The sequence below is a fragment of the Pleurodeles waltl genome, chromosome 4_1 (genome assembly GCF_031143425.1).
Source record: "Pleurodeles waltl isolate 20211129_DDA chromosome 4_1, aPleWal1.hap1.20221129, whole genome shotgun sequence".
In the NCBI taxonomy this organism is placed as follows: Eukaryota; Metazoa; Chordata; class Amphibia; order Caudata; family Salamandridae; genus Pleurodeles; species Pleurodeles waltl.
The window spans coordinates 178,671,721-179,777,772 of NC_090442.1; the positions used below are offsets into that span (position 1 = coordinate 178,671,721).

The following is a 1,106,052-nucleotide window of genomic DNA, read 5'->3' on the forward strand; positions in this document are numbered from 1 at the left end:
GCAGCACCCACAGAAGTACCTGAACAGGCACTTAGAAGAGGAGTGAACCGGAGTCCACCCGAAGTCACAAAAGGGAGTCCCACGACGCCGGAGGACAACTTAGAAGGTTGTGCACTGCAAGTTAGAGTGTCGGGGACCCAGGCTTGGCTGTGCACGAAGGAAATCCTGGAAGAGTGCACAGGAGCCGGAGCAGCTGCAAATCACGCGGTACCCAGCAATGCTGACTAGCGTGGGGAGGCAAGGACTTACCTCCACCAAACTTGGGCTGAAGAGTCACTGGACTGTGGGAGTCACTTGGACAGACTTGCTGAGTTCCAGGGTGTAGGAGGCTGGACTGGCTTGTAGTGAGTACCAAAGGGTACTTGCACCTTGCACCAGGCCCAGTTATCCCTTATTAGTGTATAGGGTGTCTAGCAGCTTAGGCTGATAGATAATGGTAGCTTAGCAGAGCAGCTTAGGCTGAACTAGGAGACGGGTGAAGCTACTACAGTACCACTTAGTGTCATATGCACAATATCATAAGAAAACACAATACACAGTTATACTAAAAATAAAGGTACTTTATTTTTATGACAATATGCCAAAGTATCTTAGAGTGTACCCTCAGTGAGAGGATAGGAAATATACACAAGATATATATACACAATAGCAAAAATATGCAGTATAGTCTTAGAAAACAGTGCAAACAATGTATAGTTACAATAGGATGCAATGGGGAAACATAGGGATAGGGGCAACACAAACCATATACTCCAAAAGTGGAATGCGAACCACGAATGGACCCCAAACCTATGTGACCTTGTAGAGGGTCGCTGGGACTATTAGAAAATAGTGAGAGTTAGAAAAATAACCCTCCCCAAGACCCTGAAAAGTGAGTGCAAAGTGCACTAAAGTTCCCCTAAGGACAAAGAAGTCGTGTTAGAGGAATAATGCAGGAAAGACACAAACCAACAATGCAACAATGCTGGATTTCCAATCTGGGGTACCTGTGGAACAAGGGGAACAAGTCCAAAAGTCACAAGCAAGTCGGAGATGGGCAGATGCCCAGGAAATGCCAGCTGCGGGTGCAAAGAAGCTTCGACTGGACAGAAGAAGCTGCGGTTTCTGCAGGAACGCAAAGGGCTAGAGACTTCCCCTTTAGAGGACGAATCCCACTCGCCTTGTAGAGTTGTGCAGAAGTGTTTTCCCGCCGAAAGAATGCCAACAAGCCTTGCTAGCTGCAAATCGTGCGGTTAGTGTTTTTGGATGCTGCTGTGGCCCAGGAGGGACCAGCAGGTCGCAAATTGGACCAGGAGGTAGAGGGGACGTCGAGCAAGACAAGGAGCCCTCTTAGCAGCAGGTAGCTCCCGGAGAAGTGCCAGAAACAGACACTACGAGGATGCGTGAAATGGTGCTCACCCGAAGTCGCACAAAGAAGTCCCACGTCGCCGGAGAACAACTTAGGAGGTCGTGCAATGCAGGTTAGAGTGCCGTGGACCCAGGCTGGACTGTGCACAAAGGATTTCCGCCGGAAGTACACGGAGGCCGGAGTAGCTGCAAAAGTTGCGGTTCCCAGCAATGCAGTCTGGCGAGGTGAGGCAAGGACTTACCTCCACCAAACTTGGACTGAAGAGTCACTGGACTGTGTGGGTCACTTGGACAGAGTTGCTGGATTCGAGGGACCTCTCTCGTCGTGCTGATAGGAGACCCAAGGGACCGCTAATGCAGCTTTTTGGTGCCTGCGGTTGCAGGGGGAAGATTCCGTTGACCCACGGGAGATTTCTTCGGAGCTTCTAGTGCAGAGAGGAGGCAGACTACCCCCACAGCATGCACCACCAGGAAAACAGTCGAGAAAGCGGCAGGATCAGCGTTACAGAGTTGCAGTAGTCGTCTTTGCTACTATGTTGCAGGTTTGCAGGCTTCCAGCGCGGTCAGCAGTCGATTCCTTGGCAGAAGGTGAAGACAGAGATGCAGAGGAACTCGGATGAGCTCTTGCATTCATTATCTAAAGTTTCCCCAGAGACAGAGACCCTAAATAGCCAGAAAAGAGGGTTTGGCTATCTAGGAGAGAGGATAGGCTAGCAACACCTGAAGGAGCCTATCAGAAGGAGTCTCTGACGTCACCTGGTGGCACTGGCCACTCAGAGCAGTCCAGTGTGCCAGCAGCACCTCTGTTTCCAAGATGGCAGAGGTCTGGAGCACACTGGAGGAGCTCTGGACACCTCCCAGGGGAGGTGCAGGTCAGGGGAGTGGTCACTCCCCTTTCCTTTGTCCAGTTTCGCGCCAGAGCAGGGCTAAGGGGTCCCCTGAACCGGAGTAGACTGGCTTATGCAGAATTGGGCACATCTGTGCCCAAGAAAGCATTTCCAGGGGGCTGGGGGAGGCTACTCCTCCCCTGCCTTCACACCATTTTCCAAAGGGAGAGGGTGTCACACCCTCTCTCAGAGGAAGTTCTTTGTTCTGCCATCCTGGGCCAGGCCTGGCTGGACCCCAGGAGGGCAGATGCCTGTCTGAGGGGTTGGCAGCAGCAGCAGCTGCAGTGAAACCCCAGGAAGGGCAGTTTGGCAGTACCAGGGTCTGTGCTACAGACCACTGGGATCATGGGATTGTGCCAACTATGCCAGGATGGCATAGAGGGGGCAATTCCATGATCATAGACATGTTACATGGCCATATTCGGAGTTACCATTGTGAAGCTACATATAGGTAGTGACCTATATGTAGTGCACGCGTGTAATGGTGTCCCCGCACTCACAAAGTTCAGGGAATTGGCTCTGAACAATGTGGGGGCACCTTGGCTAGTGCCAGGGTGCCCTCACACTAAGTAACTTTGCACCTAACCTTTACCAGGTAAAGGTTAGACATATAGGTGACTTATAAGTTACTTAAGTGCAGTGTAAAATGGCTGTGAAATAACATGGACGTTATTTCACTCAGGCTGCAGTGGCAGGCCTGTGTAAGAATTGTCAGAGCTCCCTATGGGTGGCAAAAGAATTGCTGCAGCCCATAGGGATCTCCTGGAACCCCAATACCCTGGGTACCTCAGTACCATATACTAGGGAATTATAAGAGTGTTCCAGTATGCCAATGTGAATTGGTGAAATTGGTCACTAGCCTGTTAGTGACAATTTGGAAAGCAGGGAGAGCATAACCAGTGAGACAGTTAGGCATCACACAGGGAACACATACAGGGCACACTTATGAGCCCTGGGGCCCTGCCTGGCAGGGTCCCAGTGACACATAGACTAAAACAACATATATACAGTGAAATATGGGGGTAACATACCAGGCATGATGGTACTTTCCTACAGCTTATCAGAGGGTAGTGTTAAGCACTTGTTGTACACACACAGGCAATAAATGAGGAACACACACTCAAAGACTTAACTCTAGCCGAATAGTTTTTATATAGAAAAATATATTTTCTTAATTTATTTTAGAACCACAAGATTCAAGATTTGAGGTAAGTACATAAAATGCAAGGTACTTCACACAGGTAAGTATAGAACTTTGATTCAAAGCAGTAGTACACACAGTTTTAGTTAAAATGGCAATATGCTATTTTAAAAGTGGACACTGCAAAAATCAACAGTTCCTGGGGGAGGTAAGTTTGGTTAGGTTTTGCAGGTAAGTAAAGCATTTACACAGTCAGTCTCCTGGGCATAGGCAGCCCACTGTTGGGGGTTCAAGGCAACCCCAAAGCCACCGCACCAGCAGCTCAGGGCCGGTCAGGTGCAGAGGTCAAAGGAGGGCCCAAAACACATAGGTGCCTATGGAGAACAGGGGTGCTCTGGTTCCGGTCTGCTGGCAGGTAAGTACCTCAGCCTCGGGTCACAGACCAGGGGGGTTTTGTAGAGCACTGGGGGGGACACAAACAGGCACACAAAACATACCCTCAGCGGCACAGGGGCGGCCGGGTGCAGTGTGCAAAGTAGGTGTTGGGTTTGCTATAGGAGGGACCCTTAGGTGATGCAGGCAGGGCACAGGGGGGGTTCTCCGGCCAGCCACTGACTGGGCTAGGATGAGAGCCGCCTGCTGGTCACTCCTGCACTGGTGGGTGGTTCCTCTCGGTCCTGGGGGATGTGGGTGCAGTGCTTGGTCCAGGCATCAGGTTCCTTGTCACCAGGCAGTCACGGTCAGGGGGAGCCTCTGGATCCTCTCTGAGGCGTAACTGAGGTTACTCACGACGTCGCAGTCACGTGGGAGTCCTCTCTGCAGTGTTAGTTCTCTGGAGCTCGAGCCGGGGGCATCGGGTGCAGAGTGAGAGGTCTCACGCTTCCGGCGGGAAGGGAGAGTTCTTTCAAAGTTGCTAAAAAGTTGCAAAGTTGTTGCTGTTTTCGAACAGTGCCGCTGTTCTCAGGAGTTTCTTGGTCCTTCGGGTTCATGGCAGTCCTCTGAGTCCTCATAGGTCGCTGGTCCCTGTCGGATGCGTCACTGTGCAGGTTCTTTGAGTCTGGAGACAGGCTGGTAGGGCTGGGGCCAAGTCAGTTGTCTCCGTCGTCTCTGCGGGGCTTTTAGGCCAGCTGTCCTTCTTCTTTGTGTAGGTTGAAGGAATCTAATTTCCTGGTTTCAGGGTTGCCCCTAAATACTACATTTAGGGGTGTGTTTAGGTCTGTGGGGCAGTAGCCTATGCCTACTGTCCTGGAGGGTGGCTACACCCTCTTTGTGCCTCCTCCCTGGGGGGAGGGGGACATCCCTGTTCCTACTGGGGGAATCCTCCAATCTCAAGATGGAGGACTTCTAAAGGCAGGAGTCACCTCAGCTCAGGGCACCTTAGGGGCTGTCCTGACTGGTGGGTGGCTCCTCCTTGTTTTCCTCATTATCTCCTCCAGCCTTGCCGCCAAAAGTGGGGGCAGTGGCCAGAGGGACGGGCATCTCCACTAGCTGCGATGCCCTGGGGTGCTGTAACAAAAGGTATAATCCTTTGAGGCTTACCGCCAGGTGTTACAGTTCCTGCAGGGGAAGGTGAGAAGCACCTCCACCCATTAAAGGCTTTGTTCCTGGCCACAGAGTGACAAAGACATCCACCCCATGTGGCCAGAAACTCGTCTGGTTGTGGCTGGCTGGCAGAAACTGGTCAGCCTAGCACTAGGAGTCAGACTGGTATTCAGGGGGCATCTCTAAGATGCCCTCTGGGTGTATTTTACAATAAATCCTACACTGGTATCAGTGTGCATTTATTGTGCTGAGAAGTTTGATACCAAACTTCCCAGATTTCATTGTAGCCATTATTGAACTGTGCAGTTCGTGTTTGACATACTCCCAGACCATATACTCTTTATGGCTACCCTGTGTAGGAGGCTGGACTGGCTTGTAGTGAGTACCAAGGGGTACTTGCACCTTGCACCAGGCCCAGTTATCCCTTATTAGTGTATAGGGTGTCTAGCAGCTTAGGCTGATAGATAATGGTAGCTTAGCAGAGCAGCTTAGGCTGAACTAGGAGACGTGTGAAGCTACTACAGTACCACTTAGTGTCATATGCACAATATCATAAGAAAACACAATACACAGTTATACTAAAAATAAAGGTACTTTATTTTTATGACAATATGCCAAAGTATCTTAGAGTGTACCCTCAGTAAGAGGATAGGAAATATACACAAGATATATATACACAATAGCAAAAATATGCAGTATAGTCTTAGAAAACAGTGCAAACAATGTATAGTTACAATAGGATGCAATGGGGAAACATAGAGATAGGGGCAACACAAACCATATACTCCAGAAGTGGAATGCGAACCACGAATGGACCCCAAACCTATGTGACCTTGTAGAGGGTCGCTGGGACTATTAGAAAATAGTGAGAGTTAGCAAAATAACCCTCCCCAAGACCCTGAAAAGTGAGTGCAAAGTGCACCAAAGTTCCCCTAAGGACAAAATAGTCGTGTTAGAGGGAGAATGCAAGGAAAACACAAATCAGCAATGCAACAACGATGGATTCCTGTCTGAAGGTACCTGTGGAGCAAGGGGACCAAGTCCAAAAGTCACAAGCAGCTCGGAGATGGGCAGATGCCCAAGAAATGCCAGCGGTTGGTGCAAAGAAGCTCTTACTAGGCTGAAGAACTGTGAATACTGCAGGAACGACAAGGGCTAGAGACTTCCCCTTTGGAGGATGGATCCCCCACGCCTTGGAGAGTCGTGCAGAAGTGTTTTCCCGCCAAATGGACGCCAACAAGCCTTGCTACACGCAAATCGTGCGTTTGGCGTTTTTGGACGCTGCTGGGGCCCAGGAGGGACCAGGAGGTCGCAAATTGGACCTGGAGAGAGAAGGGATGTCGAGCAAGACAAAGAGCCCTCACTGAAGCAGGTAGCACCCGGAGAAGTGCCAGAAACAGGCACTACGAGGATGCGTGAAACGGTGCTTGCCGAAGTTGCACAAAGGAGTCCCACGTCGCCGGAGACCAACTTAGAAAGTCGTGCAATGCAGGTTAGAGTGCCGTGGACCCAGGCTTGGCTGTGCACGAAGGATTTCCGCCGGAAGTGCACAGGGGCCGGAGTAGCTTGCAAAGTCGCGGTTCCCAGCAATGCAGCCCAGCGAGGTGAGGCAAGGACTTACCTCCACCAAACTTGGGCTGAAGAGTCACTGGACTGTGGGGGTCACTTGGCCGGTGTCGCTGGATTCGAGGGACCTCGCTCGTCGTGCTGAGAGGAGACCCAAGGGACCGGTAATGCAGCTTTTTGGTGCCTGCGGTTGCAGGGGGAAGATTCCGTCGACCCACGGGAGATTTCTTCGGAGCTTCTGGTGCAGAGAGGAGGCAGACTACCCCCACAGCATGCACAAGCAGGAAAACAGTCGAGAAGGCGGCAGGATCAGCGTTACAGAGTTGCAGTAGTCGTCTTTGCTACTATGTTGCAGGTTTGCAGGCTTCCAGCGCGGTCAGCGGTCGATTCCTTATCAGAAGGTGAAGAGAGAGATGCAGAGGAACTCGGCTGAGCTCATGCATTCGTTATCTAAAGTTTCCCCAGAGACAGAGACCCTAAATAGCCAGAAAAGAGGGTTTGGCTACCTAGGAGAGAGGATAGGCTACTAACACCTGAAGGAGCCTATCAGCAGGAGTCTCTGACGTCACCTGGTGGCACTGGCCACTCAGAGCAGTCCAGTGTGTCAGCAGCACCTCTGTTTCCAAGATGGCAGAGGTCTGGAGCACACTGGAGGAGCTCTGGACACCTCCCAGGGGAGGTGCAGGTCAGGGGAGTGGTCACTCCCCTTTCCTTTGTCCAGTTTCGCGCCAGAGCAGGGGCTAAGGGGTCCCTGAACCGGTGTAGACTGGCTTATGCAGAATTGGGCACCTCTGTGCCCAACAAAGCATTTCCAGAGGCTGGGGGAGGCTACTCCTCCCCTGCCTTCACACCATTTTCCAAAGGGAGAGGGTGTCACACCCTCTCTCAGAGGAAGTTCTTTGTTCTGCCATCCTGGGCCAGGCCTGGCTGGACCCCAGGAGGGCAGATGCCTGTCTGAGGGGTTGGCAGCAGCAGCAGCTGCAGTGAAACCCCAGGAAGGGCAGTTTGGCAGTACCAGGGTCTGTGCTACAGACCACTGGGATCATGGAATTGTACCAACAATGCCAGGATGGCATAGAGGGGGCAATTCCATGATCATAGACATGTTACATGGCCATATTCGGAGTTACCATGGTGAAGCTACATATAGGTAGTGACCTATATGTAGTGCACGCGTGTAATGGTGTCCCCGCACTCACAAAGTTCAGGGAATTGGCTCTGAACAATGTGGGGGCACCTTGGCTAGTGCCAGGGTGCCCTCACACTAAGTAACTTTGCACCTAACCTTTACCAGGTAAAGGTTAGACATATAGGTGACTTATAAGTTACTTAAGTGCAGTGTAAAATGGCTGTGAAATAACGTGGACGTTATTTCACTCAGGCTGCAGTGGCAGGCCTGTGTAAGAATTGTCAGAGCTCCCTATGGGTGGCAAAAGAAATGCTGCAGCCCACAGGGATCTCCTGGAACCCCAATACCCTGGGTACCTCAGTACCATATACTAGGGAATTATAAGGGTGTTCCAGTAAGCCAATGTAAATTGGTAAAAGTGGTCACTAGCCTGTTAGTGACAATTTGAAAGTAATGAGAGAGCATAACCACTGAGGTTCTGGTTAGCAGAGCCTCAGTGAGACAGTTAGGCACCACACAGGGAACATATACATGCACACCTATGAGCACTGGGGCCCTGTGTGACAGGGTCCCAGTGACACATACATATAGGCCACAAACCTATGAGCACTGGGGTCCTGACCAGCAGGATCCCAGTGACACATAACAACCATACTGAAAACATAGTGTTTTCACTATGAGCACTGAGGCCTGGTTATCAGGATCCCAGTGAGACAGTGAAAACAGTGACAAACACCCTGACATACACTCACAAACAGGCCAAAAGTGGGGATAACAAGGCTAGAAAGAGGCTACCTTCTCACACAACCCCCCCCCAAACGAAGGACAATAAGGCTAACCTTGGCCAGTTGAGACTTTATTGTCTACGTGGTGATAAGTAGAGAGTAGCTCTGCAATAGACTGGTTACTCCCTTTATCATCCACTATATGGTTACTTCCCTGTGGGGATGTAAACCACCCTGTTTGAAGTTTTTTAGCTAAGCAACAATGTGAAGATGTATTTTCAGAGTTTCTATCAGTAAGTTTTAGTTTAGAGCAGTGGGAATTGTCCATTGAACCTATTTGTAGTGATGGAAATGCCAGACAGGGATGCTGTCTCAGAAAAGCCATAGCTGGGCAAAAACTTTGTCCATCTGGCTGGAAGAGAGAACAGGGATGCTGTTTCTCTTGAGTTGGAGCAGGGCAGGGATGCTGTCCTATGAGCTCCACACTAGGGCAGGGATGCTGTCCTAAGTGTTGTGAGGTAGTGCAGGGTTTCTGCACTAAAGTTTCTCTGGGAGGGTTGGAGGGATGCTCCATGTTAACTAAAATGGTGCTGTTTTTCTCACCAATGTTAGTTATCCCACAGAGAGGTACTTCCACCTCAGGGAGTCCAGCTTTGCCAGCTGATGATTCCCTTGGAACAGGTGCCACCCCAGGAGAGGTTTCTCCCACCACAGGAATAGTATCCTGAATGGTAGGGTGGTTAGGGGATACTGTGATACCCTTTTTACCTGTTGATGGAGAGGGATCCTGAGTTTTCAGGCCTTCTCTCCTTTGCTTTTTCATTTCACTTGAAATGAGAGGGAACAATTCCTCAGGGATGCCCAGCATGGCTGCATGGGCATAAAACTCTACATCAGCCCAACCTGAGGCCTCTAGGTCATTACCTAAGAGACAGTCTACAGGTAAGCTAGGTGATACCACCACCTGCTTAGGGCCAGTAACTCCACCCCAACTAAACTGAATTATAGCTAAGGGAAGAAACTTAGTGGAGTTATGGACATCAATAATCTTATACTGTTGTCCAATGATGTGTTGTTCAGGAGGCACTAGGTTTTCAGTCACCAAAGTGAAACTGGCACCTGTGTCCCTGTAGGCCAAGGCCTCAACACCATTTATTGAAACTGTCTGCCTGTACTTATCCATTGTAAGGGGACAAGCAGCCAGTGTGGCAAGGCCAATGCCACTAGGTGTGACAGAAACTGTCTTGGGACTGATGACATCAGTTTCCACTATGGACCCATAAGTGAACCCAACTACACCCTTTGCTTGACTGTTGCCAGCAGTCCCACCACTAGTACCACTACTGCTAGGGGCACTAGAGCTTGATGTATTAGTGGTGGTAGGCTCAGGGGGTTTACCTGGACAGGACTTATCCCCTGGCCTATGGCCTCTATTTTTACACACAAAGCACCAAGGCTTTTTAATGTGTGCAGGTTGGGAAGAAGAGGAAGAATTTGTTTTATCCCCACCCTCTGAAGAGTGTTTAAGATTTGAAGTGGGATCTTTGGTTTTACCCTTATCCCCATGCTTATCTTGAGATTTTTCACCATCTTTCTTCTTATTGCCATCTTTGTCACCCCCTGTATGAACTTTTCTGTTCACCCTTGTTCTGACCCATTTGTCTGCCTTCTTTCCCAATTCTTGGGGAGAGGTCAGATCAGAGTCTACCAGGTACTGGTGCAACAAATCAGACACACAATTATTAAGTATATGCTCTCTCAGGATTGTGTTATACAGGCTTTCATAATCAGTAACTTTACTGCCATGTAACCACCCCTCCAAGGCCTTCACTGAATGGTCAATGAAATCAACCCAGTCTTGTGAAGACTCCTTTTTGGTCTCTCTGAACTTTATCCTGTACTGTTCAGTGGTTAAGCCATAACCATCCAGGAGTGCATTCTTAAGAACTGTAAAATTATTGGCATCATTTTCTTTCACAGTAAGGAGCCTATCCCTACCTTTTCCACTAAATGATAGCCATAGGATAGCAGCCCACTGCCTTTGAGGGACATCCTGTACAACACAGGCCCTCTCAAGTGCAGCAAACCACTTGTTAATGTCATCCCCCTCCTTATAAGGGGGAACTATCTTGTGCAGATTCCTGGAATCATGCTCTTTTGCAGGATGACTATGGGGAATACTGCTGCTGCCACCATGGGTATCTAAACCCAACTTCTGTCTTTCCTTCTCTAATTCTAAAGACTGTCTATCCAAATCCAGCTGTTGCTTCTTGAGCTTCAGTCTGGTTTGTTCCACTCTCAATCTATTGAGCTCCCTTTCTAACAATCTGTCATCAGGGTGGGTGGGAGGGACATTTCTAGATACAGAGGTATGATGGGAATGAACAGAAGGAGACCTGTCCCTTACAGAGGGCACCCTAACAGCTTGGCTACCAGCATAATGTGAGAGCACACCATCAGTATGGTGTGATTCAATTTCTGTACCAACTATGCTAGACTGTCTAGTAATGGGCAGGCTGAGAAGTTTCTTTCCTGAACCTTTTCCTGGGGGAGTCCCTGGATCAGATTGAGAACCATTAGCTACTTTTTCACCAGATTGGGCACTTATGGCCTTATCCTGTACTCTAAGCATATTAATTAACAGTTCTAAGGAAGGATTCTTCCCTACACTCAAACCTCTCTCTATGCAGACTCCTTGCTCCTTTCCAGCTAAGGTGATCATATGCAGTTTTGGACAGTTCAACATTTTGGCCTGTACCAGACATTTTTTAGAGAGAGTTAAAGTGATAGAAAAAGAGAAAAAAGTTTTCAGAACTTTTTGGAAAGACAGAAAAAAAACTTTTTAAACTTTTAAGAACTTTTTGAAAGTTTAGGAGTACTTTTCAGCACTTAGAAAAGAGTGAAAAGAGGAAATGCAAAACTTTTTGGCTATGTGTATATACACTGACCTTGTTTTGTATATTTTTCTCTTATGAAAAGTACAATGACAAGAGTGGTAAGTAGTCTCAAGCACTTATCCCACCACTGCACAACCAATGTAGGAGGCTGGACTGGCTTGTAGTGAGTACCAAGGGGTACTTGCACCTTGCACCAGGCCCAGTTATCCCTTATTAGTGTATAGGGTGTCTAGCAGCTTAGGCTGATAGATAATGGTAGCTTAGCAGAGCAGCTTAGGCTGAACTAGGAGACGTGTGAAGCTACTACAGTACCACTTAGTGTCATATGCACAATATCATAAGAAAACACAATACACAGTTATACTAAAAATAAAGGTACTTTATTTTTATGACAATATGCCAAAGTATCTTAGAGTGTACTCTCAGTAAGAGGATAGGAAATATACACAAGATATATATACACAATAGCAAAAATATGCAGTATAGTCTTAGAAAACAGTGCAAACAATGTATAGTTACAATAGGATGCAATGGGGAAACATAGAGATAGGGGCAACACAAACCATATACTCCAGAAGTGGAATGCGAACCACGAATGGACCCCAAACCTATGTGACCTTGTAGAGGGTCGCTGGGACTATTAGAAAATAGTGAGAGTTAGCAAAATAACCCTCCCCAAGACCCTGAAAAGTGAGTGCAAAGTGCACCAAAGTTCCCCTAAGGACAAAATAGTCGTGTTAGAGGGAGAATGCAAGGAAAACACAAATCAGCAATGCAACAACGATGGATTCCTGTCTGAAGGTACCTGTGGAGCAAGGGGACCAAGTCCAAAAGTCACAAGCAGCTCGGAGATGGGCAGATGCCCAAGAAATGCCAGCGGTTGGTGCAAAGAAGCTCTTACTAGGCTGAAGAACTGTGAATACTGCAGGAACGACAAGGGCTAGAGACTTCCCCTTTGGAGGATGGATCCCCCACGCCTTGGAGAGTCGTGCAGAAGTGTTTTCCCGCCAAATGGACGCCAACAAGCCTTGCTACACGCAAATCGTGCGTTTGGCGTTTTTGGACGCTGCTGGGGCCCAGGAGGGACCAGGAGGTCGCAAATTGGACCTGGAGAGAGAAGGGATGTCGAGCAAGACAAAGAGCCCTCACTGAAGCAGGTAGCACCCGGAGAAGTGCCAGAAACAGGCACTACGAGGATGCGTGAAACGGTGCTTGCCGAAGTTGCACAAAGGAGTCCCACGTCGCCGGAGACCAACTTAGAAAGTCTTGCAATGCAGGTTAGAGTGCCGTGGACCCAGGCTTGGCTGTGCACGAAGGATTTCCGCCGGAAGTGCACAGGGGCCGGAGTAGCTTGCAAAGTCGCGGTTCCCAGCAATGCAGCCCAGCGAGGTGAGGCAAGGACTTACCTCCACCAAACTTGGGCTGAAGAGTCACTGGACTGTGGGGGTCACTTGGCCGGTGTCGCTGGATTCGAGGGACCTCGCTCGTCGTGCTGAGAGGAGACCCAAGGGACCGGTAATGCAGCTTTTTGGTGCCTGCGGTTGCAGGGGGAAGATTCCGTCGACCCACGGGAGATTTCTTCGGAGCTTCTGGTGCAGAGAGGAGGCAGACTACCCCCACAGCATGCACAAGCAGGAAAACAGTCGAGAAGGCGGCAGGATCAGCGTTACAGAGTTGCAGTAGTCGTCTTTGCTACTATGTTGCAGGTTTGCAGGCTTCCAGCGCGGTCAGCGGTCGATTCCTTATCAGAAGGTGAAGAGAGAGATGCAGAGGAACTCGGCTGAGCTCATGCATTCGTTATCTAAAGTTTCCCCAGAGACAGAGACCCTAAATAGCCAGAAAAGAGGGTTTGGCTACCTAGGAGAGAGGATAGGCTACTAACACCTGAAGGAGCCTATCAGCAGGAGTCTCTGACGTCACCTGGTGGCACTGGCCACTCAGAGCAGTCCAGTGTGTCAGCAGCACCTCTGTTTCCAAGATGGCAGAGGTCTGGAGCACACTGGAGGAGCTCTGGACACCTCCCAGGGGAGGTGCAGGTCAGGGGAGTGGTCACTCCCCTTTCCTTTGTCCAGTTTCGCGCCAGAGCAGGGGCTAAGGGGTCCCTGAACCGGTGTAGACTGGCTTATGCAGAATTGGGCACCTCTGTGCCCAACAAAGCATTTCCAGAGGCTGGGGGAGGCTACTCCTCCCCTGCCTTCACACCATTTTCCAAAGGGAGAGGGTGTCACACCCTCTCTCAGAGGAAGTTCTTTGTTCTGCCATCCTGGGCCAGGCCTGGCTGGACCCCAGGAGGGCAGATGCCTGTCTGAGGGGTTGGCAGCAGCAGCAGCTGCAGTGAAACCCCAGGAAGGGCAGTTTGGCAGTACCAGGGTCTGTGCTACAGACCACTGGGATCATGGAATTGTACCAACAATGCCAGGATGGCATAGAGGGGGCAATTCCATGATCATAGACATGTTACATGGCCATATTCGGAGTTACCATGGTGAAGCTACATATAGGTAGTGACCTATATGTAGTGCACGCGTGTAATGGTGTCCCCGCACTCACAAAGTTCAGGGAATTGGCTCTGAACAATGTGGGGGCACCTTGGCTAGTGCCAGGGTGCCCTCACACTAAGTAACTTTGCACCTAACCTTTACCAGGTAAAGGTTAGACATATAGGTGACTTATAAGTTACTTAAGTGCAGTGTAAAATGGCTGTGAAATAACGTGGACGTTATTTCACTCAGGCTGCAGTGGCAGGCCTGTGTAAGAATTGTCAGAGCTCCCTATGGGTGGCAAAAGAAATGCTGCAGCCCACAGGGATCTCCTGGAACCCCAATACCCTGGGTACCTCAGTACCATATACTAGGGAATTATAAGGGTGTTCCAGTAAGCCAATGTAAATTGGTAAAAGTGGTCACTAGCCTGTTAGTGACAATTTGAAAGTAATGAGAGAGCATAACCACTGAGGTTCTGGTTAGCAGAGCCTCAGTGAGACAGTTAGGCACCACACAGGGAACATATACATGCACACCTATGAGCACTGGGGCCCTGTGTGACAGGGTCCCAGTGACACATACATATAGGCCACAAACCTATGAGCACTGGGGTCCTGACCAGCAGGATCCCAGTGACACATAACAACCATACTGAAAACATAGTGTTTTCACTATGAGCACTGAGGCCTGGTTATCAGGATCCCAGTGAGACAGTGAAAACAGTGACAAACACCCTGACATACACTCACAAACAGGCCAAAAGTGGGGATAACAAGGCTAGAAAGAGGCTACCTTCTCACACCCTGCACTTGCGATGTCTAAGGTTTTGCTTAAACACTGTAGGGGCATAGTGCCTGATGCACATATGCCCTCACCTGTGGCATAGTGCACCCTGCCGTAGGGCTATAAGGCCTGCTAGAGGGGTGACTTACCTATACCACAGGCAGTGAGATATGGGCATGGCCCTCTGAGGGGAGTGCCATGTCGACTTAGTCATTTTCTCCCCACCAGCACACACACGCTGTGAGGCAGTGTGCATGTGCTGAGTGAGGGGTCCCCATGGTGGCATACGACTTGCTGCAGCCCTTAGAGACCTTCCCTGGCAACAGGGCCCTTGGTACCAGGGGTACCATTTAAAAGGGACTTATATGTGTGCCAGGGCTGTGCCAATTGTGGGAACAAAGGTACAGTTTAGGGAAAAAACACTGGTGCTGGGGCCTGGTTAGCAGGGTCCCAGCACACTTTCAATCATAACTGGCATCAACAAAAGGCAAAAAATCAGGGGGTAACCATGCCAACGAGGCATTTCCTTACACCATTTCTATTGCTAACATACCTTCTGTTTGGTCATATTGTTTAAGTCTTGCATCTAGGGAAGAGTGTTTGGTGAGGAACGGTGGAAAGTTCCTACAACCTATACCCGTGGTTGCAGTTGTGTCAGATGTGGGAGGAGAGTGCAAAGGTTCTGTTACCTTGTTGTTGTCATTATTGATACTATTGTCTTGGGTCTCTTCTAGCCCTTTTCCTTCATTTTGTTTGTCCTGCCATTCCAATGCTGAACACTGCTTTCTGTAACGTACGCATTTATCTAGTAGTGGGCCAGCTTGTGCCTTCCCTTACGCCCCAGTCTTGATCACCACCAGCTGCCACTTTGAGTAAGATATCACTACTGATTATTTCTATTGCATTTTTCCTTAGGTTGTCATTTCCAATTAGGTGTATTTTTCTGTTTCATTTGCCTCAAACTGACCATCATTTTGTAATTTTTGTCTCACACAAAGGTGTCTTAGCAGCTTCACTATGTATCTCCTGAAATTGCTTGTTTTTAAATGCAATCATTGATTTAGTTGTTCTATTCTTTTTTTTATTGTTAGCCTGGTTGTTTCCTGGCTATTGTTTGGCTTTCTTTAGGTTTTGGCATTTATACCTCTCTTAGAGCCCCCCGGTTAATTGTATGTAACAATTACTTATTAGTCCTTTGCCATTGAGGCCCTTATGCCCCAGTATGGGCATTCCAGACTACTGTTCACCTCCTTTTCTCTCTGCGAGAGATCAGCTTTCACTTGGTTGGATGTGTCCCCTCACATGTGCCCTTCCCCCACTCCCACGAAACCAGAGAATTTCACTAGGATGACTTTTTAGCTCCCTGCATAGCTTTTGCTGGAATCACCCAGCGGTGGAGAGCACCAAGTGGAGAGCACCGAATGAAGCAATGGCAGTGGGGCAGCAACTCCACAACGTTAGGCATTTAGCTCTTCTGAGACTGTTCCCATCTTTCCGCATATGCATGTGCATGGGCCTTCCTTCAACGTATAACAGGTTGTCTAGGAATTTATTTTCTACATTTGCAGAGATGTGCCTTTCCTTTCAGAGGCGCTGTACAGCTCTTTCTTCCCCCATATGGTGGCTCTGCACCATGTTGCAGGGGCATGGCAGTCTCTAGGAAAGCCTCAGGCAGGTGTATCTCCTATCCGCTCCTGAAACAGTACACACTTGTTAAGCAAAAAAGCATAACCAGCAATTGAAATGTTGCTCTATCACTTAAGTACACAAATCACAGAGTACACACTTACTCTAGTCTAACCAAAGAACTACTTGATGTCCCTGCAGGCAAACCTATTGGGAATATAAAAGGGACAATGTAACCATCTAAGAAATGCAATGGGCTTGGTGGACAGCCCATCCAAACAATGACAAACTGTTAGAAATGGGGTCTCTAGTTGACAGTGGTTTGCACCCTGTCCAAGTAGGGACCTTCACTCTAGTCAGGGCAAGGGAGTCACACAGCTAAGATAACCCCAGGTCACCCCCATGGTAGCTTGGCTCAAGCAGTCAGGCTTATCTCAGGGGCAATGTGTAAAATATTTTACACACACACAAACACAGTAACTCAGTGAAAAACCTACAAAAGGACTCCACACCAGTTTAGAAAGATAGCCAATATTTATCTGAATAAAACAAGACCAAACCAACAAAAATCGAACATACACAGGTAAAGATATCATGTTTTTAAATGTTTAACTGAGTCTTGATCCATAGGAATCAATGGTTGTATCTCTTTAGCACAAAGTACCTGGTATGCATCAAAAACAAAGACGACCCGGGCCACAGGGGAGGTGAGGCTCTGGAAAAGCAAAGCGATGCATTAGTTCCTTACTGCGTAGGAGAGGGGATACGTCAATTCTTTCCTCACAGGTGGGACGATGCATTGGTTCTTTACTTGCAGTAGAGGTGATGTGTCAATTCTTTCCTTGCAGGAAAGGCAATGTGTTGAATTACGCGAACGCAGATTCGGTTCCTTACTGTGGTGCGGGGTTAATTAAAAATTGATGCCCAGGGATGATGGGTTGAAACTCTTGACGAGCTATGTTGATGGAGACATGCTAAAACAGGCGCTGTGTCGATTCTGCAGCTGCAAGCCCAGCGCTGCACTGATTCTCCAGCTGTGGGACAGGCGCTGTGTAGATTTGACAGGCACTGCTCATCTGTTGGTGGGTTTAATCCTTCAGCTCACCAGCTCACTCTTCCAAGGGCCCAGAGACTGGAGTTGGCACCACTTAGCAAATCAGGATTCTCAGTACAAGAGTCAGAGCACTGGCACAGTCTTTGATGTCCCTGGGCTTCTTAACAGGAGGCACACTGTAGGAAAGTACCATCTTGCCTGGCATGTTACCCCCATTTTTCACTGTATATATGTTGTTTTAGTTGTATGTGTCACTGGGACCCAGGTGACCCAGGGCCCCAGTGCTCATAAGTGTGCCTGAATGTGTTACCTGTGTAGTGACTAACTGTCTCACTGAGGCTCTGCTAACCAGAACCTCAGTGGTTATGCTCTCTCATTTCTTTCCAAATTGTCACTGACAGGCTAGTGACCATTTTTACCAATTCACATTGGCTTACTGGAACACCCTTATAATTCCCTACTGAGGTACCCAGGGTATTGGGGTTCCAGGAGATCCCTATGGGCTGCAGCATTTCTTTTGCCACCCATAGGGAGCTCTGACAATTCTTACACAGGCCTGCCACTGCAGCCTGAGTGAAATAACGTCCACGTTATTTCACAGCCATTTTACACTGCACTTAAGTAACTTATAAGTCACCTATATGTCTAACCTTTACTTGGTAAAGGTTAGGTGCAAAGTTACTTAGTGTGAGGGCACCCTGGCACTAGCCAAGGTGCCCCCACATTGTTCAGAGCCAATTCCCTGAACTTTGTGAGTGCGGGGACACCATTACACGCGTGCACTACATATAGGTCACTACCTATATGTAGCTTCACAATGGTAACTCCGAATATGGCCATGTAACATGTCTATGATCATGGAATTGCCCCCTCTATGCCATCCTGGCATAGTTGGCACAATCCCATGATCCCAGTGGTCTGTAGCACAGACCCTGGTACTGCCAAACTGCCCTTCCTGGGGTTTCACTGCAGCTGCTGCTGCTGCCAACCCCTCAGACAGGCAGCTGCCCTCCTGGGGTCCAGCCAGGCCTGGCCCAGGATGGCAGAACAAAGAACTTCCTCTGAGAGAGGGTGTGACACCCTCTCCCTTTGGAAAATGGTGTGAAGGCAGGGGAGGAGTAGCCTCCCCCAGCCTCTGGAAATGCTTTGTTGGGCACAGATGTGCCCAATTCTGCATAAGCCAGTCTACACCGGTTCAGGGACCCCTTAGCCCCTGCTCTGGTGCGAAACTGGACAAAGGAAAGGGGAGTGACCACTCCCCTGACCTGCACCTCCCCTGGGAGGTGTCCAGAGCTCCTCCAGTGTGCTCCAGACCTCTGCCATCTTGGAAACAGAGGTGCTGCTGGCACACTGGACTGCTCTGAGTGGCCAGTGCCACCAGGTGACGTCAGAGACTCCTTGTGATAGGCTCCTTCAGGTGTTGCTAGCCTATCCTCTCTCCTAGGTAGCCAAACCCTCTTTTCTGGCTATTTAGGGTCTCTGCCTCTGGGGAAACTTTAGATAACGAATGCAAGAGCTCATCCGAGTTCCTCTGCATCTCTCTCTTCACCTTCTGATAAGGAATCGACTGCTGACCGCGCTGGAAGCCTGCAAACCTGCAACATAGTAGCAAAGACGACTACTGCAACTCTGTAACGCTGATCCTGCCGCCTTCTCGACTGTTTTCCTGCTTGTGCATGCTGTGGGGGTAGTCTGCCTCCTCTCTGCACCAGAAGCTCCGAAGAAATCTCCCGTGGGTCGACGGAATCTTCCCCCTGCAACCGCAGGCACCAAAAAGCTGCATTACCGGTCCCTTGGGTCTCCTCTCAGCACAACGAGCGAGGTCCCTCGAATCCAGCGACTCTGTCCAAGTGACTCCCACAGTCCAGTGACTCTTCAGTCCAAGTTTGGTGGAGGTAAGTCCTTGCCTCACCTCGCTGGGCTGCATTGCTGGGAACCGCGACTTTGCAGCTACTCCGGCCCCTGTGCACTTCCGGCGGAAATCCTTTGTGCACAGCCAAGCCTGGGTCCACGGCACTCTAACCTGCATTGCACGACTTTCTAAGTTGGTCTCCGGCGACGTGGGACTCCTTTGTGCAACTTCGGCGAGCACCGTTTCACGCATCCTTGTAGTGCCTGTTTCTGGCACTTCTCCAGGTGTTACCTGCTTCAGTGAGGGCTCTTTGTCTTGCTCGACGTCCCCTCTCTCTTTAGGTCCAATTTGCGACCTCCTGGTCCCTCCTGAGCCCCGGCAGCGTCCAAAAACGCCAAACGCATGATTTGCGACTAGCAAGGCTTGTTGGCGTCCTTCCGGCGGGAAAACACATCTGCACAACTCTCCAAAGCGAGAGGGATCCGTCCACCAAAGGGGAAGTCTCTACCCCTTTTCGTTTTTGCAGAAACCTCAGCTTCTTCTGTCCAGTAGAAGCATCTTTGCACCCGCAGCTGGCATTTCCTGGGCATCTGCCCATCTCCGACTTGCTTGTGACTTTTGGACTTGGTCCCCTTGTTCCACAGGTACCCTAGATTGGAAATCCATAGTTGTTGCATTGCTGGTTTGTGTCTTTCCTGCATTATTCCTCTAACACGACTTCTTTGTCCTTAGGGGAACTTTAGTGCACTTTGCACTCACTTTTCAGGGTCTTGGGGAGGGTTATTTTTCTAACTCTCACTATTTTCTAATAGTCCCAGCGACCCTCTACAAGGTCACATAGGTTTGGGGTCCATTCGTGGTTCGCATTCCACTTTTGGAGTATATGGTTTGTGTTGCCCCTATCTCTATGTTTCCCCATTGCATCCTATTGTAACTATACATTGTTTGCACTGTTTTCTAAGACTATACTGCATATTTTTGCTATTGTGTATATATATCTTGTGTATATTTCCTATCCTCTCACTGAGGGTACACTCTAAGATACTTTGGCATATTGTCATAAAAATAAAGTACCTTTATTTTTAGTATAACTGTGTATTGTGTTTTCTTATGATATTGTGCATATGACACTAAGTGGTACTGTAGTAGCTTCACACGTCTCCTAGTTCAGCCTAAGCTGCTCTGCTAAGCTACCATTATCTATCAGCCTAAGCTGCTAGACACCCTATACACTAATAAGGGATAACTGGGCCTGGTGCAAGGTGCAAGTACCCCTTGGTACTCACTACAAGCCAGTCCAGCCTCCTACATTGGTTGTGCAGTGGTGGGATAAGTGCTTGAGACTACTTACCACTCTTGTCATTGTACTTTTCATAAGAGAAAAATATACAAAACAAGGTCAGTGTATATACACATAGCCAAAAAGTTTAGCATTTCCTCTTTTCACTCTTTTCTAAGTGCTGAAAAGTACTTCTAACTTTCTAAAAAGTTCTAAAAGGTTTTAAAAGTTTTTTTTCTCTGTCTTTCTAAAAGCTCTGACAAACTTTTTATCTTTTACTATCACTTTTACTCTCTCTAAAAATGTCTGGCACAGGCCAAAATGTTGATCTGTCCAAACTTGCATATGACAACCTTAGCTGAAAAAGAGCAAGGAGTCTCTGTATAGAGAGAGGTTTGAGTGTAGGGAAGAATCCTTCCTTGGAACTGTTACTTAACATGCATAGAGAACAGGATAAGGCCATAGGTGCCTCATCTGTTGAAAAAGTACCTAATAGTTCTCAATCTGATTCAGGGACTCCCCCAGGAAAAGATTCAGGAAAGAAACTTCCTAGCCTGCCCATTACTTGACAGTCTAGCATAGTTGGTAATGATGATGAGCCACACCATACAAATAGTGTTGTCTCACATCATAGCAAAAGCATTTATTCTCACCATACTGGTAGTAATGTTTCTGTTAACCAAGCTGTTAGGGTGGCTTCTGTAAGGGACAGGTCTCCTTCTGTTCATTCCCATCATACCTCTGTATCTAGGAATGTCCCTCCCACCAACCCTGATGACAGAATGTTAGAGAGGGAACTCAATAAGTTGAGGGTGGAACAAACCAGACTGAAGCTTAAAAAGCAACAGCTGGATTTGGATAGACAGTCTTTTGAACTAGAGAAGGAAAGACAGAAGTTGGGTTTAGAAACCCATGGTGGCAGCAGCAGTATTCCCTATAGTCATCCTGCAAAAGAGCATGATTCCAGGAATCTGCACAAGATAGTTCCCCCTTATAAGGAGGGGGATGACATTAACAAGTGGTTTGCTGCACTTGAGAGGGCCTGTGTTGTACAGGATGTCCCTCAAAGGCAGTGGGCTGCTATCCTATGGCTATCATTTAGTGGAAAAGGTAGGGATAGGCTCCTTACTGTGAAAGAAAATGATGCTAATAATTTCCAAGTTCTTAAGAATGCACTCCTGGATGGTTATGGCTTAACCACTGAACAGTACAGGATAAAGTTCAGAGAGACCAAAAAGGAGTCTTCACAAGACTGGGTTGATTTCATTGACCATTCAGTGAAGGCCTTGGAGGGGTGGTTACATGGCAGTAAAGTTACTGATTATGACAGCCTGTATAACTTAATCCTGAGAGAGCATATTCTTAATAATTGTGTGTCTGATTTGTTGCACCAGTACTTGGTGGACTCTGATCTGACCTCTCCCCAAGAATTGGGAAAGAAGGCAGACAAATGGGTCAGAACAAGAGTGAACAGAAAAGTTCATACAGGGGGTGACAAAGATGGCAACAAAAAGAAGGATGGTAAGTCTTCAGACAAGGGTGGGGACAAATCTAAAAATGAGTCTTCATCAGGCCCACAAAAACACTCTGGTGGGGGTGGTGGGTCCAAATCCTCCTTTAATCAGAACAAGGAAAAGAAACCATGGTGCTATTTATGTAAAATAAAAGGCCATTGGACAACAGATCCCAGTTGTCCAAAGAAAGGCACCACTGCTCCTACCACTACAACCCCTACTGCTACACCTAGTGTCCCTACTAATAGCAGTGGTGGTGGGAGCAAACCTACTAATAGCCAATCCAAGGGAGTAGCTGGGCTCACTTTTGGTAATTTAGTTGGGGTTGGCCTTGTTAGGGAGGCCACAGAGGCTGTGTTAGTCTCTGAGGGGGCTATTGATTTAGCCACCTTAGTTGCTTGTCCCCTTAATATGGATAAGTACAAGCAGCTACCCCTAATAAATGGTGTTGAGGTTCAGGCCTACAGGGACACTGGTGCCAGTGTGACTATGGTCATAGAGAAACTGGTCCACCCTGAACAACACCTACTTGGTCACCAGTACCAAGTAACCGATGCTCACAACAACACACTTAGCCACCCCATGGCTGTTGTAAATCTCAACTGGGGGGGGTTACTGGTCCAAAGAAAGTTGTGGTAGCTTCAGATTTACCTGTAGACTGTCTATTAGGGAATGATTTGGAGGCATCAGCTTGGTCAGATGTGGAGTTGGAGGCCCATGCAGCAATGCTGGGCATCCCAGGGCATATTTTTGCTTTGACAAGGGCTCAGGCCAAAAAGCAAAAAGGACAGGGAAGCTTGGATCCTGGAACAATGGACCAAGTGCTCCCTAAAGCTAGGGCTGGTAGAAGCAAACCACTTCCTACTATCCCTCCCTCTACAGTGGATTCTACTTCTGAGGAAGAAGAATTCCCTCCCTGTGCAGAACCTACACCAGAGGAGCTGGAAGCAGACACTGCTGAGCTTTTGGGTGAAGGGGGGCCTGCCAGAGAGGAGCTGAGTGTGGCACAGCAAACCTGTCCCACATTAGAGGGTCTCAGACAGCAAGCTGTCAAACAGGCTAATGGGGATGTCAGTGACTCTCACAGAGTTTACTGGGAGGACAACCTCTTGTACACTGAGCATAGGGATCCTAAACCTGGAGCTGCCAGGAGATTAGTGATTCCTCAGGAGTACAGAAAGTTCCTCCTAACACTGGCACATGACATTCCCTTAGCTGGGCATCTAGGACAAATGAAAACTTGGGACAGACTTGTTCCCCTGTTTCATTGGCCTAGGATGTCTGAGGACACAAAGGAATTTTGTAAGTCCTGTGAAACCTGTCAAGCCAGTGGCAAGACAGGTGGCACCCCAAAGGCACCCCTTATCCCACTGCCTGTGGTTGGGGTTCCCTTTGAAAGGGTAGGGGTTGACATAGTTGGCCCCCTTGACCCTCCTACTGCTTCAGGCAATAGGTTTATCTTAGTGGTAGTGGACCATGCCACAAGATATCCTGAAGCTATTCCTTTAAGGACCACTACAGCACCTGCAGTGGCAAAGGCCCTCCTGGGAATATTTTCCAGGGTGGGCTTCCCAAAGGAAGTGGTATCAGACAGAGGAAGCAATTTCATGTCTGCATACTTAAAGGCCATGTGGAAGGAGTGTGGTGTAACGTACAAGTTCACAACACCCTATCATCCACAAACAAATGGACTGGTGGAGAGATTTAATAAAACTCTCAAAGGCATGATTATGGGTCTCCCTGAAAAACTCCGCAGGAGATGGGATATCCTTCTACCATGCCTCCTTTTTGCCTACAGGGAGGTACCCCAGAAAGGAGTGGGCTTCAGCCCCTTTGAACTTCTTTTTGGACACCCTGTTAGGGGTCCACTCACACTTGTAAAGGAGGGTTGGGAACAACCTTTAAAAGCTCCTAAGCAGGATATTGTGGATTATGTACTTGGCCTCAGATCAAGGATGGCTGAGTACATGAAAAAGGCCAGTAAAAACCTTCAGGCCAGCCAAGAGCTCCAGAAGCAATGGCATGATCAGAAGGCTGTTTTGGTTCAGTACCAACCAGGGCAGAAAGTGTGGGTCTTGGAGCCTGTGGCCCCAAGAGCACTCCAAGATAAATTGAGTGGTCCCCACACAATTGTTGAAAAGAAGGGAGAAGTCACCTATTTAGTTGACTTAGGCACTGCCAGGAGTCCCCTTAGGGTGCTCCATGTCAACCGCCTGAAACCCTACTATGACAGGGCTGATCTCACCCTGCTCATGGCAACTGATGAGGGACAGGAAGAAGACAGTGATCCTCTACCTGATCTCTTCTCTTCCACAGAACAAGATGCTCTTGTGGAAGGTGTAGTTTTGGCTGATTGTCTTACTGCTGAGCAGAAAGATAATTGCATAAATCTCCTAGATCAATTCTCTGAACTCTTCTCTACTGTGCCAGGTACCACTTCTTGGTGTGAGCACACTATAGATACTGGAGACAGTTTACCTGTCAAAAGTAAGATCTATAGACAGCCTGACCATGTCAGGGACTGCATAAAGCAAGAGGTCCAGAAAATGTTAGAACTAGGAGTGGTTGAGCACTCTGACAGTCCATGGGCTTCTCCTGTGGTACTGGTACCAAAACCCCATTCCAAAGATGGAAAGAAGGAAATGCGGTTTTGTGTAGACTATAGAGGTCTCAACTTGGTAACCAAAACTGATGCTCACCCTATACCCAGGGCAGATGAGCTCATAGATACACTGGCATCTGCCAAGTATCTAAGCACTTTTGATTTGACTGCAGGGTATTGGCAGATCAAATTGTCAGAAGATGCTAAACCTAAGACTGCATTTTCGACCATTGGAGGACATTACCAGTTTACTGTAATGCCTTTTGGTTTGAAAAATGCACCTGACACTTTTCAGAGGTTGGTGAACACAGTCCTGCAAGGGCTGGAAGCTTTCAGTGCAGCATATTTGGACGATATAGCTGTCTTTAGCTCCAGCTGGGATGATCACCTGGTCCACCTATGGAAAGTTTTGGAGGCTCTGCAAAAGGCAGGCCTCACTATCAAGGCTTCAAAGTGCCAGATAGGGCAGGGTAAGGTGGTTTATCTGGGACACCTTGTTGGTGGGGAACAGATTGCACCACTTCAGGGGAAAATCCAAACTATTATTGATTGGGTTCCCCCTACCACTCAGACTCAGGTGAGAGCCTTCCTAGGCCTCACTGGGTATTACAGGAGGTTCATTAAGAACTATGGCTCCATTGCAGCCCCTCTTAATGACCTCACTTCCAAAAAGATGCCTAAAAAGGTATTATGGACAGCAAACTGTCAGAAAGCTTTTGAGGAGCTGAAGCAGGCCATGTGCTCTGCACCTGTCCTGAAAAGCCCTTGTTACTCTAAAGAATTCTATGTCCAAACTGATGCATCTGAATTAGGAGTAGGGGCAGTCCTATCACAACTTAATTCTGAGGGCCAGGATCAACCTGTTGCTTTTATTAGTAGGAGGTTGACCCCTAGAAAAAAGCGTTGGTCTGCCATTGAGAGGGAGGCCTTTGCTGTGGTCTGGGCTCTGAAGAAGTTGAGGCCATACCTGTTTGGCACTCACTTCATTGTTCAGACAGACCACAAACCTCTACTTTGGCTAAAACAAATGAAAGGTGAAAATCCTAAATTGTTGAGGTGGTCCATATCCCTACAGGGAATGGACTATACAGTGGAACATAGACCTGGGAGTAGCCACTCCAATGCAGATGGACTCTCCAGATATTTCCACTTAGACAATGAAGACTCATCAGGTCATGGCTAGTCTTATTGTCCTTCGTTTGGGGGGGGGGGGGTTGTGTAGGAAAGTACCATCTTGCCTGGCATGTTACCCCCATTTTTCACTGTATATATGTTGTTTTAGTTGTATGTGTCACTGGGACCCTGGTGACCCAGGGCCCCAGTGCTCATAAGTGTGCCTGAATGTGTTACCTGTGTAGTGACTAACTGTCTCACTGAGGCTCTGCTAACCAGAACCTCAGTGGTTATGCTCTCTCATTTCTTTCCAAATTGTCACTGACAGGCTAGTGACCATTTTTACCAATTCACATTGGCTTACTGGAACAACCTTATAATTCCCTAGTATATGGTACTGAGGTACCCAGGGTATTGGGGTTCCAGGAGATCCCTATGGGCTGCAGCATTTCTTTTGCCACCCATAGGGAGCTCTGACAATTCTTACACAGGCCTGCCACTGCAGCCTGAGTGAAATAACGTCCACGTTATTTCACAGCCATTTTACACTGCACTTAAGTAACTTATAAGTCACCTATATGTCTAACCTTTACCTGGTAAAGGTTAGGTGCAAAGTTACTTAGTGTGAGGGCACCCTGGCACTAGCCAAGGTGCCCCCACATTGTTCAGAGCCAATTCCCTGAACTTTGTGAGTGCGGGGACACCATTACACACGTGCACTACATATAGGTCACTACCTATATGTAGCTTCACAATGGTAACTCCGAATATGGCCATGTAACATGTCTATGATCATGGAATTGCCCCCTCTATGCCATCCTGGCATAGTTGGCACAATCCCATGATCCCAGTGGTCTGTAGCACAGACCCTGGTACTGCCAAACTGCCCTTCCTGGGGTTTCACTGCAGCTGCTGCTGCTGCCAACCCCTCAGACAGGCAGCTGCCCTCCTGGGGTCCAGCCAGGCCTGGCCCAGGATGGCAGAACAAAGAACTTCCTCTGAGAGAGGGTGTGACACCCTCTCCCTTTGGAAAATGGTGTGAAGGCAGGGGAGGAGTAGCCTCCCCCAGCCTCTGGAAATGCTTTGTTGGGCACAGATGTGCCCAATTCTGCATAAGCCAGTCTACACCGGTTCAGGGACCCCTTAGCCCCTGCTCTGGCGCGAAACTGGACAAAGGAAAGGGGAGTGACCACTCCCCTGACCTGCACCTCCCCTGGGAGGTGTCCAGAGCTCCTCCAGTGTGCTCCAGACCTCTGCCATCTTGGAAACAGAGGTGCTGCTGGCACACTGGACTGCTCTGAGTGGCCAGTGCCACCAGGTGACGTCAGAGACTCCTTGTGATAGGCTCCTTCAGGTGTTGCTAGCCTATCCTCTCTCCTAGGTAGCCAAACCCTCTTTTCTGGCTATTTAGGGTCTCTGCCTCTGGGGAAACCTTAGATAACGAATGCAAGAGCTCATCCGAGTTCCTCTGCATCTCTCTCTTCACCTTCCGATAAGGAATCGACTGCTGACCGCGCTGGAAGCCTGCAAACCTGCAACATAGTAGCAAAGACGACTACTGCAACTCTGTAACGCTGATCCTGCCGCCTTCTCGACTGTTTTCCTGCTTGTGCATGCTGTGGGGGTAGTCTGCCTCCTCTCTGCACCAGATGCTCCGAAGAAATCTCCCGTGGGTCGACGGAATCTTCCCCCTGCAACCGCAGGCACCAAAAAGCTGCATTACCGGTCCCTTGGGTCTCCTCTCAGCACGACGAGCGAGGTCCCTCGAATCCAGCGACTCTGTCCAAGTGACCCCCACAGTCCAGTGACTCTTCAGTCCAAGTTTGGTGGAGGTAAGTCCTTGCCTCACCTCGCTGGGCTGCATTGCTGGGAAACGCGACTTTGCAGCTACTCCGGCTCCTGTGCACTTCCGGCGGAAATCCTTTGTGCCTAGCCGAGCCTGGGTCCACGGCACTCTAACCTGCATTGCACGACTTTCTAAGTTGGTCTCCGGCGATGTGGGACTCCTTTGTGCAACTTCGGCGAGCACCGTTTCACGCATCCTTGTAGTGCCTGTTTCTGGCACTTCTCCGGGTGCTACCTGCTTCAGTGAGGGCTCTTTGTCTTGCTCGACGTCCCTTCTCTCTTTAGGTCCAATTTGCGACCTCCTGGTCCCTCCTGGGCCCCGGCAGCGTCCAAAAACGCCAAACGCACAATTTGCGACTAGCAAGGCTTGTTGGCATTCTTCCGGTGGGAAAACACTTCTGCACGACTCTCCAAGGCGAGAGAGATCCGTCCACCAAAGGGGAAGTCTCTAGCCCTTTTCGTTCCTGCAGAAACCTCAGCTTCTTCTGTCCAGTAGAAGCTTCTTTGCACCCGCAGCTGGCATTTCCTGGGCATCTGCCCATCTCCGACTTGCTTGTGACTTTTGGACTTGGTCCCCTTGTTCCACAGGTACCCTAGATTGGAAATCCATAGTTGTTGCATTGCTGGTTTGTGTCTTTCCTGCATTATTCCTCTAACACGACTTCTTTGTCCTTAGGGGAACTTTAGTGCACTTTGCACTCACTTTTCAGGGTCTTGGGGAGGGTTATTTTTCTAACTCTCACTATTTTCTAATAGTCCCAGCGACCCTCTACAAGGTCACATAGGTTTGGGGTCCATTCGTGGTTCGCATTCCACTTTTGGAGTATATGGTTTGTGTTGCCCCTATCTCTATGTTTCCCCATTGCATCCTATTGTAACTATACATTGTTTGCACTGTTTTCTAAGACTATACTGCATATTTTTGCTATTGTGTATATATATCTTGTGTATATTTCCTATCCTCTCACTGAGGGTACACTCTAAGATACTTTGGCATATTGTCATAAAAATAAAGTACCTTTATTTTTAGTATAACTGTGTATTGTGTTTTCTTATGATATTGTGCATATGACACTAAGTGGTACTGTAGTAGCTTCACACGTCTCCTAGTTCAGCCTAAGCTGCTCTGCTAAGCTACCATTATCTATCAGCCTAAGCTGCTAGACACCCTATACACTAATAAGGGATAACTGGGCCTGGTGCAAGGTGCAAGTACCCCTTGGTACTCACTACAAGCCAGTCCAGCCTCCTACACACACTCAGTTCAAGCCCTTGGAGAACCTTGGAAAGCGGAGCCCAATCATTTCACTCCCAGGACAGAAGCAGCAAGCAGCAGGTCAGCACAACAAAGCAACAGGCAGAGTGGCAGTCCCCCCTACAGCATCCAGCTTTTCTTCCTGGCAGAATGTCCTCAGTCAAGAAGTTTTCTAACTTTGGGGTGTCAGAGGTCCAGTACTTATAAACATTTCCATCTTTGATGTAGTCAAACTTCAAAGAGAAGTCTTTGTAATGCACAAGACCCTGCCTTTCCCTGCCCTTGCCCCAGACACACTCCGGGGGAGTTGGAGACTGCTTTATGTGAGGACAGGTTCAGCCCTATCCATGTGTAAGTGTCAGCTCCTCCCACCACTCTAGCTCAGGAAGACCAATCAGGATATGCAGGGCATACCACAGCTCCCTTTGTGTGACTGTCTAATGTGAATACACAAACATCCCAACTGTCATCCTGACCTAGATCCATCCTGATTCAGCAGACAGGCAGACGCACAGAAACGTTAAGCAAGAATATGTCCACTTTCTAAAAGTGGCATTTTCAAACTTACAATTCAGAAACCAACTTCACCAAAATATGTATTTCTAAATTGGGAGTTCAGATACCCAAGCTCCATATCTCTATCGGCTCCCAATGGGAAATTACACTTAAAAGATATTTCAAGGCAATCCCCGTGTTACCCTATGGGGGAGATAGTCCTTGCAATAGTGAAACCAGAATTTAGCCGTATTTCACTATCAGGACATGTAAAGCACACCATACATGTATTACCTCTTAAATACTCTGCACCTTGCCCATGGGGCTGCATTAAAGCCTACTTTAGGGGTGACTTACATATACTAAAGGGGGAAGGTTTGGGCCTGGTAAGTGGATGCACTTGTCAGGTTGAAATGGCAGTCTAAAACTGCACACACAGACACTGCAGTGGCAGGGCTGAGGCATGTTTACAGGGCTGTGGGTGGCACAATCACTGCTGCAGGCCCACTAGAAGCATTTACAGGCCCTGGGCACACATAGTGCACTACACTAGGGACTTACTAGTAAATCAAATATGTAAATCATTGAGAAACCAATCACCAATACAATTTAGACAAAGGGCATATGCACTTTTGCACTGGTTGGCAGTGGTAAACTGCCCAGAGTCCTAAAACCAACAAAAACAGATCAGAAAAATAGGAGGAAGACAAAACGTTTGGGGAGAACCCTGGAAAAAGGGCCAGGTCCAACACAAGCCATGAAAAATACATCAAAGCTAATGTCTGAAGAGGCAGACCCTTAGTGTACTCCTTCTTTGCACTTCTTATTGTACATTTTTTGTAATGCAATTCCTTATTATAACAGTATACAAACTGTTTAAAAATGCAAGTCAAATATCCAGGCCATACAATCATAATTGTACACAAGAAAGCACTTTCACTTTTTTTAGAACTACTAATGTTCAATGGAAATGATCCTGAGCTTCTAATATTATTAGTGTTGTAATAGTGACCACATCAGACAAGATAAAGCTAGTAGCCCCGCAGTGCATGATTACCCTGCATCATGCAAAATTGCCGGCACTAACATCAAAATGCTTCTTAATTCTGGAATGCCTCTATATGAGTATTACATGGCAGCCACAGTTGCAATGCCCCAGGCACCAGTGTAAAATTGATAAGATTGCATTATTTATGGCTCAACTATAAGCTTTCCATATATATTGGGAATGCATTTTTCTGCAAACGTCAGCTTATAAGTTCTGAAAACACACACACATTTTCATTGCAAAGACATACCTTTTAATTTTGGGATGCATATACTAATCCAACCAAACAAAAGCTTCTAATTTAGTGTGCTTTGCTGCACACGAGGGAGCTACTTCCAGAAGGCTAGAAAGGTACCAGTAGCTCACGAGCTACTCATTGAAGAAACCTGCTGTGGACAGAATCAACTGGTATTCTTGGAGTCTCTCACTAGTCCTTGGCTCTCCCTTTCACACTTCCCTGACTCCTCTAATATCCCTCAGCTTCAAAAACAGAACTCTCTTATATGATATCACAACACTCTTTCAATTATTTTGGTCAGATAATTTTCTCATATTTCCTAGAATTTAACCATTTTGGTGATTTAACTATCTGTATTGTACATATTTCTTACTGAAGTATACAAAAAAGTGATGGATTTATTGTTTGAATTACTCTCAGCCACTGGTAACTACTCAAGCAGCATCCCAGTTCATTATTTTACACACCATACCTCCTCAGCGTGGATCCATGTGCAAATCAGTCTTGACCCTGCTCCAACAGGAACGGTTCAACCGAACTGCCAGGCCAGGTCCTCACTGAATATGTACAAAATTAATCCAAGAATGGTTTTGCCCTTATTAGGGCTCGTTAGTCGGATATAGCCAAGGTCACTGGAAATATGTGGTAGGGGAGCACTAAATTATGAGGCAAGGTTGAGTAAATTGTGCGACAAGAAAAGGCAAATTATGCAGCATAAAGCAGCAAATTTTTTTAAAGTGTTACTTTATTATTTTCTAATTTGTACACATGGTAATACTGTCTGGGCAAAGATTTCACCTCCTTAGTACAGGTTTAACAACCAAATACAGAAATAATCAATTCAAAGATGACCAGATAACCTTTGTGAAGGGCCTTCCACTGCCAAGAACATGTCGCCATTTAAAAAAAATCCTTTGATCCGTTTGAGCTAGAAACTATTTTTTTGTTAAAATTTGCAGATTATGCAGCAGATGATTAATTATGTGGCAAATGTGACAATTTCATAATTATGCTAAAACCTCTACAGCCGCAGAATCACATAATACCAGGGGCCCTGGGTGTAGCTTGGTTCAGTGATGCAGTGTGCACGGGACCCAAGTGTGGGCACACCCGTCCCACATACAGCGTCACACTGAAATATACAAAAAATAGGTGGAATGCTTGAATTCATCTCAGCTACTGATAGTTATTTGGGGCCACATCCCAGTCCATAGTTATTTTTCACACCATGCCAGCTCAGTTTGGACCAGTAATATGCAAATCAGTCTTGATCCTGCTGTAATGGAAACAGTCCAGTTGAACTGCCAGGCCAGGCCCCCCTGAACCAGAACACGAGGAACCCAAGACTATTTTGCTGTTATAATGACTCATCAGTCTATACAGCTTGGTTCCAGTAGGACCTGGATTCACAGTTTGTGCTAGATTATTCCTAATGTAGCAGGGTCAAGACCGATTTGCATATGGCTGGGTCCAAACTGAGGTGGTATGGTGGGCAAAAGAACAATGGATTGAAATGCTACTGCAAGAGATTGCCAGTGGTTAGACAAATTGCAAGCATTCCTCTCATCATCTTTTGTTTGTTTGAGGTACTGACCTAAGTCAAAGGTGTATGCTCAGACCTGGGTGCTGTGCTCACTGTGACACTAGAACTTAGCTTCACCCAACTAAAAAGCCCTAATGAGATCTAAACTGATCTTAGATTGTTTGTGCTACTCTTCAGGGGGGACCTGGCTGTTAGGGGTGGACTTTTCCTGTTGAAGAAGTGTCAAGACTGATTTGCCTATGGCTGGGCTGAAACTGAGGTACCACAGTGGGCAAACAAATGATGGGTTGGAATGCTACCCTCAGTAACTGCCAGCAGTTTGACAAATTTCAAAAATTCCTCCCATTAACTTATGTATGTTTGATGTACCGCCCTAAGTGGAAATGGCATGCCTGGACATGGGTGCCGTGCTCACTGTGCCACTGGAACCAAGCTATACCCGAGTGAAGGACCAGTCAGGGCTAATCTAGTTCTGGGTTGCATGTGTTCCAGTTCAGGGAGGATTTGGCCTGGCAGTTTCAGCTGGCGTGTTCCTAATGGAGCAGGGTCAGGACTGATTTCTATATGATTGGCTGTCTTTTGAGTGTTTGTTACATATTTTTAGCCAAGTTTCATTTTTTTTTTTAACTCTGTTTTATTAATTTCAACACATATTGTCAGTCACAATTACATAACTGGGTAATATACACCACATTCCAGTGAGAGAAAAAATAAAATAAAATATGGTCCTTGAGACAAGCATTAGGTCAATCATTTGGCTTTCAGCAGCACAGACATGTAATAACATCTCTTTTCATTACCAAGTCTTACAGTGGCATTTCCATCACAGTGCCTGCATTACGTACCCTCCACCGTCCCCCCAATTATTTCCAGCAGCATGATGTAATTCCAGTAATAAGCACAGTGACCCACCGTGTGCGTCCCTGCCCTCCATTCTAGATCCGGAACGGTCGAGTAAATTACTGTTTCTTACGACATTCCCCATGGGTATGTGCTTGGACGATTATCCAGACATTGTGGCATTCCACTGCCGATATTTCTCCAATAGGATCTATTGGGAGGCTATTTATCATCAATGCGATCCAGGGTGTATATAAAAGACTGATACACATATGAGTCTTCTGTTCACCCCTTAATAAGTCACGGCGGGCGTTTATCATTTTTGGCTTCCAATTTGGCCACCAAGGCTTCCCAGGTGTCATAGCATTTAAATGCCTGCCCCCTATCCCGCAATGCCCTCAGGACACGCGTTTCCACACGTGCCCATTTTAGTGTCAAGGCACACCAACTCATCAATTCTGGTGGACGAGAGGCCTTCCATCCCATAGCGATCAATCGCTTGTACATGATAAACGCTAGATCCGCAAATTTATTAATGTATGTATTATGCTTAACTCTAGGGCGTAGTCCCAGAAGACAAGATTCCGGATTAGGTGTAAATGTGTGATCAGTTATGTCTGTAATGTCTGCTGTAATGTTCTGCCAGACTCTCTGCAATGAGTCACATTCCCACACCATGTGGTAGAAGTTGGTTGCATGGCGCCACCAGCTGGGGCATGATGGAGTCGACGCCAGGTACATGCGTTGGATACAATGTGGGGACAGGTACGTCTGGTGGGCATAATTAAATTGCGTATATCGAAATCTAGGGTTTCGGGACACTCTCTGCACCTGTTGGAGTGCCTTGGTCCATTTCATAATGGTAAGAGGAGTAGGGAGGAACAAATTCCATCTGTGGAGTGCTACCTCAAGTTATGTATTGACGACACTAGTAAGCGCTCTGTATACATTTCTGGTGACTTTTTTAGAACCACTGTCACTGAACAAGATATGCAGGGCAGGGGAAGTCACAGGCTCCCGATCCCCATGAGCCCAGGCTCTTTTAATCAGGTGACAGATAACATGATATGTAATAAAGTGTCCCGGCCCCAGGGAGGCAAGGTCCATAACTGCCTCAAAAGGCATCAAAGTACAATCATCAAAACAATCCCCCACCGTCTCTATCCCCGCTTCCACCCACGGAGCCGTGGAGTGGATATGGAGTAATAATGTGCCTCCTGGTATTTGACCCAATGGGATAAGGGGTGAGTATGGGGGATTAGATTTTCCATCTAGCTAGTGTATGCTGCTGTCAGCAGTAGTTTGTCGTCGCCACGTCATGGCACATGTTCAGATAGCCATGCATAGAGGGGAGCATCACCCATCTGTGTCTGTACCCATGTGCCTTCGAGTGACTCAGGCTTCCTCAACCAGTGCAATAGCTACAGTAGTTGTGCTGCAGCATAATAGTATTCAAAATTCAGAGCTCCCAACCCCCCATTCGCAGCGGACGCTGCAGGGCAGTGAGTGCGACCCGGTGCCTGTCCCGCCCCCAGATGAGTCCTAATAATATACTGTTAAGTTCACGGAAAAAACTCCTGGGGACAATTATGGGCAAGGCTGCGAAATAATATAGGAGCCTTGGGTGAATCAGCATATTCGCTATAGTCACCCTGCCCAGAGGGGAAAGAGGCAGCGAGCACCAAAATGGAAGTGAACTTCTCATGGAGCGGAGCGTGCGGACCAGGTTACCATCCCTCAGGTCGTCCACCCCATGGTATATTTGTATGCCCAGGTATTTCAAGGTGTCGAAGCACCATTTCAGCCTACTCGGAGGGAGCGCCTCCCCTACTGCCGTGGGAAGTTTAACCAGGGGGAACAAACAGGATTTGGACCAGTTGACCCGTAGGCCTGATATCACTCTGTACACGTCCAATAAGGACATCACATCGGGCAACGTGGTCCCCCCATTCTCCATGTAAATCAGAGTGTCATCTGCATAAAGCGAGACAATATGATATGTCCCCATCCTGGATAGCCCCCCCTGCTTGGCCCTCAATCGTAATCGGGTGGCTAGAGGTTCCATTGCAATGGCAAACAACGGGGTGACAGTGGGCACCCCTGTCTGATCCCCCTCCTGATGGGAAAACTTCCTGAGATCACTCCTCCCGTTTTCACCCTAGCAGTGGGATTAGTGTAAAGAGTCCACACCCACCCCACAAAGCCCTGCCCAAATCCCATATGCTGCAGCGTGGCAAAAAAAAGTCCCAGCTTAGAGTATCAAATGCCTTCTCTATGTCTAGAGAGATGGCCACATTATCATGTGCCTCGACTGGAGTATCACTGATGATGCTGAGCAGTCTACGTATATTCAAAAATGTGTTTCGAGTGGGTATGAAGCCATTTTGATCTTCATGTATCAGGGTGTGTATGACAGGGGCAAGTCTATTCACCAACACCTTACCTAAGATCTTGCAATCTAAATTAAGAAAGGACAATGGCCTGTAGGACTTTACATCCGTGGTATCACGGGAAGTACCATGATCAGCGCCTCTCTTAGGGATACCGGGAGCATGCCGCAAGTCAGTGGCTCCTCATTAAGACAACAAGGGACGGGAGAGATGTTGCGAGTAAGTAGCATAATATTCTACCGGCAGACCATCTGTGCCCGGGGTTTTATTGCAGGCTATTTGTGCTATTGCCACATTAAGTTCCTCCAATCTCAGGGGCTCATCAAGTGCCGCTCCATTAATTGCAGATAACTTTGCAAGCGGTGTCCCACATAACAATAATTCTAACTGTTGATCATTACATATCCCCTGCCCCAATAGAGCTCTGTGTAATAGTCCCTAAAAGCATTATTAATGGCTTCTTGTGAGGAAACCGTTGTCCCATTTGCCAGACGAATTGCTCCTATGGGGGTATGTTGCCGTTCCTCGCGAGGCAACCATGCCAAAAGCCAGCCCGAACGATCACCCTCCGCATGCAATCACATTAGGTGATAATTATAATCATGTCAGTGGAGTCGCTGATCCGACATAGGGCACCCCAGGCGCTACCCACACCAAGACCCCTCTCGCGTACGCAGAGGAAGATGTGCTGTGTATCTGACCCCTACAATGCTTTTTTAGTGCCTGCAAGCCACTATCCAGCAGGTGTGTTTCTTGTAGTATTGCAAAGTGTACCCTCTGGTGTTTAAGGAAAAGTGTAAACGCGATGTCTCTTGACAGGCAGAGCCATCCCACAGACGTTCCACGATAGGATAATATAGTCTTGTAGAGTGTACGATTTACGTGAACCTGTGATGTAAGAAGTAGTGTAGTATTATGCGCCATGTTGTGTGCCCAGTTCCGCCAAGGAATATGCGCCTGCAGAATCAGGGAGTATGCCTGCTTGACCATTACACGGAGATGTGGTGTGATCCATCGAAACATGCTGAAAACGACCCTCAAGCACCCCTCCATAACCATAAACCCCTAAATCTGGTGGCACTGAGGCGCACCCCTAATCACCCCTAATAATAGCAAAATAAGGTACACAGAACAATCGCATATAAGGGCTGTCCATGTGGAATCCAACCAGGGGGACGTGGTAACTATTATGGGGAAACTAAGTAGCGGCTCCTAAGGTGAAAGGATGACTGGTAGCCATGACAACGCCATCCACAGCCACATCCGTAGTAGAAGACGATTATCGGTGTGACACAAGAAGCACACTATTTATGACGGAACTAAACATTAAGTTGCCTCTTAGGTCCCGACCAAGGGACCCACCGCATGACGGTGCTGCGCAGATCCCCGTTCCTGTACTGTCAGCTACACCCATCTTAATACAGCAGAAATAGGAAAAGCGCTATCCCAGGCTCCCATGCACCTGAGAGGTATATGCCTGAGTACAAGAGGTCATCCGCTGTCTGGGGAGTGATATCCGGGCCCCTAATCACATCTGTGATAGTTGAGTCAGAGCTGCCCGGGTTTGAATCCATTTGCACCTGCGAGTTATTTTTGAGCAGCGTAAAGGAGTTCAGTGTGTGAATCGACGTCTTCCTCAGTACTTTCGCTCGTTCTGCAGCCGCCTCTATTTTCGTAGGTTGTGTCTTCAATCTCCTCCTGGGCTTCCGACGAGCAGGCAATGTGAGCCACACCCCAGCATCCCCGTTTTCCTCCGATGGGTGGGCGATGCCCTTCGCGTGCATCCACGTCCAGGCATCAGCGGGTGTGGCAAAAATATGAATGTGATCGTCCGCAATCACCTGGAGTTTGGCTGGAAACATCAAGGCATATTTAATGTTGTGCTCCCTGAGGCATTGCTTGATCTTCACATAGGAGTTTTGCTGGCGCTGCACCTCCACCGTGAAGTCTAGGTAGGCCGTTATAGAGGCACCCTTGCAGCGTTCCGGGCCATTGTCCTGGAAGTGTTGCAGTATCATGTCCTGATCACTGTAATTAAGAAAGAGTGCTATGAGCGGGCGAGGTGGCAGTCCGAAGCCGGCGGCCTGCCCGGTATCCTGTGCGCCCGTTCCACAGAGAAGAACTTCGGTATTGCGTCTTTCAGCACCTCTTTTATGAGGCACTGCAGCCTGAGTGAAATAACGCACATGTTATTTCACAGCCATTTTACACTGCACTTCAGTAACTTATAAGTCACCTATATGTCTAACCCTCACTTAGTGAAGGTTAGGTGCATAGTTACTAAGTGTGAGGGCACCCTGGCACTAGCCAAGGTGCCCCCACATAGTTCAGGGCAATTTCTCAGGACTTTGTGAGTGCGGGGACACCATTACACACGTGCACTACATATAGGTCAATACCTATATGTAGCTTCACAATGGTAACTCCGAATATTGACATGTAACATGTCTAAGATCATGGAATTGTCCCCCCATGCCAAATCTGGTATTGGGGTGCCAATCCCATGCATTCCCGGGGCTCCACTATGGACCCGGGGTACTGCCAAACGGCTCTCTGGTGTTTTCTCTGCAGCTACTGCTGCTGCCAACCCACAGACAGGATTCTGCCCTCCTGGGGTCTGGGCAGCCCTTTCCCAGGAAGGCAGAACAAAGACTTTCCTCTAGGAGAGGGTGTTACACCCTCCCCCTTTGGAAATAGGTGTTAAGGCCTTGGAGGAGTAGTGTCCTAGCCTCTGGAAATGCTTTGAAGGGCATAGATGGTGCCCTCCTTGCATAAGCCAGTCTACACCGGTTCAGGGAACCCTCAGCCCTGCTCTGACGCGAACCTGGACAAAGGAAAGGCGAGTGACCACTCCCATGTCCATCACCACCCCAGGGGTGGTACCCAGAGCTCCTCTAGTGTCCTGCCATCTTGAATCCAAAGGTGTGAGGGCACACTGGAGGCCTCTGAGTGGCCAGTGCCAGCAGGTGACATCAGAGACCCCCCCTGATAGGTGCTTACCTGACTAGGTGGCCAATTCTCCTCTGAGGGCCATTTAGGGTCTCTCCACTGGGCTTTTCCTCAGATAACGACTTGCAAAAATTCACCAGAGTTCCTCTGCATCTCCCTCTTCGATGTCTACCAAGGTTCGACCGCTGACTGCTCCAGGACACCTGCAAAACTGAAACAAAGTAGCAAGAAGACTACCAGCAACATTGTAGCGCCTAATCCTGCCGGCTTTCTCGAATGTTTCCTGGTGGTGCATGCTTTGGGGGCTGTCTGCCCTCATCCTGCAGGGGAAGACACAAAGAAATCTCCCGTGGGTCAACAGAATCTTCCCCCTGCTCCAGCAGGCACCAAACTCAGCGTCACCAGTACTCTGGAACCCCTCTCATCCTGATGAGCATGGCACCTGGAACACAGGTGGTGGACCCAAGTAACCCAGACTATCCAGTGGTCCAACTGTCCAAATTTAGAGGAGGCAAGTCCTTGCCTCCCCTCTCCAGACAGTAATCCTGTGCACCGCGTGAACTGCAGCTGCTAGGGCTTCTGTGCACTTTTGCAAGGAATCCTTTGTATGCAGCCTAGCCCAGGTCCCCAGCACTCCATCCTGCATTGCTTAACTCCCTAAGTTGACCTCCGGCTTCTTGGGTCCCTCTTTTGTAGTGTTGAGATGACTGCCGTGCTCAGTCTTCTTGAACCCGTGTTCAAGGACTTCTGTGGGTGCTGCCTTCTTGTGCATAGGCTCTCTGTGTTGCTGAGGACCCCTCTGTCTCCTCTCCCAAGTGGTGACATCCTGGTCCTTCCTGGGCCCGGGCAGCCCCCTTTTTCTTCAACCACGACCTTTGCAGCTAGCAAGGCTTGTTTGCGGTCTTTCTCCATGAAAAGAATGCTGCATCCTCCAGCACTCCATGGGACATGTTCTGCACAAAAGAGAAGTTCCTAGCACCTTTCCTTGTTGCAGAATCTTCAGCTTCTTCCATCCAGAGGCAGCCATTTTGCACCTTCATCCGGGGTTTAGTGGGCTCTTGCCCCACCCCTCCCCGGACACTTTCACGACTCTTGGACTTGGTCCCCTTCCTTTGCAGGTCTTCAGGTCCAGGAATCCGTCTTCAGTGCTTTGCAGTCTGTTGTGGTCTTTGCAGAATCCTCTATCACAAGTTTAGTGTGTTTCTGGGAAAGTAGTATCAATTTACTCCTACTTTTCAGGGTCTTGGGGTGGGGTATCTTGGACACCCTTAGTGTTTTCTTACACTCCCAGCGACCCTCTATACACTAAACTAGCCTAGGGGTCCATTCGTGGTTCACATTCCACTTTCAGAGTATATGGTTTGTGTTGCCCCTAGGCCTATTGCATCCTATTGTATTCTATAGTGTTTGCACTATTTTTCTAACTGTTTACTTACCTGATTTTGGTTTGTGTGTATATTTTGTGTATTTTACTTACCTCCTAAGGGAGTATATCCTCTGAGATATTTTTGGCACATTGTCACTAAAATAAGTACCTTTGTTTTTAGTAACTCTTGAGTATTGTGTTTCTTATGATATAGTACCTATATGATATAAGTGGTATAGTAGGAGCTTTGCATGTCTCCCAATTCAGCCTAAGCTGCTCTGCTATAGCTACCTCTATCAGCCTAAGCTGCTAGAACACTCCTAATCTACTAATAAGGGGTAACTGGACCTGGCACAAGGTGTAAGTACCATCAGGTACCCACTATGAGCCAGGCCAGCCTCCTGCAATAGGGATCTCCTGGAACCCCAATACCCTGGGTACCTAGGTAACATATACTAGGGAATTATAAGGGTGTTACAGTGTGCCAATTAGAATTGGTAAAAATGGTCACTAGCCTATAGTGACAATTTTAAAGGCAGAGAGAGCATAAGCACTGAGGTTCTGATTAGCAGAGCCTCAGTGACACAGTTAGTCACTACACAGGTACACACATTCAGGCCACAAACTATGAGCACTGGGGTCCTGGCTAGCAGGATCCCAGTGAGACAGGCAAAAACAAATTGACATACATGTAAGAATGGGGGTAACATGCCAGGGAAGATGGCACTTTCCTCCAAAACCCTTCCCCAAACGAGGGACAATAAGGCTAACCTTACCCAGATGAGTCTTCATTGTCTAACTGGAAATATCTGGAGAGTCCATCTGCATTGGAGTGGGTACTCCCAGGTCTATGTTCCACTGTATAGTCCATTCCCTGTAGGGAGATGGACCACCTCAACAATTTAGGGATTTCACCTTTCGTTTGTTCAAGCCATAATAGAGGTTTGTGGTCTGTCTGAACAATAAAGTGAGTAACAAACAGGTATGGGCTAAATGTTTTCAGTGCCCAGACCACAGCAAAGGCCTCCCTCTCTATGGCAGACCAATGCTTTTCGCTAGGGTTCAACCTCCTGCTGATAAAAGCAACAGGTTGATCCTGGCCCTCAGAATTGAGTTGTGATAAGACTGCCCCTACCCCTAATTCAGATGCATCAGTTTGAACAATTAATTTCTTGGAGTAACATGGGCTTTTTAGGACAGGTGCAGTGCACATGGCCTGTTTGAGCTCCTCAAAAGCTTTCTGACAGCTAGCTGTCCATAATACCTTTTTAGGCATCTTCTTGCTAGTGAGATCATTAAGTGGGGCTACAATGGAGCCATAGTTTTTAATGAATCTCCTGTAGTACCCAGTGAGGCCTAGGAAGGCTCTCACCTGGGTCTGAGTTGTAGAGGGAACCCAATCCATGATTGTCTGGATTTTCCCCTGAAGTGGTGCAATCTGTTCTCCACCTACCAGGTGTCCCAGATAAACCAATTTCCCCTGCCCTATCTGGCACTTTGAAGCCTTGATAGTGAGGTCTGCCTTTTGCAGGGCCTCCAAAACTTTCCACAGGTGGACCAGGTGATCATCCCATGTGGAGCTAAAGACAGCTATATCGTCTAGATATGCTGCACTAAAAGCCTCCAACCCTTGCAGGACTGTATTCACCAACCTCTGAAAAGTGGCAGGTGCATTTTTCAAACCAAAGGGCATTACTGTGAATTGGTAGTGCCCTCCAGTAGTCGAAAATACAGTTTTTGCTTTAGCATCCTCTGATAATTTGATCTGCCAATACCCTGCAGTCAAATCAAAGGGGCTTAGATACTTGGCAGATGCCAGTGTATCTATGAGCTCATCTGCCCTGGGTATAGGGTGAGCATCAGTTTTTGTTACCTGGTTGAGACCTCTGTAATCTACACAAAACCTCATCTCCCTTTTTCCATCTTTGGAGTGAGGCTTTGGTACAAGCACCACAGGAGAGGCCCATGGGCTTTCAGAATGTTCAACCACTCCTAAGTCAAGCATTTTCTGAACTTCTTGTTTTATGCAGTCCCTGACATGGTCAGGCTGCCTATGGATTTTACTCTTGACAGGCATGCTGTCTCCAGTATCAATTGTGTGTTCACACCAAGATGTGGTGCCTGGCACAGTTGAAAAGAGTTCAGAAAACTGACCTAGGAGATTTATGCAGTTGTCTTTCTGGTCAGCAGTAAGACAGTCTGCCAAAACTACACCTTCCACTAGAGCATCCTCTTCAATGGAAGAGAGGAGATCAGGGAGAGGGTCACTCTCTTCTTCCTGTCCCTCATCTGTTGCCATGAGCAGGGTGAGATCAGCCCTGTCATAGTAGGGTTTTAGGCGATTGACATGGAGCACCCTAAGGGGACTCCTGGCAGTGCGCAGGTCAACCAAGTAGGTGACCTCGTCCTTCTTTTCAACAATGAGATGGGGTCCACTCCATTTGTCTTGGAGTGCTCTTGGGGCCACAGGCTCCAATACTCACACCTTCTGTCCTGGTTGGTACTGAATCAGAACAGCCTTCTGGTCATGCCATTGCTTTTGGAGCTCTTGGCTGGCCTGAAGGTTTTTACTGGCCTTTTTCATGTACTCCACCATTCTGGATCTTAGGCCAAGTACATAGTCCACTATATCTTGCTTAGGAGCTTTTAAAGGTTGTTCCCAACCCTCCTTCACAAGTGTTAGAGGACCTCTTACAGGGTGCCCAAATAGGAGTTCAAAGGGGCTGAAGCCCACTCCTTTCTGGGGTACCTCCCTGTAAGCAAAAAGGAGGCAAGGTAACAGGACATCCCATCTCCTCCTGAGTTTTTCAGGGAGTCCCATTATCATTCGTTTGAGAGTTTTATTAAACCTCTCTACCAGTCCATGTGTTTGTGGATGATAAGGTGTGGTGAATTTATATGTTACACCACATTCCTTCCACATAGCCTTCAAGTATGCAGACATAAAGTTGCTACCCCTGTCTGATACAACCTCTTTTGGAAAACCCACCCTGGAAAAGATTCCCAGGAGGGGTTTTGCCACTGCAGGTGCTGTAGTGGTCCTTAGAGGAATAGCTTCAGGATATATTGTGGAATGGTCCGCTACCACCAAGATAAACCTATTGCCTGAAGCAATAGGATGGCCAGGGGGGCCAACTATGTCAACCCCTACCCTTTCAAAGGGAACCCCAACCACAGTCAGTGGAATAAGGGGAGCCTTTGGGGTGCCACCAGTCTTGCCATTGGCTTGGCAGGTCACGCAAGACTTACAAAAATCTTTTGTGTCCTCTGACATCCTAGGCCAGTGAAACAGGGGGACAAGCCTTTCCCATGTTTTGATCTGGCGCAAATGCCCAGCCAAGGGAATGTCATGTGCCAGAGTTAGGAGGAACTCTCTTTTCTGCAGTGGAATGACCAATCTCCTGGCTGCTCCAGGTTGTGGATCCCTTGCCTCTGTATACAAGAGGTTGTCCTCCCAGTAAACTCTATGTGAGTCACTGACATCCCCATTTTGCTGTTTGACAGCTTGCTGTTTTAGACCCTCTAATGTGGGACAGGTTTGCTGTGCCACACTCAGCTCCTCCCTGGCAGGCCCCCCTCCACCCAAAAGCTCAGCAGTGTCTGATTCCAGCTCCTCTGGTGAAGGTTCTGCACAGGGGGAAGTTCTTCTTCCTCAGAAGTAGAATCACCTATAGAGGGAGGGATAGTGGGTAGGGATTTACCCTTACTAACCCTAGCTTTAGGGAGCACTTGGTCCATTGTTCCAGGATCCAAGTCACCCTGTCCTTTCTGCTTTTTGGCCTGAGCCCTGGTTAAAGCAAAAATATGCCCAGGAATACCCAACATTGCTGCATGAGCCTCCAACTCCACTTTTGCCCAAGCTGATGTCTCTAAATCGTTCCCTAGTAGACAGCCTACAGGTAAATCTGAGGCAACCACAACTTTCTTTGGGCCAGTAACCCCCCCCCAGTTGAGATTCACACCAGCCATGGGGTGGCTAAGAGTGTTGTTATGAGCGTCTGTCACTTGGTACTGGTGACCAAGTAGGTGTTGTTCAGGGTGTACCAGTTTCTCTATTACCATGGTAACACTGGCACCTGTGACCCTGTAGGCATGAACCTCAACACCATTTATTAGGGGAAGTTGCTTGTACTTATCCATATTAAGGGGACAAGCAACCAAGGTGGCCAAATCAATGGCACCTTCAGAGATTAGCACAGCCTCTGTGGTCTCCCTAACAAGACCAACCCCAACTAAATTACCAAAAGTGAGCCCAGCTACTGTAGGAGGCTGGCCTGGCTTGTAGTGAGTACCAAGGGGTACTTGCACCTTGCACCAGGCCCAGTTATCCCTTATTAGTGTATAGGGTGTCTAGCAACTTAGGCTGATAGATAATGGTAGCTTAGCAGAGCAGCTTAGGCTGAACTAGGAGACGTGTGAAGCTACTACAGTACCACTTAGTGTCATATGCACAATATCATAAGAAAACACAATAAACAGTTATACTAAAAATAAAGGTACTTTATTTTTATGACAATATGCCAAAGTATCTCAGAGTGTACCCTCAGTGAGAGGATAGGAAATATACACAAGATATATATACACAATAGCAAAAATATGCAGTATAGTCTTAGAAAACAGTGCAAACATTGTATAGTTACAATAGGATGCAATGGGGACACATAGGGATAGGGGCAACACAAACCATATACTCCAAAAGTGGAATGCGAACCACGAATGGACCCCAAACCTATGTGACCTTGTAGAGGGTCGCTGGGACTATTAGAAAATAGTGAGAGTTAGAAAAATAACCCTCCCCAAGACCGTGAAAAGTGAGTGCAAAGTGCACTAAAGTTCCCCTAAGGATAAAGAAGTCGTGTTAGAGGAATAATGCAGGAAAGACACAAACCAACAATGCAACAATGATGGATTTCCAATCTAGGGTACCTGTGGAACAAGGGGACCACGTCCAAAAGTCACAAGCAAGTCGGAGATGGGCATATGCCCAGGAAATGCCAGCTGTGGGTGCAAAGAAGCTTCTACTGGACAGAAGAAGCTGAGGTTTCTGAAGGAACGAAAAGAGCTAGAGACTTCCCCTTTGGTGGACGCATCCCTCTCGCCGTGGAGAGTCGTGCAGAAGTGTTTTCCCGCCGAAAGAACGCCAACAAGCCTTGCTAGCTGCAAATTGTGCCGTTAGTGTTTTTGGACGCTGCTGTGGCCCAGGAAGGACCAGGATGTCGCAAATTGCGCCAAGAGGTAGAAGGGACGTCGAGCAAGACAAGAAGCCCTCTCAGCAGCAGGTAGCACCCGGAGAAGTGCCAGAAACAGGCACTACAAAGATGCGTGAAACGGTACTCACCCGAAGTTACACAAAGGAGTCCCACGTCGCCGGAGACCAACTTAGAAAGTCGTGCAATGCAGGTTAGAGTGCTGCGGACCCAGGCTAGGCTGTGCACAAAGGATTTCCGCCGGAAGTGCACAGGGGCCGGAGTAGCTGCAAAAGTCACGGTTCCCAGCAATGCAGTCTAGCGAGGTGAGGCAAGGACTTACCTCCACCAAACTTGGACTGAAGAGTCACTGGACTGTGGGAGTCACTTGGACAGAGTTGCTGGATTCAAGGGACCTCGCTCGTCGTGCTGAGAGGAGACCCAAGGGACCGGTAATGCAGCTTTTTGGTGCCTGCGGTTGCAGGGGGAAGATTCCGTCGACCCACGGGAGATTTCTTCGGAGCTACTAGTGCAGAGAGGAGGCAGACTACCCCCACAGCATGCACCACCAGGAAAACAGTCGAGAAGGCGGCAGGATTAGCGTTACAGAGTTGCAGTAGTCATCTTAGCTACTATGTTGCAGTTTTGCAGGCTTCCAGCGCGGTCAGCAGTCGATTCCTTGGCAGAAGGTGAAGAGAGAGATGCAGAGGAACTCGGATGAGCTCTTGCATTCGTTATCTAAAGTTTCCCCAGAGACAGAGACCCTAAATAGCCAGAAAAAAGGGTTTGGCTACTTAGGAGAGAGGATAGGCTAGCAACACCTGAAGGAGCCTATCAGAAGGAGTCTCTGACGTCACCTGGTGGCACTGGCCACTCAGAGCAGTCCAGTGTGCCAGCAGCACCTCTGTTTCCAAGATGGCAGAGGTCTGGAGCACACCGGAGGAGCTCTGGACACCTCCCAGGGGAGGTGCAGGTCAGGGGAGTGGTCACTCCCCTTTCCTTTGTCCAGTTTCGCGCCAGAGCAGGGCTAAGAGGTCCCCTGAACCGGTGTAGACTGGCTTAAGCAGAATTGGGCACATCTGTGCCCAAGAAAGCATTTCCAGAGGCTGGGGGAGGCTACTCCTCCCCTGCCTTCACACCATTTTCCAAAGGGAGAGGGAGTAACACCCTCTCTCAGAGGAAGTCCTTTGTTCTGCCATCCTGGGACAAGCCTGGCTTGACCCCAGGAGGGCAGAAACCTGTCTGAGGGGTTGGCAGCAGCAGCAGCTGCAGTGAAACCCCAGAAAAGGCAGTTTGGCAGTACCAGGGTCTGTGCTACAGACCACTGGGATCATGGGATTGTGCCAACTATGCCAGGATGGCATAGAGGGGGCAATTCCATGATCATAGACATGTTACATGGCCATATTCGAAGTTACCATTGTGAAGCTACATATAGGTAGTGACCTATATGTAGTGCACGCGTGTAATGGTGTCCCCGCACTCACAAAGTCCGGGGAATTGGCCCTGAACAATGTGGGGGCACCTTGGCTAGTGCCAGGGTGCCCTCACACTAAGTAACTTTGCACCTAACCTTTACCAGGTAAAGGTTAGACATATAGGTGACTTATAAGTTACTTAAGTGCAGTGTAAAATGGCTGTGAAATAACGTGGACGTTATTTCACTCAGGCTGCAGTGGCAGGCCTGTGTAAGAATTGTCAGAGCTCCCTATGGGTGGCAAAAGAAATGCTGCAGCCCATAGGGATCTCCTGGAACCCCAATACCCTGGGTACCTCAGTACCATATACTAGGGAATTATAAGGGTGTTCCAGTAAGCCAATGTAAATTGGTAAAATTGGTCACTAGCCTGTTAGTGACAATTTGAAAGAAATGAGAGAGCATAACCACTGAGGTTCTGATTAGCAGAGCCTCAGTGAGGCAGTTAGGCATCACACAGGGAACACATACATATAGGCCACAACCTTATGAGCACTGGGGCCCTGGATAGCAGGGTCCCAGTGACACATAACAAACATACTGAAAACATAGGGTTTTCACTATGAGCACTGGGCCCTGACTAGCAGGATCCCAGTGAGACAGTAAAAACACCCTGACATACACTCACAAACAGGCCAAAAGTGGGGGTAACAAGGCTAGAAAGAGGCTACTTTCTCACAGCTACTCCCTTGGATTGGCTATTAGTAGGTTTGCTCCCATCACCACTGCTATTACTAGGGGCACTAGAGGTTGCAGTAGGGGTTGTGGTAGTGGGAGGCTTGGTGCTTTTCTTTGGACAACTGGCATCAGTTGTCCAATGGCCTTTTACTTTACATAAATAGCACCATGTTTTTTTTACTTGATTAGAAGAGGATTTGGACCCACCACCCCCACCAGAGTGTTTTTGAGAGCCTGAAGAAGACTCATTTTTAGATTTGTCCCCACCCTTGTCTGAAGACTTACCATCCTTCTTCTTGCCATCCTTGTCACCCCCTGTATGAACTTTTCTGTTCACTCTTGTTCTGACCCATTTGTCTGCCTCCTTTCCCAATTCTTGGGGAGAGGTCAGATCTGAGTCCACTAGATATTGGTGTAACAAATCAGACACACAGTTATTCAGAATATGCTCTCTCATGATTAGATTGTACAGGCTTTCATAGTCAGAAACTTTACTGCCATGTAACCACCCCTCCAAGGCCTTCACTGAATAGTCAACAAAGTCTACCCAGTCTTGTGAGGACTCTTTTCTGGTTTCTCTGAACTTAATCCTGTATTGTTCAGTGGTTAAGCCAAATCCATCCAAGAGTGCATTCTTCAAAACTGTAAAATTATTTGCATCACTTTCCTTCACAGTAAGGAGCCTATCCCTACCCTTTCGACTGAAAGATAGCCATAGGATAGCAGCCCACTGCCTTTGAGGGACCCCCTGTAGAATACAGGCCCTCTCAAGTGCAGCAAACCACTTGTTAATGTCATCCCCCTCCTTGTAAGGGGGAACTATCTTATGCAGATTCCTAGAATCATGCTCTTTCACAGGATTACTATCTGGAATACTGCTGCTGCACCATGGGGTCCTAACCCCAACCTCCGTCTTTCTTGTTCTAAGTCTAGAGATTCCCCGTCTAGAGCCAGCTGTTGCTGTTTAAGCTTCAGCCTGGACTCTTCCACTCTCAATCTATTGAGCTACCTTTCTAACAGTCTGTTATCAGGGTGGGTAGGTTGGGAATGCTTTGACACAGAAGAATGATGTGAATGAACAGAGGGGGACCTTTCCCTAACAGTTGGCACTCTAGCAACCTGGTCTGCAGGAATGAAATTATCCCTACTGTGATGTGAACTTACATTACTACCAGCTATGCTAGGTGGTCTGCTGAGGGGCAGGTTAGGAAGGTCACCTTCAAGCACTCTTACTGGGGGCTCCCCTGAGTCAGAGTGTGAGCTATCTCCTAACTTCTCAATTGAAGTGCCAGCTAAGGCCTTATCATATTCAATAAGCATGTTAGACAATAATTCTCTAGAGGGCTTCTTTCCCACTCCTAAACCTCTATCAATGCAGAGACTCCTTAAACCCTTCCAGTTAAGGTGGTCATAAGCTGAGCTGACCAAGTTAGTAGATGTTCCTGCATCAGACATGATAGAAAAGGTTTAGGGACAGATAAAATAGAGAAAACGTTTCAGGACTGTTTAAGGAAACAGAAAAAAAACGTTTTCAACCTTTTTGAAACCTTTAGAAAGTTTTAGGAGTACTTTTCAGCACTTAGCAGATAGTGTAAGAGAAGAAAAGCAAAACCTTTTGGTTAGGTGTACATACACTGAACTTGTTTTGTATATTATTCTCTTATGAAAAGTACACAATGACAAAGTGGTAAGTAGTTGCAAGTACTTATCCCACCACTGCACAACCAATGTAGGAGGCTGGCCTGGCTTGTAGTGGGTACCAAGGGGTACGTACACTATGTACCAGGTCCAGTTATCCCTTATTAGTGTAGAAGAGGTGTTTCTAGCAGCTTAGGCTGATAGAAGGTAGCTATAGCAGAGCATCTTAGGCTGAACTAGGAGACATGCAAAGCTCCTACTATACCACTGGTGTCATATGCACAATATCATAAGAAAACACAATACACAGATATACTAAAAATAAAGGTACTTTATTTTTATGACAATATGCCAAAAGCATCTCAGTGAGTACCCTCAGTATGAGTATGCCAAATATACACAAGATATATGTACACAATACCAAAAATATGCAGTAATAGCAAAAGGCAGTAATGCAAGCAATGTAAAGTTACAGTAGATTGCAATAGGAGCACATAGGTATAGGGGCAACACAAACCATATACTCCAAAAGTGGAATGGGAACCACGAATGGACCCCAAACCTATGTGAGCTTGTAGAGGGTCGCTGGGACTGTAAGAAATCAGTGAGGGTTAGAAAAATAGCCCACCCCAAGACCCTGAAAAGTAGGTGTAAAGTGCACCTATATTCCCCAGAGAGCACACAAGTCGTGATAGGGGAATTCTGCAAGAAAGACCAACACCAGCAAAGCAACCAAAGTGGATTTTCGGACGAGAGTACCTGTGGAACAAGGGGACCAAGTCCAAGAGACGCGACAAAGTCGAGAGTGGGCAGATGCCCAGGAAATGCCAGCTGAGGGTGCAAAGGAGCTGCCACTGGATGGTAGAAGCTGTGGATTCTGCAAGAACGAAGAGGGCTAGAAACTTCCCCTTTGGAGGATGGATGTCCCACGTCGTGTAGAAGCTTGCAGAGGTGTTACCACGCAGAAAGACCGCAAACAAGCCTTGCTAGCTGCAAGGGTTGCTGTTAGGGTTTTTGGGTGCTGCTGTGGCCCAGGAGGGACCAGGATGTCGCCACTTGGATGAGGAGACAGAGGGGGTGCCCAGCAAGTTAGAGAGCCCTCACAGAAGCAGGCAGCACCTGCAGAAGTACCGCAACAGGCACTTGAAAGAGGAGTGAACTGGACCTCACCCAAAGACACAAAAGGGAGTCCCACTACGCCGGAGGACAACTCAGAAGGTTGTGCACTGCAGGTTAGAGTGTCGGGGACCCAGGCTTGGCTGTGCACAAACGAAATCCTGGAAGAGTGCACAGGAGCCGGAGCAGCTGCAAATCACGCGGTACCCAGCAATGCAGTCTAGCGTGGGGAGGCAAGGACTTACCTCCACCAAACTTGGACTGAAGAGTCACTGGACTGTGGGAGTCACTTGGACAGAGTTGCTGAGTTCCACAGACCACGCTCGTTGTGCTGAGAGGGGACCCAGTGGACCGGTGATGCAGTCTTTTGTTGCCTGTGGATGCAGGGGGAGGATTCCGTCGTCCCACTGGAGATTTCTTCAGAGCTCCTGGTGCAAGAAGGAGGCAGGCTACCCCCAGAGCATGCACCACCAGGAAACAGACGAGAAAGCGGCAGGATCAGCGATACAAGGTTGCAGTAGTCGTCTTTGCTACTTTGTTGCGGTTTTGCAAGCGTCCTGAGCAGTCAGCAGTCGATCCTTTTGCAGAAGGTGAAGAGAGAGATGCAGAGGAACTCTGATGAGCACTTGCATTCGTTATCTAAAGAATTCCCCAAAGCAGAGACCCTAAATAGCCAGAAAAGGAGGTTTGGCTACCTAGGAAGGAGGATAGGCTAGCAACACAGGTAAGAGCCTATCAGAAGGAGTCCCTGATGTCACCTGCTGGCACTGGCCACTCAGAGCAGTCCAGTGTGCCAGCAGCACCTCTGTTTCCAAGATGGCAGAGGTCTGGAGCACACTGGAGGAGCTCTGGGGACCTCCCCTGGGAGGTGCAGGTCAGGGGAGTAGTCACTCCCCTTTCCTTTGTCCAGTTTCACGCCAGAGCAGGGCTGGGGGATCCCTGAACCAGTGTAGACTGGCTTATGCAGAGATGGGCTCCATCTGTGCCCATCAAAGCATTTCCGAGGCTGGGGGAGGCTACTCCTCCCCAGCCCTGACACCTTTTTCCAAAGGGAGAGGGTGTAACACCCTCTCTCTGAGGAAGTCCTTTGTTCTGCCTTTCTGGGCCAGGGCTGCTTGGACCCCAGGAGGGCAGAAACCTGTCTGAGGGGTTGGCAGCAGCAGCTGCAGTGAAACCCCAGGAAAGGCAGTTTGGCAGTACCCGGGTCTGTGCTAGAGACTCGGGGGATCATGGAATTGTCTCCCCAATGCCAGAATGGCATTGGGGTGACAATTCCATGATCTTAGACATGTTACATGGCCATGTTCGGAGTTAGCATTGTGACGCTATACATAGGTAGTGACCTATGTATAGTGCACGTGTGTAATGGTGTCCCCACACTCACAAAGCACGGGGAATTTGCCCTGAACAATGAGGGGGCACCTTGGCTAGTGCCAGGGTGCCCACACACTAAGTAACTTAGCACCCAACCTTCACCAGGTAAAGGTTAGACATATAGGTGACTTATAAGTTACTTAAGTGCAGTGGTAAATAGCTGTGAAATAACGTGGACGTTATTTCACTCAGGCTGCAGTGGCAGGCCTGTGTAAGAAGTGTCAGAGCTCCCTATGGGTGGCAAAAGAAATGCTGCAGCCCATAGGGATCTCCTGGAACCCCAATACCCTGGGTGCCTCAGTACCATATACCAGGGAATTATAAGGGTGTTCCAGTATGCCAATGTGAATTGGTGAAATTGGTCACTAGCCTGTTAGTGACAATTTAGAAAGCAGAGAGAGCATAACCACTGAGGTTCTGGTTAGCAGAGCCTCAGTGAGACAGTTAGTCATCACACAGGGAACACATACAGGGCACACTTATGAGAATTGGGGCCCTGGCTGGCAGGGTCCCAGTGACACATACACTAAAACAACATATATACAGTGAAATATGGGGGTAACATGCCAGGCAAGATGGTACTTTCCTACACTCCTGCAGTGGCAAAAGCCCTCCTGGGAATCTTTTCCAGGGTGGGTTTCCCAAAAGAGGTTGTATCAGACAGGGGTAGCAACTTTATGTCTGCATACTTGAAGGCCATGTGGAAGGAATGTGGTGTAACATACAAATTCACCACACCTTATCATCCACAAACAAATGGACTGGTAGAGAGGTTAAACAAAACTCTCAAATGAATGATAATGGGACTCCCTGAAAAACTCAGGAGGAGATGGGATGTCCTGTTACCTTGCCTCCTTTTTGCTTACAGGGAGGTACCCCAGAAAGGAGTGGGCTTCAGCCCCTTTGAACTCCTATTTGGACACCCTGTAAGAGGTCCTCTAACACTTGTAAAGGAGGGTTGGGAACAACCTTTAAAAGCTCCTAAGCAAGGCATAGTGGACTATGTACTCAGCCTAAGATCCAGAATGGCTGAGCACATGAAAAAGGCCAGTAAAAACCTTCAGGCCATCCAAGAGCTCCAAAAGCAATGGCATGACCAGAAGGCTGTTCTGATTCAGTACCAGCCAGGGCAGAAGGTGTGGGTATTGGAGCCTGTGGCCCCAAGAGCACTCCACGACAAATGGAGTGGACCCCATCTCATTGTTGAAGAGAAGGGAGAGGTCACCTATTTGGTTGACCTGGGCACTGCCAGGAGTCCCCTTAGGGTGCTCCATGTCAATCGCCTAAAACCCTACTATGACAGGGCTGATCTCACCCTGCTCATGGCAACAGATGAAGGACAGGAAGAAGAGAGTGACCCTCTCCCTGATCTCTTCTCTTCCACAGAACAGGATGCTCTAGTGGAAGGTGTAGTTTTGGCAGACTGTCTTACTGCTGAGCAAAAAGACAACTGCATAAATCTCCTGGGTCAGTTTTCTGAACTCTTTTATACTGTGCCAGGCACCACTTCTTGGTGTGAGCACACTATAGATACTGGAGACAGCATGCCTGTCAAAAGTAAGATCTATAGGCAGCCTGACCATGTCAGGGACTGTATAAAACAAGAAGTTCAGAAAATGCTTGAACTGGGAGTGGTTGAACATTCTGAAAGCCCATGGGCCTCTCCTGTGGTGCTTGTACCAAAGCCTCACTCCAAAGATGGAAAAAGGGAAATGAGGTTTTGTGTAGATTACAGAGGTCTCAACCAGGTAACAAAAACTGATGCTCACCCTATACCCAGGGCAGATGAGCTCATAGATACACTGGCATCTGCCAAGTATCTAAGCACCTTTGATTTGACTGCAGGGTATTGGCAGATCAAGTTACCAGAGGATGCTAAAGCAAAAACTGCATTTTCAACTATTGGAGGGCACTACCAATTCACAGTAATGCACTTTGGTTTGAAAAATGCACCTGCCACTTTTCAGAGGTTGGTGAATACAGTCCTGCAAGGGTTGGAGGCCTTTAGTGCAGCATATCTGGACGATATAGCTGTCTTTAGCCCCACCTGGGATGATCACCTGGTCCACCTGTGGAAAGTTTTGGAGGCCCTGCAAAAGGCAGGCCTCACTATCAAGGCTTCAAAGTGCCAGATAGGGCAGGGGAAAGTGGTTTATCTGGGACACCTGGTAGGTGGAGAACAGATTGCACTACTTCAGGGGAAAAACCAAATTATCATAGATAGTGTTCCTCCTACAACTCAGATCCAGGTGAGAGCCTTCTTAGGCCTCACTGGGTATTACCGGAGGTTCATTAAGAACTATGGCTCCATTGCAGCCCCACTTAATGACCTCACTTCCAAGAAAATGCCCAAAAAGGTATTGTGGACAGATAGCTGTCAGAGAGCTTTTGAGGATCTGAAACAGGCCATGTGCACTGCACCTGTCCTAAAAGCCCATGTTACTCCAAGAAATTCATTGTTCAAACTGATGCATGTGAATTAGGGATAGGGGCAGTCTTATCACAACTCAATTCTGAGGGCCAGGATCAACCTGTTGCTTTTATCAGCAGGAGGTTGACCCCTAGAGAAAAGTGTCGGTCTGCCATAGAGAGGGAGGCCTTTGCTGTGGTCTGGGCACTGAAGAAGTTGAGGCCATACCTGTTTGGCACTCACTTCATTGTTCAGACAGACCACAAACCTCTACTTTGGCTAAAACAAATGAAAGGTGAAAACCCTAAATTGTTGAGGTGGTCCATATCTCTACAGGGAATGGACTATACAGTGGAACATAGACCTGGGAGTACCCACTCCAATGCAGATGGACTCTCCAGATATTTCCACTTAGACAATGAAGACTCATCAGGTCATGGCTAGTCTTATTGTCCTTCGTTTGGCGGGGGTTGTGTAGGAAAGTACCATCTTGCCTGGAATGTTACCCTCATATTTCACTGTATATATGTTGTTTTAGTGTATGTGTCACTGGGACCCTGCCAGCCAGGGCCCCAGTGCTCATAAGTGTGCCCTATATGTGTTCCCTGTGTGATGACTAACTGTCTCACTGAAGCTCTGCTAATCAGAACCTCAGTGGTTATGCTCTCTCTGCTTTCCAAATTGTCACTAACATGCTAGTGACCAATTTCACCAATTCACATTGGCATGCTGGAACACCCTTATAATTCCCTAGTATATGGTACTGAGGTACCCAGGGTATTGGGGTTCCAGGAGATCCCTATGGGCTGCAGCATTTCTTTTGCCACCCATAGGGAGCTCTGACAATTCTTACACAGGCCTGTCACTGCAGCCTGAGTGAAATAACGTCCACGTTATTTCACAGCCATTTACCACTGCACTTAAGTAACTTATAAGTCACCTATATGTCTAACCTTCACCTGGTGAAGGTTGGGTGCTAAGTTACTTAGTGTGTGGGCACCCTGGCACTAGCCAAGATGCCCCCACATCGTTCAGGGCAAATTCCCCGGACTTTGTCAGTGCGGGGACACCATTACACGCGTGCACTATACATAGGTCACTACCTATGTATAGCGTCACAATGGTAACTCCGAACATGGCCATGTAACATGTCTAAGATCATGGAATTGTCACCCCAATGCCATTCTGGCATTGGGGAGACAATTCCATGATCCCCCGAATCTCTAGTACAGACCCGGGTACTGCCAAATTGCCTTTCCCGGGGTTTCACTGCAGCTGCTGCTGCTGCCAACCCCTCAGACAGGTTTCTGTACTCCTGGGGTCCAGCCAGGCCTGGCCCAGGACGGCAGAACAAAGGACTTCCTCAGAAAGAGAGTGTTACTCCCTCTCCCTTTGGAAAAAGGTGTCAGGGCTGGGGAGGAGTAGCCTCCCCCAGCCTCTGGAAATGCTTTGATGGGCACAGATGGTGCCCATCTCTGCATAAGCCAGACTACACCGGTTCAGGGATCCCCCAGCCCTGCTCTGGCACGAAACTGGACAAAGGAAAGGGGAGTGCCCACTCCCCTGACCTGCACCTCCCAGGGGAGGTGCCCAGAGCTCCTCCAGCGTGCCCCAGACCTCTGCCATCTTGGATTCAGAGGTGTGCTGGCACACTGTGTAGGAGGCTGGACTGGCTTGTAGTGAGTACCAAGGGGTACTTGCACCTTGCACCAGGCCCAGTTATCCCTTATTAGTGTATAGGGTGTCTAGCAGCTTAGGCTGATAGATAATGGTAGCTTAGCAGAGCAGCTTAGGCTGAACTAGGAGACGTGTGAAGCTACTACAGTACCACTTAGTGTTATATGCACAATATCATAAGAAAACACAATACACAGTTATACTAAAAATAAAGGTACTTTATTTTTGTGACAATATGCCAAAGTATCTTAGAGTGTACCCTCAGTGAGAGGATAGGAAATATACACAAGATATATATACACAATAGCAAAAATATGCAGTATAGTCTTAGAAAACAGTGCTAACAATGTATAGTTACAATAGGATGCAATGGGGAAACATAGGGATAGGGGCAACACAAACCATATACTCCAAAAGTGGAATGCGAACCACGAATGGACCCCAAACCTATGTGACCTTGTAGAGGGTCGCTGGGACTATTAGAAAATAGTGAGAGTTAGAAAAATAACCCTCCCCAAGACCCTGAAAAGTGAGTGCAAAGTGCACTAAAGTTCCCCTAAGGACAAAGAAGTCGTGTTAGAGGAATAATGCAGGAAAGACACAAACCAACAATGCAACAACTGTGGATTTCCAATCTAGGGTACCTGTGGAACAAGGGGACCAAGTCCAAAAGTCACAAGCAAGTCGGAGATGGGCAAATGCCCAGGAAATGCCAGCTGCGGGTGCAAAGAAGCTTCTACTTGACAGAAGAAGCTGAAGTTTCTGCAGGAACGAAAAGGGGTAGAGACATCCCCTTCAGTGGACGGATCCCTCTCACCGTGGAGAGTTGTGCAGAAGTGTTTTCCCGCCGAAAGAACGCCAACAAGCCTTGCTAGCTGCAAATTGTGCGGTTAGCGTTTTTGGACGCTGCTGTGGCCCTGGAGGGACCAGGAGGTCGCAAATTGGACCAGGAGAGAGAGGGGACGTCGAGCAAGACAAGGAGCCCTCTCAGCAGCAGGTAGCACCCGGAGAAGTGCCAGAAACAAGCACTACAAGGATGCGTGAAACGGTGCTCACCCGAAGTTGCACAAAGGAGTCCCACGTCGCCGGAGACCAACTTAGAAAGTCGTGCAATGCAGGTTAGAGTGCTGTGGACCCAGGCTTGGCAGTGCACAAAGGATTTCCGCCGGAAGTGCACAGGGGCCGGAGTAGCTGCAAAAGTCGCGGTTCCCAGCAATGCAGCCCAGCGAGGTGAGGCAAGGACTTACCTCCACCAAACTTGGACTGAAGAGTCACTGGACTGTGGGGGTTACTTGGACAGAGTCGCTGGATTCAAGGGACCTCGCTCGTCGTGCTGAGAGGAGACCCAAGGGACCGGTAATGCAGCTTTCTGGTGCCTGCGGTTGCAGGGGGAAGATTCCGTCGACCCACGGGAGATTTCTTCGGAGCTTCTGGTGCAGAGAGGAGGCAGACTACCCCCACAGCATGCACAAGCAGGAAAACAGTCGAGAAGGCGGCAGGATCAGCGTTACAGAGTTGCAGTAGTCGTCTTTGCTACTATGTTGCAGGTTTGCAGGCTTCCAGCGCGGTCAGCAGTCGATTCCTTGGCAGAAGGTGAAGAGAGAGATGCAGAGGAACTCGGATGAGCTCTTGCATTCGTTATCTAAAGTTTCCCCAGAGACAGAGACCCTAAATAGCCAGAAAAGAGGGTTTGGCTACCTAGGAGAGAGGATAGGCTACTAACACCTGAAGGAGCCTATCAGAAGGAGTCTCTGACGTCACCTGGTGGCACTGGCCACTCAGAGCAGTCCAGTGTGCCAGCAGCACCTCTGTTTCCAAGATGGCAGAGGTCTGGAGCACACTGGAGGAGCTCTGGACACCTCCCAGGGGAGGTGCAGGTCAGGGGAGTAGTCACTCCCCTTTCCTTTGTCCAGTTTCGCGCCAGAGCAGGGGTAAGGGGTCCCCTGAACCGGTGTAGACTGGCCTATGCAGAATCGGGCACATCTGTGCCCAACAAAGCATTTCCAGAGGCTGGGGGAGGCTACTCCTCCCCTGCCTTCACACCATTTTCCAAAGGGAGAGGGTGTCACACCCTCTCTCAGAGGAAGTTCTTTGTTCTGCCATCCTGGGCCAGGCCTGGCTGGACCCCAGGAGGGCAGATGCCTGTCTGAGGGGTTGGCAGCAGCAGCAGCTGCAGTGAAACCCCAGGAAGGGCAGTTTGGCAGTACCAGGGTCTGTGCTACAGACCACTGGGATCATGGGATTGTGCCAACTATGCCAGGATGGCATAGAGGGGGCAATTCCATGATCATAGACATGTTACATGGCCATATTCGGAGTTACCATTGTGAAGCTACATATAGGTAGTGACCTATATGTAGTGCACGCGCGTAATGGTGTCCCCGCACTCACAAAGTTCAGGGAATTGGCTCTGAACAATGTGGGGGCACCTTGGCTAGTGCCAGGGTGCCCTCACACTAAGTAACTTTGCACCTAACCTTTACCAGGTAAAGGTTAGACATATAGGTGACTTATAAGTTACTTAAGTGCAGTGTAAAATGGCTGTGAAATAACGTGGACGTTATTTCACTCAGGCTGCAGTGGCAGGCCTGTGTAAGAATTGTCAGAGCTCCCTATGGGTGGCAAAAGAAATGCTGCAGCCCATAGGGATCTCCTGGAACCCCAATACCCTGGGTACCTCAGTACCATATACTAGGGAATTATAAGGGTGTTCCAGTAAGCCAATGTAAATTGGTAAAATTGGTCACTAGCCTGTTAGTGACAATTTGGAAAGAAATGAGAGAGCATAACCACTGAGGTTCTGGTTAGCAGAGCCTCAGTGAGACAGTTAGGCACCACACAGGGAACACATACATATAGGCCACAAACTTATGAGCACTGGGGTCCTGACTAGCAGGGTCCCAGTGACACATAACAAACATACTGAAAACATAGGGTTTTCACTATGAGCACTGGGCCCTGGCTGGCAGTATCCCAGTGAGACAGTGAAAACACCCTGACATATACTCACAAACAGGCCTAAAGTGGGGGTAACAAGGCTAGAAAGAGGCTACTTTCTCACACACTGGACTGCTCTGAGTGGCCAGGGCCAGCAGGTGACGTCAGAGACTCCTTCTGATAGGCTCTTACCTGTTTTACTAGCCTATCCTCCTTCCTAGGTAGCCAAACCTCCTTTTCTGGCTATTTAGGGTCTCTGCTTTGGGGAATTCTTCAGATACCGAATGCAAGAGCTCATCAGAGTTCCTCTGCACTTCTCTCTTCACCTTCTGCCAAAGGATCATCCGCTGACTTCTCAGGACGCCTGCAAAACCGCAACAAAGTAGCAACGACGACTACTGCAACCTTGTATCGCTTATCCTGCCGCTTTCTCACCTGTTTCCAGGTGGTGTATGCTCTGGGGGTAGCCTGCCTCCTTCTTGCACCAGGAGCTCTGAAGAAATCTCCAGTGGGACGACGGAATCTTCCCCCTCCAACCACAGGCAACAAAAGACTGCATCACTGGTCCTCTGGGTCCCCTTTCAGCACGACGAGCATGGTCCCTGGAAGTCAGCAACTCTGTCCAAGTGACTCCCATAGTCCTGTGACTCTTCAGTCCAAGTTTGGTGGAGGTAAGTCCTTGCCTCCCCACGCTAGACTGCATTGCTGGGTACTGCGTGATTTGCAGCTGCTCCGGCTCCTGTGCACTCTTCCAGGATTTCCTTCATGCACAGCCAAGCCTGGGTCCCCGACACTCTAACCTGCAGTGCACAACCTCCTGAGTTGTCCTCCGGCGTAGTGGGACTCCCTTTTGTGTCTTCGGGTGGACTCTGGTTCACTCCTCTTCCAAGTGCCTGTTCTTTTACTTCTGCAGGTGCTGCCTGCTTCTGTGAGGGCTCCCTGACTTGCTGGGTGCCCCCTCTGTCTCCTCATCCAAGTGGCGACATCGTGGTCCCTCCTGGGCCACAGCAGTATCCAAAAACCCTAACCGCAACCCTTGCAGCTAGCAAGGCTTGTTTGCAGTCTTTCTGCGTGGGAACACCTCTGCAAGCTTTTTCACGACGTGGGACATCCATCCTCCAAAGGGGAAGTTTCTAGCCCTCTTCGTTCTTGCAGAATCCACAGCTTCTACCATCCAGTGGCCGCTCCTTTGCACCCTCAACTGACATTTCCTGGGCATCTGCCCACTCTCGACTTTGTCGCGACTCTTGGACTTGGTCCCCTTGTTCCACAGGTACTCTCGTCCGGAAATCCACTTTGGTTGTTTTGCTGGTGTTGGTCTTTCTTGCAGAATTCCCCGACCACGACTTATGTGCTCTCTGGGGAATATAGGTGCACTTTACACCTACTTTTCAGGGTCTTGGGGTGGGCTATTTTTCTAACCCTCACTGTTTTCTTACAGTCCCAGCTACCCTCTAGAAGATCACATAGGTGTGGGGTCCATTTGTGGTTCGCATTCCACTTTTGGAGTATATGGTTTGTGTTGCCCCTATACCTATTATTGCAATCTACTGTAACTTTACATTGCTTGCATTACTGCCTTTTGCTATTACTGCATATTTTTGGTATTGCGTACATATATCTTGTGTATATTTGGCATCCTCATACTGAGGGTACTCACTGAGATACGTTTGGCATATTGTCATAAAAATAAAGTACCTTTATTTTTAGTATATCTGTGTATTGTGTTTTCTTATGATATTGTGCATATGACACCAGTGGTATAGTAGGAGCTTTGCATGTCTCCTGGTTCAGCCTAAGCTGCTCTGCTATAGCTACCTTCTATCAGCCTAAGCTGCTAGAAACACCTCTTTTACACTAATAAGGGATAACTGGACCTGGCACAGAGTGTAAGTACCCCTTGGTACCCACTACAAGCCAGGCCAGCCTCCTACACCTGCACTCACAAAGTCCGGGGAAATTGACCTGAACTATGTGGGGGCACCTTGGCTAGTGCCAGGGTGCCCTCACAATTAGTAACTTTGCACCTGACCTTCACTAAGTGAAGACTAGACATATAGGTGACTTATAAGTTACTTAAGTGCAGTGTAAAATGGCTGTGAAATAACGGGTGCGTTATTTCACTCAGACTGCAGTGGCAGTCCTGTGTAAGATTTGTCTAAGCTCCCTACGGGTGGCAAAAGAAATGCTGCAGCCCATAGGGATCTCCTGGAACCCCAATACCCTGGGTACCTAGGTACCATATACTAGGGAATTATAATTGGTAAAAATGGTCACTAGCCTATAGTTACAATTTTAAAGGCAGAGAAAGCATGAGCACTGAGGTTCTGGTTAGCAGTGCCTCAGTGACACAGTTAGTCACTACACAGGTACACACATTCAGGCCACAAACTTTGGCTAGCAGGATCCCAGTGAGACAGGCAAAAACAAACTTACATACATGTAAAAATGGGAGTAACATGCTAGACAAGATGGTACTTTTCTACAATTACTGGATCCCGGGGACCCCCACTGAATCATTATTAGAATCTGAGTCAGTAATTATTTTCAATTGTACATTTACCTACTTAATTTAAGTACACTTTATTAATCTGTTTAGATTATTTAATTTTCTAAGCAGTCATGGACCCCTTGAGGAGGCTTCGTGGACCCCCAGGGGTCCCTGGACCATAGGCTGGGAACCACTGGCATAGAGCATATCTTACACCAGGTAATATCAGGAGAATATTTGGTGCAAGTGATGCACATTGCCCCTGATGTGGGGAGAGATGTGGGAGAGAGGGGCTGAGATGTTCCACATGGTGTGGGACTGTCTTGAACTGCGAGATTATTGGAAAGATGTGCTTCACTGTGTGAATACAGTCACTGAGAGATCAATACCCTGTACCCCTCTGGTGAGTTTGCTGGGTGGCTTTCCCCACCCGCATAAGCATACATTTTCTACTTGATCTGTCGATTTGGCCCTGGTGTTAGCCAGGAGGGAAATCACTATGCGTTTGGAAGGCAGCCTCTGCTCCTCAGCTGCATAACTGGAGAAGTGCATTGGTTCAATGGACTGAATGTGAGGGTAGAGTACTGTTTCAAGAAGTGAAGAGAGGGTGATAAACGATTGATAAGGCCAGGGCTTGGGAAGCCCTGTTGGATAGACTGAAGGTGCCGGCTGCTGACTCCCCTGACAGTTCCATTTTACTTGATGAGCTTTGTCTTGAGTTTGGAGGGGGGATGTGACTAGTAAACGTGATAGAAATCTGTGGCCCTATGTGATAGCGCCTTTAGAAGTTGACTGGTCAATTAGGAAAAAACTCAGGAATGGTAGGGGGGGGAGGGAAAAGGGGATGGGGAGAGGGGCAGGTGGGGAAAGGGGCGGGGAATCCATGTTGTAAGCAATGCCACTGCTGGTCTGACTTGTATCGAAATTTGCCAGGTAACTTAATGAATGGTACTTGTTCTGTGTTATTGCAGATGACTAAATGCAATAAAATTCTGTTTTAAAAAAAAGAGTGATTTTGAATCTGTGATATCGCCTGGTGCTGAAACCCGGGATGGATGTGGACTACTCCAGCCAGTTCTAATAACCACGCTGAAGTGGGCAGTGTGGACCCCTACTATCCAGAAGTGTACACCTCCAGAGGGACTTGTTTCCTGAGTCTGCATCTGTGAGGATCCAGCTGTAGCTGCAACACATGTTGAGTGGTCCATGCTCCATCCTAAAGAACTATTGGGAAGTCAGTCATTGGGTAAGGTTGGCAGGTTAGGTAAGGGAGAAACAGAGGCATTATTACATGGGATAAAGGGGATCAGTTTCCCTAAGGAAGATCGTTCTTCCTCAGATCAGGAGGTTATTGCTCCAAAATAGAATATGTGAAGTAACCTGAGAAAGTTGGCTCTTCCTCGGTTCAACAGGAGGTTGTTCCTCCACTGGATATGTGAAGTTTCCAGGGTTTGTTAGAGCCTTTGGAGTGCTTAAGGATAACTTTCACAATGGGTCAAGTATTTACCAAATGTCATTGGTTAGAATAGAGTCAGCTTCATCACCCAAATGGTCTGCAGCACATGAAATAATGACCAAGGTCTTTATATCGACAGATTTATTTCTGAATCAATGGCATAACAAAACTGAGAATAATATTTGGTTACAGTTTACAGTAGAAAGGACGTTCGACTTAGCTAAATGACAGCATTTAAGACAGTGTATGATGAGAAAGGACTGGAAAATGAAAATTAGACTGGCACAAAGAGATTGTTTGAATGAATAAGAGCCATGTGCCCGACAGTTGAATTGTGCGAAACAAGTGAAGGGCATAGTACATAGTACACTGAAGCGGAAACTGCAGGAATTTAAACAGGCTAAGAACATACAGAAGAGTAAGGAATATTGGTAAGAAGATGCCTTGGCAGAAAGCAAGGCTTTTGTGTCTCAGTTGTCAGTGGCATTGCAGGAGGAGGAGAAAGACTCAGTAATGGAGTTCTTCCTGGAAGCCCCACCTTACAGAAATCCTCCTTCTTCTAGTGAGGCTAAGGAAAGTGATGAAATGTCAGAAAAGTAAGTGAAAGAAAAAAGTGGGAAAAGGTTATGAAAAAAGTGGGTGGTACAGCTCAAAGAGCACAACTCTCAGACATTGGTGCATGGAGGAAGTTGGCCTGGCAGTTTTTGGCAAGCAAAGGTTATTTTGCAATACTTATGCGGGGGGCAGAGAAATAAATGGGGTGGCATACGAGGTAGGAGATTTGGGATATCGAGCCCATAGGGATACTCTTTATTTTGCTCAGCACCAATCTGAAAACAAGGAGCCATTAGAAGCACCATTGTGTTACAGTTCCTATTATGAAACAGGACTGTACATGTGGGACGACAGAACTTCAGAATGTAGGGGACTGAGTCCTTCCTCACCATCAGAAACTGTCAGCCCATTCCCTGGCTAGCTCACAGCGACTCAACTAAATCCCTAACCTTACAAGGAGAAGGTCATTTGTGGCAATCTGAAACATGACACTGACTCCCTTGGGAAGCTATGGAAACAGATCTCACACTTTCGTCATATTACTCATGGATGCCAAGGCGTAAACTAAAACAAGATACGTGGTGAGTTTTCAATCCATTTACTGAAACTAACATAATCATGTATAAAGAGAATGAGCTGCAATAATTAGGCAAACAAAACGGTGCAAAATAAACAGCATTATGAACTAGGTGAAACAAATTTACATTCCCACCATTGTTAGTCGGTTCTAGAAATTCCAGGGGTTTCTACTCAGCCATAAATAACCTAAAGAGGGCATATTTGGGTGCAACCTTCTGCCTGCCCAATCCAAAGGATTAGCCTTCGCCTCATACCTGAAACTGATGTCAGGCATCTGCCTGTATGATGAATAGCAATCCGCACCAGTAAAGCTGCATTGTCGAACACAGCGGTCCCAAGATGGTCGTGTCTGGAATGCACCTATGACCCTTCATGTCACCGCACTGCTTCTATAATAAAACTGCACTTTGTTAGAAGATGCATCTCTAGTGTGATGTTTTGTCTTGGTATTAGAAGCTGTCACCTAAACTGGCAACACAGCACCCAGAATATGTCGTTCTATATGAAGCCTTGGACAAAGTGTTCCTGACTGTGTGTCAAGAAAGCTGACTTGAAACATGTGTCATGTACACTGCCTTCTCAAAATAATATTGTGTAAGCTTATACATAAAAAAAAAATACTGCTAAAAACACAATGTAGCTAAAATGTACAACATGTAAAATGTGCAACGGAAAAGCTAAGAAACATTGGGAACCAACTCCAAGATGGACACCACTATATTCTCCCCTTGCTAGTGACAGGGACAGATTTGAAAGACCCTATAAGATAAAATCATTAAGATCTAATAAAATGATAAAATGTTCACTCCAACAAACAAAGCAAACAAACCAAATTAAAATATGGCTATTTAAAAGAGTAAAAATGTAGATTAAAAAAAAAGGAGCTGTAGGAAAGTACTCTCTTTTTAGCATGGTTACCCCTACTTTTTGCCGCCTATCAGTATTCTTAGACTGTGTTCACTGGGATCCTGCTAACGAGGGCCCAAGTGAGAGTGCTCTATCCCCCCAAACGTGGTTGCCTAGGACTTTTGTGCACTCCACAATTGTCATATTGGTGTCCCTTTATAAGTCCCTAGTATATGGTACTTAGGTAGCCAGGGCATTGAGACACTAAGGGTCCCCCATGGACTGTAAATGTATTGTGCCACCCATGGGAGCCCATGCAACATGTGTCTGCAGGCCTGCCAGTGCAGCCTGTGTTAAAAAGTGCATGCACCCTTTCACCACAAGTCACTACACCAGGTCACTGTAAGTCACTTCAGTGGTAGGCCCTCCTAGCCCAAAGGGCAGGGTGCAGGTCCCTGTGTGTGAGGGCACCCCTGCATGAGCAGAGGTGCCCCTATGGACTCCAGTTCCAATGTACTGCGTAACTGCGGGGAATTCATTTTAACTGTGTACTGGACACAGTTACATAATGGTAACTCCGAAACTGGGATGCAAATATGTCGGACTCATACCCCAATACTAATGCCAGTATTGGTTGTATCATTTCATGCACTCTGGGGGCTCCTTAGAGGACCCCACAGTCCTGCTCCTACCTGTCTTCTATGGTGGTTTTTACTGGTATCCTGCACTGCTGCCACCCCTCAGACAGGTGTCTGCCCTGCTGCTGATTGACCAGCTCAAGCAGGGGAAGGCAGAACAAAGGAGTTTCTGTGGGAGACGGAGACTACATCATCTCCCATGGAAAGAGGTGTTACAAGGCTTGGGAAGGGTAGCCTCCATGAGTCACCGGTTTTCTTTGAAGGTCACATTTGGTGTTGTCCTTCCATAAACCAGTTTGCACCAGTTAAGGGACCTCCAGTCCACACTCTGGTGCGAAACTGGACAACGGAAAGGGGAGTGACAAATCCCCTGTCCATCACCACCACAGGGGTGGTGCCCAGAGCTCCTCCAGGTGGCCACTTGATTCTGCAATCTTGAAACCAAGATGTGCAGAGGTCACTGGGAGCATCTGAGTGGCCAGGACAGGCAGGTGACATAAGAGACCCCTCCTGATAGGTGGTCACCTTGCAAGGTGACCAAAACCCTTTGAGGGTATTTTGGGACTCCCATGCGGGTGGGTCCCCAAATTCGACGTAACTCCTCTGCATCGTTTACTTCTACTTCTGCCCACTGGAACTGCAACTGGATTCTTCAGGAATCGACAAGACTGCAACTCCTGAGACGACCTCGCCTTGCAAAATTGTTTCCTCAGCTTCTTCAAGAAACTGCAACATTTTCCCAGCTGTGCATTCTCTGGAGTTGGCAAGACTTCAGCCTGCACCAAGAAGCAAGAAGGAATCTCCCTTGGAGTGAAGGAGTCACTACCCTGCATCTGCAAACACCTACAGTAACGACATCCGGCAGCATGGATCTGCTCTCCTCTGGAACCGCGTGGATCCTGCATCACAGCTGGTGGTCTGGAGTGGTCCCTTTTCTCCTCTCTGCCCACTGTCCAACTTGGGAGACAGTGAGCCCGTGCCTCTCCTTGAAGGACAGTACCCCTGTGCACCGAGACTCTGGCAGCAACCAAGACTTGTTGCCTCCTGCTCCAAGGGATGTTCAGGGTCCGAGTAGCCCCAGCGCCCAGCACTTCATTCTGCCAAGAACAGTCTCCTCTCTGCTGCTTCAGCGATGTGGGGCTCCTCCAGACGTGCTGACTGGGTCTCACTGCGACATACTGTGCTTGCTGCCAGTGAGTTGCCTGTGGACACTGTGACTTCTTCTGCTGGCTCTACCGACTGCTGAGGGTCAGCCCAGACTCTCCTCTAAGAGTCGAGTCCACTGGACCTTGCTGGTCCTCTTCAGCCTTACAACTTTTCTTTTGCTTCTTCTTGTATTTGCCAAGGCTTGTTGGTGGTTCTCCTAAGCCACTGACCATTTGCGACCTGATGACCGATGTGGGACACCAACTGCACCACTCAAAGGACTCCTCTTCAGCTTCTGGGCACCACAGCTGGTCTTCTTTTTCACCCGTTGTAGGAGGCTGGCCTGAATTGTAGTGGGTACCAGAGGTACTTACACCTTGTGCCAGGTCGAGTTATCCCTTATTAGTGTAGAAGAGTTGTTTCTAGCAGCTTAGGCTGATAGAAGGTAGCTATGGCAAACCAGCTTAGGCTGAACTAGGACATGTAAAAGCTCCTACTATACCACTGGGGTCATATGCACAACATCATCAGAAAACAAAATACACAGATATACTAAAAATAAAGGTACTTTATTTTTATGACAATATGCCAAAAGTATCTCAGTGAGTACCCTCAGTATGAGGATAAGTTATATACACAAGATATATGTACACAAACCAAAATTATGCAGATAATGGCAAAAGGAAGTAATGCAAGCAATGTAAAATTACAGTAGATTGCAATAGGAGCACATAGGTATAGGGGCAACACAAACCATATACTCCAAAAGTGGATTGCGAACCACAAATGGACCCCAAACCTATGTGAGCTTGTAGAGGGTCACTGGGACTGTAAGAAAACAGTGAGGGTTAGAAAAATAGCCCACCCCAAGACCCTGAAAGTTAGGTGTAAAGTGAACCTACTACCCCCAGAGAGCAAAGAAGTTGTGATAGGGGGATTCTGCAGGAAGAACAAACACCAGCAATGCAACAACAGTGGATTTCCGGACCTGAGTACCTATAAGACAAGGGGACCAAGTCCAAGAGTTGCGACAGTGTCAAGAGTGGGCAGGAGCCCAAGAAATGCCAGCTGAGGGTGCAAGGAAGCTGCCACCTGTTGGAAGAAGCTTGGTGTTCTGCAAGAACGAAGAGGACTAGGAACTTCCCCTTTGGAGGATGGATGTCCCACGTCGTGAAGAAGCTTGCAGAGGTGTTCCCACGCAGAAAGACCACAGACAAGCCTTGCTAGCTGCAAGGGTCGCGGTTAGGGTTTTTGGATGCTGCTGTGGCCCAGGAGGGACCACGATGTCGCCACTTGGATGAGGAGACAGAGGGGGTGCCCAGCAACGTAGGGAGCCCTCACAGAAGCAGGCACCACCCGCAGAAGTACCTGAACAGGCACTTAGAAGACAACGCAGAAGGTTGTGCACTGCAGGTTAGAGTGTCGGGGACCCAGGCTTGGCTGTGCACGAAGGAAATCCTGGAAGAGTGCACAGGAGCCGGAGCAGCTGCAAATCACACGGTACCCAGCAATGCAGTCTAGCGTGGGGAGGCAAGGACTTACCTCCACCAAACTTGGACTGAAGAGTCACTGGACTGTGAGAGTCACTTGGACAGAGTTGCTGAGTTCCAGGGACCACGCTCGTCGTGCTGAGAGGGGACCCAGAGGACCGCTGATGCAGTCTTTTGGTGCCTGCGGTTGCAGGGGGAAGATTCTGTCGACCCACAGGAGATTTCTTCAGAACTCATGGTGCAGAGAGGAGGCAGGCTACCCCCAGAGCATACACCACCTGGAAACAGTCGATAAAGCAGGCAGGATGAAGCGATAAAAGGTTGCTAGTAGTCGTCTTGCTACTTTGTTGCGGTTTTGCAGGCGTCCTGAGCAGTCAGCAGTCGATCCTTTGGCAGAAGGTGAAGAGGGAGATGCAGAGAAACTCTGGTGAAATCTTGCATTCGTTATCTTAAGAAGTCCCCAAAGCAGAGACCCTAAATAGCCAGAAAAGGAGGTTTGGCTACCTAGGAAGGAGGATTGGCTACCAAGAGAGGTAAGAGCCTATCAGAAGGAGCCTCTGACGTCACCTGCTGGCACTGGCCACTCAGAGCAGCCCAGTCTACCACAGACACCTCTGTTTCCAAGATGGCAGAGGTCTGGGACACACTGGAGGAGCTCTGGGCACCTCCCCTGGGAGGTGCAGGTCAGGGGAGTGGTCACTCCCCTTTCCTTTGTCCAGTTTCGTACCAAAGCAGGGCTGGGGGATCCCTAAACCGGTGTAAACTGGCTTATGCAGAGATGGGCTCCATCTGTGCCCATCAAAGCATTTCCAGAGGCTGGGGGAGGCTACTCCTCCCCAGCCTTCACACCTATTTCCAAAGGGAGAGGGTGTTACACCCTCTCTCAGAGGAAATCCTTTGTTCTGTCTTCCTGGGCCAGGCCTGCCTGGACCCTAGGAGGGTAGAAACCTGTCTGAGGGGTTGGCAGCAGCAGCAGCTGCAGTGGAGACCCCGGAAAGGCAGTTTGGCAGTACCCGGGTTCTGTGCTAGAGACCCGGGGGATCATGGAATTGTCCCCCCAATGCCAGAATGGCATTGGGGAGACAATTCCATGATCTTAGACATGTTACATGGCCATGTTCGGAGTTACCATTGTGACGCTGTACATAGGTAGTGACCTATGTACAGTGCACACGTGTAATGGTGTCCCCGCACTCACAAAGTCTGGGGAATTTGCCCTGAACAATGTGGGGGAATCTTGGCTAGTGCCAGGGTGCCCACCACACACTAAGTAACTTTGCACCCAACCATCACTAGGTGAAGGTTAGACATATAGGTGACTTATAAGTTACTTAAGTGCAGTGGTAAATGGCTGTGAAATAACGTGGACGTAATTTCACTCAGGCTGCACTGGCAGGCCTGTGTAAGAATTTTCAGCGCTCCCTATGGGTGGCAAAAGAAATGCTGCAGCCCATAGGGATCTCCTGGAACCCCAATACCCTGGGTACCTCAGTACCATATACTAGGGAATGATATGGGTGTACCAGTATGCCAATGTGAATTGGTAAATTTAGTCACTAGCCTGTTAGTGACAAATTTGGAAAGCAGAGAGAGCATAACCACTGAGGTTTTGGTTAGCAGAGCCTCAGTGAGACAGTTAGGCATCACACAGGGAACACATACAGGGCACATACTTATGAGCACTGGGGCCCTGTCTGGCAGGGTCCCAGTGACACATAGACTAAAACAACATATATACAGTGAAATATGGGGGTAACATGCCAGGCAAGATGGTACTTTCCTACACCCGTCGACCAGGATCTTCATTGATAGAAGGGTGGGTAGTGGCTCCTGCCCCCACTGGACACTCCATCGTGAACTGGACTCTTTCCCCTCCTTTGCAATTCCTCTTTGTCGGAGGCTGGCCTGGTTTGTGGTGGGTACCTAAGGTACCTACACTTTATATCAGGTCCAGTTCTCCCTTATTAGTAAAATGTAGGCAGTGTCTAGCAGCTTAGGCTGTATAGGGGTAGCTGTGGCAGAGCAGCCAAGGCTGAACCAGGAGACATGCAAAGCTCTTGGAATACCACCATAGTCACACAGTACTTATACACAATAAAAGACAATACTCAGTGTTACCAAAAATAAAAGTACATTATTTTAGTGACACACGGCCAAAAATATCTGAGAGGCAATATTCCTTCTGGAGGTAACTATTATACACAATATATACACTAGTAACCAAAATCAGGTAAGTAAACAGTCATAGAATAGTTCAAACAGTGAAAAATACAATAGATTGCAATGGGCCGAGGGGCAACACAAACCATATACCAAAATAGTGGAATGCGAAAGTCAGATTCCCCCCTAGGCAAGTGTAGTGTGTAGCGGGGCACTGGGAGTGTAAGAAAACACCAAAGGTAAGTAAAGCCCCCACCCCAGAGCCCAGGAAAACAGGAGTAAAGTACGGCAAGTTTCCTCAGAACACACTAGAAATTGTGGTAAAGGATTATGCAAGAACCAAGCAAGACTGCAAGAAACCAACGATGGATTCCTGTACCTGCAGACCTGTGGAGAGAGGAAACCAAGTCCAGAAGTGAATGAAGAGTCCAGGAAAATCAGGAGCCCCTGCCAACCTGGATGAAGGTGTAAAAGAGGATTCCCCGGTTGGAAGAAAAGTACAGAAATGCACCGAAGAAGATAGCTGTGGGTTCCTGCTTTGTGCAAGAGATGTCCCACGGATGCAGGCTGTTTGCGTCGCTGGATTCCTCCAACAAGTCTTCATTCACGCAAGAATGTGTTTTGCGTCAAAGAGGAGGTGTCTGGACCCAGGAGGTACCTGGGGGTCTCAACTCAGACTGAGGAGACAGAGGGGGCTCTCAGCACTTCAGAGAGCCCTCAGAACACCAGGCAGCACCCACAGGAGTCCTAGGACTAGGGGACAAAGGAGTTGCAAAGTGTGGTCGTAGCAGCACTTCACAGAGGGATCCCAAGCCGCCGGAGAAGAACTCAGGGAGCTGAGCGTTGCAGGATAGAGTGCTGGGGACCGGAGCTACGCTGTGCATGAAGAACTTTTGGAAGAAGTGCACAGAAGCCCAAGGAGCTGCAGAAGACGCAATGCACCGGGGTACTGTCTGGGACAGGGAGACAAGCCCATACCTCCACCAAATTTGGACAGTTAGACCTTTGGACAGTCAGGATCACTTCAGTCTCCCACCTGTGTTCCAGGGATCATGCTCGTCGACAGAAGAGGAGTCCCAGAGTACCGGTCTTCGTTGCAGAGAGGTGCCTGCTGAAGGCAGCAATGAAAACCACGCCACGAAAACCATGGCGGTAGGCCCTACCGGTGACAGAGAATTCCTTCCCTGTCACTGGTAGGTGGCTCCTCCACTCCCCCAACACTCACCCGACACCCCCACCCCCTCCGTCCAAACTCCACCCCATTCCGATACTCTCACCCCCTTCCTATCCTCTGACCACCCTATTTACACATACACACACGCAGACACGCACCATGCATACACCCACCCACTCACACTGGCATACATGCATTCATACATGCATACATCCAGTCACGCTCGCACACATTCACACTGACATGCAGACACGCACTCACTTTACCATTCTCACATGTATTCACACACATGCATACACCCATGCAAACAACACTACACACTCAGACGCATTCACGCACACACCCACACATTCATACACACAACCACACACACACACACACACACACACTCACACACACTCACACAAAACACCCCCCACCTCCCTCCCTTGTCAGAAGCCCAACTTACGTTCTTCCAGGTGGTCTTCCGACATGGAATGGGAAGGGGTGCTGCTACCGCCAGCAGCCCCCCGCAAGCAGAACACATGGCATGGCGGTGCTAGTGGTAGCAGCGCCAGCATACCACCATCCGCCAGTATGATCACTGCTGGATTTCCACCACTGATCATAGCATGTCGGAAAGATGGTAGCCGCGGTGATGGTATTTTGGCGGCCGTCACCACAGTGGTAGTCGGTTTTTACCGCCAATGGCATAATGAGGGCCTTTGTGTTTTACAATTGTGTTAACACACGAATACCTCTCCAAATTGTCTCTTAGATGATTGTTTTAAATTTTTATAATTGACTAACATTTTTACAAATTTTTAAAAGTAGTTGTTATGGCCCGGGTTAGGTCCCTACAACTTCAGAAAAAGTTTAAAAGGCTTTGCTTTAGTTGGTTATCCAAAAGGGGGAGTTCTAAATTCCAAAAAGGTCCTAACTTTAGTAAGATAAAAATGTCTGATTCAGAGTCCAGAAACCAGGAACTCAACCTGGAACCTTATGAGGCATATGCCTATGACCAATTAAGAAAACTCTGCAGACTATACAAAATTCAAACTGGAAAAAGCCCCAAAACAGAGAAACGTAGGTTTCTGGTGGCCCATTTTGAAAGAGATCATCTCCCAGCTGATGATGATGATACATCTGAGGTTGATGAAGATCCTGTGGTGAATGGAGATGAGGATAGCCCCTCCTCTCACACAGGGCCTATAGCACCCACAGACACAGACCTGGAACTTGCCAGGCTGACCAAAAGACTGGCTTTAAAAAGTCAGCTTTCGGAGATAGAACAGAAAAGAAAAGAGTTGGGCTTGGCACCCATCTCTGGTGGCCGTATACAAGTGTTGAAGGAAAAAGCTTTCAACATTAAACTCCAAAAAGAAGTGGTCCCTTCCTTCACTGAATGGGATGATATAGTGAAATTGTTTTCTGCCTTTGAAAGAGCCTGTCTTGGGTGAGAAATTGAAAAGAAACACTGGGGCATTCTGATGTAGGAGTTATTCTCAGGAAAGTGCAAGGACAGGCTCCTGACACTGAATGAGGCAGATTCTAAATCCTATGACCTCAGGAAGGGTACCCTAATTGAGGTCTTTGGATTTACAACTGAAGAGTACAGGATAAAGTTTAGGGAGGCTCAAAAATCCCAGAGCCAAACCTGGGTTGACTTTGTGGACTATTCAGTAAAAATGCTGGGTGGTTGGTTATCTGTTGAGTAATTGTTCCAATTATAGACTACATTAACATCTGGTAGACCTGGGTCCACCTTCCCCTCAAGAAGTGGGGAAGACCAAAAGAAGGTGGCCAGAAAGCCCCCTTCTCCCCAAGGGAAAGATAGAGGCCAGGGTAAAAACAACAAAGAGTCTTCTTAAGCCCCCCCAAAAACTCTACACAGGAGGGTGGGCCCAGAGACTACTCACAGTCCAGGGGAGGGTACAAAGTGAAACACTTTGACCCCAACAAGGCTTTTTGCTTAGAGTGCAAGACAAAAGGACACCGAACTGGAGACTCTGGATGTAAAAACAAAAAGGATGCCTCTAGACAATCTGCAGTAAATGCAGATGCCAATATCCGGATGAGGTCAGAGGTGTGGCCTGACCATGTCAGTGTCCCCACAGAGGCAGCATTAGTCACTGAGGGTGGTGTAGATTTATCTTATGCTGCCTGGCCAAGTAATATGAACAAATACAGGCAGAACCCTGTGATTATTAGGGAGAAAACAGAAGACTTGAGGGCCACAAGGGCTAGCATCACTATGGTGTCGCAGCACCTAGTTCCCTCAACTCAGTTCCTAGTAGGGAGGCCTTATCCTGTCACCAATGCAGACAATGAGACCAAGTTCCACCCCATGGCTATGGTAAACTTTGAATGGGGAAGAGTATCAGGGCAGAAAGAAGTGGTTATGTCCTCATCCATCCCTGTAGATTGCCTACTTGGTCATGATCTGGAGAATTACCCCTGGGCTGAGGTAGAGCTAAGACCCATGCAGCAATCCTTGGAATCTCTGAGTGGGCTTGTGTCAAGACTAGGGCACAGAGCAAACTTCAGAGAGAAAAAGGAGAGGAGGATCCTGAAATAGTGGACCAGTTTCCCAAGAGAAAGGGCAAGAAGACTGGGGGCCCAGCTTCACAATAGACCACAAGACAGGACCCCTCTTCTCAGGAGGAAGAGGAGTCACCCACCGTAGAGGGAACTGAGCCTGAGGAGCATGGGCCTTACCACCCAGAGCTCATGGGCCCGGGGGGCCCTCTAGGGAAGATCTGAGCCAGGGACAAAGACAGTGTCCCACTCATGAAGGCCTGAGACAGCAAGCTGCTCAGGAGGAGCAAGGAAATGTCAGTGGTACCCACAGGGTCTACTGGGAGGAGGGGCTCCTGTACACTGAGGCCAGAGACCTCAAGCCTGGTGCAACCAGGAGGGTGGTAGTGCCTCAGAAGTTCAGAGACTTCCTTCTCACTTTAGCCCATGACATCCCCCTAGCAGGGCATCTGGCCCAGAACAAGACATGGAGTAGGTTGGTTAACCACTTCTACTGGCCAGGTATGTCCCAAAAAGTGAAGGACTTTTGCCAGTGCTGTCCCTCCTGCCAAGCTAGTGGCAAAGTAGATGGGCACTTAAAGGTCCCGTTAATTCCACTGCCTGTAGTTGGAGTTCCGTTTGAGAGGGTAGGGGTTGACATTGTTGGCCACCATGACCCTCAAACTGTATTAGGACATAGATACATTCAAGTAGTAATGGATCATTCCACTAGGTATCATGGGGCTATTCACCTTAGGACTATCACTGCACCTGCAGTGGCCAAGGCCCTCCTGGGTGTCTTTACCAGGGTGGGGTTACCTAAGGAGGTAGTATCAGACAGGGGGTCAAACTTCATGTCTGTATACTTAAAACATATGTGGCAGGAATGTGGATTGACTTATAAATTCACTACCCCATACCATCCACAGACCAATGGGTTGGTAGAAAGGATTAACCAGACCCTAAAAGGCATGATTTGAGGACTCCCTGAAAAACTCAGAAGGAGATGGGATGTCCTACTTCCTTGCCTGGACTATATGCTTGGCCTACGTTCCAGAATGGCTGAGTATATGGAGAAAGCCAGAAAAAACCTTCAGGCCAGCCAGGAGCTTCAAAAGCTCTGGTATGACCAAAAAGCTACTATGGTGGAGTTCCAACCAGGGCAGAAAGTTTGGGTGTTGGAGCATGTTGCTCCAAGGGCCCTCCAGGACAAATGGTCTGGGCCCTATCCCATCCTTAAAAGAAAAGGGGAGGTCCCCTTCCTGGTGGACCTGGGCAGTTGCAAAATCCCCAAAAGGATCATCCAGGTCAACTGCGTAAAAACCTTTCATTGACAGAGCTGATGTGACCATGGACAGAAGGATGTGAGTGAACCCCTCCCTGATCTCCTCTCCAAGAATCTCCAATATGGTTCTGTGGATGGCGTAATCTTGTCAGACACCCTCTCAGGACAACAGCAGACTGATTGCAGGAAAGTGCTCAACCAGTATGCTGTGCTTTTTTCTCTGACCCCTGAGAGGAAAAACTGGTGTACCCCATGATGTGGACACTCGTGACACCCTGCCTGTCAAAAAAATTTTTTACAGACAGTCTGACCATGTCAGAGAAAGCATAGAAGCTGGAGTCAAGAAAATTAGTAGTTTTAGTCCCCAAACCTCACTCCAAGGGTGACAAAAAAGAAATTAGGTTTTGTGTGGACTACAGGAGCCTCAACTCAGTAACCAAAACAGATGCACACCCAATTCCAAGAACTGATGAGCTCAGAGAGAGGTTATGGGCAGCCAAGTAACTGAGTACTTTTGATTTAACATCAGGGTACTGGCAGTTTGGCCTGACCACTGGAGCAAAAGAGAGGTCAGCAATTTCTACTCCTAGTGGGCATTATCAGTTCACTGTTATGCCCTTGGACTCAAAAATGTACCTGCCACCTTCCCAAGGTTGGTGAACCAAGTCCTTGCTGGGCTGGAAGCATTTAATTCAGCTTACTTAGTTGACATAGCTGTCTATAGTTCCACCTGGCAGGATCACCTGATCCACCAAAGGAAAGGGCCTTGAGGTCCTGCAAAAGGCAGGCCTCACTATCAAGGCCAGTAAGTGCCAGATAGGGCAGGGAACAGTTATGTACCTGGGTCACCTGGTTGGTGGAGGCCACGTACGACCTCTACAATCCAAGATTCAGACTATTCTGGCTTGGGAAGCTCCTACAACCCAGACACAAGTCAGGGCATTCCTTGGCTTAACTAGTTATTACAGGAGATTTGTGAAGGACTATGGCACAATAGTTGCCCCCCTAAAATAACTTACCTCCAAGAAGATGGCCAGAAAGATGAACTGGACAGTGGGTTGTCAAGAGGCCTTTGACACTTTGAAGAAAGCAATGTGTTCTGCTCCAGTCCTACAAGCACCAGCCTACTCAAGGGAATTCATAGTCCAGACAGATGCTTCAGAATTAGGAATAGGAGCAGTCCTCTCCCAGAGGAATGATGAAGGACATAACCAGGCAGTTGCTTTTATTAGCAAAAAGCTACTCCCTAAGGAACAAAAATGGAGTGCCATAGAAAGGGAAGCCTTTGCTGTTGTATGGGCCCCGAAAAAGTTGAGTCCATACATGTTTGGTTCCCACTTTACTGTTCAGACTGACCACAGGTCTCTCAGATGGCTACAACAAATGAAAGGTGAAAATCCCAAACTGCTTAGATGTTCCATCTCCCTACAGGGAATAGACTTTAAAGTGGAACACAGACCTGGGACTGCCCATGCCAATGCAGATGGCTTTCTCCAGGTTCTTCCGCTTAGATGATGAAGACTCACTAGGGAAAGGGTAGTCTTATTCTCTTTCGTTGGGGGGGGGGGGGTAGTGTGAGGAGACCTCTTTTTGCATGGTTAGCCCCCACTTTTTGCCTAATGTTGATGTGTTCTAGAAGTTCGTAGTGCCCAGGACCCCTGCCAAAACATCCTGGCGGTGAGCTTAAAATGGTTACAGGCCCTGAAACTCAAGCCCCAGGCCTGCTGCTAGCAGCAGAGGGCTTCCCCCCTTGCAAACCACCCCTTTGGGCAGGAGCAAAGGCGGGAAACCAAACAAAGGGTAGGAGGAGTGGCTTCACTGAGCAGACACAACCCCTCAGGTCTTGCATGCGAAGTGGACCTCCTAATTCAGTTTTCTCCATCTTGGAATGGAGGAAAACAGCCAATGAGGTTTAGGGAGGTGACCCTTCCCACAGGAAGTGGTCACTGTAGTGGGTGAAGCCACCCAAGGGTAAGTGTCTCATTGGACACTACCAGGTTCCCACTAAAAATGCCCACTAAATTCAGTATTTAGTGGGCCCCTCTACACCAAGAATTTAGATTTGAAAAGGATCCCAAAAAGAAAAGAAGGCCAGCACCCAAGAACCTGCCAGGACGAGAACAGAGTACCTGCTGCACCAGAAAAGGCGCCAAGACATCTGCTTGATGCATCAGAGTCCCGACAATCGCGACTGCAGAAGTGCTGAACACTGGACTGTAGGAGGCTTGCCTGGCTTATAGTGGGTACCTGATGGTACTTACACCTTGTGCCAGGTCCAGTTATCCCTTATTAGTAGATTAGTAGTGCTCCAGCAGCTTAGGCTGATAGAGGTAGCTATAGCAGAGCAGCTTAGGCTGAACTAGGAGACATGCAAAGCTCCTACTATACCACTTATACCATATAGGTACTACATCATAAGAAACACAATAATCAGGGTTACTAAAAATAGAGGTACTTTATTTTAGTGACAATGTGCCAAAAATATCTCAGAGGATATACTCCCTTAGGAGGTAAGTAAAATACACAAAATATACACACAAACCAAAATCAGGTAAGTTAAAACAGTCAGAAAGTAGTGCAAACACTGTAGGATACAATAGGATGCAAAAGGCCTAGGGGCAACGCAAACCATATACTAAGAAAGTGGAATGTGAACCACAAATGGACCCTTAGGCTAGTGTAGTATGTAGAAGGTCACTGGGAGTCTAAGAAAGCACTAAGGGTGTCCAAGATACCCCACCCCAAGACCCTGAAAAGTAGGAGTAAAGTGCTGCTACGTCCCCAGAAACACACTAAACTCGTGATAGAGGATTCTGCAAAGACCACAACAGACTGCAAAGCACTGAAGACGGATTCCTGGACCCGAGGACCTGCAAAGGAAGGGGACCAAGTCCAAGAGTCGTGAAAGTCTCCAGAGGGGGCAGGAGCCCACTAAAACCGAGATGAAGGTGCAAAATGGCTGCCTCCGGATGAAAGAAGCTGAAGATTCTGCAACAATGAAAGGCGCTAGGAACTTCTCCTTTGTGCAGAAGATGTCCCACAGAGTGCTGGAGGATGCAGAGTTGTTTATTTGGAGAAAGACCCCAAACAAGCTTTGCTAGCTGCAAAGATCGCGGTTGAAGAAAAAAGGTGCTGCACGGGCCCAGGAAGGACCAGGATGTCGCCACTTGGGAGAGGAGACAGAGGGGGAACTCAGCAACACAGAGAACTCCATTGCAGCCCCTCTTAATGACCTCACACCCAAAAAGATGCCTAAAAAGGTATTGTGGATTCCTAGCTGTCAAAAGGCTTTTGATGAACTCAAACAGGCCATGTGCTCTGCACATGTCCTTAAAAGCCCTTGCTACTCCAAGAAGTTCATAGTCCAGACTGATGCTTCTGAATTAGGGGTTTGGGCAGTGCTATCACAGCTTAACACTGAGGGCCAGGATCAACCTGTTGCTTTTATCAGCAGGAGGTTGACCCCTAGAGAAAAGCATTGGTCTGCCATAGATGGAGGCCTTTGCTGTGGTCTGGGCACTGAAAAAGATGAGACCATACCTGTTTGGTACTCACTTTATTGTTCAGAAAGACCACAAACCTCAATTATGGCTTAAACAAATGAAAGGTGAAAACCCTAAATTGTTGAGGTGGTCCATCTCCCTACAGGGAATGGACTATACAGTGGAACATAGACCTGGGAGTACCCACTCCAATGCAGATGGACTCTCCAGATATTTCCACTTAGACAATGAAGACTCATCTGGGCAAGGTTAGCCTTATTGTCCCTCGTTTGGGGAGGGGGTTGTGTAGGAAAGTACCATCTTGCCTGGCATGTTACCCCCATTTTTACTTGTGTGTCAGTTTATTTTTGCCTGTCTCACTGGGATCCTGCTAGCCAGGACCCCAGTGCTCATAGTTTGTGACCTAAATGTGTTCCCTGTGTGGTGCCTAACTGTGTCACTGAGGCTCTGCTAACAGAACCCCAGTGCTTATTGTGGTAGCTGGAATGATGGAATGTATTGCATCATTGGAGGGATAGAATGGAATAGGATTCTACATTCCTCAGGGAGACTGGAGTGGGGAGAAGAAAGTCGTTGGAGGTGGTGAAACCTGTTGGATCTTCCAGTGTCGATAGGATATTTTTAATAAACAATCCACTTGAACTGCAACCTGTGAGAACATCTTTTCTACAATGGCGACGAGGATCTGGCGCATTGAATATCCTAATGCATCAACAACTTCACGAGCTTTAAGCTTAAGAAAGTAACGAGTTTCAAACCACCCATCTCTACTTTGTTTGGAAATTCTCCTGTTCTTCCTATTTAAAGCTGCTGCTTCAACCTCCAGGTTAAAGGAGTTTACATCTTTCCAGCGTTAAAAGAACAGATCAACTTCCCTGGTGAGTCGGTTCATGTCTAATCGTGCGTTTATTACTACTGCCGAAGGAAGAGCTCTCTTGAGAGCTTGTTTCTACATAATTATTAACATTTCCTTTACCGGCACGTGTTTAGTTTTTTGTGCGTTTAGTTTTCAACGCACCTTATCTTTAACCAGCAGTTTCGCGCGACCAGCATTCTTCAAATTGTGCAAGCGATACAAGAACGCACCCGTCTCGAGCCAGCGTTCTCCCGGCTCGCAGACTTTGAAATGTACGCGTGTCTAATCACGTTTAACATTTCAAGATGCCTCTTTGTCGAGCCAGTATTTTTCAGTTTGGTAAACAATGAATTGTGCGCTTAGCACACCGACACCAGCAAATAACTCCCAGTTACCTCACCTGTTTACGCCTGCATAGTCTCCCGGCTGGGGTGCGTACACAAAAAAAAAAAATAATAATTGAAATTACGTGTTTGAACGCGTAAAAAAAAAAACAAAAAGGGGGTAACTGACTGTCAAAAACTCCCCATTGGTTGATGACATTAAAGAAGGAAGTGGATTAACCTCTTAAATGCGGGCGTCGGCCACTGGCCGACGCCCACACACCCTCCCTGGTGCGGGTCACGACCAGTGGCCGACACCAGGAAGGGCATTAATAAATCCTCGGGTGCGTCGCACCCGAGGATTTATTTTTTATTTTTTTTCCCCCCCCGGGAGACACGGAAGCTACCGTGTCTCCCCCCGCCCCCCACCCGCCCCTTTGTGACGTCAGCGCGCCGCGAGGCGCGCTGACGTTGCAAAGGTGTTTTCCCCATGAAAGCAGGAAGCAGCCTTGCGGCCGCTTCCTGCTTTCATGGGGAAAACGGCCTTTTTCACGTTCGGGAAGGCCTCGTAAGAAAGGGGAGAGTCTCCCCTTTCTTACGAGGCCTTCCTGAAAGTGTTTCCTGGCCCCCGATCGCAGCACAGCTGCGACCGGGGGCCAGGAAACACTTTCATGAAGGCCTCGTAAGAAAGGGGAGACACTCCCCTTTCTTACGAGGCCTTCCTGAAAGTGTTTCCTGGCCCCCGGTCGCAGCTGTGCTGCGATCGGGGGCCAGGAAACACTTTCAGGTTTCCTGGCTCCCCCGATCGCAGCACAGCTGCGATCGGGGGGGTCAGGAAACATTTTGAAAAGGCCTCGTAAGAAAGGGGAGACTCTCCCCTTTCTTACGAGGCCTTCTGAAACTGTTTCTGGCCCCCGATCGCAGCTGTGCTGCGATCGGGGGCCAGAAACAGTTTCAGAAGGCCTCGTAAGAAAGGGGAGAGTCTCCCCTTTCTTATGAGGCCTTCTGAAACGGTTTCCTGGCCCCCGATCGCAGCACAGCTGTGATCGGGGGCCAGGAAACCCCACTAGACACCAGGGATTTCACTTTTGGGGGGCAGCCCCCCCCGGAAAACGGGCCGCCCCCCCCGCATAATTTTCCTAAAAAAATAAAAAGGTAGGTGCCCCCTGGGGAGGGGGGGGGGGGGCGCGATCACGTTTAACATTTCAAGATGCCTCTTTGTCGAGCCAGTATTTTTCAGTTTGGTAAACAATGAATTGTGCGCTTAGCACACCGACACCAGCAAATAACTCCCAGTTACCTCACCTGTTTACGCCTGCATAGTCTCCCGGCTGGGGTGCGTACACGAAAAAAAAATTGAAATTACGTGTTTGAACGCGTAAAAAAAAAAAAAAAAAAGGGGGTAACTGACTGTCAAAAACTCCCCATTGGTTGATGACATTAAAGAAGGAAGTGGATTAACCTCTTAAATGCGGGCGTCGGCCACTGGCCGACGCCCACACACCCTCCCTGGTGCGGGTCACGACCAGTGGCCGACACCAGGAAGGGCATTAATAAATCCTCGGGTGCGTCGCACCCGAGGATTTATTTTTTATTTTTTCCCCCCCCCCGGGAGACACGGAAGCTACCGTGTCTCCCCCCGCCCCCCACCCGCCCCTTTGTGACGTCAGCGCGCCGCAAAGGTGTTTTCCCCATGAAAGCAGGAAGCAGCCTTGCGGCCGCTTCCTGCTTTCATGGGGAAAACGGCCTTTTTCACGTTCGGGAAGGCCTCGTAAGAAAGGGGAGAGTCTCCCCTTTCTTACGAGGCCTTCCTGAAAGTGTTTCCTGGCCCCCGATCGCAGCACAGCTGCGATCGGGGGCCAGGAAACACTTTCAGGAAGGCCTTGTAAGAAAGGGGAGACACTCCCCTTTCTTACGAGGCCTTCCTGAAAGTGTTTCCTGGCCCCCGGTCGCAGCTGTGCTGCGATCGGGGGCCAGGAAACACTTTCAGGTTTCCTGGCTCCCCCGATCGCAGCACAGCTGCGATCGGGGGGGTCAGGAAACATTTTGAAAAGGCCTCGTAAGAAAGGGGAGACTCTCCCCTTTCTTACGAGGCCTTCTGAAACTGTTTCTGGCCCCCGATCGCAGCTGTGCTGCGATCGGGGGCCAGAAACAGTTTCAGAAGGCCTCGTAAGAAAGGGGAGAGTCTCCCCTTTCTTATGAGGCCTTCTGAAACGGTTTCCTGGCCCCCGATCGCAGCACAGCTGCGATCGGGGGCCAGGAAACCCCACTAGACACCAGGGATTTCACTTTTGGGGGGCAGCCCCCCCCCGGAAAACGGGCCGCCCCCCCCCCCCGGCATAATTTTCCTAAAAAAATAAAAAGGTAGGTGCCCCCTGGGGAGGGGGGGGGGGGGGCGCGATCGCGCCCCCCCCCCCCCCCCCCAGGGGATTTTTATTTTTTTTATTTTTTTAAATTTTTTTTTTAAAAAAATGAAATGACAGGGGGTCGCCCGTGGGCAGGGTGACCCCCTGTGGGGGCAATTTTTTTTTTAGATGTTGTAGGGTTTCCCTGGGGGCCATTTTGGCCCCCAAGGAAACCATACAACAACTAAAAAAAAATATATGTATATATCTATATATATATATCTATGTAGATAGATATATCTAGGTACATGGATATATCTATAGATATATCTATGTAGATATATATTTATATATATATATATAGGTAGATCTGTATCAAAGAGATTTATAAAGCGCGCTACTCACCTGTGAGGGTCTCAAGGCGCTGGGGGGGGGGACGGGAGGGAGGGAAAGGGGCTAGGAGGTTCACTGTTCAAAAAGCCAGGTTTTGAGGCCCTTCCTGAAAAGAAGTAGGTTTTGGGTCTTGCGAATGTGGGTTGTGAGTGCGTTCCATGTTTTGGGTGCAATGTAGGAGAAGGATCTGCCCCCGGTGGTGGTGTGTTTGATGCGGGGGTCAGAGGCGAGAGAGAGGTCAGCTGAACGGACGTTTCGTGTGGGGGTGTGGAAGGTGACTCTCGTTGAGGTAGGCAGGGCCTGTGTTGTGGAGTGATTTGTGTGTGAGGATGAGGATCTTGAAGGTGATCCTTTTGTCAATGGGGAGCCAGTGGAGGGATTTGAGGTGTGGAGAGATGTGTTCGTGTCGGTGGAGGTCGAGGATGAGTTGTGCTGCTGAGTTCTGGATGCGTGTAGTTTGCACTTGAGTTTTAGAGTGGTGCCGGCGTAGAGGGCGTTTCTGTAATCAAGCCTGCTGCTGATGAGTGCGTGAGTGACAGTTTTTCTGGTCTCTGTGGGGATCCATTTTAATGTTTTTCAGTATACGGAGTTTGTTGAAGCATGAGGAGGTAAGAGCGTTGATTTGTTGGGTCATAGAGAGGGAGGAGTCTAGGATGATGCTGAGGTTGCGTGCGTAGTTGGCGGGGGTGGGTGCAGGGCCTAGCGTGGTGGGCCACCATGGGGGGTCCCAGGTTTTTGTGGTGAGGGCCAAAGAGGATTATTTTGGTTTTGCTTGAGTTGAGTTTCAGGTGGTTGGCTGTCATATATACATCACTTTTGTCAATATGTGTGTGGTTTCCCTGGGGGGAAAAGGGTCCGACTTGTCTAGTGGCAGTTTTAGTGCCATAAAGAAGCGCAGAAGGTTTATATGCCTACTGCAAAGAGCACATCTGTATTTTATGTAAATAGCTGAGTACATTAGTAAAGTCTATGGAGAGATGAAGGGCACTTTTGCTGGGTGGTAATGAGGGAATCCGAGGAGGAGGGAGTGGGAGCACCAATAATGATTGTTGGACTGGGCGCAGGAGGTGCTAAAGACTGTGACAAATGGTATGTGACAAGGTGTTTTTTGAGTGTCTTGAAAGTACGTGCTGATTGAGGGAAGAAGCGCAGGTAAGGTGGCCTCTACTGTTGCACGTATCTCACACACACCATCGATTTTGTGACTGTCTACGTAGGCTAGTGTTTTAGAGCAACAGTTTAGCCAATAGCAGAGATGGCATCTTGATGGATGACTGCTGCCTGCACTCGGGTTATAGAGGACCGCTCTGACATAGGATCAGAGACTGAGACATCAGATACTGAGACAGCATCTGAGGGATAGGACAATGGCGCAGACTCTGGGAGTGATTTTTCAGTCAGAGGAGTCCCATTCGAAAACTCCTCTTCCAGTACATTATGAGGGAGGTGATGAGGACAGTCCTGCTGTCCCTTCGCAAGCTGTTCGTGCAACTGGGTAATAGTGGGTTAGGCCAACCCAGAGAGCAGGTGAATGCGGCGGCAAGCAGAGAGAGAGTGCTCTCTTGGGAGCTCACCAATTTAGTTCAGCCCCAAATTCCACCACCCAAATCATATTGTGGAGACATCAAAATTGTCTATGGCAAAACAAACTGGTTTTGTAAGGCAGGCACCTGTGTTTTTGGTCCTGGATTCGGCGGCCATATAGAGAAACACACTAAACCCAAACATTTCTGGAAACTAGACATTCGGGGGAGTCCACAGAGGTGTGACTTGTGTGGATTCCCCAAAGTTTTCTTACCCAGAATACCCAGCAAAGCTGAAATGTTGAGAAAAAACTCTATTTTTCTCGCATTTCTGTCACACAAACTACAGGAATATGCTGGGATCCACAACATTCCTACCACCCAGTGACTCCTCACCTGTCCTGATAAAAACACTACCCCACTTGAGTGCCTACACCTAGTGCCTGTGTCAGGAATGGATCACCCCAGGGTCAACAGCTGCCTCACGTAAGGACCAACATTGACCGTTGTGTGATCTATTCCTGTCGCAGGCACCAGGCCTAACCACACAAGTGAGGTATCATATTTATCGGGAGACTTGGGGGAACGCTGGGTGGAAGGAAATTTGTGGCTCCCCTCAGATTCCAGAACTTTCTGTCACCGAAATGTGTGGAAAACGTGGTATTTTAGCCACATTTTGAGGTTTGCAAAGGATTCTGGGTAACAGAACCTGGTCCGAGCCCCACAAGTCACCTCATCTTGGATTCCCCTGGGTTTCTAGTTTACAAAAATGTGCTGGTTTGCTAGGTTTCCCCAGGTGCCGGCTGAGCTAGAGGCCAAAATCCACAGGTAGGCACTGTTTTCTATGAAAAAATGTGATGTGTCCACGTTCTGTTTTGGGGCATTTCCTGTCGCGGGCGCTAGGCCTACCCACACAAGTGAGGTATCATTTTTATCGGGAGACTTAGGGGAACGCCGGGTGGAAGGAAATTTGTGGCTCCTCTCAGATTCCAGAACTTTCTGTCACCGAAATGTGAGGAAAACTTGTTTTTTTGGCCACTTTTTGAGGTTTGCAAAGGATTCTGGGTAACAGAACCTGGTCCGAGCCCCGCAAGTCACCCCTCCTTGGATTCCCCTAGGTCTCTAGTTTTCAGAAATGCACAGGTTTGGTAGGTTTCCCTATGTGCCGGCTGAGCTAGAGGCCAAAATCTACAGGTAGGCACTTCTCAAAAAACACCTCTGTTTTCTTCCAAACATTTGGATGTGTCCACGTTGCGCTTTGGGGCGTTTCCTGTCGCGGGCGCTAGGCCTACCCACACAAGTGAGGTATCATTTTTATCGGGAGACTTGGGGGAACGCCGGGTGGAAGACAATTTGTGGCTCCTCTCAGATTCCAGAACTTTCTGTCACCGAAATGTGAGGAGAACTTGTTTTTTTAGCCACTTTTTGAGGTTTGCAAAGGATTGTGGGTAACAGAACCTCGTCCGAGCCCCGCGAGTCACCCCTCCTTGTATTGCCCTAGGTCTCTAGTTTTCAGAAATGCACAGGTTTGGTAGGTTTCCCTAGGTGCCGGCTGAGCTAGAGGCCAAAATCTACAGGTAGGCACTTCTCAAAAAACACCTCTGTTTTCTTCCAAAAATTTTGATGTGTCCACGTTGCGCTTTGGGGCGTTTCCTGTCGCGGGCGCTAGGCCTACCCACACAAGTGAGGTATCATTTTTATCGGGAGACTTGGGGGAACGCCGGGTGGAAGGAAATTTGTGGCTCCTCTCAGATTCCAGAACTTTCTGTCACCGAAATCTGAGGAAAACTTGTTTTTTTAGCCACTTTTTGAGGTTTGCAAAGGATTCTGGGTAACAGAACCTGGTCCGAGCCCCGCGAGTCACCCCTCCTTGGATTGCCCTAGGTCTCTAGTTTTCAGAAATGCACAGGTTTGGTAGGTTTCCCTAGGTGCCGGCTGAGCTAGAGGCCAAAATCTACAGGTAGGCACTTCTCAAAAAACACCTCTGTTTTCTTCCAAAAATTTTGATGTGTCCACGTTGCGCTTTGGGGCGTTTCCTGTCGCGGGCGCTAGGCCTACCCACACAAGTGAGGTATCATTTTTATCGGGAGACTTGGGGGAACGCCGGGTGGAAGGAAATTTGTGGCTCCTCTCAGATTCCAGAACTTTCTGTCACCGAAATCTGAGGAAAACTTGTTTTTTTAGCCACTTTTTGAGGTTTGCAAAGGATTCTGGGTAACAGAACCTGGTCCGAGCCCCGCGAGTCACCCCTCCTTGGATTGCCCTAGGTCTCTAGTTTTCAGAAATGCACAGGTTTGGTAGGTTTCCCTAGGTGCCGGCTGAGCTAGAGGCCAAAATCTACAGGTAGGCACTTCTCAAAAAACACCTCTGTTTTCTTCCCAAAATTTTGATGTGTCCACGTTGCGCTTTGGGGCGTTTCCTGTCGCGGGCGCTAGGCCTACCCACACAAGTGAGGTATCATTTTTATCGGGAGACTTGGGGGAACGCCGGGTGGAAGGAAATTTGTGGCTCCTCTCAGATTCCAGAACTTTCTGTCACCGAAATCTGAGGAAAACTTGTTTTTTTAGCCACTTTTTGAGGTTTGCAAAGGATTCTGGGTAACAGAACCTGGTCCGAGCCCCGCGAGTCACCCCTTCTTGGATTGCCCTAGGTCTCTAGTTTTCAGAAATGCACAGGTTTGGTAGGTTTCCCTAGGTGCCGGCTGAGCTAGAGGCCAAAATCTACAGGTAGGCACTTCTCAAAAAACACCTCTGTTTTCTTCCAAAAATGTTGATGTGTCCACGTTGCGCTTTGGGGCGTTTCCTGTCGCGGGCGCTAGGCCTACCCACACAAGTGAGGTATCATTTTTATCGGGAGACTTGGGGGAACGCCGGGTGGAAGGAAATTTGTGGCTCCTCTCAGATTCCAGAACTTTCTGTCACCGAAATCTGAGGAAAACTTGTTTTTTTAGCCACTTTTTGAGGTTTGCAAAGGATTCTGGGTAACAGAACCTGGTCCGAGCCCCGCGAGTCACCCCTCCTTGGATTGCCCTAGGTCTCTAGTTTTCAGAAATGCACAGGTTTGGTAGGTTTCCCTAGGTGCCGGCTGAGCTAGAGGCCAAAATCTACAGGTAGGCACTTCTCAAAAAACACCTCTGTTTTCTTCCAAAAATTTTGATGTGTCCACGTTGCGCTTTGGGGCGTTTCCTGTCGCGGGCGCTAGGCCTACCCACACAAGTGAGGTATCATTTTTATCGGGAGACTTGGGGGAACGCCGGGTGGAAGGAAATTTGTGGCTCCTCTCAGATTCCAGAACTTTCTGTCACCGAAATGTGAGGAAAACTTGTTTTTTTAGCCACTTTTTGAGGTTTGCAAAGGATTCTGGGTAACAGAACCTGGTCCGAGCCCCGCAAGTCACCCCTCCTTGGATTCCCCTAGGTCTCTAGTTTTCAGAAATGCACAGGTTTGGTAGGTTTCCCTAGGTGCCGGCTGAGCTAGAGGCCAAAATCTACAGGTAGGCACTTCTCAAAAAACACCTCTGTTTTCTTCCAAAAATTTTGATGTGTCCACGTTGCGCTTTGGGGCGTTTCCTGTCGCGGGCGCTAGGCCTACCCACACAAGTGAGGTATCATTTTTATCGGGAGACTTGGGGGAACGCCGGGTGGAAGGAAATTTGTGGCTCCTCTCAGATTCCAGAACTTTCTGTCACCGAAATCTGAGGAAAACTTGTTTTTTTAGCCACTTTTTGAGGTTTGCAAAGGATTCTGGGTAACAGAACCTGGTCCGAGCCCCGCAAGTCACCCCTCCTTGGATTCCCCTAGGTCTCTAGTTTTCAGAAATGCACAGGTTTGGTAGGTTTCCCTATGTGCCGGCTGAGCTAGAGGCCAAAATCTACAGGTAGGCACTTTGGAAAAAACAGCTGTGTTTTCTATAAAAAAAATAGGATGTGTCCATGTTGTGTTTTGGGGCATTTCCTGTCGCGGGCACTAGGCCTACCCACACAAGTGAGGTATCATTTTTATCGGGAGACTTGGGGGAACACAGAATAGCAAAACAAGTGTTATTGCCCCTTATCTTTCTCTACATTTTTTCCTTCCAAATATAAGAGAGTGTGTAAAAAAGACGTCTATTTGAGAAATGCCCTGCAATTCACATGCTAGTATGGGCACCTCGGAATTCAGCGATGTGCAAATAACCACTGCTCCTCAAAACCTTATCTTGATCCCATTTTGGAAATGCAAAGGTTTTCTTGATACCTCTTTTTCACTCTTCATATTTCAGCAAATGAATTGCTGTATACCCAGTATAGAATGAAAACCAACTGCAGGGTGCAGCTTATTTATTGGCTCTGGGTACCTAGGGTTCTTGATGAACCTACAAGCCCTTTATATCCGCGCAACCAGAAGAGTCCAGCAGACAAAACGGTATATTGCTTTCAGAAATCTGACATCACAGGAAAAAGTTACAGAGTAAAACATAAAGAAAAATGGCTGTTGTTTTCAGCTCAATTTCAATATTTTTTTATTTCAGCTGTTATTTTCTGTAGGAAAACCTTGTAGGATCTACACAAATGACCCCTTGCTGAATTCAGAATTTTGTCTAGTTTTCAGAAATGTTTAGCATTCCGGGATCCAGCATTGGTTTCACACCCATTCCTGTCACTAACTGGAAGGAGGCTGAAAGCACCAAATATAGTAGAAATGGGGTATGTCCCAGTAAAATGCCAAATTTGTGTTGAAAAATTCGGTTTTCTGATTCAAGTCTGCCCGTTCCTGAAAGGTGGGAAGATAGTGATTTCAGCACCAGAAACCCTTGGTTGATGGCATTTTCAGGGAAAAAACCACAAGCCTTCTTCGGCAGCCCTTTTTTCCCATTTTTTTGGAAAAAACAAAATTTTCACTGTATTTTGGCTATTTTCTTGGTCTCCTCCAGGGGAAACCACCAACTCTGGGTACCATTAGAATCCCTAGGATGTTGGAAAAAAAGGACGCAAATTTGGCGTGGTTAGCTTATGTGGACAAAAAGTTATGAAGCCCTAAGCGCGAACTACCCCAAATAGCCAAAAAAGGGCTCAGCACTGGGGGGGGAAAGGCCCAGCAGCTAAGGGGTTAACTCTATCAAGGGAAAACTGTTTTGTGTTTTTTGTTTTTTGTTTTTTTTACTCTGTTTACTTTATGCAAAACACTTTGGAGATTTCCTAGAACTGCCATATTAAAAACAAAATAAATAATGTATTTTTGGTGGAATTTCTTACTGATACCAAAGCCATGCAGAATATACCTCCTCCTCCTTTCTTTTTAAAAATGCCAGGAGAAGCACCAATAACTTGGTCTAAATGGAAAAAATCCTTCTTGCATTATGCTAGAGTTTGCGGCACCAATTTATCCAACGAAAGAAAAACTTCTCTGCTCATGCACTGTTTGGGAAGTGAGGGGCAAGAAGTTTTTGAGACCTTACCAGAGCCCGATGATGAAGGAGCTGACTTAAATGAGTTTGAACTCTGTTTGAAAAAATTCGACTTGCATTACTTACCAAAAATCAGCACGATTCTGGAGCGTTATCATTTTGGGATGAGAGAGCAAAAATCTGGTGAAACTATTGAGGAATATATTACGGCTTTGAGGAAATTAGCAGCTACATGAAAGTTTGGAGCAACTATTGACGAACGTATAAGGTTTCAGTTTATGTTGAAATGCTCCAGTAACAAAATAAGACAGGAACTTTGGAGTAAAGATGATCCTTCTCTACAGGAAGTTGTAATTTTAGCTAAGGGTGTGGAACACACTCTAGCTTGTGTGGAGGAATTGGAAAGGAACAGAAGTCCTGCTGTTAACAAGATAATTCAAAAAAAGGAGCAACAAAATGTGTACAAAGATTGTGATGGAGAAAAAGAAGATAGTAAAGTTAATCAAACGCAGTGGTCTAAATTTAAAGACACTAAGGCGGTCATTACCACATTGGCGGTAAAAGCCGCTTACCGCCGTGCAGAAGACCGCCAACAAACCGCCACGGAATTCCACCACAGCTATTATGACCTACATCTCGGAACACACCAAAATTCAGACACACACACAAGTCCGCCACACCAAAGGTCAGTGATAAACTGGCGAAAACAAAACCTCCACCGTCACGCCAACAGAAATACGCCCACACTATCACGACACACGAATCCACGCGGCGGTCTTTCAACCGCGGTATTCCATTGGCGGTACATACCGCCGCGCTCAAAATACACACACATATACAAAACACAGCCACATTGGACAATTCGAAATACACACACCTGATACACATACACACACCACTCCCACACACCCATTACAATATAAAACACACACCCACATCACCCACAAACCCCACAACAAAAAATTCAGAAAGAAGGCCAGAGAGAGACACCACCAGCAAGTATAACAGCATCCACAGGCACATAACACCATCACCCACACAACTTCCACGCACCTCACACAACACACCACTACATATCACCACACTTATCACCACACACTCCACCCCACACATCACCTACACCATCCCATGGCACGTCAAAGACACCCCAGGTTCTCTGAGGAGGAGCTCAGGGTCATTGTGGAGGAAATCGTATGGGTAGAGCCACAGCTATTCGGAGCACAGGTGCAGCACACCTTAATTGCAAGGAAGATGGAGCTATGGGGAAGAATAGTGGAGAGGGTCAACGCAGTGGGACAACACCCAAGAAATCGAGAGGACATCAGGAAAAGGTGGCACGACCTACGGGGGAAGGTGCGTTCCGTGGTCTCAAGACACCACCTGCGGTTCAGCGGACTGGTGGCGGACCCCCACCTCCTCCCCCACAACTAACAACATGGGAGGAGCAGGTCTTGGCGATTCTGCATCCTGAGGGCCTCGAAGGAGTAGGTGGATGTAGGAAAGTACCATCTTGCCTGGCATGTTACCCCCATTTTTCACTGTATATATGTTGTTTTAGTTGTATTTGTCACTGGGACCCTCCCAGCCAGGGCCCCAGTGCTCATAAGTGTGCCTGAATGTGTTACCTGTGCAGTAACTAACTGTCTCACTGAGGCTCTGTTATCCAGAACCTCAGTGGTTATGCTCTCTCATTTCTTTCAAATTGTCACTAACAGGCTAGTGACCAATTTTACCAATTTACATTGGCTTACTGGAACACCCTTATAATTCCCTAGTATATGGTACTGAGGTACCCAGGGTATTGGGGTTCCAGGAGATCCCTATGGGCTGCTGCATTTCTTTTGCCACCCATAGGGAGCTCTGACAATTCTTACACAGGCCTGCCACTGCAGACTGAGTGAAATAACGTCCACGTTATTTCACAGCCATTTTACACTGCACTTAAGTAACTTATAAGTCACCTATATGTCTAACCTTTACCTGGTAAAGGTTAGGTGCAAAGTTACTTAGTGTGAGGGCACCCTGGCACTAGCCAAGGTGCCCCCACATTGTTCAGAGCCAATTCCCTGAACTTTGTGAGTGCAGGGACACCATTACACGTGTGCACTACATATAGGTCAATACCTATATGTAGCTTCACAATGGTAACTCCGAATATGGCCATGTAACATGTCTATGATCATGGAATTGCCCCCTCTATGCCATTCTGGCATAGTTGGCACAATCCCATGATCCCAGTGGTCTGTAGCACAGACCCTGGTACTGCCAAACTGCCTTTCCTGGGGTTTCACTGCAGCTGCTGCTTCTGCCAACCCCTCAGACAGGTTTCTGCCCTCCTGGGGTCCAGCCACGCTTGGCCCAGGATGTCAGAACAAAGGACTTCCTCTGAGAGAGGGTGTTACACCCTCTCCCTTTGGAAAATGGTGTGAAGGCAGGGGAGGAGTAGCTTCCCCCAGCCTCTGGAAATGCTTTCATGGGCACACATGGTGCCCATTTCTGCATAAGCCAGTCTACACCAGTTCAGGGACCCCTTAGCCCTGCTCTGGCGCGAAACTGGACAAAGGAAAGGGGAGTGACCACTCCCCTGACCTGCACCTCCCCTGGGAGGTGTCCAGAGCTCCTCCAGTGTGCTCCAGACCTCTGCCATCTTGGAAACAGAGGTGTTGCTGGCACACTGGACTGCTCTGAGTGGCCAGTGCCACCAGGTGACGTCAGAGACTCCTTCTGATAGGCTCCTTCAGGTGTTGCTAGCCTATCCTCTCTCCTAGGTAGCCAAACCCTCTTTTCTGGCTATTTAGGGTCTCTGTCTCTGGGGATTCCTTAGATAACGAATGCAAGAGCTCATCCGAGTTCCTCTGCATCTCTCTCTTCACCTTCTGCCAAGGAATCGACTGCTCACCGTGCTGGAAGCCTGCAAAACTGCAACAAAGTAGCTAAGACGACTACTGCAACTCTGTAACGCTGATCCTGCCGCCTTCTCGACTGTTTTCCTGGTGGTGCATGCTGTGGGGGTAGTCTGCCTCCTCTCTGCACTAGAAGCTCCGAAGAAATCTCCCGTGGGTCGACGGAATCGTCCCCCTGCAACCGCAGGCACCAAAGAACTGCATCACCGGTCCCCTGGGTCTCCTCTCAGCACGACGAGCGAGGTCCCTTGAATCCAGCAACTCTGTCCAAGTGACTCCCACAGTCCAGTGACTCTTCAGTCCAAGTTTGGTGGAGGTAAGTCCTTGCCTCCCCACGCCAGACTGCATTGCTGGGAACCGCGACTTTTGCAGCTACTCCGGCCTCCGTGCACTTCCGGTGGAAATCCTTTGTGCACAGTCCAGCCTGGGTCCACGGCACTCTAACCAGCATTGCACGACTTCCTAAGTTGTCCTCCGGCGACATGGGACTCCTTTCTGCGACTTCGGGTGAGCACCATTTCATGCATCCTCGTAGTGCCTGTTTCTGGCACTTCTGCGGGTGCTGCCTGCTGCTGAGAGGGCTCCTTGTCTTGCTCGCCGCCCCCTCTGTCCCCAGACGCAATTGGCGACATCCTGGTCCCTCCTGGGCCACACCAGCATCCAAAAACCCTTACCGCACAATTTGCAGCTAGCAAGGCTTATTGGCAGTCTTTCGGCGGGAAAACACTTCTGCACGACTTTTCACCGCGTCAGGGATCCGTCCTCCAAAGGGGAAGTCTCTAGCCCCTGTCGTTCCTGCAGAAACCTCAGCTTCTACTGTCCAGTAGCAGCTTCTTTGCACCCTCAGCTGGCATTTCCTGGGCATCTGCCCATCTCCGACTTGCTTGTGACTTTTGGACTTGGTCCCCTTGTTCCACAGGTACCCTCGACTGGAAATCCATCGTTGTTGCATTGCTGGTTTGTGTCTTTTCTGCAGAATTCCCCTATCACGACTTCTTTGTCCTTTGGGGAACTTTAGTGCACTTTGCACTCACTTTTCAGGGTCTTGGGGTGGGCTATTTTTCTAACCCTTACTATTTTCTAATAGTCCCAGCGACCCTCTACAAGGTCACATAGGTTTGGGGTCCATTCGTGGTTCGCATTCCACTTTTGGAGTATATGGTTTGTGTTGCCCCATCCCTATGTGTCCCCATTGCATCCTATTGTAACTATACATTGTTTGCACTGTTTTCTAATACTATTACTGCATATTTTGGTATTGTGTACATATATCTTGTGTTTATTTGCTATCCTCATACTGAGGGTACACTCTGAGATACTTTGGCATATTGTCATAAAAATAAAGTACCTTTATTTTTAGTATATCTGTGTATTGTGTTTTCTTATGATATTGTGCAAGTGATACTAGTGGTACTGTAGGAGCTTCACTCGTCTCCTAGTTCAGCCTAAGCTGCTCTGCTAAGCTACCATTATCTATCAGCCTATGCTGCTAGACACCCTATACACTAATAAGGGATAACTGGGCCTGGTGCAAGGTGCAAGTACCCCTTGGTACTCACTACAAGCCAGTCCAGCCTCCTACATTGGTTGTGCAGCGGTGGGATAAGTGCTTTGAGACTACTTACCACTCTGTCATTGTACTTTTCATAAGAGAAAAATATACAAAACATGTTCAGTGTATGTACACCTAACCAAAATGTTTTGCATTTCCTCTTTTCACTCTTTTCTAAGTGCTGAAAAGTACCTCTAAACTTTCTAAAAAGTTATAAAAAGTTTTAAAAGTTTTTTTTTCTGTCTTTCTAAAAGTTCTGAAAAACTTTTTCTCACTTTTTCTGTCACTTAAACTCTTTCTAAAATGTCTGGCACAGGCCAAAATGTTGATCTGTCCAAACTTGCATATGACCACCTTAGCTGGAAAGGAGCAAGGAGTCTCTGTATAGAAAGAGGTTTGAGTGTAGGGAAGAATCCTTCCTTGGAATTATTGCTTAACATGCTTAGAGAACAAGATAAGGCCAAAAGGGCCCCATCTGTTGAAAAAGTAGCTAATGGTTCCCAATCTGATCCACGGACTCCCCTAGGAAAAGATTCAGGAAAGAAACTTCAGAGCCCATTACTAGACAGTCTAGCATAGTTGGTACTGATGTAGAGTAGAGTCACACCATACAGATAGTGTTGTCTCACATCATTGCAAGAGCATTCATTCTCACCACAGTAGAAGTGATGTTTCTGTTAACCAAGCTGTTAGGGTGCCTTCTGTAAGGGACAGGTCTCCTTCTGTCCATTCTCACCATACTTCTGTTTCAAGGCATGTCCCTCCCACCCACCCTGATGACAGATTGTTAGAAAGGGAGCTCAATAGATTGAGAGTGGAACAAACCAGACTGAAGCTCAAGAAACAACAGCTGGATTTGGATAGACAGACCTTAGAAGTAGAGAAGGAAAGACAGAAGTTGGGTTTAGAAACCCATGGTGGCAGCAGCAGTATTCCCCATAGTCATCCTGCAAAAGAGCATGATTCCAGGAATCTGCACAAGATAGTTCCCCCTTATAAGGAGGGGGATGACATTAACAAGTGGTTTGCTGCACTTGAGAGGGCCTGTGCTGTACAGGATGTCCCTCAGAGGCAGTGGGCTGCTATCCTATGGCTATCATTTAGTGGAAAAGGTAGGGATAGGCTCCTTACTGTGAAAGAAAGTGAAGCCAATGATTACAAAGTTCTTAAGAATGCACTCCTGGATGGTTATGGCTTAACCACTGAACAATACAGGATAAAGTTCAGAGAGACCAAAAAGGAGTCTTCACAAGACTGGGTTGATTTCATTGACCATTCAGTGAAGGCCTTGGAGGGGTGGTTACATGGCAGTAAAGTTACTGATTATGACAGCCTGTATAACTTGATCCTGAGAGAGCATATTCTTAATAATTGTGTGTCTGATTTGTTGCACCAGTACTTGGTGGACTCGGATCTGACCTCTCCCCAAGACTTGGGAAAGAAGGCAGACAAATGGGTCAGAACAAGGGTGAACAGAAAAGTTCATACAGGGGGTGACAAAGATGGCAACAAGAAGAAGGATGGTAAGTCTTCTGACAAGGGTGGGGACAAATCTAAAAATGAGTCTTCATCAGGCCCACAAAAACACTCTGGTGGGGGTGGTGGGCCCAAATCCTCTTCTAATCAAAACAAAGAAAAAAAACCATGGTGCTATTTATGTAAAATAAAAGGCCATTGGACAACAGATTCCAGTTGTCCAAAGAAAAGCACCAAGCCTCCTACCACTACAACCCCTACTGCTACACCTAGTGTCCCACCTAATAGCAGTGGTGGTGGGAGCAAACCTACTAATAGCCAATCCAAGGGAGTAGCTGGGCTCACTTTTGGTAACTTAGTTGGGGTTGGTCTTGTTAGGGAGCAAAAACAACAAGTGATGGACGGAATGCTGAACATTGTCAAACATTCACCCCCAGTACAGTGATCTGGGCCTAAATCCATCGTTTTTTTGCTGCCCATGCCATTCCAGTTTGGACCCAGCCATATGCAAATCAGTCTTGACCCTGTTCCCCATGGGAACAGTCCAGCCCGAACTGCTAGGCCAGGTCTTCCCTGGACTGGAAACAAGCATCCTGGGACCGGTTTCGGGGTTTCACCCCTCATCAGCCAGGCTAGCTTGAATCCAGTGGCATAGGAAGCACGGGACCCACGTCTGGGCATACCCTTCCACTTAGGGCGACAAAGCAAAAACAACAAGTGATGGACGGAATGCTGAACATTGTCAAACATTCACCCCCAGTACAGTGATCTGGGCCTAAATCCATCGTTTTTTTGCTGCCCATGCCATTCCAGTTTGGACCCAGCCATATGCAAATCAGTCTTGACCCTGTTCCCCATGGGAACAGTCCAGCCCGAACTGCTAGGCCAGGTCTTCCCTGGACTGGAAACAAGCATCCTGGGACCGGTTTCGGGGTTTCACCCCTCATCAGCCAGGCTAGCTTGAATCCAGTGGCATGGGAAGCACGGGACCCACGTCTGGGCATACCCTTCCCACGTAGGGCGACAAAGCAAAAACAACAAGTGATGGACGGAATGCTGAACATTGTCAAACATTCACCCCCAGTACAGTGATCTGGGCCTAAATCCATCGTTTTTTTGCTGCCCATGCCATTCCAGTTTGGACCCAGCCATATGCAAATCAGTCTTGACCCTGTTCCCCATGGGAACAGTCCAGCCCGAACTGCTAGGCCAGGTCTTCCCTGGACTGGAAACAAGCATCCTGGGACCGGTTTCGGGGTTTCACCCCTCATCAGCCAGGCTAGCTTGAATCCAGTGGCATGGGAAGCACGGGACCCACGTCTGGGCATACCCTTCCCACTTAGGGCGACAAAGCAAAAACAACAAGTGATGGACGGAATGCTGAACATTGTCAAACATTCACCCCCAGTACAGTGATCTGGGCCTAAATCCATCGTTTTTTTGCTGCCCATGCCATTCCAGTTTGGACCCAGCCATATGCAAATCAGTCTTGACCCTGTTCCCCATGGGAACAGTCCAGCCCGAACTGCTAGGCCAGGTCTTCCCTGGACTGGAAACAAGCATCCTGGGACCGGTTTCGGGGTTTCACCCCTCATCAGCCAGGCTAGCTTGAATCCAGTGGCATGGGAAGCACGGGACCCACGTCTGGGCATACCCTTCCCACTTAGGGCGACAAAGCAAAAACAACAAGTGATGGACGGAATGCTGAACATTGTCAAACATTCACCCCCAGTACAGTGATCTGGGCCTAAATCCATCGTTTTTTTGCTGCCCATGCCATTCCAGTTTGGACCCAGCCATATGCAAATCAGTCTTGACCCTGTTCCCCATGGGAACAGTCCAGCCCGAACTGCTAGGCCAGGTCTTCCCTGGACTAGAAACAAGCATCCTGGGACCGGTTTCGGGGTTTCACCCCTCATCAGCCAGGCTAGCTTGAATCCAGTGGCATGGGAAGCACGGGACCCACGTCTGGGCATACCCTTCCCACTTAGGGCGACAAAGCAAAAACAACAAGTGATGGACGGAATGCTGAACATTGTCAAACATTCACCCCCAGTACAGTGATCTGGGCCTAAATCCATCGTTTTTTTGCTGCCCATGCCATTCCAGTTTGGACCCAGCCATATGCAAATCAGTCTTGACCCTGTTCCCCATGGGAACAGTCCAGCCCGAACTGCTAGGCCAGGTCTTCCCTGGACTGGAAACAAGCATCCTGGGACCGGTTTCGGGGTTTCACCCCTCATCAGCCAGGCTAGCTTGAATCCAGTGGCATGGGAAGCACGGGACCCACGTCTGGGCATACCCTTCCCACTTAAGGCGACAAAGCAAAAACAACAAGTGATGGATGGAATGCTGAACATTGTCAAACATTCACCCCCAGTACAGTGATCTGGGCCTAAATCCATCGTTTTTTTGCTGCCCATGCCATTCCAGTTTGGACCCAGCCATATGCAAATCAGTCTTGACCCTGTTCCCCATGGGAACAGTCCAGCCCGAACTGCTAGGCCAGGTCTTCCCTGGACTGGAAACAAGCATCCTGGGACCGGTTTCGGAGTTTCACCCCTCATCAGCCAGGCTAGCTTGAATCCAGTGGCATGGGAAGCACGGGACCCACGTCTGGGCATACCCTTCCCACTTAGGGCGACAAAGCAAAAACAACAAGTGATGGACGGAATGCTGAACATTGTCAAATATTCACCCCCAGTACAGTGATCTGGGCCTAAATCCATCGTTTTTTGCTGCCCATGCCATTCCAGTTTGGACCCAGCCATATGCAAATCAGTCTTGACCCTGTTCCCCATGGGAACAGTCCAGCCCGAACTGCTAGGCCAGGTCTTCCCTGGACTGGAAACAAGCATCCTGGGACCGGTTTCGGGATTTCACCCCTCATCAGCCAGGCTAGCTTGAATCCAGTGGCATGGGAAGCACAGGACCCACATCTGGGCATACCCTTCCCACTTAGGGCGACAAAGCAAAAACAACAAGTGATGGACGGAATGCTGAACATTGTCAAACATTCACCCCCAGTACAGTGATCTGGGCCTAAATCCATCGTTTTTTTGCTGCCCATGCCATTCCAGTTTGGACCCAGCCATATGCAAATCAGTCTTGACCCTGTTCCCCATGGGAACAGTCCAGCCCGAACTGCTAGGCCAGGTCTTCCCTGGACTGGAAACAAGCATCCTGGGACCGGTTTCGGGGTTTCACCCCTCATCAGCCAGGCTAGCTTGAATCCAGTGGCATGGGAAGCACGGGACCCACGTCTGGGCATACCCTTCCCACTTAGGGCGACAAAGCAAAAACAACAAGTGATGGACGGAATGCTGAACATTGTCAAACATTCACCCCCAGTACAGTGATCTGGGCCTAAATCCATCGTTTTTTTGCTGCCCATGCCATTCCAGTTTGGACCCAGCCATATGCAAATCAGTCTTGACCCTGTTCCCCATGGGAACAGTCCAGCCCGAACTGCTAGGCCAGGTCTTCCCTGGACTGGAAACAAGCATCCTGGGACCGGTTTCGGGGTTTCACCCCTCATCAGCCAGGCTAGCTTGAATCCAGTGGCATGGGAAGCACGGGACCCACGTCTGGGCATACCCTTCCCACTTAGGGCGACAAAGCAAAAACAACAAGTGATGGACGGAATGCTGAACATTGTCAAACATTCACCCCCAGTACAGTGATCTGGGCCTAAATCCATCGTTTTTTTGCTGCCCATGCCATTCCAGTTTGGACCCAGCCATATGCAAATCAGTCTTGACCCTGTTCCCCATGGGAACAGTCCAGCCCGAACTGCTAGGCCAGGTCTTCCCTGGACTGGAAACAAGCATCCTGGGACCGGTTTCGGGGTTTCACCCCTCATCAGCCAGGCTAGCTTGAATCCAGTGGCATGGGAAGCACGGGACCCACGTCTGGGCATACCCTTCCCACTTAGGGCGACAAAGCAAAAACAACAAGTGATGGACGAAATGCTGAACATTGTCAAACATTCACCCCCAGTATAGTGATCTGGGCCTAAATCCATCGTTTTTTTGCTGCCCATGCCATTCCAGTTTGGACCCAGCCATATGCAAATCAGTCTTGACCCTGTTCCCCATGGGAACAGTCCAGCCCGAACTGCTAGGCCAGGTCTTCCCTGGACTTAGGACTGGACTGGACTTGTTAGGGAGACCACAGAGGCTGTGTTAGTCTCTGAGGGGGCTATTGATTTAGCCACTTTAGTTCCTTGTCCCCTTAATATGGATAAGTACAAGCAGCTACCCCTAATAAATGGTGTTGAGGTTCAGGCCTACAGGGACACAGGTGCCAGTGTCACAATGGTGATAGAGAAACTGGTCCACCCTGAACAACACCTACTTGGTCACCAGTACCAAGTAACCGATGCTCACAACAACACACTTAGCCACCCCATGGCTGTTGTAAATCTCAACTGGGGGGGGGGGGGGTTACTGGTCCAAAGAAAGTTGTGGTAGCCTCAGATTTACCTGTAGACTGTCTACTAGGAAATGATTTGGAGACATCAGCTTGGTCAGATGTGGAGTTGGAGGCCCATGCAGCAATGCTGTGCATCCCAGGGCATATTTTTGCTTTAACCAGGGCTCAGGCCAAAAAGCAAAAAGGACAGGGAAGCTTGGATCCTGGAACAATGGACTAAAGTGCTCCCTAAAGCTAGGGCTAGTAGAAGTAAAGCACTTCCTACTATCCCTCCCTCTACAGTGGATTCTTGTTCTGAGGAAGAAGAATTTCCACCCTGTGCAGAACCCACACCAGAGGAGCTGGAAGCAGACACTGCTGAGCTTTTGGGTGAAGGGGGGCCTGCCAGGGAGGAGCTGAGTGTGGCACAGCAAACCTGTCCCACACTAGAGGGTCTAAGACAGCAAGCTGTCAAACAGGCTAATGGGGATGTCAGTGACTCTCACAGAGTTTACTGGGAGGACAACCTCTTGTACACTGAAGCAAGGGATCCTAAACCTGGAACTGCCAGGAGGTTAGTGATTCCTCAGGAGTACAGAAAGGTCCTCCTAACTCTAGCCCACGACATTCCCCTAGCTGGACATCTGGGACAAATGAAAACTTGGGACAGACTTGTTCCCTTGTTTCATTGGCCTAGAATGTCTGAGGACACAAAAGATTTTTGTAAGTCCTGTGAAACCTGTCAAGCCAGTGGCAAAACAGGTGGCACTCCAAAGGCACCACTTATTCCACTGCCTGTGGTTGGGGTCCCCTTTGAAAGGGTAGGAGTTGACATAGTTGGCCCCCTTGACCCTCCTACTGCTTCAGGCAATAGGTTTATCTTGGTGGTAGTGGACCATGCCACCAGATATCCTGAAGCAATTCCTCTAAGGACCACTACAGCTCCTGCAGTGGCAAAGGCCCTCCTGGGAATATTTTCCAGGGTGGGCTTCCCAAAAGAGGTAGGTTCAGACAGAGGAAGCAATTTCATGTCTGCTTACTTAAAGGCCATGTGGAAGGAGTGTGGTGTGACTTACAAGTTCACTACACCCTATCATCCACAAACAAATGGACTGGTGGAGAGACTTAACAAAACTCTCAAAGGCATGATTATGGGTCTCCCTGAAAAACTCCGCAGGAGATGGGGTATCCTGTTACCATGCCTCCTTTTTGCCTACAGGGAGGTACCCCAGAAAGGAGTGGGCTTCAGCCCCTTTGAACTCCTTTTTGGACACCCTGTTAGGGGTCCACTAACACTTGTCAAGGAGGGTTGGGAACAACCTTTAAAAGCTCCAAAACAAGATATTGTGGATTATGTGCTTGGCCTCAGATCAAGGATGGCTGAGTATATGAAAAAGGCCAGTAAAAACCTTCAGGCCAGCCAAGAGCTCCAAAAGCAATGGCATGACCAGAAGGCTGTTTTGGTTCAGTTCAAACCAGGGCAGAAAGTGTGGGTCTTGGAGCCTGTGGCCCCAAGAGCACTCCAAGATAAATGGAGTGGACCCCACACAATTGTTGAGAAAAAGGGTAAAGTCACCTACTTAGCTGACTTAGGCACTGCCAGGAGTCCCCTTAGGGTGCTCCATGTCAATCGCCTGAAACCCTACTATGACAGGGCTGATCTCACCCTGCTCATGGCAACTGATGAGGGACAGGAAGAAGACAGTGATCCTCTACCTGATCTCTTCTCTTCCACAGAACAAGATGCTCTAGTGGAAGGTGTAGTTTTGGCTGATTGTCTTACTGCTGAGCAGAAAGACCATTGCATAAATCTCCTGGGTCAGTTTTCTGAACTCTTCTCTACTGTGCCAGGTACCACTTCTTGGTGTGAGCACACTATAGATACTGGAGACAGCTTGCCTGTCAAAAGTAAGATCTATAGGCAGCCTGACCATGTCAGGGACTGCATAAAGCAAGAGGTGCAGAAAATGTTAGAACTGGGAGTGGTTGAGCACTCTGAAAGTCCATGGGCTTCTCCTGTGGTACTTGTACCAAAACCTCATTCCAAAGATGGAAAGAAGGAAATGTGGTTTTGTGTAGACTACAGAGGTCTCAACCAGGTAACCAAAACTGATGCTCACCCTATACCCAGGGCAGATGAGCTCATAGATACACTGTCATCTGCTAAGTATCTAAGCACTTTTGATTTGACTGCAGGGTATTGGCAGATCAAATTATCAGAAGATGCTAAACCTAAAACTACATTTTCAACCATTGGAGGCCATTACCAATTTACAGTAATACCTTTTGGATTGAAAAATGCACCTGCCACTTTTCAGAGGTTGGTGAACACAGTCCTGCAAGGGCTGGAAGCTTTTAGTGCAGCATATTTGGACGATATAGCTGTCTTTAGCTCCAGCTGGGATGATCACCTGGTCCACCTATGGAAAGTTTTAGAGGCCCTGCAAAAGGCAGGCCTCACTATCAAGGCTTCAAAGTGCCAGATAGGGCAGGGTAAGGTGGTTTATCTGGGACACCTTGTTGGTGGGGAACAGATTGCACCACTAAAGGGGAAAATCCAAACAATTATTGATTGGGTTCCCCCTACTACTCAGACTCAGGTGAGAGCCTTCCTAGGCCTCACTGGGTATTACAGGAGGTTCATTAAGAACTGTGGCTCCATAGCAGCCCCTCTTAATGACCTCACATCCAAGAAAATGCCTAAAAAGGTATTATGGAAAGCAAACTGTCAGAAAGCTTTTGAGGAGCTGAAGCAGGCCATGTGCTCTGCACCTGTCCTGAAAAGCCCTTGTTACTCTAAAAAATTCTATGTCCAAACTGATGCATCTGAATTAGGAGTAGGGGCAGTCCTATCACAACTTAATTCTGAGGGCCAGGATCAACCTGTTGCTTTTATTAGTAGGAGGTTGACCCCTAGAGAAAAGCGTTGGTCTGCCATAGAGAGGGAGGCCTTTGCTGTGGTCTGGGCACTGAAGAAGTTGAGGCCATACCTGTTTGGCGCTCACTTCATTGTTCAGACAGACCACAAACCTCTACTTTGGCAAAAAAAATGAAATGTGAAAATCCTAAATTGTTGAGGTGGTCCATATCCCTACAGGGAATGGACTATACAGTGGAACATAGACCTGTGAGTAGCCACTCCAATGCAGATGGACTCTCCAGATATTTCCACTTAGACAATGAAGACCCATCAGGGAATGACTAGTCTTATTGTCCTTCGTTTGGGGGGGGGGTTGTGTAGGAAAGTACCATCTTGCCTGGCATGTTACTGGGACCCTGCCAGCCAGGGCCCCAGTGCTCATAAGTGTGCCTGAATGTGTTACCTGTGTAGTGACTAACTGTCTCACTGAGGCTCTGCTATCCAGAACCTCAGTGGTTATGCTCTCTCATTTCTTTCAAATTGTCACTAACAGGCTAGTGACCAATTTTACCAATTTACATTGGCTTACTGGAACACCCTTATAATTCCCTAGTATATGGTACTCAGGTACCCAGGGTATTGGGGTTCTAGGAGATCCCTATGGGCTGCAGCATTTCTTTTGCCACCCATAGGGAGCTCTGACAATTCTTACACAGGCCTGCCACTGCAGCCTGAGTGAAATAACGTCCACGTTATTTCACAGCCATTTTACACTGCACTTAAGTAACTTATAAGTCACCTATATGTCTAACCTTTACCTGGTAAAGGTTAGGTGCAAAGTTGCTTAGTGTGAGGGCACCCTGGCACTAGCCGGGGGTGCCCCCACATTGTTCAGGGCCAATTCCCCGGACTTTGTGAGTGCAGGGACACCATTACACGCATGCACTACATATAGGTCACTACCTATATGTAGCTTCACAATGGTAACTCCGAATATGGCCATGTAACATGTCTATGATCATGGAATTGCCCCCTCTATGCCATCCTGGCATAGTTGGCACATCCCATGATCCCAGTGGTCTGTAGCACAGACCCTGGTACTGCCAAACTGCCTTTCCTGGGGTTTCACTGCAGCTGCTGCTTCTGCCAACCCCTCAGACAGGTTTCTGCCCTCCTGGGGTCCAGCCAGGGTTGGCCCAGGATGGCAGAACAAAGGACTTCCTCAGAAAGAGGGTGTTACTCCCTCTCCCTTTGGAAAATGGTGTGAAGGCAGGGGAGGAGTAGCCTCCCCCAGCCTCTGGAAATGCTTTCATGGGCACACATGGTGCCCATTTCTGCATAAGCCAGTCTACACCGGTTCAGGGACCCCTTTGCCCTGCTCTGGCGCGAAACTGGACAAAGGAAAGGGGAGTGGCCACTCCCCTGACCTGCACCTCCCCTGGGAGATGTCCAGAGCTCCTCCAGTGTGCTCCAGACCTCTGCCATCTTGGAAACAGAGGTGCTGCTGGCACACTGGACTGCTCTGAGTGGCCAGTGCCACCAGGTGACATAACAGAGACTCCTTCTGATAGGCTCCTTCAGGTGCTGCTAGCCTATCCTCTCTCCTAGGTAGCCAAACCCTCTTTTCTGGCTATTTAGGGTCTCTGTCTCTGGGGATTCCTTAGATAACGAATGCAAGAGCTCATCCGAGTTCCTCTGCATCTCTCTCTTCACCTTCTGCCAAGGAATCGACTGCTGACCACGCTGGAAGCCTGCAAAACTGCAACAAAGTAGCTAAGATGACTACTGCAACTCTGTAACGCTGATCCTGCCGCCTTCTCAACTGTTTTCCTGGTGGTGCATGCTGTGGGGGTAGTCTGCCTCCTCTCTGCACTAGAAGCTCCGAAGAAATCTCCTGTGGGTCGACGGAATCGTCCCCCTGCAACCGCAGGCACCAAAGAACTGCATCACCGGTCCCCTGGGTCTCCTCTCAGCACGACGAGCGAGGTCCCTTGAATCCAGCAACTCTGTCCAAGTGACTCCCACAGTCCAGTGACTCTTCAGTCCAAGTCTGGTGGAGGTAAGTCCTTGCCTCCCCACGCCAGACTGCATTGCTGGGAACTGCGACTTTTGCAGCTACTCCGGCCTCCGTGCACTTCCAGCGGAAATCCTTTGTGCACAGTCCAGCCTGGGTCCACGGCACTCTAACCTGCATTGCACGACTTCCTAAGTTGTCCTCCGGCGACGTGGGACTCCTTTGTGCGACTTCGGGTGAGCACCGTTTCACGCATCCTCGTAGTGCCTGTTTCTGGCACTTCTGCGGATGCTTCCTGCTGCTGAGAGGGCTCCTTGTCTTGCTCGACGCCCCCTATGTCCCCAGACGCAATTGGCGACATCCTGGTCCCTCCTGGGCCACAGCAGCATCCAAAAACCTTTACCACACAATTTGCAGCTAGCAAGGCTTGTTGGCAGTCTTTCGGCGGGAAAATACTTCTGCACGACTCTCCACGGCGTGAGGGATCCGTCCTCCAAAGGGGAAGTCTCTAGCCCCTGTCGTTCCTGCAGAAACCTCAGCTTCTACTGTCCAGTAGCAGCTTCTTTGCACCCTCAGCTGGCATTTCCTGGGCATCTGCCCATCTCCGACTTGCTTGTGACTTTTGGACTTGGTCCCCTTGTTCCACAGGTACCCTCGACTGGAAATCCATCGTTGTTGCATTGCTGGTTTGTGTCTTTCCTGCAGAATTCCCCTATCACGACTTCTTTGTCCTTTGGGGAACTTTAGTGCATTTTGCACTCACTTTTCAGGGTCTTGGGGTGGGCTATTTTTCTAACCCTTACTATTTTCTAATAGTCCCAGCGACCCTCTACAAGGTCACATAGGTTTGGGGTCATTCGTGGTTCGCATTCCACTTTTGGAGTATATGGTTTGTGTTACCCCTATCCCTATGTGTCCCCATTGCATCCTATTGTAACTATACATTGTTTGCACTGTTTTCTAATACTATTACTGCATATTTTGGTATTGTGTACATATATCTTGTGTATATTTGCTAACCTCATACTGAGGGTACACTCTGAGATACTTTGGCATATTGTCATAAAAATAAAGTACCTTTATTTTTAGTATATCTGTGTATTGTGTTTTCTTATGATATTGTGCAAGTGATACTAGTGGTACTGTAGGAGCTTCACTCGTCTCCTAGTTCAGCCTAAGCTGCTCTGCTAAGCTACCATTATCTATCAGCCTATGCTGCTAGACACCCTATATACTAATAAGGGATAACTGGACGTGGTGCAAGGTGCAAGTACCCCTTGGTACTCACTACAAGCCAGTCCAGCCTCCTACAGTGGAGGAATGGACTCTGGTAAGTCAAAGCTTTACTATTACATCCCCCACCCTACCTGCATGCTATCACATACCCCTACCCTCGCCCTCACCCCCATCACTCCAACTCCTCACAAATGTCCCAATATCACAAACCACCCATCCCAACACCAAGCCCTGCATGCAACACCAAAGCATGGACACTGATCACCAACATAGCCATACACCCCCCTAAACCATTATCACAGAAGGTCCCACACAAGAATGGAAGCACTGGGGTACAGGGTGACCCACCCATTGCACACCATGGCACACACAGATGCAATAATCATGCCTTTCCACCCCTGCAGGACCCCTACCCAACGTCACCAGACAGGAGGGTCCAGACATGTCCACTCCACCCACAGAAGAGGCCCACAGTGATGACAGCAGCTCTGTCCAACCAGATCTAGATGACCAGCCCGGACCATCAGGGACCTCTGGACAGTTGGTTCCCCTCACACAGGCACAGGCCACCACAGACCTTCCCCCCTCTGGAAACACCAGCACAGCACCCACCCAGCGGGTCCATACCTCCGTCCCCAGGACACGTCAATCAGCTGTGTGTCCACCACTACAGGGAACTCAGGATAACCCACCACCCCAACAACAACAGGGACCTGGGGGCAGTGGCAGTGGGCACACAGTCCAGGGGACGGAGGCCCAGGAACACAGGGGAACTGGGAGGGCTGCTGTGTGACAGGGGACGGACAGGCCAAGGGAACCCACTCTCCACGAGGCCCTCTCCTCCAACATGGGAGCATACCACCACTCCCAGGAGACGATGGCAACAGTACTGGCCAAGTTTTAGGAGACCCAGCGCATGCAGGAGGAACAGTATATGGGCTTCGGGGAGGAACTCAGAACCATCAGCTCCACCCTAGGCACCATCGTAGGGGTGCTGAAGGAAGTACTCAACACCAGGAGGGACACTGTGGCACTACAAGGGGCCCCTGATACTAGCATGGACGATGAACTGCCCACCACCTTTGCCGGCGCTAGTGAACAGGACGCCCCGCCACAGGACTACCACACCAGCATCCCACCCCTTGCAGACGGAGAACCCCCCCGCAAACGGTCCCTGAGATCCAGGAACAAGACAGAGAACGATGCCAAGACCCCCGACAAGAAATGAGACCACCCTAATTGTCATCCTACTGTCCCACTTTGTCACCCTGTCCATAATTAAACTGCCCCAGCTCCACTTCCTATGCCCATATGGGTAATGCACCTGTGAAACTAATAGACTGGACTCTGCCATGGACACTCCCCCGCCATCACCCCTCACCATTTAACTTCCCCCTCCAATATTTTGCATTTAAATAAACACACCTAAAGCACAAAATGATCTGGAGTCTGTCTGTGATTTCGAAATAGTGTATTTGCAATTACAGGGGCAAAAAAAGTTTGAAATAGTAATGTCAACATACCTTTGTCACACAGCTCTAGTCCATGAGGAATTTAAGCAGATGTCACACAGTGGGACCCACATCTGTGAAATCGTAAGGGAAAGTGACAACTCAGTGACCATACACTGGGTGAAAACGACAGACAGGAGAGAGGTAGTAGTGTAAAAGTACATGTAGTAGGCAGGATTGTATCCTTACCTGTGTTTCACTGGAAATATTGCTGGATCACTGAGTCTCTGTTCTGCATGTCTTCTTCCTCTGCTTCATCCTCATCACTGTCCACAGGCTCCACAGCTGCCACAACACCACCATCTGGACCATCCTCCTGCAGAAAAGGCACCTGTTGTTGCAAAGCCAAGTTGTGAAGCATACAGCAGGCCACGATGATCTTGCACACCTTCTTTGGTGAGTAGAATAGGGATCCACCTGTCATGTGGAGGCACCTGAACCCGGCCTTCAGGAGGCCGAAGGTCCGCTCGATCACCCTCCTAGTTCGCCCATAGGTCTCATTGTAGCGTTCCTCTGCCCTGGTCCTGGGATTCCTCACTGGGGTCAGTAGCCATGACAGGTTGGGGTAACCAGAGTCACCTGCAAATGGCGAGGGACAACAGTTAGACACACACTAACCTGTAGGGATATACCCAGACAACCATTCCCACTGTCTTGCTTCCAGGTGCTCACCTAATAGCCACACACGGTGCCTCTGGAGTTGACACATCACATAAGGGATGCTGTTATTCCGCAGTATGTAGGCATCATGCACTGAGCCAGAGAACATTGCATTCACATGGGAGATGTACTGGTCTGCCAAACATACCATCTGTACATTCATAGAATGATAACTCTTCCGGTTTCTGTTCACCTGTTCACTCCTGTGGTGGGGGCACCAAAACCACATGGGTCCCATCAATGGCACCTATGATGTTGGGGATATGTCCCAGGGCATAGAAATCACCTTTTACTGTAGGTAAATCCTCCACCTGAGGGAAAACGATATAGCTCTGCATGTGTTTCAGAAGGGCAGACAACACTCTGGACAATACGTTGGAAAACATAGGCTGGGACATCCCTGATGCCATGGCCACAGTTGAAAAGACCTACTTGCAAGGAAATGGAGCACTGACAGCACCTGCACTTGAGGGGGGATTCCTGTGGGATGGCGGATTGCTGACATCAGGTCTGGCTCCAACTGGGTACACAGTTCCTGGATTGTGGCACGGTCAAACCTGTAGGTGATTATCAAATGTCGCACCTCCATTGTCGACAGGTCCACCAACGGTCGGTACACCGGAGGATGCCGCCATCTCCTCACATGTCCCAGCGGGCGGTGCCTATGAAGGACAACAGCGAGCACAGAGTCAAACAACTCAGAGGTACGTACCCACAGTTTACACAGAACACCAATCATACACAAAAGGTGGCCTGTATGTGTGTTGAGACTAGGCCTAGGTATGTGTGACGCAGTTGAAAATGAGGCCATGTGGGCCCCTGAAATGGCAGCTGCCTGACCTCTAAAGTGGGACAATGGGATGTGGGCGTTGTACACCGTCGCGGTAGGCGGTCGGAGACCGCAGCGCAATGGTGCATTGGTTAACATTGGACCCTACGGGTCCCAGGAGCCAATGACGATGTACGCCGGCGGTGATGGTACGCACCGCCGTGGACGTGACTGCCGCGGGCGTGACCGCCATTTTCTATCTGTTTAATCACTCGATACCTGATCTTCGACAGGAGAGGACCTACACTGCAAGTGCTGCTGTGACCTCGGTCTGGAAGAGACAATGGCTCGTGTGTCGGGGGAAATGGCCCCTGCCTTCACATCGGAGGAGTTGGAGAAGCTCGTGGATGGGGTCCTCCCCCAGTACATGCTACTCTACAGTCCTCCAGACAAACAGGTAAGTACACAGGGAGCATGTTGTATGGGCTATGCCTGTGTGGAGAGGGCTGGATGTAAGAAGGAAGGGGGCAGAGTGCTGCGTGCATGAAAGACGGTGAATGCATGTGCCACATGGCAAGGGTAGGGATAGGGGCCAATCACTTTGACGGTGCAGTTGGTAATGACTTCTCTTCTTCCCCTCTACATTTCATGTAGGTCAGCGCCCACCAGAAGAAAGATATATGGCATGCCATCACCAAGGACGTCCGGACCCTGGGGGTCTACCACAGACGGAGCACCCACTGCCGGAAAAGATGAGAGGACATTCAACGCTGGAGCAAGAAGACGGCGGAGGCTCAGCTGGGGATGGCCTCCCAACGTGGGAGGGGTGCCCGTCGCACCATGGCCCCCCTGATGTTCAGGATCCTGGCTTTGGCCTACCCGGAGTTGGATGGGCGCTTGAGGGCATCACAGCAGACACAAGGGGGTAAGTACACTCTCATTCTGCTGACTTTGCGCGCAGTGGAGTTGTCTGGGTGGGGGAGGAGGGCTGTGGGTTTTCCTAGGCCAGGGCGAGTTCCAGGGTGTAGAAAGGCAGTTGCAACAAACTAATGCATTCCTGGAGGGCATTCATTCTGGTCAGGCGGCCCTTCACCGAGCTTTTCAAACTCTGGCCTCAGCACTGATGGCAGCCATTGTCCTCGTCTCTGTCCTCCCTCCTCCAACTTCCTCCACCCAGACCCAGACCCAATCCCCTGTACCTCTGCCTATCCCAAGCACACCATCAGACCAGCCTGCACACACCTCACCACACAAGGGAAGCTCAGGCAAACATAAGCACCACACATCCCACAGGCACTCACACAAGCAACACACACATGTAGACACACCAACATCCACTGCCTCCACTGTGTCCCCTTCCTCGTCGTCTCCCTCCTCCCTCCCAGTCCCGTCTACACTTACACCTGCATGCACTACCTCTGCAGCCACTACATCCCTCACCAGCACACCCACCAGCACACCCCGCTCACATGCAGTCACCACCCCCACTACCATTCACACGTCCCCTGTGTCCTCTCCCAGTGTGTCTGTGATGCCCCCTCCCAAGGTACACAAACGCAGCCACACACCCACCCAACAGCCATCCACCTCACGACAGCCTCCAGCGCATGCACCTTCACCCAAAGTCACCTCCTAATACCACCACCTCTTCCTCCACTCCCAAACCCCCTCCAGCTAACCGTCCCAGTGTGTCCAAGAAACTTTTCCTGTCCACCCTTGACCTCTTTCCCACACCACCACCACCCCGTCCATCTCAGAGGTCCCGAAGTAGCACCTCAGCCACAACATCTCCGGGACCAGTGGTGCCTGTAGTCACCCGTATGTAGAGTGCACCGGCCACCAGGACAACCAGTGTGGCACACAGCCACAGCACAGCCACTCCCCCACCTGTGAAGTATCAGAAGTTGGCCAGTGTCCGGTGGGAGAGGGGGAAGACTCCAGCCACCAAAGCCGCTCCCAGGGGTCCCGGTGGGAGTGTGGAGTCAGCTGTGACACCTCCCAAGGTGGGGAAGGGGCACAAGAAACCCGGCAAGTCTGGGAAGAGCTGCACAGCGGAGAAGACCGCCATCATCCCCGCTGTCCAGGAGGCCACCGCCAGCCACAGCCCAGCTGCCCAGGAGGCCTCTGCCAGCCCCAGCCCAGCTGCCCAGGAGGCCACCGCCAGCCCCAGCCCAGCTGCCCAGGAGGCCACCGCCAGCCCCAGCCCAGCTGCCCAGAATGGCACCGCCAGCCCCAGCCCAGCTGCCCAGGAGGGCACCGCCAGCCCAGCTGCCCAGGAGGGCACCGCCAGCCCCAGCCCAGCTGCCCAGGAGGCCACTGCCAGCCCCAGCCCAGCTGCCCAGGAGGGCACCGCCAGCCCCAGCCCAGCTGATCCGTAAAGGACCGCCAGCACAAGCCCCGCTGGGCCATGAAGGACCACCAACTCAAGCACCGCTGAACAGGGCACCGCCAGCACAAGCACCCCTGAACAGGGCACCGCCAGCACAAGCACTGCTGGGCCATGAAGGACCGCCAGCACAAGCACCGCTGAACAGGGCACCGCCAGCACAAGCACCGCTGGGCTATGAAGGACCGCCAGCACAAGCACCGCTGAACAGGGCAACGCCAGCACACGTACCGCTGGGCCATGAAGGACCGCCAGCACAAGCACCGCTGAACAGGGCACCGCCAGCACATGCACCGCTGGGCCATGAAGGACCGCCAAATCAAGCACCGCTGAACAGGGCACCGCCAGCACAAGCCCCGCTGGGCCATGAAGGACCGCCAACTCAAGCACCGCTAGCCCATGAGCGGCAGGGGCACTGATGCAACTGGGTCCGTCACGGGGTGAGTGATGCACTCTGGGCACCAGTCCCCCTCCAGAACCAGTGGAGAGATCCATCCACTACCTCTGTCCTTCACAGGATGAAGCACTCTGGGCACCAGTCCCCCTCCAGAACCAGTGGAGACATCCATCCACTACCTCAGTCCTTGGCAGGATGAAGCACTCTGGGCACCAGTCCCCCTCCAGAACCAGTGGAGACTGTTATCCACTTGAGAAACTGTGGCTTTGCACTCCCCAGGATATGGCAGTGGGCAACCCACCCACTGTAGAGACTTGAGAGACTGTGGCTTTGCACTCCCCAGGATTGAACACTGGGCAACCCACCCACTGTAGAGACTTGAGAGACTGTGGCTTTGCACTCCCCAGGATTGAACAGTGGGCAACCCACCCACTGTAGAGACTTGAGAGACTGTGGCTTTGCACTCCACAGGATTGAACAGTGGGCATTGAGCCCCCTCGTGGATCTGGCGTCGTACACTCATCCGGCTGAGGTACCCCCCCTTCCCTTCCCCCTGAGGTGCCTGTTGTATTTCTATCTGATGCCCCTGCAATGATCTCTCTGTTTTGATCGGGTATCGAGTGTGGGCCTCCCCCATGCATTTTGGGCCCAGTGGTCCACGGACTATAAATGGTGCAATACCTGGACTTGTATTATTGGTGTATATATTTGTTTATGGTGTATATATATTTTGGAGTACTGGATTTTTATAGATTACAATCGTTACAATCATTTCCTTTTGTCTTTGCATTCTTCCAGGGGGCTTGGGGGGTGTAACTGTAATGTATCAACATGTATTAGTGTGTGTGTTGTAGTGGGTGGGGGCGGGGGTGTTGCGTGTGTGTGTGTCCCTGTTTTTCCCTCCCCTCCCCTGTGTCGTAGGTGCAGTACTCACCGTTGTCTTCGCCGCCGGCGTTTGTGCTACTGGTAGAGGAGCAGGAAGACTATCGCAGGTAGAATTTGGGGTTCCGGTTCCATGGTGTCCTCGTTCCTCGTGGGGTATGTAGAGGTGAATGTTTTTCCTTCAGGATTCCTGTTTCCGCCGTGTTTTTATCCGCGGTGGATCCGCCCCGGAAAAGGTGGCGGATTGGCCTGTCATAATAGTGTGGGCGGTACATTGTCTCCCGCCTGTCTGTTGGCGGTGACCCCCGCGCTGTTTGTTTGCACCGCCGTGGCGGTCGGAGTGTTAAAGTGCCTGTCTTTGTTGGCGGTTTCCGCCACGGTCGTAATTGCAATTTTTTTTCCGTCGGCCTGTTGGTGGTCTTACCGCCGCTTTAACACCGTCTGCCAGGGTTGTAATGGCCACCTAAATGTTTCCGGTAATGTTGGACATTATGGTTCTTAAAAAAAGTGTCCTGCTGTTAATGTGACTTGCAAGTTATGCAACAAACGGGGACACTTTGCAAAGTGCTGCAAGTCAAACAAAAATCCTCCTTCTCTGAGACTGGTAGAAGATTGTGTTTTAACTGTTTATACACAAGAAAAGAAAAAAAATATCTAAAAGATCTTGTAACTATTGGTGGGATTGAGAGTGAAGTCTTGTTTGACTAAGGGGCATGGTTAACATTATTGTCCAACGATACATTTGACAAACATTTAAGTCATAGTGTTGAGTTGAAAGATCCAGATGTGAGTCCTGGGGCGTATGGTGGACAAGTAATAGAACTGAGGGGCTATATCGAATCTGAAATTACTTTCAAGACTAATAAAATTTTAGGGAAAATTTATGTAATCCTCTGGTGAGATCAGGTTGTGTGTTGATTTGAGAAATCTCAACAAGTGTGTCATTAGTGACCAGTTTCATTACCAAACATAACTGAAATGGTGTCTTTGTTACATGGGGCAAAATATTTTAGCACATTAGATTTAGCCTCAGCATACCATCAGGTTGTCTTGCATGTTGACTCGAGGGATTATACTACTTTTATCACGCCGTGTGGGACCTTTAGATTTGTTAGAATGCCTTTCGGGTTGGTGTCAGCGGCATCAGTGTTCCAGCGTTTGATGTACAATTTATTTGGTTCTGGACCTGGAATAAAGTATTTCCAGGATGATATTTTAGTTTATGCTCCGACAGAAAAGGAACATGAGAAAAGAGTGAAGAAAGGACTGACCATTTTGAGAGATCATGGTTTGACCCTCAAGTTGAAGAAATGTTCTTTCGGTAAAACGGAGATTGAGTATCTCGGTCATAAAATTACCTCTACGGGGTTGTTTCCAAAGAAAGAAATTGTTAGGAATATTTTAAATTTGCATTCTCCAGAAAAGAACGAGGAACTGTTGTCTTTTCTGGGGATGGTGGAGTTCCATGCTAATTCTTTCCCTAACTTAGCCTCCAAAAGGGAGCATAAGCGTAAGTTGCTCAAGAAAGGTTTTGAATTCTTGTGGGATGATGAGTGTGAAAAGGAATTTGAGAGCATTAAAGGAGAGTTGTCCACCGTGGAAAATTTGAAATCGTTTGATCCAAGAAAAATGTGTGTGATCTTGACGGATGCAAGTACTAAAGGTCTGGGAGCAGTTTTGTTGAATAAGTCTGATGGTGATGTGCTTAAACCAGTGGTGTACAATTCAAGGACGTTGTGAGGAGCAGAGATAAATTATTCAACTATTGAGAGAGAAGCTTTAGCTATAGTTTGGGCTGTCAACAAATTCAGGAATTTTGTTTGGGGAAGGGCATTCCATGTTTATACTGACCACAAGCCTCTTGTGGAAGTTTTTATGAAAAAGGGACTTTATTTGATTTCAAGTAGGATCAGTAGATGGGTTGTAAACCTTCAAGATTATGATTTCAATATGTTTTATGTGCCAGGGGCTTGTAACAAAACTGCCCATTGTTTATCGAGACTTACTTCTGAATTGGGGGAAGTTTTGGACATGAGTCAAGAAGATGAATTTAGTGTGTGTAGTGTCACGGAAGGGATTATTGAACAAGATGAGTGGGTAAGAGCTGTTGCTCATGATTCTGTGCTGCAACGTGTATGTGATTCGCTCAGAGGTTTTTGGCACTCTGAGATGAAGAAATATGAAGCATTTACAGGGTTCTGGAAGGTGAGAGATGAATTGTCTGTGTCAAACGGTTTGTTGTTGTGGGGAGTAGGATTAGTAGTTCCGAGTGCATTGACAGACAGAATTATCGAGTTGGGGCATGCAGGACACCAAGGTATGAGCAAAGAAAAGGCCAGAATCCGCCTTAACTATTGGTGGCTAGGTATGGATTTGAGGATTGAGAGGGCAGTTAGTAAATGTCCTGATTGCTACAACAGTGACAAGAAATATAAAACAAGAGTTCCATCTATGTGTGTCAGAGATTTTCCTAGCAGACCTTGGGATGTAGTTGCGATGGACATTGTGGGACCTATTCATGCGAAAGGTGGAACTAGTTACATATTGGTCTTAGTGGATCAATTCTCCAGGTGAGCTGAAATAGGGATTGTCAGCAACATTGAAACAGGGAGAATAATTGGGCTGTTAGATGAGATTTTCTGTCGAGAAGGGCTACCGAATTCTATTTTGACTGACAATGGTCTGCAATTTCTTTCCAATGAAATGGAAGAATATCTGAGGCGTCGAGGGATCAGGCATAGATTGTGTTCCTTGTATCACCCTGAAGGAAACGGGACTGTAGAGAGATTTAATAAGTGCATGAAGGAATGTGTGCAACTGGAATTGGCAGTTGGGAGAAATTGGAAAGAAGGTTTAAAAAGATTTATTTTTGCATATAGGTTTACACCACATTCTACCAGCGGAGCAGTTTCTTTTGAATTATTTAGGGGTAGAAAGGGAAACACTATGTTAGCTCCAGGATGGGGGTCCTGGGATAAAAGTAGCACTGTTTCCTGGTCTGATAAGAGAGGATATGACAGTGAGTGTGAAAAGGAACTGTAGGAGGCTGGACTGGCTTGTAGTGAGTACCAAGGGGTACTTGCACCTTGCACCAGGCCCAGTTATCCCTTATTAGTGTATAGGGTGTCTAGCAGCTTAGGCTGATAGATAATGGTAGCTTAGCAGAGCAGCTTAGGCTGAACTAGGAGACGTGTGAAGCTACTACAGTACCACCTAGTGTCATATGCACAATATCATAAGAAAACACAATACACAGTTATACTAAAAATAAAGGTACTTTATTTTTATGACAATATGCCAAAGTATCTTAGAGTGTACCCTCAGTGAGAGGATAGGAAATATACACAAGATATATATATACACAATAGCAAAAATATGCAGTATAGTCTTAGAAAACAGTGCAAACAATGTATAGTTACAATAGGATGCAATGGGGAAACATAGGGATAGGGGCAACACAAACCATATACTCCAAAAGTGGAATGCGAACCACGAATGGACCCCAAACCTATGTGACCTTGTAGAGGGTCGCTGGGGCTATTAGAAAATAGTGAGAGTTAGAAAAATAACCCTCCCCAAGACCCTGAAAAGTGAGTGCAAAGTGCACTAAAGTTCCCCTAAGGACAAAAGAGTCGTGTTAGAGGAATAATGCAGGAAAGACACAAACCAGCAATGCAACAACTGTGGATTTCCAATCTAGGGTACCTGTGGAACAAGGGGACCAAGTCCAAAAGTCACAAGCAAGTCGGAGATGGGCAGATGCCCAGGAAATGCCAGCTGCGGGTGCAAAGAAGCTTCGACTGGACAGAAGAAGCTGAGGTTTCTGCAGGAACGAAAAGGGCTAGAGACTTCCCCTTTGGTGGACGGATCCCTCTCGCCGTGGAGAGTCGTGCAGAAGTGTTTTCCCGCCGAAAGGATGCCAACAAGCCTTGCTAGGCGCAAATCGTGCATTTGGCGTTTTTGGACGCTGCTGGGGCCCAGGAGGGACCAGGAGGTCGCAAATTGGACCTGAAGAGAGAGGGGACGTCGAGCAAGACAAAGAGCTCTCACTGAAGCAGGTAGCACCCGGAGAAGTGCCAGAAACAGGCACTACGAGGATGCATGAAACGGTGCTCGCCGAAGTTGCACAAAGGAGTCCCACGTCGCCGGAGACCAACTTAGAAAGTCGTGCAATGCAGGTTAGAGTGCCGTGGACCCAGGCTTGGCTGTGCACAAAGGATTTCCGCCGGAAGTGCACAGGGGCCGGAGTAGCTGCAAAGTCGCGGTTCCCAGCAATGCAGCCCAGCGAGGTGAGGCAAGGACTTACCTCCACCAAACTTGGACTGAAGAGTCACTGGACTGTGGGGGTCACTTGGACAGAGTCGCTGGATTCGAGGGACCTCGCTCGTCGTGCTGAGAGGAGACCCAAGGGACTGGTAATGCAGCTTTTTGGTGCCTGCGGTTGCAGGGGGAAGATTCCGTCGACCCACGGGAGATTTCTTCGGAGCTTCTGGTGCAGAGAGGAGGCAGGCTACCCCCACAGCATGCACAAGCAGGAAAACAGTCGAGAAGGCGGCAGGATCAGCGTTACAGAGTTGCAGTAGTCGTCTTTGCTACTATGTTGCAGGTTTGCAGGCTTCCAGCGCGGTCAGCGGTCGTTTCCTTATCAGAAGGTGAAGAGAGAGATGCAGAGGAACTCGGCTGAGCTCATGCATTCGTTATCTAAAGTTTCCCCAGAGACAGAGACCCTAAATAGCCAGAAAAGAGGGTTTGGCTACCTAGGAGAGAGGAAAGGCTACTAACACCTGAAGGAGCCTATCAGCAGGAGTCTCTGACGTCACCTGGTGGCACTGGCCACTCAGAGCAGTCCAGTGTGCCAGCAGCACCTCTGTTTCCAAGATGGCAGTCTCTGTCTTTAAAATTGTCACTGCAGGCTAGAGACCATTTTTACCAATTCTGATTGGCACACTGGAACAACCCTATAATTCCCTAGTATATGGTACCTAGGTACCCAGGGTATTGGGGTTCTAGGAGATCCCTATGGGCCGCGGCATTTCTTTTGCCACCCATAGGGAGCTCAGACAATTCTTACACAGGACTGCCACTGCAGCCTGAGTGAAATAACATCCACGTTATTTCACAGCCATTTTACACTGGACTTAAGTAACTTCTTTGTCACCTATATGTCTAACCCTCACTTAGTGAAGGTAAGGTGAAAAGTTACTAAGTATGAGGGCATCCTGGCACTAGCCAAAGTACCCCCACATAGTTCAGGGCAATTTCCCCAGACTTTGTAAGTGTGGGGACACCATTACACGGGTGCACTACATATAGGTCAATACCTATATGTAGCTTCACAATGGTAACTCTGAATATGGCCATATAACATGTCTATGATCATGGAGTTGTCCCCCCATGCCAAATCTGGTATTGGGGTGCCAATCCCATGCATCCCCGGGGCTCCAGCATGGACCCCAGGTACTGCCAAAATAGCTCTATGGGGTTTTCACTGCAGCTACTGCTGCTTCCAACCCACAGACAGGCTTCTGCCCTCCTGGGGTCTGGGCAGCCCAGTCCCAGGAAGGCAGAACAAAGAATTTCCTCTGAGAGAGGGTGTTACACCCTCTCCCTTTGGAAATAGGTGTTAAGGGATGGGGAGGAACTATAACATATAGCCAAACTAAAAAAAGAAATTGAGAATTAAGCAAACGAGATACTGGAAGATACTGCATTGACCAATGCACGCCAGGCTTTGGAAGCTCTGGAAAAGACATCAAAAGAATTTACGTTCATCACACAAAGGAAAAAACTGGATAAACTAGCCAAGATATAGGCAAGTACGATAAATCTTCCACTTACCCATACCTGGATGAAGATTACTACAAACAAGACCAAACAGGCAAATTTGTAAACAGAGGTGTCGTAGTTTGGACTCTTGCTTTAAGCAAGACTGCTGGTTAAAGGATGACAGTACTTTTGCTTGTAGGCGACTATGCCTATCCTACAACAAGTCGCAACTGTTGTCCCAACCTTACCGGCTCACTAGCAGCACTTCACCAGAAACACAATAGTAAAAGGTGATTTGTGGCAGCCTTTACGCATGGACTCGAGAATAAGACATCTCAGGGAGTGTTGTGGTTAAATGGAGATTACCCCTTTCTCACAGATATATCATGTCTCATACAAACACAGGCAATGACAAAGATGCAGTAAAGTTTCAATAGTTTTTATTTCACACAACTACAGTTTGTGATATGTTGCATGGGCTGCAATGATTAGGATAATGAATAATGCAAGAAACAGAATTGTGAAGACGAGAGTCATCATTTCAAAGACCCCCACCATCTTGCAATGCATAAAAAAGACATACGAGATGTAATATGCCCTAATACCCTAATGTGAGAGGCCTAACCTCCTACCTAAAGGAGAGCTGGGTTTGCTAAACCTAATCTGCCAATGCCATGTCCATGAGAGGAGCCCCCAGCCCTTGTTACCTTGGAATGAGGTCTCTATCTCAGACTCCGTAGGGACACGAAGACTGGGTCAGCGTCAAGACGACATGCAGCATCAATATCAGCGATGGTGGCGATGCCCTGTGGTCGGAATCCCTCTGATTATCTGTCTAAAGTGCGATGTATTTATACAGATCTACCAGGACCCCTGACGTAGGTGTGTTCCCAAACAATAGATAACAGACATGCTTGGGACAGCAAGTAATATAAACAATCCCTCGAAAGTATAGAGAGGGAAAATCCCTAAGTGTGAACACCTACTGTTTGTTTGTCTTTGTTGCTTGATTTTGATGCCTTAGCGCAGTGGCACTGATAATGCAAAGCATAACAAGTGGCCTAACTATAAACAAGGCAGCCATCTTAGAAGAGTTAAATAATTAAATAGGCTAAGACAAAGCAAGCTAAGTAGGTTAAAAGTCACTGGGTGACGGGGGCACGAGTCTGCAAGCCAGAGGCTAAGCTAACTCCTGTTATCCCATTAAAACAGACTAGGATTCACTACACCCTCCCCATTGCCGTAACAGGTATGACGAAGGTAAACGCTAAAATTGCTTTGAACTAAAAAAGCTAAAAGCACAAAAAACTAGCTAAAAAATCATTCAAATGTGTTAAAAAAGGAATAAAACAGTTAAAATACATACAGAGATGTTAATGTCAACCATGACAAGCGCAGCGTGCCAAAGCAAGTTAATTTAAATGCATAATTTTTTATTGGGTATGGCAAGTCAATTCATCAAATTATTTGCTGTACGCATGATCTTGAAGAGTGTCATCGAAGTCACCAACCAAGGACCTAAAAAATGAGTCAACATCATCTGATGTTAAATCGAGTGCTGGGCGGACAAATGGATCCACAGAGCAGTAGTGAGCAGTACTTTCTGGTGTAAAGTCATTTGTTGCAGTGCCATCGTCCATGGTAGATCTCAAAACGGAAGGCTCATAGGTGGCCTCGCGGAGCAACCTCAGTCTCAAGGGGCATGACCGTGTAGGAACCCTCATCGGAGACATCAGCAGTTCGTGGTCCACAGGAGATGTCGGTGCAACGGCAAGACAGACCATAGGCAGATGTTCAAAGAGGCACCATGTGCAGCGGAAAACTGGTTGTACGCACCAGAGAGGGGCTGAAATGACAACGACCAGTCATGCTCCAGTTCCACCATCAAGGCAGCATCGAAGATCAGAACCACACGTTCACGGCACAGTGGAGTTGGTGGGAGCGGCTCCATTGCTCTGCATAGCTGGAAAGAAACAACCACTGCAAATCAGAAGAAATAGCAGTAGTAGTCCGCCAATCAAAGCCAAAATAATTGGAAAGCCACCAAACACGCTTGAAAAGAGCGAGTGGATGGCTGACGGAATGACTCCGAAGACAGTCTGGAAGATGGACACGAAATCAGACACGACAGCCTTAAAGAAATGAACAATCCCAGTGGTGCTTGAAGCATTGAATATTCTGGATACCAGTTCTCCAAAGTGCTTGTGGAAGTTGGTATTCAATAGGGATTGTATCTCGGCTGATGATCTCAAAATCTGGAGAGCATACATCTCCTTTGCGGATGTCAAGGCCACCTGTTTTTGAAACAATAGTGCCTTTAGCCAGCTCAGCTTTTCATAGTTCACATTAATAGTATCTATGTGGGGCCACATGTCAAATACTTTTATCTCTCGTGTGGGGGGGGACAAAACATGTCCACAACACGTAACGACCTTCGAGACCGAGATTGCGTAGACAATTCCTGGTCGCATGCCGCAACAACTTTGATCATTCATTACCACATTACTTCCATTGGAAAGTACATGAAATAACGGGCGAATCAAAGGGAAGGGAGTACCCTTCAGCAAACAGGCCAAGTTTGCGACCCCCGCAATGCAAAGCCCATGAAGGGACACCTGCTTACATATCATGGAATGACTAACAGCAGTCTCACATTCGTTTCCGCTAAGAAAGACCTCTGTTTCGCTGTTCAAACATTTATAGTCAAAGGGCAACTCCCACTCTTCCTTAATATAGCTAACTCCTAGTTGCTCGTACCTTCCCACTTCAAGATGTTTCAGGCAGCTTGAGAAACGAAAGGTCGAAATGGGTAAATTAATTATGCTATGTAAGAGCCAGATAGTTGAAGGACTCTCTGCTACTGTGAAGGGCAATTTATCTAACTTTTCTACATGAAGCATGGTGAAACTAGCCTCCCTTTTAGCCATTGTCTGTTGTTCTCTGGAAAAATTAAAAGTAGTGAAGAATTCACTCCCGTTAATGTACTTCCATGGAATACGGCCATTTTTCATCTGCCCATCTCCGACTTGCTTGTGACTTTTGGACTTGGTCCCCTTGTTCCACAGGTACCCTAGATTGGAAATCCACAGTTGTTGCATTGTTGGTTTGTGTCTTTCCTGCATTATTCCTCTAACACGACTTCTTTGTCCTTAGGGGAACTTTAGTGCACTTTGCACTCACTTTTCAGGGTCTTGGGGAGGGTTATTTTTCTAACTCTCACTATTTTCTAATAGTCCCAGCGACCCTCTACAAGGTCACATAGGTTTGGGGTCCATTCGTGGTTCGCATTCCACTTTTGGAGTATATGGTTTGTGTTGCCCCTATCCCTATGTTTCCCCATTGCATCCTATTGTAACTATACATTGTTTGCACTGTTTTCTAAGACTATACTGCATATTTTTGCTATTGTGTATATATATCTTGTGTATATTTCCTATCCTCTCACTGAGGGTACACTCTAAGATACTTTGGCATATTGTCATAAAAATAAAGTACCTTTATTTTTAGTATAACTGTGTATTGTGTTTTCTTATGATATTGTGCATATGACACTAAGTGGTACTGTAGTAGCTTCACACGTCTCCTAGTTCAGCCTGAGCTGCTCTGCTAAGCTACCATTATCTATCAGCCTAAGCTGCTAGACACCCTATACACTAATAAGGGATAACTGGGCCTGGTGCAAGGTGCAAGTACCCCTTGGTACTCACTACAAGCCAGTCCAGCCTCCTACATTGGTTGTGCAGCGGTGGGATAAGTGCTTTGAGACTACTTACCACTCTTGTCATTGTACTTTTCATAAGAGAAAAATATACAAAACAAGGTCAGTGTATATACACATAGCCAAAAAGTTTTGCATTTCCTCTTTTCACTCTTTTCTAAGTGCTGAAAAGTACTTCTAACTTTCTAAAAAGTTCTAAAAAGTTTTAAAAGTTTTTTTTTCTCTGTCTTTCTAAAAGCTCTGACAAACTTTTTTCTCTTTTTCTATCACTTTAACTCTCTCTAAAAATGTCTGGCACAGGCCAAAATGTTGATCTGTCCAAACTTGCATATGATCACCTTAGCTGGAAAGGAGCAAGGAGTCTCTGCATAGAGAGAGGTTTGAGTGTAGGGAAGAATCCTTCCTTGGAACTGTTACTTAACATGCTTAGAGAACAAGATAAGGCTATAGGTGCCCCATCTGTTGAAAAAGTACCTAATAGTTCCCAATCTGATTCAGGGACTCCCCCAGGAAAAGATTCAGGAAAGAAACTTCCTAGCCTGCCCATTACTAGACAGTCTAGCATAGTTGGTAATGATGATGAGCCACACCATTCAAATAGTGTTGTCTCACATCATAGCAAAAGCATTTATTCTCACTATACTGGTAGTAATGTTTCTGTTAGCCAAGCTGTTAGGGTGGCTTCTGTAAGGGACAGGTCTCCTTCTGTTCATTCCGATCATACCTCTGTATCTAGGAATGTCCCTCCCACCAACCCTGATGACAGAATGTTAGAGAGGGAACTCAATAAGTTGAGGGTGGAACAAACCAGACTGAAGCTTAAAAAGCAACAGCTGGATTTGGATAGACAGTCTTTTGAACTAGAGAAGGAAAGACAGAAGTTGGGTTTAGAAACCCATGGTGGCAGCAGCAGTATTCCCCATAGTCATCCTGCAAAAGAGCATGATTCCAGGAATCTGCACAAGATAGTTCCCCCTTATAAGGAGGGGGATGACATTAACAAGTGGTTTGCTGCACTTGAGAGGGCCTGTGTTGTACAGGATGTCCCTCAAAGGCAGTGGGCTGCTCTCCTATGGCTATCATTTAGTGGAAAAGGTAGGGATAGGCTCCTTACTGTGAAAGAAAATGATGCTAATAATTTCCAAGTTCTTAAGAATGCACTCCTGGATGGTTATGGCTTAACCACTGAACAATACAGGATAAAGTTTAGAGAGACCAAAAAGGAGTCTTCACAAGACTGGGTTGATTGCATTGACCATTCAGTGAAGGCCTTGGAGGGGTGGTTACATGGCAGTAAAGTTACTGATTATGACAGCCTGTATAACTTGATCCTGAGAGAGCATATTCTTAATAATTGTGTGTCTGATTTGTTGCACCAGTACTTGGTGGACTCTGATCTGACCTCTCCCAAAGAATTGGGAAAGAAGGCAGACAAATGGGTCAGAACAAGGGTGAACAGAAAAGTTCATACAGGGGGTGACAAAGATGGCAACAAAAAGAAGGATGGTAAGTCTTCTGACAAGGGTGGGGACAAATCTAAAAATGAGTCTTCATCAGGCCCACAAAAACACTCTGGTGGGGGTGGTGGGCCCAAATCCTCTTTGATCAGAACAAGGAAAAGAAACCATGGTGCTATTTATGTAAAATAAAAGGCCATTGGACAACAGATCCCAGTTGTCCAAAGAAAAGCACCAATGCCCCTACCACTACAACCCCTACTGCTACCCCTAGTGTCCCTACTAATAGCAGTGGTGGTGGGAGCAAACCTACTAATAGCCAATCCAAGGGAGTAGCTGGGCTCACTATTGGTAACTTAGTTGGGGTTGGCCTTGTTAGGGAGGCCACAGAGGCTGTGTTAGTCTCTGAGGGGGCTATTGATTTAGCCACCTTAGTTGCTTGTCCCCTTAATATGGATAAGTACAAGCAGCTACCCCTAATAAATGGTGTTGAGGTCCAGGCCTACAGGGACACTGGTGCCAGTATGACTATGGTCATAGAGAAACTGGTCCACCCTGAACAACACCTACTTGGTCACCAGTACCAAGTAACCGATGCTCACAACAACACACTTAGCCACCCCATGGCTGTTGTTAATCTCAACTGGGGGGGGGTTACTGGTCCAAAGAAAGTTGTGGTAGCTTCAGATTTACCTGTAGACTGTCTATTAGGGAATGATTTGGAGACATCAGCTTGGTCAGATGTGGAGTTGGAGGCCCATGCAGCAATGCTGGGCATCCCAGGGCATATTTTTGCTTTGACAAGGGCTCAGGCCAAAAAGCAAAAAGGACAGGGAAGCTTGGATCCTGGAACAATGGACCAAGTGCTCCCTAAAGCTAGGGCTAGTAGAAGCAAACCACTTCCTACTATCCCTCCCTCTACAGTGGATTCAACTTCTGAGGAAGAAGAATTCCCTCCCTGTGCAGAACCTACACCAGAGGAGCTTCAAGCAGACACTGCTGAGCTTTTGGGTGAAGGGGGGCCTGCCAGGGAGGAGCTAAGTGTGGCACAGCAAACCTGTCCCACATTAGAGGGTCTCAGACAGCAAGCTGTCAAACAGGCTAATGGGGATGTCAGTGACTCTCACAGAGTTTACTGGGAGGACAACCTCTTGTACACTGAGCATAGGGATCCTAAACCTGGAGCTGCCAGGAGATTAGTGATTCCTCAGGAGTACAGAAAGTTCCTCCTAACCCTGGCACATGACATTCCCCTAGCTGGGCATCTAGGACAAATGAAAACTTGGGACAGGCTTGTTCCCCTGTTTCATTGGCCTAGAATGTCTGAGGACACAAAGGAATTTTGTAAGTCCTGTGAAACCTGTCAAGCCAGTGGCAAAACAGGTGGCACCCCAAAGGCACCCCTTATCCCACTGCCTGTGGTTGGGGTTCCCTTTGAAAGGGTAGGGGTTGACATAGTTGGCCCCCTTGACCCTCCTACTGCTTCAGGCAATAGGTTTATCTTGGTGGTAGTGGATCATGCCACAAGATATCCTGAAGCTATTCCTTTAAGGACCACTACAGCACCTGCAGTGGCAAAGGCCCTCCTGGGAATATTTTCCAGGGTGGGCTTCCCAAAGGAAGTGGTATCAGACAGGGGAAGCAATTTCATGTCTGCATACTTAAAGGCCATGTGGAAGGAGTGTGGTGTAACGTACAAGTTCACAACACCCTATCATCCACAAACAAATGGACTGGTGGAGAGATTTAATAAAACTCTCAAAGGCATGATTATGGGTCTCCCTGAAAAACTCTGCAGGAGATGGGATATCCTTCTACCATGCCTCCTTTTTAGCTACAGGGAGGTACCCCAGAAAGGAGTGGGCTTCAGCCCCTTTGAACTTCTTTTTGGACACCCTGTTAGGGGTCCACTCACACTTGTAAAGGAGGGTTGGGAACAACCTTTAAAAGCTCCTAAGCAGGATATTGTGGATTATGTACTTGGCCTCAGATCAAGAATGGCTGAGTACATGAAAAAGGCCAGTAAAAACCTTCAGGCCAGCCAAGAGCTCCAGAAGCAATGGCATGATCAGAAGGCTGTTTTGGTTCAGTACCAACCAGGGCAGAAAGTGTGGGTCTTGGAGCCTGTGGCCCCAAGAGCACTCCAAGATAAATGGAGTGGACCCCACACAATTGTTGAAAAGAAGGGAGAAGTCACCTATTTAGTTGACTTAGGCACTGCCAGGAGTCCCCTTAGGGTGCTCCATGTCAACCGCCTGAAACCCTACTATGACAGGGCTGATCTCACCCTGCTCATGGCAACTGATGAGGGACAGGAAGAAGACAGTGATCCTCTACCTGATCTCTTCTCTTCCACAGAACAAGATGCTCTTGTGGAAGGTGTAGTTTTAGCAGATTGTCTTACTGCTGAGCAGAAAGACCACTGCATAAATCTCCTGGGTCAGTTTTCTGAACTCTTTTCTACTGTGCCAGGCACCACTTCTTGGTGTGAGCACACTATAGATACTGGAGACAGTTTACCTGTCAAAAGTAAGATCTATAGGCAGCCTGACCATGTCAGGGACTGCATAAAGCAAGAGGTCCAGAAAATGTTAGAACTAGGAGTGGTTGAGCACTCTGAAAGTCCATGGGCTTCTCCAGTGGTACTTGTACCAAAACCCCATTCCAAAGATGGAAAGAAGGAAATGCGGTTTTGTGTAGACTATAGAGGTCTCAACTTGGTAACCAAAACTGATGCTCACCCTATACCCAGGGCAGATGAGCTCATAGATACACTGGCATCTGCCAAGTATCTACGCACTTTTGATTTGACTGCAGGGTATTGGCAGAAATGGTATCCGTCCACCAAAGGGGAAGTCTCTAGCCCTTTTCGTTCCTGCAGAAACCTCAGCTTCTTCTGTCCAGTAGAAGCTTTTTTGCACCCGCAGCTGGCATTTCCTGGACATCTGCCCATCTCCGACTTGCTTGTGACTTTTGGACTTGGTCCCCTTGTTCCACAGGTACCCTAGATTGGAAATCCACAGTTGTTGCATTGTTGGTTTGTGTCTTTCCTGCATTATTCCTCTAACACGACTTCTTTGTCCTTAGGGGAACTTTAGTGCACTTTGCACTCACTTTTCAGGGTCTTGGGGAGGGTTATTTTTCTAACTCTCACTATTTTCTAATAGTCCCAGCGACCCTCTACAAGGTCACATAGGTTTGGGGTCCATTCGTGGTTCGCATTCCACTTTTGGAGTATAAGGTTTGTGTTGCCCCTATCCCTATGTTTCCCCATTGCATCCTATTGTAACTATACATTGTTTGCACTGTTTTCTAAGACTATACTGCATATTTTTGCTATTGTGTATATATATCTTGTGTATATTTCCTATCCTCTCACTGAGGGTACACTCTAAGATACTTTGGCATATTGTCATAAAAATAAAGTACCTTTATTTTTAGTATAACTGTGTATTGTGTTTTCTTATGATATTGTGCATATGACACTAAGTGGTACTGTAGTAGCTTCACACGTCTCCTAGTTCAGCCTGAGCTGCTCTGCTAAGCTACCATTATCTATCAGCCTAAGCTGCTAGACACCCTATACACTAATAAGGGATAACTGGGCCTGGTGCAAGGTGCAAGTACCCCTTGGTACTCACTACAAGCCAGTCCAGCCTCCTACACCCCATGGCACTGCAAAGACACCCCAGGTTGCTAGGAAGATGGAGCTATGGTGCAGAATCGTGGACAGGGTCAACGCAGTGGGACAGCATCCAAGAACACGGGATGACATCAGGAAGAGGTGGAATGACCTACCGGGAAGGTGCGTTCCGTGGTCTCAAGACACCAGATTGCAGTTCAGAGGACTGGCGGCGGACCCCCACCTCCTCCCCCACAACTAACAACATGGGAGGAGCAGGTCTTGGCTATACTGCATCCTGAGGGCCTCGCTGGAGAAGCAGGAGGAATGGACTCTGGTAAGTCAACTCTTTACTACCATATCCCCCACCCTACGTGCATGCTATCACATACCCCCACCCTCACCGTCACCCCCTTCACTCCAACACCTCACATATGTCCCACTATCACAAACCACCCATCCCAACACCAACCCCTGCATGCAACAACAAAGCATGGACACCCATCCCCAAAGCATGTCCACTACAGATACCCACACAGACCCCAAAACAATTATCACACAAGGTCCTACACAAGAATGTAAACACTGGGGTACAGGGTCACCCACCCATTGCACACAATGGCACACACAGGTGCAATAATCATGCCTTTACACCCCTGCAGGATCCCTCCCCAACGTCACCGGACAGGAGGTTCCAGACATGTCCACCCCCCTACAGAAGACACCCACAGTGATGACAGCAGCTCTGTCCAACTGGCTCAAGATGACCAGCCCAGCCCATCTGGGACCTCGGGGCTGTCGGTTCCCCACACACTGGCACATGCCACCACAGAGCCTCCCCCCTCAGGAAACACCACCACAGCACCCACCCAGCGGGCCCATCCCTCTGTCCCCAGGACACGTCAAGCAGCAGTGTGTCTACCACTACAGGGAACCCAGGCAAACCCACAAACCCAAGAACAGCAGGGACCTGGGGGAAGTGGCAGTGGGCACACATTTCAGGGGACAGAGGAACAGGAAAACCGGGGAACTGGGAGGACTGCTGTGCGACAGGGGGAGGACAGTCCCAGGGAACCCACTCTCCACAAGGCCCTCTCCAACATCATGGGAGCGTACCACCATTCCCAGGAGATGATGGCAACGGTACTGGCCAAGTTTCAGGAGACCCAGCGGCTGCAGGAGGAATAGTATTTGGGGATCAGGGAGGAACTCAAGTCCATCAACACCACCCTGGTCACCATTGTAGGGGTGCTGAAGGACCTTGTGAACACCAGGAGGGATACTGTGGCACAACAAGGGGCCCCTGACATTAGCCTGGATGATGAAAAGCCCACCACCTCCGCCGGCGCTAGTGGACATGAGGCACCGCCACAGGACCACGACACCAGCACCCCACCCCCTGCAGATGGAGAACCACCCCGCAAACGGTCCCTGAGATCCAGGACAAAGACAGAGAACAATGGCAAGACCTCCGCCAAGAAATTAGACCACCCGGAATGTCATCCTTCTGTCCCACTTCGTCACCCTGTCCATACTTAAACTGCCCTAGCTCCACTTCCTATGCCCCTTTGGACAATGCACCTGTGAGACAAATAACTGGACTCTGCCATGGACATTCCTCCACCATCACCCCTGACCATTTTGCAACCCCCTCCACTATTTTGCACTTAAATAAACATCCTTGAATCACAAAACAATCTGGAGTCAGTCTGTGCTTTCACAAATGTGTATTTGCAATAACTGAGGAAAATAGCAATGTCCATTGTATTGTCAACATACTTATGTCACACAGCTCTAGTCCATGAGGTAACATAGCAGAGGTCCCACAGTGGGACCCACATCTCTGTGAAATGGAAAGGCAAAGTGACAGGTCAGGGTCCATACACTGGGTGAAAGTGACAGACATATGATAGGTCTAATAATTGTATGAGATTTAGGAGGCAGTGATGTCTTCTTACCTGTGTCTCACTGGAAGTATTGCTGGATCACTTTGTTTCTATTGTCGATATCCTCTTCTTCTGCCTCCTCTTCTTCACTGTCCACAGGCTCCACAGCTGCCATAAGACCTCCTTCTGGACCATCCTCCTGCAGAAAAGGCACCTGGCATCGCAAAGCCAAATTGTGCAGCATACAGCAGGCCACAATGAGCTGGCACACCTTCTTTGGTGAGTAGTACAGAGAACCACCTGTCATATGGAGGCACCGGAACCTGACCTTCAGGAGGCCAATGGTTCTTTCTATAATCCTACTAGTTCGCCCATGTGCCTCATTGTAGCGTTCCTCTGCCCTTGTCCTGGGATTTCTCACTGGGGTCAGTAGCCATGACAGGTTGGGGTACCCAGAGTCACCTGCAAATGTCGAGGGACAACTGTTAGACAAACACTAACCCTTAGGGACAAACCCAGACAACTATTCACAGGGTATAGGGTCCTTGTCCTCACCTATTAGCCACACACGGTGCCTCTGGAGTTGCCCCATCACATAAGGGATGCTGCTATTCCTCAAAATGTAAGCGTCATGCACTGAGCCAGGAAACTTGGCGTTCACATGGCAGATGTGCTGGTCGGCCAAACACACCATCTGCACATTCATTGAATGATAGCTCTTCCGGTTTCTGTACACCTGTTCACTCCTGCAGGGGGGTACCAAGGCCACATGTGTCCCATCAATGGCACCTATGATGTTGGGGATATGCCCCAGGGCATAGAAGTCACTTTTCACTGTAGGCAAATCCTTCACCTGAGGGAAAACGATGTAGCTGCACATATGTTTAAGCAGGGCAGACAACACTCTGAACAACACGTTTGAGAACATAGGCTGGGACATCCCTGATGCTATGGCCACTGTAGTTTGAAAAGACCCACTTGCCAGGAAATGGAGTACTGGCAGGACCTGCACTAGAGGGGGGATTCCTGTGGGATGGCGGATAGCTGACATCGTGTCTGGCTCCAACTGGGCACACAGCTCCTGGATTGTGGCACGATCAAGTCTGTAGGTGACTATTACATGCCTCTCTTCCATTGTCGACGGGTCCACCAGCGGTCTGTACACCAGAGGATGCCGCCATCTCCTCACCTGCCCCAGTGGACATGCCCTATGGATGAGAACAGCGAGCACAGAGTCAGCCAACACTGAGGTAGTGAAAAAATAATTTATTGCACACATTTGTCAATCCGCTATGTGCGTGTCTCTGTGTGTATGCAAGGCCTAGATATGTGTGATGCATTTAAAAATAATGCCATGTGGCCCCCTGAAATGGCGGTTGCCTGACCTGTAATGTGGGACAAGGGGATATGAGGTAACTGCGCTGGCGTTGTATACCGTCGCGGTAGGCGGTCGAAGACTGCGGCGCAATCCTGCATTGGTTAACATTGGGCACTATGGGTCCCAGGAGCTAATGACAATGTACGCCGACGGTGACGGTACGCACTGCCGCGGACGTGACTGCCATTTTCTGTCTGTTCATTCAGTTGATACCTGACCTTCGACAGGAGAGGACCTACACTGAAAGTGCTGCTGTGACCTCAGTCTGGAAGCAACGATAGCTCAAGTGTCTGGGGAAAGGGCCCCTGCCTTCACATCGGAGGAGTTGGAGAAACTAGTGGATAGGGTCCTCCCCCAGTACATGCTACTCTACGGTCCTCCAGACCAGTGGGACAATGACTGTGACGGTCCAGACGGTTAAAGTTTTTCCTTTTCCCCTGTACTATTCCTCTAGGTCAGCGCCCACCAGAAGAAGGATATTTGTGATGCCATTGCCAAGGACGTCCAGACCCTGGGGGTCCACCACAGACAGAGCACCACTGCCGGAAAAGATGGGAGAACATTCGCCGCTGGAGCAAGAAGATGGCGGAGGCCCAGCTGGGGATGGCCTCCCAACGTGGGAGGGGTGCCCGTTGCACCATGACCCCCCTGATGTTCCGGATCCTGGCGTATCCGGAGTTGGATGGGCACTTGAGGGCATCACAGCAGCCACAATGGGGTGAGTACCGTCACATCCATCTGACTCTGCGCGCATTAGGAAGAGTCTGGTTGGGGGAGGTGGGCAGTTGGTTCCCCTAGGCTAGGGCGAGCTTTGTAGGCACGGACCCTTTGTGAGGCAGGCTAAATGGCACCCCAACCCCACCAGTGGTAAGAGCCATCTACACCTAGTCAGGCTCCTGTGACTTCCATGTGTGCAGCAATTGGGCATAGGCCATGTACCCCATGTCCCTTTTATTGCAGAGGGCTGCTGTGTCTGTAGTGTCTGCCAACGGTAGCAGTATTGCATGCACTGAACATGTCTTTCTTCTTTCTCCCCCTCCTTTTTGTGGTCTACCTGTTCTTGTGTGCAGTTGCATCATCAGGTGGAGGAGCATTGCCACCAGAGCAGGAGGGAGCTACATCCCACATGGCCCTGGAGGGCCAGACAATGGAGTCTGAAGTCACCAGTGGGACGGAGGGCGAGGGGAGCTCCACAGCGGGGACAGGAGCAGAGACCAGCGACAGTGACTCCTCCTCTGATGGGATCTCCCTTGCGGTTGTGGGCCCCTCTGCGCCTACCACATCTACAGGTATAGCCGCCACCCCCCCTACCAGCACCGCCCTCCCAGCAGCCCCTCAGCGTGTGTCCTGTGGCTGCTCACCCAGGAGTGTGGGCGTCTCCTTCACCCCAGCACCTCAGGTCCTGCCCCAGTCAGCCCTGCTGCCCTCAGTGAGGAGGCCATTGACCTCGTAAGATCCTTCACTGTTGGGCAGTCTACCATTCTGAATGCCATCCCGGGTGTAGAGAGGCAGTTGCAACAAACAAATGTATACCTGGAGGGCATTCATTCTGGCCAGGCAGCCCAACAGCGAGCATTTCAGGCTCTGGCCTCAGCACTGATGGCAGCCATTGTCCCTGTGTCAGCCTCCCCTCTCCAACTTCCTCTACCCAGACCCAATCCCCAGTACCTCAGCCTATCCCAAGCACACCATCAGACCAGCATGCACACACCTCAACACACAAGGGTGGCTCTGGCAAACAAAAGCACCACACATCCCACAGGCACTCACACAAGCATCATACCCATGCACACATACCAACATCCACTGCCTCCACTGTGTCCCCCTCATCTACGTCTCCCTCCTCCCTCCCTGTCACGTCTCCACTCACACCTGCATGCACTACATCCTCAGCCACTACCTCCATCACCAGCATGCCCATCACCACACACCGCTCACGTGCACTCACCACCCCCACTATCATTCACACATCCCCTGTGTCCTCTACCAGTGTGTCTGTGAGCCCTCCTCTCAAAGTACACAAACGCAGTCACACACCCACCCAACAGCCATCCACCTCACAACAGCCTACAGCCCATGCACCTTCACCCAAAGTCACCAAACGAACACCTCCTCCACTCCCAAACCCCCTCCATCTACCCGTCCCAGTGTGTTTAAAAAGCTTTTCCAATCAAATTTTGACCTCTTCCCTACACCTCCCCCCCCCCGTCCTTCCCCTAGGGCCCGCCTTTCCAGGTCCCAGCCCAGCACCTCAGCCACCACATCACCGGGCACAGTGGTGCCAGCAATAGCGGGATTTTGGAGTGCGCCAAGCAACAGGGCTGCCAGTGTCCCAAGGAGCGAGGGCAAGGACATTCCACCACCTCCAAAACAGAAAAGGTTGCCCACATCCTGGAGGGAGAAGTCGAAAACACCTGCCACCAAGGGCTCAGGTAAGAAAAAAGTTGAAAGTGGCAAGACAGCTGCGCCACCATCCAAGGTGGGGAAGGGCCTGAAAATTAAAGGCAAGTCCATGTTGACGCCAACCTGCACTGCGGACAAGACTGCCACCAGCACCGCCACCTGCACCGCTGCCAGCACCCCAGACACTGAGCCTTTCACGAGCACTGCAGACACTGTGCCCTTCACCAGCACCGCAGTCAGTGAGCCCACCACCAGCACCGCCGCTACTGACACCGCCGCCAGCACCGCAGTCAGTGAGCCCGCCACCAGCACCGCCGCTACTGACACCGTCGCCAGAACCGCAGTCAGTGAGCCCGCCACCAGCACCGCAGTCAGTGAGCACGCCGCAACAATGACCGCCGCCACCGATGCCACCGAGCCCGCCGAAAGCACCGCCGCTACTGACCCCGCCGCCAGCACCGCCAGCGGCCCCGCAACATCCTGAGCCAGTGGCACCACCGCAGACATGGCTGCCATCCCCAGTGGTCATTCGTACGAGGCTGGTGGTCAGTTCCAGGGGCCTGGGCAGCTTGCATGTTGCACCACCGTCAGTGGAGATTCACATCCATTACCTCAGTCCTTGGCAGGATGAAGCACTCTGGGCACAAAGCCCCCTACAGAACCAGTGGAGATTCACATCCACTACCTCAGTCCTTGGCAGGATGAAGCACTCTAGGCACCAAGCCCCCTCCAGTACCAGTGGAGATTCACGTCCACTACCTCAGTCCTTGGCAGGATGAAGCACTCTGGGCACCAGGCCCCATCCAGAACCAGTGGAGACTGTTATCCACTTGAGAGACTGTGGCTTTGCACTCCCCAGGACAATGCAGTGGGCAACCCACCCACTGGAGAGACTTGAGCGACTGTGGCTTTGCACTCCCCAGGATAAAGCAGTGGGCAAACCACCCACTGGAGAGACTTGAGAGACTGTGGCTTTGCACTCCCCAGGATAAAGCAGTGGGCAACCCACCCACTGGAGAGACTTGAGAGACTGTGGCTTTGCACTCCCCAGGATAAAGCAGTGGGCAACCCACCCACTGGAGATACTTGAGAGACTGTGGCTTTGCACTCCCCAGGATGCATCAATGGGCATGGAGCCCCCACGTGGAGCTGGCGTCGTGCACTCATCCGGCTGAGGTGCCCTCCTTTCCTTCCCCCTGAGGTGCCGGTTTCATTTCGATCTGATGCCCCAGCAGTGTTCTCTCCGTTACGAGTCTGGTATCGAGTGTGGGCCTCGCCCATGCATTTTGGGCCCAGTGGTCCACGGACTATGAATGGTGCACTACCCGGACTTGATTGGTTGGTGTACATAATTGTTTATACTGTATATAAAGTTTTGACTAATGGATTTTTATTGATTACAATCCTTCAACTCATTTCCTTTTGCCCTTGCGTTCTTGAAAGGGGGGTGGGGGGTGTAAATGTAATGTTGCAGCATGTATTGGTGTGTATGTTGTTGTGGGTGAGGGTGGGGGTGTTGCATGTTGCGTGTGTGTGTCACTCTCTTTTTCCTCCTTCCTCCCTGTGTTGTAGGTGCAGTACTCACCGTGGTCGTCGCTGCCGTCTTTTGTGCTCCGGGTAGAGGAGCAGGAATACTATTGCAGGGAGTATTTGGAGTTCAGGCTCCATGGCGTCCTGGTTCCTCGTAGGTTATGTAGAGGTGAGTGTTTTCCCTTCCACGTCCTGTTTCCGCTGTGTTTTTATTTGCGTCGAATCCGCCCCGGAAAAGGTGGCGGATTGGCCTCTCATAATAGTGTGGGCGGCACATTGTCTTCCGCCTGTCTGTTGGCGGTGACCGCCATGCTGTTTGTTTGTACCGCCGTGGCGGTCCGAGTGTTAAAGTGGCTGTCTATGTTGGCGGTTTCCGCCATGGTCGTGATTCCATTTTTTTTACCGTCGGCCTGTTGGCGGTCTTACCGCCGCTATAACACCGACCGCCAGGGTTGTAATAAGGGCCTATATTTGATAGTGAATAAATTCTGTTGGACAGAGTATTCATGCCGTTGTCGACAACCGCTAAAGCCTTTTCTAAATTTTCCTTATCAAATTGCCTTAAACGCGCAGCAACCTCAATCTGTGAAAGTTTCCATATTTCATTGTACATAGCATATAGAAACCTTTTCGAGCGCTGTTTTCTAGGACCCAGCAGAAAATCCTGCAAGTCTACATCTTCAGAAAGAGTGTTTAGGTGTTTCTTAACTGCGGCTAACGTATTGGTCTGTACCCATTGCTGGCACAGCTTACACACACTGTATGTCATAACTATACCTGTATGTTGACCCGATACAAAGTGAGGGTCTGGCCTGTTAATTGAAAAAACCCTGAAGAGTTCAAAAAACGCATTTGACACTCATTAGTGTCAATGGGCCATATTAACCACCCGCCGGGACTGGAAAGTGAAGAATTATAGGTACCAGCCTTGACCACTGCATCCAACTTTTCCCCTGTGATATTAAGGAAATATTGCCAATCTTTCAACCTTGCCGGAGTGGGGATACTGGGCGTGTTCATGTCTTTAATTTTTGCTAACCCCAGACAGGATGTCTGCTGAATAGTATCATTTAAGAAAATCATTTGCACAGGAATCAGGCATGCTCGAAATAAAGCTTCCCTACCCTATATCTGCCAATCTTGTGTTCCCTATACACTTTTCAAGTCAATAGTGCTCTTCCAGTGTTCATAACCTTCAACTGCGAGCCGGGAAACAAAGGGATCTGAATAAATCAGTCTTGTGTCAGTTAACAAAAATTTTCTAATTTGTGCTGGAGGTATTTTAAAATAATACGACTCTGCTTTTTTTGTATCATGCCCAGAAAAATATGTAAATTTATCACTATAGTATTTTGGGCTCCCCACCGGTGGTGTAGAACAGTGTTCCCACTGTGTGTAGTTTAATACTGGCCTGCATCTAGTAGCACAGTGTAGGTTGTAATGTGCCCAATTATTATAGCAGAACATTTCCCCATAGTTCATTGTATGTTCATATACATCATCACATTCCAATGCAGAATAGTCCTTCATTTCAGTTAGCATGGAATCATCTGTTTGGACATCCCCATCATCAGAGACAACATCAGGTGTAATTACATCTGTCATAGAAATTTTTAACACATATGGTATTTGAATAATTTCTGTAGGCCCGTATATATCAAATGGAACTTTGTCCCACACAATCCCATCAGAAATCGGTATTGCTGTAACATTTACAGGGGACAAGTCTCTTCGGACCTTATGTGAGGAATAATATGGAGTTAAAACTTCATCAACAAGCCCAACAGAGGAGCGATCAGGAATATAGTGACCATTTATGAGCAAAAAGAAAACAGTCACAAAACCAATCCATAAAAATAATGCAAAAAATGTCAAACAGAACCATAAATAGTTCCATGGGTATATTAAATAGTTATTTTTAAGCCATTGATACAGCTTACTTCTTGTTGAAACATTGTCAATCACAGTAGTGGATGAGTCTGAAGAAAAGTCATCAATGTCAATGAAATAGCCAGAGGCAGTTTCTGCAAACACAGGAGCCGGTGCAGTATCCGTACTTTGGTCCACTTCATGTGGAGGCTCTTGGTAGATGGTGTAATTAGTCTGTGATGTGTTTGTGTAAAAAACAGCCAAATCTTGGACAGGAGTGGTCACTGAAGTGGTGACAGGAACTAGCAAGAGTTCCTTTTCTGCCCTCCCCATGGCCGAGGAGGTATCTGGAACAGCGTTAGACATTGCTGCATATTCCATAGTAGTGTTGTTCATAACACTACGTAGATGTATGTCCTGTTGGGTAGTGAGAGGTGATCAGGAACCACCCAAGGGACCTCTTGGTCTACTGTGAAGGATCGGCCACATGGTGTAATTTGATGTCATCGATGGAGATAAATCTGTTCGTTCGAGAGCCAGACAGCGGTGGTAAGATGACAGTCCTGGTACCTTGAAGTCCCAAGACCGGTACAGGTGCTCTGTATGATGGACCGAATTCCTTCTTTACAGCGATCTTCTCACGAACCAGATCCCCAACTTTAGGAATCCAGCCAGTCGAATTTTTCGCTAAATCCCTTATTCCTAAGGTGGCAGCACTTGCAGATGATTTATCATCACGAAATTGCTGAAGCTCCTGTAAAACAGTGAGACGTTCATTTATGTCAAATGGTGTTTCTGCTGCCACCAAACCAGAGGCATCAAGATCTAGGACATAAATAGGTATCCCAAAGAGAACCTCATATGGAGTGCGTCCCCCCAAGGGGCGTCTTGGCAGATTATTCAGTGGTCTCTGGACCCCATATAGGTGATGTAACCAACTGCAGCCTGAACCTAATACTCGAGCTGTTAAGGACTGCTTTAGATCACGATTCCGCCTCTCCATGACTGAATTTCCCTCGGGATGGTATGGTGAGGAGTAATGGAGTTCAACACCCATCGTCCCCATGGTATCCCTGAATGCCTTAGAGGCAAATGCAGGGCCCTGGTCCGAATGGAATGCTGCAACCGCATATGTACCGATAAAGATCAGCAAGTCTTTTATAACAGTCCGAGCGTCAGCCAACCACTGTGGCCATACTCACAGGAATCTAGAACAAGAATCTACAGCGACTAGTATGTATTTGTATGCACCATCAGGCTGTAAGGGACCACAATGGTCCAGGTACACACACTGTAGTGGCCTGTTGGATACTAAGAGGGATGTCTGCGGTGGGCGTTTAATAATAGAGCCCTTTATCTGCTGGCAAATGTCACAGCAAAGGACATTTTTTTTGTTTGTCTGCATAGACCAGGCCATCAGAAGCGTTTCTGTAAGAGTGTTATCGTGGCTGATATACCAGCATGTGCAGAAGCGACACCCTCATGCGCTGCTTTTATTAGATCTAATCCCTGGTGTTCGTTGGGGATCACTCGATCTCCAACCCCAGGAATTGTTGCGTAGGCAACATTCTGTGCACTGATATGGTAAGTGTAATTTGTAGGGTATCCCTTTGGAAGGGGCTTGCACGCAGCCGAAGCTTTCACGACAGTCAGTATTTTATTATCCAATCTCGTTTGCGAACGATTCACTGCATCCACAGAAGCGGTAGCTACTGCTGCTTTGGCTGGTAGCTACTGCTGCTTTGGCTGCTTCATCAGCCAATGTATTGCCAGTAACGTGTACTCCTACACGTTAGTGGCCCAAGGTATGTACTACATGGGCACGCGGTAGCTTATCCTTAAGATCAGCCACCCTCCCCCACAATATTTTGTGTTTAATGGTGTTCCCTTTAGAGTCTCTAAACCCGTTCAGCTTCCAATGATTGAGATAATCATTGTATGACTGAACGCAGTAATATGAGTCACAGACTATTAAAGTCAGGCTTCCTGGCTCTGTATGTTCGAGCGCTAGAATAAGAGCTTTAAGTTCAGCCAACCGGGCTGTGCAGTCCCCTAAGGTCTGTGTGTAGGTATTGTGTGGGTGGAAGACCTGCGGAGTATTGATGTTTAGTACCTAGAGCCGGTTGTGCTGAACCGTCAGTGTATGTGACAGTATGATATCGGTCTAGTGGCAAGATATTTAGAGGAGCGGGGTACTCTTGTTCGTACTGGAGAAACTCTTGTGTCTGAAGTTTTGGATCAAAAATGTAATCAACATCAGTGGCGGTCAGAGACGTTGCCCATTGAATCCAATGTGGATGTAATGCTTTAGCGTTAGGAACACTAGCTTTGGTGACAGCCTCTAAGGCCAGCACCGGGGAGACAACAATAATACATTTCCCCTGGGCAAGTGGCCTCTCTTTTATGACGGGCATCTGAACTGCCGTCAGAATCTTTTCTGTAGGTGCAAAACACTGTTCTGCATTGGGGAATAAATGTGATTTATATGCTATAGGTACCGTGTCACCCTCATTGAAGTTGACATAAGTAAATCCAATGGTACCAACAATTATTCTGATGACCAAATGTGTTTTATTATCACGTGTGTGTAAACATTTAGCTTCTAGCATGTCCTGTTGCATTTCCCTAAGGATTCGTGTGTGTTCAATTGTCCAGAGTCTGCTAGAAAAATTGGGCTGAACCAAGTCATAAAGTGGCTTGATACGTTGTGCATAATCTGTAATGTATGTTCTGGCAAAATGAAAGAAACCTAGTAATGGCTGTAATTTCTTAAGTGTGTTAGGAGGGTGCAGTTGAGCACATTTTTCTAGAAAGTGCAGGGCCAGGCTCTTTCCCTCGTTTGATAGCTCATATCCCAGGAATAATACTCTGAGAAAGGTGATCTTGCTTTTCTTAAAGTTGAATTTGTAACCGAGATCTGCAAATCCCAAAATGATCCGATCGACCCTTGCAAGATGAATGTTGAGGTCGTCGTCTGTGAGATATATGTCATCCACGTAGGATAACGCCTTGGAATCTATATCATGCAATATTGATGTTACACGGGCTGGAAATAGCCCGGGCTGTTTTTATAGCCTTGAGGCAAACGACAAAAGCGTTTCTGGGAGCCAAATGAGAATGCACTCAAGTCCCGCCTTTCGTGTGCTAAGTTCTGGCAGAAAAAGCCATTAGATATGTCTAATGTTGTTTTATATTTTTTAAGCACTATGGGCCAGATGTAGCAATTTCCGAATTTGCGATTCGGAAATTGCGAATCGGTGCGACTCGCAATTTCCAAATCGCAAATTCGGATGCAGAACGGTGTCTCAGACACCATCTGCGAATCACTATGGGGTCGCAAAGACCCACCTCATTAATATTAATGAGGTGGGTCGCATTTTGCGACCCCATAGCGATTCCCTGCACTCACAGGGATGGTGGCCTGCTGGAGACAGCAGACCTCCATGTCTGTGACTGCTTTTTAAATAAAGCAGTTTTATTTTTTTGTATTGCAGCCCGTTTTCCTTAAAGGAAAACGAGTTGCAATACAAAAAAAATAACGAAACCATTTGGTTTCATTTTTTCAGAGTAGGCAGTGGCCTGCTCTGAAAAAATATTTTTGGCAACATTCACAATAGGGACCCCTTCCCATTTGCGAATGGGTTACCACCAGTGTGACACTGGTGGTAACTGCGAATTGCTTTGCGACCGCGTTCGAGGTCACAAAGCAATTTAGCATTGCGGTGCGAGTTGCAAATAGGAAGGGGACACGCCTTCCTATTTGTGAGTCGCATTCACATTTTGCGAGTCGGTACCGACTCGCAAAATGTGAATGAGCATCGCGATGTGCATTTTGCATGGCGCAAACTGCGATTTTCGCAGTTTGCATCATGCAAAATGCTTCCTACATCTTCCCCTATATTGTTTATTAGTGCTGTGCTATGTGAATTTTGTATAGCATATGTGCATGTATGACTATTTAAATGTCTATAATCAATGACTATTCTGTATGAAAGGTCTGGCTTTGCAACAGGATATAACAGATTATTCATTGCAGATGAACAGGGCTCAATTACTCCCTGGTACTCAAGTTGGGTGAGGATCTCCCTCACTGGAGTTTTTGCTTCATGGTTTACAGGGTATTGTGGCTGCGGTTGGGGTGTAGACCTAACAGGAATAACATGGCAAGGAGACTCCTTGTCCCAACCTACATGATTGCAATATAACACAGGTGCCTGTGCTAAAGCCCATTCAGCAGCATAGGCTTCTTTTTCTGCTTCCGGAACAAGATCGGAGAAAGAAGGCAAAATGACATCTTCCCCATTTGGGAGCTTACGGACGTGCTCAGGTCGCCAGTCTCTTTCGGCCAATAGGATATCACTAGAAAGTTCATCCCAAAATATCACACTTATGGTGCGCTCCACGTCTCCGTAGGAGGCTGGCCTGGCTTACTGTGGGTACCCTGTGGTACTTACACCCTGTGCCAGGTCCAGTTATCTCTTATTAGTCGAATAGAGGTGTTTCTAGCAGCTTAGGATGATAGAAGGTAGCTATGAAAAAGCAGCTTAGGCTGAACTAGGAGACATGCAAAGCTCCTACTATCCCACTTATATCATATGCACAATATAATAAGAAAACACAATACTCAGAGTTACTAAAAATAAAGGTACTTTATTTTTATGACAATATGCCACAAGTATCTCAGTGAGTACCCTCAGTAAAAAGGGAAGTAATATACACAAGTTATATGTACACAAACCCAAAACAGGTAAGTAAGAGTCAGAAAAGTAATGCAAACAGTGTAGAATTACAATAGGTTGCAATAGACAAACATAGGTCTAGGGGCAACACAAACCATATAATCCAAAAGTGGAATGCAAATCACAAATGGACCCCAGACCTATGGGAGCTTGTAGAGGGTCGCTGTGACTGTAAGAAAACAGTCAGGGTGTCCAAGATACCCCACCCCAAGACCCTGAAAAGTAGTAGTAAAGTACACCTACTACCCCAAAAGGACACAATAGTCGTGATAGGGGGATTCTGCAAGAACCACAAACACCAGCAAAACACTGAAGACGGATTCCTGGACCTGAGGGCCTGCAAGGCAAGGGGGCCAAGTCCAAGAGTCGTGATAGAGTCCGGGAGGGCAGAAGCCCAGGAAACCCCGGATGATGGTGCAAGGAAGCTGCATCTAAATGGAAGAAGCTTGGAATTCTGCAACAACGAAGAGGACTAGGAACTTCTCCTTTGGATGGAAGATGTCCCACGTTGCGATGAAAGTTGCAGAAGTGTTCCCATGCAGAAATAGCACAAACAAGCCTTGCTAGCAGCAGGGATCGTGGTAAAGGTTTTTGGGTGCTGCTGGGGACCTGGAAGGATCAGGATGTCGCCCCTTGGAGGAGGAGACAGAGGGGGTGCTTGTAGGAGGCTGGACTGGCTTGTAGTGAGTACCAAGGGGTACTTACACCTTTCACCAGGCCCAGGTATCCCTTATTAGTGTAGAGGGGTGTCTAGCAGCTTAGGCTGATAGAAAAGGTAGCTTAGCAGAGCGGCTTAGGCTGAACTAGGAGATGAGTGAAGCTCCTACAGTACCACTAGTGTCATATGCACAATATCATAAGAAAACACAATACACAGATATACTAAAAATAAAGGTACTTTATTTTTATGACAATATGCCAAAGTATCTCAGTGAGTACCCTCAGTATGAGGATAGCAAATATACACAAGATATATGTACACAATACCAAAATATGCAGAAATAGCAATAGAAAACAGTGCAAACAGTGTATAGTCACAATAGAATGCAATGGGGGCACATAGGGATGGGGCAACACAAACCATATACTCTAGAAGTGGAATGCGAACCACAAATGTACCCCAAACCTATGTGACCTTGTAGAGGGTCACTGGGACTATAAGAAAACAGTGAGGGTTAGAAAAATAGCCCACCCCAAGAACCTGAAAAGTGGGTGCAAAGTGCACCTATGTTCCCCAAAGAGCACAGAAGTCGTGATAGGGGAATTCTGCAGGAAAGACCAACACCAGCAATGCAACAGCGATGGATTTCCAGACAAGAGTACCTGTGGAACAAGGGGACCAAGTCCAAAAGTCACGATCAAGCCGGGAGTGGGCAGATGCCCAGGAAATGCCAGCTGTGGGTGCAAAGAAGCTGCCACTGGATGGCAGAAGCTGTGGATTCTGTAAGAACGGCAAGGGCTAGAAACTTCCCCTTTGGAGGATGGATGTCCCACGTCGTGAAGAGTCGTGCAGAGGTGTTTTCGTGCAGAAAGACCACCAACAAGCCTTGCTAGCTGCAAAGGTCGTGGTTAGGGTTTTTAGATGCTTCTGTGGCCCAGGAGGGACCAGGATGTTGCCAATTGCGTGAGGAGACAGAGGGGGCATCCACCAAGACAAAGAGCCCACTCAGAAGCAAGCAGCACCCGAAGAAATGCCGGAACAGGCACTACGAAGTGGAGTGAACCGGAGCTCACCCGAAGTTGCACAAGAGGGTCCCACGAAGCTGGAGGACAACTCAGGAGGTCGTGCAATGCAGGTTAGAGTGCCAGGGACCCAGGCTTGGCTGTGCACAGAGGAAATCCTGGGAGAGTGCACAGGAGCCGGAGTAGCTGCAAAATACGCAGTTCCCAGCAATGCAGTCTAGCGTGGGGAGGCAAGGACTTACCTCCACCAAACTTGGACTGAAGAGTCACTGGACTGTGGGAGTCACTTGGCAGAGTTGCTGAGTTCAAGGGACCTCGCTCGTCGTGCTGAGAGGAGACTGTAGGAGGCTGGACTGGCTTGTAGTGAGTACCAAGGGGTACTTGCACCTTGCACCAGGCCCAGTTATCCCTTATTAGTGTATAGGGTGTCTAGCAGCTTAGGCTGATAGATAATGGTAGCTTAGCAGAGCAGCTTAGGCTGAACTAGGAGACGTGTGAAGCTACTACAGTACCACCTAGTGTCATATGCACAATATCATAAGAAAACACAATACACAGTTATACTAAAAATAAAGGTAAATAATGCCAAAGTATCTTAGAGTGTACCCTCAGTGAGAGGATATGAAATATACACAAGATATATATACACAATACCAAAAATATGCAGTATAGTCTTAGAAAACAGTGCAAACAATGTATAGTTACAATAGGATGCAATGGGGACACATAGGGATAGGGGCAACACAAACCATATACTCCAAAAGTGGAATGCTAACCACGAATGGACCCCAAACCTATGTGACCTTGTAGAGGGTCGCTGGGACTATTAGAAAATAGTGAGAGTTAGAAAAATAATCCTCCCCAAGACCCTGAAAAGTGAGTGCAAAGTGCACTAAAGTTCCCCTAAGGACAAAGAAGTCGTGTTAGAGGAATAATGCAGGAAAGACACAAACCAACAATGCAACAACGATGGATTTCCAATCTAGGGTACCTGTGGAACAAGGGGACCAAGTCCAAAAGTCACAAGCAAGTCGGAGATGGGCAGATGCCCAGGAAATGCCAGCTGTGGGTGCAAAGAAGCTTCTACTGGACAGAAGAAGCTGAGGTTTCTGCAGGAACAAAAAGGGCTAGAGACTTCCCCTTTGGTGGACGGATCCCTCTCGCCGTGGAGAGTCGTGCAGAAGTGTTTTCCCGCCGAAAGAACGCCAACAAGCCTTGCTAGCTGCAAATCGTGCAGTTAGCGTTTTTGGACGCTGCTGTGGGCCAGGAGGGACCAGGAGGTCGCAAATTGGACCAGGAGGTAGAGGGGACATCGAGCAAGACAAGGAGCCCTCTTAGCAGCAGGTAGCACCCGGAGAAGTGCCAGAAACAGGCACTATGAGGATGCGTGAAACGGTGCTCACTCGAAGTTACACAAAGGAGTCGCCGGAGACCAACTTAGAAAGTCGAGCAATGCAGGTTAGAGTGCCGTGGACCCAGGCTTGGCTGTGCACAAAGGATTTCCACCGGAAGTGCACAGGGGCCGGAATAGCTGCAAAAGTCGCGGTTCCCAGCAATGCAGTCTAGCGAGGTGAGGCAAGGACTTACCTCCACCAAACTTGGACTGAAGAGTCACTGGACTGTGGGAGTCACTTGGACAGAGTTGCTGGATTCGAGGGACCTCGCTCGTCGTGCTGAGAGGAGACCCAAGGGACCGGTAATGCAGCTTTTTGGTGCCTGCGGTTGCAGGGGGAAGATTCTGTCGACCCACGGGAGATTTCTTCGGAGCTTCTAGTGCAGAGAGGAGGCAGACTACCCCCACAGCATGCACCACCAGGAAAACAGTCGAGAAGGCGGCAGGATCAGCGTTACAGAGTTGCAGTAGTCGTCTTTCCTACTATGTTGCAGGTTTGCAGGATTCCAGCGCGGTCAGCAGTCGATTCCTTGGCAGAAGGTGAAGAGAGAGATGCAGAGGAACTCGGATGAGCTCTTGCATTCGTTATATAAAGTTTCCCCAGAGACCCTAAATAGCCAGAAAAGAGGGTTTGGCTACTTAGGAGAGAGGATAGGCTAGCAACACCTGAAGGAGCCTATCAGAAGGAGTCTCTGACGTCACCTGGTGGCACTGGCCACTCAGAGCAGTCCAGTGTGCCAGCAGCACCTCTGTTTCCAAGATGGCAGAGGTCTGGAGCACACTGGAGGAGCTCTGGACACCTCCCAGGGGAGGTGCAGGTCAGGGGAGTGGTCACTTCCCTTTCCTTTGTCCAGTTTCGCGCCAGAGCAGGGCTAAGGGGTCCCCTGAGCCGGTGTAGACTGGCTTATGCAGAATTGGGCACATCTGTGCCCAAGAAAGCATTTTCAGAGGCTGGGGGAGGCTACTCCTCCCCTGCCTTCACACCATTTTCCAAAGGGAGAGGGTGTAACACCCTCTCTCAGAGGAAGTTCTTTGTTCTGCCATCCTGGGCCAGGCCTGGCTGGACCCCAGGAGGGCAGATGCCTGTCTGAGGGGTTGGCAGCAGCAGCAGCTGCAGTGAAACCCCAGGAAAGGCAGTTTGGCAGTACCAGGGTCTGTGCTACAGACCACTGGGATCATGTGATTGTGCCAACTATGCCAGGATGGTATAGAGGGGGCAATTCCATGATCATAGACATGTTACATGGCCATATTCGGAGTTACCATTGTGAAGCTACATATAGGTAGTGACCTATATGTGGTGCACACGTGTAATGGTGTCCCCGCACCGCACTCTGAGTGGCCAGTGCCAGCAGGTGACGTCAGAGACTCCTTCTGATAGGCTCCTTCAGGTGTTGCTAGCCTATCCTCTCTCCTAAGTAGCCAAACCTCCTTTTCTGGCTATTTAGGGTCTCTGCTTTGGGGAATTCCTTATATAACGAATGCAAGAGCTCATCAGAGTTCCTCTGCATCTCTCTCTTCACCTTCTGCCAAGGAATCGACTGCTGACCGAGCTGGATGCCTGCAAAACTGCAACAAAGTAGCAAAGACGACTACTGTGACCTTGTAACGCTGATCCTGCCGCCTTCTCAACTGTTTTCCTGGTGGTGCATGCTGTGGGGGTAGTCTGCCTCCTCTCTGCACTAGAAGCTCCGAAGAAATCTCCTGTGGGTCGACGGAATCTTCCCCCTGCAACCACAGGCACCACAGAACTGCATCACTGGTCCTCTGGGTCTCTGTAGGAAAGTACCACCTTGCCTAGCATGTTACCCCCATTTTTCACTGTATATATGTTGTTTTAGTTGTATGTGTCACTGGGACCCTGTTCACCAGGGCCCCAGTGCTCATAAGTGTGCCTGAATGTGTTACCTGTGTAGTGACTAACTGTCTCACTGAGGCTCTGCTAATCAGAACCTCAGTGGTTATGCTCTCTCATTTCTTTCCAAATTGTCACTAACAGGCTAGTGACTAATTTCACCAATTCACATTGGCATACTGGAACACCCTTATAATTCCCTAGTATATGGTACTGAGGTACCCAGGGTATTGGGGTTCCAGGAGATCCTTATGGGCTGCAGCATTTCTTTTGCCACCCATAGGGAGCTCTGACAATTCTTACACAGGCCTGCCACTGCAGCCTGAGTGAAATAACGTCCACTTTATTTCACAGCCATTTACCACGGCACTTAAGTAACTTATAAGTCACCTATATGTCTAACCTTTACCTGGTAAAGGTTGGGTGCTATGTTACTTAGTGTGTGGGCACCCTGGCACTAGCCAAGGTGCCCCAACATTGTTCAGAGCAAATTCCCCAGACTTTGTGAGTGCGGGGACACCATTACACGCGTGCACTGTACATAGGTCACTACCTATGTACAGCGTCACAATGGTAACTCCGAACATGGCCATGTAACATGTCTAAGATCATGGAATTGTCACCCAAATGCCATTCTGGCATTGGGGAGACAATTCCATGATCCCCCGAGTCTCTAGCACAGACCCGGGTACTGCCAAACCACCTTTCCAGGGGTTTCACTGCAGCTGCTGCTGCTGCCAACCCCTCAGACAGGTTTCTGCCCTCCTGGGGTCCAGCCAGGCTTGGCCCAGGCAGGCAGAACAAAGGACTTCCTCAGACAGAGGGTGTTACACCCTCTCCCTTTGGAAAAAGGTGTCAGGGCTGGGGAGGAGTAGCCTCCCCCAGCCTCTGGAAATGCTTTGATTGGGCACAGATGGTGCCCATCTCTGCATAAGCCAGTCTACACCAGTTCAGGGATCCCCCAGCCCTGCTCTGGTGCGAAACTGGACAAAGGAAAGAGGAGTGACCACTCCCCTGACCTGCACCTCCCGGGGGAGGTGCCCAGAGCTCCTCCAGTGTGCTCCAGACCTCTGCCATCTTGGAAACAGAGGTGCTGCTGGCACACTGGACTGCTCTGAGTGGCCAGTGACAGCAGGTGACGTCAGAGACTCCTTCTGATAGGCTCTTACCTGTGTTGCTAGCCTATCCTCCTTCCTAGGTAGCCAAACCTCCTTTTCTGGCTATTTAGGGTCTCTGCTTTGGGGAATTCTTTAGATAACGAATGCAAGAGCTCATCGGAGTTCCTCTGCATCTCTCTCTTCACCTTCTGCCAAGGAATCAACCGCTGACTGCTCTGGACGGCTGCAAAACTGCAACAAAATAGCAAAGACGACTACTGCAACGTTGTATCGCTGATCCGGCCGCCTTCTCGACTGTTTTCCTGGTGGTGCATGCTGTGGGGGTAGTCTGCCTCCTCCCTGCACTAGAAGCTCCGAAGAAATCTCCCGTGGGTTGACGGAATCTTCCCCCTACAACCGCAGTCAACAAAAGACTGCATCACCGGCCCTCTGGGTCCCCTCTCAGCACGACGAGCGTGGTCCCTGGAACTCAGCAACTCTGTCCAAGTGACTCCCACAGTCCAGTGACTCTTCAGTCCAAGTTTGGTGGAGGTAAGTCCTTGCCTCCCCACACTAGACTGCATTGCTGGGTACCACGTGATTTGCAGCTGCACCGGCTCCGTGCACTCTTCCAGGATTTCCTTTGTGCACAGCAAAGCCTGTGTCCCCGACACTCTAACCTGTAGTGCACAACCTCCTGAGTTGTCCTCCGGCGTCGTGGGATCTTCTTTTGTGACTTCGGGTGAGCTCCGGTTCACTCTTCTTTGTAGTGCCTGTTCCGGCACTTCTGCGGGTGCTGTCTGCTTCTGAGAGGGCTCCTTGTCTTGCTGGGCGCCCCTTCTGTCTCCTCACGCAATTGGCGACATCCTGGTCCCTCCTGGACTACAGCAGCATCCAAAAACCCTAACCGCGACCCTTGCAGCTAGCAAGGCTTGTTTGCGGTCTTTCTGCATGGGAACACCTCTGCAAGCTTCTTCACGACGTGGGACATTAATCCTCCAAAGGGAAAGTTCCTATTCCTCTTCGTTCTTGCAGAATCCACAGCTTCTACCATCCGGTGGCAGCTTCTTTGCATCCTCAGCTGGCATTTCCTGGGCATCTGCCCAATCTCGACTTTGTCGCGACACTTGGACTTGGTCCCCTTGTTCCACATGTACCCTCGTCCGGAAATCCACCTTTGTTGCATTGCTGGTGTTGGTCTTCCTTGCAGAATTCCCCTATCACGACTTCTGTGCTCTCTGGGGAACTTAGGTGCACTTTACACCCACTTTTCAGGGTCTTGGGGTGGGCTATTTTTCTAACCCTCACTGTTTTCTTACAGTCCCAGCGACCCTCTACAAGCTCACATAGGTTTGTGGTCCATTCGTGGTTCGCATTCCACTTTTGGAGTATATGGTTTGTGTTGCCCCTATACCTATGTGCTCTCATTGCAATCTATTGTGAATGTACATTGCTTGCATTGCTTTCTATTGCTATTACTGCATATCTTTGGTATTGTGTACATATATCTTGTGTATATTTGCTAACCTCATACTGAGGGTACTCACTGAGATACTTTTGGCATATTGTCATAAAAATATAGTACCTTTATTTTTAGTATATCTGTGTATTGTGGTTTCTTATGATATTGTGCATATGACACCAGTGGTATAGTGGAAGCTTTGCATGTCTCCTAGTTCAGCCTAAGCTGCTCTGCTATGCTACCTTTTCTATCAGCCTAAGCTGCTAGACACCTCTTCTACACTAATAAGGGATAACTGGACCTGGTACAAAGTGTAAGTACCCCTTGGTACCCACTACAAGCTAGGCCAGCATCCTACATCTGGTCATGCCATTGCTTTTGTAGCTCCTGGCTGGCCTGAAAGTTTTTACTGGCCTTTTACATGTACTCAGCCATTCTGGATCTTAGGCCAAGTACATAATCCACTATGTCCTGTTTAGGAGCCTTTAAAGGTTGTTCCCAAACCTCCTTTACAAGTGAGTGGACCTCTTACAGGGTGTCCAAAGAGGAGTTCAAAGGGGCTGAAGCCCACTCCTTTTTGGGGTACCTCCCTGTAAGCAAAAAGGAGGCAAGGTAACAGGACATCCCATCTCCTCCTGAGTTTTTCAGGGAGTCCCATTATCATTCCTTTGAGAGTTTTATTAAACCTCTCAACTAGTCCATTTTTCTGTGGATGGTAAGGGGTGGTGAACTTGTAGGTAACACCACACTCCTTCCACATTGCTTTTAGGTATGCAGACATGAGGTTGCTACCTCTGTCTGACACCACCTCTTTTGGAAAACCCACTCTGGAAAAGATTCCCAGGAGGGCTGTTGCTACAGCAGGAGCTGTAGTGGTCCTTAGAGGTATGGCTTTGGGATATTTTGTGGCATGGTCCATTACCACCAAGATACATCTATTGCCTGAAGCAGTAGGAGGGTCAAGGGGGCCAACTATGTCAACCCCTACCCTTTCAGAAGGCACCCCAACCACTGGAAGTGGAATTTGAGGGGCCTTTGGAGTGCCACCAGTCTTGCCACTGGCTTGGCAGGTCACACAAGATTTGCAAAAATCTTTGGTGTCCTCTGACATGTGAGGCCAATGAAACAAGGGGACAAGTCTTTCCCAAGTTTTCGTCTGGCCCAAACACCCAGCGAAAGGAATGTCATGTGCTAGAGTAAGAAGAAACTGTCTGTACTGCAGGGGAATGATCAATCTCCTGGCTGCTCCAGGTTTTGGGTCCCTTGACTCTGTGTACAAGAGGTTATCTTCCCAGTATACTCTATGACTGTCACTGACATTCCCATTTTGCTGCTTGACAGCTTGCTGTCTGAGACCCCCTCTAATGTGGGACAGGTTTGCTGTGCCACACTCAGCTCTTCCCTGGCAGGCCCCCATCCACCCAAAAGCTCCACAGTGTCTGATGCCAGCTCCTCTGGTGTAGGTTCTGCACAAGGAGGAAATTCCTCTTCCTCAGAAGGGGAATCATCTGTAGAGGGAGGGATAGTGGGTAGGGATTTACCCTTGCTACCCATAGCTTTAGGGAGCACTTGGTCCATTATTCCAGGATCCAAGTTACCCTGTCCTTTTAGATTTTTGGCCTGAGCCCTGGTTAAAGCAAAAATATGCCCAGGAATGCCCAGCAGTGCTGCTTTGGCCTCCAACTCCACTTCTGCCCAAGCTGGTGTCTCTAAATCATTCCCTAGTAGACAGTCTACATGTAAATCTGAGGCAACCACAACTTACTTTGGACCAGTAACCCCCCCCCCCCCCCAGTTGAGATTCACAACAGCCATGGGGTGGCTAAGAGTGTTGTTATGAGCGTCTGGCACTTGGTACTGCTGACCAAGTAGGTGTTGCTCAGGGTGGACCAGTTTTTCTATCACCATAGTTACACTGGCTCCTGTGTCCCTGTAGGCCTGAACCTCAACACCATTTATTAGGGGAAATTGCTTGTACTTATCCATATTAAGGGGACAAGCAACCAAGGTGGCAAAATCAATGGCACCTTCAGAGACTAAAACAGCCTCTGTGGTCTCCCTAACAAGACCAACCCCAACTACATTGCCAATTGTGAGCCCAGCTACACCCTGGGATTGGCTATTAGTAGTAGATTTCCCACCACCACTGCTATTACTAGGGGCACTAGAATTTGCAGCAGGGGTTGAGGTGGTGGGAGGTTTGGTGTTTTTCTTTGGGCAGCTGGAATCAGTTGCCCAATGGCCTTTGACTTTACACAAATAAGGCCAAGGCTTTTTAGGTTGATTATTAGAAGAGGATTTGGACCCACCACCCCCAGAGGATTTTTGTGGGCCTGATGAAGACTCAGAATGCTTACTTTTGTCCCCACCCTTCTCAGAAGACTTACCATCCGTCTTCTTGCCATCCTTGTGACCCCCTGTATGAACTTTTCTGTTCACCCATGTTCTCACCCACTTGTCTGCCTTCTTTCCCAATTCTTGGGGAGAGGTCAGATCCGAGTCCACTAGGTATTGGTGCAACAAGTCAGACACACAGTTGTTCAGAATATGCTCTCTCAGAATAAGATTGTACAGGCTTTCATAGACAGATACCTTACTGCCATGTAACCACCCTTCCAAGGCCTTCACTGAACAGTCCACAAAATCTGTCCAGTCTTGAGAAGACTCTTGTCTGGTGTCTCTGAGCTTAATCCTGTATTGTTCAGTGGTTAGGCCAAATCCATCCAAGAGTGCATCTTTCAGTACTTTGTAGTTGTTGGCTTCATTTTCTCTAACAGTAAGCAGCCTATCCCCACCCTTTCCAGTGAAAGATAGCCACAAAATAACAGCCCACTGCCTTTGAGGGACCAACTGTACCACACAGGCCCTCTCAAATGCAGCAAACTACTTATTTATGTCATCCCCCTCCTTGTAAGGGGGGACTATCTTATGCAGATTCCTGGAATTTAGCTCTCTAACAGTATTGCTATCAGGAATACTGCTGCTGCCACCATGGGGAACTAACCCCAACCTCTGTCTTTCCCTCTCAATGTCTAGGGATTCCCTATCTAGGGCCAGCTGTTGCTGTTTAAGCTTCAGTCTGGTCTCTTCAACCCTCAACCTTTTGAGTTCCCTTTCTAACAAGTTATCCTCTGGGTGGGTGGGTTGAGAATGCTTTGACACAGAGGAAATGTGGGACGTTTCAGAGGGGGACCTGTCCCTAACTGTCTGGACCCTGATAACCTGGCCTCTAGGGAGAAAGGATGCCCTACTGTTATGGGAACCTCTTTCGCTACCAGCATCACTTGGTGCCCTGCTAGGGGGCAGGCCCTGATAAGAACCCTCCCCACCCTTCTCAGGGAACTCTCCTGAGTCAGACTGGGAAGCTTCTACATTTTCTAACCTCTCATTTGATGGGCCAGACTGGTTCTGGTCATCCACAACAAGCATGTTAAAAAGAATGTTTTGTAGGGTTCTTTCCTATACTTAAACCTCTATCCAGACAGAGACCCCTGAAACTTTTATAGTTTAAACTCTTATATGTCGCATTAACAGTTTTGAGAGTGGAATCTACAACAGACATGATAGTATAGGTTTAAGGACAGTGAGAAAAGAGAAAAAGGTTTTAGAACTTTTGAAAGCACAGAGAAAAAAACTTTTTCTAACTTTTAGAAAACTTTTACAAGTTTTAAGAAACTTTTCAGAACTTTGTAAAAAGTTTTAGGATAGAAAAGCAAACTTGTTGGGTTAAGTGTACATATACCGAACTGTTTGGTATATGATTCTCTTATGAAAAGTACAAAATACAAAAGTACAAAATGACAAAGTGGTAAAGCAGTTGCAAGTACTTATCCCACCGCTGCATCACCAATGTAGGAGGCTGGCCTGGCTTATAGTGGGTACCCTGTGGTTACGGATTCCTGGACCTGAGGACCTGCAAAGGAAGGGGACCAAGTCCAAGAGTCATGCAAGTGTCCGGGGGGCAGGAGCCCACTAAACCCCGGATGAAGGTGCAAAACAGCTGCCTCCGGTTGGAAGAAGCTGAAGATTCTGCAACAACGGATGGGGCCAGGAACTTCCCCTTTGGTGAAAAGATGTCCCACGCCATGCTGGAGGTTGCAGAAGTGTTTCCATGCAGAAATACCGCAAACAAGCCTTGCTAGCTGTAAGAGTCGCGGTTGAGGATTTTGGGTGCTGCTGGGGCCCACGAAGGGCCAGGATGTCACCCCTTGGAGGAGGAGACAGAGGGATATAGAACTGTGTTAGTAAAAGACTATAACTTATAGCACAGGTCACTGGTAGAATATGATAAGTAGTTCCTGTAGGAGGCTGGACTGGCTTGTAGTGGGTACCAAAGGTACTTACACCTTGTGCCAGGTCCAGTTATCCCTTATTAGTAGAATAGAGGTGTTTCGAGCAGCTTAGGCTGATAGAAGGTAGCTATGGCAAAGCAGCCTAGGCTGAACTACGAGACATGCGAAGCTCCTACTATACCACTTATATCATATGCACAATATCATAAGAAAACACAATACACAGAGCCACTAAAAATAAAGGTAGTTTATTTTTATGACAATTCTGCAACAACAAAGAGGACTAGGAACTTCTCCTTTTGATGGAAGATGTCCCACGTCGCGATGAAGGTTGCAGAAGTGTTCCCACGGAGAAATACCGCACACAAGCCTTGCTAGCTTCAGGGATCACAGTAGAGGTTTTTGGGTGCTGCTGGGGACCAGGAAGGACCAGGATGTCGCCCCTTGGAGGAAGAGACAGAGGGGGCACTCAGCAACTCAGAGAGCCCAGACAGAAGCAGGCAGCACCCGCAGAAGTACCAGAACAGGCACTTAGAAGATTTGTGAACCGGAGCTGGCTCAGAGTCACAAAGGAGGGTCCCACGACGCCGGAGGCCAACTCAGAGGGTTGAACACTGCAGGACGGAGTGCTGGGAACCCAGGCTAGGCTGCGCACAAGGGAAATCCTGGAAGAGTGCACAGGAGCTGGAGCAGCTGCAAATCACGCAGTACACAGGTTTGCAGTCTAGCGTGGAGAGGCAAGGACTTCCCTCCACCAAACTTGGACTAAAGGATCACTGGACTGTGAGAGTCACTTGGATAGAGTTCCTGTGTTCCAGGGGCCACGCTCATCAGGATGAGAGGGGACCCAGAGGACCGGTGATGCAGTCTTTTGGTGCCTGCATTAGCAGGGGTAAGATTCAGTCGACCCACTGGAGATTTCTTCTTGGCTTCCAGTGCAGGGTGAAGGCAGATGACCCCCAGAGCATGCACCACCAGGAAACAGTTGAGAAAGCCGTCAGGATGAGGCGCTACAATGTTGCTGGTAGTCGTCTTGCTACTTTGTTGCGGTTTTGCAGGTGTCGTGGAGCAGTCGATCCTTGGCAGAAGTCGAAGAGGGAAGTGCAGAGGTGAGCTCTTGCGTTCGTTATCTGAAGAATTCCCCAGAGGAGAGACCCTAAATAGCCAGAAAAGGAGGTTTGGCTAACAAGAAAGGAGGATTGGCTACCAAGAGAGGTAAGAGCCTATCAGAGGGAGTCTCTGACGTCACCTGCTGGCACTGGCCCCTCAGAGCAGTCCAGTGTGCCCCCAACACCTCTGTTTCCAAGATGGCAGAGGTCTGGGACACACTGGAGGAGCTCTGGGCACCTCCCCTGGGAGGTACTGGTCAGGGGAGTGATTACTCCCCTTTCCTTTGTCCAGTTTCGCGCCAGAGCAGGGCTGGGGGATCCCTGAACCAGTGTAGACTGGCTTATGCAGAGATGGGCACCATCTGTGCCCATCAAAGCATTTCCAGAGGCTTTGGAGGCTACTCCTCCCCAGCCCTTCACACCTATTTTCAAAGGGAGAGGGTGTAACACCCTCTCTCAGAGGAAATCCTTTGTTCTGCCTTCCTGGGCCAGGGCTGCCTGGACCCCAGGAGGGCAGAATCCTGTCTGAGGGGTTGGCAGCAGCAGCAGCTGCAGTGGAAACCCCGGAAAGGCAGTTTGGTAGTACTTGGGTTGTGTGCTAGAGACCCGGGGGATCATGGAATTTTCCCCCAATACCAGAATGGTATTGGGGTGACAATACCATGATCTTAGACAAGTTACATAGTCATGTTCGGAGTTACCATTGTAACGCTATACATAAGTAGTGACCTATGTATAGTGCACGCGTGTAATGGTGACTCCGCACTCACAAAGTCCACGGAATTTGCCCTGAACGATGTGGGGGAACCTTGCATAGTGCCAGGGTGCCCACACACTAAGTAACTTGGTACCTAACCTTCACCAGGTGAAGGTTAGACATATAGGTGACTTACAAGTTACTTACGTGCAGTGAAAAATGGCTGTGAAATAACATGGACGTTATTTCACTCAGGCTGCAGTGGCAGGCCTGTGTGAGAATTGTCTGAGCTCCCTATGGGTGGCAAAAGAAATGCTGCAGCCCATAGGGATCTCCTGGAACCCCAATACCCTGGGTACCTAAGTACCATATACAAGGGAATTATATGGGTGTACCAGTGTGCCGATGAGAATTGGTAAATTTAGTCACTAGCCTGCAGTGACAAATTTAGAAAGCAGAGCGAGCATAAACACTGAGATTCTGGTTAGCAGAGCCTCAGTGATACAGTTGGGCACCACACAGGGAACACATACAGGGCACATACTATGGCAGGATCCCAGTGACACAAGGGCTAAAACAACATACATACAGTGAAATATGGGGGTAACATGCCAGGCAAGATGGTACTTTCCTACAGTCTCCCTCTATCTGAATTTTTAAATCATAAACCCTGTCGGGGGGAGAACGCGGCCATCCGTTGTTTCAACTGCGATGAAATTGCTAGTTGCTGTCGCTTTCAGACTCTGGCGACATATCGTGGCCTCTGCTGCGCTGTCTAACAGAGTCACCGCCTACGTCTTGTTCTTCAACAGTGTTCTCAAGTATACTGGCATTTTTAGCTGTCAGTGCTGCCACCTTTTTCTTTTTAAACTGTGGCTTTTGCTGAGGAGTCTTTTCTTCTTTTTTAACGGTAGACTGCGGCGAGTCTTTCTTTTGTTTCACATATTCAGGACATTGATCTGGACAGCCCCCACTCTCGCTACTTTTATCTGGTGCGTCCTGAAAGGAACGAGAGGGACGTGAGTCAGTCTGTCTGGAGTTTTAATGTTCTCCCTATTTCTGAGATTGTATCTCCTTTTGGAGTTCCCCGGGTGTGGAGAATCAGCTCTCTTATTTCTTCTATCTTTAAAATCTTTTTGTTTGTCCAGCACTTCTTAGGGCCCTCTTGTTCCCGCTTAGTACCTTCTTTATGGGTGGTTCCTTGTAACTCCAATTTCTTTGATTTGGCTCCCAAACTATCCCCCCCTAAACTAGTAAATGTATCGGAAATAATTTTTGGTAGCTGTCTCTCTTGTTCCTGGTATGGAGTTTCCATGAGACACTGGCGTATTGCCAGTGCTACTGCTTCCCCTTTAATGTTACTGAGGATTATTGAGGAAACTGCGCCAAAGTTACACATTCATTTCATCCCCAAATCCAAGGCTTGAACAGCCCCGTGCTCATTTTGTATTTGTTTTAACACTTCCGGTAAATTGGCCAGTGTCGGGGTACCATGTGTGGTGGTGTATATAGCAGCAAAGACTGTACCCCATGTGGCGCAGTCATCCACCGAGGGAACCATCCCAAAGGGCAAGCACATAGTGAGCAGTCTATGTTTTTCCTGTGGTCCCATATGGGGAAACACAGCTTCCAGCTGATGAGTTTTCTGGGCAATCCAGAATGGTATTTTTTCCCGTTCCGCTGGAACTTTACCCATGATAGTATGCACTGTTTGTGGATTAATCCCAGTAGCCAATTGGTAACCACCAGGTGCTGGCGGTGCTGGACGCGCTGGTGTTGTGTTCAATGTTCGCATTACGAACTGAACTAATCGTCTATATAATGTCACTAATTCATTATATAAATCTCGCAGATCTGCTATTGGCATATTTTGTATGCCTGGGTGAGGTGTATATGTGGCAAACATAGGCCACGTTGGTCAGTCATTACTTAAGGGACCTAACCTCACTCTTTGTAGTACATGTGGTAGGGTGCCTTCGAACCAGTTCTGGTGCTCTTGGTATGTGAGCGATATTTCATGATACTGGTATGCTCGGTACGGTGGAGGTACGTTTGCAATTTCATATGTGTGGAATGTATGTGTTGCTTGGTCTACCTCAGGAAAGGTGACCCATCAGTAAAATGTTTCTGTTTGGTGTGCTTCATTAGCTTTTATTACAAGAGTAACATCCCCGCCCTCATTTGTAAGGCCATGCGTTAATAAATGTTGTGTTAGTGCATATCTAGAATTTGCAGGAATGTCAATGGCAGCAGCCATTTTTGTTTAGAAAAACGGAACACCAAAATGGGGAGTATAAGTCCTTTTATTAGTTCAAGCTCGAACAACCTACAGCTTAATCAGGTGTTACCTTTTCAGCTGAGGAGGAATTTCCCAAAGACCATGGACGTCTCCATATAATGGTACTTAGGGTACCTGTTGTCTGTGAGACAGTGATAGTAGGGGTATCCTTAAATTAATGCCTAAACACCATCGTTGGTGGCGCCATGTTGTAGTTTGGACTCTTGCTTTAAGCAAGACTGCTGGTTAAAGGATGACAGTACTTTTGCTTGTAGGCGACTATGCCTATCCTACAACAAGTCGCAACTGTTGTCCCAACCTTACCGGCTCACTGGCAGCACCTCACCAGAAACACAACAGTAAAAAGTGATTTGTGGCAGCCTTTACGCATGGACTCGAGAATAAGACATCTCAGGGAGTGTGGTGGTTAAACAGAGATTACCCCTTTCTCACAGATTTATCATGTCTCATACAAACACAGGCAATGACAAAGATGCAGTAAAGTTTCAGTAGTTTTTATTTACCACAACTGCAGTTTGTGGTATGTTGCATGGGCTGCAATGATTAGGATAATGAATAATGCAAGAAACAGAATTGTGAAGACGAGAGTCATTATTACAAAGACCCCCACCATCTTGCAATGCATAAAAAAGACATACGAGATGCAATATGCCCTAATACCCTAATGAGAGAGGCCTAACCTCCTACCTAAAGGAGAGCTGGGTTTAATCTGCTAATGCTATGTCCATGAGAGGAGTCCCCAACCCTCATTACCTTGGAATGAGGTCTCTATCTCAGACTCCGTAGGGACACGAAAACTGGGTCAGCGTCAAGACGACGTGCAGCATCGATATCAGCCATGGTGGCGATGCCCTCTGGTCAGAATCTCTCTGATTATCTGTCTAAAGTGCGATGCATTTATACAGATATACCAGGACCCCTGACGTAGGTGTGTTCCCAAACAATAGATAACAGACATGCTTGGGACGGCAATCAATATAACAATCCCTCGAAAGTATAGAGAGGGAAAATCCCTAAGTGTGAACACCTACTGTTTGTTTGTCTTTGTTGCTTGATTTTGACGCCTTAGCGCAGTGGCACTGATAATGCAAAGCGTAACAAGTGGCCTAACTATAAACAAGGCAGCCATCTTAGAAGAGTTAAATAATTAAATAGGCTAACACAGAGCAAGCTAAGTAGGTTAAAAGTCACTAGATGACGGGGGCACGAGTCTGCAAACCATAGGCTAAGCTAATTCCTGTTATCCTATTAAAACAGACTAGGATTCACTACAGAGGCAGAGGAGGATATAGGAGATACGTAACTTTCTCTGACACCTCGGCCTCTGACAGTTCAGATAGTGAGCAACAAGGCTCCACCTCGACTGCTCACCCACAAGCTCCAGAATCTTTTTTAGACAGGGGCCGGGCGGAGGACAGCTGACAGAGAGGGAGAAGGGGGAGAGGCAGAGGCAGAGGGAGGACCAGAGGTCGGATATACTTTCAAGAACCCCACAGGGAAAGCCAGACCAGACGTCAGCAATACTCCTGGTAAATGCTAACCCTGCCCAACCTCATCCCCCATATTAGAACAGACAGCTCTAACAGAGGATAGGTGTGTGGGCGACACAATCCATCCCACCACCATGGCTCCCATCTTCACCCTCTCACGACACAAATTGACAGCTTATGAACTTTCTGTATTAAGTAAAGGGTTGTCGTTCGTACCTACGACGCGCCCTAATTTTTTAAAAATTAAAATTGAGATGCAAAAATTTTTTAGACACATACATTTAAGTAGTTTCTATTAAGGAAACTCAGTGGAAGGCCCGCTAAATACAACAGGCCTTAGACCACCATCTTCCTTTACTCCTCCTTCCAACTCCATGCCGGTCGAAATACTAACATTCGAGAAAGCTGTTTTGAAAGATATTGATACTTTGAGTACCAAACAGAACTATGTCAAATACAACCTCTCTTATGAAGAAAACTTAACTCTAAAAACCTAAAAAAGAAACATGATATAGAAATCAAAGCAGCCAATAAAGGTGGAGGAATAGTACTATAGACTTGAAAGATTATAAACATGAAATCCTCAGCCAGTTGAGTGACAAGAATTTTTATAGGGAGATAAGCTCAGACCCTATGAAATTATTGCGGGAACAGATTTTAGAACTAACCAAAATAAGATTAGAACAGGGTTTTGTGTCTAAAAAGGAATATCTATTTCTCAATAAGAAAGATCCCCACACCCCTGTACTATACACTTGACCTAACATATACAAACGCTTAGAAAATCCACCTGGTGGACCCATTGTATCAGGCAGTGGCTCCTTATTAGAACAACTGTGCCAATACCTTGACTTTTTCCTGAAACCATGTGTGCCTCTAACAAAGGCTTATGTAAGGGACAGTATGCACTTAATAGTTCTATATGAAGGGCTAGAACTTTCTCCTAGCACTGACCTGTTGGTTACAATGGATATACAATCCCTATACACAAATATTCCCCAACAGGAAGCCTTAAGAGTCTTAAACAAAGTGCTTGATTACCGTACACAACCAATGCAGGTACTCACTTGGGGCCAGATGCAGGAAACAAATAGCGAGTCGCAAACGGCAAAAATTGTCGGCGGTACCGACTCGCAATATGCATTTCAGAATCACAAATACGAAGGGGTGTTCCCTTCCTATTTGCGATTCTGAGTGGTATGCAATACCATTTGCGACCGCATATGCGGTCGCAAATGGTGTCGCAGTTACCATCCACTTCAAGTGGATGGTAACCCACTAGCAAATTGGAAGGGGTCCCCATGGGACCCCTTCCACTTTGTGAATGGACCCACAAATATTTTTTCAGGGTAGGTAGTGGTCCAAGGGACCACTACCTGCCCTGAAAAAAAACCGTAACTAAAGGTTTCGGATTTTTTTTAAGTGCAGCTCATTTTCCTTTAAGGAAAACGGGTTACACTTAAAAAAAAAAAAACTGCTTTATTTAAAAGCAGTCACGAACATGGAGGTCTGCTGACGACAGCAGGCCTCCATGTTTGCGAGTGCCTAGACTCGCTATGGGGCCGCAATTTGCAACCCACCTCATGAATATTAATGAGGTGGGTCATTGCGACCCCATAGCGAGTCGCAGACGGTGTCTGAGACACCGTACTGCATACCAATTTGCGAGTTGCAAATTGCGAGTCGCATGGACTCGCAATTTGCAACTCGCAATTTTTTTTTTTGCTACATCTGGCCCCTGGTTTCTTATTTCCATGATGGAGTTAGCAATGGGCAGAAACTATTTTTTATTCAATAATAATTTTTACTATCAGGTCAAAGGAGTGGCCATGGGAGCCACCTTTGCACCTAATTTGGCGAACCTATACATGGCAGAGTATGAGACTCAGAACATCTTTCACCAGTCAAATTCTTTCCTATGCCATATACGGAAATGGTCGAGATACATCGATGATGTATTACTAATTTGGAGAGGCTCTACTATCCAACTCCAGGAATTCCATACCTGGTTGAATGGAAAGTCCAAAGATATCCAGTTCACCATGGAGCCTAATGAAGAGAGTATTCCTTTTCTAGATCTTAGAATAGGAGTAGATGTGGACAAACTTTTTGTCTCATTATATCGAAAACCCACAGAAAGAAATACGCTATTACACTACTCTAGCCACCATCCGAGAAGCTTGAGAGACAACCTTCCATTTGGCCAGTTCCTTCGCATTAGGAGAAATTGCACAAAAAGATCTGATTACTTTAGGGAATCTGACACCCTTATAGAAAGACTATTAGAGAGAGGATACCCCAAAAGACTAGTCAGGAGAGCTAGAAAACGAGCCTTGTATAATCACAGAGAAACTCTCTTGGAACCCAAAACACCAAAAGAGGACAATAATAGATTAGCGTGTGTTACCACATATAACCCTGCCAGCAATGATATCAAGAAGATAATTCTCCACCATTGGGAATTAGTTAGAGAACACCTGCACACACAAGAACCCCCCCTTATTTTCCTTCAAGAAAGAGAGGAATCTAAAAGATTGTCTCACATGTGCATTACTACCAAAGATACCCAAGGGGCAGGAGAACACATTATGGGGCTTACCAGCAGTTCTGGGACACTATAAATGTGGGAATTGTGCGGCATGTAAAATGAGCTTCAACACTATGGAATTTTGCCATAAAGAAAATATATTTTCTCTAACCACGTTTACTAATTGCAATACACAGGATGTAATTTACGCTATTTGGTGTCCCTGCAAACTCTTAAATATTGGACAAACAACACAGAAAGTTAAATGCAGGATTCTGCAACATAAAAGTAGGATCAAATGTAAAACAGTGGGAGCACCTTTAGTGGAACTCTATGAAACAATGCAACATAAATGTGATGATATGAAATGGCAAATTGTTGAACAGATCACTTTGGGTCCGAGGGGCGGAGACAAAGACTATATTTTGACCAAACGTGAATTATTTTGGATGGAAAAATGTGGCACTATAAATGAAGGATTGAATATCCTAGAAGATTGGGGACATGCCTCTCTATAAACATACATTATGCCTGTATTTGCAGATGGTCACAGACAGACTTGGCTCGTGATACACAATTGAGGAGCTATGGCTGTTAAATATACGTTAATTAGTATATGGACGAAGGTATACACGTTTCCTGCATCTACATATTCCAGGGAAATTCGCAAATTAATGTAACGTCTTGATAATACATTATTGTGTCCCTACGAGCTTCATTATACTTGGCTTATTTCACTCCTACGAGATAAGCCTGACCACATTGCTATACATAGAGTTTAATATAATTTCTTGGACGATCATGGAACAATTATAGATGCTATGTCCCTACTAGGTAGAAGACACTGACCAGAAGACCAAACTAATCACTGGAATCTCTAGGTGAGTGCCCAGTCTTAGCCTCATTAATTGGACTGCATAATTAAGTTCCCTATTAATCTGGTTAATTACTTGTAGGTGCTATCGACAGGAAACATCCTCAGTCCTGATGATGACTGTCTAATGATTTATATCTCTTAATGGGGTTGAAACCCCAACAGTAAATCGAATGTGGATTGTAAATTGTAAAAATACTTTGTGACTTCAGGGCTTCCTGGATTGACGGAGCCTTTAGAAGTCCATATTGTTTTTAACCACCTTCTGTACATATTGTATATAACACTATCACTTTCCTTCACAATATTCACTTTCACTGTGTTTTAACATAGGAGCACCTATCACAGATACTTTATAAAGAAAATGTACAAACCATGCTGTTAAATTTCTTTAAAGCAAAAAAAAATAAAGTACAATTAATGTAATAAAGATTGGATTTACGTAATTGTCATCTAGACAGCTTACTGTGGAAGTCTAGGGTTACTTCCCCCTTGCATTGACCATTTAATAATTGTGTTTATTGCCCTGGTCAAAAGGGTTAGAGGGCTTTGCCTCATTGCTCTAAATGCCAACCCACAGACAGGCTTCTGCCCTCCTGGGGTCTGGGCAGCCCAGTCCCAGGAAGGCAGAACAAAGAATTTCCTATGAGAGAGGGTGTTACACCCTCTCCCTTTGGAAATAGGTGTTAAGGGCTGGGGAGGAGTACCCTACCCCAACCTCTGGAAATGCTTTGAAGGTCACAGATGGTGCCCTCATTGCATAAGCCAGTCTACAACGGTTCAGGGATCCACCAGCCCCTGCTCTGGCGTGAAACTGGACAAAGGAAAGGGGAGTGACAACTCCCCCGTCCATCACCACCACAGGGGTGGTGCCCAGAGCTCCTCCAGTGTGTCTCAGACCTCTGCCATCATGGATGCAGAGGTGTGAGGGCACAATGGAGGCCTCTGAGTGGCCAGTGCCAGCAGGTGACATCAGAGACCCCTCCTGATAGGTGCTTACCTGGTTAGGTGGCCAATCCTCCTCTTTAGGCTATTTAGGGTCTCTCCTGTGGGTTTCTCGTCAGATAACGAATGCAAGAGCTCACCAGCTCACCAGAGTTCCTCTGAACTTCCCTCTTCGACTTCTGCCAAGGATCGACCACTGACTACTCCAGGACGCCTGCAAAACTGCAACAAAGTAGCAAGAAGACTACCAGCAACATTGTAGCTCCTAATCCTGCCGGCTTTCTCAACTGTTTCCTGGTGGTGCATGCTCTGAGGGCTGTCTGCCTTCACCCTACACTGGAAGCCAAGAAGAAACCTCCAGTGGGTTGATGGAATTTTTCCCCCTGCTACTGCAGGCACCAAACTTCTGCATCACCGGTCCTCTGGGTCCCCTCTCATCTTGATGAGCATGGTCCCTGGAACACAGGAGCTGGATCCAAGTGACCCCCACAGTCCAGTGATCATTCAGTCCATGTTTGGTGGAGGTAAGTCCTTACTTTCCCACACCAGACAGCAAACCTGTGTACTGCGTGGTTTGCAGCTGCTCCGGCTTATGCGCACTTCTCCAAGGATTCCTTTGTGCACTGCCTATCCTGGGTCCCCAGCACTCCGTCCTGCAGTGCTCAACCCTCTGAGTTGGACTCCGACGTAGTGGGACCCTCCTTTTCTGACTCTGGTTTCACAAATCTTCTAAGTGCCTGCTCCGGTGCTTCTGCGGGTGCTGCCTGCTTCTGCGGGGGCTCTCTGAGTTGCTGAGTGCCCCCTCTGTGTCCTCCTCAAAGAGGCAATATTCTGGTACTTCCTGGTCCCCAGCAGCACCCAAAAACCTCTACTGCAAACCTTGCAGATAGCAAGGCTTGTTTGCGATACTTCTGCAACATCCAGCATGCCGTGGGACATCTTCCATCCAAAGGAGAAGTTCCTAGCCCTTTTCGTTGTTGCAGAGTCTTTGGCTTCTTCCACCCGGAGGCTGCCCTTTTGCACCTTCATCCGGGGCTTAGTGGGCTCCTGCCCCCCCCGGACACTTTAGTGACTCTGGACTTGGTCCCCTTCCTTTGCAGGTCCTCATGTCCAGGAATCTGTCTTCAGTGCTTTGCAATCAGTTGTTGTCTTTGCAGAATCTCCTATCACGACTTTGGTGTGTTTCTGGGGAAGTAGGGTCACTTTACTCCTACTTTTCAGTGTCTTGGGGTGGGGTATCTTAGACACCCTTAGTGTTTTTTTACTCTCCCAGCGACCCTCTACACAATACACTAGGCCTGGGGTCCCTAACTGGTTCGCATTCCACTTTCTTAGTATATGTTTTGTGTTGCCCCTAGGCCTATTGCATCCTATTGCATTCTACAGTGTTTGTACTACTTTTCTAACTGTTTACTTACCTGATTTTGGTTTGTGTGTATATTTTGTGTATTTTACTTACCTCCTAAGAGCGTATATCCTCTGAGATATTTTCTGACACATTATCACTAAAATAAAGTACCTTTATTTTTTAGTAACTCTGAGTATTGTGATTCTTATGATATAGTGCTCTTTGATATAAGTGGTATAGAAGGAGCTTTGCATGTCTCCTAGTTCAGTCTAAGCTGCTCTGCTATAGCTACCTCTATCAGCCTAAGCTGCTAGAACAATACTAATAAGGGATAACTGGACCTGGCACAAGGTGTAAGTACCATCTGGTACCCACTATAAGCCAGGCCAGCCTCCTACAAGCACCACCTTTAATTCTGCAAATCAGCTCCTTTTCCAGGTGGCCCCTCCAAGAGGCCCTGTGCCAAGAGACTTTCCAGCTCTGCTCCCGCTGGAACCGAGGCTCTCCAGTTGCCACAGGGTGCCCACAAACCTCATCGACCATTCTGCAAAAGAAGAGACTGGTAACTCAACTGTGTGATTTTATATGCATTTTTACAGGTGGCCTTCCATTGATTCCTATGGTGTGTAATTTCGCACAGAAAGACTAACTTTATTAAAACTTTGAAAAATCATAACTCAAAAAGTACTTAACGTATCTTGAATATTTTGGTCTTAAAAATTATATAAAAATCTGAATATTTTTAATAAATTCTGGTCTCGACTTATTCATTGAGTGTGTGTGTGGTGCATGATTGATATTGTGAGTACATTAAATGCTTAGCACATCTCATGGATTAGCCAAACTACTCGACCAGCTACCCTAAAAATTGGAGCATTAGGTGATCTGATTGTTATCTCTGGAAACCAATGTGTGGTTGCCTGGACCACCTGCACAGTGTGCCTACCTTTGCACACTACATAGAGGATCAGCCTCCTATAGACTGCAGCACTGATTGCCCATGTGCCCGGCTTCTCTATTGTTGAGGTAGAGAGGCTGGTACTCTTGTAGGAAAGGGGAAACCAATTGCCAAACTGGTTTTCCAGGGGTGTGTAGCCCCCATAGTAGCCATACATCCTAGTTTGGCTAGGGAGCTCTAGACACAAAGAGAGACGTTCCGTCATATTTGAAGTGGGAGGAATGGTGCATTCCTGAGATAGACAGATCCCACACTTCCCAGGATGTGGTGATCAGGAGGGAAGAAACCTAGTAACCCATCGGCTACAAACACATCCTATGCTAAGGGCATTTTCTGAGCATAAATAGGGCCCCCTTGGCATCCCAAAACTCAGATCTCGACGGACTGGAGAAGAGGACCGAAGAAAGACTGTCCTGATGCACGGCAAAAGAGAGCTGCACCAGTGTGGACTGCACCTGATGAACCTGGTGACTAGCAAAGGAGAATCAAATGTGTCTGCTGTTTCCTGCTCATGGAGGAACCCAGCAGAAGCAAGAGACTCCAAGGGTCAGTTATTGACCTCTCTGCAGCACAGAGCCACAACAGCTGAAGAAGACTGCTGAGGCAAGTTGGTTGCCCAGATCTTCGCATAGCCGCCACTAGTTGCTGTGCAGCACCAGAGGCCAGGACCCGAAGCTCAAAATTGCTCCAAATTAATAATAGGAGTGAGTGGAAATCTCATTCAAGATATCACATTAGTAGTTAGAACAAATTCAACGACTTGCCATTGTTAGATTTATTATAACTATAACAGGGAAAGAGTTTAGAACACTGTCTTAAAGTTACCTAAAATCAGTCCTGTAACAGCCTATACTGATTGGTAAGTCTTTGCCAGGTTGAGCCAAGCTACCTTAATGAGGTGTGAAGTGGCCTGGGCTGAGACAAAGGAAGCATCTGTTGGGAGGAGAACTGCTGTAGCAGATGCGAGGGCAGGAAGGGGGCTGGGTGGCCAAAGTTGTCTTCCAAGGAGGGAAAGACACGTGGGACAGAAACCAGATCTCCTCCATTTCCTGCACCCTCAGCCAGATGGAAGCCCCTGTAATTAGAGTAGGAGGGGGGCTTAAAAGGGAGTGTAGGGGAAAGTTAGCCAAACCTATGCGTGGGCTTGCCCAGACCTGAATCTCCAGGGTAGATTTTAACCCTCTTGAATTTTTAAGAAACAGTGCTTTCTGGGACAGAAATGTGCCACACTTTGCAGGAGGTGGTCATCATAGAAGGTGGCACTCTGCACCCTCTGCTTGTCAGCCCAGAATCCTGCACAAATATGGAAGAGCTGCCCAGCTACTCAGATCCCTGCTGGAAGAAATCAGAAGAAGGACTGACCTTCTGAACCCCTGGCCTGCACCAGGAAGGCCAGTACCCACAAAGAATGCATCTGCTGAACACTCTGGGCTTAAACACAAAAATAACTTTGCATTGCTTGGAACGATTTAGGAGAGGACTCCCTCTACGCAATAGGTACAAAGGAGCTACCAAGATTCCCCTGCATCAAGTGCAGCAAGAAGAGCCCAGCTGAACAGCATCTAGTGGGCTTCCCAGGATCTGACCATGTGCATTGTAGTAATTGTAGTCCCAACTCTCAAGGAGCAACTCAGAGCTTCTGTAACCTTGGATCAAGTTTGTGAACACTTCAAGACCCCAAAAGGCCCTTCTGTAAGAAGACCCAGATGTGTGAAGCACTTTTGGAAAAAAGCTCCATAAGGTGCCCGATCCATCGTTGAGAGTCAAGCCTAAGATGTCAAACCGCGATCTGGAATGAATTTTAGGTTTGTCCTGCTGAAGCTCCAGAAATGTTTGCCATCAATGAGACCTTCAAGAGTTGTCTGGGACATAGCGCTGAGCCAAGCTGCCATCGTCAAACTGCAAGCCGGCCTGAGGAGGAGACCTACTCGACGTCAAGAGGAAAAGCTCTGAAAAAAAAGACTGAGGCCCTGATTATGACCCTGGAGGTAAATCCCGCTTATTGTCACGCTGACGGCTGCCAACTTACAGCGGCGGCAGATATCCATACACCATAATATGACACACACACACCAATCTGACAAAATACAGCCACATACACAAACGCGCCAGACCAAAGATCAGTGATAAAGTGGCAGTATCAAAACCCACACCATTATGCCAACAGAACAACGCCCATCACATTATGACCCACGAATCACCATGGCGGACATTCAATGGAGGTAAACCAATGGCGGTACATACCGCTGCGCTCACAATGGACACCCACAGACAAAACACCACCACATTGGACAATTCAAACAACACACACCTGACAACCATACACACACCACACACACACACAGCCACGCCACTATAAAACACACACCCACATTACCCACAACCTTTTATGAATACCAATAAGCACCACCAGACTGACACCAAGACCACTGCCACAACTACATATACACACCACTTACACCCATACATCCCTCACGCACCCCACTTCACACACCCCAACACATTACACAACACATAACACCCATGGTACACAAAGGCACCCCTGTTTCACTGAGGAGGAGTTAAGGGTCATGGTGGAGGAAATTGTCAGGGTAGAGCCACAGCTGTTTGGAGCACAGGTGCAGCAGATATCTAGAGCCAGGAAGATGGAGCTATGGCGAAGAATCGTGGACAGGGTCAACGCTGTGGGACAGCACCCAAGAAAAAGGGACGACATCAAGAAAAGATGGAACGACCCACGGGGGAAGGTAAGTTCCATAGCAGCAAGATACGAGCTTGCTATCCAGAGCAGTGGCGGTGGACCCTCACCTCCTCCCCCACAACTCACAGCATGGGAGGAGCAAGTCTTGGCAATACTGCATCCTGAGGGCCTGGCCGGACTTGGAGGAGGACTGGACTCTGGTAAGTCAACTCTCTACTATTATCACCCCACTACCTGCATGCAATCACATACTCTTACCCTCACTCCCATCACTCCACTATATCCTACACACCCCACCATCACATCTCCCTAATCCCAATGCCAAGCCCTGCATGCTGTACCAATGCATGGACACCCCTCACAGCCCTGGATAGACCCTCATCACTAAAGCATGCACAGCATTGAGAACTAACAATCCCACCATACACCAACATACACAAGTAAAAGCTGGCAGGGCAACAACAACCGTAGAGGGGAAGCCTGGGATGTATAAATTTAACAGACATGAACCATAATACAACACTTACATCATCATATGTACCCCAGCCAATGTCAGCTGAGATGAGGTGCCAGCACTATCCAGTCCCCTAACAGAAGAGGCCCACAGTATGACAGTAACTCTGGACTTCAGGATCTGGACGATCTACCTGGCCCATCGGGACCACTGGACAGCCAGTTACCCAGGCCCAGTCACAGACCACCACAGAGCCTCCCCCATCAGGAAACAAAACCACAGCACCCACCCAGCGTACCCAAACCTCTGTCCCCAGGGCATGTCAATCAGCATTGTGCCCACCTCTACAGGGACCCAAGGCTACACCTCGCTCCCACGACAATCAGGGACCTGGGGTCAGTGTCAGTGGGCACACGGTTTAGGGGACAGAGGCACAGGCCAACAGGGACACTGGGAGGACTGCTGTGTGCCAGGGGGAGGACAGGAGCAGGGAACCGACTCACCAGGAAGCACTCTCCGAGATCCTTGGAGCCTATCAACATTCCCAGAACACAATGGGACAGATCCTATACAGCGTGCAGGAGAACATGCCGCTCCAGGAGAGACAGTACCAGGGGATCAGGGAGGACTTGCAGGACATCAACAACACCCTGATCTCCATAGCAGGGGTGCTGGCAGACATGGCCAACATTATGAGGGAGGCATACCCCAGTGGCCTTCCACTTCTGCTGCCACTTGTGGCCGGGAGGCCCCCCCACAGGACTCACAGGCCACCAGCACCTCTCCCACTACATAAAGTGAACCACCGTGCAAAAGTTCCCTGCAATCCAGACAGAAGCCAGAGGCACTTGCCAAGACCCCCGCCACAAAATGAGACTCTCCTGATTGTCCCCCTTGTGTCCCACTCAGTCACCCTGTCTACCTTGAACTGTCATTGCTCCCCCTCCTTTGGCCCCTCGGACAATGCACCTGTGCTACAAACAGACTGGAACAATACCCTGGACTTTCCTCCATCATCACCCCATCCCATTGCACATTCCTCTCTAGATATTAGCACTTCAATAAACACCCTTTGATAGAAATGGATTTTGATTATGTCATGTAGTTCAAATATGTATTGATTGAAACAGGTACCAACATCACAAATGAACTGTACATAGGATGAGCTTAGAATTATTGATCTGTAACTGGCTGTTGTGATCACACCAAGAGTATTTGTCAAATCACCAACATCTGCAAAATGAATAGCCAGAGGGAACAGTAAATGAGCATAGAAGTGGGAAATAACAGCATGCCAATGCCACATAGAATACAACCAAAGTCATTGAAATGTAACGTTACACTATCTCACCTGTGTGTCATTGAAAGTACTGACGGATTACAGAGGTTCTGTTATGCTCAGCCTCATCCTCTGCCTCCTCATCCTCACTGTCCACAGGGTCCACTGCTGCCACAGGGGCATCTCCAGTCTCCTCCTCCTGCAGAAAAGGGACATGGCATCTCAGGGCCAGGTTGTGCAACGTGCAGCATGCCACCACTATCTGGCAGACCTTCTTGGGTGAATAGCACAGGGAGCGACCTGTTAGATGGAGGCACCGGAACCTGGCCTTCAGGAGGCCAAAGGTTCTCTCAATTATCTTTCTGGTTCACCCATGTGCCTCATTGTAACGTTCTTCTGCACTTATCCTTGCATTCCTCACAGGGGTCAGCAGCCATGATAGATCTGGGTAACCAGAGTCATCTGCAGATATTGAGGGACAACATTTAGCCACACACTATTCTGTATGGCCCACACCATAGCCATACACCAACATATACTGGGTGGGGCCCAGGGTTCACCTATTAGCCACACCCTGTGCCTCTGTAGTTGGGCCATCACATTTGGGATGCTGCTATTCCTTAGGACAAAGGCATCATGCACCGACCCAGGATACTTAGCATTGACGTGGGAGATGTACTGGTCCGCCAAGCACAGCATCTGCACATTCATGGAGTGGAAACTCTTACGATTCCTGAACACCTGTTCATTATGGCAGGGGGGGGGATAAATACAATATGTGTTCCGTCAATTGCACCAGTTATATTGGGGATATCTCCCGTTGCATAAAACTCGGCCTTCACAGTGGCCAAATCGTCCACCTGGGGGAAAGCAATGTAGCTGCACATGTGTTTTATCAAGGTAGACAACACTCTTGTCAGCACTATTGAGAACATTGGCTGTGACATTCCTGCTGCCAAGCCCACTGTCACTTGGAAAGAACCAGTTGCTAGGAAATGGAGAACTGATAGTACTTGCACAAGGTCATCAGGTCAGGCTCCAATTGGGCACACAGCTCTGTGATTGTGGCCCTGTTCAGTCTATAGGTGGGTATTATGTGCTTGTCCCCCAGTGTAGCCAAGTCCACCAAGGTACTGAACACGGAGGTATGCCTCCATCTCCTATTTATCAGCAGCGGTAGGAATCTAAGGGACACAATAGTGAGGAGCCTGTCACAAACTAAACAATGGAGCCACAACCATAGTCTACAATCTGGAAACATGTAATGGGTCAGTGTGATTTGTCCAGTATGTGCCTATTTTTCTTGTGATGCAGTATTAATCCATAGGCCTGTCCCCCCCCTGAAATGGCGTCCGCCTGTCCTGTGTAGAGGGACAGGTAGAAGTGAGGTGATGCCGCTGACGTTGTACGCCGTGGCGGGAGGCAGCCGGGAACCGCTGTGCAACTCCTCAGTGGTTATAATTGGTCCCTATGGGGTGCAGAGGCCAATGGTGATCTACGCCAGCGGTGACGGTATGCACCGCCGCTGACGTGACAGCCATTTTCTATCTCATTCCTCACTCGTTTCCTGACCTTCCATAGGAGAGGACCTACACTGCATGTGCTGCTGTGACCTGTGTCTGGAACCTACAATGGCCCATGTGACCGGGGAAAGGGCCCCAGCCTTCACTCCAGAGGAATTGGAGACACTGGTGGATGGGGTCCTACCCCAGTACAGACTGCTGTATGGGCTTCCAGACCAACAGGTGAGTACACTGTGGGCACGATGCATGTGGCATGAATGTATGGAGGTGTGTGTGTGAAGGAATCTTGTAAGGGGAGTGGGATGTCCTCCTAGCTGGGTACACGTTGAGTGCTAGGCTATGTGTGTGCCAATAGTGCTGGAAACTGGTATGGTGGGCCATTTGTATTACTGGCTGGACTCTGTTTGTCTAATGGTGTTCTCCTGTCTGTATTGCCTCTGCAGGTCAGCGCCCATCAAAAGAAGGGTATATGGTGTGCCATCGCCAAGGAGGTGTGGACCCTGGGGGTCTATGGCAGGCAGAGCACCCACTGTCGCAAAAGGTGGGAGGATCTTCAGATACAGGGGACAGAAGACCGCGGACGTACAACTGGGGATGGCCTCCCAACGAGGAAGGGGTGCCCATGGAACCCTGACCCCCTGATGGCCTGCATACTGGCTGTGGCCTATCCAGAACTGGATGGGCGCTTGAGGGCATCACAGCAGCCACAAGGTGGTGAGTACAGTGTCCATCATTGAAGGAAACACCTGGATGTGTGGTATCAGGGTGGTGGGTGGATGTCAGTGGGTGCCCCTAGGCCAGGCCAGACATAGCAGCATAGGTCTTCTGGTGGCTAAGGGTCTGAAGGGGAAAAGCTGCCTACCTAGCATGTTAGCATCCACTACTGGTCAGGGCTGCGTAGGTCCCAGGTGTACTGCAGTTTGCGGTGTGTGCTCCTCCTCATGCCGTGGTGGCTAGCAATATCACTGGTAGTGCAATGCATAGTGCGTAGGCCTGTCCCCTATGTGTGAGGGTGCTGTGTACGCCAACAGGGGTGTTGGTACAGTCACTGACCCAGTGTATCATTTGTCTCCCCCCCCCTTTCCTGTTTTGTCATCCTGTCCTTATGTGCATTAGTATCATATGGCGGAGGAGCAGAGGCACCAGTGACGGAGGGAGCTGCATCCCACAGGAACCAGGAGGCAGAGTCCACCGATGCTGAGGGCACCAGTGGGACGGAGGGCGAGGAGAGCACCACGGTAGAGACTGGAGGGGACAATACAGACTCTGATACCTCCTCCGATGGGAGCTCCATGGTGGTGGCGGACACCTCTGTGACCACCCCAGCTACAGGTACAGCCGCCACCCCCGTACCAGCACCATCCTCCCTACAGCCCCTCAGCAAGTTGCCTGTGCCCGCTCACCCAGGAGGGTGGGCATCTCCTTCGCCTCAGGCACCTCAGGCCCTGCCCCAGTGAGCCCTGCTGCCCTGAGTGAGGAGGCTATTGACCTCCTGAGATCCATTTCTGTAGGGAAACAACCATTGTGAATGCCATCCAGGGGCTGGCAGCCCAGATGCAACAATCTAATGCATTCCTGGAGGGCATTCGTAGTGGATTGGTGGCCCAACAGATCGATCCAGGCTCTGGCCCCCTCTCTGATGCTAGCCATTGTCCCTGTTTCTACCGTCCCCCCTCCAACTTCCACTTCCCAGTCCCATTCTCCTCAACCCCAACCCATCCCAAGCACACAGGCAGACGAGCATGCATACAAGACAACACACAAGAGTGTCACAGGCAAACACAAGCACCACACTTCATCCCACAGGCACTCACACAAACACCATCCAGTTGCAGACACAACAACATCCTTCCGCTCCCACCCAGTTACATCCACACTCACACCTGCACGCACTACATCATCATCCACTACCAGCATCATCACCACACCAAGCAGAACACACATCCCACTGGCAGACACCTCCACAACATCCATGCACATGTCCCCAGGTCCAGTTAGCGCTTATTAGTAGATTAGTAGTGTTCTAGCAGCTTAGGCTGATAGAGGTAGCTATAGAAGAGCAACTTAGGCTGAACTAGGAGACATGCAAAGCTCCTACTATACCACTTATATCATATAGCACAATATCATAAGAAAACACAATACTCAGAGTTACTAAAAATAAAGGTACTTTATTTTTATGACAATATGCCAAAAGTATCTCAGAGGAAATAGTCCCTTAGGAGGTAAGTAATATAGACAGAATATACACACAAACCAAAATCAGGTAAGTAAACAGTTAGCAAAGTAGTGCAAACACTGTAGAACACCATAGAATGTAATAGGAGACAATAGGCCTAGGGGCAACACAAACCATATACTCCAAAAGTGGAATGCGAACCACGAATGGACCCCAGGCCTAGTGTAGTGTGTGGAGGGTCACTGGGGGTGTAAGAAAACACTAAGGGTGTCCAAAATACCCCACCCCAAGACCCTGAAAAGTAGGAATAAAGTTAAACTAATACCCCAGAAAGACAGTAAAGTCGAGATTGGGGATTCTGCAAAGACAACAATTGACTGCAAAGCATTGAAGATGGATTCCTGGACCTGAGGACCTGTAAAGGAAGGGGACCAAGTCCAAGAGTCACGCAACTGTCCACGGGGGGCAGGAGCCCACTAATCCCCGGATGAAGGTGCAAAAGGGCTTCTTCCGGGAGGAAGAAGCCAAAGATTCTGCAACAACAGAAGGTGCCCGGAACTTCTCCTTTGGTCAGAAGATGTCCCACGGCGTGCTGGAGGATGCAGAGTTGTTTCCACACAGAAAGACTGCAAACAAGCCTTGCTAGCTGCAAGAGTCGCGGTTGAAGATTTTGACCCTCTGAGCCCCAACAGCGACGCCTGCAGAGGAAATCCAGAGCCTCCCCTCTGACCGCGACTGCCTGCTTCAAGGAACCCGAACAGCACTGCACCTGCAGTCCCTAATACCTGAAGGAAACTGAACTCCAGTGCAGGAGTGACCCCCAGGCGACCCTCTGCCTAGCCCAGGTGGTGGCTACCTCGAGGAGTCCCCCCTGTGCCTGCCTGCATCGTTGAAGAGACCCCCGGGTCTCCCCATTGATTCCTATAGGAAACCCGATGCCTGTTCGCACCCGGCTGCCCCCTGTGCCGCTGAGGGTGTACTTTCTGTGCCTGCTTGTGTCCACCCGGGTGCTCTACAGAACCCCCTGGTCTGCCCTCCAAAGACACGGGTACTTACCTGCTGGCAGACTGGAACCGGGGCACCCCTATTTCCATTGAAGCCTATGTGTTTGGGCACCACTTTGACCTCTACACCTGACCAGCCCTGAGCTGCTGGTGTTGTAACTTCGGGTTGCCTTGAACCCCCAACGGTGGGCTACCTTGGACCCAACTTTGAACCCTGTAAGTGTTTTACATTACCTGTGAACTTAACCTTTACTTACCTCCCCCAGGAACTGTTGATTTTTGTAGTGTCCACTTTTAAAATAGCTTATTGCCATTTTTGTCAAACCTGTACATGCTATTGTGATTATTCAAAGTTCCTAAGATACCGGAGTGAAATACCTTTCATTTAATGTATTGTTTGTAAATCTTGAACCTGTGGTTCTTAAAATAAACTAAGAAAATATATTTTTCTATATAAAAACCTATTAGCCTGGAATTTGTCTTTGAGTGTGTCTTCCTCATTTATTGCCTGTGTGTGTGCAACAAATGCTTAACACTACCCTCTGATAAGCCTACTGCTCAAACACACTACCACAAAATAGAGCATTAGAACTATCTCTTTTTGCCACTATCTTATCTCTAAGGGGAACCCTTGGACTCTGTGCATGCTATTTCTTACTTTGAAATAGGATATACAGAGCCAACTTCCTACATTGGTGGATCAGCGGTGGGGTACAAGACTTTGAATTTGCTGGACTACTCAGCCAATACCTGATCACATGACTAAATTCCAAAAATTGCCATTAGAAACTGATTTTTGAAATTTGAGCTATTTTTCTAAATTTTTAAAAGTCCTGCTAGGGTCTTGTGTTAGTCCCTGTTATCATTTCTTTTAGAGTTTAAAAGTTTGGATTAAGTTCTAGAGATAGTTTTAGATTCTTAAAAAGTATCCCACCTTTTAGAGAAATAATGTCTACTGCAGAAGAGATAGTGATGGAACTCAACCTCACCCCTTACCTGCATCTTAGGATGTCAGAGTTAAGGACTATCTGCAAAATCAAAAAGATAAAAACTGGATCAAACCCTACCAAAGTACAGCTCCAGGAGCTCTTGGCAGTGTTTGCTAGAGACAACCCCTCTGAAGATACCCTTACAGAGGAGGAAGCTAGTGAAGTGGAGGACAATTTCCCCCCTCCACTCCTAGTTAGGGAGACCAGGGTTCATCCAACCCTGACTCCACCAGTGATAGTCAGAGATGCTGCTTCTCCCACAGGGGAGTCCAACAGCTCTGGAAGCATTGAGGGCAGCCTCAATGAAGATGACCTCCTGTTAGCCAGGATGACCAAAAGATTGGCTTTGGAGAGACAGCTCCTAGCCATAGAAAGGGAAAGACAAGAAATGGGTTTAGCTCCCATCAATGGTGGCAGCAATTTAAATACGGCCAGAGATACACCTGACATGCTAAAAATCCCCAAAGGAATTGTAACAAAATATGAAGATGGTGATGATATCACCAAATGGTCCACAGCTTTTGAGAGGGCTTGTGCAACCAGAAAAGTAAACAAATCTCACTGGGGTGCTCTCCTTTGGTAAATGTTCACTGGAAAGTGTAGAGATAGACTCCCCACACTCTCTGGAAAAGATGCAGAATCATATGACCTCATGAAGGCTACCCTGATTGAGGGCTTTGGATTCTCAATTGAGGAGTACAGGATTAGGTTCAGGGGGGCTCAAAAATCCTCAAGCCAGTCCTGGGTTGATTTTGTTGACTTCTCAGTCAAATCACTGGATGGTTGGATTAATGGCAGTGGTGTAAATGATTATGATGGGCTATACAATCTGTTTATGAAAGAAAACCTTTTAAGTAATTGTTTCAATGATAAACTGCATCAGCATCTGGTAGACCTAGGTCCAATTTCTTACCAAGAATTGGGAAAGAAGGAAGACCATTGGGTCAAGACTAGGGTGACCAAGACTTCCACAGGGGGTGACCAAAAGAAAGGGGTCACAAAAACTCCCCAGGGGAAGATTGTTGAGACATCCAAGGGAAAAAGAAAAGAGTCTTCTACAGGGCCCCAAAACCCTGCTCAGGAGAGAGGGTCCAAAGCCTCTTCACAATCCAATTTTGGGTACAAGGGTAAAAGCTTTGATCCCAAAAAGGCCTGGTGTCGTAGCTGTAATCAGCAGGGACACCAAACTAGAGACAAGGTCTGCCCAAGAAAGGTTCCACTTCTACTACTACTCCAGTTAGCACTGGAATAGCCAGTCTCCAAGTGGGATCAACAGTATGCCCAGAGCAAATCAGGGTTCACTCTGAAGCTACATTAGTTTCTGAGGGTGGGGTGGACTTAGCCACACTGGCTGCCTGGACCCCTAATATGCAAAAATACAGGCAGCAACTCTTAATTAGTGGGACTAGTGTAGAGGCCCTGAGGGGTGCAGGTGCCAGTGTCACAATGGTGGCAGACAAACTGATTTCCCCAGGACAATACCTGACTGTAGAAACATATCCAGTCACCAACACTGACAATCAGACTAAAGTACATCCCATGGCTATGGTAACTTTAGAGTGGGGAGGGGTCACTGGCCTGAAACAGGTGGTATTCTCCTCTGCTATTCCAGTAGACTGTTTGCTTGGAAATGACCTGGAGTCCTCAGCATGGGCTGAGGTAGAACTCAAAACCCATGCAGCCATGCTGGGTATCCCTGAACTGGTGTGTGTCAAGACAAGGGCACAGTGCAAGGCTCAGGGTGAAAAAGAGGTGTTAGAGCCTGGAAGAATGGCCCAACCCTCCAAGAGGGAAAGAAAGAAGACTGGGGAACCAGCTTTAACACAGCAAAAGAAAAAGAACCTCTCTTCCCAGGAAGAAGTTCTGCCCTCTGAGGGAACTGAGCCCATGGAGTTGAAACCTTATCAGATTGAACTCTTAGGCCCAGGGGGACCCACAAGTGAACAGCTGCGTAAGAGGCAAGAAACCTGTCCCTCTCTCGAAGGCCTTAGGCAGCAAGCTGCTGAAGAGACCAAAGGAAAATTCAGTGGAACACATAGGGTCTATTGGGAGGATGGACTCCTTTACACCGAGGCAAGAGATCCCAAACCTGGTGCCACTAGGAGAGTGGTAGTGCCTCAGGAGTTTAGGGAGTTCATTCTGACCTTAGCCCATGACATTCCACTTGCTGGGAATTTGGGACAAACCAAGACTTGGGAAAGGTTAGTCAACCATTTCTATTGGCCCAACATGTCCCAGAAAGTTAAGGAGTTTTGTGCCTCCTGTGCCACCTGTCAAGCCAGTGGTAAGACAGGTGGCCACCCAAAGGCCCCCCTCATTCCACTTCCAGTGGTGGGGGACCCCTTTAAAAGAGTGGGAGTGGACATAGTGGGTCCACTTGAAACTCCCCCCACAGCCTCAGGGAATCAGTATATCCTAGTAGTAGTGGATCATGCTACTAGGTACCCTGACGCAATTCCCCTTAGGTCCACTACTGCCCCTGCAGTAGCCAAAGCACTCATTGGTATCTTTACCAGAGTGGGATTTCCTAAGGAGGTGGTCTCTGACAGAGGTACCAACTTCATGTCAGCTTACCTGAAACATATGTGGAATGAGTGTGGGGTGACTTACAAATTCACCACACCATACTATCCACAAACCAATGGTCTTGTGGAAAGATTCAACAAGACATTGAAGGGCATGATCATGGGGCTCCCTGAAAAGCTCAAAAGGAGATGGGATGTCCTCTTGCAATGTCTGCTTTTCGCCTACAGAGAGGTGCCTCAGAAGGGAGTAAGGTTTTCCCCCCTTTGAACTTCTGTTTGGCCATCCTGTCAGGGGACCACTAGCTCTTGTAAAAGAAGGCTGGGAGAGACCCCTCCATGAGCCTAAACAAGATATAGTGGACTATGTACTAGGCCTACGTTCCAGGATGGCAGAGTACATGGAAAAGGCAAGTAAAAACCTTGAGGCCAGCCAACAACTCCAGAAGATGTGGTATGACCAAAAGGCTGCTATGGTTGAGTTTCAGCCAGGTCAGAAAGTCTGGGTTCTGGAGCCTGTGGCTCCCAGGGCACTCCAGGACAGATGGAGTGGCCCTTACCCAGTGCTAGAGAGAAAGAGTCAGGTCACCTACCTGGTAGACCTAGGCACTAGCAGGACCCCCAAAAGGGTGATCCATGTGAACCGCCTCAAACTCTTTCATGACAGGGCAGATGTAAACATGTTAATGGTTACAGATGATGACCAGGAAGCTGAGAGTGAAGCTCTCCCTGATCTCCTCTCCACTGATCCTAAAGATGGCTCAGTAGATGGAGTGATCTATTCAGACACCCTCTCTGGCCAACAGCAAGCTGACTGTAGGAAATTCCTACAACAGTTTGCTGAGCTCTTTTCCCTACCCCCTGGTCAGACACACCTGTGTACCCATGATGTGGACACAGGAGACAGCATGCCTGTCAAAAACAAAATGTTTAGACAGTCTCACCAAGTTAAGGAAAGCATCAAAGTGGAAGTCCACAAGATGCTGGAATTGGGAGTCATTGAGCACTCTGACAGTCCCTGGGCTAGTCCAGTGGTCTTAGTCCCCAAACCTCACACAAAAGATGGTAAGAGAGAGCTGAGGTTTTGTGTGGACTACAGAGGGCTTAATTCTGTCACCAAGACAGATGCCCATCCCATTCTAAGGGCACATGAGTTAATTGATAAATTGGGTGCTGCTAGATACTTTAGTACCTTTGACTTGACAGCAGGGTACTGTCAAATAAAAATGGCATCAGGAGCAAAAGAAAAGACAGCATTCTCTACACCTGATGGGCACTATCAGTTTACTGTAATGCCCTTTGGCTTAAAGAATGCCCCTGTCACCTTCCAAAGGTTGGTGAATCAAGTCCTTGCTGGCTTGGAGTCCTTTAGTGCAGCTTATCGTGATGATATTGCTGTCTTTAGCTCCAGGATCACCTGGTCACCTGAAGAAGGTTTTGCAGGCCCTGCAAGCAGCAGGCCTCTCTATCAAGGCATCCAAATGTCAGATAGGGCAGGGTACTGTGGTTTACTTGGGACACCTTTTAGGTGGAGGCCAAGTTCAGCCACTCCAACCCAAGATCCAGACTATTCTGGACTGGGTAGCTCCAAAAACCCAGACTCATGTCAGGGCATTCCTTGGCTTAACTGGTTACTATAGGAGGTTTGTGAAGGGATATGGATCCATAGTGACACCCCTCACAGAACTTACCTCCAAGAAAATGCCCAAGAAGGTAAACTGGACTGTAGAATGCCAACAGGCCTTTGACACCCTGAAACAAGCTATGTGCACAGCACCAGTTCTCAAAGCTCCAAATTACTTCAAGCAGTTCATTGTGCAGACTGATGCCTCTGAACATGGGATAGGGGCAGTTCCGTCCCAGACAAATGATGATGGCCTTGACCAGCCTGTTGCTTTCATTAGCAGGAGGTTACTCACCAGGGAGCAGCGTTGGAGTGCCATTGAGAGGGAGGCCTTTGCTGTGGTCTGGTCCCTGAAGAAGCTGAGACCATACCTCTTTGGTACTCACTTTGTAGTTCAGACTGACCAGGGACCTCTCAGATGGCTAATGCAAATGAAAGGTGAAAATCCTAAACTGTTGAGGTGGTCCATATCCCTACAGGGAATGGACTTTATAGTGGAACACAGACCTGGGACTGCCCATGCCAATGCAGATGGCCTTTCCAGGTTCTTCCACTTAGAAAATGAAGACTCTCTTGGGAGAGGTTAGTCTCATCCTCTTTCGTTTGGGGGGGTGGGGGGGGGGGGAGGGGTTGTGTAAAGAAATGCCTCCTTGGCATGGTTACCCCCGGACTTTTTGCCTTTGCTGATGCCAAGTTATGATTTGAAAGTGTGCTGGGACCCTGCTAACTAGGCCCCAGCACCAGTGTTCTTTCCCTAAACTGTACCTTTGTCTCCACAATTGGAGCAACCCTAGCACCCAGGTAAGTCCCTTGTAACTGGTAACCCTGGTACCAAGGGCCCTGATGCCAGGGAAGGTCTCTAAGGGCTGCAGCATGTCTTATGCCTCCCTGGGGACCCCTCACTCAGCACATACACGCCAGCTTGTGGTGTTGGAGGGGAGAAAATGACTAAGTCGACATGGCACTCCCCTCAGAGTGCCATGCCAACCTCACACTGCCTATGGCATAGATAAGTCACCCCTCTAGCAGGCCTTACAGCCCTAAGGCAAGGTGCACTATACCACAGGCGAGGGCATAGGTGCATGAGCACTATGCCCCAACAGTGTCTAAGCAAAACCTTAGACATTGTAAGTGCAGAGTAGCCATAGGAGTATATGGTCTGGGAGTTTGTCATACACAAACTCCACAGCACCATAATGGCTACACTGAAAACTGTGAAGTTTGGTATCAAACTTCTCAGCACAATAAATGCACACTGATGCCAGTGTACACTTTATTGTGAAATAAACCCAGAGGGCATCTTAGAGATGCCCCCTGAAAACATACCTGACTTCCAGTGTGGGCTGACTAGTTTTTGCCAGCCTGCCACACAAGAGACATGTTGCTGGCCACATGGGGAAAGTGCCTTTGTCACTCTGTGGCCAGGAACAAATCCTGTACTGGGTGGAGGTGCTTCACACCTCCCCCTGCAGGAACTATAACACCTGGCGGTGAGCCTCAAAGGCTCACCCCCTTTCTTACAGAGCCACAGGGCATCCCAGCTAGTGGAGATGCCCGCCCCTCTGGCCACTACCCCCACTTTTGGCGGCAAGGCTGGAGGAGATAATGAGGAAAACAAGGAGGAGTCACTTCCCAGTCAGGACAGCCCCTAAGGTGTCCTGAGCTGAGGTGACTCTTACTTTTAGAAATACTCCATCTTGTAGAAGGAGTATTCCCCCAATAGGATTAGGGATGTGCCTCCCTCCCCACAGGGAGGAGGCACAAAGAGGGTGTAGCCACCCTCAGGGCCAGTAGCCATTGGCTACTGCCCTCCCAGACCTAAACACACCCCTAAATTGAGTATTTAGGGGCTCCCAGAACCGAGGAAGATAGCTTCCTACAACCTAAAGAAGAAGAAGGACTGCTGACCTGAAGCCCTGCAGTGAAGACGGAGACGAAAACTGATTTGGCCTCAGCCCCACCGGCCTGTCTCCCTACTTCGAAGAAAAACTGCAACAGCGATGCATCCAACAGAGTCCAGCGACCTCTGAAGCCTCAGAGGACTACCCTGCATCTAAAGGACCAAGAAGCTCCCGAGAACAGCGGCCCTGTTCAAGAAACTGCAACTTTCTGCAACAAAGAAGCAACTTTTAAAGACCACACGTTTTCCGCCGGAAGTGTGAGACTTTCCACTCTGCACCCGACGCCCCCGGCTCGACCTGCAGAAAGCTAACACTACAGGGAGGACTCCCCGGCGATTGCGAGCCCGTGAGTAGCCAGAGTTGACCCCCCTGAGCCCCCACAGCGACGCCTGCAGAGGAAATCCAGAGGCTCCCCCTGACCGCGACTGCCTGCTTCAAGGAATCCGACGCCTGGAAACAGCACTGCACCCGCAACCCCCAGGACCTGAAGGAACCAAACTCCACTGCAGGAGCGATCCCCAGGCAACCCTCTGCCTAGCCCAGGTGGTGGCTACCCTGAGGAGCCCCCCCTGTGCCTGCCTGCATCATTGAAGGGACCCCTGGGTCTCCCTATTGATTCCTGTAGGAAACCCGATGCCTGTTTGCACTCTGCACCTGGCCGCCCTTGTGCCGCTGAGGGTGTACTTTCTGTGCTTGCTTGTGTCCCCCCCAGTGCCCTACAAAACCCCCCTGGTCTGCCCTCCGAAGACGCTGGTACTTACCTGCTGGCAGACTGGAACCGGGGCACCCCTATTTCCATTGAAGCCTATGTGTTTTGGGCACCACTTTGACCTCTACACCTGACCGGCCCTGAGCTGCTGGTGTGGTAACTTTGGAGTTGCCTTGAACCCCCAATGGTGGGCTACCTTGGACCCAACTTTGAACCCTGTAAGTGATTTACTTACCTGTGAACATAACATTTACTTACCTCCCCCAGGAACTGTTTTGTTTTGCACTGTGTTCACTTTTAAAATAGCTTATTGCCATTTTTGTCAAAACTGTACATGCTATTGTGATTATTCAAAGTGCCTAGAATACCTTAGTGAAATACCTTTCATTTAAAGTATTGTTTGTAAATCTTGAACCTGTGTTTCTTAAAATTAACTAAGAAAATATATTTTTCTATATAAAAACCTATTGGCCTGGAATTTGTCTTTGAGTGTGTGTTCCTCATTTATTGCCTGGGTGTGTACAACAAATGCTTAATACTACCCTCTGATAAGCCTACTGCTCAACCACACTACCACAAAATAGAGCATTAGAATTATCTCTCTTTGCCACTATCTTACCTCTAAGGGGAACCATTGGACTCTGTGCACAAAATAGTATATACAGAGTCAACTTCCTACAGTCACTGAATATCCTGAAGAGGTAGTGTACTGGGGCAGAAGAGCAGCTAAAGGCATACACGGAGAGGACAGCTATAGACAGGCATAGGAAAAGGGAAAGTAAAAGCAGAGCAACCCTTGTGTGAGCAAACAGGAAACTGATTACTAATGGACAAACATGCTGGGGTTGCACACAGAGTAGGGCGCAGAACCTCCCACAGTGACAGGGAATGTCAATGCCTCTGTGTTGTTTGCTCTTACAGATAGTCACCCTGCCAGCCCCATAGAAAGGAGGCAGCAGAAGTGATTCTGTCTCTGGACCTTTGTAGGAGGATGGCCTGGTTTGTAGTGGTACCAAGGGGTACTTACACTCTGCACCAGGTCCAGTTATCCCTTATTAGTGAAGAAGAGGTGTCTAGCAGCTTAGGCTGATAGAAAAGGTAGCTTAGCAGAGCAGCTTAGGCTGAACTAGGAGACATGCAAAGCTCCTACTATACCACTGGTGTCATATGCACAATATCATAAGAAAACACAATACACAGATATACTAAAAATAAAGGTGCTTTATTTTTATGACAATACGCCAAAATTATCTCAGTGAGTACCCTCAGTATGAGGATAGCAAATATACACAAGATATATGTACACAATACCAAAAATATGCAGTAATAGCAATAGAAAGCAATGCAAGCAATGTACAGTCACAATAGATTGCAATGAGAGCACATAGGTATAGGGGCAACACAAACCATATACTCCAAAAGTGGAATGCGAATCACAAATGGACCCCAAACCTATGTGAGCTTGTAGAGGGTCGCTGGGACTGTAAGAAAACAGTGAGGGTTAGAAAAATAGCCCACCCCAAGACCCTGAAAAGTGGGTGCAAAGTGCACCTAAGTTCCCGAGAGAGAACAGAAGTCGTGATAGGGGAATTCTGCAAGGAAGACCAACACCAGCAATGCAACAACGATGGATTTCCAGACGAGAGTACCTGTGGAACAAGGGGACCAAGTCCAAGAGTCACACTCAAGTCGTGAGTGGGCAGATGCCCAGGAAATGCCAGCTGAGGGTGCAAAGAAGCTCCCACCGGATGGTAGAAGCTGTGGATGCTGCAAGAACGAAGAGGACTAGGAACTTCCCCTTTGGGGGATGGATGTCCCACGTCGTGAAGAAGCTTGCAGAGGTGTTTCCACGCAGAAAGACCGCAAACAAGCCTTGGTAGCTGCAAGGGTCCCGGTTAGGGTTTTTGGATGCTGCTGTGGCCCAGGAGGGACCAGGATGTCGCCAATTGCGTGAGGAGACAGAGGAGGCGCCCAGCAAGACAAGGAGCCCTCACAGAAGCAGGCAGCACCCGCAGAAGTGCCAGAACAGGCACTACAAAGAGGAGTGAACCGGAGCTCACCCGAAGTCACAAAAGAAGGTCCCACGACGCCGGAGGACAACTCAGGAGGTCGTGCACTGCAGGTTAGAGTGTCGGGGACCCAGGCTTGGCTGTGCACAAAGGAAATCCTGGAAGAGTGCACAGGAGCCGGAGCAGCTGCAAATCAAGCGGTACCCAGCAATGCAGTCTAGCGTGGGGAGGCAAGGACTTACCCCCACCAAACTTGGACTTAAGAGTCACTGGACTGTGGGAGTCACTTGGACAGAGTTGCTGAGTTCCAGGGACCACGCTCGTCGTGCTGAGAGGGGACCCAGAGGACCGGTGATGCAGTCTTTTGGGGCCTGCGGTTGGAGGGGGAAGATTCCGTCGACCCACAGGAGATTTCTTCGGAGCTTCTAGTTCAGAGAGGAGGCAGACTACCCCCACAGCATGCACCACCAGGAAAGCAGACGAGAAGGCGGCTGGATCAACGATACAAGGTTGCAGTAGTCGTCGTTGCTACTTTGTTGCGGTTTTGCAGGCGTCCAGAGCAGTCAGCGGTCGATTCCTTGGTAGAAGGTGAAGAGAGAGATGCAGAGGAACTCTGATGAGCTCTTGCATTCGTTATCTAAAGAATTCCCCAAAGCAGAGACCCTAAATAGCCAGAAAAGGAGGTTTGGCTACTTAGGAAGGAGGATAGGCTAGCAACACAGGTAAGAGCCTATCCGAAGGAGTCTCTGACGTCACCTGCTGGCCCTGGCCACTCAGAGCAGTCCAGTGTGCCAGCAGCACCTCTGTTTCCAAGATGGCAGAGGTCTGGAGCACACTGGAGGAGCTCTGGGCACCTCCTAGGGGAGGTGCAGGTCAGGGGAGTGGTCACTCCCCTTTCCTTTGTCCAGTTTCGCGCCAGAGCAGGGCTGGGGGATCCCTGAACTGGTGTAGACTGGCTTATGCAGAGATGGGCACCATCTGTGCCCATCAAAGCATTTCCAGAGGCTGGGGGAGGCTACTCCTCCCCAGCCCTGACACCTTTTTCCAAAGGGAGAGGGTGTAACACCCTCTCTCTGAGGAAGTCCTTTGTTCTGCCTTCCTGGGCCAAGCCTGGCTGGACCCCAGGAGGGCAGAAACCTGTCTGAGGGGTTGGCAGCAGCAGCAGCTGCACTGAAACCCCGGGAAAGGTAGTTTGGCAGTACCCGGGTCTGTGCTAGAGACTCGGGGAATCATGGAATTGTCTCCCCAATGCCAGAATGGCATTGGGGTGACAATTCCATGATCTTAGACATGTTACATGGCCATGTTCGGAGTTACCATTGTGACGCTATACATAGGTAGTGAGTGACCTATGTATAGTGCACGCGTGTAATGGTGTCCCCGCACTCACAAAGTCCGGGGAATTTGCCCTGAACAATGTGGGGGCACCTTGGCTAGTGCCAGGGTGCCCACACACTAAGTAACTTAGCACCCAACCTTTACCAGGTAAAGGTTAGACACATAGGTGACTTATAAGTTACTTAAGTGCAGTGGTAAATGGCTGTGAAATAACGTGGATGTTATTTCACTCAGGCTGCAGTGGCAGGCCTGTGTAAGAATTGTCAGAGCTCCCTATGGGTGGCAAAAGAAATGCTGCAGCCCATAGGGATCTCCTGGAACCCCAATACCCTGGGTACCTCAGTACCATATATTAGGGAATTATAAGGGTGTTCCAGTATGCCAATGTGAATTGGTGAAATTGGTCACTAGCCTGTTAGTGACAATTTGGAAAGAAATGAGGGAGCATAACCACGGAGGTTCTGGTTAGCAGAGCCTCAGTGAGACAGTTAGTCATCACACAGGGAACACATACAGGGCACACTTATGAGCACTGGGGCCCTGGCTGGCAGGGTCCCAGTGACACATACAACTAAAACAACATATATACAGTGAAATATGGGGGTAACATACCAGGCAAGATGGTACTTTCCTACAACCTTAGAGCACAAACAAGGATAGTACTTACATATACAAGACAAGCTCTTGTGGGTCCAGCTGGAAACACAGTGGCGATTCCTGGAAAAACAGCAGTAGCATACTGTCACTGTTAGGGCACGAAAGACAAAGTATAACACTAGACAATGATGGGGTCTGGAATTGCCTCCTGGAAACTAGGAGCCAACCCAAGTACAAAGGAGGACACTATACACTAGTGAAGACTGATAGAGCACTTACGAGACATAAATACCGAGAGGAAACAAACAGAAGGGACAAACTAAGAGATAGAGGCAGGAACTGGGAACAGGCTCAGGCTGAAGCAAAGGCAGGACAAGGACTGGAAAACAGGGAGCAAACTTCTGGCTGGAACAAACAGAGACAGGACTGGGAAACAGAGAGCAGGCTCTGGCTGGAAGAAGCAAGGACAGGGCTGGAATACAGGGAATATGAATAAGCAGTAAACAGGACTGAGAATCAGAGAGCAGGTTCACGTTGAAACAAGGCAGGAGCAGGAAAGAGAAACAGGTAGCAGGCTCTGGAAGAAACAAACAGGTACAAGGCTAAGAGATAGGGAGCAGACTCTGGCTGGAACAAACAGGAGCAGGGCAGAGAAACAGGAAACAGGTTCAAGCTGGAACAGAACAGGAACAAGACTGGAACACCATCTGATGAGGGGTCTGTAACACAAAGGAATCGAACTCCAATGCACGACGAAGGATCTTGAGGAAATGGCTGCTTATAAGCAGTTCCAAGCTGCAGAAAACCCCAAATGGAATCACATGACTAGGCTGCACAGGAGAGGTCTCAGGTGTGTGTAGTTTCAGACACTCGCATGTCCTGGAGGAGAGGATCCGGTGAAAAGGAGCAACTGGATTTCTCCCATAGAAAACAATGTAAAACAGAATCCAGGCTTTCCTGACTACCAGGCTGTGTATTATGGGATTTGCAGTCCCAGGAAGTAAATGTAATACTACAAAAGCATACCATGGCGAAAAGATAAACAAACGGAAGTCAGCAAGGGACTCTAGATAAGTGTTCAAGGTGATTTCCAGGCTACCGACAGTCCCCTTACAGCGCCCCCTAGAGATGGGACGACCGAGTTGTAACACGTACTTGTGATGGAATGGATTCCAGGCCACAAATACTGATGGGGAAGGAGCCTGCACCAGCCAGCAGAAAGGGGAAGTAACCTGCACCAGCCGTCAAAAAGGGGATAGGGCCTGCACCAGCCAGCAGGAAGGGGAAGGAGCCTGCAGCAGCAATCACAAAGGGGAAGCAGCCCGCACCAGCCAGCAGAAAGGGGAAGGTGCCTGTATCAGCCAGAAGAAAGGGGAAGCAGCCTGCACCAGCAGCTGTCACAGAGCCCCCACCACCAGCTGTGGTTGTGCAGCCAACAGTGAGTGCAGGGGCTGAGCAGGAGCCTCCCACTACCACCATTGCCACAGTGCAGCCAACAGTGAGTGCAAGGGCTACGCAGAAGCCTCCCACTACCACCATCACCACAGTGCAGACAACAGTGAGTACAGGGGCTGAGCAGGGGCCTCCCACTACCACCATCACCACGGTGCAGCCAACAGTGAGTGCAGGGGCTAAACAAGTGCCTCCCACTATCACCATCACCACGGTGCAGCCAACAGTGAGTGCAGGGGCTGAGCAGGAGCCTCCCACTACCACCACAACCACAGTGCAGCCGTCACTGCCAGCAGGCACTATGTAGTCCACCCTCCAGGGGCTACTGTTTTGGGCTGGCCCCTCCAGAACCAGTGGGCAAGACACCCACTTGAGTGGCTGTGGCCTTGCACTCCCCAGGGCCAAGCATAGGGCATGTTGCCCCCTCCAGAACCAATGGCGATGACACCCACTCGAGAGACTGTGGCCTTGCACTCCCCAGGACCAAGCACAGGGCATGTTGCCCCCTCCAGTACCAGTGGGCAAGACAGGCCTTGCACTCCTCAGGACCAAGCACAGGGCATGTTGCCCCCTCCAGAACCAGTGGGGATGAAACCCACTCAAGGGACTGTGGCCTTGCACTCCCCAGGAACAAGCACAGGGCATGCTGCCCCCTCCAGAACCAGTGGGCAAAACACCCACTCGAGAGAGACTGTGGCCTTGCACTCTCCAGGACCATGCACAGGGCATGTTGCCCCCTCCAGAACCAGTGGGGATGACACACACTCGAGAGACTGTGGCCTTGCACTCCCCAGGACCAAGCACAGGGCATGTTGCCCCCTCCAGAACCAGTGGACAAGACACCCACTTGAGAGACTGTGGCCTTGTACTCCCCAGGACCAAGCACAGGTCATGTTGCCCCCTCCAGAACCAGTAGTATTGTTTCCGCATCCGGCTGAGGTGCCCCCCTGAGGTGCCTGCCTATTTGTCAACTGATGCCCCTGCAGTGTTCTCTCTGTATTGGTGGAGGGAACAAGTGGGGCCTTGGACTTTGACCGGTGGCCATGTGGCCCCTGTGAACAGAGGACTGGGCAGTGTCCCTTTTTGTACATTTGTACATATCTGTTGCATTGCCAAATCTATTTTTTACTTATGTACTGATCTGTATTACAATCACTTTAATCTAATCCTGTTGTCCTTGCATTATTCTGCATTATTCAGGCGATTTATGGGGATAAATTGTTTTTGTAATGCATCTGGTTGTGTGTGTGTGGTGTGTGTGTGTGTGTGTCACTGTTGTTTTCCTCCCCCCTCCCTTGTGTGCTAGGTGGCTGTACTCACTGTCGTCGTCTTTGCTGGCGTTGGTGTTCGTGGTGGAGCATAACGTAGATGATCATCGGGAAGACTTGCAGTTCTGGTTCCACGGCAGCGTGGTTCTTCCCTGTCTCTCCAATGGTGAGTCCTTTGACTTCTGTGTTCTGTTTCCGCCAGGCTTTTGATGGCGTTGGTACTGCCCCGGAAAAGCTGGCGGATTGTAGTGTCATAATATGGTGGGCAGAAGTTTGTCTTCCTTCCTCATGGCTGTAGGTGGCTACCGCCGTGGTGGCAATTGTTTCCCCCCTGCCGGTCAGTGTGGTACAATGGCGGTCTTTTGGAGAAATCACTGCCATGGTCATAATTTGGCAGCAATTACTGCCAGCACGTTAGCGGTATTACCGCCACTTTATTACCCACCGCTAGGGTCGTAATGAGGACCAATGTCCGAAGGCAATATTTTGACCAAGGCCTACTGCTCACTGTATCCGGCCTGGGCTCCATTGCGGTCGGACTCATACTTAGACTTTGTCCCGGTCAGGTGCGACCAGAGGTCTGCGATTGGCGCTTTTTGCTTTTAGGCACTAGAAAGCACATTTTTTCATTGAATCTTTAAAAACTCATATTTCCCGTTCCCTACATTGACATTTTATCATTTTGGTGTCATGTTAAAGATAAAAATGTCTCCGATAATAATAAATTGCTGTTGGATGTTTCTTGTGTGTTTTGTCTTACTTATTTATTGGTTTGTTGATATAAAATGCTTTACACATGTGTCTCCTAAGTTAAGCCTGGTTGCTCGTGAGCCAAGCTACTAGAAGTGTGGCACAATGGTTAGAGCAGCAGACCCTGATAGAGAGATCTGACCCCGGACCAGGGTTCAATTCCTGCCTTGGCGGGTCTTGCACTTAATTCCCTTGGACCAGATAATTCTCGCATTGGTGCCTAATCTAATTAATGGGTTCCATTCTGTAACTTGGGCAATAGCTTGCTTAATCTCCACACCGGCCCTGACAGCGCTTGAATGCCTGGCTTCACCATGGGGCTGCCCAGGAATAGGTGCCTCACAAAGAAAAGCCAGGAAGGGTTCCACAGTGGTATGTGTACAGTGCCTTGAGACCCTAACTGGTGAGTAGTGCGCTATACAAGTGTGAAGTTTACGTTTACTAAGGGTTGAGCAAGAATTAATTAACTGAGACCTTGACTGGACCTTCTTTGTGATAGTGGCCTTATTATTAAGTGTAGCTACCTACCTGTTCTTACGGACAAACCACTTTCAACACAGCCTTTTTCCTCTTTCTTTGTATGCTGCATTGAAAGAGGAAAAAACGAGAAGAAATAAAGATATTTCCCCTCATTGCGCCTCCCCTGAGAAGGCGTAAGGTTTTGGCGCATCCCCAGGTTTATATGGGGATTGCATGGGAATGCATCAAAATCCATGGGTGTTTTGTGGAAACACTCACCACAATGATCATGGAACGCCTCGCCAACACAGCGTAAGGAAAGGCAGCGCTTTGCCTTGCCTTACTCCATATCTATGAGGCCATTCAAAGCCATGCAAAGAGGCTCTGCGTGGCCTCATAGATATGGTTGAAAGGGTTGTATCGCTGTTGCGTCACTAATGGCGGCCCGAGTCACTCATAAATATGCCACTGAATCTTTATTTGATTCTGCCTTTAGAGGTTTTACTTAAAGATACCTGCTGATTAACTTTCCCAACCTCATTTGAATCCTCAGTTCAGCAGTAGGGAATTTCTCTTCGGGGAAAATTAATCTGATTAAATTTGGATATCCCAACCTTTAAATAGCGTGCCTTTCCACTTGCTATTTTGACTCACTTTGGATTATAATGAACAACTCTTTTATATGGTGATTATTTATTTATGACTAATTTAAACAATTGAGTTTGTAACTTTGATAATCTGCTAATTACCATTTATGATTACTTTGAATGAATATGTTTGTAACTTTGTTAGTCTACCAATTAAACCTTCATGGTTTCCAAATCTGCAACTCACTGTTCCTCTTGTGGGGCCAAATACCTACCTTCATTGTTACTGATGTATTGCTTGTTTTTTATGTTAACCCTTAATTCAATGTCAGGCCACTCACCTGGCGGACTTGAGACGATATTGGACCCCCCAACACAACACCCAACCAAGGAATGATAACTTCAAATAAGGTGCTGTCCTAGAAGGAAAAGGGGTTGGGGCAAAATAATAAAGAAACAAAGGCTCATGCCCTCTGAGTGGTGTCCTGCTTGGAAATGCCCTACGTGTCTTCCTCTTTCGAGGTGTGCAGTAGAGTCAATTAAAGGGAAGGAACCCTCACACTATTTTAGCTTTGACATGCATTAATGTAGATAGTTCAAATAACATTTGAGCAATGGAAGTACATACACTCAGAGATGCTTACAGCAACACAGAAAATATGCCTGTAGGAAAGTACCATCTTGCCTGGCATGTTACCCCCATATTTCACTGTATATATGTTGTTTTAGTTGTATGTGTCACTGGGATCCTGCCAGCCAGGGCCCCAGTGCTCATAAGTGTGCCCTGTATGTGTTCCCTGTGTGATGACTAACTGTCTCACTGAGGCTCTGCTAACCAGAACCTCAGTGGTTATGCTCTATCATTTCTTTCCAAATTCTCACTAACAGGCTAGTGACCAATTTCACCAATTTACATTGGCATACTGGAACACCCTTATAATTCCCTAGTATATGGTACTGAGGTACCCAGGGTATTGGGGTTCCAGGAGATCCCTATGGGCTGCAGCATTTCTTTTGCCACCCATAGGGAGCTCTGACAATTCTTACACAGGCCTGCCACTGCAGCCTGAGTGAAATAACGTCCACGTTATTTCACAGCCATTTACCACTGCACTTAAGTAACTTATAAGTCACCTATATGTCTAACCTTTACCTGGTAAAGGTTGGGTGCTAAGTTACTTAGTGTGTGGGCACACTGGCACTAGCCAAGGTGCCCCCACATTGTTCAGGGCAAATTCCCCGGACTTTGTGAGTGCGGGGACACCATTACACGCGTGCACTATACATATGTCACTACATATGTATAGCGTCCCAAAGGTAACTCCGAACATGGCCATGTAACATGTCTAAGATCATGGAATTGTCACCCCAATGCGATTCTGGCATTGGGGAGACAATTCCATGATCCCCCGAGTCTCTAGCACAGACCCGGGTACTGCCAAACTACCTTTCCCGGGATTTCACTGCAGCTGCTGCAGCCAACCCCTCAGACAGGTTTCTGCCCTCCTGGGGTCCAGCCAGGCTTGGCCCAGGAAGGCAGAACAAAGGACTTCCTCAGAGAGAGGGTGTTACACCCTCTCCCTTTGGAAAAAGGTGTCAGGGATGGGGAGGAGGAGCCCCCCCCAGCCTCTGGAAATGCTTTGATGGCCACAGATGGTGCCCATCTCTGCATAAGCCAGTCTACACCGGTTCAGGGATCCCCCAGCCCTGCTCTGGCATGAAACTGGACAAAGGAAAGGGGAGTGACCACTCCCCTGACCTGCACCTCCCCTAGGAGGTGCCCAGAGCTCCTCCAGTGTGTTCCAGACCTCTGCCATCTTGGAAACAGAGGTGCTGCTGGCACACTGGACTGCTCTGAGTGGCCAGGGCCAGCAGGTGACGTCAGAGACTCCTTCTGATAGGCTCTTACCTGTGTTGCTAGCCTATCCTCCTTCCTAAGTAGCCAAACCTCCTTTTCTGGCTATTTAGGGTTTGTGCTTTGGGAAATTCTTTAGATAACGAATGCAAGAGCTCATCAGAGTTCCTCTGCATCTCTCTCTTCACCTTCTGCCAAGGAATCAACCGCTGACTGCTCTGGACGCCTGCAAAACCGCAACAAAGAAGCAAAGACGACTACTGCAACCTTGTATCGCTGATCCTGCGGCCTTCTCGACTGTTTTCCTGGTGGTGCATGCTTTGGGGGTAGTCTGCCTCCTCTCTGCACTAGAAGCTCTGAAGAAATCTCCTGTGGGTCGACGGAATCTTCCCCCTGCAACCACAGGCACCAAAAGACTGCATCACCGGTCCTCTGGGTACCCTCTCAGCACGACAATCCTGATCCCTGGAACTCAGCAACTCTGTCCAACAGACTCCCACAGTCCAGTGACTCTTCAGTCCACGTTTGGTGGAGGTAAGTCCTTGCCTCCCCACGCTAGACTGCATTGCTGGGTACCACGTGATTTGCAGCTGCTCCGGCTCCTGTGCACTCTTCTAGGATTTCCTTTGTGCACAGCCAAGCCTGGGCCCCCGACACTCTAACCTGCGGTGCACGACCTCCTGAGTTGTCCTCTGGCGTCGTGGGACCTTCTTTTGTGACTTCGGGTGAGCTCCAGTTCACTCTTCTTCGTAGTGCCTGTTCCGGCACTTCTGCGGGTGCTGCCTGCTCCTGTGAGGGCACCCTGTCTTGCTGGGCGCCCCCTCTGTCTCCTCATGCAATTGGCGACATCCTGGTCCCTCCTGGCCACAGCAGCATCCAAAAACCCTAACCGCGACCCTTGCAGCTAGCAAGGCTTGTTTGTGGTCTTTCTGCGTGGAAACACCTCTGCAAGCTTCTTCACGACGTGGGACATGTATCTTCCAAAGGGGAAGTTCCTAGTCCTCTTCGTTTTTGCAGAATCTACAGCTTCTACCATCCAGTGGCAGCTTCTTTGCACCCCCAGCTGGCATTTCTTGGGCATCTGCCCACTCACGACTTGAGTGTGACTCTTGGACTTGGTCCCTTTGTTCCACAGGTACTCTCGTCTGGAAATCCATCGTTGTTGCATTGCTGGTGTTGGTCTTCCTTGCAGAATTCCCCTATCACGACTTCTGTGCTCTCTGGGGAACTTAGGTGCACTTTACACCTACTTTTCAGGGTCTTGGGGTGGGCTATTTTTCTAACCTTCACTGTTTTCTTACAGTCCCAGCGACCTTCTACAAGCTCACATAGGTTTGGGGTCCATACGTTATTCGCATTCCACTTTTGGAGTATATGGTTTGTGTTGCCCCTATACCTATGTGCTCTCATTGCAATCTATTGTGACTGTACATTGCTTGCATTGCTTTCTATTGCTATTACTGCATAATTTTGGTATTGTGTACATATATCGTGTGTATATTTGCTATCCTCATACTGAGGGTACTCACTGAGATACTTTTGGCATATTGTCATAAAAATAAAGTACCTTTATTTTTAGTATATCTGTGTATTGTGTTTTCTTATGATATTGTGCATATGACACCAGTGGTATAGTAGGAGCTTTACACGTCTCCTAGTTCAGCCTAAGCTGCTCTGCAAAGCTACCTTTTCTATCAGCCTAAGCTGCTAGACACCTCTTCTACACTAATAAGGGATAACTGGACCTGGTGCAGAGTGTAAGTACCCCTTGGTACCACTACAAACCAGGCCAGCCTCCTACATTGGTTGTGAAGCGGTGGGATAAGTACTTTCAACTACTTACCACTTTGTCATTTTGTACTTTTCATAAGAGAAAAATATACAAAACAAGTTCAGTGTATGTACATCTAACCAACAAGTTTTGCTTTTCTCCTCTTACTCTATTGCTAAGTGCTGAAAAGTACCTCTAAAACTTTCAAAAAGGTCTTAAAAGTTGAAAAAGTTTTTTTCTGTTTCCTTAAAAAGTTCTGAAACTTTTTCTTTCTTTTTCGGTCCCTTAAACCTTTTCTATCATGTCTGGTACAGGTCAAACTCTGGATCTGACCAGCACTGCTTATGACCACCTTAGCTGGAAAGGTGCAAGGAGTCTCTGCAATGATAGAGGTTTAGGGGTAGGGAAGAATCCCTCTAGAGAATTGTTGGTTAATATGCTCATTGAACATGATAAGGCCATAGCTGGCACATCAGGTGACAGATTAGCTGATGGTTCACACTCTGACTCTGGGGTAGCCCCAGCAAAAGTGTTAGATGGGAACCTTCCCAACCTGCTCCTTAGCAGGCCACCTAGCAGGGCTGGTACTTATGTGAGTTCTCATCACAGTAGGGAGATTACTCCTTTAGGCCAGGTTGTTAGAGTGCCATCTGTTAGGGACAGGTCTCCCTCTGTCCATTCACACCATTCTTCTGTGTCTAAGCATGCCCAACCCACCCACCCTGGTGACAGAGTGTTAGAAAGGGAACTCAATAGATTGAGAGTGGAAGAGTCCAGGCTGAAGCTGAAATAGCAACAGCTGGATCTAGACAGGGAAGCATTTGACTTAGAAAAAGAAAGGCAGAGGTTGGGGTTTGGACCCCATGGTGGCAGCAGCAGTATTACAGATAGTAATCCTGTAAAAGAGCATGATTCTAGGAATCTGCACAAGATAGTTCCCCCTTACAAGGAGGGGGATGACATTAACAAGTGGTGTGCTGCACTTGAGAGGGCCTGTGTTGTACAGGGGGTCCCTCAAAGGCAGTGGGCTGCTATCCTATGGCTATCTTTCAGTGGAAAGGGTAGGGATGGGCTCCTTACTATGAAGGAAAGGGATGCCAATAATTTTACAGTTCTTAAGAATGCACTCCTAGATGGTTATGGCTTAACCACTGAACAGTACAGGATCAAGTTCAGAGAAACCAAAAAGGAGTCTTCACAAGACTGGGTAGACTTTGTTGACCATTCAGTGAAGGCCTTGGAGGGGTGGTTACATAGCAGTAAAGTTTCTGACTATGAAAGCCTGTATAACTTAATCCTGAGAGAGCATATTCTTAATAATTGTGTGTCTGATTTGTTGCACCAGTATCTAGTAGACTCAGATCTGACCTCTCCCCAAGAATTGGGAAAGAAGGCAGACAAATGGGTCAGAACAAGAGTGAACAGAAAAGTTCATACAGGGGGTGACAAGGATGGCAAGCAGAAGGATGGTAAGTCTTCTGACAAGGGTGGGGACAAATCTAAAAATGAGTCTTCATCAGGCCCACAAAAACACTGTGGTGGGGGTGGTGGGCCCAAATCCTCTTCAAATCAAGTAAAGAAACCATGGTGCTATTTATGTAAAGTAAAAGACCATTGGACAACTGATGCCAGTTGTCCAAAGAAAAGCACTAAGCCTCCCACCACTACAACCCCTGCTGCTACACCTAGTGCCCCTAGTAATAGCAGTGGTGGTGGGAGCAAACCTACTAATAGCCAAACCAAGGGAGTAGCTGGGCTCACTTTTGGTAATTTAGTTGGGGTTGGTCTTGTTAGGGAGACCACAGAGGCTGTGTTAGTCTCTGAAGGTGCCATTGATTTGGCCACCTTGGTTGCTTGTCCCCTTAATATGGATAAGTACAAGCAACTTCCCCTAATAAATGGTGTTGAGGTTCAGGCCTACAGGGACACAGGTGCCAGTGTTACAATGGTAATAGAGAAACCGGTCCACCCTGAAGTGACTGAGGCTCATAACAACACTCTTAGCCACCCCATGGCTGTTGTGAATCTCAACTGGGGGGGTGGGGGGTTACTGGTCCAAAGAAAGTTGTGGTTGCCTCAGATTTACCTGTGGACTGTCTACTAGGAAACGATTTAGAGACATCAGCTTGGGTAGAAGTGGAGTTGGAGGCTCATGCAGCAATGATGGGCATTCCTGGGCATATTTTTGCTTTGACAAGGGCTCAGGCCAAAAAGCAAAAAGGACAGGGTGACTTGGATCCTGGAACAATGGACCAAGTGCTCCCTAAAGCTAGGGTTAGTAAAGGTAAATCCCTACCTACTATCCCTCCCTCTACAGTGGATTCAACTTCTGAGGAAGAAGAATTTCCACCCTGTGCAGAACCTTCACCAGAGGAGCTGGAAGCAGACACTGCAGAGCTTTTGGGTGGAGGGGGGCCTGCCAGGGAGGAGCTGAGTGTGGCACAGCAGACCTGCCCCACACTAGAGGGTCTAAGACAGCAAGCTGTCAAACTGCAGAATGGGGATGTCAGTGACTCTCACAGAGTTTACTGGGAGGACAACCTCTTGTATACTGAAGCAAGGGATCCAAAACCTGGAGCAGCCAGGAGATTGGTGATTCCCCTGCAATACAGAGAGTTCCTCCTAACTCTAGCCCACAACATTCCCTTGGCTGGACATTTGGGGCAAATGAAAACATGGGACAGACTTGTTCCCTTGTTTCATTGGCCTAGAATGTCAGAGGACACAAAGGAATTTTGTAAGTCCTGTAAAACCTGTCAAGCCAGTGGTAAAACAGGTGGCACCCCAAAGGCTCCCCTTATTCCACTACCTGTGGTTGGGGGCCCCTTTGAAAGGGTAGGGGTTGACATAGTTGGCCCCCTTGACCCTCCTACTGCTTCAGGCAATAAGTTTATTTTGGTGGTAGTGGACCATGCCACCAGATATCCTGAAGCAATTCCTCTAAGGACCACTACAGCTCCTGCAGTGGCAAAGGCCCTCCTGGGAATCTTTTTCAGGGTGGGCTTCCCAAAAGAGGTGGTATCAGACAGGGGTAGCAACTTTATGTCTGCTTACTTAAAGGCCATGTGGAAGGAATGTGGTGTGACATACAAATTCACCACACCTTATCATCCACAAACAAATGGACTGGTTGAGAGCTTGAATAAAACTCTCAAAGGAATGATAATGGGACTCCCTGAAAAACTCCGGAGGAGATGGGATGTCCTGTTACCTTGCCTCCTCTTTGCTTACAGGGAGGTACCCCAGAAAGGAGTGGGTTTCAGCCCCTTTGAACTCCTATTTGGACACCCTGTAAGAGGTCCTCTAACACTTGTGAAGGAGGGTTGGGAACAACCTTTAAAAGCTCCTAAGTAAGACATAGTGGACTATGTACTTGGCCTAAGATCAAGAATGGCTGAGTACATGAAAAAGGCCAGTAAAAACCTTCAGGCCAGACAAGAGCTCCAAAAGCAATGGCATAACCAGAATGCTGTTCTGATTCAGTACCAACCACGGCAGAAAGTGTGGGTCTTGGAGCCTGTGGCCCCAAGAGCACTCCAAGACAAATGGAGTGGTCCCCACATTATTGTTGAAAAAAAGGGAGTAGTCACCTACCTGGTTGACTTAGGCACTGCCAGGAGTCCCCTTAGGGTGCTCCATGTCAATCGCCTAAAACCCTACTATGACAGGGCTGAACTCACCCTGCTCATGGCAACAGATGAAGGACAGGAAGAAGAGAGTGACCCTCTCCCTGATCTCTTCTCTTCCACAGAACAAGATGCTCTAGTGAAAGGTGTAGTTTTAGCAGATTGTCTTACTGCTGAGCAGAAAGACCACTGCATAAATCTCCTGGGTCAGTTTTCTGAACTCTTTTCTACTGTGCCAGGCACCACTTCTTGGTGTGAGCACACTATAGATACTGGAGACAGCTTGCCTGTTAAAAGTAAGATCTATAGGCAGCCTGACCATGTCAGGGACTGCATAAAACAAGAGGTTCAGAAAATGCTTGAACTGGGAGTGGTTGAGCACTCTGAAAATCAATGGGCCTCTCCTGTGGTACTTGTACCAAAACCTCAATCCAAAGATGGAAAGAAGGAAATTAGATTTTGTGTAGATTATAGAGGTCTCAACCAGGTAACTAAAACTGATGCTCACCCTATACCCAGGGCAGATAAGCTAATAGATACACTGGCATCTGCCAAGTATCTAAGCACCTTTGATTTGACTGCAGGTTATTGGCAGATCAAGTTATCAGAGGATGCTAAAGCAAAAACTGCATTTTCAACCATTGGAGGGCACTACCAATTTACAGTAATGCCTTTTGGGTTGAAATATGCACCTGCCACTTTTCAGAGGTTGGTAAATACAGTCCTGCAAAGGTTGGAGGCTTTTAGTGCAGCATATCTAGATGATATAACTGTCTTTAGCTCCACCTGGGATGATCACCTGGTCCACCTGTGGAAAGTTTTGGAGGCCCTGCAAAAGGCAGGCCTCACTATCAAGGCTTCAAAGTGCCAGATAGGGCAGGGGAAAGTGGTTTATCTGGGACACCTTGTAGGTGGAGAACAGATTGCACCACTTCAGGGGAAAATCCAAACTATTATAGATTGGGTTCCTCCTACAACTCAGACTCAGGTGAGAGCCTTCTTAGGCCTCACTGGGTACTACAGGAGGTTCATAAAGAACTATGGCTCCATAACAGCCCCTCTTAATGACCTCACATCTAAGAAAATGCCTAAAAAGGTATTATGGACAGCTAGCTGTCAGAAAGCTTTTGAGGAGCTGAAACAGGCCATGTGCTCTGCACCTGTCCTAAAACGCCCTTGTTACTCCAAGAAATTCATTGTTCAAACTGATGCATCTGAATTAGGGGTAGGGGCAGTCTTATCACAACTCAATTCTGAGGGCCAGGATCAACCTGTTGCTTTTATCAGCAGGAGGTTGACCCCTAGAGAAAAGTGTTGGTCTGCCATAGAGAGGGAAGCCTTTGCTGTGGTCTGGGCACTGAAGAAGTTGAGGCCATACCTGTTTGGCACTCACTTCATTGTTCAGACAGACCACAAACCTCTACTTTGGCTAAAACAGATGAAATTTGAAAACCCTAAATTGTTGAGGTGGTCCATATCTCTGTCCATATCTCTACAGGGAATGGACTATACAGTGGAACATAGACCTGGGAGTACCCACTCCAATGCAGATGGACTCTCCAGATATTTCCACTTAGACAATGAAGACTCATCAGGTCATGGCTAGTCTTATTGTCCTTGGTTTGGGGGGGGGTTGTGTAGGAAAGTACCATCTTGCCTGGCATGTTACCCCCATATTTCACTGTAAATATGTTGTTTTAGTTGTATGTGTCACCGGGACTCTGCCAGCCTGGGCCCCAGTGCTCATAAGTGTGCCCTGTATGTGTTCCCTGTGTGATGACTAACTGTCTCACTAAGGCTCTGCTAACCAGAACCTCAGTGGTTATGCTCTCTCATTTCTTTCCAAATTGTCACTAACAGGCTAGTGACCAATTTCACCAATTTACATTGGCATACTGGAACACCCTTATAATTCCCTAGTATATGGTACTAAGGTACCCAGGGTATTGGGGTTCCAGGAGATCCCTATGGGCTGCAGCATTTCTTTTGCCACCCATAGGGAGCTCTGACAATTCTTACACAGGCCTGCCACTGCAGCCTAAGTGAAATAACGTCCACGTTATTTCACAGCCACTTACCACTGCACTTAAGTAACTTATAAGTCACCTATATGTCTAACCTTTACCTGGTAAAGGTTGGGTGCTAAGTTACTTAGTGTGTGGGCACCCTGGCACTAGCCAAGGTGCCCCCACATTGTTCAGGGCAAATTCCCCAGACTTTGTGAGTGCGGGGACACCATTACACGCGTGCAGTATACATATGTCACTACATATGTATAGCGTCACAATGGTAACTCCGAACATGGCCATGTAACATGTCTAAGATCATGGAATTGTCACCCCAATGCCAATGTTTGTGGTCTGTCTGAACAATGAAGTGAGACAATTCCATGATCCCCGAGTCTCTAGCACAGATCCGGGTACTGCCAAACTACCTTTGCCGGGGTTTCACTGCAGCTGCTGCTCCTGCCAACCCCTCAGACAGGTTTCTGCCCTCCTGGGGTCCAGCCAGGCTTGGCCCAGGAAGGCAGAACAAAGGACTTCCTCAGAGAGAGGGTGTTACACCCTCTCCCTTTAGAAAAAGGTGTCAGGGCTGGGGAGGAGTAGCCTCCCCCAGCCTCTGGAAATGCTTTGATGGGCACAGATGGTGCCCATCTTTGCATAAGCCAGTCTACACCGGTTCAGGGATCCCCCAGCCCTGCTCTGGCGCGAAACTGGACAAAGGAAAGGGGAGTGACCACTCCCCTGACCTGCACCTCCCAGAGCTCCTCCAGTGTGCTCCAGACCTCTGCCATCTTGGAAACAGAGGTGCTGCTGGCACACTGGACTGCTCTGAGTGGCCAGGGCCAGCAGGTGACGTCAGAGACTCCTTCTGATAGGCTCTTAACTGTGTTGCTAGCCTATCCTCCTTCCTAAGTAGCCAAACCTCCTTTTCTGGCTATTTAGGGTCTCTGCTTTGGGGAATTCTTTAGATAACGAATGCAAGAGCTCATCAGAGTTCCTCTGCATCTCTCTCTTCACCTTCTGCCAAGGAATCGACCGCTGACTGCTCTGGACGCCTGCAAAACCGCAACAAAGTAGCAAAGACGACTACTGCAACCTTGTATCGCTGATCCTGCGGCCTTCTCAACTGTTTTCCTGGTGGTGCATGCTGTGGGGGTAGTCTGCCTCCTCTCTGCACTAGAAGATCCGAAGAAATCTCCCGTGTGTCGACAGAATCTTCCCCCTCCAACCGCAGGCACGAAAAGACTGCTTCACCAGTCCTCTGGGTCCCCTCTCAGCACGACGAGCGTGGTCCCTGGAACTCAGCAACTCTGTCCAAGTGACTCCCACAGTCCAGTGACTCTTCAGTCCAAGTTTGGTGGAGGTAAGTCCTTGCCTCCCCACGCTAGACTGCATTGCTGGGTACTGCGTGATTTGTAGTTGCTCCGGCTCCTGTGCACTCTTCCACGATTTCCTTTGTGCACAGCCAAGCCTGGGTCCCCGACACTCTAACCTGCGGTGCACAACATCCTGAGTTGTCCTCCGGCGTCGTGGGACCTTCTTTTGTGACTTCAGGTGAGCTCCGGTTCACTCTTCTTCGTAGTGCCTGTTCCGGCACTTCTGCGGGTGCTGTTTGCTCCTGTGAGGGCTCCCTGTCTTGCTGGGCGCCCCCTCTGTCTCCTCACGCAATTGGCGACATCCTGGTCCCTCCTGGGCCACAGCAGCATCCAAAAACCCTAACCGCGACCCTTGCAGCTAGCAAGGCTTGTTTGCGGTCTTTCTGCGTGGAAACACCTCTGCAAGCTTCTTCACGACGTGGGACATCCATGCTCCAAAGGGGAAGTTCCTAGTCCTCTTCGTTCTAGCAGAATCCACAGCTTCTACCATCCGGTGGCAGCTTCTTTGCACCCTCAGTTGGCATTTCTTGGGCATCTGCCCACTCACGACTTGAGTGTGACTCTTGGACTTGGTCCCCTTGTTCCACAGGTACTCTCGTCTGGAAATCGATTGTTGTTGCATTGCTGGTGTTGGTCTTCCTTGCAGAATTCCCCTATCACGACTTCTGTGCTCTCTGAGGAACTTAGGTGCACTTTACACCTACTTTTCAGGGTCTTGGGGTAGGCTATTTTTCTAACCCTCGCTGTTTTCTTACAGTCCCGGCGACCCTCTACAAGCTCACATAGGTTTGGGGTCCATACGTTATTCGCATTCCACTTTTGGAGTATATGGTTTGTGTTGCCCCTATACCTATGTGCTCTCATTGCAATCTATTGTGACTGTACATTGCTTGCATTGCTTTCTATTGCTATTACTGCATAATTTTGGTATTGTGTACATATATCTTGTGTATATTTGCTATCCTCATACTGAGGGTACTCACTGAGATAATTTTGGCGTATTGTCATAAAAATAAAGCACCTTTATTTTTAGTATATCTGTGTATTGTGTTTTCTTATGATATTGTGCATATGACACCAGTGGTATAGTAGGAGCTTTGCATGTCTCCTAGTTCAGCCTAAGCTGCTCTGCTAAGCTACCTTTTCTATCAGCTTAAGCTGCTAGACACCTCTTCTACACTAATAAGGGATAACTGGACCTGGTGCAGAGTGTAGGTACCCCTTGGTACCACTACAAACCAGGCCAGCCTCCTACAATGCCCTCCTTTAGTTCTTGTGGGACAGAAATTCACTCTGCTTTAGTGAGCTTCGAAGAACAGTTCACAGTTTTTCCCAGGCAGCATATTACATCATATGCCCTTGTTATGTGACTGTACATCCTTTTTTTCACTTTTGAAATCTCCTTTTCTCTTTAAAAGTTCGCAAATAGTCTCTTGAACTTCCAGCAGATAGTGTGGGAGTCGTTTGCCGGGATTATTCACAAGCCTTGAAGTTTTTATATTTTGCAGAATTGTTGGGGACGAAAAACAAATAATAGTGCACTAACCTTGTTTTCTCTTCTTTTGCTTGCTCTTCCTTTCATTGCAGGTTACGCCCTCACATGTCGGAATGACCAACTGGTCGATTCCTGAAAGGCTCCGGCTGCAAAAAAGATTCCCCATCGTCTCTCACTGCAGCTCTTTTCTGGAATGCGAGGATCGGAGAAGTCCGATAAACTGCTCTTTGGATCAGGCTAGGTAGCCTGGACCCGGGAGAAGAGGGCGTGATGATCCAAGAGAGTGGGAGGGAGGATTAGTTTTTTTTTGTTTTGGGGGTGGGGGGAATAAAGCCAAGCATCCTGGGGTTTGACTATTTATAGGATGTGTTTTCTAAAAGGGCACATGAATTACGCTGCAAAGTCCCTGTCTGCAGGCACATGGATAATCTTCAAGCACATGAATAAAAGTTCCTGACTGGAAAGTCCCCACATTGGTGATACATGAATCACTCTGGCACATGAATAAAAGTCCATGTCTGGAAAGTCCCAGTATAAGTCTGCATGAATCACACTGGAAAGCACCTGACTGGAAAGTTCCTGTCTGTAGGAACACAGATAATTCTCAGGCACATGAATAATTACAGTAACAGAAAAAAAATCATGGTTGAAGTGAGACTTCTATAAACCTGTGGAACAAAAACAGGAGGCCTTTGAGTCAAACCTGGGTATAATTACAAGCATGTGGAACATTGCAAACACAAAGATAATTTAAAGGTTTAGTATAGTCAACAGTGATACCAAATTTAGCACAAATATTCAGCCTAAGGTGTGAGAGGTTGAAGAGCACCTACATGATTTATGAAGCAATGAGGTACATGCTTGGGCTCAGCAATTAGTGAGCTTTTCATTCGACACATAGGTCCATGCACTCCAGTGCAGTTTGTAATTGCATAGAGGATTTGCATGGTGCAAACCACATCCCGCACTGTTTAATTCAATCTCTTCAAATATTGACAACACGTAGCAGCTGACAACGAGGGGATGATGTCACAGTCTTTTGAAGACTACTCTGTTCTGTTCAGGTCACGCCCACCCAATGGGAAGGCGGAGCAGGCGGTGACGGTTAGAAACTGGAGGCGGAGCTCTTGCGCGTGCTAGAGAGTTGCGCCGCTCCGGAATAGGGGAAACAGTGCCAACCTACCACTTTCGTATTTTGGATCGCTGATCTCCCCCGTGGCAGCGCTGCAGATTGGTTGAGTCCGGACGGCTGGCGAGGCGGCTTGCGCTTGGATTCAGAGTGCTCGAGGACAGCGACGGCTGCGCGTCTGTCCCGTTGTTGTCCGTTTAGGAAGAGGCGCGCGTGCGCTCTGATGGCCGGACCCGCCCGGGGGTAACGTCGTGGGTCATGGAGGAGCCTCCCGCCACCCCCGTGGAGAAGGAGCCGGAGCCACCGGCAGTGGTCCCTGACCCGGCGCCACCATCGGCCCCAGCGTCGGCTCCCCCTCCTGCCCCACTCAGCGCTGAGAACGAGGCAGAGAGCCGGCAGGGCCCAGAGGAGGGCGGCGGGGAGCGGGCCGCGCTGAACCTTCTGGATACCTGCGCGGTGTGCAAACAGAATATAACCTCGCGCGGACCCTGCCTGCTGCCCTGTTTACACTCCTTCTGCCGCCGCTGCTTGCCCCCACCTGAGCGGTACGTCAGCGTGCCGGCTGGGCCCCAGCATCCGCTTCCCTCCCCGCCGGCCCAGCAGCCGCAAGGCCCCCGAGCAGCGCCCGAGCCGCCCAGCACCCAGGGTGAGTCCCTGTACTTATTTGATTGTAGTGTTAAGTTGATCGCGATATAACGGGGTTAAACGTGGGGATATATCGTGATAGTCAATTACCTATGACATCGATGTAGGGCAGATGAGCTGTTTGTTGGGAGTCAGTATGGATGTGATCAGATCGTGCGCTCCTGGGGGTAAGATGTGTGACATGGACTGGCAATTGATTGGGTGTCAGGGGTGGTGTCACACCATGGTTCGGGCGAAACGCTAGGAGCGGTCAATACTGTGGTTGGTGTTTAGCACCGGGAGTAGGTAGGCTAGTCTTAAGTTTAGGGGGAGCAGGTTCTGTGCTCTGATACAAGGATGGCAGTAACTTCGTGGAGCGATTGGCAGATGAGTGGTCGGATTCTTTGTTGGTCAGGTGGCGATGGTAATTGTTGGTAGGCGCTTGGTTCTGGTTTTAGGGTTCTTCTTGTATACCCTAACGCCCCTCCAGATGCTGATGGATGTGTTTTTCATCCATTCTGTTTTGGTCCAGGTCTGGGGGTGTCTCTGGTACGAGGTGCCCATGCACTAAGCCTTCCTGTTCGCTGGTAGGAGTGGGGTCTTAAAGTACAAGTGACAATTGCGGCCTGCCCCCTCCCACCACCACCCCCGTGCCCATGGCTGGCGAATTCTCTGCACGGGATGCGTGCTACCATAGCCTCCAACAACACACAGGGTGACATTTGGGAAGTGCGAAAGTCGTGGCTGACCTGTGATCAGAGCATGTAAGGAGAGGGAGGGGAGTCTGGTGAGCAGGGGAAGCCCAGTGCCGCCCGCACGTCAAATCACTGCAGACTTCTGTCGTATCAGTCCTTGATGAAATGATAGGGTCGATGGGGAGTGGGCGGGCGGAAGATAATTTCTCACCTCTAGGAAAAGGGATGGCAGTGAGGCTGCCAGTACTGAGGTAGCCTATTAATTAGGCTTCCGAATGATTCTAAACTCACAGCTGTTTCCTTTGACACGTGATTGTTTATACACATTGTGAGGGACTGGCACTTGTCTGCTTTGCACATCAAATAAGTTTCACTTTGTTTTTGCGTGACGTTAGAACGTGTCTACCATCGGTGGAAAAGCTTTGGTCATCTGACATAGCCACAGTTCTGTTACAATATCGAATAAACACTTTACACGCTGGTGCGCGTCGTAATGTGATTAGATTAACTCTATTCTTTCGATTTCTCGCCATTTTATGTGTGTGTGTATATATATATATATAAGTTTGTGCTCATTCTCTCTGGGCTCTCATTATTATTGTCTCACTCTCTAATTTCCTGCCGTCTGAACAGTATTAGGACATCGCATATATGTCCTTAACGAAAAGGCCTATTGTGGGATTATCAGCATCAATTATTGTAAACTTGGCTGGCTGTTCAATAGATCCTTTCTTTTAGGTATGCAGACATTAAAAAAAACAAAAAAAAACTGTCGACCAATCCAAAGTATGTGACAGAACACAGCAAATAAAAAAAAAATGCTTGATCCTGTCGTTGGACCTATGCCCAAAGGTGATAGAGTTCTCAGTTTGCGTGCGTTATAAATTATAGAAAAAAACAAATTTCCTCAGTCGTGCTTTGTCGGTGTGGCCATAGCCACACTAGAATATTGTCACATTGCACTCTTACAGAATCTGGAAATGGTTAATTTGTGTTCTTGCTTTAAAGAGAATTGTTATGAAAAAGACCTATCTGAGATGTAAAGTCAGTTGGAATCTTAGAACCTTTATTGTGCAATTATTAAAGAAGCATGGAAATGCCAAGTAGTTTAGACCAGTGAACCGCAAACGTTATAATAGTTCTGTGCTGTGACCCAGTTGTTTTAAAAACAATGGTCACAGTACAGTAGGAAAAAATAACAAACCATGTAATTGTGATTTATTGAGACTTGTCACTACGCAGAAGTTTTCTCAGCTTTTGAGGTAACTGGCTGTTTCACTTCTCCCAAACGACTTTAAGTGCCTTAGATTTTATTTAGATTAATGACTGTGTTCCTTAATTTAATTTCTTTTGGGGTGTTTTTGAGATTTGATTTTTTTTTAAACTGCTAATTTTAGTCTTGCTTAATTTACCCAGGTGTTCTTATGTTATTTTAAACCATTATTGGCTTGGTTATCCTATGTCTGACATTGAGTGCTACCTGTTTTGAAAGGGGCTCTGCAGTGTGATTGTACTAATACACTATGTTATACACGTCCCTCAAGAGCTAGCCATTAGTGCGAATAACTAGATTCTAAATCCAGTAATTCACTGCTATGGCATAGCAACAATGGGTAACAAAATCTGTATTGCATGGCTTCATGGGATGCCTCTATAGTTTACACCATAGTCCAAATCTGGTATTCACTGCTGTGACGTAGCAGCTGCATTACCCGTTGTTGCTACTTCATAAAGGCCATCAAGATCATGGCTGTTAAGTCTGTCACTGAAGCACTGCTTGCCTGCTTTGAGGTACAGCTGAAAGTATAGCTGCAGGAGAGGGAAGAAGGTTTAGAACAGAGGTACTCCAAAGCATTTTTTTAGGTTCCACAACACAAAGCATGGACTGTGGTGTTCTTGAGGGCTGCATTGATGCCAGCTGGTTAGGAGTGGGACTTTGTGGGGGTAAAGCAGGAGTACTGTAAGAATCCATTTTGAATTGTTCCTTTTCCTTTAACACGTGTAAGTTTGAGCTCTTTTCTCTCAGAACGCACTGCCTATCACATATGTTATCTTATGTATATTTGTTTAAGTAAAATAAGCCTGGCGGTAGACATAGGGGAAGCAAAGCATGTAAATGATGTGGTCAGCTAGTCATGGAGTTATTTTGAGCATTTTATACTGCCCTTTAAATTAAGCTCCTAGTCTCTAGAAGATCCAGAGATTTGACAATACTGTTTTGCTGTATATGAATTGCTATACCCCTACAGCAGCTTGGTATGATCGTTTTCTGCTTGCTATTCCTATCTTGAGGAGGATGAGTGTAAAAATAAATTTAACTTGACTATTGAATTGGAATGAAATGGGATTGCACAATGTATAAACAGAAACAATCCGACTTTATCTTTTGAACTAATTGTGTGAAACTAGGCAATTGTTTTGTTTCACTTTGCTCCCTTTATCTTCATGATCACATATAAAAGCACCTCAATATGACTTCAGGATATGTGCTGTACAAAACATTTTTTCATGTTTGATTTAATAAACTAATGTTGTCCATGTATAACAACCCAGGCCACCCAGAGAGTTCCACCTAATAACCCACTTGCCTCTTAGTTCACCCTTGGCATTGTTGTTAGGGCAGGAGGAGGCATGAATATTTCTGCTTTCAGGTTTGAAAATGATCATTAAAAACATACTTAACACATTGATATAATGTGATGCACTAAAGTGAAATGGATCTGCATGCTAATGATATCGTTTTTTGAATTTTGAGTAAACGTTCTAATTTTTTACTTATTGCAAGATAACTTTAGGAACACAGTCATTATTTAAGCTAAGTGGTGCAAGGCGCCTTATTTGATTCTTTTCTTTTACTTAAGTTATCATTTATGTAAAAGCTTGCCTGCTTATTTAACATCTTTCTGAATGTTAGTGCCCTCAAGTAAACAGCAGCCCAGTGCTGTCGTTCAGCAGGGTATGTGAAGGTCAGGACTGCTACATTTGCCCCCCTACAAGCCATATTTTGACTGTCACTGGCATTGAAGGTGGTAGGTAGGGACTGGATAAGGATGGCGGGTACTTTATTTAACATTTGGGAGAGGGATAAAAAACAAACTTGATGTAATGTATTCCCCCATTCTCCCCACACCCCCCACCACCATTACTTCTGTGCTCCTTTGTAGCACTTGAAAGCAGGTAAAGATGATTTTTGGGTTTCCATACAGAACATAAAGTTACGGATGGGTAAAAAGTGATTTACAAGGGTGTAATCACTGACAACGTTCTCGTTGTCTATTTGATGTCACTCAGAATCCCTTGGTGAAAAACATCCCAGTGCTTCACCTATCTGCATTTCTATATGTCAACCACTGTTGCTGTGTTGTACAGGAATTGCAGGATGCTCTGACTAGGCTCTCAGAGAGCTTGTCAGAGCAGTGCTGGAGACCAGTGAGCACAGTGAGCTTCTGAAGAGGAGGGAAAGAAAGGCATAGAGAAGGGTGGGTGGCAAGATGGCAGTTATATTTTATTTTTTTATTTTGTGAGATTTTGGACATGGAAGTGCTGCAGCGCTGAGAAATCCCAGCTATTACCTTAAACCAATTAGTGGATTTTGTTCCTTAGGCCAATGGATCGACACAGCATTGTTTTGAGGGGATGTCGAGGATTTATGTGATAATAAACAGGAAATCAATAATCTAATCACTATGCAATAACCACACCAGTTTATTAAGAAGGATTATAAGTTTATTTCCCTATATTAAAAATGCTGAAGTCACGAAAATAATTCTCAAACATAAATGATAAGCATATACAATCATCAACGGCTGATTAGAGCGCCTTATATATCTGAGTTTAATCAAGGCAAGTAAACAAATGAATTAAAGTATTATAACACAGCCTAATAACACTAATATTTGCAACAGTGAAATGAAATACATTTGAGCAAAAGATCAAAGAATGTCAGTATAAGTTATGAGCATGTGAAGATGAAGTTCCTCCCTAACCACTGATTAGCATTAACATGTTGGGCTTCATGTAAATATTTAGTAACACAAATTTAGGAAAAATATACTAGCTCAGGTTATAGCAAAACAAATTATCATTATGCAGCAATTAATTTATGAGTATCAGCTGGTAACTGTAAAACAACATATAACAATACACAATTTATACGTTACCCATAGAACAGCAACAAGAAGATTACTTCAGCAAAGGGAAACCATCAGTAGGTAGATCTGTAACTCCCCCAAGCCTACATCTCACTGGAAAAATCTTGTAAAGTCTGGTCTGCATCAACAGCAAATCCACTTCACTAATCCAACTCTCTCCCAATAACAACAACAATCCCCAGGAATAGGTGACAGAACATTATATTAATTTCTACAAAACTCATGATTGATCAAGACATGGGGTGTTATACCATTCAGCCAATAAAACTAAAGTTAGATAGCTATAAGTTATACATTCATAATACACTGAATTTTCATTTGTCCACATTACATTTATGTAATCATTAGCTAAATTTGATTTATAACAATTTATTCTTCTCTTCTGTCTTGTCTGTGGATCCATTGTTCCATCTCATCCGAATCTTAGGTTCAGGAAGAAACATTTAACATTGTTGCCATCTACTTCAACCCTCGAGGAAGAAACCACACGTTAGTGCCAATTTTCTACACAATACGACAGTCAAATTTGAGAAATACCCTAATCTAACCTTGTAAGGCATAATGCAAAAACCCACTAGATGTAGCTGTCTAAACGTCTATAAGCTACTCTTTTAAGTAAGCATTGAGCAATGGAAAACAACTGCAATTTTAGCTTAAATTAGCCTTAGTAGAAAACAAAAAAAATAATGGTGGACATTTACAAAAGTCACCCGTTTTTCACATATTAATTCATCAGTGATCAGTACATTATTGATTAATAAAACCATCAAAAAAATGTCAGCTCCTGTAATCCCTCCTCTGATAACTAATTATGTCATCACACAAACCCCAATTCACTTATTTCCTTTTCAAAAATTCAAAATCTTCTCTCTCATCTTAGCATTAATTTTCTTTTCCCCATTACCTTTCTCATAAAACGTATTCATTTGAACATCAAATCTTTTCAGATTCTTTTCTTTTTCACCCATTTGATTAATCTATATGATCCCCAAATTCAGATTAAACAAACCACAGATATTGAGACCCATTTAACTATTTTTAATAGAATTCCATTCCCCAGGTTGCCAAACCAATTTCCAACAGTTTCAATTCCTTTGCCAGCTTTCTCACAGATAACAGTTTCAGTTAGTTCTTTTAAATCTTCTTTGTTTGTTACATTATTAATCAAACCTCTAATTTCTCTAGAGTTATTCGGTATATATGCACAGCAGTGATTCAAACCAAGTAATTTGCAAACTCTGCCCTCTTTTGCCAAAAGAATATCTAACGCAAGGCGGTTCTGAAGTGCTATAGCTCTTGTAGCAGCTAATTCAGTATCTAGAAGAATGATAGCTCCAGAATAACTTGTCAACATATTATCTACTATTGCAGACAACTTCTATATCTTAATAGAATTTAGAACTACTCCCATTGAAGGAATTATAGCTCCAAAAATGTCTCCCACAATGCTAGAAATTGATTCTTGCTTGTGTCTCGTTTTGAATTCTTGTCATTTAAAAAGATTTACTCGAGTCCTCCAGCTGGTATATCTTTAGAAAGACTATTCCCAAATAACATGTGCCATACCATCCTCTAGGAAGACGGTAATCAGCATTTCTTCCACAAATGTAGTAAACACCAGCCACTGGTGGGTCCTGTCCATTCATCATAAAATCCCATTCACTCAGAAACATAAACACATGCCTACATTCACTCGTACCCACAAACACTCTATCATTACTGCACTGTGGCCTATATATACAAAACTTTCCCACATGTTCAGCATCCAACATTCATTTTCCTTGTTTAGTAATGTCAGTATAAACATAATCAATCCCAGGTCTATGACTAATCATTCCCTTATTTATCTTAGCCTTTATTTCTCTTCTGTCTTCTGTGTTACTTAAAAAATTCTCCTCTACAGGTGTTAGTAAACAGGTTAAGTTGTTCCTGTGAGCAAAAGCAGTTCCAAAGGTTAAAGTAGGCTCAAAGAAATCTCTCATAATAAGTACGTTATTATCCTTGGCTGTTTTATTCAAATAACCAATGACAGGTACAAACGAAAACACTACGTCGAAATTGGAAACAAAATGTTGGATATAGAAATGTGTTAGTAAAAGACTACAACTTACAGCACAGGTCACTGGTAGAATATGATAAGTAGTTCCTGTAGGAGGCTGGCCTGGCTTGTAGTGGGTCCCAAAGGTACTTACACCTTGTGCCAGGTCCAGTTATCCCTTATTAGTAGGATATAGGTGTTTCTAGCAGCTTAGGCTGATAGAAGGTAGCTATGGCAAAGCAGCTTAGGCTGAACTAGGAGACATGCAAAGCTCCTACTATACCACTTATATAGCAGAATATCATAAGAAAACACAATACACAGAGTTACTAAAAATAAAGTTACTTTATTTTTATGACAATATGCTACAAGTATCTCAGTGAGTACCCTCAGTAAGAAGGTAATATACAGAAGTTATATGTACACAAACCCAAAACAGGTAGGAGTCAGAGAAGTAATGCAAACAGTGTAGAATTACAATAGGTTGCAATAGGTGAAAATAGGTCTAGGGGAAACACAAACCATATACTCCAAAAGTGGAATGCGCATCACAAATGGACCCCAAGCCTATGGGAGATTGTAGAGGGTTTGCTGGCACTGTAAGAAAACAGTAAGGGTGTCCAAAATACCCCACCCCAAGTCCCTGAAAAGTAGGAGTAAAGTTACCCTACTACCCCAGAAAGACAATATAGTCGTGATAGGGAATTCTGCAAGAACCACAACTGCTACCAAAGCACTGAAAACGGATTCCTGGACCTGTAAAAGAAGGGGACCAAGTCCAAGAGTCACGCAAGTGTCCGGGGGGGGCAGGAGCCCACTAAACCCCGGATTTGGATTTGGGTGCTGCTGAGGACCAGGAAGGACCAGGATGTCGCCACTTGGAAGAGGAGACCGAGGGGGCGCTCAACAACTCAGAGAGCCCTCACAGAAGCAGGCAGCACCCACAGCAGTACCTGAGCAGGCACTTGGAAGATTTGTGAACCGGAGTCCACGCAGAGTTACAAAGGAGGGTCCCACGATGTCGGAGGCCAACTCAGCGGGTTGAGAACTGCAGGACGGAGTGCTGGGGACCCGGGCTAGGCTGTGCACGAAGGAAATCCTGGAAGAGTGCACAGGAGCCGGAGCAGCTGCAAATCATGCAGTACACAGGTTTGCAGTCTAGCGTGGGGAGGCAAGGACTTACCTCCACCAAACTTGGACTGAAGGATCACTGGACTGTGGGAGTCACTTGGATAGAGTTCCTGTGTTCAAGGGACCACGCTCGTCAGGATGAGAGGGGACCCAGAGAACCTGTGATGCAGTCTTTTGGTGCCTGCGTTAGCAGGGGGAAGATTCCGTTGATCCACGGGAGATTTCTTCTGTGCTTCTGGTGCAGGGTGGAGGCAGGCGACCCCCAGAGCATACACCACCAGGAAACAGTCGAGAAAGCCGTCAGGGTTAGGCGCTACAATGTTGCTGGTAGTCGTCTGGCTACTTAGTTGTGGTTTTGCAGGCGTCCTAGAGCAGTCAGCGGTTGATCCTTGGTAGAAGTCGAAGAGGGAGATGCAGAGGAACTCTGGTGAGCTCTTGCATTCGTTACCTGAAGAATTCCCCAAAGCAGAGACCATAAATAGCCAGAAAAGGAGGTTTGGCTACCAAGAAAGGAGGATTAGCTACCAAGAGAGGTAAGAGCCTATCAGAGGGGGTCTCTGACGTCACCTGCTGGCACTGGCCACTCAGAGCAGTCCATTGTGCCCCCAACACCTCTGAATCCAAGATGGCAAAGGTCTAGGACACACTGGAGGAGCTCTGGGCACCTCCCCTGGGAGGTACTGGTCAGGGGAGTGGTCACTCCCCTTTCCTTTGTCCAGTTTCGCGCCAGAGCAGGGCTGGGGGATCCCTGAACCGGTGTAGACTGGCTTATGCAGGGATGGGCACCATCTGTGCCCATCAAAGTATTTTCAGAGGAAATCCTTTGTTCTTCCTTCCTGGGACTGGGCTGCCCAGGCCCCAGGGGGTCATAAACCTGTCTGAGGGGTTGGCAACAGCTGCAGTGGAGACCCTGGAAAGGCAGTCTGGCAGTAGCCGGGTTCTGTGCTAGAGACCCGGGGATGCAGGGAATTGTCCCCATTAGAATGGTATTGGGGTGACAATTCCATGATCCTAGACATGTTAAATGGCCATGTCCGGAATTATCATTGTGACGCTACATATAGGTAGTGACCTATATGTAGTGCACACGTGTAATGGTGTCCCCGCACTCACAAAGTTCGGGGAATTTGCCCTGAACGATGTGGGGGCACCTTGGCTAGTGCCAGGGTGCCCACACACTAAGTAACTTGGCACCTAATCTTCACCAAGTGAGGGTTAGACATTTAGGTGACTTATAAGTTACTTATGTGCAGTGAAAAATGGCTGTGAAATAACGTGGACGTTATTTCACTCAGGCTGCAGTGGCAGTCCTGTGTAAGAATTGTCTGAGCTCCCTAAGGGTTGCAAAAGAAATGCTGCAGCCTATAGGAATCTCCTGGAACTCCAATACCCTGGGTACCTAGGTACCATATACAAGGGAATTATAAGGGTGTTCCAGTGTGCTAATGAGAATTGGTAAAATTAGTCACTAGCCTACAGTGACAATTTTAAAGCAAAGAGAGAGCATAAACACTGAGGTTCTGGTTAGCAGAGCCTCAGTGATACAGTTAGACACCACACAGGGAACACATATAGGCCACAAACCTATGAGCACTGGGGTCCTGGCTAGCAGGATCCCAGTGACACATATCAAACACACTGACAACATAGGGTTTTTACTATGAGCACTGGGCCCTGGCTAACAGGATCCCAATGAGACAGTAAAAACACCCTGACATATACTCACAAACAGGCCAAAAGTGGGGGTAACAAGGCTAGAAAGAGGCTACCTTCCTACACTCATCTGTAACATTTTCACGAAATCTCCTGTCTCTGCTATGTCTTCTTTCTCAGGTCTTTCTCTTTTCTTGACCCACCTGCCTTCCAATTTGTCTAATGCTCTCCAAACCTGCACTCTTTCAAGTAATGCCCTAAGATGTGTTTTCATCTTTGCAGACCTGATCTAACCTATAACTATTTTTCAGGCTTTTCAATTTTGTAAGATCGTTGTCATATTCATCCGCTATTTCTTGTAACTGCTGGTGTATCTTTCCTGCTCCCTTTGTAATTATCTTACATAAGTATCTTAACTGAGCTTCGGTATATGACTCAAGTCCGTTCACACCCATTGTCCCTTTAAGAAGCTAATTTCCTTCCATTAACAACCTCACTCTATTGAGTTTCCCTCTCTGTTCCATTTCTCTAAAGTAATTGAATTACTTAAATCTTCTAACCACTTGGTTATTTCTTGTGCAGATAATCCTTTTAAAGAAATCTCATTCACCTGTGCACTCGAATCTTGCTTTCGTACTGTACTCGCACATAGCTGTGGAGACAATAGTTTCTCCCCTGATTACTGTAGGATCTGGTCCCAGAATTCCCAATAGGAGACAAATCTATGAAAGAGTTAGTCTCGTTCAGGGTTTGTTCTTGCCTTGGAGTCAATTTTTCCAAAACCCCATTTTGAAACTGGACTAAAGAACTCACTCCACTATTATTAGTCTCTGCATATAGTCACATAAGCAGATCCATCATAATAGGCATTGAAATTGCATCTGAACTAACAAAAGATCCAGTTTTCTGTGTCTGCATTGCTCTCATGCTCTGTATTTGAACAGGCTCTTACTGAATTATATTCAGCCCTTGTTGACCTGGAGACAACACTAAATTAGTAGTCCTTACAATCTGAGCCTCTGGATAAATTTCAGGAATGTTTATCTCCAACTGATGTTAAGTGTTCAATGAATCATTAAAACTACACTTCATCTGAACTCGTTCGTTGCTCAGGACATTCTAGGTGTAGTAGGAGTCATATTACTAATCCCACTACCACTCTTTCCACTCTCGCTAGTCCTCTGACCTCCTTGAGCTGTATGTGGTGGTGGATAAGTTCGCAAAATCTCAGAAACCAATTCATCATCGTCATTAAACATAACTCTTTTCAAATCTTTTAATTTCTGTTCCTTATTTACTAAAGAACTCCTTTTTTTTTTTTTTTCTTTTTCTTCTCAAGTTTTGACTCATCTTTCTCATCTTTTGTTCTTGCAGGAAATAATCTAGGTCCCTGTAGAGTAGCTAATCTCCACTCTCTGCTCCTCATCCCACCTAGCTTCTGCTTGCGTCTTTTCTGCTTTTCTCATTCTTTTCTCAAATTTCAGTGGTTGTTGCGGTTTAGCTACCAGCTCCCAAATCGCTAAGGCCTCCTTCTGTGCTGGTCATGGAGGAGTTTTTAAACTGTACATTTTCTGCCTCAAATTCTCCAAAATTCTCAAATTAAACGTACCATTTTCTGTGAAAGCCAAACAATCCTTTTTCTTTGTGATCTTAATCCAATGCTTCAACCAATGGCACGCTCCCATACCCTTCTCCTCAATCACAATGAATGCCTGAGTATTTTCACCAAAATTTCACCCTCTCGTGCCGAAATATACTCGTCACCTCTTAAGGCACTTCTCTAAGCTTTGAAAAACTTTATTTTCAACAAAATTTGTTTAAAAAAACAATTTTATTCAGAAAAATTATTCATGCCTGAAATCTATCCTGACCAAAAACAAACAAAACGACGAATCTGTTAAAAAATAACCAATCAGAAATAGTGAATACAATCCTCTTCGACACTCTTACCTTCCAATCGCACTACACCAGTGCCGGATGATAGACGAATCCGTGCGCGACCCTTTTCACTAACCAACCTATCCCAGCGCGGCTCAACTCAGGTCACACTAATGCACACACCCCCTCTCGGCACGACCGCTGAGACCCTGACAAAGTTCTTCGGCCTGACTTTTACACAACTCATACATCAAAGCAATGCAATATTAGTTCATGAGCAAAACCTTAAACCAAAAAAAAGGAAAACAAATTTGTCTATTTACTACAGGTAAGGTAATACAGTCGCTTCAGGAACCTTCCAAATTTTGCCTTCAGCTTTCTCTTACTCTTTTTCACAGTTCCCCACACGATCGCGAGTAAAATTCGACCTGCAAATTTCACTTTTCAGCTGATCATTGGATTATTGTCCTAGTGCACTTAGTACTCACCAAATCTCAGTAAAATTCAAATAAAAAACTCGACTTACCAACCACGCTGGATCGGTCTACTGAATGGACAAATTACAACATATACCAAGTGTCTCACTACACTTTTCAATATTCTCCGGAGTCTTGGATCTCTCTCATTAGGTCCGTCATCAACAGCCACATGGACAAATGTTCCTGCACTAAGCACCACACTCAAATGAAGAATGGCGCTTCCCTACTCTCTAACCCTATTGGAGTATGCCCACTCCTTCTAAACTCATATACTTCTCAATCAACTGCAAATTAGCTCAAACTTATGCAAGCGCACAATTTTCTCACCCCACTCAATTCAATCAAACACTGTTACAAACATACCCTTCGACCTAGAGCATCTCCAAGGACTGGGGAAAGTCACTTGAGGCAACTAGCAACTCATTTTCTCAGATCTGTGTAACATTTCAGAAAAAATAATTAGTAAAATTATTTCCAAAGTATTCTTTCACAAACTATGACATCATCATCATGACCATGACATCATCAAAATATGACGTAACCGTAACTCTGCTACCAAAAACTGCTGCAGCGCCGAGAAATCCTAGCTATTACCTTAAACCAAATAGTGGATTTTGCGCCTTGGCCAATGGATCGACACAACATTATTTTGAGCGGATGTCAAGGATGTATGTCATAATAAACAGGAAATCAATAATCTAATCACTATGCAATAACCACACCAGTTTATTAAGAAGGATTATAAGTTTATTTCCCTATATTAACAATGCTAAAGTCACAAAAATAATTCTAAAAAATAAATGACAAGCACATAGAATAACCAACGGCTGATTAAGAACGCCTTATATATCTGAGTTTAACCCCTTCGCTGCCAGGCCTTTTCCCCCCTCAGGTGCAAAGCCTTTTTTTGGGTATTTGGGGTAGTTCGCGCTTAGCCCCTCATAAATTTTTCTCCACATAAGCTACCCACGCCAAATTTGTGTGTCTTTTTTTTTTTTTTTTTTTTTTCAAACATCCTGTGGTTTTTAGAGGTACCCAGACTTTGTGGGTTGCCCTGAAGGAGACCAAGAAATTAGCCAAAATACAGCGAAAAATTCGTTTTTTAAAAACAAATGGGGGTAAAGGGCTGCAGAAGAAGGCTTGTGGTTTTTCCCCTGAAAATGGCATAAACAAAGGGTTTGCTGTAGTAAAACCACCATCTTCCCAGCTTTCAGGAATAGGCAGAGTTGAATGAGAAAACCCAATTTTTCAACACAATTTTGACATTTTACTGGAGCATACCCTATTTTTTGCTATTTTTTTTTTGTGTGCTTTCAGCCTCCTTCCAGTTAGTGACAGAAATGGGTGTGAAACCAATGCTGGGTCCCAGAAAGCTAAACATTTCTGAAAAGTAGCCAAAATTCTGAATTCAGCAAGGGCTCATTCGTGTAGATCCTACAAGTGTTTCCTACAGACAATAACAGCTGAAATAAAAGAATATTGAAATTGAGGTGAAAAAAGCAGCCATTTTTCTCCACGTTTTACTCTGTAACTTTTCCTGCGTTGTCAGATTTTTGAAAGCAATATACTGTTAACGTCTGCTGGACTCTTCTGGTTGCGGGGATATATAGGCCTTGTAGGTTCATCAAGAACCCTAGGTACCCAGAGCCAATAAATGAGCTGCACCTTGCAATGGGTTTTCATTCTGTACCAGGTATACATCAATTAATTTGCTGAAATATAAAAAGTGAAAAATAGGTATCAAGAAAACCTTTGTATTTCCAAAATAGGCACAAGGATAAAGTGTTGAGAAGCAGTGGTTATTTGCACATCTCTGAATTCCGGGGTGCCCATACGACCATGTGAATTACAAGGCATTTCTCAAATAGATGTATTTTTTACACACTGTCTTACACCTGGAAGGCAAAAATGTAGAGAAAGATAAGGGGCATTAACACTTGTTTTGCTATTCTGTGTTCCTCCAAGTCTCCCGATTAAAAATGGTACTTCACTTGCGTGGTTAGGCCTACTGCTCGTGTTAGGAGACATAAAATGGACACATCACATTTTTACATTGAAATCTGACATGTTTTTTGGAAAGTGCCTAGCTGTAGATTTTGGCCTCTAGCTCAGCCGGCACCTAGGGAAACCTTGCAAATCTGCGCATTTTTTAAAACTAGGCAGCTAGGGGAATCCAAGATGGGGTGACTTGTGGGGCTCTGACCAGGTTCTGTTACCCGGGATCCTTTGCAAACCTAAAAATTTGGCCAAAAAAACACCTTTTCCTCTCATTTCGGTGACAGAAAGTTCTGGAATCTGAGAAGAGCCACAAATGTCCTTCCACCCAGCGTTCCCCCAAGTCTCCCGATAAAAATGATACCTCACTTGTGTGGGTGGCCCAGGTGCCTGCAACAGAAAAATGCCAAAAACCTATAGAGATTGAGGGGATAGCACAGCGACTTGATCAGCACATATTTTTCTTTTCTTTTATACAAAGCTGACTCTGCTTTGGGGACCCACACAAGTGAGGTATCATTTTACTTGGGAGACTGAGGGGAACTCTGGGTGGTAGGAAATTTGTGCTGCAGTGGTGACCCTCAAAGAAAAGTGAGGAAAATATGTTTTTTAAGCAAATGTTGAGGTTTGCAGAGGAGTATGGGTAAGAAAGTGTTGGGGGATCCAGGCAAGACACACCTCCTTGGACTCCTTGGGGTGTCTATTTTTATAACATGTCTGGGTTTGGTAGGTTTCCCTAGATGAAGGCCGCACCCTGGACCAAAAACATAGGTGCCCCCCCCCCCCCAAACACAGCTAGTTTTGTAGTAGATTCATTTGATGTGTCCACCTACTTATGTGTTGTTCCAAACACTAAAATTGTGAAAAGAAAGGCTCTTTGGTTATGTTAAAAAGAACCCTCACCCACCAACCCAGTTGGTGGCATGCTTCATCATCGGGGTCCCACCCGAGACACCTAGAGTTTCACAGGTGTGCTGTGACGCCTGATTACAGTGGAGCAGGTTTTGTCATTTTTACCACACATACTGGTTGTATTTGGCACAAGGGTGAGTGATGGTTCAGTGGATCAAATTTTATTAACAAGAGATTTCACAAAAATGAAATGCACTGTTAATAACTGAAAGGACAAAAAATGGAACCAATGACTCACAGCTCGTGAGCTGTAAAGCCACGACAAGGCACCAACCGCTTTACAGTTCATTCACATACCTCCCATACATGACATGTACAAGACCATTCACGCCGCCAGCCACTGGCCCAGCACATTACAACACTCGCATCGACAAACAGCGCCACTCAAGGGCCCATCACTTTCATACACCCACATGCCTGATACAGCAATCACACCAGCTGATGAGTGTGTGGACTGGCATTTGGCTGACACTGCCAGCCAAGCGCCACCCCACGCTCACCGCCAGCACCCCACGCTCACCGCCAGCCAACTGCCACCCCCACGCTCACCGCCAGCCAACCGCCACCCCCGCGCTCATCGCCAGCCAACCGCCACCCCACGCTCACCGCCATCCAACCGCCACCCCACGCACATCGCCATCACTTTTGTTTTGTTTTTAAACAACAAAGAAACCACTAATTATAAATAAGTACAAAACTACAAACACAAAAGCTCTAACTGAATACATGACAGTAATGCTTCCTGTGAAACTGAACAAAAAAAAATCTAAAACAGCAGTCTACGCTCACGGAATTTCCCAATAATTCTTCTGTGTGCAGTAGCTCCTGAAACAGCCACAAACACACACAGCCCAGGCTTTGAAGGACAATCAGGGCAGTACATCCTAGTCTCCTTCCGGATACCTCTTCGAGCACAGACATTACATCTCTTAGCAGGAAAGTGCTCAGCAAAGTGACAATCTTTCAATCCAGCCACATCCTCCACCACTGCTTCTCTACGAACTCGTGCCTGTTCCAGCACAACAAGGCTCGCTATGATAGGCTCCTGAAATTTCACAAATTTCATCCTTGACTCTAGAGAACTATCCTTGAACACAACAAAAGCATTAAAGGTTGCCAAGTGGAACAAGTGAACTGCTAATTTCTAATACCAAACATAAGACTTACGAGCAGCAGTGTAAGGCTCCAACCTCTGATCTACCCCATCAGCACCACTCATGTGCTTATTATAGGCTAAAATTCACACAGGTTTGCGCACTTCGACAACCTGACCCCAAACAGCCACAGGTGAAGTACTCTCATCATGGATGGTATTTAGCATGTACACATCCCTCTTGTCTACAAATTTCAGAGCTAGCAGCTCATCATTCCGCAAGGCACTGCACTGTACCTTTTCTAATTTTTTTTTTTTTTTTTTACAGACAAGCTCTTTTAGATAGCCTTTCCGATTAGAGCAGATTGTGCCACGAGCAACAGGGTCCACTCTGAACAACTCCTTGAACAACTGAACTCCAGTGTAGAGGTTATCTACATATAAATGGTGACCTTTGTTAAACAGTCATCTACCAAGTTCCCACACAATTTTCTCACTAGCTCCAAAAGTGGGTGGACAACCAAGGGGGTCAATATTGGAATCCCTACCAGTGTAGACCTAGAAATTATAAACATATCCTGCACTACTTTCAGACAGAATATACATCTTAATTCAATTCCGTGCCCTCTTGCTAGGAATGTACTGCCTAAAAACCAAAGACTCGTCTACAGATATTTCTTTGCCTGGAACATAGATCTCTGAAAAACGATCTACCAAATGATAAAGGACAGGTCTAATCTTATAAAGACGGTCAGAATCAGGGTGATCTTGTGACAAGGCTAAAGCATTATCTACAAAATGCAACATCCGAAGAAGAAGCTCATACCGGTAACGACTCATGATGGCAGGAAATACAGCAATTGCCGTCAAGGGACTAGTAGACCAATATGAAGACCGTGATGGCTTCCTTATCAGCCCCATCAAAAAAGTTAAACCCAAGAACTTTTTCAACTCTTACAGATTTGTGGGAATCCACTGGCTAGCTCTAGAGTGTGGCCTAAGTCTGGCAGCGTTGTCCCTCAAAAACTGCTCTGCATACAAGTTAGTCTGCTCAACAATCTTTTCCAAAAATATGTTGTCCATAAACAACTCCAAAAAAGTTGACGGGCAAAAAGTTTTCCGTATTAACTCGACACCCTGGGAAACCAGTAAACGCAGGCAACTGTGGCTGCTCCATGTTTGGTGCAACCCACGTGTCAGGTCTTCCAATGGGAAGCCTTTCAGCCGCTGGCTCCTGCACTGATCGAGCCCCACTAACATGAATGCCAGATTCTAAGTCTGGTAATTCACTTCTGTGATAAAGCCACAGTGGTTTTAAAAAAACATACTGTTGCTGGATCAAAAAGGAATTCTAGGCTGTTTGGCAGGGTTGTCACAGAACCTATCAGTGCAGTGCTGGCCGGTCAGAAGGGGGATGAGAGGGTAATGGGAAGGAATGCACAGAGGGTAGAGTGGGTGAATGGCAGGAGACTGTTTTTAGGTCTCACCTACCAGACAGTGCAAACTATCTAGTTTGCAGAAAGACTGATTGTCCGCTTGTCAGCCTGCCCTTTGTTTACCATTGATGGGCATAGTAAAGATGGACTGCCAGGTATGTTCATTTTGTTGTTGTTGTTGTTGTTTTGGAACAACCTTGTAGGACACATGCAACAAATATGCATACAGTTCCTATCTCTGCTCTCTAACTCCCTGCAACATTCCAACCCCTCACCTTAAATACAGAGAACATACCTGACATTGTACACTCTACATTCTACATGAGAACAAAATCTAAAGCCATTACTGCATATCCCTTCCTGTTAATAAAACAAAACACAAAGGAAAAAAATACAAAATACTAATATTCAGCAATTAAATATCCTCTTTCATGCTCGGCACTAATAAACCTGCTCATGGCCTGCGACTTTAACATATTCATCTGGAATCCCGAGACTCGTCCAAATTCATCTAATATCTCCATTAGTGCAGGCAGTGAGGTCGCGGGTTCCGCCAGGGTAAGAATCACATCATCCGCATACAATGAATTGATGTGCTCATCTCCCCCAAACTTCACTCCCATGATCTGCGGGTTATCACGAAGCCACTGCGCCATGGGCACCATATAGAGCGCAAACAAGAGAGGCGACAGCTGGCACCCCTGCTGGGTCCCTCTTTGAATTGAGAACGGCAACAAGAGCGTCCCGTTAACCCAGACCGCCGCCCGAGGCGCCTGATAGATACAACAGATCCATGCCATGAAACCCGGGCCCAGTCCAAATCGCTCAAGCACCCTGAACAGGTATGGCCAATTAACCCTATCGAACACCTTTTTGGCATCAATAGAGATCCTGCGTGAGCAATCAGTTTTATCCAATAGATGAAGCAGTCGCTTGGTTTTATCACTACACTGGCTATGTGGTATAAATCCTGCTTGGTCGGGATCCACAAGACCCGGCATGTAATAATTGAGGCGGTGTGCCAGTAAGCCAGTGAACAATTTGGCATCGATATTCAAGAGGGAAATCGGCCTGTAGGAGGCGCGCTCCTCAGGATCCTTCCCCGGCTTCGGAATGCACCGGTATGCTTACTTGAACGCTTCAATACTCTCACTCTCTGTTCTAAATCCTCTCTAAGCAGTCTCCTTGCTTTATTATCCCTAGCGGACAGCGACATCACCTCACCCCTCAATACAGCCTTCAATGCCTCCCACAGCGTCGCCAAGCAAGTGGTCCCATCATCATTAAGGCTAAGGTAGTCTATTATTGCACTACGAATCGCCTCTACTGTAGCACCGTTCTGAAGCATTGAGTCCTTGAATCGCCACCCGATACTCCCACGTGCTCCATACTCATGACAGCCTCAACAGTAACCGGAGCGTGATCCGACAGGGCTCGAGGCTCAATCACTGACTCCTTAACCCGGGGAAGAAACTCCTGGGAGGCCAAGAAAAGGTCAAGCCTAGCATATGTCTTGGTCGCTGCCGAGTAAAAGGAATAGTCCCTTAACGTGGGGTGCGTCCTCCTGCACACATCCTCCAGGCCACACTCACTCAGCCATTGACGACCCACCACTACCATTGACCCCGTCTGCCCACACCGGTGACCTGAGCGATCCAAATCACCATCCATCACCAGGTTAAAATCGCCCCCCACCAGGATGGCACCACCCGGGGATTGTAGCAGCGGGGTCAAAGCCTGTTTTAGGAAGACTTCCTGCTGGGAATTAGGCGCATATAGAGAAGCAATAGTGAAGGAAAAAAAAAACAATCTCAATCTCATGGCTACAAGCCTACCTTGCACCTCATGCAGTTTTGTCACCACTTCCCTAGGGAATGAGCGCACCAACAGTATCGCAACCCCTGCATGGTTCGATGATGCCGAAGACCAGAACTGCCTAGGGAACCACATAGAGCGCATGCAATAAATATCTTTTGGGACTAGATGTGTCTCCTGCAGCAGGCATATATGACTTCCCGACTTCTCTAAGGCGGACAGGATGGCTAGCCTCTTCGTAGGATTATTAAGCCCACGGACATTCAAGCTTGTACATTTAATAATCATACCCTAAAATGAGCAGTATTCAAGAAGGAAGGGACCTCACAGGAAGAGCACCCCCGGGCCAGATGATGAACCACCTCAAACACCAAGGCCTGAGAATATCTCCACACAGAAGCCAGCGTCGCAGGGAAGCACAACAACATTCAAACAATGCGCACAACAGGTGCTCACCACCAAGAAGTCCTCGCACATCCATCTTCACGAGGGAAAATGTGCACAGGCCCCCCCCCCCTCCCTCCCTTCTAGGCTGAAGTTCCAGTGGCCATGCTGTTCAGAACGGATTCCCGCTCCAACCTCAGCTCCGAGGCCGTAGGGCGCTGCAGTTTCCTTCTTTTCTCCTTCCGCCGCCAACGTGGGGGGGGGGCCCAACAGGCAAGGTCGACCTCTCGCTCGCGTCCTGGCCGTTCTCCTCCAAGCCAAAGATCCAAATTGCTTCCGAGATGGACCTCACCTGCCGGAGCTGTTCCTCCCAGCGGAAGACCAGGCGGAACGGGTGGCCCCAGGAGTAAGACACATTGTGCACCCGCAAGTGCTCCATGATAGGTCTAAATTCTCGCCACCTCTGCAAGGTCCTCACTGAGAGGTCGTGGATTAATTGGAGCTCATGTCCCCTAAAAAGTACCTGCTGAAGATTGCGAGCCCGCTTTAGGATCTTTTCTTTGAGCTCAAAATTGTGGAGACAGGCTAGGTTATCCGGGGGCGGTCTCCAGGGCCACAAGCGCGGCCCACACGATGAACTCTGTCCAGGACTATCTCCTGAGTGTCATCCGGGTCCAGCAGAGAGCGAAACAGGCCCACCACATAATCTCCAATATCCTCCTTTTCCGCCCCCACCGGGGCCCCTCTGATGCAGATATTTTGTCTCGAACGTTTTTCCAAATCCTCGACTGCTATCTGGAGGAGGTTCTGCTGCTCTCGGAGACAGACGACCTCTTGCTGCAGGCTCGCCATCTTCCAGCTGTGCCACTCGATCTCCCAGGGTGGTAACCTCTCTGCGCAGCTCCTTCACCTCCTGGGATATGTCCCTACGAAGCTCCTGGATGTCGCTCCGAAGCGAATCAAACAGGGAGGTCAAAAAGCCCTTTGTGACTGGGGAGCCCTCACCCTCCAGGGGTCTCGTCGCCAATGGATCCTCAGCTATACCACCCGATGCCAGAGGGGCCCCTGTCAACATTTCTCTCACTGAGCGCTCCCGCTTGGATTTGGACGCCGCACGGACTCGGTTCGCCGCGTCATTCCCCCCCCCCGGTTTCACCAAAAGCTCCGTCCGGGGCTAAATCACCATGTGTCGCCGCGTCCAAGATTGCGCTTGGCCTTCGCACTTTGTAGCCTCCTCCTACGAATCTTCGCCTTATATCGCCTCTACATCCTCAGGCAGGGGCCCGCACTTACTTGCACTCCTTGCTGGTGAGTATGGCGACCTCTGGGCAAGACGATGGCCTCACCTATCATTGCCCGCACCTCCAGGTCCCTCCTCAGTCCCGGAGAGACCCTCTGGGGAGGGGTGTGGGGCTCCCATCCAGCACCCGACCAGGTCCTACAAACGGGGTGCTTACTAATCCTGGGGTCTAGGCCATCCTCTGTGGTCCCGCCGCTCGCGGGGCCCAGCGCAAATCTTCTGGGGCTTCGGCCCCTCCAGTACAGGCCCAGGCAGCCGCCGGAGAGAGGCCTGCCACGCGGCCCAGGCCGCTGCCCAAGCCGCTCCGCGGCCCCGAACACGTTTCAGGGATGGCCGCTCCTCACTCCCCAGGAGCAGCGTCTTGCTCAGCCACCGTCGGGCGGCCACCAGCACACAGCAGCACCCGGCGCTTCGAAGGGGGCCTCCGGACGTCCCCCTGCCAGGCCAGTCGTCTGTGTTCCGGGCCAGGGCGGCGGAGCTCAGACCGGCACGTCCTAGTGCGCCGCCATCTTGGCCACGCCCCTCCGCTGTTTCATTTTTAGTACCTGGTACATACTGGATATTGTACAAGAAGGTTTGTAAACGCATGGATAATCTAGCAGGATAATCTAGAAGTGCTGCATAACCCATCTGTCGTTAAGTTTGATGAAAGGCTTGTGATTTGCTCTCAATACAAATTTTCTTCTCCACAAAATGTTTCTACAATCCGCCAGTGCCTACACACATGCTAGCATTTCTCTAGTACAGGGTATTTCTCTGTGGGCGAAAGCAAACAAGAAGCAAGAGCTATTACTACTTCTTTTCTTTGTTCACCCTTTTGTGTGAGTACTCCCAAAGCCCTTTCGCACTAGTGTCTGTTGTTACAGATGTTTCCACTGTGGAATCAAACCATGTAGTGTCTACTTTACCAAGTGCATGTTTGATTTCTAAAAAAATATCTCTGACATGCATTAGACCACTCAAATCTGCTTTTATTTCTTAACAACACACTAATCTCATGTGTTTTCTCTGAAAAATTATCAACAGGCTTTAATTAAAACTGTCAAAGCCCAAAAAAAAAAAACCTAAGTTCATATTTGGATGGTGGAGGCTTACTGATGGCTTCTAAACGTTGTTGTTTAGGTTTCATTCTATTTTCATTAATCTCATGGTTGAGATACATGAGTTTTCTCTCAGCAAATTTGCACATAAAAATCTCTGTTGTAAAACCGCTCCTTTTTAAGACGGTTCAACACCTTCCTTAATACATCATCGTGATGTTTGTTACTTTTCACAATTTTAAAATGTAATCTTTGAAATTTTTTTACATCAGGTATGCCACCAAATATTGTGTCATGAGCCTTTGAAATATTGCATCTGCCGATGTCAAGCCGAACAGCATGCCTGAATCGAAACTTGTAGCAGACAAATGATGTTTAAAGTGTTGTGAGATGTCTGCTATCAGGATCCAGTATAATCTGTTGATAGGTAGCAGACAAAGCCAGTGTTGAAAACCATTTAGCATGTCTGGTAGGGATAACATCTCATCTATCCTTGGCAAAGGGGATTGATCCACAACAATGTTGTTCTCAGCTGCCTTAAGTCAACATGTAGACCCACTTTGCCATTGGATTGTCTGGTTACAACCGATGGTGGCACCAATTCAGGTACCTCCGCTGGTTCAATAATGTTTGATTCTATACGTTTTCCCAACTCCTTCTTAGAATCTTCTCTAACTATGAAGGGATGTTGTGAGTTTTAGAAATCTTGGGGGTAGTATTACTTGTCAGTCAAATTAGGTGAATAAAATTCCCCCACTTTCCAATATTTTTTCATTGAAAACTGATGAAAAACTCACTCCACAACCACTTTTTGTCTTCACCATCACACTCCACCAGCGCTTACTCTGGAGTGTTGGGATACAGTATTATGTTCAGTTTTCTTTGATCTTTCCATCCCAGAGCAGATGGTCCTTCCTTAGCCATAAACAGTGTGCATATTTCATGTCTATACCTAATCCCTGTCGTATCACATTTGTTCTCCTTTGTTACTTTTACCAATGGTTGCAACAAAATGCTCCCAAATACATTCTGCAATAATTGTATGTGGGGATCTTGTCGGCTACTTGTAAAGTGACTCCTCCAAACATAACCAAACATAACCCAACATAAAGGTTTGTTATCTCCTTCTCTCAAAATTCTTAGCACTACTTTCTATAATTACACTTTGCACTCAACTCATCCACACTCATCTGATAAAGATTCATCATCACTCTGCCTTACACATGCTACATTACTACTTTTCTTCTCTTATAAAATGAGCAATCAAGTCACACTACATTTGGCAGATTTCGCTGGATATTTGTCGAATCTCTGAGGTGTTGGTTCAGAATTACCAGTAGCCAAAGGGACTTTACTTGCAGACATTTAAATCTGCAACCCTGAATTCCAGTAAAAATGTAGTTACGCTAAACAGTTTCCAAACAATGTGCTTTTTTTCTAACTGCACTCCAATCGAGAAATTGCTTGAACACACAGAAGACTCTATATGAACTGACTAGATATGTGATTGTGATGCACAAAATAACTGCATGTAAATGTTATTCCCCATCTGACCTCACATGATGATGTACGGTCTCCCACGTTGGTGACGCCTTTCCCTTCATGCAACACAGGGGTCAACACTGATCTGCTCCCTCAGTGTCATTTCTTGCATGCGCCGAACCCTCTTATGACACACAGGCATGTGCTTATGACCCACAAATGCACCTCAAGGTACCTCATGGCCTTCTCTAATGGTCCTTAGCAGCATGGGCCACACCTCCATGTGGAACCAGGACGGCATGTGCACTTGAGTGCCCACCTCAAGATGCTCGTGGCTTCGCCCAACTACTGCAGTATGCAACAGCCGACAAAACCCCTCCACATGACAATTTCTATGAAATGTCACCACAGGAGGGCACAGGATCCAAAAAACAACCTAGCAGCGACACTTCCATGTCCAGCTGGAATCACTGAAGTCAAACGTTATAAATCATAAACAGGTATGTCTTCACAGAAATCAGATGCTGAAATCTTGTGGGTCCCTATCCCAGCTCTCCAACTCCCTGCAACATTCCAACCCCTCATCTTAAATACAGAGAACATACCTGACATTCTACACTCTACATTCTGCATGGCAACACAAACTAAGCCCAGTACTACAGTAGGCTTTGATGTCACTCACATTTGCTTGTTTTTATTGGACAGCTGCTGTTGGTGTTCTTTCTCTTCATGTGTTGTTCCCTCCCTTCGAACAAGGACACATCACGTGTGTCCTTCCACTGCTTGTTGTTACATGCTACTTTTTTTTGTTTAAGCACTCTACTAGACTAAGGGCGTGTTTTAGAGTTTAGCATAGGGGATTACTCCACTGACGTGACTGATATCTTGTCTGCCGTATTACAATTCCTTTATCACCTAGATCGTAATATGGCAGACGGGGTATCCATCACATTTGTGATGGAGTAACCTGTCCGCCAAACTCTAAATTGGGCCCTAAGTCTTTTTCCGCTAGCTCCCTCTTGTACTTCTCCCACTTCTGTGTCCCCCTCGCCCATGTGTTGTTCCTTTTCTCATCCGTGTTCATCCCACCTTCATCACCTTTCTTCCCTCTATCATTCATGTTGTTCCCTCCCACACTCTGTCAGACTCAGCCTCCCTCTTGTGTTGCCTCCCGCCTTTCGAGGCTATCAGACCATCACACAAAAAAACCGTATAGGCAAAAAAGGAGGTGGACTAGCTGTTATATTAAAAAAAGCAATAAATCTCAGCAGAACAGACATCTTGACAACAGACAAGGTTGAGGCCTTCCTCTACACCAACTTCCTCATTCCCAGACACATTCCTAAAACAGTTTCAAACTTTATAACACTATACTCCAACCTATGCATTCTTGGGGACCTAAACATTTGGTTTGACAAATGTAATATGCCCCATCCAAAAGCTGTCATCACTGGCCTAGTCATATTGAACCTACATCAGATTGTACACAGTCCCACACACATCGCTGGACACATCGTAGATGTTGTTTTTGTAAACCCAGAACTAGTTACTGTTCAAAGTATCAACCTGGTCACATGGTCAGACCACCGTTTGGTAAATTTACAACATAAAACACCACACATCAACATACCCAAGATCACCTTGCACACATCAACCTTGGAACAAACTCAATTACTCAATCACTTAGAAACACAACTAAAGGCCAACACAGATCTAGAAACAGTAAATTCTGTTTAAAAACTTAACAATTGGCTACAGGACGCTTTCGATATCCTAATACCACTTAGAAAGACAAAACAGGACAAAAGAAAACAACAGCATGAAGAAATATAGAACTGAAAAAGATAAAACAACAAACCAGAGCAATCCTGGCTCAAATCATACAACATTCAAGACAAACTTCAATTACTCAAACTTTACAGAATATACAATTCAAAAAGCTAATAAAAGGTACTACTCAGACTGAATTCAAAATGCTATATCCGCAGATAAAGAATTTTATAAAATGTTCAACAAATTTTGAAAACCTAAATGCATGGAAGGAATTACTCAAGATTTTGCAGACAAACTGGCAAATCATTACACAACCAAGGCAGGCATATTGGATTACCTTTTACAACAAGGGAAAACCACCAGCACCAAGCTGTTTCCAAAAATCCCCTCCAAGAGTAAGCCAACCAAGTCTCTGCACCCCTTCAGACAAATATCATAAAGCAAATGTATGGATCTGGTCAAAGCAAGCAGGCCTTCCGTCTGCCCTTCTGACCCTTGTCCACCACACATTTTCAAGAATATTCTTTTATCTATCTCTGCTGCCACATCAGTAAGAAAAGTCATCAATATTTTTTTTAATTACAGGAATCTTTCCTGAAGATCTTAAAAAGGCATACATATGCCTGTTATTAAAGAAAACAAACCTGGACCGGCATAACCCCAACAACTACAGACCGACTACAAATGGTCCTTTCCTGGGCAACCTGATAGAAAGAGCAGCTTTTGCCCATATGTCACAATTTATTGAAGATAAATCCATACTTTCAGACTACCACACTGGATTCTGCCCAGGAAGAGGCACTGAATCTGCCCTCATCTCCATCTGGGTGATCTTAAAAACACAATAAACGGCATTGGAGTTGCTGCACCACTTCTTTTGGACCTCTCAGCTACCTTTGACACAATTTACCATGACACTCTAATACAAATCAATTGTCTTTTTATATAGCGCGGCTTATCACCCACAAGGGTATCTAGGCTCTTTGCTGTGGGTTTTATTTGCAGCACCAGGTCTTTAAAACCTTTCTGAAGTCGGTCAGTGAGGGCGAGTGGCGGAGGTGGAGGGTGTTCCCGGGTTTGGAGGCGAGGTAGGAAAATGAGCATTTTCCAGTGCAGCAGTGGCGTGCGCAGAAGATCTGTGCGACGGCAAGGTGTGCAGAGGGGGAGGTTACTGGAGTGGTGGGGAAAGTGTAACTGGTGGTTCAAGTAGGTAGGTCCCCAGTTGTGTAGGGCTTTGTAGGCATGGGTGAGGAGCTTGTATTGGCTTTTGCATGAGTTCGGTGGAAATGCCTCCATGGAGTGAGTTGCAGTAGTCCAGTTGGCTAGTGATGAGGTCATACGTTTCTGTCTTCCTGGTGTCGATGGGGAGCCAGTTGAAGATTTTGCGGAGCAACTGAAGCATGTGGAAGCAGGCTGAGGATAAGTGTTGACCTGTCGTTTCATGGAGAGCGTGCTGTCTAGCATGATGCCGAGGTTGTGGGGATGATCTTTCGGTTTGGGTGTGGGTCTGAGTTCCGATGGTGAAGATGAGGACTTCCGTCTTGTCAGTGTTGAGTTTTAGGCAGTTGTCCCTCATCCATGCTGAGACGTCCTTCATGTAGTTGTGGAAATTAACCTTTGTTGCTGAGGGGTCGGCGAAGAGTGATATTACTATCTGGGTGCCGTCTGCATAGGAGATGTTGTTGATGTGAGTTATGATGTCTGTGAGAGAAGTCATGTAGATGTTGAAGAGTGTGGGGCTGATGGATGAGCCGTTGGGCACGCTGCATATGATATGCTTGGCTTGCGATGTCAGGGGGGGCGTGGACTTATTGTGTGCATCCTGTGAAAAAGACTCTGTGAAGTCGGCATAGAGGGGACAGCTCTCGACTGTATAACACCCTACCTTCAAAACAGAACTAACGTCATCCATACTCTCCCTTTCTTGTCCAAACCCTACTTCACAAAAGCAGCGGTCCCTCAAGGCTCTTCTCACCCATGCTTTTCAACATCTACATGATGTCATTACCGACAATGGCTAATGAATTTCAACTCATATGCTACAATTATGCAGATGACATACAAAAACTCCTTTAAACTGGAATGCCACAAAGACATTTCAAACTCGCAAATCTTTAGTTGCCTCAGAGCAGTGGGTGACGTGGAGCCATCTCAAACTGAATGCTTCCACAACAAATGCTCATTCGTGACGATTGTCAAAATTATGACCCACTCTCCTCCTGGCCGGACAATCTGGAGATACCGTCTAAACTATCTAATGAAGTAAGAAACCTTGGAATTACCATGCACTCCAAGTTAACAATGAATGCTCAGTCCAACCAATGAAAACTCTGCAACATATCTCCCCCTCCCCCATCCCCCCCACCTCGCTTTTCCATACAAGGTGCAGGCTACTGTCTCTATTGTACTGTCCAAACTGGATTATGCTGATGGCCTCTACCACCGATTATCTGTACTATGAAAAAACGACAACACATTCAGAACTCGGCTGCCAGATTACTACATGTAAAGCCACTAGCCTACATCTCCCCTGCCTTGATGGCCCTACATTGGTTACCGGTTGCCAGAAATTTCACCTTTTTAGCTGCTTTGTATCACCCACAAAGTAATACATGGAATAGGGCTTTTTATCAGGAATAAAATCACCAAATACATTCAACAAAGAAACCTCCGCTCAAGATTGGCACTCCGCCTCAAAACACCACAGTACGAGAAAAAAGACAATAGGTGGTATATCTTTTTCTGTTCAAACAGCCAGACTATGGAATTCATTACTCCCAAATATAAGAACCACATCTTATCTTCAGAAGACTATTCATTAGTTGGCTCTTTTCCTACATAACCACCATACTCAAACAGAATTTATCTAGACGTGTATTTCTTTGCACAAATATGTATAGTAAGGCCTTTATCTTAAAATATACACACTCTTTAGGCATGTTTAACATGCATATTTTACTTCAGTTAAGCAAATATATATATGTATGTATGTATGTATTTGTATGTGTAGGTGTATATATGTGTGTATATTGTGTGTGTGTGTATATCTACATGTGTACTACACTTGACATGTTCACAGGTCATTGCGTAGTTTCTATATAAGTTGCTTTATGAGATGCTTATGAGTCTGTTTTTATTGTATCTCTCACAATAGGTAAATCATTTCTTAAGTATTTATCTTCTAGAATTTCACTATTGAAATCTTGAGGAAAGATAAAATAATGTTAAAGTACACAAATAAATTACCTTCAAATACAGTTATTCTTGAAAACCAGTGTTAATTCCCTTAGTTATATAATCGTGTACCTATCTATCTATTTACTACTCTAATCCTTCTGTACAAGAGGAAAAAAAAAATTACTTTCTCAAAAGCTTTACTCTGTCTGACCATCACTCTGCCTATACCTCTATCCATCCGTCCTCTCTCTCCCCTCTCTGACTCATCCCAAACCCATTCTACTATTATGATCTCCAAAATAACCCTTTCCAGACTCTTCCCTCCGGGCTCCCTCCAAACCTCAGTTTATGACTATGATCTCCCAAACAATCTTTCTAAATTATCCCTCGTTTATCTCTTCTTTGACTCATCAGAAACCCATTCTACTATTATGATCTCCAAAATAACCCTTTCCAGACTCTTCCCTCCTGGCTCCCTCCAAACCTCAGTTTGACTATGATCTCCCAAACAACCCTTCTAAATTCTCCCTCGTTTATCTCTTCTTTGACTCATCCTAAACCCCATTTAACTACTGTGATCTCCCTAATCCCTTTCTACAGACTTCCATCCTCCACCTCTACTTTACTCATCCCGAACCTCATCTTATTGGTATAATTTCCTAGTTAACACTTCTGGATTTCTCCCTCATCTATCACTCCATTATTCTATTCCAACCAACTAAAAGACTCACGTGCTCAGCTCAAATGAACTCACCCCTCCCTATACTAATACTGTACTCCAGTTTCTCAGTACTAATCCACCACTAATCATTTTGGGTTTCAGAGTAGCGTGCTACTCACCGAAAAGTGCTTCAACGCCTTGTCAGGGGTAGTAAGCACTATATAAATACAATAATAAACAAAACACAATGTGATGCGTCCAGTGCTGTCTGCATCATAACATTTTTCCCACCCCCTTTATCTGTGTTGCACCCCCAAAACATCCTCCCCTTCCTCTTGTATTGCCCCAGGCCTCCCACCAGCAATAAAAAAAAAACAAAAAAAAGCAATATGATGCAGCCTTTGTTGTCCACGTCACAGCACTTTTTTTTTACCTTTTGCCATACCGCATAGTAGTAGTGCTTCTGTACAGTATGACTAAAAACATTGACAGAGCCAATAGGTCTCATAGATATGACCCATTGGATTTGTTTTGCCAGTGCTTGTTTTTTTTATGGAGGCTGGAGTTCTACGTCCTTAGCCAGCAGTATTGTGCTGGAAAGGAACTGTAGGGGCAGTTTTGTGGACACCCTTTCTTTTAATGCTCTTGAGAAATATATTCAGGATGGAGGCTTGGACCAGAACACATGGTGGTAAAACTCAGGATCACAGAGCTGAAAATAAGGTGGTGTTCTTCCATCATAAGGCCACATTCAGTAGCACATTCCGTGAAAAAAAATCTCAAAATGAGTTTATGTGCTTGAACTCGCAGAAGTCTTTGTAGGGGAACAGAGGAGTATGTAACCATAAGGGGCAGCTTTCACTCTACACAAACTCAGAATCTATGCAACAAGCTCAGCCCACAACAATCTACTTGGCAATTTGGTCTCTGAGCCAACCACAGAGCCCTCAAGCTGCTGTTCTGTGCTCAGGTTCCAGTCCCGACAGACAGGTTTCAGAAATCTTTTTTCAATTAGGTTAATAAACAAAAAGAAGGAAGTTGCAACGTGGCCAGCTCTGACTGCTTCATAGTCTTTTTGCCCCCCCACCGTATTGGTTGTCTGTTACCTATCCTCACACCTTCCCCACCTCCCTCTGTGTTGGTGCCTCCCCCACCACTAAAGAGGTAAAAAAACACTAGGATAAAGACCGCATTAGCTAAGTGGCCAAGTCATAGCATCTTTTTTATTTGTTTGTTTTTTTGTTTTGTTTTACTTTTAGCCATGCTGAACAATAGCCAGGCTGCTGTAAAACTTGGTTAAAAACATTGGCAAAGCCAATAGCTCTCTCGTAGGTCTGATTTAGCTCAGCCGGATGGGCTATTTATACTAATGCCATGGCCAATCATGGTTATTTTGGGCCACCAGTACAGAGCAGCATGATTTTAACAGTGGTTTAGTTGTATTGGTGGTGGACAGTGTAAAATCTAGAGCACGGAAAAGCTGGTGTGCTGTGAATAATGTTATGTTGGAGACTGGTTTGTTCATTTCATCACCTGTAGACTTATGGACTATTTCACACGTGGACAGATTACCATTTGTACGTATGCGTTAATGTGAGATTACCTCTTTATCAATTTATCATATTTGCTATGAAATATGATATTGTCTGGGAAAGGTGACTAACCACTTGATAAGTGAAGCATACAAAATGTGTTTATCAAAGCAGTGATGTCTCAGTTCAGTTTCGCAGGTACGCTTTTATGGTAGACTGTTTCAGGTGGAGCATAGTCATATGATTCAGTTGAGAAAAGTATTATTGTGGTACTTTCTTCTAGTGACTTGTTTACTAGTGCTTTTTTGCCCTATTGTTTTACCTTCCAAAAGGATGCCTCCCCATTTGGTATGGGTTGAAGTTTTAGCAAAACCTTAGTTTTTCTGTATGCTCTAATGTTTACTGTTTGTAAAAGCTCTACTTATCCAAGAGAGGGGATGTTTCAGAAATCTAAATGTCTTGCAAAAAATGCCACTTGTCCCGTTTGTGCCATGTAGTGTTGTGACAAAAATTATTGCACCTTCATCATTAGATTAGAGCTTTTATACATTTTACCTGGGCCCACAAAATATGGTCTGTGGTATACGCAAGGGCCGCATTGATACCAGTGAAGTGGCATGGGGCTTTGCGGGCCGGTGGGGGGGGAAGTAAGGTGGGCATTGGGGAAGAGAATTGTGTACCTGGTGTGGTTAGTGAGTCACTGAGTTGTTTTGAGTGTTTCATTCTCTACTGCCCTCTAATTTAATACCCTAGTTTCAAAAAGAATCTAAGGTATTCATTATTGAATTGGAATGAAAAATAATAAATTGCGCAATGTAAAACCAAAAAATCTATGATCAATCCTGGCTTTTCCCACCTTGACCAAATTGTGTGATCCTGGGCAACCGTTTTATTTCACTTTGCCTCCGTTTTCTTAATTTCTCATATAAGAGGCCCTTGAAAATGTGTTTAGGATATGCATGGTACAAAACCTTCTATTGTATTTGATTTATTTAACTATAACCTTGTCCGTGCATAATAAGAACCCAGGCCAATTATTTTACCTTTCAAAAGGATTCCTTCCCATCTGGTATGGATTTAAGTTCAGTGTGGCAACTGCCTTGCCACTTAGGTCAATATTGACATTTTTGTCAGGGGGAGAGGCATACATTTTTCTACAATCATTTTTGAAAACTCCCTTAAAAAAAAAAAAAAAAAACTTCTAAATGGACTGATAATCGCAGATGTACTGAGGTGAAAGGCTCCTGCATGTTACTGAATAAACTTTTTGAATTTTGAAGAGTCTTTCATTAAAAAAAATATATATTTTTACACGTTTGTTGCAAATTGTCTTAAAAATTAATGTGTTCCTAAAGTTATGTGATGTAGGACCCTTCTTGTTTTTATTTTTTTATTTCAGGTATCTTGTAAAAAATTGTTTCTCTGATTATGCCAGGGCTACTACCATAGTAGGGCTTGAGTACTTGCAGTTTCAATCCTTACTGTAGCAATTTCCTTATTTTGCCACCTTTCTGCAGATCTGCATACTGGGGCTGGAGGAAGCAGTAAGCAATAGTTCCAGGGCTGGAATGCCTTTGAGACAGCAAACCTACTAACCTGCATGTTTTAAAGACTTTCACCAGCTTCTCTCTAATATTTTCCCATAATAAGAAAGGTTGGACATTTACTCCTGACAATGGCAGAATTAGAACTTCTTCCAGGGTTGGGAAGAAAGTGGCTGGAGGGAAAATGAATTTGCAAATGCTCAATAGATTTTCACATGAGCAAATCTACACATCGTATTTACCCATGCTAAAATACAGTTCACAAATATTTTATAGGGGTACAACATATACCATGGGTGCACTTTTGTGACTTTCTTTAAGAATTTGGGGCCACATGTAGGTAGGTTCAGATTTGCGGCCCGCAAATTGCGAGTCAGAGCGACTCGCAATTTGCGAGTCGCAAATCCGAATGTAGGATGGTGTCCCTGACACCACCTGTGATTCGCAAGGGCTTCGCAAATGCCCACCTCATGAATAATCATGAGGTGGGTCGCAATTTGCGACCCCCTTGCGAATGGCGGCCCTCACAGGGATGGTGGCCTGCTGGAGACAGCAGACCACCATGTCTGTGACTGCTTTTCAATAAAGCGTTTTTTTTGTTGTTTTTTTTGGTAATGCAGCCCGTTTTCCTTAAAGGAAAACGAGATGCATTAGAAAAACGAAAAATGAAACGTTTTCGTTTCATTTTTTTCAGAGCAGGCAGTGGTCCAAAGGACCACTGCCTGCTCTGAAAAACATGTTTACAGTGACATTCACAATGGTTTTGCGAAAGTGTTAGCACCCATTTGAAATGGGTGCAAACTGCGATTGGTTTGCGCCCGCGTTCGCGGTCACAAAACAATCGTACATTGCACTGCGACTCGCAATTAGGACGGGAACACACCTTCCTAATTGCGAGTCGCAAACCCGTTTTGCGATTCGGTAACCAGGGTACCGAATCGCAAAATTGGGTTTGTGCATCGCAATGTGCTTTTTGCACGTCGCAAACAGCGAAAGACTTGGCGGAAACATACAATAGCAAAACAAGTGTTATTGCCCCTTGTCTTTCTCTACATTTTGTTCCTTCCAAATATAAGACAGTGTGCAAAAAAGACGTCTATTTGAGAAATGCCCTGTAATTCACATGCTAGTATGGGCATCCAAGAATTCAGAGATGTGCAAATAACCACTGCTCCTCAACACCTTATCTTGTGCATATTTTGGAAATACAAAGGTTTTCTTGATACCTATTTTTCACTCTTTATATTTCAGCAAATGAATTGCTGTATACCCTGTATAGAATGAAAACCCACTGCAAGGTGCAGCTCATTGATTGGCTTTGGGTACCTAGGGTTCTTGATGAACCTACAAGCCCTATATATCCCTGCAACCAGAAGAGTCCAGCAGACGTAACGGTATATTGCTTTAAAAAATCTGACATTGCAGGAAAAAGTTACAGAGTAAAACGTGGAGAAAAATGGCTGTTTTTTTTTTTCATCTCAATTTCAATATTTTTTTATTTCAGTTGTTATTTTCTGCAGGAAACCCTTGTAGGATCTACACAAATTACCCATTGCTGAATTCAGAATTTTGTCTACTTTTCAGAAATGTTTAGGTTTCTGGGATCCAGCATTGGTTTAACACCCATTTCTGTCACTGACTGGAAGGAAGCTGAAAGCACAAAAAATCATAAAAATGGGGTATGTCCCAGTAAAATGCCAACTTTGTGATGAAAAATTGGGTTTTCTCAAAGCTGGGAAGCTGGTGATTTTAGCACTGCAAACCCTTTGTTGATGCCAATTTCAGGGAAAAACCATAAGCCGCCGTCTGCAGCCTTTTTTTCCCATTTTGTTTTTTAGAAAAACGAAATTTTCACTGTATTTTGGCTAATTTCTTGGTCTCTTTCAGTGGAACCCATAAAGTCTGGGTACCTCTGGGATCCCTAGGGTGTTGGAAAAAAAGGACACATATTTGGCGTTGGTAGCTTATGTGGAGAAAACGTTATGAGGGCCTAAGCGCGACTTGCCCCAAATAGCCAAAAGAAGGCCTGGCACCTGAGGGGGAAAAGGCAAGGCAGCGAAGGGGTTAAGGTGTACAAATAATTTCTTAGAACATGCAGATTTGATTTATGGTGCACCTTCAACGCCATTTGTCACCAGATTTGGTAGGCAAAAGGGATGCAAAAATGCACCCTAAGGCAGATTGCTCCCTTTATGTGTAATAGTGTCACTGCAGACAAGACAATGAACCATAGTGAGGTTTCCTGTGAGTGTACACTAGCAGTATAATTCCTACCGCAGGTCAATATCTATTACTGCAGAGTCGTCCCCTCTGTGCCAGGCTACCTGTGCGCAGGTACTGTGCGGTGCACAACAGTAGTCTCACATGAGCAGCCCTTGCATATTTGCAGGTCCTGTCTTCTGATGTATGTATTTCTCAAACAGTCTTGAGGGTGGTAGAACAATAACTTAGGATAACAGAAGAACAATAAATGGCAGGTAATGTATTTTCCTAATTAACTCGCCCTGGTCAACAGCACCCAAGATGATGATTCTGCATGAACAGAAAAGTATATGTGGTTTTTAATACTTGCTTTAAACCAAGACGCTGCCCCTAAATTTCATGCTCCAGAACACTTTCTTGGGCTGTCGCAACATTTCCAAAAGACATAATAAGTTGCAATTCGATTTACTGCGACGGCATTTCTCTTTTAGTGCCCCAATATCAACCTGTAACGCTGCACACATTAAAAACTCTGAAACTGATCCCAAAATGAGCATTGCCTCGAACTTAAAAAGTATGACAGCAGTGGGAGTATACACCGTAGTGTGCTTGTTTCTGGTGGGTCTAGAAAGGTTTAAGGCCTACCCGTGGTATTTTGTGAACAGGGCCAATAAAATGATGGGTGAATGGGGTCGCTTTTTCCCCAGCTATTAGTATTTGTTTTTTTTTGTAATGGCAGTGAATAACACATGATTGGGATTTATGGGCTTTTCATGTGGTTCTTGTTAGAAAGGATATATTAATTATTATTATTAATGTACAGCTTTTGCTGAAGTTAAACATTCATTCATAATCGACTAAATTCGGATACGAAATTAGGAAAACATATTTAGGGGCATTTTCAAATACTGAATTGAGTGTATGCAGCTCAAACTATGTCCTAAGTGGCTGTTGTGAGTGACATTTAGCAAAGAAAATGTTTGGGTTCGTTTGCTACTTTGTTTTCTGATGGCGTACGTAGGTTATGTTAGTACTTTATTTTAGAGAGTGGCTGTATTCAAATGAAAGTGTCCAAGTGGTTTCGGACAGGGTCATGGTGACCTAATTTTATGTCCTCAGCAGTTTTTGATAAGAGCGTTTCTAATTAAAACTACCCAGGTGTACAGCTGTGTGACTATTGAGGCAGTGCGTTTACTTGGCAAGAAGCAAACCTTTTTTTCGCTCAACAGTAAATTCAAAAACACAATCGCGCTGTTTATAGAGCAATGTTTACACTTAAGATTTCTATAATAAAACAGTAGGCTAAGTTTTACATACCGCTAATCGGCAAACAGAAAAAGAAATATGGTAACAAAATGTTACTTAAGCTTTCTCTCAACCAGCGTTATTACTTTTTGTACACTAATGTTATCTTCGGTGACATGTGTTGGTAATTTTTGCCTCCAGTAAAAGCACTTTAGTGCTGGACTATTTTATTTTACGACCGTTTTTAGATACATTGCGGAGCTCAACAGACTATCTTGTTCATAATCTTCCCTGGTTTTGGAAAGGGAATAGTTTCCCTAAATTGTTGATGCGCTGTTACAAATAATTGTTATACCAGCTGCTCTTAGAGGGCCAATATTTCACACTTTTGCTGGCGGGAAATCTTTTTGTATTTGGCTGATACGTGGAGCTTTTGTCTAATCATTTTGTCTTGGCAGGCTGGTAAGGTGCGAATAGAAATTACGTTGATGGACTTTGCGTGTCTTTGCAAATAACTACATACCCAACTTGGAGACCTGCTTTAACCTTCAATACATTTGAAAAAAAAATGCATATCCTTATTTTGTATGTACTCTTGAAGTTGAATTCCAGATGCGACCTTGAATCCTGCACATGAACTGTCATTATTTTTTTTGTAAAAACAAGTACAATTTAAAAAGATTAAATTATACTCCTACTACTCAAGTGTCTTGGGGGGGGGGGGGGGGGGCATTATTGTCGTAGTTGAAATGCATTCTTTCACAATATTCTGGCAGAACGTAGCTGTATTGCATCAGCATCCAACATGAGCACCCCCTGCCAGAATCAGAAGGCCAACTAGCATCCTTGTGGAAGTGAAAACGGTAGTTCTGCAGAAGATTACCTTCTGCCCAGTTGACACTTTATTTGACGGTGCTATAGAAAGTGGTTGGGATTTTTTAGCATTTTAAATGAGATGTGTGGTGGACCGTGTGCCAGTTGCTTATTGTATCAAAAAAGGCATGAATACGAATTTTCCCCAGAGAGCAGCTTTCCCTGCCTTGAGATGAGGACTTGATACTGACATGCACTGCATTCGCACGTGTGCCAGGGAGACGAACATGTACATTATATTTCATCTTGTGAAAACATCCTTCACTTTGGCATACTTGCTTGTGACAATTTTCAAGACGTTTCTTTCATTTCTTCAGCCACTAAATGTTTTCTTTGACTCATGCTACCTCTTCAAGACTAATTTTTTTAGAGTTCTTTTCAATTGAATAAGTCTTTCTATAATTCTTGGGGTGTATTTTTAAGGGCAAAAATCTTTGCTTTTTGGATCTATGACCTCGTATGTTTTTTTAATGGAACTGTTTGTAAAACTTAATGTGAAGCTGTTACTATAACATTTCCGACAATTGGCAGCACCTAATTCGAGGAAAAGTAATTGTAGCAATTAGTAGCAGGACATCCGGTTCAGTGCTGGAGAAAGAAATGTCACATATTCGTTCTCCAGCATTGCGAGTTACTAAACATTTCTGATGGCTACAACTACCTGTGGATTCCTCACCTAATGAATACTCCCATTGCGCCAGCACTCAACGGAAATCTTCTTCCTAGCTTCTGCACGTCGACGAGGACGTCACAGTTGCCCACGCGACGCCGTCTGACGTCATACAGGCAATAAGAGGTCCTCGCCGACGTCAGTTCCCTTTTTTCCATGCCATTCGAAACGGTTATCTTCGAGGGAGCTACTGTTGCTATTTGGCAGTTGCAGTGTGTTTTTGGATCTATTTTTTTCTCTGAGATTACAATGTCGCAGAGAAAGTCAGGATTCAAGCCCTGTCGTGAGTGTGGGGGCAAAATGTCGGTGACGGACCCACATTCTGACTGTTTGTGGTGTGTTAGTTCCGATCATGATGTTGACAAGTGTGATTCTTGTCAGCATATGAATCCGAAGGCCCTGAAAGAGCGCGAGGCCAAGCTTTTTATGGCGAAGTCGAAAAAGAGGGAAAAGAGACCCCATCGAAAATCCTCGTCACTGAAGTCTCATCTGTGTCATCGGGACTCCCGGCGTCGTCGAGAATCACGGCACCGGTCGAGTAAAGAGAGGTCTCGGTTGAGGTCACCATCGACTCGGCGACGGAAGACTTGGGAGGTCAGTCCCACTGTTACTCCTCATCCGTCGATGCCGTTGCCTTCTCCAGCCTCACCGACTTCGCCCGGGCCATCGGGCCAACCACCTTCAGTGTTTGAGGTTCCGCAGCCTCAAATGTTTTCTCCGACGTTGCAGACGTCGAGGCCGGTGTCGCCTTCGAACCAGGCACCCCAGTACCCGGCTTTCCCGGCCCCTGGATCTGATAATACCGCATTTTTAAATGCTATGTTCTCCATCTTCCAGCAGATGGCTCCAGGTGGTGGACCGGCTCGGCCTTCGGGCCCTTTGGCTTTCAACATGGGTGCTCCGGCTCCCCTTCGACCGGCACCCTTTATGCCCTTTCTCCCCCTGGGGAACGTGGGCTCGGCGCCGGAATCGGCTCCGGTGGCTCCTGAGGCTTCGACATCTTCGGCTCCGGCTGCTTCGATGTTTCGACCAGTTGCGCCGTCTAGACCTCCTACGACTCCGAAGCAGTCTTCTCTCCATCCGACTCCTGGTTCCGCGCCAAAGGTACCTGTGGCGCCTGTAGACCCGGCGTCGGACGGATCCGGGGATCGGTGTCGTTCTTCGACGTCTGCTGACGCCATGTCGACGCCGAGGATTGAGGAGAGGCTGCACTCGAGGTGGCTTGCTCTCCGCCTCCTTGAAGTACAGGAGTACCAGAGACAGAACCTGGAGGAAGGAGAGATTGAAGACTCTCATGAGGGTCTCCATGGACTGGACACTGCTAGTGGCCTAGATACTTCCCCCGAGTGGGACTTGTCATCTCCTGGGGAGTTTACAGAAGAGGCGGCCACTTTTCATGCTGTCATCAGCAAGGCAGCTAACTTCTTGGATCTTCCTTTGCCGGTGACTGAAGCCCGGCAGAATTTGTTGACAGAGGTGTTGCACCCGGCCTCTACATCGGCAGAACCACTTTTGCCGTTCAATAAGGCACTGCTGGAACCTGTTTTGGAAGTCTGGAAGAAGCCGGTGTCTTCTTCAGCTGTCAATAGATCTCTGGCTAGGAGGTATCGGGCTGCACCGGCTGACCCTGGTTTTCTTACCAGACATCCAACACCTGAAAGCTTGGTGGTCCAGGCTTCCTGCTCGGCAAAGTCTGCTCCTGGTTCTTTTCCAACTGTGCCCTCGGATAGAGACTCCAAGAAGATGGACATGGCATCCAAAAAGGTGTTCTCGTCATGTAGCATGGCATTAAAGTCCACCAATGCTACATGTATTTTAGGAAGATACATTTATGCTCTGATGGACGAAATTGCATCTACGCATACGGAGGTCCCTCAGGGGCTATTGAATCTGGTTTCGAACGCTCCAGCAGCTGCAACTCAGGTTATCCAATCTGGGTTGGATACAACTGACTCTGTGGCTAGAGCAATGGGCACTGCTGTATTTACGAGGAGGCAGGCTTGGCTTCGTAACTCAGGATTTTCCACGGATGTACAGTCGACCCTACTGGACCTTCCTTTTGATGGGGACAAGCTTTTTGGTGCCAAGGCGGATTCGGCCTTAGAGAGGTTCAAGGAGAGCAGGGCCACGGCCAAGTCGCTGGGTTTGCAAGCCACTTCTTCTGCCTCCTCCAGATTTTTTAGGAGGTTTCGAGGATTTGGTTGTGGCTCCTCCTCCTCCTCCTTTCGAGGGAAATTCCAGCAGCCTACCTCTGCTCTCTCCTATAGATCTTTTAGAGGGAGGGGTAGGGTCCGTACCAGGGGAGCCTCTCAGCAGCACTCTGCCTCTTCCTCTTCCTCTGGAGGGGTGCAGCAGGGAAAGCAGCCTTAGGCTTCCGCCAATTCCCACTCACTCCTCTCCTGTAGGGGGGAGGTTACTGTATTTTCTCCACAAGTGGGAGGTCATCACATCAGACTCCTGGATTACCAGCATTGTGAGAAAAGGCTACACCCTTCGCTTTCGGGAGTTTCTGCCCCCCATCCCGCCCCGCCCATCTTATTGTTCAGAAGAACACCTCCTGTTGTTAGAACAGGAGGTTCAAGTCCTCCTTTCAAAGGGTGCAGTGGAGTTGGTTCCACGTACCAGAACTCCGCCCAGGCCTACCGGTAAGTAACCATTTTGTTAGAAGTATACAGGAAAGCCCCAGTGATTGGGAATTTACCCACAAGTTAGTACTAGTAGAATTCCATGGCATATTGGTTTGACAAGTGTACCTTTATGGTGATTTACTCATATTTTGTAATGGATTTATGCTATTCCCAACACACTCCCAGCTTATCTGTCATCAGTTAACATAAATTCAGTCCTTTTTCTAAAGACTGAACTGGCTGGGCTACACAATTGCACAAAGAAAGGAAGCGTTTGTGCCTAAATATCCTCTCTCTTTGGCAGCACCAGGCCCTCCGTCTTCAATGTAACAGAGTAGCACCGTTTTGTGAATAGAAAGACCCATATATATTCCCTCTAACATTAGCAGTCTGTCGACATGCTTCATATCAGAGGCGGTGTGCAGCATATTGTGAAGGCCACCACCAACAAAAGCCTTCCCAGTTAAAAAAGGATAATGTCATTCTGGGGTGGTGGGTGTGGGTCAGTAAAATAATGCGTATGGTAGTTTATTGCTAATTGGGGCTTGACACTTTCTGGATAGATACTGTAGCCTTGGTCACATTGAAGAACACGGTTTGTTACTACCTGTGTACACACCATGTGATCAGGCTCCGTGCAGTAAACTTAAAAGAAATATGGGCTGTTTTGAGGAGCATGTGATCAATAGCCCTGACATGGAACGGTGGTCATATCATATAGCATTGTGGCTGAGGTTCGTAGGCCTTTTTATGGTCGAGCCTGCAAGTGCATGAGCTCACATGTGAGACTCTGTTGTGTTCAAGTAAAGGGCTTGGAGCATGCCTGTCACTCACCATTTGTTGGTTTGTGTGGCACTCTTCTTTCCAGCCTCCTAATTGGTCAAAGCATGTCTGGCTGCATTTTTGTTCCTCGATGTGGGGCAGGGATCAAGCACTAATTAATTTCAACTTCAAGTGCCAGGCAAACAGAAGACTTATGACTGGCAAAAGCGTGCCCAGCAGGACAAACGAAATTGCACATTTTTATTTTTTAAATTAACTTTATTTTATTTTGTTAAGTCTTCTTTTCTCAGTTTCCACTCATATTTGTTTTGTTTTTACTTGTGGGAGCTATTTTCAAAAGATGACAGTTAACTTGTTCGAGATATGCAAGACCTATTGACTGCAAATGCGTGTTGTGATATGGTGTGGTTCTTTACAAGAGGCTAACAAATGTATCCGGGTGATGAATTGTAATGCTCTCAATTTGAAACTTACTGGGACCATAATCAAAACTGAAATTGATGTTTTTTTTTAGGGTAGCAATATCCGACTAGAGGATGGGAAGGTTACCACTTCATTATACAGGAATCCTCCTCTGGGATAGGTTATGACATGCATGTAACTTCCACCCTACACCAGTGAAAGATAATCTCCCATCTGAACATTTGATACAATCAAGCCAAAATGGCAACTCTAATGAAGCTTATGAGCTAGCCAGGGAGGATATGGGATGGAGATTCAAAGCAAGGGGATACACAGACAGCATAATCGATAGAGCAGTCAATGCAGTGAAAAACCTTAGAAGGGAGGATATGCTTTAAAAACAGGAGAAGGTGTTGAAGGCTGCAGAAGATACACCGGCTAGTTACTTTAGGTACTACAGTTTACAGTACTACTCCATACGTATGAAACTGCAGCAACACTGCCACTCGATCCAAAGGGACCTAGTAATAGGGAAAGTCATTCTCAAAATACTATTTGTAACCTTTTTAAGCACCATCAGTGTGCTTATTTCCTCCATTTTGATTCCCAAGTCATAAAAAAAGAGAAAGAAACAGTGCGTGTGCCACTGTGTAAGGAAATGCCTCCTTGGCATGGTTACCCCCTGACTTTTTGCCTTTGCTGATGCCAAGTTATGATTTGAAAGTGTGCTGAGGCCTGCTAACCAGGCCCCAGCACCAGTGTTCTTTCCATAAAACTGTAGCTTTGTCTCCACAATTGGCACACCCTGGCATCCAGGTAAGTCCCTTGTAACCGGTACCCCTGGTACCAAGGGCCCTGATGCCAGGGAAGGTCTCTAAAGGCTGCAGCATGTCTTATGCCACCCTGGGGACCCCTCACTCAGCACAGACACCCTGCTTGCCAGCTTGTGTGTGCTGGTGGGGAGAAAATGACTGTCGACATGGCACTCCCCTCAGGGTGCCATGCCAACCTCACACTGCTAAGTCACCCCTCTAGCAGGCCTTACAGCCCTAAGGCAGGGCGCACTATACCACAGGAGAGGGCATAGGTGCATGAGCACTATGCCCCCACAGTGTCTAAGCAAAACCTTTGACATTGTAAGTGCAGGGTAGCCATAAGGGTATATGGTCTGGGAGTCTGTCAAACACGAACTCCACAGCACCATAATGGCTACACTGAAAACTGTGAAGTTTGGTATCAAACTTCTCTGCACAATAAATGCACACTGATACCAGTGTACATTTTATTGTGAAATACACCCCAGAGGGCATCTTAGAGATGCCCCCTGAAAACATACCCGACTTCCAATGTGGGTTGACTAGTTTTGCCAGCCTGCCAAACACCAGACATGTTGCTGGCCACATGGGGAGAGTTTCTTTGTCACTCTGTGGCTAGTAACAAAACCTGTACTGGGTGGAGGTGCTTCTCACCTCCCCCTGCAGGAACTGTAACACCTGGCGGTGAGCCTCAAAGGCACACCCCCTTTGTTACAGGTCTTCCCAGCTAGTGGAGATGCCCGCCCCCCTCCGGCCACGGCCCCACTTTTGGCAGCAAGGCCGGAGGAGATAATGAGAAAAACAAGGAGGAGTCACTGACCAGTCGGGACAACCCCTAAGGTGTCCTGAGCTGAGGTGACTCTGACTTTAGAAATCCTCCATCTTGCAGATGGAGGATTCCCCTAATAGGATTAGGGATGTGCCCCTCCTCCCCTCAGGGAGGAGGCACAAAGAGGGTGTAGCCACCCTCAGGGCTAGTGGCCATTGGCTACTAACCCCCCCAGACCTAAACACTCCTCTAAATTGAGTATTTAGGGGCCCCCAGAACCTAGGAAAACAGATTCCTGCAACCTGAAGACGAAGAAGGACTGCTGACCTGAAGCCCTGCAGAGAAGACGGAGACACCAACTGCTTTGGCCCCAGCCCTACCGGCCTGTCTCCCCACTTCGAGAAAAACTGCAACAGTGACGCGTCCCCCAGGGTCCAGCGACCTCTGAAGCCTCAGAGCACTACCCTGCATCTAAAAGGACCAAGAACTCTCGAGGACAGCGGCCCTGTTCCACAAAGACTGCAACTGTGCAACAAAGAAGCAACTTTTAAAGACCACACGTTTCCCGCCGGAAGCGTGAGACTTTCCACTCTGCACCCGATACCCCCAGCTCGACCTGCGGAGAGCCGACACTACAGGGAGGACTCCCCCGCTACTGCGACCCTGTGATTAGCCAGAGTTGACCCCCCTGAGCTCCCCCAGCGACGCCTGTAGATGGAATCCTGATGCTCCCCCTGACCGCGACCGCCAGCTTCAAAGAACCCGACGCCTTGTAAAGACACTGCATTCACAGCCCCCAGGACCTGAAGGATTCGACCTCCAGTGCAGAAGGGACCCCCAGGTGGCCCTCTCCCTTGCCCAGGTGGTGGCTACCCCGAGGAGCCCTCCCCTTGCCTGCCTGCTTCGCTGAAGAGACCCCTGTGTCTCCCATTGAAACCTATTGGAAACCCGACACCTGTTTGCACACTGCACCCGGCCGCCCCTGTGCCGCTGAGGGTGTACTTTCTGTGCTGACTTGTGTTCCCCTCCCACCCCCGGTGCCCTACAAAACCCCCCTGGTCTGCCCTCCGAAGTCGCGGGTACTTACCTGCTGTCAGACTGGAACCGGGGCACCCCCTTCTCCATTGAAGCCTATTCGTTTTGGGCACCACTTTGACCTCTGCACCTGACCGTCCCTGAGCTGCTGGTGTGGTAACTTTGGGGTTGCCCTGAACCCCCAACGGTGGCTAACTTGGATCCAACTTTGAACCCTGTAGGTGTTTTACTTACCTGCAAAAACTAACCAAAACTTACCTCCCCCAGGAACTGTTGAAAATTGCACTGTCTAGTTTTAAAATAGCTTATTGCCATTTTTGCTAAAACTGTACATGATATTGTGTTGATTCAAAGTTCCTAAGCTACCTGAGTGAAATACCTTTCATTTGAAGTATTACTTGTAAATCTTGAACCTGTAGTTCTTAAAATAAACTAAGAAAATATATTTTTCTATACAAAAACCTATTGGCCTGGAATTGTCTTTGAGTGTGTGTGTTCCTCATTTATTGCCTGTGTGTGTACAACAAATGCTTAACACTACCCTCTGATAAGCCTACTGCTCGACCACACTACCACAAAATAGAGCATTAGAATTATCTCTTTTTGCCACTATCTTACCTCTAAGGGGAACCCTTGGACTCTGTGCATGCCATTTCTTACTTTGAAATAATACATACAGAGCCAACTTCCTACACACAGCATAAGAGGAAGTCTTCCTCTTACTGTTACCCAATCCATCATTCCACAGGAGAAATATCAGGAAGCTGAGACACCATCAATCTAATCCAATCCCCTGGGGCAATTGAAAAATAGTTTTGAAAAATAGAACAACTTGTGAAACAAGTTTCTGGCTGTCATGGACAAGTGAAAAACCTTGGAAAGGAACATAACACTGCACAATAATATATATTTCCTGGGGCGGTCCTCAAATACTTTGACAGTGCCGTGAATCATCGTACAGTTGTGGCACACACAGCCCATACCTCATCTTATCTAGTAAGCGCAGGAGTTAAATCTAAATGGGTCATCCTTTGACACAAACTTCAAGGATACCAAGGGTCGATAGTACTTAACCATCTAAAGTTGTTGAAACAAATGGGATTTGTAGGAAACAGTTATTGTTAACTTTAGAAGGCCCTTGATACATTTTCCTCCATTACATCATCATATGTCTTTAGTTAATGCAAGTAATGATTCAGGAAATTTGCATTCACCAGGGCCAAGAAGATGGTATCCCCTAAATTAGGATAAGAAACAGATCTCCACTTGCATGTATGTAATGCACTGACCATGTGCTTTCATGTTGTATGTAGTGCAGTGTTACTTGTATTCCACTTTGAGACGATGGACCTCTGCATAGGAGAATTGTTAGCTGTGCCAATCTTTTTTAGAATTTGTATTCTTTGTCACGTGTTCTTCCAGAAGCAATTAATCATAGACTGGGTAGGACTCACCTTGCTATTATTGATTAAACACTGTAACTTTTGACAGTGAATAGGCTAGTCCATTGGGGATCCTTGGCCCTGATGAATGCCCGTGACCAGAATAGGCAACTAACAAGGGCAGAAATATGTTGGCGTAATGTGGATGGATTAAGCCATTGAGACTACATACCATCTGTGTTGGTTTTATATGTACCAGAGGATCCCACTAATAAAGGTGATAACCTCGGTTAACCTCAGGTATTTTTAGTTGTCTGGATTCCTCACTGTCCAGTAGAAGTTTGTCTAAGAATTCCCTCTCCCTTTTTTTTGTTTTTTTTTTGAGGTTGAGTCTGCCGTGGTAGTTTCATTCTACCAGGGTGCAGAGAGGTTGCCTATGAAGAAGCATGCCACATGAAGTTGGTAAGGCTTCATCTTCCAAAAAAGTTTGGTCTATTGCTAGTGATTTCCGAGGCCATGTAGGGTATTGTATGAGGCAGAAACCATTTTGGTTGAATTTGTTCTGCAACTACTGCACTCTTTTTGTGTTGCTCTAGTGAGGATGGAAGATGTGTGCTGGCTTACATCCACCTGTGTGACTGTGTGCTTAAAGCGTTCACTTACTGCATTCTCTGGCAGAGCCAAATTATAATCACACCCTCACTTTCCTCCGCAAGTGACACTGTATGTTTTAATTTTAAAGGATGTTCTGAGTCTTCCCTGTAAAAAATTCTGAGCTCTGGTCTGCTTTGAAGAACAAAACCATACATTGGTTCGCTAAGAGGATGGGGGAACATAGTCTGTCAATGGAAATTTTGACGATAAAAAAAGTTCCATGGCTAGTTAAATTAAGAAAATCCTAGAAGGTGATTGGGTCACAGTAAATTTTAGGAACCCTGACTTTGTGAAGACAACATAAAATGCAGAATTGTCAAAGTATTAAATATGAGTCAATGTGAGAGGCGTCTTTTGTCATGGTTAGCCCCCACTTTTTGCCTGGTATTTGATGTGGTCTCAAAGTTGTTAGTGCCCAGGGCTCCTGTTAACTAGGTTCCCTCTGCCAGATCTCTTTCCCAAAACTGCTGTGATGCATTGGCACAATTGGCAACACCCTTAGCTGCCAATGCAAATCCCTAGTAAATGATACTTAAGTACCCAGCACAGCTTGTGCAACCCTCAAGGGCCATGCATCCAGATGCACCCAGCACTGCCATTGCAGGCTGAGTGTCCTGGTGCAATCCTAAAATGCAAACTCGACATGGCTCACAGCTTGTATGCCCTGTCAGCTACACACTGCGTGCAGTTTAGGGATGTCACCCCTCTGGCAGGCCTTCCAGCCCTAAGGGTGCACTATACTGTATGTGTGGGCACTGATGCATGACCAATATGCCCCTACTGGCCTTGCTAAACCTAGGACATAGTAAATGATCAGAGAAGACTTTTTAAATATATGTAGTGGGCACTGGTCTATACGAGTTTCACAGCTACACGATGGCCACTCTGAACCCTGTTTTTTTTAATCAAATAACTCAGAATGATAAATCCATCCAGTATTGGATAAATTGCAAAAGGTACCCAGGGGCCACCTTAGAGGTGACCCCTGCAAAGATGCTGGCTGGTCACAACCAGCCTGCTACCACCAGACAAGATTCTGTAACCCTGGGGTGACAGCTCCTGCTGTCTGAAGCCCTTCCTGCGAGGAGGTGTCACATATCATATAATTCCTGAAGATTGTGCACTGCTCTGCTAGCGAGCTTTAAAGGGCTTACCGCCTTTGAAACTCAACCCCCAGGCCTGAGTCTAGCACCAGATAGCTGCTCCCGTTGCAAACGCCCACTTTGGGCGGGAGCAACAGCAGGAAAACACACAAAGGACAGGAGGAGTGGTCAGCCCCATCTTCCACTACCCCTATGATGTTGCATGCTAGATGAACCCTCCATTTCATATTCTTCCATCTTTCAAGGAAGGAAAATAGCCAGTCAGATATAGGGAAGTGATCTCTGCCCTCAGGAAGTGATCACTTAGTGGGTCTAGTCACCCTAATCTAGATGGCCCATTGGTCAATACTCAGTACTCCCCCGAACGCCCACTAAATACAGTATTTTGTGGGCACCCGTAGACAGATATTCAGAAGACCAGCAACAAAGAATACTGAAGGCTCAAGAACTAAAGTCCTGCTGCACCAAGAAAAAGCCGCCATACCCTGCCTGCTGTATCCAGTACTCAACAATCGCCACTGAGGAGTTGCTCGTATGCAGGACGGACACTTAAAACCCCCTAGAGGACCTCCACACTTCTGAAAATCGCTGATCTCCCTCCAGAGTGAAGGCATCACTCTCCGACAACAAAGACTAGAGGACCCGTGAAGCCTGTTTCACTGACCGGATGCTGGCCAAGAATCCGGATGCTGCAGCTGGACCAGATTTCACCCGACAGACTGCGAGAACGAAAATTACCCGTGTGCAAAGTTTGGTGGCACTGTGACCTCCAGTGGCCGAACCGTGCAATAGGACACCCAGAAGGACAGTCCACTCCAGACTGTAAAAGGACTAGGAAGAAGCCCAATCGAGGTACTTCAGAAAACACCAGGACCTCCCATCAGGGTTCCCCTGTTGACCTGTAAGTGATCCTCAAAGCAACCTACCTCTTGCTTCCGAGGTTACCTTTGTGCACAGCTCCTGGCGCACCGATTCACTCTGCACCCGGCTGCCCTGTGCCAAAGATCCAGCTGTGTTAAAGGGGACCCAACCCCTTACAACCTCGACACTCCTAGTTGACCCACCTGACTCGCTTTGAAGCCACCTGTGCAGTGCTTTTCCAAGTGGTCTCCCGTAGTAGCCTGGCACCAGCTCTAGTGACTTTCTGCAGCTGCTCCTGCCGAAACCAGGAGCTGCCTGAACCTCTCGAGCAGGTCAACATGGCCCACTGGCGACCTCAACCTTTCTGCAAAAGGAGGCATTGGTAAATGCATTGCCTGATGTTATATATTTTATATGCATTTTTAAAGAATTTCTCCATTGATTCCTATGGTGCGTAATTACGCACAGAACTGAGACATTTTTCTAAAGTTTGAAAATTCATAACTTAAAAAGTACTTGCCAAATTTGTGAAGATCCTGGTCTTAATTTTATAAAAATCTGAAGTATTTTTTTAAATTGGTCTCATATTATTCTGTTGAGTGTGTGGTCTCATTTATTGATACTTGAGTACAACAAATGCTTTGCACTTCACCAAGATTAGCCTAACTGCTCGACCAAGCTAACAAACAATCAGAGCATTTGGTGGTCTAGTTTTTACTTCTGCACACCAACATGTGGTTGCCCGGACACACTACAAAGAAGGCCAGCCTCCTACGTTTGGTGTCTCAATGGTGGGATAAAGACTTTGCATTTGCTGGTACCACTTTGTCGATTTGTAAACACATGAATATTCCTCTAAATTTTAATTAGCTTAATTGCATTTTTTTTTTCTTCAATTGGCTAGAATTTTTGGCAAATTTTAAACTAACTGCTAGGGTCCTGGCTAGGTCCCTACAATAATAGTTAGAATTTAAAAATCCTTACTTTAGTTGGCCTTATCAAAAAAGGAGTTCCACATTAATTAAAAGGTCCCCCCTTTAGTAGCATAAATATGTCCGATGCAGACAACCAGACCCAGGAGCTCAACCTGTACCCTTACATAGTAGTTATCTATGCCCAGTTAAAGAAGGTCTGAAAACATTCTAAAGTTGACAAGCTTAGATTTGTGGTAGCTCAGCATGGAAATGTCCACTCAATAGAGGAAGTAGATAGTGAAATCGCTGATGGAGAAGAAAACCCTGTGGACAGTGGAAATGAGGGTAGCTCCTCTCCCCCTAGTGTAAGTGTACCACAGAAGAAGACCTTGTTTTAGCCTGGCTGACCAAAAGACTGGCCTTAGAGAGTCAACGTTTGGAAATTGGAACAAAGATAAAAGAGATGGGCCTAGGACCCATTCCTGGTGGCAGCATCCAAGTATTGAAAAAAAGACCTTTCAATCTTAAATCCGAATAGGAGCTGTCCCAACTTTACAGAATGGGATGATATAGTGAAATGGTTTTCTGCCTTTGCAAGAGCCTGCATTGGGTTGGGAAATTGAGAAAAAACACTTGGGCACACTGCTGTGGGAGTTATTCTCAGGAAAGTGCAGGGGTAGGCTCATGACACTGAATGAGGCAAATTCTAAATCCTTTGTCCTTATGAAGGGTACCCTGATTGAGGGCTTTTGATTTACAAGGAAAGATTACTGCATAAAGTTCAGGGAGGATCGAAAAACCCAGAGCCAAACTTGGGTAGAGTTTGTGGACTATTAGTTAAAATGCTGGGTGGTTGGTTAGCTGGTAACAAGGTACAAGATTGATTGGCTGTATACCCTATTTATAAAAGAGCATCTAGTGAGTAATTTCTACAATGAGACTCTACATCAATACCTGGTAAACAAAGGTACTCTTACCCCACTGGGTCAAAACAATGGTAACCAAAACTAGCACTGGTGGGGAGATAAAAATAGAGAGAGTGTATTTTAACCTACCTAGCCTGCTCTGTTTTAGCACATGTATTTAATTATTTTGTCCAAAATGGCTGCTGTGTTTATAGTTAGGAAGAAGTTTTGATTTCATGTTATCGGTGCCTCTCTGTGAAGGCATCACTATTAGCTTCAAAGACCAGTGATATACGTAGGTATTCATATCATGTCCCTTTCCCACTTATGTGTGGCAGAATATAATGTGCTTTGGAAAAAATTGTTTATAATTGCTGCCCAAAGCATGCCTTCTTATCCATTGTTTGGGAACATACCTGCATCAGAGGTCCTACAAGATGTATATAAGTACATTTCATGCAGACAAGGTTATCAGAGTGATTCTTACCAGATGCTATCAACGCTATCCCTCTACATGTTGCCTTGATGCAGACTCAGCCTTTGTATCGCCACGAAGTCTGACCTAAAGACCTCATTCTAAAGTAGCGAGGATTGGGAGGCTCTTCTCATGGACATGACACTGGCAGATTAGGTTTAACACCCCTAGCTCTCTTTTGGTTAGGGATTACATTTTTAGCCATGTTTTAGACACGTTATTTTAGCAAACTAGGCCAGCCGTTGTGCACTTTAGCCCAGTTGAAATTGTATTCAGTATTGCTTTATTTTTCTAGCACTAGTAACATTGGCGGTGTTGTTTTATTTCTCTCTATCTAATTGTTCTTTCGCCTAGGAAAGCATTACATTCTCAGTAGGACATTATTTTCTCTTTCTGCTTTCTTCAAGGCTGCAGTCAGATAGGGTTGCCGGCAGAGAGGTACCTTATCTCTCCAACAGTCACAGAAACACACAAACTCATACGTGGGAACTATTTCTTAGAATGTCAACTGTTATATTATTTTATAAAAACACTCCTTTGTCCCATACATGTTAGAGAGAGATTTCAGCCAGATGACCACGACTGCATGGTGATTGCTGCGCTACAGCTGCTTGCTTAGACTGCCCAACCCCTGGCCTACATGGTGACTGTGTCTCTCTAGACTACAGGCTTCCTTACTCGGATATGAGGGATGATGTTTTCCCAGGGGGAAACCTGAAGGGTGGATTAGGCTTATTATGCTGTGGTTGAACATAGCATAGGTAGGAGAACTATTTATCACTCCTAGTGACAGTGTAGTGGGACTGATTTTGTGTTTCACTCTCCTTGTCACACACTTACTTTTATTGTGTTTGATCATCCTAGTTATTGTAATGCATGCCATGTTATCTAAGATGAAGTTACTTCAATAATTGAGCTTATTAAACTATATTCTGCCTCTGTTAGTTTTGCCTGTGTGAGACTAGTGTAACTGAGAGAAAGGGACGAGATCTGCTCAAACACGATTCCCCCTGGGGAGTCTTTCTTGCCATGCGCCAGGTTGCCACAATCATCCCTGCTTGTGGGTGGAGATGAGGTGATGCTAGTTAGGTGGAAAACCCAGATTACGCCAACAGGCGTCACATGGTGTGGAATTGTACTAAGTACCCAACAATCTGTGCGATTCTGCTGCCCGAAACCAATAGCCTCATTAGGATAATGAGAACCTACACAACAGCGTGCCACCAATGTTTGGTCAGGCACTAATTTTCGGATCCTCCTAAGTATCTCTGTCTCACTAAAGGCTAAAGACACCTCAATACTATATACTGAGATGTCCGTGGTATTGGAGATTTCCTCCTCAGCTAAATAGGTAGTACCTATCTAAAGCTGTAGGTTGTTCAAGCTTGAACCTTAAAAGGATCAATCCCTAGTTGGTGTCCTTATCTCTGAACATACATTTTAACCATTAATATGGCGAACCTGCAACAGGTAGTAATTGCAGTAAATATTCGACCGCCCCTTACTGCACACTTATTAGCCCAGGGGGCTCCAGTCACATTTGTTGTTGAGACTCATCAGGCCTACAGAACAGAAATGTTTTGTTCTTTGGTTACCTCTCCAGTAGCAGATGGCAACACAAACACATTCCATCATTATACACGTGCAAACATACCTGCACAATACAGAGCATATGCATACAGGGAGTGCAGAATTATTAGGCAAATGAGTATTTTGACCACATCATCCTCTTTATGCATGTTGTCTTACTCCAAGCTGTATAGGCTCGAAAGCCTACTACCAATTAAGCATATTAGGTGATGTGCATCTCTGTAATGAGAAGGGGTGTGGTCTAATGACATCAACACCCTATATCAGGTGTGCATAATTATTAGGCAACTTCCTTTCCTTTGGCAAAATGGGTCAAAAGAAGGACTTGACAGGCTCAGAAAAGTCAAAAATAGTGAGATATCTTGCAGAGGGATGCAGCACTCTTAAAATTGCAAAGCTTCTGAAGCGTGATCATCGAACAATCAAGCGTTTCATTCAGAATAGTCAACAGGGTCGCAAGAAGCGTGTGGAAAAACCAAGGCGCAAAATAACTGCCCATGAACTGAGAAAAGTCAAGCGTGTAGCTGCCACGATGCCACTTGCCACCAGTTTGGCCATATTTCAGAGCTGCAACATCACTGGAGTGCCCAAAAGCACAAGGTGTGCAATACTCCGAGACATGGCCAAGGTAAGAAAGGCTGAAAGACGACCACCACTGAACAAGACACACAAGCTGAAACGTCAAGACTGGGCCAAGAAATATCTCAAGACTGATTTTTCTAAGGTTTTATGGACTGATGAAATGAGAGTGAGTCTTGATGGGCCAGATGGATGGGCCCGTGGCTGGATTGGTAAAGGGCAGAGAGCTCCAGTCCGACTCAGACGCCAGCAAGGTGGAGGTGGAGTACTGGTTTGGGCTGGTATCATCAAAGATGAGCTTGTGGGGCCTTTTCGGGTTGAGGATGGAGTCAAGCTCAACTCCCAGTCCTACTGCCAGTTCCTGGAAGACACCTTCTTCAAGCAGTGGTACAGGAAGAAGTCTGCATCCTTCAAGAAAAACATGATTTTCATGCAGGACAATGTTCCATCACACGCGTCTAAGTACTCCACAGCGTGGCTGGCAAGAAAGGGTATAAAAGAAGGAAATCTAATGACATGGCCTCCTTGTTCACCTGATCTGAACCCCATTGAGAACCTGTGGTCCATCATCAAATGTGAGATTTACAAGGAGGGAAAACAGTACACCTCTCTGAACAGTGTCTGGGAGGCTGTGGTTGCTGCTGCACGCAATGTTGATGGTGAACAGATCAAAACACTGACAGAATCCATGGATGGCAGGCTTTTGAGTGTCCTTGCAAAGAAAGGTGGCTATATTGGTCACTGATTTGTTTTTGTTTTGTTTTTGAATGTCAGAAATGTATATTTGTGAATGTTGAGATGTTATATTGGTTTCACTGGTAATAATAAATAATTGAAATGGGTATATATTTTTTTTTGTTAAGTTGCCTAATAATTATGCACAGTAATAGTCACCTGCACACACAGATATCCCCCTAACATAGCTAAAACTAAAAACAAACTAAAAACTACTTCCAAAAATATTCACCTTGATATTAATGAGTTTTTTGGGTTCATTGAGAACATGGTTGTTGTTCAATAATAAAATTAATCCTCAAAAATACAACTTGCCTAATAATTCTGCACTCCCTGTATTTATAAATACCTATTTCTTATCAAGTCCATAATAATTGGCTTGATGGCACCCTACCACATACATTATTACACGTTAGTTTAGGTCCTCTGAGCAATGATGGACCAATCTGGACTTTATTGGCCACATATATACCACCCCCTGATGCAGAAACTTTAGCGGTAGCTGCGGTCTGCCACTTATATAGAGAGCTTACTGTAATATACAGACTGTTTGTACAGTTTGTAATGCAAACACTAAATACTAACCCAGCGCGTGCTGCCCCAGCGCAACCACATACAGTTAAGCCAGGTATTAACCTGGCAACTGAACATTGGATCGTGGGTAAAGCACCCGCCAAGCGGGAAGAAATTCCGTTTTGGTTAGCTCAAAAAATAAATGCGCTGGAAGCAGTCTTTCCCCCATATGGGTCCTGAGGACAAACATAGAATCCTCACTATGTGCTTGCCATTTGGGATAGTCCCCTACATTAGATAATTGCAACACATGGGGGATGGTATTTATCACGCTGTATACTACCGCACATGGTACACCAACACTTGCCATTCTTCTGGAGGTGTTAAGACAAATCCAAGATGAATACGGGGCTTCCCTGGCCCTGGATTTGGGGATGCAATTAATGGGCAACTGTGTCTTCAGTCATATTAAGTAACCTTAAAGTGAAAGCAGTTGTACTAGCAGTGTGTATGAGGCTTTGGGGCGTTCCTGTACAGGATCAAGAACGTGAGCTGCCAAAGATTATTGCTGAGATCTATTCTAGTATTGGTTGAGATAGTATGGGGCCCAGACCAATAAAACCACAATTACAAGGTAGATCTAACAAATATTCTACTAAGCAAGCATCTGAAGGTTATAAAAAGCACCGAGATGAAAAAACAACACGCACCTAAAAAAGAAAGGGGAGAATCTCCCCATTCGGAGACCCCTCAGAATAGATATAATCTCAGAAATAGGGATAATATAAAAACACCTGACAGATATCAAACTGACGCACGCCAATCTCGTTCCTTTCAGGACTCACCGGAAAAACTCTGTGATAGAGGTGGGCGGTCAGAGCAGCGAATGAAGTACGTGAAACCGAGAAAGGACTCGCAATGCTCGACTGAAGTTTCGGTTAAGAAAGAAGAGAAACTTCCTCTACCGAAATCCCAGTCTAAAAAAAAAAAAGGTGGCAGCAGTTGCAATACGACATGCCACCCAGGAAGAGGGATTTACTGAAGAACTGGAAGTGGGCACTGGCATTGCTAGACAGTGCAGCAGAGGCCACAGTAGTTCGCCGGGATCTTCAAGAGCAGCTAGAGGTGAAAGCAACTGATGACCTCTTACAAAATTGAGACTGCGGACATACGAGTCTCCACGCCCGTCAGGGTGTCTAAAGTAACTATACAGTTAGAGGGAGACATTAAACGCACAATCAACGCTATCTTTTGGGACCTCCTCGTCCGCATATATATTTTACTGGCTGAAAACAATTGGCCACCAGAATTCGTCCGTGATGTCCCTTATGAAGAAGAGATTATTGAAAATGCTTCTTGCCCCTTGTTCCCAGAAATCTGCGTTATACTGCAACCATTTCGGGTGGGAAAAAGATTCCCCCGATCACCTAATACCAATAAAAAGCCAACCTCAACCCCAATATCCAATAAGGCATGAAGCTAAAGTACCTGTGAGGGAACTCCTCAAACAATTAGAGAATCAGGGTGTAATTGAACCCTATGTTTCACCAATGAACAATCCATTGTTTCCAGTCGCTAAACCCAACCATTCATTTAGAATAGTTTTACACTATCGACATTTAAACAGTCACACATGCATGTTTGCAATACAAAATGCACACAGCACTTATGAACAATATAGTGCCTAAAAAATACAAAATTACCCTGGATATTTCCTACAGGTTTTTCTGCCAAAACATAGCACCTGAAAGTAGGGACTTAACAAGTTTCAGCGCATTAGACTCTTCAAAACAATTCTCCAGACTCCTACAAGGGTACAAGAACAGCCCAGGACTGTTCTCAGCTCGTGTTAAATCTATTTTACATGACTTAATACGTCCGGACTTTACCAGCAAATACTGGACAGTTGAAAACACATGCATTCTCAGAGCATTACAAAAAGACATGCTTGAAGCAAAACACCTACATTAAAGGGACAAAAAAAAACAATCTGGTCATCAGAGTAATTGCTGGTGCCATTGGTTTCACCTACGTAACATTCAATGAGGGTGAGACTGTCCGGATTGCATACAAATCACATTTGTACGGTTTGCTCACACAGAGAAAATTCTCACTGCTGTTCATATGGCTGTCATCAAAGAGAGACCTCTGGCCCATGGGAAAGAATCATTGTCCTATTCCCCCATTCCAGCCCTCGAGGCTGTTACCAAAGCTAGTGTTCCTAACACTAAAGCATTACATCCACGTTGGATCCAATGGGCAACATCGCTGACAGCCACTGATACTGATTACATTTTTTACTCAAAATTACAAACCCAAGAGTTTTTGTAATATGAACTTGAATATTCAGTTCCAGCAAACACATGCCTGTTGAACAGTATCAAACAATTGTGTACACTGGTGGTTAAGCCCAACCAGCTATAGACACCAAACATAAATATTCCACTGCTTGTGTGGTCGTGAGTGGATACATGAAGGATTGCAAGTTCCATCCACCACATACTTACACGCAGACCCTAGGGGACTGCACTGCACAACTTGCATAGCTCAAGGCTCTGGTGATGGCACTGGAACATAAGATCCTGAGCAGATGATGCTGATTGTCTGTGATTCGTACTTTTGTGCCCAGTCCTTCGATGAATATATGCATTACTGCCACCAGAATGGGTTCAGAGATTCAAAAAGAAACACCATTAAACACAGACTTCTGTGGGAGAAAGTAACAGATCTGAAGGAAACGCTACCCAATGTCCATGTTGTACATACACCAGGACATCAGGGTGTTGGAATACATGTTGCAGGCAGCACCTTGGCTAAAGAAGCAGCCAAATCAGCAGTAGCTTTGGCTTCTGTTGCTGCAGCAACTCATTATAGAAACATATTGGATGATGAAACACTGGCAGCTGTGAAAGCTTCGGTTGATGGCATACCCTTACCAAAAGCATATCCTGCTAAATACTCCTACTGCATATCATGCCTCAGTGAAGTCCTTCATACGAATGCCTATTTGGAACACAAATCTATGTTCCAGATTTTGATGGTCCTGGCATGGAGGCGGCAGATGCACCTTTTGACATAAATGAACCTTTCTGATGGATACACCTACCTGTGGATTCCTCACCAAAAGAATTCTCCCCTCGCGCCAGCCTCGTCGGAAATTTCTTCTAGCTCTGCACGTTGACGATGACGTCACAATCGCCCGACTCCACGCGACGCTGTATGACGTCATCCAGGCAATAAGAAGCCCTCGTCGATGTGCAGACGTCAGTTCCCTTTTTTCCGTGCCCGAGTAACGGTTAATTCTTCTAGGCTCACAGGGAGCTACTGTTTCCAACGACGGTTACAATGTCGCAGCCAAGGAAATCCGGCTTTAAACCATGTAACTAGTGCGGGGGTCAGATGTCTGTTACCGACCCCCATGAGAATTGCCTCTGGTGCCTTACTTCCGACCATGAGGTCGAGTCATGCGGCTCTTGTCAGCGCATGAACCCTAAGGCACTTAAAGAGAAGAGAGGGAGGCGAAATTGTTCTTGGCTCGATCCAAGAAAAAGGAGAGGCGTCATCGGAGGGAGTCTTCTTTGAGATCCTCGAGATCTCATCACCATCATAGTGACTCTCGGCGCCGTCACAGATCTCGGCGCCGATCGAGCAAGGGACGGTCTAGATCAAGATCGGCTTCTCCGTCAGCTCGGCGCGTCCGACGTGCAAGATTAGCCCGACTGTCACCCCTCCGCCTCTTACGACCCCGACGTCACCCGGGTCGGACTTTGAGGTCGAGCCTCCCCTGAGGCCAGAAGGTTCTCCTGGCCAGGAGTTACCTGGACCTTTCTTGGCATCTATGCCGGCGCCGGTGCAGCAGCAATACCCGGCTTTCCCGACTCCGGGAACGGACCCTGCAGCGTTATTAAATGCAATGTTTAACATTTTTACTTCCATGACACCGGGTGGAAGTGAAGCAGGTCCGTCTGGCCCTCTGGCCTTTAATTTGGGCGTTCCGGCGTCTTATAAATCGACGCCCTTCACCCCATTTTTATCTGCTGCACCTGAAGCGGCGCCGATGCCCCTGACGTCGCCCAGACCGACTACACCTGCTACGGCGCCGTTGGATTCGCCTCGGATACGATCGACGGTTAAGAATCCTGTGGAGCCGGAGGTTCTGGCTTCAGTCGGATCCAAGGGTCGCGCCGACGAAGATCTTCGGCGTCGGCTGACGCCTTATCGATGCCGGGTCTGGAGTCCAGGCTTAGATCAAGACGTCTGGCTCTGCGACTTTTGGAGGAGGAAGCATATGCAAGACAACACCTGGAGGAAGGTGAAGTTTTGGAGCCCTCTGGTGACTTCCAGGGTCTGGATACAGCCAGTGGCTTGGACACTTTCCCGGAGTGGGATCTAGCTTCCCCTGGAGAGATCACTGAGGAAGCAGCTTCATTCCACGCAGTCATTCGGAAGGCTGCAGACTTTTTAGACCTTCCCCTCCCTACTGCGGAAGTCAAAAGAAATTTAACAGAGGTTTTGCACCCGGCTTCTGCTTCTGCTGAGCCTCTTTTGCCCTTTAATGAGGCGCTGCTGGACCCCATTAAGGACATCTGGATGAAACCTGTGTCCACCGCTGCGGTCAACAGGGCGGTGGCTCGTCGCTATCGGGCGGCGCCTGGTGGTCCGGTGTTTCTCTCCAGACAACCAACTCCGGAGAGTCTAGTGGTGCAAGCCTCATGTTCATCCAGATCCTCTCCTGGCTCGTTTCCCGGAACACCTACGGACAGGGAATCAAAAAAGATGGACCATACTGCAAAAAAGGCCTTTTCATCTTGCAGTATGGCCTTAAAGTCATCCAATGCGACTTGCATACTGGGGCGTTACATCCATGCCCTTATGGAAGAAGCGAAGGGCCACCCTAATTTGTCCCAGGAGATGTTGCAGCTGTTGGCGGATGCTCAAGCGGCAGCGACTCAGGTGATCCAGTCGGGATTGAACACTTCAGACTCGGTGGCTAGAGCTATGGGCACGACCATAGTTTCTAGGCGACAGTCTTGGCTACGATCATCTGACTCCTCGTCGGACGTGCAGGCAACACTTCTTGATCGTCCCTTTGATGGAGAGAGGCTCTCCTGCACAAAGGCTGACTCTGCCCTGGAGCGTTTTAAGGAGAGCAGAGCTACTGCAAGATCTTTAGGACTCCAGTCTTCTGCCTCATCCTCCTTTAGAGGTTTTCGGAGGTTTAAAGGATTTGGACGTGGCTCTTCCTTTCGTGGAAGATTGCAAGGACCACAACAATCTGCTTGTCCGTACGAGAGGAGCCACCTTGCAGCACTCTGCCTCTTCCTCGGGAGGGGTGCAGCAAGGAAAGCAGCTGTAGTCCTTCTCCACTCCCTGTCCACTTGTCTCCGATAGTGGGGAGACTTGCCCATTTTCTTCCGATGTGGGAGGTTATAACATCGGACTCCTGGGTCATCGATATTGTGAAGAAGGGGTACGCTCTTCCCTTTTGGGAATTCCCTCCTCCCTTCCCTCCCCGCCCATCCTTCTGTTCAGAAGACCATCTTCTCCTATTACAGCAGGAAGTATTGTCCCTATTGGCAAAAGGTGCGATAGAGTTGGTTCCCGAGCAAGAGAGGGGTCAGGGTTGTTGTTCAAGATACTTCCTGATTCCCAAAAAGGATGGTCAGTTGAGACCGATTTTGGACTTGTGGATTTTGAATTGGTTCCTCAAGCAGGAAAAATTCAAAATGCTGACCCTTTCACAGGTGGCGTTGAACGAAGGAGACTGGATGGTGTCGGTCGATTTGCAGGACGCGTATTTTCATATTCCGATCCTCAAATCGCACAGGAGGTATCTCCGTTTTGTGGTGGGATCACAACATTATCAGTTTGCGGTCCTCCCGTTTGGTCTTACTTCAGCACCTCGAGTCTTCACAAAGGTGATGGCGGTGGTAGCGGCAGAGCTCAGAAGAAGGGGAATAGCGGTATTTCCTTATCTGGACGATTGGTTGATCAAAGCCAAAACTCCAGAGCTCGTGCGGCGCCATCTCCAGTCGACATCTCAATTGTTGTACGACCTGGGTTTTTCAGTCAATGTACCCAAATCTCACCTGGAGCCCTCTCAACGCCTCCTGTTCATAGGGTCAGTATTGGACACAACATTGAATCAGGCCTTTCCTCCACCCCAGCGGGTCCAGGACATTCAGGCGTTGATTCCAATGTTTCAAAATGGAGCGGTAGTTCCAGTCCTCAAGGTCCTTCGTCTGCTCGGTCCGTTCGCTTCTTGCATACTGTTCGTCACTCATGCACGCTGGCACATGAGGGCTCTTCAGTGGTGCGTCCGCAGGCAGTGGTTTCAGCACAAAGGGGATCTCGAGGACTCGATAAAGATCTCCAGAGACACTGCAGTGGATCTTCAATGGTGGGCAGCGGTCGACAACCTGTCACAAGGAAGGCCGTTCTCGCTACCCCCACCAGTGGCCTCAGTGGTAACGGATGCTTCCACTCTAGGGTGGGGAGCTCATCTGGGGGACCTGGAGGTCAAAGGCCTTTGGTCTCCAGTGGAACAGAGATTACACATCAATCTGTTAGAATTGCGGGCAGTATGTCTGGCTCTCAAGGCCCTCCTCCCTTTCATTCGCGGTCAGTCAATCAAAGTTCTAATGGACAACTCTACCGCGATGTGGTATATAAACAAACAGGGAGGAGTGGGGTTGTATCTTCTCTGCAGAGAAGCTCTTCGTCTCTGGTCCTGGCTTCAGGAGCACAAGATCTGCTTGGTTGCACATCATTTGGCCGGAGTCCTGAACGTGCGTGCGGACATTCTCAGTCGACGCAGCTCGGTCGACCACGAGTGGCGTCTTCATCCAGATCTGGTTCTGTATATCTTCCGGATGTGGGGATATCCACAAATAGATCTGTTTGCAACTCAAGAGAATACGCAGTGCCGGCTATTTTGCAGCCTCCAGTTTCCGGTGCAAGGAGCTTTGGGGGACGTGTTTCAGATGTCCTGGAAGGGTCAGTTGCTTTACGCGTTTCCCCCCCATACCCTTGATTCCTCGAGTTCTCAGGAAGATCGGCCAAGACCGAGCTCAAGTCATCCTAATAGCTCCGGATTGGCAGAGAAGGGTGTGGTATTCGGATCTTCTCCAGCTCTCTCAGTGCCTGCTGCTCCGTCTCCCTTGCAGGGTGGACCTCCTGTCGCAGGTGCAGATTCTACACCCCCACCTCCAGAGCCTGCATCTTCATGCCTGGAGATTAAACGGGGCAATCGGAGTTCCTTTTCTCTCCCACCAGATGTGGTGGAAGTTATTTTATCGGCCAGACGACTCTCCACCAAGTCAATCTATGCTAATCGTTGGGCTAAATTTGCATGCTGGTGTGGAGAGAACAGTTTAGATCCCTTAAAAGCTAGTTTATCTGACATTTTGTCATTTGCACTCTATCTGGCACAGAAAGGTTGTGCGATTGCCACTGTCAAAGGTTATTTGTCTGCTCTATCTGCTTTTCTGTGCCTTCCTGATCAGCCATCCTTCTTTAAATCTCCTATTGTTTTAAAGTTCCTAAAGGGGCTCACTAACAAGTTTCCACCAACACCATTCATTATGCCTCAGTGAGACCTTAACTTAGTCTTAACGTTTCTAATGGGGTCCCCGTTTGAACCAATGCACTCTTGCTCTTTACGGTTACTAGTATTCAAAACTGTTTTCCTGGTGGCCATAACATCTGCCAGAAGGGTTAGCGAGCTTCAGGCTCTCACTGTGGAACCCCCATACCTTTCTTTCTTTAAGGACAAAGTGGTGTTAAGGACCAAGGTGGCTTTCCTACCGAAGGTTGTTACACCCTTTCACCTGTGGCAGTCGATTACTCTCTCTTCCTTTTAACCTCCACCTCACCCATCCAAGGAGGAAGAGAGGCTCCACCGGCTGGATCCACGAAGAGCACTGAGCTTCTACGTCGCCAGGACGAAAAAGTTCAGACAGGATGATCAGCTCTTCGTTGGATACGTGGGGAAGAGGAAAGGTAGAGCGGTCCACAAGAGAACGCTATCCAGGTGGGTCATTCTATGTATTAAGATTTGCTATTCTTTGTCGAAGAAAGATCCACCTGTGGGGCTTCGTGCCCATTCAACCAGGGCCAAAGCAGCTTCATCGGCTTTGGCTAGAGGTGTTCCTGTGGCTGACATCTGCAGGGCAGCGACCTGGGCATCCCTCCATACTTTTGCCAATCATTACTGTTTGGATTCTGAGGTTAGGAGGCATGGCCATTTTGCTCGCTCGGGCTGCAGGATTTCTTGGTTTGACCATTCAGGCACCCACCTCCGGAGGTAGTACTGCTTTGGGACTCTATTCTTTTTGTGAGGAATCCACAGGTAGGTGTATCCATCGGAAGAATAAGTTACTTACCTTCGGTAACGCTTTTTCTGGTGGATACAGTAACTACCTGTGGATTCCTCACGGTCCCACCCGCCTCCCCGTTGCCTGACTGGTCAAACCGAGAAGTCCTTGGGTGCGCATCCTTATTCTTGTAATTATTTATATAATTGTTTCATGTATATAGTTATAATAACTGTATATGCAATTCCTCTGCAAATTAAGGTAGTTCAAAGAAGACCTTTTGATCTTGGTTTATATATATGCACATATTTATTTCTCTCTGGTATTGAGCATTCATTACTGTTATTTAGAATGTGTTTTATAATAAATGTTCTATTTTCATTCATTTGGATGAATATGTGCTCTTTAGGTTTAACCTGTTTGCCTCTATGGCACGTAAAAAATGGTGATAACTGACGTCTGCACGTCGACGAGGGCTTGTTATTGCCTGGATGACGTCATACGGCGTCGCGTGGAGTTGGGCGATTGTGACGTCATCGTTGACGTGCAGAGCTAGAAGAAATTTCCGTCGAGGCTGGCGCGAGGGGAGAATTCTTTTGGTGAGGAATCCACAGGTAGTTACTGTATCCACCAGAAAAAGCGTTACCGAAGGTAAGCAACTTATTCGTCACTGTCTTGCAGGACTTACAACAGTTCCGTGATGACAGCCCATCTGCCAGTGCTGTCTCCTTGGGAATAAAGGATGTACCAGTAACATCTACCGGCTGGATTCCAAAAGTTGGGGATCTAGTGTGTGAAAAGATTGCTGTGAAAAAGGAGTTTGGTCATTCTTATCATGCATTGGTACCAGTCCTAGGAATACATGGTACCAGAACTATCATTCTACCACCGCTGCCTGGTTCTAAAGAAAATTGCTTTATCCCCATTGACAATGTCAAACTACACCATGTGGCTGATCCTGCACAGCAGACCTAGGGGACTCCTGGTTAGTACCTGAGTCCCTCTCAATATGGGCAGGGATGTTCCCCTACAGGTTTTCAGCAGCAATGCTGACATCTCTCTTTAGCTTTCATTGGTTCCACTAACTTCTACTAGTACAAATAACAATAACCCTAATATTGATCAATTTTATTCAAATTCTACATAAACTGATGGCATAGTCTACTATGAACCACTGAGGGAGTCTTCTGCAAGTTCTCCTCTTACAAACACAGCTCCAGTTTTTGCACGAAATACTTCTGGATATTTTTACGACATTATTGACACGTTCACTGACTCATCTGCCTCTTTTGCAACAGAACTGTCAAGAGCACGTAAGCTGATAATCTGGCTCAGACTTAATTACTTTATTCTTCCATGGAACTACCTATGGTTCTTACTAACTGCACTTGCCTTTGTCCTTTGGATTGGGTTTGTCATTGTTTTCTTTTTACTCATACGTGGTTTTTACCTTCCTGAACGCTCTACAATTGAAGTGGTGGATGAGGTCTTAAAACCACATTTTACATCACACAAAGTCCGCAGAGACTTGTCCCTATAATAAAGGATTATTTTATATATATATACATGGCCCGACGGAGGTCATTCAAATTCCATATGTATTCAAACTTTCTATGAACGATGTAATTACACCTAGAGTAGTTTCTGATGATTGGGATGTGAAAACAGTTGATTCCATGATGTCTGATTTACAGTATTATACAATATTTGAAAATGAAGATGTGTATCAATCCAAAGAAAATTATGGAGATATGTTCTGTTATAATTATTATGGACATCATTTCATTCACAGAGAAAGTACCCCAAATACTTTTTCTAATTATATACTGTGGGAACACTGTTCGACTCCACCAGGAGGGCGTTCCAAAACGTATCCTGAAAAGTTTGCATATTTTTGGGGGCACAGTGTCAAAAATGCTGAGTCATAATATTTCGAATTGCCAGTGATGGAAAGTCAACATATTTTATTGACAGATACAAAATTAATTAATTATGATTCCTTTGTTTCCCGGTTGGCTACAGAAGGTTATGAGTACTGGTTGAAGTCGATAGACTTGAAAAGTGTGTAGAGAACTAAAAATTGGCAAATAACGGGAAAGAAAGCTATACTTAGGCATGTCTTATACCTGTTCAAATGATATTTTTAAATGAAAGAGTACAACAGACAAGTTGTTTAGGCTTAGCCAAACTTAAGGAATTGAATGCACCCAGTAGTCCTACACCTGCAAGACTTTACAAATGACAAAAATATATAAACACATCTGAAAAGCAGCTTGATGAATAGGTCCAGAATAGAACATTTAACACATCACTTTCACATCCAGGTGGGTGGTTATTGTGGCCAGTAGACACCAATGGGTGCCATACACAGTTTGTAAATTCCATATGGGTGGGGAGGGGTTTAGAACAAATAGGCCGGTACTTCGCTATGTGTGCTCAGAACACTCAGTGACAACATATAGGGGGTTATTACAACTTTGGAGGAGGTGTTAATCCGTCCCAAAAGTGACGGTAAAGTGACGGATATACCACCAGCCGTATTACGAGTCCATTATATCCTATGGAACTCAACTGTTTCCAGGTGTTGCATGCTCTGGGGGTAGCCTGCCTCCTTTTGCACCAGGAGCTCTGAAGAAATCTCCCGTGGGTCGACGGAATCTTCCCCCTGCAACCGCAGGCAACAAAAGACTGCATCACCGGTCCTCTGGGTCCCCCCTCAGCACGACGAGCCTGGTCCCTGGAACTCAGCAACTCTGTCCAAGTGACTCCCACAGTCCAGTGACTCTTCAGTCCAAGTTTGGTGGAGGTAAGTCCTTGCCTCCCCATGCTAGACTGCATTGCTGGGTACCGCGTGATTTGCAGCTGCTTTCTTCTAAGTGCCTGTTCTGGAACTTCTGCGGGTACTGCCTGCTTCTGTGAGGGCTCCCTGACTTGATGGGCGCCCCCTCTGTCTCCTCATCCAAGTGGCGACATCCTGGTCCCTCCTGGGACACAGCAGCATCCAAAAACCCTAACCGCGACCCTTGCAGCTAGCAAGGCTTGTTTGCGGTCTTTCTGCGTGGGAACACCTCTGCAAGCTTCTTCACGACGTGGGGCGTCCATCCTCCAAAGGGGAAGTTCCTAGTCCTCTTCGTTCTTGCAGAACACCAAGCTTCTTCCAACAGGTGGCAGCTTCCTTGCACCCTCATCTGGCAATTCTTGGGCTCCTGCCCACTCTCTACACTGTTGCGACTCTTGGACTTGGTCCCCTGGTCTTACAGGTACTCAGGTCCGGAAATCCACTGTTGTTGCATTGCTGGTGTTTGTTCTTCCTGCAGAATCTCCCTATAACAACTTCTGTGCTCTCTTGGGGTAGTAGGTGCACTTTACACCTACCTTTCAGGGTCGGCTATTTTTCTAACCCTCACTGTTTTCTTACAGTCTCAGCGACCATCTACAAGCTCACATAGGTTTGGGGTCCATTTGTGGCTCGCATTCCACTTTTGGAGTATATGGTTTGTGTTGCCCCTATACCTATGTGCTCCTATTGCAATCTACTGTAATTTTACATTGCTTGCATTACTTCCTTTTGCTATTATCTGCATAATTTTGGTTTGTGTACATATATCTTGTGTATATTTCTCATCCTCATACTGAGGGTACTCACTGAGATACTTTTGGCATATTGTCATAAAAATAAAGTACCTTTATTTTTTAGTATATCTGTGTATTGTGATTTCTTATGATATTGTGCATATGACACCAGTGGTATAGTAGGAGCTTTACATGTCTCCTATTTCAGCCCAGCCATAGCTACCTTTAATCAGCCTAAGCCGCTAGAAACACCGCTTCTACACTAATAAGGGATAAGTGGACCTGGCACAAGGTGTAAGTACCTCCGGTACCCACTACAAGCCAGGCCAGCCTCCTACACTTTCCCAACAAGAAGCGGCTGCCCGGTTAAGGCAAGTTGATCAGGAAAACTTACTGAAAGCATTAGCCTTTGTAGATAATGGGATTAAAACCTTGACCGACTGGATAGTCACTTTAAATAACATTGTATCCTCTGCAATCGGTATAGTACAGAGTGACATGTCATCTTTATACCATGGATAGAGTCAGCTAGGGTCCATTATGCAGTTAGGTTTGACACTACAAAGACTGAAAGCAGGTCTCGTTCCCTAGCGATATGTTAGGGCAAGGGGCATTTTTTCAACATTTAATTTAAAGTGACACCAACAAATAATGGCTAAGAAGGAAGTGACTTGCGTCATACTAAACATCTAGAAATTAGAAAAATTGCCTTTTACTGTGGCTGAAATATAATTTGCTGAATGGCTAATACATGGGGTTATAGATCTGCCTATTTCAACACTTCAGTTCACATCCTTTTTGAAACACGTTCCAGTAGGCAGATATGAAAGGCTGGGAGGTAGTTATATATACGAGGTGTGGGAGCTTTCCTTTTCGTACAAATGCTTCAATGGCATGAAAGAGGTCTTTCTTAGTGGTAGTGAATGCAAGACTTCAGTGAACCATTCGATGGGTTGTAAACAGCTATCCTTGCACAGGGCATGTAATGCCTCAGCGGCAAATATGTTTTTTTATCTGAAGGGAGTTCCAGTCCCCTTGAGTAGACCTGCGTTCCAGGTGCCCTCAAATGGCAGCAATGTAATCTTTAACAGTGAGAGCTGTTGTGGAATGCGAGCTGGAGTTGTTTGTCGTTTCGGTCTCCCAAATTGTTACATATTGCTAGAATGTCCTCTTTCGCCCTACACATCAAAGAGGAGTAGCCGACATTTGGCCTCAGATTGCTACTTCTGATGTGAATGTTGAGAAGGTGAGTACACTCAAGGCTTTATTGTTTCAAAAACAAGTGGCGCTTACATCTGCATGCGAGACCTATGTGCTTAAGGTTGTGAGGTCCTCAGCAGAGATTCAGTCCCTTCTAAGCACAAATTTCCCGAGACACTTTGGTAACCTTGTGGTACATATATTCAATGCGTCCAGTACTACTGGAAGCACCCATTTCTTTAAGGCTATTGGTTTTGGTTTCATTCACACCTTCTCCTCTATATTTGGCTTAATACCTTCAGCCATACACTTATTATTTTTGAGTATTTTGGGGGGATTTCCCATTACTTATAATAGTTGGCATTTTGCTGCTGTTACTTTTCCTGCGCAGTGGCTGTCCCTTCACAGCAAGGAGGACTGAACGCTTCCAACAGCGCAACCGTGTCGTGAATGCAGTATTTTGGACCACCGCTCCTGGAACAACTGGAGTGCGACTGGCCCTGTCATTGTGCCCGGTTTTGGATTGTGTGCAGCCTGTGTTTCGATGACTTCAGTGGCTTTTTGAACGTGCTCTGAAAGTCTGTCTTTCTAAGTGGCGCTTACTTTCATTGGATGCTGATCTGTTGATGTTCTCGGTGAGGGCTCATTATCAGACGTGCGCTTTGAGGGTGCATTTGCTAGAGGAAGCTGTCTAGGAGTTGCTCTTTGTGGATAGTGTGACTCTTAACTCAACATTGGGCACAACATTGAATGCTGCTGCCTCAGCTGGTGCTCAGGCTTTGGAACACAAGTGCTCTATGGTTTTCCTTGGAAACAATCTGAATACTTTACGACCTGCCAAAGTAGAACATTTTCTGGTTTCGATTGTCCCGGATATAATTGGGGACTAACAAAATGACACTGAACATTGAATTTGGCTTTCTTTGGCGCCACTATTTGCTTTTTAAATTGTCCTTTTTATTCCTGCTTTTAACTTGTCACTATTGACATTCATGTTTATATGCTTTTAGTGATAGGATTTTATCAGGCTTTATTTTAATTTGAGCTTTTAAGCCACCTTTGAACCGGCAAGGGAAGGGTGTTGTATAGCTATTTTAGACACGTTATTTTAGAACACTAGGCCAGCCGTGGTGCACTTTAGCCCAGTTACATTTTATTCAACATTGCTTTATTTTTTTTAGCAAAAGCCACATTTGCGGGTTTTATTTCTATCTAATTGTTCTTTTGCCTAGGAAAGCATTACATTCTCAGTAGGACATTCATTTCACTTTGTGCTTTCTTCAAGACTGCAGTCAGTGTTGCCGGCAAAGTGGTACGCTGTGTCTCCAACATTCACAGAAACACACACTCGTAGGTGAGGACCATTTCTTAGCATGTCAACTGTTTTATTATAAAAAACACTTCTTTGTCCCATACATGTTAGAGGAAGATTCCAGCTGGATGACCACGATTGCCTCTGTACAGCTGATTGCTTAGAACAGCCCACTTTTCTTGCAGCTTGCAGTCAAGTAACGTCATAATAGTGTATGTCATACTGATTGGTTAATGTTCTTGTTCTACATTTTTCTTCCCATTGGCTTGTTTCCCTCGCCCCTTGGGAGTTGTAGTTTTTGTTTATCTTGACTTTTAAATTTAAGCAAGGAAAGAAAAAGAACGAGCCTTCGGTCTTGACATAAAATTAAAAATGTGATGCAACCAGAGATTTATCAGTGTTTTAGGTCCAAATTCGGCATAATGCCATGGCAAAATCTAATCTCAGGTTTGTGATTATGCTAAATGTTCTCTCTAGTTTGTTAATGGTTAATGTTAAGATCTACAATTTATATTGTATTAACACATATTATTGACCATTTATTACTACGATTCTGCAAACGTGTAAAAACTCTGTTCGTTACTAAATATAGCACCAGGCCAGTGTTCGTTCACATTTTTTAGAGCAATTGGTCAGATAGTTTTGCTGTGTTTTGTACAAAACTGAAAGAAATTCAGTGATGAAGTCGTCTGGTAACGTTTTGCCAAGCAAAGATACCATTCCCAGTTAAAATTGAATAAATAGTAAATGTGCGGCTGATTTGGTTGAAGTTTCGCACAGGGTCCGTTACCCCTTTTGAGGACTCTGTTGGGTGGTTTAATGTGCTCGAGCTTGAATATCAGAGCTGCAGTAGCTGGCGTGAAACAGATCCTACCAGATTGATCCAGTTTTAAGCAGCCGTAAATATTATTCTTCAGTAGTAGGAATGGCAGAATGAGTGGGTTGTAGAAAATCCCTTATGACTTTAATGAGGAGTAGGATTAACGGTCCAAACGATTATATTACGTGCACAGAAACAATTGGTTGCACCCTTAGATAGCTGCTTCCCCATATCCCGATATACTGCATAATTTATTCCGTTAGTGGTTTAGATATAATTTCAGTGTATTAATTGTTTATATAAGACATACAAAAATATTATTATTATTATTATTGCTAACCAATTTATGTCCTTAATAGGGAACATACGGAGTGCGTATTAGTTCGATAAAGGCCGAGAACAACTACAGATTAATTGTACATTTGTGGCGAGGGCTTTGTTCGTCTGGAAAGCGTTTGTGTGCGAGGAATATAAATGGAATTAATTGCAGTTACTCAGATCCTAGGCAGTCAAGTCAAGGAAACTGAGAACGGGCTCGGTGCCGAAGTGCAATGCCCTTGGTGATGTGTGCATTCTGCATCTAATTACAATTTGCATAGTTTCAGTGAAGAAAGTCTGTTACTTGTACGCCAAAACATTCACTACAAATTGTTAAAATGAAATATTCAAACTTGTAAAATGTGTGGAGTTGGCTGCTTTGTTTACTCCAGTTGCAGATGCTAAAACTTAAAAAACAAACAAGAAAAAAAGGTGGAGTGTAAAACATGTTTGCGACTTAGACCGAGCGAGTGATCTCAACTGATTGTAAGGGTGGTTTGAATAGGTTCTTCACTGAGAAAAGTTTGAGAAATAAAACTTAAAATGGTGCATTTTCAGGACATTTTGATAATGGTTTGGGATAATAAGTTGTAGACTTAAACTGCCTGCATCATTAAGAGTACTCTGATTTGTTGGCCCATACGTTAACCTAGAAGTCCCTAAATGATTTAGTTTGTTTTCTAAAAAAAATAAAAAAATGTTTAAAAAAAAAAAAAGTTAAATCTGCTGGAGCAGTGCTCAATATGAGCCGATATCTGCAGGTGCGCCCTGCCGGGGGTCAGACTCTTATTGTTCCTCAACATGCTTGATCCAAAAAAAGAGAGGGAGAAACAGGCTGAAAAACAATGACAAAAGTTGAATCAAAGATGGAAAAATTACCTGCAAGAGTGAGATAGATGGGCAGGGCATGTCTGGTGGTGAATATGGTGGTGAATGAAAGTGACATAAGGTATTATATATACATCCTTGGTATTCAGTGCCCCCAACATTCAGTAGCTCTTTTCGTGGACTTGTGAGCTCCGTGCAAAATTTAGGACCTGGAACGTATTCCTTTACAGGTTAAGCACTTGTTGAAAGTAACCCTGGTGGTATGGGGATGGTGCGCAGCTTTTTCTTTTGCGTCATGCAGCACTATTCTCCATTGTGGCTCTTCTGTACTACAGGACTACACTAGGTACACTGACAGTAATATGTTTTAATTTTTTTAGATCTCTGACTGGTGAGGTACATTTCAGTGTCCCACTCCCAATTGTAGAAACGCAAATGAGGAAGAAAAATACACAAGTGAAAGAGGGAAAACAAAGCATGACAATCCCCTTTCATCCCAACTTTTCATCCCACACCCCTTCCCATAGGACTCATGCTTCTGAATTTGGGTGTCATTCTTTTCTCCTAAACATTTCCCTGGGATTCTCCTTGAGCACTCACCGGTCATGAAGTTACTTCTTTAACATCTGTGAGAGCTCTTGTGAAATCAAATAGAGTTCCCTGAGGTGTTTGGGACTTGTTAGTTTTCTGTAATTCTCAGGTCAGTTGCAGTCCCCAATCAGCTTCATGTGCTTTTCAGCCATCTTCTGAGGCTGACACCAGCTTTTCCAAAACCTAGATCTCCCACACCCTGTAGCTCCAGCCTTGCCAGAAAGGAACACTGTTTGTTCCCCATTTCACCAGCCTCACAGTACCTGCTGCATATTGTGTGCCCCGTAGTGTTCTTAGAGATCTTTCTCCTTTCATCTCTAGTTACACAAACGTTCATCTCTGGGCGCAGTACCCAATGACGTAGCTGGTAGTAATGGAACCTCCCTCTTTCCCTAAGACCGTAGTCTCTAAAGATCTTCAAATGATTAGAATTGCCCTTCTTGAAAGAGGCACCCCACTATCACGCATTTTGCTGCAGCCAGTCCATGAATTCTCCCCGTGCAAAATCCATGGTGAAATCCGGACCACATATTGATGTAAACATAGACGCACTGGTATGTTGCAAGTGCCATTGTTGCCTTCTTATCTAAGGCCCCAGTGTCGCCCTTGTTATTGCCAATGAATATAAACCTCAACTTCTGTGTTTCCCCCCCTGCTGTTGCACACTCCTTAAAGAATTGTGGACTATTACATAATCTGTCCAGCAGTAGTGTTTTTCTTCTGCTATTCTATTAGGAATTGAAGATAGGCTGCTTGATAATAGTATATAAGGTATGGTCATGCCAGGCCTCTGCTTTGAGTTGGCAAATAGATAAAAGCATGTTTTATTCTCGTATTCCTTCTTACTCATATAAAATGATGTAACAGCGATTGGAAATACTGAATTGGGCTTTGTGTAATAGGCAGGGGTATGGGTTGAAAAAGATAAAGCACTTTGAGGATGATTGTCATTTTTACAAAAGGTATACACCCCTACCCACGACAAAAGATGCCTTAGTTCCATTTTGTGTGTGACATTTCAGTATTTCTTCTGGTAGGGGGGAGCTGTTCATGCAGTTACCAGGGAGGCATAGAGGGTGGTCCTAATCCCTAGTTATTTAACTGCTTTCAGAGCGGATTATCTTCCTGTAGCTCATACACCACTCCCTTCAGGGTCTGCAGAGTCCATGCTTACGATTTCTCTAGATTGATCTTAAATCCTGAGATGGAACTATATTGGTCTAGTTCTAAGGGTTATGGAAGCAAAGCCTCTGATTCCAATAGGAAGACCATGATTGTGTCCACAAACCTGGTCAATTTAAATTCATTACTGCCTATCTAGACTCCCCTGACTGCCCAATTATAATGAACATGTGCAGAAAACACTTCCATTGTCAGATCAAAGGGCATTGGAGATGAGATACACCTGTCTCACCCCCCTGGTGATCATGAAGGTAGTGGTAAAGTCAGCCTGTTAACCTTAAATGTTGCTGTTAGACATCTGTAAGTAGCAAGTGCTTGCAATAAAATGAGGATATTAGTTAAAGGGGATTAATACCCACCTCCATTATCACAACCCCTTGCCAGGGTGAACCATTAAAGCCACTAAGTCAGCCTTCTGATATGGCACAGGACAGAAAGGCTTAACCTGGAGGCATTGTATAAAGTAAATATGCTGTACCAAAGCAGTAATAGTCGGAGTCCAACACAAGAAAAATGCTGAACCAATTTAGAAAATAGAGTAAATTCTCATAAGTAACACCAAAAAATACAAACATCCAAAAAGGGGAAGCTTCTAGAGCCAACCACATTAATTGGGTGGCTCTTTACCGGTATCTAGGCATAGTTTAAGACCGTTTACAATGGAATGCAGGGTGGACACATAAAGCATGTTTGACCCAGTCAAAAGATATATCTAGTTATACATAGTCTTGGAAATTGGGCAAAGTGGCAAGCAGTAGCTGGAGAGGTCTCCACATTGTCTGATAGCTTCTGGACGAGGTCTCAATGAAGTTGTCAATTTTTGGCAGAAAAGCTCAGAGTGTGAGAAATCACAGGATACTTTTCACACCAGTGCCTGATAAAGAGGTCTGCCATTGTACTTAGTCCATGTTTTAGAGCTTGAATTCTTCCAACGGGGCAAGGCTTCAGGTTGTAGCTGAAGCGTGCTTAACGAAGCTGTATACTTTTGCCACAGGGGCTAGCTGAATTGGACTTGATACTGTAGAAATGCTCAGAAAAGAGCCAACCTTAATCTTTGGCCCAGCTGCAGCACACCCTTGTTGCATCGGGTTAGCAGGTTGGTCCCAGTCCTCTGGGAGTCTTTGGAGTAAAAGAAAAATCTCAGGTTTAAGAGTTTCTTGGGAGGAATATCCTCTGACAACAATCCAGCACCAAGATCCAGGTGGAACTGGTCAGCCACGAAGTTGCAGGAAATAACTTTTGTAGCTTGTTGCATCTCTCTAGCTTGAAGAGGAGTTTAATCTTCTGACGTTTGGAATTTATTTCTGTGTCCTGAGTACAAGAGGAAGAGCAGGTCCAGTCTTATAGGCTCTTCTCAGGTTACAGACAGCAGGTCCAGTACTCTCCTGGCGTTCCACAGTTCCAGATAATGGCCTGAGGAGGGTTTTGTCAATGCCACATTTATGCCTGGCATCAGCCTGTGGGTGGGGTGTGACTCCTGGCCTTTTTTTAACCAATAGAGAAAAAGCTCACAGGGGCTACCCTATACTCTTTGCAGAAAATCCTGTGTGCCCTATTGCAGACAATCCCATAGTGTATTTTGCTTCCTAAATCCAGGATGCTGAAACCCTTCTCACCTTGTGCAGAGGTGTAGCCAGAAAATGAACAACCCCGTCCCCTGTAGTCACTCTAAACCAATTCTGGGGGCTGGTCCTTTCTCTGGGATTGGTGCCTCTATAGCTAGTGATACAAAATAGGGCGCTGACCAGATGTCAGCTAACATTTGCCTCTGACAGAGTAGGCTTCTTTGAAGTTAATTAACTACCTAGGCACAGGCCAGATGATCATCCTGCCAGAGGAACAGTACACCTCTGGACAACCAAGCCTTTTGTCTATGTAAGTTAACACATTATCAAGGGAGTTGTTCAGCTGCTGGGTGATAGGTGGGCTAATGCAAATGGGTATCCAGATACATTAGGCAAGAAAAATGTAACTAAAACTACCATTTCTTAAAACATTACTACAAATCCAACTTCACCTATGATTTGGGGTCATAATAAATATTTCACAAAGTCCCAAAAATAATATTGCATTTGTTTCCTCTATCAGATCAAAATCTATAAAAACAGCCATCCCAGCAGCAGTGAAAATAGCTCTTAGGGATTTTTTGCTGTAAGGACATGTTGCAAAATTAATCTTTCACATAGCCAACTTTTAAATACCTTATACCCTGATTTATGGGCAGTAAAGCCACTCATGGGTAAGTTATTAATATTTAAAAGGTGGATTTAATGGCTGTCAAACATGTTTTTTGACAGGTCGAATTTACAGGTTAAGCCTGCTTATTACAAGTGGCAGGCCTGCAGGCATGTTTTTACACTGTTACTCTAGTGAATGGCACAATATGTGCTGTAGTCCACTTGTGACATTTACATTTACTGTGCAGGCCTTGGGTACACTTTTGTACCGTATACTCAGAACTTAAAGGTCAATTAATATTTTAATAGGAGTATGCCAATTTCATCATGTTGATAAGGACAGCACAGACACCTTACCCCTGCTAATCAATGGTAAAGTGCACAGAGTACTATAGCCAGTAAAAACAGTCCTTGTTTTCTTCTTCCAGCCTGGCATTGAGGTCAGTAAACACCTCTTGCCCATTGGGCCGTTTTTACCATACTTTATGGGATACGGTGGCACAGGTGCTGCCCCAGGTTCCAGAGGGCGTACCGGACACTCTCACCTAGGCTGTCAAGGGTAGGAGAGATGCAGCCAAGTTTACAATCAGGTGTGGATTGGAGATGACCGATTTGCTGGGTAGAGTGATTGCGTTGACAGTGGCCCTGCATCGCCAAGCCTGACTTCGTTCTACTGGCTTTCAGGGGATGTCCAGTCGAGTTTGATGGACCTGCCTTTGATGGCTCTCGCCTTTTTGGTGAGAATGCAGACTCCGCGCTTGAGAGGTTCAAGGATTCTCGAGCTACGGCCAGATCCTTGGGCCTCTGAGCGCCAGCGCGACAGCAGTCTGTCTTCCATCCCTTTCGAGGCTTCTGGAAGGGGCGCGGTACCATGCCAGCCACCGCACTCCGGCTTCACAGCATCCCGGGAGACGACGTGGTCATTGTAGAGTCAGTCCCAGATGGTCTGGCGAGAGGTCGGCCACCACACAGCCCCACTCCACAGCGTCCAAGCCCTCCTAGTGTGGTTCTGCAAGACCATGTCCGTCCAGTTGGAGGGAGGATTCAATTTCATCTCCCTCACTGCATTCCATCACAACAGACAAATGGGTCTTGCAGAAAATACAGAAGGGCTATTCCCTTCTAGTCTTTCCCTCCTTCTGTCCCTCAGATAAAAGAACGCCTGATGGAGGACCATTTGGTTTTGCTCCGCAAGGAAGTTACGGCTCTCTTGGCCAAGGGAGCTATAGAAAGGGTCTCGATGTCAGAAGTAGGCAGTGGTTGTTATTCCGGCTACTTTCTGATTCCCAAAATGAACAAGGGCCTTCACCCTATCCTGGATTTAAGGGATGTCAATTTCTTCCTCAAGAAGGAGAAATTCAAGATGCTCACTCTTGCTCAGGTCTTGTCTGCCCTAGACCAACAAGACTGGATAGTAGCATTGGATTTGCAGGACGTGTATTATTATATTCCCATCCTGCCCGCCCACAGGTGTTACTTGCGGTTCAAGGTGGTCTACGAGCAATTTCAGTTTACCGTGCTCCCCTTCGGTCTCACCAGTGCCCCCCGGGTGTTCTCCAAAGTGATGGCGGTGGGGAAAGCTCATCTGCGCAGATTAGGGATTTCAGTCTTCCCATACCTAGACGATTGGCTGTGGAAGTCTCCGACGCCCCAGGCTCTCGTCCAGAAGACGGCGAACCTCCTGCATTTGCTGTGGTTCACTATAAATGTGCTGAAGTCACACCTGACTCCCTCTCAGAAGCTCACTTTCATCGGAGCTGTTTTGGACACAGTACAGTATCAGGCCTATCCTCCTGAGCAGCGAGTCCAGGATATTCAGGTTATGATACCGATGTTTCGGCCTCTATCCTGGATTTCGGTGTGACCGACTCTGAGGCTGTTGGGACTCATGGCTTCCTGTATCCTATTGGTCAAGCATGCCAGATGGCATATGAGGGCTCTGCAGTGGGACCTGAAGTTCCAATGGGCACAGCATCAGGGAAATCTTACTGACGTGGTTCAGATCTCGGAAGGAACTGCAAAGGATCTACAGTGGTGGTTAGTGAACTGCGATTGGGTCACAGGCAGACTCCTCTCCCTTCCCCAACCAGATCTCACAGTAGTGACGGATTCATCACTTCTGGGATGGGGCGGCCATCTGGGAGAGGTGGAGATCAGGGGTCACTGGTCTGTGTTGTGGTTTCCTTGGGGTATGTTGCAGAGCGTGATCTGCACCGCTCACATGTGCAATCCAGTTATGACTTGAAGGAAGTGGAAGACGTGATTTTCCAATTGGTAAAAATGGACCTGAAGGCAGCCATTAGTAGAATATCTAATAGTAATTCAAGCTCATTTGAGGATCCAAAACCCCATAATGATGAAGTGAAACTCGTGCCTTATCTGAAAGCCAAATAACGTGATCAGAAATAAAAATATTCTGTCCCAAGACGTAGAACAGCGATGCAATGGAAGATCAGTTAAGGCAAATCACCCAATTTTTTAATTACAGTTCCAGCACATAGTTGTGTCTAAGGCCAACCTTATGAAGGTGTCAGGGGGTCCAATTTTTTTTAAATCTAGGAGCCAAAATTTAGTCTGGGAAAGCGCCGGTATAATTTAGTGGGAGGCAACCAATTTCCATATTGATTTTCAAGTTCTCCTGGGATATGGATTTATTTTATTCCTGTTTGTCATTTATGGCTAGGTTAGAGGACTTTATTGGGCACTCAAGGTGACTTTCAAGTTTTAGTAGGGCCGGTTTAGTGTTTTGAAATATTTGTTTGGCTGGTAGGGAAGGTTTTTGGTGGATAGAAGCATGATGGGGTGAGAATCTTCTATGGTTGCTTGTTCTCCTAGTAGCCAGGCTGGAGTGTAATCAAGTGGTGGAGAGAACCACATTGAAACCTGTTTTACCAGGAAAGCGGATTGATAGTTTCTAATGTTTGCTCCACCCAGGTCTACGAGGAGAGGGTTTATGTTGCTAACTAAAATTGAAAGAAGTTTGTCTAATTTGTGCTGGAAGTTATCTGAGAGAGCGTGCATAAGAGGTAATTTACTGTAGGTGTGACCAACATCTTTGTCTTGAGTCCCTACCAGGTTATGAATTTGTGGTTCCAGCTGTCCAGACAATTTACTATTTTTGTAGAGTCTTGTTTTTTTTCATTGCGTTTTAAGGTATCAGTTAGGTCTGATCGAAATTCTATTCCTAAGTATTTAAGGGAGCTATTTTGCCATCTTAGTCCAGAGTCTTCTAATAGTAGCAGATGTTATTTGGGACTTTGACTTCAGATTTCTCTCTCTTGAGGCTGTAGCCTGCAGCTAGAACATAGTTATCTGTAGTGCTAATAAGTGTTTTAATGGAGGGGCGGGCATTATATGTCACAGTCAGGATATCCTATCTTTTGTAGTTAACACCTGTGATTAGCTTGTTATTCTAGATGTTGTAGAGAAACCAGGTCTATGGCAAGGATGAACAGGGAGGGGAAGAGAGGGCATCTCTTTCTTGTTCTCTTCCCCAAGAAACAAGGCCTCCTGCTCTCACTCTGGCGCTGGGTTTGCTGTAAAGGGCCATAACCATATTGAGAAATTCTCACCAAGGTTACATTTTATCAGTGTTTCTTTGAGGAAAGTCGACCAGACTTTATCAAATGCCTTTTAAGGGTCGAGCTATGCTAGCGAGACGCTTTAGGTATTAGAAAAGGGCTCGGAGCCCTGTCGACGTAAAGTCAGTGTCTTTCATTGGCAAGTTGGCTTGCCTGTTAGAATCCGCTTCATATGATTAGTGGAAGGCACGCATACGTCATGCCTTTTCTGGTGGTTAGCCATCCTCAAGCGCAGCGACCAAGTACAGAAAACATGAGAGGCTCGCTGGGTTTGTGGACTACTTTTTCTCCGTTTTTGCAGCGCGATCTCATTTCCTTTTGTGTTTCCCCTTGTGCTCATGCCACTTTGAATCGGCTTGCCTATGTCAACTCTTTCAAATTAAACAAGGACAAGGCGAGCATATGGTGATAACTGGCTCCATGCCCCTCTGACAGAATGTAATGCAGCAGCGCCAGGGCTACTTTCATGGTATTCATTGGGTAAAAGAGGTATTTCCGTAGTACTTCTGGCAGAAGCTTTAGTCTGTGTGCTTGTGCTGTTCAGTCAGTGAGCTCTAGTAAGCCCTTATGTTCCTGCACGGTTTAATGTATATGCATTATGAGGTATGCCGTGATACACAATCATCTGATCCGTCCGTTCTCCTTTGTCGACCTGTTCCTCTGCTAATTTGCTTTTAATGGAGTTTCACAAGGCTTAAAACAGCATGACAGTAAAGAAACGGATACAAACTTTCCCTTTCAACTGATACAAGCCACCAGCTGCATTCCCTGTCTTCTACCTCCCGTGGGTTTGATGGCTTAGCGAGTTAATGCAAGTGCCCACTTCAAGGATCTGCCTCTGACCCCACTGTGGTCACAGGCCCCAAACAGTGCAGGTCTGCTTGGCCCACCATCAGCTTCCCAGTGTCGAAAACATCCTCAAACGATGCACTAATCCTCCTGGTGCCTAGTGCCCAACATACTGAACTCATACCCTGCGAGTTAATGTGGCACGATGCATTGAAAGAAATCTTTACTTCACACCTCTAGTCAACACTAGGTCTACTTCTGCCTGGCCTATTGTTTCACCACGCCGATGTACAGCGCCTTGAAACCCCGCAGAATGATGGGACAGCTATAGTGATTAAAAATCTGTTAGAGCCAAGGCACCGGGGGTGAGCACGTGCTTTACCAGTGTCATTCTCTACCCCCTGCTATAACAGTTCCACCCCCAATCCTTCCATTAGCTTTGGTACTGTCCTAAGCACACTTTACTCTGCCTTCTTGCTTCGTCGTTTAGTTTAAATATTCTGTACTCTCTTGCACACCTTCTGATCTTCCCTTCATTTCCCCAACCCCTCCGTTCTTACCCCCTTTACCACTCCTTAAAGCCAGTCCCTCTCCTTCACTTTCTGCCAGAGCCACCCTTCCCTTTTACTTTCCCTTTCTACTGCCTCTTGCTTGTCTTGTTTTTAGTTCCCTGACACTCCTTAGCCCCCACTTTCTGCTTTCTCATTCTTATACCTTTATTTTTTACTTCCTTCATACTTCTCTTAATCTTTCCTAATCCAGGCCAGCCCCTCCTTCCGCCTCCAATACTCGCTTCTCTCCTCCTCCACCACCATAAATCCCTGCCCCTCCCTCCTTTACTCTTTCCTACCCGCCCCACCCCAGTTGACTCTACCTGGGCCGCCCCTCCCTCTTTCCCGGCAGGTGTGCTCTGGAGGGGGCTCCCTGCCAGGCCCTGGTGACACCCTGTGTTTAGTCACCAGTCATTTGTAAAGGATCATTGCGCTGTGGCTTCTAAGGCACATATCTTATTGTTGTGTTCTTAGTTTAGTTTTGCCTGAATGTCTATTAAGATGCCCCTGATTGTTGCTTTAAATGCATCCCAGAAGGTAGTTACCAAGATATCAGGTATTTTATTTTCACTAATGTAATTAAGAATTGTAAATCAATTTGGGGTTAATGTGCTGAGTTGTTTGATGCCTTACATTATCAACTTTATTTGCACTGTTCAGGAGCTAGCCCGCTGAGGGGTCATCGTGTAACTCTGGCCTCATCATTGTGGTGACCAAGTTTTTCCACAGTATAAATGACAGTTTCCCATGTTTACTGCCAGAACATATAAAATAATGTTCTGCTGTAGAAATATGCTGCACCCTGTCTTAGGGCTTGGTATGCCTGCCGTAGGGTTGGCTTATACATGTAGCAGAGGGATTTTAGCTTTGCCATTGGTTTAAATGCAAAGTTGGGTCAGCGTTTAAAACTGCTGTTCTAGTCTGCAATGGCGGACTGGGAGACTTGTTTTACCTGTTTCACAACCAGTGCTGCAATCCCTAGAGTTACTCTCACACTTTGATGCCCTGTGTTCCGTATACTAGGGACGTACAGGTAAGTTAGCTTATGGCAGTTGGGTGTAGCCATTGCAACATAAGCATTTTGAGATCAGGGCACTGGCACTGAGTTTTGGTTGGCAGGCCTCCGTGTACTCAGTCCAAAAAAAAACCCAAAAACAGCAGCATCGGACCAAAAAACCTGGGGGTGACCATACAAAAGAGGCAGTTCCATACAGGAGTTTTGCTTCTACTACATATTAGTGCATTGGGTTCATAACCACTGCTTGACCGGTATGTTCAGTTATAAATGGACAACCCTTCTTGTATTCCCTCATCACGTTATGTGAAGTAGAGTTTATTATGTAGTTGAATACCTGGAATTGTATCTGCTTTTGTTTGCTCGTTCTGCAGATGGCTTTTCCTCTGAAAAGCCCTGGATGGCGTGACAGCTCACAAATGTCACAGTCCTTAGAGTCCCTTTTATTTCCTCTCATAGAGTTGACTCTAAAGTTGGGAATATTGCAAGAAATATAAATAAATCTGCACTAACTGTCAAACGTTACAAGAACATGACCATCCCCTATATCTAAAAACAGTTCTATTTCCTTTATATACATGGCTCAAGTTTTTGATTAAACTTCGATTAAAAATATTCTGTTTTTATTTTAGAGGTTCTATTGCACCTTTACATCTGTACTTGAGACTATGCTATGATGTTTGCAAAGTGTGACGCCACATTTTATTTCCTGCTGCAGTTGGTGTGATACGATGCCCAGTATGCAGCCAGGAGTGTGCAGAGAGGCACATAATCGATAACTATTTTGTGAGGGACACCACTGAGGTTCCTAGCAGCACTGTTGAAAAGTCAAGCCAGGTGAGTACCTAAGGTTTTGGAAGCAATGGACACTGAGATGAGCCTTTCATGCTTTTTATTTAAAAAAAAAATGTATGCAAAAAGTTGATTTATACTTTATGCAGTAAAGCCTAAAGCAGTGACAGAAGTAGTGATAGAAAGATGATGTCTATACGCCCATTCATGTAGCAGAAAGGGAGGATGGAATTAGGCAAAGTACTAGTGAATAAGGCAATCTATAAAGGTGGAATGCATGCCTAGATATTTGGGGTACGGAATAGCAGCAGCACGCCTGATGTCACTTTTTAGTGATTTACTGTATACTTTTTTTTGCTACAGTAAAGGCAGTAATAGATGTGCTCCACTCAGTAGAATTCTTAGTCTGCAAGTACCTTGGTGATTAAAAGTTAATCAAAAAATGTTCATGTCTGATGGATACATTTTCCTTTCCTCCACTCAAGAAATACGACTCCATTTTTTTTTTTTTTTTTAAGTATTCTTTATTTTCATCAGAATGTAGATACTAGAAATAAATAGATCCACTGAGGGTTCTGGAGATATTGATTTTACAGGCAGTGCTAAATCAAGGCAGTTTCACTCAACCATGAACAAGCTTTGGCAAAATCAATTAATTGGACACCTAAAAACATAGGTAAGTGACAATGCGGTTGGTTATAAGTACTTGGGATGACCAACTCAGGCAGGGATCTAGTCAGGGGGACCAGTAAGGTCCTCAAGAACAGTTACCCTCACAGAAGAAACAGTCCTCCAGCAGTTCCAGCCATTTTATCCGTGTTGCAGTGTATTCTTAAGGAGTGGTCCTGATGCAAGGGATGAAGGATGCTGAAGATGCTCCAAGGATGCTGTGGATGTGATGTGGTTGACGGAGATCTTCCTGGCGGGATTCTTTGGTCCATGAGGATAGTGAAAAGGGATTACTGGTTGCAGGGTCGGCAGCCCATGAAGTCCTCTCTGGTCTGGCTGAAGTCCAGTCGCCACTGGACTACATGTTGCCTGGTGTTGTGGTCACTGACGAATCCTTTATGGGTTGATATCTTGCCTTCTTAGGGTCCCGGCAACTCTTGACAGCACTTCCAGATGCCGTGGACTTGTGCAACTGTGCTTTGTATCTAGGTCCTTGGTGCAGGACGGCAGTGGTGTCATCTACTTGAAGACTTTTGCCCACCAACATACTTGACCCAGCAGGCTCTTGCAGGTGTTGTGTCCCTGTGCTGTGAAGAGGAGCCCAGTCAGCTGACCCTTGAAGTCTTTTGGTTTGACTGGGCTCTGGAAACAGCTTCTCCTTGAGCAGGAGCAGTCTTCAACAGTGCAGCCTCTTTGCTGGTCCCACGGTGCGTTAGGGTAGTCCTTCCAAGTTGGTCGAGATGTGAGGTCTAGGTGCCAGGAGTGCTCTGAAAATGCTTTAAGGGAAGGATGTGGGTGCTAGCCAATTGGCTGCCTGGTCCCCTCCCACCTGGTGACCACTTCCTGTGGAATACGGCATCCTATTATCCCAGAATGCACCATTCTGCCCTCTCCCAAGATGCAAATACCCTCTTTCGGTGTTCAGATGTCCCTAGCCCACCCCTGGGATGTGGCTACCTCATGGCTCCATGCCCCTGAGGAAGCTGGTTTGGATACTGGCTTCCCCTCTCTGCTCCCCATCCCAGCTTGTCTGCCTGAACAGTAGGGTAGCCGTCTTCCCTAGTGTGACACATCTGCCTTTTAAAGGCTGCTTCACCTTTAAAGCCTGCTTTTTTGGGGCTAGCACCTGAGTGGCTTTCTGCAGGACGAAGGTAACACCTCCCTTGCCTAAATCCCTCATTTTTCCATTGATGAGAGTCGTTGGCACGTGTCTTCAGGAGGGCAGAAAGCTGTCTTCTGGTGCACGCTCAATGGGTGCCTGGAAAGGTGTCAGCTTTGTAAAAATAAAAAAAACATACTGCTACAAGTTACATTAATTTCGATTTAAGATACAAGTTAGGCTTTATGTAACGAGTTGTTGGATGTCTCAGGGGGTCCATGTTGGTTTTGGTTACACTGCTCAGGGGTTAAAACAGCTTAGAGGTCATCGTGTACTTGCCAATTAAGGGGCTACTTCTTTCCACAGGAAAAACTGTGTTTTCACTTGTTTACTGTCAGGACCTATATACTGCATATCCTGCGTATATTGTATGCTGCACCCCCTTATGACTCAGGAGGCCTGCCAAAAGTGGTGACCTACACACAAGTACAGGGGAAGTAGTGGCTTTGCCATTGGTTTTAATGGGAAAGTCGGGCTAGCAGTATACAACCGCTCTGCCAGTCTGCAGCAGACAAGGGGACTTGTTTTACTTTGGGGACCTCCAGGGTGGCACAACCAGTGCTGCAAGTCCTAGGGTACCCCTCTAACTTACATGACCTGAGTACCATATATTAGGGACTGACAGGTAAGTTAGTAATTTCCTATTGGGACAACCAATTCAACATACACTTTAGGTTTAGGGCACTGTCACTGATGTCTGGTTAGAAGGCCTCAGTGCACTCTGTGTGGAAAAACCAGCAACATCAGTTGACAGACTTGGGAGTGACCATACAAAAAGAGGCATTTCCTTACAGCATGGTTTTTCCAAACCCCCCACCCACACGTCCACTGCTCTTTTTTTGGTGAGGGGTAGATTAGTGGAACACCAGCACCAATAACTGAAATAGATCCAGTTTCTGCAATCCTCCACTGACTCTGGTACCCAAAACATCTGCCTAATCAGGAGTCCATGTATTCCATGTGTGGATGTCTGACTAGTGAAAGTGAAGTCCCCTTCTATGGTCTGCGCATTAAGAGGCTGACCATTTAAATGCCATATATCTCATACTACTCCCATGCAGACCACAAATTGTGCAGCAGATCTCCTGCAACCTTGGGCAGTAGCAGTTCGTCTTTCAGGTTCCCTTATTGTGTGAAAGGTGCTCTAAGTCTCCTTTCACTGGAGAATCATGAGTGAAAACTACATCCCAGTGTGACAAAGATAACTTCTTTAGATTGATGTGTCTTTATGCGGATTTGCTTGCCACGGCCAAAAACAGGAAGTATCCTCTGTTTTGTTCCATGTGCTTTCCAGGTTCAGTTGGTCTCAGGGCATGATATGTCTTTCACTGATTTGAATGGCACTTCACAAAGGTCCTCCAGAAGGAGCAGGAGGTTTGCGCACAGCAGGTCATGGTCGTTGGACTGGATGAGTCGGGCAGTGTGAGAAAAGGCCTCTTTGTGACATAGTTACCCCCCCATTATTTGCCTGATGAATGATGTAGTCTAGAAATTGTAGTGCCCAGGGCCTCTGCTAACCAGGTTCCCTGGGCCAGAGCTCTTTCCCTAAAACTGTTGTGATGCATTGGCACAATTGGATACACATTTAGCTAACACTATAAGTGCCTAGTAAAAGGTACGTAGGTACCCAGGGCATGGGTTACTAAGGGTAGGCTCCTGAGGGCAGCAGCACTGATTGTGCCACCCTCTAGGGCCTTGCACCCACATGTATGCAGCACTGTCATTGCAGACTGGGGGTCCTGGTGCAAACCTAAAACACAGACTCGACATGGCACACTGTCTGTGTACCCTGTCCACCATACATTGCATATACTATGGGTAGGGAGCTCCTCTGGCAGGCCTTCCAGCCCTAGGGCAGGATGCACCATATCATATGTGAGGGCATAGCTGCATGAGCAATATGCCCCCATTGTGTCCTTGCCAAACCTGGGACATAGTGAGTTAACAGAGCAGCCTTTTAATACATGTGCTGGACACTGGTCAATACGGATTTCCCAGCTACACGATGGCCACTCTGGACCCTGGGTTGTTTGTTATCAAACAACTCGGAATTATAAATCCAATCTGGTACCAGTATTGGGTTTATCCATAAATGTACCCAGGAGACACCTTAGAGGTGCCCCCCTACAAAAGCTAACTACCCTGGCATGGTTGCTGACTGGTTTTATCCAGTCTGCCACCTCCTGACACCTAATCTACAATCCATGAGGGACCCGTCTCTGGTTTGTAGAGCAAAGCCCTTCCTTGGTGGAGGTGCCAACACCCACTCCATGAGGAATGTGAACTGGCTTGGCGGTGAACTTCAAAGGGCTAACCGCCTTTGAAACTCAACCCCACAAGGCATGCTGCTAGCAGCAGAAGGTAAACCCAGTGCAAACCCCCACTATTGGCAGGAGCAGCGGCGGGTGTTGCTTGTGAGGTGGGCACTCCATTTCATTTTCATCTGCCTTTGATGAAAGGAAAATAGCAAATCGGATAGGGAAGTGACCCTTCCTACAGGAAGTGGTCACTTTAGTGGATGTACCCACCCAAAGGTAGATGACCCATTGGTCACTACCAGGTTCCCCCTAAAACACCCACTAAATACAGTATTTAGTGGGCTTCACTAGACCAGGAAATCAGATTCGATGTACAAATGAAGACCAGCACCAAGAGGAACCAAGGCATGAGAACTGTGGACCTGCTGGAACAAAGAAAAGGCACCAAACCCTGCTTGCTGCTCCCAGGACCCAACAGTCGCCGCTGAGGAGCTGCTGGACAACTGGAAAAGTTCTAAAGAACCCCAGAGGACCTCCAGGCTTCGAAAATCGCCATAGAACTCCTTTCAGATTGGAGGTACCACTCTACAACAGCAAGAAACCAACAAGGCAGTGAGGGTCACTTTACTGACCAGCCACTAACTCCTGATCCGGAAGTCACAGTATGACCAAACGAGACACAGACGACCACAAGCACATACCCTGCAAGTGTGCCAAGTTTGGTGGCACTGCGCCCTTCAGTTGTCAAACTGTAACAATACCCTTGGTTAGCAAACATCAGACACCAAAAAAAACAGCCCGCCCATTTCTGAAAAAGGACCAGGAGGAAGCCCCAGTTGAGGGACTTCAGCAACACCCTGGACCTCCCGCCAGAGTGCCCCATTGTCCTGCAAACCACCCTTGAACTAACTTAGCTCCCGCTCCAGAGGGCATCCTTGCGCACAGCTCCTGGCTCACTGATTCACTCTGCACCCGGCTGCCCAGTGCCATGCGACGAAGAACCTGCTGTGCCCTAAGGGCCCACATCCCCTTGTGACCTCAAAACTCCAAGCAGACCCCAAGGAACCATCTTAAATCTTAACTGTGTAATGCTTTTCCAAGTGGTCCCTCTCCCCTCTTCACCCAAGTGTCCCTGCACCAGCTCCAGAGACCTTTCATCGCTGCTCCCACTGAAACCGGGAACCTCCCGAACTTCTCCAGCTGGCACAGTGTGCCCACGGACGACCTCGACCAACTTCCAAAAGAAGATCTTGGTAAACCATCTGTTCGATTTTGTGTATTTTTAATGGTGATCCTCAGTTGATCCCCATGGCGTGTAATTACACACACAAATACTTTTTTTTTAATTGAACTTCATAAATTCTCAAAAAGTACTTTACCAATTTTGATAATCTTGGTTTTAAAAATTACATAAACATCTGAAGTATTTTTATAAATTGGTCTCGAGTTATTCCTTTGAGTGTGTGAGTTTCAAGATTGATTCTGTGAGTACAACAAATACTTTGCACTTCTCTAAAGTTGGCCTAACTGCTCGACCAAGGTGCCTTAAAGATTAGAGCATTAGGTGATCTAGTTTTTACCCCTGTAAACAGTGTGGTTGCCTGCACCCCAGCCCCTGCACAGTGTGCCTAGCTTTACACACTTCATAGAGGGCCAGCCTCCTACAGGCTGGTACTCTCATCTGTACTCCCATCTGTTGGCACTTGACATTTGGCCTGTCCTTCCTCTCCTGCAAAGGGTAGACTTGAGAGGATGGCATTGTTCACCTCATGTGCCGATTGCTTTATCTGCATGCATAGAGATATGGTGGTGCAAGCTAAACTCCTTGTATCTTCCTGTTGAAATTGGAGTATTAGCTACCCGAAAACTTGTAATCAAATTCAGTTATGTGGATCACTGGGGCAAGTTTGTTTAATGATGCATGTCAAAAGGCCTGAATTCCTCACTGTGTCCTCTTTGTCCTTCCCAGTGCTTCAGGGTTTGACAGCAGATACAGTTTAAGGTTATTTGGCTGTATTCATGTATCTTACAGACCAGTCGTCCTTGCTTAGATTGCATATAGTGGCATGTATTTGAAATTGTTTGTTTCTTTACTTGGGTTCTCCCACTCTGTTCCTTATTCCTCATTTAAATGTATAGATGTCTGATTCGACTTGCCTTGAAGACTGTACTATTGATGAGGAAAACTTTAGCTCGTAATATTGGGCAGCTTCAAGCCCTTTCCATTTGTCGACCTTTTACAGTCTTGTACCAGTACAGATGATTATATCTGTCAATGCTGCCTCCCCCATGTGACATATGCCTTTTATATGGGTGATTTTAATTCCCTTGTCCCTATTCAACCACAGAGGAATAGTGACTGCATTGACAGAACACAAAGTGTATGGTATCGTACTACACCAGCAATACTCAACCGGGCAGAGTGGATGCTCTTTGTTTCAGTAGAGACAAGAACGGCAGTACAGTGACAAAATACTGGCCATTCTCTGTATCAGTCTGCTATGGCCTGCTACATCTTATTCAAGAAAGATTTTCCAGAGAGCATTCTTGCTCTCTCCACCAGGGCCATGGCTGCTTCCAAGACTCTAGTCTGATGTGTTCCTAAAACTGACATCTGGATGGCAGACACATGGTTCCTCCTGCATACTTCTGCCATGTATTGCTGCATCACAGCCCAAGCACAAAGTGACAGGTACTTTGCTAGGGCTGTTGCATGACTTCTTGGTTAATCAACACTACTCAATCCCATCTCCTGTGAAGGTAATGCTTAGGGACTCATTCATTAGGTGAGGATTGTGCAATAAATGAATCCATTAGAGGAACGTTATTTACCTCACTACTCTCCCTGCTCGCTTGATGAGTTAGTCCCATGCATAAAGTCCCAAGATATAAAAACAGGTTAACTGCTATAATCACTGCAGACTTCCCTCATCTATGCGGTAAAAGTACAGTCACTGCTCCAGAACAGAAATTGGTGCCAAATATTACTCCTACGTCATTGTCCTGCAGGTAAAGCCACAAGGTGTCAAATAGTGACATGAGAGCTTTTCCTAGGGAAAAGGTTCCACTCTGTAGGGGTGCACTGGAAAAAGAGACAATAGTCTGATTTTGTTTGCCAAGAGCATAGCCCTTTCACCTCTACTCACTTTAGCCATTTTTAGTGGACACAGCTTGTAGGGCTTACTCACCACTGAATGCAGGCCCTGTGCTCAGTATCCCCTCCTGGGCATTTCCTTTCTTAAATGCCCAGTAGGAAGTGGGTCTCAACAGGCTCTTGAACTCAGCCCCCTTTCTTTTAGCACACAACAGCTTGGAACTTTGCTATACTAAGACAGCTGACCACTGAAAACCATACCCAGTGCTTAGGTTTTTTGTCCCCATATAACCGCAAGTAATATCATCAAATGTGTAACTTTTTACGTGAGTATTTAGGTTTTATCATAGGCACCTATTAAACTAAGTTTTAGTTTGGTTGTGACATCTGACTTTCCAAAGTAACCTTCGTTTGTTTTCACAGCGGAAAAACATATGTACATTAGCCATATAACATTGTCTGTGAGAAAGCAACACTTTAGTTATAAGTAGTACCTTTCATGGTAAATGGAACTTGACAACCCAGATATGCTAGATTGAGACTGGGCATTTTTTCAGGTGTAAGAAGCCACACTTTTTGCTTTACATTAAGAATGTTTCTGCAGATATAATTTGTAAAAATGGATGTCCAAATAGTAGTCAGCTTTATGCGTCTCAACCTTCGCTTTAAAACTACCTTAGACGTAGCTTCAACCTTACTAACGGCAACATATTTGATTCCCTGCTTTTATTGCCTTTGGTTTGTTCATCGTTTTGGGAGCTTTCCATTAAATGTGTACTTATACATTAATGGAGATGCCCTCATGAAAATTCACATCTTGCTTACTTGCAACTCAAGTTCTCAATCATGGGAGCCTTTAAGTGTTTTTTGTAAAGCGCAGCATCACCCGCAAGTGTATTTTGGCACTGAGCAGGTGTGTGTGTGTGCGCGCGTAGTCCTGCATATGGTAGTTGGATCAATTGAAAAGTCAGATCGTCAGCTTCTAGCAGAATTCAAAAAGAGAAGAAGGCCCTGATATGGAGTTAGAGATATTTTCATGCTTTCGGAGTGAGCTAAGAGAACACCTGTCCTCCTGATCTGGGTCTTTGTATGCGTGGGAAGCGTGAGAGTAGAAGTCCTACGGAGTGGAGGTGTCATTTTTTTCAGGGAATGGGTCTTTATTAAAAGAGAAATAAGAAACATGATGTCTTTAGGTTGTTATATTTTTTCTCCATTGAAATCTTGATTTAATAGGTAAGTAACTTTTCCTTTTTGCAGACTGCCTTTCTGTTTCTTTCTTTTTTACAATTAGGCTTTCATATTGGGTCAGTGCAGCAAAGGTTTTCTTAAATTCCTGGTGGCCGTTTTTGTCCTTTAAAGAATTAAAGCTGAATAGACATTTTGATAATTATTTTGTTAATATATATTTTTTACCCACAAAATATTTTTCAGCTAGTGTTAGTTTGGCGCACAGTGATAGTAAATTCTGATGGATACAACTACCTGTGGATTACACACCTATTGAATACTCCCCCTGCGCCAGCATTAGACGTAAATCTTCTTCCTAGCTTCTGCACGTCGACGAGGACGTCACAATTGCCCACGCGATGCCGTCTGACGTCATACAGGCAATAAGAGGTCCTCGCCGGCGTCAGTTCCCTTTTTTCCGTGCCATTCGAACAACGGTTATTCTTCGAGGGAGCTACTGTTACTACTCGACGTAGTTAGTTATTTTTGCTGTTTCTTCTTTGAGAAAAGATAGAATGTCACAAAGAAAATCTGGAATCAAGCCCTGCAATGAGTGCGGTGGCAAGATGTCGGTTACGGACCCACATACTGACTGTTTGTGGTGTCTCAGACCACGACCTTGACAAATGTGACTCTTGTCAATGGATGAATCCAAAGGCGTTAAAAGAGCGAGAAGCAAAGCTCTTTTTGGCAAAGTCTAAGAAAAAAGAAAAGCGACATCGCAAGTCATCTTCTCCGAAGTCGCATCAGTGTCATCGCGTCGTCGTCGTGAATCTTGGCGCCAGTCGAGTAGGGAGAGATCGCGTTCGAGGTCGCCTTCAACTAGGCGCCGGAAGACATGGGAAGTGAGTCCCACCATCTCTCCACAGCCGCAGACGCCATTTGCATCACCGACTTCACCAGCTTTGCCGACTTCGCCTGTGAATCCTCCATCGGTATTTGAGATTCCTCAGCGTCAGGAGTTCTCACCAGCTTCTCAGACGCCGGCGCCGATGTCGCCTGGAGCCCAGGCTCCTCAGTACCCGGCTTTCCCGGCCCCAGGAGCCGAAAGTTCCGCATTCTTGAATGCAATGTTTACAATTTTTCAGCAGATGGCTCCAGGTGGTGGACCGGCTGGTCATTCGGGCCCCTTGGCTTTCAACATGGGTGCTCCGGCTCCGTTACGACCGGCACCTTTTATGCCCTTTCTTCCCATGGGAAATGTGGGCTCGGCGCCGGCGCCTATGGCGTCAGCATCTCAACCGGTGACGCCGAGTAGACCTATGACTCCGGTGCCGGAACCGTCTCCTGTCCGCCCTTTGCCTCGTACGGCGCCCATGGATCCGGCGTCTGATGGATCCGAGGATCGGTGTCAAGCTTCGACGTCTGCCAAAGCCATGTCAACGCCTAGAATTGAGGCCAGGTTGCATTCGAGGAGGCTTGCTCTTCGCCTCCTTGAGGAGCAAGAATATCAGAAGCAGGCATTGGAAGAATGAGAGATTGAGGAATCTCAGGGAGACCTCCATGGTTTAGATACAGCCAGTGGTTTGGACACCTCTCCAGAATGGGACTTAACATCGCCTGGAGAGTATACGGAGGAGGCTGCATCATTCCACTCGGTTATTAAGAAAGCAGCTGATTTTTTGGACCTCCCTTTGCCGGTGTCTGAGCCTAAGCCGAATATTTTAACAGAAGTATTGCATCCTGATTCTACAGCTGCAGAGCCACTTCTGCCTTTTAATGAGGCTCTGTTCGATCCAATCCTGGAAATATGGAAGAAGCCGGTGTCCTCTTCGGCAGTGAATAGATCGGTGGCTCGGAGATATCGAGTGGCTCCTGCTGACCCAGGCTTTCTGTCCAGGCATCCAACCTCTGAGAGCCTGGTGCTTCAGGCTTCATGTTCATCCCGGTCTGCCCCAGGTTCATTCCCAGGTGTGCCTTCAGACAGAGACTCAAAGAAGATGGACCGTTCTTCTAAAAAGGCTTTTCTGATGGATACACCTACCTGTAGCATGGCTTTAAAATCTACTAATGCTACATATATTTTGGGAAGATACATTTACGCCCTGATGGATGAAATAAAGTCGTCCCATACTGAGGTGCCTCAAGAGGTGATAAGCCTGGTTTCTGATGCTCAAGCAGCGGCAACCCAAGTAATCAAATCTGGACTGGATACGACTGACTCTGTAGCCAGGGCTATATGGGTACTGCTGTTGCTACAAGGAGGCAAGCCTGGCTTCGTAGCTCTGGATTCTCGTCTGATGTACAGTCAACCCTGTTGGATCTTCCCTTCGATGGGGGATAAACTTTTTGGCTCCAAGTCGGACTCTGCCCTAGAGAGGTTTAAGGAGAGTAGGGCCACGTCGAAGTCTTTAGGCTTGCAGGCCTCCTCTTCTGTTTCGTCCAGATTCTTTAGAAGGTTTAGGGGGTTTGGTCGTGGTTCCTCCTCCTCCTTTCGAGGCAGATTTCAGCAACAACCCGCCTCTGCTCTCTCCTACAGATCGTACAGGCGGAGGGGTAGGGTCCGAACCAGGGGAGCCGCCCAGCAGCACTCTGCCTTTTCCTCTTCCTCTGGAGGGGTGCAACATGGGAAGCAGCCTTAGTCTTCTACCAATTCCCTCTCATACCACTCCCGTAAGGGGGGAGGTTATTGCACTTTCTCCGCAAGTGGGAGGTTATAACATCAGACTCCTGGGTCATCAGCAGTGTGGGGAAAGGCTATGCCCTTCCCTTTCGGAAGTTTCCTCCCCCATCCCACCCCGCCCATCCTACTGTTCAGAAGAGCATCTCCTGTTGCTAGAACAAGAAGTTCAAGTCCTCCTTTCAAAGGGTGCGGTAGAGTTGGTTCCAGAGCAGGAGAGGGGTCAGGGTTGTTACTCAAGATACTTCCTGATCCCCAAGAAGGATGGTCGGTTGAGACCAATCCTGGACCTGAGGATCTTGAATTGGTTCCTCAAACAGGAGAAGTTCAAGATGCTGACCCTGGTTCAGGTGCTTTTGGCGCTGAACGATGGAGATTGGATGGTGTCCGTCCACTTGCAGGATGCTTACTTTCATATCCCGATACCCAAGTCGCACAGGAAGTATCTCTGGTTTGTGGTGGGATCGCAGCACTATCAGTTCGCTGTCCTTCCGTTTGGTCTTACTTCAGCACCTCGAGTCTTCACAAAGGTGATGTCGGTGGTTGCGGCAGAGCTCAGAAAGAAGGGGATAGCAGTATTTCCTTACCTGGACGACTGGTTGATCAAAGCCAAGTCTCCGGAGCTTGTGTTGCATCACCTACAGTCGACAACCTAGTTGTTGTTTGACCTGGGTTTTTCAGTGAATGTGCCCAAATCTCACCTAGAGCCCTCTCAGCGCCTCCTGTTCATAGGGGCAGTTCTGGATACAACATTGAATCGAGCCGTTCCTCCGCCTCAGCGGATTCAGCACATTCAGGCGTTGATTCCAATGTTTCAAAGTGGAGCGGTCGTTCCAGTCCTCAAGGTCCTGCGTCTGCTCGGTCTGTTCGCTTCTTGCATTCTGTTGGTCACTCACGCTCGCTGGCACATGAGGGCTCTTCAGTGGTGCCTCCGGAAGCAGTGGTTTCAACACAAAGGGGATCTCGAGGAATCGGTAAAGATCTCCAGGGACGCTGCAGTGGATTTAAAATGGTGGATTGCGGACGGCAATCTTTCTCAAGGAAGGCCGTTCTTGCAACCTCCGCCGGTGACCACAGTAATAACGGATGCTTCCACTCTAGTTTGGGGGTGCTCATCTGGGGGACCTGGAGGTCAAAGGTCTTTGGTCTCCAGTGGAACAGATGTTTCATATAAATCTGTTGGAGTTGCGGGCAATACTTCTCGCTCTCAAGGCCTTCCTCCCTTCCCTTCACGGTCAGTCGGTTCAGGTCCTGACGGACAATACTACCGCGATGTGGTATATAAACAAACAGGGAGGAGTAGGGTCGTACCTTCTCTGCAGAGAAGCTCTGCGGCTATGGACCTGGGCAAGGGACCATCGGATTTGCTTGGTAGCAAACCATCTGGCAGGAGTCTTGAACGGGCATGCGGACAGTCTGTCGGCATTTCTCGACCGATCCTCGAGTGGCGTCTCCATCCGGATCTAGTCCGACAAATCTTCCAGATGTGGGGGTTCCCTCGGATAGATCTTTTTGCCACTTGGGAGAACTCGCACTGCCCGTTGTTCTGCAGCCTCCAGTATCCGGTGCAAGGAACGTTGGGGGACTCGTTTCAGATGACCTGGCGCAACCAGTTACTTTACGCGTTTCCCCCCATACCTTTAATTCCTCGAGTTTTGAGAAAAATTCGCCAACACCGGGCCCAAGTCATCTTAATTGCTCCGGATTGGCCAAGAAGGGTATGTTATTCGGATCTTCTCCAACTCTCTCTGTGCCCCCCACTCCGTCTCCCTCTCAGGGCAGACCTCCTATCGCAGTCGCAGGGGCAGGTTTTACACCCCCACCTCCAGAGCCTGCACCTTCATGCCTGGAGATTGAATGGGGCAACCTGAGTTCCTTTTCTCTCCCACCTGAGGTAGTGGATGTTATTTTATCGGCCAGGCGACACTCCACTAAATCTATCTACGCTAGCAGGTGGGCTAAATTTGTGGTTTGGTGTGGAGAGAAACAAATTGATCCCTTACGTGCCCACTTATCGGATATCTTGTCTTCTGCGTTGTCCCTAGCACAGAGGGGTTGTGCAGTGGCTACAGTCAAGGGGTATTTGTCGGCCCTGTCAGCCTTTCTATGCCTTCCAGACCAGCCTTCTTTATTTAAATCTCCTATAGTGTTAAGATTTTTAAAAGGTCTCATTAATAAATTTCCTCCCACTCCTTTCATTATGCCCCAGTGGAATTTGAACCTAGTCTTGACTTTTCTTATGGGCTCGCCGTTTGAGCCAATGCATTCTTGCCCTTTAAGGTTATTGGTTCTGAAGACTGTTTTCCTTGTTGCAATTACTTCAGCAAGAAGAGTGAGTGAGCTGCAGGCTCTATCTGTTAAACCCCCGTATACATCTTTTTATGGGGATAAGGTGGTGTTGAGGACCAAGACTTCTTTCCTGACGAAGGTTGTTTCACCCTTTCATATGGCCCAGGCAATTACTCTTTCCACGTTTATCCTCCACCTCATCCTTCGAAAGAGGAAGAAAGACTGCACCGCCTAGACCAGAGGAGAGCGCTGAGCTTCTACGTGGACAGAACAAAGGATTTTAGGTTGGAGGATCAGCTCTTCATCGGGTATGTGGGAAAGAGGAGAGGAAGGGCAGTCCACAAGAGAATACTCTCCAGGTGGGTCATTCTTTGCATTAAACTGTGCTACTCTCTGGCAAAGAAGGAACCCCCTGATGGAATAAGAGCTCATTCCACCAGAGCTAAGTCGGACTCTTCGGCCTTGGCTAGGGGTGTTCCTGTGGTCGACATCTGCAAGGCCGCAACTTGGTCATCCCTCCACACTTTTGTGAAGCATTACTGCTTGGATTCGGAGGTTAGGAGGGATGGCCATTTTGCACGGTCTGTGCTGCAGGATTTCTTGGTTTGACCATTCAGGCACCCTCCACCAAGTGCGATACTGCTTTGGGACTCTATTCAATAGGTGAGGAATCCACAGGTAGTTGTATCCATCAGAAGAACGAATTACTTACCTTCGGTAACGACTTTTCTGGTGGATACATTAGCTACCTGTGGATTCCTCACGGACCCACCCACCTCCCCGTTGCCTGTCTGGTCTTACCAAGTTATTCTTGGGTGTGCTCCTCTTGGTATTTGAGGGCTTACAGATATATTGTATATATTTATGTATTTATTTATTTAAAAAAAAAAAAAAAATGTGGGATTTTGGAATGATGTTTTTTATCTTTTGATGTTATTAAATATTGTTATATGATTGATTGTTTCAATGGCCTATTCGTCTCAGGCACGTAAAAAATGTTGGTACTGACGTCGGCACGTCGGCGAGGACCTCTTATTGCCTGTATGATGTCAGACGGCATTGCGTGGGCAATTGTGACGTCCTCGTCGACGTGCAGAAGCTAGGAAGAAGATTTCCGTCGAATGCTGGCGCAGGGGGAGTATTCAATAGATGAGGAATCCACAGGTAGCTAATGTATCCACCAGAAAAGTCGTTACCGAAGGTAAGTAACTCGTTCTTCGGTGCTTATTGGTTTTATTATTAATATACCTATGACTGAGAACAAGAGTTGGAGGTAAATTCCCGGTTGTATTATTGTGTAGCCCTTGATATCATGATTAAACATTTAGTAGTACACCCTGTCTGAGCAACAATTCCTGGTGAGTCAGGGTAATGGAAGGAAATGTTGTGTGGTCTGTTCTGGTCAAAGGAGTTTGTCACTTCTTTACAGGCATGTACAAGCTGTGAGGATAACGCAGAGGCTCAGGGATTTTGTGTTGAATGCGTGGAATGGTTGTGCAAGACTTGTGTCCGTGCCCATCAGAGAGTCAAATTCACAAAAGAACATACAGTGCGACAGAAGGAAGAAGTATCACCAGGTAAAATAAACTTCTGCAACTTTTTATTTTGCTTCATTTCACCCGTATGTGTAGAGTCTTTTTGTTCATGCATGGTTAGCACAGGCATACCCCTCCACTGAGGAACAGCAGCAAGGGTCCTTGACTTCATGTTACCCTCTCCCTGCTGCAGTTACCATCTTATGAAGTTACACATTTAAATGTAAACTACAAACATCAGTATTCAGTAAATGATGTCCACTAAATTAGATTCGTAAAGAAATAATCTGTTCAGCTGCTGCTGTAAACCATGAAAACAAGACGAGCTGTTACTTAGAATGGAATCGTTATTGCTGCCACAACCAAAAATCAATAATAAAGGAATCTATGATGAATTGTCAATCGATTGTGTTGATAAAAATTCATATTAATCTGAGTGATAATTATTACCTGAATGCTGATTATATATCATTTGGTAACACCACAATACATGCCAAACCATGCAAACAAAATGGCAGTGATAGAAAAATAAAAAAACCTCAATGGCGTGAGAGGTTCATGTAGTCAATACATAGCCATATCTGTCATGCAATACAAAGGGTTTGTCTGAATCCTGTACCCTTTTTCTTTTCTTTTGTGCAAAAAAATATTGTTGGATTATAATGTGCATAAAATAGTGTCTAGTTTATAGATTGTACTCACTGGCTACTCTGAATACAATTAAGTGTACTTCGGTGCAGTGTTTAAAAACAACCTAATGAACGTAGATGCCTGTGAGCAAAGCAACATTTTGAAGAAGCATTGTTATTTTTTTGCATTCTTTCTCTTCTGAATGAGAATTAAATATTCTGGCATTTTATTCTTGTTGAATTTTGAAAATTTTTCATCTTCACATCGTCCAATCATAATTTCTCCAAAAACCCTAAGTGTTCCCTTTGTGTGGGGGGGGGGAAAGCACCTAATGTTTTAATTGGTTCATAAAATAAAAATGTCCACTTGAAAACCAAATGACGATTCCATGTGAAAATTGTGCTGTTTTGCATGTGAAGGCGATTAGAGAGCCAGAGGAAAAATTCTATGCCACCGAGTAACAGAAGAGATTGTATTTGAAACACTGGAGGATTGTGGTGAGACAGTTGTGTTCCTTAGAGATCCTCATGAAGATGGTGGTTCACTCTTTTTTGATAAGGTCTTTGGGTTTCTCCGGGGGACGTCTAGGCACCTTTAATGTACATGGCCTTTGACAGAGGTAGCCTTTTTTTGGGACCAAGCAGTCTCTGTTGGAATGTTTAAATGAGAGCAGAGCCACAGCTCATTCATTGGGCCTTTCTGCTTCCATAACTCAGTACCATCAACTATTCCATCCTCTTTGTGGCTATGGTAGGGGATTCACCATCCATCCATAATCTAGCTAGAATCCTCCTCCAGTCCAACAGCTTTTTCAGCCCCTGTGTGGCAATGGCCGCAGTTCTGAGGCGAGGACAGCAGGGACACCATGCTGCTCATTTCCCCCTGCCGCAGCGCTTTGGTGTATCTTTGCCAGCATACAGTCACCACGTTTGTGGCCAAAGGGGCCAAAGAGAGGATTTTGATCTCGGAAGTAGGAACTGGATGTTACTCCCACCACTTTCTTGTGCCAAAGAAGGAGGGGGGCCTTCATCCTATTTAATATGTTTGCCCTCTCAACTCCTTTCTGAGGAAGGACATATTGAAGATGCTCATGGTAGCCCAAGTCCTATCTGCCCTTGACCCTGGAGACTGGATGGCCATGTATGCTTTCCTGCCACTGCCTCTCCGAGCCCAAGTTATGCTAGTAGCACCAGGCTGGACCACAATAGTGTGGTACCTGAAACTCCCGGGAATGAGCATCTGCCCTCCAGTCAAGCTGCCGCTCTCTTCTGTTTAAGACACAGGGAATGGGGTTGCACGGGGCCTGCACATTTCTCATCTCAATGTTTAGAGATTGATCCACAACAGTTGGCCACCTTTGACCTGCACTCTAATGTTGTTTGTAATCTTGCCTCAAAGGCATTCTTACAGAAAATCATTGTATGTCAGCTGTTGTGACAGATTTGTAATTGATGCAGCACCTCATAAATTCATCCTATACAGACAAAGGTGTCCGAAGTTCTATTGTTTGTTCTGTCCCCAGCCCAGCAAGGACTTGCTTTAAGCAGTGTTAAGGGCTACTTACTGTCTCTTTAGACTTTTTTGTGGTTACCAGGTCAGCCTATATTATTCAAATCACCTGTTGCAGTGAATTTCCACTGGAACCCTTTGTGATGCCCCAGTGGGACTTGAACGTAGTCCTCACTTTCTTGAAGTGTGCCCCTCTTGAAGCCTTGCATAGTTGTCCCTTGAGACTTCTGACCTTAAAAGACAGCCTTTCCCATAACCATAACAACTGCCAGACGTGCCAGGGAACTTCATTTGTAACCACGGGATCCCATAGCAACTTCAGCAGCCTAATCACCGAACTTATCACCCATTCCCCATTAACATCGTAGACTTATTACTCCTAGGTGACCTCAACTTCCATCTTGATGACCCTGCAGACTCCAGCATCACAGACCTAATAGACAGCCTACAAATCATCGGCCTCACTCAACTCGACAAGTGACCCACGCACTATACAGGACACACCCTGGTGCCCATCTTTAGTTCCAGTGCCAAAATCAGGATCAGGCATGTCTTCTTTGCTCACTTGGATGGCCTGCTTCATCATACACTTTAACATCTTGACCACACACCCACTGCACCGACTGAGAGACAAGCACTCCTAGCTACAGCTTGAAGTATGTGACCTAAGTCACCTGACTCAACTTCCCCCAACTCCACCCCCGACATGCTGCGTCTACACTAACAGTAAAACAGACGTTTTCAGTAAATTGATCTCCACCACCGCAAACATCCTTACCCCTTTCAAAAACACCCACCCAAAGAAGACAAACATGCAAGTTGGTACACCACCTTACTCAGAGTCCAAGAGGTGATGAGAACCTCACAAGAGCCCGCTTCCAGGAATGCCTTTAAGCCTACTCTCAGGAGTTACCGCCACAAACTGAAAAAGACCAAGAAGAAAGCTGTGACCCAGAGGATTGGAGCCAGTAATAGCAAATACAAAGAATTATTCACCATTCTGAAGGAGTTCACCTATCCTGCAGCCAACTCCATTACCCCCTAACAAGAACTTTGAAACCATCTACTGATTCCAGGACAAGATATCTACAATCTACAGGAACTTCAACCCTCAGCCACGCACTACCATCCCCCTCTCACCTCCGACCTCCACCACTAAGGTCATCTCTCTCACAGAGTGGACCCCACTGACCAACGAAGAAGCCATAATGGCATCCATCCACTCAGGACTCCACTAACTCTTGCCCCCACCGCTTCTTCAACCTAGGGAGACCCACACTAAGCCTGGAACTCAAACCTGTCATCAACACCTCTATCGCTAAAGCCACCTTCCTGAAGGCCTGGAAACATGCCAGTGTCATCCCGCTCCTCAAGAAACCATCCTTGGACCCTGAAATTCTTAGCAACTACCAACCCATCTCCTTGTTCCCCTTTCCAGTCAAGGTCATAGAGAAGGCAATCAGCAGTCAGCTCTCCTATTACCTAGAACATTACGAACTCCTAGACAGATCACAGCACAGAGGCAGCCCTCATTGCAGAGGCTTCCTCCATTCACCTCTAAACCTAAGGACCTCTTCTGGGGAGTCCCACAAGACTCTTCACTCAGCCCTTCTCTCTGCAGTGTGTACTTGACTCCTCTTGCAGGCATTACTCGGACCCACGGACTCAACATCATCTCTTCCGCCTACTACACTCAACTCATCCTATCTCTCTCAGAAGACACGAACACCACCAAAAGTAAAAATGTGCATGACCAACATGGCCAACTGGATGAGAGATGACTGCCTCAGACTCAATATTGACAAGACAGAAGTTATTATATTCAGCAACAACAGCTCACCCTGGGACTCCACTTGGTGACCCACAGAACTAGGCCACACCCCCACATTCTCAACCGCGCCAGAAGCCCGTGTGTCACCTCGAACACCAACCTCACCATGAGACATCAGATCAGCGCGGTCACCTGCCTGCGTTCATGTACTCCGCATGCTCTGAAAAAACCTCAAGTGTCTCCCTCCAGACACCAGAAAGACCGTCACCCAGGTCCTCATCACAAGCAGACTGAACTACGGCAATGCCCTCGACTACGGCATCTCTGTATCCAAAATGCAGCTGCCAGACTGGTACTCAACCTTTCTCGCTGCAATCACATCACACCTCACTTCCGACAATTTCACTTGCTCCCCATTCAGAAAGGTTGTCTGTTCAACATACTCAATCCTACAAGGCACTACACAACTTGGGCTCCACCTACCTCAACCACCGACTGCACTTTCACCAACAAATGAGGACCCTATGCTCTGCCTCACTCCACCCACATCCTCCATATCTATAGAAGCAAGGCAGGAGGTAGGGCCTTCTCTTACTTGGCAGCCAGTTCCTGGAATGACCTCACCCGCACTTTAGGACAGCCATATCTCTGAGGGTGTTCTGCAAGTAACTGAAAACCTGGCTCTTGATCTGAACCTGCTTACATAGTCCGCACCAACTCAGCACCTGGATACCCTCACAAGTGAGGAGTTGGCACTCTGTAAATCCACTTACATTACAGTAATCAATCCTTTTTATCGGTCAGGCTATGACCCTTCGTCTATTCTTTGCTCCCCCTAATTCCTCTAAGGAAGAAGAGCGACACCATTGTTCGAGTCCCAAAATAGCATTTAGGTTGTATATCAGTTGTACCAAGGCACATTGAGTGAACGATCATCCCTTTGTAAGATTTTCCAAAGTTAAGAAGGGGAACGCAGTATAAAAACAGCCTGTAAGTTGATGGATTGCTCTCTGCATAACATTTTCAATGCATGGACAATAAAGCAGCACCAGAAGGTATGCCAGCTCATTTTATCAAGGCGAAAGTAGCTAGCACTGCGTTAGTACACGAGTGCCTGTCCCAGACAACTGTTAGGCGGTTATGTGTGCTTCAAAATACACATTCTAGAAGCACTGATGCCTTGACAGTCTGATCCATCAAAGGGGCATTTTGCCTGCTCGGTCTTGCTAGACCTTTTGGCCTGGGACAGATTGCAGACCCATCACCGTGCCACGTAATGCTGTGTTGTCTATTAACAAGTTGAGGAATCTGTGGTTAGTAAGTATCCATCAGAAGAACAAGTTACTTACTTTCAGTAAAGATCTTTCTCGTGCATACTCTAGCTAACTACAGATTCTTCACTTTGTGAATATTCCCTAGGAGTCAGTCTGGATCCAGGAACTTCTCACCACCCTTCCATGTCCCCTTTCTCTAAACTAGAATTTTTTTCCCTTCAGAAACGTCCCAATTTAGAGATCAGCACATTGATCCTACCAGTTTGCATATTAAATCTGTGTCTAAGGGGAAGGACAGCATTAAAAGCAACCAACTTCATTGTGCATGTGGGGTGCTTATTTGCGGCTCTACTTGTGGTTTCCGGAGCTGAGTGATGTTGGTGCGGAGCCACAAACACTACGTAGAATTGCGCAAGAGAACTGCTCTGAAAGTTTCGACCCATCTGAAATCAGTGGATTTATCCACAAGACGAGGAATCTGCAGTTTGGTAGAGTATCTACCAGAAAGATTGTTACCAAGGGTAAGTAACTTGCTCTTCCAGTACCTCAGTGACTGGCTGTTCTAGGGTGGGCTAGCAATATTCAGTCACAGACCATCTCTGGAAAACAGCAGCCCTTTTGGCCTTCTTGGGATTTTCCATCAGTGGACAGAAGTCGCATATGACCCAAACACAACGGATTCTCTTTTTAGGGAGGTATCATGGACACTGAGGAAATTAAGGCCTTTCTTTCGTCAGTGGACCCTCAACCCAGGCCCGTCTTTCTGTCTGCTTCCATATCTCTCTGGAAATTGCTCAGAATCTTCTGTGGTGGGAGACGAACATAAGCCTGACATGTAGCAAACCACTCGCCTTTGGCTATCTCAGATGTTTCCTCTGAAATCTTCCATCATGTCTCAGAAGGATCTCAGGTTGGCCTTCATAGTCTTCATGTAGACATAGTTTGAACCAGTGCGTAGTTGCTCCCTTCCAACTCCCGATAATAGTCTTTCTCATTGCAGTCACTTCTGTGCGCAGGGTAAGTGTATTGGAGGCGCTGTAAGTGCAATCTACTTTATCCGCTTTCTGTATAGACAAATTGGTGCTGAAGACACTGGTGATCTTCCAGCGGAAAGTGCTGTTGCCATTTCATGTCTGACAGTCGATTACCTTACCAGCCTTCTAATCTTCTCTATACCTCTTGAAAGAGAGGTAAAACATCTTTGGATTGATCCCAAAATATGCCTGAGGTATCATATTGACCACGCAAAGGACCACTGCATTTCTTTGTGGGTTTCAATGGGACAGAGAATTTCTGAACAGCAGAGAAGAGTATTATGTGAATGTGGGAAGTTATTGGTATAAAGATTTGTGTGTTTGGACAGAAAAAACTCACTGATACCCTTTGGGCCACTCCACCAGGTCCAAGGCTGCAACAATTATGCCGGCAAAGGCAGTGCCTGTCCTTGACAGCTTCCAGGCCAGTACTTCCTTGATAGTCAAGTTTGCAGAGAGGGTCATTTTACCATTTTGGTCCTGCGGGACTGACTTGAGTCCATTCCTCAGATCCTCCACTTTGGCAGTGTTCGGATGGGAAGGGTACAGTCAGTTTCCCCCTTTCCCACTTTTTTGACTGTGTCCATTTTGTATCCAGTGTTTTGATTCTTGGCTCTACCCTCACAACCTAGTGTTTGTGCAGGGGCCTAGCTTCTTGTTTGACATAGGATTTTGGATCTGTTCTGGATATGGAGGAAACATCAGGTGTGCCCTCTTTACACTGATAGTGCGCTACTGTTGTTGGCATAGGTGTTGTACAAGGAGCTGTGATCGCAATGTACTGCTTTTTGTATGTCCATAATTGTGACTTTTTATGTGACACTGAAATGGAGGCCTGCTGACTCACTTGTGTAAAGTTCCATTTCTGTATGACAATCCAGTTACTAACGTTAGCATTGTGCGTGTTTGTTATGTGCTCTGCATGGTACATGTGATTTTGCAGCGTGAATCTTTTCTATATTCTGTTGGTGTACATTATTCTGAAATATGGTGGTTGGTTCCAGAATTTCTTCTATATAGTAGTTCAGTAGTCCTCTTTTTTTTTGGGGGGGGGGGGGCGTTGGGCATTAACTTTCTCCGTTTGGTGTTTGTTCCATCCTCATGTGATGCAGGCACCCTTTCCTGAAGCCTCGCATTTGGTAACCCTCTTCAGATTCTTTTTTCTAATGTTGGACCGGGAAACATCAGGGAAATCTCCAAACTTCGGGAAAGTTTGAAAGAAGCAAGGGAGATTTTTTCATCAAAGGGAAGAGGAGAAACTCTCAGGAAAGTGGAAGAAAGCGATACCTGTGAACTGCAAGTAAGACCGAAGTAGGTGGGATTTTTTGATCAAGAGACAGAAAATGCGCTAACAAGGGGTCCCCTACTAGGCGTGAGAAGGAGAACACTCCGTTCAGTTTCTGCCCACAGTGCCACCACCACCAGCTTGCGGAGAAGGACAGCCATCTGATCTGCAATCTTTGCTTACCTGTCAATCACGACTTGAGAACCTGAAAGGGCTGTGAGGTGTTCAAGACAAAGATGCTGAAGGCCCAACACAAGCAAAAGTGTGCACATTACACTATGTAGGGACAAAAGGACTCCACCTCACCTAGTGACTTGGAGTTGTTGAGTGAGGAGGAAGATATAGCCGCAGAAGAAGTGGAAGGAGACGATTCATACGTTGAAAAGGACATCATTGACTTTGACAAAGAACACAGAAGGCTGAAAAAAAAACATGGGCAGATAACAGTGGAAAAGGTAATGTTGATTAAGTCAAAAACGGACTCACGAAATCAAGTCAGCCCCTGTGCCCAAAATCTCACTGACTGAAGGCAAGACACAGCACAAACATTCCTTTGGGTTCCGTTCAAAAGATACTGCAGGTGGAAAAGGCACTAAAAAAAACTTTGTTTAAGGACGAACAAAGCTGAGAAAAAGAAGAGGTGGCAGCTACTACAACAGTTGCCACATCTTCGACATCAAAAAAGAGACCATCACCTACCCTCGACGTCGAGGAATGCGCACTCAAGCTAGAGCACTAGAAGGCTTGAAGCCTCAGTGGCCGCCATATTGCAAAAGAAAAGAATTTGATGCCTTGTTATGGGCTATCATAATTCCATCAAAGGCTTCCATTTAAGAGTCAAGGAAAGGATAAGGGGAAACTAGAACCACCCCTCACACATCAGCCTAAGGAGGAAGAAGAACAAGAGTTCTTCTACATTCAAGAGGAGACAGCCGGACAAAGTCTATCTTAAGACGTCAAGTAATCAGAAGGCGTTGAAGACTAATAGCAGGAACTCGAGGCAGATTCCCCTGGGAAAGCCAGCAATAATTATCCTTCGAGTTCATCACATCCCGATGATGTAGCCATGTATAACCAACTGGTTAAAAAAGCAGCTAAAAGGTACATGGTGCAGATGGAGGAAGAAAAGCCAAATACTTTTTTCTTGCTTGAAACATTACCTTCACAGAACAATATCCCGTACCTTCCCATGCTACCAATCATCATGGATCAAGGAAAAGAGGCTTTTAAGGAGCCAGCAACATGCGGGTCAGTAACTCCTAGAGTGGAGGAAAAGTACAAGCACTCCTCCAAAGATGCAGCATATATCTGGGGCAAGGTAGTGGCAGATTTAATCATTGTGGCCGCAGCCATGAATGGGCCAACTATCCCTACCTCTGGCCCCCGATAAGGAGAACAAAAAGATTCAAATAGTGGGAAGAAAATTCGAAAGGGGAGCTGCTACACAATGGAGGATAGCAAATCCAATCTCTTTGCTAAACAGATATGCCCATCAGAACTAGGAAGAGATGGCCGAACTGATGGAACGCCTGCCTGAGCAATACCAAAAAAGAGTAAAGGCCCTCGCCGAAGAAGGAAAATGCATTGCAAACACATGCCTAAAGTCAGCACTAGTTATGGTGACGGGAACAACACTGAGACACCATGCATGGCTAAGAATATCTGACTTCAAGAATGAAGTTCAAGCCAACATCATCAATAGTCTGTTTGACGGTGACTATTTATTTGGCAGCTGAGTCCCTGCAGCAATTGAAAAAAGTCAATGAGACGGCGAAATCAAAGGGACTGGGGGCTTCAGTTCAGTGGTCAATCAAGAAGGGTTACCCCCTCAACTAGGAAACATACAGGAAGAGGTGGGTTTTAAACTAGCACACTGCACCAAGGCTTACAAAGCACAACCCAGCCACAGCCTGCTTTACATCAATGGCGGTTTCAAACACCACAAAGCTAGTCCTTTCATGGTCGAACAAGAAACAGAAACTTGCCATCGAAAGGGGCAGCAACAACATCAAAGTGACTCTTTAAAGTTGGATTACCACTCACATGGAACACTAGTGGGGGAAAGAATTGGAAATGTCTTCCAGAAGTGAAGGGAGGTAAAATCACACAAGTGGGCGCTAAATTTAATGCAACACGGATACTGCATCGAGTTGGAGAAACACCCGCCAACACATTCTCCACAACAAAAAATGCACACAACAGAAGAGATAACATACTGTCAAAAGAAAGTAAAAGAACTGCTATAAAAACAAGCAGAAGAAAGAGTGCCCTCCAGAGAGGAAAAATGAATGAGTCTGCTCAACATATTTTCTAATTCCAAAACCAGAAAAGTGACTGCAGCCTATGCTAGACCTCTGTTTCTTAAATTAAAAAACAAACAAAAAAAAAAAACACAACTTCAAGATGACAACTCTACAAATAGTAATTCCTCAACTCCAACAGGGGAATTTAATCGCAACTATAGATCTAAAGCAGGTGTCTCCCAAAGAGTAGCTTGTGAGCTACCAGTAGCTCTCCAGTGCCCTGTGATTAGCTCTCCTTTGTGCAACCCAGGCTACTGCTATAGAAGCTTTTGCTTGGTTGAATTATTATATGTATAAAAACATTCAAAAGAATACATTTGAAATGTAAATGTGTGTATTTTCAGTACTCATAAGGTGTTGTTAATTATTTGAATACTCAAAATGTGTTCAAAACTATTGTTTTATTTGGAGAGACTTAGTACTCACATAATTGCCTTGGTGACCTGGGCATTGCAGCAATGTCTGCTGTGTACTTCCCATTTAGAGACATTCCAAATTGATAATACGTTTTTACTTTATTGCTGGCAACCCCACCTAATGTACTGTTGTGATCACTGCTGACAATCTTGGAGGGTGTGAGCACTACTATACCACGATCATTAGCACCTCAGGATGAATTTCACTGAACATAAGTAGCTCTTGTTATAGAAAAGGTTGGAGACCCTTGATCTAAAGGATGCCTATCTACACTTTCCTGTGAATGAAAACCTCAAACAATATCTGTGTTTTGTGATCAACAAAACAAACTACCAATTCAAAGTACTTCCCTTTGACGTAAAGTGAGCCCGTGGCAGCACATCTGAGAAGAAGAGGAATACATGTCTATCCATACTTGGACAACTGGATGGGAAGAGCAAACTCAGCCAACAAGTGCAAAAAATACATAAGGACAGTGATCACAACACTGCAAAAACTGGGACTCACAAACATGGAGAAGTCTTTGCCAAAACCAGAACAAATAAAACTCTTCTTTGGAGTGCCAGGGGAAACCTTCCCCATGTGACAAGAGGGTGACATCTATAGTGCAACAACCTCTGATACTAGAAGGGGAAATCTAACAGTGAGGAATGCAGAGAAATTATTAGAAATTATGGCCTCTTGCATACCACTAATACCACATGCGAACCTCCACATGAGAACAGCCCGGGAATGGATACAAAGTCAATAGTCACAAGCAACCTGTAGCAAAGTGTTCCCCCTATCAAAGATGGCACAATAGATATGAAGATGGGCCATTCAGAGGCAGATAACAATACAGTGATACATCTGATATGAGTAGACAGTGTGCTAGCAGACAAGCATCCATCTCACATGAGTGGGAGCTGAATCAGACAGCATTGGAGACTCTGTTCCAAAAGTGGGGAACCCCAAAAATAGACCTGTTCGCAACACCACATAACACCAGTTCTTTGTGTCCAGCCATCCATACCCTCTGTCAGTAGGGAATGCACTATTGATAAATTGGTCAGGGAAATGTGCTTACGCTTTTCCCCTGATAACTGTGAAGCTGGGAGAGAAGAAACAAGTGGTAGAGATGGTGGGTGTGAATTGTGGGACTGCAGCCTGTTGTTCAGAGTGAAAGGGACCACTTCGATAAGATCAGTCTTTTTTTATTTTTTATTTACCTAATCACTCTTCAGTGTGGCTGATAACAGCCAGGTGCAGAAAACTCTCTCTGGTTTGTCCAAAAACTGTTTTTTGTGAGCATGAAGTACCACCCCAAACCTGTTCTGAAAGTGCAGAGCTGATCCACATCTCGGGTCTGCTTTGTACAAGTGTGATTCACTGACCTACTTGGAAACAGAGAACTTGGAACTGTAAGGCTAAGGAAGATGGTATTCCACAGAGTATTTGGTAGACTGCTGGGCAACCAGAGCTAGTTTGTGCCTCACAGTCTACTTCCTAGACCTGAAGGATCATCACCTGAGTCTTGCCTTGATGGTAGAAGCTATACATTTGACCTGCAGCACCTAGAAGCCAGCCTGGCTTTTGAGAGAGGAAAGAAGTCGTAAATCCCAGCAGGAAGAGTAACAGTCCAGGAGGAGCTGCTGTTGTGAGACCCCATTGTTGGTGGAGGTCTGTCAGAGGATGGAGGAAAATGATTAGTGTGGCCTATGTTTTGGCAGTCAACAGACTCTTATTTGTAGTTTCAGATGGTAATTATGTATCATGGCTGCCCAGCGCAACTGCCATGGATTGCATGCACAGTTTGCCTATGCCGCTGTGACCCCAAAGCGACGCTGGTGGACCCTGCCCAACTGTGACCCAAAAAACTGTTGCTGCCACCCTGCATCACTACACCACATCTTAAGACTGAAGTTTTGCATGTGTGCTGCTGGGCCCAAAGAGACAGAGTAGTGGCACAAGCCATTCTTGAAAGGAGCCTACTGCCCTGAAGGGATTCTGTGTGTCTAGCACTCAGAAGCTGGCTGGCATGTGGCTGTGATGAAAAACGTGAAAGTGGGGCCACTCTGACTCCAGATTACCTGTTTTTGGAGACTCTGAGGGATCACCATAATCTGCTCCTCAGCCCAGACCTTGCTGCAGCTGGAGGAGGACGCATCACAAGGCCACATTGGAATGCAACATGCACACCCTCCCAAAAGCATGAAAGGTCTTTGTACTGACCCCAGCTGACTACCACCAGACAGCCTTCAGGACATATCATGGTGAGAGAGAGGCTTCTTGAGAAAGACTGAGTGCCTTTTCAGTATTCAAGTGTGAGGGGGGGATTCAATACCAGAGCCTGAATTCATGCAATCATCACTATCCCTGCAAAGGAGATGACTCTCTAGACCAGTAGGCATGGAAACCTAGGTGCAAGGAAAAGGCTAATTGAGGCACAGTTATCCCAAACGCCTAGTTCACTAATTTGTACCTGACCTGTATTACAAATGTAGTATTTACTCTTTGTTTGTATTAAAGCATTTGCTTCTTTAAAGTAAAGCAATTTGTTGGACAATCCGTTATTTAGCTGCTGTGTGATTATACATAGGAAGGCAAGTGTTGAAGGGGTTGTACTTAGTCCAGTTTGCAGAGCCATAAAAGGAGGGACATCACGATTGAGGCCCACTAGTCCTGCTTGCTACATGGCTCCCTGAACAGGGTCTAGCAAGGAGGTACTGCTATGGTATCTATTGTAAAGTTGAGGAATCTGCAGTTAGGTGTATCCATCCGAAGGTCAAGTTACGTATCTTCAGTAACTGTTTCTGGTGAATGCTGTATCTAATCACAGATTTCCTACTGCTCTGTCACTTTTTAGCTGTACAAGATCCCTGCAAACAAATCTCGCCACCTTTCAGAGTGCAGGAGTCATTGGTGGGAGGATTTTCCAGATCCAGTTTGCACCCTGGCATATTCTCAAGGTCTGTGTTTGTGGTTCCATAAAGTATCCATCAGAAGGAGTGTTAACGAAGATAAGTAAAACATTTTTTTGCTTGTGTCCTTGGCCCAGTGCTTGTGTCCATCTCCCTGTATCCTCAGTCTTTCATTGACAGTGCTCCCATGCCGATGTCCTATTGAAAGGTCCTCCCATAGTCATGAAAACGTTTTCGTCAAAACAAGGACTTTTAATGTTTTCGTAATTGTTTAGGTGGTATAATGACAAAATACACTAAGAATATTTGACAACTTTGATGGAAAGTTTTTAATGAAAAGTTTTTCCAACTGCTGATTTTTGTGTATTTTTTTTTTATTGAACCTGACAATAAATTTTAAAGCAGGAATCGATTTTATTTAAAACCTTATTCTCCAGTATTGGATCTTTCATAGATTCACATGCTTGAATCATCCCGGTTGTCGAGGTGGGAGCCTCACGGTAACCTGAAATACACATAGCAGTACACTCTATACACTAGGCCCCAAGGGCCCCCTTAGGTTCTTTGATAGTCTAGCCATGTCGTTTTGCAAAAAGACCCAAAGTTGAACCTCAGCCAATCAGGCGTCGACACCCTCTAGAACGCTCCCAACAGAGGCTCTTTCCCTCAGATTTTCTACCGCACGTTGTATACCTTTCTGACAGGAATTTTTCTCTCAGAAAATTTCACTTTTACTATTCTAGCATGTCTCAGCAGGCTAAGAAAGGTCTGTTTAGAGATTGTGGCAGCTCTGGGAAGAAGAGACTTCAGGTTGATGACCCCCACAGAAAGTGTATCTACTGCCTCCATCCTAACCACAAGGTAAGAGACTGTAAAATCTGTTGCACCTTTAGTCAGAAAACCCTCAAGGACGTGAGGGTAGGCTTCTGTTGTGCCTCCAGAGACAGAAAGCCATGGAAAACCCATCCTCAGATGAGTGAAGCATCATCTTGCTCCCTCAAACGTCATGGAGAAAAAGGAAAACTATCTGAGGAACCCCCAAAGAAGATGATGAAAAAGACAAAGCATAAATCTATGGAGAAACAGGGGCACCAAGAGCCTATTACTGCCAGATCAGAGAACCAGGCGAAACTCTTAAAGGTTCGTTCAGAGCCTACAACGCCTGTGGGGAAAAAAGGCACCCGCAAAAAGTGCCTCTCTGTCACTGTCGCCGACGAGTGATCCGGTAAGGCCTCCCTCTGATGTCACCAAGAAACCATCGGCGACAACGATGACATCCACGTTTACGATGGCAGTATCTCCAATGATTATAACATCATCACCTCTTTCATCGACGACGATCATAACGGCCAAAATATTCAAAAAGGCATTGTCGACTAACACATCGTCGACCATGGAAGCAGAAGTGGTTTACCCGTCGACGACAACATTACCGTCGACGAAGCACCTGTCATCAAGAATGAGAAAAACAACGTAAACGAGCACACCTGCGCTGTTGACAAGACATCTGTCGGCGAGAGACCTGTCGACGACACCACCATCGACGTCAGATCCGTCAATGGCACAACCGTCGACGAGAGTCCCGTCGGCGGCAACACCGTTGACGAGAGAACCGTCGACGAGGGGACTGTCGACGATTGATACTGCAATGTCAGCAGCAGGGATGGAAGTTCTGTCCACTCAACCGTCGACCATCATGCCCCCCTCTGGAGATTTCAAAGCACAGCAGGAATCCACAAGATTCCTCCCTCTTTCTTTTATCTCCATGGGAGAAAGGACATCATCAATCCTTCCAAGCCATACGTCTCCAAGCAAAGTCTTGCCATATCCCCCGCAGCATCTCCAAGATAACGATGAAGACAATTATTCCCAGGATGAGGGGATGTTTGGTGCAGCCAGTAGCCCATCTCAGCTGCATGTAAAGTGCCAAGACTTAGATGAGGAGGAGGAAGAACAGCAGCAGCTCTATTATTCCTCACCTGTATATCAGGAGGGCTCTTCATACCCAACGGGGGGAGCAGGAACCTTCTTTCCCCATGCCCAGGTCTCTGTTGACAAATCTACAGGGTATGCTCAGGGACTAGTATAGACGATTCCCACCATCCACGCCGGCAACTCCATCTAGGCCGTACAGTCAGTGGACACCTATACAAGCCCCTTTTACTTGCCTTCCAGGAACACCGCACAGAAGTGTCCCATTGGTACCACCGCCACAGGATGACCACTTCTCAACAGTTGAAGAGAGGGAAGAAGGAGAAATTTCTGAGGCAGCCCCTAGTGAGTGGGATGACTACTTCATTCCCACGCCGTCACCGCTAGGACCAGTTGATTTGCCCCCTGAGGACATCGGAGGTTTCCACAATTTAATGGAAAGGGCGGCCAAGAGATTTGACTTGCCTATCGTTTCCCAAGAAACAGATTGTTTCTTATACGATTTCAAAGAGCCATCAAGGAAATCTGTAAGAGCAATCCCAATAGTGGACTTCCTATGGCAAGAGGGTTTGAAGGCAATGAAGAACCCAGCCACAGTGCCTTCACAGATGCCAAAGCTGGAGAAGAAATACAAGGCCCGTGACAACACTCCAGCCTGTTTAATATCGCAGCCAAAGCCAGACTCAGTAATATCCCAGGCTGCACAACGCAGGTCGAAGAACCCTTCGGCACCTATCGCAGCGACTCCAGACAAGGATGGGAGGAGGTTGGATAACATTGGAAAAAAGTTCTCCTCGGTAGCGGCGATCACAGTAAAGGCAGCAAACTCCTTGGCCCTACTAGGGAGGTACAATCGACAGATGTGGGCAGACATGTCAGCGTACGTGGATTTGTTACCTGGGGATGTCAAGGTGGAAGCAAGGAAAGTGCTGCAAGAGGGTGAGCGGATCGCAGCGGAAATCATTGACTGGACGATAGACATTTCCTTAACAGGATTCCGCCAACTCGCAGGAGCAGCGGTCTTGCGTATACAGGGATGGCTGAAGTCTACGTCTTTCCGCCCAGAAGTCCAGAGCCGCATCCTAGATATGGCGTATGATGGGAAAAGTCTATTTGGGAAGCATGTTGACGACATGCTACAATCCATAAAGACAGATACCGGCACTGCGAGATCGCTTGGTACCTTGCAGTACCGCAGGCAGCCCTTTCGTGGGGCAAGAGGAAGAGGAAATTTCTCCATTCGAGGAGGTTTCCAACAACATGGACCCCAGTATCAGTCCTCTACAACAGGACCCAGACAGCATTATGGCCAACATCTACACCATTACCTGTTGCCACCTACTGCGGCATATCGGCATCCGGCAAAAGTAAGACCAGCGCCACGGGGAAGAGATACCAGCAGGAACAAATGACCAGCTAGCCATACCAGCTTCCTACACTACCAGGGGCTCCAAGGTCTGGGTCGCATCACTTCTCATTTCCTTTGTTGGAAGGTCATAACATCAGACAGGTGGGTGTTGGACGTAGTGGCCAGAGGACATACTCTGGAGTTCATACAGAAACCACCGGATGTCCTGCTGTCGGGCCCTCCACCCCCACGCGTAGCCCAACTCCTCAAGGAAGTACAAGTGAGGCTACGCAAGGGAGCAATAGAGCTGGCCCCTGCTCCTCACAGGAACAAGGGGTTCTACTCACGCTTCTGCATGCAAGGAAGGGATTTGCAGTATCCAAACAGACTATAGCTAGGTGGATTGGCCTGGCAATCCAATTCTGTCATATCCAGGCTGGTAAGCCTCTCCACAACAGGGTAAGAGCCCACACAACAAGGGCAGTAGACGCTTCAGGTGCCCTCTTCGCAGGAGTACCCCTACGGTAGATCTGTAGAGCGGCCACATGGTCCAGCCAGCATACGTTCACGAAACACTACTGTCTTGAGGAAGCTAATAACATGGACACAGCAGTGGGTCAAGCAGTCTTGAGGCATTTGTTTCGCTAAGGTGAGCCTCTTGGATTATCCCACCTCCACAACCAGGGTAAGGTGAACAATGGTTTTCTTATTATAATCAAGATTAAATCTGTTCTAATTCTTATGCTTATGCTACAGCCTGATTATCGTAGCATGCCACATATTTGTTGTAAAGCAGTGATCTGTGCTTATTATGACTGATGGTTACTTACAGAGTAACATGATTATGTTACCATTGAACACTAACTAGAGGTACTGTTGCTCTCATTTCTATTGATATTCTAATGTTGGTTCGGATTGTAAAGGTACGCTATATGTCTACTTAATCAATATTACTGCTTGCTACTCTAATTCAAGCATGTGAATCTATGAAAGTTCCAATACTGTAACTGTGGTTCTCCAGTGTTGGTATCTTTCATAGATTCACATGCGACCCACCCTCCTCCCCGCAGAGGCTCCCCTTATCGATAAACTCTTATCTTCACACTTTTACTAGAAATTCTGAGGGAAAGTTGTTGGGAGTGTTCTAGAGGGTGTCAACATCTGATTGCTGAGGTTCAACTTTGGATCTTTTTGCTCAACGACATGGATAGACTATAAAAGAACTTAAGGGGGCCCTTGGGGCCTAGTCTATAGAGTGTACTGCTATGTGTATTTCAGGTTACCGTGAGGCTCCCACCTCGACGACGGGGATGATTCAAACATGTGAATCTATGAAAGATCCAATACTGGAGAATCACAGTTACAGGTAAGTAACTAATTTTCTTCTCTAGAATTGCTTAACACAACACTTTCATGTTTCACACACACTTTTATAGTACATAGTAACATTTAATATAAATTATATATCTTAAGATGTTGCTGAATATCGGAGAATTTTGAGTCTGACCCTTGTGACAACTGTTTTTGTCTTCATAGAAGCGACAGGGGTGAGCAGTCAGAGGCCTGTGTTTTGCCCTTTTCATAAAAAGGAGCAACTTAGGCTGTACTGTGAAACCTGTGACAAGCTGACATGCAGGGATTGCCAATTACAAGAACACAAAGAGCACAGGTACTGGTCTAAAAAGTTTACAAAGTTTGTTTTACAAAATAAAATGTGGTGAGCATTGCTTTTTACATTTCCTCTGCAGTGGAATTTTTTATTGAAATCAAAAACACTGAATGCGATACCCTTCACTCTTAGCGTCCAGGAGAATGTATACAAAATATATTTAATGATAAAAAGACTATAGAAATCAGTTTTTGGATTATGTCATAGTAGCCGCTCATAAGAAGAGATCCAAAGATGTCCTTGGCCTCAACCCACCCAATAAAAAAATATGTAGAACACGAGTCACACTTCTTAAAGCTCCTATTTCTTGTGCGTTCTAGGGAGTTATAACCACTTATTGTCGTACACAATCAGTGGGTGTGTTGACGGGTCTGAAATTGTACACTCAGCTAAAACGATATGCTTACTCTTCTCTGGCTCACCTCTTTTTGGTTCAAATGACAGTCATCACTTAAAAGTTGAGGCTTACCTCTGAGGAAACAGAACAATAACATGACACTGAGTCTGTTTAAGAGTAGGGTGAAGATATTGATGTGATGATGAACATGCCCCAAATTAAAAGGAGCTTGAATTTGATGACTACATTACAGGTGATTAACTTAGTCTTAAGCCTCAACATAGAGACTCACCCCTTGATATCCTTTATCTTGTATTCACTCTTAGAAAGGACATTATCACAAATTAAATCTGCCTTCCTCTACAGGAAAAAAAAGGTTTGTTTGATTTCAAGGATAAGCCAAGGAAGACCGTCGGAACCATTGACCATTTGTGGAAGAATGGATTGTCTTGGATGTAGAACCCAGCTTACATGCACGACATCCATTGCCAAACTCTACAGAAATGCAAACTGGCTCTGCCTTTTCTCAGTCAAGTAAAAGCAGAGTAAATAATCTCTAGCCACTCAAAGGAGATCCTGGATCCTATAGTCCAGCAGCTGGGTTTCTCTAGGCACAGAAGGCTACAGCCGTTACGTGGCAAAGGATTTGAGCTTTGGCTTCTAGCATCTTACATCAGCTCAGCACCTGTGATGATCTCTTTCAGTATGTTGGGATACATTTCGATGCAGAGTGAAAAGAACAGGCCCAAGACTTGCTCCATGAAGGTGAACTGGTTTGAGGCTTCAAAAGAAGTGTGTACTTGAAGAATAAACGAGTTTCAGCAGATGACTACAGCAGGTTTTTGTGACAGTGAGGCTAGTTAAACTGTGCCTCTTTCCATTCAGACTTGTATTCAGAAGAGGTCCATGTGCTTGTAATAGTAAACAGCTATTTGGGAAGCACATATAGGACTCTCTCCAAGCAGTAACAGCAGACAAGTACACAGCTAGTTGTTTCTTTCAATAGAGATGATGCTTCCAACCAAAAAGACAACTTCACAGCATACATAAGTTATCTGACACCTTTCAACGCTAGCTTCAGTCATACTACTTGAACCCTTCTCAAATCACCTCTTACTGGTTAAGTTCTCTCGGACAATTGGTAGGCATGTCTAAAGAAGGGACAGACACTCCTCATCCAGCAAATGGAAGGGCCATGGTTGGGACGCCTAATTTTTCAAGCTGCCCAGCCCTCTGAGCATTCAGGCCTGTGGTAGGAAAATACGGTTATATTTCCAGCCTGACATATAATATCTGAACTCTGGGTACTGGATGTTATTCTGCAAGGCCACACCACAGATGCCTAGAGCATCACCAGAAAAGTGTAGCCATCTACTTCTGGGTGCCTCGCAGGCAGAGGCAACAAAACCTCTAAAGAAAATGGGGATAGAGCTGGTTCCTAAGTCCCAGTAACCAGTAGTTTTTTTTCTTTCCAAACGAAATTGGGAGGAATGGGGTCCTATGCTGGACCTGAGGGCAATCTACAAATTTATTAAGAAACAGTCCTTAAGAATGATCTGTCTTCTTGTCTTGTCTTCTTGTCGCACTGCAGTTGATTTACAGAGTAAAGCTCCTTTGTGTCTTTTGACCTAGAGGATGCCAGCTTTCCTATTCATTTCAGGCGCAGAAGCCCTCTTCACCAGTAGTTCTAAGCACTGAATTATCACACCTGTGGGTTGTATTATCTTTGAAGACTAATACAACTAACTGTGCAATGCTAACTTTAAAGACTCTGATGTCGCTATTTAATTGACTCTGAACCAGCCATTCTGAGGTGATTGTAGTTTGTGTTGGGCTTATGAGATCGAACATGTGACTACAATTTTTAATGTTTCAGGGGAGCCAGTCCTCTGACCATCTACTCAACTAAAACGTTTGGTCCGGTGAAGCTGTCTAATTGGTTGACTGATATCAATTTCCAGCCTCCCTCCGTTCTACTTTTCTTCCCTTCCAAAATTTCAGAAATCTGCAGAACTTCTGTGTTGCTGATAAAGAGTAGTTCCTAGTTTTGCAAATCTATTTCCCACATGCCCTCTCCTCCAAGACAAAATGTGACCCTTATGTTTTTTTATCCTAGACCCTTAGCAGACCTGTACCACCTAAACCTATTTCTACTGCATTTGTCTTAGATGGTGGCAGTACCACACATTCTGCAGGTGTTGTATAAGAGGGATTGGCTACCCTCTCCAAAATGCTATTTTTTCATTTATCCATCCCCTATTTGGGCCATCCCAGCTTCAGGTGTATTTACAGACGTGCTTACTGTAGTGGCCTTCCATTTTGCACTATGAGGGTGTGTTCTTAAACCTCTTACCTTGACAAATGACTGATTTGGGCTCAGTCACCAGAGGAAATGGCTGAGAACCTATAGTTGGTATGTACAATACAGCTTGAGTTTGTGCATAAACAAGAAGAATAACTTAGTCCCATGCCAAAACTAAAGTGTATAAGGGGTGGTAGGGAGAAAGCATGTATGCAAACATGATGATCATGTGGGCAGATGCTATGCTGCATATGTTGTTGACATAGAAAATTGGCATGCCGAGCTTAATCCACTTTGATAATGGCTGCAAAAGTTATGCAAGGTCTTTAAAGACCTTTGCCTTGTTCTTTCGTGGTGTGTTGCTGGACATGTTTTGTTCTTTTTAACCAGATACATTAAAAACATATTTTGAGCTGAGCAGCAGATTGTTTTAATTCTCTTCCTGCTCTACAGGTATCAGTTTATTGAAGAGGCTTTTCTTGGCCAGAAGGTTGTTATCGATACTTTGATCAACAAGCTGATGGAAAAGAATAAATACATCAAATTTACTGGGGACCAGATCCAAAACAGGTATTTATTTACAGTATTATTTTAGATACAATTTTTTCATGCAGTCTGCACATACAACGTATTTCATGCATTATTCGAGGGGAGATGGTGACAAAGGTTAGGCTGTGATGGCATGCTTCATAAGGCTTTTTTTTTTAATATATATTTGCGTACAACAGAGCATTGCTTGAAATGGAAGTTGGATATGGTGGATGATGTACAACAGAAGGCAGTGCATATGCTAAATGTACAAAATGATACTTGTGATCCACCAGAGCAGTTTTGAGTAATCTGAGCAAAGGGATTGAACACGTTTCAGCTGGAAGAAAGTTCCAGTTTACTGCCCTTAGTAATTGGATGTAACGTAAACTAGATGCGGTATATGGAGGTTTGCTTGCAGAGAAATTATGCCCTTTGCTATGATATACCCTCAGATGCCCTCCCTGATGCTGCTATTTCTCTCCTGACACTGCAATCCCATAAGACTTGCGATTCCCTGTTAGCCCCACCCCCAGTTTACTGTTTTAGAGGTGCCCGTACATACCACAGAAATGGTGGAACACGCTTCATTAATCACTTAACTCAGACTGCACGGTTAGTTAGCATTCTTTCCCTTCCAGTGGAAGTTCACCTAAAGCCTTCCTCCCTTTTGTTTCTATTCTGTATCTAGTAGCGAATCCGCATTCAGATCAATATGTATATGTTGTCTAATGAGAATGCTGACAACCATGTTATGTTGACATGATCCTGCCGAGCCATGATGTACAGGTAAAATCTCAATAAAATAATTTTTTAAAAGGAGGCTTGCTTGTAGTAAGAAGGTTTTTGTTGAACAAGCATAGGTATTCATGGGGCCATTTATAAACTGCAGAATAGAGTTAGTTTGAATAGGAGGAGCCTTTTGTGATTTTAATGAGTGCGACCAGTAGCTTGTTCAGAGGGCAGATTGTCAGCTGAAAACCAGCTATCTTTGTGGTAGTTGGAGTAAGTGTGTGTTTGGGAAGATTTAAGAGTTGGTATAGTGAGATAGAGAATATTTCTTATTACTACCTGCTTCAAATAATTGCAGTTGTCACATTTGACAGTGGCAGTCTTGTTTGCTTTGGCTGGATGGAAGGAATCATTAGAGCATATTTTGTTTCTCTTTGTTGTTTGAACTCTTCATTATGGTTTTCTTAAAATGAAAACCATTCTAGGGCATGAATTTTAAATGTAGTCAGTTTTTGCAATCTGCCTGTGTTTTTATATTTCTTTACTTGGTATTAAACAAAACAAGGCAGGCATATGCCTTCGCAGTACTATAAATGATAAGTCACACATACATAGTTGTCTGCCTTATCAGGTGTGGGATGGACACACCTGTCCAGTAACATTCAGCCATTGCAGTCTGCCTGTTATGGTAATTTTGAATATAAATACTTGCTCATAATCTATAGGTTTCAATCTGCATATACAAAAATGTGCTTGTCAGAAAATGGGCAGGTAAATAAAGCAGGTACTGAGGTGGCAGTAAACTGTTTTCATTTTGGATTTTTTTAATGTAAGTCATCTGCCATCCAGTGACATGGCTGAGGGAGTTTGAGATCTACCTTTGAATATGAGGAAAGTGAAAGTAGATATGATATTGGGTACTGTGTGATAGAGAAGATTGGAATTGCCAACGGAAGTGATGATATTGCCATGAGTTGTGTGGAATCAGATGAGGAGGGCCCATGGCTGAGCCTTGGATGACTGTAGCTACGATGTAGGACTGAAGAAAGAGATCTAGAGACCTGCAAAAGATTGATGAGATAAAATGAGGAGTTAACAGTAGATCAATCAATCCCAGTGTTGCTGAGGGATGGCTAGTAGAGTGGGGTAATACAGTATTAACAGCTATAAAGAGGTCAGGAGTTTAAGAACATAGAATATGTGTTTATAGTGTTCATCCGTTATGAAGTTGAAAATGGGGGGGCAAAGGTAATGAAGTTGAAAATGTGGACCACCTGAATTCTGATTGAAAGGGATGTAGCAGACCCAAAGTAGTGAGAAAGGAGGTAAGATTAAGAGTTGATTAGATTGTAGACTTGTAAGGTGCCAAAACGGTGACCCCGAGTGCTACCTCTGTGCAGGCAAATAAAACAAAGATGAGCAGGCGGTGGTGCCCATATGCAGCTCCAGTCTGTCCCTTCTGTATGGAGTCAAGGTGCACAACGCCACCAAGCTGCGAGCAGGACATTGCTAGAGGAAAGTTTACAAGATACAGTCTGGCCCCTGGGAAGTATTAAGTGGTGGTAAATCTGCAGTTAGGTAAGAGTATCTACTGGGAAGAGCGCTACTGAAGGTAGGTAACCTTGCCTCACCTCCTTTAAAGCTGTTCTTGTTCTCTGCACCAAAATTAGTACACAAGGCAAAAGAGATGCTCGTTTTAAATAAGATAGCAAGGTTTGAAACCAAGGCTACTTGTTTTATCCAAGAAGTGGCAAACCTCTGGCATCTGACTTAGTCTCTGTTCCCATCAAATACTCGCCAGGTGCTTAATGAGGAACAGGGAGTCCTTGTATGGTTGGAAGTTGAAAATCATTCAGTTGAGCTTTATTTTATCATTGTGTTATCCCCGTTCTAGACCACCTTTCAGACCTCACTCAGGATGGCAGTGTTTGTTTAGCATGGAATGGCATGTTGCTCTTCGAGAGAGATTTTGATATTGGGATATTTGACTACACTTTTCTGTAAGTTCCTTTGATTCCCTGGCTGCTTTGAGGGAGCTGGATGTGTTACCTTGAAGCTCCAAGCTTGCCTCTGCATTACTAGTATACTGACAACTTTAGCTACCTTACCAAAAGACTATGTTGAATTACTTTAGCACAAACTACTTCCTAACTGTGAACTGCCTGGCTTGTGAGAATGTGGACCTGTTCACATTTTTTAAAAACTGAAGGGTTCTCTTGAGACATAACAATGCAGGTCCTCTGTATTCTGCCATAGTGACTCTTTAAAATTGGTTAAGAAGTGATGATCAGGGTGGCAACTCTGTGCATGGTAATGGAGTGTTTAGGTTGGATCAGAACTTGAGTTCAGGTGACGCCCTCAACAACTTTATAAGCAGGACAGAGGCCAAGGATAATTGAGTGTTTCTGTAGGTGAAAACATTCAAATAGCAGTGATAGACAGACTTAGTAGGTATGCACCACTAGTTCTATATAATCATTGTAGCTTTCCTCATCGTGTCATGTCATATAGGGGTTATGAGTCAGTTTTAACATTGAAAGGGACTTAGTGTGTGTTTCAATATTTTATGTTGCTGCCACACTGTGCAGCAAGATTTGAATGAGCTGGAAATTGAGATTAGCCAATGCAGTAAACACCTGTCACTTAAGATGAATAACTGCGAATTTCTGTCTTCTGCTGTATCATTTTTATGGGCAAGCACAAAGTGCTCCATCCTTTTGGTAATCTCTCTTTGGGCTTCAAACCACGCCCATGCCACGTCAGTCACTTACATTGGTTTGTGGGCTTGCCTTTTAAAATCTGCTTGCTTTCATTTGTGAAAGGCATGCATACGTCATGCCTTTTCCGGTGTTTAGCCCACCTACACAGCACCGGTAAAGTACCAAAAACTTACAAAACTCGATGTTTTCAGCCTGGAGTCCGGTCTACTTTATCCGTTTATTTTACATGCAGCGCAATCGCGCTGCATTTTACATTGCACGATGACGCTGTTTTTTGTTGTTGTTTTTTTTGGCTTCACAATGCTAATAGCTCTACCTCGAACAAATGTGAGACCCTTTTTTGTAAACAAAGTTTATTGCAATTTCGATCAACCAATGATTAGGTAAACATAGTATAAGAGAATATACAGTGACCCACATAGATTCTGAGATCAAGAGCTTTTTCAATCTACACATCTCTGCACTAACAGCAATCTGATGTTGCAACAACTACCCTACCCCCCCATCCCTCAACCTCCCCAACAGTGCCCCACCCCCCAGTGATGGTACAGGTAGCTTATCTGGACATTTGTATTGTATGTAGGTGTGCTATGAAGGAGTCAATCCTCCGCTCACAGTGTGAGAGTGTTTACCCCGTCTAGTCCAACCGTAGGATCCTGCCCCGGGGTCATCTGTACTGGCACCAATGGATTGGGACTATTGGTAACTTCTCAACAAATGTGAGACCCTTTGCATTGAAAATGCTTGTTTTAGTTGAAAGGAGGCACCGGCTTGTGTATGTTCTTTGTTCCACTGACTGAAATTTATGTATGTGCATCTCAGCATTTGTAGTAAGAAAAGTTTGCAGGTGATATCTTCTCCATGGTGAAAACTGTCCCATCTTGTCTTCTCTCCTACAAATAAATGAATGCTGTGGGATATTGTGAATACATTGGACTAAACAGTTTTATTTTCCAACAGAATTCACGAAATTAACCAAAATCAAAAGCAAGTTGAGCAGGACATTAAAGTTGCAATATTTACATTGATGGTAGAGATCAACAAGAAGGGAAAGGCTCTTCTGCATCAGCTAGAGGTAAAGTGTGAATGTTTTAATGATTGGAAAATGCTTGCTACAGGGTTGAATCTGTGCAGGTGATATTGTTTATACATGATATGTTTGTGTATGACGTTTTTTTGTTTTTAATCACATAAATTAAATCTAGGGCTAGGATAAAAAATACTGAGCCTTTTGAAGTTCTAACATTTTCACAGAGAAGAACTTAAGGGTTGTAAAACAGAAATTGCATGTTTGTAGTGTGTGCATTGCATAGTATTCATCTTTCTGTAGTATTGGATATTTCAAACATTCACATGCTTTAATCGTAAGTCTCTGATATACCTTAATACTATTTGGGAGCAAATATGTCCATCTTCCATGACATGACTTTAAATAGTATTTTTAGTAGCCTATTCACCTTCTTGGGAAAAAAAATCCCCAGTGGCCCCCAACCAACCTGGGGCCCCCACACCTCAAATTATTACTTCATACTAACTGGTCCCTGGTGCCTAGTGGTTTCTGCCCCCGTTGGAGGTAAATGGGCCTAAGAAAAACAGAAATGGCCTAAAATAAAATAGAACTCCCTCCACCCCCCCTCCTCCCAGGGGGAGCGACCCTTGCTCAAGGGGTTGCTCCCATTATATGTAAATATCAACAACAAAAAAAGACAAAAAAAAACCCAAAAAACTCACTGTTGTCTAGTGGGCGTTTCTGCAGCCCGATTGTTTTACGATTGGGCTGCAGAAATGCTCAGAGACGTGAAAAGAAAGGAAAGGCCTTTCCTTTCCTTTCATGCCCTGCCTGCACCCACTGCCGATCTTTACATTTCTCTTCTGATGGGAGGCGACCTCCTATGAGGTCAGCGTGCAATTGAGCACTAACATCATCAGATGTCACAGGGTGGGGGGTGGAGGGGTCAGGAGGTGGAAGGGGAAGAGATTCCCCTTTCATCCATGGTGTGGGTGGTAGGCCCACAGGGGAGCACTAGCCCTCCTCCCTTGGGCCGTGTGGATGATGAGATGGTCTTGTTCTCGGCACACGGCAACCGTGGCAGAGGACGAGACCAGCTCGCCCCAGGCACCTGAAGGGTTAAAAATAACTAAGGAGTTTCCCAGCTCTTTTAACATACAGGAATCCTTATTATGATTACAAATGACTTGCCAGAAATGGGTACAATGATCGTACTTGCTTTGTGTGATCACCGGCTAGGGCAAAGGATGGTGTAGGTCATGGGCAGAGTATGCTCCTGTGCAACTTCAGTACTTTCGACTTGATGCAAAATGAGCGTTACTTTTGTCACTCGCATGGGACCAGTTAGGGCGTCCTAGTTGACCAGCTATTGAAATAGCAGGTACACACTAAAGTTTAGTTTCTTTACACTTGGGGGGGGGGGGGGGGAGGGGGGAGGGGGGCAAAAATGCCTTCAGAAAAGGATAGCCCTCCTTGAGTAGATTAAGGATTTGGTCCTGAAGAATTGCCCTGATCCTTGTGAACATTAAACATGCAAGAAGCATGTTGACCTCCCTTTGACTATACACCTTTAGATCCAGTAGGGACGGCATACTCCTTTTTGTATAGGTTCCTTAAAGGCCTCCAGCATTTGTTTCAACCTATGCCTTTCATCATTACTCAGTGGGACCTCAACCTGGTCCTCATTTTTCTCATGTGCGCAGGATTTGAGCATCTACTCATTTGCCTTCTTAGGCTATTGACCATCAAAGTACCTTTTTAGTGCCCATAACATCGGCCAGGAAGGTCAGCGAACTGCAAAAGGTGTCTGTGAACCCTCCTTAAACCACATTTTACCCAGAGAAGCTGGTTCTCTGTACACTTGCCTCCTTCCTTTCAAAGGTTGTTACTCTATTCCATGTAGACTAAGACAGCACCCTACCTACTGTGCCACCTCATCCCACCAAAAAAGAGGAGTCTCTCCACCGCCTGGACCCAAAAAGACCACTGTTGTTCTGCCCTGACCCCATGTGAATTCTGGGTAGATGATCAACTCTTCGTGGGCTATGTGGGAGCGAAAATAAATAAAAGGAAAGCTGTACAAAAAAGAACCATTTTACAATAGATTGTCCTATGCATTAAGATCTAGTACGCATTGGCCAAAAACAGCCTCTGAGGGCTTGCGGGCTAACTCTGCCAGAGCCAAAGCTGTGACCACTGTGTTAGTGTGCGGCGTCCCTGTCCTGGACATCTGCCAGGCAGCGACATGGGCTTCAGTGCACACGTTTACAAAACATTACTGCCTGGACAGTCAGATCCTTTGTGACAGGCATTTCAGTTGTTTGGTCCAACAGGACCTGTTTGTTTAATCAGGTTCACAGACTCACCTCTGGGAAGGTATGGCTTGGGTATCGATCCAAAGGTAAGAAATCTGTGGCTAGAAGTCTCTATCAGAAGAACAAGTTACCTATCTTTGATATCGTATTTTCTGGTAGCAACTCTGTTTTGCTGGAGATTCCTTACTGACCCTCCCCATCCTCCCTGCTCTGCGATTTGGTTCAGGATTAAGGGACCCCTTTTCAGGGAATTAATTTTTCCCACACTAGTGGTCAGTTTGTGAGAGGAGGCCTCTTTTTTTGCATGGTTAGCCCTTGCATTTTGCCTAATGTTGATGTGTTCTAGAAGTAGGTAGTGCCCATGGCCCCTGTTAACCAGGTTCCCTGGGCCAGAGCTCTTTCCCTAAGTCTGGTATGATGCTTGGCACAATTGGATACTTTCTTAATTATCCCTATACGTCCCTAGTAAATGGGTACCCAGTACCCAGGGCAAGAGATAGTAAGAGTAGACCCTGAGGGCAGCATCACTGATTGTGCCACCCCGAAGGGTCTTGCACCCAGATGCACCAGGCACTGCCATTGCAGGCTGAATGTACTTGTGCAAACCTAAAAAGACAAACTCGACATGGCACACCCTCTGTGTGCCCTGTCCACACTACACTGCATATATTATGGGTAAGTCACCCCTCTGGCAGGCCTTCCAGCCCTAAGGCAGGGTGCGCCATACTATATGTGAAGGCATAGTTGCATGAGTTCTCACTGTGTCCTTGACAACCCCAAGATATGGTGAGTGAACAGAGCAGCCATTTTACATTCATGAGCTGGGCACTGGTTAAACACGAGTTTCCCAGCTACATGATGGCCACTCTGTACCCTGGGTTGTTTGGTATCAAACAACTCAGAATAATAAATCCAGACTAGTACAGGTGTTGGATTTAACCCTAAATGTACCCAGTGGCCACCTTAGAGGTGCCCCCTGCAAAACCTAACCCTAACTGACATAGTTGCTGACTGGTTCCATCCAGCCTGCCACTCCAGACGGCCAATTTACAAACCTGGGGGAGAGCCATGGCTCTCTGGTTTGTAAGACAGTGTCCTTCCTGGGTGGAGAAGCTAACACCCCCTTCATCAGGAATGTGTAACACCCTGGCATTGAGCTTCAATGGGCTACAGCCCTGAAACTCGAGCCCCCAGGCCTGCTGCTAGTAGCAGAGGGCTTTTCCCCCTTGCAAGCCCCAACTTTGGGCGGGAGCAAAGGTGGGAAACCAGACAAAGGGTAGGAGGAGGAGCCTCACTGAGCATGCACCATCCTTAAGGGCTTGCATGCAAAGTGGCCCATCTGTCTCATTTTTCTCCACCTTGCATATGGTTGAAAATAGCCAATCAGGTTTAGGGAAGTGACCCTTCCCACAGTAAGTGGTCACTGTAGTAGGTATAACCACCCAAGGGTAAGTGTCCCACTGGACACTACCAGGTTCCCACTAAAACGGCCACTAAATTCAGTATTTAGTGGGCTCCCCTAGACCAGGAATTTTGATTGAACAGGAGGAAAGAAGACGGCACCAAAGAACCCGCCAGGACGAGAACCGAGGACCTGCTGCACCAGAGGAGGCTCAAAGACCTCTGCTTGCTGCACCAGAATCCCCAAAATCCCCACTGCTGAGGAACTGACCACTGGACCGACCTCAAAAGCCCTTGAGGACCGCCAGGATTTGCAAGTAGCCTAAATCTCCCTCCTGAGTGGAGGCACCACTCAAGAAAATCAGGAAGCCTGCAAAGGACCAACAAACCAGTGAGGGTCACTTTACTGAGTCATCGATAGCTCCGCGACCGGAAGTCACAGCTGGACCTGACGACACATCCACGACCACCAGGACGTGACCTGCATCTGTGCCAAGTTTGGTGGCACTGCGCCCTCTAGTGGCCGAGTTACAGCAGCTACAGAAAGCCAGCTCCCCAGGAGCTGTAAAAGAATCAGGAGGAAGTCCTAGTTGAGGGACTTCATGAACACCCCGGTCCTTTGACCAGAGTTCCCCCGTTGTCCTGTAAGCTGCCCTCAAAAAGACTCCCCTCCAGCTCCAGTGGACTCTGTTACGCACAGCATCCAAGACCTCCAAAACACCCTGCACCTGCCCACCCTGGGCCTTGCATTGCGGGATCTTCTGTGTGCCTCGGGTCCCCAACCCTTTGCGACCTCAACAGCCCAAGGGGACCCCAAGGCACCATCTTTAAATCTGCAAACCAGCTCCTGTTCCAAGTGGCCCCTCCAGGTGGCCCTGTGCCTGTGCTAAGACCGTCTCCAATGCGGCTCCCGCTAGAACCGGGAGCTGCCAGGGACTCTCCAGCTGGCCCAGTGTGCCCATCGACCACTCCGGCTACCCTGGAAGAGAAGAGACTGGTAACTCAACTGTGATTTTTACTGCATTTCTAAAGGTGACTGTGCATTGATTCCAATGGTGCGTAATTACGCACAGAAAGACTAACTTTGCTAAAACTTCAAAAAGTCATAACTTGAAAAGTACTTAACGTATTCTAAAGATCTTGGTCTTACAATATGTATAAAGTCGGACGTATTTTTATAAATTCTGGTCTTGAGTTATTCATTGAGTGTGTGTGGTGCATGATTGGATTTTTTAATACAGCAAATGCTTAGCACATCTCCCAGATTAGCCTAACTGCTCGATAAGCTACCTTAAAAATTGGAGCGTTAGATGGTCAAATTTTTACCTCTGGAAACCACGCTTTGTTCCCTGAACTCTCTGCATAGTGTGCTTGGTTTTGCACCCTAACTAGAGGGCCAGCCTCCCACACAGTTTATTAGGCTTTGCGCTCCTGGCATGGAAAGTCGTTTAAGTAACTGATGTTAGTGCACCGAGGTGGTTCATATATATGTACTGCATTGGGATTTTCAGAGGTAAGGAACGGTGCGGATAGTTTCTACCAGATAAGTCATTCTGAAAGGTAAGTAACTTGTTCATTTGGGCTTCTCTCATAGTCTCCATCAGGGTTCCCTTTGCCTTGCATTTCGGTACAGGTGGAGTAACTGCAGTGGCAGTTTAATCTTTTAGGTAAAGTATAACTCCTCTGAAAGGCCATCCATCCCTGGTGTTCTGGTTTGGGACAACTGATATAGTGCTGTCTGAATCTCGTTGTTTGTGAGTGTCTCATTCAACTCTTGTCACTGGAGCTGATCAATACTTAATAGTGGAAACACCTTAACATAGTGTGCATGGCTTTATAGTAGTCTCAAAACACCCTAATAATATCTATCTTTGTATTTGCTATAACACAATTCAGGGAATTTCTAGCTGCATATGGTGTCCTGCACGCTTCTGCCTCTAGGAGCCAGGCCAGCAAGCGAGTGGCCTTATGGCCGTCCGAGTGCTGTTTACCTCTGTAATTCTAAAACACTTGTCTGGCCAGTCTGTCCAGTGGCGATCTTTGTTCCTGCCTATGGTCCTTAAGGTCCTGTCCCCTGTCAGGGCTCCCTCTGGCACATATGTCCTGCACCAGGATAGTCTTCCCAACTAGTTAAGCAGAGTCGGAATCGTGGTCTCTACCCCAAACTGGGTTTTCAGGCTTTGGCCTCAAATCACTGCGTCCCATTCCACCCCCTTGTTGGATGCGGACCCCTCACTGTTCTTCAAATACTGATCTATGCATGTCCCCATTGTGGCTTGGAATATGGAGTCCTGTAGCGCTTCGGTGTGTAGTTTCCAGGTGGGTTTTGGAGCACAGCTTCTTCCCATTGCGCCACCATTTTGAGCGGACTATGTTCAGAGCGGTTCTGACCTAGGTACTCCGTGTTGAGTATGTGAAGAGCCGATGCTGTGTTGCAGGTCAGTCTGAGTGTGCATGTGGTGTATATGGGAGTAATGTGAGTATTCAGCTGTCTGGAGGTGCATGTTGCTCCACACATCATGCAATTCTCTACCCGGTACCTACGTTCAAATGGAGGCTGCAGCCTTAATGCTTGCTGCACCCCATAATGGGGGAAGCAACCTATCCAGCGTCACATTTTGCAAGCAATTGAAGTCCCCACCCCATATACTCAGTGTGTTGAAATCTTGTACTAGTGTGTGTGGGACGCTGTTGAAAAACTGCATGTAGTTGTTGGGCCATATAATGCCGCCATTGAGATCAATACCCCATCTAGGGTGCCTTATGTCACTATGTATCGTCCTTGTGTATCCACCTAGATTCTGGGGATTACCATCAGCAGCAGGGTGAGATCCAGATCAGTATCCTTCTCGCTTATGCTGAGTATTTGGTGCCCACTATTTGGCTCTCCATCTTCTAGTGAGTTGTCATAGTGAGGTGAATTCAGTTGCCTTTGTATGTATCGCACAAATATGCAATTTGTTTCTGTCCACGTTTCAAGTTGTCATAAATCTGATGGCAATGTTTTGAATAGCCACTGCCCTCATGTTCCAGGTAAGAAGCTAATATCTGGATGTCATTCCAGTGAGGTCTGCCGCCATTTTGTGATGTATAGTGTCTTTTCTACCTCTTCCCCCCCCCAAATCCCTACCCCGTCACACCTAGCCAGGGGGATGGTCCTATTCTTATGTGCTGCTCAGCATAAACAATAACCTTAACATTCACAGAAACCCCCTTTCCCAGGTCGTGGCTAGAACTCGCCCCAGACCAAGTAGCAACTATAAACAAGAAATGTGCAACATTCTCCATATCTGACTTTTAAGGGGCGAGGGGTGTAATTATTGATAACCATGTAGGTCTGTAATGTTGTAATGGCAACAGTTTCAGACCTCTAACTCACCCTCTCTGGGACCGCTACCCCGGGCTGCCACAAGAACCCCACCCAAACTTGTGCACACTAGCAGTGGTCCCACCACCTTGGCCACCATGCTGAGAGGCATGGCCAAAGGATGCATCCTCTCAATAGCAAATGACATGGTCAGCTGGCATTGGAGTGAGGCTAGTCCCTGACCAAAGTTCCAGTTCAATTTCTGCCAAGGCTGTGTCCATCACTCCATCTGGCGAATCTAACACGATTTCAGACGTCCCCTTCTCCGAACTACTGCGAAGTTTCAATTTCACTACTGCTTTGTTTCTTTCCCACATTGCTTGCTCCTTGGAGAGCCATCATGCGTTTCTTCTGCATTGTAGTGTCTGGGACTGGTGTGTCTGCCACTCTTAAGTTAAATAGATGTAGAATCCCCTGTAATATGAGGTCACCCCTTGTTTTCTAGCCATTTCTGTGTTTCGGTTAAGGTTGGAGGAAAAAAGCAAACCCTCCTACCCAGAGATTGGCGAGATGTACAAGTGAGTATTTAAATCCTAGCTGTTGAAGCCCACAGCTGGCACTGTGCCTTTAAGAATCTTGTAATTCCCCTGTATCCCTTTATGCCTCACAGGTGACAGGTCAGTTCATTTTTCTGGCTCCTCTGTTAGGATCCCAGAGCACTGAGCTCTCCTTTTCTGACAATAATTGTCAGAAAAATCTTTAAAATCTTTTTCAAAATAGTCTCACTTGGTAGTTGCCAGTATCTGCTGTACAGACAACCTTTTTCTTCTGACAGAAAAACATCTTTTGTGTCAAATATGCCTTCTCTTTTTGTGAAATGTCCTTCCTGTGGGAAGAAGGCTCAGACTGACCCTCACTCAGTCTGCATTGTCTGCCCCCCAGACTCCCACTGCCCTGACAGTTGTCCCCGCTGCCAGAAGGTGTCCAGGCATACCCTCAAGGACAAGTAGAAGATAAGGCTACAAGGACTCTAGGAGAGAGGATCCATCCACAAGAGGCCTTGGGGAACACCAGTCTTCCACCAAAGAGCCCTCCTTGCGTCCAAACTTTCCTCACAGAGGAAGATCTCATGAAAAACTCCCAACAACAAGATTCCGTCGACGTCAAGAGGTATGACATCGAGGACGATACAGGTATGTTCGTTGGACTGATGTTGGGAGTCACATTGCCGGCAAGAAGGCATCATCAGTCGATGCCAAGATACTCCTCGGTGCAGAGACAGCCTCACAGTCAAGGTCGGCCTCGATAGCCCTGCATCCTTCATCAGGGTCGAAGACACACAGCACAACATCAAGACACACATCACCATTGAGACCACCTGCAAAATATTCATCGCCATTGAAGCAATGCACGTTGGGGGCCTGTAGAAAAACAATGTATGATGTTCAAAGACAAAAGCATGTGTCAACGTCGACTGACAAAAATATAGCAAATGATGGGTCTTGGTGCCAAATTTGCTGAATGTCCTTAAGATTTCTCTCAGCATTTCAAGCAAGTATTGGTTTAATGTTTTCTTATCTATGAGTATAGCAAATCAATAAGGATTGCGAGCATGGCTACGTTGTAGTGGGAGAGCTAACATCTTGAGTTTTGTAGATTTTGGGTAAGCTGTTCAAAAGGTGAGGCACAAAATTAGGGAGGTCTATGTGTTTGATATCATGATCCCAGGCTTTTTTGTCTCTGGATTTACTCATGCTTGCTGTGATTCAACATGCATACTCGCAGCTAACCGAAAATGAGTTTTCAAATATATCAATAGTGATCCACATCTGCATTTAAGGCTTTGTCACCATCACTTATTTTAGACAGCTGTGATAAAGGCCCAGGCCTGGGAGCCAGTTAAAAGGCTAAATGTGTATTGGTTAAATCAGAAAAAACTCAGTCTTTTAAATCAGCTGTAACCTGAGTAAATTAATTTCTCACTAAGATCTTCTTTCTTTGCAATGTGAACACATACAAGAAATATAGCTAGAATATATTTGTACTGACTATAGCACATTTTGTTTTGGTGTTCACACATTATTCCCCCAAAAAATTGTATAGTGTGGGAAAGTAGCCTCTTTCTAGCTTGGTTACCCCCACTTTTGGCCTGTGTGTCAGTGTGTTTAACTGGGTTCACTGCTAACCAGGACCTCAGTGATTATGCTTTCTCCTCTAAATGTGGTTGCTACTAACCTTTTCTCCACCCAGTTGGCATACTGGTGCCCCATGTAAGTCCCTAGTATGTGGGAACCTATTTACCCAGGGCATTGGGGTTCCAGGGGATCCGTAAGGGCTGCAGCAGTTATTCTGCCACTCATAGGGTGCCCATGCAAAGGGATATGCCGGCGTGCCATGGCAGTCTGTGGGAACCGGGTGCACACACCTGTGTTCACTACAGGTCACTGCACCAGGTCACTGTAAGTCACCCCTATGATAGACCCTCTCAGCTCAAGTGGCAGGGTGCAGGTACCTGTGTGTGAGGGCACCCCTGCACTAGCAGAGGTACCCCCACAAACTCCAGCCCCACTTTACTGGACTTAGTGTGTGCAGGGACACCAATTTGTGTTTACTGGACATAGGTGACTACCTATGTCTAGCTACATAATGGTAACTCCGAACCTGGGCATGTTTGGTATCAAACATGTTGGAATCATACCCCAATTCTGTTGCAAGTATTGGAAGTATGACTACATGCACTCTGGGGGCTCCTTAGAGGACCCCAGCATTGCTACCACCAGTCTTACAGGGTTTTCCGGGCAGCCCAGCTACTGCCACCCCTCAGACAGGTTTCTTCCCTCCTGCTGCTTGATCTGATCAAGCTCAGGAAGGCAGAAAAAGGATTGGGTAACACCCTCTCCTTTTGGAAATAGGTGTGACTGGCTTTGGAGGAGTAGCTTCCCCAAGCCACTGGTTTTGCTTTGAAGGACACATTTAGAGCCCTCTGTGCATAAACTTGTCCACACCGGTTCAGGCACCCCCAGTCCCTGATCTGGCGTGAATCTGGACAATGGAAGGGTAAGTGACCACCCCCTTGTCCATCACCACCCCAGGGGTGGTGCCCAGAGCTCCTCCAGAGGGTCCCTGGGTTCTGCCATCTTGGTTCTAAGGTTGGCAGGGAAATCTGGCAGCATCTGAGTGGCCAGGCCAGGCAGGTGACGTCAGAAGCACCCTGTGATGGGTAGTTACCTGGTTAGGTGACCAAGCCCCTTCTGTGGGCTATATAGGGTCTGTCTTTAGGAGGCTGGCCTGGCTTATAGTGGGTACCTAGTGGTACGTACACCTTGTGCCAGGTCCAGTTATCCCTTATTAGTGTAGAAGAGGTGTTTATAGCAGCTTAGGCTGATAGAAGGTAGCTATAGCAGGTCAGCTTAGGCTAAACTAGGAGACATGCAAAGCTCCTACTATACCACTTATGTCATATAGCACTATATCATAAGAAACACAGTACTCAATGTTACCAAAAATAAAGGTACTTTATTTTAGTGAAAATATGCCAAAAGTATCTCAGAGGACATACTCTCTTAGGAGGTAAGTAATATACACAAAATATACACACAAACTAAAATCAGGTAAGGAAAACACTTAGAAAAGTAGTGCAAACACTGTTGTACACAATAGAATGCAATAGGAGAAAATAGGCCTAGGGGCAACACAAACCATATACTCCAAAAATTGGAATGCGAACCACGAATGGGCCCCAGGCCTAGTGTAGTGTGTAGAGGGTCACTGGGAGTGTAAGAAAACACTAAGGTGTACAAAATACCCCACCCCAAGACCCTGAGAAGTAGGAGTAAAGTTATCCTACTATCCCAGAGACAGTAAAGTCGAGATAGGGGATTCTGCAAAGACAAAAACTGACTGCAAAGCACTGAAGACGGATTCCTGGACCTGAGGACCTGCAAAGGAAGGGGACCAAGTCCAAGAGTCACGCAAGTGTCCGGGGGGGGCAGGAGCCCACTAAACCCCGGCTGAAGGTGCAAAAAGGCTGCCTCCGGGTGGAAGAAGCTGAAGATTCGGCAACAACAGAAGGTGCCAGGAACTTCTCATTTGGTCAGATGATGTCCCACGGGGTGCTGGAGGATGCAGAGTTGTTTCCACTCAGAAAGACCGCAAACAAGCCTTGCTAGCTGCAAGAGTCGCAGTTGAGGATTTTGGGTGCTGCCAGGGCCCAGGAAGAACCAGGAGGTCGCTCCTTGGAGGAGACAGAGGGGGCGCTCAGCAACACAGAGAGCCCACGCAGAAGCACCTGAACAGGCGTTCAGAAGATCTGAGCACGGCTGTCGTCTCAGGACAACAAAAGAGGGTCCCACGAAGTCAGAGGTCAACTCAGCGAGTTGAGCAATGTAGGACAAAGTGCTGGGGACCTGGGCTGTGCTGTGCACGAAGGAAGTCTTGCAAAAGTGCACAGAAGCCCTAGCAGCTGCAGTTCAGCCAGTACACAGGATTACTGTCTGGCGTGGGAGGCAAGGACTTACCTCCACCAAATTTGGACAGAAGGGCCACTGGACTGTCGGGGACACTTGGATCCAGCTCCTGTGTTCCAGGGACCACGCTCGTCAAGATGAGAGGGGACCAAGAGGACCGGTGATGCAGAAGTTTGGTGCCTGCGTTGGCAGGGGGAAGATTCAGAGGACCCACAGGAGATTTCTTCTTGGCTTCCAGTGCAGGGTGAAGGCAGACAGCCCTCAGAGCATGCGCCACCAGGAAACAGTCGAGAAAGCCGGCAGGATGAGGCGCTACAATGTTGCTGGTAGTAGTCTTGCTACTTTTTTGCGGTTTTGCAGGCGTCCTGGAGCAGTCAGCGGTCGATCTTTGACAGAAGTCGAAGAGAGAAGTGCAGAGGAACTCTGGTGAACTCTTGCATTCGTTTTCTGATGAGAAACCCACAGGAGAGACCCTAAATAGCCCTCAGAGGAGGATTGGCTACAGAGAGAGGTAAGCACCTATTAGGAGGGGTCTCTGATGTCACGTGCTGGCACTTGTCACTCAGAGGTCTCCATTGTTCCCTCACACCTCTGCATCCAAGATGGCAGAGGTCTGGGACACACTGGAGGGGCTCTGGGCACGTCCCCTTGGGAGGTGCTGGTCAGGGGAGTGGTCACTCCCCTTTCCTTTGTCCAGTTTCGTGCCAGAGCAGGGCTAGGGGGATCCCTGAACCAGTGTAGACTGGCTTATGCAGAGATGGGCACCATCTGTGCCCATCAAAGCATTTCCAGAAGCCAGGAGAGGCTACTCCTCTCAGGCCCTTAACACCTATTTCCAAAGGAAGAAGGTGTAACACCCTCTCTCAGAGGAAATCCTTTGTTCTGCCTTCCTGGGACTAGGCTGCCCAGGCCCCAGGGGGGCAGAAATTTGTCTGAGGGTTGGCGGCAGCAGTAGCTGCAGAGAAAACCCCAGAGAGCTAGTTTGGCAGTACCCGGGCTCTACGCTGGAGCCCTGGGGATGCATGGAATTGTGCCTGCCAATACCAGTATTGGGGCGACAATTCCATGATCCTAGACATGTTACATGGCCATGTTCGGAGTTACCATTGTGACGCTACATATAAGTATTGCCCTATATGAAGTTCACGCGGGTAATGGTGTCCCCGCACTCACAAAGTCCGGGGAATTTGCCCTGAACGATGTGGGGGCACCTTGGCTAGTGCCAGGGTGCCCTCACACTAAGTAACTTTGCACCTAATCTTCACTAAATGAGGATTAGACATACAGGTGACTTATAAGTTACTTAAGTGCAGTGTAAAATGGCTGAGAAATAACATGGACGTTATTTCACTCAGGCTGTAGTGGCAGTCCTGTGTAACAATTGTCTGAGCTCCTTTTGGGTGGCAAAAGAAATGCTGCAGCCCATAGGGATCTCCTGGAACCCCATACAAGGGAATTATAAGGGTGTTCCAGTGTGCCAATCAGAATTGGTAAAATTAGTCACTAGCCTGCAGTGACAATGTTAAAAGCAGAGAGAGCATAAGCTGAGGTTCTGGTTAGCAGAGCCTCAGTGATACAGTTAGGCACCACACAGGGAACACATATAGGGCACACTTTATGAGCACTGGGGTCCTGGCTAGCAGGATCCCAGTGACACAGGCGATAACAAACATACATACAAGTAAAAAAATGGTGGTAACATGCCAGGCAAGATGGTACATTCCTACACTGCCTCTTGAGTGGGTTCTCAGATTTGGCTTGCAAGACTCCAGCGGGGCTCCTCTGCAACCTCTGCTTCGACTTCTGGCCTCAGGAACCGCAACTGGACCCTCCAGGAACCTACAAGCTGCAGATCCATGAGGAAGGCTCTTCTGCAACATTGTATCCAGATTTCCTGCCAGTTTTGCCACATTTCCCCGGCTGTGCATCCTCAGAAGACTGCAACTCTTCAGCCTCCACAAGAAGAGGGAATCTCACTTGGGGTGAAGGCATTACTCCCCTGTAACTACAGGTACCAGGCTGCAACGACGACCCGTTGCGTGGATCTCCCCTCATCGTGAGTGGCGTGGGCCCAGCATCACAGGTGTTGGTCCGTACAGTCTCCCTTGGACCACCCTACCAGCTGTCTCTGGTGTTAAGTCACTTCCACTCCACGCAAGACAGGACCCTGTGCACCGTGTCCTTTGGAGCTGCCAAAGCTCGTTTGCTTAACCTCCAAGGGCAACTTCAGGCAACGTGTAGCTCCAGCCCCCAGCACTCCCTCCTGCAATTCCTGGGCCTCTGCGTGGGCCGACGACGTGGAAACAACTGCTGTGGTGCTGCTTCAGCTACTTCTGTGTCCCTGTCCTCTTGGTGCTTCTTCTGCTCCTATGGGCCTTCTGTGATGTGAAGGGTCCCTTGTGACTCCCCCTCCTGGGTAGAGTCCTCCTGGGCCTTGCTAGCCCCCGGCAGCACTTCTTTTCCTCCAACCACAAATTTGCCTTTTCCAAGGCTTGTTGGTGGAAATTCTTCACCGACACATCCTGCAATGCATCTTCCAGGAACTCTTCTCCAGCTGTTGTGCCGCAGTGCTGACCTGTCTTCCTTCTTCGTCGACAAACTCCAAAAGGTACTTCTGGGTGGGTAGTCTCTCCTACTCCCCCTGGACTCCAGACACTTCGGAACTTGGTCCCCTCTCTCCGCAGGTCTCTATCTTCGTTAATCCACTGCTGGTTCCTTGCAGGCTCTTCTGGGAGTCTTTTTTTTCTTTTCGTCCTTTGGGGAAGTCCAATGTTTTACTCCTGCATTCCTGGTCGCGGGGTACTGCATTGCTTAAACTACAAACAATATGGCAGCAATGATTTGGATTAGCCGCACATCTCTGAAAATATTCAAATATCACTACATGGTGCTCAAACACTATACCACATCTGTTGCCACCATGTGTAAGCTGGAATCAAAAACAAACCAGTTAATATCCAAAATAAGAAAAAATAGTGGAACACTCAAAATCTCTATAAGTCATTCATGTACTAGTCAATAAGACCATCTAGAAAGGGGAATTAGATCAAAGTATAAACAGAAAAAAACGGCATACACAATTAGAAAAAGAACCAGTTGGGTGTTGATGTCATATGTATCGTTGACAACTTTAATAAATTAACTATACTTTCAAAATAAAGTGTTTGTAATGTTCTATTCATGATACCGTAAAAACACATAAAAAGCAATATCAAAATATGAATTATTTCAATACTGCAAAAGGAATTAGTGACAGTTGCTATAAAGATCCGTTTAGTAGCTAAGCCCAAGAGTTCATACTTTGTAAATCTTCAAACATTTAAGGTAATCTTACGCCCATGCAGTGTTATAGCCAAGAGTCCGTTTGACAGTTGGGCCCTGATCTTCAATCTTGAGTCTTCAACCACTCAGCCCATACAATATTTTGCCGACATGTGTTTCGTCCCGTTCTGGGACTTTATCAAGGCAGACAAAATATTGATAACAAAAGAGAATTAAATATTTTATCATATGTCAATTGGTTCAGAAAAATGTCCAATACCCAATTAGTATTTGATAGACTGCCAACCCTACAAATTAACTGTTGATCAAATTTCTTTTGTGCAAAATCATAATGTCAAAGATATGTGATAGTGATTTCCACAGAGAAAGATACAATCCAACACCCAATGATTTAAAAAAATATATATATATATATATATATATATATACGAACAAGAAAACCCATAGTGATCCCATAGTGTATAGAACATGCTTTGCTATTATTAGTATCTAAAAGACTGAAAATCGAAAGCAAAAAGTACCCATAAAGTCCAATATGGTGAGGTTTCTAAATATACCTTATGTTTAATTCCGAATGGACACCAAATTTCCATTTTTGCGGAATTCAACTCTGTCAAATTAATGTTCAACATTATGTAAAGTATCTCGCATTATTTTATTATAACTTTGTATCAACTTACAACACTTATACAAGTCTAGTTGTTTATTGATCGCTTCTCAATAACCTAATTTGACACATTGATGTCCACTATTCTCTCCCTGATGAGTTTCCAAGTTGCAACAGTTTGCAACAATTCCTCAGATCTATCTCATTAATTGTATAGACTAATCCATTTTAAGAGTCTGTTCAAAGAAGGTTACTCCGCTTCGTAACTCTACATTTGCATTATCCTTTTAGTTGTTATTATCTCAAACTATTAACTCTTCCAAAAACATCATCAATGGCATACTTACCTGTATGGTTTCATAGTACTCCCAGCTCCTTTCTACACAAATTACTTACCTAGGTGGGGGGGCCCTGTGTGCACATTCCACTTTCTCAGTATATGGTTTCGGCTACCCCTATGGCAACTATTACTTATTGCTATTTTACTCTGTTTTCTAACCTTTTTATGCCTCTTACTGTTTATGTGTGTGTGTGTGTGCATATGTATGTCTGTATTTACTTACCTCCTATTGGAGAGTTTCCTCTCTAGTATTTTCTGATACTGTATTTCAAAAATAAAGTACCTTTATTTTTGTACAACCAAGTGTTTTCTTTCTTGTGTGTAGGTACTGTGTGACTGTAGTGGTATTGCATGAGCTTTGCATGTCTCCAAGATAGGCCTCGGCTGCTCATCCACAGCTATCTCTAGAGAGCCTGGTTTCTAGACACTGCCTACACTTCGTGGTAAGCAGCATCACTGAAAAAATTATTGAATGTGATCATATTTTCCAGTACCTTGTGCATCCTAATTTTTTCATCAGCTGAAGCCAAGAGCCCAGAAAAATGTAAAAGGTGGAAAGACAATCTCAGGGAGGCCCCCAATAACATGATTAGACAATTGATATGCTCAGGAGGAGTATGAGAAATACAAACCAGAAATGGATGAAATCACAGAACGTTTTGAAGAAGAAAATTGGGGAGTAGTGACAATGAAAAACTGTGAAATATAAAACCTAGTAATAGCTGAGGACGATATAATTTCAAGGAAAATTCCTCTGTTTAGACGTCAGCAAATGGATTATCGGCTATGAAGGATGTATATAGTCTCTCTAAAAACAATGATATGCAAAGAAATAGTCTGTTACCAATGCAACCAAAGATTTTACCCGACCAAGTAGCAACGTTAGACATCAAATCATCTTGCACAGGAGTAGAAACATCAACAACAAGACTAGGAGTAAAATTTTAACAAGTACGAAGAGTTAGCCTGGGATATGTCAATCCACCAGTGTTTTTTTTTTTTTTTTTTTCTTCGGATCACAAGTAACATGTAGCTGAAGCACTCAAGACCTTCGGTTAAAGCTAAATATTTACATGGCTATAACACACCATTGGGAATCTCTTGCTCCCTATAATAATAGCTTTCAGACTTGTCAACCGATATAGTGTCCTTTCTCCCTAAAAAGACACACCAGAATATAACCAGTTCCTCAATATGCAGGGATCAAAGTGTGTAAGGGTAACACATTTATTTGCTTTATACTCCCTGACTCATATTTACCAACACCACAGTTGAAAATATTAGTGAAAAGTACTGAATATTATGAGATAGTGTAATGTGTAGCCACATATCTGAGTGCTTACACCACCAGCAGATACTGTGGGGATGAAAAAAGTCCTGGGAAAAAAGTAGCAGCACTAATAAAAAAACCTTGGGCAATACAAACATTTTCGCTGAATTACTAGCCAATAAAAGATGAAAATACTAAATAAGGCAGAATTCATTCCAGGGAGATAAACGTTACACAATGTGTGCACTATATTAGCCCCATGCCACCAGATAGAACCAGAGATTAGCGCTGTGTTGTCCTTCTAAATGCGCCAAAGGCAATTTACTCCCTAGAATGGACATGCCTCTACACCAGCCATATGGGCATGCTTTCTTCCTCTAGTCATTTAGTATTACCCTCAATACTAGTTCAGCATAGCACTAGGCAGAGAATGCCTCCTGTCATCAATCCTATTTGCCTTAGCCCTCGAACCCATAGCTGGCAAACTAAGGTAACACCATGCACACTTCGCTTTGCACTTTATTGGTAGACCCCTGTTAAGTGCACTCTATGTTGATGTTATGCAGTACATCAGGGAACCCCTTAACAGTTTAAACTCTATACTTAAGGAGATTACCTGATTTACAAGTGTATCAGGACTTACCATAATTAGGGGAAATCAGCATTCTAACTGAGTGTACAAATAGAGTGGAGCTGGAGTTTCTGATGTTTGGGGATGCCACCATCCCCATTCTTTTTCTCGGCCTGGCAGATTACCCCAAAACCTTCTAGGCAGGAGCTGACATGGATGAGATGTTTTATTTTATTTATTTTTGTAAAGTTCCATGAAGATTTGTGAAACTGGCCAAGTTCCTATGGAAACATGGTCCTAACTATAACTACCAATGTTCTAAAAGGTGTTCTTTATTGTTTAGTTTCTTCATGGAACGTTTTGGGGTGATATATTGAGGTGGGGTAGAGATAGGGGAGGTGCCAAATCACAAAATCCCCATGAACTTTCCCATAGACCATGTGAAAGTTGCTGAACGGAATAACACCGAACTTGGCGGGAAGCTAGATGTTGGTCCAGAAGTGTGATTTGGTTTAAATATATTACGTAATTTTTGAGAAAATAAGGTTAAATACATTTGTATTTCTGGATAGTTGGACTTGCAAGAGCCCCGCAAGCGCACAAATCCAAAGAAAATGGAGACATCCATTTCTTTGCAGTGTGATCACTGTAGGAAAGTACCATCTTGCCTGGCATGTTACCCCCATTTTTCACTGTATATATGTTGTTTTAGTTGTATGTGTCACTGGGACCCTGGTAACCCAGGGCCCCAGTGCTCATAAGTGTGCCTGAATGTGTTACCTGTGTAGTGACTAACTGTCTCACTGAGGCTCTGCTAATCAGAACCTCCGTGGTTATGCTCTCTCATTTCTTTCCAAATTGTCACTGACAGGCTAGTGACCATTTTTACCAATTTACATTGGCTTACTGGAACACCCTTATAATTCCCTAGTATATGGTACTGAGGTACCCAGGGTATTGGGGTTCCAGGAGATCCCTATGGGCTGCAGCATTTCTTTTGCCACCCATAGGGAGCTCTGACAATTCTTACACAGGCCTGCCACTGCAGCCTGAGTGAAATAACGTCCACGTTATTTCACAGCCATTTTACACTGCACTTAAGTAACTTATAAGTCACCTATATGTCTAACCTTTACCTGGTAAAGGTTAGGTGCAAAGTTACTTCGTGTGAGGGCACCCTGGCACTAGCCAAGGTGCCCCCACATTGTTCAGAGCCAATTCCCTGAACTTTGTGAGTGCGGGGACACCATTACACGCGTGCACTACATATAGGTCACTACCTATATGTAGCTTCACAATGGTAACTCCGAATATGGCCATGTAACATGTCTATGATCATGGAATTGCCCCCTCTATACCATCCTGGCATAGTTGGCACAATCCCATGATCCCAGTGGTCTGTAACACAGACCCTGGTACTGCCAAACTGCCCTTCCTGGGGTTTCACTGCAGCTGCTGCTGCTGCCAACCCCTCAGACAGGCATCTGCCCCCCTGGGGTCCAGCCAGGCCTGGCCCAGGATGGCAGAACAAAGGACTTCCTCTGAGAGAGGGTGTTACACCCTCTCCCTTTGGAAAATGGTGTGAAGGCAGGGGAGGAGTAGCCTCCCCCAGCCTCTGGAAATGCTTTCTTGGGCACAGATGTGCCCAATTCTGCATAAGCCAGTCTACACCGGTTCAGGGACCCCTTAGCCCCTGCTCTGGCTCGAAACTGGACAAAGGAAAGGGGAGTGACCACTCCCCTGACCTGCACCTCCCCTGGGAGGTGTCCAGAGCTCCTCCAGTGTGCTCCAGACCTCTGCCATCTTGGAAACAGAGGTGCTGCTGGCACACTGGACTGCTCTGAGTGGCCATTGCCACCAGGTGACGTCAGAGACTCCTTCTGATAGGCTCCTTCAGGTGTTAGTAGCCTATCCTCTCTCCTAGGTAGCCAAACCCTCTTTTCTGGCTATTTAGGGTCTCTGTCTCTGGGGAAACTTTAGATAACGAATGCAAGAGCTCATCCGAGTTCCTCTGCATCTCTCTCTTCACCTTCTGATAAGGAATCGACTGCTGACCGCGCTGGAAGCCTGCAAACCTGCAACATAGTTTCAAAGACGACTACTGCAACTCTGTAACGCTGATCCTGCCGCCTTCTCAACTGTTTTCCTGCTTGTGCATGCTGTGGGGGTAGTCTGCCTCCTCTCTGCACCAGAAGCTCCGAAGAAATCTCCCGTGGGTCGACTGAATCTTCCCCCTGCAACCGCAGGCACCAAAAAGCTGCATTACCGGTCCCTTGGGTCTCCTCTCAGCACGACGAGCGAGGTCCCTCGAATCCAGCGACTCTGTCCAAGTGACCCCCACAGTCCAGTGACTCTTCAGTCCAAGTTTGGTGGAGGTAAGTCCTTGCCTCACCTCGCTGGGCTGCATTGCTGGGAACCGCGACTTTTGCAGCTACTCCGGCCCCTGTGCACTTCCGGCGGAAATCCTTTGTGCACAGCCAAGCCTGGGTCCACGGCACTCTAACCTGCATTGCACGACTTTCTAAGTTGGTCTCCGGCGACGTGGGACTCCTTTGTGCGACTTCGGGTGAGCACCGTTTCACGCATCCTCGTAGTGCCTGTTTCTGGCACTTCTCCGGGTGCTACCTGCTGCTGAGAGGGCTCCTTGTCTTGCTCGACGTCCCCTCTCTCTCCTGGTCCAATTTGCGACCTCCTGGTCCCTCCAGGGCCACAGCAGCGTCCAAAAACGCTAACCGCACGATTTGCAGCTAGCAAGGCTTGTTGGCGTTCTTTCGGCGGGAAAACACTTCTGCACGACTCTCCACGGCGAGAGGGATCCGTCCACCAAAGGGGAAGTCTCTAGCCCTTTTCGTTCCTGCAGAAACCTCAGCTTCTTCTGTCCAGTAGAAGCTTCTTTGCACCCGCAGCTGGCATTTCCTGGGCATATGCCCAACTCCGACTTGCTTGTGACTTTTGGACTTGGTCCCCTTATTCCACAGGTACCCTAGATTGGAAATCCACAGTTGTTGCATTGTTGGTTTGTGTCTTTCCTGCATTATTCCTCTAACACAACTTCTTTGTCCTTAGGGGAACTTTAGTGCACTTTGCACTCACTTTTCAGGGTCTTGGGGAGGGTTATTTTTCTAACTCTCACTATTTTCTAATAGTCCCAGCGACCCTCTACAAGGTCACATAGGTTTGGGGTTCATTCGTGGTTCGCATTCCACTTTTGGAGTATATGGTTTGTGTTGCCCCTATCCCTATGTTTCCCCATTGCATCCTATTGTAACTATACATTGTTTGCACTGTTTTCTAAGACTATACTGCATATTTTTTGCTATTGTGTATATATATCTTGTGTATATTTCCTATCCTCTCACTGAGGGTACACTCTAAGATACTTTGGCATATTGTCATAAAAATAAAGTACCTTTATTTTTAGTATAACTGTGTATTGTGTTTTTTTATGATATTGTGCATATGACACTAAGTGGTACTGTAGTAGCTTCACACGTCTCCTAGTTCAGCCTAAGCTGCTCTGCTAAGCTACCATTATCTATCAGCCTAAGCTGCTAGACACCCTATACACTAATAAGGGATAACTGGGCCTGGTGCAAGGTGCAAGTACCCCTTGGTACTCACTACAAGCCAGTCCAGCCTCCTACAATCACTTATCATAAGAAGTCTTTTGGAATTGCCAAAATAAATTTGCATTGACCATAGCTAATATTTTGTTTTGATAGTTGCATCTCGTTACCTAAAATACCCTCCATCCAAACTTGCTTACTTGCTACATTGAAGTATGAGATGCTCCAGTATATCAATTAGTCTGTTTTTCAGCCCTTGTAATTCATGCAGAATGCTATTGTTGTTATTTTGGGAATTATTTCTATTTGTATATTATGGAGAAGCGTGTGATAAAAGGATTTTTTATTTATTTCCGCATGAGAAGTTTTGCTTGCTATTAATTTTTCTTAAAGTTAAGCAAATGGTATTTCCCTTTCAGAGCTTGGCAAAAGATCGGCGAATGAAGCTTCTGAAGCAACAGCATGAAGTGGCTGGTCTTTCCAGTCAGCTGGAACATGTAGTTGATTTCTCTAAATGGGCTGTTTCCAGTGGGAGCAGCACAGCCTTGCTGTACAGCAAACGCTTGGTAAGATCACATTGGATATAGCGCTGTTATGAGTCACTCCTCAGAAACTGGCTGCAATAAAGCTGTTAGTATAGTTAAGCAAATACATTTTTCTTGCAATCTCTAAATTTGATTAAAAAAACAATGTGGTACAGTATTTTGTAGTTTGATAGGCCATATGTGACAAACTCAAAACATTTCATTTGAGTGGTAGTACTCTGGGGAAAATCATTCAGCACTTATTATAAACTTTAATGGTGAAATGCTCACTTCTGCATGATAAGGACATCCTAAATGTGTTTAGAGGAGATTGTAATATATTTTTAAGGCTTTTTCAGTAATTTTTAAAATATTAAAATAATTTCCTCGCAAGTTTGAGGATTGTGTAGTCTTTAGTGGTGGTCACTTAAAGGCGCGTCTTTTATCTCATTTTTGCCAAAGTACTAATAATCTGATTAATGCCAACTCATTAATTTCTGTCAATTAAAAAAAACAAAAACTACCCATCTCATGCCCCATGCATGGTAATGCATGTATGTGTGATACAGTGATTAACGCTCTGTAGGAACCTATGGAAACAGGTTCCTGTCTGCGACTGAGGTCCACTCTAGTGCACCTGGTCCAAGTACAGTCTGACTCAGATAATATACTCCCACTACTGCAGAACCATCTTCAGAAGCTGTATGTTGTTGGTTCTGCTTCTGACCAGAGTTTGCCACCACCTGGAGATGACAGGGGTGGTAGTTGAAATGATTTGCCCCTATATTATGATGATTTATGCTTGCACTTGCAGGAGACCAGTGGGTTTGATACTTAACTTGACACAGAGTTAATTTTGTCCCTCAGAACCCCAACGGAAGAGAGTGCGTCCTTTGCTGTTGTAATTAGACAAGCAGATGAAGGCCTGGACATAAACTGCCTTCTATTGAAGTCAAGACAAATGTCCTTACAGGTTTGCACCCTGGAACAGCCTTGCCTGAGCCCTTCTATTCAAAGAGGTCCTAACTGACACCCTTATGAGCAATTCATCTAAGCCTTGCTCTTGCCCACCAGTGGACAGGCAGGTAGCCAGATGCCACTGACTGCCACCCGGCGATCCTGGTTTTCCTACACAGCTCCGTACTCCTAAGAGTTTCATGTCCAGGTTTCCACCAGCAAAATGAATCCTAATGCATTGCCCACTAACACAACCACCCCCTCAAAACGAGGAATCTTAATTGTAGGAAGTTGGCTCTGTATATACTGTATCAAAATGAGATATAGTGTGCACAGAGTCCAGATGTTCCCCAGAAGCTTAACAGAGGCTAACTTCGATAATATGAATGCTCTCTTTTGTAGTAGTGTGATGGAGCAGTTAGGCTTCTCAAGAGGGTAGTGCAAAGCATTTGTTGTACACACAGAGACAATAGAAGTATCACAAACCCAATGACTTAACTCCAGACCAAAGGTTTTTATGTAGTAAAAATAGATTTTCTTTATTTTTAGAACCATAAGATTCAAGTTGCAGGTAAGTACCTTAAAAGTTTTGTATTTCACACAGGTATCAACAGGACTTTGAAATAGGTAAGTAATACAGTTTATGAGGTATTGGCAATAATCCGGTTTAAAAATGGACACTGTGCAATTTTCAGAAACAGTTCCTGGGAGGAAGACAAGTGTGGTCGGTTTACAGGTAAGTACTACACTTGAAGTTTCAGTCTCCGTGTTTTAGGAAGTCCACCGATTAGGGTTCAGATTAACCCCAAACACCTACCACCAGCAACACGAGGCCGGCCTGGTGCAGTGTCTCTTTAGGCGTCGACTAGCTTAGTCCAGAGCTTCACGGTCGGGGGGGGGGGGGGGTCCTCGGGATTCTGGCGTCGTGGAGGAGTGTAGAGATCAACCCAGGGTGGGCACTTGCTCGTGATTGCCTGGGGACCCTCTCTTGCTGGGTGGACCACCTGGACATGGGCCGTGGGCATCGGGTGCACAGAGGTCAGGACTCACGCATCCGGTGTGAGGTGGGAGTTCTTGGTTGTAGGTTTTTCTTAGACAGTGGCGCAGTCCTCTGGAGTTCTTGGTCCTGTTGAGTGCAGGAAAGTCCTCTGGAGCTTGACAGAGGTCGCTGGTCCTGCTGGACTTTTCGCTGTTCTTTTGCAGGTTCTTTGAAGCAGGAGACAGGCCGGTAGGGCTGGTGCCAAAGCAGTTGTCGTTGTCTTTCTTCTCTCCTGGGGGTGTCAGCTAAGCAGTCCTTCTTCTTGTAGTTCGCCAGGCATCTGGTGAGCTGGGTTCAGGGAGGCCCTTAAAACCTAGAGTTAGGGGCTTTTTAGGGGTCAGAGGGCAGTAGCCAATGGCTACTGTCCCTGAGGGTGGCTACACCCTCCTTGGGCCCACTCCCTTTGTGGAGGGGGCACAAACCTAAACCTATTGGTCACTGTCCTCCAAACCAAGATGGAGGATTCTGCAGGTAGGAGGCTCTGGACACCTTAGGGGTGGTACTGGCTGGGGTGGTCCCTCCTCTCTGTGTTCTCATTTTTCCCATCCGGACTTGCCATCACAATTGGGGCTTTTTTTTGGGGGGGTGGGGGTGCTACTTTGAGGCTCACCACCAGGTATTACAGTTCCTGTAGGGGGGAGGGCATCTCAAAGATGCCCTCTGTGTGTATTTTTCAATAAATCCCACACTGGCATCAGCGTGAATTTATTGTGCCGAAACGTTTGGTAACAAACTTCCCCAGGATTCAGTGAGCCCACTATGGAGCTGTAGAATTCTTAATGACAAACTTCCGGACCATATACTCAGTATGGCTACACTGCACTTACAATGCCTAAGAATGGACTTAGTCACTGTAGGGGCATATTGTTCATGCAGCTATGCCCTTTCCTGTGGTATAGTGCACCCTGCCATAGGGCTGTAAGGCCTGCTAGCGGGGTGACTTTACCTATGCCACAGGCAGTGGTTTGTGGGCATGGCACCCTGAGAGGGGTGCCATGTCGGCCTTCTTTTTCTCCCCCCAGCACACACGAGCTGCAAGGCAGTGTGTATGTGCTTGGTGAGGGATCTCCTAGGTTGGCATAATACATGCTGCAGCCCTTAGAGACCTTCCCTGGTCACAGGGCCTTTGGTACCATGGGTACCTTTTACAAGGGACTTAACTGTGTGCCAGGGTTGTGCCAGTTGTTGAAACAAAGGTACAGTTGTAGGGAAAGAACACCAGTGCTTGGCCGTGGTTAGCAGGGTCCAACACACTTTCAATCAAGTTGGCATCAACACTAGGCAAAAAGTGTGTGTGTGTGTGGGGGGGGGGGGGGGGGGTAAACATTCCAACATTGGCACTTTCCTACATTAATGGAAACAAATGTTCTATTTCAGGGAAATCCTATCAGTAGTCATAAGAAATGGATAGTACTGCCAATGTGTGAGGATCTCAGAGCACTTTTAAAATATATACATGTATGCATAACAAACTTTGTACCAATAATATCTTACATATGTCTGCAGCATAAAGAAAGTTTAAAATGGCCAGATTACTTTGAATTTTTATTTCAAAAAGAAACTAATTGCATGGAAAAGTATCATTAATAAAAAAAAATCTTTCACAACCTTTTAGAAGGAAAGAAATGAGACATTGTTAGCAAATAGGCTTTGTGCCTTTTAAGAACCTTGCAGTATCCCCTGTATCCTTTCATGCTTCACAAGTGACAGCTAGGTCACTTAATTTTTCTGACTCCTGGAGGTAAGTCCTGGGGCACAGACCTCTGCCCTTTTGGCTAAAAACTTTGGAAAATCTTTCCAAAATCTCTCCTTTGGACAGTCATTCAACATTTTTCAGCCCCTAGAGTCTGGGTAGACCTTTATTATCTTACTTTCGTGTCAAAAATGCCTTACTTGTGTGAAGTGTCAGATTCTCACTCTGTATTGGTTGATGTCAATTCACCTTCCTGAGGCTTAGTCACTGTTAGACGTTTTTAAGCAAACTGTGAATGAGACAGAGAAGATCAGACTGTGTAGCCTCCATACAGCTGGTGGCTCATCAAGAGGCCTTGAGGAAGTTTAGTCTTCTTTGAAAGTGCCCTCTTCCCGCTCCATGTACTCCAGCTCCATGTACTTTTGCAGAAGAAGATCCAGAGAGAGAGAAGAGGGAGACATCAAAGTAAGAGTAAAGGCTCATGATCAGCATCCAAGTAGAAAGTAGAGGACATAATAGCTGCCAGTATGCTTGCCGTCAACAGATATGCAGTCAAGACACCACATGATGTCAAAGAATCTTTGACATTTGCCATTGAAGCATACGTCGGCATCAGAGTAGACATCAACAGTCTACTGCCTATCGTCACTGAAACCAACCACAAAGCCACCATCGATGTTGAAAGAAAAACATTTGATGTTGATGCAAAAGACAGTCTTCACCAGCAAATTCACCCACCCACTGCCGATTGTAGACCTCCTCCTACTTCAAGGGCCAGATCCCATTCGACTTTGAATATATTGACACACTGGTGCCAAAGTTTTTAACACAGACCTGTGCCAAATTACTTACCATCAAGGGTCACACCTGACATTCAGATCTCAAGCACTCCATCTTGTAGGAGTTCTGCACTGCATCACTTTTCTTCAGGCACACCGCTTCCTACTACTCCTACAGGTCCTCTAATAAACCCACATCTCACTACTTCGCCACATAGGTCTCTACAGAGATCTGGAAGTCCATTACGTTATGGTTCAAGATCAAGTTACAGAGTAGAACTTCAAAAAACAGATCTACTTCCAGACAATTGAGAATATCAAGCTAATGGTCCACATCTTGGAACAGATGATGTTCTGATGGATACAACAACCTGTGGATTCCTCACCTTATGAATTCCCCAATGCTGCAGCATTCGACAGAAACTTTATTCCCAGCTTTTCACGTTGACGAGGATGTCACAATTGCACGGCTCCGCACGCGACTCCGTCTGACGTCATCGTGGCAATAAGAGGTCCTCGCCGGCGTACTGACGTTGTTTCCCTTTTTTCCGTGCCTTCAAAGCTAACAGTTTTTCATAGCTCTTGAAAAGCTGCTGTTTCGAAGGTGTCTTGTTGTACTTGTTACAATTTCTTCCCCTAAGAAATCAGGTTTTAAGCCTTGTCATGAGTTTGGGGGTCGTATGTCAGTCACGGACCCTCATGAAGACTCTTTGTGGTGTCTGAGTTCGGGCCACGACGTGGAAGGGTGGGTATCTAGCCAAAGGATGAATCCAAAGGTGGTAAAGGAAAAAGAGGCTAAGCTTTCCTTAGCAAAAGCGAAGAAAGGACACAAGGGTCATCGGAAGTCCAAGACCAGGGACTCTTCATCTCATAAATCATCGATTCTGGACTCCTTTCTTCTAGAGATCGGTCTTGATCTCCTTCGAGATGACGTTGTACAGCGTGGGAGGTCAGTCCCACTGTTACTTCCCAACCTCAGAGTCCTCAAGCTTCTCTGGCACCATCACTGATCGAGGTGGTAGAGTCCCCGGCGAGTCCTCCAACTCACTTCTCACCTGTGTTGGTTCAGGAGCCAGTGGCAAAGGTTTTGGATCCAACCCAAGTGCCTCAAGAAGAACAGAGGTTTCCTGCCTTCCTGACTCCGTGAGCGGATCCTGCGGCTTTTCTAAATGCTATGTTCAGCATTTTTAATAAAGCTGTGGCCCCTGCTGGTGCACCGGCTGGTCCTCTGGGTCTGTTAGCATTCTCATTGGGTTCGCCAACTCCATACAAATCAGCTCCGTTTGTGCCTTGCTGTCAGGCTAAGGGTGTTGGATCGGCACCTATGATGCCTCAAAGAATGCCGCCGCCGCCAATGGAGTAAATACTTGTGCCGTATGGGTCCAGATCAGGGCTGAGTGTAACTCCATCTCATATGCCACGTCCATCTGTCTTGAAGTCGACGTCGGCTAACTCTCTCTCTTGACGCCGAGAGTGGAGGCCAGACTGAGATCAAGGAGGAGATCAAGAATACCAGCAATAGTTACTGGAGGGAGGAGAGGTTACTGAGCCTTTGGGAGAGTTTCAGGGTCTAGACTCGGCTAGTGGACTGTATACCTCCCCTGAGTGGGATCTTTCATCTCCGGGTGAATTTACAGAAGAGGCAGCATCCTATCACTCTGTCATAAAGAAGGCAGTGGAAATTTTGGCGCTTCCTTTGCCATCTTTGGAAGTAAAAGCAGACATTTTGACAGAGGTATTACATCCTTCCTCCACTTCAGTGGAGCCCCTGCTCCCTTTCAGTGATGCTCTTACTGAACCTATTTTGGACATTTGGAGGAAGCCTATTATGTATGTCTCCAGTGGTGTCCAGAACAGTAGCAAGGAGGTACAGGGTTGCTCCTGGGGATCAAGGATTCTTATCCCAACATCCGACTCCAGAGAGCTTGGTGGTCCAGGCTTCTTGTTCTGCTGGTTCTGCACCTGGCTCCTTTCCTGCTACTCCATCGAACAGGGAGTCCCAAGAGAATGGAGCAAGCAGTCAAAAAGACTTTCTTCTCTTGTAGTACGGCCCTTAAGTCCGTAAATGCTACCTGTGTGCTGCGTAGATATGTTCATGCCCTGATACATGGCTAGAGCTGTGGTGCCTAACTTGCCTCAGGACTTTCAGGGGCAGTTTGAGCTCCTTTTGGACACCCAAGCTGCGACCAAGCAGATCATCCCGTCTGGTCTGGATACAGCGGACTCAGTAGGCAGGGCAATGGGTACGTCGGTGGCCACCAGGAGACATGCGTGGCTAAGGTGTTCTGGGTTTTCAACAGACGTCCAAACAACTTTATTTGACCTCCTGTTTGATGGCGAAAAGTTGTTTGCGTCCAAGGCGGACTCTGCTTTAGAACGTTTCAAAGACAGCAGGGCCACTGTGAGATCATTAGTGCTACAGGCTTCTGCATCTACTCCCTTCAGATCCTTGCAGAGATTTTGGGGCTTTGGCCGTGGATCCGCTTATCGTGGAAGGCCTCAGTGGGGGAGTATTGTCGAACATTTAGAAGAGTGACACTTGATAACAGACAAATGGATTTTGAATATTATTCAGAATGGATATTCTCTTCACTTCAGGTCTCCTCCTCCTTCAGTTCCACCATCCAAATCGCCGGCATATCAGAAAGACCTACTGCAAAAGAAAGTAAACAATTTATTGTAGAAGCATGCTGTGGAGGCGGTTCCTCATCACCAGAAAGGATTGTGAATTTATTCCTGATGTTTTATTGTGCTACAAAAGGACCAAAAGGAAGAAATCGTATCCATTCTCTATCTTCAAATACATAAAGAAAAAAAAAATATATATATCTGAATGTTTGCATTAGACCAGATCTGTCATCAACTGCACCAAGGAGACTGGATGTGTTCAATAGACCAGTGGCGGCCGGCAGCTTTGGGAGGGAGGGAGGGGGGGGGGGAGGGCCACACACACACACACACACACACACACACACACACACACTCACACTCACACTCACACTCACACTCACACTCACACTCACTAACACTCATTCTTTCACTCACGCACGCACATCTGTTAACATTCGTACCATTCAAACATGCACGCACTCACCAAACATTCAATTTGAAACATCACACACACACACACACACACACACACTCACACACTTTTACCTTCGGCCTCCAGGTCCCAGGAGGGTTGGGACCTTTGGTCAGCCAATGACGGAAGGCAGCAGTCCCAGCCTCGTCACAGAGTGGGATGGGGTCAATGAGACTGCTGACCCCACTCTGTGACGAAGTATCACTGATTGAACCTCGCCCTGGGCACTAAAGGCCTTAAACTGAAGCGCCCAGGGAGAGTGTCAATTGGTGACGCTTTCCTCGTCACCAAGGGGAGGGCCACGAAGCACCTTTGCTGGGCCGAGGAGGTCACGCCCATAGGAGCTGTGATCTCCCCAGCCCAGCACAATTCAGCTCAGGCAGCCAGGAGTCTGCGCAGATCGCGCATGTCTGCTCCTGGCTGCCTGAGCTGAACAGGGAGAGTGTCTGTCAGGCTGACCTTTGTTCAGCCTGACAGACACTCTTCATGCAGGGCATTAGGTGGGGGGCGTGGACCCTCCACCCTAAAGGACGGGCCGCCACTGCAATAAATAGACTTACAAGATGCCTACTTTCATAGTCCAACAATAGCGAAACATTGAAAATGTCTTAAATTCATACTAGGCTTTCCATTTTACCAATACAAGGCCCAACCTTTTGGACTAAAATCAGCTCTTCAAACACTTGCAAAATATATGGCCTTCGTCGCAGCCCATCTACGGAAACAATTTTTTTTTGTCTATCCTTACTTGGATGACTAGCTAATAAAAAGTATATGGGCAAAGGCGACAAACCTTTCCAGTCTTGCCTCAAAACACTAACCAACCTAACTCTTTGATTAAGCCCCTGAATGTTTACAGCCTACCCAGTTCACAAGGTAAAATACCTTGGAGCAATACTGGATACCCAGTCCACAAAGCCTATCCTTCGGAGGAAAGGTTATCATCAATGAGTCACAATTTCTTGTATACTAATCATCCAGCGTCGTGGTCAATCGCATCTTTACTGGGATCAGTAGCTTCCTGCATCTCTCTAGTTCCACATGCAAGACTTCACATGAGGCCTTTGCAACAATGTTTGGAAGATCAGTGGAATCAGTTCTCGAACCACTGGGAAAATTGACTGTCTCAGAGTATGCAATCCAATCCATTCCATGGGGGAAAAACTGAGGAACATATTAGTAGGAACACCATTCCATCAGGATCTGCCAGTTCAGACATTGGTCACATGTGCCTCTCTTCCGGGATTGGGTGCGCATATGGGACACTTGCAAACCCAAAGGGTATGGTCGGACAAACAAAAGACTTATCATATCAGTCTTCTCGAATTCAGAGCTATTTATCGGGCCCTGAAGTTTTTCCTTCCATCAGCAACAAACTCCCTTCTTGTCAGACTAACAATACAACAATAATGCATTACCTGAACAAGCAAGAAGGAACTTGCTCTTGATCCCTATCTCTCAGAGCTCAGGCCAAATGGAAATACTTAATAGTCAGGAACTTAACAATAACTGCTTTTCATCTTCCGGGTGTAGGAGGCTGGCCTGGCTTATAGTGAATACCTTGTGGTACTTACACCTTGTGCCAGGTCCAGTTATCCCTTATTAGTAGAATAGAGGTGTTTCTAGCAGCTTAGGATGTTAGAGGTAGCTATGGCAAAGCAGCTTAGGCTGAACTAGAAGACATGCAAAGCTCCTACTATACCACTTATATCATATAGCACAATATCATAAGAGAACACAATACTCAGTACTTTATTTTAGTGACAATATGCCAAAAGTATCTCAGAGGATACCCTCACTTAGGAGGTAAGTAATATACACAAATTACATGTACACAAACCCAAAATAGGTAAGTAACAGTAAGAAAAGTAGTGCAAACAATGTAGAATCACAATAGGATGCACCAGGTAGACATAGGTCTAGGGGCAACACAAACCATATACTCCAAAAGTGGAATGCGAATCACAAATGGACCCCAGGCCTATGGGAGGTTGTAGAGGGTCGCTGGGACTGTAAGAAAACAGTCAGGGTGCCCAAGATACCCCACCCCAAGACCCTGAAAAGTAGGAGTAAAGTTACCCTACTACCCCAGAAAGACACAATAGCCGTGATAGGGGATTCTGCAAGAACCACAAGGACCAGCAAAACACTGAAGACGGATTCCTGGACCTGAGACCTGTAAAGGAAGGGGACCTAGTCCAAGAGTCCCGAAAGTGTCCGGGGGGGGGGCAGGAGCCCACTAAACCCCGGATGAAGGTGCAAAAGGGCTGCCTCCGGGTGGAAGAAGCTGAAGATTCTGCAACAACGAAAAGGGCTAGGTACTTCTCCTGTGGAAGGAAGATGTCCCATGGCGTGCTGGAGGTTGCAGAAGTGTTTCCAGGCAGAAATACTACAAACAAGCCTTGCTAGCTGCAAGAGTTGCAGTTGCGGATTTTGGGTGCTGCTGGGGACCAGGAAGGACCAGGATGTTGCCTCTTGGAGGAGGAGACAGAGGGGGCACTCAGCAACTCAGAGAGCCCCCGAAGAAGCAGGGAGCACCCGCAGAAGTACCGGAACAGGCACTTAGAAGATCTGAGGACAACTGTCGACTCAGAGTCACAAAGGAGGGTCCCACGACGTCGGATTTCAACTTGGTGAGTTGGGCAATGCAGGACGGAGTGCTAGGGACCCTGGCTAGGCTGTGCACAAAGGAAGTACTGGAAAAGTGTACAGAAGCCAGAGTAGCTGCAAATCAGTCAGTACACAGGTTTGCTGTCTGGCGTGGGGAGGCAAAGACTTTCCTCCACCAAATTTGGACAGAAGGGCCACTGGACTGTGGGAGACACTTGGACCCAGCTCCTGTGTTCCAGTGACAACGCTCTTCAGGATGAGAGGGGACCCAGAGGACCGGTGATGTAGTCTTTTGATGCCTGCGTTGGCAGGGGGAAGATTCCGTCGACCCACAGGATATTTCTTCTTGGCTTCCAGTGCAGGGTGAAGGCAGACAGCCCTCAGAGCATGCACCACCAGGAAATAGTCGAGAAAGCCGGCAGGATGAGGCGCTACAATGTTACTGGTAGTCGTCTTGCTACTTTGTTGTGGTTTTGCAGACGTCTTGGAGCAGTCAATGGTCGATCCTTGGCAGAAGTCGAAGAGGGAAGTGAAGAGGAACTCTGGTGAGCTCTTGCATTCGTTATCTGAGGAATAGCCCAGATCAGAGACCCTAAATAGCCAGAAAAGGAGGTTTGGCTACTAAGAAAGGAGGCTTGGCTACTGAAAGAGGTACGCACCTATCAGGAGGGGTCTCTGACGTCACCTGCTGGCACTGGCCACTCAGAGCAGTCCATTGTGCCCCAACACCTCTGAATCCAAGATGACAGAGGTCTGGGACACACTGGAGGAGCTCTGGGCACCTTCCCCTGGGAGGTACTGGTCAGGGGAGTGGTCACTCTCCTTTACTTTGTCCAGTTTCGCGCCAGAGCAGGGCTGGGGGGATCCCTGAACCAGTGTAGACTGGCCTATGCAGAGATGGGCACCATCTGTGCCCATCACCTATTTCCAAAGGGAGAGGGTGTAACGCCCTCTCTCAGAGGAAATCCTTTGTTCTGCCTTCCTGGGACTGGGCTGCCCAGACCCAGGGGGGCAGAAACCTGTCTGAGGGGTTGGTGGCAGCAGCAGCTGCAGTGGAAACCCTGGAAAGGCAGTTTGGCAGTACCCGGGTTCTGTGCTAGAGAACAGGGGGTGCATGGAATTTTCACCCCAATACCAGAATGGTATTGATGTGACAATTCCATGATCCTAGACATGTTTTATGGCCATGTTCGGAGTTACCATTGTGACGCTACACATAGGTAGTGACCTATGTGTAGTGCATGCGTCTGATGGTGTCCCCGCACTCACAAAGTTTGGGGAGTTTGCCCTGAACAATGTGGGGGCTCCTTGGCTAGTGCCAGGGTGCCCACACACTAAGGGCCATATGTACGAACACATTTTCCCATAGGCACAGAATGGGTAAAACCGTTTGCTACATCTGGCCCTAAGTAACTTGCCACCTAACCTTCACCAAGTGAGTGTTAGACATATAGGTGACTTATAAGTTACTTATGTGCAGTGAAAAATGGCTGTGAAATAACGTGGACGTTATTTCACTCAGGCTGCAGTGGCAGTCCTGCGTAAGAATTGTCTGAGCTCCCTATGGGTGGTAAAAGAAATGCTGCAGCCCATAGGGATCTCCTGGAACCCCAATACCCTGGGTACCTAGGTACCATATACAAGGGAATTATAAGGGTGTTCCAATGTGCCAATGAGAATTGGTGAAGATAGTCACTAGCCTGCAGTGACAATTGTGAAAAGCAGAGAGAGCATAAACACTGAGGTTCTGGTTAGCAGACAGCTGTCTTAAGTTCCTTTCTTTCCGTCTCTTCAGACCCGCTGCTCCTTCTTGATCTTGAAGACCTACCCTTTTGTCAAGAATTGTACCAGCATACCATTGAAAATATCATCCCCTGAGACAGCACGTTTCAAACCGTGTAGGGACAGTCACAAATAATGACAGATCTTCATGAAGTGAGTCTGTGGTGCCTGGGGTCAGCGTACGACTCTAGGGCCAGTGACAGCTGTGCCTTAATAAATATGAGGGCCACACGGAACCGCAAGGCCAAACTTATTGTCGCCAAATGACTCCACTCAGTGACCGGTCAGTGTTGAAAGGACAGTCTTAGTCCAGCAACAGATTATCATCGCAGTTGAAATCTTTGGGTAAGTCCTAGTAAAAGCATAAGAGAGGGCACCACTCTTAAGCACCAGAGAGGGCCTGAGAGTGTCAACTTGCCTTCTGTTCTCGCTTTCAGTCACCTTTGGAGCAGATTCTGGTTCTAGTCCCAGCAAACACTTGGGTCTGTCTGCGGATTTGACGCAAGTAGGGTGCCTTCAGAGAAGGCATGCTGCACATTTTTGGCAGTTTACCGGTTCACTCTGATGTGCCTTTGGGTCCCAAGGATCAGCATGCACCACCAGTCAGACGTCTTCCGACGGTCCACCCTCTGCACTATGTATGCCCCTTGAACCTGCATCAGATTTAGCACAGGCTCCTTTGCAAACTTCAGTTCTTACACCATCCCCTGCGCCGATCCTCTTTCCATAGGCTCCGGCCAGAGGAGAATATAATGGCCAACTCCAATTAGAATTCACAACGACCTCTACTGAGGCCACACCCGCCTCAGACTGCCACACAGCCATCAGATAATCCTTCTGATTTTGACACTTTAACCTTACCACGCTGTAGGGTCCAAGTTTTCACAATCTTCTCAGCACTGACTCTGACAATGACAGTTATGATGAAGGTGATGATTATGTTCCACAGTATTATAAGGAAAACTGGTATGAAGATCTCCTAGATGGCAGTGGTCTCCAGATACTGGCCTGGTAGCTCCACCTGTTCCTGCTATATAAGAAAGTGCCTCCCTCACAGTAGTTATGTAAAGGGTGGCAGAAGTATTTTGACCGACAGCTCCCCACTATGGAGGTAAAACTAATTTTTTGACTGAGGTACCTTCAGCCAGATCAGCCCCCTTCAGAGCCTTTTATGCTGTTTAATGAGGCCGCTCCTGGATACCCTTTTGGCCACTTGAGCAGAACCATGTTTAGGTCCACCTGTTAATAGGCAGGTTGCCTGCCGCTGTTGCCCTGCTCCAGGTGACCCGGCCTTTCTTATACAACACCTGAAGCCAGAGGTTGGTGGTACAGGTGTCTACTAGCAAAGTCAATCCCAGCACCTGCTCTACCGCTCTTCCTGGTTGTGAATTTTAAACTGATAGACGTTTGGCAAGTGTATTTTCTCCTCTACCAGCTTTGCTCTCAGGTAAGTGTCGATAACTTGTATTCTAGGCTGCTACTCCCGTTCCCTTTCCTTCACAGTGGCACACTTTTTCCAGCTGAACTTGAGGACCTTTAAGTGTCTCGTTCTCAGGCTATTCAGAATGGGTGCAATGTAGCACAATTTGTAAAATGTTTTTGCTTGAGCATGCCAGACTACCTAGATCGATCAATGGACACTAGTATGGGACTTCGGCCCCAAACCTGGGTGAGGTCTGCAGGCTTCTCCAGTGATGTCCAAGCATACCTGATGGCCATGCCATTTGGAGGCTCTCCACACTTTGAGGTTTTTCTGCCCGACCAGCCTTTTACACCAACAACTTTGTCCTCTCTCTTTTGGGGGTCGAGATTTTGAGTTTCTCCAATGCCAGTCCCCTCCACCAGGCCAGCAGACTTTTCAGCCCTTTAGTGGCTGTGGCTGGCCTCAGTCATCAAAGACCATGCCCAGGACACCACTGACTGCATGTAGCTCTCTCCCCACCAGATACCTAAAAGCCCCTGCTACCTAACCCCCCCACACACAAATATCAGCAGCCACAAAACTACTTCAGTGTGTTCCTTTGTGGCATATAGCCACCCTGTCAGAGGCATAATGTGAGATTTCCTCCTAGAGTGGCAGGCCATCACTTCTGATAAGTGGGTCCTCCCTTTTCTCTTTAACCGCTACACCTTCCACCACCATCATTACGACTGACTGAGGATTGTCTGTCAAACAGCAGGAAGAGCAGACCCTTTTGGCCAAAGTGGCCATAAAGAGCTATCTGGACTCAGAAGTAGGAACTGGGTATTACTCCAATGCTTTCTTGTACTGAAGAAGGATGGAGACCTTAGTCCCTTTTTTGAATCCTCGCCTTCTGAATCACTTCCTGCAGAATAACAAATTCAAGATGCTCACACTAGCCCAGGTCCATGATGCCCAGAGACTGAATTTTAACATTGGACCTGCATGACACTTTTTTCCATAGCCCCGTCTTTAAGGCCTTTAGGCGCATCTTGCGGTTCACTGTGAGCCAGGAGCATTTTTAGTTTGCAGCTCTTCCTTTTGGCCTCAGGTGTTCATGATGGCAGTGGCTGTACAGAGGTTGGGGGTACCAATCTTCCCCTACTTATATGAATGGCTGGAGATGGACTCTCCACAGGCAGTAGTCAACCATCTCCAGATGGCGATGCACCTCCTAACATCTTTGGTGTTTGCTGCCAGCGTGCAAAAGTCAAATCTGACTCCTTTGTAAACAGCTTTGTTCATCTGAGCTATTTTGGATATGGTATCATGCCTTTTACTCAGAATGGAGAGTCCTGGATGTTAAGGCTAATATCCTGATGTTCAGTATCAGTCCTAGTCCTGTTCTAATGAGCTTTTTGAAAGGTCTGTAACAGTTATTTCCATCAAAGCCCTTTGGATTCGACAGTGGGACTTGAACTTAGTTCACACTTCTCCTTTGAGGTTTTTGACATTAAAAATGGTCTTTCTCATTGCCAAAACATAGAATAGGTGTGTGAGCAAGCTGCAGGCGCCTTCTGTCAACCCAACCTATACTACATTGTTTCAGATAACTTTAGAGTTTAGGACCCGACCTTTCTTTATACTGAAAGTAGTTAATCCATTCTTTGTCAGGCAGACAAAGCACTTCCAGCATTCTTTCTCACCTCACCCCTGTAAGAAGGAGGAGGAGAAAAAAGTTAATCATTTGGACCCTCAAAGGGCACTAAGTTTTTAAATTGATGATTTAACAGAAGTATTGTTCGATATGTACAATTGAAAGGTTTTTAGTAAGTGGTTATGTTGTGATATTCAACCTTGTTTTTTTAGCATAATTTGGAAAACTGACCAGTGTTTATAAAAACAATTCATTAAACTATTGTCAGCACCTTTCAGTATGGGATCTCATTACCCTATACAATTGCATGAGAAAAAGTTGAAAAGGAGTTGGTTCATCTGTGTAGCATGCTTCCTAAGGGTATTCTCTGTCAGCATTTAGTTACAAGACTAAAACAGAAATGGCAGTTGCAGTGGTATTTATCATTGGCATGATGAGTGGCAATTTTCCGATTTTGTGACACAGCTGTGCTAATGAATCTTCTCATTTCAGCATTCTTACTGCTTAGACTATGTATGTGTTTACCTGCTGCCTTCTCATGCAGATTACCTATAGACTGAAACATCTTCTCCGTGCACGGTGTGATGCCACGCCTATCACAAGCTCAATTCAGTTTCAGTGTGACGCCAGCTCATGGGCACAACATATCTTTCATCTAGGTAGGCTATCACCATTTTTCTTTAGTAGTCCAGTACTAACTGTAATGCTTACTTTGTTTCATATGTGATATTTTAAAGTTTAGTGAGCAAGCAATACTCTGTTTCACTTCAGTTTATGCAGCAGTGCTTTTGAGTCGGAAAAGAAGACTGTAATGCTTGCAGACATAAGATGTGTTAAAGCTTTCACCCAGTGAATTTAAATTAACCTGATGCAGTGGAAGTAAATGTATATTATCTGCAAGAGAAACTGCTCTGATTAAAGTGTTTTAAAAGACTGTTACACCTTTACTTGAGGGATATATATATTTGGCAAAACAGCTTGGGGTTAACCTGTTTAAAAAAGACAATGTTAATTCCTTTGACGCAGTGTGTAAAGACACATTTAAGAGCTTTTCGGTCCTTACATAGAACAGGATACAGTTGGGTTGGCATATTTACATTGTCAAAACGTTTCAAAACAAATGGTAATCTTAAAGAAACTCTCCAACCAATAATAAACAAGTTATTTTATTCCTTTACTTTAAAGTCAGAATGTTTAGTGCTCATTACAGTTATATGTGAAATATGTTAAAATGCCTCCTGGCAATTTCCTGGATTCTTTTAGTCTTGATGAGGATGGAGCTAAAAATAAGCATATCTTGTCAAGTTTAAATTCCTAGCTTTGACGTGCTGCACAACCTGGTATTTCCTTTGTGGCCTTAATTGTAAATTTCCCATATCCCCTGTTGCCAGCCGTTTAGTAGATATTTTTTATTTTGCCTTTCTGGTTTCAATCTTTTTAACCAGCTACTCAGTTAGCTGGTTTTGTAAGGAGAAAAAGCTAAATATTTCCCTCACAGGAGTTTGCTGATGGCACTTTTAACATTTCCAAAAATCAAATTGAATATATGTTGCATCCAGACCTGCTGTTTCTGGAAATTAGCCAGCTGGCTGCTGTCCTGTTTTGAGTGGCTCCAGGAAGCATTTGATATGCTAATACCACTATGAACAAAACAATAGGAAAAAAGAAAACACACATCTTGGAGGAATGCAGAGCTAAAAAAAGATAAAACAAATAATTGCAAACCTGCAACACACGTGGCTCAAAACAAATCGTAATCAAGACAAACTTTACCTACACAAACTTAACAGAATATGCAAATCAAAAACACTAAAAAAAGGTACTATTCAGACAGATTGATTTCAAAATGCTAAATGTGCAAAAAAAAGAATTTTATAAAATTCTCACTGAATTTCGTAAACCTAAGTGCACAGAAGGAACTGATCCCATCATTCAAGAATTTACTAACAAACTGGGAAATCATATTATACCCAAGCAGACATGCACCAACCCATTTCCAACAATCCCCTCCAAAAGTAGGCTAACCAAGTCTTTACATTCCTTCGAGCAGCTGTCAAAAAGGGAATTCATGAATCTGGTCTATGACACTACCTCAAATCTTGAAGGACATTCTTTAGCTACCTCTGCCGCCACACCAGTAAGAAAAATTACCTTTGATTCTTTAACTACAGGAATCTTTTCAGAAGACTTAAAAAAAGGCATACATACCCCCATTATTAATAACAAACCTGGACCCGCATGACCCACATAACCATAGACTAATTAAAGATGGATTTTTCCTGGACAAACTGGTACAAAGAGCAGCATGCACTGAGACATCGCAATCATTGAAGATAACTCCATACTTCCTGATTTCGAAACAAGATTCCGTCCAGGAAGAGGCACAGATTTTGCCCTCACCACCATCTGGGATGACCCTAAAAACGCAGTAGACCAAAACGGAGTAACTGCTTTACTTCTCCTGAGCCTTCCAGCTACCTTTGATACAGCTGACCAATTCAAAAGACTCTATGAAGCTGGTATAAAGACGACTGCTCTCGACTGGATCACATCCTACCTTCAAAACAGGACAAATGCCATCCATACTCCCCCTTTCTCATCCAAACCACATTTCACAAAAGCAGAGGTCCCTCAGGGCTCTATTATCTCACCCATACTTTTCATCATTTACATTCATTACCTGCATTGATCAATGAATTTCACCTCGTGCTATAACTATGAAGATGACACACACATGCTTCATAAACTAGAAAGCACGAAATAGACCATGGAAACTGAGAAATCTTCAGTTGCCTCAGAGCTGTTAATCAGTTGATGACATGGAACCACCTCAAACTGAATACTCGCATGTGGCAATCATAAACATTATGATCCACTCTGCGCCTGGCCTGATGTTCTGGGCCCACCTCCTAAATTATCTAGGGGAGTAAGAAAACTTGGAAATACCATGGACTCCAAATTATTATTGAATGCCTGCGTGGACAAGTTTGCAAGCTTCATTACTATGAAAACTCTACGGCCACAAGTCCACATCTCCCCTGCCTTCAGGACCCTACATTGGTTACAGATTGCCTGAAGATCCTCACTTAAACTGCTTTGTATCACCCACAAAGCAATAAATGCAACAGTACCACTTTTTTCCAACAACACACTCACCAAATACATACAACAAAGGAACCTCCTCTCAAGATTGGCACCTTAAAAAACTCCAGCATACAAGAAAAAAACATTCAGTGGTACATCTTGTTCTATTCAAGCATCCAAACTATGGAATTCATTACCCCCAAACATAAGAGATGCATAACTATCTTATCTTCAGAAGACTACTCAAGAGTTGGCTCTTTCTTAGATGGCCACCACACTCAAACACAAATGTACTACATTTGTCTGTAAATACCTATAATTTTACTAGATAATGCATTTAGATATGCACATTTCGTTGGATGAATATGTAAACTAATTGTGGTTTAAAATATATTGGGTCTGGTCTGCTTAACAAATGTATATATTATTTATATATTTTTATATGTTTATATTTATACATTATTGTATGCTTAACATGTACATAGCGAAAAGAACAGATGATGGACGGAATGCTGAACAATGCACACAATTACACCCAGTCACAAAGATCTGGGTTTAATCAATAGTTTTTTTTGTGCCATCCATACTACCGCAGTTGGACCCAGCCATATGCAAATCAGTCTTGATCCTGTTCCCCATGGGAACAGTCTATTCTGAACTGCCAAGCCAGGTCCTTCCTGTACCAGAAACAAGCATCCTGGGGACGGTTTCAAGGTATCACCCTTTATCAACCAGGCTAGGTTGAATCCAGTGGTGCAGTGAGCATGGGACCCACGTCTGGGCATACCCTTCCCACTTAGGGCGACAAAAGCAAATAGAATAGATGATGGACGGAATGCTGAACAATGCAAACATTCACCCCCAGTTACAAAGATCTGGGTTTAATCCAGCCATATGCAATCAGTTTTGACCCTGTTCTCTATGGGAACAGTCCAACCCGAACTGCCTAGCCAGGTTCTCCCGCGACCAGAAACAAGCATCCTGGCACCCAAAGCTAGCCTGGCTGATGAGGGGTGATACCCCAAAGCCGGTCCCAGGATGCTTGTTTCCGGACTGGGGATGAATGCGTGCATTGTTCAGCATTCGGCCCATCATGTGTTCTTTCTGCTTTTAACATGTATATAGGCCACTGCATAGTTTTCCAATGTTATTTGATTAGATGCTTATGGGTCTCTGTTTATTTTATTTATCTACCACCATATGTAAATATGTTCATAATTGTATCAATAAGTGCTTCACTATTGAATTATTGAGGAAAACATAAAAATAAAATAAATATATATAAAGATTATAAAATACACAATAAATTAACTTTTATCTAAAGCAGCATCTGAAGGTCTGAATTTCTAACTTTCTGATGGATACAACTACCTGTGGATTCCTCACTTTATGAATTCTCCAATGCACCAGCATTTGACGGAAACTTTCTTCCTAGCTCTTCAAGTCGACGCGGACGTCACAATTGCATGGCTCCGCTCGCGACTCCATCTGACGTCATCGTAGCAGTAAGAGGTCCTCGCCGGCGTGCTGACATCATTTCCCTTTTTTCCGTGCCTTCAACACTAACATTTTTTTCCTAGCTCTCGAACAGCTACTGTTTCGAAGGTGTCTTATTGTACTTGTTACCATGTCTCCGCCTAAGAAATCAGGTTTTAAGCCTTGTCTTCAGTGCGTGGGTCGTATGTCAGTCCCGGACCTTCATGAAGACTGTTTGTGGTGTCTGAGTTCGGACCACGACATGGAAGGGTGCGTGTCTTGCCAGAGGATGAATCCAAAGGCGTTGAAAGAAAGAGAGGCTAAACTTTTCTTAGCAAAAGCAAAGAGCGGTCCAAGACAAGGGACTCTTCATCTCATAAGTCGTCGAGATTGCACAAGAAGCGGCGCCGGTATAATTCTCAACGCTGTTCTTCTAGAGACCGGTCTCAGTCTTGGTCTCCTTCGAGACAACGTCGTATGGCGTGGGAGGTCAGTCCTATTGTTATTCCCCAACCTCAGAGTCCTCAGGCTTCTCCGGCGCCATTCACTGATAGAGGTGGTCAAGTCCTTGGCGAGTTGTCCGACTCACTTTTCATCTGTCTTGGTTTAGGAGCCGGTGGCACAAGTTTCGGATCCGACCCAAGCGCCGCAAGATGAACAGAGGTTCTCTTCCAGGGGATGCTCATCAATAGTCCTAAACATTGAATATTCCTGCCCTTGTGCGGGGACCCCGGAGCATATATAAAATACACATATATAAAGTATGAAATATGCACGAAAAATAGATATAGCACTTTTAGTAGACAAATTTTCATACTAAACTCATATATACATGTGTAAAACAGCAATGCAGACTATAAACATAAACAGGCTAAAATGCTTTATTTCTATGGAGTTTTTTTTTTGTTTTTGTTTTAAATTGTTCTCAAAATTACAATAAGAGAAAAACATCTACCAAAACCACACCACTGAGCCTAGGGAAATCAGCAGTAGTAATCATCAGAGAAAAAAGATAAAAAACTACATTGAAAAACACTAGAGAATTCTTAGCCAATAGGCTGCATGCAGGTTAACACAGGAGAACCATAAAAACTTTGGCACCGTGCCTTTAAGACCCTGAGCACCTCCAGTATCCCACCATGCCTCAGGGGTGAAGGAGAGGTGACAGTTGGTTCACAGTTAGGTCAGTTCTTTTTTCCGGCTTCTTCTGAGAGGATCCTGGAGCATTGAGCTCTCTGTTTTTCTGAGTTTTTCTTAGAATAATACTTTTAAAAAGCGTTTTTTCCTACTTTACTCGACATCTAACATCATTGTCTGAGTCTGGATGTTTTTTCCTGACTGAAAAATGCCTTCACTTTTTGTGAAATGCCCTTCCTGTGGGAAGAAGAAGGCCCAGTCAGATCCACACACTCTCTGCATTGTGTGCTTGCCTCAGAGTCACTGCCCTGACACTTGCAAACACTGCAAGAACATGTCAAAGAGGACTCTGAAGGACAGGGAAAAGATCAGGCTTCATGGGCTTCACGAGAGGCAGAAAACATCATCCTCTTTGCTTCCCAGGCAGCCAACAAGCCACTCTCAGGAGAGACAGGCTAGATCGATGTCAGCAGGTAGGAAGATACCTGTTTGTTCCCCGTCGACGTTGTCGCTGCCACCATCTCACCGTCATAGATCGACGGCGACCTGACCGACGTCGAAGGATGCGGCGTCGAGAGGACATGGCCACCGCAGGGGCATATCTCCGTAGACGGCAACCCACCGATCGATGTCGAGCCATCACCGGCATGCACATTCGCCGCCAAAGGCCTCGCGCCCCTCGACGTCAAGAAAGGCAACTTCGAAATCGCCCCAACGGCGAGAGCGAGGACATCCGCCTTCGACTGCCCACCGCTCAACGTCGAGGCACACGACGGTGAGCAGGTCGCGGTCCAGAGATCGCCGTTCGACGTCAAGACACTCAACGTCGAGGCACTCAACATCGAGGCAGGAACAGCCGGCGGCTCTCCCTTCGACGTCATTACGGCTGTCGACGTCGACGCAGGTTTTACCTGTCTCGCAGGGAGCAGAGCATCGGCTTCCGCCAGCAGATAAGACCACTCCATCTCCAGTGGTTTCCATAAGAAGTGGTTCATCTCTGTCGAGAGCGGCATCGTCGGGGCATGTCTCACCCATCAATTTGTCACCAAGATGGTTGGAGAGCCTTAATAGACCAATGGCCTCCCCGGACTCGCAGTATTCAAGGATGTACTCTCCTACTACCTCTCTCCCGGGAACACCATCACCGACAACGCGGGCAGGACGGGCTCGTTCTGCTTCTCGCCAGCCGACCACGAGGCCTGGACGCTCTGCTACAGCATCTTGCAGCAGGTCACGTTCCCAGCGACGATCTAGGTCACGATCAAGACACAGAAGGTCGCCTTCTTGGTCATCGTCAGGGTCATCCGTCAGACGTTACTCCCCCACCTTAGAAGATTCTCCACCAGCTAGGGTTTCACCGGTGGACGACATCACTACTTTTAATGAGGTGCTTGTCAGGGGGGCACAGAAGCTAAATATAGAGGTTCCAGAACCATCAACCTCCTCATCTGTCATTTTTGAGACTCTACAGCATAGAGCGGTTTCGAAAAAGCTACTGCCGCTAGTGCCTGGCCTGTTGCAACCAACCATGGACACCTTTTTAGCGCCAGCCACCCTCAAATCGGCTCCTGGTAGGATTTTTAAAAATATGAAGCGCCTGAACAAGACCCTTTATTTCTCAGAACGGATCCGCCGCCGGACTCAGTCATATTGGCCGCAGCCCGAAAAACTCACTCGGTAGCATCATCCTCCACGGTCCCACCGGACAAGGAGAGCAGACATCTAGACTCTCTGGGGAGAAAAATGTGCGGCACGGCGGCATCTATGATGAAGGTCTCCAGTGCGTCTGCACTCCTAGGCAGATATGACCGTTCACTGTGGGACTCTCTGAACAGGTTCACAGAAAAGTTACCTAGAGAGGACAGGCAGGACTTCCAAGTGATCCTTCAAGAGGGATGTCTGGTCTCCAACCAGGTCATCAGCGCAGCAGCAGATGGGGCAGACTTAGCTGCACATGGGTACGCACATGGGATCTGTGCAAGAAGGTCTTCTTGGTTGAGACTGACTGGATTAAAACAGGAAGCACAACAGCGTATCCTAAATCTTCCGTTCAACGGGAACTCGCTGTTTGGTACCCATACGGATGAAGAAATGGCGCGCATGAAGACGGAAGTGGACACCATGAGGGCAGTAGGCCTGGAGAGGAAGAAGGACTTCAGGCGAAGGTATAGGCCTTATGACAGGCGCCCTTTCCAGCAGAGGGTTCAAACCCCTTACTGGTCCCAGAGGCCACAGCAGAGGCAAGGATGCCCGCTTTTTCAGCCTCGTAAGGCCACAAGGGAACGAGGGTCAAGTAGACCACAACAGTCCACACCCAAAGCGCCGGCCAAACAATGAGGACTCGCTTCCCTTAACACTGTGCACCACTCCGGTGGGGGGGGGGAAGTATCACAGGCTTTATTCACGAGTGGCGTGCTATAACAAAAGCCAAATGGGTGCTCAACATTGTCGAGAATGGCTACTCTCTTCTTTTCAGGCAACCTCCACCGCACTTGCCACCAGCCAAATGCAATCCGTCTCACGTCAGCCTATTGCGCAAAGAGGCTCTCGCCCTTTTACGAAAGAAGGCAATAGAAAAAGTTCCACTCGCGCACAGAGGGAAGGGGGTTTACTCCCGTTATTTTCTGGTGGCGAAAAAAGGCCGAGAGGGCGTTTTCAGACCAATTCTGGACTTACGGCTACTGAACAAGTACATAAGAAAGCAAAAGTTCAGGATGCTGGCTCTTCACCAGATTTTCCCTCAGCTACATCAGGGAGACTGAATGTGCTCCATCGACCTACAGGATGCATACTTTCACATCCCGATAGTTCCCAAGCATCAGAAATTCCTGCGCTTCCAGATAGCCTTACAGCACTATCAGTTCAAGGTGCTACCATTCGGCCTGAAATCTGCCCCCGCGTTTTCTCGAAATGCGTGGCAGTGGTAGCGGCACATCTACGAAAACAAAAAATCTTCATTTACCCATACCTAGACGACTGGCTACTGAAACCCTCCTCTCCGGAGCAGGCGAGAACCCATCGGGACATTGTGCTCAAGGTTTTCGAGTCTCTAGGTCTTCAAGTGAACTACCAAAAGTCCACCTTGATTCCAACGCAGAACCTCCACTACCTGGGAGCAATACTAAACACAGAGCTCCAAAGAGTGTATCCTTCGGAGGAACGACTATTATCAATAAAGAAAAAGTGTCAAGACCTGTTAAAATCCGACGCACCTATGGCCCGTCAGGTGACATCTCTGCTGGGCTCCATGGCATCATGCATTTTCATTGTCCCGAATGCCAGGCTACATATGAGGCCCCTCCAAGAGGCGTTGGAAAACAACTGGAGCCAAAGGACAGGTCGCTGGGAGGACAGAGTGCGGCTGCCGTTAGCAGCACGTCAGTCATTGCAATGGTGGATGCACAGACCTCACCTGTCAGTAGGGGCACCGTTTCACCAGGTAATTCCATCCGACACTCTGGTAACGGATGCGTCTCTTCAGGGATGGGGGGCTCATCTAGGTCCCCTTCAAGCTCAGGGCCTGTGGTCCGACAACGAAAGGAAGTACCACATCAATCTGCTGGAGCTCAGAGCGGTCCATCTGGCTCTCAAGTCTTTTGCTCCCTCGATTCAGGGGAAATCTCTCCTAGTACAAACGGACAATACAACCACAATGTATTATTTGAACAGACAAGGGGGAACAAGATCCCTACCCCTAGCTCGGGAGTCCCAAACAATCTGGCATTGGCTCCTGGCCAGAGGAATGTCGCTTACAGCGGTTCACCTACCAGGTCAACAAAACGTGGAAGCAGATTTCCTGAGCAGACACCTAGAGGACGCCCACGATTGGGTCCTACACGGCAAAGTCATCGAAGACATCTTCGCTCAAAGGGGTCGGCCTCAATTGGATCTCTTCGCAGACGAGGCAAACAAGAAATGCCCAGGCTTCGCTTCCAGGTTCTACCGTCTGGGATCTCGAGGGAATGCCCTGTTGATCGACTGGTCAGGGATATTTCTCTACGCTTTTCCACCGATCCCCCTCATGCCGGCAGTGATCAACAAACTTTACAGATTCAGCACCAGAATGATTCTCATAGCTCCACAATGGCCCCGTCAGTTCTGTTACACAGATCTCCTCAACCTATCGGAACAACCTCACAGGAGGCTGCCATGCAGACCGGATCTTCTGAGCAGGATGGAGGGCAGGGTACTGCACCCCAACCTACCCTCTCTGAGCTTGACAGCATGGCTCCTGAATTCCTGCAGTATGGGCACCTAGGGCTCTTGCAGGAGTGCATGAACATCTTGAAGGAGTCCAGGCGACCTTCCACGCGGCGTTCTTACGCATTTAAGTGGAAGAGGTTCTACATATGGTGCTGTCAGCAAGGTCAGAATCCCATACGGGCTCAGGAGGAGGTCATACTGTCTTACTTACTCCATCTGGCAAAATCCGGTCTGCAGGTATCATCTATTAAGGTACATTTATCTGCCATTACAGCCTATCGTAAGTCACCTTCTCAGGAATCCTTCTTTACGAAACCAGTAGTCAAGGATTTCTTAGAAGGTTTGAAAAAAGTTTTTCCGCCCATTCTGAAACCCTCCCCTCCATGGGAGCTGAACATAGTACTGTCAAAACTTATGGGCCCTCCTTTCGAACCTATACACAAAGCCTCTTTGCAACACCTTATGTGGAAGACAGCTTTTTTGGTAGCCATTACTTCCGCAAGGAGGGTCAGTGAAATTCAGGCTTTGTCCTCCAAAGAACCGTACACAGTCTTTCACGACAATAGAGTAGTTCTGCGAACTCACCCATCATTCCTACCGAAGGTGGTGTCAGAATTCCACATCAATCAGACTATTTCTCTACCAACTTTCTTCCCCAATCCGGAGACTCCGGCGGAGAAAGCGTTGCACTCCCTAGATCTGAAAAGAGTTCTAAAATTTTATTTGGATAAAACAAAGTTGATTAGACATTCCAACCACTTGTTTATAAATTATGGTCATTTGAGAACAGGAGAGGCAGCATCTAAACAAACCATATCAAGATGGATAGTTTCTTGTATTGTTAATGCATACCAGTTGGCTAACAAACAACTACTTGCTAGACCTAAAGCGCATTCCACAAGAGGAAAAGCGGCTACTGCTGCCCTCCTTAATATTGTTCCAGTATCTGAAATTTGTAAGGCTGCTACATGGAAGTCTGTACATACATTTACTAGACATTACTGTTTGGACTCAGATGCAAGAGCAGACGCCCAAGTTGGGCACGCCTCTCTGAGAAATTTGTTTGCATGATACATATCTATTCCTGCACTTCTATTGGACAGTCCGCAGAGTCAAGGGATGGGCTTGCTAATCTATTCAATGTTTATGACTATTGATGAGGATCCCCTGGAAGAGAAGGATAAGTTACTTACCTGTAAATCCTAGTTCTCTTCCAGGGGTATCCTCATCAAAGTCATAAACAACCCACCCTCCTCCCCGGACGCACGTCTCCTAGAAGTGCAGGACACACTATCTTTCGAATCGGCTATACAGCTTGTCACCGTAAAAAATTACTGACCTAACTGTGAACCAACTGTCACCTCTCCTTCACCCCTGAGGCATGGTGTGATACTGGAGGTGCTCAGGGTCTTAAAGGCACGGTGCCAAAGTTTTTATGGTTCTCCTGTGTTAACCTGCATGCAGCCTATTGGCTAAGAATGCTCTAGTGTTTTTCAATGTAGTTTTTTATCTTTTTTCTCTGATGATTACTACTGCTGATTTCCATAGGCTCAGTGGTGTGGTTTTGGTAGATATTTTTCTCTTGTAATTTTGAGAACAATTAAAAAAAAAAAAAAAACACTCCATAGAAATAAAGCATTTTAGCCTGTTTATGTTTATAGTCTGCATTGTTGTTTTACACATGTATATTTGAGTTTAGTATGAAAATTTGTCTACTAAAAATGCTATATATATTTTTCGTGCATATTTCATACTTTATATATGTGTATTTTATATATGCTCCGGGGTCCCCGCACAAGGGCGGGAATATTCAATGTTTATGACTTTGATGAGGATACCCCTGGAAGAGAACTAGGATTTACAGGTAAGTAACTTATCCTTTCCTGCCTTCCCGACTCTGTGAGCGGATCCGGCGGCTTTTCTAAATGCTATGTTAAGCATTTTTAATAAAGCTATGGCACCTGCTGGTGCACCAGCTGGTCCCACGGGTCCATTAGCAGTCTTCTTGGGTTGCCGACGCCATTTGTGCCTTTCTATCAGGCTGAGGGTGCTGGTTCAGCGCCGATGACATCGCCTCAAATGATGCCGTTGGCACCAATGGAGTCATTTCCGGCGCCGGATGGGCAGAGTGTATCTCCATCATCTCCTATGCCACGTCCATCTGTCTTGAAGCCGTTGACGTTGGCTAACTCTGTTGACGCCGAGATTCGATGCCAGACTGAGATCGAGGAGGAGAGCATTGAGGCTCTTGGAAGAGCCAAGAATATCAGTGACAGTTATTAGAGGAAAAAGAGATTTCTGAGCCTTTGGGAAGTTTCAGGGTCTGGACTCAGCTAGTGGACTGGATACCGCCCCTGAGTGGGATCTTTCATCCCCGGGTTAATTTACGGAGGAGGCAGCATCCTAACACACTGTCATAAGTGGAGTTCTTGGAGCTTCCATTGCCATCTTCGGAATTAAAGACAAACATTTTGACAGAGGTATTGCATCCTTCCTCCACTTCGGCGGAGCCCCCGCTCCCTTTCAATGAAGCTCTTACTAAGCCTATTTTGGACATTTGGAGAAAGACTGTTACGTGTCCAGCACTGTAGCAAGGAGGTACAGGGTTGCTCCTGGGGATCCTGGATTTTTATCCCATCATCCGACTCCTGAGAGCTAGGTGGTCCAGGCTTCTTGTTCTGCTGGTTCTGCACCTGGCTCCTTTCCTGATACTCCATCGGACAGGGAGTCCAAAAGAATGGAGCAAGCAGCCAAGAAGACTTTCTCCTCTTGTAGTATGGCCCTAAAATCAGTCAGTGCTACCTGTGTGCTGGGTAGATATGTTCATGCTCTGATGGACACGGCTAGAGCTGTGGTGCCTAACTTGGCTCAGGATATGCAGGGGCAGTTTGATGAGCTTCTTTTGGACACCCAAGCAGCAGCTAAGCAGATCATCCAGTCTGGTCTGGATACAGCGGACTCAATAGCCAGGGCAATGGGTACTTTGGTGGCCACCAGAAGACATGCGTTGCTAAGGTTGTCTGGGTTTTCAACTGACGTCCAAGCAACTTTATTGCTTGCTTGTTTGATGACGAAAAGTTGTTTTGAGTCCAAGGTGGACTCTGCTTTAGAACGTTTCAAAGACAGCAGGGCCACTGCGAGATCTTTAGGGCTACAGGCTTCTGCATCCACTCCCTTCCGATCCTTTCGGAGATTTAGGGGCTTTGGCCGTGGATCCGCTTATCGTGGAAGGCCGCAATCCAGCACTCAACAGCCTGCCCAACACTCTCTATAGATCTTTTAGAAGGCGAGGGAGGATTAGGACACAAGAAGCCACCCAGCAGAACCCTGCCTCATCCTCTTCCCCTGGGGGAACACAACAAGGAAAGCAGCCCTAGTTTTCCATTCATCTTAAGTCATGCTTCTCCGTTGGGGGCAGGATATTTCACTTTCGCAATGAGTGGGAGTTAGTCACATCAGACTCTTGGGTACTAAGCATTGTGGGGGAAAGGTTATGCCGTCCCTTTTTGGGAGTTTCCCCTTCCCATTCCTCCCTGTCATTCGTTTTGTTCAGAAGATCATCTCCTGTTCCTGCAGCAGGAGGTCAAGGCCTTTTATCAAAGGGTGCAGTGGAGTTGGTTCCAGAGCAGGAAAGGGATCAGGGATGCTATTCGAGATACTTACTGATTCCCAAGAAGGATGGTCGATTGAGACCCATCCTGGACCTGAGGATTTTGAATTTCTTCCTCAAACAGGAGAAATTCAAAACGCTGACTCTTGCGCTGGTGCTTCTGCAGTTGAACAAGGAGGATTGGATGGTGTCTGTCGACTTGCAGGATGCCTATTTTCATATCCCCATTCTGAAGTCACACAGGAAGTATCTCCGGTTTGTGGTAGGGTTGCAACACTACCAGTTTGCGGTCCTTTCTTTTGGTCTTTCTTCCGCACCTTGAGTCTTCACAAAGGTGATGGCGGTGGTTGCAGCAGACCTCAGAAGGAAGGGGTGCATCTGTATTCCTTTACCTGGACGATTGGCTGATAAAAGCTAAGTCCCCAGAGCTTGTGCTGCATCACCTGCAAATGACAACACAGTTGTTGTTCAACCTGGGCTACAAGGTCCTACGTCTGCTCAGTCTGTTCGCTTCTTGCATTTTGTTGGTCACTCATGTACGTTGGCACATGGGGGTTCTCAAGTGGTGCTTCAGCAAGCAGTGGTTTCAGCACAAAGGGGATCTCGAAGAGTCAACGGTCTCCAGAGACGCTTCCAGAAAGGCCGTTTTGTCTACCTCCACCAGTGGCCACTGTAATAATGGATGCTTCCACTCTAGGGTGGGGAGCTCATCCGGGGGACCTGGAGGTCAAAGGTCATTGGTCTCCAGTGGAACAGATGTTTCACATCAATATGTTAGAATTGCGGGCAATATGTCTGGCTCTCAAGGACTTCCTCCCATCCCTTCGCGGTCAGTTTTGGTCTTGACAGACAACACTACCGCGATGTGGTACATCAACAAGCAGGGCGTAGTAGGGTTGTACCTTATGTACTTTCTATGCTATGTATTGATATATTTATTACTTCTACTCTAGAAGGAAAAGAAAAAAACCTTCAACTCCCTCCAGTGCACTACTCCCTCATCCTGTACCTCTCTCAATTTATCCTCTACCTTCACTCTGACTCACCCCAAACTTCATTCTACAACTGTGATCTCCCGAAGATCCTTTCTTGACTTTTCCCTCCCCTATCCCTCCTTTGACTCATCCTAGACCTAATTTTACTACTATGATCTCCACAATAACCCTTTGTAGACTCATTCCTCCTCTATCCCTCCCTTGACTCATCCCAAATCTCATCTAATTAATATGAACTCCCCAGTTACACTACTTAGACTCTTCCCTCCTCTATCCCTACTTTATCCTATTCAAGCAAACAAACAGATTTAAATGACTGTTGCTCAAATTAACAACTTTTATTTCCCTATACTTATGCGCCACTAATCCTTTGGGTTCTGGGCTAGCGTGCTACTCACCGAAAAGTGCTTCAGCGCCTCCTTAGGGGTAGTAAGCGCTATATAAATACAATTGCAACTATCTCTGATTGCCAGTGTGTCACTGCCTTATCTCAAAAATATGGCCAGTGTGTAACTGTTATTTGTCACTCTGTCAATAGATGAATTCCGTGACCTCTTGGCGGAGTTGTTTCTGGTTTGCCCAGACTCAGGGTGAAGCATACAGTGGCCACTGTGCTTTTATGTGATACTTGACAATTTGTAAGATATGTGTGTCTAAATAGATGTTCCATAGAAAAAAAAATGAGGAAAAAGCTTTGCGGCGTTCAAAAAACGAAAAATTCGAGAAAGGCTTGAATTTCGAGAGCCAAAGAATGGAGCTCAGGACAGTGATGGTGCTGATCAGGCACAAAAGTACAGAACTCGGGGCAATGAAGCTGTCCAAAATATCCTCCCTGCACTGTGACATGGGGTATGCTGAACCCTCAGTATATGGTTATGCAGGAAACAGAACAAGAAATTCATAACAAAGTGTGGTGGCCATCTTGGGCTTGTTTGAACCAGATTCATAAAATTTTAAGAACCATATCTTTAGGGAGAGAAAAAACATCCGGACTCAGTCCTTTCATCCGAGCGCCGTCTTGCAGAACAAATCTGCACATTAATTGAATTATCCCCACAGAACTCATGCACTATCCCATCCGTTGTGCTCTGAAAACACTTTGTCACTCTGTCTGCTTCACACAGGATGCAAGTAGTCATTGTAACCCACTGCCACCACTTTAAAAGAGCAAACCTGACACATGCCTGCGGTGCTCTGGGCCGTCTGTATGCAAACTAAATTCAGAACACAGCGTAGTTCCAGCTGGTAAGATGGGTTAGTAGAAAGTGGGCTCTAAGCCTTCTCTGCTCCTGCTGGCATGTAGGTACAGTACAGAAATGGCAAGAGCTTTACTATTAATGCCAATTATATCACTGTCCTAATTTTTCCAGTATTGGATCTTTCATAGTCTCACATGCTTGAATCATTTCCAGTCAGAGTGGGAGTCCCATGGTAACATTATGAAGCAGTTTATATTACTACCATAGGCTGTAAAGGCAATGTAAAAATCAGTTTAATAGCCTATGACCTTTTTTTTTTTTTTTTTTTAAAGTACCGAACTTGAACTGTAACCAGTCAGGCGAACAGCACCCTCTAGAACACTCCCAACAGAGGCTGAATCCCTCATATTTTCTACTGCACATTGTGTGAAGTGAGTCTCCCTGAGCTCTGCTCAGTTTCTTCAGCTATTACTTTTTTTTTTTTTGGATCATCCAAGATTATACTTCATGCTTCGCTTCACTTCTCTGACCCTGGCACTAATATGTCAGGGTAGCAGAAAAAAAGGTAAAGGACTATAAAATATGTCTAACCTTTTCCTTAAAAACTCATGAGTTTTGAGAGATGAGGCTGTTAGCGGGACTACAGAAACTTAAATCTGTGACTTATGATGAGGACATTGAGGTTTCTTTCACCTCGCAGGAGAGGTCCAAGGGAGAGGTCGCGCCAAGGCTTCCCAGAAGTCGTGCAGAAAATCCATAAAAAATACTTACCTTGAGTCTTTGTAGGCACTTCTCGCAGAGAGACAAAATTGGAAAATAACGTACTCAGAGGAAAACCCTCAACTCCCTCTTCAACCGTGGCACTAAATCACTGACATCCTCATAACCAGACAATGTGGCGTCTATGGCAAAACCTCCATTAAAATCATCATTAACAACTATTATGATGAGAACGTCGACGACCACAACCATGTTGACTATTATTGCCTCACCTATGACAGCCTTGCCTACGAAGGGCCAAGTCTACGATGGCATTGTCTACGAAGGACCTCATCTATGATGGCATCGTCCATGACGGTCTGGTCTACAAATGGCCTTGTCTGCGATAGCCTCATCATCGACGGTAGTCTACGAGGGCCTCATTGACGACGGCCTAGTCAACGACCGCCTCATCTGCGATGGTCGTCTACAATGGTACTCTACGACAACTTCATCTGAGACGGTCTACGAGAGCCTCACGTATGATGGTCTTCGACAGACTCATCTACAATGGTTGTCTGGCAGTCGCCTATGACAGCTTCATCTACAATGGTCGTATAGGACAGACTCATCTACAATGGTCATCTACGAAAGCCTCATCCGCGGAGGTCGCCTACGACAGCCTCATCTACAATGGTCTATGACGAAGGCCTTGACTACAATAACCTGGTCTATGATAACCTCGTCTGCAATGGCCTTGTCTACAACTGCATTATTTGCGACGGCCATGTCTACGACTGCATCCTCTAGGATGGCCTCGTCTACAACTGCATCCTCTAGGATGGCCTCGTCTACAACTGCATCCTCTACTATGGCCTCGTCTATGACGAAGGCCTTGTTGATGGCAAACATTGTCAATCTCGATGACAATACAAACAACTATGAAAGCACATAATCATCAACAAAACCAAAATACACATAATCCAAAATACTTAATGTCAAGAATTAAGGGGACTAAAATGAGCATGTGTACAACAGTCAGCAATATATGGAGAAGCAATATGTGGAGCAAGCAATTTCACCACTTCGCTCCACCTCCAACTTCATAACATGGGTCAGGTCCATGTCACTCTAGTACTAGACCTACAGGGCATGTTACACCCACAACTGATGGATCCCCCACCAGATGATTTTTGGTGTTTTCCATACCCTTTGGGAATGAGCAGCTAAACACTTCCTACTTCCTCTAGCAAACAAGCAATCAGTTTGACTTTCTTTCTTTTTTTTTTTTCAAATATATTTTTATTCAATGAGTTTGACTTTATTTCTGATTTTAAATAGAAAAGTTGTGAGACCTATTCTAATTGTTGATGTATCCAGGAGGCATTACAATCATGACAAACCCTGTCACTCAAAACCGTGCCTAACCTGCAAGGAAATGTACTCAACTATGCCTTGGTTAACTGTACGGGCAGCAAATTCACTGGCAATACAGGGTAAGTATAACCACCAGATGTGGTCAGCCATTTCCACATAGGTAAAGTTTCTGCCGAAAGACAAACGACTATTTCTTTTTATTTTTTTGCAGGGGGTCAAACATCCTCATCAGACAGCTTAGATTGCACTATGGATATAGCTTCAGTAGGATTCCCACAACTGTCGGGGTCAGTGGTCCCTAGATGCCAAGATTGGTTCATAGCCAACATTTAGACTATGAGGGGCAAATGTATAAAACATTTTTTTACCTTACCCCACTGATGCTCTGTATGGCAAGCACGTTAACACCTTGCAAATAGTCAAAGCTGACTCTGACACCCCAAGAACTTTTGGCAGTTTCATAAGAAACATTCTTTTGAGGGACCTGCAAAAGAGACATCCGTATCAAGGAGGATACCAGAGGTCTCAGTCTTATCAACCCTCTCACTAGCCCTTGGGCGAGCTTATCTACAGTGACAACGTTCTAGTCCTGTTTACGCCATCCTGTGGTAGAAATTATTCCAAAATTGTGTCCTCTATGGAGGAAAACAGGATTGGACAAATAAGTTCTGGATCTCCTCACATATAGCAAGCCGTTAAAGTTCACCCAGTTGTCACCAACTACTCCATCAAAACGAGGGTGCCTATCTCCATCTGCTTTGGAATGGAGTGATAGCTAAGCTAACCAAAAGTTTGATAGAGAACGACCCACATTCTCAGCAAGGAAAGGGCTACTATTCTTGGTTTTTCCTCATAGACACGATAACAGAGGAGTGGCGATCAATTATAGACCTATGGAAATTAATCCAGTATTTCCAGAAACAATCCTTTCTGACACCACATGACAGCTCTGAATTTACAGGACTCATACTTCTGCATTCCCATCCACGCATCAAAGTTCTCCCTTTTGGCTTCAGATAAGCTTTTTTCCGGAAGGACGGTCATCAGGTTTTCTCTTACTTCAACAGCTGGTTGATAAAAGCACCAGCCACATTTTAAATGTCCATTACCACATAAGCTTGCTTAAAGTCTGTTCACAAGCTAGGTCTTTTTGTGAATTATCAAATATCGTCAACTCCTCTATCCTTTGCTGCAACACTAGATACTGTCCAAGACATAGACTTTCTATCCCAACACAAGCAATGAAGGCTCTAGGAACTGGCTCTGGAAAGGAAAAAAATGTTTCTCTGTGTCTGTTTAATTAGCTTTTTAGGCATTATGTCCTCGGAGATCAATATGATCCATCTTGCATGTCTGCAAATGAGAGCCTTACAGGAACAGCTACAAAAACAATGGATTCAAACAAAAGAATCTTTCAAGGACCTGGTGAATTCCACACAGGTATGATGGAAGCTTTAGCCTGGTCGTCCCAGACCGCCCTGTCAGAGGACCTCATGTTCTTACCACTTAGTAATGACTGTGGATGCCTCCACAGTGAGCTGGGATAGTCATCTACAGAACCTGCAAATTCAAGGAAAGTGGTCTCAGCTCCAGATGAGCATACATATCAGCCTGTAGCTCAAAGTAAACTATTCCGTCTCCAAGCTTTCCTGCCGTTGATGGCAGAGTCTTCGGTGTTAGTTCACTTGGACAATGCAACCGGCATGTAATACGTGAATTAACAAACTGACACAAGACTACTGTTGCTGTCCAAGGAAGATCTGGAAATCTGGATCCGGCTAACACAGAATAAGTCTTCGGGACGAATATGTTCCTGGCACTAGACATCTCCTAGCAGACATGCTGAGCAGAACTGGAAATTAAACCCCCCCCCTCTCCCCCCCACCCACCCCCACCCACCCAAATTTCCCCTTGCACCCAGAGGTTATCACAGGAACACCTCAAGCAAGAGGCCCAAGCCCTTCTCATCAAAGAAGCCATAGAATCTGTTGCTCTGCAACATCAAGGTTCAGGAGTATATTTCCTATACTTCCTGATTCCCAAAAAGGAGAGGTCTCTCAGACCAATACAGGAGTATTAGCACAGAAAACAGGTAGGTACAAGACTTATAGTTCCAGTCTCTGGGGGTTAGGATGTCCACTGGTCACAGTTCAAGATGACCCCAAACATACACACCACCAGCAACACGGGGCTGGTTGGGTGCCGAGGTCAAAGTTGGTGTTGGATTTAGAATGGTATTCTATGGAGACTGGGGGCACTCGGAAAGAGATCTGCTGGAAGTAAGTACCTTTGACTTGCGTGTGCAGACCCTGGGGGGTTTAGTTGAGCACCTGGGGTGCTTAGGTGCGCACCAGGTAGGACACAGGTTAGCACCAAACCCTCAGCGGCACAGGGGTGGCAGGGTGCAGGGTAGAAACGCAACGTCTGGCTCCGAATGCTTTTAAATAGAGGGACCCTGGGGGTCACACAGATGCTGTAGGCTGGGTCCAGGGGGTTGGTTCTGGAAAAACAAAGGGTGGACAAGGAAGAGGGCTGCATGCCGACCATTGCTGGACCTTCATTCGGATTCCCCAAGGCCAGGGGGCTGCGGGTATGGGGGTACCTTTGGGCGTCTGGTTTCTTTGTCCGGTTCTCTCGTGGTCAGGGGGGTCTTCTGGATTTAGGCTGCAGGCTTCTTCGTGCTTGCCTGGAGGGATTAACCTAGGGTGGTCATAAGGTCTGAATTGCCTGGGAACCTTTTTTGGACCAGTGGGCCACCTGGACACGGGCTGTGGGCGTTAGGTGCAGAGTGGGCAGGACTCGAGGTGGTTCTGGAGTCCTTCTTGGAGTTTCTTCTGGACAAGGCCGCTGTCCACGGAAGTTCTTGGTCTTCTGGTGGGCAGGCAGTGCTCTGGGTGTTTGTGGAGGTTGCTAGTTCTGCAGGATGCGTTGCTTTTTGTAGCAGAGTCCTTGAAGCTGCATACAGACCGGTAGGGCTGGTGCCACGGCAGTTGTAGTTTGGAGTCTTCACTGCTGGAGAGGTCTGCTTAGCAGTCCTTCTTTCTCCTTGCCTTGAGGTCGCCAGGAATCTGTTGAGCTAGGTTCAGGGGTGCCCTTAAATCCTAGATTTAAGGGCATTACAGGGGTCAGAAGGCAGCCAATGGCTATTGTCCTGATGGTGGCTACACCCTTCCTGTGCCTACTCCCCTTGGGGAGGGCACATTCTTAACCCTATTGGTCCCTGTCCTCCAAACCAAGATGGAGGGTTCTGAAGGGAGGGGGTCACTTCAGCTATGGCACCTTAGGGGTGGTCCTAGCTGAAGTGGTCAGTCCTCCCCGTTTTACCTAATTTTCCACCTGGACTTGCTGCCAAAAGTGGCACTGTGTAGGAGGGCTGGGGGGGGGCATCTCCATTAGCTGGAGTGCCCTGGGGCACTGTAACAGGAGGCCTGAGCCTTTGAGGCTCACAGCCAAGTGTTGCGGGTCCTGCAGGAGGAGGTGTGAAGCACCTCCACCCAGAGAAGGCTTTGTTTCTGACTCCAGAGAGCATAAAGGCTCTCACCCCATGTGGTCAGAAACATGTCTTTTAGTGGAAGGCTGGCACACACTGGTCAGCCTTGCACTAAAGGCTTGGTTAAAATACTTGGGACATCTCCAAGAAGCCCTCGGGGTGCATTGTAAAATAAATCCAACACTGGCATCAGTGTGGGTTTATTGTGCTGAGAAGTTTGATACCAAACTTCCCAGCCTTCAGTGAAGCCATCATGGCGGTGTGGAATTGGTAATGACAAACTCCCAGCCCATGTACTTAGTATGGCCACACTGCCCTTACGTTGTCTAAGAATGGACTTAAACACTGTAGGAGCATATTGCAATATCTTGAAATGCAAGCATTTGAGCCAAGACTCCTGGAGGGCTCTACCTTGAGACCGGAGTAAGTCCATCCAGTCTTGTGAGGTGTACTCCCTGCCCAGGGTACCTAGCCTCTTAGTGTGTGTCACAGTCAGGGTATATTTCAAATGCACCTCTCTAATCAGGAGCCAATGCAATCCTGACACTAGTCGCATAGAGCCACCCGGATTCAGAGATAGTGATGGACAGGGGAGACTGAGAGCTCTACCCGGAGCATGTCCAAAATGGACTGACTGCAATGGGACGATTGGTGGTGTTTCATTATCCTCCGTACTTTCACTATGTTCCTTGTCATGAACGATATTTACCTTATTTTTAAGAGCCTGACATACTTTGGCAAAATGTCAGGTTCGATGGCATCTGTCGCTGTAGATACGCATGTTCTGCAATAGCTCGCCATCTGGTGTTGGGCCGGAGTGTTACAAGTTGTTTTTCTTCGAAGAAGTCTTTCGAGTCACGGGACCGAGTGACTCCTCCTTTTGTCTCCATTGCGCATGGGCGTCGACTCCATCTTCGATTGTTTTTTTTCCGCCATCGGGTTCGGACGTGTTCCTGTCGCTCCGAGTTTCGGAACGGAAAATTAGCTAATTTCGGAAGATTTTCGTCGGTTTTGTTGCGTTCGGGATCGGCGTACTTAGATTCCACACCGCATCGAAGATCGAAGAGCTCCGGTGCCCTTCGGGGTAGTTTTTCGATCCTCCGTCGGGGCCTGGTCGGCCCGACCGCGTGCTGAAGAACGCCGATGGAACGGACCCCGTTTCGTTTCTGCCCCAAATGCCACAATAAATACCCCTACACAGACCAACACTTGGTCTGCAACCTGTGCCTGTCACCTGAGCACAGCGAAGACACCTGCGAGGCCTGTCGTGCGTTCCGGTCCCGAAAAACACTCCGAGACCGTCGAGCCAGAAGACTTCAAATGGCGTCCGCACCGACAGCCCAACGGGAGTTCGAGGAACAGGAAGAAGAAGGTACCTTCTCGATCCAAGACTCAGACTCCGAAGGATTCGACGACACACAAACCGTGAGTAAGACGTCGAAAACCACACAAAGAAACATTTACAAGGCCCAGGGGACGCCACTGCCACCAGGCCATGGCTCCACCCATAAATTCGGTGACCGACCGTCGGCACCGAAAAAGGCCAAAACAGTGCCGAGATCGTCCGACTCCGGTCGAGACACCGGCACGCAGCCTTCTCGGGACCGAGAAAGTGCTGGAGACAAGCCTCGACACCGAGATGCCGGTGTGGACACGGCTCGACGCCGAGACAGCGGCACCGAAACAGATCGACGCCGAGAGGTTTCGGCCCCGAAAAGGAAAAAAGTCACCTCGGAGCCGAAAAAACACGCAGACAAAGTTTCGACGCCGAAACAAACTGCAAGCGACCCAGCTTCAGGCTCTTATACAGAAGAGCACTCGCTAACCTCTCAAATGCAAAAGCATAGGTTTGAGGAAGAGCTACAAGCAACTGATGTGGACCATACGCAAAAGCGTATCTTCATTCAGCAGGGGACAGGAAAAATAAGCACCCTTCCCCTCATTAGGAGAAAGAGAAGGTTGGAGTTCCAAACGGAACAAGCACCACAACCAAAAGTGGTTAAAAGAATTACACCACCACCCTCTCCTCCGCCCGTGATTAACGTTTCACCAGCACAAACTCCATCTCACTCCCCAGCTCACACCACCATGAGCCAGGGTGACCAAGATCAGGACGCATGGGACCTATACGACGCCCCAGTGTCAGATAACAGCCCGGAGGCCTACCCTACAAAGCCATCTCCACCAGAAGACAGCACCGCGTACTCAGGTGGTGGCTAGAGCAGCACAATTTCATAACGTAAGCCTCCACTCAGAACAGGTCGAGGATGATTTCTTGTTCAACACACTCTCCTCCACCCACAGCTCCTACCAAAGCCTGCCTATGCTCCCTGGTATGCTCCGGCACGCAAAAGACATATTTAAGGAGCCGGTCAAAAGTAGGGCAATCACACCAAGGGTGGAAAAGAAGTATAAGCCGCCTCCTACGGACCCGGTTTTCATCACTACACAGCTGCCACCAGACTCTGTTGTTGTAGGAGCAGCTAGGAAAAGGGCCAACTCTCACACATCTGGAGATGCACCACCCCCAGATAAAGAAAGCCGCAAGTTTGATGCAGCTGGTAAAAGAGTCGCAGCACAAGCTGCAAACCAGTGGCGCATCGCGAACTCCCAGGCACTACTTGCGCGCTATGACAGAGCCCACTGGGACGAGATGCAACATCTCATTCAACATCTGCCCAAGGACTTCCAAAATAGGGCGAAACAAGTGGTTGAGGAGGGACAGACCATCTCCAACAACCAGATACGTTCCTCCATGGACGCTGCAGATACAGCTGCACGGACAATTAATACATCTGTAACTATCAGACGGCATGCATGGCTCCGAACGTCTGGATTTAAACCAGAGATTCAACAAGCAGTTCTCAATATGCCTTTTAATGAAAAAGAACTGTTCGGTCCAGAAGTGGACACAGCGATTGAGAAACTCAAAAAAGATACGGACACCGCCAAAGCCATGGGCGCACTCTACTCCCCGCAGAGCAGAGGGAATTACAGCACTTTCCGTAAAACGCCCTTTCGAGGGGGGTTTCGGGGTCAAAGCACACAAGCCAGCACCTCACAAGCAACACCGTCCACTTACCAGGGACAGTATAGAGGAGGTTTTCGGGGACAATATAGAGGAGGGCAATTCCCTAGAAATAGAGGGAGATTTCAAAGCCCCAAAACCCCTACTACTAAACAATGACTCACATGTCACTCACCCCCTCCACACAACACCAGTGGGGGGAAGAATAGGTCATTATTACAAAGCATGGGAGGAAATCACTACAGACACTTGGGTTCTAGCAATTATCCAACATGGTTATTGCATAGAATTTCTACAATTCCCTCCAAACATACCACCAAAAGCACAAAATTTAACAACACACCATTCCAATCTCCTGGAGATAGAAGTGCAGGCACTATTGCAAAAGAATGCAATCGAATTAGTGCCAAACACACAAATAAACACAGGAGTTTACTCACTGTACTTTCTGATACCAAAGAAGGACAAAACGCTGAGACCAATCCTAGACCTCAGAGTAGTGAACACTTTCATCAAATCAGACCACTTCCACATGGTCACACTACAAGAAGTATTGCCATTGCTAAAACTACACGACTACATGGCAACTTTAGACCTCAAGGATGCTTATTTCCATATACCAATACACCCATCTCACAGGAAATACCTAAGGTTTGTATTCAAAGGAATACATTACCAATTCAAGGTACTGCCTTTCGGATTAACAACCGCACCAAGAGTCTTTACCAAATGTCTAGCGGTAGTCGCTGCACACATAAGAAGGCAGCAAATACATGTGTTCCCATATTTGGACGACTGGCTAATCAAGGCCCATTCGTTCATACAGTGCTCAAATCACACAAATCATATCATACAAACCCTCTTCAAACTCGGGTTCACCGTCAATTTCACAAAATCCAAAATTCTGCCACGCAAGGTACAACAATACCTGGGAGCCATAATAGACACATCAAAGGGAGTAGCCACTCCAAGTCCACAAAGAATTCAAAATTTCAACACCATCATACAACGCATGTATCCAACACAAAAGATACAGGCAAAGATGGTATTACAACTCCTAGGCATGATGTCATCATGCATAGCCATTGTCCCAAACGCAAGACTGCACATGAGGCCCTTACAACAATGCCTAGCATCACAGTGGTCTCAAGCACAGGGTCACCTTCTAGATCTGGTGTTAATAGACCGCCAAACGTACCTCTCGCTTCTGTGGTGGAACAACATAAATTTAAACAAGGGGCGGCCTTTCCAAGACCCAGTGCCACAATACGTAATAACAACAGATGCTTCCATGACAGGGTGGGGAGCACACCTCGATCAACACAGCATACAAGGACAATGGAACGTACATCAAACAAAACTGCATATCAATCACCTAGAACTTCTAGCAGTTTTTCAAGCACTAAAAGCTTTCCAACCAATAATAGTTCACAAATACATTCTCGTCAAAACAGACAACATGACAACAATGTATTATCTAAACAAGCAGGGAGGGACGCACTCCACGCAGTTAAGCCTGCTAGCACAAAAAATTTGGCATTGGGCAATTCACAACCAAATTCGCCTAATTGCACAGTTTATACCAGGGATACAAAATCAACTAGCAGACAATCTCTCTCGAGATCACCAACAGGTCCACGAATGGGAAATTCACCCCCAAATTCTGAACACTTATTTCAAACTCTGGGGAACACCTCAAATAGACTTGTTTGCGACAAGGGAGAACGCAAAATGCCAAAACTTCGCATCCAGGTACCCACACAAACAATCCCAAGGCAATGCCCTATGGATGAACTGGTCAGGGATATTTGCTTACGCTTTTCCTCCTCTCCCTCTCCTTCCTTACCTGGTAAACAAACTCAGTCAAAGCAAACTCAAACTCATATTGATAGCACCAACTTGGGCAAGGCAACCCTGGTACACAACGCTGCTAGACCTATCAGTGGTACCCTGCATCAAATTGCCCAACAGGCCAGATCTGTTGACACAGCACAACCAAAAGATCAGACACCCAGATCCAGCATCGCTGAATCTAGCAATCTGGCTCCTGAAATCCTAGAATTCGGGCACTTACAACTTACCCAAGAATGTATGGAAGTCATAAAACAAGCAAGAAGGCCATCCACCAGGCACTGCTATGCAAGTAAATGGAAGAGGTTTGTTTGCTACTGCCATATTAATCAAATACAACCATTACACACAACTCCAGAACATGTAGTGGGTTACTTGCTTCACTTACAAAAATCTAACCTAGCTTTCTCTTCCATTAAGATTCACGTTGCAGCAATATCTGCATACCTGCAGACTACCTATTCAACTTCCCTATATAAAATACCAGTCATTAAAGCATTCATGGAGGGCCTTAGGAGAATTATACCACCAAGAACACCACCTGTTCCTTCATGGAACCTAAATGTTGTCCTAACTAGACTTATGGGTCCACCTTTTGAACCCATGCACTCCTGCGACATACAGTTCCTAACCTGGAAGGTGGCATTTCTCATCGCCATTACTTCCCTGAGAAGAGTAAGCGAGATTCAGGCGTTTACTATACAGGAACCTTTTATACAACTACACAAAAATAAAGTCGTCCTAAGGACCAATCCTAAATTTTTGCCAAAGGTTATTTCACCGTTCCATCTAAATCAAACAGTGGAACTTCCAGTGTTCTTTCCACAGCCAGATACCGTAGCTGAAAGGGCACTACATACATTAGATGTCAAAAGAGCATTAATGTATTACATTGACAGAACAAAAAACATCAGAAAGACTAAACAACTCTTTATTGCATTTCAAAAACCTCACGCAGGAAACCCAATTTCAAAACAAGGTATAGCCAGATGGATAGTTAAATGCATCCAAATCTGCTACCTTAAAGCTAAACGACAGCTGCCCATTACACCAAGGGCACACTCAACCAGAAAGAAAGGTGCTACCATGGCCTTTCTAGGAAACATCCCAATGCAAGAAATATGTAAGGCAGCCACATGGTCTACGCCTCACACATTCACCAAGCACTACTGTGTAGACGTGTTATCCGCACAACAAGCCACAGTAGGTCAAGCCGTATTAAGGACATTATTTCAGACTACTTCCACTCCTACAGGCTGATCCACCGCTTTTGGGGAAATAACTGCTTACTAGTCTATGCAGAACATGCGTATCTACAGCGACAGATGCCATCGAACTGAAAATGTCACTTACCCAGTGTACATCTGTTCGTGGCATCAGTCGCAGTAGATTCGCATGTGCCCACCCGCCTCCCCGGGAGCCTGTAGCAGTTTGGAAGTTACCTTCAATTATTTCTATATGTATCATCTCAACCTTAAATAGGCGCATACTTAGTCACTCCATTGCATGGGCACTATTACTACAATTCAACTCCTACCTCACCCTCTGCGGGGAAAAACAATCGAAGATGGAGTCGACGCCCATGCGCAATGGAGACAAAAGGAGGAGTCACTCGGTCCCGTGACTCGAAAGACTTCTTCGAAGAAAAACAACTTGTAACACTCCGGCCCAACACCAGATGGCGAGCTATTGCAGAACATGCGAATCTACTGCGACTGATGCCACGAACAGATGTACACTGGGTAAGTGACATTTTCATTTTACTGCAAGTCTTAAACTTCTCATTTTTGGTTGGACACGACCGACCATTAGATCCATGCCTTGAATATCCACACCTAAAACAAAAAAAATGTTGATTAAAAAAAAAAAAAAAAAAAAAAAAAAATCCTTCTTTTCCTTCAAAAACATTTTGCTTTGGTCTTTTAAATAATTATTAGGACTTTCTTTAACTACACTCACTCCTTTCAGTTCATTTTGTGTCAGCTCTTTACACAACTTCAATGAATATTCTATACTTTTCACAATGTCTATAGTTTCTAGTAAAGTTGGAGTTTTTTTTTAATATTAATAACGTCTCCTGTACTTTAGCCCAACAGCGAACAACAATTTGATCATGAATAAGTTGTGAAGCGAAATTCTTGAATTCACAATCTGCAACAAGTGTATGTAACATAGCAACATAAGTAGCTATTGATTCATCCTGACCGTTGTTCTCTAGTAAAAAAAAAACAAATGTCTGTTCACAGTCAGACTTGGGTGGACATCAAATTGTTTTTCTAATTTTTTGACTGCCAATTGATATTTGTCAATGTTGTCTTCATGTCAGTTCATAAGGTGGTAAGTGTTCATAGATAGATTGCCCCTTGAAACCTAAATTATGTTTCAGCAAAAGTCTCTTATGCTCTGGACAGTATCTGTCTCCACCAATGGCTCCAAGATACTTTGTAAAAGCCCAATACCGGTTATGCCAAGAAATAGATGGATCACACAGCGTCTGTAAAAAGGGAGCAGGTGCATTGACACTCTGTAATTTTCGTTTTTTTCAGGAATAGAAAATGTAGGTAATAAAATAACAAAATAACAATGTAGATGGCACTTACAGAATGGCTAGAAATGATCACAAACGTTGTTGGGAAAGCAAAACAATGATATACTTTTTACTGTTATTAAACCAGAGTAGATAACCATTGGTTCTAGAGATTTATTTTTCAAAATAGACTTTTATATAAGGTGCTTATCACAGTTTACGAGGGTAGAAGTAATGTGTGACATGCTGTTTGATGTGTCACAATGGTACGTTGCTCCCCAAGAGTGTTGTAATAGTTGACTAGGATGAAGTTGAATGGAGATATTTATTGGCCACAGTCTTCAACAACTACTGACAACCAGCTGTCCATATGAGAGTGTACAACGTTTCCTCCAAGGCTCCACATTCCATGTGTCAAGGGCATAGAGCCTGGTATGTGGAATGCAAGGGAGAAAAGGGAAATGACCAGATCACCCCACACTATGAATTTGGAAGCGTCCGGACACACAGCCACCACCGAGGCCTTTCGCAGTGGGAGAGTCGTAAAAAAGGTGACATTTTGAGATGAAGCCATCTCACAGACCTATATCTGACATGACTCTGAAGAGGTCCACCTGATCAACGCCTTTGCATTATCGAGGATAAGTGCCAGACGCTCCTCCGAGTCATGCTTAACATGCCACAAGATATGCATAAGTGTCCGAAGATGGTCACAGGAGGTATGTCCCGGAACAAAACCCACTTGTGTAGAGTGTATCAATTGCAGGTACACTTTCCCTAGGTCGGTGGCAGTAATTTTGGCCAAGATGTAAACGCCTTCATTAATCAGGGAAATTGGGTTGAAGCTGGCACACTCAAGTGGGTCTTTGCCTTCTTTGGGGATGACCGTGATGCCAGCAGTATTGGAGATCAGTCCTAGAGACTGAGAGTCTACAACCTCCTCGAAGGCCCGAGTCAGTAGAGGGATCAAGAGGGATGTGTCTATCTTGTATCTCCCGGGAATTCATCCTCTTTAAGGGATCTTCATCCTCCTTCTTGGCACCACCCCTGCAGGCTAGTAGAGGATCAAATTGTTAGGTGGGGCAGTTATAGAAAGTGAGACTTGTGGATGGCATCACAGCAGCAGCAGATGAATAAGCCCCACAGATTACTTTAACTTTAAAAAAAAAACGCTCCTCCCTGGGCCAGAGTTCTTTGGTGGTCGTGGGTCCCAGGGCTGGTCCTACACATTCACTGTGTGCATGGTCTCAAAGAGGTCAGTGCGTTTGGACCACACCCTTGGCCACATTACCGCACGGGGCCACCAGAGGAATGAAGCTGGAGATGAGCTTATCACTGCCTCATGTGTGAGGTACACCCTGCCTGTCGCGTTGCTCACGCCTAGGGGTGCAGGAGTAGGAAAGGCAGTGGCAGCACATACAGTGAGGACACCAAGCTCTGCCTCCTCAGGATCCTTTTTAATAACATCTAAAGGCAGGAGACGGGGTGTGATCATGTTACAAGCTTGCCGAATGAAACCGCAGATGCCATGATCAGAAGATATGTGGAACTGCACATTTGTCCACTAGATCTCATTTTTCAAAGCTGATGTAAACTACTTTTGGATCTGTTCACCATTCATGAGAAGGGCAAATGCCGCAGCTACACAAACAGCTTGAGATTTCCAAGCTGCTAGGAAGAAGGGATTTGGTTCCCTGGTTTGGAAAATGTACATATATTTTCCCTTCCATTACAAATCATCCAGAGGGTTGTATGAAAAATGAAGATGGAGCTGTGCACTTCAGGGTTAGTTGCCCCCACGAAGGGCAGACCATTTTGGTACACAGACCATTGGGACATCTCGATTCACAACGTACCCATTTGGGATTAATGTGGTCATGATCAGGCATTTCTGCATCTAACTATCTGGCAGTTGCAGATCTATAATTTGGTTTTTGACCATCCCAATTAGCTGCAGAAAGATCCACCAGTCAGCCTGAGCAGCTTACACTGTTATAACTTACACTTTAAGATGGAAGACAATTTGTATTTGGACCTCAGCAAACATTGATCCCCTGTCTGTTTCCCCATGAAATACTACCAGATCTGCTCAATTTGGCAGAATCAGGATTAAGATACTCCTTCATATGAGAGTGCAGCTGGCTGCCATATCCTAGTATTTAATGATCCTGCAGGTATTGACCTTGTTTTTCACAAGGATGGTAAGTCATTTTTACAGGTCTGTTTTGTACTTATTCGCCTTGAGTATCTATAATAATTAAAAAAAAAAAAAAAAAAAAAAAAAAAAAGCATTTGCGTGGCTGAATACACTACAGGGTGAACTAATCAGGATACCATTTCAACTAGTACACAAAGCATCTATACAAATGCTATGATGGAAAACCACTTTATTTTAAATATATTTGGCTGAGAGATAAAATCCTTCACTGTTAAGGCACCATACATAACTTTTGATAAAAACAAACTAACCACCTACTAATATGAAACTTGTTCCAACCATTCCATCTTTCTTCCATCTAAATGAAAGCATCCATTTTCCAGCATTTTTTCTCAACTATTAATAGCTGCTGAAATATCTCTCCATTCTTTAGTTGTCAGTAGATATTTGAATTTCTACATTGATAGGACAAAATACTTTCAACAAATAGGTTGGTTTATTGTTCAGTCTGGAAATTCAATTGAGGTTGCCTATTTATCAAAATATCAAGATTCATTACTCGTGCGTCTCATGTTGCCATGTTGAGATTGGCTGACCTTTACAACACAAAGTTGGAGCCTATTGAACATGACGTCAGGCAGTAACGGCTGAATTCTTTTGGCGTTCCCTTACTAGACATTCGAGTAGAGACTTGCTCTTCAACCCACACTTTAGCTAAGCATTAATGTTTAGATAGCCAGCCAACAGCTGTCAGCAGTGGTCCAGGCAGTGCAGCACTGCACAGCCTTTTTTTTTTGAGTTAAGTTAAACCTAATTTCTGCCTACGTTACGAATAAGGTACTGTGTTTAGTAATCGTAATTCAGTTGCAGCCACTGAGGAGGATTGAAACCTTGAGTTCTCCAGTATTGGATCTTTCATAGATTCACATGCTTGAATCATCCCCGTCGTCGAGGTGGGAGCCTCACGGTAACCTGAAATACACATAGCAGTACATTTTACACACTAGGCCTCAAGGGCCTCCTGGGGTTCTTTTATAGTCTATCCTTGTCGTTTTGCAACAAGACCCAAAGTTGAAACTCAGCCAATCAGGTGTCGACACCCTCTAGAACACTCCCAACAGAGGCTCTCTCCCTCAGATTTTCTACCGCATGTCGTGTGAAGGGAGTCTCCCCGAGCTCTGCTCAGTATATTCTTCTGACAGGAATTTTTCTCTCAGGAAATTTCACTTTTGCGATTCTAGCATGTCTCAGCAGGCTAAGAAAGGTCTGTTTAGAGATTGTGGCAGTTGTGGGACGAAGAGACTTCATGTTAATGACCCCCACAAGAAATGTATTTACTGCCTCCATCATGACCACAAGGTGAGAGACTGTAAAATCTGTCGCACCTTTAGTCAGTAAACCCTCAAAGACCGTGAGGGTAGGCTTCTGTGGTGGCTCCAGAGGCAGAAAGCTATGGAAAACTCATCCTCAGATGAAGGTGAAGCACCATCTCGCTCCCTCAAGCGTCAGGGAGCAAAAGAAGAACTGCCTGAGGAGCCACCAAGAAAGATGGTGAAAAAGACAAAGCATAAGTCTATAGAAAAGCAGGGGCCCCAGGAGCCTTCCACTGCCGCCTCAGAACACCAGGCGAAATTCTTGAAAAAGGTTCGTTCAGAGCCTGCAACACCTGTGACAAAAAAGGCACCAGCAAAAAGTGCCTCTGTCACTGTCGCTGACGAGTGATCCGGTAAGGCCTACAGCTGATAACACCAAAAAACGTCCGTCAACGACGATGACATCCACGTTTTCGACGACTGTGTCGCCAATGATTATGACATCGTCACCACTGTCGTCGACGACGATCATAACGGCTAAGATATTCAAGAAGGCATCATCGACAAAGACATCGTCGACGGCGGGAGCAGAGGTAGTTTATCCGTCGGCGTTGGTGGTTCTGTCCACTCAACCACTGGCTATCATGTCCTCTACCGCAGATTTGGAGGCACAGCAGGAGTCCTCAAGATTCCTCCCTCTTTCTTTATCTCCATGGGAGAAAGGACATCTTCAATCCTTCCAAGCCATACATCTCCAAGTAAACTCCTGCCATATCCACCGCAGAATCTATTGGATGATGACGACGGCAACTATTCCCAGGGTGAAGGTCTGTTCGAAGCAGCCAGTAGCACATCTCAACTGCACGTAAAGTGCCAGGACTTAGATGAGGAGGAGGAAGAACAGCAGCAGCTCTACTATTCTTCAACAGTGTATCAAGAGGGCTCCTCATACCCGGCGGGTGAACCGGAACCGTTGTTCCCCATGCCTAGGTCTCTAGTATGAAATCTGCAGCGTATGCTTAAGGACTACTATCGACGATTTCCACCATCAACGCCGGCAACCCCATCTAGACTGTACAGCCCACTGACACCTATACAGGCCCTGTTTTCAAGTCCTCCAGGAACGCCACAAGGAAGTGTCCCATTTGTGCCACTGCCACAGAAGGAACACATCTCATCAGACGAAGAGAGAGAGGAAGGAGAAATTTCTGAGGCAGCCCCTAGTGAGTGGGATGACTACCTCATTTCTACACAGTCTGCTCCGCCAGCAGCACCGGTTGACTCTCCCCCGGAGGACATTGGGGGTTTCCACAATCTAATGGAGAGAGCAGCCAAGAGGTTCGAATTACCTCGTTTCCCAAGAGACAGACTGTTTCCTATACGATTTCAAGGAGCCATCGAGAAAATCTATAAGGGCAATACCAATAGTGGACTTCCTCTGACAAGAGGGATTGAAGGCTATGAAGAACCCAGCCACAGTGCCTTCACAGATGCCGAAGCTAGAGAAGAAATACAAGGCCCCGGACAGCACTCCAGCCTGTTTAATATCACAGCCGAAACCAGACTCCGTGATATCACAAGCTGCACAGCGCAGGTCAAAGAACCCTTTGGCACCCATCGCAGCGCCTCCTGACAAGGATGGAAGGAGGTTGGATAATATTGGGGAAAATTCTCCTCGGCAGCGGCGATCACAGTGAAGGCAGCCAACTCCTTAGCTATTCTGGGGAGGTATGACAGACAGATGTGGGCTGACATGTGAGCTTACGTGGACTCATTACCTGGGGATGTCAAGGTGGAAGCAAGGAAAGTACTGCAAGAAGGGGAGCGGGTCGCAGCGGAAATCATTGACGGCGCCATTGACATTTCCCTAACAGGATACCGCCAACTAGCAGGAGCAGCGGTCTTGCGTAGACAGGGGTGGCTCAAGTCTACTTCGTTCCGCCCAGAAATCCAGAGCCGCATTCTCTCTTGACGGAAAGAGTTTATTTGGAAAGCATGTGGATGACAGGCTGCAGTCCATAAAGACGGATACGGATACAGCAAGATCGCTTGGTACCTTGCAGTACCGCAGGCAGCCCTCTCGTGGGGCAAGAGGCAGGGGAAATTACTCCTTTCGAGGGGGTTTTCAGCAACATAGACCCCAGTATCCGTCCTCTTCGTCAGGACCCAGACAATAATACGGCCAGCATCAACTGCATTATCGGTTACCGCCTGCCGCAGCATATCGGCACCCAGCGAAAGGAAGGTCAGCGCCAAGAGGAAGAGGCACCGCCAGGAACAAATGACCAGCTAGCCATACCAGCTTCCTACACTGCCAGGGGATTCAAGGTCGGGGGTCGCATCACTTCTCATTTCCTTCGTTGGAAGGCCATAACATCAGAAAAATGGGTGTTGGACGTAGTAGCCAGAGGACATACTCTGGAATTCATTCAGAAACCACCGAACGTCCCGCCGTCGGGCCCTCCACCTCCGCGAGTAGCCCAACTCCTCAAGGAAATACAAGTGATGCTACACAAGAGAGCAATAGAGCGGAGCCCTGCCCCTCACAGGAACAGGGGGTTCTACTCACGCTTCTTTCTAGTGAAGAAACCCTCCGGTGACTGGCGCCCCATTCTGGACTTTCAATTGCTAAACAATTTTCTGAGAAAACAGTCGTTCAGGATGGTGACATTGCAGGACATCTTGCGCCTCCTGAATACCGGAGATCATATGGCATCCCTAGACCTCCAAGATGCGTATTTTCATGTTCCAATGTACCGCAACCACCGAAAATTCCTCAGGTTCAAGGTAGCTGGTATGCACCTACAGTTTTGGGTCCTTCCTTTCGGTTTAAAGTCAGCCCCCAGAATTTTTACAAAGATGCTGGCTCCAGTGGCGGCTCATCTGCGCCAGTCGGGCGTAGAGGTGTTTCCCTATTTAGACGACTGGCTGATTAAAGCACTGTCAAAACACCAGGAGGTGCGTCACATATCTCTCTGCCTCCAGTTGTTCGGCGATCCAGGACTTATGGTCAATTAACAGAAATCGCATCCTCATCCAACGCAAACATTTAACTTTTTAGGGACAATGCTGGACACTATCCAAGGCAAAGCGTATCCGTTGCAGGAAAGACAGTGCAAGCTCAGCAGGTTAGCCCGCAACCTCTCGGCAAAAAAGTGCGTTTCAGTTCGCATTTACAAATCTTTGCTGGGAATGATCTCATCATGCATCCCACTGGTTCCGGACTGCAGGTTACAAATGCGGCCACTGCAAGAGCAACTGGATTTGCAATGGCATCAGCTTGAGGGGTCTTTCAAAGACAACATTCTCATCACATCGAAAATGAGAGTAGCCATGGATTGGTGGGCAACACCAACAAATTTATCCAGCGGTCTCACGTTTCTGCACCAGGTGCCTCGCTATGTAGTGAGAACGGATGCTTCCCTCAAAGGGTGGGGTGCCTACCTTCAGGATCTTCGCATCAGCGGGTCCTGGACCTGAAGGACAGACAGCTCCACATCAATCACAAGGAGCTCAAAGCGATAGATTTCGCCCTTAAAGCTTTCCAACCAAGGATTCAGGGCGCCGGTGTTTTGATCAGAACGGACAATACCACGTGCATGTTCTACCTAAACAAACAAGGTGGCAAGAAGTCTCTACAGCTCTCACGGCAGGCTCAAAATATATGGAAATGGGCCAGAGAGCACAACATTTCTCTGAAGGCAGAACATGTCCCATGACACAACAATGTGCTAGCGGACACTCTGAGCAGGACAATAATTCCCTACCACGAGTGGGAACTGGATCAGGAGGTTCTGGATCAAATATTCAAATTATGGGGCAAACCAAACATCGATCTGTTTGCCACATTCGAGAACAGAAAATGCCCTTACTACGCAAGCTGGCTTCCCCAAAGAGTGTCGTGGAGGAATGCGTTTTCGATAAGATGGTCATACCGAGGGTCCTCAGCAAAATGAAAGTGGAGGGTTGTCGCATGCTGTTAATAGCACTGAGATGGCCCAGACAGGTGTGGTTCACGGAGCTCCTCATGCTCTCGGAACGACCACATGTGCTACTCAAACCAGCCCTATTAAAGATGCATGTACCCAGGGAATGGATACTAAAGAGGGTCCCTAAGGGATGCAGCATGTTTTTTGCCACCCAACGGGGATCCACCCTCAGATTGCACGCTGGCTGCCCCTGCGGGACGTGTGAAGTGGTGCAAACCATTCACAAAACACAACATTCCACACCCTGTGTGCAATGCCCACTCACACTGTATGTACAATATGTAAGTCACTCCTACAGCAGACCGTAGACCCCCTAAGTCAGGGTGCATTATCGTACATGTGAGGGCACATCGGCATGAGCAGAGGTGTCCATGTAATGATTAGGTCCATTGCTAGACATTGCATAACATGTAGTGGGCACTGGTCATTAGGAATTACCCATCTACATGAAAATACTAGTGTTTTGTATTTAAAACCTTGCCTTAATAAATCTGTACTGTTGCCAGTATTAGATTTATTATGTGCAGGTCCTCTTCTACCGGAATCCACTGTTCTGGTTCCACTGGACTGGTTCTGGTCTTGCAATCTTCCTTTTCCAAGTCCCCTTGTTAGTCTTTGGGAAGACCAGGTAACTTACCTCTCCTCTCCTGGTCACTGGGGGTCATCTAGGTACTCGACTCTAGGGGTCCTGAGTTCTCCCAGCTCCCTTCTAACTTTTCTACATCCTTGAGTGGGCGACCTATCTTCACATTCCACTATTTTAGTATACGGTTTGGCCCCTCTATAGCACCCTCGTTATTTTTTGCTATTTCTTGCCAGTGCTTTTTATTTCCCTTTGCTAATTCCTAATACTGACTGTGTGTATGCATGTGTGTATGCGTGTGTGTGTGTATATGTGTGTGTGTGTGTGTGTGTGTGTGTGTGTGTGTGTGTGTGTGTGTGTGTGTGTGTGTGTGTGTGTGTATAATGTGTAGTTACCTCCGGTTGGGGGACTGCCTATAAGTGATCTAGTTCAGTGCTAATGTAATAAAGTACCTTTATTTTTGTAACAATTTGGGGTTCCTTTCATGTGAGATAGGTTGCTGTGTGACTGCTGTGCTTTACACTCCTTTTAGATAAGTCTTGGCTGCTCACCACAGCTACCACCAGAGAGCCTGGCTTCCTAGACACTGTCTCACTAACTAATAGGGTTGCCTGGACCTGGTATAAGGTGTAAACACCATAGGTGCCCACCAGACCAGCTTCCTACACTCAAAGGAAGTGGTCATATGGGGGGTGTAGTTATCCCAGGGGTAGGTAGCCCATTGATTAGTGCCATGTACTTCTCTAAATGCCCTTAAAGTGAGTATTTAGGGGTCCCCCCAACACCAGACCAACAGATTCACCTACCTGGGGACAAAAGGAGGACAAAGAAGAGCCATCATAGCGAGAACTTAAGACCCACAAATAATTGCAGAAAGGGCATTACATTGTATAAACTGGATGTTAGAAGAGCCCTTATGTACTAAATGGAAAGAATCAAAACAATTTGAAAAACACAACTGTTTGTAGCTTTTTCAAACTCAAGGAAGGGGGATGCCATCTCAAAGGCAGGAATCGCTAGTTAGATTGGTAAATGCATACAAATTTACTACATCAAAGCAAAAAGAATACTACCCACAATGCCAGGAGCTCACTCCACAAGGAAAACAAGCATTTGCAATGCAATGGGTCTGGCGTTTGCTCGAGTTAAAGCTACTAACGTTGTAAACTCCTAACCAGACTTTTCTTGCCACATAAACTGAAAAGTAAAACAGTTTCACATAAGCGAGCCAACGGCCGCCATGAGCTCAAAGCAGACACACAAAAGTAAATCGAAATTCTCTTGCAGTGAAGGCAAAAATGCAATTGTCCATATCACCGGCAAAAGTGCAAATATCTATGTAGCAGGGTCGATGTCATGCAAAGCACTCTAATACTGCCCAGCGAGATTGCGCTCCTACGAAATAGAGGAAAAAGTAGTGCAGACACATGGAGCCTTGTATGTTTTCAGTAGTTTGCAGGTGCGTTCGAGGCGGGCTAAACACCGGAAAAGGCATGATGTAGGCTTAATTAAGTCAAGCTAATTTTAAAAGGCAAGCCCCCAAACCAACCAAACTGATGGGCTTGAAGTGGGTGTGGTTAAAAACCCACAGAGAGATTACACCAGGGACAAGAGCGCCTTGCGCTCGACCCTAAAAAGGAGCATCAATGGCCTTCATTGGAAATATCCTACTAACAGACAATTGTAAAATGGCCACATGGAGAAACCCACACACTTTTACAAAACAGTGAGACAAACAATTCTACTCACACTGTTTCAAGCAAATACACCATCTAATGCCTAAAGGCACTGCGCAAGGAGTACTGTTTTACATTCTCTGCATAGCATGTGTATCTACAGCCAACACATGCTACGAATGGAGTATGTTACCGTATAAACATCTATTTGTAGCATGCAGTGCAGCATATTCGCATGCACCCTTCTGCTCCCAACAGGTTTTAGATGATGTTGAATACGCACATAAAATGTGACCATGTTCAACAGCAAACACTAACCTAGCAGACTGTACCCACACTTCCCGCATGGTATGGAAAAAAATTACTATCTTAAGAAAAGAGCTGTTGAACATGTGAATTGCCTCGAATAGGGGGAGATATGATGTATGATGTCGATCATAATAGACTTCATTTAGAAAAACAAATTGCAGAGTGTGGGTCCGACCCTAGGTAGCAGAAGTGTGCTTAGCATGTGAATCTGCAGCACTGCACGCTATGAATTGATGCTTACATAAGTAACATACTCCTTTAACTTTGTAAGGTTGCATACAACCTGAACAGTGGTCAGTAGTACTCTGACCCTTGTGTAGGAGATACCACTATTGTTTCTAGATACTTGACTGTCATTAATTTTATCCTTTTAGTTTGATCAGTGATTGCTTTCCACAGTCCTCCAAATCATTGTAATTCTGCCTCTGTCAAGAATTATATTATACATGCTTGTTAAGATGTGCCCAAACTCCTTTTTTAAATGCCTTCCGTTTCACACTATGAATCAGGCACCTTTCCTGGTTTTGGGCCTTTACAGAATGGGCAATCTTGTGAATCTTAAAACCAGAAGCAAAAATAGGTTTTCTGGAAGTTAAATAAATGCTCCCTGCATGCGAAAGGGGCTGGATAGCCTCTTTTTCCATTGGAATTTATTTTCTAACTATAGTTGCCTTTTAAAATGAAAATAACTTAATTTCAGTTATTGCTGTGTGCAGATAGACTTAAGAAACGTTTTTGAAAGATACCCGTTTGTAAAGTTGGCCCCAGGGTCTTTCACATGGTGAGCCTATTCACTGGCATAGATGAAGGTTCTATTGATTGGCAGCTAGGCGTGCAAGTAATTAACATTTCTTCACAGATGAAACCCAGTGACTACATCTATAGTTCATTTCTTTGTGGTTACAGTTGGCATGCTTATTAGAGAAAGTAAATGAGGAAATGCTGAAGGCAAGTGACGTATTCATTGGATTTGTGGTTGTACTGGATTGCAGTGTACACTACCTTCATTTAGAAGGCACCAACATATTAGAGATTGCATGGTATGAAAGTACTAGGAAAAAATGCTTTTGGCTCTTTGTGTAGTACTGTTATGGAGCTACTGGGACATAATGGACTCATGTTCACAAAGTTAGATATTTACAATGGAGAGTGGAATTATTTGTAGCAGAGTAGAGTTTCTAAAGAGGTCTATTTTTTCAGGTTCTTTGGTTATTGAGGAAAATGATGTCCCACAGCATGCAACTCCCATGGAGGTCCACAATCTGCAGGCACAGAACACTGCTACTCAGAATGCCGAAACACAAGGATCAACTGCTAACCAGCTATCGAAGTTCCCCACACAGATCAATTTGGCACAGCTTCGCCTGCAGCACATGCAGCAGCAGATCTTGGCCCAGAGGCAGCAGGCACAGCGTCGCGCAGCTGCTGCAGGTCCTCCCCATTCCATGGGGCTCCAGAGTCCAACTGGGCCGCCACACCCTATGGGGCTTCAGAACCCTAGAGTTCAGGGCTCAATTTCTCATCAGCCTTCACCATCAAATCAGGTACATTTGTTCAAATACGTTTTAAGGTTGAGAGTTCTTTGTGCACCAAATGATTGATTCAAATATTTGAATGCTGTTGAAAGAGAATGAATGCACATGGTGGTCTACGTTCCTTAAGAAGTTGATTTGTTACTAAGTATTGTTTGAACAGTTAGGTGCTGATTTGAAAGCTAAAAAAAACTAAATGGTCACATAAGAATGGTGATAATAAGACTAAACTAATTGTGTATATATCTTATGTAAGACAAGGGAGCCTTCACTACCTGTATAAATGCCCTTCTAATTTCATTATTACAGTCTAGTTGTGACGTTTCTAGTCATCTGTAATTACATAATGACGTTGCTGCTCAACTGTAGTAACCTATTAGACATGAGCTGTGACAGCTTTATGCCTACTTCCAGCAGCTAAGGTTAAAAGGCAGGCCACATAGCATAATTACAGCTGCAGTTTAAATTACGAAAAGGAGAACTGCTGATTGTTATTTTTTCAACAAATTACTTGCAGCTTTTTGGTGTTTATTCTTGCACTACAGATGTTGCTTTTATTCTTCGTGTCTGTAAAACCATACCACCTCTTTCCTGTGAGAGCAAAATACCAAGGGCTTATGCAGTTCGTTGGTCCAGGATTCATACTTCATAGCCTCTGCATTGCAGTTTACTTCATTTAGATCATTGTTGGATAGAATAACTTTGTCCTCGTTTTCAAATTATTTTATTTTGTTTTGCTAACCAATTTAGGCTTGTTAATTTTGGCATTTTACATTGCACAGACTTAAACCATTTCTTCGTTACTGATCTAGTTCTGCTTCTCTTCATCAAGGTCCCTCGTTTGGTAAATTACCAGCATATGAATGCAAAATCTAATGGACCGATGCTTCCCGTCCAGCAGCTGAGATTCCCGCAAAACATGCCAAATCCTCAGAACATACAGGCTGTTCAAAATATCCAGAATATGCATAATATACAGACTGTGCAAAACATGCAGAATATGCAGAATATGCAGAACATCCAGAATGTACAGGCTGCACAAAACATGCAGAATATGCAAAGCATTCAGAACATGCAGGCTGTGCAAAACATGCAAAACAGCCAAAACTTGCAAAATGCACAAAATATGCATGCTATCACACGACGAGCAATGAGGCCCAACCATATGCAGATGGCATATTTGGCACAGCATGGCATGAAACAGGTAATATTTTATTTTGTAGTCTTTGATTAGCAGTTAATCACTTACTTCAGTCAGCAACTTTTCTCGATTTAGAGGTTCTGTAGATGATTGCCCCAGCTTTCCAGGGAAGCATTTGTAGCCTGAGACCAGCAGGCTAGAGCTTCCATCATACCTATGTTAAATTCACCAGGCCCTGAAACGATTTGTTTGATTGAATCTATTGTTTTTGTAGCTGCTCCTGTAAGGGTTTCATTTTCAGGTGTACAAGATGGATCATATTGATCGTTGAGGACATATTGCCCAAAAGCTAATTGGACAGACACAATACACACAGATTGTTTTTTTTTTTCCTCCAGAGCCAGTTCCTAAAGTCTTTGTTGCTTGTCTTAGGAAAAGTCTTTGTTTTTGGACAGTATCTAGTGTTGAGGCCCAGGAACAGTATCTTCTTAGACGGAGGACTTGATGATCTTTGATAATTCACAAGGAGACTTAGTTTGTGAAACAACGTTAGGCAAGCCTCTGTGACCTTGAATGCTTGAAATGTTGTTGGTGCTTTTATCAACGATTTGTCGAAGTAGGGGAAGTCCTTCCTGAAAAAAGCTGATTTGAAGCCAAATGCAAGAACTCTGAGTGGGTGGGAATGCAAAAGTATGAATCCTGTAAATTCAGAGCTGTCGTGCTGTGGGTGAGGGTGACCACATAAAAGGATTGTTTCCTGAAGTGCTTGTTTAATTTCCGAAGGTCTGTGAGGGATAGACACTCCTCTATTTTCGTGTTTAGGAGGCGAAACCGAGAATAGAACCCTGTTCCTTGCTGAGAATGTGGGCTTTTCTCAATGGAGCCTTTGGTTAGTGTAGCTAGCACTCCCTTCCAAAGGAGTTGGAGATGAGCTGTGATCCCTCATTTTGGTGGAGTAGTGGGCGGTGTAGGAAAGCTGTCTCTGTATTTACTATACCAAAATGAGGTGTAGTGTACACAGAGTCCAGGGGTTCCCCAGAGGCTTAACAGAGGCTAAAGTAGATAATACTAATGCTCTCTTTAGTGGTAGTGTGGTCGAGCAGTTATGCTTATCAGAGGGTAGTGCAAAGCATTTGCTCTACATACACAGTCAAATGAGGCACACAATCCATGACTAACTCCAGGCCAATTGTTTTTTATATAGCAAAAATATATTTTGTTACTTTATTACTAGAACCAAAGGATCTTTCTTGCAGGTACAGTTGTAAGCAAGTATCTCACATATGTATCAAATGTACTTTGTTTGGATTTTGTAGATAAAGCAGTTTACAAGTAATTAACACTTTTCAGTTTTAAAAGTTGACAGTCCAATTTTTCATAGGAATCCTTGGGGGAGGAGAGGGGGTGGGTGGGAGGGAGTGTTAGCACAGAAAACAGGTAAGTACACGACTTACAATTCCAGTCTTCACAGGTTATGAAGTCCACAAGTCAAAGTTTAGGCTGACACCCAAAAGTGCACCACCAGCAACATGGGGCCTGCTGGGTGCAGAAGTCAAAGTTGGCGTGAGGTTTACAGTGGAATCCTGTGAGGACTGGGGGTGCACGGTAGAAAGCAGATTGCAGGTAAGTACCCGCAGTAGGAAAGTACCCTCTTTTTAGCATTGTTACCCCCACATTTTGCCTGCTGTCAGTGTGTTCGGACTGTTTTCCCTGGGAGGATCCCAGTGATTGTGCTCTCTCCCCTTTCATTTGGTTGCTTAGGACTTTGCTCAGCCCACAATTGGCATACTGGTGCCTCATATAAGTCCCTAGTATATGATACCTAGGTATACAGGGCATTGGGGCACCAGCTGTTCCTCGTAGGCTACAGCATGTACTGGGCCACCCATAAGAGCCCACGCAAAATGGGTCTGCAGGCCTGCCATTGCATCCTGTGTGAAAAGGTGTATGCACCCTTTCACTACAGGTCACTGTAAGTCACCCCTATGGCTTGTTAGTGATTTTCCAGCACCACTGACCAACTGCATCTCGACCACGGATGTGAGACATCACTTGCAGCACTTCTGGGACTCCTTTTTGGCTACTGTGCTGCACTGCGGACCTTCTTCTTCCACCATCGACCTGGTCCTTCATGCACAGAAGTGTGGGTAGTGCGTCCTGCCACAACCGGGCACTCCAACTCGAACTGGACTTGGTCCCCTCCCTTTGCAGGTCCTCTTCTGTCAGGCTCCATCTTTGGTTATTCCAGTCTTTTCTGGGTCTTGCACAATCCTTTTCCAAAGTCCTCCTGTTGGTTTTGGGGAAAACCAGATACTTAACTCTGCTGTCCAGTTCACTGGGGGGCACTCTGGGACTCCCCTCTTGGGGTCCCTAGTTCCTCCAGCTCCCTTCTACTGATTCCACTTCCTCGGGTGTGGGACTGCCTTTCCCATTCCACTTTTTTAGCATATTGTTTGTCTCTCTCATAGGGCCCGCACTGTTTGCTATTGCTTTTACCAATTCTTATTGATTGCTATGGTATTTACTGATTGATATTGTGTATATAATAGTGTTTTCCTACCTCCAGATGGGGTATTGCCTATACAGTATTTTAGTATTCGTGTATAATAAAGTACCTTTATTTTTTAAACACTGTGTGGTTCTTTCATGTGTGTGGGTGCTGTGTAACTGTAGTGGTATTGCATACGCTTTGCATGTCTCCTAGATAAAACTTGGCTGCTCATCCACAGATACCTCTAGAGCAGTGGTTCCCAACCTTTTCATTTCTGTGGACCCCCACTTTAACATTAATGGAACCCAGGGACCCTCACTGAATCCTCATTGGAATCCAGGGACCCCCGCCTGAGCGTTTAGTGGAAGCTGGGGAATTAATTTGTCAATATTTGTTAATATTTTTGAACTTTCTAAGCTCTCGCAGACCCCCTGAGAAGGCTTCGCGGACCCTCAGGGGTCCCCGGCCCACAGGTTGGGAACCACTGCTCTAGAGAGCCCTGGCTTCCCAGACACTGCCTACACTTCAATAATAGGGAATACCTGGACCTGGTATAAGGCGATAACACCATAGGTGCTCACTACACACCACGCCATCATGCTACAATGGTGGTGCAGCGGTGGGATAAGACACTTGCAATTGCCTTACCACTCTGTCAGTGGTCATTTTTGGACAGGAAAGACCATTACTCGCTGTTAGATACACACTACACTTAGTTGTCAGAATTTCTAGTCTCCTAAGTTTGGGTAAGCTAGGGGGTCTTAGCAAAGCCCTTGCTCCAAACTTTCCTAGGGAGCCTAGTTAGAGTAGTTAGGTACACCTACACCTCTCTAGCAAGAATGGCTTCAGTAAAGCACAACTCTCAGGCCCCAGACTCTCACTATGAGGGTCTTACTTTCCAAGAGCTGAGAGAGATGTGTGCCTCTAGAAAACTGAAGATAGGGAGACATCCCTATAAGAGTCTGCTTCTAGGGTTACTCTTCCAGGATGACGAGGACAATGCAGGTAGCCAGGAGGAGGAAGTAGAAACTGACCCTCCAGTCCTAGACAGGGTGGATTTAGACTATACTGGGGAAGGTCAGGAAGAAACTGGGGGACACCACAGTCCTGTCAGGAGCACTGCAGGTAGTGAGGAGGCGGCTTATGTTAGTAGGCCCACCTTTGCTCCTAGAGGGTTGGTCCAGAGAGTCCCCAGGATGAGGGATAGGTCCTCCTCTGTCAATACTCATGTCTCCTCAGTATCTGAGGGGACCCACTGTTCCACCTCAGGGGAAAATTCCTTATACAGGGAGCTTAGTAAACTGTGGTTGGTGTAGGTCAAGCAGAGTCTGCAACAGCAGCAGCTGGCCCTAGTTAAGGAGACATTGGCAGTGGAAAGAGAGACACAGGGTTTGGGGTTAGCACCCCATGGAGGCAGCAGTCTTAGATTTAGAGACACCAGAATCATGGACGACTCCTATGATTCTAGGAACCTGAGCAAGATAGTCCGGCCTTACAGGGTGAAAGATGACATGTACAAATGGTTCACTGCTTTGATGAGGACCTGTAAAGTTCAGAAGGTCCCCCAAAGGTAGTGTGCAGCAATCTTGTGGCTCTCCTTCTCTGACAAAGGCAGAGACAAACTCCTCACTGTCAGAGGGGGACATACAGACAGTTATACAGCACTCAAAATGCACTGTTAGATGGATTTGGTTTGACCAGGGAAACCAAAAAGGAGTCCTCCCAAGATTGGGTAGATTTTGTGGACTTCTCAGTTAAAGCTCTGGAAGGCTGGTTGCATGGGAGCAAAGTGAATGACTACCAGTGCTTATACAATTTGATTCTAAGACCGCACATTTTGAATAACTGTATATCTGATCAGCTGCATCACTACCTGGTGGACTCTGATCTGACCTCACCCCAAAAATTGGGAAAGAAGGCAGACAAGTGGGTCCACACATGGGTGAGATGAAAAACTCACACGGACTGACTTCAAAAAGAAGGAAACAGGTAAGCTTCAGGATAAGGGTGGGGACAAAGATAAAACTAAAGAGTCTTCATTATGCCCACAAAACTCCTCTGGGTGTGGCAGTAAATCCTTTTCCCCTTCCTCAAAATTAAAAAAAACCTTGGTGCTACATTTTTTTAAAACAAAGGCCACAGGGCAAGAGACTGCTCCTGTTCTAAGAAAAGCACCAAGGCCCCCATCCCTACTAATACTACTACTACTCCTAGTGCCCCTAGCAATAACAGTAGTGGTTGTAACAATAATAACAATAGTCTGTCCAAAAGTGTAGATGGGCCCATCCTTGGAGACTGTAGTGGGATCTGGGCTAGTCAGAGAGACCACTGAAGATGTACCGGTCTCAGATTTTGGGGGGGGTGGGGGGGGGGGGGCATTGATTTTTGCCACACTAGCTGCCTGCCCCCTTAACATGGGTAAGTGCAGGCAGCATCCCTTAACCAATAGTGTTGAGTCTGAGGCCTACATGGACACAGGTGCCAGTGCCACTGCCACTAGGTGACTTGATAAACTGGGGGTCTACTGAGCTGCACCTACTTGGACACACGTACCAAGTGACTGATGCTCATAATAACACTCTGTGCCACCCAATGACAATTATTGACTTTAGCTGGTGGGGAGATGGAGGGTACTGGGCCTAGAAAGGTTGTAGTGTCATCTGATCTGCCTGGTAATTACTTGAAGACATCAGCTTGGGCTGAGGTGGAATTGGAGGCCCATGCAGCAATGGTGGGCATACCTTACCAGAGCACAGGCCAAGAAACAAATGGAACAGGAAGCCTTAGAGCCTGGAAGAATGACCCAGGATGCTCCTAAACAAAACAGCAGAAAGGGTAAAAAGTACCACCTGCTCCAACCTCCAGTGGGGATTCAACTCCTGAGGGAGAATAATCTACTCCTTGGGTGGAACCTACTCCAGAGGAGCTCAAAGCTGAGACAGTTGAGCTCTTGGGTGCTGGGGGTGCACAGGGAGGAACTCTGTGTGGAACAGAACACCTGTCCCACACTGGAGAGGTCAAGGCTGCAAGGTGCAGAACAAAAGGCAGGGGATGTCAGTGGCACCCATAAGGTGTACTGGGAAAACAGCCTCCTTTTCTCGGAAGCGAGGGACCCTAAACCTGGTGCCACCAGGAGACTGGTTATCCCTCTGAATTTTAGCGAGTTCCTGTTGACTCTAGCACATGAGATTCCCCTTGCAGGCCTCTTGGGACAAAGCAAAATTTGGGACAGGCTTGTCCCTCACTTTAACTTGCGCCCTACATTTCTGAAGACACTACGGAGTTTTGTCGCTCCTGTGTCAGTTGCCAGCTAGTGGAAGACAGGTGGCACTCCAGAGTCCCCTTTAATCCCACTATCAGTGGTTGGGGTGCCTTTTGAGAGGTTTGGGGTGGATATTGTTGGCCTCCTGGACCCTCCCACAGCCTCTGGCAATAGATTTATACAGATGGAGGTGGACCACACCACATGATATCCAGAGGCCATTCCTCTTAGGAGCACTGCCGCTCCAGCAGTGGTCAAAGCCCTCCTGGGACTTTTCTCAAGGGTCGGTTTTCCTAAAGAGGTGGTATCAGCCAGAGGTGCAAACTTTGTCTGATTACCTGAAAGCCATGTGGAAGGAGTGTGGTGTCACTTATAAATTCACCACTCCTTGCCATCCTCAAACAACAAACAAATGGATTAGTTCAGAGGGTTAATAAAATTCGTAAAGTCATGATAATGGGACTCTCATAGAAACTTGCCATACTGGTGCCCCCATATACGACCCCAGTATATGGTACCTAGGTACCCAGTCACTTCCCTGCATCTGCAGGCAACGACGTCCGGCTACGTGGATCCTGCATCACAGGTAGTGGTGTGCAGTAGTCCCCTGGGTCCTCTCTGCCCTCTCTACATCTTGGGAGACGGTAAGCCCTTGCTTCATCTTGAAGGACATTACCCCTGTGCACCACGACTCTTGCAGCTACCAAGTCTTGTTTACTCCTGCTTCAAGAGATGTTCATGTTCTGTGCAGCTCCGCCCCCCAGCACTTCTCCCTAACGATTCCACACCCTTGGTGGGGGACTGTATCTTGCATTCCACTTTCTCATTATATGGTTTGGCCCTCCACTAGGGCCATTTCTATTTTCACTAAGCATTGCCAATGCTTGTTGCTTCTATGTTTTTTTTTTTTATTGCTACTGTGTATAAACTTAGTGTGTACTTACCTCCAGTCAGGGGGAGCTGCCTATAAGTATTCTAGTGTTGTGTTACTTTAATAAAGTGCCACACTGTGTGGTTCTTTCATGTGTGTAAGTGCTGTGTGACTGTAGTGGTATTGCATAAGCTTTTCATGTCTCCTAGATAAGTCTTGGCTGCTCATCCACAGCTACCTCTAGAGAGCCTGGCGTCTAGACACTGACTACACTTCACTAAGAGGAGGTACCAGCACTTGGTATAAGGTGTAAGTACTTTAGGTACCCACCACACACCTGACCAGCTTTCTACATTTGTGGTGCAGTGTTGGGATAAGCACTAGCAACTTCCTTACCACTGTGTCACTTGGTACTTTCCACAGGAAAGACCACTTACTAGCTAGGTATTTACAAAAACACCTAGTTTCAGGACATAGTCTCTAGGGTTTGGGTAAGAGGGGGGTCTAGGCATAGCCCTTGCTGCAAACCTCTTTGAGAGACTAGAAGTTAGGGAGGTTAGTCTAGGAAAGTACCATCTTTCTTGGCATGTTACCCCATTTTTACCTGTATGTCAGTATGCTTTTGCCTGTCTCACTGGGATCCTGCTGGTCATGACCCCAGTGCTCATAGTTAATGGCCTAATGTGTATGTTTGTGTATAGTGCTTGACTGTGCCACTGAGGCTCTGCTAATCAGAACCTCAGTACTTATGCTCTCTCTGCTTTTAAATTTGTCACTATAGGCTAGTGACTTCATTTACCAATTTAAATTGGCACACTGGACCTCCCTTATAAGTCCTAGTATATGGTACCTAAGTACCCAGGGCATTGGGGTTCCAGGATAGCCTTATGGGATGCAGCATTTCTTTTGCCCCCCCCAACACCACCACCACCACCCCCCAAGGAGCTCAGAAAACCATTTCACAGGACTGCCACTGAAGCCTGCATGAAATAGTGCACACACTATTTCACAGCCATTTTCACTGCAAGTAACTTATAAGTCACCTATATGTATAACCTTCACGTGCTGAAGGTTAGGTGCAAAGTTACTAAGTGTGAAGGCACCATTGCATTAGCAAAGGTGCCCCCACATAGTTCAGGGCCATTTCCCGGGACTTTGTGAGTTTGGGGACGCCATTACACGCGTGCACTACATATTGGTCAATACTGTTATCTAGTAATCTGGTATTGGGGAGCCAAGTCCATGCATCCTAGGAGCTCCACCATGGACCCCCTGACTGCCAAACTAGCTCTCTGAGGCTTGCACTGCAGCTACAGCTGCTGCCACCTCACAGACAGGGTTCTGCCCCACTGGGGTCTGAGCAGCTCAGTCCCAGGAAGGCAGGACAAAGCATTTCCTCTGAGAGCAGGGTGTTACACCCTCTCCCTTTGGAAATAGGTGTTACAGGCTGGGGAGGGGTAGCCTCCCCCAGCCTCTGGAAATGCTTTGAAGGGCACAGATGGTGTCTTCCTTGCATAAGCCAGTCTACACCGGTTCAGGGACCCCTTGTCCCCTGCTCTGGCGTGAAACTGGACAAAGGAAAGTGGAGTGACCACTCACCTGTTCATCACCACCCTAGGCCCAGAGCTCGCTCCTCCAGTCTGTCCCCAGACTTCAGCCATCTTGCTTTGCAAGGTGTGGGGGCACTCTGGAGGGCTCTGAGTTGCCAGTGCCAGCAGGTGATGTCAAAGACCCCTCCGGATAAGTCCATACCTGATAAGGTAGCCAATCCCCCTCGCAGGGCTATGTAGGGTCTCTCCTGTGTGTTCTCTTCAGATTCTACTTGCAAGTTTCCAGCAGGAATCCTCTGCAACTACTACTTCATCCTCTGACCTCAGATCGACCGCAGCCTGCTCCAGGGACCGCTGTAACAGCAACAAAGTATACACAAGGGATACTTTTCTTCTGCAACTTCAGCTCCAGCCAGCAACTGCAACAGTTTCCACGGTGTGCACGCTCTGAGGACTCCCTGTTTTTATCCTGCACCAGAAGGACCGAAGAAATCTCCTGTGGGGTGACGGAGTCACTTCCGTGCTCATGCAGGCACCTTCTAAGTCGACGACCGGTACTCTAGACTCCTCTCACAGTGATGAGCGTGCTCCTGGAAACACAGAGGGTGGATCCCATCGACACAGACTGTCCTGAGGTCCTGCTGACGCAATTTGGAGGAGGTAAGACCTTGCCTTCCCTGAGAGCGACAGTACCGTCGTGCACCGCGTCTTCTTCACCTCCTGAGGCCTCTGTGCACTATTTGCAAAATTCCTTCGTGCACAGCTTGGCCCAGGGCCCCAGCACTCTATCCTGTGACCCTCAACTCGCTGAGTTTGAGGGACCCTTCTTTGCAGTGCTACACCAACCGTGTTTTGCACCTCCTTTGTCCCTGTGTCCTGGGACTCCCGTGGGTGCTGTCTGGCATCCTGAGGGCCCTCTAAAGTGCTGAGTGCCCCCTCTTCCTCCTCATACAGAATTGAGGCCCCCAGGTCCCTCCTGGGTCCAGCCAGTACCATTTTGACGCAACACACAACTTTGTCATAACGAAGGCTTGTTGGCGACTTCCAATACGAAATGACGTCTGCATCCATCTTCACATCGTGGGACAACCTTTGCATCATGCAGGAACCCGCTGGCATCTTCCTAGGGTGCATTCCTGCAGTCTACGTCCAACCGGGGACTCTTCTTTTGCACCCTCTTCTGGTTTGGCAGAGGCTCCTGCCCTTCCTGGAACTTCTTTCGACTTTTGGACTTGGTCCCCTTGTTTTGCAGGTCTTCAGATCCAAGAATCCAGCAGTTGTTGTTTGCAGACTTGGTTGGTTATTGCAATAATCCCAGACACGAGGCGTAGTGTGTTCTAAGGAAACTTGCAATAGTTTACTCCTGCTTTTCTGGGATGGGGTAATTTACTTACCTTTGCTGTATTCTTACTCTCCCAGCAATTCTTCACACACTACATTTGTCTAGAAGGGAATTTGTGATTCGCATTCCACTTTCTTAGTATATGGTTTGTGTTGCCCCTAGACCTATTTTCTGCCATTGCTTTCTATAGTATTTCCTATTGTTTGCACTATCCTATGTCTGATTACTTACCTTATTTTGGTGTCTAGTGTATATATTGTGCATAATACTTACCTCCAGTATGAGTATTGTCTCTAAGATATCGTTGGTACTGTCACCCAAATAAATACCTTTATTTTTGGTAACACTGAGTATTGTCTTTACTTGTGTATAAGTACTGTGTAAAGACAAGTGGTATTGCATGAGCTTTGCATGTCTCCTAGTTCATCCTAAGCTGCTTTGCTATAGCTACCTCTTCTATCAGCCTAAGCTGCTAGAACACTACTACATTTCACTAATAAGGGATAACTAGACCTGGAATAAGGTGTACGTACCCACTGCAAACAAGGCCAGCCTCCTACAGTTAGGCACACCCTACAACACTCTAAATGTCTTCAGGATCTAGCACATCTCGGACCATGGGTTCTCATTATGAGGATCTGACCTTTAAAGAAGTGAGGGAAGTGTGTAAGATTTGGAAACTGAAGACAGGGAGGAACCCTAATAAGAGTCTCCTCCTAGGTCTTCTCCTCCAGGATGACCAGGATCAAGCTAGTAGCCAGGAGGAGAGGGAAGAGGATGTAGACTCTAACCCCCCAGTGTTAGAAAGAGAGGATATGGACACTGAGGAGGATCCCAGGACTCTAGTAAACACCCTAGTGTAGCTGGGAGCACTACAGGTAGTGCCAAATGTGGCCATGTCAGTAGGCCCCCCCCTTTGTACCCGGGGGGGGGGGAGGAGGAGGAGGAGGAGGAGGAGGAGGAGGACAACAACAACACGGAGGAGGAGACAACAACAACAACACGGAGGAGGACAACAACAACACGGAGGAGGACAACAACAACACGGAGGAGGAGGAGGAGGAGGAGGAGGACAACAACAACAAGGAGGAGGAGGACAACAACAACGAGGAGGAGGAGGAGGAGGACAACAACAACGAGGAGGAGGAGGAGGACAACAACAACGAGGAGGAGGAGGAGGAGGAGGAGGAGGAGGAGGACAACAACACGGAGGAGGAGGAGGAGGAGGACAACAACAACACGGAGGAGGAGGAGGACAACAACAACAACGAGGAGGAGGACAACAACAACGAGGAGGAGGAGGAGGAGGAGGAGGACAACAACAACAACGAGGAGGAGGAGGAGGAGGAGGAGGAGGAGGACAACAACAACAACACGGAGGAGGAGGAGGAGGAGGACAACAACAACACGGAGGAGGAGGAGGAGGAGGACAACAACAACAACACGGAGGAGGAGGAGGAGGAGGACAACAACAACACTGTGTGCCTCCCCATGGCAGTTGTTGATTCCAGCTGGGGAGGGCTTACTGGTCCAAAGAAAGTTGTTGTGTCCAAAGACTTACCTGTAGAGTGTCTCATGGGGAATGACTTGGAGTCTTCAGCTTAGGCTGAAGTGGAGTTGGAGGCCCATGCAAAAAGAGAAAGGAATCTTAGAGCCTGAAACAATGGCCCAAGAGGCTCCAAGGGTAGAAAAGGCAAAAAGCTGACCCCTACCCCACCCTCCAGTGAGGATTCCCTCTTTGAGGAGGAGGAGTCCACTCTCTAAGTCAAACCTACACCTGAAGAGTTGAAAGCTGACACAGTTGAACTCTTAGGTGCAGGGAGTCCTGCCAGGGAGGAGCTCAGTATGGCATAGAAACCCTGTCCCACACTGGAAGGGTTGAGACAGCAAGCTGTCCTTCAGGAAGCAGGGGATGTCAGTGGCACCCACAAGGTGTATTAGGAAGACAACCTCTTATACTCAGAACATAGGGAACCCAAGCCTGGTGCCAGCAGTATAGAGACTTTTTGTTGACCCTTCCCCGTGACATACCCCTGGCAGGTCACCTGGGGCAAAGCAGGACTTGGGACAGACTTGTCCCACACTTTCACTGGCCTCATATGTCTGAAGATGCAAAGGAGATTTGTCTCTCCTGTGTCACCTGCCACGCCAGTTCCCCTTAATGCCACTACCAGTGGTTGTGGTTTCCTTTGGGATGCTTGGGGTGGATATTATTAGCCCCCTAGACCCGCCCACTGCCTCTGGAAACAGATGTGGTGGTGGATAATGCCGCCAAGTATCCAGATGCTATACCTCTAAGGACCACTACAGCTCCTGCAGTGGCAAAAAGAAATCTTTTCCAGAGTGGACTTTCAAAAAGAAGTGGTATCAGACAGAGGTACAAACTTCATGCCTTCATATCTTAAGCCCATGAGGAAGGAATGTTGTGTAACTTATAAATTCACCACCCCTTACCATCCCCAAGCCAATGGTTTGGTTGAGTGTTTTAATAAAACTCTTAAAGGCATGATTATGGGACTCTCAGAAAAACTCAGGAGTAGATGGGCTGTCCTACTGCTGTGCCTCCTGTTTGCCTACAGGAAGGTTCCTCAGAAAGGAGTGTGCTACAGCCCCTTTGAACTTTTATTTGGACACCCTGTTAGGGGTCCACTTCCACTTGTAAGGGAGGGCTGGGAGCAACCTCTCAAGCCCCCTAAACAAGATATTGTAGATTTACATGGCCTCAGATCTAGGATGGCTGAGTATATGAAAAAGGCCACTAAACACCTTCAGGCCAGCCAAGAACTGCAGAAGCAGTGGCATGACCAGAAGGCTGTCCTAACTGTATACCAGCCAGGGCAAAAAAGTATGGGTCCTGGAGCCTGTGGCTCCCAGGGCACTCCAAGACAAATGGAGTTGTCCCCCATACTATTGTGGAGAAGGGTGAGGTCACCTACTTGGTGGAACTTGGCACTCCTAAAAGCCTCCTCAGGTTGCTTTATGTGAGCCACCGTATGCCCTACTAGGACAGGGCTGACATTAACCTCCTCATGGCCACTGATGAGAGACAGGAAGAAGAGTGACCCTCTCCCTGATCTCTTCACTGAGCCGATTTCTCCGTGAATGGAGTTATCCTAGCAGAGACTGCCTTTCTGAGTCTCAGAAAGAGGAGAGCAGGAACCTCCTAGGCCAGTTCTCTGATCTGTTTTCGCTGACACCTGGTCAGATTAAATGGTGTGAACCCACAATTGACAAAGGGGACTGTTTGGCTGTTAAAAGTTAAATTTACAGGCAACCTGATCATGTTAGGGACTGCATCAAAGCAAAAGTTCAAAAGATGCTGGACCTAAGAGTGATTGAGCACTCAGAAAGCCCCTGGGCTAGCCCAGTGGTGCTGGTGCCAAAACCTCACTCCCAAAATGGGAAAAGGAAGATGAGATTCTATGGTAATTACAGAGGGCTCAACACACTCATAAAGACTGATGCTCACCCTGTTCCTAGGGCAGATGAGCTCATAGATACACTGGCATCTGCCAAGTATCTAAGCACCTGTGACTTGACTGCTGGATATTGGAAGATCAAATTGTCAGAGGAAGCAGAATCAAAAACTTCATTTTCAACCATTAGAGGGTATTATCAATTTACTGTTATGCCCTTTGGTTTGAAGAATGCACCTGCCACTTTTCAGAGGCTGGTGAATACAATCCTCAAAGGTTTGGAAGCCTATAGTTCAGCCTATCTAGATGACATAGCTGTCTTTAGCTCCACCTGGGATGGCCACCTGCTCCACCTCTTGAATGTTTTGAAGGCTCTGCAAAGGGCAGGCCTCACTATCAAGGCCTCTAAGTGCTACATTAGTCAGGGCAAATTTGTATATCTGGGCCATCTTGTAGGTGGAGGCCAGATTCAACCATTGCAGAGAAAGATACAGACTATTTTATACTGGACTCCCCCCCCCCCTACTACCCAGTCCCAGGTGAGAGCCTTCCTAGACCTCACTTGGTACTACAGGAGGTTCATCAACAATTATGGCTCCGTTGTAGCCCCATCCTAATAACCTCACATCTAAAAGGATGCCTACAAATGTTTTATGGACAGCTAGCTGTCAAAAAGCTTTTGAGGACCTCAAACAGGCAATGTGCTCAGCACCAGTGTTAAAAAGCTCTGACTACTCCAAGAAATTCATAGTCCAGACTGATGCTTCCGAGGTAGGGATTGGGGCAGTTATTTCTGAGCTCAACACTGAGGGCCAGGATCAACTAGTTGCTTTTATAAGCAGGAGGTTGACCCCCAGAGAGAGGCATTGGTCAGCTATAGAAAGGGAGGCCTTTGCTGTGGTCTGGGCGTTGAAGCTGCTGAGGCCATACCTGCTTGGCACTTACTTCATTGTTCAAACAGATCCCAAGCTCCTTCTATGGTTTAAACAGATGAAGGGAGAAAACCCCAATGTGTTGGGGTGGTCCACATCCTTACAGGGAGTGTACTATACAGTGGAACATAGACCTGGGAGTAACCACTCCAATGCAGATGGACTCTCCAGATATTTCCACTTAGACAATGAAGACTCATCTGAGCAAGGTTAGCCTTCTTGTCCTTCGTTAGGGGAGGGGGTTGTTGTGTAGGAAGTACCCTCTTTCTTGGCATGGTTACTTCCATTTTCTGCCTGTTGTCAGTGTGTTTGACTATGTCTACTGGGATCCTGCTAACCAGGACCCCAGAAGTTTTGCTCTTTCCTATAAATTGTACCTTTTTCTCCCCACAACTTGCATACTTGTCCCCTCATGTAAGTCCTTAGTATATGTTAACTATGTACCCAGAGCACTGGGGTTCCAGGGGATCTCTATGGGCTGCAATAGTTATTCTGCCACCCATAGGGAGCACATGCAAAGGGTTCTACAGGCCCGCCATTGCAGCCTGCGTTAAACGGTTGCACGCACCTGTTTTCACTACAGGTCACTGCGCCAGGTCACTGTAGGTCACTCCTATGGTAGGCACTCTCAGCCCAGAGGGATGGGTGCAGATACCTGTGTGCGAGGGCAACCCTGCATTAGCAGAGGTGCTCCCACAAACTCCAGATCCATTTCCTGGGTCTGAGTGCGGGGACACCATTTTACACGTACACTAGACATAGGTCACTACCTATGTCCAGGTACATAATGTTAACTCCGACTCTGGGCATGTTTGGTATCAAACGTGTCGGAATCACACCTCAGTACTGTTGCAAGTATTGGACGTATGATTCCATGCACTCTGGGGGCTCTTTAGAGGACCCCCCAGCATTGCTACCACCAGTCTTGCAGGGTTTTCGGGCAGCCCAGCTGCTGCCACCCCTCAGACAGATTCCTGCCTTCCTGCTGCTTGATCTGATCAAGCCCAGAAAGGCAGGACAAAGGTTTTCTTTTGGGAGAGGGAGGTAACACCCCCTCCCTTTGGAAATAGGTGTGACTGACTTGGGAGGAGTATACTTCCCAAGCCACTGGTTTGCTTTGAAGGGCACATTTTGTGCCCTCCATCCATAAACCAGTCCACACCGATTGAGGGAACCCCAGTCCCTGCACTGGCGTGAAACTGAACAGTGGAAAGGGGAGTGATCACCACCCCAGGGGTGGTGCTCAGAGCTCCTCCATAGGGTTCCTGGGTTACGCCATCTTGTTTCCAAGGTTAGCGGGGAGGCCAGGCTAGACAGGTGATATCAGAACCCCCTCCTGATAGGTGCTTATCTGGGTAGGTGACCAATTGCCCTTTCAGGGCTATTTAGGGTCTCTCTTGGTTGGGTCCTCAGATTCATCTTGCAAGATTCCATCAGGACTCCTCTGCAACCTCCACTTCGACTTCTGGCCACTGGAACCGCGACTGGGCCGTCCAGGAACTGATAACTCTGCAATCAACGAAGAAGACTCTTCTGCAACTTTGTTACCATGTCTCCTGCCATCTTTGCAACATGTCCCCGGACGTGCGGAGAGAAAAGGGAGAGTCCAGCCAGATGACTTCCTAAGAATGCCGTGATTATAAAAGGGTTGCGAGAACTCTGAACCGGAAGGCCTGGACTCTAAGCCTCCCAAAAGTAATAGTGCCAGATTAGTTGTAGGAGAGTTCCCACTTCAAAAATTACTTGATAGTAAGCACAATGCTGAAGTAATTGTTTATTGCATAAGACAGAGAGAAATCAGTTCCATAAGTACATGGTCCAGTTGTTTTATGACAGTCTTAGAACTGGAGTTAAATTCCAGAAATCAGCAAAATAGCAGTCCAATCGACCAGTGCCAGGATTGAAAGAAAGTCAAGTAGCCATATTCGATGGAGGAACAGCCAACACGTGTTTCGCCCCTTAGGCGGGTAGGCGGGGGCTTTCTCAAGGCCAGTTCAGAACAAAATGACAGACTTCTGGCATCAATTGTCACAATTGTAAATAGGAATCTGTAGTTACAGTTAACGAAAAGAAATCTGCCGAAACAAACACCTGCGCGTCCAGCGAAGACATCCTCAGAAGACAGCAGTTCTTCAGACTGCACAAGAAGAAGGAATCTCCCTTGGAGTGAAGGAGTCCCTCCCCTGCAACCGCAGGCACCTTCCGCAAGCGACAACCAGCTGCATGGATATCCCATTACATTGAGCTGCATGAATCTTGCATCACGGGTGGTGGTCTGGAGTAGTCCTTTTGGTCCTCTCTGCCAGCTGTCCAACTTTGGTGGAGGTAAGCCTTTGCCTTCCCACGCAGGACAGTACCCCCGTGCACTGCGTCTCTTGAAGCTGTCAAGGCTTGTTGGCATCCCCTCCAAGGGATCTTCAGGCGACGTGTAGCTCCAGCCCCCAGCACTCCATACTGCAAAGCACAGCCTCCAGCGTGGTTCTACAGTGGCGTAGGGTCCTCTTTGGTAGTGCTGTATGGGCTTCTTCTGTGACTCCTGTGTCCAAGTCCTGTGGGACTCCTGTTTGTGCTGCCTCTGCTTCTGTGGACTCTCTGCAATGTTGAGGGTCCCTGTGACTCCCCCTCCTGGGTTGAGTCCTCCTGGGCCTTGCTGGTCCCCAGCAGCACTTCTTTTCCCTAACCGCCAGTTTGCTTTTGCCAAGGTTTGTTGGTGGAATTCCTGCACAGTCACCCGTCTGCAATCTTCCTTACAGTGTGCGACATCTTCTGCATCCACCAGGAACTTTTCTCCGGCTCCAGGGCTGCAGTGCTGACCTGTTCTTCATCACTGTCGACCAGCACTTGCAAGTACAGCTGGGTGGGTAGTAGCTCCTACTCCTCCTGAACTCCATTGTGACTTTTGGACTTAGTCCTTTCTCTCCACAGTTCTTCTTTCTTCAGGAACCGACTGCTGGATTTTGTGCCGTCTTCTCTGGGTGTCTTTTTTTCCTTTTGGGTGGTTTGGGGAAAATCCAGTGTTTTACTCCTGCATTCCTGGTGCTGGAGGGTGCTGTGTTACGTACCTCTGTGGTTTTCTAGTACTCCAGCTCCCCTGTACACATTCCACTTATCTAGGTGGGGGTCCTGCGTTCGCATTCCATTTTTTTTTGTATATGGTTTGTGCTCCCCCTAGGGGCATTATAGGTTATTGCTGTTTGCACTGTTTTCTAATCTTTTCTATGCCTATTTCTGATTACTAGTGTATATATTTAGTGTATTACTCCCTGTTCAAGGGTTGCCCTTCTACTATTTTATGCTATTGTGTTCCAAAATAAAGTACCTTTATTTTTGTACAACTGAGTGTTTTTTTTCATTTGTGTTAGTGCTGTATGACTTCAGTAGTATTGCATGAGCTTTGCATGTCTCCTAGATAAGCCTTGGCTGCTCATCCACAGCTACCTCTAGAGAGCCTGGCTTCTAGAGACTGCTTACACTTCACTAAGAGGGGATACCTGGACCTGATATAAGGTGTAAGTATCTTAGGTACCCACCACACACCAGGCCAGCTTCCTACACCTGTAACAACTAAAATCGAAATATATATTAGGATTTAACACCAAACTGTTCAGACTTAATAATGAGGAAATGCAGGTGCATGTATAGGTCAGAGGGTTAATGCACCCATTGAAATAGAATGATGAGTTGAATATAGAGGGTGACAATTCTTAAATTAGCAATGTGATTAAAAAATTAATACAAATTTGATTGCTGTGTTGAAAACTAACAAGCATGCATAAACATTGCATGTGTTTTAAAGATAGAAGTGGAAGAAGGCCACAAGTACGCTTGAATCAAATATTGTATAAATCCTTCAGATCCATACCAGGTGTGATATGAGATGAAAAGGCCATTGAGGCCTACATTCAACACTTTGCAAAGATATTGCAAATTTATGTTGAAAAATGTGAAGTATTGAAATCATAAAATCATGCAACAAGAAAATAGCCACATTAGTTTATTTTGAGAGTTCAATGAAAATCGTTAAGTTGTATAACATTTGTATTTTTAGGGCTATCCGGCAAGAAACAATGAAAAATATTGATGCCATTCAATGAACATTTTACTTTTTGGTTTTAAATTGCTTTAGCTTAAGATATTCATGTTTATTTATCATGTTGTAGGCTAAAACCACATGTTCCAGAATGCCACATGGGAAGCAGGACATGCCAACCTTGATAAATTAGAAACTAACAATGGACTAACTACCGCGATAAAGACCACAAGATTCCAAATGTGTTGGTGCAGTCACTTGTGCGTGACTGTAAATATCATTAAAACAAATACCTGGCGTGCAGCAGTTGTTTTTTGCATTAAAGTATATTATATTATTATATTATATTATATTGTATTATATTGTAGTGGGATGGCACAACAATAGTATTAGTATATGGTCTTGACATTTGAAAGTTGAAGGTGTGCTTCAGTTATAGTAATATGGATTAAGTTTCAGTACTATGACAGAAGCAGTGTGAGTAGGTAAATGACCAAAGTAGAATGTTTTGACTGTCACTTTGTTATTCTTTACCTTAAGATTGGTGTGTCTATCCTTGGGTTTTTATACCCGTTGAACCTCAAATCTAGCATTAACAAATGCAAACTTTTTAAAGTCTGCGAGCAACTTTATTTATGCAACTAACATGCCTAAATGTAAATCTAATTGAATCCTTCAAGTCAAACACATCATTAATGTTGCTTACATTTATTACATTTTGTTCATGTTTAAAGATTGACAGCTCAGGAAACATTGTAATGGAGAGCATGATGCGGAAGGATGGTGGTCTTGATAACCAGCACAGACACTCCTCTAACAGGACTGTTCAGTCACCAAACTCATCAGTGCCATCACCAGGACTTCTAGGTAGCTACTACTGCTTTTATCATTGAATTCTCTTTGTTCTGCAGAAAGATATTAAGAAATAGTGTTCTTTCTTTCTTACACACATGCTATGAGTATTGATTAACAAGTTTAACCCCTTCTCCACCCATTCCTCCTCTGGCACTATGCGCCACAAAGCTTCCCCTGTTAAACACCCTTTTTGATATTTAAGGCAGTTTGTACTTAATCCTTCATTTCCACCAAAAATAACCAGGCCCAATTTGCATCATTTTTGTGCCATATACTATGGATTCTGAAGGTTTCCAGGATTCTTTAGGTTGTGTGGCTACCAATAGAGGTAACCAAGAAAATAGCCAAGTGGGGCAACTTTTCTTTATACAAATTGGTAATAAGGGCTGTAGAAAATGTTTAAAAAAAAAAAGAACATCAACATAAGATATGCTGTGCTATAATCCGCTTTTTTCCAACTTTCAGAAATATTTAGAATAGAAAAAAGAAAATCAACACTCTTTTGGCTGTTTTTTTAAGTGATGGTACATAGGTCCTATTTATATGGTTGCTACCTACTTGCAGCAAGTTTGTTGGGGGAATGAGGTCTGAAATCCAGAAAGTTATACATTTCTGAAATGAAGGCAATTCTCAATTCATCAAGTGGTCATTTGTGTGAATCACTAATGGTTGTCCCAAATAAACTAACAGTTAATGTAAGTTGGGAAGAATAGAAATGTGTGACAGTGTTTTAATGCTATTTTGTTGCACAATATACCCTTATATTTTCTGATCACAGAGCTATATGTAGTGTTGTTTAATAGAGACTTCTAGCTGCAGATTCCTTACCTTTGCATTTCCCCAGGTGTCAGTGTGCGCCATCGAGTGGCTTCGTTTGGTACCGCGCGATGCCGCGCCCAAAGTAACGCCACAGTCACCTATATAGGAACCACCCAGTCGTGTGGACCTCAGTTCTTTTCTTTCTGCACCAATTAGCGCTGATCCGGAGAAGAGCTACCCCTCTGTCTCTTTTATAGGGTTTTTCCAACATTTTGTTGAATATTTGTGAAGTGTGTTGAGATGTCATCTAGGAAGGTAGGGTTTGAGCTGTGAGGCACATATCAAAGTGCCATGTTGGTAACAGTCCTGCACCTAGTGTGCTTATGGTGTCTTGTGCGCGACCACAACTCAGTCATGCTCTGATTGCTGGTCCATGACGCAAAAGGCTTGATGGAACGTTCCTAAAGCTGCTTGTGGCCTGCCAGTCGACCCCGTTGAGTGTGACTCCTAGGAGATCTCAGTCCTTATTGAGAAGGTAATCGTAGAACTGCTCCAGGAACTCCAAGTCCTCTTACTTGAAGTCTGCAGGACATTCGGGAAGAGGCACAAGAAATGAATGAGGTCTTCAACTTCTCCTCCTCCATTAGCGGACACATCAAGCTCAGAACATCGGCGTTCTAGGCACGGTTCCACTAAGCTGTTTCTAGATTCGACTCTAGTGTGCATAGAGTCCAAGGGTTCCCCTTAGAGGTAGGATAGTGGCAAAATGAGATAATTATAATGCTCTGTTTTGTGGTAGTATGGTCGAGCAGTAGGCTTATCAGAGGGTAGTGTTAAGCATTTATTGTACACACACAGGCAATAAATGAGGAACACACACTCAAAGACTTACTCCAGACCAATAGGTTTTTATATTGAAAAATATATTTTCTTAGTTTATTTTAAGAACCACAGGTTCAAGATTTACAGTAAACAATATAAATGTAAGGTACTTCACTTAGATACTTTAGGAACTTTGAATAAAAGCAATATCATGTACAGGCTTTGTAAAAATGGCAATAAGCTATTTTCAAAGTGGACTCACGGCAAAAATCAACAGTTCCTGGGGGAGGTAAGTAAATGTTAGATTAGGAGGTAAGTAAAACACTTACAAGTCTCAGTCCTGGGGCATAGGCAGCTCACCGTTGGGGGTTCAAGGCAACCCAAACGTTACCACCAGTAGCTCAGGGCCAGTCAGGTGCAGAGGTCAAAGAGGTGCCCAAAACACATAGGCACCTATGGAGAATAGGGGTGTACCGGTTCCAGTATGCCAGCAGGTAAGTACCTGCATCCTCTGGGGGCAGACCAGGGGGATTTTTTAGAGCACTGGGGGTTGACACGAGAAGGCACACAAAACACACCCTCAGCGGCACAGGGGCGGCCGGGTGAAGTGTGCAAAGTAGGCGTCGGGTTTCAAATAGGAAACAATGGAGAGACCCGGGGGTCACTCTAGCGGTGTAGGCAGGTACAAGGGGGGCTTCTCGGGACAGCCACCACCTGGGCAAGGCAGAGAGTCGCCTGGGGGTCACTCCTGTGTTGAAGTTCAGTTCCTTCAGGTCCTGGGTGCTGCGGGTGCAGTGTTGGTTCCAGGCGTCGGATCCCTTGTTACAGGCAGTCGCGGTCAGGGGGAGCCTCTGGATTCTCTCTGCAGGCGTCACTGTGAGGGCTCAGGGGGGTCGTCTCTGGTTACTTACGGGCTCGCAGACGCCGGGGAGTCCTCCCTGTGGTGCTTGTTCTCTGGATCTCGAGCCGGCGTCGTCGGGTGCAGAGTGTGAAGTCTCACGCTTCCGACAGGAAACGTGCAGTCTTTGGAAGTTGCTTCTTTGTTGCAAAGAAGTAGCTGGTTTTGAACGGGCCGCAGTTTACTTGAGTTGCTCGGTCCTTTAGTCCAGGGCAGTCCTCTGAGGCTTCAGAGGTTGCTGGTCCCTGTCGGATGCGTCACTGGTTGCAGGTTTTCGAAGTTGGAGACAGGCCAGTAGGGCTGGGGCCAAAGCAACTGTCTTCTTTCTCCTCTGCAGGTTTGTAGGTCAGCAGTCCTTCTTTTTTCTTCAGGTTGCAGGAATCTGATTTCCTGGGATCTGGGGAGCCCCTAAATACTGAATTTAGGGGTGTGTTTAGGTCTGGGAGGGCAGTAGCCTATGGCTACTGTCCTTGAGGGTGGCTACACCCTCTTTGTGCCTCCTCCTTGTGGGAGGGGGGCACATCCCTAATCCTATTAAGGGAATCCTCCAAACTCAATATGGAGCATTTCTAAAGGTAGGGGTCACCTCAGCTCAGGACACCTTGTTTTTCTCATTATCTCCTCCAGCCCTGCTGCCAAAAGTGTGGGCAGTGGCTGGAGGGGCGGGCATCTCCACTAGCTGGGATGCCCTGGGGCGCTGTAACAAAAGGGGTGAGCCTTTGAGGCTCACCGCCAGGTGTTACAGTTCCTGCAGGGGGCGGTGTGAAGCACCTCCACCCAGTACAGGCTTTGTTCCTGGCCACAGAGTGACAAAGGCACTCTCCCCATGTGGCCAGCAACATGTCTGGTGTGTGGCAGGCTGGTATAAACTGGCCAGCCTACACTAGACATTGGATTGGTATTCAGGGGGCATCTCTAAGATGACCTGTGTGTGTATGTTACAATAAATGGCACACTGGCATCAGTGTGCATTTATCGTGCAGAGAAGTTTGATACCAAACTTCCCAGTTTTCAGTGTAGCCATTATGGAACTGTGGAGTTCGTGTTTGACAAACTCCCAAACCATATACTCTTTATGGCTACCCTACACTTCTAATGTCTAAGGTTTTGATTAGACATTGTAGGGGCATAGTGCTCATGCACATATGCCCTCACCTGTGGTATAATGCACCCTGCCTTAGGGCTGTAAGGCCTGCTAGAGGGGTGACTTACCTATGCCACAGGCAGTGTGAGGTTGGCATGGCACTCTGAGGGGAGTGCCATGTCGACTTAGTCATTTTCTCCCCACCAGCACACACAAGCTGTGCATGTGCTGAGTGAGGGGTCCCCAGGGTGGCATAAGACATGCTGCAGCCCTTAGCGACCTTCCCTGGCATCAGGGCCGTTGGTACCAAGGGTACCAGTTACAAGGGAATTATCTGAGTGCCAGGGTTGTGCCAATTGTGGAGACAAAGGTACAGTTTAGGGACAGAAGACTGGTGCTGGGGCCTGCTTAGCATGGTCCCAGCACACTTTCAATCAAAACTTAGCATCAGCAAAGGCAAAAAGTTGGGGGGTAACTATGCCAAGGAGGCATTTCCTTACACTACCGCTCAAGTCAAGGAGTTTTACGAAGCCATATACTGCATATTTGAGCGGGTCGACCTCTCTGGAGTGTCTTCAAGCCCCGCGGGGCCAGAGGGGGCCTCATCAAACTCTGCGCCGGCAGCTTTAGATGACACTTCGTGGGTCCGATTAAGGATCTGGACTGGTGCTAGTCATGCCAATATGACCTTCTCCAGCACTGGTCCTGATGCTTCTGGCACGGGCGACGTCAGCCCCATTCTCATCCCAGGCGACTTAGTCAGAACGGTGTCGTTCGATGTGGGTTCCAGCACAGGAAATCCCATTAGTCCTAGGTCGTTGTCTGAGTGTTTTCTGGAGTAGCCAGGCAGGTGGGAATAGTGGAAGGGGTCACTGAACCCTTTAGAATACCAGTTAGAGACCCCACCTTATTGGACTGGTATGAGAACTAGGAGATGCCAGTGGTCTGGGCACATCTCCAGATACTGGCTTGCTCTCTCCACCTACCGTGGCTATAGTGGAGGGAGCATCTAATGCAGTGGTGGTGAAGAGGACAGTGGAGGTCCATGATATTGTACTTCCCTCTGTGGCTGTCCAGACTAATCTCTTAATTGAAGTGCTTCAGTCTGAGACTTCCTCATCTGAACCCCTTATGCCCCTTAATGAAGCATTGATTGATGCCCTACTGGGAACTTGGTCCAAGCCCAGCACAGGGTCCCCTGTGAACAGGACAATTGCATGCCGCCATTGCTTTGCCCCTGGTAATCTACATTCCTCAGCCAACACCCACCCCACTCTTGAGAGCTTGGTAGTCCAAGCCTCAATTTTCTATGGCATGTTCTCCCTGCCGCTCCCCTGGACAGGGAATCCAAGAGGCTGGATACCTTGGGCAAGAAAATGTTTTCTTCCACCACCCTCGGTGAACACTGCATGCCTTTTAGCCCATTATTCCCATACCTTGTGGGATACCGATGCACAAGTGCTGCCACAGGTCTGGGAGGAGCCTTGGGCCATCCTCTCCCAGGTAGTGAAAGACTGGAGAGCTGTAGCAAAGTTCACCATTAGGTGTGGTTTGGATATAACTGACTTGCTGGGGAGAGAGGTTTCATGAACAGTTGTCTTGTGGGTACCTCGCCTGGCTGAGAACAGCTGGCTTTTTGGGGAATATTCAGGCCATCCTCATGGATATGCCCTTCGATTGGACTTGCCTCTTCGGAGTGAAGGCAGACTTAGCACTAGTGTGCTTCAAGGACAAGCGGGCTGCGTCCAAGTCCTTGGGCCTCTCAGGTATAGCTCTCCCTCAGACTGCCCTTTGCCTCTTATGTGGCTGTGGAAGGGTAGTACCCCATCACCATCCATATCCCAGCTACCATCATGCATAAAGCTCCCCAAGCTGCATGAGGACGTGGGCTCAGTTCACTCCGACCCCGTGGGTCTGATAGCCAGAAGTTGTTTGCCACCATCCCCCATGCAGCTGCAGCCTCAAAGCTCTCCTAGTCTCGTTCTACACAACCACTGGTGCCTAGTTGGAGGGAGAATCCAACATCCTCTCCTCCACTGGCAGTCCTTGACATCGGACAAAGTGTCTTGCAGATCATTTTGAGAGCTTACACCAAGGAGACTGGTTGGTAGTGTTGGACTTACAGGATGTGCAGTTTCACTCCCTACCCATTTTAGGAAAGTGCCGCTTTTGACATGGTCACTGCCCCACCCCCACATTTTGCCTATTTTCTGGTGTAATTTCAACTGAAAGTGCACTGGGTTTTCCTGCTAACCAGGACCCCAGTTCCAGATCTCTTTCCCCAAAACGGCAGTTGTTTTTCCCAATTGGCAAAACCTTTAGCACCCGCTGTAAGTTCCTAGTAAATGGTACCCTTGGTACCTAGGGTCTGGGGTACTAAGGATGGTCCCTAAGGGACCCCTCACCAAGCATAGGACTTGCCATTGCAGGCTGCATGTTTTGGTGCAGACAAAAGTGAAAACACGACGTGGCACACAGCCTGTGTGCCATGTCCCCTAAGTACTGCATGCAATATAGGTAAGTCACCCCTCTAGCAGGCCTTACTGCCCAAAGGCAGGGTGCCCTGTATTACATATGAGCGCATATCTGCACGAGCAGATATGCCCCTGCTATGTCTTTGTTGATTCTCAGACCTTGTAAGTGTAGGAGGCTGGCCTGGCTTATAGTGGGTACCTGATGGTACTTACACCTTGTGCCAGTTCCAGTTATCCCTTATTAGTAGCTTAGTAGTGTTTTAGCAGCTTAGGCTGATAGAGGAAGCTATAGCAGAGCAGCTTAGGCTGAACTTGGAGACATGCAAAGCTAAGCTCCTACTATACCACTTATATCATATAGCACTATATCACAAGAAACACAACACTCAGGGTTACTAAAAATAAAGGTACTTTATTTTAGTAACAATGTGCCGAAAAAATATCTCAGAGGATATACTCCCTTAGGAGGTAAGTAAAATACACAAAATATACACACAAACCAAAATCAGGTAAGTAAACAGTTAGAAAAGTAGTGCAAACACTGTAGAATACAATAGGATTAAATAGGCCTAGGGGCAACACAAACCATATACTAAGAAAGTGGAATGCAAACCACGTAGGGACCCCTGGCCTAGTGTAGTGTGTAGAGGGTCGCTAGGAGTGTAAGAAAACACTAAGGGTGTCCAAGATACCCCACCACAAGACCCTGGAAAGTAGGAGTAAAGATATACTACTTCCCCAGAAACACACTAAACTCGTGATAGGAGATTCTGCAAAGACCACAACAGACTGAAAAGCACTGAAGATGGATTCCTGGACTTGAGGACCTGCAGAGGAAGGGGACCAAGCCCAAGGGTTCTGAAAGTGTCCAGGGGGGGCAGGAGCCCACTAAACCGTGGAAGAAGGTGCAAAATGGCTGCCTCCGGATGGAAAAAGCTGAAGATTCTGCAACAACAAAGGTGCTAGGAACTTCTCCTTTGTGCAGAAGATGTCCCACGGAGTGCTGGAGGATGCAGAGTTGTTTCTTTAGAGAAAGACTGCAAACAAGCCTTGCTAGCTGCAATTGTCATGGTTGTAGAAAAAGGGTGCTGCCCAGGAAGGACCAGGAGGTCGCCACTTGGAAGAGGAGACAGAAGGGGCCCTCAGCAACAGAGAGAGCCTACGGACATGAAGGCTGCACCCGCAGAAGTACTTGAACACGGGTTCAAAAAAACTGAGAACGCCCGTCGTCTCAACACTACAAAAGAGGGTCCCACGAGGCCGGTGCTCAACTCAGTGAGTTGAGCAATGCAGGATGGAGTGCTGGGGACCTGGGCTAGGCTGTGCACAAAGGATTCCTTGCAAAAGTGCACAGAAGCCCTAACAGCTGCAGTTCACGCAGTACACATGATTACTGTCTGGAGAGGGGAGGCAAGGACTTACTTCTCTAGATTTGGTCAGTTGGATCACTGGACAGTCTGGGTCCCTTGAGTCCACCACCTGTGTTCCAGGGGCCACGCTCGTCAGGATGAGAGGGATCCCAGAGTACCGGTGACACTGAAGTTTGGTGCCTGCTGGAGCAGGGGGAAGATTCCGTTGACCCACTGGAGATTTCTTCTTGGCTTCCAGTGCAGGGTGAAGACAGACTGCCCCCAGAGCATGCACCACCAGGAAACACTCGAGAAAGCTGGCAGGATTAGGTGCTACAATGTCACTGGTAGTCTTCTTGCTACTTTGTTGCAGTTTCGCAGGCGACCTGGAGCAGTCAGCAGTCGATCCTTGGCAGAAGTCGAAGAGGGAGATGCATAGGAACTCTGGTGAATTCTTGCAAGTCGGTATCTGAGGAAAAGCCCACTGGAGAGACCCTAAATAGCCCTCAGAGGAGGATTGGCCACCTAGTCAGGTAAGCACCTATCAGGAGGGGTCTCTGACGTAACCTGCTGGCACTGGCCACTCAGGCCTCCATTGTTCCCTCACACCTCTGGATTCAAGATGGCAGAGGTCTGGGACACACTGGATGAGGTCTGGGCACCACCCCTGGCTTGGTGATGGAAGGGGGAGTGGTCACTCCCCTTTCCCTTGTCCAGTTTCGCGCCAGAGCAGGAACTGGGGGTTCCCTGAACCTGTGTAGACTGGCTTATGTATGGAGGGCACCATCTGTGCCCTTCAAAGCATTTCCAGAGGCTGGGGCAGGCTACTCCTCCCCAGCCCTTAACACCTATTTCCAAAGGGAGAGGGTGTGACACCCTCTCTCTGAGAATTATTTTTTTTCCCTTCCTGGGACTTGGCTACCCAGACCCCAGGAGGGCAGAACCCTGTCTGTGGGGTGGCAGCAGTACCCGGGGTCCATGGTGGAGCCCCGGGGATGCATGCGATTGGCACCTGTAGGAGGCTGGCATGGCTTGTAGTGGGTACCAGAGGTACTTAAACCTTGTGCCAGGTACAGTTATCCCTTATTAGTAGAATAGAGGTGTTTCTAGCAGCTTAGACTGATAGAAGGTAGCTATGGCAAAGCTGCTTAGGCTTAAATAGGAGACATGCAAAGCTCCTGCTATACCACTTATATCATATGCACAATATCAAAAGAAAACACAATACTCGGAGTTACTGAAAATAAAGGTACTTTATTTTTATGACAATATGCCACAAGTATCTCCGTGAGTACCCTAAATAAGAAGGTAAGTAATATACACAAGTTATATGTACACAAACCCAAAACAGGTAAGTAAGAGTCAGAAAAGTAATGCAAACAGTGTAGAATTACAATAGGTGAACATAGGTCTAGGGGCAACACAAACTATATACTCCAAAAGTGGAATACGAATCACGAATGGACCCCAGATCTATGGGAGCTTGTAGAGGGTCGCTGGGACTGTAAGAAAACAGTGAGGGTTAGAAAAATACCCCACCCCAAGACCCTAAAAGTAGGAGTAAAGTACACCTACTACCCCAAAAGAGCACAATAGTCGTGATAGGGGGATTCTTCAAGAACCACAGATACCAGCGGTGCACTGAAAACAGATTCCTGGACCTGAGGACCTGCAAAGCAAGGGGACCAAGTCCAATAGGTGCGACAGTGACCGGGGGGGGGGGGGGGGGCAGGAGCCCGGAGCCCAGAAAACCCCGGATGAAGGTGCAAGGAAGCTGCCTCCGGATGGAAGAAGCTTGAAGTTCTGCAAGAAAGAAGAGGACTAGGAACTTGTCCTTTGGATGGAAGATGTCCCACGTCAGGATGAAGCTTGCAGAGGTGTTCCCACGCAGAAATACCACAAAGAAGCCTTGCTAGCTGCAAGGGTCGCGGTTAGGGTTTTTGGGTGCTGCTGAGGACCAGGAAGGACCAGGATGTCGCCTTTTAGAGGAGGAGACAGAGGGGGTGCTCAGCAAGTCAGGGAGCCCTCACAGAAGCAGGCAGCACCCGCAGAAGTACCCCAACAGGCACTTAGAAGATTTGTGAACCGGAGTCCACGCGAAGTTACAAAGGAGGGTCCCACGACGTCGGAGGCCAACTCAGCGGGTTGTGCACTGCAGGACGGAGTGATGGGGACCCAGGCTAGGCTGTGCACGAAGGAAATCCTGGAAGAGTGTACAGAAGTCGAAGCAGCTGCAAATCACGCTGTACACAGGTTTGCAGTCTAGCGTTGGGAGGCAAGAACTTACCACCACCAAACTTGGACTGAAGGATCACTGCACTGTGGGAGTCCCTCGGACAGAGTTCCTGTGTTCCAGGGACCACGCTCGTCAGGATGAGAGGGGACCCAGAGGACTGGTGATGCAGTCTTTTGGCGCCTGCGTTGGCAGGGGGAAGATTCACGGGAGATTTCTTCTTGGCTTCTGGTGCAGGGTGAAGGCAGGCTACCCCCAGAGCATACACCACCTGGAAACAGTCGAGAAAGCTGGCAGGATGAGGCGCTACAAGGTTGCTGGTTGTCTTCTTGCTACTTTGTTGCGGTTTTGCAGGCGTCCTGGAGCAGTCAGCGGTCGATCCTTGGTAGAAGTCAAAGAGGGAGATGCAGAGGAACTCTGGTGAGCTCTTGCATTCGTTATCTGAAGAATTCCCCAAAGCAGAGACCCTAAATAGCCAGAAAAGGAGGTTTGGCTACCAAGAAAGGAGGATTGGCTACCAAAAAAGTTAAGAGCCTATCAGAGGGGTCTCTGACGTCACCTGCTGGCACTGGCCACTTGGAGCAGTCCAGTGTGCCCCCAACACCTCTGTTTCCAAGATGGCAGAGGTCTGGGTTACACTGGAGGAGCTCTGGGTACCTACACTGGGAGGTACTGGTCAGGGGAGTGGTCCCTCCCCTTTCCTTTGTCCAGTTTCGCGCCAGAGCAGGGCTGGGGGATCCCTGAACCGGTGTAGACTGGCTTATGCAGAGATGGACACCATCTGTGCCCATCAAAGCATTTCTAGAGGCTGGGGGAGGCTACTCCTCACCAGCCCTTCACACCTATTTCCAAAGGGAAATAGCCCTTCACACCTATTTCTCTCAGAGGAAATCCTTTGTTCCTGTCTTCCTGGGCCAGGGCTGCCTGCACCGCAGGAGGGCAGAAACCTGTCTGAGGGGTTGGCAGCAGCAGCAGCTGCAGTGGAAACCCCAGAAAGGCAGTTTGGCAGTACCCTGGTTCTGTATCCGGCTAGAGACCCGGGGGATCATGGAATTGTACCTCCAGTACCAGAATGGTATTGGGGTGACAATTCCATGATCTTAGACATGTTACATGGCCATGTTCGGAGTTACCATTGTGACGCTATACATAGGTAGTGACCTATGTATAGTGCACGCGTGTAATGGTGTCCCCGCACTCACAAAGTCCGGGGAATTTGCCATGAACGATGTGGGGGCTCCTTGGCTCCTTGGCTAGTTCCAGGGTGCCCACACACTAAGTAACTTGGCACCCAACCTTCACTAAGTGAAGGTTAGACATATAGGTGACTTATAAGTTACTTAAGTGCAGTGGTAAATGGCTGTGAAATAACGTGGATGTTATTTCACTCAGGCTGCAGTGGCAGGCCTGTGTAAGAATTGTCAGAGCTCCCTATGGGTGGCAAAAGAAATGCTGCAGCCCATATAAATCTCCTGGAACCCCAATACCCTGGGTACCTTAGTACCATATACAAGGGAATTATATGGGTGTACCAGTATGCCAATGTGAATTGGTAAATTTAATCACTAGCCTGTTAGTGACACATTTGGAAAGCAGGAAGAGCATAAACACTGAGGTTCTGGTTAGCAGAGCCTCAGTGATACAGTTAGGCACCACACAGGGAACACATACAGGGCACATACTATGAGCACTGGGGTCCTGCCTGGCAGGCTCCCAGTGACACAAGGGCTAAAACAACATACATACAGTGAAATATGGGGGTAACATGTAAGGCAAGATGGTACTTTCCTACAGCACCCCAATTCCAGATTTGGCATGGGGGGGACAATTCCATGATTTTAGACATGTTACATGACCAGATTTGGAGTTACCATTGTGAAGCTACATACAGGGAGTGCAGAATTATTAGGCAAATGAGTATTTTGACCACATCATCCTCTTTATGCATGTTGTCTTACTCCAAGCTGTATAGGCTCGAAAGCCTACTTCCAATTAAGCATGTTAGGTGATGTGCATCTCTGTAATGAGAAGGGGTGTGGTCTAATGACATCAACACCCTATATCAGGTGTGCATAATTATTAGGCAACTTAACAAAAAACAAATATATACCCATTTCAATTATTTATTATTACCAGTGAAACCAATATAACATCTCAACATTCACAAATATACATTTCTGACATTCAAAAACAAAACAAAAACAAATCAGTGACCAATATAGCCACCTTTCTTTGCAAAGACACTCAAAAGCCTGCCATCCATGGATTCTGTCAGTGTTTTGATCTGTTCACCATCAACATTGCGTGCAGCAGCAACCACAGCCTCCCAGACACTGTTCAGAGAGGTGTACTGTTTTCCCTCCTTGTACATCTCACATTTGATGATGGACCACAGGTTCTCAATGGGGTTCAGATCAGGTGAACAAGGAGGCCATGTCATTAGATTTCCTTCTTTTATACCCTTTCTTGCCAGCCACGCTGTGGAGTACTTGGACGCGTGTGATGGAGCATTGTCCTGCATGAAAATCATGTTTTTCTTGAAGGATGCAGACTTCTTCCTGTACCACTGCTTGAAGAAGGTGTCTTCCAGGAACTGGCAGTAGGACTGGGAGTTGAGCTTGACTCCATCCTCAACCCGAAAAGGCCCCACAAGCTCATCTTTGATGATACCAGCCCAAACCAGTACTCCACCTCCACCTTGCTGGCGTCTGAGTCGGACTGGAGCTCTCTGCCCTTTACCAATCCAGCCACGGGCCCATCCATCTGGCCCATCAAGACTCACTCTCATTTCATCAGTCCATAAACCTTAGAAAAATCAGTCTTGAGATATTTCTTGTCCCAGTCTTGACGTTTCAGCTTGTGTGTCTTGTTCAGTGGTGGTCGTCTTTCAGCCTTTCTTACCTTGGCCATGTCTCTGAGTATTGCACACCTTGTGCTTTTGGGCACTCCAGTGATGTTGCAGCTCTGAAATATGGCCAAACTGGTGGCAAGTGGCATCGTGGCAGCTGCACGCTTGACTTTTCTCAGTTCATGGGCAGTTATTTTGCGCCTTGGTTTTTCCACACGCTTCTTGCGACCCTGTTGACTATTTTGAATGAAACGCTTGATTGTTCGATGATCACGCTTCAGAAGCTTTGCAGTTTTAAGAGTGCTGCATCCCTCTGCAAGATATCTCACTATTTTTGACTTTTCTGAGCCTGTCAAGTCCTTCTTTTGACCCATTTTGCCAAAGGAAAGGAAGTTGCCTAATAATTATGCACACCTGATATAGGGTGTTGATGTCATTAGACCACACCCCTTCTCATTACAGAGATGCACATCACCTAATATGCTTAATTGGTAGTAGGCTTTCGAGCCTATACAGCTTGGAGTAAGACAACATGCATAAAGAGGATGATGTGGTCAAAATACTAATTTGCCTAATAATTCTGCACTCCCTGTATAGGCATTGACCTATATGTAGTGCAGGGAAATTGTAGTCCTGGGAAATTGCTGTGAACTATGTTGGGACACCTTGGGTAGTGCCAGGGTGCCCTCACACTTAGTAACTTTGCACCTAACCTTCACTAAGTGAAGGTTAGACATATAGATGACTTATAAGTTACTTAAGTGCAGTGCAAAATGGCTGTGAAATAACGTTTGTTATTTCTCTCAGGCTGCAGTGCCAGTCCTGTGTAAGATTTGTCTGAGCTCCATATGGGTGGGAAAAGAAATGCAGCATCTTAAAGGGATCTCTTGGAACCCCAATACCCTGGGTACCTAGGTACCATATACTAGGGAATTATAGGGGTGTTCCAGTGTGCCAATCAGAATTGGTAAAAATGGTCACTAGCCTATAGTGACAATTTTAAAGGCAGCAAGAATATGCGCACTGAGATTCTGGTTAGCAGAGCCTCAGTGAGACAGGGAAAAACAAACCTTACATACATGTAAAAATGAGGGTAACATGCCAGGCAAGATGGTACTTTCCTACAGTAAGTGACCAGGGAAGCCATTTTAAATGCTGTGCTGGACACTGGTGACTATGGGTTCGTCAGCTACATGACTGCTTCTTTGAATATAGGGATGTTTGGTATCAGATATTACAGATTAATAAACTCTCACTGGTGCCAGTCATGAATTTATTAGTAACTGCACCCAGAGGGAACCTTAGTGTGAGAAAACAGGGCTGATTGCAGAGGCCCTCTAACTTTTTGCCCCCATTTTCCACTTTTTGCTGGTGTTTTCCTGACTCTGATGGTGCCCTGGGTACTGCTAACCAGTCCCAGGGCCTGTGCTCTGTGTAAAATGGATATGCAAATTAGGCTAATTATAATTGGTTAAGTTAACCTACCTATAAGTCCCTAGTATATGGTAGGGCATTTAGGTTTAGGGACCACAGAATAGGTAGTATACCCATAGGTGCACTGCTGAGGTGCCCAGTGTCATTTTAAAGGCAGGCCTGCCTTGCTGGCTGCTTTTAAATTAAAGTTATATGCAAATTCGACTTTGGAATTAAAAGTAGTTCCAAAGTCTTAAACTACCTTATTTTTACATATAAGTCACCCCTAAGGTGTGCCCTATGTGCCCCTAGGGCTGGGTGCCATGTAACTATAAGCAGGGACTTTATAAAAATAGTTTTATAAGCCCTGGTGAGGTAAAAACGGCCACATTCATGTTTCCCTCATTGTAGTAAATGGCCTTCATAGGCTAGAATGGGGAGACTTTATTTTAATTTTTAAAGTCTCCTCAAATTATGCATACCAAGAATTTGGTATCAAATTAATTGTTGTAATAAATCCCACAACTTCCAGTTGTGGGATTTAATATAACTTGTTCAGGTAAAGAGTTCTAAACTTTACCTGAAAAGTTGCCCATTTCAGCCCTGCATTGTTTCTGCTGCTGTGCTCTGATTGGCCAGCTCTAGTAGCTTGGCCAAGCTGCCTTGATGAGGTGTGAAGTGGCCTGGCTTCACACAAAGGAATGTGCCTGTGGTAGGGAATCTCCCCTCAGCAGATGGAGAGGCAGGAAGGGGGAGGGCTGCCAAACTGGTCTTCAAAGACAGAGAAGGACATTTGGAGTAACCAGCAACACCCCCACATCCTGCAACCCCAGACAACTAGGTGCCCCCTTGATTAGATTAGGAGAGGGCAGGAGAGGGGTGTGTTTATGATTTTTAGCCACACCAGTGGGTGGGCTCACCCAGATGTAACCTTCAAAAATCAGATTCAGCCATGATGGATTTTTAGAGAATGTTGCCTCCTGGGATTGATTTTTGCCACACTTCCCAGGAAGTGGTCATCACAGGGGGAAGGACCCTGCACCTGATTGGAGAACCAGGACCCCCCTGCTTTTCACCCAGGAGCAAGGATAAAACTGGCAGACCTGCACCCACACCTCAGATTCCCATCAGATTCCAACAAGGAAGAACCAAAGGAGAAGAAGGACTGCCCTGCTGGACCCCTGGCCTGCACCTGGAACCTGCACTCAGAAGGACTGCACCAGCTGCACACTTGGGCTTCACCACAAGAAGGACTTTGCCTGGCTTCAACTGGTTCAAGGAGGGACTCCCTGTTTGCTACAGGTGAAAAATTGCTATCCAGAGTCCCCTGCACCAACTCCTGAAGAAAGCGACCAGCTGACCACTGTCCAGTGGCCAAAAAGAAGTTTGCGCCAGGTGCATTCTGAGAGTTGTAGTCCGCACCCCCCAAGGACCATCTCAGAACTTCTGGACCCTTGGGGTGAGCTGTGGACCCCAAAAGAACCTTAAAAGGACATCTGGGAGAAGCCCCAGAAGTTTGGAGAAGTTTGGACAACTTTTGTAAAAAAGCTCCATAGAGGGACCGACCCGCCGCGGCAACTCTAGCCGGCTTGCCTCAACCGCGACCCGGCCTGATTTGCTGGTTCGTCCCGGTAAAGAAAATCTCCGAAAAAGAGACTAAGTCCGAAGGTAAAAAGTTGACCGGGACCTTCCAGCCAGCGTATCCGAGGAGGGCTCCATGGACGTCGGATCAAGATCCAGGTTTACCCCGGTCGAAGGATTTTCACCTCGAAAAAACGACTAAGTCCGAAGGTAAAAATCTCCACCGAGGATTCAGCATCGCGTATCCGGAGAAGGGCTCCAGGAGGTCGGATTGGACTGGCAGGTTCGTCCCGCTGAAAAAAATCTTCGAAAAAGAGACTAAGTGTGAAAGTAAACTTTTAACCGAGGCCTCCCGCGACCTGTAGCCGAGCAGGGCTCCATCGCGGTCGGCCTGAAACTTTGACTTTGCCCCGGTCGAGGTGCAACCAGATGACCCGATTGGCGCTTTTTGTTTCTAGGCGCTAAAAAAATAATAATTCTTTAAAAATTAATATCTCCGGTTCCCCTTATCTGATTTAATTCGTTTTGGTGTCATTTTAAAGATAAAAATATAATCTATTTTTATAAATTGGTTTTGGATTTTTAAACTGTTTCCTGTGTTTTATTTAATTACTGTTTTGTGATATTTGAATGCTTTACACTCTGTCTCCTAAGTTAAGCCTTGACACTCGTTGCCAACGTACCAAGGGTTGAGCTGGGTTTAATTTACTGAGACCTAACTGGACCTTAGTGGAGGTTAGTGGCCTATTGCTAAGTGTAGGTACGTACCTGCCCTTGCCAATAACCCATTTTCCAACACTTAGAGGTGCCCCCTTGTAGGAGGCTGGACTGGCTTGTAGTGAGTACCAAGGGGTACTTGCACCTTGCACCAGGCCCAGTTATCCCTTATTAGTGTATAGGGTGTCTAGCAGCATAGGCTGATAGATAATGGTAGCTTAGCAGAGCAGCTTAGGCTGAACTAGGAGACGAGTGAAGCTCCTACAGTACCACTTAGTGTCATATGCACAATATCATAAGAAAACACAATACACAGTTATACTAAAAATAAAGGTACTTTATTTTTATGACAATATGCCAAAGTATCTCAGAGTGTACCCTCAGTATGAGGATAGGAAATATACACAAGATATATATACACAATAGCAAAAATATGCAGTATAGTCTTAGAAAACAGTGCAAACAATGTATAGTTACAATAGGATGCAATGGGGACACCTAGGGATAGAGGCAACACAAACCATATACTCCAAAAGTGGAATGCGAACCACGAATGGACCCCAAACCTATGTGACCTTGTAGAGGGTTGCTGGGACTATTAGAAAATAGTGAGAGTTAGAAAAATAACCCTCCCCAAGACCCTGAAAAGTGAGTGCAAAGTGCACTAAAGTTCCCCCAAGGACAAAGAGGTCGTGTTAGAGGAATAATGCAGGAAAGACACAAACCAACAATGCAACAACGATGGATTTCCAATCTAGGGTACCTGTGGAACAAGGGGACCAAGTCCAAAAGTCACAAGCAAGTCGGAGATGGGCATATGCCCAGGAAATGCCAGCTGTGGGTGCAAAGAAGCTTCTACTGAACAGAAGAAGCTGAGGTTTCTGCAGGAATGAAAAGGGCTAGAGACTTCCCCTTTGGTGGACGGATCCCTCTCGCCGTGGAGAGTCGTGCAGAAGTGTTTTCCCGCCGAAAGAACGCCAACAAGCCTTGCTAGCTGCAAATTGTGCGGTTAGCGTTTTTGGACGCTGCTGTGGCCCAGGAAGGACCAGGATGTCGCAAATTGCGCCAGGAGGTAGAGGGGACGTCGAGCAAGACAAGGAGCCCTCTCAGCAGCAGGTAGCACCCGGAGATGTGCCAGAAACAGGCACTACGAGGATGCGTGAAACAGTGCTCCCCTGAAGTTACACAAAGGAGTCCCACATCGCCGGAGACCAACTTAGAAAGTCGTGCAATGCAGGTTAGAGTGCCGTGGACCCAGGCTTGGCTGTGCACAAAGGATTTCCGCCGGAAGTGCACAGGGGCCGGAGTAGCTGCAAAAGTCACAGTTCCCAGCAATGCAGTCTAGCGAGGTGAGGCAAGGACTTACCTCCACCAAACTTGGACTGAAGAGTCACTGGACTGTGGGGGTCACTTGGACAGAGTTGCTGGATTCGAGGGACCTCGCTCGTCGTGCTGAGAGGAGACCCAAGGGACCGGTAATGCAGCTTTTTGGTGCCTGCGGTTGCAGGGGGAAGATTCCGTCGACCCACGGGAGATTTCTTCGGAGCTTCTAGTGCAGAGAGGAGGCAGACTACCCCCACAGCATGCACCACCAGGAAAACAGTTGAGAAGGCAGCAGGATCAGCGTTACAGAGTTGCAGTAGTCGTCTTTGCTACTATGTTGCGGTTTTGCAGGCGTCCTGAGCAGTCAGCGGTCGATCCTTTGGCAGAAGGTGAAGAGGGAGATGCTCTCTCATTTCTTTCCAAATTGTCACTAACAGGCTAGTGACCAATTTTACCAATTTACATTGGCTTACTGGAACACCCTTATAATTCCCTAGTATATGGTACTGAGGTACCCAGGGTATTGGGGTTCCAGGAGATCCCTATGGGCTGCAGCATTTCTTTTGCCATCCATAGGGAGCTCTGACAATTCTTACACAGGCCTGCCACTGCAGCCTGAGTGAAATAACATCCACGTTATTTCACAGCCATTTTACACTGCACTTAAGTAACTTATAAGTCACCTATATGTCTAACCTTTACCTGGTAAAGGTTAGGTGCAAAGTTACTTAGTGTGAGGGCACCCTGGCACTAGCCAAGGTGCCCCCACATTGTTCAGGGCCAATTCCCCGGACTTTGTGAGTGCGGGGACACCATTACACGCGTGCACTACATATAGGTCACTACCTATATGTAGCTTCACAATGGTAACTCCGAACTTGGCCATGTAACATGTCTAAGATCATGGAATTGTCACCCCAACGCCATTCTGGCATTGGGGAGACAATTCCATGATCCCCCGGGTCTCTAGCACAGAACCCTGGTACTGCCAAACTGCCTTTCCCGGGGTTTCTCTGCAGCTGCTGCTGTTGCCAACCCCTCAGACAGGTTTCTGCCATCCTGGAGTCCAGCCAGGCCTAGCCCAGGAAGGCAGAACAATGGACTTCCTCAGAGAGAGGGTGTTACACCCTCTCCCTTTGTTAAAAGGTGTCAGGGCTGGGGATGAGTAGCCTCCCCCAGCCTCTGGAAATGCTTTGATGGGCACAGATGGTGCCCATCTCTGCATAAGCCAGTCTACACCAGTTAAGGGGTCCCCTTAGCCCTGCTCTGGCGCAAAACTGGACAAAGGAAAGGGGAGTGACCACTCCCCTGACCTGCACCTCCCCTGGGAGGTGTCCAGAGCTCCTCCAGTGTGCTCCAGACCTCTGCCATCTTGGAAACAGAGGTGCTGCTGGCACACTGGACTGCTCTGAGTGGCCAGTGCCACCAGGTGACGTCAGAGACTCCTTCTGATAGGCTCTTTAAGGTGTTGCTAGCCTATCCTCTCTCCTAAGTAGCCAAACACTCTTTTCTGGCTATTTAGGGTCTCTGTCTCTGGGGAAACTGTAGATAACGAATGCAAGAGCTCATCAGAGTTCCTCTGCATCTCTCTCTTCACCTTCTGCCAAGGAATCGACTGCTGACCGCGCTGGAAGCCTGCAAAACTGCAACAAAGTAGCTAAGACGACTACTGCAACTCTGTAACGCTGATCCTGCCGCCTTCTCGACTGTTTTCCTGGTGGTGCATGCTGTGGGGGTAGTCTGCCTCCTCTCTGCACTAGAAGCTCCGCAGAAATCTCCCGTGGGTCGACGGAATCTTCCCCCTGCAACCGCAGGCACCAAAAAGCTGCATTACCGGTCCCTTGGGTCTCCTCTCAGCACGACGAGCGAGGTCCCTCGAATCCAGCAACTCTGTCCAAGTGACTCCCACAGTCCAGTGACTCTTCAGTCCAAGTTTGGTGGAGGTAAGTCCGTGCCTCACCTCGCTAGACTGCATTGCTGGGAACCGCGACTTTTGCAACTACTCCGGCCCCTGTGCACTTCCCGCGGAAATCCTTCGTGCACAGCCAAGCCTGGGTCCACGGCACTCTAACCTGCATTGCACGACTTTCTAAGTTGGTCTCCGGTGACGTGGGACTCCTTTGTGTAACTTCGGGTGAGCACCGTTTCACGCATCCTCGTAGTGCCTGTTTCTGGCACTTCTCCGGGTGCTACCTGCTGCTAAGAGGGCTCCTTGTCTTGCTCGACGTCCCCTCTACCTCCTGGTCCAATTTGCAACCTCCTGGTCCTTCCTGGGCCACAGCAGCGTCCAAAAACGCTAACCGCACGATTTGAAGCTAGCAAGGCTTGTTGGCGGTCTTTCGGCGGGAAAACACTTCTGCACGACTCTCCACGGCGAGAGGGATCCGTCCACCAAAGGGGAAGTCTCTAGCCCTTTTCGTTCCTGCAGAAACCTCAGCTTCTTCTGTCCAGTAGAAGCTTCTTTGCACCCACAGCTGGCATTTCCCTGGCATATGCCCATCTCCGACTTGCTTGTGACTTTTGGACTTGGTCCCCTTGTTCCACAGGTACCCTAGATTGGAAATCCATCGTTGTTGCATTGTTGGTTTGTGTCTTTCCTGCATTATTCCTCTAACACGACTTCTTTGTCCTTAGGGGAACTTTAGTGCACTTTGCACTCACTTTTCAGGGTCTTGGGGAGGGTTATTTTTCTAACTCACTATTTTCTAATAGTCCCAAGGTCACATAGGTTTGGGGTCCATTCGTGGTTCGCATTCCACTTTTGGAGTATATGGTTTGTGTTGCCCCTATCCCTATGTGTCCCCATTGCATCCTATTGTAACTATACATTGTTTGCACTGTTTTCTAAGACTATACTGCATATTTTTGCTATTGTGTACATATATCTTGTGTATATTTCCTATCCTCTCACTGAGGGTACACTCTCTAAGATACTTTGGCATATTGTCATAAAAATAAAGTACCTTTATTTTTAGTATAACTGTGTATTGTGTTTTCTTATGATATTTTGCAAGTGACACTTGTGGTACTGTAGTAGCTTCACACGTCTCCTAGTTCAGCCTAAGCTGCTCTGCTAAGCTACCATTATCTATCAGCCTATGCTTCTAGACACCCTATACACTAATAAGGGATAACTGGGCCTGGTGCAAGTTGCAAGTACCCCTTGGTACTCACTACAAGCCAGCCCAGCCTCCTACACACCTACGTACCTGGGCACCCAAAAGTCCGCAATCTACTTGTTGGTTGTCCCCGACTGGCTTCCTAGCCAGAGCCTGTAGCCTGTCTTCACGAGAACCAAACTCCCATAGGAAACCATTGGGCACCGAGTACCTTACTGCACCCCTACGCCCGCTACCCCAGTGCTGCCCGGAGTGACCAGCTTATGTGGTTCTGATAAGTGGCCAGTACTTAGCTTAATTCCATGAGATTAGCCTTGTTAGTCGTTGTTAACCCTGTGTTTGCTAAACATTGTTTTTCTCTGGAAGTTACCCTTGAAGAACTCTGAGAATTGCACCAAGTGTTGATTTTTTTTAAACTGAAAAGTATTTATGCTTAAAGTGCTTACCTGATTATGAAGTTCTTGGGTTTGAAAAATACATACAAAGAAGTTTTGTTCTTTTAATTTGGTTTCGGATTTATTCTTTGAGTTGGAGTCTCATTTATTGTCTCTGTAAGTACAACAAATGCTTAACACTAATCTCTGATGAGCCTAACTGCTCGCCCTCACTACCACAAAATAGAGCATTAGGCCTATCTGCTTTTGCCTCTTCAAGCCGATTGGGCATCCACTGGACTTTGCACGGTGTACTTATTTGTACTGCACGATATAGAGAGCCAGCTTCCTACATTGGTGGAACAACGGTGGGTTGTGAGACTTTGCAGTTGCTGATACCACTTGGTCAGTGGGGTCACTATACTAGTAAATCCAGGATTGGCCTTTAGTTAAATTGCATATTTGAATTGGGTCATTGTTTCCACATTCTTAAAAGTAGTGTTAGGGCCCTGGTTAGGTCCCTATAGCTTAACAATGTAAAAATCTTAAAACTTACTTAAGTTAGCATTGTAAAAAATGGGAGGATTTTATTCTCTAGGTCAAAAAGGTCCCAACTTTGAAGCAAAAATGAGTACCACCGTGGGGGTATGGAGCTCGACCTTACCCCTTACCTCTAGCTTTCTCACAGGTAGTTAAGCACACACTATAAAGAGTACGAAATTAAAACAGGCTCAAATCTTACCTCAGTAAGGCTCCAGAAGCTGTTGACAAAGTATGAGCAGGCCTATCCTACTGTCCTTACAGTCCATCAGTGTCTACAAATGTAGGGGAAAACCCTCTTTACTTATACTTCTTTTGCGTAGCGCACCTCAAAGTGGGGAGAAGGTGTTCCAACCAGCACTAACACAGTTCCAGGACTGTCCCTTTTCTCCTCCAGCACTGGCTCCAGACATCAGTAGGAGGTAAAGGAGCCCTTTGTGTGAGTCCAGGGCGCAGCCTTGACAGATGCAGGTGTGCCACACCTCTTCCTCCCCGAGCCCAGGAAGTCCACTCAATATGCAGATGTACTTGTGTGACACCTCCACCCTCCCTGTGTACAAGCTGTCTGAAAAATATGCACAAAGCTCAGCTGTCCCTCTGTCCCAGACGTGGATTGGAGGCAAGCTGCAAAACACTAGTCATAAGCGCAGAGAAATGCACGCCACCCCTCATAGATCAAACAATACCACTTAGACATATGTTAGGGCATTTCCAATGCAATCCTATGAGACAGCACTCACAGTAGTGAGGAACCAAATTGACCAGTGGTTCCCAACCTTTTCACTACTGTGGATCACCACTTCATTACTGGATCCCTGGGACACCCAACTGAATCATTATTGGAATCTGGGGACCACCCCCCACACCACTGAGTCACTATTGAAAGCCGGTGACCCTGGTGTAAACATTGTTGATGATTTGAACTGCAAAACAATGCACAAAAAATACAGGAACAAGCATTCATCAAACACATAAACAAATGATAACACATTTTATTTAATTTGCAAACAAATCGAAACATTTTTTATTTATTTTTAATTTTAGTAGGAAGGTTGGAGCTTTTCTAAGTGTAATTGAAGCCACACATTGTCTATGCTATGTTCTGTTTGATGCACCTGCACTTCTCTCACAAATCAATCTGAGGATAGTAATTTAATTTTTAGCATCCAATTCGAAACTCCTTGATATATACACTACGTTTGAATTTTTTCAGTTACACATTTATCCACTTTATTTATATAAACTTTAATAATCTGTTAATATTTAATTTTCTAAGCAGTGGCGGACCCCTTGAGGCTTCGCAGACCCCCAGGCGTCCCCAGCCCATAGGTTGGGAACCATTGAAATAGGCTGCTTGCCACTACTAGAACATGTAGTACATAAAGATATATGTCCTGCTTTTTACATACACAGCACCCTACACATAGGGCTAGCTAGGGCCTACCCTAGGGGTGACTTATATGTAGTAGAAGGGGAGTTCCCGGCCTGAAAAGTAAATTTAGATGCCAGGTCCCTGTAGCAGTAATCTGTGCATGCAGGCTCTGCAGTAGCAGGCCTGAGACAGGGTTGAAAGGCTACTTCTGTTTGTGGCGCACGCACTGCTGCAGGCCCACTAGTAGCATTTAATTTACAGGCCCTGGGTATAGGTATACCACTGTACAAAGGTCTTGCAGGTAAATTAAATTTACCAATAAGGTGTAAGCCAATTATACCATGTTTAGAAGGAGGGCACATGCACTTTAGCACTGTTCAGCAGTGGTAAAGTGCCTATAGTCCTAACGTCAACGAAACAGAGGTGAGAAAAAATAGGAGGAGGAAGGCAAAACGTTTGGGATGACCCTGTAAAAAGGGCCAGGTCCAAGAAGGGATCCACTTGGGAAAGGTACCATTGGATTAGGGAGATTCTTCCCTTTCCATTAATACCTCTCTGTAAGAGTCTGGCCTGGCTTGTAGTGGGTACCAGAGGTACTTAGACCTTGTGCCAGGTCCAGTTATCCCCAATTAGTGTACCAATCTAGCAGTTTAGGCTGATCGAAGGTAGCTATGGCAAAGCAGCTTAGGCTGAACCAGGAGACATGTAAAGCTCCTACTATACCACTGGTGTCATATGCACAATATCATAAGAAAACACAATACACAGATATACTAAAAATAAAGGTACTTTATTTTTATGACAATATGCCAAAAGTATCTCAGTGAGTACCCTCAGTATGAGGATGACAAATATACACAAGATATATGTACACAATACCAAAATTATGCAGTAATATCAAAAGGAAGTAATGCAAGCAGTGTAAAGTTACAATAGATTGCAATAGCAACACATAGGTATAAGGGCAACACAAACCATATACTCCAAAAGTGGAATGCGAACCACGAATGGACCCCAAACCTATGTGAGCTTGTAGAGGGTCGCTGGGACTGTAAGAAAACAGTGAGGGTTAGAAAAATAGCCCACCCCAAGGCCCTGTAAGGTAGGTGCAAAGTGCACCTACAACCCCCAGAGAGCACAGAAGTCGTGATAGGGGGATTCTGCAAGGAAAACCAACACCAGCAATGCAACAATAGTGGATTTCCGGACCTGAGTACCTGTAAGACAAGGGGACCAAGTCCAAGAGTCGCGACAGTGGGCAGGAGCCCAGGAAATGCCAGCTGAGGGTGCAAGGAAGCTGCCACCGGATGGAAGAAGCTTGGTGTTTTGCAAGAACGAAGAGGACTAGGAACTTCCCCTTTGGAGGATGGATGTCCCACGTCGGGAAGAAGCTTGCAGAGGTGTTCCCACGTCGAAAGACCGCAAACAAGCCTTGCTAGCTGCAAGGGTCGCGGTTAGGGTTTTTGGATGCTGCTGTGGCCCAGGAGGGACCAGGATGTCGCCACTTGGATGAGGAGACAGAGAGGGCACCCAGCAGGTCAGGGAGCCCTCACAGAAGCAGGCAGCACCCGCAGAAGTACCGGATCAGGCACTTAGAAGAGGAGTGAACCGGAGTCCACCCGAAGTCAGAAAAGGGAGTCCCACGAAGCCGGAGGACAACTCAGAAGGTTGTGCACTGCAGGTTAGAGTGTCGGGGACCCAGGCTTGGCTGTGCACGAAGGAAATCCTGGAAGAGTGCACAGGAGCCGGAGTAGCTGCAAATCACGCGGTACCCAGCAATGCAGTCTAGCCTGGGGAGGCAAGGACTTACCTCCACCAAACTTGGACTGTGAGAGTCACTTGGACAGAGTTGCTGAGTTCCAGAGACCACGCTCGTCGTGCTGAGAGGGGACCCAGAGGACCGGTGATGCAGTCTTTTGTTGCCTGCGGTTGCAGGGGGAAGATTCCGTCGACCCACTGGAGATTTCTTCAGAGCTCCTGGTGCAAAAAGGAGGCAGGCTACCCCCAGAGCATGCACCATCTGGAAACAGTTGAGAAAGCTGGCAGGATGAAGCGATACAAGGTTGCAGTAGTCGTCTTTGCTACTTTGTTGCGGTTTTGCAGGCGTCCTGAGCAGTCAGCAGTCGATCCTTTGGCAGAAGGTGAAGAGGGAGATGCAGAGGAACTCTGGTGAGCTCTTGCATTCGTTATCTGAAGAATTCCCCAAAGCAGAGACCCTAAATAGCCAGAAAAGGAGGTTTGGCTACCTAGGAAGGAGGATTGGCTACCAAGAGAGGTAAGAGCCTATCAGAAGGAGTCTCTGACGTCACCTGCTGGCACTGGCCACTCAGAGCAGTCCAGTGTGCCAGCAACACCTCTGTTTCCAAGATGGCAGAGGTCTGGGGCACACTAGAGGAGCTCTGGGCACCTCCCCTGGGAGGTGCAGGTCAGGGGAGTGGTCACTCCCCTTTCCTTTGTCCAGTTTCGCACCAGAGCAGGGTTGGGGGATCCCTAAACCGGTGTAGACTGGCTTATGCAGAGATGTGCAGCGTCTGTGCCCATCAAAGCATTTACAGAGGCTGGGGGAGTCTACTCCTCCCCAGCCTTCACACCTATTTCCAAAGGGAGAGGGTGTCACACCCTCTCTCAGAGGAAATCCTTTGTTCTGCCTTCCTGTGCCAGGGTTGCCTGGACCCCAGGAGGGCAGAAACCTGCCTGAGGGGTTGGCAGCAGCAGCCGATGCAGTGGAAACCCCGGAAAGGCAGTTTGGCAGTACCCGGGTTCTGTGCTAGAGACCCGGGGGATCATGGAATTGTCCCCCCAATGCCAGAATGCATTGGGGTGACAATTCCATGATCTTAGACATGTTACATGGCCATGTTTGGAGTTACCATTGTGACGCTTTACATAGGTAGTGACCTATGTATAGTGCACGCGTGTAATGGTGTCCCCGCACTCACAAAGTCTGGGGAATTTGCCCTGAACAATGTGGGGGCACATTGGCTAGTGCCAGGGTGCCCACACACTAAGTAACTTTGCACCCAACCTCACCAGGTGAAGGTTAGACATATAAGTTACTTAAGTGCAGTGGTAAATGACTGTGAAATAACGTGGACGTTATTTCACTCAGGCTTCACTGGCAGGCCTGTGTAAGAATTGTCAGATCTCCCTATGGGTGGCAAAAGAAATGCTGCAGCCCATAGGGATCTCCTGGAGCCCCAATAACCTGGGTACCTTATTACCATATACTAGGAAATTATATGGGTGTTCCAGTATGCCAATGTGAATTGGTGAAATTGGTCACTAGCCTGTTAGTGACAATTTGGAAAGCAGAGAGAGCATAACAACTGAGGTTCTGGTTAGCAGAGCCTCAGTGAGACAGTTAGGCATCACACAGGGAACACAAACAGGGCACACACTTATGAGCACTGGGGCCCTGCCTGGCAGGGTCCTAGTGACACATAGACTAAAACAACATATATACAGTGAAATATCGGGGTAACATGCCAGGCAAGATGGTACTTTCCTACACTCTCCATCTGGATTGGTGTTCGGGGGCTGATGTAGCCCCTCAAGCACTGACGCAGAGAAAGTAAAATGAGCTGATAGGCTCATTTCACTTAATGTTTCAGTGAAATAGCATCAGCATGCCATGCGTGCTGATCCCCATTTCACTGAAATACAAGAAACAGCCTCGGGAGATGGGCTAGTTTTTCCCATCTCCCGAGGCTGTTTCTTTCAGAAGGGAATCCCTCTGATGCCTGCAGCACAGGGATTACCAGTGCCATGTGGGTGGATTGCCGGGAACCATCCAATGCACATGAGCACTGTAGCGTTGCACGGCTCCCGGCCGTCTGACGCATGGAAGGGGTTAATTATGTGCTGATTGCTATTTATTTTCATTCAAGCATGTGTCTAAGTGGAAGATCCAGTTGTTGGAGTAGAAATTACCTGTAATTCCAGTTCTCTGACATTGGACTCTTACATATATTCACACACTGTCCTCCCAGATGAGCGGAACATTAATTACATATTCTTCACATACTTGATGACTGGACTTAGGGTTGCATGTACTACTAAATATGACACTGTTATTCAGGCCTGTGGCCATTTTAACACTATTCACTGATATTTAAATGTGCTAGTGATTCTCAGCAGGACGTTGGGGAATTATTCAAACATGTGACTATATTAAAGATTCCTGTGTCCGAGAACTGGGGTCAGAGAATCTGGCAGCTGCTTTTCGGCCCAGATGAGGCTTGCTTGGATGCTGCGGTCCCCAGATGGAGCTGGCTGGAGAGGACCGTAGGGGCTGAGCGGCTGCATGGCACGACCCCCTACAAAGCCCCAAAAGTGCGACACTCAGCTCAATCGATTTTGACTGTGAGCGGGATCGGCACGCAGAGGGACCCATTCGTCACCTGTTGACTGTGACTTGGGCCGAAGCGTGGCCTGTACTGGCTCCAGGGGTCCTCCTGTGCCCCCTGTTGCTGCCTGCTGCCGAGTTGAAGCCGCTCTACGCCGGTGGGGCGCCTTGGCTATCCTTGGGACACTGCGCAACGGAATTTTCATCATAGTGATTTGAAGTGGGACACTGGTCCATTGTGGTATGCCTCGCCATGCCGAGTCTGCCTAACAGAGAATTGGTTGGCTCCGCAGTTGCCTCTTGATCTTGCTGACCCATCACTTTTGAGCATCATCTGCACGGAGACGGCTTTATGCTGGGGGGTCTAGGCCCTTCTAAAGCTCCAACATGGGGAAAAAGGATAAAAATCAAGCTCGTCTGACATTTGAGACTCGAAGAACAAGCTGGTCCTCTTGAGATGTGTCCCCTGAGGCTGAACGTGCATAGCAGACTGCGACAAGCACTAATCTGGAAGCCACACTTGTGGCTATGCAGCAGAGCCTCCAGTCAATAGACAGCAAAATAGACTCCCTCAACCTGCGCATGGATCATATGGCGACAAACCTGGACTGAAGCTGAACAGAAGGTAGCAACAGAGGACACGCTGCAAACCACATGGGAAACCTGTTTGAACATGGAAAAAGTGCTAGCTTTGATTCATGCCAAGAACCGAAGACCTTTAAGCAAGATCCCGCAGGAACAACATACCGATTCTGGGGATTCCAGAATTTACCAATACTAGCAAGATGGAACTTATGTACAACAATTGCTACGTGAAGTATTTGGGCCTAAACATTTCTCGTCTGTGATGTTGGTCGAACGTGTTCACCGGTTGCTGTGGGTGCGCCCCTCATCTGGGGCTCCGCCTTGACCTACCATTGCTCGACTGTTGAAATAGAGTCCGCGATATGGTGTTGCGGCTCTCCAGGGAGAAGACAGGTCAACATCAGGGTAATGAGATAGCATTGTTTCCGGACATCACGATGGCTGTGCAGCAGGCACATTTACATTTACTACGGTTAAAAATAAACTGCAACAGTCTGGACTGACCTACGCCATGCCCAGCCAGGCTATGTATGGACTTGCCGGGCAGTCTGAAAATCTTTGGGGTGATGTTCCTGTTTGCTGTTCATTGAGTGATGGTGGGTGTTGACTCTGTCTTGTTCGTGGGGCACCCTAAGCATGGGAACGGCCAGGTCACCCAGTACACTGGGTGGTCGACTCTGTGCCCCCTAGTGGGAGTGTCCCATGTGCCTGATGGCATTTGTAGAATTCTTGTGGAAAGTAGTTATTTGGTTGACTGTTTGTATAGGAGGGCCGGGTCGTGCCTTTAGCAGTTTTGGGGTACGCAAAAGGGGGAAGGCATTACAGGGTATGGTCTACTCATGCCTTTGTGTTGCTAATGATGCTGCCTGGTGAGGCTGTCATACAAAACTGTTCATGCTTATTCTCACCTCACCATGTGTCTGTTAACGGTTCCAAGTCGGCCCCTATTCGATTTCTGACTCGGAATGTGCGGGGAGGGGACCTGTTTTTCTACGGCGCATGCCTCCTGACCACGTTTAAATTATTGGCTGGCCATGAATGTATTACAGAGGATGGGCTGGAGAGGTGCGTCATCTCCCATGTTCCCTGTCAGGTCATGCTCCGGTGTATCGGACGGTGAATATCCGAGCCTATATCCCCCAAAGTTCGCCTGCCGATTGTCATCATCGGCCCTGCTTGGCCAGGTGTTTTGTGACACAGTGAGGGAGGCTATAAGAGAATTCTTTCAGCTAAATGAGGACTCGGTTTTGGGAGCTGGAGTTCTCTGGGATACATATAAGGTGACTATTTGGGGTGGAGGGTCTGCATCTGGCGCAGGCTGGCATCTTGAAAGCACTTGGGGCACGCTTGGCCACTCGCCCGCATTAGAGGACACAATGCAGGGACTTGAGCAGGAATATGCCTCTGCTCCTGCACCTGCGCTACTGGTGCAGATTAGAGAGCATGTCTCTGAATATAATGAGACGTGGAGCATGAGCTGCTGCACCTGTCCATGCGCCTTGTGGCTCAGGTGTATGCTGAGGGAGGTAAGCCTGGGTACTTCCTGGCTGCCAAACTCTGGTCCCCCAGGACTTTTGCCCATATGGAGCGGATAAGTAGCCAGGGTGGGAACCCCTGCTGCACTACCCCTGTCATTCTGGAGCAGTTTACCTCTTTTTTTACTCTAATCTCCGTAAGCACCAGGGAATCTGCTTCTGTTCAGGAAATTGTGCGCTACCTGGATGACATTGCACTAGTATGGCTATCACCAGGGCAAAGAGAGTATTTTAGCCAGCCGTTCATCCTAGAGGACATTAAAGTTGCTATCCGTGACTTGCCCGTCGGCATGGCCCCTGGAGTGGATGGCTTGCTGGGGGAATTCTATAGAGAACATGCAGATCTCTTGGGCCCACATCTCAAGGCCATGCTCCATGAAGCCTCTACAGAGGGCCACCTTCCGTCCTCATTGCAGGAAGCCCTCACAGTCACACTACTTAAGCCGGATATACCGCCAGAGCGCTGTGACTTATATCGTCCGCTGTCCCTTATAAATTCGAATACCAAAATCTTGGCTAAGGTAATAGCGGCTTGCCTTCAGCTTTTGATGCCTAATCTGGTCCTGACAGATTAGGCAGGATTTATCCCCTCAAGTTCCACCACGCAGAACCTTAGGACCATATTTGCCCTGCTCCACCACCTGGACCCAGCACTCTAAGCCATTGCAGACCTTTTGGATGCCGCGAAGGCATTTGATTCTATTGCTTGGACCTATATGTTCGTCATCCTCCAGCTGATGGGTTTCCCCACCGGTTTTGTAACTGGGATGTGACTGTTATAAACAGACCTAGTTGCCTGGATATGGATCATTGAAGTAACTTCAGCACCAATTGCGGCACTCAGGGGCACCATCAGGGCTGTCCCCTCTTGCTGCTTCTATTCGCCCTGGCTCTTGAGCTTGTGGCCTGTATTCTGCACCACTGCCTCCCTTCGGTTTCAGATGCGTTCCCTGGGCATATCATAATATGTGGATGATATGGTGCTGTGTGTGAGGGAACCTGAGGTATGCTTTGAGTGATACTCTGGAATGGCCATAAACAGGGAGAAACTCTATGTGCTGGGCCTTACTGACGGCACAAGAGTCACCCACTTGCAGTACCTGCTGCAGTGGTGCTCGGACCCGGTGAGGTATCTGGCTGTCTGGATATACAGAGATCCAGATTTGGAGCTTCGCTACTGATATGGTAGGGCAGTCTCGAGATTGGAGGACTGAGTGCACTACTGGGGGCACCTCCCACTCTCCTTGGCCGACCACTTAGCGGTGAGCAAAATGGTCACTCTACCACAGTTCCTTTACCTGTTCATCAACATCCCGATTCCACTGACCCGGGGCTTCTTACAAACACTGCAGTCCCTGCTGACTACGTTGGCCTAAGGAGGGAAGCAGCCCTTGACGGCGTGGACAATCTTGCGCCCCCATTTGAATCAGGTGGGTTCAACCCCCTGACTTCAATCTTTATTACCTATGCGCACAGGCACATTATGCTTATTACTCAAGGCTCGTCTCCCAAGGCCGAACCGTTCCCTGCACTGGAAAAAAAAAGAAAAAAACATGTACATTCTTATCATGCTGACTGACAAACTGTTTGGTAAGAAAAAATATGAAAAACAAGCACAGTTTACCATATGGAAAAACTGAATACAAAATGTAATTTGCAATTGGTGAACACTGAACAACTAATCCAAATGCACAGTGGTGCACCACAGTCGGTGGTCAAACATATATATTTTCATTATAACTGTCCACCAGGACTACATTAGTTCAACGTGTTTTATGCATGGAATCACTGTGTTATTGTATATGAGGTATGGCCACAGTTGGATGGGGTTTGGGGATTGATTGTTTTTGTCATACCATAAATGTTAATAAAACTCAATAAAAAAGGTTTTCTGCCTTCCATCAAGGGCAGGTTAATTGGACTATATGATAATGCAACAAGCAGGTTGGAGGGGGATTCCCTGGGCTCTCTGCCTGAAGGTGATGAGGTTGTAGCTGAATTTTCAGATGATCTCTTTGACAGTGAGTCATCTGGCTGGTCTGTCAACATCAGAGTAGACAAACTCAGTAGGTGTTTTGTGCACCCAGAGGGGGGCAGAAGGTATTTTTATTTAAAATGGCATGATCTCAATAGATCTTTTTGCTAATTCTGAAAATACTTAGCCTGTCATTTGCACCTACCTTTTCTCCGCAAGGTGCACTGGATGAAACTTTCTGCCCTCATTGGTGTTTCAGCCTCCTATATGCATTTTACCTCCACTTCTAATCCGGTGGGTTCTGAAGAAAGAAAGGCAAGACCGAGTGCATCTGATTCAGCCAGGAGGATTTGGTGCTACTGATCCTCCAAATGTTCCCACTTCTTTGGTTTCTTTGTTTGAAAGGCCTGCCCTTCTAGCAACAGAGCAGGGTATAACACCTAAAACACTACAATCTACAGGTCCTTCTGTGGTGATTGAGTAAAGCCAGTGCATAATCACATAAGGGGTTCTGTTCTTCCATCAGAAGTGGTGGATGCCATTTTGGCTGCTCTCTGCCCATCCACAACATCGGTTTATTAAGGGGGGTGATCCACATTCAATACCTGTTGCAGGGAGAAGCAGGTTGACCCTCTACCAGCTAAACTGTTTGTTGTCCTTTTGTTCTTACTATCTCTGGCTCAGCAAAGTTTTACTGGGCGGGCACTTAACGTGTGTCAGCTTCTCTGGCATTTCTTTATTTGCTGTTTCACCTCTTTAGTTAAATTACCTAATAGGATGGATTTCTTAAAAAGGCTTTCTTTTTTCCTTGACTATTATATAAAGTCTTCGATGGGACTGCAATTTTGTTCTCCTGTTTTTGGTGCACTTTTTTTGAGCCATTTCATAGTTGTACCCCAGCACATTGGGGACTGAAGTCAGTTTATCTCATTGCAATCACTTGCACACAACACGTTAGTGAGCTGCAGGCTTAGTTCAGCCTCAGTACACAACCTTCCTCCCTAACAGGCTAGTATCTAGGACTTGTGCATCCTTTCTTCTGTAAATGGTGTCAGCCTTTCATGTGGCCCAGTCAGTTACGCCAGTATTGTGGCCTGGATTGCCAACTAATTCAGGCTTCTATATTCCACCTTTCTGCTCAGTCTTTAGGAATATCCAGCACAGTGTTCCTCAAAGCTTATCACTTAGTCCCACTGATAAACGTCTGTCTCTCCCTGTTGCCAAGTTTATTCTCTTTTGGTTTTATTTCATGTCTTAAGTTGATGGCACTCACATTTTGCGGAACTGCAGAGCTACCTACAATCACATACATTTTCTGAATTGTCTTCTCTCTGTAGTGTCCTTGATGAGTCACAGCGCCTTAAAAATCAACACGGATAAGTGGCCGGACAAGTTAGGTACACCTCCTTCTCCTTTCCATGAACTTATGATTTCTCTTTGGTCAGTTTCTTTCAATATCCACCTATATTAGCTTTATCCACTTATCCTGCTTCTTTCATTTACATCTTCTACTTAAGTTCATCCTTTTTAGGTTTAATGTAAGCCAAGACCTTTTGACTTTACGACAATTGTGTATATAGAATGAAGTATCCCCGGCCTTGTGTTATAAGGTTACTATAAGTCACAGAGGAGTTCCATGACCATAGAGAGCGTTGAGGCCAAAGGTTATGGAACTTCCAGGTGACTTCCAATATCGTAATCCTTTATGGCAGGGGATACTTTATTTCTTAAATACATGGCCATACCATTTCTTTTCCCACACACCATTTAAATCCTTGCTGTGTTGATCGTTCAAATGAAAGAGAGCATGTAAAATGCAAACATGCAAAATTAAAAACATCAAACAAACTTTTGTTGCACCAAATATTTGAATCGGTTGAATACAAGTCAATAAAAAAAAAAGTTCAGTAAATCGGAATGTGTAGAAACACGTAGAAAGATTCTATCTTTTCAATAATTGCCTCCCAAACAAGCACTTTTTCATAGAGATCTCCTTTCTGCTTTCATTGTATGGCTAGAAAAAACTGTGCAGAACAAAGAAAAGCCATGTTCCATTTTCGCTCTTTAGGCAGGTGCTTTCATTCTCCAGTATTGGATTTTTCATAGATTCACATGCTTGAATCATCCCCGTTGTCGATGTGGGAGTCCCATGGTACTTCAGCATAGCAGTCCACATCATTACCATAGAGTATCAATGGCAGTGAACAATGTCTTTGATAATCCTATCTATGTCCTTGTTAAAAAATTACCAAACTTGAACACTGACCAGTCAGCTGACAGCACCCTCTAGTACACTCCCAAGAGAGGCAGAATTTCGCAGATTTTCTACTGCACGTTGTGTGAGAGGGAGTCTCTCTGAGCTCTGCTCAGTTTTCTTTAAATTTCAGGTATTTTACCTACTGATTCAGATTGGATATGGCTGAAACATCTAAAAAAGGATTATTTAGATCCTCTACTACACGTAGAATAAAGAGGCAACATGTTGGTGTTCCTCATAAGGATTGTACGTATTGCTTTCATCCTCACCACAAGGAGAAGGATTGTAAAATTTGCAGCACCTTTTCATCAAACACACTTAAAGATCGTTAAGGCAAACTTTTAATCTGGCTTCAGAAATCTAAGGCCTCTATAACAGTCAGCTCTGAAGAGTATTCCGACTCCTCTACTGTTTCTCACAAGAAACCACCAAAAAGAAAAATTCCCACTGAGGAACAACTTGACACATCAAAAAAGGCCTAAAGTCTCATCATGATGCTACCAAGGGCACTGCTGATAGACAAAAAATAAAAACATGCGGCTACTCAAAGAAGTTCCAATCCTCCTACTCCACCCAGAAAATCCGCCACGTCTTCAAAACCATCTTCAGAACTGTCGACTGTGAATTCCACTGTACAATTCTCGTCAACGGGTGCACTGTCAACTGCAACTCCGAGGACAAGTACCACAGTAACATATACTATGGTGTCAATTGCAACAACCTTAACAAAACTGTCTGCGTTTGCTCTGAAGCCTATGCCATTGAGGATGACTTCATCAATGAAGATGCCTGCGTCACAAACATTACCGCTGTTGACGGCCCCATCAAGGAAGAGGACTCCACTATCGTCCACATAACCATCGACGATGCTACTGTCGACGGTCCTACTGTCCACGACCATACAGCCGACATCCCTACCGTCGACAACCTCGTTAATGACTCAGTGACAAAGCTGCCATTGTTGGCAATTCTAAAGACATAGTCGACAACACCATGACTATCAAAATATCTAAAAGATAATTGTCCCAGCTAGGTTTTGCCTTATCCCCGAGTTAGATATAGATGATTTTGATGACAAAGGTCCATTTGGGACAGCGTATAGTCCCTCAAAGTTAAGAGTCCAATGCCAAGACTTGAACGAGGAAGATGATGAGGACCAGTGTTATGGTTACAGTGACTATTACCACCTCTTCAATCAGATGCAGATCAGGTGCCTGCTCCACCTCCTTAACAGCTGATGACTCTGGAGCATCTTTCTCTTCTGGGTATGCCAAGAATGACCCCTGTATTTAATCCAATCTTCATCCAGTAATAAATATTAAGAAGGCGAAATCCAAGGCACTCGTTCTCATCATGAATGGAAAGAATACCTTCTACCAACACAACATCAACAGTAGGTCACTCAAAAGCGGATTCTGTAAATACTCAAACGGCACAACACCAAATATCCAGCAGCACCCATTACAGCACTTCAGGATAAAGAAGGCAGGCGCCTATATAATGTAGGAAAGGAATTTACCACAATGTCTGCAGTCACAGTACAAGCATCTAACGCTCTGGCCATTCTGGCATGTTACGACAGACAAATATGGTCTGACATTGGGGATTTTATCGAACTAATACCCGAAGAAAAGAGAATAGAAGCAAGGCAATTGCTGAAAGAAGGAGAAAGACCATCTTCCGAGATAATCGACTGCACTATGAATATAGCATTGATGGGATTCTGTCAGCTAGCAGGAGCATCAGTCTTGCAAAGATAAGGGTAGTTTAAAGTGTACCTCATTTAGGCCAGAAGTCCAAAGATATTAGATATAGCCTTTGATGGACAAGCAATTTTTGTAAAGCACGTAGATTATGCACTACAGACAATGCAATCACACACAGAACAGCCCTGTCATTGGGTACCCACCATTTCAAGAAACCTCTCTTTAGAGGAAGTAGCGGCAGAGGCCTTTCCTCATTTAGGTTTGCTTATCAAAGAATTCAACAACCCTACCCACACAAATACTGGCCTTATATCCTGCAGCAAACATATAGACAACCACCTTCAGCTGCATATCATAAAGAAGGATTCTCATGGAAAGGCCTCCAACAGGACAAAGTGACCTGTGTCAAGTGTCGGCTACCACCAAATCCAATCTAACACTAGGTGCAAATATTTCTAACTATCTTCACCTTTTGGCGAACAATAACATTAGAAACGTGGGTACTAAACCTTATTACCCACAGACACACCCTGGAGTTCATCCAGTACCCACTAACAACTTGGCTGAAGGGTATGCATCCACCTCATCTTCACTTGCTGTGTCAAAAAGCTAGCATCATGTTGGAGAAGGGAGCAATCAAAAGAGTTCCTCCATCCCAAAGGGGAATGAGTTTCCATTTCAGGGGAATGGCCACCCATTCTAGATTTCTTGGAACCAAACAAATTCCTGAAGAAACAATCTTTCCGTATGATCGCTCTTTCAGACATTCTTAGACTCTTGAACCACGAAGATCATATGACCACCCTGGCTCTGCAATATGTATACTTTCACTTCCCCATACATCCCAAGCACCGCAAGTTCCTCAGATTTACGCTAGCCGACACTCACTACCAATTTAAGGTTCTTCACTTTGGTCTCGTGTGGATGCCACTTATTTTCATAAACTGTCTATCTCAGGTGGCTGCCATTCTGAGGAATTCAGGACATCAGATCTTACCATATCTCGGCAATTGGTTGATCAAAGCACCATCGCCGCTGAAGCTCTTCAGCAACCTGGGCCTAATGGTCAACCATCTCAAAGCATGCTTGTCGCTAGATGAACAACAAAAACTACAGTGCCTGGCAGTGAAAATTCAAACAAGAAAGTGAATTTCAGTATGCATGTACAAATTGCTTCTAGGGATGATGTCATCTTCTATAGATCTCCTGCCATTCGCTCGGCTGAAGATAAAACCCTTAGAAGAGCTCAATAAACAGTGGTTACAAGTAACAGGGTCTTTCGAGGATCTAATCAAAGTTACATTTCGAATGATATCATTGTTAACCTGGTGGACAATTCCTCACAATCTAGACAAAGGTCTCTTATTCCTACCGCAAGTCCCCAGCTATGTCATTACAATAGATGCATCTCTGGAAGGATGGGGAGGACAGTTACAAGAATTGCAATATCAAGGAAGGAGGCCTACGGCCACTATCTCCAGAAGCACACAGAATATGGAATTGGACGATTGAGCAGGGCATCACTCTCTGCGCAGAGCATATACCTGGAACCTACAACACCTTGACGCACAACCTCAGCAGAATGACTTCAACCTGCCACAAATGGATCAATCGATATTGGACCACATATTCTCTCTGTGGGGCAAGCCTACACAAGACCTGTTTGCGACACAACAGAACAGCAAATGTCAGTACTTCGCAAGCTGGCATCCCCATCCAGGGTCATGGGGGGGAATGCATTTTTGAAAAGATGGTTCAGGATCTTTGCTTACGCTTTTCACCCAATTCCTGTGATCCCGATGGTTCTCAGAAAAATCAAGACCGAGAGGTGTTGAATCATTCGAATAGCTTCCAGGTGGCCCCGGACAACACTGGTTCACGGAGGTCCTCCTGCTATCTGAAATCAACCACATCTGCCTCAGACCAGTGCCTCACCTGTTACTGATGAACAGCAGCCAAGTACTTCATCCGGACCAGACATCTCTCCAGTTGTGCGCAAGGCTCCTGATTTCAATGAATCCAAGGACTTGTACATCTCGCTGGAGTGTTGAGAGGTTCATCTAAGGCGCGAGCAGATTCAACTTCAAAAGCATATAGATTAAAATGGAAAAGATTCTGCATGTGGTGCCAGAAGTCCAACTTGCATCCTCTTCAAATATCATTGGAACAGCTCCTGCCTTGCCTGCTTTCTCTGGCACAGTCAGGTATGGCTCATTCTTTTATAAGGATGCATCTGGCTGCAATCTCCAGATATGCCAGTTCACACAGCTCTTCCTCCTTGTGCTCCAGCAGAATCATTAAGCAGTTTCTTAAAGGCCTCTTAAGAGCTTTTCCTTCACCGGAAAGGCATCTAATCATAGTTTTGGCTCAACTGACAAAACCACCGTTTGAGCCCATTCACAAAGCTGACCTCAAGTTCCTCACCTGGACTGGAAGGTTTCTTTACTTTTAGCATTTACAAGCGCCAGAAGAGTTAGTGAAATTCAGGCATTTACGACACAATAACTTTTCCTGCGTTTCACGGAGTCATACTTTGAAAATAACCTGAGTTTCATTCCTAAAGTACCTTGCATTTTCCATCTTAAGGAACCTATCATTCTAAACTCACCTGCAGAGTGATCTTTGCATATCTTAGATCTTGAAAGGTGCCTCGAGTTTTATTTGCATTGTAGAAAAACTTTCAGGGGGACTACTCAGCTATTGGTATCCTATAGTCAAATGTGTCAAATGTGTATGGGAACCCCAGTAACTAAAACATCCATTGCCGGATGAATTTCAGCCGCAATACCGTTTTGTCACTCTAAAGCTGGGGACCTTTTGTCGAGTAAGATCAGAGCCCACTCAACCAGGGCAGTGTCTACAACTACAGCCCTCTTTGCTGATGTGCCCTTGGACAAGGTATGTCGTGCTGCAACTTGGAAAAGTGTGCATTCATTCATGCAGCATTATTGCCTGGAATCGGCTCAACGCCCTGACGCTGCAGTTGGTCAAGCTATGCTACGCCTTCTCTTTCAATAAGGTGAGCCTCCATTATTTATTTATTTTCTTAATATATGAATAAATATATGTTTATCTATAGATATGTATACATAAGTAACTTGTTTTCCTATGCTCCATGACTTGACCACCCTTTCCATTTGGCTGCTGGTTCTGGCAGGAGGCATTGTGATGTCAGAACTCAAAAATAAGTTCACTGGGTTTGTCACAAATTGCATGCACAGGGATTGCAGAATCCTGTGAATTATGTATTTGCTAATAGGGGCTTTCATCCAGTTCTCTTCATCCATTGGTTTGTCAGTGTCTCATTCACATTTTTGTTCTGCCCACCTTTGCAGACTGTATGGGGCCTGGTCAGCCCACTTCAGCCACTGGCTTAGGTCTCTGTGAGTAATGGCCTTTCGCCCTTGCACAACATGTATTAACACACAAAAAGTATCCTCTCGGACGTCTGTACAAAACAAATACACAAACATTGAAACCTAAAACCAAAAGTTGACAGCCAGTTGTTTTATGATGCCTACTTCTTCGGGGAGCGCTTCTGTTGCTTCACTTATTGGCAGCATGTAAGAAGATATTTTAGCATGTGTATATAGCACTTTATCATGACTGACCTGCATTTATCAATCCCAATTTCGGAAGGCTAGCCTGTAGAAATGTATGAATGTAAGTTTTGGTGGATTAAGGATGTACGAAATCCATCTTTTTGTGTGCCCACTCCGGGTTTTTCGCTGTTTGCTGGACCCTGTATTTTTGTTGGCTTTAGAAGTCCATGCTTTTTGTCCCTGCTACCCAAAAGTAAAGTGACTGTGCTCCCCCTTTAAACCTTGTCAAAATGGCATGCTAACAATTGATATGTTTGACTTGCATACAAATCCTTAGTATGTGGCACAAAATGTACCCAATGGCTTGGAAGTTAAATGCCACTAGTGGATAGAAACACCTAATGTGCCATTCACTATAGTGGCTGTGCGGTCATAGCTTCAGGCCTACCACCCTAGCCTGATAGTAACAGTGCAAAACATGTTTTATAACCTGTCAAAATAAAATGTTTTGACAGGTAAAACATTTTCTTTTAAATATTAATATGTCACACTATATAGGTGTTTAAGACGAGAAGGCAGGATACTTGATATTTAAAAGTAGAACATGTAGTAATTCACTGTTAATATGTCCTTACAGTGTTCATCCCTAAATGCTATTTTGCTTTGGAAAGTCTAGCTGTCCTATGTACAAAACCGAAGTACAGATTAAAATAGTTAAACTGTATAATGGGAAAGGGACCAGCTAGAAAAATATACACCTATTTTTAATGGTTATTAAAAATCTAATTCAGTCTTTAAGTCGTATTTGTAATTAATATTAAGGACAACAATCTTCTAGAAAGTTACTGTTTACCTGCCTGAAATGTTATAAGGCTAATTTACATAAGCCTCTGCCAGCTCCCAACAAGTAATTAGTTTTGTATAGATGGGAAATTCCTCCCAGGAACAGTAAATATGCTTACCTGAATGGGCCAAGATGACTCCTCTGGAATTTGCCGACTGTTCAGGGTGGGGGCTGTTGGCGTCCTTTTTGATAGTACAATGCCAGTTCCTGCTCGACAGGTCTGTTGATTTTACATATAACCTGTTGATTTTACATATAACCAGTCGGGCACACTTCAAGGGGGAACAAACAGGATGCCAAGGCCGTTCTTGTGGATCCACCATCTAGTTGCTGAAGGACTCTGCCTTTGTCCTCCTATACTTCTAAGAGTTTATTATTGGCACATTGACCGCCTTAGACTTTAGTGTTTGATTTAGGAGGACACGAGAATTGCCATAGTACACTCCCCATACACACCCACAGCACTTGGACCCCAGGTTTACTGTGGCTGAAGACTTTCACCATCCTGAAAGTACCCAAAGTGGGGGTAGGGTTGGCCACCAGAACTTTTACACCATTTGTTAGGGCAAGCACAGGTCTCCTTACCACCAACTAGGTAGTACCGAGCACAAATGAGGCACACCCTGGCACCCTCTTCAGAACACTTACTAAATCTGTGGAACATCACAAGAGGACTTGGATCAACTGTCTTTTGAGCTGAGGGGATCCCACTGAATGACTGAACCTGCTGCTTCCTCTTGTTCCTAGTACAAAGAAGTGGATGGCAAGAGTCATAAAGCTAACTTTCTGTTCAAGCTGCAGGACATTAAAAAATCTACAAGAGGCTTTTTCCTGGAAGTTTCCAGCTGACCCATAGCAATTGGACCTCGACTGGACGCTGCCGATGGCCTCTGCCAGACACCACTGTGAGTGTCTAAGTGCCTCCTCTGAGGACCTGGTTGGCTTTAGAAGTGCACTTCTGTGGTGGATTGGATTAAAAGAACTAAGTTGGAAGGGAAAGTCTTTGGCAAGGACGAAACCGGTTGGGTGTATCTGACGTGCGCTCCAGTTTGATCATCTTCAAATTATGACCATGTCTCAGTCTACAGAGACCATTGGCACTTTTACATTTTTGGCTCTATTTCTACTTTAAACTTTAAAAATTAATATCTCCAGTTCCCTTATTTAATTGTTGTCACTATGGTGTAATTTTGTTAAGTGTTGTTATCTAATTCAGGTTGGGATTTTTATTGTTGCCCCAAGTTAAGCCTGTTTCTTCTATGCCATAGCTACAGGGGAGTGTAATTCAGGTTAATTTAGTCACTTTGAGGGTTCAGCCTAATGCGGGTTGTGATTGTTTCTTAAAATTAATAGTCACTCACCCCAATTAATAATCCAATTTCCTACAGGGGTAAAGGTTTAAAACTAGGATCCAAAATAAAATTAGCTGCCTTATCTCTCACATAGTGCAGCTCATAAATGAGGGAGGCACAGATGAGAGCTGTGTGACTGAAACACTGGATGACCAAAATAGTGCTCTCTCAAAAGGGTTTTTAATACAGCCCAAGTTTATTTCACAACTCTACACTCTAGATAACATCATATTTTATTGGGGTCATTGTGACCATGGCGTTAAAGCGAGACGTGAAAACATTTCTTCAGGTATCACATGCGTGTGTCTGTGCATGTGTGTCAATCCTATGTACACCTTGATGAGGAAAAAAAGGGAACAGTTGCTCAAAGAATTTTCTTGTGCCAAGTCTGACTGTAGGGGGCATTGGGACGTGTAATCATTCTCTGTGTCTCCTGTAACGTATTACTGACAGGCATGCTAGTTTTCCTTAAGTTTTTTTTCCAGCATTCATTGTCATTGTATGAAACTGAATTGTCACTATGCCTATCAGATAACTTTGCTCCACAGATGGGATTTTTACGGAGCTAAACGTTCTCTTGTTGATTTTTAGAAGCGAGAGCCCATAAATATAGCCCTGCACAGACAGGTCTAAAATGTCTACATCCGTTCTTATAACTTGTTCAGAAACCAGAAGCACCTCCTGCTATCCACCATCCCTCTCATTTAATCACCACCTCCTCCCAAGCTCCTTTTGCTCTCTACAGCTCTCAGCTGCTCACTGTCTCCTGCACTTCACCTCCTCTTGTGCTCTGTGGGTGTTTTAGTTAGAAAAGCTGCTCTTGTCTTATTTTGTATGCTGTCTACAGTTTGTACTGACGCTTGGATGCCGTAGTTCACACATGATGTAGGCAATGGACAATACTAACACTGTGCTTATATTTAGATTGTGTACACAAGTCATTGGAAAGTTCTGTTGTTGGATATGCTGGTGTAATGGACTTTTGAGTTTGCAGGTAATATGTAATGCTTGTATGAGACCTCCAGTGTGGACTTGGAGTGCTTCAAGTATGTTTGTCTCACTCAAAGGACATCTGGTAATGAATAAAGGTACTGCAGTCTGCATTGAGGGTACGGAAGTAGTTACTTAAACAAAATAAGACTTACTGGCTTTTCCAGTGGTTGTTAAAGTATAGTTGTGTTTTACCCTCATATTTGCTTGCTTCAATTCCTAACTGTCGAAAGAAATTCCATGTGTTACCTTGCTGCTTCATGAACTTCATCTCAGCCATTCCACGGAAACCGAGGAGTTCATCTAATGTTGAAGCACTTAGCAACTTTATCCTGTTTCATTCACTAATTGCCTCGTTATCGGACTCCTGTCACTCTGGTTTGGTGGTCTGCAAGTTAGCCTTGGTATGATGGCCTTTACTAACCATAGTTTCCTTCTTTGTCCATTCTTTTCTAAGCTTGCGCATCACTGCATTTCTCTAGCAACTACCATGCCTGAGAACTGGTATTGCAGATGATGCAGTTGTTTCATTCACTTCTGTGACACTGCCTTTCCATTTAGCTTTGTATTCATTTGTATCCACAGCTTAAGATGGTGGCATGATTCCGAAGTAGAGTACCTGGGCTAGGAGTCCAGATCCCAGGCCAGTTGGTAGACAGCAGAACTCAAGCTGACAAAATTCCACTGCAAAAAATTGGAGCACAAATGGAAAATGAGTCAGGACAATACATACAGGAGCATGTTTAATTCACCCTAAGATGTTACCACCAAATGATTTGGCCCACCAGACGCACTGCTCTGGTGGAATGCATCGATGCCAGCTCCAACAGACGCAAAGATATCTTTGCCATTGTGAAAGATTTCACCTCATCATCCATCACCTACAACTTGGTCAGGACCTCTGCAACAATCTCTCTCCATTCTTCAGCAGCAGAATCACTGCCATTTACAACAACTTCAGCTCTCATCTGAACTCGACCAACCTCACCAACCACCTCCCGATCTTATCAGGATAACCAGTGCTAACCACTTAGCCCATCGACTCAGAAGAAACCACTGCCACCATGAAGTCCATCTATTCAGGGCCCCATTGGGCTCCCATCAGCGCCATGCTCACACCCTTTCTGAATGCCTTCACCGGAACCTTCCTAGATGCTCGGAAACAGGCAACTGTCCTATTTCTGATCAAACCTTCTGTGGTCCCTTCAACTCTTGCCAAGTACAGACTGATCTCCTTTCTACCTTTCCTCGCCAAGCGCCCAGAGAAAATCATCAACACACACACACACCTCACCGAATACCTAAATGACCACCAACTACTTGACACTACTCAGTCAGGTTTCAGACCCAGCCACAGCATGGAAACTGCCCTTATCGCTACGATGGACGACACCCTCACAACTCTAGACAGAGGAAACATGACAACCTTCATCCTCTCGGACGTCTCTGCAGTATTTGACACAGTATCCCACACCATCCTCTTCCAAAACCTTAACAACATCAGAACTGCTCCTTTTTGATTGGAAGGACCCAGTCAATCTGGCATCTTACACCTTGGATGCCTGCAACCTCATCTGTGGAGTTCCGCAAGGATTCTCCTTGCGCCCGACCCTCTTCAATACATACATGTTCCCTATAGCCAGCATCATCTGCTCTCACGGTATTAAGGACTTCTCTTACACTGATGACATCCAACTCTCCTTTACAGAAAAAATGCCCAGTTGTTTCTCATGTTCATTGCCTACATGACTTAAGCCGCCCAATGGATGAAGACCAACTAGCTAAAGCTGAGCACTAATGAGATCAAAATTGTGTTCTTCGGAAAGACTACATCTCTGTGTGACTCCACCTGGTCGCAAACAGAACTAGGACCGACAACCACCTCCACCACCCATGCCAAGAACCTCTGGATCATCTTTCACCACAAAGTCTCCATGACCGTCCAAGTCAATGCAGTCACCGCCTCATGCTTCCATATTCTAAAGATACTGAGGAAGATTTTCAAATGTTTACCAATCAGCAACCAGAAAACCATCATTCATGCCCTGGTCACAAGTAAGCTGCATTATGGGAACAGCCTTGAACGGCGGGATTAATTAATTAAAAAAAAAAAAATCACCAGACGGCTGCAGACTACTCAGTGCTGGGCTGCCAGAATCCCTTCAAACTCTCATGCCGCAATCACATCACACCACACCTGAAGGAGCTGCACTTGGCCCCCCATTCACAAAAGAACACAATTCAAACTCCTTGCCACCACTTTCGAGGCACTACATAACACTGGCCCAGCATACCTCAACATTCAAATCTGCTTTCACAAACCTTCCAGACATTTCCTCTCCTCCAGATTTCTAATTGGACAAGTCCCATGCATGTGGAAAACCAGAGATACCTGTTGACCCATCTCCTAAATTGCTCTTAAAGCCTTGAACGACTTGCCTCTGCACATCAGAGGCTCCTCCTTACTTCTTGAAATCTGTAAGAAGTTGAAGGCTCGGCTTTTCGAGTTAGCTATTAGGCACCTGCTCAGTGGCAGGATACCCTTATGGGTGATGGTGCACTAAGTAAATCTGCATAACATAATAAGGACATACAGTAATTTTAGACTTAGTTGTGTCAGGTTGAACTTGTATTAAGTCTCAATAGCAACGTTTGGTGCCATGTATATTTTAGAGCTCAATGGTGATAAAACTGTTTCAGTCTATAAAATGAGAATTACTGTCTGTTCCCTTTCACACATGCAGAGGCGTATTCCACTGCTGGTCGGGAATTAATACATTTTCAGTGTTTGGTTGAGTGTTTACAAATTGTAAAGGCTTCCAATGCTTAGCGACTCAGTAGCTTATTTTCTGTATTGTTTCACTGAATGGTTTAACCGAGGGAGTCCCATACATTAATGTGCACAATTTTAGTGACCTGTTTGAATTGGTGTAGTCCTGGTGCTTCCTGTTCTTTTTTTTTTTTTTTTTTTAAATACCATTAGCACTACTGCTATCTGAAGATGTATCCTATAAGAATGCTGTACTTTCTCTGTGTCCTTTCATGCACTCTCCCTTTCATCCAGCCTTCTAGCCTTGCAGTCATTACTCAAACATTCATCCATACTCTCACATAAACATGCACTTTGCACTTAATCATTCATTTATCCATCCATTTACTAAACCCCTTCACTCATTTTGGCATTCACCCAATCACAGTGCTACACAACCAAGAACACAAATTTGCCAGTGAAGAAATAATTCAACATTTAAAATAGCCGGATATATTGGTTTTGCCAATGCGTGTTGTCCTTGGATGTTAATTAGACATTGATCCAAGTAGTGTTTTTTATCTCACTTAGATACCAGCAACCCACTTTGCATTGGCATCCCTGCATATGATTTTGCCTGACTTGTTTGGGTTCAGCTTCCAGCAGCCACCTCCAGAATGCCCATAATTGTGCATTAGCCACTCCATTGGCTATCAGTCCACAAACCTTTTGTTTTTTCTGTCTTGTTTATCAAGCCATTCAGGATTGGGGCTTCTTTTCCTTCAGACAGAAATTGTTCATTGCTGTCCCATCTGCTTTTTGTAAATGGCTTCATCACCCCTTGTCACTCTGCCCAAGTTTCACTACTTGGACTGTGAGAGTTGCTCTTTTTCCTTCACCACCTTCAAACTTTGGAACTCTACTGCGGTTTCTTATACTACTCAGTGATAGCCCTCATTCGGTAAGTGTCTGTTTCTAGCCCCATCTATTCTCACTTTGTGCTAGTGTCTCCCTTTTGCTTCAGGATGCCATATTGAGTGACAGTGTACTTAAGATAATATTCATGCAGATTTTCTCGATCAGTATTACAAAAACACTTACAAATGGGTCCTGGATGACAAAGTATGAGGTGTCATTTTCAAAGAGCGGGAACATATCTTGGGTAGAATTTCTTCGCAACAGCTAAAAATGCAGAGACTTCACTTCCAGGCTACCAGAGCTGGGGTCTCTGGTGAATGCCCTTTTGATAAGTTTGTCTAAGCCATTTCTTTATTCCCTTCCAGCAATTCCATTTTTGATACTGGAGCTTTGAAGTTATCCATTGAAAATAATTCTAATTGTGCCTGATTGCATAGGTCATTGGTGGTACCTAGACATACTCCAAATGTCCATTATACCACACAAGAGGCTTCCACACTAAGTGGACCTGCTATCCAGTTTTCAAGGACAAGTCCAACACCAGACCCTTGCATCATTAAATTTGGCTTCTTGGCTCCTCAAGATTACCACTTGCCTGTATGTAGATAGTGAAAGAAGCAAAACAATCTTTCACAAGTCTGTTATTCTTTAATGTGGAAGAAATTCTGTATTTGATGCCAATTTGAATGGCAACATCAAATTACTAGTAAGAGAAACAATATTTGCTTTGTTTCCTTCATTTAGCCCATTTGCATTTATAAAGGTTCATATGACCACCATTAAAAACCTACAGAAAGTGATCGAAGACTTCCTAGAAGGTTTTACAAAGTTGTTCCCTCTAGTTAGGCATCCCTCTTAGCCATGGGAGATGACCATTGTTATGTCAAAATTGACAGACTCCGCTTTTAGCCAAAAAATAAAGGGTGCATTGCAGAAGTTTTCTTGGAAGACTGCTTTCTTAGTAGCTATTACGTCCGTAATTGCAGGCCTTTTCTGTGGGAAAGCCTCAAACTACTTTTTGTTAAAACAGAGTGGTAATGAGTATGTTCCTCCATTCCCTCCCGGAGGTAGTTTCGGACTTATTAACCAGAGAATTACAGAGACTCCTTTTTTTCAAATCATTCAACACCTTCAAAACATGCCTAACATTCTCTACATATTTGAAGTGGTTTTCATTTTTCTCTAGCTACGACAAATGATAGCCACATCCAAGCAATTATTGGTTGATTAATATTATCCTGTATGCTGTCAACTAGCAAACAAACCTCTGCCATGTAAGCCTATGGCTCACTGTACCAGAGGAAAAACAGCTAATACACCTGGGTTCAGACATACACCAGTTGCTGACCTATGTAAAGCAGCTATATGAAAATCAGTACACACATTAATGCTTGGATGCAGACAATCGGGAAGATGCCAGGATGGGACAGGAAACCCTGGCAAATCTCTTTAAATAGACAATAAGTTTCACTATATCAATCCATGTACACTCTAGATCAGTGTTTTTCTCCATTCTCTTCCTGCTGCCCAAAAGTCGCCTTCTGGATGAAGATATTTGCTCTGCAATTCTATTTTAGTGTTTGACTGTCAATGGATGTCCTGTGATGCAGAAGAAAAGGTTACTTACTTGTTCTGCATTGTAGGAGTTTTTACTGAAATCATAACCAACCCTCCCGGGTGAGTAAGGTTGGGCATTGGTAAGCAAATAAGAAATTAAAAAAATCTGTAACCCAAGTTACTGCAAAAAAGAATTGGCTGTCTGGAGTAACTGCCAGTAAAATGTATTATGAGTAGGGGAAGCTCCTGGACTCTTACAGAGACAGGATGTTTTTATCTCATCTTGCAATGTAAGCCTATCTGACTGCATTAATCCTTTCCCCTTCATACATGTTTAAACCTTTCGGCACACTGGATGATGCAATGCAGGTTTGAAGCTGGTGTTTCAGGTTCAGCATTTTTTTCATGAAAACAGTTGAATTTCCGATAAGGTGTTACAGGTTGTTAGTAATCGTGAAGATAGATGGACGCTGGCACCCTGTCTAACTTTATTATGGACAATACAACTCTGATAAGTGCTCTGGGGTCTATACATGTAGTGGGCAGAACCAGGACTGCAAGTAACGTTTTCTTATTTGTAAGTGCTAGTTCTCATTCAGAAATATCACCATTGAAATCATAAGCAATTCTCCTTTCTCAGAATACATGTAAGGGAGGTTTCATAGTCTCCTCACAAAACAGATATAGGAAAGGAATCTATGATAGGGTATGAAGGGATGCTTGTGGAGTGTGCTTCATTCAAAGAACAGTGCCAGTTTTCCAACCTTTGTAATCTGAAATCTATCTAGCTACATTGCTTGTTTCCTATTATTTTTACTGTAAATAAATGGTTTGTACAGTGGCCAGTACATCTAAAATGTACTTAAGGACACGCTCCCAAGATGACGGACAGGTGAGACTGCCTCTGGTGTCTCTCCTCCCTGACCCCTGTGGTCACCGCTGGTCATGTCACGTCAACCACCATCTCTCTCCCTTTCCCCAAGGCCCCCCCCCTGCCATCCCACCAAGGCCCCCCGTCCCCCAGAAGAGACAGAGAATGGCAGCGGGAGCCAGCAGGCGGTAGGTGAGCTTGCTGCCCCGCAATCGTGCGGCTCCCAAGATGGTGGTGCCGCCAATTGGAGCTCGGGCGTGAGCCGGAAGCAAAATGAGGCCCAGGAGGGTGACGCCTGGGGCCGCACAGAGAAAGAGGGGGAGCACGCCTGGAGTACGCACAAGGAGGAGCCCAGCAGAGCACGGTGATGGCCTGGGGGGACACTGAGGACCCCCCAATATCACCCCCAGCACATGTGGGCACATGGATGCAGCGGCACGACAGATAGGGGTGAGCTGACCGGGACATCCTCCCCCCCCCGAAATACCCTAAAGCTGGGCCAGCGCCACAAAGAACACCACAAGGCCACGACACTGGGCGACGACACCTGATGGGCGAAGAGGAGTGCTATGGCCTCGGCCCGCCCTGAAAAAGACAAATCAGTCAGACATGTTCGCCAAGACCATGAAGGGGAACTCAGAGGGAGACCCCCCATTATGACCCGGTGAGAGGTCGACAAAGATGGAGAAGGCCCAAACATTCGGTCCTTCTTCGAGGGGCTGTTTCAGTCTCTAAAAGAGACTACAGGTGGTAAAGCGCGACTTGTCCCGGGACTTGAAGGAAGTGAGACACGAGCTGGAAAGAGAGTCAACAACCTGGAGCAGCACGAGCACAGCTGCGACGAGGAGATCAAACAACTCCAGCAAGAAGTCATTCACCTACAGGAGCAACAAATCATGCTCCAAGCACACATGAGAACCTGGAGAACTGCTCGAGGCCGAATAACATTCGCATCAGGGGAGCCCCAAAGGGGTCTGAAGAGGATGACATCGGCCAGTATATTGGCTCCCTCTTTTGCCAGATTTTAGGGAAGGACTTGGATAAAGAGGTGCGAATGGACAGAGTACACAGAGTGGGCCCACTGAGACTGGCTCATGTGCCCCCGGCGGACATTTTGGTTTGTGTCCACGATTTCCTCCTTAAGGAGCGCATTCTTCGACTAGCAAGGGAGCAACACCCGCTGAGGTTTCAGGTCCATTCGCTGCTCTGTTATCAGGACTTGGCAGCAATCACCCTACAGAAGAGGAGGGACGTTAGGCCAATAACCTCATACCTCAGGGACAAAGGGGTGTCCTATTCCTGGGGCCATCACTTTCACTTGGTCTTTCGATGGGAAGGCAAACTCCACCAACTACGTTCACGGAAAGAGGCTTGTAGTTTGCTGCAACTGGAGATGCCTTCAGAGGATCATCCGCGCTCGACAAGACCCAACCGTGGATGCCGGAAGTGTAACCAATGGCAGACTGTCCCGTTGAGCCAGACCTAGAGATAGTAGTCTCAGAGAGAAGGGCAGTCTTGGAGACGACCCTCGCCGGGGACTCAGCGACCACTGATTGGTGGGGGGGGGGGATGAGAATGAGGGGCCTGAGGACATCAAGACCCAGAGCGGCGGGGCAGGGGCCGGGGGGCGGATGGGGGATGGCGGGGGGGGGGGGCACTTGGTGGCAGAATGGTAACTGGGGTGCTTTTCTTTAAGATTACAGACTACCTTTCTGGAGTATGCCGGATGTACCAGGTCCCCCTGACGGGACTGTAAGAATGTTGTTTTTTAAGGTTTGTTTCCCTGGGGAAGGTTGTACAAAGCTTATACATAGGAATATAAAGCTCAGTGGTGATAGAGGGGCCCCCAGATGCTTTAGCCACACCTGGGAAGAGGGGTATAGCGAAGGGGCAGAGGCCCATGACTTAGCGCCTGCACAGCCCCAAGCATCTTTAACCCTTTCGCTGCCAGGCCTTTTCCCCCTCAGGTGCCAGGCCTTTTTTTTGGCTATTTGGGGCAGGCCGCACTTAGGCCCTCATAACTTTTTGTCCACATAAGCTACCCACACCAAATTTTATGTCCTTTTTTTCCAACATCCAAGGGATTCTAGAGGCACCCAGACTTTGTGGGTGCACCTTTGGGAGGCCAAGAAAATAGCCAAAATACAGTGAAAAGTTTTTTTTTTTTTAAAAATAGGAAAAAGGTCTGCAGAAGGTGTGTGGTTTTTTTTCCCCCCTGAAAATGGCATCAACAAAGGGTTTGTGGTGCTAAAATCACCAGCTTCCCAGCTTTCAGGAACAGGCAGACTTGAATCAGAAAAACACATTTTTCAACACAATTTTGGCATTTTACTGGGACATGCCCCATTTTTAAGATTTTTTTGTGCTTTCAGCCTCCTTCCAGTCAGTGACAGAAATGGGTGTGAAACCAATGCTGGATCCCAGAAACCCAAACAATTCTGAAAAGTAGACAAAATTCTGAATTCAACAATGGGTAGTTTGTGTAGATCCTACAAGGGTTTTCTACAGAAACTAACAACTGAAATAAAATATTGAAATTGAGGTGAAAAAAACTGACATTTTTCTCTACGTTTTACTCTGTAACTTTTTACCGCAATGTCAAATATTAGAAAGCAATATACCATTACGTCTGCTGGACTCTTCTGGTTGTGGGTATATATAGGGCTATTGAGTTCATCGAGAACCCTAGGTACCCAGAGCCAATAAATGAGCTGCACCTAGCAGTGGCTTTTCATTCTATACCGGGTATACAGCAAATCATTTGCTGAAATGTAAAGAGTGAAAAATAGGTATCAAGAAAATCTTTGTATTTCCAGAATGGGCACAAGATAAGGTGTTGAGGAGCAGTGGTTATTTGCACATCTCTGAATTCCGGGGTGCCCATACTAGCATGTGAATAACAGGGCATTTCACAAATAGACGTCTTTTTTACACACTCTCTCATATTTGGAAGGAAAAAATGTAGAGAAAGACAAGGGGCAATAACACTTATTTTGCTATTCTATTTTCCCCCAAGTCTCCCGATCAAAATACCTCACTTGTGTGGGTAGGCCTAGCCCCAGCGACAGGAAAGGCCTCAAAACACAGCGTGGACACATCACATTTTCCCAAAGAAAACAGACGTGTTTTTTGCAAAGTGCCTACCTGTGGATTTTGGCCTCTAGCTCAGCCGGCACCTAGGGAAACCTACCAAACCTGTGCATTTTTTAAAACTAGAGATGTAGGGGAATCCAAGTTGGGGTGACTTGTGGGGCTCTCACCAGGTTCTGTTACCCAGAATCCTTTGCAAACCTCTAAATTTGCCCCAAAAAAACTTTTTCCTCACAGGTTGGTGACGGAAAGTTCTGGAATCTGAGAGGAGCCTCAAATTTCCTTCCACCCAGCGTTCCCCCAAGTCTCCCGATAAAAGTGATACCTCACTTGTGTGGGTGGGCCAGATGCCTGCAACAGAAAAAGGCCAAAAACATGTAGAGTTTCAGGGGATAGCACAGCAAGTTGATAAGCACATATTCCTCTTTTATACATCTTTAGGCTGACTCTGCTTTGGGGATCCACACTAGTGAGGTGTCATTTTACTTGGGAGACTGAGTGGAACGCTAGGGAGTAGGAAATTTGTGCTGGGGCGGTGATCCTACTAAGAAAAGTCAGGAAAATATGCTTTTTTAAGCACATTTTGAGGTTTGCATAGGAGTCTGGGTAAGAAAATGTTGGGGGATCTGCACAAGCCACACCTCCCTGGACTCCTTGGGGTGCCTAGTTTTATAACATGTCTGGGTTTGGTAGGTTTCCCTAGATGAAGGCCGCACCCAGGGCCAAAAACATAGGTGCCCCCTCCCCCCCAAACACAGGTAGTTTTGCATTATATCATTTTGATGTGTCCACGTACGTCTGTGATGTGCCAAACACTAAAATTGTGAAAGGAAACGCACTTAGGTTATGTGAAAAAGACCCCTCACCCACCAACCAAGTTGGTGGCATGCTTTATTATCGGGGTATCACCTGAGACACCTAGCGTGTCACAAGTGTGCTGCCACTCCTGATTACAGCTTAGCAGGGTTTGTCATTTGTACCACACATACTGGTTGCATTTGGCACGAGGGTGAGTGATGGTTCAGTAGGTCAAATTTTATTAACAAGAGATTTCACAAAAGTGAAATGCACTGTTAATAACTGAAAGGCCAAAAAACTGAACCAATGACTCGCAGCTCGTGAGCTGTAAAGCCGCCTCAAGTCACCAACCGTTTTACAGTCCATTCACACACCTTTCATACATGAAATGCACAAGACCGTTCACGCCGCCAGCCACGGGCCCAGCACATTACAACATTCGCATCAACAGACCTCACCACTCAAGGGCCCATCACTTACATATACGCCCACATGCCTGATACAGCAGTCACACTAGCTGATGGGAGTGTGTGGGCTGACGTTTGGCTGGCACCGCCAGCCAAGCACCACCCCACGCACACTGCCAGCCAATAGCCACCCCACGCACAGCCAAGAGCCACCCCACGAACACTGCCAGCCACGCGCCACCCCCCCCCCACACACTGCCAGCCAAGCGCTACCCCACGAACACCGCCAGCCACGCGCCACCCCCCCACACACTGCCAGCCAAGCGCTACCCCACGCACACCGCCATCACTTGTTTTTTAAATAAACAACAAAGAAACCACTAACTAATTATAAAATAAGTACAAAACTACAAACACAAAAGCTCTAACTAAATACATGACACTAATGCCAACCGTGAAACCGAACATATGAAAATATAAAATAGGCAGTTTACGCTCACGCTATTTCCCAAAAATGTTTCTTAGTATGGTAATTGCTAAAACAGCTGGCCACACACAGCCCAGGCTTTGAAGGGCTATCGGGGCAGTACATCCGGCTCTCCCTCCGGATACCTCTTCGGGCACATACTCTACATTTCTTAGTGGGCAAGTCTTTCTTGGGAGTGGGAGGAAAGTGATCTGGAAAGTGGCGATCTTTCAATCTAGCCACATCCTCCACCACAGCTACTCTAGGAACTCTTGCCTGTTCCACCACAATAAGGCTCTCTATCACTGACTCCTGAAATTTAACAAATTTCATCCTTGACTCAGGAGAACAATCCTTGAACACAATAAAAGCAGTAAAAGTTGCCAAATGAAATAAATGTAGGGCCAACTTTTTATACCACACTTAAGACTTGTGAAGAGCAGTGTGAGGTTCCAACCTCTGATCTACTCTATCAACACCACCCATGTGCTTAATGTAGTCCAAAATGCACGCAGGTTTGCGCCCTTCGGCAACTTGACCCAAAACAGGCACAGGGGAAGTACTCTCATCATGGATGTCAGAATCAGGGTGATCTCGTGGCAAGGCAAAAGCATTGTCTGCAAAATGCAACATACGAAGAAGAAGCAAATAGCGATTATGTGTCATAGTTACAGGAAATATAGCCGTTGCCATCAAGGGACTTTTAGACCAATAAGAAGCCAGTGACAGCTTCCTTATCTACCCCATCAAAAAAGTCAAACCTAAAAACTTTTTCATCTCTCCTCAAATATTGCTCCGCATATAAATTAGTGTGCTCCACAATCTCTTCCAAAAATACATCGTCCATAAACATGTGAAAGAAATTAACAGGCAAAAAGTTTTCCGTATTGACTCTACACCCTGGGAGACCAGTAAATGCAGCTAACTGGCTGCTCCATGTTTGGGGCAATCCAGGTGTCAGGTCTTCTAATGGGAAACCCCAGGCTGCTGCACTCTTGGCACATCAATGTCCTCCTCTAAAACAGGCCCTTCATCTGCACTGAGAGTGGCTTCCTCATCAGAAGAAGCCTCTGGGACAGAAAACTCACTGCCAGAATCTCTCACTTCCTCCTCTGCCTCAGATGCAGAGTCAGTCTCGTAATCATGGTCTGAAGACGACTCAAAAAGCATGCCAACAACCTGCTGAGCAGTCACTCTGCGGCTAGCCATGATCCTTACTAACAAACTAAACAAATGGATTGCCAACAACAACTAGCACTAAAATAAGTAATAAATAAAGTGTAGCTTTATTACAAAGAGTTATGTACTAAAAAAGTATACCACTCATTTGCCTGAAAAAGCTACTCACCAGCAACTACTCTGCACAGACACAGCAATCACCAATGATATCCCACTAAAAAAAGAAAAAAACACATTAGACATATGACAACACAAATATCATTGTGCTCAAATCTAAGGACAATTTCACACACAATACTGCATTTAGGACACCACCTACAAACATGTCATTCATTCATATCAACAATACTCCTTTGGAGTAAATTGCTTTCATTTACCTAAAACATGCAACTATGCAAACTGAAGGACAACTACTGCCAAAACCGCAAGGATCCACAGCAAAGGAAGCAAACGCTTTGAACTAGAACAAAAAATAAGAAATAAACTGTTACAATCACAAATACAAATACTTTGCCAGTTGACAAAACACCCCGCCACCAAGAACTTAGAAATTGTCCCTGGTGCCTAAGTGGCTTCTGCCCCCATGGGCCAAAAAAAAAATAGGCCGATCTGCCCCCAAGGGGAGCAGAAATGGTCATCAGTAATGTGCCTCCCTTTGGGGAGCGACGCTTGCCAAATGGGCCGCCCCCCACCCGCACAAAACACACACACCCACACAAGATCTCTGGTGCCTCAGTGGATTCTGCCCCCTCTTGGGGGGCAGATGGGCCTAAATAAAATAGGCCAATCTGCCCCAGGGGGGCTGAAATGGCCAACAGCTTTGTGGCCCCTTTGGGGGGCGTACTGGTCAAACGGGGGTACCCCCAGCTCACAAAAAAAAAAAAAAAAAAACTCTGACATCTTGGTGCCTTAGGCCTGAAAAGAATTGGCCGATCTGCCTACAAGATGGGTAGAAATGGCCACCAATAACGTGCTCCCTTTAGGGGGCGACCCTTGCCAAAGGGGGCACTCCCAGCACAAAACAAAAAAAATGAAAAAAAAAAAAAAACTGGCATATTGGTGGTTGCTGCCCCCCTTGCGGGCAGATGGCCTAAAAAATAGGCCCATCTGCCTCCAAGGGGGGCAGAAATGGCCAATACTAATTTCCCCCTTTGCCCAAGGGGTGCCCCCAAACACACACACATATCACATAATCCCTGGCGCCTAGATATGGCCGATCTAGCCCCAGGGGGTGCCGAAACATATACAAAATTAGTGCCCCCGGAGCAGCGACACTTGCCTAAGGCGTTGCTGCCCAGAAACCTATAGAATTCGAAATCCCTGGTGTTCTAGCGGTTCCCCCCCTAACCCCCCAGAGGGCAGATCGGCCAAAAAAACGGAGCCGAAATAGGATTACTTGTAGCCCCTGAGGGGAGCGACCCTTGCCCAAGGGGTCGCCCCCAAAAATGAAATAACAAAATCCCTGGTGCCTAGTGGGGATTCCTGATCCACGATCGCGGGCCCCACCCGCGATCGTGGACCAGGAATCCACTGAAAACAGGCACAGGGGGAAAGGAAAAACTTTCCTTTCCCTGTGTCTGTTTTCCCCCCTCAAAACTGCCCAGGAGAAGGACTTACCTGAAGGGACGTCCTCTCTCCCCTCGCGCTAGAAGCAAATGGCTTCCAGCGCATCCTCGGCTGCTTCTGATGACATCTGTGTGCTGTGAGCGTGCTGACGTCATCAGATTGCCGAGGGGGGGGGGGGATCAGGGGTGGAAGGGGAAGGGATTCCCCTTCCATCCTCGACTGGGGGGTGTGGGTGGGAGGCCCATGGGGGGAGCGCTAGCGCTTCCCCCATGGGCCGGGTGCAGGACGAGCTGGTCTAGTTCAGGGCACACGGAAACCGTGTGCCTGGACGAGACCAGCTCGCCCCAGGCATCCAGGGGGTTTAAGTTCTAAAACTCAATGTTAAGGGGCTGAACAACCCAACCAAGCGCTGGGCCGTCCTTTCCTACCTGGAAAATACCAGGGCGGACTTGTGTCTCTTGCAGGAGACCCATCTGCGTCCTGCAGATCACCATAGACTACGATCATGGGCCTTCCCAATACAGTACTTTTTCTCACAAGAGAACAAGGTAGTGGGAGTGGCACACCTAGTGTCACTATTATTCTGAGGGAAGGCGGCAGAAAAAATCGTGGAAATACTGAGTCTGCTACTAGCCTTCAGTATAAACCTATGGGACTCCCAGGTCGTCGTGGCCTCCATTTATGCGCCTGATGAGAAACAGTAGTGGTTCATACGTTGTGCGCTGGGTGAGGTCATAACCACGCAGGACAGACAGGTACTCATAGGGGGTGACTTTAATGTTGTCCTCAACAATGACTGGGACAGGTCGGCCTCTAGATATGGGGGGGGGTGGGAGCTATGTCACAAGGGGGACTACAGAGACTGGAGAAGTTAGGCTTGAGTGACTTATGGAGGAATAGACACCCCACAACCAGAGACTACACCTTTTACTCCCACTCTCATAAAACCTACGCCCACATCAACTTCTTCTTGAGTACTAGAGACGTCCAACAGACTCTGAAGGAGATAGACATAGAGCCATGTGCCCTGTCGGACCATGCAGCTGTCTCCCTTACTCTCACTATTCCTGCTCAACCCAGGGCTCACCACCCTTGGCTGCTCAGGACCACTCTTGTTGAGGCCTGAGGTAGCGGCTCTGATACGGAAGGCTATCTCCAGCTTTTTAGACATTAACGACACAGCAGATACCCCAATCTCCCTACTGTGGTAAACTATGAAGGCAGCCGTGAGGGGCGAGTTCATTGCTATCTCAGCAGCAGACAACAAGACTCGACGAGAGAAGAGGGCCCAGCTACAGCTGGAAGTGACGGAACTCCAGAGGATTCACAAACGTACTGGGGCCGTGAGGATCTGGAGGAAGCGAAGTGTAACTAGGGCTCAGCTAGCAAGCCTAGACATTGATAGAGCAGAGTACGCAGCACTCCGGCTGCGCCATTCCTTTTACGTGGGGGGAACAATTGGCCAACAGACTCCGCGCCCAGGGGCAATACACATTGGTGGAGACAGTGAGGTCATGGGATAGAACAGAGGTGGTCGGTGACACGCAGATAGCTGCGGCATTCCACAATTTCTACCGGGACATGTATACTCCCCATCGGCCCAATATAGATGCCTCTCGGCAGTATCTCAACTATGCCCACACAACACAACTCTCAGCGGATGACGCAGCCCGCTTGAGGCTCCCATACAAACGGAGGAGGTTATATCAGCAATAGCCAGGCTGGACGCTCTGAAGTCCCCGGGAACAGACAGCTTCCCAGGCTTGTTCTATAAAGCCTTCTGCGTTGAGCTTGCCCCAGTACTGACTCGCCTTTTTAACACTATCTCAGGACCGGATACAATTCCACCATCGATGCTAGACTCATCCATTGTGGTCATCCCAAAACCTGAGAAGGACCCCACACATTACGGGTCTTATAAACCAATTTCTCTACTTAACCTAGACATTAAACTGCTCATGGGCATCCTGGCTTCCCGCCTGAACCCACTGATGCCCGGCATGGTGAACACGGATCAGGCGGGCCTTATCCCACACCGACAGTGCAGGGAAAATACTAAACGGATCATGCACATCAAAGACAAAGCTCAGCGCTCGGGGAGAGAACAAATGCTGCTCAGCATTGATGCTGAAAAGGCATTTGACCGGGTCCACTGGCCACATCTACTCTGGAGCACTTCGAGCTGGGGCCCCGGTTCCGTGCATGGATTACTAGTGTGTATATTCATCCTAAGGCCTCAGTTAGTCAGTGGGATAGCATCTGCCTCATTCCCTGTGGGGCGGGGACCTGGCAGGGGTGCTCGCTTCCCCCCGCTCTTCGCCCTTTATATGGAGCCCTTTGCGCAGCGCGTAAGGGACAACCCAGAGATCACGGGCCTACTTTTGGAGGGGAAGAATACGTAATAGCAATTTACGCGGACGATATCGTGGTGGCTCTGGACGACCCACTGAGGGCCCTGCCGGCTTTTCTGAAGGAGGTGGAGACCTTTGGAGGGGTGACTGGTTTGAAGACAAACCTCTCAAAATTACAGGCTCTCAGCCTCACCCTCCCGAAGGAAACAGTGGAATTGTTGGCCCGGCGGTATCAGTTTCAATGGCAACCACAATCCATTCCATACTTAGGCATTCAGATAGCTAGGACAGTTGCGGAGTCTTCACGTTTGAATTACCAGCTCCTCCTCCAGAGTATCAAACGGGACCTGGCCCAGTGGAGAACCCATCCCATTTCATGGCTGGGCAGAATAGACGCCATAAAAATGTCGTTCTACTGTTTTTTTTCAGATGCTCCTGGTGGAACCCCAGCCCGGATCCCTCCAAACGCTACAGCAAGATATTAGCCACTTCATTTGGGTCGGTGGGTGGCCTAAAATGGCCAGGCACCTATCCTGTCAACACCCTCTGAGGGGAGGACTGGGCATTCCTGACCTTCAGCAATACTAGAGGACGGCCCAACTTTGATACCTGTTAGTGGTCCTGGCCAGAGTCTGCATGGATAGAGCAATCACGGGGACCACCCTCTGGAAGATCCTCTTCCTTCGCGTTGCCATAGACCACAGGGTTTGTACTCCTCGCCCGTCACCGGAGCAAAAATGAAGGCATGGGACCAAGTGGCCCGCACTAAGGCGCTTACTACCTTCCCGCTACCCCGACTCCCATAGTGGGGAACCCAGAATTTACACCGGGCCAGAGTTCCTACTGGTCTTGGTCCACCCCACAGTGTCGCTCCATCGGACACTTGTTTGACGTAGGGGGCATAATGTCCTTTGATAGCTTAAGGAAGGAACATTCACTACCTGAGACCGAGAGAATGCAATATCTCCAAATATGTCACTGGGTGATGAATCCGACGACGCGTGAGGTAGCATCTCGACCCCTCCTGAAGTTTGAGAGATGGTTATTGACTGAGACCGCAGATGAACATATAATCTCGGTCCTGTATGTTTTGCTACAGAACGCAGCCTTGCAACCTAGAACCTCGAGTCAGATGAGATGGGAGACAGAACTGGGGAGACAATTCACACTCACGGAGTGGGAGGCGATTTACTATAGGGCCAGACACACGGCACACAGTACAGCAGACGTAGAGACTGCAGTAAAAATAGCCACGTATTGGTACCTCACCCCAGCTGGGCTCCATAGGAGCGACAGCTCGCATTCACCTCTGTGTTGGAGAGGTTGCGGAGACCCGGGTAACCTGACACACATCCTCTGGGAATGTCCAAAGTTGGCCACATACTGGGAGGGTATTTTGGATGAAATAGAGTGTCACATAACCACTCAACGTCTGAGATTAACGGCCTACATCGTTCTGGGCCTGCCGAACCCCTTGACATTTCCACTCAAATCACTAAAAGGACGCCAGATCAGCCTTGCACTAGGCGCCGCACTCCAGAACATCTTGACACACTCGGGCTCCCCACAAGTCCCCACACAGCTGGGCTGACTATATCGGCTATGGCAGATTCTGGGGATGGAACGGCTCACTTTTACTCTGAGGGCACAGGACCACTCATATAGAAAACTATGGCACTCCTTTCTGACTCTACTTGCTGGGGAATTCCGAGAGCTGACCTGCCCCAAAAACTTAAAACTTCCACAGAAGGCGACAGTCCCCAGAGAAACGAGAGCCAGTAGGACACAATAATAGTATTGCGCACACTCTTCATTGTTCGCTGGTCATAGGGGCACCTTGGGAGGGGTGGGTAGGGAAGGTGTTGGGGGATGGAGGGATACTGGCCGAGGTTTATTTCCCTTCTTTGTTTTCTATATGTTGGAGGGTATGATTCCTCCCTTGTTTATATTGCCTATTGAAACTCAATAAAGAACTTTGAACCATAAAATGTACTTAAAGTAAATTATGTGTATTATGTAAAAATGCTCCAGAATGGACCCCATGAGTGATCAAAGTCAATGTTTAGTTTTTCACTGTAGATAATTCTAAATGTTTTTGAGATACAAGATTGTCCGATAGTCCTACTAGTTTGTGGAATAAAGAAACAACTCAATAAAAATAGTGAGCTTTAAAAATATGTAGTACCTCGCTGTGTAGAATGCTATTCTTGGGGCCCTTACCTATTGGTAAGGAAACAGTCGCTAAATTGCTGCTATGGCCAGGACATTGTATCTTTCTGAGTTAAATATGCAAAACAGGGGCCTTTTAGTTAGAATAAATAGCCTTTCTAACTGTTGCACATCTGTGCTAGTCAGTGTAGGCTTAGGTTTGTGACTCTGAATTAGGAGCCAATCTACATTGTATGAAACATTTTGAAATGCAAAATGTTGTTAACTGTGGCATTCATATAAGTTGTTTATTTTTATCTAACTTAGGAGCTATGGTGGCCAGTGTCCATCCACCCATGCGCTCACCCAGTGCATCTAGTATTGGAAGCAGAGAAAGGTGAGCTGATTCCTGCATTATTGATTATCAAAGTGCATGCTATTTTTTTTAATAACCATTGCTAAGTGTTTTATACAGTGTGTGCCTGGCTATGTAGCACATTTGAAAGATTTATTTTCTTGGAAAGTTGAGCTTGAGTCCTAGCAAATGGGTAACAATGTTTTGCATGCTAGATATGAGAGAAATAAATGTTACTGATGGATACCCCTAGCTTCACACTCCTAAACTGTTCCTAGATTAGACTGGAAAGTTTAAACAGCAGTGCTCCCACATGCTGGCAGGATGCATCGGGCTGCTCCACGTTGGCTTCGTATCACCCAGGACGTGACATAACACTATGAAGCTGCATTTAAGCGCCATCCCTGCTTGCTAATATGAACTTGGACTGTAAAAATTGAATTAGAATTAGGCATCAGGGTCAAATGATGAATCGTGCTATTGGCTTTCTGTATTGCTTGTAACAGGCAGGAGTATCATCATTTTGAGTTGTCATTTAACTGCCCAGTATAACTTCTGTCACAACTCAGATGCACTGTACTATATTACTTATTTTTTTTTGATGGAACACTTTGATTGTATGTTATTTTGTCGCTATGCCTAAATGAAATTATTTATTAATATCCCCATTTGGCTAAGAGTTGTTTGTTTGTAGTGAGTTATCATCATATGAGGACTGCGGGAAATGGCTGTTCCCATGATCTTTAGCCTTACAACACATATTAGGAAGCCCTTCATTGAACTTTGCAAGGATGTGACTGGTTGGACGTATCAATCTATGCATATCTGGCACTATACAGTCTATTTTCTGTGCTATAGGCTTTTCTTTTGTTTTCTGTCGTCACTCTTGGCTGAGGAAAACCTGTTTTTTCAAGGAATGGCTAGACAAAGTTCCTGGGCATGCTCTTTAATGGTTTGTCTTTTAGATCACATTCTTCTTTGGAGCACATGAAGTAGAAATAAATCACAATCTTTCTACAAAGCATGACCATAGTAAATACTGAAAGTTCAGGTCCTGGATACATTAGTTTGACCACTGACAAATGCTAGCCCATTTGCAGTAGTGTCAGAAACCGCTTTACTACCAAATGCCTGCAACTAGAGATTTAGGCAGGGGATTGCAAACCCCCTTCTTTTCGTCCTTTTCATTCACTGAATACACATCCAAATCAGGTTCTCAGTTCTGCACCATGAGATGACAGTATGGGGGTTAGATGACTGGATTTCCTCTACATTAGCAGGGGAAAACTCATTATTTGATTGACCTCCATTCATCTCTCCCACACACAGACATCGTGGTGGAGATTTCTTTCCTTGTCGTAAAGGATGCCTTAAGAGTGCCCCCCCCCCCTCCTAGTATGCTGCGCATAACCATAATAATCATGTCATGAGCATTTGGAGGATGAGGGTCCCAATAAGTAAACCCTCAAAGTATAATGTGAACTTTAAACTATATATAGTGCCTCACCATGTATAATGCTATTCTAGGGACCCTATTGATTGGTAAGTAAAAATTCTGGTGGTGAAGAATCTGCTTCTGGGGGCCCTTTCTGCACTGCTAGACAAGCTTAAGATCTGGCTAAACAGACGGCCTTATGCTGAACCTTTGTAATCCTGCTGAGCTGATTATACTCAGTTCGCCAAATAATTGGGGTCTTTAGCCTTACTCCAGTATTGGAACTTTCATAGATTCACATGCACAGTACAAAAGGGCCCTAGGCCTCTTCAATTTAACAGTCTATCAGAGTCATTTTTAGGAAAAGGACCAAACTTGAGCATCCACCAATCAGACGACACCACCCTCTAGAATCCTCCTGAGAGAAGCTCCATCACCTCAGATTTTCTACTGCACGTCGTGCTAGGGAGTCTCCTCAGAGCTCTGCTCTTTCTTCACACCTTTTGGATTAGCTTCAACATATTTTTCTCTGCGAAAAACTTCTTTGAACTGATTGGAATAACACCTTCAACATGTCTGACAAAGAGAAGAAGGGTTTATTCAGAAATTGCAAAACTTGTGGTAAGAAGAGACTACATTCTGAAGACCCTCATCAGGATTGTATTTACTGCCTCTATCCAGACTACTCAGTCAAGGACTGTAAGGTTTGTCGTACCTTTTCCTCTAAGACTCTCAAGGATAGAGAAGGCATATTATTGATTTAGCTGCAAAAACTTGAATACAGAGAGAATCCAGTATCTGACTCTGATAGTGATGGCTCTTCAATATCTAAAAAGTCATCAAAAAGGGCGAGATCAGACACAAGAACTCCCTCCCAACAATCGAGAAAAGCCCACAAAAAGACTGCCTCAGGGTCTTACAAGGGCCGCAACCCATCTACTTCACCTCAAAAATCTTCCAGAAAAGGGGAGAGAGGTCATGCCAGCAGTTCTGAGAGGCATAAAAAGTAATCCTCTGTACCGCCATCTGTGCCTTTCAAAAGGCCTTCATCTACTTCTACAAAAAAAAGTACCATCAACGACAGACTCAGCGTCGACGAGACCATCGGTGAGTGCTTTCTCACCGCCAACGACGACCTACACCCGTCGACGACAGTTCTGACGACATCGTCGTCGACAAGTGCCCCACCGTCGACGAGAGTGGCATCGACGACCTCATCGTCGACGAACGTCTACACTTCATTATCGTCGCCGGCGGTTAGGACGGTATCGGCTTTACCATCGTCAACGGTAGACTCTTCGGTAAGGCTCTCGTCGATCAAAATCTCCATGTGTTCGTCATTGAGGACTCCACCATCAACGAAGACTATGTCTGCACTGTCGATGAGGGAAAAACATCAGAAAACACATGAAAGACTTACCCCAAAGCACACCTCACCTAGTAGGGTGACCTCTCTCATACCAGTGCACTTGTTAGAGGGAGATGAAGACTCGGACGACGAGAGACCATTTGGGGCAGCCCCTAGCCCATCTCAATTAAACGTTAAATATCAGGACGTAGACGAATTTGATGAAACCTATGACCCTCAATTCTATGGAGGAGACCAACAATATCAAGAAGGGGTCGTACATTTTAACCTCTTTACTATCTGACCTCTGAGCAATGCTGGCTGATTACAGCAGGCGTTTTCCTCCTCAAGGGGAGCAACCTCCTCCATCGCCCGTCTCTGGGGTTACCACTCCATGTCAGAGACCGGCTTCTTTACCGCTAACAAATGTGTCTACGCCGGATATGACCTTACCTCAGGACACTGACATGTCGGAATGTGATCACGAAGAAGGGGAGCTCCTGTACACTCATTCCGAATGGGATGAATACATTGTTCCTGCTCCTCCTCCTCCTTCCCAATCAAAGGTGGAGTCCCCTCCAGACGACATCGGAGGATTTGATAATCTCCTGGAAAGAGCAGCTTAGCGTTTTGCTTGCCAATGCCATCAAAACAGACAGATTGTTTTCTTTATGATTTTAAAGAGCCGTTTCAAAAATCTGTGCGCTCTATTCCGCTGGTCTGCTACTTGTGGGAAGAAGGCCTAAAAGTGATGCACTATCCTGCCACTGTCACAGCAGTGCTGCTTCGTTTGGACAAAAAATACAAGGCACCAGAGGATGCCCCAGCATGTCTAATTGGTTATCCCCATCCGGACTCAGTGGTGGCTCAGGCGGCACAGAGGAAGTCCAAGAATCCGTCTGCTCCGATTTCTGCACCTCCTGACAAAGAAGGTGGATGGCTAGACAACATTGGGAAGAGGTTCTCCTCGATGGCTAGCCCAGTGATAAGAGCTGCTAACTCACTGGCGGTGTTAGCCAGGTTCGACAGACAACTATGGGCAGACATCGCTCCGCATATTGACCAGTTGCTGGAGGACGGAAGATCAGAGGCAAAGAAGACGTTGCAAGAAGGTCAGCGCACGTCAGCGGAACTCATAGACTGTGCAATGGACATAGCCATGTCAGCATTTCGACAGCTCACAGGTGCGGCTGTACTTAGGAGACAAGGTTGGCTAAAGGCTACATCATTCTGGCCTGAGGTCCAGAATAAGATTTTAGACCTATTTTTCGATGGGCAGGCATTATTTGGTAAACATATTGACAAGGCTTTACAATCTATCAAATCTGACACTTATATGGCAAGATCATTAGGGACTCTCCAGTTTCGTAAGCCTTCCTTTCGAGCTAGAGGACGTGGACAACATTCATATAGAGGAGGGTATCAGCAGTATAGATATTCAGCCTGTCCTTCCTCATCTCACCAGTTACATCAATATTACCCACAAAGGCAGCCACCGCAAGCAGCTTATGGTAGATCTGACAATAGGGGACGCTCAACTCACCCTGCTAAAGACTCGGCTCGTAGAGCCTGATACATCCAAGGCGCCGGCTACACCCAACTCTCCTCCTCTGGTTCTAGGCGGAAGGATATCCCTGTTCCTCAAGCAATGTCGAGTCATCACATCAGACAAATGGGTCCTCCAATTAGTAAAACAGGGCCACACTCTGGAGTTTATCCAGCTGCCTCCCTCCAATCCTCCTCGCAGGACTCCTTCAAGGTACCCAGATCACCTCAAGAGGGAGATCAACAAGATGCTCCTCTAAGGAGCTATAGAGAAGGTACCTCGGTCACAGCGAGGAAGAGGGTTGTATTCCAGGTTCTTTCTCATTTGCAAGAAGTGGAAAGATTGGAGGCCGATCCTCGACCTACGGGAACTAAACATCTACTTAAAAAAGCAGTTATTCGGCTTGATAAGCCTGCAGGATGTCCTCCTGCGTCTGAACCAGGGAGATTTCATGTCTACACTAGACCTAAAAGACGCATATTTCCACAGTCCCATCCACCCTACCCACAGACAATACCTGAGATTCATGGTAGCCGGAAGACATTTTCCATTTCGTGTCTGTAGGAGGCTGGACTGGCTTGTAGTGAGTACCAAGGGGTACTTAAACCTTGCACCAGGTCCAGGTATCCCTTATTAGTGTATAGGGTGTCTAGCAGCTTAGGCTGATAGATAATGGTAGCTTAGCAGAGCAGCTTAGGCTGAACTAGGAGACGAGTGAAGCTCCTACAGTACCACTAGTGTCACTTGCACAATATCATAAGAAAACAATACACAGATATACTAAAAAGAAAGGTACTTTATTTTTATGACAATATGCCAAAGTATCTCAGTGAGTACCCTCAGTATGAGGATAGCAAATATACACAAGATATATGTACACAATACCAAAAATATGCAGTATAGTCTTAGAAAACAGTGCAAACAATGTATAGTTACAATAGGATACAATGGGGACACATAGGGATAGGGGCAACACAAACCATATACTCCAAAAGTGGAATGCGAACCACGAATGGACCCCAAACCTATGTGACCTTGTAGAGGGTCGCTGGGACTGTAAGAAAACAGTGAGGGTTAGAAAAATAGCCCACCCCAAGACCCTGAAAAGTGAGTGCAAAGTGCACTAAAGATCCCCAAAGAGCACAGAAGTCGTGATAGGGGAATTCTGCAGGAAAGACACAAACCAGCAATGCAACAACAATAGATTTCCAAATGAGGGTACCTGTGGAACAAGGGGACCAAGTCCAAAAGTCACGATCAAGTCGGGAGTGGGCAGATGCCCAGGAAATGCCAGCTGTGGGTGCAAAGAAGCTGCCACCGGATGGTAGAAGCTGTGGATTCTGCAAGAACGACAAGGGCTAGTAACTTCCCCTTTGGAGGATGGCTGTCCCACGTCGTGAAGAGTCGTGCAGAAGTGTTTTCCTGCCGAAAGACCGCCAACAAGCCTTGCTAGCTGCAAATCGTGCGGTTAGGGTTTTTGGATGCTGCTGTGGCCCAGGAGGGACCAGGATGTCGCCAATTGCGTCAGGGGACAGAGGGGGCGTCCAGCAAGACAAGGAGCCCTCTCAGAAGAGGCAGCACCCGCAGAAGTGCCGGAACAGGCACTACGAAGAGGAGTGAAACAGTGCTCACCCGAAGTTGCACAAAGGAGTCCCACGCCGCCGGAGGACAACTTAGAAAGTCGTGCAATGCAGGTTAGAGTGCCGTGGACCCAGGCTTGGCTGTGCACAAAGGATTTCCGCCGGAAGTGCACAGAGGCCGGAGTAGCTGCAAAAGACGCAGTTCCCAGCAATGCAGTCTGGCCTGGGGAGGCAAGGACTTACCTCCACCAAACTTGGACTGAAGAGTCACTGGACTGTGGGAGTCACTTGGACAGAGTTGCTGGATTCAAGGGACCTCGCTCGTCGTGCTGAGAGGAGACCCAGGGGACTGGTGATCCAGTTCTTTGGTGCTGCGGTAGCAGGGAGAAGATTCCGTCGACCCACGGGAGATTTCTTCGGAGCTTCTAGTGCAGAGAGGAGGCAGACTACCCCCACAGCATGCACCAACAGGGAAACAGTCGAGAAGGCGGCCGGATCAGCGTTACAGAGTTGCAGTAGTCGTCTTTGCTACTTTGTTGCAGTTTTGCAGGCTTCCAGCGCAGTCAGCAGTCGATTCTGTGGCAGAAGGTGAAGAGAGAGATGCAGAGGAACTCTGATGAGCTCTTGCATTCGTTATCTAAGGAATTCCCCAAAGCAGAGACCCTAAATAGCCAGAAAAGAGGGTTTGGCTACTTAGGAGAGAGGATAGGCTAGCAACACCTGAAGGAGCCTATCTGAAGGAGTCTCTGACGTCACCTGCTGCCCCTGGCCACTCAGAGCAGTCCAGTTTGCCAGCAGCACCTCTGTTTCCAAGATGGCAGAGGTCTGGAGCACACTGGAGGAGCTCTGGGCACCTCCCAGGGGAGATGCAGGTCAGGGGAGTGGTCACTCCCCTTTCCTTTGTCCAGTTTCGCGCCAGAGCAGGGCTGAGGGGTCCCTGAACCGGTGTAGACTGGCTTATGCAGAAATGGGCACCATCTGTGCCCATGAAAGCATTTCCAGAGGCTGGGGGAGGCTATTCCTCCCCTGCCTTAACACCTTTTTCCAAAGGGAGAGGGTGTAACACCCTCTCTCTGAGGAAGTCCTTTGGTACAAGATCTCTCACCCTCTCCAAGGAAGCCCAAAGAATTTGGAATTGGGCCTCGCAGCAAGGCATCACACTCACAGCTGTGCATTTGCCGGGGATAGAGAACAAGATAGCAGACTCGCTCAGCAGGCAAAGATCGAGCTGCCACGAGTGGGAGCTGGACCAGTCCACGGTGGACTATATCTTTTCCCACTCGGGAACGCCAACAATAGACCTGTTTGCCAACAAGTGGAATGCCAAATGCCAGTACTTCGCAAGCTGGCATCACCAAAAGGGATCTTGGGGGAGTGCGTTTTCCATAGTTTGGTCAGACATCTTGGCTTACGCCTTTCCTCCAATTCTATTGATCCCAAGAGTCCTCACGAAGATGAAGGCAGAGCTATGCATTCTGATATTGATAGCTCCGTACTGGCCGCACCAACACTGGTTTGCGGAGCTGCTTCTTCTATCAATGAAGCCTCACATTCCACTGAAACCGTCTCCACAATTACTAACAATGAACAAAGGACAAATATCGCACCCGATCCTCAGTCAATACGATTGTCAGCATGGCTCCTGGGCACAGGGAGTTTGCACATCTGAATATCCAACAGGAATGTAGGGACATTTTGTCCAGAGCTGGAGCGGATAGCACTAATAAGGCTTACTCTTGCAAATGGAAACGATTTTGTTTCTGGTGTTATCATTGGCAAACTGATCCACTATCCTCACCGCCGGAAGAAATATTGCCGTATTTATTGCACTTAGCGCAAGCAGGCCTGGCACATTCCTCCATAAAGGTACATCTGGCGGCAATAGCATCATACAGGCGCTCAGACTCTTCACCCTCGCTGTACTCCTCTTGTTTAATCAAACGGTTTTTGAAAGAACTTTTCAGGGTCTTTTCCCCCATTCAGACCTCCTCCTCCCTTGTGGAACCTGAATATTGTTTTAGCACAGTTGATGAAGCATCTGTTTGAGCCGATTCATAAAGCCTCTCTGAAATTCCTGTCTTGGAAGGTTGCTTTACTGGTCGCTCTCACATCAGCCATACGTGTCAGTGAGGTACAGGCCCTCTCCATACAAGAACCGTTCTTACAGATTAAAGAAGACCGACTACTGCTGCGCACAAACCCGCATTTCATCCCGAAGGTCCCTTCGGACTTCCACATCAACGAGCCCTTGGTTTTCAAAATCTTTTTTCCACATCCTTCTAGTCCTGCAGAAAGAGCATTACACTCCTTAAACGTTGAGATGTGTTCAATTCTTCTTGGGCAGAACTAAGTCCTTTCGCCGCTCTAATCAATTGTTTGTGGCCTACAGTGCACCCAGACGAGGCCAACCACTCTCCAAGCAGAGTATATCCAGATGGATCACCTCAGCCATTCGATTTCATCATCAAGCAGCGGGTAAACCTCTGCATTAATCAGTACGCGCTCATTCTACGAGGGCAGTTTCTTCCTCAACAGTGCTGTTTGCGGGGGTTTGCTTGCAAGACATTTGCAGAGCAGCAACATGGAAGAGCTGTCATATATTTACAAGACATTACTGCTTGGAATCACTATCTCAAGGAGAGGTAGCAGTGGGCCAAGCAGTCCTCAGGAACCTCTTCAGGTGAAGGTGAGCCATCTCTTTCATCCCTCCATCCTAGATCAGGTATGCACATTGTTTATGTCTCTTATGTTCACCTACAGATTCAAGGCTATATTCAGGTGTTTTGTGACTTACATGGTTGCAATGGTACAATGTGCATAAGTACTGCTCACTACTCTGATTCAAGCATGTGAATCTATGAAAGTTCCAATACTGGGGTAAGAAAATTAGTTACCTGTAACTGTAGTTCTCCAGTATTGGAATCTTTCATAGATTTACATGCGACCCACCCACCTCCCAGTTCATATATTAAGGACTCTGGAGATCTTCTAAAGATATTATTAGATTTGGATCGGCATGAAAATTATCTACTTGTTACAATAGATGTTATCTCTCTCTATACATCCATCAATCACACAATTGGGTTAAATGCCTGTGAATATTTTTTGAAACAACGTAACATCTCAGAATTAGAACTTTCAAAAATGCTACTTGATATGATTGAAATGTGTTTAAAAAATAATATCTTTATATTTTATCATGAGATCTATCATCAATTATGTGGTACAGCCATGGGCATCTCCTTTTCTCCAAATTACGCCAACCTAGTAATCAGCTGGTGGGAAAGAGAGATAGCATGGAACAAAAATAATGAGGAATTCGCTGAAAAAGCATTACTGTGGGTCCGTTTCATAGATGACCTTTTCATAATCTGGAATGGATCAAAGGATGAATTTATGCAATACTTCAATATTTTAAATGATAATGAGGTGGGTCTGAAATTTACTTGTGAAACTAGCAAAACATCCATAAATTTCTTAGATATTACTATCTACATTGAGAACAACAAAATTTAAACCACAGTGTATCGTAAGGATACTGCATGTAACAGTGTGCTACATGGGAAAAGCTTTAATCCCAAACCTTTGGTAAACAGCATTCCCTTGGGGGAATTCATCAGAATGAGGAGAAATTGTTCTCATGAAAAGGACTTATTATTGAAGCTTGATGAAACATATGAGAGATTTAAGACTCGAGGATATAATGAAAAGATCCTTAAGAGAAATTTAAATATTATTCAGTCCAAAAAATGAGAAGAATTTCTGTTTAATAAAAGAGAAAGAGAATCCAAAGAAACAATGTGAATGATCATGCAGTATACCAAAGATAGTACACTAATTTAAAAATATTTTGTGTAAACATTGGAGAATAATAAGCAGAGATCTGTATTTAGGACCCATAGTAGGCCCGAAACCTATGTTCTCATACAAAAAGGCACCTAGCATCAAGGATATATTGGTAAAAAGTCACTTTGTGCTCGAAAAAGATAGCAACTGGCTAGAGGTGGAGCAAAAGGGTTTCTTCAAATGTAATTGCTGTAAAGCATGCAAAATAGGACAATCAATGAAACTAAGTTAAATTATCAAATGGACAGGAATGGTTCATTAAACATAAAATTACATGTAACACAAAATATGTAATTTACATTATAGAATGTCATTGTGGCCTTAAATACATTGGCAGCACAATTTGTGCGCTAAAGAAAAGAATCCAAAACATATTAGAGCTATCACTCATAGAGATTACACATATGCAACAGCCAGACACCTACAAACACATACATTAAGTGATTGGAAAACACTGCGATACAACGGTATTGATCATATCCCAGATCGTGAAAGAGGAGGGGACCGAGTTAGAAAGTTGAGGCAATTGGAATCGAGGTTCATAATTCAGATGAAAACTAAGGCCCCTTTTGTGATGAATAATGATGAAGAACTTTATGTTCATTTATAGGTGCACAATCCAAACAATATATATAACAAGTCTGTAAAGTCAACCAGTGCTTTGATCGTGATGAGAATTTTAGTAACTGTCTCAATTATCTTGTGAGTTTTAGATAAAAATTCTTTTTTAAGTAAGTCCTGATTCACACAAGATATAAATTTGGAATAATACTTTAATTTTGGTTATTTATTATAAATACATAATTATTATAAAATTGTTTAAAAATTGAGGATGAAATAAATGGTCACACAAAATTAATTGAATTAATTGTGAGAATAACAGAAGTTGAGTTGTAAATGAAAAATGAAGTGAATTTGTTATCTGGTTATTTCTTTATACAATGTTAGAATTCTAATATGACTGTATTCTCCCTTAGAGAAATTAACTTGTGAAATTCCGCTCTAAAATTATTTATGATTGAACTATAATTCCCAGCATGCATTATTATAGTACAAAAGTTTTCTCTATAAAAGAGATCTGCAGTGTGAACTGGATGTTTGAACTCGAGAAAGACCTAATGGTCGAAACGCGTTGTTATGCTCCTTTGTTTCAAATTAAATCAAGAATTATTCGTACCTTGATGGAGTGCACTGCTAATTTTTGGATGGTGTGTGTGTGTGTGTGTGTGTGTGTGTGTGTGTGTGTGTGTGTGTGTGTGTGTGTGTGTGTGTGTGTATATATATATATACACACACACACACACACACACACACACACACACACACACACACATATATGTTTTATAAATTCAGGTGTTTTGTGACATACATGGTTGCAATGGTACAATGTGCATAAGTACTGCTCGCTACTCTGATTCAAGCATGTGAATCTATGAAAGTTCCAATACTGGAGTAAGAAAATTAGTTACCTGTAACTGTAGTTCTCCAGTATTGGAATCTTTCATAGATTTACATGCGACCCACCCACCTCCCCGGAGAAGCTCACTTTCACCTTCCTCTCTCTTTTTCCTCTCTTTAATGCACTTGTGCTTGAAAAATCTGAGGCACTGGAGCTTCTCTCAAGCGCATTCTAGAGGGTGGTGTGGTCTGATTGGTGGATGCTCAAGTTTGGTCCTTTTCCTAAAAATGACTCTGATAGACTATTAAATTGAAGAGGCCTAGGGCCCTTTTGTTAATATATTTCAACACTACTTGTGTAATTTGTACCGGGGACTCCCATCTCGACGACGGGGAATGATTCAAGCATGTGAATCTATGAAAGATTCCAATACTGGAGAACTACAGTTACAGGTTAAGTAACTAATTTTCATCTTTGGCCTCATATCCTCAGTTGTTAGCACTTACTTCATACAATCATTTCTTTTCATCAGGTTAGGAGCGTTAAAAATAGCAGTGTTAAATTGACCATAAGCTCCACAACAATGTAGGACCCCCTAAAAGAAGGATCAAAATATTCACAAGGCCCAGAGAAACTTTGATTTCTACTTCAGATCCTTTCTGGTGCAAAAAAGACAGGAAGATGACTACCAGTCTTGGGCCTTGAGAAACCCAACCGGTTTTATGGAGGAAAAAACAATAATTTCAAATGGTATTCCTTTAAAAAGTCCTATTGCTGCAGAATGGAGAATTTCTCACCTTCTTTGATATACAGGATGTCTGCTTCCATGTCTCTTTATATCCAGGCTACAAGACAGTACTTGCAGAATTGGTGGCACAGCAGCCCTATAAATTGAGATCCCTAATTTTGCCCAAAATATCTCCCTCTATTCCCCCCTCTCACTTTTTATAGCACAAGGACCTGCGCTCTGTGGAAGGAATCACATCTACAATTTTACTGGGCAACAGTGAACAAAGTTGATAACTATGTGGGACCTTTACCACTGACTCAGAACAAACACAGATGCCCTCTGTCACATTGCCACAAGCAAGAGCCCAACAACCTTCAATTCCAACAAGTCTTTAAGAAGTGGGGCTACCCCATGCTAGACCTATTTGCCACACTGCAGAACAAGAAATTCTTTGCTCGTCTCAATGAATTGGTCAAACTTCTTCTCCTTTCCACTGTTTCTCCTTAATCCCAAGGTTACTTTGTTAGGCCAATGCAAAGCCATGCTTACTGATTCTCATTGCTCCAGCATGGCCACACCGGTTATATATGATATATTTAGTTTGAGAGGAAAGCTGTCCACCTATCTGATTGCTACTTCACCTGATACTCTTTTCCAAAAATAATGGGCAAATATAGGAAAGTGGATTGTTAGTAGGTGTAGGTATGCTCTTTAGCTAGTAATAATACCAAAATCACTAATAAGGTCCAGTCAAGTTTCCTTGCTCAACTCTTGGTATCTTGGCAACAATCAGTCATGCTGAACCTAGGAGACAGGTAAGAGTAAAGCCTTTAATATCACCAAAACAGTAAATGAATAACAGTCATAACACAATAAAGATTCAACTGCTATTAATTAAAATAGAGAATAGTTTTATCTTTCAAATGACAGCAAAAACACACAAATCCAATGTAAGGAACTGGAGATATGAATTTTCAAAGATTAAAATAAAGAAATGTGGGCGCCAAAAAAGCACAAAACTCCACTTGCTGCTATCTATTCGCTGTAGTCAGGGACAAAGTCAAAGTTTTAGGCTGACTGTGATGGACCACAGGGTGGGCACAGGACCAACTTGGGCCCGCTGAGCAGGCTACCTTATGTCCTGAGTGCACGGTCTGCACGGCGTTGCTTTGCAGGCTTCACGTCATCCAGCGTGTGTTCCAAGGAGCTGGGAGGGCTGTGATTTACGGTCTCACATTATGACGCTTTGTGCTGCATTGGTTCATACGAGGCTGTGCAGTAAGGCTTTGCGTCAACTTGTGTCTGTTTTCTTCAAGCTTGCTGCTAAGCAGTGGTGCTTTGCGTCGTCTTGGGTTGGTTCGCGTTGGTTTTGATAAGTCTACCAGATTGTTCTTTTTTCCTTTGGGGAGATAAGTTTCCTCAAGCACTGGCCAAGGGTTCAGAGGCTCTGGACTGCCACTTGAGGGCTAGAACTCAGTCTCCCACAATGCTTTTGCTAGTTACAACTGGCCAGCTGGGGCGTTATCTCTTTGGCTTTACAGGTGACCTCTTCAGCACTTTTATACCTGTTGTTGGTCAGGGAGCCCATTCCTTTCTTTTTGGAATTGGGCACAGTCCTTTCTTTGATGAGCCTTGTGAGTGCAGCAGGTGTACAGTCCTTCAAAGTGCAGTCATGTCTTTGGTGCAGTCTAGGGGTCCAGCAGGGCCGTCCTGTTTTTTTCAGGCGTTGTTCTGAGGGGCTCTTACAGCTCTGCCATATTTATCCTTCATTCTGGTCTGGCAGAAAGAGGGGACACTCCAACCAGTGGGTGTAAAGCTACCCTACTCCCTCCTATGACCACGTCCTGCAAAGTGCAGCATATTTTTGACACAGAATGCACTGTTCTCCCAAAAATCGAAATTCTGTTATTGGAGTGTGTGTCGGTGTAACCCAACCTAAAGGTGTGGCTAACATCTGACTACACTTCCCCCTTCAGACTCTCTCCTAATATAATTCGGGGAGGCTCCCACCTGGTGGGGGAGTCAAGAAAGTGGGGGCTGGCCTGGTTCCTGTGACCTCTGCTCTTCTGCCTGTGAAGTCCAGCTTATCTCCCCAGGCGCTCCTTCCTCTCCTAGCTTCTCCATGAAACAGATCTCCTAACAAATGGTTGTATTGTTTCAGTCCCAGGCTTCTTCACACCTACTCAGGGAGCAGCTTGGCTCAGACTGTAAAAGGCTGACCAATCAGAAGAGGCTGCTACAGGGCTTCTTTAGGCAACTTCAGGATAGTAAGTTCTAAAACATCTTTCTTGCAGTAGTTATAATAAATCCGACAGTGGAAGGTGATGGATTTATTGTAACCATTATTTTGATAATTTGATTGACATTGCTAGCTAGCTCTAATCAAAATGTAGACTTTATTACGGTTCAGTAAAACCTTCCCATGTTAGTTTAAGGGGCTAGCAGCACTACAATAAGGGACAAGCATTGGCAAAGCCAATAGGTCTTGCCTGTGCAAGAGCTATTGGCTTTTTCAATTTGTTTTAGTCATGTTGTTCACAGTATTGCTGCCATTCAGCAGGGATAAACATTAGTGCCATAGAGGAGAATGGCGAGGAGTGTCGTAGAGTGGAATGGCGAAAAGTAGAGTGTTGTAGAGTGGAGTGGCAGAGAGTGTTGTCTATTGGAGTGGAGTTGCAAAGACTGGCATACACTGGAGTGATATAGAGTAGACTGGACTGGTGTAGAGGACATTGACATAGAATGTAGAGTATAGTGACATAAGAGTGCAGTGACACTGACTTCAGTGATGTACAATGCAGCGTCCTAGAATGCAGTGGTGTAGATTAAAGTGGTGCGTAGTAGAGTGGAGTGGTGCAGTGTGGAGAAGCGCACACAGAGTGAGGTGATGCAGAGGGCAGTGGCATAAGGGATAGAGTTGAATGGTGTAAAGTGGCACAGTCCAGTAGCGTAGAGTGATGCAGAGTAGAGTGCAGTGCCATTTAGTGCAGTGGCATAGAGTGGAGTAGTGTAGAGTAGTGTAGTGTCCGAGTGCAGTGTTGCAGAGTAGTGTCAGAGCAGTGGTGTAGAGCTGGCGTAGAGTGGCATAGAGAGCAGTGGCATAGAGTACAGTGATGCGGAGTAGAGCGCATTGGCGTGGACTGCACTGGTTAAGACTAGAGTTTAGTGGTGCAGAGTGGCGTAGAGTGCAGTGGATTGTTTCAGAGTAGAGTGAAGTGGCGTAGAGAAACAGAAAGCAAGTTTGTGGAAAGATAGCAAAAGCACAGTTAGGGAAGTGGGAGGGACAGACTGAACCTGGTGAGCCTAAAGCAAATAAAGCCAGCAAATGGAAATCCAGAAAGTATGAGTTGCAAACCACAAAGCCAATGGTAATCAGCAAGCGGAATGCCTTCCTATGTCAACTTTCTGAAATTTCCCAAGGTGCCTTTAGCAAACTAGACAGCTGCGCCTTCTGGTAGGCTACACCCTTAAAAACGACTGGCTGTTTTTCCCCTACCAAGGCATATAAAACATATTTAATCCCTGCTTTTTATAACAAGGCACTCTACCCTTGGGCCACAGCAGTGCACACTAAAGAGAATTAAGTCCACTAGGGTCTCAACTTAAATGCCCTGCCGTATACTAGGGCCTTACAGGTGTCTTGGCCAATTACAATTATACCAGTTCCATATAACTTTAGAGGACAGCGCACTGGCCCTGGGCCTGGTAAGCCGAGCACATTGTACTTTCAGTCAGTAAGGGTGATCAGTGCAGAATGGATCATCTTCCTACAGTAAGTCCATACAACATGACTTGAAGTCACTGAACCTGACATCTTGGTGCCTAACCACCTAGAATTCGACCAGTTGACTGAATCCAGTCCCAGAGAAATTCTAGTCCAAGCTTTGTAGCCCGCTACAGCTAAAACCTACAACATCAAGCGGAAGCATTTCTGTCTATGGTCCTTTCTAAAATACTAAATGCCATCGTAATACTTTTGCACTATCTGCTGCTGTAGATTATCCATTTATCTGAGGAAGACCTGAACTACTCCTCATTAACAGTGCATCCAGCTGCTTTTTCAAGATTGAAAAGATCTGTTAATTCTCCATTATTGGGTGCTCAAAGTCTCATCAAACAGTTCAAGAAGGGCCTTTTTCAGTGCTTACCACTTTTCGATACTCTCTGGTGCCATGGGAGTTCAACACAGTGTTCGGTCACGTGATGCTGCAGCCCTTTGAGCCCATCTACAGGGAGGGCTCTCCAGTTCTGTTCATGAAAGACAGCTCTTCTGGATCTGAAATCGTCAAGAAGAGTTTAGAATTCCAGGACCTAATGATAAACAAAATACATGTGCACTTCACTCATTCAATCAGTTTTTGTAAAGCACAGCTACTCACCCATGAGCGTCTCAAGGAGCTTAGGGTTGGGGGGTGGGACAGGGGGACCCTCATCCAAAGAGCCACATTTTGAAGTTCTTCCTCAAGATGGTGAGCGATGGACTTTGTCTGACGTATAGGGGCAGGTTGTTCCAGCTCTTTGCTGCGATGTAGGTGAAGGATCGTCCTCATGTGGTGGTTTTTCGAATGCGAGGTGGTTTTTAGAAGTTTGCTTTCACTCAAGGCAAGCTTACCTTATTCATCTGCGTAAAAGTTGTACTCAAGATGCATTAGCATTTCCATTTCAATGAACCAAACATTCTTGTGTCTTAGTTTTTAAATCTTTTGTCAGCTGAAAGGGCCCCAGAGGACACTACGTTTCCTGAAGCTTCGCAGGGCCATCAGGTTTAACATGGGCAGGTCTAAAAATATCTGCTCATTGAATCAGGTTCTGCTTTAACTATCTATATGGAGACCGCCATTTGCATAATATGGGCAGTGCCTGTTGGCTCTCGGCCTTTATTACTTACTCAAGAAAGCAAAGTGTATACCCTTGGGTATAGGATGAAGTCCTCATTCTTTCAGAAGCATCTTAGAGACAACTGCACTCTACATGGGAGAGACTCTTCTGGACATATGCTGAGCAGCCACATTGAAGAACAGAGACGCATTGGTCTATCATTGCAGCCTGGAATTCAGTGCAGCAGCTGATTCTTCTGTGAGCCAAGTAGTCCTACGCAACCTATTTTATTAAAAGTGAAACTGTTTACCCGTATTGTGAAATTACATACCTTTTATGCTGTTATTTAAGCATACTCCTGATGGGATGCAGGTGACTATTATAAACATATGTATGTCTTGTGTTATTATTTCATACTTGATACATAATTTATATATATAATGCTGTGATATTTTCTATCTGTACATATATCCTCAGCATTATTCTGCATGTTTATATGCTTGTTGTTTTAGCCAACTCACTTATGCTGATGGTGATATTTAAGTACATTAAGCTACATGCAATCAAAATAAACAAATTTTATGAGGTCCTCTTAGTGGCTGGTAGTATTGCTAATTAAATCCCAGTTTCTCTACACATTTACCCACTGTCTGTGTTATTTTTCTCTTCATATCTCTAGCTCTTCCAGCAGGCCTATTGGTGGAGCAGATTCTACACACAAAGTCCCAGTGGTTATGCTGGAGCCCATCCGCATAAAGCCAGAGAGTCACATGGAGCACTGCGATTATCCTGTTGTGATGGTAAAGCAGGAAGCAAATCATGAACAGCAACCAGTCTCTCGCAGTGTAAGACTATGCATCATTCAGATATATTGGGTGTAAAGATTGTAGGTGGTCTGCTGTAGTGTGGTGCAGGATTACGGTGTTGGAAATTAACCAGCACTGCTCAGAGGAAGTTAATAAATAACTGGAGAAGAGAAATTAGCCTGATTTTCATTCTTATTATTGAAATAAGAGCTGTAACAGGATGGGCATCATCAATATAGTGAGTTTGAAGTGCAGTAGAATTTCTAGAATGTTATTTTAGCAAAACGATTTAATTGTTTTTATAACATATTTTTATTGACGGGTACTAAGAGTAGCACTTTATTACAAGTGATATGCCAGGACAGTTCTACATTCAACAAGTTTGTGTCCGTGTGTATCTTTAGGCGGTAACCAGCTTCAACAGTGCTGCCGATCCAGAGAAGGACATGCCTATATTGCAGTGTCATTTTGTGGGTTAGAATGTACAATCAATCGTTATAACTTGGAGAGGAAGAGAAAAATAGAAGGAAACCATTACACATCCCCCATTCCCTTGCAGAGACTCTCCAGTCTAATGTTTGAGAGCGGTGCAGCCTAAGGTGGTGTTGCCTTATGGGTTTGCTTGGTGGCAGCTAAGGGCTAGATGTCATTTCTGACCTGCGATGTGAAGTCCTGTAGGATTGTGTCCCAGCAGGTAGCTAAGGGGTACTTCCACGGTCCTTGCTTTTCCTCTGCTAATATTTATATTAAAATTGCTAATAGTTGTGTAAAAGGAGAAAACAAAAATATTTCAACAGATATCTGGGAAAACAGTCAGTGAACTCAATTTTACAATGCTTTGAGGTGCAAATTTTCACAAATTTGGAAATTCGGTCTCTACGGCTAGCCAGCATTGGCGCTGAAATAGATTCCTGAAGCTGACACACACGCCGCTGACTGTCTCCACATCTGCAACTAAACTATCTCCGAGCCGAAGCTTTTGGCACCTAAACCGTTATTGGTGCCAATGATTCATGCACTGGCATTGAAGCCCTTGGCTCTGAAACAGATATTGTCCTCCAGAAACTGCAAGACTAAATTGACACCCGGTAGTGGCACATCATGATCGACCGTCAGATGTGTTGGATCCTCCCAAGCCACTGTTGCCGCTCTGCTTTGAGGAGGCTCTTCACCTTCCCCCTCTTCCCAAGCAAAGGAAGCTGCACGACACAGCCTCTGCCACATGTCCCCTCTCTACCCCTTCCATGGCTTCAAGCCTCACCTTCTCCAACATCTCTCTCCACTGACCCCCTTTCTTACATACAACAGGGATCACCAACCCCTCACTTTGGGGATCAACTCACAGGGAGCGCTATGACATGCCCCCACAGGTTGACACTTGGGATTCTTATGATGTGGACCATACAAGAGACATGGACCCTGGTCTCTACCCCGCCCATCCCTCACATCCAGATGACACTGTCTCCTAGCATGAGGTCCTTTGTCAACCTTATCTTCCTCACAATGCTCCATTAAATAACCCCATAATGCTGAAAGGCATGCTTAAATCACCACCAATATATTTAGGGAGGCAGTTAAAACTCATGTAGTCACCCCGAGGGTAGACAAAAAATGCAAGGCCTCCCCTATTGACCCACTCTACATCTGGGGTCAACTCTCACCAGACTTTGTAGTCTACAGCTCGCAAACCAGTGCACTTTACTGGTGACCTGCTACCTATAGACAGGGAAAGCAAACACATCGACACAGCTGGTAAGCATGTCGGGGCGCAATTGGCAAACCACTGGGGTATCACCTACTCCATCTTGCCCCTCTTTCCCTGTATGATCTGGCCCACTGGGGCGAGATGGAGTAGCTCCTTCAACATCTTCCAGAGGAGTAATGCAAAAGAGGCCACGGGCAAGGCTCAGGTGGCAAGCTCATTTCTAACACTACCATCAGATGTGCCTTTGATCCTGCTGACACCACGGCTCGAGGCATGAATTTCAGCATGATGATATGCAGACACGCTTGGCTTCACGTCTCTGGCTTCTAGGCAGACATCCTGCTCTCTGATGGGGAGCAATTGTTTGTTATAGAAATGGAGATGCTGAAAAAGATAAAAAAGGACATGGAGACAGTGAATGCCATGGTTGCCCTCTAGACCCCCAAACCACTTGTGGGTCCTTTTCACAGGACAGCCTACTGAGGTGGCTCCAAAGCCATCTCCTCAGATGCCTCGACTTCCTTTTAGCACCAGCAGACTCAGAAACCTTGTACAAGGGGCTACTTCCGAGGGGCATACCAGGGTAACAGCTCTGAAGGCACGGTAAGGGTAGCTTCCCTAAAGGAACAGCCCCACCAAGCAGTGACTTGTTGACTCAAATCCCCTCTCACAGCCCTCCCTTTCCCCCAACCACTTGCCGGGGGATGACTTCATAAGTTCTTCACCTGGCAACACTTCACCTCAGACCAATGAGTATTAAACATCTTTCAGCACAGTTACAGTTTGGAGCTCACTTCCACATATCCCAACGTGATAGCCCACAGACCCAGACTGTCTCAGGAAAACCAATGCATGCTTCGGGAAAAGGTTCAAGCACTCCTTTTCAGTGGGGCCATAGAGCCTGTACCCCAACAAGGCACTTTATTGTTGGATGCTCTTTTAATGTTGTGGGCCGGAATGTGTGCAAGTTGTTTTTCTTTGAAGACGCAGTGGTATTTTCCCTTTACTTCTCCATTCCCAAGAAGGGCGAGTCCCTCAGGCCTATCCTGGACCTCAAGCCTCTCCACGACTACATCATGTCATAACATTTCCACATGGTCACTCATCATGGTGTCATTGGGGGTGATGTTTGATTGGTTCTGCAGTCCTTCCATCATTTGTTTTTATTTGCTTTCTTTGCCCTAAGTGCGCCAGCTATGCCCATATGTGGGTCTCAGGCTCACTATTCCTCTCTATTTCTGCTAGCCTGGCTGATGAAGGGTGATACCCTGAAACGCGGTCCCATGATGCTTGTTCCAGTCCAGGGAGGACCTGGCCTGACAGTTCAGGTTGGACTGTTAAAAGGTCTAGGCTGATTTGCATATGGCTGGGTCCAAACACGGGTGGCAAGTTGAGCAAAAGAATTGATTGATTAAACCCAGATCTGTGACTGGTGGTGAATGTTTGATTGGTTCCACATTCCGTCCATCATTTGTGTTTGTTTTTGTCATTCTGTTTTTTTACAGCAAGGCGACTTCATGCTACAAAGACTTCTACTTTCACATCCTGATTCATCCAGTGCATCGTTGCGAGCTCCAGTTCATGGTGTTGACAAAATGCCTCTCTGTAGTAGTCGTGCACTTGTGAAGACAGAGCATCCATATATTTCCGTACCTGGATGATTGGCTGATAAAGGGGGCAACGCAGCAGCGTCGTCATGCCCACACAGGCCGCAACAAACTTCTTAAATGATCTGGGGTTTACCATGAACATTGTAAAGTTCCACCTCCAACCCCATCAGATCCAACCATAGTTAGGGTAAATCCTCAATGCAGAAGTGGGCAGAGCCTATCCGAGCCCTGCAAGGGTCCATTCCGTCCATGCGTTGCTCCCTCTTTTTCAGTCAGATGAGCAGGTCAGAGTCCAGATGGTCATGTGTTTCCTCGACATGATGGCTTCCTGCGTCGTCATAGTTCTCCACGCCAGATTAAGCATCCATCTGCAGCAAGAATGCTTGATGCATCATTGGTGTCAGTCAGAGGGTCATTGGGACGATTTAGTGTTGAATAGTCACTGCAGCCGTGGCTATCTGAAGTGGTGGAACCACAAAGGTTTGTTGCAAGGGTGGCCTTTTCTCGCCCCAGTTCCTCAGATTCCCATTACAGGGAACACATCTCTCATGAGGTGGGGTACACAGCTACACAACCTGACTGTCCAATATCAGTGTGAGCCCAGTCACCCAGGTCTCCACATCAGCTATCTAAAGCTGGTAGCTGTTGTAGGAAAGTACCATCTTGCCTGGCATGTTACCCCCATATTTCACTGTATATATGTTGTTTTAGTCTGTGTGTCACTGGGACCCTGCCAGGCAGGCCCCCAGTGCTCATAAGTATGTGCCCTGTATGTGTTCCCCGTGTGATGCCTAACTGTCTCACTGAGGCTCTGCTAACCAGAATCTCAGTGGTTATGCTCTCTCTGCTTTCCAAATTGTCACTAACAGGCTAGTGACTAAATTTACCAATTCACATTGGCATACTGGTACACCCATATAATTCCCTAGTATATGGTACTGAGGTACCCAGCGTATTGGGGTTCCAGGAGATCCCTATGGGCTGCAGCATTTATTTTGCCACCCATAGGGAGCTCTGACAATTCTTACACAGGCCTGCCAGTGCAGCCTGAGTGAAATAACATCCACGTTATTTCACAGCCATTTACCACTGCACTCAAGTAACTTATAAGTCACCTATATGTCTAACCTTCACCCGGTGAAGGTTGGGTGCAAAGTTACTAAGTGTGTGGGCACCCTGGCACTAGCCAAGGTGCCCCCACATTGTTCAGGGCAAATTCCCCAGACGTGAGTGCGGGGACACCATTACACGCGTGCACTACATATAGGTCACTACATATATGTAGCGTCACAATGGTAACTCCAAACATGGTCATGTAACATGTCTATGATCATGGAATTGTCACCCCAATACCATTCTGGTATTGGGGAGACAATTCCATACATCCCCGGGTCTCTAGCACAGAATCCGGGTACTGCCAAACTGCCTTTCCGGGGTCTCCACTGCAGCTGCTGCTGCTGCCAACCCCTCAGACAGGTTTCTGCCCTCCTGGGGTCGAGGCAGCCCTGGCCCAGGAAGGCAGAACAAAGGATTTCCTCTGAGATAGGGTGTAACACCCTCTCCCATTGGAAATAGGTGTGAAGGCTGGGGAGGAGTAGCCTCCCCCAGCCTCTGGAAATGCTTTGATGGGCACAGATGGTGCCCATCTCTCATAAGCCAGTCTACACCGGTTTAGGGATCCCCCCCAGCCCTGCTCTTGCATAAAACTGGACTCAGGAAAGGGGAGTGACCACTCCCGTGACCTGCACCTCCCAGGGGAGGTGCCCAGAGCTCCTCCATTGTGTCCCAGACCTCTGCCATCTTGGAAACAGAGGTGTCTGTGGCACACTTGACTGCTCTGAGTGGCCAGTGCCAGCAGGTGACGTCAGAGGCTCCTGATGGGCTCTTACCTCTCTTGGTGGCCAGTCCTCCTTCCTCGGTAGCCAAACCTCCTTTTCTGGGATATTCCTCAGATAACGAATGCAACAGCTCACCAGAGTTCCTCTGCACTTCCCTCTTCAACTTCTGCCAAGGATCGACCGCTGACTGCTCCAGGACGCCTGCAAAACCGCAACAAAGTAGCAAGATGACTACCAGCAACATTGTAGCGCCTCATCCTGCCTGCTTTCTCGACTGTTTCCTGGTGGTGCTTGCTCTGAGGGCTGTCTGCCTTCACCCTGCACTGGAAGCCAAAAAGAAATCTCCTGTGGGATCTTCCCCCTGCTAACGCAGGCACCAAAAGACTGCATCACCGGTCCTCTGGGTCCCCTCTCATCCTGACGAGCGTGGTCCCTGGAACACAGGAGCTGGGTCCAAGTGTCTCCCACAGTCCAGTGGCCCTTCTGTCCAAATTTGGTGGCGGTAAGTCCTTGCCTCCCCACGCCAGACAGCAAACCTGTGTACTGAGTGATTTGCAGCTGCTCCGGCTTCTGTGCACTTCTCCAAGGATTCCTTTGTGCACAGCCTAGCCTGGGTCCCCAGCACTCCGTCCTGCAGTGCTCAACCCTCTGAGTTGGCCTCCGCCTTCGTGGGACCCTCCTTTGTGACTCTGAGCCAGCTCCGGTTCACAAATCTTCTAAGTGCCTGCTCTGGTACTTCTACGGGTGCTGCCTGCTTCTGCGGGGGCTCTCTGAGTTGCTGAGCTTCCCCTCTGTCTCCTCCTCCAGAGGGCGACATCCTGGCCTTCCTGGTCCCCAGCAGCATCCAAAAACCTCTACCGCGACCCTTGCAGCTAGCAAGGCTTGTTTGCGGTATTTCTGTGTGGAAACACTTCTGCAACACCCAGCACGCCGTGGGGCATCTTCCATCCAAAGGAGAAGTTCCTAGCTCTTTTCGTTGTTGCAGACTCTTTGGCTTCTTCCACCCGGAGGCAGCCCTTTTGCACCTTCATCCGGGGTTTCCTGGGCTCCTGCCCCCCCTGGACACTCTCGCGACTCTTGGACTTGGTCCCCTTCCTTTTCAGGTCCTCTGTGTCTTCAGTGTTTTGCTGGTGCTTGTGGTTCTTGCAGAATCCCCCTATCACGACTATTGTATCTTTCTGGGGTAGTAGGGTAACTTTACTCCTACTTTTCAGGGTCTTGGGGTGGGGTACTTTGGACACCCTTACTGTTTTCTTACAGTCCCAGCAACCCTCTACAACTTCCGATAGGTCTGGGGTCCATTCGTGATTCGCATTCCACTTTTGGAGTATATGGTTTGTGTTGTCCCTAGACCTATGTTCACCTATTGCATTCTGTTGTGATTCTACATTGTTTGCACTACTTTTCTTACTGTTACTTACCTGTTTTGGGTTTGTGTACATATAATTTGTGTATATTACTTACCTCCTAAGTGAGGGTATCCTCTGAGATACTTTTGGCATATTGTCACTAAAATAAAGTACCTTTATTTTTTGTATCTCTGAAGTATTGTGTTTTCTTATGATATTGTGCTATATGATATAAGTGGTATAGTAGGAGCTGTGTTTCCTAGTTAAGCCTAAGCTGCTTTGCCATAGGTACCTTCTATCAGCCTAAGCTGCTAGAAACACCTCTATTCTACTAATAAGGGATAACTGGACCTGGCTCAAGGTTTAAGTACCACAAGGTACCCACTATAAGCCAGGCCAGCCTCCTACACCCCCGCCCCAAATTGTGGGCAAGGTAGTCCACAACCAGCTAGACTGCATGACACTTGTTTGTTACCTACAGAAACAGGAATGCTCTCACTCTCCTCTGTTTTTTCAGCTAACCCAAGCCATTTGGCAGTTGACTTTCCATGAAGGATCCATCTGCTGGCGTAGTAACTTACGGGTGGATGATGACTTTGCAGTCCTCCTTAGCAGGATGCAGCAGCAAGTCTAAGTGGAAACCCTACCGCAAGTCCTTCTCCTGTACTTCCAACGATGAGGGTTTCCCAACATGGACATCTTTGCCACGGTGGAAAACGCAAAATGCCCAAACTTTGCTTCCAGATTCCTGCACCCACAGTCCATAAGCAGTGCACTATGCATGAGTTGGTAAGGGATAGTTGCTTTTGCTTTTCCTCTTCTCCCTCTTCTTTTTTTATTGTGGCTCAGAGGCTTCGGCAAACCTCTCTCACCTTCATCCTAGTGGCTCCCACCTGGGTGAGACAGCCCTGGTTCACCACTCTCATCAAACTCTTGGTGGTTCCATACGAAAGGCTTCCCATTAGGCTAAACCTTCTGATGCAGAACCATGAAGAAATCAGGCATCCCAACCCTACTTGCATTTCTGACCTGTACCAAAGTGGCTTGGGTGTTGATGCCAGTTCTCTCCATGCCAGCATGGAACCAGACTCCACCATCACCATATCCAGATGTGATGTCTGTTTATGACCCCGAACCAACATCAGACTGTCAGACCAATGATACATTATACAATAATTAAGGCGCAAGCAATGGCTGTGCAGCAAAGCATTCAGTCGTTCCCTCAATGGCAGTACTATTTTCGAAGGATAGAATCCCTGTTCAGCTCAGTATCACATGCAGCCAGGCCATGCCTGATCTCAATCTTTTGGGTTATTGTCCAGAGCCAGAACATTTAACCAACAGCACAGAAAGTTTAAGGGCTGTTCCAGAGGTACAGATTACTGGCAGTGCCAACCTTCCCAGCTGGTGCAACAGCTTAGCCAAGCTCTTTCAAGGCAGAGGGTGTTGTGGAGGTCAAGGCCATTCACTCCATCTGGGACAGCATTTTTTCCAACTCGTCCTTTCTTACTTCAGCTGCTTTGATTTGCCCGCACAATGGCTCCATTAGCCTGTAAGGGCCAAGACATGGTATTTCCTCACCAGATGGTCCATCATCTCCATTTGTCCCCATCTCTTATTCCCATCACAACAGAGCAAGAATCAATGGACCATTCCTCTGTCTTGATGCAAGAAGTCAATCTCTTGCTGGCCAAAGGCACCATCAAACATGTGCTGGACACTAAGAGGGGCTATAGGTCCTGTTATCACTACCACTTGTTTCCTAAGGAGGACGAAGGCCTCAACCCTGTATTAGATCTCCTGCCATTGAATGTCTGTAGGAGGCTGGACTGGCTTGTAGTGAGTACCAAGGGGTACTTACACCTTGCACCAGGGCCAGGTATCCCTTATTAGTGTATAGGGTGTCTAGCAGCTTAGGCTGATAGATAATGGTAACTTAGCAGAGCAGCTTAGGCTGAACTAGGAGACGAGTGAAGCTCCTACAGTACCACTAGTGTCACTTGCACAATATCATAAGAAAACACAATACACAGATATACTAAAAATAAAGGTACTTTATTTTTATGACAATATGCCAAAGCATCTCAGTGAGTACCCTTAGTATGAGGATAGCAAATATACACAAGATATATGTACACAATACCAAAAATATGCAGTATAGTCTTAGAAAACAGTGCAAACAATGTATAGTTACAATAGGATGCAATGGGGACACATAGGGATAGGGGCAACACAAACCATATACTCCAAAAGTGGAATGCGAACCACGAATGGACCCCAAACCTATGTGACCTTGTAGAGGGTCGCTGGGACTATTAGAAAATAGTTGGGGTTAGAAAAATAGCCCACTCCAAGACCCTGAAAAGTGAGTGCAAAGTGCACTAAAGTTCCCCAAAGGACATAGAAGTCGTGATAGGGGAATTCTGCAGGAAAGACACAAACCAGCAATGCAACAACAATGGATTTCCAGTCGAGGGTACCTGTGGAACAAGGGGACCAAGTCCAAAAGTCACAAGCAAGTCGGAGATGGGCAGATGCCCAGGAAATGGCAGCGGTGGGTGCAAAGAAGCTGCTACTGGACAGTAGAAGCTGAGGATTCTGCAGGAACGTCAAGGGCTAGAGACTTCCCCTTCGGAGGATGGATCCCCCACGCCGTGTAGAGTCGTGCAGAAGTGTTTTCCCGCCGAAAGACCGCCAACAAGCCTTGCTAGCTGCAAATCGTGCGGTTAGGGTTTTTGGATGCTGCCGTGGCCCAGGAGGGACCAGGATGTCGCCAATTGCGTCTGGGGACAGAGGGGGCGTTGAGCAAGGCAAGGAGACCTCTCAGAAGCAGGCAGCACCCGCAGAAGTGCTGGAACAGGCACTACGAAGAAGAGTGAAACGGTGCTCACCCGAAGTTGCACAAAGGAGTCCCATGCCGCCGGAGGACAACTTAGAAAGTCGTGTAATGCAGGTTAGAGTGCCGTGGACCCAGGCTTGGCTGTGCACAAAGGATTTCTGCCGGAAGCGCACAGAGGCCGGAGTAGCTGCAAAAGTCGCGGTTCCCAGCAATGCAGTCTGGCGTGGGGAGGCAAGGACTTACCTCCACCAAACTTGGACTGAAGAGTCACTGGACTGTGGGAGTCACTTGGCCACAGTTGCTGGATTCAAGGGACCTCGCTCGTCGTGCTGAGAGGAGACCCAGGGGACCGGTGATGCAGTTCTTTGGTGCCTGCGGTTGCAGGGGGAAGATTCCGTCGACCCACGGGAGATTTCTTCGGAGCTTCTAGTGCAGAGAGGAGGCAGCCTACCCCCACAGCATGCACCACCAGGAAAACAGTCGAGAAGGCGGCAGGATCAGCGCTACAGAGTTGCAGTAGTCGTCTTTGCTACTTTGTTGCAGTTTTGCAGGCTTCCAGCGCGGTCAGTAGTCGATTCCTTGGCAGAAGGTGAAGAGAGAGATGCAGAGGAACTCTGATGAGCTCTTGCATTCGTTATCTAAGGAATTCCCCAAAGCAGAGACCCTAAATAGCCAGAAAAGAGGGTTTGGCTACTTAGGAGAGAGGATAGGCTAGCAACACCTGAAGGAGCCTATCAGAAGTAGTCTCTGACGTCACCTGCTGGCCCTGGCCACTCAGAGCAGTCCAGCATGCCAGCAGCACCTCTGTTTCCAAGATGGCAGAGGTCTGGAGCACACTGGAGGAGCTCTGGGCACCTCCCAGGGGAGGTGCAGGTCAGGGGAGTGGTCACTCCTCTTTCCTTTGTCCAGTTTCGCGCCAGAGCAGGGCTAAGGGGTCCCTGAACCGGTGTAGACTGGCTTATGCAGAAATGGGCACCATCTGTGCCCATGAAAGCATTTCCAGAGGCTGGGGGAGGCTACTCCTCCCCTGCCTTAACACCTTTTTCCAAAGGGAGAGGGTGTAACACCCCCTCTCTGAGGAAGTCCTTTGTTCTGCCATCCTGGGCCAGGCCTGGCTGGACCCCTGGAGGGCAGAAACCTGTCTGAGGGGTTGGCAGCAGCAGCAGCTGCAGTGAAACCCCTGGAAAGGCAGTTAGGCAGTACCAGGGTCTGTGCTACAGACCACTGGGATCATGGGATTGTGCCAACTATGCCAGGATGGCATAGAGGGGGTAATTCCATGATCATAGGCATGTTACATGGCCATATTCGGAGTTACCATTGTGAAGCTACACATAGGTAGTGACCTATGTGTAGTGCACGCGTGTAATGGTGTCCCCGCACTCACAAAGTCCGGGGAATTGGCCCTGAACTATTTGGGAGCACCTTGGCTAGTGCCAGGGTGCCCACACACTAAGTAACTTTGCACCTAACCTTTACCAGGTAAAGGTTAGACATATAGGTGACTTATAAGTTACTTAAGTGCAGTGAAAAATGGCTGTGAAATAATGTGTGTATTATTTCACTCAGGCTGCAGTGGCAGGCCTGTGTAAGAATTGTCAGAGCTCCCTATGGGTGGCAAAATAAATGCTGCAGGCCATAGAGATCTCCTGGAACCCCAATATCCTGGGTACCTCAGTACCATATACTAGGGGATTATAAGGGTGTTCCAGTATGCCAATGTAAATTGGTGAAATTGGTCACTAGCCTGTTAGTGACAATTTGTACAGAGAGAGCATAACCACTGAGGTCCTGGTTAGCAGAGCCTCAATGAGACAGTTAGGCACCACACAGGGAACACGTACATATAGGCCACAACTTATGAGCACTGGGGTCCTGACTAGCAGGATCCCAGTGACACATAACAAACATACTGAAAACAGAGGGTTTTCACTATGAGCACTGGGCCCTGGCTAGCAGGATCCCAGTGATACAGTGAAAACACCCTGACATACACTCACAAACAGGCCAAAAGTGGGGGTAACAAGGCTAGAAAGAGGCTACTTTCTCACAATGTCTTTCTGAGGTACAAATTCAAAAGCTCCCTCTGGTGCAAATCCTTTCTCCAGGGAGCTAGACAATATGCTTGGACTTGCAGGGTACATATTTTCATATACCTTTCTGCAGCCCACAGATTGTACTTGCGAAGAGTTCGGAACACTTGCTATTTTCCATGTTTGCTTTAGGCCTTACCTCTGCCCCTTCACTATTCACAAAAGTTGTGGCAGCAGTTGTGGCTCATATATATATATATATATATATATATTCGATGGCATGTGTAGCTGCAGATACACATGCTGTGCACTGTCCCTGCCATCTAGTGTTACAAGTTGTTTTTCTTCTAAGAAGCCTTTTCGAGTCACGGGACCGAGTGACTCCTCCCTTTCGGCTCCATTGCGCATGGGCGTCGACTCCATCTTATATCGTTTTCTTTCCGCCATCTGGTTCGGACGTGTTCCTCTTCGCTCCGTAATTCGAATCGGGAAACTTAGAAAATCATCGAAATTCGCCGTATTGTTTACGCTTGGGACCGGTTTAGTATTTAGTACCGGCTTCGGCGGCCCTTCGGGGCTTCTGCATTTAACCAAGGCCTGGTCGGCCCGACCACACCCGTCGTCGAAGACTAATGGACCAGACCCCCTTCCATTTCTGTCCAAAGTGTCACGCCAAGTATCCTTATACCGACCAGCATCAGGTCTGTAACCTGTGTTTATCGCCCGAACACAGAGATGATACTTGTGAGGCCTGCCAAGCATTTCGATCCAAAAAGACCTTATGGGATCGACGCGCAAGACGACTACAGATGACGTAGAAGCCGACACAGCATCTCCACCTCGAAGAAGAGATGCGGATATCCATTCAAGGTTCGGACTCGGATGAATCTGACGGGGATCGACCTTCGACGGCGGCGCAAAAAGTGAGTACACCTGCCCTGTCCCACACCCAAGGTCAGAGCAAAAAACAAAAGGCCACTGGGACACCACTGCCGGAAGGCCATGGCTCGACCCACAGAAAAGAAGGTGACCAAGTAACATTGGCACTGAAAAAGGCCAAAGCATTGCCGAAGACTTCCGACTCCGTTCGAGAAACCGGCACCGAAAAGGTTTGGCATCAAGTGCTCGAGGCGAGCAAGCCTCGAAAGAGCCTATCTGAATCGAACAAGACAATTTCGATGGGAATTTCGGTACCGGAAAAACGGCTTCGGAGCCGAAACGGACTTCCTACACGGCAGAGCGAGGGCTCTCTCTACAACTCAAAGAAAGGCACAGATTTGAGCAAGAACTGGATCTAGAAGAGGATGACCAAACTCAGCAAAGGTTAGAAATCCAGAAAGACACAGGGAAGATACAAACCAGCCCTCCGCTCAAGTCAAAAAGAAAACTGGCTTTTCATGAGACTGAGATGCAACCAAAAGCCAAAGTGGTTAGAGAAAGGTCACCACCCCCACATTTCTCACCACAAACGTCCCCACTTCAATCATCGCAGTTGTCACCAGTGGGTACACCAATGGCACAGTCACCCACACATACTGGGATGACTCAAGATGATGCGGACCCCTGGGATCTATACGGCCCACCAATATCAGACAACAGCCCAGAGTGTTATCCAACAAAACCTTCGCCGGCAGAGGACAGTACGTCCTACACGCAGGTACTGACCAGAGCAGCAACATTTCACAACGTAACAATGCAAACTGAACCGGTGGAGGATGACTTCCTTTTTAACACTCTGGCATCCACGCATGCATCGTACCAAAGTTTGCCAATGTTACCGGGCATGCTTAAGCACGCACAGCAGGTCTTCCAAGAACCTGTAAAAGGGAGAACCATCACGCCAAGGGTCGAAAAAAAATATAAACCGCCCCCATCAGACCCAGTGTTTATTACTCAACAGCTCCCTCCGGACTCAGTGGCTTGTGGGGGCTGCAAGGAAACAGGCAAATTCGCAGTCATCAGGGGATGCGCCACTTCCTGATAAGGAAAGTCAAAAATTCGACGCAGCAGGGAAAAGAGTGGCATCGCAAGCAGCCAATCATTGCCTGCTACGACAGGGTGCATTGGGATGAGATGCAAGACATCATCCAACACTTGCCCAAAGAGTACCAAAAACGTGCCCAACAAGTGGTTAAGAAGGACAGGCCATATCAAACAACCAGATCCGCTCTGCACTAGACTCTGCTGATACAGCAGCACGGACTGTCAATACAGCAGTAACAATTAGAAGACATGCATGGCTGCGAAGTTCTGGGTTTAAACCAGAGATACAACAGGTGGTATTGAATATGCTGTTTAATCAACATCAGCTATTCGGGCCGGAAGTGGATACCGTAATTGAAAAAATTAAAAAAGACACGGACACGGCCAAAGCCATGGGCGCGCTCTACTCCTATCAATATAGGGGAACATTTAGGAAACCACAGTTTAGCGGAGGGTTTAGACTGCAACCATCAAAACCATCCACCTCCCAAACAAAACCCACCTACCAATCTCAGTACCAGAGAGGGGGGTTTCGTGGTTCCTACAGAGGACAGTTCCCAAAAGGAAGTGGGAAATTCCAGCCTGCCAAGCCAACCCCTAGCAAGCAGTGACTTCAATGCCACACTTCCCCAACACATATCACCGGTGGGGGGAAGATTAACCAAATACTACCACAATTGGACACACATTACCACAGACAAGTGGGTCCAATCAGTTATCCAACATGGTTACTGCATAGAGTTCACAAGATTCCCTCCAGATGTTCCCCCAAGAACGCACAAAATGTCTATACAACACTTAGACCTATTACAAATAGAGGTCCAAGCACTGCTAGCAAAAGAAGCAATAGAGCTAGTACCCTATCACCAGAAAGGAACAGGAGTTTACTCCCTGTATTTCCTTATCCCGAAAAAAGACAAAACGTTAAGGCCTATCTTAGATCTCAGAACACTGAATCTCTTCATCAAATCAGATCATTTCCACATGGTAACACTTCAGGACGTAGTCCCCTTACTAAAACAAGGGGAATACATGCAACACTGGATCTTAAAGATGCGTATTTTCACATACCCATCCATCCATCTCACAGGAAATACCTCAGGTTTGTAATACAAGGCAAACATTACCAATTCAAGGTGCTGCCGTTCGGAATAACAGCCCCCAGGGTATTTACAAAATGCCTAGCTGTAGTAGCAGCTCATATAAGGAGACATCACATGCACGTATTCCCATATCTAGACGATTGGCTAATAAAAGCCAACACTCAAAGACAATGTCACGTTCACACGCAATACGTAATAGATACTCTACACAAACTAGGGTTTTCTATAAATTACAAAAAATCACATTTACAACCATCCCAAATACAGCAATACTTGGGAGCAACACTCAACACACAAAGAGCAATTGCCACTCCAAGTCCACAAAGAGTTCAGTTGTTTCAAAATATAAGATCAGGCATGCAACCAAACCAACAATACACGGTCAGGTTTGTGATGAAACTACTAGGCATGATGTCCTCATGCATACCTATTGTCCCAAACGCAAGGCTACACATTTGGCCCTTACAGCAGTGCCTAGCAAAACAATGGACGCAGGCACAGGGTCAACTCCAAGATCAAGTGTTGATAGACCGCCAAACACACTCTTCGCTTCAATGGTGGAACCCTGTAAATTTAAACAAGGGGCGGCCTTTTCAAGACCCAGTGCCTCCCGCCATTATCACAACAGACGCCTCCATGATTGGGTGGGGAGCACACCTCAACAATCACAGCCTACAAGGTCAATGGGACAGTCAACAAAAACTACTTCACATAAATCACTTAGAACTGCTAGCAGTATTTCTAGCATTAAAAGCTTTTCAGCCCCTTCTAGCCCACAAACACATTCTTGTCAAGACAGACAATATGACAACAATGTATTATCTAAACAAACGGGGGGGGACACATTTGTCACAGCTGTGTCTCTTAGCACAAAAAATTTGGCATTGGGCAATTCACAACAACAGTCGCCTGATAGCAAAATATATACCAGGCATTCAAAATCAGTTAGCCGACAATCTCAGCCGAGATCAACAGCAAACTCACGAATGGGAAATACATCCCCAGATTCTACAAGATCACTTCTACCGCTGAGGGACACCAAACATAAATCTGTTTGCAACAAAAGAAAACGCAAAATGCCCAAACTTCGCATCCAGGTTCCCACACCCGCAATCCAAGGGCAATGCCCTATGGATCAATTGGTCAGGGATATTTGCTTACTCTTTTCCCCCTCTCCCACTAATTCCTTTTCAGATCAACAAAATCCATCACAACTCTCGCTATGATACTCGTAGCTCCCACATGGGCACGTCAACACTAGTACACAACATTGTAAGATCTGTCTGTAGTACCACACCACAAGCTCCCAGGCAGACCATACCTATTGACTCAATACAAGGGTCAGATGAGGCATCCCAACCCAAGTATGCTAAACCTGGCGATTTGGCTCCTGAGGTCATAGAATTTGGATATCTACAGCTTCCATCAGAATGTATGGACATTCTGAAACAAGCACACAAATTTACAACCAGGCAGTGATATGGAAATAAATGGAAACATTTGGTATATTACTGCCAGCCTAAAAACATTGATCCACTTAAAGCATCAGTACAGGATATTGTATGTTATTTGCTTCATTTACAAAAAGCAAATCTTGCATATTCATCTATTAAAATTCATTTGACAGCAATATCAGCCTACCTCCAAAACAGACATACCTCTCTGTTTAGAATTCCTGTAATAAAAGCTTTCATGGAAGGCCTTTAAAGAGTTATTCCACCTAGAGCTCCACCAGCTCCTGCATGGAATCTTAACATTGTGCTCACAAGGCTTATGGGTCCACCATTTGAACCCATTCATTCTTGCGCTCTTCAATTTCTTTAATGGAAGGTTGCTTTCCCGTTCTTCATTTTCTTTAATGGCAGGTTGCTTTCCTGGTAGCAATTACTTCCTTAAGAAGAGTAAGTGAAATCCAAGCATTCACTTTAGAAGAACAAGTTCACAAACACAAAATAGGACTTAGGACAAATCGAAAATTTCTAGTTAAAGTGGTTTCACCATTTAATATTAATCAGTCAGTGGAATTGCCAATCTTCTATCCACAGCTGTTGCTGAAAGAGCTCTCTACGCTCTTAATCTCATAAGAGCTCTCATGTATTATATAGGCAGAAGAAAAGATTTTAGAAAATCTAAACAACTTTTTGTGGCTTTTCAACAGCCTCATAAAGGTAATCCTATTTCCAAACAAGAATTAGCTAGATGGATAGTAAAGTGTATTCAAACGTGCTATCTAGCTAAAAGGCAACTATTAGTAACTCTTAAAGCACATTCTACCAGAAAGGAAGAAGCTTCAATGGCAGACATATGCAAAGCTGCCACATGGTCCACACCACACACATTTACTAAACACTACTGTGGGGATGTGCTATCTCGCCAACAAGCAAATGTTGGTCAAGCAATGCTTAAAACACTATTTCAAGCTACTCCATCTCCTACAGGCTAGCCACCTCTTACTTAGGAGGGGGCTGCTTTTCAGTCTGTGCATCGCATGTGTATCTGCAGTTACACATGCCATGGAACGGAAAACGTCACTTACCCAGTGTACAACTGTTTGTGGCATGTAGTTTTGCAGATTCACATGTGCCTTGCCTCCTCCCCGGACGCCTGTAGCCATTGTAGAACTGTATTCTGTGGATATGTATATACATTGCATGGGCATTTTCTTTACTTTCTATATATTTGTACATATACAATCGTTCACTCCTTACTTTACCCTCCTGCGGGCAAACAATCTCACATAGGACTCAATGCCCATGTGCACTGTCACCGAGAGAAGGAGCCACTCAATCTCCTGACTCAAAAAAGCTTCTTTGAAGAAAAACAATTTGTAACACTCCGAGCCCAACACTGGATGGCGAAATATGCACAGCACGTGAATCTGCAGCACTGCATGCCATGAACAGATGTACACTGGGTAAGTGACATTTTCCATACATATTCATTCCATACCTAGATGGCTGGCTGCTCAAGGCAGAATTGCTGTAACCAGTTCATAGACCATTTCCAAACAGTAGTCTTGATTTCCTTGGAGTTTGCCATCAACAAGCCAGATGACTATCTGAGCTCCGCTACGCAGCTGCCAGAAAAATGACATTAGTCGTTTCCAGCAAGTCTGGGACATTTAGGAAGATGCATTTTCTGGAATGTCTTTCCAGCAGAGGGCTCAGAAATGAGGTTTCTGATGGATACAGCTACCTGTGGATTCCTCACCTTATGAATTCTCCCATGCGCCAGCATCCAACGGAAAATCTTCTTCCCAGCTATCCACGTCGATGAGGACGTCACAATTGCACAGCTCCACGCAACTCCATCTGACGTCACCGTGCCAATAAGAGGTCCTCGCCGGCGTGCTGACATCAGTTCCCTTTTTTCCGTGCCTTCGACGCTAACGGTTTTCTCCTAGCTCTCGCTACTGTTGAAGGTGTTACATCTTGTTACTAGTTACAGTCTGGTTTCTAGTTACAATGGGATTTAAGACATGTCGATAGTGCAGCAGTTGCATGTCGGTTACAGACCCTCATGATGATTGCCTTTGGCGCCTGAGCTCCGAGTATGACCTCGAGGAGTGTGTATCCTGCCAGAGCATGAATCCCAGGGCTCTGAAAGAGAGGGAGGCCAAACTCTTTTTGGCCAAGGCGACAAAGGGGCATAAGAGTCATCACAAGTCCTCTTCCCATACTTCGTCGAAGAGACACTAAAAGCAACGTCAGCATGAATCTCAGCGTCTTTCCGCTCGGAGCCGTTCAAGATCAAGGTCTCCATCTTGGTGCGCAGTACGATGCTGGAGGTTAGTCCGACTGACTCCACAACCTCAGAGCCCTCAGGCTTCTCCGGGGCCGTCGATCTTCGAGGTAATTGCACCTCCAGAGAGTCCTCGATTTTTACCTGCTACATATGATTCGGATGTTCATCAAGCACAGGTGCAACATGGAGACCAGCGGTATCCTGCCTTCCGGGAGCGGATCAGGCGGCATTTTTAAATGCCATGTTTTCGATGTTTTATGCTATGGTCCCTGCTGGTGCACCTGCTGGTCCCACGGGTCCGTTAGCATTTTCATTGAGCTCCCTGGCTCCTTACAAAGCGGTGCCGTTTATGCCCTTCTGAGGGTGCCGGTTCGGCGCCGATGACATCGCCTCGAAATCCTGCGGTTCCGATGAGGTTGCCTTCCAGACCTATGGTGCCGATCTCATCGCCCCATCAGTCGATGCCGATGATGGAGCCTCAGGTGTCCACGGCACTGTTGGGATCCGTCTCCGGATATTGGATTAGACCGAAGCCAACTTTCCTAACCTGTTCCGCGTCTTGCAGTTTTGAAGCCAGTGTCATAGACGTCTGCAAATTCTATGTCGCTGCCGAGGTTAGAGGCCAGGCTGAGGTCGCGTAGAAAGGCCTTGAGACTTTTGGAAGAGGAAGAGTACCAGCGGCAGTTGTTGGAAGAAGGTGAGATTGTGGAGCCCTTGGGAGAATATCAAGGGCTGGATTCAGCCAGTGGGGTTGACACTTCCCCGGAATGGGATCTTTCTTCGCCAGGGGAGTTCACGGAGGAGGCGGCCTCCTTCCATACTGTGATTAGGAAGGCGGCTAATTTTGGGGATCTTCCGTTGCCTGCTGCAGAGATCAAAACGGAGGTCCTACACCCTTCTTCAACTTTGGCGGATCCATTGCTTCCGTTTAATGATGCTCTTATGGAGCCCATCTTAGAGCTATGAAGGGAGCCTGTGTCGTCACCTGCTGTCAATAGGTCTGTGGCAAGGAGGTACTGGGTGGCGCCTGGAGATCCGGGGTTCTTATCAAAACATACTACCCCGGAGAGTCTGGTGGTTCAGGCCTCTTGTTCCACACGGTCTGCACCAGGATCCTTCCCTGTGATTCTGTCGGGCAGGGAATCCAAAAAGATGGAGCAGTCAGCAAAGAAAACGTTCTCTTCTTGCAGTATGGCTCTCAAGGCGGCGAATGCTACCAATGTTCTTGGTAGATACGTCCACGCCCTGATGTATTCAGCTAGGGCTATGGTTCCTGACCTGCCGCAGGAGGTGCAGGGACAATTTGGTGAACTCCTATCGGATGCTCAGACTGCAGTAAAACAGATAATCCAGTCTGGCCTGGATTCCACAGACTCAGTGGCCAGGGCAATGGGTACCTCTATTGCTACCAGGAGGCACGCATGGTTGAGGTCCTCTGGTTTTTCCTCTGATGTGCAGACTGCTCTATTGGACTTGCCCTTTGATGGGGAAAAACTTTTTGGTGATAAAGCAGACCCTGCCCTAGAGGGTTTTAAAGACGGTTGGACCACGGCGATGTCTTTAGGTCCGCAAGACTCCTCTGCTACCCCTTTCAGGTCCTTTTGGAGGTTCAGGGGGTTTGGGCGTGGAGACGTTACTGTGGGAGACCCCAGTCCACGGTCCAACAGCCTGCCAGCCTCCAATATCGATCCTTTAGAGGGCGGGGGAGGGTTCGGACAAGAGGGGCCACCCAGCAACATCCTGCATCATCATCTTCTTTTGGAGGGCAACAACAAGGGAAGCAGCCCTAGTTTTCTCCCCATTTTCGACCACGTTTCTCCTCTAGGGGGAAGATTACATCTTTTTCTCCACGAGTGGGAGCTAATTACATCAGACTCCTGGGTTCTGAACATTGTGAAGAAAGGATATGCTCTCCCTTTTCAGGAGTTTGATATTTCCTGATCCCCAAGAAGGACAGTCATTTGAGACCAATCCTAGCCCTGAGGATTTTGAATTGGTTCCTCAAACATGAAAAATTAAAGATGCTAACTCTGGCACAGGTACTGTCGACTTGCAGGATGCTTACTTTCATATCCCTATACTCAAGTCGCACAGGAAGTATCTCCGGTTTGTGGTGGGGTTGCAACACTACCAGTTTGCACTCCTTCTGTTTGGTCTTACTTCAGCACCTCGAGTCTTCACGAAGGTGATAAGGGCAGACCTCCTCTCGCAGTCGCAGGGGCAGGTTCTACACCCACACCTCAAGAGCCTGCATCTTCATGCCTGGAGATTGAACGGGCCAACCTGAGTTCTTTTTCTCTCCCACCGGATGTAGTGGATGTTATTCTATTGGCCAGGCGACACTCCACTAAGACCGTTTATGCCGGTAGGTGGGCAGAATTTGTGGCTTGGTGTGGCAAGAGGCAAATTGATCCTTTGAGGGCCCACCTCTCCGATATTCTGTTTTTTGCTTTAGATTTAGCACAGAAGGGTTGTGCAGTTGCTACTGTTAAGGGCTATTTGGCGGCACTGTCAGCCTTTCTTTGTCTCCCGGATCCAGCCCTCTTTGTTTAAATCGCCTATTGTTATTAGGTTCTTAAAAGGTTTTAATAATAGGTTTCCTCCCACTCCTTTTCATATGCCTCAGTGGGATCTCAATCTCGTTTTAACTTTTTTTAATGGGGTCACCGTTCGAACCCATGCATTCTTGCCCGCTAAGGTTTTTAGTTCTTAAAACGGTTTTCCTGGTAGGTATACCTTCGTCTAGGCGGGTTGGTGAGGTTCAAGCTCTTTCTGTTAGCTATGGTATCCACCAGAAAAAGCATTACTGAAGGTAAGTAACTTGTTCTTTTAGACCCTCTGGCACCAGGAATGGAATCACTGTACCAGTCTGAGATGGAAACCTGATATCCAACAACCCATGGAGCATTACTTGAGTGAGATGCTTTGTAGGTAATGATTAGTCAGGTGACAGATATCACAGGCATATTAGTGAGACCCAGACAGTCATTCATCATGTAAAGACCCCCCTCAAGGAAACTAGGAATATATTTGAAAGGTTTATTTAAAATCAAAATCATATCCTAGTCCACACTACACTATTTTAAACACAATCGGAATTGTGTCAGTGATACCTATCAGGAGGGTGATATCATCAGAAAGCGTTTTTAAATCAGTATCTCCAACCTTACCTTCCTCTGGGCTAAGTAAACTTAACTTTGCACTAAAAATGGGTTACTTCGAGTTTTAGAGACTGTTCACACCCTCTTATCTCTTCTGAACAATACAACCAGTGTTCAACAAAGAATCGGCTATTTAGCAGCATTAATTCTTTCCTGGATTCACATGCTGTGCATTATTGCGCCATCTACTGGTTGGGTCCGTAACTGTCTTTCTGTCCATTTGTTTCTCTTTTTTTTTGTTGGTGGTATGTCTGTCCCCTGTGTGACGTCAGATGGCGCCCCAGATGTTCCTGTGCATAGTGGCCATCTTTAGGTTCTTTTTTCTGTTGTTGGGTCTGGAAGCAACAGAGAAGCTCTGAAACCTTTTTGGAAAAATTCAAAGATTCACTTAATAAACCTGCTGAAACAGGGAAAGGAGATGACGACGAGAGGGAAAGGGATGCTTCCCTCTCCCTACAGACGGCAGACTCCTTTGGAGTCAGCACGTGGTCGGAGAATGAGGCAAGGTAGGGGTTATGGAAAAGTTTGCCCAAACTGCCACCACAATATTGTGCAGCGAGACCCTCACAAAATCTATAACCCCTGTCTGCCGAAAGACCACCCGGACAAGGACTGCAAGGTCTGTGCTGCATTCGTACCAAAGACTCAGGAGGTAAACCGAAAACAAAGACTGGAACACTATAACAACATATCCAGAAGCCACAGGTGTCGCTAAAAGACCTGGAACGGGCATAGCAATGACAAAAGGAACGTCAAAGAGACGGAGGCAGCCCATGGAGGATTGGCCGTCGAAATTCTTGAAGCAGACATACAGAAGCAGAGAGAAGGCGACGACAAGGGACGACAGAAGACAATCTCAGAAGGTAACCAATCCACTGAAAAGCTAAAAGCTCTGAGAAAAAGCAGCACAGGGCACCCTCAACTTCAAAGAAAACGATGATCGAAGGTCAGCCGTGAGTGAAAGAAGGCCACAGATCCCAGCCTCAGAATGCCGATGATGGCAAGGTGCTTAAAGCTTTGAAAGGTCCATCAGGTCTCAAGACCTTGAAGGAATAGACAAAAACTTTGGAGACCGATCGATCGTCAACGAAAAGCCTGATGCTCGATGTCGAAATGGTGCAAGAGGTGGAAAGGAAGAAGCAAAGATTAGAGGTAGAAATGGCGGTGCTTCTTCAATGAAAGAAGGAGTTTGACAACTCCTCAAGGGAATTGCGGATCAGAAGTAAACTTTTGATGTCAAAGAGGAGGAATCTGCCTTAGAAGCTTAACAACATGGCTTTAGTAACCCAGGGGTAAAACTCAACCCTCAGAGTAGTGGGTCTGTGAGATCCACAGAAGAAGAATTATAGCAACCCAGCATAAACCACAGTAAGTGGTCTTTGAGTCTACCAAGATGCAGAATCAGGTCGGTTTCATAATGAACCGTGGTACCCAGGTGGTGGTGGTGGGTCTGTAGAGGCTACTCTGAAGTGGTTGTAGAAGCAGGGAAGGTGACAAGCAGCTGGGAAGTGTGAATCAGGTGTTCATTGAAACAAAAACACTATATCAGTTTTCAGAGGTGGATAACTTGGTAGAACCGGGGGTCCTTACTCTGTTCCTTGCCATTCTTTGCCATTCTTAAACATGGAAGTTGCTAGCACCCTTTCCCTGAATGCCCTATGAATGAAGTGTGTTTTACTGGATAGGTATAGAGTTGAGTTGGAAGAATCATGTAAGCTTGAAAGTATCCTCGAGCAACAGTCGTATTACTAATGAGAGGAAGATGCCAAGCCAAGATTGGAGCCACGTGAATGGATTTTAAGTAAAGCACTGAAATAGGCTACATTTCCACTGAAGCAGCCAAAGTCTTCACATATTATGCTGGTGGAAATACCAGTAAAAATAAATAAAAAGGAAAAACAAGCCAAGATCAAGGGAATAGCTCAGTATACCTATGCACATAATATAGCATTCAGTGTTGCAATTAAATCTTAGATGCAGCAACACAACAATTAGGAAAATGCAGTGTGGAATGATCAAGACAACAGACAGCAGTAGAGTAAATAGCATTTTGTGAATAATAATCTAATCATTGTTCCATATCTCTGCTCACAGAAATAAAATGTTTTAGAGTATGAAAAATTATAAGCATTCTATATTATTACTCATACCGCAATTCTACTGATCTGACAATCAACTGATTAGAATGCGGGATTCTCCACCAGGTGCAAGTATTCAAACGTTATGATGTACAGGATTTGTATTATGCATAACCAGTATTGCTACAACGTGGAAGTTAGCATGAAATTCAGTAGGACATGATAAAAGCTTAAGCAGTGGAAGAGCTCAACATTAAAAATATGTATTTTATCTCTCAGAAAATGAAGCAGCAGAGCGTGGAGAGAAATTGGTCCAGTTCTCTAGGTTCTGTGGAATCTAGGGGCCACTGGTCAATCCCTATGACATTATTGCCATTGAACTGGAATCACACTGATTTGCCAAGTGCTTGATCTTGTCGTCTTTGGTGTGTAGCAAGGTCAGTCTTTCAAGGCTTTCTCTTGAAGGATGTCTGCGGTCTAGAATATATGCGGGAAGGAAAGGTTTCAATTCTATTAAGGACACAGAAGTGCGTGGATTATGATTCTATTCCTTCAGCCAAATACCAACGTAACATTATACTTTTTGCGTGAACCATTGGGAAAACTGTACTCAAAAAACAAGTAGCAGTTCGCAGTATTCCATGAAGTAATCCCTTGTCAGGTGTATTCCTCTTTCATTCTTCAAGGTTATTCTTCTGTAGTTTGAACTCATTCCTGTTTCTATTCAGAACCTGTTAAAAATAAGATCTTGTTTTCCCCGATGTTTGCAAATCTGTTTCAAGACTAGTATTTGCATTACAAGTCATAACAGTTAACGTTATTGTACGTCACAATATGAAAACTATGATCCAGCTAGCTATACTGTAGGAAGCTGGCCTGGTGTGTGGTGGACACCTATGCTATTTGCACCGTATACCAGGTCCAGGCAACCCCTATTAGTGAACGAAGACAGTGTCCAGGAAGCCAGGACCCTCTAGTGGTAGCTGTGGAACGCAGCCAAGACTTATCTAGGAGGAGTGTAAAACATAAAAAATACCACAGCAGTAAAACAGCAACTTATCACACCTGAAAGGAACCACACAGTGGAGCAAAAATAAAGGTACTTTATTGTAGTAACACTGAACTATATTACTTATAAGCAGTCCCGCCCCCCCCCAAACAAACTGGCGGTAAGTACACACTATATATATATATATATATATATATATATATATATATAATAAATGTTCAATGGCATGTGTAGCTGCAGATACACATGCTATGCACAGGTCCTGCCATCTAGTGTTGGGCTTGGAGTGTTACAAGTTGTTTTTCTTCGAAGAAGTCTTTTCTAGTCACGGGACCGAGTAACTCCTCCTTTTCGGCTCCATTACGCATGGGCATTGACTCCACCTTAGATTGTTTTCTTTCTGCCATCCGGTTCGGACATGTTTCTTTTCACTCCGGTTGTTCGAGTCGTAAAAATATTACAAACTCTCTAAATTCGTCTGTATTGTTTTCGATCAAGTACCATCTATCATCGACACCTCGGTACCGGCGGACACAGATCTCTACTTGCCCTTCGGGGCACCCCCTCCCTACTTGGGCCAGGTCGGCCCAACCAAAAGTCTTGTCGAAGCCTCATGGACCGGACCCTGTTTAGATTCTGCCCTCAGTGCCACGCCAAGTATCCTTACACGGACCAGCATCTAGTTTGTAACCTGTGTCTATCTCCAGACCACCGAGAGGATACTTGCGAGGCCTGCAGATCCTTCCACTCGAAAAAGACTATGAGAGACCGAAGAGCACGAAGGTTAGAGATGGCGTCCAGAAGCACCGAACGCCTCGACGCAGAAGAGGAGGAGATGATCCACACCCCAGTCTCCGTTCGGGGGTCCTACTCCGAGCACGAATATGACAATGACCGACCAATAACAGCGGGCCATCACGTGAGTACGCTTGCCCCGACCCAATCCAAGCCCAAATACAAAGCCTCTGGGATACCACTGCCAGAAGGCCATGGCTCCACCAATAAGAAAACTACCAGTGACCAAGCAACATCTTCGGCACCGAGAAAGGCCACACCAACAACAAAGCCTTCGGACTCAAGCCGAGGCACAGGCTCCGAAATTCTCAAGCACCAACCCATCGAGTCAAAGTCACTCTCAGAGCCGAGGCCAACAAGTACTTCAAGCCTTTCGATCCCGAAGAAGCCAGCTTCGGAGCCCAAAAAACACACATACACAGAGGAGCATAGACTTTCCAAGCAATTAAAAAAAAGCCATAAATTTGCGGAAGAACTGCAAATGGAGGATTTTGACGAGAAACAGGCCAGAATACAAATTCATAGACACTGGCAAAATCCTCACTGCACCTCCTCTAAAAACAAAGAGGAAACTGGCCTTTCATGGACATTTGGACACTGATCAGCCACCGGCTGAAGTGCCAAAACCAAGACCAAAATCTCCACCTCCTCAGTTTTCACCTCATCAGTCTCCTCCTCATTCTTCTCACCTAACTGTCTCCCCGCCTGATACCCCCACTGCACAGTCTCCATCACACTCTGTACAGTCACACCAGGATAACACTGACCCATGGGACCTTTATGATGATCACATTTCAGACAGTAGTCCAGATTGCTATCCATCAAAGCCATCAACCCCAGAGGATAGCACCTCATATACACAGGTTCTAGCCATGTGTAGGAGGCTGGACTGGCTTGTAGTGAGTACCAAGGGGTACTTGCACCTTGCACCAGGCCCAGTTATCCCTTATTAGTGTATAGGGTGTCTAGCAGCTTAGGCTGATAGATAATGGTAGCTTAGCAGAGCAGCTTAGGCTGAACTAGGAGACGTGTGAAGCTACTACAGTACCACTTAGTGTCATATGCACAATATCATAAGAAAACACAATACACAGTTATACTAAAAATAAAGGTACTTTATTTTTATGACAATATGCCAAAGTATCTTAGAGTGTACCCTCAGTGAGAGGATAGGAAATATACACAAGATATATATACACAATAGCAAAAATATGCAGTATAGTCTTAGAAAACAGTGCAAACAATGTATAGTTACAATAGGATGCAATGGGGAAACATAGGGATAGGGGCAACACAAACCATATACTCCAAAAGTGGAATGCGAACCACGAATGGACCCCAAACCTATGTGACCTTGTAGAGGGTCGCTGGGACTATTAGAAAATAGTGAGAGTTAGAAAAATAACCCTCCCCAAGACCCTGAAAAGTGAGTGCCAAGTGCACTAAAGTTCCCCTAAGGACAAAGTAGTCGTGTTAGAGGAATAATGCAGGAAAGACACAAACCAGCAATGCAACAACTGTGGATTTCCAATCTAGGGTACCTGTGGAACAAGGGGACCAAGTCCAAAAGTCACAAGCAAGTCGTAGATGGGCAGATGCCCAGGAAATGCCAGCTGCGGGTGCAAAGAAGCTTCGACTGGACAGAAGAAGCTGAGGTTTCTGCAGGAACGAAAAGGGCTAGAGACTTCCCCTTTGGTGGACGGATCCCTCTCGCCTTGGAGAGTCGTGCAGAAGTGTTTTCCCGCCGGAAGGACGCCAACAAGCCTTGCTACACGCAAATCGTGCGTTTGGCGTTTTTGGACGCTGCTGGGGCCCAGGAGGGACCAGGAGGTCGCAAATTGGACCTGAAGAGAGAGGGGACGTCGAGCAAGACAAAGAGCCCTCACTGAAGCAGGTAGCACCCGGAGAAGTGCCAGAAACAGGCACTACGAGGATGCGTGAAACAGTGCTCGCCGAAGTTGCACAAAGGAGTCCCACGTCGCCGGAGACCAACTTAGAAAGTCGTGCAATGCAGGTTAGAGTGCCGTGGACCCAGGCTTGGCTGTGCACAAAGGATTTCCGCCGGAAGTGCACAGGGGCCGGAGTAGCTGCAAAGTCGCGGTTCCCAGCAATGCAGCCCAGCGAGGTGAGGCAAGGACTTACCTCCACCAAACTTGGGCTGAAGAGTCACTGGACTGTGGGGGTCACTTGGACAGCGTCGCTGGATTCGAGGGACCTCGCTCGTCGTGCTGAGAGGAGACCCAAGGGACCGGTAATGCAGCTTTTTGGTGCCTGCGGTTGCAGGGGGAAGATTCCGTCGACCCACGGGAGATTTCTTCGGAGCTTCTGGTGCAGAGAGGAGGCAGGCTACCCCTACATCATGCACAAGCAGGAAAACAGTCGAGAAGGCGGCAGGATCAGCGTTACAGAGTTGCAGTAGTCGTCTTTGCTACTATGTTGCAGGGTTGCAGGCTTCCAGCGCGGTCAGCGGTCGTTTCCTTATCAGAAGGTGAAGAGAGAGATGCAGAGGAACTCGGATGAGCTCTTGCATTCGTTATCTAAAGTTTCCCCAGAGACAGAGACCCTAAATAGCCAGAAAAGAGGGTTTGGCTACCTAGGAGAGAGGAAAGGCTACTAACACCTGAAGGAGCCTATCAGCAGGAGTCTCTGACGTCACCTGGTGGCACTGGCCACTCAGAGCAGTCCAGTGTGCCAGCAGCACCTCTGTTTCCAAGATGGCAGAGGTCTGGAGCACACTGGAGGAGCTCTGGACACCTCCCAGGGGAGGTGCAGGTCAGGGGAGTGGTCACTCCCCTTTCCTTTGTCCAGTTTCGCGCCAGAGCAGGGGCTAAGGGGTCCCTGAACCGGTGTAGACTGGCTTATGCAGAATTGGGCACATCTGTGCCCAACAAAGCATTTCCAGAGGCTGGGGGAGGCTACTCCTCCCCTGCCTTCACACCATTTTCCAAAGGGAGAGGGTGTCACACCCTCTCTCAGAGGAAGTTCTTTGTTCTGCCATCCTGGGCCAGGCCTGGCTGGACCCCAGGAGGGCAGCTGCCTGTCTGAGGGGTTGGCAGCAGCAGCAGCTGCAGTGAAACCCCGGGAAGGGCAGTTTGGCAGTACCAGGGTCTGTGCTACAGACCACTGGGATCATGGGATTGTGCCAACTATGCCAGGATGGCATAGAGGGGGCAATTCCATGATCATAGACATGTTACATGGCCATATTCGGAGTTACCATGGTGAAGCTACATATAGGTAGTGACCTATATGTAGTGCACGCGTGTAATGGTGTCCCCGCACTCACAAAGTTCAGGGAATTGGCTCTGAACAATGTGGGGGCACCTTGGCTAGTGCCAGGGTGCCCTCACACTAAGTAACTTTGCACCTAACCTTTACCAGGTAAAGGTTAGACATATAGGTGACTTATAAGTTACTTAAGTGCAGTGTAAAATGGCTGTGAAATAACGTGGACGTTATTTCACTCAGGCTGCAGTGGCAGGCCTGTGTAAGAATTGTCAGAGCTCCCTATGGGTGGCAAAAGAAATGCTGCAGCCCATAGGGATCTCCTGGAACCCCAATACCCTGGGTACCTCAGTACCATATACTAGGGAATTATAAGGGTGTTCCAGTAAGCCAATGTAAATTGGTAAAAATGGTCACTAGCCTGTCAGTGACAATTTGGAAAGAAATGAGAGAGCATAACCACTGAGGTTCTGATTAGCAGAGCCTCAGTGAGACAGTTAGTCACTACACAGGTAACACATTCAGGCACACTTATGAGCACTGGGGCCCTGGGTTACCAGGGTCCCAGTGACACATACAACTAAAACAACATATATACAGTGAAAAATGGGGGTAACATGCCTGGCAAGATGGTACTTTCCTACACCAGGGCAGCGGCATTTCACAGCATAGCCATGCACACACCCTCTTGAGGATGATTTTTTATTTAGCACATTGTCTTCAACTCACGCCACCTACCAGAGTCTACCCATGCTTGCTGGCATGTTAAAACATGCACATCAAATCTTCCAGGAACCAGTTAAAGCAAGAGCTATTACTCCAAGGGTAGAAAAGAAATATAAGCCTCCGCCTTCAGACCCAATTTTTATTACCCAACAGCTACCCCCAGATTCCGTAGTGGTCAGTGCAGCAAGGAAGAGGGCTAACTCCCAGGCCTCTGGGGACGCACCCCCTCCAGATAAGGAAAGCAAAAAATGTGATGCTGCGGGTGAAAGGGTGGCATCACAGGCAGCTAATCAATGGCGTATAGCCAATTCCCAGGTGTAGCAAAGTACCATCTTGCCTGGCATGTTACCCCCATATTTCACTGTATATATGTTGTTTTAGTCTGTGTCACTGGGACCCTGCCAGGCAGGGACCCAGTGCTCATAAGTATGTGTCCTGTATGTGTTCCCTGTGTGATGCCTAACTGTCTCACTGAGGCTCTGCTAACCAGAACCTCAGTGGTTATGCTCTCTCTGCTTTCCAAATTTGTCACTAACAGGCTAGTGACTAAATTTACCAATTCACATTGGCATACTGGTACACCCATATAATTCCCTAGAATATGGTACTGAGGTACCCAGGGTATTGGGGTTCCAGGAGATCCCTATGGGCTGCAGCATTTATTTTGCCACCCATAGGGAGCTCTGACAATTATTACACAGGCCTGCCAGTGCAGCCTGAGTGAAATAACGTCCACGTTATTTCACAGCCATTTACCACTGCATGTAAGTAACTCAAAAGTCACCTATATGTCTAACCTCCACCTGGTGAAGGTTGGGTGTAAAGTTACTTAGTGTGTGGGCACCCTGGCACTAGCCAAGGTGCCCCCACATAGTTCAGGGCAAATTCCCCGGACTTTGTGAGTGCAGGGATACCATTACACACGTGCACTGTACATAGGTCACTACCTGTGTACAGCGTCACAATGGTAACTCCGAACATGGCCATGTAACATGTCTAAGATCATGGAATTGTCACCCCAGTGCCATTCTGGCATTGGTGGGAAAATTCCATGATACCCCGGGTCTCTAGCACAGAACCCGGGTACTGCGAAACTGCCTTTCCGGGGTCTCCACTGCAGCTGCTGCTGCCACCCCTCAGACAGGTTTCTGCCCTCCTGGGGTCCAGGCAGCCCTGGCCCAGGAAGGCAGAACAAAGGACTTCCTCTGAGAGAGGTTGTAACACCCTCTCCCTTTGGAAATAGGTGTGAAGGCTGGGGAGGAATAGCCTCCCCCAGCCTCTGGAAATGCTTTGATGGGTACAGATGGTGCCCATCTCTGCATAAGCCAGTCTACACCGGTTCAGGGATCCCCTAGCCCTGCTCTGGTGCGAAACTGGACAAAGTAAAGGGGAGTGACCACTCCCCTGACCTGTACCTCCCAGGGGAGGTGCCCAGAGCTCCTCCAGTGTGTCCCAGACCTCTGCCATCTTGGAAACAGAGGTGTCTGTGGCACACTGGACTGCTCTGAGTGGCCAGTGCCAGCAGGTGACGTCAGAGGCTCCTTCTGATAGGCTCTTACCTCTCTTGGTAGCCAATCCTCCTTTTCTGGCTATTTAGGGTCTCTGCTTTGGGGATCTCACCAGATAATGAATGCAAGAGCTCATCAGAGTTCCTCTGCATCTCCCTCTTCACCTTCTACGAAAGGATCGACCAATGACTACTCAGGACGCCTGCAAAACCGCAACAAAGTAGCAAGACGACTACTAGTAACCTTGTATCGCTTCATCCTGCCTGCTTTCTCGACTGTTTCCAGGTGGTGCATGCTCTGGGGGTAGCCTACCTCCTCTCTGCACCAGGAGCTCTGAAGAAATCTCCTGTGAGTCGACGGAATCTTCCCCCTGCAACCGCAGGCACCAAAAGACTGCATCACTGGTCCTCTGGGTCCCCTCTCAGCACGACGAGCGTGGTCTCTGGAACTCTGTCCAAGTGACTCCCACAGTCCAGTGATTCTTCAGTCCAAGTTTGGTGGAGGTAAGTCCTTGCCTCCCCACGCTAGACTGCATTGCTGGGTACCCCATGATTTGCTGCTGCTCCGGCTCCTGTGCACTCTTCCAGGATTTCCTTCGTGCACAGCCAAGCCTGGGTCCCCGACACTCTAACCTGCAGTGCACAACCTTCTGAGTTGCCTCTAGCGTCGTGGGACTCACTTTTGTGACTTTGCGAGGACTCCGGTTCACTCTTCTTCCAAGTGCCTGTTCCGGTACTTCTGCGGGTGCTGCCTGCTTCTGTGAGGGCTCCCTGACTTGCTGGGCGCCCCCTCTCTCCTCCTCCAAGTGGCGACATCCTGGTCCCTCCTGGGCCACAGCAGCACCCAAAAACCTCTACCGCGACCCTTGCAGCTAGCAAGGCTTGTTTGCGATCTTTCTGCATGGGAACACCTCTGCAAGCTTCATCCCAACGTGGGACATCCATCCTCCAAAGGGAAAGTTCCGAGTCCTCTTCTTTCTTGCAGAACTCCAAGCTTCTTCCAACAGGTGGCAGCTTCCTTGCACCCTCAGCTGGCATTTCCTGGGCTCCGGCCCACTCTCGACACTGCCGCAACTCTTGGACTTTGTCCCCTTGCCTTACAGGTACTCAGGTCCGAAAATCCACTGTTGTTGCATTGCTGGTGTTTGTTCTTCCTGCAGAATCCCCCTATCACGACTTCTGTGCTCTCTGGGGGTAGTAGGTGCACTTTACACCTACCTTTCAGGGTCTTGGGGTCGGCTATTTTTCTAACCCTCACTGTTTTCTTACAGTCCCAGCGACCCTCTACAAGCTCACATAGGTTTGGGGTCCATTCGTGGTTCGCATTCCACTTTTGGAGTATATGGTTTGTGTTGCCCCCATACCTATGTGCTCCTATTGCAATCTATTGTAACTTTACACTGCTTGCATTACTTTTCTTGCTATTACCTGCATAATTTTGGTTTGTGTACATATATCTTGTGTATATAACTTATCCTCATACTGAGGGTTCTCACTGAGATACTTTTGGCATATTGTCATAAAAATAAAGTACCTTTATTTTTAGTACTTCTGTGTATTGTGTTTTCTTAGGATATTGTGCATATGACACCAGTGGTATAGTAGGATCTTTACATGTCTCCTAGTTCAGCCTAAGCTGCTTTGCCATAGCTACCTTCAATCAGCCTAAGCTGCTAGAAACACCTCTTCTACACTAATAAGGGATAACTGGACCTGGCACAAGGTGTAAGTACCTCTGGTACCCACTACAAGCCAGACCAGCCTCCTACACCAGGCACTAACAGCCCGATATGACCGGGCCCACTGGAATGAGATGAAGGACATTATCCAGCATCTCCCTAAGGACCAACAGAAAATAGCCCAGCAGGTAGTAGAGGAGGGACAGGCAATTACCAACAACCAGATCAGGTCAGCGTTAGACTCCGCAGACACAGCCACAAAAACTATTAATACGGCTGTCACCATTAGGCGACACGCATGGCTTAGGTCGTCAGGCTTTAAACCTGAAATTCAGCAGGCTGTTCTGAACATGCCTTTTAACAAACAACAACTATTCGGCACACAGGTTGATATAGCCATTGACAAAATGAAAAAAGACGCCGACACTGCCAAAGCTATGGAGGCGCTTTATTCAACTCAATACAGAGGCTCATTTCGAAAGCATCAGTATAGGGGATGCTTTAGACCCCAACCATCTGAGCCATCTACCTCCCAATCTAAACCCTCTTACCAAACACAATACCAGAGAGGGGGGTTACCAGGAATCTATAGAGTACAATTTCCCAGATCTAGGGGAAAATACCAGCTCTCAAAGCAACCCACTCATACCAAACAGTGACTTCATCCACATCTTCCCTCACCACACTTCCCCTGTGGGAGGAAGACTGCATAAGTTCCACACCCACTGGTTTCCCATCACAACAGACAATTGGGTCTTATCCTTTATCCAACATGGTTACTGCATAGAGTTCACACAAACTCCTCCAGATATTCCCCCAAAACCACACAAACTCTCATCTCAACACATTTCAATGTTGCAAACAGAGGTAAAGGCACTATTACTCAAACAAGCCATCAAGCTTGAGCCACATCATCAAAAAGGAACAGGGGTTTACTCCCTGTATTTCCTCATTCCCAAAAAAGACAAAACATTGAGACCAATACTAGATCTCAGAACTCTCAATCGCTACATCCGATCAGAACACTTTCACATGGTAACGTTACAGGATGTAGTCCCACTGTTACAACAACAAGATTTTATGGCAAAACTGGATCTAAAAGATGTGTATTTTCACATACCCATCCATCCAACGCACAGACAAATCTCAGGTTTGTAATACAAGGAAAACATTACCAGTTCAAAGTGTTACCTTTCGGGATAACAACAGCTCCCAGAGTATTTACAAAATGCCTTGCCGTAGTCGCAGCATACATAAGAAGACAGCATATCCATGTCTTTCCGTATCTCGACGACTGGCTAATAAAAGCCAGCAGTCAAACACAGTGCCAATATCATACACATTATGTAATAAACACCCTACACACACTAAGGTTCTCAATAAACTACCAAATATCGCACCTACAACCAGCGCAAATTCAGCAGTATTAAACACCCAAAAAGCACTTGCGAGCCCAAGTCCACAAAGGGTACAATCGTTCCACAACATATTGCCAAAAATCCAGCCAAACCAACAGTACACAGTCAAATTTGTCAAGAAACTGTTGAGCATGGTGGCATCATGGATCGCCATTGTCCCAAACGCAAGATTAAACATCCAGCCCTTACAACAGTGCCGTGCAAAACAATGGTCGCAGGCACATGGTCATCTTCAAGATCTAGTGTTGATAGACCGCTAAACACACATCTCGCTTCAGTGGTGGAATTCCACAAATTTAAACAAAGGGTGGCCATTTCAAGACCCTGTGCCTCATGCCATTCTTACAACAGATGCATCAATGATTGGATGGGGAGCACAGCTCAACAATCACAACATTCAGGGATAATGGGATACCAAACAAAAACAACTTCACATAAATCACTTAGAACTGCTAGCAGTATTCCTAGCACTAAAAGCTTTTCAACCTCTTCTTGTTCAACACTTTCTCCACAAAACAGACAATATGACAACAATGTACTACTAGAGCAAGGAGGAACCCACTCATCGCAACTTTGCCTTCTAGCACAAAAAATTTGCCATTGGGCAATTCACAACAACATACACCCTGTAGCTCAGTATATTCCAGGGATTCACAATCAATTAGCAGACGACCTCAGCCGGGATCATCAGCAAACACACGAGTGGGAAATTCACCCCAAGTACTTCACAAGTACTTTCTCCAGTGGGGAACACCAGACATAGATCTGTTCGCCACCAACTACAACACAAAATGCCAAAACTTTGCGTCCAGGTACCCACACCCTCGATCCAAGGGCAATGCTCTATGGATCAACTGGTCAGGGATATTTGCTTACACTTTCCCCCTCTCCCGCTAATTCAATTTTTGGTCAACAAACTGCGTCAAAACAAACTCAAACTCATACTTATAGCACCAATGTGGGCACGTCAACCATGGTACACAACATTGTTAGACCTGTCACTAGTACCACACATCAAACTACCAAACAGGCCGGACCTGTTGACACAAAACAAACAACAAATCAGGCACTCCAATCCAGCAATACTCAATCTAGCAATTTGGCTCCTGAAATCTTAGAGTTTGGATATCTACACCTTCCACCTGAATGTATGGAAGTGATCAAACAAGCAAGAAAACCCATTACCAGGCACTGCTATGCAAACAAATGGAAAAGGTTTGTTTGTTACTGCCAATCCAAACACATAACACCCCTTGCCGCATCCATACAGGTCGTTGTGGGTTATTTACTTCATCTACAAAAAGCAAATTTAGCTTTTTCACCCATTAAAATACATCTCACAGCTATTTCAGCTTATTTACAAAATATACAAAACAAATCTCTATTCAGAGTGCCTGTCATCAAAGCCTTCATGGAGGGTCTAAAACATATCATACCTCCAAGAACACCACCAGTAACTTCATGGAATCTCAATATTGTACTCACACGACTCATGGGTCCACCGTTTGAACCCATGCATTCGTGTCAAATTCAATTTCTAACATGGAAAGTAGCATTCCTCGTGGCAGTCACTTCATTACGAAGAGTTAATGAAATACAAGCATTCACTATTGAACAACCCTTTACACAAGTACACAAACATAAGGTTGTACTTCGCACAAACCCAAAATTCCTACCTAAATTCATCTCACCATTTCATTTAAATCAAACAATGGAACTTCCAGTCTTCTTCCCACAGCCAGACTCAGTAGCAGAAAGAGCGCTCCATACATTAGATATTAAAAGAGCTTTAATGTATTACATTGACAGAACAAAATCATTCAGAAAGACTAAACAACAGTTTGTCGCATTCCAAAAACCCCATACTGGTAATCCTATCTCAAAACAAGGCATAGCCAGATGGATAGTAAAGTGCATCAAAACATGTTACCTAAAGGCTAAAAGACCGCTATTAGTAACACCAAAAGCACATTCCACTAGGAAGAAAGGAGCAACAATGGCATTTCTAGGAAATATACCAATGACAGAAATCTGTAAAGCAGCCACTTGGTCAACACCTCATACATTTACCAAGCATTACTGTGTAGATGTGTTAGCAACACAACAAGCTACAGTAGGACAGGCTGTACTAAGAACACTATTTCAAACAACTTCCACTCCTACAGGCTATCCACCGCTTATTGGAGGAGAACTGCTTTGTAGTCTATGCATAGCATGCGTATCTGCAGCTACACATGCCATTGAACGGAAAATTTCACTTATCCAGTGTACCTCTGTTCGTGGCATGTTCCGCTGCAGATTCACATGCGCCCTCCCTCCTCCCCGGGAGCCTGTAGCCGTTTTAAGTTACATTCAGATTTGTACATATGGATATATATATATCCCTATTCCATTGCATGGACATCTTTCTTTCCACTCTATCACTCCTACCTTACCCTCTGCGGTAAAACAATCTAAGATGGAGTTGATGCCCATGCGCAATGGAGCCGAAAAGGAGTCGTCACTCGGTCCCATGACTCGAAAAGACTTCTTCGAAGAAAAACAACTTGTAACACTCCTAGCCCAACGCTAGATGGCATGACTTGTGCATAGCATTTGAATCTGCGGCGGAACATGCCACGAACAGATGTACACTGGGTAAGTGACATTTTCCATATAGAGATATAGTGGTAATTAGGAATTAGCATACAGAAACAAGCATTGGCAAGAAATGATGAAAAATAGTTGGAGCCCTATTGGGGGGGGGGGGGGGGCAAACCATATACTAAAATAGTGGAATGCAAAGTGAGATCCCCCACCCAGGGATGTGGAGTAGTTGGAAAGGAGCTAGAATAACTCAGGACCCCAAGATGTGAGTACCTAGGTGACCCCCCCAGCGACCAGAAGAGCAGAGGTTAGATACCTGGTCTTCCCAAAGACTAACAAGGGTCTTGGAAAAGGAATATTTCAAGACCAGGACCAGTCCGGTGGAAACCAACAGTGGATTCCAGCAGAAGAGGGTCTGCAAAAGAAGAGGACAGAGACCAGTCCTCAAAGGAGTGCCCAGACGAGGCGGGAGCCACTACCCACCCTTCTGTGGATGAAGGGGGAATAAGATAAGCTGTGGAGCCCAGGAGCAGCAGAAACGTCCTTGGAGTCGTGCCGATGATGTCTGAAGTTGGTCGCAGTTGGTCAGGAGGACCACCAATAAGCCTTGGCAAATGCAAGGTGGAACAAAAGAAGATTTGCAGGAGAGAAGAGGACCAGCAGGATCCAGGGGACTCGATCCTTGGAGGGAAGTCTGGGCTGACCCTAAGCAGCCGGGCGAGCCAGCAGATGCACTCGCAGCCCCCATAGGCAATCCACTGGCAGCAGGCGCAGTAACTTGCAGTGAGGGTCTGTCAGTACACCTGGAGAGGAGTCCCATATCGCTGGAGCAGCAGAGGAGAGACTGTCTTTGCAAGGAAGAAGTGGCGGATGCCGGGGATACTCGGAGCCTGAAGATCCCTGGGAGCAGGGATCGACAAGCCGTAGTTGCTGCATGAGTCATTGTGCACAGGGGTACCGTCCTGCAAGGAGAAGCCAGGGCTCTCCTTCTCCTGAGTTGGACAGCAGGTGGTAGAGAGGAACAAGGGGACCACTCAGACCCACAACCTGTATTGGTGATACTTCCTGGAGCCAGATGGTAGAAGATCCCAGCAGCCGGTCGTTGTTGCCTGAGGTGCCTACGGATGCAGGGGAGTGACTCCTTCACTCCAAGGGAGATTTCTCTGTGCTTCTTTGGTGCAGCAGAAATCTTGCTGACCCCAGAGGATGCACAACTGTGGAAATGTTGCAAATGCCTGAAGGATCCGGAGATACAATGTTGCAAGGCGAGGTCATCTCTGGCGTTTGCAAGCTTTTTTGGTTCCTGAACAGTGCATCAGCCATCCGGTAGCCAAGAGCAGAAGTTGTCGTTGCAAAGGAGTACTGGTGGAGTCTTGCACGCCGATTCTTGAGACCCTCTCGCAAGGGAATCCCTAAATAGGTCCTACCAGAGGGATTGGTCACTCTGCAGGGTGACCACCTATCAGAGGGGGGGTCACTGACATCAGTCAGTCCTGACAAACCAGATGCACATCTGCACATCTTGTTTTCAAGATGGCAGAATTGAGTGTCCACCTGGAGAAGCTCTGGACACCACCCCTGGGGTCTTGAATGACAGGGGGGGGAAGGGTCACTCCTCTTTCCTTTGTGTGCTTTCGTGCCAGAGCAGGGACCAGGGGTCCCTGGGCTGGTGCAAACCAGATTATGCAAGGAAGGCACCAAATGTGTCCTTCAAAATACAGGGGCTGTGGGAAGGCTCCCCATCCTCAGCCATATAACACCTATATCCAAGGGGGAGAGGTTGCCCCCTTTCCCACAGGAAATCCTTTGTTCTACCTTCCCCTACTTGAGCTGGTCAAGCAGCAAGTCAGAAACCTGTCTGAGGGACTGCAGCAGCATGGGCTGCCCGCAAACCCTAGAAGACTGTCAGGAGCAATACCTGGAGGGTCCTCTATGGAGTACCCTGAGTGCATGCAATCATGCCACCAATACTAGTATTAATATTGGGGTATGATTCTGACATGTTTGAAACCAAACATGCCTAGATTCGGAGTTACAATTCTGTAGCTGGACCACAGGTAAGTGACATGTGGTCAGTACACTGGTAAAATGGCTTCCCCACCCTTACGAAGACCAGTGCATTGAAACTGGGGTTCATAGGGGCATCCCCGCTCATGCAGGGGTGCCCTTACACACAGGCACCTGTACCCTAACCTCTGGACTAGGAGGGCCTACCATGAGGGTGATTTACAGTGACCTGGTGCAGTAACTAGCAGTGAAAGGGTACATACACCTTTTCACGCAGACTGCTATGGCAAGCCTGCAGACATAGTTTGCTTGGGCTCACAGGGGTGGCATAATACAGGCTACAGCCCATGGGGGATCCCTGGTGATCCAGTGCCCTGGGTACCAAACTATCATATACTAGGGATTTACTGGGGTACACTAGTATGGAAATTGTGGGGTGTAAAGGGTACCAAAGCAACTAAATTTGGACAAGAGAGCACAATCAATGGGGTCCTGGTTAGCAGGATCCCAGAGAAGACAGTTTAAAAACACTGATAAACAGGCAAAAAGTGGGGTAACTATGCCAAAAAGTGACTTTCCTACATATACTTACTCCATACACTTCATAGGGTTTGGCCATCCATGGAGATATAGGCCTGTAAGTACCTGCCCTGTTGGACAGTCCTTGCCTCCTTGTTCTTAATAGAATTGAAAACTTTCCTTCTCGCCAGTTTGGAAATTTTATATTCTGTCTGTACCGGAGGTGAGTTACTCTAGTTCAAATTTACCAATAGTGCCACCTTATCCACTTACCGAAAGTAAAATTGCTTAAAAGTGGAATCATATGAACAATCCGCTTACTTCATGATATCTTTCAGCCGGGCTCCCAAAGAAAGGCTTTGGGCCATTGCGCCTCTGGCTAAATGTGTGCCAAACGTGGATCTGTTAGTACCTGCCTCTTGCACCACCCACCCTCTCACACCTGGCAATGGTTGGCGAAGAAACAACGTAGGAAGTTGGCTCTGTATATACTATCTCAAAGTAAGAGATAGTGTGCACAGTCCAAGAGTTCCCATTAGAGGTCAGATAGTGACGAAATTAGATAATTCTAATGCTCTATATTGTGGTAGTGTGGTCGAGCAGTAGGCTTATCAAAGGGTAGTGTTAAACATTTGTTGTGCACACACAGGCAATAAATGAGGAACACACACTCAAAGACCTAACTCCAGGCCAGTAGTTTTTATATAGAAATATATCCTTTCTTAATTTATTTTAGAACCACAAGATTCAAGATTTGAAGTAAAGACATAACATGCAAGGTACTCCACACAGGTAAGCAAGGAACTTTAAATTAGAGCAGTAACATACCCAGTTTTATTTAAAATGGCAATAAGCTATTTTAAAAGTGGACACAGTGCAAAACTCAACAGTTCCTAGGGGAGGTAAGTATTGGTTAGTTTTTCAGGTAAGTAAAGCACTTACAAGTTCAGTTTCCTGGGCATAGGCAGCCCACCGTTGGGGGTTCAAGGCAACCCCAAAGTTACCGCACCAGCAACACGGGCCAGTCAGGTGCAGAGGTGAATGGAAGGCCCAAAACACATAGGCGCCTATGAAGAACAGGTGTGCTCCGGTTCCAGTTTGCCTACAGGTAAGTACCTGCGTCTTCGGAGGGCAGACCAGGGTTTTTTTCTAGAGCACGGGAGCACAAGTAGGCACACAAAACACAGCCTGAGCAACACAGGGGTGGCCGGGTGCAGTGTGCAAAGTAGGCTACAGGTTTTGTATAGGAATCAATGGAGGGACTCAGTCACTCTAGCGGTGCAGGCAGGGCACAGGGGGGCTTCGCGGGCCAGCCACCGACTGGGTTAGGCAGAGGGTCGCCTGATGGTCACTCCTGCACTAAACTTCGGTTCCTTCTGATTCTGGGGGCTGCGGGTGCAGTGCTTGGTCCAGGCGTTGGGTTCCTTGTTACAGGAAGTCGCGGTCAGGGGAGCCTCTGGATTCTCTCTGCATGCGTTGCTGTGGGAATCCGGGGGGTCGCCTCAGGTTACTCACGAGGTCGCAGTTGCCTGGGAGTCCTCCCTGTAGTGTTGGTTCTCTGGAGCTCAAGCCAGGGGAGTCTGGGGCAGAGGGTGAAGTCTCACGCTTCTGGCAGGAAGAGTACCCCTGTTCTCAGGAGTTTCTTGGTCCTTCGGGTTTCAGGGCAGTCCTCTGAGGCTTCAGAGGTCGCTGGTCCCTGTCGGATGCGTCGCTGTGCAGTTTTCTTTGAGTCAGGAGACAGGCCGGTAGGGCTGGGTCCAAAGCAGTTGTCGTCTCCGTTGTGTCTGCAGGGCTTTCAGGTCAGCAGTCCTTCTTGTTTCAGGTTGCAGGAATCTGATTTCCTGGGTTTTTGGGTGCCCCTAAATGCTGAATTTAGGGGTGTGTTTAGGTCAGGAGGGCAGTAGCCAATGGCTACTGTTCTGGAGGGTGGCTACACCCTCTTTGTGCCTCCTCCCTGAGGGCAGGGGGGCACATCCCTAATCCTATTGGGGGAATTCTACAATCTCAAGATGGAGAATTTCTGAAGGCAGGGGTCACCCCACCGCAGGACACCTTAGGGGCTGTCCTAACTGGTGGGTGACTCCTCCTTGTTTTTCTCATTATCTCCTCCAGCCTTGCCGCCAAAGTGGGAGCAGTGGCCGGAGGGGCGGGCATCTCCACTAGCTGGGATGCCCTGGGGTGCTGTAACAAGCGGCATGAGCCTTCCTGCAGGGGGAGGTGAGAACCACCTCCACCCAGTACAGACTTTGTTCCTGGCCACAGAGTGACAAAGGCACTCTCCCCATGTGGCCAGCAACTCATCTGGTTGTGGCAGGCTGGCAGAAACTGGTCAGCCTAGCACTAGGAGTCGGACTGGTTTTCAGGGGGCATCTCTAACATGCCCTCTGGGTGTATTTTACAATAAATTCCACACTGGCATCAGTGTTCATTTATTGTGCTGAGCAGTCGGATAACAAACTTTCCAGATTTCAGTGTAGCCATTACGGAACTGTGGAGATCGTATTTGACAAACTTGCAGACCATATACTCTTTATGGCCACCCTGCACTTAAAATGTCTCAGGTTTTGCTTAGACACTGTGGGGCCATAGTGCTCATGCACATATGCCCTCACCTGTGATATAGTGCACCCTGCCTTAGGGCTGTAAGGCCTTCTAGAGGGGTGACTTACCTATGCCACAGGCAGTGTGAGGGGGGCCTGGCACTCTGAGGGGAGTGCCATGTCGACTTAGTCATTTTATCCCCACCAGCACACACAAGTTGTGAGGCAGTGTGCATGTGCTGAGTGAGGGGTGCCCAGTGTAGCATAAGTCATGCTGCAGCTCTTAGAGACCTTCCCTGGCATCAGGGCCCTTGGTACCAGGGGTACCATTTACAAGGGACTTATCTGTGTGCCAGGGCTGCGCCATTTGTGGGAACAAAGGTACAATTTAGGGAAAGAACACTGGTGCTGGGGCCTGGTTAGCAGGGTCCCAGCGCACTTTCAATCATAACTGGCATCAACAAAAGGCAAAAAGTCAGGGGGTAACCATGCCAAGGAGGCATTTCCTTACAAACAGCTTTGACCTTTTTTCTAATGGCGAGAAGTTATTGATTAGTACGTCATTAGATTAAAGGATTTAAGGTATTTAACCACATATAATCTGGGGAAATTGCTGAATTGTGCATTTAAAAAAATCTATTTGGTGTTGCCTGTATGCCTAGAAACCGAGACTTTATCACATGTGGAGTACACACTCCCCCAGATATATTCGAGGTTGAATATTCAGGACTGTTGTGCAGGGTACCAAACAAAGAAGCATAGCTGACCTACCTTATAATTCCTTTCTGGATAAAGTTTGTTTGGTTATCTTGAAAGAAACATGTTCGTGGCATGTGTAGCTGTAGATACACATACTGTACATAACCCTGCCATCTAGGGTTGGGCTCAGACGTATGTAACTAGTTTTAGTTCGAGGAAGTCTTTTCGAGTCACGAGGTGCAGTATCTCCACCTATCGTATGTAATGAGCATGGGCATCCGCTCCACAGTTAAATTGTTTTTCTCCACTGTTTGGTTCAGATGTGTATACAGGAGCTCCATTTCGACTCCACACATTTCTCACCGGGCCTTCGGCACCGCCCCACATCAGTATTAACAATCCAGCTGTTCATCGGCTTCCACTATCTGGTATTCTTGATTCCACTTCGGGGCTCTGCCTCCCTTGACTCCCTCATTTCAACAGCTGAGAAGTCCACATGATCTAAAGGACTCTGTAGGAAGCTGGATCTGTATGCACTATATCAAAATGAGATCTAGGGGGTCATTATGACCCCGCTGGATGGCGGTAATATGGAGGAAAGTACTGCCAACAGGCTGGTGCTACTTTTCTCTATATTAAGACATTGGCGGTTTGGCTAAAGACAAACTGCCAATGTACCACACTGACCGCCATGGTGGTAACGACTGCCGGGCTGGAGACTTCACTCTCCAGCCCGGCGGGTGCTACTTGCCCGTCTGCGGGATTATGACCCCACCTACCGCCATTGTTTTTTGTGGCAACCTCACCGCCACGAAAACCATGGCGGTAGGCAATATCAGTGACAGGGAATCCCTTTCCTGTCACTGATGGGGGTCTTCCCCGCCCCCCCCTCCCCAGTTTCACCCCATCCCCCCTTCCTCTCCAGACCCCTCTTCACACGTGCACCGTCATTCACACCTGCATACCCACACCCATTCCAACATTCATCCACGCATGCATACATCCATTCACACACACACATCCACTTGCATACATACAAGCACACACGCATTCACACAACACAACATACACACACACACACATCCATACATGCACACACATAGAACACGCAACACACACCTGCATACATGCACAGATGCACACACACACACAACACCCCCCCACCCCTGTCGGAGCACCCACTTACTCCTGTCCAGGAAGTCCTCCGACAGGAGCACCCCCCGCCCCAAGTGTGTACAGAGTACAGGGGTTTCCCAGAGGCTTAACAGAGGCTAAAGTAGATAATACTAATGCTCTCTTTTGTGGTAGTGTGTTTGAGCAGTTAGGCTTATCAGAGAGTAGTGCAACGCATGTGTTGTACACACAAGAGCAACAAAGGAAGCGCACACTCAATGACTAACTTAAGGCCAATTGTTTTTATATACTAAACATATATTTTGTTACTTTATTTCTAGAGCCACAAGATTCAAGTTGCAGGTAAGTACATTTACAAGTAAGTATCCAACATATGTATCATTACCACTTTGTTTCATTTTGGCAAGCTATTCAGTTTTCGAATAAATAGCAATAATCTTTTTTTAAAGTTGACACTGCAATTTTCAGAAACGGTTTTGGGGGGAAGAAAAGTTAGCACAGTTTCAAGTTAAGTACAAGACTTACAGTTCCATTCCCCAAGTTTTAGCATGCCCATAGGTTAGTGTTCAAGTTAACACCAAACACACTCCACCAGCAATACGGGGCTGGCTGGGTTCAGAGGTCAGAGTTGAGGTTGATTTAACATGGGATCCTATGGTTTCTGGGAGCACTTGAAATGAGGCCTGCCTGCAGGTAAGTACCTGCTCCTTCGGAGGGCAGACTTGGGGGGGTTTAGAGGAGCACCGGGGGGATGATATGTTAGCACCAAACGCACACCCTCAGCAGCGCAGGGGCAGACGGGTGCAGGATGCAATCACAGCATCGGGCTCCCAGTATTTTCCTATAGAGGGACCCTGGCGGCCACAAAGATGCTGCAGGAGATATCCAGGGGGGTCAGCTCCAGAAAGCCAAAGTCTGGACAAGGAGGAAGGCCGCCTGCTGGACATTCCTGCACCGAAGGTCAGATTCCACAAGGCCAGAGGGCTGCGGGTGCAGTGGTACCTTTTGGCATCTGGAATCTTTGTCGGTTTTGTCGCAGTTAGGGGTGTCCTCTGGATTTAGGCTGCAGGTGGCGTTGTGTTGCAAAGGAGGGGTCAACAGTAGGTGGACACTAGGTCAGAGGGACCAGCTCAAGACGATTGGGCCAACTGGACACAGGCCATGGGAGTCGGGTGCAGAGTGGGCAGGAGATGCAGATCCGGGGCAGTTCTGGAGTCATCTGCTTGGGTTTCTTCCTGGACAGGGTGGCTGCCCCCGGGAGAGCCTCTGGGGGTACAGGCCGTCCTCTTGCTGCTTTTAAGAGGTTGCTGGTCCTGCAGGATATTGCCTTTTGATTGCAGGGTGTTAGAAGCTGGAGACTGGCATGTAGGGCTTTGGGCCAAGTCAGTTATTGTCTTCAGTCTTCTCTGCTGGGGGTCGGCTTAGCAGTCCTTCTTCTTTTCTTCTTTCTTGTCCTTGAGGTCACCAGGAATCTGACGAGCTAGGTTCAGGAGAGCCCTTAAATCCTGGATTTAGGGATGTTATAGGGGTCATGGGGCAGTAGCCATTGGCTACTGTTCCTGAGGATGACTACACCCTTCTGGTGTCCCCTCCCTTTGGGGAGGGGGGGCACAGACCTAACCCTATTGGTCCCTGTCCTCCAAACCAAAATGGAGGATTTTGCAGGGGGGGTCACTTCAGCTCTGGACACCTTAGGGGTGGTCCCAGCTGAAGTGGTCACTCCTCCTTGTTTTCCCTAATTTTCTGCTGTACTTGCTTCCAAATGTGGGGCTTTGTCCGGAGGGCGGACATCTCCACTAGCTGGAGTGCCCTGGGCCACTGTAACAAAAGGCTTGAGCCTTTAAAGCTTACTGCCAGGTGTTAAAGTTCCTGCAGGGGGGGGGTGTGAATCACCTCCTGTAGGAGGCTGGACTGGCTTGTAGTGAGTACCAAGGGGTACTTGCACCTTGCACCAGGCCCAGTTATCCCTTATTAGTGTATAGGGTGTCTAGCAGCTTAGGCTGATAGATAATGGTAGCTTAGCAGAGCAGCTTAGGCTGAACTAGGAGACGTGTGAAGCTACTACAGTACCACTTAGTGTCATATGCACAATATCATAAGAAAACACAATACACAGTTATACTAAAAATAAAGGTACTTTATTTTTATGACAATATGCCAAAGTATCTTAGAGTGTACCCTCAGTGAGAGGATAGGAAATATACACAAGATATATATACACAATAGCAAAAATATGCAGTATAGTCTTAGAAAACAGTGCAAACAATGTATAGTTACAATAGGATGCAATGGGGAAACATAGGGATAGGGGCAACACAAACCATATACTCCAAAAGTGGAATGCGAACCAGGAATGGACCCCAAACCTATGTGACCTTGTAGAGGGTCGCTGGGACTATTAGAAAATAGTGAGAGTTAGAAAAATAACCCTCCCCAAGACCCTGAAAAGTGAGTGCAAAGTGCACTAAAGTTCCCCTAAGGACAAAAGAGTCGTGTTAGAGGAATAATGCAGGAAAGACACAAACCAGCAATGCAACAACTGTGGATTTCCAATCTAGGGTACCTGTGGAACAAGGGGACCAAGTCCAAAAGTCACAAGCAAGTCGGAGATGGGCAGATGCCCAGGAAATGCCAGCTGCGGGTGCAAAGAAGCTTCGACTGGACAGAAGAAGCTGAGATTTCTGCAGGAACGAAAAGGGCTAGAGACTTCCCCTTTGGTGGACGGATCCCTCTCGCCTTGGAGAGTCGTGCAGAAGTGTTTTCCCGCCGGAAGGATGCCAACAAGCCTTGCTACACGCAAATCGTGCGTTTGGCATTTTTGGACGCTGCTGGGGCCCAGGAGGGACCAGAAGGTCGCAAATTGGACCTGCAGAGAGAGGGGACGTCGAGCAAGACAAAGAGCCCTCACTGAAGCAGGTAGCACCCGGAGAAGTGCCAGAAACAGGCACTACGAGGATGCGTGAAACGGTGCTCGCCGAAGTTGCACAAAGGAGTCCCACGTCGCCGGAGACCAACTTAGAAAGTCGTGCAATGCAGGTTAGAGTGCTGTGGACCCAGGCTTGGCTGTGCACAAAGGATTTCCGCCGGAAGTGCACAGGGGCCGGAGTAGCTGCAAAGTTGCGGTTCCCAGCAATGCAGCCCAGCGAGGTGAGGCAAGGACTTACCTCCACCAAACTTGGGCTGAAGAGTCACTGGACTGTGGGGGTCACTTGGACAGAGTCGCTGGATTCGAGGGACCTCGCTCGTCGTGCTGAGAGGAGACCCAAGGGACCGGTGATGCAGCTTTTTGGTGCCTGCGGTTGCAGGGGGAAGATTCCGTCGACCCACGGGAGATTTCTTCGGAGCTTCTGGTGCAGAGAGGAGGCAGGCTACCCCCACAGCATGCACAAGCAGGAAAACAGTCGAGAAGGCGGCAGGATCAGCGTTACAGAGTTGCAGTAGTCGTCTTTGCTACTATGTTGCAGGTTTGCAGGCTTCCAGCGCGGTCAGCGGTCGTTTCCTTATCAGAAGGTGAAGAGGGAGATGCAGAGGAACTCGGCTGAGCTCATGCATTCGTTATCTAAAGTTTCCCCAGAGACAGAGACCCTAAATAGCCAGAAAAGAGGGTTTGGCTACCTATGAGAGAGGAAAGGCTACTAACACCTGAAGGAGCCTATCACAAGGAGTCTCTGACGTCACCTGGTGGCACTGGCCACTCAGAGCAGTCCAGTGTGCCAGCAGCACCTCTGTTTCCAAGATGGCAGAGGTCTGGAGCACACTGGAGGAGCTCTGGACACCTCCCAGGGGAGGTGCAGGTCAGGGGAGTGGTCACTCCCCTTTCCTTTGTCCAGTTTCGCGCCAGAGCAGGGGCTAAGGGGTCCCTGAACCGGTGTAGTCTGGCTTATGCAGAATTGGGCACATCTGTGCCCCACAAAGCATTTCCAGAGGCTGGGGGAGGCTACTCCTCCCCTGCCTTCACACCATTTTCCAAAGGGAGAGGGTGTCACACCCTCTCTCAGAGGAAGTTCTTTGTTCTGCCATCCTGGGCCAGGCCTGGCTGGACCCCAGGAGGGCAGCTGCCTGTCTGCAGCTGCAGTGAAACCCCAGGAAGGGCAGTCTGGCAGTACCAGGGTCTGTGCTACAGACCACTGGGATCATGGAATTGTACCAACAATGCCAGGATGGCATAGAGGGGGCAATTCCATGATCATAGACATGTTACATGGCCATATTCGGAGTTACCATGGTGAAGCTACATATAGGTAGTGACCTATATGTAGTGCACGCGTGTAATGGTGTCCCCGCACTCACAAAGTTCAGTGAATTGGCTCTGAACAATGTGGGGGCACCTTGGCTAGTGCCAGGGTGTCCTCACACTAAGTAACTTTGCACCTAACCTTTACCAGGTAAAGGTTAGACATATAGGTGACTTATAAGTTACTTAAGTGCAGTGTAAAATGGCTGTGAAATAACGTGGACGTTATTTCACTCAGGCTGCAGTGGCAGGCCTGTGTAAGAATTGTCAGAGCTCCCTATGGGTGGCAAAAGAAATGCTGCAGCCCATAGGGATCTCCTGGAACCCCAATACCCTGGGTACCTCAGTACCATATACTAGGGAATTATAAGGGTGTTCCAGTAAGCCAATGTAAATTGGTAAAAATGGTCACTAGCCTGTCAGTGACAATTTGGAAGTAATGAGAGAGCATAACCACTGAGGTTCTGGTTAGCAGAGCCTCAGTGAGACAGTTAGGCACCACACAGGGAACATATACATGCACACCTATGAGCACTGGGGCCCTGTGTGACAGGGTCCCAGTGACACATACATATAGGCCACAAACCTATGAGCACTGGGGTCCTGACCAGCAGGATCCCAGTGACACATAACAAACATACTGAAAACATAGTGTTTTCACTATGAGCACTGAGGCCTGGCTATCAGGATCCCAGTGAGACAGTGAAAACAGTGACAAACACCCTGAGATACACTCACAAACAGGCCAAAAGTGGGGGTAACAAGGCTAGAAAGAGGCTACCTTCTCACACCTCCGCCCAGTGAATGCTTTGTTTCTGGCCACAGAGAGCACAAAGGCTCTCACACAATGTGGTCAGAAACTAGTCTGGAAGTGGCAGGCTGGCACAGACTGGTCAGTCCTGCACTAGAAGTTTCACTAAAATACAAGGGGCATCTCTAAGATGCCCTCTGTGTCCTTTTTTCAATAAATCCAACACTGGCATTGGCGTGGGTTTATTGTGCTGAGAACTTCCTAGTAGTCGTTGAAGCCATTATGGAGCTGTGGAGTTCGTAATGACAAACTCCCATCCCATTAACGTTATATGGGCACACTACACTTACAATGCCTAAGAATGGACTTAGACAATGTAGGGACATATTGCTCATGATGGTATGCCCTCACCTATGGTATAGTACACCCTGCCTTAGAACTGAAAGGGCTACTAGAGGGGTGACGTGCCTATGCCACAGGCAGTGGTTTGTGGGAATGGCACCCTGAGAGGGGGGCCATGTAGAGTTTGTCTTTTTTTCTCCACCAGCACACAGAAGCTACAAAGTCAGTGTGCATGTGCTTGGTGAGGGGTCCTCCAGGGTAACATAGTATATGCAGCAGCCCTTGGGGACCTTCCCTGGCCACAGGGCATTTGGTACCAAGGGTACCTTTTACGAGGGACCTAACTGTGGGTCAGGGGTGTGCCAATTGTGGGAACAGTAGTACAGTTTTGGGAAAGAACACTGGTGCTGGGGCCCGGTTAGCAGGGTCCCAGCACACTCTCAATCAAGTTAGCATCAATATCAAGCAAAAGGTGTGTGTGATGGGGATTGAGGGGGTGTAAACATGCCAAAAGGGGCTCTTTCCTACAGACTCCTTTTTAGTTTCTGCCCAGTTTGTGCAAATCCATCCTTGGGTACTTGTCATGGCAAAGTCTGTAACTTGTGCCTGTCTCTGAACCACCAAGAGGAATCCTGTGCACCGCGTCTTTCATTCTGCAACAAAAAGGCACTTCGAAACCAAAGACTGCAACACATTGCTTCGGCTTCAGTGTTGCAGCGTCGGGTGGAAGTGGACACTCTGGACATCTTCGGCAAAGTCCTGAGGGAAGCTCTGCAGCAGCTGAGCGAGTCAGGCACTGAAATCATAGAGGTGTTCTCATCTCCCTAAGACCTGTATGATCTCCAGGCTCCTCACCCTTGTGATTACTACCAGGTAGATCCTCTAGCAGAAACCAACCCAGTTTTGTACCAGGCTAGACTTTCTCCCCTTACGATACAACCTCATACCATGAGGTACTACAAAGGGTAGCCGCTTTTCATAAGGTTGAACTGCACCTTCAACCTGAAGAGAATGATTTCTGTCCCTCCTCCCCTCAAAGGTCCCTCCAATACTTACCAATGTTGAAGGGCATGATAAAACCTGCCAGGGACATCATCAAGTAACCTGTAAAAGGCAGATTTATCATGCCCTGGTTTGACAAGAAGTTTAAGGCTTCTTCTTCAGACTCCCTCCTCTCTACGTCGGAGAGCAATTACCACACAGCTAGGAAGAGAGCAAACTCCCACGGTACAGGGAAAGTGCCTCCTCCGAAAGCAAAGGCAAGAAAATAGATGCGATTGGCAAACGGGTTGCAGCACAATCTGTCACTCAGTAATGCATCCCTAATTCCATTGACTTGCTTTCCCAGTATGATCAACTCCACTGGGATCACATGGAGGCTGTTATCCAACATCTCACAGAGCAATATCGCAAACAGGGGCATGAGTTGGTGATGGAGGGGTTAATCATCTGCAACAGCAAAGTTTGCTACGCTGTGGATGATGCAGACACCGCTGCGCATGGTATTAATAGCTCTAGTCTCTTATGCCGCCATGCATCACTACCTGAATCCTGTTTTAAACCTGAATTTCACCACCACCTCCTTATCTTACCCTTTGATGGCAAGCACTAGTTGATGAGATGCTTGATGAATTCAAGGCTAGAGACACTGCTAAAGCCATGGGTTCACTGCAGACACCTACAGCCTGCTGCTTATTTTGCTGCCCCTAGTACCATGGTGCAGCCAAAACAGCTGCAGTGCCGGAGGCTTCCACCACCTTCACCATTAAACAGCAGCAAACTCCTTCACAGTGTTTTTACAGAAAAGGATATGAAGAGGAGAGTAGCAGAGGTAGAGGAAAGGGCTCAGCTCCTAAAGGAGACACAAATTGATGCTGTCTTCCTTCCCCCCTCCAAACCACGCAACAGCAGTTATAGGGGTGGGCTACAGGGGTTCTTGCCTCACTGGGAGGTACCTACCTCTGACCAGTAGGTTCTAGACATCATACAAGAGGGCTTCTGTTTGGAACTCACCTAAACGCCACCCAGTATTCCCCAGCACACACACACACATTGTACACAGAACAGCAACATGTGCTCCAAGAGGAGAAGCATACAATATTTGCTAGTGCATCAAATGTGTACTTTCTCTGTACTTTCTGATCTCCAAATAAGATGGCTCTCTCAGACCCATACTCTCCCTCCAAACCTTCATCAAGTACATACTGTCAGAACATTTTCATGTGGTCACACTTTAACATGTCATCCCTCTTTTGCGGCAAGACGACTTCAACTGCCTACTTCCATATTTCCATCCACCCATCCCATCAGCAATTACTGTGTTTTGTGGTGAGTGGATGGCATTATCAGTTCACAGTGCTGTCCTTTGGGTTCACAACTGCCCCAAGAGTATTTACCAAATGTTTGGCCTTTGTAGTTGCTCATCTCAGACAGAGTGGCGTCCACACATTTCCTTACCTATCGAGAGTTAGGTGATCAAGAGTACCACTCAACAACAATGTTTCACGCAAACCCAGACAACTATAAACCACCTTCACAGACTAGGCCAAATCCCACTTTCAGCCCCTCAAAGTACAACCCTTCTTTGGGGCTGCTCTAGATTCAAGGATGGGAAAAGCTTACCTAGTCTCTCCAGAGTGAACACATCTCAGAACCAGCTACCTCTTTTTCAGCTGAACCATCAGGTAACAGAATGGTGATGCACTTGCTAGGTATGATGATGTCCTGCATCACTGTAGTTCCTCATGCAAGATTACACGTGTCCATTACAGCAGTGCCTAGAGGCACATTGGTTTCAAGCGGGAGGGACTGTGGGATGATCTAGTGTTGATTTGGGACCATACACATCGTTCTCTGCAGGGGTGAAACTAAGGTGAAGCACAAGCAAACCTGTTGCAAGGGTGGTCTTTTCTAGACCCAGTTTTCCAAGACACCATTACTCTGAATGCCTCACTCACCAGATGGGGCGCACACCTTGTGGATGTCCATGCAGCAGGTTGTTCACATCAACCACCTGTAGTTGCTGGCTGTCCAGTTTGCTCTCTCAGCATCCCTTCCACTCATTCACAAAAAGTTGTTAGTTTGGAGGGACATCACCGCAGCCATGTTTTACCTACAGAAGTAAGGTGGCACACACTTGACCCAGCTCTCTGCTTTAGCCCAGAGCAAAGAGCATCTAATCATCCAGTACCTTCAAGATCTTGACAATGACTTAGCAGGACACATCAGCAAGTCCATGAGTGTAAACTCCGCCATCAGCTGAAAATGCAAAATGTTAGCTCCAGGTTTCCACACCCGAATTCTGTGGACAATGCACTGTGTACAAACTGGTCAGATATATTTGCCTATGCTTTTCCACCTCTCCCACTCCTGCCATTTGTAGTTCTCAAGCTAAGGCAGATGTCCCTTACTCTTATCATAGTAGCTCCAACCTGGGCTCACCAGCCATTATTCTACACTCGTAAAGCTCTCACAATAAGGTCTTCAACAGGCCGGACCATCTCACACAAAACTACAGCACTCTCTGGCACCTAAGTCCTCGGCACCCCCACCTTGCGATTTGGCTCCTGTGATCTTAGAGTTTGGTTATCTCACCCTCTCGTAGGAGTGTATGCCTATTCAGGCCTACTACTAGGACCTATTGTGCAGCCAAATAGAACATGGTCTTCCCAAACACATCAGTTCATTTACTCAGTTGGTACAAAACATTGTCTGCTACCCTTTCCATCTTAAGCAGTCAGGCCTCGCTTATACACCGTCGTTTACAGCTGGCTATTGTGGCTGCGTACCTACAAAATAGGTAACACACTTCACTCTTCAGGGTAGCAGTCACTATGGCCTTCATGGAAGAACTTAAGAGTGATCCCGCCTGGGTCATCTCCTGCGCTGGTATGGAATCTTATCATTGTTCTCACTAGGCTCACTTTTAAGCCACTTCACTCTTGCCCACCCCAATTTCTCTCACTGAAAGTAGCTTTCCTTATAGCCATCAATCCCCTGATAGGTCAGTGAGATTCACACTCTTACCTTGTAAGAATGTTTCTTCCACGTTCATCACAGTACGGTGGCTCTTAGTGTAGGAAGCTGGCCTAGTGTGTGGTGAGCCCTTATGGTGTTATCACCTTATACCAGGTCCACGTATCCCCTATTAGTGAGGTGTAGGGCAGTGTCTAGGAAGCCAGGGCTCTCTAGAGGTAGCTGTGGATGAACAGCTAAGACTTATCTAGGAGACATGCAAAGTTTTTGCAATACCAGTGTAGTCACACAGCACTCACACACATGTAAAAACCACACAGTGTTAGAAAAATAAAGGTACTTTATTATGGTAACACAAATACTAAAATACTGTATAGGCAATACTCTACCAGCAGGTGAGTAACCACACTATTATATACACATTAGAAGTCAGGAATTGGCATAGAAAACAGTGAACTAATAGAAAATAATGATGACCCTACGGAAACAGAACATGGATCCTGACCGGAGAGGATCTGCAAACGAAAGGAACCAAGTCCGGATCCAGATGAAGTTTCCGGTTGGGGAAGGAGCCACTACCCACCCTTATGGAGATGCAGGACCAGGTCGACGGTGAAGACCAGGAGTCAGCTATGCAGCACAGGAGAAGAAGAGTTCCAGAAGTGATACAGTCGACATCCAAGTCGGAAGAAGTGTTGCAGTCAGTGGTGTGGACAAAACACCAATAAGCCTTGGCAAAGGCAAGAGTTGCAGAGCTGTTGAGAACAGGAAGGTCCAGGGGACTCAACCCAAGGAGGGATAGTCCCAGCCGACCCTCTGCAGTGAGGAGAGTTAGAAGTCGAGGATGCAGCCCCCACAGGCAACTCACAGGCAGCAAGCACAGGAGTCTTAGTGAGACCCACTCAACGCCTGGAGAGGATTCCCACATCACTGGAACAGCAGGCAGGAGATTGTGCTTTGCAGGGAAGAGTGTTGGAAGCCGGGGCTACAGGGAGCCTAAAGATCCCTTGGAAGAAGAGCCAACAAGCCTTGGTGGCTGCAAGGAGAGGCAAGGGCTTACAGACTCCCAAGTTGGACAGCTGGTAGGGGGCCACTTCAAACCACCATCTCTGATGCAGGATCCACTCACTTCCGGAGGAGAGAGTATCCACGCAGCTGGTAGTCATTGCACTTGGTGCCTATGGATGCATGGAAGTGACTCCTTCACTCCAAAGGAGATGCCTTCTTGGTTCTTGTGCAGACTGAAGACTTGACGCCCTCAGAGGATGCACAGCCAGTTGCTAGAAAGAGCCGGAGAAACAATGTTGCAAAGCGGAGTCGTCTCTGGAGTTGCAGATTGTAGGTTCCTGGAGGGTCCGGTTGCAGTCCCCGTGGCCAGAAGATGAAGTAAACAATGCAGAGAAGTCCTGCTGGAATATTACACGTCGAATCTGAAGACCCACCCTGGAGGGAGACCCTAAGTAGCCCTCGAAGGAGGATTGGTCACCTAGCAGGAAGGGGCTGTGACGTCACCTGCCTGACCTGGCCACTCAGATGCTCCCAGGGGCCTCTGCCCACCTTGGATTCAAGATGGAAGAATCAAGTGGCCACCTGAAGGAGCTCTGGACACCACCTCTGGGGTGGTGATGGACAGGGGAGTGGTCACTCCCCTTTCCATTGTCCCGTTTTGCGCCAGAGCTGGGACCGGACTGGTGCAACCCGGTTTATGCAAAGAAGGCACAAACCTTGCCCCTCAAAGCATACCAGTGGCTTGGGGAGGCTACCCCTCCCAAGCCATGTATCACCTATTTCCAAAGGGAGAGGGTGTTGCCTTCCACTCCCAAAAGAAATCTTTGGTTCTGCCTTCCTGGGCTTGAGCTGGTCAAGCAGCAGGAGGGCAGAAACCTGTCTGAAGATTGCAGCACTGTGGGCTGCCTGAGAAAACCTTCAAACTGGTAGGAGCAAAGCTGGGGGGTCCTCTAATGAGCCCCCAGAGTGCATGGAATCATACAAGCAACACTGGCAACAGCATTGGGTATGATTCTGACATGTTTGATACCAAAAATGCCCAGGTTCGGAGTTACCATTATGTAGCTGGACACCTGTGTCCAGTACACTGGTAAAATGGCTTCCCTGCACTTATGAGGTTAAGAAAAATGGAGCTGGAGTTCGTAGGGGCACCTCTGCTCATGCAGGGGTGCCCTCACACACAGGTACTTGCACCCTGCCCTTTGGGCTATGAGGGCCTGCCACAGGGGTGACTTACAGTGACCTGTAGTGAAAAGGCACATGCACCTTTTCACGTAGGCTGCAATGGCAGGCCTGGAGACAATTTGTGCATGGGCTCCCATGGGTGGCATAATACATGCTGCAGCCCATGGGGAACCCCTGGTGCCCCAATGCCCTGGATACCTAGGTACTATATACTAGGGACTTACGTGGGAGCACCGGTATGCCAATTGTGGAGTGTACTAACCAAATTTAGAGGGAGAGAGCACAGTCACTGGGGTCCTGGTTAGCAGGATCCCAGTAAACACAGTCAAAACACCCTGTCAGCAGGCACAAAATGGGTGTAACCATGCCAAAAAGAGGGTACTTTCCTACATAAAGTACCTCCTTACCCCCCAACCCCCAAAACAATGGGCAGTAAGACTGATCTTGTCCAGATATGTCTTCATAGCCGAAGTGCAAATATCTGGAGAGTCCATCTGCATTGGAGTGGTTACTCCCATGTCTATGTTCCATTGTATAGTCCATTCCCTGCAGGGGAAACTTGTGTTTTTCTCCCTTCATCTGTTTGAGCCATAGGAGGGGCTTGCGGTCTGTTTGAACAAGGAAGTGAGTGCCAAACAAGTATGGCCTCCGCTTCTTCAAAGCCCAAACCACAGCAAAGGCCTCCCTTTCTATGACTGACCAACGCCTTTCCCTGGTGGTCAACCTCCTGCTTAGAAAAGCTACAGGTTGATCCTGGCCATCTGTATTCAGTTGTGATAGTTCTTCCCCAATCCATACCTCAGAAACATCTGTCTGTACTAGGAAGTGTTTGGAGTAGTCAGGACTTCGTAAAATACAAGCAGAGCACATGGCCTGTTTAAGGTCATCAAAAGCTTTTTGGCAGCTAGCTGTCCACAAAACTTTCTTAGGTATTCTTTTAGAAGTGGGGTCATTCCTAGGGACTAAATAATTCTTAATGAACCTCCTGTAGTACCGAGTAAGGCCTAAAAAAGCTCTAACCTAGGTTTGTGTAGTAGGGGCAGTCCAATCCAGAAAAGTCTGGATTCAGATAGTCTGGAGTGGTTGAATCTGACCTTCACCTACCAGGTGGCCCAGATGTATCAACTTCCCCTGCCCTATCAGACACTTAGAGGCCTTGATAATGAGGCCTGCCCTTTGCAGAGTCTCTAAAACATTGACCTATGTGGGCCAGGTGGAGCTAAAGACAGCTATGTCATGAAGATAAGCTACACTGAAGCTTTCCAACCCTTGGAGAACTTTATTCACCAGCCTCTGGAATGTGGCAGGTGCATTTTTCTGCTCAAAGGGCATCACAGTGAAGTGATAGTGCCCACGACCATGTGGTCTGACCAGGTGTTGGGGAGAACAGTTCTGAGAACTGTCCAGAAGGTTTCTGCAGTCTTCTTTTTGGCGCTCAAAGAGGCAGTCAGCAAGCAATACCCCATCAACTGAGCCATCAACTGCACTGTGGGAGTAGAGGTCAGGGAAAGGGTCATTCTCCTCTTACTGTCCTCACCAGTTGCCATGAGCAGAGTCATATCAGACTTGTCACAGTCGGTCTTAAGGTGATTCACATGAAGCACCCTGTGGGGGCTTCTGGGAGAGCAAACGTCTACCAAGTAGGTAAACTCACCATTTTCCTCCACGATGGTGTGGGGTCCACTCCACTTGTCACTTGTCCTGCAGTGCCTTAGGAGCCACAGGCTCCAGGACCCACACGTTCTATCCTGGCTGGTAGACAGTTAGGTCATGCCATTTTTTCTCCAACTCTTGGCTGGCCTGAAGGTTTTTAGTAGCCCTTTTCATCTACTTAGCCACCCTTGATCTGAGGCCAAGCACATAATCCACAATTTCTTGTTTGGGAGGCTTGAGAGGTTGCTCCCAGCCTTCTCTAACAAGAGCAAGGGGACTCCTAACCGGGTGCCCAAACAGAACCTCAAATGGGCTGTTACCCACACCCTTCGGAGAGACCTCCCTATAGGCGAAGAGGAGGCATGGTAACAGGACATCCCATCTCCTTCTGAGTTTTTCCAGAGAATCACATTATCATACCCTTGAGATATTTATTAAGCCTCTCAACTAAGCCATTTGCTTGGGAGTGGTAAGGGGTGGTGAGCTTGTAAGTAACACCACATTCCTTCCACATCGCTTTCAGGTAAGCAGACATGAAGTTTGCACCCCTGACTGATACCACCTCTTTAGGACAACCCAACCTTGAAAATATACCAGTGATTGGTTTTGCCACTGCAGGAGCTTTAGTGGTCCTAAGAGGAATGGCCTCTGGGTACCCGGTGACATGGTCCACTACCACCACTATGAATCTGTTCCCAGAAGCTGTTGCAGGGTCCAAAGGGTCAACAATGCCCATCCCAACCCTCTCAAACGGAGCCCCAACCACAGGAAGTGGAAATGAGGGGGCCTTCGGAGTGCCACCTGTTTTGCCACTGGCTTGGCAGGTGAACTACGAGCGACAAAACTCCTTTGTGTCTTTGGACATGTCGGGCCAGTGGAAGTGTGGGACAAGCCTGTCTGAAGTCTTGCTTTGCCCCAAGTGACCTGCCAGGGGAATGTCATGGGCCAAGATCAACAGGAACTCCCTAAACTTCAGAGGGATTACCATATGAACGTCCTGCTTGGGACCTGGTCCATGCCCAGCAGATGGGCTCTGGTGAACAGAACAATTGTCTGCTTCTATTGCCCCGCTCTATGGGACCGCAGTTTCCACATTCAACACCCTACCTCCAAGAGATTAGGAGGGCCAAGCTGCCTGTTCCTGTGTTAACCCTGGCGCATTCCCTACCACTTTACCGGATAGGGTTTCAAGAGTGTAGGAAAGCACCCTTTTTGACATGGTTAGTGTAGAAAAATGCCACTGTTGGCATGGTTACCTCCCACTTTTTGCCTAATTTTGATGCCAGCTTTGATTGGAAGTGTGCTGAGACCTTGCTAACCAGGCCCCAGCACCAGTGTTCTTTTCTTAAAACTGTACCTTTGTTTCCACAATTGGCATAGCCCTGGCAAACAGTTAAGTCCCATGTAAAAGGTACCCCTAGTGCCAAGGGCCCTGTGGCCAGGGAAGGTCCCCAAGGGCTGCAGCATGTATTATGCCACCCTCAGGGACCCTTCACACTGTGTGCAGCTTGTGTATACTATTGGGTAGAAAATACAGTCGACATGGCACTCCCCTCAGAGTGCCATGCCCAGAAATCAGTGCCTGTGGCATAGGTAAATCACCCCTCTAGCAAGCCTCACAGGCAGGGAGCACTATACCATAAGCGAGGGCATGGCTGCATGAGCACCATGCCCCTACAGTGTCTGCCAGTTCTTAGACATTGTAAGTGCAGGGTTGCTATACTGAGTATATGGTACGAACTCCACAGCACCATATGGCTACACTGAATACTGGGAATTTTGGCACAATAGCACAATAAATGCCAGTGTGGGATTTATTGAAAAATGCACACAGAGGGCATCTCTAAGATGCCCCCCTGTATGTTAGCCCAACTGTTAGTGCAAGACTGCCTGGTCTGTGCCAGCCTGCCACTTCCAGGCGAGTTTCTGACATCATGGGGTGAGTGCCTTTGTGCACTCTGTGGTCAGAAACAAAGCCTGTCCTGGGTAGATGTGCTTCACACCTCCCCCTGCAGAAACTGTAACAACTGGCGGTGAGCCTCAAAGGCTCGAGCCTGGTGTTACAGTGCTCCAGGGCACTTCAGCTAGTGGAGATGCCTGCCCCCCAGACGAGCCCCAAAGAAGGACCAAATAAACATACTGCCCGTCATGCCGAAGAATTTTATACACATTCCTGAGACCTTACTCTGTGTCGTGTAAGACCTTATTCTGTGTCTTTCTATCAATTTGTGTAAGCGCCTAAGAGTATTCGCATTAGATAGTGTCCAACTGGGTGGATGAAATTGCTAAGCATTATCTTTTAGTTGTGTCTTTCACACTCCAAGATGGCTCCCACTTTTTCTTTCAACACTCTGTCCTTTTTCTATTTCGGACCAGCCGATGATTCTCATCATAGAATAAAAGAAGGACCAAACAAACATACTGCCTGTCATGCCGAGGAGTTTCACACACACTCCTGAGACCTTACTCTGTGTCTCTTCTATACCTTATACTTCTAGGTAGGTGACATTAATGTTAACTTATGTATTTTGCACTTTATTTTGAGGGGGCTGAGTCTGGTTGATCAACTTAGAAGCAACATATGATTATAATCTTTGTTACATCGGTTTTAGATGAGACGGAGGGCTTACATGTCCTTTTTCTCTACATACACGCCAGCTTAATTATCGGGGAGCAAGACACAGTGCCCCCAACACAAGAATTTACCCAAAAAAACTGTTTTGTTAATAGGTATGTGACCTTTTACTTTTAGAATTATGCCATATTGCTTATTCTTGTCACTACTTCCTTAGTATAGCGATCTTCTCTTCTAGATCGCACCATAAAAGATTTTGGATCCATACGTGCTGACCTATGAGTACTCCCTCTCGAAGACTCGGGGATAATAGTGTTTTGCCCCCGTCACGTGATTCCCACTAATCTTTCTCTATTGGTACGTGATAGTCCTTTTGTTAGTTCCTTTTAAATTCAGCTTACTCATTATCTTCCTCCTAATGACTTACAGTCATTTTATTTTAGATCGTACATTATCTTGAAGAGTTTTACTTGATTAGGATAAGCCATTTATTCATGTTAATACCTTAGTTATACTTTGGTACGTTTTTCTTTATTCAGACACATTTGCGAATGCTTAATTTAGCACACTCACTCACCAATTTCCTAGGTGTTATGACGCCTTTCTGTTTCCTTTTTTCCTAATGACACCCTGTGATTAAGAGTACATTTCTCAACCTTAGTTTCCGTTTCTCATCGCCACATATCTAGTGGGAGTCTTTATCCCTATTTCTAATTCTCAATTTCTACTTCGTTTCACGTGCACATCAAACTTTTGGTGATATTTATAATAACAAGTTTATCACTTGTGGTAGACTGTAATCACAGTTTTTTCTCTGTGGCTCCGTTTGGTAATGTCACTTGATGATTTTAGACACTCATGCAATACTGGTGAAGGACTTGGCCACGATTTTAGTGCCAGGTATTAATTTTCCATAATCATGTTTAACTACAGATTATGACCAAGCTCATTATTATGTTTCTTACACCCCTGAGGAAGTCAATGAGATTATTTCTCGGAGATGAAACACGTGTTGGTTGTTGGATGTTGTTGTGATGACCACATATGGAATCTTTCTGATGTGATGAAATGTATGAAAACCTCGCACAAGAATAAAGACACTGAACTTTAACTCTGTTTGGATTATATATTGATTCTCCGAAGACCAAGAACCTAACTGCACAGACTCTTATCTTACTTTATGAGAGTGCCCTGGCCTTTTGAATCCCTTCCCAGTGAACCCTGAGGAAACCAGCAGACAAGAAAGTGCCCCCACCCCCAGAAGCCAAGAATACCTACACCAGGGGCCCGGATGCAGACGGGAGAAGGGACTCTCTCAGAAGTCAGTGGATGCCTCGGATTGCCCAGCTGCTGTCACGACCTGTGGACCTGGCTGGTGGAACCCAGGGACGGTTTACGGACGTGGAGGACCTGCAAAGGAAGGGGGCGGAGTACAGCACCCTTGGAGGTGCTCAGGTGGTGCATGTGACAATGCCCACCTCCGGGAGGTGGGGTTCCTTCAGGTTGGTGGAAGAAGTCCAGCTGCAGGGTCCAGGAGCTGCTGAAGATCCCAGGAGTCACCTACAAGCTGTCCCTCGGCGGTCGCCGGATTGCAGGAGGGTCAGTGACCAGCCAGGTCACTAACAGCACTGGCAAATGCAAGCAGAAGCTGAAGAAGTAGTTGCAAACTTTTGAGGACCAGCAAGGTCCAGGAGACTCTACCCTTGAGGGAGAGTCAGGGCTGGCCCTCAGCACGCAGAAAGGCCAGAAGACGTCAATGGATCCCCCTCAAGTGACCCACAGGTGATAGGCATAGGTAGTCACAAGGAGGCCTTACCAGCATGACAAAACAGAAGTCCCACATCACAGGATTTGCAGGTCAGGAGCTGATCTTCGAGTTGCTGGGTGCTGGAGGCCGGGGCTTCTTGTCGTCTGAAGATCTCCTGGAGGAAGTCAACAAGCTTTGGCATGTGAAACAGTTGCGGTGTGCAGGGGGTTCCAGTCCAGTGGCAGGAGCAGCGGCCCACAGTTTCCCAAGTTGGCTAGAAGACAAGCAGGACCCAGAGGAGTTCACTGACTCACCACCTGTGAAGCAGGATCTTCAGATGTCTGAGGGACGACAGACCCCACCAGCTGGTCGATGTTGTCTTGAGGTGCCTGCGGATTCAGGGGAGTGACTCCTTCACTCCAAGGGAGATTTCTTTCTGCTTCCAGGTACAAACAGGTGTGGGTCACTCTCTGAATCGACCCACCTATCAGAGTGGGTGAGGGTCTTCAGCTACCTGACCTAATCAAGCCCATGCTCCCAGGGGCTCTGCCCAACTTCTTTCCAAGATGGCAGAATGAAGTGGCCACCAGGAGCTCTGTGCACCTCCCTAAGAGAGCAGTTGGACAGGGAGGTGCAGTTTTGCGCCAGAGCGGGAGCCAGATGAACTGGTGCAAACCGGATTATGCAAGGAGGGCACCAAATGTGCCCTTAAAAGCAGTGGTGGCACTCAGAGGCCACCCCACCCCTCCCCATCCTTTAGACACCGAATACACAGGGGTTAGGTGGTCACACCTCTTCCTTGCAGCAAATCCTTTGTTCTGCTTCTCCGGCCTGAGCCTGGCTCACCAGCAGGAAGGCTGAAGAGTGTCTGAGGTCAGCAGCAGCATGGACTGGCAGCTAGACCATGTAAGGCTGCACAAGCAGAACTGGAAGATCCTCTAAGGAACCAATAGAGTACATGGTATCATGCAACCGACACTAGGATCTGTGTAGCTGCATGATTCCAACATGTTTGATTCCAAACATGCCTAGGTTTGGAGAAGCCATTATGTAGTTGGACCACTTGTGTTGATCAGTGTCCACTACATACCTTAAGATGGCTTCTCAGCACTCGGAGTCCAGGAATGGGCCTGGGGTCTGTAGGGGCACCCTGCTCATGCAAGGAGACCCTCACACTTAGAGACCTGCACCTCGCCCTTGGGCTGAAGGGCCTACCAGAGGGGTGACTTATAATGTTTACGTGTAGTGACCAGGTTTGGTGGTCAAAGGGTGCATGCACCATTCCATGCAGGCTGCAATGGCAGGCCTGCAGACACAGTTTGCAGGGCTTCCATGGGTGGCACCATATATGCTGCAGCCCTTGAGAGACCTCTGGTGTACCAGAGCCCTGGGTACCTAAGTACCATATACTAGGGGACTTACATGGGTTCACCAGTATGCCAATTGTGGGTGTAAAAAGTCATCAAGCACCCAAAATTAGGTACAAGAGCACTGGCACTGGGTCCCTGGTTAGCAGGATCCCAGTGTACTACAGTCCAAAACATACTTGCACCAGGCAAAAAAGTGGGAGGGAGGGGCTTGGCAGCAAGGTGTCCCTCCACCAAGAAGGGATGTATGCCTGCTCCTCTGCTCCCCTTTCTCAGGTCCTTCTGACAATTCTTTCTCTTGCCCAGTAAGGCTCTACTTTGGGCACCCTAGAGGGCTTTCTCCTGTCTCAGCCTTCCTGTATTTGCCTGAAAAGCTACCCCTCTTCAAATCCCCTGTTGTGAATAGGGGTTGGAAGGTCTCCAACATATGTTTCCACCTTCACCCTTTATCATGCCTCAGTGGGACCTCAATCTCTGTACCTCACCATCTTCCCAGACAAGCAGGTTCTTTGCACTACAGCTTCCTTTTGGCTGAAAGTTATCACTGTCTTTCCGTGTGGGCCAGTCCATCACCCTGCCTACCTTTTATGATCTGCTGCATCTAAAGAAGAGGTGCAACTCCATCGCCTGGACCCCAAAAGAGAATTGTTGTTCTACCTTGACAGCACCTAAGAGTGCCGGGTGTGTGACCAACTCTTCTTAGGGTATGTCAGAGATAAGAAGTGGAAGGCTGTTGAAAAACGGACTGTTTCTCGATGGATCGTGCTCTTCATTAAAATCTGCTATGCATTGGCCAACAAACCACCCCAAGAGGGTTTCCCTGCTCATTCCACCAGAGCTAAGGCCGCGACCACTGTGTTCGCATGCTGAGTTCCGGTCCTGGACATGTGCCAGACAGCAGCAGGGGCACACGTTCACCAAACAGTACTGCTTGGAAAGTCTCTGCTGGTGGGATGGGCATTTTGCCCGTTCGGTCCTGCATGATTTTTATGTGAATTAGTTTTGCAGACCTACGTCCGGAAAAGTATTTGATTGGATATCTATTCTAAAGTAAGGAATTTTTACGTAGAATTTTCTCTGAACAAATTACTTACCTTCTGTAGCGCCTTATCTGGTAGAGACTATCTAGCTGCAGATTGTTTTACCAGCCCACCCATCCTCCCCGCTCTGCGAATAGATTTCTAGAGTCAAGGCTGTGCCTCTTTCAGGACCCTAGTTTTCCACACCAGTATTGAGTGTTCTTCATGGCTCTGCGCTTCTTGCGTGAAATGTTGCAAACAGGAAACTGACTTCAGCACACTGGGGTGTAGCGCCTATATAGGCATTGTGCACGTCACTTTTAGTGCCGACTCCATGGGGAGTCGAATGGTGCCTCCTACTAGTGCACAGGGATACTAATCACGAAAAATTTCCAGATCTAGTATGACACCTGGGGATACTTCTAAGGTAAGGTATCTGTTTCTAGATAATCTTTACCAGAGAAGGCGTTACTGAAAGTAAGTAACTTGTTCTGTATGTTTCTTAGAACATTTTACAGTGTTCCATAGTAAGATGGTTATAATGAGGGCTTCTCCTAAATTCCTCCCTAAAGTAGTTTTGGATTTTTTGTAAACCAAACCATTAACTTACCAACTTTTTTCCAAATCCCTCTTCTCCATTAGAGAGATCCCTGCATATACTCTGAACTTGAAGAGGCCTGAAATTTTATGTAGACAAAACTAAGGATATCAGAAAATCCAAACAGTTTTTTTTAATTATCGTCCAATTCATACAGATGTGACCACATCTAAGCAATCTCTATCTAGATGGATAGTTTCTTGCATTCTAATGTGCTGCCAAAAAGCAAATAAAGCTGTCTTGTAATCCAAAATGCCTTTCACCCAGGTAAAGTGACTACTGTTGTATTAGTGAGAAGTATCCCCAAATCCAAGATCTGCAAAGTATCTGCCTGGAAAGCTACTCACACATTTGCAAGATACTATTATCTTTATTCATATTCTAAAGCTGATGCACAAGTAGTATGTCTTTGACATATATTTGTGTAGGCTTTCTAAGTTACCTGTTTTATCCTTTTTTTACTGCAATTTGATGGGTTGGGCTTGTTGTTGTAGTTTGTGCTCTTGATTATCGTTGATGATCCCCTAAAGGAGATCAAATTGTTTCTTACCTGTAATTCTAGTTTTCATCTGGGAAACTTCTATTAAAATCATACGCTTACCCACCTTCCTCCCCAGTGAAAGTGTAGAAGTCTATTCATATTCTATATGTAATCATGTCCCTTTAACTGCGTTCTTAAAAAATATAGTATAACTAAGGCAGCTGTCAACTGCAGGGCATAATTAAATACTGCAGGGCTTGGAGCCCTTAAAATCACAGAATCGCTTTTATGTTTGATATTGCTGCATCCTGTGTGGTTACATTGACCTTATTATTTGCAAATGAGGTTCTTTTTTTTAGATTTCATCTACTGTTCAAGTAACATTTCTGTTTTTCAATGTATTTTTAAATCAAATTAAGCCTACATTATAGACTTCTAAATTATTTTTGTCAGATCAAAAGTCCTGGCCTTATCAAAGTAAGATAACACAGAAATGTATACTTTGGGAGAAGTGTGCTGGAATCCCATATGTGGGTGAGACTGACAGTGCTTATGATTTCAATGCAGATTCTTCTGAAAAACTAGCATTATAGGTGGGAAACATCATTTTTTAAAGTCTGGTTTGATGTAAGAAGGATGTATTTCAAAATAAAAATGTACAAAGAAAAGGGGGGAAAAAAGGAAATTCAACTTGGCTAAATACTGTATTCACGAGTTTACTACCTCAACACAAATAGCTTTGCTAGCCTTTGGCACTTTGCATGAAGTATGTGCCCCGTCACATAGGCAATTATGAATGTATCAAACCATTGGTTGTTTGTATCTGAACTATTGACAATTGAATGTAATTATAAGTGGCCCAGTATTTTTATGAGATGCTTACAATTCCTAATTTCTCTAAATCTCTTGTTTATTGTCTTCTAGTCAGGCTACTCAAGAAGCATTCTTACATCAATGCTCTTGGACAGCAATAATAATTCCAGAACAGAAGCAACTCCAAGAAGGGATGCCCCAGACAGCACTGGTGACAGACCTACTCATCAAGGAAACTCATTTAGTGGAAAGCCAGCATGGATGTCCATGACTCCAATGACACCCCGTCACACTGCAGAGGGTAGCAGTGGCGGCAAAGAAGATGATCCCAATGAGGATTGGTGTGCTGTTTGCCAGAATGGAGGGGAACTTCTTTGTTGTGACAAGTGCCCCAAAGTTTTCCACCTATCATGCCATGTTCCTACTCTGATGAACTTTCCAAGGTAAATTCACTTCTTGCCGCAATATATGTCACATGGGTTAACCGACAATGAAGAATTCTATTATATTAAATAAGGTTCACTTGGTGTCACATTACCTGTAGATAGAATGTCTCATACCACCTTCACTGTTTCAGTGCTCAATGATAATTTGAAGTGTCTTAAAACATTCACTCCTTGTCAGATCTAACAGCTTGTTGGAAGGTAGCATCCATAGATTGTTATTTCAGCCAATAAGGTTTTGAAGAACTCCCTCTTCTTTCCCTGTAAACATTGGAATTTAATTTGTCTAGTTGTATCGCATGCTAACTTTTTCCCTGTTTTTATTCTTCCATTGGAAAGATCCATCTATGTGCATTGTGTGAAAAAGGCTGTCCAGTATTACCTCTGTCAAGAGTAAAGAAACATTTTTTTTATTGTTTGCCAGCTGCAAGTATACCTTTCCTGCTGGCTGTTTCTACTTCCTCTCACCATTCCACCATCTTGGGGTGGCGGCTAAGTGCTCGGGTGAATGAGTTGCATGTAACAGGAATGCGCTAGAATTGCTCTATAAATTGTTTTTCCCTAAAGTAAAACCTAAATCAAATTTGAAATGGGCTAACATGCAGTTTGCCTAAAAGGAGGCCTCAGGCTGCAAATAGCAAAGCAAAGCGTATTGGGAGACCACCCTTCAAATAGATGTGACATTGAAATAATGGGATACTACTATTTCCATTTCATTGAGTAGAGTTTTTGCCATTCTGGAGAAAAATAGGCCTTTGCTAAAACACATTGAGTCGTAACCTTTCTTGACCAGCACACCGAGGTTTCCATTTGATGTGCTTGTTTTAATGTGTGAGAGCTGGGGATCCTGCAGGGCTACACTTTTTAAAGTAAACATCTCATTCAAAATGTATCAACCTAATCATTTGGTATTTGTAAAGCGTGGCTTGTATCCTCGGAGGGGTATCCAGGCACTGAGGGCTGATGCTGAGTGCTGGCAGCCTCTCATCAAAGAGGCAGGTCTTGAGTTTTTTTTCTGAAGTCTGGCAAGGTATGTGCTGTTCGCAGGTGGAGGGGGAGGCCGTTCCAAACCTTTGCGGTGAGGTAGGAGAAGGAACGGTCCCTGCAGCAGCTTTGGCGTATACTTGGGACATGTGCGAGGGTGAGGGAAGCTGATCGGAGTTCCCTGGTGGGTTGGGGGAAGGAGAGCCAATGGTTGATTTTTTTTTTAAAATATTTATATATCCGATGTTGTGGAGGGCTTGGCACTTGATGGTCAGAACCTTGAACTCACATCTGTTGTGCACAGATAGCCAGTGGAGGTGAGGGGTGATGCTGAACTGTTAGGGGAGGCCTAGGATGAGTTTTTCTGTAGAGTTTTGTATGGCTTGAAAGCGGCTGAGGAGTTGGGTGGTGGCTCCATTGTAGAGAGCATTACCGTCGTCCAGTCTGCTGGTGATGAGGAATTGGGTTAGCATTCTTCTTGCATCAGGGGGGTCCAACAGAAAATCGCACGTAGCATGCGGAGAATGAGGAAGCAGGCAGAGACAACTGTGTTTATCTGTCGCTTGAATGTGAATTGGCTGTCAATGATGACGCCAGGGTTGCGGGCATAGTCTGTTTGGGTAGGAACTTACCCAAACACTGTGTGCCACCAGGTGTCATCCCCGGGGGAGATGTTATTTCCAAAAATGATTACTTGTAGGGGATTTCCATTTATAATCATTAGCATTGAATTGTCTCACCCACGTGCGGGGACCTCGGAGCACTTCTTCACAAAATATCCTCTTATGTGGAGATGTTCGCCTTTCTTTGGAAAGGTCTGCAGAGTCACTCAAAAAAGAAAGTCATTATGCAGCTTATAGGAGCAGGCTACTGTGACCCAATTCTTCATCTTTAATTCAAAACAATGGGCCAGGAGATTACATGTATATATAATTAGATGGTGTTTTAGTAAAAAAAAAAAAAATGCATAAATGTCTTTCACAAACCCTTTTTTGGGGTATTAGAAAGATGAAGCAATCCAGGTCAATGTAGCCCCATAGGCTTCCATAATATGAGTAAAAATAGACTGTGTCTTTAAGAAGCCAGAGACCACCAGTATCCCATCATGCTGAGCAGATGACAGTAGCTTCAGTTCTTTTTTCCATCTCCTGCTGGCAGGACCCTGAGGCATTAACCGCGGCCAAAATTTGCCTTTTTTTCTTCAAAGTTCACTTCAGAAACTGTGACAACTGGTTTATTTGACGTTTTTGACTTTACCAAGTATTTTCTGTTTTTTACTGACAGAACTTAAAGGTTTTTCTCTAAAAATGCCTTCTCTTTTTGATAAGTGTCCATCCTGTGTAAGGACCAAGACAGACCCTGATGAGGTGTGCATCCTCTGTCTACCAGACACACACATTTCTGCATCGTGTCAACATTGCAAGACCTTCTCCGGATGCACCCTCAGAGACAGAGAGAAGATTTGCCTCCATGGAACCGAGGAAAGGAGAATGCACAGACACAGTCTGTAAGAGAGACCCCAGAGCGAGGAGAGGCTCACACCTCTACCAGGGCTTTTTCATCTGTATCTGGTGAGCGTCCCAGAGAAAGAACGGCGAAGGTCCCGATCGACATCGAGGTATGGCCCCTACGTGTTCGCCATTGAGGAAGTGACGTTTGCCATCAAGACGGGGGCATTGACGTCGAGAGCAATACAACCTCTATCAACGAGGATTTCAATGTCACTGCACCACTCACTGTTAACCAGGTCACCGTCAAGACCCCATAGGAGATCGACTATGAGATCGATACTGATGTCGAGGCATCAAAGTTTATGGCAGCCGACAAGTACGTTACAGCACAGAGATAGATCGATGTTTAGGAGCTTTATGACCTCCTCACGACTCAAAGAGGCGAGACGGAAGAGAAAGCGCATCTCCCATGTGTGATGGGAGACAGTGTTGAACACCGCTGAGAGGTCGAGGAGTATTAGGTCTACTTTTTCTCAGTGGTCGAGGAGGGCTCTATGTCATCTGTTGCAGCGATCAGGGCGGTCTTGTTGTTGTGGTTCACACAAGAATCAGTTTGGGAGTTGTCCAGTAGATTGTGTTCTTCCAGGTGTTCGGAGAACTGTTGGTTACTTTGGATCCTCTCTGCAGGCATCGCTGTGGGGGTGCATGTGGGTTGACTCAGGGGTACCCATGTCGACGTCGCTGCCTGGGAGTCCTCTCTGCGGTGTCTGTTCTCTTGCACTCGAGCCGGGGTGTCGGGTGCAGAGTGTGAAGTCTCACGTTTCTGGCAGGAAGAGAGAGTTCTTTGGAAGTTGCTTTAAAGTTGCAAAGTTGTTGCAGTCCTTGAATAGTGCCACTGTTCTCAGGAATTTCTTGGTCCTTCGGGTTCAGGGCAGTCCTCTGAGTCTTCAGAGGTCACTGGTCCCTGTCGGATGCGTCGCTGTGCAGGTTCTTGGAGTCTGGAGACTCCAATAGGGCTGGGGCCAAGTCAGTTAGTGCCTCTGTCATCTGTGCGGGGCTTTCAGGTCAGCAGTCCTCCTTGTTGTAGGTTGCAGGAATCTGATTTCCTTGGTTCAGGGTCGCCCCTAAATACTGAATTTAGGGGTGTGTTTAGGTCTGGGGGGCAGTAGAAAATGGCTACTGTCCTTGAGAGTTGCTACACCCTCTTTGTGCCTCCTCCCAGAGGGGAGGGGGGGTTCATGCCTATTCCTACTGGGGGAATCCTCCAAACTCAAAATGGAGGATTTATAAAGGCAGGGGTCACCTCAGCTCAGGGCACCTTAGGGGCAGCCCTGACTGGTAGATGACTCCTCCTTGTTTTTCTCAATATCCCCTCTGAACTTGCTGCCAAAAGTGAGAGGCTGTGTCCGGGGGCGGGCATCTCCACTAGCTGGAGTGCCCTGGGGCATTGTAACACAAAGCCTGAGCCTTTGAGGCTCACTGCTAGGTGTTACAGTTCCTACAGGGGGAGGTGTGAAGCACCTCCACCCAGTGCATGCTTAGTTTCTGACCTCAGAGAGCACAAAGGCTCTCACCCTATGGGGTCAGAAACTTGTCTGTTGCAGGCTGGCACAGACCAGTCAGTCCTGCACTGAAAGATTGGGTAAAAACAGGGGACATCTCTAATGTGTGCCCTCTGTGTGCATTTTTAAATAAATCCAGCACTGACATCAGTGTGGGTTTATTATCCTGATAAGCTTGTTACCAAACTTCCCAGTATTCAGTGTAGCCATTATGGAGCTGTGGAGTTCGTTTTGACAAACTCCCAGACCATATACTTAATATGGCCACCCTGTACTTACAATGTCGAAGAATGGACTTAGACCCTGTAGGGGCATATTGCTCTTGCAACTATGCTCTCACCTGTGGTATAGTGCACCTTGCTTTAGGGCTGTAAGGCCTGCTAGAGGGGTGACTTACCTATGCCACAGGCAGTATTTTGTGTGCATGGCATCCTGAGGGGGATGCCATGTCGACTTAGTCTTTTTCTCCTCACCAACACACACAACCTGCAATGGCAGTGCGCATGTGTTAGGTGAGGGGTCTCTTAGGGTGGCACAACACATGCTGCAGCCCTTGGGGACCTTCCCTGGTCACAGGGCCTTTGGTACCACTGGTACCTTTTACAAGGCACTTATCTGTGTGCCAATTGTGGAAACAATGATGCATTTTTTGTGAAAGAACACTGGTGCTGGGGCATGGTTAACAGGGTCCCAGCACACTTCTCAGTCAAGTCAGCATCAATACTGGGAGCCATTTTCCTACAACTGGCGTCAACAAAAAGGCAAAACGTTAGGGGGTAACCATGCCAAAGAAAGCATTTCCTTACACAGGGTATTAATCAGAACCACACCAACAGGTTACACAGGCAGGACTGGAGCTGCCAGGTGGTGGGGATGCGGAAAGGCGTTGGGTCCCAGTGGTTCTTTAGTGGAGTAGGACCTCGTGGCAAAAAGGCTGCAATCTCTGGCTAGGAAGCCAGTCAGCGACAATAAGCAGGTAGGTAGTGACTTTGAATTCTCTGGGACGTGGGTGCACCTTTAGTCCTTTTCTCCTCTGCCCAGCGGCAACAGATGCAAGGGTGTCTTTAGGTGTCTGGTTTTCCTCATTCGCGAGCACTCGCGTTCGGCGGGTCTGGCGTGTTGAGGCTGCAGGCATTGTCGTGAAGTCTGGCTTGGGTGGGCCCAGGGTGGACTCAAGCTCTTTGGCGCAAGGGGACGTCATTACAATCAGTGACCCACCTCAGATGGGGTAGGGGTGATGGGTGCCGTGGTTGCTGGAGGAGTCTGGCTTTCTCTCACCACAAGGCTGTGGGAGAGGGGGCCTGCGTGCAGAGGCTGCAGGCGTCTCAAGTGAGTCCCAAATGGGTGAGACCACACTGAACTCAGTCTCTGGGCAGCTGGGGACCCACCTTGGCACTGTTGGTTGGCTTCACCCTGGGTCCTGGACGTCTGGTGCAGTGGTCACTTCAGGTGTCGGGTCTTTGGGGTTCCAGCAGCTGCAGTGACTTTTCCTTGGAGTTTCTTGTTGCAGAGCAGGTCTGCTGCTCACAGGAGATTTGAGTCTTTGTTGAAGGCTAGACGAGTTGGCTTCTTGTGCAGACTCCTTTGAAGTCAGCAGGCAGTCCGGCATGGTCAGCTGCTTCTTTTCCTCTACTGCGAGTGCAGCTCATCTTTGTCATTATCTTCATATGTCGGAAGGAGCTGAGTTCTAGGGTTTAGGGAATTGGAGAAGTGGTGTCCTCTTCAGCTCGTCCACCATAGAGGTGGGACTGGCATGAAGTGGGCACACCTCCTAATCTCCCTAATTTTCCCACTTGTGCTGCTGCCAAAAGTGGGGTCAGGACGGTGGGATTGGTCATGTCCGCCTTTTGGAGAGACCTGGGTCGCATTACAAAGGTGTGGCAAGGCCTTTGAAGCTTCCTGCCCTGGAATGTCCATCCTGCCTGGGTGAGGTGGTAACACTTTCGTCCAGTGCAGGCTTTTGTCTCTGGCCCTCTAGAGTGCTGGCTCCCACCTTGGGGGGCCAGAAATGCGTCTGTGGATGCTGAACTGCTCAGGACCAGTCATTCAGCACATTAGTAGCTGGTAGGTTCTCAGAGGGACCTCAAAGGTGTGCTCTTTGTGTGCATTCATTAATAAATCCATCACTGGGGTCAGTGAGGGTTTATGATTCTGAGATGCTTAATACCAAACGTCCCATGATTCAGAGGAGCCATCATGTAGCGGGGGAACTCGTTATGACCAGTGACAGCACATGCATTTAAAAAGGCTTCCGTGGGAACTTACAATGTCCAAGAATCGATAGCGATCTAGTACGGGCATATTTGCTCATGCATATATGCCCTCACATGTGCCTGGATGCAGTCTCCCTTTGGGGTGACTTACACCTGGCACATATGAGTGTTGGGGGACCAGGCACACAGGGGTGTGTAACAGTTAGTGTTTTCAATTTAACCTGTACTAACACACACACAATGACAGTACTGCGTATGTTTGGTGAGGGATCCCTGAGGGTGGCACACCTGGTGCTGCAGCCCTCAGGTACCTTCCTTAGTACCCTATGTACCAGGGGTACCATTTACTAGAGAGTTACATTGGTAGCTAAAGAGTTTACCAATTGTGCAAAACAACTGTGCAGTTTTGGGAAACGAGATCTGGCACTGGGTGCCTGGTTAGCAGAGACCCAGTGCACTAACCGGCAAAGCCACATGTGGCGGCTACCCTTGTAAAAATGGTGCTATCCTACAGGTGTTATTCCTGTTTGAAATCCCGAAGGTCTTGCAGGCATGCACCCCATCTGGTAAGTTATATGTCCGTTTTTACAAGCATTGGAGGAATCTGAGGCAAGAAGAGCTGAGACCTTTTGAAATGTTCTCAGGAATTGCCCACCAATCAAGAGAGTGGACCATGTGTGGTGTGATGAGGACCGTGTCCTCGAATGATCCTTGCGCCTGCGCCCATTGTGTCTCCAGCTACTCTTGAATTGGCCGCATGCACAGCCAACAGTAGGGAATGAGGCTTAAGCATGACATCATGCCTAGTCAGGACTTGTACTGCAGAACTGAAAGACACCTTTTTCTTTGGAATCGCTTTGCTAGGGAGATTAACTTGGCTTGTCTGTCCAGCGTTGGATAGGCTTTGGCTTGTTGTGTGTCTAATATAGCCCCTTAGAATGCCAACCGAGTGGAGGGCTAAAAGAATGATTTTTCCTTGTTTAGAGTAAGGCCTAAATTCCTGAAAAGGCGCAGAGTTGACCTGACTGACTTTCGTGCTGACTGGACATCTGGAGCTTTCACTAGCCAGTTGTCGAGATAAGGAAAACCCTGGTGCTTCTTCCTCCTTAGGTAGGCTGCCACTGGGGCCAGACATTTGGTGAAGATTTGCGGTGCTGAAAGTAGGCCAAAGGGGAGGACCTTGAACTGAAAGTGTTTGCCGTTGACCACAAATCTCGGGTACTTCCTATGTAGTGGGTGAATGGGAATATGAAAGTACGTGTCCTGAAGGTCTAGAGACGCATTGAAGTCTACTCTGTTTAGAAGCTGGAGGACGTCTTGCAGGGTGACTATCCAAAATGTTTGTTTCTTGAGGTACTTTTTCAGCTCCCGCAAGTCCAGGATTGGCCTCCATAAGAGAGATTTCTTTCGAATGAGGAAGAAGCAGGAGTAGAAACCCTTCCCTCTCTGGGAATATGGAATGGCATCTATGGCCCCTTTCTTAAGCATGGTCGTTACCTCCAAGCGGATCAGACAAAGATGTTTTTCTCAGGTCTGGGATGGAGGCATTGATGGAAGAATCTGAATGAATTCCAGCAGGTGCCCGAATCGGATTCCATACAGCACCTTTAGGAAGTTTGCTCTGTATATACTATTTCAAAGTAAAAAATAGCGTGCACAGAGTCTAAGGGTTCCCCTTAGAGGTAAGATAGTGGCAAAAGTAGAAAATTCTAATGCTTTATTTTGTGGTAGTGTGGTCGAGCAGTAGGCTTATCAGAGGGTAGTGTTAAGTATTTGTTGTACACACACAGGCAATAAATGAGGAACCCACACTCAAAGACTTACTCCAGGCCAATAGGTTTTTATATTGAAAAATATATTTTCTTAGTTTATTTTAAGAACCGCAGGTTCAAGATTTGCAGTAAACACTTTAAATGCAAGGTACTTCACTTAGATACTTTAGGAACTTTGAATAAAAGCAATATCATATACAGTCTTTGTAAAAATGGCAATAAGCTATTTTCAAAGTGGACACAGTGCAAAAATCAACAGTTCCTGGGGGAGGAAAGTAAAAGGTTAGATTAGATGGTAAGTAAGTAAAACACTTACAAGTCTCAGTTCTGGGGCATAGGCAACCCACCGTTGGGGGTTTAAGGCAACCCCAAAGTTATCACACCAGCAGCTCAGGGCCGGTCAGGTGCAGAGGTCAAAGAGGTGCCCAAAACACACATGGAGAACAGGGGAGCTCCGGTTCCAGTCTGCCAGTCTGCGTCCTCGGGGGCAGGCCAGGGGGGGGTTTGTAGTGCACTGGGGGGGGGGGGGGGGGGGGACACGAGTAGGCACACAGAACACACCCGCAGAGGCACAGGGGCGGCCGGGTGCAGTGTGCAAAGTAGGCGTCGGGTTTCAGGTAGGAAACAATGGAGGGACCCCGGGGTCACTCTAGCGGTGCAGGCAAGCACAGGGGGGGGCTTCTTGGGACAGCCACCACCTGGGCTAGGCAGAGGGTCGCCTGGGGGTCCCTCCTGCGTTGAAGTTTGGTTCCTTCAGGTCCTGGGGTCTGCAGGTGCGGGTTCCAGGCGTCTGGTCCCTTGTTGCAGGCAGTCGCAGTCAGGGGGAGTCTCTGGATTCTCTCTGCAGATGTCGCTGTAGGGGCTCAGGGGGGTCGTCTCTGCTTACTCACGGGCTTGCAGTCGCCGGGGAGTTCTCCCTGAGGTGTTTGTTCTCTGGATCTCGAGCCGGGGGCGTCGGGTACAGAATGTGAAGTCTCACGCTTCCGGCAGGAAACGTGCAGTCTTTGAAAGTTGCTTCTTGGTTGCAAAGAAGTAGCTGGTGTTGAACAGGACCACTGTTCACTGGAGTTTCTTGGTCCTTTAGTCCAGGGCAGTCCTCTGAGGCTTCAGAGGTCGCTGGTCCCTGTCTGATGCGTCGCTGGAGCAGGTTTTTGAAGTTGGAGACAGGCCGGTAGGGCTGGGGCCAAAGCAGTTGTCGTCTTCCTCCTTCTCTGCAGGCTTGTAAGTCAGCAGTCCTTGTTTCTTCAGGTTGCAGGAATCAGATAAGGGTAAGATAGTGGCAAAAGTAGGTGGTGGTTAGGTCTGGGAGGGCAGTAGCCAATGGCTACTGTCCTTGAGGGTGGCTACACCCTCTTTGTACCTCCTCCCTGTGGGGAGGGGGGCACATCCCTAATCCTATTGGGGGAATCCTCCAAACTCAAGATGGAGGATTTCTCCAGGCAGGGGTCACCTCAGCTCAGGACACCTTAGGGGCTGTCCTGACTGGTGGGTGACTCCTCCTTGTTTTTCTCATTATCTCCTCCAGCCTTGCCGCCAAAAGTGGGGGCAGTGGCCGGAGGGGCTGGCATCTCCACTAGCTGGAATGCCTTTGGCGCTGTAACAAAAGGGGTGATCCTTTGAGGCTCACCGCCAGGTGTTATAGTTCCTGCAGGGGGAGGTGTGAAGCACCTCCACCCAGTGCAGCCTTTGTTCCTGGCCACAGAGTGACAAAGGCACTCTCCCCATGTGGCCAGCAACATGTCTGGTGTGTGGCAGGCTGGCAGAAACTGGTCAGCCTACACTAGAAGTCGGGTAGGTATTCAGGGGGCATCTCTAAGATGCCCTCTGGGTGTATGTTACAATAAATTGCACACTGGCATCAGTGTGCATTTATTGTGCTGAGAAGCTTGATACCAAACTTCCCAGTTTTCAGTATAGCCATTATGGAACTGTGGAGTTCGTGTTTGACAAACTCCCAGATCATATACTCTTATGGCTACCCTGCACTTACAATGTCTAAGGTTTTGCTTAGACACTGTAGGGGCATAGTGCTCACGCACATATGCCCTCACCTGTGGTATAGTGCACACTGCCTTAGGGCTGTAAGGCCTACTAGAGGGGTGACTTACCTATGCCACAGGCAGTGTGAGGTTGGCATGGCACTCTGAGGGGGGTGCCATGTCGACTTAGTCATTTTCTCCCCACCAGCACACACAAGCTGTGAGGCAGTGTGCATGTGCTAAGTGAGGGGTCCCCAGGGTGGCTTAAGACATGCTGCAGCCCTTAGAGACCTTCCCTGGCATCAGGGCCCTTGGTACCAGGGGTACCAGTTACAAGGGACTTACCTGAGTGCCAGGGTTGTGCCAATTGTGGAGACAAAGGTACAGTTTAGGGAAAGAACACTGGTGCTGGGGCCTGGTCAGCAGGGTCCCAGCACATTTTCAAATCATAACTTAGCATCAGCAAAGGCAAAAGGTTAGGAGGTAACCATGCCAAGGAGGCATTTCCTTACAGCACCCACTTGTGCTTCGTTATTTGTCACCAGCGTTGGATATGGTTCTTTGAGGTTCCGTGGAAAATTGTGGGAGAAGAGTGAAGAGGAACTGGGGGTAGGCAGTCATTGCCTGTATGCAGGCTTCTTAGATTGCCACTCGACTTGTTCTTGTGGTAGGGCCTGGTGTAAGCCGCAGGAGCTGGTTGCCTCGGCTGGTATTGTGGCCTAGAAGCCTGGAATGTGGAGGACTAGGATGGATACTTCTAATGCTGGTATCCTTCGCAAAAGGAAGGCTGACCTCTGCCCCTGGCTCCTCGAAAGGGCACTTTTCTGTATTGCAGGGTGCGTAAAGATCTTGCCGTCTCCCTATCCGATTTAATAGTCTGAAGAGCATCGTCAATGTGCTTTCCAAAAAGCGCCTCCTCGTCATATGGAAGATCCGGAATCTATGTCTGCACCTCGGGGCGAAAGTTAGTGGCTTTGAGCCAGCCCTGACGCTGCAAGACAGCTGACCCAGCAAGTAGTCGGAAGCCCATTGCTGCTATATCAAGCACACAATCAATGATCTCTGCTGAAGATCGTTGGCCCTCCATGAGCACCTTTTTTGCTTCTATTTTGGCACCCTCCGAAAGCTCCTCTATGGGTTGGGACAGGTCTGACCAGAGCTGCCGATCATATCTACCAAGTAGAGCAAAGGAAGTGGCCGACCTTACCACAATAGCACACATTGAGGAGAAACTCTTGCCTATGTTATCTAAGCGTCTTCCCTCTTTATTTGGCGGTGTTGTCAACGGTGTAGAGGGGTTTCTGGAGTGACGTTGGGCGGCTTGTGAAATACGGAGTCCAGCTTCCGGTGGCCTGAGAGACAAGCAGGCGCATCATCAGTAGGCTTATATTTTTTCTCCTTTTTGACAGTTGCCGGATTCTGCATTATCTTCAAGCCCTGACTCCAAACATGATCTATTATTGGTATAGCCCTGACCGTCTTTCTGTGGGGCTGCTTAAATCATAAAGGAAACAATCCTGCTGAGTTGCTGGCATCGGAATATCAAACCGTGTGGCTGCACGCTCAAATAGGTTATGAAAGCCACCTATGTCTTCAGGTGGGGACTCTGCCACAGGTGCCGTAGGAGATGCAGGCGCTGGTATGATATAATCGTCCAACTCGTCATTCCCAGTCTGTATTTCTCCTTCCTCCACATCCTCATCAGAGGAGACTTGCTGCATTGGTGTAGAAAGTGTAGAATGCTGTGGCCTTGGCGGAGATGTATGATGTGTTTATTGAAACTGGGGAGTTGTTGGCAAAGCCCCATAGTATTGGTTGTTGTACTGATGAAGGCTTTGATGGAAAACGTTCCTTATAGTCTGCCAACATTGCTTGCAAGTCTGAAACAAGCCCGGGGAGGAAGACCTACCAGCCCCGACTGTTGCTGCTCATAGTAATTTTGGTCATAGTATGAACCCTCGTCTTCTGAATACTCCTGGAATTTAACTCGTAATTGGAAAGGGCTGCTGGCCAGTCCAAAAATACCCTATTCATCCGAGTCATCGTCATCTAATAGGTGAGAAGGTAAAACGCTGGAAACCTTGCTAGGGGACGTTACTGAGGGTGTCAAATGATACTTCTTCACCCTCCTGGGTGCAGCCTGGCCCGTCGATGAGGACAGAGGCAAGAAACAGGGTCTCCGCACTTTTGCTGTGACCTTCATCGTCCACGAGAGATGAGATGCCACTGACAGTGGTGGCGTCAACAGGGGCATCGTTGACGAGAGCGTTGATGGATTGACGGTCGTCGACGGTTGACACGTCGTTGATGGTTGGAGTGTCGTCGACAGTTGGATTGTCGTTGACGAAGCCATCGGTGATAGTTGCTCCATCGAAGCCGTCAGCGGCAGAATCACCGTCGATGAGGCCGTCGGCGGCAGGGTCATTGCCGATAGATGTTCCGTTGATGGAAGCGTCAATGGTATCAGCGCCTACGATGTAAGTCTTATTGTAGAAGAGAGTTGCAACGGCGAAGAAATAGGGAATGCTGTCGACGAGGATGAGCAGACTGTCGACGTAGAGCCGGTTGCTGCCATTGACACAGACAGTGTGGCGACGGTGGATGTTGTTATTAAGGCATGAGCTGTCGGTGCTACCGTCGACGATGATCCCGTCAACGGCGCAGAAATTGTCTCCTTGAAGGTATGTTTTACCTTGAATGGTGGTGTTAATGGCTCAGAGAGGCTTCTTTTTATATTTTAAATCTGAGGCCTTAGATCTCATCCTTGAAGGGCTACAAATCTTAGAGGACACCAGCAGATTTTCTGAAGGCTTTTATGGGTTTTTCTTCTGAAGAAGCTTCAGCTTGTCTCTTCACAGGTGTTTTCACCACAGAAACAGAAGAAGAGGCACTGTCTTCATAAGAAACTGGATTGTCTCTGGATTTCAGTTTTTGTAGCCAAATTAAAAGGCGACCTTCTCTGTCCTTTAGTGTTTTAGTAGAAAAGGTTCTACATACCTTACAGTCTCTAGGTTTATGGCTAGGATGAGACAATATATGCAGTCCTTATGCTGGTCATCCAAATGAAGTCTTCTCTTCATGCAGGTAGCATAGGCTCTAAAACGCCCTTTCTTAGGTGTCTCTGCATTGTAGTCAGGTTGACCCACCTTGAATAAGTTCTAAAGAGAAAAAAGAATCCAAATCTCCTCAGAAAGAATTTCTGAGGGATAAACTGAGCAGCTCTCAAGGGAGACTCCCTAGCATGACGTGCAGTGAAAAATCTGAGGGAAGTCAGCTCCTCACAGGCGGGTTCTAGAGGGTGTTGTGACCTAATTGGTTGGCTTTTAAGTGTGGTCCTTTTTTACAAAATGACTGTGATATGTTTCTAAGTTAGAGGCCTAGTACTTTTAGAGCTTTGTATGCAATTGAGCATGTTTTTTTGTATTGCACCGGGGACTCCCATCTCAACGACTGGGAATGATTCAAGCATGTGAATGTATGAAAGTTTCCAATACTGGAGAACTACAGTTACAGTTAAGTAATTTATATCTTCCCCCACCATGCAGCTTTACTCCGTTAATTTGACTGCTAATGCTTCCTTGATATTTTACTGACGTTATAACAGTTATGATTGCTGTAATATCTGGGGTGTAATTAGCAGTGCATGGCGAGAACATGATTTATAGTTACCTTAGGGGTGTGAGCTATAATTACTTTAGATAGCTATAACTTCAGAAATTCTAAGGTTTGGTATGAATAAATTCAGAATTTATCTGTAAAGCCCCTGTAATGTTTTTTTTTCAGTGAATTGCTCTGGTTTTTAGTAACATAAAGTAAATTTAATTTGTATATGTTAATCCAACCACTGCCGTGTACAGTGCTTCAACCGTGCGCAGCGGGGTTTGGCCTGCTATAATCACCCAACCCTCAAAGACCCCTATATCAGCCCTGAGGTCAGGGTACCTCCAACTTTTATGTCACTTTTCATTTTATTTTGCAGCCTCTGGGATCGTGCCCGGTTTCTTAAAATGACAGCTCCAAATTTCTGGTCAGGTTGCAGACAGCCAAACACAGCATTCCTGTTGCCACGCACATTTGTGAATTCGTCACGATAATCGTGAAAATGACGCAACAGGTTTGCGGCCCTAGATATACAAATATATTTCACCAAATATCCAAAAGTGTAATCTGCATACCAAAACTTAGCTTTCTCCCGAATTCTGTTTAATTCCGTCCAGCGGTCGGGGCGTAGTCATGCTCAAAACTCCTGTGGGAATTAGCATGGGAAACATTTTTTTTTTTTTTTTTACCCCCTAACCGCCTGTTTTTTATCAGCCCCCGCTTGACAGATCACCCCGAAATTTTCCATGCACAACAAGAATCGATGGCACGCTTATTTTGGAAAATCTTGTGAAGATTCTTCAAACAGTGCAATGATATAAGTAAGTCAAAAAAACACTTATTCTATGGAAACATAGTTTGAGCTGTACCTAGCTACTGGCGACCGCCAGTAATATATATATATTACCTAGTGACTGTCACTACTAAGTAGTTATATTTAGGGTCTAGAAGCATTTTCTTTACTTGCTAAATCTGGCGCCGGTTGATGAATCTGTTTGAAAGGTTCCAAAACAAATTGCCGCTCACGTCAGCTACTGTCTGGAAAGTTTTGGGGGTGATCTGTCAAGCAGGGGCTGAGAAAAAGGGTGGGATCCAAAAACACTTTTTCCCAATGCATTTTTCCATAGGGATTTTAAGCAGGAATAGCGGCCAAAGCACTGGACAGAATTACATCAGATTTGGCAGAAAGGCAGCTCTTGGTCCAGAAAGTGACTGTTGTAATATTTGGTATAAATCCGTTTAGTAGTTTTTGAAATGATAAAGAAAAAACAAATTTGTATATATAGAGACACGAAGGCTCCACGAGCCCTCCCAATCCCGTGCTGTGATCTGATCTGATCAACTGCTTGTTTTAAATGAAGCCCCTGGTTGGGCCAGGTCCCGGGGGCAGTGAAAAATTTGAATGTGGGGTGCCGCCTGGACTGCTGCAGGCCTGTGGACCGCCACCTCTACAGGGCACAATTATAAATGACAACGCGGGGGCTACCAACTCCCCGGGGCTAATTTCTTTTTCAAATGTGCAGAGCGGTGCCTGGCAACTCCTTACAGCCATGCAGACAGGGAAACATGAAACAATTGCTTTCACAGAGAGGGAGCTGCATGTTTAGCTCCACCCTCTCTGTGAAGCAGTGCTTGCTTCTGCTGGAGCCTGAGAACAAGCTGGGATGACGGGGGGCCTTCAGGCTTCCCCCATGGTCCCCAGCGGTAGTGACTGTAAGTCCTGGAGGGCACCCAGGTGACAAGGCTGGGCCCAGGGGCATGGTTTCCCTGGGCCAAAATTGACCTAGGGCGGGGAGCTGCTCGAACTATAGTTACCTAAGGGCACGAGTTGTAGTTACTTAACATAACTCTAACAGGTGAGTTTCTGTGGTTTTGTATGCTTAACATGTGAGCCTAACTATAACGTGTAGGAAAGCAGAACCTTTCTGGCAATATTACCCCAACTTTTTGCCTGCTGTCAGTGTGTTTGGATTCTGCTAACCAGGACACCAGTGTCAGTGCTCTCTCCACTAAATTTAATTGTATGATAACATTTACTACCCACAACTGGAATACTGTTGCACTCATGTAAGTCCCTAGTATGTGGTTCATATGTACCCATGGCACTGGTACACCTGGGGTTCCCCATGGGTTGCAGCATGTATTAAGCCAGCCATGAGGGCTCAAGCAAACTGTGACTGCAGGCCTGCCATTGCAGCCTGTGTGAAATGGAGCAGGCACATTTCACTCCAGGTATAAGGGATGCTTTATATCATGGTCACTGCACTCTGATCCTGTAAGTCACCCCTAAGGTAGGTACTTTAGCCCAAGAGAAGGGTGCATGGTTCTAAGTGTGAGGGCATGAGCAGAGGTGCTCCTCCAAACCCCAGACTCCATTCTCTGGGCTTTGTAAGTGTGTGGAAGCCATCTTAAGGTTTGTAGTGGGCACTGGTCAACACGAGTTGTCCAACTACATAATGGCTTCCCCAAACATGTTCTCTGGGGGTTACCTTGTGGATCCTCCATGTCTGCCTGTACAGCCTTTCAAAATCTGCATGCCAGCCTGTGCTGCTGCTGCTGCTGACCCCAGACAGTGTTCTGGCCTCCCGCTGCTGAGCTTAACACGGGCAGGGGAATGCAGAACAAAGGGTTTCCTTTAAGGTAGAGGTGTGACCACCTCTTCTTTAGAAATAGGAGTCTCTGGGCTGGGTTTGGGGTATCTTGGAGCACTACCAGACTGCTTTGAAGGGCACATTTGGTGCCCTCCTTGCATAAACCGGTTTGCACCAGTGCAGAAACCCCTGGTCCCCGCTCAGGTGAGAAACCACACAAAGGACCACACACAAAGGACAAGGGAGTAACCACCCCTGTGTCCAGCTCCTACCCTAGGGAGGTGCAGAGAGCTCTGCCAGGTGGCTACTTAAATCTGCCATCTTGAATATAGGATGTGCAGAAGTCCCTGGGAGCATCTGACTGGTTAGTCCAGCTAGGTGATGTCCTTGACCCCTCTCTGATAGGTTGGTCATTGCAGTTAGTGTCCAACCCCCTTCCTGGGTTACTTAAGGGCTCCCCCCAAAGGTAGGACCCCAGATTAGTCTGCCAGACATTAGGAACCGTCTACAGGTCTTCTCTGCAAGACACGTCTGCAACCTGGACACCAGAACTGTTGCTGTTCTTTGCTGGAACCAGAAACAAGACTATAACCAGTAGGAGGCCCACTGCTGCAACCTTGTTTTCAAGTTCTGCAAAACGTTCTGCAACCCTGTGGCCGTTCATCCTCCAGAGTCACTGAGACTCTTCCTGCACTTAAGACAGCATGAAGAAATCTCTGTTGGAGTGAAGGAGTCACTCCCATGCATCCGCAGGCACCTCAACAACGACAACAGTCTTGTGGATCTTGTTGGCCCATGGACTATTCAACACAGGTGGTGGTTCTGTGGCTCTCCAGGGGTCTGACCTATTTTAGGAAGCTGGCCTGGTGTGTTGTGAGTATCTATGGTATTATCACATTATACCAGGTCCAGGTGTCCCCTACTAGTGAGGAGTAGTCAGTGTCTAGAAACCAGGCTCTCTAGAGGTACCTGTAGATGAGCAGCCAAGGCTTATCTAGGAGACATGCAAAGCTCATGTAATAACACTTATAGTCACACAACATTTACACACATGAAAGAACCACTCAGTGTTACAAAAATAAAGGTACTTTATTTTAGTGACACAAAATACAAAATTACTAGGTAGACAATTCTCCAGTAGGAGGTAAGTAAACACACTGTTTATTGTATGTACAGTAGCAATCAGAAATAGGCATAAAAAGTAATAGAAAACAGTGAAAGCAATATAGGCAATACTGAAGGCCTGGGGTACCAAACCATATACTAAAAATGTGGAATGCGAAGGTCTGGTCCCCAACCAAGAAAGTGGAATTAGTAGACGGGAGCTGGAGGAACTAGAAGACACATAAGGTACATACCAAACTCCACAACTGCACTTCTTCGTCCACAGTCCTGCAGGAAGCATCACCAAGAAGGGTGGGCATTGCTCTCCTGCATCGCTTGGGCACCTCTGGTTGGTCTGGACTCTGTCCCCTCTCTCCTTAGGTCCGCTCCTTCCAAACTCCACACCTATGTTCCAGAGGTCACAACAGCAGCTGGACAACTGAGGTCCCCATTAACTTCAGCTGGGCGCCCTGGTGTAGGTACTCCACTGTTCTGGGTATCCACGGGTGAGGACACTATCCAACCTCCCTTGTCTCAACAGCTTTCACTGGGGTCCTCTGACCTGAGATTTCTACACTACACACGGGCACCTGGGGAATCCCACCTACTTAACTTTGGGGTTTTAGTACTTCTCCATTCCTAAGGGTCCTTGAGTGGTAGTGTGCATTGGGAGTGCTTTTCCCATTTATTTCATTTTAGTATTTTGATTGCCCCGACCCCGCCCCCCATGTTGTTTTATGCCTTTACTTACCTGTTGCTAAGTGTGTTTTTGTATGACCATATATCCAGTTAGGTGATGTACCAAAGTTAGTTCTAGAGTGTGTTATAATAAATATTACATATTTTTCTAACACTTGTGTGGTTGTTTCCTGTGTGTACTCCACTGACTAACCTGTGTGATATTTGCAACCGCTTTACACCATCTGGATTAGTCTTAGCTGCCCTCCACAGCTACCCTTATGAGCGCTCTTGTTATCTAGAGCCACCTACACTATCACTAAGGATTGCCTGGACTCAATACAGGGTGCCTCAGCTATAGGTGTACACGTATAATGAGCCAGCTTCCTACATAACGCCTCCTGTATCTTTTTTTTTTTAAGTGATATATATGTGCGATGGCATGTGTAGCTGCAGATACACATGGTGTGCACTGTTCCTGCCATCTAGTGTTGGGCTCGGAGTGTTACAAGTTGTTTTTCTTCGAAGAAGTCTTTTCGAGTCACAGGACCGAGTGACTCCTCCCTTTAGGCTCCATTGCGCATGAGCGTCGACTCAATCTTAGATTGTTTTCTTTCCGCCATCGGGTTCGGACGTGTTCCTCTTCGCTCCGTAATTCGAATCGGGAAAACTTAGAAAATCATCTAAATCCGTCAGTATTGTTTGCGTTCAGGACCGGTTTAGTGTAAACACATCGGCACCGACAACAAGACCGCTTCGGCGGCCCTTCGGGGCTTCCGCATTTAACCAAGGCCTAGTCGGCCCGACCACACCCGTCGTCGAAGACTCATGGACCAGACCCCCTTCCGTTTCTGTCCGACGTGTCACGCCAAGTATCCTTATACAGACCAGCATCAGGTCTGTAACCTGTGTTTGTCGAGCGAACACAGAGAGGATACTTGTGAGGCCTGCAAAGCTTTTCGCTCCAAGAAGACCCTAAGAGATCGACACGCAAGATGTTTGCAGATGGCGTCGAAGCTGACATAACACCTCAACGTTGAGGAGGAAGAAACGAGAATTTCCATTCAGGGTTCGGACTCTGATGACTCCGGGGATCGGCCACGGATGGCGGCGCAAAAAGTGAGTACACCTGCCCCATCCCAGACCCAAGGTCACATAAAGAAACAAAAGGCCTCTGGGACGCCACTGCCGGAAGGCCATGGCTCGACCCACAAAAAAGGCGGTGACTAAATACCATCATCCGCACCGAAAAAGGCCAAAATAATGCCGAAGGCTTCCGGCTCGGGTCGAGAAACCGGCACTGAAAAAAGTCGACAACGAGTCGAGCAAACCTCGGAAAAGCCTCTTGGAGCCGACACCGACAGTATCCATCAGGGTTTCGATACTGAAAAAAACGGCTTCGGAGCAGAAAAAAACTTACTATATGGAAAAGCAGGGGCTCTCTGAACAGCTCAAGGAAAGGCACAGATTCGAGCAAGAACTGGATTTGGAAGAGCTAGACCAAACACAACCAAGGCTACAAATCCAAAAAGAGACAGGGAAAATACAAACCATCCCTCTGTTCAAGTTCAAAAGAAAACTGGCTTTTCATGAGACCGAAATGCAACCAAAGGCCAAAGTGGTTAGAGAAAAGTCATCACCCCCATATTTCTCACCACAAACGTCCCTACTTCGCTTGCCGCAACTGTCACCAGTGGGTACACCAATGGCACAGTCACCCACTTATACTGGGATGACGCAGGACGATGCGGACCCCTGGGATCTATACGACCCACCAGTTTCGGACAACAGTCCGGAGTGTTATCCTTCAAAACCTTCACCTCCAGAGGATAGCACGTCCTACACGCAGGTACTGGCCAGAGCAGCAACATTTCACAATGTTCAAATGCATTCAGAACCAGTGGAGGATGACTTTCTGTTCAACACTCTGGCATCCACGCATGCTTTGTACCAAAGCCTGCCAATGTTACCGGGCATGCTTAAACATGCACAACAGGTTTTCCAAGAACCAGTAAAAGGGAGAGCCATCACGCCAAGGGTCGAGAAAAAATATAAATCGCCCCGTCAGACCCTGTGTTTATTACACAACAGCTCCCTCCGTACTCAGTTGTAGTGGGGGCTGCAAGAAAGCGGGCAAATTCAGTCATCAGGGGATGCGCCACCCCCCTGATAAGGAAAGCCGTAAGTTTGACGCGGCAGGGAAAACAGTGGCATCGCAAGCGGCCAATCAGTGGCGTATTGCCAACTCACAAGCCCTCCTTGCCCGCTACGACAGAGCAGATTGGGACGAGATGCAGGATATTATCCAACATCTACCAAAAGAGCATCAAAAACGTGCCCAACAAGTGGTGGAGGAGGGACAGGCCATCTCCAACAACCAGATCCGCTCTGCACTAGACTGTCAATACAGCACTCACCATTAGAAGGCATGTGTAAGGAAAAGCCTCCTTGGCATGGTTACCCCCTGACTTTTTGCCTTCCCTGATGCCAAGTTATGATTTGGAAGTGTACTGAGGCCTGCTAACCAGGCCCCAGCACCAGTGTTCTTTCCCTAAAACTGTACCTCTGTCTCCACAATTGGCACACCCTGGCATCCAGGTAAGTCCCTTGTAACTGGTACCCCTGGTACCAAGGGCCCTGATGTCAGGGAAGGTCTATAAGGGCTGCAGCATGTCTTATGCCACCCTGGGGACCCCTCACTCTGCACATGCACACTGCTTCACAACTTGTGTGTGCTGGTGGGGAGAAAATGACTAAGTCGACATGGCACTCCCCTCATAGTGCCATGCCAGCCTCCCACTGCCTATGGCATAGATAAGTCACCCCTCTAGCAGGCCTTACAACCCTAAGGCCGGGTGCACTATACCACAGGTGAGGGCATCGGTGCATGTGCACTATGCCCCTACAGTGTCTAAGCAAAACCTTAGACATTGTAAGTGCAGGGTAGCCATGAGAGTATATTGTCTGGGAGTAAAACGAACTCCACAGCACCATAATGGCTGCACTGAAAACTGAGAAGTTTGGTATCAAACGTCTCAGCACAAAAAATGCACACTGATGCCAGTGTACATTTTATTGCGAAATACCCCCAGAGGGCATCTTAGAGATGCCCCCTGAAAACATACCCAACTTCCAGTGTGGGCTGACTAGTTTTGGCCAGCCTGCCACACACCAGACATGTTGCTGGCCACATGGGGAGAGTGCCTTTGTCCCTCTGTGACCAGTAACAAAGCCTGTACTGGGTAAAGGTGCTTCACACCTCCCCCTGCAGGAACTGTAACACTTTGCGGTGAGCCTCCGGCTCGAACTGCGGAAAACTAACACTACAGGGAGGACTCCCTGGCGACTGCGACCCCGTGAGTAGCCAGAGTTGACCCCCCCTGAACCCCCACAGTGACGCCTGCAGAGGAAATCCAGAGGCTCTCCTTGACCGCGACTGCCTGCTTCAAGGAACGCAATGCCTGGTAAAGACACTGCACCCGCAGCCCCCAGGACCTGAAGGATCCGAACTCCAGTGCAGGAGCGACCCCCAGGTGGCCCATTTCCTAGCCCAGGTGGTGGCTACCCCGAAGAGCCCCCTCCCCCCCCTTACCTGCCTGCATCGCTGAAGAGACCCCTGGGTCTCCCATTGAAACCTATTGCGAACCCGACTCCTGTTTGCACACTGCACCCGGCTGCCCCTGTGCCGCTGAGGGTGTACTTTCTGTGCCTTCTTGTGCCACCCCCCCGGTGCCCTACAAAACCCCCCTGGTCTGCCCTCCAAAGTCGCGGGTACTTACCTGCTGGCAGACTGGGACCGGGGCACCCCTATTTCCATTGAAGCCTATGTGTTTTGGGCACCAATTTGACCTCTACACCTGACCGGCCCTGAGCTGCTGGTGTGGTAACTTTGGGGTTGCCTTGAACCCCCAACAGTGGGCTACCTTGGACCCAACTTTGAACCCTGTAAGTGCTTTACTTACCTGTGAACCTAACATTTACTTACCTCCCCCAGGAACTGTTAATTTTTGCAGTGTCCAATTTTAAAATAGCTTATTGACATTTTTGCCAAAACTGTACATACTATTGTGATGATTCAAAGTTCCTAAGATACCTGAGTGAAATACCTTTCATTTAAAGTATTGTTTGTAAATCTTGAACCTGTGGTTCTTAAAATAAACTAAGAAAATATATTTTTCTATATAAAAACCTATTGGCCTGGAATTGTCTTTGAGTGTGTGTTCCTCATTTTTTGCCTGTGTGTGTATAACAAATTCTTAACACTACCCTCTGATAAGCCTACTGCTCGACCACACTACCACAATCTTACCTCTAAGGGGAACCCTTGGACTCTGTGCATGCTATTTCTTACTTTGAAATAGTACTTACAGAGCCAACTTCCTACAGCATGCATGGCTGCGAAGTTCTGGTTTTAAGCCAGAGATATAGCAGGCGGTATTGAATATGCCGTTCAATCAACACCAGCTATTCGGGCCGGAGGTGGACACCGCAATAGAAAAAATTAAAAAGAACACGGACACGGCCAAAGCCAAGGGCGCGCTCTACTCCTCTCAATACAGGGAAACATTTAGGAAACCACAGTTTAGGGGAGGGTTTAGACACCAACCCTCAGAACCATCCACCTCCCAAACAAAACCCACTTACCAGTCTCAGTACCAGAGAGGGGGGGTTTTGTGGTTTGTGGGGGGGGGAGATTAACAAAATACCACAACAATTGGGCCCACATTACCACGGACACATGGGTTCTATCAATTATCCAACATGGTTACTGCATAGAGTTCACAAAATTCCCTCCAGATGTTCCCCCAAGGACGCACAAGATGTCTATACAACACCTAGACCTATTACAAATAGAGGTCCAAGCACTACTAGCAAAACAAGCCATAGAACTAGTACCTTTATCACCAGAAAGGAACAGGGGTTTACTCCCTATATTTCCTTATTCCAAAAAAAGACAAAACGTTAAGGCCTATTCTAGATCTCCGAACGTTAAATCTCTTCATCAACTCAGATCATTTCCACATGGTAACACTACAGGACGTAGTTCCCTTACTAAAACGAGGGGAACACATGGCAACACTGGATCTAAAAGATGCGTATTTTCACATACCCATTCATCCATCTCACAGGAAATACCTCAGGTTTGTAATACAAGGCAAACATTACCAATTCAAAGTGTTGCCCTTCGGAATAACGACGACACCCAGGGTATTTACAAAATGCCTAGCTGTAGTAGCAGCTCATATAAGGAGACATCACATGCATGTATTCCTGTATCTAGACGATTGGCTAATAAAAGCCAACACTCAACAACGTCAAATTCACACACAATATGTAATATGTACTCTACACATACTAGGGTTTTCTATAAATTACCAAAAATCTCATTTACAACCATCCCAAATACACGAAATACTTGGGAGCCACACAACACACAAAAAGCAATTGCCACTCAAAGTCCACAAAGAGTTCAATCGTTTCAAAATATAAGATCAAGCATGCAGCCAAACCAACAATACACGATCAGGTTTGTGATGAAACTACTAGGCATGATGTCCTCATGCATAGCTATTGTCCCAAACGCAAGGCTGCACATGCGCCCTTACAACAGTGCCTAGCAAGACAATGGACGCTGGACAACTGAGGTCCCCATTAATTTCAGCTGGGCGCCCTGGTATAGGTACTCCACTGTTCTGGGTATCCACGGGTGAGGACACTATCCAACCTCCCTTGTCTCAACAGCTTTCACTGGGGTCCTCTGACCTGAGATTTCTACACTGCGCACGGGCACCTGGGGAATCCCACCTACTTAACTCCAAGATCTAGTGTTGATAGACCGCCAAACACACTCTTCGCTTCAATGGTGGAACCCTGTAAATTTAAACAAAGGGCGGCCTTTTCAAGACCCAGTGCCTCACGCCATTATCACAACAGACGCCTCCATGATTGGGTGGGGAGCACACCTCAACAATCACAGCATACAAGGTCAGTGGGACAACCAACAAAAACAACTTCACATTAATCTCTTAGAACTGCTAGAAGTCTTTCTAGCACTAAAAGCCTTTCAGCCCCTTCTAATCCACAAACACAATCTTGTCAAAACAAACAATATGAGAACAATGTATTATCTAAACAAACGGGGGGGAGGGGGGCACATTCGTCACAACTGTGTCTCCTAGCACAAAAAAATTGTCATTGGGCAATTCACAACAACATTCGCCTGGTAGCACAATATATACCAGGCATTCACAATCAGTTAGCCGACTGTAGGAGGCTGGACTGGCTTGTAGTGAGTACCAAGGGGTACTTGCACCTTGCACCAGGCCCAGTTATCCCTTATTAGTGTATAGGGTGTCTAGCAGCTTAGGCTGATAGATAATGGTAGCTTAGCAGAGCAGCTTAGGCTGAACTAGGAGACGTGTGAAGCTACTACAGTACCACTTAGTGTCATATGCACAATATCATAAGAAAACACAATACACAGTTATACTAAAAATAAAGGTACTTTATTTTTATGACAATATGCCAAAGTATCTCAGAGTGTACCCTCAGTGAGAGGATAGGAAATATACACAAGATATATATACACAATAGCAAAAATATGCAGTATAGTCTTAGAAAACAGTGCAAACAATGTATAGTTACAATAGGATGCAATGGGGACACATAGGGATAGGAGCAACACAAACCATATACTCCAAAAGTGGAATGCGAACCACGAATGGACCCCAAACCTATGTGACCTTGTAGAGGGTCGTTGGGACTATTAGAAAATAGTGAGAGTTAGAAAAATAACCCTCCCCAAGACCCTGAAAAGTGAGTGCAAAGTGCAGTAAAGTTCCCCTAAGGATAAAGAAGTCGTGTTAGAGGAATAATGCAGGAAAGACACAAACCAACAATGCAACAACGATGGATTTCCAATCTAGGGTACCTGTGGAACAAGGGGACCAAGTCCAAAAGTCACAAGCAAGTCGGAGATGGGCATATGCCCAGGAAATGCCTGCTGTGGTTGCAAAGAAGCTTCTACTGGACAGAAGAAGCTGAGGTTTCTGCAGGAACGAAAAGGGCTAGAGACTTCCCCTTTGGTGGACGGATCCCTCTCGTCGTGGAGAGTCGTGCAGAAGTGTTTTCCCGCCGAAAGAACGCCAACAAGCCTTGCTAGCTGCAAATCGTGCGATTAGCGTTTTTGGACGCTGCTGTGTCCCAGGAGGGACCAGGAGGTCGCAAATTGGACCAGGAGGTAGAGGGGACGTCGAGCAAGACAAGGAGCCCTCTTAGCAGCAGGTAGCACCCGGAGAAGTGCCAGAAACAGGCACTACGAGGATGCGTGAAACGGTGCTCACCCGAAGTCGCACAAAGGAGTCCCACGTCGCTGGAGACCAATTTAGAAAGTCGTGCAATGCATGTTAGAGTGTCGTGGACCCAGGCTTGGTTGTGCACAAAGGATTTCCGCCGGAAGTGCACAGGGGCCGGAGTAGCTGCAAAAGTCGCGGTTCCCAGCAATGCAGTCTAGCGAGGTGAGGCAAGGACTTACCTCCACCAAACTTGCACTGAAGAGTCACTGGACTGTGGGGGTCACTTGGACAGAGTTGCTGGATTCGAGGGACCTCGCTCGTCGTGCTGAGAGGACACCAAAGGGACCGGTAATGCAGCTTTTTGGTGCCTGCGGTTGCAGGGGGAAGATTCCGTCGACCCACGGGAGATTTCTTCAGAGCTTCTAGTGCAAAGAGGAGGCAGACTACCCCCACAGCATGCACCACCAGGAAAACAGTCGAGAAGGCGGCAGGATCAGCGTTACAGAGTTGCAGTAGTCGTCTTTGCTACTATGTTGCAGTTTTGCAGGCTTCCAGCGCGGTCAGCAGTCGATTCCTTGGCAGAAGGTGAAGAGAGAGATGCAGAGGAACTCGGATGAGCTCTTGCATTCGTTCTCTAAAGTTTCCCCAGAGACAGAGACCCTAAATAGCCAGAAAAGAGGGTTTGGCTACCTAGGAGAGAGGATAGGCTACTAACACCTGAAGGAGCCTATCAGAAGGAGTCTCTGACGTCACCTGGTGGCACTGGCCACTCAGAGCAGTCCAGTGTGCCAGCAGCACCTCTGTTTCCAAGATGGCAGAGGTCTGGAGCACACTGGAGGAGCTCTGGACACCTCCCAGGGGAGGTGCAGGTCAGGGGAGTGGTCACTCCCCTTTCCTTTGTCCAGTTTCACGCCAGAGCAGGGCTAAGGGGTCCCCTGAACCGGTGTAGACTGACTTATGCAGAATTGGGCACATATGTGCCCAAGAAAGCATTTCCAGAGGCTGGGGGAGGCTAATCCTCCCCTGCCTTCACACCATTTTCCAAAGGGAGAGGGTGTAACACCCTCTCTCAGAGGAAGTCCTTTGTTCTGCCATCCTGGGCCAGACCTGGCTGGACCCCAGGAGGGCAGCTGCCTGTCTGAGGGGTTGGCAGCAGCTGCAGTGAAACCCCAGGAAGGGCAGTTTGGCAGTACCAGGGTCTGTGCTACAGACCACTGGGATCATGGGATTGTGCCAACTATGCCAGGATGGCATAGAGGGGGCAATTCCATGATCATAGACATGTTATATGGCCATATTCGGAGTTACCCTGGTGAAGCTACATATAGGTAGTGACCTATATGTAATGCACACGTGTAATGGTGTCCCCGCACTCACAAAGTCCGGGGAATTGGCCCTGAACAATGTGGGGGCACCTTGGCTAGTGCCAGGGTGCCCTCACACTAAGTAACTTTGCACCTAACCTTTACCAGGTAAAGGTTAGACATACAGGGAGTGCAGAATTATTAGGCAAATGAGTATTTTGACCACATCATCCTCTTTATGCATGTTGTCTTACTCCAAACTGTATAGGCTCGAAAGCCTACTACCAATTAAGCATATTAGGTGATGTGCATCTCTGTAATGAGAAGGGGTGTGGTCTAATGACATCAACACCCTATATCAGGTGTGCATAATTATTAGGCAACTTCCTTTCCTTTGGCAAAATGGGTCAAAAGAAGGACTTGACAGGCTCAGAAAAGTCAAAAATAGTGAGATATCTTGCAGAGGGATGCAGCACTCTTAAAATTGCAAAGCTTCTGAAGCGTGATCATCGAACAATCAAGCGTTTCATTCAAAATAGTCAACAGGGTCGCAAGAAGCGTGTGGAAAAACCAAGGCGCAAAATAACTGCCCATGAACTGAGAAAAGTCAAGCGTGCAGCTGCCACAATGCCACTTGCCACCAGTTTGGCCATATTTCAGAGCTGCAACATCACTGGAGTGCCCAAAAGCACAAGGTGTGCAATACTCAGAGACATGGCCAAGGTAAGAAAGGCTGAAAGACGACCACCACTGAACAAGACACACAAGCTGAAACGTCAAGACTGGGCCAAGAAATATCTCAAGACTGATTTTTCTAAGGTTTTATGGACTGATGAAATGAGAGTGAGTCTTGATGGGCCAGATGGATGGGCCCGTGGCTGGATTGGTAAAGGGCAGAGAGCTCCAGTCAGACTCAGACGCCAGCAAGGTGGAGGTGGAGTACTGGTTTGGGCTGGTATCATCAAAGATGAGCTTGTGGGGCCTTTTCGGGTTGAGGATGGAGTCAAGCTCAACTCCCAGTCCTACTGCCAGTTCCTGGAAGACACCTTCTTCAAGCAGTGGTACAGGAAGAAGCCTGCATCCTTCAAGAAAAACATGATTTTCATGCAGGGCAATGCTCCATCACACGCGTCCAAGTACTCCACAGCGTGGCTGGCAAGAAAGGGTATAAAAGAAGGAAATCTAATGACATGGCCTCCTTGTTCACCTGATCTGAACCCCATTGAGAACCTGTGGTCCATCATCAAATGTGAGATTTACAAGGAGGGAAAACAGTACACCTCTCTGAACAGTGTCTGGGAGGCTGTGGTTGCTGCTGCACGCAATGTTGATGGTGAACAGATCAAAACACTGACAGAATCCATGGATGGCAGGCTTTTGAGTGTCCTTGCAAAGAAAGGTGGCTATATTGGTCACTGATTTGTTTTTGTTTTGTTTTTGAATGTCAGAAATGTATATTTGTGAATGTTGAGATGTTATATTGGTTTCACTGGTAATAATAAATAATTGAAATGGGTATATATTTGTTTTTTGTTAAGTTGCCTAATAATTATGCACAGTAATAGTCACCTGCACACACAGATATCCCCCTAACATAGCTAAAACTAAAAACAAACTAAAAACTACTTCCAAAAATATTCAGCTTTGATATTAATGAGTTTTTTGGGTTCATTGAGAACATGGTTGTTGTTCAATAATAAAATTAATCCTCAAAAATACAACTTGCCTAATAATTCTGCACTCCCTGTATAGGTGACTTATAAGTTACTTAAGTGCAGTGAAAAATGGCTGTGAAATAACGTGGACGTTATTTCACTCAGGCTGCAGTGGCAGGCCTGTGTAAGAATTGTCAGAGCTCCCTATGGGTGGCAAAAGAAATGCTGCAGCCCATAGGGATCTCCTGGAACCCCAATACCCTGGGTACCTCAGTACCATATACTAGGGAATTATAAGGGTGTTCCAGTAAGCCAATGTAAATTGGTAAAATTTGTCACTAGCCTGTTGGTGACAATTTGGAAAGAAATGAGAGAGCATAACCACTGAGGTTCTGATTAGCAGAGCCTCAGTGAGACAGTTAGTCACTACACAGGTAACACATTCAGGCACACTTATGAGCACTGGGGCCCTGGGTTACCAGGGTCCCAGTGACACATACAACTAAAACAACATATATACAGTGAAAAATGGGGGTAATATTCCAGGCAAGATGGTACTTTCCTACACCGACAATCTCAGTCGAGATCACCAGCAAACTCACAAGTGGGAAATACATCCCCAGATTCTACTAGATCACGTCTACCGCTGGGGGACACCAAACGGAGATCTGTTTGCAACATAACAAAACGCAAAATACCAAAACTTCGCATCCAGGTACCCACACCCTCAGTCCAAGGGCAATGCTCTATGGATCAGCTGGTCAGGGATATTTGCTTACGCTTTTCCCCCTCTCCCGCTCATTCCTTTCCTGGTCAACAAACTGAGTCAAAACAAACTCAAACTAATACTCATAGCACCAACATGGGCTCACCAACCGTGGTACACCACACTGTTGGACTTGTCGGTAGTACCGCACATCAAACTACCAAACAGACCAGATCTGTTAACACAACACAAACATCAGTTCAGACCAGACACCCCAATCCAGCATCGCTCAATTTAGCAATCTGGCTCTTGAAGTCTTAGAATTTGGCTATCTAAACCTTTCAAATGAGTGTATGGAGGTCATTAAACAGGGAAGGAAACCGACAACAAGGCATTGTTATGCTAATAAATGGAAAAGGTTTGTTTTCTACTGCCAGGCAAATCAAATCACACCGCTAGAGGCCTCCATACAAAACATTGTGAGGTATTTACTACACTTACAAAAAGCAAATCTTGCTTTTTCTTCCATAAAAATTCATCTCACTGCAATATCTGCTTATCTGGAGATTAAACATACAAAGTCGCTTTTTAGAATACCAGTTATTAAAGCCTTTATGGAAGGACTAAAAAGAATCATACCTCCAAGAACCCCACCAGTACCTTCGTGGAATCTTAATATTGTACTTCCACAACTCATGGGTCCACCATTTGAACCCATGCATTCTTGTCAAATCCAATTCTTGACTTGGAAAGTAGCCTTTCTAATAGCCATCACTTCACTACGAAGAGTTAGTGAAATACAGGCGTTTACTATCCAAGAACCCTTTATACAAATAGACAAACATAAAGTGGTTCTCCGTACAAATCCAAAATGTTTACCAAAAGTCATGTGTGCCCCCCCTCGTCTGCCAATTCTTCCAATCTTTTCTGTCTTATTTTTACTGTATTGTTATTGTTCACATTTCTCCCATGTTCTCACTCTCGTTGATTTGGGCAACAAATGCCCTTTTGGGCACCAACTCCCTTTTCAGGGCTGCCTTGCATGTGGCTCCTGCACCGATGCAAATGGTCTCCTGATGGAATGGACTCCATTCCGATTCTGTCCTCTGTCATGCCAGGTGCCAGCACACTAACCAATATCTTGTGTGCAATCTGGCTCTCTCTGGACAATTGCGAAGCGAACTGCAATGCCTGCAAGTCGTTCCACTCCAAAAATACCCTTCGGTTGAAGATGGCCCAGAAGATGAAAGATGACACTCCGGACATCTTCATAGAGGAACATGCTCAGGAGGATCCTAATCAAGAGGAGGAAGAGCTTTCTATACATGACAGCTGAATCGAACATCGAATTCAACATCGAAAGCCGCAAGGTGATGTTCTGCCACCTGGCCATGGTCAGCACCGTAAATTTCATTCTGCTGCCCCGCCTTCCGACTCCGTGCCGAAAATGGCCACAATGGCCAAAGCTGCGTCCTTGGCTTCGGAAAACACAGCTTTGGACAGAGAGAGCATTTCGGTATCGATCTGAAATGAGGCAGACTTTTCTTCGGTGCTGACCAAGCTCCCGAAACCCTCGGTTCCGAGAGCTTCAGAGCTGAATACAACGGAAGCTAAATACTCAGGCCAGTGGTCCACCATCTCATCTATGGTTGAGCCCATACTCGAGAAAATGGATGCTTGTCAGCATAAGCTCCAGATACAAGAGGGCACAGGTTGGATTATTGCCACTCCTTCCTCACCTGTGCTCCTTAAAGGGAAACTGTGCTTTCAAGAGGCCCTGTTTTTTCCTGTTTCTTCTAAAAAAATAATTTAAAAAAAGGACCAAGGACAAGGCTGTTAGCCCTCTGTGCAGGCCTTCCCCCCACCTCCTCCTTGTCCACCACGTCTTCCTACTCCACCACCTGCAATTTCACCTTATTCCACTCCAGATTCCCACATATCACCATTACAAGGGGTTTACACTCCTCAGTTTTCCCTGCAATCTTACACTGGGAGCTTAGGGGGTCCCCAGATGATAGTGACCCTTGGGATGCCTATGACTCTGATCCCTTTCCTTTCAATGACCCTGACTTATACCCAAAACGTCCCTCACCACCTGAGGACACTGCTTCATACCAACAGGTAGTCACCAGAGCAGCTACATTTTACAACGTGGAGCTGCACAAAGATCCTATTGAGCTGGATTTCCAGTTTGACACTCCAGCTACCACTCACAGAGAGACACAATACTTGCCCATTCTCCCTGCCATGCTTCGCCATGCTGAAGATATCTTTAAGGAGCCTGTCTGCCCCACGTAGTCGCCACTGGTAGACAAAAAGTACAAAGCGGCCCTCTCTGACCTGCTTTATATCAGGGCACAGGTACCACTACATTTCATTACGGCAACAATGGCCCATAAACAGAAGATACACCACTTAGGAGACTCCTTCTCTAGAGAAAGAGAGCAAACAAATAGATTCTGCTAGAAAGATGGTAGCGGCCAAGGCCGCTAACCTTTGGAGAATAGCCAACTCTCAAGCCCTTTTGGGTCAGTACGACCGGGCCCATTGGAATGAAGTGGAGGAACTCTTACAGTTCCTTCCTGAAGAGTATCGTAAGAGAGGGCTACAGATTGTTTCAGAGGGTCAGACTATCTTCAGCAGCTCCATCAGGTGCGCCCTTGATGCCACAGACACAGCGGCTCCTGGCATAAATGCGACATGCTTGGTGGCATTGCAAAGGGTTTAAAGCTGAAGTTCAGCAGGCAGTCTTCAACATTCTCTTTGATAAAGAGCACCTGTTTGGCCTGCAGGTAGACTCCACATTAGAGAAGCTGAAAAAGGACACTGATACTGCCAAGGCCATGGGTGCCCTTCAGACCACTACACAAAGGAGTTCCTTATGCTGCCTTAGGTTCAGGAGGTCATACATGTCATCTGCCTCAGAGGCGTCTACCTTACAGACTAGACAACCTCAGTCCAGCTACACCAGAGGTTTCTACCGAGGCTCCTATGGGGGGGGTCTACCACTAAAGTGGAAGTGAAAACCACTGCTTCATGCGGATCCTCCTCCACTGCCAAGCAGTGACTACCTCCACCTTGCCCCCGATCATCAAACTCCTGACAGGGAAAGACTTTAACAATTATATTCCACTTGGGACACCATAACCACAACCGATGGGTCCTTGCCACTATCTAACATGGTTATTGTCTGGAGCTCACCACCACACCTCCCAATATTCCCCCTCACACTCACAGGCTATCTCAGGAACACCTAAACCTTTTCAAACAAGAGATCCATGTCCTTCTTCTCTAAGGGGCCATAGAGCCTGTTCTGGCACAATATCAAGGTTCAGGGGTATATCCCCTGTATTTCCTGATTGCAAAAAATGATGGCTCTCTCAGAACCATTTTGGACCTCAGGCCTCTAAACAAATACATCCTTTCAGAACACTTCCACGTGGTTACCCTTCAGGAAAGATGGATTAAACCCAGATCTGTGACTGGTGGTGAGTGTTTGCATTGTTCGGCACTCCGTCCATCATCCTTTTGTGTTGCTACCCTTCAGGATGCAATCCCAGTTCTAGAGCAAGGCAACTTTATGACGGCTCTAGATCTAAAGGGTGCCTATTTTCACATACTAATTCAAACTGCGCATTGAAATTATTTAAGATCCATCATTGTAGGCAAAGATTACAAAACCAAGGCCCTTCCCTTCTTAGCTACTACCGTTCCCAGGGTAGTCACAGAGTGCTCGGCAGTAGTCTCAGCACATCTGAGAAGGCAGAATGTTCACGTCTTTCCCTACCTCGATAACAGGCTCATCAAGTCAGAACATTACAACAGTGCCAACACAACGCTCATTTGACAGTGAATCTTCTTCACAGTCTATGTTTCACTCTCAACATTCCCAAATCTCACCTCTAGCGCCTGCAGGTTCAACCTTATTTAGGAGCCATTCTGAACACAGAGTTAGTTGTGTCATACCCAGCTCGTTTCCAGAATTCCCTCACCCTTCTCTCTCAGTTTCAGGAAAACCATTCATACACAGTCAGGACTATTATACGTCTGTTGTGAATGATGGTTTCTTGGATAGCCATAGGTGCCCAATGCTAGACTTCACATGTGTCCCCTGCTGCAATGTATGTCTCGTCAGTGGTCTCAATCAAAGAGGTCACCGTTCGCTGCAATAGTTGAACACCAGCAACCTTTTGAAAGGGCAGCCTTTTCTAGATCTTGTGCCTCAAGTCACACTGACCACATACGCATCAGCCGCGTTGGAGTGCTCACCTTCGCGACAATACAGTGCAGGGCCTCTGGAATGCCAGCCACCAGTCCCTAAACATCAGCTACCTCATGCTTCAGGTGTTATTCTTAGCACTGAAAGCTTTACTTACTCAACTGTGTATCAAGGTTGTCTTATTCCACATATACATCATGAAAACCATGTATTATTTACAAAAATGGGGGGTGGAGGGGACACGCTCTTCTCAGCTCACAACTCTATCAGACCATTTGGAAGTGGGCTCTTCACCACCACGTTCACCTGTTGGCGGAGCATCTGCCTGGAACGGACAACAACCTTGCAGATCATCTCAGCAGGATGCAGCAACATGTCCACAAGTGGTTACTCCTCCCACAAGTCCTTCACTCATATGTTGAATGGTGGTGGACTCCTGTCTTAGAACGTTTCGCCACCGCAGAAAATGCAAAACGCCCAAACTTCACCTCCAGGTACCCACACCCTCTTTCCAAGGGCAACACTGAACTAAATGAGTTGGTTAGGTATATTTGCCTACGCTTTTCCACCTCTCCCTCTCATTCCCTTTCTGGTTCGTGGATCAGGCAAACAACTCACCGTGATCCATGTGACTCCCTAACAGGTCAGACCTTCTCACTCAGGCCAAATCAGACATCCAGACCCCGTCACTCAACCTTGCAATATGGCTCCTGACGTCATAGAATTTGGATATTTGGCATTACCTGTAGAGTGCATGGACATTCTCAAAGAAGCATGTAGACTACTAGAGCCTGCTATGCTGCAAAATGGAAATGTTTTGGTTGCTACTTGTAGAAAGCTGGCTCTCTCTATGGTGCACTAGAATAAAGTACACTGTGCAGAGTTCAGTGGATCCCCATTGGTTTGCAGAGGCAAAAGTAGATGGGAGCACTACTCTATTTTGTGGTAGTGTGGGTGAGCAGTTAGGCTTATCAGAGGGTAGTGCTAAGCATTTGTTGTACTCACACAGGGTATAAATAAGTGTAGGAAGTTGGCTCTATATATACTATCTCAAAGTGAGAGATAGTGTCCAAGGATTCCCCTTAGAGGTTGATAGTGGCAAAATTAGATAATACTAATGCTCTATTTTGTGGTAGTGTGGTCGAGCAGTAGGCGTATCAGAGGGTAGTGTAGCATTTGTTGTACATACACAGGCAGTAAATGAGAACACACACTCAAAAGCTTAACTCCAGGCCAATAGGTTTTTATTTCGAAAAATATTATTTTATCAATTTATTTTAGAACCACAAGATTCAAAATTCAGGTAAGTACATAAATTGTAAGGTACTTGGCATAGGTAAATATGGAACTTTGAATTAAAACAGTAATGTACACAGTTTTTGGCAAAAATGGCAATAAGCTATTTTAAAAGTGGACACTGAGCAAAAATCAACAGTTCCTGGGGGAGGTAAGTATTGGTTAGTTTCTCTGGTAAGTAAAGCACTTACAAGTTCAGTCTCTGGGGCACAGGCAGCCCACCGTTGGGGGTTCAAGTTCCATCAACACACGGCCGGTCAGGTGCAGAGGTCAAAGAGGAGCCAAAATAACATAGGTGCCTATGGAGACATGGGGATGCAACGGTTCTGCTCTGCTGGCAGGTAAGTACCCGCGTCCTCGGAGGGGCAAACCATGGGGTAGTAGAGCACTGGGGGGCGCCATGTAGGCACACAAAGCACACCCTCAGCTGCACAGGGGTGGCCGGGTGCAGTGGGCAAACAGGACGTCGGGTTTTCAATAGGATTCAATGGAGGGTCCCGGGGTCACTCAGACGTTGCAGGCAGGGCACAGGGGCGCTTCTCAACCAAGTCACTGACTGGGCAAGGGTGAGGGCCGCCTGCTGGTCACTGCTGCACCGGTGGTCGGTTTCTCACAGGCCTGGGGGCTGCAGGTGCAGTGCTTCTCCAGGCGGCAGATATCTTTGTCCTGAGGAGTCGCAGTCAGGGAGGTCCTTGGGATTCCCATTGTAGGTGTCATCATGGAGGGGTGGAGAGGTCAACCCAGGGTGGGCACTTGGTCGCCGTCGTCTGGGGGTCGTGCGGAGTGGTTAGGACTCACGCTTCTGGAGTGAGGTGGGAGTCCTTCAGAAGAGGTTTCTTCTTCTGTTCTTCTTTGGACAGGGCTGCTGTCCACAGGAGTTCTTGATCCTCGGCGATGCAGGCAGTCCTCTGGTGGTTTTTCAGAGGTCGTGGACCTGCAGGACATGTCACTTTTTTTCTGCAGGTTCCTTGAAGCATGAGACAGGGCTGGGGTCAAGTCAGTTGTTGTCTCCTTTCCTTCTCTGCTGAGGTTTCAGCTAAGCAGCCCTTCTTCTTTTGAGGTCATCGGGAATCTGAAGTCCTGGGTTCAGGGTCGCCCCTAAATACTGAATTTAGGGGTGTGTTAGGGTCCCAGGGCAGTAGCCAATGGCTACTGTCTTTGAGGGTGACTACACCCTCCTTGTGCTCCCTCCCTTTGGGCTAAATCCTCCAAAACAAGATAGAGGATTTTCCAAGGAGGGGGTCACTTCAGCTCTGGTCACCTTAGGGGTAGACCTGGCTGAGGGAGTGACGACTCCTTGTTTTTCTCATTATCTCCCCGGACTTGCTGCCAAAGGTGGGAGCTGTGTCCTGGGGGAAGGGCATATCCACTAGCTGGGGTACCCTGGGGCATTGTAACACAAAGCCTGATCCTTTGAGGCTCACTGCTATGAGTAACAGTTCCTGCAGGGGGGAGGTGTGAAGCACCTCCACCCAGTGCAGGCTTTGTTTCTGGCCCCAGAGAGCACAAAAGCTCTCACCCCAGGCGGTCAGAAACTTGTCTCTCAGTGGCAGGCTGGCACAGACCAGTCAGTCTTGCACTGAAGGATTGGGTAAAATACAGGGGGCATCTTTAAGATGCCCTCTGTGTAATTTTTTTCAATAAATCCAACACTGGCATCAGTGTGGGTTTATTATGCTACCAAACTTCCCAGTATTCAGTTTAGCCATTATGGAACTGTGGAGTTTGTTTGACAAACTCCCAGACCATATACTTAATATGGCCACACTGTACATGCAATGTCTAAGAATGGACTTAGACACTGCAGGGCATATTGCTCATGCAGCTATGTCACCTGTGGTATAGTGCACTCTGCCTTAGGGCGTTAAGGCCTGCTGGAGGGGTGACTTACCTATGCCACCGGCAGTATTTTGTGTGCAAGGCATCCTGAGGGGGATGCCATGTCGACTTTGCCTTTTTCTCCCCACCAACACACACAGTCTGCAGTGACAGTGTGTCTCAGCACGTACTCAGTCAAGTCAGCATCAACATCAGGCTAAACAGTTGGGGGGGGGAGGTGGGGAGGATTGTGGTAACTGCAACAAGGAGCCATTTTCCTAAAGTCTGCAAAAAAAAAAAAAAAAAAATTCTTTGTCGTTAACAATTTTAAATGCCACTCTTATAGTTTCCTGCCTATCCCTTGTTTAATTTCCAAAGTTGGATTATGAGACACTCCCAGTCCCGCACAAAACAATAGAAATTCAGCTGTTATAGATAGTTATGTCAAGTAACTATATCTTGTGGCTAAGGTAACTATAAATTACATATTCGCCATGCACTAATTACCCCTGTTATTAGAGCACTCATGACATCATCTTTGGCATTGTTGATAATTTCACTGTACTGAGTGTAGATGACAGGTGTGCGTAGTAGGTTGTGTGAAGACAGATTGGCTTCTTTACTGAGACCTCTCAGATGACAGGTGTGTGTGTGTGTGTGTGTGTGTGTGTGTGTGTGTGTGTACAAGTGAGTGGAGAGGGACTGCCCTTTTTTTGTCAGACCTCTCTTTCAGATGACTAGTGTGCATAGTAGGGTGTGTACGTGGACTAGCCTCTCCTTCCAGATCTCTCTCTCAGAGGACAGGTGTGCAGAGAGAGACTGGCCTCTCTGCTGAGACCTCTCTCTGAAATGAAAGGTGAGTGTAGTAATGAATGGAGAGGGACTGCCCTTTCCTCTCAGACCTCTCTGTGAGATGACTAGTGTGCGTAGTTAGTGGAGAGGGACTGTTGTTTCCTCTCAGACCTCTCTTTCAGATGACAGTTGTGCTTACTACAGTGTGTACATGAACTGGCCTCTCCTGTCTGACTTCTCTCTCAGAGGCCAGTTTAGCATGGCCTGGCTTCTCATTTCAGAACTCTCTCTGTTGACGGGTATGCGTATGAGGATGTGTGGAGAGAGACTGGCTTCTCCACTAAGACCTCTCTCTCATGTGACGGATGTGCATAGCAGTAAGTAGACTTTCCTTTCTTCTCTGACCTCCCTGAAATGCTTGGCGTGCGTATAAGTGAATGGAGGACTGCCTTTTCCTCTCAGACCTCTCTCTGAGATGAGGTGTGCGTAGTAGTGAGTAAAAAGGGACTGCCCTTTCCTCTCAGACCCCTCTTTCTGAGATGACTGGTGTGCATAGGGAGTGGAGAGGGACTTCCGTTTCCTATCAGCCTTCTCTCTCAGATGATAAGTGTGCATAGTATAGTGTGTACAGGGACTGCCTCTCCTTTCAGAAATTTCTTTCATATGACTGGTTTGTGTAGTAGGGTATGTAGAGGGACAAGTCGTTCCTTTCAGATCTCTCTCTCTGATGGTGGGTTTGCATAGTAGGGCATGGGGAGGGGGGCGGTCCTCTCCTTTTTATACCTTTTCTCTCAGAGAGAGACAGGCGTGCGTAGTAATGAGTGTGGAGGGACTAGTCTCGCCTATCAAATCTTTCACATAGTGGGTGTATGTAGTAAGGTGTGGAGAGTGACAGACCTCTCCTTCCAGAACTTTCTCAGATGACAGGTGTGCATAGTAGGATGTGTGAATAGAGACTTGCCTCTCCACTTAGACCTCTCACATGACAGGTGTGCTTAGTAGGGTGTATGGTAAGGGGCTAGCCTCTCCTTTGAGAGCTCTCTCTCTCTCTCAGATTATGGGTGGTTGTAGTAGGGGATGTGGAAGGACTGTCCTCTCCAATATTACCCCTCTCTTAGATTATGGGTGTGCACAGTAGGGTGTGGAAAAAGGCTTAACTCTGCTCACAACTGCTTCCAAGCCAATAGTAGACTCTGATAAACACCATCTCCAGTTAGACTCATTCCTACTTCCTACAGTAGCAAGTGCACATACTACATTTTATTAAAAGATGACCTACTCCTTCCTAGTTTTCACAATTCTCCGAGAGTCGTGAGATCATAACATTTATTTTCAAAAAGAATTAACCTTATACTCATCACAGTACTTCTCTTACATTCTTCCTCTCAATAACAAGGAGCATAATATACATTTCTACTAGTAGAGTGTATTGAGAACTCACATATTACTTTTTACTATTCATGGTCCCATGAGAGTCCTGTGAGATTGTAAAAATTAGGTAACAATATACATTTGTAATCTTCACAGTAGTTATCCCTTGGACACCTGTCTAAATATTTGGGCTTGCCCTTCAGCTACCCCCAAATATATAGATTTTTTTACACCACTCACAGGACTCACTATAGCATCTTTCTTCTGAGAGCATGAAGGCTTGTGGGAAAAATGGGCCTCTCTCGAACCAATCTAGGGACTCCATTTGTGATTTCACACTCTTGCAGGAGGTTTCAGGGACTCTTTGCTAGCCCAACTGCCAAAATATACAAATTTTCTCAACCTTAGTTTCTCAAAAACTACTGAACGGATTTACACCAAATCACAAAAAGCATAATCTGCGGACCAAGGTCTACCTTCCTGCTGAATATTGTGTAATTCCTTTCAGCAGTTTTCGCTAAAACCTGTCTTAAAGAGAAGATTTTACATTTTAAGACCCCCCCAACTCGCCGCAAATCAACACCCCCCCCCTGTTTTTTTTTCTTGGCCCACTCTTGACAGCTCCCCCCGAAAATGTACAGGAAGGAGCATAGGTGGCTAAACTTTTTTTGGGGAAACTTTAATGAAGTTTCGACAAGTGGGGCCAAAGTTATTAGCAAATCAAAAAAATGATCAGTCTGTGGAAGAGAAGACCTAACTATAATACCTAGTGGTGACCGCCAATAGGTGTGTGTGTGTGTGTGTGTATATATATATATATATATATATATATATATATATATATATATATTTATATTTATGTTCGATGGCATGTGTAGCTGCAGATACACATGCTGTGCACTATCCTGCCATCTAGTGTTGGGCTCGGAGTGTTACAAGTTGTTTTTCTTCAAAGAAGTCTATTCGAGTCACGAGACCGAGGGACTCCTCCCAGGTTGTTGAGGAAGGTCAAACTATTTTGAACAACCAAATAAGGTCGGCTATGGACTCAGCTGACACAGCGGCAAGGACAGTGAACACGGCAGTAACCATTCGTAGGCACGCATGGTTACAGAGCTCCGGATTTAAGCCAGAAATCCAGCAGGCTGTGCTGAATATGCCGTCCAACGAACAACAATTGTTTGGGCCGGAGGTGGATACAGCAATTGAGAAACTCAAAAAAGACACAGACACGGCCAAAGCCATGGGCGCTCTCTACTCCCCACAGAGCAGAGGCACTTTTAGGAAGCCGCACTTTAGAGGGGGGTTTCGTGCCCAAACCACAGAGCCTTCCTATACACAAGTCAGACCCACTTATCAGGGCCAGTATCAGAGAGGGAGGTTTCGAGGACAATATAGGGGCGGACAGTTCCCTAAAGCAAGAGGGAAATTCCAGAGCCCAAAAACCCCACAAACCAAACAGTGACTTCAATGTCACACACCCCCACCACGCAACACCAGTGGGGGGGAGACTTACCGCATATTACCACAACTGGGAACACATAACTACGGACGCATGGGTCCTAGCCATTATCCAACATGGTTATTGCATAGAATTCCTACAATTGCCACCAGATGTGCCTCCAAGAGCACACAATATGTCCACACAACACTTAGACCTGTTACAACTAGAAATCCAAGCATTGTTACAAAAAGAAGCAATAGAACTAGTACCCAACCATCAAAAAGGAACATGTGTTTACTCCCTGTATTTCCTAATTCCATAGAAGGACAAAACACTGAGACCCATATTAAACCTCAGAACACTGATTCTTTACATCAAATCAGATCACTTTCACATGGTGACACTTCAAGACGTGATTCCCTTGCTCAAACAGGACTACATGTCAGCATTAGATCTCAAGGATGCTTATTTCCACATACCCATACATCCTTCCCACAGAAAATACTTAAGATTTGTAATCCAAGGCGTGCATTACCAATTCAAAGTGTTAACATTCGGCATAACAACAGCCCCAAGGGTATTCACAAAATGCCTTGCAGTAGTATACAGCACATGCACGTATTCCGTTACTTGGACGATTGGTTAATAAAAACCAGCACTCAGCAACAGTGTCTTCTACACACACACACTACGTCATAAAAACCCTACACAAACTAGGGTTCTCTCTAAACTACCAAAAATCACATCTACAACCGTGCCAAATACAACAATACTTAGGAGCAACAATCAACACACAAAAAGGGATTGCCACTCCAAGTCCACAAAGGGTACAAGCCTTCCAAAATGTAATATTAAACATGTACCCAAACCAACACTATCAAGTGAGGTTTGTAATGAAACTCCTAGGCATGATATCTTCATGCATAGCCATTGTCCCAAACGCAAGACTACACATGCGGCCCTTACAACAGTGCCTAGCAACACAATGGACACAAGCACAGGGTCAGCTTCAAGATCTAGTGTTGATAAACCGCCAAACACACTTCTCGCTTCAATGGTGAAATCCTATCAATTTAAACCAAGGGCGGCCATTCTAAGACCCAGTGCCTCAATACGTGATCACAACAGATGCTTCCATGATGGGGTGGGGAGCACACCTCAACCAGCACAGTATACAAGGACAGTGGGACGTTCAACAAAAGCAACTACATATAAATCATTTAGAACTGTTAGCAGTGTTTCTAGCATTGAAAGCATTTCAACCGCTAATAGCCCACAAACACATTCTTGTCAAAACAGACAACAATGTATTACCTAAACAAACAAGGGACGCACTCATCACAACTGTGTCTCTTAGCACAAAAGGTTTGGCATTGGGCGATTCACAAATACATTCGCCTAATAGCACAGTACATCCCAGGGATTCAAAACCAGTTGGCCGACAATCTCAGTCGAGATCACCAACAAAAACACAAATGGGAAATTCATCCCCAGATACTACAAACTTACTTTCTACGCTGGGGAACACCAGAAAAAGACCTATTCGCAACAAAAGAAAACGCAAAATGCCAAGACTTCGCGTCCAGGTATCCACACCCTCAGTCCAAGGGCAATGCGTTATGGATGAGTTGGTCAGGGATATTTGCTTACGCTTTTCCCCCTCTCCCACTCCTTCCTTATCTGGTAAACAAATTAAGTCAAAACAAACTAATACTAATAGCACCAACCTGGGCTCGCCAACCATGGTATACAACACTACTGGACCTGTCAGTAGTACCTCATATCAAACTACCAAACAAACCAGATCTGTTAACTCAACACAAACAACAGATCAGACACCCGAATCCAGCATCGCTCAATCTAGCAATCTGGCTCCTGAAGTCTTAGAATTTGGACATTTAGACCTTAAACAAGAATGTATGGAGGTCATTAAACAAGCTAGAAAACCTACTACAAGACATTGTTATGCAAACAAATGGAAAAGATTTGTTTATTACTGCCATAATAATCAAATTCAACCACTACATGCTTCCGCAAAAAACATCGTAAGCTACTTATTACACTTACAAAAATCTAAACTAGCATTTTCTTCCATTAAAATACATCTCACAGCAATATCTGCCTATCTGCAGATTACACATTCAACATCACTCTTTAGAATCCCAGTCATCAAAGCATTTATGGAGGGTTTAAAAAGAATCATACCCCCGAGAACACCACCAGTTCCCTTGTGGAACCTCAATATTGTAGTAACACGACTCATGGGTCCACCATTTGACCCCATGCACTCTTGTGAGATGCAATACTTAACCTGGAAAGTAGCCTTCCTAATAGCTATCACATCTCTTCTAAGAGTAAGTGAAATATAAGCATTTACTATACAAGAACCCTTCATACAAATACATAAACATAAAGTGGTTCTCCGTACAAATCCCAAATTCTTACCAAAAGTTATATCTCCGTTCCACCTAAACCAAACAGTGGAACTCCCAGTCTTTTTTCCACAACCAGACTCAGTAGCTGAAAGAGCCTTACATACGTTAGACATTAAAAGAGCACTAATGTCTTACATTGATAGAACAAAACAGTTTCGCAAAACAATTGTTTATAGCCTTCCAAAAACCTCATGCAGGAAATCCAATATCCAAACAAGGCATTGCCAGATGGATAGTGAAATGTATTCAGACCTGCTATAATAAAGTAAAATGAGATCTACCTATTATGCCAAAGGCTCACTCCACTAGGAAGAAAGGCGCCACAATGGCCTTTCTAGGAAATATACCCATGACAGAAATCTGTAAGGCAGCCACATGGTCTACGCCTCATAAATTCACAAAACATTACTGTGTTGATGTGTTAACACAGCAAGCCACAGTAGGACAGGCTGTATTACGAACATTATTTCAGACAACTTCAACTCCTACAGGCTAAGCCACCGCTTTTGGGGAGATAACTGCTTACTAGTCTATGCACAGCATGTGTATCTGCAGCTACACATGCCATCGAACTGAAAATGTCACTTACCCAGTGTACATCTGTTCGTGGCATGAGACGCTGCAGATTCACATGCGCTCTCTCACCTCCCCGGGAGCCTATAGCCGTTATAAGTTGATGAAACTTATAAATTTGTAAATATATACTATTTTTATACACATTATGTAAATACATACTCACTCCATTGCATGGGCACCTTTACTATATACACAACTCCTACCTCACCCTCTGCAGGGAAAACAATCTAAGATGGAGTCGACGCCCATGCGCAATGGAGCCGAACGGGATGAGTCCCTCGATCTCGTGACTCGAAAAGACTTCTTCGAAGAAAAACAACTTGTAACACTCCGAGCCCAACACTAGATGGCAGGATAATGCACAGCATGTGAATCTGCAGCGTCTCATGCCACGAACAGATGTACACTGGGTAAGTGACAATTTCCATATATATATATATATATATATATATGTGTGTGTGTGTGTGTGTGTTCGATGGCATGTGTAGCTGCAGATACACATGCTGTGCATATCCCGCCATCTAGTGTTGGGCTCGGAGTGTTACAAGTTGTTTTTCTTAAAATAAGTCTTTTCGAGTCATGAGATCGAGGGACTCCTCCCCTTTTGGCTCCATTGCGCATGGGCGTCGACTCCATCTTCGATAGTTTTCTTTCTGCCATCGGGTTCGGACGTGTTCCTCTTCGCTCCGTGTTTCGGTTCAGAAAGTTAGTTAAATCTCAGAAAATTTGACGGTATTGTTTGCATTCGGTATCTGGTTAGTTAACGCAGATCGACACCGAATTTCGGAAAGCTCCGGTGGCCCTTCGGGGTTTCGATTCCCCGGCGGGGCCTGGTCGGCCCGACCACGTGCGTCTTCAAGGCCCCTTCCGCTTCTGCCCCGAATGCCACAACAAGTATCCTTACACAGATCAACATTTGGTCTGTAATTTGTGTTTGTCTCCCAAACACAAAGAGGATACCTGCGAGGCCTGTCGAGCGTTTCGATCGAGGAAAACGCTGAGGGACCGGAGAGCAAGAAGGCTTCAAATGGCGTCGGCGCCATCAGGACACCACAACTTGGAGGAATAAGAGACCTTCTCCATTGCCGAAACAGAACAGACGCCGAAAACCGTGAGTAAAACAGCACCGGCAAAAACTCACGTAAAAAGCATGAAAGCCCAGGGGACGCCACCGCCGGCAGGCCATGGCTTAACCCGAAAAATCGGTGACCGTCCATCGGCACCGAAAAAGGGCACACATGTGTCGAAGTCATCTGACTCCGGTCGAGATACCGGCACAGAACAGACTCGCCGAGACACTGGTTCAGAGCAATCTCGACATGGAGATACCGGCACCGAGATGAGTCGGCACCAAGATATAGGAACACCGAAACCCAAAAAAGTGGCTTCGGAGCCGAAAAAGATGGTTGAAAAGGTTTCGATACCGAAACATCCGGCTTCGGAGCCGAAAACAGGTTCCTACTCTGAGGAACAAGGCCTTTCCGCACAAATGCAAGGCCATAAATTCGGACAAGAGCTAGAAGCAGGGGAGCCAGATTACACACAGAGAAGGCTCCACATTCAAAAGGAGACAGGAAAAATAAGGACTCTTCCTCCTATAAGGATTAAAAGGAAACTTGTTTTCCAAGATAAAGATAAACAACCACAGGCAAAGGTGGCAAAACAAGTAACTCCGCCACCATCACCACAACGCTTACCACAACCATCACCAATGGCTACCCCACCTATGATGCAGTCTCCAATGCACACAGGGATGAGCCAAGATGACCCAGATGCATGGGATCTTTATGATGCGCCTATATCAGATAATAGTCCCGACTGTTACCCAGCAAGACCATCACCACCTGAAGACAGTACTACTTACACACAGGTGGTGTCCAGAGCAGCTGCTTTTCACAATGTGACACAGCACGCTGAACCGATTGAAGATGACTTTTTGTTTAATACGCTGTCGTCGGCACATAGTCAGTACCAGAGTCTTCCGATGTTACCAGGAATGTTGAAACACGCAAAGCAAGTATTTCAGGAGCTCGTAAAAGGCAGGGCCATCACTCCTAGGGTGGAGAAACAGTACAAGCATCCCCCAACAGACCCTATGTACATCACGCAGCAACTGACACCTGACTCGGTCGTAGTAGGCGCAGCTCGTAAAAGGGCGAATTTACACACCTCTGGAGATGCACCACCACCCGATAAGGAAAGTCGCAAGTTTGACGCAGCAGGGAAAAGATTTGCAGCACAAGCAGCCAATCAATGGCGCATTGCCAATTCACAGGCTTTGCTATCCAGATATGATAGAGCTCATTGGGACAAAATGCAACACCTCATAGAGAATCTACCCAAAGAGTACCAAAAGCGTGCACAACAGGTGGTGGAAGAGGGCCAAAGTATCTTGAATAACCAGATACGATCGGCAATGGATGCAGCAGACACAGCTGCAAGAACTGTAAATACAGCAGTCACTATTCGGAGACACGCATGGCTACGCACCTCAGGATTCAAGCCCGAAATCCAACAGGCGGTGCTTAATATGCCTTTTAACGGACAGCAGTTGTTTGGGCCGGAAGTGGACACTGCTATAGAAAAGCTAAAAAGGGACACAGATACGGCCAAAGCCCTGGGCGCGCTCTACTCCCCACAGAGCAGAGGCACATTTCGGAAAACACAATTTAGAGTGGGATTTCGGGGCCAAACCACAGAACCCTCAACCTCACAAACCAGAGCCAGTATCAGAGGGATAGTTTTCGGGGACAATACAGAGGTGGACAGTTCCCAAAAACTAGAGGAAAGTTCCAAAGTCCAAAGACCCCTCAAAATAAACAGTGACTTCAGTGTCACAAATCCCCAACACATAACACCAGGGGGAGGGGGGAGACTAACAGATTTTTACCAAAACTGTGAAGAAATAACAACAGACTCGTGGGTCCTAGCCATTATCCAACATGGTTATTGCATAGAATTCATACAATTCCCACCAAATGTGCCTCCAAGAACACACAACATGTCCAAACAACACATGGATCTATTACAAATAGAGGTCCAAGCGTTGCTGCAAAAAGATGCAATAGAACTAGTACCAAAACATCAGAAAGGAACAGGTGTTTACTCCCTGTACTTTCTCATACCCAAAAAGAACAAAACTCTAAGACCCATATTCGATCTCAGAACACTAAATCTTTACATCAAATCAGATCACTTTCACATGGTGACACTTCAAGACGTCATCCCCTTGCTCAAACAACGAGACTACATGACGACTTTAGATCTCAAGGATGCGTATTTCCATATACCCATACATCCTTCGCACAGAAAATACTTAAGATTTGTAATCCAAGGGGTACATTACCAATTCAAAGTGTTGCCATTCGGGATAACAACAGCGCCAAGAGTCTTTACAAAATGCCTTGCAGTAGTGGCAGCCCATATCAGAAGACCGCACATACATGTATTCCCGTATCTGGACGATTGGTTAATCAAAACGAATACGCAATGTAGGAGGCTGGCCTGGCTTGTAGTGGGTACCAAGGGGTACTTACACCTTGCACCAGGTCCAGGTATCCCTTATTAGTGTAGAGGGGTGTCTAGCAACTTAGGCTGATAGATAATGGTAGCTTAGCAGAGCAGCTTAGGCTGAACTAGGAGGCTTGTAAAGCTCCTACTATACCACTGGTGTCATATGCACAATATCATAAGAAAACACAATACACAGATATACTAAAAATAAAGGTACTTTATTTTTATGACAATATGCCAAAAGTATCTCAGTGAGTACCCTCAGTATGAGGATAGCAAATATACACAAGATAAATGTACACAATACCAAAAATATGCAGTAATAGCAATAGAAAGCAATGCAAGCAATGTACAGTCACAACAGATTGCAATGAGGGCACATAGGGATAGGGGCAACACAAACCATATACTCTAGAAGTAGAATGCGAACCACGAATGGACCCCAAACCTATGTGACCTTGTAGAGGGTCGCTGGGACTGTAAGAAAACAGTGAGGGTTATTAAAATAGCCCACCCCAAGACCCTGAAAAGTGGGTGCAAAGTGCACCTAAGTTCCCCAGAGAGCACAGAAGTCGTGATAGGGGAATTCTGCAAGGAAGACCAACACCAGCAATGCAACAACGATGGATTTTCTGACGAGAGTACCTGTGGAACAAGGGGACCAAGTCCAAGAGTCACGATCAAGTCGGGAGTGGGCAGATGCCCAGGAAATGCCAGCTGTGGGTGCAAAGAAGCTGCCACCGGATGGTAGAAGCTGTGGATTCTGCAAGAACGACAAGGGCTAGGAAATTCCCCTTTGGAGGATGGATGTCCCACGTCGTGAAGAGGCTTGCAGAGGTGTTTCCGTGCAGAAAGACCGCAAACAAGCCTTGCTAGCTGCAAGGGTCGCGGTTAGGGTTTTTGGATGCTGCTGTGGCCCAGGAGGGACCAGGATGTCGCCAATTGCGTGAGGAGACAGAGGGGGCGTCCAGCAAGACGAAGAGCCCACTCAGAAGCAAGCAGCACCCGCAGAAGTGCCGGAACAGGCACTACGAAGTGGAGTGAACCAGAGCTCACCCGAAGTCACAAAGGAAGGTCCCACAACGCCGGAGGACAACTCAGGAGGTCATGCACTGCAGGTTAGAGTGTCGGGGACCCAGGCTTGGCTGTGCACAAAGGAAATCCTGGAAGAGTGCACAGGAGCCGGAGCAGCTGCAAATCACGCGGTACCCAGCAATGCAGTCTAGCGTGGGGAGGCAAGGACTTACCTTCACCAAACTTGGACTGAAGAGTCACTGGACTGTGGGAGTCACTTGGACAGAGTTGCTGAGTTCCAGGGAACACGCTCGTCGTGCTGAGAGGGGACCCAGAGGACCGGTGATGCAGTTCTTTGGTGCCTGCGGTTGCAGGGGGAAGATTCCGTCGACCCACGGGAGATTTCTTCGGAGCTTCTAGTGCAGAGAGGAGGCAGACTACCCCCACAGCATGCACCACCAGGAAAACAGTCGAGAAAGCCGGCAGGATTAAGCGATACAAGGTTGCTAGTAGTCGTCTTGCTACTTGTTGCGGTTTTGCAGGCGTCCTGAGCAGTCAGCGGTCGATCCTTTGGCAGAAGGTGAAGAGGGAGATGCAGAGGAACTCTGGTGAGCTCTTGCATTTGTTATCTGAAGAATTCCCCAAAGCAGAGACCCTAAATAGCCAGAAAAGGAGGTTTGGCTACCTAGGAAGGAGGATCGGCTACCAAGAAAGGTAAGAGCCTATCAGAAGGAGCCTCTGACGTCACCTGCTGGCACTGGCCACTCAGAGCAGTCCAGTGTGCCACAAACACCTGTGTTTCCAAGATGGCAGAGGTCTGGGACATACTGGCGGAGCTCTGGGCACCTCCCCTGGGAGGTGCAGGTCAGGGGAGTGGTCACTCCCCTTTCCTTTGTCCAGTTTCGTGCCAGAGCAGGGCTGGGGGATCCCTGAACCGGTGTAGACTGGCTTATGCAGAGATGGGCACCATCAAAGCATTTCCAGAGGCTGGGGGAGGCTACTCCTCCCCAGCCTTCACACCTATTTCCAAAGGGAGAGGGTGTTACATCCTCTCTCAGAGGAAGTCCTTTGTTCTGCCTTCCTGGGCCAGGGCTGCCTGGACCCCAGGAGGGCAGAAACCTGTCTGAGGGGTTGGCAGCAGCAGCTGCAGTGGAGACCCCGGAAAGGCAGTTTGGCAGTACCCAGGTTCTGTGCTAGAGACCCGGAGATACTCCGCCACCACTGAAATCTTGTGCTGAAGGCAAAAGTGCCAAAATGTGGGAACAAGTTCCTCCCAACTTGTTGACATATCTCACTGCTGAGATATTGTCCATGCGAAGGAGACTACAACAATTCGCTCTGATGGGAGAAAGTCTCTTGATTGCGAAAGAGCCGGCTAGGAGTTCCAAGCAATTTATATGGAGACTCAACTCCTCGTTGGACCATCTGCCTCCCGTGGACACCGGGCTCCCCAGCCCCAACGACTGGCGTCGGACTCTATCACTACATCCGGGAGAGAACTGAATATGGCCCTGCCGTTTCCAGGCTTCCATATGATCGAGCCACCAATGCATCTCTGCACGGGACTCCTCTGACAGGGGAACCTGATCCGCATAGCGAAGGCCCTTTTTCAATCGTTGAAGGGCTCGGTAATGCAAGGGACCCGGAAATATCGCCTGAATCGAAGAAGAAAGCAGGCCCACCATGCGAGCAATCGCTCTCAAAGAAACAGTCTGTCTGGATAATAGACACCTCAATTCTCTCTTGATTCAATGAATCTTCCTGGGAGGAAGAATCAGGAGCGACTGTAAAAAGTCTATCTGGAACCCCAGAAAGTCTATCCGCCGGGAGGGAACCAGAACGGATTTTTGGGCATTGACTATAAAGCCCAGACTCTGGAGCAGACACACTGAGCATTCCAGGTGCTCCAGCAGAAGCTCCCGATCCTGGGCCATAAGGATGTCGTCTAGGTAGACAATTAACCTGACTCCGTGGGAACAAAGGAATTCCACTACTGGTCGCATTACCTTCGTGAAGCACCAAGGGGCGGAGGACAGAGCGAAGGGGAGAACCTTGTACTCGTAAAATTCGGTCTCCCAACAAAACTGAAGGAACCTCCGATGAGGAGGAAAAATAGGAATGGTCAGGTAAGCGTCTTTTAGATCTAAACGGACTAACCAATCTCCCTCCTGGAGAACATCTCTCAGTAAATGAATGCCTTCCCTTTTGAAATGGCGATATAGCAAAAAACCGTTGAAGTCTTTTAAGTTTAGAACTAGGCGTGAACCGCCACCCTTCTTGTCTACAAGAAACACTGGGCTGACAAAACCTGAAGGGTGATGGGGAACCTTGATAAAGGCCCCCTTCTTGACTAGGGCTGAAATTTCTGCGAAATGAGGTTGTGCTCTTGAAGGGAAAAATATACCTTTCTGGGCAGGCATATCTGATACGGGGACTCGTAAAATTCTAGCTTGAAACCCTGCACGGTCTCTAAGACCCAAGCATCCGAAGAAATTAGGCGATAATTCTCCAAAACCTTCTGAGTTCTGCCCCCCAATATAACTTCTGAACTCAAGACCAAGCTCACCTGTGGCTCCCGACTCCTGGTAGAAAGATTGTTTTCCTTTGGATCTCCCCCTGCGGAATCTGCCTCGACCATACCTAGGTCTTGATGGGTAGAAGGTCGACGAGGGGGAGTCGTAACCCTGATAGCCTCCTCTTCCTTGTTGGAAGGATCCACGATGGGGGCCTTGTTGATTGAAACGGCCGAAGGCACGCCATCTGTAGCGTCCGGCCCCTTGAAAAAGTGGACGTAGCACTCTCCGGATGGATCCTTGTGCCTTGTCCAGACTGGCGTAAGTGAAAACGAACTTGGAAAGTTCCTTCATGAAAGGCGACCCAAAAAGCAAACCCTGTGCTACAGGGCCTGATTCCGATGCAGTGAGGTCCGCCAGCTTGGGATCTAGCTTCATTAAGACCGATCTGCGTCGCTCAGATGAGATGGCGCCATTAGCATTGCCCAAAAAACATAGAGCTCTCTGAGCCCAGCCTACCAGAAAATCCGGTTTAATAGGATCACCCGATTCCTTGGCTTGGAAGGCCAATTCTAGGATCTTGGTTAGGGGTCCGGAAATGTCTAAAAGATTATCCTGGCATCCACGCCAGGTGCGATCGATACCCTTTTTAGGATCCTTAGCGGATTTCTTGAGGAAAGTTACTAGGGTAGGATCCAGCTCTGGAGTCTCGGTAACTTTGGAGGGAAAATCAGGTCTGGGGCACTCAGATCTTAGTCTAGAGCGAATATCTTTGTCAAACCTGTGTCTAACATGGGCCTCTACATAATCCGCCACCTCAGGAGGTGGTAACCACAGGGAAGACCTGGGATGTACGATGTCCTCTGGCTCGAAAGTCAACACCCTAAGGGTAGGAACTTCCTGGTGGTGAGCTTTCTTCTTGCATTTACGAGGAGGCGGGTCATCCTGCTCGGAGGAGTGCTCAGAGGAAGAGGAAGAAGAAGCTGGATCATTAACTGCTTTCTTTTGAGCCCCAGCATTGTAATCATGCTCTCTTGCCGTATTCCTTATAAGGGATTCGAAGTCCGCAGCATGCGGGTTAGATGACTGTTTAGCAGGTTGCGGGTTTGCCGCAAAGGAAGGATCTCCCATGGTAGGGGCGTTCACGGGGGCTACCCAACCCAGTTGATCTACCAAACCCAAAAGATGGTGCTTGATGGGCTGGATGGCCTGGGCCAAGGCCTGATTACCTGAGTGACGCACCCCTGCGTCTAGAGCATACACTAGATCCTGGTCAAACGAGCCAGCAGTGTCATCCATGTAGTATAATTCTTCAGCTTGGTCCTCATAGCCAGCCATCCTGAGATACAGCAGAAGGGAGCTCTCAAGGAGCAGAATCACCAATAAAATAATAAATCAGGGCAGAAATCAAAATGTGAAATTTCAGATGCCCTGAAGGGGTTAAACGCCCTTGAAACCAGGCCCAGCCTGAATAAAAATTGTTCCAACCCCAGTGTCCAAGCACTGGGGCGTAGCGGGAGCTGAGCCGGTTGAGATACTAATTAGAGGGACTTAAGCGCTGGAGCGCTTTATACACACGAGGCAAAGCCTCTAATAATAATACCCTCGAGTCGAGGGGTCTAATAGCACAGAGCGCTTATTGCTGCCGAGGCAGAGCCTCAATAATGCGCTCGCGAGGGTAACCAAAGTAAAGAAAAAATCTAAATGTGCGCTCCGGTACGAGCGCTGAAGGCCGGCACCCCGGGGAGTGAAACTAAGCAGCACTAACGCTCCGACGAGCGTGAATAATTTCCCCAAACAATGCTCCGAGCGAGCGTTAACAAAGAAAATTTCTAAAGTGTGCTCCGGCACGAGCGCTGAAGGCCGGCACCCCGGGGAGAAAAACTATTCAGATTAAACGCTCCGACGAGCGTGAATAATATCCCAAACAACGCTCCGAGCGAGCGTTAACAAGAGGAGCCCCGGGAGGAGTAGAACAATGGAGATTACTCGGCCCGGCAGGAGCGATCGGGGAGGACGTTCTAAATTCCCACACGCGCGTCAGAAAGTACACGTGGTGAGGACGAAGAAAACAGAAGAAAACCGACGTGTGCCCCATAAAACGCGCTCACGCAGAGCGTGGGTCATAAAATAATAAAAATAGAATAGAATGGAAAATATCTCACCGGCATGAAAGGACTGCGCTAAGAGCGCGAGTCCTTGCTCCCACTCCGCGAATGAAAAGCGTTCCAAGGGACGCTTAAAAGGAGGGGAAAAGCCCGCTCCCAACACGTTATAAATAACCATAGGAAAGGAAAATCACACTTATCTGGCTGCGAAGCAGCAAAGAAAGAGGAGTGGCTTGGTGTGATGCAGCACTTTATAGACTGCCTCCTCTATGGTTTATCACGTGACATGACCTATGTTGGGTCATGTAGTTTTTACTTTCCATGATTTTCATTGGCTGCTGTAAAAAAAATAAAGCATGGAAAGAGAAGCATAATCTGAGCCTCCGGTCCTGACATAGAATCACCACAGATCAGTGGGTACTTTCAATTATCTGCAGTGGTTATTGCCTAAAACTCATTTCTACTCCACCAAATATTCCACCTTGTTCTCACAGACTCCCTCCAGAACACACTTCTACTAAAACAAGAGGTACAATCTCTATTACAGAAAGGGGCAATAGAAATGGTTCCCATCTCACAGCAAGGGACAGGAGTATTCTCGCTATACTTCCTTATACCCAAAAAGGATGGTACTTTCAGACCCATTCTAGATCTCAGACCTCTAAATCTATATATCCTGTCAAAACATTTTCACATGGTCACTCTGCAGGACGTCATTCCCCTACTACAAAAACACGATTGCATTACCGCGTTAGATCTAAAGGGCGCTTATTTCCACATTCCCATACATGCAGCTCACCGCAAGTACCTAGGGTTCGTAATATCAGGCAACCACTACCAATTCAGAGTACTAGCCTTTGGGATAACAACTGCACCAAGAGTGTTCACAAAATTTCTAGCTGTAGTAGCGGCTTACCTCAGAACACACCACATACATGTCTTCCCTTATCGAGATGATTGGATAATAAAATCCAGCAACTTTCTACAGTGTCAACAACACCAACAATACACAATAGATACCCTACACACACTAGGGTTCACAATCGATTACCAGCACAAATTCAACTACCCAAATCCACAAAGGCTACACGCTTTTCAATACCTCATATCACAAATCCAGGTCAGTCAGACTTACACAGTAAGATTTTTCATGAAACTATTGGGAATGTTGGCATCATGTATAGCAGTAGTACCACATGCAAGACTAAACATGAGACCACTGCAACAGTGTCTCTCGCAACAATGGTCTCGGGCACAGGGTCAGTTACAGGATCTAGTGTTGTTAGACCGCCAAACTTACAAATCTCTGCAATGGTGGAATCAAAACAACTTAGCAAAAGGGTGGACCTTTCAAGACCCAATGCCACAGATCATAATCACAACAGAGGCGTCTATGCCAGGTTGGGGAGCCCATCTCCGCAATCTCACCATACAAGGGGAATGGGACTCAACACAATCAACTTACAACATGAACCACTTGGAATTATTAGCTCTGTTCTTAGCCATCAAAGCATTCCAACCTCAGATCATACACAAAACAGTCTTAATAAGAACAGACAACATGACAACAATGTATTATCTGAAAAAACAAGGGAGGACACATTCATCTCAATTGTCCCTTCTAGCTCAAATAATATGGAGATGGGCAATTCACAATCAGATTCACGTACTAGCAGAATATATCCCAGGAATACACAACCAGCTAGCAGACCTTCTAGGCAGAACGCAGCAACAAATACACAAGTGGGAGATTCACTCACAGGTACTCCAATATTACTTTCAAATGTGGGGAACACCAAACATAGATCTTTTTGCAACAAGAGAAAACGCAAAATGCCAAAACTTCGCATCCAGACACCCTCAGTCCAAGGGCAATGCTCTATGGATGAACTGGTCAGGGATATTTGCTTACGCTCCCCCCGTTAATTCTGTTTTTGGTCAACAAAATGCATCACACCTCTCTCACCATGATACTCATAGCTCCCATGTGGGCACGCCAACACTGGTACACAACACTCCTGGATCTGTCAGTAGTGCCCCATCACAAACTTCCAAACAGACCAGATCTGTTAACTCAGAACAAAGGTCATATCAGGCATCCCAATCCCAGTGTACTCAATTTAGCAATTTGGCAAGTCATAGAGTTTGGATATTTACAGCTTCCATTAGAATGTATCAACGTTCTAAAATAAGCATGTAAACGAACAACCAGACAATGCTATGCAAATAAGTGGAAACGGTTTGTATACTACTGCCAGCCTAGAAATATCGATCCACTTAAAGCGTCAGTAAAAGATATAGTGTGCTATATGCTTTGTTTACAGAAAGCAAACCTTGTTTTTTCCCTCTAGTAAAATTCATTTGACAGCCACATCAGCATACCTATAAACCATACAACATTCTTCTTTATTTAGAGTTTGTGTCATAAAAGCATTATGGAAGGGCTTAAACACATTATTCCACCCAGAACTCCACCAGTTCCTGCATGGAATCTTAATATTGTACTCACAAGACTAATGGGGCCCCCCCATTCGAACCCATGCTCTCTTGTGCTATTCAGTTTCTCACATGGAAGGTTGCTTTCTTAGTAGCAATTACTTCATTAAGAAGAGTAAGTGAAATTCAAGCATTTCCTCTCGAGGAACCCTTCTTCCAAGTACACAAACACACAGTAGTACTTAGGACAAACCAAAATTCTTACCTAAAGTGGTTTCACCTTTTCACATTAATCAGTCAGTGGAATTGCCAGTCTTCTTTCCACAGCCAGACTCTAGTGCTGAAGCAGCTCTACACACTCTTGACCTTAAAAGAGCTTTAATGTATTACATAGACAGAACAAAGGATTTTAGGAAAACTAATCAGCTTTTTGTTGCTTTCCAACAACCTCATCAAGGTAATAAACAAGGATTGTGAGACATATTCAAACATGTTACCGTAAGGCAAAAAGGCAACTATTAATAACTCCAAAATCATATTTCACTAGAAAAAGGGTACCTCTATGGCATTCTTAGGAAATATACCAATGGCAGATATATGCAAAGCTGCCAGATGGTCCACACCACATACATTCACAACAGGCCAATGTTGGACAAGCAGTGCTAAAAACACTATTTCAAGCCACTTCAACTCGTACAGGCTAACCACTGCTTATTTGGGAGGAGAACTGTTTCTAAGTCTATGTACAGCATGTGTATCTGCAGCTGCACATGTGCCATCGAACGGAAAATGTCATTTACCTAGTGTACATCTGTTTGTGGCATGTACTGCTGCAGATTCACATGCGCCCTCCCTCCTCTCCGGGAGCCTTAGTCGTTGTAGTACTCATTTGTACATATGTGTGTGTGTGTGTGTGTGTGTGTGTGTGTGTGTGTGTGTGTGTGTATATACATATATATATATATATATTTTTTTTTTATTATTTATTTATTTATTGTATTTGCATGGGCATCTTAGTTACTTATATATATCTATAGTTCTACATACACAATCTTTCACTCTTTACTTCACCCTTCTGCGGGAAAACAATCTAACAAAGGAGTCGATGTCCATGCGCACTATCACTCAATCCTGTGACTCGAAAAAAAGACTTCTTCGAAGGAAAAACATCTTGTAACACTCCAAGCCCAACACTAGATGATGGGATATGCACAGCCTGTGAATCTGCAGCACTACATGCCACGAACAGATGTACACGAGGTAAATGACATTTTCGATAGATAGATAGATATGTATATCTTCTAGTGGCAGTTACCACTAGGCATATGTAGGACCTAGTTACTATAGAAAGCGGTTTTTTTTTGCCTATATCTTTAGCAGCGGTTGACTAATCTTCTGCTGTCTGGGAAGTTTTGGAGTGATCCGTCAAGCGAGGGCTGAGAAAAAGGGGGTTCCTCAAACGTGTTTTCTCCATGTTAAATTCCATAGCAATTTTGAACAGGAAGAGAGGCCGAACCGCTGGATGGAATTACACCACATTTGGTGGAAAACAAACTCTTGGTCCAGAAAGAGCCCTTTTTAGGTCGAGCATGCAAGCACTTTTTGACCTGTTGTAAGTCATCTGTGGGCTTTTAACCATGCCCATTTCACTCCCATCACTTTCACTTGTTTGTGGCCTTGCCTTTCAAAATAATCCCTTGATGTCATTGGTAAATGCTTTACTTTTTGTCCGGCCTTAGGTCAATATTGCTGCCTTGCAGACTGACCCTGTTACATGGATTTTTTTGCACGATTGCCAGTATACTTCAGCGTGGGTGAAGTGTTATTTTTTATTTTGTCTCTCCCCTCTGCAGAACAGTGTGAACTCTATCAGGGTAGTGAAGCGCGTGTCACATTTTTCACACACTCCCCTAATCAGCCATTTCTTTTGGCTCTCCCCTTCGTGCTTCATAGCTTTCACAAAAACACTTAATAAATGCTTTACATCAAAAACACAGAACTCCTCAAAGCGCCTCTCCCGACACAGCAGGAGAACCAATACTACAATGTTCACTGCACCCAGGAAACTCTACCCATAATGTTTTACAGGCCCTTACTTTTAGAAAACATCTTTGCTGTGGTGGTCTTAGGACAATGGGACCACCACCAAACGTTTGCAACAGTGTGCTCTTTCTGTCTACATCCTCTCTGGTTCATCACACTAAGTTAGTGGGGACCCCAAAATAATAACCCCTCCCACCTTTGTGGCTTTTTAACCTCTCTCATGGCTGGAACGTTTGTTTTACAGCTGGGAGTAGTTCGTGTTTTAAGGGTTTTGCTTGTTGTATCATTGGAGTGGGCCTGTTAGTGAAGGAAATGTGTACTATGCCTTCTAGGGACTAAATATATGGTTACAGTGCATTACTTTCTGACATTTTCTTTTCATGTGGTTAGGCCCTTTAGGGGCTAACTATATGGTAACTTGACCATGTTTCTTACAAATGTTGTTTTCATTGTGGTGTCCCCTGGTGGCTGTTCTGAGCATTAGTCTAATACTAAAAGTTTATTCCTGATAAAGGTTTTTATTGGGTTTACATGATAATTGTATATGTTTTATTAATCTCTCATTATTGCTATTATGATCATGATTCAGACCAACTTAACATCCTTATTACACTGTGACTGTTTGAACATTCTTGATATGTTTGAGTGACCCTTCTAGTTTATTTCTCTCATTACTCCTCCGTGGCTGTCTTGTCTTTTTTGGGAAATTGTGTTAGCCAGCCAGCAACTCCGATGGTGGGGTCATGAAAGTGGTAGTCTATTGGAATTAGCATGGCAGATTTAGTTTAGGATGCCAAATGGCAACATTTTCATTTTTGGATGCAGATAGAGGAAGGAGGTAAATGGAAGTGCTTTAGTTATATGCAGGGCCACTGAAATTATCTGGCAGAAAAAGACCAATGTATGTTGCAAGAAAAGTCCAGTTATGAATTTTACAATGCCAATATGTAGGAGGCTGGCCTGGCTTGTAGTGGGTACCAAGGGGTACTTACACTCCGTACCAGGTCCAGTTATCCCTTACTAGTGTAGAAGAGGTGTTTCTAGCAGCTTAGGCTGATAGAAGGTAGCTATAGCAGAGCAGCTTAGGCTGAACTAGGAGACATGCAAAGCTCCTACTATACCACTGGTGTCATGTGCACAATATCATAAGAAAACAAAATACACAGATATGCTAAAAATAAAGGTACTTTATTTTTATGACAATATGCCAAAAGTATCTCAGTGAGTACCCTCAGTATGAGGATGCCAAATATACACAAGATATATGTACACAATACCAAAAATATGCAGTAATAGCAAAAGGAAGTAATGCAAGCAATGTAGAATTACAGTAGATTGCAATAGGAGCACATAGGTATAGGGGAAACACAAACCATATACTCTAGAAGTGGAATGCGAACCACAAATGGACCCCAAACCTATGTGAGCTTGTAGAGGGTCGCTGGGACTGCAAGAAAACAGTGAGGGTTAGAAAAATAGCCCACCCCAAGACCCTGAAAAGTAGGTGTAAAGTGCACCTATATTCCCCAGAGAGCACAGAAGTTGTGATAGGGGAATTCTGCAAGGAATGCCAACACCAGCAATGCAACCAAAGTGGATTTCCGGACGAGAGTACCTGTGGAACAAGGGGACCAAGTCCAAGAGTCGCGACAAAGTCGAGATTGGGCAGATGCCCAGGAAATGCCAGCTGAGGGTGCAAAGAAGCTGCCACCGGATGGTAGAAGCTGTGGATTCTGCAAGAACGAAGAGGATTAGGAACTTCCCCTTTGGAGGATGGATGTCCCAAGTTGTGAAGAAGCTTTCAGAGGTGTTCCCACGCAGAAAGACCGCAACCAAGCCTTGCTAGCTGCAAGGGTCGCGGTTAGGGTTTTTGGATGCTGCTGTGGCACAGGAGGGACCAGGATGTCGCCACTTGCATGAGGAGACAGAGGGGGCGCCCAGCAAGACAGGGAGCCCTCACAGAAGCAGGCAGCACGCGCAGAAGTGCCGGAACAGGCACTACGAAGAGGAGTGAACCGGAGCTCACCCGAAGTCACAAAAGGAGATCCCACAACGCCTGAGGACAACTCAGGAGGTTGTGCCCTGCAGTTTAGAGTGTCGGGGACCCAGGCTTGGCTATGCACAAAGGAAATCCTGGAAGAGTGCACAGGAGCCAGAGCAGCTGCAAATCACGCAGTACCCAGCAATGCAGTTAAGCGTGGGGAGGCAAGGACTTACCTCCACCAAACTTGGACTGAAGAGTCACTGGACTGTGGGAGTCACTTGGACAGAGTTGCTGAGTTCCAGGGACCACGCTCGTCGTGCTGAGAGGGGACCCAGAGGACCGGTGATGCAGTTCTTTTGGTGCCTGCGGTTGCAGGGGGAGGATTCCGTCATCCCACGGGAGATTTCTTCAGAGCTCCTAGTGCAGAGAGGAGGCAGACTACCCCCACAGCATGCACTACCAGGAAAACAGTCGAGAAGGCGGCAGGATCAGCGATACAAGGTTGCAGTAGTAGTCTTTGCTACTTTGTTGCGGTTTTGCAGGCGTCCTGAGCAGTCAGCGGTCGATCCTTTGGCAGAAGGTGAAGAGAGAGATGCAGAGGAACTCGGATGAGCTCTTGCATTCGTTATCTAAAGAATTCATCAAAGCAGAGACCCTAAATAGCCAGAAAAGGAGGTTTGGCTACCTAGCAAGGAGGATAGGCTAGCAACACAGGTAAGAGCCTATCAGAAGGAGTCCCTGACGTCACCTGCTGGCACTGGCCACTCAGAGCAGTCCAGTGTGCCAGCAGCACCTCTGTTTCCAAGATGGCAGAGGTCTGGAGCACACTGGAGGAGCTCTGGGCACCTCCCCTGGGACGTGCAGGTCAGGGGAGTGGTCACTCCTCTTTCCTTTGTCCAGTTTCGCGCCAGAGCAGGGCTGGGGGATCCCTGAACCGGTGTAGACTGGCTTATGCAGAGATGGGCACCATTTGTGCTCATCAAAGCATTTCCAGAGGCTGGGGGAGGCTACTCCTCCCCAGCCCTGACACCTTTTTCCAAAGGGAGAGGGTGTAACACCCTCTCTCTGAGAAATTCCTTTGTTCTGCCTTCCTGGGCCAAGCCTGGCTGGACCCCAGGAGGGCAGAAACCTGTCTGAGGGGTTGGCAGCAGCAGCAGCTGCAGTGAAACCCCGGGAAAGGCAGTTTGGCAGTACCCGGGTCTGTGCTAGAGACTTGGGATCATGGAATTGTCTCCCCAATACCAGAATGGCATTGGGGTGACAATCCCACGATCTTAGACATGTTACATGGCCATGTTTGGAGTTACCATTGTGACGCTATACATAGGTAGTGACCTATGTATAGTGCACGCGTGTAATGGTGTCCCTGCACTCACAAAGTCCGGGGAATTTCCCCTGAACGATGTGGTGGCACCTTGGCTAGTGCCAGGGTGCCCACACACTAAGTAACTTAGCACCCAAATTTTACCAGGTAAAGGTTAGACATATAGGTGACTTATAAGTTACTTAAGTGCAGTGGTAAATGGCTGTGAAATAACGTGGACCTTATTTCAGTCAGGCTGCAGTGGCAGGCCTGTGTAAGAATTGCCAGAGCTCCCTATGGGTGGCAAAAGAAATGCCGCAGCCCATAGGGATCTCCTGGAACCCCAATACCCTGGGTACCTCAGTACCATATACTAGGGAATTATAAGGGTGTTCCAGTATGCCAATGTGAATTGGTGAAATTGGTCACTATCCTGATAGTGACAATTTGGAAAGCAAAGAGAGAGCATAACCACTGAGGTTCTGGTTAGCAGAGCCTCAGTGAGACAGTTAGTCATCACACAGGGAACACATACAGGGCACACTTATGAGCACTGGGGCCCTGGCTGGCAGGGTCCCAGTGACACATACAACTAAAACAACATATATACAGTGAAATATCGGGGTAACATGCCAGGCAAGATGGTAGTTTCCTACAGGCCTGCACCAACAAATGCAGCCTGCAGTAGCAGCCCTTGTGTGTGTTTGGTGTGGGGTCCATGAGGGTTGAACAATTGGTGCTGCAGCCCTCAGAGACTTTCCTTAGTACCCCAGGCCTTGGGTACCAGCAGTACCATTTATTAGGGACTTCCAGTGGTAGCTAAATAGTTTGTCAATTGTGCACAACAACTGTGCTGTTTTACAACGAGCTCTGGCACTGGGGGCCTGGTTAGCAGTCAAAATCACACTAGAAATCAGGCAAAAGGTGCTGGGGAAGGGGGGGCATGTCAAAAGAGGTACTCTCCTACATTCTCTGCCTACAGAGATGAGAAACAAAGGAAACAATTGGTTTCACAGCCAGGGAGCTGCTTCCTTAGCAGCCCCATGTCTGTCATAGTAGTGCTGACTCTAAAGAGAGACAGGGAGCCGGCTGGGACGGTGAGGGCCTTGAGGTCCCCCCACCCCCACTGCCATCCCAGAGGTCCTATTGCACAGTGGGTGCCCTGCGAGGCACCCAGGAGAGATGGCCGGGCCCTGGTGGATGGGGTCCCTCATGCCCAGATCAAGCCCTCTCCATGCCCTGCTATTTACCACAGATATTACAGCGCTCATGATAACTTTTATAACATCAATAAAATATCAATGAAAGAAGTTAAATTATTGAAGAAAAAACTGTGCGTGACATGGGCGCGAGTTATAGTTACCTTAGGCCTCGTGTTATAGTTACTTGAAATAACTCTAACTTTAACTGCTGAATTTCTATAGTTTTGTGCGAGTAAAATGAGAACCTAACTGTAACGTCCCTGTAACCTTTGTTTTTTTAAGTAAATACATGTGTGTGTGTGTGTGTGTGTGTGTACACAATAAGAAATTTAGATAGATATAGATATATAGTGCTCCAAGATTCCACATGTTGGTGGGACTATTCAGTGCTTCTGAGCAGAGGAAAACAAATATTTTGTACGTATACAGCATAGAGGTCTTGGGGGACAATACTATGCCCGCTGTTTTCTGTTGGTGTGTTCTTTATGTTCATAAATGGAAAAAGGAAGGTGCTAGTGGGTAAGGAGCAATGCTGGTCATGGAAGTGTGATTGAACATGAGCACTAGGTACTGGTTCCCACTATATTTTCCTGAATGTCGCTCCAGAATAGCTACTGGTTTCTGCCAGATTCTTCCTGGCTAAATATGTGTGAAGAAAAACCTGAAATGTGCTGTTTACATTACTTGTTATGCCAGTTTAGCAGCTAAATTCCTTTACCTGTCCAACTGTGTAACTCCAGTCTTGGAGTAAAAGGTAAATGTTTTGCTGAAGAATAACTCTGGTTTCTTTAGAACTTAGCACTATTAGAATGATTGTAAACTCGATGGTGTGTATTATCTGTGAGATAACTATGGGAGGCCAGTGACTATTTTTTGTTAGTGGAGAGGATATTTTGTCACTAACAGTTGCAGTGTCTGAGTAGTTTATTAAGAAAACAATGTCCATAACAGAATTAACCTATATTTTTTCTTTTAATTTTGACTCAGTGGGGAATGGATCTGCACTTTCTGTCGAGACCTAGCCACGCCGGAGGTTGAATATGATTGTGACGATCCAGCTCAGAATCCTGATAAAAGGAAAGCTGCGACAGTTGCAAATCTGCCACCTATAGACCAGCGGGTGAGGATTCTTACATTGTGTTTCAGCCTAACAGATGTTTTCTGTGAAGTGTTCTGTGTAAGAAGTACTTTATTTAGGGCAAACTACATTTATTTAAAGTTTTGGTCTTAATATACCATTGCCAAGTACCCTCTGTCTGGTGAAGATATAGGTAACTGCACATGCTCCAACTTCTTTGGACCACTAGAACTTGGCTTCTAGGAGTATTGTGCCTGAGTGTCTGCATGTTTAATGGGGAACACAGTGTCATGTGAAAGTGCATCAAAGCCTACATTCTGCACAGGGATAGCTCAGAGCGGCATAGCTTGGTTGTGATGAGCCCTGGTACAAGCCAAGTAACTGGGCCCCCTCACTAGGATGACATCTCAGTCTGTCAGTTGCCCCAACACTTCTCATCCTCCTTCGACATAGTCTGCATCTACCATATCCTATCATACACACACTGTTGTATTCCCATTCCTTGCACTGCATTTCTGCAAATCAAAGTCAGCCCTAATAAGCATTATGAAAGCCAGTAGGTTTGTTTCTTCTAAGGTGCATACACACAAGACATTATGGCCCTCATTATGACATTGGCGGTAAGTCCTGCTTGCCGCCATGCCGACTGCCGCCAACATACCGCGACCCATATTATGACCCACACATAGCAATGCGTCACTATGCAGGGACACACACAAGTCCACCAGCCCAAAGGTCAGTGATAAACTGGCGGTGCCAAAACCCACACCGTTACGCCAACAGAACTACGGCCACAGCATTATGACCCACGAATCACTGTGGCGGACATTTAACCGCAGTGAACAATTGGCGGTACATCAAGACAACATCAAGAAGAGGTGGAATGACCTACGGGGGAAGGTGCGTTCCATGGTAGCAAGACACCAGATAGCAGTACAGAGGACTGGCGGTGGAACCCCACCTCCTCCCCCACAACTAACGTGGGAGGAGCAAGTCTTGGTAATACTGCATCCTGAGGGCCTGGCAGGAGTAGCAGGAGGACTGGACTCTGGTAAGTCAAAACTTTACTACTTTCACAACCCTTACCTGCATGCCATCACATGCCCCCATCCCTACCCTCCCCCATCACCCCACCACCTCACATACACCCCACCATCACAACCCACCCATCCCAGTACCCAGCACTGCATGCAACAACAATGCATGGACACCACTTACAGCCCTGCATGGACACCCATCACCACAGCATGCACACTAGAGAGAATCACCTAGCCCACAAAATAACTACTCAAGGCAAAGCTTCACAGGGCACTCACAACCATACAGGGCAACACACCCATGCACAGGATGTCACACGCAGAAACAATAACACTGCATTTACATCCCCACAGGTCCCACTCCCAACGTCACCGGAGCAGAGGTGCCAGCAACCTTCAAGTCCCCCCCTCCCCAGAAGAGGTCCACAGTGATGACAGCAGCTTTGAACTCCTGGATCAGGATGACCAACCTGGCCCATAAGGGACCTCCGGACAGTCGGTTAGCCAGGCACAGTCCCATACCACCACAGAGCCTCCACCCTCAGGAAATAACCACAACACCCAGGAGGCCCATACCCCCGTCCCCAGGACACGTCAGTCAGCAGTGTCTCCACCACTACAGGGGCCCCAGGACACCCCACAAACACGAGACGATCAGGGACCTGGGGTCAGTGGGCACACGGTTCAGGGGGCAGAGGCACAGGACAACAGGGAAACTGGGAGGACTGCTGTGTGACGGGGACGACAGACCCAGGGACCCGACTCTCCACAAGGCACTCAGCAACATCCTGGGAGCATACCTCCATTCCCAGGAGACGATGGGCCAGATACTGGCCAAGTTGCATAAGACCCCGCTGCTGCAGGAGGGACAATACCTTTGGGGGGGGGGATGAGGGACATCCACACCACCCTGGTCACCATTGCAGGGGTGCTGGAAGACCTGGCCAACACCATTAGGGAGGCAGTGGCACACCAACGGGCCCCTGACACTAACCACGCCGATGAACAGCCCTCCACTTCCGCTGAAGCTCGTGGACAGGAGGCCCCTCCACAGGAACAACAGGCCACTAGCACCCCACCCCTGGCAGAAGGAGAACCACCCCGCAAACGGTCCCTGCGATCCAGGCAGAAGTCAGAGAACTTTGCCAAGACCCCCGCCAGGAAATAAGACTCTCCTGATTGTCACCCTTGTGCCCCACTCTGTCACCCTTGAACTGCCATTGCTCCACTTCCTATGCCTCATTGGACAATGCACCTGTGATACAAATAGACTGGACTCTATCCTGGACTGTCCACCACCACCCCCCAGCCTATAGCAATACCCCATCCACTTATTAGCACATGAATAAACATCCTTGTAAAAAATACAAGTATTGATTCTGTCAAGTGATTGAACTATGTATTTATTTCACAATCTGTAGACATTGCAATTCAACTGTACAGTCATGTATACTTAGGTATGACCTGTAGTTTGTTGCAGTCAATATACCAGGAGCCAGAGTGGGGCACAGCTATCTGTGAATAGACATGTCAAAGGGTACAGTAAGTGGCCATAGTAGTGGGAACATCAGCTTGCCAGTGAAAATTTACAACACAAAACTGCAATGGTAGGTGAAGTTGCAATGTCTTACCTGTGTGTCACTGGAAGTACTGTCAAATGATTGCTGTTCTGTTGTCCAGATCCTCATCCTCTTCCTCATCTCCGTCACTATCCACATGCTCCACAGCTGCCACACGCACATCTCCATCCTCATCCTCCTGCAGAAAAGGCACCTGGCGACATAAGGCAAGGTTGTGTAACATGCAACATGCCACGATGATCTGGTACACCTTCTTGGGTGAGTAGCACAGGGAACCACCTGTTAGATGGAGGCACTGAAACCTGGCCTTCAGGAGGCCAAAGTTTTGCTCTATAATTCTTCTTGTTCACCCATGTGCCTCATTGCAACTTTCCTCTGCCCTTGTCCTGGGATTCCTCACTGTGGTCAGTAGCCATAAGAGGTTGGGGTAACCAGTCACCTGCAAATGCCGAGGGATACCAGTTAGCCAGACACTAACCCTTAAGGCCAACCCCACACCCATATACCAATATCCACTGGGTGGGGACCATGGGCTCACCTGTTAGCCGCACCCGGTGCCTCTGGAGTTGAGCCATCACATATGGGATGCTGCTATTCCTCAGGATAAAGGCACCATGCACAGATCCAAGATACTTTGCATTCACATGGGAGATGTACTGGTCTGCCTGGCCCACTTCCTGCACATTCATCGAGTGAAAACTCTTTCGATTTCTGAACACCTGTTCATTTCTCCAGAGGGGGACAAAGGTAATATGTGTACCATCTATTGCCCCAATAATGTTGGGGATATGTCCCACTGCATATGAGTCAGCTTTCACTGTGGCCAAATCCTCCACCTGGGGGAATATGATGTAGCTGCGCATGTGTTTCATCAGGGCAGACAACACTCTGGTCAGCACTATTGGCTGTGACATTCCTTCTGCCAAGCCCACTGTCACTTGGAAGGAGCCACTTGCCAAATAATGGAGCACAGATAGGACTTGCCCAAGAGGGGGGATCCCAGTGGGGTGACTGATAGCTGAGATCAGGTCTGGCTCCAATTGGGCAAACAGCTCTCGGATTGTGGCCCTATCAAGTCTGTAGGTGAGGATAATGTGCCTGTCCTCCATTGTTGCCAAGTCCACCAGGGGCCTGTACACAGGGGGATGTCTCCATCGCCTATTCATCCTCAGCGGTTGTAATCTAGGGGGGGGGGGTCAAAACGATGACCATCTGGTCAGTTTTCAACATTTCCTAAATGTACAGTGCATTGAATGTTGTGACAGAAACAGTATGTTGATGTTTAGCTCCAAAATGTGCTGTGCGCAGTTAGGTGCCATGGCCTGCCCAGCACCCACCCCCTACCCCCACCAACCCCAAACACCACCCAAATGGCGGGCGACTGTCCTGTGTGGATGGACAGGTGAAATGAGGCAATGCCGCTGACATTGTGGGCCGTTGCGGGAGGCAGTCGAGTACCACTGTGCAACTCCTCATTGGTTAACATTGGGCCCTATGGGTTACAGTAGCCAATGGTGATGTACGCCAGCGGTGATGGTACGCACCACTGCAGACGTGATCGTCATTTTCTATCTGTTCACTCACTTGCTACCTGACCTTCAACAGAAGAGGACCTACACTGCAAGTGCTGTTGTGACCTCTGTCTGGAACCGACCATGACTCGGGTCACTGGGGAAAGGGCCCCTGCCTTCACCGCTGCGGAGTTGGAGAGACTAGTGGATGGCCTCCTACCCCAGTACTGAATGCTGTATGGGCCTCCAGACCAACAGGTGAGTACACTGTGAGAACGATGTATGTGGCATGAATGTATGGAGTGCTGTATGTGAGGACCTCATGTAAGGATGTTGAGGGGTCCTGGGCAGCGTGCTGCATGTATGGTGGGCAATGTATGTGCGTAAGGGGATGCGAGGGATATGCTGGGCCATGAGTGTAACACGTCCGGACTATATGACTGATACCTTTTTCTATGTGTATTTCTCTGCAGGGTGCGCCCATCAGAAAAAGGGTATATGGAGTGCCATCGCCAAGGACGTGCGGACCATGGGGGTCTAAGCAGGCAGAGCACCCACTGTCTCAAACGGTGGGAGGACCTGAGACGCTGGTCACGGAAGACGGCAGAGGCCCAGCGGGGGATGGCCTTCCAACGAGGAAGGGGTGCCCGTCGAACCCTAACCCCCCTGATGTTCCGCATACTGCCAGCGGCCTATCCGGAGCTGGATGGGCGCTTGAGGGCATCACAGCAGCCACAAGGGGGTGAGTACAGTTCCCAATATACTACTTGCGCGTGGTGGGGTGGACTCTGGGTGGGGGATGTCCGCCTGTTGGTGCCCCTAGGTTGGACATTGCAGGGTAGGTTCCATGTTGGGCAGGGGCTGATGAACTCCACCTCCAAACAAGCTAGTGGGCATCCACTACTGGGCAGGGCTCTGTGGGTCTCAGGTATGCTACAACTGGCATTAGGTATTACTGTCCATGGCCTGGTGACTAGCATTGTGACTGGTAGTGTATTGCCTAGTGCGTAGGGATGCTCTGTGTATGTTGTATACTCCAACTGTGGTGGTGTTGCTGCCATTGACCAAGTGTATCCTCTGTTTCTTTCCCCCCCCCCTTTTTTTTTTGTCATCCTGTCCTTCTGTGCATTTACATCATCTGGCAGAGGAGCAGAGGCACGGGCGATGGAGGGAGCTGTATCCCACAGGGCCCAGGAGGCCAAATCCACCGACGGTGAGGGCACCAGTGGGACAGAGGGTGAGGGGAGCACCACGGCGGCGACAGGAGGGGCAGTTCTGAAAGTGATACCTCCTCCGATGGAAGCTCCCTATTGGTTGCGGACAGCTCTGTGCCCACCGCAACTACAGGTACAGCTGCCACCCCCCATACCAGCACCAACCTCCCAGCAGGATGGTGGGCATCTCCTTCGGCCCAGGCACCTCATGCACTGCCCCAGTTAGCCCTGCTGCCCTGAGTGAGGAGGCTATTGACCTCCTGCGATCCATCTCTGTTGGGCAGTCAACCATAATGAATGCCATCCAGGGCCTGGTGGGCATTTGCAACATACAAATGCATTCCTGGTGGGCATTCACTCTGGCGTGGCGGCCCAACAGAGATCTTTTCATGCTCTGGCCTCCTCCCTGATGGCAGCCATTGTTCCTGTCTCTAGCCTTCCCCCTCCAACTTCCTCTGCCCTGAACCCCCACCTATCCCAAGAACACATTCAGACCAGCATGCACCCAAGACAACACACAGGAGTGGCTCAGGCAAACACAAGCACCACACATCATCCCACAGGCACTCACACAAACACCATCCAGATGCTGACTTAACAACATCCACTGCCTCCACTGTGTCCCCTCCTCCTCCTCGTCCACCTCCCTCCCAGTAGCGTCTCCACTCACACCTGCATGCACTACATCCCCACACTTACTGCCTCCATCACCATCATGCCTATCACTGCACGCCCCTCACTGGCAGTCACCACCCTCACATCCATGCACACGTCCCCTGTGTCCTCTCCCACTGTATCTGTGCCCCCTCCTCCCAAAGTACACAAATGCAAGCACTCAGACACCCAACAGTCACCCACCTCGCAACAGCAGCCAGCCCATGCACCTGCACCCAAACACAGCAGAGAGACACCTCCTACAACCAGTCCCTCTTCCTCCACTCCCAAACCTTCACCCTCTTCCTGCGCCAGTGTCCCCAAGAAGCTTCTCCCCTCTGCCCCAGCCCTGCCCCCTCCCCCCAATCCTTCACATCAGGCCATGGTGGGCAGAACCCAGGCTAGCACCTCAGCCACCCAGTCCATGGTATTTTCCGCAGCTACTGCAGGTGTGAGAGGCCCCAAGAAGACACCCATCAGCACTGGCAGTGTGCCTGCACCAGCTGCCAAGGGGAAGGGCAAGAATGTACCACCAAGGGCAAGGAGGCACCACCACCTCACAAGGGGAAGGGCAAGGTGGCACCACCAGCTTACAAGGGCAAGGAGGCACCACCAGACGGCAAGGGCAAAAAACCTGCCCTTGCAGGCAGGAGGGACAGGAGGCCTGGTGCTGTGACAGAATCTGAGCCCCCAAAACCAACCATGGCGCTTCAGCCATCTGAAGCTGCAGGGGAAGGGCTGCCCCCCCCCCCCCACCACCACTGCCAGCACCGCCACCAGCAACACTGCCAGCATCGGAAGCCCCAGTGAGCATCCGTTCGAGGCTGCAGGTGAAAGGCTGGAGCCACCCCCCCCCCCCACCACTGCTTGCACCACCACCAGCACCACTGCCAGCAGCAGCAGCAGCCCCAGTGGGAAGCCGTCCGATGCTGCAGGGGAAGGGCTGGAGCCTCACCCCACCACTGGCAGCCCGACACCAGCACCACTGCCAGCAGTAGCAGCCCCACTGGGCAGCCGTCCGAGGCTGCAGTGGGAGGTCTGGAGCCTCCCCCTACCACTGGCAGCACCACCACTGCCACCACTTTGCAGTCATCGCCGCCGGCGCATGGTCTGTAGTCCTGCCTCCATGGAGTGTAGCGTATACTGCCCACTACAAATGCTGTGGGTATGACACCCAGATACGAGACTGTGACCTTGCACTCCCAAAGATCTGCAGCACTGGGCACAAGGCCCCCTCCAGAACCAGTGGAAGAAGGCATCCACTCACCCCCTCCTTGCCAGGATGAAGCACACTGGGCACAAGGCCTGTAGGAGGCTGGCCTGGCTTGTAGTGGGTACCAAGGGGTACTTACACTCTGTACCAGGTCCAGTTATCCCTTATTAGTGTAGAAGAGGTGTTTCTAGCAGCTTAGGCTGATAGAAGGTAGCTATAGCAGAGCAGCTTAGGCTGAACTAGGAGACATGCAAAGCTCCTACTATACCACTGGTGTCATATGCACAATATCATAAGAAAACACAATACACAGATATACTAAAAATAAAGGTACTTTATTTTTATGACAATATGCCAAAAGTATCTCAGTGAGTACCCTCAGTATGAGGATGCCAAATATACACAAGATATATGTACACAATACCAAAAATATGCAGTAATACCAAAAGGAAGTAATGCAAGCAGTGTAAAGTTACAATAGATTGCAATAGGAGCACATAGGTATTGGGGCAACACAAACCATATACTCCAAAAGTGGAATGCGAACCACGAATGGACCCCAAACCTATGTAAGCTTGTAGAGGGTTGCTGGGGCTGAAAGAAAACAGTGAGGGTTAGAAAAATAGCCCACCCCAAGACCCTGTAAGGTAGGTGTGAAGTGCACCTACAACCAGAGAGCACAGAAGTCGTGATAGAGGGATTCTGCAAGGAAAACCAACACCAGCAAAGCAACAACAGTGGATTTCCGGACCTGAGTACCTGTAAGAGAAGGGGACCAAGTCCAAGAGTCGCGGCAGTGTCAAGAGGGGGCAGATGCCCAGGAAATGCAAGCTGAGGGTGCAAGGAAGCTGCCACTGGATGGGAGAAGCTTGGTGTTTTGCAAGAACGAAGAGGACTAGGAACTTCGCCTTTGGAGGATGGATGTCCCATGTCGTGAAGAAGCTTGCAGAGGTGTTCCCACGCAGAAAGACCGCAAACAAGCCTTGCTAGCTGCAAGGGTCGCGTTAGGGTTTTTGGATGCTGCTGTGACCCAGAAGGGACCAGGATGTCACCACTTGGATATGGAGACAGAGGGAGCGCCCAGCAAGTCAGGGAGCCCTCACAGAAGCAGGCAGCACCCGCAGAAGTAACGGAACAGGCACTTAGAAGAGGAGTGAACCGGAGTCCACCTGAAGTCACAAAAGGGAGTCCCACGACGCCGGAGGACAACTCAGAAGGTTGTGCACTGCAGGTTACAGTGTCGGGACCCAGGCTTGGCTGTGCACAAAGGAAATCCTAGAAGAGTGCACAGGAGCCGGAGCAGCTGCAAATCACGGGGTACCCAGCAATGCAGTCTAGCGTGGGGAGGCAAGGACTTACCTCCACCAAACTTGGACTGAAGAGTCACTGGACTGTGGGAGTCACTTGGACAGAGTTGCTGAGTTCTAGGCACCACGCTCGTTGTGCTGAGAGGGGACCCAGAGGACCGGTGATGCAGTCTTTTGTTGCCTGCGGTTGCAGGGGGAAGATTCCGTCGACCCACGGGAGATTTCTTTAGAGCTCCTGGTGCAAGAAGAAGGCAGGCTACTCCCAGGGCATGCACCACCAGGAAACAGTCGAGAAAGACCTCAGGATGAAGCGATACAAGGTTGCAGTAGTCATCTTTGCTACTTTGTTGCGGTTTTGCAGTCGTCCTGAGCAGTCAGTGGTCGATCCTTTGGCAGAAGGTGAAGAGGGAGATGCAGAGGAACTCTGATGAGCTCTTGCATTCAGTATCTGAAGAATTCCCCAAAGCAGAGACCCTAAATAGCCAGAAAAGGAGGATAGGCTAGTAGAAAGGTAAGAGCCTATCAGAAGGAGTCTCTGACATCACCTGATGGCACTGGGCACTCAGAGCAGTCCAGTGTCCCAGCAACACCTCTGTTTCCAAGATGGCAGAGGTCTGGGGCACACTGAAGGAGCTCTGGGCACCTCCCCTGGGAGGTGCAGGTCAGGGGAGTGGTCACTCCCCTTTCCTTTGTCCAGTTTCGAGCCAGAGCAGGGCTGGGGGATCCCTAAACCTGTGTAGACTGGCTTATGCAGAGATGGGCAGCATCTGTGCCCATCAAAGCATTTCCAGAGGCTGGGGGAGGCTACTCCTCCCCAGCCTTCACACCTATTTCCAAAGGGAGAGGGTGTCACACCCTCTCTCAGAGGAAATCCTTTGTTCTGCCTTCCTGGACCAGGGCTGCTTGGACCCCAGGGGGGCAGAAACCTGTCTGAGGGTTTGGCAGCAGCTGCAGTGGAGTCCCCGGAAAGGCAGTTTGGCAGTACCCGGGTTCTGTGCTAGAGACCCGGGGGATCATGGAATTGTCTCCCCAATGCCAGAATGGCATTGGGGTGACAATTCCATGATCTTAGACATGTTACATGGCCATGTTCGGAGTTACCATTGTGACGCTATACATAGGTAGTGACCTATGTATAGTGTACGCGTGAAATGGTGTCCCCGCACTCACAAAGTCAGGGGAATTTGCCCTGAACAATGTGGGGGCACCTTGGCTAGTGCCAGGGTGCCCACACACTAAACAACTTTGCACCCAACCTTCACCAGGTGAAGGTTATACATATAGGTGACTTATAAGTTACTTAAGTGCAGTGGTAAATGGCTGTGAAATAACGTGGACGTTATTTCACTTAGGCTGCAGTGGCAGGCCTGTGTAAGAATTGTCAGATCTCCCTATGGGTGGCAAAAGAAATGCTGCAGCCCATAGGGATCTCCTGGAACCCCAATACCCTGGGTACCTCAGTATCATATACCAGGGAATTATAAGGGTGTTTCAGTATGCCAATGTGAATTGGTAAAATTGGTCACTAGCCTGTTAGTGACAATTTGTAAAGCAGAGAGAGCATAACCACTGAGGTTCTGGTTAGCAGAGCCTCAGTGAGACAGTTAGGCATCACACGTTAGGCATCACACAGGGAACACATACATATAGGCCACAAACTTATGAGCACTGGGGTCCTGGCTAGCAGGGTCCCAGTGACACATAACAAACATACTGACAACATAGGGTTTTCACTATGAGCACTGGGCCCTGGCTAGCAGGATCCCAGTGAGACAGTGAAAGCACCCTGACATATACTTACAAACAGGCCAAAAGTGGGGGTAACAAGGCTAGAAAGAGGCTACTTTCTCACAAGGCCCCCTCCTGAACCACTGGAAAAAGACATCCACTCACCCCCTCCTTGGCAGGATGAAGCACACTGGGCACAAGGCCCCCACCAGAACCAGTGGAAGAAGGCATCCACTCACCCCCTCCTTGCCAGGAGGAAGCACACTGGGCACAAGGCCCCCTCCAGAACCAGTGGAGAAGCCATTCACCAGCGAGACTATGGCCTTGCACCCACCAGAACCAAGCAGTGGGCAAACCCCCAACTTGAGAGACTGTGGCCTTGCACTCCCCAGGACCAAGCAGTAGGCAAACCACCCACTTGAGAGAATGTGGCCTTGCACTCCCCAGGACCAAGCAGTAGGCAAACCTTCCACTTGAGAGTCTGTGGCCTTGCACTCCCCAGGACCCAGCAGTGGGCAAACCGTGAGTCCTAGGTGGCAGTACTCACTGTGGTCGTCGTCGTAGGCGTTGGTATTCCTGGTGTAGGAGGAGGTAGACCAGCATGGGGAAGATCTGCAGTTCGGTCTCCTTGGTGGCGTGGTTGTTCCCTGAGTGTCCAGAGGTGAGTCCTTTGACTTCTGAGATTTGTTTCCGCCGTGCTTTTGTCATCGTTGGTACCACCCCGGAAAAGGTAGCGGATAAGCCTCTTGTAATACAATGGGTGGAACCTTATCTTCCGCCTGGCTGTTGGCGGTCACCGCTTGTTGCTCACACCAGGTACACCGCTCACAAGGAAGGAGTAGAGTTGTAACAGATAGTCACACAGGAAGCACATGTAAAGCATTTGGTGCATAGGTGCAGTTCAAAGCTGTTGCGGTAAGCTATACTGAGGCCTACATGTCCACTAAATGTATCTAATTGCTTACCCACTACACTTGGATCAGCACTGCAGACTGTGCAAGTCTGATCTCTGTGGACGGGGAAACGGGATAGTGTTTTTTTTGTAGCATATGCTAAAAGAAATAAAAATATGCAAACTAATTGTGTAGGGCATGTATTTCAGTAAAAAGTAAAGCTTCACACTGGTCTGCTTCTTTGAACAGGAAAAATGATAGAGTATGCAGAATACTGTTTCAAGATGGCGGAATGATTTTGAAGCTTGCAGCAGTGATGCCTGATGCTTTGCACAATAACGTTGTGGTCCAGTAGCAATGGCAGCAGAGCTGCTGGTGCTCTCAATTGTCAGCGCTATTGTGCAGTTGTGTGAGCTATGGGGCATTAACTAAAGAAAACATCTCCTGAGGCTGAGTCCGCTTGATGCAGATTAGCACAGAGTAAAAATACTGTTACTACTTGAGTTCCAGAAGACCAACCATTGTCTACAATGCAAGCCAAACATTGGCAATAAAGGCAGTGGCTGAAGAGGGCTGATCCACTGCCCAGTTGTATGTGTGGTTCTAAAGGGCTGAACCAATATGTGGATGACCTTCTCTCTGACAAATAACTGTAGTGGACAAGGAGTGGAGAGTGAAACCACTAATAACCCTTCCTAACCAGGGAATCCTTTCCTTTTTGTGAAAGGACTCTCACCAACTAGAATTAACTACTGGCATGTTTCATCAAGTCGTCATGCAGGACATTTATTGTATCCAGGTGTGGTCAACCTTCAGAAGAAGGGAGCTTTTACTAAAAGTATTTGTGAAGGGATGAGGTAAGTGCTGAGTATACAACTGTTGAGGCCCCTGCTTGCAAATTATGTTTCCAGGTACTCGGATAAAGTGTCAGTTGAGTGTTTGCTAGTTTTGGAAGATTAGTAAACCCACTCTGAATACTTCCACCTCCTGTGATTTATATTTTATAGAATAACGGTATTGACCTTATCTAAAGCCAGTTTTCTAATGGATACTTCTACCATTGGATTCCTCAACTGCAGAACACCCCAGGTGTCAGACTGGATCTGGAAAACGTTAAAGCTTTTAAGTCACCAGTAGAGGAAGTGATGGCAGACAGCATCACTGAGACCATAAAGCTTCCACCCGGCACAGCTACGTCAGTCATCTTTCTTCTGTGCCTTTGCAGATCCAGAGTTTTGCTCTCTGAAGAGTGTTTCCTCGCTGAAAATTCTGCGAAAGCAGTACCTTGTCTTGTCTCAAGAAATCGGGGTTAAAGCCCTGCAGGGATTGTGAGGGACAGATGTCCATTACTGACCCGCATTCAGTTTGGCTTTGGTGCCTGGGGTCAGACGTTGACTCTGGGCCTGCTCTTCCTGCCTCATCATGCACCCTATGGCCATCAAAGAGGAGTAGGATAAGCTCTTCATGGCCAGGGCCAGCGATGCCTAACACTGTCACAATTGTTTGAGACATCACTCCAGATCACCATTGTCCTCTTCAACTGGCAAAAAAAGGCAAAGAAACGCTCAAAAGCAGTAAGATTCCCTGATGTTCTGTCTCGCACAAGATTTTTGTCCTCAGAAACAGAGTTAATCGATATAACAGCGGATCATCCTCTGTGCATCCCTGCTCCACCAATGATCCCAGAGCCAATACCTCCACCGCAGGAGACTCCAGCGTCGGCCTTCCTCGAGTGTCCGACCCGAGGTCAGATCTGACTGTGTTGCTTAAGGCATTGTATCTGTCTTTGTGAAGGCCGCAATGCCCACTGAAGCCCCTGTGTAGTATCTCTAAATAAAATGATGCTAAAAACAGCTGAGGTCCTAGAACTCCCAACAGCCCATCACAGAAACCTAAGACCACTATTCTAAATGAAGTCCTTTTGGCTTTTACTGGAACTTCAGAACTGCTTCTCTTTTAGGAGTTCCTTTTGGAGCCCATTTTGGTCGCATGGAAGAAACCCTCGTCTACTCCAACAGTTAACCGACTTGTAGGTCGATGTTATTGCCCTGCTACTGTAAACCACCATTCTTTCGGCCCATCCATCGCCTGAGAGCCTAATTGTTCAGGGCTCCTGTTTTGGGGTAGAATCTTGTGATGCCTTTCTGACAGCTCTCTCTAACGGGGAGTCAAAGCAACTTGAGGCCTGGGGTAAAAAAGACCTTTTTTGCAGGGAGTGTGAACCTCAAGTCCCTTAATGCAAATGGCTTTTTAGCAAGATATAACCGTGCCTTTTGGAAGATGGCTCAAATGGTCTTGCCACGTGTTTCAACCGACACGAAAGACCATTTTCAGAAGCTCTTTGTAGGTGGTCAGAACACCTCCTGCCATGTCATCCAATAAAGACGACACCATGGATTCAATGGCCCAGACCATAGACACTTTTATTGCCATCCGGAGGCATGCTTAGCACCTCTGACTCCTTATCGGATGTCCGGCCTAACCTCATAGACCTTCACTCTGATGGGGTGCAGCTTTTTGATGATGAGGCTTACTTAGCCCTAGAATGATTTAAGACCGGCAAAGCCACCGCACACTCCCATGGACTGCGATTCCCGACTCAAACTCTGGACTACTGTCCATTTTGTCTCTTTCACAAAGGGATTTTCTTTTCATTCTCCAACAGCAGCCCAACCCACCCTCATCAGGCAGTGCAGAGGAAGAGGCAGAGGAAAAGGCAACTGATCCACCTTGTACAGCTCCTGCTCTTCCTTCTCCTCCCCACCACCTGGAAAGCAGGTCTAGTTTGCTTCCCTAATCCCACATGGAGCCTGTGGAAAGGCAGATGTCTAATTTTCTTCCTGCCTCGAAGGCCTGTACTTCAGATCGGTGGGTCATTCAGATCATCATTAAGGGCTACACCCTTCCCTTTATTCAGGCTGAGTCCACATCCCACCCCCTCTCTATTACCCAACCTCAGACTATACAGCAGGTGGTGACAGTTCCTCAACTCAAAGGAGCAGTGAAGTTAGTGTGAGAGTGGGAAAGGGGCCTGAGATGTTACGTACGTTACTTCTTGGTGCCCAAGAAGGACAGTGGTCTGTGCCCCATCCTGGATCTCACAGACCTGATGATCTTCCTCAAAAGGAAAAGATGCAACATGCTCACTATAAGGAAATGCTTTTTTATGTATGTATAGGGTTTCCTCAGAGTTTTTAGACTGATGCTGCTGGTTTTTCAGCTCTTAGAGTGCACTGAGGCCTGCTTACCAGACCTCAGTGCTAATGCCCTGACCCAAAGCATAAATGTTGCATTAGCTATAAATACTTAGTATATGGTAGCATGGGTCCCCAAGCTGGAGTGTCACCCCTGGGATTTCAGCACTAGTTGTGCCACTCTGCGTGTTACACAGGTAAAATGAGTCTCCTAGTCCGCCACTGCAAGAGCAGGTGTACCCCCCCCTTTCCGAAGTATTTATAAGTCAATTCTATCCTAACACACTCACACATAAAAGGAGGAGTACAAATCTAAAGCAAACTCAAACCACTCTGTGGGAAAACCCTTAGTAATTTAAAACAGCCCTCATCCACTAAATAGTGGTATGCTTCATCATTGGGTGTGCTACAACAGTCTGGTTCAGACCAATGCTCAGATTGGAGCAAAGTGTTATTTTTGTAGTCAATACTCCAGCCTTAAAAGGGAACCACTGTGCGCAATGAACTTAAACCTAGCGAAGGGGATACCCTCCCTAATTTATTCTGGGCCTCGCTGGCAGGGTTAAAAACTATGATTTGAGGTGCACCTCAGTAATCAATGTCCTGCCCCCTTTCTGCTGTCAAAATGTTTCAGACCACCTATTGCCACTATGGGTCTTTGGCCTTTGTCAGAATTTTGATCCCTTTCTTTTCTTCACTCTTAGTTGCCCTACCTGCCAATGACTATTTGGAGGTAGGGATTCAATTGACGGCCGTAATTGCCAGTTCTGGTAACACACCCAAGTACTACTTGTAAAATAAACATCATAACATCAGTCAAACACCACTTTAGGGTAGAGAGCTTTACAATCCAGCCTAACATGGCTGTTCAACTTTGTCTCCTCACTGGTTTATGAGCTGCCTGTGTATAAAACTCCATTGCTTAGATACCAGTCTGGTTCCTCTCTTTCTTCCAGTGAAATCGAGATCTGAGTTTGGGGGGGCCCTAATTATGCTTAGAGAATGCCTTCAGGGAGGGATGCGGTTAGTAGCCAATGGGCGACCAGGATCCCTCCCACCTGATGACCGCTTCCGGCAAAGTGTGGCACCTGGGCATCCCAGGACGCACCATTCTGCCTACTTCCAATATGGCAGGACCCCTCTTCCCACCTGTGAGGCTCCTTAGCCTAACCCAGAAGTGTGGCTATCAAGGGGGCTACACATGTCTGGAAAACCAGTTTGACAACTGGTTGTCTCTCTCCTGTCCCTAGTGCCAGTCTCCCTGAACAGTGGAGCAGCCCCTCTCCCAAGTTTTATGCATTTGCCCTTCAAAGGCGAGTTCTCCTTTGAAGCTTGCCTTCTGGGCCAACACCCGTGTGGCATCCTGAAGAAAGGATGTGACACCTCCTTCCATGGTAGGCCCCTATTCTATCCTTTCCTGGGAGTTTTAAGCATGTTTCCCCCGGAGAGCAGAAAGCGGTCTCTGTGCCAGGATCCCTTGTTGAACTGGTATGGACACAGGACGAAAGGCAACAAAGTGGTAGCTTTGCTAAGGTTGCACACTGCAACTTGTTACATTAATTTCGCCTTGAAAATCAAGTTGGGGTTAAGGCAACAAGCTGTTTTATTCCTTGGATTACCCACATTGGTTGCACCATTCCACAGCTGGGGGGGGGGGGGTCAGTGTGTAACACTGTACACGCCAATTGGTCGATGACCACCAATTGGGTGACCAAATCTTTCCACAGTAAGAACAACAGTTCCCAGTTTTTACTATCAGAACGTGTAAAATGACATGTTCTGCCCATGAGAGATGTTGCGCCCTGCCATGGGGTGACTTAAACATGTACCGGGGCTGCCAGTGCTCTTCCCTTAAAACAAAGTAAATGTCTAATTGAAACCCAGTTGGCAAGGACTTTAGCACTCCTGTAGGTCCTTATTAAATGGTACCCCTGGAATCCAGGGCATGGGTACTAATGAGGGTTCCTAAGGGCTGCAGCATGTTATTCCAGTATTGGAACTTTCATAGATTCACTTGCTTGAATACTTCTCCCGTCGTTGAGATGGGAGTCCCCGGTGTAATATAAAAGCTTTGCTTAAATGTATGTGCATGTGTGTATGTGTGTGTGTGTGTGTGTGTGTGTGTGTGTATATATATATATATATATATATATATATATATATGTTCGATGGCATGTGTAGCTGCAGATACACATGCTTTGCACATCCCGCCATCTAGTGTTGGGCTCGGAGTGTTACAAGTTGTTTTTCTTCGAAGAAGTCTTTCGAGTCACGAGATCGAGAGACTCCTCCCCTTTCGGCTCCATTGCACATGGACGTCGACTCCATCTTAGATTGTTTTTTTTTCCGCCATCGGGTTCGGACGTGTTCCTTTTCGCTCCGTGTTTCGGTACGGAAAGTTAGTTAGAATCTCGGAAAATTTGACGGTATTGTTTGCGTTCGGTATCGGGTTAGTTACTACAGATCGACACTGATTTTTGAAGAGCTCCGGTGGCCCTTCGGGGTTTTTTCGATCCCCCGTCGGGGCCTGGTCGGCCTGGCCACGTGTCTCTTCAAGGCTGATGGAACGGACCCCATTCCGCTTCTGCCCAAAATGTCACAACAAGTATCCGTATACAGATCAGCACCTGGTCTGTAACTTGTGTTTGTCGCCAGAACACAAAGAAGATACTTGTGAAGCCTGTTGAACGTTTCGGTCGAGGAAGACATTAAGAGACCGAAGAGCGAGAAGACTGCAAATGGCGTTGGCGCCGACAGGACAAACGCATTTGGAGGAGGAAGAGGAAACCGTCTCCATCCAGGAGTCGGACTCGCACGAGCTCGATCCCGAAGAAACGCCTAAAACCGTGAGTAAGACATCGAAACATAAAACTCACGAGAAGACCACAAAAGCCCAGGGGACGCCACCGCCAACAGGCCATGGCTTAACCCGTAAAATAGGTGACCGATCATCGGCACCGAAAAAGGGCACGCTTGTGTCGAAGTCATCCGACTCCGGTCGAGATACCGGCACACAGCATCGGCTCCGAGCAAGTTCGGCACAGAGACAGCGGCACCGAAATGGTCGGCAACGAGAGACCACAACGCCGAAAATAAAGAAAAGGTCGTCGGAGCCAAAAAAGGCTACCGAAAAGGTTTCCATTCCGAAACATCCAGCCTCGGAACCGAAATCAGGTTCCTACACAGAGGAACAGGGATTGTCCCCCCAAATGCAAGGACATAAGTTCGGACAAGAACTAGAATCAATGGAGCCAGACTACACTCAAAGGAGGCTCCACATTCAAAAGGACACAGGGAAGATAAGCACTCTTCCACCAATTAAAATGAAAAGGAGACTTGCCTTTCAAGAAAAGGACAAGCAGCCACAGGCAAAGGTGGCAAGACAGACAACTCCGCCAGCATCTCCACCACCATCAATGCACACATCACCGGTAGTCACTCCCCCACTGATGCAATCCCCAACGCATACTGCAATGAGTCAGGATGATCCCGACGCATGGGACCTTTTATGATGCGCCAGTATCGGATACCAGCCCAGACTGTTACCCAGCGAGACCATCCCCACCTGAGGACAGTACATCCTACACGCAGGTGGTCTCAAGGGCAGCGGCATTTCATAATGTTACCTTGCATGCAGAACCAATTGAGGATGACTTTTTGTTTAATACACTATCCTCCACTCATAGCCAATACCAGAGCTTACCTATGCTACCTGGAATGCTAAAACACTCCAAACAGGTGTTTCAGGAGCCTGTGAAGGGCAGGGCCATAACTCCAAGGGTGGAGAAAAAGTAGAAGCCACCGCCTACAGACCCTGTGTATATCACGCAGCAATTAACACCAGACTCTGTGGTAGTAGGGGCAGCTCGCAAGAGAGCAAACTCTCACACCTCGGGAGACGCACCACCTCCAGACAAGGAGAGTCGCAAATTTGACGCTGCAGGGAAAAGGGTTGCAGCACAAGCAGCAAACCAATGGCGCATTGCCAACTCACAAGCACTTCTGGCAAGATATTATAGGGCTCATTGGGACGAAATGCAGCATTTCATAGAACACTTACCCAAAGAGTTCCAGAAAAGGGCACAACAAGTGGTGGAGGAAGGACAAAGTATCTCAAATAATCAGATACGGTCAGCAATGGATGCAGCAGATACAGCTGCAAGGACAGTAAATACTGCAGTAACAATAAGGAGACACGCGTGGTTGCGTACGTCAGGATTCAAGCCGGAAATACAACAAGCCGTGCTGAATATGCCTTTTAATGGACAGCAGTTGTTTGTGTCGGAGGTGGACACTGCTATAGAAAAACGTAAAAAAAGACACTGATACGGCCAAAGCTATGGGCGCACTCTACTCCCCACAGAGCAGAGGCACATTTCGCAAAACACAGTTTAGAAGGGGGTTTTGAGGACAAGCAACAGAACCCACAACCTCACAAACAAGGCCCACTTATCAAAGCCAATATCAGCGGGGAAGTTTTCGGGGGCAATATAGAGGGGGACAATTCCAAAAGAATAGAGGGAAGTTCCAAAGCCCTAAAACTCCTCAAAACAGACAGTGACTTCCAAGTCACAAATCCCCAACACATAACACCTGTGGGGGGGAGACTAAGCAATTTTTACAAACATTGGGAGGAGATAACAGACACTTGGGTACTGGCAATTATCCAGCATGGTTATTGCATAGAATTTCTCAGATTCCCTCCAAACGTTTCACTGAAAACACACAATATGTCAAAACAACACATGGATCTTCTAGGACTAGAGGTCCAGGCATTGCTACAAAAAGGAGCAATAGAATTAGTACCAATTCAACATAAAGGAACAGGAGTTTACTCTCTTTACTTTCTCATACCCAAAAAGGACAAAACACTGAGACCTATATTAGATCTCAGAACATTAAATACCTACAACAAATCAGACCCCTTTCACATGGTGACATTACAAGACGTAATCCCACTGCTCAAACAACAAAACTACATGACAACACTAGACCTAAAGGATGCGTATTTCCATATACCAATACATCCTTCACACAGAAAGTACCTAAGATGTGTATTCCAAGGGGTACATTACCAATTCAAGGTGTTGCCATTCGGAATAACAACTGCTCCAAGAGTTTTTACAAAATGCCTAGCAGTAGTAGCTGCGCATATCAGAAGGCAGCAAATACATGTGTTCCCGTACCTAGACGATTGGTTAATCAAAACCAACACACTAGAACAGTGTTTACAACACACAAAGTACGTCATAGAAACCCTACACAAACTAGGTTTCTCAATCAACTACACAAAGTCACACCTTCGGCTGTGTCAGACACAGTAATACTTAGGGGCAACAATCGACACAGCAAAAGCGATTGCCACTCCAACCCCACAAAGAGTACAAGCATTTCACAATGTAATACAGGTCATGTATCCAAACCAAAGAATACAAGTCAAAATAGTAATGAAACTCCTAGGCATGATGTCCTCATGCATAGCCATTGTCCCAAACGCAAGATTGCACATGCGGCCCTTACAACAGTGCCTAGCATCACAATGGTCACAGGCACAGGATCAACATCTAGATCTAGTGTTGATAGACCGCCAAACATACACCTCGCTTCAATGGTGGAACAATATAAATTTAAACCAAGGGCGACCTTTTCAAGACCCAGTGCCTCAATACGTAATAACTACAGATGCCTCCATGATAGGGTGGGGAGCACACCTCAATCAACACAGCATTCAGGGACAATGGGACTCTCGGCAAAAACAGTTTCACATAAATCTCTTAGAACTATTGGCAGTATTTCTAGCGTTAAAAGCATTTCAACAAATAATAAGCCACAAACACATTCTTGTCAAAACAGACAACATGACAACAATGTATTACCTAAAAAACAGGGAGGAACACACTCAGCACAGTTGTGTCTCCTGACACAGAAAATATGGCATTGGGCGATACACAACCACATTCACCTAATAGCACAGTTCATTCCAGGGATTCAGAATCAATTAGCAGACAATCTCTCTCGGATTCACCAACAAATCCACGAATGGGAGATTCACCCCCAGGTACTACACACTTCCAAAATTGGGGAACACCACAAATAGACCTGTTTGCAACAAAAGAAAATGCAAAATGCCGAAAGTTTACATCTAGGTACCCACAAAATCAGTCTCTGGGCAATGCGTTATGGATGAGTTGGTCAGGGATATTTGCATACGCTTTTCCCCCTCTCCCACTCTTCCACATCTAGTAAACAAGTTGAGTCAATACAAACTCAAACTCATACTCATAGCACCAACTTGGGCAAGACAACCTTGGTACACAACACTACTAGACCTCTCAGTAGTGCCTCATATCAAACTACCAAACAGACCAGATCTGTTAACTCAGCATAATCAACAGATCAGACACCCCAATCCAGCATCGCTGAAACTAGCAATTTGGCTCCCGAAGTCTTCGAGTTCGGACACTTAGACCTTACACAGGAATGTATGGAAGTCCTAAAACAAGCTAGAAAACCAACCACTAGACATTGCTATGCAAATAAGTGGAAAAGGTTTGTTTATTATTGCCATAATAATCAAATACTACCCTTACACGCATCTGCTAAAGACATCGTAAGCTACTTGCTACATTTCCAAAAGTCAAAACTAGTTTTTTCATCCATTAAGATACATCTTACCGCAATTTCAGCTTACCTGCAAATTACCCACTCAACTTCACTGTTTAGGATACCTGTCATAAAAGCCTTTATGGAAGGCCTAAAAAGAATTATACCACCAAGAACACCACCAGTTCCTTCATGGAACCTCAACATTGTCTTAACACGACTCATGGGACCCCCTTTTGAGCCCATGCACTCATGTGAAATGCAATATTTAACATGGAAAGTTGCGTTTCTAATTGCCTTCACATCTCTAAGAAGAGTTAGTGAAATCCAAGCATTTACCATACAAGAACCATTTATTCAAATACACAAGCATAAAGTAGTTCTACGGACAAATCCACATTTTTTACCAAAAGTCATATCACCGTTCCACTTGAATCAAACAGTAGAACTACCAGTGTTCTTCCCACAGCCAGATTCTGTAGCTGAGAGAGCACTACATACATTAGACATCAAAAGAGCGTTAATGTACTACATTGACAGAACAAAACAAATTCGGAAAACAAAACAATTATTTGTTGCTTTCCAAAAACCTCATACAGGAAATCCAGTTTCCAAACAAGGCATTGCTAGATGGATAGTTAAATGCATTCAAACCTGTTATCTCAAAGCAAAAAGAGAACTGCCTATTACACCGAGGGCAAACTCAACTAGAAAGAAAGGTGCTACCATGGCCTTTCTGGGGAACATTCCAATGACTGAAATATGTACGGCAGCCACATGGTCTACGCCTCATACGTTTACCAAGCACTACTGCATGGATGTGTTAACAGCACAACAAGCCACAGTAGGACAAGCAGTACTACGAACTTTGTTTCAAACAACTTCAACTCCTACAGGCTGAACCACCGCTTTTGGGGAGATAACTGCTTACTAGTCTATGCAGAGCATGTGTATCTGCAGCTACACATGCCATCGAACGGAAAATGTCACTTACCCAGTGTACATCTGTTCGTGGCATGAGACGCTGCAGATTCACATGCGCCCACCCGCCTCCCCGGTAGCCGTTTCGAAGGTGATCTTGAACATTTGAAAATTTGTAAATGTATCACTTTAAACTACATTAGGTACATACATGTTTACTCCATTGCATGGGCACTATTACTATAATACACAACTCCTACCTCACCCTCTGCGGGGAAAACAATCTAAGATGGAGTCGACACCCATGCGCAATGGAGCCGAAAGGGGAGAAGTCCCGCGATCTCGTGACTCGAAAGACTTCTTCGAAAAAAAACAACTTGTAACACTCCGAGCCCAACACTAGATGGCGGGATGTGCAAAGCATGGGAATCTGCAGCGTCTCATGCCACGAACAGATGTACACTGGGTAAGTGACATTTTCTATATATATATATATATATATATATATATATATATATATATATATACATACATACACATATATATGTTCAATGGCATGTTTAGCTGCAGATACACATGCTATGCATAGCTCTTCTGGCATCTGGTGTTGGGCTCGGATTGTTACAAGTTTTCCTTCGAAGAAGTATTTTCGGAGTCACAGGATCGAGTGACTCCTCCTCTCGGTTCCGTTGCGCATGAGCATCGACTCCATTGTTAGATTGTTTTCTTTCCGCGGTCGGGTTCGGACGGGTTTCCTCTCGCTCCAAGATTTCGATTTGCAAAACCACAGAAAACCTTCTTATTCGTCGGTATTGTTTTGATCGTGTTCCCATCTAGCATCGAACCGGTAGTACAGTCGGAACCTTTATTTTCTGCCCTTCGGGGCTCTTGCACCTGACCCTGGCCTACCGCGTGAGGAGCCTGATGGATCGGACTCCATTCTGATTCTGCCCTCGGTGACATGCGAAGTACCCCTATACAGACCAACACTTGGTTTGTAACTTGTGCCTTTCTCAAGACCATCGGGAGGAAGATTGTGAGGCCTGTCGATCTTTTTGATCAAAAAAAGACCCTCCGATAGCGCAGAGCCCGACTCGAAATGGGGTAAAAAAACTGCAAACATCTCGACGTCATGGAGGAAGAGCAGGCACAGACAGCAGTCTCCATCCGAGAGACAGACTCTGAACAGGAATCTGAAGAAGACAGACCCATCACAGCTGGCCAGCATGTGAGTACGTCTGCCCCTATACCCCTGCACAAAAAACATTTAAAGTCCTTGCGTACACCACTGCTGGAAGGCCATGGTTCGGCCCGAAAAAATACTGTTGGCGACCTTCCTTCGGGGTCGGTGCCGAAAAAGGCGACTTCTTCATCCACTTCGGAGTCGAGCATATCTGTTAAAGGCACTGTTTCAGACTCCAGTAAAAGAGTCCATTCCTCGGAGTCTAAAATTCGACAGTCGGCTTCAGAGCCGGGACCTTCGATTATTTTTTCGGGACCGAAAAAACTACACACTCCGGAGCCAAAAATAAAACTCATATACAGAGGAACAAAGGCTTTCTAAAAAATTAGGACAGATTACAAGACCAATCATGGGATCTCGAAGACTTCTGAGGAAGAGCCTGAGATTGAACCAATTTTACAGGTTATGGATGAGAGACAGTCCAGAATCCATATTCATAAGGTACGGTACGGCAGACCCATGGGATCTCTATGACCCTGATCCCATCCCGGACAATGACCCAGACATTTACCCATCAAAACCTTCTCCTCTAGAAGACACCACTGCATGCACACAAGTAATATCCAGGGCAGCAGCTTATCATGGAGTAATCATGCACTCTGAGCCGTTAGAAGAAGATTTATTTTTATTTAATACACGGTCGTCTACACATTCCAGGTACCAGTGTCTCCCTCTGTTTCTAGGAATGGTTAACCACGCAGACCAAATTTTTAGCTAGCCTGTAAAAGCTAGGATTATCACCCCTAGAATTGATGAGAAGTATAAGCCTACACATTCTGACCGAGATTACATCACTCATCAGGTCCCTCCAGACTCAGTGGTAGTCAGTGCAGCAAAAAAGAGGGCAACTAGCCAGTCTTCAGGAGACGCACCACCTCCTGATAAGGAGAGTCGAAAATTTGACTCAGCAGGGAAAAGAGTTGCTACACAAGCAGCAAATCAGTGGAGAATTGCAAATTCTCAGGCACTTCTAGCCAGGTATGATACGGCCTATTGGGATGAAATGCAAGATATTATACAGCATCTCCCGAAAGAGCACCAGAAAAGGGCACAGCAGGTAGTAGAAGAGGGACAAGCGTTCAGTAATAATCAGATAAGATCTGCCCTCGATGCTGCTGATACAGCTGCAAGAAGTGTAAACACTGCCATCACAATTAGAAGACATGCATGGCTGCGCTCCTCTGGGTGTAAACCAGAAATTCAATAGGCAGTACTTAATATGCCTTTTGATAAAAAAACATCTCTTTGGCCCAGAGGTAGACTACTATTGAAAAGCTGAGAAAGGACTCAGATAATGCTAAAGCGATGGGCGCTTTATACACCACCCCATACAGAGGCTCCTTTTGCAGACCACAGTTTCGAGGAGGTTTTAAGCCACAATCCTCAGAGGCTTCCACCTCCCAAACAAAGCCAGGACAACAAACCCAGTATCAACGAGGTGGGGTTAGTGGATCTTATAGAGGTCAATACTTCAGAAATAGAGGTAAATTCCAAACCTCTAAACAGACAACAACACAACCTAAAAAGTGACTTCCTTCCACTCCACACATCTCCTGTGGGGGGAAGACTACAGCAATTCCACTCTCACTGGCAAAATATCACCACAGACAATTGGGTATTATCAATTATCTGCAATGGCTATTGCCTAGAATTAATCTCCACCCCTCCAAACATCCCACCACGATCTCACAAATTGTCCCCCGAACATACATTTCTGTTACAAGAGGTACCATCTCTACTATTAAAACAAGCAATAGAACTAGTTCCACAATCTCAACAAGGAACAGGAGTATACTCGCTATACTTCCTAATTCCCAAAAAAGACGCCACCCTCAGGCCTATATTAGACCTCAGGCCTCTCAATCTATGCATCCTGTCAGAGCATTTCACATGGTAACTCTGCAAGATGTTATTCCACTACTGCAAAAACAAGATTACATGACTTTCTCTACATCTCAAAGATGCATATTTCCACATACCCATCCATCCAGCTCACAGAAAATACCTCAGGTTTGTCATAGCAGGAAAACACTACCAGTTCAAGGTGTTGCCATTTGGCATAACAACAGCTCCAAGAGTGTTCACAGAGTGTCTAGCAGTAGTAGCGGCCTACCTAAGAAGACAACCCATACATGTCTTTCCATATCTAGGTGATTGGCGAATAAAATCAAGCATTCTTAATGCCAAAAACACACTTGTTATGTGATAGAAACACTGCACACACTGGGTTTCTCTCTAAATTACCAAAAGTCACACCTTCAACCAGCACAAGTACAACCGCACCTAGGTGCTATACTGAATACTCAACTTGCCCTAGCTTATCCATATATACAAAGAATACAAGCTTTCCAAAATCTAATACCACTCATACAACCAAACCAACAATACACTGTTAGATTCATCATGAAGATTCTAGGAATGATGCATCTTGCATAGCAATAGTCCCACATGCAAGAGTAAACATGAGGCCATTACAGCAGTGCCTTGCACAACAATGGTCACAAACACACTGTTAACTTCAAGATCTAGTGTTGATGGACCGCCAAACACATATGTCTGTTCAATGGTGGAATTGCTGCAATCGAATGAAGGGGCGGTCGTTTCAAGACCCTGTGCCTCAGACCATAATTACAACAGATGTGTAAGGAAATGCCTTCCTTGGCATGGTTACCCCCTACCTTTTTGCCTTTTGTTGATGCCAGTTATGATTGAAAGTGTGCTGGCACCCTGCTAACCAGGCCCCAGCACCAGTGTTTTTTCCCTAAGCTGTACCTTTGTTCCCACTATTGGCACAGCCCTGGCACTTCCTTATAAGGTAGTATTAAGAACTCGTGCCTCTTACACTAAGTGACCCCCGGTTCCTCTATTGCTTTCAATAGCAAACCCGACGACTACTTTGCACACGGCACACAGCCACCCCTGTGCCGCTAAGGGTGTGTTTTGTGTGCCTACTTGTGTCGTCTCCCTCCCCCCCCCCCCCAGTGCTCTACAAACCCCCCTGTTCTGCCCTCCGAAGACGCAGGTACTTACCTGTTGGCAAACTGGAACCGGGGCACCCCTGTTCTCCATAGGCGCTTATGTGTTTTGGGCCCTCCTTTGACCTCTGCACATTGACCGGCCCTGTGTTGCTAGTGCGGTGACTTTGGGGTTGCCTTGAGCCCCCAACGGTGGGCTGCCTATGCCCAGGAAACTGAACTTGTAAGTGTCTTACTTACCTGAGAAACTAACCAATACTTACCTCCCCCAGGGACTGTTTATTGCACTGTGTCCACTTTTAAAATAGCTTATTGCCATTTTAACTAAAACTGTGTATGTTACTGCTCTAATTCAAAGTTCCTTACTTACTGTGTGGAGTACCTTGCATTTTATGTATTTACTTCAAATCTTGAATCTTGTGGTTCTAAAATAAATTAAGAAAATATATTTTTCAATATAAAAACTATTGGCCTTGAGTTAAGTCTTTGAATGTGTGTTCCTCATTTATTTCCTGTGTGTGTACAACAAATGCTTAACACTACCCTCTGATAAGCCTACTGCTCGACCACACTACCACAAAATAGAGCATTAGAATTATCTAATTTTGACACTATCAACCTCTAACGGGAACCCTTGGACTCTGTGCACACTATCTCTCACTTTGAGTTCGTATATACAGAGCCAACTTCCTACAGTGTCACACTAAATTTCCATACACCGATCAACATTCTGTGTTTAATCTCTGTCTATCCCCTGATCATCGAGAAGAAAGTTGTGACGCTTGCAGATCATTTCATTTAAAAAGATTTTACGGCACCGTAGAGCTCCTTGTCTCCAAATGACGTCCAAGTCCACAGAAGACACTCCTTGTATCTTCGGTGAAGAACACGCCCAGGAAGAAGTTCGACAAGGGCAGCCTTTTCCATCTAAGACTCTGATCAACACTCTGATGATGATAGCCACTTTGTGCCTCCTGTACAGTAAGTAAGTACAACTGCCCCTTCGCACCACACAAAGGTACTTAAGAAGACTCCTGCACTACTCGTCAGTCTTTCACTGCCTTCGGGCCATGGTCGGATTCGAAAAGAAAGTCCAGGTTTTCAGACACAAATCACACACACGACTGTGTTAATAAGGATAGACAATATGACCAGCATGTATTATCTTCAAAAACAGGGGGGGGGGGGCATTCATCTCAATTTTCCCTTCTAGCACAGACAATTTGGAAATGGGCAATTCACAATCGTGCTCAATTAGTGGCAGAGTATAACCCAGGGATCCACAATCAACTTACGGACCTCTTAAGCAGGACGCAACAACAAATACATGAATGGGAGATTCACCCACAGGTGATTCAACAGTACTTCCAAATGTGGGAAACACCACAAATAGACCTTTTCGCCACAAAAGAAAATGCAAAATGCCAAAGCTTTGCATCCAGGTACCCACACCCTCAATCCAGTGCTCTATGGATGAACTGGGCAGGGATATATGCGTACTCTTTCCCACCTCTCCCACTAATTCCATTTCCGATCAAAAAGATGAAACAAACCTCGTTCAACCTGATACTCATAACTCCCACATGGGCACCAACATTAGTACGCAACACTATTGGACCTGTCTGTAGTACCACATCACAAACTACCAAACAGACCAGATCTGTTGACTCGAGGGAGATGTCAGATCAGACATCCAAATCCCAGCATACTCAACCTGGTGATTTTCCTCCTGAAATCATAGAATTTGGCTACTTACAACTTCCATCTGAATGAATGGATATTCTAAAAGAGGCACTCAAACGCACAACTAGACAATGTTATGTAGCTAAATGGAAACGTCTTGTCTACTATTGTCAACCAAAAAACATTGACCCACTTAACGATTCAGGACAGGATATTGTTTGCTATTTGCTACACTTACAAAAAGCAAACCTTGCATATTTCTCTATTGAGATCCATTTAACAGCTATAGCTGCTTACCTTCAAACCACACAACGTACTTCCCTGTTCATGATTCCTGTTATAAAGGTTTTTATGGAGGGTCTTAAATGGGTTATTCCACCTAGAGTTCCACCAGACCCTGTGTGGAATTGTAATATTGTACTCACAAGACATATGGGTCCACCATTTGGACCCATGCAGTTTTTTATAATGGAAGTTTTCTTTCTTAGCTACAATCACTTCTCTAAGAAGAGTTAGTGAAATTCAAGCATTCACTTTACAAGAACCTTTCTTTCACAAAAACAAAGTAGTTCTTTGAACAAACCCCACATTCCTACCAAATGTGGTTTCACCTTTTCATATCAATCAGACAGTGAAATTGACAGTCGTCTTTCCACAGCCAAATTCAGTTGCTGAAAGGGCTCTTCACACTCCTGATGTTCAAAGAGCTCTCATGTACTATATAGACAGAACAAAAGATTTCAGAAAATCCAAACAACTCTTTGTGGAATTTTCACAACCTCACAAAGGGAACCACATCTCAAAAAATGAATTAGCAAGAGGGATAGTCAAATATATCCAAACTTGCCATCTTAAAGTTAAAAGACAGTCACCAGTAACTCCTAAAGCTTATTCCACTAGGAAAAAAGGAGCTTCCACGGCATTCTCAGGGAATATACCAATGGCAGAAATATGTAAAGCGGTCACGTGGTCTACACCACTCACATTAACTAAACACTACTGTGTAGATGTATTATCTCGTCAGCAAGCAGATGTTGGACAAGCAGTGCTTAGAACACTATTTCAAAATACTCCAACTCCTACAGGCTAGCCACTGCGTATGTTTGGGAGGGGACTGCTTTACAGTCTGTGCAAAGCATGTGTATCTACAGCTACACATGTCATTGAATGGAAAAATGTTACCCGGTAGACATCTGTTTGTGGCATGTAGTGCTGTAGATTCACATGCACCCTCCCTCCTCCCCAGAAGCCTGTGGCCATTGCAGTACAATATATTGTAAATATGTATACACATTGCATAGGCATCTAATTTCCTTACTATATATCTACATATACACTCTTTACTTTTCCCTCCTGCGGGAAAACAATCTAACAAACAACTCAATGCCCATGCGCTGTATCACCGAGAGGAGGAGTCACTAGATCTTGTGACTCGAAAACCTTCTTTAAAGAAAAACAACTTGTAAGACTCCGAGCCCAACACTAGATGGTGGACCAATGCAAAGCATGTGAATCTACAGCACTACATGCCACAAACAGATGTCTGCTGGGTAAGTAACATTTTCCATCCAGGGCACTGGGACTGTTGGAAAGTACCATCTTGCCTGGCATGTTACCCCCATATTTCACTGTATATATGTTGTTTTAGTCTGTGTCACTGGGACCCTGCCAGGCAGGGCCCCAGTGCTCATAAGTATGTGCCCTGTATGTGTTCCCTGTGTGATGCCTAACTGTCTCACTGAGGCTCTGCTAACCAGAACCTCAGTGGTTATGCTCTCTCTGCTTTCCAAATTTGTCACTAACAGGCAAGTGACTAATTTTACCAATTCACAATGGCATACTGGTACACCCATATAATTCCCTAGTGTATGGTACTGAGGTACCCAGGGTATTGGGGTTCCAGGAGATCCCTATGGGCTGCAGCATTTCTTTTGCCACCCATAGGGAGCTCTGACAATTCTTACACGGGCCTGCCAGTGCAGCCTGAGCGAAATAACGTCCATGTTATTTCACAGCCATTTACCACTGCACTTAACTAACTTATAAGTCACCTATATGTCTAACCTTCACCTGGTGAAGGTTGGTTGCAAAGTTACTTAGTGTGAGGGCACCCTGGCACTAGCCAAGGTGCCCCCACATCATTCAGGGCAAATTCCCCAGACTTTGTGATTGCGGGGATACCATTACACGCGTGCACTGTACATAGGTCACTACCTATGTACAGCGTCACAATGGTAGCTCCAAACATGGCCATGTAACATGTCTAAGATCATGGCATTGGGGGGACAATTCCATGATCCCCCGGGTCTCTAGCACAGAACCCGGGTACTGCCAAACTGCCTTTCCGCGGTCTCCACTGCAGCTGCTGCTGCCAACCCATCAGACAGGCTTCTGCCCTCCTGGGATCCAGGCAGCCCTGGCCCAGGAAGGCAGAACAAAGGACTTCCTCTGAGAGAGGGTGTAACACCCTCTCCCTTTGGAAATAGGTGTGAAGACTGGGGAGGAGTAGCCTCCCCCAGCCTCTGGAAATGCTTTGATGGGCACAGATGGTGCCCATCTCTGCATAAGCCAGTCTACACCGGTTCAGGGATCCCCCAGCCCTGCTCTGGCGCGAAACTGGACAAAGGAAAGGGAAGTGACCACTCCCCTGACCTGCACCTCCCAGGGGAGGTGCCCAGAGCTCCTCCAGTGTGTTCCAGACCTCTGCCATCTTGGAAACAGAGGTGTCTGTGGCACACTGGACTGCTCTGAGTGGTCAGTGTCAGCAGGTGACATCAGAGGCTCCTTCTGACAGGCTCTTACCTCTCTTGGTAGCCAATCCTCCTTCCTAGGTAGCCAAACCTCCTTTTCTGGCTATTTAGGGTCTCTGCTTTGGGGATCTCACCAGATAACGAATGCAAGAGCTCACCAGAGTTCCTCTGCATCTCCCTCTTCACCTTCTGCCAAAGGATCGACCGCTGACTGCTCAGGACACCTGCAAAACCGCAACAAAGTACCAAGACAACTACTAGCAACCTTGTATCGCTTCATCCTGCCGACTTTCTCGACTGTTTCCAGGTGGTGCATGCTCTGGGGGTAGCCTGCCTCCTTTCTGCACCAGGAGCTCTGAAGAAATCTCCCGTGTGTCAATGAAATCTTCCCCCTGCAACTGCAGGCAACAAAAGACTGCATCACCGGTCCTCTGGGTCCCCTCTCTGCACGACGAGCGTGGTCCCTGGAACTCAGCAACTCTGTCCAGGTGACTCCCACAGTCCAGTGACTCTTCAGTCCAAGTTTGGTGGAGGTAAGTCCTTGCCTCCCCACGCTAGACTGCATTGCTGGGTACCCCGTGATTTGCAGCTGCTCCGGCTCCTGTGCACTCTTCCAGGATTTCCTTTGTGCACAGCCAAGCCTGGGTCCCCGACACTCTAACCTGCAGTGCACAACCTTCTGAGTTGTCCTCCGGCGTCGTGGGACTCCCTTTTGTGACTTCGGGTGGAGTCCGGTTCACTTTTCTTCTAAGTGCCTGTTCAGGTACTTCTGCGGGTGCTGCCTGCTTCTGTGAGGGATCCCTGACTTGCTGGGTGCCCCCTCTGTCTCCTCATCCAAGTGGCGACATCCTGGTTCCTCCTGGGCCACAGCAGCACCCAAAAACCCTAACCGCGACCCTTGCAGCTAGCAAGGCTTGTTTGTGGTCTTTCTGCATGGGAACACCTCTGCAAGCTTCTTCATGACGTGGGACATCCATCCTCCAAAGGGGAAGTTCATAGTCCTCTTCGTTCTTGCAGAACACCAAGCTTCTTCCAACAGGTGGCAGCTTCCTTGCACCCTCAGCTGGCATTTCCTGGGCTCCTGCCCACTCTCGACACTGTCGCAACTATTGGACTTGGTCCCCTTGTCTTACAGGTACTCAAGTCTGGAAATCCACTGTTGTTGCATTGCTGGTGTTTGTTCTCCTTGCAGAAGCCCCCTATCACGACTTCTGTGCTCTCTGGGGGTTGTAGGTGCACTTTACACCTACCTTTCAGGGTCTTGGGGTGGGCTATTTTTCTAACCCTCACTGTTTTCTTACAGTCCCAGCGACCCTCTGCAAGCTCACATAGGTTTGGGGTCCATTCGTGGTTCGCATTCCACTGTTGGAGTATATGGTTTGTGTTGCCCCTATACCTATGTGCTCCTAATGCAACCTACTGTAACTTTACATTGCTTGCATTACTTCCTTTTGCTATTACCTGCATAATTTTGGTTTGTGTACATATATCTTGTGTATATATCTTATCCTCATACTGAGGGTACTCACTGAGATACTTTTGGCATATTGTCATAAAAATAAAGTACCTTTATTTTTAGTGTATCTGCGTATTGTGTTTTCTTATGATATTGTGCATATGACACCAGTGGTATAGTAGGAGCTTTACATGTCTCCTAGTTCAGCCTAAGCTGCTTTGCCATAGCTACCTTCTATCAGCCTAAGCTGCTAGAAACACCTCTTCTCTCGTAGGGGACTTCCATGTATAGTCATAAGCACTGAATAGTTCCGCGCGCCTGCGGGAACCCCGGAGCACTGATCTGAAATATATTCTTAAGTGAAGATGGCAGCCTTTCTTGAAAAAAGGCCTGTTAAAACCACTTAAGAATAACACTGTGCAGCCTATGTGAACAGCTACACAGGCCAAATTGTTTATTCTTAAGATTGGAAGAAAGACAGCTGTAGTGTAAATACACCTTCAAACACAAATGTATTCTAGAAATGTAATAAAAAATACATTCTCACACTTTTACACCTCCAAATGAGAATAAAACAATGCAGGGCAGTGTAGCCCATAGGCTGCCATTATACAGGATGTAAATAGAGCTGTGCCTTTAAGAAAGTAAAGTCTTCCTGTATCCCATCATGCACAGCAAAAGGCAGTTGCCTCAGTTCTTTTTTCCGGCTCCTTCTGACAGGACCCTGAAGCATTGAGCTCTACCTTACAAAGCCTTTTTTGACAGAAAATTCAGTTAAAATCTTTTGAATTTCAATTTCACTTGACATTTTTCATCTTGAGTGAACATTTGCTAGCTTTTCCTGCCAAATTCTGACAGAAATTTAAAGTTTTTCTGTCTTTAGAATGCCTTCACTTTTTGACAAGTGCCCTAGTTGTGGCAGGAAAAAGGCCAAAACAGACCCACACCAGGTCTGCATTATTTGCCTACCATCAAGTCACAAACCTGATGCCTGTGACATTTGCAAAACTTTCTCCAGAAGACCTCTTCGCGACAGGGAGAAAATCCGACTTCAGGCAAGAGAGGACAGGAGAAGAAGTGGGCAATCTGCCACAGAGCGAGGAGAAGGTCAGTCTTCTACTAGGGCTCTCCCTGTGTCCTCTGGAGCAGCTGCCAGACCTGCTCACAAACGCCATAGGTCTCCGACGACATCGAGAGCATCGACGTCGAGACCGGGAACGACGCCAACATGTTCGCTGTTGAGGACCGGCTCACTGTCGAGAAAGAGACATCGCTCGACGTCGACAGCCGTTTCGCCATCGAGACGGCGTAGATGCTCGTCGTCAAGAAGGTCTTGGTCCAGGTCACCGTCAACGCGACGAGGACGATCGACGTCGGTGGACAGTGCTCGTCGTCGAAGACGCTCGTTGTCATCTCATCGGCGTCGAGAAAGATCACCATCGAGAGGATCTCAACGACGAGAGGAGTCAACGCCGAGAGGTACTCGCTGGCATCGTACTTCGACGTCGAAGTGTGTCGATGTCGAGGAGACATTCAAAGAGGCCTAGAAGGGTTTATACCACCTCAGAATCCTCGGTTTCTCTCATTCTTCTACCAACTTCACCTCAGCCGTATCCTCTGCCACAGACACCTGTGGCACCTACAGCTCCTCCTCCGGCTCCTCCCTTAGAGTCCGTCCTAGTGACTCCAGCAGAATCCACAAGATATTCCCGAGACTCTTCCAGACGCTCTTCTTACTCTCGACACCATCGTCAACATGAATCAGTTCAAAGATAGACATTCCTCTTCTTCCACAAGGGATTACTCTCCAACCCTATCTGACTCACCGTCTCCGAGAGTTTCTCCCATAGACGACGTGAACACCTTCCAAGAGGTCCTAGTGCGCGGTGCTACCAAATTAAACATCCTGCTGGCGGTACCCGCTCCAACGACCTCGGTTATTTTCGAGACATTACATTAGAGGACATCCTCGAGACCATTACTACTGCTGGTCCCGGGTCTTCTTGAACCGGCAATGGATATATTTTTAACACCGGCCACAGCTAAAACTGCTCCTTCCAGGCTTATAAAGAAGTATCGCCCACCGGAGCAGGACCCTCTATTCTTAAGGTCGGATCCAGTGCCTGACTCGGTGGTCATAGTGGCTGCAAAAAAGTTGCATTCTACATCTCCGTCTTCCTCCTCACCACAGGACAAGGAGAGTAGAAAGATTGATGCCGCTGGTCGCAAAGTATGCTCTACCTCAGCCATCACAATGAAAGCAGCCAGTGTTACTGCGCTGTTAGGCAGATATGATCGTGCCCTTTGGGACTCTGTACTGCAGTTTGCGGAACATCTCCCTAAAGAGAAAAGAGAAGATTTTTTGGAGATCGTGAGTGAAGGTGCCATGGTCTCCAACCAAGTGATAAGCGCCGCTGCTGACTCTTCGGTGCTATATGCACATAACTATGCTCATGGAGTGGCCTTAAGAAGACACGCTTGGCTACGCTTGACGTCTCTGAAGCCAGAGGCACAACAGAGAATTAAAAATTTGCCCTTCTCAGGCTCCACTGTGTTTGGCTCTCATGCCGATGTCGAGAATTATATCTGAACTAGACACTCTGAAAGCAGTGGGCATCGAGAGACCGAGAGAGCAACGGAAAACATTCCGTCTCTACCAACGAAGGCTCTTTACTCACAGATATCAAACGCCACAGTGGATGTCTTCAAGACCCCAGCAACAGCAGCAAAGAACCTTCTCGACACAACAAAAGTCAACAAGGGATCGCTCTACACCGCAAACCCAGACAACTCGTCAAGGCACCAGCGTCTAAGCCCTGAATCCTCGCTTCCCCCTCCTCCGTTACCCACTCCGGTAGGGGGAAGTATCTCAAATCATCTGGATGAGTGGCAACGCATCACATCGGACGCCTGGGTGTTGAATATTGTGCGGAATGGCTACGCTCTCAGGTTCAACAGCCCTCCTCCGTCTGTTTCACCCAAACCAGTCAGTCACCACCTCGAAGCTCTTCAATTAGAAGTAGCAACCCTATTACAAAAGAGAGCAATAGAACCTGTCCCGATCAATCAGCACGGAAAAGGAATCTACTCGAGGTATTTTTTCGTACCAAAGAAAGACAAACAAGAGTTTCGTCCCATTCTAGACCTAAGGGTAGCAAACAAGTGGATTCGCAGAGAAAAATTCAGGATGCTATCCTTGCACCAAATTTACTCTCAACTTTGTCAGGGCGACTGGCTCTGCACGATAGACCTTCGCGACGCTTACTTTCACATTCTGGTGTTCGAGAAGCATCGAAAGTTTCTAAGGTTCATCGTCGGAAAAAGTCATTACCAATTTACGGTACTACCCTTCGGCCTCAAATCGGCACTGAGAACTTTTTCCAAATGCATGGCGGTGGTGGCAGCCCATTTGAGGAAACATCGAATATTCGTCTACCCCTATCTAGACGATTGGCTCATAAAAGCCTCCACATATCTAGAGGCTCAACAGCATTTCAACTGGTCTCAGCAGCTCCTCCAGAGCCTGGGTCTTCAAGTCAGTCTCCCCAAATCCACAGCAACACCTGTTCAGAGGCTGCATTACTTAGGTGCCATCGTAGATACCAAACAAGGAAAGGTGTTTGCTTCGGAGGAACGACGATTATCAATTTTCCAAAAGTGCCAGCAGCTCGAGAAAACACCTCAGACCACTGCAAGAGCGATATCCTCTCTCCTGGGTTCGATGGCGTCCTGCATCCACCTCATTCCCAATGCTCGCCTCCATATGAGATCTTTACAGGAATGTCTGGAGGATCAATGGTGTCAACTAGTGGACGATTGGGAGAACAGAGTCCTTCTTTCTCCCCACGGCTTACAATCCCTGAAGTGGTGGTGTTCACCCATCAGTCTTCTGATGGGGATTCCATTCCAACAACAGCCTCCAACTCAAACCATCGTCTCAGACGCCTCTCTGCTCGGATGGGGAGCGCATATGGATCACCTTCGAGTCCAAGGCAAGTGGTCACAGAGAGAGCGTCTATATCACATCAACCTGTTGGAGCTTCGCGCAGTCCATCTTGCGCTCAAGGCCTTCCTCCCATCTCTGAAGACGGAAACTCTGCTTCTGCAGACGGACAACGTAGCCACCATGTATTACTTAAACAAACAAGGGGGCACCAGATCCAGGACCCTGTCGACAGAGGCTCAAACAATCTGGCACTGGCTTCTAGCCAGGAACCTGTTGTTAGTGGCAAATCACCTTCCGGGCATACAGAATGTTCAAGCGGATGCCCTCAGCCGTGCAATGGACGAAAACCACGAATGGGTTTTGCACGACGACGACGTCCGTTCCATTATTGCCAGGTGGGGTACCCCCTCCATAGACCTATTCGCAACCCTAGAAAACAAATAATGGCAAAACTTCGCCTCCAGATATTACCATCCAGGGATGCTGGGAAATGCCCTGTGGATAAACTGGTCAGGAGCATTTCTCTACGCTTTTCCACCGCTTCCCCCGATACTGACAGTCCTCCTGAAGCTGTCCAATGCTCACGCCAAGATGATTCTATTTGCCCCAGAATGGCCACGCCAGTGGTGGTTTCCAGACCTCCTTCACCGGTCACTCAAGCCACACATCAGGCTGCCTTATCGCCCGACCTTCTCACAAAGTCCCGCGGCCAGATATCTCATCCCAACCTCTCATCGTTGAATTTGGCAGCTGAGTTAGTACAATATGGTCACCTGAACCTACCTCAGGACTGCATGGAGATTCTAAAGGAGGCAAAGCGCTCTTCAACAAGGACAGCTTATGCCTGCAAGTGAGAAAAGGTTCTGCGTGTGGTGCTTGGCAAAAAAAATGTCGACCCAGTATCCTGCGGAGAGGACACTATTCTGCCATACTTATTAGGTTTGGCGAAGTCTGGATTGCAATTGTCATCAATAAAAGTACACCTGGCGGCTCTAACGGCATACAGAAAGAGCCCTTCCCAAGCCTCTTTCTTTAGGATTCCAATCATAAAGGACTTCCTGGAGGGTTTGAAAAAGGTCTTTCCTCCCATTAGGAAACCATCTCCTCCATGGGAACTGAATATTGTCCTCTCACGTCTGATGCTACCTCCGTTTGAACCGATCCATAAAGCATCACTCCAACATCTTACGTGGAAAACTGCTTTTCTGGTTGCAATCACATCAGCTCGTAGGGTCAGTGAGATCCAGGCCCTTTGTGCTCAAGAACCCTATACGGTTTTTCATTCTTCGAAAGTAGTGATGAGGACACATCCAAAATTTTTACCAAAGGTCGTTTGACTTACATGTGAACCAAACCATTTCATTACCAACTTTCTTCCAAAATCCATCTACCCCTGCCGAGAGAACCCTGCATTCTCTTGATGTAAAGAGGGTTTTAAAATTTTACTTGGACAGGACAAAATACTTGCGTAAACCACAGCAGCTGTTTAGTAACTATGGCCCAGTTAGAACAGGGTTAGCCACTTCTAAACAATCCTTATCCAGGTGGATTGTTTCATGTATAGTTTTTTGTTATCAGTTAGCAAATAAATCTCTTGATGGCAGGCCAAAAGCCCATTCTACTAGAGGGAAGGCAAATACTGCTGCCTTGATGAGAAATATTCCTTTGACAGAAATATGCAAAGCGGCCACTTGGAAATTGGCCCATACCTTTACTAAGCATTACTGCCTTGATTCAGATGCTAGGGCAGATGCGCAGGTCAGACAGGCCTCTCAAGAATTTATTTGCATGACTCATGTTTTCAGTATTATTCTGTCTACTCCACCGCGGTTATGGGGATGGGCTTGCTAGTCTATTCAGTGCTTATGACTATACATGGAAATCCACTACGAGAGAAGGAATGGCTTCTTACCTGTAACTACTTGTAGGGGTATTTCCATGATAGTCATAAGCAACCCTTCCTCCTCCCCGGTGGAATTGACATAGGAAAAGTTGCAATTATGATAACTATGTTGGTACTACAACGATTGTTATGTTTCTTCATGTCATATTACAAGCCTACAAAAAAGAACTGAGGCAACTGCCTTTTACTGTGCATGATGTGGTACAGGAAGACTTTACTTTCTTAAAGGCACAGCTCTATTTACATCCTGTATAATGGCAGCCTATGGGCTACACTGCCCTGCATTGTTTTATTCTCATTTGGAGGTGTAAATAAAGTGTGAGAATGTATTTTTTATTACATTTCTAGAATAAATGTGTGTTTGAATGTGTATTTACACTACAGCTGTCTTTCTTCCAACCTCAAGAATAAACAATTTGGCCTGTGTAGCTGTTCACATAGGCTGCACAGTGTTATTCTTAAGTGGTTTTAACAGGCCTTTTTTCAAGAAAGGCTGGCATCTGCACTTAAGAATATATTTCAGATCAGTGCTCCGGGGTCCCCGCAGGCGCGCAGAACTATTCAGTGCTTATGACTATCATGGAAATACCCCTACGAGAGAACTGGAGTTACAGGTAAGAAACCATTCCTTCTAAACTAATAAGGGATAACTGGACCTGGCACAAGGTGTAAGTACCTCTGGTACCCACTACAGGCCACGCCAGCCTCCAACAGGGACACCATGGGTTCACCATGGGATGCAGTATGTACTGTGCCACCTATGGGAGCCCATGCAAAATGTGTCTGCAGGCCTACCATTGCAGACTGTGTGAAAAGGTGCAGGCACCCTTTCACTACAGGTCACTGCACCAGGTCACTATGGCAGGCTCGCCTAGCCAAGAGGGCAGGGTGCAGGCATCTGTGTGAGGGCACCCCTGCATGAGCAGAGGTGCCCCTAGGAACTCCAGCTCCATTTTTCCAGGACTTCGCAAGTGCGCGGAAGCCATTTTACCCGTGTACTGGACAAAGGTCACTCACTACCTGTGTCCAGCTACATAATTGTAACTCCGAACCTGGGCATGTTTGGTACCAAACATGTTGGAATCATACCCCATTACTGTTGCCAGTATTGGTTGTGTGATTCCTGGCACTTTGGGGGCTCCTTAGGGGACAATGGAAAGGCGAGCAACCACTCCCCTGTCCATTACCACCCCAGGGATGGTGCCCAGAGCTCCTCCAAGTGGCCTCTTGATTCTGCCATCTTGAATCCAAGGAGGGGAGAGGCCCCTGGGAGCATCTGTGTGGCCAAGTCAGACAGGTGACATCACAGCCCCCTCCTGATAGGTGGTCACCCTGCTAGGTGACCAATCCCCCTTCCTTGGCTATTGAGGGTCTCCCTCCAGGATGGGTCTTCAGATTCAAGGTGCAAGATTCCAGCATGACTCCTCTGCATCGTTTACTTGATCTTCTGGCCACCGGGACTGCAACTGGTCCCTCCAGGAACTGACAAGCTGCAAGTCCAGCGATGACTCTGCTCTGCAACATTGTTTCTCCGGCTTCTTCCAGCAGCTGCAACATTTCCCTGGCTGGGCATCCTTTGAGGGCGACAAATCTTCAACCTGCACAAGAAGGAATCTCCCTTAAAGTGAATGAGTCACTCTTCTGCATCCTCAGCACCAACTGCAACAATGTCCGGCTGCATGGACCCTCTCTCCCCACTAGGACTGCTTGGGTCCTGCATCACAGGTGGTGGTCTGGAGTGGTCCCCCTGGCTGTCTAATTTGAGAGATGGTAAGTTCTTGCCTCTCCTTGCAGGACAGTACCCCTGTGCACCACGACTCTTGCACCTACAAATGCTTGTTGGTTCCTCCTCCAAGGGATCTTCAGGCTGCGTGTAGCCCCGGCCTCCAGCATTCTTCCCTGCAAAGCACAGTCTCCTGCCTTTAGGGGTTCCTAGTTCCTCCAGCTCCCCTCTAGAGATTCAACGTCCTTGGATGAAAGACTGCCTTTCACCTTCCACTTACTTAGTATATAGTTTGGTCTCCCCCTAGGGCCTTCTCTATTTTCTAATGTTTTACTGTTTTCTATCGCTTTCTATGCTAATCACTGACTTCTAATGTGTATATATTAGTGTGTTTACTCACCTCCTAGGGGAGTATAGCCAGTACAGTATTTTAGTATTTGTGTTACCATAATAAATTACCTTTATATTTGTAACACTGTGTGGTTCTTTCATGTGTGTTAGTGCTATGTGACTGTAGTGGTATTGCATAATCTTTGCATGTCTCTTGGGTCAGCCACGGACTGGGCAAAGGTGAGGGCAGCCTGCTGGTCACTGCTGCACCAGTAGTTGGTTCTTCACGGGCCTGGGGACTGCGGGTGCAGTGCTTCTTCCAGGCATCAGGTTCTTTTTACTTGGCAGTCACAGTCAGGGGGGTCCTCTGGATTCCCTCTGCAGTTGTCGTCGTGGGGGTGCAGGGAGGTTGGCTCAGGGTCGACACGTCGTTGGAGTCGCCTGGGGGTCCTCTCTGCGGTGTTGGTTTCTCTTGAGACTGGGCGGGGGCATTGGGTGCAGAGTGGTGTGGACTCACGCTTCAGGAGTGAGGTGAGAGTCCCTTTAAAGATGGTTTCTTCTTCTTGCTTTGGACAGAGCCGCTGTCCATAGGAGTTTCTTGGTCCTTTGGAATTGCAGGGCAGTCCTCTGAGTCGGCAGAAGTCGCTGGGCCCGCAGGATGCGTTGCTGGTGCAGGTTCTTTAATCTGGAGACAGGCCAGTAGGGCTGGGGCCAAAGGAGTTGTCGTCTCCTTCTCTGCGGGGTTTTCAGGTCAGCAGTCCTTCTTGTTAGGTCATCTGGAATCTATTTTCCTGGGTTCAGGGTCACCCCTAAATACTAAATTTATGGGTGTGTTTAGGGCTGGAGGGCAGTAGCCAGTGACTACTGTCCCCGAGGGTGGCTACACCCTCCTTGTGCCTCCTCCCTTTGGGGAGGGGGCACATCCCTAATCCTATTGGGCTAAGTCCTTCAAAGCAAGATGGAGGATTTTCTAAGGAAGGGGTCACCTCAGCTCAGGACACCTTAGGGGCTGTCCTGGCTGGAGGGTGACTCCTCCTTGTTTTTCTCATTATCTCCTCCGGACGTGCCGCCAAAAGTAGGGGCTGTGTCCGGGGGGTGGGCATCTCCAGTAGCTGGAGTGCCCTGAGGAGTTGTAACACCAGGCTTGAGCCTTTGAGGCTCACTGCCAGGTGTTACAGTTCCTGCAGCGGGAGGTGTGAGGCACCTCCACCCAGGACGGACAGGCTTTGTTCCTGTCAACAAAAACGAGGGTCCCTGCTATAATATAGTAGCTGATCCAGGGAAATTAACAATTAAACATCCAAATATAGCTACTCTTCAATCTTTATATATATATATATATATATATATATATTTCTCTTCCAGGGGATCCTCATCAATAGTCATAAACATTGAATATTCCCGCCCTTGTGCGGGGACCCCGGAGCATATATAAAATATATACACATTATACATGTGTAACAAACAGTCATGCAGGCTATCATGTTAAAAACAGGCTAAAATGCTTTATTTCTATGAAGTTTTTTTTTTTTTTTTTTTTTTAAATACTACAATAGAGCATAAATAAGTACCCAAGCTCCTAAAACTAGGCTTGGGGAAGTAAGCAGTAGCAAACTCTAGTGAAAAAATAGAGAAAACTGCATTGAAAAACAACCTTTCATAAGCATTTCAATAAGCATTCTTAGCCAATAGGCTGCATGTAGGTTAACACAGGAGAACCATAAAAACTTTGCCACTGTGCCTTTAAGACCCTGAGCACCTCCAGTATCCCACCATGCCTCAGGGGTGAAGGAAAGGTGACAGTTGGTTCACAGTTAGGTCAGTTCTTTTTTCCGGCTTCTTCTGAGAGGATCCTGGAGCATTGAGCTCTCAGTTTTTCTGAGTTTTCCTCAGAAAAATTCTTTAAAAAAGCGTTTTTTCACTTTTCACTCGACAAGTAACATCTTTGTCTGAGCTAGGAAGGTTTTTTCTGACAGAAAAATGCCTTCTCTTTTTGTCAAATGCCCTGCTTGTGGGAAGAAGAAGGCCCAGTCAGATCCCCACTCTCTGTGCATAGTGTGCCTGCCTCAGAGTCACTGCCCTGACACTTGTAAGTACTGTAAGAACATGTCTAGGAGGACTCTGAAAGACAGAGAGAAGATCCGACTTCATGGGCTTCAGGAGAGGAAAAGAACATCGTCCTCCTCACTCCCCAGGCATCCAGAAGGCCATTCTCAGGAGAGAATGGCCCGGTCGACGTCGACAGGTAGGAAAATACCTGTTTGTTCACCGTCGACGTCGTCGCTACCACCGTCCCACCGGCATAGATCGCCGTCGACGGCGACGCACCCGACGTCGAAGGGAACGGCGTCGAGGGAACATCAGAGCAGGGGCAGGTCTCCGTCGACGGCAGCCCGCCGATCGACGTCGAGCCACCGCCGGCATGCCCGGTCGCCGCCAAAGGCTGTGCGCCCCCCGACGTCAGGACACACGACGTCGAGATCTCCACGACGGCACGAGAAACATCCTCCGTCAACCTCCCATCGCTCCACGTCGAGGCACACGACGGCGAGCAGGTCGAGGTCCAAGGAACGCTGTTCGACGTCAAGGCACTCAACGTCGAGGCAATCAACGTCGAGGCAGGACCAACCGACTGGGCGTCCTTCGACGTCGAAACAGCCATCGACGTCGACGCAGGTTTTACCTGTCCAACAGGGAGCAGAACATCGCCCCTCGCCAGACAAGGCTCAGTCTCCAGTGGTCTCCATACCGAGCGACTCTTCTCGGTCAAGAGCATCTCCTGGGCATGTCTCGCCCATCAACCTATCTCCGAGATGGCTGGAGAGCCTCAACAGACCAGCGGCCTCCCCAGATTCGCAATATTCGCGAATGTATTCACCTACTGCCTCCCCGCCAAGAACGCCATCGCCGACAGCCGGGGCAGAACGGGCTCGTTCAGCTCCTCGACAGCCGACCGCGAGGCCTAGGCGCTCGGCTACAGCGTCCCGCAGCAGATCTCGCTCTCAACGGAGATCCAGGTCGCGCTCAAGAAGATCACCCTCTTGGTCTTCATCAGGTTCTTCTGTCGGGCGTTACTCACCTACTCTTACAGATTCACCACCTGCTAGAGTCTCACCAGTGGATGACATAACCACTTTCAACGAGGTGTTGCTAAGAGGAGCGCAGAAACTCAATATAGAGGTTCCAGAACCGTCTACCTCCTCATCAATCATCTTTGAGACGCTACAACAGAGATCAGCGTCGAAAAAGTTGCTGCCTCTAGTGCCTGGTTTGTTGCAGCCGACCATGGACACTTTTCTGGCCCCAGCCTCGCTTAAGTCTGCCCCGGCTCGGATTCTTAAAAAGTACAAGGCTCCAGAGCAAGACCCTTTATTCCTTAGGAAGGATCCGCCGCCAGACTCAGTGATCATAGCTGCCGCCCGAAAGACCCACTCGGTGGCATCTTCATCCACGGTACCCCCGGATAAAGAGAGCAGGCATTTAGACTCTCTGGGAAGAAAGATGTGCGGGACAGCAGCTTCAGCAATGAAGGTCTCTAGTGCGTCTGCGCTCCTGGGCAGGTACGATCGTTCTCTGTGGGATTCCCTCAGTAGATTTACAGAAAAACTGCCCAGAGAAGACAGGCAAGATTTCCAAGAGATTCTACAGGAAGGATGCCTGGTATCTAACCAAGTTATCAGCGCGGCAGCGGATGGGGCGGATTTGGCGGCTCATGGGTACGCACATGGTATCTGTGCGAGGAGATCTTCCTGGCTGAGGCTCACTGGCTTGAAACAGGAGGCACAACAACGTATCCTGAATCTCCCATTTGCCGGGAATTCTCTATTCGGTGCCCATGCAGACGAAGAGATGGCCCGCATGAAGACCGAGGTGGATACCATGAAGGCGGTAGGCCTCGAAAGAAGGAAAGATTTCAGGCGGAGGTACAGACCGTACGATAGACGCCCTTTCCAACAGAGGGTTCAAACCCCTCATTGGTCGCAAAGGTCTCAGCAACGACAGGGACGCCCTCTGTTTCAGCGAAGAAACACAAGGGAGCGAGGGTCAAGTAGACCTCAACAGTCCACTCCAAAAGCACCCACTAAGCAATGAAGTCTCGCTTCCCTCGACACTGTACACCACTCCGGTGGGGGGAAGTATTATTGCTCATCTTCACGAGTGGCACTCTATCACAAGAGACAAATGGGTGCTCAATATTGTCGAACATGGCTATTCTCTCCTTTTCAAGCAGCCTCCACCACACTTGCCACCAACCAAACACAATCCGGCTCATCTCACCTTGCTACGCAAGGAGGCTCTCGCCCTCCTAAGAAAGAATGCCATAGAAAGGGTTCCACCTGCCCACAGAGGAAAGGGGGTCTACTCCCGTTACTTTCTAGTAGCAAAGAAGGGTCAAGAGGGCGTTTTCAGGCCAATCCTGGATCTAAGACTGCTGAACAAATACATAAGAAAGCAGAAGTTCAGAATGCTAGCGCTTCACCAAATTTTCCCTCAACTGCATCAGGGAGACTGGATGTGCTCCATCGACCTGCAGGATGCGTATTTCCACATCCCAATAGCTCCAAAGCATTGAAAATTCCTGCGCTTTCGAGTAGCGTTACAGCATTACCAGTTCAGGGTTCTACCCTTTGGCCTGAAATCTGCTCCAAGAGTTTTCTCGAAATGTATGGCAGTGGTGGCGGCGCATCTACGAAGACAAAGGATATACATATATCCATACCTAGACGACTGGCTACTAAAGGCTTCTTCTCCGGAGCAGGCGAGAAGCCATCGGGACATTGTACTAGGAGTTTGCGAAGCTCTAGGTCTTCAGGTCAATTACCAGAAGTCAACCTTGACTCCAACGCAGAGTCTTCACTACCTAGGAGCTATCATAAACACAGAACTACAAAAAGTGTATCCTTCGGAGGAACGACTGTCCTCAATAAACATGAAGTGCCAGGACCTGTTGAGAGCCAGCGCACCTACGGCACGTCAGGTGACATCACTACTGGGCTCCATGGCATCGTGCATCTTTATTGTCCCAAATGCCAGACTCCACATGAGACCCCTCCAAGAGGCATTGGAGGCCAATTGGAGCCAAAGAACAGGTCGCTGGGAAGACACAATGCGGCTACCGGAGGTAGCACTGCAGTCATTGAGATGGTGGATGCACAGACCTCACCTGTCAGTGGGCGCTCCGTTTCACCAGGTACTTCCATCCGACACTCTGGTAACGGATGCGTCTCTTCAGGGATGGGGGGCTCATCTGGGTCCTTTTCAAGCGCAGGGTCTGTGGTCAGACAAGGAGAAGCAGTACCACATCAATCTGCTAGAACTCAGAGCGGTCCATCTGGCTCTCAAGTCTTTCACACCGCTAATTCAGGGGAAAACTCTATTGATACAGACGGACAATACAACCACGATGTATTACTTGAACAAACAAGGGGGAACGAGATCCCTACCCCTTTCACGAGAGTCCCAAGCGATATGGCATTGGCTCCTGGCCAGAGGAATGTCAATCACAGCAGTTCACCTGCCAGGTCAGCAGAACGTAGAAGCAGACTTTCTAAGCAGACACCTGGAGGACGTTCACGATTGGGTCCTGCACGACGAAGTCGCAGAATACATCTTCGCGCAATGGGGTCGGCCTCAACTGGACCTCTTCGCAGACGATGTAAACAGGAAATGCCCAGACTTCGCATCCAGGTTCTACCGTCCAGGATCTCGAGGGAATGCCCTGTTGATCGACTGGTCAGGGACATTTCTTTACGCTTTTCCTCCGATTCCCCTCATTCCGGCAGTGATCAGCAAACTTTACGGATCCAGGACCAGAATGATTCTTATAGCGCCACAATGGCCTCGACAATTCTGGTACACGGATCTCCTCAACCTGTCGGAAAAACCTCACAGGAGGCTGCCGTGCAGACCGGATCTTCTGAGCAGAATGGAGGGCAGGATTCTGCATCCCAACCTACCCTCTCTGAGCTTAACAGCATGGCTCCTGAATTCCTGCAGTATGGGCACCTAGGACTCTCGCAGGAGTGCATGAACATCTTGAAAGAGTCCAAACGGCCTTCCACGCGGCGTTCCTACGCTTTTAAGTGGAAGAGATTCTACATATGGTGCTGTCAGCAAGGCCATAATCCCATACGGGCGCAGGAGGACGTCATACTGTCCTATTTGCTTCACCTAGCGAAATCCGGTCTGCAGGTATCATCTATTAAGGTACATTTGTCTGCTATTACTGCCTATCGCAAGTCACCTTCTCAGGAATCCTTCTTTACGAAACCTGTAGTCAAGGATTTCTTAGAAGGTTTGAAGAAAGTTTTTCCGCCAATTCGGAGGCCTTCTCCTCCGTGGGAACTGAACATAGTCCTAGCAAAACTTATGGGCCCTCCTTTCGAGCCTATCCATAAGGCCTCCTTACAACACCTTACGTGGAAAACGGCTTTTCTGGTGGCCATTACTTCAGCGAGGAGGGTCAGTGAGATCCAGGCCTTGTCTGCAAAAGAACCGTACACGGTTTTTCATGACAATAGAGTAGTTCTACGAACTCACCCATCTTTCCTTCCGAAGGTGGTGTCAGAATTCCATATTAATCAGACCATAACTTTACCGACGTTCTTTCCCAATCCGGAAACTCCGGCTGAGAAAGCATTGCACTCATTAGACTTGAAAAGAGTGCTGAAATTTTATCTGGACAAGACAAAATCGATTAGACACTCTAACCACTTGTTTGTGAACTATGGTCATTTAAGGACAGGAGAAGCAGCATCTAAGCGAACAATATCAAGATGGATAGTCTCTTGTATTGTTAATACTTACCAGCTAGCTAATATACAATTGCTAGCGCGGCCTAGAGCGCATTCCACAAGGGGAAAAGCGGCTACTGCTGCTCTCCTTAACAATGTTCCTATATCTGAGATTTGTAAGGCTGCTACATGGAAGTCTGTCCATACTTTTACAAGACATTATTGTTTAGACTCAGATGCAAGAGCGGATGCCCAAGTGGGGCAGGCCTCTCTAAGGAATTTATTTGCGTAAGACATGTCTATTCCTGCACTTCTATCGGACAGTCCGCTGGGTTTAGGGATGGGCTTGCTAATCTATTCAATGTTTATGACTATTGATGAGGATCCCCTGGAAGAGAAGGATAAGTTACTTACCTGTAAATCCTAGTTCTCTTCCAGGGGTATCCTCATCAAAGTCATAAACAACCCACCCTCCTCCCCGGACACACGTCTACTGGAAGTGCAGGACAGACAGTATTTTGATTCAATTATACAAATTGTCACCGTAAAAAGAACTGACCTAACTGTGAACCAACTGTCACCTTTCCTTCACCCCTGAGGCATGGTGGGATACTGGAGGTGCTCAGGGTCTTAAAGGCACAGTGGCAAAGTTTTTATGGTTCTCCTGTGTTAACCTACATGCAGCCTATTGGCTAAGAATGCTTATTGAAATTTATTATATATATATATATACACAATAAGTAACAGAAACTGAAATATATTTTTGATAGGCATACTTAATTAGAACAGCCATATATTTCTTTAATACGATGGTTCATGTTTGGGAGACAAGAAAAGCGGGCTGAGATACATGCCACTCTTTGTGGATAGGGCCACATCTGTGGATGATTTCTTATGGGGCAGTATTTTGAAGTACTCTCTTATTGACACAAGTCTCCATCAACCCATATTAAGGTCAAACGGACTCCTAAAGATACCAGGGATAGTGAATTGTCTTTGGTTATAAAGTCCGTCCTGTTGTCTTATCTCCTTTCTGAATACAGATTCTTAAACTATCACTCGTAGCAACAGGAACTTTAAAATTGCCAACTGATAGTAAACTCCCATGCTGTGTCCTACATCCAATACCCTGACGTCCGGTCACAGAGTGCACAAAGGCACTCACCCCATGTGCCCAGAAACCCATTTGGATGTGGCAGGCTGGCAGAAACTGGTCAGCCCTGGTCTGCACTAGCAGTTGGGTTGGCATGCCGGGGGCATCTCTAAGATGCCCTCTGCGTACATTTCTCAATAAATCCCACACTGGCATCAGTGTGGATTTATTGTGCTGAGACGTTTGATACCAAACTTCCCAGCATTCAGTGTACCCATTATGGAAATGTGGAGTTTGTGTTTGACAAACTCCCAGACCATATACTCTTTATTGCTACCCTGCACTTACAATGTCTAAGAAGGGACTTAGACACTGTAGGGGCATAGTGCTCATGCAACTATGCCCTCACCTGTGGTATAGTGCACCCTGCCTTAGGGCTGTAAGGCCTGCTAGAGAGGTGACTTACCTATGCCACAGGCAGTGGCTTATGGGCATGGCACCCTGAGAGTAGTGCCATGTTGACTTTGTCTTTTTCTTCCCACCAGCACACACAAGCTGCAAAGGCAGTGTGCATGTGCGTGGTGATGGGTCCACCAGGGTGGCATAATACATGCTGCAGCCCTTGGGGACCTTCCCTGGCCACAGGGCCCTTAGAAACATTGTGAGTCCTAACTGCATAAAAGCCCGTGGTCCTCTGGTTGCGTTTGGCAGGAATGTATGAATAAGTGATATTTTCACAAGAAAATATCCACCCCACTGGTAATTTAACATGCTTGATGTGATTAGGAGCAGAAATATTTTTACAAGACATGCTATTAATTACATTTTTACACATTTTATCACTTCTTTATTGACATGGTACTCGTTGTTCCCACGTGATCTAATGAAGAGACTCCAATATTGCTTCAAGGCGCAATTGAGAATATTTTCTGATTTTCTGAGTGTCACATGTTAAGTTGTAGCAGACATCAATGCAGGAATCACGTGTGTTAGATTATCCCATTTTTCATCCATTGTGTCTTGGCAGAACCAGCAGTATTCATAAAGTGTGTCAACACATCACTTTCTTCTACAGCTCCATTCATGTTGTTGGCATTAAATATTTGCAGCAGAACCCTGGTTGGAGTTGGAATCGCCACCAGGCAGGTAGAAATTACCTCTGCGGTACCTTTCATATTTGTCATGCAGAAATCCAACATGTTGAGCACAGTTTGTGCCAGGTAATTCCAAAGATTATGAGGTTGATGCAATAGAGATGTCAATTGGTGATGTTGGTCAGTCACTTCGGAGCTTGGGACTTTCAGTCCTGCCCGACCCCACACCGACACGTCCAAATGGGGACCACTCAGAATAGCTAGCACAAAGACGCCTCGTAGTATGATCATTCCCGCCAATAACATTTATCAGCTGGTACGTGTTACCACTTATGTCCTGGTTTCATGATTAGCAAAACTTTGTCTTTGCCTTTGGCTATAATTTCTACTGGCTCAGGAGGACGATTTTGGGGTTCTACTTTAGCACTGGGATTTTTGTCATTTGTGCCTAAGCCTCCCTCCCTACGTACTGTAAGATGGGCCGGGGCAGTCCCCTTTTTAACTATTCCTCCCACCCACTGGAATAATGACAATCTGAGCAATTCTGTCTCAAGGTTGTATTATCAACTTAGAAGCCCCACTGTTCACTGAAATTACTTTGATTTCTCATTGGTAGTCTGCATCAATCACTCCCCCCAGGACCTGAATACCTTGACGTGCCAACCCAGATTGAGGAGCAATCAATCCGAAATACTCTGGGGGAACCTGTACCCCAACACCTGTTTAAAAAAAAAAAAGTGTGCCTGTACAGGTTCAGCACATGCAAATCAAGACCTGCATATTCTGGTGTTGCTCGGTACGGAGCTAAGGCACCTGTTTTTGTCTCCCAATACATGATAGTATATGTTGACACAAGGTTGTATCTGTTATGCCAGGGTTAGCATTCACATTTAGGTCAAGGGTCTATTAATAAGTATCAACAAGGCCTTGTTCAAATCATCTCTCCAATTTCTCAGGGTGCCGTCCACTAGTTTTCGCATTTGGGCTTTTAGTAAGTTGTTCTTTTTTCTCAATCAATGATGCAGCATGTGCGTAAGTTGGAGTATGATCAATCCATTCAATATTGTGTTGTGAACAATAGTCTTGCACCAATTTACCCTTAAAGTGGGACCCTTTGTCACTCTGGACCTGCAAGGATACTCCATAATACAGCATTAACAAGTCCAACTTTTTAGTAGTGTTAAAGTTAGTAGCACATTTACATGGAAGCGCGATCAGAAATCCAGACTAAGTATCCCCCACTGTGCAGGCGTATTGACACCTGTGACTATTTGGTAGTGGCCCAATGTAATCAGTTTGCCATATCTGCATTGGCAACTTCCTTCTCACCAACTGGAGTCTTGACAGTTTGCAGGACAGATCTCTGTTGTCTGTGTTGACAAATAGGACAGCGCATGATCACAGTTTGTTATCAAGTCTGAATGTGCATCTCTCTAATCTCTGCCTATCTGTTAGGGGCCTTCTCTCTCAGGTGTCTACATTTTTGGTGCGCCCATTTAGCCATCCCCACGAAGTCAGAATCCTGCATTGCCACTTCTGCCTCTGTGATTTTGTCTTTGTCATCTGCAAGGGAATTAAACCATCGTTCTAATGAGTTGGTGAGACAGTGGGCATCTCCATGAGATACAGTAATGGTACTTTGCTCTAGCATTTTCCAAATTTCCTGCCACAATTCTTTGCCACACACATCCTTGGAATGTATTTGCCAGTTATGCACATTCCACATGGGAAGCCAGGTAGCTAGCTCACTGGCAGTAGACCAAGAATCCATATAAATGTGGCATTTTCCAGGAAGTTCCTGTTTCAACACTTGCTATACTGTGTACAGTTCTACATATTGCTTACTCTTCACTTCTCCTGTAGTGGAAAGCAGCTTCTTGGCTACAGGATTATACCACACTGCCTTCCAATGTCTTTGGGCCCCCACATATTTGGCCGCACTGTTGGTGAACCATACATGCTTCCTATCCTCAGGGGACAAGAATTCAAATGGCTCACCCCACTTCACAGGTGACTCCTTTACCTCTGCCACCTCCTGCACTCATCATCCTGCATGGGAGGCCTGTGCCACCTGTTCATGCAGGGCCGCTATTCCTTCTGGTCCCACTCGGGCCCTGTCCTATATGTACCATTTCCACTTAATGACACTTGCTTCCTGTGCATGTCCTATTGGGTGAGCTATGGGTGAACTCATCACCTACTGCATTATTGGGATCTCGGGTCTCAGAATCACATTATGCCCTATGGTAATTCGCTCAGTATCCACTAGAGCCCAGTAGCATGCTAGTAACTGTTTCTCAAAGGGAGTATATCGCTCTCCAGCATCTATGCCCTTTGTGGTCCAGAAACCCAGGGACACCCTCTTTCTTCCCTGTTTATGCCACATACTCCAATTAGCATATTGCGTCTGATCGGTTATTATGTAATCAAGTGTCTCCTACTGGCCATAAGTCTAGCGTATGTTGAATCGCTTCCTTCGATTATTGAAACGCACACTGCTGCTGCTCTCCCCATTCAAACTTACGTTTCTTTGGAGTCACTTTGTACAAAGATGCCAAAATCTGACTCAAGTGAGGGATATGCTGTCTCCAAAAGCCAAACAATCCAATGAATCGCTGAGTTTCCTGATTATTACTGTAGAGACGGGGCCACTCACCTGAAAAGCAGGATGTCTGCAGGGCTGATGGTATGCCCCTGACCGTCTGAAACACCTCTCGGCTCTTCCTGGTGGACACAGAAGCCCCAGCAGGTGTCTGAAAGGAAAGGGGAAGTGGAAGAGAAGGAGACAAATCACTGCCACGTCTTGCCGCCCGGTCCAGCCAAGCACCTTGTATCTTCGGGGGTGGGGGCAGGTCGTTGTTGACAGAGACATAGTAGAGTTAGTGCACTCTACTTCCTTGAAACTGAAACTCTCTTTCTGATATGGGCATCGGAGCGGTAGAAGAACACCGGGATGCTCCAGCACTTTTCTTGGATAATAATAACTGTTCGCACAATTACTAACACTGCATTACCAAAAACCCAAACTGAGTACCATATCTGTAAGTACTGCAACACTAGGGCTGACTTCACAGAGATTCACTATTGCACGCTACAATTAGAACTGTGGTTGCACTTATTATGCAAAAGAAAGACAAATAAGGGCATTCATTATATCACATATAACCTTCCTGCATGCATAGGGTTAAACTAAAAGGAACAAAAACAATCCAAGAAATACAAATGTCCACTCTGGGTTCAAACAGTTAGGGTGGCACAGTGTGCATGATTTCCTGAAGCACATTTAGGCAAGTAACTACAATAATAATGCAGAATGTTCAGAAATGCATTTGTCTCTTCATGATAAGCACTCTGCCAAAATACGGGGTCTGAAATATATCAGCTGTTCTAAGAAAGCGCAGCGCTCAAAGAACAGACTCCCTGGAGAATAATAGTCACTTAGCTGCAGTCTTTTCCGGTGTGCTGGAGGAATGCCCGATGTCAGCTGGTACAGGAACGAAGAAACGAATTGCCACATAAGTCCTGAATACGAGGATGACAGCAGGGGCTGGACTGCCAAGTCAGATGCTGAGATCAGGAAGCAAAACAAAACAAAACAAAGCTAAGCAGGGAGGCACGCTTCACTCTGCTATTTAAAGCCAGTCAGGAAGGCAGTTGAGTTTCCATGTGTGGATGAAAATAACATCATCACACCCAATCATAAGCACATGTCTACATCTACTCACATTAGCAAACAAGCATTGGTAAAACAAGCATTGATAAAAACCAATTGTGTAACACAGCACATTATGTTTACTTAGAAACATGAAGGTTTAACCAAGAACAGAGATATGATTTAACCCTAATCCTAATGCTGACAGATAATGCAGGAGACACCTTGGGGATTCCTGACAATTACTGGGTGCGGCAAATTCTAGTATCTTTTGTCTTACCTGGAGGAACACCACTCTATGTCCCCGATTCTACTGAATTCCTAGAAACTTCACATTTTGAGGCAGTCCTCGCACCTTACCTGGATTTATCATCCACCCTTTGCTTTGCAAATGTTCCCCTACCCTGTCCAACTAAGTCTGCACGTGTTCTTTTGTTTCTCCCTGTATCATTACATCATCGATATGAGACAGCTGCACCCCTGGAATGAGAGAGTACTTCATCCAGGTGTTCTGCCACCAGCCAGTGACAGATGGTGGGGCTGTGTACATACCCCATGGGTAATCTTAATGGTTTAAATTGTCTTGCAAGCCACAAAAAGCTGAATTGCCCCTGATTCTCGTGCCAATTGTATGGTGAAGAAAGCATTAGTAATATCAATGGTTGCATGCCAGGTCCCTTTATGTTTTTGTACCTTTTCCTTCAGTGATGGTGTCAAGGACTGCAGCAGTCAAAAGGACTGATAATTGAACGTCATTCTATAGCTCCCATCCGGTTTACATATGGGCCACAGAGGATTGTTCCACTCAGTGGTGACTGGGGCCACCACCTGCCTCTGTCAAAGCCTGTATAGTCTTTCTTGTCTCATCATGCCCTTCCGGGATTCTGTACTGTTTCAAATGAACCACCTTGGTGGCTGGGGGCACCTTCACTGGGGGTATCTTTGGATGACCCAAACTTTCTGCTGCTGCTGAAATGTTTCTCTTTGATCCAAATTGATAACATCCATCCTCCAAATATAAAGTCCATTCCCTTCAGAATGTCAGTTCCGAGAATATACTCTGAGGGCCATAATCCAAACAGTGTATTCTCTTTTAGGTGTTCTCCCTATTTTCACTTAAACATTAATTAGTCTGCGCTGCAGGGTTTGCTTTCCACCCAATCCTGTGATGCTGTAGTGCTGACCTGTGAACTTTTTTGGATTGCCATGTATTAGAGGCCTCCGCTCCGGTGTCCACCAAGTCCGGAACCTTTTGAACATTTTATTCTTCCAGTGAATTTCTAAATCAACATGGGGTCTATTATCTTTGCGATCGGATCCCTGTACCGGAGTTTGACATATTTCCTAATCTGATTTAAACCTGTTGACTTTTGCCCAGGTCAAGTCCGGATATATGCTCTCATATTTGTGAGAAGATTCCTCTCCTTCTCTCCTCCTCAGTCAACCAGTCAGTATTCAAATCTTCCTTCTTTTTCCTATCTTTTCTTTCCTCCTGCATCTGTGACTTGCCTTGATTCACATGTTTGTTATCCTGCTTTTTCACCTGTCTGCTTCCCTCCTTTCTGTCCAGCCCTCGCTTGCGATACGTCTCCCACAGACTCTTGGTATTTATTTCATCTATCTGTTCTTTGTTGACACCATCCTTCAGCAATGCCATAAACATATCTCTCCTAGCTACTCTGTTATTATCTTTGCGGCCTTCAGACCTCGAGGCTCTCTCAGGTTTCATCCAGTCTCCCATCTCTCCTAACTGACAGACAGCCTCCAGTACATCCTTTAAAGGATTTACCTGTCTAATTGACTAATAGGGTCATTATCGCATATTTGTAGGCTGTAGGAGCGACGCGCATTATTTTGTTTCGCACTGATACAGAGAGCAGTCTTCCCAACAGATGGTGAGCATCACCCACAAAAATGTCAGTTTCCATTCTCTCTTCCTAAATTCTCTGCATTGCATCTCTTAATGTATACTAGGGTTTATCATTTTGTGTCCAGTCCGACTGTAGGATACTTACAATTACACCCCATGACTGCTAGCTGCAGTAGGGTGATCTGTTGGTTACCCTGCGAACCCCTAAACTGTTCCTGCACAGTGGGATCAGTGCTAAGTATACAAAACTTCAGGGTGTTTCCTACATCTAGCATCACTCCACATGCTCCTGCGTCAAATAATTGCACCCTCCATGTAAGCAATGTTTCCCCAGATCTCTGCCTAAATCTATTATGTTGTTTATTTCCTGTTGAGTATAATTCTCTGGAGTCTCCATGGCTGCTCCCCCCAAGGGTATTGCGGTCTACGTTGTAGCTTTTGTCCTTCGATGGCTGTTCATGAATCATTTTCTCTTCCTCTGCTTTGCCCTGACCACCACTGTTTTGACAAGACAGTGGAATCCCAAAACTTTGCCCCAAGTCCCTCTCTGCAGAGTGTTGTTTTGACCGGTTCCTTTTAACTTTTTACTGCTGTAGCATTCGAAGCTACCAACTCGACCAGCACGTCTGCACCCAGACACACCATGGCAGGTAAGCTCAAACTGCTGGTGATACTTTGGACTTTGGCCCCCGCACCTTAAGTCGTGAAGGATACGCTGTACAACCGTTTGCAAGTATATCTATGCAGTGAATGCTTTTTTCCATTGGATAACATTACTGTTTTAGAGACTCACGCCTCAAATCTGACAGCTTTGCTATTTTTATTGGTTTCCTGTAAAAATCTATTCTGCCTGAAGTACTTACCCAATATCAATGATCTTGGTGTCTAAATATATGGATAAATAAATATCTGTGTTATTTTTCTAAATTAGTCTCGGATTTTTTTTTTAGTGTCTCATGGATTGACCTTGTGTACAACAAAAGCTTAGCGCTCCCCTCTGATAAGCCTAAGCTGCTCAACCACACTACCACAAATAGAGCACTTGGGATTATCAAAGTAAGTCCCTGTAAACCAATAAGGATTGTCTGGTCTTTCTGCATGTTGTACTCCAACATTGGTACACTACATAAAAAGCCAGCTTCCTACATTGGTAGTCCAGCAGTGGGATACAAGACTTTGCATTTGCTGATACCACTTTGTCAATGGGTGATTCCACTAAGAAATTCAGTTGGTTTAAAAAAAAGAAATCCCCAAATGTTCTAAGTTAGAACTATTAGGGACTTGCTTTACGTCCCGCTGTTCATTGCATTAGAACTTTAGAAAGTCTAGAAGCAATTCTTGAGACTAGCCAGAAGAGCAGCCCTTGAAGCCAAAATCTGGGCTATAGAGAAGGAAAGGGTTGAGATGGATCTAGAACCCATAAGTGGTGGCAGCAACAAAATAAATAAGGAGAAGGAATAGATTTCTGATCCCAAAAGGGACTGTCCCCAAATAAGTTGAGGGTGATATTGCAAGTTATATAAGAGGGCTTTTAAAATGAGTAAGATTCACCAGAGACACTGGGGCCCTCTACTGTGGGAGTGTTTCCCAGGAAATTGCAAGGATAGACTGAGTTCTATGGCTTCAGGAATGGTACCCTTATGGATGGCTTTAGACTCACCACTGAGGAGTACAGGATAAAATTCAGGGAGACTCACAAAACCTTGAGTCAGTGCTGGGTAGATTTTGTGGGCTTCTCAGTCAAAACACTAGGTGGTTGGTTGAAAGGCGGTAAGGTGCAAGACTGTGAAGGGCTCTATAATTTGATAATGATAGAGTAATTGTACTTCTAAAAAAAAAAAATGGATCAGTACTTAGTGGACTTAGGGTTGTCTCTCCTTAGGAGTTGGGGAAGAAGGCCGACCACTGGCTCAAAACAAAGGTGTCCAGACCTGTGATGGCAGTGACCAAAAGAAAGGGGTTACTACTCCTCCCTCAAGGGAAAGATGTGAAATAGAAAGGGGCCCCTAAAAACCTGTTGAGGTGGTCCCCCAAGGGAAAGATGTGGGCCACTAAGGGGAAAAACCCAAGGTGTCTTACAAATACCCCTAAAATGCTGTTAAGGAGAGTGGGCACCAAGAATCTTCCCAAGGGTACCAGGGTAAAAACTGGGATCACAAGAAGGCTTGCTCACTGAACTGGGGGCTCTTCCTGTCCCAGAAAGGGTTCTGCTAGTCAAACACCTCCAGGAGTTGTAGCCTCCAGGTGGGATCTGTGGTGTGCCCTAACCAGGTCAGAGAGCACATCGAACCTACTTTGATCTCAGAGGGTGGGGTGGATTTTTCTGCCCTGGCTGGCCTTAGTAACCTGTGAAAATACATACAAAAGCCACATATCAATGGGGTTAGGGTAGAAGCACAGAGGGATACAGGCGCAAGAGTTACTGTGGTGACTGAAAAACTGATATCCCCAGATCAGTACTTAACTGGACAGACATATTCATTTATCAATACTGATAACATTATCAAGGTTCATCCCATGGCTGTAATGATCTTGTAAATAAGGAGGGGTTACTGGCCAAAAGAAGGTGGCCGACTCCTGCAATTCCACTAGAATGTCTGATTGGTGATGATCTGGAGTCCTCAGCACGGGCTGAGTTAGAGACGAGAAGGCATGTTGGGAATACCTGAATGAGTCTGAGTGAAAACAAGACCACACAGCGAAAATGTATTAGAGCCTTGAATAATGGGCCAATCCTCCAAGAGAAAAGGCAAGAAGGCTGGGAATTCAACTTTTGATGAGGCACAAGCTCAGTTCCTTTCTCCGCAGGGGGAAGACCTGTCAGTCCTTGAGGGAACTAAGCCCCAGGAACATGAGCCTTACATGGCAGCGCTCTCAGGCCCAGGGGCAACCTTACGGAAGATCTTTGTCTGGGACAGAGGACCTGTACCACTCTTGAGAGCCTGAGACAGCAAGCTGCTCACCAGGAAGAGGAAGATGTCAATGTCTTTCACAGGACCTATTGGAAGGAGGGGCTCCTGTATCCTGTGGCCAGAGACCCCAAAACTAGTGTCACTAGGAGATTGGTAGTGCCTCAACAATACAGATAATTCTTACTTGCCTTAGCACATGACATCCCCTGAGCTGGACATGTTGGCCAGACTCAAAATCTGCACTAGGCTAGTCACCCACTTTTACTGACCAGGCATGTCCCAGAAACTAAAGGTTTTTTGCAACTCCTGTGTCCCCTGTCAAACCAGTGGCAAGACAGGTGGCAAACCAAAGGCCCCCTCATTTCCACCCCCAGTGGTTGGGTTTTCTTTTGAAAGTGTAAGGATTGACATTGTTGGTGCCTTTGACACTCAAACAGGGTCAGGAAACAGATTTATACTGGTGGTAGTGGATCATTATGTAGGAAGCTGGCCTGGTGTGTGGTGGGTACCTGAGGTACTTACACCTTATACCAGGTCTAGGTATCCCCTGTTAGTGTGGTGTAGGTAGTGTCTAGAAGTCAGGCTCTCTGGAGGTAGCTGTGGATGAGCAGCTAAGTCTTATCTAGGAGACCTTCACAGCTCATGAAATACCACTGTAGTCACACGGCACTCACACACATGAAAGAAAACACAGTGTTACAAAAATAAAGGTACTTTATTTTAGTCACACAATACCAAAAAGTACTAGAGAGGCAACCCTCCAATAGGATGTAAGTAACACACTAAATATATACACTAGTTATCAGCAATAGGCATAGAAAGTGATAGAAAACAGTGTAAATGCAAATCGGCAATAGTGACCCTAAGGGGAGCGCAAACCATATACTAAAAAAATGGAATGCAACACAGGACCCCCTCCAAGGTAAGTGGGATGTGTAGAGGGAAGCTGGGGGTACTAGGAAACCCCAAAGGTAAGTTCCACAGTGCCCCCTGACGACCAGGAGAAAGGGAGTAAGTTACTGGATTTTCCCCAAACCACCCAGAAGGAAGGAAAAGAAGAAAATGCAATACCCAGAGAAGACTGCAAGAAACCAGCGGTGGATTCCTGAAGAGGAAGACCTGTGGAAGAAAGGGACCAAGTCCAGAAGTTACAGAAGAGTCCAGGAGGGGTAGGAGCTACTACCCACCCAGCTGCGGATGTAGGATTTCGTCAACGGGGATGTGAAGGTCAGCACTGCAGGCCTGGAGTCAGTGAAGAGTTCCTGAGGGATGCAGACGACGTCCCACACTGGAAGAAGAATTGCAGTCGGGTTCTAGTGCAAGGATTCCACCAACAAGGTTTGGCTAAGGCAAATGTTGCGGTTGGTGGAAAGTGGAGCTGCCGGGGACCAGCAAGGCCCAGGAGGACTGAACCCAGGAGGGTGAGTCACAGGGGACCCTCAGCAACACAGAGAGCCCAAAGGAGCAGAGGCAGCACCCACAGGAGTCCCACAGGATGGGGATACCGAAGTTGCAGGAAAGTCCATGCAGCACGACTGGAGAGGGGTCTCACGCCATAGGATAAACACACAGAGGGCTGTGCATCGCAGGAAGGAGGTCTGGGGGCTGGGTCTGCACAAAGCCTGAAGATCCCTTGGAGGAGATGCAAACCAGCCTTGGCAGCCACAAGGGACGCAATGCACGGGGGTACTGTCCTGCGTGGGAAGGCAAGGGCTGACCCCCACCAAAGTTGGACAGCTGGCAGTCCAAAAGGACTACTCAGGACCACCACCCATGATGCAGGATCCACGCAGCTCAGGATAAGAGGAGATCCACTCTGCCTGTTGGTTCAATAGGTGCCTACAGATACAGAGGAGTGACTCCTTCACTCCAAGGGAGATTACTTTTTCCTTCTTGTGCAGGCTGAAGACTTGCCGCCCTCGGAGGATGCACAGCTGATGAAATGTTGCTGAAGCTGGAAGGACCATGGAAGTAAGCAGAGTCTCCCTCGTGGATGCAGATTGTCGGTTCCTGGAGGGTCCAGTCACGGTTCCAGTGGCTAGAAGTCGAAGTAAGGTTGCAGAGGAGTTCTGCTGGAATCTTGCATGCAGAATCTGGCCTAAATAGCCCTGAAAAGGGCACTGGTCACCTAGGGAGGTGAACACCTATCAGGATGAGGCCCTGATGTCACCTGCCTGCACTGGCCACTCAGATGCCCCCAGAGGTCCCTGCCAACCTTGGATTCAAGATGGCAGAATCTAGGGACCCTCTGGAGGAACTCTGAGCACCACCCCTTGGGTCGCGATGGACAGGGGAGTGGTCACTCCCCTTTCCATTGTCCAGTTTCTCCACAGAGCAGGGACTGGAGGGAAGGGGTGGGGATTTGAGTGGGGGTCCTGAGCACGTTTAGACTGGTTTATGCACAGAGGGCACCAAATGTGCCCTTCAAAGCATACCAGTGGCTTGGGGAGGCTACCCTTCCCAAGTCATGTAACACCTATTTCCAAAGGGAGAGGGTGTTACATCCCTCTCCCAAAGGAAATCCTGTGTTCTGCCTTCCTGGGCTTCAGCTGTTCAAGCAGCAGGAGGGCAGAAACCTATCTGATGGGTGGCAGCAGCACGGCCTAGAAGGCTGGTAGGAGCAATGCTGGGGATCCTCTAAGGAGCCCCCAGAGTGCATAGAATCATACTTCCAATTCTGGCGATAGTATTGGGGTATGATGTTGCAACGTTTGATACCAAACATGCCTAGGTTCGGAGTTACTATTATGTAGCTGGACATAGGTAGTGACCTTTATCCAGTACACACATAAAATGGCGTCCCCACACTCACGTATTCCAGGAAAATGGAACTGGAGTTTGTGGGGGCACCTCTGCTAGTGCAGGGGTGCCCTCACACACAGGTACTTGCACCCTGCCCTCTGGGCTAGAGGGGTCTGCCATAGGGGTGGCCTAGTGACCTGGTGCAGTGACCTGTAGTGAAAAAAGGGTGCATGCACCCTTTCACTTAGACTGCAATGGCAGGCCTGCAGACCACTTTGCATGGGCTCCCCGTGGGTGACCTAATACATGCTGCAGCCTTTGGGGTCCCCTGGTACCCCAGTGCCCTGGGTACCTCAGTACATGTATTAGGGACTTATATGGGGGCACCAATATGCCAAATGTTGGGTGAAAATGGTACAAGTTACCAAGTTAGACGGAGAAAGCATAGTCACTGGGGTCCTGGTTAGCAGGATCCCAGTGAACACAGTCAAACACACTGACAAAGAGGCAAAAAGTGGGGGTAGCCATGCTAAAAATAGGCTACTTTCCTACACGTGCCACCAGGTATCCTGAGGCAGTTCTCTTTAAGACTATCCTGCAGTTAACTCTAAAGTATTCCCTAGGGAGTTGGTTTCAGACAGCGATAGTAACTTCATGCCTGCTTAATGAAAAGCAATTTAAAAAGAATGTGGTGTGACCTAAAAGTTCACTACCCAATATCACCCTGAAAACCAAGGGTCTGGTTGAGAGATGGAAGTCTGGTTGAGAGATGGAACAGGACCATACAAGGTATGATAATGGGAGTCCCTGAAAAATTCAGGAGGAGATGGGATGTTGTTTTACCATGCCTGCTTGTTGCCTACAGAAAAGTGTCACAGCCATCCTGTTAGGTGACTACTTAGTCTAGTAAGGGAAGGCTAAGAGAAGCCTCTCAAAGAGCCCAAACTTGACATTGTGGATTATTTGTTTGGCCTTCTTTCCATGATGGCTGAGTACATGGAAAAAGCAAATAAGAACATTGAGGCCTGCCAAGAGTTTTAGAATCAGTGGTTTGACCAAACGTTTGCACTGGTTGAGTTTCAGTCAGGGCAAAAGGTATGGGTTTTGGAGCCTGCGGCACCTAGGGCCCTCCAGGACAAATGGAGTGAAGCTGCCCTATCCTTAAAAGAAAAGGAAAGGTTACCTATTTGATTAACTTTGGCACTTCCAGAAGCCCCCACAGGGTCATCCATGTAAATTGCCCTAAATTCTTTCAGGACATGACTGATGTGGCCATGCTGATGGTAACCGATGAGGGTCAGGCAGAAAAGAGTGACCCCTGACCACCTCAACAACCTTAAAGTTGGGTCTGTTGAGTAAGTTGTCTTTTCACTGCTGAGCAACAAACTGGCTGCAGCCGAGTCCTGGGGCAGTATACTGAGCTCTTTTCTTTGACCCCCTGATCATACAACCTGGTGTGCACACTATGTGGCCATTTGGGATAGCATACCTGTCAAAAACAAACTGTTTGATGGCATGTGTGGCTGTAGATACCCATGATCTGCATACTTCTGCCATCTAGTGTTGGGTCTGTGAGGTTGCAAGTTGTTTTTCTTCGAAAAGTCTTTTGAGTCATGAGGTGTAGTGACTCCTCTTGCTGGTAATGTGCATGGGCATTGACTCCATTGTTAGATTGTTTTCTTCCACTGTCATGTCCAGTCGTGTTTCATGAAGCTCCAGGTTTAGGCCCTCTTTTCAGACTCCTTCTGTTCAGGTTACATCCCCCCGTCAGTATTGTTTTCAAACACGCATTTTCCATTCCTTGCGTTTCGGGGCGAGAAGAAATCACCTGTCAGATTGATGCACTTTGACAGAGGCCCCGTAGGCTAGGCTTTTCGGGCCACCATTTTCTCAATTCGACCAGCTCGGGAATGCACTCTTGATTGAACAGACTGTCTTCCATTTCTGTCCTAAGTGCAATGCAAAGTTCCCGCAGACCGACCAACACCAGGTCTGCAACCTCTGTTTATCCCCAGATTAGAGATCGGAGGACTGCGAGCCTTGCCAGTCTTTTCGATCCAAGAAAACTTTAAAGGATCAAATGGCCCACCATCGTGAGATGCAGTGACAGGAGACTGAAGAGACACCGTACATCTTTAGAGAACAAAATGTCGAGTCAGAGTCGAAACCAGAAAGGCGGCTGAGGAATGAGTACAAGCTACCCTGTGTTGCCCAGGAAGCCAACACCTCCCAGCAAAGCAAAGGTTGCCAGGCCACCACTGCCGTCAGGCCATGGTCAGCACCGAAAGACTCATTTGGATGCCCAGCCGTTGAACTCGGCACAAATATAAAGCCAAAGCATACCATCTTTGTGCCAGGCCGAACAACTCCCGTTTCGGCCCCGACAGCTTCGGGCTTCCATTTGGCACCAACCGTTTTGACTTTGAAACAAAGAGTGCCTCGCCGCCAAAAAACAAAATGAAGATTTCATCATCTTCTGAACAGAGCACACCTCCATTGAGCCCATCCTCCATAAGATGAAGCAGCATCTCAGTACCAAACAGACGCAACTTTATATACATACTTAGACTGCCCATGTCTTGGTTAAAGCTGTTCTTCCTACTCTGTCAAAAAGACAGCTTTTGTTTGGAGAGGCTATTGATGTGCCTGTGCCTCCTGCAAAACATAAGAGAATGGATAAAAACTCTGCTGCTCCTTTTCTACCTTCCTCTCCTCCACCACCCTCACCTCGTCATTCACAAGGTGTCCCTCTTGATATTTCCCCTCAGGATGCCCACTCCCGCCCCCCATCCCCTAAATCTCCCCCACCACCCCTCATTATTTTAAGGGTGATCTGTGAACAGGGGATGACACTCTACCTTTCTCACAATATACAGATCCTTCGTCAGATTAGGATGTGGATCCCCACAATGACACAGACTCAAATTTCTAACCTGCCTGACCATCTCCCCAGATGATACCGCCTCATTTCAGGAGCTTATCAGTAGGGCAGCCACTTACCATCAGGTGTCGTTTGATAAGAGCACATTGAGGATAATTTCCTCTTTGAAACCCTCTCTACCTCTCACAAGACAACACTAAAGTGAATGATGAGACCTTCAGAGGATATCTTTAAAGATCATGCTAGGGCATGCATCATTACACCACGCTTGGAAAATAAATATATGGCTTCTCACTCAGACCCTATTTTCATTAGAGGTCAAATTCCCCCTGATTCCTTAGTGGTCTCAAATGCCAGGAATAGAGCAAACTCGCAACCTGCTAGTGATGCTATGCCTCCTGATAAGGAAAGCAAGCTTATAAACACCCCCGGAAAGGAGGCTACAGTCCAAGCTGCCAACTGTTGGCATATAGCAAACACCCAAGGGCTATTAGCCAGATACAACCGTGCCCACTGGGATGAGATGAAGGAACTCCTCAAATACTTCCCAAAGGAAGAAAGGCCAAGAGATAGTGGGGGGACAGCTTATCTCTAATAGTGCAATCTGCTGTGCCCTAGATTCTGTTGACACAGCACAGCCAGAGGAAGAAATACATGCATCCCTTTGAGCTGGAAATGCATGGCTACGCATATCCAGCTTCAAGCCTGAGGTACAACAGACCATACTAAATGTCCCATTCAACAAAGAGCTCATCTTCTGCCTACAGCTCGACCTGGCACTTGAAAAAAACCGAAGGTCAGTGAAATGGCTAAATAAATAGCTGCCTTACAAACCCCTGCTGCATGTGGCTCCTTTCGCCGGCTGTCATATAAACCATTTTCCAAAACCACAGATTGTAGGAGGGTGGCTCATTTTATGGTGTGCCATCCTATACTGAGTCGAGGCAACCTTAGTGATAGTGTTTTGGTGCCCAGATAGCAAAAACTCTCTAGGGGTAGCTGTGGTGAGAAGCTACAGCTTATTTAGGAAGAGTGTAAAACACTTGCGATAACACAATAGTCAGTCAGTAACCAGTCACAAGAAAAAAAACACAGCAGGTGTTGCAAAAATAAAAGTTTCTTTATTACAACACTATTGGTAAACTAGCATTGAAGTATCTCCACCTGGAGATAACAACTCGCACAAATATACACTTAGTAACAGTCCGCAAAAGCATAAAAATACATGTGGTCCTATGGTGGGGCCAAACCATATTCTAAGAAAAGAGTATAAGAATGGAGGTGCCCAACCAAGATAGGTGTGTTAGTATCCCAGGTGCTGGGGAAGTGGGAAATCACCAGAGGTAACTAGTAGAAATCCCACAGGCGCCCAGGTGTAAAGCTGTTATTGAGACGAGTGTCCCATAGGTTAAAACAGGGCTGTCGCTGTTGGACTTTTATGGATTCAGGACCCTTCCCAGTGGACCCCGAGGAAACCAGTTGGCACAAAGAAGGTTGGAGAGCGCCCCCACCTGTGGATACCCAAAAGACCAGAGTACCTATACCAGGGAGCCCAGGTGCATATGGGTGAAGAGGCATTGGAAACCCTTGTTGGAATTAGTGGAAACCTTGGTTGTCCAGCTGCTGTTGTGACCAGTAGACCAGGCCTGTGAAACATAGAGGTGGAGTCTGGGCGAGAAGAACCTGAAAAAGAAGAGTGTCCAGACCACTCAGAGGTGTGCAGGTAGGCAATGCCCACCCTGTTGAAGGTGAAGTTCCTGCAGGATGGTGAAAGAAGTCCAGCTGCAGAGTCCAGGGAGAGGCAGAAGATATTTGGAGTCACCCACGAGCTCTCCCACGTCGGCTGCGGGATTGCAGGAGGGTCAGTGGCCAGCAGGACCACCATCAAGCCTTGGCAAATGCAAATCACGGTTGTAAGGAAGTCTGCGGATTTTGGAGGACCAGTAAGGTCCTAGTGACTCGACCCTTTATGGGTAGTCAGGAAAGGCCTTCAGCTGCGAGGAAAGCCAACTGGAGGTGGAGGAGCCCCTACGAGAGCCCACTGGCAGCAGGCACAGGGAGTCCAACAAACCGGAGTCCCATGTTGCAGGAGCTGCAGAGCAGAAGCTGAATCTGGAGTGCTGGAGGCTGGGGCTTCTAGGAGCTTGAAGATCTCTTGGAGGAAGAGCCTATAGGACAGTATCCTCTTTTTGGAATGAATACCCCCACTTTTTGCCTGCTGTCAGTGTGTTTTGACTGTGTTCACTGCGCTCCTGCTAACCAGGACCCCAGTGACTGTGGTCTCTCTCTCTCTAAATTTGGTTGCTTAGGACTTAGCACACCCCACAATTGGCATACTCGTGCCCCCATGTAAGTCCATAGTATATGGTACTTGGGTATCTAGGGCATTGGGGAACCAGGGGTTCCCCACGAACTGCAGCATGTATTATGCCACCCATGGGAGCCCATGCAAAATGTGTCTGCAGGCCTGGCATTGCAGTCTTCGTGAAAAGGTGCATGCACCCTTTCAATACAGGTCATTGCACTAGGTCACTGTAAGTCACCCCTATGGCAGGCCCTCCTAGCCCAGAGGGCAGGGTGCAAGTACCTGTATGTGTGCCCCTACGAACTCCAGCTCCATTTTCCTAGACTTCGTAAGTGGGGGGGGGAGGGGACACCATTTTACCTGTGCACTGGACACAGGTCACTTTCTACCTGTGTCCAGCTAGTTAACAGTAACTCTGAACCTGGGCATGTTTGGTATCACACATGTTCGAATCATACCCCAATACTGTTGCCAGTATTGGTTGTAAGATTCCATGCTCTCTGGGGGCTCCTTAGAGGATCCTCAGCATTGCTCCTACCAGTCTTCTAGGGTTTTCCAGGCAGCCAGCGCTGCTGCCACCCCACCGACAAGTTTCTGCCCTACAGCTGCCTGTCCAGCTCAAGCAGAGGAAGGCAGAGCAAAGGATTTCCTTTAGGAGAGGGAGGCAACACACTCTCCCTTTGAAAATGGGTGTTACATGGTTTGGGAGGGATAGTGTCCCGAAGCTACCGGCATGCTTTGAAGGGCACATTTGGTGCCCTCCTTGCATAAACCGGTTTGCACCAGTCCAGGGACCCCAGTCCATGTTCTGGAGCGAAATAGACGATGAAAATGGGAGTTCTCACCTGTCCATTACCACCCCAGAGCTCCTCCAAGTGGCCACTTGATTCTGCCATCTTGAATCCAAGGTGGGCAGAGGCCCCTGGGAGCACCTGTATGGCCAGGTCAGGCAGGTGACGTCACAGCCCCCTCCTGATAGATGGTCACCCTGTTTGGTGACCAATCCCCCTTCCTGGGCTATTTAGGGTCTCCCTCTTGGGTGGGTCCTCTGATTCAACGTGCAAAATTCCAGTAGGACCCCTCTGCATCATTTACTTCAGTGGCTCCAAACCTTTTGAAGTCTGTGGACCCCCAGTTCATCATTACTGGAACCCAGGGACCCCCCAGACAGACTCAGACTCACACTCACTCTCTCTCTCTCTATCTATCTATCTATCTATATATATATCCAGGGACCCCACCACTGAGTCATTACTGAAAGCTGGGGACCTAATCTGTTTTTATTATTACATTTTTTCTAAGCAGTTGCGGACCCTCTGGGGAGGCTTCGCAGACACCTGGGGGTCCCCAGAACACAGGTTGGAACCACTGGTCTACTTAATATTCTGGCCACCAGGACTGCAACTGGACCCTCTAGGAACTGGCACTCTGCAACTCGAGCGACAAGACTGCCTTGCAACGTTGTTTCTCCGGCTCCTTCCAGCAACTGCAGCATTTTCCTGGCTGTGCATCCTCTGAGGGCGACGAGTCTTCAGCCTGCCCAAGAAGGCATCTCCCTTGGATTGAAGGAATCGCTCCCCTGCATCCGCAGGCACCAACTCCAATGTCTGGCTATTTTTCATGTCTCCTAAATAAATCTTGGCTGCTTACCCACAAATCTACCTCTAGAGAGCCCTGGCTTCCTAGACACTGTCTACACCTCACTAATAGGAGGTACCTGGACCTGGCATAAGGTGATAACACCATAGGTGCTCACTACATACCAGGCCAGCTTCCTACACAGAGCATAGAAACTGGGGTCCTGGTTAGCAGGATCCCTGTGAACTACAGTCTAAACACACTGACATCAGGCAAAAAGCAGGGGTAACTATGCTAGAAAGATGGTACTTTCCTACATTTTGCACCCTGCCTTATGGGCAGCCTGCATATACATAGCTGCAGTGATGGGGGCATGGCGCACCTCTTCTCCTGGCTTGCACCAGGGCACACATACTGCAATGACAGATGTGTGCTTCTTATTTTTAGTTTAGGGGGTTCCTCAGGGTGGCACAATCTATGCTGCAGCCCTAAGGGACCCTCTCCTCTACCCAGGTCCTATGTACCAGGGGTACTGTAAGAAGTTGGCTCTGCATATACTATTTCAAAGTGAGAGATAGTGTGCCCGGAGTCCAAGGGTTCCCATTAGAGGTTGATAGTGACACAATTAGATAATACTAATGCTCTATTTTGTGGTAGTGTGGTCAAGCAGTAGGCTTACCAGAGGGTAGTGTTAAGCATTTGTTGTACACACACAGGCAATAAATGAGGAACACACACTCAAAGGCTTAACTCCAGGTCAATAGGTTTTATATAGAAAAATATATTTTATTTATTTTACAAGATTCAATATTTGAGATAAGTACATAAAATGCAAGGTATTTCACACAAGTAAGTATAGAACTTTGATTTAAAACAGTAGTACACACAATTTTGGTTAAAATGGCAGTAACCTATTTTAAAAGTGGACACAGTGCAAAAATCAACAGTCCCTGGGGAGGTAAGTTTGGTTAGTTTTCTCAGGTAATTAAAGCACTTACACAGTCAGTCTCCTGGGTATAGACAGCCCACCATTGGGGGTTTAAGGCAACCCCAATGCCTCCGCACCAGCAACACAGGGCCGGTCAAGTGCTGAGGTCAAAGGAGGGCCCAAAGCACATAGGTGCCTATGAAGAACAGGGGTGCTCTGGTTCCAGTCTACTAGCAGGTAAGTACCTTTGTCCTCGGGGAGCAGACTTGCAGGGTTTTGTAGAGCACGGGGTGGGGGGTCAGACAGGCACACAAAACACACCCTCAGTAGCACAGGGGCAGCCAGGTGCAGTGTGGAATGTAGGCATCTGGTTTGCTATAGAAAGCAGTGGAGGGAACCGGGAGTCACTTAGGAGAGCCAGGCAGGGCACAGGGGGGCTTCTCAGGCCAGCCACCAACTGGGCTAGGATGAGGGCCGCCTGCTGGTCACTCCTGCACTGGTAGGTGGTTCCTCTCGGTCCTGGGGGCTGCGGGTGCAGTGCTTGGTCCAGGCGTCGGGTTCCTTTGTTACCAGGCAGTCGCGGTCAGTGGAAGCCTCTGGATCCTCTCTGCAGGCATCGCTCTGTGGGGGTGCAGGGAGGTCATCTCAGGGTGTCCACATCATTGGAGTCGCCTGGGAGTCCTCTCTGTGGTGCTTGTTGTCCTGGACTCGAGCCGGGGGAGTTGGGTGCAGAGTGTGAAGTCTCACGTTTCCGGCAGGAAGGGAGAGTCTCTTTAAAAGTTATTTCGAAGTTGCAGAGCTGTTGCAGTTTCTGAACAGTGCCTCTGTTCTCGGGAGTTTCTTGGTCCTTTAGGTGCAGGGCAGTCCTCTGAGTCCTCAGAGGTCGCTGGCCCCGCTGGATGCATCGCTGTGCAGGTTCTTTGAGTCTGGAGACAGGCCGCTAGGGCTGGGGCCAAGTCAGTTGGTGTGTCTGTGATCTCTGCAGGGCTTTCAGGTCAGCAGTCCTTCTTCTTTCTTCAGGTTGCAGGAATCTGATTTCCTGGGTTCAAGGTTGCCCCTAAATACTAAATTTAGGGGTGTGTTTAGGTCAGAGGGCCAGTAGCCAATGGCTACTGTCCTTGAGGGTGACTACACCCTCTTTGTGCCTCCTCCCTGAGGGGAGTGGGGGCACATCCCTATTTCTATTGGGAGAATCCTCCAAACTCAGATGAAGGATTTCTAAAGGCAGGGGTCACCTCAGCTCAGGGCACCTTAGGAGCTGTCCTGACTGGTAGGTGACTCCTTGTTTTTCTCATTATCTCCTCTGGACCTGCCACCAAAAGTGTGGGCTGTGTCCAGAGGGGCTGCCATCTCTTCTAGTTGGGATGTCCTGGGGTGCTGTAACAACAGGCAGGAGCCTTTGAGGCTCGCCGCCAGGTGTTACGGTTCCTGCAGGGGGAGGTGAGAAGCACCTCCACCCAATGCTGGCTTTGTTCCTCGCCACAGAGTGACAAAGGAACTCACCCCATGTGGCCAGAAACTCGTCTGGTTGTGGCAGGCTGGCAGAAAGTGGTCAGCCTAGCACTAGGAGTCGGACTGGTATTCAGGGGGCATCTCTAAGATGCTCTCTGGTTGTATTTTACAATAGATCCCACACTGGCATCAGTGTGCATTTATTGTGCTGAGAAGTTTGATATCAAACTTCCCAGATTTCAGTGTAGCCATTATGGAACTGTGGAGTTCGTAACCGACAGACTCCCAGACTATATACTCTTTATGGCTACCCTGAACTTACAATGTCTAAGGTTTGGCTTAGACACTGTAGGGGCATAGTGCTCATGCAACTATGCCCTCACCTGTGGTATAGTGCACCCTGTCTTACGGCTGTAAGGCCTGCTAGAGGGGTGACTTACCTATGCCACAGGCAGTGAGATGTAGGCATGGAACCCTGAGGGGAGTGCCATGTTGACGTAGCTATTTTCTCCCCACCAACACACACAAGCTGTGAGGCAGTGTGCATGTGCTGAGTGAGGGGTTCCCAGGGTGGCATAATACATGCTTCAGCCCTTAGAGACCTTCCCTGGCCACAGGGCCCTTGGTACCAGGGGTACCATTTACAAGGGACGTATCTGTGTGCCAGGGCTGTGCCAATTGTGGAACAAAGGTACAGTTTAGGGAAAGAACACTGGTCCTGGGGACTAGTTAGCAGGGTCCCAGCACACTTTCAATCATAACTGGCATCAACAAAAGGCAAAAAGGTATGGGGTAACCATGTCAAGGGAGGCATTTCCCTACAGGTACCACTTACTAGGGACCTACACGGATGGAGGAGTGTGCCAATTGTATACCATGTTACCTGTTCTAGGAAAAGAGCACTGGTGGCATGTTTAGCAGATTCCCAGTGTACATCAGTCGAAAAACGTCAGGACCTGTGGCAGATAGTGGGGGATGGGGGCGGGGAGAGAGTGGGGGTGACCATGTCAAAAAAGTGCACTTTCCTGTAGTAAGGTCTTGCATACCCATAGTTCACCATGCCAGGTTGCCCATGTGCCAGTTGCAAGAGTGCTTAGTGGCACAGTGGTGTCAGGCCGGAGGGTCAAGAGGTTCTTGTGTTGATGAGTAGCCACACATCTTGCTCTCTGCAGTGGTGGAACACAAACAACTTAATGCAAGGGTGGCCCTTCTAAGACCCTATTCCGCAGATCACCACCAACTTAACTCACCCGCTGCTGTGTGCATGTCAATCACCTCACCATCTAGGGAACATGATCTTCTGCCCAACTGTCCCTTGACATCAATCAACTGGAACTATCATCTGTTCAGCTTGCCCTTCTGGTATTCTACCCTCTCATTCAGAACAAAACAGCCTTAGTTCACACTGACAACATGACTGCTGTGTTCTACTTACAGAAACAAGGGGCATTCATTCCACCCAGCTGTCAGTAGTAGCCCAGGGTGGACAACGATCTTGCTGACCTACTCAGCAGGACTTATCAACAAGCCCACAAGTGGGAACTCCACCCCAGCTCCTACTCCCAGACTTCCAGTGGTGGGGGTTTCCTTGGATCTGTTAGCCACTGCTGTAAATGCAAAATGGCGAAACTTTACTGCAAGGTTACTACACCGAGAGTCCATGAGCCATGCACCATGGATGAACTGGTCAGGCATATTTGCCTACGCTTTTCTGGCTGTCTCGCTCCTACACTTGTAGTCCGCTGGCTGAGGAAGACATCCCTTACCCTAATCTTAGTGGCTCTAACCTGGGTACGTCAGCTATGATACTCCAACCTGCTCTCTAGTTTCTCATGAGAAGCTCCCCAATAAGCTGGACCTTCTTACACAAAACAGCAGTACTCTTTGGCACCCCAGTACTTAGCAGCTCCATTTTGCAGTTTGGCTTCTGAGGTCTAAATGTTTGGCTATCTCAACCTTCCTGGGGAGTGTATGCCTGTTTTTAGAGAAGGGCACAGGCATGCGACCAGGACTTATTACACAGCCAAATGGATATGTTTTGTACACTGTTGCCTTCCTAAACATATCAACCACAGCTTCAGTACAAGACATTGTCTGTTACCTCCTTCACCTCCAGAGGTCAGACATAGCCTATATTTCATTTGATTGCATTTGGCTGCTGTGACTGCCTACCTGCAAAGTAGGCAACACACTTCACTCTGGATTATTCCGCCCAGGACACCTCCTTCACCAGCGTGGAAGGTTAATATTCTTACCAGACTCAAGGGCCCTCCTTTCAAACCACTTCCCTCTAGCCCATTTGTAGTGGCGGTGCAGAGGCAAATGAAACTGTCCTCCAGGAAGCCGGTGATAGCGGATGAAGTTTATTTTCTTCTTAAAGTGAAGGAAATAGAAAGAGCCACGGCTACGGTTGACGCCTGATGAGATGTTCAGAACAACTGCCTCCCACCAGGAAAACAAAAGGAAACATTCTAACAGAATTGGAACGTGAGCACATCAGAAAGAGAGAACTTCCTGATGCAGTCACATTCCATACACCATTAAAGACATACACTACACAATTGCAAGTTCTGTCGTGGAAAGTAGCTTTCCTCGTAGCCATCACTTTCCTTAAACGAGTTAGTGAGATGCAGGCTCTTATGTTGGCGGAGCCTTTCTCACAAGTTCATCACAACTTAGTGGTTCTCGGAACCATACCCAAATTCCGTCCTAAGTTGGTGTCTAGTTTCCACCATAATCAGACAGTAGGGTTGTCAGTTTTTTTTTCACATCCAGAGTCCCAAGCGGGGCACACATTAAATATTTTGAGTGTCAACAGAGAGCTAATGTACTAAGTTGTCAGAACAAAACCTTTTTTCAACACACAACAGCTTTTTGTGACCTACTCTAAGCCACTTAAGGTCAGTACCGTTTCCAAAGCACAAGTTGCATGTTTGCTTGTTGAGTGCTTTCAGACTTGTTACGCTAAAGATCTCTTACCATCCCCCCAGATCCTATTCTACTCTGAAGAAAGGGGCTTCCATGGCTTTCTTAGGTAACATACCAATAACTGACACCTGTAAGGTAGCTACTTAGTCCATTCCTCACACCTTTACCAAGCACTACTGTGTGGATAACCTAGTTCAACAAGCTGGGGTTGGCCAAGCTGCATTACGCACACTGTTCCAGCCTTCTGCAACATTCTCAGGCTGAGCCACCACTGTGGGGGGGACTGCTTTACAATCTGTGCACAGCATATGTATCTACAGCTACACATGCCAGCAACGGAAAAGGTTACTTACCCTTAAAGCCTCTGTTTGCGGCATGTAGTGCCATAGATTCACATGTGCCCACCATCCTCCCTGGAGGCCTGTGGTTTTTACTGATACTGTTTTTTCTTTTTTCCCCACAATTGATACTTCCTGCTTTGCATGATCATCTTTTATGGCATTCCTATGCTCCATGTTCAATCATGACCTCCGTGCAGCAAAAATCTAACAATGGAGCCGATGCCCATGCGCATTGCCACTGATAGATGGAGTCACCTGGTCCTGTGACTCGAAAATACTTTCTTTGAAGAAAAACACGTTTTAAACGTTGAAGCCCAACGCTAAATGGTGAAAGTATGCACATCATGTTACCCAATAACACAGTGTGAAAGTTCTTAATGCTACTGTGCAATAAACACAATTTCTTAATCTGAAATCCCTTTGCAAGTCATTACGAAAGGCTACTCTTTCACTATTGAATCTGCAGTTGTTATTTTAATTTGATAAACCAGTGCCTGTTTGTGTTAGTCTATTCACTGTTGTTACATTTTCTTTATACAGAAGTGTGAAAGGCTGCTGCTTTACCTTTTCTGCCATGAGATGAGCCTGGCCTTCCAAGATCCTGTTCCACTAACAGTAAGTGCTGAGTTGCATAGCTTAACTTGCCATGGAAGATTGTGTAGTTTTTCAAATTAACGACTCTTTAGTTATTGAATATTTTTTTGTTACCCAGATAATTGGCTTGTACTTACCCAGGTTTATGTTACCTTTGGTAACAAAAATAAAACTTTGATTGGAAACGTTAAGTTATTACTCTCAAAACAAAACACTATAATGTGCCCAAAAAAGAGTGGACTTTCCCAAGGAAAATCAAGTGAGGGTTTGTTGCCTGTGTCTAAAGGCAGAAATTTTGAAAGTGATGCCATAGTAGCCCCCACCCTGTTTTTCTTTTCTCCACTGAGCTCTAAAGTATGCAAGTCGAGTTTAAAAAAACAATTAGGAATAGGTCAGTGTGCATGGTTTACATCAGTTTCTGAATCTGATAACTCACTGCTATGACATAGCAATAGTTGATAACAAAGCCTGTTACCCAGTTACTGTGTCATAAAGGCCTTCTTGGACAGATTGACAGGGATCTTTTAAAGCTGGTCACCGCAGCTCTGCTTGTCTACTGTGACCCAAGGCAGAAATCACAACTGTGGTGAGGAGGAGGGTACGAAAGTAAGGAAGGTGGTGAGTCTGGTTAATGGTGGCAGGTAAGGTATTTCTTTTTTTCACTCTTGTGTGCGGGAGAAGAGGCCACATTATTTACTGCTCGCCATTGCTCCTCTTCCCCTGCACAGCAGTTGAAAGCATGACCAGTGATTTTGAGAGGGCCATACATAAAATTAAACAACAGATGGGGGAACAGTGAATTACAGGGATGTTTTTCACCGTGGGATTCTTAGGGAAATCCTAGACAACTTGAGTTTACTTCTGTCTGTTTGATGCCACTCAGAAGCCATATATATTTATGTCTGATTACCTGTGTAGCTGTAGATACACATGCTTTGTATGAGTCCGCCATCTAGTGTTGGGCTCAGAATGTTACAAGTTGTTTTTCTTTGAAGAAGGTTTTCGAGTCACAAAATCAAGTGACTCCTCCTCTCGGTGATACTGAGCATGGGCATTGAGTCGTTTGTTAGATTGTTTTCTTTCCGCCGTCGGGTTTGGAAGAGTTTCCTCTCGCTCCAGTGGATCTCGGTTCGGTATTTTGGAACTTTATTCTACCTTTCCATAATAATGTCAGTATTGTTTGCCGCGTTTCCCAGCTATACTCGATTCGATTTAGACCTTCTGGGTCGAATTTTCGCCCTTACAAGGGCCTTGCCCTTTTAGGGCCTACTTCAATGTCGGGCTGATGGAACGAACTCTGTTTTGATTCTGTCCTCTGTGTCACGCTAAATTTCCATATACTGTTTAACATTCCATGTGTAATCTCTATCTCCTGATCATTTAGAAGAAACTTGTGATGCTTGCAGATCATTTCAATCTAAAAAGACTCTCCGGGACCGTAGAGCTTGTCGTCTCAAAATGACGTCCAAGTCCACAGATAAAAAGACTCTCCGGGACCGTAGAGCTCGTCGTCTCAAAATGACTTCCAAGTCCACAGAAGACACCTCATATCTTCGGTGAAGAACACGCCCAGGAAGAAGTTCAACAAGTGGAAGAGTTTTCCATCTAAGACTCTGACTCCGATCAACACTCCAATGATGATAACCACTACGTGTCTCTGGCGCAGTACCTGAATACAACTGCCCCATCGCACCACACAAAGATACTTAAGAAGACTCCAGCACTAGTCGTCGGTCCTCCACTGCCTTCGGGCTATGGTCGGATTCGAAAAGAAAGTCGGTATGACCAACTTGAGGGTTCTACACAGAGAACAAAGAATAAAGTGCATTCGGCATCGACCAGACACATTGCTACATCAGTCTCAGAATCAAGCCGAAAGTCAGAAGGGAAAGCTTCGGAGTTGAAAAAATAAACAACACCTTGGGAGCCGATGTTTTCAGTTCAAGCCAAGCACTCCATACATAAACCTTTGGAGTCTAAGGACTCGGGCAGCAAGCAAACTACTACTTACCATGAAATTTCGGACATACAACCTATTTTAGAGGTGATGAATGCTAAACAGCAAAAACTACACATTCAAAAGGACAGAATAATGCTACTCCTCCAATGTCCTTTAAGCGGAAATGAACTTTTAAACATACATTAAAGGGTGAACCTCCACTAAAAAAAAGTCCCCAAGGATAAATAGCAGGAAGAGGTTACAAGACACAAAGCCTTCACCACCACATTCACCTGTTCTTCCTTCTACATCATTACCACCCACATATGAAACACAGTTGTCACCACACACATCCTCACTATCACCACATAGGGATGATTTTAGTTATGACCAGCAGGATAAAGATCCATGGGATATATACAATCCAGATCCCATTCTTCCAAATGATCCAGACTTGTATCCTGCTATACTTTCCCCACCAGAAGACACTACTGCATATAGCCAAGTAATAGCCAGAGCTGCTGCATATGATAATGTACAGATGCATACAAATCAAATAGAACAATACTTCCTCTTTGACACACTAGCGTCTACACATAAGCAATATCAATGTCTTCTGATGCTTCCCGGAATGCTCAGACATGCTTCTCATATTTTCCAGGAACCCGTAAAGGCCAGAATTATCACTCCTAGGGCAGATTAAAAATATAAACCTGTACCCTCAACCCAAGGGCTAACAGTCAGTCCATAGGAGGAGACGCTCCTCCTCCAGGCAAAGAAAGTAAGAAAACAAATGCAGTAGGTAAAAGAATAGGCTCAGAAGCTGCAAATCATTGGAGAATAGCCAGCTCACAAACTCTCTTGGTTAGGTATGATAGGGCCCACTGGGATGAAATGGAAGAACTCTTGAAGTACCTTCCTCCAGTACACCAAGAGAGGGGACATCAAATAATCACAGAAGGGCAAGCAATATCTAATAATGCTATTAGATCTGCTGTGGATGCAGCTGATAGAGCAGCCAGATCAATCAACACCAGTGTTCTTATTAGAAGACATGCCTGGTTAAGATGCTCAGGGTTCAAACCTGAAATACAGCAAGCTGTTTTAAATATGCCCTTTGGCAAAGAACATCTATGGACACAACCATTGACAAACTTAAAAAGGATTCTGAAACCAGCGAAGCGATGGGTGCGTTATATATCATACCCAATAGAGGTAATTTTCGTAGACCACAGTTTAGAGGTTATTTCAAAGCATCCGACTCAGAAACAGCAAACTCCCAAATAAAAACAGTCCTCACAATTCTATACAAGAGAATCGTTTAGAGGCTCCTACAGAGGATCCAACAATAGTGGAAGAGGTAAACCATCCAACTCCAGAGGTTCCTCTAACTCAAATAAACAGTGACGTTCTCACCATTCTCACAGAGCGTATATCTCCTGTGGGAGGAGGACTGGTAAATTTCTATCCACAGTGGCACATCACCACTACAGATCACTGGGTTCTATCAGTTATCCAACATGGTTATTGTCTAGAACTCATTTCCACTCCACCAAACATTCCTCCTCGTTCACATAGACTTACTCAGGAGCATCTCACTCTGTTAAAACAGGAGGGCACAATCACTACTGCTCAAAGGAACCATGGTGATAGTACCTATATCCCAACAGGAATCCAGAGTATGTTCACTGTACTTCCTCATACCAAAAAAAGATGGTACTCAGACCAATCTTAGCTCTCAGACCCCTCAATCTATACATACTTTCAGAACACTTTCATATGGTCACTCTACAAGAAGGCATTCCGCTACTGCAGAAAAAGGATTACATGACCGCATTAGACCTCAAGGATGCTTATTTCCACATTCCCATACATCCAGCACAATGAAAGTATCTGAGTTTCATTGGAGCAGGAAAACACTGCTTTGCATAACTCCGCCATCTAGTGTTCAGCTTGGAGTGTAACAAGTGCTACCATCCAGGGTAACAACAGCACCAAGGGTGTTCACCAAATGTTTAGCCGTGGTTGCACCATTTCTCAGAAGACAACACATAGATGTCTTCCCATATCTCGATGACTGGCTCACTTCAAATTTGTCAACAACATACTCAATACGCTATAAACAGCCTACACAATCTAGGATTCACTATCAATTACTAAAAATCTCACCTGCAACCATCACAGATACAACCGTATCTAGGAGCAATTCTGAACACCCAATCAGCATTGGCTTACCCAAACTCAGTCAGGATTCAAGCATTTCACAATCTCATATCACAACTACAATTCAACCACACTTAAACAGTAACATCAGGGATCAAACTATAAGGGATGATGGTTTCATCCATAGCAATAGTACCCAATGCGAGCCTCCACATGCGATCACTACAGAAATGTTTCTCTCAACAACGGTCTCTGGCACATTCAGGATCTAGTGTTGTTGGACTGCTAAACTTAGCACTGTCTGCAATGGTGGAATTCCACCAACCTATCAAAAGGGCAGCTGTAGGAAGTTGGCTCTGTATATACTAGCTCAAAGTGAGAGATAGTGTGCACAGAGTCCAAGGGTTCCCCTTGCAGGTTGATAGTGACAAAATTAGATAATACTAATGCTCTATTTTGTGGTAGTGTGGTCGAGCAGTAGGCTTATCGGAGGGTAGTGTTAAGCATTTGTTGTACACACACAGGCAATAAATGAGGAACACACACTCAAAGACTTAACTCCAAGCCAATAGGGTTTATATAGAAAAATATATTTTCTTAATTTATTTTAGAACCACAAGATTCAAGGTAAGTACATAAAATGCAAGGTACTTCTCACAGGTAAGTATAGAACTTCGATTAAAGACAGTAGTAAACACAGTTTAGGTTAAAATGGCAATACGCTATTTTAAAAGTGGACACTTAGTGCAACATTCAACAGTTCCTGAGGGAGGTAAGTTTCGTTAGGTTTCTCAGGTAAAGTATAGCACTTACACAGTCAGTCTCCTGGGCATAGACAGCCCACTGTTGGGGGTTCAAGGCAACCCCAAAGTCACCGCACCAGCAACACAGGGCCGGTCCGGTGCAGAGGTCAAAGGAGGGTCCAAAACACATAGGCGCCTATGAAGAACAGGGGTGCTCTGGTTCCAGTCTGCTAGAAGGTAAGTACCTGTGTCCTCGGGGAGCAGACAAATGGTGTTTTGTAGCGTACTGGGGGGGGAGGGTATAGGAGGCTGGCCTGGCTTGTAGTGGGTACCAGAGGTAATTACGCCTTGTGCCAGGTCCAGTTATCCTTTATTAGTGTAGAAGAGGTGTTTCTAGCAGCTTAGGCTGATATAAGGTAGCTATGGCAAAGCAGCTTAGGCTGAACTAGGAAACATGTAAAGCTCCTACTATACCACTGGTGTCATATGCACAATATCATAGGAAAACACAATACACAGAAGTACTAAAAATAAAGGTCCTTTATTTTTATGACAATATGCCATAAGTAACTCAGTGAGTACCCTCAGTATGAGGATAAGTTACATACACAAGATATATGTACACACACCAAAATTAGGTAAGTAATAGTAAGAAAAGTAATGCAAGCAGTGTAAACTTACAGTAGATTGCAATAGGAGCACATAGGTATAGGGGCAACACAAACCATATACTCCAAAAGTGGAATGCGAACCACGAATGGACCCCAAACCTATCTGAGCTTGTAGAGGGTCGCTGGGACTGTAAGAAAACAGTGAGGGTTAGAAAAATAGCCCACCCCAAGATCCTGAAAGGTAGGTGTAAAGTGCACCTACTACCCCCAGAGAGCACAGAAGTCGTGATGGGGGATTCTGCAGGAAGAACAAACACCAGCAATGCAACAACAGTGGATATCCGGACCTGAGTACCTGTAAGACAAGGGGACCAAGTCCAATAGTTGCGACAGTGTCGAGAGTGGGCAGGAGCCCAGGAAATGCCAGCTGAGGGTGCAAGGAAGCTGCCACCGGTTGGAAGAAGCTTGGAGTTCTGCAAGAAAGAAGAGAGCTAGGGACTTCTCCTTTGGAAGACGAATGTCGCACGTCACGATGAAGCTTGCAGAGGTGTTCCCACGCAGAAAGACCGCAAACCAGCCTTGCTAGCTGCTAGGGTCGCGGTAGAGGTTTTTGGGTGCTGCTGTGGCACAGGAGGGACCAGGATGTCGCCACTTGGAGGAGGAGACAGATGGGGCGCCCAGCAACTGAGGGAGCCCTCACAGAAGCAGGCAGCACCCGCAGAAGTACCTGAACAGGCACTTGGAAGAAAAGTGAACCAGAGTCCACCCGAAGCCACAAAAAGGAGTCCCACGACGCCGGACGACAACTCAGAAGGTTGTGCACTGCAGGAAGGAGTGGCGGGGACCCAGGCTTTGCTGTGCACGAAGGAAGTCCTGGAAGAGTGCACAGGAGCCGGAGCAGCTGCAAATCACGCGGTACCCAGCAATGCAGTCTAGCGTGGGGAGGCAAGGACTTACCTCCACCAAACTTGGACTGAAGAGTCACTGGACTGTGGGAGTCACTTGGACAGAGTTGCTGAGTTCCAGGGACCACGCTTGCCATGCTGAGAGGGGACCCAGAGGACCAGTGATGCAGTCTTTTGTTGCCTGCGGTTGCAGGGGGAAGGTTCCGTCGACCCACAGGAGATTTCTTCAGAGCTCCTGGTGCAGAGAGGAGGCAGGCTACCCCCAGAGCATGCACCACCTGGAAACAGTTGAGAAAGCCGGCAGGATGAAGCAATACAAGGTTGTTAGTAGTAGTCTTGCTACTTAGTTGCGGTTTTGCAGGCGTCCTGAGCAGTCAGCGGTCGATCCTTTGGTAGAAGGTGAAGAGGGAGATGCAGAGGAACTCTGGTGAGCTCTTGCATTCTGGTCAGATCCCCAAAGCTGTTAGTGACAAATTTGGAAAGCAGAGAGAGCATAACCACTGAGGTTCTGGTTAGCGGAGCCTCAGTGAGACTGGGGCCCTGCCTGGCAGGGTCCCAGTGACACATAGACTAAAACAACATATATACAGTGAAATACGGGGGTAACATGCCAGACAAGATGGTACTTTCCTACAGGGGGACACAAACAGGCACACAAAATACACCCTCAGCAGCACAGGGACGGCCGGGTGCAGTGTGCAAAGTAGGCGTCGGATTTGCTATTGAAAGTAATGGAGGGACCCAGGGGTCACTTAGGCAATGCAGGTAGGGCACAGGGGGGCTTCTCGGACCAGCCGCCGACTGAGCTAGGAAGAGGGTTGCCTGCTGGTCACTCCTGCACCAGTGGGTGGTGCTCTCGGTCCTGGGGGCGGCGGGTCCAGTGCTTGGTCCAGGCGTCAGGTTCCTTGTTACCAGGCAGTCGCGGTCAGGGGGAGCCTCTGGATCCTCTCTACAGGTGTGGTTGTAGGAGTGCAGGGGGGGTCGACTTGGGTTACTCACGTCATCGTAGTCTCCTTGGAGTCCTCTCTGCAGTGTTAGTTCTCTGGAGCTCGAGCCGGGGGCGTCGGGTGCAGAGTGAGAAGACTCACTCTTCCGGCAGGAAGAGAGAGTTCTTTGGAAGTTGTTAAGTTGCAAAGTTGTTGCTGTTTTTTAACAGTGCTGCTGTTCTCTGGAGTTTCTTGGTCCTTCGGGTTCAGGGCAGTCCTCTGAGTCCTCAGAGGTTGCTGGTCCCTGTTAGATTCGACACTGTGCAGGTTATTTGAGTCTGGAGACAGGCCCGGTTGGGCTGGGGCCAAGTCAGTTGTCGTCTCTGTCTCTGCCGGGCTTTCAGGTCAGCAGTCCTTCTTCTTTGTGTAGGTTGCAGGAATCTGATTTCCTGGGTTCAGGGTCACCTCTGAATACTAAATTTAGGGGTATGTTTAGGTCAGTGGGGCAGAATCCAATGGCTACGGTCCTGGAAGATGGCTACACCCTCTTTGTGCTTCCTTCCTGAGGGGAGAGGGGCACATCCCTATTCCTATTGGGGGAATCATCCAAACTCAAGATGGACGATTTCTAAAGGCAGAGGTCACCTCAGCTCAGGACACCTTAGGGGCTGTCCTGACTGGTGGGTGGCTCCTCCTTGTTTTTCTCATTATCTCCTCCAGCCTTGCCGCCAAAAGTGGGGGCAGTGACCAGAGGAGCGGCCATCTCCACTAGCTGGGATGCCTTGTGGTGCTGTAACAAAAGGGGTGAGCCTTTGAGGCTCACCGCCAGGTGTTACAGTTCCTGCAGGGGAGGTGAGAAGCACCTAAACCCAGTACAGGCTTTGTTCCTGGCCAGAGTGACAAAAGCACTCTCCCCATGTGGCCAGCAACATGTCTGGTGTGTGGCAGGCTGGCAGAAACAAGTCAGCCTACACTGGAAGTCAGGTTGGTATTCAGGGGACACCTCTAAGGTGCCCTCTGGGTGTATGTTAAAATAAATTGCACACTGGCATCAGTGTGCATTTATTGTGCTGAGAAGTATGATACCAAACTTCCCAGTTTTCAGTGTAGCCATTAGGGAACTGTGGAGTTTGTGTATGACAAACTCCCAGACCATATACTCTTATGGCTACCCTGCACTTACAATGTCTAAGGTTTTGCTTAGACACTGTAGGGGCATAGTGCTCATGCACATATGTCTTCACCTGTGGTATAGTGCACCCTGCCTTAGGGCTGTAAGGCCTGCTAGAGGGGTGACCTACCTATGCCACTGGCAGTGTGAGGTTGGCATGGCACTCTGAGGGGAGTGCCATGTCGACTTAGTCATTTTTTCCCACTAGCACACACAAGCTGTGAGGCAGTGTGCATGTGCTGAGTGAGGGGTCCCTAGGGTGGCATAAGACATGCTGCAGCCTTTAGAGACCTTCCCTGGCATCAGGCCCCTTGGTACCAGGGGTACCAGTAACAAGGGACTTACCTGAGTGCCAGGGTTGTGCCAATTATGGAGACAAAGGTACAGTTTAGGGACAGAACACTGGTGCTGGGGCCTGGTTAGCAGAGTCCCATCACACTTTCAAATCATAACTTAGCATCAGCCCCCCCCCCCCCGCACAAAAAAAAAAAAAAACGAAAGAGGATGAGACTAACCTTTCCCACGAGAGTCTTCATTTTCTAAGTGGAAGAACCTGGAAAGGCCATCTGCATTGGCATGGGCAGTCCCAGGTCTGTGTTCCACTATAAAGTCCGTTCCCTTTAGGGATATGGACCACCTCAACAGTTTTGGGTTTTCTCCTTTCATTTGCATCAGCCATCTGAGAGGTCTGTGGTCAGTCTGAACTACAAAGTGAGTACCAAAGAAGTATGGTCTCAACTTCTTCAGGGACCAGACCACAGCAAAGGCCTCCCTCTCAATGGCACTCCAACGCTGCTCCCTGGGGAGTAACCTCCTGCTAATGAAAGCAGCAGGCTAGTCAAGCCCATCATCATTTCTTTGGGACAGGACTGATCCTATCCCATGTTCAGAGGCATCTGTCTGCACAATGAACTGCTTAAAGTAATCTGGAGCTTTTAGAACTGGTGCTGTGCACATAGCTTGTTTCAGGGGGTCAAAGGCCTGTTGACATTCAAAGGTCCAATTAACTTTCTTGGGCATTTTCTTGGAGCTAAATTCTGTGAGGGGTGTCACTATTGATCCATATCCCTTCACAAACCTCCTGTAGTACCCAGTCAAGCCAAGGAATGCCCTGACTTGAGTCTGAGTTTTTGAAACTACCCAGTCCAGAATAGTCTGGATCTTGGGTTGGAGTGGCTGAACTTGGCCTCCACCAACAAGGTGTCCCAAGGAAACCACAGTACCCTGCCCTATCTGACATCTAGATGTCTTGATAGAGAGGCCTGCTGCTTGCAGGGCCTGCAAAACCACCTTCAGGTGGACCAGATGATCCTGCCAGTTGGAGCTAAAGACAGCAATATCATCAAGATAAGCTGCACTAAAGGACTCCAAGCCAGCAAGGAATTGATTCACCAACCTTTGGAAGGTGGCAGGGGCATTCTTTAAGCCAAAGGGCATCACAGTAAATTGGTAGTGCCCATCAGGTGTAGAGAATGCTATTTTCTCTTTTGCTCCTGGTGTGATTCTTATTTGGCAGCACCCAATTTGTCAATTAACTCATCTGCCCTTGTAATGGGATGAACTTCTGTCTTGGTGACAGAATTAAGCCCTCTGTAGCCCACACAGAACCTCATCTCTCTTGCCATCCTTTGTGTGAGATTTGGGGACTAAGACCACTGAGCTAGCCCAATTACTCCAAACTCCAGCATCTTGTGTACTTCCACTTTGATGCTTTCCTTAACTTGATCAGACTGTCTAAAAATGTTGTTTTTGACAGGCATGCTGTCCCCTGTGTCCACATCATGGGTACACAGGTGTGTCTGACCAGGGGTTAGGGAAAAGAGCTCAGCAAACTGCTGGAGGACCTGCCTACAGTCAGCTTGCTGTTGGCCAGAGAGGGTGTCTGAGTAGACCACTCCATTCACTGAGCCATCTTTAGAGCCAGAGGAGAGGAAATCAGAGAGAGGTTCACTCTCCGCTTCCTGGTCCTCATCTGTAACCATTAACATGTTTACATCTGCCCTTTCATGAAAGAGTTTGAGGTGGTTCACATGGATCACCCTTTTGGGGGTCCTGCTAGTGCCTAGGTCTACCAGGTAGATGACCTGACTCTTTCTCTCTAGTACTGGGTAAGGGCCATCCCATCTGTCCTGAAGTGCACTGGGAGCCATAGGCTCTAGAACCCAGGCTTTCTGCCCTGGCTGAAACTGAACCATAGCAGCCTTTTGGTCATACCACATCTTCTGGAGTTGTTGGCTGGCCTCAAGGTTGTTGCTTGCCTTTTCCATGTACTCTGCCATCCTTGAACGTAGGCCTAGTACATAGTCAACCACATCTTGTTTAGGCTCATGGAGAGGTCTCTCCCAGCCTTTGTTTTCAAGAGCTAGTGGTCCCCTGACACAATGGCCAAACAGAAGTTCAAAGGGGGAAAACCGTACTCCCTTCTGAGGCACCTCTCTGTACGCGAAAAGCAGGCATGGCAAGAGGACATCCCATCTCCTTTTGAGTTTTTCAGGGAGCCCCATGATCATGCCCTTCAATGTCTTGTTAAATCTTTCCACAAGTCCATTGATTTGTGGATGGAATGGTGTGGTGAATTTGAGTGTCACCCCACCATCATTCCACATATGTTTTAGTTAAGCTGACATGAAGTTGGTACTTCTGTCAGAAACCATCTCCTTAGGAAATCCCACTCTGGTAAAAATACCAGTGAGTGCTTTTGCTACTGCAGGGGCTGTAGTGGACCTAGGGGGAATTGCTTCAGGGTACCTAGTAGCATGATCCACTACTACTAGGATATACTGATTCCCTGATGGTGTGGGAGGTTCAAGTGGACCCACTATGTCCACTCCCACTCTTTCAAAGGGGTCCCCCACCACTGGACGTGGAATGAGGGGGCCTTGGGGTGGCCACCTGTCTTACCACTGACTTGACAGGTGGCACAGGAGGCGCAAAACTCCTTTACTTTCTGGGACATATTGAGCCAATAGAAATGGTTGACTAACCTCTCCTATGTCTTGGTTTGTCCCAAATGCCCAGCAAGGGGAATATCATGGGCTAAGGTCAGAATGACCTCCCTAAACTACTGAGGCACTACCACTCTCCTAGTGGCACCAGGTTTTGGATCTCTTGCCTCAGTGCAAAGGAGTCCATCTTCCCAATAGACCCTGTGGGTTCCACTGACATTTCCTTTGGTTTCCTCAGCAGCTTGCTGTCTTAGGCCTTCAAGAGAGGGACATGTTTCTTGCCCCTTGCACAGTTGTTCCCTTGTGGGTCCCCGGGCCTAAGAGCTCAACCTGATAAGGTTCTAACTCCATAGGCTCCGTTCCCTCAGGGGATAGAACTTCTTCCTGAGAAGAGAGGTTCTGCTTCTTTTTCTGTGCTGAAGCTGGTTCCCCAGTCTTCTTTCCTTTTCTGTTGGAAGGTTGGGCCATTATTCCAGACTCCAACACTTCTTTTTCACCCTGAGCCTTGCACTGTGCCCTTGTCTTGACACACACCAGTTCAGGGATACCCAGCATGGCTTTTGAGTTCTACCTCAGCCCATGCTGAGGACTCCAGATCATTTCCAAGCAGACAGTCTACTGGTATAGCAGAAGAGACTACCACCTGTTTCAGGCCAGTGACCCCTCCCCATTCTAAAGTTACCATAGCCATGGGATGTACTTTAGTCTGATTGTCAGCATTGGTGACTGGATAAGTTTGTCCAGTCAGGTATTGTCCTGGGGAAACCAGTTTGTCTGTCACCATTGTGACACTGGCACCTGTATCCCTCAGGGCTTCTACTCTAGTCCCATTAATAAAGAGCTGCTGCCTGTATTTTTCAATGTTAGGAGGCCAGGCAGCTAGTGTGGCTAGGTCCACCCCACCCTCAGAGACTAATGTAGCTTCAGTGTGGACCCTGATTTGCTCTGGGCACACTGTTGATCCTACCTGGAGACTGGCTATTCCAGTGCTAACTGGAGTAGTAGTAGAAGTGGAACCTTTCTTGGGACAGTCCTTGTCTCCAGTTTGGTGTCCCTGCTGATAACAGCTACAACACCAGGCCTTTTTGGGATCAAAGTTCTTACCCTTGTACCCAAATGAGGATTGTGAAGAGGCCCACCCTCCTGAGCAGGTTTTTGGGACCCTGTAGAAGACTCTTTATTTTTCCCTTGGATGTCTCAACACTCTTCCCCTGTGGAGTTTTTGTGACCCCTTTCTTTTGGTCACCCCCTGTGGAATTCTTGGTCACCCTAGTCTTGACCCAATGGTCTGCCTTCTTTCCCAATTCTTGGGGAGAAATTGACCTAGGTCTACCAGATGCTGATGCAGTTTATCATTGAAACAATTACTTAAAAGGTGTTCTTTCATAAACAAATCATGTAGCCCTTCATAATCATTTACACCACTGCCATTAATCCAACCATCCAGTGTTTTGACTGAGAAGTCAACAAAATCAACCCAGGTCTGGCTCGAGGTTTTTTGAGCCCACCTGAACCTAATCCTGTACTCCTCAGTTAAGAACCCAAAGCCCTCAATCAGGGTAGCATTCATGAGGTTATAGGATTCTGCATCTTTTCCAAAGAGTGTGAGGAGTCTATCCCTACACTTTTCAGTGAACATTTCCCAAAGGAGAGCACCCCAGTGAGATTTGTTTACTTTTCTGGTTGCACAAGCCCTCTCAAAAGCTGTGAACCATTTGGTGATGCCATCACCAACTTCATATTTTGTTACAATCCCTTTGGGGATTTTTAGCATGTCGGTATTCTCTCTGACCCTATTTAAGTTACTGCCACCCTTGATGGGAGCTAAACCCATCTCTTGTCTTTCCCTTTCTATGGCTAGGAGCTCTCTCTCCAAAGCCAATCTTTTGGCCATCCTGGCTAACAGAAGGTCATCTTCATTGAGGCCCTCAATGCTTTCAGAGTTGCTGGACTCCCCTATGAGAGAAGCAGCATCTCTGACTGTCACTTGTGGAGTCAGGGTTTGAGGAACCCTGGGCTCCCTTACTCGGACAGTAGGGCGGAAATTCTCCTCCAGGTCACTAGTTTCCCCCTTTGTAAGGTTGTCTTCAGAGGGGTGGTCTCAAGCAAACTCTGCCAAAAGCTCCTGGAGCTGTACTTTGGTAGGGTTTGATCCAGTTTTTATCTTTTTTATTTTACAGAGTCCTTAACTCTGACATCCTAAGATGCAGGTAAGGGGTGAGGTTGAGTTCCACCACCATCTCATCTGTGCTAGACATTATTTCTCTAAAAGTTAGGATGCTTTTTAAGAATCTAAAACTATCTCTAGAACTTAATCCAAACTTTTACAAAACTTTTAAACTCTAAAAGAAATGCTAACAGGGACTTACACAAGGCCCTAGCAGGACTTTTAAAAATTTAGAAAAATAGCTCAAACTTCAACAATCAGTTTTTAATGACAATTTTTGGAATTTGGTCGTGTGATCAGGTATTGGCTGAGTAGTCCAGCAAATACAAAGTCTTAGATCCTACCACAGCCACCAATGTAGGAAGTTGGCTCTGTATATCCTATTTCAAAGTAAGAAATAGCATGCACAGAGTCCAAGGGTTCCCCTTAGAGGTAAGATAGTGGCAAAAGTAGATAATTCTAATGTTCTATTTTGTGGTAGTGTGGTTGAGCAGTAGGCTTATTAGAGGGTAGTGTTAAGCATTTGTTGTACATACCCAGGCAATAAATGAGGATACACACTCAAAGACTTACTCCAGGCCAATAGGTTTTCATATTGAAAAATATATTTTCTTAGTTTATTTTAAGAACCACAGGTTCAAGATTTACAATTAATACTTTAAATGTAAGGTACTTCACGTAGATAACTTAGGAACTTTGAATTAACACAGTATCATGTACAGTCTTTGTAAAAATGGCAATAAGCTATTTCATAAGTGGACACAGTGCAAAAATCAACAGTTCCTGGGGGAAGTAAGTAAAGGTTAGTTTTGAAGGTAAGTAAAAACACTTACAAGTCTCAAAGTTGGGGCATAGGTAGCCCACCTTTGAGGGTTCAAGGCAACCCCAAAGTTGCTACACCAGCAGCTCAGGGCCGGTCAGGTGCAGAGGTCAAAGGGATGCCCAGAACACACAGGCTTCTATGGAGAACCGGTTCCAGTCTGCCAGCAGGTAAGTACCCTCGGGGCAGACCTGGGGGGTTTTGTAGGGCACCGGGGGGGACACAAGAAAGCACAGAAAGTACACCCTCAGCGGCACAGGGGCAGCCAGGTGCAGTGTGCAAACAGGCGTTGGGTTTTGTATAGGAAGTAATGGAGGACCCCGGGGGTCACTTCAACGATGCAGGCAGGCACGGGGCGGCTCCTTGGGGCAGCCACCACCTGGGCTAGGCGGAGGGTCGCTCTTGCACTGGAGTTCGGTTCCTTCAGGTCCTGGGGGCTGCGGGTGCAGTGTTGGTTCCAGATGTCACGGTCAGGGGGAGCCTCTGGATTCTCTCTGCAGGCGTCACAGTGGGGATTCAGGGGGGTCGTCACTGGTTATTCACGGGCTCGCAGTCGTCGGAGAGTCCTCCCTGAGGTGTTGGTTTTCTGCAGGTTGAGCCGGGGGCGTCTGGTGCAGAGTGGGAAGTCTCACGCTTCCGGCGGGAAACGTGAAGTCTTTAAAGTTGCTTCTTTGTCACCAGGCAGGTCGCTCCCCCCATCTGCCACGCAGCCCCCTGTGGGTTGAACCTCCGTTGCCACTTTTGCCGCCTGACTACTCGCTCCCTTTTTTCTATTCCCCTGAGCTTGTGCTTCTGTGCCACTTGTTTTTTCCATTCTGTGCCCCTGTGTTTTGCTTTCTGTACCCCTGTGCTCTGTTGTCCCTCTCCCGCCGTCTTTTCCCGCCGTCTTTTCCCGCCGTTTTTTCCCTGGGTTTTCCCCTGGGTTTTTCCCCGGGTTTTTCCCTTGCTGCTGAGCCCCTGCTGCCCCGCCCCCTTCACTCCCATTGGCCGCCCCGCTCCCACCTCCCAGCTGCTCCTCCCTCCCTCTGCCCTCATATGGAGGCCACGAAGCAGGCGCGCAGCGGACGCGCGCAGCAAGGCAAGCCCGTCTGCGCCTGTCCGCGCCTGGACCGCACCCAGCACCAGAACCCCTGGAACCCGCACCCCCGGCAACGCCAGACTGCACTACGACGCAAGCACCCTCCACGCACTCAACACCAGACGAGACCACCCCTGCTACCGGGCCCCCCCCTAAATGCACCCAGGGGCCTTTCACCTGCCGGAACTGCAGATTCACCAGCATCCAACCCTCCACACCACTAGCCAGAGAACCCAACCACCTCCGCTGCATCCTCCTCAACACCTGCTCCGCTCGCAAGCACGCCATCGAACTTTGGGACCTCCTAGACTCCACTGCCCCTGACTTTGCCTTCCTGGCGGAGACCTGGCTGAACGCCACCTCAGCACCAGACATTGCCATAGCCATCCCACAGGGCTACAAGATCTCCTGCAGAGACCGCACCAACGGAGTGGGAGGAGGAATCGCCATCATCCACAAAGACTCCATCAAAATCTCAACGAACACGGATGACACCCTCACCACCGCCGAGCACATGCACTTCCAGATCCACACCGACCCCAACACCACCCTCAGAGGAACTCCCATCTACAGACCTCCCGGACCCCGCCCACAGTTCAGTGACACCATCGCTGACCTCATCAGCACCCACGCCCTCGCTTCCACAGACTACATCCTCCTCGGGGACCTGAACTTCCACCTCGAGAACAACGCCAACTCCACCGCCCTGATCGACAACCTCGCCAACCTCGGACTCAAACAGCTAGTAATGACACCCACTCACGCCGCTGGACACACGCTTGACCCCATCTTCTCCGCAAGCCCCCACGTCTCCTTCAACCACACCACCGAACCACACTGGACCGACCACAGATGCGTCCACTTCACCTTCAGAAAACCCACCACACACCACCGCACCCAACAGCTACCACGCCGCTGCTGGGGCAAGGTCACCGGGGACCAACTGACTACCGCCCTCGCCCTGAGACCACCTACCGACCCCACCGACCCAGACACTGCCGCGACCAACCTCACACAGTGGATCAACGACTGCGCCAACACCCTCGCCCCTCTCAAGACCTTTACAACCAACCACACCAACAAGAAAGCCGCTTGGTTCACCGAGGACCTCCGGATCTCCAAGCACACCTGTCGGAAGCTGGAGAAGAAATGGCTCCACGACCGAACACCAGACAACCACACAGCCCTCAAGAGTGCCACCCGCAGACATCACCAACTCATCAGGACCGCCAAGAAGACCGCCTAGACAACAACGCACACAACACCAAAGAGCTCTTCAGCATCGGGAAAGAACTCTCCAACCCCAGCTCCATCACCAACGACATCCCGCCATCTCAAGACCTGTGCGACTCCCTGGCCACCTTCTTCCACCGCAAGATCACCGACATCCACGACGGCTTCAACCCCGACCCCCTCTCACCCACCACCGAGTCCACCACCCCTGCGACTACCACTCGCACCAGTCGCCTGACCGTCTGGTCCAGCGTCAGCGACGAAGACACCATCAAAACCATGAACTCCATCCACTCCGGATCCCCATCGGACCCCTGCCCTCACCACGTCTTCAACAAAGCCAGCGCAGCCATCACGCCCCACCTCCGGAAAACAATCAACTGTTCCTTCGAGACAGCAACCTTCCCAGAAAGCTGGAAGCACGCCGAGATCAACGCCCTTCTGAAGAAGCCCAAGGCGGACCCCAAGGACCTCAAGAACTTCCGTCCCATCTCCCTGCTCCCTTTCCCGGCAAAAGTGACCGAGAAGATTGTCAACAAACAGCTGACCCGCTACCTCGAAGTCAACAACATCCTGGACCCGTCCCAGTCTGGTTTTCGCAGTAACCACAGCACCAAGACCGCCCTCATCGCCGCCACTGACGACATCCGGACCCTGATGGACAAAGGAGAAACAGCTGCCCTCATCCTCCTGGACCTATCAGCAGCCTTTGACACGGTCTGCCACCGCACCCTATCAGCACGCCTCCATGACGCCGGTATCCAAGAGAAGGCCCTGGCCTGGACCACATCCTTCCTCTCCGGCAGAACCCAGAGCGTCCGCCTCCCACCCTTCCGCTCCAAAACCACTGAGATCATCTGCAGTGTCCCACAGGGATCCTCCCTCAGCCCGACACTGTTCAATATCTACATGGCCCCCCTCGCCCACGTCGCACGACAACACAACCTCAACATCATCTCCTACGCCGACGACACCCAGCTGATCATATCCCTCACCGAAGATCCCGACACCGCCAAAGCTAACCTCCACCGAGGAATGAAGGCCATAGCAGACTGGATGAAGGACAGCAGACTGAAGCTGAACTCAGACAAAACGGAGGTCCTCATTCTCCGACCCACCCCATCAGCCTGGGACGACTCTTGGTGGCCCACGTCACTAGGCACAGCCCCGGAACCCACGGACCCAGCACGCAACCTGGGGGTCATCCTCGACTCCACTCTCTCCATGACCAGGCAAGTCAACGCCGTCTCCGCGTCCTGCTTCAACACCCTCCGTATGCTCCACAGGATCTTCAAATGGATCCCCCTCGACACGAGAAAAACCGTTACCCAGGCCCTCATCACCAACAGACTCGACTACGGGAACGCCCTCTACTCAGGAACTACAAACAAGCTCCTGAGACGACTCCAACGCATCCAGAACGCCTCGGCCCAACTCATTCTCGATGTCCCCCGCCGCAGCCACATCACACTCCACCTGAGAGGCCTGCACTGGCTCCCCATCAACAAAAGGATCACCTTCAAGCTCCTGATCCACGCACACAAAGCACTGCACAACACCGGACCCACCTACCTCAACAACCGACTCAGCTTCCACACCCCCACCCGAAGCCTCCGCTCAGCCAACCTCGCCCTCGCCACAGTCCCCCGCATCCGAAAAACCACCGGCGGCGGCAGATCCTTCTCCTACCTCACTGCCAAGACCTGGAACACTCTCCCCACCATCCTACGACAGACCCAGGACCTGCTGGCCTTCAGAAGACTCCTCAAGACCTGGCTCTTCGACCAGTAGCACCCCCCCTCCCCAGAGCCTTGAGCCCCTTTCGGGTATGTAGCGCGCTTTACAAATGCAGTGATTGATTGATTGATTTGTTGCAAAGAAGTTGCAGGTTTTTGAACCGGGCCCCTGTTCACAGGAGTTTCTTGGTCCTTGGGTGCAGGGCAGTCCTCTGAGGCTTCAGAGGTCGCTGGTCCCTGTTGGATGCGTCGCTGTTGCAGTTTTCTTCGAAGTTGGGAGACAGGCCGGTAGGGCTGGGGCCAAAGCAGTTGTCGTCTCAGGTCTTCTCTGCAGGGCTTCAGGTCAGCAGTCCTTCTTTGTTAAGGTTGCAGGAATGTAGTTTCCTGGTTTCCGGGGTGCCCCTAAATACTAAATTTAGGGGTGTGTTTAGGTCTGGGAGGGCAGTAGCCAATGGCTACTGTCCTGGAGGGTGGCTACATCCTCTTTGTGCCTCCTCCCTGTGGGGAGGGGGGCACATCCCTAATCCTATTGGGGGAATCCTCCACTCTCAAGATGGAGGATTTCTAAAAGCAGGAGTCATCTCAATTCAGAACACCTTAGGTGCTGTCCTGACTGGTGGGTTGCTCCTCCTTGTTTTTCTAATTATCTCCTCCAGCCTTGCCGCCAAAAGTGGGGGCAGTGGCCGGAGGGGCGGGCATCTCCACTAGCTGGGATGCCCTGTGGCGATGTAACAAAAGGGGTGAGCCTTTGAGGTCCAATTTTAAAATAGCTCATTGCCATTTTTGCCAAAACTGTACATGCTATTGTGATGATTCAAAGTTCCTAAGATACCTGAGTGAAATACCTTTCATTTAAAGTATTGTTTGTAAATCTTGAACCTGCGGTTCTTAAAATAAACTAAGAAAATATATTTTTCTATATAAAAACCAATTGGCCTGGAGTAAGTCTTTGAGTGTGTGTTCCTCGTTTATTGCCTGTGTGTGTACAACAAATGCTTAACACTTCCCTCTGATAAGCCTACTGCTCGACCACACTACCACAAGATAGACAATTAGAATGATCTCTTTTTGCCACTATCTTACCTCTAAGGGGAACCCTTGGACTCTGTGCATGCTATTTCTTACTTTGAAATAGTACATACAGAGCCAACTTCCTACAAGTGTATTCAAACTTGCTATCTTAATGCTAAAAGGCAACTATTAGTAACTCCTAAAGCACATTCTACTAGAAACAAAGGAGCTTCAATGGCATTCTTAGGAAATATACCAATGACAAACATATGCAAAGCAGCCACATGGTCCACACACATTTACTATACACTACTGTGTGGATGTGCTATCTCGCCAACAAGCAAATGTTGATCAAGCAGTGCTTAAAACACTATTTCAAACTACTTCAACTTCTACAGGCTAGCCGCCACTTACTTAGGAGTGGACTGCTTTTCAGTCTATGCACAGCCTGTGTGTGTATCTGCAGCTAGACATGCCATGGAACGGAAAACGTCACCCAGTGTACATCTGTTCATGGCAGGTAGTGCTGTAGATTCGCACTGAAATAAACAAAGGTTACAGGACCGTAATAGTTAGGTTCTGAATTTATTTGTTTAAACCTATAGTTATTTAGCAGTTCTAGTTAGTTCTTTTAAGTAACTCTAACTCGCACCCTAAGTTAACTATAATTTGCACCCTTTTCATGTACAGTTTACTTATCAATAATCTTATTGCAAATGTTGCAGTGATAATATGAAAGATGCCATACAATATCCCATCAGTGATATAATATGTGAAGTAATTAGCTGTGCATGGCGAATACGCTAGTTATAGTTACTTCAGGGTGCGCGTTATAGTTACTTGAACTCTGACTATAACTGCTGAATTTCTATCCTTTTGTTTGAGTAAATTCAGACCGAACTATAACGTCCCTGTAATCTTTGTTTTTTTCAGTGAATTTCCATGTTTTTTTAACGTAAAGCAATTTTAATTACTACGTTATTCCAACCCCTGCCTCCCACAGCCGAGGCTGATCGCAAGGCTTGGCCTGCAGCCAGGCCTTGCAGCAAAGACCATTTAACCACCCAACGCCACGCACATCCTTTGGCTGTTGGCAGCGCAGGTTGGCCACAGGACGTCTCTCTCTCAGAATCCAGGTGAGTGGAATCTGTAGAGGGTAGCTGAGGGAACTAGAAAACCCTAAAGGGAAGTACCACAGTGTCCCCCCAGTGACCAGGAAGAAAGGAGTAAGTTACTGGATTTTCCCCAGAAAACTAAAGGACTGAAAATAAGAATAATGCAACATCCAGACAGGACTGCAACCAGCAGTGGATTCCTGAAGAGAAAGACCTGAAAAAGAAGGGGACCAAGTCCAGAAGTCGCAGAAGTGTCCTGTGGTGGCAGCAGCCACTACCCGCCTGTCAGTGGTTGGAGGAGTTGGTCGATGGTAGGACAAAGACGGTCAGCAATGCAGTTGTTGAAGAGTTCTGGAGGATGCAGTCGTCCTCCCACGCTGGATGGAAGATTGCAGTGTCTGTGGCGTGGAAAAACCACCAACAAGCCTTGGCAAAGGCAAGAGTCGCAATAGACAAAAAGTGGACCTGTCGGGGACCAGCAAGGTACAGGAGGACTCGATGCATTATGGTGGTGGAAGTGGCGGGGGGATTCCAGGCGGGGCCCACGCAGCAGAACTGGTGAAGAGTCCCACACCACAGGAGAAGCTTGCAGAGGGCTGCGCGTCCAAGGAAAGAGTGCTGGGGGCTGGAGCTACACGGAGCCTGAAGATCCCTTGGAGAAGGTACCAACAAGCCTTGGTTGCTGCAAGAGTCACAGTGCACAGGGATATTGTCTTGCAAGGAGAGACAGGGCCTTACCATCTCCCAAGTTGTACAGCTGGTAGAAAGGACTAGCTGTACAACTTAGGAGATAGTATGCCCCTGTCTCTCTTTGCAGGACAAGGGGACCACTCGACCACCACCTGTGATGCAGAATCCATGCTGCCGGTCGTCATTGCAGTTGGTGCCTGTGGATTCAGGGGACTGAATCCTTCACTCCAAAGGAGATTCCTTCTTACTTCTTGTGCAAGCTGAAGTCTCATCGCCCTCAGAGGATGCGCATCTGGGGAAATGTTGCAGTTGCTGGAAGGAGCCAGAGAGACAATGTTGCAGAGCGGAGTCATTGCTGAATTTTCAGATTGTCAGTTCCTGGAGGGCCCCGCTGCAGTCCCAGTGGCCAGAAGATGAAGTAAACGAGACAGAGAAGTCCTGCTGGAATCTTGCACGTCGAATCTGAGGACCAACCCAAGAGGGAGACCCTAAATAGCCCAGGAAGGGGGATTTGTCACCTAGCAGGGTGACCACCAATCAGAAGGGATCTGTTACGGCACCTGCCTAACCTGGCCACTCAGATGCTCCCAGGGTCATCTGCCAACCTTGGATTCAAGATGACAGAATCAAGTGGCCACCTGGAGGAGCTCTGGTCCCCACCCCTAGGGTGGTGATGGACAGTGGAGGGGTCACTCCTTTCTCCATTGTCCAGTTTCGCACCAGAGCATTGACCGGGGGGGGGGGGGGGGGGGGGGAATCCCTGGACTGGTGCAAACAAGTTTATGCAAGGAGGGCACCAAATGGGCCCTTCTAAACATACTGGTGACTTGTGGAGGCTACTCCTCCCAAGCTATGTAACTCCTGTTTCCAAGGGAGTGAGTGTTGCCTCCCTCTCAAACAGGAAATCCTTTGTTCTGCCTTTATCTGCATGAGCTGCTCAAGCAGCAGGAGGACAAACCTTGTCTGGGGGATGGCAGTAGCACAGGCTGCCCAGATAACCGTAGAAGACTGGTAGGAGCAATGCTGGGGGTCCTCTAAAGTGCAGAGTCCAGAGTGCATGGAATCATACAAATATTACTGGCAACAGTATTGGGGTATGATTCCAACATGTTTGATACCAAACATGCCCAGTTTCAGTTACCATTATGTAGCTGGACACAGGTAGTGACTTGTGTCCAGTACATTGGTAAAATGGCTTCCCCGATGTAGTTCATAGGGGCACCTCTGCTTATGCAGGGGTGCTCTCACACACAGGTACCTGCACCCTGCTCTCTGGGCTAGGAGGGCCTACCATAGGGACGACATACAGTGACATGTAGTGAAAGGGTGCATGCACCTTTTCACGCAGGCTGCAATGGCAGGCCTACAGACAGATTTTGCGTGGGCTCCCATGGGTGGCATAATACCTGCTGCAGCCCATGGGGAACCCCTGGTGCCCCAGTCCCCTGGGTACCTAAGTACCATATACTAGGGATTTATATGGGGGCACCTGTATGTCAGTTGTGTGGTGTGCAAAGTCCTAAGCAACCAAATTTAGAGGGAGAGATCGCAATCACTCGTAGCCTGACTAGCAGTGCAAAACACACTGACAGCAGGCAAAAAGTGGGGGTAAACATGCTAAAAAGAGGGTACTTTCCTATAGTTACCCACACACACTTTTTGCCTGGTATTGATGCTAAGTTGACTGCGTGTGGTCTGGGATCCTGCTAACCAGGCCCCAGCACCAGTGTTCTTTCCCTAAAATGTACCATTGTTTCCACAGTTGGCTCCCCTTGGCAAAGAGCTAAGTCCCTTGTAAAAGGTACTAGTGGTACCAAGGGCTCTGTGGTCTGCGGCATGTATTGTACCACCTTGAGGGACCCCTCACCAAAACACAGGCACACTGCCATTGCAGATTGTAAGTGTTGGTGGGGAGAAAAAGGTAAAGTCCACATGGCATCCCTCCCAGATTGCCATGCCCACAACCCAAAGTCTGTGGCATAGGTAAGTCACCCATCTAGCAGGCCTTAAATCCCTAAGGCAAGGTTCACTACATCACAGGTGAGAGCATAGCTGCATGAGCAATATGCCGCTACAGTGTCTGAGTCCATTCTTAGACATTGTAAGTGCAGTGTGGCCATATTAAGTACATGGACTGGAAGTTCCTTGTTGTAGGAGGCTGGCCTGGCTTGTAGTGGGTACCAGACGTACTTACACCTTGTGCCAGGTCCCGTTATCCCTTATTAGTGTAGAAGAGGTGTTTCTAGCAGCTTAGGCTGATAGAAGGCAGCTATGGCAAAGCAGCTTAGGCTGAACTAGGAGACATGTAAAGCTCCTACTATACCACTGGTGTCATATGCACAATATCATAAGAAAACACAATACACAGATATACTAAAAATAAAGGTATTTTATTTTTATGACAATATGCCAAAAGTATCGCAGTGAGTACCCTCAGGATGAGGATAAAATATATACACAAGATATATGTACACAAACCAAAATTATGCAGGTAATAGCAAGAAAAGTAATGCAAGCAATGTAAAGTTACAGTAGATTGCAATAGGAGCACATATATATATATAGGGGCAATACAAACCATATACTCCAAAAGTGGAATGTGAATCACGAATGGACCCCAAACCTATGTGAGCTTGTAGAGGGTCGCTGGGACTGTAAGAAAACAGTGAGGGTTAGAAAAATAGCCCACCCCAAGACCCTGAAAGGTAGGTGTAAAAGTGTACCTACTACCCCCAGAGAGCACAGAAGTCGTGATAGGGGGTTTCTGCAGGAAGAACAAACCCCAGCAATGCAGCAACAGTGGTTACTCCAGTATTGGAACTTTCATAGATTCACATGCTTGAATCATTCCCCGTCATCGAGATGGGAGTCCCTGTACAATTTTCACAAGTAATGTTAAAACATATTGAAGAGAAAAAGGGCACTGCTACCTCTCCGTGAGAGAGGGACTCCAATGCCCTCTCCGCCAGAGTAGATGGATGAGGGAAAAAAGACTTGAAGACTAAAGGTTCGTTCATGTGAAAGTCTGACGGAACCTTTGGAATAAAATGCGGTTTAGTCGCATTAATAGTCTATCGTGTTTAAGCTGCAGGAATGGCTCTTGGATGGACAGCGCTTGCACCTCACTGACCCGCCTAGCTGATGTAAGAGCTATCAATAAGAAACTGGATGCTTCCTATGTTTTAGTTTCTGCAGCCATATTAATAAACTGCCTTCTCTATCTTTTAAGGTCTTAGAAGAAAAAGTACGTCAAATCTTACAGTCCTTGGCTGAATGATCTGGGTACAGGCAGTAAATGCAGTCTTGATGAGGGTCTTCAGAATGAAGTCTTTTCTTCCCACAAGTCTTGCAGTCTCTGAAGAGACTCTTCTTTTCCTTGTCAGACATAGTTGAAAAATAGCTGACAAATCCAAATAAGTTAGTTTCTCTGAGAGAAAAACAGCTGAATAAAGGTGTGAAGACAGAACAGAGCTCTGAGGAGACTCCCTAGCACGACGTGCGGTAGAAAATCTGAGGTGCTAGAGCTTCTCTCAGGAGGTTCTGAAGGGTGCTGTCGCCTGATTGGTGGAGGATCAGGTTGGGTCCTTTTCACAAAATGACTCTGATAGACTATGAAATTGAAGAGGCCTAGGGCCTTTTTCTCTTCAATACTGCACTACTGCTTGGAGTCCCTCTCTCACGGAGAGGTAGCAGTGGGCCAGGTGGTTCTCCGGAATCTCTTCAGGTGAAGGTGAGCCATTTCTCCTCCATCCTTCCATCCTAGAACAGGTATGCACATTGTTTACATAAAAAAAAAAAAGAGAAAAACCAAACGTATATAAGGATAGGAGAACGCTATCACAATCACTTAAGTAAGCAGGTTTACAGACATTGATCAGGTTACAGTAGTGTCTTATGATAATTTCTATTACTGTTTTATTCTTCGAATTTCATCATGTATCTTCACAGGTATATCTGTATATATTAGAGATAAGTAGATAGGTATATTTATATGTTCGATGGCATGTGTAGCTGCAGATACACATGCTGTGCACATCCCGCCATCTGGTGTTGGGCTCAGAGTGTTACAAGTTGTTTTTCTTCGAAGAAGTCTTTTCGAGTCACGAGACCGAGGGACTCCTCCCATTTCGACTCCATTGCGCATGGGCGTCGACTCCATCTTAGATTGTTTTTTTTCCGCCATCGGGTTCGGACGTGTTCCTTTTCGCTCTGTGTTTCGGGTCGGAAAGTTAGTTAGAATCTCGGAAAAAACGTCGGTATTGTTTGTTTACGGAATCGGGTTAGTTACAACAGATCGACACTGAATTTTGAAGAGCTCCGGTGGCCCTTCGGGGTTTTTTTCGATCCCCCGTCGGGGCCTGGTCGGCCCGGCCAAGTGTGACTTCAAGGCTGATGGAACAGACCCCATTCCGCTTCTGTCCAAAATGCCATAACAAGTATCCGTATACCGATCAGCATCTGGTCTGTAACTTGTGCTTGTCTCCAGAGCACAAGGAAGATACTTGTGAAGCCCGTCGAGCGTTTCGGTCGAGGAAGACATTAAGAGACCGAAGAGCCAGAAGACTGCAGATGGCGTCGACGCCGACAGGACAAGAGCGTTTCGAGGAGGAAGAGGAAGCTTTCTCTATCCACGAGTCGGACTCGGAAGAGCTCGAAACCGAAGAAATGCCGAAAACCGTGAGTAAGACATCGAAACATAAGACTCACGAGAAGTCAACAAAAGCCCAGGGGACGCCACCGCCAACAGGCCATGGCTTAACCCAAAAATTAGGTGACCGACCCAAGGCACTGAAAAAGGGCACGCTTGTGTCGAAGTCATCCGACTCCGGTCGAGATACCGCCACACAGCAATCTCGGAGCCGAGACATCGGCTCAGAAAAATTTCGGCATCGGGACAGCGGAACCGAGACACCACCACGCCGAAAATTAAAAAGGTTTCTTTGGAGCCTAAAAACACGTCTGAAAAAGTTTCGGTTCCGAAACATCCAGCCTCGGAGCCGAAAACAGGTTCCTATACAGAGGAACAAGGATTGTCCTCCCAAATGCAAAAGCATAGATTCGGAGAGGAACTCGAAGCAGTAGAGCCAGACTATACTCAAAGAAGGCTCCACATTCAAGAAGACACAGGGAAGATAACCACTCTTCCCCCTATTAAAATAAAAAGAAAACTTGCCTTTCAAGAAAAGGACAAGCAGCCACAGGCAAAGGTAGCAAGGAAAACAACTCCACCACCGTCTCCACCACCGTCAGTGCACACATCACCGGTAGCAACTCCTCCACTGATGCACTCCCCGACTCATACTACAATGAGTCAAGATGATCCCGATGCATGGGACCTGTACGATGCTCCAGTATCGGATAACAGCCCAGACTCGTACCCTGCCAGGCCGTCCCCACCTGAGGACAGTACATCTTACACACAGGTGGTCGCAAGGGCAGCTGCTTTCCATAACGTCACCTTGCATTCCGAACCAATTGAGGATGACTTTTTGTTTAACACGCTATCCTCCACTCATAGCCAATACCAAAGCCTACCTATGCTCCCAGGAATGCTAAAACATTCAAAACAAATCTTTCAGGATCCTGTTAAAGGCCGAGCCATAACTCCAAGGGTTGAGAAAAAGTACAAGCCACCGCCAACAGATCCAATTTATATTACAACGCAGTTAACACCAGACTCAGTAGTTGTCGGGGCAGCTCGTAAGAGAGCGAACTCTCATACCTCAGGGGACGCACCACCTCCAGACAAGGAGAGTCGCAAATTTGATGCTGCGGGCAAAAGGGTTGCAGCACAAGCAGCAAACCAATGGCTCATTGCCAATTCACAAGCACTTTTGGCAAGATACGATAGAGCTCACTGGGATGAGATGCAACATTTCATAGAACACTTACCCAAAGAGTTCCAAAAAAGAGCACAGAAAGTGGTGGAAGAAGGACAAAGTATCTCTAATAATCAGATACGGTCTTCGATGGATGCAGCAGATACAGCTGCAAGGACAGTAAATACTGCAATAACAATAAGAAGGCCCGCATGGCTGCGCACGTCAGGGTTCAAGCCGGAAATTCAACAAGCCGTGCTAAATATGCCATTTAATGAACAGCAGTTGTTTGGGCCGGAAGTCGACACTGCTATTGATAAACTCAAGAAAGACACTGATACAGCAAAAGCCATGGGCGCACTCTACTCCCCGCAGAGCAGAGGCACATTTCGCAAAACACCTTTTAGGGGAGGGTTTCGAGGGCAACCTACAGAAACCACAACATCACAAACAAGGCCCACTTACCAAAGCCAATATCAGCGGGGAGGTTTTCGGGGTCAATATAGTGGGGGACAATTCCAGAAAAATAGAGGAAAGTTCCAAAGCCCCATAACTCCTCAAAATAAGCAGTGACTTACAAGTCACACATCCCCACCACATAACACCTGTGGGGGGGAGACTAAGCCAATTTTACAAACATTGGGAGGAGATAACAACAGATACTTGGGTACTAGCAATTATCCAGCATGGTTATTGCATAGAATTTCTCAAATTCCCTCCAACAGTCCCACCGAAAACACACAGTATGTCAAAACAACATATAGATCTTCTAGGATTAGAAGTTCAAGCATTGCTCCAAAAAGAAGCAATAGAATTAGTACCAAAACAAGAATTAAACACAGGAGTTTACTCACTGTATTTTCTAATACCCAAAAAAGACAAAACTCTAAGACCTATATTAGATCTCAGAATATTAAATACATACATCAAATCAGACCACTTTCACATGGTTACCTTACAAGACGTAATCCCACTGCTCAAACAACAAGACTACATGACAACACTAGACTTAAAGGATGCATATTTCCATATACCAATACATCCTTCACACAGAAAGTACCTAAGGTTTGTATTCCAAGGGATACATTACCAATTCAAAGTGTTGCCATTCGGAATAACAACTGCGCCAAGAGTTTTTACAAAATGCCTGGCAGTAGTAGCTGCACATATCAGAAGGCAGCAAATACATGTGTTCCCGTACCTGGACGATTGGTTAATCAAAACCAACACGCTAAGACGGTGTTCACAACACACAAAATATGTCATAGAAATCCTACACAAACTAGGTTTCTCAATCAACTGCACAAAGTCACACCTTCTGCCGTGTCAAACACAGCAATACTTGGGAGCAACAATCAACACAGCAAAAGGGATTGCCACTCCAAGTCCACAAAGAGTTCAAACATTTCACAATGTAATACAGGCCATGTATCCAAAACAAAAGATACAAGTCAAAATAGTAATGAAACTACTAGGCATGATGTCTTCATGCATAGCCATTGTCCCAAATGCAAGGTTGCACATGCAGCCCTTACAACAGTGCCTAGCATCACAATGGTCACAAGCACAGGGTCAGCTTCTAGATCTGGTGTTGATAGACCGCCAAACATACATCTCGCTTCAATGGTGGAACAGTATAAATTTAAACCAAGGGCGGCCTTTCCAAGACCCAGTGCCACAATATGTGATAACAACAGATGCATCCATGACAGGGTGGGGAGGACACCTCAATCAGCACAGCATCCAAGGACAGTGGGACATACAGCAAAGACATTTTCACATAAATCACTTAGGACTGTTAGCGGTATTTCTAGCGCTGAAAGCATTTTAACCCATAATAACCCACAAATACATTCTTGTCAAAACAGACAACATGACAACAATGTATTACCTAAACAAACAGGGCGGGACACACTCGACACAGTTGTGTCTCCTGACACAGAAAATATGGCATTGGGCGATTCACAACCACATTCGCCTAATAGCCCAATTTATTCCAGGAATTCAGAATCAGTTAGCAGACAATCTCTCTCGGGATCACCAACAGATCCACGAATGGGAGATTCACCCCCAAATACTGAACACTTACTTCCGAATTTGGAGAACACCACAAATAGATCTATTTGCAACAAAGGACAACTCAAAATGCCAAAACTTCGCATCCAGGTACCCACAACATCAGTCTCAGGGCAATGCGCTATGGATGAACTGGTCAGGGATATTTGCGTACGCTTTTCCCCCTCTCCCACTCCTTCCATATCTAGTAAACAAGTTGAGTCAAAACAAACTCATACTAATAGCACCAACATGGGCAAGACAACCTTGGTACACAACACTACTAGACCTTTCAGTAGTACCTCATGTCAAACTACCAAACAGACCAGATCTGTTAACACAACACAAACGACAAATCAGACATCCAAATCCAGCATCGCTGAATCTAGCAATTTGGCTCCTGAAATCCTAGAATTCGGACACTTAGACCTCACACAAGAATGTATGGAGGTCATAAGACAAGCTAGGAAGCCTACCACTAGACACTGCTATGCAAATAAGTGGAAAAGATTTGTTTATTACTGCCATAATAATCAAATTCAACCCTTACACGCATCTGCAAAAGATATAGTTGGATACTTACTACATTTGCAAAAGTCAAAACTAGCTTTCTCTTCCATAAAAATACATCTTACTGCAATTTCAGCTTACCTGCAAATTACGCACTCAACTTCATTATTTAGGATACCAGTCATAAAAGCATTTATGGAAGGCCTAAAGAGAATTACACCACCGAGAACACCACCAGTTCCTTCTTGGAACCTCAACATTGTCTTAACACGACTCATGGGTCCACCTTTTGAGCCCATGCACTCTTGTGAAATACAATACTTAACGTGGAAAGTTGCATTTTTAATTGCCATCACATCTCTAAGAAGAGTGAGTGAAATTCAAGCATTTACCATACAAGAATCATTTATTCAAATACACAAAAATAAAGTAGTTCTACGGACAAATCCTAATTTTTTACCAAAAGTAATCTCACCGTTCCACTTGAATCAAACGGTAGAATTGCGAGTGTTCTTCCCACAGGCAGATTCGGTAGCTGAAAGAGCACTACATACATTAGACATCAAAAGAGCACTAATGTACTACATTGACAGAACCAAACTAATTCGAAAGACAAAACAACTATTTATTGCCTTTCAAAAACCTCATACAGGAAATCCAATTTCAAAACAAGGCATTGCTAGATGGATAGTTAGGTGCATTCAAACCTGCTATCTCAAAGCTAAAAGAGAGCTGCCTATTACACCAAAGGCACACTCAACCAGAAAGAAAGGTGCTACCATGGCCTTTCTAGGAAATATTCCAATGAACGAAATATGTAAGGCAGCAACATGGTCTACGCCTCATACATTTACCAAGCACTACTGTGTAGATGTGTTAACTGCACAACAGGCAACAGTAGGTCAAGCTGTACTAAGAACATTATTTCAAACTACTTCCACTCCTACAGGCTGAACCACCGCTTTTGGGGAGATAACTGCTTACTAGTCTATGCAAAGCATGTGTATCTGCAGCTACACATGCCACCGAACGGAAAATGTCACTTACCCAGTGTACATCTGTTCGTGGCATTAGTCGCTGCAGATTCACATGCGCCCACCCGCCTCCCCGGGAGCCTGTAGCCGTCTGGAAGTATATCTTGAACATTTGTACATTTGTAAATATATTAGTTTAAAATTCATTGTATACATACGTATTCACTCCATTGCATGGGCACTATTACTAGCATACACAACTCCTACCTCACCCTCTGCGGGGAAAACAATCTAAGATGGAGTCGACGCCCATGCGCAATGGAGTCGAAATGGGAGGAGTCCCTCGGTCTCGTGACTCGAAAAGACTTCTTCGAAGAAAAACAACTTGTAACACTCCGAGCCCAACACCAGATTGCGGGATGTGCACAGCATGTGAATCTGCAGCGACTAATGCCACGAACAGATGTACACTGGGTAAGTGATACTTCAACTCCTACAGGCTGAACCACCGCTTTTGGGGAGATAACTGCTTACTAATCTATGCACAGCATGTGTATCTGCAGCTACACATGCCATCGAACGGAAAATGTCACTTACCCAGTGTACATCTGTTCGTGGCATTAGTCGCTGCAGATTCACATGCGCCCACCCGCCTCCCCAGGAGCCTGTAGCCGTTTACAAGTAGATCTTGAACATTTGTACATTTGTAAATATATTAGTTTAAAATTCATTGTATACATACGTATTCACTCCATTGCATGGGCACTATTACTAGCATACACAACTCCTACCTCACCCTCTGCGGGGAAAACAATCTAAGATGGAGTCGACGCCCATGCGCAATGGAGTCGAAATGGGAGGAGTCCCTCGGTCTCGTGACTCGAAAAGACTTCTTCGAAGAAAAACAACTTGTAACACTCCGAGCCCAACACCAGATGGCGGGATGTGCACAGCATGTGAATCTGCAGCGACTAATGCCACGAACAGATGTACACTGGGTAAGTGACATTTTCCATATATAGATAGATAGATAGATAGATAGATAGATAGATAGATAGATAGATAGATAGATATATACAGGGAGTGCAGAATTATTAGGCAAGTTGTATTTTTGAGGATTAATTTTATTATTGAACAACAACCATGTTCTCAATGAACCCAAAAAACTCATTAATATCAAAGCTGAATATTTTTGGAAGTAGTTTTTAGTTTATTTTTAGTTTTAGCTATGTTAGGGGGATATCTGTGTGTGCAGGTGACTATTACTGTGCATAATTATAAGGCAACTTAACAAAAAAATATATATACCCATTTCAATTATTTATTATTACCAGTGAAACCAATATAACATCTCAACATTCACAAATATACATTTCTGACATTCAAAAACAAAACAAAAACAAATCAGTGACCAATATAGCCACCTTTCTTTGCAAGGACACTCAAAAGCCTGCCATCCATGGATTCTGTCAGTGTTTTGATCTGTTCACCATCAACATTGCGTGCAGCAGCAACCACAGCCTCCCAGACACTGTTCAGAGAGGTGTACTGTTTTCCCTCCTTGTAAATCTCACATTTGATGATGGACCACAGGTTCTCAATGGGGTTCAGATCAGGTGAACAAGGAGGCCATGTCATTAGATTTCCTTCTTTTATACCCTTTCTTGCCAGCCACGCTGTGGAGTACTTGGACGCGTGTGATGGAGCATTGTCCTGCATGAAAATCATGTTTTTCTTGAAGGATGCAGACTTCTTCCTGTACCACTGCTTGAAGAAGGTGTCTTCCAGGAACTGGCAGTAGGACTGGGAGTTGAGCTTGACTCCATCCTCAACCCGAAAAGGCCCCACAAGCTCATCTTTGATGATACCAGCCCAAACCAGTACTCCACCTCCACCTTGCTGGCGTCTGAGTCGGACTGGAGCTCTCTGCCCTTTACCAATCCAGCCACGGGCCCATCCATCTGGCCCATCAAGACTCACTCTCATTTCATCAGTCCATAAAACCTTAGAAAAATCAGTCTTGAGATATTTATTGGCCCAGTCTTGACGTTTCAGCTTGTGTGTCTTGTTCAGTGGTGGTCGTCTTTCAGCCTTTCTTACCTTGGCCATGTCTCTGAGTATTGCACACCTTGTGATTTTGGGCACTCCAGTGATGTTGCAGCTCTGAAATATGGCCAAACTGGTGGCAAGTGGCATCGTGGCAGCTGCACGCTTGACTTTTCTCAGTTCATGGGCAGTTATTTTGCGCCTTGGTTTTTCCACACGCTTCTTGCGACCCTGTTGACTATTTTGAATGAAACGCTTGATTGTTCGATGATCACGCTTCAGAAGCTTTGCAATTTTAAGAGTGCTGCATCCCTCTGCAAGATATCTCACTATTTTTGACTTTTCTGAGCCTGTCAAGTCCTTCTTTTGACCCATTTTGCCAAAGGAAAGGAAGTTGCCTAATAATTATGCACACCTGATATAGGGTGTTGATGTCATTAGACCACACCCCTTCTCATTACAGAGATGCACATCACCTAATATGCTTAATTGGTAGTAGGCTTTCGAGCCTATACAGCTTGGAGTAAGACAACATGCATAAAGAGGATGATGTGGTCAAAATACTCATTTGCCTAATAATTCTGCACTCCCTGTGTATGTATGTATGTGTGTATATATATATATATATATATATATATATATATATATATATATATATATATATATATATATATATATATAGAGAGAGAGAGACATATGTCAGTATACTTATATACTTTATCATTTTATGAATGATGATAATACGGTTTTGTGGTTCAAGATATTTTGTTTATTAAAGATGTTGTCATTTTACAATGTGCATAGTTATTGCTTTCTACTCTGATTCAAGCATGTGAATCTATGAAAGTTCCAATACTGGAGTAAGAAAATAAGTTACTTACCTGTAACTGTAGTTCACCAGTATTGGAATCTTTCACAGATTCACATGCGACCCATCCGCCTCCCCGGAGAAGCTCACTTCACCTCTTTCTTTCTATTTATATATATATAACATGATATACGTACTTGTGCTTGGAGGTTCTGAAGGGTGCTGTCGCCTGATTGGTGGAGGATCAGGTTTGGTCCTTTTCACAAAATGACTCTGATAGACTATGAAATTGAAGAGGCCTAGGGCCTTTTTCTCTTCAATATGTTTTAACATTACTTGTGAAAATTTTACCGGGACTCCCATCTCGACGACGGGGAATGATTCAAGCATGTGAATCTTTGAAAGATTCCAATACTGGAGAACTTCAGTTACAGGTAAGTAACTTATTTTCATTTCCGGACCTGAGTACCTGTAAGACAAGGGGACCAAGTCCAATAGTCGCGACAGTGTCGAGAGTAGGCAGGAGCCCAGGAAATACCAGCTGAGGGTGCAAAGAAGCTGCCACCTGTTGGAAGAAGCTTGGAGTTCTGCAAGAAAGAAGAGGACTAGGAACTTCCCCTTTGGAGGATGGATGTCCCACGTCGTGAAGAAGCTTGCAGAGGTGTTCCCACGCAGAAAGACCGCAAACAAGCCTTGCTAGCTGCAAGGGTCGTGGTTAGGGTTTTTGGATGCTGCTGTGGCTCAGGAGGGACCAGGATGTCACCACTTGGATGAGGAGACAGAGGGGGCGCCCAGCAAGTCAGGGAGCCCTCACAGAAGCAGGCAGCACTCGCAGAAGTACCTGAACAGGCACTTAGAAGAAAAGTGAACCAGAGTCCACCCGAAGTCACAAAAGGGAGTCCCACGATGCCGGAGGACAACTCAGAAGGTTGTGCACTGCAGGTTAGAGTGTCGGGGACCCAGGCTTGGCTGTGCACAAAGGAAATCCTGGAAGAGTGCACAGGAGCCAGAGCAGCTGCAAATCACGCGGTACCCAGCAATGCAGTCTAGCGTGGGGAGGCAAGAACTTACCTCCACCAAACTTGGACTGAAGAGTCACTGGACTGTGGGAGTCACTTGGACAGAGTTGCTGAGTTCCAGGGACCACGCTCGTCATGCTGAGAGGAGACCCAGAGGACCGGTGATGCAGTCTTTTTTTGCCTGCGGTTGCAGGGGGAAGATTCCGTCGACCCACAGGAGATTTCTTCAGAGCTCCTGGTGCAGAGAGGAGGCAGGCTACCCCCAGAGCATGCACCACCTGGAAACAGTCCAGAAAGCCGGCAGGATGAAGCGACACAAGGTTGCTAGTAGTCGTCTTGCTACTTTGTTGCATTTTTGCAGGCGTCCTGAGCAGTCAGCAATCGATCCTTTGGCAGAAGGTGAAGAGGGAGATGTGGAGGAACTCTGGTGAGCTCTTGCATTCGTTATCTGGTGAGATCCCCAAAGCAGATACCCTAAATAGCCAGAAAAGAAGGTTTGGCTACCCAGGAAGGAGGATTGGCTACCAAGAGAGGTAAGAGCCTATCAGAAGGAGCCTCTGACGTCACCTGCTGGCACTGGCCACTCAGAGCAGTCCAGTGTGCCACAAACGCCTCTGTTTCCAAGATGGCAGAGGTCTGGGACACACTGGAGGAGCTCTGGGCACTTCCCCTGGGAGGTGCAGGTCAGGGGAGTGGTCACTCCCCTTTCCTTTGTCCAGTTTTGTGCCAGAGCAGGGCTGGGGGATCCCTGAACTGGTGTAGACTGGCTTATGCAGAGATGGGCACCATCTGTGCCCATCAAAGCATTTCCAGAGGCTGGGGGAGGCTACTCCTCCCCATCCTTCACACCTATTTCCAAAGGGAGAGGGTGTTACACCCTCTCTCAGAGGAAGCCCTTTGTTCTGCCTTCCTGGGCCAGGGCTGGCTGGACCCCAGGAGGGCAGAAACCTGTCTGAGGTGTTGGCAGCAGCTGCAGTGGAGACCCCGAAAAGGCAGTTTGGCAGTACCCGGGTTCTGTGCTAGAGACCCGGGGGATCATGGAATTGTCTCCCCAATGCCAGAATGGCATTGGGGTGACAATTCCATGATCTTAGACATGTTACATGGCCATGTTCGGAGTTACCATTGTGACGCTGTACATAGGTAGTGACCTATGTAATGGTGTCCCCGCACTCACAAAGTCCAGGGAATTTGCCCTGAACGATGTGGGGGCACCTTGGCTAGTGCCAGGGTGCCCTCACACTAGGTAACTTTGCACCCAACCTTCACTAGGTGAAGGTTAGACATATAGGTGACTTATTAGTTACTTAAGTGCAGTGCTAAATGGCTGTGAAATAACGTGGACGTTTTTTCACTCAGGCTGCACCGGCAGGCCTGTGGAAGAATTGTCAGAGCTCCCTATGGGTGGCAAAAGACATGCTGCAGCCCATAGGGATCTCCTGGAACCCCAATACCCTGGGTACCTCAGTACCATATACTAGGGAATTATATGGGTGTACCAGTATGCCAATGCGAATTAGTAAATTTAGTCACTAGCCTGTTGGTGACAACTTTGGAAAGCAGAGAGAGCTTAACTACTGAGTTTCTGGTTAGCAGAGCCTCAGTGAGACAGGCCACATACAGGGCACCTACTTATGAGCACTGGGTCCCAGTGACACATAGACTAAAACAACATATATACAGTGAAATATGGGGGTAACATGCCAGGCAAAATGGTACTATTTCCACCCCCCCCCCTCCAAACGAAGGACAATAAGACTAGCGATGACCTGATGAGTGGAAATATCAGGGGAGTCCATCTGCATTGGAGTGGGTACTCCCAGGTCTGTGTTCCACTGTATAGTCCATTCCCTGTAGAGATATGGACCACCTCAACAATTTAGGATTTTCACCTTTCATTTGTTTTAGCCAAAGTAGAGGTTTGTGGTCTGTCTGAACAATAAAGTGAGTGCCAAACAGGTATGGCCTCAACTTTTTCAGTGCCCAAACCACAGCAAAGGCCTCCCTCTCTATGGCAGACCAATGCTTTTCTCTAGGGGTCAACCTTCTGCTGATAAAGGCAACTGGTTGATCCTGGCCCTCAGAATTCAGTTGTGATAAGACTGCCCCTACCCCTAATTCAGATGCATCAGTATAAACGATGAATTTCTTGGAGTAACATGGGCTTTTTTAGGACAGGTGCAGTGCACATGGCCTGTTTGAGCTCCTCAAAAGCTTTCTGACAGCTAGCTGTCCACAATACCTTTTTAGGCATCTTTTTACTGTTGAGATCATTAAGTGGGGCTGCTATGGAGCCGTAGTTTTTAATGAATCTCCTGTAATACCCATTGAGGCCTAGGAAGGCTCTCACCTGGGTATGTGTAGTAGGGGTAACCCAATCCATGATTGTCTGGATTTTCCCCTGAAGTGGTGCAATCTGTTCTCCACTTACCAGGTGTCCCAGATAAACCACCTTTCCCTGCCCTATCTGGCACTTTGAGGCTTGATAGTGAGGCCTGCCTTTTGCAGGGCCTCCAATACTTTCCACAGGTGGACCAGGTGCCTTATCCCAGGTGGAGCTAAAGACCAAGATCAAGATATGCTGCACTAAAAGCCTCCAACCCTTGCAGGACTGTGTTCACCAACCTCTGAAAAGTGGCAGGTGCATTCTTCAAACCAAAGGGCATCACTGTAAATTGGTAGTGCCTTCCTATAGTTGAAAATGCAGTTTTCGGTTTAGCATCCTCAGCAAATTTGATCTGCCAATACCCTGCAGTCAAATCAAAGGTGCTTAGATACTTGGCAGATGCCAGTGTATCTATGAGCTCATCTGCCCTGGGTATAGGGTGAGCATCAGTTTTTGTTACCTGATTGAGACCTCTGTAGTCTACACAAAACCTCATCTTTCTTTTTCCATCTTTTGAGTGAGGCTTTGGTACAAGTACCACAGGACTCGCCCATGGGCTTTCAGAAGGTTCAACCACTCCTAGATCAGGCATTTTCTGAACCTCTTGTTTTATGCAGTCCCTGACATGGTTAGGCTGCCTATAGATTTTACTTTTGACAGGCAAGCTGTCTCCAGTATCAATTGTGTGTTCACACCAAGATGTGGTGCCTGGCACAGTTGAAAAGCGTTCAGAAAACTGTCCAAGGAGATTTATGCAGTTGTCTTTCTGTTCTGCAGTCAAACAATTTGCCAAAACTACTCCCTCCACTAGAGCATACTCTTCAGTGGAGAAGAGATCAGGGAGAGGGTCACTCTCTTCTTCCTGTCCTTCATCTGTTGCCATGAGCAGGGTGAGATCAGCCCTGTCATAGTGGGGTTTTAGGCGGTTGACATGAATCACCCTAAGGGGACTCCTGGCAGTGCCCAGGTCTACCAGATAGGTAATCTCACCCTTTTTCTCAACAATTAGATGGGGTCCACTCCATTTGTCCTGGAGTGCTCTTGGGGCCACAGGCTCCAATACCCACACCTTCTGTCCTGGTTGGTACTGGATCAGAACAGCCTTCTGGTCATGCCATTGCTTCTGGAGCTCTTGGCTGGCCTGAAGGTTTTTACTGGCCTTTTTCATGTACTCAGACATTCAGGATCTTAGGCCAAGTACATAGTCCACTATGTCCTGTTAGGGAGCTTTTAAAGGTTGTTCCCAATCCTCCTTCACAAGTGTTGACCTCTTACATGGTGCCCAAAGAGGAGTTCAAAGGGGCTGAAGCCCACTCCTTTCTCGGGTACCTCCCTGTAAGCAAAAAGGAGGCAAAGTAACAGGACATCCCATCTCCTCCTGAGTTTTTCAGGGAGTCCCATTATCATTCCTTTGAGAGTTTAGTTAAACCTCTCTACCCATTAGTCTGTGGATGATAAGGTGTGGTGAATTTGTATGTTACACCACGTTCCTTCCACATAGCTTTCAAGTATGCAGACATAAAGTTGCTACCCCTGTCTGATACAACCTCTTTTGGGAAACCCACCCTGGAAAAGATTCCCAGGAGGGCTTTTGCCACTGCAGGTGCTGTAGTGGGCCTTAGAGGAATTGCTTCAGGATATCTTGTGGTATGGTCCACAACCACCAGGATAAACCTATTGCCTGAAGCAGTAGGAGGGTCAAGGGGGCCAACTATGTCAACCCCTACCCTTTCAAAGGGGACCCCAACCACAGGTAGTGGAATAAGGGGAGCCTTTGGTGTGCCACCAGTCTTGCCACTGGCTTGGCAGGTCACACAAGACTTACAAAAATCTTTGGTGTCCTCTGACATCCTAGGCCAGTGAAACAGGGGGCAAGCCTTTCCCATGTTTTGATCTGGCCCAAATGCCCAGCCAAAGGAATGTCATGTGCCAGAGTTAGGAGGAACTCTCTGTACTGCAGGGGAATGACTAATCTCCTGGCTGCTCCAGGTTTTGGGTCCCTTGCCTCTGTGTAAAAGAGGTTGTCCTCCCAGTAAACTCTGTGAGTCACTGACATCCCCATTTTGCTGCTTGACAGCTTGCTGTCTGAGACCCTCTAATGTGGGACAGGATTGCTGTGCCACACTCAGCTCTTCCCTGGCAGGCCCCCCTCCACCCAAAAGCTCAGCAGTGTCTGCTGCCAGCTCAACTGGTGAAGGTTCCTCACAGGGAGGAAATTCTTCTTCCTCAGAAGTTGAATCATCTGTAGATGGAGGGATAGTGGGTAGGGATTTACCCTTGCTACCCCCTAGCTTTAGGGAGCACTTGGTCCATTGTTCCAGGATCCAAGTTACCCTGTCCTATTTGCTTTTTGGCCTGAGCCCTTGTCAAAGCAAAAATATGCCCAGCTCCACTTCTGCCCAAGCTGATTTCTCTAAATTGTTCCCTAGTAGACAGTCTACAGGTAAATCCGACGCAACCACAACTTTCTTTGGACCAGTAACACCCCCAACCCCCGCCCCCCCCCCCCCCCCAGTTAGATTCACAACAGCCATGAGGTGGCTAAGAGTGTTAGGAGCGTCTGTCACTTGGTACTGGTGACCAAGTAGGTGTTGTTGAGGGTGTATTAGTTTCTCTATCACTATGGTAACACTGGCACCTGTGTCCCTGTAGGCTTGAACCTCAACACCATTTATTAGGGAAAGTTGCTTGTACTTATCCATATTAAGGGGACAAGCAACCAAGGTGGCCAAATCAATGGCACCTTCAGAGACCAACACAGCCTCTGTGGTCTCCAAACAAGACCAACCCCAACTAAATTACCAAAAGTGAGCCCAGCTACTCGCTTGGATTGGCTATTAGTAGGTTTGCTCCCACCACCACTGCTATATCTAGGGGCACTAGAATTTGCAGTAGGTGTTGTGGTAGTGGGAGGTTTGGTGTTTTTATTTGGGCAACTGGCATCAGTTGTCCAATGGCCTTTGACTTTACACAAATAACACCAAGGCTTTTTAACTTGATTTAAAGAGGATGTGGACCCACCACCCCCACCAGAGAATTTTTGTGGGCCTGATGAAGACTCATTTTTAGTTTTGTTCCCACCCTTGTCAGAAGACTTACCATCCTTCTTCTTGGCATCCTTGTCACCCCTGTATGAACTTTTCTGTTCACTCTTGTTCTGACCCATTTGTCTGCCTTCATTCCCAATTCTTGGGGAGAGGTCAGATCTGAGTCCACTGGATATTGGTGTAACAAGTCAGACACACAGTTATTCAGAATAAGATTATACAGGCTATCCTAGTCAGAAACTTTACTGCCATGTAACAACCCCTCCAAGGCCTTCACTGAACAGTCAACAAAGTCTATCCAGTCTTGTGAGGACTCTTTTCTGGTGTCCCTGAACGTAATCCTGTATTGTTCAGTGGTTAAGCCAAATCCACCCAAGAGTGCATCCTTCAAAACTGAAAAATTGTTAGCCTGACTTTCTCTAACAGTAAGGAGCCTATCCCTACCCTTTCCATTGAAGGATAGCCACAATATAGCAGCCCACTGCCTTTGAGGGACCCCCTGTACCATACAGGCCCTCTCAAGTGCAGCAAACCACTTGTTGATGTCATCCCCCTCCTTGTAAGGGGGGGGACTATCTTGTGCAGATTCCTGGAATCATGCTCTCTAACAGGATTACTATCTGGAATACTGCTATTGCTGCCACCATGGGGTCCTAACCCCAATATCTGTCTCTCCTTCTCCAGGTCTAGGGATTCCCTATCTAGAGCCAGCTGTTGCTGTTTAAGCTTCAGTCTGGTCCCTTCCACTCTCAACTTTTTGAGTTCCCTTTCTAACATGTTGTCTTCAGGGTGGGTGGGTTGGGAATGCTTGGACACAGAAGATAAATTGAAAACAACAGAGGGAGATCTGTCCCTAACTGACTGGCTCTAACAACCTGGCCTCCAGGAATAAAAACACCCCTACTATGATGGGAGTCTCTATTACTACCAGCATTACTAGGTGGTCTGCTAGGGGTTAGATTTGGAACAGAACCCTCCCCACCTCCCTCAAGGTGATCCCCTGAGTCAGAATGGGAGCCTTCTATTAACTTCTCATTTGAAGTGCCTGCTTGGGACTCATCATTCACAATAAGCATGTTATATAGAAACTCTTTTGTGGGGTTCTTTCCTATCACTAAACCTCTATCTAAGCAGAGACTCCTTAGGCTCTTGTAATTTAAATTGTCATAGGTAGTATTGACCATTTTAAGAGCAGACTCTACATCACACATGATAGAAGAAGGTTTAGAGACAGTGAGAAGAAAGAAAACGTTTCAGAACGTTTTGAAGAACAGAGAAAAATAAACTTTTTCTAACTTTTTAGAATCTTTTAGAAGTTTTAGAATACTTTTCAGCACTTAGTAAAAAGTTTGAGGAGAAAAGCAAAACATTTTAGTTAGGTGTACATACACTGAACTTGTTTTGTATATTATTCTCTTATGAAAAGTACACAATGACAAAGTGGTAAGTAGTTACAAGTACTTATCCCACCGCTGCACAACCAATGTAGGAGGCTGGCCTGGCTTGTAGTGGGTACCAGAGGTACTTACACCTTGTGCCAGGTCCAGTTACCCATATTAGTGTAAAAGAGGTGTTTCTAGCAGCTTAGGCTGATAGAAGGTAGCTGTGGCAAAGCAGCTTAGGCTGAACTAGGAGACATGTAAAGCTCCTACTATACCACTGGTGTCATATGCACAATATCATAAGAAAACACAATACACAGAAGTACTAAACATAAAGGTACTTAATTTTTATGACAATATGCCAAAAGTATCTCAGTGAGTACCCACAGTATGAGGATAAGATATATACACAAGATATATGTTAACAAACCAAAATTATGTAGGTAATAGCAAGAAAAGTAATGCAAGCAATGTAAAGTTACAGTAGATTGCAATAGGAGCACATAGGTATAGGGGCAACACAAACCATAAACTCCAAAAGTGGAATGCGCATCACGAATGGACCCCAAACCTATGTGAGCTTGTAGAGGGTCGCTGGGACTGTAAGAAAACCGTGAGGGTTAGAAAAATAGCCCACCCCAAGACCCTAAAAGGTAGGTGTAAAAGTGCACCAACTACCCCCAGAGAGCACAGAAATCGTGATAGGGGGTTTCTGCAGGAAGAACAAACACCAGCAATGCAACAACAGTGGATTTCTGGACCTGAGTACCTGTAAGACAAGGGGACCAAGTCCAATAGTCGCGACAGTGTCGAGGGTGGGCAGGAGCCCAGGAAATGCCAGCTGAGGGGGCAAGGAAGCTGCCACCTGTTGGAAGAAGCTTGGAGTTCTGCAAGAACGAAGAGGACTAGGAACTTCCCCTTTGGAGGATGGATGTCCCACGTCGTGAAGAAGCTTGCAGAGGTGTTCCCACGCAGAAAGATGTAAACAAGCCTTGCTAGCTGCAAGGGTCGCGGTTAGGGTTTTTGGATGCTGCTGTGGCCCAGTAGGGACCAGGATGTCGCCACTTGGATGAGGAGACAGAGGGGGCGCCCAGCAAGTCAGGGAGTCCTCACAGAAGCAGGCAGCACCCGCAGAAGTACCTGAGCAGGCACTTGGAAGAAAAGTGAACCGGAGTCCACCCGAAGTCACAAAAGGGAGTCCCACGACGCCGGAGGACAACTCAGAAGGTTGTGCACTGCAGGTTAGACTGTCGGGGACCCAGGCTTGGCTGTGCACGAAGGAAATCCTGGAAGAGTGCACAGGAGCCGGAGCAGCTGCAAATCACGCGGTACCCACCAATGCAGTCTAGCGTGGGGAGGCAAGAACTTACCTCCACCAAACTTGGACTGAAGAGTCACTGGACTGTGGGAGTCACTTAGGCAGAGTTGCTGAGTTCCAGGGACCACGCTCGTCATGCTGAGAGGGGACCCAGAGGACCTGTGATGCAGTCTTTTGTTGCCTGCGGTTGCAGGGGGAAGATTCCGTCGACCCACGGGAGATTTCTTCAGAGCTCCTGGTGCAGAGAGGAGTCAGGCTACCCCCAGAGCATGCACCACCTGGAAACAGTTGAGAAAGCCGGCAGGATGAAGCGATACAAGGTTGCTAGTAGTCGTCTTGCTACTTTGTTGCGTTTTTGCAGGCGTCCTGAGCAGTCAGCGGTCGATCCTTTGGCAGAAGGTGAAGAGGGAGATGCAGAGGAATTCTGGTGAGCTCTTGCATTCGTTATCTGGTGAGATCCCCAAAGCAGAGACCCTAAATAGCCAGAAAAGGAGGTTTGGCTACCCAGGAAGGAGGATTGGCTACCAAGAGAGGTAAGAGCCTACCAGAAGGAGCCTCTGACGTCACCTGCTGGCACTGGCCACTCAGAGCAGTCCAGTGTGCCACAAACACCTCTGTTTCCAAGATGGCAGAGGTCTGGGACACACTGGAGGAGCTCTGGGCACCTCCCCTGGGAGGTGCAGGTCAGGGGAGTGGTCACTCCCCTTTCCTTTGTCCAGTTTCGCGCCAGAGCAGGGCTGGGGGTTACCTGAACCGGTGTAGACTGGCTTATTGCAGAGATGGGCACCATCTGTGCCCATCAAAGCATTTCCAGAGGCTGGGGGAGGCTACTCCTCCCCAGCTTTCACACCTATTTCCAAAGGGAGAGGGTGTTACACCCTCTCTCAGAGAAAGTCCTTTGTTCTGCCTTCCTGGGCCAGGGCTGCCTGGACCCCAGGAGGGCAGAAAACTGTCTGAGTGGTTTGCAGCAGCTGCAGTAGATACCCCGGAAAAGCAGTTTGGCAGTACCCGGGTTCTGTGCTAGAGACCCAGCGGATCATGGAATTGTCTCCCCTATGCCAGAATGGCATTGGGGACAATTCCATGATCTTAGACATGTTACATGGCCATGTTCGGAGTTACCATTGTGACACTGTACATAGGTAGTGACCTATGTACAGTGCACGCGTGCAATGGTGTCCCCGCACTCACAAAGTCCGGGGAATTTGCCCCAAACGATGTGGGGGCACCTTGGCTAGTGCCAGGGTGCCCTCACACTAAGTAACTTTCCACCCAACCTTCACCAGCTGAAAGTTAGACATATAGGTGGCGTATAAGTTACTTACGTGCAGTGGTAAATGGCTGTGAAATAACGTGGACTTTATTTCACTCAGGCTGCACCGGCAGGCCTGTGTAAGAATTGTCAGAGCTCCCTATGAATGGCAAAAGACATGCTGCAGCCCATAGGGATCTCCTGGAACCCCAATACCCTGGGTACCTCAGTACCATATACTAGGGAATTATATGGGTGTACCAGTATGCCAATGTGAATTGTAAATGTAGTCACTAGCCTGTTAGTGATAAATTTGGAAAGCAGAGAGAGCATAACCACCGAGGTTCTGGTTAGCAGAGCCTCAGTGAGACAGTTAGTCATCACACAGGGAACACATACAGGGCACATACGTATGAGCACTGGGGCCCTGCCTGGCAGGGTCCCAGTGACACATAGACTAAAACAACATATATACAGTGAAATATGGGGGTAACATGCCAGGCAAGATGGTAGTTTCCTACACTTGTTACTAACTCCAAAGCTCCATGATGGCTCCACTGAAGACTGTGAAGTTTGGTATCAAACTTCTCAGTACAGTACACCCACACTGATGCCGCACTGATCCTAGAGATGCCCTCCTGTATTTTACCCCATCCACTAGTGCAGGGCTGACTGGTCTGTGCCAGCCTGCCACTAACAGACACATTTCTGACCCCATGGGTGGAAAGCCTTAGTGCTCTCTGAGGTCAGGAACAAATTCTGCTCTGTGTGGAGGTGCTTCACACATCCCCTCTGCATGAACTGCAGCACTTGGCAGTGAGCCTCAAAAGCTCAGGCCTCTTATTACAGTGCCCCAGGGCGCTCCTGCTAGTGGAGATGCCTGCCCTCCGGGCCAAGCCCCACTTTTGGTAGCAGGTCCGGTGGAAAAATTAAGTAAAACAATGAGGAGTGACCACTACAGCTAGGACCACCCCTATGGTGTCCAGAGCTGAAGTGGCCCCCTTCCTTGCAGAATCCTCCATTTTGTTTTTGAGGAGAGGGAACAATAGGGATAGGAATGTGCCCCCCTCCTCAAAGGTCTTGGGCAAGGGAAGGGTGTAGCCACCTTGAGTTAAAATAGCTATTGGCTACTGCCTTCTGAACCCCTGTAGTGCCTCTAAATCTAGTATTTAAGGGCACCCCTGAACCTTGCTCATCAGAACTCTGGCGACCTCAAGAACGGAGGAGGACTAAAGAGCTGACCCCATCAGTGAAGACTCAAGATGACAACTGACTTGGCCCCAGCCCTTCTGGCCTGTCTGCAGCTTCGAGACTCCTGCTACAAAAAGGTGTTGCATTCTGCAGGACCACAACCTCGACAAACCCCCAGAGGACATACTGCCCAGCGGAGGACCAAGAACTCCTGAGGACAGCAGCCCTGTCCTGAAGAAACCCTCCAAAATGACTTCAAAACTAGCCCGGATCCGCAAGCCCTGTCCACTCTGCACCCAACATCCACGGCCCGTTTCCAGGTGGCACACTGGTCTAGAGAAGGTCCCCAGGCGATAACAACCTCGAGTCCACCCTGGGCTGACCCCTCCTTGCCAACGCAACACCTGCAGCCTAAATTCTGAGGACCCCCCTGACTACGACCATATCCCACAAAGATTCCCGACTCCCAAAGGTACCCCTGCACCAACAACCCCTTAGCTTTGGGGAATCTGATGGTCCAGCAACATCCCGCAGATGCCTCTCCTTCTTGTCCAGCCTTAGGTTTTCCAGGACTGGCCACCTGGACACAGCCTGTAGCATCTTTGTGGCCCCTAGGGTTACCCCATTGAAATGCATTGTGCACCCAACACTGTTTGCACCCGGCCGTCCCTGTGCCGCTGAGGGTGTGTTGGGTGCCGTCCTTGTGACCCCACCATCCGGTACTGACCTAAACCCCAGAGGCCTGTGTCCCGAAACCGTGGGTACTTACCTGCAACCTGTTTTCTTCTGAGTGTCCCCAATCCTCATAGGATTCCATTGAAAACCCAATGCCAACTTTGACCTCTGCACCCGGTCCGCCCTGTGTTACTGGCGGTGCACTTCTGAGGTCAACTTTAACTTTGACCTGTGGACATCCTATCCCTCAAATACTGGGATCGTTAGTCAAGTATTTAACTCTTAACTGTGCTAACACTTTTTGTCCATTAGAACTGCATTGGATCCTATGAGAAATTGCACTGTCAACTTTTAAAACTGAAAAGTGTTACTTGTAAACTGTTTTTTCTGCAAAGCCTTAAAACAAAGTACATTTCAGACATATGCTTGATACCTACTTACAACTGTACTTACCTGCAACAAAGACCTTTTGGTTCTAGTAATAAAGTAACAAAATATATTTTTGCTTTATAAAAGCATTGGCCTGGAGTTAGTCATTGAGTGTGTGCCTTATTTCTTGACTGTGTGTGTACACAAATGCTTTACACTATCCTCTGATCAGCCTAACTGCTCAAACCACTACCACAAAAGAGAGCATTAGTATTGTCTACTTTAGCCTCTGTTAAGCCTCTGGGGATCCACTGGACCCTGTGCACACTATATGTGATTTTGGTATAGTGTATATAGAGCCAGCTGCCTACACCATTTACTAGGTATTTATCTGGGGCTGAAGGCCCTGGTCACTTGGGATCAAGTGTCCAGGTGTCTTGTTGTACAGAAGGAACACTGGCACTGAGGACCTGGTTAGCAGGAACTCAGTGCACTGTCAAAGTTGCATCTAAAATACAGGCAAAGATTAAAAAAGCCCTGATGTTCACCCATTATATTGTCCAACTCTCACACCATAACTCAAGCCCTCACCATGTTCTCGCTTTGTAGACAGCACCTAATTTATTTGTGAATAAAACTTTTATTACCCCCATTTATTTCTGCAGTCCCAGCTGCTCAAAGTGTAACATAACCAACAGAAAGCTAAACCTGATAAATGTGTGACATTTTTGTGCAAATGTATCAAATGTTGCCAAATTGATTAGCAAAGGAAGACTTCTGTGACTCTCCTTCCCCTTTGAAATTTTACCAGTGGGCCTCCATGAAATTGAGAAAACCAAGAGCAAGTCAGCCAAATTTGGTGCAGACCGATCACACAGTGTAAAATGTATTAGTTAATTAAAAATGTTTTAAACCCCACCCTTTTAACTGCAGAAAACCAGAAGATTACTCTTTTCCTACTGTTGTCTCTGGATCTGAGCTGCATCTATCTTGGAAGCGACAGAGTTCATGTCTTGAGGCATCTGATTGAGAATTCTAGTTGCAGGTTCCTTACCTTAGAATTGCCCTAGGCGTCAGACTGGATGCAGAGATTTTTCTTCAAGCAGTACCCTGTGCACCATCAGGTGGCGTTGGTCAAATGAGTGGGTGTCGTTGGTGTCGTGTTCTCTGTGATTATGTCGCTGTCTTATATAGGTGCCACCCTGGCGCAATGACGTTAGTTCTTTTCTATCTGATAGAGACTTCTAGCTGCAGATTCCTTACCTTAGAATTCCCTGGCATCAGCTTCGAATCCGGAACTTTTCTGCTGAGCAGTACCCTGCGCGCTGTTGGGTGGTGTTGTTCGGATCCACGTACGTCGTCTGGCTCTGCGTGGCGTCATCAGTATCGTTGGTGCAGTCTATGACGTCATGTTGTCTGTATAGACGCCACCTCAGCGCGTGTATGTCAGTTCTTTTCCTTCTGCGCCGATAAAGCGTAGATCCGGATGAGAGCTACCCTTTCTTTGATGAACGTCGAGGCTTTTTCACCTTTTTGATTGTTTGTAGTCTGGTCTTCGAGAAAGACTGGGATCAAACTGTGTGGTGCATGTCATCCCACCATGTCGGTGACGGATCCGCACCAAGTTTGCCTTTGGTGCCTCGAGAAGGAGCACGACTCCACCTCGTGCTCCGGCTGTCAGGCCATGGCTCCGAAGGCCTTGAGAGAGAGATCCCTCAAGCTCCTTGCGGCCCGACAGCCGTCTTCGGTCGGCATGACTCTGAGGAGGTCACGGTCCCACAGTAGGAGGAGGTCGCAGCACTCCTCCCGGAGCCCCAAGTCCTCTTCCTCGCATTCGAGGTCGTCTGATAATTCAGGTAATATGCACAAGAAGAAGTCCAAGCGGACTTCGACTTTGCCACGCCCGTCGACTGACGAGTCATCAAGGGAATGTTGATGTTCCGAGCGCGGTTCAGCGGAGCAGTCGCCAGGGTCGACTCTGCGTCTTCCCCTATTTCTGGGGACCGGAGCAACCCCCGCTCAAATAAAATAATTTTACGAGGCCATGTGTCTCGTTTTTGAACGGATTGCACCCTCGGGTGGGTCTTCGAGCCCCGTGGGGGTCAGCAGCGGCCCCATCGGGTTTGACGTCGCCGGCTTCGGCCTCAGTGCTGTTGGGGACCCCAGGATCCGATACTGGATCTGGACCGGTGCCAGTCCCTCACAGTTGACCTCCTCCGGCTCTGGGTCCGACATCAACGCTTTTCCACCACCGGCGCCCACCGGTGGTAGCCCCATCTGCATTCCAGATCATCCAGAGCGACGTCGTACAACGCAGACTCTGACTTAGACAGCGCCGATTCGGCCCAGATTGTTGTCTGAGCATTATTCAGAACAGCCAGGCACAGGAGAGGGATTGGAGGGGTCTGAGGACCCTTTAGAATATGACCTGGAATAGGACTGGTATGAGGATCTAGGGGAGGCCAGTGGACTGGACACATCTCCAGATACTGGTTTGCTCTCTCCTCCTAATGTGGCTACGGAGGAGGGAGCTTTTTATGCTGTGGTGGTGAGTAGGGCAGCTGAGGACTTGGACCTAGACTTGCCCACGGTGCCAGTCAGGACAAATCTCCTGACAGAGGTGCTTCAACTGGGGGTGATAACATCAGAGGCGATGTTGCGCAGGTTGGGGATTTCAGTCTTCCCCTACCTCGACGATTTGCTGTTGAAGGCTCCCACACCCCAGGCTGACGTCACCCATCTTCAGACGACTGCGAACCTCCTGCACTCGCTGGGGTTCACTATCAATGTGCGGAAGTCACACCTGACTCCCTCTCAGAAGCTCACTTTTATCGGAGCTGTTCTGGACACAGTGCAGAGCAGTGAGTCCAGGATATTCAGGTTATGATTCCAATGTTTCAGCCTCTATCCTGGATTTCGGTTTGACACACTCTGAGGCTGCTTGGACTCATGGCTTCCTGCATCCTATTGGTCAAGCATGCCAGATGGCATATGAGGGCTCTGCAGTGGGACCTGAAGTTCCAATAGGCATAGCATCAGGGTAATCTTACCGACTTGGTTCAGATCTCGGAGGGCACTGCAAAGGATCTGCAGTGGTGGTTAGTGAACTGCAATTGGTTCAAATGCAGACTCCTCTCCCTTCCCCAACCAGAGCTCACAGTAGTGACAGATGTGTCACTTCTGGGATGGGGCGGCCATCTGGGAGAGGTGGAGATCAGACGTCACTGGTCTCTCGTGGAATCCAGGCTCCATATCAACTTGTTGGAGCTTTGGGCGATCCGACTAGCATTAAAGGCATTTCTTCCTGTTGTGAAAGGGAAGGTAGTGCAGGTTTTACTACAACAAGCAGGGCGGTGTGGGGTCGTGGGCCCTTTGTCAAGAGGCTCTGCGTCTCTGGACATGGCTGGAACAGCATGGCATAACCCTGGTGGATCAACACTTGGCAGGGTCTCTGAACGCCAGGGGGACGAGCTCAGCCGAAAATGTTTAGCAGATCATGAATGGTATCTCCATCCAGAAGTGGCGCAAGGACTCTTTCAGCGGTGGGGAGAACCTTGGTTAGATCTGTTCGCCTCCGTAGAGAACGCGCAATGTCAGCAGTTTTGCATGTTGGAGTTTCCAAAGCGGGTATCGGTAGGCACCGCTTTTCGTCGCGTGTGGAGTTCAGGCCTCCTGTACACCTTTCCACCTATATCACTTCTGCCCAGAGTTCTCAGGAAAATCGAGAACGACCGGGCCCAAGTAATCCTAGTGGCTCCGGAGAGTCTGGTATTCAGAGCTTCTCAAATTGAGCATCAGTCCTCCAATTCGGTTGCCTCTTCGGGAGGATCTTCTGTCGCAGCAGTAGGGAAAGGTTCTTCACCCGAACTTGTCAACTTTACGGCTTCATACGTGGAGGTTGAGCGGTTACAGTTGATGGTTTATGACCTCCCTTCCGAAGTTTGTGATGTCATTCTGGCAGCCAGGCGCCCCTCTACTAAGTTGATTTATGCCTGCCAATGGAAACGTTTTGTTTCATATTGTACAAGGCGGTCTATTGATCCTCTTTCTTCTTCTCTATCTAATATCCATTTGTTTATTTAATCTGTTGCCCAACAGGGTTCCTCTTTAGGGACTCTTAAGGACTACCTTGCTGCCTTATCGGCTTTTCTACGCTTGCCTGATCAACCATCTTTGTTCAAGTCTCCCATCGCACAAAGATTTTTGAAAGGGCCTGTGCATTTATTTCCACCTGTGCCTTTTGTCATGCCCCATTGGGATCTTAATCTTATTCTTGCCTTCCTAATGTGTGCTCCTTTTGAGCCCTTACATAACTGTCCTCTCGGCTGCTCACTATTAAAACAGCCTTTTTGGTGGCAATTACATCTGCCAGAAGAGTGAGTGAGCTGCAGGCTTTACCTTCAAAACCGCCGTAACTCACGATCCTGACAAGGTATGTTGGAAGTTGGCTCTGTATATACTATCTCAAAGTGAGAGATAGTGTGCACAGAGTCCAAGGGTTCCTCTTAAAGGTTGATAGTGGCAAAATTAGATAATACTAATGCTCTATTTTGTGGTAGTGTGGTCGAGCAGTAGGCTTATCAGAGGGTAGTGTTAAGCATTTGTTGTACACACACAGGCAATAAATGAGTAACACACACTCAGACTTACTCCAGGCCAATAGCTTTTATATAGAAAAATATGTTTTCTTAATTTGTTTTAGGACCTCAAGATTTGAGGTAAGTACCTAAAATGCAAGGTACTTCACACAGGTAAGTATTGAATTTTGAATTAAAACAGTAGTACACACAGTATAGGTTAAAATGGCGATAAACTATTTTAAAGGTGGACACAGTGCAAAAATCAACAGTTCCTGGGGAGGTAAGTTTGGTTAAGTTTCTCAGGTAAGTAAAGCACTTACACAGTCTCCTGGGCATAGGCAGCCCACGGTTGGGGGTTCAAGGTGTAACCCCAAAGTCACCGCACCAGCAACAGGGTCGGTCAGGTGTAGAGGTCAAAGGAGGGCCCAAAACACATAGGCGCCTATGGAGAACAGGGGTGCCCCGGTTCCAGACTGCTGGCAGGTAAGTACCCTCGTCCTAGGGGAGCAAACAAGGGGGGTTTTGTAGGGCACGGGGAGGGGTCACAAACAGGTACACAAAACACACCCTCAGCGGCACAGGGGCAGCCGGGTGCAGTGTGCAAAGTAGGCTTCGAGTTTGCTATTGAAAGCAATGGAGTGACCCGGGAGTCACATAGGTGATGCATGCAGGGCACAGGGGGGCTTCTCGGGCCAGCCACCGACTGGGCTAGGTAGAGGGCTGCCTTCTGGTCACTCCTGCACTGGAAGGTGGTTCCTCTCGGTCCTGGGGGCTGTGGGTGCAGCGTTTGGTCTAGGTGTCGTGTTCCTTGTTACCAAGCAGTCGCAGTCAGGGGGAGCCTCTGGATCCTCTCTGCAGGCGTTGCTGTGGGGGTGCAGGGGGGTCGACTCGTGTTACTCACATCATCGTAGTCGCCTGGGAGTTCTCTCTGTGGTGTTAGTTCTCTGGAACCCGAGCCAGAGGCGTCGGGTGCAGAGTGAGAAGACTCACTCTTCCTGCAGGAAGAGAGAGTTCTTTGAAAGTTGCTTTAAAGTTGCAAACATGTTTCAGTTTTTGAACAGTGCCGCTGTTCTCTGGAGTTTCTTGGTCCTTCGGGTTCAGGGCAGCCCTCTGAGTCCTCAGAGGTCGCTGGTCCCTGTCGGATGCGTTGCTGTGCAGGTTCTTTGAGTCTGGAGACTGGCCCGTAGGGCTCGGGCCAAGTCAGTTGTCATCTCTGTTGTCTCTACGGGGCTTTCAAGTCAGCAGTCCTTCTTCTTGTAGGTTGCAGGAATCTGATTTCCTGGGTTCAGGGTCGCCCCTAAATACAAAATTTAGGGGGGTGTTTAGGTCAGGGGGGCAGTAGCCAATGGCTCCTGTCCTGGAGGGTGGCTACACCCTCTTTGTGCACCCTCCCTGAGAGGAGGGGGGCAAATCACTATTCCTATTGGGGAAATCGTCCAATCTCAAGATGGAGGATTTCTAAAGGCAGGAGTCACCTCAGCTCAGGGCACCATAGGGGTTGTCCTGACTTGTGGGTGGCTCCTCCTTGTTTTCCTCGTTATCTCCTCCAGCCTTGCCACCAAAAGTGGGGGCAGTGGCTGGAGGGGCGGGCATCTCCACTAGCTGGGATGCCCTGTGGCGCTGTAACAAAAGGGGTGAGCCTTTGAGGCTCACCGCCAGCTGTTACAGTTCCTGTAGGGGGAGTTGAGAAGCACCTCCACCCAGTACAGGCTTTGTTCCTGGCCACAGAGTGACAAAGGCACTCACCCCATGTGGCTAGAATCTCGTCTGGTTGTGGCAGGCTGGCAGAAACTAGTCAGCCTAGCACTAGGAGTCTGACTGGTATTCAGGGGGGCATCTCTAAGATGCCCTCTGGGTGTATTTTTCAATGAATCCCACACTTGCATCAGTGTGGATTTATTGTGCTGAGAAGTTTGATACCAACCTTCACAGATTTCAGTGTAGCCATGATGGAACTGTGGAGTTCGTAATTGACAGACTCCCAGACCATATACTCTTTATGGCTACCCTGCACTTACAATGTCGCTAAGGTTTGGCTTAGACACTGTATGGGCATAGTGCTCATGTAACTATTCCCTCACCTGTGGTATAGTGCACCCTGCCTTAGGGCTGTAAGGCCTGCTAAAGGGGTGACTTGCCTATGCCAAAGGCAGTGGATTGAGAGCATGGCACTCTGAGGAGAGTGCCATGTCGATTTAGTAATTTTCTCCCCACCAGCACACACAAGCTGTGAGGCAGTGTGCATGTGCTGAGTGAGGGGTCCCCAGGGTGGCATAAACCATGCTGCAGCCCTTAGAGACATTCCCTGGCATCAGGGCCCTTGGTACCAGGGGTACCAGTTACAAGGGACTTACATGAGTGCCAGGGCTGTGCCAAGCGTGGGAACAGAGGTACAGTTTAGGGAAATAACACTGGTGCTGGGGCCTGGTTAGCAGGGTCCCAGCACACTTTCAATCATAACTTAGCATCACCAAAGGCAAAAAGTCAGGGGGTAACCATGCCAAGGAGGCATTTCCTTACACTACTTTAAAGCCAAAAGACAACTCTTAGTTACTCCTAAAGCACATTCCACAAGGACGAAAGGTGCAACAATGGCCTTCTTAGGAAATATACCAATGGCTAAAATATGTAAAGCAGCTACTTGGTCAACACCACATACATTTACTAAACACTATTGTGTAGATGTTTTAGCAACACAGCAAGCCAAAGTAGGTCAAGTTGTACTTATAACATTATTTCAAACAACTTCAACTCCTACAGGCTAACCGCCGCTTTTATAGGAGGACTAACTGCATTGTAGTCTATGCACAGCATGTGTATCTGCAGCTACACATGCCATTGAACGGAAAATGTCACTTTCCCAGTGTAGATCTGTTCGTGGCATGTTCCGCTGCAGATTTACATGCAACCTCCCCAGCAGCCTGTAGTCGTTTAACAACACTTGTACATATGTAGATATATATTTAACATTCCATTAGCATGGACATCTCTTTTCTTTATACTCTATCACTCCAAACTTACCCTCTGCGGGAAAACAATCTAACATGGAGTCGATGCCCATGCGCGATGGAGCCGAAGAGGAGGATTCACTCGATCCCGTGACTCAAACACTTCTTCAAAGAAAAATAACTTGTAACACTCCGATCACAACAGATGGCAGAAGTATATGCACAGCATGTGAATCTAAGGGGAACATGCCACAAACAGATGTAGACTGGTATTTTTGCCTTTCTTAAAGGCATGTAATTTGTTCTTCAAACAATCAAGTGTAAAAGCTAAACTAAATACTGTTAGTTCTGACTCTGCGCTTCTGGCGTGGAAATTTGTGGGAAAAGAACTGACGTACACGTGCTGAGTTGGCATCTATGTAGACAACTGCGACGTCCTAGACGGCTCCAACGACGCTGATGATGCCACACGGAGCCAGACGATGCATCACCACCCGACAGCACGCGCAGGATACTGCTCAGCAGAAAAATTACGGATTCAAAGCTGACGCCAGGGAATTATAAGGTAAGGAATCTGGAGCTAGAAAGCGCCTCTACCAGATAATTCGTTACCGAAGGTAAGTAACTTGTTTTTCTGTACCAGCCCACACGCAGATCCAAGAGAAGATCTACCCCTAGTCATTTTTTGACTAACTGTGACACTTTTGTCGAATACCTTTTGATGAGTTTTGGATGCGCCGAGGTATGTCCCCGAAGACCAGTTTTAAACCCTGCGACTCCTGTCACCAAATTATGTCGGTGACGGATCTGCATCTCGTTTGCCTTTGGTGTCTGGAGACGTGCTCAGAGTGTTGGGCCATGAACCCAAAGGCTTTGAGGGAGCAGTCCCTGAAGCTCATTGCGGCCTGACACCCTACTCCACATTGCTCCCGATTTCGTTCAAGACGAAGGTCACGAGACCGCTCGCAGAGTCATCACCACACCTCTTCGTCCAAGTCCCCGGGACAATCGGGTCACATAAAAAAGAAGTCAATGAAGGCCAAACAATCTTCAACTTCACCCTGTCACTTAGACAACGTGATGCGGGAAGAGCGTTGACGCTCTGGGCCTCTGCCTTCGGAGCCTGCATCTGGGTTGGATCCACACCTCCCCAACTTTCCTGGAGCCGGTGCCACCCCTGCTCAGTGGAAAGAGTTCTATGAGGCCATGCTCCTCATCTTTGGCCAGACCGACCTGTACATGGTGCCATCGGGCCATGGAGAGTCGGTGAGGGCCCCTTTGGATTCCATGCTGGCGGCTTCGGCCTCTGCTCCTGGGGGGGGGATCCGTACCGATGCTGGTCGTGCCATTGTGACCTCCTCTGTTGTCAGGACAGACGTGAGCGCCCCCGACATTGGTTGAGCCCGCCATCGATGTTGATCCTATACTTAAACCTGACTACCCGGAACGGCGTCACTCAACGCAGATTCTGTTTTACATGGGCTATTCTTGCCCTGGACGCATCCAGACCCTTCTTTCTATGGGTATGGATATGGGGATAGTGTAGAGGGGTCGCTGGACCCTTTAGAATACCAGCTTGACCCTGACGTGAACTGGGTTCAGGATTTGTGCGACGCTAGTGGGCTAGATACCTCTCCTGATGCTGGCATGCTTTCTCCCACTACTGTGGCTATGGAGGAGGGAGCTTCATACTTCATGGTGGTAAGAAGGGCTGCTGAATTTTTGGACCCAGAGCTTTCTTCTGTGGATGTCAGGACTAACCTCTTGACCGAGGTGCTTCAGCATGAGGCTTCCAGCTTGGAACCCCTCCTAGCCTTTAATAAAGCCCTTCAGATGTCTTACTGGGAACCTGGTCCAAACCCACCACAGGGTCTCCTGTAAATAGGACGGTTGCCTGCCACCATCATCCTGTGCCGACCAACCCAAAATTCCTGACCAAACTTCCTACGCCTGAGAGCTTTGTGATCCAGGCTTCCTCTTCTTCTTGTGCATTCCCTTCCATTCCCCCGATAGGGAATCTAAAAGACTGGACAATTCGGAAGAAAATGTTTTCTTCTGCAGTCTAGTGCTGCAGTCCATTGTAGGGAAATGCCTCCCTTGGCATGGTTACCCCATAACCATGCCTTTTGTTCATGCCAGTTATGATTGAAAGTGTGCTGGGACCCTGCTAACCAGGCCCCAGCACCAGTGTTCTTTCCCTAAACTGTACCTTCGTTCCCACAATTGGCACAGCCCTGGCACACTGATAAGTCCCTTGTAAATGGTACCCCTGGTACCAAGGGCCCTGTGGCCAGGGAAGGTCTCTAAGGGCTGCAGCATTTATTATGCCACCCTGGGGACCCCTCACTCAGCACATGCACACTGCCTCACAGCTTGTGTGTGCTGGGGAGGAGAAAATGACTAAGTCGACATGGCAGTCTCCTCAGAGTGCCATGCCCACTGCCTTTGGCATAGGTAAGTCACCCCTCTAGTAGGCCTTACAACCCTAAGGCAGGGTGCACTATACCACAGGTGAGGGAATAGTTGCATGAGCACTATGCCCTACAGTGTCTAAGCCAAACCTTAGACATTGTAAGTGCAGGGTAGCCATAAAGAGCATATGGTCTGGGAGTCTGTCAATTACAAACTCCAAAGTTCCATTATGACTACACTGAAATCTGGGAAGTTTGGTATCAAACTTCTCAGCACAATAAATCCACACTGACGCCAGTGTGGGATTTATTGAAAAATACACCCAGGGGGCATCTTAGAGATGCTCCCTGAATACCAGTCAGACTCCTAGTGCTAGGCTGACCAGTTTCTGCCAGCCTGCCACAACCAGACAAGGTTCTGGCCACATGAGGTGAGTGCCTTTGTCACTCTGTGGCCAGGAACAAAGCCTGCACTGGGTGGAGGTGCTTCTCACCTCCCCCTGCAGGAACTGTAACACCTGGCAGTGAGCCTCAAAGGCTCACCCCTTTTGTTACAGCATCCCAGGGCATCCCAGCTAGTGGAGATGCCCGCCCCTCCGGCCACTGCCCCCACTTTTGGCGGCAAGGTTGGAGGAGATGAAGAGAGAAACAAGGAGGAGTCACCCACCAGTCAGGACAGCCCCTAAGGTGTCCTGAGCTGAGGTGACCCCTGCCTTGAGAAATCCTCCATCTTGAGTTTGGAGGATTCCCCCAATAGGTTTAGAGATGTGCCCCCCCCTCCCCACAGGGAGGAGGCACAAAGAGGGTGTAGCCACCCTCAAGGACAGTAGCCATTGGCTACTGCCCTCCCAGACCTAAACACCCCTAAATTCAGTATTTAGGGGCTCCCCAGATCCCAGGAAATCAGATTCCTGCAACCTGAAGAAAGAAGGACTGCTGACCTGAAGCCCTGCAGAGAAGAATTGAGACAACTGCTGTGTCCCCAGCCTTACCGGCCTGTCTCCCAACTTCGAAGAAAACTGCAACAGAGACGCATCCAACAGCGACCAGCGACCTCTGAAGCCTCAGACGACTGCCCTGCACCCAAGGACCAAGAAACGTCCGTGAACAGCGGCCCTGTTCAAAAACCTGCAACTTCTTTGCAACAAAGAAGCAACTTTAAAGACTTCACGTTTCCCGCCGGGAGCGTGAGACTTCCCACTCTGCACCCACGTCCCCGGCTGGACCTGCAGAAAACCAACACCTCAGGGAGGACTCCCCAGCGACTGCGAGCCCGTGAGTAACCAGTGACGACCCCCCTGAGCCCCCACAGCGACGCCTGCAGAGAGAATCCATAGGCTCCGCCTGACTGCGACTGCCTGTAACAAGGAACCAACACTGCACCTGCAGCCCACAGGACCTGAAGGACCCGAACCTCAGTGCAGGAGTTACCCCCAGGCGACCCTCTGCCTTGCCCAGGTGCCTGCCTGCACCACTAGAGTGACCCCCGGGTCCCTCCATTGTTTCCTACCTGAAACTCGACCCCTGCTTTGCACACTGCACCCGGCCGCCCCATGCCACTGTTGGTGTGTTTTGTGTGCCTACTTGTGTGTGTCCGTCCCCCCCCACCCCCCAGTGCTCTACAAAACCCCCCTGGTCTGACCCCCAAGGATGCAGGTACTTACCTGCTGGCAGACTGGTAACGGAGCACCCCTGTTCTCCATAGGCGCCTATGTGTTTTGGGCACCTCTGCACCTGACCGGCCCTGAGCTGCCGGTGTGGTAACTTTGGGGTTGCCTTGAACCCCCAACGGTAGGCTGCCTTTGCCCCAGAACTGAGACTTGGAAGTGTTTTACTTACCTCCTAATCTAACCTTTACTTACCTCCCCCAGGAACTGTTGATTTTTGCACTGTGTCCACTTTGAAAATAGCTTATTGCCATTTTTACAAAGACTGTACATGATATTGTTTTCATTCAAAGTTCCTAAATTATCTAAGTGAAGTACCTTACATTTAAAGTGTTTGATGTAAATCTTGAACCTGTGGTTCTTAAAATAAACTAAGAAAATATATTTTTCAATAAAAAAAAAAACTATTGGCCTGGAGTAAGTCTTTGAGTGTGTGTTCCTCATTTATTGCCTATGTGTGTACAACAAATGCTTAACACTACCCTCTGATAAGCCTACTGCTCGACCACACTACCACAAAATAGAGCATTAGAATGATCTACTTTTGCCACTATCTTACCTCTAAGGGAAACCCTTGGACTCCGTGCACACTATTTCTTACTTTGAAATAGTATATACAGCGCCAACTTCCGACAACAATGAACTGCTTAGAATGATCTGGAGCTTTGAGAACTGATGCTGAACACATTGCCTCCTTCATGGTGCCAAATGCCTTTTGGCAGTCAAGAGTCCAGTTTACTTTCCTGGGCATTTTCCTTGAGGACAATTCTGTGAGGAGGGTCACAATGGATCCATACCCCTTCACAAACCTCCTGTAGTAACCAGTCAAGCCAAGGAATTCCCTGACTTGGATCTGGGTTTTTTTAGCTTCCCATTCCAGAATTGTCTGGATCTTGGGTTTAAGGGTTGCACTTTGCCTTTACCTAGAAGGTGGTCCATGTGTAGAACTGTGGCCTTCCCTATCTGGAACTTTGCCTTGATAGTGAGGCCCGCTGATTGCAAGGCCTGCAAAACCATCCCCAGGTGATTCAGGTGATCCTGACAGGAGGAGCTAAAGACAGCAATATCATCTAGGTATGCTGCACTAAAGGACTACAAGTCAGGGAGGACTTGATTCACCAACCATTAGAAGGTGGTGGGGCATTCTTTAAGTCATAGGGCATAACGGTAAACTGATAATGTGATCAGGCGTAGAGAATGCTGTATTCTTTTTTGCTCCAGGTGCCATCTTAATTTGCCAGAACCCTGCAGTTAAGTCAAAGGTACCAAGGAATTTGGCTTCACCTGATTTGTCAATCAGTTCATCTGCTCTTGGTATAGGATGAGCATCTGTCTTGGTGACAGAGATGAGACCCCTATAGTCCACACAGATCCTCATTTCTCTCTTGCCATCTTTAGAATGAGGTTTAGGGACTAAGACCACTGGGCTAGCCCAGGGACTGCCAGAGGGCTCAATAACCCCTAAGTGCAGCATCTTGTTGACTTCCACTTAGATGCTCTCTTCGACTTGTCAGATTGTCTGTATATTTTGGTTTTGACAGGTGAACTGTCTCCTGTGTCCACATCATGGGTACACAGATGAGTCTGTCCAAGGGTCAAAGAGAAGAGATTAGCATACTGCTGTAGGACTTGCCTGCAGTCAGCTTCCTATTGAGCAGTAAGGGTGTCTGAATAGACAACTCCGTCAACTGACCCAACTGAGGTTCACTCTCTGCTTCCTGCCCCTTATCAGTAATCATCAGCATGGTTACATCTGCCCTGTCATAATAGAGCTTAAGGCGGTTTACATGGATCACCCTTTTGAGTGTCCTCCTGGTGGCCATGTCTACCAAGTAGGTGACCTCACTCTTTTTTTCCTAGATAGGGTAAGGGCCACTCCATCTGTACTGAAGTGCCCTGCGAGCCACAGGCTCCCGAACCCATACCTACTGCCCTGGTTTAAATTCTACTATTGCAGCCTTATAGTCATACCACTGCTTCTGGAGCTGCTGGATGGCCTCAAGGTTTTTGGATGCCTTTTCCATGTACTCAGCCATCCTTTAGCGGAGCCCAAGCACATAGTCCACCACATCTTGTTTGGGCTCATGGAGAGGTATCTCCCAGCCTTGTTTTACAAGAGCCAGTGGTCCCCTTACAGCAGAGGTCTCCAAACTTTTTAATGCCACGCCCCCCAGTTGAAAAATAAAAATCATTGGGCCCCCCTCAGAATGTTTCACAATTATTTTATAAACATAGCAATATTTAAATATATCGAAACCTATTTAAACATTGCAGTTAAGTACTGTTACCTTTTTAAAACTGCAAAAACATGCTTCCTTAAAACAAAGGCCTGTTCGCTGTATAATATTTTTGTGGGCCAGAGTCTGGGGGCCCCCGTGGGATTACTTCAGGCCCCCCAGTTTGAAGACCTCTGCCTTACAGGGTGGCCAAACAGAAGTTCAAAGGGGGAAAACCCTGCTCCCTTTTGCGGCACCTCTCTGTAAGCGACAAGCCAGCATGGCAGGAGGGCATCCCATCTCCTTTTGAGTATTTCAGAGAGCCCCATGATCATGCCCTTCAATGACTTGAATCTTTCAACAAGCCCATTGGTTTGTAGTTGGTATGGTGTGTTGAATTTGTAAGTCACCCCACACTCATTCCATATGTGCTTTAGGTATGCTGACGTGAAGTTTGTACCTCTGTCAGAAACCACCTCCTTAGGAAACCCTACTCTGGTGAAAATGCCAATCAGTGTCTTGGCTACTGCAAGAGCTGTAGTAGACCTAAAGGTAATTGCTTCTGGGTATCTGGTAGCATGGTCCACTACTACCAGCATGTACTGATTCCCTGAGGCTGTGAGTGGCTCAAGTGAACCCACAATGTCCACACCAACCCTTTCAAAGGGAACACCCACCACAGGAAGTGGAATGAGGGGGGCCTTTCGGTGGCCACCTGCCTTTCCACTGACTTGGCAGAGAACACAGGAGTTACACAACTCCTTCAACATGTGGGACATATTGGACCAATAGAAGTGGCTGACAAGCCTACTCCATGTTTTTGTTTGTCCCAGACGCCCATCAAGGGGCATGTCATGGGCCAAAGTTAGGATAAACTCCCTAAACTGCTGAGGCATTACCACTCTCCTGGTTGCACCAGGTTTGGTGTCTCTGGCTTCAGTGTAAAGGAGTCAATTTTCCCAGTAGACCCTGTGGGAGCCACTGACTTCTCCCTTTTCCTGTGTGGCCGCTGGCTGCCACAGAGCCTCAAGAGTGGGACAAGTCTTTCATCTGTGGCACAGCTGTTCCCTTGAGGGTCCCCGTGGTCCCAAAAGCTCTACCTGTTAAGGATCCAGCTCCATGGACTCAGTTCCCTCAGGGGATAAGACATCCTGGGAAGAGAGGTCTTGTTTCTTGTGCTGCTCAGAAGCTGGTCCCCCAATCTTCTTGCCTTTTCTCTTGGAAGGTTGGGCCAGTATTCCTGGCTCCAACATTTCGTTTTCACACTGTGCTCTGCTCTGTGCTCTTGTTTTCACACACACACACCAGTTCAAGGATTCCCAGCATGGCTGCATGGGTTTTGAGCTCTACCTCAGCCCAACCTGAGGACTCCAGATTACCTAGCAAGCATTCCACTGGGATTGCAGATGAGGCCACTACCTCCTTCAGGCCAGTAACCCCTCCCCATTCTAAAGTCACCATAACCATGGGATGAGCCTTAGTTACATTGTCTGCACTGGTGACTGGATATGTTTGTCCAGCCAAATACTGTCCTGGAGAAACAAGTTTCTCTGTCACCACGGTGACACTGTCACCTGTATCCCTCAGGGCTTCTACTTTTGTCCCATTGATTAAGAGGTGCTACCTGTATTTTTGCACGTTAGGGGGGCAGACAGCAAGTGTGGCTACATCTACCCCACCCTGAGAGACTAAAGTAGCTTCAGTGTGAACCCTGATTTGCTCTGGCACACTGTTGATCCCACCTGGAGACTGTCTATACCAGTACCAACTGGAGCAGTGCTATGGGGATTCCTTTTTGGGACAGGCAAAGTCTCCAGTTTGGTGTTTACAGCTATGACACCAGTCCTTCTTGGGATCAAAGTTTTTACCGTTATACCCATTTGAGGACTGTGAAGAGGCTCGGAAGCCAGGCTCCTGTGTAGGTTTTTGGGGCCCATGTGAAGGCTTTTTGCTTTTGTCCTTAGGTGTCATCACCCTTCAATTGGGGAGGCTTTGTGACCCCTTTCTTTTGGTCACCCCCAGTGGAAGTCCTTGAAAGCCTGCCTTCTTTCCCAATTCTTGAGGGGAAATTGGACCTGGGTCTACCAGATATTGATGCAACTTGTCATTGAAGCAGCTACTTAAAAGATGTTCTTTCATAAACAAATTATAAAGCCCATCATAGTCTTGCACTCCACTGCCAGTTATCCAACCATCTAGTGTTTTCACTGAATAGTCTACAAAATCAACCCAGGACTGGCTCGAGGTTTTGTGAGCCCCCCCGAACCTAAATTCCATACTCCTCGGTGAAGCCAAAGTCTTCTATCAAGGTATCCTTCATGTGGTATTAGGATTCAGCATCTGCACCGGTGAGTGTGAGGAGTCTATCCATACGCTTTCCTGCACACAGTTCCCAAAGGAGATCTCCCCAATGAAATTTGTTTCGTTTTCTGGTTGCACAAGCTCTCAAAAGCTGTAAACCATTTGATGATATCATCACCTTCTTCATACTTAGAGACAATCCCTTTGGGGATTTTTAGGACATCAGTATTCTCTCTGAACCTATTTAGGTTGCTGCCACCATTAATGGGTGCTAAGCCCATTTCTGCTCGCTCCCTCTCTGTAGCTAGGAGCTGATGCTCCAGAGCTAACCTTTTGGCCTTCCTTGCTAAAAGGAGGTCCTCTTCATTGAGGCTACCCTCACTATTCCCAGAGGAACTGGCATCGCCTGTAAAAAATCCAGATCCTGTGAGCAGTATCTTTGGATATAGAGGCTCTCCCTATTTTGGCGAGGAGTTGGGGGGAGTTCATCCTCCTAATCTCTAACATCTTCCCTATCTGATGGGAGGTCTTCCTCCTCAGCAGGGTGATCCCTTGTATACTCTGCCAAGAGTTCCTGGCGACTGACCTGGATAGGGTTGGACCCTGTTTTAAAAACAAATTCAGCTTGCAGAGGGACCTTAACTCTCCCTTCCCTAGATGGAGGGAAGGGGTGGGGTTTAGTTCCACAACCGTTTCCTCTGAGCTGCTCATTATGTTACTAGATTTGGGGATTACTTTCAGGAACTAAAAACTACTTCTAGTTACTAACCCCTTTCTTAAAATAACTTTGACATCTAAAAAGAAATGCTAAAGGAGGCTTAACATAGGCCCCAGCAGCACTTTTAAAAAAAATTAGAAAAATTTGCAGAATTCAGAAATTAGTTTCTAGAGACAATTTTGGAATTTAGTTGTGTGATCAGGTATTGGCTGAGTAGTCCAGCAAATGCAAAGTCATAAATCCCACCACTGATCCACCAATGTAGGAAGCTGGCTCTGTATATCCAATAGTCCAGGGGTTCCCCAGAGGCTTACAGAGGCTAAGGTAGATAATACTAATACCCTCTTTCGTGGTAGTGTGGTCGATCAGTTAGGCTTATCAGAGGGTAATGCAAAGCAGTTGTTGAACACACACAGGCAATAAATAAAGCACACACTCAATGACAAACTCCAGGTCAATGTTTTTTATTTGGCAACAATATATTTTATTACTTTATTTCTAGACCCACAAGATTTAAGTTGCAGGTAAGTGCATGTGCAAGTTAGTATCCACCATATGTATCAATACCACTTTGTTTTGGTTTGGCAAATTATAAAATGTTCAAATAAAGAGCAATAATCTGTTTTAAAAGTTGACTGCAATTTTCTGAAACAGTCCTTTAGGGGAAGGAAAGTTAGTACCGATTTGAGGTAAGTACAAGATTTACAGTTCTGATTGATACAACTACCTGTGGATTCCTCACCTTATGAATTCTCCCAGTGCGCCAGCATTCAACGAAAATTTTCTTCCTAGCTCCCCATGTCCACGAAGACATAATTGCACGGCTTCGCACGCGACTCCGTCTGATGTCGTCGTGCCAATAAGAAGTCCTCGCCGGCGTGCTGAAGTCAGTTCCGTTTTTTCCACGGCTTCAACGCTAACGTTTTTTTCAAACCTCTTTAACAGTTACTGTTTCGAGGAATTGTTGTTGAGCGTTACAATGTCTCAGCTGAAAAAATCGGGATTTAAACTTTGTTATAAGTGCGGGGTTGCATGTCGGTGACGCATCCTCATGAGAATTGTTTGTGGTGCCTGAGCTCGGACCATGACTTGGAGGGATGCGTGTCCTGCCAATGGATGAACCTGAAGGCCTTGAAGGAGAGAGAGGCTAAGCTCTTCTTGGCGAAAGCTAAGAAGGAGAAGAGGGATAATCGAAGATCAAAGGCGAGGAACACTTCATAAGTCCTCAAGGTCACATAAGAAGTGACGCCGGCACGAATCAACGCCGTTCTTCCAGGGATCAGTCTTGGTCCCCTCCGAGCCGGCGCCATGTGGCGTGGTAGATCAGTCCTACGGTGACTCTGCAGCCTCAGAGTCCACAGGATTCTCCAGCGCAGACTTTGATAGAGGTCTCCGAATCGGAGTTGTTTCAGACGCCTCAGGAGAAGCAGAGGTTTCCTGCCTTCCCGACTCTGGGAGCAGACAAATCAGCGTTCCTCAGTGCTATGTTTAGCATTTCTAACAGAGCTATGGTCCCTGCTGGTGCACCTGCTGGTACCACGGGTCTGTTAGCATTTAGCTGGATTCTCTGGCGTTGTACAAGCAGGCTCCTTTTGTACCCTTCTATCCGGGTGAAGGTGCTCGTTCGGCGACGATGACTTTGCTGACGGCACCAATTGAGTCAAAGCCAGTGCCGAATGGATCTCGTTCGACCCACAGTGTCTCTCCATTCTCTCCTCCCGGGAGCGTCCGTCTGCTTTGAGACTGGCGTTGTTGACGCCTCGTTTGGAGTCTAGTCTGAGGTCAAGGAGAAGAGCCTTGAGGCTCTTGGAGGAGTAGGAGTATCGGCAACAGCTGTTGGAGGAGGGAGAAAGTCCGGAGCCTATTGGTGAATTTCAAGGTCTATAGTCTGCAAGTGGCTTAGATACATCGCCTGAGTGGGATTTCTCATCCCCTGGTGAACTCACAGCGGAGGCAGCTTCTTACCACAGTGTAATAAGAAAGGCTGCTGAGTTTTTGGACCTGCCTTTGCCAGCATCAGAGGCGAAGACAAACATTTTAACTGAGGCGTTACATCCATCTAATCTTCTGAGCCTCTCCTCCCTTTTAATGATGCCCTTACTGAGCCTATTATGGACATTTGGAGGAAACCTGTTACGACTCCAGCAGTTTCCAGGACTGCGGCTAGGACAGGTGATCCGCAATTTCTGTCACAGCATCCAACGCCTGAAAGCTTGGTGGTGCAAGCCTATTGTTCTGCGAGGTCTGCTCCTGGTTCGTTCCCTGCGACTCCTTCAGATAGGGAGTCGAAGCATATGGAGCAAACCGCTAAAAAGGTCTTCTCCTCGTGCAGTATGGCCTTGAAGTCTCTCAATGCTACGTGTGTACTGGGAGGTATATCCATTCCCTGGTTTACTCAGCAAGAGCTCTTGTGCCAAGATTGCCTCAGGATGTGCAGGGACAGTGTGATGATCTCCTGTTGGACAGTCAAGCGGCAGCCAAGCAGGTTATTCAATCTGACTTGGACACATCAGATTTGGTTGCCAGGGCGATGGGCACTACAATGGCAACCAGGAGGCATGCCTGGCTCAGGGCTTCTGGTTTCTTCATGGATGTTCAGGCTACTCTTATAGACCTTCCTTTTGATGATGAGAAATTGTTTGGGTCCAAAGCAGATTCCGCTTTGGAACGGTTTAAAGAAAGCAGTACTACTGCAAGGTCTTTGGGACTCCAAGCTTCATCATCTACACCCTTTAGGTCTTTTCAAAGGTTCAAGAGTTTTGGCCGGGGGTCCTCTTTCCGTGGAAGGCCACAATCCAGTGTTCAGCAGCCTGCCCAACCCTCTCTACAGATCTTTTTGAGGTCGGAGGAGGGTTAGGATGCGAGGATCCGCTCAATAGCCTTCTGCTTCATCCTCTTCCTCTGAAGGAGTCCACCAAGGAAAGCAGCCCTAGTTTTCTCTCCTTTTTACATCATGTTTCGCCCGTAGGGGGAAGGTAATCTCATTTTATCCACTAGTGAGAGTTAATCACATTGGACTCTTGGGTGCTAAACATTGTGGGGAAAGGTTATGCCCTTCCTTTTCTAGAGCTTCCCCCTCCCATCCCTCCCCGTCAGTGTTTTGCACAAAAGATAATCTCCTGTTGCTTCAACAGGAGGTGCAGCCCCTTTTGTTAAAGGGTGCAGTAGAGTTGGTTCCAGAGCAGGCGAAGGGTCAGGGATGTTATTCAAGGTATTTCCTAATTCCCAAGAGGGATGGTTGATTAAGGCCTATCCTGGATCTGAGGACTTTCAATTGGTTCCTCAAACAAGAGAAGTTCAAAATTCTGACTCTAACACAGGTTCTTCTTGCATTGAACAAGGAAGACTGGATGGTGTCTGTCGACTTGCAGGATGCTTATTTTCATATACCTATTCTGAAGTCGCACAGAAAGTATCTCCGGTTTGTGGTAGGGTCGCAACACTACCAGTTTGCGGTCATTCCTTTTGGTCTTACTTCCGCACCGCGAGTCTTCACGAAGATGATGGTAGTGGTTGCATCAGACCTCAGAAGGAAGGGGATATCTGTATTCCCTTCCCTGGACGATTGGCTGATCAAAGCCGGGTCCCCAGAGCTCATGCTTCATCACTTTCAGGTGACAACCCACTTGTTGTTCAACCTGGGCTTTTCGGTAAATGTGCCCAAACCTCACCTGGAGCCCTCTCAGCTGCCTTCATAGGGACAGTACTGGACACAACATTGAATCTGGCCTACCCTCCTCCTCGGAGCATTCAGAGCATTCAGACGTTGATTCCAATGTTTCAGAATGGAGCGGCTGTTCCAGTCCTCAAGGTCCTACTTCTGCTTGGTCTGTTGGCTTCCTGCATTCTGTTGGTCACTCATGCACGTTGGCACATGAGGGCTCCCCAGTGGTGCCCCGGCAACCAGTGGTTTCAACACAAAGGGGATCTCAAGGTTTCGATAACGATCTCCAGAGACGCTGCAGTGGGTTTACGATGGTGGGCTGTGGACGTCAGCCTTTCCCCAGGAAAGGCTGTTATGTCTACTACCGCCGGTGGCTACCGTCATAACGGATGCTTCCAATCTAGGGTGGGGAGCTCATCTGAGGGACCTGGAGATCAAAGGTCATTGGTGTCCAGAGGAACAGATGTTTCACATCAATCTGTTAGAATTACGGTCAATACGTCTGGCTCTCAAGGCCTTCCTCCCCTCCTTTCGCGGTCAGTCAATTCAGGTCTTGACGGACAACACTACAGCAATGTGGTACATCAACAAGCAGGGAGGAGTACGGTCGTAGCTTCTATGCTGAGAGGCTCTGCGGCTCTGATCCTAGGCACAGGACCATCGGATTTGCATAGTAGCAAACCATCTGCCCGGAGTTCTCAACGTACGTGTGGACGGTCTCAATCGGCATTTCTTGGCCGATCACGAGTGGCATCTCCGTCCAGACCTGGTTCTTCTCATCTTCCGGATGTGGGGATTTCAACAGATAGACCTGTTTGCCACTCAGGAGAACGCACACTGCCGTTCTGCAGCCTCCAGTTTTCGGTGTAGGGGGTGTTGGGGAACGCGTTTCAGATGTCTTGGTGCGACAAGTTGCTTTGCACGTTTCCTCCCATACCTTTGATTCCTCAAATTCTGAGGAAGGTTCTCCAAGATAGAGCTCAAGTCATTTTAATAGCCCCAGATTGGCCAAGAAGGGTTTGGTACACAGACCTTCTCCAACTCTCACTGTGCCTACTGCTCCGTCTCCCTTACAGGGTAGACGTCTTCTCGCAGGGGCAGGTTCTACACCCCTCCCTCCAGAGCCTGCATCTACATGCCTGGAGATTGAACGGAGCAATCGGAGTTCCTTTATAAGCCAGGCGACACTCCGCAAGACTGTCTATGCCAACAGATGGTCAAAATTTGTTACTTGGTGTGGATAGAGGCAAATTGATCCCTTAAAGGCCCATTTGTCTGATATCTTGCCTTTTGACCTTTCCTTGGCACAGAAAGGTTGTGCAGTTGCGACTGTGAAGGGTTATTTGTCAGAGCTGTCTGCCTTTCTGTGCCTTCCTGGTCAGCTTTCCTTGTTTAAGTCCCCTATAGTTATTAGGTTCCTTAAAGGCTTGACTAACAAGTTTCCTCCCACTCCGTTTGTCATGCCTCAGTGGGATTTGAATTTGGTTCTGACTTTTTTGATGGCTTCACCGTTTGAGCCTATACATTCTTGTCCTTTGAGGCTTTTAGTTTAAAAAAAAAAGTTTTACTACCGGCTATCACGTCAGCTAGACGTGTGGGTGGGCTTCAGGCTCTTAGTGTGAAACCTCCTTTTACAACCTTTCATGCTGACAAGGTGGCGCTGAGAACCAGGGCGGCTTTCCTTCCTAAAGTGGTCACTCCCTTTCATATGGGTCAGTCTATAACACTCTCGTCCTTTTACCCTCCTCCCCATCCATTGAAGGAGGAGGAAAGACTTCATCGCTTGGATCCAAGAAGGGCTCCGAGTTTCTACATCAAGAGGACAAGAGACTTTAGGAGTTGATGATCAACTTTTCGTTGGATATGTGGGCAAGATGAAGGGCAGAGCTGTCCACAAGAGAACTCTTTCCAGGTGGGTCATTCTTTGCATAAAGATTTGTTATTCGATAGCAAAGAAGGTTCCTCCTGAAGGTATTAGGGCCCATTCCACCAGGGCTGAGTCTGTCACTTCGGCCTTTGCTAGAGGTGTCCTAGTTGTTGAAATTTGTAAGGCCGCAACTTGGAATTCCCTCCACACTTTCGCGAAGCATTATTACTTGGACTCAGAAGTTAGGAGGGACGGCCATTTTGCATGTTCTGTTTTGTAGGATTTCTTGGTTTGACCAGTCAGGCACCCACCTCCGAGTGCAGGACTGCTTTGGGATTCTATTCATAAGGTGAGGAATCCATAGGTAGTTGTATCCATCAGAAGAACAAGTTACTTACCTTCGGTAACGCTTTTTCTGGTGGATACAGTAGCTACCTGTGGATTCTTCACAGTCCCACCCGCCTCCCCGTTGCCTGTCTGGTCATGCCAAGACTTCTTTTATTATAAGTGTATATGTTTTTGATGTTTCTATATAAGCAGACATTGTGGTTAATATTTGTATTTGGATTGGTATATGTTGTTCTTGTAAGGTCGCTATTTACCTGTTCGCCTCGAAGGCACATAAAAAATGGTGACACTGACGTCAGCACGCCAGCAAGGACTTATTATTGTCACGATGACGTCAGACGGAATTGTGTGCGGAGCTGTGCAATTAAGACGTCCTCGTCGACATGGGGAGCTAGGAAGAACAGTTCCATCGAATGCTGGCGCAATGGGAGAATTTATAAGGTGAGGAATCGAGAGGTAGCTACTGTATCTACCAGAAAAAGCGTTACCGAAGATAAGTTACTTGTTCTTCCAGTCTCCTCAGGTTAGGATGTCCACAGGTTGGGGATTAAATTAACCCCAAACACCCAACACCAGCAACACTGGGCCGGCTGGGTGCAAAGGTCAAAGTTGAGGTCGATTTAACATGCGCTCCTGTGGAGACTAGAGGCACTCAAAATCAGGCCTATTTGCAGGTATGTTCCCGCGTCTTCAGAGGACGGACCTGTGGGGTTTAGAGGAGCACCGGGGAGGCCACAGGTCAGCACCAAACTCACACCCTCAGCAGGGCAGCTGGGTGCAGGGTGCTTTCCTATAGGGGGTCACAAAGATGCTGCAGCTGAGGTCCAGGGGATTGGTTCCAGGAAACCAAAGGCTGGACAAGGAGGAGGGTTGCCTGCTGGACGTTGCTACACCGAAGGTCGGATTCCCCAAGGCCAGGGAGCTGCAGGTGCAGGGGTGCATTTTGCCGTTGGGAATCTTAGTCCGGTTCTGTTGCGGTCAGGGGAGTCCTCCGGTTTCAGGCTGCAGGCGTCGTCGTGTTGGACAGGAGGGGTCAACCAAGGATGGGCACTAGTTTAGAATCGCATGGGGACCAGCTCTAGTCAGGTGGGCCACCTGAACACGGGCTGTGGGCGTCCGGTGCAGAGTGGACAGGACTCTCAGATCTGGGGCGGTTCTGGAGTCCTTGGATGGAGTTTCTTCTCGGATAGGGCCGCTGTCCACAGGAGTTCTTGGTCCTCCCTGATGCAGGCTGTCCTCTGGAGGCTTTTCAGAGTTCGCTGGTTCTGCAGGGTGCGCCGTTTTCTTTTTGCAGGGCTTTGGAAGCTGGAGACAGGCCAATAGGGCTGGGGTCAAGTCAGTTTGCGTCTTCAGTCTTCTCTGCTGGGGGTCAACTTAGCAGTTCTTGTTCTTTCTTCTTGTGAGGTCGTCAGGAATCTGGCAAGCTAAGTTCACGGAGACCTTAGATTCTGGTTTTAGGGGCGTTACAGGGGTCAGAGGGCAGTAGCCTTCCTGTGTCCACTCCCTTTTGGGAGAGGGACACAGACCTAACCCTATTGCCCCCTATCCTCCAAACCAAGATGGATGATTTTGCAAGGAGGGGGTCACCTCAGCTCTGGACACTTTAGGGATGGTCCCAGCTGAGGTGGTCACTCCTCCTTGTTTTCCCTAATTTTCCCACTGGACTTGCTGCCAAAAGTGGTGCTTTGTGTGTGTGGGGAGCGCTGGGTGTTTGCATCTCCACTAGCTGGAGTGCCCCGGGGCACTGTAACCGAGGGCCTGAGCCTTTGACGCTCACCGCCAGGTGTTACAGTTCCTGCAGCGGGGGAGGTGTGAAGCACCTGCACCCAGAGAGGGCTTTGTTTCTGGTCACAGAGAGCACATAGGCTCTCATCCCATGTGGTCAGAAACTTGTCTGAAAGTGGCAGGAGGGCACAGAATGGTCAGTTCCGCACTTGCAGTTTGGCTAACATACAGGGGGCATCTCTTAATGCCCTCTGGGTGCAGTTTTCAATAAATCCAACACTGGCATCAGTGTGGATTTATTGTGCTGAGAAGTTTTATACCAAACGTCCCAGTATTCAGTGAAGCCATTATGGAGCTGTGGAGTTTGTACTGACCAACTCCCAGCCCATATACTCAATATGGCCACACTGCACTTACAATGTCGAAGAATGGACTTGGACACTGTAGGGGCATATTGCTCATGGAGCTATCCCCTCACCTGTGGCATAGTGCACCCTGCTATTTGTAAATGTGTTTCCCCCTTTGTCATGCCTCAATGGGATCTCAATCTAATTCTCTCATGTGTGCTTCTTTCGAGCCACTGTACAATTGTCCCCTCCGGCTGCTCACCATCAAGACATCCTTCTCTGTGGCAATAACATCAGCCCAGAGGATGAGTGAGATACAGGCCTTATCTAAACTGCCATATCTCACTGTGTTTCCAGAAAAGGTAGTGCTGCACACCCGTGCCTTTTTCCTTCCCATGGTGGTGACCTCATTCCATCTGGGTCAAACTGTCCCTTTGCCACCTTCTTTACTGTCCGGTATCCCTCTAAGAAGGAGGAGTTCTACCTTGACCACGCAAAAGTGTTCCAGGTGGACGACCAACTCTTTGTGGGGTATGTGGGAGCAAAGGTGGGACGGGCAGAACAAACGTACCATTTCGCGCTGGGTCGTTCTCTGTATTAAGATCTGCTTCGCCCTGGCTAAGAAGCAATCTCCCCAAGGCTTAAGGGCCCATTCCACCAGGGGAAAAGCTGCAAACATGGCATTCAGACATGGAGTTCCAGTCCTGGACATCTGCCGGGCATCAACATGGGCATCCCTGCTTATGTTTGCCAAACTCTACTATCTGGCCAGTCGGGTGTGTCGGATCAGGCATTTCACCCATTTGGTCCTGAAGGACGTTTTAGTCTGGGCCATTGCAGCCCACCCCCAGGAGAATATGGCTTAGATATGTAATCAAAGGTAAGCAATCTGCAGCTAGAAGTCTCCTTCAGATGAACAAGTTACTTACCTTCAGTAACGCATTATCTGGTATAGACTTGATCTAGCTGCAGATTCCTTACACCCACCCCTGCTTTCCCACTCTGCGGAATTCTTACTAGGGTTAGGGTGATCCCTCTATCAGGACCCTAGTTTTGACATGCATTGTATCAGTTCTTGTCATGGCTCTGTGGTTCTGGCATGGAAAGTTATGATAAAAATAACTGACGTCCGTGTGCCTGGGTGGCGCCTATATAAGTGGCCGCAAGGTCGCTTCCGGTTCCAGTGATGCAATGTGAGGCCAATTAGAGCCACCCGACGGCGCGTGCAAGGTGTATTGCTTAGGATGAAAATCAAGTTAGCAGCTGACAGGCCATCGGGGACAGAGGCTCTCCGTTATGATTCGGCCTCAATTCTGGGTCTCATTGAGAGTGCCTATGAGGCTTCTGGGAAGCTAGCATCCTGCTAGTCCATTATGCCAGGTGACTTATGTGGGCTCTTCAGTGGAACCTGAAGTCTCATGACCCCAGCACCTATTGGATTCCCTCCAGGTGTCAGAGGAGACTGCAAAAGACCCGCAGTAATGACTCGACCGCAGGTGGACCAGCGGCAGACCCCTCTCCCTGCTTCACCCAGAGCTGAAGTTGGTGACAATTAAATCACTGCTGTGTTTCTGTTGACATCTGGGAGAGCTGAAGATCTGTGGAATCGGATCTAAATCAGGGGCCCATCTTCTTATCAGCATTTTGGGCCACCCACTTGGTGTTGAACGGGTCCTGCTCTCTGTCAAAGGGGACTGGTTCAGGGGTCCACAGACACCACACCACGTGTGGTACTGCAGCAAGGGGGGGGGGGGCTGGAAGGAAGTCGTGGACTTGTGCCAGGAGGCCTTGCATCTCTGTATGTGGCTGGAACACCAGGGCATTTTTTCAGGTGGGGTAGCACCTAGCGGGATCTTTGAACTCCATGGCAGACTAACTCAGCTCTCAACACCAAGCTGATCACGATTGGCCTTTTCTCTGGGAGGTAGTACACAGTCTCTTCCCCAGATGGTGGGAAGGTGGACTAGATCTGTTAGTCACGACTGAGAACACTCGATGATGGCTGTTCTGTGAGTTAGTGTTTCCAAAGCGGCCCTTGCTTAGAGATGGGATTTTGATTACAGTGGAGCTCAGGACTTCTGTACTCTTTACTGCCAATACCACTTCTGCCCTGAGTTCTGAGATCAAGAGCGACTAGACCGAAGTCATTCTAGTGGTTCCGGACTGGGCAGGGAGAGTATGGTATCCCGAGCCCCTGGGCATGAGCATCTGTCCTCCTGTCAGGCTTCCGCTTTGAGCTGATTTCCTGTTGCTGTAGCATTGTAGGGTCCTCCACCCCAACCTGTTCCCAGTGCTTGTATATTGAGTGGCAACAGTTGAATGCTTTTGATCTCCCTCCCGGGGTTGTGGGCATTATCCTGGCAGCCAAGAGTCCCTCTAGCAACCTGTGTACGCAGGCCAGTGGGACAAGTTTGTAACCTTGTGCATGATCAAACAAGGCCAACCCACATTGTGCCAAGCTGTCTGAGGTGTTGTTCATGTTGCCTGTAGCCCAGCATGGCCTCGATTTGGACATTGTTAAAGGGTACCTGTCAAGTCTTTCGGCCTTTTCACAGTTGTTGGACCAGCCTTTCCTCTTTAAATCACCACTTATGAAGCGTTTCCTACAAAGTTTCCTCCCCCTTCACCTTTCGTTATTCCCTTTGTTGGACCTAAATTTAGTTTTTACCTTTCTCATGTGTTCTCCATTCAAACCTATGTGGTACCCTTGGCTCACGCTTCCTCTTTGCCAAAGGTAGTGACTACTTTTCATGATGGATAACTTATCACTCTTATTATGATGTTTCCTGCACCTCATCCCTATCAGGATGACTGCTTTGACTGGTCCCAAGGAGAACTCTTAGGCCCTCATTACAACATTGGCGGTATTGACCGCCTACCGCCAAGGCGACGGGCGCCAACATACTGCCGCCGTGGCGACCAGCTGGCAACGCGTATCATGGCCGCCGACGGTATTCCGCCAGAAATCTGCCGGAACACCGCCAACGGTCATGACGGCAGTAAGGCGGCGTTGCTGACAACAGCACCACCATGCCAGCGAAACACCACCGACCGTATCATGAGCAATACGGCCTGGCGGTGTTTTGCTGGCGGACGCTGCTGCTGACAGCAGCGCCGCGGACTGTCTCCAGCCGGAGGACCCCCTGCAAGCAGGTAAGCCTGGTTCTCCGACTGGAGATGGGTGTGGGGGGTGTATGTTTTGGGATGCGTGCCTGCGGGTGTGAGTCGAATTGGATGCATGCGTGAATGAGTGATTATGAGTGTTGTGTGTTATGGATGCATGTGTGTGACAAGGTATGTTGGTGTGTGTTGTGTGTGGGTATGTATGTGTGCATGTGTGGGTGGAGGTGGGTATGCATGTGTGCATATGTGTATATAGGTGCGCATGTGGGTGTGTATATGTGTGGGGGCGGGAGCTGGTGGGGGAGGACTCTGTGGAGAGGGTAGGGGACGGGCGAGACCCCTATCAGTGCCAGGGAAGGAATTCCCTGCCACTGATAGTGCCTACCGCCATGGTTTTCATGGCGGTACAAAAACCATGGAGGTAGGCTGGGTCGTAATCCCGAGGGTGGGAATGTGACGGCCGCCGGGCTGGAGACCGAAGTCTCCAGCCCAGTGGCTGTTACCACCCAGCGGTCGTTGTGTTAAAGTGGCAGTGTTGGATGGCGGTAACTGGCAGGGTCCAAATCCCATTTTTGTTTTTTTCCGCCGGCCTGTTGGCGGTATTACCGCCGCTTTAACACCGACCGTCAGGGTTGTAATGAGGGCCTTAGTTTCTACATCAAGCGTACCATAGAATACCAAGTGGACGTATAGCTCTTCGTTGGTTTCATAGGAGCAGAGAAAGGAAAAGCAATGCAAAGTACAACAATTCCCTGCTGAATCGTACTCCACAGAAAGATCTGCTATGCACAAAGCATCTTCCTGATGGCTTGTGGGCTTATTTGACCAGAGCCAAGGCTGCTACTATTACGTTGCAATGTGGAGTGCCTAACTTGATAATTGTCAGACATCTACATGGGCGCTACTGTATGGACAGCCAGGTGCACCGAGACGGGCACTTTGCCTGTTACGTCCTGCAGGACTTTTTGTTTTGAGCTAGTTCATGCACCCACCTCCCTAGAAGTACTGCTCTGGTATCTATTCTAACATGTGCAATCTGCAATTAGAAGTTTCTGTGAGAAGAATGTTTTACTTACCCTTAGTAACACACTACTGCTGTAGACTCTATATAACTGCAGATGCCTCACCATCCTCCCATCGAGCAAACTGACCAATTAAAAAAATCTTAATCTGGTAGTCTGCGCACTGGTCACAGCCAGTTTGATTTTGGCTCTGCGTCTGCAAGTGCATTAGAGTCGAGAAATCAAATGATGTCAGAACTCATGGGTGGCACCTATATAGGCCTGCGCATGTTGTATCCAATTCGGAGTTGCAGGCGCCACCTCCCTGCGCACTGGGGTACTGCTTCAAAGTTTTCCCAATCCAGTCTGGTCCCTGGGTAGTATTGTAAGGTGAGGAATCTGCTGATAGAGTTCCATACACCTAGCAGTGCAGTTCGCTGACAAATAGAATATTATACCAGGGTCTTGTACTGTCTAGTATTACTGAAATGTGCACTTACATGGGGATAATAAAACTTGCAGTGACTTAACCTGGCTTAAACTTATTAGAGAACTAATGGCGTTTCACAAACCGAAGGTATCCAGCCACTGCTGAAAATAAACAGGTAGAAATTGCATGGAGATGCTGGGAACGTTTGGATTGGTAGAAGGTTTTGCACAGTTAATTGATTGATAAAAGTGCTGCTTTCCTCTAGGTACCTGACTACTACAAAATAATTAGGAGGCCAATGGACTTGTCAGCTATTAAGAAGAAACTTCAATCCAGTCACGGTCCTTGTTACACAAAGTCGGAGGAGTTTGTGGCAGATGTTCGTCTGATCTTCAGGAACTGTGCAGAATTTAATGAGGTGAGTAGAAATGCTGATGCAGGGATGTAGCTCTAAGCTGTGTATGTGGAGAATCTATTGTGGCTATCAAAGGATTTAAGGTTGTTGAAAAGAAGTGCATGTTTCTCGAATGTTATGATTGACAACATCTGTGATGGCAAACTATAATTTCAAGCTAATTTAAAGTATTTCTTCCCATTCAAGGTTTTACCTAAAGACTGCTTTAGCGGTCCTGACAGCTTCATGTTTTCAAAATAATAGTAATAATACATGCATATAATGGGCTTTTAGACAGTCCTTTCAAGCAGTTAGACTGTTCAGATGTTACACAAACTGTGTACCCTCTCAACACATAATGCAGTACAGAACACTTGCCCAGCCTAATTATTCCATCTGATACCGTCACTTTGACTGCATTTCGCTTGTGCAGAAATTTCAAGCCACGTAAAAACAAGTATTGGCAAAGCCAATAGCACTTGCCTACGCAAAAGCTATTCACTTTAAAAATGTTTTAGCCTGGCTAAAGCGTGGCTGCTGTACAGTGTAGGAAAGGAGGATCTTTCTGACATGGTTTCCGCCACTTTTTGCGTGGTGTCAGTGTGTTTTAACTGTAGTACACTGGGATCCTGTTAACCAGGACCCCAATTTCAGTGTTCTCTCCCCTAAATGTGGATGGTAAGTAATTCTTACACCACACAATTGGCATGCTGGTGTACCCTGTAAGTCCCTGGTATATGGTACTTGGGTACCCAGGGCATAGGCACACCAGTGGTCCCCATGGGCTGCAGCATGTATTGTGCCACCAGTAGGAGCCCATGCAAACTGTGTCTACAAGCCTTCCATTGCAGCCTATGTGAAATAGTGCATGCACCTTTCACCCCAGATATAAGGTTTACCTTATATCGCGGTCACTGCACGTTTGACTCTATAAGTCACCCCTAAGGGCCAAGGGCAGGGTACCTAACCCCCCCACCCCCAATCCAGCTCCTCCTCTACGAAAGAGCACAGGGATCTACCAGGTGGCCCTTTGATTCGGTCGTCTTGGAAACAAGATGAGTAGATGCCCCCTGGAGCATCTGTCTGGTCAGTTCAGTAGAGTCGCGACCCTGAACCACAACCCGTCCCCCTCCCCAACCGGTGGGTCATCGCCACCTGGATGAAGGAGAGCTGCCTTAAGTTAAACTCCAACAAGACCGAGATCCTTAAACTCAGCACTCACCATAACAAGACAGATCAGCTCAATCGCCTCCACCTGTTTCCACACCCTCCGACTCCTCCGGAAGATCTTCAGATGGATCCCAAGTGACTGCTGCAAGACTGCTGCTGCTGCTGCAAGACCAAAACACACTCCCTGATCACTGTGGCTCCACATCGAGAAGAGGATCAACTTCAAGCTCCTTGTACATGCTTACAGGGCTCTCCACAACCTGGGACCCAGCTACCTCAACCACTGCATCACCTTTTACTCCCCTGCCAGACCTCTCCGCTTCTCTCAGCAGTCACTCGCCATCGTACCCTGTAGGAAAGTACCATCTTGCCTGGCATGTTACCCCCATATTTCACTGTATATATGTTGTTTTAGTTGTATGTGTCACTGGGACCCTGCCAGCCAGGGCCCCAGTGCTCATAAGTGTGCCATGTATGTGTTCCCTGTGTGATGACTAACTGTCTTACTGAGGCTCTGCTAACCAGAACCTCAGTGGTTATGCTCTCTCTGCTTTCCAAATTGTCACTAACAGGCTAGTGACCAATTTCACAAATTCACATTGGCATACTGGAACACCCATATAATTCCCAGGTATATGGTACTGAGGTACCCAGGGTATTGGGGTTCCAGGAGATCCCTATGGGCTGCAGCATTTATTTTGCCACCCATAGGGAGCTCTGACAATTCTTACACAGGCCTGCCAGTGCAGCCTGAGTGAAATAACGTCCACGTTATTTCACAGCCATTTACCACTGCACTTAAGTAACTTATAAGTCACCTATATGTCTAACCTCCACCTGGTGAAGGTTGGGTGCAAAAATACTTCGTGTGTGGGCACCCTGGCAATAGCCAAGGTGCCCCCACATTGTTCAGGGCAAATTCCCCGGACTTTGTGAGTGCGGGGACACGATTACATGCTTGCACTATACATAGGTCACTACCTATGTATAGCGTCACAATGGTAGCTCCAAACATGGCCATGTAACATGTCTAAGATCACGGAATTGTCATCCCAATGCCGTTCTGGCATTGGGGAGACAATTCCATGATCCCCCGGATCTCTAGCACAGAACCCGGGTACTGCCAAACTTCCTTTCCGGGGTCTCCACTGTAGCTGCTGCTGCTGCCAACCCCTCAGACAGGTTTCTGCCCTCCTGGGGTCCAGGCAGCCCTGGCCCAGGAAGGCAGAACAAAGGATTTCCTCTGAGAGAGGGTGTGACACCCTCTCCCTTTGGAAATAGGTGTGATGGCTTGGGAGGAGTAGCCTCCCCCAGCCTCTGGAAATGCTTTGATGGGCACTGATGCTGCATAAGCCAGTCTACACCGGTTTAGGGATCCCCCAGCCCTGCTCTGGCGCGAAACTGGACAAAGGAAAGGGGAGTGACTACTCCCCTGACCTGCACCTCCCAGGGGAGGTGCCCAGAGCTCCTCCATTGTGCCCCAGACCTCTGCCATCTTGGAAACAGAGGTGTTGCTGGCACACTGGACTGCTCTGAGTGGCCAGTGCCAGCAGGTGATGTCAGGGGCTCCTTCTGATAAGCTCTTACCTCTCTTGGTAGCCAGTCCTCCTTCCTAGGTAGCCAAACCTCCTTTTCTGGCTATTTAGGGTCTCTGCTTTGGGGATCTCACCAGATAACGAATGCAAGAGCTCACCAGAGTTCCTGTGCATCTCCCTCTTCACCTTCTGCCAAAGGATCGACCGCTGACTGCTCAGCACGCCTGCAAAACCGCAACAAAGTAGCAATGACGACTACTGCAACCTTGTATCGCTTCATCCTGTCGGCTTTCACTACTGTTTCCTGGTGGTGCATGCTCTGGGGGTAGCCTGCCTCCTTCTTGCACCAGGAGCTCTGAAGAAAACTCCTGTGGGTCAACAGAATCTTCCCCCCTGCAACCGCAGGCAACAAAAGACTGCATCACCGGTCATCTGGGTCCCCTCTCAGCACGACGAGCGTGGTCCCTGGAACTCAGCAACTCTGTCCAAGTGACTCCACAGTCCACTGACTCTTCAGTCCAAGTTTGGTGGAGGTAAGTCCTTGCCTCCCCACGCTTTACTGTATTGCTGGGTACCGCATGATTTGCAGCTGCTCCGGCTCCTGTGCACTCTTCCAGGATTTCCTTCGTGCACAGCCAAGTCTGGGTCCCCGACACTCTAACCTGCAGTGCACAACCTTCTGAGTTGTCCTCCGGCGTCGTGGGACTCCCTTTTCTGACTTCGGATGGACTCCGGTTCACTCCTCTTCTAAGTGCCTGTTCCGGTACTTCTGCGGGTGCTGCCTGCTTCCCTGAGGGCTCCCTGACTTGCTGGGCGCCCCCTCTGTCTCCTCATCCAAGTGGCGACATCCTGGTCCCTCCTGGGCCACAGCAGCATCCAAAAACCCTAACTGCGACCCTTGCAGCTAGCAAGGCTTGTTTGCGTTCTTTCTGCGTGGGAACACCTCTGCAAGCTTCTTCACGACGTGGGACATCCATCCTCCAAAGGGGAAGTTCCTAGTCCTCTTCGTTCGTGCAAAATACCAAGCTTCTTCCATCCGGTGGCAGCATCCTTGCACCCTCAGCTGGCATTTCCTGGGCTCCTGCCCATTCTCGACACTGTCGCGACTCTTGGACTTGGTCCCCTTGTCTTACAGGTACTCAGGTCCGGAAATCCACTGTTGTTGCATTGCTGGTGTTGGTTTTCCTTGCAGAATCCCCCTATCACGACTTCTGTGCTCTGTGGGGGTTGTAGGTGCACTTTACACCTACCTTACAGGGTCTTGGAGTGGGCTATTTTTCTAACCCTCACTGTTTTCTTACAATCCCAGCGACCCTCTACAAGCTCACATAGGTTTGGGGTCCATTCGTGGTTCGCATTCCACTTTTGGAGTATATGGTTTGTGTTGCCCCTATACCTATGTGCTCCTATTGCAATCTATTGTAACTTTACATTGCTTGCATTACTTCCTTTTGCTATTACTGCATAATTTTTGTATTGTGTACATATATCTTGTGTATATTTCTCATCCTCATACTGAGGGTACTCACTGAGATACTTTTGGCATATTGTCATAAAAATAAAGTACCTTTATTTTTAGTATCTCTGTGTATTGTGTTTTCTTATGATATTGTGCATATGACACCAGTGGTATAGTAGGAGCTTTACATGTCTCCTAGTTCAGCCTCAGCTGCTTTGCCATGGCGACCTTCTATCAGCCTAAGCTGCTAGAAACACCTCTTCTGCACTAATAAGGGATAACTGGACCTGGCACAAGGTGTAAGTACCTCTGGTACCCACTTCAAGCCAGGCCAGCCTCCCTGCTTAAGGAAGTCCTCGGCTGGATAGAGATCTTTCATCTACCTGGCGGCAAAATGTTGGAATACCTTGCCTCTCCACCTCAGGCAGTCGCCATTGCTACCTCAATTCAGGAAGGACCTTGTAGGGAAATGCCTCCCTTGATTTGGTTACCCCCTAGCTTTTTGCCTTTTGTTGATGCTAGTTATGATTGAAAGTGTGCTGGGATCCTGCTAACCAGGCCCCAGCACCAGTGTTTTTTCCCTAAACTGTACTTTTGTTCCCACAAGTGGCACAGCCCTGGCACACATATGAGACCCTTGTAACTGGTACCCCTCGTACCAAGGGCCCTGTGGCCAGGGAAGGTTTCAGCCTTTCAGGGTTCCATGCCCACAAACCACTGCCTGTGGCATAGGTAAGTCACCCGTCTAGCAGGCCTTACAGCACTAAGGCAGGGTGCACTAAACCACAGGTGAGGGCATAGCTGTATGAGCAATATGCCCCTACAGTTTTTAAGTCCATTCTTGTAAGTGGCATTGCATGAGCTTTGCATGTCTTCTAGATAAGCCTTGGCTGCTTATCCATAGCTCCCTCTAGAGAGCCTGGCGTCCTAGACACTGACTATACCTCACTAATAGGAGATACCTGGACCTGCTATAAGGTGATAACACCTTAGGTGCTCACCACACACCAGGCCAGCTTCCTACACTTGTGTGTTAATAAATAATAATTTATTTTTCTAATGCTTGCTGTGGTTCTTTTTTATGTTTAAATCACTGACTCATTTTGTGGGTGCTGCAATTGCTTTACACCCCCTTTGATAAGCCTTAGCTGCTCTCCTTAGCTACCTTTGAGAGCTTTGATTATTAGAAACCACTTAAACTATCCCTAAGGGTTGCCTGGACTCACTGCAGGGTTTCTCACCTATAGGTGTACACCATATACTGAGCCAGCATCCTACATTAAGCATGGCTAAAAGTTAGTGGGGTGAAGGAGATTGCCTCGTCTGAAGAACCCAGAGAGTCAGTCTACCACCCTTCATCTTGAAACGTAAGCATACCATCTGCAGCGTCTCTTTTCATGGTCAAACGCCTACTTGGCCCCCTGGCCAACATTGTCAGCACCCATGGATTAAACATCATATCTTACTCAGATGACACCCAGCTCATCCTCTCTCTCAGAATCTCCGACCACCAACAAGACCAACTTCTACAGGTGCATGATTGACATAGCTAACTGGATGAAGGACAAATGCCTAAAACTCCACACTGACAAGACTGAAGTATTGATCTTCAGGAACAGCGCCTCCCCATGGAGTGACTCCTGATGGCATTCTGAACTATGACCCTGACCCATGCCGACAGACCGTGCCCGCAACCTCAGCATCATCCTCAAAAGCAAACTCACCATGAAAAACAGATCAACGCAGTCTCCTCCACCTCCTTCTTGGTCCGCATGATCTTCAGGTGGCTCCCCATCAACACCAGACGAATCATGACACAGTCCCTTGTCACCGGCCGGCTGGACTATGGCAACTTGTACTCTGTGTAGGAATCACCTCCTGGAAAAACCCAGTCCATACAAAATGCAGCGGTCATACTGGTACTCAACCTCCTCATGTGGACCCACATCACCTCCTCAAGTGGATCCACATCACCTCCTACCTCAGGAAGCTCCACTGGCTCTCCATCTGGAAAAGCTGTCAATTCCAGATGCTGATCCACACCTACCAGGCTCTCCACAACCAGGATCCAGCATGCACCAACCACTGCCTGAACTTCCATTAACCCACCAGACACCTATGCTGTGCCACCCTCCCCCTCGCCAGCAACACCTTGTGGTGTAGAGTGTATTGGCATGGAGTGCAGTGGAGTAGAGTGGCGTAGAGATCAGTGGTGCAGAGTATATTAGCGTGGCATAGAGTGCTGTGACATTGAGTGCAATAGTGTAGAGTGGCTTAGCATGCAGTAGCGTGGAGTATAGTGGTGTAGAGTTCACTGGTGCAGATTAGATTGGCATAGAATACAGTGGTGTAGAGTGCATTGATTTTGAGTAAAGTTATGTAGAATGCATTGGCGTAGGGTGCAGTGGTGCATAGTAGAATGGAGTGGCACTGAGTGCAATGGTGCCAAGTGCATTGTCGTGGAGTAGTTTATTTCAGAGTGGAGTGGTGCATGGTAGAGTACACTGGTGTACAGTGCAGAGTATATTATTGTATTGTAATTGTATGTTCGGTGGCATGTGTAGCTGCAGATACACATGCTGTGCATAGTCCGCCGTCTGGTGTTGGGCTCGGAGTGTTACAAGTTGTTTTTCTTCGAAGAAGTCTTTTGGAGTCACGAGACCGAGGGACTCCTCCCACTTCGGTTCCATTGCGCATGGGCGTCGACTCCATCTTAGATTGTTTTCTTTCCGCCGTCTGGTTCGGACGTGTTCCTTTTCGCTCCGTGTTTCGGGTCAGAAAGTTAGTCAGAATCTCGGAAAAATTTGTCGGTATTGTTTCGTTCGGTATCGGGTTAGTTAGAACAAATCGACACCGAATCTTGAAGAGCTCCGGTAGCCCTTCGGGGTAATTTCGATCATCCGTCGGGGCCTGGTCGGCCCGACCACGTGCAACATCGAGACTGATGGAACGGATCCCGTTCCGATTCTGTCCTAAATGCCATAATAAATATCCTTATACGGATCAACATTTGGTCTGTAACTTGTGCCTGTCCCCCGAGCACAAGGAGGATACGTGTGAAGCCTGTCGCGCGTTTCGGTCGAGAAAAACGCTCAGAGACCGAAGAGCCAGGAGGTTGCAGATGGCGTCCACGCCGACAGGACAACAACGGTTCGAGGAGGAGGAAGAAGAAACTTTCTCCATCCACGAGTTGGATTCCGAAGAATTCGACGTCGAAAAACAACCAACCGTGAGTAAGACGTCGAAACAAAAAACACAAGAAAAAACTGACAAAGCCCAGGGGACGCCACCGCCAACAGGCCATGGCTTAACCCGGAAAGTAGGTGACCGTCCATCGGCACCGAAAAAGGGCGAGCTGCTGTCGAAGTCATCCGACTCCAGTCGAGATACAGGCACGCAGCAATCTCGGGACCGAGAGAGTGACGCAGAAAAAATTCGGCACCGACACAGCGGCACCGAAGTTGGTCGGCACCGAGAGGGCACGACGCCGAAAAGAAAAAAGATCTTGTCGGAGCCGAAAAAATCCAGAGACACGGTTTCGGTGCCGAAACACCCGGCAACCGAACCGAAAACTGGTTCCTACTCAGAGGAACAGGGACTGTCCTCTCAACTAAAAAAACACAGATTTGAGGAGGAATTACAAACAATTGAGCCAGATCACACGCAAAAGCGGATCTTTATTCAAAAGGATACAGGGAAGATTAGCACTCTTCCCCCAATCAAAAGAAAAAGGAAACTTGACTTCCAGCAAGGAGACAGGCAACCACAAGCAAAGGTTGTAAAAAAGGTAACTCCACCACCCTCTCCTCCACCATCAACTCATGCATCACCGGCACAAACTCCACCATTAACACACTCACCAGCTCATACCACAAGGAGCCAGGATGATCCGGATGCATGGGACCTCTACGACGCTCCAGTATCGGACAATAGCCCGGAGTCGTACCCAACTAAACCGTCACCACCTGAGGACAGTACTTCATATGCACAGGTGGTAGCTAGGGCAGCCGAATTCCATAATGTCTCGCTACATTCGGAGCCTATTGAGGATGACTTCCTCTTTAACACCCTGTCCTCCACCCATAGCCATTATCAAAGCCTTCCCATGCTTCCAGGAATGCTAAGGCACTCGAAACAGATATTTTAGGAGCCAGTTAAAAGCAGAGCCATAACTCCAAGGGTGGAGAAAAAATACAAGGCTCCGCCCACCGACCCTGCTTTTCTTACATCACAACTGACACCAGACTCAGTAGTTGTGGGGGCAGCTCGTAAGAGAGCCAACTCGCATACATCAGGTGACGCACCACCTCCGGACAAGGATAGCCGCAAATTTGATGCAGCGGGAAAAAGGGTTGCAGCACAAGCGGCAAATCAGTGGTGCATCGCCAACTCGCAAGCACTCCTGGCGAGATACGACAGGGCTCATTGGGATGAGATGCAACATCTCATCGAACACCTCCCCAAAGAGCTCCAAAAACGTGCGCAACAGGTGGTGGAAGAGGGACAAAGTATCTCGAACAATCAGATACGGTCTTCCATGGATGCAGCAGATACAGCTGCAAGGACAATAAATACTGCAGTCACGATCAGGAGGCACGCATGGCTGCGCACATCTGGGTTCAAACCCGAAATACAACAGGCTGTGCTCAATATGCCGTTTAATGAACAGCAATTGTTTGGGCCGGAGGTCGACACTGCAATTGAAAAATTAAAAAAGGACACCGATACAGCCAAAGCCATGGGCGCACTCTACTCCCCGCAGGGCAGAGGCACATTTGGCACATTTCGTAAAACAACTTTTAGGGGAGGGTTTCGAGGTCAAGCCACAGAAACCAGCACCTCACAAACAAGACCACCTACCTACCAGGGACAATATCAAAGGGGAGGTTTTCGGGGACAATACAGAGGGGGCCAATTCCCAAGACACCGGGGAAAATTTCAAGGTCCCAAAACCCCTCAAAATAAACAGTGACTCACAAGTCACACAACCCCTTCACACAACACCAGTGGGGGGAAGACTAAGCCAGTTCTACAACTCTTGGGAGGAAATAACAACAGACACTTGGGTCTTAGCAATTATCCAACATGGTTATTGCATAGAATTTCTCCAACTCCCTCCAAACGTCCCACCGAAAACACACAATATGTCAAAACAGCATATAGACCTTCTAGGACTAGAAGTTCAAGCATTACTGCAAAAGGACGCAATAGAACTAGTACCACGTCAACAAAAGAACACAGGAGTTTACTCACTGTACCTTCTAATACCAAAAAAGGACAAAACTCTGAGACCAATACTAGATCTCAGAACACTAAACACCTACATCAAATCAGACCACTTTCGCATGGTCACATTACAAGACGTAATCCCACTGCTCAAACAGCAAGACTACATGACAACATTAGATCTAAAAGATGCGTATTTCCATATACCAATACATCCTTCGCACAGGAAATACCTAAGGTTCGTATTCAAGGGAATACATTACCAATTCAAAGTATTGCCATTCGGATTAACAACTGCGCCAAGAGTCTTTACAAAATGCCTAGCAGTAGTAGCTGCACATATCAGAAGGCAGCAAATACACGTGTTCCCTTACTTAGACGATTGGTTAATCAAGACCAACACGCTAACAAAGTGTTCACATCACACAAATTATGTTATACAAATCCTTCACAAGTTGGGTTTCTCCATCAACTATGCAAAGTCACACCTTTTGCCGTGTCAAACACAGCAATACTTAGGAGCGACAATCAACACAACAAAAGGGATAGCCACTCCAAGTCCACAAAGAGTTCAAACATTTCACAAGTTAATACAGGCCATGTATCCAACACAAAAGATACAAGCAAAAATGGTATTAAAACTCCTAGGCATGATGTCTTCATGCATAGCCATTGTCCCATATGCAAGGTTGCACATGCGGCCCTTACAACAGTGCCTAGCATCACAATGGTCACAGGCACAGGGTCACCTTCTAGATCTGGTGTTGATAGACCGCCAAACATACATCTCGCTTCTATGGTGCAACAGTACAAATTTAAACAAAGGGCGGCCTTTCCAAGACCCAGTGCCAACATACGTTATAACAACGGATGCTTCCATGACAGGGTGGGGAGCACACCTCAATCAACACAGCATCCAAGGACAATGGGACATACATCAAAGAAAGTTTCACATAAATCACTTAGAACTGTTAGCAGTATTTCTAGCGTTGAAAGCATTCCAACCCATGATAACCCACAAATACATTCTTGTCAAAACAGACAACATGACGACAATGTATTATTTAAACAAACAGGGGGGGACACACTCGACACAGTTGTGTCTCCTAACACAAAAAATATGGCATTGGGCAATTCACAACCATATTCGCCTAATAGCACAATTTATTTCCAGGGATCCAGAACCAACTAGCAGACAATCTCTCTCGGGATCACCAACAAGTCCACGAATGGGAACTTCACCCCCAAATACTGAACACTTACTTTCAAATTTGGGGAACACCTCAAATAGATCTATTTGCAACAAAAGAAAACGCAAAATGCCAAAACTTCGCATCCTGGTACCCACACAGGTACTCCCAAGGCAATGCTCTATGGATGAATTGGTCAGGGATATTTGCGTACGCTTTTCCCCCTCTCCCTCTCCTTCCATATCTAGTAAACAGATTGAGTCAAAACAAACTCAAACTCATACTAATAGTACCAACATGGGCAAGACAACCTTGGTATACGACACTACTAGACCTGTCAGTAGTACCTCATGTCAAACTACCCAACAGACCAGATCTGTTAACACAACACAAACAACAGATCAGGCATCCAAACCCAGCATCGCTGAATCTAGCAATTTGGCTCCTGAAATCCTAGAATTTGGACACTTGGACCTCACACAAGAATGTATGGAGGTCATAAAACAAGCTAGAAAACCTTCCACTAGACACTGCTATGCAAGTGAATGGAAAAGATTTGTTTGTTACTGCCATAATAATCAAATTCATCCATTGCATGCGTCTCCAAAAGATGTAGTAGGATATTTACTACATTTGCAAAAATCCAATCTAGCTTTCTCTTCCATAAAAATACATCTCGCCGCAATATCTGCTTACCTGCAGATTACTCTTTCAAATTCCCTGTTTAGAATACCTGTCATTAAAGCGTTTATGGAAGGCCTAAAGAGAATTATACCACCAAGGACACCACCTGTTCCTTCATGGAACCTCAACATTGTCTTAACAAGGCTCATGGGTCCACCTTTCGAACCCATGCATTCTTGTGAAATGCAATACTTAACGTGGAAAGTTGCATTTCTCATTGCCATCACATCTCTAAGAAGAGTAAGTGAAATACAGGCGTTTACCATACAAGAACCATTTATTCAAATACACAAAAATAAAGTAGTTCTAAGAACAAATCCAAAATTCTTACCAAAGGTTATCTCATCGTTCCACTTAAATCAAACAGTAGAATTACCAGTGTTCTTCCCACAGCCAGATTCAATAGCTGAAAGAGCACTACATACATTAGACATCAAAAGAGCACTAATGTACTACATTGACAGAACAAAAGTAATTAGAAAGACAAAACAACTATTTATTGCCTTTCAAAAACCTCATACAGGAAATCCAATTTCAAAACAAGGTATTGCCAGATGGATAGTTAGGTGCATCCAAACCTGCTATCTTAAAGCAAAGAGAGAGCTGCCTATTACACCAAAGGCACACTCAACCAGAAAGAAAGGTGCTACTATGGCCTTTCTAGGAAATATTCCAATGAACGAAATATGTAAGGCAGCAACATGGTCTACGCCTCATACATTTACTAAACACTACTGTGTAGATGTGTTATCTGCACAACAAGCCACAGTAGGGCAAGCCGTACTAAGAACTTTATTTCAAACTACTTCCACTCCTACAGGCTGAACCACCGCTTTTGGGGAGATAACTGCTTACTAGTCTATGCAAAGCATGTGTATCTGCAGCTACACATGCCACCGAACGGAAAATGTCACTTACCCAGTGTACATCTGTTCGTGGCATTAGTCGCTGCAGATTCACATGCGCCCACCCGCCTCCCCGGGAGCCTGTAGCCGTCTGGAAGTATATCTTCAACATTTGTACATTTGTAAATATATTACTTTAACCTTCATTTGGTACATACGTATTCATTCCATTGCATGAGCACTATTACTAGCATACACAACTCCTACCTCACCCTCTGCGGGGAAAACAATCTAAGATGGAGTCGACGCCCATGCGCAATGGTACCGAAGTGGGAGGAGTCCCTCGGTCTCGTGACTCCAAAAGACTTCTTCGAAGAAAAACAACTTGTAACACTCCGAGCCCAACACCAGACGGCGGACTGTGCACAGCATGTGAATCTGCAGCGACTAATGCCACGAACAGATGTACACTGGGTAAGTGACATTTTCCTTATATAGCGCTTACTACCCCTGACGAGGCGTCAAAGCGCTTTTCGGTGAGTAGCACGCTACTCTGGAACCCAACAAGAATTAGTGATGGATTAGTATCAGTAAAAAATGAGTACAGTTTTAGTATTATTATGAGTTAATTTGTGCCGGGGTTATGAGAGTTTGTTAGTTTGATTGACTGGAGTAATGGAGGGGTGGAGGAGGAAAGAAATCCAGAAGTGTTAATTGGGAGTATATCCTTAATTTACTCAACCAAAAGGCTTGGGATGAGTAAAGGGTGACGGAGGAGGGAAGAGTATGTGGAAGGGTTAGGAAGAGCATAGTAGCAGGGTGAGATAAATGTGGGAGAATTTAGTAGGGTTTGTGGGAGGTCACGGTAGTAGAGTGAGGTTTGGTGAGTTAGATGTGGAAGCAGAGGGAAGAGCTTAGGCAGAGTTATTTAGGAGATTAAAGTAGTAGAAAGGATTTGAGATGAGTTAGAGTGATAATGGAGGATAGTTTGATAGAGACATGACATATGATGATGGGTAGATAAGTGTGATAAGATGAGAGCAGGAATTCATAGATATCTAGTATAACAAACCACCCAGGAGCCATGCAATGACCCACGAACATGCCAAGCACAGAAACAACATATATTTTATTGTTATGATATAGTAGCGTTTCATATTTATTTTAAGAAACTATACATAATTAGAAATATACACATAATCTGAAAAAAATATTAAGCAACATAGGCATATGCAGTTCATAGTTGTTTGAATATAGTGGTTTTGAAGGAAAGAGCCAACTCTTGAGTAGTTTTCTGAAGACAAGAAAGTTATCTGTGGCTCTAATAGTTGGGGGTAATGAATTCCATAGTTTGGCTGCTTGAACGGAGAAGGATATGCCACCTATAGTCTTTTTCTTCTATGTAGTATTCTAAGGCGGGGTGCCAATCTTGAGCGGAGGTTTCTTTGTTGGATGTATTTGGTTATTTTGTTTCTGATAAAAAGCTTTGTGGGTGATACAAAGCAGCTTGAAAGTGCATCTTCTGGCAACGGGTAACCAGTGTAGTGCTCTCAAGGCAGGGGAGATGTGGGCTTGCGGCTTTACATGTAATAGTAGCCTGGCTGCGGAATTCTGGCTACGTTGTAGTTTTTTCATAACAGATAGAGATGATCCATGGTAGAGGCCATTGGCATAATCCAGTTTGGATAGTACAAGCGAGATAGTAGCTTGCACCTTGTGTGGAAATCCGAGGTGGGGGAAGATGCGTCGTAAAGTCTTCAATGTGATGAAGCTTGTTTGTGCTAATTTGTCCACTTGGGCATTCATAGTTAACTTGGAATCCATGATGATTCCTAGGTTTTTAACTTCCTTTGGTAATTGAGGAGGTGGTCCGAGATCGTCAGGCCAGACGCACAAAGGGTTATAATTTTTCCAGTCACCACATATGAGTATTTCTGTTTCGGAGGTATTTAGTTTGAGATGGCTCCAGGTCATCTACTGATCAACCGCTCAGAGGCAACTGAAGAGTTGTGAGTTTTCAATGTTTTTGGGGCATTCTAATTTAAGTAGTATTTGTGTGTCATCTGCATAGTTGTAGCATGTGAGATGGAAATCATTGATCAGTTCTGGTAAAGATATCATGTAGATGTTGAAAAGCAAAGGTGAGATGATTGACCCTTGGGGGACCCCTGCTTTTGTGAGGTAGGGTTCGGACGAGAAGGGGGGCGAGTGGATGGTATTCGATCTTTTTTGAAGATAGAAAGTAATCCAATCGAGAGCAATCCCTTGTATGCCGGCTTCGTGGAGTCTTTGAATTAGGGTGTCATGGTCAACTGTATCAAAGGCAGCTGAGAGGTCCAAGAGAAGTAGTGCAGCAATTCCATTTCGGTCGACTGTGTTTTTAAGATCATCCCAGATTGCTATGAGTGCCGATTCAGTGCTTCTTCCTGGGCGGAATCCAGTTTGGAAGTCTGAAAGTATAGAATTGTCTTCAATGACTTGTGATATCTGGGCAAATGCTGCTCTTTCTATCAATTTGCCCAGGAAAGGTCCATTTGTGATTGGTCTGTAGTTGTTGGGGTCTTACGGGTCTAGGTTTGTTTTCTTTACTAAAGGTCGTATGTATGCCTTTTTCAGGTCTACAGGAAAAGTTCCTGAAGTTAGAGTTGTTGATGATTCTTCTTACAGGTGTGGCAGCAGAAGTAGATATAAGAATGTTCTTGAAGATTTGAGGTGGGCACGGGTCAGAAGGGCAACCAGAAGGTCTGCTTGCTTTGACCAAATCCATAAATTCATCCTGGGATATTTGTTTGAAGGACTGTAGCAGTTGGGTTGGTTTATTCTTAGAGGGTATTTTAGGAAAGGGGTTGGTGCTGATGTTTTTCTTCTGTTTTAAATAGGAGTCCAATGTGTCTGCCTTGGTTGTGTAGTGAGTTGTCAATTTGTTTGTGAAATCTTGAGTAGTGGGATGACTTCCTTCCATGCATGTACGTTTTCGAATTTCATTGAGAATTTTTTGAAATTCCTTGGTTGTAGATTGAGCATTTTGAATTCTGTCTGAGTAGTACTTTTTTTTTAGCTTTTCTGATTGATGATTTGTATATCCTGTTATGTTTGTGTAGCTGCAGTTTGTCTTGACTGTTGTTTGTTTTGAGCCAGGTCCATTGCAGCTTTCTGATTTGTTGCTTTATCTTTTTAAGTTCTGTGTTTCTCCAAGGTGTTGGTTTTCTTTTGTTGTGTTTAATTTTTCTGAGTGGTATTAGGATATCAAAAGCTTCCTGTAGCCACTCATAAAGTTTTGGCACAGAATTAATTGTATCTAGATCTGTGTTGGCTGTTAGTTGTGTTTCTAAGTCATCCAAATTGAGTTTGTGTAGGAGGCTGGCCTGGCTTGTAGTGGGTACCAGAGGTACTTACACCTTGTGCCAGGTCCAGTTATCCCTTATTAGTGTAGAAGAGGTGTTTCTAGCATCTTAGGCTGATAGAAGGTAGCTATGGCAAAGCAGCTTAGGTTGAACTAGGAGACATGTAAAGCTCCTACTATACCACTGGTGTCATATGCACAATATCATAAGAAAACACAATACACAGATATACTAAAAATAAAGGTACTTTATTTTTATGACAATATGCCAAAAGTATCTCAGTGAGTACCCTCAGTATGAGGATAAGTTATATACACAAGATATATGTACACAAACCAAAATTATGCAGATAATAGCAAAAGGAAGTAATGCAAGCAATGTAAAGTTACAGTAGATTGCAAGAGGAGCACATAGGTATAAGGGCAACACAAACCATATACTCCAAAAGTGGAATGCGAACCACGAATGGACCCCAAACCTATGTGAGCTTGTAGAGGGTGGTCCTGGGGCTGTAAGAAAACAGGGTTTAGGGTTAGAAAAATAGCCCACTCCAAGACCCTGAAAGGTAGGTGTAACGTGCACCTACAACCCCTAGAAAGCACAGAAGTCTTGATAGGGGGATTCTGCAGGAAGAACAAACACCAGCAATGCAACAACAGTGAATTTCCTGACCTGAGTACTTGTAAGACAAGGGGACCAAGTCCAAGAGTCGCGACAGTGACGAGAGTGGGCAGGAGCCCAGGAAATGCAAGGAAGCTGCCACCTGTTGGAAGAAGCTTGGAGTTCTGCAAGAAAGAAGAGGACTAGGAACTTCCCCTTTGGTGGATGGATGTCCCACGTCGCGATGAAGCACGCAGAAAGACCGCAAACAAGCCTTGCTAGCTGCAAGGGTCACGGTTAGGGTTTTTGGATGCTGCTGTGGCCCAGGACGGACCAGGATGTCGCCACTTGGATGAGGAGACAGGGGGTGCACCCAGCAAGTCAGGGAGCCCTCACAGAAGCAGGCCGCACCTGCAGAAGTACCTGAACAGGCACTTAGAAGAAAAGTGAACCAGAGTCCACCTGAAGTCACAAAAGGGAGTCCCACGACGCCGGAGGACAACTCAGAAGGTTGTGCACTGCAGGTTAGAGTGTCGATCCTTTGGCAGAAGGTGAAGAGCGAGATGCACTCTGGTGAGCTCTTGCATTCGTTATCTGGTGAGATCCCCTAAGCAGAGACCCTAAATAGCCAGAAAAGGAGGTTTGGCTACCTAGGAAGGAGGATTGGCTACCAAGAGAGGTAAGAGCCTATTAGAAGGAGCCTCTGACGTCACCTGCTGGCACTGGCCACTCAAAGCAGTCCAGTGTGCCACAAACACCTCTGTTTCCAAGATGGCAGAGGTCTGGGACACACTGGAGGAGCTCTGGGCACCTCCCCTGGGAGGTGCAGGTTAGGGGAGTGGTCACTCCCCTTTCCTTTGTCCAGTTTCGCGCCAGAGCAGGGCTGGGGGATCCCTGAACCGGTGTAGACTGGCTTATGCAGAGATGGGCACCATCTGTGCCCATCAAAGCATTTCCAGAGGCTGGGGGAGGCTACTCCTCCCCAGCCCTGACACCTATTTCCAGAGGGAGAGGGTGTTAAACCCTCTCGCAGAGGAAATCCTTTGTTCTGCCTTCCTGGGCCAAGGCTGCCTGGACCCCAGGAGGGCAGAAACCTGTCTGAGGGGTTAGCAGCTGCAGTGGAGACCCCGGAAAGGCAGTTTGGCAGTACCCGGGTTCTGTGCTAGAGACCCGGGGGATCATGGAATTGTGACAATTCCATGATCTAAGACATGTTACATGGCCATGTTCAGAGTTACCATTGTGAGGCTGTACATAGGTAGTGACCTATGTACAGTGCACGCGTGTAATGGTGTCCCCGCACTCACAAAGTCGGGGGAATTTGCCCTGAACGATGTGGGGGCACCTTGGCTAGTGCCAGGGTGCCCACACACTAAGTAACTTTGCACCCAACCTTCACCAGGTGAAGGTTAGACATATAGGTGACTTATAAGTTACTTAAGTGCAGTGGTAAATGGCTGTGAAATAACGTGGGCATTATTTCACTCAGGCTGCACTGGCAGGCCTGTGTAAGAATTGTCAGAGCTCCCTTTGGGTGGCAAAAGAAATGCTGCAGCCCATAGGGATCTCCTGGAACCCCAATACCCTGGGTACCTCAGTACCATATACTAGGGAATTTTATGGATGTACAAGTATGCCAATGTGAATTGGTGAAATTGGTCACTAGCCCGTTAGTGACAAATTTGGAAAGCAGGGAGAGCATAACCACTGAGGTTCTGGTTAGCAGAGCCTCAGTGAGACAGTTAGGCATCACACAGGAACACATACAGGGCACATACTTATGAGCAATGGGGCCCTGCAAAACAAAATAACATATTTACAGTGAAATATGGGGGTAACATGCCAGGCAAGATGGTACTTTCCTACAGTTTGCTCCATGGTTGATAGGTGTATGTATGTAAGTAGTTGTGGGGTGTGTTGATTTGTGGAGTTGTATGTCGGAAAGTTATCAAATGGTGGTCTGACCAAGTGATTGGCGTGATGCTATGAATAGTAACTAGTTCAGGCTTAGCAAAAATGACATCTAGGATGTGACCAGCGATGTGTGTGGGATTGTGTACAATCTGATGTAGGTTCAATGCGGTTAGGCCAGTGGTGATAGCTTTTGGATGGGGCATATTGGGTTTGCCAAACTAAATGTTTAGATCCCCAAGAATGCATAGGTTGGAGTATAGTGTAATAAGGTTTGAGACTGTGTCTAGAAAAGCATCTGCAAATGTGGAGTTGTTAGGTGGAGGTCTGTAAAGGAGGAGAAAGTTACAGGAGGAAGTTTGAGTAGGGTGGCATCTGGTAAGGAGGGCTTCACAACCTGTTTGGAGATGTTGTCTGTTTTACTGAGGTTTAATGCCTGTTTGAATATAATAGCTAGTCCACCTCCTCTCTTGCCTATACGGTTTTGTGTGATGGTTTGATAGCCCGGAGGAACGGCTTCTTGCAACACTGGGGCCATGTCATCTCCCAACCAGGATTCAGTTATGAATAGTAAGGAGGTTGTGTGTCTGTGAGCAGGTCGTAGATGTGTTGCTTGTTTTTTTAGAGTGATCGAGCATTTATGAGCTGGCAGTTTAGAAAAGGTGTGGTAGTGTTTTGTTTAGGAGAAGGCTAATGGGTATAATGTGAGCTTGAAGCAGGAGTGTTGCTAGTTGTGATAACTGTTTGAGGCTTACAATAGTCTTGCGTGTGGGTGTTGGACTTGGTGGCTGAGAGAGCCATGAGGAGTGTACTGTTTTTTGTAGGGTAGTTTTATTAAGTAATAGACAAGGGGATGCGAGGTTGCTATGAGTGGCATGTTTTTTTTATTTTGTTTGCGTTTGTTTAGTGTGGATGGAGTATGGGTTAGGGGTGGTGGAGGAGCATGTGGATCATGATGTAAGGCTCTAAATTGTGCAATGGAGGAGAGGCAAGTGAATGAAAGTTGCTGGGTTGGGGTGCTTGTGGTAGGTGTTTGTCAAGAGTGAGAAAGTAGGGGTGGAGATAGGATGGAATTTGGATTCTTTGTGTAGTCCTGAGGGTGGGAGTGGGTATGACGATAAGTGTAATGTAAGTTTGTGTTGCTTTGATGTGCTGATGTTTGTGGTCAGTATTGTTTTTGTGCAATGGTGAGAGGGGATATTGATGTAGTTGTTTTTGGTGAGCGATTTGTATGTGAGTTAGTGCTGAGTTAGTGCTGGTGAGTGGAATTTGAGTGTTAGATGGGGTGATGATGTGTTTTGGAGATGAATGTACAAGGTGTGTAAGAGGTGATGGATGTGTGTCGGGAGTTAGTGTTAGTTGCAATGACTGGAAGAGGTAATATGTGTGGTGGAGTGAAATGTGGGGATTGTATGGTTGTGTGTAATTGGTGAAGAGAGGGGAAGAGTGTAGATGGTGTGTTTGAAGGCAGGGTTTGGGCATTGTTATGATGTGAAGTGGTCTGTGTGGAGCAAACAGCGGATAGTGTTGTGGGTTAGTATGAGCAGAGAGTGTGTATCTGGAAGGCTGAGACTAAGAGAAATGTATACTGTAGTTTTGTGTTGTGTGGGTGATGGCAGGTTGTGTTAGTGGGAGTGGACAGAGTAGTGTTGGCTGTGAGAAGGCAGGTGTTTGACTGTAATAGTTGTGGGGGAGATGTGTTGTATAAAGGGTATTGTGTTGCGTGATGGGGCAATGCAATCTGTTTGTGGTCAGTTTGTGATGCATGAGTTGGATGCCTTTGTAGAATATGTGTTTGCATGTTGAGGGATGTGTAGGGGCTGGAACCATTCTTGGTCCATTGAGATTTGGGCAGCATTTCTGGCCCTATATTGACATAGAGTGCACTGTTGTAGAGTAGAGTGGAGTGGCACAGAGTGGGGTGCATTGATGTTGATTGCAGTGATATACAGTGCAGTGGTGCTTAGTAGAGTAGTGTGAATTAGAGTGCATTGGCATAGAGTAGAGTGGTGTACAGTAGAGAGGTATGGAGTGGTGCAGAGTAGTGTGGAGTGTTGTAAAGTGGAGTGCCGTGGAGTGGAATATGCATGGTGTGTGCCATTGCAGATAACACATCTATTTGTTTCTGCCATACTTCAGATTTACCAAAAAATGTGCTTCAATGGTGCTTTCTATTTCTAATATTTTCTGAAATATCTGCACAGTTCATTTTGTTGTGTGCTGAAAAAACAAAAACGTTGTACAGCCTTCCTCAAGCACTCCCTCAATAGCCAGCATGATTGTCACATGAATCCTCTCACTTTGAAGTCAGATAAAGAAAAGTAAACACCAAGCTTCCCCAGAAGACAGAGCCTGACATTTGACTTCTGTGAATGCACAGTGGATGTGACATGAGAAGAACAAGATTTAAAGGCTTGTTTACAGAAATGCAGTCCTGGTGGAAGATTACAGTAAATAGGGTTTGGGCAGGGGAAGGTCCAAACTCAAGCTGGACATCTGAATAAAAGCAAATAGATAGCATGTGAGTTACAAACCACAAAGCTAATGGTAAGCAGTGGGTGATATGCATTCCCAGGGAAGCTTTACTTACCAGACTCAAGAAAAATCATAGTAACATGTGTTACTGTGGCAGCAATAGTGCCTTAATAGTTATTATTCGGTCATACTTTCCATAGGAAAGGCATTTTTGGTTTTCTAAAAAAAAGTTGTCATAGTTTGAATCTGCATGACACTTTTAAATAAGTATCTGTAGAATGTACTGGCTGCACTTAATCATGCTATGAACACACCTGCCATCTGGTGTTGGGCCCGGACTTTACAACTTGTTTTTCTTAACATTGTTACATTGAGACTTCTCCTCTTCAAGAAAATGTGCATGCTCAGCTGCTCCATTGCTTGATGTTTTTCCCCCATCTAGTTCAGACGGAAAACACCGGCGCTCCATGCAACTTTGGCATCCTTATGACTTCAAACCACAGAACAGAATCAGCCAATATGCCGACACATCACAGCGATTGTCTGTTTCATATCCAGCGACTTATTTCAGAATATCCACGAGGCGGTGCATTTGATTCCTCTGTGCCACCAAGAATGCTAGGCTCTGGGTAGTGGAAGGGGAAAAAAACAGACTTTTTCAAAACTGTACACATTGTGGGGCGAAATGTGCGTACTCTGATCATGACTTCTGTAATCTTTGTCACCGAAACATAACGAACAGGATTGCACAGGCTGCAACCTGTTCAAGAACAAGAAAACAGTACGCTCTTGACACGATAGATGTCTAGCTCACACCATGGAGATTGCAGCAGAGGCAGAATTCTATGCAGAAGAACACATCAGCCGCTGGCTGATGGAAAAAAAGGTAGATGGTGGCGAAGGAGGTGGGGAGGCGTCATCTTGTGCAGTCCCTATTATATCATGTCTAAGAACTCTAAACAACGTGAGGAGGAAAGACAGAATGAACCCTCACCTCCACCTAGATAAGCATACAAATATGAAATCTGGGCCCGGGTTGGAGACTACTCGGTCACACAAGTACTCTCAATACCTCCTCATCACCAGCTTGGCGTGCACCAGCCTTCCGGTTAACACAGAGAGTCAGCTGTGGCCAAGCAAAGATGATGACGTCAAGCCTAATCTGGCTCATGGCCCACAGGGCACAAGTGGAGGAAACATTCAGACCTCAGAGGCAAAGCAGCATTCGGTACTGAACAGTGGATGCCGTGTACTGCTTCGGTGCCAGAAAAGTCATTGGAGTTGACTAGACATAAGGTGTTGACAATAAATGCATCATCGCCACTGGCACCAAAGACACAGACAACAATGGCTTCGGCTCCACAGGAGTGGTGGACAAAAAAAGACTTGGCACACCACAAAGCTCCTAGCACTGCCACCCCAATGCAGATGGCAGTGCCTTTGAGAACCTCCATCGGCTGATGGACAGGAAGAGACTTTTGGAGGTGGAACATTTATCAGAAAAAACAAATCATAAAATAACGAGGCAGGGCATTGTTCAACCTCAGCCTCCTCCAAAGAAAAGCCTATGAAACACGATGCTGCCGGCCCTATGCCATTAAACATTTCACTATAACCCAAGTCACAAGTTTCCTCGCACTCAGGCGGCATAGGCAGAGGCAGCCAAACACACTACACTCCTGATTATAACTTACAGGGAGTGCCCCAGATAGTCCATATCCTTTGCACGCATATGATGTCTGTAGGAAAGAACCCCGTTTGGCATTGTTACCCACCCCACACACACGTTTTGCGTGGTATTGATGCTAACTGTGTGTGTGTGCTGGGATCCTGCTAACCAGGCCCCAGCACCAGTGTTTCTTCCCTAAACTGTACCATTGTTTCCACAATCGGCACACCACTGGCACACAGCTAAGTCCCTTGTAAAAGGTATCAGTGGTAACAAGAGCTCTGTGACCAGGGAGGTTCCCTAAGGACTGCAGCAGGTATTGTGCCACCCTAAGGAACCTCTCACCAAACACCTGCACACTGCCATTGCAGATTGTGTGTGATGGTGGGGAGAAAAAGAAAAAGTCAACATGGCACCCCTTCCAGGGTGCCATGCCCACAACCACTGCTTGTGGCATAGTTAAGTTCCCCCTCTAGCAGGCCATACAGCCCTAAGGCAGAGTGCACTATACCACGGGTGAGGGCATAGCTGCATGAGCAATATGACCCTACAGTGTCTAAGTCCATTCTTAGACATTGTTAGTGCAGTGTGGCCATATTAAGTACATGGGCTCACGGTTTGTCATTACGAACTCTACCATCTCTTGATGGCTTCACTGAAGACTGGGAAGTTTGGTATTAAACATCTCAGCACAATAAACCCACACTGATGCCAATGTTGGATTTATTGTAAAATGCACACAGAGGGCATTTTATAGTTGTCACCTGTATTTTGCCCAACCCTTTAGTGTACGGCTGACCAGTCTGTGCCAGCCTTCCACTAACAGACAGTTTCTGACTCCATGGGGTGAGAACCTTTGAGCTCTCTGGGGTCAGAAACAAAGCCTGCCCTGGGTGGAGGTGCTTCACACCTACCCCCCCTGCAGGAACTGTAAGATTTGGTGGTGAGCCTCAAAGGCTCAGGCCTCCCTTTACAGTGCCCCAGGCCACTCGAGCTAGTGGAGTTATTTGCCCACCGGACCAGGGCCCACTTTTAGCAGCAGGTCCGGCAGGAACAGTAGATAAAACAAGGAGGAGTGACCACTGGAGCTAGGACCACCCCTAAGGTGTCCAGAGCTGAAGGGACCCCCGCCTTGCAGAAACCTCCATCTTGGTTTGGAGGAGAGGGATAGGAATGTGCCCCCTCCCCAAAGAGAGTGGGCACAGGAAGGGTGTAGCCACCCTCAGGGACAGTAGCCATTGGCTACTGACCTCTGACCCCCGTAACGCCCCTAAAACTAGTATTTAGGGACACCACTGAACCATACTCACCAAATTCCTGGTGACCTCAAGAAAGGAGGAGGACTAAAAAGCTGACCCCCCAGCAGTGAAGACTTCAGGCAACAACTGACTTGGTCCCAGCGGCCTGTTTGCAGCTTCAAGGCTCCTGCTCCAAAAAAAGCAACACATCCTACAGGACCAGCGACCTCTCTAAACCCCCAGAGGGCTGCCTGTCCAGTAGAGGACCAAGAGCTCCAGAGGACAGCGGCCCTGTCCAGAAGAAACCCTCCAAAAGGACTCCAGAACTGCTATGGATCCGCGAGTCCTGCCCACTCTGTCCCGACACCCACGGACCGAGTCCATGTGGCCCACCGGTCCAGAGAAGGTCCTCAGGCGATTCCAACCTCGAGTCCACCCTCTGTTGACCCCTCCTGGCCAACACAACAACTTCTGCAGCCTGAATACGGAGGACCCCCTGACCACCACTGGATTCGATGACGATTCCAGGTGCCCAAGGCGTCCCCTGCACCTGCAGCCCCCTGGCCTTGGAGAATCCAACCGTTGGTCCAGCAACGTCCAGCGGGCTCCTCTCCTGCTTGTTCAGCCTTTGGTTTCCCAGAACCAACCCCCTGGACCCAGCCTGCAGCATCTTTTGTGTCCCCGGGAACCCCTCCATTGAAAGGCATTGGGCACCAAGCTCTGTTTGCACCCGGTCTCCCCTTTGCTGCTGAGTGTGTGTGTGTGTGTGTGTGTGGTTTCAACCTTTGCCCCCGCCTAAGGCCTGTGTCCCAGACCCTCAGGTACTTACCTGCACTCTGCTTTCTACCTAGTACCCCCATTTCTCATAGGATTCCATTGAAACCCCAACCTCTGCACCCAGCTGGCCCTGTGTTGCTGGTGGTGCACCTTTGATGTTCAGCCTAAATATTGACTTGTGGACTTCCTAACCCTCAAAGACTACAATCATAAGTTGTGTACCTACCTGTTAACTGTGCTAACACTTCCCCCCCCCCCTTAGAACTCTATTGAGTCCTATGAAAAATTACAGTGTCAATGTTTGAAATTGAAAAGTGTTGCTTACTTGTAAACTGCTTTATCTGCAAAAACCAAACAAAGTACATTTGATACATACGTCTGATACTTACTTACAACTTCACTTACCTGCAACAAATACCTTTTGGCTGTAGTAGTAAAGTAACAAAATATATTTTTGCCATATAAAAACAATTGGCCTGGAGTTAGTCATTGAGTGTGTGCGTCATTTCTTGACTGTGTGTGCACAACAAATGCTTTGCACTACCTTCTGATAAGTCTAACAGCTCAACCACACTACCACAAAAGGGAGCTTTAGTATTATCTACTTTAGCCTCTGGGGAACCCCTGGACTCTGTGCACACTATACCTCATTTTGGCATAGTATATACAGATCCAGCTTCCTACAATGTCGTTCTGCAAGACCCTGACATTGTTGTGCTGGGTGGAGGATGGGGGGGCGAACAAAATCCAGTGTAGCTACTTGGTGCATCCTGGACAGTGCTGATACCGCTGTACGAGGAATTAATTCCTTGGATATACTACACAGACATGTGTGGCTGCGCATATCGGAACTCAAGCCTGAGGTTCAGCAAAACCTCTTAAACGCTCCTTTTGAAGGGGAACACAGCTTTCGCTCAGAGGTTGATACTCAATTAGAAAAAACTTTTAAAAAAGACACTGGATCTGCAAGACGAATGAAATAGTTTATTTTAAGCCAATGTATCAGCTTACATGCTCTTGACAGTTCTGTTGCAGTAGAGGCAGATGAGTCACTGAAAGTGTTGTTAACGTCGACAAAATAACCATAATTTGTAAAAAAAAAAAAAAAAAGAAAAAAAAACTGGAGCTGTGTTTTGAAGAGGTGAACTTGCTAAGGACTTCCTTGGTTGTTCATAGTAAATTACGACATCCATTTGTGTAGAATTTGTAAGAAATTGCTAATTATTTTCATTACTGATTGTAGAAGTAGTTTTACTGTAATTTTCCACCCTCCCCAAGAGTGGAGAAGTATCAAAATTGCTGTTGAAAACTTGTAGGGGAACATCCAAGTCTGTAATTGGAGGGATTGGGGCACTTCTCAGGAGGCCTCTAGGTCTGCTGTGCAGGATTGGCCACATGGTGTAGCTTGAGATTGTCGATGGAGACAACTATTTTCTTTAAAACCAGGCAGCAGTGGTAGTGTCACAGTTATGGTACCATGTATTTCCCAGGACTGGAACCGATGCACAATAAGAAGGACCAAACTCCTTTTTCATAGCAATCTTTTCACGCACTAGATCCCCAAGTTTAGTAATCCAGCCAGTAGATGTTACTGGTGCATCCTTGATTCCAAAGGAGGCAGCATTGGCAGATGTGTTGTCCTCACTGAACTTTTGTAAGTCCTGCAAGACAGTGACACGTTCATTTATGTCAAAGGGTGTATCTGCCGCTCTCCACGTCAGAACCATCAAAATCTAGAACATATTTTTGAGTTCCAAAAAGGTATTCGTATGATGTACGCCCCCCCTCTCCCTCCCTCCAGGGACCTTCTAGGCAGTTTGTGCTCTCTGTACTCCATATAGGTGTGTAACCCAGCTACGACCCATGCCTAATACTCTAGCTGTTAAGGATTGCTTTAAATCCCGGTTTCAACGCTCCCTGACACTATTTCGCTCAGGATGAAATGGAGAAGAGTAGTATAGTTGGGCCCCTAACGAAGCCATGGTGTCCCTGTAAGCCCTTGAGGCAAAAGCAGGGCCCCGGTCCGAGTGTAAAGTCACAACAGCATATGTGCTGATAAAGACTCACAAATCTTTATTAACAGTTCGAGCATCAGCCGAGCGTTGTGGCCAAACCTACAGAAATCTGGAGCATGAGTCAGCAGCGACTAGAATATATTTGTATGCACTGTCTGGTGTCAGGGGACCACAATGGTCCAAGTACACACATTGTAATGGTTTGTTGGAAATTAAGAGGGGTGTCTGCGGTGGGCATTTCATGGTGGGCCCTTTTATTTGCTGGGAGATGTCACAGCAAAGGACATACTGCTTGGTCTGTTTCTACAAACCTGGCCACCAATATCGTGATTGTAATATCAAAATTGTAGCCGCCACACCAACATAGGCAGAAGCAACTCCCTCATGTGCTACTTTTACTAACTCAGGTCTTTATTGGGAATTACTTGAACTCCCACACGTGGTCACTTGTGCATCAAACAAGCCTGGTAGGAATATTTAGCAGGATATGCTTTAGGGAAAGGTGTGCCGTCAGCCGAAGCTGTCACGGCTGCCAGTGTTTCATCATCCACTTTTAGCTTAGATAGAGTTACTGCAGCAACAGAAGCCATGGCTACTGCTGATTTGGCTGCTTCATCAGCCAGAGTGTTGCTTTCAACGTGTATTTCAACACGCTGATGTCCTAGTGTATGCACAACATGGACCTTAGGTAGGGTTTCTTTCAGCTTTGCTACTTTCCCCCACAGAAGTCTGTGTTTAACAATGTTGCCTTTTCAATCTCTGAACCTATTTCGGCGCCAGTAATGCAGATATTCATTGAAGGACTTGACACAATAGTATGAATCACAGACAGTCAACATCATCTGCTCAGGATCCATATCTTCCAGTGCCATTACCAGAATCGTGTGCTCTGCAAGGTGTGCAGTGTAATCTCCTACAGTCTGCGTGTAAGTATTTTGTGGATGGAACTTGCCATCCTTCATGTAACCATTCACGACTGTGCAAGCAGCGGAGTATTGATGTTTTGTTCCTATCGCTGGTTGAGATGAATCATCAGTGTACAAAATTTTATGAGATTGTTCGATAGGCAAAATATTGTCATGAGCTGTATATGTAGGCAACGAACCTCAGCTACCGCTAAGGTTGCTGCATCAGGGTGTGGTGTATATGTGGCCAATAAAGCAAAGGTCGGGCCATCATTGCTCGGAGGACCTAACCTAACATCATCAAGCCAGTTGTTATGGTCTTGATAAGATAAAGGTATTTTCTAAATATGCATAAGCTCTGTATTGTGCATGTATGTTTGCAGGTGTATAGTTGTGAAATGTATTTGTGCCCCATCTACTGCTGGAAAGGTGACCGAAGAATAAAAAAATTCTGTTCCATAAGCTGGATGAGCCAGAGCAACTAATGTAACTGGACCCCCCTGGGCATTAGGCAATTTGTCAATGAATGTGCAGTGAGGGGTGGTAGCATATTTAGTGCAATTGCTACCCTTTGTGGGTTTGCCATTTTAATGCTAAATGTATGTTCAGAGATAAGTCACCTAGTGGGGATTGGTCCTTTTAAGGTTCAAACTTGAACAACCTACAGCTCAAGATAGGTACTACCTATTTAGCTGAGGAGGAAATCTTCAATACAACGGACGTCTCTGTATATAGTATTTGTAGGAAGTTGGCTCTGTGTATACTATCTAAGGTCCCCCTAAGATAGTGGCAAAATTAGATAATTCTAATGCTCTTTTTATGTGGTATTGTGGTCGAGCAGTAGGCTTATCAGAGGGTAGTGTTAAGCATTTGTTGTACACACACAGGCAATAAATGAGGAACACACACTCAAAGACTTAACTCCAGGCCAATAGTTTTTATATAGAAAAATATATTTTCTTAATTTATTTTAAGAACCACAAGTTCAAGATTTGAAGTAAATACATAAAATGCAAGGTACTCTACACAGGCAAGTAAGGAACTTTGAATTAGAGCAATAATATATACAGTTTTTGTTAAAATGGCAATAAGCTATTTTAAAAGTAGACAGTGCAAAAATCAACAGTTCCCGGGGGGGTTAAGTATTGGTTAGATTGTGAGGTAAGTAAGACACTTAAAAGTCTCAGTTCCTGGGCATAGGCAGCCCACCGTTGGGGGTTCAAGGCAACCCCAAGGTTACCACACCAGCAGCTCAGGGTTGGTCAGGTGCAGAGGTCATAGAGGTGCCCAAAACACATAGGCGCCTATGAAGAACAGGGGTGCTTCTGGTCCAGTCTGCCAGCAGGTAAGTACCCGTGTCATCGGGGGCAGACCAGGGGGGTTTTGTAGAGCACTGGGGGGGGGGACACAAGTAGGCACACAAAACACACCCTCAGCGGCACAGGGGTGGCACCAGTGCTGTGTGCAAAGCAGGCGTCGGGTTTTGTATAGGATTGAATGGAGGGACCCGGGGGTCACTCTAGCGGTGCAGGCAAGCACAGGGTGGCTTTCAGGCCAGCCACCAACTGGACTAGGCAGAGGGTCGCCTGGGAGTCACTCCTGCACTGAGGTTCGGTTCCTTCTGGTCCTGGGGGCTGTGGGGTGCAGTGCTAGGTCCCGGCGTCGGGTCCCTTGTTACAGGCAGTCGCGGTCAGGGGGAGCCTCTGGATTCTCTCTGCATGCATTGCTGTGGGGGTACAGGGGGGGCGTTTCGGGCTACTCACAGGGTCGCAGTCGCCTGGGAGTCCTCCCCGTGGTGTTGGATCTCGAGACAGGGGCGTCGGATGTAGAGGGTGAAGCTACACGCTTCCGGCTGGAAGAGTGAAGTCCTTAGAAGTTGCAGAAAAGTTGCAATATATTTGCTGTTTGTTGAGCAGAGCCGCTGCTCACAGGAGTTTGTTGGTCCTTAGGTCAGGGCAGTCCTCTGAAGCTTCAGAGGTCGCTGTTCCCAGTTGGATGCATCGCTGTTGCAGTTTTTCGAGTCAGGAGACAGGCCGATAGGGCTGGGGCCAAAGCAGTTGTCATCTTCCATCGTCTATGCAGGGCTTTCAGGTCAGCAGTCCTTCTTCTTAGTTCAGGTTCCAGGAATCTGATTTCCTGGGTTATGGGGTGCCCCTAGATACTGAATGTAGGGGTATGTTTTTTGGTCTGGAAGGCAGTAGCCAATGGCTACTGTCCTGGAGGGTGGCTACACCCTCTTTGTGCCTCCTCCCTGAGGGGAGGGGGGGCACATCCATAATCCTATTGAGGGAATCCTCCAAATTTAAGATGGTGGATTTCTAAAGGCAGGGGTCACCTTAGCTCAGGGCACCTTAGGGGCTGTCCTGACTGGTGGTTGACTCCTTGTTTTTCTCATTATCTCCTCCAGCCTTGCCGCCAAAAGTGGGGGCAGTGGCCGGAGGGGCGTGCTTCTCTACTAGCTGTGATGCCCTGGGTGCTGTAACAAAAAGGGTGAGCCTTTGAGGCTCACCGCCAGGTGCTAGAGTTCCTGCAGGGGGAGGTGAGAAGCACCTCCACCCAGTACAGGCTTTGTTCCTGGCCACAGAGTGACAAAGGCACTCTCCCAATGTGGCCAGCAACTCGTCTGGTTGTGGGAGGCTGGCAGAAAGTGGTCAGCCCCACACTAGAAGTCGGATTGGTATTCAGGGGGCATCTCTCAGATGCCGTCTGGGTGTATTTTACAATAAATTCCACACTGGCATCAGTGTGCATTTATTGTGCTGAGAAGTTTGATACCAAACTTCCCAGTTTTCAGTGTAACCATTATGGAACTGTGTAGTTTGTGTTTGACAAACTCCCAGACCATATACTCTTATGGCTACCCTGCACTTACAATGTCTAAGGTTTTGCTTAGACACTGTAGGGGCATAGTGCTCATGCACATATGCCCTCACCTGTGGTAGAGTGCACCCTGCCTTAGGGCTGTAAGGCCTGCTAGAGAGGTGACTTCCCTATGCCACAGGCAGTGGCATGGCACTCTGAGAGGAGTGCCATGTCGACTTAGTCATTTTCTCCCCACCAGCACACACAAGCTGTGAGACAGTGTGCATGTGCTGAGTGAGGGATCCCCAGGGTGGCATAAGACATGCTGCAGCCCTTATAGACCTTCCCTGGCATCAGGGCCCTTGGTACCAAGGGTACCATTTACAAGGGACTTATCTGAGTGCCAGGTCTGTGCCAAATGTGGAAGCAAAAGTACAGTTTAGGGAAAGAACACTGGTGCTGGGGCCTGGTTAGCAGGGTTCCGGCACACTTTCAATCATAACTTAGCATCAGCAAAAGGCAAAGAGTCAGGGGGTAATCATGCCAAGGAGGCATTTCCTTACACAACCCCCCCCCCCCCCCTCAAACAAGAGGATGAGACTAACCTTTCCCAAGAGAGTCTTAATTTTCTAAGTGGAGGAACCTGGAAAGGCCATCAGCATTGGCATGGGCAGTCCCAGGTCTGTGTTCCACTACAAAGTCCATTCCCTGTAGGGATATGGACCACCTCAATAATTTAGGGTTTTCTCCTTTCATTTGCATTAGCCATCTGAGAGGTCTATGGTCAGTTTGAACTATGAAGTGAGTATCAAAAAGGTATGGTCTCAACTTCTTCAGGGACCAGACCACAGCAAAGGCCTCCCTCTCAGTGACACTCCAATGCTGCTCCTTGGGGAGTAACCTCCTGCTAATAAAAGCAACAGGCTGGTCAAGGCCATCATCATTTGTTTGGGACAGGACTGCTCCTATCAAATGTTCAGAGGCATCTGTCTGCACAATGAAGTGCTTAGAGTAATCCAGAGCTTTCAAAACTGGTGCTGTACACATTGCTTGCTTCAGGGTGTAAAAGGCCTTTTGACAGTCCATGGTCCAGTTCACTTTCTTGGGCATCTTCTTGGAGGTCAGTTCTGTGAGGGGTGTAACTGTTGATCCACACCCTTCACAAACCTCCTATAGTACCCAGTCTAGCCAAGGAATGCCCTGACTTGAGTCTGGGTTCTTGGAGCTCCCCAGTCCAGAATAGTATGGATCTTGGGTTGGAGTGGCTGAACTTGGCCTCCACCTACAAGGTGACCCAAGTAAACCACAGTACCCTGCCCTGTCTGACATTTAGATGCCTTTATAAAGAGGCCTGCTGCTTGCAGGGCCTGAAAAACCTTCTTCAGGTGGACCAGCTGATCCTGCCAGTTGGAGCTAAAGACAGCAATAACATCAAGATAAGCTGCACTAAAGGACTCCAAGCCAGCAAGGACTTGATTCACCAACCTTTGGAAAGTGGCAGGGGCATTCTTTAAGCCAAAGGGCACCACAGTAAACTGGTAATGCCCATCAGGTGTAGAGAATGCTGTTTTCTCTTTTGCTCCAGGTGCCAGTTTTATTTGCCAGTACCCTGCTGTCAAGTCAAAGGTACTTAAGTATTTGGCAGCACCTAATTTGTCTATTAGCTCATCTGCCCTTGGAATGGGGTGAGCATCTGTCTTGGTGACAGAGTTAAGCCCTCTGTAGTCTACACAGAACCTCATCTCTCTTCCCATCTTTTGTGTGAGGTTTGGGGACCAAGACCACTGGGCTAGCCCAGGGACCGTCAGAGTGCTCAATCACTCCCAACTCCAGCATCTTGTGGACTTCCAATTTTGATGCTTTCCTTAACTTGGTAAGACTGTCTAAATATTTAGTTTTTGACAGGCATGCTGACGTGTCCACATCATGGGTACACAGGTGTGTCTGACCAGGGGTTAGAGAAAAGAGCTCAGCAAACTGCTGGAGGACTTGCCTGCAGTCAGCCTGCTGTTGGCCAGAGAGAGAGTGTCTGAATAGATCACTCCATCTACTGAGCCATCTTTAGGGTCAGTGGAGAGGAGATCAGGGAGAGGTTCACTCTCAGCTTCCTGGTCCTCATCTGTAACCATTAACATGTTTACATCTGCCCTATCATGAAAGAGTTTGAGGCAGTTCACATGGATCACCCTCTTGGGGGTCCTGCTAGTGCCTAGGCCAACCAGGTAGGTGACCTGACTCTTTTTCTCAAGAACTGGGTAAGGGCCACTCCATCTGTCCTTAAGTGCCCTTGGAGCCACAGGTTCCAGAACCCAGACTTTCTGCCCTGGCTGAAACTCAACCATAGCAGCCTTTTGGTCATACCACATCTTCTGGAGCTGTTGGCTGGCCTCAAGGTTTTTGCTTGCCTTTTCCATGTACTCTGCCATCCTTTAACTTAGGCCTAGTACAAAGTCTACCACATCTTATTTAGGCTCATGGAGAGGTCTCTCCCAGCCTTCTTTTACAAGAGCTAGTGGTCCCCTAACAGGATGGCCAAACAGAAGTTCAAAGGGGGAAAACCCTACTCCCTTCTGAGGCACCTCTCTGTAGGCGAAAAGCAGGCATGGCAAGAGGACATCCCATCTCCTTTTGAGTTTTTTCAGGGAACCCCATGATCATGCCCTTCAATGTCTTGTTGAATCTCTCAACAAGACCATTGGTTTGTGGATAGTATGATGTGGTGAATGTGTATGTCATCCCACACTCATTCCACATATGCTTTGGGTAAGCTGACATGAAGTTGGTACCTCTGTCAGAAACCACCTCCTTAGGAAATCCCACTCTGGTAAAAATACCAATGAGTGCTTTGACTACTGCAGGGGCAGTAGTGGACCTAAGGGGAATTGCTTCAGGGTACCTAGTAGCATGGTCCACTACTACTATGATGGATTGGTTCCCTGATGCTGTGGGAGGTTCAGGTGGACCCACTATATCCACTCCCACTCTTTTAAAGGGGACCCCCGCCACCGGAAGTGGAATGAGGGGGGGCTTTGGATGGCCACCTGTCTTACCACTGGCTTGACAGGTGACACAGGTGGTCCAAAACTCCTTTACCTTCTGGGACATATTGGAAATGGTTGACTAACCTCACCCATGTCTTTGTTTGTCCCAAATGCACAGCAAGGGGAATGTCATGGGCTAAGGTCAGAAGGAACTCCCTAAACTCCTGAGGCACTACCACTATTCTAGTGGCACCAGGCTTGGGATCTCTTGCCTCAGTGTAAAGGAGTCCATCTTCCCAATAGAGCCTGTGAGTTCCACTGACATTTCCTTTATCTGATAGAGACTTCTAGCTGCAGCTTCCTTACCTTAGAATTCCCTGGCGTCAGCTTCGAATCCGGAGTTTTTTCTGAACAGTACCCTGCGCGCGCCGTCGGGCGTCGTCGTTCGGATCCGCATGCATCGTCAGCGTCGTTGGAGCCGTCTATGAAGTCACGGGTGTCTATATAGACACCGTCTTGGCGCGCGTACGTCAGTTCTTTTCCTTCTACGCCGGTTAAGCGCAGATTTGGAAAGAGCTACCCTGCTTCGACGGTTTGTCAACGCTTTTTTGGCTGTTTGGAGTCATGTCTTTGAGAAAGACAGGATTCAAGCCGTGTGGTGCGTGTCATCGCACCATGTCGGTGACGGATCCGCACCGAGTTTGTCTTTGGTGCCTGGACAATGAGCACGATTCCACCTCGTGCTCCGATTGTCGGGCCATGGCGCCGAAGGCCTTGAGGGAGAGATCCCTTTAGCTTCTTGCGGCCCGACATTCGTCTTCGGTTGGCGCGACTCTGCGGAGGTCACGGTCTCGCAGTAGGAGAAGGTTACGACACCGCTCCCGGAGCCCCAAGTCCTCTTCCTCGTATTTGAGGTCATCGGAAGGTAAGAGGCACAAGAAGAAGTCCAAGCGGACTTTGTCTTCGCCACGCCCGTCGACCGATGAGGCATCTAGGGAACGTCGACGTTCCGAGCGCGGTTCTGCGGAGCTGTTGCCAGGGTCGACTCCACGTCTTCCCCCCCTTTCCGGGGACCGGATCGACCCCCGCTCAAATAAAAGAATTCTACGAAGCCATGCGTCTCGTTTTTGAGCGGGCTGTACCCTCGGTGGGTCTTTGGGCCCCACAGGGTCAGCAGGGGCCCCTTCGGATTCGACACCGGCGGCTTCGGCCTCAGCGCCGTTGGGGACATCAGGATCCGATAACGGACCTTGACCGGTGGCGGAATCGTCGACGTCGGAACCGGCGCCGAAGGAGGCCGACTGTGAGAGGCCGGTGGCAGCCCCATCCTTATTCCGGATGATCCGAAACCGGAGCGACGTCGTACGACGTCAACTCAGACTTCGACGGAGCCAATTCGGCCCAGATCATTGTCTGAGCATTATTTGGAACAGCCAGACGCAGGAGAGGAATGGGAGGGGTCTGAGGACCCTTTAGAATCAGGATTGCAGCAGGACTGGTATGAGGGTCTAGGGGAAGGCCAGTGCACTGGACACATCTCCAGATACTGGTATGCTTTCTCCTCCTAATGTGGCTACGGAGGAGGTTTTTTTTTTCGCTATGGTAGTGCGTAGGGCAGCTGAGGTCTTGGACCTAGATTTGCCTACGGTGCCAGTCAGGACGAATATCCTGACAGAAGTGCTTCAGCCGGGGGTGTCAACATCAGAGCCGTTGTTGCCCTTCAATGAGGCTCTTACAGACGTCCTTCTGGGTACGTGGTCCAAACCCAGCACAGGGGCTCCTGTGAATAGGACGGTCGGCCGCCGCCATAGACCCGCTCCCAGCGACCCTAGTTTCCTGACACAACACCCCACTCCTGAGAACTTGGTTGTCCAAGCCTCATTTTCCCGTGGTGCCTTCCCTTCCGCTCCCCCGGATAGGGAGTCCAAGAGGCTGGATCAGCTTGGGAAGAAGATGTTTTCTTCCTCCAGCCTGGCATTGAGGTCTGTAAACACCTCTTGCCTATTGGGCCATTATTCCCATACTTTATGGGATACGGTGGCGCAAGTGCTGCTCCAGGTCACGGAGGGCGTACGGGACACACTCACCCAGGCTGTAAAGGATGGGAGAGATGCAGGCAAGTTTACAATCCGGTGTGGCTTGGACACGACCGACTCGCTGGGCAGAGCGATTTCATCGTCAGTGGCCCTACATCGCCACGCCTGGCTACGTTCTACTGGTTTTTCAGGGGATGTCCAGTACAGCTTGATGGACATGCCCTTTGATGGCTCTCGCCTTTTTGGCGAAAAGGCAGACTCCGCGCTTGAGAGGTTCAAGGATTCTCGAGCCATGGCCAGATCCTTGGGCCTTTCAGTGCCGGCACGACAGCAGTCTCTTTCGCCCCTTCTGAGGCTTCGGGAGGGGCGTGGTACCACGCCAGCCACAGTTTATCCACCGTCCTCAGGCTTCACAGCATCCCGGAAGAAGACGTAGTCGTGGTACCATCAGACCCAGAGGTCGGCCGCCACACAGCCCCCCTCCACTGCGCCCAAGCCCTCCTAGTGTGGTTCTGCGGGATCATGTCCGTCCAGTTGGAGGGAGGATTTGTTTTCATCTCCCTCACTGGCTTTCCATCACCACGGACAAGTGGGTCCTGCAGATCATACGGAAGGGCTACTCCCTTCCCTTCCAGTCTTTTCCTCCTTCTATCCCTCCGACAAATGAATGGCTGATGGAGGACCATCTGGCTTTGCTCTGTGAGGAAGTTACAGCTCTCTTGGCCAAGGGAGCCATAGAAAGAGTCCCGATATCAGAAGTAGGCAGTGGTTGTTATTCCGGCTACTTTCTGATTCCCAAAAAGAACAAAGGCCTTCGCCCTGTCTTGGATTTAAGGGACGTCAATCTCTTCCACAAGAAGGAGAAATTCAAGATGCTCACTCTTGCTCAGGTTTTGTCTGCCCTAGACCAAAGAGACTGGATGGTAGCGTTGGATTTGCAGGGTGCATATTTCCATATTCCTATCCTGCCAAGCCACAGGCGCTACCTGCGGTTCAAGGTGGGCCACGAGCACTTTCAGTTTACCGTGCTTACTTTCGGTCTCACCAGTACCCCTCAGGTGTTCAAAAAGGTGATGGCGGTGGTGGCAGCTCATTTGCGCAGGTCAGGGATTTCAGTCTTCCCCTACCTGGACAATTGGCTGTTGAAGGCTCCTACGCCCCAGGCTCTCGTCACCCACCTCCAGACGACGGCGGACCTCTTGCATTCACTGGGTTTCACTATAAATGTGCCGAAGTCACACCTGACTGCATCTCAGAAGCTCTCTTTCATTGGAGCTGTTCTGGACACAGTGCAGTATTGGGCTTATCCGCCCGATCAGCGGGTTCAGGATATTCAGGTTATGATTCCGTTGTTTCAGCCTCTATCCTGGATCTCGGTGAGACAGACTCTGAGGCTGCTGGGACTCATGGCTTCCTGCATCCTGTTGGTCAAGCATGCCAGATGGCGTATGGGGGCTCTGCAGTGGGACCTGAAGTTCCAATGGGTACAGCATCAGGGAAATCTTACCGACGTGGTTCAGATCTCGGAGAGGACTGCGGAAGATCTGCAGTGGTGGTTAGTGAATTGCGAGTGTGTCTCTCTCTTCCCCAACCTGATCCAACGGTAGTGACAGATGTGTCACTTCTGGGATGGGGCGGCCATCTGGGGGAGGTGGAGATCAGATGTCACTGGTCTCCGGCGGAATCCTGGCTCCACATCAACTTGTTGGAGCTTCGAGCGATCCGGCTAGCATTAAAAGCATTTCTACCTGTTGTGAAAGGGAAGGTGGTGCAGGTGTTCACGGACAACACTACCACAATGTGATATTGCAACAAGCAGGGCGTGTGGGGTCGTGGACCCTTTGTCAAGAGGCTTTACGTCTCTGGACATGGCTGGAACAGCAGGGCATGACCCTGGTGGTTCAACACCTGACAGGTTCTCTGAACGCCAGAGCAGACGAACTCAGCCGAAAATGCTTAGAGGATGACGAATGGTGCCTCCATCCGGAGGTGGCGCAAGGACTCTTTCAGCAGTGAGGAGAGCCTTGGTTAGATCTGTTCGCCTCCGCAGAGAACGCGCAATGTCAGCAGTTTTGCGCGTTTAAGTTTCCAAGGGGGCTATCGCTAGGCGACGCTTTTCGTTGCGAGTGGAGTTCAGGCCTCCTGTACGCTTTTCCGCCTATACCACTTCTGCCCAGAGTTCTCAAGAAAATCGAGAACGACCGGGCCCAAGTAATCCTTGAGGCTCCGGATTGGGCTCGGAGAGTTTGGTATCCAGAGCTTCTCAAAATGAGCATCGGTCCTCCAGTCAGGCTGCCTCTTCGGGAGGATCTTCTGTCACAGCAGCAGGGGAAGGTTTTCCACCCGAACCTGTCAACTCTGCACCTTCATGCGTGGAGATTGAGCGGCGACAGTTGATGGTTTATGACCTCCCTCCCGAGGTCTGTGATGTCATTGTGGCAGCCAGGCGTCCCTCTACTAAGTCGATCTACGCCTGCCGTTGGAAACATTTTGTTTCATATTGTTCAGAGAGGTCTATTGATCCTCTTTCTTCTTCTCTGTCTAACATCCTTTTGTTTATTTTGTCTCTCGCCCAGCAGGGTTCTAAAGGGCTATCTTGCAGCCTTATCGGCTTTTCTTCAGTTGCCTGATCAACCGTCTCTGTTTAAATCACCTATAGTGCAGAGGTTTTTGAAAGGGCTTGTACATCTGTTCCCACCTGTGCCTTTCGTTATGCCCCAGTGGGATCTTAATTTGGTTCTTACCTTCCTTATGTGTGCTCCTTTCGAGCCCTTGCATAACTGTCCTCTCCGGCTGCTCACTATTAAGACAGCCTTTTTGGTGGCAATTACATCTGCCAGGAGAGTAAGTGAGCTGCAGGCTTTATCTTCTAAGCCACCTTATCTCATGATATATCCTGACAAGGTGGTGTTAAGAACTCGTGCCTCTTTCCTCCCCAAGGTGGTGACCCCTTTCCATCTGGGTCAAAATATCACCCTGCCCACCTTCCTTGAACCACTGCATCCCTCTAAGGAAGAGGAGCGTCTCCATCGACTGGACCCAAAAAGAGCATTATCGTTCTACCTTGACGGCACTAAAGAGTTCCGGGTGGACTACCAACTCTTTGTGGGGTACGTGTGTGCAAAGAAGGGTCGGGCAGTACAGAAACTATCCATTTCACGCTGGGTCGTTCTCTGTATAAAAATATGCTACGCTTTAGCGAAGAAGCAGCCTCCCGAGGGCTTGAGAGCTCATTCCACTAGGGGGGAAAGCTGCTACCACTGTGTTAGCACGTGGTGTACTGGTGGTGGACATCTGTCAGGCCGCAACGTGGGCTTCTTTACACACGTTTGCAAAACACTACTGCCTGGATAGCAAGGTGAGAAGAGAGGGGCATTTTGCCCGTTCTGTCTTGCAGGACTTTCTAGTATAAAAAAAAAAAATCTCCTTCAGACCCGCCGCCATGGGTTATAGCTTGGGTATCTATTCTAAGGTAAGGAAGCTGCAGCTAGAAGTCTCTATCAGATGAACAAGTTACTTACCTTCGGTAACTAGGTATCTGGTAGAGACTCTATCTAGCTGCAGATTCCTTACACCCTCCCAAGCCTCCCCGCTCTGGGGAAATTTTTTCTCATGTGGATATGTGTATATATATGTATATATTTTTCTATGTGTACATATGTATATTTTCGATTTTGGCAACTTTTGCCTTTCTTATAGGCATGAATGTGTTTTTACTCCAAACAGTCAAAGAGGTTAAATGTATATTGGTTGGTTCTTCCGTGACTCTGCGCTTCTGGCATGGGAAGTTGTGGAAAAGAACTGGCGTACACGCGCCGAGACGGCGTCTATATAGACAACCGTGACATCATAGACGGCTCCAACGACGCGGACGACGCACGCGGAGCTGGTCGATGCACGCGGATCCGATCGACGCCACCGTACGGAGCGCGCGCATGGTACTGCTCAGAAAAAACTCCGGATTCGAAGCGTACGCCAGGGAATTCTAAGGTAAGGAATCTGCAGCTAGATAGAGTCTCTACAAGATACCTTGTTACCGAAGGTAAGTAACTTGTTCTTCTTGCTCAGCTGCTTGCTGTCTTAGGCCTTCAAGAGAGGGACAGGTTTCTCGCCCCTTACACAGCTGTTCCCTTGAGGGTCCCCCTGGGCCCAAGAGTTCAACCTGGTAAGGTCCCAGCTCCATGGACTCAGTTCCCTCAGGGGATAGAACATCTTCCTGGGAGGAGAGGTTCTGTTTCTTGTGCTGTGTTGAAGCTGGTTCCCCAGTCTTCTTTCCTTTTCTCTTGGAAGGTTGGGCCATTGTTCCCGACTTCAACATTTCTTTTTCACACTGAGCCCTGCACTGTGCCCTTGTCGTGACATAATGGTCTGCTTCATTCTTTCCCAATTCTTTGGGAGAAATTGGACCTGGGTCTTTCAGATGCTGATGTCATTTTTGTCATTGAAACAATTACTTAACAGGTGTTCTTTCATCATCAAGTTATACAGCCTATCATAATCATTTACACCACTGTCATTTATCCAAACATCTAGTGTTTTGACTGAGAAGTCAACAAAATCAACCCAGGTCTTGCTCGAGGATCTTCGAGCCCCCCTGAACCTAATCCTGTACTCCTCAGTTGAGAATCCAAAGCCCTCAATCAGGGTAGCCTTCATGAGGTCATAGGATTCTGCATCTTTACCAGAGAGTGTGAGGAGTCTATCCCTACACTTTCCAGTGAACATTTGCCAAAGGAGAGCACCCCAGTGAGATTTGTTTTATTTTTCTGGTTGCACAAGTCCTCTCAAAAGCTGTGAACCATTTGGTGATGTCATCACCATCTTCATATGTTGTTACAATCCCTTTGGGGATTTTTAGGATGTCAGTATTCTCTCTGACCTTATTTATGTTGCTGCCACCATTGATGGGAGCTAAACCCATCTCTTGTCTTTCCCTCTCTATGGCTAGGAGCTGTCTCTCCAAAGCCAATCTTTTGGCCATCCTGGCTAACAGGAGGTCATCTTCATTGAGGCTGCCCTCAATGCTTCCAGAGTTACTGGTCTCCCCTGTGGAAGAACCAGTCTCTCTGACTATCACTTGTGGAGTCAGGGTTTGAGGGACCCTGGTCTCCCTAATTAGGACAGGAGGGAGGGAGTCATCCTCCTGGTCACTAATTTCTCCCTCTGTAGGATTATCCTCAGAGGGGTGGTCCTTTGCAAACTCTGCCAAAAGCTCCTGGAGCTTCACTTTGGTAGGGTTGGACCCATTCTTTATATTTTTTAGCTTACAGAGAGTCAGCCCTAGATGCAGGTAAGGGGTGAGGTCGAGTTCCACCACCATCTCGTCTGTGCTAGACATTATTTCTCTAAAAGTTAGGATTACTTTTTAAGAATCTAAAAACTAATTCTAAAACTTAAATCCAAACTTTTCTAAACGTTTAAACTCTAGAAGAAATGCTAACAGGGACTTACACAAGGCCCCACCAGGACTTTTAAAAATTTAGAAAAATAGCTCAAATTTCAAAAATCAGTTTCTAATTACAATTTTGGGAATTTAGTTGTGTGATCAGGTATTGGCTGAGTAGTCCAGCAAATGCAGAGTCTTAGACCCCACCGCTGATCCACCAATGTAGGAAGTTGGCTCTGTATATACTATCTCACAGTGAGAGATAGTGTGCGCAGAGTCCAAGGGGTTCCCCTTAGAGGTAAGATAATGGCAAAATTAGATAATTCTAATGCTCTATTTTGTGGTAGTGTGGTTGAGCAGTAGGCTTATCAGAGGGTAGTGTTAAGCATTTGTTGTACACACACAGGCAATAAATGAGGAACACACACTCAGACTTAACTCCAGGCAAATAGTTTTTATATAGAAAAATATCTGTTCTTAATTTATTTTTAGAAACACAAATTCAAGATTTGAAGTAAATACTTAAAATGCAAGGTACTCCACACAGGTAAGTTAGGAACTTTAAATTGGAGCAATAACATATGCAGTTTTTGTTAAAATGTCAATACGCTATTTTAAAAGTAGACAGTGCAAAAATCAACAGTTCCTGGGGAGGTAAATATTGGTTAGTTTGTCAGGTAAGTAAGACACTTACAAGTCTCAGTTCCATGGCATAGGCAGCCCACCATTGGGGGTTCAAGGCAACCCTAAAGTTACCACATCAGCAGCTCAAGGCTGGTCAGGTGCAGAGGTCAAAGAGGTGCCCAAAACACATAGGCGCCTATGGAGAACAGGGGTGCTCTGGTTCCAGTCTGCCAGCAGGTAAGTACCAGGGATTTTTTGTAGAGCACTGGGGGAACACAAGTAGGCACACAAAACAAACCCCCAGCGGACAGGGGTGGCCCGGTGCAGTGTGCAAAGCAGGCGTCTGGTTTTGTATAGGATTCAGTGGAGGGACCCGGGGGTCACTCTAGCAGTGCAGGGGGGCTTCTCGGGCCAGACACCAACTGGGCTAGGCAGAGGGTCGCCTGGGTGTCACTCCTGCACTGAGGTTCGGTTCCTTCTGGTCCTGGGGGCTGTGGGGGGCAGTGCTAGGTCCAGGCGTCTGGTCCCTTGTTACAGGCAGTCGCGGTCAGGGGGAGCCTCTGGATTCTCTCTGCATGCATCGCTGTGGGGGTCCAGGGGGGTCGTTTCGGGCTACTCACAGGGTTGCAGTCGCCTGGGAGTCCTCCCCGTGGTGTTGGTTCTCTGGATCTCGAGACAGGGGCGTCGGATGTAGAGGGTGAAGCTACACGCTTCCGGCTGGAAGAGTGAAGTCCTTAGAAGTTGTAGAAAAGTTGCAATATTGTTGCTGTTTGTTGAGCAGAGCCGCTGCTCACTGGAGTTTCTTGGTCCTTAGGTTCAGAGCAGTCCTCTGAGGCTTCAGAGGTCGCTGGTCCCCGTTGGATGCGTCGCTGTTGCAGTTTTTCGAGTCCGGAGACAGGCCGTTATGGCTGGGGACAAAGCAGTTGTCGTCTTCCGTCATCTCTGCAGGGCTATCAGGTCAAAAGTCCTTCTTCTTAGTTCAGGTTGCAGGAATTTGATTTCCTGGGTTCTGGGGTGCCCCTAAATACTAAATTTAGGGGTGTGTTTAGGTCTGGGAGGCAGTAGCCAATGGCTACTGTCCTGGAGGGTGGCTACACCCTCTTTGTGCCTTCTCCCTGAGGGGAGTGGGGCACATCCCTAATCCTATTGGGGGAATCCTCCAAACTTAAGATGGAAGATTTCTAAAGGCAGGGGTCACCTCAGCTCATGGCACCTTAGGGGCTGTCCTGACTGCTGGGTGACTCCTTCTTGTTTTTCTAATTATCTCCTCCAGCTTTGCCGCCAAAAGTGGGGCCAGTGGCCGTTGGGGCGGGCATCTCCACTAGCTGGGATGCCCTGTGGCGCTGTAACAAAAGGGGTGAGCCTTTGAGGCTCACTGCAGGTGTTACAGTTCCTGCAGGGGGAAGTGAGAAGCACCTCCACCCCTTACAGGCTTTGTTCCTGGCCACAGAGTGACAAAGGAACTCTCCCCATGTGGCCAGCAACTCGTCTGGTTGTGGCAGGCTGGCAGAACGTGGTCAGCCCCACACTAGAAGTCGGATTGGTATTCAGGGGGCATCTCTCAGATGCCCTCTGGGTGCATTTTTACAATAAATTCCACACTGGCATCAGTGTGCATGTATTGTGCTGAGAAGTTTGATACCAAACTTCCCAGTTTTCAGTGTAGCCATTATGGAACTGTGGAGTTCGTGTTTGACAAACTCCCAGACCATATACTCTTATGGCTACCCTGCTCTTACAATGTCTTAGGTTTTGATTAGACACTGTAGGGGCATAGTGCTCATGCACATAAGCCCTCACCTGTGGTATAGTGCACACTGCCTTAGGGCTGTAAGTCCTGCTAGAGGGGTTACTTATCTATGCCACAGGCAGTGTGAGGTTGGCATGGCACTCTGAGGGGAGTGCCATGTCGACTTTGTCATTTTCTCCCCACCAACACACGCAAGCTGTGAAGCAGTGTGCATGTGCTGTCCCCAGGGTGGCATCAATCAGTAAATTTCTAAAGCGCGCTACGTACCCGTTAGGGTTTCAAGGCGCTGAGGGGGGGGTGGTGGGGGGGGGGGGTAGCTGCTATTGGTTGAAGTGGGTGGGCTATTGGGTGACATAAGACATCCTGCAGCCCTTACAGACCTTCCCTGGCATCAGGGCCCTTAGTACCAGGGGTACCATGTACAAGAGACTTATCTGAGTGCCAGGTCTGTGCCAATTGTGGAAGCAAAGGTACAGTTTAGGGAAAGAACACTGGAGCTGGGGCCTGGTTAGCAGGGTCCCGGCACACTTTCAGTCATAACTTGGCATTATCAAAAGGCAAAAATTCAATGTGTAACCATGCCAAGGAGGCTTTTCCTTACAGTATTGAGCTGTCTTTAGCCTTAAATGAGATAGAGATACTTACGAGGATCCGAATATTAGTGCCTGACCAAACGTTGGTGGCGCCAGGTCACGTAGGTTCTGACTATGCTAATGAGGCTACTGGATTTGGGAGACAGGTTCACATGGATTGTGGCTACTAAATAGACTTCCACACCACATGACACCTGTCAGCCTAATCTGTGTTCTCCCACTAACTAGCAGTGCCTCATCTCTGGGCGAGATGATTGTGGCTACCGGGCACATGACAAGAAGACTCCTCAGGGGAATCTTGGTCGTACTGATCCCTTCCCTTTCTCTCAGTTACCAGTGGGTCTCATACAGGCAAAGACAACAGAGGCAGAATAAGGATTTATTGAAATAAGTGCATCTTAGATAAAAAGGCATGTATTGCAATAACTAGGATGATAAAACACAATAAAAACAAACAGGTGACTAACAAGAGTAAAACACAAGAATAGTCCTACCATACTGTCACTAGGAGTGATGTATATATTTCTTCTACCTACACTGTCTAAGCACAGCGTAATAAGCCTAATCTACCCTTTGGGTTCTCCTTCTGGGGCTACATCATCCCTCATATCTGGAGAAAGAAGCCTGCAGCCTAGAGAAACACTGTCCCCATGTGGATCAGGGGGCCAGCCGTCTAAATAAGTAGCTGCAGCATGCTGGCGTGGTCATCTGGCTGGAATCTCCCTCTAACGTGTCTGAGACAAAGGGGTGTATTTATAATAAAACAGTTGACATTCTAAGAAATAGTCCCCACGTACGAGTATGTGTTTTCTATGAATGTTGGAGACACAGCATACCATGTTTGTCGGCAACCCTATCTGACCGTAGCCTTGGAGAAAGCACAAAGTGAAATAAATGTCCTCCTAAGAACTTGATGCTTTCTTAGGTGAAAGTACAGCGAGATTAAGAAAATAAAACAGCACCACAAATGTCGCTATTGCTAGGAAAATAAAGCAATAATTAATAAAATGTAACAGTACAACAAATAGTATGTTATCTTCTGTGCCTACAAAAATCAAGGTTAGCATAAACTTCATACAAATGCACCTTGCTACGGTTGCAGCATACCTGCAAAATCAACAGCACCAGTACCTTTTCCGCAAACCACTCATTAGAGCTTTCATGGAAGGGCCTAAGAGAAAAATGTCTTCAGTAGCACCGCCGGAACTATCATGGAATTTAAAAGTGGTACTTTCAAGACTAATGTCCTTGCCTTTTGAGCGTTTACGTTCCTGGTGCTACTGTTCCTGTTGTGGAAGGTCTATTTTCTAGCATCTATCACATCATTAAGAGGGGTTAGTGAGTTGCAGGCTCTTACAATAGAAGTACCCTACTTTCAAGTTTTCCAGGACAAGGTACGACTGCAAACAAATCCAAAGTTTCTTCCAAAAGTCATATCTCCTTTTCACTTAAATCAAGCACTTGACCTCCCTGTGTTTTACCAGAGACAGCAGCGGACTAAGCACTTTACACACTAGATGTTAAAACAGCATTCATTTATCGTATTATTAGGACTACACCATTTTGGGAAAACACAATAGTTATTTGTTGCTTTGTTCTACCCTAAAAAGGGAAACGCAATTCTGAAAACAGGAATTGAGAGATAGATAGTAAAATGCATACAAATATGTTACATAAAAACTAACATGTTACCACCAGTTCTGCAAACACATTCTACTAGAAAGAAAGGTGCTTAATTGGCCTTTCAAGGGAGCATTCCTTTAGCTGAGATTTGTATGGCAACTACATGGACTAATCCACATACTCTTACTAAGCACAATTGTGTGGCTGTCCAAACAGGAGAACTAGCTCTCGCAGGGCAAACGGTGATAAGAACATTACACATCTGCACCACCTGATCCCTAAAACCACTGTGGGTAGAAAACTGCTTTACAGTCTGATAGGACGTGTATCTGCAGCTAACATATGCTACGAATAAAGTATGTTGCTTATTTTGTACACATCTTGTCGTAGTGTTTATGTAGTGCTGCAGATTCATATACATTCTCCCAACTCCCAGGTAGGCTTGCTCTGGTGTCAGATTTCATGCATAACTCTATTATATCCAAATATCTATTTACGTTTTAGCCTTATACACTCAATTCTTGTGTATATATTCTAGCCTCATAATTCTTGTGTAGCTATAATTCTTATTTATATGTATCATAGCCTTACACACAATTCTTAATCCTTTATCTGTCTTCACGAGCTACATCCTTACTTGCCAGGATGGCGGGGAAAAAATGAACAATCTAACAATGGAGCTGTTGAGCAGGTACATTCATTCAAAGAGGAGGAGTCTCAACGTCACATCAGCAAAAAATACTTCTTCAAGAAACAAAAGTTGTAAAGTCCGGGCCCAATACTAGATGGCAGGAGTGTGAATACCATGTGATTCTCAACCACTACACGCTATGAACTAATATACTCCTTCTCCAGTTTGGCTCCTTCATGAAAAGTTTTGGGCTGATCCATCAAGCGAAGGCCAAGAACTGGGGAAGGCACGGAGTATGTTCATTATCTCTCTCAATTCTCATAGGAAAGGTTGCTCTCTTATACAGGAAAATGGCTGCACGGAAATACAACCGATTTTGCAAAAAAAATAGCACTTTACTTAGTATGTGTATTTTGTGATTTGGTGTAAAACTGTTCATCTGTCCTTTAGACCGTCTTGTGTGCTCGGGTTGGACTTGAAGTGATTTAAAAGTTAGGTATATCCAAACATTTTTCCAACAGGCCTCCCTGGGGGACCCAGATGGACCCCGAACCCAGTACCTCCAACACCACACTAACTCGCACCCCCTCACAAAAAAAAGAAGGAAAAAACATATACTAGAAAAATAAGGTTTAAGTGAAGTTATAGTTAGATGTTCACATAAGATAAAACGAATACTTAAAAATGCACAAAAACGAAAAATCACCAGTTTATTGAACTTACTATTACTTGCACCCTCGGCATCCACTAAGTGCAGCCTCACATATTACATCACTAATATCATTGATGACATTACTGACATGCCAAATGATGTAATTGATGAACTCATACAACCATTATGAAACTGTTCTGTAGGATATGTGAACTTCAAGTAATTTAACTTGTTACACCTGTTGCCAATATTCTAGTCACCTTATTGGGAGTACCCTCTTTTATAGATTTCACTTGACCTGCACTTTTAAGTCAAAAGGTTAACCGGTATACAGTTGCCACAGAAAAGATAACTTCTGACAGGCCCTATGGATAATCCTATAATTTAGAAAAGTACACTACACACATTTCTGAAATGGGCAAAATGACACTATATTAAGGCATGCTTACAGCACCAGTGGGAGATTAACCACCTCTAAGTGGGGCACCCCTGTGTTCTACATTTTTCAGCAATCTTCACTGCCTCAAGACCTTAAACAGAGTTATGGTAATAAACCTCATAAATGTCCTTGCTACATAGAATTTGCCTATTCCCTGCTTTGCAACTATTTAACAGCAGCACATGATCAGATATCCCCTGGTGGATAATGTAAACAGAAGTGTTGTCCTTTCTCAGAGCTGTTTTGGTCACAACCTTCTTTCAAACATACCTTTGCAGCCCACATCAGGCACCCTCAGCCTTTACCTTGTTTAGCATGGAGTAATACTTGCACCCCAAAACTGTAGTGATTTGTAAATAGTGCATCACATAGCTTTCAGCATGCAGAATCACAGTTGCAGCTAGAGCTTAGGTTGTTTCCACACAAGTACAGTCAGTAACTGTAGGCTGTATATGACTATTGTTTTATCAGTCATATCACCTGATATGTCATTTAACCTGTCCTAAGTGATATAATATGTGATGTCATAATTAGTGTGTGAGAAAATTGGAGTATTATATGGGGTGGTTGTGACTTCACTGTGTAATACACTAACAACCCCTTAAGGGCCAGTAAGGTTTCGTTAAACCCTTAACTTAACCCTGGGTAGCTGTGGCTCTGAGCCAGGAACAAGCGTAAAGCATTTAAAGATTACCAAAACAATTGAAATAAACAAGACACTCAAGCAGTCCGACACAAGTTTATAAAAATAAGTTAGATTTGTCAATCTGTCAGTCATCATTTGTAAAGCGCAACACTGTAACCCCTATGGGTATCTGAGCACTTAGGTTGCTGTGTCTGCATTGAAAAGCCAGGGCTTGTATTGCTTTCGGAAGTGTGCCAGGGAAGGTGTCGTTCAGAGATGGAGGGGGAGGTTAATCCGGGCATTCGTGGCGACATAGGAGAATGTGCGAGTGAAGAGGAGCACAGGTGTCTCATGGGAAGATGGAAGTTCAGCCGGTTGTTGATGTAGGGCAGTCCCAATTTGTGGAGGGATTTGTAGGCGAGTGTGAGAATTTTGACCTGGCATCTTTTCTAGACACAGAGCCAGTGGAGTTTCCTGAGGTGAGGAGTGATGTAGGTATGCTTGGGGAGGTCCAGGATGAGTCTGGCTGCTGTGTTCTTTATTGTCTGGAGTCTCCTGAGGAGCTTCAATGGGATGCCAGTGTAGAGCACATTGCCGTAGTCGATGTAGGAAGGTAGCCTCTTTCTAGCCTTGTTACCCCCACTTTTGGCATGTTTGTGAGTATATGTCAGGGTGTTTTTACTGTCTCACTGGGATCCTGCTAGCCAGGGCCCAGTGCTCATAGTGAAAACCCTATGTTGTCAGTATGTTTGATATGTGTCACTGGGATCCTGCTAGCCAGGACCCCAGTGCTCATAAGTTTGTGGCCTATATGTGTTCCCTCTGTGGTGCCTAACTGTATCACTGAGGCTCTGCTAACCAGAACCACAGTGTTTATGCTCTCTCTGCTTTTAAAATTGTCACTTAAGGCTAGTGACTAATTTTACCAATTCTCATCGTCACACTGGAACACCCTTATAATTCCCTTGTATATAGGGGCTGCTGCATTTCTTTTGCCACCCAAAGGGAGCTCAGACAATTCTTACACAGGACTGCCACTGCAGCCTGAGTGAAATAGCGTCCACGTTATTTCACAGCCATTTTACACTGCACTTAAGTAACTTGTAAGTCACCTATATGTCTAACCCTCACTTGGTGAAGGTTGGGTGCAAAGTTACTTAGTGTGTGGGCACCCTGGCACTAGCCAAGGTGCCCCCACATTGTTCAGGGCAAATTCCCCAGACTTTGTCAGTGCGGGGAAACCATTACACGCGTGCACTACATATAGGTCAATACCTATATGTAGCGTCACCATGGTAACTCCGAACATGGCCGTGTAACATGTCTAGGATCATGGAATTGTCGCCCCAATACCATTCTGGTATTGGAGGGACAATTACAAGCATCCCCGGGTCTCCAGCACGAGCCCGGGTACTGCCAAACTTGCTTTCCGGGGTCTCCACTGCAGCTACTGCTGCTGCCAACCCCTCAGACAGGTTTCTTCCCCCCTGGGGCCTGGGCAGCCAAGTCCCAGGAAGGCAGAACAAAGGATTTCCTCAGAGAGGGTGTTACACCCTCTCCCTTTGGAAATAGGTGTGTAGGGCTGAGGAGGAGTAACCTCCCCCAGCCTCTGGAAATGCTTTGATGGGCACAGATGGTGCCCTCTCTGCATAAGCCAGTCTACACCGGTTCAGGGATCCCCCAGCCCTGCTCTGGTGCGAAACTGGACAAAGGAAAAGGGAGTGACCACTCCCCTGACCAGCACCAAGCTCCTCCAGTGTGTCCCAAAGCTCTGCCATCTTGGATGCAGAGGTGTGAGGGCACAATGGACAGCTCTGAGTGGGCAGTGCCAGCAGGTGACATCAGAGACCCCTCCTGATAGGTTCTTACCTCTCTCAGTAGCCAATCCTCCTCTGTGGGATATTTAGGGTCTCTCTTGTGGGCATTTCACCAGATAACGAATGCAAGAGCTCACCAGAGTTCCTCTGCACTTCCCTCTTCAACTTCTGCCAAGGATCGACCGCTGACTGCTCCAGGATGCCTGCAAAACCGTAACAAAGTAGCAAGACGACTACCAGCAACATTTTAGCGCCTCATCCTGCCGGCTTTCTCGACTGTTTCCTGGTGGTGCATGCTCTGAGGGCTGTCTGCCTTCATCCTGCACTGGAAGCCAAGAAGAAATCTCCTGTGGGTCGACGGAATCTTCCCCCTGCTAACGCAGACACCAAACTTGTGCATCACCGGTCCTCTGGGTCACCTCTCATCCTGACGAGCGTGGTCCCTGGAACACAGGAGCTGGATCCAAGTGACCTAGACAGTCCAGTGGTCCATCTGTCCAAATTTGGTGGGGAGGTAAGTCCTTGCCTGCCCACGCCAGACAGTAATCCTGTGTACTGTGTGAACTGCAGCTGCTAGGACTTCTGTGCACTTTTGCAAGGAATCCCTCTGCCCTGCATTGCTCAACTCGCTGAGTTGACCACCGGCTTTGTGGGACCCTCCTTTGTACTGTTGAGAGGACCGCCGTGCTCAGTTTTCTTGAATTCGTGTTCAAGTACTTCTGCGGGTGTTGCCTTCTTCTGTTCGGGCTCTCTGTGTTGCTGAGGGCCCCCTTTCTCCCATCTTCCAAGTGGCGACCTCCTGGTCCTTCCTGGACCCGGGCAGCACCCTTTTCTTCAACTGCTACCTTTGCAGCTAGCAAGGCTTGTTTGCGGTCTTTCTGCATCCTTCAGCACACCGTGGTACGTACGTTGTTGCAGAATCTTCAGCTTCTTCCAACCGGAGGCAGCTATTTTGCACCTTCATCCGGGGTTTAGTGGGCTTCTGCTCCCCCCGGAAACTTTCGTGACTCTTGGACTCGGTCCCCTTCCTTTACAGGTCCTCGGGTCCAGGAATCCGTCTTCAGTGCTTTTCAGTCATTTGTGGTCTTTGCAGAATCTCCTATCACAACTTTAGTGTGTTTCTGGGGAAGTAGGGTAACTGAAGACTGTAGACACCAACTGACTTGGTCCCAGCCCTGTCACCTGACTGCAGCCTTCAAAGAAACCTGCTCCCAGAAGACAACCGTCCTGCAGCTCAGCAACCTCTAAAGCCTTGGGCCGATCCCGACCCCCCCCCCCCCCCCCAGCCCCAGTCCAAGGTTCTCTGATCAGAGTCCATCATGGGCTGACCCCTGCCGGACTCCCCAGCGACACCTGCAGCCTAAATCCGTGGGCTCCCGCGACCTGCCTGCTGAGTTAATTCTGATACCTGGGCCTCCGGGAGCTGAAGTTCCTATGACCCCTGGCATCTCACCTTTCTTGGCAGCTGTGGGTTGACTTCTCCTGGCCAGAACCTGCAGCCCGTTTCTGTAAGCCATCATCTCCATTGGAATACATTGGGTGCCTCATGCGTGTTGGCACTCAGAACCCAGCTGCCCCTGTGCCACTGAGGTTGTAAACTGGTGCTGCCTTTTGGCCCCCCTTGTACTTAACTCAACTCTGAGATCTACCCCTGACCCGGCTTTACTCACCTGTCAGCAGCGCTGCGGCAGATACCCCCCTTCTCCACTGAATAGCATTGGACACCCTATGCTGTTGGCACTCTGCACCCGGCTGCCCCGTGCTGCTGACTGAGGGTGCGATTTTTGGTGCTGATTTGTGGGCCCCCTGGTGTTCGCCTCAACCCCCGGAGACCAACCTCTGCCACCGCTGGTACATACCTGTAAGCAGCATGGCAACTTCCCCATCCCAGTCACTATTGAATTTAATTGGGCACAACTCCAACTTTGATCTCTGCACTTATCGGCCCCTGCGCTGCTGTGGATGCACCCTTGGTACAACCAGATCCTTGCCCAGTGCTAGCCCAAACACTTGAAGAGTGGGACCGTAAGTTGTGTACTTACTGGTGAAACTGCATAATTTTCCCCCCATAGGTTAGCATTGAAGAGCTCTGAAAATTGCACTGTTGATTTTTGAAACAGCAAAGTATTTTTAATTTAAAAAATGCTTATCTTATAACAAAGTTCTTTGATTCAAAGCATATATGAAAGCAACTGTTGTTTTTCTAAATTCGTCTCAGGTTTATTCTTTGAGTGTGTCTCATTTATTGCCTCGGAGTTCAACACGACTCCTTGATAAGCCTAGCTGCTTGCTCACACTACCACAAAAAGGGTGCTATACCTATCTATTACTGCCTCCGCACATCTTTGGGGACCCACTGGACTCTGCACTATGTACTTCATTTTAGTACACTATATAGAGAGCCAACTTTCTACATCAGAGTTCTGGGTGCCAGGGGTGCATCAGAATGTGACCTTTGGGAAGGTCGTGTTCACTAGCCAGTGGGAACCTTTCTTTCCAGCCTGGTTACAATGTCATGTAGAGTGTGGCATATAGCTTTCCCAGAGTGCTCTATTCTTCCCACTCTCATGATGGCACAACCCCTCTCTGTCTCAAGAGCGTGGTAGTCCAACCTTATGGTGTGGCTACCTGAGGGCTTCACACCCATGGGAAACCTGGTTTGGCAACTGATTTCCTTACCCTGTCCCTGCTTGCCAGCTTGTCTACATACAGAGTAGAGCAACCCCTCCCACAAGTTCATGCTACTTGCCCTTCTAAGGTCACTTCCCTTTTGAATCTCCCTTTTTGGCCACACTCTGTGCAGCTTCTTGTCTGAAGGAGGTAACACCATCTCCAGTGGTAGGCCTCTAATGTTACCTGGTTAGCAGTACAATTTCGACTGAAAGTGCAATGATTCCCTGCTAAACAGGCCCCCAGTGCCAGATCTCTTTCCCTAAAACTACACAGTAATTTTTCCCCAATTGGCAAATCTTTAGTTGCCACTGTGAGTCCCTTGTAAATGGTAGCACCTAGCACCTAGGGAATGGGGTACTAAAGGAAGGCCCCTTAGAGCTGCAGCACTGATTGTATTGCTCTCAGTGACCCTTTCCGCTAAGTGCACACAGTTCTGCCTTTGCAGGCTGTGTCTCTTGATGCAGACCCAAAATAAAAACATGACATGGCACACAGCCTGTGTGCCCTGACCCCCCCCCCTTACACTGCATGCAATATATGTAAGTCAGCCCCCTGCCAGGTCTTCCAGCCCTAAAAGCAGGGTGCATTATATTACATGTAAGGGCATCTCTGCATGAGATGATATGTCCCTGCTATGTCTGTCAATTCTCAGGCATAGTAAGTTAGCAGTGAAGCCATTTTTAGTACATGTGCTGGACACTGGTCACTGCGAGTTCCCCAGCTACATGATGGCTTCACCAACCATAGGAATGTTTGGTATCGGACATCTCAGAATAATAAACCCTCACTGACCCAAGTGATGGATTTATTCAAAAAATGCACAAAGAGGGCACCTTAGAGGTGCCCCTTAAAAAAAAAACCTGCTCAGTTACTGGTGTGTTCACTGACTCGTCCATACCAGTGCAGCCACCCGAGACTGAGTTCTGGCCCCCTGAGGTGAGAGTCTGTGCTCTTGAAGGCCCAGATAAAAGGCCTCCTCTGGGCGGAGGTGATAACACTTCGTCCAGAGCAGGATGGACATTCCAGGGCAGGGAGCTTTAAAGGCCTTGCTGCCTTTGAAATGCAACCCACTTGTCTCCAAACGGCAGAGATGACCACGTCCCCCCCCCCCCCCCCCCCCCCCTCCTGTCCTGACCCTACTGTTTTTGAGGCAGCACAGGTGGGAAAATTAAGCGGATTAGGTGGTGTCCCCACTTCATGCAAGTCCAACACTAATTTTTAAATTCCTCCATCTTGCTTGGAAGGAATTAGGCCACTTGGGTTAGGGTTATGCACACTCCCCAGCGGAAATGGCAATTGTTGGAAGCTGGCCTGGTGTGTGGTGGACATCTGTGGTGTTTGCACCTTATACCAGGTCCAAGCAACAGCTATTAGTGAATGAAGACAGTGTCTAGGAAGCCAGGGCTGTCTAGTGGTAGCTGTGGTGAGCAGCCAAGACTTGTCTATGAGGAATGTAATGCACTTGCAGTAAGTACCACAGCAGTCACACAGCAACTTAACACACTTGAACGGAACCGCACAGTTTTGCTTAAATAAAGATACTTTATTATAGTATACTTATAGACAGTCCCACCAACTGCAGGTAAGTACACATTATATATACATAGAGTAATAATTAGGAATTAGCATATAGAAACAACAAGCATTGGCAAAATTAGTGAAAAATAGTTAAGGCCCTATAAGGGTGCCAAACCATATACTAAAATAGTGGAATGCGAAGTGAAGCCCCCAACCCAAGGATATGGAGTAATTAGAGGGGAGTTGGGAAAACTCGGGTCCCCAAGAGGTGAGTATTTAGGTGACCCACAGTGACCAGGAGAGCAGAGGTAAGTACCTGGTCTTCCCAAGGACTAAGAAGAGGACTTAGAAGGAGGAAGATGGCAAGACCAGGACCAATCCGGTGGAACCCAACGGCAGATTCCCGAAGAAGAGGACCTGAAAAAGAAGGGAGCAGTGTTCAGTCCACCCAGGGCGTCCAGGCGGGGCAGAAGCCACTACCCACCCTACTGTGGATGAAGAACCACGTCGACAAGGGACAATGAAGATCAGCTGTGGAGCCCAGTAGCTGCAGAAAATTCCTTGAAGCCATGCAGATGATGTCCCACATCGGTCACCGGGATGCAGTTGTTCAATGGTCAGGATGACCACCAACAAGCCTTGGCAAATGTAAGTTGGTACAATAGAAGAGTTGCAGAGATGAAGAGGACCAGCAAGGTCCAGGGGACTCGACCCTTGGAGAGGAGTCTGGGCTGACCCTTCGCAGTCAGGAGAGCCAGCAGAACCTGTCACAGCCCCCACCGGCAACCCACTGGCAGCAGCCACAGTAAGTTGCAGTGAGGCCCAGTCAGCACATCTGGAGAGGAGTCCCACATCACTGGAGCAGCAGAGGACAGACTGTCCTTGCAAGGATAAATTGCTGGAGTCTGGGGCTGCTTGGCGCCTGAAGATTCCTTGGAGCAAGGGTCAGCAACCCTTGGTTGCTGCAAGAGTTGTGGTGCATAGGGGTTCTGTCCTGTAAAGAGAGGCAAGGGCTCACCGTCTTCCAAGTTAGCGAGCTGGTAGAGAGGAACAAGGGGACCGCTCAGACCCACCACCTGTGTTTGAGATTCTTCCTGGGGCGGCGTGGCAGAAGATCCCAGCAGCCGGTCGTCGTTGCCTTAGGTGCCTGCGGATGTAGGGGAGTGACTCCTTCACTCAAAGGGAGATTACTTCTTGCTTCTTTGGTGTACTTGAAGTCTTGCCGACCCCAGAGGATGCGCAGCTGTGGAAATGTTGCAGTTGCTGGAAGGAGCCGGAGAAACAGTCTTGCCTGGGCGAAGTCGTCTCGCGAGTTGCAGGGTTGTTTGGTTCATGAAGAGTCCTGTTGCGGTTCCGGTGGCCAAGAGCAGAAGTGGCCGTTGCAGAGGAGTGCTGGTGGAGTCTTGCACGCCAAATCTGGTGACCCACCTGCAAGGGAGTCCCTAAATAGTCCTACCAGGGGGTTTGGCCACTGCATGGTGACCACCTATAAGAGAGGGACACTGGCATCATGCACGAGTTCTGACGAACTAGATGCTCCCAGGGGCCTCTGTACATCTTGTTTTCAAGATGGTGGCCACCTGGAGGAGCTCTGGGCACTGCTCGTGGGGTGGTGATGGACAGGGAAGTGGTCACTCACTTTTCCTTTGTGTGCTTTCGGGCCAGAGCAGGGACTGGGGGTCCCTAGACTGAAGCAGACTGGATTATGCAGGTAGGGCACCAAATGTTCCCTTCAAAGCAAGTCGATGGCGCGGGGAGGCTACCACTCCCCAGCCATTTAACACCTATTTCCAAGGGAGAGGGTGTTGCATCCTGTAGGAAAGTACCATCTTGCCTGGCATGTTACCCCCATATTTCACTGTATATATGTTGTTTAAGTCTGTGTCACTGGGCCCTGCCAGGCAGGGCCCCAGTGCTCATAAGTATGTGCCCTGTATGTGTTCCCTGTGTGATGACTGTCTCACTGACGCTCTGCTAACCAGAACCGCAGTGGTTATGCTCTCTCTGCTTTCCAAATTGTCACTAACAGGCTAGTGACCAATTTCACCAATTCACAGTGGCATACTGGTACACCCATATAATTCCCTAGTATATGGTACTGAGGTACCCAGGGTATTGGGGTTCCAGGAGATTCCCTATGGGCTGCAGCATTTCTTTTGCCACCCATAAGGAGATCGGAGAATTCTTACACAGGCCTGCCAGTGCAGCCTGAGTGAAATAACGTCCACGTTATTTCACAGCCATTTACCACTGCACTTAAGTAACTTATAAGTCACCTATATGTCTAACCTTCACCTGGTGAAGGTTGGGTGCAAAGTTACTTAGTGTGATGGCACCCTGGCACTAGCCAAGGTGCCCCCACATTGTCCCACCATTACATGCGTGCACTATACATAGGTCACTACCTATGTATAGCGTCACAATGGTAACTCCGAACATGGCCATGTAACATGTCTAAGATCATGGAATTGTCACCCCAATGCCATTCTGGCATTGGGGAGACAATTCCATGATCCCCCGAGTCTCTAGCACAGAACCCGGGTACTGCCAAACTGCCTTTCCAGGGTCTCCACTGCAGCTGCTGCCAACCCCTCAGACAGGTTCCTGTCCTCCTGGAGTCCAGACAGCCCTGGCCCAGGAAGGCAGAACAAAGGATTTCCTCTGAGAGGGTGTAACACCCTCTCCCTTTGGAAATAGGTGTGAAGGCTGGGGAGGAGTAGCCTCCCCCAGCCTCTGGAAATGCTTTGATGGGCACAGATGCTGCCCATCTCTGCATAAGCCAGTCTACACCGGTTTAGGGATCCCCCAGCCCTGCTCTGGCGCGAAACTGGACAAAGGAAAGGGGAGTGACCACTCCCCTGACCTGCACCTCCCAGGGGAGGTGCCCAGATCTCCTCCAGTGTGCCCCAGACCTCTGCCATCTTGGATTCAGAGGTGTTGCTGGCACACTGGACTGCTCTGAGTGGCCAGTGCCAGCAGGTGACGTCAGAGACTCCTTCTGATAGGCTCTTACCTCTCTTAGTAGCCAATCCTCCTTCCTAGGTAGCCAAACCTCCTTTTCTGGCTATTTAGGGTCTCTGCTTTGGGAATCTCAACAGATAACAAATGCAAGAGCTTACCAGAGTTCCTCTGCATCTCCCTCTTCACCTTCTGCCAAAGGATTGACCGCTGACTGCTCAGGACGCCTGCAAAACCGCAACAAAGTAGCAAGACGACTACTAGCAACCTTGTATCGCTTCATCCTGCCGGCTTTCTCGACTGTTTCCAGGTGGTGCATGCTCTGGGGATAGCTTGCCTCCTCTCTGCACCAGGAGCTCTGAAAAAATCTCCCGTGGGTCGACGGAATCTTCCCTCTGCAACCGCAGGCAACAAAAGACTGCATCACTGGTCCTCTGGGTCCTCTCTCAGCACGACGAGCGTGGTCCCTGGAACTCAGCAACTCTGTCCAAGTGACTTCCACAATCCAGTGACTCTTCAGTCCAAGTTTGGTGGAGGTAAGTCCTTGCCTCCCCATGCTAGACTGCATTGCTGGGTACCGCGTGATTTGCAGCTGCTCCGGCTCCTGTGCACTCTTCCAGGATTTTCTTTGTGCACAGCCAAGCCTGGGTCCCTGACACTCGAACCTGCAGTGCACAACCTTCTTAGTTGTCCTCCGCCGTTGTGGGACTCCCTTTTGTGACTTTGCATGGACTCCGGTTCACTCCTCTTCCAAGTGCCTGTTGCGGTACTTCTGCGGGTGCTGCCTGCTTCTGTGAGGGCTCCCTGACTTGCTGGGCGCCCCCTCTGTCTTCTCATCCAATTGGCGACATCCTGGGCCCTCCTGGGCCACAGCAGCATCCAAAAACCCTAACCGCGACCCTTGCAGCTAGCAAGGCTTGTTTGCGGTCTTTCTGCGTGGGAACACCTCTGCAAGCTTCTTCACGACGTAGGACATCCATCCTCCAAAGGGGAAGTTCCTAGTCCTCTTCGTTCTTGCAGAACACCAAGCTTCTTCCAACAGGTGGCAGCTTCCTTGGACCCTCAGCTGGCATTTCCCGGGCTCCTGCCCACTCTCGACACCGTCGCGACTCTTGGACTTGGTTCCCTTGTCTTACAGGTACTCAGGTCCGGAAATCCACTGTTGTTGCATTGCTGGTGTTTGTTCTCCTTGCAGAATCCCCCTATCACAACTTCTGTGCTCTCTGGGGGTAGTAGGTGAACTTTACACCTACCTTTCAGGGTCTTTGGGTGGGCTATTTTTCTAACCCTCACTGTTTTCTTACAGTCCCAGTGACCCTCTACAAGCTCACATAGGTTTGGGGTCCATTCGTGGTTTGCATCCCACTTTTGGAGTATATGGTTTGTGTTGCCCTTATACCTATGTGCTCCTATTGCAATCTACTGTAATTTTACATTGCTTGCATTACTTCCATTTGCTATTATCTGCATAATTTTGGTTTGTGTACATATATCTTGTGTATATTTCTCATCCTCATACTGAGGCTACTCACTGAGATACTTTTGCCATATTGTCATAAAAATAAAGTACCTTTATTTTTAGTATATCTGTATATTGTGTTTTCTTATGATATTGTGCATATGACACCAGTTGTATAGTAGGAGCTTTACATGTCTCATAGTTCAGCCTAAGCTGCTTTGCCATAGCTACCTTCTATCAGCCTAAGCTGCTAGAAACACCTTTTCTACACTAATAAGGGATAACTTGACCTGGCACAAGGTGTAAGAACCTCTGGTACCCACTAAAAGCCAGGCCAGCCTCCTACACATCACCTTTCCCAGAGGAAATCCTTTGTTCTGCTTTCCCCTTCCTGAGCTGGTCAAGTAGCAGGAGGGTAGAAACCAAGGGGCTGCAGAGGCGCGGGCTGCCTGCAAACCCTGAAAGACTGGGAGAAGCAATACTGAGGGGCCTGCTGAAGAGCCCTCCAGAGTGCATGGAATCATGCCACCAATACTAGCATTTGTATTGGGGTATGTTTCTGACATGTTTGACATCAAACATGGCTAGGTTCGGAGTTACCATTATGTAGCTGGACCACAGGTAGTGACACGGGTAAAATGACTTCCCTGCACTTACAAAGTCCAGTGCATTGGAACTGCAGTTCGTAGGAGCATCTCTGCTCATGCAGGGGTTTCCTCACACATGGGCACCTGCACCCTACATTCTGGGTTAGGAGGGCCTACCATAGGGGTGACTTACAGTGACCTGGTTAAAGACCAGCAGTGAAAGGGTGCATGCACGTTTCACGCAGGCTGCAATGGGAGACATGCAGACATAGTTTACATGGGCTCCCATGGGTGGCATAATACATTCTACAGCACCTGGGGGACCCCTGGTGTACCAATGCCCCAGGTACCAAATACTAGGGACTTACAGGGGTACATTAGTATGCCAATTGTGGAGTATAAAGGATACCAAAACAACAAAATTTGGAGGAGAGAGCACAATCTCTGGGGGTCCTGGTTAGTAGGATCCCAGTGAAGACAGTCTAAACACACTGAAACAGGCAAAGTTAGGGGTAACCATGCCAAAAAGTGACTTTCCGACAGTCTTAGAAAGGGTGTAGTCACCCCTAAAGGTGGTCAGCTACCTGGCACTCCCTGTATCGCCCCTAAATTGAGTATTTAGGTGGCACCCCTGAACCCTAGAGCTCAGATCCTGACTACCTACGAAGAAGGACTAAGAAGAGGAAGAAGAAGCAGCTAACCCCGTACCAAACCGTCCGACCTGACTTCACTTAACTCTGCACAAAAAGCTTGTCCTGCCGCTGCAGCTCCAAGAAACCCTGGAAGCCCGCCTGCCTTCTAAATAGACTCAGAGCCCCGTGAGCAGCAGACCTGCTTTGCAGCAAGTATCCAACAAGGACTCTGCAACCTGGAAACCCGATCCTTGAAGTGACCTCTGCACCCGATGACCTTGACCCGGTGAGAAGCCCACCAACGGTGCCAACATGGCTCCCCAGCAGTCCTGAGCCTGAGTCCACCCAAGTATCACCTCTCCTGGACTCATCCAAGTCACCTGTAGCCTCTGCTCACAGGCCCCTCGTCTGTAGCCTGGTGGTGAAAGAAAACCCGACACCTACAGCAACCACTGCACACGTCGCCGCAACGGAGGAGGGCCACCTGTGCCAACAACATCCCCCGGCTTCCCTGAGCTCAAGACCACCTTGGTTGACCTCCTGCTGGACTCCTTGATGATGCCTGCAGCCTCAACAGGCAGGACGGTGAAACCCGACGCCAAAGGACACCCCTTTATCCATCACTCATGGGCTCTGGAGACAAGGACGAATGGTGCATCTACCTTTCTGCACATCTCCAGTCTTTGACCTACCTGTTCGTTGCCTTTGACAGGCCTCCTGTCTTAGTGAGGTCTAAACTCTCATTGAAACACACTGGGCACCTGACCCCTTACTGCACCTCTGTACCTGGCCGCCCTGGTGCCGCCCAGTGTGACCTCTTGGTGTGGTTCTGACCAGTGACCAGTACTTATCTTACCCATCTGAGGTTGGCCGCATAAGTCGTTTATAAATGTGTATTTCCTGGTTAATATTGATAACTCTAAAAAATTGCACTGTCGACTTTGCAACTGTACAGTATATGTCCTGAAAAACATACTTACCTTCAAATGAAGTTCTTTGGTTCAAAGTTTATATAAAAGCAAGTGTTCTTTTTCTAAATTGATCTCTGATTACTACTTTGAGTTTGTCTCATTTATTGCCTTTGAGTAAAACAAATGCTTAACATGACTCATTGATAGGCTTAACTGCTCGCCCACACTATTACAAAATAGAGAATTAGTCCTATCTACTTTTGCCTCAGAAACAGCAATTGGGGATCCACTGGACTTTCTGCACGGTGTACTTAATTTTAGTGCACCATATAGAGGGCCAGCTTCCTACAGATCACATGGGCCAAAGTGAGGAGAATCTCCCTAAACTGCTGAGGCACCACCAATCTCCTAGTGGCACCAGGTGTAGGTCTATGGCTTCAGTGTAAAGAAGTCCCTACTCTCAAAAGGTCCTTTGGGGTCCACTACTATCAAGTTTCTCCTAATCAGCAGCTTGTTGTCTCAGGCCTTCAAAAGTGGGATATGATTTTTGTCACACGTTTGCCAAAGACTACTGCCTGGACAGTCAGGTGCGCAGGGATGGGCATTTCGCCCGTTTGGTCCTGCAGAAGTACTCCTGCACACTGGTAGGTGGTATTGGTTGGCCAAGTGCGGCGACCGTGCTAGACGTGACATCCGCTTCACCTTTTTAGGTGCCACTTTCTTTTCTTTCCGCACCAGCCAGAACAAATTTGGAGAAGAGCTACCCCTCTGACACTTTTTAACAGGATGTGTTCAATATTGTGTGGACCTTTTTTGAGTTCTTTTCCCCTGGTGTATTGATGAAATGTCATAGAGGAAGACAGGTTTTCAACCATGTGGCGCCTGTCACCGCACCATGCAGGTGATGGACCTGCACTTTGTGGGTCTTTGATGTCTGGAGCATGATCACGACTCCAAGTTGTGCTCTGACTGCCAGGCCATGGCACTGAAGGCTTTGAGGGAGCGTTCCCTAAAGCTGCTGGCGGCCTCGCACGGGACTCCGCGTGTTCTCAGCCCCTGTCAAGAGGAAGGTCCTGGGATAGTTTCAGGAGTATCAAGTGCCCTTCGTCCCATTCGAAGTAGTCAGGACACTCGGGTAAGAGGCACAAGAAATTGAAGCGCAATTCAACTTCTTTTCCATTGGCCAACTCAACGAAGGAACATCAGTGTTCAAGGCATGGTTCTTGGGACCTCACCAGGGCTGAATTCACGCCTCTCCGCCTTTCCGAGAGCCGGAGCAACAACGCTCAAGTTAAAGAATTTTACAAGGCCATGCTCTTCATTTGTGAGCAGGCTGACACCTCTGGAGCACCTTTGGGCCCTGCAGGGTTGGAGAGGGCCCCATCCACTTTTCCATGCCGGCGGCTCCAACCCAGGTTCAATTGGGCCCCCATGGATCTGAACCGGCACTGGTCATGCCACTGCGAACTTCCCCAGTGCTGTTCCTGGCACCCACCGCTGCACCAGCCCCATTGTGATTCCAGCATCTGACATGGAGCTGCACCGGCTGACCCCAGTTCTGGCACCAAGACCCTTGTGTCATAGCTTGGCACCTCAGCCTGAAGGGCTAGGCCTCAGGGAAGAATGGGAGGGGTCACTGTACCCTTTAGAATACTAGTCAGAAGAACAGGATATGGACTGGTGTGAGGAACTGGGTGATGCCAGTGGACTGGACATGTCTCCAGATATTGTCATGCTTTCTTCCCCTACCGTGGCTACGGAGGAGGGAGTTACCTATACTATGGTCGTGAAGAGGGCGGCTGAGGTCCTGGACCTCGAGTTGCCCTCAAGACCAACATCTTGACGGAAGTGCTGCAACTGGGAGCTTCTTTCTCTGAAACCCTGCTCCCTTTCAATGAAGACCTCACCGACGTCCTTCTGGGAACCTGGTCCAAGCCCAGCACAGGGGCCCATGTGAATAGGACGATTGCTTGCCGCCACTGCCTTGCCCCAGGGGTCCCAAGCTTCCTCACTCAACACACTAACCTGGAGAGCTTGGTAGTCCAAGCTTCTGCTTCCCATGGACTGTTTCCTGACACACCCCTAGACAGGGAATCCAAGAGGCTGGATAGCTTTGGTAAGAAATTAATTTCTTCCACCACCCTGGCATTGAGGTCAGTGAACACGGCGAGCTTATTGGGCTGCTATTCCCACACACTGTGAGACACTGTTGTGCAGTGTAGGAAGTTGGCTCTGTATGTACTATTTCAAAGTAAGAAACAGCATGCACAGAGTCCAAGGGTTCCCCTTAGAGGTAAGATAGTGGCCTAAAGAGATCATTCTAATGCTCTGTTTTGTGGTAGTGTGGTCGAGTAGTAGGCTTATCAGAGGGTAGTGTTAAGCATTTGTTGTACACACACAGGCAATAAATGAGGGACACACACTCAGACAATTCCAGGCCATTAGGTTTTTGTATAGAAAAAATATATTTTCTTAGTTTATTTTAAGAACCACACGTTCAAGATTTACAAGTAATACTTCAAATGAAAGGTATTTCACTTAAGTAACTTAGGAACATTGAATCAGCAAAATAGCATGTACAGTTTTCACAAAAATGGCAATAAGCTATTTTAAAACTAGACAGTGCAATTTTCAACAGTTCCTGGGGAAGGCAAGTGTTTGTTAGTTTTGCAGGTAAGTAAACCACCTATAGGGTTCAAAGTTGGGTCCAAGGTAGCCCACCGTTGGGGGTTCAGGGCACCCCCAAATTTACCACACCAGAAGCTCAGGGCCGGTCAGGTGCAGAGGTCAAAGTGGTGCCCAAAACACACAGGCTTCAATGGAGAAGGGGGTGCCCCGGTTCCAGTCTGCCAGCAGGTAGGTACCCGCGTCTTCGGAGGGCAGACCAGGGGGGTTTTGTAGGGCACCGGGGGGGAAACAAGTCAGCACAAAAAGCACACCCTCAGCAGGACGGGGCGGCCGGGTGCAGAGTGCAAACAGGCGTCGGGTTTGCAATGGAGTTCAATGGGAGACCCAGGTGTCTCTTCAGCGAAGCAGGCAAGCAACGAGGGGGCTCCTCAGGGTAGCCACCACCTGAGCAAGGGAGAGGGCCACCTGGGGGTCGCTTCTGCACTGGAGGTCGGATCCTTCAGGTCCTGGGGGCTGCGGGTGCAGTGTCTTTACCGGCGTCGGGTTCTTAGAAGCAGGCAGTCACGGTAAGGGGGAGCCTTTGGATTCCCTCTGCAGGCGTCGCTGAAGGGGCTCAGGGGGGGGTCAACTCTGGCTACTCACAGGGCCGCAGTCGCCGGGGAGTCCTCCCTGTAGTGTTGTTTCTCCGCAGGTCGAGCCAGGGGCGTTGGGTGCAGAGTGCAAAGTCTCACGCTTCTGGCGGGAAACGTGTTGTCTTTAAAAGTTGCTTCTTTGTTGCATGCCGCTTTTCCTCTGGAGTTCTTGGTACTTTAGATGCAGGGTAGTCCTCTGAGGCTTCAGAGGTCACTGGACCCTGTGGAACGCGTCGCTGTTGCAGTTTTTCTCGAAGTGAGGAGACAGGCCGGTAGGGCTGGGGCCAAAGCAGTTGGTGTCTCCATCTTCTCTGCAGGGCTTCAGGTCAGCAGTCCTTCTTAGTCTTCAGGTTGCAGGAATCTATCTTGCTTGGTTCTGGGAGCACCTAAATACTCGATTTAGGGGTGTGCGTAGGTCTGGGGGGTTAGTAGCCAATGGCTACTAACCCTGAGGGTGGCTACACCCTCTTTGTGCCTCCTCCCTGAGGGGAGGGGGGCACATCCCTAATCCTATTGGGGGAATCCTCCATCTGCAAGATGGAGGATTTCTAAAAGTCAGAGTCACCTCAGCTCAGGACACCTTAGGGGCTGTCCTGACTGGCCAGTGACTCCTTGTTTTTCTCATTATCTCCTCCGGCCTTGCCACCAAAAGTGGGGCCGTGGCCTGAGGGGACGGGCATCTCCACTAGCTGGTGTGCTCTAGGGTGCTGTAACAAAGGGGGTGAGCCTTTGAGGCTCTCCACCAGGTGTTACAGTTCCTGCAGGGGGAGGTGAGAAGCACCTCCACCCAGTACAGGCTTTGTTACTAGCCACAGAGTGACAAAGGCACTCTCCCCATGTGGCCAGCAACATGTCTGGTGTGTGGCAGGCTGCTAAAACTAGTCAGCCCACACTGGAAGTCAGGTATGTTTTCAGGTGGCATCTCTAAGATGCCCTCTGGGGTGTATTTCACAATAAAACGTACACTGGCATTAGTGTGCATTTATTGTGCTGAGAAGTTTGATACCAAACTTCCCAGTTTTCAGTGTAGCCATTATGGTGCTGTGGAGTTCATGTATGACAGACTCCCAGACCATATACTCTGGTTCTGGGGCCTGGTTAGCAGGCCTCAGCACACTTTCAAATCATAACTTGGCATCAGCAAAGGCAAAAAGTCAGGGGGTAACCATGCCACGGAGGCATTTCCTTACACAACCTCCCCCACCAACCCCCCCACACCTCCCCAGACGAAAGAGGATGAGACTAACCTTTCCCAAAAGAGTCTTCATTTTCTAACTGGAAGAACCTGGAAAGGCCATCTGCATTGGCATGGGAAGTCCCAGGTCTGTGTTCCACTATAAAGTCCATTCCCTGTAGGGAGATGGACCACCTCAACAGTTTTGGATTTTCACCTTTCATTTGCATTAGCCATCTGAGAGGTCTGTGGTCCGTTTGAACTACAAAGTGAGTACCAAAGAGGTATGGTCTCAGCTTCTTCAGGGACCAAACCACAGCAAAGGCCTCCCTCTCAATGGCACTCCAACGCTGCTCGCTGGGGAGTAACCTCCTGCTAATGAAAGCAACAGGCTGGTCTAGGCCATCATCATTTGTTTGGGACAAAATTGCCCCTATCCATGTTCAGAGGCATCAGTCTGCACAATGAACTGCTTGGAGTAATTTGGAGCTTTTAGAACTGGTGCTGTGCACATAGCTTGTTTCAGAGTGTCAAAGGCCTGTTGGCATTCTACAGTCCAGTTTACCTTCTTGGGCATTTTCTTGGAGGTAAGTTCTGTGAGGGGTGTCACTATTGATCCATATCCCTTCACAAACCTCCTGTAGTACCCAGTCAAGCCAGGGAATGCCCTGACATGAGTCTGGGTTTTTGGAGCTGCCCAGTCCAGAATAGTATGGATCTTGGGCTGGAGTGGTTGAACTTGGCCTCCACCTACAAGGTGTCCCAAGTAAACCACAGTTCCCTGCCCTATCTGACATTTGGATGCCTTGATAGAGAGGCCTGCTGCTTGCAGGGCCTTCAAAACCTTCTTCAGGTGGACCAGGTGATCGTGCCAGCTGGAGCTAAAGACAGCAATATCGTCAAGATAAGCTGCACTAAAGGACTCCAAGCCAGCAAGGACTTGATTCACCAACCTTTGGAAGGTGGCAGGGGCATTCTTTAGACCACAGGGCATAACAGTGAACTGATAGTGCCCATCAGGTGTGGAGAATGCTGTCTTTTCTTTTGCTCCTGGTGCCGTTTTGATTTGCCAGTACCCTGCTGTCAAGTCAAAGGTACTTAAGTATCTGGCAGCACCTAGTTTGTCAATTAATTAATCTGCCCTTGGAATGGGATGGGCATCTGTCTTGGTGACAGAATTAAGTCCTCTGTAGTCCACACAAAACCTCATCTCTCTCTCTCCATCTTTGGTGTGAGGTTTGGGGACTAAGACCACTGGGCTAGCTCAGGGGCTGTCAGAGTGCTCAATGACTCCCAATTCCAGCATCTTGTGGACTTCCACCTTGATGCTTTCCTTAATTTGGTCAGACTGTCTGAAAATGTTGTTTCCACATCATGGGTACACAGGTGTGTCTGACCAGGGGTTAGGGAAAAGAGCTCAGCAAACTGTTGTAAGACCTTCCTACAGTCAGATTGCTGTTGGCCAGAGAGGGTGTCTGAATAGATCACTCCATCAACTGAGCCATCTTTAGGGTCTGTGGAGAGGAGATCAGGGAAAGGTTCACTCTCAGCTTCCTGGTCCTCATCTGTTACCATCAACAGATTCACATCTGCCCTGTCATGAAAGAGTTTGAGGTGGTTCACATGGATCACCCTTTTGGGTATCCTGCTAGTGCCTAGGTCTACCAGGTAGGTGACCTGACTCTTTCTTTCTAGCACTGGGTAAGGGCCACTCCATCTGTCCTGAAGTGCCCTGGGAGCCACAGGCTCCAGAACCGAGACTTTCTGCCCTGGCTGAAACTGAACCATAGCAGCCTTTTGGTCATACCACATCTTCTGGAGTTGTTGGCTGGCCTCAAGGTTTTTGCTTGCCTTTTCCATGTACTCTGCCATCCTGGAACGTAGGCCTAGTAAGTACATAGTCCACTATATCTTGTTTTGGCTCATGAAGTGGTCTCTCCCAGCCTTCTTTGACAAGAGCTAGTGGTCCCCTGACAGGATGGCCAAACAGAAGTTCAAAGGGGGAAAACCCTACTCCCTTCTGAGGCACCTCCCTGTAGGCGAAAAGCAGACATGGCAAGAGGACATCCCATCTTCTTTTGAGTTTTTCAGGGAGCCCCATGATCATGCCTTTCAATGTCTTGTTAAACCTTCTTGCAAGACCATTGGTTTGTGGATGGTATGGTGTGGTGAATTTGTAAGTCACCCCACAGTCATTCCACATATGCTTCAGGTATGCTGACATGAAGTTGGTACCCCTGTCAGGCACCACCTCCTTAGGAAATCCCACTCTGGTAAAGATACCAATGAGTGCTTTAGCTACTGCAGGGGCAGTAGTGGACCTAAGGGGAATTGCTTCAGGGTATCTAGCATGATCCACTACTACTAGTATGTATTGGTTCCCTGAGGCTGTGGGAGGTTCAAGTGGACCCACTATGTCCACACCCACTCTTTCAAAGGGGACCCTCACCACTGGAAGTGGAATGAGGGAGGCCTTTGGGTGTCCACCTGTCTTACCACTGGCTTGACAGGTGGCACAGGAGACACAAAACTCCTTTACCTTCTGGGACATGTTGGGCCAATAGAAATGGTTGACTAACTTCGCCCAAGTCTTGGTCTGTCCCAAATGCCCAGCAAGTGGAATATCATGAGCTAAGGTCAGAATGAACTCCCTAAACTCCTGAGGCACTACCACTCTCCTAGTGGCACCAGGTTTGGGATCTCTTGCCTCAGTGTAGAGGAGTCCATCTTCCCAATAGACTCCATGTGTTCCAGTGATTTTTCCTTTGGACTCTTCAGCAGCTTGCTGCCTAAGGCCTTCAAGAGAGGGACATGTTTCTTGCCCCTTACACAACTGTTCCCTTGTGGGTCCCCCTGGGCCCAGGAGTTCAACCTGATAAGGTTCTAACTCCAGGGGCTCACTTCCCTCAGAGGGCAGAACTTCTTCCTGGGAAGAGAGGTTCTCTTTCTCTTGTTGTGTTGAAGCTGGTTCCCCAGTCTTCTTTCCTTTTCTCTTGGAGGGTTGGGCCCTTTTTCCAGGCTCCAACACCACTTTTTCACCCTGAGCCTTGCACTGTGCCCTTGTCTTGACACACACCAGTTCAGGGATACCCAGCATGGCTGCATGGGTTTTGAGTTCTACCTCAGCCCATGCTGAGGAATCCAGGTCATTTCCAAGCAAACAGTCTACAGGGATATTTGAGGAGACCACCACCTGTTTCAGGCCATTGACCCCTCCCCACTCTAAAGTTACCATAGCCATGGGATGTACTTTAGTCTGATTGTCAGCGTTGGTGACTGGATAAGTTTGTCCAGCAAGGTATTGACCAGGGGAAACCAGTTTCTCTGTCACCATGGTGACACTGACACCTGTATCCCTCAGGCCTTCTACACTTGTCCCATTAATTAAGAGTTGCTGCCTGTATTTTTGCATATTAGGGGGCCAGGCAGCCAGTGTGGCTAAGTCCACCCCACCCTCAGAGACTAATGTAGCTTCAGTGTGAACCCTGATTTGCTCTGGGCACATTGTTGATCCCACCTGGAGACTGGCTATTCCAGTGTTAGCTGGAGTAGAGTTAGAAGTGGAACCTTTCTTGGGACAGGCCTTGTCTCCAGTTTGGTGTCCCTGCTGATTACAGCTACGACACCAGGCCTTCTTGGGATCAAAGTTTTTACCCTTGTACCCAAAATTGGATTGTGAAGAGGCTTTGGACCCTCCCTCCTGAGCAGGTTTTTGGGGCCCTGTAGAAGACTCTACTTTTTCCCTTGGATGTCTCAACACTCTTCCCCTGGGGAGTCTTTGTGACCCCTTTCTTTTGGTCACCCCCTGTGGAAGTCTTGGTCACCCTAGTCTTGACCCAATGGTTCGCCTTCTTTCCCAATTCTTGGAGAGAAATTGGTCCTAGGTCTACCAGATGCTGATGCAGTTTATCATTGAAACAATTACTTAACGTGCCAAGGAGGCATTTCCTTACATGGAGATGCTGGCACAGGTCCCAGAGGAGGCCTGGACCATTCTCTCCCAAACAGTCAAAGATGGGAGAGACATAGATAAATCCACTATACGCTGTGGTTTTGGGACAACTGACTCGCTGGGCAGAGCGTTTTCCACAATGGTGGCATTCAGATTCCACGTCTGGCTGAGAACATCTGGCTTTTCAGGGGATGTCCAGGCTTCCGTCATGGACATGCCCTTTGATGGCAGTCGTCTCTTCAGAGACAAGGCAGAGACTGCACTGGAGCGTTTTAAGGACTTACAGCTGACCCGCGTCACCCCGTCTGCTTTCCGTTCCTTTCATAGCTACAAAAGGGACTTTCAACCATACAAACCCTGTCCCATCCTCCCAGCCTCTGCGTGGATAATTACTCAGTAGTTCTTGATCCCGTGAGTCGAGTAGCCAGTGGTCTGCTCCAGTCACCACCACCCACCAGCTGCAGCCTCCAGTCTTCCTAATCGTGCTCTTTTAGATCATGGGGGTCCAGTTGGTGGCAGGATCCACCATCACCTGTACCATTTGCAGTCCATTACATTGGACATCTGGATTCTACAGATTGTTCAGAGGGCCTACTACTTCCCCTTCGAGACCAGCCTTCCCTCCATTTTACGACCAACTGGCAGAGGATCATTTGTCATTGTTCTGCAGGAAAGTCAGGGCTGTCTTGGCCAAGGGAGCCCTAGAGAGGGGTCCAGTGCCAGAAGTAGGCTGTGGGTACTACTCCCGCTACTTTCTGGTCCTCTAAAAGGACAAGGATCTTCACCCTGCCCTGGATCTCCGAACCTTCAACTTCTTCCTCAGAAAGGAGAACTTCAGGATGCTCAAATTGGTTTAGGTCTTGTCTGCCCTGAACCCAGAAGACTGGATGGAAGATTTGGACTTGCAAGACACCTATTTTCACATCCCCGCCCTGCTTTCCGACAGATTTTACTTGCGGTTTACGGCAGGCCACAAGCACTTTCAGTTTTATCATGCTCCCCTTTGGCCTTCCCCGCTCCCCTTGGGTTTTCACCAAGGAGGTGGCAGTGGCTGCTGCTGCTCATCTGTGAGGATCAGGGTTTCCAGTCTTTACCTATCTTGACGACTGACTGTTAAAGACGGGCTCACCACAGTCTGTCATGTCCCACCTACAGAAAATCGTGGACCTCCTGTATTCGCTGGGATTCACTATAAATGTGCCTAGGTTGCACCTGACTCCTCAGACGCTCCCTTTCATCGATGCTGTCCTGGACACAGTGCAGTTTGGGGCTTATCGTCCTGAGCGGCAACTTCAGGATATTCAGGCTACAATAATAATGTTTCAGCCTCTATCTTGGATTTCAGTGAGACGGAGTCTCCTGGGCCTCATGGCATCCTGCAAGTGACACATGCCAGGTTGCATATACAGGCTCTTCAATACATCAGGGAAATCTCTCCGATATCGTCCAGATTTCGGATGGAATGTATAGGGCGTCCAGTGATGGCTAACTGTAGGAGGCTGGCCTGGCTTGTAGTGGGTACCAAGGGGTACTTACACTCTGTAACAGGTCCAGTTATCCCTTATTAGTGTAGAAGAAGTGTTTCTAGCAGCTTAGGCTGATAGAAGGTAGCTATAGCAGAGCAGCTTAGGCTGAACTAGGAGACATGCAAAGCTCCTACTATACCACTGTTGTCATATGCACAATATCATAAGAAAACACAATACACAGATATACTAAAAATAAAGGTACTTTATTTTTATGACAATATGCCAAAAGTATCTCAGTGAGTACCCTCAGTATGAGGATACCAAATATACACAACATATATGTACACAATACCAAAAATATGCAGTAATAGCAAAAGGAAGTAATGCAAGCAATGTAGAATTACAGTAGATTGCAATAGGAACACATAGGTATAGGGGCAACACAAACCATATACTCCAAAAGTGGAATGCGAACCACGAATGGACCCTAAACCTATGTGAGCTTGTAGAGGGTCGCTGGGACTGTAAGAAAACAGTGAGGGTTAGTAAAATAGCCCACCCCAAGACCCTGAAAAGTAGGTGTAAAGGGCACCTATATTCCCCAGAGAGCACAGAAGTCGTGATAGGGGAATTCTGCAAGGAAGACCAACACCAGCAATGCAACCAAAGTGGATTTCCGGACGAGAGTACCTGTGGAACAAGGGGACCAAGTCCAAGAGTCGCGACAAAGTCGAGATTGGGCAGATGCCCAGGGAATGCCAGCTAAGGGTGCAAAGAAGCTGCCACCGGATGGTAGAAGCTGTGGATTCTGCAAGAACGAAGAGGACTAGGAACTTCCCCTTTGGAGGATGGATGTCCCACGTCGTGAAGAAGCTTGCAGAGGTGTTCCCACGCATAAAGACCGAAAACAAGCCTTGCTAGCTGCAAGGGTCGCGGTTAGGGTTTTTGGATGCTGCTGTGGCCCAGGAGGGACCAGGATGTCGCCAGTTGCGTGAGGAGACAGAGGGGGCGCCCAGCAAGACAGGGAGCCCTCACAGAAACAGGCAGCACCCGCAGAAGTGCAGTAACAGGCACTACGAAGAGGGGTGAACTGGAGCTCATCCGAAGTCACAAAAGGAGATCCCACAACGCCGGAGGACAACTCAGGACGTTGTGCACTACAGGTTAGAGTGTCGGGGACCCAGGCTTGGATGTGCACAAAGGAAATCCTGGAAGAGTGCACAGGAGCCGGAGCAGCTGCAAATCACGCGGTACCCAGCAATGCAGTCTAGCGTGGGGAGGCAAGGACTTACCTCCACCAAACTTGGACTGAAGAGTCACTGGACTGTGGGAGTCACTTGGACAGAGTTGCTGAGTTCCAGGGACCACGCTAGTCGTACTGAGAGGGGACCCAGAGGACCGGGGATGCAGTTCTTTTGGTGCCTGCGGTTGCAGGGGGAGGATTCCGCCGTCCCACAGGAGATTTCTTCGGAGCGTCTAGTGCAGAGGGGAGGCAGACTACCCCCACAGCATGCACCACCAGGAAAATAGTCGAGAAGGCGGCAGGATCAGCGATACAAGGTTGCAGTAGTCGTCTTTGCTACTTTGTTGCAGTTTTGCAGGTGTCCTGAGCAGTCAGCAGTCGATTCCTTGGCAGAAGGTGAAGAGAGAGATGCAGAGGAACTCTGATGAGCTCTTGCATTCGTTATCTAAAGAATTCCCCAAAGCAGAGACCCTAAATAGCCAGAAAAGGAGGTTTGGCTACCTAGGAAGGAGGATAGGCTAGCAACACAGGTAAGAGCCTATCAGGATGAGTCTCTGACGTCACCTGCTGGCACTGGCCACTCAAAGCAGTCCTGTGTGCCAGAAGCACCTCTGTTTCCAAGATGGCAGAGGTCTGGAGCACCCTGGAGGAGCTCTGGGCACCTCCCCTGGGAGGTGCAGGTCAGGGGAGTGGTCACTCTCCTTTGTCCAGTTTCGCGCCAGAGCAGGCCTGGGGGATCCCTGAACCGGTGTAGACTGGCTTATGCAGAGATGGGCACCATCTGTGCCCATCAAAGCATTTCCAGAGGCTGGGGGAGGCTACTCCTCCCCTGCCCTGACACCTTTTTCTGAGGAAGTCCTTTGTTCTGCCTTCCTGGGCCAAGCCTGGCTGGACCCCAGGAGGGCAGAAACCTGTCTGAGGGGTTGGTAGCAGCTGCAGTGAAACCCCGGGAAAGGCAGTTTGGCAGTACTGGGTCTGTGCTAGAGACTCGGCGGATCATGGAATTGTCTTCCCAATGCCAGAATGGCATTGGGGGTGACAATTCCGTGATCTTAGACATGTTACATGGCCATGTTCGGAGTTACCATTGCGACGCTATACATAGGTAGTGACCTATGTATAGTGCACGCGTGTAATGGTGTCCCCGCACTCGCAAAGTCCGGGGAATTTGCCCTGAACGATGTGGGGGCACCTTGGCTAGTGCCAGGGTGCCCACACACTAAGTAATTTAGCTCCCAACCTTTACCAGGTAAAGGTTAGACATATAGGTGACTTATAAGTTACTTAAGTGCAGTGGTAAATGGCTGTGAAATAACGTGGACGTTATTTCACTCAGGCTGCAGTGGCAGGCCTGTGTAAGAATTGTCAGAGCTCCCTATGGGTGGCAAAAGAAATGCTGCAGCCCATAGGGATCTCCTGGAACCCCAATACCCTGGGTACCTCAGTACCATATACTAGGGAATTATAAGGGTGTTCCAGTATGCCAATGTGAATTGGTGAAATTGGTCACTAGCCTGTTAGTGACAATTTAGAAAGTAAAGAGAGAGCATAACCACTGAGGTTCTGGTTAGCAGAGCCTCAGTGAGCCAGTTAGTCATCACACAGGGAACACATACAGGGCACACTTATGAGCACTGGGGCCCTGGCTGGCAGGGTCCCAGTGACACATACAACTAAAACAACATATATACAGTGAAATATGGGGGTAACATGCCAGGCAAGATGGTACTTTCCTACACTAACTAACCTCGATTGGGTCAGAGGCAGACCCCTCTCCCTTCCCCAACCAGATTTCACAGTAGTGTCAGATGCGCCACTCCTGTGATTGGGCGGCCTCTTGGGAAGAAGTGGAGATCAGAGGACTCTGATCTCGAGCCAAATCTGGATGCCACATAAACATACTGGACCTCCATGCGATCCTACTAGCATTGAAAGCCTCTCTAGCTTCCATGAAGGGAAGGCTAGTGCATGGACAACACCACCGCCATGTGGTACTGCAACAAAGAGGGTGGTGTGGGGGTCTTGGACCCTCTGTCAAGGGACTGAGTCTCTGGACATGTTTGGAACAGCAGGGCATATCCCTGGTGGTTCAACATCTAGCAGGTTCCCTGAAGGCCAGTGCGACAAACTCAGCCGTCAATGCATAGCAGATCATGAGTGGCATCTCCACCCAGAGGTGTAGCAAGATCTCTTTCAGCAGTGGGAAGAGCCTTGGTTAAATCTGTTCGCTTCCGCCGAGAACATACAATGTCAATCATTCTGTGCGCTGGAGTTTCCAAGGCGGCTCTTGTTTAGAGAAACTTTTCACCTCCACCAAAATGGTATACGCCTGCAGGAGCAAGCGATTTGTCTCGTATTGTACAGAAAAGTCCATAGATCCCCCTTCTGCTTCCTTTTCTGATAATTTACTCTATATCCTTACCCTTGCCCAGCAGAGTTCTGCTTTCGGCACTCTGTAGGGTTATCTTTCTGCTCTGTCCTCTTGCAACTGCCTGACCAACCCTTTATTTAAGTCCCCTATTGTAAATAGATTTCTGAAGGGACTTATACATATGTTTTCCCTTTCTCCTTCTATTATGCCTCAATGGGACCTTAATTTGGACTCAGATTCTTGAAGTTTGTTCCTTTGAGCCTCTCCACAATCATTTGTCCCCTCTGGCTGCTCAAGATTAAAACAGCCCTCCTCGTGGTGATTAGATCTGCCTGGAGGGTGAGCAAGCTGCAGGCTTTAACATCCAAGCCTCCATTCCTCTCAGTATATCTAGACAAACTGGTGCTTTAAACTAGGACCTCTTTCCTGCTAAAAGTGGTAACACCATTTCATGTGGGCTAATCTGTCACCTTGTCCACCTTTTATGCTCCTCCACATCCCTCTAAGGAAGAGGAGTGACTCCACCATCGGGACCCAAAAAGGGTGGTGGTATTCTGTCTTGATTGATCAAAAGATTTCCAGGTAGGTGACCAACTCTTCTTGGGGTACGTTGGAGCAAAGAAAGGTCTGGAGGTGCAGAAATAGACCATCTTTTATTGGGTCTTTCTCTGCATCAAGATATGCTACACCCTGGTAAAAAAGCATCCTCCTGAAGACTTACAAGCTCATTCCACCAGAGCTAAAGCTGCGACCACTGCGTTAGCATGTGGAGTCCCAGTCCTGGACATCTGCCATGCAGCAACGTGGGCTTCCCTGCACATGTTTACTAAGATCTACTACCTGGATAGTCAAGTCTGTAGGGATGATCATTTTGCCCATTCGGTCCTGCAGGACTTCCTAGTTTAAATTTGTCCTCAGACCACCGGGGATGGTATTGCTTGGTTATCTATTCAAAGGAAAGGAATCTACAGTTAGAAGTCTCTATCAAATGAACAATATACTTACCTTCGGTAACGCCTTATCTGGTACAGTCCATATCTACTCGCAGATTCTTTATCAACCCATCCATCCTCCTCGCTCTGCGGACAGATTTCTAGGGTCTGGAACTATCCCTACAGGGTCCTAGTTTTCTACACACCATTGGCAGTGCTCCTCATGGCTCTGCGCTTCTGATGTGGAAAGTTTGTCAGTGCCAAGGTGGCACCTATATGGGTGAGCGGACATCACTTCAAGCTATTTAGGGGCCATTCTCAACACACAGTTCTACCTACCCAAATTTCTCACTTTTGTCCCAATCACCCAGTCACAGTAAAATCAGTCATGAAACTCCTAGGAATGATGGATTCTTGCATTGCAACTGTAACGCATTCCCACCTTCACATGCATACGTTGCTTGAATGTCTATCATGCCAGTAGTCTCAGACACAGGCTCGCTTAGAGGATCTAGTGTTGGTAGACAGCCTCACCTTTCGCTCTCTGCAGTGGTGTAACAATAGCAGCCTTTTAACGGGCGGCCCTTCTTGAACCCTATTGTAGGAGGATGGCCTGGATTGTAGTGGGTACCTATGGTACTTATACCTTATACCAGGTCCACTTATCCCTTAATAGTGAAATGTAGGCAGTGTCTAGAAGCCAGGCTCTCTAGAGGTAGCTGTGGATGAGCAGCCAAGGCTTATCAAGGAGACAAGCAAAGCTCATGCAGTACCACTGTAGTCACACAGTACTCACACACATGAAAGAAAATACTCAGTGTTACAAAAATAAAGGTACTTTATTTTGGTGACACAAATACCAGAAATACCATAGAGGCTATACTCCCTTAGGAGGTAAGTAATACACAAATTATATACACTAGTATGCAGAAACAGGTGTAAAAACAGAAAACAGTGCAATTAGTGAAAATCACAATAGTTAGAAATGGGCCTACGGGTAACACAAACCATAAACTAAGAAAGTGGAATGGGAAAGTCGGTCTCCCACCTAGGCAAGTGTAGTGTGTAGAGGGTAGCTGGGAGTACTAGAAACCCCCAAAGGTAAATACTAGAACCCACCCCAGTGACCAGGAAAGCAGGAGTAAATCACAGTAACTTTCCCAGAACACAAATAGAAACGAAAATAAGAATTATGCAAGAACCAGAAGAGACTGCAAGACACCAACAGCGGATTCCTGGACCAGAGGACCTGTGGAAGAAGGGGACCAGATCCAAGAAGCACAGAAGAGTCCAAGAAGAACAGGAGCCCCTGTTAACCCGGACCAAGGTGCAAAGGACCAAGGTGCAAAGGAGGAACCACTGGTGAAGAACAGCCTGTACTGCACCCAGGAAAACGAAGTCGGGTGCCTGGAGGATACAAGTGATGTCCCATACCGGATGGAGGATTGCAGTCTGGTTTGCGTCCCTGGAATCCACCAACAAGCCTTGGCACACGCAAAGCTCACAGTTAGTGGAAATTGACGCTGCCCGGGACCAGGAAGGACCAGATGGACTCTTCTCAGGAGGGGGGAGTCAGATGGTTCTCTCAGCAACTCGGAGAGCCCACAGAAGACCAGGCAGCGTGCACAGGAGTCCCACAGCAAGGGGACAGGGAAGGTGCAGAAGAGAGAATCACTTACGAAGCTGTGCATCGCAGAATAGAGTCCTGGGGGCTGGAGCTACAAGATGCACAAAGGACTTTGAGGAAGGATGCCAACAAGCCTTGACAGCTGCTAAACACGCGGTGCACAGGGTACTGTCTTGCGGGGGGTCAAGCTCTTTCCTCCACCAAAGTGGGACAGTGGGACGTGAGGACCGTTGGGACCACTTCAGTCCAGCACCCGTGATGCAGGATCCACGCAGCTCATCAGGAGAGGGGATCCACACAACATTGCAATTGATGCCTGCTAAAGCAGGGGGGTGACTCCTTCATCCCAAGGGAGATTCCTTCATTCTTTTGGTGCAGGCTGAAGACGGGCTGTGGTCAGAGGATGCATGACTAGGAAACAGTTGCAGTTGCTGGCCGGAGCCGAATATACAATGTTGCAGAAGGCGTCTTGCTTCTTTGTTGCACCCTGTAGAGTTCCTGGAGTGTCCAGATGCAGTTTCTTCAGTGAGAAGTCGAATCGGAGGCTGCAGAGGATTCCTGCTGGAGTCTTGCAATCCGAATCTGAAGAACCACCCAGAGTAGAGTCCCTTAATAACCCTGTAAGGGGGATTGGTCACCTAACCAGGTTAGCACCTATCAGAGGAGGGCTCTGACATCACCTGCTGGCAGTGGCCACTCAGATGCTCCCAGGGTTCCCTACCAACTTTAAATCCAAGATGGCAAAACCCACGGACCTCTGGAGGAGCTCTGAGCACCACCCCTGGGGTGGTGATGGACATGGGAGTGGTCACTCCCCTTTCCTTTGTCCAGTTTTGTGCCAGAGCAGGGACTGGGGGGGTCCCTGAACCGGTGTAGACCGGTTTATGCAAGGAGGGCACCAGATGTGCCCTTTAAAGCATTTCCAGTGGCTTGGAGAGGCTACCCCTCCCAAGCCTATAACACCTATTTCCAAAGGGAGCAGGTGTAACACCCCTCTCCCAAAGGAAATCCTTTGTTCTGCCTTCCTGGGCTCGAGTTTTTCAAGCAAAAGGAGGGTAGAAACCTGTCTGTTAGGTGGCAGCAGCTGAGGCTGTCTGGAAAACTTCAGAAGGCTATAATGGCAATACTGGGGTCCTCTAAGGAGCCTCCAGAGTTCATGGAATCATACAACCAATGCTTGCAAAAGCCTTGGGGTATGATTCCAACATGTTTGATACCAAACATGCCTATTTTCGGAGTTACCATTATGTAGCTGGACATAGGTGGTGACCTATGTCCAGTACACGTTTAAAATGGCGTCCACGCACTCGTGAAGTCCGGGAAAAAGGTCCTGGAGGTTGTGGGGGGCACCTCTGCAAGTGCAAGGTTGCCCTCACACACATGTACTTTGCACCCTCCTCTCAGGGCTGAATGGCATGCTATAGGGGTAACTTAGAAGTGACCTAGTGTAGTGTAAATAGCAGTGAAAGGGTGCTTGCACCTTTTCACACAGGCTGCAATGGTAGTCCTGCAGAAGCCTTTGCATGGGCTCCCTGTGGGTGGCAAAATATGTGCTGCAGCCCATAAGTATCCCCTGGAACTCCAATGTCCTGGGTACCTAGGTACAATATATTAGGGACTTATAAGGGGGCACCAGTATTGAAATACTGTGTTCACAGTAACCAACAACCAAATTTAAGGGAAAGAGCATGACTACTTGGGTCCTGTGTAGACACAGTCAAACACACTGACAAACAGGCCGAAAGTGGGGGTAACCAAGCTAGAAGGAGGCTACTCTCCTACACCTGTTTCCCAGATCATTCTGACAGTGGACACCTCTCAGACAGGGTGGGATGCTCATCTTCAGGATCTCACAGTCCAAGGTCTTTGGGAACACACACATCGAACTCTACAAATTAACTATCTAGAATTGCTAGTTGTTAATTTAGCACTCAAAGCCTTTGTGATTCATTCCACCAGCAAGGTAGTTCTCATATGCACAGGCAACATGGCAACCATGTATTATGTGCAAAAACATTGGTTGGCAGACTACCCCCACAGCATGCACCACCAGGAAAATAGTCGAGAAGGCGGCAGGATCAGCGATACAAGGTTGCAGTAGTCGTCTTTGCTACTTTGTTGCAGTTTTGCAGGTGTCCTGAGCAGTCAGCAGTCGATTCCTTGGCAGAAGGTGAAGAGAGAGATGCAGAGGAACTCTGATGAGCTCTTGCATTCGTTATCTAAAGAATTCCCCAAAGCAGAGACCCTAAATAGCCAGAAAAGGAGGTTTGGCTACCCAGGAAGTGGGATTGGCTAGCAAGAGAGGTAAGAGCCTATCAGAAGGAGCCTCTGACGTCACCTGCTGGCACTGGCCACTCTGAGCAGTCCAGTGTGCCACAGACACCTCTGTTTTCAAGAGGGCAGAGGTCTGGGACACACTGGAGGAGCTCTGGGCACCTCCCCTGGGAGGTGCAGGTCAGGGGAGTGGTCACTCCCTTTTCCTTGGTCCTGTTTTGCGCCAGAGCAGGGCTGGGGGATCCCTGAACCTGTGTAGACTGGCTTATGCAGAGATGGGCACCATCTGTGCCCATCAAAGCATTTCCAGAGACTGGGGGAGGCTACTCCTCCCCAGCCTTCACACCTATTTCCAATGGGAGAGGGTGTTACACCCTCTCTCAGAGGAAATCCTTTGTTCTGCCTTCCTGAGCCAGGGCTGCCTGGACCCCAGGAGGGCAGAAACCTGTCTGAGGGGTTGCAGCAGCTGCAGTGGAGACCCAGAAAGGCAGTTTGGCAGTACCCAGGTTCTGTGCTAGAGACCCAGGGGATCATATGATCTTAGACATGTTACATGGCCATGTTTGGAGTTACCATTGTGACGCTGTACTTAGGTAGTGACCTATGTACAGTGCACGCGTGTAATGGTGTCCCCGCACTCACAAAGACCGGGGAATTTGCCCTGAACGATGAGGGGGCACCTTGGCTAGTGCCAGGGTGCCCACACACTAAGTAACTTTGCACCCAACCTTCAGTAGGTGAAGGTTGGACATATAGGTGACTTATAAATTACTTAAGTGCAGTGGTAAATGGCTATGAAATAACGTGGACGTTATTTCACTCAGGCTGCACTGGCAGGCCTGTGTAAGAATTGTCAGAGCTCCCTATATGTGGCAAAAGAAATGCTGCAGCCCATAGGGATCTCCTGGAACCTCAATACCCTGGGTATCTCAGTACCATATACTAGGGAATTATATGGGTGTACCAGTATGCCAATGTGAATTGGTAAATTTAGTCACTAGCCTGTTAGTGACAAATTTGGAAAGCAGAGAGAGCATAACCACTGAGGTTCTGGTTAGCAGAGCCTCAGTGAGTTAGGCATCACACAGGGAACACATACAGGGCACATACTTATGAGCACTGGGGCCCTGGCTGGCACGGTCCCACTGACACATAGACTAAAACAACATATATATACAGTGAAATATGGGGGTAACATGCCAGGCAAGATGGTACTTTCCTACAGCATGTTACCCCCATTTTTACTTGTGTGTATGTTTGTTTTTGCCTGTGTCACTGGGACCCTGCTAGCCAGGACCCCAGTGGTCATAAGGTTGTGACCTATATGTATGTGTTCCCTGTGTGGTGCCTAACTGTTTTACTGAGGCTCTGCTAACCAGAACCTCAGTGTTCATGCTCTCTCTGCTTTTAAAATTGTCACTGCAGGCTAGTGACTAATTTTACCAATTCTCATTGGCACACTGGAACGCCCTTATAATTCCCTAGCATAGGGTACCTAGGTACCCAGGGTATTGGGGTTCCAGGAGATCCCTATGGGCTGCAGCATTTTTTTTGCCACCCATAGGGAGCTCAGACAATTCTTACACAGGCCTGCCACTGCAGCCTGAGTGAAATAACATCCACGTTACTTCACAGCCATTTTTCACTGCACTTAAGTAACTTATAAGTCAACTATATGTCTAACCCTCACCTGGTGAAGGTTGGGTGCAAAGTTACTAAGTGTGAGGGCACCCTGGCACTAGCCAAGGTGCCCCCACATCGTTCAGGGCAATTTCCCCTAACTTTGTGAGTGCGGGGACACCATTACGCGTGTGCACTACATATAGGTCAATACCTACATGTAGCAGCACAATGGTAACTCCGAACATGGCCACGTAACATGTCTAGGATCATGGAATTGTCACCCCAATACCATTCTGGTATTGTGGGGACAGTTCCATGCATCCCCAGGGCTCTAGCATAGAACCCGGGTACTGCCAAACTAGCTCTCTGGGGTTTTCCGGGCAGCTGCAGCTGCTGCCAACCCTCAGACAGGTTTCTGCCCTCCTGGGGTCTGGGCAGCCCAGTCCCAGGAAGGCAGAACAAAGCATTTCCTCTGAGAGAGGGTGTTACACCCTCTCACTTTGGAATTAGGTGTGAAGGGCTGGGGAGGAGTAGCCTCCCCCAGCCTCTGGAAATACTTTGAAGGGCCCAGATTTTGTTCTCCTTGCATAAGCCAGTCTACACCGGTTCAGGGATCCCCCCAGCCCTGCTCTGGCGCGAAATTGGACAAAGGAAAGGGGAGTGACCACTCCCCTGACCTGCACTTCCCCAGGGGAGGTGCCCAGAGCTCCTCCAGTGTGTCCCAGACCTCTGCGATCTTCTGATAGGTGCTTACCTCTCTCTGTAGCCAATCCTCCTCTGAGGGCTGTTTAGGGTCTCTCCTGTGGGTTTCTCTTCAGATTCTGAATGCAAGAGCTCACCAGAGTTCCTCTGCACTTCTCTCTTCGACTTCTGCCAAGGATCGACCGCTGACTGCTCCAGGAGCCTGCATAACCGCAACAAAGTAGCAAGAAGACTACCAGCAACATTGTAGCGCCTAATCCTGCCGGCTTTCTCAACTGCTTCCTGGTGGTGCATGCTCTGAGGGCTGTCTGCCTACACCCTGCACTGGAAATCCCGAAGAAATTTCCCATGGGTTGACGGAGTCTTCTTGCTGCTGCCGCAGGCACCAAACTTCTCCATCACCGGTCCTCTGGGTCCCCTCTCATCTCAACGAGCGTTGTCCCTGGAACACAGGAGCTGGATCCAAGTGACCCCCAGTCCAGTGTTCCTTCTGTCCAAGTTTGGTGGAGGTAAGTCCTTGCCTCCCCACGCCAGACAGCGATCCTGTGTACTGCGTGAACTGCAGCTGCTAGGGCTTCTGTGCACTCTTGCAAGGATTCCTTCGTGCACAGCCTAGCCCAGGTCCCCAGCACTCTGTCCTGCATTAGCCAACTCGCTGAGTTGACCTCTGACTTTGTGGGACCTTCCTTTGTGTTGCTGAGTCGACAATCATGTTCAGCTCCCTTGAACGCCTGTTCAAGTGCTTCTGCTGGTGCTGCCTGCTTCTGCGTGGGCTCCCCGTGTTGCTGGGCGCCCCCTCTGTCTCCGCTTCCAAGTGGCGACCTCCTGGTTCATCCTGGGCCTGGGCAGCACCATTTATCCTCAGCCGCAACTCTTACAGCTAGCAAGGCTTGTTTGTGGTCCCTCTGCGTAGAAACACCTCTGCATCCTCCAGCACTTTATGGGACGTCTTCTGACCAAAGGAGAAGTTCCTGGCACCTTCCGTTGTTGCAGAATCTTCGGCTTCTTCCACCCGGATGCAGCCCTTTTGCACCCTTGTAGGAACTTGGCTCTGTATGTACTATTTCAAAGTAAGAAATAGCATGCACAGAGTCCAAGGGTTCCCCTTAGAGGTAAGATCGTGGCAAAAAGAGAATTCTAATGCTCTATTTTGTGGTAGTGTGGTCGAGCAGTAGGCTTATCAGAGGGTAGTGTTAAGCATTTGTTGTACACACACAGGCAATAAATGAGAAACACACACTCAAAGACAATTCCAGGCCAATAGGTTTTTGTATATAAAAATATATTTTCTTAGTTTATTTTAAGAACCACAGTTCAAGATTTACAAACAATACTTTAAATGAAAGGTACTTCACTTAGGAACTTTAGGAACTTTGAATTAGCAAAATAGCATATACAGTTTTCACACAAATGGCATATAGCTATTTTAAAACTAGACACTGTGCAATTTTCAACCGTTCCTGTGGGAGGTAAGTGTTTGTTAGTTTTGCAGGTGAGTAAACCACCTACGGGGTTCAAAGTTGGGTCCAAGGTAGCCCACCGTTGGGGGTTCAGGGCAACCCCAATGTTACCACACCAGAATCTCAGGGCCGGTCAGGTGCAGAGGTCAAAGTGGTGCCCAAAACGCATAGGCTTCAATGGAGAAGGGGGTGCCCCGGTTCCAGTCTGCCAGCAGGTAAGTACCTGCGTCTTCGGAGGGCAGACCAGGAGGGGTTTTGTAGGGCACCGGGGGGGGGGGGGGGACACAAGTCAGCACAAAAAGTACGCAGTACACCCTCAGCGGCACAGGGGCGGCCGGGTGCAGTGTCCAAACAGGCGTCAGGTTCGCAATGTAATCCAATGGGAGACCAAGGGGTCTCTTCAGCGATGCAGGCAGACAGGGGGGGGGGGGGGGGCTCCTCATTGTAGCCACCACCTGGGCAAGGGAGAGGGCCACCTGGGGGTCGCTCCTGCACTGGAGGTCAGATCCTTCAGGTCCTGGGGGCTGTGGATGCAGTGTCCTTACCAGGCGTCGGGTCTTTGAAGCAGGCAGTCGCGGTCAGGGGGAGCCTCGGGATTCCCTCTGCAGGCGTCGCTGTGGGGGCTCAGGGGGGGTCAACTCTGGCTACTCACGGGCTTGCAGTCGCCGGGGAGTCCTCCCTGTAGTGTTTGTTCTCCACAAGTCGAGCCGGGGGCGTCTGGTGCAGAGTGCAAAGTCTCTTGCTTCCAGCGGGAAACGTGTGTTGTTTCAAAGTTGCTTCTTTGTTGCAAAGTTGCAGTCTTTGTGGAGCAGAGCTGCTGTCCTCGGGGGTTCTCGGTCCTTCTAGATGCAGGGTAGTCCTCTGAGGCTTCAGAGGTCGCTGGACCCTGTGGAACGCGTCGCTGGAGCAGTTTCTTTAGAAGTGGGGAGACAGACCGGTAGAGCTGGGGCCAATGCAGTTGGTGTCTCCGTCTTCTCTGCAGGTTTTTCAGCTCAGCAGTCCTTCTTCGTCTTAGGTTGCAGGAATCTATCGTGCTGTATTCTGGGAGCCCCTAAATACTCAATTTAGGGGTGTGTTTAGGTCTGGGGGGTTAGTAGCCAATGGCTACTAGCCCTGAGGGTGGCTACACCCTCTTTGTGCCTTCTCCCTGAGGGGAGGGGGGCACATTCCTATCCCTATTGGGAGAATCCTCCATCTGCAAGATGGAGGATTTCTAAAAGTCAGTCACCTCAACTCAGGACACCTTAGGGGCTGTCCTGACTGGCCAGTGACTCCTTGTTTTTCTCATTATCTCTTCCGGCCTTGCTGCCAAAAGTGGGGCCGTGGCCGGAGGGGGCGGGCAACTCCACTAGCTGGAGTGCCCTGGGGTGCTGTAACAAAGGGGGTGAGCCTTTTAGGCTCACCGCCAGGTGTTACAGTTCCTGCAGGGGGAGGTGAGAAGCACCTCCACCCAGTACAGGCTTTGTTACTAGCCACAGAGTGACAAAGGCACTCTCCCCATGTGGCCAGCAACATGTCTGGTGTGTGGCAGGCTGGTAAAACTAGTCAGCCCACACTGGTTGTCGGTTAAGGTTTCAGGGGGCACCTCTAAGGTGCCCTCTGGGGTGTATGTTACAATAAAATGTACACTGGCATCACTGTGCATTTATTGTGCTGAGAAGTTTGATACCAAACTTCACAGTTTTCAGTGTAGCCATTATGGTGCTGTGGAGTTCGTGTATGACAGACTCCCAGACCATATACTCTTATGGCTACCCTGCACTTACAATGTCTAAGGTTTTGCTTAGACACTGTAGGGGCATAGTGCTCATGCACTTATGCCCTCACCTATGGTATAGTGCACCCTGCCTTAGGGTTGTAAGGCCTGCTAGAGGGGTGACTTATCTATACCTGTAGGCAGTGTGAGGTTGGCATGGCACCCTGAGGGGTGTGCCATGTCGACTTAGTCTTTTTATCCCCACTAGCACACACAAGCTGGCAAGCAGTGTGTCTGTGCTGAGTGAGGGGTCCCCAGGGTGGCATAAGACCTGCTGCAGCCCTTAGAGACCTTCCCTGGCATCAAGGCCCTTGCTACCAGGGGTACCAGTTACAAGGGACTTACCTGGATGCCAGGGTGTGCCAATTGTGGAAACAAAAGTACAGGTTAGGGAAAGAACACTGGTGCTGGGGCCTGGTTAGCAGGCCTCAGCACACTTTCAAATCATAACTTGGCAAAGGCAAAAAGCCAGGGGGTAACAATGCCAAGGAGGCATTTCCTTACAACCTTCATCTGGGGTTTAGTGGGCTCCTGCCCCCCCCCCCGTACACTTTTGTGACTTTTGGACTTGATCCCCTTCCTTTACAGGTCCTCCGGTCCAGGAATCCTTCTTCAGTGCTTTGCAGTCAGTTGTTGTCCTCGCAGAATCCCCGATCTCGACTTTACTGTCTTTCTGGTATAGTAGGGTAACTTTACTCCTACTTTTCAGGGTCTTGGGTGGGGTATCTTGGACACACTTAGTGTTTTCTTACACTCCCAGCGACCCTCTACACACTACACTAGGCCTGGGGTCCATTCGTGGTTCGCATTCCACTTTTGGAGTACATGGTTTGTGTTGCCCCTAGGCCTATTGTCTCCTATTATATTCTATTGTGTTCTACTGTGTTTGCTCTAACTTTCTAAGTGTATTACTTACCTGATTTTGGTCTGCTTATATATTTTGTGTATCTTACTTACCTCCTAAGGGAGTATATCCTCTGAGATACTTTTGTCAGACTGTCACTAAAATAAAGTACTTTTATTTTTAGTAACTCTGAGTATTGTGTTTCTTATGATATAGTACTAAGTGATTTAAGTGGTATAGTAGGAGCTTTGTATGTCTCCTAGTTCAGCCTAAGCTGCTCTGCTATAGCTACCTCTAACAGTCTAAGCTGCTAGAACACTTCTAATCTACTAATAAGGGATAATTGGACCTGGCACAGGGTGTAAGTACCACTTGGTACCCATTATAAGCCAGACCAGCCACAAACAGATGCTTACTGGACAAGTAACATTTCCCTTTTTGTGTTAGATATGGGGGGGAGGCACTATAGCTGTATTACACTGCCCGCACATCCCCTCCCAATCCATCAGAGTCCACATTTAGTGTGGCCATAACTTTGACAATCTTGAAAATGCCCAAAGTGGGTAGGGCTAGCCCAAGAGTCCATTGGTTAGGGCATCCTCAGGAGTCCTTCCCACCCACTAGCTTGTGCCTGGCAAAAATGTGGCATCTCCAGGCACCTGCTTCAGAACACCACTGGACCTGTGGAATGTCAGGAAAGGGCTGAACCTGCTGCCTGAGCCCTGAACTTGAAGAATGGACCCACTGTCTCCCTCTTGTTCATAGAGCAAAGAAGTGGATTCCAAAGGTCGTAAGACTGACCTTCTGTTAAAGCTTCAGTGACACAACAAGCTACAAGAGGCCTTTTCATGCAGCTGACCAGTGACAACTTGTCCAGGATTGGGCCCTCCTATTGGCCTCTGTCTTACCACACTCTGTCTTACCACACTCAGTCTCTAAGTGCCTCAACTGAGGTGCTGGGGGCTTTAGAAGTGTACTTCTGTGCGGGATTGGGATTTAAAGGACTAAAGTCAAAAGGTAAAATCTTTGACCACGATGAAGCCGTTTAGTGTATCCGACCCACACTCCATCGATATCAGCGCCAAACTGAGAGTAGGTCCTGTTCTACCTCGACTAAAGACTGTTATTGACACTTTGTGCTGCTTGATGCTGCTTCTCCTTAGAAATTTAAAAGGTCACATCTCCAGTTCCCCGTATTGGATTCTTTTCATTTTGCATTTTTATGTAGTTTTGTTTATAAATTTTACTCTTTCTAATTCTTTTTAGGATTTTTATTGTTTTACATTTCGATTTTACTACTGACACCTCAACCATTTGGTTTGTGTGAATATTCAAAGAAATTATTTGATAGCATATTGAAGTATCCCAGGAGTATTTGATTTACCAATGCATGGGACTTGAGTGTGATGCTTTTTCAATGCTTTTGACACCCAAAACATTTTTTGTTCAGTAATTCTCAACATAATTTGGTGGAGATGATGTATAGGATAGAAGTCACAACTCACTGTCTTTTCAAATCTTTATTGTAGCCGGAGTCTGAAGTAGCCAGTGCTGGATTGAAATTGGAAGCCTACTTTGAAGAATTGCTTTTAAACATGTATCCAGAAAAGAAATTTCCTTCAAAAGGACTGTATAATGTTGATGGGCAGTTTAGCGATGATTCAGAAGATGAATTTGTAGTACCTCGAAAAAAGCGCTTCAAAGGAGAGGATCGTCAATTGTTGAAATAGCTCAAGGACAATGTGGACTTGTCAAATGAACTTTTTTATATATATATATTAAAAATAAAAACTGTTGTGTAAGGAAAGGAATCTCCAAATCACTTTGACCTGTGGGTTTTTGGCTATGAACTCATTTGACTGTTCTTATAGCCCCACACCGATTCCACTGTGATGGACAGGCACCATGGAGCTGGACGGGGGAAGAAACTTCAACTAATGAAAAACCTCATGACGGTGCTAAAACTGCTTCTTAAAAATAATCTTTACAGACTTCTGTTTTGAACTGAAGACATTTAAAATATGAATTTGAAGCTGTTGTAGACTGACCCTTGCACCTAAAGCACGTAGACGTTTCCTCGTTTGAGTCCTATATGCATTTCTTTACTTGACCCCCTACCGTTTTATGTACATTTCTTTTATTATCTGGATTACAGGTAACATGGTATTATGTTGTTATTTAAGCCTTCTGAAATTTGGAAAGCATAGTTGCTCAGAAAAAATGGATACTATTTGAAAACTTAAAGGATGAGTAGGGAAGGGGATTTCAAAATACTCTATTCAGAATACAGGGAGTTGAAATGAATATTTGTTTCACTAGCTTATTTGGTTTTCATTCATTTCTGAACATATATTCTCTGACTGCTTGCTCTTCATTCTCTGTCCTTGTACATTGAAGACGAGCGCAGCATATAAGTCCATGAAACTGGTGAAGGTGTGACATCTTAACAGTTGAAGAACCACAGATTCCTTTCCTTGTGAATATTCTCCAGGTATCACACTTGATCTGGAGACCCTAGGCAGATCCACCAGGATTTTGTGGCCTGGAATGGCAAATTTTGTGGCAAAAAACTACTTTTGCGATCCCAAAACGTTGGGGTATTATGGCAGCCGGCAGAACATATGCTTCTCACAAAAATGCCACTCGGTCGCTACTGGAAACTGACAGATCACTTTCTGTGACCTAGCAGAATGTCCAGCAGCACTGTGCTTCGAAATAATAGGGGGGTCTGATGCCGCAGAGCATATATCTAACTGCTCTCTCTGGCACTGGACAGTGACTATAGGTGTACAGGGGGCAAATGGAGAATCTGGTTTACTGGTAAACAGAGAATGGGGTGGCAGTGGAAGTGAGGAGAGGGGTGCCATGAATGGCCTGTGATTGTTGGGGAATGGAGTGTTAATCAATGAACAGAGGAGGCAATGGAGAGGGTGCCATTTTAGGCTAGAAGATGTGGCATTACGGCCAGAGCTACAGACTTTGCACTTGGGGAACCAAGTTTGAGTCTCAATGGTCCTTCAACATCCTGTGATTCTGGGCAAATTAGTTACTTTCACCAACACCGAAAAATGCTTATTCAAGGTAACTGAAGCTCATGTAAAGCTCTCAAGTAATCGCGGAGTTTGCGCTAAATAAAGGAAAAAAAAAATGTTAAAAATGGTTAAGGGACTGCAAGTCCCAGGAAGCAAAGGGCTGGAGGAGGGTGGGGGCCTGTCAGCATAGGAGGGAGGCCCTGTGCATCTTAAAGGCAGGCCACAGAGGAACTTATCACCTGTTGCGTGATAATTTGATGCTCACCCTCCTTTTATTGGCTCAGCACAGAGCAGAGCCAATAAAAGGAATATCAGTCCGTTCTTTACTTTCTACACCTTCTGATGTGTACCCAGAGCTTCTACTCCCTGGTCTTTTCAAGACCCTTTTCTCTATTAAAAAAAATAAAAAATCCCAGTGTGCAGGGAAGGATGTCACCCTCTAAGGTGACAGGGTACGAGCTGTGTAAAGACTGTTGCTAACAGATTTCTGTGATGGACCCTTACAAATTATGTCTATGGTGCATGTGGCCAAAGCGGGGTTCCAGTTCCTCTGACAACTGTACTCAGATAATTCTGAAGATCGTATGCGAGTTAGTCTTCGAGTAAGTCCAAGGAGAAGAGTAAAAAATAAGTGAGAATTGGCCCCTTCATGCCACTCTCTAACTTTCAGCATCAGTGTGCCACCAGAGTAGATTTGGAGCCTTGTCCCGATGCATCCTGATTTTCTAGGTCTACTGATGACGGGAGTGGTGGCTTTCAGGGAGGCCATGCAGCGCTTTTTCTGCACTTTATTGGTTCCCTCTGGTATGCCTTCAAGCCACAAGGATTCACAGGGACCTCCAGACGGACCGCTTCTGGCGGGTCTGCCCTTTATGCTGTCCATGCCCCTCAAAACCATTTTGGTATCTGCATTGAGTCTGATGCCATCTTCAGTTCCAACGCCATCCACTCCATTGATACCGGAGGACGATATGCCACCGATTGTGCGGTTTGTCACTGGGCAGACCACTCCAACCTCTACTGAGGCCTTGCCCTGCTCCTACTGGAGCGCAGCCGACCAGTAACACCTTTGATTCCAATACCTTGCCCTTACCACATTGTACGGCCCAGGCTTTACACAATATTTCAGCACTGATTTGAACCAGAACCATTTTGATAAAGGGGATGATTTCGTTTTCCAATATTATGAGGACCTGCAAGATGCCAGTGTCCTGGATACTTCCCCAAATACTGGCCATGTTTCTCTTCCCAGCCATGCCACTGAAGAAAGTGCCTCCTTTGCTGTCATTGTTCAAAAGAATGCAAAAGTGCTAGACTTATAGCTCTCTGGTATTGAGGTAAATACAAATGTTCTGTCAGTGGTACTCCAGCCTGGTCTAGCGCCTACAGAACTTTTAATACCATTTATTGAGGCCCTCACAGATAATGCCCTTGGGTACTTGGTTGAAACTCTGTTCTGAACCACCAGTTAACAGGCAGGTCGCTCTGCACCATGAACCAGCACCAGGTGACCCTGATTTTCTTACACAACATCCCACACCGGAGAGCCTGGTGGTGCATGCGCCTACCAATAAGATAAATCCCAGCACCTTCCTCCTCACCCCCAACTGATCATGAGTCTAAGGGAATAAAGACATTTGACAAGTGCATTCTTTCCTCCTCAAGCTTTTATCTCCAGTCAGTAGATACCAGCTATCTTCTAGGTTGTTTTCGTCATGCCCCATGTGCAGCAGTGGCATTTTTACCAGTGATTCTAGACTTCTCTGTCCGTGACTCAAGCTGTAGAGGATGGCCTTGCTGCAGCACAATTTGTGATTCGTTCTAATTTGGTCACAACTGACTGCAAAGGTCGGCCAGTGGGTACAAGTGTGGCACTTTAGTGCAACACCTGGATGAGATCTGGGGACTTCTCAAGGTACGTTCAAGAATCCCTGATGATGGCTCTTGCCTTTTTGGAGAGAAAGTGTATTCTACCTTTTAAAGAGACAGCATGTTCCTTGGGCCTGCCACAGACATACAGTTCCATCACCAGTTTTCCCCCTTTCAGGGCTACAATAAGGATTTCCAATACCGCTATGAGATCCAGCGGCCAGACCAACAGGCCTCCCAGCCTTTTTGAAGTTGAGGCCATAGCTTGAAGTCCTTCAAAGGTGGCATGCCATTACTCAGACAAGTGGGTTCTTCAAATTATGTTCTTGCGTTCTTTTTCTACCCTGTTGCACCTTCCACCACCGTTAGGACAGCTGATGGAGGACTACAGGTTTGTCTTGCAGCAGGGAGTGCAGACTCTTCTGACCAAGGGGGCCATCCAGAGGGTTCAGGCCTTGGAAGTGGGTGCTTTTCTTTAATTCCTTGTGGTAAAGAGGACAAAGGCCTTCATCCTGTTTTCTATCTTTGCCCCTCTCATCCCCTTCTAGCGAAAGGACAAATTCCAAATGCTCATGCTAGCTCAGATCCTGTCTGCCCTAGACCACAGAGACTGGATAGTGATGTTAAATCTGCAGGATGCTGATTTCCATATTCCTTTCATGGTGGCCCACAGGCACTACCTGTGGTTCACAGTGGGACAGGTGCATTTTCAGTTCATCGACCCTTTCGCATCACTAATACCTTTCAGATGTTCATAAAAGTGACAGCAGTGTTCGCAGCACACCTTCGGAGGTCTGGCTGTTGAAGCATGTGTGCCACATTCAGTAGTCAGCCGACTCCAGATGATGACGAACCTTCTGAAATCGTTGAGGTTCACTATCAATGTGACAGTTACACCTGAACCCCTTCGCAGACTCTCTTGTTCATCGGATCTATTCTAGACATGGTACAGTCTCATGCCTTTCCATTGGAGAGTCCAGGACATTGGGCTATGGTCCCAGTATTTCATCCTCTGTCCTGGATCTCAGTGCTGATGAGGCTGCTTGGTTTGTTGGCATCCTGCTACAGGAACATGCCAGATGTTGTATGTGGGCTCTGCAGTGTGACCTAAAGTCCCAGGGGGCACAGCACCAGAGAAATCTGTTAGATTGTATCCAGATTTCTGAGGAAACTGCTGGACCGTCATTCGGTCAGTGATAGACCCATCTCCTTACCCCACCCAGATTTAACAGTGGCGACAGATGCATTGCTTCTGGATTGGGGAGTACATCTGGGAGAGGTGGGGAATCATAGGCCTCTGATGTCTGTCAGAAGTGGACTCCACATAAATTTGCTGGAGCAGAGGGTGATACCCTTGGTGTAGAAGGCTTTCTGGACCACTATCAGAAGAAGGCTGCTGCAGGTGCTCACTGACCCCACCAACAACACTTATTTCTCTGGTGGTAGACCACTAGGTGTGATCTTTAAACGTCAGGGTGGACAAACTTAAGTGCTTTAGCCGAGCAGACCGTGAATGGCACACCTGTATGTAATGCAGGGCTTCTTCCATCAGTGGGTAGAAACCGGACTCAGTCTTTTTTCCACCACTAAGAACATGCTATGTCAGCACTTTGCGTGATGGAGTTTCCAAGAAGGTTTTCTCTCAAAGACACACTGCCTTGTGTGGTGATTGGAACTCCTTTATGCCTTCCTGCTGATGCCTCTCTTGCCCTGAGTTTTTGAGAAGATCAGGAACAACCAGACTTAAGTCATCCTAGTGGCACCAGATTGGCCCAATTGAGTACCCAGGACTCCTGGGCATGAGCATATCCTCCATTCAAAATGCCGCTTCACAAGGATCTTCTGTTGCAAAAGCAGGGCAGGGTGCTGCATCCGGGGCATACATAATTGGCATCTCAGTGCTTGGAGATTGAGTGGCGACAGTTGATGTTGACCTCATTTGCTCTTCCTCCTCAGATCATTGATGTCAGCTTGGCGAGGCATCCCTCTATAAAATTGGTGTAAGCCAGTCATTATGACAAATTTGAGGCAAGATTGACCTGCGGCTGGATATCATTTCAGTCCAGCAAGAACTTGCTTTGGGTATGATTTAAATGCTACCTGCTGACTGTTAGCTTTTCTGCAGTTGCTGGATTATTTTCTTTCATTTTTTAACACACTAGTTAGAATGATATTTTTACAAGGTTTTCAACATCTATTTCTATGAAATCCCTCTGTGATTCCAAAGAGGGATTTATAAATGTAGTTCTTAATTGTTTAATGTCTACTTCTTTTGAGACAGTGCAGTTGTACTTTACATTTTCTGACCCTCAGAAAAGGTCTTCCTCGTTGGCATAACATCAATCTGATGTGGTAGTGATTTTTATGCTCTGCTGAATCACCTTGTACCACGTTCTTTCCCGATAAACTGGTGTTAAGGACCCAAGCTACCTTTCTAACAAAAGTGATAACACCATTTCACATAGGACAGGCTGTCACCCTTCCAGCGTTCTTTCCTCTACCTCATTCCTCAAAAGAGGAAGAGAGATTCCATTGTTTGGTCCCAAAAGAGCACTCTGCTTTTACAATGGTTGCCCAGGTAATATCCGGTAAACAGGCTGCTCTTTGTGGGGTTTGCTGTAGCAGAGAAGGGCAAGTCAGTCCAGGAGAGGACCATCTTGATGGAATTCACTCTGCAACAAGATCTGTTAAGCATTTGCCAACTAGCAGTCTCTGAAAGGCCTGCAGGCTCATTCCACCAGAGCCGAAGCTGCTACCATGGAGATGGTACTCAGAGTACCCTTTCTGGTGATTTGGCAGACTGTGTCAGTACACATGTCCTCAAAGCACTACTGCCTACTACTGTTGCGATGGCCATTTTGCCTGCTCGTTCCTACAGGACCTATTGGTATGAGCTAGTTCACTCTCCACCTGAGGCAGTACTGCTGTGATATCTATTACCAAGGTGAGTGTAAAGAAATGCCTCTCTTTGCATGGCCACACCCAAGTTTTCCAACTGATGTTGCTGAGTTTTTGACTGAGTGCACTGAGGCCTGCTGATCAGACCTCACTGCCAATGACACTATATGTTGAATTGTCTATACCCAATTGAAAATGGGTAGGTTACATTTAAGTCTCTAGTAAATGATACTCTGGAACCCAGGGCATGCAAGTCAGAGGGATACCGTAGGTTTTACCCCCCCACAAAGTAAAACAAGTCCCCCAGTCTGCCACTGCAGGCTGGTAGAGCAATTGTGCAATCCTTGCCCGACTTTGCCATTGAAAGTAATGGCAAAACCACTGCTTCCACTGGTCGTGTGTAAGCCAACCCTTTGGCAGGCCTGCCAAGCCCTATTTTTTTACTGTGGAAAGACTTGGTTGCCCAATTGGCAAGTACAGGGTTACACGTGGACCCCTCAGCTGTGCTACCTCTGGAACATTGCAACCAAATTAGGCACTCGAAGGTATCAAACAACTAGTTACATTAAGCCCAATTTGTATCAAGTCAAAATTAATGTTACATTTTTGCAGTGTGCAGATTTAGCAAAACTTCCACTTTGTTCCCTTTAAAACTCCTTTTCTTTCCCGGGCACACAAGGAGCGTACTCCACAAGACCGCTTTCTGCCCTCCTGGAGAGACATGCTAACATCTCTCAAGGAGGAGAATGATGAGGGATTGCAGGCCAGGGAGGTGTCACCTCCTTCATACAGGAAGCCACCTGGGTGTTAGCCCCCAAAAGGCAGGTTTCAAAGGTAAAGGCTCCTTTATAGGCCAGATGTGTAACGCCAGGGGGGAGGGCTGCCCCATTGTTGAGGCAGACAGGCTTGCAATAAAGGCAAAGACCGTTTTCCCCAAGGGTGTATAGCCCTGAGGTAGCAAAACCCCCGGGATGGTCTAGGGAGGTCTGTACATCAGGAGAGGAGTCTCACCGTCTTGGGAGTGGGCAAAATGACGTATCCTGGGATAGCCAGATGCCACACTCCACAGGAAGTGATCACTAGGTCGGAGGAGCCCATTGGCTACCAGCCCCATCCTGCCGACGGCATTTTCCGAGGACAAGAGGGGCGCCCCTGCCACCCAGACCTCAGATCTTGACCGACTTGGAAGAAGGACCAGAGGAGAACTGCCCTGCCACACCCAGGAACCAATAAAGAGAGGTGCACCAATGAAGACTGCACCTGCTGGCCAGCGAAGAGAGGGGCTGTGTCCATCTGTCTCCAGAGCCCAGTCAACAGTCAAGCGAGGAGAACTCCCGGGACCATCTGACTGGCCTCCTGTTTGCAGCACAGGGACACAATAACTGAAGAAGGCTTCTGGGGCAAGTTTGTACCCCAGTGTCTTACAACTGCCACCACACAAAGTGTCAGAAAAATAAAGTATTCTTTATTATAACACTAGTACTAAACTAACGTTATTATATCTCAAACAGAAAATAAACTTAGAAACACACAGGAAAAACATAGAAATACATGGAGCCCTTTTGGGGGGGGTGGGATGGAGGGGCAAGCCATATACTAAGAACAGAGGTGCCCAACCCAGCTAAGTGCGTTAGGATCTTAGGGGCTGGGAGAGTACGAAATCTCCTAAGCACCCGTGTGCAGAGGTGTTATCTAGCCGGTTTGTCCAGCTGCTGTCGCAACCTGTGTATCAGGTTGATGGGCCCCAAATGAAGATTAAGGACAAGAAGAACCTGAAAAAGAAGGGGACAGTTTCCAGACCACTCTGAGATGTCCAGGCGGTGCAGTCAGGCCATGCCCACTTTAATTGGGGGAGAAGTTCCTGCAGGTCAGTGAAGGAAGTAGTACAGCTGTGAAGTCCAGGTGATGCAGGAAGATTTCCCACGAGCTGTCCCATGTTGGTCATCAGTTAGCAGAGGGGTCAGTGATCAGCAAAACCACCAACAGCATTGGCAAAAGCAGGAAGAAGCTGCAAGGAAGTTTGCAGAATTTTGGGGACCACCAAGGTCCAAATGACTCGACCCCATGTAAGGGAGTCAGGGCTGCCCCCCAGGAAGCACGAGAGCCAGCAGGAATGGTTAAAGCCCCCACGAGGACCCACTGGCAGCAGGCATGTGGGAGTCTGAGGTAGGTCTTGGCAGCACAACAAAGGAGTCCCATGCTGCAGGGTGGATGCTGTTCTTGGAGTTGCAGAGTGCTGAAGGCTGGGGAATCTTGGGGCTCTAAGGTCTTCTGGAAGAACAGGAAGCAAGCCTTGGTAACAGCAACACACACAGTGCACAGGGGTTCCGTCCCAGTGACTACAGCGAAAGTCAACCATCTCTCCCAAGTTGGTCAGAAGACAAGTTGGACCTGGAGAGGGCCAGAGAACCACCAACTATGTAGCAGAACCTTTTGATGGCTGTGGGACAGAAGGATCCACCCGCCAGTTGTTGAGGTGCCTGCAAGTGCAGGGGAGTGACTCCTTCACTCCAAGGGAGATTCCTTCTTGCTTCTTGATGCAAACAGAGTCCTTGTCATCCTGGAGGATGCACGGCCATAGATGTTGCAGAATTCTTGCAGGAGCTGGAGAAACAATGTTGCAGTGGGAGCCCTCCCAACTTGATACAGTCTTGTTTCAGTTCCTAAGGCAGACCAGCAGTGGTTTCAGAGGCCTGGTTGCAGAAGTGTCTTGCAAGAGTTTCTTGAAGAGTCTTGATCGATGAATCTGGTGACCCACCGTCAGGGGAGCCCTTAATAATGCTAAACGGTGGTTGGACACTGCAGTGACCCACCTACCAGAGGGGGTCAGGAATGTCACCCCCCCTGGCCTAACCAGTCAGATCCTCCCATGGGCCTCTGTGCATCTAGTTTCCAAGATGGCAGAATCAAGTGGGCTTCTGGCAGAGCTCTGTGCACCTCCCTAGGGGAGGAGCTGGACAGGGAGGTGGTCACTCCCCTGTCTTTTGTGTGGTTTCGTGCCAAAGCCGGAACCAGAGGTGCAAACTGGTTTATACAAGTAGGGCACCAAATGTGCCCTTCAAAGCAGTCTGGTGGCACTGAAAGGCCACCTTACTGCAGCCCAGAGACCGTTCCAAAAGAGAGGAGGTCACACCTACCTCTTACAGGAAATACTTTGTTCTGCTGTTCCCTGCATGAGTTAGACTAAGCAAGAGGAAGTCAGAGCAGTTTTGGGGGTCAGCAGCAGCATGGGCTGGCATGCAGACCCTGCAAGGTTGTACAGACCGGTCTCGGTGATCCCCTAAGGAACCCCCAGAGAACATCGTATCATGCACCTAACACTGGAATCGGTGTAGTTGAATGATTCCAACATTTGATTCCAAACATGCCTAGGTTCAGTGGAGCCATTATGTAGTTGGACTACTCGTCTTGACCAGTGTCCACTACATACCTCAAAATGGCTTCCCTGCACTTACAAAGCCTGGAAAATGGAGTCTGCGAGTTGTAGGGGCAACTCTGCAGCAGGTGTGCCCTCACACTCATGACTATGCACCCTTCCCTTGGGCTTAAGGGCCTGCCATAGGGGTGACTTAATGTCCAAATGCAGTGACTACGATTTAAGGCAAGCCTTATACCTAAAGTGAAAGGTGTCTGTATCATTTCACGCAGGCTGCAATGGCAGGCCTGCAGACAGTTTGCATGGGAGTCCATGGGTGGTATAAAACAATCTGCAGCCCATGGGAGGTATAAAACAATCTGCAGCCCATGGGAGAACCCTGGTGCACCAATGCCCTGGGTACCTTCGTCCATATACTAGGGACTTATATGGGTGCACTGGTATGCCAGTTGTGGGGTGTAAAATATACTATACAACCAACTTTAGAGGAGAAAGCACTGACACGGGTCCTGATTAGGAGGATCCCAGTGTACCTTTGTCTAAACACACTGACACCAGTGTAGGAGGCTGGACTGGCTTGTAGTGAGTACCAAGGGGTACTTGCACCTTGCACCAGGCCCAGTTATCCCTTATTAGTGTATAGGGTATCTAGCAGCTTAGGCTGATAGATAATGGTAGCTTAGCAGAGCAGCTTAGGCTGAACTAGGAGACGTGTGAAGCTACTACAGTACCACTTAGTGTCATATGCACAATATCATAAGAAAACACAATACACAGTTATACTAAAAATAAAGGTACTTTATTTTTATGACAATATGCCAAAGTATCTTAGAGTGTACCCTCAGTGAGAGGATAGGAAATATACACAAGATATATATACACAATAGCAAAAATATGCAGTATAGTCTTAGAAAACAGTGCAAACAATGTATAGTTACAATAGGATGCAATGGGGACACATAGGGATAGGGGCAACACAAACCATATACTCCAAAAGTGGAATGCGAACCACGAATGGACCCCAAACCTATGTGACCTTGTAGAGGGTCGCTGGGACTATTAGAAAATAGTGAGAGTTAGAAAAATAACCCTCCCCAAGACCCTGAAAAGTGAGTGCAAAGTGCACTAAAGTTCCCCTAAGGACAAAGAAGTCGTGTTAGAGGAATAATGCAGGAAAGACACAAACCAACAATGCAAGAACGATGGATTTCCAATCTAGGGTACCTGTGGAACAAGGGAACCAAGTCCAAAAGTCACAAGCAAGTCGGAGATGGGCATATGCCCAGGAAATGCCAGCTGTGGGTGCAAAGAAGCTTCTACTGGACAGAAGAAGCTGAGGTTTCTGCAGGAACGAAAAGGGCTAGAGACTTCCCCCTTTGGTGAACGGATCCCTCTCGCCGTGGAGAGTCGTGCAGAAGTGTTTTCCCGCCGAAAGAACGCCAACAAGCCTTGCTAGCTGCAAATCGCGCGGTTAGCGTTTTTGGACGCTGCTGTGGCCCAGGAAGGACCAGGATGTCGCAAATTGCGCCAGGAGGTAGAGGGGACGTCGAGCAAGACAAGGAGCCCTCTCAGCAGCAGGTAGCACCCGGATAAGTGCCAGAAACAGGCACTACGAGGATGCGTGAAACAGTGCTCACCCGAAGTTACACAAAGGAGTCCCACGTCGCCGGAGACCAACTTAGAAAGTCGTGCAATGCAGGTCAGAGTGCCGTGGACCCAGGCTTGGCTGTGCACGAAGGATTTCCGCCGGAAGTGCACAGGGGCCGGAGTAGCTGCAAAAGTCGCGGTTCCCAGCAATGCAGTCTAGCGAGGTGAGGCAAGGACTTACCTCCACCAAACTTGGACTGAAGAGTCACTGGACTGTGGGGGTCACTTGGACAGAGTTGCTGGATTCGAGGGACCTCGCTCGTCGTGCTGAGAGGAGACCCAAGGGACCGGTAATGCAGCTTTTTGGTGCCTGCGGTTGCAGGGGGAAGATTCTGTCGACCCACAGGAGATTTCTTCGGAGCTTCTAGTGCAGAGAGGAGGCAGACTACCCCCACAGCATGCACCACCAGGAAAACAGTTGAGAAGGCGGCAGGATCAGCGTTACAGAGTTGCAGTAGTCGTCTTTGCTACTATGTTGCAGTTTTGCAGGCTTCCAGCGCGGTCAGCAGTCGATTCCTTGGCAGAAGGTGAAGAGAGAGATGCAGAGGAACTCGGATGAGCTCTTGCATTCGTTATCTAAAGTTTCCCCAGAGACAGAGACCCTAAATAGCCAGAAAAGAGGGTTTGGCTACTTAGGAGAGAGGATAGGCTAGCAACACCTGAAGGAGCCTATCAGAAGGAGTCTCTGACGTCACCTGGTGGCACTGGCCACTCAGAGCAGTCCAGTGTGCCAGCAGCACCTCTGTTTTCAAGATGGCAGAGGTCTGGAGCACACTGGAGGAGCTCTGGACACCTCCCAGGGGAGGTGCAGGTCAGGGGAGGGGGTCACTCCCCTTTCCTTTGTCCAGTTTCGCGCCAGAGCAGGGCTAAGGGGTCCCCTGAACCGGTGTAGACTGGCTTATGCAGAATTGGGCACATCTGTGCCCAAGAAAGCATTTCCAGAGGCTGGGGGAGGCTACTCCTCCCCTGCCTTCACACCATTTTCCAAAGGGAGAGGGTGTAACACCCTCTCTCAGAGGAAGTCCTTTGTTCTGCCATCCTGGGACAAGCCTGGCTTGACCCCAGGGGGGCAGAAACCTGTCTGAGGGGTTGGCAGCAGCAGCTGCAGTGAAACCCCAGGATAGGCAGTTTGGCAGTACCAGGGTCTGTGCTACAGACCACTGGGATCATGGGATTGTGCCAACTATGCCAGGATGGCATAGAGGGGGCAATTCCATGATCATAGACATGTTACATGGCCATATTCGGAGTTACCATTGTGAAGCTACATATAGGTAGTGACCTATATGTAGTGCACGCGTGTAATGGTGTCCCCGCACTCACAAAGTCAGGGAAATTGGCCCTGAACAATGTGGGGGCACCTTGGCTAGTGCCAGGGTGCCCTCACACTAAGTAACTTTGCACCTAACCTTTACCAGGTAAAGGTTAGACATATAGGTGACTTATAAGTTACTTAAGTGCAGTGTAAAATGGCTGTGAAATAACGTGGACGTTATTTCACTCAGGCTGCAGTGGCAGGCCTGTGTAAGAATTGTCAGAGCTCCCTATGGGTGGCAAAAGAAATGCTGCAGCCCATATGGATCTCCTGGAACCCCAATACCCTGGGTACCTTAGTACCATATACTAGGGATTTATAAGGGTGTTCCAGTAAGCCAATGTAAAATTGGTCACTAGCCTGTTAGCGACAATTTGAAATAAATGAGAGAGCATAACCACTGAGGTTCTGGTTAGCAGAGCCTCAGTGAGACAGTTAGGCACCACACAGGGAACACATACATATAGGCCACAAACTTATGAGCACTGGGGTCCTGACTAGCAGGGTCCCAGTGACACATAACAAACATACTGAAAACATAGGGTTTTCACTATGAGCACTGGGCCCTGGCTAGCAGGATCCCAGTGAGACAGTGAAAACACCCTGACATACACTCACAAACAGGCCAAAAGTGGGGGTAACAAGGCTAGAAAGAGGCTACTTTCTCACAACCAGTCAAAAAGTGGGCTAACTATGCTAGAAAGATGCTACTTTCCTACACACCCAAGTCTGCTGAATCAGGGAGTGTTGATTGAGAGTTGCTGGTACCCGCAGAAGGCAACTTATCAACTCTGGAAGGATTGGCTGCGACAATGGGGTGACTGGTAGTCCAGTGGCAACTGTGCATCGGCCAGACCAAAGAGAACTTTATGGGATGTCTACCCTGAGCCCTCACCATTATTGTTGACCGACGAATCCTGCCAGAAAGACCCCTGTCAACTGTGTCGCAGCCACAACATCCTTCAGCTCTTGCATCAGGACTTCTCCATAGGAAACCATTACAGTGCGCATAAAGTGCCTAGAATGTTGGACTGCACCTCCTGTGAAGGTTGCTGGTCCCCTTGAGTAGTACCCTGCTGGAGTTGGTCACTCCAAGTACTTCTGTGTATGTGCGTTGACACTTACCCAAGTTTCCCTTGAAAAAAAAGACTGCACTGACACTTACCTAAGTTTTCCTTTAGAAAGTGTCTAAGTGTCCATCTCACTGACTTTGCGAAGGCTTGTTACCGATTGAGTGAACTTGTTTTGATTTATTATTCCTTCTTAAATCTTTATCTCCGAAACCCTCCAATGGATCTTTTTTCATTCTAGTGTCTAAATTCCTAAAATATACTGTTTATTTTTAAAAATTGATGTCTTATTTCTTGCATGAAGTGTCGATATCTACAATTGTTTTGGTGCTGTTTAAATGTTTGTTTCTCTGTGTAAACCTTGCTGCTTAGTGCCACAACTACTCAAGGTTTTGAAGCTTACATTCCTTCAGAAAGTTTGCACACAAACATGGGTAGACTTTATTGACTCTATAGTTAAGGCAAAAGATGAGTGAATTAAAGGCAACAAAGTGTATACATTTGAAGGGCTCTACAATCTGCTGGTTAAGGAGCAGATTTAAACAAATTGTCATTCAGAGAGGTTGCACCAGCATCTAAGAAATACCCCAGTTGGTGACCAGAAGTAATGTGGTCAAGCCCTCTCTCTAGACACATCCCAGTTAAAGGGAAAGGGGTATCAGAGACAAAAGTTTGACCCCTTGAAAGAAGGGGTGTGCTTTGACTGTAACCAGCCAGGTCACAAAAGTAGGGATGCACTATGCACCAAAAAGGCACCCACTTGTGGCCATTCTAAAGGATTGGTGAGTGTACAGATTGAATGGGAATGTTGTACCTAAAGATCCCAAAGGGTACACAGAAGCTACCTTGGTGTCCTGCATAGGGAGAACATTGAGCTACTGGCCCACTGGCCTCCTATAATGCAGAAATATAGGCAGTTGCTAAAAATCACTTTGGTGAAGGTGAAGACTCTGAGGGATGCAGCTGCCGGTATAATCGTGATCTGATTGAGTCTTCTAGTCTGCAGATTCCTTTCCTTAGAATTTCCCCCAGGCATCAGACTGGATCCGGAGATTTTTCTTTGAGCAGAACCCCTTGCGTGCCTGAGGGTTGACTCTGCAGGCATCATTGGCACCATGACAATGTTATGGTTATATATAGATGTCACCCCAGCCGCTGATGTCAGTTCTTTTCTTTCTGCGCCAGACTATGCGGAGATCCGAGACAAGAGCTACCCGTAGCAACACTTTCGTTGAATACCTTTTGATGAGTTTTGGATGTGTCAAGGGATGTCCCGGAAGACCAGTTTTACACCCTGCGTTTCCTGTCACCGAATGATGTACGCAATGGATCTGCATCTCATCTGCCTTTGGTGTGTGGAGCGCGACCACGACCCGAAGTCGTGCTCCGAGTTTAAGGCCATGAACCCAAAGGCTTTGAGGGAGTGGTCCCTAAAGCTCATGGCGGCCCGGCGCTCAACTCTGTGTTGCCCCTGGTCTCGGAGTCATCACCAATCCTCCTCATCCCATTCCAAGACCTTGAGAGGATCGGGTCACAAGAAGAAGTTCGAAGAAGACCAAACACTCTTCACCTTCACCCCATCGCTCAGACGACACAACTCAGGAAGAGCATTGACACTCTGGGTCTCCGTCTTCGGAGCCTCTGTCTGGGTTGGCTGCACGCCCCCCTGCCTTTCTGGGAGCCGGTGCTGACTTCAGTAAAGAGTTTATTTTCCAAACAGATGTCCCTTAACAGAGATAGGTGAAGTGTTGTCACGTATGAATTATTTGAGCCATTACCAGCCAGTTGCCTTAATTACCAGGCAACTCCTTCCTCAGGAGCAGCATTAAAGTGCCATTGTGAGGGAAACCTTTGCTTTGGTTCCTGAAGAGGCTAAATCCCCACCTGTTTGGGATTTCCTTGAAACTTCCAAGCAACCAGATATCACAAATGGCTAATGCAGATGAAAGGTGCCTCGCCAAGTTGTTTAGGTGGTCCATTTCTCTACAAGGGGATGGACTTCCCAGTGAAACACAGACCTGGGACTAACCATTCCAGTGCAGATGGCCTTTCCAGGTTCTTATGCTTAGATGATGAGAAACCCTAGCAAAAAGGTTGCTCATCACCTTTCATCTGGGTGGGGCCATGTAAGGAAATGACTTTTTTTTTTTTTTTTGTGTGGTCACAGGGTGCAACACATGACACAAGCAGGACAAGTATTTTACATGTCCCGACAGTAAAGCATGCAAAACAACTGGGTTTACTGTGAAAAGACTTGGTTGCCCAATTGGCAAGTACAGGGTTACAAGCTGTAGCCCTCAGCTGTGGGAACTCCAGAACGGTGCAAACAAGTGGGTACTCCAAGGTATCAAACAACTTAGTACGTTAAGCCCAACTTGTATCTTAAGTCAAAATTAATGTAACTTGTTGCAGTGTGCAGCTTCAGCAAAGCTGCCTCTTTGTTGCTTTTAAAACTCCTGTGCCTTCCTGGGCACACATGAAGCCTGCTCCATGAGACAGCTTCATGGCGCCCTGGAGAGATGTGTTAACTCTCAGGAAGAACAACGAGGGATTGTAGGCCAGAGAAGTGCTACCTCCTGCTTCAAGAAGTTACTTGAGTGTTAGCCCCAAAAGGCAGGCTTCAAAGGTGAAGCCGCCTTTGAAGGTCAGGTGTGTAGCACCATGGGGAGGGCTACCCCATTCTTGAGGTTAACATGCTGACCCTGAAGGCAGAGAGGAGAAACCAGTTGCCAAACCGCTTTACACTGGGGCGTGTAGCCCTGGGGTAGCAACACCACAGGGGTGGACAAGGGACCAGGAGAGGTTTCTCACCATCATGGGAGTGGGCAGTGTAGGGAGCTGGCTCAATTTATGGTGTAAATCTATGGTGTGGCACCCAACACTGAGTCTAGGCAACCCTTAGTAATGGTGTTTTGGTGCCTAGATAACCAAAGCCCTCTAGGGGTAGCTGTGGGGGGCACCTAAGGCTTATCAAGGAGGATTCTACAACACTTACACTACCACAGTAGTTAGTGATGTTCACACAAGAAAGAACCACGCCAAATGTTATAAAAATAAAATATAATTTTTCATAACACTAAAACAATTCACTTAGAGATATCTACACACAAAATATATACTTAAAAACAATCAATAGGAGTATACAAATACATGTAGGTCTATGGGGGAACCAAACCATATACTAAGAAAGTTGGCAGTGCCCCGAACAAAGGTAAGTGTTTTAGGACCCCCAGGGCTGGGGGATTAAGGAATTATGAGAGATAAGTATCAGAAACCCCACAGGCATCCAGGTGCAGAGTTGTTGTCGATCAGTTAGGCTTAGCACTGGGTGGTGCTAAGCATTTGTTGTACTCCCACAGTCAGGAAATGAGGCACACACTTAATGACTAACTCCAGTCCAATATTTTATGTATAAAAAATATACTTTGTTACTTTATTTCTAGAAGGGAAAAAGGATCTTTGTTGCAAGTAAGAACAGTTTTCAGGTAAGCAATACTTATCAATTTCAAAAGTAGATAGTGCAATTTTCTTTGAAGGCAATGCAGTCCTTGGGGGGGGGGGGGGAGTACATACACAGTTTACAGGTAAGTACCAGACTTACGTTCCCAGTCTTCAGGGATTAAGGTGTCTGCAGGGCAATGTTTAGGAAGACCCTAAGGGTGCACCACCAGCAACACTGGACCGGCTGGGTGCAGAGGTCAAAGTTGGTGTCAACGCCCAATAGAATCTGCCTAGGGGCGCCCAGAAGAGAATGGTTTACGGGTAAGTATCCATGGGTCAGGACAGGGGCAGAAGGGGTTTAGATCAGCACCGGGGAGGGGGGCACAGGTAGGCACTAAACTCACCCTCGGTGGCATAGGGCAGCTGGGTGCAGGGTGCAAACACAGCGTCAGGCGCCCAATGCTTTTCAATGAGGAACTCTGGGTTCACAAAGAGGCTGCAGGCTTGGTCAAGGGGGTCAGCTGCAGAAGACCAACGACTGGACAGGTAAGTTGAGGCTCTTCTGAATGTCAATGGACCGTCAGCTGGGTGCCCCAAGGCCAGGGGGCTGTGGGTGCAGGGGTATCGTTAGGTGTCGGGTATCTTCACCAGATCCGGTAGTGGTTAGGGTGGTCCTCCGGCTGCAGATGTCATAGTGGTGGCCAGGAGGGGGCAACCTGGGGTGGACTCAAGGTCGGAATTGCCTGGGGACTCTCACTGGTCAGGTGGGCCACCTGGACTCAGGCGGTGGACATTGAGTGCAGAGTGTGCAGGACTCGCGGATCCTGAGGGCACTGAAGTCCTTGTTGTAGTTTTCTTTGTGGACGGGGCCGCTATCCTCAGGAGTTCTTGGTCCTCAGGTAGGCAGGCAGACCTCTGAGGGTTTGTAGAGGTCACTGGTCCTGCAAGATGAGTCATCTTTTTTGTAGCAGGAGTCTTGAAAGCTGCAGACAGGCCGGTAGGGCTGGGGCCAAATCAGTTGTCGTCTGGCGTCTTCACTGCTGGTACGGCTCATCAGTCTTCCTTCCTTAGGTGGCCAGGAATCTGTAAAGCAAGGTTCAGGGATGCCCCTAAATACTAGAACTAGGGATGTTAACGGGATCAGAGGGCAGTAGCCAACGGCTACTGACCCTGAGGGGGGGCTACACCCTTCCTATGCCCACTCCCTTTGGGGAGGGGAGCACATACCTAACCCTATTGGCTATCTCCCTCCGAAACAAGATGGAGGATTGTGCCAGGAGGGGTTCACCTCAGCCCTGGGCATCCTAGGGGTGATCCCAGCTAGGGTGGACACTTCTCCAGGTGCTAACTAATTTTCCCACCAGACCTGCTGCCAAAAGTGGGGCTTGGGTGGGGGGGGTGCATCTACCCTAGCTGGAGTGCCAGAACAAAAGGCAGGAGCCTCTGAGGCTCACTGCCAAGTGTTGCTGTTCCTGCAGAGGGAGGTGTGAAGCACTTTCACCCAGGGCAGGCTTTTTCCCCAACTCCTGAGTGCACAAAGGCTCTTACCCCATGGTGGGGTCAGACATTTCTCTGGTGGTGGCAGGATGGCATAGACCAGTCAGCCACACACTAAAGAGTTGGGTGAATTTCAGGGAGCAGCTCTAAGAGGCCCTCTGTGTGCATTTTACAATAAATCCAACACTGGCATCAGTATGGGTTTATTGAGCTGAGAATTTGATACCAAGCTTCCAAGTCATCATGGAGCTGTGGAGTTCATAATGACAAACTCCCAGCCCATGTACTCAATATGGCTACACTGCACCCACAATGTTTAAGAATGGACTTGGACACTGTAGGGGCATATAGCTCATGCAGGTGTGCCCTCACCTGTTGTGTAGTGCACCCTGCCTTAGGGCTGACTTACCTATACCACAGGCATTGGTTTGTGGGCATTGGACCCAGGGAGGGACGCTAGGTCTACTTTACCTTTTTCTCCCCACCAACACACACAATCTGCGAAGTCAGTGTGCATGTGTTTGGTAAGGGGCCCCTTCGAGTGGCACAGTACATGCAGCAGCCTTTAGGGACCCCCTCTGGCCACAGGGCCCTTGCTACCACTGGTACCTTTTACTAGGGACTTAGCTCTGGGCCAATTGTGGAAGCAGTGGAACAGTTTAAAGAACATAGGTGCTGTCCGAGTCACCAGATCCTCGGGGTCGGTGCACGTTCCCAACACTTCCACCACAAGACAGCTCCAATACTCTGATTAGATTTGTCTAAGAGAGTCCAAGTGGGGAAAAGAGGATTAGGAAAGGAACAGCTGGGAAGGAGACCTGTAGGAAGCCAAAGGTTAAAACACACATCATCAAAATTACATTTCAAGAAATCAGTACTAGGCTATGACTCTAAGCATCGTCATTCTGAAAACATGAACAACCTAAGAATATACTTAAAATGACTAGGCTTCAAGATGACTGACTACCTGTGAAGGAATCAAGAGAGGTTAAGTGAAAGTTTCAAATTCAAGTACTTTCTTTAGCATGAGTATTAGGAAACAATCGGAATAAGTTCTGAACCATCATATGAATCTTATTTTAAGAATACATATCAGGAACACACAACATTTCATCTAGAACTCCGGTCTTTTTGTTCTTGCAAAATGTTAGAACATGAATTGCGCACATTGCATTTTTTTCACATAGGTATAAAAACCTTATAGAAGGATTGTGCACCATGAATAACACAACGTAGATTCAAGGAATAAATCACACGACTTGTCAACTCGAATACTTCCAAGTAAATGCCTTAAAATGGTAGCTCACAATGAATAACATGAATTAAAACAGAAGGAAAGAATCGCGCGTCTTGCCGATTCGAATGCCACCATGAAACTGCCATGGAATGGTAGCGTGCAATGAATATCATGAATTAAACACAAGGAAAGAATTGCGCGGCTTGCGGATTCGAATGCCACCATGAAACTGCCAAGGAATGGTAGCACACAATGAATATCACGAATTAAACACAAGGAAAGAATCGTGCGTCTTGCTGATTCGAAGGCCACCATGAAAACTGTCATGGAATGGTAGCGCACAATGAATATCACGAATTAAACACAAGGAAAGAATCGTGCGTCTTGCCGATTCGAATGCCACCATGAAACTGCCACGGAATTGTAGCGTACAATGAATATCAAGGGTTAAATCGCCATGAAGCGAATCTCGTGTCTTGCCGATTCGAAGGCCACCATGTAACTGCCAAGGAAATGGTAGCGTACAATGAATATCAAGGGTTAAGTCACCATGAAGCGAATCGCGCGTCTTGCCGATTCGAAGGCGATCATGTAACTGCCAAGGAAATGGTAGCGTGCAATGAATATCAAGGGTTAAATCACCATGAAGCGAACCGCGCGTCTTGCCGATTCGAAGAACCACATGCAAATGCCAAGAAAAGTCCAAACGCACATTCACACGCGCTAGAGTCCCATTACTTATCATGCAAAGATTAGGCCCAAGAACTCGAGCGTCATCGATAACGGAGTCGGGGGCCCAGCCCGACCTCCGTCTTACCGCCCTGATCAAGAATCATACAGCCGAGTGAAAGGGTGAGGCCTGGAAAATCAAAGTAGGCCACTGGAACAGGAGATCAGGAAGTTGCTGCTGCTCTGCACTGGGACCTCTGAATAGTGAGCACGTGGAGCTGGGCTGGCTCCCTTTTATAGAGTCCAGCCCACAACTACACCCAGGCATGCTGCAGGGAAAGCTTCTAGAAGGCCCTGGAAAGGGGCCACACTCTGAAAGCCTGCAGCAATACATTGCAAATGAACAGTATTTATAAGCACCTTAAAAATAAGTCTTCAGGATTGAACTCTGCAATGAAAAAGGTTAAACAACAACATATCAGCACAATGCATAAATTACGTTATCTTGAGAGTGCTGGGTTTTTGCATTCTAGTCGCCCATAGAGCGCGCACTGCCCTGGTGTTGACAGGTGCCAGGGCCAGCACAGACTCATTCAAGTTAGCATCAGGCAAAAAGTACGGGTTGACAGTGCCAAAAGGGGCACTTTCCTCCAAACTTATCCCAGAATTCCTAGTTCCACCAACCATAGGGGTGTGGCCAGCCCAAAGGTGGAATCACGCCTACCGAATAAATCATGTATGTACTGGACACTCTAAATAATGAGTGTCCAGTACATACCTTACGATTCATTGTTCACTTTCAATACACAGTAATCGTGCTAGACATCACAAGGGCATATCTGCTCATGCAAATATGTCCTCACATCAAATGCAATGCACCCTGCCTTAGGGCTCTAAGGCTTGAAGTATGGCTGACTTACATATATTTAGATGCAGTAATTGGGGCAAGGCATACAATGGTTGTGCCATGTTGCATTGCCATGGCAGCTGTGTGCACATTTTTTTTTTGGGGTGGGGGGGTTACTCAATACATGCACCAGCCCCTAGGGACCCACTTCAGTACCGAGGTCCTAGGTAACGGGAACCGTTTATTAGGGATTTAGAGAGGTATAGGAGTGTGTGCCAATTGTATACATTTACCTTGTTTTAGGGAAAGAACACTGGCACTGGGGACCTGCTTAGCAGGAATTCAGTACACCACAGTCGAAAAACCTCACTACCAGTGAGCATAAAGTGTGGGTGACCATGTCCAAAAGGGGCCTACATCTTAATCTGTTTAGGTCCAGTAGGTTTAGTTTGTAAAACCTTCAGCTAAACCCTAGGTAGCTGTGGCACTGAGCACCAGGGCTTACACAGAGGAATAATTGATAGGCATGTAAACAGCACCAAAACAACTGAAGAAGAAATCAACATGTCACTGAAGAAATCTGACACCAATTTACAAAAGCAGATTATACATTTTTACAAGAATGTAGACAACAGAACGAAAAAGATCCACCAGAGGGTTCCAGAGATCTAGATTTTACAAGCAATAAATAAAAGCAATTTTACTCAGCAAGCCTTGGCAAAGCATTTGTTGTACTCACAGAGGTAATCAATGAGAAACAAACACAAAGAATAAATCAGAAACCAATTTAGAAAAATCATATATCTGATAGAGACTTCTAGCTGCAGATTCCTTACCTTAGAATTCCCTGGCGTCTGCTTCGAATCCGGAATTTTTCTGCTGAGCAGTACCCTGCGCGTGCCATCGGGTGGCGTCCTTCAGATCCGCATGCGTTGTCCGGCTCCACGTGGCGTCGTAAGCGTCATCGGAGCCATCTGTGACATCACAGTCTTCTATATACGCACCACCCCGGCACCCATACATCAGTTCTTTTCCTTCTACGCCAGTTAAGCGCAGATCAGGGAAGAGCTACGCTTTTACTTTGACGATTTGTCAAGGTCTTTTTTGATTGTTTGAGACGTCTTCGAGAAAGACAGGATTCAAGGCATGTGCTGCATGTGATCGCACCTTGTCGGTCACGGATCCGCACCAAGTGTGTCTCTGGTGCCTGGAAAAGGACCAAGATTCCCTACTGTCGGGCCATGGCTCTAAAGGCCTTGAGAGAGAGATCTCTCTCTCAAGCTTCTAGCGGCTCGACAACCATCTCCAGTCGGCGTGACTCCGAGGTGGTCACGGTCCCACAGTAGGAGGAGGTTGCGGCACTGCTCCCAGAGCCCCAAGTCATCTTCCTCGCATTCTAGATCATCGGGGCACTCAAGTAAGAGGCACTAACAGAAGAAGTCCAAGCGGAGTTCGACTTTGCCACGCCTGTTGGGCGGCGAGGCATCTAGGGAACGTCGACATTCTGAGCGAAGTTCCGCAGAGCCGTCGCCAGGGCCGACTCCACGTCTTCCTCCTTTTCCGGGGACCGGAGCGACCCCCCGCTCAAATTAAATAATTTTACAAGGCTATGCACCTTGTTTTTTAGCAGGCTGCACCCTCGGGTGGGTCTTTGGCCCCCATCGGGTTCAACATTGGCGGCTTCGGCCTCATCGCTGCTGGGGATCCCAGGATCCAATAGCGGATCCGGACTGGCACTGGATTCTCACAGTCGACCTCCGGCGCCGGGTCCGACGTCAACGCTTCCTCTACCACCAGCGCCCACTGGTGGTGGAAGCCCCATCCTCATTCCAGATGATCCGGAGCCGGAACTACGTCGTACGATGCAGATTCAGACTTTGATGGCGCCGATTAGGCCCAGATCATTGCCTGGGCCTTATTCTGAACAGCCAGGCACAGGAGTGGAGTAGGAGGGGTCTGAGGACCCTTTAGAGTGTGAACTGGAGCATGAACTGGACTGGTATGAGGACCTAGGGGAAGCCAGTGGTCTGGATACTTCTCCAGATACTGGCATGCTCTCTCCTCCTAATGTGGCTATGGAGGAAGTGGCTTCTTATGCCATGGTGGTGTGTAGGGCAGCTGAAGTCTTCGACCTAGACTTGCCTACGGTGGGTGGCAGTCAGGACGAATCTCCTGACGGAGGTGCTTTAGCCGATGGTGACTACATCCAAGCCGATGTTGCCCTTCAATGAAGCCCTAACGAATGTCCTTCTGGGAACATGGTCCAAACCCAGCACAGGGGTTCCTGTAAATAGGATAGTCAGCCGCCGCCATGAACCTGCTCCATATGACCCTGGTTCCCTCACCAAACACCCCACCCCAGAGAGCTTGGTGGGCCAAGCCTCCACTTCCCGTGGTGCCTTCTCTTCTGCCACTATGGATAGGGAATCCAAGAGGCTGTACCAACTTGGAAAGAAAACGTTTTCTCCCTCCAGCCTGGCATTGAGGTCATTAAACACTCTTGCCTATTGGGCCGTTTTTACCATACTTTATTGGTTACAGTGGCAGAGGTGCTGCCCCAGGCCCCGGAGGGCGTACAGGACACTCTTACCCAGGCTGTCAAGGATGGGAGAAATGCAGCCAAGTTTACGATTAGGTGTGGATTGGATACGTCCAACTCGCTGGGTAGAGCGATTGCATCGACCGTGGCCCTTCGTCACCACACCTGGCTACATTCGACTGGCTATTTAGGGGATATCCAGTCGAGTTTGATGGACATGCCTTTTGATGGCTCTCGCCTTTTTGGTGAGAAGGCAGACTCTGCGCTTGAGAGGTTCAAGGATTCTCAAGCTACGGCCAGATCCTTGGGCCTTTCTACACCAGCTCGTCAGAAGTCTGTCTTCCGTCCCTTTTGAGGCTTCGGAAGGGGTGTGGTACCACGCCAGCCACAAGTTAGCCACCGTCCTCCGGCTTCACAACATCCCGTGAGAGGACGAGGTTGTGGTACCGTCAGACCCAGAGGTCGGCCTCCACACAGCCCCCCTCCACAGCACCCAAGCCCTCCTAGTGTGGTTCTGCAAGACCATGTCTGTCCAGTTGGAGGAAGGATTCAATTTCATCTCCCTCACTGGCAATCCATCACATCGGACAAATGAGTCTTGCAGATCATACAGGAGGGCTATTCCCTCCCCTTCCAGTCTTTCCCTCCGTCTATCCCTCCGATAAAAGAACGACTGATGAAGGATCCTTTGCTTTTGCTCCACGAAGAGGTTACGGCTCTCTTGGCCAAGGGAGCTATAGAAAGGGTCCTGATGTCAGAAGTAGGCAGTGGTTGTTATTCCCGCTACTTTCTGATTCCCAAAAAGAAAAAGGGCCTTCCTGGATTTAAGGGACGTCAATCTCTTCCTCAAAAAGAAGAAATTCAAGATGCTCACTCTTGCTCAGGTCTTGTCTGCCCTAGACCAGGAAGACTGGATGGTAGCGTTGGACTTGCAGGATGTGTACAGGGAGTGCAGAATTATTAGGCAAGTTGTATTTTTGAGGATTAATTTTATTATTGAACAACAACCATGTTCTCAATGAACCCAAAAAACTCATTAATATCAAAGCTGAATATTTTTGGAAGTAGTTTTTAGTTTGTTTTTAGTTTTAGCTATGTTAGGGGGATATCTGTGTGTGCAGGTGACTATTACTGTGCATAATTATTAGGCAACTTAACAAAAAACAAATATATACCCATTTCAATTATTTATTATTACCAGTGAAACCAATATAACATCTCAACATTCACAAATATACATTTCTGACATTCAAAAACAAAACAAAAACAAATCAGTGACCAATATAGCCACCTTTCTTTGCAAGGACACTCAAAAGCCTGCCATCCATGGATTCTGTCAGTGTTTTGATCTGTTCACCATCAACATTGCATGCAGCAGCAACCACAGCCTCCCAGACACTGTTCAGAGAGGTGTACTGTTTTCCCTCCCTGTAAATCTCACATTTGATGATGGACCACAGGTTCTCAATGGGGTTCAGATCAGGTGAACAAGGAGGCCATGTCATTAGATTTCCTTCTTTTATACCCTTTCTTGCCAGCCACACTGTGGAGTACTTGGACGCGTGTGATGGAGCATTGTCCTGCATGAAAATCATGTTTTTCTTGAAGGATGCAGACTTCTTCCTGTACCACTGCTTGAAGAAGGTGTCTTCCAGGAACTGGCAGTAGGACTGGGAGTTGAGCTTGACTCCATCCTCAACCCGAAAAGGCCCCACAAGCTCATCTTTGATGATACCAGCCCAAACCAGTACTCCACCTCCACCTTGCTGGCGTCTGAGTCGGACTGGAGCTCTCTGCCCTTTACAAATCCAGCCACGGGCCCATCCATCTGGCCCATCAAGACTCACTCTCATTTCATCAGTCCATAAAACCTTAGAAAAATCAGTCTTGAGATATTTCTTGGCCCAGTCTTGAAGTTTCAGCTTGTGTGTCTTGTTCAGTGGTGGTCGTCTTTCAGCCTTTCTTACCTTGGCCATGTCTCGGAGTATTGCACACCTTGTGCTTTTGGGCACTCCAGTGATGTTGCAGCTCTGAAATATGGCCAAACTGGTGGCAAGTGGCATCGTGGCAGCTGCACGCTTGACTTTTCTCAGTTCATGGTCAGTTATTTTGCGCCTTGGTTTTTCCACACGCTTCTTGCGACCCTGTTGACTATTTTGAATGAAACGCTTGATTGTTCGATGATCACGCTTCAGAAGCTTTGCAATTTTAAGAGTGCTGCATCCCTCTGCAAGATATCTCACTATTTTTGACTTTTCTGAGCCTGTCAAGTCCTTCTTTTGACCCATTTTGCCAAAGGAAAGGAAGTTGCCTAATAATTATGCACACCTGATATAGGGTGTTGATGTCATTAGACCACACCCCTTCTCATTACAGAGATGCACATAACCTAATATGCTTAATTGGTAGTAGGCTTTCGAGCCTATACAGCTTGGAGTAAGACAACATGCATAAAGAGGATGATGTGGTCAAAATACTCATTTGCCTAATAATTCTGCACTCCCTGTATTTACACATTCCCATCCTTCTGCCCACAGGCGTTACTTGCGGTTCAAGGTGGGACACAAGCATTTTCAGTTTACTGTGCTCCCTTTCGGTCTCACCAGTGTCCCTCGGGTGTTCACAAAGGTGATGGCAGTGGTGGCAGCTCATCTGCACAGGTTAGGGATTTCAGTCTTTCCCTACCTAGACGATTGGCTGTTGAAGGCTCCGACGCCCCAGGCTCTCGTCACCCACCTTCAATCTACTGCGGACCTCCTGCATTCGCTGGGGTTCACTATAAACATGTCAAAGTCACACCTGACTCCCTCTCAGAAGCTCCCTTTCATCGGACCTGTTCTGGACACATTGCAGTATCGAACAGCAAGTCCAGGATATTCAGGTTATGATACAGATGTTTCGTCTTCTATCCTGGATTTGGGTGAGACAGACTGGCTTCCTGCATCCTATTGGTCAAGCATGCCAGATGGCATATGAGGGCTCTGCATTGGGACCTGAAGTTCTAATGGGCTCAGCATCAGGGAAATCTTAACGACATGGCTCAGATCTCAGAGGGAACTGCAAAGGATCTGCAGTGGTGGTTAGTGAACTGCGATTAGGTCAAAGGCAGACTCCTCTCCCTTCCCCAACCAGATCTCACAGTAGTGACAGATGTGTCACTTCTGGGATGGGGTTGCCATCTGGGAGAGATGGACATCAGGGGTCTCTGGTCTCCGGCGGAATCCGGGCCCCATATCAACTTATTGGAGCTTCGGGTGATCCGACTAGCATCAAAGGCATTTCTTCCTGTTGTGAAGGGGAAGGTAGTGCAGATGTTCATGGACAACACCACCGCGATGTGGTACTGCAACAAGCAGGGTGGTGTGGGGTCGTGGATTCTTTGTCAAGAGGCTCTATGTCTCTGGACATGGCTGGAACATCAGGGCATAACCCTGGTGGTTTAACACCTGGCAGGTTCTCTGAACGCCAGGGCGGCCGAACTCAGCGGGCGATGCTTAGCAGATCACGAATGGTATCTCCATCCGGAGGTGGCGCAAGGACTCTTTCAGCAGTTGGGAGAGCCTTGGTTAGATCTGTTCGCCTTCGCAGAGAACACGCAATGTCAGCAGTATTGCGCGTTGGAGTTTCTAAGGCGGCTATCGCTAGGCAGTGCTTTCTGTCGCGAATGGAGTTCAGGCCTCCTGTACACCTTCTGCCCAGAGTTCTCAAGAAAATCAAGTACGACCGGGCCCAGGTAATCCTAGTGGCTCCAGATTGGGCACGAAGAGTGTGGTAATCAGAGTTTCTCAAAATGAGCATCAGTCCTCCAATTAGGTTGCCTCTTCTGGAGGATCTTCTGTCGCAGCAGCAGGGGAAGGTTCTCCACCTGAACCTGTCAACTCTTCGGCTTCATGCGTGGAGATTGAGTGTTGACAGTTGATGGTTTATGACCTCCCTCCCGAGGTCTGTGATGTCATTCTGGCAGCCAGGCGTTCCTCAGCTAAGTCGATTTCCACCTGCCGTTGGAAACGTTTTGTATCATATTGTAGAGAGAGGTCTGTTGATCCTCTTTCTTCTTCTCTTTCTAATATCCTTCTGTTCATTCTGTCACTCGCCCAATAGGGTTCCTCCTTAAGGACTCTTAAGGGCTATCTTTCTGCCTTATCGGCCTTTTTTCGCTTGACCTATCAACTATCTTTCTTTAAGTCTCCCATTGTACAGAGATTCTTAAAAGGGCTTGTACATATGTTTCCACCTACGCCTTTTGCTATGCCCCAGTGGGACCTTAATCTAGTGCTCACTTTTCTAACATGTGCTCCTTTTGAGCCTTTACATAACTGTCCTCTCCTGTTGCTCACTATCAAAACAGCCTTCTTAGTGGCGATCACATCTGCCGGGAGAGTGAGTGAGATGCAGGCTTTATCATTGAAACCGGCGTATATCACGATATAGCCTGAAAAGGTAGTCCTCAGAACTCATGCCTCTTTCCTCTCCAAGGTGGGGACCCCTTTCCATCTGGGTCAAAATATCACCCTGCCCACCTTCTTCGCTCCACCGCATCCCACTAAAGAAGAGGAGTGTCTCCATCGGTTGGACCCAAAAAGAGCGTTATCGTTCTACCTTGACGGCACAAGAGTTCTGGGTGGATGACCGACTTTTTGTGGGGTACGTTGGTGCAAAGAATGGTCGGGCAGTTCAGAAACGAACCATTGCACGCTGGGTCGTTCTCTGTATTAAAATTTGCTACGCTTTGGCTAAGAAGCTGCCCCCTGAGGGCTTGAGAGCTCACTCTACCAGAGGGAAAGCTGTTACCACAGTATTAGCTCAAGGCGTGCCGGTGCTCAATATCTGCCAGGCGGCAGAGTGGGCTTCCTTGCACACATTTGCAAGACATTACTGCCTGGATATCCAGGTTGGAAGAGAGGGGCATTTTGCTTGCTCGGTCCTGCAGGACTTCCTTGTGTGAAGTATTTCTTCGCAACCCACCACCAGGAGTTCTAGCTTGGGTATCTGTTCTAAGGTAAGGAATCTGCAGCTAGAAGTCTCTATCAGATGAACAAGTTACTTACCTTCAGTAACAAATTATCTGGTAGAGACTCTAATTAGCTGCAGATTCCTTACACCCACCCAAGCCTCCCTTCTCTGCGAATATATACTTTATGTTTTCAATATTTTTTCCCTTTCTGAAGGGCATGTCTTTTTACTCAAACAATCAAAAGAAATGTAAATAATTGTTGGTTCTTCCATAACTCTGCGCTTCTGGTGCGGGAAGTTGTGGAAAAGAACTGACGTACGCGTGCCCGGGTGGTGCCTATATAGAAGACCGTGACGTCACAGACGGCTCCAACGATGCTTAGGACGCCACGCGGAGCTGGACGACGCACACTGATCTGAACGACGCCACCCAACGGTGCGCGCAGGGTACTGCTCAGCAGAAAAATTCCGGATTCAAAGCTGATGCCTGGGAATTCTAAGGTAAGGAATCTGCAGCTAGATAGTCTCTACCAGATAATCTGTTACCAAAGGTAAGTAACTTGTTCTTATGTTTATATATACTTTAAATCCAAGAACTTTGTAACAAGGTAAGTACATTTATTACCATAAATACATTTTAGTTTAACAAATCAACAGTGCAATTGCAGAACTCTTCAATGTTTTCCTATTGAGGAAAGCAATGTTCAGAAAACAGACGTTTAACAATGACTTATGAGGCCAATCTCATACAGTTAAGGTAAGTACTGGGCACTGATCAGAACTACACCAGCAGGTCACTCTGGGCAGCAGTGGGTGGCTGAGTGCAGGGAAGTAGCAAGGCGTCAGTGCCCAATGGTTTTCAATGAGAATTGGTCCACTTGAAGACAGGCTGCAGGCTCTGGCTAGAAAACCAGTCAGGGACAGCAAGCAGTTAGACTGCAGGCGTGGGGTCCTCAGGGATGTAGGTTCACCTTTGGGCCTTTCTCTAGGGCCCAGGGGAGAGGGATGCAGGGGTGTCCTTAGGTGTCGGTTTCTACATCTGGGAGCACTAGCACCTGTGTGTTGAGGCTTCAGGCGTCACTGGGGAGTCCAGCAGGGGTGAAACCAGGGTGGACTCAAGGTCAGGGGAGCCTGGGGACGTCGTTTGCACTGGTGACCTACCTCAGATTGGGTGTGGGGCGAGGGATCAGTGATTGCTGGAGCTGTCAGGTTTTCTCTCACCACAAGGCCGCAGGAGAGGGAGCCTAAATGCAAAGGCTGTAGGCAACATAGGAGAGTCCAAGAGGGGTATAACCTAAGTGGACCCTCTCTGGTCAGCTGGGGAACCTTGCTGGCACCGTTGGTTGGCTTCATCTCAGGTCGTGGACGTCAGGTGCAGGGGTCACTTCGGGTGTCAGGTCTTTGCTGAGGCTGCAGAATCCTTTCTTGAAACTGTTGTAGAGAAGATCCAGTGCTTATGGGAGTCTGGAAGGCAGGCAGTCCTCTTGGGTTTCTTGGAGGCTCAGCTGCAGGACGAGTTGCCTTTTTGGGCAGAGTCCATCATGGTCAGCAGGCAGGCCGGTGGGGCTAGGACCAAGTCAGCTGCTGCTACTTTTCCTGTTCTGCAGGTGTGACTCCTCTGTGTCCTTTTCTTCTTAGGTCATCAGGATCTGAGTTATAGGGTTCAGGGGTGCCACCTAAATACTCTATTTATGGGCGTTGCACGGAGTGCCAGGTGGTAACCAATAAGCTGACCACCTTTAGGGTGACTACACCCTTCCTATGTCCACTTCCGCTGGGAACTGGGCATAACCCTAACTGTGGGCCTAATTCCTTTCAAACAAGATGAAGGAATTTAAAAAGTTGTGTCCACTTCAACTCGTCAACCATAGGTGGGGAACATGCATGACATTGGCTCATCCCCTAATCTGACTAATTTTCCTGCCTGTTCTGCTGCCAAAAGTGGAGTCAGGACAGGAGTTGGGGCGAGGGGAGGTGTCAGTCATCTCCACCATCTGGAAAGACTTGGGTCGCGTGACAAAGGCAGCTAGGCTTTTGAAGCTCACTGCCCTGGAATGTCCATCCTGTCTGTGTGAGGTGCTAACACCCCGCCCACTGCAGGCTTTTGTCTCTAGCCCTCAAGAGCGCTGGCTGTCACCTTGGGGGTCCAGAAAAGTGTCTAAGGTGGCTGAACTTGTCAGGACCAGTCAGACAACACACTAGTAGTTAGTAGGTTTTCAGGGGGCACCTCTAAGGTAACCTCTGGGTGCAGTTATGAATAAATCCCTCACTGGCATCAGTGGGTATTTATTTATAAATCTGAGATGTTTGATACCAAACATTCCTATATTCAGAGAAGTCAACATGTAGCTGGGGGACTCGTAGAGACCATTGTCTAGCACATGCATTTAAAGCGACTTCCCTGGTCAATTACTATGTCTAAGAATCAATATCACATACAATATGGCTGAAAGGGTGACTTACATACATTGCATGCAGTATTTAGGGGACATGGCACACACTTTTGTCTGCACCAAGACACGCAGCCTGCAATGGCGGTCTGTCATGCATTTGGTGAGGGGTCCCTTAGCGTGACACAATTCATGCTGCAGCCCTTAAGGACCCTCCTTAGTACCCCAGGCCCTAGGTACCAGGGGTACCATTTACTAGAGACTTACAGTGGGTGTTAAAGATTTTGCCAATTGGGAAAAATGACTGTGCAGTTTTTGAGGAAAGAGATCTGGCACTGGGTCCTGGTTAGCAGGAACCCAGTGCACATTCAGTCGAAATTACCCAAGAAACCAGGCAAAAAGTGTGGTGGGGAGTTACCATGCCAAAAAAGTCACTTACCTACACAATGGATTCCTAGCAAGTGATCCTGATGCAGGTGATGAATGATGCTGTGGATGCAACGTGGTCGGCGGGTGCTTTCCTGCAGGTATCACTCGGTCCACGAAGATAATGAGGGGGTCCTGGTTACAAGGTCGACATCCCACAAACTCCTCTCTGATTTGGCCCAAGTCCAGTCTCCACTGGATTACCAGTTACTTGCTGTCGCGGTCACAGGCCAATCCTTTCAAAGTCAATAACTCGCCTTCTGAGGTTCCCAGCAACTCTCCGACAACACTCCCAGATTCACAGAACTTGGGTGTAACCCTGTATATCGGGTCTTGGTCCTTGGAGCTGCACAGCAGTGGCAGTAGCGGCAGGAAGACTTTGGGCTACCAACTTGCCCCAGCAGACTACTTCACCTGTTGTGTTCCTGTGCTGCAAACAGGAGGCTAGTCAGCTGGCCCTTGGAATTCTCTTGGCTTGACTGGGCTCTGGAGACATCTTCTCCCTCAGCAGGACATGGCAGACACAGTCTTCTCGCTGGCCAGTAATTGCAGTAGGTCTAGTCTTCATCAGTGAAGTCTCTCTTTGCTGGTCCTGTGCGGTAGGGCAGTCCTCCTTCAGTTCTTCCAAGTTGGTCAAGATCTGAGGTCTGGGTGCCCCTCTTGTGATCCAGGTAGGATGCGGTTGATTGCCAATGTGCTACCAGGTTCCTTCCCACCTAGTGATACCTTCCTGTCGAGGATGCCTCACTCTGCCTGTAGGAAAGTAGTATCTTTCTAGCATAGTTAACCCCACTTTATACCTGGTGTTAGTGTGTTTAGAATGTAGTACACTGGGATCCTGCTAATCAAGACCCCAGTGTTGGTGCTCTCTCCTCTAGATTTGGTTGTATGGTACCTTTTACACTCCATAATTGGCATATTGGTGCACCCATGTAAGTCCCTAGTATATGGTACTTAGGTACCCAGGGCATTGGTACACCAGAGGTCTCCCATGGGCTGCAGCATTTATTATTCAAACTGTGTCTGCGGGCCTTCCATTGCAGCCTATGTGAAATGGTAGTAGGAAAGTGACACTGTTGGCATGGTTACCTCCCCACTTTTTGCCTAGTGTTGATGCCAACTTTGATTGAAAGTGTGCTGGGACTCTGCTAACCAGGCCCCAGCACCAGTGTTCTTTCTCTAAAACTGTACCTTTGTTTCCACAATTGGCACAGCCCTGGCACACAGTTAAGTCCCATGTGAAAGGAGCCCATGGTACCAAGAGTATTACTTACCCATTTCAAACAAAGCACTGTTGATACCCGTGTGAAATACAAACTTTTTAAGGTACTTACCTGCAACTTGAATCTTGTGGTTCTAAAAATTGAGAAAATATATTTTTACAAAATAAAAACCATTGGTCTGGAGTTGTCATTGAGTGTGTGCTTCTTCTATTGTCTTTGTGTGTACAACAATTTCTTTGCGGTACCCTCTGACAAGCCTAACTGCTCGACCACACTACCACAAAGAGAGCATTAAAATGATCTACTTTGGCCTCTGTTATGCCTCTGGAGAAGCGCTGGACTCTGTGCACACTATATCTCACTTTGATATGGAATATTCAGAGCCAGCTTCCTATAATGGTGCATGCACCTTTCACTTTAGATTTAAGGCTTGCCTTATATCGCGGTCACTGCACTTGGGCACTGTAAGTCACCCCTATGGTAGGCCCTTCACCCCAAGGGCAGGGTGCATGGTACTAAGTGTGAGGCCACTCCTGCATGAGCAGAGGTGTCCCTACAAACCCCATACTCCATTCCCTGGGCATTATAACTGTAGGAAAACCATTTTGAGATATGTAGTGGAAACTGGTCACAAGTAGTCCAACTGCATAATAGCTTCACCAAACCTGGGCATTTTTGGCATCAAACTTGTTGGAATTATGCAACTACACCAATTCTAGTGTTAGTTGCATGATACCATGTACTCCGGAGGTTCCATTGCGTGCTTAGTTTGCATGCCGGCCTGTGCTGCTGCCAACTCTTTAAGAAAGTACCATCTTCCGTGGCATGTTACCCCCATTTTCCACATGTATGTCAGTATGTTTTTGCCTCTCACTGGGATCCTGCTGGTCAGGACCCCAGTGCTCATAATTTATGGTCTAATGTGTATGCATGTGTAGTGCCTAACTGTCACTGAGGCTCTGCTAATCAGACCCTCAGTGCTTATGCTCTCTCTGCTTTTAAATGTGTCACTGTAGGCCAGTGACTGCATTTACCAATTTCAATTGGCATACTGGACCACCATTATAAGTCCCTAGTGTATGGTGCCTAGGTACCCAGGGCAGTGGGGTTCCAGGAGATCCATATGGGCTACAGCATTTCTTTTGCCACCCGTAGGGAGCTCAGACAAACCCTTACACAGGACTGCCATTGAAGCCTGCGTGAAATAGTGCACAGACTATTTCACAGCCATTTTTACTGCACTCAAGTAACTTATAAGTCACCTATTTGTTTAACCCTCACTTAGTGAAGGTTAGGTGAAAAGTTACTAAGTGTGAGGGCACCCTGGCACTAGCCAAGGTGCCCCCACATAGTTCAGGGCAATTTCCCAGGACTTTCTGAGTGTGGGAACGCCATTACACGCGTGCACTACATATAGGTCAATACCTATATGTAGCTTCACAATGGCAACTCCGAATATGGCCATGTAACATGTCTAAGATCATGGAATTGTCCCCCCTATTCCAAATCTGGTATTGGGGAATCAATTCCATGCATCCTGGGGGCTCCACCATGGAACCCCAGTACTGCCAAACCAGCTCTCTGAGGCTTGCACTGCAGCTACAGATGCTGCCACCTCACAGAGCCCTCCTGGGATCTGGGCAGCCCAGTCCCAGGAAGGCAGAACAAAGCATTTTCTCTGAGAGCAGGGTGTTACACCCTCTCCCTTTGGAAATAGGTTTTACAGGCTGGGGAGGGGTAGCCTCCCCCAGCCTATGGAAATGCTTTGAAGAGCACAGGTGGTGCCCTTCTTGCATAAACCAGTCTACACCGGTTCAGGGACCCCTTCTCCCCAGCTCTGGAGGGAAACTGGACAAAGGAAAGGGGAGTGACCACTCCCCTGTCCATTTCCACCCCAGGGGTGGTGCCCAGAGCTCCTCCAGTGTGTCCCAGACTTCAGCCATCTTCCTTTGCAAGGTGTGAGGGCACTCTGGAGGGCTCTGAGTGGCCAGTGCCAGCACGTGACATCAGAGACCCCTCCTGATCGTTCCATACCTGATAAGTTAGCCAATCCCCCTCTCAGGGCTATTTAAGGTCTCTCCTGTGGGTTCTTTTCAGATTCTGCTTGCAAGTTTCCTTTAGGAATCCTCTGCAACAACTTCAGACTCTTCTGACCTCGGATCAACCTTAGCCTGCTCCAAGAAACGCTGTAACTGCAACAAAGTGTCTACAAGAGACACTTTTCTTCAGCAACCTCAGCTCCAAGTCAGCAACTGTAACAGTTTCCATGGTGTGCATGCTCTGAGGACTCCCTGTCTTCATCCTGCACCAGAAGGACCGAAGAAATCTCCTGTGGAGTGATGGAGTCACTCCCCTGCTCCAAGCAGGCACCTTCCAAGATGACGGCCTGTACCCTGGGACTCCTCTCACAGTGACAAGTGTGCTCCTAAGGACACAGAGGGTGGACATCATCAACATAGACTGTCCTGAGGTCCTGCTGACGCAATTTGGAGGAGGTAAGACCTTGCCTTCCCCGAGAGCGACAGTACCCCTGTGTACTGCGTCTTCTTCGCCTCCTGAGGCCTCTATAAACTCTTTGCAAAATTCCTTTATGCATAGCCTGGCCCAGGTCCTCAGCACTCCATCCTGCGACGCTCAACTCGCTGAGTTGTTCTCCGGCGGTGTGGGACCTTCTTTTGTTGTGCTGCATCAACTGCGTTTTGCACCTCCTTTGAACCCAGATCCTGCGGCTTCTGGCAGTGCTGGCTGGCATCCTGATGGCTCTCTAAAGTGCTGAGAGCCCCTTCTTCCTCCTCACACAAAATTGAGGGCCCCAGGTCCCTCCTGGGTCCTTTCAGCACCATTTTGACGCAAAATGCACTTTTGTCGTAGCCAAGGCTTGTTGGCGCCTTCCAACACGAAATCTCATCTGCAATGATCTTAATGGCATGGGACATCTTTTGTATCATGCAGGAACCCGCTGGCATCTTCCTAGGGTGCATTCCTGCAGTCTTAGACTAATCAGGGGCTCTTCTTTTGCACCTTCTTCTGGGTTGGCAGGGGCTACTGTCCTTCATGGAACTCCTTTCGACTTCTGGACTTGGTCCCCTTCCTTTGCAGGTCTTCAAGTCCAATAATACAGCAGTTGTTCTTTGCAGACTTGGTTGGCTGCTGCAAAATCCCCAAAACGAGGTGTAGTGTGTCCTAAGGAAACTTGCTGTTCTTTACTCCTGCTTTTCTGGGTTCTGGGGTGAAGTAGTTTACTTACCTTTACTGTACTTTTACTCTCCCAGCGATTCTGCGCAAACTACACTTGTCTAGGGGGGAATTTGTGATTCGCATTCCACTTTTTTAGTATATGGTTTGTGTTGCCCCTAGACCCATTTTCTCCCATTGCATTCTATAAGATTTCCTACTGTTTGCATTGTTCTATGACTATTTACTTGTCTAATTTTGGTGTCTAATGTATATATTGTGTATAATACTTACCTCCAGAAGGAGTATTGTCTCTAAGATTTTTTTGGTACTGTGTCACCAAAATAAATACCTTTATTTTTGGTAACACTGAGTATTGTCTTTACTTGTGTATAAGTACTGTGTAACTATAAGTGGTATTGCATGAGCTTTGCATGTCTCCTAGCTCAACCTAAGCTGGTCTGCTATAGCTATCTCTATCAACCTAAGCTGCTAGAACACTACTTCTTCACTAATAAGGGATACCTGGACCTGGTATAAGGTGTAAGTACCCAAGGTACCCACCACAAACCAGGCCAGCCTCCTACAAACCCTAGACACTGTTCTGCCCTCCTGCTGATGATCCTAACTCAAGCAGCGGAAGGCAGAACAACGGATTTCCTGTAGGGAAGAGGTATGACCACCTCTCCCTTTGAAATGGGTGTGGCTGGAGTGGGGTGGCCTTTCAGCGCCACCAGACTGCTTTGAAGGGCACATTTGGTGCCCTCTTTGCATAAATCAGTTTGCACTAGTGCAGGAACATCCAGTTCCTGCTCTGGCACAAAACCACACAAAGGACAGGGGAGTGACCACCCCGTTTCCAGCCCCTCCTCTAAGGAGGTGCACAGAGCTCTGCCAGATGGCTGCTTGTTTCTGCCATCTTGGAAACAAGATGGACAGAGGCCCGTGGGAGCATCTGACTGGTTAGGCCAGCTAGGTGTTATCCATGACCACCTTTAATAGGTGGGTCACTGCAGACACTGTCCAACCCCCTTTCTGTTTTACTTAATGGCTACCCTGAGGGTTGTCGAGCAGGACTCTACAAGGAACTCTCTGCAAGACAATTTCTGCAACCTTGCCTCTGGAACCTCTGCTGGTCTGCCTTAGAAACTGAAACAAGACTGTATGCAGTTGGTAGGGCTCCCACTGCAACATTGTTTCTCCAGCTTTTGCAAGAATTCTGTAACATCCATGGCTGTGCATCCTCCAGGGTCACAAAGACTCTGTTTCAATCAGGAAGCAAGAAGGAATATGCCTTGGAGTGAAGGTGTCACTCCCCTGCGTCCGCAGGCACCTCAGTGTCAATGACCTGCTGGTGGATCCTGCTGTCCCGCTAGCATCTAAAGGTTCTGCAACACAGGTGGCGGTTCTGTGGCCCTCCAGCTCCAAATTGTCTTCTGGCCAACTTGGGAGACAGTGGATCTTTGCTGTAGTCACTAGGACCCAACCCCTGTGAACAATGTCTGTTGTTGCCAAGGCTTGTTGACTCTTTTTTCCCAAAACCTTCAAGCTCCAAGGAGCCCCAGCTGCCAGCGCTCTGCAACTCCAAGAACAGCATCCACCCTGTGTGAGAAAGTAGCCTCTTTCTAGCCTTGTTACCCCCACTTTTGGCCTGTTTGTGAGTGTATGTCAGGGTGTTTTTACTGTCTCACTGGGATCCTGCTAGCCAGGACCCAGTGCTCATAGTGAAAACCCTATGTTTTAAGTATGTTTGTTATGTGTCACTGGGACCCTGCTAGTCAGGACCCCAGTGCTCATACGTTTGTGGCCTATAGGTATGTGTTCCATGTGTGATGCCTAACTGTCTCACTGAGTTTCTGCTAACCAGAACCTCAGTGGTTATGCTCTCTCATTTCTTTCAAATTGTCACTAACAGGCTAGTGACCAATTTTACCAATTTACATTGGCTTACTGGAACACCCTTATAATTCCCTAGTATATGGTACTAAGGTACCCAGGGTATTGGGGTTCCAGGAGATCCCTATGGGCTGCAGCATTTCTTTTGCCACCCATAGGGAGCTCTGACAATTCTTACACAGGCCTGCCACTGCAGCCTGAGTGAAATAACGTCCACGTTCTTTCACAGCCATTTTACACTGCACTTAAGTAACTTATAAGTCACCTATATGTCTAACCTTTACCTGGTAAAGGTTAGGTGCAAAGTTACTTAGTGTGAGGGCACCCTGGCACTAGCCAAGGTGCCCCCACATTGTTCAGGGCCAATTCCCCTGACTTTGTGAGTGCGGGGACACCATTACACGCGTGCACTACACATAGGTCACTACCTATATGTAGCTTCACAATGGTAACTCCGAATATGGCCATGTAACATGTCTATGATCATGGAATTGCCCCCTCTATGCCATCCTGGCATAGTTGGCACAATCCCATGATCCCAGTGGTCTGTAGCACAGACCCTGGTACTGCCAAACTGCCTTTCCTGGAGTTTCACTGCAGCTGCTGCTGCTGCCAACCCTTCAGACAGGTTTCTGCCCTCCTGGGGTCAAGCCAGGCTTGTCCCAGGATGGCAGAACAAAGGACTTCCTCTGAGAGAGGGTGTTACACCCTCTCCCTTTGGAAAATGGTGTGAAGGCAGGGGAGGAGTAGCCTCCCCCAGCCTCTGGAAATGCTTTCATGGGCACTTTTGGTGCCCATTTCTGCATAAGCCAGTCTACACCGGTTCAGGGACCCCTTAGCCCTGCTCTGGCGCGAAACTGGACAAAGGAAAGGGGAGTGACCACTCCCCTGACCTGCACCTCCCCTGGGAGGTGTCCAGAGCTCCTCCAGTGTGCTCCAGACCTCTGCCATCTTGGAAACAGAGGTGCTGCTGGCACACTGGACTGCTCTGAGTGGCCAGTGCCACCAGGTGACGTCAGAGACTCCTTCTGATAGGCTCCTTCAGGTGTTGCTAGCCTATCCTCTCTCCTAGGTAGCCAAACCCTCGTTTCTGGCTATTTAGGGTCTCTGTCTCTGGGGAAACTTTAGATAACGAATGCAAGAGCTCATCCGAGTTCCTCTGCATCTCTCTCTTCACCTTCTGCCAAGGAATCGACTGCTGACCGCGCTGGAAGCCTGCAAAACTGCAACATAGTAGCAAAGACGACTACTGCAACTCTGTAACGCTGATCCTGCCGCCTTCTCAACTGTTTTCCTGGTGGTGCATGCTGTGGGGGTAGTCTGCCTCCTCTCTGCACTAGAAGCTCCGAAGAAATCTCCCGTGGGTCGACGGAATCGTCCCCCTGCAACCGCAGGCACCAAAGAACTGCATCACCCGTCCCTTGGGTCTCCTCTCAGCATGACAAGCGAGGTCCCTCGAATCCAGCAACTGTGTCCAAGTGACCCCCACAGTCCAGTGACTCTTCAGTCCAAGTTTGGTGGAGGTAAGTCCTTGCCTCCCCACTCCAGACTGCATTGCTGGGAACCGCGACTTTTGCAGCTACTCCGGCCCCTGTGCACTTCCGGCGGAAATCCTTCGTGCACAGCCAAGCCTGGGTCCACGGCACTCTAACCTGCATTGCACGACTTTCTAAGTTGGTCTCCGTCGACGTGGGACTCCTTTGTGCAACTTCGGGTGAGCACTGTTTCACGCATCCTCGTAGTGCCTGTTTCTGGCACTTCTCCGGGTGCTACCTGCTGCTGAGAGGGCTCCTTGTCTTGCTCGACGTCCCCTCTGTCTCCTGGCGCAATTTGAGACATCCTGGTCTCTCCTGGGCCACAGCAGCGTCCAAAAACACTAACCGCACAATTTGCAGCTAGCAAGGCTTGTTGGCGGTCTTTCGGCGGGAAAAAACTTCTGCACAACTTTCCACGGCGTGAGGGATCCGTCCTCCAAAGGAGAAGTCTCTAGCCCTTGTCGTTCCTGCAGAAACCTTAGCTTCTCTTGTCCAGTAGAAGCTTCTTTGCACCCACAGCTGGCATTTCCTGGGCATCTGCCCATCTCCGACTTGCTTGTGACTTTTGGACTTGGTCCCCTTGTTCCACAGGTACCCTCGACTGGAAATCCATCGTTGTTGCATTGCTGGTTTGTGTCTTTCCTGCAGTATTCCCCTATCACGACTTCTTTGTCCTTTGGGGAACTTTAGTGCACTTTGCACTCACTTTTCAGGGTCTTGGGGTGGGCTATTTTTCTAACCCTCACTATTTTCTAATAGTCCCAGCGACCCTCTACAAGGTCACATAGGTTTGGGGTCCATTCGTGGTTCGCATTCCACTTTTGGAGTATATGGTTTGTGTTGCCCCTATCCCTATGTGTCCCCATTGCATCCTATTGTAACTATACATTGTTTGCACTGTTTTCTAAGACTATACTGCATATTTTTGGTATTGTGTATATATATCTTGTGTATATTTCCTATCCTCTCACTGAGGGTACACTCTGAGATACTTTGGCATATTGTCATAAAAATAAAGTACCTTTATTTTTAGTATAACTGTGTATTGTGTTTTCTTATGATATTGTGCATATGACACTAAGTGGTACTGTAGGAGCTTCACTCGTCTCCTAGTTCAGCCTAAGCTGCTCTGCTAAGCTACCATTATCTATCAGCCTATGCTGCTAGACACCCTATACACTAATAAGGGATAACTGGGCCTGGTGCAAGGTGCAAGTACTCCTTGGTACTCACTACAAGCCAGTCCAGCCTCCTACACCCTGGAACTCCTGTGGAGTGGGACTCCTGCGACTTGCTTTGCCTACTGCCAGTGGATCTTCTTGGGGACTCTGCTTGCTGGACCTTGCTGGCCCCGCAAACCCTCAAACTTCCCTGCAGCTTCTTCCTGATTTTGCCAATGCTTGTTTGTGGTTCTGCTGACTATTGACCCCTCTGCAATCCGGCGACCGATGTGGGATAGCTTGTGGGCAACTCCAAAGACCTTCCTGCATCACCTGGACTCTGCAGCTGGACTCCTTCCTTCACCATCCTGCAGGAACTTCTCCTCAAGAAGGGTGGGCATTGCCTACCTGCACCACCTGGACTATTCCGAGTGGTCTGGACTCTGTCCCCTTCTTCTTCAGGTTCTTCTTGTCCAGAACACGCCCTTGGGTTTCACCGACCTGGTCCACGGGTCGCGACAGCAGCTGGGCAAACGAGGCTCCAATGAAGGTTTCCGACATCACTTCAGCCCATGCATCTGGGCTCCCTGGTGCAGGTACTCCACTTTCCTGGATATTCACGGGTGAGGGCACTATTGAATGTGCTAACTGGTTTCCTCGGGTCCTCTGGGAAGGATCCTGAATCCTGAAAGTTCCAATCGCAACAGGGACACCGGGCTAGATAACACCTGTGCACACAGGCGCCTGAGGGATTTCTATTACTTTTCTTGGGTAATTTCGTACTTCTCAGATCCTGGTATCCTAACACACTTACCTTGGTTGGACACCTCCATACTTATACCACTTTCTTAGTATATGGTTTGGCCCCCTAAAGGGTCCCAATGTATTTTTATGCTTTTCATGTTTGTTACTAAGTATATTTTGTGTGTGTAGATATCTCCTAGTGGTGATATACCAACATTAGGATACTGTTATATAATGAATACTTTATTTTGTAACACTTGGTGAGGTTCTTTCTTGTGTAAACATCACTGACTGACTACTGTGGTATTGTGAATGCATTACACCCCTCCGTGATAAGCCTGCGCTGCTCTCCACAGGTACCTCTAGAGAGCGTTATCTAGGCACCAAAACACTATCACTAAGGGTTGCCTGGACTCAGTATAGGGTGCCACATCATAGGTGTACACCATAAAGTGAGCCAGCCTCCTACACGTACCACCAAAGAGTTCCGGGTGGATAATCAACTCTGTTGATTATGTGGGTGTGATAAAAGGTCGGGCAGTGCAGAAGAGAACCATCACCGGATAGGTCGTACTCTGCGTTAAAATGTGCTACGCACTGGCTAAGGGGGCTTGAATGTTCATTCTACCAGAGTTGCAACCACTGCGTTAGCACGTGGAGTTCGGGTCCTGGACATCTGTCAGGTGGCAATGTAGGCCTCTGCACCTCTTTATAAAACACTACTACCTGGACAGTCAGGTCCATAGGGATGGGCACTTTGCCTGTTCGGTCCGGCACGGCTTAATGTTGTGATCTTACTTCACAGACCCTCCTCTGGGGATGGTATTGCTTGGGTATCTATTTGAAGGTAAGGAATCTGCAACTAGATGCCTTTTTTTAGACAGACAAGTTCCTTATCTTCAGTAACGCCTTATCTGGTAGAGACAATATCTAGTTGCAGATTCCTTTCACCACAGATATAAGGCTTGCTTTATACTCTGGTCACTGCACTTAGACACTGTAAGTCACCCCTCTGGTAGGCCCTTCAGCCCAAAGGCAGGGTGCGGGTAACCCTGCATAAGCAGGGTGCCCCTACAGACCCCAAGCTCCATTTCCTGGAATGTGTAAGTGTGGGGAAGCTATCTTAAAGTATGTAGTGGACATTGGTGAACATGAGTGGTCCAACTACATAAAGGTTTCCCCAAACCTAGGCATATTCGTTATTCAACATGTTGGAATCTTGCAACTACATTGATTCCACTGATAGTTGCATGATACCGTGTACTCTGGGGGTTCCTTAGAGGATCCCCTAGTTCTACCTGTGCAGCCTTACGGGATCTAGCTGCCAGCCCACGCTGCTGCTGACCCCAGACACTGTTCTGCCCTCCTGTTGGCAACCCTGGCTTAGGCCAGAGAAGAAGAACAAAGGATTTCCTGCAAGGGAGAAGTGTGACCACCTCCCCCTGTGTATTAGGTGTCTAAGGGTTGGGGTGGGATGGCCTCTGAGCGCCACGAGGCTGCTTTGAAGGGCACATTTGGTGCCCTCCTTGCATAATCCAATATGCACCCCTGGTTCCCGCTCTGGCATGAAATGGCGCAAAGGACAGGGGAGTGACCACCCCCCTGTCCAGTTTCTTCTCTAGGGAGATGCACAGAGCTCTGCCAGGTGGCCACTTGATTCTGCCATACTAGAAAAAAGATGGGCAGAGGCCCCTGGGAGCATCTGACTGGTTAGGCCTGGTAGATGACGTCCATGACACCCTCTGACAGGTTGGTCACTTCAGAGAGTAACCAACCCCCTTTTAGGGTTACTTAAGGGCTCCCCAGTGGGTAGGTCCTCAGATTCGTCGAGCAAGATTATACAAAGAGTCTCTGTAACACATCTGCTCCTGGCCTTTGGGAGCACTGCTGGTCTGCTTTGGAACCGGAACATGTCCTCTGCAACATCCAAGGCTATGCATCCTCCAGGGTCAGAAGGACTCTGTTTGCACCTGAAAGCACAAAGGAATCTCCCTTGAAGTGAAGGAGTCACTCCCCTGCATCCGCAGGAACCTCAAGACAAAGATGACCAGCCAGTGGGGCCTGCTGTTCCACAGACATCTAAAGGCTCCGCTTCACAGGTGGTGGGTCTGTGGCTTCTTCTGGGTTCTGCTCGTCTTTGACCAACTTGGGAGACTGTGGACCCTTGCTACTGTCACTGGACTGGAACCCCTGTGCACTGTGACTGTTGCTCTTGCCAAGGCTTGTTGACTTTTCCTCCAAGAAGCCCCGGCCTCCAGCACTCTGCAACTCGAAGATCAGCCCCTGTCCTGCAAATCCTGTGTCGCAGGACTTCTGTTTTGTTTTGCTGCTGAGGCCTCTTTGTTACTCCCTGTGTCCATCGCTTGTGGGTCAGTCATGTGGGTTGCACTGACTTCTGTTGGGCTTCCTGTATGCTGAGGGCCAGCCCAACTCCCCCTCAAGGGTAGAGTCTGCTGGGCCTTGCTGGGCCCCAAAACTCTGCAAATACCGCTTTTGGTCCTGCTTGCAATTACCAGTGCTTGTTGGTGACCCGGCTGGTCATTGACCCTCCTGCAATCTGGTGACTGTCGAGGGGCAGCTTGTAGGTGACTCCTGGGATCTTCTGCAGCTCCTGGACCCCGCAGCTGGACTTCTTCCTCCACCGTCTTGCAGTAACTTCACCTGCAGGATGGTGGGCATAGCCACCTGCATCACCTGTGCACCTCCAAGGGTGCTGGACTCTGTTCCCTTCCTTTTCAGGTCCTCCATGTCCATAATCCGTCCCTGTGTTTCACCGGCCTGGTCCACAGGTTGTGGGCGCAGCTGGACAATATGAGGCTTCATCTGACTTCTGAGAGTCCCTTCTCCCCTCTGCGCCTGGGTCCACGGGTGTAGGTACTCTTGTCTTTTGGGGAACCTCAGGCGGGGGCACCCTCCAACCTTCCTCTTGTCTGTTGATTACCTCGGGGTCCACTGGGAATGGTCCTGAATCACATGAACTCCAACCACTACGCTCTGTGTTAGTCTGTGGGACGACTGGGTAGGTAACTACTTTGCAGCTGGTTACTGGGGACGATTACTGTGCTTACTTCTGGTGTTTTCATCTACCCCTAGCTAACTACCACACTTACCTTGGTTAGGTTCACTGTTTCGCATTCCATGTACGTAGTATATGGTTTGGTCCTCCATAGGGCCCTGTACAATTTCTGTTGGTTATCGGGTGTGTGTATTGTGTGTAGATATCTCCAAAGGGAGATATACCAATGCTAGCCTAGTAGTAGTGCTGTAATAAATAATCCTTTACTTTTACAACACTTGTGTGGTTCTTTTTTGTGAGTGAATTATTGTCTAACTATTGTGGTATTGCAAGTGCATTACATTCATCCCGGATAAGCTTTAGCTGCTCGCCTCAGCTACCCGTGGAGAGAAATTTGACATCTTGACACCTATTCACTATCACTAAGGGTTGCCTGGACTCAGTATAGGGTTCCACACCATAGGTGTACACCATAAACTGAGCCAATCTCCTACACATGCCACCTACTTACATGAAGGAGGACCACCTCTCTTTGCTTCTTCGGGAGGTATTAGCTCTCCTGGCCAAGGGAGCTATAGAGAAGGTGCCGGCATCAGAAGTAGGTAGTGGTTGCTGTTGGAAATGGCCTCTCTGCAGGGTCACCCCAAACTTTTTGCCTTCCTCCTCTTCTTTTTCTGACCTATATTTATGCTGGCTTTGGGACTCTGGACATTTTAGTACTGCTAAGAAGTGCTAAAGTGCATGTGCTCTCTCCCTAAAAACATAACATTGGTTCATATCCAATTGGCTTAATTGATTCACTTATAAGTCCCTAGTAAAGTGCACTACATGTGCCCAGGGCCTGTAAATTGAATGCTACTAGTGGGCCTGCAGCACTGGTTGTCCACCCACATAAGTAACCCTGTAACCATGTCTCACACCGGCCATTGCAAGGCCTGTGTGTGCAGTTTCGCTGCCACTTGATCTGGCATTTAAAAGTACATGCCAAGCCCTAAACTCCCTTTTTTCTACATATGTCACCCATAAGGTATGCCCTAGGTAACCCATAGGTCAGGGTGCTATGCAGTTAAAAGGCAGGACATGTACATGTGCAGTTTCTATGTCCTGGTAGTGGAAAACGCCTAAATTGGCTTTCCACAATTGTGAGGCCTGCTGCTTTAATAGGATAATAGTAGGGCTACCCTTATATACTGTTTGAGTGGTAGATTCTGATCAGAAAGGGGTAACCAGGTCATATTTAGTATGGTCAGAATGGTAATAGAAAATCCTGCTTATTGGTGAGGTTGGATATTTTATTACTATTTTAGGAATGCCACTTGTTAGAAAGTGAGCATTTATCTGCACCTAAAGACCATCTGTGCCTCCCAGCCTGTCTCCAATCAACCTCTGGGCTGGGCTGATTGACAGCTTCCTTGTGCATTTCACCCAGATAACCACAAACACAGGATACTCAGTCACACCTGCACTCATCTGCATACTGAATGGGTCTTCCTGGGATGAAGGGTGGAAGGCCTGACACTTACATTTCAAAGTCTAGTGGCCTGCCCTCACACAATGGACTGCCAAAACCCCTACTCAGACCCTGGCAGACAGACCTGTACTGAAAGGGGACCTTGCGCACTTCAAAACCACTCTTTGAAGTTTCCCCCGCTTCAAAGGCATTTTAAACTGGGTCCCTGACCCCACGAATCAGACACTTCTGGACTGAACCTGCAACCTGTCTTGAGGAACTACCTAACTTCCCAAAGGACTCATCTAGACTGCTTTGCTGAGAAGGACTGCTGCCCTGCTGTTGCCCTGCTGCCCTCTGACTGTGCTCAGAAGGGCTCTCCAAGTGATTGGATTGAGTTTGCCTCCTGTTTTCTGAAATCTGAGGGCCAAAGAGACTTCATCTCTTCAAAGGAACTCCTTGTGCACCAAAAATCGACGCACATCCTGCTGGAAACGGCGCACAACTTGTCTTGCGACAAGAAAATCGCTGCACTGCCGAACTGGAACATCGCAGCCCGACTTCCCGATTGAAGAATCTGCACAGTGCCAGCCTTGCGGCCAGAAATTTGACACATAGCCTACCGGATCGACGCACTGCTGAGCTGGAATGATGCAGCCTGACGCAACACCTGTCACTTTGTTCCACATGCCCAGGATTTCCACGTATCGTACCTGGGCATCAAAAAGATCCCCGCATTGCAGTGAGGAACCTAGCCTTCGCGCAGGAAATCAACACAAAGGGGGTCATTCTGACCCCGGCCGGCGGCGGAAGCCGCCGGCCTGGCTGGAACCGCCAGAATACCGCTGCGCGGTCAAAAGACCGCCGCGGGTATTCTGGGTTTCCCGCTGGGCTGGCGGGCGACCGCCAGAAAGCCGCCCGCCAGCCCAGCGGGAAACACCCTTCCATGAGGATGCCGGCTCCGAATGGAGCCGGCGGAGTGGAAGGGGTGCGACGGGTGCAGTTGCACCCGTCGCGATTTTCATTGTCTGCATGGCAGACACTGAAAATCTTTGTGGGGCCCTGTTACGGGGGCCCCTGCAGTGCCCATGCCATTGGCATGGGCACTGCAGGGGCCCCCAGGGGCCCCACGACACCCCATACCGCCATCCTGTTCCTGGCGGCCAAAACCGCCAGGAACAGGATGGCGGTATGGGGGTCGGAATCCCCATGGCGGCGCAGCAAGCTGCGCCGCCATGGAGGATTCCCCAGGGCAGCGGGAAACCGGCGGTACACCGCCGGTTTCCCGTGTCAGAATTGCCCATGTAGCACCGCCAGCCTGTTGACGGTGCTACACCCGGCCTCCACCCTGGAGGTCATAGACCGCCAGGGTTGGAATCACCCCCAAAGTCCCTTGCAGAATAGAAACAAACGACACATCATCTGTGCCGTGCCTGAAAATCTGACACACACCCTATTTTTTCACGCATCTCCTCCTCTTCGGTCTACCTGAGTGATATTTTTGACGCAAACCAGGTGCTTTGCGAAACCAAGAGATAACTGTTGATTTCTAAGATTTAAGATTATTTTTAAACTTGCAAAAGTGATATCTCAACTTGTGCTTATTGAATCTTTATCGTTTTGACCTTAATTTAACCAGATATTTTATATTTTTCTAAACCTGTGTGGTGTGTTTTTGTGGTGTTTTCACTGTGTTACTGTATGGTTTATTGCACAAATACTTTACACGTTGCCTTCTAAGTTAAGCCTGACTGCTCGGTGCCAAGCTACCAGAGGGTGAGCACAGGATAATTTGGATTGTGTGCGACTTACCCTGACTAGTATTGTGGTCCATATTTGGGCAAGGGTGTATACCTGTGCCCACTAGGGACCCCATTTCTAACAGTTGCTATCCCTGCTTCTTTCTGGTATCCACGAAGGTAAATTAATCCTATTTTATACCTGCTCCTTCCCAACCTCTTACTGAAAAAGAAGAAATGCAGAATGCTTGTGCAAGTCCCGTCTGCCCTCCAGCCAGGAGTATTAATGGTATTGCTGCACTTGCAGGATGCTTATTCTCGCATCCCCGTCCTGCCTGCCCACAGGCGTCACCTACGGTTAATGCTTGGCTAAGAGCACTTTCAGTTTGCCATGCTCCCCTTCGGTCTTACCAGTGCTCCTCGGGTGTTCACAAAAGTGGTGGCCATGGTTGCAGCTCATCCGTGAATGTCAGGAATTCCAGTCCTTCCCTACCTAGATGATTGGCTATTGAAGGCGGACTCACCCCAGGCAGTCGTCTCCCACCTTCAGGCTACAGCGAACCATCTTTTTTCGCTGGGGTTCACTATCAACATGCCTAAGTCACACTTGACCCTTTTCAGATATTCCCTTTCATCGGAGCTGTTCTGGACACAGTGCAGTTTTGGGCCTAGCCTTCCGAGAGGCAAGTCCAGAATATTCAGGCTATGATACTACTGCTGTTTCAGCCTCTATCCTGGATTTCAGTGAGACTGACTCTGAGGCTGTTAGGCCTCATGGCTTTCAGCATCATTCTTGTGACACATGGCTGTAGGTATATGGGGACTCAGCAGTGGGGACAGCATCCGGGGAATCTCTCTAACATATGTTCTAGATCGCAAAGGGAACTGCAAAAGACGTGCAGTGGTGGCTAACGAACTGCAAATGGGTCAGTGGCAGACTCCTCCCCATCCCCAACCAGAGCTGACTGTTGTGACAGATGCACCACTCCTGGGATGGGGCTGCCATCTAGAAGAGGTGGAGATGGAGGTGTGGCCTGGTGCCGCAAGATGGCAGACAGATTCTAAACAGCATCCTGCTGCCTAGCCCAAGATCCAGGCAAAAGCGCTGCCGTCTGCACGAAGCGGCCACCACAACTGATGGGTCTGTGGGGTCTGGGCTGAGCGGAGCCTGCTGAGCCATCCGCTGCTGCTGGGGCTCACCTCGGATTGGCCAAGGACATCTGGTAGGCCCTGCATGGCTGGCCCCGCGGCTTGTGGACAGCCTGGAGGTGGGACCTGCGGCGGTTGCAGGCCCTGCCCTACTCTGAGTTCAAGTGCCAGAGGAGTGCCAGGCCCTGGGAATACCAGCTCCACCCCAGCCCCCACGACATGGGAATCACTCCGGCAGCTAACTGAGAGAGGCTGCTTTATCTCATTTGGCTGCACCCGTATATTGGAGACTTTGAGGCCTACCTGAACGCGGTGTGTGAATACCACCGTACGTACGCAAATATTCCTGGCAGCCTCCACGGCAGCCCCTGCTACCGACTACGGCCAACCACCCCCATTGCCCCCGGTCTGACAGTGACTGCATGGGGATAGGGGCAAGCGCAAGAGGTGTCCTTCCTCACTGCTATTAAAGTACAGTGCTCCGGCCTGCCATACAAAGACCCTTGTCAGTGCAGGGCCCCTGGACCTGGGAATCAAATGTGAGAAGACGCACTCTGAACCTCTGCCTTCCACCCAATTACATAGATAAACCTGCCCCCCGGCATCTTCTACTTAGCGGCACAGGCACATGCCATTTGACCCACAATCACCTCTGCTGACGCAGTAGTGCCTCTCAAGTGGCACTGACAGACTCACTGAGGTCACTCACATCATCGGAGTGGATGTTGGGCTGCTCATCCCCCCTTGATTTCCAGTTGGCATTGACCAAGGGGAGAAGTGGGTCCGGAGGCCACTGTCTGAACATTAAACGCTTGTGCTATGTAAGCTCCCAGGGGCTTTATTTCCACCTATACGGCCTCCCATCTGCTGATGACTGATCGTGCTGCTCCCTTTGTGTACCCGCTCAAAGGACAGGGAGGACTGACAGATCGGTGAAGTGAGCTAGACGCTATCTCTGTTAATTAACCAACTACAGTACTTTCAGCATGGGTAGGAAAGGAAGTGCCAGTGCTGGGCCACCGGAGCGCTTAGCCAACTGTTGCACGGCCCCTCTTTGGAGCAACAGCCCACAGATGCCTTGACGCCTGCCCTCACTGATGAGAAACTGGACAAGATACTAGACGCCATTAAAGCTACCAGACAAGACTTATGCAATTCCATTTGACATAATGGCTGTAGACTTTGGACTTTTGCGAGAACACCAAAGAGAGAACAAGCTTAATGACTTGCAACTGACACTCATGGATCTGGAATCATGGGTAGGGTTCCTCACTGCAAGGTCCAGGAACTGGAAAACAGAGCAGAAGACTTGGAAGGCTGTTCCAGATGGAATAATCTCTGTATCGTAGGATTTCCAGGAGCAGAAGGGGCAGGTCCAGTGTGCTTTTTGAAACCTGGCTGGCGCAGGTTGCAGGCATGGACAATTTATCACCTCAATACCTGGTGGAAAGGGCGCACAGAGTGCCTAGGCCGGTGGTAGTTTGACTCCTAAATTACAGGGACAAGGGAACCATACTGCAGAAGGGGTGCGAAGCAGAGGCACTCTTATATGAGAATACAAGCATTTCAAAGATTGACCCTGTTTTGGCATGTACTAGTGCACTTAATTCAGCGGTGGTGCTGGTGACGGCAGGACACTCCGTAATTTATCAACAACATTCATGAAATACTTCACGAACGACCGCACTCCGGGATCTCTTATTTCCCAAAATTCATTTATTCAGGCTCCGTTAACTTCGTTTACAGCTCAACAACCACCTGCCCTACGCATTTCGGTCTGAGAGACCTTGATCACAGGCATTTCCGGTAGGGGGTTTCTGTTTCCACATTTATATCTACAGATAACAATTCATTAAGACTCAATATATTTCTAAATGCACTTAGAAACTACTTCTCTCTGCTTATTAAGTTTAATAACTGCGGTCTACACAACTAAAACTCTCCCATAATTTCCAAATAAATTCAATTATTAACTAGTGCACTATAAACTTATAATGCTGCATTCTGGGAGTTGTAGTTACCGCAAAACAAAACCAATTTAACCAATATGTTGATACACCTCATAAATGTGCGTATGTGACATCCTGTCCATGTCTCCCCCCATAATAAAAAAACTAAAATTTTAACCAAACTGAATATTAGCTGCAAGTGCTACAGAATAGAAAATAGAAAAAACTGTGTTTTATGATTATTTGCAATGGCTGCCATGTAAAATTACAAATGTACAAATAACTCCTCATCCTGATTCATCCCCAGAGGGGTCAAGGTTCGAATCTCCAAGATGTGTTTAGACTCCAATTGTCATAGTCTCTTTTCTCTGTCCCCTCCTCGTTCACTTATGGGGACATGGTCAATCGCATAAAAAGTCATTGTTTCCCATTGGCTATCATGTGCCAACTCCATATGCTTAGCCGTGGCATAACTTCTGTCTGTGTTGACGATGGCACGAATATGTTCAAGGATCCTTTTCTTTGTTTCACATATGTTGCTCCCAACATACTTTAAACCGCAGGGGCATTCAATAACATATACTGTGAACCGGCTCTTACAAGTGATATGTTGTTTAATGCTTTTTGTGACACCATTGCCAATGGTGTATTCCTTAGTGTTTTTTGCAATTTTGCAAGCCTTGCAATTGCCACATTTCCAAAAACCTGTTTTTTTGAGCCAGTTGCCCCTTTTCTGAGAGCTAAAGTGACTTTTCGTGATTCTGTCCCGCAAACTTGGTGCTCTTCTAAAAGTCATTCGAGGAAAGTCTCCCATAATCTCCTTTACTATAGGATCCAATTGGAGAATAGACCAGTGTTTGGTTAGAATCTTCCGTAACTGGGAGACATTATTGGAGTATGTTGTGATGAAACGTATAGGATCCTCCGATTGACCTTCCAACACAGAAGTTTTTTTATGAACTAATTCTGTTCTCGAGATCTTTTCCACTCGCTGTTTTGCCTTATTAATACATTTCCTGGGATATTGTCTGGAGATAAATCTTTCTTCTGAGGCCTTTATATGTTTAGCAAATTCTCCAGATTCTGAACAAATTATTTTTATCCGTAAGAATTCGCCATATGGTATGTTCCATTTGGTATTGGGTGGGTGAAAACTATTGGCATGTAACACTGAATTTGTGGCAGTAGATTTTCTGTGTAATGTGGTATGTACCTCTCCTTCTCTTATATAGATTTCTGTATCCAGGAACGTCACTCGTGTGTCACTGATTTCATAAGTGAATTGCAGTTTGGCAACAGTATTGTTCAGAACATTAAAATATTCCTTAAATTCAATTTCTGTGCCATCCCAAATTAGAAATAAATCATCAATGAATCTTAACCAGCTAATGACTTTCTGCTGGAATCTTTCATTTTCTTCTGCCCATGCTATTCTCTGTTCAAACCAGCCCATTGTTAAGTTCGCAAAATTTGGAGAAAAGTTAAAGCCAATGGCTGTTCCTTTTATCTGTAAAAATAACTGCTGGTCAAACTGAAAGAAATTATTGGTAAGGCAGAGATGGATCATTTCTAAAAGCATTTCATTATGTTGGGCAAATTGAATATTTATTTGGCTCAGAAAGTGCCTACATGCCTGGATGCCAATCTGATGTTCAATATTGGTATATAGTGAAATGACATCCATTGTTATCAACTTATATGAATCCTGCCACGGAATGCCATCCAAATGTCTCAATAAATCCCCTGTGTCTTTCAAATATGAATTTAAGTTACAAGCCACTGGTGCTAAAAAGAAATCAATATAATTTGATATAGGTTCCAATAAAGATTGATTTGCTGAAACTATTGGCCTCCCAGGTGGATTTTTGGGATCTTTGTGAATTTTGGGAAGAAAATAAATTGTGGGAGTGACCGGATGTTCAACTGTCAGGTATTTAGCCTCCTCTTATATGAGAATACCTGTACCTTCTTGTTCCTGGACTACACCATAGCAGTACAGCATCATAGGGCCTCTTTCTTGGTAGTTAAAAAGCATCTACGATAGGCTGGCCTGTCACAGTCACTACTTTTTCTGGCCAAACTCAAGGTTATGGTCAATGAGACCAGTTATTTCTTCATCAAGCCTGTAGATGCCCAGGATTGGGTGGAGCAGTGCAGAAACTAGACCTCAACACCACCATCTCCGGCCACTCGCCATAAACAAATCAATAAAAAGAGACGCAGAAAGACCAATAACAGAGAAACTAACACAGACAGACTGAAAGGAACTATCACCCCAGTACAGGCGAAAATGGAGCAGAAGCAAGCACTATTGACTGCAACCGCTCTATGGCTGGACAAACAGTCATTGTCGCCACTGGAAGGAAGCAGACAGCCCTCTGAGTCAAAAGCATCTGCCAGTGGAATCCTTCTGAGATTTTACTGGACGTAACTCAACAAACTACTGACTCCTTGATATGACCGTTTATTGTCCCAAATATTGCTGTTCCTCCCACCCCCTCAATCTCCATCAGACTGCTCTCTTCATATACTGTTTGCAGAAATTCACGCCCCGGATGGACAAATGCATCCAACCAACCTATTAACACTATGGGCCAGGCAGCACACATCATAAGAACCATCCCTGAGATGTGAATCCAATAAGAGTTTATCCCTTCCATGCCTACCACTTCCCCACCTTACTCCTTCACCTTACTCCTGGGTGGCCACAGGTTTCACTGACTGACCAAATTAGAGAACCCAATGTTTGGGATTGTGAGTTCATGGTTTGGATGTTTTTTGAGAATCGGGATTGTCCTGGGTTGAGAGTTGAGGGTTACGGTTGTTGTTCAGTATAAGTTAATAGAAGTCACACACTGTGACTATTATTCCATTTAAAACTGTTTAGCAATAATAGAATGTCCCCTTCCCCATTGTGCTTTCCTTCACACACATATGGCAGGTATTAAAGTATTGACGTGGAATGTTCGTGGTCTAGGTATCATCCATAAAAGACACGCAGTACAGCAATATATCCGACGCAGAGGTGCGCACATAACGTTCTTGCAAGAAACTCAGATAGCAGGAGGTGAAGATGCTAAGGTACAGCGCCGATGGTAGGGCTAATACTATTGCACCACGAACTCCGGCTTTGCATGGGGGCTCTCATCTGGATCCCAGCTGGAATCCCATTTCATTAATCTGAAGTGCAAATCGACTCAGAGGTTTGATATGCCTTTGTGGAAGGGTCTCTGGATGGCAGACCCGTACTCTTAGGCAGTATTTATGCTCCCAATGTGTCCCAACTAGCTTTCTTCACACATTTATCAACTGTCTTGGTCAAGTGGGCTCATCTTCCTTGGTTGTTGGGTGAAGACTTCAATAGCGTGCTTGAGTTACATTTAAATCAATCACACGCTCTGCTACCAACATCTCCCGTTGCATCGACAGCAGCAAACTTCACCCAGTGGTTGACGTATTGGACTTTACAAGACAGCTGGCGCATACTCCACCCAATGGCTAGAAAATACTTGCATTACTCATCCCTGCATGAGTTGCATGTTAGACTAGACCACATACTCTATCACTTTTCCCTCCAATTATAGGTTACCTCTGCAGAATATCTAGGGAAAATGTGCCTTGATTGGGGGACAGCCCAACCACCAGTCCCTACATGGCAACTCCAGCCCATGGCACTAGAGGGCCAGGTTTTTAGAGAGACCACAAAAGAGGCTCTCTTACGGTACTTGACCAAAAACTAGGGTACTGCAACTACTCAATGCTGTGGCCTGGGAGGCACTAATGGTGGAACTGTGAGGTCACTGTATCCGTATAACAGCGGGAGTCAGGGCAGATCTACAGAAGGAACAGTTCCAGCTAGAAAGTAAGCTCAGATTAGCGAAAGTTAGCTTTCCTATTAACGCTGTGGAGTGCATCAACTAACCACCGCTATGGAGGTACAAGCGTGCCTAATGGAACAATTTAGATGCCAAAATTTCAACGCATACCAGGCTAGAATGCATGCGGAAGGGAACAAATCAGGTCACCTGCCAGCATGGCTCTAGCGCAGTTCAGCCCCAACATTGCCTATCACAGCGATCAAACACTCCCCCACATGTTTACTCACAAATCAGATACATATACATAAAGCCTTCACCACATATTACCAAAGTTTATATAATTCTCCACCTGTAGTGTGCACACATAATATACACACGTTCCTTTAGGCAATTACACTGCCAACCGTGTGACCCCTAATTAGAGAGGAACTCCATCACAGTACAGGAAACATGGTGCTGGCAAACATGCAGCCACTGGCAAAACTCCCGGTCTTGATGGGCTCCCCATAGTATTTTATAAAGCCTACATATCTCTGCTAGCTCCCAAGCTTCTAGACGTTTTCCAGAGCAACCTACAAGATAGCAGACTTCCACCATCCCTTAGAGAGTCTCTGTTGATATCTCATCCCAAACCTGGGAAGGACCCCCTGGAGCTGACTTCATATTCCCCACTCTTCATGGTGGGGTCTGATAATAAAATATTAAGCAAAATCATTGCTTACAGGCTCCTGGAACACATGCCCACATTAATCCATGGAGATCAAAATGACTTTATCGCTGGCAGATCCACTACGCTTAATATTCGAATATTGCAGTCATGGAATGTGCCCCAACGCAGTGGCCATATGCTAAATGCATGGTACTGGATCTGGAAATGGTGTTTTATACACTAGACTGGGAATACGTTTTCTGCTCAGCCTTGTATGTCTCCTATATGTGGACCCCATGGCCTGAGTGAAGGTTGGACAATATATATCGCTCCTTAATTTCCAGTGAGCAGGGAGACCCACAAGGGCTGCCCCCATGCCCCTTCCTCTTTGCCCTGGCTATGGAGCCACTGGCTCAGCAGCTTCATCAACAGGCTGGGGATTGGGGCATACCAATGGAGGGAGCGATACATGCGGCCTCTTTGTATGCTTACGATGTTATGATCTGTATCCATGATATCAGACGGGCCATTGATGACTTAACAATAATCCTTTGAATTTTGAGATGCATCGGGGTTGGGAGTCAACTGGGCTAAATCCTGTCTGTTAGCCCTGCAACCGGACAATCCACCACAGCATTTTATAGTGGACTAAAATAACACTGGGAGCCTCACACTTTTCGTTGTTTGGACATTAACATCTATCAACATCTATCATGACACACAGGACTTGATAGATGGTAATCTTACTAGAGTTATTACGTCCCTACGCTCTCAGATGACCTTCTGGCGCACACTCCCACTTATAGTTCAAGGTAGGATTGCATTGACCTATGCTTCAACGATTAGTATACTATTTCCATAACCTCCCTGTACACATCTCCAGAAGCGTTTTCCGCAAGATACATGCTTGTAGGAAAGTGCCTATTTTGACATAGTCACCCCCCACACTTTTTGACTGGTTTCTGGTGCAATTTTGACTGACAGTGCCCTGGGTCCCGGCTAAAAAGGGCCCCAGTGCCAGATCTCTTTCCTTCAAAACTGCAAAGTAATTTTTCCCAGTTGGCAAACCTTTAGCTACCACTGTAAGCAAGTCCCTTGTAAATTGTACCCCTAGCACCTAGGGCATGGGATGCTAAAGGGAGGACCCTTAGGGCTTCAGCACAAATGTTGCCACCCTCAGGTACCCTCTCACGAAGTGCACACAGTGTTGCTTTCGAAGGCTGCGTGTCTTGGTGCACAACTAAAATGAAAGCACAACATGGCACACAGCCTGTGTGCCCTGACCCCTTTATCTTGCATGCAATATGTGTAAGTCACCCCTCTAGCAGGCCTTCCAGCCCTAAAGACACAGTGTATTATATTACATATGAGGGTATACCTGCATGAGCAGATATGCCCCTGCTATGTCTTTGTCGAATCTCAGACATAGTAAATGAAAGGTGCAGCCATTTTAAGTACGTGCTGGACACTGGTCATGGAGAGTTCCCCAGCTACATGTTGGCTTCAATGAAGATAGGGTTTTTGCCATGTGTAGGAGGTTGGCCGGGCTTGTAGTGGGTACCAGAGGTACTTACACCTTGTGCCAGGTCCAGTTATCCCTTATTAGTGTAGAAGAGGTGTTTCTAGCAGCTAAGGCTGATAGAAGGTATCTATGACAAAGCAGCTTAGGCTGAACTAGGAGACATGTAAAGCTCCTACTATACCACTGGTGTCATATGCACAATATCATAAGAAAACACAATACACAGAAGTACTAAAAATAAAGGTACTTTATTTTTATGACAATATGCCAAAAGTATCTCAGTGAGTACCCTCAGTATGAGGATAAGTTATATACACAAGATATATGTACACAAACCAAAATTAGGTAAGTAATAGCAAGAAAAGTAATGCAAACAGTGTAGAATTACAATAGGTTGCAATAGGAGCACATAGGTATAGGGGCAACACAAACCATATACTCCAAAAGTGGAATGCGAACCACGAATGGACCCCAAACCTCTGAGCTTGTAGAGGGTCGCTGGGACTGTAAGAAAACAGTGAGGGTTAGAAAAATAGCCCATCCCATGACTCTGAAAGGTAGGTGTAAAGTGCACCTACTACCCCCAGAGGGCACAGAAGTCGTGATAGGGGGATTCTGCAGGAAGAACAAACACCAGCAATGCAACAACAGTGGATTTCCGGACCTGAGTACCTGTAAGACAAGGGGTCCAAGTCCAATAGTCGCGACAGTGTTGAGAGTGGGCAGGAGCCCAGGAAATGCCAGCTGAGGGTGCAAGGAAGCTGCCACCTGTTGGAAGAAGCTTGGATTTCTGCAAGAAAGAAGAGGACTAGGAACGTCTCTTTTGGAGGATGGATGTCCCACGTTGCGATGAAGCTTGCAGAGGTGTTCTCACGCAGAAAGACCGCCAAGAAGCCTTGCTAGCTGCAAGGGTCGCGGTAGAGGTTTTTGAGTGCTGCTGTGGCCCAGGAGGGACCAGAATGTTGCCACTTGGAGGAGGAGACAGAGGGGGTGCCCAGCAACTCAGGGAGCCCTCACAGAAGCAGGCAGCTCCCGCAGAAGTACCTGAACAGGCACTTGGAAGAAAAGTGAACCAGAGTCCACCCAAAGTCACAAAAGGGAGTCCCACAACGCCGGAGGACAACTCAGAAGGTTGTGCACTGCAGGAAGGAGTGTCGGGGACCCAGGCTTGGCTGTGCATGAAGGAAATCCTGGAAGAGTGCACAGGAGCCGGAGCAGCTGCAAATCACGCGATTCCCAGCAATGCAGTCTAGCGTGGGGAGGCAAGGACTTACCTCCACCAAACTTGGACTGAAGAGTCACTGGACTGTGGGAGTTACTTGGACAGAGTTGCTGAGTTCCAGGGACCACTCTCGGCATGCTGAGAGGGGACCCAGAGGACCAGTGATGCAGTCTTTTGGTGCCTGCGATTGCAGGGGAAAGATTCCGTCGACCCACAGGAGATTTCTTCAGAGCTCCTGGTGCAGAGAGGAGGCAGGCCACCCCCAGAGCATGCACCACCTGGAAACAGTCGAGAAAGCCGGCAGGATGAAGCGATACAAGGTTGCTAGTAGTCGTCTTGCTACTTTGTTGCGGTTTTGCAGGCGTCCTGAGCAGTCAGCGGTCGATCCTTTGGCAGAAGGTAAAGAGGGAGATGCACAGGAACTCTGGTGAGCTCTTGCATTCGTTATCTGGTGAGATTCCCAAAGCAGAGACCCTAAGGAGCCAGAAAAGGAGGTTTGGCTACCTAGGAAGGAGGATTGGCTACCAAGAGAGGTAAGAGCCTATCAGAAGGAGCCTCTGACGTCACTTGCTGGCACTGGCCACTCAGAGCAGTCCAGTGTGCCACAAACACCTCTGTTTCCAAGATGGCAGAGGTCTGGGACACACTGGAGGAGCTCTGGGCACCTCCCCTGGGAGGTGCAGGTCAGGGGAGTGGTCACTCCCCTTTCCTTTGTCCAGTTTCGCGCCAGAGCAGGGCTGGGGGATCCCTGAACCGGTGTAGACTGGCTTATGCAGAGATGGGCACCATCTGTGCCCATCAAAGCATTTCCAGAGGCTGGGGGAGGCTACTCCTCCCCAGCCTTCACACCTATTTCCAAAAGGAGAGGGTGTTACACCCTCTCTCAGAGGAAGTCCTTTGTTCTGCCTTCCTGGGCCAGGGCTGCCTGGACCCCAGGAGGGCAGAAACCTGCCTGTGGGGTTGGCAGCAGCAGCAGCTGCAGTGGAGGCCCCGGAAAGGCAGTTTGGCAGTACCCGGGTTCTGTGCTAGAGACCCGGGGGATCATGGAATTGTCTCCCCAATGCCAGAATGGCATTTTTCAAATTCTATGATCTTAGACATGTTACATGGAGTTACCATTGTGACGCCATACATAGGTAGTGACCTATGTATAGTGCACGCGTGCAATGGTGTCCCCGCACTCACAGAGTCCGGGGAATTTGCCCTGGACAATGTGGGGGCACCTTGGCTAGTGCCAGGGTGCCTACACACTAAGTAACTTTGCACCCAACCTTCACCAGGTGAAGGTTAGACATATAGGTGACTTATAAGTTACTTAAGTGCAGTGGTAAATGGCTGTGAAATAACGTGGACGTTATTTCACTCAGGCTGCACTGGCAGGCCTGTGTAAGAATTGTCAGATCTCCCTATGGGTGGCAAAAGAAATGCTGCAGCCCATAGGGATCTCCTGGAACCCCAATACCCTGGGTACCTCAGTACCATATACTAGGGAATTATATGGGTGTACCAGTATGCCAATGTGAATTGGTGAAATTGGTCACTAGCCTGTTAGTGACAATTTGGAAAGCAGAGAGAGCATAACCACTGAGGTTCTGGTTAGCAGAGCCTCAGTGAGACAGTTAGTCATCACACAGGGAACACATACAGGGCACATACTTATGAGTGAAATATGGGGGTAACATGCCAGGCAAAATGGTACTTTCCTACAACCCCCCCCGCCCCACACAAACGAAGGACAATAAGACTAGCCATGACCTGATGAGTCTTCATTGTCTAAGTGGAAATATCTGGAGAGTCCATCTGCATTGGAGTGGGTACTCCCATGTCTATGTTCCACTGTATAGTCCATTCCCTGTAGAGATATAGACCACCTCAACAATTTAGGATTTTCACCTTTCATTTATTTTAGCCAAAGTAGAGGTTTGTGGTCTGTCTGAACAATGCAGTGAGTGCCAAACAGGTATGGCCTCAACTTCTTCAGTGCCCAGACCAGAGCAAAGGCCTCCCTCTCTATGGCAGACCAACGCTTTTCACTAGGGGTCAACCTCCTGCTGATAAAAGCAACAGGTTGATCCTGGCCCTCAGAATTGAGTTGTGATAAGCCTGCCCTTACCCCTAATTCAGATGCATCAGTTTGAACAATGCATTTCTTGGAGTAACATGGGCTTTTTAGGACAGGTGCAGTGCACACGGCCTGTTTGAGCTCCTCAAAAGCTTTCTGACAGCTACCTGTCCACAATACCTTTTTAGGCATCTTCTTACTGGTGAGATCATTAAGTGGGACTGCAATGCAGCCATAGTTTTTAATGAATCTTCTGTAATACCCAGTGAGGCCTAGGAAGGCTCTCACCTGGGTCTGTGTGGTAGGGGGAACCCAATCCATGATTGTCTGGATTTTCCCCTGAGGTGGTGCAATCTGTTCTCCACCTACTAGGTGTCCCAGATAAACCACCTTTCCCTGCCCTATCTGGCGCTTTGAAGCCTTGATAGTGAGGTCTGCCTTTTGCAGGGCCTCCAAAACTTTCCACAGGTGGACCAGGTGATCATCCCAGGTGGAGCTAAAGACAGCTATATCATCTAGATATGCTGCACTAAAAGCCTCCAACCCTTGCAGGACTGTATTCACCAGCCTCTGAAAAGTGGCAGGTGCATTTTTCAAGCCAAAAGGCATCACTGTAAATTGGTAGTGCCCTCCTATAGTTGAAAATGCAGTTTTCGGTTTAGCATCCTCAGCCAATTTGATCTGCCAATGCTCTGCAGTCAAATCAAAGGTGCTTAGATACTTGGCAGATGCCAGTGTATCTATGAGCTCATCTGCCCTAGGTATAGGGTCAGCATCAGTTTTAGTTACTTGGTTGAGACCTCTCTAATCAACACAAAACCTCATCTCCCTTTTTCCATCTTTTGAATGAGGCTTTGGTACAAGCACCACAGGAGAGGCCCATGGGCTTTCAGAATGTTCAACCACTCCTAGATCAAGCATTTTCTGAACTTCTTGCTTTATGCAGTCCCTGACATGGTCAGGCTGCCCATAGATTTTACTTTTGACAGGCAAGCTGTCTCCAGTATCAATTGTGTGTTCACACCAAGATGTGGTGCCTGGCACAGTTGAAAAGAGTTCAGAAAACCGACCAAGGAGATTTATGCAGTTGTCTTTCTGTTCTGCAGTAAGACAGTCTGCCAAAACTACACCTTCTACTAAAGCATCATCTTCAGTGGAAGAGAAGAGATCAGGGAGGGGGTCACTCTCTTCTTCCTGTCCTTCATCTGTTGCCATGAGCAGGTTGAGATCAGCCCTGTCATAGTAGGGTTTTAGGCGGTTGACATGAATCACCCTAAGGGGACTCCTGGCAGTGCCTAGGTCAACCAAGTAGGTGACCTCACCATTCTTTTCAACAATTAGATGGGGCCCACTCCATTTGTCTTGGAGTGCTCTTGGGGCCACAGGCTCCAATACCCACACCTTCTATCCTGGTTGGTACTGAATCAGAACAGCCTTCTGGTCATGCCGTTGCTTTTGGAGCTCTTGGCTGGCCTGAAGGTTTTTACTGGCCTTTTTCATGTACTCGGCCATTCTGGATCTTAGGCCAAGTATATAGTCACTATATCCTGTTTGGGAGCTTTTAAAGATTGTTCCCAACCCTCCTTCACAAGTGTTAGTGGACCTCTTACAGGGTGCCCAAAGAGGAGTTCAAAGGGGCTGAAGCCCACTCCTTTCTGGGGTACCTCCCTGTAAGCAAAAAGGAGGCAAGGTAACAGGACATCCCATCTCCTCCTGAGTATTTCAGGGAGTCCCATTATCATTCCTTTGAGAGTTTTATTAAACCTCTCTACCAGTCCATTTGTCTGTGGATGATAAGGTGTGGTGAATTTGTATGTTACACCACATTCCTTCCACATAGCCTTCAAGTATTCAGACATAAAGTTGCTACCTCTGTCTGATACAACCTCTTTTGGAAAACCCACCCTGGAAAAGATTCCCAGGAGGGCTTTTGCCACTGCAGGTGCTGTAGTGGTCCTTAGAGGAATAGCTTCAGGATATCTTGTGGCATGGTCCACAACCACCAAGATAAACCTATTGCCTGAAGCAGTAGGAGGGTCAAGGGGGCCAACTATGTCAACCCCTACCCTTTCAAAGGAGACCCCAACCACAGGTAGTGGAATAAGGGGAGCCTTTGGTGTCCCACCAGGGTTGCCACTGGCTTGGCAGGTCACTCAAGACTTACAAAAATATTTTGGCCCGTATTTATACTTTTTTTGCGCCGCATTTGCGTCGTTTTTTGATGTAAAAACGGCGCAAAGTTGCAAAATACCATTGTATTTTGTAGGTTTGCGCCGTTTTGCGTCAAAAAGCGGCGCAAATGCGGCGCTAAAAAAAGTATAAATACGGGCCTTTGTGTCCTCTGACATCCTAGGCCAGTGAAACAGGGGGACAAGCCTTTCCCATGTTTTGATCTGGCCCAAATGCCCAGCCAAGGGAATGTCATGTGCCAGAGTTAGGCGGAACTCTCTGTACTGCAGGGGAATGACCAATCTCCTGGCTGCTCCAGGTTTTGGCTCCCTTGCCTCTGTGTACAAGAGGTTGTCCTCCCAGTAAACTCTATGTGAGTCACTGACATCCCCATTTTGCTGCTTGACAGCTTGCTGTCTGAGACCCTCTAATGTGGGACAGTATTGCTGTGCCACACTCAGCTCTTCCCTGGCAGCCCTCCCTGCACCCAAAAGCTCAGCAGTGTCTGCTGCTAGCTCCTCTGGTGAAGGTTCTGCACAGGGAGGAAATTCTTCTTCCTCAGAAGTTGAATCATCTGTAGAGGGAGGGATAGTGGGTAGGGATTTACCCTTGCTACCCCAAGCTTTAGGGAGCACTTGGTCCATTGTTCCAGGATCAAAGTCACCCTGTCCTTTTTGCTTTTTGGCCTGAGCCCTGGTTAAAGTAAAAATATGCCCAGGAATGCCCAGCATTGCTGCATGAGCCTCCAACTCCACTTCTGCCCAAGCTGATGTCTCTAAATCATTCCCTGGTAGACAGTCTACAGGTAAATCTGAAGCAACCACAACTTTCTTTGGACCAGTAAGCCCCCCCCCCCCCAGTTGAGATTCACAACAGCCATGGGGTGGCTAAGAGTGTTGTTATGAGCGTCTCTCACCTGGTACTGGTGACCAAGTAGGTGTTGTTCAGGGTGTACCAGTTTCTCTATCACCATGGTAACACTGGCACCTGTGTCCCTGTAGGCCTGAACCTCAACACCATTGATTAGGGGAAGTTGCTTGTACTTATCCATATTAAGGGGACAAGCAACCAAGGTGGCCAAATCAATGGCACCTTCAGAGACTAACACAGACTCTGTGGTCTCCCCAACACGACCAACCCCAACTAAATTACCAAAAGTGAGCCCAGCTACTCCCTTGGATTGGCTATTAGTACTTTTGCTCCCACCACCACTGCTATTACTAGGGGCACTAGAGGTTGCAGTAGGGGTTGTGGTAGTGGGAGGTTTGGTGTTTTTCTTTGGACAACTGCCATCAGTTGTCCAATGGCCTTTTACTTTACATAAATAACACCAAGGCTTTTTTACTTGATTTGAAGAGGATTTCGATCCACCACCCCGACCAGAGTGTTTTTGTGGGCCTGATGAAGACTCATTTTTAGATTTGTCCCCACCCTTGTCAGAAGACTTACCATCCTTCTTCTTGTCATCCTTGTCACCCCCTGTATGAACTTTTCTGTTCACTCTTGTTCTGACCCATTTGTCTGCCTTCTTTCCCAATTCTTGGGAAGTGGTCAGATCTGAGTCCACTAGATATTGGTATAACAAGTCAGACACACAGTTATTCAGAATATGCTCTCTCAGAATAAGATTATACAGGCTTTCATAGTCAGAAACTTTACTGCCATGTAACCACCCCTCCAAGGCCTTCACTGAACAGTCAACAAAGTCTATCCAGTCTTGTGAGGACTCTTTTCTGGTGTCTCTGAACTTAATCCTGTATTGTTCAGTGGTTAAGCCAAATCCATCCAAGAGTGCATCCTTCAAAACTGCAAAATTATTAGCATAACTTTCTCTAACAGTAAGGAGCCTATCCCTACTCTTTCCATTGAAAGATAGCCATAATATAGCAGCCCACTGCCTTTGAGGGGCCCCCTGTACCATACAGGCCCTCTCAAGTGCAGCAAACCACTTGTTAATGTCATCCCCCTCCTTGTAACTGGGAACTATCTTATGCAGATTCCTGGAATCATGCTCTCTAACAGGATTACTATCAGGAATACTGCTGCTGCCACCATGGGGTCCAAACCCCAATCTCTGTCTCTCCTTCTCCAGGTCTAGGGATTCCCTGTCTAGAGCCAGCTGTTGCTGTTTAAGCTTCAGTCTGGTCTGTTCCACTCTCAACTTTTTGAGTTCCCTTTCTAACATGTTGTCTTCAGGGTGGGTGGGTTGGGAATGCTTGGACACAGAAGATAAATTGGAAACAACAGAGGGAGATCTGTCCCTAACAGCTTGGACTCTAACAACCTGGCCTCCAGGAATAAAAACATCCCTACTATTATGGGAGCTCTTATTACTACCAGCATTGCTAGGTGGCCTGCTAAGGGGCAGATTTGGAATAGAACCCTCCACACCTCCCTCAAGGGGTTCCCCTGAGTCAGAATGGGAGCTATCTACCAACTTCTCAGTTGAAGTGCCTGCTAGGGACTTATCATTCTCAATGAGCAAGTTAAATAGAAATTCTCTTGAAGGTTTCTTTCCTATCACTAAACATCTATCAATGCAGAGACTCCTTAGGCTCTTGAAGTTTAAATTGTCATAAGTTGTATTGACCATTTTAAGAGCAGTTCCTACATCAGACATGATAGAAGAAGGTTTAGAGACAGTGAGAAGAGAAAAAAAGTTTCAGGACTTTTTCAAGAACAGAAAAAAACCTTTTTCAAACTTTTTGGAAACTTTTAGAAGTTTAGGAGCACTTTTCAGCACTTAGCACAAAGTGTAAGAGGAGAAAAGCAAAACTTTTTGGTTAAGTGTACATACACTGAACTTGTTTTGTATATTATTCTCTTATGAAAAGTACACAATGACAAAGTGGTAAGTAGTTACAAGTACCTATCCCACCGCTGCACAACCAATGTAGGAGGCTGGCCTGGCTTGTAGTGGGTACCAGAGGTACTTACACCTTGTGCCAGGTCCAGTTATCCCTTATTAGTGTACAAGAGGTGTTCCTAGCAGCTTAGGCTGATAGAAGGTAGCTATGGCAAAGCAGCTTAGGCTGAACTAGGAGACATGTAAAGCTCCTACCATACCACTGGTGTCATATGCACAATATCATAAGAAAACACAATACACAGATATACTAAAAATAAAGGTACTTTATTTTTTATGACAATATGCCAAAAGTATCTCAGTGAGTACCCTCAGTATGAGGATGAGAAATATACACAAGATATATGTACACAATACCAAAATTATGCAGTAATAGCAAAAGGAAGTAATGCAAGCAGTGTAAAGTTACAATAGATTGCAATAGGAGCACATAGGTATAGGGGCAACACAAACCATATACTCCAAAAGTGGAATGCGAACCACGAATGGACCCCACACCTATGTGAGCTTGTAGAGGGTCGCTGGGACTGTAAGAAAACAGTGAGGGTTAGAAAAATAGCCCACCCCAAGACCCGGTAAGGTAGGTGTAAAGTGCACCTACAACCCCCAGAGAGCACAGATAGGGGGATTCTGCAAGGAAAACTAACACCAGCAATGCAACAACAGTGGATTTCCAGACCTGAGTACCTGTAAGACAAGGGGACCAAGACCAAGAGTCGCGACAGTGTCTAGAGTGGGCAGGAGTCCAGAAAATGCTAGCTGAGGGTGCAAGGAAGCTGCCACCGGATGGAAGAAGCTTGGTGTTTTGCAAGAACGAAGAGGACTAGGAACTTCCCCTTTGGAGGATAGATGTCCCACGTCGGGAAGAAGCTTGCAGAGGTGTCCCACGCAGAAAGACCGCAAACAAGCCTTGCTGACATGGTCAGATTGTCTGTAGATTTTGTTCAACTGTCAGGCTGCTAGAACACTACTAATCTACTAATAAGGGATAACTGGACCTGGCACAAGGTGTAAGTACCATCAGGTACCCACTATATGCCAGGCCAGCCTCCTACTAAGTCCCCAGTGCCATATCCTTTTCCATGAAACTGCACAGTCATTGTTTCAGTTTGGCAATCCTTTAGCTACCACTATTAGTCCCTAGTAAATGCTACCCATGGTACCTAGGACATGGGGTACTAAAGGAAGGCCTCTGAGGGCTGCAGCATAGATTGTGCCACCCTCAGTGACCCTATTATTAAGTGCACACAGTGCTGCCTTCGCAGGCTGCGTGTCTTGGTGCACAACTAAAATGAAAACACAATATGGCACATTGTGTGCCCTGTCCCCTGCACACTTCATGCAATATTTGTAAGTCACCCCTCTTGCAGGCGTTCCAGCCCTAAAAGCAGGGTGCATTATATTACATGTGAGGGCATACCTGCATGAGCAGATGTGCCCCTGCTATCTCTCTGTCAATTCTCAGACATAGTAAGTGAACAGCGCAGCCATTTTAAGTACATGTGCTGGACACTGGTCATTACAAGTTCCCCAGCTACACAATGGCTTCACTGACAACAGGGATGTTTGGTATCAATCATCCTGTATTAATAACCCCTCACTGAATCCGATGATGGATTTATTAATACATGCACTCAGACGGCACTATAGAGGTGTCCCCTTGAAACCTACCTACTCCTAGAGGGGGCACTGACATTCCATGGTGGGGAGCTTTAAAGGCCTTGCTGCCCTTGAAATGTGACCCAGGCCTCCCGAAATGGTGGACGAGGCTGACCCCCAGTTCCTGACCCCACTTTTGGTGGCAGGACTGGCGGGAAAATTAGGTAAATTAGGAAGAGTGCCCACTCAATGCCAGTCCTACCCCTTTGGGGAGGAGCTGAAGTGGACACTACCTTTGAAGTTCCTCCATCTTGTGTAGAAGGTATTAGGCCAATAGGGTTAGGGCTATGCCCACTTTCCAAATGAAGTGGTCATAGGAACGGTTTAGTCACCATAAAGGTGAGTAGCCCATTGGCTGCCACATGGCATGTCCTGTAACGTCCCTAAATTCAGTATCTAGGTGGCACCCCTGAACCCTAGAATCCGATTCCTGTCAACATAGAAAGAGCTGGACACCACAAAGTTGCACCAACAGAGAACACTGAAGACATCCACTGATTTAGCACTCGCCTCACCGGGCTGTTTGCAGCCTTCAAAGAACCTTTGCCAAGAAGGCGACTGTCCTGCAGTCCAGTGACCTCAAAAGCCTTGGGAGGACTGCCTGCCTTCAACAAAAAACAAGAAATCCTCACGCGCGGTGTTGGCGCTGCACAGAGTCACACTGCGATCTGCTTCATATCCTAATTGACTGCCCAGCGGTCCAGCCTTTATGGAAATCGGTGGGCCTCACTCTGGCTGAGTCCACACCGCTCCAGATTCCGCTCTCCCCATCCCTTATTATAATGCACGACATGGCTTCCCTCCCGACCCTGCCCAGGCGATTATTACATACAGCACTAGCAACGGCAAAAATCTGTATCCTCCGTAACTGGCGATCAGCAGTCTCCCCAACCCTGGAGGAATGGATCGTGGCAATGACCTGCATAGCCACACACGAAAGAGTCATCTATAACCTACAGGATCAGACTAATGTATTCAACCAGGTGTGGTCCCCTTTCCTTGCAGCACAACCGTCGTAAGTTGCCCGCCGCCAGCTACTTCTGTCCTATGCCGCTCCTCGTTTTTGATCCCACCGGCCCCTAATCAAAGTCCTAGCCGCTACACCCTCCCCGCACCTTTCACATGCAAGTTCCATAGTGCCTCACCTCTCCCACGCCCCCCCAATCACCCTCCCCCCAGTATTTCAGCCCCTCCTTTCCCCCAGACGGCAGAACCGAACCCGGACATCCCTTTAGGGAGTTCAGTAACACTCACGGAACATCCTCGCCCCGTCTTTACCTTCCCCCTTGCTCCCCCTTCTTAATGTAGTGCCTCCTGCTGCCCTTCTGACACCAGCCTCCCTCTCTCTCTTTCTCTCCCCCTTCTCCTCTACAATTCTTTTCTCTCTCTCTCTTCTCTTCTATCGTCTCTCTCTCCATACGACGGGTTGCTTTGCATTGTGCCCTGTGCAGGCCTTAGTGGGCTGCGCAAACATCCTCTGATTAGCAAAACTGACACTGGCCCCTTACTCCCTCTTCTATCGGATCTTCTCAATGCTGAGTCTTAATGAGTCATGGCTGCCGCGCAAGGCCAATGAATAGTGCATGGCTTTGCACATACGGCCTTAGGTATCCTGATCTTCGATATGAGGGGGAACGACCCATAAAGGCGTCCTAGAATAGCTGTACGGAGCGAAGTCACTTCGAGTTGCGCCTCATCACAACAGGACATGTCACCCCAGACGCCGCACCACTTGGCCGCCTACGTTTCAATTTTGCCCTCCTGTTCCCCCTCCCCTGTCACCCCCCCCTTTTTCACCGGAGAACCCCTTTTTTCCTTAATCTTTCTTACTATTGTCCTTTTCAATGCTTAAGAAGTGTTGCTGGCTGTTTCCGAATGTACAGGGACCCCCTTCTGTTCTGTATCACCTTGCAATTTTAATAAAAAATCTCAAAATAAAAAAAATTGTTAAAAAAAAACCTAGAAATCATGTGGACGGCAGACCTGTCCAAAAGAAACATCGCCAAAGAGGAAAGAAGTCTGCCTGAGAAACCACGAAACCACCACCTGGAACCACCTCTGCACCCAACGCCCATCGCCCGACTACAAGTGGTCCACCAGCCCAGTGAGCATTCCCTAGTGCTTCTGTGAGAAAGTAGCCTCTTTCTACCATGGTCACCTTCACTTTTGGCCTGTTTGTGAGTGTATGTCAGTGGGTTTTTACTGTGTCACTGGGATCCTGCTAGCCAGGACCCCAGTGCTCATAGATAAAAACCTATATGTCAGTATATTTTTCCCTGTCTCACTGGGTTTCTGCTTGTCAGGACCCCAGTGATCATAGTTTTGGCCTAATGTGTGTGTTATCAGTAGTGCTTAACTGTGTCATTGAGGCTCTGCTAACCAGAACCTAAGTGCTTATGCTCTCTCTGCTTTTAAATTTGTCACTATAGGCTAATGACTTCATTTACCAATTTCAATTGGCACACTGGACCTCCCTTATAAGTCCTTAGTGTATGGTACCGAGGCACCCAGGGCATTGGGGTTCCAGGAGATCCTTATGGGCTGCGGCATTTCTTTTGCCACCCATAAGGAGCTCAGACAAACCTTTCCACAGGCCTGCCATTGCAGCCTGCATGAAATAGTGCACACACTATTTCACAGCCATTGTCACTGCACCTAAGTAACTTAAAAGTCACCTATATGTCTAACCTTCACTTGCTGAAGGTTAGGTGCAAAGTTACTAAGTGTGAGGGCACCCTTGCACTAGCAAAGGTGCCCCTACATAGTTCAGGGTCAATTTCTGGAACTTTGTGATGCGGGGACGCCATTTCACGCGATCACTACATATAGGTCAATACCTATATGTAGCTTCACAATGGTAACTCTGAATATGGCCATGCAAGGTGTCTATTATCATGGAATTGTCCCCCCCATTCCAAATCTGGTATTGGGGAGCCGATTCCATGCATCCTGGGGGCTCCACCATGGACCCCCAGAACTGCCAAACCAGCTCTCTGAGTCTTGCACTACAGCTACAGCTGCTGCCACCTCACAGACAGGGTTCTGCCCTCCTGGGATCTGGGCAGCCCAGTCTGAGCCTTCCTGGTTGGAGTAATCTTCTACCTCTTCCCCTGTCTGATCTGGACCAGTGCTGAGTCTCTCGTCATCTTGGAGGAGAAGATTTGAGAAGAACTCCTTATTGGGGTTCTTCCCAATCCCTAAACTTCTTTCAATGCAGAGACCCCTCAAACTTTTAAAGTTTAGATTCTCTTAGGTAGCCTTGACAACTCTAGGGGTAGCTTCTACAGAAGGCATATTGAAAGAGAAAAAAGTGTAGGAAAGTGAATAAAAAGTTAGTAGAATAACCGAGCTAACTTAAGTTTAAAGAACTTTTTAGATAGTTAGAAAATAGTTTCTAGGTACATATTATATATGCTCTAAGTATTGGAGCAAGCTTTTCTTGTGAAAAGCACAGGTAACAAAGTGGTAAAGCAATTGCAAGTACTTATCCCACCGCTGCACCACCAACGTAGGAGGCAGGCCTTGTTTGTAGTGGGTACCTTGGGTACATACACCTTATACCATGTCCAGTTATCCCTTATTAGTGAAGTAGTAGTGTTCTAGCAGCTTAGGCCGATAGAGGCAGCTATAGCAAAGCAGACATGCATAGCTCATGCAATACCACTTATAGTTACACAGTACTTATACACAAGTGAAGACAATACTCAGTGCTACCAAAAATAAAGGTATTTGTTTGAGTGACACAGTACAACAAATATCTTAGAGACAATACTCCTTCTGGAGGTAAGTATCATACACAATATACACACTAGACACCAAAATTAGACAAGTAAATAGTCATAGAACAATACAAACAATAGGAAATGCTGTAGAATGCAATGGGAGAAAATAGGTCTAGGGGAACACAAACCATATACTAAGAAAGTGGAATGCAAACCACAAATTCCCCCCGAACACAAGTGTGGTGTGTGCAGAATTGCTGGGAGAGTAAGAGTACATTAAAGGTAAGTAATTGACCCCGCCTCAGAGCCCAGAAGAGCAGGTTAAAGTACTGAACAACTCAGCGAGTTGAGCACCGCAGGATGTAGTGCTGGGGACCTGGGCCAGGGTGCGCATGAAGGAATTTTGCAAATAGTGCACAGAGGCCTCAGGAGGTGAAGAAGATGCAGTACACAGGGGTACTCTCGCTGTTAGGGAAGGCAAGGTCTTACCTCCTCCACATTGCATCAGCAGGACCTCATGACAGTCTATGTCAAATGGGTCCAACCTCTGTGTCCTAAGGAGCATGCTCGTTGCTGTGAGAGGAGTCCAAGGGTACCGGTCATCATCTTAGAAGGTGCCTGCTGGAGCAGGGGAGTGAGTCCGTCACCCCACTGGAGATTTCTTCTGTCCTTCTGGTGCAGCATGAAGACAGGGAGTCCTCAGAGCGTGCACACCATGGAAACTATTGCAGTCGCTTGCTGGAGCTGAAGTTACAGCGGTTCCTGGAACAGGCTGCGGTTGATCCGAGGTCAGAGGATGATGAAGTAGTTGCAGAGGATTCCTGAAGGAAACTTGTAAGCAGAATCTGAAGAAAACCCACAGGAGAGACCCTAAATAGCCCTGAGACGGGGACTGGCTACCTTATAAGGTATGAACCTACCAGGAGGGGTCTCTGATGTCACCTGCTGGCACGGGCCACTTAGAGCCCTCCAGAATGCCCCCACACCTTGCAAAGCAATAAAGACAAAACCAAGGCACATCCTGGTTTCCATATTAGTGTCTTTTAATTCTCCATGGTAAGTCAAAAATGGACGTTCAAATAATTGTAGTATCAGCAAGTTTATTGTTGAGAAAGACGTCACCAAGTTGAGACAATTCGTAGAATCAAAACATCGACAGCCAAACAATATGTAGAATCAAACAACAACAGCCGACACGCGTTTCGTCATTACATTACTTTTTCAAGGCTGTAAACATAATGTTATAAACATGGAGTGTATCAGAAACAAGGTTCCAACAATCTAATGATTTGAAAGTAGTCCATTCAAAAAAACAGTGACACATCTATAGCACAATTTGGCCAGTGTGGTGATAATCAAATGAGCACTACACCGCTAACCGTATCTATACACCACTGTGCAATTCGTGTGTTGTGCCAAACTCGTGCATCCAAAACTGTGAACATGCACTAAAATGGTCAGCGTGTGGAACAAGTTAAAGGTGCTTACGGAGCCCGAGAGTGGCAAGCGAAAGGGTAGTAAGATTGACAAAAGATAAACTCAATATTTAATTACGAGTGAAAGAACTTTCTCATACCTAAAATGTATTTGCTTATATATGTAGGTAATAGACATTCAGAGTTAGGCCCGAGGTGTCCAAAAGCACGATGAGCAGTTTCCTTACTATTGTATAGTGTCCAATATTATGCAACTCCAAGTGTGAAGGAGTGTGATCAGGTGTAGGAAAGTACCATCTTGCCTGGCATGTTACCCCCATATTTCACTGTATATGTTGTTTTAGTGTATGTGTCACTGGGACCCTGCCAGCCAGGGCCCCAGTGCTCATAAGTGTGCCCTGTATGTGTTCCCTGTGTGATGACTAACTGTCTCACTGAGGCTCTGCTAACCAGAACGTCAGTGGTTATGCTCTCTCTGCTTTCCAAATTGTCACTAACAAGCTAGTGACCAATTTCACCAATTCACATTGGCATACTGGAACACCCTTATAATTCCCTAGTATATGGTACTGAGGTACCCAGGGTATTGGGGTTCCAGGAGATCCCAATGGGCTGCAGCAGTTCTTTTGCCACCCATAGGGAGCTCTGACAATTCTTACACAGGCCTGCCACTGCAGCCTGACTGAAATAAGGTCCACATTATTTCACAGCCATTTACCACTACACTTAAGTAACTTATAAGTCACCTATATGTCTAACCTTCACCTGGTGAAGGTTGGGTGCTAAGTTACTTAGTGTGTGGGCACCCTGGCACTAGCCAAGGTGCCCCCCACATTGTTCAGGGCAAATTTCCCGGACTTTGTGAGTGCGGGGACACCATTTCACGCGTGCACTATACATGGGTCACTACCTATGTATAGCGTCACAATGGTAACTCCGAACATGGCCATGTAACATGTCTAAGATCATGGAATTGCCACGGGAGACAATTCCATGATCCCCCGAGTCTCTAGCACAGACCCGGGTACTGCCAAACTGCCTTTCCCGGGGTTTCACTGCAGCTGCTGCTGCTGCCAACCCCTCAGACAGGTTTCTACCCTCCTGGGGTCCAGCCAGGCCTGGCCCAGGAAGGCAGAACAAATGACTTCCTCAGAGAGAGGGTGTTACACCCTCTCCATTTGGAAAAAGGTGTCAGGGCTGGGGAGGAGCAGCCTCCCCCAGCCTCTGGAAGTGCTTTGATGGGCACAGATGGTGCCCATCTCTGCATAAGCCAGTCTACACCGGTTCAGGGATCCCCCAGCCCTGCTCTGGCGCGAAACGGGACAAATGAAAGGGGAGTGACCACTCCCCTGACCTGCACCTCCCAGGGGAGGTGCCCAGAGCTCCTCCAGTGTGCTCCAGACCTCTGCCATCTTGGAAACAGAGGTGTTGCTGGCACACTTGACTGCTCTGAGTGGCCAGTGCCAGCAGGTGACGTCAGAGACTCTTTCTGATAGGCTCTCACCTGTGTTGCTAGCCTATCCTCCTTCCTAGGTAGCCAAACCTTCTTTTCTGGCTATTTAGGGTCTCTGCTTTGGGGAATTCTTTGGATAACGAATGCAAGTGCTCATCCGAGTTCCTCTGCATCTCTCTCTTCACCTTCTGCCAAAGGATTGACCGCTGACTGCTCAGGACGCCTGCAAAACCGCAACAAAGTAGCAAAGACGACTACTGCAACCTTGTATCGCTTCTCCTGCCGCATTCTCGACTGTTTCCTGGTTGTGCATGCTCTGGGGGTAGCCTGCCTCCTTTCTGCACCAGGAGCTCTGAAAAAATCTCCGGTGGGACGACGGAATCTTCCCCCTGCAATCGCAGGCAACAAAAGAACTGCATCACTGGTCCTCTGGGTCCTCTCTCAGCACGACGAGCATGGTCTCTGGAACTCAGCAACTCTGTCCAAGTGACTCCCACAGTCCAGTGACTCTTCAGTCCAAGTTTGGTGGAGGTAAGTCCTTGCCTCCCCACGCTAGACTGCATTGCTGAGTACCGCGTGATTTGCAGCTGCTCCGGCTCCTGTGCACTCTTCCAGGATTTCCTTTGTGCACAGCCAAGCCTGGGTCCCCAACACTCTAACCTGCAGTGCACAACCTTCTGAGTTGTCCTCCGGCGTCGTGGGACTCCCTTTTGTGTCTTCGGGTGGACTCCAGTTCACTCCTCTTCCAAGTGCCTGATCCGGTACTTCTGCGGGTGCTGCCTGCTTCTGTGAGGGCTCCCTGACTTGCTGGGTGCCCCCTCTGTCTCCTCATCCAAGTGGCGACATCCTGGTCCCTCCTGGGCCACAGCAGCATCCAAAAACCCTAACCGCGACCTTTGCAGCTAGCAAGGCTTGTTTGCGGTCTTTCTGCGTGGGAACACCTCTGCAAGCTTCTTCACGACGTGGGACATCCATCCTTCAAAGGAGAAGTTTCTAGCCCTCTTCGTTCTTGCAGAATCCACAGCTTCTACCATCCGGTGGCAGATTCTTTGCACCCTCAGCTGGCATTTCCTGGGCATCTGCCCACTCTCGACTTGATCGTGACTTTTGGACTTGGTCCCCTTGTTCTACAGGTACTCTAGTCTGGAAATCCATCGTTGTTGCATTGCTGGTGTTGGTCTTTTTCTGCAGAATTCCCCTATCACGACTTCTGTGCTTTTTGGGGAACTTTAGTGCACTTTGCACTCACTTTTCAGGGTCTTGGGGTGGGCTATTTTTCGAACCCTCACTGTTTTCTTACAGTCCCAGCGACCCTCTACAAAGTCACATAGGTTTGGGGCCCATTCGTGGTTCGCATTCCACTTTTGGAGTATATGGTCTGTGTTGCCCTTATCCCTATGTGTCCCCATTGCATCCTATTGTAACTATACATTGTTTGCACTGTTTTCTAATACTATACTGCATATTTTTGGTATTGTGTACATATATCTTGTGTATATTTGCTATCCTCATACTGAGGGTACTCACTGAGATACTTTGGCATATTGTCATAAAAATAAAGTACCTTTATTTTTAGTATATCTGTGTATTGTGTTTTCTTATGATATTGTGCATATGACACCAGTGGTATAGTAGGAGCTTTGCATGTCTCCTAGTTCAGCCTAAGCTGCTCTGCTATAGCTACCTTCTATCAGCCTAAGCTGCTAGAAACACCTCTTCTACACTAATAAGGGATAACTGGACCTGGCACAAGGTGTAAGTACCTCTGGTACCCACTACAAGCCAGGCCAGCCTCCTACAGAGATCTATTGCGTTGTCTGTTGGTAAAGTTGGTGTGAATTTGGATGCAGGTTTTAATCCGCTGTTGCACGCCTCAGATGTCCCTATCCCCAGATTGAATAAAATCTCCTCATAGGACGGTGTGAATGTGGTATCATTGGCATCCTCTAAGGATAATAAGGCCTGGATGTCTTTAATGTCTCTGATGGATAATTCACAAGGTACTGTGTCATTGGACATGAGAGAGATCACATGTTGTTTTTCTTTACAATGTTTGAATAATTTACATTTGCGTATAAATTTGAATAGATTAATGTGTGTTTCAGTAAAATCCGGTGAAGATGTGGGAACAAACCCTAATCCTTTATTAAGAATACTCATTTGGTTGTTGTCAAGTACTTTATTGGATAAGTTCATTACACAAACATCATTTCCCTGAGATATGGAATTATGTCCATTAGGGCCTAGCTCTTCATGCTGCGTGTAACTGATCCCGTGGTCACCACTGTTTTGCCCTTTTCTGGTTCTAATGTTTTTCCTCTCACCCGTTCTGGTTTTCTTAGGGGAGTAATCTGCCCTATTCTGTTTTGTTTTTGGCCCTTGCGGAACCTTTCCAGTTCCAACCAAAAAGTTGACTTAATATTACTGGTGTTGCTATTATCTTGTGGAGAGCTGCCAGTGTCCTCAATAGTAAGACTAGAGCAGCTGGACAGATCTGTGTCACTGGTTGTGGCATTAGGAAGTGTGGAGGACTGTTTCCCCAAAATCCTATCTCCCTGCCTGTCTACATTTATATTGTCAAAATTACAGGAGTAGGTAAAAACCCTTCCTGTGGCATAGTCATTGGCATCTTGTTTTAGTTTGCGCATTTTTTTGTCTTTGACGTAATCTTGATGTTTGCAAAGTACCTCTTTCAAAATAGCTTCAGAAAGGTTAGTGTCCTCCATTTCTTTTTCTAAGACACTGATATCTAGGAGTAGTTTATCTCTTTTCTCCCTGGCATCTCTGATTAAGATATCCATGATGCCGTATGAAGATGTAATTTACAGTGTTCCCATTCTTGCAAAAGCAGTGGGGTGAGGTCCCCAAATGACGGAAAGAGCACCACCCGTAAACCCCTGGGAATTTGTTTAATTTGTAGATATTTCTGCAAAGCAAGATGGCTTAAGTCTGGGACACACTGAAGGAGCTCTGGGCAACACCCCTAGGGTGGTGATGGACAGGGGAGTAGTCAATCCCCTTTCTTTTGTCCAGTTTCGCACCAGAGCATGGGACAAGGGGTCCCTGAACCGGTGTAGACTGGCTTATGCAAGGGGGGCACCATCTGTGCCCTTCAAAGCATTTCCAGAGGCTGGGAGAGGCTACCCCACCCCAGCCTATAACACCTATTTCCAAAGGGAGAGGGTGTAACACCCTGCTCTCAGAGGAAATGCTTTGTTCTGCCTTCCTGGGACTGGGCTACCCAGACCCCAGGAGGGCAGAACCCTGTCTGTGGGGTGGCAGCAGCTGTTGCTGCAGTGGAAGACTCAGAGAGCTGGTTTGGCAGTACTCGGGGTCCATGGTGGAGCCCCCAGGATTCATGGAATTGGCTCGCCAATACCAGATTTAGAATGGGGGGACAATTACATGATCTTACACATGTTACATGGCCATATTCGGAGTTACCATTGTGAAGCTACATATAGGTATTGAACTATATGTAGTGCATGCATGTAATGGTGTCCCCGCACTCACAAAGTCCCAGGAAATGCCCTTGAACTATGTGGGGGCACCTTTGCTAGTGCAAGGGTGACCTCACACTTAGTACCTTTGCACCTAACCTTCAGCAAGTGAAGGATAGACATATAGGTGACTTGTAAGTTACTTAAGTGCAGTGAAAATGGCTGTGAAATAACGTGTGCGTTATTTCACGCAGGCTGCAATGGTAGGCCTGTGCAAGGGTTTGTTTGAGCTCCCTATGGGTGGCAAATGAAATGCTGCAGCCCATATGGATCTCCTGCAATCCCAGTGCCCTTGGTACCAAGGTAACATATACTAAGAACTCATAAGGGGGGTCCAGTGTGCCAATTGAAATTGGTAAATAAAGCCACTAGCCTAAAGTGACAAATTTAAAAGCAGAGAGAGCATAAGCACTGAGGTTCTGGTTAGCAGAGCCTCAGTGACACAGTCAAGCACTACTGACAACACACACATTAGGCCACAAACTATGAGCACTGTGGTCCTGGCTAGCAGGATCCCAGTGAGACAGGCAAAACATACTGACATATAGGTTTTTTCTATGAGCATGGTGGTCCTGGCTAGCAGGATCCCAGTGACACGATAAAAACACACTGATACACACTCACAAACATGCGAATAGTGGAGGTAACCATGCTAGAAAGAGGCTACTTCCTCACACAACCCCCCCGTAGGAGTCTGGCCTGGCTTATAGTGGGTACCTTGCAGTACTTACACCTTGTGCCAGGTCCAGTTATCCCTTATTAGTAGAATAGAGATATTTCTAGCAGCTTAGGCTGTTAGAGGTAGCTATGGCAAAGCAGCTTAGGCTAAACTAGGAGACATGCAAAGCACCTACTAGACCACTTATATCATATAGCACAATATCTCAAGAAAACACAATACTCAGAGTTACTAAAAATAAAGGTACTTTATTTTAGGGACAATATGCCAAAAGTATCTCAGAGGATACCCTCACTTAGGAGGTAAGTAATATACACAAATGATATGTACACAAACCCAAATCAGGTAAGTAACGGTAAGAAAAGTAGTGCAAACAATGTAGAATCACAATAGGATGCAATAGGTAGAAATAGGCCTAGGAGCAACGCAAACCATATACTCCAAAAGTGGAATGCGAATCACAAATGGACCCCAGGACTATGGTAGGTTGTAGAGGGTTGCTGGGACTGAGAGAAAACAGTAAGGGTGTCCAAAATACCCCACCCCAAGACCCTGAAAAGTAGGAGTAAAGTTACCCTACTACCCCAGAAAGACAGTATAGTCGAGATAAGGGATTCTGCAAGAACCACAACTGCTACCAAAGCACTAAAGATGGATTCCTGGACCTGAGGACCTGTAAAAGAAGGGGACCAAGTCCAAAAGTCACGCAAGTGTCCAGGGGGGGGCAGGAGCCCACTAAACCCCGGATGAAGGTGCAAAAGGGCTGCCTTTGGGTGGAAGAAGCCAAAGATTCTGCAACAACGGAAGGTGCCAGGAACTTCTCCTTTGGTCAGAAGATGTCGCACGGAGTGCTGGAGGATGCAGAAGTGTTTCTACGCAGAAATACTGCAAACAAGCCTTGCTAGTTGCAAGAGTTGCGGTTAAGGATTTTGGGTGCTGCTGGGGCCCAGGAAGGACCAGGATGTCGCCCCTTGGACGAAGAGCCAGAGGAGGCACTCAGCAAATCAGAGATCTCCCACAGAGGCAGGCAGCATCCGCAGAAGTACCAGAACAGGCACTTAGAAGACCTGAGGAAAGCGGTCAACTCAGAGTCACAAAGGAGGGTCCCACGACGTCGGAGTCCAACTCAGCGAGTTGGGCAATGCAGGACGGAGTGCTGGGGACTCAGGCTAGGCTGTACACAAAGGAAGTCCTGGAAATTTGCACAGAAGCCAGAACAGCTGCAGATCATGCAGTACACATGATTACTGTCTGGCGTGGGGAGGCAAGGACTTACCTCCACCAAATTTGGACAGAAGGGCCACTGGACTGTGGGAGACAAAGGGACCCAGCTCCTGTGTTCCAGGGACCACGTTCGTCAGGATGAGAGGGGACCCAGAGTACCGGTGATGCAGACGTTTGCTGCCTGCGTTGGAAGGGGGAAGATTCCATCGACCCACAGGAGATTTCTTCTTGGCTTCCAGTGCAGGGTGAAGGCAGACAGCTCTCAGAGCATGCACCACCAGGAAACAGTCGAGAATGCCAGCAGGATAAGGCGCAACAAGGTTGCTGGTAGTCGTCTTGCTACTTTGTTGCGGTTTTGCAGGCGTCCTGGAGCAGTCAGCGGTCGATCCTTGGCAGAAGTTGAAGAGGGAAGTGCAGAGGAACTCTGGTGAGCTCTTGCTTTCGTTATCTGAGGAATAGCCCAGAGGAGAGACCCTAAATAGCCAAAAAAGGAGGATTGGCTACTGAGAAAGGACGCGTGGCTACTGAGAGAGGTAAACACCTATCAGGAGGGGTCTCTGGCGTCACCTGCTGGCAGTGGCCACTCAGAGCGGTCCATTGTGCCCCAACACTTCTGAATCCAAGATGGCAGAGGTCTGGGACACACTGGAGGAGCTCTGGGCACCTCCCCTGGGAGGTGCTTTCAGGGGAGTGGTCACCCCCCTTTCCTTTGTCCAGTTTCACGCCAGAGCAGGGCTGGGGGATCCCTGAACTGGTGTAGACTGGCTTATGCAGAGATGGGCACCATCTGTGCCCATCAAAGCATTTCCAGAGGCTGGGGGAGGCTACTCCTCCCCAGCCATTCACACCTCTTTCCAAAGGGAGAGGGTGTAACACCCTCTCTCAGAGGAAATTCTTTGTTCTGCCTTCCTGGGACCAGGCTGCCCAGGCCCCAGGGGGGCAGAAAGCTGTCTGAGGGGTTGGCAGCAACAGCAGCTTCAGTGGAGACCCCGGAAAGGCAGTTTGGCAGTACCCGGGTTCTGTGCTAGAGACTCGGGATGCATGGAATTGTCCCCCCAACACCAGAATAGTATTGGGGTGACAATTCCATGATCCTAGACATGTTACATGACCATGTTCGGAGTTACCATTGTGACGCTACATATAGGTAGTGATCTATATGTAGTGCACGCGTGTAATGGTGTCCCCGCACTCACGAAGTCTGGGGAATTTGCCCTGAACAATGTGGGAGCACCTTGGCTAGTGCCAGGGTGCCCACACACTAAGTAACTTGGCACCTAACCTTCACCAAGTGAGGGTTAGACATATAGGTGACTTATAAGTTACTTATGTGCAGTGAAAATGGCTGTGAAATAACATGGACGTTATTTCACTCAGGCTGCAGTGGCAGTCCTGTGTAAGAATTGTCTGAGCTCCCTATGGGTGGCAAAAGAAATGCTGCAGCCCATAGGGATCTATACCCAGGGTACCTAGGTACCGTATACAAGGGAATTATAAGGGTGTTCCAGTGTGCCAATGAGAACTGGTAAAAATTAGTCACTAGTCTGCAGTGACAATTTTAAAGCAAAGAGAGAGCATAAACACTGAGGTTCCGGTTAGCAGAGCCTAAGTGATACAGTTAGGTACCACACAGGGATCACATACTAGGCATACATTATGAGCACTGGGGTCCTGCCTGGCAGGATCCCAGTGACACATAGGCAAAAACAAACATACATACAGTGAAAATCGGGTAACATGCCAGGCAAGATGGTACTTTCCTACACAACCCCCCCCCCCAAACGAAGGACAGTAAGGCTAACCTTGCCCAGATGAGTCTTCATTGTCTAAGTGGAAATATCTGGAGAGTCCATCTGCACTGGAGTGGGTACTCCCAGGTCTATGTTCCACTGTATAGTTCAGTCCCTATAGGGATATGGACCACCTCAACAATTTAGGGTTTTCACCTTTCATTTGTTTTAGCCAAAGTAGAGGTTTGTGGTCTGTCTGAACAATAAAGTGAGTACCAAACAGATATGGTCTCAACTTTTTCAGTGCCCAGACCACAGCAAAGGCCTCCCTCTCTATGGCAGACCAACGCTTTTCTCTAGGGGTCAACCTTCTGCTGATAAAAGCAGCTGGTTGATCCTGGCCCTCAGTATTCAGCTGAGATAGCCCTGCCCCAACCCCTAATTCAGAAGCATCAGTTTGTACAATTAATTTCTTGGAGTAGGCTTTTTAGGACAGGTGCAGAGCACATGGCCTGTTTAAGCTCATCAAAAGCTTTTTGACAGCTAGCTGTCCACAATACCTTCTTAGGCATCTTCTTGCTAGTGAGATCATTAAGAGGGGCTGCTGTGGAGCCATCATTTTTGATGAATCTCCTATAGTACCCTGTGAGGCCTAAAAAGGCTCTCACCTGGGTTTGAGTTGTAGGGGGAGCCCAGTCCATGATAGTCTGGATCTTCCCCTGTAGTGATGCAATCTGTTCTCCACCTACCAGGTGGCCCAGATAAACCAATTTCCCCTGCCCTATCTGGCACTTAGAGGCCTTGATAGTGAGGCCTGCCTTTTGCAGGGCCTCCAAAACTTTCCAAAGGTGGACCAGGTGATCATCCCAGGTTGAGCTAAAGACAGCAATATCATCTAGATATGTTGCACTAAAAGCTTCTAAGCCTTGCAGGACTGTGTTCACCAACCTCTGAAAAGTGGCAGGTGCATTTTTCAGACCAAAGGGCATTACTGTGAACTGGTAATGCCCTCCAATGGTTGAAAATGCAGTCTTGGGTTTAGCATCTTCTGATAACCTAATCTGCCAATTGTAGGAGGCTGGACTGGCTTGTAGTGAGTACCAAGGGGTACTTACACCTTGCACCAGGCCCAGGTATCCCTTATTAGTGTAGAGGGGTGTCTAGCAGCTTAGCCTGATAGAAAAGGTAGCTTAGCAGAGCAGCTTAGGCTGAACTAGGAGACAAGTGAAGCTCCTACAGTACCACTAGTGTCATATGCACAATATCATAAGAAAACACAATACACAGATATACTAAAAATAAAGGTACTTTATTTTTATGACAATATGCCAAAGTATCTCAGTGAGTACCCTCAGTATGAGGATAGCAAATATACACAAGCTATATGTACACAATACCAAAATATGCAGTAATAGCAATAGAAAACAGTGCAAACAATGTATAGTCACAATAGAATGCAATGGGGGCACATAGGGATAGGGGCAACACAAACCATATACTCTAGAAGTGGAATGCGAACCACGAATGGACCCCAAACCTTGTAGAGGGTCGCTGGGACTGTAAGAAAACAGTGAGGGTTAGAAAAATAGCCCACCCCAAGACCCTGAAAAGTGGGTGCAAAGTGCACCTAAGTTCCCCAAAGAGCACAGAAGTCGTGATAGGGGAATTCTGCAGGAAAGACCAACACCAGCAATGCAACAACGATGGATTTCCAGACGAGAGTACCTGTGGAACAAAGGGACCAAGTCCAAAAGTCACGATCAAGTCGGGAGTGGGCAGATGCCCAGGAAATGCCAGCTGTGGGTGCAAAGAAGCTGCCACTGGATGGTAGAAGCTGTGGATTCTGCAAGAACGACAAGGGCTAGAAACTTCCCCTTTGGAGGATGGATATCCCACGTCGTGAAGAGTCGTGCAGAGGTGTTTCCATGCAGAAAGACCGCCAACAAGCCTTGCTAGCTGCAAAGGTCGCGTTAGGGTTTTTGGATGCTGCTGTGGCCCAGGAGGGACCAGGATGTCGGCAATTGCGTGAGGAGACAGAGGGGGCATCCAGCAAGACAAAGAGCCCACTCAGAAGCAAGCAGCACCCGCAGAAGTGCCGGAACAGGCACTACAAAGTGGAGTGAACTGGAGCTCACCCGAAGTTGCACAAGAGGGTCCCACGACGCCGGAGGACAACTCAGGAGGTTGTGCAATGCAGGTTAGAGTGCCGGGGACCCAGGCTTGGCTGTGCACAAAGGAAATCCTGGAAGAGTGCACAGGAGCCGGAGTAGCTGCAAAACACGCGGTTCTCAACAATGCAGTCTAGCGTGGGGAGGCAAGGACTTACCTCCACCAAACGTGGACTGAAGAGTCACTGGATTGTGGGAGTCACTTGGACAGAGTTGCTGAGTTCAAGAGACCTCGCTCGTCATGCTGAGAGGAGACCCAGAGGACCGGTGATGCAGTTCTTTGGTGCCTGCGGTTGCAGGGGGAAGATTCCGTCGACCCACGGGAGATTTCTTCGGAGATTCTAGTGCAGAGAGGAGGCAGACTACCCCCACAGCATGCACCACCAGGGAAACAGTCGAGAAGGCGGCAGGATCAGCGTTACAAGGTCGCAGTAGTCGTCTTTGCTACTTTGTTGCAGTTTTGCAGGCTTCCAGTGCGGTCAGCAGTCGATTCCTTGGCAGAAGGTGAAGAGAGAGATGCAGAGGAACTCTGATGAGCTCTTGCATTCGTTATCTACGGAATTCCCCAAAGCAGAGATCCTAAATAGCCAGAAAAGGAGGTTTGGCTACTTAGGAGAGAGGATAGGCTAGCAACACCTGAAGGAGCCTATCAGAAGGAGTCTCTGACGTCACCTGCTGGCCCTGGCCACGCAGAGCAGTCCAGTGTGCCAGCAGCACCTCTGTTTCCAAGATGGCAGAGGTCTGGAGCACACTGGGGGAGCTCTGGGCACCTCCCAGGGGAGGTGCAGGTCAGGGGAGTGGTCACTCCCCTTCCCTTTGTCCAGTTTCGCGCCAGAGCAGGGCTGAGGGATCCCTGAACTGGTGCAGACTGGCTTATGCAGAGATGGGCACCATCTGTGCCCATCAAAGCATTTCCAGAGGCTGGGGGAGGCTACTCCTCCCCAGCCCTGACACCTTTTTCCAAAGGGAGAGGGTGTAACACCCTCTCTCTGAGGAAGTCCTTTGTTCTGCCTTCCTGGGCCAAGCCTGGTGGACCCCAGGAGGGCAGAAACCTGTCTGAGGGGTTGGCAGCAGCAGCAGCTGCAGTGAAACCCCGGGAAAGGTAGTTTGGCAGTACCCGGGTCTGAGCTAGAGACTCAGGGGATCATGGAATTGTCTCCCCAATGCCAGAATGGCATTGGGGTGACAATTCCATGATCTTAGACATGTTACATGGCCATGTTCGGAGTTACCATTGTGACGCTATACATATGTCGTGACATATGTATAGTGCACGCGTGTAATGGTGTACCCGCACTCACAAAGTCCGGGGAATTTGCCCTGAACGATGTGGGGGCACCTTGGCTAGTGCCAGGGTGCCCACACACTAAGTAACTTGGCACCCAACCTTCACCAGGTGAAGGTTAGACATATAGGTGACTTATAAGTTACTTAAGTGCAGTGTAATATGGCTGTGAAATAATGTGGGCATTATTTCACTCAGGCTGCAGTGGCAGGCCTGTGTAAGAATTGTCAGAGCTCCCTATGGGTGGCAAAAGAAATGCTGCAGCCCATAGGGATCTCCTGGAACCCCAATACCCTGGGAACCTCAGTACCATATACTAGGGAATTATAAGGGTGTTCCAGTATGCCAATGTAAATTGGTGGAATTGGTCACTAGCCTGTTAGTGACAATTTGGAAAGAAATGAGAGAGCATAACCACTGAGGTTCTGAATAGCAGAGCCTCAGTGAGACAGTTAGTCATAACACAGGTAACACATACAGAGAACACTTATGAGCACTGGGGCCCTGGCTGGCAGGGTCCCAGTGACACATACAACTAAAACAACATATATACAGTGAAATATGGGGGTAACATGCCAGGGAAGATGGTACTTTCCTACACAACCCCCCCAAACGAAGGACAATAAGACTAGCCATGACCTGATGAGTCTTCATTGTCTAAGTGGAAATATCTGGAGAGTCCATCTGCATTGGGGTGGGTACTCCCAGGTCTATGTTCCACTGTATAGTCCATTCCCTGTAGGGATATGGACCACCTCAACAATTTAGGGTTTTCACCTTTCATTTGTTTTAGCCAAAGTAGAGGTTTGTGGTCTGTCTGAACAATGAAGTGAGTGCCAAACAGGTATGGCCTCAACTTCTTCAGTGCCCAGACCACAGCAAAGGCCTCCCTCTCTATGGCAGACCAACGCTTTCTCTAGGGGTCAACCTCCTGCTGATAAAAGCAACAGGTTGATCCTGGCCCTCAGAATTAAGTTGTGATAAGACTGCCCCTACCCCTAATTCAGATGCATCAGATTGGACAATTCATTTTTTGGAGTAACAGGGGTTTTTCAGGACAGGTGCAGAGCACATGGACTGCTTCAGCTCCTCAAAAGCTTTCTGACAGTTTGCTGTCCATAATACCTTTTTAGGCATTTTCTTAGATGTGAGGTCATTAAGAGGGGCTGCAATGGAGCCATAGTTCTTTATGAACCTCCTGTAATACCTAGTGAGGCCTAAAAAGGCTCTCACTTGAGTTTGAGTTGTAGGGGGAACCCAATCTATAATAGTTTGGATTTTCCCCTGAAGTGGTGCAATCTGTTCTCCACCAACCAGGTGTCCCAGATAAACCACTTTCCCCTGCCCTATCTGGCACTTTGAAGCCTTGATAGTGAGGCCTGCCTTTTGCAGGACCTCCAAAACTTTCCATAGGTGGACCAGGTGATCATCCCAGCTGGAGCTAAAGGCAGCTATATCATCTAGATATGCTGCACTAAAAGCTTCCAGCCCTTGCAGGACTGTATTCACCAACCTTTGAAAAGTGGCAGGTGCATTTTTCAATCCAAAAGGCATTACTGTGAATTGGTAATGTCCTCCAATGGTTTAAAATGAAGTTTTTGCTTTTGCATCCTCTGATAACCTGATCTGCCAATACCCTGCAGTCAAATCAAAGGTGCTTAGATACTTGGCAGATGCCAGTGTATCTATTAGCTCATCTGCCCTGGGTATAGGGTGAGCATCAATTTTGGTTACCTGGTTGAGACCTCTGTAGTCAACACAAAATCTCATTTCCCTTTTACCATCTTTGGAATGAGGTTTTGGTACAAGTACCACAGGAGAGGCCCATGGACTTTCAGAGTGCTCAACCACTCCCAGTTCAAGCATTTTCTGCACCTCTTGTTTTATGCAGTCTCTGACATGGTCAGGCTGCCTATAGATCTTACTTTTGACAGGCAAGCTGTCTCCAGTATCTATAGTGTGCTCACACCAAGAAGTGGTGCCTGGCACAGTAGAAAAGAGTTTAGAAAACTGACCCAGGAGATTTATGCAGTGGTCTTTCTGCTCAGCAGTAAGACAATCTGCCAAAACTACACCTTCCACTAGAGCATCTTGTTCTGTGGAAGAGAAGAGATCAGGGAGAGGGTCACTCTCTTCTTCCTGTCCCTCATCTGTTGCCATGAGCAGGGTGAGATCAGCCCTGTCATAGTAGGGTTTCAGGTGATTGGCATGGAGCACCCTAAGGGGACTCCTGGCAGTGCCTAAGTCAACTAAGTAGGTGACTTCACCCTTTTTCTCAACAATGATGTGGGGTCCACTCCATTTGTCTTGGAGTGCTCTTGGGGCCACAGGCTCCAAGACCCACACTTTCTGCCCTGGTTGGTACTGAACCAAAACAGCCTTCTGGTCATGCCATTGCTTCTGGAGCTCTTGGTTGGCCTGAAGGTTTTTACTGGCCTTTTTCATGTACTCAGCCATCCTAGATCTTAGGCCAAGTACATAGTCCACTATGTCTTGCTTAGGAGCTTTTAAAGGTTGTTCCCAACCCTCCTTCACAAGTGTTAGAGGACCTCTCACAGGGTGTCCAAATAGGAGTTCAAAGGGGCTGAAGCCCACTCCTTTTTGGGGTACCTCCCTGTAAGCAAAAAGGAGGAAAGGTAAAAGGGCATCCCATCTCCTGCGGAGTTTGTCAGGGAGTCCCATTATCATTCCTTTGAGAGTTTTATTAAACCTCTCAACCAGTCCATTTGTTTGTGGATGATAGGGTGTGGTGAACTTGTATGTCACACCACATTCCTTCCACATGGCCTTTAAGTAAGCAGACATGAAATTGCTTCCCCTGTCTGATACCACCTCTTTTGGGAAGCCCACCCTGGAAAAGATTCCCAGGAGGGCCTTTGCCACTACAGGAGCTGTAGTGGTCCTTAGAGGAATTGCTTCAGGATATCTGGTGGCATGGTCTACTACCACCAAGATAAACCTATTGCCTGAAGCAGTAGGAGGGTCAAGGGGGCCAAGTATGTCAACCCCTACCCTTTCAAAGGGAACCCCAACCACAGGCAGTGGAATAAGAGGTGCCTTTTGGGTGCCACCTGTTTTGCCACTGGCTTGACAGGTTTCACAGGACTTACAAAATTCCTTTGTGTCCTCTGACATTCTAGGCCAATGAAACAAGGGAACAAGCCTGTCCCAAGTTTTCATTTGCCCCAAATGTCCAGCTAAGGGAATGTCGTGGGCTAGAGTTAGGAGGAACTTTCTGTATTCCTGAGGAATCACTAATCTCCTGGCAGCTCCAGGTTTGGGATCCCTTGCTTCAGTATACAAAAGGTTATCCTCCCAGTAAACTCTGTGAGAGTCACTGACATCCCCATTTGCTTGTTTGACAGCTTGCTGCCTTAGACCCTCTAGTGTGGGACAGGTATGCTGTGCCACACTCAGCTCCTCCCTGGCAGGCCCCCCTTCACCCAAAAGCTCAGCAGTGTCTGCTTCCAGCTCCTCTGGTGTAGGTTCTGCACAGGGTGGAAATTCTTCTTCCTCAGAAGTTCAATCTACTGTAGAGGGAGGGATAGTAGGTAGTATTTTACCTTTACTAACCCTAGCTTTAGGGAGCACTTGGTCCATTCTTCCAGGATCCAAGTCACCCTGTCCTTTTTGCTTTTTGGCCTGAGCCCTGGTTAAAGCAAAAATAGGCCCTGGAATGCCCAGCATTGCTGCATGAGCCTCCAACTCCACTTCTGCCCAAGCTGATGTCTCTAAATCATTCCCTAGTAGACAGTCTACAGGTAAATCTGAGGAAACCACAACTTTCTTTGGACCAGTACCCCCCCCAGTTGAGATTCACAACAGCCATGGGGTGGCTAAGAGTGTTGTTATGAGCATCGGTTACTTGGTACTGGTGACCAAGTAGGTGTTGTTCAGGGTGGACAAGTTTCTCTATTACCATTGTAACACTGACACCTGTGTCCCTGTAGGCCTGAACCTCAACACCATTTATTAGGGGTAGTTGCTTGTACTTATCCATGTTAAGGGAACAAGCAACCAAGGTGGCTAAATCAATAGCCCCCTCAGAGACTAACACAGCCTCTGTGGTCTCCCTAGCAAGACCAACCCCAACTAAATTACCAAAAGTGAGCCCAGCTACTCCCTTGGATTGGCTATTAGTAGGTTTGCTCCCACCACCACTGCTATTACTAGGGGCACTAGGTGTAGCAGCAGGGGTTGTAGTGGTAGGAGGCTTGGTGCTTTTCTTTGGACAACTGGGATCTGTTGTCCAATGGCCTTTTATTTTACATAAATAGCACCATGGTTTCTTTTCTTTGTTTTGATTTGAAGAGGATTTGGGCCCACCACCCCCACCAGAGTGTTTTTGTGGGCCTGATGAAGACTCATTTTTAGATTTGTCCCCACCCTTGTCAGAAGACTTACCATCCTTCTTCATGTCATCCTTGTCACCCCCTGTATGAACTTTTCTGTTCACCCTTGTTCTGACCCATTTGTCTGCCTTCTTTCCCAATTCTTGGAGAGAGGTCAGATCAGAGTCTACCAGGTACTGGTGTAACAAAACAGACAAACAATTATTAAGAATATGCTCTCTCAGGATTAAGATATACAGGCTTACATAGTCAGAAACTTTACTGCCATGTAACCACCCCTCCAAGGCCTTCACTGAATGGTCAACAAAGTCTACCCAGTCTTGTGAAGCCTCCTTTTTGATTTCTCTGAACTTCATCCTGTACTGTTCAGTGGTTAAGCCATAACCATCTAGGAGTGCATTCTTAAGAACTGTAAAATTATTGGCATCACTTTCTTTAACAGTAAGGAGCCTATCCCTACCCTTTCCACTGAAAGATAGCCATAGGATAGCAGCACACTGCCTTTGAGGGACCTCATGTACAACACAGGCCCTCTCAAGTGCAGCAAACCACTTGTTAATGTCATCCCCCTCCTTGTAAGGGGGAACTATCTTGTGCAGATTCCTAGAATCATGCTCTTTTGCAGGATGACTATTTGGAATACTGCTGCTGCCACCATGGGGTCCTAACCCCAACCTCTGTCTTTCTCTTTCTAAATCAAAGGACTGCCTATCGAAATCCAGCTGTTGCTTCTTGAGCTTCAGCCTGGATTCTTCCACTCTCAATCTATTGAGCTCCCTTTCTAACACTCTGTCATCAGGGTGGGTGGGTTGGGTATGCCTTGACACAGAAGAATGGTGAGAATGAACAGAGGGAGACCTGGCCCTAACAGATGGCACTCTAACATTCTGGCCTACAGACGTAACACTCCTACTGTGATGAGAAGCAACACTATTACTGTGATGTGAATTCACATCAATACCAGCAATGCAAGGTGGCCTGCTAAGGGGCAGGTTGGAAAGATTCCCTCCCAAATCTTTCACTGGGGGTGCCCCAGAATCAGAGTGGGAACCATCAGCTAATTTCTCACCAGAAGTGCCAACTAAGGTCTTATCTTGTTCAATGAGCATATTAACTAACAGTTGCCTTGAGGGATTCTTCCCTACCCCTAAACCTCTATCTATGAAGAGACTCCTTGCTTCCTTCCAGCTAAGGTTGTCATAAGCTATGCTGGCCAGATCAAGAGTTTGGCCTGTACCAGACATGATAGACAAGAGTTTAAGGGACAGAAAAAGAAAGAAAAAGTTTCAGAACTTTTAAAGAACAGAAAAAAAACTTTTTAAACTTTTTAGGAACTTTTTGAAAGTTTTGAGTTGCTTTTCAGCACTTAGCAAAGAAGTGAGAGAAGAAAAGCAAAACTTTTTGGTTAGGTGTACATACACTGAACTTGTTTTGTATATTTTTCTCTTATGAAAAGTACAATATGACAAAGCGGTAAGTAGTTGCAAAGTACTTATCCCACCGCTGCACAACCAATGTAGGAGGCTGGACTGGCTTGTAGTGAGTACCAAGGGGTTCTTACACCTTGCACCAGGCCCAGGTATCCCTTATTAGTGTAGAGGGGTGTCTAGCAGCTTAGGCTGATAGAAAAGGTAGCTTAGCAGAGCAGCTTAGACTGAACTAGGAGACGAGTGAAGCTCCTACAGTACCACTAGTGTCATATGCACAATATCATAAGAAAACACAATACACAGATATACTAAAAATAAAGGTACTTTATTTTTATGACAATATGCCAAAGTATCTCAGTGAGTACCCTCAGTATGAGGATAGCAAATATACACAAGCTATATGTACACAATACCAAAATATGCAGTAATAGCAATAGAAAACAGTGCAAACAATGTATAGTCACAATAGAATGCAATGGGGGCACATAGGGATAGGGGCAACACAAACCATATACTCTAGAAGTGGAATGCGAACCACGAATGGACCCCAAACCTTGTAGAGGGTCGCTGGGACTGTAAGAAAACAGTGAGGGTTAGAAAAATAGCCCACCCCAAGACCCTGAAAAGTGGGTGCAAAGTGCACCTAAGTTCCCCAAAGAGCACAGAAGTCGTGATAGGGGAATTCTGCAGGAAAGACCAACACCAGCAATGCAACAACAATGGATTTCCAGACGAGAGTACCTGTGGAACAAGGGGACCAAGTCCAAAAGCCACGATCAAGTCTGGAGTGGGCAGATGCCCAGGAAATGCCAGCTGTGGGTGCAAAGAAGCTGCCACTGGATGGTAGAAGCTGTGGATTCTGCAAGAACGACAAGGGCTAGAAACTTCCCCTTTGGAGGATGGATGTCCCACGTCGTGAAGAGTCGTGCAGAGGTGTTTCCGTGCAGAAAGACAGCCAACAAGCCTTGCTAGCTGCAAAGGTTGCAGTTAGGGTTTTTGGATGCTGCTGTGGCCCAGGAGGGACCAGAATGTCGCCAATTGCGTGAGGAGACAGAGGGGGCGTCCAGCAAGACAAAGAGCCCACTCAGAAGCAAGCAGCATCTGCAGAAGTGCTGGAACAGGCACTATGAAGTGAAGTGAACCGGAGCTCACCCGAAGTTGCACAAGAGGGTCCCACGACGCCGGAGGACAACTCAGGAGGTTGTGCAATGCAGGTTAGAGTGCCAGGGACCCAGGCTTGGCTGTGCACAAAGGAAATCCTGGAAGAGTGCACAGGAGCTGGAGTAGCTCCAAAACATGCGGTTCCCAACAATGCAGTCTGGCGCGGGGAGGCAAGGACTTACCTCCACCAAACTTGGACTGAAGAGTCACTGGACTGTGGGAGTCACTTGGACAGAGTTGCTGAGTTCAAGGGACCTCGCTCGTCGTGCTGAGAGGAGACCCAGAGAACCGGTGATGCAGTTCTTTGGTGCCTGCGGTTGCAGGGGGAAGATTCCGTCGACCCACAGGAGATTTTTTCAGAGCTTCTAGTGCAGAGAGGAGGCAGACTACCCCCACATCATGCGCCACCAGGAAAACAGTCAAGAAGGCGGCAGGATCAGCGTTACAAGGTCGCAGTAGTCGTCTTTGCTACTTTGTTGCAGTTTTGCAGGCTTCCAGCACGGTCAGCAGTCGATTCCTTGGCAGAAGGTGAAGAGAGAGATGCAGAGGAACTCTGATGAGCTCTTGCATTCGTTATCTACGGAATTCCCCAAAGCAGAGACCCTAAATAGCCAGAAAAGGAGGTTTGGCTACTTAGGAGAGAGGATAGGCTAGCAACACCTGAAGGAGCCTATCAGAAGGAGTGTCTGACGTCACCTGCTGGCACTAGCCACTCAGAGCAGTCCAGTGTGCCAGCAGCACCTCTGTTTCCAAGATGGCAGAGGTCTGGAGCACACTGGAGGAGCTCTGGGCACCTCCCAGGGGAGGTGCAGTTCAGGGGAGTGGTCACTCCCCTTTCCTTTGTCCAGTTTCGCCCAGAGCAGGGCTGAGGGATCCCTGAACCGGTGCAGACTGGCTTATGCAGAGATGGGCACCATCTGTGCCCATCAAAGCATTTCCAGAGGCTGGGGGAGGCTCCTCCTCCCCAGCCCTGACACCTTTTTCCAAAGTGAGAGGGTGTAACACCCTCTCTCTGAGGAAGTCCTTTGTTCTGCCTTCCTGGGCCAAGCCTGGCTGGACCCCAGGAGGGCAGAAACCTGTCTGAGGGGTTGGTAGCATCAGCATCTGCAGTGAAACCCCGGGAAAGGTAGTTTGGCAGTACCCGGGTCTGAACTAGAGACTCGGGGGATCATGGAATTGTCTCCCCAATGCCAGAATGGCATTGGGGTGACAATTCCATGATCTTAGACATGTTACATGGCCATGTTCGGAGTTACCATTGTGACGCTATACATATGTTGTGACATATGTATAGTGCATGCATGTAATGGTGTCCCCGCACTCACAAAGTCCGGGGAATTTGCCCTGAACGATGTGGGAGCACCCTGGCTAGTGCCAGGGTGCCCACACACTAAGTAACTTAGCACCCAACCTTTACCAGGTAAAGGTTAGACATATAGGTGACTTATAAGTTACTTAAGTGCAATGGTAAATGGCTGTGAAATAAAGTGGACGTTATTTCACTCAGGCTGCACTGGCAGGCCTGTGTAAGAATTGTCAGATCTCCCTATGGGTGGCACAAGAAATGCTGCAGCCCATAGGGATCTCCTGGAACCCCAATACCCTGGGTATCTCAGTACCATATACTAGGGAATTATAAGGGTGTTCCAGTATGCCAATGTAAATTGATGAAATTGGTCACTAGCCTGTTAGTGACAATTTGGAAAGAAATGAGAGAGCATAACCACTGAGGTTCTGAATAGCAGAGCCTCAGTGAGACAGTTAGTCATAACACTTAACACATACAGGGCACACTTATGAGCACTGGGGCCCTGGCTGGCAGGGTCCCAGTGACACATACAACTAAAACAACATATATACAGTGAAATATGGGGGTAACATGCCAGGCAAGATGGTACTTTCCTACACCAATACCCTGCAGTTAGATCGAAAGTGCTTAGATACTTGGCAGAAGCCAGTGTATCTATGAGCTCATCTGCCCTGGGTATAGGGTGAGCATCTGTCTTGGTTACTTGATTGAGCCCTCTATAATCCATACAAAACCTCATCTCTCTTTTTCCATCTTTGGTGTCAGGTTTTGGTACAAGCACAACTGGTCTAGCCCACGGGCTTTCTGAAGGCTCAATCACCCCTAAGTTTAACATTTTCTGCACCTCTTGTTTAATGTAGTCCCTGACATGGTCAGGCTGCCTATACATTTTACTTTTGACAGGCAAGCTGTCTCCAGTATCAATTGTATGTTCACACCAAGTAGTAGTACCTGGTATAAGTGAAAAGAGTTCATAAAACTGACTTAGGAGATTGACACAGTTGTCTTTCTGATCAGCAGTAAGACAATCTGCTAAGACCACCCCCTCCACTAAGCCATCTGCTTCAGTGGTGGAAAAGAGATCAGGGAGAGGGTCACTCTCTTCTTCCTGTCCCTCATCTGTTGCCATGAGCAGGGTGAGATCAGCCCTGTCATAGTAGGGTTTTAGGCTGTTGACATGAATCACCCTAAGGAGACTCCTGGCAGTGCCTAGGTCTACCAAATAGGTAACCTCACCCATCTTTTCAACAATTAGATGGCTTCCACTCAATTTGTCCTGGAGTGCTCTTGGGGCCACAGGCTCCAATACCCACTCCTTCTGCCCTGCGTGGTACTGAGTCAGGACAGCCTTCTGATCATGCCATTGCTTTTGCAGCTCCTGGGTGGCCTGAAGGTTTTTACTGGCCTTTTTCATATACTCAGCCTTTCTGGATCTTATGCCAAGTACATAGCCCACTATGTCCTGTTTAGGAGCTTTTAAAGGTTGTTTCCAACCCTCCTTCACAAGAGCAAGAAGACCTCTCACAGGGTGCTCAAAGGGGCTAAAGCCCACTCCTTTTCGGGGTACCTCCCTGTAAGCAAAAATGAAGCAAAAAGGTAACAGGAAATCCCATCTACTTCTGAGTTTTTCAGGGAGTCCCATTATCATACCTTTGAGAGTTCTATTAAACCTCTCAACCAGACCATTTGTTTGTGGATGGTAAGGGGTGGTAAACTTGGAGGTTACACCACACTCCTTCCACATTGCTTTGAGGTATGCAGACATGAAGTTACTACCTCTGTCTGACACCACTTCCTTAGGAAAACCCACCCTGGAAAATATTCCCAGGAGGGCCTTTGCCACTGCAGGAGCTGTAGTGGTCCTTAAGGGGATGGCTTCAGGATACCTAGTGGCATGGTCCACTACCACAAGGATGAATCTATTGCCTGAAGCTGTTGGAAGGTCAAGGGGGCCAACTATGTCAACCCCTACCCTTTCAAAGGGCACCCCAACCACTGGAAGTGGAATTAAGGGGGCATTTGGAGTGCCACCAGTCTTGCCACTGGCTTGGCAGGTCACACAAGAGCGACAAAACTCTTTAGTGTCCTCTGACATATAAGGTCAGTGAAACAAGGGGACAAGTCTTTCGCAAGTTTTCGTCTGGCCCAAATGCACAGCCAAAGGAATGTCATGGGCCAGGGTAAGAAGAAACTCTCTGTACTGCCAGGGAATGACCAGTCTCCTGCAGCTGCAGTTTTAGGGTCCCTTGACTCTGTGTACACAAGGTTATCTTCCCAATACACCCTATGGCAATCACTGACATTCCCATTCTGCTGTTTGAGAGCTTGCTGTCTTAAACCCTCTAATGTGGGACAGGTTTGCTGTGCCACACCCAGCTCTTCCCTGGCAGCACCCCCTGCACCCAAAAGCTCAGCAGTGTCTGCTGCCAGCTCCTCTGGTGTAGGTTCTGCACAGGGAGAGAATTCCTCTTCCTCAGAAGGGGAATCATCTATAGAGGGAGGGATAGTGGGCAGGGATTTACCCTTTCTATCCCTAGTTTGTGGGAGTACTTGGTCCATTGTTCCAGGATCCAAGTTTCCCTGTCCTTTTTGCTTCTTGGCCTAAGCCCTTGTCAAAGCAAAAATATGCCCAGGAATGCCCAGCATTGCTGCATAAGCCTCCAACTCCACTTCTGCCCAAGCTGATGTTTCCAAACCATTGCCCAGTAAGCAATCTACAGGTAATTCAGTGGCTACCACAACTTTCTTTGGTCCAGTAACCCTCCCCCCCCCCAGTTGAGATTCACAACAGCCATGGGGTGGCTAAGAGTGTTGTTATGAGCATCAGTCACTTGGTACTGCTGACCAAGTAGGTGTTGATCAGGGTGGACCAGTTTTTCTATCACCATAGTTACACTGGCTCCTGTGTCCCTGTAGGCCTCAACCTCAACACCATTGATTAGGGGTAGTTGCTTGTACTTATCCATATTAAGGGGACAAGCTACCAAGATGGAAAAGTCAATGCCACCATCAGAGACTAAAACAGCCTCTGTGGTCTCCCTAACAAGACCAACCCCAACTACATTACCAATAGTGAGCCCAGCTACACCCCTGGGTTGGCTATTTGTAGTAGACATCCCACCACCACTGTTATTACTAGGGGCACTAGAGGTTGCAGTTGGGGTTGTGGTGGTGGGAGGTTTGGTGTTTTTCTTTGGACAAGTGGAATCACTTGCCCAATGACCTTTTACTTTACATAAATAACACCAAGGCCTTTTCTGATTGTTTGAAGAGGATTTGGACCCACCCCTCCAGAGGATTTTTGTGGCCTGATGAAGACTTAGAATGTTTACTTTTGTCCCCACCCTTGTCAGAAGACTTACCATCCTTCTTCTTGCCATCCTTGTTGCCCCCTGTATGAACTTTTCTGTTTACTCTTGTTCTGACCCATTTGTCTGCCTTCTTTCCCAATTCTTGGGGAGAGGTCAGATCTGAGTCTACCAAGTACTGGTGCAACAAATCAGACACACAATTGTTAAGAATATGCTCTCTCAGGATAGGATTATACAGGCTTTCATAGTCAGATACTTTACTGCCATGTAACCAACCCTCCAAGGCCTTCACTGAACAGTCAACAAAATCTGTCCAGTCTTGAGAGGACTCTTTTCTGGTTTCTCTGAACTTAGGCGGTCATTACAACATTGGCGGTAAAAGCCGCTTACTGCCATGCAGAAGACCGCCAACACACCGCCGCGGAAATCCGCCACAGCTATTATGACCCACATTTCGGAATCCGCCAAAAGTCAGACACCCACACAAGTCCGCCACACCAAAGGTCAGTGATAAACTGGCAAAAACAAAACCTCCACTGTCACGCCAACAGAAATACGCCCACACTATCACGACACACTAATCCACACGGCGGTCTTTCAACTGCGGTATTCCATTGGTGGTACACACCGATGCGCTCAAAATACACGCACTCTTACAAAACACAACAACATTGGACAATTCAAAATACACACACCTGATACACATACACACACCACTCCCACACACCCAATACAATATAAAACACACACACATCACCCACAAACCACCACAACAAAAAATTCCAAAAGAAGGCCAGAGAGAGACACCACCTGCAAGAACAACAGCATCCACAGGCACACAACACCATCACCCACACAACTTCCACACACCTCACACAACACACCACTACATATCACCACACTTATCACCACACACTCCACCCCACACATCACCTACACCACCCCATAGTACGGCAAAGACACCCCAGGTTCTCGGAGGAGGAGCTCAGGGTCATGGTGGAGGAAATCATCCGGGTAGAGCCACAGCTATTCGGAGCAGAGGTGCAGCACACCTCAATTGCAAGGAAGATGGAGCTATGGCGAAGAATAGTAGACAGGGTCAACGCATTGGGACAGCACCCAAGAAATCAGGAGGACATCAGGAAGAGGTGGAACGACCTACGGGGGAAGGTGTTTTCCGTGGTCTCAAGACAACACCTGGCGGTTCAGCGGACTGGCGGCGGACCCCCACCTCCTCCCCCACAACTTTCAACATGGGAGGAGCAGGTCTTGGCGATTCTGCATCCTGAGGGCCTCACAGGAGTAGGTGGAGGAATGGACTCTGGTAAGTCAAAGCTTTACTATTACATCCCCCACCCTACCTGCATGCTATCACATACCCCCACCCTCACCCCCAGCACCCCAACTCCTCACATATGTCCCAACATCACAAACCACCCATCCCAACACCAAGCCCTGCATGCAACAACAAAGCATGGACACCCATCACCAAAGCATGCCCACTGCACATACCCATACACCCCCCTAAACCATCATCACACAAGCTCCCTCACAGGAATGCTAGCACTGGGGTACACGGTCACCCACCCATTGCACACCATTACACACACAGATTTAATAAACATCATTTTATACCCCTGCAGGACCCCTACCCAACGTCACCGGACAAGAGGGTCCACACATGTCCACACCACCAACAGAAGAGGCCCACAGTGATGACAGCATCTCTGTCCAACTGGATCTAGATGACCAGCCCGGACCATCGGCGACCTCTCGACAGTCGGTTCCCCTCACACAGGCCCAGGCCACCACAGACCTTCCCCCCTCTGGAAACACCAGCACAGCACCCACCTAGCGGGCCTATACCTCCGCCCCAAGGACACGTCAATCAGAAGTGTGTCCACCACAACAGGGAACCCAGGATAACCCACCACCCCAACAACAGGGACCTGGGGGCAGTGGTAGTGGGCACACCATTCAGGGGACGGAGGCCCAAGAACACAGGGGAACTGGGAGGGCTGCTGTGCGACAGGGGACGGACAGGCCAAGGGAACCCACTCTCCACGAGGCCCTCTCCTCCATCATGCGAGCCTACCGCCACTCCCAGGAGACGATGGCAACGGTACTGGGCAAGTTTCAGGAGACCCAGTGCATGCAGGAGGAACAGTATATGGGCTTCAGGGAGGAACTCAGAACCATCAGCTCCACCCTGGGCACCATCGTAGGGGTGCTGAAGGAACTACTCAACACCAGGAGGGACACTGTGGCACTACAAGGGGCCCCTGACACTAGCATGGACGATGAACTGCCCACCACCTCTGCCAGCGCTAGTGGACAGGACGCCCCGCCACAGGACCACCACACCAGCACCCCACCCCCTGCAGATGGAGAACCACCCCGCAAACGGTCCCTGAGATCCAGGACAAAGACAGAGCACGATGCCAAGACCCCCGCCAAGAAATGAGACCCCCCTGATTGTCATCCTTCTGTCCCACTTTGTCACCCTGTCCATCCTTAAACTGCCCCAACTCCACGTCCTATGCCCATATGGGCAATGCACCTGTGAAACTAATAGACTGGACTCTGCCATGGACATTCCTCCACCATCACCCCTGACCATTTTACAACCCCCTCCACTATTTAGCACTTAAATAAACACCCTTAAATCACAAAACTATCTGGAGTCAGTCTGTGCTTTCACAAATGTGTATTTGCAATAACTGAGGGAAATAGAAATGTCCATTGTATTGTCAACATGCCTATGTCAGACAGCTCTAGTCCATGAGGAAACATAGCAGAGGTCACACAGTAGGACCCACATCTGTGAAATCGAAAGGGAAAGTGACAAATCAGGGTCCATACACTGGGTGAAAGTGACAGACAGATGAGAGGTAGAACAAGTGTATCAGATGTAGGAGGCAGTGATGTCTTCTGACCTGTGTCTCACTGGAAGTATTGATGAATCACGGTGTTTCTGTTGTCGATATCCTCTTCTTCTGCCTCCTCTTCTTCACTGTCCACAGGCTCCACAGCTGCCACAACACCTCCTTCAGGACCATCCTCCTGCAGAAAAGGCACCTGGTGTCGCAAAGCCAAGTTGTGCAGCATACAGCAGGCCACGATGATCTGGCACACCTTCTTTGGTGAGTATAATAGGGAACCACCTGTCATGTGGAGGCACCGGAACCTGGCCTTCAGGAGGCCGAAGGTCCTCTCTATTACCCTCCTAGTTTGCCCATGTGACTCATTGTACTGTTCCTCTGCCCTTGTCCTGGGATTCCTCACTGGGGTCAGTAGCCATGACAGGTTGGGGTACCCAGAGTCACCTGCAAATGTCGAGGGAGAACTGTTAGACACACACTAACCTTTAGGGACAACCCCAGACCCAGACAAATATTCACACTGTATAGGGTCCATGTCCTCACCTAATAGCCACACACGGTGCCTCTGGAGTTGCCCTATCACATAAGGGATGCTGCTATTCCTCAGAATGTAAGCGTCATGCACTGAGCCAGGAAACTTGGCATTCACATGGGAGATGTACTAGTCGGCCTAACTCACCATCTGCACATTCATCGAATGGTAACGCTTCCGGTTTCTGGTCACCTGTTCACTCCTGCGGGGGGGACCAAGGCCACATGTGTCCCATCAATGGCACTTATGATGTTGGGGATATGTCCCAAAGCATAGAAGTCACCTTTCACTGTAGGCAAATCCTCCACCTGAGGGAAAACGATGTAGCTGCACATGTGTTTCAGCAGGGAAGACAACACTCTGGACAACACGTTGGAGAACATAGGCTGGGACATCCCTGATGCTATGGCCACTGTTGTTTGAAAAGACCCACTTGCCAGGAACTGGAGTACTGACAGGACTTGCACTAGAGGGGGGATACCTGTGGGATGGCGGATAGCTGACATCAGGTCTGGCTCCCACTGGGCACACAGTTCATGGATTGTGGCAAGGTCATGTCTGTAGGTGACAATTACATGTCACTCTTCCATTGTCGACAGGTCGACCAGCAGTCTGTACACCGGAGGATGCCGCCATCTCCTTACCTGCCTCAGCGGACGTACTCTATGGATGAGAACAGCGAGCAGAGGGTCAGCCAACACTGAGGTACGAAATCACAACTTTATTCCACACATTTGTCAATCCGCTATGTGCCTGTCTTAGTATGTATGCAAGGCCTAGATATGTGTGACGCATTTAAAGTTAATGCCATGTGGCCCCCTGAAATGGTGGCTGCCTGACCTGTAAGGTGGGACAGTGGGATATGAGGTAACTGCGCTGGCGTTGTACACCGTCGCGGTCAAAGACCGCAGCGCAATCCTGCATTGGTTAACGTTGGACCCTATGGGTCCCAGGAGCCAATGACGATGTATGCTGGCGGTGACCATACGCACCGCCGCGGACGTGACCGCTATTTTCTCTCTGTTCACTCACTTGATACCTGATCTTCGACAGGAGAGGACCTACACTGCAAGTGCTGCTGTGACCTCAGTCTGGAAGCGACAATGGCTACAGTGTCTGGGGAAAGGGCCCCTGCCTTCACTTCGGAGGAGTTGGACAAACTAGTGGATGGGGTCCTCCCCCAGTACACGTTACTCTACGGTCCTCCAGACAAACAGGTGAGTACACTGTGAGCATGCTGTATGGACAATACCTGTTTGGAGTGGTGTGGATGGGAGAATGGGGGGGGAATGAGGCGTTCATGAAACGACGGTGAGTGTATGTGCATCAGGGCAAGGGTGGGAACGTGGGTCAATGACAGTGACGGTCCGGACGGTTATATATTCTCCTTTTCCCCTGTACTATTCCTCTAGGTCAGCGCCCACCAGAAGAAGGATATTTGGTGTGCCATCGCCAAGGAAGTCTGGACCCTGGGAGTCCACCACAGACGGTGCACCCACTGCCGTGAAAGATGCAAGGACATTCGCCGCTGGAGCAAGAAGACGGCGGAGGCCCAGCTGGGGATGGCCTCCCAACGTGGGAGGGGTGCCCGTCGCAGCTTGACCCCCCTGATGTTCCGGATCCTGGCGGTGGTGTATCTGGAGTTGGATGGGCGCTTTAGGGCCTCACAGCAGCCACAAGGGGGTGAGTACACTCTCATTCAGCTCATTCAGCTGATTCAGCGCGCATGGGAGGTGTCTGGGTGGGGAAGGTGGGCAGTGGGTTACCCTAGGCCAGGGCGAGTTTTGCAGGCAAGGACCCTTTGTGAGGCAGGCTCAGTGGCACCCCATCCCTACCAGTGGTAAGAGCCATCTACCCCTAGTCAGGCTCCTGTGACTTCCATGTGTGCAGCAATCGGGCATAGGCCTTGTACCCCATGGCCCTGTGATTAATTAGGGAACTCTTAGTGCATGGTGTAGTGCAGAGGGCTGCTGTGTCTGTAGTGTCCACCAACGGTAGCGGTATTGCATGCACTGAACATGTCTTTCTACTTTCTTTCCCCCCCTTTTTGTGGTCTCCCTGTTCTTGTGTGCATTAGCCTCATCAGGCGGAGGAGCAGTGCCACCGGAGCAGGAGGGAGCTGCATCACACATGGCCCTGGAGGGGGAGACTACGGACTCCAAATTCACCAGTGGGACGGAGAGTGAGGGGAGCTTCACGGCAGGGACAGGAGCTGAGACCAGCGACACCGACTCCTCCTCTGATGGGAGCTCCCTTGCGGTGGCGGGCACCTCTGTACCCACCGCATCTACAGGCACAGCCACCACCCCTCTACCCGCACTGCCCTCCCAGCAGCCCCTCAGCGTGTATCCTGTGGCCGCTCACCCAGGAGGGTGGGCATCTCCTTCGCCCCAGGCACCTCAGTCCCTGCCCCTGTCAGCCCTGCTGCCCTCAGTGAGGAGGCTATTGACCTCCTCAAATCCCTCACTGTTGGGCAGTCTACCATTCTGAATGCCATCCAGGGTGTAGAGAGGCAGTTGCAACAGACCAATGCATACCTGGAGGGCATTCATTCTGGTCAGGCAGCCCAACAGCAAGCTTTTCAGACTCTGGCCTCAGCACTGATGGCAGCCATTGTCCCTGTGTCCAGCCTTCCCCCTCCAACTTCCTTCATCCAGACCCAATCTCCAGTACCTCAGCCTATCCCAAGCACACTATCAGACCAGCATGCACACACCTCAACACACAAGGGTAGCTCTGGCAAACATAAGCACCACACATCCCACAGGTACTCACACAAGCATCATACCCATGCAGACATGCCAACATCCACTGCCTCCACTGTGTCCCCCTCCTCCACGTCTCCCTCCTCCCTCCCTGTCACGTCTCCACTCACACCTGCATGCACTACATCTTCAGCCACTACATCAATCACCAGCACGCCCATCACCACACACCGCTCACGTGCACTCACCACCCCCACTACCATTCACACATCCCCTGTGTCCTCTCCCAGGGTGTCTGTGAGCCCTCCTCCCAAACTACACAAACGCAGTCACACACCAACCCAACAGCCATCCACCTCACGACAGCCTCCAGCCCACGCACCTTCACCCAAAGTCAGCAAACGTACACCTCCTACAACCACTATCTCTTCCTCCACTCCCAAACCCGCTCCATCTACCCGTCCCAGTGTGTCTAAAAAACTTTTTCTGTCAAACCTTGACCTCTTCCCTACACCTCCCCACCCCTTCTGTCCCCTAGGGCCCGTCTGTCCAGGTCCCAACCCAGCACCTCAGCCACCACATCATCGGGATCAGTGGTGCCAGCAGTAACCGGCTTCTGGAGTGCGCCAAGCAGTAGGGCAGCCAGTGTGCCAAGAAGCCAGCACAAGGACATTCCCCCACCTCAAAAAGTAAAGAAGTTGGCCACAGCCCGGAGGAAGAAGGCCAAAACACCTGCCACCAAGGGCTCTCCCAGGATTACAGTTGTGAGTGGCAAGACAGCTGTGCCACCATCCAAGGTGGGGAAGGGCCAGAGGAAGAAAGGGAAGTCGCCGCCAACCTGCACGGCGGACAAGACCGCCACCGGCACCGCCACATGCACCGGCGCCATGGGCACCGCCGCTCAGGACACCGCTGCCAGCAGCACACTCATAGAGCCAGCCACCATCACCGCCGCCCAGGACACCGCCGCCAGCAGCACGCTCACTGAGCCAGCCACCAGCACCGCCGCCCAGGACACCGCCGCCAGCAGCACGTTCACAGAGCCAGCCACCAGCACTGCTGCCCAGGACACCGCCGCCAGCAGCACGCTCACTGAGCCAGCCACCATCATCGCCGCCCAGGACACCGCCGCCAGCAGCACGCTCACAGAGCCAGCCCCCAGAACCGCCACCCAGGATACCGCCGCCAGCAGCATGCTCACTGAGCCACCCACCAGCACCGCTGCCCAATGAGCGCCTCAAGCACCGCCGCCACTGAGGCCGCTGCCAGCACCGCCAGCGGCCACGCCACATCCTGTGCCAGTGGCACCACTGCAGACATGGCTGCCATCCCCAGTGGACAGTTGTACGTGGCTGGTGGTCAGTTCCAGGGGCCTGGACAGCTTCCATGTTGGCCCACCGACAGTGGAGAATGACATCCACTACCTCTTTCCTTGGCAGGATGACGCACTCTGGGCACAAAGCCCCCTCCAGAACCAGTGGAGAATAACATCCACTACCTCTGTCCTTGGCAGGATGAAGCACTTTGGGCACAAAGCCCCCTCCAGAACCAGTGGAGAATGACATCCACTACCTCTGTCCTTGGCAGGATGAAGCACTCTGGGCACAAAGCCCCCTCCCGAACCAGTGGAGGATGACATCCACTTGAGAGACTGTGGCTTTGAACTCCCCAGGATGAAGCAGTGGGCAAACCACCCACTGGAGAGACTTGAGAGACTGTGGCTTTGCACTCCCCAGGATAAAGCAGTGGGCAAACGACCCACTTGAGACACTTGAGAGACTGTGGCTTTGCACTCCCCAGGATAAAGCAGTGGGCAAACCACCCACTTGAGACACTTGAGAGATTGTGGCTTTGCACTCCCCTGGATAAAGCAGTGGGTAAAACACCCACTGGAGAGACTTGTGAGACTGCGGCTTTGCACTCCCCAGGATAATGTAGTGGGCAAACCACCCACTTGAGACACTTGAGAGACAGTGGCTTTGCACTCCCCAGGATAAAGCAGTGGGCAAACCACCCACTGGAAAGACTTGTGAGACTGTGGCTTTGCATTCCCCAGGATAATGCAGTGGGCTAACCACCCACTTGAGACACTTGAGAGACTGTGGCTTTGCACTCCCCAGGATAAAGCAGTGGGCAAACCACACACTGGAGAGACTTGTGAGACTGTGGCTTTGCACTCCCCAGGATAATGCAGTGGGCAAACCACCCACTTGAGAGGCTATGGCTTTGCACTCCCCAGGATAAAGCAGTGGGCAAACCACCCACTGGAGAGACTTGTGAGACTGTGGCTTTGCACTTCCCAGGATAATGCAGTGGGCAAACAACCCACTTGAGAGACTTGAGAGACTGTGGCTTTGCACTCCCCAGGATAAAGCATTGGGCAAACCACCCACTAGAGAGACTTGTGAGACTGTGGCTTTACACTCCCCAGGATAAAGCAGTGGGCAAACCACCCACTGGAGAGACTTGTGAGACTGTGGCTTTGCACTCCCCAGAATAAAGCAGTGGGAAAACCACCCACTGGAGAGACTTGTGAGACTGTGGCTTTGCACTCACCAGGATACCTCAATGGGCATGGAGCCCCCTCGTAGAGCTGGTGTCGTGTACTCATCGGGCTGAGGTGCCCCCACTTTCCTTCCCCCTGAGGTGCCTGTTTTATTTTGATCTGATGCCCCAGCAGTGTTCTCTCTGTTTGGATCGGGTATCTTGTCTGGGCCTCGCACATGCATTTTGGGCCCAGTGGTCCACGGACTATGTAGGTACAGTACATGGACTTGAAATCTTGGTGTACATATTTGTTAATAGTGTATATATATTTTTGACTAATGGATTTTTACTCTTTACAATCGTTCAAATCATTTCCTTTTGTCCTTGCGTTCTTCCAGGGGGGGGGCTAAGGGGTGTAAATGTAATGTTTCAACATGTATTTGTGTGTATGTTGTGTGTGAGGGTGGGGGTGTTTCGTGTTGTGTGTGTGTCACTCTCTTTTCCCTCCCCCTCCCCTCTGTCGTAGGTGCAGTACTCACTGTGGTGGTCGCCGCCATCAGTTGTGCTCCTGGTAGACGAGCAGGAAGAAATTGGCAGGTAGAATTTGGAGTTCCGGCTCCATGGCGTCCTGGTTCCCCTGTGGGGAGTGTAGAGGTGAGCGTTTTCCCCTTCCAAGTCCTGTTTCTGCTGTGTTTTTGTTTGCGTTGAATCCGCCCCGGAAAAGGTGGCGGATTGGCCTCTCATAATGGTGTGGGCGGTACATTGTCTTCCGCCTGTCTGTTAGCGGTGACCGTCATGCTGTTTGTTTCTACCGCTGTGGTGGTCGGAGTGTTGAAGTGGCTGTCTATGTTGGCGGTTTCCGCCACAGTCATAATTCCATTTTTTTTACCGCTGGCCTGTTGGCGGTCTTACCGCCGCTTTAACACCGACTGCCAGGGTTGTAATGAGGGCCAATATGCCAAAAGTATCTCAGAGGATACACTCCCTCAGGAGGTAAGTAATATACACAAATTATATGCACACAAACCAAAATCAGGTAAGTAACAGTTAGAAAAGTAGTGCAAACAATGTAGAATCACAATAGAATGCAATAGGGAGAAATAGGCCTAGGGGCAACACAAACCATATACTCCGAAAGTGGAATACGAACCACGAATGGACCCCAGGCCTAGTGTAGTGTGTAGAGCAGGGGTCTCCAAACTTTTTAATGCCGTGCCCCCCAGTTGAAAAATAAAAATCATTGGGGCCCCCCTCAGAATTTTTCACAAATATTTTATAAAGATGGCAATGTTTAAATAAGTCTAGACGTATTTAAACATTGCAGTTAAGTACTGTTACCTTTTTTTAAAATGCAATAGCATGTTTCTGCTTAAAACAAAACACTGTAATCTGTGTAATGCTTCTTTTGGCCAGAGTCTGACGCCACCCCCTGGGATCACTTGAGGCCCCCCTAGGGGGTCTGCCCCACAGTTTGAAGACCACTGGTGTAGAGGGTCGCTGGGAGTGTAAGAAAACAGTAAGGGTGTCCAAGATACCCCACCCCAAGTTACCCAACAACCTCAGAACGACAGTAAAGTCAAGATAGGGGATTCTGCAAGCACAACAACTGACTGCGAAACACTGAAGACGGATTCCTGAACCTGAGGACCTGTAAAGGAAGGGGACCAAGTCCAAGAGTCACGCAAGTGTCCAGGCGCGGCAGGAGCCCATTGAACCCCGGATGAAGGTGCAAAAGGGCTGCCTCCGGGTGGAAGAAGCCAAAGATTCTGCAACAACGGAAGGTGCCAGGAACTTCTCCTTTGGTCAGAAGATGTCCCACAGCGTGCTGGAGGACGCAGAGTTGTTTCCATGCAGAAACACCGCAAACAAGCCTTGCTAGCTGCAAGAGTCGTTGTTGAAGGTTTTGGGTGCTGCCAGGGCCCAGGAAGGACCAGGAGGTCACCCCTAAGAGGAGGAGACAGAGGGGGTGCTCAGCAACACGCAGAGCCCACACAGAAGGAGGCAGCACCCGTAGAAGCACCTGAACAGGCATTCAGAAGATCTGAGCACAACGGTCGACTCAGCCCAACAAAAGGGAGTCCCATGAAGTCGGAGTCCAACTCAGCGAGTTGGGCAATGCAGGACGGAGTGCTGGGGACCTGGGCTAGGCTGCGCACGAAAGTCTTGCAAGAGTGCACAGAAGCCCTAGCAGCTGCAGTTCACGGAGTACACAGGATTACTGTCTGGCGTGGGAGGCAAGGACTTACCTCCACCAAATTTGGACAGAAGGGCAACTGGACTGTCGGGGACACTTGGATCCAGCTCCTGTGTACCAGGTGTAGGAGGCTGGCCTGGCTTGTAGTGGTTGCCAGAGGTACTTACACCTTGTGCCAGGTCCAGATATCCCTTATTAGTGTAGAAGAGGTATTTCTAGCAGCTTAGGCTGATAGAAGGTAACTATGGCAAAGCAGCTTAGGCTGAACTAGGAGACACGTAAAGCTCCTACTATACCACTGGTGTCATATGCACAATATCATAAGAAAACACAATACACAGATGTACTAAAAATAAAGGTACTTTATTTTTATGACAACATGCCAAAAGTATCTCAGTGAGTACCCTCAGTATGAGGATAAGATATATACACAAGATATATGTACACAAACCAAAATTATGCAGGTTATAGCAAGAAAAGTAATGCAAGCAGTGTAAAGTTACAACAGATTGCAATAGGAGCACATAGGTATAGGGGCAACACAAACCATATACTCCAAAAGTGGAATGCGAACCACGAATGGACCCCAAACCTATGTGAGCTTGTAGAGGGTCGCTGGGACTGTAAGAAAACAGTGAGGGTTAGAAAAATAGCCCACCCCAAGACCCTGAAAGGTAGGTGCAAAGTGCAACTACTAACCCCAGCGAGCACAGAAGTCGTGATAGGGGGATTCTGCAAGGAGAACAAACACCAGCAATGCAACAACAGTGGATTTCCGGACCTGAGTACCTGAAAGACAAGGGGACCAAGTCCAAGAGTCGCGACAGTGTCGAGAGTGGGCAGGAGCCCAGGAAATGCCAGCTGAGGGTGCAAGGAAGCTGCCACTAGGTGGAAGAAGCTTGGTGTTCTGCAAGAACGAAGAGGACTAGGAACTTCCCCTTTGGAGGATGGATGTCCCACGTCGTGAAAAAGCTTGCAGAGGTGTTTCCACGCAGAAAGACGCAAACAAGCCTTGCTAGCTGCAAGGGTCGCGGTTAGGGTTTTTGGATGCTGCTGTGGCCCAGGAGGGACCAGGATGTCGCCACTTGGATGAGGAGACAGAGGGGGCACCCAGCAAGTCAGGGAGCCCTCACAGAAGCAGGCAACACCCGCAGAAGTACCTGAACAGGCACTTGGAAGAAGAGTGAACCGGAATCCACCCGAAGTCACAAAAGAGAGTCCCACGATGCCGGAGGACAACTCAGAAGGTTGTGCACTGCAGGTTAGAGTGTCGGGGATCCAGGCTTGGCTGTTGTAGGAGGCTGGACTGGCTTGTAGTGAGTACCAAGGGGTACTTACACCTTGCACCAGGCCCAGGTATCCCTTATAAGTGTATAGGGTGTCTAGCAGCTTAGGCTGATAGATAATGGTAGCTTAGCAGAGCAGCTTAGGCTGAACTAGGAGACGAGTGAAGCTCCTACAGTACCACTAGTGTCACTTGCACAATATCATAAGAAAACACAATACACAGATATACTAAAAATAAAGGTACTTCATTTTTATGACAATATGCCAAAGTATCTCAGAGTGTACCCTCAGTATGAGGATAGCAAATATACACAAGATATATGTACACAATACCAAAAATATGCAGTATAGTCTTAGAAAACAGTGCAAACAATGTATAGTTACAATAGGATGCAATGGGGACAAATAGGGATAGGGGCAACACAAACCATATACTCCAAAAGTGGAATGCGAACCACGAATGGACTCCATACCTATGTGACCTCATAGAGGGTCGCTGGGACTATTAGAAAATAGTGAGGCTTAGAAAAATAGCCCACCCCAAGACACTGAAAAGTGAGTGCAAAGTGCACTAAAGTTCCCCAAAGGACATAGAAGTCGTGATAGGGGAAATCTGCAGGAAAGACACAAACCAGCAATGCAACAACAATGGATTTCCAGTCGAGGGTACCTGTGGAACAAGGGGACCAAGTCCAAAAGTCACAAGCAAGTCGGAGATGGGCAGATGCCCAGGAAATGCCAGCTGTGGGTGCAAAGAAGCTGCTACTGGACAGTAGAAGCTGAGGATTCTGCAGGAACGACAAGGGCTAGAGACTTCCCCTTTGGAGGATGGATCCCCTACGACGTGGAGAGTCGTGCAGAAGTATTTTCCTGCCGAAAGACCGCCAACAAGCCTTGCTAGCTGCAAATCGTGCAGTTAGGGTTTTTGGATGCTGCTGTGGCCCAGGAGGGACCAGGATGTCGCCAATTGCGTCTGGGGACAGAGGGGGCGTCGAGCAAGACAAGGAGCCCTCTCAAAAGCAGGCAGCACCTGCAGAAGTGCCAGAACAGGCACTACGAAGAAGAGTGAAACGGTGCTCACCCGAAGTTGCACAAAGGAGTCCCACACCGCCGGAGGACAACTTAGAAAGCTGTGCAATGCAGGTTAGAGTGCCATGGACCCAGGCTTGGCTGTGCACAAAGGATTTCTGCCGGAAGTGCACAGAGACTGGAGTAGCTGCAAAAGTCGTGGTTCCCAGCAATGCAGTCTGGCGTGGAGAGGCAAGGACTTACCTCCACCAAACTTGGACTGAAGAGTCACTGGACTGTGGGAGTCACTTGGACACAGTTGCTGGATTCAAGGGACCTCGCTTGTCGTGCTTCGAGGAGACCCAGGGGACCGGTGATGCAGTTCTTTGGTGCCTGCGGTTGCAGGGGGAAGATTCCGTCGACCCACGGGATATTTCTTTGGAGCTTCTAGTGCAGAGAGGAGGCAGACTACCCCCACAGCATGCACCACCAGGAAAACAGTCGAGAAGGCGGCAGGATCAGCGTTACAGAGTTGCAGTAGTCGTTTTTGCTACTTTGTTGCAGTTTTGCAGGCTTCCAGCTCGGTCAGCAGTCGATTCCTTGGCAGAAGGTGAAGAGAGAGATGCAGAGAAACTCTGATGAGCTCTTGCATTCGTTATCTAAGGAAATCCCCAAAGCAGAGACCCTAAATAGCCAGAAAAGAGGGTTTGGCTACTTAGGAGAGTGGATAGGCTAGCAACACCTGAAGGAGCCTATCAGAAACTCCTTCTGATAGGCTCCTTCAGCTCTGACGTCACCTGCTGGCCCTGGCCACTCAGAGCACCTCTGTTTCCAAGATGGCAGAGGTCTGGAGCACACTGGAGGAGCTCTGGGCACCTCCCAGGGGAGGTGCAGGTCAGGGGAGTGGTCACTCCCCTTTCCTTTGTCCAGTTTCGCGCCAGAGCAGGGCTGAGGGGTCCCTGAACCGGTGTAGACTGGCTTATGCAGAAATGGGCACCATCTGTGCCCATGAAAGCATTTCCAGAGGCTGGGGGAGGCTACTCCTCCCCTGCCTTCACACCATTTTCCAAAGGGAGAGGGTGTAACAACCTCTCTCTGAGGAAGTCCTTTGTTCTGCCATCCTGGGCCAGGCCTGGCTGGACCCCAGGAGGGCAGAAACCTGTCTGAGGGGTTGGCAGCAGCAGCAGCTGCAGTGAAACCCCTGAAAAGGCAGTTTGGCAGTACCAGGGTCTGTGCTACAGACCCGTGGGATCATGGGATTGTGCCAACAATGCCAGGATGGCATAGAGGGCGCAATTCCATGATCTTAGACATGTTACATGGCCATATTCGGAGTTACCATTGTGAAGCTACACATAGGTATTGACCTATGTGTAGTGCACGCGTGTAATGGTGTCCCCGCACTCACAAAGTCCGGTGAATTTGCCCTGAACTATGTGGGAGCACCTTGGCTAGTGCCAGGGTGCCCACACACTAAGTAACTTTGCACCTAACCTTTACCAGGTAAAGGTTAGACATATAGGTGACTTATAAGTTACTTACGTGCAGTGAAAATGACTGTGAAATAATGTGTGCATTATTTCACTCAGGCTGCAGTGGCAGGCCTGTGTAGTATTTGTCCGAGCTCCCTATGGGTGGCAAAAGAAATGCTGCAGCCCATAGGGATCTCCTGGAACCCCAATACCCTGGGTACCTCAGTACCATATACTAGGGAATTATAAGGGTGTTCCAGTATGCCAATGTGAATTGGTGAAATTGGTCACTAGCCTGTTAGTGACAATTTGGAAATAAATGAGAGAGCATAACCACTGAGGTTCTGGATAGCAGAGCCTCAGTGAGACAGTTAGTCATAACACAGGTAACACAGTCAGGCACACTTATGAGCACTGGGGCCCTGGCTGGCAGGGTCCCAGTGACACATACAACTAAAACAACATATATACAGTGAAAAATGGGGGTAACATGCCAGGCAAGATGGTACTTTCCTACACAACCGCCCCCCCACCCCCAAACGAAGGACAATAAGACTAGCCATGACCTGATAAGTCTTCATTGTCTAAGTGGAAATATCTGGAGAGTCCATTTGCATTGGAGTGGGTACTCCCAGGGCTATGTTTCACTGTATAGTACATTCCCTGTAGGGATATGGACCACCTCAACAATTTAGGATTTTCACCTTTCATTTGTTTTAGCCAAAGTAGAGGTTTGTGGTCTGTCTGAACAATGAAGTAAGTGCCAAACAGGTATGGCCTCAACTTCTTCAGTGCCCAGACCACAGCAAAGGCCTCCCTCTCAATGGCAGACCAACGCTTTTCTCTAGGGGTCAACCTCCTACTAATAAAAGCAACAGGTTGATCCTGGCCCTCAGAATTAAGTTGTGATAGGACTGCCCCTACTCCTAATTCAGATGCATCAGTTTGGACATAGAATTTTTTAGAGTAACAAGGGCTTTTCAGGACAGGTGCAGAGCACATGGCCTGCTTCAGCTCCTCAAAAGCTTTCTGACAGTTTGCTGTCCATAATACCTTCTTAGGCATTTTCTTGGATGTGAGGTCATTAAGAGGGGCTGCAATGGAGCCATAGTTCTTAATGAACCTCCTATAGTACCCAGTGAGGCCTAAAAAGGCTCTCATCTGAGTCTGAGTAGTAGGGGGAACCCAATCAATGATTGTTTGGATTTTCCCCTGAAGTGGTGCAATCTGTTCCCCACCAACCAGGTGTCCCAGATAAACCGCCTTTCCCTGCCCTATCTGGCACTTTGAAGCCTTGATAGTGAGGCTTGCCTTTTGCAGGGCCTCTAAAACTTTCCGTAGGTGGACCAGGTGATCATCCCAGCTGGAGCTAAAGACAGCTATATCGTCCAAATATGCTGCACTGAAAGCTTCCAGCCCTTGCAGGACTGTGTTCACCAACCTCTGAAAAGTGGCAGGTGCATTTTGCAATCCAAAAAGCATTACTGTGAATTGGTAATGTCCTCCAATGGTTGAAAATGCAGTTTTAGCTTTAGCATCTTCTGATAATTTGATCTGCCAATACCCTGCAGTCAAATCAAAGGTGCTTAGATACTTGGCAGATGCCAGTGTATCTATGAGCTCATCTGCCCTGGGTATAGGGTGAGCGTCAGTTTTGGTTACCTGGTTGAGACCTCTGTAGTCTACACAAAACCGCATTTCCTTCTTTCCATCTTTGGAATGAGGTTTTGGTACAAGTACCACAGGAGAAGCCCATGGACTTTCAGAGTGCTCAACCACTCCTAGTTCTAACATTTTCTGCACCTCTTGCTTTATGCAGTCTCTGACATGGTCAGGCTGCCTATAGATCTTACTTTTGACAGGCAAGCTGTCTCCAGTATCTATAGTGTGCTCACACCAAGAAGTGGTACCTGGCACAGTAGAGAAGAGTTCAGAAAACTGACCCAGGAGATTTATGCAGTGGTCTTTCTGCTCAGCAGTAAGACAATCTGCCAGTACAACACCTTCCACTAGAGCATCTTGTTCTGTGGAAGAGAAGAGATCAGGTAGAGGATCACTGTCTTCTTCCTGTCCCTCATCAGTTGCCATGAGCAGGGTGAGATCAGCCCTGTCATAGTAGGGTTTTAGGCGATTGACATGGAGCACCCTAAGGGGACTCCTGGCAGTGCCTAAGTCAACTAAATAGGTGACTTCACCCTTCTTTTCAACAATTGTGTGGGGTCCACTCCATTTATCTTGGAGTGCTCTTGGGGTCAAAGGCTCCAAGACCCACACTTTCAGCCCTGGTTGGTACTGAACCAAAACAGCCTTCTGATCATGCCATTGCTCCTGGAGCTCTTGGCTGGCCTGAAGGTTTTTACTGGCCTTTTTCATGTATTCAGCCATCCTTGATCTGAGGCCAAGTACATAATCTACTATATCTTGCTTTGGAGCCTTTAAAGGTTGTTCCCAACCCTCCTTGACAAGTGTTAGTGGACCCCTCACAGGGTGTCCAAATAGGAGTTCAAAGGGGCTGAAGCCCACTCCTTTCTGGGGTACCTCCCTGTAGGCAAAAAGGAGGCATGGTAAAAGGATATCCCATCTCCTGCGGAGTTTTTCAGGGAGTCCCATAATCATGCCTTTGAGAGTTTTGTTAAACCTCTCCACCAGTCCATTTGTTTGTGGATGATAGGGTGTAGTGAACTTGTATGTCACACCACACTCCTTCCACATGGCCTTTAAGTAAGCAGACATGAAATTGCTTCCTCTGTCTGATACCACCTCTTTTGGGAAGCCCACCCTGGAAAAGATTCCCAGGAGGGCCTTTGCCACTGCAGGAGCTGTAGTGGTCCTTAGAGGAATTGCTTCAGGATATCTGGTGGCATGGTCCACTACCACCAAAATAAACCTATTGCCTGAAGCAGTAGGAGGGTCAAGGGGGCCAACTATGTCAACCCCTACCCTTTCAAAGGGAACCCCAACCACAGGCAGTGGAATAAGGGGTGCCTTTGGGGTGCCACCTGTCTTGCCACTGGCTTGACAGGTTTCACAGGACTTACAAAAATCTTTTGTGTCCTCAGACATTCTAGGCCAATGAAACAAGGGAACAAGCCTGTCCCAAGTTTTCATTTGCCCCAAATGTCCAGCAGGGGGAATGTCGTGAGCAAGAGTTAGGAGGAACTTTCTGTACTCCTGAGGAATCACCAATCTCCTGGCAGCTCCAGGTTTTGGATCCCTTGCTTCAGTGTACAAGAGGTTGTCCTCCCAGTAAACTCTGTGAGAGTCACTGACATCCCCATTTGCTTGTTTGACAGCTTGCTGTCTTAGACCCTCTAGTGTGGGACAGGTCTGCTGTGCCACACTCAGCTCCTCCCTGGCAGGCCCCCGTTCACCCAAAAGCTCAGCAGTGTCTGCTTCCAGCTCCTCTGGTGTAGGTTCTGCACAGGGTGGAAATTCTTCTTCCTCAGAAGTAGAATCCACTGTAGAAGGAGGGATAGTAGGTAGTGCTTTACTTCTACTAGCCCTAGCTTTAGGGAGCACTTGGTCCATTGTTCCAGGATCCAAGTCACCCTGTCCTTTTTGCTTTTTGGCCTGAGCCCTGGTTAAAGCAAAAATATGCCCTGGAATGCCCAGCATTGCTGCATGAGCCTCCAACTCCACTTCTGCCCAAGGTGATGTCTCTAAATCATTCCCTAATAGACAGTCTACAGGTAAATCTGAGGCAACCACAACTTTCTTTGGGCCAGGAACCCCCCCCCCCCAGTTGAGATTTACAACAGCCATGGGGTGGCTAAGGGTGTTGTTGTGAGCATCGGTTACTTGGTACTGGTGACCAAGTAGGTGTTGTTCAGGGTGGACCAGTTTCTCTATCACCATTGTGACACTGGCACCTGTGTCCCAGTAGGCCTGAACCTCAACACCATTTATTAGGGGTAGTTGCTTGTACTTATCCATGTTAAGGGGACAAGCAACTAAGGTGGCTAAATCAATAGCCCCCTCAGAGACTAACACAGCCTCTGTGGTCTCCCTAATCAGACCAACCCCAACTAAGTTACCAAAGGTGAGCCCAGCTACTCCCTTAGATTGGCTATTAGTAGGTTTGCTCCCACCACCACTGCTATTAGTAGGGACACTAGGTGTAGCAGTAGGGGTTGTAGTGGTAGGAGGCTTGGTCCTTTTCTTTGGACAACTGGGATCTGTTGTCCAATGGCCTTTTATTTTACATAAATAGCACCATGGTTTCTTTTCTTTGTTTTGATTGGAAGAGGATTTGGGCCCACCACCCCCACCAGAGTGTTTTTGTGGGCCTGATGAAGACTCATTTTTAGATTTGTCCCCACCCTTGTCAGAAGACTTACCATCCTTCTTTTTATTGCCATCTTTGTCACCCCCTGTATGAACTTTTCTGTTCACCCTTGTTCTGACCCATTTGTCTGCCTTCTTTTCCAATTCTTGGGGAGAGGTCAGATCAGAGTCCACCAAGTACTGGTGCAACAAATCAGACACACAATTATTAAGAATATGCTCTCTCAGGATCAAGTTATTCAGGCTTTCATAATCAGTAACTTTACTGCCATGTAACCACCCCTCCAAGGCCTTCACTGAATGGTCAACAAAATCAACCCAGTCTTGTGAAGACTCCTTTTTGGTCTCTCTGAACTTCATCCTGTACTGTTCAGTGGTTAAGCCATAACCATCCAGGAGTGCATTCTTAAGAACTGTAAAATTATTGGCATCACTTTCTTTCACAGTAAGAAGCCTATCCCTACCTTTTCCACGAAATGATAGCCATAGGATAGCAGCCCACTGCCTTTGAGGGACATCCTGTACAACACAGGCCCTCTCACGTGCAGCAAACCACTTGTTAATGTCATCCCCCTCCTTATAAGGGGGAACTATCTTGTGCAGATTCCTGGAATCATGCTCTTTTGCAGGATGACTATGGGGAATACTGCTGCTGCCACCATGGGTTTCTAAACCCAATTTCTGTCTTTCTCTCTCCACTTCTAAGCACTGTCTATCCAAATCCAGCTGTTGCTTCTTGAGCTTCAGTCTGGTTTGTTCCACTCTCAATCTATTGAGCTCCCTTTCTAACAATCTGTCATCAGGGTGGGTGGGAGGGACATGCCTTGAAACAGAGGTGTGGTGAGAATTAACAGAAGGAGACCCATCCCTTACAGAAGGCATCCTAACAGCTTGGTTAACATAAACATCACTTCTACTGTGGTGAGAAGGAATACTCTTGCTATGATGTGAGACAACACTATCAGTATGATGTGACTCTACATCAGTCCCAACTATGCTAGGCTGTCTAGTAATGGGCAGGCTAGGAATTTTCTTTCCTGAATCTTTTTCTAAGGGAGTCCCTGGATCAGATTGTGAACCATTAGCTACTTTTTCAACAGAGTGGGCCCCTTTGGCCTTATCCTGTTCTATAAGCATGTTAACCAACAGTTCTCTGGGGGGATTCTTCCCTACACTCAAACCTCTTTCTATGCAGAAACTCCTTGCTCCTTTCCAGCTAAGGTGATCATATGCAAGTTTGGACAGATCAACAGTTTGGCCTGTGCCAGACATTTTAGACAGTGTTTAAGTGACAGAAAAAGAGAGAAAAAGTTTTTCAGAACTTTTGAAAAGACAGAAAAAAAAACTTTTAAAACTTTTTAAGAACTTTTAGAAAGTTTAGAGGTACTTTTCAGCACTTAGAAAAGAGTGAAAAGAGGAAATGCAAAACTTTTTGGTTAGGTGTACATACACTGAACTTGTTTTGTATATTTTTCTCTTATGAAAAGTACAATGACAAAAGTGGTAAGTAGTTACAAAGCACTTATCCCACCGCTGCACAACCAATGTAGGAGGCTGGACTGGCTTGTAGTGAGTACCAAGGGGTACTTACACCTTGCACCAGGCCCGGGTATCCCTTATTAGTGTATAGGGTGTCTAGCAGCTTAGGCTGATAGATAATGGTAGCTTAGCAGAGCAGCTTAGGCTGAACTAGGAGACGAGTGAAGCTCCTACAGTACCACTAGTGTCGCTTGCACAATATCATAAGAAAACACAATACACAGATATACTAAAAATAAAGGTACTTTATTTTTATGACAATATGCCAAAGTATCTCAGAGTTTACCCTCAGTATGAGGATAGCAAATATACACAAGATATATGTACACAATACCAAAAATATGCAGTATAGTCTTAGAAAACAGTGCAAACAATGTATAGTTACAATAGGATGCAATGGGGACACATAGGGATAGGGGCAACACAAACCATATACTCCAAAAGTGGAATGCGAACCACAAATGGACCCCAAACCTATGTGACCTCGTAGAGGGTCGCTGGGACTATTAGCAAATAGTGAGGGTTAGAAAAATAGCCCACCCCAAGACCCTGAAAAGTGAGTGCGAAGTGCACTAAAGTTCCCCAAAGGACATAGAAGTCGTGATAGGGGAAATCTGCAGGAAAGACACAAACCAGCAATGCAACAACGATGGATTTCCAGTTGAGGGTACCTGTGGAACAGAGGGACCAAGTTCAAAAGTCACAAGCAATTCGGAGATGGGCAGATGCCCAGGAAATGCCAGCTGTGGGTGCAAAGAAGCTGCTACTGGACAGTAGAAGCTGAGGATTCTGCAGGAACGACAAGGGCTAGAGACTTCCCCTTTGGAAGATGGATCCCCCACGCCGTGGAGACTCGTGCAGAATTGTTTTCCCGCCAAAAGACCGCCAACAAGCCTTGCTAGCTGCAAATCGTGCGGTTAGGGTTTTTGGATGTTGCTGTGGCCCAGGAGGGACCAGGATGTCGCCAATTGTGTGTGGGGACAGAGGGGGCGTCGAGCAAGACAAGGAGCCCTCTCAAAAGCAGGCAGCACCCGCAGAAGTGCCAGAACAGGCACTACAAAGAAGAGTGAAACAGTGCTCACCCGAAGTTGCACAAAGGAGTCCCACACCGCCGGAGGACAACTTAGAAAGTTGTGCAATACAGGTTAGAGTGCCATGGACCCAGGCTTGGCTGTGCACAAAGGATTTCCGCCGGAAGTGCACAGAGGCCGGAGTAGCTGCAAAAGTCGCGATTCCCAGTAATGCAGTCTGGCGTAGAGAGGCAAGGACTTACCTCCACCAAACTTGGACTGAAGAGTCACTGGACTGTGGGAGTCACTCGGACACAGTTGCTGGATTCAAGGGACCTCGCTTGTTGTGCTGAGAGGAGACCCAGGGGACCGGTGATGCAGTTCTTTGGTGCCTGTGGTTGCAGGGGGAAGATTCCGTCGACCCACAGGAGATTTCTTCGGAGCTTCTAGTGCAGAGAGGAGGCAGACTACCCCCACAGCATGCACCACCAGGAAAACAGTCGAGAAGGCGGCAGGATCAGCGTTACAGAGTTGCAGTAGTCGTCTTTGCTACTTTGTTGCAGTTTTGCAGGCTTCCAGCGCGGTCAGCAGTCGATTCCTTGGCAGAAGGTGAAGAGAGAGATGCAGAGGAACTCTGATGAGCTCTTGCATTCGTTATCTAAGGAATCCCCAAAGCAGAGACCCTAAATAGCCAGAAAAGAGGGTTTGGCTACTTAGGAGAGAGGATAGGCTAGCAACACCTGAAGGAGCCTATCAGAAGGAGTCTCTGACGTCACCTGCTGGCCCTGGCCACTCAGAGCAGTCCAGTGTGCCAGCAGCACCTCTGTTTCCAAGATCGCAGAGGTCTGGAGCACACTGGAGGAGCTCGGGGCACCTCCCATGGGAGGTGCAGGTCAGGGGAGTGGTCACTCCCCTTTCCTTTGTCCAGTTTTGCGCCAGAGCAGGGCTGAGGGGTCCCTGAACTGGTGTAGACTGGGTTATGCAGAAATGGGCACCATCTGTGCCCATGAAAGCATTTCCAGAGGCTGGGGGAGGCTACTCCTCCCCTGCCTTCACACCATTTTCCAAAGGGAGAGGGTGAAACACACTCTCTCTGAGGAAGTCCTTTGTTCTGCCATCCTGGGCCAGGCCTGGCTGGACCCCAGGAGGGCAGAAACCTGTCTGAGGGGTTGGCAGCAGCTGCAGTGAAACCCCTGAAAAGGCAGTTTGGCAGTACCAGGGTCTGTGCTACAGACCCGTGGGATCATGGGATTGTGCCAACAATGCCAGGATGGCATAGAGGGGGCAATTCCATGATCTTAGACATGTTACATGGCCATATTCGGAGTTACCATTGTGAAGCTACACATAGGTAGTGACCTATATGTAGTGCACGCGTGTAATGGTGTCCCCGCACTCACAAAGTCCGGTGAATTTGCCCTGAACTATGTGGGAGCACCTTGGCTAATGGCAGGGTGCCCACACACTAAGTAACTTTGCACCTAACCTTTACCAGGTAAAGGTTAGACATATAGGTGACTTATAAGTTACTTAAGTGCAGTGAAAATGGCTGTGAAATAATGTGTGCATTATTTCACTCAGGCTGCTGTGGCAGGCCTGTGTAGTATTTGTCAGAGCTCCCTATGGGTGGCAAAAGAAATGCTGCAGCCCATAGGGATCTCCTGGAACCCCAATACCCTGGGTACCTCAGTACCATATACTAGGGAATTATAAGGGTGTTCCAGTATGCCAATGTGAATTGGTGAAATTGGTCACTAGCCTGTTAGTGACAATTTGGAAATAAATGAGAGAGCATAACCACTGAGGTTCTGGATAGCAGAGCCTCAGTGAGACAGTTAGTCATAACACAGGTAACACAGTCAGGCACACTTATGAGCACTGGGGCCCTGGCTGGCAGGGTCCCAGTGACACATACAACTAAAACAACATATATACAGTGAAAAATGGGGGTAACATGCCAGGCAAGATGGTACTTTCCTACAGCTGTGCATGAAGGAAATCCTGGAAGAGTGCACAGGAGCCGGAGCAGCTGCAAATTACGCGGTACCCAGCAATGCAGTCTAACGTGGGGAGGCAAGGACTTACCTCCACCAAACTTGGACTGAATAGTCACTGGACTGTGGGAGTCACTTGGACAGAGTTGCTGAGTTCCAGGGACCATGCTCGTCGTGCTGAGAGGGGACCCAGAGAACTGGTGATGCAGTCTTTTGTTGCCTGCGGTTGCAGGGGGAAGATGCTGTCGACCCACTGGAGATTTCTTCAGAGCTCCTGGTGCAGAGAGGAGGCATGCTACCCCCAGAGCATGCACCACCTGGAAACAGTCAAGAAAGCTGGCAGGATGAAGCGATACAAGGTTGCTAGTAGTCGTCTTACTACTTTGTTGCGGTTTTGCAGGCGTCCTGAGCAGTCAGCCGTCGATCCTTTGGCAGAAGGTGAAGAGGGAGATGCAGAGGAACTCTGGTGAGCTCTTGCATTCGTTATCTGGTGAGATCCCCAAAGCAGAGACCCCAAATAGCCAGAAAAGGAGGTTTGGCTACCTAGGAAGGAGGATTGGCTACCAAGAGAGGTAAAAGCCTATCAGAAGGAGCCTCTGATGTCTTCTGCTGGCACTGGCCACTCAGAGCAGTCCAGTGTGCCACAAACACCTCTGTTTCCAAGATGGCAGAGGTCTGGGACACATTTGGGAAGCTCTGGGCACCTCCCCTGGAGGTGCAGGTCAGGGGAGTGGTCACTCTCCTTTCCTTTGTCCAGTTTCGCGCCAGAGCAGGGCTGGGGGATCCCTGAACCGGTGTAGACTGGCTTGTGCAGAGATGAGCACCATCTGTGCCCATCAAAGCATTTCCAGAGGCTGGGGGAGGCTACTCTTCCCCAGCCTTCACACCAATTTCCAAAGGGAGAGGGTGTTACACCTTCTCTCAGAGGAAGTCCTTTGTTCTGCCTTCCTGGGCCAGGCCTGCCTGGACCCCAGGAGGGCAGAAACCTGTCTGAGGGGTTGGCAGCAGCTGCAGTGGAGACCCCGGAAAGGCAGTTTGGCAGTCCCCGGGTTCTGTGCTAGAGACCCGGGGGATCATGGAATTGTCTCCCCAATGCCAGAATGGCATTGGGGTGAGAATTCCATGATCTTAGACATGTTACATGGCCATGTTCGGAGTTACCATTCTGACACTGTACATAGGTAGTGACCTATGTACAGTGCACGCGTGTAATGGTGTCCCCGCACTCACAAAGTCCGGTGAATTTGCCCTGAACGATGTGGGGGCACCTTGGCTAGTGCCAGGGTGCCCACACACTAAGTAACTTTGCACCCAACCTTCACTAGGTGAAGGTTAGACATATAGGTGAATTATAAGTTACTTAAGTGCAGTGGTAAATGGCTGTGAAATAACGTGGACGTTATTTCACTCAGGCTGCACTGGCAGACCTGTGTAAGAATTGTCAGAGCTCCCTATGGGTGGCAAAAGAAATGCTGCAGCCCATAGGGATCTCCTGGAACCCCAATACCCTGGGTACATCAGTGCCATATACTAGGGAATTATATGGGTGTTCCAGTATGCCAATGTGAATTGGTGAAATTGGTCACTAGCCTGTTAGTGACAAATTTGGAAAGCAGAGAGAGCATAACCACTGAGGTTCTGGTTAGCAGAGCCTCAGTGAGACAGTTAGGCATCACACAGGGAACACATACATATAGGCCACAACCTTATGAGCACTGGGGTCCTGGCTGGCAGGGTCCCAGTGACACATAACAAACATATTGACTACATAGGGTTTTCACTATGAGCACTGGGCCCTGGCTAGCAGGATCCCAGTGAGAGAGTGAAAACACCATGACAAATACTCACAAACAGGCCAAAAGTGGGAGTAACAAGGCTAGAAAGAGGCTACTTTCTCACACAACCCCCCCCCCAAACAAAGGACAATAAGGCTAACCTTGGCCAGTTGAGTCTTTATTGTCTAAGTGGTGATAAGTGGAGAGTAGCTCTGCAATAGACTGGTTACTCCCTTTATCATCCACTACATGGTTACTTCCTTGTGGGGATGTAAACCACCCTGTTTGAAGTTTTTTAGCTAACCAACAATGTGAATATATATTTTCAGAGTTCCTATCAGTAAGTTTTAGTTTAGAACAGTGGGAATTGTCCACTGGACCTATTTCTAGTGATGAGAATGCCAGACAGGGATGCTGTCTCAGTAAAGCCATAGCTGGGCAAAAACTTTGTCCATATGGCTGTAAAAGAGAACAGGGATGGTGTTTCTCTTTAGTTGGAGCAGGGCAGGGATGCTGTCCTATGAGCTCCACACTAGGGCAGGGCTGCTGTCCTAAATGTTGTGAGGCAGTGCAGGGTTTCTGCACTAAAGTTTGTCTGGGAGGGTTGGAGGGATGCTCCATGTTAACTACAATGGTGCCCTTTTTCTTACCAATATTAGTTATCCCACAGAGAGGTACTTTCACCTTAGGAAGTACAGCTGTGCCAGCTGATGATTCCCTTGGTACAGGTGCCACCCCAGGAGAGGTTTCTCCCACCACAGGAATGGTATCCTGAATGACAGGGTGGTTAGGGGATAATGTGATACCCTTTTTACCTGTTGTTGGAGAAGGATCCTGAGTTTTCAGGCCTTTTACTCTCCTTTGCTTTTTCATTTCAGCTGAAATGAGAGGAAGCAATTACTCAGGGATACCCAGCATGGCTACATGGGTATAAAACTCTACCTCAGCCCAACCTGAGGTCTCTAGGTCATTACCTAGGAGACAGTCTACAGGTAAGCTAGTTGACACTACCACCTCCTTAGGGCCAGTAACTCCACCCCAACTAAGCTGAACTATAGCTAAGGGAAGAAACTTAGTGGAGTTATGGACATCAATAATCTTGTACTGTTGTCCAATGATGTGTTGTTCAGGAGGCACTAGGTTTTCAGTCACCAAAGTGATACTGGCACCTGTGTCCCTGTAGGCCTGGGCCTCAACACCATTTATTGAAACTTCTGCCTGTACTTATCCATTGTAATGGGACAAGCAGCCAGTGTGGCAAGGACAATGCCACTAGGTGTGACAGAAACTGTCTTGGGACTGACTACCCCAGTTTCCATGATGGACCCATAAGTGAACCCAACTACACCCTTACTTTGACTGTTGCCAGCAGTCCCACCACTATTACCACTACTGCTAAGGGCACTAGAGTTTGAGGTAGGGTTTACCTGAACAGGACTTATCCCCTTGCCAATGGCCTTTATTTTTACACACATAACACCAAGGCTTTTTAATGTGTGTATGTTGTGAAGAAGAGGAAGAATTTGATTTATCCCCACCCCCTGAAGAGTGTTTAGGATTTGAAGAAGGAACTTTGGTTTTACCCTTATCTACATGCTTATCCTGAGATTTCTCACCATCTTTCTTCTTGCCATCCTTGTCATCCCCTGTGTGATCTTTTTTGTTCACTCTTGTTCTGACCCATTTGTCTGCCTTCTTTCCCAATTCTTGGGGAGAGGTCAGATCTGGGTCCACTAGATATTGGTGTAACAAGTCAGACACACAGTTATTCAGAAAATGCGCTCTCAGAATAAGATTATACAGGATTTCATAGTCAGAAACTTTACTGCCATGTAACCATCCCTCCAAGGCCTTCACTGAACAGTCAACAAAGTCTATCCAGTCTTGTGAGGACTCTTTTCTGGTGTCTCTGAACTTAATCCTGTATTGTTCAGTGGTTAAGCCAAATCCATCCAAGAGTGCATCCTTCAAAACTGTAAAATGGTTAGCATCACTTTCTCTAACAGTAAGGAGCCTATCCCTACCCTTTCCATTGAAAGATAGCCACAATATAGCAGCCCACTGCCTTTGAGGGACCCCCTGTACCATACAGGCCCTCTCAAGTGCAGCAAACCACTTGTTGATGTCATCCCCCTCCTTGTAGGGGGGAACTATCTTGTGCAGATTCCTGGAATCATGCTCTTTAACAGGATTACTATCAGGAATACTGCTGCTGCCACCATGGGGTCCTAACCCCAATCTCTGTCTCTCCTTCTCCAGGTCTAGGGATTCCCTGTCTAGAGCCAGCTGTTGCTGTTTAAGCTTCAGTCTGGTCTCTTCCACTCTCAACTTTTTGAGTTCCCTTTCTAACATGTTGTCTTCAGGGTGGGTGGGTTGGGAATGCTTGGACACTGAGGACAAATTGGAAACAACAGAGGGAGATCTGTCCCTAACAGCTTGGACTCTAACAACCTGGCCTCCAGGAATAAAAACATCCCTACTATGATGGGAGCTCCTTTTACTACCAGCATTTCTATGTGGCCTGCTAAGGGGCAGATTTGGAACAGAACCCTCCCCACCTCCCTCAAGGAGCTCCCCAAAATCAGAATGGGAGCTATCTATTAACTTCTCATTTGAAGTGCCAGCTAGGGACTCATTCACAATGAGCATGTTATACAGAAACTCTCTTGTAGGGTTCTTTCCTATCACTAAACCTCTATCTAAGCAGAGACTCCTTAGGCTCTTGAAATTTAAATTGCCATAGGTAGTATTGACTATTTTAAGAGCAGACTCTACAGCAGACATGATAAAAGAAGGTTTAGAGACAGTGAGAAGAAAGAAAAAAAAAATTCAGTACTTTTTAAAGAACAGAGAAAAATACTTTTTCCAACTTTTAGAAAGGTTTTTAGAAGTTTTGGAGTACTTTTCAGCACTTAGTAGAAAGTGTAAGAGGAGAAAAGCAAAACTTTTTGGTTAAGTGTACATACACTGAACTTGTTTTGTATATTATTCTCACACTATGACAAAGTGGTAAGTAGTTACAAGTACTTATCCCACCGCTGCACAACCAATGTAGGAGGCTGGCCTGGCTTGTAGTGGGTACCAGAGGCACTTACACCTTGTGCCAGGTCCAGTTATCCCTTATTAGTGTAGAAGAGGTGTTTCTAGCAGCTTAGGCTGTTAGAAGGTAGCTATGGCAAAGCAGCTTAGGCTGAACTAGGAGACATGTAAAGCTCCTACTATACCACTGGTGTCATATGCACAATATCATAAGAAAACACAATACACAGATATACTAAAAATAAAGGTACTTTATTTTTATGACAATATGCCAAAAGTATCTCAGTGAGTACCCTCAGTATGAGGATCAGATATATGTACACAAACCAAAATTATGAAGGTTATAGCAAGAAAAGTAATGCAAGCAGTGTAAAGTTACAATAGATTGCAATAGGAGCACAAAGGTATAGGGGCAACACAAACCATATAGTCCAAAAGTGGAATGCGAACCACGAATGGACCCCAAACCTATGTGAGCTTGTAGAGGGTCGCTGGGACTGTAAGAAAACAGTGAGGGTTAGAAAAATAGCCCACCCCAAGACCCTGAAAGGTAGGTGCAAAGTGCAACTACTAACCCCAGCGAGCACAGAAGTCGTGACAGGGGGATTCTGCAAGGAGAACAAACACCAGCAATGCAACAACAGTGGATTTCCGGACCTGAGTACCTGTAAGACAAGGGGACCAAGTCCAAGAGTAGCGACAGTGTCGAGAGTGGGCAGGAGCCCAGGAAATGCCAGCTGAGGGTGCAAGGAAGCTGCCACCGGGTGGAAGAAGCTTGGTGTTCTGCAAGAACGAAGAGGACTAGGAACTTCCCCTTTGGAGGATGGGTGTCCCATGTTGTGAAGAAGCTTGCAAAGGTGTTTCCACGTAGAAAGACCGCAAACAAGCCTTGCTAGCTGCAAGGGTCACCGTTAGGGTTTTTGGATGCTGCTGTGCCCCAGGAGGCACCAGGATGTCACCACTTGGAGGAGGAGACAGAGGGGGCGCCCAGCAAGTCAGGGAGCCCTCACAGAAGCAGGCAGCACCCGCAGAAGTACCTGAACAGGCACTTGGAAGAAGAGTGAACCGGAGTCCACCCGAAGTCACAAAAGGGAGCCCCACGACACCGGAGGACAACTCAGAAGGTTGTGCACTGCAGGTTAGACTGTCAGGGACCCAGGCTTGGCTGTGCACAAAGGAAATCCTGGAAGAGTGCACAGGAGCCGGAGCAGCTGCAAATCTCCCAGCAATGCAGTCTAGCGTGGGGAGGCAAGGACGTACCTCCACCAAACTTGGACTGAAGAGTCACTGGACTGTGGGAGTCACTTGGACAGAGTTGCTGAGTTCCAGGGACCACGCTCATTGCGCTGAGAGGGGACCCAGAGGACCGGTGTTGCAGTCTTTTGTTGCCTGTGGTTGCAGGGGGAACATGCAGTAGACCCACAGGAGATTTCTTCAGAGCTCCTGGTGCAGAGAGGAGGCAGGCTACCCCCAGAGCAGGCACCACCTGGAAACACTCAAGAAAGCCGGCAGGATGAAGCAATACAAGGTTACTAGTAGTCGTCTTGCTACTTTGTTGCGGTTTTGCAGGCATTCTGAGCAGTAAGTGGTCGATCCTTTGGCAGAAGGTGAAGAGGGAGATGCAGAGGAACTCTGGTGAGCTCTTGCATTCGTTATCTGGTGAGATCCCCAAAGCAGAGACCCTAAATAGCCAGAAAAGGAGGTTTGGCTACCTAGGAAGGAGGATTGGCTACCAAGAGAGGTAAGAGCCTATCAGAAGGAGCCTCTGATGTCACCTGCTGGCACTGACCACTCAGAGCAGTCCAGTGTGCCACAAACACCTCTGTTTCCAAGATGGCAGAGGTCTGGGACACACTGGAGGAGCTCTGGGCACCTCCCCTTGGAGGTGCAGGTCAGGGGAGTGGTCACTCCCCTATCCTTTGTCCAGTTTCGCGCCAGAGCAGGGCTGGGGGAATCCCTGAACCGGTGTAGACTGGCTTATGCAGAGATGGGCACCATCTGTGCCCATCAAAGCATTTCCAGGGGCTGGGTGAGGTTACTCCTTCCCAGCCTTCACACCAATTTCCAAAGGGAGAGGGTGTTACACCCTCTCTCAGAGGAAGTCCTTTGTTCTGCCTTCCTGGGCCAGGGCTGCCTGGACCCCAGGAGGGCAGAAACCTGCCTGAGGGGTTGGCAGCAGCAGCAGCTGCAGTGGAGACCCCGGAAAGGCAGTTTGGCAGTACCCGGAGGGTAGAAACCTGACTGAGGGGTTGGCAGCAGCAGCAGCTGCAGTGGAGACCCCGGAAAGGCAGTTTGGCAGTACCCGGGTTCTGTGCTAGAGACCCGGGGGATCATGGAATTGTCTCCCCAATGCCAGGATGGCATTGGGGTGACAATTCCATGATCTTAGACATGTTACATGGCCATGTTCGGAGTTACCATTGTGATGCTGTACATAGGTAGTGACCTATGTACAGTGCACGCGTGTAATGGTGTCCCCGCACTCACATAGTCTGGGGAATTTGCTGACTACATAGGGTTTTCACTATGAGCACTGGGCCCTGGCTAGCAGGATCACAGTGAGACAGTGAAAACACCCTGGCATATACTCACAAACAGGCCAAAAGTGGGGGTAACAAGGCTAGAAAGAGGCTACTTTTTCAGACCAGGGACTAAGCTCGTCAAGATGAGAGGGGACCCAGAGGACCGGTGATGCAGAAGTTTGGTCCCTGTGTTGGCAGGGGGAAGATTCCGTCGACCCACTGGAGATTTCTTCTTGGCTTCAAGTGCATGGTGAAGGCATACATCCCTCAGAGCATGCACCACCAGGAAACAGTTGAGAAAGCTGGCAGAATGAGGCGCTACAATGTTGCTGGTAGTCTTTTTGCTACTTTGTTGCAGTTTTGCAGGTGTCCTGGAGCAGTCAGTGGTCGATCCTTGGCAGAAGTCGAAGAGGGAAGTGCAGAGGAACTCTGGTGAGCTCTTGCATTCGTTATCTGGTGAGATGCCCACAGGAGAGACCCTAAATAGCCCTCAGAGGAGGATTAGCTACAGAGAAAGGTAAACACCTATCAGAAGGGGTCTCTGATGTCACCTGCTGGCACTGGCCACTCAGAGCTGTCCATTGTGTCCTCACACCTCTCATCCAAGATGGCAGAGGTCTGGGACACACTGGAGGAGCTCTGGGCACCTCCCCTGGGAGGTGCTGGTCATGGGAGTGGTCATTCACCTTTTCATTGTCCAGTTTCGCGCCAGAGCAGCGTTGGGGGGATCCCTGAACCGGTGTAGACTGGATTATGCAAGGAGGGCACCATCTGTGCCCTTCAAAGCATTTCCAGAGGCCAGGAGAGGCCACTCTTCTCAAGCCCTTAACACTTATTTCCAAAGGGAGAGGGTGTAACACCCTCTCTCAGAGGAAATCCTTTGTTCTGCCTTCCTGGGACTGGGCTGCTCAGGCCCCGGGGGCAGAAACCTGCCTGAGGGTTGGTAGCAGCGGTACCTGCAGAGAAACCCCCGGAAACTTAGTTTGGCACTACCCGGGCTCTATGCTGGGGAGCCGGGGATGCATGGAATTGTCCCCCCAATACCAGAATGGTATTGGGGTGACAGTTCCATGATCCTAGACATGTTACATGGCCATGTTCGGAGTTACCATTGTGACGCTACATATACTTATTGATCTATATGTAGTGCACGCGTGTAATGGTATCCCCGCACTCACAATGTCTGGGTAAATTGCCCTGAACAATGTGGGGGCACCTTGGCTAGTGCCAGGGTGCCCTCACTCTAAGTAACTTTGCACCTAACCTTCACTAATTGAGAGTTAGACATATAGGTGACTTATAAGTTACTTAAGTGCAGTGTAAAATGGCTGTGAAATAACGTGGACATTATTTCACTCAGGCTGCAGTGGCAGACCTGTGTAAGAATTGTCTGAGCTCCCTATGGGTAGCAAAAGAAATGCCTCAGCCCATAGGGATCTCCTGGAACCCCAATACCCTGGGTCCGTAGGTACCATTTACTAGGGAATTATAAGGGTGTTCCAGTGTGCCAATAAGAATTGGTAAAATTAGTCAGTAGCCTGCAGTGACAATTTTAAAAGCAGAGAGAGAATAAACACTGAGGTTCTGATTAGCAGAGCCTCAGTGATACAGTTAGGCACCACATAGGGAAAACATATAGGGCATACCTTATAAGCACTGGGGTCCTGGCTAGCAGGATCCCAGTGACACAGGCAAAAACAAACATGCATCCAGTAAAAATGGGGGTAACATGCTGTTGTGTAGCCATTTTAAGTATAGCTCCATGCACGTTAGTTTAACATACTAGGCCGCTGTGCACTTTGCCCTAGATATATATTATTCAGCTTTGCTCTGTTATTTTACAATAACCAGTTTTTACCGTCTTGTTTTTATTTCTTCTATCACACTGTTTAGCTTCATTCAGCACTGTGTTCTCAAACAATGCATTCTTGATCGCCCTGTGCTTCAGTCAAGGCTCCAGTCTGGTACATTGCTGGTAAACGTGGTAGAAGTTTAGTCTACAACATTCGTAGAAAATACGCATCCTTACGTAGAGACATTTTCTTAGAACATTTGCGGTGTTAGTTATAAAAACACTTTCTAGTCCTAGTACACGTCAAGAGGGAGATTCCAGCTAGGGAACCACAACTGTATGCTGAATGCCTCGTTGCAGATGGTGACGCAGATTACAGTCCTTTGCTCAGATGTGAGGGTTGATGTCCTCCCCGGGGAACCTGAAAGGCAGGCTTAGAGCTTAACATGCTGTGCTTGAAATATAACTTAGAGAGAGAATAATCTAGCAGCACTATGATAGCCTTATTCTTGTGTTTCACTCTCCTCGTCACTATTTTAATATTACTGTGTTGTGTAGTCCTGGTTATTGCAGCTCACGCTTTGCTATCCAAAATGCAGTTGTTTCATTAAATCAATCTTTAAAACTTATACTGCCTTTATTGTCATTTATATATGAGACCGAACTGTGTATGAGAGAACCGGTTGTGACCTGATTGACCACGACTTCCCTGAGAAGTACTGATATGTCATGCGCTCGGCTGCCCAATTGTCTCTACCATTTGGGAGAGATGAGGCACTGCTAGTTAGCCGGAGCAAAACCCGGATTTGGAGTGACAAGCGTCATCCACCGTGGGTCAGACTCAGTCTCCCACATTGTGGACGATCTTGCTGCTCAAAATCCAGTAGTGTCATTAGGATAATGAGATCCTACGCGACATGGCGCTGCCAACGTTTAGTCAGGCTCTAATGTTCGGGTCCACTGAAATATCTCAGTCTCATTTTATATAATGACACCTCAGTTCCGTATACGGAGACGTCCGTGGTACTGAAGATTTCCACCACAGCCGTATAGGTAATCCTATTTCAGCTGGCGGTTGTTCAAGCTTGAACTTTAAAAGGAAAAACCCCATCTTGGTGTGCCTTCTCTGAACTCTTAGTGCTTCTATGATGGCGAATCCCCAGGTTGTACAAATTGCTTTTAACATGAGACAACCTCTCACAGCACACTTACTAGCAAATGGCCTCACGGCCCAGGGAGGTCCAGTCACGTTTGTGGTGGACGCCCATGCAGCTTATAGAACAGAGCTTTTTTACTCTTGGGTCACATTTCCAGCAGCTGATGGGAACACAAATACATTTCACACATATACAATTGCGAACGCGCCTGGACAATACAGAGCGTACGCATATTTAGAGATACCTCTATCTTATCAAGAACATAATAATTGGCTTGATGGCGCCCTACCCCATACGATATTACCAGTTAGGTTAGGTCCACTAAGTAATGATGGTCCTACCTGGCCTTTATTGGCCACATACACACCACATCCTGCGGTTGCGAATTTAGCAGTAGCTGAGGTTCGACGTTTATATATTGAATTAATAGCAATATACAGACGATTAGTGCAATTTGTGATGCAAACGTTAAATACAAACCCAGCGGGTGCTGCTCCAGCGCAACCACATGCAGTAACACCAGGTATAAATTCGGTGACAGTACATTCAATTATGGGTAAGGTCCCAGCCAAACGGGGAGAGACTCCGTTTTGGCTGGCACAAAATATTAATACGCTGGAAGCAGTATTTCCCCATACGGGACCTCAGGATAAACATAGGATATTAACTATGTGCTTGCCCTTTGGGATGGTCCCTACAGTTGAAAACTGTAATACATGGGGCACGGTATTTGCTGCGCTCTATACAACAGCACACGGTACACCACCACTTGCCAACTTACCGGAAGTGCTTAAACAAATTCAAGATGAATACAGGGCTGCCCCAGCCCTAGATTTGGGAATGCAACTGACGGGCAATTTTGCCACAGTTTCCTCAATCATCCTAAGTAATCTTAAAGGGGAAGCAGTTGCACTTGCAGTGCACATGCAGCTCCGTGACGTTCCGCAACAAGATCAGGAACAAGAGCTGTCTAAAATAATAGCGGAAACATACTCAAGTATCGGTCGAGATAGCCTTGGGGCTAGACCACGAAAACCTCTATTTCAGGGTAAAATTTATAAAGATAATACTGAACAACAACCTGAGGGTAATAAGAAACGCTGGGATAAAAAGCAACAAACACCTAAAAAAGAAAGGGGAGAATCTCCACGTATGGAGACCCCACAGAATAGATATAATCTCAGGAATAGAGATAATATAAAAATGCCTGATAGATATCAATATACTCATACAAGCCAATCTCGTTCCTTTCAGGACTCATCGGAAAAAAGAAATGAGAGAGGTGGGCGATCAGAGTGAAACCGAGACAGGAATCACAACGCTCTTCGGAGGTTTCTGTTAAAAAGGAAGAGAAACCAGTACAACAAAAACAACAATTGAAAAAGAAAAAGATGGCAGCAGTCTCAGTTTGACATGCCACACAGGAAGAGGGTCCTCTTGAAGAACAAAAACTGGGCTCTAACACTGCTAGACAGTGCGGCAGAGGTCACAATTGTTAGCCGGAATCTTCTAGAGCATCTGGAGGTGAAAGCAACTGATGACTTTATACAAATAGAAACTGCGGACATGCGTGTCTCCGAGCCTGATAGAGTGTACAAAGTAACACTAGAATTAGAAGGAGACATTGAATGCATGATACACACAATCTTTTGGGACCGTGTAGTCAAAGTATATGATATCTTGTTGGCTGAAAGAGATTGGCCGCCTGATTTTGTCTGCACCTGCCCATATGGAGAAGAGGTCATTAAACCTTCTTTCTCGCCCGTTGTTCCGGAGGAACGTGCCGAGTTCTATTCTATAGAATGGGCGCTGGCACAAGCACCCGCGTTATATAGAAATCACGTGGGGTGGGATAGGGACTATCCCTACCATGTCATTCCTATTAAAAGTGAACCTTAGCCACAACCGCAGTATCCCATAAAACATGAAGCAAGGGTACCGGTGAGAGAGATACTCACACAATTGGAATACCAGGGTGTGATTGAACCCTGTGTCTCACCGATGAATAACCCTTTGTTCCCCGTAGCTAAGCCGGACCATTCATAAAGAATAGTCTTAGACTACAGACATTTAAACAGTCATATACGCACATATACTATATAAAATTCACATAGCACTGCACTAATGAGCAACATAGTGCGGAAAAAATCCAAAACAACTTTAGACATCTCGAATGGATTCTTCTGCCAGAATATAGCGCCTGAAAGCAGGGACTTAACAAGCTTTAGTTTATTAGGCTCTTAGAAACAATCCTGTTGTTTGCCTCAGGGGTATAAGAACAGCCCAGGACTGTTTGCGGCTCGTGTGACTGCTATTTTACACAAGATAGTCCCTGAAGCATTGTCATATGTAGATGATATATATATCTCACGGATGATGAGTTACTTTAACATTTAAGATGGGTAGCCCGCATTGTTGGAGGGTTTGGCGAACTTGGCTAAAAATGTAACTTTAAAAAATCAAAAATTGCCTTCCTCAGCATCCTGTTCCTGGGATATGAGCTGTCAAGTGAAGGGAAGAGCCTAGCGCCACAATTTTTAGAAAAATGTGCACAATTACAACCACCGAATGCAATTAAAAAACTTCAATCGTTGTTGGGTTTTCTAAATTTTGGCAGAACATACATTCCTGATTATGCAACACGCATAAAACCTTTATATGACTTAATACGTCCCGATTTTTCAAGTAAATTCTGGACAGTTGAACATACACGCACTCTTCGAGAATTGCAGACAGACATGCTGGCAGCAAAACATTTACACACAAGGGACAACAAAACACATTTGGTCATAAGGGTAATAGCTGGGGCCATCGGTTTCACCTATGTGACATTTAATGAAGATGAGACAGTCCTGATTGCATACAAATCACATTTGTATTCAGCTGCTGAACAACGCTTTGCACCCACGGAGAAAATTCTTACTGCTGTACAGATGGCTGTTATTAAAGAAAGACCTCTTGCCCAAGGGAAACGCATTGTTGTTGTTTCTCCAATTCCAGCCCTAGATGCTGTTACAAAAGCTAACGTTCCAAACACAAAAGCACTTCATCCACGTTGGATACAATGGGCTACGTCTCTAACAGCCACTGATGTAGACTACATTTTTGATCCAAAGTTACAAACTCAAGAATTTCTACAATATGAAGTAGAAAATCCAGTTCCAGCGAATACCTTGCCTATTGATCAATATCATAGAGTCATGTACACCGATGGCTCTGCGCAACCAGCGATTGGAACTAAACATCAATACTCTGCTGCTTGCGCAGTCGTAAGCGGCTATATGGAGGGGGAGAAATTCTGTCCCCTACATACCTATACACAGACCTTAGGGGATTGTACAGCACAATTGGCTGAGCTAAAAGCTCTGCTGATGGCACTAGAATATACGGATCCAGCGCAGCCCACGCTGATTGTTTGTGATTCATATTACTGTGTCCAGTCCTTTAATGAATATCTGCATTACTGGCATCAGAATGGGTTCAGAGATTCCAAAGACAACACCATAAAACACAGACTCCTGTGGGGGAAGGTAGAAGACCTGAAAGAGACGCTACCGAAAGTCCATGTTGTGCATACACTTAGACACCAGTGCGTTGGAATACATGTTGCTGGAAATACTTTGGCTGATGAAGCCGCAAAGTCAGCAGTGGCAGTAGCCACTGCAGCTGCAGTGACTCGTTCGAGTTACAAACCAGACACAGACACTTTGGCTGCCATAAAAGCTACGATTAATGGTATGCCTTATCCTAAAGGATTTCCTAACAAATATCAAAACTATATGGGAAGGATGCTGAACGCTGATGTTAAAATTCCAGACGTAGGCGTACGTGACATCCCCAATAAAGATATAAGACTACAATTGATCAAAGCAGCGCATGAGGGAGTGGCATCTGCACATGCTGGTGTGGCGGCTACAATTTCACTCTTACAGGCCCGTTATTGGTGGCCCGGTCTCTACAAAGAGACTAAGGGCCAGATGTAGCAAACATTTTTACCCATTCTGTGTCTATGGGAAAATGTGTTCGTACATATGGCCCTAAGCAGTATGTCCTTTGTTGTGACACATGTCAACAAATTAAAGTTTCTACGGCCAAGCGCTCGCCGCCGACATCCCTCTTAATTTCTAACAGACCTTTACAGTGTGTGTACTTGGACCATTGCGGTCCACTAACACCTGATAGTGCATACAAATACATATTAGTCGCAGTTGATTCATGCTCCAGATTTTGTATGGGTGTGGCCACAACGCTCAGCTGACGCTCGGACTGTTATTAAAGATTTGCGAGTCTTTATTGGTACATATGCAGTTGCAGCATTCCATTCGGACCAGGGCCCTGTTTTCGCCTCAAAGGCATTCACAGACACTATGGCTTCGTTGGGGGTCCAACTGCAGTACTCGTCTCCATTTCATCCTTTAAAGCAATCCTTAACAGCCAGAGTCTTAGGTACGGGTCGTAGTTGGCTAACACACCTGCATGGAGTTCAGAGAGCACTAAATAACCTGCCTAGAAGGTCCCTGGGGGGTCGTACTTCATATGAGTGCCTGTTCGGAACTCAAATGTTTGTTCTGGATCTTGATGGTCCTGGCGTGGAGGCAGCAGAAACACCTTTTGACATAAATGAACGTGTCACTGTCTTACAGGAATTACAACAGTTTTGTGAAGATAACTCTTCTAAAAGTGCTGCCTCCACAGGAATTAAGGATGTGCCTGTAAAATCTACCGGCTGGATTCCCAGAATTGGGGATCTTGTACGTGAAAAGGTCACAGTAAAAAACGAATTTGGCCCTTCTTATCGGGCACCAGTCCCTGCATTGGGGATACACAGTACCAGAACTGTTATTCTACCACCGTTGCCAGGTGCCAAAGAAAATCGTTTTGTTTCAATTGACAATGTCAAACTACAACATGTGGCCGATTCTGCACCGCCGACCAAGAGGAACATCCAGTAGTTCCCGAATCCCTCTCTCTACTGGAGAAGAAGTTCAGCTTCAAGTTGTTTATACCAACACTGACACCTCTCCGAGCTTGGGGAGGGTGGATGATGATCTTGCATTAGCTACACTAACAACAAGCAATTTAGAAACATTTGATCAGGTCACCTCGACTACAAGCCAGACGGATGGCGCTGTCTACAGTGTACCACCACAGGAAACACCAACTCCACCGTTGACCACGGCTACGCCATTTGCACGAACTGCCTCTAGTTACTGTGCCGACTTTAACGTCGGTCTATCGGATTCGTTTGCTTCTTCGACAGCTGACCTGTCAGGTGCACGTAAGCTAAAGACACATATTACATTTTTCCATGGAACTATGTATGGCTTTCTTTGACTGTCCTAGCCTTTCTGCTTTGGATAGGTTTTGTTATTACCTTTTTCTTGTTAATACATGGTCATTTTCTTCCCAAGAGATCAGCGGCTGAACAGGTGGAGGAGGTTTTGAAACCAAATTTTTCATCACATACGATTTAAAGAGATTTATCTTTTGTGAACATTTCCACAGTACCAATTCCTGATGGGATTGTGTGGGACAAACTAATGTTTGATATATATGGTCCCACTGAAATTATTCAAATACCGTATGTGTTAAAATTATCTATGAATGATATAGTCATACCAGGTATTGTATCTGATGTTTGGGATGTGAAAAAAACAGTTGATTCTATGATGACAGGGTTGCAATATTATACTGTCTATGAAAACGAAGATGTTTACCAATTTAAAGAAAATTATGGTGAAATGTTTTGCTATAATTATTATGGGCACTACTTCATACATAGAGCGAGTGGTCCAAAAACTATATTTAATTACACGCAATGGGAACATTGTTCAACTCCACCGCAAGGGAGTTCAAAAACTTATACTGAAAAGTTTGCGTATTTTTCTGGGCATTGTCAAAAAAATGCTGAGTCATATTATTTTAAAGTAACTCCTACTAAGGCTATACATATGTTTTTGACCAACACGAAATTTATATAATCGGAATCCTTTGTTTCCCGGTTATCAATAGAAGGTTATGAATAATGGTCCAAATATATTGATTTGAAAAGTGTTTGAGGAACAAGAAATTGGCAGACCAAGGGTACAGAAACATTGTTTAGAGCATGTCTCATCCCTGTTCAAATGATCTTTTTGAATGAAACAGTGCAACAAACAAGTTGTTTAGGCTTAGCAACAATTAGAGAATTAAATATGCCCAGTATACCTGCCTCTGCAAAATTTGACAACTGGCAAAAGTACACAAATGCAACCATACACGAGCTCAATGAGTGGGTCCAGAATGGTACGTATAATGCTTCACTGACACGTCCAGGCAGGTGGTTATTGTGGCCCATAGATACCAATGGGTGTCATCAATGTTTTGTCACCTCCTCGGGGGGTATCCGGATGAGTAGGCCAGACCCTCGCTATATATCACCAGAACATGCTGACATGATTACAACATATAGTGTAGAAAAATTGTGCCAACAGTGGCTAAAATCGTCCTCACGTGATGCAGTTAAGGCACACCTCAGTCTCTTGTCTAACAACACTGACTTACAAGATTTTTGGTCAGGCCCCAAGATACCAAGTAGGAAGCGTTTCTTGTATGAAGTATACAATGAAATATGGAAACTTTCTTAACAAGAGGCTGCAGCCCGATTAAGGCAAATAGACCAGGAAAATTTGAAAAAGGCATTAGCTGTTGTGGATAATGGGATTCACACTTTGTTCGACCGGATATATACAATTAACAACATTGTTTCTTCTGCTATAGACATTATACGATCTGATATGTCTTCTTTATACCATGGACAGAGTCAGACCAGGTCCATTATGCAGTTGGGTTGGACACTTCAAACATTGAAGGTGGGTCTCGTTCCGTGGCAGCACATCAGTGCCAGGGAAATATTTTTTTCCTTTAATTTAACACGGCAACAACAACTAATGGCAAAGAAAGAAGCGACTTATGTCATGCTTAACATTGAAAAAATACAAAGACTGCCTTTTACCGTGGCCGAGAATCCTTCGGCAGAGTGGTTAATACACGGGGCTATTAATCTGCCTATTTCAACATTACAATTCACTTCTTGTTTGAAACACGTTCCGGTAGGCAGATATGAAAAGTTGGGAGATAGTTACATCCATGAGGTGTTGGAGCTTCCCTTCTCGTACAAATGCCTCAGTGGCATGAAAGAGGTCTTTGTTAGCGTTAGTGAATGCGAGACTTCAGTCAGCCATTCGATGATTTGTAAGCAGCTGTCGTTTCATGGGGCGTGTAATGCCTCGGTTGCAAATTTGGCTTGCTATCTGAAGGAAGTTCCAGTCCCCTTGATTAAACGCACGTTCCAGGTGCTTTCAAACGGCAGCTACGTCCTTCTCAATAGTGAAGACTTTTGTGGCATGCGGGCCAGAATAGTTTACGTTGTTTTGGTCTCTAAGGTCGTTACATGCTGCAGGAACGTGCTGTTTCCCCCCACTAAATTAAAGGAGGTAGCTGGTATCTGGCCTCATATTGCTACTTCCAAGGTGAATTTTGACAAGTTGAGTAGACTCAAGGCTTTATTGTTTCAGAAGCATGTGGCCCTTACTTCTGCTTGCGAGACCTACGCGCTTCAGGTAGCAAGGTCGTCGGCAGAAATACAGTCCGTGTTAAATACAAACTTTCCAAGACACTTTGGTGAACTTGTGGGAGGTATATTTAATGCGTCCAGCACGGCTGGATTAGCACATTTTTTCAATGCTGTTGGTATTGGTTTTGTTCACACCTTTTCCTCTATATTCGGTTTGATATCTTCAGCTATTCACTCAATTTTCGGAAGTATTTTTGGGGGATTTCCAATAACTTTGGCTTTATTAGCCACCATTTTGCTGTTGCTGTTGTTTTTCCACAATGGTTCCGCAACAAGGAAAAATGAAGGTGCTCCCATCAGCACAGCTGTCTCGTGAACGCATGATGCAACAATTTGAAGCAACACTCCTGAAACTTTTGGGGTGTGACTGGTCTTTGTCATTCAGACCGGTTTTGGATTGTGTGCAGCCCATGTTTCGGTGCCGTTGGTGCTCTTTTGAACATGCACTGGAAGTTTGTTTTTCACAGCAAAGCCCCTCGGTGGTTGATGCTGACCTGTTGATGTGCTCGTTGAGGGTTCATTACCAGACATGCACACTGCGGTTGCGTTTGCTGAGAGAGGCTGATTATGAGCTACCTTTCCTGGGTGAAGCTGATATTGACTGGTTCATTGGCCCTGCACAGGATTCTGCCTTGGTTGATACTGGGGCTATGGAACACACCTCCTCCTTAATGGTTTTTGGCGTGGATTTACCCGTTTTGTCATTTGCCGAAGTGGATGATCTCCTACGTTCCATGCCTAGTGCTTAATTCGGAACTAAGCCGCATGCTCACTTATAAATTGTCAAGTAATATGCTTTTGTGAACTCCTAACGTGTCAAAATTAAGTAGGGTTTTAAATATATTTTAGGTTAGGGTATTTTAGCTTTGGCTTGAACCACTTTCTACCGACAAAGGGAGGGTGTTGTGTAGCCATTTTAAGTATAGCTCCATGCACGTTAGTTTAACATACTAGGCCGCTGTGCACTTTGCCCTAGATATATTTTATTCAGCTTTGCGCTGTTATTTTACAATAACCAGTTTTTACGGTCTTGTTTTTATTTCTTCTATCACACTGTTTAGCTTTGTTCAGCACTGTGTTCTCAAACAATGCATTCTTGATCGCCCTGTGCTTCAGTCAAGGCTACAGTCTGGTACATTGCCGGTAAATGTGGTAGAAGTTTAGTCTCCAGCATTCGTAGAAAATACACATCCTTACGTAGGGGAATTTTCTTAGAACATATGCTGTGTTAGTTATAAAAACACTTTCTAGTCCTAGTACACGTCAAGAGGGAGATTCCAGCCAGGGAACCACAACTGTATGCTGAATGCCTCGTTGCAGATGCTGACGCAGAGTACAGGCCTTTGCTCAGGTATGAGGGTTGATGTCCTCCCGGGGGAACCTGAAAGGCAGGCTTAGTGCGTAACATGCTGTGCTCGAAATATAACTTAGTGAGAGAATAATCTAGCGGCACTATGATAGCCTTATTCTTGTGTTTCACTCTCCTCGTCACTATTTTAATATTACTGTGTTGTGTAGTCCTGTTTATTGCAGCTCACGCTTTGCTATCCAAAATGCAGTCGTTTTATAAAATCAATATTTAAAACTTATACTGCCTTTATTGTCATTTATATATGAGACCGAACTGTGTATGAGAGAACCGGTTGTGACCTGAGTGACCACGACTTTCCTGAGAAGTACTGATATGTCATGCGCTCGGCTGCCCATTTGTCTCTACCATTTGGGAGAGATGAGGCACTGCTAGTTAGCCGGAGCAAAACCCGGATTTGGCGTGACAAGCGTCATCCACCGTGGGTCAGACTCAGTCCCCCACATTGTGGACGATATTTGCTGCTCAAAATCCAGTAGTCTCACTAGGATAATGAGAGCCTACGCGACAATGCCAGGTAAGATGGTACTTTCCTACAGTACGTTTGTCGCTGCCTTGTGGTCCCCCTTGTGCTTACTTCAACCCAAGTCGATCAACTCCTGACACTTCTTTACTCACCCATGAGTAGCGCATCTTCATTCACCCCTAGTCTCCATTGGTAAACATTTGGCATCCGACTCCGAAACTGACCTCTGCACCCAGCCACCCTTGTGCTGCTGTGGGTGCTCTCTTGGTACTGATTTGAACCTTGTCTGGTTTTGACTTAAAACCCCAAAGACTGGATTTGTAAGTTGTGTACTTACCTGCAAAACTGCATTCTTGTTTTCCTCTCATAGGTTACTGAACTGAAAAATTGCACTGGGTCGATTTTTTAAACTGCAAAATATTTATGCTTGAAAATCTACTTACCTGATTCTTGGATTTGAAACATATATAAAATGAAACGTAATTTTTCTAAATTGGTCTCGGATTAAGTCTTTGAGTGTGTGTCTCAATTATTGCCTCTGTGAGTACAACAAATGCTTAGCACAACCCTCTGATAAGCCTAAGTACTTGCCCACATTACCACAAAATAGAGCATTAGTCCTATCTACTTTTGCCACTGCAATACCAATACGGTATCCACTGGACTATCTGCACAGTGTACTTCATATTAGTGCACTATATAGAGAGCTAGCTTCCTACAATGCTGCATTGAGAAGCTTTATCTGGAACAAGGGCAGGTTCTGAGTAGCGCTATGCAAGTTCCCCCTGCACCTGGATTGTCCACCGCAGCAGTTTCTAGTGGACTCTCTAGAATTGCGCTGGGAGCCTCACACTTTCCAATATTTGGGCACAAGCATCTATCATGACACCCAGGACTTGATAGATGGTAACCTTGCAAGAGCTATCACGTCCCTACGCTCTCAGAAGACCTTCTGGAGCACACTCCCACTTACAGTCCAAGGCAGGATTGCATTTACCAAAATGGTTATGCTTCCACGAATAGTATACTATTTTCATAACTTCCCCGTACACATCCCCAGAAGCATCTTCCACAAGATACATGCTGCATCGGGAAGCTTTATCTGGAACAGGGGCAGGCACCAAATAGCGCTTTGCAAGCTGCAGCTACCAGTCGAGAAACAGGACTTAGGAGCACTTAATGTTGAGCACTACTACTTGGTCACCCAGCTCCAATGGCCCGCCCAATGGCTAGTGGGTCGCTTGCTAGTAGAATTAGGACAGCTCACGATTAGCAGCTCACAACATATATCACAGGAAACATTTCTTCCATCGGCCACACTACCCAACACTCTAGCATGCTGCTGAAAGTGGCTCACCACAGCTATGGACGCAGTTTCAAGCTCACGCCTTCAGCTCCCCAATATTTCCCAGAAATCAGGCTAGCTGCCATCAAACTGATTTGAAGAATGCTGGGATGTGAGGGCCTCCAACAACGGAAAGCAGTGGGAGTTGGCACACTGGGAGCCCTCTTCAGAGATAAAGTGCCTTTGTCCTTTGACCAATTACAAACTGATTGGGGTATATCCGCCAGCAACTTTCTTGCACATGCTAGGCTCCTCGCCATCCTTACTGAATTATGGCAAATTACTGACTCTGAGCCTGACCATCACCCACTGGTGCACTCAATCCACATCGTAGGCAATGGTCGCCGTTTGATCACCTGGTTTACCCAGACACTGGCACACACGATCCAAGACCCTTTATTACAGACTGCAGGAGCTGAAAGCGAGATATAGGAAGAGAATTCACAAGCAAAGAGTGGGGCAAAGCACTGATATATCCCAGGAAGGTGTAAAAAAATGCAAAATGTTAGTGTATACAACATAATATACTACATAGGGCCTACCTCACACCGGAATTACATCACAAAATGTTTGGATCTTCTCCAGACTGCTCCCACTGCTGGAGCCCTACCGTTAATACGATACACATGTTCTGGTCCTGCCCAGTGATGGAGTCTTCTGGAAGGAAATTTCAGAAGCCCTTACAGAGTTAATAGAGTGCAGTGACATATGCACCATTATAGGTACTATCCTTGGCCTCTTCAAACACCCCAAAGGAGCAAAAGTATCCAACTGTTTCATTAACCTTGTTTTATTGATGGGTAGGCGAGCCATCGCCATGCACTTGAAGTTGCACACTCTCCCAGCATACACCACTGGTGTGCAGCACTATTGAAATGGGGTAAAGCCAATACTGTGGCTCCTAAACAGGAAGAAGCTCGAGGGCTATGTAAAGTCCCCATTGCGGCTGGGTGGGAGATGTACATGCAAGAACTGCAAACATACAAAGAACAACTCCTGGCCTGAATGCTAATTTTGTATGTACATTCCTTTTGCAGAATGCCTATTATGGCTGGAATACTTGAGACCCTTCTACCTTACCCTCATACATGATACGACGGATTAAATACTTAGATCACCCCACTGATACTGCACACAATTCCTGCTAGATGTAAGAGGCTGGCCTGGCTTGTAGTGGGTACCAATGGTACTTACACTTTACACCTGGCCCAGTTATCCCTTATTAGTAGAGTGTAGTAGTGTTGTAGCAGCTTAGGCTGATAGAGGTAGCTATAGCAGAGCAGCCAAGGCTGAACTAGGAGACATCCAACCCGCAGGAGATTTCTTTGTGGCTTCCAGTGAAGGGTGAAGGCAGGCAGCCCCAGAGCATGCACCACCAGGAAACAGTCGAGAAAGCAGGCAGGATTAGGCACTACAATGTCGCTGGTAGTGTTCTGGGCACTTTATTGCAGTTTTGCAGGCGTCCTGGAACAGTCAGCGGTCGATCCTTGGCAGAATTGGAAGAGAGAAGTGCAGAGAAAACCTGCTGGATTCTTGCAAGTCGTAATCTGAGTAAAAGCCCGCAGAAGAGACCCTAAGTAGCCCTCAGAGGAGGATTGGCCACCTAGTCAGGTATGCACCTATCAGGAGGGGGCACCTCAGAAAACAACATGGCAGAGATCTGAGACACACTGGAGGGGCTCTAGGCACCATCCCTGGGGTGGTGATGGACAGGGGAGTGGTCACTCATACCAGATCAGGGAGTAGGGGTTCCCTAAACCGGTGTAGACTGGCTTATGCAAAGAGGGCACCATCTGTACCCTTTAAAGCATTTCCAGAGGCTGGGAGAGGCTACCCCTCCCTAGCCTTTGACACCTATTTCCAAAGGGAGAGGGTGTAACACCCTGCTCTCAGAGGAAATGCTTTTTTCTGCCTTCCTGGGACTGGTCTGCCCAGACCCCAGGAGGGCTGAACCCTGTCTGTGGGGTGGCAGCAACTGTAGCTGCAGAGAAAACCCAAGAGAGCTGGTTTAGGAGTACTGGGGGGTCCATAGTTGAGCCCCCAGGATGCACGGAATTGTCTCCCTAATACCAGATTTGGAATGGGGGACAATTACATGATCTTAGACATGTTACATGGCCATATTCGGAGTTACCATTGTGAAGCTACATATAGGTATTAACCTATATGTAGTGCACACGTGTAATGGTGTCCCTGCACTCACAAAGTCCGAGGAAATGGCCCTGAACTATGTGGGGTCACCTTTGCTAGTGCAAGGGTGCCCTCACACTTAGGGGGTCATTCTGAGCCTGGCGGTCATGGACCGCCAGGGCCAACGACCGCGGAAGCACAGCCAACAGGCTGGCGGTGCTTCTGGGGCCATTCTGACTGCGGTGGTAAAGCCGCGGTCAGAAAAGGGAAACCGGCGGTTTCCTGCCGGTTTTCCCCTGCCCCAGGGAATCCTCCATGGCGGCGCTGCAAGCAGCACCGCCATGGGGATTCCGACCCCCTTCCCGCCATGGCGGGAACGGGTGTCGTGGGTCCCCTGGGGGCCCCTGCAGTGCCCATGCCACTGGCATGGGCACTGCAGGGTCCCCCTAACAGGGCCCTAGCAGGATTTTCAGTGTCTGCAAAGCAGACACTGAAAATCGCGACGGGTGCTACTGCACCCGTCGCACACCAGCAACTCCGCCGGCTCCATTCGGAGCCGGCTTCTTCGTTGCTGGGGCTTTCCCGCTGGGCGGGCGGGCGGCCTTTTGGCGGTCACCCGCCAGCCCAGCGGGAAAGTCAATATGACCGCCGCGGTCTTTTGACCGCGGTACGGTCTTCTGGCGGTTCCCGCCAGGCGGGCGGCTTCCGCTGCCCGCGGGGGTCAGAATGACCCCCTTAGTAACGGTAGGAGGCTGGCCTGGCTTATAGTGGGTACCTTATGGTACTTACACCCTGTGCCAGGTCCAGTTATCCCTTATTAGTAGAATAGAGGTGTTTCTAGCAGCTTAGGCTGATAGAAGGTAGCTATGGCAAAGCAGCTTAGGCTGAACTAGGAGACATGCAAAGCTCCTACTATACCACTTATATCATATAGCACAATATCATAAGAAAGCACAACACTCAGAGTTACTAAAAATAAAGGTACTTTATTTTAGTGACAATATGCTAAAAGTATCTCAGAGAATACCCTCACTTAGGAGGTAAGTAATATACACAAGTTATATGTACACAAGCCCAAAACAGGTAAGTAACAGTAAGAAAAGTAGTGCAAACAATGTAGAATCACAATAGGATGCAATAGGTAGTCATAGGTCTAGGGGAAACACAAACCATATACTCCAAAAGTGGAATGCGAAACACAAATGGACCCCAGACCTATGGGAGATTGTAGAGGGTCGCTGGGACTGTGAGAAAACAGTAATGGTGTCAAAAATACCCCACCCCAAGACCCTGAAAAGTAGGAGTAAAGTTATCTACCACCCCCGAAAGACACAATAGTCGTGATAGGGGATTCTGCAAAAACCACAAGCACCAGCAAAACACTGAAGACAGATTCCTGGACCTGAGGACCTGTAAAGGAAGGAGACCAAGTCCAAGAGTCCCGAAAGTGTCCGGGGGGGGCAGATGCCCACTAAAACCCCGGATAAAGGTGCAAAAGGGCTGCTTCCGGGTGGAAGAAGCCAAAGATTCTGCAACAACGAAAAGGGCGAGGAACTTCTCCTTTGGATGGAAGTTGTCCCACGGCGTGCTGGATGGTGCAGAAGTGTTTCCAGGCAGAAATACTGCAAACAAACCTTGCTAGCTGCATGAGTTGCGGTTGAGGATTTTGGGTGCTGCTGGGCACCAGGAAGGACCAGGATGTCGCCCCTTGGAGGAGGAGACAGAGGGGGCGCTCAGCAACTCAGAGAGCCCCCGAAGAAGCAGGCAGCACCCGCAGAAGTACCGGATCAGGCACTTAGAAGATCTGTGAACTCAGAGTCACAAAAGGAGGGTCCCACGACATCAGAGTCCAACTCAGCGGGTTGAGCACTGCAGGACGGAGTGCTGGGGAGCCAGGCTAGGCTGTGCAAAAAGGAATCCTGTGAGAAGTGCACAGAAGCCAGAGCAGCTGCAAATCACAGAGTACACAGGTTTACTGTCTGGCGTGGGGAGTCAAGGACTTACCGCCACCAAATTTGGACAGAAGGGCCACGGGACTGTGGGAGACACTGGAACCCAGCTCCTGTGTTCCAGGGACCACGCTCGTCAGGATGAGAGGGGACCCAGAGGACCGGTGATGCAGAAGTTTGGTGCCTGCGTTGGCAGGGGGAAGATTCCGTCGACCCACAGGAGATTTCTTCTTGGCTTCCAGTGCAGGGTAAAGGCAGACAGCCCTCAGAGCATGCACCACCAGGAAACAGCCGAGAAAGCCGGTAGGATGAGGCGCTACAATGTTGCTGGTAGTCGTCTTGCTACTTTGCTGCGGTTTTGCAGGCGTCCTGGAGCAGTCAGCGGTCAATCCTTGGCAGAAGTCGAAGAGGGAAATGCAGAGGAACTCTGGTGAGCTCTTGCATTCGTTATCTGAGGAACAGCCCAGAGGAGAGACCCTAAATAGCCAGAATGGAGGTTTGGCTACTAAGAAAGGCGGCTTGGCTACTGAAAGAGGTAAGCACCTATCAGGAGGGGTCTCTGACGTCACCTGCTGGCACTGGCCACTCAGAGCAGTCCATTGTGCCCCAACACCTCTGAATCCAAGATGGTGTCGTAGTTTGGACTCTTGCTCTGAGCAAGACTGCTGGTCTAAGAATGACAGTACTTTTGTTTGTAGGTGACTGAGTCTTTCCTACAACAAGTCGCAACTGTTGTCCCAACCTTACCGGCTCACTAGCAGTACCTCACCAGAAACACTATAGTAAAAGGTGATTTATGGCAGTCGTTTACGCATGGACTCAAAAATAAGATATCTCTGGGAATGTCGTGGTTAAAAGTAGATTACCCTTTTCTCACAGATATATTATGTCTCATACAAACAAAGGCAATAACACAGATGCAGTGAAGTTATAATAGTTTTTATTTAGCATAACTGCAATTTGCGATAAGTTGCATGGACTGCAATGATTAGGATAATGAATAAGGCAAGTAACAGTATTGTGAAGAAGAGAGTCATTGTTATGAAGACCCCACCATTTTGCAATATATGAAAGAAATACATATATATTTAAGATGGAATATGCCCTAATACCCTAATGAGAGTAGGCCTAACCTCCTACCTAAAGGAGAGCTGGGTTTGCTAAACCTAATCTGCCAAAGCCGTGTCCATGAGAGGAGCCCCCAACCCTAGTTACCTTGGAATGAGGTCTCTATCTCAGACTCCGCATGGGACACGAAGACTGGGTCAGCGTCAAGATGACTGCAGCATCGGTATCAGTGATGGTGGCGATGCCCTCTGGTCGGAATCCCTCTGATTATCTGTCTAAAGTGTGATGTATTTATACAGATCTACAAGGTCCCCTGACGTAGGTGTGTTACAAAACAATAGATAACAGGCATGCTTGGGACGGCAATTAATATCAACAATCCCTCGAAAGTATGGAGAGGGAAAATCCCTAAGTGTGAACACCTACTGTTTGTTTGTCTTTTGTGCTTGATCTTGACGCCTTGGCACGGTGACAATGATAATGAAACTCATAACAAGTGGCCTAACTATAAACAAGGCAGCCATCTTAGAAGAAATAAATAATTAAATGGGCTAAGACAGAGCAAGCTAAGTAGGTTAAAAGTCACTAGGTGACGGGGGGCACGAGTCTACAAGCCAGCGGCTAAGCTAACTCCTGCTATCCCATTAAAACGAACTAGGATTCACTACAATGGCAGAGGTCTGGGACACACTGGAGGAGCTCTGGGCACCTCCCCTGGGAGGTGCAGGTCATGGGAGTGGTCACTCCCCTTTCCTTTGTCCAGTTTCACGCCAGAGCAGGGCTGGGGGATCCCTGAACCGGTGTAGACTGGCTTATGCAGAGATGGGAACCATCTGTGCCCATCAAAGCCTTTCCAGAAGCTGGGGGAGGCTACTCCTCCCCAGCCCTTCACACCTATTTCCAAAGGGAGAGGGTGTAACACCCTCTCTCAGAGGAAATTGTTTGTTCTGCCTTCCTGGGCCTGGGCTGCCTGGACCCCAGGGGGTCAGAAACCTGTCTGAGGGGTTGGCAGCAGCAGCAACTGCAGAGGAAATCCCGGAAAGGCAGTTTGGCAGTACCCGGGTTCTGTGCTAGAGACCCGGGGGATCATGGAATTGTCCCCCCAATACCAGAATGGTAATGGGGTGACAATTCCATGATCTTAGACATGTTACATGGCCATGTTCGGAGTTACCATTGTGACACTACACATAGGTAGTAACCTATGTGTAGTGCACGCGTGTAATCGTGTCCCCGCACTCACAAAGTTCGGGGAATTTGCCCTGAACGATGTGGGGGCACCTTGGCTAGTGTCAGGCTGCCCACACACTTAGTAACTTGGCACCTAACCTTCACCAAGTGAGGGTTAGACCTATAGGTGTCTTATAAGTTACTTATGTGCAGTGAAAAATGGCTGTGAAATAACGTGGATGTTATTTCACTCAGGCTGCAGTGGCAGTCCTGTGTAAGAATTGTCAGAGCTCCCTATGGGTGGCAAAAGAAATGCTACAGCCCATAGGGATCTCCTGGAACCCCAATACCCTGGGTACCTAGGTACCATATACAAGGGAATTATATGGGTGTTCCAGTGTGCCAATGAGAATTGGTAAAATTAGTCACTGGCCTGCAGTGACAATTTTAGAAAGCAGAGAGAGCATAAACACTGAGGTTCTGGTTAGCAGAGCCTCAGTGATACAGTTAGGCACCACACAGGGAACACATACAGGGCATACATTATGAGCACTGGGGTCCTGCCTAGCAGGATCCCAGTGACACATGGGCAAAAACAAACATACATACAGTGAAAATGGGGGTAATATGCCAGGCAAGATGGTACTTTCCTACAGTAACTTTGCACCTAACCTTCAGCAAATGAAGGTTAGACATATAGGTGACTTATAAGTTACTTAAGTGCAGTGAAAATGGCTGTGAAATAACATGTGTGTTCTTTCACGCAGGGTGCAATGGCAGTCCTGTGTAAGGGTTTGTCTGAGCTCCCTATGGGTGACAAAAGAAATGCTGCAGCCCATATGGATCTCCTGGAACCCCAATGCCCTGGGTACCTAGGTACCATCTACGAGGGACTTATAAGAGGGGTCCAGTATGCCAATTGAAATTGGTAAATGTAGTCACTAGCCTATAGTGACAAATGTAAAGGCAGAGAGAGCACTGAGGTTCTGATTAGCAGAGGCTCAGAGAGACAGTTAGGCACTACACAGGCATACACATTTAGGCCACAAACTATGCGCACTGGTGTAGGAAAGTACCATGTTGCCTGGCATGTTACCCCCATTTTTACTTGTGTGTATGTTTGTTTTTGCCTGTGTCACTGGGATCCTGCTAGCCAGGACCCCACTACTCATAACTTGTGCCCTGTATGTGTTCCCTGTGTGGTGCCTGTAGGAGGCTGGCCTGGCTTGTAGTGGGTACCAGAGGTACTTACACCTTGTGCCAGGTCCAGTTATCCCTTATTAGTGTAGAAGAGGTGTTTCTAGCAGCTTAGGCTGATAGAAGGTAGCTATAGCAGAGCAGCTTAGGTTGAACTAGGACAGTGGTTCCCAACCTGTGGGCCGGGGACCCCTGGGGGTCCGCGAAGCCTCCTCAGGGGGTCCGCGACTGCTTAAAATTTTTATTAATATTAGGTTCCAGCTATCAGTAATGATTCAGTGGGGGTCCCCGTATTCCAATAATGATTCAGTGGGGGTCCCCGGGCTCCAGTATTGATAAAATGGGGGTCCACAGAAGTCAGAAGGTTGGGAACCACTGTACTAGGAGACATGCAAAGCTCCTACTATACCACTGGTGTCATATGCACCATATCATAAGAAAACACAATACACAGATATACTAGAAATAAAGGTACTTTATTTTTATGACAATATGCCAAAAGTATCTCAGTGAGTACCCTCAGTATTAGGATGCCAAATATACACAAGATATATGTACACAATACCAAAAATATGCAGTAATAGCAAAAGGAAGTAATGCAAGCAATGTAAAGTTACAATAGATTGCAATAGGAGCACATAGGCATAGGGGCAACACAAACCATATACTCCAAAAGTGGAATGCGAACCACAAATGGACCCCAAACCTATGTGAGCTTGTAGAGGGTCGCTGGGACTGTAAGAAAACAGTGAGGGTTAGAAAAATAGCCCACCCCAAGACACTGTAAGGTAGGTGTAAAGTGCACCTACAACCCCCAGAGAGCACAGAAGTCGTGATAGGGGGATTCTGCAAGGAAAACCAACACCAGCAATGCAACAACAGTGGATTTCCGGACCTGAGTACCTGTAAGACAAGGGGACCAAGTCCACGAGTCGTGACAGTGTCAAGAGTGGGCAGGAGCCCAGGAAATGCCAGCTGTGGGTGCAAGGAAGCTGCCACCAGATGGAAGAAGCTTGGTGTTTTGCAAGAACGAAGAGGACTAGGAACTTCCCCTTTGGAGGATGGATGTCCCACGTCGTGAAGAAGCTTGCAGAGGTGTTCCCACGCAGAAAGACCGCAAACAAGCCTTGCTAGCTGCAAGGGTCGCAGTTAGGGTTTTTGGATGCTGCTGTGGCCCAGGAGGGACCAGGATGTTGCCACTTGGATGAGGAGACAGAGGGGGCGCCCTGCAAGTAATGGAGCCCTCACAGAAGCAGGCAGCACCCGCAGAAGTACCGGATCAGGCACTTAGAAGAGGAGTGAACCGGAGTCCACCCGAAGTCACAAAAGGGAGTCCCACGACGCCGGAGGACAACTCAGAAGGTTGTGCACTGCAGGTTAGAGTGTCGGGGACCCAGGCTTGGCTGTGTATGAAGGAAATCCTGGAAGGGTGCACAGGAGCCGGAGCAGCTGCAAATCATGCGGACCCAGCAATGCAGTCTAGCATGGGGAGGCAAGGACTTACCTCCACCAAACTTGGACTGAAGAGTCACTGGACTGTGGGAGTCACTTGCACAGAGTTGCTGAATTCCAGGGACCACGCTCGTCGTGCTGAGAGGGGACCCAGAGGACCGGTGATGCAGTCTTTTGTTGCCTGCGGTTGCAGGGGGAAGATTCTGTCGACCCACAGGAGATTTCTTCAGAGCTCCTGCTGCAAGAAGGAGGCAGGCTACCCCCAGAGCATGCACCACCAGGAAACAGTTGAGAAAGCCAGCAGGATGAAGCGATACAAGGTTGCAGTAGTCGTCTTTGCTACTTTGTTGCGGTTTTGCAGGCGTCCTGAGCAGTCAGCGGTCGATCCTTTGGCAGAAGGTGAAGAGGGAGATGCAGAGGAACTCTGGTGAGCTCTTGCATTCGGTATCTGAAGAATTCCCCAAAGCAGAGACCCTAAATAGCCAGAAAAGGAGGTTTGGGTACCTAGGAAGGAGGATAGGCTAGTAAGAAAGGTAAGAGCCTATCAGAAGGAGTCTCTGATGTCACCTGATGGCACTGGCCACTCAGAGCAGTCCAGTGTGCCAGCAACACCTCTGTTTCCAAGATGGCAGAGGTCTGGGGCACACTGGAGGAGCTCTGGGCACCTCCCCTGGGAGGTGCAGGTCAGGGGAGTGGTCACTCCCCTTTCCTTTGTCCAGTTTTGCGCCAGAGCAGGGCTGGGGGATCCCTAAACCAGTGTAGACTGGCTTATGCAGAGATGGGCAGCATCTGTGCCCATCAAAGCATTTCCAGAGGCTGGGGGAGGGTACTCCTCCCCAGCCTTCACACCTATTTCCAAAAGGAGAGGGTGTTACACCCTCTCTCAGAGGAAATCCTTTGTTCTGCCTTCCTGGGCCAGGGCTGCCTGGACCCCAGGAGGGCAGAAACCTGTCTGAGGGGTTGGCAGCAGCAGCAGCTGCAGTGGAGACCCCGGAAAGGCCGTTTGGCAGTACCCGGGTTCTGTGCTAGAGACCTGGGGGATCATGGAATTGTCTCCCCAACGCCAGAATGGCATTGGGGTGACAATTCCATGATCTTAGACATGTTACATGGCCATGTTCGGAGTTACCATTGTGACGCTATGCATAGGTAGTGACCTATGTATAGTGCACGCGTGAAATGGTGTCCCCGCACTCACTAAGTCTGGGGAATTTGCCCTGAACAATGTGGGGGCATCTTGGCTAGTGCCAGGGTGCCCACACACCAAGTAACTTTGCACCCAACCTTCACCAGGTGAAGGTTAGACATATAGGTGACTTATACGTTACTTAAGTGCAGTGGTAAATGGCTGTGAAATAACGTGGATGTTATTTCACTCAGGCTGCACTGGCAGGCCTGTGTAAGAATAGTCAGATCTCCCTATGGGTGGCAAAAGAAATGCTGCAGCCCATAGGGATCTCCTGGAACCCCAATACCCTGGGTACCTCAGTACCATATACTAGGGAATTATAAGGGCGTTCCAGTATGCTTTGTGAATTGGTGAAATTGGTCACTAGCCTGTTAGTGACAATTTGGAAAGCAGAGAGAGCATAACCACTGAGGTTCTGGTTAGCAGAGCTTCAGTGAGACAGTTAGTCATCACACAGGGAACACATACAGGGCACACTTATGAGCACTGGGGTCCTGCCTGGCAGCCATTTACCACTGCACATAAGTAACTTATAAGTCACCTATATGTCTAACCTTCACTTAGTGAAGGTTGGGTGCCAAGTTACTTAGTGTGAGGGCACCCTGGCACCCTCTGTGTTTAGTTGTGATAGAACTGCCCCTACCCCTAATTTAGAAGCATCAGTTTGTACTTTTGAAGTAACAAGGGCTTTTGAGGACAGGTGCAGAGCACATGGCCTGTTTGAGCTCATCAAAAGCCTTTTGACAGCAATCTGTCCATAATACCTTCTTAGGCATTTTCTTGGATGTGAGGTCATTAAGAGGGGCAGCTATAGTGCCATAATTCTTGATGAACATCCTGTAGTACCCAGTGAGGCCTAGGAAGGCTCTCACTTGCATTTTGAGTTGTAGGGGGAGTCCATTCCATAATGGTTTGGCTGTTCCCCTTAAGTGGTGCAATCTGTTCTCCACCTACCAGGTGGGCCAGAATAACCACTTTCCCTGCCCTATCTGGCACTTTGAGGCCTTGATAGTGAGGCCTGCCTTTTGCAGGGCCTCCAAATCCTTCCACAGGTGGACCTGGTGATCATCCCAGGTGGAGGTAAAGACAGCAATATCATCTAGATATGCTGCACTAAAAGCTTCCAATCCTTGGAGGACTGTATTCACCAACCTCTGAAAAGTGGCAGGTGCATTTTTCAATCCAAAGGGCATAACTGTGAACTGATAATGCCCTCCAATGGTTGAAAATGCTGTCTTGGGTTTTGCATATTCTGATAACTTAATCTGCCGATACCCTGCAGTTAAATTAAAAGTGCTTGGATACTTGGCGGAAGCCAGTGTATCTATCAGCTAATCTGCCCTGGTTATAGGGTGAGCATCAGTGTTTGTTACTTGAGACCCCTATAGTCCACAAAAACCTAATTTCTTTCTTTCCTTATTTACCATGTGGTTTGGGGACAAGCACCACAGGGCTGGTCCGGGGGCTTTCAGAGGGTTCAATCACTCCAAGGTCTAACATTTTCTGTACCTGTTTTGATACAGTCTCTGACATGGTCAGGCTGTCTATAAATTTTACTTTTGACAGGTAAACTTTCTCCAGTGTCAATTGTGTGCTCACACCAGGTAGTTGTACCTGTAAGTAGTGAGAAGAGGTCAGAGAAATGTCCAAGGAGGTTTATGCAGTTGTCTTTCTGCTCAGCAGTAAGATTATCTGCCAGTACAACTCCCTCCAATAAGCCATCAGCTTTAGTGGTGGCGAAGAGGTCAGGGAGAGGGTCACTCTTGTTTTCCTGCCCCTCATCTGTAGCCATAAGCAGGGTTAAGTCAGCCCTGTCGTAGTAAGGTTTAAGGCGATTGACATAAAGCACCCTAAGGGGGCTTCTGGCAGTGCCTAGGTCCACCAAATAGGTGACCTCACCTTTCTTCTCCACAGTAAGATGGGGTCCACTCCATTTGTCCTAGAGTGCTCTTGGTGCCACAGCCTCCAATACCCACACCTTCTGTCCTGGTTGGTACTGTGTCAGAACAGCCTTCTGGTCATGCCATTGCTTTTGGAGCACTTGGCTGGCCTGAAGGTTTATAATGGCCTTTTTCATATACTCAGCCATCCTTGATCTGAGACCAAGCACATAGTCCACAATGTCTTGTTTGGGAGTTTTTAAAGGTTGTTCCCAACCGTCCTTCACAAGAGCAAGGGGACCTCTTACAGGGTGTCCAAAGAGGAGTTCAAAGGGGCTGTAGCCCACTCCTTTCTGGGGTACCTCCCTATAAGCAAAAAGGAGGCATGGCAACAGGACATGCAATCTCCTCCTGAGTTTTCCAGGGAGTCCCATGATCATGCTTTTGAGAGTTTTGTTAAATCTCTCAACCAATCCATTTGTCTGTGGATGTTAAGGAGTGGTGAACTTGTAGATAACACCACACTCCTTCCACATTGCTTTGAGATATGCAGACATAAAGTTACTACCTCTGTCTGACACCACTTCCTTAGGGAAACCCACTCTGGAAAAGATTCCCAGGAGGGCTTTTGCCACTGCAGGCGCTGTAGTGGTCCTTAAGGGTAAGGCTTCATGATACCTAGTGGCATGGTCCACTACTACAAGGATGAATCTGTTTCCTGAAGCTGTTGGAGAGCCAAGGGGGCCAACAATGTCAACCTCTACCCTCTCAAAGGACACCCCAACCACTGGAAGTGGAATTAAAGGGGCCTTAGGTGTGCCACCAGTCTTGCCACTGGCTTGGCAGGTCACACAGGAGCGACAGAACTCCTTTGTGTCCTCTGACATATGAGGCTAGTGAAACAGTAGAACAAGTCTGTCCCATGTTTTACTTTGGCCCAAGTGTCCATCCAAAGGAATGTCATGAGCCAAAGTCAGAAGAAATTCCCTATACTGCAAAGCGATGACCAATCTCCTGGCAGCTTCGGGTTTAGGGTCCCTTGCCTCAGTATAGAGAAGGTTGTCTTCCCAATTGACTTTGTGGGTATCAGTGACATCCCAATTTTGCTGTTTTACAGCTTGCTGTCTGAGACCCTCTGGAGTGGAACAGGTCTGCTGTGGCACACTCAGCTCTTCCCTAGCAGCCCCCCCCCGCATCCAAAGCTCAGCAGTGTCAGCTGCCAGCTCCTCTGGTGTAGGTTCTGCACAGGGAGAGGATTCCTCTTCCTCAAAAGGGGAATCTTCTGGAGAGGGAGGAGTAGTGGGCAAGGATTTACCCTTTCTACCCCTAGCTTTTGGGAGCACTTGGTCCATTTTTCCAGGATCCATGTTTCCCTGTCCTCTTTCCTTCTGGGCTTGAGCCCTTGTGAGAGCAAAGATATGCCCTGGAATGCCCAGCATTGCTGCATGAGCCTCCAACTCCACTTCAGCCCAAGCTAATGTCTCCAAATCATTTCCTAGTAAGCAGTCTACAGGTAAATCAGTGGCTACCACAACTTTCTTTGGGCCAGTAACCCCCCCCCAGCTGAGATTCACAACAGCCATGGGGTGGCTAAGAGTGTTGTTATGAGCATCAGTCACTTGGTACTACTGACCAAGTAGGTGTTGTTCAGGGGCAACCAGTTTCTCTATCACCATGGTGACACTGGCTCCTGTGTCCCTGTAGGCCTCAATCTAAACACCACTATTAGGGGTAGTTGCTTGTACTTACCCATATTAAGGGGACAGGTAACTAAGGTGTCAAAATCAATACCACCATCAGAGACTAAAACAGTCTCTGTGGTCTGCCTAACTAGACCAACCCCCACTACATTACCATTGGTGAGCCCAGCTACACCCTTTGTCTTGCTATTTGTAGTGTTCTTCCCACCACCACTGCTATTACTAGGGGCACTACAGGACACAGTTGGGGTTGTGGTAATGTGAGCCTTGGTGTTCTTCTTTGGGCAGGTGGGATCACTTGTCCATTGGCCTTTACTTTTACATAAATAACACCATGGCTTCTTTTGATTGTGAGAAGAGGATTTGGACCCACCTCCTCCAGAAGGTTTGTGTAGGCCTGATGAAGACTCAGAATTCTTTTTTGGGTGGACGCTGGTGCCGGGTGGCTCACGTCTTGGATCTGTTGCGGAGTGTGAGCTGCGGATGCGCTGTGGCGATTTTGGGGGTGCTAGCCGGGGGAGGACTGCTTTTCGCCGGTGTGTGTCCCGGCTGCATTCCGGCTGAGGGTGCCCCCCCTGCTCCTTTCCAGCGCCAGATTTGCTGTCTTGGCACGGATTGGGGAGCCAGGAGGAGCCAGGAGGAGCCAGAAGGAGCCCGAAGGGGAGCCTGAAGGAGAGTCAGAAGGAGTTTTGCTGCCCTCCCCTGCGGACCCCCGCAGACCAGGTGAGCAGACCGGGAGAGACCGGGTGAGCAGCTGCTCCTGCTGTTTCTGGGGGCTCCCTGGTCGGATCTTGTCGTGCAGGACACTCCTTGGCCCCTTGATCCCCCCCCGCTTCTACCCTCTCCTTCGCTTCCGGTCCTCCGGTCCCAGCCCTGGTGCTGGTGTTTAGTTGCGTCGCCTCACCCAGCCCCAGCTCTAGCCTCGGCCTCGGACCTGGCGTTGTTGGTGGTCCGGTTGGTGGTCTCTCCTAAAGACTAAGTAAGGAACCAAGGAACCAAGGGGGGGACGGCGAACGGTGAACGGAGAACGGAGAAGCCCTCGAAGATGGTTGGGACAAGAGGAAAAACAAAGAAGGCCAGGGAGGCCAACGAGGCACTCGTTCACCTAGTGAAATTCCAAAGATCAGAGCAGGAATCCAACAGTTCACAAGATCTGGGGTTAGACCAGGACCAGGATCCTGGAATCATCCAGTTATCCCAGGGGGGATTCATAAATCAAGGAGAGGTCACAGCAGAGAGTGTCCAAATCGGGATTCCCGGCAACGAAAGCGAACCAGGAGAAGAGTTGGGTGGGACACCAGAAGCGGTGTCAGTGCCTCTGCTGCCAGCCCATACTGACTCCGATGAGATGGGGTGTGCAATACTGAACGCAGGAGAAACTGCAGGAGAAACTGTGGGGGGCCTTGTAAGTCCTCTGTGTAGGAGACAACAGTATACACCGATGCACCCGGGCCCGGGTGGGACCACGGGAGTAAGGAAAACTAAATTAAAGATAAACACCATTACTAACTACTATAACCAATTGAACTTAAACTCTGAGCAGCCGCAAACGCAAAGTTCCAAAGCTAGTGACCTCCCATTACAGTCATCGGGGGGAAAGGGTGGCAATAACGTGGGGGGGGGGGGTGAACTGGAGCTTTCAGAGACCGGGCTCCAGGATATTCGCCTATTCCAGCAGCGATCGGCTGGTTTATCGCGACTATCCTGTCCAATGAATAACCCCCTCGGGGATGGCGAAGTGGAGTCAAATAACTTCCCAGAGTGGGGCAATTTTTCGGGAGAGCAAAGAAAAAGCAACGAATCACCTTATCCTGAACCCCAAATGGGACTATTAAACTCCGGGAATTCCTCATTAACATTTCCTCCACGATGTGCCCAAGCAGAACTTATAGTACTCCAAAACATAATGGGTCCTGAAATAGAACAATTACCACCTAAACAGACCCATAAACTTTCAGCGCCACAGCTTCACTGCGAAAGCCAAACTGTAAAAACTAATTTAACGCTGTGCAGACTCAATAGTAGTTCCTTTAGTCTGGAGCTTTCCTCGCCTGACAACTCCGTTATTGGCAATATAGACCCCCAACTAAACAGTATAACATCAGAAGACCTAAACTTCCTGGAAGGTAGCATAATAAAAGGCCACAGAGGAGAGGACGATAAGAACTTAGTAGGCCAGATAACCAACGAGCAAAATGGGCAAAATTGGGGAAACAGAGATGATCTCTCATTAGATCAACCAATTCTTAGCGTCATGAAAGTTATATGTACAACACTGGGCTCAATTGCAACAACGATCATGGCCCAGTCTCAAAAATTCGACGATCAACTTGAGCTGACTAAACAATTCACAACCTCAATACAGACTATAGATTACAGGATGGCCCTAGTAGAGGGCGTAATAAGGGAAAACCTGTTGCACCAGGCAGTGGCTGACAAAATGGACTAGACGGATAGACAAGCCTGTGGACCACTGCTGGAAAAATTACTGGAAGTCCCGAAAGTAATCAAAGACATAATCGAAGATTGCAAACATAGCCTTAAAAGCACACAGGTGTGCAATCACGAGTCAGGAAAAACAGAATCTAGATTAACTGAAAGGACAATAGACAGAGAAGATAGAGAAGGGCACTCTGGCCCAGGACGAGAGAACTGCCCAGATGCAAAAAACCAGACAGACAAGATGGAGAGAACCAACGGAAGTCCTGAATTTGGAATCAAAGCCTCAAATACAGTAGAAAAAAGGACCCCGAGTAAAAGGCCTCAACCAATAGGCAGATGGAAAAATACATGGAAAAAAGCTAGAAGAAATAAAAAAGTACCAGCAAAAAAGGCTTCAAACATGCCACAACAGATAAGCCCAATAGGGGAAATCAGGAACACAGGTGATGAGTCTGCCCAACAGCAGCATAGAGATTAAAACATTAAGGGGGTCATTTTGACCTTGGCGGACGGCGGAGGCCGTCCGCCAAGGTACCGCCGCTGAATGACCGCACCGCGGTCAAAAGACCGCGGCGGCCATTCAGACATTTCCTCTGGGCCGGCGGGCGCTCTCCAAAAGAGCGCCCGCCGGCCCAGAGGAAATGCCCCTGCAACGAGGACGCCGGCTCAGAATTGAGCCGGCGTAGTTGCAGGGGTGCGACGGGTGCAGTTGCACCCGTCGCGTATTTCAGTGTCTGCTTAGCAGACACTGAAATACTTTGCGGGCCCTCTTACGGGGGCCCCTGCAGTGCCCATGCCATGGGCATGGGCACTGCAGGGGCCCCCAGGGGCCCCGCGGCACCCCCTACCGCCATCCTGTTCCTGGCGGGAGACCCGCCAGGAACAGGATGGCGGTAGGGGGTGTCAGAATCCCCATGGCTGCGGAGCGCGCTCCGCAGCCATGGAGGATTCACAAGGGCAGTGGTAAACCGGCGGGAGACCGCCGGTTTACCCTTTCTGGCCGCGGCTGAACCGCCGCGGTCAGAATGCCCTCGGGAGCACCGCCAGCCTGTTGGCGGTGCTCCCGAGGTCGGTGACCCTGGCGGTCACCGGCCGCCAGGGTCAGAATGACCCCCTAAGTCTGAGAGTCTCGAGAAACCTACTGACAAAGTCATTAATTTCATAAATAAAAATCCTGGATTACTGTGCGACAAAAGTTGCACTCACCATTCCCATATAAACCGTATCCCCATTGGCCCCAGGGGATACCAAGCATCTGGGCATGACTTACATAAAGGAAGGAGGTCTGAAAAAGATCCTGGTACAAATCATGGGACAAATGAGACAAACGACTCCCTAGTCAATGGACAACCCAAATGGAGCCCAGAAACATCAAAATCAAGTACCGGCATCGACAAGTACCTCCCAGCTATAAAAATAGAACACTCAGCCCAGGTACATTACTCAAATACAGTAGGAGACTACTATGGAAAACGCCAGCAGCCTCCGAACTCCATTACTGAGGGGGTAGAACAAGACAACAGCAAAGGTGAAAGCAGAAGGGCAGAGACCCCAGAGTGCATAGGAAGCAAACAAAGTATAAGAACAACCATGTGCGTGGACAACACAATAGCCCCGGTTCCCGCACCCCGGACAAAGGTAAAATACTGCTCTCAGGTTAGCCCTGGAAATCACAATCTCAGTAACCAGCCTGGGTGGATCACTGATTCGCTTGCCCTACCGCGCCCAGCGCTGGACCTGGAAACTAATGGAAAAAGGGATAATTGGCCTCCAAAAAGGCAACCTTATGAAGAACATAGGAACGAAGAGTTGCAACTTGGGAGGGAAAAAGACCAGTTAGAACGAACATTGACTAGTCGGGCAGTTACCACTCATAACAGACAAAATGAAGATAATCAACTCCAAGGAAGACGGTCGCAGGGAGGTGGCGGGCATACTGAGATCCGCACTGAAATAACTAAAGAGCTTGAAGCCACGATCACGTTTATCCCCGAGTACTCCTCAAGAGGAAGTCATGACATCCTGAACAGGTCTAATATCCTACATTTGGTCAACTCCCTGCCAGCCATACAGAATGTAACAACCAAAGACCTCCTCTCAGTAAGATTCATACCAAAAAAAGAATTAGAGATCGTGGAATCAACAGAAACAGTCTGGGCCTCACCTTGGATAGCAGAACAGATCCTAAAATGTTCTAACATGATGAAGACCTGGGGAATATCTATTGCTATTCCACAAAAGGAACCATATCCAACAATATTTCTTGAAAAAGCTCCAAACCAAAACATGTTGGGTAGGCAAGAGGTAAAAGGCAATTCTGGTTCGATACTCCAGGGAGCAATTAGCTCCAAACAACAACTCCCTGAACGAATAAATCTGAGCAATATGAGGTTCTGCCTGTTGGCTAATTCCCCTAGAAACAGCAGGGGCAATCCCCCACAGTTGCCGAATTACGAAGATCAACAATCTAGAAGCTTGTAGCAAAAAATGGACAGTTTGAACATAAAAGATAAAACTAGTCCCATATTAAAAATTCTAAGCTGGAACATTGCAGGCTTAAAAAGCAAAATGGAAGATAAGGACTGGATTGAATTCATTAAAAAAACAAGACATCAGCTGTTTCCAAGAAACTTGGTCTATTAATGCTATTGACCTAGATGGGTTCTCCACTTTCCACTCACCCGCTATCAAGCAAAAAAAAGGAAGACCATCGGGAGGCCTGATCATTTGGATCAGAACTTCACTACTGGGAAACTCCGTAGTAACTCATGCTGTATTAAGCAAGGAAATCCAGACGCTTGCAGTAAAATATGAGGAGTGGTCACTCGAAATAGTAAATGTGTATTTCCCTCCTATTAGCCGGGTCCAAGTCATGCCAGGTGTGCGGCTCCTTAAGGAACATATCCTAAATAAAAGAACTAAGGGTTGGAGGAACCCAGCACTAGGTCATACGAACAACCGCTCTCCCCAGCCTTGTAAAACCTTTTTACTGATATGCGGTGACTTCAACACTAAACCTCATTCTATCCTCTGGGATGAACAAGTAGTAGAGAAAGACCACGCTTGGAATATTCCAACGCCCCTCATCCAACGTTGTAAAGACTCCAAGAAAGGAGAACTAATCTTTGAAGCATTAATAGAAGGAGGAATCCGCACATTAAACGGAAGAACAAATTCTGATAGAACTTTTAAATCTGCCTTTCGAACTGGAAAAAGGCAAAGTATAATCGACTACATGGCAATAAACATCGAAGCCTGGCATTATGTCATCGATATGGAAATAAGGGACAGGATTGAGAGTGATCACGACCCACTGCTAATGGAGATAGTCCATCCGGACACGAGCCCAGGGAAGGCTGAGTCTCCATTCAACGGAAATAGCTTAACAATAACCATGAGACCAAATAGGAAAAACATATTAAGGTCAAACGAGGATGAACCTTATAAGAGCGCACCTAGTCAAACCTGGTTGCTATCACTTAGCACGTTTTTAAACCTACCAGTTAACGAAGCTTTACCCCTCCTGCATAATTATAATAATCTGCTATTACAAACAACAAAGGAAAAGACCAAACATCTTCAAATTAATCCTAAAACGATGGAGGGCTGGTTCGATGAAGAGTGTTTGAAACTAAAAAAGACCTTATCACAAGCACTAAAGAATCGGCATTTGAATGACTTTAATGAGCAATATTTTCATGAATGCAGGCAACAGTACAAAAAATTACTGAGACACAAAAGGAAGATATTCCCACACAAACTCTGGAAAATTCTACTGCAAGCAATATCGGCAGGGAACTGCAAAAAGTTTTGGGAGATAGTCAGGTGGGGCTGCGAAGGTCCTTCGAAAAACCTAGAACTGAATATCAACCCACAACTTTGGGTAAAGCATTTTACCGCCTTGTACCAGGAAGTTGCCAAGACGGCATGCGGGAGTACCAATAACTCAAACAGTTTTACTCAAGGGCTGGTAGGCAGAAATCAAAGATCAAGTAAGGTATTTCCACTTCAAAAGACCTATGCAGTACCTTCAAATCGGCTTGTTAGATCAGTAAATGAAACCCAGAATGAACTAGTCCCTAACGAATTCCCCAGCACAAATTCCATGCAAGTAACCCATGCCATTCCATGTGCAATGGAGTTAATACCGGAATTCAGTGAGAAAGAGATTAAACAAGTTATTCTCCTCCAAAAGCCGCACAAGGCTGCAGGCCCAGACGGTATCCCTTCAGACGTTTACCGTAACCAGCTAACGTTATGGCTACCTGCTCTAGCCCGTCTATTCAACAGTGTTTGGCACCACGAGGTAATCCCTATTTCTTGGAAGAAATCAATAATTGTTCCAATTCACAAAAAAGGGCCTCGGGACATGGTGTGCAATTACAGGCCTATCTCACTGCTTGATAGTGTTGGAAAGATTTTTGCCAAAATGATTCAGTCGCGCCTAGACCAATGGCTAGAGGATGGAGATTTAATATCAACACACCAACCTGGTTTTAGGAAAGGCCAAAGTACAACAGCTCAACTTTTTAAGCTAAACATGATCTGCGCTAAATACGCCACCCTAAAAGATTGTCCATTATATCTGGTCTTTGTGGATCTTCAAACAGCCTTTGACAGCGTAAACCGCCAAACATTATGGCAGTTATTGTCGGAAATGGGCATACAGGGAAAAATGTTAAGGCTGTTAATTCTACTGCATACAGGAAATACTGCCAGGGTCAGATATACTACGAGAAATGATTATACGGCAGAAATTCCAATCGAGCAAGGCGTAAAACAAGGCTGTGTTTTGGCCCCAACCTTATTCAATTGTTATATAAATGAAGTAAGTCAAGACCTGAGGGAATTAAATCTGGATGTGCCAAAACTAGCCAATAAAAGTATACCTATCCTGCTCTTTGCTGATGACGCTGTACTACTGGCAAGAACGGAGATAGCAATGCATCGACTACTCAGGGGTTTCGAATCATTTTGCACCTCAAGGAGCATGGTAATCAATGAGGGGAAAACAAAGTTTATGATTCTTAACCAAAAACAGACGATGCAATCGACCTTTAGGGCAAACAACAAGCTTTTGGCCCGAGTGGCTACTTATGATTACCTGGGTTGCAGATTAGACGCAAAACAGACATGGAAACCACAAATTTATAAAAGTAGCATCTCCTTAGCCCAACAAGCTGAAGCAGTACTCAGATTTGCAAAAGCTACAGGCAACCATTCAGTGAGTTCTGCACTGCTCGCATACAAACAAAAGCAAGAGCCGCAGCACTTTACAGCGCAGAGATCTGGGGATTCAGGAAGACTCCATCAATACAAGTAACCGAGAATAATTTTTTACGACGATTACTTTGTTTAGGCAATGCCACACCAATGAACGCAATAAGAATTGATCTACAAATGAGAAAGGTTGAGGATTACATTGCTCTGGCTCCTATAAGATACTGGATCCGTATTTGGTCAAAAGAGGAACTCAAACCATATAGAGATGTACTTAAGGACATCATGAAGCTACATGGCCATCGGAAATTGCCCTGGTTCAAACACATCTCAACTACCCTGGCTGCTATCGGCCAGGAAGACCTCTGGCTCCATTCAGAAAAAAACAGAAGGCCTAGTTTAGCTGTCATAAAAAAGGCATATTGGGAGCAAAAGACTGAGAGTATGTGTGAGACACTTAGCCCTTAATTTAAGCGCTACATTTTGTTTAACCAAGAGCTTAAACCAGCAATATTCATAGACAGTATTTATCCGGAGGAAAAAAGGGTTCTCTATTTTAAATTCCGCATGGGCACACTACCTGTGATGGCGGTGACCAACAGATGGCAACCCGTTCCTCTGGGTAGATTAGAATGTTGTCCATGTCTTCATGGTGGCCCAGAAACACTTTCCCACTTCCTTTTATTATGTCACTTCACGCTTAAACTCCGCAAACTGTATTTACGTCCACTTTTTAGATCCCACGGAGTTAGGAAGTGCAATGAGGCGGAAGTGTTATGTATGCGATCAGACGAGAAACACATTGTGACAAAGGTTTCAACTTATATATTGGAAGCATGGAAGTTACGTTCATCAATGCACCCACAGTTGGCACAAGCATAACTGCTTGTGTTATCCCATAGCTATCTAGCTTGGGAAATCAGTGCAGGGTGTTGTAAAACTGGGTTAGGCCTCGGGCTTCTATTAAACGGTTGGCAGGCACCATAAGGTCCCAAATGATTTGTGCCAGAACAAGACATTTAAATATTAGATTTATAATGTTTTTTTAGAATAAGTTAAATTTTATGCAAATTATGGCTATACATTAAGTTTTATGATAATGCAGGGCAAATCGGATACATTTCGGCACATGTTAAATCAAAAATTCAAGCACAGTTTTCCCTTTCTATTGAGAAGTTTTATTCAATGTGATTTTTACAGAGTGTGATGGACTGATATTTATTGTGTGATTATTGTTATGGCCGGACAGGCTAACAACAATTAAATAAATGGTAAATGGCAGAATTCTTTTTGTCTTTGTCCCCACCCTTGTCATGAGAATTAGCATCCTTCTTCTTGACATCCTTGTCACCCCCTGTATGTGCTTTTCTGCTCACTCTTGTTCTGACCCATTTTTCTGCCTTCTTTCCCAATTCTTGGGGAGAGGTCAGATCTGAGTCTACCAAGTACTGCTGCAACAAGTCGGATACAGAATTATTCAAGATATGCTCTCTCAAAATTAGATTATACAGGCATTCATAATCAGTCACCTTACTGCCATGTAACTATCCCTTCAAAACTTTGTAATTGTTGGCATCACTCTCCCTGACAGTAAGGAGTCTGTCCCTACCTTTGCCAGTGAAATATAGCCACAATATAGCAGTCCATTGCCTTTGAGGGACCAACTGTACCATACAGGCCCTCTCAAGTGCAGAAAACCACTTGTTAATGTCATCCCCCTCCTTGTAAGGGGGGACAATCTTCTGCAGGTTTTTTTAATCTGTTTCCTATAATAGGATGACTATCAAGATTGCTGCTGTTGCTGCCACCATGGGGAACTAACCCCAACTTCTGTCTTTCTCTCTCTACATCTAAGGATTCCCTATCTAAGGCCAACTGTTGCTGCTTTAGCCTCAGTCTGGCCTCTTCCAACCTCAGCTTTCTGAGTTCCCTGTCTAGGGTGTTGTACTCAGGGTGGGAGGCTTGGGAAACCTCTGATACAGAGGTAATGTAAGAATGGGCAGAAGTGGACCTTTCTCTGACTGCCTGAACCCTAGTGACCTGGCCTTTAGGAGTGAAGGGTGTCCTACTGTTGTGTGACCCCCTACCACTACCAGCTTCACTAGATGGCCTGTTAACTGAAAGGTCTTTGGAAGGACCCTCCCCAAGGTTCTCAGGACCCTCCCCTGAATCTATCTGGGTACCCCCCTCCTCTACCTCCTGATCCTGGGTTTAACCAGTCTGATTCTGGTCACTTTCAAGGAGAAGGTTAAGACGGAGATCTTTTGTAGGGTTCTCACCAATTCCCAAACATCTTTCTATACAGAGACCCCTCAAACTTTTAAAGTTTAGATTATCATAAATTGTTTTCACAATTTTGGGGGTAGCATCTACCACAGACATGGTGATAAGAAAGAGGTTAGGGGTAAGAGAAAAAGTTTTGAGCTTTCAAGAACAGAGAGAAAAAATGTTGACAAACTTTTTAGATACTTTTTAGAAAGTTTGTAGAGTGAAAGTAAGACTGTTAAGTTTACTTGTGTATATTTCTAAGTATTGGGAATATGTTTTGTTTATGAAAAGCACCAACAACAAAGTGGTAAAGCAGTTACAAGTACTTATCCCACCGCTGCACCACTAATGTACGAGGCTGGCCTGGCTTGTAGTGGGTACCAATGGTACTTACACCTTATACCAGGTCCAGTTATCCCTTATTAGTAGAATGTAGTAGTGTTCTAGCAGCTTAGGCTGATGGAGGTAGGTATAGCAGAGCAGCCAAGGCTGAACTAGGAGATGTGCAAAGCTCATGCAATACCACTTATATCATTTAGGTACTATATAATAAGAAAGACAATAGTCATAGTTACTGAAAATAAAGGTACTTTATTTTAGTGACAATGTGCCAAAAATATCTCAGAGGATATTCTCCCTTAGGAGGTAAGTAACATACACAAAATATACACAACTAACCAAATCAGGTAAGTAAAACAGTCAGAAAGTAGTGCAAACACTGTAAAACACAAGAGGATGCAATAGGCCTAGGGGCAACACAAACCATTTGCTAAGTAAGTGGAATGCGAACCATGAATGCACCCTTAGGCAAGTGTAGTGTGTAGAGGGTCTCTGGAAGTGTGAAAAAACATCAAGGGTGTAAAGAAGACCCCACCCCAAGATCCTGGAAAGTAGGAGTAAAGTACTACTATTAACCCCAAAACACACAAAAGTAGTGATAAAGGATTTTGCAAGGACCACAACAGATTGCAAAGCACAGAAGACAGATTCCTGGACCTGAAGGCCTGCAAAGGAAGGGGAGCAAGTACAAGAGTCACTAAAGTGTCCGGGGGGCAGGAGCCCACTAAACCCCGGATGAAGGTGCAAAATGGCTGCCTCTGGTTGGAAGAAGATGCTGGTTTTGCACCAACGAAAGGAGTTAGGAGATCCTTCTTCATGCAAAAGATGTCTCACGGCGTGCTGGAGGATGCAGAGTTGTTTACTTGGTAAAAAAACACAAACAAGCCTTGCTACCTGCAAGAGTCGCAGTTGGAGAAAAAGGGTGCTGCCTGGGTCCAGGAAGGACCAGGATGTCGCCACTTGGGAGAGGAAACAGAGGGGGCCCTCAGCAACGTAGAGAGCCCACGGAAAGGAAGGAAGCACCCACAGAAGTCCTTGAACATGGGTTCAAGAAGACTGAACACAGCAGTTGTCTCAATACTGCAAAGAGAGCTCCCAGGACACCAGAGCTCAACTCAGGGAGCTCAGCATCGCAGGACGGAGTACTGGGGACCTAGGCTCAGCTGTGCATGCAGGATTTATTGGAAATGTGCACAGAAGCCCTTGTAGCTGCAGATCACACGGTTCACAGGATTACTGTCTGGGGAGGGAAGGCAAGGACTTACCTCCTCCACAAATTCAGACAGATGGACTTCTGGACAATCTGGGTCACTTGTGTCCACCACCTGTGTTCCAGGGGCCACGCTCGTCAGGATGAGAGGGGACCCAGAGTACCGGTGAAGCTAAAGTTTGGTGCCTGCTGAAGCAGGGGGAAGATTCCAGCGACCCACAAGAGATTTCTTCATGGCTTCCAGTGCAAGGTGAAGGCAGGCATCACCCAGAGCATGCATCACCAGGAAACATTTGAGAAAGCTGGCAGGATTAGGCGCCACAATGTCGCTAGTAGTCTTCTGGCTATTTTGTTGCAGTTTTGCAGGCTTCCTGGAGCAGTCAGCTGTCGATCCTTGGTAGAAGTCGAAGAGAGAAGTGCAGAGGAGTCCTGCTGGATTCTTGCAAGTCGTAATCTGAGGAAAAGCCCACATGAGAGACCCTAAATAGCCCTCAGAGGAGGATTGGCCACCTAGTGAGGTATGCACCTAACAGGAGGGGTTTCTGATGTCACCTGCTGGCACTGGCCACGCAGAGGCCTCCAGAGGGCCCCCACACCCCCAAAAAACAAGATGGCAGAGGTCTGAGACACACTGGAGGAGCTCTGGGCACCACCCCAGGAGTGGTGATGCACAGGGGAGTGGGCACTCTCCTTTCCTTTGTCCAGTTTCGCACCAGAGCAGGGACTTGGGGTTCCCTTAACCGGTGTAGACTGGCTTATGCAAAGAAGGCACCATCTGTGCCCTTCAAAGCATTCCCAGAGGCCAGGAGAGGCTACTCCTCTCAGGCCCTTAACACCTATTTCCAAAGGGAGAGGGTGTAACACCCTCTCTCAGAGGAAATCCTTAGTTCTGCCTTCCTGGGACTGGGCTGCCCAGACCCCAGGAGGGCAGAAGCCTGTCTGTGGGTTGGCAGCAGCAGTAGCTGCAGTGAAAACCCCAGAGAGCTAGTTTGGCAGTGCCCGGGGTCCATGCTGGAGCCCCAGGGATGCATGGGATTGGCACCCCAATACCAGATTTGGTATGAGGGGACAATTCCATTATCTTAGACATGTTACATGGCCATATTCGGAGTTACCATTGTGAAGCTACACATAGGTATTGACTTATATGAAGTGCACGCGTGTAATGGTGTCCCTGCACTCACAAAGTCTGGGGAAATGGCCCTGAACTATTTGGGAGCACCTTTGCTAGTGCAAGGGTACCTTCACACTTAGTAACTTTGCACCTAACCTTCAGCAAGTGAAGGTTAAACATATAGCTGACTTATAAGTTACTTAAGTGCAGTGAAAATGGCTGTGAAATAACGTGTGCGTTATTTCACGCAGACTGCAATGGCAGTCCTGTGTAAGGGTTTGTCTGAGCTCCCTATGGGTGGCAAAAAGAAATGCTGCAGCCCATATGGATCTCCTGGAACCCCAATGCCCTGGGTACCTAGGTACCATATAATAGGGACTTATAAGGGGGGTCCAGAATGCCAATTGAAATTGGTAAATGTAGTCACTAGCCTATACTGACAAATTTAAAGGCAGAGAGAGTATGAGCACTCAGGTTCTGATTAGCAGAGCCTCAGTGACAAGTTAGGCACTACACAGGCATACACATTTAGGCCACAAACTATGAGCACTGGGGTCCTGACTAGCAGGATCCCAGTGAGACAGGCAAAAACATACTGACATACATGTAAAATTGGGGGTAACGTGCCAGGAAAGATGGTACTTTCCTACACTAGATAAGAATTTTGGAAGCTAGGGTGATTAAAATACAAAGCTGCATTGAACTACGAACATAATGTTTGATGCTAGTGATAATGCAGCAATAATTGTACCTGTTTTTTCTTTGAACGTACCTACTGACTTACAAGTTCAGTTAATGTTTTTTGTTTAACATTGAACGACTCCTGTCTCACGCACATTGTATATCAATATATGTGATGCACACGTACTGCGATAACTACTCATGTAAAAAGTAAATCTGTATATAACGATGATTCCTATATATGTATCAGAAACTCAATAAAAACTGATTTAAAAAAAAGAGGTGCAGGCACCATCCACTTGTAAGAGATGGCTATAAGGGAACTTTGGTCCTCAGCAGAATCCGGACTCCACATCAACCTACTGGAGTTCCAAGTGATCTAGCTGGCATTGAAGGCCTTCTTTCCTTCAACCAGGGGAAGGCTTGTGGTACAGGTGTTCACGGACAGCACTATCACCATATCAAGATGCGCTGCGTCTCTGGACATGGCTGGAACACCAGGGCATATCCCTTGTGGTTCAACACCTGGTTGGCTCTCTGAATGCCAGGGCGGACTAACTCACCAGTCAACGACTTGCGGATCACGAATGGCTCCTCCATCCGAAGGTAGCACAAGGTCTCTTACAAGAATGGGGAGAGTCTTTGTTGGATCTGTTTGCCTCTGTCAAAAACACACAATGTCAGCAGTTTTGCATGCTGGAGATTCCAAAGCAGAGACGCTTTTCATCTCGAGTGGAGCTCAGGCCTCCTGAACGCATCTCCAGCAATACCACTCCTGCCCAGAGTTCTCAAGAAGATCAGGAACAACTGGGACTGAGTCATTCTTATGGCTCGGGCTGGGGCATTGAGAGCCTAGTATCCCGAACTGTTGAGCATGAGGACGGGTCCTTCCATCAGGCTACCGCTTCATGAGGATCTTTTGTCACAACAACAGAGCCGGTTTCTGCAACCAAACCAGAAAATGTTTCAGCCATGCATGGAGATTGAGCTGCAAAGGTTGACAGTTTTTGATCTTCCTCCCAAAGTCTGCAATGTTGTCTTGGGAGCCAGGCATCCCTCCACCAAAATAGTATACACCTGCCTTTGGAGCAAATTTTTGGCATGGTGTGGAGAAGTTGATCCTATTTCTGCACCCATTTCCCAAGTTGTTTTGTTAATTTTTATGTTGGCCGAGCAGGGTTCTGCTTTAGGCATGTTGAAAGGCTAACTTTCTGCCATGTTTATATTTCTGCGGTTGCCAGATCAGCCATCCCTGTTCAAGTCCCCTATTGTATATAGGATTTTGAAAGATCTCCAACACGTATTTCCATCTGCACCCTTCATTATGCCACCGTGGGAACTTAATTTAGTCCTCACATTTCTAATGTGTGCTCCTTTCAAGCCATTACACAACTGCCCCATCAGACTCCTTGCCATAAAACTGGCCTTCCTAGTGGCAATAACATTTGCCCAGAGGATCAGCGAGCTGCAGGCTCTGTCATCCCAGCCTCCATACCTTAACATCTACCCAGACTAAAACTGGTCCTTCGAATTAGAGCATCCTTCCTATTTAAGGTGGAAACTCCCATTTAAGTAGGCCAGACCATCACCCTGCCTTCCTTTTGCTATTCTCCTGACCCCTCTAAAGAAGAGAGACTCCATCAGCTGAGTCCAAAAAGCGCATTTTCAGTTTATCTTGACCACACAAATGAGTTCCGGGTGGATGATCAACTCTTTTTGGGATACATCAGAGCCAAAAAAGGAAAGGCGGTGCAGAAAAAGACAATCTCACAATGGATAGTGCTCTGCATCAAAATCGGCTATGCACTGGCCAAAAAGCAACCTCCTGAAAGTCTACAAGCTCATTCCACCAGGGGCAAGGCTGCAACCACTGCAATAGTACCTGTCCTGAATATCTGTCAGGTAGAAATGTTGGCTTCTCTGTACATGTTTACAAATCACTATAGACTGGGCAGTCAGGTCCGGTAAGACAGGTATTTTGCCTGGTCGGCCCTACAGGACTTTTTAGTCTAATCCATGTTGCAGCCCCACGTTTGGGGAGGTATTGATTGGGTATCTATTCTAAATTAAGGAATCTGAGGCTAGAAGTCACCACCAGATGAACAAGTTACTTACCTTTGGTAAACCTTATTTAATAGAGAGACTAGCTATCTTACCAACCCACCCATCCTCCCCACTCCATGAACAAATTTCAGATTGAAAGTCTATTCCCTTTTAAGGGCCCTAACCTTCATGCACCAGTGTTCAGTATTCTTCATGGCTCCACACTTCTGCCGTGCAAAGTCCCGAAAAGAAATTGACGTCAGTGCGCTGTGGTGGCACCTGTATGAGCACAGCAGACAGCACTTCCAGCGTGGATGATGCCGTTAACACTACACGGAGCCGAACAACAGCACCTACCGGCGTACAGGGGTACTGCTCACTAAAAAGTTCTGAATCCAGTCTGATACCTGAAAATTATTCTAAGGTAAGCTTGATAGAGATATGGCATTCCTGAGGGTAAGTAACTTGTTCTTCTGGTGGATACTCTTACCACAGATTCCTTGCTGACACTCCTACTTCCCTGTTTAGTGAACTGTGCTCTTCAATCTACAAAGGTGCCAATCTTGAGATCTTCACACTTGTCATGCCAGTTTACCAGTGGGCTCTGAGTCTGAGGGCGTGGACAACTTAAGAAAACAACTGTGTGCATTGGGTGGCGCTTATATGCAGCTCTGCTTGTTACATCTTTAGCCGAACAATGTTGAGACTGAGCTGCATCACGGCACTTAGCAGCATGCAATAGTACTCCTATAAAGGTTTCTGGATCTAATCTCGTCCCCTGGGGAATATTCACAAGGTGAGGAATCTGCAGTTAGATAAAGTATCCACCAGAAAGAGTGTAACCAAAGGTAAGTAATTTCTTTCTTTGGGACGTTCATTTAGTTATTCAGCCTCTCATGTCCGGCAAGTGATCTTGAGCATCTTACTTTCTGTTCGTAATGTTACATATTTTGATCCATAGCGATGTTACATGTCATTTATTTTCTACCCTTTTAAAAAATGTACAGACTGAAAGATCCTTTTATTTCTAATCGGACTGACTTTATTTACTAGGCTCACGCTTGCTGATTTGGGCAATGTTATTTATTTCTACACATGAGCGGACACCTGCTGTTTTCCTTAGTGGTAATGTTGCCTCTTTTTCGAGTGCTAGCATAGTTTCCGATGAGATCAAAGACGGGTAAGTTCTTGAAGAATTATAAGAAGCAATGAAATTCAAAAAACTGATAACTATGTAGTGTTCCAAGATAACAGTTGTGCACATACAGTTGTAAAGATCATTCTCACAGGATTACTCTGTGAAATAGATGCTGGGGTGAGAACACATAGAGAATGTGGCTCACGTTTCTGTAAACTTTTTCTCTCTTTTAGTAAATGTTAGTTTGACTGCTTTTGCTTGCCAGGTTACCTAAATAAAAGGATTTCAAAAGGGAAACTTGCCAGGGCTACTAGAAGTGCTGTATAATGAATTGGTCTGAGTGGCTTGGACTGCCGCTTAGACACGACCCAAGGGACCTGTGCAGTTTCTCCAACCCGGCTGTGTTGAACAGCCGGGCTGGAGAAACTTGAGTCCGTATGTGTGTTTGGCCAGCCTGAGACGGCTTTCCAAACAAACATGTGCACTTAGGTGCACTCTCTCCTCCTCCCCTCTCCCACCTCCCGTGGGCCAGCCCCGCCCCTCCCTGAGCATGCTGATGGCTGAACCAGCAGCTGAAAGATAAAACGATAATTAAATTTTGTTTTATTTTTCAGCTCCTGGCTTAGCCGGGGGCGCCACCCTAGCTTCGCCATTACAAAGGAGCTGCCCCTGGGCCCGGAGCTCCGGAGCACCCCCTCAGCACAGCCAGCACTGTGCAGGAGCGCCGGGCACCTGGTCTGATAGCTCCTAACAATTTTGACTGGGGTCGAGGGAGATGCCCTCCACGTTTTTTGCATAGGGCCCCCTCAAGTTTTGTTAACGCCACTGCTTGTCAAACTCCTCAAATGCCAGACTGAATCCGCAAACTCTTGCATCACTCCTTCATGCTGACAAGTGGCACTATGGGCCTCTGTCTCAACTCCATCCCACCTCCATTCATTACAATATGGAGCCATATATAGGCCCCAGACCTGTGTGCTGACGTCTCTTCCTTTTTCTCTGCTCCCTTCTTTGCAGATCTAGCACTTAGCTCTTTCTACTTTCACAGACCTGCATTACATCTATCTTTGGTTTCTCAGTCACAAACATGACTGCAGGTCCTATGGCAAATGCATCCTGACACATCAGAAAGGCTATCTGAGAGCGAGAAGCTAAGCTGTGTTTTGCTGAGCAAGGGCAGTTGGCATTGCTAAGGCAGAGCCTCAGGAAGACACATTGCCACTGAGCTCTACCATCCCTCTCCCAAACAAAGCATACACTGGTAGTCAGCAAAGTTGGCGCAAAATAAAGGAGGATGGCCCTTAGAATCTAAACTGTTGGTGACAAAGTCTAGCTAACGGACAGTGCCTAGTGAGCCACATGGCTATGTCCAAGATGGTCGCCTTGTAAGGCAACCTAGAGAGAGCTTTCAAAGAGTGCAGAGGCAGCACAGCACGTCAGCTAAAAATCCAGCTGTTCTGGTGGTGAGCTTGTGCTGTTAGAGGGATGCCCCTGCTGAATGCCATGGAGACTGTGGATGAGTGAGGTCAGCAAATCAAGAGTTCAGCATCATCAATCGTTGAGGTGATGCTTGAAGCTGATCTAAAAGTCTTGGCATAATAAAATTGGGCACAAGCTGTCACCTTGAGCATGCAATACTAGGGTGCACTTTGAAATATCTGGTCTGGTAACCGTGTGACAGAGAAGCTCACATCGCAGTCAAGTCTGCAAGAAAGCAAAGAGCTGCCTACCCACGAGGAGCCCCTCTATTGACAATAAAGCCAGACTAGCCTAGAGAACTGGTCTACGCTGCTCTAGAAACCCACTGAGACGCGCAGTCCTCCTACCTCACAGCCTCACATGGCCAACAACTGAGGATACTCTAAGCATGGTTTTGAATCGTGCAGACCTGCCGAAGTCAGCATCTATGAAAGAACTCCGGCATGACCATAAAACTGACATCTACCAGTTGCCAAAACTGACAGAAAATGCTGACCCGCAAGCTCAAGCCATAAAAGAAAACATGCAAGGTGCTCCTGATGGAATTCTGGAAAGATGTAAACTCGCTACGAGAAGATCTTAATAAGATTGAATTGGCTCACTCACTTCAGAGAACCGAATTAGGGCTAGAAATAGATGGAAAACTCTTTGACTAGTCATTCACATGAAAGGGACGTATAGGCCCTCAGAATCGATGCCCTGGAACACCTGCAACAGTCAATGCTGTAGAAACTCAACAACCTTCAAAACTGCTCAAGGCACAAAAATATACACTTCAGAAGTGACCAATGAAGATCTAGAAAGGTGAGCAGGGACTTTCTGCTGTCCTGCTACAGCTTCCCGAAGACAGGGCCATTCAGCTGGTGGGGATATTCCTTCCGACTACACTTTACTATCAATGGGAAACATGAATAAAACACTGCGCAGGAGACGAAAGAAGCACTGGGTGTTCCGCCTGTGGTACCCACGATACTAGAGACTGAGCATGGAAATCCGGAGAAGGCCAGCGGCGAATGGTGAACTCGAGAGCAGGATGCTGCAGGTTAGAAAAGTTCACAGCTCTGCTGCCACCAGGAGAGAGAAGGGGCCCCCGGTCTTCTGAAGAAGGTTGATGAACTCCATGCGCCCTGCTGGGTCAAGGTAAAGGGTTCCACCTTTGCGTATGATTCAACATAGTCTGACAATATGAGACTTACCTGATTACGAGTTCAAATTGCGGAGACGGGGGCTCAGTATAAGTCTCCTGAGCTAGTCCCTTCTTTGTTTGGTTGGATAAATGGTATACATTGGCCCTGCGGTTAATGTCATCTTATTGAAATGAAGTTACTGCTTTGCTGTGCAATTGCTCATTATGTTGTTTAATACATATAATTCTGTTATCCTATATACATGCACGGATCTTGGAATATGTAGATGTTGATATGGGCAGATACAGACAAAATCCTGTTGTGAAAGAACACAGTGTGGCATCCAATTGAGCAAGTTTAGGGTATTTGTGTTACAGCTAGTGTGCCAGACGCACACAGGTCTAAAGCAGGGTAGATGGTTCAATGTCTTTAGTCTCATTGTACAAGACACCAACTCACTGGTCAAAAGAAGGGTGATACTCCATTGCCTCCAACACAAAGTGGTGGATATGGCCATTTTGCAAGAGACCCACCTCCTTGCTTAAAACGTTTCACGGCTTGGATCCTATTGGATCCCAATTCGATTTCACACTGCTAAAAAACCGAGGTGTTGCTATTTTACAAGAAGGGGTTTGGAATTAACTATTGAATCTAAACTCATGGCCAAACAGGGATGGTTGTCTAAGAAACCTACTCTTGATTTTATAAGATCTATTACCCAATAACCTAGACTCCTTTAATGGCCCCTTTTGGCTACAGATAAATTCACATATTCTTCAGAAATCACTTGTGCTCTGCTTGTTGGTCAGGGAAATAGCTTAGAAGAATCCCCAGCTAAGACACAGAATTAGGGAAATGCTAGAAGTATATTTTATTGAAAGCAACAGTGGAACAATTGACAACCCTCTGCTGTAAGAGTCGGCAATGCAGTGATTCAGTAGGACAAGGAGAACATATACATAAGCAGCCTCTGAGATTCTTGGGGTGTAGGAAGCTGGCCTGGTGTATGGTGGGTACCTAAGGTACTTACACCTTATACCAGGTCCAGGTATCCCCTCTTAGTGAAGTGTAGGCAGTGTCTAGATGCCAGGCTCTCTAGAGGTAGCTGTGGATGAGCAACCAAGGCTTATCTAGGAGACATGCAAAGCTCACACAATATCACTGTAGTCACACAGCACTTACACACATGAAAGCAACCACACAGTGTTACAAAAATAAAGGTACTTTATTTTAGTGGCACAATACCAAAATTACTAAAATGTCAATACTCCCTTAGAAGGTAAGTAAGCACACTAAATATGTACACTAGTAATCAGAAATAGACATAGAAAAGTTTAGAAAACCGTGCAAATACAGCTTACCAATATTGACCCTAGGGGGAGCCCAAACCATATACTAAAAAAGTGGAATGCAAACACAGGACCCCCACATTGGTAAGTGGAATGTGTAGAGGGGAGCTGGGGGTACTAGAAAACCACAGAGGTAAGTAACAGAATACCCCCCAGCGACCAGGAAAGCAGGAGTAAAGCGCTGGAATTTCCCCAAACCATCCAGAAGGAAGAAAAAGAAGAAAATAAAACATCCAGACAAGACTGAAGGAAACCAGGGTTGGATTCCTGGAGAAGAAGACCTGTGGAGAGAGGGGACCAAGTCCAAAAGTCACAGTGGAGTCCAGGATGAGTAGGAGCTACTGCTCACCCAGCTGTACTTGCAGAAGTTGATCGATGGTGAGGACGACCAGGTCAGCATTGCAGCCCTGGAGCCGGAGAAGAGTTTCTGATGGATGCAGAAGATGTCTCACGCTAGAGTTAAGATTGCAGATAGGTGTCAGTGCAGGAATCCCACCAACAAGCCTTGGCAAAGACAGATTCACAATTAGTGGTAAAGTGGTGCTGCTGGGGACCAGCAATGTCCAGGAGGAATCAACGCAGGAGGGGGAGACACAGGGGATCCACAGCGTTGCAGAGAGTTCACAGAAGCAGAGGCAGCACCCACAGGACGGGTACACAGCAATTCCAGAAGGAGCCCATGCAGCACTACAGAAAGGAATCCCACGCCGCAAGAGAACCAACCAGAGGGCTGTGCGTCGCAGGAAGGAGTGGTGGGGACTTAAGTGACACGTCTCTTGAAGACCCCTTGGAAGAGATGCAAACAAGCCTTTGTGGCTGCAAGAAATGCGGTGCAGGGGTGTACTGTCGTGCGTGGGAAGGCAAAGGCTTACCTCCCCCAAAGTTGGACAGCTGGCAGAGAGGTTCAAGCAGACTACTCTGGACCACCACCCTTGATGCAGGATTACACAGCTCAGGATGAGAGGAGATCCACGCAGCAGGTCGTCGTTGCAGCAGGTGCCTGCGGATGCAGGGGAGTGACTCCTTCACTCAAAGGGCGATTCCTTCTGCTTCTTGAGCAGGCTGAAGAGGTGCTATCTTCTGAGGATGCCCAGCTGGGGAAATGTTGCAAACTGGCCAGGGTCATGGAAACAAAGTTGTAGATGAGTCTTCTTTGCTTGATTTGTAGCATTGACGGTTCCTGGAGGGTCCAGCCGCTGTTCCAGTGGCCAGAAGTCAAAGTGGAGGTTGCAGAAGAATCTTGCTGGAGTCTTGCAAGCCGAATCTGAGGACCCACCCAAGAGAGAGACCCTAAAGAGCCCTGAAGGGGGGATTGGTCACCTAGCCAGGTAAGCACCTATAAGGAGGGGGCTCTGACATCACCTGCCTGGCCTCGCCACTCAGATGCTCCCAGAGTTCCCTGCCAACCTTGGAAACAAGATGGCAGAACCCAGGGACCCTCTGGAGGAGCTCTGAGCACCACCCCTGGGATGGTGATGAACAGGGGAGTGGTCACTCCCCTTTCCATTGTCAAGGTTCGCAACAGAGCAGGGACCTGAGGTCCCCGAACCAGTGTGGACTGGTTTATGCATGGAAGGCACCATATGTGCCCTTCTATCAGATCAGTGGCTTGAGGAGGCTACCCCTCCCAAGCCAGTCATATCTATTTCTGAAGGGAGAGGGTGTTCTACCTTCCACTCCCAAAAGAAATTCATTGCTTTGCCTTCCTGGGCTTGATCAGATCAAGCAGCAGGAGGACAGAAACCTGTCAGAGGGGTGGCAGCAGCTTGGACTGCCAGGAAAACCCTGTAAGACTGTTGGTAGCAATGCTGGGGGTCCTCTAAAGAGCCCCCAGAGTGCATGGAATCATACTTCCAATACTAGCAACAGAATTGGGGCATGATTCCGACATGTTTGATACCAAACATGCCCCAGGTTCGGAGGTACCATTATGTAGCTGGACATAGGTAGTGCCCTATGTCCAGTACATGCGTAAAATGGCGTCCCGCGCTCAAAGTCCAGGCAAATGGATGCAGAGGTGCCCTCCCACACTGGTACCTGCACCCTGCCCTCTGGGCTGAGAGGGCCTACCATAGGGGCGACTTACAGTGCCCTGGTACAGTGGCCTGTAGTGAAAACGGGTGCATGCACCTGTTTCACGCAGACTGTAATAGCAGGCCTGCAGAACCCTTTGCATGGGCTCCCTATGGGTGGCAGAATAACTGCTGCAGTCCATAGGGATCCCCTGGTACCCCAATGTCCTGGGTACCTAGGTACCATGTACTAGGGACTTACATGGCAGGCCAGTAAGCCAATTGTGGGAAGGAAAATGTACAGTTACAAGTGAGAAGGGAGAGAGCATAATCACTGAGGTCCTAGTTAGCAGGATCCCAGAGGACACAGTCAAACACATTGACAACAGGCAGAAACTGGGGGGTAACCATGCCAAGAAAGTGGGCACTTTCCTACATGAGGTATTCCTCACCTTTTACTCAGAGACAGAGACAGTCACCCTTGTCATGTTACGCAGATTTGTGCACCTTGTTGTTTCCCAGTTAGGGTATCCAGATATTCGAGCAGTTGTGTAGGTGCTAGGCCCTGCAGCGTTAGTTGAAGAGCTAAGTCTTCAGCTTCTTGTAGAATTCAAGAAGCGAGGAGGAAGCTCTGATGTGTGGAGGGAGGTAGTTCTAGAATTTGGGTGTGATGTAGCAAAATGAGTGGCCTCCAGTTTTACTGTTGAGAAAGCAGGAAGTATATACGAGTGTGGCTGAGCGTAGGTGTGTGGTCAGCTGGTGAAAGTGTATGAGGTTTTCATTTATGCAGTCCAGTGTTGTGCAGTGCTTAATATGCGTGTTTTGAGGAATTTGAATTGGCTGTTTTTGTTTATGATGAGCCAGTGGAGCTCTCTGAGGTGTGGTGAGATGTAGGTGCTACATGGGAGTTTAAGGATGAGTCTTGCTGCAGCATTCTGAATGGTCTGGAGTCTGTATAGGAGCTGTTTGGAGATCCTGGCATAGATTGCTGTGCCGTAGTCAAGACTACTAGTGATAAGTGCTTGTGTCACAGTACATCTGGTGTTCTGGGGCAGCTATTTGAAGATCTTGTTTAGCATGCATAGGATTTGGAAGCAGGAAGAGCTAACTGTTTTGACTTGTGCTGTCATGATAGGTTTACCACCCAGGATGACTCCCAGGTTTCTGACGTGGTTGATAGATTCATTCCATTGCATAATACATCATGGTAACGTCACCCCATCAGAGAGAGGCCTGAAAACTACACGAAATTCAGTGTAGTACATAATACATCAATACACCAATACAGCATCACTAACCCCCAAGGGATGTTTAGGGGATAAAAGCACTGCTCCACAAACTATGCATTGCCGAAGGGTTTCATGTGAGAGGGTAATCAGGGGCAGGCTGCTTGGTTCAGTCAGCACCATCTGGTAATGTGGGGATTTCTGCATGGACCAAGTTCCTCTTTGTAGTCGGCGGGGAGGGTGTGTATCTCTGTCTGAGATAGGCCACCTTGGGCTCCCTTTGGGCGGGATCTCGTGGTATGAGTTCCCAGTATGTAGAGAGCTGCTCCTGGCAATAGACCACGTACTGCAACCAAACCTCAGCCTCTGGTGCAGGTCGCCTGCACCAGTGCACAGCAACCTGTCTCTTGACGAAGAGCAAGAGCATGACCATGAGGCGTCTAACTCTCGGGGAAGACATCTCTGGCATAACCTAAGAGGCCAAGTAACGGAGACTATGGCAGCCAGTGACCAGTTTTCTGATGCAGGATTGTGTATTCACCAGACTAGTATCCTGCCTCCTTGGACACTCCCAAGCTAGATGGAGGAATAAGGCATGCGGAGCATGCATCATTGACCAGCCTCTACCTAGTAATTGCACAAGGGTACAGTAAAACCTATGCAGAAATGTTAAATGAATAAGCTGCAGCCTGTGGTTGGGTGAGAGGGCGGCAGTTTGTCAGAATTGTGTGTCTGTGATGGGATGCAGGGTCTAGGTCTCAAGCTGCGTGGGCCTCCAGGGTGCGCCCTGGTGCCTTGTACTAATTTACAAGGGGATGTCTTTGCATATGTGGTGTAGGGGGTGGCACGAGGAATGCATCGCACGGCAGGTAGCACGGAGCTCGTGGTAAAAAAGGGCATCAAGTGCTGTGGGGCAGCAATATTCATCCGCCACAAATGGGGGTAAGAAATGACCATTGGGGTATAGGTCTGCGAATGTGGTAAGACTTTGCCTTTGAACTAGTGCATTGGCACCATCCTCCTGCAGTGGCGGCAGCAGGTGGGTTGCGCACAAGAGGAATGGAGTGAAACTTAAAAGCAAGGCAGCTGGGCCCGATGCGGCATGCCATTCCAGACCCATTGAACACATTCAACTGTGTCAATGATTGTGTGCAAGGGCTTTTAAGACTGGTAAAGAGCTGTGACCAAGGGACAAGGGGCTGCCTGTTCTGCCTCCTGTACCGTATGGGGATGGAAGCATGAGGGGTAGAGCCAAAAATGGAGGAATTAGGCTAGTGCGCAAAGTGCGTGTAGCATCATGGGTGCATTGGGGCTCCCCTGTTGGAATGGCAAAGTGAGTGTCTTCCACGTGAGCCGGGGCTGTTTTCCAACACAGACTAGGCTCACCAGTTTGGAATGCAGGCATCGGAGAAAATGTGTGATGAGTGGGATTGAAAGGTTAAGGAAGAGATACAAGAATTTGGGTAAAACAACCATTGTTAGGGGCGAGCACAGAGCAGTCCGTCCCGTGCTGTAATATCTCTTTGGGCTTCAAACCACACCCATGTCACGTCAGTCTCTTTTATTGGTTTGTGGGCTTAGCTTTTAAAATCTGCTTGCTTTCATTAGTGAAAGGCATGCATAAGTCATGCCTTCTCCGGTGGTTAGCCCTCCTCGAGCGCAGCGACCAAGTACTGAAAACATACGAGGCTCCACGTTTTCCGTCTGGTTTCTGGACTACTTTTTCTCTTTTTTGGCACCACGATCTTGCTGGGCAGAAGTCGAGCGCTTTGCATGACATCGACCCTGTTACTTAGGTAATTGCACTTTTGCCAGTTACGTAGATAATTGCACTTTTGCTGATTAAACAGATAATTGCACTTTTGACGATAGGTTTCACTACAAGTGAACTTTTATTTCCCTTTGTGTGTCTGCTTTGCACTGATGGTGGCCATCAGCTCGCTTATGTGAAACTTTTTCCTTTTCAGTTTATATGGCAAGAAAAGACCAGTTAGTTATGTGAAACTGTTTTATTTTCAATCTTCAATTTATCTGGCAAAAAAAGTCCGGTTAGGAGTTTACAATGCTAATTACTCTAGCTCAAGCAAACGCGAGACCCATTGCAAATGCTTGTTACAATAGCAATTCGCCCTATTACAGACAGAGGTAAGAGAGGTCGAGATTTACTCCTCCAACCCCACCATGACTGCTGTAGTTGGCCGCCAGAGCTCATTCATGTTGCGACTGAGCCAAATACCCAGATAGCGCACAATTTCAGAGGCTCATTGCAAGGAGTGTTCAGATTCGAACGACTGCATGCCCTCAATCATGGGGCAGAGTAAAAGGGGAGTCCAGGGAAAGACAATGGACCCGGTCAAGCCAGAGCACCTGGTTGGTATGAAAATAAGCCTACAGCTCCTCACTCGGCACCAACTTGGCGCTACAGTGCTGGGAGTAAAAGGAGGTCATGGTTTCGAGCAGTCCAGTAGGAGTGGACTGTTTTCGTCAGTTAGCTCCACAACATAGGCCAAGGCCCGTGGCTTGCGAAGCATGTAAGCGAGCATCTTCCCGGGTCAGTCGCCCGTTCCATAGCAACATGCAGTCGCCTCCTGGAGTAAATATTGGGTTTCTCTCCGAGCCTCAGCATCATATTCTGAAAGTTTTGCATGGATAGCCACCATGGTGGAGGTGTTCTTTGTGGCATCTGATTCAGTTCGATAGACCGAAGGGACACGCTCAAGCATAGCTAACCGTGCCCAGATTGCGTTGAGAATGGCAGACTGTTTTGCAATGCAAATGCTGTGACTTAAAACTTTAAAAGCTTCCCATAACATTGATAGTGAGGTGACCGATTTCTTGTTAAAGGCAATGATCACACTTCGGACCTTCTCCCTAAAAACCGAGCTGCGAAGGGCCCTGGGGGCCAATCGCCAGGTGAAAGCCTTCGAAGGGGCTGAAGGTGGGAAAAGTTCCAGTAGGACAGGGACATGATCTGAAAGGTTATGGGGTAAGTGCAACACTGCTGTGGCCCATTTAAGAGCATCCCGGGTGAGCAGCCAATAATCTATCTGTGAGTATGCGCTGTGCACCACTGTAACACAAATACCCTGTGCACTTTGCACATGCATCAGCCACCAAGCATTGTTCAGGCAGTTGTTCCTCATCAATGTGTGGAGTTCTGCAGCTGTGTTGGGATGAGGTTGTCTAGGGGCACCAAAATGGTCCACTGTGGGATCAAGGATGACATTAAAATAACCCCCCCAAATCACTGCTCCCGGACCTATGCCGGCTATCTGCCGCCACATGTCAGCAAAAAACTCAGGGCTGTCAATGTTAAGGCCATAGATAATATAACTGGGTGTCTGGAGTGTGCCTGCAATATGGACATATCACCCATTGGTGTCCTGGATGGTCTGGGTCAGATGCCAAGGTGAGCTCCTATGCAGGAGTATAGCAATCCCACACATGTAATTAAAAAAAAGATACACATGGATCCCCACACACCAACCTGCGCATAGGCGTGAGGCAGTCACCTGAGTAAAATGGAGTTCCCAAAGAAAGCAAATGTCTATATGGTGCCTATTGAGGTAAAAATGAATTAACCTGGCCTTCTGCTGGTCATTCAACCCGTAAGCATTCCAAGTCAGCCATCTGGTCGTGGTCATCACATTTCAAAAAAGGGATGGCATGCCATGGTGGAAGAAATGGACTAAGCATGACCCAGGAGTTTCCTGGAGTGACAACTCAGTGAGGTGCCTTGCCTGGTGTGGTATGTGGAGAGAGAGAGAGAGAGAGAGAGAGAGAAAACAAAACCAGTGAAACTCACCCACAAACCACTTCAACCCTAGAACTTGGTTGAACCCACCCAATCCCGCCCGCACCCTGAACCACATCCCCAAAACAGACTTGCACAATGGAAATCGTCTTGTGAAGGGTCAAATAGCTCAGCAATCATCCTAGTCAAGAGAGGACTGGGTGACTGATGGGGCGCAGGTGCACCATGTGGAGATCGGTATGTACATCATAACCAGATAGTCATGGTCAATGAGGAAATAGAGAACAGAGCTGGCTGGAAAAGGTTGCCCATTACTCGGGTCAGAACACATTGGCCGCAAGCACTTCAAATGCTTCGGTGCCAGTGTTTCCATCGGGTGTTATTTATTGTTGCTGAGACAGCCATCATTTCGCGGAATAGGGAAGGTCCGGGGGAGCTCCTTCTGTGATGAGATCTGTCAGGAGAATTTTGAGATTTTAAGTGCTGCCTTGGTGTCCCTAATGTAGTTGGGTTTTCCATCATGGTGGATACGCAGCTTGGCAGGATAAAGCAAGGAGTAGGCAATGTTTTGCCAGGTTAAAGTACAGACGGTTCACTGCCACAGTAAAGTCTGGAAAGAAGAAAATGCTGTTGCCTTGGAACTGGACTGAGCAACATTCAGTGATCATTATAGTTAAGCAGTCTGGATGCTATAGGTCTAGCTGGGGCACCAGTAAGAGGGCGCAGATCTAGTGACCTGTGAGCACATTCCACAATGAAAATGGCAGATAGAGTCTCATCAAATGGCGAGTGCAACATTTTATCAACAAAGTCTTCCATTTTACCAATTGCCATGGATTCCGGAATTATGCGGCGGTTGTTGCACCAAGATCCTGCTTCCAGGTTTTCATTTTTGTTCTTAATAACCTTGAGGACTTTGTCCATACAAATCAGATGTTCACCGGTGTAGGATGTTGGCTCTCTATATGGTGCACCAAAAAGAAGTACAGCGTGCAGAGTCCAGTAGGTCCCCAGTTGGTTTGCATATTGCAAAAGTAGATAGGACTAATGCTCTCTTTTGTGGTAGTATTGGCGAGCAGTTAGGCTTATGAGAGGGTAGTGATAATCACTTGTAACTTTTGATAAACCCACTCAAAGAATACATTCTGGACCAATTTAGAAAAATAACAAAACTTTTTATATATGTTTCAAACCCAAGAACGTCATAGTCAGGTAAGTAGACTTTTAAGCATAAATACTTTGCAGTTTCAGAAATCAACACAGTGCAATTTTCAGAGGTCTTTTAATGTTATCCAATGGAGGAAAACAATGTTCAGCAAACACAGCGTTAACAGCAACTTACAAGGTCGAGCATAGGGAGCAAAGGTAAGTACTGGGCACAGATCAGAACCACACCAGCAGGTCACTCAGGGCAGCCCTGGGGCGACTGGGAGCAGGGGTGCGGTTAGGTGTCTGGTGTCCAGTGGTTTCCTATGGTTGCTTGGTCCTCATGAAGACAGGCTGTAGACTCTGGCTAGCAAGCCAATCGGGGACAAAAAACAAGTAGGTTGTAGACTTGGGGTTCCCGGGACCATATGTGCACCTTTGGCCCTTTTCTCCAGGGCTCAGGGGCAATGGATGCAAGGGTGTCCTTAGGCATCGGGTTTTCTCTTCTGGGAGCACTCGCGGTCAGGGTGTCCTGTGTGTTGAGACTGCAGGCATTATCGGGGAGTCCAGCAGGGGGGGGACCCAGAGTTTACTCAAGCTCAAAGGAGCTGGGGGGCATTGTTGGCACCCGTGACCCACCTCAGATGGGGTCAGGGGCGACGGGTGCAGTGGTTGCTGAAAGTATTGGGTTATCTCTCACCACAAGACTGTGGGAAAGTGGGGCCTGCATGCAGAGTCTGCAGACAACTTGAGGAGTCCAAGAGGATTGAAACCTGAGTGGACTCCTACTCTAGACAGCTGGGGAACTGGACTAGCACAGTTGGTTGGCTTCACTTCAGGTCATGGTTCCTGGGTGCAGAGGTCACTTCGGGTGTCTGGTCCTTGTTGTTCCAGGGGCTGTAGAGTCCTTTCTTGAAACTTTGTTGCAGAGCACTTCTGCTGCTCACGGAAGTGTGAGTTGTTGTAAAAGGCAGGCAGTCCTCCTGGGTTTCATGGAGGCTCAGCTGCAGGACGAGTCTTCTTTTGGACAGAGTCCATTGAGGTCAGCAGGCAGGCAGGAAGAGCTGGTTCCAAGTCAGTTGCTTCTTCTTTTCTGTTCTGTAGATTCAACTCTTCTTTGTCCTTTGCTTCATAGGTAGTCAGGACCTGTGTTCTAGGGTTATGGAGTGTCACCTAAATACTCAATTTAGGGGTGTTACAGAGAGTGCTGATGGTAGCCAATGGGCTGACCATCTTTAGGATAACTACACCCTTTCTATGACAACTTCTGCTGGAAAGTGGGCATAACCCTAACCCTAGTGGCCTAATTCCTTCCAAAGATGGAGGGAATTGGGAAATGGTGTTCACTTCAGCTCATCTGTCTTAGGGATGGGATTGGCATGAAGTGGGCACTTCTCCTAATCCGCCTAATTTTCCTGCTTTGCTGCCGCAAAAAATGAGGTCAAGACAGGGGGCCCGTCATTTCCACCATCTGGAGAATCCTGGGTCGGATTACAAAGGCGGCTAGGCCTTTGAAGCTTTGCGCCCTGGAATGTCCATCCTGCCTCGGTGAGGTGATCACACCCCCGCCCAGTGCAGGCTTTTGTCTCTGGCCCTCGAGAATGCTGGCTCTCACCTTGGGGGCGCAGAAACACATCTGTGGTGGCTGAACTGGTCAGGACCAGTCAGTCAACCCACTCGTAGCTGGTAGGTTTTCAAGGGGCATGTGTAAGGCAGCCTCTGGGTGCAGTTATTAATAAATCCCTCACTGACCTCAGTGAGGGTGTATTAATCTGAGATGTTTGATACCAAGCATCCCTTTATTCAGAGAAGCCATCAAGTAGCTGGGAAACTCATAGTGACCAGTGTCTAGCTCATGCATTTAAAATGACTTCCCTGGTCACTTACGATGTCTGAGAATCAAATAAAACATAGCAGGTAGCTCTCACGTGTAATATATTGCACCCTGCCTTAAGGCTGTAAGGCCTGCTAGGGGGAGACTTACATATATTGCATGCATTGTTTAGGGGACATAACACACATGGCTGTGTGCCATGTCATGTTTTCAGTTTTAGGAGCACCTTGTCACGTAGCCTGCAATGGCAGTCTGCATAAGGCTGGTGCTGGGTCCCTCAGAGAGGGACAAATTGTGCTGCAACTCTAACGGGCCCTCTTCAGTACCAGGAGTACCATTTACTTGGGACTTACATGGGGCTGAAGGGCCTGGTCACTTGGGGATCAAGTGACCAAGTGTCTTGTTTTCGGGAAGGGACACTGGCACTGGGAACCTGGTTAGCATGAATCTAGTGCACTTCAGTCAAAGTTGCATCTAAAAACCAGGAAAAAAGTGAGGGATTACTGTAACCAGAACCCGGCTCCCTACAATGGTAAAGGTAACGCCGAAGTCTGTGATGAGACTGCTGATGTTGGCCCCTGGTCCAGGTGGTCGATAGATGAGGGTCCCCTTTAGGGTGAAGCTGTTGCAGATTTGCAGTTTGAAGTGCATGTGTTCCATGAAGGGGGTGTTGTTCTCCATGGATGTAGAGCATTTGATGGTGTCCTTGTGGATGAGGGCGAGTTCTCCTTCTGGGTTGTGAAGGTGCTGTGTTGTGCGATCATGTAGTTCATTGGGATAGCCAGAGCAATGTGGGGTTGAGCCAGGTTTCTGTGAGGCTAGGAGGTACATTGTTGCAGATGAGATCCCAGATCTTTGTTGTGTGTTTGCTGAGAGATGTTGGGATTGAGAAGCATGCATGCAGGTGCTTGTAGAGGTGTGGGTTTGGCAATGTCAAGTTGAGGTGTTGGTAATGTTGCTTGTGCTTGAGGGATGGGTTGCGACAGGAGAACCGGCAATGAGTTCAGGTGAAAGCTCCTACTGTGGTGTGTGGCGCAGCATAACAGCAACGAGACCTCCCGAGTTGAGCAATCAAAGGTGGGCTGCAGAGTATTACTGGGGAGCTGATCAAACTGGTGCTGGGTGCAGTCCAGGTGCAGATGAGCTTGCCTCTGTGCAGCATCCGCCGTTAAGTAGATATTGGGAGTGTGGGTGGTGGGAGTGGCTACCATGCATAGGAAGTAGAGGCCGAAAGGAAAACACAGCAGGAGCTCAGGTAAAGAGCAGGGGAGGCCGGAAGGAGCACTAGAGGAGTGTAGGGAACTGTGGGGAGTGTAACGGAGGGGCAGAAGAACCAAAAGCAAGCGAGAAACTGCAAAAAGACCAAAAGAGTAGAAACTGGCACAAAAGAGCAGCAAATAGCACAGAATGGCACAAAAGCACAAAGATTAGCGCAATAGAACAAAGTATAACACAAATAGGACAAAACAGCAAAGAATAGCACAAGAGAGTAACAAATAGCACAAAAAGGCACAATGGTGCACAAAAGCGAGAGGCAAGAAGCTGACAGGTGAAAAACTAAGAGCAGGGTTACAGGCAGAAAACGGGTGGGAACAGAGAGTAGAGAAACAGAATTGAAGGAGGGAGCCGGGTCCGGAAGGGCCTTGACTGGTCGGAGGATTAGTCCGGGTAAGTGTGGGACTGGGCCTTAGCACCTGCTCTTCATATTTGTTTCAGCTGCATAAAATGGAGAAAGATTAGCTACACTGCATATATTACAGCTACATTGCCCTTTAAAATTGCGACATAAAATTGTTTGCCTCTATCATGGCGGAGGAGCTTCATGCAATATTACCTAAATTAATATTCACTCAAAAAAATCAATAGGCAGAAGACAACATAAGGCTAGCGTGCAACTTGATGGAGATGGCAGAAGAGACAGGTAGCAAATATGCCCTCCTTCGCTAGATGCTGAGAAGGCCTTTGGCAGGATTTGATTGGCCATACTTAATGAAAGTGAAAGATAAATCTTGATTCGCCTTGCAGTGAAAGCATTCATACAGTCCCTCTACTACAGCACCTCCACCTGGAACAAAGTAAATTGAGAGTTATCTGCCAACACCCGTATATCAAGAGGAACGAGGCAGGGGTGCCCTCTCACCCCACTGATGTTCACATTCTCAGTGGTACACCTTGTTCAAAGAATCTTACATAACCCCACTGTGAGAAAGTAGCCTCTTTCTAGCCTTGTTACCCCCACTTTGGGCCTGTTTGTGAGTGTACGTCAGGGTGTTTTCACTGTCTCACTGGGATCCTGCTAGCCAGGGCCCAGTGCTCATAGTGAAAACCCTATGTTTTCAGTATGTTTGTTATGTGTCACTGGGACCCTGCTAGTCAGGACCCCAGTGCTCATAAGTTTGTGGCCTATATGTATGTGTTCCCTGTGTGGTGCCTAACTGTCTCACTGAGGCTCTGCTAACCAGAACCTCAGTGGTTATGCTCTCTCATTTCTTTCAAATTGTCAATAACAGGCTAGTGACCAATTTTACCAATTTACATTGGCTTACTGGAACACCCTTATAATTCCCTAGTATATGGTACTAAGGTACCCAGGGTATTGGGGTTCCAGGAGATCCCTATGGGCTGCAGCATTTCTTTTGCCACCCATAGGGAGCTCTGACAATTCTTACACAGGCCTGCCACTGCAGCCTGAGTGAAATAACGTCCACGTTATTTCACAGCCATTTTACACTGCACTTAAGTAACTTATAAGTCACCTATATGTCTAACCTTTACCTGGTAAAGGTTGGGTGCAAAGTTATTTAGTGTGAGGGCACCCTGGCACTAGCCAAGGTGCCCCCACATTGTTCAGGGCCAATTCCCCGAACTTTGTGAGTGCGGGGACACCATTACACGTGTGCACTACATATAGGTCACTACCTATATGTAGCTTCACAATGGTAACTCCGAATATGGCCATGTAACATGTCTATGATCATGGAATTGCCCCCTCTATGCCATCCTGGCATAGTTGGCACAATCCCATGATCCCAGTGGTCTGTAGCACAGACCCTGGTACTGCCAAACTGCCTTTCCTGGGGTTTCACTGCAGCTGCTGCTGCTGCCAACCCCTCAGACAGGTTTCTGCCTCCCCTGGGGTCAAGCCAGGCTTGTCCCAGGATGGCAGAACAAAGGACTTCCTCTGAGAGAGGGTGTTACACCCTCTCCCTTTGGAAAATGGTGTGAAGGCAGGGGAGGAGTAGCCTCCCCCAGCCTCAGGAAATGATTTCATGGGCACATTTGGTGCCCATTTCTGCATAAGCCAGTCTACACCGGTTCAGGGACCCCTTAGCCCTGCTCTGGCGCGAAACTGGACAAAGGAAAGGGGAGTGACCACTCCCCTGACCTGCACCTCCCCTGGGAGGTGTCCAGAGCTCCTCCAGTGTGCTCCAGACCTCTGCCATCTTGGAAACAGAGGTGCTGCTGGCACACTGGACTGCTCTGAGTGGCCAGTGCCACCAGGTGATGTCAGAGACTCCTTCTGATAGGCTCCTTCAGGTGTTGCTAGCCTATCCTCTCTCCTAAGTAGCCAAACCCTCTTTTCTGGCTATTTAGGGTCTCTGTCTCTGGGGAAACTTTAGATAACGAATGCAAGAGCTCATCAGAGTTCCTCTGCATCTCTCTCTTCACCTTCTGCCAAGGAATCGACTGCTGACCGCGCTGGAAGCCTGCAAAACTGCAACATAGTAGCTAAGACGACTACTGCAACTCTGTAACGCTGATCCTGCCGCCTTCTCAACTGTTTTCCTGGTGGTGCATGCTGTGGGGGTAGTCTGCCTCCTCTCTGCACTAGAAGCTCCGAAGAAATCTCCCGTGGGTCGATGGAATCTTCCCCCTGCAACAGCAGGCACCAAAAAGCTGCATTACCGGTCCCTTGGGTCTCCTCTCAGCACGACGAGCGAGGTCCCTCGAATCCAGCAACTCTGTCCAAGTGACTCCCACAGTCCAGTGACTCTTCAGTCCAAGTTTGGTGGAGGTAAGTTCTTGCCTCACTTCGCTAGACTGCATTGCTGGGAACCGCGACTTTTGCAGCTACTCTGGCCCCTGTGCACTTCCGGCGGAAATCCTTTGTGCACAGCCAAGCCTGGGTCCACAGCACTCTAACCTGCATTGCACGACTTTCTAAGTTGGTCTCCGGCGACGTGGGACTCCTTTGTGTAACTTCGGGTGAGCATCGTTTCACGCATCCTCGTAGTGCCTGTTTCTGGCACTTCTACGGGCGCTACCTGCTACTGAGAGGGCTCCTTGTCTTGCTCGACGTCCCCTCTCTCTCCTGGTCCAATGTGCGACCTCCTGGTCCCTCCTGGGCCACAGCAGCATCCAAAAACGCTAACCGCACGATCTGCAGCTAGCAAGGCTTGTTGGTGGTCTTTCGGCGGGAAAACACTTCTGCACGACGCTCCACGGCGAGAAGGATCCGTCCACCAAAGGGGAAGTCTCTAGCCCTTTTCGTTCCTGCAGAAACCTCAGCTTCTTCTGTCCAGTAGAAGCTTCTTTGCATTCACAGCTGGCATTTCCTGGGCATATGCCCATCTCCGACTTGCTTGTGACTTTTGGACTTGGTCCCCTTGTTCCACAGGTACCCTAGATTGGAAATCCATCGTTGTTGCATTGTTGGTTTGTGTCTTTCCTGCATTATTCCTCTAACACGACTTCTTTATCCTTAGGGGAACTTTAGTGCACTTGGCACTCACTTTTCAGGGTCTTGGGGAGGGCTAATTTTCTAACTCTCACTATTTTCTAATAGTCCCAGCGACCCTCTACAAGGTCACATAGGTTTGGGGTCCATTCGTGGTTCGCATTCCACTTTTGGAGTATATGGTTTGTGTTGCCCCTATCCCTATGTGTCCCCATTGCATCCTATTGTAACTATACATTGTTTGCACTGTTTTCTAAGACTATACTGCATATTTTTGCTATTGTGTATATATATCTTGTGTATATTTCCTATCCTCTCACTGAGGGTACACTCTAAGATACTTTGGCATATTGTCATAAAAATAAAGTACCTTTATTTTTAGTATAACTGTGTATTGTGTTTTCTTATGATATTGTGCAAGTGACACTTGTGGTACTGTAGGAGCTTCACACGTCTCCTAGTTCAGCCTAAGCTGCTCTGCTAAGCTACCATTATCTATCAGCCTATGCTGCTAGACACCCTATACACTAATAAGGGATAACTGGGCCTGGTGCAAGGTGCAAGTACCCCTTGGTACTCACTACAAGCCAGTCCAGCCTCCTACATTGGTGGCAGCGGTGGGATAAGTGCTTTAAGACTACTTACCACTCTTGTCATTGTACTTTTCATAAGAGAAAAATATACAAAACAAGGTCAGTGTATATACACATAGCCAAAAAGTTTTGCATTTCCTCTTTTCACTCTTTTCTAAAGTGCTGAAAAGTACTTCTAAACTTTCAAAAAGTTCTTAAAAGATTTTAAAGTTTTTTTCTGTCTTTCCAAAAAGTTCTGAAAACTTTTTTCTCTTTTTCTATCACTTTAACTCTCTCTAAAAATGTCTGGCACAGGCCAAAATGTTGACCTGTCTAAGATTGCATATGATCACCTTAGCTGGAAAGGAGCAAGGAGTCTCTGCATAGAGAGAGGTTTGAGTGTAGGGAAGAATCCTTCCTTGGAACTGTTACTTAACATGCTTAGAGAACAAGATAAGGCTAAAGGTGCCCCATCTGTTGAAAAAGTAGCTAATGGTTCTCAATCTGATCCAGGGACTCCCGCAGGAAGAGGTTCAGGAAAGAAACTTCTTAGCCTTCCCATTACAAGACAGTCTAGCATAGTTGGTACTGAGGTGGAGTCACATCATACAGATGATGTGCTCTCACATTACACTGTCAGCCAAGCTGTTAGGGTGCCCTCTGTAAGGGACAGGTCTCCTTCTGTTCATTCCCATCATACCTCTGTATCTAGAAATGTCCCTCCCACCAACCCTGATGACAGATTGTTAGAAAGGGAACTCAATAAGTTGAGGGTGGAACAAACCAGACTGAAGCTTAAAAAGCAACAGCTGGATTTGGATAGACAGTCTTTAGAATTAGAGAAGGAAAGACAGAAGTTGGGTTTAGAAACCCATGGTGGCAGCAGCAGTATTCCCCATAGTCATCCTGCAAAAGAGCATGATTCCAGGAATCTGCATAAGATAGTTCCCCCTTATAAGGAGGGGGATGACATTAACAAGTGGTTTGCTGCACTTGAGAGGGCCTGTGTTGTACAGGATGTCCCTCAAAGGCAGTGGGCTGCTATCCTATGGCTATCATTTAGTGGAAAAGGTAGGGATAGGCTCCTTACTGTGAAAGAAAGTGATGCCAATAATTTTACAGTTCTTAAGAATGCACTCCTGGATGGTTATGGCTTAACCACTGAACAGTACAGGATAAAGTTCAGAGAGACCAAAAAGGGTCTTCACAAGACTGGGTTGATTTCATTGACCATTCAGTGAAGGCCTTGGAGGGGTGGTTACATGGCAGTAAAGTTACTGATTATAACAGCCTGTATAACTTGATCCTGAGAGAGCATATTCTTAATAATTGTGTGTCTGATTTGTTGCACCAGTACTTGGTGGACTCTGATCTGACCTCTCCTCAAGAATTGGGAAAGAAGGCAGACAAATGGGTCACAACAAGGGTGAACAGAAAAGTTCATACAGGGGGTGACAAAGAAAACACTAAGAAGAAAGATGGTGAAAAGTCTCAAGATAAGCATGGGGATAAGGGTAAAACCAAATATCCCACTTCAAATCTTAAACACTCTTCAGGGGGTGGGGATAAAACAAATTCTTCCTCTTCTTCTCAACCTACACAATTTAAAAAGCCTTGGTGCTTTGTGTGTAAAAATAGAGGCCATAGGCCAGGGGATAAGTCCTGTCCAGGTAAACCCCCTGAGCCTACCACCACTAATACATCAAGCTCTAGTGCCCCTAGCAGTAGTGGTACTAGTGGTGGGACTGCTGGCAACAGTCAAGCAAAGGGTGTAGTTGGGTTCACTTATGGGTCCATAGTAGAAACTGGGGTAGTCAGTCCCAAGACAGTTTCTGTCACACCTAGTGGCATTGGCCTTGCCACACTGGCTGCTTGTCCCCTTACAATGGATAAGTACAGGCAGACAGTTTCAATAAATGGTGTTGAGGCCTTGGCCTACAGGGACACAGGTGCCAGTATCACTTTGGTGACTGAAAACCTAGTGCACCCTGATCAACACATCATTGGACAACAGTATAAGATTATTGATGTCCATAACTCCACTAAGTTTCTTCCCTTAGCTATAATTCAGTTTAGTTGGGGTGGAGTTACTGGCCCTAAGCAGGTGTTGGTATCACCTAGCTTACCTGTAGACTGTCTCTTAGGTAATGACCTAGAGGCCTCAGGTTGGGCTGATGTAGAGTTTTATGCCCATGCAGCCATGCTGGGCATCCCAGAGGAATTGTTCCCTCTCATTTCTACTGAAATGAAAAAGCAAAGGAGAGAAGGCCTGAAAACTCAGGATCCCTCTCCATCAACAGGTAAAAAGGGTATCACAGTATCCCCTAACCACTCTACCATTCAGGATACCATTCCTGTGGTGGGAGAAACCTCTCCTGGGGTGGCACCTGTTCCAAGGGAATCATCAGCTGGCAAAGCTGGACTCCCTGAGGTAGAAGTACCTCTCTGTGGGATAACTAACATTGGTGAGAAAAAGAGCACCATTTTAGTTAACATGGAGCATCCCTCCAACCCTCCCAGAGAAACTTTAGTGCAGAAACCCTGCACTGCCTCACAACACTTAGGACAGCATCCCTGCCCTAGTGTGGAGCTCATAGGACAGCATCCCTGCCCTGCTCCAACTCAAGAGAAACAGCATCCCTGTTCTCTCTTCCAGCCATATGGAGAACGTTTTTGCCCAGCTATGGCTTTTCTGAGACAGCATCCCTGTCTGGCATTTCCATCACTACAAATAGGTTCAGTGGACAATTCCCACTGCTCTAAACTAAAACTTACTGATAGAAACTCTGAAAATACATCTCCACATTGTTGCTTAGCTAAAAAACTTCAAACAGGGTGGTTTACATCCCCACAGGGAAGTAACCATATAGTGGATGATAAAGGGAGTAACCAGTCTATTGCAGAGCTACTCTCTACTTATCACCACTTAGACAATAAAGTCTCAACTGGCCAAGGTTAGCCTTATTGTCCTTCGTTTGGGGGTGGTGGGGTTGTGTGAGAAAGTAGCCTCTTTCTAGCCTTGTTACCCCCACTTTGGGCCTGTTTGTGAGTGTATGTCAGGGTGTTTTCACTGTCTCACTGGGATCCTGCTAGCCAGGGCCCAGTGCTCATAGTGAAAACCCTATGTTTTCAGTATGTTTGTTATGTGTCACTGGGACCCTGCTAGTCAGGACCCCAGTGCTCATAAGTTTGTGGCCTATATGTATGTGTTCCCTGTGTGGTGCCTAACTGTCTCACTGAGGCTCTGCTAACCAGAACCTCAGTGGTTATGCTCTCTCATTTCTTTCAAATTGTCACTAACAGGCTAGTGACCAATTTTACCAATTTACATTGGCTTACTGGAACACCCTTATAATTCCTTAGTATATGGTACTAAGGTACCCAGGGTATTGGGGTTCCAGGAGATCCCTATGGGCTGCAGCATTTCTTTTGCCACCCATAGGGAGCTCTGACAATTCTTACACAGGCCTGCCACTGCAGCCTGAGTGAAATAACGTCCACGTTATTTCACAGCCATTTTACACTGCACTTAAGTAACTACTAAGTCACCTATATGTCTAACCTTTACCTGGTAAAGGTTGGGTGCAAAGTTACTTAGTGTGAGGGCACCCTGGCACTAGCCAAGGTGCCCCCACATTGTTCAGGGCCAATTCCCCGGACTTTGTCAGTGCGGGGACACCATTACACGCGTGCACTACATATAGGTCACTACCTATATGTAGCTTCACAAGGGTAACTCCGAATATGGCCATGTAACATGTCTATGATCATGGAATTGCCCCCTCTATGCCATCCTGGCATAGTTGGCACAATCCCATGATCCCAGTGGTCTGTAGCACAGACCCTGGTACTGCCAAACTGCCTTTCCTGGGGTTTCACTGCAGCTGCTGCTGCTGCCAACCCCTCAGACAGGTTTCTGCCCCCCTGAGGTCAAGCCAGGCTTGTCCCAGGATGGCAGAACAAAGGACTTCCTCTGAGAGAGGGTGTTACAACCTCTCCCTTTGGAAAATGGTGTGAAGGCAGGGGAGGAGTAGCCTCCCCCAGCCTCTGGAAATGCTTTCATGGGCACTTTTGGTGCCCATTTCTGCATAAGCCAGTCTACACCGGTTCAGGGACCCCTTAGCCCTGCTCTGGCGCGAAACTGGACAAAGGAAAGGGGAGTGACCACTCCCCTGACCTGCACCTCCCCTGGGAGGTGTCCAGAGCTCCTCCAGTGTGCTCCAGACCTCTGCCATCTTGGAAACAGAGGTGCTGCTGGCACACTGGACTGCTCTGAGTGGCCAGTGCCACCAGGTGACGTCAGAGACTCCTTCTGATAGGCTCCTTCAGGTGTTGCTAGCCTATCCTCTCTCCTAGGTAGCCAAACCCTCTTTTCTGGCTATTTAGGGTCTCTGTCTCTGGGGAAACTTTAGATAACGAATGCAAGAGCTCATCCGAGTTCCTCTGCATCTCTCTCTTCACCTTCTGCCAAGGAATCGACTGCTGACCGCGCTGGAAGCCTGCAAAACTGCAACATAGTAGCAAAGACGACTACTGCAACTCTGTAACGCTGATCCTGCCGCCTTCTCAACTGTTTTCCTGGTGGTGCATGCTGTGGGGGTAGTCTGCCTCCTCTGTGCAATAGAAGCTCCGAAGAAATCTCCCGTGGGTCGACGGAATCGTCCCCCTGCAACCGCAGGCACCAAAGAACTGCATCACCGGTCCCCTGGGTCTCCTCTCAGCACGACGAGCGAGGTCCCTTGAATCCAGCAACTCTGTCCAAGTGACTCCCACAGTCCAGTGACTCTTCAGTCCAAGTTTGGTGGAGGTAAGTCCTTGCCTCCCCACGCCAGACTGCATTGCTGGGAACCGCGACTTTTGCAGCTACTCCGGCCTCCGTGCACTTCCGGCGGAAATCCTTTGTGCACAGTCCAGCCTGGGTCCACGGCACTCTAACCTGCATTGCATGACCCCCTAAGTTGTTCTCCGGCGACGTGGGACTCCTTTGTGCGACTTCGGGTGAGCACCATTTCACGCATCCTTGTAGTGCCTGTTTCTGGCACTTCTCCGGGTGCTACCTGCTGCTGAGAGGGCTCCTTGTCTTGCTCGACGTCCCCTCTGTCTCCTGACGCAATTTGCGACATCCTGGTCCCTCCTGGGCCACAGCAGCGTCCAAAAACCCTTACCGCACGATTTGAAGCTAGCAAGGCTTGTTGGTGGTCTTTTGGCGGAAAAATACTTTTGCACAACTCTCCACAGCGTGAGGGATCTGTCCTCCAAAGGGGAAGTCTCTAGCCCTTGTCATTCCTGCAGAAACCTAAGCTTCTCCTGTCCAGTAGAAGCTTCTTTGCACCCACAGCTGGCATTTCCTGGGCATCTGCCCATCTCCGACTTGCTTGTGACTTTTGGACTTGGTCCCCTTGTTCCACAGGTACCCTCGACTGAAAATCCATCGTTGTTGCATTGCTGGTTTGTGTCTTTCCTGCAGAATTCCCCTATCACGACTTCTATGTCCTTTGGGGAACTTTAGTGCACTTTGCACTCACTTTTCATGGTGGGCTATTTTTCTAACCCTCACTATTTTCTAATAGTCCCAGCGACCCTCTACAAGGTCCCATAGGTTTGGGGTCCATTCGTGTTTCGCATTCCACTTTTGGAGTATATGGTTTGTGTTGCCCCTATCCCTATGTGTCCCCATTGCATCCTATTGTAACTATACATTGTTAGCACTGTTTTCTAAGACTATACTGCATATTTTTGGTATTGTGTATATATATCTTGTGTATATTTCCTATCCTCTCACTGAGTGTACACTCTGAGATACTTTGGCATATTGTCATAAAAATAAAGTACCTTTATTTTTAGTATAACTGTGTATTGTGTTTTCTTATGATATTGTGCATATGACACTAGTGGTACTGTAGGAGCTTCACTCGTCTCCTAGTTCAGCCTAAGCTGCTCTGCTAAGCTACCATTATCTATCAGCCTATGCTGCTAGACACCCTATACACTAATAAGGGATAACTGGGCCTGGTGCAAGGTGCAAGTACCCCTAGGTACTCACTACAAGCCAGTCCAGCCTCCTACAGTGTGTTACAATAAATATAACATATTTTTCTAGCACTGGTGTGGTTCTTTTCTGTGTGTACATCACTGACAGACCTGTGTAGTATTTGCAAAAGGTTTACACCCTCCTTGATAAGCCTTAGCTGTTCTCCACAGCTACCCTTTTGAGAGCTCTGGTTATCTAGAGCACCCTAAACTATCACTAAGGGTTGCCTGGTGTCAGTACAGGGTGCTTCACCTATAGGTGTACACCATATACTGAGCCAGCCTTCTACACATAGGACTCAGCATCTGCCTCATTCAATATCAGGAGTCTATCCCTGCATTTACCAGAGAACAGTTACCAAACAAGAGAGCCCCTATACTTCTGAACGTCTTGGCTCTAAAGGCTCTAATGCTGTGAACCATTTGGTGATATCATCCCATTCTGAGTATTTTGGTACAATCCCTTAGGGGATTTTGGGGTCACAGGAGTCCTCCTTGGTTATGAGTTTGCTGCCACCAGAAATGGGTCCTCAGTGCATCTCAGCTCTTTCCTTTTCTATAGCTAGGAGTTTTGCTTTTAAGGCTACCCTCTTGGCTAGCTTCTGAAGGTCTGCATCTTCAGTATCTAAATATTCTGAGACACCATTAGAAGCGTTCTCAGTGGAGGTATTGATTGAGGGGTTGAGCTGGGGTCCTCTTCAACTTCCTCCAACTCTGCATTTTCCTCATCCTCCCCAGTGATGGGATTTTGTACTTGCCAAGACCTTTTCATTCTCTGTCAGCAACTGCTGCAGATGGGCAGTGTTTAAGTCTGTGACAAGTTTCCATGCTTTCCAGAGCTCCTTACTTAGGGGTAACTTAAGGTGCTGATAGGGTGCTAGGTTGTGGTTGTGTTCCTGGGAAGGCCCTTGCTCAGATATGGTGCTTAAAGTACCTGGGAACTTTTTAAAAGGACTTACAAAAAGAATTGCTGGATACTTTTCTAAAAGACCTAACTTTACTATTTTAAGTTCTAAAGAGTTTTTCAAAAGGGACTTAACCAAGGCCCTACAGCTATTTTAATCAATTTAGAAAAAAAGAGTCAAAACTTGGAAAAAATACTTAACTAGAGACAATTTTTGGATTCCCCTGTGGAATCACTTATCAACTAAGTGGTACAGTAGATTTCAAGTCCTGTATCCCAAACGCTGCACCATCAATGTAGGAAGCTGGGCCCCTTATGTGGTATGTGAATACCATGTAAAGGGTCCAGGGGTTCCCCAGTGAGTGGACAGGGCTTGCTATGCAATCCCAAAGTGCTCTATTTAGGGGTAATGTGGTCGAGCAGCCTTCGGCTCAACACAGAGGAGTGTTGGGCCTCATGGTGTGGAGGGTGGGTGGAGCCCGTTAGACCCTTGGGGCTCTTTGCTGACCAAATAGATTAAGAAAACGGAGCCCAGCCATGTCCTCCCATGGACAGACCCTGCTAGTTGGTGAGGATGGCTCCATTCCATACCATCACTGACTTGACCACAGGGTAGTGGGGACAGAGCATTACCAGTGACGCACTGTGCATGTCTTTGGGCCCATCCCTCCTGTGAAGCCCGCTTCTTGATACTCCTGTGGCTTGATCGGCTGGGAGAAAGCAATTACCCAAAACGTACACCGGCCCTGGGGGTTGCCGAAATTGAGAGACCCGCCCTGCTTGGCCTGCAGACGACCTGAGTCACAATGTGCCATGTAAATGATGAGGGGTGCTGGGCGGAGCTGCTGAAAAAACCTGGGGAGGGCTATACCCAGCCGCAAATTTGAAGTTAGGCTGATGGAAGCCCAGTGTCACACGCCCCAGGGACCCAATTTCAGTTTGGCGCAGGACTCTTCTACTAAGACCAGTAGGAGTGCTTGTATTCCACAGTTATTGTTTCCCTTCCATGCCATAGAGGAGTCACAGGTCTGCAGGTACAGGGGACGTGTTCTCCTCCAGCAGTCCTTCAATCCAGAGGGGGTGTCGTCCACACGCACCAAGAAGGACAGGTCACTGAGAGAGATGTTGACCAAACCCACAGGAAGCAGACTGGATGAAGGCCCCCACTTCGTCAATGCCTGGCCCTATGTGCAAGGGTGGGGAGAAGAGCCGGTTACCCGCTCGTTTCTAAAATTACTTTTTGCATCTTTGAAGACAGACCTTCAAATGGTAAAGAAATACTTGTTGCTCGAGTTGAAAGGGCTCTGCCATGAGATGGGGAACATTGGAGACAAAGTAGTTACCCTAGAGGAACATGAGACCAGCAGGGATGAGGAGGTCGAACAGCTTCAGCAAGAAGTACTGAAACTCAGAGAATAGCAGAATGAAATACAGGCGGATGCAGAGGACCTCGAGAATCACTCCAGACATAATAACATTAGCATCCAAGGGGCCCCCACTGGAGCAGAGGAGGAAGACATTGTGTTGTATGTCCAGTCCCTCTTCAATCAGATCCTGGGTACTAACCCAGAGACAGGGATCCAAATATATAGTACAGAGTGGGTCCACCGCGCCTACGCGCTATATAGGCTCTCCCCCGGCGAACATTTTAGCCTGTGTTCATAACTTTCCGCTTATAGAGAGAAAGTACTTCATCTGGCATGGGACCAACACCCTGTCAAATTCAGGGGGCACTTGATTGTCCTTCACCAGGATCTTGCAGCCATCCCCTTATAGAAGAAGAGAGACTTTCATCCTATCACTCTTATCTGCGAGACAAAGGGCTGGCTTATTCCTGGGTCATCCCTTCCACCTGGTATTTCGATGGGAGGGTAAGCTGCATCAACTCCGCTCCTTGACAGAAGCTTACAAGATGCTAAGTCCAGTGGAGCCTTCTGGAGAGAATCAATGGCTACCCCCCCCACAGGAGAGGAGAGCCAGGAAACACTCAAGGAGGAGGACGGTACTCTTGGGTGATCATCGCCCAGACCCTGATCCTTGAATCCTTGGCAGGAGATGCAGATAAATCAGACCCTGACTGATATGAGTGCGGCTGGAGAGGAGGCCCTTGTTGGGGCGTTGGGGGGTGGCAGGGCGGGGGACGGGGTATGTGGGGATGACCTAAGGAACCTTATGAAACCACTCACCCCACCATGGACGTCCGTTAATGGACTCCTTCCCGCACAAAAACAATCTTAAATGGTAATTTGCTCTTTCTGTGTGCAGACTGCAAACTGGTGCATGTGAAGGAGCCGTATTTACAAGGTGGCGTTAAGCCACAAAAAGTTGCTTAATGCCACCATGTAAATATGGCACAGAGCATTGCGCCACTGAAGCGTCACAAAAAGTGATACTTCGGTGGCGCTAGGGGCTCTTAAATATGCCTCTTAGTCGCTACACTTCCCCTAGTTTTGGACACAGTAACCTGCATCCAGGCCCCTGCAGGAGACATAGCCGAGCAATGCTCCCCACACCTCTCCGAAATGCCTGATACACTTAGGGTTGTCACGCTCAATGTAAAGGGACTAAACAATCCAACCAAACGCCATTCAGTCCTCTCTTATTTGGAGCAGACCCGCACTGACCTGTGTCTGCTGCAAGAGATGCATCGCCTACCTGCTGATCAACACAGAATGAGCTCCAGATTCTTCCCACAGCAGTTCTTTTCCTCACAGGCCACTAAATCAGCCAGGGTGGCAAATTCTGGTTTCCTGCGCCTTTTGCAGGAAGGTGGGACATAAGGCATCCGAGATCCAGGGTTATCTGTTTGCTTATGAGATGATGGCCTCCATATATTTGTCCAACGAGGGTCAGGAGAGGTTTCTCCAATACGTTCTGGCGGAGGTTACAATCACACAGGTGAGGCATGTGTTCCTAGGAGGGGACTTAAACCTAGTGTTCTATAATGAGATGGACAGATCGACGTCTTTATACAGGGCACTGGGGCTCTTTCCTTGAGGGGGTCCAGTGGATGGGTGAGCTAGGTGTCTGGGAGTTGTGATGGGAATGGCATCCCATGACTCAAGACTACACCTTCTACTCCCATGCACTTTCTACTCCCACGGCCACAAGATTTACACCAGGCTAGATCATTTTCTGGACATCACAGGGATTCAGACCTTACTCTCCGAGATCGACATAGCACTCTCAAACTAAGCTGCAGAATCTCTGCAGTTACAGCTTCCAAAGATCCAGAGGAGCCCCAGACAGTGGAGAATGAGGGACACACTCCTACACAGGGCAACAGTGGTGGAACAGATCACCCGAGCGATCTCAATATTCATGGAGATAATTGACTCAGCAGGTACTCAAGATGCACTGTTGTGGGAAATGCTGAAGGCTGTGGTTAGAGGTGAATTCATTGCCATATCTGCTGCAGATAATACATTCTGGAGGGAAAAGAGGGAACACTTAGGACAGCAGTTGTCAGAGCTAGAAAGGATACACAAGCACACAGGGGTGCCCCGAGCATGGAGACAACTGAAGGCAGCCAGGGCACAAATTGTGGGTCTAGACATGGACTGGGTGGAATACGCCCTACTGCTCCTCAGCCACACTGTCTATACAGGTGGTAATACATGTGGCCGCTTATTGGCCAATAGACTTCGCGCACAGTGACAGGCAGCAAGAGTAGATTTGCTCAAGTCCCCTGAAGGGGCGAACCTCACAGAGGATGCACATATAGCCGCTGACTTCCGAGGTTTTTATGAGGAGCTGTACTCCCCCCCCAAACACCTAATATGGCAGACTCTCACACGTACCTTGATAGCGCCCATACAGCCCACCTGACAGCTGCTCAACCAGAACTGCTACACCATCCGATTAGGATAGAGTGGGTAATTACTGCAATTGCCCTGGTACAGCCTCATAAATTGCCTGGGCCTGATGGTTACCTAGCCTTATTTTACTAAACATTCTGTGACAGTCTTGCACCCATCCTGACAAGGGTATTTAATGTAATTACTGGTCCTGGTATGGTCCCGCCATCCATGCTGCAGGCATCTATAGTGGTTATCCTTAAGCTGGGGAAGGATCCCTCTCAGTGTGGGTCCTTTAGACCTATCTCCCTTCTTAATGTAGACATTAAGCTTCCCACAGGCATCCCAGCTTCCACATTAAACCCCTTATGCCTGGGTTGGTTGACCCGGACCAAGCAGGATTTATCCTGCAGAGGCAATGTAGTGGTAACACAAAGCAAATTCTACACCTACTGGATAAGGCTCAGTGCTTGCACCGAGAGCTCTTGCTCTTGACCATAGATTTCGAGAAGGCGTTCGACAGAGTCCATTGGCCATACCTCGAGGCCACATTAAACCATTTTGGCTTCTGTCCTCAATTCAGGGCCTTGATCAGGAGCAACTACAGTCACCCGACAGCCTCGGTATAAGTTAATGGGGTGATGTTTCCCTCATTTCCCAAATGTCGAGGGACAAGGCACGGGTGCCCACTGTGGCCCCTTTTGTTTGCTCTTTACATGGAGCCTTTCGTCCAGCGAGTCCGAGACAACCCAGATATTACAGGTGTAGTCTTTGGAGGGGAAGTGCATACCTTAGCTCCATGTGCAGATGATGTGAAAGTATCCCTAGATAGCCTACAAAATGCCCTTCCCCCAGTTCCTTCAGGAGATCAAAGCTTTTGGGAAAGTGTCCAGTTTCTAGATGAATATCTAGAAATCCCAAGCCCTCAATCTTACACTACCTCTAGAAGTGTCCCTTCTGGCTCACCAATACCTGTTTCAATGGCAACCACTATCACTGCTGTACCTGGGGGTGCAGTTGGCCTTGATGGTCTCTGAGATTTCAGAAGTGAACTACTAGTCCCTTCTACAAACAATGCGGAGGGACCCAGTGCAGTGGAAGCTCTATCCCATATCCTGGCTAGGTAGTATAGCTGCTATAAAAATGACCGTGCTACTACGGTACTCTTGTTTCAGGCCCTACCGATCAAACCTCCACAGGGGATACTCCACTCACTCCAGGGGAAAATCAATCGCTTTATTTGGGAGGATAAGAGACCAAGTGGTCCAATGGAGAATCTGACAAATGCTGGCTGCTTATGGACCGGGTAATAGCCGAGATCTCACTTTGGAAAATTCCCTTCCTACCACAGCAACATCGACCCTGGGGATTATACTCCTCCCTGGTCACTCACTTGACCCTGAAGGTGTGGGACCAAGTTATGTTACAGAAAGGACTTTCCACTCTGCCCTCCCCTCTGACCCCCCATTGTGGGGAATCAGGAGAATCCAGACTTTGCACCAGGTCTAGACCAGAGCACCTTCTGGTGCTGGCTAAGCTCCAACTGATGCTCTATCAGACACTTATATGACAAAGGAGGGCTGATTCCCTTTCAGGATTTGAATGTGGATAAGGCCCTCCTGGAGAGGGAGAGGATGCGATAACTTCAAATACAACACTGGATGTCGCATCCCACGATACAGGCGGGAGCTCAGAGACCTCTCACTGAGTATGAGAGGTGGTTGCTAAAGAAGACTTCCAACATACACCTTATTCTGGCATATACACTTTTCTACAACACTTGTCTCAGAAGCATATATCAGCGGGTCAGGTACAGTAAGAGAGGGGGTTGGGGAGTGTAGGAGGCTGGCCTGGTTTGTAGTGGGTACCTAAGGTACTTACACCTTATACAAGGTCCATTTATCCCTTATTAGTGAAATGTAGACAGTGTCTAGAAGCCAGGCTCGCTAGGGATAGTGTGGATGAGCAGCCAAGGCCTAACTAGTAGACATGCAAAGCTCATGCATTACCACTGTAGTCACACACTACTCACACATGAAAGAAAATACTCAGTGTTACAAAAGTAAAGGTGACACAATTGCCAAAAATACCATAGCGACTATACTCCCTTTGGAGGTAAGTAATACACAAATTATATACACTAGTATTCAGAAATAGCTGTAAAAACTGTTAGAAAACAGTGCAAATAGTGACAATCACAATAGTTAGACATGGGCCTGGGGGAACACAAACCATATACTAAGAAAGTAGAATGTGAAAGTCGGTTTTCCACCTAGGCAAGTGTAGTGTGTAGAGGGGCACTGGGAGTATTAGAAAACACCAAAGGTAAGTAATAGAACCCATCCCAGAGCCCAGGAAAGCAGGAGTAAATCACAGTAACTTTCCTAGAACACATAAGAACACGAAAGAGAAGATTATGCAAGAACCAGAAGAGACTGCAAGACACCGACAATGGATTCCTGGGCCTGAAGACCTGTGGAAGAAGGGGACCAAGTCCAAAAAGCACTGAAAAGTCCAGGGAGAACAGGAGCCCCTGCTAACCCGGATGAAGGTGTAAAAGAAGAACCACAGGTGAAGAAGGACAGTCAGTACTGCACCCAAGAAGACGGATGCAGGTTCCTGGTTGGTGCAGATGATGTCCCATGCCAGATGGATGATTTAGTCTGGTGTCAGAGTCACCAGATCCTCGGGGTCTGTGCACGTTCCCAACACGTCCACCACTGAACAGCTCCAAAACTCTGATAGATAAGTCACAGAGACTGAGAGAGTCCAAGAGGGGAAGAGGGGATTAGGAAGGGAACGGCTGGGAAGGAGACCTGTAGTAAGAAAAAGGTTAGAACACACAATATGAAAATTATATCTCCTGAAATCAATACTAGACTATGATTCTAAGCCTAGTCACACTGAAAACATGAACAATCTAAGAGTTAAGTTTAAAATGACTAAGTTTCAAGATGGCCGGAGACCTGTAGGGGAATCAAGATGAATTAAATGAAAACTTTCTTATTCAAGTACTTTCCTTTACATGAGAATCAGAAAAATATTCTGACTAAATTTTAAACCAGTCATATAAATCCAGTTTTGAGAATGTATACTAGGACCATACAATATTGCATCTAGAAACTCTGGCCTTCTGTGTACTCTTAAAATGTTTCAACACAAATTATCGCATATTGCAGATATATATATATATATATATATATAGTAAACACCATAAAAGGATTGTGCACCATGAATAACACAATATGGATTCAGGAAACAAATCACATAACTTGTCAACTCGAATATTACATAATAAATATCTTAGAATAGTTGCATACAATAAACAACATGAATTAAACGAGGAGAGAATCGTGCGTCTTGCCAATTCGAGTGTTACCATGTAAAGTACCAAGAAATGGTAGCACGCAATGAACATCAAAGTCAAATCATCATTAATCGAATCACGCGTCTTGACGATTCGTAAAACACGATGTAAATATCAAGGAATAACAGCTCACAATAAATAACAAGATCAAAGTACAATGAAACGAATCGCGCTTCTTTTGCCGATTCTTAAGCCACCATGTAAAATGTCAAGAAATGGTAGCACGCAATGAACAACAAAGTTAAATGCTCATGAAACGAGTTGTGCGTCTTGCCAATTCGTAAAACATCATGTAAATGTCAAGAAATAGTAGCGGCCAATGGACAACAATGTTTAACCGGTTCTGTGCCCTGGACGAGGTGACCTCGTCCAGGGCTACAGTTCCCGTGTGCCTTGGACGAGGTCACCTCGTCCAAGGCACACGGGAACTTGGGGGAGCGCTAGCGCGCCCCCCCCTGTGCACCCCCCTCCCCCCCAAGGTGGGGATGGAAGGGGAAGACCTTCCCCTTCCACCCCCGACCCCCCCACCCCCCCAGTGACGTCAGCGCGCAAGCGCGCGCTGATTTGTCACAGGGGTCTCCCCATCACGCTGGAAGCTCTGCTTCCAGCGCGATTGAAAGAGAAATGCAAAGCATTTCTCTTTCAATCACTGGGGGAGGCCCAGAGGGGCTTCAAAGGGACGGAAATGTATTTCCTTCCCTTTGAAGTCTCTCCCAGGGTTTCAAAAGCCGGATTGCTTGCAATCCGGCTTTTGAAGCCCCACTAGACACCATGGATTTTTTTTTTCCTTTTAGAAAGTGACATAAGGGAGCGACCCCTTGGGCAAGGAGGCATTTCTCAGGAAGGCCTTTTCTGCACCAGGGATCTTTTTTTTGTTTTTGTTTTTTTGTTATATTATTATTATTTTTTTAGGTGGGGAGCGACCCCTTGGGCAAGGGTCGCTCCCCTAGGGGGCAAATTATAATTAGGCCATTTCTGCCCCACTTGGGGGCAGATTGGCCTATTTTGATGAGGCCAATTTGCCGCCAAGGGGGGCAGAAACCACTAGACGCCAGGGAGTTTTTTCTTTGCGTGAATTTCACGCAAGGGGAGCGACCCCTTAGGCAAGGGTCGCTCCCTGGGGGGGGAATTATTTTAGGCCATTGGGGGCAGAAACCTCTAGGCGCCAGGGCGAATTTTTTTTGTGTGTTTTTTTTTTTGTTTGTTTCTTTTTTTAGAGATGGGGAGCGACCCATCAGACAAGGGTCGCTCCCCTGGGGGGCAAATTGTATTTAGACCATTTCTGCCCCCCTTGGGGGCAGATTGGTCAATTTTAGGTCAATCTGCCCCCAAGGGGGCAGAAACCACTAGGCACCGGGGATTTGTTTTTTGGCGCCAATGTCACGCAGGGGGAGCGACCCCGTAGGCAAGGGTCGCTCCCGGGCAAGGGGGTGTAGGGGGGGTCAAATTTATTTTAGGGCATTTCTGCCTCCCCCTGCGGCCGGCTGAGCTAGAGGCCAAAATCCACAGGTAGGCACTTTGCAAAAAACACCTCTGTTTTCTGTGAAAAAATATGTTGTGTCCACGTTTTGGGCCATTTCCTTTCGTGGGCGCTAGGCCTACCCACACAAGTGAGGTATCATTTTTATCGGGAGACTTGGGGGAACGCTGGGTGGAAGGAAATTTGTGGCTCCTCTCAGATTCCAGAACTTTCTGCCACAGAAATGTGAGGAACATGTGTTTTTTTAGCCAAATTTTGAGGTTTGCAAAGGATTCTGTGTAACAGAACCTGGTCCGAGCCCCACAAGTCACCACATCTTGGATTTCCCTAGGTCTCTAGTTTTCAGAAATGCACAGGTTTGGTACGTTTCCCTAGGTGCCGGCTGAGGTAGAGGCCAAAACCTACAGGTAGGCACTTTGCAAAAAAAACCTCTGTTTTCTTTAAAAAAAAATGGGATGTGTCCACGTTGCGCTTTGGGGCATTTCCTGTCGCGGGCGCTAGGCCTACCCACACAAGTGAGGTATCATTTTTATTGGGAGACTTGGGGGAACGCTGGGTGGAAGGAAATTTGTGGCTCCTCTCAGGTTCCAGAACTTTCTGCCACAGAAATGTGAGGAACATGTGTTTTTTTAGCCAAATGTTGAGGTTTGCAAAGGATTCTGGGTAACAGAACCTGGTCAGAGCCCCACAAGTCACCCCATCTTGGATTCCCCTAGATCTCTAGTTTTCAGAAATGCACAGGTTTGGTAGGTTTCCCTACGTTCCGGCTGAGCTAGAGGCCAAAATCTACAGGTAGGCACTTTGCAAAAAACACCTCTGTTTTCTTTAAAAAAAAATGGGATGTGTCCACGTTGCGTTTTGGGGCGTTTCCTGTCGCGGGCGCTAGGCCTACCCACACAAGTGAGGTATCATTTTTATCGGAAGACTTGGGGGAACAGAGATTAGCTAAACAAGTGTTATTGCCCCTTGTCTTTCTCTACATTTTTTCCTTCCAAATATAGGAGAGTGTGTAAAAAAGACATCTATTTGAGAAATGCCCTGTAATTCACATGCTAGTATGGTCACCCCGGAATTCAGAGATGTGCAAATAACCACTGCTTCTCAACACCTTATCTTGTGCCCTTTTTGGAAATACAAAGGTTTTCTTGATAGCTATTTTTTACTCTTTATATTTCAGCAAATGAATTGTTGTATACCCGGTATAGAATGGAAACGCACTGCAGGGTGCAGCTCATTTATTGGCTCTGGGCACTTTGGGTTGTTGATGAACCTACAAGCCCTATATATCCCCGCAACCAGAGGAGGCCAGCAGACGTAATGGTATATTGCTTTTGATAATCTGACATTGCAGGGAAAAGTTACAGAGTAAAACGTAGAGAAAAATTGATGTTTTTTTCACCTCAATTTCAATATTTTTCTTTTTCAGTTGTTATTTTCTGTAGGAAACCCTTGTAGGATCTACACAAATGACCCCTTGCTGAATTCAGAATTTTGTCTACTTTTCAGTCATGTTTAGGTTTCTGGGATCCAGCATTGGTTTCATGCCCATTTCTGTCACTGACTGGAAGGAGGCTGAAAGCAAAAAAAATTGCAAAAATGGGGTATGTCCCAGTAAAATGCCAACATTGTGTTGAAAAATTGGGTTTTCTGATTCAAGTCTGCCTGTTCCTGAAAGCTGGGAAGCTGCTGAGTTTAGCACCGCAAACCCTTTGTTGATGCCATTTTCAGGGGAAAAACCACAAGCCTTCTTCTACAGCCACTTTTTCCCATTTTTTTGAAAAAAACTAAATTTTCACTGTATTTTGGCTAATTTCTTGGCCTCCTTCAGGGGAACCCACAAAGTCTGGGTACCTCTACAATCCCTAGGATGTTGGAAAAAAAGGACGCAAATTTGGCTTGGTTAGCTTATGTGGACAAAAAGTTATGAGGGCCTAAGCGCGAACTGCCCCAAATAGGCAAAAAAAAGGCCTGGCACAGGATGGGGAAAAGGCCTGGCAGCGAAGGGGTTAAACACCATAAAACAAATCACGTGTCTTGCCGATTCTTAAGCCACAATGTAAATGTCAAGAAATGGTAGCGCGCAATGAATAACAAAGTCAAACCTTTATGAAATAAATCGCGCGTCTTGCCTATTTGTAAACTACCATATAAATGTCAAGAAATGGTAGCGCGCAAGTAATCTATTACTCATTTAAGAATTTAAACCAAGAATATGAAAATTCTAAATACTGGTGTCGGGACAGTCCAACCACCGTCTTTCCGCCTGGAACAATGATCACCAATGAAGGATTAGGGCAGAAGACTGGAAGATCCAAATAGGCCGCCGGGACAGGAGCTCAGGAAGAAGCTGCTGCTCTGCACCGGGACCTCCGAATAGTGAGCACTGGGAGTTGGGATGGCTCTCTTTTATAGAGTCTTGGCCCAGCCCAGAACCAGGCCCAGGCATGTTGCAGGGAAAGTCTCTGGAAGGCCCTGGAAAGGGGCCACACCCTAACACAATCTGAAAACCTGCAACAATACATTGCAAAGAACAGTATTTGTAAGCATATTAAAAAATACGTTTTCAGGATTGAACTCTGCAATGCAAAAGGTTAAACCACAACATATCAGCACAATGCATAAATTACTTTGTTTTGAGAGTGCTGGGTTTTTGCATTTTTGACGCCAATAGAGCGCGTATTACTCTGGTGTTGACATCTGGTTTGCGTCGCTGGATTCCACCAACAAGCCTTGGCACACGCAATGCTCGCGGTTAGTGGAAAATGGCACTGCCCAGGACCAGGAGCGATCTGGTGGCCAAATCTGGTATTGGGGTGCCAATCCCATGCATCCCCGGGGCTCCAGCATGGACCCCGGGTACTGCCAAACTAGCTTTCTGGGGTTTTCACTGAAGCTACTGCTGCTGCCAACCTACAGACAGGCTTCTGCCCTCCTGGGGTCTGGGCAGCCCAGTCCCAGGAAGGCAGAACAAAGAATTTCCTCTGAGAAAGGGTCTTACACCCTCTCCCTTTGGAAATAGGTGTTAAGGGCTGGGGGGGAGTAGCCTCCCCCAGCCTCTGGAAATGCTTTGAAGGGCACAGATGGTGCCTTCCTTGCATAAGCCAGTCTACAACGGTTCAGGGATCCCCCCAGCCCCTGCTCTGGCGCGAAACTGGACAATTAAGAGGGGAGTGACCACTCCCCGTCCATCACCACCCCAGAGGTGGTGCCCAGAGCTCCTCCAGTGTTTCCCAGACCTCTGCCATCTTGAATGCAGAGGTGTGAGGGCACAATGGAGGCTTCTGAGTGGCCAGTGCCAGCAGGTGACGTCAGAGACCCCTCCTGATAGGTGCTTACCTGACTAAGTGGCCAATCCTTCTCTGAGGGCTATTTAGGGTCTCTCCTGTGGGTTTCTCTTCAGATAACGAATGCAAGAGCTCACCAGAGTTCCTCTGCATCTTCCTCTTTGACTTCTGCCAAGGACCGACCGCTGACTGCTCCAGGACACCTGCAAAACTGCAACAAAGTAGCAAGAAGACTACCAGCAACATTGCAGTGCCTAATCCTGCCAGCTTTCTCTACTGTTTCCTGGTGGTGCAGCTCTGGGGGCCGTCTGCCTTCACCCTGCACTGGAAGCCAAGAAGAAATCTCCTGTGGGTCGACGGAATCTTCCCCTGCTAACGCAGGCACCAAACTTCTGCTTCACCGGTCCTCTGGGTCCCCTCTCATCTTGACGAGCCTGGTCCCTGGAACACAGGAGCTGGATCCAAGTGAACCCGACAGTCCAGTGGTCCTTCTGTCCAAATTTGGTGGAGGTAAGTCCTTGCCTCCCCACGCCAGACAGTAATCCTGTGTACTGAGTGAACTGCAGCTGCTAGGGCTTCTGTGCACTTATGCAAGGAATCCTTAGTGCACAGCACAGCCCAGGTCCTCAGCACTCCGTCCTACATTGCTCAACTCGCTGAGTTGACCACCGGCTTCGTGGGACTCTCCTTTGTAGTGTTGAGACGACTGCCGTGCTCAGATTTCTTGAACCCCTGTTCAAGTGCTTCTGCGGGCGCTGCCTGCTTCTGCATGGGCTCCCTGTGCTGCTGAGTGCCCCCTCTGTCTCCTCCTCCAAGGGGTGACCTCCTGGTCCTTCCTGGGCCCGGGCAGCACCCATTTTCTTCAACTACAACCTGTGCAGCTAGTAAGGCTTGTTTGCGGTCTTTCTGTGTGGAAACACCTCTGCATCCTCCAGCACACTGTGACATCTTCTGAGCAAAGGAGAAGTTCCTGGCATCTTCCGTTGTTGCAGAATCTTCAGCTTCTTCCACCCGGAGGCAGCCATTTTGCACCTTCATCCGGGGTTTAGTGGGCTCCTGCCCCCCCCTGGACACTTTTGTGACTCTTGGACTTGGTCCCCTTCCTTTACAGGTCCTCAGGTCCAGGAATCCATTTTCAGTGCTTTGCAGTCAGTTTTTGTCTTTGCAGAATCTCCTATCACTACTTTAGTGTGTTTCTGGGGAAATCGGGTAACATTACTCCCAGTTTTCAGGGTCTTGGGGTGGGGTATCTTCGACACCCTCAGGGCCATATTTATACTTTTTGATGCAAAACTGCGCCGGCGCAGTTTTGCGTCAAAAATATTACCACCGGCTAACGCCATTTTGGTGCGCCGTGCGGGCGTCATATTTATACTTTGACGCACGGAGGCGCAAACAACAGGTGGGAGTCATTATTTTTGACGCACACCACGGCATCAAGTCGTAAAGGAAAACAGCGGAAATGCGGCGGAAATGACTGTGGGTCGATTTCCGACACTGCAAACCGGATATGTGCCGTTTTTTTTTACGCAATAGCGTAAAAAAACCAGCAAACACAGCCATTTCACCAGAGGAGAGCCAAAATGGATCCCAGATGCCACTACAGACCCCAGGAAGATGACAGCAGACCAGGAACCAGCCAGGAGGACCCACACAAGAACCAGGACACATTTAAGAAGAAAATAAAGTGTCGCTTTAGTGCAGAGGAACAGGAAATTCTGGTTAAAGAGGTGACGGAACACCAGCACCAAATGTTTGTCACATCAAAGTTGTCAATCAGTAGGAGAGAGGCCATATGGCAACAAATTGTCGACAAGATTAACAGTGTGGCTGAAGTACGCAGAACTGTCATCAAATGCAAGAAACGCTGGCATGACTGCAAGCGCAGGACAAAGGAAAAGATGGGCAGGAACAGGAAGGCAGCACTGCAGACTGGAGGTGGGAGTCCAGCACACCAGGAGGCCCTGGACCACATGGAGAAGATGGTCGCAGCCGTCATCCCTGAGGAGATCGTCACAGGGATTCAAGGACAGGACAGCACAGACTACCAGGAGACAACGCACATGCAGGGTAAGTCGCATGGGGAATTATAATGCACTTATGTCAACTGCAACCGGGTGGGGGAATACCTACTACACATTGCATGTAAGTCATCATATAAATGAAGTGGAATGAGAAAAAGAATGGAGCACACTAAAAATGGTTGACTTCTAATACTAGTTGAATCCCTGGATCCTTTAGTTCTATTGAAGCTTCTATAAATAACTGTAGTATAATACAAGTAAATGACATATGTGTGTAATGGCTCCAAGACTACACTATTCAAAATTCACATTTAATACAAAAGAAAGTACCCATATATCACAAATGTGTACATACAAATGAAAATAATAATCATAACTACAACACAAAAGAACATGAATGACACAACAATATTAAATAACAAACATGGGTAATACAAATTTGACACAACTCATCTAAGGCCACTACGTCAAACTGACATCCTGGCACACGTCAGCCAACATACCCCCTACAATAACTAGGGCCCTATTAGCAATCCTCCAGCCATACCGACATCTGCAATGTAACTGCGACAACAGTTACCACTACCACCTCTGCTCTGTGTGCAGCTCAAGTAGCCAATGGCAGTAACCTCCCCATGGATCATACACACCTAAATTAGGGGGTGAGGATGACAACTGCAACAATCCCCAGAAATAAGACAAAGGCCCCAGTACTCTCAAATGTCAATGCCCATAGTTGTCACAAACATCAGCCAATGTAAACAACAATAGGAGCTACACAGCACTAAGGACACACCCATGCTGCATATGTCAGGGTCCATCTTGTGCCTGGGTAACAAGGCAACATCCCAAATGTCATACTGCTCAGACAACAGCATTGAGGGAGGGACACATGGAACTGGTCACTGACATACACCTGTACAGTCAGAGGAGGAAATAGGACACTGATACGACTATCAGGGCAATCCATTGTAACACACATCCCCCAACATCAGCAGGACACATTAACAATGTCAACATCCACATCGGATCATAACATTGACATGCATAGGATATGCCACATGTCAATTACATTTAAGTCGATGTGAAAGATCAGAGATTGGGGCAGGTCTAGATTGTTAAGTGTGCTGACAGGGCCATCAGTACACCCACAGCCAGTGAAGGGTCTCACCATGAGAATGGATGTACACGGAGGGTCGAGTAGGAAAAGAAGGTGGCAATTCTCTATTTGGCAAAAATCAACCCCTAGAGGCGATGAGGCTGACAAGTCTGATAACTCAATAACATACATTTGACACACAGGTGGGACATAGGCCTGTAAGAATGCCCATCTGAAGGACTAGAGAAATTAACACAAAACAAGATCACAAAGTGAATTCATCAAAAGGCAGGCACGTCACATCAAAATTGCCACAACACAGACACACTAATTGTACCCTGTTTCATTGCAGAGGAAGATGGATCTCCTGCCGATATGCCTGTCCCAGATTTCCCTGATGACATGGATGACGAGCCGATAAACATTCCCCAGGAGACCATCCAAAAGGTCCTTGAAACCCTCCAGACCCCACCTTCTTTCACAAGGAGGAGCACAGAACAAGCAGCCATCGCAGAGGAACCACCCACCACCCCAATTGTAAGACCTGCCAGCTCCAATACAGCTGAGGACTCAGACGACACTGGCACCAGCTTTGAGAGAACTGTAGTTGGAGTACAGCGGGAGCTGGCAAAGGAGGTGCGGGTGGGGATGCAAACTATGGCAGCCAGCCTAGAGGGGGTGCGTTCGTGCATGATGTCATCTGCAGATCAGGCAGCAGCTATGCAAGCCCTAACATCTATCTTGCAGGAACTGCAGAAAACCCAGAAGGAAATCAGCACAGCTGTAATACAGTTGACCCAACACCTACAACAGCAATCCTCTCAACGCGTGCATAAATGCAACATTGAACCCCTCAGGGCCGACCTGGCTGCCTACCATCGTGATGTGGCTGCTATTCTCAAGAACCAGCAGGCCCTCCTTGCTGCAGTACTGCCCTTAAGACCTTCACAGGGAGTAGCGACCGGGATGTCTGACTCCACGTCTTCTAACACTGAGGTGTGTGTTGCCCCTTCACAACCACCACCAACAAGGACAGAGGAGGCAACACACACATCAGAAGAAGAAGACATGGAACCGATCACTTTCACACGGAAAAGTACCCGGAAGCACTAGTCCCTGCCACATGGCCAACTATTACCAAGGTCCTGCGCTTTATAACATGCCAGTCTTACAACTCTACTTTATGACTGTTCTGCTTACCACTGTATATCTTGTCAGCCTGCCCAGTGATTGTCTCTCTCTTACTCATTGCCAAATCCTGTCCCTCTGCACTGTCTGAAACATCACCCCAGCATGTCAAAAGCATTTCCGTAACCCCTTGTGTAGGATCACAATGCAAGATGTCACTCCAATGTACATATAGCACTACAGCACTTTTCAATAAATAGCACTTACACAACAAATCTGTCTCTGGGTAATGTGACATATCAACTGTGCAGTAGATAACTGAAATGTGCCTACTGTCAAATTACATAGCTTGTCAATACAACTGTCCTGATATTATGTAGTCTGATAATTCTTCACAGTGCCCATGATTGCATCATACTCTGCCCATCCTGAGGGACATATCTGATGAAGTGAAAAACCATACACCATCATGCTGTGTTGGACAGAATAATGCTTCCTCAGGGGATTTCTAAGTCATCAAATAGTGGAAGCAAAATGTTGTCACCATGCAATACTAACACATATAACAGTGCACATAAATCTAAGCAAACACTACAAAAACCGCATGAATGAAGCTGTCTGAGTTTACATACTAATAGGTACTCATGCTGAACTGTGTCACAAATGACGTATGTGAGTCATGAAGACAAGAATACAAGAGTGCCTACGAGATCTCATCTTATAAGGGTGTCTTTGATCATCACACTGCAGTCAGACCTAAAACTGTTCCCCCAATACCAAGTCTGGAAGCACTGTTTGTGACTTACAAAACATACTTATCAACAGAAACACATTCGGATCCATATTAACTGTGATTGGTGGTTGCAACAAATGGTGAAAACTTTGCAAGGTAACTCCGGGCTAGCTGCCAATCGTACAGCTCAGTTGGGATTTGTTTGTAGCATGGGACACAAATGTAATAGAACAACATTCATGTACACTAATTCCAAGCCCATGATCAAGTAGCAGTTAACACATACTGTTAAGGGTTAACTATATATTTATTAAATGCTAATCACAGAAGAGGAAACTGAGGGAAAAGTCTTACCTACCATAATCTACCCTGACTACTCATTACCCACAACTGTCCCTAACTAACCTTAGCTACACTTACTTATCACATTTAATGAAATGTTCTAAACATCTACCCCCCACCCTCTTTATGAGACGGGACACATTGAGGACAACACATACTAACCTAAACACATACTATACTATCCTAAACAAATATATGTATTTTTGTGTTTTTATTTTTTTTTTATTTTTTTTTGTACACACAAGAACCCCAACATAGCCCCTCGCCCACCCACCGACACATGTAATAAGTAAAAAAAGAAACAAGCAGGCCCCACACCCCACACCCACTAACACTAACTAAACTAACAGCCTATACTAACCTAACACTAAGCCCCCTATGCCCACTAACTGTAAGAACAAGGAAAGAGGAGGGAGGGGAGGGTATCATGTCCATCAAATAAAGTGTCTAGAGGTTGGCCCTCCGGAGGGTCCTCTTAATATCCTTGACCTGCCGTTTAATGTGCCGCACGTTCCGGCTCAGGTGGCTCACCTTGCGCAGCACTTTGTCCATCTTATATTCAATTCTGTTGAAGACGGCACGGTCAACAGATGGAGCAGTGGCAGTCTGGGTACCGGTGGAGGAGGTCTGTGTGGGCTGTCCTGCACCGGTGGCAATGCTGGGGCCAGGAAGTCCTGCAGATGTTGGACCAACAGTGGCAGCTGTGGGTGGGGCCACCTGGCTCTGATTGATGGTTGTGCTTGTGGTGGCTGTGGTGGGCAAAGTAGGCCCACCCTGTGGGAAGGCTCGCCATGCCCCGGAGGCACGTTCATGGCGATATCGCCGGGCCATCCTCCGGAACCCCGACTCCACCAGCAGGATGTGCTGGCATCGCATGGCCCGGCGCTGAAATTCACGGACCTGGTCTGGAGTCATGTTAGCTGCTGTGAAGACAAATGCAGATATGCTACATTAGTAACTGCATTGTGTGAAACGGAACAGCAAGTTTATCAGACATTACATCTACTGTACTTGTAACAGCTCATATCACGATACAGAGCATTGAATGTCCCTGAGGAAGTATATGGCAGGCCAGACAACAAAGGTCACATCACACAAAGCACATCCATAACCTACAAGATGGGTAACAACTGGCTTTGACTTGCAATCTAAGTTCTGACTGTTATCATCTAAGAATCATGCTGCATATCCTCCACCAAGAGCTGGGCTACAAATGTCAGTGTACGGAAAGCAAAACTAAAGCCACATGGTCTGCGAGTTGTAACTGGACTTGCCAGTATAGTACCAAGTGCCAAACCCGAGTGTATATACTAGTATGCAACCAAACTGTCACTTATTCACATGTATGTGTAACATACTGGTAGCATCAGTACTAGGTACCCCATTCACAAACCCATGCCCGTGTTTGATGGGGGGCGGTGGATACACAACTATAATTTGCCAACAACATGTACACCGAGGAGTGTATAGGAAACTCCAGACATGTTTATCTCTACAGACACACAACTGGTAAGGTCTATCTACAAATAGGAGTCAGCAAACCCTAGAGCACTCATAGGGTCAGACATGTCAGGAAATGCAGAACTTAGTACACAACATATACTTCCAGTGAGGCCTGACTTACATCAGACACAGAGTTGCTAGAACAGCCATGATCATGAATTGCATGCACACCTAGGCCATTGCACTCAGGTTCCACAGACCTGATGCACTACATGTGGAAATACATGCTGCTAGGAGGTTCTAACTACTGTTTCAAACTTACGTAGGTAAATAGGAAAGCAGATGTCTATTGGAAAGCTATTAGCTCTACCAATCTTAGAGAATGTGGGTCTGACAGGCTGACTAAATTGGGGCTTACTTCCATTGCGACTCTTGGTGATACAAGTGTCATACACGACTATCCCCTGTACTCACAGTGGGGCCTACAGGGATGTCCTACAATCTCTACATGATACCATTGGATACGCATTGGCAAACTCAAAACATGTGAGAACTGCATTTCCACTCATGGAACAAGTGAAAAGCTTGCCCAACGCATCACAACTTGCTATGCGTCCAACTCACATGAGTCCATAACCAGCAAACACAACACATAACAGACATATCAACACTTACTGGAGTGGTCGGGATCCTCAAATGTCGCTACCTCTCCCACAGTGTAGGGTGCCGGTCCACCTGTAAGGTACGGAAGGAAGAAATGTGCTCAAAATCTGTGCACAGTGCAACAATTTCATAAACATATACAATGTGTAGGCTGAATAAGGAAATGGCAGCCTTTCAGATATGATGGTACTGCATCTGATATGTCACGGCCAACTTGTACATAGCATGGGTCTCCTGTGACAGTTCCACACATACATTGGCCCTAACAATCATGTGGTTGCAAACATGCCCCATAATTGGTGAGCACTAAGAAATATTGAGTGTAATCGTCTCATCATGTGCATCTAAGAGAGACATCCAAAGCCTGGTTACTTGAGGACTGCATTACCAGTCAAACATGCCTTGTGGCCATGACACATTTATTGCACATAGGCCCGATGTACAGAGGGAGGGGCAGGGACTCTTGTAAGCCATCCTGTTGTTACAGTATAGTCAATTGATATGGCCCAGCTATGGTGATTTGCACCAACCATGGAGATGTAAAGCCATGTGCATACACTTGGACTGCCATCCATATTTGGATTGTGGCTCAACTAATTCCAACAAACATCTTAAGATGCTAGCTGAGGGCACCTTACACCTTTTCACGATGTTTTCAAATCAAGAACTGACGTGTATCCAAAAAGATCAAGAAACACAATAATCCCACACATTCATAGTACTTCTGTGAACGCTTTCCTTCCACACTCACCAGACTCACATGAGACAAATGTCTGAGCCACTTTGCTATTATCAATTGACGTGAAGGCAGCACTCATTTTCTGCATCATGTAGTGATTCTAAAATCAGTCTAGCAAGTGCGTCAACATAGTTGACCTAAATGTTGGTACATGGTACATGATTGGCTCCTATTTTGGCCGCACCAATTTCCTTCATGGAAAAGTAACCTGTAAGTTTGCTGAGCACGTGCTACCTGACAGCTAGCAATTGTGATCCTTGCCATAGTGCATCAATGATCCCCTTATATTTCCCCAGCATCACACACAGTCAGCAAGTTAGTTGGCAGACATTGCACTAATCCCCTGATGTCACTACAGAGCATTTAATCATGCACATTAACATAAGTCGTACTCACCAACAGTGCCACCAATCATGATTCCCAGGTGGTCCAAGAGATCCTGATCCCTGGTGATGAGGTCAGCCCACCGGTGCTTCAGCTGGTGGTCACTCCTCTGGCTGGCATACACACGCTGCAGGTGATGCAGCACCTTTCCCCACCGGATTCTGCGCGCCTCTGACGGATACTCCTGTATGACCCTGCCTGGATCATGAGCGGCAAGAAATGTGTCACCAGCCAGATGAAGCCCCCCAACTCCTCTTCCCACATCCTGCCAAGACGTGGCCTACCAGACATACTTATAATTGATGATAAGGAATAGGGGTACAAGAAATAGAAAGGGGAAAAGGGTGAAAGTAGGGGTACAAAGACAGAAAAAAAATAAACCTAAACAGTAAAAGAGCCTAACTATCCCCAAACTATCACTACCCACAACAGACTCTCACAAACAAGAAAAACACAAGATAAATGGACAAATGTAGACAAAACACAGTACTACAGTATACACAAACAATATTTATTTCACAAAAGGACTTTACAGATAGCACACAGGACAAAAACAGCACAAAATCTCAGGACAACACTCTCTACACAGCCACACAGTCTAGAAGGATCATAGACTGCAAAGTGAAAGTGAAAGTACACCCACTGTACATGATCTGTAAACAGGATATCCTATTACATCACTTCCTGTATGAAAAGTCCCGCCTTTTTTGCGTTATGCGTCATTTTTCATTTACCAAAACTGTATTTGCGTCACTTTTTTTGACGCACAGACGTGAATATTAACCCGCATCCACATCATGATACATGGACTGTACAAATATCTGGATGCGGGCTAAATTTCACTCCTGTGCGTAAAAAAAAATGACGCAAATACAGTTTTGGTAAACTAAAAATGACGCACAATTTTTGGCTAATTGAAGACAGTATGGTGTTGATGGTGTATGTTCACATGTGTGACATCATACTGCAGCAGGACATCATCCACTACACCCTTCACAGTATTTTTACAGTTGGCTGACGCAATTGATGGTCATAAGTGTGGCCTACATATATGTGTTGCACAAATTGTGCATGTTTGGCATAACAAGAGGATAGCAATGTGACGCACATATGTACAATACCTAAATGCCTTTGGCTCAAAGTGTGTGCTTTGACAACTAATGTGTTGGTTGACCAAATGTGTGTGTATCACATGAAGCATAATTGTACATATGGTTGTATGAATGTGATGTCCATGTGTCCAATCCTTAGATGCAAGTCAAATTGAAAATGAGCAAGGGCATGTGTTAGTCATACATGTAACAACACCCGTAAAGTGTACTTCCACGTTTTAGGGTCACATATACACCATGGATGGCAGACGCTTGTTCATGTCAATGGTCCACATTTTCTACATCCTATGTCCTAGAGTATTGGTAAGAGCTTCCTAGGCACTAGTTGGTGTATCCCATAGTGAGTCATACACATGCATTGAGGAAGTGGGTACCATGTTGTTTGCACAGACAGACAAGGGTGAATCTCATATGTATGATGACACCACAGTTGAGGCCATAGAAGTGAGACCCAACTATCAAGTGGCTGTGGTGGACCAGCATACAAGACAGCACATGTCCACATATTTCCAGTGATCAATTGCACATAGGTGTCTTGTTCATGTGTATGGTCCAATGATAATCCTGTAGATTGTTTGGGGTGTAATTTGTCACAGTTCGGTCCAGGACTCATCATGAGTCAGTGGCAGCTATTCCTGTAACTACTGAGTATCCTTGGTTGATCAATGTGAGTAAAGTAGATGTGGACATGTGAACCAACATGTGGATGGTCCCACCCTGTGTCATCACTAAAGATGTGTAATGAGACAGTCAACAGGGCAACCTTGGTGTGCTGAGTGAGATAATGTCTCAGGTGTCATGTTCCGGCAGGTGTCATTACAACATTTGTACACAGGTTGGCCTCTGCACTTCCCACTGCATCTGGGAACATCATAGCCTCTGTGCTGATTATTCTCACAGCTATTCACCACACACGCCCATCACTATGTTGTGCGCACTGTGATGCTGTGTGTGAACTGTCATGGGCCTGACATTTGTGTATTATTCATGGACATTATAAGAGGTTGCTGGTTGTGCTGAAAGCCCTGTACCCAATCCCTGCCTACGGCCCTGGGACACTGTCACACTTTGTCATTCATGCATAAATGCAACCCAGACAAGGGATGGGCCATGAATTTTGCTTTTCCAAGAGGATGTAACTCAAATGGTACAGTTAAAAGGCAGATGATGCTATACAAGGTATTTGGGTATGCATGGAAGAAGCCCATGCCCAATGTCCCCTGATGAATGGCAGGTTTGCTAATGCAAGTGTGGTACATATGTAGACACAGGGATACTTTAGTGTGACGCACAGACAGTTGCCAGTCAGGCTGACAGAATGCAAGGTGATTCAGGATCCAGTTACTTGACAAGTTACGTAATCAGTGGTCTAACTGACACTGTTTTGAGGACAAAGTATACAGTTGATATGTCAAACTGTGTACGTCCTGTGTTTTTGAAGGTGACAAATGAACCCAGTGGCTGTGTTACACGGCTTAATTAGTATCAATGGTTGATGGTGTATTTGACATAATGGCAACTCCTATGCTGTTCCAGGCATCATCAGGGGCAGTGCTTTTTGAAATGTGTGGTGTGCATGGAGGTGATCATAGGTGTGGGCTGCATCTGTTTCTCACCAGTCCTGTAGGTGAGACTTGCATTCTGAGGGCCAACAGACATTTTCACCAGGGGAAGCAATCTACATGTGCTAACAGGGCTTTGAAACTAGAAGACAGTGTATAAATTGACCTGACGTCCTTGCAGTCAGATGTTCTATGACAATGGCATACCATAGGAAAGGGTGTAGCACACTGGTTTGCTAATGTTGGTCTGTGTGTGTAGAGGAGGTATTATCAGGGTACACATCTTAGTATTCCAGGGACGTCTCCTGACAGGTGGGTTGTGACCAGGTGCATGGGTGTGTAATGAGTTAGGAAATGGCCTGACATGTATATGGAATGTCATGTGCGCAATGCATGCCATATGTGTGGCACTTGTGCTGTCTATGTTCTGCTTCTATGGAACACTAGTCACAGATAGACCTTGCAAATATTGGATGCAGTTGGACTAACTGCTGTCAAGGGTCTGGTCAGGCATTCCTGTTACTGATGCCAAAGCACATTGACAGCCTCATGTATGAGGCTTGTTTTCCCCTTATTGAGTGATGGTGTCATAGTTGTGTGCCATATGCTGCGTTGGACCTTGCTTTCAACATGTATGTGTGAAATAGTTGTGGTCCTCTGCTATTGGCCTTCAAAGGAGATATGTACATGATATATGTCATTAAGAGTGTGTGTGTATGTGACCATTGTATGTTAGGCATCACATTAGCTCTGGGATGTTCCGTGTTCAACTCAGTATCTCAGCAATGCTCCATGAGGCAACACTCTTATTTTGATAAGTAGAGATGAAGGTGTGCAAAAAGGAATAGCAAGACCATGATATGGTGATTAGAATAGGTGTTTATTTAAATTAGTTAACTAAAGTGGTGAAGGTGATCATATTCAAAAGAAATTATTTACAATCTGTTGCCGCCTGCGTATACAAGCGGCCGTGTTCTGTAGTTCCCCCTCCTGTTGCAGGCCAGCATCCTCCTCTTCCTCCTCTTCAGGCATGTGTGGCTCTGGTTCCAGGAGGGGAATGTTTCTTTTGATACAAATGTTGTGCAATATTGCACATGTGAGGATGATCCTACAGACCATCTCGGTGAATATAGGAGACTACCACCAGTGATGTCGAGGCAGAGGAACCTTGATTTGAGGATGCCGAAGATCCGCTCGACAATGCTGTGTGTCCTCCTATGGGCGTCGTTGTATGCACGCTCTGCATCAGTACTTGGGTTGCCAAAAGGTGTCATAATCCATGGCTGGATGCCATACCCCTGATCAGCTGAAAGAGAAAATGAATGGGATCATGTTGATGTAGCTGGCACTATTGAAAAGACCTTTCATGGCAGTAGTTGTCTTGTGTTGTCTGTGACTCTTTTGTGTACTAATGTGGCATCCTATGCTTGTATGGCTGTACCATCTGCATTGTGTTGTTTCCTTGGCTGAACAAGTGTTTGCCTGCTGACCGTTTGTCAGCAGTATGTTTTGGGATTTACAGTACAGTGTGCCCTCCCTAGCATTGTGACTTGTGATACAGGTGTCCGTGTGTCTTCAGTGGGGGTGAGATGATAGTTCCATGCACAGTTAAAATTGAAAGTGTTGTTAACACGTTCATATCAAAGTACCCTGGACATCCCATACCTTGAAACTTATGCAATGTATTAATGTAAAGGTCATTGGGACACTTACAATTTGCAAGGTGACATTTAGGCAACTACACTCATTAACGTCTTAACATTAGGCTGTACAGTAATTTCCGATGTGTGACAGGTTCAATGGTGACTTCAGAAACATGGCTAGCGATGTCACGACCTCAGTATGTTCCTGTTGACATGTTGCTGTTGTGGTGTATGTGTTGTGTGTCCTAGAGGGTTCCTGTGCAGTGTGTATATAAGGAGGTTTTTGTACTTACCAACAACTAGTCCATTGCCATACCGTCCATCCTGGAAGTGTTCATTGATGGTGCAGTGACGGAAGATGTATGAGTCATGGACACTTCCAGGATATTTAGCCACAATGTTGGTGATCAATCCGTGGTGATCGACTATGGCCTGCACGTTGATGGAATGTGTGTGCTTCCTGTTGCGGTAGAGGTGTTCAGTTGCAGCAGGTGGCACAAGGCGTACATGTGTGCAGTCGATTGCACCAAGGACGTGTGGGAAGCCACTGATGAGGTAGAACCCCTGTTTTGTTTCCTGCTGCTTCTGCAGTGTGTTAGGGAAGCAGATGTGGCGGGGTGTCAGTCGAATGATGGCATCCAGTACTTTGGGCAAAAAGGCGGAGAATGATGGTTGTGATATTCCGCCAACCAGGGCACCAGTTGTTTGGAAAGAGCCACTTGCCAGCATATGAAGTACGGCAAGCAGCTTTGTTTCTGTTAGGATGGTGTGGGGTGTCACCAAAGTGGGGGCCAACTGCTGTTCAATGTTGCGCAGCAGCTGCTGAATGGCCTGCCAGTTCAACCGGTACCTCAGTATGATGTTGTGTTCCCTGAGGCCCTGCAGGGTGGTTCTTGGGCGGAATATCCTCTCCTGCCTTCTGCGCTGCCTTTGGAGTCCCTGCTGATGTTGTTGTAGCTGCTGTTGTTGCTGCTGGGCTCTGCGTCTGCGTGCACGCTGGATTAGAATCACCTCCATGGCTCCCTGTTGCTGCTCTGCTGCTCTGCTGTTTGTTCTGTGTGTTCTGATTAAATACAGGTATGTTTGCCCCATTTTAACGCCTGCCCTGACACAGGCGTTAATTTTTGACGCAAATCGGGCTGTGCGTCATTTTTGTGGCTCCGCCTCCGGCCGTGCGTCATTTTTGCCAGAAAGCATAAATACGACGCACGGCCCTTTAAGCCATTTTTTGGACAGGAACGCCTACCTTGCATATAATTAACGCAAGGCGGGTTGCCGCATCCAAAAAATTACGCACACAGCGGAATTTTGTCATCCGCGGGCTCGGGTGTCAAAGTTTAAATACGGGCAACGTTTGCGCTGATTGTGCGTCAACATTTTTGATGCACAATCGGCGCAGATGGAGTATAAATATGCCCCTTAGTGTTTTCTTACACTCCCAGCGACCCTCTACACACTACACTAGACCTGGGGTCCCTAAGTGGTTCGCATTCCACTTTCTTAATATATGGTTTGTGTTGCCCCTAAGCCTATTGCATCCTATTGTATTCTACAGTTTTTAAACTACTTTTCTAACTGTTTACTTACCTGATTTTGGTTTGTGTGTATATTTTGTGTATTTTACTTACCTCCTAAGGGAGTATATCCTCTGAGATATTTTTGGCACATTGTCACTAAAATAAAGTACCTTTATTTTCAGTAACCCTGAGAATTGTGATTCTTATAATATAGTGCTATATGATATAAGTGGTATAGTAGGAACTTTGCATGTCTCCTAGTTCAGCCTAAGCTGCTCTGCTATAGCTACCACTATCAGCCTAAACTGCTAGTATACTACTAATCTACTAATAAGGGATAACTGGACCTGGCACAAGGTGTAAGTACCATCAGGTACCCACTATAAGCCAGGCCAGCCTCCTACATTGGTGGTGCAGTGGTGGGATAAATACTTGTAACTGCTTTACCACTTTGTCATTGATGCTTTTCATAAGAAAAACATATACCAAATACTTAAAAATATACACAGTTAACCTAAACAGTTTAACTTTCTTTCTACTAAATTTCTAAAAAGTTTCAGAAAAGTTTTCAAAAGTTTTGAAAAGTTTGAAAAAGTTTTTCTATTTTCTCTAAAAGTTTCTAACCTTTTTTTTCTCTCTGTTCTAAACCCTTTCTAACAATCATGTCTGCAGTAGAGCTTACTCCCACAGTTGTCCAGGCAATCTATGGTAGTTTAAACTTTAAAAGTTTGAGGGGTCTCTGCATAGAAAGAGGTTTAAGCATTGGTAAGAACCCTACCAACGATCTTCTCCTAGAAAGTGACCAGAACCAGTCTGGCCCATCCCAGGATCAGGAGGTAGAGGAGCGGGGTACCCAGCAAGACTCAGAGGAGTCCCCTGAGGATGGTGGGGAGGGTTCATCCAGAGACCTGCCAGCTAACAGGCCTCCTAGTGACACTGGTAGTGGGAGTGGGTCACACACTAGTAGGGCACCTTTCACTCCAAAAGGCCAGGTTCCTAGAGTTAGTTAGAGACAAGTCACACTCTGCCAATTCCTACATTCCCACATTTCATCTGTGTCTCAGAATTCCCAAGCCTCCCACCCTGAGGATAACACTATGGAAAGGGAACTCAGAAAGCTAAGGTAGGAAGAGGCCAGGCTGAAGCTAAGACAGCAGCAGCTCGCCTTAGACAGGGAATCTCTAGATGTAGAGAGGGAGAGGCAGAGGGTGGGGTTAGTTCCCCATGGTGGCAGCAGCAGTGTCTTTGATAGTAATCCTGTAAGAGAACAAGATTCCAGAAACCTGCATAAGATAGTCCCCCCTTACAAGGAGGGGGATGACATTAACAAGTGGTTTGCTGCACTTGAGAGGACCTGTATGGTACAGTTGGTCCCTCAAAGGCAGTGGGCTGCTATCTTGTGCCTATCTTTCACTGGCTCCTAAGTGTCAAAGAAAGTGATGCTAATAATTACAAAGTTTTGAAGGATGCACTCTTGGATGGATTTGGCTTAACCACTGAACAATACAGGATAAAGTTCAGAGATACCAGAAAAGAGTCCTCTCAACAATGGACAGACTTTGCAGACTGTTCAGTGAAGGCCTTGGAGGGTTGGTTGCATGGCACTAAGGTGACTGACTATGAAAACCTGTATAATCTAATCCTGAGAGAGCATATTTTTAACAATTGTGTGTCTGATTTGTTGCACCAGTACGTGGTAGACTCAGATCTGACCTCTCTCCGAGAATTGGGAAAGAAGGCAGACAAATGGGTCAGAACAAGAGTGAACAGAAAAGTTAATACAGGGGGTGACAAGGCTGGCAAATAGAAGGACAAGTCTTCTGTCAAGGGTGGGGACAAAGATAAAAAACATTCTGAGTCTTCATCAGGCCCACAAAAATCCTCTAGGGGTGGTGGCTCCAAATCCTCTTCCCACAATCAAAAGAAGCCAGGGTGTTATTTATGGAAGAGTAAAGGCCATTAGGCAAGTGATTCCACTTGTCCAAAGAAAAACAGCAAGGCTCCCTCTACCACAACCCCAACTGCGTCCTCTAGTGCCCCTAGTAATAGCAGTGGTCGTGGGAAGTCTACTACAAATAGCCAATCAAAGGGTGTAGCTAGGCTCACCATTGGTAATGTAGTTGGGGTTGGTCTTGTTAGGGAGACCACAGAGGCTACTTTAGTCTCTGATGGTGGTACTGCATTTGCCACCTTGGTTGCTTGTCCCCTTAATATGGGTAAGTACAAGCAACTTCCCCTAATAAATGGTGTTGCGTTGAGGCCTACAGGGATACAGGAGCCAGTGTCACTATGGTGATTGAGAGTCTGGTTCACCCTGATCAACACCTACTTGGTCAGCAGTACCAAGTGACTGATGCTCATAACAACATTCTTAGCCACCCCATGGCTGTTGTGAATCTCAACTGGGGGGGAGGGTTACTGGTCCAAAGAAAGTTGTGGTAGCCACTGAATTACCTGTAAATTGCTAACTAGCTAAAGATTTGGAGACATCAGCTTGGGCTGAAGTGGAGTTGGAGGCTCATGCAGCTTTGCTGGGCATTCCTGGGCATTTCTTTGTTTTGACAAGGGCTCAGGCCAAGAAGCAAAGAGGGCAGGGAAACTTGGATCCTGAAACAATGGACCACATGCTCCCAAAAGCTAGGGGTAGAAAGGGTAAATCCTTGCCCACTATCCCTCCCTCTTCAGAAGATTCCCCTTTTGAGGAAGAGGAATCCTCTCCCTGTGCAGAACCTACACCAGATGAGCTGGCAGCAGACTGCTTTTGGGTGCAGGGGGGCCTGCTAGGGAAGAACTAAGTGTGGCACAGCAGACCTCTCCCACACTAGAGACTTTAAGACAGCAAGCTGTCAAACAGCAGAATGGGGATGTCACTGATAGCCATAAGGTCTATTGGGAAGACAACTTCCTTATACTGAGTCACGGGACCCTAAACCTGGAGATGCCAGGAGATTGGTCATCCCTTTGCAGTACAGGGAGTTTCTTCTGACCTTGGTACATGACATTCCTTTGGCTGGGCATTTGGGCCAGAGCAAAACTTGGGACAGACTTGTTCCATTGTTTCACTGGCCTCACATGTCAGAGGACACTAAGGAGTTTTGTTGCTCCTGTGTGACCTGCCAAGCCAGTGGCAAGACTGGTGGCACACCTAAGGCCCCCTTAATTCCATTCCCAGTGGTTGGGGTGCCTTTTGAAAGGGTAGGGGTTGACATAGTTGGCCCCCTTGACCCTCCAACAGCTTCAGACAATAGATTAATCGTTGTGGTAATGGACCATGCCACAAGGCACCCTGAAGCAATTCCCTTAAGGACCACTTCAGCTCCTACAGTGGCAAAAGCCCTCCTGGGAATCTTTTCCAGAGTGGGCTTCCCTATAGAATTGGTGTCAGATAGAGGTAGTAACTTCATGTCTGTATACCTCAAAGCTATGTGGAAGGAGTGTGGTGTAACTTATACCACTACTCCTTATCATCCACAGACAAATGGTCTGGTTGAGAGATTTAATAAAAGTCTCAAAGGTATGATTATGGGACTCCCTGAACAATTCAGAAGGAGATGGGATGTTGCCCTGTTGCCATGCCTCATTTTTGCTTACAGGAATGTACCCCAAAAAGGAGTGGGCTTTAGCCTCTTCGAATACCTCTTTGGGCACCCTGTAAGAGGTCCCCTTGCACTTGTGAAGGAGGGTTGGGAACAACCTTTAAAGGTTCCAAAGCAAGACATTGTGAACTATGTACTTGGCCTAAGATCCAGAATGGCTGAGTACATGAAAAAGGCCAGCAAAAACGGAAGGTGCCTGGAACTTCTCCTTTGGTCAGAAGATGTCCCACGGCGTGCTGGAGGATGCAGAGTTGTTTCCCTGCAGAAAGACTGCAAACAAGCCTTGCTAGCTGCAAGAGTCCCGGTTGAGGCTTTTGGGTGCTGCCAGGGCCCAGGAAGGACAGAGGAGGAGACAGAGGGGGCGCTCAGCAACACAGAGAGCCCACGCAGAAGCATGCAGCACCCGCAGAAGCACCTGAACAGGCATTCAGAAGATCTGAGCACGACGGTCGACTCAGCACAACAAAAGAGGGTCTCACGAAGTCGGAGTCCAACTCAGCGAGTTGAGCAATGCAGGACAGAGTGCTAGGGACCTGGGCTAGGCTGTGCACGAAGGAAGAAGTCTTGCAAAAGTGCACAGAAGCCCGAGCAGCTGCAGTTCATGCAGTACACAGGATTACTGTCTGGCGTGGGAGGCAAGGACTTACCTCCACCAAATTTGGACAGAAGGGTCACTGGACTGTCGGGGACACTTGGATCCAGCTCCTGTGTTCCAGGGACCACGCTCCTCAAGATGAGAGGGGACCCAGAGGACCTGTGATGCACAAGTTTGGTGCCTGCGTTGGCAGGGGGAAGATTCCATCGACCTACGGGAGATTTCTTCTTGGCTTCCTGTGCAGGGTGAAGGCAGACAGTCCTCAGAGCATGCACCACGAGGAAAAAGTCGAGAAAGCCGTCAGGATGAGGCGCTACAATGTTGCTGGTAGTCTTCTTGCTACTTTGTTGCGGTTTTGCAGGCGTCCTGGAGCAGTCAGCGGTGGATCCTTGGCAGAAGTCAAAGAGGGAAGTGCAGAAGAACTCTGGTGAGCTCTTGCATTCGTTATCTGGTGAGATGCCCTCAGGAGAGACCCTAAATAGCCCTCAGAGGAGGGTTGGCTACAGAGAAAGGTAAGCACCTATCAGGAGGGGTCTCTGACATCACCGGCTGGCACTGGCCACTCAGAGCTGTCCATTGTGCCCTCACACCTCGGCATCCAAGATGGCAGAGGTCTGGAACACACTGGAGGAGCTCTGGGCGCCTCCCCTGGGAGGTGCTGGTCAGGGGAGTTGTCACTCCCCTTTCCTTTGTCCAGTTTCGTGCCAGAGCAGGGCTGGGGGGATCCCTGAACCGGTTTAGACTGGTTTATGCAAGGAGGGCGCCATCTGTGCCCTTCAAAGCATTTCCAGAGGCCAGGAGAGGCTACTCCTCCCAGGCCCTTCACACCTATTTCCAAAGGGAGAGGGTGTAACACCCTCTCTCAGAGGAAATCCTTTGTTCTGCCTTCCTGGGACTTGGCTGCCCAGGCCCCAGGGGGGCAGAAACCCGTATGAGGGTTGGCAGCAGCGGTAGCTGCAGAGAAAACCCCCGGAAGTTCGTTTGGCAGTACCCGGGATCTATGCTGGAGACCCGGGGATGCATAGAATGCATAGAATTGTCCCCCCAATACCAGAAATGTATTGGGGTGACAATTCCATGATCCTAGACATGTTAGATGGCCATGTTCGGAGTTACCATTGTGACGCTACATATAGGTATTGGCCTACATGTAGTGCAAGCGTGTAATGGTGTCCCCGCACTCACAAAGTCTGGTAAAATTGTCCTGAACAATGTGGGGGCACCTTGGCTAGTGCCAGGGTACTCTCACACTTAGTAACTTTGCACCTAACCTTCACAAGGTGAGGGTTAGACATATAGGTGACTTATAAGTTACTTAAGTGCAGTGTAAAATGGCTGTGAAATAACGTTGACGTTATTTCACTCAGGCTGCAGTGGCAGTCCTGTGTAAGAATTGTCTGAGCTCCCTATGGATGGCAAAATAAATGCTGCAGCCCATAGGGATATCCTGGAACCCCAATACCCTGGGTATACTAGGGAATTATAAGGGTGTTCCACTGTGCCAATCAGAATTGGTAAAATTAGTCACTAGCCTGCAGTGACAATTTTAAAAGCAAAGAGAGCATAAACACTGAGGTTCTGGTTAGCAGAGCCTCAGTGATACAGTTAGGCACCACACAGGGAACACATACAGGGCATACTTTATGAGCACTGGGGTCCTGGCTAGCAGGATCCCAGTGACACAGGCAAAAACAAACATACATACAGTAAAAATGGGGGGAACATGCCAGGCAAGATGGTACTTTCCTACAATGGACATATCTGCTCTTGCAGATCTGCTCTCACATGTTATATAATGCACTCTGCCTTAAGGGTGTAAGATCTGCTAGAGGGGTGACTTACATATATTGCATGGAGTGTTAGTGCCATGTCATGTTTTCAATTTTATCTGCACAAAGACATGCAGCCTGCAATGGCAGCCTGTCATGTACTTGGTGAGGGGTCCCGTAGGGTGGCACAATTCATGATGCAGCCCCTAGGGACCTTATTCAGTACACCAGGCTCTAGGTGCCAGGGGTACCATTTACTAGGGACTTATAGGGAGTGCTAAAAGTTTTGCCGTTTGGGGAAACAACTGTGCAGTTTTGGGAAAGAGCCATGTCACTGGGGCCCTGGTTAGCAGGGGCCCAGTACACTTTCAGTCAAAATCACATCATGTACCAGGCAAAAAGTTGGGGGTAACCATGTCAAAGAGAGGCACTTACCTAAAGCCGGCATCTGGATCAGCTAGATATACGTGTTTCAGAAGTTGAAGATGCTCATACAGCCCCTAATGAACATCTTTTGGAAATGGAAAACAGTTTTTGAGCACATCAGAAAGAAAAATAAAGACTTGGAAGCTAGATCCAGAGAGAAGAACATCTGCAAAGTTGGAATCCCTGAGACCACTGCCATTGACAGAATGAACATTTTTGTGGAAGCCATGTTGCACTCTCTGTTTTGTCTCCGTTATTTGCAGTAGAATGAACGCATCAATCATTCAGCTCCTGTCCTCCTCCTTCAGCCCCAGTGTGGCCAATAGTGGCCTGCCTCCTGAACTATAAAGATTGAGACACTGTCTTAAAAATGGTCCTGGCGTGCCGGGATGTGCAATATCAAGGGAATGCAATCTCGCCATATATTCTGATTTTACATAGTTGGTATAGGCTACCCGTCAATAATTCCTGCCAACCAAACAACACCTTAAGAATGTGAGGTCACTTATTCTCTGATCTACCCAGCCCATCTCTCTGTTCTCCTGAATGGTAAATGTCATTATTTCATGGATCCCATGGCAACCCTAAAATTCTGACAGAAGCTTGCTTCAGCTCCGGGAACTCACATAATCATGCACAATGCGACATAGAATGCAACCCCTGACACAGATGAATGACTGCATCTTTATCTTCAACTGCGGGAATTTGCTGCATGCTAGTCCAGAATTCAATTGCCAATAGCCTCCCACTCTTGGCTGCAGCAGGCTCAAACATAGTTTGCTGATGCTGGTCCTAGTGGCTGAGTCCAACTCGTCACACAAGATATCCATTGGTCACAATCCCCCCCTGCCCCCGAGATACCTCTAACTTTCACTTTCATTGTGGCCTACCCAGCCTGGTATTGCTGCATTGTTTGCAAGGCCTACTCAGGCCCCAAGGGATGTATTCTACTGTTGGGCATTTCTGTTTACATATTTGGGGGGGGAGGGGGGAGGCTATGAATGGATGGTTCAACCAGGTTGAGGGGTTAGAGTGGATGCAGGCATGAAACTATTGCTGTTTATTCCTTTTTGTTGTTGCAGAGCATCGTTTTAATCATAAACACCGACACTCCCATAATTCTCTTGTGCATTCAATTTATCCCTTACATGCCCCTCAGATGACTATTGCAGCACCACACAGTGGGCTGACAACCCTTAGAAGCCTTACCTGGAATATCCGAGGACTGAATGATCAACACAAGGCTCCTCTGGTCTTTGCCTATCTCCTCAGGCATCACATTGACATTCGTTATGAGAATTAACTCCCCAAGAATGCTCTTTGCGATCAGGTGTTTCGTGATGAGATTAGGGGGGTGATTCTGACCGCGGCGGACGGCGGTCGCCGCCCGCCACGCGGTTCCCGCCGAAAGACCGCTCCGCGGTCAAAAGACCGCGGCGGTCATTCTGGCTTTCCCACTGGGCTGGCGGGCGACTGACGAAAGTCCGTCCGCCAGCCCAGCGGGAAACACCCTTCCCACGAGGACGCCGGCTCAGAATTGAGCCGGCGGTGTGGGAAGGTGCGACGGGTGCAGTTGCACCCGTCGCGAATTTCAGTGTCTGCTAGGCAGACACTGAAATTCTTTTTGGGGCCCTCTTACGGGGACCCCTGCAGTGCCCATGCCATTGGCATGGGCACTGCAGGGGCCCCCAGGGGCCCCGCGGCACCCCCTACCGCCATCCTGTTCCCGGCGGGAGAACCGCCAGGAACTGGATGGCGGTAGGGGGTGTCAGAATCCCCATGGCGGCGGAGCGCGCTCCGCCGCCATGGAGGATTCTCAAGGGCAGCGGAAAGTCGGCGGGACACCGCCGACTTTCCGTTTCTGGCCGCGGCTGAACCGCCGCGGTCAGAATGCCCAGCGGTGCACCGCCAGCCTGTTGGCGGTGCTACCGCCGACCTCCGCCATTGCGGTAATTACCGCCAGGGTCAGAATGACCCCCTAGGACTGCTATTGTGGAATACTTTGCCCATAATTCCAGATCCATGACCTCTGCCTCATTGTGGGGTAGGAGGCATTCACTGTGCTTATACATGGCACATGCATAGCCAATCAGGCTGGGGTGCTGCGCGCCATATGCACCCAACTTGCCAAACTCGAAACAAACATTTTCATGCTAGAATTGGCTTTTTATACATTGGAAGACACTAGCATCCTTGCTACGATTAGGTAAAAAAACAGGGAATAAGAGGAAGAAAAAACCCATTAGACACTTTACCTTCGGAAGGAGGTGGTGGCGCACCATTATGGAGCAAGAGACTGGGGGATCTGTACTATACAGGCTTCTTAAGAGACCCTGGGCAAATGACCCCGTTATGGAATTACTAGCGACTAGCATACCCCACACATGGAGACCATGGGCATCTGCCACACTACGACCACTTTCTATGCCAACCTCTATAGATCCCCTGGTCATCAAACCCTGAACGACTGGGCGAGTATCTAGACTCCATCCAACTCTTCTGGCTCAAGAACTCTCATTGCGAGTACCTCACTGTCCCCTATTCGGTAGAGAACATTGCGCAGGTCATATAGAGCATGCCTGGGGAATAAGGCTCCCGGACTGGATGGTCTGACCCATCTTTCTATAAAGAATATTTGCAGATCCTTGCCAGTCACTCACAGGCTGTCTACGAGGAGGCACTGCAGACAGGGAGTCTACCCCTTACACTATGTGAAGCAGTAAATGTAACCATCCTGAAACTGTGAAAGCCACCTAAGAATTGACATTCTTTTCATCCACTATTGGTGATAAAAGTGGATTGTGGATGATAAAATTATTGCTGAAATACTTGCTAATAGTCTGCTTTCACTGCTACATGATATGATCAGGCCTGACCAGTCTGGAATTGTGCCCAGGTGCAGCACATTCCATAATCTTTGCACCATGTTTGCACACCTCCAATTTGTTAGCCCTCAGATACAAGTGGCAGAAGTTTTTCTCAACATTACTAAGGCGTTTGACTCCCTAGAGTAGCCCTACCTTTTTTCTAACTGCTACAGTGCTTTGGTCTTAGCTCCCGCTTTATCAGCTGGATCAAACTTCTATACACCCCACCAAGTGCTAGATTATGAATAAATGTTGAGGTAACGTCCCCCTTTCCTGTGGCCAGGGGCACTAGACAAGAGTGCCCTTTATCACTCATTCTGTTTGCAGTTGCAACAGAACCCTTAGCCGCCCATTTGCAGCAGTATCATTTGAAGAAAGGGTTTGCCTTGCACGGATGATGTCACTCTATATGGCTGTGAACCGCAATCCACTCTACCCCCGTGACTCGTGAAGTTATATAGTTCTGGGGCCATGCCTCTATCACAGTTAGCTGGCCCAAATTGGTGATCTTCCCGCTCACAGCGGTAACTGATCTCTCCACTGTTGATTACCCCTTACAGGGGGCTGAGGGTCCAGTTCGCTGCTTGGGCATCTGGATTAGCAGGGACATTGAGGTCTTGTGGAGATCTAACCATCAAGGTAGCTGATGAATTGACTTGAGAAGAGAGTGCCAACTTGGACTTGCCTGACTCTTTCTTTGGGAGGCAGAATTGCTATTGCTAAGATGAGTGTACTCCCCACATTTTAATATATGTTCTTCAATATTCCAATGCCCCTACTGATGCATTATTTTAAACAATTTCGGCCGAACCTTGTTGCACTGCCCTGGGTACGGAAACAACCAAGGGTTGATTGGAATACTCTCACTCTTCCTTTCCAACAGGGTGGCCTATGTACATCGGGTGTGGAACTTTACTATTACTATGTGCAAGCACAATTTGCACATTTTTGGATATACCCGCCCCCATCTCAACTGCACTGTGCCACGGAAATTGACGGTGCAGCACCCTGCCCGTTGCATACCGTGATCTATATGCCTGTCTGCAGGCCACCTGCAGAAATTGACGCCATTTGCTGTACAACCTGGGCGTGGGACAGACTGTGACTCCAAGCCCATTCACTCAGTATTCGCTTAATGGGTACCCTTTGCTCCTGGCAGCATCGGATGATAGGATACAGGTTACCCAATTGCAGTGTCATACAATGAGTGACCTCTATCCAGACGGTCAATTCCTTCCCATACAGCATATATTTGCAGTCCCACTAGACATCTTCCTTTATCATTAACTCCATATGACTCTTCACACCCTCCACAACACCTTCCCCAGGGCCACCTCCAATCACCAATGCGCTTGACGCACTGTTGACTAACTCCTCACCTCGCAAGCTGGTCACGTGACTCTACAGTGCCATGCAAGACAAGTCACTTATATGAACCCTCAGAGATTTTGTTTTGGCTAGGAGGCGAAGCTCGGACGACAGTAGTGCAATGGCGATACTGCTGGACACTGACCAGAGCACTCTTTGCGAAATACAGACTGCGCCTGCTGTACCTTTGCTGTCTCATAAAATATACTGAACTGCTCTACAGATGCACCGTGTGGGTCTCTCTCGAGGAAGCGCGGTGTTGTAGGTACAAATCGGATAATGTCTCCTTTCTCCACCTTGCATGGGATTGCCCTGCAGTGGCTCGCTTCTGGACATGTGGTATGATGTTATTGCCACAATCACTGACTACCACCCTCACTAGACTCTCCTAGTAGCCCTATTAGGTTATGTGAAGGAGGTCCCCACTGGGTTTCGATGCCTAACAGCAATGTTTCTCCTCTTGGCAAAGTGCAGAGTCGCAATCCATTGGGTCCGTCACCCAGCCTCATGGCTTGACGAATACCTGCGCGACATGACCTATTGCCAAGAACAACTCAGCTCATATTGAGAATGCCCCAGAGATATCTAGTCTACTTTTACCACCTACCTTGCCTCCTTATTGACCCTCGCAGCAGCCAGAGACATTCCGACTCCATCATCCTCTGAGGAGGCATGTTATCAGTGACCGCCCTACTCCACCCTACCTAGAAAGCCAATTTGTCGGGGTAACAATTCCCTCACTACATGTTCTTAGGCCTTGGTGCTGCCACCCTGCAACACACTGTAACCCATGGGCTGTTGCGAGCAAAACCATGGCCAAGGGACCATTAAACTCTAGATTCGTATTAATAAATATTGTCAACAATTACATGTACTTTTATTATGTACAGTTTCTGTGCCTATTTATATTTGTGCTTTTGTTATATTGTTCAGCCCTGGACGGGCTTTGCATTTTCAGTAAAACCTCAATTAAAAAACCCTAATAATAATAAATCTAAAACGAAAAAAGACAAGCCTGGTGATAAGTTCTGTTCCAAAGATGTTAGCCTCTGCTCATTGTTTGCAAGTCTGGCTAGAAGTTTGCCCTGGTTATAGAACACCAAATCATTATATTTGTGCTTCTTTTACTGTTGAGCAAACAGCGCAGTGTCCAGTTTTTGTGAGCAATTGGGGCTGCTGCAGTGGTTGGATTGTTCCACCATAATATAGTTTCCAAAATAACGACTGACACAAAGATTGTGTCAAAAGTGTTGTGAAGTCAATAATATCATGGGACAGCATAATAAAGGTAATAATATCATTTCCTTAAGTATCTTGTATAATTTCTGAAATTAGTTGTATTTCATACATTTTAAAATATTTTGGCCCATATTTATACTTTGCTGGTTTGCGTAAAAAGTTTTACCACCGGCTAGCACCATTCCTACGCGCCATGCGGGCACCTTATTTAAGAAATGACGTTAGCCGGCGCAGCGGACTGGTCAGAGTAAAAAAAAATGACTCAAACCAGGCAGCGCCGGCGTAGGGGAAAATGGGGGTTGTGCATCAAAAAATGGTGCAAGTCAGGTTTGAGGCAAAAATCATGCCTCAAACCGGACTTGCATCATTTTTTGATGCACAACCCCCATTGGAATGACTCATGTCTTAGCAAAGACAGGAGCCATGCCCCCTTGCCCAATGACCATGCCCAGGGGACTTCAGTCCCCTGGGCATGGTCATTGGGCACAGTGGCATGTAGGGGGGGCCTAAAGTAGGCCCGCTATGCCACTTTAAAAATAGAAGAAAAAAAATACTTACCTCAACTTACCTGTACTTACCTGGGACGGGTTCCCCCCATCCAAGGAGGGTGTCCTACTGGGGGGGGCCAGAGAGTGGCAGGGGGTGTCCCGGGGGGCAGGGAAGGGCGCCTTTGGACTCCTTCCATGGTCTGAGACCATGGAAGTGAGTCCACAGGTCCCTTAACGCCTGCTTTCACCCAGGCGTTAAAAAACGTTTTTTAAGGCCCGCCCCCTCCTGTGCGTCAAAATGACGCAGGAGTATAAATAAGGCGCACACAGGCCTTAAAGTCATTTTTTGGGCGGGAACACCTAACTTGCAGGTCATTAACGCAAAGCAGTTTCCCGCATCCAAAAAATGACGCACACTGAGGAATTTTGACGTTCGCGGGCTCCGGCGTCAAAGTTTAAATATGGTGCACGGTTTGCGCCGAATGTGCGTCCAAATTTTGGACGCACATTCGGCGCAAACAGATTATAAATATGCGCCTTTGTTTTATTAGCTGTTATACGTTCTTATTTTAATGTTAAATATGTCAAAGTATTTTTTAGACTAGTTTTTATCTTTTTTTCGATGGATAATTCTAACCGCAGATTCTTCACTTGTGCTCTTGTGCGCTGGCAGATGGTGGTGTGCGCTCCATGCTGGCTTTGTTCTACAATGTAAGTGATGAACAGCGCCCCATACAAGGGTCACCCATGTTTACTGAGGCCAGTTCCTTTCTTTATGCACCTCCAGACGCAGATTCTGAGCTTTTCTTCAGTTTCTCTTCATTTTGTGAAGTACTTTTTGGCTTAAAAATGTTTTCAGTGACTAAGGTAACGTCATCTTCTAAGACAATGAGATTTAAGCCCTCTAGAGACTGTTGCAAACAGATGTCTGTGACAGATCCCCACAGTGTGTGTATCTGGTGTTTAGGTTCAGACGACTCCAAGGCCTTCGACCACTACACCCAGGTGAATCCGAATGCAATTTGCTCATGCATGGCGAAGCTTGGAAAAGCACAGCAAGGTGTCACTCAGGTCTCACTCCAGGTCGAAGTCAATGGTCATTTTCAGGGCAGGCCATCTTCATGTGTCAACGTCTCAGGGTTAGTTGCTGAAAAAACATGACTTTCAAGCAGGACTCAGTCCCTTTCTGCCACTCTCCTTCTCCAGAGAAAGTGCAGGGGTCGTCACCATGTATCCAGGCCTCCCATTCTACAAGGAACTGCTTCGGTGTTTGCTCCTGATGCACCCAAACTTTCTGGGTCCATCAGAAACACTGTAGCAGCTCAGATCCTTTTGGGAGGCCATGCTGCACAACTTTAGTATGCTTCTGGCTCCCTTTAGCATGCATTCAGGTCTCAGAGAACTGCTGGGGCTTCCAGTTGGTTTGCTACAGGCCGGTCTGTCTTTAGAGTTGTCCATGCCCCTTGAACCTGCTTGGGGTTCTGCACCAGCATGGGTACCGAACCCTGGGCCAGGCCTGCAGATGTCGACACAGATACCAATAATGGGTTGCAACCAATTGTATTTTCTGACTGAGCCACATTCATCTTGACCCTGACTAGAGCCTGATGTGGCAAGCCAATATTCAACCCCTCAGACCCAAACACTATGCCTTTCCCACATGGTGACAGAGGCAATACATCAACTTTTGTGACCAGAGCCAGCCATGTGGAGATGACAATGAAGGGGATGGGGAAGAATTTCCCCCCCTTACAATGAAGACAATTGGTATATGAACCTACACGATGCCAGTGAGTTAAATACATCACCCAATACTCGGATGGTGTCCACCCCTGGACCAGCTATGATAGAGAGCACATCTGTTGCCACTGTGATTCGGAGGGCTGCTGAAGTCCTTGACCTCCACCTCACCACTATGGAAGTAAAACCAAATGTGCTCACAGAGGGCCTGATTTAGAGTTTGGCAGAGGGTTTACTCCATCACAAACGTGATGGATATCCCATCCCACCATATTAAAAGTTCCATAAGCTATAATGGGATTGTGATACAGAGGACAGGATATCTGTCTTGTTTGTGACAGAGTAACCTCCTCCACCAAACTCAAAATCAGGTCCAGAGCTACTTCAGCCTAGCCAGGCACCATCTGAACCTATTCTGCCCTTCAATTGTCCTACAGGGCTACTCCCTGCCATTCCAATGCACCTGTCACACACATCAGTGCGGCTCTCAAAGGACACTGTCCATTGTGCGTCTGGAAGTGCAGCCTATTTTAGCCAAAGGAGCCATGGAGTGAGTTTAGGCCTGGGAGGTAAGGTTTGGGTGCTTATCCTTCAGAAGAAGGACAGAGGCCTTCATTCTACCTTAGGTCTTTGTCCTTTCAATGTCTTTCAGTACAAGCTCAAAGCTGCTCACTCTGGCCATGGATTCCAGAAACTGGATGGTGGTGTTAAACCTGAAGGACACTTATTTTCACATTCCCATTCTGCAGGCTCACAGGTGCTATCTGAGGTTCAAGGTGGGCCATGAGCATTTTTAGTTTGCCATGCCTCCTCTTGGCCTCCCAGTGGCACTTGGGTGTGCACAATGATAATGGCAGTGGTCCTTGCCTATATTCGGCGTTTGGGTGACTGGTCTTCTCCTACCCTAACTGCCTGTTGAACGCTGGCTCACCACAGTCAGTCGCAGACTATCTCCAGACAACAGCAAACTTCTTGATCTCCTTGGGGTTCTCAATCAGCCTGACAAAGTCACATCTGACTCCTTCACAGAGGTTCCCCTTCATTAGAGCCATCCTGGATATGGCACACTATAGGGTCATACCTCCAGAAAAACAGGTCCAGGACATTTGGGGCTATGATCGTAATGCTTCAGCCTCTGTACTGGGTGTATGTGAGGTTTTGTGGCCTGCCTGCTTGCCTACCCATGCCTAATGGTATATGCCAGCACTGTAGTGGGATATGAAGTCTCAATGAGCCCAGCACCAGGAGAACATGGGAGTTAAGCCAGGTGGATCGTATGACAGACTTGTGATTTGTGAAGCTTGATGGTCAGATCTAAGGATTTCTTGATTCATTCATTACATTTTAGAACTGCTTCAGAGATGTTGTACTCTAGCTCCGGTCTAGAATTGCACTGTATTCTCATTCAATAATTTCTAATTTTGACCAGGATAGCTATCCTCAGCATGAAACATAAGGAGGCTACTTGCAGTCTGCCTTGGAAGAATGATTGGTATTGAAAAATGGTCAGACAAGGTAACTGGGAGTGGTTTCATTAATAGAATATTGGGAAGGTTGATAAAAACTTGATCGAGGAGATGGCCATTTTTGTGCGTTGCCCCTTAACACGTTGAAATCAGTTGGAAATATGCTAGATCCTGTAATAAGTAAGTTGTCAACATACAATTAGGGTCATCCAGATGAATATTCAAATCCCCCAGAAGGGTGAAATTAGTCTTGTTTAGTGCCAGACTGGGCACCACATCAGAAAGAGCATGTTCAGAACTGTGCAGCGGGGCCAGTAGGATTATAAACCAAGGTGACGGGAAGAGAGTGAAACTAGGGGTGAATTCAATAGAGAATGAGGTGCTTTCACAATCTGGTAGCGTCAAAAGCGAAAGAACCCAGTTTAAAGTTGCCTTACAGATTATAGCGATCCTACCACCCACCTTGTCCAGCTGGTCACACCTGGTGATATCATAGCCCACCAGTAGTGCCTGTGTTACATCCAGCATAGAGCCATCAAGGAGCTAGGTTTTCATGAAAAATAACACATCTGACTGCTCTCCTCAAATGAATGAAAACAGATTTATTTTATGTCATGCTAACGACCTGCAATTGAGCAGAAGCAGGCGCTGTATTTCAGCTTCCTTAGGAATAGAATCGATAATATATAGTTGCACCCTCCGGCCAAAGTTACAGGGGTTGCAAGACAAGGAAGCTGCACTAAGATCTATTAAATTTAGGCAGCTGCTGTTGATACTTAAATTAAGGGCATATAATTGTTCAGAGGCATCCGATACAGTTGGAATGAAATGACCAGAGTTCCTGGCTGGTCGCAAATGGGTGTAGATAGGCTTGCCTTTGGCGCTCCTTAGGCGTGCATGTCTGCCCACTGGCATTCATTTATAGAATTGCCCAGGAGAACAACTAGAGCGCCTGCCTAGAAGGCATTTCCACCGGACCACTAATGTCCACCAACCAAACAGTGGCCAACTCCTCATTTAATGTCTTCCCCCACACACAGTTAACTGGAGGAGCTGTAAAATCACAGTAACAGGAGGATTTCAAGGTGCAAAATGCTAAAAAATGAGAGACACGAGCCTCATTATCTCCTCATTTCCTCATATGTACCACTTTCGATCAAATGCACACCTGTCCATTGCGCCTCCTCACCTTAAAATTTTTTTCTGGTTGTGATAATGAGCTTCCTTATACTACCTTGAGCTTCATTATACCATTTTCTTTCTGGACAAACTGGTGTTACAGACTCGTGCGTGAATCATACCAATGAAAATCGGGTGAGCAATCAGCTCATTGTGGAGTTCTGGGGTAAAAAGAAGGGCAAGTTGGAGCAGAAATGGACCATCTTCCTCTGAACAGTTTTGTGTACTGAGAGCTATGCATTTGCTAAGAGACATTTGCTAAGAGACAGCCTCCAGAAGGCCTGAGGGTTCTTTCTAGCAGTACTAAAGTTGCTACCTCTGTGTTGGCATGCTTGTCCTGGATATCTGTCTGACTGCTACGTGGGCATCACTGCACACATTCACAAAAAAATACTGCCTCGACAGCCAGGTCAGATTTTAAGGGCGTTTTGCCAGTTAGGTCCTGCAAGAATTTTTGATCTGAGGCATTTCACTGACCCACCACCTTGGAAGGTACTGCTTTGGCATCTGTTCATAAACACCCACCACCCCCTCTTGCAAACAGCTCACCTGCTGACATCCTACCTTCAGCCCAGTCCTGCTTCGTCACTCTCCGGAGGCACTTTCATGGCGATAGGGTGAAATTTACCAATGCCAATGATTTGCTTCATTTAAAGCGAGGAAATAAGAGTCTTCTTTCTTTCTTACCTAATGATGTTCATACTATTAGCTGCAGAAACGAACTTGCCCAAAAAGAAACGTTCTGCTCTCTCTTTTATGGGGGCCTTTGTGACTGCTTATTATAACTCCTGGCAGGTAGTGATCCTTGATTAACTCAGTAGTAAAACTGGTTCATAGATTCGAAAAGGAAAGAGAACTGGAGGATCCAATAGAATTTGTCATTCTTCAGGAAAACAAAATGCAATAAACTGCACTCTCCATCAATGGATTGGAAGGTATGCAGATTGGAGGGTGGGCGGTTCACTGATTGATGAAAAGAAAGAGAGGCATCAGAAGCAGAGGATTGTCTACTACCTCAATATTGTGATTTCCAAGATGCGATCAGGAACACAAAAGCTAGTATCCTGCCCTCAACTGGAGTTTTGACTGCCAGGTACTCCACAACCAGGGGCAATCTTGATGCAGTTGGATATATGCCTTAACCAATAAAGAAAATGAACATTTGCAAGAATATCTTGATGAGCTCCTGGTAAATGGATTTACCCGACGGTGGACACATCCAGTATCCTCACCACGCTTTTTTGTGCACAAAACAGAATGGAGAACTCATGATATGTATAGAGACCACTGAACAATGATACCATAGGAAAAGGTACCCATTACCCTAGATCCCAGGACTCCTGCACCTAGTACGACAGGCAGCCATTTATTTAAAAAAACTGGGGCGTGTGATCTTGTCAAAGTTCGAGATGGAGGCTGAAGACCACATTTTGTTTTAAATACGGATTCTACATTATTCTTTTATGCCTTTTCAGCTCTGTAATGCTCCAGTGGCTTTCCAGTTTTTTAGTATAATAATTTATTTTAGAAATTAGGTCATTTAGGACTTTCAGGATGTGTATGTGGTTGTCAAAATAGACAATATTTTCATCTTCGCTAATAAAAAAAAAAAGCTGAATGTGGAACTGGTGCTGACTGTCCTTCAGTGTCTACATGAAAAAAAGCTGAGTATGTGTAACTGGTGCTGACGGTCCTTCAGTGTCTACATGAAAAAAAGCTGAGTATGTGGAACTGGTGCTGACTGTCCTTCAGTGTCTACATGAGAAGCACCATCTTTTCACTGCGCTTGAAAATTGTATTTTCTGCACTACAAATGTTGCATTTTTGCGCTTGCTCATCACCCTGTCAAGGATACACATGGACCAAAGAAGGGTCATAGTAATTTTTAACAGGCCTTTACCATCTTTTTATTGCTAACTTCTCAATATTCTTGTACCTACAACCCATTTCCTCTGGAAAGGTGTGTTTTTAATGGGACCCCAGAAGCAGAAGTCCCTTCCAAAGGTTGAAAGAGGTTGCACCTTGCATCCCATCTTCAGACGACCATACCCTGCACTTCGGTATGTTGTGGAAGACACTTCTGAGTTTGCGATTTGTGGAGTACTCTCCCAACGAACCTCAAGACTACAGAACTTCATCCTGTAATGTTTTTCTCCATAGAGCTGCAAACTGATAAACACAGTCATACCAACAATGGAGGTATTACCTCTCAGGGGCCTGTCACACAGTGACCATTTATCCGATCTGCACAAAAAAACTACGAGTGTTGAGTATTGTCTCCGAGGCAATTGCCCTGGATGTTTTTAGTTTGACTTTGTCATAACATTTTGACCTATAACAAAAAATCACCATAGTTGACACTTTGCCATGGCTTGGGACGCCATATGATGAATCACAGAACAGCACTTATTTGACTCTCCTCCAGGAAAGAACAGCGATAGGTGCAATAGCCTTCCACAAACATTGTGACAAAGTACACTGTGCTTCTTATAGCCTTGAGTGGCTGCAAGACCCCGACAACACAATGCTTTATCAGTTGGTCAAACTGGGATTCTTACAGCATTTTCTGCTTTTTTAATTAATCTTAAGGCTCATTGAGACGTCACATCCAGGGGTGGGTCCTCTGCAGTGGCAGAGGGGCATCTGACCCCCCAGCTGAGCCAGCAGATGAAAACTAAAACAATAGCTTGCTATTGTTTTATTTTTTATTTTTCATCTGCTGGCTCAGCCAGCAGATGCAGGGAGGGGCGGGGCGGGCCGGGCTGGATCACAGGAGGTGGGAGGGGGAGGGGGGAGGGGAGAGTGTACTAAGTGCACATGTGTGTATGACTGGCCAAACATGCATGCTCATTTAGGTTTCTCCAACCCGGCTGTATATACAGCCGGGCTCACAGACCCCAGGCTTGTGTCTGAGCAGCAGTGACTGCCATTTCAGACCAATCCTGGCACTGCTTACATATTATGTTTAGCCTGTAAGCAGCACCAAGATTGCTGGGGAGCCTGTACTGGTGTCCCAGCGAATGCTGGGACACCACAAGAGCAGTGAGGCGGCAAGAGACGGCGGTGGGAGACAGGTGGCGGAGGTGTTTTCTTATTTTTTTATTTAAATTGTTTTCCCCGTCGTGCATCCCCTCCTGATTAACTCCCCCCCCGAACATATGCGACAGCCACCGCTGGTCACATCACTCTGTTCACCAGATGACATTGCACAACAAGTACAAAAAAACAAAAGAACGCAGATATTGGCTTTGTTTTGTAAAACAATTATGCAAACTCAAGCCTTCAATGGGATTTCCTAAACCAAACTTGTTGCTCCCAGCCAGTATGTCTTAAAAACATTAACATTCTAAAGGGCATTATGATGAGCGGATTGACTTTTATCATAGTTATGAGTACTTACTCGCCCTCACCAGGAGGTGCATAACTTGAGTAGTCAGCAATTATATCATGATAATACCTATACAAAATTTAAACAATTCTATAATAATACACAAAAAACTTTTTACTTGCTTCTTTACAACCAGTTGCTAATCATTTAAACATACTTTTAATAGAAAGGTCGTAGAGCAACTGTATTGCTGTCTTTTGTACTTTATATTTTTCAAACAGTAGTATTCAATATAAAAAACTTACCACTTTTTAAATGTTTTACATTTCTGAAAAATATTTTTGAAAACCTGTAACATCAAAGGCAGTTACATGATCTTGCACACAAGAAGACAGAGTGTTTTACTGTGTGTGTGGTGTTCACTGACTCCAGACCCAAGGAGTGGCCTGTGGTTATGACTCATGTTAATAAAGCCAGAGTACTGTTGTCAGTGCTTTTCACAGTACTAGTCGCCCTGAAACAATCAGATGTTCAGTTGCCTGTAGTTTCGTGGTCCTGTCTGTGTGTATGAAATGGTGCATGCTTAGCACAAAGCCAGGTGGTAAGCAACAGAGTGCGGAACACAGATGAGAGCTTAAGGAGCAATCCAATTGTATATGATAGGTAAAGAAAGGTAAAGAACTAGGCCAATATTTATAATTTTTTCATGCAACACAGCAAGACAATGTGCTGCGCTGCATGAAAAGGAGAGGACAGGAATGCGCCACATTTACCATTACATGGCACATTTGTGCACTCTTCTTGTGATAGCAAACTCAGTGCTGACTAGCGCCAACACAGGCCCGCCTGCATCATGGCACATGGGTGCCTGAATTGCAGGCATGATTGTTTTTCTGCAGGAAGGGACACCTTCCTATACAAAAACAATTCTCTGAGGCTTTTCCCTCTTTCTAAGTGTGCTGCAGAATGGAAAGATGAAACAACAAGGAGAAGTAAAGATATTTCTCCTTGTTGCGCCTCTGGTGGGGAGGCGTACAATTCTGATGCACTCCCAGGTCTACAAGTATTGGTAAGTCCGGGAATGCATCAGAATGTATGGGTGGATGCTTGAGACGCGCACGCTCCACCCATATAACTCCTCCACCTAACGCAAGAAGTTACTTGCACCGCCTTGCGTCACACCAGATATTCCAAGGCATGCAGGGTGGCCTTGCGTGGCTTCTTAAATCTGATTCAAGACTTCTGTCGTCCAACATTGACTTGTGTGGCGCAAGGGCAACGCAAAAGAATGATAAATCTGTCCCTAGTGTTTGGAGAAGTAATGTTCCTGTAAGATCCAGAATAAATCAAGAGCTTCATAAACTGAGCGGAACTCATTTATTTGAATGAAAACTTGATCCCCTGTAAACAATGCTGGCAATTAGATGGTTTGATGATGTTACCAGTGATGAGAATGACTGAGTAACTATTTGGTTCAGTTGTCTGTTGAGCAATACAAAAATTATTTGATGACATTCCAAACTTAGTTTCTAGGACAGCAGAGCATTTTACGAAGGAGTTACATATTGTAAGGATGCACAATAGTAAAGGGGTAAAATTACGATGCGATTACAGAGGAACTGGTAATCAAAATGATATCATGTCAATGCCACTTTGTTGGTATGGCAAGTGCAATGCACAGTTGCCATCCTTCATACATGATGTCATCATACAGTAGCAACTTTGGAGAGAGAAAGGATTCTGGTATAGACCACAGAGTGTATCACACTGGCATTCCGCGCCAGGATGCCTGGTAGATGTTGCCTGAACAGCATGGTATTTAGCTTCCTCTTGAATTCCAGAAAAGCATAGTGAGTTCCAAAGTCAGGAAACAAAGCTTTTGTACTGCGAGGAGGGGTTATACTATAAGGAGCATAGGGCCAGATGTACCAAAGGATTTTACCCATTCTGTGTCTATGGGAAAAAGCTTTCGTACATATGGCCCATAGTTACTAACACTTTGCCCCAGTTGCGCATCACAAAAGTAATGCAAACAAGCACAAAAAGTTTCTTTTAATTTACTTTCCAGCTCAAATCCTAATTTGCATTGGGAAAAAGCCCTAAAGTAATGCAAAGTAGTGCTCTGTAATACTTTGTATTAAGAAGTCGTTCCATGGGTGGTATATGGGTATTTCCTTG

At 47.4% G+C, this 1,106,052-nt stretch overlaps 1 protein-coding gene across 1 annotated transcript; it reads left to right on the forward strand.

Annotated features, from left to right (window-relative positions):
* The first annotated feature begins 202,679 nt into the window (after positions 1-202,679).
* Positions 202,680-862,057, forward strand: TRIM24 (tripartite motif containing 24). Its single transcript, XM_069227983.1, has 18 exons — positions 202,680-203,347; positions 283,597-283,715; positions 298,416-298,563; positions 316,461-316,593; positions 319,686-319,802; positions 324,173-324,287; positions 345,766-345,912; positions 361,416-361,530; positions 400,776-401,119; positions 401,940-402,311; positions 420,877-421,009; positions 481,462-481,531; positions 498,871-499,036; positions 564,144-564,475; positions 626,424-626,556; positions 699,429-699,503; positions 775,198-775,350; positions 861,283-862,057. Exons 1-18 carry the CDS (start codon positions 202,960-202,962, stop codon positions 861,481-861,483), a joined length of 3,261 nt encoding a protein of 1,086 aa, XP_069084084.1. The 5' UTR covers positions 202,680-202,959; the 3' UTR covers positions 861,484-862,057.
* Positions 862,058-1,106,052: the final 243,995 nt, after the last annotated feature.

Bases quoted from the DNA above. Each gene is read 5' to 3' on its own strand.
- TRIM24 (XM_069227983.1), top strand. From the start codon at position 202,960: ATGGAGGAGCCTCCCGCCACCCCCGTGGAGAAGGAGCCGGAGCCACCG. The intron at 316,594-319,685 runs GTACTGGTCTAA...CCTGCTCTACAG, and splicing joins CAAGAACACAAAGAGCACAG to GTATCAGTTTATTGAAGAGG. The intron at 421,010-481,461 runs GTAGCTACTACT...TATCTAACTTAG, and splicing joins GCCATCACCAGGACTTCTAG to GAGCTATGGTGGCCAGTGTC.